Source organism: Halichoerus grypus, chromosome 10 (assembly GCF_964656455.1).
Source record: "Halichoerus grypus chromosome 10, mHalGry1.hap1.1, whole genome shotgun sequence".
In the NCBI taxonomy this organism is placed as follows: Eukaryota; Metazoa; Chordata; class Mammalia; order Carnivora; family Phocidae; genus Halichoerus; species Halichoerus grypus.
This window is the reverse complement of record NC_135721.1, coordinates 22,799,116-23,859,394: the sequence shown is the minus strand read 5'-3', so window position 1 is coordinate 23,859,394 and position 1,060,279 is coordinate 22,799,116. Positions and strand designations below refer to the sequence as shown.

The window sequence follows — 1,060,279 nt, the reverse complement described above, 5'->3', positions numbered from 1 at the left end:
CACAGCATCCACGTGAGTCAGCTTCTTAAAGGAGAAGGCTCAGCCTTTCTAACTGCGGCAGTTGTAAGACATGGCGCGTCATCAGCCTCACCAGGTGGTGGCTAAGGCCCAGCTTTTTGAGGCCCAGTGATGACAAATGAAAACAACAGGCTGTTTTTCTAGGCAAAGCAGGTGCCTAGATAGTTAAAACCTTACCGGGTCATTAGTTTGAGATTGCTTACTTTTGTCATGCCTTATAGAGGGCCACCTTTTATTTACAAACCCCAAACCCTTTGAATCTCGGCGTATAGGAAATCCTGAAGAATGTCTATGGAAAAAGGCATTTTTCAAGTGTGCCCGACTGAATTTACAACTCTCTTGAGTTTTCTCTTGGTAGTGGAAGTGATTATCAAGAAGATGAGAAAATTCTACATGGAGATATTCTACCTCTGAAAGTCTGAGATTTGTTGAAGAGGGTAGCTGTTCCCCCTAACCCTCATCAACGCCTAAGATAGAAGGTTTTGCATCTCATCTTATTTGAGTTTCCCAGGTAATTACATTAATGATCTTTGGATGAAAGATCAGGATGAAGCATAAGTATTTGATGATGCCTAGTTCTCCGGCAGAAAAAGTGAAGACTAACATTTGAGGTTCATCTGCAAGGTGTTTAAAGCCATCTTTAGTGGGATAGAGGTTTTGAAGCAAATCCTAACAAATCCTAGTTTGACTTCTCATCAACCTCAAAATCACCAGTATTTTCATGCAGTTCAGATAAAAACCTGATCATCAAAGGCAAAGGACTAGAGAAAAGGAAGTTTTAACCAGTTTTTAGTTTTCCTTTCGTTATTCTTTTGTTTTTACTTAGCTTTAATTATAAAAGTAAAACATGTTCATTGTAGGAAGGTCATACAGCCTCATTTCATAACAGAAACCTCTGTCCTCTGCTTACAGCTTCCTGTGCATCCTATTCTTCCAGAAACAAATGTGTATGAAAGCATATTATACCTCTTATTCTTCAACTTACTTTTTTCACTCAATGTATTACGGCCATCCCTCCATAGCAAATGCAACTTTTATTTACAAATATATCTTTGTCTCCACAGTTTTCCATAGTATGACTTCACCATCTTTTATTATACATTTTTTTTTCTACAGACATACTTCAATCTTTTTCTATTAAGTATACTACTGTAAGGAACACCTGTGTTCATTGATAACCTCTTTGTCAAGTGTTTCTGAAAATAATCATTTGAAAAGGGCATATAGTGGGGCCCCTGGGTGGCTCAGTCGTTAAGCGTCTGCCTTCGGCTCAGGTCATGGTCCCAGGGTCCTGGGATCGAGCCCCGCATCGGGCTCCCTGCTCCGCAGGAGGCCTGCTTCTCCCTCTCCCCCTCCCCCTGCTTGTGTTCTCTCTCTCGCTGTCTCTCTCTCTGTCAAATAATAAATAAAATCTTTAAAAAAAAATTAAAAAAAATAAAAAAAGAAAAAAAGAAAAGGGCATATAGTGTCTAAACCCACGGGAATGAGTTTTCCTCAAAGTGAGCATTTTTAAGTACCAGGTAAAACAATGGGGAAGATATTTATTAAATAAATACATAGATAGTGCTAACTGTTCTAAGTGCTCTACAAATTAACAATTTGTAACATTTAATTTTCATGAAAACTCTATAAGGTAAATACTATTATCTATTATCCCTATTTTACAGATGAGTGAACTGAAACACAGTGATTAACATGTCCAAGGTCGCCCAGTAGAGTTATTAAACCCATTATTTGTAAACTTGGAAGAGAATGATGAAAATCATATTTTAAAAAGATTAATCTAGATGATGGTGATGTGCAGAGTTAAAATCCAAATGTGAGGTAAGAAGGGCAGATGGGAATGGAATGGAAGGAACAGGTGTAACTTTAACAAAAATGGCTGCATAGGACTGATTGATTATTTATAGGTGGACTGAGAAGAATTTTCCCAGATAAGCCAGAGATTTTCTCCTGGGTGACTGATAGGTGATGACCTCCCATTACCAGGTATAGGGCAGTTGGGAAGGTCAGTTTGGGGTGGAAGATAATGGATCCAACTGATGGTGGCACACCCATTAGAAATAAAGCATATACAGTTGAAGGTAATGTAACAAATATGGAAGAGAAAAGAAAAAATATAAGAGATGTGAAGAAGGTCTTGTTGGGCTTTTGGTTACAGTTGTGTTATACCTTTTAGTTTAATTAAATTTGGGATAAATTAGCACTTTATAATACTGAGACATTCCCACTAAGAACATGGTATGTATCCATTTACCCATTCTTTATGTCTTTCTGTACAATTTCATGGTATGGCTGCCTTCCTTTAGGCTGTTCATAGATCTTCTTAGGGTTATATTTAAGTATTGTATCTTTTCTGGAGGTATTATGGGCTGAATTGTGCACCCCCACCCCCATTCTTATGTTGAAGTCCTAACTCCCAGTATCTCAGAATGTGGCTATATTTTGAGATTGGCCTTTAAAGAGGTGATTAAGTTAAAATGAGGTCACTAGAGTGGGCCCTAAAACAATCTGACTGGTGTCCTTATAAAAGGAGAAGGTTAGGGATGTGAGGGCAATCTGGCTGTGACATTGGTCACTCCATTGATCACCAGGGTTTATTTTGCTGATCTGGCTGGCTAGGGAGGGGTCCCCTGCCTCCCTTACTGCTCCATGTGCCTGTCCCTCCCTGAAGCTTCATGCTTGATGGAAGAAGATGACCTTCCCTGATAGAGGGAAGGACTGTTCTTTGGTCGAGGGTATGTAAGTAGCTGCACTCCTCTGCTAGAATCCCCAAACAAGCTCTCAAGGTCCATTTATAGGAGCATGTAGGGTTGTCAAGCTTCCAAGACTCCAGACATATCCAAATGAGGCACAGCACATGTAAGTTTGCCTTTCTTAAAAAAGAGAGATCATTACATAAAAAGGGACACCAGGGGTGTGTATACATATAGAAAAGACCTGTGAGGACACAGAGAGAAGGCCACCTGCAAGCCAAGGAGTGAGGCCTTGGTAGGAACCAAACCTGCTGACACCTTGAACTTGGACTTCCAGCCTCCAGAACTATGAGAAATTTCTGTTGTGTAAGCCACCTAGTCTATTGGATTTTGTTGGATCAGCCCTAGGAAACTAACAGAGGGGATAACTGTGAGTGGAACTTCTATTATATATTACAACTCTTCTTGGTTATTTATTTTGTAGGAAAAATAATGACTTCGTAGTTTATTTTCCTGAATGTTCTAGATAGATTATTCTGTCTTCAAATGATCATAATTTTGCTTACTTCTTTCCAGTCACTTGCCTTTTATTTATGTTTAAGTATCTTTGAGTACATGTGTGAATATATCTGTCAAAAATTTTCCTTTATTGCTAGTTTATAAGGTTCCTTTTTTTAAAATAAAAAATAGTTATGCAATTTTATCGAATACCTTCTTGGCATCTATTAAGGTAATCATGTTTTTCTCTTATTCTGTTTCATTATGTGATATATTACAGTAGCGCATCTCCAACATTAAATGAGCTTTGCATTTTGGGATAAAAGCTCCTTTATCACTTGATAGGTGCCAACTCCGACATTCTTCCAATACATAAAATCAGAAACACAAGTATATCTACAAACCCCAGTCCACCATGGTGCATTATTCCAGTTGTTGACTCTACTCTCTGACTGAAACGATCTGATACACCCCAAATAGGTAATTCAGTATGATAACTACAAACGCTGCATCAGACTTCCAGAATTCCCTTCTGTTGGTGCTTCCATGGACTTCCCCTTTGCTCTGATTTTCCTTCTTTTGCTTTGAAGGACTCTTCCACTGGAGCTGTGCCCTTAGAGGTAAGACCACCTTTCAAGTGAGTGCTTCATACACAGCTATAAGTCTCTCATTGGCTCCTCACACTTCCCAAGGCCTTGTAAATGTCTTTGCTCAATAAGCCCTGAAACACTTGGGCCTCTACCCACATGTGTTACTCTCTGCAAATAATCATGCCTCCTAATTTAGAGTCAGATTAAGACTTCTGGAGATGAGCTACCTCAGAGTTTCTCAATCTCCATATTTCTTCCTCTATCACCGATTTTCTTGGCGCTTTTTCCAGCGCTAGAAGAAAGACAATCTCTCTTCCTTTCCAAAGCCCTGGCAGAACACTGGAGAACACTCTGGATCTTGAGACTCAGTCAGTCCTTAACAGAATCCACATCTTGTCTTAACAAACAACACATATTTCCTTAGGCCTAGAGTTGTCACTCCCCTCTTGTGTCTGTTGGTAAACCACGATCCACCCCCACCCCCCCCCCCCCCCCCCCCCCCCCCCGGCTCCTTCAACTGCTCTAAGTACTTGCCATCTCTCCCTTGTTTGGACCTTCCATACCAGTGATTGCCCTCACACCCAACACCTTAGTTTAGACCCGAGTGACCTCTTATAATAACTGGTCTATCTTTCCCTTTGCTGTATATTGCCATTCTAGCCTGGGACTGCATGTTGGGGTTTTGGGGTTTGATTTTTTTTTTTTTTTGGTGGTGGGGGACTGCATGTTTTTACTTTAACCTGAACTTATGAGAACTCTGAGTAATTTAAATAGACTAGCTCCTTTAGGGAGAAACATATATATGTAAGTGCAATCACAAATTAGTAGTTTACATAAAAATATTAATAACGTCTCCTGAGTTGCAGCCCTGCTACTTTACCAAAAGCTGTCTCAAAAGTCACTGATCATAAAATGCAGCTAAATGTTTTTGCACTGCACAGATTCTGTGCAGTGTTTGAAATCATCAACCAAACATCATTTTTCAAACTTTTTGTTCTCTTGGCTTTGGCGGTATAGTAGTTACCTGTGGTAGGCAGAATAATGACCTTTCCCCTCTCACCCCTGTCATCCCTCAAGATGTTTATGTCTTAATCTCCTGTGAATGTGTTATGTTACATGACAAAAGGAAATTTGCAGGTGGGGTTAATCCTTAAAGGGGGAGATAATTCTGGACCATCAAAATGAACCAATGTAATCACAAGGGTCTTTATAAAAGAGAGGTAGGATGGCCACTAAGCATATAAAGATGTTCAACATCACTAACCATTAGAGAAATGTAAAACAAAGCCACAGTGAGATACCACTTCATGCCCATCAGGATGATTACTATCAAAACAAACAACAAAAAATGTTGGCAAGAGTGTGAGAAATTGGAGCCCAGTGCACTGCTCATGGAAACATAAAATGGTGCAGCTGCTATAAGAAACAGTATGGCAGCTCCCAAAAAATTAAAAATAGAATTACCATATGATACAACAATTCCACTTCTGGGTATATGCCCCCCAAAATTGAAAGGAGGGTCTCAAAGAGATATTTGGTACACCCATGCTCATAGCAGTATTATTCACAATAGTGCAATATAATAACAATTTATAAGAAATATATATTTGGTCATTCAGCCCACTGGTGTCCAAGAATTGCTTGGTGTTGTGGGGGGAGGGATTGGGTCTGGGAAACTAAAAAAATAGCCAAAAGCTAGAAGCAACCTGAGTAGCCTCCAATGGTTGAATGGATACACAAAACATGGTATATACACACAATAGAATATTATTCAGCCTTTAAAAAGAAATTCTGACACATGCTTTGACATGAACTTTCAAAACATTATGCTAAATGAAATAAACCAGATACAAAAGGACAAGTATCGTAGGATTCCAGTTACAGGCGGTGTCTAGAGTAGTCCAAATTTATAGAAACACAAAGTAGAATTCTGCTTGCTAGGGGTTAGGAGGAGAAGTTGTTGTTTAATGGGTAGAGAGTGTGAATATGCTTAATAATACCAAACTGTACCCTGCAAAATGGTTAAGATGATAAACTTTATGTTTTGTGTATTTTACAACAGTTAAAAAATAAACTAGGTTTTCTATCAAAAATAACAGCAATAGGGGTGCCTGGTGGCTCAGTTGGTTAGGCGTCTGCCTTCAGCTCAGGTCATGATCCCGGAGTCCCAGGATCCAGCCCCACATCCATCAGGCTCCCTGCTCAGCAGGGAGTCTGCTTCTCCCTCTGCCCCTCCCCCCACTCCTCCCTCTCTCTTTCTCTCTCTCTCTCTCAAATAAATAAATAAAATCTTAAAAAAAAAATAACAGTAATAACAACCACCTGAAAAAGGGAGGTAGGAACATCAGAGTGATGACAAATAGGTCAGATTTGATGACAGAAATAGAGGTCAGAGTGAGCAAGACCTCGAGCTAGGAATGCACGCACTTCTGGAGGCTAGAAAAGGCAAGGAAATGGATCCTCCCTAGAGCCTTCAAAAGGAACCCAACTCCACTGGCACCTGGATTTCAGCCTTGTGGGAGCCATTTTAGATTCGTGACGTCCAGAACCGTACGTTAATAAAGCTGTGTTGTTTTAAGCCACTAAGTTTGGGGTGATTTGTTACAGCAGCGATAGGAACTTAATACATCACCCAGTTTTCCTAAAGTCAAATTTTATGTTGAGTTTTCTTATTAATGGCTTGGTGTTGTTTATAATTAGTATGAATTTTGTTACTGCACATGACTATATTTTTCCTAATGTACGTTATTTTCAGAAGTCTGATTCAGCAAATGTTGGAGGTGTCAGGGAACAGAACCCCAGCCCACCAACTCCTAACCCTTTCTTGCATCAGATTGTACCACCCAAGAGGATCTTGTAATATCCTCCCCTAAATTTCTTGTAAACCAACAACAACGGTGTTAGTAAAATTTCCCCAAACTTTCCCAACACTAACAATTCTTATACCCCCAAACCTGAGTCCTGGGGTAAGGATAGATACATGTCCTAAGTCAGGTGGGGCAAACTGGAGAGCAGAATAAATGTTGGTGAGGAGCATGGGCTTTAGGGTTATTTAGCCTGAGGTCAAACCCCAGCACAGCCACTTGCTAGCTGTCTGACCATGGGTGAGAGCTTCAGTTTCATTACTAAAAGTAGTGATAGTCTTAGGGTTATTAGAAGCATTAAAGAATGTCAAGTCCTTAGCCAGGGTCCCTGGCACCTTTCAAGTGTTCAATGAAAGTTGCTGTTTTGTTAGTTGTTATTATTTTCATGACTCTTGATTATGAAGCTGAGTCAAGAAGTCCAGAGCGAGCAGGCTTTGCTGTTTCCCCCGTACTGTCCACATAACAGAATGCTAAGGTCACCTGGCAGACTGCCAGGCAAATGCCTGCTAGCTCTCTTGTGTGGTTCAACCCTGAATCGAGAGAGCACTTTGAAATACTGCCAATAGGCTGACATGATTTATATCATGGAGGTGAAAAATGAGCCATTCAAATTCTCTCAAAATCTACCTGCACACAAAAAGTCAATAGCAGAGGTCCCTCTGGGCTCTAAGCTAGAATTCCATCAATGAGATAACATGCACTCTTGGTGACCGCCATTACTAATGATAGACATTTAGGAGGACACACTTTGAACATAAAATAAACACTGAAAACACCAAGCAGATCTATAGGAACTGCTATATTATAGTGTCCAAAATACGTAATTAAGTGGAAAATGCAAGCTGTGGTATTACATGCATAGTCTTATCCAATTTTTGTAAAATAAGAAGATAATTATATGTATTTATATATGTACCGATAAAAATATGAGATATTCATTTATACTCTGTCCTAGTTTTCATAAACCTATTTAACAATGCCTGTGTTTAACTTCAGCAATCAGAAAACTGGTACAGATAAATTTTATTGCCACAAGCATTTTTTTTTAAAGATTTTATTTATTTATTTGACAGAGAGAGACACAGCGAGAGAGTGAACATGAGCAGAGGCAGAGGGAGAGGGAGAGGGAGAAGCAGACTCCCCGCTGAGCAGGGAGCCTGATGCGGGGCTTGATCCCAAGACCCTGAGATCATGACCTGAGTCGAAGGCAGACGCGTAACGACTGAGCCACCCAGGCGCCCCTGCCACAAGCATTTTTAAGTTTAGTTTGCACTGAACTTTTATTGAAGATTGATAACCAAAAATGGTCATGTTAAGAATTTGCATCTTCTGCAAATCCAGCGGTATCAGTCAACACTGGTAGGTTGTGAGTAGCAGAAATCCAACTTGAAGTAGCTGAAGCATAAGAAGGAAATGTACTGGCCCACATCACCAAAGAACAGGAAGGGTGGTTTGATTGGGCCTTAGGGAACTGGGATGCAGTTAAGACTGGCTGATTCTGTCTCTACTTCTGTTTCTCTTTGCAAATTGACTATTTGTACTGTCCTGCCTCGGCCTCAAGAGGCTCCATGCTTGCATCATTATGACTTCCTGACCAGGAAGGAAAGTAAGCTCCAGTTAGGAAAGTTCCCGAGAAGGTTTCGGATAGTCTGGGTAGATCAGGGACCTGTCACCATGGTCAGATGTGTGAGGTATTGTGAATGGCAGGCCCCATCCTTCCCTAGAACCCTAGATTTGTAGTTGGGGCGATGGCTATTGTAGTCAGTAGAGGCTATTGTAACGAAGTCCTATAGACAGGTGGCTTATAAACAACAGAGATTTGTTTCTCATAGTTTTGGAGGTTGGAACTCCAAGACCAAGGTACCAGCATAGTCAGGTTCTGGTGAGGGCCCTCTCCTGGGTTGCAGACTGCTCACATGTCATTGTATCCTCACATAGCACGAGGAGAGCAAGCTAGCTCTCTGGCCTCTTCTTACAAGGACACTACTCCTATTCATAAGGGTTCCAGCCTCCTGACCTAATTACTTCCCCAAAGCCTCACATCCAACTACCATTATGTTGGGGGTTAGGGCTTCAACAAAGGAATTTTGGAGGGGGTACACAAGCATTCAGTCCATAACAATGGTGTTCCTCAAAAGAAGAGTGGTTCTGTTCTGGGCAGACAGCTGTATATTTTTATTGCTGAAGACATTGCCAAGATGCATTCCAGCATCTGTTGTGAAAGTTTATTGGCAACTAATTTGTCCTTAAGCACAGGCTCCGAGACAGGAAGTGTCAGTGTGCTTGGGGAAAAAAGGAAGATGAAGAGACTCTGTTTAACAGAGTAGCATCCGTATAGGGCAGTGTCCAGAGACAAGATCAGAAACCCAGGTTGAGAAGAGATAGTAGATATAGCATCAGTGGTAGTCTAAGAAATTTGGCCAGAATAATACATTTACATTAAAGTTTTTTTATAGGTAAGTTTATTTTTAATCCCAAAGATTTTAAGATCTTAAGATCCCCAATTTCAAGTTTTTCAAAACCTACGTTTTTCAGGAACAGAAGCCTCACTATTGGAAAAGGAATACTAGACATAATTTTTTTTTAAAGATTTTATTTATTTATTTGACAGAGAGTGAGAGAACACAAACAGGGGGAGCAGCAGAGGGAGAGGGAGAAGCAGGCTCCCCGCCAAGCAGGGAGCCTGATGCAGGGCTTGATCCCAGGACCCTGGGATCATGACCTGAGCCAAAGGCAGACACTTAACCGACTGAGCCACCCAGACACCCCTAGACATAAATTTTTATTAAATGTCAATTAAACGAGTCTGTTAAAAATATAGGTGACAGGACTGATTTAGGAGTTCTATAAAAGATACCTGTATTAGGGTTCTCCACAGAAACTAAATCAATAGGAGATAGATGATAGATAGATGATAGATAGATAGATAGAGATTTATTATAAGGTGATGGCTTATGTGATTATGGAGGCTGAGAAGATCCACATTTGCTATCTGTGAGCTGGAGACCCAGGAGAGCTGGTGGTGTAGTTCCTGGGCCCGAGAGCCAGAGAGCTGATGGTGCAGATTCCAGTCTGCATCTGAAGGCCTGAGAACAAGGAGCAGCAAGGGCAGGGGAAGATCGATGTCTCAGCTCAGTCTGGCAGAGAGAGATTGAATCTAACCTTCCTCTGCCTTTTTATTCTATTCAACCCCTCAATGAATTGGATAATGCCCACTCACATTGGGGAGGGCAATCTGATTTACTCAGTCTTCTGATGATCAAATGCTAATTTCTTCCAGAAACACTCCCACAGACATACCCAGAAATAATGTTAACCAGATACCTGGGAATCCCATGATCCAGTCAAGTTGATGCATAAAATTAACTATCACAATACTTTTATATCCTTACTTTAATTTTGAATTTTAATTGATACCAGCTGAATAAGCTTTGATCTGAAAAGATGTCATCCTATGGAATTCATAGAAAGCCCTTTGTTTTGACAAAGCTTGTAATTGTATCAGTAATCTAGGAGGTGGCTCAAGGCTAGCACACCTTTACCTCTGTAGATATGTTCTCTGGCTCCAAAATGGACACACTGATCACTTCTTGGAAAAAACAGAGGGAGACAGAGATACAGAATTTCAAAAATACAAAGACAATGACCATATAATAGATAGATCAATGCTTGTGTATCAAATTGTAAACAGCCTTCTCTTTCCCCAGTGCCGGGCCCATTGTGTTCTACTGTGTCCTGGAAAGCCTCATGTCATTCAGCACACACCGGGCAAAGAGGGTTAACTGTTCCCACTGTACCAGCTCTGTTTCACTTGTGCATCTTAGCTCAGTGAGAATTCTGCAGAAAGACCTCAAGTGGGGCTGAGCTTTGTCTTTCATGGATGTGCTGTCTGAATTTCCAGACGAACACACGATGAATATTAACCAGCGTCTTTTGATGATGGTACACAGCAGTTCAATACACTGGCAGCGCCCCCCCTCCCCCCCAACCCAGAACAGCACTATGTCATTGTGTTTATCTCCTAAAAATCACTGAGAGATATTAGGGTTTTCTTTTTTTTTTTAATCCAGCTTTTGACAAAAATAGAATATAGAATAGACTACATGTATTATTCTGTGTGACACATGAACCAGTTGAAAAGGATGACAAATTTAATAAAGAGTAAGAGAGTGCAGGTAAAAGGGATAAAACGGTGAGAGAAATTTTTATAATTCATGAAGATGTGAGGATTTTTTTGGAAACCAGAAAAAGTATCAAGAAGTATTTAGGTAGCTCTATTGGTCATAAAGTAATGCTTTATGTGCTCTGAAATAAATCACAACAATAACAGTAATTACAGTCCTTACACAGTGCTGACTATGTGCTACTCAGTGTTCTAAGTATTTTATGCATATTTTAATTTACGTAATCCTCACAACTCTATGGGATGGTTACCATTATTATCCCCATTTTCTGCAAAGACGGTGATACTAGGCATGGAAGGATAAGCCATCTGCCCACAGGACTCTGCCCACAGGAAACAGTGGTGCCTACGTTAGCCTTTGTGAACGGGATTGGTGCCCTTACAAGAAGAGGTCCGGGAGCTGGCTCGACCTCTTTCTGCTGTGTGAGGATACAGTGATACGTCAGCAGTCTGCCTTAGCACTGGGGCAGTAGGGCTCCAGAGTCCGTGCTCTTAATGGCTATGCCACACTACCGGATTCATCTTTCCCCTTTGTGCAGAACTTTGCCTCCTAGAAGATGCTTATACACTTAAACAAAAAAACTGGAAATGATCTAAATGTCTATCAGAGAAATGCTTTGATAAATTAGGGTACAAACATAGTATATCTTGTGTTAGAAGCGGGGGGTTTCTTTCTTTCTTTCTTTCTTTCTTTTTTTTTAAATGTTTTATTTATTTGACAGAGAGAGAGGGAACACAAGCAGGGGGAGTGGGAGAGGGAGATGCAGGCTTCCCGCCGAGCAGGGAGCCCGATGCCGGGCTTGATCCTAGGACCCTGGGATCATGACCTGAGCCAAAGGCAAAGGCTTAACGACTGAGCCACCCAGGTGCCCCAGGAGGGGGGAGGCGGGTTTCTATGCATGGACTTAGAACGGTGTTTGTGTAATATTTTTTATGCAAAAAGAACAAATTGAAAAGAGTAGATATAGCATGAAACCATTATTTTAAAAATTGTAGATACATATGTATGTTTTTATTTTTTATTTGATGAAGGATAGTTGGAAGAAAGGCAGGCGGGGACAAGGGTCCCAAGAGGAAACCACCCTTAAAAGGATTTTTAATCCATCCCTGGAAGGAGCCTGCCACCCTTTCCCACGTGACAAAAATCTGATTGGATGACGGGGGCATGGCGGGTTAATCAGATTAAAACAGCCTGCCAACAAGCCCATAAAAACCCCTAGATCAAATGCCAAATCGGCAATACTCTTGGGTCCCTTCCCTCTTTCCCCTCCCTCTTTGGGAGCTTTGTACTATCGCTCAATAAACTTTGCTTTGCTGCCCACCACTGTCTGGTCTACCTCTTCATTCTTCAAAGCGGCGTGACCAAGAACCGCGGGCACCGAAAGAAAAGAAAATTTTGTAGCAGAGTCAATAAATATTTACTAAGCACTTACAATGTACGAAGGAAACTAGGGATGCGGTGCTAAGTCAGACCAAGTCTGCGCCCCTCACAAGCATTGAGCTCTCAGGAGAGAGAGGTGGAACAAGTAAATAATTACTTGCAGATCACTTTGACTGCCTTGAAGAAAACTAAGCACCATCTAGGGGAGGGGTGGGGAGGCATTCTGAGGCCGTGTAAGAAGGGATATTAGAGAAAGAACGCAGTGGAAAAATGCCAGAGAAGAAAGTCCCAGGCAGAGGAGACATAAAATTGAAGGTCCCTTTGTGGAAGGAGCTCTGCATCACCTAGAAAGTCTGGTGAGCCAGGGGCATAAGGAGTGAAAGGAAGGGGGGCAGCCCATGCGGGACCAAAGGGGTTGGATTTTATCCCAAGTGCAAAACTTCATTTTAAGTGTGCACCTGGCCACTGTTGGAAGCATGGAGATCAGTCAGAAAGCAAATGTAGTCATCCAGGTGAGAGTAGATGGTGGCTGGCCCTAGGGCCAAGGTCATAGACACCACGAGATGTGGCAGAATTCAGGATGTATTTTGAAAACAGTCAATAGGACTTCCTGGTGCACTGGTTATGGGGTGTGAGGGAAAGAGAGAAACCAAGGCCGACTCCCCAATTTTAGCCGGAATGAGATGAAATTTGGGGCCCTGTAATGAAAGGGAAACTCTGGGACGCGGAGTTGGGCCAGGAGTCAAGAGGCCCATCTTGGACTTACTAAATTCGAGCTGCCAATTTGGAATACAAGTCAAGATATCAAGTAGGTGGTTGTATATTCATATGCATGAGTTCCCTCCCAGGCGCATTGACTGGCCTTGGAGAAGCGGAGCTTAATACTTTGTAAGCCCTGCATCTTCTATAAAATTTTTTTTTTGCACTAAGCTTCTAGGTTTTTTGTGGGTTTTTTTTATAATTTTTAAAATACAGCAGAGAAAATGTGTATAAGTGCAAATATATGAATCTGTGTAAAAGAAAGGAAGGTCTGGAAAGAGAAACACATCATAAATAGTGAACAACAACCCTTGAGCAGTTTAACTTTTACACTTAAATGTATTGATTGGATATTTTTCATTAAATAAGGGCCTGGGGGTGCCTGGGTGGCTCAGTCATTAAGCGTCGGTCTTCGGCTCAGTCATGATCCCAGGGTCCTGGGATCGAGCCCCGCATCGGGCTCCCTGCTCGGCGGGAAGCCTGCTTCTCCCTCTCCCACTCCCCCTGCTTGTGTTCCTGCTCTCACTGTGTCTCTCTCTGTCAAATAAATAAATAAAATCTTTTTTTAAAAAAATAAATAAATAAAGGGCCTATATACCTTTGAAATTTTGTTCAAAAAGAAGTCCATGGAAGTCAGGGTGGGTTGTGGTCTCTCCACCACCTGTTTCCGGCAGGAGCAGGGGGCACCAAATCCATTCTGTTCCTGCTCCTGTCTGCCTAGGATCAATAACCATGCCACTCATGAGAAAGACTCACCCTGTGTTTAATTTTGTTGGTTAATAAAGAAAATCCATCTTTCTCTTTGATGATAAAGATCGCATCCACAAATCTGAAATCTTAACAAATTCTGTCTATGGCACTATCGAGCTGAAGGGACCTGGAGATTCTGTCCTCCCTCTCGCGTTTGTGGATGAGGGTGGAGGTCTAGGCTCCCCGCTTGGCCTCCTCTGCTGAGTGGGGGCATTTGGCCGGAGTTAAGGTGTTTATCGTCTGAAAGTTTCTCCGTTGCTAGACTGCACTTTTCTTGGTTCTGTGGCTGCAAAAGCAGGCTTCTGTGGCTGGTCTTCCACGTGTGCTTGTCGCCATTTCTCAGTTCCCGATGCTTCAGCTCCAAGTCTGGGATCCATGACGGAAAAAGAAAACCCAAGGAGCTCAGCACTGTTACTCCTTGTGTCCCAAGGTCCCTAGCCTGTCTTCCTTCTTCTGTCCACCTTCAGAGTCTTCTTTTGTTTGAGTATGAGCTATGTCCATCGTTTAGTTGTATTTAGCAGGACAAATAGGGAAAAGTAGACACCTATTCCATCCTCCTGGATGCAGAAGTCCTTTTAAAAGATAAAGGGTAAGAATGAAACCTCAGTGCTTTGTTTCTTCAAGAAGACCTCCAGGCTCTGCCACAGTACTGCACCGGAAGAAGGGAGGGGGTGCAGGCGAGGCTCTGGTCACAGGCTGGCTCCCCCCCCGGAGCAGACTCTGAGATGGATGAGCCAGCACGCAGGATGTTCAGGAGGGAACACTTTGGGATCAACAATCGTGGAAAGGGAGGGAAGGGAAAGATGTCAAGTCTCCATGGAAGCTTCCCTTGACCGGACAGGGCGTTCTGGAGGTGTCCCAAGTTGGGCAGAAAGGGTCGGGCCTTGAGACTCCCACATCATCGGTCACAGGATGTGGGTCGCCCAGAAAAGGGCTGTGACCTTTGGCAGGGCAGGCTCTGGGTGACACAGCACCGCTTTGTCACACCTGACTTTCTACAATGGGCTGGTGACCGAGAGCTCCAATCACTATCCTTAAGTTGTGGCCCGACCTGGGGGTTGTTGATTTCCATTGGTTTTCTAGGTTTCTGATAACTATTTTCAAGGAAGGGGTAAGCCTCAGATATGGGAAATTTTCTCCAGCTACGCAAGGCGAGATCCTAGCAATGGGAGCAGAATTCTTACCTTCTCCTACCCCATTGTGTCCGGCTCCAGCCAACTTTGCTTCAAGTGACTATTTTTTTTTTAAACTTTAAAAAATTTTTTAAAAAATTTATTTGACAGAGAGCACATAAACCAGGAGAACAGCAAGCAGAGGGAAAAACAGGCTCCCCTCTGAGCAAGCAGCCCGATGTAGGACTCAATCCCAGGACCCTGGGATCATGACATGAGCCAAAGGCACTTGCTTAACCACTGAGCCACCCAGGTATCCCAACTTTGCTTTAAGTTAAATTCTTTTTCTTCAAGACTGAGCCGCCACCTCTAAACACATTATTGTGAACAGTACTAGTAATATGACCATAATTTATTGTGCATCACCATGTTTCTGTCAATCACATATTTTATTTTGGGTGTTTCCAACCACTAGGTGGTAGAAATTATTATTCCTCATTTTCTTGTGCTTTACCCACCGTACCGTGCCATCTGCCTCTCGTGCACCAGGGTCTCAGGCAGCTTAGCAGAGCCCTTATTCTGTCGTCCAGGTACCCCATGTTCTGTACGATATGAAACCGTCCGTGCAACTCCAGTTTTAAAAAATCATTTGGAAGAAAGTATTGCAAAATATTTACTTTGGTTATCTCTAGACTGTGAAGCTTACAAGTGATTTTGTTTTCTTCTAGACTTTGCAATGTCTTCTAAAAGTTTTATAAGAATGTATATGACATCGTAAATGGGGAAAAAGCCTTTGAAAAAAAGAAAATAAACAGTCAGATAAAAAAGACTGTTCAAAAGTGAAACCAGCTGTCAGTGGGCAAAGTGTGAAAAAAACACAAGAGAGTCCGAGAATAGACGCAATTTATATACTCTGCCCTCATTTGTAGAAATGATTCTGTTTATGTCCTAGATGAGTTTCTGAAATGTTGACTCTAAATTGGTTTTTTCTAAGTTGAGGCCTACTTTAGATAGGATAGGGAAAGTGCTTATATAAGTAAATATTATAGTAATTCCCTTTGTATAGTTACAATAATATATTTATTTGCACTTGCCCATTTACAAAGCATGTTAATATATATTGTCTAGTTTGACCATCCCAACAGCGATGTGTGAGGCACTGTTTTTCTTTCTTTCTTTCTTTTTTCATTGACTCTTCATTTATTGTTTCAACAAGTATTTCTTGGGTACTCAAGGACACCAAGTTCAGTGGGTAAGGTCAGACAGACCTCTCTTTTGCAGGCACCAAACCTGTCTTGAGACTCAGAATTTTCAGTACATTGACAATCATAGCTAGAAAAACAATCCATCTAGGACTTAAATTCATGTCTTATGACCAGTCAACCTGGCCTCTTTCCACTACACTAGCCTTGAATTTAGTTACTTATAAGCAATGATTTCCGTGTCTACTTGATATGCATTTGTTTACACAATATTTCTTTTTTAAACTCATTCTAAAGCTACTGAGTACCTGCCACGTGCCAGGCCTCCCAGGCCTCCCCCTCGACTGGGGACACAGCCGTGTACAAGACAGACGCAATCTTAGTCTCATAGAATTTAGAGTCGGGGGCCAGGGCCCGGGGGTGCAGGAGAGAGAGCTAACTGAACAGGATCATTTCAGATGGTGGCTAAGTACGATGAAGATGACAAGCATGACAACAGGGCAGAGAGACTCAAAGTGTGTGAGTGTGCGTTCCCTTCAGGAAGGGTCTTCTGGGGGCCCTTTCAGAGGAGGAAGCCAGATGATTCCAGGGGTTAGAGTGTTCCAGTAAGAGGGAATCAGAAAAGCAAACATCCTGAGGTGGTGGGAATAGACTTGATTTGTTTGCAGGACCAGAGGAAGGTCTGCGAGACTGGGGTAGGGGCTGTTTAAGGCTGGTGGACTATAGCTAAGAATTTGGCGTGCAACTTATTTATGATCAGTCTCCTACAGAGCAGGGACAGGGCCTGGGCTCTTTCCTGAGGCTTTTGTGTGAGCAATGGCCAGTGTGGTCTGGTGGCTTCCACACCTGGCCCTGGCACTGCCTCCATCCCATTCTTGGGCAAATGGCTCCCTGCATTCCCAGCCTCAGTTTCCCTACCCATGAAGTGCAGAGGTCGTCACTGTCCTTGTCTCCTACTGAATTCATTCCCCTGCCCCATTCCTCACAAGACTGTAAGCTCAGGGCACCTGGTGGCTCAGTCGGTTAACTGTCTGCCTTTGGTTCGGGTCATGATCTCAGGGTCATGGGATTGAGGCCTGTATGGACTCTCTGCTCAGCGGGGAGTCTGCTTCTCCCTCTGCCCCCCCACCTGCCCCGCTCACGTTCTTTCTCTCTCTCTCTCAAATAAGTAAATAAAATTAAAAAAGAAAAAAACAAGATTATGAACTCTGTGAAGCCTGGAATGAGGTCTCTGTTTTATATCTATCTTCTCCACACCCCAACCCATCCATCCACCCACACCCAAAAGCATTGAGGCCATTTTTGTTAAATCATGACAGATCAACTGTTACAGAAGGTAGGGATTTGAGAAACATACAGGTGTTAGATAAGCTGGATTTGTTGACCAACTGTAAAAACTAGCAATAAAACTCGCTATAAAAAGAAAAAGGAGGCATGTGTAGGCACTGCAGCTGGCTCGCTGCTAGCTCCCAACAGCCCTCACCATCTGGGGCCCCGGGGCAAGAGCCCCACTCTCCAATCCTCTTCCTCACTCGGGTGGGTGCCTCGCTGGGAAGAAATGTGCCATCTTGCCTGATAGGCTCTTTGGAAGTCAGGCCTGCTCGTCTGGCAGTCTCCTGGGAATGAGATTTACCTACCTGAACAGCCCATGTTTCATCCCTGTGTCTCCATCCCAACTATACCTTCTTTGAAGAGTTGAGTAAAGAAAGAGATAGATGACATTTGCTCAGTTTCAACCTCGGGAATAAAAGAGTGAACTTTCCAAATTCAAAACTGATCATTTACTCCTAGCTTTCCCGGTGCTCCCCATCACCCCCAGAAGGAAGTCCAATGTCCTTATGAAGACTTTTGAGGTCCCACAAATTCTAGGTCTTACCTCCCCTCCCAGCCTCAACCCCACATCATTCTGCTTTGCTCTCTCTCTACCTTCCCACCTTCTCTTAGTCCCTATATTGGCCACCCTGACCTCTCTCCCACGGCTGGGAATTCTTTCCACCTTTCCCCCGGCCCCTTTCATTGGTGAGGGAACTCATTCCTATCCTCATCTCTTGTGCGTCTGGTCAAATATGACTGCCTTGCCGAGGTCCTGCCTAGGACACAGGCTCTTCTAGTCCATTCCTATAGCTCTCCAGGGCCCTGTCTCTTGGACCTCATTGTAATTCACCTTTAATGGCCAGCCTCCCTGAGGGCAGAGGTCTGGTTCACGGTGGCCTTCCTGCCTCACCCAATGTCTGGCCTAGGGGCTACAGATCCTTGTTAAATAGATGAACAAATAAACCAGGAAGACCTTTGAAACTTTTCAGCATTGCTTAGACTTTAGGGTGAAATTTGGGTGACCTCTTGAACTTTTGTTTCTTTGACTCTGGCAATTGTTCAGATGAACAGGGCCTGTGGCTAGGAAGGAGAAGGCAAGATAACAGTAACAATGACAGGAGCATTTTTATGCTCTTACCTTACGTCAGGCTCTTAGCTCATTTAATCCCCACAATACTTAATTATCTCTACTCTGCCTTTAGTCCTGGTAAGGGGGGTGTTGGGGGGATGGGGGTGGGGTGGGCAATAAGTACTGTGTGGGCAACTTTAAATAGAAAAAAAAGGTAGGCTCAATCTGGAGTCTGCTCCAAGAAAGGGAAGAAGCCCCAGGACTCTGGCTTCAGGGCTGGGAAGTGGTTCTGGATTGCCTGGTCAACAGTAAACAGGGTTTACCTGGTCCTAGCCAATTGCTAGGAGTGGGCTAGGAGTGCTTTCTATATATATATATATTTAAGATTTTATTTATTTACTAAGTCAATCAGAGAAAGATAATTATCATATGATCTCACTGATAGGTGGAACTTAAGAAACAAGGCAGAGGATCATAGGGGAAGAGTGGAAAAAATGAAACAAGAAAAACCAGAGAGGGAGACATTTGTGTAAGAGACTCTTAATCATAGGAAACAAACTGAGGGTTGCTGGAGGGGAGAGGGGTGGGGGGATAGGGTAACTGGGTGATGGACATTGGGGAGGGTATGTGTTGTAATGAGCACTGGGTATTATATAAGACTGATGAATCACAGACCTGTATCCCTGAAACAAATAATACACATTATATGTTAATTAATTGAATTTAAATAAAAATTTTTAAAAAAGATTTTATTTATTTGAGAGAATGAGCACGAGCGGTGGAGCGGGGGGGGGGCAGAGGGAGAGGGAGACGCAGACTCCCCACTGAGCAGGGAGCCCCACTCGGGGCTTGATCCCAGGACCCTGGGATCATGACCTGAGCCGAAGGCAGACGCTTAACGACTGAGCCACCCCGAGCTACAATTTTAGCCTGACTTGACCTCTCTCTTCATCAGCTAGGACTGCTATCACAAAATACCGTAGATTGGATGGCTTAAATAACAGATACTTATTTTTCAAGTTCTGGTGGCTGAGAAGATTGAGATCAGGATGCCAGCATGGTTGGGTTCTGTGGAGAGCCCTTTTCCTAGCTTGCAGACCCCTGCCTCTTTGCTGTGTCCTCACATGGCTGAGAGAGAGAGAAAGTGCCCAGGAGGGAGCACCGGTCTCTTCCTCTTCTTATAAGGGCACTAATCCCATTAAGGGGTTCCATCCTCTTGACCTCATCCAAACCTAATCACGTCCCAAAGGCCTCACCTCCAAATACCATCACACTGGGGATTCGGTCTTCCATGTTTGATTCTGGGGGGACACACACATTCAGTGCATAACAACCCTGAGGTCTGCTTGCTCACTGGGAGATTCCCAGGTGCTCAGTGAAGCACCGTGTTCCGGTTCACTTCTTGAGTATAGCTGAATGTGTTTACTCAAAGCATTGAGGCTATATTAGGGATTTAAACAAACAATATGCTGCCCAGGTCAGCAAGTCCAAGTTTGTAAGCGTAGATGCAGAACCCACTTTTGTCCCAGCAGGAGACAGATGATTTTAACTGAGATCCCTCAGTCTGGAGGCCCCCAGAGGATCCCCTGAGCTCATTCTGGTATCTTGATCCAAGATATTTTTGGCTGGTGCTCCAAGTACTTTCTCTGTTCCCTGGCTGATCCTCCTCCATCTGATACCCACAAAACCCAATCTCTTCTATAAAAGTAAAACTTCTCTTTCTCAAGCTGAGTCTTCTGCCCCCAGCCAGATGTCCGAGGTCTCTTCTGTCTTATAGTTTCTGCTTCCAGAGCCATTTTATCTCTCCAGATAGTTTGACTAACTCATCTCTGTTTCCCCGGCACTTTCCTGGCTAAAGTCCTCCGCCTTAGGTTCCCATTCAGTCCTAAGTAAACCGGGATGAGTGGTCACTTTACACCAGGAGAAGGTAGAGGGATGTGTTTTCTCACCCACACACCATTTCCTTAGCCCCTAATGTATACATCTTGTCTGACTGTGTGACAAACTTTCATCCCTGTTTCCAGAAATAGGCCAGTTAGAAACAATATACTTCTGCAGACACAGCTGACTTCTTTCACGACCGCATGTCCCCTTTTGGACACTAGATGGCAGCCTCACCCCCCCTTGTTTAAAGAAAGACTGCACGTCTCACCAGACCGCTTGGAAATGCTAGCCATCTGGGAAAACCATGGGCCAGAGGATTAAGAGAGAGAGAGAGAGAGAGAGAGAGAAGTGAAATATATATGTTTACGGGACAGACTGGAAGGAGCAGATTAGTGCAAAATGGCAAGTAGTAAAAAGCAAAAATAATCAGATTCAGCATAAAATCTTTCAAGCATTTAGAATTTAGGGTGGGAAGAAAGGCATGCTGTTTCACTGCGGAATGGGTCTGCTTTCACCATCTGATCCAAATCACATGTCCATGTGAACAAACTGCATAAAAGAGGAAAGGAAAGCTAACTGGAGTTACAGAAGCCAAATGCAGGGGACGGAACATCTGGGTGGATTTAATTACAGCTTTGGTTCTCTGGGTGAGCGCACAGCATGTTACAGAAGATGGACGTCCCTTCAGGTGTGTTTAACTGGACCCCGCTGACTGGCTGAAGACAGGCTGACAAGCTCGGGAAGAGAGGCCCCTCTGGAGGCTGAATGACTCAGACCGCCTGCAGAGAGCACAGTTGCCGTGAGCCTTGCTCATCCTCCTCGAGGAGCTAAATTTATATTCTGAGAAAAGAACATTGTGGTGCTGGGGCTGGCGAGAGGGAACAGGGAGGAGGTGGGAGAGGAGAGTGGCATCCTTTTGGGGTGGGTCTTTGTTGGCTTTAAATGGATTCACATCATAAGGGCTCTGGGAATGAGCCCGAGGGATTTTTCATGGAGAAGGTAGTGTATGAGCCAGTCTAATTTTTTCTGTAGGCAGGCATTTCCCCCTTAAATCTCAGTAAGTACTAAAGAACATTAACTGTAGGAGGCACACAAATTATGCTCCTGACCATACCCCCCGCCCCGCTCCACCTTTCAAAACCTTATCTGAATTGAAGATGAACACACTGCCCTCCATAAGCGTACTCGCTAACCCAGACAATGGTGGAGCTGGCCAGGCCTCAGTGGCCTAGTGGTCCAGGGGCTTTTCAAACTGTTGGCGAGTCCTAGCTATCCAGAGTTACTCCTGGGCTTCCTTCAACAGTGATGGAGTTGATTCTGCACATAGAATAATTTAAAAATGTCTGAAGAAACAGTTATCACTTGCATCTCTTTTATTATGAACTCTGTGGAAAAATTTGGTCTGAAAAAAAAATCCCTTATTAAAAATAGAAGTTTGGGGGCACCTGGGTGGCTCAGTGGGTTAAGCGTCTGCCTTCGGCTCAGGTCCTGATCCCAGGGTCCTGGGATTGAGCCCCGCGTCGGACTCCGTGCTCAGCGGGGAGTCTGTTGCTCCCCCTGCTTGTGCACTTTCGCTCACGCCCTCTCAAATCAATAAATCAATAAATCAATAAATCAATCAATAAATAAAATCTTAAAAAAAGTAGAAGTTTGAAGTCCACAGATCAATATTTTAGGCCCAGAGTGGTGGAGTCAAATGATGACCTTCTCTGGAGCTGATCATGCTGGATGATTAAACCCTCGTGGACACAGCTGGTCCTGGCAGAGCCCAGTCAGAAGACACACGTTTCCTGTCCTGGATCCCAAGGAACAAGTCAAACGAGAGCTCTGAGGTTGGGAGACTGGCATTGAGTCAGCAGTGGGAGATGAGTTCTGAGGAGAAAGCCTAGGGGAGGCATCATGGAAGATGCTTCAGCTCAGATGTGGGAGCTGCTCTCCGTCCTTCTGAGAGCAGGGATTTGATGGCCGAAGAGGTTGCATCTCCTTTTTCTTTTTGGGACCGGAGGAAGATTTTCAGTCTCATGCCCTCGGCCTGGGAGTGTGATGGGGCAAGAGCTTAGGACAGCCCTGAACTGCCGGGCTGGTGGGAATGTCCCCGACTGGAGGGAAATGTGACCGAGAGCGGAAGGAGCTGGGTAGATGGAAGGAGCCCTGAACAGGGGCTGTGTCAGCCTCTTACCACCTCTGAGTCTCGAGTTCTTCACTTGTAGCATAACTAGCATAACTTCACTTGTCATAACGGGTTCTATGTACCACTTAGGGTTGCTTTGAGAAACAAGCAAAATGATCATTGTGACCAGGTGTTTTAAACACAAAGTCGAATATTAAAAGCAGCTGATTGCTGTTAAGTGTCCGACTCTTGATTTCAGCTCAGGTCATGATCTCAGGGGTCAGGGGATGGAGCCCTGCATTGTCGGGCTCTGCGCTCAGTGGGAAGTCTGCTTGAAGATTCTCTCCCTCTGGCCCTCCCCCAACTCGCCTGCTCTCATGCTCTGTCTCTCTAAAATAAATAAATAAATAAATCTTAAAAAAAAAAGTAGCTGATCGCTTTTCAGCACTATGTTAAGCATGGTGCTTACACAGCCAGTTCTCATGGAAAGACCTGTAAGAAGCAATTATGTCTTAACACAAAGAACGTAGGAGTCCTACGTTGTTCTCGCCAAGAGCAGGGACTTCGATATCACACAGGCCTGGGTTTGGGCCTGCTTCCCACAGTTCCCAGCCATGTGTGATGCTGAATGGGTGACTTAACTCCTCTGACTTTCACTTTCCTCAAGGTAATTCCTGGCTTCCAGGATTGTGGTTGTATAGATTAAATGAGATAATGCATATAAAACATTTAAGAAAATGCTTAGCAAGTGCCTGCAAACATCAGCTTAAAAAGGATGCTTTTATGTGAGCTTCTGTAGAGCTCCCATCCTAGTCCCTAGGGGTACATTAGCATTACTAGGGCATTGTGTCTGCATCTGCATCTGTTTACGATCTAATTGGGAGGTAAGATGTAAACACGGGCAGATCACTAACATATAAGACAGTTGACAAAAGATAACAAATAAGTGATCCAAACTTTATATATTTTAAGGAATTTAGAGTAAGGAGAGCAGTAACATCAAGGTGGGGGCAGGAGGTAGGGCAGGAAGATTTTTTGCAAAGCCAATTGCATGTCCATGTAATTGATACAACCATGTAAAGTATACCATGGGTAAACCCAACATCTTGTCCTTTGGGGATTAGATTTCAACATATAAATTTGGTGGGGGGGCGGGCACAAACATTCAGTCCATAACACCTATGTATTTCTGAGAACAGTCCCCTCCAGATGTTTTCACATATAGATATCTGAACTCTATGAACTGTTCTTGATTATTATAGTTAAGACTGGTGTCCAGAAGGACCCAAACCTGGAAAGTTCCATTTTATAGTGAATGTATGTCATTTGGCTGTTCTCTCTAGCCAGCTACAGGATAAGATTGAGCCAGGCTAGGCTTGTCATTGTACTTCATCCTCTTGGCCTCAAGAATTGGTCAATGGAATGAGCACTGACCAAGGGCAGGTCAGTCAGAATTATTCCCTGGGATTTTTCATACATAATTAAAAAAATCCGGTATCTCAAGTTATGGATTGTGGTAGATTATATTTTCAAAGATGTTCACAACAATGTCTCCCACACTACAGCTCTTTTTACGATGTGACTTATTCACTTCTCCTATTGAGAAGTGGGGTTTATCATATTCCCTCTCCTTGGATCCGGGTAAGTTTGCGACTATGGTAGAAACAATGCTTTGTGATATCTGAGGCTATGTAATTAAAGATAATGCATTTTCCACCTGCTTCTCTTGGGGTACTTGCTCTTGGAACTTAGCCATCATGCTGTGAGGAAGCCCGAGCAGCCTTTTGGAGAGGTCATGCATATATGTTCTGGCTGATAGTCCCAGCTGAGGTCCCAATCAACTGCTTATACCAATCATCAGACAAATGGGTAATCTCAGATGATTCCAGATCCCAGCTGTCATCACCCCTAGCCTTTGACACCCAGCTGATGCCACAGAGACTAAAGATGAGAGCCTTGCCCAAGTTATAGCTTATAATGGTTATGATTATTATAGATTTGTCAGTAAAAGAAATGATTGTTTTTGTATTAAGCCACCACGTTTGGGATGGCTTATAATATAGCAATAAATAATTGAAACATAGAACTTGATAATAAGAATTTATAATTTCCAGGACCCATGTCCACTATAGGAAGAAAATTTATTGGCAGTAGGGGAGAACAATGCCAAGCAGAGATAAAAGTGAAAAAAGAGTCTAATGATGATCAAGTCCCCAGATTCAATCCCTGAGGTCCTCAGATCTTCATCTGCTTCCACTCCTTTACTGCTCACGCTGTGAGCTACCTACTTCCATTTCCTTCCAACAAATCCATTTTCTTGCTTAAGGTAGTTTGGTTTAGGTTTCCACCATCCCTTTCGTGAAGAGGTCTTCATAGTGCCTTTTTCCTTCAGAACGTGCTGTACATCATTTCTACTTAGGGTGGGGTGCGAAGACCTGCTAGCAGCATCGGTCTCAATTGGGAGATTGTGAGACATGCAAATTTCTAGGCATCATCCCAAACCTACTGAATCTGTGAGGGTGGGACCCTGGACTCATTTTAACAAGATCTCCAGGGAATTCTAATGCATGTTCAAGTTTCAGAGACTCGCTGTACATTCTAGCAGTGTCTCATTTTTTTTTTCTTATTCTCCCTAAAGTAGTGGTTAGAGGATGATGCAAACGACACTAGATCCTAAAGGTCAACTCCTGACTGTCTCTCCACTGTATCACTTCAGTGTGGGGTGTTGCTCCCCGGGGAATGGATCAGGAAGGGTGGCTGATGGTGACACTGCATGAGAATAATTTTCCCACGGAGACGATGCCTTTGAAATTGTTCATTCATAACCACTCATTTGCTCTATAGAATTTGCCGGGCTCTGACTAATTGTTGAGAGTACATCTAGGTATCGACCCAGCTCCTGTCCCCAGGGTAATTAAAACTTAACTTTGGAAAAATGATATGAATAAAACAATTTAATAATGCCCCGTAGGAAGCTCATGCCAAAAGCCAAATGACAGATACAGTCATGTATCCTGGACACCCTATATGCTCACCATTTCAAGTATTTTGTTCCCGGCCCCATGCACTAGCAAGACATCCTGCAAAGTCCAATTTTGGGGCATTCGAGTCATGTTTCCCATCTTTCACATCTGTCAACAGCACAGAACTCTACATCCACATGCCCCAATTTTGGGTTCAGAAATATAGCCTCTATAGATAGGTCTTTAATGAAAGGAATGATAAATTATCATCTAGTGGTGAAGCCAAGAAAGGTTTTGCAGAGGATGCGAAATTAAGCTGGGTCTAAAAGGATGAGAAGGGGGGCGCTTCTAGGAGAGAAATGGGAAGGGCAGCCTGGGGGGCAGAAAGGGAAACATGTAGCCTGAGGAGAGCTGAGGACGTGCTGGAAGAACAGCCAGTGGGACCTGGTAGGTCGAGCTGTAGAGGAGAAAGTCGGAGAGAAGAAGAGGTGGGGATTGCATTTGTCCACGTAAATCGCGGAGGACGAGGGCACATGGGAGAGAAAATTCTGGCATGAGGACGATCCCTGAGAATGCGGATCCTAGCAACAGCGCGCAGGACGGGCAGGCGGGGCGCGGAAGGGCTTCTCCCGAGACTTTGCTGTGTCCCACATCATTTCTGTTCCATTCGGTGGGAAGCCTTTGCTTTTCAGGGCCTTGAATCCCATATAAAATTGGTTCTGCAGTCTTGATCTGTCATTTTCCCTGGGACGTGTGTCCCTTTTAGCATGCATTGCAAAACGCTGACAATCTCTCTTTAACCTGTGCACATTTTATCCTGCATTTTGGCCAACATTCCACGCCGCCCCCCCGCCCCCCCCCCCCCCCCCCCCCCCCCCCGCCACCATACAGCGAACACTGTTCGGATCAGTGTTCAGCAAACGGCGACAATGATTAGAGAGTGTTTATTAAAAAACAAGCTAGCTTTATTGAAGTACAATTGACAATAGACTGTACAAATTTAAAGTGTACGATTTGGGAGCGCCTGGGTGGCTCAGTAGGTTAAGCTTCTGCCTTCCGCTCACGTCACGATCCCAGGGCCCTGGGATCCAGCCCCACATTGGGCTCCCTGCTCAGCAGGGAGTCTGCTTCTTCCTCTGCCCCTCCCCCCCATACACACACTCTCTCTGTCTCAAATAAATAATCTTTTAAAAATATAAATAAAGTGTGCAATTTGATGTTTTGATATATATGTATATACAATGGTTTGATATATATGGTATGTATGTGGTGTATGTATATACACATACACAACCATTACCACAATCAAGCTGATGAACATATATATTATCCCTGGAAGTTTTCTCATGCCATTTAGGGGGCATTTTTAGCAGCATTTTATAGATGAGGAGACAGAAACATAGAGATTTTCTCAGGGGCCAACCTGATTGGAAATGGAAATTGGTAAGCCAGAGTCTTCCAATCTGTAATGTAATTTTAGGCTTTGGTGCCCCTTAAATTGTCATATTTTCATTTATTTATTTTAAAGATTTTATTTATTCATTTGACAGAGAGAGACAGTGAGAGAGGGAACACAAGCAGGGGGAGTGGGAGAGGGAGAAGCAGGCTTCCCGCCGAGCAGGGAGCCTGATGCGGGGCTCGATCCCAGGACCCTGGGATCATGACCTGAGCCGAAGGCAGACGCGTAACGACTGAGCCACCCAGGCGCCCCCATATTTTTAATTGTATAAGATAAAAATCAGGCCATCATTGTGTTTTAAAAAATGTATATACTTGTATTTTTACTTGTCTTAAGCTACAAGTGTATACCTATAGGAAACATAACCACATAAAATAAAATAATATTAAATTTAGGCTTTTTGGATACTGTTTTCGCTTTGTTAGGGAAAAGAGACTACTCTTGGGGCAGTGAAGCAGATTAAGGAAACAATGTTTTAATCGTAGCCGTTTCACAGATAAATGATTTAGGAGAAAGTTTAGATTGGATTAGGCCAAGGATACTTTACATTTTTTTCCAGAAGGGAAACATTTCTACATAGGTTGCCTATTTTATTTTTTTAACTCCAAATCAATTCAGAGTCCTTCTGACGAAGGCATTTATTACTCTGGGTACCGATTTAGCTTGTACAGATATTTGTAAAATTAGCTTGTGGATGAAAAGCACTACTTCCTTCTTAACCTCCTTCTATTATCATAAAAACAAAGTAAGGGCATAGAGCAGTAGCCTTTTTGGTAAGTCAGCTTTTCCCCCCCGTATGAAAGCTCTTGGTTTTGTTCCCTTATTCATTGCAAGGCCACAGAGGCAGGTTCTAATTCAGCTCCAGCACTAACTGGGTTTTTACAATGGCAGCTTTAAAGTCCTTGTTAGACAGCTGTGTCATCTCAGTGTTGGTTTCTGTTGTCTTTTCTCAATCAAGTTGAGATCTTTGATGCTGAATAATTTTTTTTTTTAATTGAAAGCAGGACATCTTGAGTATGATGTTCTGAGACTCTGGATCTTATTTAGATCTTGTGTTTTAGCAGGTCTTCGCTGATGCTGGTTTGGTGGAGGAAGAGTGGACATGGCCTATTACTGCCAGGTGGGGACGGAAGTACAGGTTCTTTCTCCTCCTGGCCTCAGGAGGTACCTGGGGGGCAGGAGGAGAGACTCCTTGTTACCGCTGGACAGTGGTGGGAGTTAGGCTCCCCACATGGCTTCCACTGGCACCTTGGGATGGGGGTTTGGGTGGTGAGCCTCATTATTGCTGAGTGGTGGTGTGAGTCCCAACTCTCCACTGGTCCTCCTCTGATCCTCCAATAGCCCCCCAGCAGGGAAGAGAAGGGGTGCCCTTCTACCACCTGGTGGAGGTAGAAATCCAGGACCCCGTGTATTCTCCCCTGACCACTCCACATGGTTAGGGGTGCTCGATATTGATCAATGAGAATGAAAATCCCAGCTCCTCACTTGGCCTTCTCTGGCACCATACCGGTTGGGGGTGGGAGGGGGGAGGAAGGGAGTTGAGGGTGCCTTATTAAGGTCTGGCAAAAGTAAAAATCTAGGCTTTCCATTTGACCTTTACTGGTGAGGGTGGGGGCTAAGCTGCGATGTTTTTGGGATATTTGGCGGGAGCTGAGTGGTTTTTGTTCAGAAGTTTTCTCTTTGCTAGGCTGTCCCTTTCTTGGGGACAGGCTTTTCTTGGAGCTTTTGGAGTTCTGGTGGGGGTTGGGTCTCTGTTTATTGGCATTTCTAGGTTGCTGGCTTTTCCAGCGCTCAGACTGGAGGCAAAAAAGAAAACTCAGAGAACTCACCACTGTGTAGTTTCTTGGGTCCTGAGGTCCCCAGTCTGTCTGTTTTCTTCTAATTTTTAGACTCCTCCTAAGTTTATTTTAAGGTCGAGGGTTTTATCTGTACTTAGCAGGAAAAAGGGAAAAGAATGTCTACTCCATCGTTCTGTAAGTGGTAGTCTTAGGGTCAGTTTTTCTAGCAACCTGTGATCTTGGAGCCCTGGGAGATTACTTACGGATTTGGTGTGCCAGTGGTGCCCAGGGGCTGAAAGGTATCTCAGCCTAAATGAGTACTCTGCCCTGTTGTGTGACCCTAGCCAAGTGACTGCCTCTTTCTGATCCTGGTTTCCTACATGCCCTGATGTGGGTTGCTAGAAATATAGGGTCTTCCAATTCAGAGCATTCTATTCTCTTTCCTTTTTGCTTTCCTTCACCATTAACCCTGGCACTCTTCCTTTTTATTTGCCCTCCTCTTTTGTCTTTTCCTTCTCCTCTTGTCTTCTTACACCCTTTTCATTCTTTTTTCTTGTTTTTCCAACTTGACTTGTAATGTGGAAACAGAGTGTCAGCCAAGCCCCTGAGAGAGTGCACCTGTTTGTCTTCTGGGGGTGAGCAGCGTGGAAGGAGGTTTTTTCTGTTGTGATGCTCATGTACGTTCTGCTCAGTGTTTCAGGGTACTGAGCAGTGAGTGTTTTTCCTAGCAGGTGCTTACACGAGGTTGCCGTGTTGAGACCCTTGGATTCCAGCTAAACAGGGTTGCTGTACCCCTCACTTTGTGGAATATCGCCACCTTGTGGAGTGAGAGGGAAAGCCAGATGAGAGAAGGAGACTCGAGGATAGGATAGTCAAGTATATGATAAAGATGTCCCTTGAGAGAAGTGTCTTTTCGTATCTTCTGTCCACTTTTTGACTTGATTATTTGTTTTTTGGGTGTTGAGTTTGAGAAGTTCTTTATAGATCTTGGATACCAGCAATAGCATGGAGGACATTAGGAGAAGGAAGGGAAAAATGAGGGGGGTGGGGAATTGGAGGGAGAGATGAACCATGAGAGACTATGGACTCTGAGAAACAAACAGGGTTTTAGAGGGGAGGGGGAGGGGGGATTGGTTAGCCCGGTGATGGGTATTAAGGAGGGCACGTACTGCACGGAGCACTGGGTGTTATACGAAAACAATGGATCATGGATCACCACATCAAAAACTAATGATGTATTGTATGGTGACTAACATAACATAATAAAATAAAAAAAAAAAAAAGAAAGCACAGGGATCTGTATCCTGAAAAAAAAAAAAAGGATGTCCCTTGAGTAAACTGCCCTTCCTGCCTGATGACTTTCTTTCCTTGATGTTGTATAATCATTTCGACCAGTTTGTGCTTCTGATTCACATACATCCCTTTGGAGGGGAGTGCCATGGGAAGAATAAAAAGTAGACTTTGGAGTTTCAAAGAATTAGGTTTGAATCTCAGCTAAGCCTCATAGGAGCTATGTGACCTTGAGAAAGTTACCTGACATTGCTTAGCCTCTGTAAAAAGGTGTGTGTGTGTGGGTCATCCCAGAGTGATTCTAAGAAGGGTCAGGTGAGGGGAAAACGCCCGGGGAAATGTTAATTTTCTTCATGCGGTGATGAAAGAGCATTAAGAGAAAAGCTTCCATGTGGTTCTGGGGATTGTGGCTGCAACTGGATGCACTGGGTCAGAGGAGGAGGGGAGCTGACATTTGGTGAAGTGCAAAGTGCCAGTTACTAGGCTAGGTACTTCAATGCTTTCCTTGAGCCCCCCAACGAAACTGAGCAAAAGACCCTATTATCCTGACCTGATGGGTGCTGAAGCAAGCTTGTCAGGTTTTTAACTCAAAGTCTGCCTTCCCATCACCTGCACTTTGTTACATTTATCTAATGAATGGACAAGGGCAGTGTTCTGTTGGATTCATCCTGGTTTACTCTCAGGCTACCACATACATCAATTTTAGAGTCCACGAACAAGTAAAGGTGAAGGGGCTAATGATGTGGTTGCTGCCCACGAGGTTCTATTTCTTCCTCCAGCATCTGCTAGGAGGGTGAAGTGGGGTTGCCTAATGAGATGTGAGCCCCAGGCTGGAGTAGGAAGGGAGCCCTGCGCTGAGGAGCTGGGCTGAGCCAGAGACGCCAGAGAAGGTGAGATCAGGAGTGAGACCTGTCTGACTGGAGAGGCCTTCTGGAGTTTAGGGCTGTTAGATATTCCCGGAGACCTGCTTCCATGCTAGGAGTGGCCCTGGGGGATACTGGTAGATGAGAAATGTTGGGAGTATTGTGACTTCGGTGGTCTAGGAGATCTTAACTGTACTGGGGGGTGTTGGAACCACTGTTGTCCTTGACTGTGGGCTGGTTGACTCTACGCTTGGGACATCACACTGGCCGAGGAGGCCTGGGGGAAACTTTTAGGTTGAAGGGTGGGCTTGTTTCAGGGTCATTGCTGGAGTAATAACAGTGTGGGGAAGGGAGGGGACATTAGTTAGAAAAGGAACGAATTTTTAACATTTGGGTACCACTTGCTAGTTTAAAGACGTTCTTTCACGTTGATCGCTCGAGCTAGCATTTAACCATCAGTGGGTGTTGACACGTGAGAGAATTAGGTTTGAAACCCTGTGAACAGGGTTTCACATAAGGGATGAGATAGACACACCCTCTGCTCTCCCAAGAGCTTACAGCTATCATTAAAACTCTGTGATGTGGGCACATTATGTATGATCCCATTTTTTTTTTTTAAAGATTTTATTTATTTATTTGACAGAGAGAGACACAGTGAGAGCAGGAACACAAGCAGGGGGAGTGGGAGAGGGAGAAGCAGGCCTCCTGCCGAGCAGGGAGCCTGATGTGGGACTCGATCCCAGGACCCTGGGATCATGACCCGAGCCGAAGGCAGATGCTTAATGACTGAGCCACCCAGGCGCCCTATGATCCCATTTTCCAGGTGGGAAAACAATGTTGGTGACTTGCCTGCTAGGGCAGCTGAATTGGAATGTGAGTCCATATTTGAATGTCTTCACCATGTATATTCTATTTTTATTCCCTTCAACTATGTTCAAATAGCCTTTCCGGAGTGCCCCAGAGTCCTGCAAATAAACCACCTGTCCCCTCTTTCTCCTTTCTCTCTTTCCGTGTGAGCTGGGAGTTTCTTAAGCTGGCAGTGTGGTGCAGAAAAGGATTGAAACCATAAGAGGAAAATAACTAATGTATCAGTGATATTTACTGATATTATCATTACAAAATTACCTGTATATTTACATGTATACTCAAACACAAACATAAACAACATTAACTGGCTCTCGCACCTTCTCCAAAACTCATGGCCCACCAACATCCTCTCTTGCACGCACTCTCAAATATCTTGCCCCTCTTTTGCCTTGTATTCTCAGAGCAAAACTCTAACTTGGTTGAATGTAATTCTCTGTCTTCTCTAAGCCTGTACTCCTGCAGTTGAAGATAGCTGGAAAAATACGCAAAGCCATGCTGATTGATCTCACTCTAAATTCATTACTGTTGTTCCTGAGCTGCAATCCTATCATATTTTCAAAATGTTTCACTGTCCGGCTCCCACTTTTATAGGCAATATTTTGTTCATACTTTCTATTATTATTATTAAAGAATATTCATAACAGATTTATTTGTAATAGTCCAAACTGGAAACAGCCAATATATCTATAAATAGACAAATAAAATGTGATGCATTCATACAAATGAAATACTACTTACTTATTGATAAGAGGAATGAAATATTAATATACATGTAAGACCAGGAATGAACCTCAAGGTAATCATGCGGAGTGGCAGAAACCAGATAGTAAAGAGTAAACACTGTATGCTTCTATTTCTGTAACATTCTAGAAAATGCAAACTAATCTACAGTGTCAGCATGTAAATCAGTGGCTGCCTGAAGGGTAGGGTGAAGACAGGGCAGAAGGCAAGTATTATAAAGGGGCACAAGGAAACCCTTCCGAGGGCTGGATATATTCACTATCTTGATCGTAGGGATGGTTTTATGCGAGGCTCATATCTTAACTGTTGGTGGGAATGCAAACTGGTGCAGCCACACTGGAAAACAGTATGGAGGTTCCTCAAAAAGTTGAAAATAGGACTACCTTACAACCCAGCAGTTGCACTAGTAGGTGCAAAGGATACAAACATAGTGATTCGAAGGGGCACATGCACCCCAATGTTTATAGCAGCAATGTCCACAATAGCCAAAATATGGAACGAGCCCATCGACAGATGAATGGATAAAGAAAATGTAGCGTGTGTGTGTGTGTGTGTGTGTGTGTGTGTGTTGGAATATTAGCCATCAAAAAGAATATAATCTTGCCATTTACAATGACATGGATGGAGCTAGAGAGTATTATGCTAAGTGAAATAAGCCAATCAGAGAGAGACAAATACCATATTTTCACTCATATGTAGAATTTAAGAAACAAAACAGATGAACATAGGGGAAGGAAAGGAAAAATAAAGAAGATGAAATCAGAGAGGGAGATAAACCATAAGAGACACTGAACTCTAGGAAACAGACTGAGGGTAGCTGGAGGGGAGGTGGGTGGGGGGATGGGGTAACTGGGTGATGGGCATTAAGGAGGGCACTTGATGTAATGGGCACTGGGTGTTATATGCAACTGATGAATCACTAAATTCTACTCCTGAAACTAATGATAGACTATATGTTAACTAAATGGAATTTAAATAATTTTAAAAAAGAAAAAAAAAGGAAAAAAGTGACTCTTTTCCCAATTTTAACATCTTGAAATAGAAAAAATAAATGGTTTTAGTATATAAAAAACTTATAAAATTATACAATTTTTTAAAAAAGATTTTATTTATTTATTTGAGAGAGACAGAGATAGCAACAGAGATAGCGAGAGAGAGAGAGAGAGAGAAGAAACAGGAGGAGAGGGAGAAGCAGGCTCCCCACTGAGCAGGGAGCCCCACGTGGGGCTGGATCCCAAGACCCTGAGATCAGGTCGTGACCTGAGCCAAAGGCAGCCGCTTAACGGACTGAGCCACGCAGGCACCCCTGAAGTTGTACACTTTAAATATGTGCAGTTGTTTACATGTCAATCATACGTCCACTAAGCTCTTAAAATTTTTTTTAAAACATAAAGACTAATAAATCAGATTAAAAAATCCATGTAACCAGTGTAAAGCCTGCTTCATGTTGACCCAGTATTTCTTTTTTGCATCTGCACAAGAAGCTAAAAGACCTTGATAAAATTTGACCTACTGCTTAGAAGTACCCAAATATACATTAATGGCTAGTTCTGGGATCCTTGTTTTTTTCTTTTGTTTACAATTTCAGTCTGGCACATCCGAAAGAAAACGTCACATGATTTTGATAAAAGCCCCGGGAAACTGTTTCAAAACGAACTGGTATGAACAAGGCCCCTGTGTGAAGCGCACGGACACCTGGGGGCCTGCGATCGGAACCCACGGTCGCTACTGTACCCATTTCACAGCGCACTGAGGCCAGAGAGTGCGCGGGGCGGCGGCTGCCGAGTCCCAGGCGCGCAGGGCACACTCACCTGCTCCTTTGCCCCACTGAGTCCAAGCACAGGAACTTGCCCCGCTTCTCATTTTCCTGCTATGTCCTAGATGTAGATGCTTCCGTATCTCATTTAAATTTGGAGGTTTTGTCCTCCTTCGTCTCCCGGTTCCCCCATTTGGCCAGTCGCGTAGATGTCTGGGGTTATTTCCGCAGCCAGCTTCGCTGCCCACGCCGGCGTCCGTTCACTGCCGCGCGGCTCGGGCCTGCGCCGGCGGCCGCATCACGGCGCTTTGCGTGCGGGCAGGCAGGACGCGAGCCCGCGGCGCCCCGAGGCCGGAGAGCGCGCCCACCGCCCGGCGGGTCCCCCGCGCTTCCCGGGGCCGCGCCCCTCTCCCTGCGCCCGGGCCTGCGGGCGAGCGGCTCCCTGGCGGGGAGCGGGCCCGAAGACGCCGAGGCCGAGGGGGACGCGCCGCAGTGACCCCGCGACGTCGGAGTGGCCCGCAGCCGCGTGGAGGCGAGGTGAGTCCGGAGCCCTCGGGCTTCTGGGCAGACGACGTGTGTGTGTTGGGGTGGGGGGCGTTGGCGGCCTCGGGTTTCCCCACACCGAGGGGCGAGAGCAGGACGCCTTTGGAAGGCAATTGGTCCTCTGTCTCAGTTTGGCCAGAGCCGTGTGCGTCTGGGGTGAGCCGGTGGCCCGCGCGGCTTCGGCGGTGCGGGCGCTTCGGCGGCTGGGTGACCCCGGGCCCCCTCCCGCCCCCCCGCTTGTAAGGATGAGCTGCTCGGTGGGTAGGCGGCGTAGCACGTGCAGGCAGCAATAGCTGCCGCTTTGTAGGCTGGGCTGAGCTTGGGGCCTGCGGGCTGGGGCCTTAGAGTCTGGGACCTGGGGCCTGCAGGCTGGGTCCTGAAGGCTGGGGCTTGGCGCTGGGGCCTTAGAGTCTGGGACCTGGGGCCTGCAGGCTGGGTCCTGAAGGCTGGGGCTTGGGGCTGGAGCCTTAGAGTCTGGGACCTGGGGCCTGCAGGCTGGGTCCTGAAGGCTGGGGCTTGGCGCTGGGGCCTTAGAGTCTGGGACCTGGGGCCTGCAGGCTGGGTCTTGAGGGCTGGGTCCTGAGGGCTGGGGCCTGGGACTTGGGACCTGAGGCCTGCGGGCTGGGGCCTCAGGGTTGGGGCCTCCGGGCTGGGGCCTGGGACCTGGGGCCTGCAGGTTGGGTCCTGAGGGCTGCGGCCTAGGGGCTGGGACCTGGGGCCTGGGACCTGACGCCTGCAGGTTGGGTCCTGAGGGCTGCGGCCTAGGGGCTGGGACCTGGGGCCTGGGACTTGGGGGCTGGGACCTTGGAGCTGGGACCTGCGACCTGGGGCCGGGGCCTGGGCCTGGCCTGGGCAGCGTGCTGGTGACTACCTCGCTTCTCTCCGCGGGATGACCTTTTCTATTATTTTTCACTTCCTGCTATGACCTGCAACACCACTTTCTTACACCCAAAGATCTCGCCTCTTATTTCTGTGGACAGTTGAAGAAATCAGAAGGAAACTTCCATCAGCACCCACCACCACATTGACCCTCCCCTGTCTGCCCCCTTATGCTGGGTCGTCCTTCCTGTTACATTCAGTATAAATCTCAGGCTCCTAAATTTGACCAACTTTGGCATTCTGTCCTGTCTGCTCATGTCTACTCAGGGGCATTGCTTCTGCAGTTCTCCTTCATTTCTTTCTTTCTTTCATTTTTTTAAAGATTTTATTTATTTATTTGAGAGAGAGAGAGAGAGAACATAAGCAGAGAGAGGGAGAAGCAGACTCCCCGCTGAGCAGGGAGCTGGATGCCAGGCTCCATCCCAGGACCTGGGGATCATGACCCGAGCTTAAGGCAGATGCTTAACAGACTGAGCCACCCAGGTGTCCCTAATTTGGTCCTCTTCTGTCTCTATTAGAATATAAGCTCCAGGAGGGCAAGGTGTTTGTGTGTTTTGTTCACTGTTGTACCCGAGACTGTTGCTGTGGCACGTAGGCTGTGTAAAGTAAAGCTTTCGGGTAGCTGTTAGGATAGACTTCCAGGCCCGTGTGCGTGGTGCAATGTGGTATTCCTGGCTATACCACTGTTAGCACGCAGCGTGAACAGTTGCCATAGAACTTGTGCCATCTAGCATCTTGGTTGTGTTCCCGAGGCTAGAAAGATGCCAAGTCGTATGGTAGGTACTCAAAAATATTTGCTGAATGAAAGAAAGACTAAATGAATGGACTTATATTGAGCTTTCTTTTATAGCCTAATACAAGGTCTACTTTTGTAAATCTTACATATCTGCTAATAAAATTGTATTCTCTGCTGTTGAGCGTAAAGTTCTAAATGCATCCAATAGCCCAGCATGGCCATGTTAATTTGTTGTCCAAACTAAGGACACGCTTGAGAGTGAAAGGGGCCACTATGAATAATTAGCCAGGGCAACAGGCATTAACGAGTACTGTCTGGGGCAAACGAGGGCATAGAGTCATTCCAATGATAGCTCATACTTATTCAGTGTATTGTTCTAATCTTTAGTATCTTTGCTTATTTCTGTCTACTTGATTTATCAGCTTCTGAGAGGGGTATATTAAAATTTCCAATGGCAAATGTTAATTTATTCTCCCTATTTTGATATTCTTGTACTTCGCTATAGTGTTTGGTGCTCCTTGAACCCTTTCAAACTTGTTCATTTTCTATCATTATAGGACATTTATCTTCATTATTTTTTCAAATCTTTCCTTGTCTTCTGGGGACCCTATTTTTCAGATGTTGGCCTACAATTATTATTTAGTAGATAGTTTTTTTTTTTTAATTTAAATCTTTATCTCCTTAATTTTTCCTGCTTGATTTTGGGACAGTTTCTCAATCTAATTTTCAAACTAACCAATTTATATTTTCAGTTGAATCCATCCTCCTGTATATTCTATTGTGATTTTTATTTCAACTATTATAGTCATCAAATCTAATATTTCTTTTTTGTTTTTTAAAATAATTTCAAATTTTTGTTTTCATTACTAACATCTTATTACACTTCTATGCTTACTTAAAAAAAAAAAACCCTGGTTCCTCTGTTTTAATATTTCTTTTTCATATGGGTATATGTTTCTTCGGTTTGTTGACTTTTTTCTGAGGTTGTTCCAACTCTCAGGAGTCTAGTTATTTTTGCCTCTGAGCTCAAGCTCCACCGGGGATATCAGCTGCTCTGTTTGGTAATGTGCATTTTTAAAGTGTTTGTGTTTGTTTGCTTTTGGTGTTTTTGAATTAATTGCATTGTGATCAGAAAATGTGAGCCGTTTCAGATAGATTCTTTGGACTTTATAGAAACTTGCTTTATGGCCTCCCTAATATCTAGTCTATTTTTTGTGTTCAACATGGAATTGAGAAGAATGCATAGTCTCTAATTATTGGGAGAAGAGTCCTATCACCGTCCATGAGATCTAGCTTATGAATGCAGTGTTCACATCTATAGCTTCACTAATATTTGACTGTTTGATCTTTTCAGTAACTGAGAAAGGTGCATTAAAAGATTTTATTATGATGTTGAATTTATTAATCCTGTCAATTTTTGCTTGATATATTTTGAAGGTGGGTTATTAGCTACGGCAAGTGTAGAATTGTTCTATCTTCCTGAGAATCAACATTTTTTTTATTACTAGTGATCTTTATTTGTAATAATGTTTTCCGTTGAATTGTGTCTTGTCTGATGTTACTCTGGAGCCATCTGTCCAGTTAATGTATACATGGTATGCCTCAGTCATGGTGGTTTCTCAGTCTTTTACTCTCTAATATTCTGTGTCCTATTTTAGGTGTATCTTTTATAAGTAGCATAGAGCTGGATTTTGTTTGCAATCCAAAATGATGATCTCTTTAACTGCTAAGTGCCATCAAGTTTTCTTCTTTATGATCACTCCTATATATTTATGTATCATTTTTGGGCTATTTGCCCATGGTTTCAATGCTTTTCCCTCTCCTTTCTTAGCAATCTTAGGATTCATTTACATTTTGTTTAATTCCATTTGTCTATACTGTTTTGGAAGTTGTATGCTTTGTTTTTAAAACATTTTAATGGCTTAAATTTTTAACAGTTGCTCTTCATATTTTAATATACATGTTTAACTTAAAAGCTAAAATCATCAAGCACTTTTATAATTTTCCTGAAAAATACAGAGGTACTTTATCTAAACTCCAGTTGCCCTTCCTTATATTAGATAATTTATGTAGTATTTTTTTTTAAGATTTTATTTATTTATTTATTAGAGAGCTAGAGAGAGAGAAACAGCATGAGAGGGGAGAGGGTCAGAGGGAGAAACAGGCTCCCTGCTGAGTAGGGAGCCCAATGTGGGACTCGATCCCAGGACTCCGGGATCATGACCCGAGCCGAAGGCAGTCGCTCAACCAACTGAGCCACCCAGGCGCCCCGATTTATGTAGTATTTTTAAATCATTTTAAAGCCCTAAAAATGAGATATTATTACTATTTTAATACAGATAATAATTGTGTAAATTTACCCACGCTTATCAATTTCTCCCCTCATTTTTCCTTTTTGCAACACAGATAGTTTTTTTCTTTCTGAAGTTTCTTTAGTGAAGATAGTCAATGATAAAAACTGCTAGTATTTATCTGAAAATGTTTATGGTGTGTGAGATGGATCAGATTTTTTTTTTTGTATGTTTGTTTTGTATATGGATGTCTGGTTGTCCAGTACCACTTGTTGAAAAGCTATCTTTTCTCCATTGGTTTGCCTTGACATCTTTGTTGAAAATCAGCTGGTCACATAAGTGAGGCTCTATTATGTCTATTGTGTTCCACTCGTCTGTATGTCTGTACTTTCACTAGTATCAAGCTGTCTTGATTACTTCAGCTTTATATCAAGTTTTGAAATCGGGTAGGGTGTGTCCTCCAACTTTGTTCCTCCTTTTTAAAATTGTTTTGGTTGGGGCGCCTGGGTGGCTCAGTCGTTAAGCGTCTGCCTTCGGCTCAGGTCATGATCCCAGGGTCCTGGGATCGAGTCCTGCATCAGGCTCCCTGCTCGGCGGGAAGTCTGCTTCTCCCTCTCCCACTCCCCCTGGTTGTGTCCCCTCTCTCGCTGTGTCTCTCTCTGTCAAATAAATAAATAAAAAATCTTAAAAAAAAAAAAATTGTTTTGGTTAATTTGATTCCTTTTGCTTTTCTATATAAATTTTAGAATCAGCTTATTAATTTCTGGGGAAAAGGCTACTAGGATTTTGATTTGGATTGTACTGAATCTATAGATGAATCTGGGGACACTTGACATCTTAACTATAATGAGTCCTTCAATCCTTAAGTCACTTTTAAAGTGCCATTTAAGATAGCACTAAGAAAATGAAGTCGTGAGATCTATATCTATTAACTCTGTGTACAAGATTTGTCTGCTATAAACTGTAAAATAGTGAAGAGGAGGAATCAAGACCTGACTGATTGGGGAGATACACCCCTTATTTTAACAGAGAAAATTTAATATGAAGAATTGTTAACCAGGTATAAATTTGTTGACTCGGTTTCTGAAAACAAACCAAAAAAAGGAGTCTCAAGTGTTAAAGAGGTAGTGAGTACAGATACCATTCCTAAAGCTGGGGGAGCAAAGGTAAGGGGCTAGAGTTGCGAAAACTTGCAAGCGTGGAGGGGGGCCTCACGAAGCTGCAGTGTAGACCTCTGGGGAGCAGGTCCTTACAGCTCATCTGGTGCTGGTGTCTGAGCTCCAGGGGAAGGGCCTCCCGGGTCTGAGATCCAGACCCCTGAGGGGGGGCCCAGCTGGCTGATGCTGGTGTCCCTGAGGGTATGCAACGAGGCTTGTTCCGCTAGAGCTGAAGTCAGCTGCTGCCTGAGTAAAGAAATGTGGCCGTTTTGTTCCCTTTGCTTTCGTGCTGGGGCATCTCCCAGGCCGTTGTAACCTTCTTGAGCAGACCTGAGCCGAAGGCAGACGCTTAACGACTGAGCCACCCAGGTGCCCCGATTTAATTCATTTTTAAATTCTGCTGATTTGATGCTGGTTTTGGTCTTGGTGGGGGCTATCGCTCTTACTATTAGGATGGAACTCTGCTAGGCTCCCACCTGAAAGCCTGGGGATAAGGTACGGTGTTCTGAACTCCCCTGTTTATCTCCCCAGCCCACGAGACTACCAGGAGTTTGGCTTAGCTTCACAACTTCTTTGTTGCCATGTTCTTGACAACCTCCCACATTCTCATTTGGTCACTTTCAGCAAATACTGTTAAGAGGGAAAAGCACAGCTAAATATCTGACTCTCATGTCTACGTGTCTTTTCTCTTTGAGGTCTTAGGTTCAGGTTCTCACTGTTCTGGTAGCTCTCCAGTGTTTATTTATTTTTTTATTTTAAATATTTTATTTATTCATTTGAGAGAGAGTGTGAGTGAGCAAGCGAGAGAGCACAAGCGGCAGAGGGAGAGGGAGAAGCAGACTCCCCGCTGAACCTGTTGCGGGGCTCCATCCCAGGACCCTGAGATGATGACCTGAGCCGAAGGCAGATGCTTAACCAACCGAGCCACCCAGGCATCCCAGTAGCTCTCCAGTGTTTAAAAGTGTCTTTTAAAATAACAACTGCGTTCTCCTACTTTTTAAAACGTTCTTGAGAGACGACTTGGTCTGATAGAAGCTTAGCTTGAAGCAGAACCTGTTCAGTTTTTGAATTCAGTGATTATGTATTTTTATTTCTAGAATTCCTTTCTGAATTTTTTTTCAGATGTTCTTGATCACTTTTTATGGACTGGAACATGATTTCCATTTAAATATGTGTGTGTATATTTTATCAAGATTAACTAATATACAATAAAATGCACAAATTGTAACAGTGCAATTTGATAAATTTTGATAATTGTATGTCCTGTGAAACCATTATCCTAATCAGCATATGTATATTTCCATAAATCCAGAAAGCTCCCCCATGTATCTTTCCAGTCAGTTCTCCTCCCTCTCCCCCAGATGTTTTGATATTTATAAGAACCCATAGATTAGTTTTACCTATTTTTGAACTTTATATAAATAGAATCATACAGGTTGTATGTGTGGCTTCTGAATCTGCTTTCTTTTTCTCAGCCTAATGTTTTTGAGATTCATCCACGTTACGGTTCATTCTTTAATTCATTTCCTTTTTTATTGTTGAGTAAAAATTTCCTTGAGTGAGTTATACCACAGTTGGCTTATCCATTCTTATGGATGAACATTTGGGCTGTTTCCAGATAGATGCTGGCCATTATAAATAAAAAAAAAAAAGCTGCCATGAACATCCTTGGACAAATGTTTTTGTTGACTTGTGTCTTCTTCTATTCTTACTTATTTTATATTTTGTACCTGATCATATTATATGTGAGTCATTTGGGTTCTAAATCTTTGCGTTGTTGTTGTTGTTGTTGTTGATCCTTTCCAGGTAGTTTGTTTCTTAAGTTTTTGGTAATTTTTTGATTTGATCATATTTCGCTGACTGTGGGAATCCTGTGGGGTTTGAGCGATTTTGCCTTTGCATCTGCCAGGTACCGAGGGTGATTTTGACAGTGAAGCACTTGAAGTTAATTTTCCCTTTGGAGTCCCCTGCATATAGATAGTGTAGTTTCAAAGCCCTCCTATAGGAGGGAAGGCTTGTGCTTCTAAATTCCCAGTGAGACTCTTTTTTTTCAACCCAGAGCTGTGGCCTGAGACCGATTTCCCTCTCAGCCCCCAGGTGGACATTTCCCCCCAGCGCGCCCACCTCCAAGGGTGTAGCTCTTTGGAGTTCCTGGATTAACGCAGAGGTCCTACTTCTAGCCTCCACCTGGGGTCTCTCAGCATCTGGCCTTGTAAAACAGGGCTTCTAGGTTCTGGGCAGAAAATTCTAGAGTAGCCCAAGACTCTCTCCTCGGTCTCCTTTCTGTTCCCACTTCGTTTTGAGACCTTGTGGATTTCTCTTACTTTGCTCTGAGCTTAGCTGTGCATCGAAAAGATGTTTTTATCTCTTGCCCGTACTTTCAGATTATTTATAGCACAAGTTCCTCTCCCACACTGCCCACCCCAGCAATCTCTGGTCACCTTTTTGCCCAAAATACAAGTCCTTGAAATACTTTTTCACAGACTTTGCTCTGCCTTCTGCAGAGAGTTTATCTCTGCTTCATGTTTTCCATTCTCCATATTCCTATTTTCGGCGTGAGCAGCAAGTCTGCTTACTCACCAGAAAATCCTGCATTGTCACGGGGTTTTTGGATAGCGTTTAGCATTTCTTTCTTTTCAGCTGTCTTCATTTTGAAGTGGCAGGGCTGTTTGCTACCTGGCCTCACTGAGGGCTAGTTTTATAAAGATTTCTCACTCGGCTTCCTGTTTCCCCTGTCCCTTCGTGGTGCCAGTTGAGTTCCAAGAGGCCCCGACCTTGCTTAACTTAATGGTTGCTGGCTTGGCCTTCCGTGGTGTGTGCAGACTTCTCTAGAACTGTTCACTTCCCAAGGCCATTCTCTGCCTCCCCCTTTGACTTGGCCCGGACTGCTCTTACTCTCCATCCACTGGGCTTTGGGTTTTTGGCTGTTTCCTAGGTTCACTGAAGGTGGATTTTCTTCTTCACTTTCTCTCCTTTTTGGAGGTCGGGTGTGCAGGTGAGAGGGCTTGCTGCGCTGCCCGTGGCTGAGGGCTCGTGCTTTGTGTCTGGAGCAGAAGCGCGTCTGGGCAGGTCTTCATCCTCCTCTGGGAAGCTGGGCCCCTGCTGTACTTGGGCCAGCCCGTCACAGTCCTGTCCCGTCCCATCTCATCTTGCTCATCTGCTTCGCTGGATAGATTACAGACCTTTTCAGGAAAAGAAAGGACTGTCTTTTGTTCTCAGACGGGTATTGCCTGGCACATGTGAGTGCTCCAGAAGTCTGTGTTTACTGAGTGACCGTGGGATTGCTCAGAGGCTGTGTCCTATTTAGTGTTTGGGGCTCCAGATGTGAGCCTCCAGGTACCCCTGCCCTTGTATCTGCAGCATCTTCCTGGCCAAGTCCTGATGGCCTGGTGTTAAGGAAGGAGCACTTAGGACGGGAGACCTAGGCTTGTAGTTAAATCTGTTAACTTCTCTGCAGCTTAGTCTTCTTTCCAGAAAATGGGGCTGACCTCTTGCCCTGCCTGCCCACTAAGGTTGCAGTGAGGGTCCGAATAGGCAATGCATGCAGAAGTGCTTTAGAGATGGTCAGGCTCTCTCTTCACAGCTGTCATCACGAGATGGAATTGTGGGCCACTCTGCTTCTTAGGGTCCAGCTAACTCATCCCTGTCACCTAACTCCCACCACCCCTCAGCCCGGCTTCCCCTCCTGACCTGGGAAGCCAGAGGGCAGCTCCGTCTGGGTCATGCCCGGGACCAGCTGTCTTCTGTGCCCTGAACAGAAAGAGAAGCTGTTGGGAGCCTGGAGTGATCTCTGTGAACACTGGGTGTCACTCTTGGCCTTAAAATATGTATAATCCCCTGCCCTCTAAATTTTCCTCTTCCCCTCAGCCTTAGTTCTGGGTGTTGAGCGTGGCAGGTCTCGTATGTTCTGTGTCTTTCCAGTCTGTGACCCTCACAGGTTTTCAGTCCCTGGCCGCAACCCTTGGTGCTATTACCTGGCACCCATTTGCTTTCGGGTAGAGGGTGCTTGTGCAGTTCTAATTTATTTTAATTTTCACCTAACAGACACATGACCAGAAAGGTATACCCACAGCCAAAGTGTTTGTAAATTGGATTTCAGGACCCAAATCAGAAAAATTTTGCAAGTCAGCACATTTGGGATTGGTCACAGAAAGTACTTTGCCATCTTCCTCAACAACTTTGCTGTTAAAAAAAAAAATGTTTAAAAACTGCTGTTTCGGGGTGACCTAGTTATTCTAGTAGCAGGACAAGGGAGGGAAATCTCTGACTTTGCCTCCATCAAAGTCTTCCAGGTAGACAAAGCCAGTGATGCTCTCTAGTTTAGCTTCTGTCTTTCTGGAGCTCTCTGGGGGTGCTACTCTGTTGATTACTGTCCTCTTTTCAAAACTCTACCTCAACTTGTGTTCATGTTTCTCCTGCTGGACTTTCTAGGTCTCTAGTTGTTTCTTCTGAGCTGTCTTGCTGGGCTTCTCTGCACCCATGCTCTCGTGGTTTCCAAGATGCACTGTCCTTGGCCTTTGTCCTACTTTATACCAACCCCTCCCCCACTGTTTCAAAACCATGTTGTGTAGCTAGACCTCTGCTCTCTGCTGTCTCCACCTGGCTGTCCCCAAGGACATTGCTTTAAAAAGTAGCTTTATTAAAAAAATAAAAATAAAAAAATAAAAAACTGGCTCTATTGAAGTATTTACACACAATAAAATTCATTCATTTTGGGGGTATAGTTTCATGAATTTCAGTAACCACCACCTCAATGAAGATATGGGCCTTAGAACAATGTACTGCTCCCATTCTGTAACATTTCCTTTTCGTATCTTAGCCTTGGTTCTCAGTATTTGCTCACCCTGAAAACTTTTCTTGTGGTCCTTTGCAGTTGGTCCCCTGCCCTGACCCTTCAGCCCTGGCAACCACTGATCTGCTTTCTGTTGCTATGTTGTTTTGCCTTCTTGAGAAGTTCATGAAAATAGAATCAAATGGCGTATAGTCTTTTGTGTTTGACTTCTTTCCCTAACCTCGTCATTGCTTTGGACAGGCGCAAAAAACAAGCACATCTCTTTCTCTAAGCTTCTCTGGTAATGGTGCCTCTACTCATTCACCTAATACCAAAGTCAGAAACTGGTGTGTCATCTTCCTGAGGCCCCTTCCTCTCGCTTACCATTCCCTGCCGTACCCTGCCATGTGCAATTAGTCAGCGAGTCCTAGAGCTTCTTTCTCTTCTCTGTCCCTGGGCCTGCCTTTCTCTTCATTCTCAAGGGCACTGACTTTACTGAGGCTCCATTTACTGCTTGCTCCTCTAACTGGTCTTTGTGCCTTCCGCCAGGACCTCTCCTGTCTACCCTTCTCCCAGTCACCAGTGTGAACTTCTAAAACACAAATCTTACCCCACCACTCCCTGACTTCAGTGGTTCCCCATGGCTTCAGAGCTTAGCAAATGCCACCTTCAGGATTTGATTTATTTCTGCCTACATCTATATTTTATTTTCCAGAACTTCCTCAAATGCAGCCAATGCTTGGCCATTCCTTGGGATTTGCTTGCAAGGGCCCTGCTCAATTATGCCTCTGTTCCCTTGACCTGGGAGGCCCTTTTCCTTCTCCTTCATCTAGCTGACTCCAACTCACTCTTTAAGAGCCATCCCATAGGACTCCTCTGCAGTGCTCTCCCTTGTTACGGCCCCAGACTGGCTTAGGTGTTCCTCTGGCCTCATATCTATCATCGGTCCTATCAGACTGTGTCAGTTTATTGTTGAGTTAGTAATCCGTCTCTCCCACTAGACTCCTAAGTTCCTGAGGAGTTGGTGTTCTGTTTGACTTTGTATCCTCTGTTCCTAGCACAGGGCCAGGCACATGGGGTGGCATCCAGTGAATATTTCCTGAATGATTAAGGTAGAATGGAGAAAGATCTAGAACTTTATGTGGAGGCAGGGGCGAGGGTCAGGAAGACCTGTCCCATTTTAGGCCTCAGTCATAGGTGAGTCTACTTGTCATGGCAGGAGGGAAGCATAAGGTGGGAGTCATCGGGGAGAGTGCACAAAGGATGGATGGGAAGGCATATTCGAATGTCTGGATCTCTGGTTCTAGTAGTGAAAGCATCTGACTGGGGAGAGGGGCAGCTTCTTTGTTTTTTAGCAAAGAGTTTAAAAAGATTTTAAGTGAGGGAAAGTCAAGAGGGAAGGAGAGCCTGAACTGTGGCAAAAACAATAAAAATGAGAGAAGAAACTATTCTTAGATTTCTGTGTGAGAGAGCGAGACTACTGAGGCCCAGACATTGTGCTCTTTTGACAACATCACTCAACTGGGCTGGTCACAAATGATGTTTTAGACTATAACCAGTGTCCTGCACTTGGCACAGTACTTTTCCAAACCTTGTCTCATTGTATCTGCACACCAACCGTGGAAGCAGCTGGAGTTGATACGGTGAATCCCATGGAACCGGTGAGGAATGGGAGGCTTAGGGAGCCTGGCTGACTTGCTCATGCCACAGGGCTGGCGCTCTGCCTGTCACAGCATCTGTCTCTAGGGTGAGCCCTTGGGCCGAGTGGCCAATATCAGGTAGGCTCAGAGATGATGTGTTCGAGAAGGCTTGTGGCTATTTGCAGACCTTACAATGAGACGAGAGAGACCTGACAAAGAACATCCAGAGGAGGAAGCTACTGTAGGTTGGAGAGCAATCTTTGAGTCAATGAAATGTTAGAACAATTTAATATTAGATTAACAAGAGAATTGTGAGTTCCCCAAAGTCTTAATGTCTTCCAGTTGCACAGCTGGGGCAGTTGGAAGGAAACTTTTGATTAGCTGGAGCTTTATGAGATGAAACATTTCCTATGACAGTGCTGTTATTTTATTTTTTTTTCCAGTGAAAGAGAAATCATTCTCAAAAGGGAAAAGGGATGTTATAAAAGGAAGCACTTTTATTTTTCCTTTTTAATAGATGTTCTTGTGTTAAATGATGTTGAGTCTTAATACCCTATTATCAATCTTTTTTATTTTTTCTTATTTTTAAAATATTTATTTATTGAGCGAGAAAGTGAGCACACATGCACGTGTGTAAGCGGGGTGGAGGGAGAAGGGTAGAGAGAGAGAGAGAATCCCAAGCAGACTTCGCACTGAGCACAGAGCCTGACGTGGGGCTCGATCCCATGACCCTGAGATCATGACCCAAGCCAAAATCAAGAGTCGGACGCCCAACCGACTGAGCCACCCAGGTGCCCCTACCAAGTTTTCGATCTTATCACAACATGAAACATGGGAAGTTTTTGTTTTGGGTGGACGGCTGGCATTTTTCTTAGTTGATACGGTATAGAAGTTAAGAGCCCACAGGCTCAGGCCTGATACTGTCTTAATTCAAATCCTGGCTGCAGCACTTAGAGCTGTGGGACCTTGGGCAATTTGCTGATTTATTCTGTGCCATTCTATTCCTAACTCATAGGCTTACTTATGTATTAATTGATATAGTCAATAGAAAACACTCAGCATATTATTGGAAATAATAATATAGTAATAATGCCTCATATTTGCATGTAGCTGGGTTTAAAAAAATTTTTTTTAAAGATTTTATTTATCTATTTGACAGAGAGATCACAAGTAGGCAGAGTGTCAGGCAGAGGGAGAGGGAGAAGCAGGCTCCTCACTGAGCAGGGAGCCCCTGCAGGGCTTGATCCCAGGACTCTGGGATCATGCCCTGAGCTGAAGGCAGATGCCTAACTGACTGAGCCACCCAGGTGCCCCTGCATGTAGCTAGTTTTAACTTTTCACTTTATTTTTATTTTTATTTATTTGAGAGAGAGAGAGAGGGAGGGAGGGAGAGCACATGCATGTGCATGCAAGCAGGAGGAAGGGCAGAGGGAGAGGGAGAGAGAATCTCAAGCAGACTCTCTGCTGAGCATGGAGCCCAACTCAGGGCTCAGTCCTACGACCCCGAGATCATGACCTGAGCCAATATCAAGAATTGGATGCTTAACCATCTGAGCCACCCAGGTGCCCTGTTTTAACTTTTTAAAAGCCCTTCCATTTCATTCCTATAAAACCCTATTGAATAGACTAGGTGGGGGTTATTGTTTTTTTGACACATGAAGAAACTGTGGCCCAGAAAGAATAGGTGATTTGTAGAAGGTCATATCAAGCATGAAGGACAGTCTCCCGAGTGCCAGCTCAGATGGGTTCTTACCAGTCCACTTTTTACAGAGATGGTGGGGTTGGAAATTATTGCTGGGGAGTGAAAGAGTGGTTATGGTGGGGATCTTAGCCACTCTCTCCTATTTTTCTTTGTCTAGAATTTGCTTTCACTGGGCTTTAGATCTTAAGTGAGAGTCTGAACATCAGCTGAGGCTCTACAAATTAGATTGTTGTGTGTCAAATCCTGCTTACTGATTTTAGAATTAAAGCCGCTGTTATTTTCATTGATTTATTCTTGGGATTGTTTTGTATTCATTTTATTCTCAAGTTTAAACTGATTAGAGCCAGAGTCCATTCCAATCTTTTAGTAAGTATTGGTTGAATACATGCTATGTGCTAGGAAATGGGCTAAGTGATTTCACATATATTTTATCATTTAATCCTCCTAGAAACCCTATACATCCTGGTAAATTGTCTCCATTTTACAGAAAAGGAAATACAGGCTCAGATGTTGAGTAACATACCCAGACCTATTAAGGACCATTACGAGAAAGGAAAATTACAGGTGAATCTTTCCGTTGGATAATGATACAAAATTCCCAATGAAATATTAGCAAATTGATCCAGCAATATGCGGAAAAGAAGATATATCATGACCAAGTTGAATTTACATAGGAAGTCAATTTGCTTGATTAACACAACAATGAAAGTCAGTGATTAGTTTAACAGATGAAAGTCATACGATCACTTTCATGGATGAAGTACCACATTTGATAAAGTTTGGTACTCATTTTTTAAAAAGATTTTATTTGTTTGTTTGTTTATTTATTTATTTATTTATTTATGAGAAAGAGTGAGCAAGCAGGGGGAGGTGCAGAGGGAGAGGGAGAGAATCTCAGATTCTGCCCTGAGCACGGAGCCTGTTGTGAGGCTGATCTCACGACCCTGAAGTCATTACCTGAGCTGAAACCAAGAGTTGGACACTTAACTGGCTGAGCCACCCAGGTGCCTCAAGTTCAGTACTCATTTATGATAAAAAAAACTCATAGTTACCTAGAGTAAAAGGAATCTTCCTTATTCTGATAATAGGAATTTACAAAAAATAATAAAAACCTACAGTAAACATAATTAATGGTGAAATTTTGAAAGTTTTCATGAGACAGGGAGGAGACAGTGATGCCCCCAACACCACTTTGGTCCAGCATTATACTGGAAATCCTAGCTAGGGAAATAAATCGGGGAAAGAAAAAGGCAAAATGAATAGGGAAGAAATAAAATTTTCATTATTTGCAGATGCCATGATTGTGTCCACAGAAAGTTCTGAAGATCCCACAGGTGTAGGATTCAGATTATTAGGTGAGGTTGGTAAGGTCACTGGATACAAGGTCAATGGGCAATAGCAACAAACAGAAAATGAAAATTTTAGGGGCGCCTGGGTGGTCAGTTGGTTGAGTGTCTGACTCTTGATTTCAGCTCACATCGTGATCTTAGGGTTGTGAGATCAAGCCCCGTGTTGGGCTCCAGGATCAGCATGGAGTCTGCTTGAGATTCTCTCTCTCCCTCTCCCCCCGCCCCACCCCCTGCCCCTCCCTCCGCCCCTCCCTCCGCCCCTCCCTCCACTTGCGTGCTCTAAGTAAAAATATCTTAAAAAAATGAAAATGAACATTTTAAAACAACATTTGCAATAATGTCTAAACAAATATGAGGAATAAGTTTAAAGAAAGATGGGCAAAACTGCTACATTGGGTCTCCCTCTTCAAAATGTAAAATATCATTTTGTTCCACTGTTTTCACTGAGGTACTTTGCTCTTGCTTTCTGACGAGTCTGATGTGCTCAGGAGAGCCCTGCTAGTTCTGTTACAGCAGCGACAACCCTCTTGTCCCCTCCCAGAGTAGGGAGGCTCAGTCACCTGGCCACTTGATAGTGGCATTCTTAGCTGCTTCCTGTCCTCTTTTCCTCCCTTACCCCAGCCATTGGTTTTCTGGTTCCTCCAAATTCAGAGATTTTCTGTGGTTCTGAGGTGGAAATTGGTTTGCTTCTTGATGACTTCCCCCCTCTTCCTGCTTAGTTTTCAGCTTTTTCCGTGTTACTAAATCAGCTATCACTTTTGTTTTGCAGAGTCTTGTTGATGTCTTTGTCTGCTGTCACCCTCTCTCTCCATTTTGTCCTTATGGAATCACGCTTAAAAAAAAAAATTCTTGCATTGTCATTTTAGTGGGGTTGGAGGAGGAAGCAGAGATAAATGCATGGGTTTAATCTGCCTTGTTTAACCGGAAGTTCCGTACAAAGTTATAAAAAAGCAAAGTCACTAGGCAATGTTTGCTCTTACAAGCCACTTAACACCTAACACTCTGCCTGCTTCCCCAGTTCTCTTAGCCGCTCCCCCACACAGGCGTTGGTGTTTCCTGCTGCTAGACCAGCTGATCTCTGGGGCTCAATGCAGTCTTGATAGCCTGTCTTCACATTGCCTCCCAGATGGTGTTCCACGCCGTGAGGACCCTGGGCTGACTGACAGGAAGGAGACCGCAATCCCCGAGTCCCCAGCCCCCCACTTCATCCATGAGATTGTCTTCTGGGGATTGAAAGAACACAGACCGGCTTGAACAATGCCATTAATTAAAGCACATTCTAGTTGATTGGATAATCCCTAGGTCCTTTAGGGAGGGAAGGGATGAAGGAAATGGGAAGAGAGGCAGAAATCGAGATAGAAAACTCTCCTTCTCTCAAGCTCATCCTCACTGCAAGCACCTGATGAAAAAGGTCTCCTTATCCTGTAATTTGCTGAGTGAATGGCTCTCGTCCCTAGCCTCTTCTTGCCTTCCTCCTGTGCGCCCACATCTACAGGGTCTCCTAACTGTGAGGCCGACGAGTGCAGCGATCAGGTGTGGGAATGCCTGCATTCAATTTATGCTCCTGTCCCTTCCCGGCTCTATGACCTTGGGTGAGTCATTTTACTTCCCCGTGCCTCAGCTTCCTTGTCTTCAAACAGGGTCGATGGTAATGCCCACCTCATATGATTTTTGTGAGAATCAAAGTTATTATTGTGTAGAAGTACTTAGAACTGTGCCAGCCAGAGATTGAGCACTTACTGCACATTAGCTGTTATTTTTACTATGTGCTTGTCTTTACAAATGGAGTTGAAAGTCCTTTATCTCAAGAGCTGGCTGTCTGTATGAAGACAGACTAGTATTTGAGTACATAGGATGCTCTGAGGGCAAAGGACAGTCATTAACTCAGTGGGGATTGGGGACTGGTGGTGGTAGGAGGGGAATGTGGAGGGGACTTCTGGGAAATTATTCTAGAGCAGGTGGAGATCCTTGAGCTGAGTGCCATGGGGAGAGAATGAGACAGCCACCACAAGAATGTAAGTAGTATGAGGGCAGGAATGTATCCCCAGTGCCTAGCACAGCGCCTGCCACATAGTGGGTACTCAGTAAGCATTGGTTGAGTGAATGAATGAGTGAGAAGCTGGAAGGATGGGTCAAGGGAGGGATGAGTTCCAGACAGAAGAAACAGAGTGTGGGAAAGCACAGGGTTTGGAGAGCATATGACACACATTGGGGCAGGTGTCAGGTCACAGTGTAGCAGGAGCTCAGGGTCTGTGTCAGAGAGTGGAGATCAGAGGGGAGGCAGGCCGGGAACCAGCGAGAATGTGGAAGATGTACTTCACATGATACAAAAGCGATGAACTCACTTCAGTGGTAGATAGGCCCTAGACCCACATTTTCTTAGACATAATGTCTCAGTTGCAATACCAGTCCTAGATAATATCAATCAAGTTTACATTTTTACAGTGCTTTCCACTGTACAAAGCAATGAAACACTTTCACATGTATTCTCTCATTTAAGAATCACAATACCTTGTGAAGTTGGTGATATCCCCATTTTACAGAGAGGAAGACTGAAGCTCAGGTTATGGGATTTACCAAGGTCACTCACCTAATAAGTTACAAACCTGGGATTCATACTAGGACTTTGGAGAGCATAGAGTTTCACTGAGATTTGTTGTTGCAGAAACAAATTCATAGTAAGCTGAATATTTTAAAAATAAACACCAAGTCACTGTCAGCTAGGACAAGCAATGGAAACATTACCAGGCATTGTAGGAAGTCCCGATGTTTCCCACTCAGGTCACAACGCCTTCCTCCCTCCAGAGGTAACATTATCATGACTTGTAGGGTAATTAGCTCATTGGTTTTCTTTCTAATGGTAGCACCTAAGAATGCAGACTTGTTTTTTGATCAAGCAAATGATCGTTTATAATATGGGCATTTTTCTATTAGCCTAAAATTTCCTTGAGGAACCACCTTTGTGGCTTAATGCATAATTATTCTCTTGTTAAGTGTTTAGTGACCATCTCCCAGCAGCCCAGCAGCTGGATTCTGAAGAGCTAGAAATAAAAATAGGCCCTGGCTTCAAGTTGGAACAACCTTACGGTCACTGATTTAATAATTTGAATGATTTAAAAATTAGACATAAACAACACCACCAGCAACAGTGACCCTCAACAGCCCAGGTGTGCAAATACTCGATGTCATTCGACTTCGCAGGTGTGCCTTCACCCCTGCTGCCCAGGTTGTCCTTTGCTCTTTTGTGATGGATAGTGGAGCACCCAGAACACCAGCTCCTTACTTGGACTACTTGCTATCATGTTGGCAGTTGGACTTTGTAGGCACTGTTCACCTTCAGAAATAAATTTATTGTTCAGTGTTACTCAAACTTGAAAATTTATAGGCTCCTGAGAATACATCTGCTTGTTTCCAGCTTGAGAGACTTTTTATTGAAAGTTAAGCACTTAAAAAAAGTTAAGCACTTGTAGTTCTGGGTAATGACTTTGTGTCAGTATGACCAACACCCAATGATAACACTGCCATTGAAATCTAATGGCAGGATTCAGTGATCAGTGACCGTCCGTGAGCTACAGAATAAAGTTAGGTTAATTTTTTAAAGGTTATCATAAAAAATGAAAGTAGAAGAAAAATTCTTACAGAGCTTTGAATTCCTGAGGCTAGATCTCTGTAGATGCCAGTTTAAGAAACAGTGATGTACTTTATCAAAGGAAAGGCATGCATTTCCACATTGATTGGAATTCTAGATAAATGCATGACCAGTCTGCTGTTGGATGCAGCTTGATATGTTCAAAGTAGATCTAGCTTCTAGTTATGTTGACGTCACATTCTGGTAACACCTGTTGCCTCCAGAAGAAACTGCTGGGGGGAAGAAGGTGGATGACTCAGGGTTGCAAATTGTTCCTGGATAATCTATGAGTCAAGAGACCTGTCTTGGGATCCCCAGTGGAATTTTATTTTAAATTCCCCTTGATGGACTGGAAAATGATCTGTTTTTTCCATCTGGTTGCTTGGTAAATCAAACGCTTCAGTTTTTGCTCTGTTTGTTATTTCTCTGACCACTAACCCCAGTGGATACAACAACTCACTGGGCCAGTTTGACCTGTGTCTGTTCTAACATATGGAGCAGATTTAATGAGCTTGTTACGACTGCTAGCAGGAACCTACAGAGAGAGTCCTGGAATTTCAGAGTCGAACAGAAAAGAACCAGTGTGGCTTAGCTGGATTGCTGCATGAGCCTCCCACCTTGTTTTCCTGCTGTCAGTCTTCACCTGCTCCAATCCATTTTCCACGCGGAGCATAGTTGCCTTCTGTTGGATTCCCTAGAAGCAGAGACTGAGCTGGGATGCTGGTGCAAATGATTTATTGAGAGAGTGTTCTTGAGAGAAGAGGAATGAGGGAAGCAGGCCACAGCAGGGGGAAAACATGCAAGGACGAGGTCAGAGCTAGAGCCCAGCTTCAGCTTGATCCCACGAGATGGCTCTGGGGTGGGAATGGCACCACAAGGGTGTTCCCACCTTGGGGCAAAGGGACCAACCCTTTGTACTCCATGGTAACCAGTCATTGGTTGTGGGTGCCCAGGCTAGTGGAGAGTGGGATAAGGGAGATTCTTCAAGGAAGAGGACAGCTGTGAACATTAGCACCCAGTACTCACAACACTGGGGAATCGATGCTGTTAGCAAACATGATCTGGGCTGGACACCAGCATATCACACTAGATAAACCTGACATCACATTTGATGCAGACAGCTGGTAGACCGACTTGCTTAGGGGCACACATCTAGTGATTTGCTCATAGAGCCTGCGTCCTTGAAAGCTTAGCCCAGCTTATATGGTATTTGGTGATTTGCCAAAGACCCTACAGTTTATAGTGCAAATGCTTAATCTGAGATTAAGTTTTTTGTGGTGGAGTGAGAAAAAAACCCTCCAGATACTTCGTATAATTCAGGCAGGCTTGATGGCCAGACATTCTGGACTGGATTTGCCCTGCTGGAACGGACTAGTGCCGGCACAGACTCTGGAGGAGGGTAGCCTGTCTGTATCCCAAAGACTCTAATCCAGTGAGTTGGATGTCACAGTAGGGTCTCTGGAAAATGGCATTCTTACAGTCAGGTGGGTAATAGAGTAATTCTGGAATAGGGCACAAAGAGTCCAAACGCTGGACCTATGTCAAAACACCTTAACTAGACCCTATCCACTGAGCATGATGGGACTTCTGGTATGCTCTTGTCTTGGTCATGGTTGGCTCAGTGATGATGTGGGTCTGGGCCTCAGAGACTTTGTTGAACAGGCCTGGTAAAGCAGGGGCAAACAGCACTAACCTTTGTTTCAAATCTTAATAGTATTTCCAATTTGAGAAGCAGAGATGAAGAGCTGGGTCCCAAGGGGAACTGTATTATTTTGTTACAAGCTAGTTGTTGCTTCATTTTGGTGAGAATTAAGCTTTTCCCCAAAGTCGCTGAATGGTCTGATGATCTTCATAGTAATTACAGATGCGGTCTGGAAGCCGGTGCCAGATGAAAGGAGCTGTGCCCCTGCAGTCTATATGCCCGTGTGCTCTATCGACTGGCAAATACAGTACGGAGAATTTCAAGCATAATGATTGCTCAGCCAACTAGCTCAAATCTTATTTCTAAAAGCTGTTTTCTTTCAGAGCTAATACGTTTGTTCCTGACTCATTCTGATTAGTGGGGCATCGAGTTGTAAGGAACAGATTGGAAATTATTTTATTGATTTTTTCTCCCCTTTTTTATTTACCAAAGATACGAGTGAATTTCTCTTCCCTGAGTGTTTGTTTTTCAGCTACGAGTAAAGATAAGGACATTAGGAGGTTCGGGTAGAGTCAGTTTGGAACCATCACAGCCTGACTTTGGTGCACCAGCACATAAACCCTTGCGAAACTGCCTTGTGGAGCAAAAGGGCGACTTCATTCTGCTATCTAAAGGGCAAAGTCAGCTTTTCGTTATGGCCCTGGCTATGGTCGTCATTGGGAGGTCTCACCGGCCTCTGTAACCAACGTCCAGTGGAGGCCCTAGAGCCTCGAAGACATGCCTCAGAGATCATGATGTAGGACGGCAGAGGCCACCCTCTTGGCTCAGGTTCTTTGGGAGTTGTCTGATTTTGAATCTTCCTTTCCTCCCTGGCTCCCAACCTTTCATCAGGAGGGAGAGTGAGAAGAGTTAATTTCTGCTGAATCCAGGAGAAAGAGCTTTCCTCACCACTTGCAAGAAGAGGTATTAGATAAGGAAGAGGAAAACATTTTTTCCCTCTCAGTTTTTTCTTCCTCAGGGACTCTCCCAATTTCCTTTTCCAAATTGGTTAAAAATTAGTAGTGAAAATCATGCCTAGGAATGCAAATTGGTACAGCCACTTTGGAAAACAGTGTGGAGGTGCCTCAAAAAATTAAAAATAGAGCTACCCTATGACCCAGCAATTGCACTCCTGGGTATTTACCCCAAAGACACAGATGTAGTGAAAAGAAGGCCCATATGCACCCCAATGTTCATAGCAACAATGTCCACAATAGCCAAACTGTGGAAGGAGCCAATGCCCTTCAGCAAATGAATGGATAAAGAAGATGTGGTTCATATATATAATGGAATATTACTCAGCCATCAGAAAGGATGAACAGCCAACTTTTACATCAACATGTGTGGGACTTGAGGAGATTATTCTAAGTGAAATAGGTCAAGCAGAGAAAGTGAATTATCATATGGTTTCACTTATTTGTGGAACATAAGGAGTAGTATGGAGGACATTAGGAGAAGGAAGGGAAAAATGAAGTGGGGGGAAATCGGAGGGAGCGATGAACCATGAGAGACTATGGACTCTGAAAAACAAACTGAGGGTTCTAGAAGGGAGGGAGTGGGAGGATGGGTTAGCCTGGTGATGGGTATTAAAGAGGGCATGTTCTGCATGGAGCACTGGGTGTTATATTCAAATAATGAATCATGGAACACTACATCAAAAACTAATGATGTAATGTATGGTGATTAACCTAACATAAAAAAAAAAAACTATTGTATGGTGACTAACAACATAATAAAATAAAATTAAAAAAAAATCACGTTTAGGATGTATTCACATGGCCTTTTGTTTCCCCAAATGATTTTTAAGTTATGCAAAATGAAAACTTTTATGTGCACTCTTGGCAAACAGTAATGACCTAGCTTAGCACTGTGCTAAGTCGCTTTACATGCATTACTTCATTTAGTCCTCAAAAGTACTGTATAAATTAGGTTATCATAATTACCTTCCATTTACATAGCTGGAAGTGTTGAAACTTGAATTCAAACAGAGGCATATTGCCTAGGACCTTAGGGTCCGATGCTCTTTAGCATGAAGTTACATTACCTCCCAGCTCACTGAGAGTGAAGACATCACTAATCAGTGAGCCTTCTGTGGGGGCCTGGCTTCATGGTACAGTTGCACGCCCCCATCCCAGCCACGGTCTTATTGTGGGGCCACCATGGTGATCAGAATGGGCTGTCAGAACCAGGCACCCTCCCAGACGTGCAGCGAGTTCATTTCTAACTTTTTACTATCCCATATGACATGCTGCATTGACTGAGAACAGGTGGTAAAAGATGAATCTTAGATGTAAGAGAAGGATGCACACTAACCGGCAAGGAGCACTTCATTATCATAGTAGAAGATGATGCTCATTCATTACCTTGTTGGACTTGTGTATTACCTCCTGCCTCATGTTGACCAAAATTATTTGAGTAGATTTGTAGTTGTAGCTGCTTTGAACTCAGAGTCCTGGGAGTGGCAGAGAGTCTGGAACCGGTGTTGAAAGAAGTACCTTGCTTTGCATCCTCTGGGTGCTTAGACCCATCACAAGAGCAGCTCTTCAATGCTACAAAACGTTAAGATATTACAGATGTGCTCCATTAAGTTGAATCAGTATCTTATTAGCTGGTGTGTGTTTGATGTGGCCTGTTAAGTGGATAAGCACCACCCATGCCTCACATTTAGGTAGAGACAGAAAGATAATAAAGTAGTTCTCAACCCTGGATGCACATTAGAATCACTTGTAAAGCACAGCAATGCCTGGGCCCTACCCCAGACCAATTAAATAGGCATCTCTGGGCAAGAGGTCCAAGCATCAGTGTGTTTTCAAAGCTCTCTAGGTGATTCTAATGTATCCGGGGCTGAGAACCACCGGATAAAAGCTAAGTCAACTGTGAAACTGTGCTAATAAACCGTGTCCTAAGTAAACTATGATGCATGTGGGAGCTTAAGCATTAAATTCAATTGACCAGCCAGGAAGAGGTCTTGGTGGCGGCAGTGGGGGTGCCTGCAAAATGATCACTTTGTGGAAGCAAGGGAAGGGAACGGTAGAAAAGGAGGAATAAAAGGATGGTCTGGCACACAGCGCTGCAACAGTGTTGACCCCGTGGAAGAGCTCACTGAGACTGCAGGGGAGGCAGTCAGGAGGCTGTAGCCCCAGCCAGGCCGTGGCATTGGCGGTGTTACTGTGTGAAGGTATGGGGTGTAGGGGGCAGGCACATAAGGGTGCAGCAGCTCTGGGAACTGTGGCAGCCTCATGGAGCAAGATCAGAGGCCTTGGGGCCACCAAGGGCTGTGGCAGCAACCACAAACCAGGAGCAGTGGGCATGATGCTAGGAAGGAGCAGGAAGCCCAGGCCTCATGGGTTTCCGGGAAGGTCAGACACGTATACAGATGTCTGTCCTACCAGAATCCCTACTGAATGCTGCCTTTTGATGTTTGTGATATGAACTCCTTTATTTAGAAAAGCGTCTTTTAGGAACATTTAAAACTATACATGTGCAAGCAATGACAGCAAAGCGAGGACATTGTGAAGATGTGGTATTCAGAATGTTTGTGTGCTCTTTGTAGTTTATTTATGTACAGTCCCCGTCCTACGTTCTCACCCCCTAACAAGAGTAACAGTGCATTGTAACTAGCCCAGAATGTAAGCCCAAGAGGAGGCCAAAGTTCCACGGCTTGTAGAGGAAAAACAGGAAGGAAAAAAAAAAAGCCTTCATCCCTGAACCTAGATCTCTCATCTTGTGGAGTTGTGGCCCATCCAAGCCATCACAGACACAAGAGCTGGAATGGGGTGCAGAGATGTTGTTGGGCCTGTTGCGTGTATGAATGGAGACCGGCCATTCTAGCACTTGCCGTGCTTGGAAACGTCCAGGTCTGAGAGGCCCAGAGAGAGAGTAAAGCAAGTGCCATTATAATTTCTCGACACGATCCCATCTTTCATCACCACATCACCAAAGCTCACTGGGTGTCCCTTAACAGTCCCTCCCCTCAAGGAGCCCAGGACCAAGTGAAGTGGATAGATAATGCACACAGCCATCTAGAGGACAGTGCAGATCTGTCAGGCGAGGTGGTACTTCTGCCTGCATTCTCACCATGTTGTTATGAGAATGAGTTAGCTAACATAAGTATAATGTGCAATAACAGTTAAGGCGTTAGCATTACCAAAAATCAGGCTATTAAGCTATATTTCAGCTGTATTGCCATATTTTTCATGTCAGAACCTGATGTTTAATGCTAAATCACCTACACTTTAGCAATGAGGTGAAGCCTGAAGGAATGAAAGTTCTTGAGCGTTATGCCAAGAGGATGCCATTACAATATTTAATACATGCCCTGGTTTAAAGTATTTAGCTCCTCAACTATAGTCTTCTTTCCTGCCTCCCTCCTCCCAGCAAAATGATGAGACAAACTCTGACATATGGAAGAATTTCTGTGGTGCAAATTATTCTGGAGGAAAAAAACAAAACATGATTTGCAAATGCTGTCAAGGAAATGTTTCTTTCCAAAGGCTACAGGCAGAACTGAGCCTGTCTCGGTGTGTGAGGACTGGTGGCTGTGCATGGCTGTGAACGAGGGGCCGTGGCAGTGAGTGTGCCAGGTGCTCTCTCTGGGTTCTCCCCCCAGATGTTTCGCTGTGATGCCCTTATGACCCCAGCATGGTCCCCTTGAAATCCGCCAATATCCAGGAAACGAAATCAGATATTTGAGGAAACAAAATGCCTGCCCCTCTGTCTCCCATCATATGTAGACAGGATGACCCGGTATCAGTAAACTCCTTGGCAGAGCTCTCTCTCTCGAGCTGTCTATTCACGGATGGCCTACCGTATGGCTTTAAAAGATCCTTAGAGGGAATGTTTGGATTATGAAGAATGTCTCATTTTCCCTGCAGGCCCTCTCTGAGTGAATCTCTTCCCCGTCCTACTGAGTGGGAGATGGCTTTGGAGCAACTGCCCTTCCTTGAAGAACAATGGGGCTTTTATCTCCTAGCACTTCTAGATCGCTGGCCCGTGTGTGGGCTAGAGGAAACATTGCCCAGTTGACGAGGCCTCAGCCGGTGTTGGAGAAGGTGTTGGAGAACGGCACTGAACAGGGGCCACATACACCGTAGCGCAGTTTTGCTACAAAACATACGAGAAGCAAAACAGTGTAGCGGACAGCAGCATAGATTTTTGACAGAATTAGCTCTTGATTTGGGGTGAGGCACCTGAGTTGTGCCAGTTTTGCTGAGTTGTGAAATGGAGGGAAATAATGGTACCTGCCTCACACAGTTGTTATAGGACCAGGGTAATAATGCAGGGAAAGGGCTTTGGCACAGGGCATGGGTTAATGATAAGCACCTGACAAAGGTGCATCAGGTCCTGCTGAAGATCTGAAGATCGTGAGCCTCGAGCATTTGCTTTGCCAACTGATGTAATAAGTACCATCATACTTGTAGCCGGATGGGGAGTCATAATAGGTATATATTCATGTATGACTGCAGCAGGGTATTCATATCCTGGTTTAAATGTGTGTGTGTTTTTTTTTTTAACGACGTCATGAAGTGGGGAACTCTCCGAATGATATACAGATGAGCAGAGACTATCACAAACATGTAAAACTACTAGTGGACAACTTGCTAAAGTCAGAGCGAAGGCATGGCCAGAGGTGAAGTGGAAGTAAAAAGTTCTGGGAAACCAATGAATGGCTTAGTGGCTTCTTAGAAGCATAATTTTAATTTTTGTCAAGTTAATACATATGTATAATTTAAAAAGTCAACTAATACTACAAAGTTTATGTTGAGAAACTGTATGCCCCTGTTCACCACGTTCATCTTAGAGTTCCACCCACCATGGGGAAAGACTTTAAACTCTTTTCTTCTACTGTTATATTTATCTCCTATTTCTAGGAACATACAATATGCTGCTCTTAGTGAGTTTTCAGTTTCCTCACATGTCTGGTGACTCTTGACCAGTCATCTGTATTGAGTGAGGCCTTAGAGAGTGGACTGGATTTACATCCCAAGCAGGGAAAGTAGATCAATCTGAAGTCCAGATCAGCCCTGAAGGACTCTTCCTTGTTGACTTGCTTTTCATCTTCAGAAAACTTGGTTGAGACTCTTTTCTTTGTCTTTGTGGGCCTATGTTATTTTTATTCCTTTATTGTCATTTTCGTGTGGTTTAAGATGGAATCAGAAATAAATGACAGGATTCTGTCTACCTGGAAAATTCCATCCATAGCTTGTCAATAACCTCTGCGGGGCAACTAAGTAGCAATTTAAAAAATAGTAGCAATTAAACATTAATCAGTGGTTTCTTCTGGGGAATTCCAAGGGGAATTCAGGTAGGAGTGAGGAGAGAGGATTTTACTTCTCATGCTACATACTTCTTTTAAATATATACATGCATATTTAATGTATATATTTAAATCAAACCACTCATGATAAAAACAAGGACCCTTCAAGTAATTTAGTCATTTGTAGTAGTTGTTGCTCAAAAAGTTACACTTATACCAGGGGATAAGATTGTGGTTAGGATTGAAATTTTAATTATTTCATTCCCATTTTGAGTTCTTCAAAGTTCTGAGGAAGAATTTTTTTTTAGGTTATGTTAAAAAAGATTTTTACTCAATTTGAACAAAAATTGATTGAGCCCCTGAAATGAAAAGCAATATTTTATAGGATGATGTCTTCTGGATTCTAACTACATTCTGACTATGGAATGACTGAATAGATATTCCAAAAGTACGGAAGAAAGTAAGGTTGACATTTTCAGGAAGGCATGACAGATAAGCAGTTTGCCTTATCTGCTGCAGATGTCCTGAGTCCAAGAGTGGAAGGCATAAAGGCAGTAATATCAGCTCCAGTAACTCACCAAAAAACCTAGAGCAGGTGAGAGCCAAAGCCAGGAATGGGACCACTGTGGGTCCATCTTAGTTGTAGCCAGCTTGCTAAGCACAGGAACTGAGTGCCTTGGAACAAAACTGAGAGATCTGAGGGGGCCATCTGTCTGGGATGTCTGGGGGAAAGCTTTATCAAAAAGGGACATCTAGGCTGGGTAACGGTTCACTGCTTATGGGGCAGGGTTTACTTAGGGCTATTCTCAGGCTTCCCTGTGTTTTAGAAGGAATGTATATTTGTAGGAAGTGGAGGACTTGCTGGCACTGTTTCTCTTCTTCGTTATACATAAAGATATTCCTGATTTCCATGTGAGGAATGACTGTCTAGTTAGAAACTTAAAATCACTGTATGTAAAGTTACAGTGACCAAGTCAGCATGGTATTGGAATAAGGATAGACCCATGGGGTACTGACCCGGAATTGAGAGCCCTGTAACAGATCATCCTTAGATGGTCAGTTGATTTTTAGTAAAGATGTCAAGGTAGTTCAGTGGTGAAAGCATAGTCTTTTCAGGATGTGGTGCTTGAACAATTGGTTATTCTTGCTGGTGTTCTTTCTTTTTCTCATTGTTTGTAATAAAGCTATTTTTGATTTCCATAAAAGAAATGACTCACTACTTAGAAATTTAAAATTACGGGACCACAATGGAATTAAATTAGAAATCAACACTGAGGAAATTTGAAAAACTCCCAAATATGTGAAAATATAAATAACACACTTCTAAATAATGTGTGACTCAGAGAAGAAATCACATGGGAAATTAGAGAGTATTTTGAACTGAATTAAAATGAAAATGCAGTGTATCAAAATTCATAAAATGCAGCTAAAGCAATGATTAGAGAAAAAGTTAATATCTTTAAATGCTTCCATTAGAAAAGCAGAAGGGTCCAAAATCAGTGAGCTACTCTTCCACCTTAAGAAATAAAGGGCAGGGGTGCCTGGGTGGTGCAATTGGTTAAGCATCTGATTTTTGGTTTTGGCTCAGGTTGTGATCTCAGGGTCGTGGGATCGCACCGTGAGTCAGGCTCCATGCTCAGTGTGGAGTCTGCTTGGGATTCCCTCTCCCTCTCCCTCTGCCCCTCCTGCTTGTGCTCTCTCTCTCTCTCTCTCAAATAAATAAATAAATAAATCTTAAAAAAAAAAAAAAAGAAATAAAGAGCAAATTGAACCCAAAGAAAAGCAGAAGGAAGAAAAGAATAAAGATCAGATAAGAATTCACTGAAATATAAAACAGAGAAGTAATAGTGAAAATCACTGAAATCAAAAACTCATTCTGTGAAAAGATGAATAAAGTCAATAAAACTTCAGAGACAGGGAGAGCGAGATTGAAAGAGAGAGAGCTTATAAGAGAGAGAGCAAGAGAGTAAAATTAGCAGTACCAGAAATGTAACAGGGACATCACTATAGATTTCACAAACATTGAAAAGATAATGAAGTAACAGGTATGAAAAATTTTATGGCAACAAACTCAACAACTTAGATAAAATGGATAAATTTCCTGGAAGACACAAATTGCTAAAGTTCACTCATGAAGAAATAAAATGAATTGTCCCATATCTGTTGATTACATTGAATTCTTTAAAAAAATTTTTTTAGTTTTAATTTTCTTTTATTTTTAATTTTTTAATTAACATCTAATGTATTATTTGTTTTAGGGGTACAGGTCTGTGATTCATCAGTCTTACACAATTCACAGTGCTCACCATAGTACATACCCTCCCCAGTGTTCATCACCCAGCCACCCCATCCCTCCCATCCCCCTCCACTCCAGCAACCCTCAGTTTGTTTCCTGAGATTGAGTCTCTTATGGTTTGTCTCTCTCTCTGGTTTCATCTTGCTTCATTTTTCCCTCCCTTCTCCTATGATCCTCTGTCTTGTTTCTCAAATTCCTCATATCAGTGAGATCATATGATACTTGTCTTTCTCTGATTGACTTATTACATTGAATTCTTAATTAAAAACCACAAAACCTCCAAGCCCAGATAGTTTTATTGGCGAATTTCATCAAATATTTAATGAATAAATAATACCAATCCTATACAAACTTTTTCAGAAAATTGAGGAGGAAGGACCACTACCCAACTCATCTTATGAGGCCAGTATTATTACTTTGATACTGGACTTAGATGAGACAACACAAGAATAGAAAACCACAGACTAATATTCCTCATGAACACAGATTTAAAAATCTTGAAGTATTAATAAATAAATCCAGCAATATGTAAAAATTATACCATGAGAAGTGGAGTTTATCCTGAGAATTCAAAGTTGATTTAACATTATTAAATGCACCATGTTAATAAAAAGTAAAACCCACTTAATTATCTAAATAGTTGCAGGAAATGCCTTTGAGAAAATTCAACACATATTTATGACAAAAACCCTCAGCAAACTAGGAATGGAGGGGAACCTCCTCAATTTGAGGAAGAGCATCTATGAAAAACCTATAGCTTACGTCACACTTAATGGTGAATGTATTCCACCAAAGATCAGGAATAAGGGCCGTAATCTGCTCTCATGACTATTACTCAACACTGTAATAGAGGTCTTAGCCAGTGTAGTAAGGCAAGAAAAAGAAACAAAAGGCATAGTAAGGAATATCATGGAGGACATTAGGAGAAGGAAGGGAAAAATGAAGGGGGGGAATCGGAGGGAGAGATGAACCCTGAGAGACTATGGACTCTGAGAAACAAACAGGGTTTTAGAGGGGAGGGGGGTGGGGGGATGGGTTAGCCCGGTGATGGGTATTAAGGAGGGCACGTACTGCATGGAGCACTGGGTGTTATATGAAAACAATGGATCGTGGATCACCACATCAAAAACCAATGATGTATTGTATGGTGACTGACATAACATAAAAAAAAAAAATTCAAAAGGAAGAAATAAGACTTTATTTGTAAACAATATTAGCACATATATAGAATGTTCTAAGGAATCTCCAGAAAAAAAAAAGTCACTAAAACTAATAAGCTAATTTAGTAAGATTGGGTTATATGAGATCCATAAACCAAAACTAGCTGTATTTCTATATGGCAAATAACAAACCAGAAATAAAATTATAGAAATACCATTCACAGTAGTAGCACAAAATCCTTAGAAATAAGTTTAACAAAAGATTTGTAAGACTCTACATTGAAATATATAAAACATTGCAGAGAGAAATTAGACAATATCTAAATGAATGGAGAGCTATACCAGATTAATTTATTGGAATATCCAGTATTGTTAAGATGACTACTCTCCCAAAATTGACTTGTAACTTCAGTGTAATCCCATTCAAAATCCCAGTAAGCTTTTTTCTTTTTCTTAAGAAATTGACAAGCTCATTCGAAAATTTACATGGAAATACAAAGGAGGACCCAGAAGAATCAAACAATTAAAAATGAATTTAAGGACGTAACATTTCCTAATTTTGAGAATTACTCTAAGGGGTGCTTGGCTGGCTGAGATGGTAGAGCATGCAACTCTTTTTTAAAATTTTTTTTGTTATGTTAATCACCATTAGTTTTAGATGTACTGTTCCATGATTCATTGTTTGTGCCTAACACCCAGTGCTCCATGCAGAACGTGCCCTCTTTAATACCCATCACCAGGCTAACCCATCCTCCCACCCCCCTCCCCTCTAGAACCCTCAGTTTGTTTCTCAGAGTCCATCGTCTCTCATGGTTCGTCTCCCCCTCCGATTTCCCCCCCTTATTCTTCCCCTCCTGCTATCTTCTTCTTTTTTTTTTCTTAACATATATTGCATTATTTGTTTTAGAGGTACAGATCTGAGATTCAACAGTCTTGCACAATTCACAGCGCTTACCAGAGCACATACCCTCCCCAAGTGTCTATCACCCAGTCACCCCATCCCTCCCACCCCACTCCCCACTCCAGCAACCCTCAGTTTGTTTCCTGAGATTAAGAATTCCTCATATCAGTGAGGTCATATGATACATGTCTTTCTCTGTTTGACTTACTTCGCTCAGCATAAGACCCTCCGGTTCCATCCACGTCGTTGCAAATGGCAAGATCTCATTCCTTTTGATGGCTGCATAATATTCCATTGTATATATATATATACCACATCTTCTTTATTCATTCATCTGTCGATGGACATCTTGGCTCTTTCCACAGTTTGGCTATTGTGGACATTAGAGCATGCAACTCTTGACCTTGGGGTTGTTGAGTTCAAGTCCCACATTGGGCATAGAATTTACTTAAAAAAAAAAAAGAATTACTGTAAAATTGCAGTGATCAAGTCAGTATGGTTTTGGCATAAGGATAGAATTGTAGAAAAGAAGAGCAGAGGACTAAAAGAAAAATTTCCACACTTCACTGATCTCGTAGGCTTTTCTTCAGCAATTCATGAATCAGGCAGCGTCCAATCTAGCAGATAAAAAGGAGCTCTGAAGAGCTATACAAGGTGAGAGATTTTCAAAGTGAGCAGGAACAAGGAAGTTACACTGGGCATTTGCTAGTTGGTTGAAACATGGTTACTGTCCCTATATGGAGCAAGAGAAGTCTTGGAGCTGGGTCAGGTAACTGGTACCCGAGCAGGCAGGTGCAGATTGGTTGACCTGTCTTTTTTTTTTTTTTCTAGGAGAGCACAGCATAGAAACTTAGTTGAATTTTGGTTTGCTGACATAGGATTTAGTGTGAGTGACTCCATCTTGGGCCTAATTTGGTTACTTTAACAGGTCATAAAGCTTTGGTCCAGATTTGTTCTGTTTCAAGGAATAGAAACTCATTCAAATGAGTTCAAGTCCTAGGGAAGCTGCTGATAACGGAACTTGGCTTCTCCTCAGGCTCAGAAGAACCTAGTGCTGCCAGCCTACTCTGGTTCTCTGCCCCCAGGACTGCTTGGGCCCCTTCCCTGCCCTTCTGAGCATCTGTTCCTGTATCTGTCTGCCCAGTGCCCATCTTGACTTCCATAAGGTGGAACCTCTAAACCTAACCAACCCCTAGCTTTGCTCCTCATGGGCGACTGACTCAGTCTCTGACTGTCTTACTTGGTATTGCTGATCATTTGGGGGAACATTGAGGCACCTGGGATCAGGTGTCCACTCCTGGCCTGTGGGTGGGGACTTTAAGAACTATATTATGGAAATCACTATTACAAGTGCCAAATGAGAGTGGCTGTTGCCTGGCATGGTGCAGCTCTTTTAAGAAACTGCCTCTGCCTGGGCAAGATATACCATACTGTAAAGATCCCATTCTTTCTCTCCTATTCTTTATAAATCCTGTTATCCAGAAGGCATTTATGTCATTTCTTTTGTCAGTGAATCTTTAATTCAGCTCTTTCTCATTGATGCTTTTGTGTCTCCTCTTTGCATTAGAATATCTCGGGTTGGGGGGAGGCTTCAGAAACATATTTCATGATTCCACATGATCCCTGGAACCTTCCCTTTCTTCATTTGTTCAAAGAGCAGCCCCAAACTTGGTGTGTCCTAGCTTTGAGGGCAAGGACCAAAATAGCCATGGCTGGAATGACTGTGACCAGATGGGATGATGCTGGTGATACTTGTTCCAAGGGCCCAGCTGTTTGGCTGTTGTAAAAGCCAGGTGATGCCCATGAACATGACAACTGCCTGGGCCCGAGGGCCACCTTCAGCCCTCTAACTCTTCCTGTGATTCACCCTCACTGGGGGCTGTTGAATCACTACAATCAGGAGGAGACACTAATACTTGTCACTAAAATTTAGTAGCTCTCCTAGCCTAAGGATTTAATTAACTGGAGGGAGAATCAATGACAGGCTCTTTATGACCCAGAGCTTCCGACTTAGAGCTCCCCAGGCCATACCATCCAAGAGGAAGGGCGGCTGCCATCTTGGAATGGACATTTGAGAGATAAAACTTTCTTTTTATTGTTATACATCCCTAGATATTTATTTCACTTCTCTACAACCCATACTTGCATCTTTGGTAATGTCAAGGTAATTGTAATCTGGCCTTTGGAAGATGGGAGAACAATTGATTACAGATATTTAGGGAAGTCTGACTTTGGGAAGCTAATAGCTATGATGTTAGACTCCTTACTCTGTCCTTGGAGAAGTGTGTGTTTAGTAGCTTTGTCATTCTATGCTTGCTTGCTCAAGTGTATCACCAAGCAACCCAGTATATGGTGTCAAAACTGTTCCTTTGCTTTCTCTGTTTCACATTTGTTTTAACTTTTCTCAATTCTGATCAACTCCTCAAAATATTTCCTGCTAAGAATTTAGTTTGGTTACTGTAGATTAAATGTCTGAGTTTGGCTTCAGAAGATCTGGATTCTAAGACTTGCTTGGCTAGTAACTCAGTATGAGCTCGGGCAAGTCATCCTCAGGAAGATGAAGATACTTAGCCCTGGCTATCGCCTGACATCAAAAGAGAAAAGAGAAGACTTAATCGGAAGTTACTTTTTCTGAGGCAGTGCCCTCATTTTCAGGAGTTGCCATGATTATTATATAAACAAGGGCTTTGGAGCAGACATATATGGATTCAAATCCCAACAACAGCATTGGTTAGCTGTGTGTTCTTGGGCCAGGTTGTGCGTGTCATTATCCTTTTCATCTGAGAAGTAGGGAAAATATTGCCTCATTGCATTATGTTGGGGTTCAGTGAGGTGATTTAGATGAAGTATGATAATGCATCGTATCGCAAACTCTCCCCTACACCCTAGCATGTCCTGTTGCCCTTACTCACCTCTGTTTTTTTCACAGCATTCGTCAATTTTTGGATTCTGTATCATCTACTTATTTTGTTTCGTATCTAGCCCCTCCCACAAATGCCACGAGGACAGTTTTTTGTTTGTTTGGTTCACTGCCATATCCTTAATGCCTAAAACATAAGCATTCCGCAAATACTTGTAGAATGAATGTTAAATGAAATGTGATTTTTGTAGAGGAGAAAAAGAAAAGTCAGCAGACTTTTTCTGTAAAGGGCCAGATAGTAAATATTTTAAGCTTTGCAGGCCATACAGTTTCCGTCAGAGTGACTCAATTTGGTTGTGTAGCGTGAAAGCAGCCCCACAGACAATACACAAACAGATGACTGTGGCTGTGTTTCTATAAAATTTCATTTCCAAAAAAACAGGGCCGGAGCTGGATTTGGTGCACAGGTTTCAGTTGCCTATCCCTGGTGTAGATGCATTAGCGGCTCTGAATTGTGATGTGTCATTCCTGTAAGTCCTTAATTCAGGAACAGCCCCCGTTTGGCCTCCTGTGGGTGGGGGGCAAGGGGAAAGCTCATCCCGGAGAGCCTCTCTTTAGCCCAGATGCGCTCTTCTTGCTTCCGCATGCCGCCCCTGTCGTAGGAAGCTGAGCCTGGATGGCTTTATCCAGTTCCTTTGCCCTCTGCCTTCTGGTTGATTTCTGAGTCTTCAAGGCACTGGCAGGAATTCAGGACATGGGAGGAGAGGGGGGTGGGGGGCTTATTGCCCAGCTCCCTCCTGCTGGCAGGGGTCTGGGGGGGAGTGAATTCCTTTCCCATAGCTCAGCTCTTTGCAGCTTCCAGTCCCACTGTTTCTAGACCCAGGACACTTTATCTTTGGTGTATTCTCTTAGCTCTTTTCCCACTTTTGTAAACCGTGCCTTCATTAAACCTGTTTTCCTTACCCATTTTAGAAGGGGCCATCTGTTTTCCGCCCTGTCCTGACTCCTGTGCTGTCCGTAGGACGAAGTGTGTAGTGGGAGCCAAGGGGGTCCTCCCCCATGCCTCATTTACAGCTGCCAGTGATCCCAATCCTCCCGCAACCGCTTTTGGTTGAGACTTCGTGTTTTTTTCTTCTTCTCCTGCCAGGAAGCCAGGAAGGGCAGATAAAAGAGGAAATGATCTGCCTGAGGTGGTAGTGGACAATGAAGTGAGAGATTCTACTTATTTCTCAAATTCATAAAAAACTAGAACAAAGTGTCAGAATTTTTTGGTTCTAGACCCAGCCTTTTCACTCAATAGCCCGTGTCTTTGGACTAGTTATTTAACTCGTTTGAACCTCAGGTTACTTATCTTTAAAAGGGGTCTAAAAATCCCTGCTATGCAAATTTGATTATTTAGCATGATTACGACTTCATGAAGAGGAAAAAACTCAACAGAACTCTCTCATAGAACGTGATACACTATTTAAAAACGTTAAGCATGAAGGGCGTCTGGGTGGTGCAGTTGGTTAAGTATCCGACTCTTGGTTTCGGCTAAGGTTGTGATCTCAGGGTCCTGGGATCCAGCCCCACAGTGGCCTCCGGGCTCCGTGCTCAGCTGGCAGTCTGCTTGAGATTCTCTCCCTCTACCCTCCCCACGCCACCCCCCCACCCAAATAAATAAATTTTTTTTTTAAAAAGGTTAAGCATGAAAATCTACAGGTACTTTTTTTTCCTTCCTCTTTTTTCCAAATTTCATGAATAAGTGTTCATTGTTTTTATTATGAGAAAAAGGAAAAAAACATAGTCTCTGTCAGGTCTACAAAGTGACTCAGGAAATAAACAAAAGGTTATATTTGAGTGCACTTTAAGGACTGCAGAGGCCCACGAGGATTAGAATTACCGTGATTTGTGGATTTGTTTTTAATTTTTTAATTTTTTTAATTATTTTTTTTTAATATTGTATTTATTTATTTATTTGACAGAGAGAGAGAGAGAGCACAAGGGGGGGGGGGAGAGGGAGAAGCAGGTTCCCCGCTGAGCAGGGAGCCCGATGCGGGACTTGATCCCAGGACCCTGGGATCATGACCTGAGCTGAAGACAGATGCTTAACCATCTGAGCCACCCAGGTGCCTGTGATTTGTGGATTTGAAATGACCCGGTTCAGGGGGTCTCCTTTGCTCTGCCAGTCCCTTTACTCTCGAGTTCCCAAAGCTCAAGGTCATTACTGAAGGTTTTTGGATGAAACCTTTTCTTGGTGCCTGTACTGCATGATGTTTTAGAGTTTGCCAAAGAAAAGGTTTCATCCAAAGACATAGAAGAAAAGAGGGTCCATGACAAATGCCCATGGTGCCCTCTTCTTTCATCCTCTCTCAGAGTCTCAGGGACCAGGGCACCTGCAGAGGACAAGCTCAGGCAGAGAATGTGGTGAGGAGGGCCTGGCACTTGCTACTTCTGCCAGGCAGGGTCTGAGCTCCTGCAGAAGGCAAAAACATCCTGGGGGCTGGAGCTGTGGGAGGTGCCTCTAGATTCCTTAGGCCTTGGGTGGAAGAATCCATATTGCAATCAGGACAGCCCAAGCGAAAGGGTCCTGTGGGAGGTGGGGGTACTGCAGCAGAATTGAAATAGAGCATAAGTGTCTTGGCCAACCTTCAGTAATGTCTCCTTGACTCAACTCCTGAAATTTTAACCATTCTGGAAGAAATGTAGTGGTGTGTATGTGTGTATGTTTAAAAATAGATTTAATTTTTAGAACAGTTTTAGATTGACAGAAAAAAAATTGAGAAAATAACATGAAGAGTTTCAGTATATCCTGTTTTCAGTTTCCCTTATTGTTAGCTTCTAACATTGGTAGGGTACAATTGCCACACTTAATGAGCAAATATTGACGCATTCTTACCAACTAAATTTCATTCTTTATTCAGATTTCCTTAGTTTTTTCCTCTTATCCTTTTTTTTTTTTTTCCTTTTCTCTTCCAGGATCCCATCCAGAATGCCATATTACATTGAGGTATAACATTATGTCTCCTTAGGCTCCTCTTGGCTCGACTCTGATAGTTTTGATGAGTACTTCGTGGGATGCCCTGCTCTCAGAATCCTAATGATTTTCTCATGATAAGGAGGATGAAAGGCGTTGGGAGGAAGACTACAGAGGCAAGGGTCATTTCCATCACATCATGTCAAGGTTACATAATGTCAGGGTATTTATCACAGATATTAACCTTGGCCGTCCAGCCGAAGTAGTGTTTGTCAGGTTTCTGAACTGTGAGGTTAGTCTTGCCCCCACATCCCCTTCCATATTGTACTCTTTGAAAGGAAGTCCCTACACTCAGACTATACTTAAGGAATAGTGAGTTACTCTTCCCCTCTTTGAGGGCAGAGTATCTATACAAATTATCTGGAATTCTTATACAAGGGAGATTTGTTTCTTCTCTCCATTTATTAATTCAATCATTTATATCATATTGTGGTTTTAATGTGCATTTCCTTGGTCCCTAATGAATTTAAGAAACTCTTATATGTTTATTGGCCATTTGGATACCTTCTTTGTGAAATGCCTGTTTAAGGCTTTTGCTCCATTTTTAATTGAGTTGTCTCTATAATTGATTTGCCAAAGTTATTTATAAGGTCTGGATAAACCCTCCCCCCGCCCCCAGTTATATATAATGTTTTTTCCTCTATCAGTGTTGTGTTTTAAAGCACAGCAGTTTTGAATTTTATTTATATATTTTTTAAAGATTTTATTTATTCATTTGAGAGAGAAGGAGAGAGAGAGAGAGAGTGCAAGCAGGGGGAGAGGCATAGGGAGAGGAGGTAGCAGGCTCCCTGCTGAGCAGGGAACCAGATGTGGGGCTCCATCCCAGGACCTGGAGATCATGACCTAAGTTGAAGGCAGATGCCCAACCATCTGAGCCACCCAGGTGCCCCAGCAGTTTTGAATTTTAATGTAGATCAATTAATTAATGTTTTCGTTATGGTTAGTGCTATCTGTGTCTTGCGTAAGAAATCTTCACCTACCACTAAGGTTAAGTCTCCTGTGTTTATTGTCTAGAAGCTGTACTGTTTTGCTTTTTGTATTTAGCTCTGTAAGCCACCTAGAATTGATTTTTATGAATGGTGTGAGATAGGGGTTGATTTTTTTTTCCCTGTGTGAATATCCAGTTTACCCAGTAACTGTAAAGTGATGATGTAACCATTCTGGTTTTACTCCCATTCTCAGAGGAAAGACTTACAACAATTCAAAGTTAAATGCAGTGTTTGCATTAAGATATTTGGTGGCTATCCTAGATCAGATGAAGAAAGTCCCCTTCCACTCCTTGGGGGTAATAAGCTAGGTTTTTCTCTTTTAAATCACGAGTTGATGTTTATCAGATGATTTTTACTCATTTATTAAAGTTTTTAAAAAAATTATATTTCTATGAAATTGGAAAATTAGGGGCGCCTGGGTGGCTCAGTTGGTTAAGCGACTGCCTTCGGCTCAGGTCATGATCCTGGAGTCCCTGGATCGAGTCCCGCATCGGGCTCCCTGCTCGGCAGGGAGTCTGCTTCTCCCTCTGACCCTCCCCCCTCTCATGTGCTCTCTCTCATTCTCTCTCTCTCAAATAAATAAATAAAAAATCTAAAAAAAAAAAAAAAAAGAAATTGGAAAATTACACTGATAGATTTTCAAAATGTTAAATCAGTCTTCTTTTTCAAAATAAAACTGCCTTTATCTTGATGTTTTATACTCCTGTTTCATATTGTATTTTAGTTGTTTCATGCATGTGGGTCTTGGCCCCATCACCTTGAGGACAGGGTTTTCCTTTGCACGGATGTGGCACATGCTCAGTGAATGCTTGTGGAGGTACAGTGTTATTAATCTAGGTAGAGTCATTTTTCCTTCCTGCAGTCAGGTGGGTTTGACAGTTTGGATGGTGCGATTCTCCCAGTGGCTAATGAGCAGCTCAGGAATGCTAATGAAGGCCTTCCTTTGGTTGTCTCTTGTGAGTCAGCAAATGAGCTCTGTAACTTGGAGAGCCAGAAGTTAATTAGCGACCGAGTATAGACAGACCCTGATGGAAATAAGGGAATTTTGGTCTGTCAGAGCAGAGTGCTAAGAAGCTTTGAAGGTGAGGCCAGGATCGGGGACGTGAGACGAAAGGCAAAGGGAAGCGAGAGCCAGGATTTATAAATAAATGTCAGCGCGGAGGCTCTGTCGAGGAAGCCAGGAGAGGCCAGGACACGTGGCCTACGTGGGGAGAGGAGTGGGTCCCACATCTGGGTATTGCTGACATCACGGTTGCTGTGGAGTCACATCTCTCCCTCGTAGCCACCTAGAAGAGAGAAACGCAGGAGATGTGCACAGCACGGATAGCTAAAGCAGATCACCTGCCGGTGGGCCATGATGGATGAGAGGTTTTAGGTATTTTGCACTCCTTGTTCATTTTTCTTTGAGACAGGGTGAAAAATCTAAAACCCCATCTGCTTACAAGTTTGCTACAATAACCCAATGGATAAATAATTTGCCAGGCAATACCATGGATAATGTGCCCCAAATGAAGTCAAGTAGACTGTAGACATTAGGCAAAGAGGAAAGATCAGGACCTTCCTTGTCGAGCTGCATGAGTGATGTTCACCATAAGCACTGGACTTGTGTGTGCTGGGAGCACTCACAGTCCTGGAAAGGCAACTTCAGCCAGAAAGTGTCACTCCCTTGGCTTAGGCAGATACCTAATTAGGTTAGGAGAAATGCCAAGAAACAACCTATTGAAAGCTAAACTGTTGCAAGGCACTGTGGGTAAAATATGGAAAATGCCACTGAGACAGAAGTAAGAAGGCCTATAGAACAGGTGCAACATAAAACTAACTTGCCAGGGAGATTGTTTTCCTCTTGAAATGGGTTTAATCTTTTTCCCCCAATGTGGAAGCTCTGTCCCCTTTACCATTTAAGACCCAGAAACAGATACTCCCCACCCCACCCCACCCCACCTGGATTTTAATAGCAGGCTGAAAATGGAAAGGGGGCTTCTTGTTCTTCCATATTCAGGTTGGGTGGTCCAGCCATTCTGTGTTCACCAGAAAATGGCTCAGAATGGAATATGGTCTATCAAAATACTGCCCGGTGTAAAGCCCCTTCTTGGGAAGTTTGACTCTTTGAATGCAATGTCCCTAATTTGCCCATACTGATTTCTAACTGCAATGATAGCAAGACCACACTGATGTCAGCTAGAGCCTCTGGAGCCTGCAGAAAACCCAAGCTTGTCCTCGCAATTTCTGCAGAGAAACAGATTCTCGAGGGCTTACTCTCATGGTTCTAAGCCACACTAGAATGGCCACCTGTAAAATTCAGCTTTCTCACACATACACTCTGCTTATACCCACATGTTTTATTAGTCAGTAATTTTGCTACCGATATGAAGAGGGTGGGGTGGGGCGGGAAGAGGGGGCTGGGACCTTGTATCTGCCTGTCACACCTCTGGCTATCTTCCTGGCTCTCCCTCACCTCTTTCCCTCACGCTCTTGTCTGCCTTTTCATTTAGAAATGTCTTGTCTTATGCAGAGAAGTTTCACCCCTTTCCTTAGCCCTTGGTCCCAGCTCTATCCATGCCCTACTGGTCATACATTATCTCAGGTGAGCTTCTCAGGGAAGTTTTCCTACAAAGGAGTCTTTCCCGAAGACATTTGGTACCAGCCCCCTTTAAACCCTTTGAAGTGGGCGTCAGCCCCATTTTACACTTGAGGAGATTGAGGCCTGGAAAGAATTAGTAAGTTGCTTAAGTTCACACCACAGGGCCAGGATCCTAAATGAGGTTGCTTGACCCCAAGTCCCACGCTGTTTCTGCCACTGCATGCTGCATTTAAGGGCCCCGTATAAGGACTACAGAGCCCTTTACCCACGGTCAGGTAGGGAGATGGTGTGCTTTTTCAGCCTTTACACCACATCGTGCTTAGTGCTTTTGCCCACTTTATATTACTCAAGCCTGCAAGTAACCTCTCACGTGTGAATGACCTCTTTTTAAAGAGGAGGAAGCTAAGTTTAGAGAGGGAAGTGATTTGGCTAAAGTCCCACTACCAGGAAAGAGTAGACTCAAGTCTCAAGCCCAGGCTTTCCACCTCCAAATCCATTGCTCCTTGCACCACCACGTGGTAGAAATTCAATGTGAAGGGTGAGAGGTTGGTGACTTCCACTTGGCTTTTCAAGATCATGTTTAGCCCAGACCGGAGAGGATAGTGGGCTCAGCCACAATGTGGGCTTATCCCACACCTGCCTGCCCCGTGGCCCAGCCCAGTCTGAGACAGTGTCATTTCCAGGGGCAGTGGTGGGTGCCGAACCTCGCTGGGAAGGCCAGAAGAGCCCTGAGATGCCTGGGCTTTCACATTTGTTTTCTTACTCCCCTTGGCTTTTTGTGGCACTGAGCCACATTAGTCAGGCTGTGAAGCAAAGGGAATGAAAAACTGCCTCGGAAATAACTCTTATTTATTTAAAATTGAAAAAAAAAAAAAAGCAACAACCCTAACTCAGAAAAGACTGAAACATGTTTCCAGTATACTGCATATGCTCATCTGGTTGTGAACAAGGGGACCTGGTCACTTACAATTAAACTTTAGAGATTTGGCAGGTTTGTGTGATGAATCTGTTGTTGTGGGTGGGGCCCTGAGCGACAGCAACATGAGGCTTCCTTCATCATCCCTCTGTACATTCCAAGGTGCTTGTTAATTGCCCTCATGGTCCGATGTCACTGTTTTACAAGGGCTGGGGAGGGGAGGGAGTCAGGGAAGTCCACGTCCTCAGCATATAGTTCGAACAGGGCTTTCCTTCTGAGCAGGGGAGCCCTGGCTTTCTCCCCCTAGGGTTGACCCTGAGACCACCCTCCTCACAGTACCCAAATACTCTAGCACAGTTCCTTTTTTTTCTTTTTTAAATTAAGTTTGTATTTTCCTTCCAGTGTAGCTAACCTGCAGCATAATAATAGTTTCAGGTGTACAATACATAGTGAGTGATTCCACGTTTCCATACATCAGCCGGTCCGGCACAGTTACTTTTGACTTTGACGGTGAAGATCACTCAGACACATAACCTGTAACCAGTCCGGAGCCGAGGCAAACACATTGTTTAGCCAGTAGAACCGAATGGAGGAGAGTGGGAAGCAGAGGATATTATTATTCTCTGGGGCGGCTCATCGAGGAGCAAGCCTGGCGATGCACGCACAGGAAGCAGTCAGTGGCGGATATAATCCTGGCAATATGAACACTGGGACGTATCGTTCGATGCTTTCAGTCGAATTACAAAATAAAATCCCGGTGGTTGGGGGACCTCTCTTCCCCGGGACTCGCGCCATCTCCTTCCCCATACTGCAGTGTGCTCGAGGGTTCTCTTTGCCCCAGGCAAAGAGACGCTGCAAGGGCCCCCTCCGGTCTGCTGAGCAGACTCTGCACCGGAGTTTGTTCTGCCCTGGACTCCCCCTCTCCTGCCCTCTCCACCTGCCACCCGCGCCGCCCTGCCTGCACCGGGCATTTCAGCTGGGTGGAAGCACCATGTTTCCCACACCCACTCTCCCTCCTTTTGCCCTTCATGCTTTTCCTTTCTTTCCTTCTCCACATGCCCTAAATCCTGTCTGTGCGTATGCCCCTTCTTCCCATGGTTCCAGAGCCCTGGTGAAGTGACACCTCCTTCTTTGGTTCCTCTCCCCCAACGAGACACCCCTTCCTCCTCTGGGTGGCCACAGGATTGTGTCTTGTTGATCGTAACACCCCTCACCTTCTGCTTTGCTAGTTGCTTGGTACGGTCTCTTTTCTGTCTGCCTTCCCTCATCTTCTTTGAAAACAGGGTTAAGTGATTCTTTATTTCGTGGAGTCCGGAGTCAGGCAGGATGCCTTGGGCAGAGCAGGCACCCAAAAACGTTTGATGAGTGAATGAGGGAGAGGTTTCTTGAGGAGGGGTCAGCAGCCTCCAGCCCAGGTTGGTGCTCAGTGATCGTATCTGTCCAGCCTTTCCTTCCTTCTCTGTTTCCCCTTTTGCTTTTCCCTCTTTTTTCTTTACCTTCCCCCTTTTCCTCTTTTTCATTTCACTTGTCCCCAAGCCTTGGTCTATAAATAGCTCTGCCGGGCACACCCTCTCTCTCCAGGTGCTGATTCGTGCTACAGGTGGAGTTTGCCATGGTCCCAAACAACTCTGAAAGAACAACACAGGAGCTGCGAACTCCACATGGTCTGATAGCAGGGAAATAGGGCCCTTTTCCCATATGACGCTTATTTGCTTTGTAGATTATTCTTCTGCACAGTGGGGGGGAAGGGGCTGGATGATCTCTGAAGTCTTTTCTAGAACAGACACTCCAGAATTCCTGATTTGAGATTCCAGGTCCACCTGAAAAGACAGCTGTGGCTCAGCCTGAGCCAGGGGCCAGGAGGTGGCAGCACCTGTCCTGATTGGAGCCCGCGGCGGCCTCAGCGGCCACAGGGTCTGGGCTGGACATCATGCCCACTCCGTTTGCACTTTTTAGCTATGTACCACTGCAGGTGGTTTGTGATCTGCTGGATCATGACTGCCAGCAGCACCACTGAGCCCCGGGTACAGGAAGCACTTACTGCTCCCCCTCTGCCCGCAGCGGACTTCACCTGGCATGACACATGCGGACCAGGGCACACTCATCCCCAACGAGGCCCCAGTGAGCAGCTCATATCCGGGCAGCTTGCTGGAGCTCCGTGGATGGAGCTCCGTGACGCAGGCTTGGGTCTCCCCCGGGCAAGTGAGAGCTGCATCCGTGAGTAAGCGCCTGTGCTCGCCCACTCTGACTACGTGCTCCTGTCTCTCAGGGACCCCTGTTCTGTTTCTAACAGCTGCCTTTGCTCACGGCAAGAAATGGAAATGCCTGGCATAACAGATCCAAACACCAGAAGTTGACTAGGGGGCTGTCCCTCGTATGGAGAGCTTTTACTAAATGGGGATGGACATAGACACTTAAAATGCAATAGGCTGTTTGAATTGCAAGGAACCTGCAAGATGATGTAGTTCAGTGATTCAAAAACCCTGCAGGGCATCGCCAGGAAGCTTGTGAAAACACATATTCCCGGGCCCAGTTCCAGCTTTACTGAATAATAAGACCCTCCGGTGCTAGAACCTAGGAATCTGTATTTGTAACAAGCTCCGCCGGTATGTCTAAAGCAGTTGGTCTGCAGAAAGGCATTTAGGAGCCACCCACCATCTAGTCTGTAACAGTGCATTCGGGGAGCTTATTAGGAGTGCAGATCTCTGGGGTAGAGCCTGCGGGGTGGGGTTTTAACAAGCCCTCCAGGTGTAGGGGTGACCAACTCATCCTGGTTTGCCTGGGACTGTCCTGGTATTAGTCCTGAAAATCCAATGTCCCAGCGCCCCCCCGCAGTCCTGGAAACACCAGGATGAATTGGTCCCCTTTCGAGGCAGTTTTATGCATGCTAAAGTTTGAGAGGCACTGGAGACTGCCCAGTTGAGGAAATGGGGGCCAGAATGAAAGCAGTGTGCCCACCAACATGTACAGAGAGCATAAGGCTTCCCGCCCTGTATCCTCGCTATTCTTGGAAACATACGTTGTAAGTAACTGCCTTGCTCTTTCCTACTCCCTACTAGGAGCCAGCCCTGGCGGAGCTCATTGTGGAGTGGCCATATTTGGGGTGAATAATCTGTATTCTGTGGTCTTACTTGAGTGAGGTGTACAACAATGACAGGTGCAGGTGTCATCAGACTTCCATGAAATCTTTCAGGGCTTCTCTTGGCCCAGGTGGGGGAAGCGACTTGAAATTTTAATGCATTTCCATTTGGTCATAGTCCCTGGGATAGCAGCATTACTGAGACAGGGAACTCTTGAGAAGGGATTACAACCCAGGGGTTGTGGTTCAACGGAGTCAGGACCCTGGGCTGCTCTCCTACCTCCAGGGGCCCCCCACCCCCCGCCCCGAGGCCCTGGGACAAATCCTAGCATGGCTCCCTTTGTTCCGTTGCCAGTGGCTGCCAAGACTGGCCAGGTTGTGCCTGATTGTCAACACCAAGTTTGATTTATTTATTCCAGGCTGCCCATTGCATGACCAGTTATCTGGGAATGGAGTACCAGGCCAGAAGGTTCTTATAATACAGTGGTTTGCATACTGGAGCGTGCCCCAGCCTCACCCGGAGGGCTAGTCGGAGCTCAGATGGCTGGCCCATCCCCCAGAGCAGCCATAGATGGGTACATTATTAGCACTTGAGTGATTTTGTCATGTGACACTCATTATTGATGTCCCCAGGCTGGGCTAACTATATACAGCAGGGCACTAGATAATTTCTTTTTTTTTTTTTTTTAAAGATTTTATTTATTTATTCATGAGAGACAGAGGGAGAGAGAGGCAGAGGCAGAGGGAGAAGCAGGGTCCCCGCGGAGCAGGGAGCCCGATGCGGGACTCGATTCCAGGATGCTGGGATCATGACCTGAGCCGAAGGCAGACACTTAACCGACTGAGCCACCCAGGTGTCCCGCACTAGATAATTTCTAAGGGCTCTCCTAGCAACAAAAATTTTACTTATAAACAAATAGATATGGCCTTATAAAGGATGTACTTTCATCCTCACTGTTCCCCCTTCCCCTAAGTGTGCCTGTGTGTAGGCTAGTACTTAAAATCCCACAAATGGAGAATAATTGTTTTGATGTAAGAGTTTAGTTTCATTAATATATAAATATCAATGGGTAGGGTAGGAAAAAAAGCCTGACGTTTATTCAGAACCTCTTTTGTTCCAGTTATCATAAGAGCAGAAATATTAAGCCTTACCAGTCCATTTGTACTTGAAACCTCTTAATCTTAGTGTCTGTGGTACAAGAGTCTCCTGATTTCCTTCTTACCTCCCTGGCCATTCTTCTCAACCCCCTTCACCAGCTCCCCCTCTTCCTGACTTCTTAATATTGGTGTTCTTAGGGCTTGGTCCTGGGCTTTGTCTCCCTGGGGGATATCATCTGTCCCCTTAGCTTGAGACCCCATCAGTATGCTGGTGACTCCCGGATTATACCTTTAGCGTGAACTCTTCTAAGCTCCAGCTGCCTGCATGACAGTTTCACTTGGATGTCTGCAGACACCACACATGAAACATGTTTAAATCCATATTACATATGAAATCTGTCCATTTTTCTGTCTCCACGGCCCTTTCCCTAGTCTTGTCTACCACCACCATTTATCTTTTTGACAATGCTGTGGTCTCCTCCTACTTTATTCTACAGTGGCCAGATGAGGGTCTTGAAATGGAAAGCAGACAATCTCTACCATACTGAAAACCTTTTAGAGGTTCCCCATCCACATTCCTCACCATGGCCCATAAGGCTGTCCAGGACCCGCCTCTGCCTGTCCCCACAGCCTCATCTCGCACCATGTCTCCCTGCGGCCCACGTGCTCCAGCCACCTGCTTTCTTTTGGTTTCCAGAACACAACGAACTTTGTCAGACCTTTGTATGTACTGTCCCCTCAGCTTGGCATGTGTGTCCTTTCCCTGTGTTGGCCTGGCTGGTTTCTTTTCATACTTCAGGTTTCAGTTTAAACACAAAGGCCTTAAAACATCATTCTCTGACCATTCCATTGTGAGTAGGTGCCTTACGACTTATTGTTTTCCATCCAGCATCCCGTTTGATCTTTGTCTTTGACCTTACGGCGTCTACTTATTTTCTGCTTCCAGTCTGATGACTTGTGTCTCGTCTCACTCCCACGCTGGGCTGTGGGCTCCGTAAGGGCACGGTGTTGATGATAGGAAGGAGACTGACTTCACTGCCTGGTGTGCAGAGCAGGCCCTTAAGAAAGTGAGTGAATGTAATAGTTCCCATCTGGATAGTATAACAACTCTGCTTCAAGGCTACCAACCATGGGTAAGAGGGAAGGAGAGGAACAGAGGAAGAGAAAGAAGGTTTCAGACCCGGGGAGCCATGGGCATTGGCAAGAAAGATGCTGGGCTCACAGTTCTGTTTTAGACCAGATTGCCTGGAGCACAAGGTCCGGGCTAGTCGGGAGCCTGCCTGGAGCATTTCCCAGACCTGCTTTTGTTCTTACTCTCCCCTGAGCATCTCAGTGGCTTCTCAAGGAGTCCTGCATGGGGCTGGCAGTAATTAGGTCCATACTCAGATCTGTGCCTTTTGGCATGTGTCTGGGGAAGGAAGACCTTCCTTATGATGGAGATATGCTTATGTGAAGTAGGCAGCCACTGGGAAGTTCCCATCTGTCCTCCACCAGTCCGCCTCCCTTAGGCCTGGAATACTCACCCAAGAAAAAGCGCCCTGTCCCAACAACTGGAAAGGGCCTGAGATGTGGAAGGTACTGTTGTGGATTTGAGGACCAGCAGGAAACAATAGGTTCTGAGGGTGAGGAGGTAAGAGAAGACAGTGGATACAAGAGTTCCATCTTAGAGAATGATGTGTTAGCTTCTTAGCTAGGCCTGGACCTGGGTATAAGTATTCCAAGGTGGTCTTGGTGCCTTCTTATCATTTATTCATTCATATATTCATGTATTCATTCATCAAATATTTATTGAGCCCTTGAGATTGGGCTTCTCCAGGGATTCTGGAGATAAACGTGAATGGGATACAGTCCTGCTTTCAAGAATCACGAAGATCATTACAGTTCATTATGATGAGAACAAGAATAGCTCTATGCTCAAGTCCCTGTGGGAGCATATAAGAGTTCTAGCCCAGTCTGTGTGATCAGAGGAAGCTTCTGGAAGGAGTTAACATCTAAAACTGAAACTAAAAGTTTGAGGGGAAGTGAAGAGTAGGAGAAGGAGCTGCAGAAGCTGTGTCTTCACTGGGTGGACACTGGCTGAGCCCTACTGTAAGCCGGGCCCTGCACTAGTCATTTATCTTCTTTTAGAGGCTACCTAGGAAATTACAATTTTAGGGAAGGGGCGAAGCTTGACAGTGGGCAGGGAGCTATGGGGGAAGCATACATAGTGATTTCAAGCATGGATTCTGATCAGACAGCATTGGAATTGGTTTTAAATTTAGGCTTTCACTACTCACTGTGTGACCACGAGCAAGTTACCCAAACTCCCTTCCCCTCGTTTTTCTCATTTACACAATGGGGGCAGTGGTAATACCTACTGTTGTGGGGATACGGTGACAAATTTATATGAATGCATTTAGCATGCAGCCAGCACATAGTAAACACACAATAAGTGATCGCTATTACCACTGTCATCATTATTGTTGTGGTAGATTGTATCCTTTTCTCCTCACTTCCCTATTAAAGGATTCAGCGGCCCTCCCCATTTCCATGTGACTTACGGTGTCTCCCTGTGGGAGGAGTAAACATCCCCAGTCCAATGACGGCAGGCTTGGCCATGTCACATACTTTGATCAACAGAATGTGAGAGGAGCAGCGCCCGGGTGGCTCAGTCGGTGAAGCATCTGACTCCTGGTTTTGGCTCCGGTCCTGATCTCAGGGTCGTGAGATGGAGACCCGTGTTGGGCTCCTCGCTGGGTGTGGAGCCTGCTTAGGATTCCCTCTCTTCCTCCCTCTGCCCCTCCCTGCCTCTAAAAAAAAACCAGAATGTGAGAGGATGTGATGTCTACCAGGTCTGAGTAGAAGTTGTTGCTGGTTGTCATGAGCCGAGATTTTATGGCTGTTTGTTACTGGGGGAAAGCTGATCAGTAACACCCCCATCCTCTCATAGGACACATGAAGTAGGGAAGACTCTTCAGAGGAAAGTGTTTCTAGGTTGAGCCCTGAAGATGGCCTAAGTACTGTTTAGACACAGGGGGTGTGAGTGGGGAGTATTCCAGGTGAGGGGAAAAAAACCTGTAAAAATTCTTGATTTTATGAGAAGGAATGGAAAAGAAGTTCAGAATGGCTGTGAAACGAGGAGGAGGGAGTGTTGATAAGTGACACTGGAGAGAGTTAGGGGGACTTGTAAGCCACGGTAGGAAATTCGCTCTTTCTCCTAAAGACAGTGGAAGACCATTTCATGATCTGTTTTGCCTTTTAGAACGATCCCTCTGGCTGATTGCAGAGACTGGCTCAGAGGGGTCAGGAGACCATAGAGCAGCCTGGCAGCCATCCGGGTGAAGGGTCATGGGCCTGGTGACACAGGGAAGTGGACAAGTGTGAAATGTGATGGAAAGACAAGGTGACTTCCCGTGTGAGAGTTGAGGAGAAGGAGTCAGTGAAGAGGCCCACGCATGGGAATTAGATGGGTGGTGTGGGTGGGGAGCACAGGAGAGGAGCAGTGGGAGGAGGCGGATGAAGAGGCTGCTGGGGCCGCTCGGGGTCGCAGGTATTGGAGAAACACTGACATTCCTCCTAACAACAGCCCCGTGTCCAGATAAGCACTACCTTGTCCAGCTTCCCTTGCAGCTAAGGAATGGGGATGCGTCAAGAGGAAGTGATACCAATAATATAAAAATAAATACCATTCCTGAATTCCCCAGCCGATTGCAGTTTGTCTCTCATTGGCCAGAACAATGTCCAATGTTGTTTTAACTTTGGTTTGTATTCCCCACAAACATTTCCTGTGTGTGCATATTTTATGACTGTGTATTTAATACAAATGGTATATTATTTGTATTTTTCTGTAATCTGCTTTTTTAAAACTCAACCACATATCTTGGAATCTCTCCGTGTTGTTGCATACAGACCTAGAGCATCACTTTTAAGTGCTGCGTGGTATTCCAGTGTGAATGTATGACTGGTTGGTTATCTGATCATTCTCCCATTGATAGATGAATACACAGGTTTGTTTGTTCTCAGGTTTTTGCACCTACGACAATGCCATAAGGGACATCTTTGTGTTTGCTTCTTTTTTTGCAAATGTCTCATAAGTGTTTCTTATAAAAACAAATCTCATAGTAATGTCTAGGACACATAATGGAATAAGAAGGGTTAATAGATAAGCATGTTTTTAGGTTTTTTTTCTTTTTGCTATGTTTTTAGTTTAACAGATACTGTCAGTTGACCACTAATGTGGTTGTATTGATTTTTACTTCCACCAGCAGTGCAAATAGTACCTCTTTCCTACACTTGATATTTTAACACTTAACATTTGGATTATCTGATGAATGAAAAATAGCATCATTTAAATTTATGTTTTCCTGCCTATTAGCAAGATTGAGCATTTTCTGTTTATTACTCATTTGTAAATCTTTTTTTTAATTTTTTTTTTTAAAGATTTTATTTATTTATTTGAGAGAGAGGATGAGATAGAGAGAGAGAGCATGAGAGGGGGGAAGGTCAGAAGGAGCAGCAGACTCCCTGCTGAGCAGGGAGCCCGATGCAGGACTCGATCCATGGACTCCAGGATCATGACCTGAACTGAAGGCAGTCGCTTAACCAACTGAGCCACCCAGGCGCCCTCATTTGTAGATCTTCTATGAACTATTCATATTCCAGACTATTTTTCTATTAGTTTGTCCTTTTCTTATTGATTTCTAGAAGTTCTTTGTATATTTTGGATACTACTCGTTTGTTAATATTTGAAAATATTTTCTATTTCTTATAATTATTTAATACTGTATTTTAATATATAGCATTTGGAAAAGTCAGATTTACCTATATGAATAAATACTATACTTCTTTCTACTTCTTTTTATAGCTTTCTATTTTACTTTTAGGTATTTATTCCATTTAGAAGTTATTTGTATGACGTAGCTATCTAACTGTTCTCCTCCCTAAAGAGAGGGCCTGCTGCTCTAACACCATTTTTTGAGTAATCCATCTTTTCTCTTCTTATTTGAAATGCTACCTCTATTATTTATTAAATTCACATATAAATTCCTCTTCTCCCAACTCCTTCCTTCTGGATTTTGGGTTCTCTTCCTTTTTCTGTCTTCTGGATTCTGCTAATTGCTGTCTCTTTGCTTCTTCAGGTCTAGGGGTGGTAATGGCCCCATTGTCACTTGCTCTGGCATGTGAATGGCACTTTTCCTTGTGATTTCCCCAGGCCCTACCTATATCATGTGTAAAAATAGCTCTTTTTATTAAAACCTTCTGAAATCATCCTAATCTGAATGTGCTGTTTGTTTCCTGCTGGGTCCCTGAATGATACAGTCACATTGAAATTCTGGCTGGGATTGAATTTAATATTGTTTTGGGGAGAAATGAAATATAATCTTAAATCTCTCATCCATAAACATGATTAGTCTTTATTTATGTCTTTATTTTTTTTTTTTATTTTTTATTTTTTTAAAGATTTTATTTATTTATTTGACAGAGAGAGACCCAGCAAGAGAGGGAACACAAGCAGGGGGAGTGGGAGAGGGAGAAGCAGGCTTCCCGCCGAGCAGGGAGCCCGATGCGGGGCTCGATCCCAGGACCCTGGGATCATGACCTGAGCCGAAGGCAGACACTTAACGACTGAGCCACCCAGGTGCCCTATTTATGTCTTTAAAAAAATGTCTTTCAGTAACGTTCTATGATGTTTTTTGTAAAAGGTTTTGCATATTTTGTTGTTTGTTTTTTTTTAAAGATTTTATTTATTTATTTGTCAGAGAGAGAGGTAGAGAGAGCACAAGCAGGGGGAGTGGCAGGCAGAGGGAGAAGCAGGCTCCCCACTGAGCAAGGAGCCCGATATGGGACTCAATCCCAGTACTCTGGGATCATGACCTGGAGCCATAGGCAGACGCTTAACCGACTGAGCCACCCAGGTGTCCCAGTTTTGCATATTTTGTTAGTTTTATTAATAGGTAGCTTTTGTTTTTCTCATGACAAAAGATCTCTCTTCTAAAGTATTTTTAATTGATAAATGCTAGTTTACAGAAAAGCCATTGATTTTTATGTAGTGGTTTTGCATTTGGTTACTTTGCTGAACTCTCTAATGGGTTCCAGTCGCTTTTTACTTGATTTTCTTCAGTTTTCTAGGTATATAATCTTATCTGTGGGTAATGACAGTTTTATTTCCTTTCCATTTTTTCCATAACTTCTATTTATTTCTTGTGGTTTTTCTTTTCTGGCACTTTGTTAAATAATATCAGTGATGATGAACATTCTTGTCTTGCATGATATTGATAGGTGTTTCCACCAAGTTAAGGACTTAAATGTCTATTTCTTATTTGCTGAAAGTCTTAAGAATCATAAATAGGTATTGAATAGTATCAAGTGCCTTTTGAGCAGTTTTGGAAATAATCATATTCTTTAATTTTAATTTTTATTGAAGTTATACGTGTACATGTGTTAAAAAGGAAGATAGTCTGTAAGGCATCTAATTGGAAATGCCTTTTTTAAAGCTTATCCTTCCTATTATCTGCTGCCCTGCGTCATTTCAGTTCTCTCTTCTGGTTATTTTCCTCCAGTTTTTTTTTTTTTTAAAGATTTTATTTATTTATTTGACAGAGAGAGACACAGCGAGAGAGGGAACACAAGCAGGGGGAGTGGGAGAGGGAGAAGCAGGCTCCCCGCTGAGCAGGGAGCCCGCACGTGGGGCTCGATCCCAGGACTCTGGGATCATGACCTAAGCCGAAGGCAGACGCTTAACGACTGAGCCACCCAGGTGCCCCTTTCCTCCAGTTTTTAATCACATGGTTATGCTGCTACATTTTCTTCTTCTTCTTCTTCTTTTTTCTTTTTTTTAACATTTTATTCTTGAAAAATTTCCTCCACTGATTGGAAGCAAGTTATGCACTTTATTTCAAGTTTTCTAGGTCTTCCATTCTGACATGATACATAAATGCATATTTTTCTAGTGAATTGTAGAGTTAATTAGTATTTAGATTCTTTTTCTGAATATGACTAAAAAGCATTTCTTTATTTGCCACCACTTTATCTAAATCCCATGTTGCTATTGACTAGAATTTTGGGTTCATATTTTTATTAAAAACTTTTTTCTTTTATAGTCAGTACTTACTTAGACTTATAGATAAGCTTTTTTGATTTTTTTCCTCTCTGTATCTTATTTATAAACAGATTTAAAATGATTTTTATTAGATATTGAGTATGTACAAAATTATATCTATAAAATATGTATGAGATACAAAATAAAAATACGATGAGCACGTAAGTACTCCAAATCCAGTGTAAAGGAAAGAACACACAGCTGCTAGCATCCTGCTGTCTTTGTTCCAATCCTAGGTCTACAATTTATTAACTACATGACAGTGGGAAAATTGTTTAAACTCTTTGTACTTCAGTTTCCTTATTTATAATGTGAGCATAATAACACCTACCTCACAGGGGTATTATGAATGAGTTAAAAATCTGATAGTGTTTATAACAGTAGCTGGTATATAATAAACACTATATAAATATTATCTATTATTGTGTAAAAAATACCATACTTCACTTATTTATTTAATGGCTTATGGACATTTTTTACGGTCTCAAACAGTGCTTCTATGAATATCTGAGCACATGTACCCTGGACCACATGCATATACTAAATCATAGGATATGAACATCTTTATATAATGCCAAATTGTTTTCTGTGGTGGTTGTAATAATTTATACCCCAGCTAGCACTATGAAAGCATTCTGTTGCTCCACATCCATCCACGTGGAATTAAGAGATTTTTAAATGCTTTCCAACAGGGTGGCTCTGAAATGGTATCTTGTTATGATTTATTTTGTACCTTTCTGGTTACCAGTGTAGTTGACCATCTTTTTATTTGTTAGCCATTGCAATCTGCTTTCTTTTATGCAGTGCCTATTCAGTAGTTTCCCCATTTCTCTACTCTATTCTTATCTCTTATTGCTGTTTGAAGTTAAATATATATGTCCTCTAAATCTTTTGTTCAATTTATATGTGTTATAAATTTCAGGCTTATCTTTTCACTTCCTTTATAGTGTGTTTTGATGATCAAAAGTTATTCAATTTTATATGGTTGATTTATAGATTTCGTCTTTTATGATTTTGCTTTTCTGTTATTTTCAAGAATTCTTTCCTTACCCTGAGAACATACAAATAACCTCCTGTACTGTCTTTGAAAACTTTGCTTTTCACTATTATGTCTTTAACCCATCTAGAATTGAATTTCTATGTGGTGGGAGGTTTGAGTTTCAATTTCATTTTTTCCCATAGAGATGATAATTATTTCAGTAATATTTATTAAAAAACTCATCCCTTCTCTACTGATATACAGTGTTATAAATAAGTTATCTTATTGAGTTTGAGATTCTTTGTCTCTTACTGTAATATTTTAGTCCATTTGCATTTATTGTAAGCACCAATTTATTTGGATATATTTCTATAATTTCAGTTACTGCTATCATATTACTTGCCTTGCCCTTGTTATTTTTTTCTCTCTTTTCATTCCTTTTGAATGTAGTTTCTCATTCCACTTTTTCTTCTCTTTGTATTTTTAGTCATTTCCCTAGAAATGTTAACATGCACCTAACTTATCAAATCTAAAGCATATCAAGATCTTTAATCTCATTTAGAACAAAAATAAGAGGACCTTAGAACAGTTTAACTTTGCTCACCTCTCCCTTGACTTATTTGTTTTGTTATGAATTTGTTATTCTTTTTTATTTTTGATACCACAAGATGTTAATGTTATATCATACACACCATATTTGTTTTTAGATTTATCTATATACTTACCATATCTGTGCTCTTTGTTCCTTCTTATGTTCAGATCACTTTCCTTCACCTGAAGTATATTCTTTTGATTTTTTTTTTTTAAAGATTTTGTTTATTCATTCGAGACACAGAGATACAGAGAGAGAGAGCATGAGCAGGGGGAGAGGCAGAGGGAGAGGGAGAAGCAGGCTCCCCGCCGAGCCAGGAGCCAGACGTGGGGCCCGATCCCAGGACCCCGGGACCATGACCTGAGCCGAAGGCAGACGCTTAACCATCTGAGCCACCCAGGCACCCCTATTCTTTTGATTTTCACTTAATGATGGTGCCTAGTGTCAAACTCTCATCTTTTATTTGTCTTAAAATGTCTGTTTTTCCCTGTTTTTGAAAGATGTTTTCAAAGTTATTTTCTAAGTTAACAGATTTTTTTAGCCTGATGAAGATATTATTTCACTGTTTTCAGGTTTACATTATTGCTATTTGGAAGTCAGCTGTCAGACTAATTGTCATCCTTTTCCCATCAATCTGTTTTTCTCTGATGGCTTTAGGATCTTTTTTTCTTTGGGAGTTTCCATTTTATTATGATATATTTACTGGTCAAAGTAAGTAACAGGGACAGCCCACATACAAGGGGTTGGGAAAAACATCCACTCTTGATGGGAAAACTATAAAATATTATACCTATATATATATTTTAAGTTTTTTTTTTTAATTTCCAGTTAGTTAACATACAATGTAATAATAGTTTCTTGCGTACAGTATAGTGATTCAACGCTTCTCTACATCACAACAAGGGCCCTCCTTAATCCCCATTAGGTACTTAACCCATCCTCACCAACAACCTTTAGTTGCACAGGAACTACAGAGGCTTTGAGATAGTGCAGCAAGGTATTACATCCCCTCTGGTAATCATCAGTTTGTTCTCTATAGTTCAGAGTCATTTTTTTGGTTTGCCCCCCTCTCTCTCTTTTTTCCCCTTTGCTTATATGTTTTGTTTCTTAAATTCCACGTATGAGTGAAATCACATGGTATTTGTGTTTCTCTGACTGACTTATTTTGCTTAGCATAATACTTTCTAGCTCCATCCATGTTATTGCAAATGGCAAGATTTCTATCTTCTTATGGCTGGGTAATATTCTATTGTATATATATACCACATCTTCTTTATCCATTCATCAGTCATACAGATGGCCAACAGACACATGAAAAGATGCTCAACATCACTGGTCATCAGGAAAACACAAATGAAACTACTTCACACCTGTCAGAATGGCTAAAATCAACAACACAAGAAACAACAGGTGTTCGTGAGGATGTACAGAAAGGGGAACCCTCTTACACTGTTGGTGGGAATGCAAACTGGTGCAGCCACTTTGGAAAACAGTATGGAGGTTCCTCAAAAAGTTAAAAATAGAACTATTATGCAGTCCAGCAATTGTACTACTAGGTACAAAGAATACAAAAATACTAATTAAAGGGATGCATGCACCTTGATGTTATAGTAGCATTATCTACAATAGCCAAATTATGGAAACAGCCCAAGTGTCCATTGACTTATACCTATATATTTTTTTATACCTATATTTTTTAATGAGTGTACATTTTATTAGTCTTCAAATGCACTTATGTACTTCTGAAAAATATGTAAATGTAGAAGACATATTCTTTTTTTTTAAAAAGATTTTATTTATTTATTTGAGATAGAGCAGGAGCAGGGGAGCAGAGGGGAGGGAGAAGCAGGCTCCCCGCTGAGCAGGGAGTCTGATGTGGGGCTCGACCTGAGCCAAAGGCAGACGCTTAACCGTCTGAGCCATCCAGGTGCCCCTAGAAGACATATTCTATTTAAAGAGAATATTTGGTGTGCAGGTGGATTTTCAGAAATTACCCACAGGTTAGGAACCATGGATGCAGGGGATACTCTCAAATGTGACTTTCAAAAATAACTATAACAACAATAACCATCTATTGAGTGCTTATTCTGTATTAGGCACTATTCTAAGTGATTTTTAAAAATTTTTTATTTTGATAAAATTTTAGATGTACAGAAAAGTTGCAAAAAATTGTAACATACAATTTTAATATACCCTTTATCCCGCTTTCTCTAAATGTTAATATCTTATGCAATGATATTAGGATTCTCAAAATCAGGAAATTGACACTAATGCGACTATTAACTAATCTACAGCCCTTATTTGAATTTAATCAGTTTTCCCACCAATGCCCTTTTTCTGGTCCGGGATCTAATTATAGGATTTATAGGATTTCACATTTTACTGATTGGCACATCTCCCTGACTCCTTCAGTCTGACAGTTCCTTGGATTTTCTTTGCCTTTCATGACCTTGACACTTTGGAAGAATTCAGGCCAATTATTTTGTAAAGAATCTTTTAATTTAGATTTGTCTGGTATTTTCTCTTGAATAGATTGAAGTTAAACATCTTTGTCAAGAATACCACAGAAGTGGGGTGCCTGGGTGGCTCAGTTGGTTAAGCAGCTGACTTCAGCTCAGGTCATGATCTCAGAGTCCTGGGAGTTAGCCCCGTGCGTTGGGCTCGGTGCTCAGCAGGGAGCCTGCTTCTCCTTCTCCTTCTGTTCCTCCTGTTCATGCTCTTTTTCTCTCTCTCTCAAATAAGTAAATAAATAAATAAAAATCTTAAAAAAAATACTACAGAAGTCAGGTTTTGCCCTTCTTAGTGCATATCTAGGGGACATAGTGTTGATTTGTTTTGTTACTGGTAATATTAACTTCGACCACATGATTAAGGATGGTGCCTTCCATCACTATTTTACCATTATAATTGATAAGAATTAACTTATTAATTTGTGACTAATAACAGTCTTGTGGGGAGATATGCTCCTATCTCTCATCGTACCTTTTGAGCTACATATTCATTCCATATTTTCTGCTTTTTATCTCTCTGTTCTGAATCCTGGAAAATTGCTGCAGATTAACCTTCCAGTTCTCTAATTTTCTCTCTAGTTATGTCTACTCTGTTGCTAGATACATCAATTATATTTTTAATTTTAAAGTCTGTAATTGGTTCTTCGAAGAAATTACCCTTTTAAAAATTTCTTATTCTCAGTGATAAAATTTTGTACTCATTTTTCAGAAGATTTCAACTATACCTTTGAAAAGTCCTTAAAATTTTGTTTTATTACTATTTTCCCCACATGGAAGTTCTTTGCTTTGTTGGAGAGTTACCTCTTATGTTCATTTTCATCTGACATTTATGTAATTCTTGGTTCTGCATTCATTTTCAGTGACAGCATCCTCCCTGATGACCCTGGGAGATGCTGATTTTTTTCCAGGTGGCCGAATGTCCTCTCGTCATGTCATTAGTTGTTTCTTGGCATGGCAGGTGAGACAAACTCCTGTGCTTCCTGGCATGGTGACCCAGCAGTTTCCCATGTAGACCTTACATTTTCTTCCCATGGAGTGTCAGGAGATCCTGTGGAATCTTAGCTTATATAACAAGCCTTCCTATCTACCTTTTTTTTTTTTTTCCCACTATGCCTCACAACTACAGATACGCCAAAATTTTCTCTATTTATATGTGTTTATTAAAGTTTTAGAAGTTTGGGTAGTAGGATAGGATAGGAAAGTTAACATTGATATGACTCTTAACATATGCTACCCACTGTTGTACGTGCTTAATGTGTATTAACCTATTTACTCCTTACAACATTACTATGAGGTAGGTACCATTGCTTATTTTAGATCAGGAGAATAAGGTGCAGAGATATTAAGTGGCTTCCCTAAGATCACAGAACAAGAGTATTGCTGCATCATGGTCTTTTGAATCCGTTCTAAAACTTCCCCTGGCCCGCCCTTCCTTATCAGCCAGTGGGCCCAGCTTCGGCAGCTCTGACTCTCCAGGGCAACAGCCTACCATTCAAGTTAAAGCCTGCGACCAGAGAGGCTGGGAATATAAGAGTGGCAATTCATCTGCTAATACAACCCATGTGACCCTCCAGGCACAATGACAGATTGGACTTTGGACCTTGTTCTTCTCTATCCTGTCTCCTTGCGTCAACCACTCTGTGTTGTTTGAAGTAAGATTATTGTAGGAATCCTGGGTGGCTCAGATGGTTGAGCATCTGCCTTCGGCTCAGGTCATGATCCCAGGGTCCTGGGATCGAGTCCCATATCGGGCTCCCGGTTCAGCGAGGAGCCTGCTTCTCCCTCTCCCTCTGCCTCTCTACCTGCTCATGCTTTCTCTCTTTGTATCTCTGTGTCTCAAATGAATAAATAAAATCTTTCAAAAAAAAAAAAAAAGATTATTGTAGGAATCAATTCCTTGTGAGATTTTAGGCAAGTAATGTCTTCTCTGAGCCTGCTTTTCCCACCTGTAAATAAGTAGAGGGCTGAGGGGGAACCGGAAGAGGGAATCTAGATTTTTTTTTCTTTTCTAGCTCTGTGGATTCTCTGAATCTGTAATCCATATATGATCATATTTTCCTCATTTTCTTTCATTGAATTTTGACTTGTTTGTATCCCTCTTATTTACTTTTTTTTTCATTTGAGTCAGTCTGAAATACTTAATACATGTGGTTGAAAAATTGAATAATACGCAAGTGCTCAAAATGAAAACGCCCTCCTTTTCTCCTCTTCTCCTCCCAAGTGTTACTCCCTGAAGACAACTGCTCATGGTTCTCTCTGGTTTTAGTTCTATTGGAGGTTATTTCCATACCTCTAAATGTATGTATTGCCAGTACTTGATTTATGAGCTCCAGACACTGTCCGGTGGGCCCTGCTGTGAAGGATGAGGCGATAGCTCACTTATGGTGTAGGGGTGCGAACACTTGCCCCAGCTCTGTGATCTCAGCTCAATCCCAGAGGCCGTGCCCCTGCAAGTTGGGACGTTGCCCAGGAGGGCTGTTCTGCTACCGGAAGGGCCTTACTCGGGTTTGTCAAGCTGAAGAGGGTAGCACGGGGAGGCACTGGAGACAGCTCGTGACTGTACTCTGAGGAGGGGCTTTCTACTCTGGAGACAGTGGCTTCATTTTTAAAGAGGTTAATCAAGAGGGAGTACAGTGATTGTCTCAGATCAGCACACAGTTTATTGCTCCCAAGAGGGCCTTGTGGCATTGGGGAGCCAAGGAATAGGAGCTATTTCACTATAATTGATGTCTGCTGTTCCAGGCAGTGGGAAATAGCAAGGTCACCTGAGACAGAAATAGCTGAGCACCCAGAAGGCCTCTGGCCATGCCCAGGAACGGGCATAGGAAAATTTGGGAAGTGATCTATGTCATCACAGCATCACAGCAGGGCAAGTTGCCTCCATCCTGCTGGGGACCTGGAGAGCATCATTTGGCCCCTTTGGGGACAGGGACTACAGATGGGGGCTGGGAACAGGTGGCTGCTCTCTGATAGGTAGGTCGCAACACTGGAGGCCTGAGGAGGAGTGAGAGCCACAGAGAGGACAACCTGGAAAGTCTGATCATCTTTCTTACCCGGGTGGGCCTGGCGGTTCACGGAGAACTCTGTCACATGCCTGTTACTTGTGTCAACCTCTACCCTCCCTCAAGGTTCACTTTCCCAGTGTCTTTGGAGAAAGGGGGGTCTAATTAATAACTGCTACTAAATGCCTATTGGCATCCACTTCTCCATGATGTGAGTGTCCCCCTCTCTCAGCTTCATCATGGGTTCCCCTCACCTCAGGGCCTGCAACTCAGAGACTGCCATTCCACACAGAGTGATGATGGGGCAGCCCTGTAGGCCTCAGTAGAGGGGCGACTTGGTCAAGGCCATATGTCCCTACACTGCCCTGCACCTTCTGTCCCCCATCCCACCTCTGTAGCGGGCCTGATAGTGGAGGACAGTAACTGGACGTAATTACAGAGTTGGAGCAAAAAAGGGTGAATTCATGTGCGCTTCACTTTTTCTATAGTCCAAGGGGGGAAAAACCCAAACAAATAAGTAAATTCTCCTTGGGTACACCCTGATACCTAACCTCCCTGTGCAAGGTGTGAAGTCTCTTCTTCACCTCCTTTATGAGAGACTTTGTCAGTTATCCAGTGTGGAAAACCTCCACCTTTAAAAAAATGAAAACTCGCACTGCTATCACAGTGGCTGATCTCACCCCAGAATCTGCTCTTTTCACCACACCTCAAACTAGGACTATATCCCTAACAGCATCGAGGGGAGGGAGAGGGGTACTTAGATGGGATAGTCCATGGTGGGCTTTGGTACTCCAAGGCCTGATGCCCTTTGGGGATCTCTCTGTCAGTGTGAAGATAGGTCCCTTCTTTATTTTATTCCTGGTCCTCACCCCCACCCCCACCCCTACAGAGATACCTCACAAAGACTGTACAGTTGACCCTTGAACAATGTTGGGGTGAGGGGGGGCACCAACCCACTGTGCAGTCAAAAATTATGTATAACCTGATTCCCCCCAAAACTTAACTACTAATAGCCTATTGTTGACCAGAAGCTTTACTGGTAACCCAGATAGTCGATTAACACATATTTTGTATATTGTATGGATTATATACTGTATTCTTACAATAAGGTAAGCTAGAGAAAAGAAAATGTTAAGAAAATCATAAGGAAGAGAAAATACATTTATGGTACTTTACTGTATTTATTGAAAACAATCCACATATGAGTGCACCCACACAGTTCAAACCTGTCTTGGTCAAGGGTCAGCTGTATTTCTCTGATACAGTGGTATGTGGGAGAAAAACATGATTTTTCTGCAATATCATCTGCATAGAGTGTGCTGCCAGGAGCAGAGAGAAAGCAGTGTCATTTGTTCTTTATTCATTCTTCCATATGCCCCAGACTCACCACTCTAAAAAGAAAGATGGTCAAAGACCCTGGACATTTAAAGAAGAATAACCATTTTTCTTTACCTTTGGCCCAAACAAATTGCCAGGCACGGTGTCTTTCTTCCCCAGTGTAGAGCAGTCCTCCAGAAATGGTGGTGGTGGCGGCAGCAGTGGGGTCTTTCACCTACATACATGAGCTCATCTGGTAACACAACTATATTGGTATATTCCCTGTTTTAGAGATCAGGAAGTAGAGAGGGGCTTTCTGGTTTTCCCAAGGTCACGTGTGGCTGAGCCAGGACTAGAACCCAGATCTGATGAGTCTAGGCTTCGAGCTCTTTATATGACATGAAAATGGAAGAGAACATCACTAATGTGTATCTCATTAAAACAGATTACTGCACTGGTAAAGGAGAAATTAGTGTGAGAATGTACAAGACAGGGGGACCCAGAGCTCAAAATAGATCAAGATATCACCTAATTTTATTTTTGAAGAGACTTAGGGAAGAAGGATCCCGTCTACAATCTTATTACAGGAAACCTTGTTTTTATTCTTCAGCCACATTTTCTATCAGATACTTCAAGAGGATCTTAGTTTTTTTCATCTAAAGTTAGGAAATGTTGGATTATGATCAGCCCTTTCTAACCCCAACATTCTCTGATATAAAAAGCTAGTTATAATACACAATATGAAGTAAGGAGAATGTCTTCCTTTGTCACATGTTGACTCAGGAATAGTCACAGTAGAGTCATGTGGCAGTGTGGCTGATCTTATAAGGGTAGTGCACCCAAGGTCATTGAGTTACCTGGTCCTACAGCCACAGTGAAGAGAAGAGCTTGATTTCATGATTGTGAAAGATGATTGACCATTATCAAGAGCAAGGAGCTCATATCACATTCTCTGTGAGGTTAAACAAATCTTCAAATGAGATACTTGACATGTAAAAGGAAGCTTAAGTGGGTCAAGAAAAAGAGCTGTCAGCTGACACTGAAGGATTCATGGAGGTCAGATACACGCATGAAGTGGGGGTCCATCATCTGTAAGACTGATGAAAATTTGAAAAGGTCGGAAATTTGGTTTGTACAAATAGACAATTATCTTTGAGAATGCTGGTTGAGGACTTAAATTGAGATGAAAGAACAGATTCATTTTGAGAGAACACTTGAGGAGGAAAGTTTCTGTGATGATCGTGCCTTGCATTTGATTAATGATCAGAAACAGCCAGGACTTGGCATCCATCTGGCTCTCTCAAGGGAAGCTGGACACAGTGAAGATTTTTGAGGAAAAAAGTAACTGGTCAAGCAATACCATCTATCTCTGGCTCACCTCTCTAGGTCTCGTAGTCACAATTCTTGATCTGGAAGCACTCATCAAAAAAAAAAAAAAGGGATAATATCCATCTTACAGATTGTTGTTGAAATGAGATTATGTTATCACTCTGTTTTAGGGGGACTAACAAGGAAAGGGGGTGAGGACGCAGTGTGGTATGTTGGTGAGAGCTGTGGTTTTGGCATCAGGCAGCACGAGCAATAACCCCTGCTCTGTCACCCATGGATAAATCACTTAACACTAGAGTCTCATATTCCTCATCCATAAAATGGGGATAACAAATCCCACTTGCACAGGTGTGATTTAAAGCCAAAATGAATAACATGTGGGAAGACTTGGCAAATGCTAAAGCACTATATAAGTGTGAAGAATTACAAATATGATTATTATTGCTTGGGTCCCCAGATTGTGGGATTGAAATTCAGCTGCCCCAGTGACAGATGAGTGGGAATACATGAATGATTACCCCCAAAGTATACTTTTTCTCTTTACCATCTATCACCAATAAATATTTGGTTTACATTTGAAATCTGGCAACCTTGAAAGCCATTAATCCAAATAAATACTCAGCATTCTGCAAGGCAGAATGTTCCCCATCCAGAGCCTCCACCTGCTCTGTAATGCTTGCCTTGCACACATGCTGACAGACTCATTCACTGCTGATGTTGTCTGTCATGACTCACCCATCAGTCAGTCAACAACCTGGAGTAGGTGGCCAGTGTGCATGGAGCAGCTTACAGGATGTGTAGGCAACTGTAGAGGAAGAATAAACATTGATCCTGTTGTGGACGACTGTTGTTTCTGCCTGTCCAGTCATTATTTTCCTTCTTCTGGGAGGAAAACCTCAATTTTCCTTTTGTTAACCACCCTTACCCAACTCTTATCAGTATGGTATTTGGGTGAGGCTGACTTCAGCCTCCTGTTCATAGATGCGGACACACAGCCCAGGCCTTCTAACCAGAGAGAGCCTGGGCACTTGGTTCTGGGATGGGCCATTGAATGCCAGGTCCTGAGCTCTTGCTCAGATACTGGGACAGAAGTTTTTTCTAAGATTCAGGATAACCATATATTTATGGCAATATTCCTGAGCAATATTTCTGAGCACCTGGATCTAGCTAGGTGTGAAGTGTACATTGGACTTTGAAGCTTACTTTAGACCTTGAAGCTTGCCCCAACCATTGAATTTCTTTTGTTTGCTTATTCATTTGTTTGGTCTTGTCAAGGCTGTGCATAGCCTTATAACTAGTTATGGTTGTGTTCATTCCTCTAGTCCACATTCCTCTTATTGGTGCCTCCATGTGTCAGGACCTGTGAAGTGAGTTTTGATGACTAAAACATGGACTTTCCCCTCATGGAGCTTGCAGACTAGTAGGAGAGACACAGATTATTAAAACACAATACAGTAAATATAATGAGTGATATATGTTTGAGACATTAAACAACATGAAACCCTGAACTTACCTAAGAGTAGATCAAGTGTGAAGGATCTGGGCAGGTCTTCTACCTTGAGGAAGTAAACCTTCAGAGGCTACTTAAGGGCTGAGTAAGAATAATCCAAGAAGTGATGGAGTTGAAAGGAGATACATGCTTGTTCTTAGCTCTGAGACATAGAGAATGGTTGTGTGTGTGTGTGTGTGTGTGTGTGTTTATGTATTAAAGCCTGGAGACTACAGGGGAACTATAAGCAGGTCCTGGTTTCTGGAATGAAAATACAAAATCTCACTGACAGTTGAGTGAGGGTGAAAGACAGTGAAAGTGATGGGTGGGTTAATAATGGAAGGAATCAGGATGGCGGGAGGAGTCCTTTTAGCCATGGACGTCTCTTGAGTTTTGACTTCATCCTGTAAGTCAGCCTTGAAATGTATGAAGCAGGAGAATGTTTTGAAAGGTCATGCTAGCAGCTATATGAGGAATGGACTTGAGAAAGATATGCATGGAAGGAAGGGAACCAGTGAAGAGGTTTCTTAGGGTTCTTGCCCTAACCTTGGTGAAAAGCCTACTCAGATTTGGAGAGAAAAATACAGACTAAAGAAATCTTTTGTATATAATATTCATAGTATTGCTGCCTAAACGTGGTGGTTAGAAAGAGTCAAAGAGAAAAGAGTCAAGTTTTTTTTGGCTTGTGTGACTAGTGAAGATAGATAGATTGCCAACTGAAATGTTTGTTTTGGACCTGCTGAATTGAAGGTACATGAGAGATGACTAGACACATACCGTTGGATATTTGAGTCTATGGCTTGATAGAGAAGTCTAGGTTGGAAAGAGAAACGTAGGAATCATTAACATACAGTTAAAATCATGATATCATCTAAAGAGAAAAGTAGAATATAAAGAGCAGAGCATTCAGGAAGAGCCTTGGGTATACCAATACTGAAGCATTGTGCTGGGGTAGAAGGAGCCCTCAAAAGAGGCCCTGAAAGAATGGTTTGAAAAACAGGAGAAGAGCCAGGAGTGTGTGGAGTCCTGGAAGTCAAGGGAATAGAGATTCAAGATGGAGGGAGAAATCATCAGTAGTATAGAAAAAAAAAATGGTGGCCAAAACTACCTATAGTATTTGAGAGTTAGGAAGTCACCTAGTAATAATAGAGTGGGGTCAGTGGAGGAGGGATAGGAGGGGGAACCAAACCGGAGTGGGTTGAAGTTGACAGAATAACTGTGGCCCTCTTGGAAAAGTTTACCTGAAAAAAAAGAAAGATGGGATAGTAAATAGAAATGGACCCAGTACCAAGGAGAGTTTTCTCTTAAGGACAGGAGCCATGTAAGCATATTTTCAGGATAACAGTTAAGACAGATTTACCAGAAAGGGGGAAATTGAAGATATAAAATGAGAAGGTTTAGAGATGCATCAGGACCTTAGAGCCTGGAGGGAGTGTGGTCAGGGGCATCAGGGACAGACTGGCCTTGGAAAGGAGGAGGGTATCTCATGTTCCAGTAATGGTAGGAAGGTTTTTAGGATGGGTATGAGTTTTAATAATTGGGTTGGGGGAATCTTGAGGAAGAACACACATTTATAGCTCAGTTTCACAGAAGTGGGTGGTAAGGGTGATGGGAGGAGGGCAAGGTTGGGAAGATAAGGTAATACCAGATAACTTTTTGTTTGTGGACACCATCCAGTTGGCCAGGAGTGGAAAATGATAAGAAAGGGTAGGTAGCTGAAAAACACATGGCCCAAAGGCAGGTGGCCTTTTCTTTCATTGAGATATAATTTATATACTATAAAATTCACCTTTTAAAAGTGGTTTTCAGTATATTCACAAAGTTGTGCAATCATCACTACTACCTAATTTCAGAACATTTTGATCACCTCCCCCCCCAAATAAATCCCATACCCATTAGCGGTCACTACCCATTTCCCCTTTCTTCCAGTCCCTGGCAAGACCAGTCTACTTTCTGTCTCTATAGATTTGCCTCTTCTGGACATTCTGTGTAAATGGAATCATTCAATATGTGGTCTTTGTTACTAACTTCTTTCACTTTGTATGATGTTTTCAAGATACATCCATTTTGTAGGCTGCATTAGTACTTTATTCCTCATTTTTGCTGAGTAATACTCCATGGAATAGATATACCACATTTTGTTTATCCATTCATCACTGATGGGTATTTGATTTGTTTCACTTTTGGGCTATTACGACTAATGTTCTATGAACATTTATTTATGTACAAGTTTTGTGTGTACATGTTTTAAATTCTCTTGGGTATATACCTAGGAGTGGGATTAGGTGGTCATACAATATTTATGTTTAACTTGTTGAGGAACGGCTAAACTCTTACCCAAAGCAATTGCACCATTTTCTATTCCCATCATCAATAGAAGGTGTCAGTTTCTCTATATCTTCACCACACTTGCTGTTATTACTTTTTTTTTTTTATAACCATCTTAGTGGCTATGAAGTCGTATCTCATTATGGATTTTATTTGCATTTCTCTGATGGCTAATGATGTTGAACATCTTTTCATGGGCTTATTGGCATTTGTATATCTTCTTTGTAGAAATATCTTGCAAATATTTTGTTCATTTTTCAATTAAGTTATTTGTTTTTATATTGTTGGGTTGTTATATGTATATAAAATTAGACCTTCAGATATGATTTGCAAATATTTTCTCCAATTTTGTGGGTTGTCTTTTCACTTCTGGATTGTGTAGTTAGAAGCACAAGTCTTTAATTTTGGTGTAGTTCAGTTTCTCTGTTTTCTCTTTGATTGCTATGTGTCCGGTGTCCTAGCTAAGAAACTGTTACCTAATCCGAGGCCAGGAGGATTCAACCTGTGTTTTCTTCTAAGGGTTTTGTAGTTTTGGCTCTTACATTTAGGTTTTTTGTTCACTTTACGTTAACTTTCAGACATGATTTGGGACTGAGGTGCAACTTCATTCTTTTGCATGTTACCATCCAGTTGCTGTACACCGTTTGCTGAAAAGACCATTCTTTCCCCCATTGACTTGTCTTGGCCCCCCTTGGCAAAATCAATTGACTATAGATGTAAGGGTTTATTTGTGGATTTTCAATTCTATTCCGGTAAGGCACTTGGGCAAGCTCCGAGTCAAGTCAAATAATGATAGGCCTTGTGAATGGGATCTTCCAGGGAATTATAAGACAGGTCAGATATTTGCAGTTCTCTGGAAATTAAGCTCTGCCCTGCCCCCTCTAGTGGCTGCCAGGATGCTGGTTTCCATTGTGAGTGTAGGCTGTTGGGTCTGTGGATGGGGATATCGCGGCTATTGTTGGGCTGGGGCAGGATGGAGGCTGGGAATAGGGCAAGTTAAAATGCCTTAGTACTCATTGTTCTTATTGAGCTTTGCTCTTTTTCCTTGAATAAGTGCTTCCTGGAATGTTTTTTCACGCGTCCTGAAGAAGTTAATTCTGACAACTTTTGCCAGTGTTCTAGTTAATTTTATGAGGAGAGGATTTTTAGAGGTCCTTACTCGCCAAATTTACTGACATCACCAGATGGTTTTTTCATAAGGTAGAAGTAAGTAGAGTGATGATGAATTCCAAGGAATATACCACAAGGAAGAAATGGTTATAGTTCAGGAGGGGGTTAGTGTGGGATGCCTTAAACAAATTTTAAGAGGGAAGGCTTATATCTAGATGGAAAAGGGGAAGGAGTTTTCATGTGATTTGAGAGGCATTCAGGCTCCCAGGCTCCTGAAATGGAGAATGTCCATCTAGAGAATGATGGCAAAACTTGTCATATTGAAAATATATTCCTATCCTTAAAAGAAAAACTTCCTTGATGCTATATCTCCTTCCAGTTACTATTTCATGTTTCTCTTCTCTCCTGTATAGTTCTTGAAAGAGTAGTAGTATCTTTTGCATTATATGTCATCTTCAACCCACTCCACGTTGGCTTCCCCTTCTGTCCAGAGGGGCTAGAGAAGGAAGTCCCGAAAGAGAGTCATTCAAGCTCGGAGTGGTTCCAGTAGAAATTGGGGATCTGGGTTCTGGACGTGGAGTGAAAGGGATAGGACTGAGAAGGATTCTCAGAGGACCAGTTGGCCTGATTCAGAGATAAACCACCTGAGAAAAGAGAGAGGTCTGGCTGGTTCTTAGTGAAATGGAGCAAGAGAGACAAACAAATTAATTAACATGCATTAAGAAATGAAACCAAGGAAGTAGCATTCTCATCTGTACCCCTTGAGTACATTGCTGTTCATGTTTTCAACTGTGGGTCTTTTCTGAACCAAGGCACCGATTGGGAGAACATCTCTTTCTGCTTGCCGCTTTGGCCAGGCTAAGATCAGACTGAGGGTCAGAACAGCCTGGATATAAGGGACTGAATGGAAACTTGCATTCTTGCTGACAGGTAGTTGGATAAGGGCCAATGTTGAACTCAGCCCAGTTCCTATCATCTCTTGTTTCCCATTCTGCCCCAGCTCAGGCACAAGGTGAACTCGCTTTTCCTGCACCTCCACTGTATGTCAGGTATTGGGCTAAGGCGCTCTAAGTGTATTCCCCAGCAAATCTTCACATTAAACCTAAGAGATGGGAATCATTGTTCTCACTTTATGGATGAGGAAACTCAGGCTTAGAAAGATTTTTATTTGCCCAAGGTCATACAACGAATAAAAAAATATAGCAAGGTTGTAATTCTAGGGCTGACCCTTATTGCTTTTTTTTTTTTTTTTTTAAATCACTTTTCGTTTTCAAAGAGTGACTCTATGTCTGATGTCACGGATGCAAAAAGTGCAAAGATAAATAAGATGAATAAGGTCTCTGCACTCTAGTCTCAAGGAGCTAACACATTAGAGAGGGGAGGAGACACGGAAATAAATGAGCTAGGGTAGTTCAGGTTTAGGCCTACGTACCTGTCCTGGGACAGTTGGGGTGCAGAGCTGGGGGTGAGGAGTGTGGATAAAAGGGGAAATTCACTCTATGGTTAGGTGCTGTCAATAGGATCTGAGTTTTACTGGGAAAATAGGTATGCCAGGGTGGCCTAGTGATCATCGTGGCTACATGAGTTTGATGCATACGCTCCCTTCTGTCTGTGAGGGCCATAACCCCTTCCTTCTTTTTGGTTTGAATAAAGGGAAGAACAGTTTGGGCTCAGTTTCCTCTCTGTCTCTGTTCCAGGAGCTCAACACAGAGCACTGCAGAGTTTCGTTACTGGAAGGAAGGGCTGGTACATTTAGACAAGAATAAAGAGACTTTCAGACTTTCAGAAATATGGAGGAACTAAGGTAGAAAAAGGACCTGCTGGATCTGTCTTCTCCGTGGTGGACAGTGGGCACAGAGCCATCACAGGGTCACAAACTCAAGTGCCCCCTGGGTAGGTCACAGTGAGAAACGCAGGCAAGATACAGAAAGCACGTGGCCCACTTGATCCATCTTGGTTTTCTCACTTTTTGTTATACACATGGGGTCAAGAAATATTTTATTCTCTTTTCTCTAACTAAGTAACAGATCAGGTGCAATGATACGTGGCAATGGACTCCCGGCTGCTGTTGTAGGGAAGACAATAGGATGAGGTGGGGTCTGTAGTCGGGGGAGCAGGTGCCCCACTAGGTTGGCAGGTGTATTGGCTCAGTCAGTGTGTTGTCATGTAGAAATGTGTTCCCAGTTTTCCCAAATCTGATTTTTCAGGAGAAGCTGGGAAGCTAGATTTTCAGGTGAAATCACTCAATTTCTAAGTGTGTGCACTCAATTCAAGAAGGATTTTTTTAAAGACTAGGATTGATCTGCAGGCCAAACATAATAAATCTGCCTGCCACTAGTTGCGACTCTCATCAAATCATTTTGCAACCAAGATCCAGCCATTTCTGGCCTTGGGGAACCCACTTTCAAAGCATGTAGGAATCTAGGCTACTTCTAGGCCTTAGGGAGCAGAAGAGCACCTGTGCTAGAGTGGTAGTCATTCCTCCTATCAGGGGTCAGACTGACATCCTCCTACTTGCTATTCTGGACTCCTGTGGCATGCCATGCTTTAGGCTTCTGGCCTCCCCAGAGCCCTTTCTTTCTTACTCATGTGTACACCTGAACCTCAGGTGTCTCTAGAATGACTGGGGAACATAAAAGAATATGACTGCCTGGGAATCCCACCAGAACAATGCTAATTCAAATGGTAGTCACTGGGAGATTGTGACTATTGAACAATTGAAATGTGGCTGGTCCAAATTGGAGGGAGTTGTAAATGTGTAATGTATGCAAGACTTCAAAGCCCTTGATAAGAGAAGATATCTCTACTATTTTTTTTTATATCCCTTACATATTGAGATGACATTTTGGATGGATCAACTTAAATAAAATATATTATTAAAATTAATTTGCCTGTTTGTTTTTACATTTACTTAAATGTAGCTACTAGAAAATTAAACATGAAACACGTCAGTCACATTATATTTCCATTGGACAATGCTGTACTAGGCCCCTCCATTCTGAATTGGGAAAAGATGATTGCTGATTTTTTTCTCATCATTGTGAGCACAGCCACTCAGGTGCATGGGAGCTTGTGGGGCTGTTGTGAGGGATAACCAGGACTAGCCATGTTGGGCACCATTCTAAACACCTGTGCTTAAGTGACCACTGAACTCTTAAAGGAAATGGTAATCTGCAGGGACAACTGTAGGCTGAGTGCATCTCCATAGGTCTGCTACCCTTTATTTCCTTTTATTTTGACTCTGACCCTGGATTGTAGCTCTCACTACTCTCTCAGGATCTGGCATTAGTCACAACCCCGCATGTCTGGACTTGAGGGAGTGGCCAGGGCCATTTTGAGTAATAGCACTTCTGTTCTGCAGTCAACACTGAACTGAGTTGAAGGCTGTTTGAGTATGGGTAAGCAGGTTCAGGGATAAGACGTCCTTCTGTCACCTCGTGGCTGGACCACCAGCCAGAGTGCCCTTTCCTAGCTGGTGGCGTAGGCTGGATAGTGGCCCCCAACCACTCTGCCTTCCAATGAGAGATTTATATACCCTTAGACTCCTGACAGAAATTTAGGAATCTGTGAAGTAGAGACCCTACCCCTCCCCACCACATGGGTCAAGGGGTATCTGGAGGATGCCAGTAGAAGCAAAGAAAACCTAGAGCTAGAGTATGCTCTGTTCACTGGGAGCGCTTGCTGAACATGAGTGCTGAATCCTGGGTGTGCCAGTGGGAATTTTAACCAGAAGAGGAATCACAGCAGTAGGGACAAGGGTGCAAGTGTTGGATGAAAACATTAGAAGTCACTTTGAAAAATACTGTGCTGTATGCTACTACTAGCATTGTCATAGAAAGGTTCACCCTCCTTCCCTCCCTCCTTCTCTCTCTCTCTCTCTTTCTTTGTGCTGGGGCATGAACCTGCCAACATATCTTTGCAGTCTATCAGAGCCCTGATTTATGCCACTCACAGTTTTGCATGGCTGTCACCTCATTAAGGTATTTATGTCCTGGTAGAGCCTGAACTTGAATCTACCTTGAAGGTGTAATTGTGTGTTGCTAATGTAATGGCTAGAGTTGCCCATGCAAAGAGCAACATGAGAAAGGTCATGGGGGAGGAATGCAAGGTCACAGAGCCACCTGAAGCGTGCTCAGGGTTGATTTGCTCGTTTCCTCCAATCCCAGGGAAGAGAGGTCTCATGACAGCAGGTGGGGTTTGCAGAAGGGAATGACTGCAGCATGGGCTTGTGCAGATGGGAACGGAGAGGAGTTTATTGTGCTTTCCAAATGGCTAAAAGCTTCGCTGACAATCTGAGCACAAACACAGCAATAGCCCCAACCCAGATGCCCATAAATATGGATGAATCAACGGGAGAGGTGGTTGCCTCTTTCCTAAAGGTGGCTTGCAGTTTCCTCAGTATTAGCAAATTTGTCTGCAAACAATATAGGACAATATTTTTCTTTTCAGAAATAAATACAAAATCCAGGCTTGCTCTCTTGCATTTGTTCTACTTCCCAGCTAGAGTCCTTCGGTTATGTGGCCTAAGAGATGTGGTTAGATGAACCACGGTCATGCTTCTCCTCCTACCACACCAGAAGGGGTGGCTAACTGTGCCACAGGGGCCTCTAGCTCCCTAGGTTATATCACAGTTACAAATTCAGCAAATATTTATTAAGTACCTGCTGTGAGATGTGACCGATGCTGCGGATATAGCAGGGAGCAAGACAAACATGGAGGTTGCCCTGGTGCTCACCAATGAGCTGAGGATGCATGCACCTGTCGACAGTGTGCTAAATGTCGTCCTGAAGGAAAAAGCAGGGTGCCCGGGCTGCATGGAGAAGAGACATTGCGCCCAGAGTGGGTGGCACAGGGACACCTTCCCAAAGGCACAAGAACCTGTGAATCCTACTTCTTAGAATCATGGAAGGGACCTTAGAATGCATCTCATTTCTACTGTTCACAACAGTGAAGAAACTGAGTCCCATAGGAATGAAGTAAAACCCCGAGTTTATACAGCTGGTAAGTGAAAGACCAGCTGAACTCAGGCCTCTTTAGTTCAGTCTGTCATTCTGTCCCACTGAAGTTAGGAATTCTCTTTCCAGAATGTTGGGTGTTGAATGAATTGAACTTTAAGGCATAAATGAGAGAGTTGATGGGGACCAAAATATAGCTGTTATTAATCATAGAACTGACCCTGGAGAATATGGCTATGGTCTTAGGCAAAGGCTGAACCCCAGGATTAGGCAGACCCATCTGCCCTGTCTCAGTGGTGCTACAGCCAAGGGAACTCTTGCACTTGTGGACAGCTCCCTTTGAAGAGAAAGAGGAGAGGAAAAGTCTGGGCTGCCTTCTCCAGCTTTGTCTTCCACATACAGTGAGCAAGTAAGGCCATAGCGAGGGGGAGGAGGGGTGCTGTTCATGAGCTCCCTTCACAAGGAAGAAACGCCAGGAGAGAGGAGGAAGCACACCCCAAAACTCACCTTCCATGCTCATTCATTTGTCCATCACACATATTTTTGAGCACTTTCTCTTTCTCTCTGCTAAGGGACGAGGATTTAAAGATGTCCTGGCAATCACAGAAGGCAATACCTGAGTAATGAATAGTATTTTCCCTCAAGTTCGACATGGGAAGAGGAGGGGCTATGAAACATGAATTTTAGGTGACACAGTCAGTGGGCCACAAAGTGCCTTTTTCTGTCCTTTTGAGTCAGGAAGAAAATCCATGTGGTATCACTTGCTGTGGTAATGCTCTCATCTTCGCTTTGTATGACCCAGATCACCATGGCGTGGTGAAAAGGAACTGAGTTCTGTGTTTCCGTGGAGTGAATGAGACCGTTGTCCTCTTCCCTGTGGCTGCCCATGGTCCTGACCTGCGGTCACACCCTGTGTCCCTGCCTGCCCCATCCCACTCCCTTTCCAGCATCTCTTCTCCTAATAAAGTACTATCAGCCTTTGACTCACCTGTTTTCCAACAGTTCAGTGACTGGTCTTCTCAGAGTACATTTGACTGATGTCACAGACTCCTGAGTTTGGAGGGGTCTCAGTATAAGTGGGCATTGAGCTTAGCGTGAGTGAGTTTTCTATTGTCTTCCTTTTGGTTCCCCCAAAAGGAAACCCTGAGACAAGTTTGGGGGGGGCAGTTCCAGGAAGTGCCAGTAGGGGCGTGAGGAAGTGATGGAAGAAAGGGAACAAAGCTAGCCAAGCCTGGGTTACTGAGCAGGTTACTGCTGTGGGCATCTGGGGCGCTATTCCTCCAAGGAGCGCGCCTGTGTGCAGCATGGCTCAGGACTGCCCGGAAGGGTGAGGCAGTTAGGGTGTTTACCTACCAACTCCCATCTCTCACTAGACAGCGGTTGTTCCTGGGGCACCGACTCCTGGGTCTGCTGGCTTCCCCCAGAACAGACTGGAGGGCGGAGAGTACCCTGAAGCAGAGACGGTGCAGAAAGCCATGCACAGGCTGGAATGGTGTGTGGCTACCTCCAGGGCAAGCTGGGGGTGTGGGCGGGGCACTGACCAACTCAGTCATGTCTCTGCCAGTCTCTTAAGCCACTTTTTCTTTTTTTAACTTACTGTACCTATCACACTTTTCAATTTTACATTAATTCACAGTTTTATAGTTCTAGTATCTGTCTTACTTATTACTGTATAGCCAGTCTCGAGCTCCGTGCCTGAAATCTAGGAGATCCTCAATAATTATTTGTTAATTGAGTGTCCGACTGAATGACTCAGTGCCCCTGCATCACCTTTCTATTTTGGGGGCATGTCTGGGACTGCCTTTGGGGCTTTAGGTACTGGGAGGGGGGAGGGGAAGGTTAGAAACTATTCCTGATTCTGGGTAGTTCTTTGCCCAAGAATCTCTATAGGAACAGGGTATGGCAATCATTCAAAGGGTGTCCCCTCCCCACTCCTGGAGCTTAACTTGTGTGGACACGCTAAGATCCTTTCAATGGCTCACTCATTCAATATCAGGTACCTACTATGGGCAGTGCACTATGTTCAGAGCTATAAGAAATACAGGAAAGGTACAAGAAGAAAGTTTTGTCCTCACAGAGTTTATAGTTGAATTGGGGGTAATAAAATAACCCACGTGAATTACAGAACAGCTTTAATCAAGTGATGGAGTATCTCAGGCTAAGTACTTGTGGGGTTCAGAATCACAGAGGTGGGGGATTCAGTACAGCAAAGGGGAATGGAATAAGCTGTGGATTTAAGGTGAAGAGACCTGGGTTTGAGTCCCTTCTCTGTCACTAGACCCTAAGACTCTTGAGGGTACAGACTAGAGTTGATTCAATCTGATAGAAGAACTAGTCACAGTACTTAGAGCCCACAGAAGCCACCTTGTTCTCAGCCCCAAGGTTGAGCTGTATGAATTAGCTTAATGGTGCTGATTCTCTGGTTTCTGGTTGAGTTTTACCAGTGGAGAACCTAGTTAGAGGAGAGTAAGGCTGGGATATTGGCAATGAATGCCCCCTTCCCTGTGGTCACTTCAGCCTGGCTACTGACTCTACCCTACTCTTTCCTTTTGGGATCCATTTACCTGACCCTCTCTCATCTCTGGCTTTTTACTAGCTCTAGATTCCCACACTGTCCATTGATGTTCCCTGTATCTTTCCCACAGCTTTGTAAATTAGTCCCTTGGTAAATAAATCCTGTTGGCATTATCCAATTTCTGTATGCCTTCTGTTTACTATTGGGACCTGATCACTACAGAAGAACTCAGGCCCTGCCCTTAAGAAACTCACAATTTAACAGGAGAGATGGTTCCAGACAAAACCACTCCTATCCAAAACCACTGCAAAACCAATCAGAGGTCGATTGAAGGCAGTATGCTGGTGGAGAGGGGAAGGTGTGATGGTTGAAATTAGAGGAAGTAATCTGTTAGATTACACTGATAGATTTTTTGCCTTTTTTTTTTTTTTTTTTTTAAAGATTTTATTTACTTATTTGACAGAGAGAGACACAGCGAGAGAGGGAACACAAGCAGGGGGAGTGGGAGAGGGAGAAGCAGGCTTCCCGCAGAGCAGGGAGCCCGATGCGGGGCTCGATCCCAGGACCCTGGGATCATGATCTGAGCCGAAGGCAGACGCTTAACGACTGAGCCACCCAGGCGCCCCGATTTTTTGCCTTTTTAAAGTACTTTGGAATGTACAGGTGATAAGAACCCTTAGAGAAGAGGTTCTTTCCTATAATTGCACTAATTTAACTGTGGCAGCATGATTTACTGAAATAGCAATCGGGGCTTTGTTGTTAATGCAACGGAGCTGGCATTTTCCATACTCCACTAAGGCCTCTGTTCCATTAGAGGGAAGCTTCTGCAGGAAACAGAAGTTCTCAGCACTCCCAGAAGACAGTGCCTCTCCTGGCTTTTGTTTTGCCAAAGTCTGTGCTCTGGAGGAGATTGTGCTGAGCTGTAAGAGAAGACAAGGTGGAGGCAAGTGTTTAACATCCAAGAGGCTCAAGATGTTGAGCCTGCCATAGGAGAAGGAGGATTTTAGAACATTCCCTTAGACTTGGAGGGAAGGAAAAGTTCTCAGGTTCATCGGGTTGTGGGCACAAGTGACTGGCCCCTGAAGATAACTGCAGGGAAGTGGCAGGATCTCAGGGGAAAATGACTCCTCGGGTGCCCCAAGGAAGCTGGACTTGGCACCCTGTACACTCAGCCTTGACTGTGAACCCAGGACAGAGGAGATGCTCACCTTTGTGGGATTTCGTGGATTTGGACAATACCATATTAGTGATGGATCATGGATCAGAGAGCCATTCCTGAGTGGTGCCTGCTGTGCTAGGTGTCTGGGAACATTACCAACCCTGAGGGAGGAAAGTACACCCCAGCTGTGACTCAAGTTAAATTTGTTACCAACCCAATGGAATGGGGGCTCAGAAAAGATTAAATTTTATTTCAAGAGATGAAAATAATGTGAAATTTATTATGTTAAATCTTATAGAATAAAATTCATACCTGCTACATGTGGGGACCTCATCTAGGACTGCTAAGAATCCAGGGCAGAACATATTTGTCCACAGATTTATTACCATCCTAGTGGTGGGACCAATTGGTTTTGAGGAAATGATTGTTTCTCTATTGGGAAACTGGTGGGCAGAGATGAGTATGAACTCTCAGAAGTCACAGCTGATTTGGGGAATACCATGAGCTACGGATGAAGCTGAATTTGAAAGAGTAGTATAGAATGCTTTAAACTTCTGTTTGATACAGGTGGCTAATACGGTATTTGGAAGGAAGAAAATGCAAGTATAACTTTGTTAGATTACACTGACAATATTAATATTCCTGAAATCCCCAAGGGAAGACAGTGACATGTTAGATTCACGGAAGGAGAAATTTAAGGCCTTATTTCTGATTTTATTTAAAAAAGAACACACACAAAATTTAACCTTTTTGCAGGATAGAGAGACGTCAGAGACCGATATCACCAGAGTCCCTAGTAGGAGAACTCTCTATTTCCCAGGGGTCATGGCGGGTGGAGAATAGACATCCTTACGTGATTCTAGCAGCAGTCTTCCCAGCGGGGGGGTACATGGGATGTACCTGGCATGTGTGGGAAGATGCTCAACATCATATGTCGTTAGGGGATTATAAATTAAAACAACAATGAGATCTCACTATACACCTATTAGAATGGCTAACATTGAAAAACTGACAACACCAAATGCTGACGAGGATATGGAACAGCAGGAGCTCTCATTCATTGCTGGTGGAAATGCAAAATGGCACTCACTTTGGAAAACAGTTTGGCAGTTTCTTACAGAGCTAAACAAAGTCTTGCCATATGATCTAGTAATTATGCTCCTAGGCGTTTCCCCAAATAAATTGAAATTTTACGTCCACAATGAAAACCTGCATACAGATGTTTGCACTAGCTTTATTCATCATTGCCCAAAACTGGAAGTGACCAAGATGTCCTTCAAACGATGAATGGAAACAAATTGTGGTACAACCATACAATGAAGTGTTATCTGGCGATAAAAATAAATGAGCTATCAAGCCACAAAAAAAAGAGGGAAGAAACTTAAATGCATATTGCTTAGTGAAAGAAGCCAGTCTGAAAAGGCTACATACTGAATGATTCCAACTATATGACATTCTGGAAAAGTCACTGTATTCTAAGGAAATCCCAGCTACTTAGAGATGTCATATGATGGTGTTCCAGCCAACAGTACCAGCTAATGTCCTAGATGACAGCATCAACTCCTAGACATGTGAGTACACGAACCTTCAGAGAATTCTAGCCCTTAGCTGCCAAGATGCCCTCAGCCTTGTGGCCTTCCAGCTGAGGACCCAGATATCACGAGCAAAGGCAAACCATCCCCACTGTGCTCTGCCTGAACTCTTGACTCCCAGAGTTCATGAGCATAATAAATGCTTGTTTTGTACCTCATTTGTTAACAAAAAACCAAATGAACTGAATTCATGTATTAGTTTCCTATGGCTGCTGTAACAAATTATCAAAAACTCAGGGTCTTAGAACAGCACCAGTTTATTATCTTGAGTTCCGGATGTCTGAAGTCTGAAATGAGTCCTACTAGGCTAAAACCAAGGTAGCAAGAAGGCTGCATTCCTTCTGGAGGCTCTAGGGAAGATTCTGTTTTCTTGTCTTTTTCTGGCTTTTCAAGCCTGCCCACGTTCCTCTGCTCATGGCCTCATTCTTCTTCCATCTTCAAAGCCAGCACCATCAGGCCAAGTCTTTCCCATGCTACCTTCCCTCTGGTTCTCCCTTTTTTGCCTCTCGCACTTATAAAGGACCCTTGTGATTCCATTGCCCCCCCTCCCCCATGTCATTCAGGGTAGTCTTCCCATCTCAAGGTCTGCTGATTAGCAATCTTAATTCCATCTGCAACTTTAATTCTCCTTTGCTGTATTATATTCACGGGTTCTGGAGTTTTAGGACATATAGACATCTTTGGGGGCCGTTATTCTGTCTATCAAAGTTCCAAACTAGCTTTATTATCACTTATGGGATAGGAGTTTTGGTAGGTATTTCCACTCCCTAAACTGGTTGAGAGTATGTTTCACACACTTTTGTATCTTTCTGCAAACTTTGTATGTAATAGATTCTCAGTAAATGTTTGTTGACTATCTCCCCTTCAAAAAAAAAAAAAAAAGTGCAAGTAGAGAAAGTAAGTATATTCACATACCAATTGAATTGTTCTACGGAGGAAGAATAATAAAGATGACAGGCAGAGCAATCTGAAACCCATCTGGGATGCGTTAACCTGCTCTTGTTCTGGTTTAGCTCACTGAACTCTTAGCATAACTTTGTAAAGTAGGTGGGATGGGTCTGTTACCCATATTTTACAGATGGGAGAAGAAATCTCAGGAGGGTGAATAACCTCTCTGAAGTCACCCAGGAGTCACTCTAGAGCCAGCCTTGAGGTCTGTCTGTTGTTTACAGATCCAGTGCTTTTCTCTTATCCACTCCAGTGGCCCAGCATCCCCTTAGCCTCTTCCTGGGAGGGTGAATTTCCTGCTTGTATCAAAATCTTTTTTTTTTTTTTTTGTAGTTTTTAATTTTATTATATTATGTTAGTCACTATACAATACATCATTAGTTTTTGATGTAGTGATTCACGATCCATTGTTTTCGTATAACACCCAGTGCTCCATGCAGTACGTGCCCTCCTTAATACCCATCACCGGGCTAACCAATCCCCCCTCCCCCCTCCCCTCTAGAACCCTGTTTGTTTCTCAGGTCCATAGTCTCTCATGGTTCATCTCTCCCTCCAATTCCCCCCGCCCATTTTTCCCTTCCTTCTCCTAATGTCCTCCATGTTATTCCTTATGTTCCACAAATAAGTGAAACCATATGATAATTGACTTTCTCTGCTTGACTTATTTCGCTTAGCATAATCTCCTCCAGTCCCATCCATATTGGTGTAAAAGTTGGGTATTCATCTTTTCTGATGGCTGAGTAATATTCCATTGTATATATGGACCACATCTTCTTTATCCATTCATCTGTTGAAGGGCATCTCGGCTCTTTCCACAGTTTGGCTATTGCGGACATTGCTGCTATGAACATTGGGGTGCATATGGCCCTTCTTTTCACTACATCTGTGTCTTTGGGGTAACTACCCAGGAGTGCAATTGCTGGGTCATAGGGTAGCTCTATTTTTAAATTTTTGAGGAGCCTCCACACTGTTTTCCAAAGTGGCTGTACCAACTTGCATTCCCACCAACAGTGTAAGAGGGTTCCCCTTTCTCCACAACCTCTCCAACATTTGTTGTTTCTTTCCCTGTCCATTTTGGCCATTCTAACTGGTGTAAGGCGGTATCTCAGTGTGGTTTTGATTTGGATTTCCCTGATGGCTAATGATGATGAACATTTTTTCATGTGTCTGTTAGCCATTTGTATGTCTTCTTCAGAGAAGTGTCTATTCATCTCTTCTGCCCACTTTTTGACTTGATTATTTGATTTTTGGGTGTTGAGTTTGAGAAGTTCTTTATAGATCTTGGATACCAGCCCTTTATCTGTAGTGTCATTTGCAAGTATCTTCTCCCATTCTGTGGGTTGCCTCTTTGTTTTGTTGACTGTTTCCTTTGCTGTGCAGAAGCTTTTTATCTTGATGAAGTCCCAAAACTTCATTTTTGCTTTTGTTTCACTAGCTTTTGGAAATGTATCTTGAAAGAAGTTGCTGTGGCCGATGTCAAAGAGGTTACTGCCTATGTTCTCCTCTAGGATTTTGATGGATTCCTGTCTCACATTGAGGTCTTTCATCCACTTTGAGTTTATCTTTGTGAGTGTTGTTAGAGAATGGTCGAGTTTCATTCTTCTGCATGTGGCTGTCCAATTTTCCCAGCACCATTTATTGAAGAGACTGTCTTTTTTCCATTGCATGTTTTTTCCTGCTTTGTCAAAGATTATTTGACCATAGAGTTGAGGGTCCATATCTGGGTTCTCTATTCTGTTCCATTGGTCTGTATGTCTGTTTTTGTGCCAGTACCATGCTGTCTTGGTGATCACAGCTTTGTAATATAGCTTGAAATCGGGCAACGTGATGCCCCCAGCTTTGTTTTTCTTTTTCAACATCTCCTTGGCGATTCGGGGTCTTTTCTGATTCCATACAAATTTTAGGATAGTTTGTTCCAGCACTTTGAAAAATGTCATTGGAATTTTGATCGGGATAGCATTGAAGGTATAGATTGCTCTGGGTAGCATAGACATTTTAACAATGTTTATTCTTCCGATCCATGAGCATGGAATATTTTTCCATCTTTTTGTGTCTTCTTCAGTTTCTTTCATGAGTGTTGTGTAGTTCCTAGAATATAGATCCTTTACCTCTTTGGTTAGGTTTATTCCGAGGTATCTTACGGTTTTTGGTGCTATTGTAAATGGAATCGTTTCTTTAATTTCTCTTTCTACAGTTGCGTTGTTAGTGTATAAGAAAGCAACTGATTTCTGTGCATTGATTTTGTATCCTGCCACATTACTGAATTGCTGGATGAGTTCTAGTAATTTGGGGGTGGAGTCTTGGGTTTTCCACATAAAGTATCATGTCGTCTGTGAAAAGAGAGAGTTTGACTTCTTCTTTGCCAATTTGAATACCTTTTATTTCTTTTTGTTGTCTGATTGCTGTTGCTAGGACTTCTAGTACTATGTTGAACAACAGTGGTGAGAGTGGGCACCCTTGACGTGTTCCTGATCTTAAGGGAAAGGCTCTCAGCTTTTCCCCATTGAGGATGATATTCGCTGTGGGTTTTTCATAGATGGGTTTTATGAGCTTGAGGAATGTTCCCTCTATCCCTATACTCTGGAGAGTTTTGATCAGGAAAGGATGTTGTATTTTGTCAAATGCTTTTTCTGCATCAATTGAGAGGACCATATGGTTCTTCTCCCTCCTCTTATTAATGTGTTCTATCACACTGATTGATTTGCGAATGTTGAACCATCCTTGCATCCTGGGGATAAATCCCACTTGGTTGTGGTGGATGATCCTTTTAATGTATTGTTGGATCCTATTAGCTAGGATTTTGTGGAGGATTTTGGAATCCATATTCATCAGGGATATCGGTCTGAAATTCTCCTTTTTGATGGGGTCTTTGCCTGGTTTGGGGATTAAGGTAATGCTGGCCTCATAGAATGAGTTTGGAAGTTTTCCTTCTGTTTCTATTTTTTGAAACAGCTTCAGTAGAATAGGTATTATTTCTTCTTTGAATGTTTGGTAGAATTCCCCAGGAAATCCATCAGGCCCTGGCCTCTTGTTTTTTGGGAGGTTTTTGATCACTGCTTCAATCTCGTTACTGGTTATTGGTCTATTCAGGTTGTCAATTTCTTCCTGTTTCAGTCTTGGCAGCTTATCGGTTTCCAGGAAGGCCTCCATTTCATCCAGATTGCTCAGTTTATTGGCATATAGTTGTTGATAATAATTTCTAATAATTGTTTCTATTTCCTTGGTGTTAGTCGTGATCTCTCCCCTTTCATTCATAATTTTATTAATTTGGGTCCTTTCTTCTTTTGGATAAGTCTGGCCAGTGGTTTATCAATCTTATTAATTCTTTCAAAGAACCAACTTCTAGTTTCGTTGATCTGATCTACTGTGTTTCTGGTTTCTAATTCATTGATTTCTGCTCTAATTTTAATTATTTCTCTTCTAATGCGTGGCTTAGGCATCGTTTGTTGCTTTTTCTCTAGTTCTTTAAGGTTAAGAGTTGGTGAATTCGGGATTTTTCTATTTTTTTGAGTGAGGCTTGGATGGCTATGTATTTCCCCCTTAGGACCACCTTTGCAGTATCCCATAGGTTTTGGACCGATGTGTTTTCGTTCTCATTGATTTCCATGAATTGTTTAAGTTCTTCTTTGATTTCTTGATTGACCCAAACATTCTTGAGCAGAGTGGTCTTTAGCTTCCAAGTGTTTGAATTTCTGCCAAATTTTTTCTTGTGATTGAGTTCCAGTTTTAGAGCATTGTGGTCTGAGAATATGCAGGGAATAATCTCAATCTTTTGGTATCGGTTGAGACCTGATTTGTGACCCAGTATGTGGTCTATTCTGGAGAAAGTTCCATGTGTGCTCGAGAAGAATGAGTATTCTGTTGTTTTAGGGTGGCATGTTCTGTAAATATCTACGAGGTCCATCTGGTCCAATGTATCATTCAAAGCTCTTGTTTCCTTGTTGATTTTCTGCTTAGATGATCTGTCCATTGCTGAGAGTGGAGTATTGAGGTCTCCTACAATTAACGTATTGTTATCAATATGACTCTTTATTTTGGTTAACAGTTGGCTTATGTAGATGGCTGCTCCCATGTTGGGGGCATAGATATTTACAATTGTTAGATCTTCTTGTTGGATAGACCCTTTAAGAATGATATAGTGTCCTTCTGTGTCTCTTATTACAGACCTTAGTTTAAAATCTAATTTGTCTGATATAAGAATTGCTACCCCAGCTTTCTTTTGAGGTCCGCTGGCATGGAAGATAGATCTCCATCCCTTCACTTTCAGTCTGGATGTATCTTTAGGTTCAAAATGAGTCTCTTGTAGACAGCATATGGATGGGTCCTGTCTTTTTATCCAATCTGCAACCCTGTGCCGTTTTATGGGAGCGTTTAGGCCATTCACGTTGAGAGTGATTATTGAAAGATATGAATTAATTGTCATCATGTTGCCTGTGAAGACGTTGTTTTTATAGATTGTCCCTGTAAATTTCTGTTGTAGATCACTCTTGGGGTCTTTCTCCTTTTATAGAACCCCCCTTAATATTTCTTGCAGGGCCGGCTTAGTGGTCACATATTCTTTTCAACTTCTGCCGGTCGTGGAAGCTCTGCATCTCTCCATCCATTCTAAATGAAAGCCTTGCCGGATAAAGTATTCTTGGCTGCATGTTCTTCTCATTTAGTACTCTGAATATGTCTTGCCGGGCCTTTCTGGCTTGCCAGGTCTCTGTGGATAGGTCTGACGTTATTCTGATGTTCCTCCCTCTGTACGTAAGGAATCTCTTCCCCCTAACTGCCCTTAAGATGGTGTCCTTGGTTCTAAGATTTGCAAGTTTTACTATTACATGCCGGGGTGTTGGCCTGTTTTCCTTGATCTTAGGAGGGGTCCTCTCTGCCTCAAGGACTCGAATGTTTGTTTCATTCCCCAGATTAGGGAAGTTCTCAGCTACGATTTGCTCAAATACATCTTCTAGCCCTCTCTCTCTCTCCACTCCCTCTGGGATTCCAATTATTCTGACATTGGAACGCCTCATGGTGTCACTTATTTCTCTGATTCTATTTTCATGGATTCTGAGTTGTTTTTCCCTGGCCTCCTCTTTTCCCGTTTTATCTATTATACTGTCTTCCAGATCGCTTATTCTCTCTTCTGTCTCAGTTACCCTAGCTGTTAGATTATCTAGATTGGATTGGATCTCATTGATAGCATTTTTAAGTTCTGCCAATTCACCTTTTATTTCTGCCCTTAGAGACTCTCTGTTGCCATTAATTGATTTCTCCATTCTAGCCATTGTCTTCTCAGTTGCTAGCCTGAATTCCATCTCTGACATCTTGGTTATATCTGCATCCATTTGTAAATCTGCAGCATAAGTCATAATCTCTGACTCTTTTCTGTTTTGGGGACTCCTCCTCCTAGTCATTCTGTTGATGGGTGTTTGAGGGAATGTATAGAGTCCAAATTATTGACCAGAACCCAAGCAAGATGCACCTGTTTTCTTGGGACCTTAGGGTTGCTGGCCTCTTGTTTTCCCAGCCTGTCTTCTGTGGGAGGGGCCTGCCGCGCTGTTACTCAGGCAACCGTGTTTGGGCGGAGTTGCCCTGTGCCCCTGTGGTGGGGGATGGGCTCAGTGGGGATCAGTGTTTGGGGCTTTTGTTCTCTGGCGCCTTTCCCTGGCGGCTTTCCGCGTCTCTTCCGCGAGTCAGAGCAGAAGAGACCGTTTCCAACCCTCTGCCTCAGAGCAGAGAGACCGCAGTCTGTTCTTCCGTGAGCTCTCCAGGCCACACCGTCTCCGTTTCTGTCCGTGCTGCTATAAACTGCAGCATCCTGGGTTGTGCGCCCCTCCGCAGCGCCCCCAGTCCTGCCTCCAGGTCGGGGCACGTCTCTGCCCTTTGTGCTTCTAAAACCGCCAGCCGCTCCCAGTTCCCGGGGGCGGGCGACTCCGCCGCTTGGGGTTTCCACCCCCCGGGTTGCAGTTCAAGTGCGCCCGACTCCGCGGCTTGGGGTTTCCACCCCCGGGGGTTACAGTTCACCGGCGTGACCCCAGCGCACCGGGTTTCCGTCTCAGAGGCTGCAGTTCACGTCCGCGCGACTGTCGCTCCGGTTTCTGTCCTGGGGGGCTGCGGTTCCCGTGCGCGTGACCGTCGCTCCAGGTTTCTGTCCGGGGGGCTGCGGTTCACGTGTGCGTGACCCCGCAGCTCTGGTCCTCCACCCCGGGGGCTGCCCTAAAGTCCTTTCCCAACGCTACTGGTCTGCGAGTCTGTGCCTGTCCGCAGCGTGCGAGGCTGTCACTCACCGGCGGTGTAGGATCCCCACGGCCAGGCACCCTCCCGCCGCCGTTTATGCTCCGATACCTGCTGGCAGAATCACGGCTCTCCACTTCGTACCTCAAAACCAACTGCCTGCGATATTGTTTGTAGAGATCCAGATCTTCTTACATCTCAGGCTGGTTTCGTGGGTGCTCAGAGTGGTCTGGTAGATATCCAGCTCAATTCCGGGGCCCAGTTGAAATAGGGTCCCCTACTCCTCCACCATCTTTCCCCTCTCCCTTGTGTCAAAATCTTACGTTTGCTTCTGTCTTCCCCTTTTCTTTCTTTCCTAGCCTCAGAGATTTCTGTTTTCCCCACTCTGTCCTATGATTTCATTTCCAGTATGTTCTTTACATGAAGCTGCATGTTTTGGGCCGTTCTCAGAGACCAGCCAAGGAAAACCAGCAAGAGCAGCTACATGAGTTTGTTACCTCCCTGTCCTCTACTGCATGCAGATGCTATACTTTCCATGCTTCTGTACCGGCGTGTTTGGACTGGCAACAGATGATGAAGTCTGAACTCACTCTCGAGCCATGATCAAACTTCCAAGGGTCCTTTAGGGTTGTCAGGGGCAGAGAGAGCCAAAGTCACCAACAGCTTCCTCAGTTGAGCATTCGTTAATTTAACCATCCATCTAGCTATTTAAAAATATTTATGGCCATATTTGGAGAAATGGAATTGTTCAAGATTTCTCAGCCAGTCAGTAGCAGAGCTGAGAGTAGAACCCAGTGGACTTCCTCAGCTATACTCACTACCATTATCAACCCATTCACAGACAACAGCATGACAAGGTGGCATGGTTGGGCTATGAGGTTGCTTGTCTCCATCAGTCCTCAGCTGCCATTTCCTGAGCATTTTCAAGTTCAGAGGTTAGTTGGCTGGGAGACATCAGGGAACAGAGGGAAGGGGAGAGCTTGGAGTGACACTGGGGTTTGAATCCCAGCTCTAGAAATGATCAGCTTTGTGCAAATAAGTTAAATAATTTTGAACCTTACTGTCTTCTTTGTGTAATGAGAACAATGACGCTGTCTTTCTAAGACTTGTGAGGATAAATATTATGGTTCGTATGAAAACATGTGACCAAGTATGTGACCCACAGCAAGTGCTCAGTAAATACCCACTTCTATGCTTCTTCCTGTCTGCAGTGCATTCAGCTACTCCTCAGGGGTGTCCCTGAAGAAGACACTAAGAATAGGTAAGCCATACCTGGTAACTGAAATTATACTCTTGGTTCTGCTGTTGCCCTAGATAAGATGCAGCCTAATTCTGTATATTGCTTTTTTTTACATCCATAAAAATGTGTAACCTCATGAGGCTTGGTGAATGTACTAAGCTTCTAGGACTGAAAAATCTATTTAACAGTAGATCTATAAATTTATAGAAAAACAGATTTCGAATATAGAGAACAGTGAGAAAAAGGAGGCTCTCAGCCTCTAATATTATGGTACCAGTGAATAGAAAATAAGCAACCTGAGTAACTTGCCAACAATTGAAAACTGTAATTATTTCAGGATGAAATGGATTTAGAATTGGTCAAAAAGCATTTGATTAATAGCTCCAGGGATTGAAATTTTTTATCAACATAGTTACTATGGTTAATAGACATGTATTGAACATTTCCAGCTATGCTCTAGGCAAGCTGTAAATAAGAATAGGTGGTAAACATAGCCCCTCCTCAATGTCTACAATTAAAGGAGATAAAAAACAACCAAGCTAAGCATGAATAAATGAGAATTGTGCTAGAGGGAGAAGGGGGCGGAATTAGACTCATCATGAATCAGGAAAGCCCCTGAGCACTACATATGCGATGGGGCTCAAAGTCTGAGAAGAGAGATAGGTAACTGGTCCAAAAGAAAGCAGTGAAAATGACAAAAGGAGCTCTGAAGGATGGTTAAATACTTTGGGCTGATTCCTCTGCAAAAGTAAAGGTTCGGATTTATGAGGCTCTGACTGTCCGTTGCACACATGTCCATCTGTCCTCCTCTCAGCTGTTTGTTTCTCTTCCCTTCCCATCCTTTGTGGTCTGTCTCGTTTTATCAGACCACGAGTCCTCCGAGGACAAGAATCATACCTTATTTGTCTCTGAATGTCAGTCCACGGGTGTTCATCCAGAGTAAAGTACTCACTCACTGCGTGTTGAGTGTTGAGTGACTGGGAGGCAGGATGGATATAGAGTGAGCTGGCCAGAGCTGGCTCAGAGGAGTGAGGAAGTGCAGGCTGTTTGTCACTACTCAAAAAGTATCTTGACACATTTGTTGGGAGGATAGCTGTCTGAATGTCACGGTGGACATCTGTTGGTTGCTCACATGGCATCCATGGCTGCCTTCCCCTCTTTCTGACAGCACACAGTTTCCTTTCGGTGGCCAAAGTGGGGATTACCCCACCCTCAGCCAATCAGTGTATCTTCCTTGCCTGGGCGTTGGTCTAGGGCCAGGTGATGACCCAGGGCTACGCTAATCAGCACAGGGATATATCTGGGCCACTCTGATTTTTTTCAGGTTGATCTAAATCAGAGTGAAGCTTATTGGTCTGCTCCAAATTTTGGAGAAGAGAAGGTTCATGTCTCTCTCTTTCCTCTGGATGATGTAGAGCATGAATATTGTATTGGAATCACTGTAACTGCTTTGCTTCAGTCAGAGATGAAGCAAGCACATGGATAAGGGCTTGGAACACAAGCCTGACTCAAACTGCTCAGAAGACAGCTCTACATTGTGCATTTCTGTGGGAATTAGTGCATTCTCTCTGTGTGGAAACCAGTCTGGTTTAGATTTTATTACTATTCATAACACAGTGCACGTTGGGGGATGCAGCTGTACTTGGGCCGGAGATTGAGAGTCAGTGGCATGGTGGTTAGGAATTCAGGGGTCTGGCTCCACTGCTCCCTCACCAGCTCTGACCCTGGGGGATTTGTTTGCACTTTGTGAGACTCAGTGTTGCTCATATGTAGAGTAGAGTAAGGCAGGATAATAGGCTTTTGAGGATTAAATGAGATAATGCGTATACACTGCTAGGCACGTAATGAGAGCTCAGAAGAGTGTAGCTCAACAGTGCTGACATAAACAACCTTGATGGGTCCTACCTGAGATTTCAAGTATAAAACAACATATCCTGAGTCATAATTGAGCTTTCTTGTCACAATTCTTTCTTAGGCTTGCTCACCGTAAGTTCTTTGTGTCTGTTTCTTAGAAGGTCAAATTAACTTAAATGGCTTCTTAATACAGTCCATTGTATTGCGCTTTACTCATTGTATTTTAGTCAGGGGTTCTCTAGAGAAACAGAACCAATAGTTTATAGATAAAGATATCTAGATACCTATCCGTATCTCTATATTTATATAAATCTAACGAGATTTTTTTATGAGGAATTGTGGGGTTTTTTGTGTGTGTGTGTGAAAATTTCTTCTTAATTTAGCAAGTTCTTGCTCTTTGTTGTCTCATTTAATCCTCAGAATAATCCTGTGAGGTTGTTTTGACAAGTGTTCTATTTTTGCCATACGAAAGAGGAGTTGGAGACACAGAGAGATTAATTTGTTGACTTGGCCAAGGTCACAGAGCTCCTAAGCAGTAGAAACAAGATGAGAATTGAAATCCCCTGAATCCAATGTAATGCTGTTTTCACTCTACTGGATTTTTATATACCTATTTACCTGCAGAGAGCTGCAAAGTTGAGAAGAACCCATTTACAGAATTACCTATCTCCATTTTCTGCAGTGTGTTTAGGGACAGACAGTGCAATATGAATTGTCAGATCATGTGTAATTACTGTTATTACTCATTCGCCAGCAAAGTCCAACAACCTTGTATGCCTTTGTCCAATGAGCAACTGCATTTGAGAAACATACTTGGGTTGGCATCAGTTGACCACTTAATTCTCAACTTGAGATGAGCTCTTGCTTCGTTTAATGGCTTTCAAAACGTTGACATGCATGGGAGCACAAAACAGCACTCTTTCTTGTTTTTTCCTCCTTCTAAAACCACAAGAAATTATTTAAGGAAGTTTTACTGAAATGCATCTGTCACTTATTAAGATGGATGGCTGGAGTGCAGCTTTCCATTACTGGAAATGGCAGAATCAAATTAGGAAATAACAGTCCTCAGCATCTTCTCCAACTGGCTTTTGCATAATGTGTTGGGAAAAATGCCACCTTGGCAGAAAACAGCTATTGTGAGGGCCAGGGTTCCTTCCCCAAAGGGGTTGTGTTTACCAGTGAGATTCCTCTTCTCCTTCAGTGAGTGAAATGGCTGGGTTTGAAAGTGAAGCTTCCTTGCCCGGGATACTTTCTGGTGTTTGGAGGTTGAAGGCTCTGTCTCATAGTCCAAGAGGCTCAGAGAAACTCTTAACGCTGCATGCTTCTCCAAGTCAGAAGCCCTGACTTTGGTTTGGCTTTCTAAGCATTAAATTTCTCTTATCTTATTGGGCCCAGCAGCATCCATTCAACAAATAGTGGATGTCTATTGTGTGGTCAGCATTCTTGACACTGGGGTTACCAGCAAGAACAGAACAATGTGCCTGCTTTATGTAGTTCCTATGGTGGATGGGGACACAGCAAAAAAGTTCATAAAGTGTTTCATGCTATGAAGGTAATAAAGCCAAGCCACAAAGTAAAGAGTAGGTGGAGAAGGGGTTTATTAGAGAGAATAAAATCTCTTTCACAAGTCATGAAACCCAGGCTCTTATTTCAGGATAACCATTGTATTTTTGTGTCTCTGGGGGGAAACTGTACAGCTAGCATTTTTTTGTTGTTGTTGTTGTTGTTGAAAAGGATTTTTGAGATCATTTAATTCATGTCCCATCTAAACACAGGAGTCTTGTTTTTCGACAACTCAGAAATGATAGTGGACTATTCACCTTTTCCTGAATACATCTAGACTCAACTTTTGTTTCCCCAGGAAGAAGCCAAATTGACTTAAATGTTTGTTAATCCACATTATTTTTCGGTAACCATTTATGGAGCCTCTACCATGTGCCAGGCATGTGTGAGGTCCTGGGGAGAGAGCAGTGAACAAGGTACAGAATATCAGCAGCACCCCGTTCATTTCCATAGCACCTTATTTTTTTTTGTTTAAAGATTTTATTTATTTATTTGACAGAGACAGAGATAGAGCAGGAACACAAGCAGCGGGAGTGAGAGAGGTAGAAGCAGGCCTCCCCCTGAGAAGGGAGCCCGACGTGGGACTCAATCCCAGGACCCTGGGATCATGACCTGAGCTGAAGGCAGACGCTTAACGACTGAGCCACCCAGGCGCCCCTCCATAGCACCTTATTGTTAACGAAGGACTGTCATGCATGGGATTTTATCCTTTCAACCATCCTACAGGGTTGGCAGGACAAGTATAATCAAGGCATTGAAATGTATGATTGTCATTAGCGCTATTCTCTACATATTTCTGGCTTTCTGTTTTCTGAGCACAACCCTTTTAGGTAGTTGTACCATGTAACATGCTCTATCACGTGAAATATGAGGAAGGATCTTGTCACCAATGATCAGAGACTCTAAGAGGACCATTCCCTTTCCCACTTTTGTGGCTATGATGAATGCTCATGTCCCCATTACCAGCTCACTGAGGAACCAAGTGAGCAAAGACCCCTCCTATGTTCCATTGGGTATGTAGTGTAAGAAATTAAACTTTTGCCATATTAAGCTATTGAATTTTGTGGCATTATTACTGCTTCATCAACTGACCCCGACTAATACAAGGATCCTTCTAATCACCTTTCCTCAGTTGGGAGCTTACTATCATGTGGAGGCACTTTGCATCTTTGAGGGGGTCCATTCCATTGCTCATTTTTGGGAAGTTCTTCCTTCAAAATGGAAATAAAATCTGCTTTTCCATGATTCCCTCTGACTCCTCACTCTTCCCTCTGGAATATCAAGGGAGACAGCTACATCTCCTTCTACATGGCTGCTTTTCGTATAATATGACAGCTGTCGTGTCTCCCCTCAGAGTTCTCTTCTCCAGAAGGAATGTGACTGATACCCTCAAACTGATTCTTTGATGACATGGTTCCCAGATGCCTCATTATTCTTGTTTTCAGTCTCTAGATATGCTCTAACTTACCAATGTAGCTTTTATATGGGGAAATCATAGTTTCAGATGTTTTATGACCATATCTACTACAATGAAACCTCTATTTTTTTAAAGTCTAGATATTTAAGACTAAAAAATATATATATAAAGATTTAGTGATCTTTTAAGACAAATTTAGTCTTACACTTCCTGCTTAAAACCCTTAACTAACTCCCCAGTGTTTTTAGGAGAAAGTGCTTATGAGACCCTCAGTGATCCGACCATAGCCTAGTTTTCCAATTTTATCTTTCCCAGACATCCTTGTGTTAGTCATTTTTCTGTTTTCCCTCTGATCCATTCCTCTGCTCTACATCACAGTAGGACAGAAAGAATACATTCCAGGACTCCCCTATTGGCTGGATTTCAGCTAGGTTTGGCTCACTGAAGGCACTTGTGGGAGATGAAGGGTGGTAGGGTATTTTTACTCTCCCACCACTCTGCCTCAGATGATGTTCCAGAAATGGCTGTGTTTTCTCCGTCTTCTGTGGCTATAGCTCTTACCAGGCTGCTGTGTCCTCTGTAGCCCTATGCTTGCCAGGCAGTCACCCCCAAGCTGGTGCCCTGCCAGATGGCTCCTGCTCTGGGCTCTGGTAACCCCAATCCTCCCAGCTTTCCTGCTGTCACTGATGGCTGAGTTGCTGTCTCATCCTGCTTATCTTCTCAACGATTCCATAACAGTTGTAAAAAATTCCCTCTATTAAATTTTCCCTATTTGAGATACCTTGAGAAGTTTCTGTTGTCCTGACTTATATCCATCTAGCATTCTACTCTCAACCACAATGAACATCTTTTCTTGAAATAAGCCATGTTCTCTCTTGTAGGTCTGAAACAGTTCTCTCTCTTCCCTCCTAAACATGACTGACTTCTGTTCACTCTTCAGTCTACCCAGTGCTAAGACGACCACTAGATGTTTGGCCATTTGTGCTTACCTTGGGTCCCATCCTTGATTGGGGGTGTCCTGGTTAGGGAATGGAAAACATCAGCTCTCCAGTGGGCTCTATTATGTGTGGTGGTGCCACCACCATACATATTATATACAGACACCCTTTACTGGTCAACTCCGTTTATTCCAAGGGGCTCTCCAGGTGGCCTGTAGGTCTGGGAGAGGGGGTGTCCACCTCTGACACCATTGATTCTGGCAAGAGATTGAGGACAGGGGAGGCCATTTCCTCCTGTAGGCAGGGTATGCCAAGGGCCCCAGGTTTGGCTGTAACTATTCCATTTTAATAAGGAGGCCTCTTTGGCCATGCTGAGCCTGTGGATTCCTACCTCCATGACCCAAGGCATAATGGGCAGCTGGATAAAGACGACTTGGAAAGCTGGGCAAGGGCTGGCCTTAGGGACTGTGAGAGCTTCCATACATCTCCAGAGGAACTCAATATGTGGCCAGAAGTTGCTGCTTTAATATACACTGGAAACCCGTGAACAATTTATAGCCATCACAGGTGGGTCCAGAGACTTCAGGAGGCATGGGAGGAGGTTGCTAATGTTCTACAGTGAAGGAGTCTCTAGGGAGCACTAATGGGATTGCCTGTTGCATTGCAATTTGGACAGATTTTAGAGACTTTTATTGCTGGGGCAGGGGGCATTTTAAGGTGGACTGATTTATGCCTAACAACAAAATGGACTTAAGTAGAATTTATAAGTGAGAAATATGTTGCCTCCAAATCCAAATAGATCCAGTAAGTTGTTGGGCTTTTCTTAATGCAGTGATGCCACTAAGGTGAGGAGTTGATTCCTCGATCAAATAGTGCCCAGGAATGTCATCAAAGTGGTAGAGCCTTGAATCTTATGGGGAACAGTGGCTCAGCCCTAACTGGAAAAATGTTATGCTGAATGTTTATATATCCTGTGTGAGTGTTTGAATCTCCTCAGAGGAAGATATCATCAGTGTGATGTCATACTTGTTGTCATACTTGTGTTCCTGGAGAAAATTGAATGCACTTAAGATCCGCCTGCAAAGACTGAGCGTGATGGCAAGGCTGTTGAAATACCCTATGGGGAGGCAATTACTGTGTTCATTCAAAAGTGAAGGTAAATTTCAATTGAGATTCTGTCAAAATAGGTACCGAAGAGAACATATGAGCCAAATCTATGACAAAAAAAATACTTTTCAATTGCTGATTGGGTGGAGCCAGTAATGTCAATATTTGGTATGGGAACTTTAACCGAGGGTATCGTGGCATTAAGGTTACTGGTAAACCACTGTTAGGTTATCAGTTATTTTCGCCAGGTTTCAATGAGCACTGGCAAATTGGGTTATTAAAGAGGGAGACTGTAGGAACTATGATCCCTTCTTTCAGTAAGTCTTGTGTAATGGCTCTTAATTCCTGTAGGCCTTGTTTCAGAATATATTGGGTCATCTGAAGTATTTTAACCAGGTGGAAGGGAGGTGTGGAGAAGGTCTATGGGATCTCATTTTGTGAAACCAACCATAAGTGCTAATTGTTCATTTTATTCACATTTACTGCTCATTGTGTCAGGGTGTCCATGCCCACAGTGAGTACTATGACCATGAGGAATTTAGTTAGGTAGGGTAATAGTGCTTATGGTTAAGGGGAGGCATACCTGTTTGCCTGATATTAATGTTTAATAACTTCCCTAAGAATATAGGGGTACCTTGTTTAAATTTTGTGGAATCTCAGGTATAATTGTAACTTAGCCCAATATTAAGGCCATGAAGATTTGCTAATTGTGTGAAGACCAATGAACCACCAGAGAGGGATAGGGGCAATCGTCCCCAGATGGTGGCTGCTGCCTCTGGGAGATGTTAAGTTGCCAGCAGGCTTTTGATGGTTGCCTAAAGTCAGGGTTCTGGATGGGGGCCCCTTGAGGTGGCAGGGGCATGAGAGACATAGAGGTCTGGAGGCAACTTGCTATATACCCGATGTGGCCTGGCACTGGGGGCCTTGTAGCTTCCCCATAGTCTGCTATAATAAAACTTATAACTCTTCAGGGATTATGCTCCAAATTAAATGATTTGAGAAACCCAGATTTTAGCGTCTCCAATATCAGGCCTTTTGATGGGGATGTTGGTTTGGGGGAGGTTGGTTGCCTGGATGTCCTTTCTGAGGACCATCGCTTCCCTTGTAATTCTTATTCTCTTGATTATTTTCTTGATAGGCAAACATTTATTTGGGCTTCATCATCTTGTTCTTCAGTGGCAACTAATAACTGTAGGCCATGTAATGTTTTCTTAATAGTGGCAGCCTGGCTCATAAGGGGAAGTAAGGCTGTTTGATACTTTGGAGGTGCCCTTCTTAAGGTTAATTGCCTTGTATCAACATCAAAAGGTTCTGTATGGGACTACTTAGGGCCTATGGTCCATTGGGACATTCAATAACAATAAATCCATTGCACCATGCTAATTTCCTCAATAGCTGTTGTCCTTCCTCCAAGGTTTTCCCACAATTGGAGGCATGAGCATTTGCAGTGATGGCAGTGGGATGGGCTGTTTACCATGCCATGAACCATGCCATTCTAGATGAGCTCTAGAATGCTCCTGGGGGTGCATTATTATGGGTCCATTTTGAGAGATTAAATGGGTTTCTTAATAAGTTATTAATTTGCAGATCATGAGATAGAAGTGCCAATTGGCACATCTCAATAGATGTTAAAATTAATTCCAAACTACTGTTGCAGAGGTGCAAAAGCCGATTGGTTCCCTTCTCATCTTCCCATTAAGTTCTTTTAATAAATTTTGAATTTCCAATCAGGTCAAATCATGGACCTCTGTTTTAGTTTCTGTTTCCTCCTGAAAAAAATTTTTTTGAATAGTGATGAGGAGCACTTCAGGGGAGGTCTTGCCCTGTCCTATCTTTAAGCTTCTCTGTCTAGGGAATCCCAGTCAGTGTCATCAGGGTCAGGAATTCTACTCTTCCCCCCCACTCCCGCCACCATAATGTCACCCCACAGTACCATCTCTTTTGTAGCCACAGTGGAGTTGGAATGGCCTCTTAGCATTCTGATAGGTGGTAGCACCCACAGTCTTTGGTGATCACTTTTTCAGTTTTCCAGTAAATGTATAGTTTCCTCTGGCCCCTTTGGGGAAACTTGGGTGAAACATTCTGGTCCCCTTTCATTAGGATCTTTGTCTTGGGGCATCAGGCATATAATGCTGAAGACCAGGATCTTTTGTGTATTTGTGTGTGTGTCTGTGTGTCTGTATGTCTGTGTGTGTGTGTGCATGTGTCTGTGAATGTGTGTGTTTGTGTCTGTGTGTATTTGTGTGTGTGTGTGCGTATTTGTGTCTGTGTGTGTGTCTGTGTGTGTCTGTGTGTGTGTGTCTATGTGTGTGTGTGTCTAATAGAAGCTAAGTGGCAACAACAGCAGTGGCACTTTCAGCCTTACAGAGATCTGGGGAGCCAGGTGTCCTGTGGAGCTTGTATCTCACATAATAGTTGCTTTCCCCATATGAGTGGCCACCCGATGGCCCGTATATTGCACACGGTATCAGTTTGTCCCTGAGTGTTCTCTAGAACAGGGGTCAACACTGGGTGGTACCCACAAAGAACAGTCACCGGGCAAGAGTCCTTCCCTGAGCCTAGACTCAGTCCGTCCTGGCTTATGGTGAAATCAAGACATGTGATTCTGTCTGAGACACACAGATAGATGCAGGCCATGACACACTACCCAGGGTGACTGTAAGGAGCGCCCTAATCCTATATAGGGACTCTTGTTTCTAAATGACAATCGTCAAAGCTTCTGACTTAGATCAGGGAAATGTATGACAGTCTCAGTAGGACTCACAGCTCAGAGTGCAAGCTCACCAGCGGGAGGTAGCACAGCTCACAGAGCGTGCTGGCCGGCAGACAGCGGCTCAAGTGCATACGTGCCAATAGGCCACTGAGCTGGTTAGCAAGCCAGTACCAAGAGAAAGATTCCCGGCTGGTGGTGGTCATCGCCTAGACTGTCCTGCTTATAGTGCCTGTTGTCTGATGGTTGTCCATGGAGTGTGGGGCCAATTCTTCACTAAAAATTTGCTTGGATGTCAGGACTGATGATGTCACACCTGCACCAAGAGAGTGTGAAAATAATTCATTACTTATGTATTGAGGCTTTCTGGAGGGAGCGGGGCATGTGCCATGCTGGTCTGAAATGGCTTGAGTGAAACAAGGGGATAGTGGCTTTGGTTTTTATTGTGGTTGAGGGGGGCAGGAGCAGAGTGAGTATTTCTGTGCATAGCTGGGGCTTGTGAGGTTTGAAATGCTCTGCTGTCACCCAGGGAGAGAGCACCGGGGTTTTCTTAGCAGCTTGCCCAAATGTGGGGCAAGAGGAAAGGGAGAGGGCTGGGGCCTGTCAAGTATAAAAAAAAATGGAATCAGAGTCTTTTTTACACTGATACAAAATGTTTAACAAAATTCTAATTTTGACTTAAAAGCTCAAACTGTATTATTGGCAGCTGAGTATTTTCAGGTGTTTTCCAAGAAGTGACAGTCTCATTTTGTTTGCTTTTGACCAAGTGTCTGCTAAATCCACAAGTCTGAATGACCATAGTTGGGGCATTTACGCAGGCATCAAGATTTCATAAAATTAATCCTTCTTATTGCTTCATCAAGGAAATTTGTAGAGAAACTGGCCTTTTCTTTGACCAGGAGTGCATGGCTATGAAGAACACAATGACTGCTGGTACACTTTGGTGGCTTGGCTTTGATGCATGCTTAGGCACGAGCAGGTTGACCCAGTGTTGCCTTTGCACCATCAGTAAAAATATAACCTCAGTGTAAAAAGCAAGTCATGTCTCAGTACTATTAAGAAAATTGACCTCATAGCCCTACTGAAAATATGTCAGGGACCACACCTTTCAGATATTTGCATTCCATACTTTGAAAATTGCTGGCCAGGGTCAAAATCAAGGGGTGGGGAAGTAGCCTCTGCCCTCCTTGAGGCCATACTATAAGGGTGCTGCAGGGGGGTGAAGAATTAGGACCAATAATTCAACCTACAATGGTAGGTGTCTTATCAGTCAGTCTCAGCTTATCTAAGCAAACTCACTTGCTTAATTTACATTATGTTCGAGGCTCTGTTGGGGGAATTAGTAATAAACAATAAATAAGATTTGCCTCCTGACACGTTCCCAGATTAGCATAGGCTAGACACACTGGGATAAATGGTTATTAATCCCTTATCATCAATAGATCTTGTGATAGAAGTACATACTACATACATGCTAAGGGAGCACAGTAACTAAGTCTTTACATTGGGTTCAGAAAAGACTTAACTAAGGGCATTTAGGCTGATCTTCAAGGATAGGAGCAGTAGTTCAGGTGGGAAAAAGAATAGGAGCTTTCAGGAAATGACAGGTTAATGACACAAAGGCCACATAGTGAAACCTGCTGACATTTGTCAAAACCAGCTCCAATTTTGGCCTTCTAGGACAATCTCAGTGACCCCTTCATTCACTCCAGATCACAACCTGCGCCTTATTCTCATCTCTGCCTTCTCCTTTTTAGCCATTCGTTCATTCATCAACTTTGTATCAAGCACCTATTAGTCATTTTTGGAGAGTTGCCTCTTATTCATGGGTGGGGCTCCAAAGTCTGAAGTGGTGAAGGTAGTAAAGTACGTGGAGTCCCAGTTACCTCTGAAAACTCCTTAAATCATTCATAAAGCACATTATGTATGTTTTTGTGAAGACTTGATTTGGGGATACATGCTAATGTAAAAAAGGATCTTCGAGCATTAGCCATACACGGGGAGCTTGAGAGCAAGGGAAGGGATGAGCTTTACAGTGTCTGTCTGGTGCTCGCTCACTCCCCGAAGCATGACCACTGAGCGCAGTAGCCGGTAGATGAGTCTACACAGTTGAGATTGCTCTTCTGTCTATGCGCACACATGTTCCCGTAGCTGAATCTGTATGGATGAAAGGCACGTACGGCGGGACTCCCTTCTGTTTTGTCCCTGGTCATGTTGGCATTTGTCACTTTCTGCTGCCGCCGTCACCACCCTGCGTGGTGGGGCTCCTCGATAGCTGTTAGAGTTCTGGATAGCCGGCCTCTTACTCTGGTTTTTGCAAGTTCCCATCTGTTCTCAGCACTAGAGTCACGAAGCTCCTAAACCCTCCTTGACCGAAAGCCTTCTGTATGTTGCTCCGTTGCCAAGCGGACACAGCACAGACAAGCTTGGTAATATTTTTTTTTATCCCTCTGGCTTTCCCACCACCCAGAATGTGAGGTCTTGGAGGCTAAGAGTCACTTCTCTACCCTCTGTATCCTCATAGACTCTTCCCATAGTGGGACCCCCATGAATTGCGGTCTTTTCCATTGATAGAGAGGATGACACTGAAATGTACTATTTTGCCCACTGTATGCAAATTGATGTTCATTTGGCTTTGTTTTTTTCTCCCGTGTCCACACAGCTTCCCCTTACGTCTGTCTTAATATAATTAATTATCTGACAATGATTACTCACTTTCTGAGCTCTGCTTCTGGGAACCTAAAGCTGTCAATCATTTATCTTTTGCCAATCTTTTTTTTTTTTTTTTTTTAAAGATTTTATTTATTTATTTGACAGAGAGAGAGAGCACAAGCAGGGGGAGTGGCAGGCAGAGGCAGAGGGAGAAGCAGGCTCCCCGCAGAGCAGGGGGAGCCTGATGTGGGACTCGATTCCAGGACCCTGGGATCATGACCTGAGCTGTAGGCAGTCGCTTAACCAACTGAGCCACCCAGGCGCTCTTTGCCGATCTTTTTATTTCAAACCTGATTCTCGTCAAGTCCCTAGAGCAGGTCCAGCCAGTTTATAAGCATGTACAGGGTCGTTGTGCATGGGAGCAGTCACTCCCGGCCACACTCCTTCTGACTGGACCGACTGTGCGTGTGACGGAACAGCGCATGCGTCAGGGGGCTTTTCCGCGGGTCTTATCCAGCTGTGCTAGAGAAGGTGGGGGGGCTCCCATCCATGCAACACTGCACAGAGTGCGAGTTCCATAAATGTTCCTTATTATCTGTGCCCAGCTTCTTGCTAAGAAGAATTCTGTGTAGTTTGCCAAGAAAAATAAATTAACCATAAGAAAAAAAAAAAGAGACAAAGAGAAAAAGAAGTTTTCAACTTCATAAGATGCAAAAAGGTCAGTGAAAAAATGCATACCATGAAAACCTCTGCACTTGTAAAGGCGGGTCAGGTATTTGCTCCTGTCTTGCTTGCAATACCCTGCCGTTGGAACTACCCTAGAGTCACAGTGCCTTGAGCTGAAAACAGTGCCATCAATTGAGAGAAGCACAATTCCTATTATTGAGTCCAGAGAGAACTTCTCTCAAAGATTTCCATAAACAATTGTATGGTAAACAGTGTCCTCAACATGTTTTTACGATGGATGCGGTAGAGGGTTTCTTAAGGCTGTTTCTTTTTTTATGTATTTTTTTCAAGTTTTACTGAGAAATAATTGACATACATCACTGTATGAGTTTAAGGCATACAGCATGATGGTTTGATTTACAAATGTTGTGAGAAAATTACTGCAATAGGTTCAGCTAACATCCATTAACTCACATAGCTACAGTAAAAAAAAAGGAAACAGCAGAGAAAAGAAAAAGAAAAAAATTTCTTCCTGTGATCAGAACTCTTAGAGTTTACTTTCATAACAACTTTGCTATATATCACGCGGCAGTGTTGGCTATAATCATGCCGTGCATTACATCCCTAGTACCTATTTCTTATAACTGGAAGATTGTACCTTTTAACCACATTTTTCCAATTTCCGCTCCCCCAACACCCACTTCTGGTAACTGCAGTCTGGTCTCTTTTTCTATGAGTTTGGCCTTTTTTCTTTCTTTTTAAAATTTAGATTCCACATATAAGTGAAATTACACAGTATTTGTCTTACTTTGCCTGATATAGTTTACTTATTAAGGCTGTTTCTTATAAAGTCCCCAAATACATAGGGAGTAGGAGGTCTTGGAAAAAAGAGGTTTCTTTCCAGACTGGGTGGTGGAGGGGGTGGTCCTGAACTAGATCAAGGTAGGGCTGACAGGGCTGGGCGGGACACGGTGGGGCAGGGTAGGGCTAGGCCAGGCAGGGCGGGTGGGCAGGGTTGAGTGGAGCATGAACTGGATTGAGCAGGGCTTAGCTTGGCAAGGCAGAATTGGGCAGGAACAGACAGTGCTGGGCAGAACAAAGCATGGCTGTGCTGTGCTGAACCGGTCTGGGCAAGGTCTGGACAGGGCAGAAGTCATCAGAACTGGGCAGGGCTCAGCAGGACAGGGCAGCTCAGGGCAGAATTGGGCAGGGCTACTAGGGCTGGACAAGACTGGGCAGGTTTGGGCAGGGAAAGAATAGCATAGCCCGACAGGGTCTCAGACTCTGGAAAGAGTTGCTGAAGGAAAGAGAATGTTCTGTTCGCAGCGTGCCTAGAAACTGCAATCCCAGAACCCATCCTCCCCGTGTATCAGGAGCCTGCCTGCCCTGTTTTCATTGTGGATTGTGAACTCCCGCAAGGGTCGCACAGACTCAAGAGGCCGCCCCTGAAGATACTGGCTCAATTATCATGCAGTGAACAGCGTGCTGTCTTCCTGGTTGGAAAAGACCATTTGAATCTAATGTGTCCTCTGTCTGGAAGGCCCTTTACTCCTGGAAAACTCCTCCTTGTTCTTTAAGACCCAGTGCAAATGACACTTCTGTGCCATCTTTCTGATGTCTCAGTTCTGCAGATCTCGGACTTTTCACCTGCATCCACCTTGGAGCACCAATAATTTGTATCTGCGCCATTCCTAGTGCTGGTTGAAATTCAGTCCTTTCTCTTCTGCTCATTCATGATCATGAGTAAGAGTGATGTTACTTGATTCAGTCTCCAATTTGGCACACCTAATATGAATAACAAACCATTTGTAATATGCTTCACAATTAACATGTTAGGACACCTCTAATGGGAGCCGCTTTCATAGGCTAAGATAGATTTGACTGTGGGGTCAGTGAATAGAGTATTGAAAGATCATTAAGAGGTCTTACTAGCTTTTGTTTCCCTTGCTTTTGGAGATGTGTCTAGCAAGAGGTTGCTGTGGCCGAAGTTGGTTCCACAGAGGTTGCAGTCTGTGTTCTCCTCTAGGATTTTAATGGGTTCCTGTCCCACATTTAGGTCTTTTATCCATTTTGAGTTTAATTTTGTGTATGGTATAAGAAAGTGGTCCAGTTTCATTCTTCTGCATGTGACTATCCAATTTTCCCAACACCATTTGTTGAAGAGACTGTCTTTTTTCCATTGGATATTCTTTCCTTCTTTGTTGAAGATTAGTTGACCATATAGTTGTGGGTCCTTTTCTGGGTTCTCTATTCTGTTCCATTGATCTATGTGTCTGTTTTTGTGCCAGTACCATACTGTCTTGATGATTACAGCTTTGTAATACAGTTTGAAGTCCAGAATTGTGATGCTTCCAGCTTTGGTTTTCTTTTTCATATTCCTTTGGCTATTTGTGGTCTTTTTTGGTTCCATACAAATTTTAGGATTGTTTGTTCCAGCTCTGTGAAAAATGTTGATGGTATTTTGATAGGGATTGCACTGAATGTGTAGATTGCTTTGGGTAGCATAGACATTTTAACAATATTTGTTCTTCCAATCTGTGAGCATGCAATGTTTTTCCATTTCTTTGTGTCTTCCTCAGTTTCTTTCCTAAGTATTCTATAGTTCGTCAAGATAAAAAGCTTTTGCACAACAAAGGAAACAGTCAACAAAACTAAAAGGCAACCTGGGGAATGGGAGAAGATATTTGCAAATGTCTTTTTTTTTTTTTAAGATTTTATTTATTTGAGAGAGAGAATGAGAGAGAGAGCACGAGAGGGGGAAGGGTCAGAGGGAGAAGCAGACTCCCCGCTGAGCAGGGAGCCCGGCGCGGGACTTGATCCGGGGACTCCAGGATCATGACCCGAGCTGAAGGCAGTTGCTTAACCAACAGAGCCACCCAGGCACCCGCAAATGTCTTATCAGATAAAGGGCTAGTATCCAAAATCTATAAAGAACTTATCAAACTCACCCCAAAACCCAAAAAATCTGGTCTAGAAATGGGCAGAAGACATGAACAGACATTTCTGCAAAGAAGATATCCAAATGGCCAACAGACACATGAAAAAAACGCCAACATCACTCAGCATCAGGGAAATTCAAATCAAAACCTCAATGAGATACCACCTCACACTGGACAGAATGGCTAAAATTAACAACTCATGTTAATCTTGGTGAGGATGCAGAGAAAGGGGAACCCTATTATACTGTTGGTGGGAATGCAAGCTGGTGTGGCCATTCTGGAAGACAGTCTGGAGGTTCCTCAAAAAGTTAAAAATAAAGCTACCCTATGACCCAGCAATTGTACTACTAGGTATTTATCCACAGGATACAAACATAGTGATTCGAAGGGGGCACATGCACCCCAGTGTTTATAGCAGCAATATCCACAATAGCCAAATTATGGAAAGAGCCCAGATGTCCATCGACAGATGAATGGGTAAAGAAGATGTGGTATATGTATGCAGTGGAATATTTCTCAGCCATCAAAAAGAATGAAATCTTGCCATATGCAACAACGTGGATGGAACTAGGGGGTATTATGTTAAGTGAAATAAGTCAGTCAGAGAAAGATAAATACCATATGATTTCACTCATATGTGGAATTTAAGAAACAAAACAGATGAACATAGGGGAAGGGAAGGAAAAATAAAATAAGAGGAAAACAGAGAGGGAGGCAAACCATAAGACACTTTTAGCTATAGGGAATAAACTGAGGGTTGCTGGAGGGGAGGTAGGTGGGGGGATGGGGTAACTGGGTGATGGGCATTAAGGAGGGCACTTGATGGAATGAGCACTGGGTGTTGTATGCAACTGATGAATCACTAAATCGTACCTCTGAAACTAATAATACAGTATATGTTCATTAAATTGAATTTAAATAAAAAAATTAAAAAAATAAAAAGAGGTCTTATTAGGAAACTGAGGCCCAGAGTGGTTAGTTCACTTACAGAAGTTACCCAGAGAATTCAGGGGAGAACCGAAGCAAACTTTTTGACTCTTGGTCTGATGTTTTCCCCTTCAGGATTTTTCAAAGCATGTGGCTTTATATCTCAGGGTACTCTGGGCTCATGGTACTGAAAGCAAGATTCTCAAAATGTGGGTCAGTAACTGCCAGGGTTTGGGGATTTGTAGAAACTTCTCTGAAATGTCACTGTCCAACCTGAGCTTATGAGCCCTCTCTCCCTTAAACCATGGTATTCCCCAGGGGCTACTGTTCTTTTCTTTTTTTTTTTTTTTTTTATGGTTTTGCTGGGGTGGGGGTGCTATAGGAGTCCCTGAAGTTGAGTGCGAATCACAAAGAAACACAATCAGATCAGCCTGGTGGAAAGAGGACGGAGACAAGAGTCTTTACCTCACAGGACCGTCATAAGAAACACGAGAGCTAATGAATGCAAAGTGCCTAGTACAAAGTAGGTGCTCAGTAGACACGTTTTTTGCCTTTTTCCTTAAAAGAGCCCTCAGATGTCATTTAGCAGAGCCTGTTCCTGCCTGAGAGGCAGTTCAGAAGAGCAGGCTTAGCAGTACAAGCTCTGGAGTTGACACCAGTCCTGCTTCTGAGGTTTGCTGCCACGAACAGGCTGTGTGAACATGCATGGGTGAGCCTCAGTGTCCACCCTGCCCCCTCTTTATAGACCCATTGTGAAGATCAAATGAAATACTGCTTGCAAACAGTTTAGCAGCTCAGTGCTTAGCACCAGTCAGTGCCGGGCATCACTGGCGTATCACTACCCATAAAAACACTTCAGACAGATGTCACTGAGAATCGTCCAAAGGCTGGAGCTCCCTGTGGCTGACCAGCAACTCCCCCTTGGATCCAGCTCTCCCCAGGCCTGCTGCATCCTGCAGACATTCCTGTCTCTGGGCTCAGCGCCCCCAGCCATTATGAAAATGGAGAGGCCTGGTGGCCGCTGCTTCTTCCTGGATGGGGCCAGTCCTGGGCCTGCCGATGGCTCAGAAGCACGTCTGCAACTGTGTATGTGACAGCGCAGTGGGGAAACCAAACGCAGGGGTCTTGTCCCCTCCCCATCTCCCCCACAGCGGGCCTCCCCCACCAGGACTGCTGCTACAGCACCGGGTCCAGGACCACTCCCTGCCCTTCACCCCAACCCCTGATTAGTATTGCAGATTTTCCCAGCCACGACCTGCCTAATCCAGGGCTTGAAGCTTTACTCAGATCAACATATAATGAGCATGGCTTGCGGTGGACTCTGTCCTGAGGGCCTCATGAGGGAGAGGAGCAGCCCGCCCCTACCCCCGGACCTAGAGCTGTATGTTGCTCACTACACCCCACCCTCTCCTCCTCTCAGTCTTGGCCACTCCAGCAGGCTCCATGGGGGTGTGCGGTGGGCTGGCTCCCTGAACCTCAGAGGTCAGCTCCGCCCCCATTCCCTCTGAGGCAGGAGTGTGGGATTGGGCCCCAAAAGATGGTATGATGGAGAGCCACTGGCAGAGCTGAGCAAAAGGGCAGGAAGGGCCCCTGCTAGAGCAGCCTCCCTGGCCCATCCAGTCCCAGAGAGGAAGGTCTCATGGCTGGGCCCCTGGCTGCCTGGGACGACTTTAAAAGAGGACATCGCCGGGGGCCTAGGGGACACGGTGAGGTGAAACTGCTGCCTGGGAAACCATTTTTGTATGTGTTATTTGTGTATCATGTTGAGTAACACGGTATGCCTCTGAGGCCGGCAGGGCACATCTCCATCCCCGGTTTATGGATGGGGGAACTGAAGCCTAGACAAGATTAGTGGAGGGCCAGGGGCTGCTGAGTGAGGCAGACAGGCCTAGCACTAGAACCAGGGTTTTGAGGTCTTCTGACTCAGGTCAGTGCTCTTTGTAAGAGAGCTGGCTGCTCTAGGCAGGTCCACCAGAGGCGTCCTCTGCTCCTGGGGGTGGGGGGTGTCCTCAGAGAGGACCTAAAAGGCAGCTGGGCCCAGATGTCGACACCTGTGATGTGAGCGCTGGTCCGGCCACGCAGGGGAGCCTAAAGAGCTTTGATTCCCTGGGGCAGTCAGTTACTCCCTAGAGCCCGCTTCCTCCTCTGAAGAATGGGTACAAAGAAAGCTGACCCCCACATATCCTGGGACTATTGTGAGAATAAAATGAGATGAGTGAGAAAGTGTTTTGTAATTGTAAACAGTCATAAAATGAGTAGCATTAACCCAGAGGCAAGGAGCAAGGTTGGGAAAACTCACAGAGGAAAACAAAGTAAGAAGAAAGGCAGAGTGTCAGAACAGGGCTGGTGTTCTTTGCTTGTCTCCTCACATCTTCCACCTGCAGGCTGTCTACTCTATCTGTGTGGGAGGTGCTGACATATTTTTTTTGACCCAGAAACCCCAAGACCAGCTTGAAGGTGACAATGATTTTATGAGGTAAAACCCCAATGTATATTCCTAACTTTCCTTGAATTTTAGATTTTAAGCATGCTATTATATTGACATTTTTAATACCATTCTCTCTACTCCCAAGAATACAAATTAGGTATTCATCTGTTGACACGATGCATTAAAAGAAAAACAATTCAATTCAGATGTGCTAATGTAATTTGCACACAGATACCACTTAAAAATCACATCCTAAAAATGTCAGACTTACCTTGAACAAGTCTTAGTGGGGATATATTACAAAGCAGAGGGAATAAATGCATCATATAGAAAGTTGTAAAATACAGAAACCTTAATCAACTGCGAGTATGTTCAGACTCCAATAAAGGAGAATGATTATATGTGAGTGAATAATTATTTTAAATATAGAGATAATTGGGATTACCTTTTGGCTTACACAAAATACTGTAAAATAATGACTTTTATGCAGCAGACATTTTGTCATCAGTTCCCATTATTCGTCATAGAATATTTTTGGAGGAAGAAAGAGCTTTGCCAGTGACTGGAAGAACCTAATGGAATAGGTCAGCATCATTAACCCCTACCTGAATGAGGAACTGGAACCTGGAGAACCCAAGTAACCCTCCCAAGGTCATGCTGTCAGTCAACAGAGGGGATTGTGTAGCCCAAGTGCCCTGATTTCTGAGCTTGTGCATTGATTGGTCTCTAATGTTTAAATGCTGTTTTCACTATTAGTTTTTGTTAGGGATATCATCTGGTGCTACAATCTCCTTTTTGAAAAATCTTCTTAAATCTCACTTACAGAGCTAAATGGTCCCCCCCCCCCCCCCATTAGTTTCAGATTATGTTGCAGGGAGGGTTCTGTGAATGTGACTTCACTCGGAGCATGTGAGTGTATGGTGGTAGAAAGGACTGAGGGTGGGAAGTGGTGGTGAATCAGCAGGGTCCTTCATCCTCACTACCCCTTATTCAGACTGTTCTGCTACTATTTGTCATATAGAATGGATTTCAGAAAAAAGAAATGAATTTGAAAAGAGGATTCCACTGCCAAAAAAAGAATACGAAAACACCACCGAGAGGAAACCATCCCCCTTGGATTGTCATGTCAGGGTTTTGGAGGTCCAGGGTGGGTAGCGAAGGGTGGGGCTGTTGTTTTCACGTGAAGGCAGGGAGGGAGGCCTGCAAAGAGTAGGACTGCACGTGTTCTCATTCCAGGTGTGAATCTGGAGGAGCCAGGAAGCACCTGTCTTTCCCAGCTGCTTGGGGAGGTTCTGTTTGGCTCCAGGAATCTGGAGCAGCCGCCAAGGGCTGCCTCAGAAAGGAACAGGCTGTTTTCTGAAAATAGGACATTTGGTGTCTTTAAAGGCAGAATACTCCCAGCACCCCACGTGGTGCATTCACTTTGAAAGGGAGCAAGATGACAGAGATGTTCAGGGCTGAATGGAGGGTTCAGAGACATACAGCATCAAGCAGTCCCAAACTCCATGCTATGGGCCCAAATCCTTTCATCTTAGGATCTCAAAGCACCTTACCTGGCATTAAGGATGATTACTTCGGCTCTGTAGGGAGAAAACAGAGACAGGAGAAAGAACAGAGCCTGCAGGATGAGATAGGGAGGGGATGGTAAATCGCAAATAAATCCTTAAAGTGCTGTTGGAAATTTGATAGGATTTCTTCCCTTTTCTTCCCCTCTCTCTTGTGGAGCTTGGAACTAAAAGAAGGGTGATTATGTGCATTTGGATCTGAATTTCATTTTTCATTCCTCAAAATATCACCAATGAAATAATCCTAAAGTAGGGTTTAGATTATTATTAAGAAACCTGAAAAGCAAGCACATTCCATCCTTTGAATAGTTCCTGAAATAAAAGAATAAAAACCATAATACTGTGCTTCATTGTTCAGGCACCAATTCTAACCCCACAATTTATTGATAAGGCATCAGCAAGAGATCCAGCAGATATACCTGTGAGGATAAAGCAACAAATCTGAAATATATAAAAATGAAAGCTCAGAGTCCAAGAATCAATGATCACATCATAAAAAGGGGGGAGGTGGTAACAACCTTGCATTTTATTTTTTTTTAATTTTTATTTTTTAAAAGATTTTATTTATTTGAGAGAGAGAGAGTGAGAACATGAATGGAGTGGGGGAGAAGGGCAGAGGGAGAGGGAGAAGCAGATTCCCTGCTGAGCCGGGCTTGATCCCAGGATTCCGAGATCACAACCTGAGCCAAAGGCAGATACTTAACCGACTGAGCCACCCAGGTGCCCCTACCCCCTTGTGTGCATTTTAAATGCGCTACCTTATTTCATCCTTTCAGTAGCCTTTAGAGGTGGGTATCATCTTCATTGTACAGGTGAAGAAACTGAGACTCAGAGAGGTTATAACTTACTTAAGTTCACATGGTGAGGAAGGGTCAGGATTTGAATCCAGATGTAGTTGATTCTGAGGTCCACGTTCTTTTTTCTCATTCTGGATGGGTTCTGATTTGAGGCTGAAGGTCAGTGCTATTAGACTTTTAAATGTGGTTATGACAACAAAACAGATAAAAGATTTTGAAATAAATTTAACAAAAATGTGCAAATCCTGTATGAGGAAAACCCTTAAACACTTCTGACACAAAAGTAGACTTGAATAAGTAGAAACACATCCCTTGTTTTTGGATAGGTTATCTCAATATCATCAGTAGGTTGGTACAGTTTAAGTAAATTTATAAATTTGATGTAATCACTTAAAAATGCTAACATGCTCCCCACCCCCCCACTGTAGTTAGACAAGATGATACTAAAAGTTCATGTGGGGAAATAAACATGAAAGAACAGCTATGGGTGTGTATGGAGGGTGGTAAGTGGGTTGGGGTGGGTAGAAGGAGGGGCCAGGCCTACCAGATACTAAAACATTTTAAATCTCTATAATTAAAACAGCATAGTACTGGGACATAGCTTGATAGACCAGTGGAATAAAATAGAAAGTTCTAAATAGAAACAGACCAAATATATAGAGAAATTCAGCACATATAATAAAGGTAGCATCTAAAATCACAGGGCGGGGGGGGGGGGGGAGGTGTGCCTGGGTGGCTCAGTTGGTTAAGTGGCTGCCTTCAGCTCAGGTAATGATCCCAGGGTCCTGGGATCGAGGCCCACATCAGGCTCCCTGCTCAGTGGGGAGCCTGCTTCTCCCTCTCCTCTGCCTGCTGCTCTGCCTACTTGTGCTCTCTCTCTGTCTCCTGTCAAATAAATAAATAAAATCTTTAAAAAAAATCACTGGGGAAAAGATACTTTAATAAGTAGTGTGAGACAACAGGATAGCCATATAGCAAAGGATAATAGATCCGTAGAGTATGCAAGAATAAAGTTGAAATGATCAGAGGGAGAGTGGGACTTCTGGCTATGGTGGTGACATATTCTCCCCCACCCCCCCCATAAGTATAAAACTGGATGAAATTATAAGAAAAAAAATCATTTAAGGTATCTCAAAATTGACCAAAGACAGACAGAAAATTGAGAAGCATTTATTTGTACAAAAACTACTAGAACTTTGGGTGAGAACACCAGGGTCTGCAACCTACTTACTGGGGCTACTATCATTCTTCAGCCATCATCCCCATCTCTACACACAGATGTGTTGGCAAGAATTAGGGTTTCACTGTTGCAGAATTGGCCAAGAAAAACAGCAGCTTTGCTGCTAAGAGGTTTGGACCTCACACGGGGCAGAGTGCAAAAACTCAGAGTGTTGTCAGCAGAAGTACAAAACTCAGTGTAAAATGAATAGGGAAAACCTACAACTCCGCCTTCCTGAGGTTGTGGTTCCAGGGTAAGGCAGGGCAAGTGGTGGATCATTCAGATATTTAAGAGGGAGACCCTGGAACTGACAGTATAGAAGGGCTACATAAGCTCTCCACCCACCCTTGACTGATGATGAGACTAGAGGCATGCTTAGGAGAGACTCGAGAGCCCAGTGGAAAGTGAAAGTCAACACAGACTTGAGAACTGGCTGAACTTTGAACTCTTTAGGAAGTTCATAGCTACATAGATATGTACGTATCTATACATAGATAGGTCAGCAGAGAGGTGGGTGGAAGTCTTTAGGGATGAAGGTGTTCGAGAACAATCTCTATTCAACTTGTTTGTTGTCTACTAAACTATACAATCCCAGAAAGCCTGGTTTAAAAATGAAGGTAAGAATAAAAGAACTGATGAGAGACATTAGTGTTTGCTCATGATAAAAAAAACAAAAACAAAAACAACAAACCCAACAAAAACCCAAAAGACCCCCAAAACAAAAGAATCCAGAATTGTTTTAAAATATTATTTTAAATGTTTCCAACAAAAATGAGACATGTAGAGAAACAGGAAAGTGTGATTCATATTCAGGAAAAAAAAAACCTCAATAGAAATGGATTCTCAGTAGACCCAGAATGTTAGATTTAGCAAAGAAAACTTTAAAGAATGATTATAAATATGTTCAGATAATTAAAGGAAACTGTTTCCAAAGAAATAAGGAAAATATGGTGATGACTTAACAAATAGAAAATTTTAATAAAGGAGAAAAAAATATAAAAAGAACCAAATGTAATTTTTAGAATTGAAAAATACAATAATTAAAACACTAGATTTGCTCAATAGCAGATTTGAGATAACAGAAGAAAGAATCAATGAAGTAAAAAGATAGTTTAATAAAATTAAGCTAAAGAGCAGGAACAAAATTATTGAAGAGAACTTAACCAGAGCCTCAGAGACCCCTGGGACAATATCAAATATACAACATATCTGTAAAGGGAGTCCCAAAATGAGAAGAGAGAAAAGAGCAGAATAAACATTTAAAGAAAAAAACAATTGAAAACTTCCCAAATCAGATTTTAAAGATGAATATACAGATCCAAGAGGCTTAACAACCCCCAGGAGAATAAACACAAAGAGAACCATACCTAAACAGATCAGTCAATAATAAAATCCAAAGACAAATAACATCTTTTAAGGAGCAAGAGAAAAATAATTTGTAATATACAAGCGAACAGTAATCCAATTGGTTAACCTCTCTTCAGAGAAAATGAAGGTCAAAATGTAGTGTAATGACATATTGCAAAAATGCTGAGAGAAAAAAGAAATGTCAACCAGGAATTCTATATCCAGCAATAATACCCTTCAAATATGAAGACAAAAATAAAGTTTTCCCAGATAAACAAAACCTGAGAGAATTCATTGCTAGCAGACCTACCCTACATGAAATTCTGAAGAAAGACCTTTAGAATTAAAGAAAATGATACAAGATATTAGTTGAATACATGGGAGGAAATGATGAATGACAGAAATGGTGAATGTATGGGTAAAGTATAAAGAAGAGTGGAGGAGGGGCGCTTGGGTGGATTAGTCTTGATTTCAGTTCAGGTCGTGATCTCAGGGTCCTGGGATAGAGCGTTCAACGTGGAGTCTGCTTGATGATTCTCTCTCTCCCTCTCCCCCTGCTCTCTCTCTCTCTCAAATAAATAAATTTTTAAAGAAGAATGGAGGAAATTGAGCTATGTTGGAACCAACTTTTTACATTGTATCGGAATTAAGATGATATTGACTTGAATTAGATTATGATAAATTTAAGACATTTAATGCAGTCCTTAAAGTGATCAAAGAAAAAAACTAAAAAAGTATAGTGAAAAATAAATTGAGTGACTAAAATGTATTTTAAAAATTATTTGTTTACTATTAGAGCCACTAAAGGTGGAACAGAGAAACAAATGGAAACAGGAGATCCTATGGAAAATAAATAGCAAAATGGCAGACATAAATCCATTCATATCAATAATTACATTAAATATAAATGGATGCAACACTCCACTTAAAAGCCAGAAGTTAAAAGGCAGACTGGATTTAAAGCAAGATTCTAGGGGCACCTGGGTGGCTCAGATGGTTAAGCGTCTGCCTTCGGCTCAGGTCATGATCCCAGGGTCCTGGGATCGAGTCCCGCATCAGGCTCCCTGCTAGGTGGGGAGCCTACTTCTCCCTCTGCCTCTGCCTCTCTCTCTCTCTGACTCTCATGAATAAATAAATAAAAAACATTAAAAAAAAAATAAAGCAAGATTCTGTAACAGGGAAAAACTTAGCATATCTGACTCCATATTGCTTCTATTTCCCTTGCTGCTGTGACCTACAACTTAGAAACTTCTGCTTAGGCCTGCATACAGGAATGTTACAGCTCAGATTTGAAAAAAACTGCACTGCTTTTTTTTTTTTTTAATTTAATTTTATTATGTTAATCACCATACATTACATCATTAGTTTTTGATGTAGTGTTCCATGATTCATTGTTTGCGTATAACACCCAGTGCTCCATTCAATATGTGCCCTCTTTAATACCCATCACCAGGCTAGCCCCTCCCCCCACCCCCCTCCTCTCTAGAACCCTCAGTTTGTTTCTCAGAGTCCATAGTCTCTCATGGTTCGTCTCCCCCTCTGATTCCCCCCTCCTTCATTTGTCCCTTCCTACTATCTTCTTCTTTTTTTTTAACATATAATGTATTATTTGTTTCAGAGGTACAGGTCTGTGATTCAACAGTCTTACACAATTCACAGCACTCACCATAGCACAAACCCTCCCCAATGTCTATCACCCAGCCACCCCATCCCTCCCAACCCCCACCACTCCAGCAACCCTCAGTTTGTTTCCTGAGATTAAGAATTCCTCATATCAGTGATATCATGTGATACATGTCTTTCTCAGATTGACTTATTTCCCTTAGGATAATACCCTCTAGTTCCATCCACGTCGTTGCAAATGGCAAGATTTCATTTTTTTTGATGGCTGCATAGTATTCCATTGTATATATATACCATAACTTCTTTATACATTCATCTGTCAATGGACATCTTGGCTCTTTCCATAGTTTGACTATTGTGGACAATGCTGCTATAAACATTGGGGTGCACGTACCCCTTCGGATCCCTACATTTGTATCTTTGGGGTAAATACCCAGTAGTGCAATTACAGGGTCATATGGTAGCCCTATTTTCAACTTTTTGAGGAACCTCCATACTGTTTTCCAGAGTGGCTGCACCAGCTTGCATTCCCACCAACAGTTTAGGAGGTTTCCCCTTTCTCTGCATCCCCACCAACATCTGTCATTTCCTGACTTGTTAATTTTAGCCATTCTGACTGGTGTGAGGTGGTATCTCATTGAGGTTTTGATTTGGATTTCTCTGATGCTGAGTGACGTTGAGCACTTTTTCATCTGTCTTTTGGCCATTTGGATGTCTTTGGAAAAATGTCTGTTCATGTCTTCTGCCCATTTCTTGATTGGATCATTTGTTCTTTGGGTGTTGAGTTTGGTAAGTTCTTTATAGATTTTGGATACTAGCCCTTTATCTGATATGTCATTTGCAAATACCTTCTCCCATTCTGTTGGTTGTCTTTTGGTTTTGTTGACTGTTTCCTTTGCTGTGCAAAAGCTTTTTATCTTGATGAAGTCTCAATAGTTCATTTTTGCCCTTGCTTCCTTTGCCTTTGGTGATGTTTCTAGGAGGAAGTTGCTGCAGCTAAAGTCGAAGAGGTTGCTGCCTGTGTTCTCTTTTAGGATTTTGATGGACTCTTGTCTCACATTTAAGTCTTTCAACCATTTTGAGTCTGTTTTTGTCTGTGGTGTAAGGAAATGGTCCAGTTTCATTCTTCTGCATGTGGCTGTCCAAAATTCCCAACACCATCTTTTTTCCATTGGACATTCTTTCCTGCTTTGTCAAAGAGTAGTTGACCATAGAGTGGAGGGTCCATTTCTGGGCTTTCTATTCTGTTCCATTGATCTATGTGTCTGTTTTTGTGCCAGTACCATACTGTCTTGATGATTACAGCTTTGTAATAGAGCTAGAAGTCCAGAATTGTGACGCCACCAGCTTTTCTTTTCTTTTTCAACATTTCTCTGGCTATTCGAGGTCTTTTCTGGTTCTGTACAAATTTTAGGATTAATTGTTCCATTTCTTTGAAAAAAGTGGATGGTATTTTGATAGGGATTGCATTAAATGTGTAGATTGCTCTAGGTAGCATTGACATCTTCACTATATTTATTCTTCCAATCCATGAGCATGGAACGTTTTTCCATTTCTTTCTTCCTCAATTTCTTTCAAGAGTATTTTATAGTTTTCTGAGTACAGATTCTTTGCCTCTTTGGTTAGATTTATTCCTAGGTATCTTATGGTTTTGGGTGCAATTGTAAATGGGATCAAATCCTTCATTTCTCTTTCTTCTGTCTTGTTGTTGGTGTATTGGGATGCCACTGATTTCTGTGCATTGATTTATATCCTGCCACTTGACTGAATTCCTGTATGAGTTCTAGCAGTTTTGGGGTGGAGTCTTTTGGGTTTTCCATATAAAGTATCATATCATCTGCAAACAGTGAGAGTTTGACTTCGTCTTTGCCAATTCGGATGCCTTTTATTTCTTTTTGTTGTCTGATTGTTGTGGCTAGGACTTCTAGTACTATGTTGAATAGCAGTGGTGATAGTGGACATCCCTGCTGTGTTCCTGACCTTAGGGGGAAAGCTCTCAGTTTTTCCCCATTGAGAATGATATTCGCTGTGGGTTTTTCATAGATGGCTTTTATGATATTGAGGTATGTACCCTCTATCCCTATCCTCTGAAGGAGTTTTGATCAAGAAAGGATGCTTTACTTTGTCAAATGCTTTTTCTGCATCTATTGAGAGAATCATATGGTTCTTGTTCTTTCTTTTATTAATGTATTGTATCACATTGATTGATTTGTGGATGTTGAACCAACCTTGCAGCCCAGGAATAAATCCCACTTGGTCGTGGTGAATAATCCTTTTAATGTACTGTTGGATCCTATTGGCTAGTATTTTGGTGAGAATTTTTGCATCCATGTTCATCAGGGATATTGGTCTGTAATTCTCCTTTTTGATGGGGTCTTCATCTGATTTTGGGATCAAGGTAATGCTGGCCTCATAAAATGAGTTTGGAAGTTTTCCTTCCATTTCTATTTTTTGGAACACTTTCAGAAGAATAGGTATTAATTCTTTTTTAAATGCTTGGTAGAATTCCCCTGGGAATCCATCTGGCCCTGGGCTTTTGTGTTTTGGGAGATTTTTGATGACTGCTTCTATTTCCTTAGTGGTTATAGGTCTGTTCAGGTTTTCTATTTCTTCCTGGTTCAGTTTTGGTAGTTGATACATCTCTAGGAATGCATCCATTTCTTCCAGATGATCTAATTTGCTGCCATAGAGTTGCTCATAATATGTTCTTATAATTGTTTGTATTTCTTTGGTGTTGGTTGTGATCTCTCCTCTTTCATTCATGATTTTTTTTACTTGGGTCATTTCTCTTTTCTTTTTGGTAAGTCTGGCTAGGGGTTTATCAGTGTTATTAATTCTTTCAAAGAACCAGCTCCTAGTTTTGTTGATCTGTTCTACTGTTATTTTGGTTTCTATTTCATTGATTTCTGCTCTGATCTTTATTATTTCTCTTCTCCTGCTGGGTTCAGGCTTTATTTGCTGTTCTTTCTCCAGCTCCTTTGGGTGTAGGGTTAGATTGTGTATTTGAGACCTTTCTTGTTCCTTGAGAAAGGCTTGTATTGCTATATACTTTCCTCTTAGGACTGCCTTTGCTGCATCCCAAAGATTTTGAACAGTTGTGTTTTCATTTTCATTTGTTTCCATGAATTGTTTTAATTCTTTAATTTCCTGGTTGACCCATTCATTCTTTCATAGGATGCTCTTTAGCCTCCATGTATTTGAGTTCTTTATGACTTTCCTCTTGTGATTGAGTTCTAGTTTCAAAGCATTGTGGTCTGAAAATATGCATGGAATGATCCCAATCTTTTGGTACCGGTTGAGACCTGATTTGTGACCTAGGATGTGATCTATTCTGGAGAATGTTCCATGGGCACTAGAGAAGAATGTGTATTCTGTTGCTTTGGGATGGAATGTTCTGAATATATCTGTGAAGTCCATTTGGTCCAGTGTGTCATTTAAAGTCTTTATTTCCTTGTTGATCTTTTGCTTGGATGATCTGTCCATTTCAGTGAGGGGGGTGTTAAAGTCCCCCACTATTATTGTATTGTTGTTGATGTGTTTCTTTGCTTTTGTTATTAATTGCCTTATATAACTGGCTGCTCCCATGTTAGGGGCATAGATATTTACAATTGTTAGATCTTCTTGCTGGATAGACCCTTTAGGTAGGATATAGTGTCCTTCCTCATTTCTTATTATAGTCTTTGGTTTAAAATCTTATTTGTCTGATATAAGGATTGCCACCCCAGCTTTCTTTTCGTGTCCATTAGCATGGTAAGTGGTTTTCCACCCCCTCACTTTCAATCTGGGGGTGTCTTTGGGTCTAAAATGTGTCTCTTGCAGACAGCATATCGATGGGTCTTGTTTTTTAATCCAATCTGATACCTGTGTCTTTTGATTGGGGCATTTAGCCCATTTACATTCAGGGTAACTATTGAAAGACATGAATTTGGTGTCATTGTATTGCCTACAAGGTGACTGTTACTGTATATTGTCTGTGTTCCTTTCTGGTCTATGTTACTTTTTGACTCTCTCTTTGCTTAGAGGACGCCTTACAATATTTCTTGTAGGGCTGGTTACGTGTTTGCAAATTCCTTTAGTTTTTGTTTGTCCTGGAAGCTTTTTATCTCTCCTTCTATTTTTTCAATGACAGCCTAGCTGGATATAGTATTCTTGGCTGCATATTTTTCTTATTTAGTGCTCTGAATATATCATGCCAGTCCTTTCTGGCCTGCCAGGTCTCTGTGGATAGGTCTGTTGCCAATCTAATGTTTCTACCATTGTAGGTTACAGACCTCTTGTCCCAAGCTGCTTTCAAGATTTTCTCTTTGTGTCTGAGACTCGTAAGTTTTACTATTAGATGTCGGGGTGTTGACCTATTTTTATTGATTTTGAGGGGGCTTCTCTGTGCCTCCTGGATTTTTATGCCTCTTTCCTTCCCCAAATTAGGGAAGTTCTCTGCTATAATTTGCTCCAATATACCTTCTGCCCCTCTCTCTCTTTCTTCTTCTAATGGGATCCCAATTATTCTTTTTTTTTTTTTTAAGATTTATTTATTTATGTATTTGACAGAGAGAGACACAGCGAGAGAGGGAACACAAGCATGGGGAGTGGGAGAGGGAGAAGCAGGCTTCCTGCTGAGCGAGGAGCCTGATGCGGGGCTCGATCCCAGCACCCGGGATCATGACCTGAGCCGAAAGCGGACGCTTAATGACTGAGCCACCCAGGCGCCCCCCCAATTATTCTAATATTGTTTTGTCTTATGGTATCACTTATCTCTCGAATTCTGCCCTCATGATCCAGTAGTTGTTTATCTCTCTTTTTCTCAGCTTATTTATTTTCCATCATTTGGTCTTCTATATCACTGATTCTCTCTTCTGCCTCATTTATCCTAGCAGTTAGAGCCTCCATTTTTGATTGCACCTCATTAATAGCCTTTCTGATTTCGACTTGGTTAGATTTTAGTTCCTTTAGTTCTCCAGAAAAGGTTTCTCTCGTATCTTCCATGCTTTTTTCAAGCCCAGCTAGTACCTTTATAATCAGCATTCTGAACTCTAGTTCCGACATCTTACTAATGTCCGTATTGATTAGGTCCCTGGCAGTTGGTACTGTGTCTTGTTCTTTTTTTTGAGGTGATTTTTTCCGTCTTGTCAGTTTGTCCAGAGGAGAATAGATGAATGAGAGAACAAAATGCTAACAGGGTAACAATGACCCCAGAAAAATATACACTAAACAAATCAGAAGAGACCTTCAGAAAGTGGTCACTCTTCTGTTCAGAGTTCCTGCTATTCTTTTCTTTGATCTCTTGTTGAGTTCGTAGATGTTCAGAATGGTTTGATCGCTATCTAGCTGAATTCCTGGGACCAGACGAAATTTACGTCTCCTACTTCTCCGCCATCTTGCTCCTCCTCCCTGCACTGCCTTTTTACCCAAAACCTACCTTACTCAAGGAGATAAGGAAGTATGTACAGAAATGATAATGCTATGTTTAAGCTTTATAGGAGCAATATGACCAGATTCCTGTATGCAAAGATCAACTGGCTAAGGACAAAATGAGTTACACAACCTTCCTCAGATGTCTACAGATGTCAGTCACCTTTTGACTCCAACCCCCTTCAACATCCCCCTCTTCCTAACATAAAAGAAGCTGAAATATGCTGGGGGAGATTGTTCTTTGGGACAATAGTCTACCATCTCCTCAGTTTCCTGGCTTTCCAAATAAAGTTGCTTTCCTTGTCCCAACATCTTGCCTCTCAACTTAATGGTCCATTGTTTGTCATGCAGAAGGAGCTTGGGCTTGATTACAGTTCAACTCTATGGTATTTACAAGAGAGCTATGTTCAAATACACAAATAATATTTAAAAGATATACCAGGCAAAGAATAAGAGAAGTGGAATGGCTATAAATAATACTACACGAAGTACACTTGAAGACAAGACCTAGAACTAGAGAGAATGAGGGAAATTTCATAATGATACAAGAGTGAATACATCAAGAAGATAGTACAATTATAAACACCTAACAACAGAGCCCCAAAATACATAAAGCAAAAGTGGCAGAAAGGAATGGAAGAACAGATAATTCAATAATAATAATAGTTGCAGATTTCAATACCTCACCATCAATAATAAGTAGAACTAGACAGAATATTAATAATTATATAGAAGCTTAACCAGATATTTATACAGCATGCCACCTAGCAACAGCAGAATACACATTATTTTCAAGGGCACATGGAATATTCTCAAGGATAGAATTTATGCTAGGCTATAAAACAAGTCTTAATAGACTTACAAGGATCAAAATCATACAAAATATGTTCCCCAATCACAACAGAAATAAATTAGAAATCTATAACAGAAAAACTTAAATCCTCCAATTTTGAAACTTAAGCACACTTCTAAATAATTCCTGGGTGGAAGAAGAAATCACAGGGCAAATTAGAAAATAGTTTGAAGAGAATGGAAATAAAATACAACATATTAAAAGTTTTAAGCTGCAGCCAAAGCAATGCTTAGAGGAAAATTTATAGCTCTAAAATGCTTATATGAGAAAGGAAGAAAGATCCAAAATCAATAATCTAAATTTCCACTTCAAAAAACTAGAAACAGAACAAATCAATTCAAAGTAAGTAGAAGGAAAGAAATAATATATTTTTAATGGAATAGAAAACAGAAAAACATTAGAGAAACTCAGTGAAACTGGAAGTTGTCTTCTTGAAAATATTTTTTAAATAAAGATTAATCTTCAGTTAGACTGACCAAAAAAAAAAAAAAAAGGAAAGAGAAAAAAAGGAAAAAAAAGGCAAACTGCCAAAAATCAGAAATTCAAAGGAATTATAAAGAGATATTATAAATGTTTAGGTCAACGAATTTGATGATTTAGATGAAAAGAGCAAATTCCTAGAGAGATACAAATTACCCAGACTGACTAAAGAATAAATAGAAAATTTGAATAGGAATACAAAGAGTAAAAAATGTTGAATTAGTAATTAAAAATCATCCCACAAAGAAAAACCCAGGCCTCGATGAATTCAATCAAATATATGCCAATTGTACACAAACTCTTTCAGAAAACAAAGGAGAAGCGAGCACTTTCCAACTCATTCTTTGAGGCCACTATTACCCTGATACCAAAGGCAGACAATGACATCACAAGGCAAGCACATTATTCCTTATGAAAATAAAGGCAAAAATTCTTAAACTGAATCCAGCAACATGTAAAAAGGATTATGCACAGTGACCACATGGGATTTATCTATCGCAGGAATCTAAATTGATCAGAGACTTGAATGTGAACAATAAAACCTTCACAAGTGCTGGAATAAAATATGGTTGAATTTAGCTATGACCTGGGTATATCCTTATTAATTCTGCTTTGAACTTTGGCTGTAAAATCCAAATGGACTAAAAGAAAAGATTAATAAATTTGATGACCTCAAAATAAAGTTTTCAATCATAAAAAGAAAAAACCATGTGCAACTTTATAATTAAGAGAAATTAAAATTATACTGAAATACCATTTCTCATCTTCAGAAATAGAACTGAAAAATAGGAAGTGTCATTCATTGGTGGTAGGAATATGAAGTGGTGCAATTTGGTAATATCTAACAAAACTACATGTATATACATAACATGAGTCTAATCATGAAGAAACATCAGACAAACCCAAATTGAGACAAATTTTGTAAAACAACCGACCTGTAATCTTCAAAACTATCAATGTAACTAATGACAAAGAAAAACTGAGGAACTGTTTCAGGTTAAAGAATACTAAAGAAACATGACAACTGAATGCAATGTAATCCTGGACCTGGATCCTTTCCTGGGGGGAAAAAAAACACTACTGCAAAAGGTATTATTGGGATAATTGATGAAATTAGAGAATTTGTAGTTAGATAAAAACATATTAAGGTTAAATTTCCTGGACTTGGTAACTGTACTATGGTTTTATAAGAGGATATCTCTGTTCTTAGGAAAGGTACGTTGAAATATTAAGGGTAAAGGAACATGATATATATAACCCACTCTCAAATGGTTCAGAAAAAATTATTTAATATGTGAAATATATAATAATTATATACTTACAAGGCATTAATTATAATACTTTAATAATACATCTACTATAAAAATATATATAGAGAAAGAGAGTGGCACGATATTAAAAAGATGGGTAAAGCTTGTATGAAACGTTTTGTGCTATTCTTGCAACTTTTCTGTTAGCCTGAAATCATCTGAAAATACAAAATTAAGAACAAAATTAATGTGGCTAAGAATAATACCCAAAGCTCAGTAAGGCTTGCACTGTATTATGTGTGAATTAGAGAATTAGATTGCCCTTTAGTAAAAAAAATCAGGGATACACCACATTATTCATGGATTCTGGATTTTAAGATTTTTAATAACCCTTTTGGAAATAATCTTTTTTCTTTTAAATAAAGCAATAGTTAAACTAATATACACACATGATTTATAATGAAACCAATTCCCCCCAGCCCACACCCTGCCCTTCCTGTCCTCGCCCTTGGCTGTTTCTCAGAAGCAGTATCTTTGAATCCTTCCTGGATTTAGTCTGACTCCCAATATGTGTGTTATATGGCACACTGATACCACTCTCAACTTGAGAGAGTGTCAGCTGACTTCCTCCTATGGTGCAGGAAGATGTAGCTTATTTATCCTCTCATCCTCCCCTTTCTGTTCTTCTAGAAGAATGATGTCACTATTTACAGTTCCTTTGGCTTTTTTCCCCACCAGGCTTATTGGGATATAATTGACATAGAACATTATGTAAATTTAAGTTGTACAACATGATGATTTGGTACAAGTGTGTATTGTGAAATGATTACCACAATGAGGTTAGTTAGCACATCCATCACATCACATAATTACTTTTGTGTATGTGTGTGTGTTAGGAATATTTAAGATCTACTCCCTTAGCAACTTTTTAAGTATATAATACAGTATTGTTAACTATAGTCACCATGCTGTACCTTAGGTCTTATAACTGGAAGTTTGGATTTTTTGACCAACATCTCCCCCTTCCGCTCTCTCTACCCCTTTACCCCATACCTCTGGTAACCATTCTACTCTCAGTTCCTAGCTTTAAAATTTTAAATACTGTATTAAACCACTGTACCTTATGATAGCAAGTAAAGACCATACCTCTTGACTTCCACTTTGTAAAATGAAAACACTTCCCTTTACTTCTTCAACTCTCAATTTCTGTGAGCTAAACCTTTAGATTGCTAAAGTTGAGAGTATCTACATTATATTTTGGAATTATAATGAAGTTTTCTTTGCCTTTAATTGATTCTAAAAGTGGAAATGAATGCAAAACTTTCCAGTTACCATGAGGAGATGCTGTTTATTGCTTGGCCAAGTTCTGTGCTCTTACTACATTTCTTCCTCTATGGCTGCATGTCCTCGCTCTTGTGCCACTCAAAGGAAAAAAATCCTCAACTAGATAGTTTTTCTTACATTCCACCAATTGCTCAGAATCATGTCATACTTAAGCTTATTTCATATTTGGACTTTGCCTTTCTTGTACTGGTCCCTCCTCAACCTGCATCCTGAAATTTCAGAGGGCATCAAACTTCACTTGTTAAGGGGAGAAATGCACCACTTTTCAACCCGTTCCTTCACTACTCAGTCTCTCTATTGTTCAGCATCTATTTCATTTCTTCTCCAAGGATAATGATCTCCTGTCTGTCCTGTGTTGAGCCAGCCACTTTATATTTGGACGATAGCTTTCTTGAGAGCTTTTCGTTTTTCTTGGAGTATCTAAGTGCCTTCCTTTATTTACTGCCAAGGTTTTCTGGGCTTTTATCCTTCTAAATGGGATTTCACACTCCATTCTGCTGAGTCCCTTCTCCCTCTCTCCTCTGGCTCCTGTTTTCTCTTTGTTTGTTTTTGGGTGGTTTTTTTTTGTTTTTTGTTTTTTTCACTTTGAACTTCCTTTTGAGCAAAGGGCTAAGTCTCCCTGATTCATTCTTCACTGTGCTCTCCCACTAGGACATTTTTTTGTATTGTTATCCTTATTGCATCCATTATTTCCTGGATCCCTCAGCTGCCTCTTTGTTTTTTCCCATCCCTAATTTGTCGAAGTACACCCGAAAGCAACTTTTAAGAGAGGATACGTGGAATATTAACTTCCTGACGTTTTATTGGTCCAAAATACTTTTATTCTTCTTTCACACTTTTCTTGATTATAAAACTATAGATGAAAATATTTTTTCCTCAGCCTTTAAGATATTCTTATTATATTCTAGCATCCAGTATTCCTGATGAGAAATATGTTGTCAACCTGAAATGTTTTTCTTCTGTAAGGAAACATACCCTCTTCTCCCTGCTTCCCCCCCACCCCAGCCCCGATAGTTTTTCTGAGCTTGTATGAGGCTTGGTGCTCACGTGTCTGGATGTGGGAGAGTTTCTTTCATCCTCCTTGACACTATGTTTTCTCTTTTAGGAACCCTGTCCATTGAATCGAGACTTTCTGAATTGACCACTGTGTCTCCTTTCTATTGTATTTTGCATCAATCACTTTGGCTTTTTTTTGTTGTTGTTCTACCTTCGGAAAGTAGTCCTCGACGTTTATCTTCTAATGATTCTATTTCTTTATTTTTACTTTGGAGAAATTTTATTTTTGATTTCCAAGAGATCTTTATTATATCCTCTGATATTTAAAAAAAAATGGCACCCTGGTCTTGTTTTGTTAATGCAGCATTTTCTCAAATTCCACTGGGGACCTTTTCTTTTAATCTTGGTGTTTCTTCATTGTGCTGCAGGCTTTGTCCACCCCATCTTCGAGTGAGTCTGGGAGCAGGCTGATTGGAAACTCTCTGTGCTTGTCTCCTTTCTGACTCCGGGTTCCACTGTACTTGTCCCCGCTGGAGTTTGCCAGACAGCTTCACTCCTTCCTCATTTCTGGCCAACTCTGTGTGTATTCTAGGATGCAGTTTCATCTGTTATCAGTCAATACGTATCAAGTGATTTCCTTTTCCCTTTGTTGACCGCTCTGGTCTGCTGATGAACCCCTCCTGCCCCGTTGGATCTTTAATGAGGTCTTGGGAGGAGTAAGACGTGTGTTCCGTCCACCATCTTTGGGAATACATTTTAATTACCAATGATTTTCTTTTTTTTTTTTTTTTTTAAATTTTTTTGTTATGTTAATCCCCATACATTACATCATTAGTTTTAGATATAGTGTTCCATGATTCATTGTTTGTGCATAACACCCAGTGCTCCATGCAGAACGTGCCCTCCTCAATACCCATCACCAGGCTAGCCCATCCTCCCATCCCCCTCCCCTCTAGAACCCTCAGTTTGTTTTTCAGAGTCCATCGTCTCTCATGGTTCTTCTCCCCCTCCGATTTCCCCCCCTTCATTCTTCCCCTGCTGCTACATTCTTCTTCTTCTTTTTTTCTTTCTTAAGATATATTGCATTATTTGTTTCAGAGGTACAGATCTGAGATTCAACAGTCTTGCACAATTCACAGCGCTTACCAGAACACATACCCTCCCCAGTGTCCATCACCCAGTCACCCCATCCCTCCCACCCCACCCCCCACTCCAGCAACCCTCAGTTTGTTTCCTGAGATTAAGAATTCCTCATATCAGTGAGGTCATATGATACATGTCTTTCTCTGTTTGACTTATTTCGCTCAGCATAATACCCTCCAGTTCCATCCATGTCGTTGCAAATGGCAAGATCTTATTCCTTTTGATGGCTGCATAATATTCCATTGTATATATATACCACCTCTTCTTTATCCATTCATCTGTTGATGGACATCTTGGCTCTTTCCACAGTTTGGCTATTGTGGACATTGCTGCTATAAACATCGGGGTGCACGTAGCCTTTCGGGTCCCTACTTTTGTATCTTTGGGGTAAATACCCAGGAGTGCAATTGCTGGATCATATGGTAGCTCTATTTTCAACTTTTTGAGGAACCTCCATACTGTTTTCCAGAGTGGCTGCACCAGCTTGCATTCCCACCAACAATGTAGGAGGGTTCCCCTTTCTCCGCATCCCCGCCAACATCTGTCATTTCCTGACATGTTAATTTTAGCCATTCTGACTGGTGTGAGGTGGTATCTCATTGAGGTTTTGATTTGGATTTCCCTGATGCCGAGCGATATTGAACACTTTTTCATGTGTCTGTTGGCCGTTTGGATGTCTTCTTCGGAAAAATATCTGTTCATGTCTTCTGCCCATTTCTTGATTGGATTCTTTGTTCTTTTGGTGTTGAGTTTGATGAGTTCTTTATAGATTTTGGATACTAGCCCTTTATCTGATATGTCATTTGCAAATATCTTCTCCCATTCTGTCAGTTGTCTTTTGGTTTTGTTGACTGTTTCCTTTGCTTTGCAAAAGCTTTTTATCTTGATGAAGTCCCAATAGTTCATTTTTGCCCTTGCTTCCCTTGCCTTTGGCGATGTTTCTAGGAAGAAGTTGCTGTGGCTGAGGTCGAAGAGGTTGCTGCCTGTGTTCTCCTTTAGGATTTTGATGGACTCCTATCTCACATTGAGGTCTTTCAACCATTTGGAGTCTATTTTTGTGTGTGGTGTAAGGAAATGGTCCAGTTTCATTCTTCTGCATGTGGCTGTCCAATTTTCCCAACACCATTTGTTGAAGAGACTGTCTTTTTTCCATTGGACATTCTTTCCTGCTTTGTCGAAGATTAGTTGACCATAGAGTTGAGGGTCCATTTCTGGGCTCTCTATTCTGTTCCATTGATCTATGTGTCTGTTTTTGTGCCAGTACCATACTGTCTTGATGATGACAGCTTTGTAGTAGAGCTGGAAGTCTGGAATTGTGATGCCGCCAGTTTTGCTTTTCTTTTTCAACATTCCTCTGGCTATGCGGGGTCTTTTCTGGTTCCATACAAATTTTAGGATTATTTGTTCCATTTCTTTGAAGAAAGTGGATGGTATTTTGATGGGGATTGCATTGAATGTGTAGATTGCTCTAGGTAGGATTGACATCTTCACAATATTTGTTCTTCCAATCCATGAGCATGGAACGTTTTTCCATTTCTTTGTGTCTTCCTCAATTTCTTTCATGAGTATTTTATAGTTTTCTGAGTACAGATCCTTTGCCTCTTTGGTTAGATTTATTCCTAGGTATCTTATGGTTTTGGGTGCAATTGTAAATGGGATCGACTCCTTCATTTCTCTTTCTTCTGACTTGTTGTTGGTGTATAGGAATGCCACTGACTTCTGTGCATTGATTTTATATCCTGCCACTTTACTGAATTCCTGTATGAGTTCTAGCAGTTTTGGGGTGGAGTCTTTGGGATTTTCCACATAAAGTGTCATATCATCTGCAAAGAGTGAGAGTTTGACTTCTTCTTTGCCAATTCGGATGCCTTTGATTTCTTTTTGTTGTCTGATTGCTGTGGCTAGGACTTCCAATACTATGTTGAATAGCAGTGGTGATAGTGGACATCCCTGCCACATTCCTGACCTTAGGGGGAAAGCTCTCAGTTTTTCCCCATTGAGAATGATATTCGCTGTAGGTTTTTCATAGATGGCTTTTATGATATTGAGGTATGTACCCTCTATCCCTATACTCTGAAGGAGTTTTGATCAAGAAAGGATGCTGTACTTTGTCAAATGCTTTTTCTGCATCTATTGAGAGGATCATATGATTCTTGTTCTTTCTTTTGTTAATGTATTGTATCACGTTGATTGATTTGCGGATGTTGAACCAACCTTGCAGCCCAGGGATAAATCCGACTTGGTCGTGGTGAATAATCCTTTTAATGTACTGTTGGATCCTATTGGCTAGTATTTTGGTGAGAATTTTTGCATCCATGTTCATCAGAGATATTGGTCTGTAATTCTCCTTTTTGATGGGGTCTTTGTCTGGTTTTGGGATCAAGGTAATGCTGGCCTCATAAAATGAGTTTGGAAGTTTTCCTTCCATTTCTATTTTTTGGAACAGTTTCAGAAGGATAGGTATTAATTCTTCTTGAAATGTTTGGTAGAATTCCCCTGGGAAGCCATCTGGCCCTGGGCTTTTGTGTTTTGGGAGATTTTTGATGACTGCTTCTATTTCCTTAGTGGTTATAGGTCTGTTCAGGTTTTCTATTTCTTCCTGGTTCAGTTTTGGTAGTTGATACATCTCTAGGAATGCATCCATTACTTCCAGGTTATCTAATTTGCTGGCATAGAGTTGCTCATAATATGTTCTTATAATTGTTTGTATTTCTTTGGTGTTGGTTGTGATTTCTCCTCTTTCATTCATGATTTTGTTGATTTGGGTCATTTCTCTTTTCTTTTTGATAAGTCTGGCCAGGGGCTTATCAATCTTGTTAATTCTTTCAAAGAACCAGCTCCTAGTTTCGTTGATCTGTTCTACTGTTCTTTTGGTTTCTATTTCATTGATTTCTGCTCTGATCTTTATTATTTCTCTTCTCCTGCTGAATTTAGGCTTTATTTGCTGTTCTTTCTCCAGCTCCTTTAGGTGTAGGGTTAGGTTGTGTACTTGAGACCTTTCTTGTTTCTTGAGAAAGGCTTGTATTGCTATATACTTTCCTCTTAGGACTGCCTTTGCTGTATCCCAAAGATTTTGAATAGTTGTGTTTTCATTTTCATTGGTTTCCATGAATTTTTTTAATTCTTCTTTAATTTCCTGGTTGACCCATTCATTCTTCAGTAGGATGCTCTTTAGCCTCCATGTATTTGAGTTCTTTCCGACTTTCCTCTTGTGATTCAGTTCTAGTTTCAAAGCATTGTGGTCTGAAAATAGGCAGGGGATGATCCCAATCTTCTGGTACCGGTTGAGACCTGATTTATGACCTAGGATGTGATCTATTCTGGAGAATGTTCCATGGGCACTAGAGAAGAATGTGTATTCCGTTGCTTTGGTATGGAATGTTCTGAATATGTCTGTGAAGTCCATTTGGTCCAGTGTGTCATTTAAAGTCTTTATTTCCTTGTTGATCTTTTGCTTAGACGATCTGTCCATTTCAGTGAGGGGGGTGTTAAAGTCCCCCACTATTATTGTATTGTTGTCGATGTGTTTCTTTGCTTTTGTTATTAATTGCCTTATATAATTGCCTGCTCCCATGTTAGGGGCATAGATATTTACAATTGTTAGATCTTCTTGTTGGATAGACCCTTTAAGTAGGATATAGTGTCCTTCCTCATCTCTTATTACAGTCTTTGGTTTAAAATCTAATTTGTCTGATATAAGGATTGCCACCCCAGCTTTCTTTTGGTGTCCATTAGCATGGTAAATGGTTTTCCACCCCCTCACTTTCAATCTGGGGGTGTCTTTGGGTCTAAAATGAGTCTCTTGCAGACAGCATATCGATGGGTCTTGTTTTTTAATCCAATCTGATAGCCTGTGTCTTTTGATTGGGGCATTTAGCCCATTTACATTCAGGGTAACTATTGAAAGATAGGAATTCAGTGCCATTGTATTGCCTGTAAAGTGACTGTTACTGTATATTGTTTGTGTTCCTTTCTGGTCTATGTTGCTTTTAGGCTCTCTCTTTGCTTAGAGGACCCCTTTCAATATTTGTTGTAGGGCTGGTTTTGTGTTTGCAAATTCCTTTAGTTTTTGTTTGTCCTGGAAGCTTTTTATCTCTCCTTCAATTTTCAATGACAGCCTAGCTGGATATAGTATTCTTGGCTGCATATTTTTCTCATTTAGTGCTCTGAATATATCATGCCAGTCCTTTCTGGCCTGCCAGGTCTCTGTGGATAAGTCTGTTGCCAATCTAATGTTTCTACCATTGTAGGTTACATATCTCTTCTCCTGAGCTGCTTTCAGGATTTTCTCTTTGTCTCTGAGACTCGTAAGTTTTACTATTAGATGTCGGGGTGTTGACCTATTTTTATTGTTTTTGAGAGGGGTTCTCTGTGCTTCCTGGATTTTTATGCCTCTTTCCTTCCCCAAATTAGGGAAGTTCTCTGCTATAATTTGCTCCATTATACCTTCTGCCCCTCTCTTTCTTCTTCTTCTGGGATCCCAATTATTCTAATGTTGTTTCGTCTTATGGTATCGTTTATCTCTCGAATTCTGCCCTCGTGATCCAGTAGTTGTTTATCTCTCTTTTTCTCAGCTTCTTTATTTTCCATCATTTGGTCTTCTATCTCACTGATTCTTTCTTCTGCCTCATTTATCCTAGCAGTTAGCGCCCCCATATTTGATTGCACCTCATTGATAGCCTTTTTGATTTCTACTTGGTTAGATTTTAGTTCTTTTACTTCTCCAGAAAGGGTTTCTCTAATAACTTCCATGTTTTTTTCAAGCCCAGCTAGTATCTTTAAAGTGATGATTCTGAACTCTAGATCTGACATCGTACTAATGTCCGTATTGAGTAGGTCCCTGGCAGTCGGTACTACCTCTTGTTCTTTTTGTTGAGGTGATTTTTTCCATCTTGTCATTTTGTGCAGAGGAGAATAGATTAATGAGAGAACAAAATGCTAGCAGGGTAACAACGTCCCCAGAAAATATACTCTAAACAAATCAGAAAAGACCTGAAGCAATGGGAAAAGAAAGGGAAAGAGAGAAAAAAGAAAAGGAAAGAAAAAAAGGAAAAAGAAAAAGATAAAGATAAAAACAAACAAAAGCAGAACAAAACAAAACAAAACAAAAACAGAATGTGATCAAATATGATCAGGCTGGATTATAGATCAGTGCCACACACTAGATTTTGGGTGTATTTTGGTCTGTTAAAAGAAAGTCCCTCCCAAAATTTTAAAGAAAGAAAAACTTATATATGTACAAAAATAAGGGTTGATATGATGAAGGGATGGAATATGACTGTAAAGATGGAAATTATAAAAAATTTTAAAAAAGGATTTGATAAGTTGTTTGAAAAAAGAAATAAGAGGATTAAAAAAAAAGAAAGAAAGAAAAAAGGGAGAGAATGTGATCAGGCAGGGGAGTAGAAAAAAACCATACACTAGAGATTTAGAGTATATTTTGATCTGTTAGAAGAAACTATCTCAAGATTTTAAAGAGAGAACAACTTATATATATATATGCCAAAAATACGGGTAACTACTATGAAGGGATAGAATATGACTTTAAGAATGAAAAATAAAAATGTTTTTTTTAAAAAAGGGATTGATAAGATGTTGGTTGAAAAAGGGAAAAAGAAAAATTCAAAAAAAAAGAAAAAAGGAAAAAAGAAAAAAAGACAGTTAAAAAAAATAATTAACTTTGAAAGACTAAAGAATCATGGTAAAAAAGCCATGAATTCTATGTGCAGTATTCCCCTAGCGCTGGAGTTCTGCCGTTCTCATTGATCGGTAAACTTGGTCTTGGCTGGCTGTTCTCGCTGATCTTCTGGGGGAGGGGCCTGTTGCCGTGGTTCCCAAATGTCTTTGCCGGAGGCAGAATTGCCCCGCCCCTGCCCGGTCCGGGCTAAGTAATCTGCTCGGGTTTGCTCTCCGGAGCTTTTGTTCCCTGCAAGCTTTCCGTACAGGTTTGGAGGCGAAGAGTGAAAATGGCGGCCTCCCAGTCTCGGCCCCTGCGGAGCCGAGAACTCGGGGTCCCGCTCCTCAGCGAGTCCCCAGAGAAAAGCACTCAGTCACTCCCGTCTCCCCGGTCTCCGGCCACACTCCGCGCTCAGCCGGCCTGTGACCGCGCCTTTCTATCTGGCACCCGACCCCGGGTGGAGTCTCCAAACCCAGCAGATCCCCGCGGTGCGCTCCCGCACCTCTCCTCCCGGGGGAAGAAGGTGAGTCTCCCCGGATCTGCTGCTTGTTGGGTCCCTTCTGGAGGAGCAGTGGCCCGACTGTGCCGCGGATCACGGTTTATAGCATCCCCGAGCTGAGAGCCCGCGCCTGGGCTCCATCTCTGCAGCCGGCTTCCCTGCTCCGATACCTGGGAGCTCTGCCGCACTCAGGCACCCCCGGTCTTTCTGTGACCCTGAGGGTCCTGAGACCACACTGTCCCGCGAGGGTTCCACCCCCCACTTCACCACCAGAGTGATGTCCCTCAGCGGAGCAGACTTCTAAAAGTTCCGATTTTGTGCTCCGTGGCTCTATCACTTGCCAGAAGCGGCCGACGGAGGCCCCTCCCCCGCCGTCTATCCTTCCGAATAACGCCTCGTTTTCACTTCTCCGCACGTCCTACCTTCCAGAAAGTGGTCGCTTTTCTGTTCAGAGAGTTGTTGCTATTCTTTTCTTCGATCTCCTGTTGAGTTTGTAGGTGTTCAGAATGGTTTGATCCCTATCCAGCTGAATTCCTGAGAGGAGATGAAATCCAGGTCTCCTACTCCTCCGCCATCTTGCTCCGCCCCCCCAGATACAGCCTTTCTTCTTAAGGCATTCTCAATCAAATGGTAAAGAGAGAGTTTATAAAGTAATTATTACGATACAGTAAATGTTGTGTTCCGATAGTTCTCTGAAAGGAAAAGAGAATCCAGTATATGAACAAGGAAGTCTTCACCGAAAGGGAGGAGAGATTAAGCTCCTACTATGTGTCTGCCCTCTGCGTAGTTTAACTCAGTTGATTCTCGGAGTGAGGTTTCCGTGGTCTGTCTAATACATCCTTTGTTCATCTTATAAGTGAGGAAACAGACTCAGGGAGATTCGGGCTGAGCCCCGGGTCCCACGGCCAGCAAGTGACGGAGGCCATCCGGCTCTTCTGACTTGAAACCCTGCTGCTTTCTCCAGTGTTGGGTACCTGCCACAGGTAATTGCTCCCAGAGCTTAACACGGCTCAGACATAAGATTGGAGGCCAGAACACACAACGTTTGATTTAAGAAGAATGTTCTGACTATAACTAATACCCTTGGGGCCTTTAGGCGAAAACAAACCCACTGTTTATTGGCCTCGCAAGACTCTTTTAGCCTCTGCAGCTGGCTTCTGTTCCAAGGAGGCCTGGTTTTGTCATCTTGCACCTGGCCCTCAGACCATCGTGGCCGGGCCCCAGCTGCTGGGCCCAAAGGGAGGTTCATCCACAGGCTCCAACCTGCAGCTTCCCCAGCTGCTCGGGACCTGACCTTGGCCGCGGCTCTGCCTGCAGAGCTTTCTTTACTTGTCATAGACCTGCTGACTCTTGTTTTGTTTTGTGTTTGTGTTTGTTTTTGTTTTTAAGTCTTGGTAACTTAAGTTCAGCAAGGGGCCTGGAAGAAGGAGTACAACATGTATCCATCATTGGTGATGTCATTACCAAAAAGTAGTTGGCAGTTTCCAGGCCAAAGTTGTTCTGGGGCCAGTCTGGAGTGCAGCCTGGCTCCAGGACCGAGGAAGACAGAGACGCAGGCAGGAGGAGAGGGGGGCTGAGGGGCTGTGCCCTGACGGGCTGCCGAGCCCCCTGTGGCTACCGGTTTCAGGCACCCAGATACTCAGGAATAAGGCAGGGGCCTCGCAGTGGTGGGGAGGGAGACAGAGGCCCCAAGTACCATTCTCAGGGGACCTGAGAGAGAGGGTGCAAAAGCACCACTTGCCTTTCTTGCTGTGCCAGAGGAGGGGTGCTGCTGGGAGGGCACACGGCTGCCCAGGCCCTTCCCGAGGATTCGTGGAACCCTCTTGAGCATGTTCAGTCCCCACCTTCACCTCTTACGAACGGTCTGAGTGCATGTCTCGGTGGAAGAGAAAAGCTCACGCTGCTCCAGGGAAGACAGGAATGTATGTAGAGGTTAGGAGCTTGGGCCTAAAAATGAGAGCAAGCACTTTTCCACCCCCACCCTTGTCCCTTCTCATTTGCACAAGCCTGGGCAAGGAACTTAGTGTCTCTAAGTCCTAGTGATCTATATAATGGCGGGGGGGGGCGGGCGGAGGGGGTGGCTAATGCTGCCTGCCTAGTAATTTGTTTGAAGATTTCCCAGAGCTAACATCTAAAGGGCACAAGACAGGGTGTAAGTGCTTACTGAGTGGTGGCTATTACATGAGTAAAGGACCCTTCATCCTCCATCCTCAGTGGGCCCCAGACTGAGGGTGTTAAACCCTCTGCATGAACCCACACTTTCTTCCCCTTCCTGGGTTTGGGTGGCTTTTACTGATCCAAAAATACTCAGCTTAAGGGTTTCTCTCTGTTCTTGAACTTTCCCTGACCCCCACTAGGCTGAGTCAGATGCCCCTCCTCTGGGCTTCATAAATTGCCTCATATCCCACTTTGTTTTGGAATGATCTGTGCATGTGTTTTTCTGTCCCTTTAGGCAGTAAACTCCAGGAGGGCAGGGGCTATATTTTCCTCTTTGTATTCCTGCATCACTCACATATTGTGCTGGGGAGAGGTCTAATATGAGAAGAACTGAAATCAGGGTCCAAGGTTGTCCCTTTCTACAGGTCAAGGCCAGGTGCTTGCTGGAGGAGGTAGGCTTCATAGCATTGATCATGCCTCTAACCGAACAGGATCCAGAAGGAAGCAAATTCTTATTCCTGCATTCCTTGTCAGAGCTGGCAATGCCTCTGGGGACTCTAGGCAGATCTAAGCCATTAAAGGGAAGAGAAAAAAATGAGAGGAGAGAAAAACAAACGGGAAGAGGAAACAAAGATTTGTAGGGTCCTTGATAGATTGGTTGGGCAAAAAAAAAACAAAACATCATTGAGCATGAAAATAACAGAAGAGAAAGAGAAGAGTATTAGGGAGAGGACAAGCAAGTAATGCCTCATAGACTCACAGGTGTGTGGGAAGGCCTGGCTCTGGGCATGCAGTAGATGAGCTCCAGGGACATTTCAACAGCAGGAAGAGGCGAGTGTGGGGGCCCCGGGCTCCAGCTCTGGAGTTAGATTATCCCTTTGGTATCCCAGTTGCACCAAATAGCCTCTTTCTGGCTCTTTAAAGCCCTATTTCCTGAGTCATACAGTGTGGATAACAATAATATCTATTTTGTTGTGGTAAGGATTAAATGAGATGATCGGTATAGAAGCAGTTGTCAGAGTGCTTGGTACATAGTAAGTGTTCAGTAAATTATATCAGTTCTATAAATGTCAGTAATTTTTTTTTTCCCCTGAATGTCCTGGGTCTGATTCCAGAGTCTCAGAGAGCTGGGGGAGTGGGATGGATGAAGGGGAATCCTTGGATATAGGATATTATGGCCCAGGAAAGATCTCCTCCTCTCCTAGTTTATGTTCACTGAGATACTCAAAACATTTTTACTGCAGCTCTAAGGGAATTAGCAATATGGAGAGAGAAAAATAAAAACAACAGTGGGAAGAATAATCCTGGAGTCAGGACACTTGAGTTCTGGTCTAAATCCCGCCACTGCTCAGTTTTGTGACCTTGAGCAAGTTCCATAAGCTCTCTGGGCCTCTGCTCACTCGTCTGTCAAATAAAGGAATTGGTCTGTAAGCTCATTTTTTTTTTGCTACAACAATCACTGATTTTAATATCCAGCCAAACTGAGTTGAAATATTTTTTCCCTGCTTGTCTACAATTGCTTGCTACCCTACCCTGCCCCCCCAACTTGGCTGGGGGCCATAGATTGAATAATAGGCAAAGCAAACCTCACCAGACAGGGTCTTCGTGAAGGCTGAATAAATACAGGTTATATCTAGCACTCTATGTGTAAGTACCTACTCAGAGATTTCTGGGGTGGAGGTCGGGGTGGGGTGGGAGTGGGCATGAGAAATCCAGGGCTTCCTCTGAATGCAGGGCATGACCAGGCACGGCTGGGCGTGGGTCCTCCTCAGAAAGACGAGCAATGACTGGATAAGGCAGGGGTTTCCATCTCAGGGGAGGGAGAACCAAGAGCAGGCCACAATGATCGATTATATAAAACTGAAGGGTTGTCTGATGGAGAAGGGCAGAGCCTCCCTTGGCACCGCAGGGGAGAAGGATGACCCACAGGGCTGATTTCAGATTTCAGTGTACTGTAGGAAAACGCATCCATTTCATTAAAAGCAGGGATTGGGAAACTTTGTCGGTAGAGGGGACAGACAGTAGGTGTTCTAGGCTTTGTGGCCGTGCAGTCTTTGTCACTGAGGCTCAGCTGTGCCGTGTCGTGTGAAGGCAGCCACAGACGACATGCAGGAAGCATGGCTACGTGCCCATAAAGCGGCATTCACAACAGCAAGCGGCAGTCCACGTTTGCCGGCCCTCCCGTTAGAGGAGTGCGTGGTGGAGAGCTCCGTGGGGAGCTCCGCGGCTGCTGGAAGGAAGTAGTAAGGACTACCCCCCGCCGCCACTCACACCTCAGGAGAGGTGCTCCGGGAGAGGTAGAAAGACCCTCTTACTAGCTAGTGTCAGGGTGAATGTCTCTGTCCTAGGTAGGGGTTCTGGTTCACTGGCCTGTGGGGTCCCTTTTAGCCTAAATCCCACACTTCTTAGGAGGCGGACATAGGGCAAGCCCATGGGGCTCTGAGTGTCTGTGTCGGGGCAGAAGCCCTCGGAAGGCGAACTGGGCTCCTAAGACAAACTCTGCAAGTAACCTGAGGCTTCTGCAATCGAGTTTGGCATTTCTAAGCTTTGGTTCTGTTCCCCGTGGTGGAACCTTGTCTGGGAAGGACTTTCTGCTCTTACAGCTTTGGCAGATTTGAAGGGGGATCTCATGGAGATGGTCAGTTACGAATATATCAGATGGGAAAAAATTCCTTTCTTCTCTTTTCTGATATTTTGGTTCCCCCCTCACCCCATTTGCCACACACACACACACACACACACGCACGCGCGCGCATTTCACCACTCACTAGTGGTGTTTATATTGTCACGCAGACCAGCTGAATTCAGAATAGGCATCTAAGAACTCAAAAGAAACACAGCCCAAGTAGAAAACTGCAACTCTGTCTCACCCCCATGCCCTCCTCTTCATGGTTTTCCCCCCAGAGCACCATCTTCTCTTTGGATCGCCTTCCTAATCCGCTCAGTCTTCCTCAGAAACACAGCAGGACTTGGAGGCAGAAGGAGGGCTTTGGGCTTGCTGGAGGGAATATCAGGCATACAGACATGGGACTGCTGTGATGTGACTCAGACACTGAGCTCCCCCAGGGGCTGCCGGCAGCTTGTTGTGGATCCTGTAACAGGCCACTGATAGGTCGAGTCCTTCTGAGGTTCAAGTGGAGCCAGGCAGGAATCTACCTCTTTCCCTGGCCTTTCCGTCCAACCGAGAGCCAACGAGGCGTCCTTGCAGATGCACTGAATTATCCTTCAGCCTGATGGCCTGGCTGCCTGCAGCCTTCTGAGGCCTCGGGGACATTGGCATTGCTGCTATTTTAGGATCTGTAGCATTTCAGAGTAGAAATATGAAGGGAGCGGGAATCACACCATTTGGGTTCAAGTCCTGGCTCCGTCTCTTAGTAGGTTACGGGGCCTTGGGAAAGACTTAGCTTTGTGAGACTAGGTTCCTCATTTGTGAGAAGGAAATTTAAAAGTGAAATAAAACAAAGTCATGCCAAGTACAGTGGATTCTCTTTATTTGCAGTAGTCATGTTCTGTAAAGTTCCTGAGAACACTGCATCAGCAAACACTGAGCCAGTACTCTGAGGGGAAATACAGAATCAGGTGCCTGTGAGCCTCTGGTCACAACAGTTTAATTAATTTGTCAATACAGAACCCTGTTGTGTGTTTCTGTTTAAAGACCTCTTCTGTTATATGTATCGTTGATTTGCTGACATCGAACTCATGGCCAGCAGCACTGTAACTCGTGCCTGCATGAAGCTCTCTAACACACGCATTTCCTCTAGCCCCTTGCTCTGCAGCACTCCAGCACTATGCTTGGGGGCTCCGTTAAACAGTGAAATCACCAACACAAAGCACAAAAATGTGTAAAATGTGGCACTAAATAAATGGCAAAAGAGGCCCTCGTTTATAGTATGAGAGCTGAAACAGAAGGAGCATCACCTTGTCTGACCTCAGCTAGGACCATGCGCAAATTTTTTTGCCGCTCTGCCCGTGTGTGAATGATTGCAAAAGCACTGCAAGAATTGATCTTGGGGTTGCAAGTAAATTTTAGTGAGTAGGAGAATTTGCACATATCAAATGTGTGAACACTCGCCTGTAGATGAGAGTCGTCATGAGGATCTGTTGTGATAAAATTCAAGGGACCCTACCCCATGCACAAAGCCCTCCAAGATCCATCCCCTGCCTACTTTCCAAGCCTTTCTGTGGCTGCCCCTTTCATATACCCCATTTTCCAGCTGTCCTTGCTGTTCTCTGGTCAGCAAAAGAAATGCTGTTTCTTGCCTCTCTGCCATTGTACGCACTGTTTGCTGCCTAGAACGCCCTCTTTACTCTCACCAAGAGAAACTATTATTGAGCTCAAGGGATGCCAGTGGGTAGGAAACCTGGTCTTCCACACAATCTGTATATTTGGCTCGGAAGAAAAGGGCTTGACCTCTGAGATTTATTTTTTAAGGCACACGTGAAACACATGAAGGTGTCTTTTTAGTAAAGACTGGTTTCTTCTGATTCTCCTGACTATCAGCTCTTGCAGAAGCTCAGCCGGGTGGATGCTTTCAGAATCAGGGGTTGGGGTGAACTTCCTGCCTCATTTTTCCAGACTCTTATGCTCAAGATTTGGGGACCCCTCACTCCCAGCCTGTGGTTTCCATCCTTGACCTAAGCTTTCATCACAGGAGACCTTTCAGAATGGTAAGGTCAGAACAACCATCATGAGAATAATTTCTGAAACCAGAGGTGACCCTTATTGTTTCAGAATGCTAGTCCAGCCCCCATCCCTGGTCGCTCCAGGTCAGGGCTGGCATTGCTGGAGATGTGGAACCAGTCATGCGGTGAGTGCCATGAGTCTGGCTCCCAGGTAATTGCCTCTAAGCAGCTTGGCTAGATGTCAATCAGTTGGGTTTGGGCTCCCATCTGTTTGGCCTACCGCTCGTACATGCCCACTCTGTTCCTGCCTTTTTTCGTGGCTGCATCTCTGGTCCTGGGCTTGTTTCTGTGTTTGTTTCACTTGACTCTAGCCAGCTAATTTTTAGCTGCTCCTGGCTTCTCCCACCTGCATGAACTGCCTTTCTGCCACCCCTCCTGCCAAGGCTCTGAGAGTGCCCGCAGACTCCGAGAGGAAGGGCCAGCAGGTAGCAGAAGAACACTGGGTTGGGAGTTAAGCAGACATGGGTTCTGGTCCTGTGCCCACCTCTCGTTATCTGGGTTTTCTTGTACGAGGCCTTTATTATTCTGTGTCCCAGTTTCCCAGTCTGTACAATGCAAAGGACGTGGACTGGGAAGGGCTTTTTCAGCATTCACATTCCCTGCTGCTCTGAATCCTTGGAAGGGAGATGAGGGGCACGCATCTCATTTATCCACAGGTGGAGAGGCCACCTTTGAATAGCTTCAGGGTCAGTGAAAATCTGCTCCCTGACTGTTTGGTTGAAAATTTCAGCCTGCAGATCTGCAGGCTCGGTGGTGACAACACCTGTGTGAGTACTGCTGACAAAAATGAAGATGAGGCAAAAGCAAAAACAGGATGGAGGGTCCATTGGTTTTCAGAGCCATCTCACATCTAGTCACCACTCCTCTTTCGGAGGAGGAAAAACCTCTCAGGGTGTCAGAGGAAGCCTTACTGCTCACTTTTCTAATGCTGCTTGGTGGTTCAGACATTGGCTCAAAAAGGAAACACAAGCAGCTGAATGCCCATGAATCAAGGGAAGAGATTGTTCACCAATTAGGGGCATTTATAATTTAAAATGATCGACACATGATAATTATAAAGAGGACGGTGGTGGTGAGGAGGAGGGCGGTGGTAAGGAGGAGATGGTGGTGGTGAGGAGGACGGTGGTGAGGAGAAGGACGATGGTGAGGAGGACAGTGGTGAGGAGGAGGACGGTGGTGGTGAGGAGGAGGGTAATGAGGAAGAGGAGGACGGTGGTGGTGAGGAGGAGGAGGGTGGTGAGGAGGAGATGGTGGTGGTGAGGAGGACGGTGGTGAGGAGAAGGACGATGGTGAGGAGGAGGAGATGGTGGTGGTGAGGAGGACGGTGGTGAGGAGAAGGACGATGGTGAGGAGGAGGAGATGGTGGTGGTGAGGAGGACAGTGGTGAGGAGGAGGAGATGGTGGTGGTGAGGAGGAGGGTGATGAGGAAGAGGAGGACGGTGGTGGTGAGGAGGAGGAGGGTGGTGAGGAGGAGATGGTGGTGGTGAGGAGGAGGAGGGCAGTGGTGAGGAGGATGGTGGTGAGGAGGAGGACGGTGGTGATGAGGAGGAGGAGGGTGGTGAGGAGGATGGTGGTGGTGAGGAGGATGAGGGTGGTGAGGAAGAGGAGGGCAGTGGTGGTGAGGAGGAGGAGGGTGGTGAGGAGGATGGTGGTGGTGAGGAGGATGAGGGTGGTGAGGAAGAGGAGGGCGGTGGTGGTGAGGAGGAGGAGGGTGGTGAGGAGGAGATGGTGGTGGTGAGGAGGAGGAGGGCAGTGGTGAGGAAGACGGTGGTGAGGAGGAGGACGGTGGTGGTGAGGAGGAGGAGGGTGGTGAGGAGGATGGTGGTGGTGAGGAGGATGAGGGTGGTGAGAAAGAGGAGGGCGGTGGTGGTGAGAAGGAGGAGGGTGGTGAGGAGGAGGAGGGCGGTGGTGAGGAGGACGGTGGTGAGGAGGAGGACAGTGGTGGTGAGGAGGAGGAGGGTGGTGGTGGAGGAGGTAGAGGAGGAAGTGTGGTAAGGATGATGATGAGAACAGCCAGCACAGACAGAGATACATATTATGTGCCTGAGCTAAGTCTCTATAGATAGCATTTCATTTAATCCTCAGAGCCACATAGTGTAGCCTACGTCCCAGCCATGTGTAGACAATGATATCGTATGAACGTATGAACGACAGACCCAGAGCTCTTGAGGAGACAAGAGTAACGTTTGTAGTAGTAGCACTTTACATTTACTCCCATCCAGAAGCCAGTGCTCCTCTCTGATCCCTTTTCCGTTTTGACTCTGGCAGCAGTCCTACCACCGGAAAGGCCGGCTCTGTCTCGTGTCGTGGATCTGGAAGCTGAGACTCACGAAGGTGGAGTAGCAGGCTGGCAAACACCTGAGAAAGAGCTGATGCAGGTCCCTTCAGGGAGACGGCCCTGGGGATTCGGGAGGGAAGAACAGTTCTCTCACTGGGACTTGTGTACCACAAAGAAAGTGGAGTGTTTACTTGTCGAAAAAGCATTTACTTCATTGCACGCCCTTTGGCTGTGTTGAAACCTGATATGGAAAAGTTCCCAAAATTCTTCCCAAGGGACATGGTTCCCCTTCTCCTCTAGGACCCAGTGCTGCCTGTTTTTCCTCGCTGGTGGGCCAGCTCTTTCCAGGGGCCAGCGGTGGGGGGCGGGGGGGCGTGCACAGTACCTCTGCAGCTTCTGCTGCTCTCTGCTCCTTGGTGATGGCTGCTTTTTCTGCTGATTTTTTCTTTGAAATCATTGACCTTTGGAATTCCAGGCTTACTTAATCTCCAGTCTGTGTTGCCTTGGCTGCGGCCAGCTCTTCACCCAGGCACTGTGCAGAGCAGGGCCGTGGGCAGTGGAGTGGAGTCCAAGACGGGGGCTCTTCCTTTCCCCCAAGGTCAGCCAGAGGGCTCAGACAAGAATAAAGATGATCTCAGTACGCCAGCTTCCAGTTTCTACATCCAAGAACTTTATGAACTCATTCTTTTAATCTTTCTTCACATGTCGGTCTTGTCTCAGCTTGGTACCATGTGTCCTTCTGAGTAACTTTCTCCTTATTTCATCTTCTAGGTCATTCATAAGGATGTTAATCATTTAGAAGGATGGGAGCTTTCCCTACCTGGAGAATGCTTTTTCCTGAACTCATTGAAAGTCTCTTTGATTTGCCCAAGAACTAAGAAAATAAAATCTAGACTAAGTGGAAAAATATTCTGTGTGAATAACCTATTTATAAGCTCTGGGTGTTATATCAAAATCCCCGCATTGTGGTGAGGCCTGCTGGCTGGTCCCATTGGCAGAGTAGGTGGTTGCCTATATAGTGTGTTTTAAGGTTTGCTAGAAAAAGCTTCCTGCCTCTAAACATACTGCCTTGGATTCTGCCATTACAGATACATAGCTTAGCATTAAATATTGCCCTCTATGTTTGTGTGATAGGGGGAAGACTCTCCTTTAAAATCAGAATACTCCTCAGGTGGTTTTCTGCTAGAATTGTGCCTGACTCTGATAACAGAGTCTGGATTGAGTTTTACCAGTTGTATGCAGATGCTGCTGGCTGCCCTCGTCTGTCTACAGGGTTCTCACTGATTTTGCAAATACCCCCAGTCTTGGTCCTAGGGCTTTTTCAGGCTGTGGGAGCATGTTTGGCTTGTGTGCAGGGCAGGGCAGTGTGCTGGAGAATTAATGCCCTACAGAAGCCGGTCTTCCCCAGGGTTGGATGGGATTTCATGAATGCACGCCCCAGCCCCTCACCCCTTGGTGGCATAATTCTTATTTGTGTTTTTGCACAGTCTACCAGAAACTGGGACTAAGCTCCAGTTTCCTCCCACTGTGGTAACTGGCTGGGTGACACACAGTTCTTGGCTTCCCTCCCTTCCCTGTGTCACTTCCCATCCCCCTACTGGTGTTTCCTGGGATTACTTCCCAAATAAGCTACAGTTGAATTTTTGTCTGAAGACCGCTTCTGGGGAAACCCAAACCTAGACACCAGGTAACAGCAGGTAGGCACAATCAATGAGGCATGAAGGACCCAGGTTGTTCCTTCTTCCTCCACCATGTCCAGTGTGAGGTTTTCAGTGTCATGATGATAGCCCCATGTTTCAGGCAGGAAAAAGGAGAAAACATCAAACCCAAGACAGAGACCAAAACCTTTTCCATCAGAGGTTTTGTCATTTTAAACAGGAAGGGATGTCTTCACCCTAGTGTTCTACCTAAAATCTTTTGTCAGAATTATGTCACCCCTACTCCCACTCCAGTAGATACTGAGGAAGCGAACAGTTTTAGTTGAGCATATTACCCTGCCAAACAAACCAGGGCTCCCACAGTAAGATAAAAGGAGAATGGATATTGGGTTAGGCAAGTAGCAGTATTTCTCACAGAAGTTATTGCCTTATAACGTATTACTAACACCCAAACACCCAAGTGTGGCATGAGCTTATTAGATCCATGCTACTCAAAGTATCTGACTCGATACTTGGCATTGGCATCACCTGGGAACTTGTTAGAAATGCAGGTTCCCAGGGCCAAAGGCAGACCTGCTGAACCAGATTTTGCTTTTTTTAAAAAAAGATTTTATTTGTGGGAGAGAGAGCAAGAGAGAGCACAAGCGAGGGGGTGGGGAGAGGGAGCATCAGACTCCCCCACTGAGCAAGGAGCCTGATGTGGGGCTCGATCCCAAGACCCATCATGACCTGAGCTGAAGGCAGATGCTTAACTGACTGAGCCAGTCAGGCACCCCCAGAATTTGCTTTTTAGCAGCCCCCCACAATCAGGTAATTTGTATGCGCTATCAAGTTTGAAAGCCCTGAGTTCAATCACTTTCCTTGGTGTCAAGAGCAAAAAGGAAATCTCTGGCTCTTGATATCCTTTCCTTGGTTTTGCCCAGTGCCTTATCAGTGGTAAATTTTTGCTGGATGAGTGAATAAGTCATGCCAACCCAGGGCTGGGGGAGAGGTGTCCTCTCTGGTCCCTCACAGTCAAAGTGACCCCCTCTCCTCTGGATAACCCCCATCCCTCTCAGTGCCTTTTGCATCTCTCTTTTCTGTATCATTGCCAGTTTTGAACTTCTCTCATTGTTCTCTTGGACCAAAAAGTCTAGGATCTTACCTCTTTCATCTCGGCACTATTCCCACCCCATTGCCTGCCAATGCCCAGCTGGGTGTTTTGCTAGGTTAAATTGAGTGGAATGAAACCTTCTATACCTGTTCCACCTTTGTTTTTTTCATTGCTTTGACTCTTCATTTCCATGTTCCTTTTCTTAAAATAAAGCAACTCCCATAAATAACAAGGTAGTGTTTCCATTCTGGATTTTCCTAGCATTGTTTTAAATGACTGTGGTATTTGAGTAAATTGAAAAATGTAGTGCAGAGATTTGAAACATTTTTTTGGCAGCAGGGTTCTTTCTGCAAACACAGAAAGTCAGTGCGTGCTCAGATTTGAGGCAAACTGCTGTGCTTTAATGAAGCGGTGAGGGGCCCAAATCCCTGGTCATAGGCTCCCCGTGTAGAGCCCCTTCCAACTTCCTGAGTCCTTCCATGGTTTTCACCATAGTCCACTTGCATGAGGCCATAGTTCCCATGACCTACCCATTCCCTCTTTCAGTGATGAAGATGAGTGGTAAGGATAAAAAAGAAAATCAACAAACTGTGATAAACTCTCTGCTAGTAAGAAATGCATATTGCAAATTACATTGTAAAAGAGGAAAGTGAGCATAGGCAAGTCTATACGTGCCGAAACAGTGCCTTGTGATCTTAAAACAGCCCAGTGAGTTAGTCATACTTTCTCTGGTAGAAGGTTCAAGTTATTCCAATGGCACAAATTCACAGGCAGCACATTACAAATTAAAGTGTCCTTATAAAAGCACAGGGATATCGATGATTAATATTAAACTGTAATTACTGAAAACATTATAGGCCTGAAATACTGTAAATGCAATTACATATCATTGCATACCATGGGGTTAACCGAATAATTGATAACACTCTAAATTGATAATAATGAAGCTAAATGAACATCAATTTATATTTAAAAAAATCAAAAGTAGCTGTTCTTGAACCTCACCAACTCACAGTAGTTGTGGTAATCTTGTTGCTAGTAAGAAATCATGTGGAATATCATTCACCTTGTGAGTGCAAGTCACAATAGCAGTGAAGACCCAGTGATAAGAAAGCCAACTTCCTCAGAATTGTTGGAGTACAACTACCTATAAGACATTGAGTGAACAGGAAGGAGGAGTCGGGAAACATGGCCAGGCTTTGTGAGGCAGCCTCACATTTTAGTGGGTACTGAATTAGACTCCTCTATAGACTCCAATAATGAACTACTCTTAGTTTACAAATGTCAACATTTAATGACCTCGATAACTCAATGTAAGTTGTTACTAAGTAGCCCATAGTCCCATATCCTGATGAAAGTCTACAGAATAGCTCCTCATTCCCTGGAAGAAAGGGAGACCTCTTGTATTCATCAGGCTTTGAAAATCATTGCTGTAAAGGAGGAGAGACAGGATGGAAAAATGCTTTGCTTCCCTCAAAGGAGCTTCCTTCATTATGTCATGTTGCTGGAGATCGAAGCTAAAATCACCAGATGGGTTCCTTCGATGAAACAGGCGTACATTCATATCCCTGCAAACTCGCCTTGATGTGGTGGGACTTTCGGGGAAGTAACTGCCAGTAACTTCGGGGCTGGGGGTTCATTAGCAGAGTCCTCGAAGGCCCCGGGAGGCATGTCAGTGGGACAGCTTCTGAGGAAGGGTTCCTTAATGTGCTGAGCTGCTTTACTCTTTTGCTAAAAGACCAATTTATTTATTTTTTTGCTTAAAGACCAATTTAAAAGCAATAGTTCTGCTACTTCTTACCACCCTTGACTCTAACCACAGGAGCTGCCTGTGGGTCTCCTCCGTGTTCTAAGGCCACTTTCCAAAGTGGCCCTGACTACGTGCATGTGGGCAGTAGACAGTTTGTAAAGATGGCTGGTCATCTCCAGGAATTCTTGTACTTACCTGTGGCTATAACTCAAGTGGATGGGGGCTGAGACCTGTACAGTGTCAGCAGCTGTGGGGAAAAGGAGGAGTCAGGAAGTGGTCAGAGATGGGTACGGGGCAACCAGCCCTCTCTCACAAAAATGGAAGCCAGCAGATCAGTGATGTAGCAACCAGGGGGAGTAGCCCATGTCATCTTGGCTCTTGCTAACCTTAATACCTGGGGTGACCCAGGAGCAAGCATGTGTTAGAGGGAATTAGAGGCAAGCTTGCTGCATGGATACGGGGGTACAGAGCCAGTCTGGGGCACATGCTCTCTGTGACTGGCGGGATCTCGTTGTCATAGGCTCTCAAGGTTCATCCCAGTAAAGGCTGATTTCTCTAAAGAAGGTTGCAAATTGCCTCTTCTAGTTCTGGTTTAACTGACATACCTTACTTACATACTTCGTTCAGAATGGCTGTGAGAATCTACCCAGGAATGATTTGCATGGGTTTCCATCTTCCCATAAATGCATGAGAACCCTTGGAAACTCTGGGTCAAGATAGTTCAGAAATAGCGTTTGTTCCCTCCAGGGTGGTTGGAACATACTCAGATAATTCTAGGGATAGCCTGATGGTTTTACTTGGACCTGGAAGCGTTGAGGAAGAAGGGTGGGACCTCCTGGGCCATTGGAATTTCATTGGCTCTTGCAATAGTGATGGAACTGTAAGGCAGTGCTTCTTCTCAGATTTTGGTGTGCATAAACATCAGCAGGTCTTGCATGGAGCCCAGGCTTCTAAAGTTTTAAGCAAGCATCTGGGCTATTCTTATGCTCATTGGGAAACACTGCTGTGAAATCTGGTTGTATAGCCTGCACAAGGGTGGTGTTAGCTGGTTTGGGGTCAGGATAGAGAGTGTGTCTGAAATGACTCTGGAGCCAGGGCTGAGGTATGCTTTGTGAGTCAGACAGGCAAGGACTTAGGGGACTCAGGAGAAAGAGTGGTATGAAAGATCAGAAAGATCAGTGGTATGAATAAGTGTGGGTTTGAGGATTTTGCAGGCACAGTCTCCTTTCCTTAAATGTTCCTTGAGAACTAGTCAAGCCGCAATAGTAACTTCTCACTCAGCCCCCTAAAATGAAATTTCTGTAGTGCCTCTTTTTGGTAATCCCTTTTAGAAGAGAATGTTTAAAATATCGAATCCTGGTCCTCAAGGTAAATTTTGCCACCTGATTCTAGACGACAAACTCATTCCTCCAGTTTAGATGTACACACACATTGTCTGGCAGGTGCAGGATGGGGGTCACAGTGATTGGGGGATCTGAAATTTTCATGGGGCCATAGAGTTTGGAAATGTAAGTTGTAATTCAATAAAAAGATGTATTTTTCAAGGCAAATCCCAACATCAGTCTTAATGGTGAGGTATTAGAATCATTCTCATACAATCGGGAACAACAGACACATAGCTCTACACCAACTTCACTATGATTTAATTTTTTTTTTGGAGGAGCTCGCCAATAAAATTTGATAAAGGAATGAAAGATGGTATTAAATTGAAGAGAAGGGAGCAAAATTATCATTGTTTGCAGGTGATATAGTTGTGTATTTGGAAAATCCAAGAAGATCAACTGAAAAACTGTTAGAAGCATGACTCTATCTGCTAAGAAGGCTAGACACAAAATGAATATAGAAAAATCAATAGCATCCCAACATGTGTCACAATAACCAGTTAGAAATTATATCTGAAAGAAAAAAATCCCCATTTACAATAACAAAAAAAATGATAGGAATAAATATTACAAAGAATATGTGAGAAGTATGTGAAGACATTGTTAAATGTTACAAAGAACATGGTGGAAAAAAAAAAAAGAAGCTCCTGTGTTCTTGATAGAAAGACTCAACATTATAAAGATACAGATTCTCCCTATGTTAATCTGTAAATTTTAAATGATCTCAATAAATAAAATAACAGGAGTTTTTTTTTTTTTTTTAAAGATTTTATTTATTTATTTGAGACAGAGAGAATAAGAGAGAGAGAGCACATGAGAGGGGGGAGGGTCAGAGGGAGAAGCAGGCTCCCTGCCGAGCAGGGAGCCCGATGCAGGACTCGATCCAGGGACTCCAGGATCGTGACCTGAGCCGAAGGCAGTCACTTAACCAACTGAGCCACCCAGGCACCCAGTATAACAGGAGTTTTTAAAACTAGTTGAGTCAGTTCTAAAATTCATATGGCAAAATAAAGGAGCAAGGATAGGTAAATTTAATATAAAGAAAGAATAATTGCAAGGAGGATATAGCTTTCTCCCTATACTTTGGGGAGGAGTAGACAAATGGATCCATGAACAGAATGGGGACTCAGGAAGAGATCCAAATTCAGGCAAAAAATTATTTTATTTTATTTTATTTTTTTTATTTTTTATTTTTTTTTAAAGATTTTATTTATTTGAGAGAGAGAGAATGAGAGAGAGAGCACATGAGAGGGGGGAGGGTCAGAGGGAGAAGCAGACTCCCTGCCGAGCAGGGGGCCCGATGCGGGACTCGATCCAGGGACTCCAGGATCATGACCTGAGCCGAAAGCAGTCGCTTAACCAACTGAGCCACCCAGGCGCCCCGGCAAAAAATTATTTTATAATAAACTTGGCATTTCTTATCAGTGGGGGAAATTATTGCTCATGAAATAAATATTGAGTGAATTCAATGAGTCCCATGTAGGAAGAAAATTAAAAGATAAAGTTGGACTTCAGTTCTTTACCAAAAAAACCCAAATGTTATAAAAAGGTCAAACCATAAAAACTCATAAAAATACTAGGATAAAATATAGGATAAATTTTAGAATACATGTGTATTTTGGATGAGGGGAACTTACAACCAGAAGTTATACAAGAGATTATTAATTTGATAGTTGCAAAATTTAATTTTCATGGTAAGATAAAATAAAGGGCAAAAAGACACAAATGTGCTAATTTTCTTAATATATAAAGATATCCTACTAATCAATAAGAAAGAACTAATAAATCAAATGACAAATGGACAAACTACATAAGTAGAGACTTTCCAAAGAAGATGATAAGACTTTTCAAAATAGGAAAATATACTTCTTCTACTCAGAATGGGAGAAATGGAATTTAAAAGTACAGTGGGATACCATATTTTTAATTATCTGATTTTAGTGATCAAAAGTTTGATGATACACTGCAATTGATGGTGAGGTTGTGAGGAAACAATCACTCCCAACTATTTTGGGTATAAAAATTGACACATTCTTTGTAAGGCAGTTTCCCAGTACCTGTTTTAAATGTGCATACCCTTTGAGCCAGCAATTCCACCACTATGGATTACTATAGAGATGTACTTGCATTTGTACAAAATGAGGAGCATACAGGGTTATCCTGTGCAATATTTATTGTTTTATAATAGTAATAAATGAAAGCAAAGGTTTGAAAAAAAAAACCCTAAATTCCATCAATAGGAACTGGTTGAATACATATGGAACAACCATAAAATAGAATGAAATACAGTCACTTAAAAACACTAAGGCTGTTTTATAGGTGCTGAGATGAAATAATCTCGAAGATGTATTGTCATATTTAAAGAAAAAACCTACAGAATATATATATATATATGGTATGATACCAGTTGTGTATGTGTGTTTTGAAGTCTCTATCAATAAATCTCAAACATTTTTGGTCTCCAGAGCTTTACAATCTTAAAAATTTTTGAGGACTCTAATCAAGGTTCTCAGTTGTCTTAGAAAATTCTAGAAAGCCCAAGAATCCACAAGCACACATTTCATTAGCTGTCAAAGTGATGATGTAATCACATGTCATGCAGCCTCTGGAAAACTCCACTGTATACTTGAGAGAGAATAAAAGTGAAGCAGGTGACTAATGCCTTGATATTATTATGAGACTGGTTTTGATCTTATGGGCTCCCTGAGACGGTCTTGAGGACCCCCCAGGGGTCCATGGGCCACACTTTGAGAACCACTGACCTACACGTATGTGATTGTATATACGTAGAGGAATTCTGCATCAATACCCCAGAATGGGTAAAAACTGTCACCTCTGGAGAAGAGACAGTGGGAGGACCAGGGAACCCTGGTGGGAGAAAGATGTACTTTCACTGCATAACTTTTTTTTTTTTTTTTTAAGATTTATTCATCCATTTGAGAGAGAGAGAGAAAGAGCGAGCGGTGGGGAGGGGCAGGGGTAGATGGGGAGAGAGAATCCCAAGCAGACTCCCCTCCAAGTGTGGAGCCCGACATGGGGCTCAATCCCATGACCCCAAGATCATAATCCCAGCCAAAATCAAGAGTCAGATGCTCAACTGGCTGAGCCACCCAGGCACCCGGTCACTGCATACGTTTTTGTAACTTTTAAATTCTATATATGTGTTAATGGTTACTTTTTTTTTTTTTCAAAGAAACTTAAAGGATCTAAAGAAATGAAATGTAAACAGATTTATGAGCTATAGAATTAATCAGAGTCACGGGCTGAGATTGATGTCCATGAATATTTGTCACAGCATAATTTGTAACAGTAGAGACTTGGAAAAACCCCACAAGTTCAAAGATAGAGATTGGTTAAACAAATTATGGTACATCTACACATTGTAATTCTATGCAGTCATTAAAAATCATAAATCCCTAGAATGTTCTGTGATATGGGAAAATGCTCACAATATAATGTTAAGTTAAAAAAAGTAGTGCAGGATATAACTTTGCATGAGCCAAATTGTAATAATTTAAAACAATACTGGAAGGAAATATATCCAAATTTGGAGTCATTATTTTTGGGTGGCAACACTATGGGTTATTTAAACTTCTGAATTTTCCGAATTTCCTATAATTAATATGTATCGCTTTTATAAACAGAAAGAAAGTGCTATAAAAGAAAGAAGGAAATGGAAAGGATTCATTCCCAGGGCCGTGAGGGGATGTGTAGCTTCTCTTGCAGTGCCCACAGAACAGTGAGGTATATTTGAGGGGTATCTTGCCCCTGGCTGCTAGACGAACTCTGCCTTGGTGGGCGAACCCCATGTTGGTGGATGTTTGGGCACATGCAGCACCAGCTGTGGAGGACTGGTCTGCATGGCTTGGCTGGGGAAGCAGGTGAAAGCGGAGACAGAGGAACCTAATGAATAGGAAGGGGTGGTATATTTGCAGCTTGCACAACACATTAATGCAAAACTTAGCAATCTAAAATAATAATAAATATTGTCATCTCACAAGTTAATGTGAGTCAAGATTTGACTTAGCTAAGTGGTTCTGGCTCCGGGCCTCTTAGATGGCTACAGTCAGCAACTGAGGCTGCAGGATCCACTTCCAAAGTGACTTATTCACGTGCCTGGCAAGTGAGGACTGGCTGTTGGGAGGAATCTTTTGTCCCTTGCCACACGGACCTCTCCCTATGGCTTCTTAAATATCTTGGGGTGCCTGGGTGCCTCAGTTGGTTAAGTGTCTGACTCTTGATTTCGGTTCAGGTCCTGTTTTGAGGTTGAGCCCCGTGTGAGGCTCTTGCACTCAGCAGGAAGTCGTTTGAGATTCTCTCCCTCTCCCTCTGCCCCCGCCCCTCTCAAATCAATCAATCAATCAATCAATCTTTAAATATCTGTACAACATGGAAGCTGGCTTCCTCCAGAGCAAGTGATCCGAGAAAATCTCATGTCTCTTACGACCAAACCCAGAAGTCACACAATATCATTGTTATATATCCTATTGGTGACACTGGTCAGCCCTATTTAGTGTGGGAGGGCAATGCACAAGGGTGCAAATATAAGGAGACAGGGCTATCTTTGAAGCTGGTTACCACTGGTGGACACTTGCTGTTCAAAGTAATGGGCAAGCCTCTGGGGCTTGGCTAACTCTCCATGGCCAAGCATCCTGGATTGGTGGGAGGTTGGAGGGTCTGTTTTGCAGAATAAGAACTGATTAGCTGGGCCATACTGAGACTGCCAAGTCACCAGGAACCTTTAGATAGGGTTTGGAATTTGGAAAGGGAAAGAAGGTACAAACAAGGCTCTTCCTCAGGCAACTAGGTAGCTCTCCCTGTTTACAGGACTGCTGTCAAATTCTGGGGGCCTAGTTATTGGTTACTGGAATTATAACCTTACATCCTGGATGCTTTGGATCAGCATGATGTAACTTTATTTTCTATAGGGTCTTGAAATATCTGCAGAATATGAACATTGCAACATCCAAATTGCCTGCTGTATGTGGAAACCTGCTATAGATAGAGGTCATGTCAGACCACATGTTTAGATTTGTGGCTTTGAAAATATGGTCCTAGGTTTTCCAGTGCTGACCAGATCCACCTGGATACTCTGTTCCCAGTCAGCGCAGAACTGAAAGCAGGGGACTCTGGGGCCAATCCTGGTTGGCAGGGTGAGCAGTGCTGGGGGTCGGTGCCTCTGGGCTTAGAGAACAGTGTCTACACAGAACCTAGGCAGAGAGTCAGTACCAGGAAGGACCAGTGAGAGGGAAAGGGCATGTCACAGCTTGTCTTAGTTTGATTTGCCAGGAGCAAAGTCCATCCCAAATTTGCTCAAAAAGTGAGGGTTTATTGGAAACCATCAGTCCTGAAGAAAGGGGGCATTCCGGTGCCCCACTAATAACATGACTCAAATGTCAGTGTCACACTGTCCCTGCTACCTACTTCAGATTTTGGAGAGGGAAGCTGATTGGCTTCACCTAGCCTGGGGACCGGCCTCTCTAGAGTCAGATGTTTGACTCTCTTCTAATCAGCCATGGCCATGGCCTGCACCCCTTGATAATTAGTGATGCTCTGTTTGGGCTGTGGGCCCAATCAGAAGAAGGGGGAAAGGGATGAAAGGTGGGCATCCCTAGTTCATTATTTCTGGGAGAGAGGACTGGGACATAGCTGAGTCGGCACGGGACTGGCATTGGGGAAGGCAAACAATGGAAAGCAGACTTCAGAGAAAAGGGATTGCCTGGAAGATCAGGGCTAAGCCTGGCCCTTTAGGAAATGAGGGATAAGGTGAGGCTTGGTCACAGGAGCAAGACAAAAATAGCATTTATTTGAAATAGGATTCAAAGTGAGAGGGGGATTAGCATGAATGTCAGTTCTGATCTTAATTCTTCCTAAGTAGAGCCAAGGTTGGTCCCTAAACTGGGTAGGGCTGAGTCAAAGGGATTCAGTCAGCCCTGGGTCTGGATAAGAAAGGAAAGCAGGGACACAGGGCTGGGCAGGACAATGGAGATGTGAAATGATGGATCAGATAGGACTGGCCAGTGGGAACTGTTACTGTGATCATTCAATTAGCTGTAACCCATTGCTCAGAGATTATCTTGCTCATGGTCCATTTGATCTACCACATTGACGTGACTAGGCTCTAAAATACCAAAGCCTTCTTGATGCCACTAAAAGTCTCAGGCCAGGGCGCTAACCCGTGTTGGCTGGAAATCAGAAAGAACTAAAATGGAATGGATACTGTGCATCAGTGTGGAGCTCTTTAAAAGACTTTTCGAGAAGACCATATTGATCTTATTTTCATCTTCCTCAGCCAAAAAGGATATTAAAAAAAAAACCAAGAAAATATTAGGATAGCAGCAGGTGGTAAGACCAACACATGTTGGTCTTTCTCCCTAATGTACTGTGTGCTTCAGCAAACGGGGGATTGCCATGAAATACATAGGAGTGAACTGTTTGCTCTGATCTCTCTGGTTGTCACTCCTCTCTCCAGTAAATGTGAGATTGTTTATGGTTTCTGGGAGAGAGCTGTTACTCTCTGGTGGTTGAGAAGGGCTTTTTCTGTGGCCTCTCCTATCATGCCTAGGGACGGAGAAGAGCAGGCTGAGCTCTTCCGTTGTTTCCGCAGTGATGTAGGTACAGATTCAGAGGCTGGGCTCTCTGTTGGCAGCGGGGCTACCCATGTGGCTGTGGATCCCAAGCGAATTAGGTCATTTTCCTCTGGGTAACTCTGTCTTCTAGACCCTTCCTGGTCTAAGTCCGATAATGCAACACTTGCAGGTTTTCTCCTTCTTCGGGAGCCAGTAAGGCTGTTTGCTAGATGTTTCTGCCTCTACCTTGCGGGGCCTCCCATGGTAGGGTAGAACCATATGGATAGCTCCATCCAGAGTTGTGAGTGGAAATGACATGTGCCGTTTCCAGGCTGGAGGATTTAGTTGTTGGTTGCAGGACCCAGATATTGAAGGCTCCATTAGCCTGGATCCCTTACTGATTATGATGATCAGAGCCCTCTGCTCACCTGAAATGGACATAGAATATGAGAATGCATTTCTTTGTTTTTAAGTTACTGAGATTTGTTGTTGTTGTTACAACATAACCTGGGTATCCTGACGGATACGCTTTTATTTTTAAATAGGAATCAAATGTTGTTATTATTTGTTATACAAAACCATTAAAAGTCATTTGTAAAAAAAAAATCACCCACAATTCTGCCACCTCAATAAGTTTATTTTTCAATGTTTTCCTCCAGGGTTTTTTGTTTGTTTGTTTGTTTGTTTGTATTTGTAATTTTTGCTTAGTTGCAGCATAGGTATGAATTCAATTTTGTATTTTTTTTTTTTTAATTGAACTTTATCAGGGCACCTGGATGGCTCAGTCAGTTAAGTGTCCAACTCTTGATTTTGGCTCAAGTCATGATCTCAGGGTCGTGAGATCGAGCTCTGTGTCGGGCTCCACACTCAGTGTGGAGTCTGCTTGAGATCCTCTTTCCCTCACCCTCTGCCCTCCCCCCCCTTACACACACACACACTCTCTCTCTCTAAATAAATAAAATATATATTTTTAAAGATTTTATTTATTTATTTGACAGAGAGATAGCAAGAGCAGAAACACAAGCAGGGGGAGAGGGAGAAGCAGGCTTCCCCCCAAGCCGGGAGCCCAACGTGGGACTCGATCCCAGGACCCTGGGATCATGACCTGAGCCACAGGCAGATGTTTAACGACTGAGCCACCCAGGCACCCAATAAATAAAATATTTTTAAAAATTTAATTTTATCATGGCTTCATGATGATAAGAACCTTGACTGTTTTATTAATTACAATCTCTCTCCTTAGCACCTCATGCAAATCTAAGCACACAGTAGGTACCTAATACATAGTGGTTGAATTACTTTCCTCTTAGCATGATGATTATTAGAAGACACCTTATGTATGAGCTGTCAGCAATTGCTGGCTATCGATTCAAAGCTCAGGTTAGTCTAGTGGCAGAGACATTTTTTAAAATAAGTTTTTGTTTTAATTTTTCTCTGACTAGCATTAGGTCCAAGCTCTTTTCCTGGTTCCCCTGCAAGTTCATAGTCTCCTTCTAGTGCCTGTTAACTCTGGTCCCCAGTCTTGGATGAAACTCTTTGGCCACTTGGAGAATCTCACACAGAATTTCAGAGTGGATGTGTGTCTTAAAGACTATACATGGTCTTTCTAATTTGATACATGAGCCCAGAGAAATCAAGGGTTTTCCTAAGGTCCTAGAGCCTCTTAAGCAAGGCTTTGATTGAAAGCAAGTTTCCTGACTACAAATCCACAGTTCATTTGAATGTTTCTTCTGGGTTCCAATTCCTGATCTTGGCCCCAGGGTAAGCTATCCCAGTTGTGGGTTCCAAATATCTTAGCCCGACTATCTTATAATGCCTAACTTCAGCTTGACTTCCTGATTTTTCCTCCCACCTTTTTTCTCCTTCTCTTCCTTATTTCTCCTGCTCCTCTTCCCATTTTCCTTCTTTCCCTCTTTCCTTCTCCTCCTCCTCCTTCTCCTCCTCTTCCTCCCTGACCAACTGAATGCCTGACTTAATTAACCCTGTAGGTCGCCATCAGGTTTTCTGCAGTTGCGAGATGTGTTTTGCCTTAAGTCACATTGCCTGGATTTGAGATGAGTTTTTATTACTGTTTCCCTTGAGAGAGTTCAAACCCCGCCCTAACTGAGTTGTCCACTTCTCCATTTTCAGAAGGTGGGAGTTTCCCGAAGAGGGTCCTGGTGCTTTCATTGTGCAACTTGGCCCTTTTTCTCTCTTGGTTCGTGGTCTACTTAACTTTCCTGCCTCCCATCTTAACTGGTCAAGTCAATGGCAAGGTGACTCACAGCAGCCCATCTCATTAACTGTGTCCTCAGGGCTTCCAGTATCTCCTATCTGCCCCCTCCCCCAACCCTACCCCCTGCTGCTCCTTTTTTGAGTAGGCTCTCAGTTCTTCCTCTGTTGCCCTCTGCCCACCTCAGTCTATTGAGCCCTGCTCCATTTCTCTCTTGTGAGATTACTCAGGTTTTGAGACCATGGACTTCATCAGATATCCAGCTTCAAATCCTTTAACACATTTTATTCCCTGTGTAGTCTTATTGTTGGGAACTCACTCTCTCTGAGCTTCCATTTGTGATCTGTAAAAAAGAGATACTATTATTTCCGCTCATAGTGTTACTGGGAATCTTAAATGAGATAATGCATGGGAATTATTTTGAAATATGCTGGCCCTTAATAGGTGTGCAAGACATGTTAGCTGTCACTCTTGCTCACACTTTTTTATCCCTGCACTTTATAGCTGCACTTTCTTTCTTTCTTTCTTTTTTTTTTTAAAGATTTTATTTATTTATTTGAGAGAGATCATGAGGGTCAGAGGGAGAAGCAGACTCCCTGCTGAGCAGGGAGCCCGATGCGGGACTCGATCCCGGGACTCCAGGATCATGACCTGAGCCGAAGGCAGTCGCTTAACCAACTGAGCCACCCAGGCGCCCCTATAGCTGCACTTTCTCATCTCCCTTCCTCTCGATGGCAAAGATATAGGTTAGAGGTGTCAACATTATAGCTGTAGGCATGAGGAAAAGGCCTAATTTGTTCCAGAGGGATGTGTAAATTTCAGAGAAAAAGAATCATTGGTTTGAATTCCAGTGCTTTTATTTGCTTGCTATTTGACCTTGGGCAAATTATTTTGCCTCTCTGATCCTTAACTGTTTTTATCTCTGTGATGGAAATAAGAATATATACCTTCCCCCAAAAGGCCACTGTGTGATGTGACACACACACACACACACACTCACACACTCACTCCTACAAATGCATATACATAGTGACCAATAGACTATCAATACTCATTCCTGCCTCCCTTATAAACTTAACAAAAAGGGAACAATTTTGAGATTTGGTATGATTTAATGTACAGGGATAAGCACTTTTCCTCCTTCAGGGGAAATCTGAAAGAATTCATAAAAGCATGAGAATTAATTGAGACCCCTGTGTGCACTAGGTGCCAAGGCAGTGGTCCCTGACATTACCTGGGAGAAAGTTAAACCCTGGTGGCTCATCTGAAGTTTCAAGTCTCTGCAGCCCCCTAGTGGCCACTGATTGTAGCAGAAGATTCATCGTTCTTGACAGATTACTCCAATCAATTTGACTTTGGACAAGAATTATGTAGAGAATAATGCATGGAGTGAGGAGTGAAAGGGCCTACATTTGAGTCTTTTTAACATTTCAAATAGAAAATTATTCTTCCAGTGTGCATGCCAGTGAAATCTGATGAAAATCCAAACATATATGCCCCCATACTAGGAAAGCATTAACCAACATATCCTTTCCAAGTATTAACTTCCATACCCTTTCCTTCCTCTTCTCTTTCTCCCTCCCTGTCTTCCTCTACCAAGGTAGGAGCATCCTTTCTCTCCTTGGGTCAGATCATTCTTTTCCCTTAAATTTGTAAAGGCAGTGTACCCAGTTTGAGTTCCAGGGAGAAGCCAGTTACCTGTCAAATTAAGTGAGTTTCCAAACATACAGCAGGAAGCAAAATATTCCTGGAATTAAGTTTCTTTTGTTATTAGGTTTCCAGTTGCCAAAGGCAATACCACAATGCTCTAAGGAGCCTGGCCTGGGAGAGCAGAGGCCTGCTTGGCCACCACCTCCTGTGAGGCAAGGGACACATTACTGCAGCACTCTGCAGCTCAGTGAGAGAGATTCAACTCCACTCTGTGCTCTGATTCTATGAGGAAGCTTCTCTGCTGTCTTTCAGGCTGTGAGCTCCTCAAGGAAGGATCTTGCCTTATTTTTTGCTCTGACAGCACAAGACCTGACAATCAACCTTTGACAAGAAGGAGTGGAGGGGATTTGTGTGAACCTAACACTATAGTTTTGTCTTTGGTCCTAGTGAACCACTTGTTATAAATACAGCCATTATCTGAGTTCTGTGTTGGCAGCTCGGGAGAGATGAAGGGAAAGAGAGACCAGAGGTACAGTAATGAACTCTTACTCCCAAGGCTGTGAGCAAGTGTTCGATCATTATTCCTTCCAGCTAAGTCACCCCTAGATCTTCTTGGCCTGTTACTCATGGAGGGATAAGTAGAGCAGTATGAGTAAGAGCACACGAGGGAGGGCCTGAGATGCACATATGACTATGTGACCCAAAGAAAATCAATTACCCTCTCGGCGACTCAGTTTGTCTCATCTCTAAAGCTGGAATTTAAAATATTTACTTTGAAGAGACTAAGGGAGGTGACACATGTTCAAGCACCATTCTGAGAAAACGCAGGATGACTGACAGGTCTGAAATGTACTTGCTGTAGCTGAAGAACTCTTAGAGATCATGGTCACTCTACCCCCACGCTGCTAACTTTTCTCGTGTAGATGGCGGGTTCCCAGGAATGCGTTTAAATAATGGAAGGGTCAGAGAAGATTCTGTCTCAGGGCCCTAATCCAAGCTGTTCTCGGATTTGGCAATGTCGTGCTGCCTCTCCTCCCACTCCTCCCTTCCCCTCGCCTCCACTTTTATTCCAGAACCAGCTTTTCTGAAGTCGGACCCGTTTAATCTCTTAAATGCATAATTAGGGAGAGTGCTTGATTGCAGAGGCCTCTTCCAATCCTCCCATTTATCCAAAACACGCTCCTGTTCACATAGCAGAGAAATAGGGCAGGGAATCTGGAGGAAGGGGAGAGGGGAGAGGGATGGAGGGAGGGCGGGGCGGGCCCTGTGCTTTTCTCAATGAATGCCGAGGCCTCTGCAGATTTGCATAGGATCCTGTCTCGCCGCGCCATTGGTTGGCGGGTGCGAGCAGGGCGGGGCGGGCCTGCGTGAGCCTGGCCGCGGCTCAGAGTTGGCGGTCGAGCTCCGCCCCCGCCGCGGCCCCGCCCCCTCCCGGCGCGAGCTCGCGATTCCGCCAGCTGCAAGTGGCGGGCGCCCAGGCAGATGCGATCCAGCGGCTCCGGGGGCGGCAGCGGAGGTAGCAGCTGGCACATCCCGTCGCTGCTGTCCGGAGGGTCGCACAGCACAGAGGCGCCTTTCGGCCGCCCTCTGCTCAGCCACCCGAAGCCGGGGGGGTGGGGGGCGCGGCTGCCGGTGGGTGAGGAGGGGGCAGCAAGATTTCAGGCTCTCTTGCCCAGAATGCTTTCATTCGGCTGCTGCCGCCGGGGCCGCTTCGGTGCCTGAGAAGTCTGAGCAGACGAGGCGCGGGAGAGCAAGGACGCTGCAAACTTGGCACGGCGGCGGCCTGAGCCTCCGCTTCACAGCGCGGGGGCTCGATTCAAGCCCAGAAGTTCAGCGAGCAGTGCAATCCGCAGACTTCCCGCTGCGGAGGGTTGCAGGAGGGTGCGCGAGAAAGCAACCCCTGCCCCCGGTTTTCCCCTACACTAAAGGAGAGGAGCTCAGAAGCCGAAAGGAGCGCCATCTGTTCCCAGCTGGAAAGTTGCGGAGGATTGGAGGCTGCTGGAGAGCAGACAGACCACAGCTCAAGCCGCGGGGGGCAGGAGAGGACGGACCCCATTGCCGCCTCCCTTCAACCGTAGTAGTTTCTCTTGTTCCGGAGCGCAGCAAGCTACAGACGAAGGCGCGGCGCTCGTCGCGGCGCGCCAGAGGCACAGGGTCCCAGCTGCTGAGCCCGAGGCGCTCAGGGTCTCTTGACACGCCCCTGAGCTTCTAGCCCCATTTTATTGAGACTCCTGCTTGCCTCCTTGCAGTTAGAGGAAAGCGAGAGAATCGAGTGCACGCATAATCCCGCACAGATCAGGTGGAAGGAGCCTTTCAGGACTAAGGACTATTTGGAGACCCTTCTCATTTGAGGGGAAGTGAAGGGCGAGGCTGGATCCCAGAGAGTGGGAAGACTAGTATAAACAGCGCTTCTCTGACGGGATGGGATCCTTAGGGCTCCTAGGGCTGCTCCTGCCGCTGCTTTCAGTGGCAGCCTCGGGCTCAGGGACCGGGACAGAAACCGGGACCGGGACCGGCCAGCTCGTGGGCTCAGCCGCCGTGGGGCCGGCTCTGCAGCCTCGGGAACCGCTCAGCTACTCACGTCTGCAGAGGAAGAGCCTGGCGGTGGACTTTGTGGTGCCCTCGCTCTTCCGCGTCTATGCCCGGGACCTGCTGCTGCCGCCTTCGTCCTCGTCGGAGCCGAGGGCTGGCCAGACGGAGGCGCGCGGCTCGCTGGCTCTAGACTGTGCCCCACTACTTCGGCTGGTGGGGCCACCGCCCGGGGTCTCCTGGACAGAAGGCTTCAGCTCGCCAGCTCCTGCCCAGGCACGGACGCTGACCAGGGTGCTGAAGGGCGGCTCGGTTCGCAAGCTCCGGCGCGCCAAGCAGCTGGTGCTGGAGCTGGGAGAGGAGGCGATCCTTGAGGGCTGCGTCGGGCCCCCAGAGGAGGCGACTGCGGGACTGCTCCAGTTCAACCTCAGCGAGCTGTTCAGCTGGTGGATTCGCCACGGCGAAGGGCGGCTGAGGATCCGCCTGATGCCTGAGAAGAAGGCTTCCGAAGTGGGCAGAGAGGGAAGGCTGTCCGCAGCGATCCGTGCCTCCCAGCCCCGCCTTCTCTTCCAGATCTTGGGGACCGGTGAGCAGCTCCCGCCTGAACATGTCGGGATTTGTATTTTTAGACACATCAATTTGCAGCCACTATCAACTAATTCCTGTTTCCAAAACCCCAGCCTCTCGTTCTTAGCTCTTTTCCTCCTTCCGCAAACCTCCTCCCTCCCATTAGACCATATTTTCTTATTTTTTTCTTGAACACAGTCACTCCCTGAGGGTTTTCCTTTCTCTCCAGCAACCAAGTTGGGAGAAAAGTTTTCTGTTCTTGGCAGAATGCCTTTATCGACTTACATGGGGTTTCAGCCAAAATTGGATGCACTTCTAATGGGGGCCTCTGGGATGGTTGAAATGCCCTTATTACTTTTGTATTCCAAGCTTAGCTCTAGCTCTCAAGACTGTTGTCCATCTTCCCTTCCCCTTGTTCCTCTTCCTGGCCATCACAGATATGGGCAATGTGGTACACTTTCGCAGAGAATGTAGACCTCTTCTTCATCTTGTTGAATCCTACCTAGCTGTCCCTTTCAAATGTTGGCTTACCTAGGGATTGCCTCTTTATTGATTCATTCTGCCCTCTTTCTCCAACCCCAGTGTGCTATCCACTCTCAGCCTCTTGTTTTTCCTCTCAGATGTTGTTGGGAGAGCCCCAGAGGAACTAAGGAACATGGGACAGGAGGGAGATGTGAAGAGAGGGAACAAAGTTGCTAAGATTGTCTCCCTTTGAGGTAGTCACAGTGAAGCCAGGAGAGACAGTAGTTGAATTCCCTTTCTTCTCCTGCCACCCCCCCCCCCCCTTCTAATTCTTAGCTTGAATGTCCGCAGCAGCAGCTCTGGGTAACAGTCTCTGGCAGGCCTGTTTCACTGCAGATCTCTCTGCTGGAGACTCCTGAAATGAGGTTTCTGTTTCATTTACTCTCTCATTTTCTTCTCCTATTCACTGAGTTGGGGGTGTATGTGTAAGCACTTACTTCTAACTCTTCCCATAGTATTCTTTGACTGGAAAACCAGGTGGTTTTGAATGGATGTTTCTCTCCTAAGACCACTGGAGAAAGGCTCAGTGAATAAAATATACCATGTAAATGAATGAGAAAGCACAGAAAAGAAATCATGCCTTTTAAAAGCCTACACTAATTCCATTGAGCAAACCCAGCATCTTTTGTGTCATTCTCATCATCAGAAATAAATGAAATTTTTATGCTCCACTGGTTACTAATGTCTAGTATTAATTGGATGGAGAGCACTGAAAAGAGCCCACTGTAGAACTACAAGTATCTGCCATGCTTGTCCCAGCACACACATATACTCCCACACACACCCAGTACTCTCCTGCAGCGGGGATATTTAGAAGCTGAGGTTCTTCAGTCATTGCGCACGCACACACAAAACATACTGGTATGTGGTCCCCAAGGAAAAAAGAGTCTGGATGCATATTTCAGCATTAGCATTGGTGGCATTGGCACCTAAAATGACCCCTTTGTGTTCAGTGCTGGAATTTTGTTAAGAGGCAGAATTTATAGTAAGAGGCAGGGTCTGATGAGTTTGATGGTGCCTTCTGTGTACTGAGATAGGAGACCAATACTGTTGTCTCACCACAGATACTTTTGTGAAGAACAGCTGTGCTTTAATGTCAGCCTGGCTTCTGTGGTTTATACCTGCAACATTCTCTTCTAGTGCCTAATGTATTTGTAATGGATATAAAAATGACTTCTCTGGGAATGTGGATTTTCTTCTCCTTTCATGTCCATGAGCATCTCTGGAGCTTTCCTGTCACCTCTTGTGACTATAGGCCCAGCAGTCTATATCAGCTACTGTGAGATGTGGGTGACAGATAAAAGGGGTCCTTTCCGTAGCCCCGAACTTGCCTACTATAAACAGGCAGTTTGCGTGAAGTTGTCAGTGGGTGTCTCTGAAGAGTCACATGCTTAGTGCTTTTGAAGAATATACTCTAGTCAAGCTTTAGGTAGGAGTTGAAGCTGCTGAGCAGGGGAGTTTCATGTAGAGAGGAGTGTGCTTCAAGAGCTGTTCTGCTGCTGACAGTAGGGAAGCACTGTGAGCGTCCCAAGTCCTCCCTTAGCATCGTAGTCCATTTGGCAGTTGGACCAAGGCCTTATGCATCATTTGACACATCTAGCAATGCTGTTTTCAGAAAGAGCCAGGATTCTGTCATTAAAAGGCTAGAAATTTTGGCCAAGCGTTTTTCAGCAGCATTGGGATCAAATGATTATTGATGGGATCAAATAAGACACTAAGTGTAACTGGATGAGCTCTCCATGACCTCCAGAGAGACAGACAGTTTATTGAAAAGCACTTCGGGCCTTGTGGTGATCACACTTGGAACAGGCTGGGCTCTCTTGCTCTGAGGCATATGCTGTTTTCAGTTAGGTGGCTGGCCATGCAGGACAAGCCTCTTGCCTTACCACTGCCTCCCCAGCCTCATTCAGATACGGTTTCCACTGCAGACCTTCCCATGGAGGGAGTGGACACACCCTGCTATCTCATGTTTCATGTTTGGGGCAACATATATCATGTGGTTCCATTCACTTTCCTGTATGAAAATTCAAGGTTAGCTTCTCACACTTGGATTGATTTTACTATTTATTGCATTTGAGGAAATGGGTTTATTCTTCTTATATAGACTCGTGTTGTAGAAAAGACATTTAACTCCTCTGTGACCTAGGGTCTTCAAGTATACAAAAGAAAATAGGCAACAACTCAGCTTATTTCTCCCTGCTTCTGCCCAAATGACCAGTGGTCTGGCCTAGAGGGGCACAGGCATGCTAATGGGGCTAATTGTGAGGAGGGGACAGGAGAGGAAGTGTGTTCTGCCTATTCCCCTTGTGGTGAGTGGCCTACAGCCACCCATTTGTCTCAGACTGAAGATAGCTTCCTGAATTTGAACAGGACCGTGAGTAGGGATGTGATCGAAATGGAAACGCACCCAGTCAGGATAAAGCAGTAACTTTGTATTGCTTGTGGTTTGGGATATCTGAGAGGATGAAAGGATGTCTGAGAGGCCTCATAATGCATGACATGCAATGTTTTTTCTTCCTGGGTTGCTTTGAATTCATAAATGGGATCAGTATTTCAAAGTACTCATTCATGGAGAGTAGAAGGGGTAGAAGGGTAGAAAGGCCATTGCTGAGACTGTATGAATTTTGGTGCATCATTCTGGGATAGTCCAAACCTCAGAAAAGATGTCTGCCACATTGCTCACAGCCCCACTTTGTAACCTGTTTTGTGGATGTTTTGACATCTTGCTTCTGCCATCCCCCAGGCAAAGGCCTAGAGGATATTGACTTGTGGGATAGGAGGGCCTGTTTCTCTATAAGCAGCCCCCTCTCACTCCAGGAAAGGGGATATATGACTGGGGATTTTACATGTACTTTGGAGAGGCCTGAGAAACTTACAGTAGAGGTATGCAATACAATACACCTGACCCTTGACCTCACACATCTTTCAGTCTCTCCTGATTTTATTTCTGGAGAGGGCAAAGAGAGCCAAGGAAGATAGAAAGGAAATTAGAGTTCCCAGAAGGGATATCAGTTATTGGAGGTGAATTGGGAGAGTTGGAACTAGTCCAGAGAAGAGCAGAGAGCTGATTTAAGAGTTGAAGGGACTGATTTATGGTGAAAGATGAAAAGAATTAAATATATATGGCTGAGTGAAGTGGCAATGAAGGGAAAACCATGGTAACAATCTACAAATCTCTGAAGAGGGAGAGGCTGTGAAGGAGAGGAGTTATATAGTGTGGCCCATAGAAGTAACAAGATGAGACTTGCAGAAGGAAACTTCAGGGTGGATATCAGGGAAACCTTATTTTCTGAAATTGATATTCCTCTGACTATGGAATGGAATTCCAAAGGAGCAAAGAGTAAGGTGAGATGTGGGTCAGATAAGCCACAGCATTCATAATTAATCAGTTTTATATTTGGAAACGTTGAGAAGCCACAACAGGCAGGAGAGCTGGGATGGGGAACAGCAGCAGGGATCAGGATCTTTCAGGATTCAACTCTCAAGAGACTTTGGATGTTGATGTTTCCAGTAGGAAAAGACAAGAATTGCATATGTATCTTTGAAATTGGATGGGATGTACTTGCAGAGAAGATTGTTAGTGGAAAAAATATTTTGAAATTACTGGGTTTATTTATCTCTGCCCCCAGACTGACACAGAGTATTTCTTTGGGGTGCTGTCTGTCTATCCATTGGGGAGGAGGCCATACCCATAGAGATGCATCTGAGATGCATCTCTAGTATGTGTGTCATCAAGCCATTGGGCAGGGCAGGAGATACCTAGGTCTTGAGAAGATGAGATCAGTTCTAGATTTGGTAGACTGCTACTGGCTACTTGAAAACCCTTTGACATGCTGAGAATATATATATATATGGCTATTAGAGTGATGAAACTCATCTAAATCCATTTGATCTTTTCACAAATTTACAAAAGAAAAAGAAGGAAATCCCATGAGGGGTTTGTGTGCATGGTGTGGGAGGAAGGTGTTACCATTAATAACACTGAATGCTTTTATAAGGAAGTGTGTCTTCTGAAGGACAAGGGCGACTGACCCGCAGGTGGGAGAGGAAGAGAGGGAGAGTTGTGTCAGCAGAAGTGGTAGCCCCTGCCACTCTTAGGATTACTGCCTGATAACCTCACTTTGTGGGAATTTGCCCAGCCTGGTTCATAAAGGACATTTTGCCTTTCTCTATAACCATTACTAATGTCCTCTTACGGTTGTATGGGACTTTGTAATTAATAAAGAACTTTCAGATTTATTATTTTTTCCAATCTTACAGTAGGCAAGGCAAGTATTTTTCTTTTATAAATGGAATAACTGGAATCCAGCTATTTGATAAGACTTTTTTCAAGGTAAAAATTGGTAGGCCTAGAAACCTTCACTTATGTATTGAGAGGTTATGAGATGCTAGATGCTGTGCTAGGTCCTAAGACTACAGATCTTTTTGCCTTCAAATCAGGGCTCTTTTCACTAAAGGAATCATCTCAAGATGCAGATTATAAATAACAAAGACATGTAAATAGATGAAAAGCTTTACATCATCCTTGTCAGAAGGCCACGCAACGAATATTTGGTGTTTGATAGCCATGACTTGGAAAATTCTTTAAAATATTTTATTTTCTTGGGGCGCCTGGGTGGCTCAGTCGGTTGGGCGTCTGCCTTCGGCTCAGGTCATGATCCCAGGGGCCTGGGATCGAGCCCCGCGTCAGGCTCCCTGCTCAGTGGGGAGCCTGCTTCTCCTCCTTCTGCCTCTCTCCCTGCTTGTGCTCTTTCCCTCTCTCTCAAATAAATAAAATCTTAAAAAAAAAAAATATATATATATATTTTATTTTCTTAAAATCTTTGAGCCCCAGTTTCATCATTACCAAAATAGTGATAGTAATAATTCCTATCTCAAGATGTTGTCATGGAAATTAAATTAGAAGATATGTGTAAATCCGTAACCCAATGCCTGACATAATAAAGTGCACCATCAATATGAACCATATGGTTTTTCCTAGCAGCGGCAACACCCCAGTGTCTGGTTGAGCAAGTTGTGTACTCTATAACTCCAAGAATTGCATATACATTTTAGTTTATTTAAATGGTGCCATCTGGAGTTGTGCAGTCCCTATGTGTGGCCACATGTGGTGACCTTAGCAGCAGCAGTTGTAATACTGTGGGCTCCCATGCAACTAACTTCTAATTCCTGAGATAAGAAGTGGGGTCCAGTGGAAATGGGGAGAGTGACCAGGATGATAGTTTTTATTGTCTTACTCAGAAACGTGGATGAGAAGAATTGAGGTGTGGTATTTACTTCATTTCTATTAAGTAGTATCTTCCAAGGTCTTTTGACCTTGGATTTGGTTCAAAGATTCAAGCACTATATTCACAATCCGGTTATTTTTTCTTCTACACAAAGAAAGCAAGCCTTAACTTTATGAAAATAGGAAGTCTAATAACAAAGAAGAACAACATAGAAGCATTAGAGAACAGTAGTTCTCAGATGGTGGATCTTTCTTAACTGAGAGCAATGTGTGTAGTTCAAGCCCCTCAGTGCCTAGAGAGGTGCTGGGCCACTGACCTCTGGTAATTTGTTATTATTAGCTGGAGCTGTGCCCTTTCCTTACATTTCTGGCTTCCCCATTCATTGTCAAGTGGAAGGCAGGAGAAAGATGGAAGGTGCCAACTGGTTGATGGACATGAGCCCAGTAAGAGCAATTAGACCTTTGAGATTCTGTGGAGACACATAGCCCAGGGACTTGAGTCCTCAGGAATGTGGCTCAACCTAAAAGAGGCTGTTAAGCATCCACATAGCATTTTATAGGTAGTATTTTTTATGAGCCATGGCTGAGCCGTTGCTTTCAAAAGATGCACATGGACATTATTTCTGCTTGGGAGTAGAAGGAGAATAGGGTATTTTTGTGAGGATGGTTATAGGTCCAGAGGTTATGTGACAAGAGCTGCGAATAAACTTATCAAAGAGCCCTAGGGGTGTCTTCTTTCTTAGAGCCATTGTGTTGTCCTCCAGTCTAGGATGTGGCCAGTGTTTCTTAACCTAGTGATGACCTGGGATATTCATATGGGCCAAGGTGTGAGGAAGGAGCAGTTTAAAAGAGTGTTGGCCTGGTAGGGAGGTAGGGAGGGGGTGGGAGGTATCTTAGTACCCTTCTTGCTGAGCCAGATTTCTCAAAACAACTTTTTTTTTTTTTTTAATTCAGTAAATTTTGTGATGAACTTTCCAGCTGGGCTGTTATGAGCTTGGGTCCTTTCCCAGGAAAATTCTCTCAGATTCACTTGGTGAACATAGGCATTCCAGAATGTGGGAAGTCCCAGAACTGGGCAGGAGGAGAGCTCTGTTGGGGCAGATGCATCCAACCACTTGGTTAATTAAGAGTCTCTGTGTCTTGGACATTATTTTTGTAATTACATAACAATAGGTGCATGGAGAGGTAGGCAGTGAGAATTCCCTGGAGTAAGGAAAAGGCTAAAGGGAAGATCTGAAAATAAAAACAAAGAAAATCCAAGCAAGCTTGGAGGAAATCAGGCAACTAGCCAGAGGAAATCAAAAGGAAACTTTAAACCATTGACTCTGTTTTTCCTCTTATTTATCTTTTATTCGGTTTTCATCGGAATATGGTTCATGAGGGTGGGCATGGGCAGGTCTCCTTTATAGATCCTTTCCACATTTTCAGCCCAGGTAATTAAAGTAAGTGTTCTGTGGTGGAGGGAACACTAGATTAAGAGCTAGAAGACTTAGATTCTATTATGATACTGGCCTTTTATTAGCTTTGACATCTTGTGCAACTTCCTTAAACTTGTTGAGCCTCTGGGGCTTTTTCCTAAAGGAGAAAATACAGAACTTGTCTTGAGTACCTCATGGAGTCTTTGTGAGCATTATATAAAATAACCTACTTGGAAGATTCTAGTCTGGATTATTCAGAAATAAATATATAAGGCTATAGAAGGATGAATGTGTACAAGATCATAAAAAGTGCTGAGATTCTACTTTATCAATTCATAATTTCAACCAACCCTTGGCATTAGGGAGCAGCTCCCAGATTTTGAGGCAGGTGTTGGGCTTCATTTAAGAGCTCAGTAGCCCTGAAAAGGGCATTTATGTGGCCACTTTCCACGGTTTCTCAAAATGAGGTCCTTTCATTGAAGTAATTTTGCTCAATTCCAGACTTTTCTGGAAATGAATCTCTGGTTGTGGGACATAAGAACTTGCATTTTAACATCAGAATATTATTTTTTTAATTGAGTGATGACAAATACAATGAAGTACATTGAATGTATTTATCTCATGTATAGCTTGATTATAATTCACATATGCAGCTTCCATATAATCACCACCCAGATAAAGATTCAGAACATTTCTAGCATCCCAGGAAGTTCCTGTTTAAGCCATTGTGTGGACATATGTTGTCAGTTGTCTTAAATTGATTTTGGAATTGCTGAATTATATGGGAAGTGTATGTTTAACTTTATAAGGAATTGACAAACTGTTTTTACAAGCAGTTATACCACTTTATACTCCCACCAGTAATGTATGAGAATCCTTGAGAATACTTGATATTGTCAGCTTGTGGTGGTATGTTGTTGTGGTTTTAATGTATACTTCGTTTTGTGTTGGTTATCTAATATTGCATAGGAAATTAGCTAAAAAATTAGTGGTTCAAAATAGTAATAACAATTTATCTTTTATAGTTCCTATGAGTTAGGAATTTGGGAATAGCTTGACTAGGTGTTTTTTTGCTTGGAGTCTCCCGTGAAATAGCAGTCAGATGTCAGCCAAGGATGCAGCCATCTTAAATCCTGACTGGAGCTGCAGGATCTACTTGCATGGTACCTTGCTCACAAGGCTAGTAAACTGATGCCGGCTAGTGGTGAGAGGTCCCATTGCTTCTCCAGGTATTCCTGTCTATAGGGCTGCTGGAGCATCCTTGTAACCTGGTGTCTGGCTTCCCTGAGAGTGAGCATCCATTGAGATAATATGATCTTTTTTGGGGGTAAATATTATGAATCACAGTGTTTGATTTTCAAATGTTGAATTAGCTTCATATTCTCAGAATAAACCCCACATGGTCATGATGTATTATCTTTTTATGTATTGCTGGATCAGCTCACTAATACCTCGTTGACAATTTCTGCATCTGTGTTCAGGAAGATTATTGGTCTGTAGTTTTCTTGTCTCTGACAGGCTTTAGGGTGTGGGTAATGCTGGGTTCATAAAATGAGTTGTGAAATGCTTCCTCTTCTATTTTTCCTGGAAGAGAATTGTAATTTTTTCTTTCTTGAATTTTTGTTTAATAGAATTTGCCAGTGAGGACTTCTTGGCCTGGTATAGTCATTGTTGGAAAGTTTTAAATTACTAATTATATTTATTTAATAATAATGATTATAGGATTATTCAGATTATCTATTTCTTTTTGAATGAACTTTAGTAGTTTGTATCTGTCAGAAAATTGGTTCATTTCATCTATATTGCTGAATTAATGCAAGTTAAATTATTCATAATATCCCCCTCTAATTTTTTATGTCTGTAATGTCAGTAGTGATGTCCCCTCTTTCATACATGATATTGGTAATTTACATCATCTCTCTCTTTTCTTTGTGGTCATTCTGGCTAGAAGCTTTCCAATTTTATTGACTTTAAAAAAAAATTTTTTTTTGCGATACTGATTTCTTCTGTTATCATTATATATTTCATTTTCATTGATTTCTGCTCTTATTTTATTATCTTTTCTTCATTTGCCTTAGGTTTAAATTGTTCTTCCCGTTTCTAGTTTCTTAGGGTGAAAACTTAGATCATTGATTTGAGACCTTTATCCTTTTTCTATTATAAGTATGTAATGGAAAAATTCTCTCTAATAACTCGGTTTAGCAACATCATATAAATTTTAATATGTTGTAATGAAATTTACTTTCTATTCAATTAAAATACTTAAAAATTTTCCATTTGGTGTTCTTTTCACTCATGGTTTTATACGTGTTTTTTATTTCTGAATATTTGGGGATTTCCCAGATATCTTTCTCTTACTGATTTCTAGTTTAATTCTGATATAGTCTGAGAACATACTTGGTTTGATTTTAGTTATTTAAAATTTGTTCAGGTTTGTTTTATGCCTCAGAATATGGTGTATCTTGCTGAATGTTCCATGTTCCACACTTCAAAAGAACATTTTCTGTTATTATTTGGTGGGGTATTCAGTCGATGTCAGTTAGATCAATTTGGCTAATAGAGTTGTTCAGATCTTTTGTATCCTTACTTATTTTTTTCTGTTTGCTATTTGCATTACCAATAGAGGATTCCTAAAGTCTCCAAGTTTTGTTTTATCTACTTCTTTTAATTCTATCATTTTTTATTTCATGTATTTTTATTATGTTCAATTAGCCAACATATAATACATCAGTAGTTTTTGATGTAGTGTTCAGTGATTCATTAGTTGAGTATAACACCCAGTGCTCACCATCACATGTGCACTCCTTAATACCTATCACTCGGTTATCCCATCCCCCCACCGCCCTCCCTTCTGTGACCCTCGGTTTGTTTCCTGGAGTCCAGAGTCTTTCATGGTTTGTCTCCCTGTCTGATTTCTTCCCCTTCAGTTTTCCCTCCCCTTGTGGTCCTCCGTGCTATTCCTTATGTTTCACATGAGTGAAACCATATGATAATTGTCTTTCACTGCTTGACTTATTTCACTTAGTATAATCCCCTCCAGTTCCATCCATGTCAATGCAAATGGTGGGTATTCATCCTTTCTGATGGCTGAGTAATATTCCATTGTATATATGAACCACATCTTCTTTATCCATTCATCTGTTGAAGGGCATCTCAGCTCCTTCCACAGTTTGGCTACTGCAATGAACATTGGGGTTCATGTGCCCCTTCTTTTCACTACATCTGTATCTTTGGGGTAAATACCTAGGGGTGCAATTGCTGGGTCGTAGGGTAGCTCTGTTTTTAACACCTTGAGGAACCTCCATACTGTTTTCCGGAGTAGCTGTACCGGCTTGCATTCCTACCAACAGTGTAAGAGGGTTCCCCTTTCTCCACATCCTCGCCAACACTTGTTGTTTCCTGCCTTGTTAATTTTTGCCTTTCTAACTGGTGTAAGGTGGTATCTCATTGTGGTTTTGATTTGTATTTCCCTGATGGCTTTCATGTGTTAATTTTTGCCATTCTAACTGGTGTAAGGTGGTATCTCATTGTGGTTTTGATTTGTATTTCCCTGATGGCTTTCATGTGTCTGTTAGCCATTTGTATGTCTTCTTTGGAGAAGTGTCTGCTCATGTCTTCTCCCCATTTTTTGACTGGATTATTTGTTTTTTGAGTTTTGAGTTTGAGAAGTTCTTTATTAGGTGCCTACACATTTAGGATTGACTCATTTCTTGATGATTTGACTCCTTATATTATTGTGTAATATGTCTTTTTATCCCTGGTGGTATTCATATTTTGAAATTTATTTTGATTGATATTAATATAGCCTCTTAGGTTTCTTTTGATTATTGCTTATGTGGTATCTGTTCCATCCTCTTACTTTTAATTTATATCTTTATATTTACAGTGAGTTCCTTATAGAAAACATATTGTTGGATATTGTGTGATTTTTAAAAATTTAATCTTATAGTCTTTGTCTTTCATTTGGTCTTTTAGGCCACTTGTACTTAATGTTATATTTGATATGGTTGGATTTAGATGTATCATTTTGTTTTTGTTTGTTTGTTTCCCTGTTTTTGGTTCTTCTGTTTTTCCTTTCTTGATATCTTTTAGGTTATTTGAATATTTTTTAGTATTTCAGTTTTAATTTATCTATTGGTTTTTTGGCTTTATCTTTGTATTATTATTTTAGTGGTTGCTCTAGACATTACACATATATGTTATATTTGTATATATATGTATGTTATAGTTATATAAATGTATATATATATATATACACCTACATATCATATATATTTATATGTAAACTCTAGCAGTCTACTTCAAGTTAACATTTTAGTACTTCAAGTAAAATATAGACCCTTATAATCATATAGGTCCCTTTACCCTCCACCTTTGTTATAGTTGTTCTATGTGCTATATCTACATAATTAAAAACTCTGCGAGTGTGTATGTATATATATATATATACACACACACACACACACACACACATACATAGCTTTTGGCAGTTATACATATTTTACATAATTTAAGAGGAGAAAACTAGTCCTTTATATTTACCCAGATACATAACATTTTTCTTACTCTTCCTTGTTTTCTGAAGTTCCAGTTTCCCTATTTAATCATTTTCCTAAAGAACTCCCTTTTTCATTTCTTTTAGAGCATTTCTGCTGGTAACAAATTAGCTTAGTTTTCCTTTATCTGAGAATGTCCTTATTTCACCTTTATTTCTGAATTGTGGGTTGACAAGTCTTTTCTTTTTACACTTTAAGAACTCTGTTCCTCTGTCCTTCATAGTTTCTGATGAGCATTCTGCCATTAAATTGTTCTTCCCTATATGTAGCTGTTTTCAAGATTTTTCCTTTGTCTTTAGTTTTCAGAAGTTTGATAATTTGACTATTTGATTATGATGAATCTGTGCATGGTTTGCCGTCTGTTGAGATTCTTGAATCTATAAGTTTACATCTTTTATGAAATCTGGTTAGTTTTCAGCCATTATTTCCTCATTTTTTTTGCATTAATACCTTTCTCCCCTCCTCTGGGACTCCAGTTGCACAACTTTTAGATCTTTTGCTACTGTCTCACATTCTCTCAAAACTCTTCTAATTTCTTTTTTCAACTTTTTTCTCTCTGTTCTGCAGATTGGACAGGTTCTGAGATCTATCTTTGAGTTTACTGACTCTTCTTCTGTTTTCATTTTGCTATAATTTTTATTTTATTTTTAATTTATTTTTATTATGTTAATCACCATACATTACATCATTAGTTTTTTTTTTTTAAGATTTTATTTATTTATTTGAGAGAGAATGAGATAGAGAGAGAGCATGAGAGGGGGGAGGGTCAGAGAGAGAAGCAGACTCCCTGCTGAGCAAGGAGCCCGATGCGGGACTCGATCCCAGGACTCCAGGATCATGACCTGAGCTGAAGGCAGTCGCTTAACCAACTGAGCCACCCAGGCGCCCCACATCATTAGTTTTTGATGTAGTGTTCCATGATTCATTATTTGCGTATAACACCCAGTGCTCCGTGCAGAACGTGCCCTCTTTAATACCCATCACCAGGCTAACCCATCCTCCCATCCCCATCCCCTCTAGAACCCTCAGTTTGTTTGTCAGAGTCCATCGTCTCTCATGGTTCATCTCCCCTTCCGATTTCCCCCCCTTCATTCTTCCCCTCCAGCTATCTTCTTCTTCTTTTTTTTTTTAACATATAATGTATTATTTGTTTCAGAGGTACAGATCTGTGATTCAACAGTCGTGCACAATTCACAGCGCTCACCATAGCACATACCCTCCCCAGTGTCTATCACCCAGCCACCCCATCCTTCCCACCCTCCACCACTTTGCTATAATTTTTAATATTAGATGTTGTATTTTTCAGTTAAAATTTTCTATTTTTTTATTTTTATTTTTTAAAGATTTTATTTGAGAGAGAGAGAGCATGAGCAGGGGGGAGGGGCAGAGGGAGAAGCAGACTCCCTGCTGAGCAGTGAGCCCAATGTGGGGCTCGATCCCAGGACACTGGGACCATGACCTGAGCCGACGGCTAATGCTTAACTGACTGAGCCACCCAGGTGCCCCAAATTTTCCGTTTTTAAAAATAATTTCTATTTCCCTACTTAGAACTACCTTTTCATCAATTTTCCAGAATGTTTACTTTTCCCTCTGGGAACACAGTTATAACAGATAGCTTCTTTAAAGTCTTTGATCACTTCAACATCTGGATTGTCTTGTTATTGGCATTTGTTGATTATCTTTACCTTTACAAATTGGCCAAATAATAATTATGGCTGAATAATATTTCATTGCATGTCTGGACCACATTTTCTTTATGCATTCATCAGTCAGTGGACATTTGGGCTTTCTCCATAGTTATTCAGCCATCAAAAAGAATGAAGTCTTGCCATTTGCAATGATATGAATGGAGCTAGAGTGTATTATGCTAAGTGAGATAAGTCAGTCAGAGAAAGACAAATACCATATGATCTCACTCACATGTGGAATTTAAGAAACAGAACCGATGAACATATGGGAAGGGGGGAAAAGAAAAAAAGGCGAGAAGTAAACAAGCCATAAGTGGCTCTTAACTATAGAGAACAAACTGAGGGTTGTTGGAGAGAGGTGGGCATGGGATGGGCTAGATGGGTATTAAGGAGGGCACTTGTGATGAGCACTGGGTGTTGTATGTAAGTGATGAATCACTGAATTCTACTACTGAAACCAATATTGCACTGTATGGTAACTAACAAAATTTAAATAAAAAAACCCAATTGGTCATCTGTTTTATTTTGTTTTGCTATTGTATATTGAGTAATTTTACATCATATCCATGATGGAGCATCATGTTGTTTGGTCTGAGACCTGGGTGTATTTTTTTTTTTTTAAGATTTTATTTATTAATTTGACAGAGAGACAGTGAGAGAGGGAACACAAGCAGGGGGAGTGGGAGAGGGAGAAGCAGGCTCCCTGCTGAGCAGGGAGCCCGATGCGGGGCTCGATCCCAGGACTCTGGGATCATGACCTGAGCCGAAGGCAGACGCTTAACGACTGAGCCACCCAGGTGCCCACCTGGGTGTATTTTAGATCTCAGTTTTTTTCTTAAAGACTTTATTATGCTGCTTTGAGTCTGTCCATACATGTGTGCTCAGAGATGAGCTGGGCCCTAGGCCAGTTTCTTCACAGAATTAGCATATTTCTGTCTCTCCCGTCTGGAATTCTCCTTAAGCTCAGTTTTACCTATCTGTACTGCTTCTGCATAGTGTGTGCAATGGGGGCTGTCCTCGGGCAAAATAGAGAGATAAAAGAAACAAATCAGGGATTCTGTCCATACTCTGGCCTGAAGTGCCCCCTTTTCCCAAGTCCCTGTCCTGAAAGATGTGGTTTCTAGTAGGTTCTCTAGTAGAGTTGTGGCTACTGACATTGCTAGCCACACTGACTCTGCTGAGAGCTCACTATCATGAGATGAGCAGGAGTAAAAAGGAAGAAAAAACAAAGAAATAGAGATTTCCCTCCATACTCTCTGGATCACAAGGCTCCTTCTCCTGGCCAGAAAGAAGAGATTTCTGTGGCCATTTTACCTGTACCATCACCCCAGCTTAGCTGGGTGCCCACATTTGGTTCACAGATGCAAGAGAAAAGAGGTAAAAACAGAAAAGTTACCTCCATATGGATTGCTTTCCCAGATTTTGACTCTCTTCCTCAATATTCCTGGTTTTATTTATTTTTCAGAGTCCCTTAATAGTTGTTTTTTGTATTTTGTCCAGAGTTCTTCGTTGTAAGTAGGAGGATAAATAGAATTTAGTGGGCTTACTCCATCATGCTGCACTGGAAGTCCCTCATTCCTTTTTGGAATCAGAGTTTCCGTCAACAGTATTTTTCTTTCATTCCCTCTTTCCCATGTCAGGGTGTGCTAAATGCTTCCAGGCAGAAAATCAGGACAGTGCTAGGGCCTACCACTTTTATTTTCCTTCTCTCCTGTGCTACTGATGATCCCATGAAAACAGTTTTTTCATATATTTTGTCCAGTTTTACAGCTGTTTATTACTTTATCATGGCTGAGAGCCTATAAAATGAACTTTGAGATCACGGCCATGTTGGCTTATCTCCAGATACACCGTCTAGATTTGTGTGAGAGGTGCTCACCAAGCAGAAATTAAACAAGGGAATCCTCTGTAGGAGTATCTATAAATTTGGACTTTTGCCTGAAGAAATGCTTATTTATTGGTTCACCTATTTCTTGTTTGTTTGTTTTACATTGAGTGCTTACCAAGTTGAATTGAGTACAGTCTCTTTCTCCCAGGAGTTCACAAACTAGCTGGGAGAGAAAAGGCAAACAAGGCGTGCTAATAAGTAACTCCAGGGAATGGCAGCACTTGATGCTGAAGAAAGGATGCAGATGGTTATAGTGGTTCAGGGGAAGCTTGGAGATGTCAGCTCCAGCTGGGGCGATTAGAGATAGTTTTGTTCTGTTCCTCCAGATCTCAAAAACCATTCCCTGAAAGGCTGATGAATTCTCCTTGCTCAGTGCATGGTAGGAGGTGTGAAGTTCCTCTAAGACAGGAAATTATAGCTCTGGAATTTTAGAAAGAATAAGTTTATTGCCTTTTGGCAGGGGGTCAGGTCAAAGGATATCTGCTGAGAATGATGGTTTTTCTTTTGGCAGAAATGAGTTAGAAAAAACTTCCAGAAGGAGGTGATTTGAGAAACTGGGTCTTGGGGGGAGTATAGAATTAGAGAAAAGAAAAGGGCAAAAGACCTTATAAATTAGGGCGATAGCATAAAATAACAGCCAGAGGAGGAACAGAGAGAGACAGACAGACACTGTGTGTGTGTGTGTGTGTGTGTGTGTGTGTGTGTGTGTGTAACAAAGTAGGACTAGCCAGAGCAGAGAAGCCTAAGGAATCCTGGGGGTTGAGAGGCTGGGTGCTGAGTCAGGTAATCTGAGTTAGAGGGAGGTCTGGCTTATTGAATCAGGAATTTACATTTGATGCTGAAGAAATCAAAAAGTATTTAGTTTTTGAGTAGGGGAATGCATGTTGACTGCAGATTCTTCAAGAAATGTTGTTTGGTTGTGGGTCTCGGTCCTGGACTACACAGACAGTTGCATTGGAGCCTTGAGAGGCTGTTGTACTGGCTCAGGAGTGAGGGACTCGGAGATGGGCCAAAAGATGCCCAGATATAAGGGGAACAAGAAGAAAGGAGTCAAAGGTCCAAGGGTTTGACCTGGGGGCCTCGCAGACTGGTGGTGTTACTGAAAAGAAGATAGTTGGGAAGAACATCTGGTTTGGCGGGGGGGAGTACCTGACAGATGACTGTTTCGTGGGTCTCCATCTGAAGATCAGGTTATCTGGAATGCATGTGAAGGTAGGAAACAGAAGCAGGGACAGGTAAGAGGTCCAGGTGGAAGATATGGATGTGGGAACTGTTTATATGGACCTGGTGGTTTACTTCTTGTGAACAGATGCATTTTCCTGGGGAAGAAGAAAGAGGAAGAAAGTCACACCTTGGATTTAGGAAAGTTCATAATTTGACAATGGAATGGAGTCAATGACATTACTAGAAAGAACTTATAAGAAGGAAGAGAGGCCACTGGATTGCGGTGTCATGGAAGCTAAGGGAGATGGATGTTCCAAAGATGGAGTGGAAAGGCCTTGTGTTTGTCCCAGAGCCTTCTGGAGAGCAGGTAGAGGTAGAAGGAAGTTTATCAGGGGTGCTGAAGAAATCACAGCAAAATGTACTTATGTAGTTGTTCGGTTTGTGAAAGGAAGAAGAGAAGACCAAGAGAATGAAAAGTCAATGATGTTAGAAGGTTTAACAGAACGGGGAAAAGATGTGTGAAGGATGAACGTTCTTAATAAAATCAGGAGGGAAACCGCTGCAGAGAAAGGAGGTTTAAGGAACAGCAAGGGAAGGGGTAATTGCGTAGCAAGAGCACTCACTCTAGGCAGTGTGGACTCTTCTCCCAGATTTGGATGCATTCCATCCAGGCTGTGGCTGCTTCTTAAAATAGAGTTTTTGCTGCCTTATCCTTTTAAGTCGTTCTGGGAGGCAGGGAATCACTATTTTATGAGGCTGCCCAGTGCTTGCTGGACAGAACTGTTGGGAAAATATTGGATAGTGGCTACATTCTACTCTGTAACTTAATACTAGTAACAACTACGACTGAACAGTTTTACATAGATTACTCTATTTACTCTAACATGGCAAGGTTGATTTTAGTATTACTCCCATTTCCAGATACGTTGAGGCTCAGAGAGGTTAAGTAACCGGCTGTGGTCACATAGCTAGTAAGAGAAGGATCTAGTATTCGAGTCCCAGTCTGTTTAAGTGTGCACCTGTTATCTCTAGGTCTTCCTGCTCCTGCTTGTGGTTGTCATTCTGCCTCCATGTATTGTCTGTTCTCCAACATGAGGGCCCTTCAGGTATATGAGGTCAGCTATCCCACATACCCTGGATAATTTCCTTTGTCTCCTCTTCTTTCTCTTTTTCCTCCTCTTTCTTGCTTTCACTCTCTTTCTTTTTTTTTTTAATTGTTAATTCAACAGGTGGTTATTGAGGAGTTTCCGTGTGTCAATCACTGGGCTAGGTGCTGCGCAGACAGCATTGAACAAAACACACCAGCGCTTTGCCCTCACGGGGTTTACAGATTGGCGAGGCAGGCGTATTAAATGTGCAAATGAACACATAAATCTACAATAAGAAACAGTGAGGAGTGCTGTGAAGGAACGGGGCATCTCTACTCCCCCCCGCCGCCCCCTTGGCACCCTTTCTCATAAACTCTGATTTTCAGAGGCCTCGCCATCCTTCCTTCTTTCCTCCGGACTCCTCTCCTTTTAAGGGGTGGACTTCAAACGAGGCCAGGTTTCCACCACTGTGGTCTGATCTTGGAGCCCAGTGAGGATCTTCACAGAGAAACCTTGTGTTATTGCAGCTTCGAGGTAGGAATGGGCAGAACCACAGGCAGGAGGGACTAGAGAGAAAGAACACCTCTCCCTCTTCTGAGATAAGAAGACAGATGTGCAGAGGGCCAGGCAGAGGCAAAGGACAAGGATGGAGAGCCCAGAAGTAGGGCCAGATGGTCTCTAACCATTCCATGAAGTGTGACCTGAGGTCATGCTAAATAGATCACCACGCCATGCAATCCCTTCCATTCCACAAATCCTGCCTTTCCTTTCATGCTCCAGCCCCTCTTGTTACCCACACCTCCCCTCCCTCCCCTCTCCCCTTTCCTCTGCTCCCTGCTCCTTCACTCCTTCTCTTCTTTCTTCCTTTCTTTTCTCCTTTCTCTTCTTTTTTCCTCTCCTCTACTCTCCCCTTTTCTTTTTCTCTCCCTCCCCTTTCCTTCCTTCCTTCCTCCATCCCTCCCTCCCTCCCTCCCTCCCTTCCTTCCTTCCTTCCTTCCATGCTTCCTCTTAGTATCAGTCTCAATATAATTGGAAGAATCTAGTTGGAGAAAAATGTCAAAAAGTACAAATGCAGATTTAGTATATCTGACCTTTTTTCTTTTCAAAACAATAAATGCCAAATAGTTTAAAATGACAGCCAGGATGGTTAGAGATTATTTATGTGCTTAAATATTTAGGGAAGAAATGTAGTTCAAATTTAAGTGTAATTTATGTGAAGATTCTGACTGGTGAGAGTCCTAAGTGCTTTTAAGGAACCAGTATAAGCAGTGATGTTTACATTTCAGACAACAGAAAATGTGAAAAATCAGAATAGAATGAAGCGGCAAATGATCCCTAATAGGTAATGAGAACATTTGATAACATCAAGGAAGTATTTTGCAACACACAATTGTGTTTGGGTTTTTCATATGGTGTGGTGGCATCCCAGAGAAAGACCCACAATCCACATGTCCTCTCCTTTGATGAAATACAAGATATTTTATATATGCAGGTTTACCTGTATCACTTACCTATTTTACTGAAGACATTTTATTGTTAAAACAGAAGGAGGGAGAATTATCTTGCTCCAGCTGTGTAAATCCTGATAGAAGTATAATCCTCCAGCCTGGAGTGTAATTCTGTACTGAGTCTCATACTCAATTATCATCAGAAGCAGCAGTGTCCTTTACAGAGTGGAGGCTCCTGAAAGGTTTTTTGTTTTTTTTTTTTTTTTATAAAGAACTGTGAACATCAGTTAACCCATTTACTTCTGAAAAGAGAACAACATTGCATTGTGTTAAGAAAATAGACTGTGGATTTTGCTCTCGGTTTGGTGCCCAGCTCCAGAACTTTACTATAGTTACAAAATCTTAAGGTACTAAGACAATAACTTAATTTTCCTGCTCATCTATAAGGTAGAGGTTATTATAGCACTTGCTTTATAGGGTTCTTAGGAGGAGTAAATGGGATAATTAAAAAAAGTTTAGTATAGCACCTGGCATATGGTTAAAGCACTGAAAATATTATCCATTATCTTCAATTTTATTATTGTTGTTTTATTAATAAAGGGGCTTCCCCTGATTTTTTTTTTTTAAAGATTTTATTTATTTACTTGACAGAGAGAGACACAGCGAGAGAGGGAACACAAGCAGGGGGAGCGAGAGAGGGAGAAGCAGGCTTCCCGCAGAGCGGGGAGCCCGATGCGGGGCTCGATCCCAGGACCCTGGGATCATGACCTGAGCTGAAGGCAGACGCTTAACGACTGAGCCACCCAGGTGCCCCCCCCGATTTTTTTTTTTTTTTTGTGGCTTCCTTTCCATGTCATCTTTGCTGAAATCTATACTCAAAATTAGAGTTTATCTTGTAGAAAATACAATTAAACAAATGAAAGGCCCCCAAAAAACCTTTACGTATTATGGACAAAAGCAGCCTATTTGCTCAGAGCTAAAATCATCAGAAAGTCAGTGCCATCCCATTGTGCATTGCCTAAGAATTCCACATGGAAATAGCAAATCTTTTATTTATTTATTTTTTAATGTCAAAGAATTTTAATTAAGTCGTAAAGATTTCTAAACCCTTAAGATACTCATTATAAGATCTTTTACTGTCATAGCAGGAAAAGTCCTTATTTCAATAATTAACTATGAAGTTTGAAAAACTATAATGTCAGTTGAGGCATGGAAGGAGGGAAGAGACTTCTGGACTAGGAATTGTGGGATTAGGTTTTCATCTTAGGATGTGCTGAGTTCTCCTGTTTGAACCTGGGCCAGTCACCTAAGCTTTCTGAGTCTTAGTTTCTGTCATATGAAATAAGTGAGTTCTAATCTCTACTCTCCCTTTCATATTAAAATTGTGTGATTATAACCTATTTCCAGGCCTGGTGCTGAAGCTTTACTGGGAAGATGCTATTTCTATGAACAGATGCAGGGTCAGTTAGAATTTCACACAGCAGTAATAAGAAATGATAACCTTCTCTGATTCTTACACATTTGGTAACTAGCGGATGATGACAAGAGCTGTTTACTTCTAACCGATATGCCTTAGAGACTATGATAAGATTAAAGAAATTTATTTTCATTTCTACCCAAAAGGAAAAGCCAAGTTATATTGGTTCTTTTCTGGATATATAGTGAACTCACCTAAGATGCTCTGTTCTGGTTTTCTGTTCTAATTATTACAGCTAGTCAGGGACCAATTGTGTGGACAGAGGTGATAGATAGATAGATAGATAGATAGACCGATAAATTCTTATCTACCTACTTACCCACATACATGAAAACTATACTCCCTCTTCCTTATTTGGGTAGAGTTTAGGTTAGGGGTGGGATATTGTGATATGGGAGTACTTGACTCATCTATCTCAGTGTGAGGGACATAGGGGGTACTCAGTAAATACTTGTTGAATCAACGAAGAAAGGAATAAGGAACGAGGAATAAAAATATGATATATGAAAATGGCTGCAGGACAAGCTCTTTCAATCTTTAATAACCACCTGCCGCAGTGAACACAACGTGCCTTACAAGTTCACTTGCTCACTTCTTAATGGCTCATTGACTCTTTCCTTAACTTCAATTCTCCATCCAACAAATAATCATAGAGACCTGTTTTGTGTTCAGAACTTTGTAAAATTATAAACCACAATAATTACAAAATGTGATTCCTGACTTTAAAGAACTTATAAGACAAGAAATATGGATTTGGAGTCAAAAGTTGGGGATTCAGGACTTGACCCCAGCATCAGTTGGCTTCATGATCTTCATTTAAACGGTCTTGAGTCCTGCTGACATGCAGGGGATGATTCCAACCTCAAGAATTGTTGAGAGGATCAAATAAGATTATATAGGTAGAATAGTGCTCTGTAAAATTGAAAGCACTATAAGCATTACACCAGCTATTAGAAATAATACAAGAGGGTGTGGGCTTAAAGTCTAAGTGTACTGAGGCAAAGAACACTGAGTAGGGGTGATGAGTATGGACTTCCTGATGAAACTGAGCCTTCATGCGTCCTGGAGGATGAGTAGGGTTTGGATAATCAAGATGAGAGGAGAGCATTCCAGACAGGGAGCATGGAGCATGGAGTGAGGGGTGCCAAACTCAGTCTGATTAAATCAACTAGTCTTCCTGGAGTACCTGATGTGAACGTCATGCTCTGCTGGGACTTCTCTGGAGAAGAGATTTTGTGTTGGAAGGTACAGTTGGATGGGCAGGATGGGATCCGGACATGACAGGAGGGCCTTGGAGAATATGCAAGAGTATTTAATCTTCTCGTAGGAAGAACCAGGCAACTGTCAACAGGTCTCATCTGAATTTTAGGACGATGAAACTGGTAGAGGTGTGCAGTTCAGATTAGAATGTGGGGACTGGAGTTGGTCATCTGGGGTGCAGTGCGGGGGATGGTTTGGAAAGTAGGATGGCAGAGAGAAGGATGACTGCAGAGAAACTTCACAGATCCTGTTGTCAGAGGCAGAAGAGGGATGAATCCAAGTTATTCTGGAACTTTCTGCCAGCAAGATTAGAGTATCTTTGATAGAAACGAAGAATTGGGGAAGGAAAGCTTTGGGGAGGGAGAGTTGAGTTCCACTTGCACATGGGAAGCTGAGATAATAGCTGGCTCTAGGCAGCAACATCCTGTAGGCAATTGGAAATGTGGGACTAGAACTCCTATAAGAACTCAGGGCCAGGCATGGAGATTTGGGAATCATCAGCACAGAGACTTCTCATAAATTATGCACTTTGCTTAGAACTTAATTTCATGTTTTTCAGAAGATAAGAGAAATGAAAAGCTTGCTGAATTATGGATTATGCAACTGTATTAAAAGCAATTCTCTCTTTCCCCCTCCCATCCGCCTCCCTGGTGATTTTGGTGTTCTGTTCTTCCCTCCAATTCACCCCCCCCAAATACTTTATAAACTGAGGGGCACAATGATGTCTCTTTCTGTCAGATCAGAAGATTGTCAGTGAAGAGATTAAGGTGATCGGGAAGGTTCACCAGAAGATATAGTGATCCTCTTGGCACCCTCTCCAGTCCTTCGGAGATCAGAGGGGTAGAAGGTTTCTCTAGAGGAAAGCGACCATTTATATTTATAGGAGGAAATGTTTAAAGAGCTAAATTCTCAGTTCCCTGGACAGCTCCGTTGTTTGATTTACAGCTTTTCTTAAGTAAAGCACTGATTCTCACCAAGAGACGAGCTGCGTGGCAGATAATGTGATCAGTGAAGTAGGGCTTTCAGAGCTGGTGGATGGGCTTGAAGCTGGGACTCCTTTGCTGACACCGAGCTTTCATTAGTGGTTTGAACTTAGCACAAACGGCAGGTGCGGCTCTCAGAAGTCGAATTTTCTTTAGTCTAATCCTCTTCTTCCTCCCCTTCAAAGGGAAAATTTCCCCAGCAATTTACGTAGACGTTCTCAAGCATTATTACCTGGCACAGGGTATCAGACTTGACTTTAGATGAGGTAGTGATGGGGGGGGGGGACAGTTGGAGAAATAAGATGCAGGTGCTCACATTTATTGACCATTTATTATATGCTAGGCACTTTACAAACATTCTCTCATTAACCTTTACAGCCACAAAAGATGGGTATTTTAATCTCTTTCACAAATGAGACTCCTGGGGGTTATGTGACGTTGCCAGATCATAAGATGAGTAAGCGGCTGAACTGGGATTTCGTTCCCCGAACTGGGATTAGGTTTCTAAGCCTGAAGGTTCCCTCTTTGTTCCAAGCTGTGCTTCCTTCCAATCCCTCGTAGAAGGAGAAAAATTATTTTTAAGAAAGACACTTGACTATAATTTTCCAGAAGCCTGTGGAGGAGGAAGGGAATCCAGTAATGCTCATCTCCATGTCCTCCTGAGCTGTCATTCATGTCCCTTGTCCCTTTTTCCTTCCTGCCTGCTCTTCTGCTTTTTCGCCGCCTATCATTGTGGGAAGCCCCCTTCTCTTCTCATACCTTTCTCTTGGGGTGTGCAGGTTAAAGGGATGAGGCAGTGTGAGGAGGCAGTCCAGCACCCAGTCTTTCGTCTTTCAGGGCATCCTGTGCCCTTACTATTGACCTTCTGTGGAGCCTGGCTAAAGGCAGGTGGATATACAGCGTGGCTGCATTATAACTGCTGATTTTCATTTTGACTGTGGACAGACTTTGAGAGAAGTACCTACTCTGTACAAGGCACCACGCTGGTGCTAGAAAAAATTACTTTGAAGTGACTAAATTGGAATTTCCTTAGAATTAAGGAAAAAAATTGTGCTACTGTTTTACATATTTAAGAACAATGGGCCAAGGAGAAAGGAGTGGGGAAGAAGGGAGGGGCAGGCAGCAACTTCGCTTAGAGGCTAACAAGTTCCTGGGGATGAAAGACAAGGACAGCTTGATGTGTGGCCCTGGCCACCGGTCCTGCTACAGGACGCGGCCACTGCTCGGTCCATTGGCCCTCGTGGGTCCAGGCTTTCTATTTGGCAGCCTGTTCCCACTGACATCCTTCAAGTGGTCCTCCATGCAGACTCGCTAATCGCCTCGCCTTTTTCTCCTGCTCTGCAGTCTAATCCATGGATGAATGGATGTCAGCCTACCCTCAGGGTAGTTCTAGAGGTGCTTTCCGAGACATGCTAAGCTGGGCAAACTGGGACAATGGAGAGGGCCAGTGCCCCCAGAGCATTCTCCAGTCAGTCAGTATGTGTTAACCACAGCCTTCTGGAGAAGCGTTGCTACTAGTGAGGATGACAGGTCAGGAAGGGGCCGTGAGACAGTCCCCATAGCACATGGCTCATGGCCATCATAGTCCATACACCATGCTGCAAGGGCCTCAGAGACGCTCTTTGTACCGTGAGAATGTTTCTTTTCATTGAGATCAGTTCAAGTGCTTTTGGCTACAAGTAATAAAGACCCAACTGAAAGTAGCTCAACAGTCTTATATAACAATAAGAGGTGTGGAGTTGGTGTGGCTCCAGGGTTGGTCAGTTCATAATTCATGGCGCAGGACAAAGTTAAGGACCCAGGCCCTTCCTGTCTTTCCACTCTGCCTCCTTCACACACAGCTGCAAGGGGCAAATGTTTGTTTTTTGCTCCTGCATAAGAAGAAGGAAACCTTTTACAAAGGCCCCTGGTGGAATTCCCATGTTCCATTTGCTTGGGCTGCCGCACGTGACCATGCCTAAATCAAGAGGATATCCAGAGGGAAGCACACAGTTCATTTGTCTCAAACCCAAACGTACATCAGAACCCCTGGCACGGCTTATTAAAATAGACTCTACTGCCCACCCCCGAGATTCTGGTTCAGCCGGTGTAAGGTAGGGCCTGAGAATTTGCATTTCTAACATCTCCTCTGTTGGTGCGGAGACCACTTGAGAACCATTGGCTTAAACCATTCATCAGTCGTCTCCCAGGTCTGGGACAGTGCCCTTGACCTCCACAGATGCCCCAAACCTGACCACAGTTGAGCTTCTCTTAGCAAGAAGGGAGGGGGAATGCCTGCTGAGTGTCTCCAACATCATTGTTAATTTTGGGAGTTCTAGAAAGAGCAGACAGTTCCATATAAGGCTCTCAATTCCCTTTGGGTTGTATCCTGTAGGGGGCTTTCCCTTCACGTGGGACAACCCAGGAGAGTGTCTGGATTGCAGATCCAACTCAGCTGAAGATAGGAGAAGTCTCACTATTGTTCTGGTACATAAGCTTGTGGATACCAAACATTTAGATTAACAGGCCACTGGAGTTGGTGATGGCAGCATCTTCTTCCCCCTTTCCCTCCTCCTCCTCTTCCTGCTCTTCTTCCCTTTCCTCCCTACAAACTTCAGTGTCACATAAACTTCCGCTTTTCAGAAGACTGAATTCTTCCTGACCCCGCAATGAGTGCAGTCAGAGCTTCCCACTTTGGGGACACGCAGCTCCCGTGGCAGCAAAGGGCTTGAGGGCCTTCCAGCTGGAGGCTGAGCTGCACGGAATCAGCCATCAGGGAGCTCAGGGCTGTGGTTACCCTGAACACAACGCTCATTATTGATGCTAATTGAACTTGAAGTTAATGAAAAAGGATTATTTTACAGGGCTTAAGTTGAGGCCAAAATTGTTATTACAGGTTAATTATTCTCCTTAAAAGGCACCATTACAGCCATGATTGTTTTTTATCAGCTTTTTCTCTGGTGCCAAAAGAGATGTTTTCGAAGGCAGATTCCTGATATAATTAGTCACCTCATCTAATTCTTAATCACCAATCATTTCTCTCCAGATAGAGGTTAATCAAAGGTAGATGAGTTGGATATTCTGCCTTAATTGCATTTGATCAGTTTCAAAGAAACCCTTTTCTCTTCCATTTTTGGTTAGGAATGTGGCCTTTCCTTGGTGCTTTTATTTATTTATTTATTTATTTATTTATTTACTTATTTATTTATTTATTTTTTAAGATTTTATTTATTTATTTGAGAGAGAGAGAATGAGAGACAGAGAGCACAAGAGGGAAGAGGGTCAGAGGGAGAAGCAGACCCCCCCGCTGAGCAGGGAGCCCGATGTGGGACTCAATCCTAGGACTCCAGGATCATGACCTGAGCCGAACGAAGGCAGTCGCCTAACCAACTGAGCCACCCAGGTGCCTCCTTGGTGCTTTTAAACCTAGAATCTGGAAGAGGGAATCAAAATGGGCTCACTGGAAAAAAAACACACTTTCTCTGCTCCTGGGGACAGTGTGAAGTGGGCATGCCAGGGCTGGAGGCGGGGAGAGGTCCTCTGTAGCGGTGGTGCTGGGAGTCCGGGACCTGGGGACTGGGACTCTGCTGGCTTTCCCCTTCACTCTTCCCCCTTCTCCTTTTCTTTTCATATGGGGGGTCGGGTAAGGCTCCCACATATGGATTCGATCCATGGCAACACCTGATTTACCTGCACAGCTCTGTGCTTGTGTTAAGTGGCTCCCTCTTCTTAGGTATTCTTTTGTTCTTTTCCATCCTGGAAGATGCTTCTCATACCTCACGTCTCCACTCTCATGTCAACTCCTCCAAGGTACATAGTCTCCATAGCCCCCTCCCTGCCTCTACAAGAGAGGCCCACTCGCTCCTTTGTGTTCCCCACGAGTGTGTGACCCCATGCCTTTTCTTGCCATTTCTCTGGCCATTTCTGAGTCTTCTTGCACCCCCATGCCCTGTCCCCTCCCATTGCAGAGATCAGTTTGTGGACCCCATAGGGACATTCGGCATATGTTCTATACATCAGGTTGAAGAGACCCGTGAGTGAATCTTCTGGCACCAAGCACAGTGCCTGGGAAATATGTACAAGGCTAGGGAAAGAGACAGACCCATAACTTGAGCTGCCCCGCATTCTTTGCCCTGGGCCACTGAATAGGCTGAGCACCACGAACTCACTCCTGGGGTCCTCCCTTCAAATGCCCATTGGACAAAATAGAGTCCAGGGAGCCGACAATCTGGCCAGCAGTTGACTGGATTGAAGCCCACAATTAACTGCTGAATTTTGATGGTAGGGGAGCTCCTGAATGAAGCCACTGGAAGGACTGTTAAAATGCAAGTGGTGTCTGGAAAGAATAAAATAAGCAACTGTGGCTAATCCTGCAGCACTCGTTTGTGAAGACTGTGAACCCTTTTCCACGTTGTTGAACCAGTTCGCCCGTAGGTTTGTGAGGGAGCGGCAGAGGTTAGAGGTTAGCCCGGTGCTTTAGCCGGGCTCATGGCCACAGCCCAGGATTGTCAGAACTGCAGCTTCCTGATTCCATCCTCAGAAGATTTCTGTCTCTCTGCCAAGACTTTCGACTCACAGCCCATTCTCTTTTAGAGAAAATCTTTGTCTTTTAGCGCTTGTTCACTTCCAGTGTCTTTCAGCACGAAGAAAAGATTTTCTAGTGGAATCTCGACGCACGTCAGCGTGGCCCTGCCTTCGCGGGTGTCCCCTGCTCAAGAGCAAAATGGCGAGAAGTCAGGGTCGCAACTTCCCGGGCTAATGATGGTTTTCAATCATCCTAGAGGATTAGGAACGACCGGCGGCCCTCATGTGTGCCACTATAACTTGTCACCCCCAAACCCTGCCTTATCTCCAGGCATAAAAGCCACGTTAAGTTTTAAGACCCGATTCAAAAATGCATTATAGATAACCATGACACCTTGATATGGATTCTTCACAAAGGAGCCTGGACATTTGACTTGACGTATTGAGGTTCTACCACTGATAGAATTGTTCGGGGTTTAACGGCTTCCAGTGATTATTAAGCAAATGCTACATCTTTCTATAGGAAATGTTGACCCCAGAAGTGCATTTTAAGGAGAGTATGTGTAGGTGGTGTGTGTGTGTGTGTGTGTGTGTGTGTGTGTGTGTGTAAAGCATCAACATTCTCAGGCTTTTTCCCTTGTCTTCTTCCTAATGGAAAAGCGAGATACTTGAGAATTTGAGGAGAATCCAGAGTCAAAGGATATAGTACACTAAAGAAGAGTGCTTGGGAGCAAGAACGAAATACTAGATAACATGATAGCACCCTGATGTTTTAAAATTTCGTTTTTTTACTGTAGAGGAAAATATCCTGGCTAGAAATTATGTTTTTGGGTTCTCATTGCTCTCCCACTAGTTAGCTAGGTGATCTTAGATAAGTTATTGTGAGTTTTAAGAGCTAACACTTTATTGGGTTTTTGCAGCGGTTTTTTGAGTCGGGTTTTGCCTCCATTTCTGATATAACCATCCTAACAGCCCCACAAGGAAAGTATGATTGCTTTTCCCATTTGCACAAGGGCTTAGAGAGGTTAAGTCACCTGCCCAAGTGGAAGAGCTGGGCTCTTGCTCAGGGCTCCCAGACTCCTAACACCTGCCATTAGCCACCTTGCTTTGCTGCCTGTCGTGAGTCCAACAACATGGTCCACAATGGAGGCAAATATCCGCTAAGACCCTACTGTGAACCCAGGCCCGGGAACGGGATGGAGACAGGTGTGGCCCTAGCCCTCAGAGCTTGCAGAGCAGGACAACCAAGTTCTCCCTTTGTTTCTTGATCTTTTTCTAGTGTAAGTAAAGATTTCAGATCCTTGGCATCCCTTTCAACTTGAAAGTTTATGAGCATTTAAATTATTTGCAAAGACTTCTGGTCTTCCATTTCTTTATTAATATTAGTCACACACTTTTATTGGATGACTGTCATGTGCCAGGTACTCTGCTGAAGGTTTTTATAGGACTATTGAATTTAGCTTTCATGCCAGTCCAGGGACAGGCTGCAAGTGAGGAGATGGAGGCTCAGAGAGGTGACCTTGGCCAAGGTCATTTGGTTTATAAATGGCAGAGTGGGACTTGAACCCAGCTCTGTCAGCCCCACGCTTTCCCCACGCAGGCAACTTCTTGAGCCATTGCACTTGAAATTTAATAAGCTCTGTTCATTTAAACAATCTAATTCCTCTAACTACAGATCTCATGGAAATAGGAATCTAGGTAACTGAGCAGTCTTGAAGCTGGGCAGCCGTCTGTTTATTAGGTGGCATTGGATACCAGAGAATTCAGACCCGGACAGCCTCAACCTGGGTGTTAGGTTTGTTTGAAGCTGAGAATGAATCTGGGAATCTTCACTGCAGGGAGAGCTAACATTTCACCACGATGAATTGAACTTGGGAAGTTATTAGGTATAGAAACAACAACAATAACAAAGAACTAATATTTATATACCTCTTTTTAGTTTTGTAGGTCCGTCCACATCCATTATCTCTTTTGATAAGAGGAAAAGAAAAATGGAATGAGTTGGAAGCCTGCAAAAATATAAAATGATATTGAGTCTGCCAGGGAGAGACTCAGAGCAATGAGAAAAAGGAGCAGGGTCACTCATCAGAAGTAGACTGGCTTATCTTTAAATCCCTGGTCAGGAAGGCGGCTGAGCAGTAGATAAATGTAAAAAGGACCATGAAGCTGAGAATAAATGGAGCAATCTTTTTCTGAATGGAAAGTAGCTGAAATTCTATGGCTAGGGAAGGGGAGGGGTGGAAATATTCAGAAATTATGGCCTGAGAAGAATCTCTCAAGCTGTCAGGCCGCGGGGGATGACAGTGACCCATCAGGAGTGGCCCAGGATAGATGGGGCTGTAAATCACAGGGAGAAGCATTGTGGACATCACAAGGCACTGTTGTGCCAGAGTGGAGAATGGACTGGATGGCTGTATAAGGCTGGGTCTCCCAGGCTCTGGGCATGATGGAATTGATCGTGTCAACCTTGGGAAGGCTCAAAATTCAATCAATTTGCTTTTACAAATGGGCTTGTGGGGGTAGTTAAGTCATTCTGAAGATCCACAAGTCATTTTTCCCCCTCTCCCAAGAACCTATTTAACATAAACAAGATTATATTCTGTTGGGTAAGAATCTGTGTGCCGGAGCAGGGAGGGGTTCTGGGTGTCCTGGCCTCTGTGTTTCCTGGTTCCATCAGTGCCCACAGAAGCAGTCTGCGGTAGTGCAGACGAGGCCTGGGGCTCTGGCACGGTTGGTCTTGGCTTCAAGTCCCGAATCGACCACCCATCATGGGCCAGTCCCTTCAGCTCTCAGCCTTCTGGTTCTCTCAGCTTCGGTTTTATCATCTGTAGAATGGGGACAATCATATGTCATGATAGCTCATTGTGAGGATCAAATGAGCTCACGATTAAAGCATGTACACAGGGTCTAGTATAGGGTAAGTGGTCAGAAGCAGTTATTAAAGGCAGAAATCATTGTATCTCTTTACCCAGAAATCACAATCCAACAGATGAAGAGTGTAGGAGAAAATTTCTTCTGGGTTCTGCTGCATAAATAACCTCAAACTCTTTCTGCTTTACCCCGTTTATATCTCTCTCCTTCATGCTGCTTGTTTGTATCATGGGATGGCCACCGATGCTCTGCTCCCAGCTGTCAGCAGCTGAAGATCTGCTCTGTGCACCTTCTCATTCTGGGATTCAGGAGGAAGGGGTACCTCTTCTCTGAGCCTCAATATTCTCATGGCAGAGGAAACTAGTACGAGCGAGCCTCTGCTTGCAGCTCGTACCTTGCCATGTCTACATACATTCCAACTGCCCAAAGAAATCCCGAGGTCCAGGCTACCATCGGTGGGGCAGGGAAGCATATCCTCCCATGGAGGGTGGGAAGGAGAGACAATATTTTCAGGACAGTAATGGAGTCCCCCTCATGCTCAAGACCATGGTTGTAAACAAAGTCATTTGATGGGTCAGGGAGAGAGTGGTTGAACTCGGTCCAGCCACTGTTCACCTAAGCGGTGGTCACACGGTCAGAGAATGGGCTTTTGCCAAATCTTGCTCTTAGCTCTGGCACTATATGGAGAGAGGCTGAATGTTAGGGGGGCTGTGCCCGAGTTTCCCCCCCCACTGTGGCACTCAGGTCTTGCTGCGTCTATACCTCTACCTGTGACTGGCAGTGACCTCCCTGACCCTGAGCTCTCAGCACTTTGGTGGCGGTTCCAGGTCTGTGTGAGTTGACGGTGAGTCGGTGTCTCCCTAAGCAGGTGGATGATGTAAATGTTAGCTCTGATTCTCAGGCAGTATCAGAATTTAGCAGTTTCTTACAGTTCTCCCCAGAATCATAAAATGTTCTTTATGGGCCTCAGACTTGTCATTTTTAAATGAGATGTGGTAGAGTGATCTCTAAGGCCATTTCCAGTGTCTGTGGTCCATGACCATGATGATTTGACAAGTGCTTGGGAGGCATGAATGACACACTTGATCAGAAACTTCCTGATGTACATTAATTAGTGTTAATTGCAACATTACACTCGTTAAAGTTGCATTGCATTGCCCACATTACTATAAAAGGGTGATTGTCACCCAGCATCCTCTCCAGGTCTCCCATTACCCTGGGGTGCTTGGTTTCCTATATCCACCTCTTCCAAAAATCTGCTGCAAAGTGTCACTGACATGTGCATGACTGATCATTATTTCCATTTTTGGAGGAGATGAGTCTTTACCCCCCAAAGGAATGACTTTCAAATACCATAATGTTGGGGGCCTCCATCCAAGACTTGAGCCATGTGGCCTGAGGCAAGTCTCTGGCTGGCTATGTGAAATTGAGGCAAGGGAACGTTTAGCTGCTAGGAGTTCTTTGTTTTTAGATGCAGGTTCACAGTTTATTAATTCAATGACTTTAGGTTAATCACATATATAAAACAGGACTTATGATACCTAACCTGCCCACCTCCCAGAGATTCTGAGCACAAAGAAAGAATAATGTGAAAATACTTTGTAAACAGTTTAATATTACTCAAATATACAGCATTGTTGGTGGTTCTCTCTAGGAGGAAAAGAAGCTAACTGCCACTTCTCCTCTTAGAGACAGGCTCTGCCTAAAAAGGAAGTCCTACCCCCTCAAATATTTGTTTTGAGGGTTCCAGGAGACAGGAGAAGGACTATCAAGTCTGTAACTCCTTTGTAGCAGAGAGAACAAAAGACAGAATTTCAAACTCACCTTTAGAAATCCCAGGGCACAGAAATCCAGATTTCCATCAAAGGCATTCGGGGATTCAGACCCAGGCTACTTTGACCTTGGAAACTCCCACTTTTTCATCCTAAAACAGGATGAAAGTTGGCTAGGTACTAACAGACTTTACCAAATAGAAGACATGGTCTCTTTACTCTGGTGACGACATACAGTCTGATTGGCGTGGGGGAAAGGTAGATTCACAGAATGGCTAAATCTCAGTGCAAGTGGTATGGGGTATAGGGTCTATTGCCAAAATGAATGCCCGGTTAAGACAGTGGGCAGAGCTTGCTTCTCTCCTACATGTATGTTCTGTGTTCCATGGAAAGTGTACATGGCCTGGAAATACTCATTGAGGGGACTGAAACCCTTAGGAGGTACACATTTTTGGAAGCATTTCTGCACGATGCATATGTAAAGCACCCTGTTGTCTTGTTTTATCAGCTTACTCTCAGAAGCATCTAGCAATAGCTGGCTAGCTGGTGGTTTTCCTTTTCACTTAACAAGCTGCATCAATAAATGAAGTGACTGCTTGGTCAGGCATTTAGGGCTAGGAATACTTGAGACCATCTTCCTCAGGGTCTTCATCCACCTCATCTGACCATCTACCACCCCCACCTCATTTTCATTCATTCTCTCTCTCTAGAGATAGATCCATAGATCCAGATCTCCTTCCTTCTTTCTCCTCTCACCCTTCTGCAGAGGAACTGGACAGCTCTGGAAACATTTTGTTCTGTTCAAATGTACTTTTAAATGTTACCAAAGTAAAAAGACACAACTTTTAAAGAAGAAGCTGCAAGACTAGTAGTTTTCTATTCATAGTCACTTTTTGGTTTAAATTAACTTCTACCCAGTGGTTTTCAGACTGTGTCCAGGGATGGAGACGCCCCCACTTTTGATTACACCATAGCTTCATGAATTTTATACACTGGGATAATCTTAGGACTTCACTTGATGAAATGTTCTGATACAGATAAACAGCATGCAAATCCCTCTTTTATACCAACAGTGAGTTTCCTAAGAGTAAGAGGAAGTGGTGTACTGGATGTTGGAGTAAGATTTTTCAAATAGTAAAGAAACAGCCTTAGAAATTGGCATGTGACTCGATATTTTTTTTCCAAGTGGTTTTGAATGAAAGTGTAAAAAATATGAAGACTGTGCTTATAGTAAGAGGAAATCGTTTTTGAGAAATTGATAGGAAGTCACATACATATCTTGAACTTGACTTCTGTGAACTTAGAGTACTCCAGAGCTAATATGGCATACTCAAAAGAGGCATTAGTGAGGTGTTTTTGTTTTTTTTGTTGTTGTTGTTTACTTGTTTCTTTCTTTCTTTTTTTTTTTTTTTTTTTTTTTTGGTGATGGTGGGGAATTACATGGTAGGTTTCAAGACCACTGGTGCCCATGAGTCTCTGACTTGTGAAGGAGGCTCAGTCCCTAGAGCAGCACAGCCCCTGGAATCTGTACTTGTTGTGGTTGAACAAAGGGAAAATCCCTTTAAAGAAAATAGGTGCTATGGAGATAGTAATTTGGAACAGTTGAGAATTAATCCGGAAATTAACCCTGCTATATCCAGGGGTTTATATTTCTCTGAATCCTGCTTTGAATTATATCATTCCTTTTTTTTTTTTTTTTGAGAGAGAGGGGTGAGGGGAGGGACAGAGAGAGAGAAGGAGGGAGAGAATCTCAAGCAGACTCCATGCCCAGCACGGAGCCTGACACAGGGCTCAATCTCACAACTCTGAGATCATGACCTGAGCCGAAATCAAGAGTCAGATGTTTAATCGACTGAGACACACAGGTGCCCCTGAATTGTATCATTCCTTAAATAAGCAAGTAAATGTTAATAAATGAAGTTGTATTAACCTTGATCATTAGCTAATACGTAGTCCCTTTTTTATAAAAAAGATAACTGATTGAACTATATGCTCAGTGTCTCCAGGCCCAACCATCCACACCCAGAAACAACCGTGATAACTGGGTCTTGACTCGTATGACCAGAGTACATGGCGTCAGTATTTACTGGTCGGCAACTAGCTGAGTCCTGACCTTGCTGAGTCTCTAGGGGTGACACACAGCTAGTGAACCCTCTTCTCATAAGGGTCTCTCCTCAAATGGATGGTGGAGAGAAAGGTGCCCAAAAGTTTTTATGGTTACCTGACCTGACATGCTCATTTGCCAAAGATTTTCCCCTTTAGCCATTTGAAGCTCCCTTGTGACATCTGAACACAGGGATGTTTCTTTATTTTGAAATAAAGGTCTTTGAATGTAGCCATCCTTCCAGTGAGCCCAAGAAAAGATTGTCTGGCTGAGTTTTAAATTAAATGAAGCTACCAGGAAATGAGACAAGAGAAACAGGAACAGACAGGATTTGGGTTCAGTGGAAGATGCAGCGTAATGGGCTGTCGAAACCTTTCCTGCTCAGTGTGATCTCTGGAATAGCACTAGCAGTGCCCCTGGGGAGTTTTTAAAAAATGCAGAGTCCTAAGTCCTGCCCCAGACCTGCTGAACCCGAATCTTCATTTTAACAAGACTCCCAGGGTGACAGTTTAAAAAATGGGCCCCAGTTCCTTGATATTCCTGCCATTGAGAGGTGGGGAGCCCGTGTCCCCTCCCTTTGAACCTGGTTAGGCTTATGACTGTTTTGACCAATAGCATATGGCAGGAGTGACTCTGAGTGACCTTCCGAGAGTAGGTCAGAAATGGCCAAGTAGCTTTCTCCCGATTCTCTTGAGATGCTCACTGTGGGGGAAACCAGCTGCAGTGTGAGAAGTCTGAGCATCCTCACATAGCCAGGAAGGTGCTTGGATAATCTGTCCCTCCTAACCCTCGACTTCCAGCCATCCTTGCGAATGAAGCCACCGTGGGCCCTCGAGACCAGCCCATCCACCAGCTGAGTATGACCAGATGACCCCAGTTGATGCCACATGGAGCAGAAGGATGGCCTAGTCAAGCCCTGCTGGAGTTTATGAACCATAAAATTCATGGGATATAATAAAATGGTGTTGTTTTAAGCCACTACATTTTGATGGTGCTTTGTTAGGCAGCAAGATATCCGAAATGTACCTGTACCAGGTGAACTGTATGCCCAGTAAAACTTTAGAAGCACTAGAAAAAATAACAGCAATCAACCACTCAGGGAGGCATTGGGAGAAATGTGCCGAAGTGGTCGAAATGCTGGGGTGGATGGTGTTCCTGATTTCAAGTGGGACCCTTCCTCTTTCAGGCTTTCTCTTCTCATGTTTGCTGTGTAAACTGTGGCAAGTCTTACAACAAGAATGTGAAAACCGACATCTGTTACGTATCTACTCTGCCAAGCATTGAGCTAAGTGCTTCACAGTGTTATATCCGCTCCTCTTCATAACAACTTAATGAGTTAGGTATAATTCTTCCCATGTTATCAGTGATGGAACTGAAGCCAAAGAGGTTATAGGACTTGCCCAAGGTGAACCACCTAGAAGTTAAACATAGGTCTCTCTGATTTGAATGCCTCTTTTCCTCAGGTTGTACCATCTTTTGATGGCACAAGGTTGAGATTCACTTACCCTCAGGCCAGACAAGTTACTGTCAGCCAAAGGCACTCTTCCATCCTTTTCTTCCCTCCCGGGGAAAAACAGACATGGCTGGTATCACTGGCCTGAGTTTTGAGTTTAATCTTTTCTAATTTTTTTCTATCCCATCTCTGATGGAGGGCTAACAAAGACCAAGATGCAGGTGACCAAAGAGGTACAGGACCAGGTGTCCGTTTTCTGCACACCTGTGATCGATTTTTCTGAGGCAGCAGGCTCAAAGGTAATTAATTGGCCTAAGAGGAAATTCTGTCTCATTCTTCCAGGAGTGAATAGATTTGAGCCTAGTTTTTACCCCACTGAGTTTGAGTTCCTCCATTTTGTATTTATCTCATGAATGAGAAATGCATTTCATTTCAGCATTTTTTACTGAAGGTCATTTTTTGCCTGGTGCAGTACCAGCACTGTTGGGCAGTGGGGTACAGATGGAAAGATTTGACAGCCACCTCGAGACTTCATCATCATGTGCTGATGAATATCACTGGGCAGAGGCTGGAGGATCGACGGTCTGGAAGGGGCAGGGAATGTTTTCTAGATAAGGTAGGCAAAGGTGGGCCTTGAGGATTTCACAGAGTTGGGGTTAAGAGCATTTAGGCAGGGGGCACCAAAAGCAAGGGCCTAGAGTAAGGAAAATGGCAATTGCAAATCCTAATGGCAAACAGACCTCAGTGGCTGGAGTCAGTCCAGGCTTTGTGTTGTGTGTAGAAGGAGTGAGTTTGGGGTGGGGGCCCCCAATCCTGTTGACCTTCTTAAAAGGGAAGTCAAGAGATTCTTTAATGCCTTTTTTTTTTATTTTTAAGAAAAAATTCTCTGTCAGTATCAAGGGTAGGCTTACTTGTTTTTTCCATTTATGACCAAGTAAAAGATGTTTGGGTATTAGGTAGAGTTGCTAGATTTAGCAAATATTCAGGATACCCAGTTAAATTTGAATTTCAGATAAACGTGTTCCATACAATATTTGGGATAGTCATGCGCTCTCCCAAATTTATTCATTCTTTATTTGCAATTCAAATTTAATTTGGTGTCCTGTATTTTATCAGATAACTCTAATATTATGAAAACATAAACAGCTCCTCTGACTTCTCATGTCTATTCCACAGGGGTGGTGAGACCTACTTGGTATTGTCTAGTTTTTATAAATGAGTGAAGTTTCAATTTAGTCCAGTGTAATAGTTCATGTCAAGACATCATGTTACGCTTATACATTATTTTTTCTGACCTGTACGCAGTTTTCACTTGGTTTCTTCCTGCCTGCCTTTATTCTCCTGATTTTGACACTTTCAAGTCTGACAACCATAGTTCTGGAAAGTGTTCTGGACCAAGCCAAGGTTTGCCATGAGGAGACACCAAGGCTCTCATACTTCTAATCCTTCACCTCCTTTTGTGTTTCATAGCAGACTTGGAAGTTATGATGTTTATTTAGACAACCTCAAATGGTGTCCCTGTTTCCACATGGACACGTTGGGTTGGGGCTGTGGTGCTGGTGGGGGTCTTCAGCAGGCTGCTGAAGAGCTGGGACTCAGGAAATGAAGGTGTCACACAGTGGGGCGGGCCCCCTCCTAGGACTCACTGGATTAGGGAGCCTCCAGTGTGTCTCTCTCCAATTTGATGGCAGTCAACATCATTGAAGATTGGAGGTGTAAGACTAGGGAAAAGGGAGGTGTAGATAGAATGAGAAGAATGAATCACTAGGGAAAAGGGAGGTGTAGATAGAATGAGAAGAAGAATGATTCATTCTGACCTGGAGCGGGTGAAGGGGCTGTGGGAGGGTGAGGAGTTAGGAAAAGTTTCACGGAAGAGGTGACATTTCAGCGAAGCTTTCAGAAGCTGAGTGGAACTTCCACCCTGTTCTTGCCTGTGGAATCTCGTCTTCTCTCCCAGTCTCATCACGTGACTTTGTGCAGAGTACAAGGGCTCAGCTTGTGACAGCATGTGGAGGAGTCAGGGAGACAGGAAGCAGGCTGCCGTGTCTGGGGGAGCTGGTAGGGGAGGCCCCCTGCCCCCGGGAACAGAGGTTTGCTGTACACGCCATGCCGCCATGCCCCTTGCTCCAGAGTCAGAACGCTGTTCAGCCCCATCCCTCTCTCTTGCTTCCTGTAAGATACAGAAATGCTGCTCTTTGAAACTTGGTAAAAGCACCAACCTGCCAATCAGAAGAGGGAAGATCATAATTAATGATAATAGCCCTGTTTTAATTATAGATATTTAGCAAGTTAGCAGAACAATAGCAGTAACACGGCTCCACACTGAATGGATTGGGAGCAGCCTGCTCTTTCTCTCGCATTCACTCGGTGCCCCTGGAGCTCCATAAGGTTCAGCTCCCTATATCTGGAGGGCTTATCAGTGATTGCTTAGTGGTGTGCATCTTTCCTTTCCCCAGCAAAGTCTTTCTTCCTGGCTTTCTTCCATACCTTTTGCATCTCATGCCAGGTGCATCTGGCCTTGAGTCAGTGACCTCGGGGTGCAAGGTTGAAGATAGACCTCCATTCTGTTGGGGCAGAGAGGCAAGGTCTGGGGTATACAGATCCCACTGAGGCACCTTCTGAGCTGTTCTTCCTTGGTTCATCTCTCTGTTCTGGTCAGACTTAGAATTCTAGAAAGTCAGCCCTGGAAGGGACCTTAGAGATCCTCTAATCCAGAGTGCTCAAACTCTTCAAGACAAGAAGAGCTTCTCCAATTGAAGGGGAGGGTAAGAGAATGCCCTGCTCACTCAAACCCCTGCTCACTCAGCCTCCACCTTGCCCCTGGCTTGAACCAGCTGGTTGTTCCTTAAGGAACCCTTAAAACTCCTTGGACAAGTTGTTCATTACCCTCTTTTTTTTTTTTTACAATGGGGTGACTAAAGGAAGTACAGCTTTTTTACACCCTAGCAATTAGAGACTGGACGAATTAAAACCCAGACCTCCTCCTTTCCAGATATATGCCACTATAATAAACCCACTTAGGTTATTCTTTCAGTGCTGAAAATCCAAATCCATCTATCCATAGATCCCAAAGGACCTATAACAGAGGAAAAGAGGAGCATAGGTAGGTCTTGGGGTCAAGGACAACCCCTAAATCAGTGACTTTTCGTCTGTGGTCCATAAGTCGGGTGTGTGTGTGTGTGTGTGTGTGTGTGTGTGTGTGTGTGTTTGTTTGTGTGTGTGTAGGTTGCATGTATGGGCTCTTTTTTTCCTTTATTGAGAAAAGGATCCATAGTTTTCATCAGATTATGGCAGGATTCATGACCCCCAATATTTAAGAACCATTGTCAGAGGTTACTCAGCAAATCATGGAAGGGCTCTGACAAACCCCAAGCTACTGCTTCCTTTCCAAATCAGATTGGCATACCCTTCTGCCTTGCGGCACATCAGCCTTCCCAGCTGGTTCTTCCTACTTCACAGCTAATTCCAAGTGACCACAGAGCCGATCAAGATGGAACCTGACAGGTAGCAAAGGCGTGAAGCAGAAAGGAGAGGAGCAGATTCTTCCCCAAGGCAGCCAGGGGGAGATTTGCTCTGAGAGATGACAAAGTGGCCTTGTCATTAATGAGGCGGACATCTCTCCAAGGATGGGTCTGAAGAAAAGAGGCATTTTCCCAATCCTTTTTGTGACAAGACGCAGCCTTTAATGGATGCAGAAGACGTGTGTCAGATGGGGTTTCTTGGATCTGCTGTAAATCTGTCATGGGACACTGGCAGGCAGAGGGCATCATCTGAGGTGATAAAGAGTTGGATTAGCATCAGATGAGTATGAAGTAATAATTTGGCCCTTTGAAATAACTCAGGCAGCCTTTCTTCTCTCTGACAGATTCAGCCCCTGGAGTTTCGGCCTTGTTAGTTATCAGATTTACAGGAAACTTACTGGCTGCTTCCTACTGAAGGGAAGAAAAATTTTTCCCTAAAAGACTTGGGCCTGGCAATCTTTCTTCCTTTCCTAATTCATAAGTGGTCACACTGTCTTCATTTCCAAGGAACAATGACTCTGTTGCTTTTGAAAGCAAAGGGACAGAAGAAGCTGGTACATGACAGCCACCCCCTCTTTTGAGTCAAGATAAATAGATCATTGCCTAGGGGGCGAGTCCTCGAGGCCCAACTTCCCATGTTGTTGGTCTGCTGGGACGCATGTGACATTGCAGCATTGGTTTGGGAGAGAGAGGGCATTCGACCAAGGAGCTGGAGCAGAATGGTTTAAAATAGCACACACCCGTTCACACTGTTACCGGTCATTGATGAGACACAGATCTTGCTCCAGAGTCCCTGAGTTTACAGGTCAGTTCAGTTGACACTGTTTTCATTGAAAGACCTTCTCAAAGGAGGACGCAGTATGCTGCTGCATGCTTGTGTTCGCTCCTTATTTCTCTGTGGCCGGCACTTTGGGAGGCACTGATTAAAGATGAAAGTATTCCCTTAAGCTGCTTCATCTAAAACCTGCTCACTGCTCAGCCTCTATACCTGGGCTCTGCCCAGCGAGCCTGCTGGGCAGCCCCATGCTCTGCTCTGGCCTCTTTCCCTGCCCCATCTACCAGCCATGACTTCTGGATGCTGGATTCCTGGCCGATATCATCTCCTGATGCCACTGTCCTCATGACCCAGTGACCCTGTGCGACACACTTGCCAGCTCTATGTGCCCCAGTCCCTCAGCCCAGCTCTGTACTTCGCTTTGCTCCCTAAGCCCATGGCAGGGGAGTTCCTTCCTCATAGTGATTGGCAACTGGTCATCCTCCAGGGTGGACTGGGAATTCCAAGGTCCCTGTAGTGATCTGGGCCTGCTGGGAACGTCCGGATCTGAGTTGGGTGAAGTTGTGTTAGAAAATGTCCCAGCAGAACAGTGCAGCATATTTGCCTAGGGATGATGCTCAGAGAATAAAACTGAGGCTTGGGATTAAATCTGTGGTTGATGGTTTACCAGCTGGTAGAGTTCAGGCCAGTCATGTGACCATGAGCCTCAGTTTCTCAATCTGTAAAATATGGATAATTGCAGGAACGTGTGAGTTCAGTAGATGCATTGGACATGCACTTAACACAAGGCTCAGCTTATCATAGTTTCCATTATTATCACTCAACGTCCTGAAGACTGAATTTTTCTAATGACCCATAACTTTCTTCTTTGTCTTTTCTCTCCCATTTCTGCGCCTCCTGCACTCCTCAGTGGGTAGAATACTGCAGCTCCACACCAATATTTCTCAGAGGCAATCAAGTCCCTTTACAAATGGTAAACAGGTGGTTTCTTTGTAAACAAAAAGCTGTGTACTTAATTTATCCTGCAATCCAACAAAATGAAAAGACAGATTTTTATTCTGTACAAGAGCAGAAAACCCATTCTTACCAAACAGTACCCTCCTCAATTTGTCTCCCAAGTTGGGACAGATGGGATAATGGCCCCTACAGACTGTAGTAAGCAGGTGGGCCTGCCACCCTCTGATCTGGTGGTTATGTCTCCCCTCTGGGTCTTAGAGAGAGGCCAGAGTCCTGGTGCTGGACAAGAAGAAGAGGGGCTTCCTTGCTTCTGGTCATTGGGAGCCACATGGCAGCTGGTCATGCCTTGGGGACCAGCAGCCCCCCGGGGCAGTCTGCTGCATTCTCCCACCATGGAGCCAAGGGCAACCGCAAGAGGAGCCCTGAGGCTCTCCTGCCCTGAAGCCCTGGTTCCGAAACTTCAGATGGGCAGAGCCTCTGTGTGGGAGTGCTGAAGTGGGGGTCTTGCCTCTGCATTCTGTGAAATTTTGAACCAATTAAATCAATGGTAGATGGTGGCCTCTGGAGTTCATTCAGCAAGTGACTTATTAACTCGCTGAATGAATGAATGAACCAACGAACGACTGTTGAATTGCTCCTATGCAGCAGACACCATTCCAGGCACTAGGAATATAACAGTGAATGGAATGGGATAAAAGTTTCCCATCTTGGCAGAAGGTATATTGGAGCAAATTATAGCAGAGAACTTCCCTAATTTGGGGAAGGAAACAGGCATCAAAATCCAGGAGACACAGAGAAGCCCCCTCAAAATCAGTAAAATTAAGTCAACACCCTGACATCTAATAGTAAAACTTACGAGTCTCAGAGACAAAGAGAAAATCTTGAAAGCAGCTCGGGACAAGAGATCTGTAACCTACAATGGTAGAAACATCAGATTGGCAACAGACCTATCCACAGAGACCTGGCAGGCCAGAAAGGACTGGTATGATATATTCAGAGCACTAAAAGAGAAAAATGTGCAGCCAAGAATACTATATCCAGCTAGGCTGTCATTGAAAATAGAAGGAGAGATACAAAGCTTCCAGGACAAACAAAAACTAAAGGAATTTGCAAACATGAAACCAGCCCTACAAGAAATATTGAAAGGGGTCCTCTAAGCAAAGAGAGAGCCGAAAAGTAACATAGACCAGAAAGGAACACAGACAATATACAGTAACAGTCACCTTACAGGCAATATAATGGCACTAAATTCATATCTTTCGATAGTTACCCTGAATGTAAATGGGCTAAATGCCCCAATCAAAAGACACAGGATATCAGATTGGATTAAAAAACAAGACCCATCGATATGCTATCTGCAAGAGACTCATTTTAGACCCAAAGACACCCCCAGATTGAAAGTGAGGGGGTGGAAAACCATTTACCATGCTAATGGACACGAAAAGAAAGCTGGGGTGGCAATCCTTACATCAGACAAATTAGATTTTAAACCAAAGACTGTAATAAGAGATGAGGAAGGACACTATATCCTACTTAAAGGGTCTGTCCAGCAAGGGGATCTAACAATTGTAAATGTCTATGCCCCTAATCTGTGGGAGCAGCCAGTTATATAAGCCAATTAATAACAAAAGCAAAGAAACACATCAACAACAATACAATAATAGTGGGGGACTTTAACACCCCCCTCACTGAAATGGACAGATCATCCAAGCAAAAGATCAACAAGGAAATAAAGACTTTAAATGACACACTGGACCAAATGGCCTTCACAGATATATTCAGAACATTCCATCCCAAAGCAACAGAATACACATTCTTCTCTAGTGCCCATGGAACATTCTCCAGAATAGATCACATCCTAGGTCACAAATCAGGTCTCAACCGGTACCAAAAGATTGGGATCATTCCATGCATATTTTCAGACCACAATGCTTTGAAACTAGAACTCAATCAAAAGAGGAAAGTCATAAAGAACTCAAATACATGGAGGCTAAAGAGCATCCTACGAAAGAATGAATGGGTCAACCAGGAAATTAAAGAAGAATTAAAACAATTCATGGGAACAAATGAAAATGAAAACACAACTGTTCAAAATCTTTGGGATGCAGCAAAGGCAGTCCTAAGAGGAAAGTATATAGCAATACAAGCCTTTCTCAAGGAACAAGAAAGATCTCAAATACACAACCTAACCCTACACCCAAAGGAGCTGGAGAAAGAACAGCAAATAAAGCCTAAACCCAGCAGGAGAAGAGAAATAATAAAGATCAGAGCAGAAATCAATGAAATAGAAACCAAAATAACAGTAGAACAGATCAACAAAACTAGGAGCTGGTTCTTTGAAAGAATTAATAAGAGAGATAAACCCCTCGCCAGACTTACCAAAAAGAAAAAAGAAATGACCCAAGTAAATAAAATCATGAATGAAAGAAGAGAGATCACAACCAACACCAAAGGAATACAAACAATTATAAGAACATATTATGAGCAACTCTATGGCAGCAAATTAGATCATCTGGAAGAAATGGATGCATTCCTAGAGATGTATCAACTACCAAAACTGAACCAGGAAGAAATAGAAAACCTGAACAGACCTATACCCACTAAGGAAATTGAAGCAGTCATCAAAAATCTCCCAACAAACAAAAGCCCAGGGCCAGATGCCTTCCCAGGGGAATTCTACCAAACATTTAAAGAAGAATTAATACCTATTCTTCTGAAAGTGTTCCAAAAAATAGAAACAGAAGGAAAACTTCCAAACTCGTTTTATGAGGCCAGCATTACCTTGATCCCAAACCAGACAAAGACCCCATCAAAAAGGAGAATTACAGATCAATATCCTTGATGAACATGGATGCAAAAATTCTCACCAAAATACTAGCCAATAGGATCCAACAGTACATTAAAAGGATTATTCACCACGACCAAGTCGGATTTATCCCTGGGCTGCAAGGTTGGTTCAACATCCGCAAATCAATCAACGTGATACAATACATTAACAAAAGAAAGAACAAGAATCATATGATCCTCTCAATAGATGCAGAAAAAGCATTTGACAAAGTACAGCATCCTTTCTTGATCAAAACTCCTTCAGAGGATAGGGATAGAGGGTACATACCTCAATATCATAAAAGCCATCTATGAAAAACCTACAGCGAATATCATTCTCAATGGGGAAAAACTGAGAGCTTTCCCCCTAAGGTCAGGAATGTGGCAGGGATGTCCACTATCACCACTGCTATTCAACATAGTATTGGAAGTCCTAGCCACAGCAATCAGACAACAAAAAGAAATCAAAGGCATCCGAATCGGCAAAGAAGAAGTCAGACTCTCACTGTTTGCAGATGATATGATACTTTATGTGAAAAACTCAAAAGACTCCACCCCAAAACTGCTAGAACTCATACAGGAATTCAGTAAAGTGGCAGGATATAAAATCAATGCACAGAAATCAGTGGCGTTCCTATATACCAACAAGACAGAAGAAAGAGAAATTAAGGAGTCGATCCCATTTACAATTGCACCCAAAACCATAAGATACCTAGGAATAAATCTAACCAAAGAGGCAAAGAATCTGTACTCAGAAAACTATAAAATACTCATGAAAGAAATTGAGGAAGACACAAAGAAATGGAAAAACGTTTCATGCTCATGGATTGGAAGAACAAATATTGTGAAGATGTCAATGCTACCTAGAGCAATCTACACATTTAATGCAATCCCTATCAAAATACCATCCACTTTTTTCAAAGAAATGGAACAAATAATCCTAAAATTTGTATGGAACCAGAAAAGACCCCGAATAGCCAGAGGAATGTTGAAAAAGAAAAGCAAAGCTGGTAGCATCACAATTCCAGACTTCAAGCTCTATTACAAAGCTGTAATCATCAAGACAGTATGGTACTGGCACAAAAACAGACACATAGATCAATGGAACAGAATAGAGAGCCCAGAAGTGGACCCTCAACTCTATGGTCAACTACTCTTTGACAAAGCAGGAAAGAATGTCCAATGGAAAAAACAGTCTGTTCAACAAATGGTGTTGGGAAAATTGGACAGCCACATGCAGAAGAATGAAACTGGACCATTTCCTTACACCACACACAAAAATAGAGTCAAAATGGTTGAAAGACCTCAATGTGAGACAGGAGTCCATCAAAATCCTAAAGGAGAACACAGGCAGCAACCTCTTCGACTTTAGCCGCAGCAACTTCTTCCTAGAAACATCGCCAAAGGCAAAGGAAGCGAGGGCAAAAATGAACTATTGGGACTTCATCAAGATAAAAAGCTTTTGCACAACAGAGGAAACAGTCAACAAAACCAAAAGACAAACAACGGAGTGGGAGAAGGTATTTGCAAATGACATATCAGATAAAGGGCTAGTATCCAAAATCTATAAAGAACTTATCAAACTCTACACCCAAAGAACAAATGATCCAATCAAGAAATGGGCAGAAGACATGAACAGACATTTTTCCAAAGAAGACATCCAAATGGCCAACAGACACTTGAAAAAGTGCTCAACATCACTCGGCATCAGGGAAATCCAAATCAAAACCTCAGTGAGATACCACCTCACACTAGTCAGAATGGCTAAAATTAACAAGTCAGGAAACGACAGATGTTGGCAGGGATGCAGAGAAAGGGGAACCCTCCTACACTGTTGGTGGGAATGCAAGCTGGTGCAGCCACTCTGGAAGACAGTATGGAGGTTCCTCAAAAAGTTGAAAATAGAGCTACCATATGACCCTGCAATTGCGCTACTGGGTATTTACCTCAAAGATACAAATGTAGTGATCCAAAGGGGTACGTGTACCCCGATGTTTATAGCAGCAATGTCTACAATAGCCAAACTATGGAAAGAGCCAAGATTTCCATCGACAGATGAATGGATAAAGAAGATGTGGTATATATATACAATGGAATATTATGCAGCCATCAAAAGGAATGACATCTTGCCATTTGCAATGACGTGGGTGGAACTGGAGGGTATTATGCTGAGCGAATAAGTCAATCAGAGAGCGAAATAAGTCAATCAGAGAAAGACATGTATCATATGCTCTCACTGATATGAGGAATTCTTAATCTCAGGAAACAAACTGAGGGTTGCTGGAGTGGTGGGGGTGGGAGGGATGGGGTGGCTGGGTGATAGACATTGGGGAGTATTCCATTGTATATATATACCATAACTTCTTTATCCATTCATCTGTCGATGGACATCTTGGCTTTTTCCATAGTTTGGCTATTGTGGACAATGCTGCTATAAACATTGGGGTGCACGTACCCCTTCGGATCCCTACATTTGTATCTCACTCACACCGCCGTTGGCAGGAGGGCCTCTGTTCCTCGTTACGAGGGCCTCTCCGCAGGGCTCCCGGATGTCCTCACAGGGCCAGGACTCAGGGACTTGGACGAGGCAAGTTCTGGCTCTGCACCTCACAGTATGGCAGCCAGCCTCCCACCGTGAGAGTGACCTCAGTGACAGGGTGAGCTGGAAGCAGCAGGGCTTTATTCTGGGTGTTAGAGGCCAGTCCTTAGTCCAGCTCATTCTGTAGGGGAGGTGACTTAGCTCCACCTCTTGAAGGAAAGAGTATGAAAGACTTTGCAGACTTTTTTTTTTTTTTTTTTAAGATTTTATTCATTTATTTGAGAGAGAGAGAGAGAGTGAGAGAGTACAAGCAGGGGGAGGGTCAGAGGGAGAGGGAGAAGCAGACTCCCCACTGAGCAGGGCTCATTCCAGGACCCTGAGATCATGACCTGAGCCAAAGGCGGACGCTTAACCGAACGAGCCACCCAGGCGCCCCCAAGACTTTGTAGACTCTTTAAAAATCACTGTGTCCACTTTTTTAGCTGTGGAAACTTCATCAGGTCATTCATGTTGATCCTTGGGTGCTCCTTTCTGGCTCTTAGCATACTGCTTAAAACATGCAAAGCATTCCGTTATCATTTATTCATTTAGCTTATTAATTTAAGAGAAAAGGCAAGAATAGGTGGACAAAAGGCCGAGAGGGTGGTCAGATACTAAAAAACACATGGGCCACAGCCGAGAGATTCTGATTCAGTTGGTCTTAGGTAAGATGCAAGCACAGGTATTTTTTTTTTTAATTTTGTAATGTTATGTTAGTCACCATACAATACATCATTAGTTTTTGATGTGTTTTTTTTTTTTAAAGTTTTCTGTGTTTATTTAAGACAATGTTTGTATTTAGTTCTTATTCTGGTAAAATATATAAACATCAAATTTAACATTTTAAACAGTTTTTTTTTATTTGTCAGAGAGAGTGCACAAGCAGGGGGAGTGGCAGGCAGAGGGAGAGGGAGAAGCAGACTCCCTGCCGAGCAGGGAACCCGACACGGGGCTCGATCCCAGGACCCTGGGATCATGACCTGAGCCGAAGGCAGACACTTAACCAACTGAGCCACCCAGGTGCCCCATTTTAAACTGTTTTAAGTGTACATTGACATTAAGTACATTCACAGTGTTGTGCGTCTGTCACCACTGTGTATTTCTAGAACTTGTTCATTACCCCAAACAGAAACTCTATACCCATTAAACGATAACTCCCCATTCTCCCATTCCTGTAATCCCTGGTACCACCTATTCTGCTTTGTTTCTATGAATTTGCCTTATGAGGGTACTTCCTGTAAATGGAATCATATAGTAAGTGTCCTTATTTCACTTAGCATAATATTTTCGGGGTTCATCCGTGTTGTAGCATGTGCCAGAATTTCATTCCTTTTTCACGCTGAGTGATACTCAGTTGTGTGTTTGTACCACACTTTGTTTATCCGTTCATGTGCCGGCAAACACATCTGGGTGGTCTCCACCTTCCGGCCATTGTGAATAGTGGTGCCGTGAACGTAGGTGTACAAGGATCTGTGTGAGTCATGCTTTCAGTTTGGGGGATATAAACCCGGAAGTGGAATTGCTGGATCAAATAGTAATTCCATGTTTAACTTTTCGAGCAGACTGACTGTGGGTGAAGGCTTCTGAGGAGGGTCATGAGCTGCGTGAGAAAGGAGGGAGCTAGTTGTCGAGGCCCATGTGTTTAAGTCCCAGGGGCTTATATCTGTGTAAAAGTGTCTCCAATATTTTGTATGGAGGCCCCTCTGAAATGAGAAATAAGTGTGTGCAAGTCCAGAATGCATCCATTGGCCTCCCTGTTGGCTTCCTGTAGGATTTTCTGAAAATGATTTCCCCATATGTATCTCAGTTTCCCCATGTGAAAGCCACATTGTGCCTGCTCCCTTCAACCCTGCTGGCGTGTTGAGGAACGGCATAGGTCACGCGGAGACAGTGTATCTGAGGTATGCTTGGGCGACATGAAGAGCATTTTCTCTGGATGCATGTGGGCCGAGAGGTCCCATCCACAATACCGCAGCTGCTTTAGCCATGTCCGTCCTTTAAATGTATGAATTTTCTCATTGATTTCTGAGTTCCTCTCAAGAGGGAGGAAAATGTCTGATCTGATGTATCTGATATTTCATGTAGTCCCTTTGGATTCAGCTTGTCATTGCCAAGGTTTCTTTCAAGTATGTCAGCCTTTGTCACTCCAACAGGGCATTTTTTTGTACTGGGCTTCAGTAGACAGATGTCAAGTGTTGCTTGGTTCTGAGGGGTGGGGGTGCAGGGAGGACCAGGGAAGGAGGCCACAGAGAAGGAAATAATCTTGCCATCTTTTAAAGCCACAAAAGCAGTCATACCAGCAGAGGCTTTGGGAAGCACAGATCCTGGGGCAATGGGACAAGAGGTTTTGTACGTACATTTCTTTGCATCAGTAGATTTGGTCACTAGTTAGTGGATGATTTGATAGCAGAGCAATTTCTATGCACAGTTGGGGAGGTGCTTCTAAGAATGGCCCATTATGGAAACTGTATTTGTCCACTGCTAAATTTGGGCCACGCTGAAAGAGAGAGCTTTCAGAACAAACCAGTTTCCCATGCACATGGGGAAATACCTGCTTTATTGGCCAGAGGCCATTGCTTTGTCCAGGACATTAAAAGGGTCTGGCTTTTGAGGCCCAGCCTCAGCCTAGAAGTGTTCTCAGGCAACTGCGTCTGGGCAGTGAGGAAGTCACAGGGGTTCTGATGGTTCTGGTGGCATTTCCATATCACAGGGGGCTGGGAAGGGTGACTCGAGCTCCACTGGCCACTGCTTTGCCCAGGAAGAGGTCCCTGCTCTTCCTGTGAGGCACCTGCTTCTTCCTTTAAGATTCTGCTTTGAACTCCTGATGCTGAATTCTCTCCCTAGGACTTGGCTCTAGAGCCCTTCTGGAACCTGTCTGGGCAGGTTTGTTAGCATCTTGTTTTGCTCCACTGATTTTAGTTGCCCGCCTGCGTCCTGTCTGACCTGGAACTGATTTCTGAACAGGGTGGCTATTATTGACCCCCGCCCCCCCAGGGTCACCACTAGGTTTCTCATCCCAAATGCCAGTGTTCTGGCCCCGTGTCAGTTTCTGTTGCTCCCTTGGACTGTGCTGTCCTGGCTTTAGGGGCTCTCTGCATCCCAGTGCACACCTTTCCCTCAGCTGCTCCCTCCACCCCCGCACGTGTCATTCTGGCTCTGGATGGGATCTTTGGGAGTATTGAGGGAGCCCAGAGCCCTGAGCTGTCACTTGGATAAACCGCTGGAGTTAGTGGCCAGAGCCACAGCCTGGGGTGGACACCACCAGGGCCCCTGCTTCCTAGAGGGAGCATGGATGGGGACACAGTGCACTAAGGAGCCCACTCAATCTAAGCCACTTCCAAGGAAGCCTTTGGGAGTTCTCTGGGCCTCTTCTAAGGAGAGATGCTGCTTACTTTTTGACGCGTAAATGTGCCCGCCAACTTGAGAGCGAGGAGAGCTGCTTTTGAGCAAATCTATAGCAGAGTTGAAGAAGAAATGTAAAGAAACATATAGCTATAAGAGATCTTAGTGACTTTCTAGTTTGTCTGCCTGTTTTGTCTCCTCACCAGATGCGGCAACTGAGACCGGGGAAGATCACCAGGATGTCCTAAATGCCACACTATCCTCTGCCAGTCAGTTGCACCCGTGTCTGGCTTTGATCTTAAATTCCTTGGGCTTACAAGGCCTCAGTTCTCTGAATTAAGAATGTTCCAGACCTGTACCTCTGAAACAAATAATACATTATATGTTAAAAAAAAAAAGAAGAAGATAGTAGGAAAGGAAAAATGAAGGGGAATTGGAGGGGGAGACAAACCATGACAGACTATGGACTCTGAGAAACAAAATGAGGTTTTTAGAGGGGAGGGGGATGGGGGGTGGGTTAGCCCAGTGATGGGTATCAAGGAGGGCACGTATTGCATGGAGCACTGGGTGCTATACGCAAACAGTGAATCATGGAACACTACATCAAAAACGAATGATGTAATATATGGTGACTAACATAATAAAATAAAATTAAAAAAAAAAAAGAATGTTCCAGAGACCAGTTTAGCCAACTCCCTATCATTAAATATTCTGGAATATTCTCTGAAAGCCTGAAGCGCTTAATCAGAAGGTAAGGAAGGTAGAGGGTAAGGTAGAAGGTGTGAGGTCTCCTGCAGCTTGGGTCTGAGGGTCTGTGTATCCGACAGGCCTGTGAGATCATTATCAGCCTGAGACTTAATGCTACCCAATCTAGGGTTTGAAGGGCGACAGGCTGCATGGTTTCTTTGGCCAGCTGGGTAGGTTAGAAGGCCGCTTTACCAGATATGAGTGGTTTCTCTCCGACCCAGTGAGGCAGATACTATCATTGCTCTCAATTTGTGATTGCTTCTTCAAAGCTAATGCCAGGCTTCTGTCAGAATTGGTCTAGGATATGCTGTGAACCAGCTGTGTGACCTTGGGCCACTCATCTTCTCTTTCTGGGCTTCAGTTTTTCTCCTCTGTAAAATGAGAGGAGTTGCTGATATCTAAGACTTTTAGGGGTCTGTCATTCCGTGACCCATGCCATATTGGTAGCATCCATTGAAGAATGATCCCAAGCCTCTTTTCCTGCATTTCTCACAGGCTTCTTATGGTCAGGAATATTGTTGGAACCATTGGTTGAGAGCTGGTTCCAGAATCAGAGGTTTTGTTGCTCTTGGGTGCTGGGCCTGCCCTGATTTGTTTTTCCCCTTTTCGTACTGCTTGTGCCTAATAGGTCTGAGCCTCCCACTGCCACATGCTCAGCCAGTGACCAGCCTTGGACTCTTACCTATGGAGGACTAGGTGGACAAGGGTGGGAGGACCCCCATAAAGGAATGTAGTAGCTGATCCCATGAAGCCTGTCCAGAATATTCCATCTACTAGGATTTAAGGGGTCGGTGCAGGATAGTTGCATGGATATATTATGGCCTTAGTACTAGTTGGAAATAACTCAGGGGAGCCAGGATTAGCCTACATACAAACTTCCACTGGGCCAGAAGATGCCTATGCTGGTGGTTGTTTGTAGGCTTGGTCTTACATGGATCTCTCCTCTGCAGTCCGGCATCCTATCCCTTAACGCTTGGCTTCTACCGACTTTTTCCTAAAGCCAGTGGGGGTCTATACCAAGGTTCACATATGTTGACCAGCCAGACTTCTCTGTTTCTACAATGGACTGGTAAAGGAACATGAAATATATCCATCCACAGACTGAATGCCAGTGTGCAAGTCATCACATCTGGTCCCCTTTCCTGCGAAGGTAGTTATTTGAACTGTGCTATGATCCTGCATAGCCTTGTGGTTCCTGTGGGCAAGAGAATCGATCTTCAACAGAGACCTACAGCACTTAACTTCTCTTACAGGGAAATTGGGACTCAAACCTTGATCAGTCTTGCCTTTTTTTTTTCCTCTAAAAAATTCCACTGAAACAGAAATGGGTAAAGTAGGTAAGGAAATTGGCCAGTAATCCCTAGAGATAACCAGCACTAGTAGTTTGAGGTACATCTTAGACTTTTTTCGTTGCAGAAACATACATGTACTTGCATATTTTAAAATTTAAATTGTGATTACATCATTTTCCACATCTTTAAAAACTCTTTGTGAACATGATTTTAATAAATACCTAATATTTTCTAAAACAGATTTATAATAATTTGCTTAACTATTTTCCTAATGGTGGATATTTACCCTACATTGGTTTCAAGTTTTTTTCTTTTATTTTGTTTGCCCTTGTGCGTATTGCCAACTTACTTCAAAGGTTATATAAACGGATACTTCCACCAGCAGTGTGTGAGAATACTAAGCTCGTGATGCACCATTATCATCATCTGCTATCATTATAAATGAAGATCATTATTGCTTCATTATAATTTTAATTTGAAATTATTTGATAACTCATCACGTTGGATATTTACCATTTGGATTTTATCATTTAGAATTTTTATGTTTGTGTTGTTTGCCCATTAATCAATTGGGATCTTAGTGGTTTTGCTTTCTTTGTTTTTTTAATATTTGTTATTTGCTTCTTTGTTGCAGGTATTTTCCCTTGTTCATTGTCTTTTAATACTCCATATAATTTTTTGGCCTGCAACCCAATCCATTGGTATTTTCCTTTGTAATTCCTTTGCTTTTAAATTTAGAAAGTTTTTTCCTCCAAGAAATAAAATTACCTTTATCTGTATTTTTTTATTATTTGATTTTCTCATTAAGCCCTTTGATTTATACTGAATTTATGTAAGTGCAGGATCTAAATTGATTTTCTTTCAAGTAGTTAACCAAGTGTTCCAGTATCAATTTTTAAATAATCTTCCCTTCTTTACTGATTTGTGATACTTCCTTTAACATTTATTAAGGTTTGTTTCTGGTCTGTTCTTTTTTGCTGATCTCTGTTAGGGTAATGTTGAGACTACTAGGTAGCTATTAGGTCAAGGGGCAGAGAAAGATATTAATCTTAGCATAACCACTTCTCCTCCCTCTGTGAGATGCTTGAAGAAGGTATGTGCACAAGGGACAAGCAAATCAATATAATATTATTATCTGGGGTAGGGCTCTCTCCTTTATCATGGATGCTCCAGTTATCTCTTGCAGTATAGCAAACCATTCAAATTTAGAGGGTAAAACAACCATTTTATTATGCCCATGAATTATATGGGTCAGGAATTGAAAGGGGCACAGCAAGGGCGTCTTGTTTCCACTCCGTGATGTCTAGGACTTGAACTGGGAATGACTTGATGGCTGTCAGCTGGGACCTCGGCTGGGGCAGTCAGCCAGAATACTGCCTGTGGTCCCTCCATCTGGCTGCTAGGACTTCCTCACAGGGTGGTGGCTGGGTTCCAAGAGTGAGTCTCTCAAGAAAACCAGGCAGAGACTTTGTTATCTTTTATGGCTCAACCTCAGAAGTTATTTAGGATCATATGTAGGGGTGCCAAAGCCATATTATAAGGAGAGCATGGGGGTAGGAGATACTACTGTGGCCATCTTTGGATGAGGCACCATTGTCAGAGCAGGGAACTTTGACAAGCTGGGCTAGAGCATGAAGCTTAGACTGTTTCTCCTGCTTGATAGTCTCTTCCCCCAAATACCCACATGGTTCACTGCTTCACTAACTTCAGATCTTTGCTCAAAGCCACCTTCTTAGCGAGGTCTCCCCTGATCACCCTATTTAAATTTGACCTCACCTACCCCTCAAACTCTCTATTACTTGTTCTTGCTTTATTTTTTCTATAATAACACTTATCATCATTGAACATGCAATCTCACTGACTTATTTATTATGTTATTATTTATTGCCTATATTTCCTCTGTAGAATACAGTCTCCACAAAAGCAGAATCTTTGTCTCTTAAAGTTCATGGTTGTCTCCCAAGTGCCTAGAACAGTGACTAGTACATAGTAGGTGCTCAAAATTATTGAATGAGCAAATAGATGATTGAAGGGCAGGGGGCCCTCACTCCCTTCTTTCTCCTGGCTATCTTCCTTTTTGGGGCCCCTTTGGAAGCCAAAAGAGACAAGTAGCTCATCTGCTTTCCTTCCTTTTTCTCTTCGTGGCTCCTGGAATCCTGTTCCACTTTCTTGTTCCAACTCTATAGTCTTTTTTCCTCGCCACTCCCTCTTTAATGGCTAGACCTCACTTGGTCCCAGCTGAAACATGGAGAGTATTCCGGCTCTGAGCCTCCCAGGCCACTCACACCTGCTCCAGCCACTCTCGTTCTCCACCTGACTCTGCAAGGCCTGGGTCTTTTCTGTCCTTACCCACCAATGGGAAGCGAGGGTACTGCTCCCTCACCAACCCATGGCTATGTCATCTCCTTTCATCACACTCCTCACTCATGCAAGACAAGGACACTTGGGGCCTTAAGACCACTCCGGGAGGTAGGAAGGGAGGTATCTGTTTGCCGATGAGGAAATGGAAGAGCCGTGTAGTAAGAGAGCTTGCCTGAAGTCATGAAGAACAACAGCTTGAGCTAAGACGCCCCTGACTTGGAGTATATGAATCTCCATTTATATGCTTCAATCCTTTCTGAAGTGTTGACTGTCTTAATTTGTGGCTCTGGACCACTTCTCAGTCTCTTCTTTGTGTTTCAGTTTCCCCAAAAGGAAATTTAAAAACATCCCAAGTTGTAAGGAAATTGTAAGCCCTCAAGTTGTCAGGGACAAAACAGCCTTGTTGCAATTCATGAATCACTTGAATAGTGTGAACATAGCAAGAAAATGGTTGAATGTCTCTTTAGGATATCTCTTTAGTGAACCTTGTAATTTGATCAACCGCCTTCCAGAAATACCATTTTGACTATTTTTAATACAGAAGTTACATACTGAGCAAATGACTATTTTGGTTATTGTACTTCTACTCCCGCTACTGTCGGTCTGGAGAACATTTTGACAATCTCTCGCTCTCTTTTTTTAAGAACTAAATTTCCTCGAAGGGACATGAGGACACAAGAAAATAACTTTATTTCACCTTCTTTGACACACTCATTTGAGATCTGGGCTTCGATAAATGGGGACTATTTTCTAGAAGGTTTCCCTTCAAACTGTCATTCTGCTGTTATGTAGTGATGTCCTGCAGAATGTGGAGTGGGTTGGAGGCTTACTTTATGTAAATATATTAATCCTTCTACTGCCCTGGAAGCTGCTGTGCAGGGCAAGCCAGATAATGAATTTTGCCCTTCAAATATTGAGCCCGTGTATATATTTCAGCTACAAGGTAGAAGCTGGCTCATTTGGAAGTGGCAGGAAGGCCTAGGAGTGTACATTTCTTGACAGGTGCCCCAGGATTCACGAGCACACAGAATGGAGTGAGCAGGAGTGGGGAGCCCGAGGGGCCTCAGACTGGAGTGAGCAGGAGCAGGGAGCCCAAGGGGCCTCACTGGGGCGTACTGCCTGGGGCACTTGCCTCGCCCACGGGGCTGTTGCAAGTTTAGGGGTTTCAAACAGCTGACTTGTACTCCACGTGGCACACTTTCAATAGGCCTTGAAGGACTTTGTCCCTTCTCTGTTTCAATCTCTCTCAACCCCTGTAATCATGTAGTTCTTTCCATCTGCTAACTCGGATTCCTCCTCCTGTAGGTTCTCTTCAGTCATTGCTGTTCCCTGATAAATCTGCATATCATAGGGATCAGCCTGGGGCACAGGGATGTAGCTCCTAAATTTAACCTGTAAATAGAACTGGAGTTTAAACTCCTTATTACCGTAGAAATTAAACGTTCTTCCACTCACACGTAGGTTTGGTCCTTAGACAGGGGCTGCTAAACCCTCCAGCTCCTAGTGGGCTCTGAGAGCCTTGTACTGGCCACACACTGAGCTGGAGCTTACTGGGCGCTGCGTCAGACGCTGCCCGCTCCCAGCGCTCAAGGCCCCTGTGCATTGTGTGTCAGGCTGGCAAATTCTGCTCTGTAAACATGAATGGGTTTCCCGGGCCCTTCCTTTCATTCCATTTACCAGAGAGTCAGTGGGGGTGAGTTTAGTCCCTGGAGCTGAGCTGGATATGAGGGATGATGTGGAGGAGGGAGATCCATTTCCCAAGGAGCGAGGTGGCCTCAGTCCCTTCCTGTGGGGCTGGAGGAGCCCCTCTGCTGCGTCTGGGCTGGTCAGGGTCCGTCTGCAGGTTCCCCTTGCTTTCCCTCATGACATTTCTTTCTCTGCCCTATTGAGAAAGTCACTGATGTTGCTGTGGTTCTAGAAACAGTGGGAACAACTGTTAGTTTGGTTTAAAAAAGAAAATTAAAGCACCCAGTCTCTGCCAGGTACCAGGCTAGATGCTGAGGGTACGATGCTGAATAGACTGCCCCTGCTACCAGAGACCCTTGGGCCCCAAGAGAAAGACCGTGGGCATTCAGAGATCCGGTTGCAGGTTCTGAGTCCTCCATCTTGCTGGCAATATGACTTTGGGCAATAATCATGTTAATAACGTCTATTTTGGAGCACTAATGTGCCAGGCAGGAAGTTAGGTGATTTCACCCACATTATTGATTTAAGTAAGTCTGCCTCTTCTACTTCCAGTTTCTTTGTACCAGACAGACATTTTGTCAGCCCAGCTCTTCCTCCACTGTAGTCCTCCCAACTCCCCCCAGCCCCATGGCTGTGGTTGTGTGATCTAGGGATGGATGTCTGAGCCAAGAGGGCCAACAGTCTTTATCCTGGAATTTGGGACAGGAGTTGAGTTGTGTCAGTGGGGAGAGAGAGGAAGAAGGTGAATCTGTAGTCTCTGGGTGTGTGGATTGTGACACATCAAACTCAGAAGCAGCTGAAGAAGTCGGTCCACACATGAGAAACAAATAAAGCAGATTAGCAGAAAGGTGGAGAGGAAAGAAAGCGAGAGCGACCCCAGGGGCTCTCCAGGCCCAGGTACCAGCATGCTCTGGATGCCCAGCTCTTTGCCTGTTCTTGGGTTCTGTGAGGCAGCGTGAGTCCTAGCAAAATCTTCCCTTCGTGGCTGGAGCCATTGCAACGTGACTTTCTAGCCATTGTAACAAAAAGTCCTAAATAATATATTTCTTTTGTGCAAGGGGGAATTGACAGAATTAAATGAGACCACATGTCTGAAGGTGCTCTGTAAGCTGTAAGGATTTATTTAAAATGCAGGAGATTATTGGCTGCTGCTGGGCAATAATGTTGGCAATGATGAGGAGTATCACACAGCAATGGGCAAGTTAAGCTGTCTGTAAGATATGAGATGGAAATTTTTCAGTAGAGCGCCACTGATGGAGGTATTCCCTGGTAGGAACTGGAGTAGATCTGGCCGTGGTGCTGGACCAGCGGCTTCCCTGGTGACTTAGGAGCTGATCTAGAAGTTTGAGCTCAGTGAGGTTGGAGCTTGGGCCAGGGGAGCAGTTGGGTTCCCTCTTAAAAGACCCTCACTGTTGCCTTAGATTTGCTGGAAAGGGTCTTCCTCCCTCCAAGGAAAGGATCTGTCTCCTTCTCCTCCTCACAACCCCTGACCCTAACTCTAACCCCACTATCTTGAGCTAGCTCTGGCCCGCTGCTCAGTAAGGGGGGGCGGGGTGGGTAAATTGCAGTCCCACGGAGTGCACATGCCCTGAGCAGGTCACTTTAGGGTGGTGAGGAGGTCGTGGCTATGTTGGGAAGATGTCATTGAGACAGAGCACCCCAGCCACCAGCTCTAAGCATTTAATTGTTAGCAGCAGAATTCCGTCTTGCGCTGACAGGGGCAAAGCTCAGTAGCATCAGGCCAGAGTGTGGCTGAGAGGACTTGGCTGACATCTCTGACACCTTTGATGGATATCAGCCCTGCTTGATCTCCCGTGTCCTCCAGGGGAGAGGACGGGGGAGGTGTTTGTCATCATGATGTGACTTGCATGTCGAACTGTTAGCTCTGTATACATCTCTTTGGGGGAAAAACACTGCCTTTTCTCCAAAGATGGGTTGTGTCCTTGCAGGCTGCAGACTCTCCCATCATTAGAGACACCCTGGCATCTGAGGCCATTTTGGGGCTGTGAGGAGTGATCTTTTTCTCCCATCCAATGGATTTAACCTTTCTCTTTTCTTTCCTTTGTGTTTTCTTTCCCGTCATTAAACAAAATAACATATGTGGAAAATAATATGCAATACATTTATTTATTCACCCATTCATTTATTCTACAAATGTGTGTGTCAGGCACTGTATTAGGATTTGTCAATACAGTGGAAAGAGAAAGACATGATTCTTAGTGTTGTAGGACATGAGGGACAGAAACAGACAAAAACACTAAGCAGGAAAATAAATGAAATAATCTTAAACTGAAGTGAGTGCTGTGAAGGAAATAAACCAGGGCCAGAGGTAGGGAAAAGCAAAGGATCTACTTAGGGAGGCCAGAGAGTTGAATACTCCTCTGCCAAGACCCTCAAGAGTCTTTCTTCCTGCCCTTCAAAGGAAGAGCATTCTAAATAGAAGAAACTGTGTGGGGAAAAGGCCCAAGGCAGGAAGACCTGGGTGTGTTCAGGAATGGAGTATGGCCAGGGTGACCGCAGTGATCTTGGACAAACACTTAACTGCTCTGGGCCCCATCGGAAAATGGGGGTAATGGTATTTATATGTTGTGATAATTATGAAATGGGGTAAAGTGTTGTGTGCATTCAAGTCTTCTGAGAAGTAGATGCGAAGACAGGATCAGTGCAATAGATGGACTGGGAGAAGCATTTTGAGGGGTGAAGGGGAGGAAGCCGGAAACGGCGAGAGGGTCTTCAGACCTCGATGCAGAGGAAAAGGAAGGCATTCCGAGACAGATTTGGCCAGGCTAGAGAGGAGTCATTGAGCCAGAGCTGCTCGTTGGAGGAGTCTCACAACTCACGGGAGTGCACAGGTAGTGCCCAGGGACAGGCGTGGCCTTGCTGTGGACGCCACTAGCCCGAGGGATGGCTGCTGGAGCTGTCGGTCCATTGTGCTCCTGCCGCAGGGGATCTGAGCAGTGCATTTTCAGGACTGCCAACAGTATGTGCTTAGCTGACCCTCTGGGACATAACAGGTGTTAAAATTCAGGTGCAGCTTTGTCATTATTACCAAGACAATCTTAATAATTACTTTTGTGATCTTATCTTTGTTTTCCTAATTGCTTTTCTTTCTCCCCTGACTTGGCTGTTCCCTAGCCAGCTGCTAGAACCTCTGGACGTTACACATCCTCGTGGTTGAGTAAGGGAGTTAACTAGCAAGAGAGAGGAGGCAGTTGCCATATGGTGGGATTGGAGAGATACCACTAAAATCACTCTTTCTTAAAGAGAAACTTGTCATTCTACTAGAAGTTCTGTCATTAAGAATATCTTCCTTTGGGAGAAGCCTCAAACCACAGCTCCCAAAGGGAAGATTTCAGAGACTCTTTGTAGATTTTTATCTTTGTTCTCTTCAACTATTTGGAAGCACTCAACACTGCTTAACTTCTTAAAATTCTCTTCTCTTTCATGGGTCCCTGCCATACTGATTATTCCACCCCTGTCCCCTTCCTTTGGTCCATGTCTGTATTCTTTGCAGACTTTCTTCTTCTGCCCATCCTTTGGGAACCCTAAAGCTCTCTTAATGCTCTTTCCCTCAGAAATCTACTATGACTGCGATTAAAAGCATTCCTGCCAAGTCAGTCTAACTTGTACCTCTTCCAGCCTCCATACTGCATCCCTCAACTCTCCTGTGGTCATTTTTCCTGGAAGTCCTCCCAGTAATTCAGTGTCATCATGACCAACCCAACTTCTCCACCCCTGCCTTTTCCTACCTCTGGGTTTCCCAGTCACTCAAGGCTGGAAACCTGGGGTATGCGTGTGATGTTTCCTTTCCTTCCCCTCACTCCCGAGTCTTCTGTTTATTTTTTCACAAGTGATCACTTTCTTCTCTTCAGCTTCTCTGCCATGATCTTAATTCAGGTTCTCTCCTGGCTCCTGTGGTTTTGCCGTGGCCACTTCACTGGTCTTTCTCCTGCTAGCCCTCGTTCCCTCCATTTATTTGGATCCATCTGTTGCTTATTTAATACACATGGGTGAAGTTGAAGTGTTTTTAAAGTTCTTGAAAATGGTTTATTCTCAACTTCAGCCACTTGCAACCTTCTATGCACACATCACTTGTGCATAGGTTTGGCTCTTGAGAGAAAACAGAGGCCGACTTCAACTCCAAGGCCTTTCTTTCAGGCCCAGCTTGGCTTCCATCCCAGACCTGACCACTTGCTGCCCCACTGTGGTGTGTACCTGACCTTTCAGACACGGCATCTTCTTATCACTCCCCCTTTCACCTGCAAGGGGTCCTTCCCCAGTGCATGGTCCCTCTAGTGGGACAAATCCAGTTCCTAGCCTCAGCCCCTCCTCTGCATCCTGCCCCACCCAGTCAGGTTTTTAAATAGGACAGAGTGGCTATTTCCTGAGAATGTCAGAAAGTTCAGCTGCATCAGACCCATTGTCTGTGTAGCCCACTGTTAGCACAGAAGAGGTACTTTGTAAGAGGGGTAGTTCAACTTTTGGGTCTCAATTATTACCTCAAGGGATGTTCCTCATCCTTAATTACATGCTGTTATCCATAAGTGATAAAGCTCATATGATTCCACTTATATAGCATTATTGAAATGACAAAACTGGAGCTGGAGAACAGGTTAGTGGTTACTGGGTGTTGGGGGATGGGGGTAGGTGGGAGGTAGGCGTGGTTGTAAAAGGGCGACGTGGGAGATCCTTGTGATAGAAATGTTCTGTATCTCGACTGTGCTGCCTGAGATAGGAACTAACACCTGTGACAAAGTCGCACAGAATCAAGCCTGCACGTGCAGGTGCGCACACGTTCAGGTGCAGCTGGAGAAGTCTGAGTGAGATCATTGGATTGTACCATTGTGAGTATCCTGGTCGTGCTACCGTCCTACAGTTTTGCGAGATGTTACCTTTGGGGGACATGGGGTAAAAGGTGCACCACGGGATCTCACTCTATTATTTCTTATAACTGCATGTGAGTCTCTTACTTACCCCAGGATAAAAAGTTTAATTAAGAAAAATGTTAGCATTCCTAGATATAATACTCAGTGGTATTTGTTGAACTGAACCATTTATTCTTTCAGCCAGCTGTGCCTCTTGGGAGTAATAGATTTCATGGGATTTTTGTTCACTTAATGAGAGAATGTTTCCACTTACTTTCCAAAATGTACCTCTAGCTTTAACTTCCCTAGCATTCTGCTCATTCTTATATATATGATTTTGTAGACATCACCCACATCTCCCTGGCGCTCTTGCCTCTGGACTGGAGAGTCCCAATTGTTGTAGTGCAACCTCAGTGTCCCTTTGATTCTTTAAACTCTTCTCTGGCCCCCAGCCTGCGCGATTTTTGCTTTCTAAATGCCGGAACCATACTCAGCCACAGGCCAACCATGCTTGCACCGTGGTTTTGGCACAGTCACAGTGGGATCTTCTGTTTGTTTTTTTATTTTTCCTCTTCCTCCTTCCTCTCACCCCTCTTCCTGACATTTTTGACCTCAGGAACACCTTAAATGGAAGCCTACGGTCCAGTCTGGAAAAGACTCCTGAGTGAATTCCCCAGATCTTCACTGAGACCTCAGAGCTTTGAATCCTGTGAAGTTGGAGAAAACTCCTCTGTAGACTTTCCCTTCCTATTCTCATAGGAGCTGGTGGCTTCTTCCCATCAATTTGCCAATTCATTATCCAAACACACTGAGTGCCACCTGCAAAATCTGAAAGTGTACGGCACGTTCCCTACTCTGGGTAATTTATAAGTAAGGTAAATCAATTTGAGTCCAGTCTGATTCCCTAGAGATGAGCATCCACACCTTCTGGATCTTTTCTACCTCTAGGTCAGGTCCTTCTTGTTTTGTTTTGTTTTGTTTTGTCTTTTTGTCAAATCCCATCCCCACAGTCCCCTGCCCAGCCCACCTGGTTACACAAGGCCAACTAAGATGGCTTGGCTAAAAAGTAAGCCTAAGGATTGTGGCCGAATTTCCTGCAGAATCCTAGAGGCAGAAAAGACTGCGAGCACATCTTATTTCTAATTCAGCACTCTACCTAACCCAAGCACTTCGCTTGTTAGACATTCTTTCTTACGGTGGGTCCACAGCCATTTGCCTCCAGGAGGGACCCAGGTCCCTCCATTTATTGTGCTTTTCTGCAGATTGAAACCCCTGTCTCCCCGGTGTTGCCTGTACTCACGCTTTTAGCCATTTTATGCACATCCAGGGTAAACAGATGACACCACCAGACCTTCTTTACCCCGCTATGTGTGAGTGTCTCCATGGAGGGGGTATTTGGTGAAAGCAGTATGATGGGGGAGTTCACCATAGATCTGGGCTCAAAGAGCTGTTCCCGTACCTACTAAATGGGTGACTTCAAGCAGATTACTAAGTCACTCGCAGACTGTTTCTTCACATGTAAAACTGGTCTCAAAAGTTTGAGGTGAGAAATACGTGAGGTCCTGTATATAACGTCCGTGGTACGTAGCAGGTGTTTTTAGTGTGACGACTTACATCACTAGTAGTAGCTGTAATAATTTCCAGATGCTTTGTTGAGCACTTCATATGCAGGATTTGTTTTTACTCCTCACAACAACTCTATAATAAAGGCGCTATTCTCATTTCCCACTTTCCAGATGAGAGAGCTGGGGCCAGGGGACGTCACTCGCCCAAGGCCACATAGCGGGAAAACAGCAGAGCCAAAACTCAAGCTCAGGTCTTTCTGACACTGGAGGAAAGAGTCCTCACCCACAACACCACGTCATTCATGCTTTCCCCTTCCTCCCTCTAGGAACCTCAGTGCATTAATCAGGCAGTCACCTCACACCTTTCTTGGGAAGAGATGGTGTATCAGTAAAGAGAAGACGCATATTTTAATGGGAAGGAACCACAATACTTCTCACTCAGTGTTTATATAATTATCATGAATTTCAGATTAATGTCATCTGAATTAATAGGGTCACACATTAAAGAATCAAAACATGATCTTTAGGGTACTTTTTGGTTTTAAAATTTGATGATTCTATACACATAGCAAATCACAGGGAAATAAACAACTAAATAATTGAAGAACTGGGAAGACTAAACAGGACTGATCAGGATTTTGCTCAGGATTTTCTAGGAACCACATAGCCATGGCCGTCCGAAGACAAAATGGGTGGGGTCTCTGTCTGTCCAAGCCTCTCCGACCTGATAGTCCTAGTGAGAGAACCTGGACTCATAAATTCCTGTAACTGCTTATTTAAGGGAGGCATGGAGACTTTAGTCAGTGTGTTGATTTGTACTAATTAATTTTTAGGAGCTCTTCTGTTAATTTTTCCTAAAGTTTAAGGGTGTAATCCTTGAATATTGACCAATTAATTAAAGGTTATGTATGGGCCAATTAATCAAGGTTCTCATCTTTACACTTCCATGTCCCCAGGAACATGAGGCAGCACTCTCTTGGTAGAAGGAAGAAGGGGATAACTCTCCCAGTGTCATTCCCGAGAGGGGAGCGCGGGGATGCGTAAAGACATCGGTCACTTGTGCATCCAGGCAACAGCACTGTGCAGCCTGAGCCTGACATTTAAACCGACTCATGGGTCAGTCTCTTAACCTAGGAGCCTTGGTGCGTTCAAGTCTAGAAGTGAAATAACAACACCATTACAGAGCAGCTGTGAAGATTAAATGAGATATTGCATGTTGAGGGCTGCAGGGCCTGCTCCTTCATTGAGTCATCTGGGAAATATTGCTTGAGCTCCTCTGTGTGCCAGGCCTGTGCCATAAGGCAGGTCGTTCCTGTCCTCAAGGAGCTCACAGTCTAATGGAGAAGAGAGAACAACAACAAAGGGTCAGAGGAGAAAACGTGGAATTATAAAATGTGATAAAGGGCATGGAAGCGAACACGGATGTTAGAGAGAACACATCGGGGGCTGGGGGAGAAGGAAATGGGAAGTTGCTGTTCGATGCGTACAGAGTTTCAGTTGTGCAAGATGAATACGTTGCAGAGATCTGCTGCACAGCATCGTGCCTGTGGTTAGCAAGGCTGTGTTGTGCACTGAAACATTTGTTAAGAGGGTAGGTCTTGTGTTAAGCATTTTAGCACAATAGAATTAATGCACAGACCAGTGTATTTAACTGTAAACTGCAAAAGCACAAACAAAAGTTGTGCACTCACTTCACTGACTTGATATTAGTAAAGCCTTTGGAACATTGCCTGACACAGAGGAAGTGCTATAGAAGGATATACTAAAATATACTAAAATAAGTAAGCTCAAATATTAGGGCTTTATTCTAAGAACATAATTGTGGGCTGCACAAAGATTTAATTGTTAGGATATTTCCCCCCAGGATTGTCATTTTGAAGTTGGAAACAACCTAAATGTCCAACAGTGGATGATTTTGACTGAGCAAATGATAGTAACCCAGAGAGAATAAATAAACAAAAGAGAGCCCAGGGAGTTAATACCAATAATGTGGACAGTGAAGGCCTCCTTGAGGAGGTGACAGACTGACCAGTGAAGGATGAGAAAGACCCATCCTGCATAGGATGGGGGGTGTGGGGTTAGAGAAGAACATTCCTGGCTGATGGAACAGTAAATGCGAAGGCTGGTGGAGGGAGGCGCTTGCCAAGTCTGCAAGAGGAGGCCTAAGGAGGAGAGCATGAAGCAGGTAGGAGAGGGATGAGAGAAGAGAAGCTGGGGAGCCAGGCAGTGTCTGGTGCGGCCGGGTCTCCCAGGCCGTGGGGATGGGTTAGGATTTTATTCCATGTGTGATGGGAAGCCTTGGAGCAGGTTTAAGTGGAAAGATGGCATGATCCGGTTGACACATTAGGAAGGCTGCCCAGATGGCTGCCTGGAGAACGCATGGGGAGGGAGACAGAGGTGGAAGCTGGGAGGCTGGTCAAGAGGCTGCTGGACCCGGCGGGATGGGTGGGGGAGGTGATGGCAGTGGGACTGGCATGGTCGAAGCGCAGGGAGCAAGATGGGTGACTCTGGGCGGTGGGGTGAAATCAGAACCAACAGGATTGGCATCTAGGGGAGAGAAAGGTAAAGGATTAGGGATGAAGCCTGGATTTTTGGTGTAAGTAATAGGCAGAATCAAGGTGTCATTCACTATGATGGGGAGAAACAAAGAGTTCAGCTCTGGACATGTCAGATTTGAGGTGTCTGCGGAATATCCAAATGGGGGGATCAAACAGGCTGTGAACAAGTTGGGATCGGAGCTCTAAGTCTGGAATATATTCCTAAATGGTAATAATAGCAACTTGTAGTTTATGAGTTTTCTCTGTGCTGTTCTTCACTTGCAGGTGTCAAGCACCCCCGTTAGGTTGGGTATTATCAGGAATTGTGACCGAGGGACTTAGGGCAAGGGGAGGATTGTGGCGGGAGAGTTCAGAACCGTCGGACTTGTCTGCTGGGCAGGCTGCTTCTCCAATTCCAGTTCCTACAGCCAGGATTTGAGAGACCTGCCCCATGGCAGGACACCTTCATGACATTTTGGAATGCATCATCAGCAGCTTCATACCCCAAAGCCTCTCTGGGGTGGCCCTTTTTGGTGAGCCCGGGTGATGGTAGGTGAGGCAGCTAGGCCTGTTTTTTGAGTCTGGCGGGGGGGGGGGCAGGGATAGTCACACAGATGTCACTGTCGAGAAGGTTCAGTGTCTGTCCTGTCCACCCTTTCTGCCTGATTGTCCCCTGGGGGGAAGGCTCTGATGTTCGTCTGTGGGAAGCTAAGACGTTGTCAGGATTATGGATCCACTGCTGTCTTAGCTACCTTAGCACAGTCCCTCCCAGGGAATCAGACTTTGTGCCACAAGTCATGGGACAAATGCTGCATAACAGGCTGGAGTTCTTACTCCTGTGGAAGCACTTAAGGGAAAGGAAGAGAGAAAAGGGTCACAGTTTTGTTCTGTTCTCTATCTTCCCCTCCAGGCTGATGTGGCCAGAACAGAGTAATGCTATGAAAAAGTTCTCTTGGGCAGAGGCATAAGAAAATGCAGATTCTCGCTCCCATTCTGCTATTTCCTGCCTGTCAGACTTTTTTGCACGTCCCCTGAGCACCCCGAATCGCAGCTGGCCTGTTTGAGGAATAGGAGCCGTCTCCCCCTGCTCTGCCCTTCTCCCAGGGTTGTTTCAAAGATGAAATGAGACAATGGGTGTGAAGGTGCTTTGGCAACATTCAAGTGCCGTAAAAGTATGGGATACATGTTTTCGCGTATTCAGCCCCGCCGCTGTCCTCATGGAAGTTAGTCTGGTGAGGCGGATAAACATTGGGCAGTGACAGAAGTGTGGCCAGGAAGTGGGTAAGAAGATGCGTCTTCGGAGACTGTAACAAGGGTGGCGCTGCTTGGTTCTGACCAGAGGTTTTCAAAGTGTGGTCCCCAGACGAGCAGAAGCCTTAGCTGGGAGCTGGTTAAACCTGTCCCTTTCCAGGTCCCACCCCAAACCCACTGACTCAGAAAGGCCGAGAGCTTGCGTTTTAATAAGCCTCCAGGAGATTTGGATTCATGCCCCAAATGGAGAACCACTGGTCGAGGCATTCAGGAAGGCCTTCCTGAGACAATGACTTTAATGAAATCAGGAGAAATAATTAGAATGTAGTCAAAGTGGAGGGGAGTGTGGGGTTAAGTATACAATTCCAGAGGAAGGTCTTATACAAGAGAGAACTCAGTCCTTGTGAAAGAGTGAAGTAAGCCCAAGGTGCTGGGCAGAAGAACAGAGCAATGTAGGAGGGAATGGATTGAAGCAGCCCAGTGGAAGGGGCCTTATAAATCTTGGGAAAGATTTTGCAGTTTATGCTCAGGTCAATGGGAAGCCATTAAAGGGTTTGGAGCAGGGAAGGGCTTTTTCTGGTCAATATCATGCTATTGTAATTTTAAGACATTTCCTTACAATCCAATAAAGACGGTTAATTGTCTTAATTAGAGCTTATACTCTAATTGAGGAAAAGGCACAATATAACCAGTGGGCCAATCTATGACTATCTAATCACCACTGATTGACTGTTTGGCACTGTACAAGGCACAGTAAAGGATGCAGAAAAAGAAGCAGCTCCTTCTCTCCACGATGAGGATTGAGGATTGAATACCTGGGTGAGGAGACGAGATGCAAGTACACACACAACTCCCAGTGAAGGATTCCAGACACTTTCCCATTAAATTGCTGTCACTCTGAAGATTCCAGAGACCGGATAGTTAAAGTGCCCGGGTAGTTAGGCCAGGCTTCCTGGAGGAGGCGCGGCACAAGTTTGGCTTGCTGGAGGAAGGCATACGGGCAGAGATTAGCAAGGCAAAGGTCGCCAATGATCCTGACCCCAAATAAAGCCATCCTCGGGGTCCTGGGCCAGGGCGCTACTGGGAGGCCTCCAGCAAGGGTAATGGGGCCCATTTTGTGCAGTCGTCACTGAGAATTTCTTCTCTCTTTCCCAGGCTCTTCTGGGGGCATCCCTGATAGTCGACTGCTTTGCACTTGTTTTTATTTTTTTATTTTTTTATTTTTTTTTAAAGATTTTATTTATTTATTTGACAGAGAGAGGCAGCGAGAGAGGGAACACAAGCAGGGGGAGTGGGAGAGGGAGAAGCAGGCTTCCCGCCGAGCAGGGAGCCTGACACGGGGCTCGATCCCAGAACCCTGGGACCATGACCTGAGCCGAAGGCAGCCGCTTAACCAACTGAGCCACCCAGGCGCCCTGCGCTTGTTTTTAAATCATTTTATTGGAATATGCTAATCATAGAAAAAGGTTCACAGATCTTAAGTTAATAGCACACAGAACCTCCCCAAGTGAACCACCTCCGTTAACCCTACCACGATCAGGGATCTGTACGCTTCAGCACCCCAAAGCCCTCTGCCCTGAGCCATTCCTCTCCCAGTTGCAGTCCTCCCCTGGAGAGTCACTGTTCTGACTGCTCACTCACTTCTTTTTGTGCCTTACGGGCTCTCCGTTGCTGGCTGCCCCACATTACATTCCCAAGATCTGTCTGCATTGTTGCCTGTAGCTGTCTGTAGATTATTTCTTCGTGTTGCCGAAGGATTTTCCGTTGTGTGGCTACTTGGATTACTTACCCATTCCAGATGGGCATTTAGGTAATTTCCAGTTTGGGGCTATTTTGGGGGTGCGTTTCAACCTTTGATCTGGGTCTTCCTCTTCAGTTTGCTCAGGTTTCCCTTATTGTCACTAAATTCATCTCCTCTAAAACTGAATGCTCTGTTGTATATGCGTTTGGCAGGCAATAAATAGAAACTAATACTAAATAAAAAATGCTCAGTAAGAAATCGGTGGTTTGAGGAAACCGCCTCCCCACATCAGCCCCCTGCCTCCCCCTTCCTTCCCTCTTCCCCTTCGTCTTCAGGGAACCCAGCTGAAGGGAAGCTGCTGCTGCAGGGCTCAGAGGGGCTTCCAGCCCGGCACCCTCACCACTGGGCCGGCCGGATCGCTTTGCTCACAGGAGCCTGTGGGGGGCGGGAAATGTACCCTGTTCACTTTTATAAATGGCTTGGTGTAGGCACTTGGTGGATGTTTCTTGAATGAATGAGTTTCTAATAAAACAAAGGATACAAGTTGCTGTGAATCTATGATGTGTCACGTGGGCCCTGAGAAGACAGGTATGAAATCCTTCTTTTGAGGATCTTTTGAAAAATGTTTGTTAAGCACTCTGCCCCATGCCAGGCACCTTCTAGGGCCTTTACATCTGTCACCTCCTTAAATTCTTATCCAGCTCCATGGGGTAGTTACTTTTCTTCTCCCCATCTGCAGACAGGAAAGCTGAGGCACGGCCCGAACTCACAAAGTCAAGGGTAACATTCAGAGTCAACCAGGCAGCTCAGATCCATGCTCTTCACCCCCGAATGGCTGGTGTCAAGGGAGTACAGCCTGCAGGAGGCATATGGGAGGAAGGGCACTCGGGGAGCCAGCCCCTCCCATAGGAGGCCCAGATTCTCAGGGCAGGTGGGGTGTGAGTGGGACCCTGAAGAAGGGGTAAGGCTTACAGAGATGGAGAAGAGCAGACAGGTCTTCAGCTTGAGCACCCTGCTGCGGGAGGCTCCGGAGAGGCTGCAACGGGATGGGGAGCAGGGGGAGAGAAGGGGCGTATACTGGTTGGCTTCAGAATACAGGCGCCAGGAGGATGTCGTGGCAGGTCCATCCACAAATGCTGCCTGAGTCAGTATAGCCCAGGCCAGGGTCTCTGCGGTGTGTCTGCTGTTGGGCTCTCTGGTGCCGAATCTCCGTGACCCTGACCTCTGCCTTTCATGTGACCTCAGCCTGCTCCCTACCTCATCTCCTAAGTTGGCTGCTACCCACTGCCCCCGAGGCATGGCCTGGCTTGGGTCCTTCACCTAGACCCTCAGGATGAGGCTGCCCCCACCTTGTCCTGCACCTGATTGCAGGATCCTGCCGCAAGGAGCTCAGAACTGAGACCTGCCCGAGGGTAGGTTTTCCTACGTGCCTGCATTCCCCATCCTAGGGAACCCTCTGGACAACAAACAAATCCATTAACATTTATGAAGGTTTTAGAGGCTAGATATTAAAACACAATGCAGAAAGCTCTGTAGGCTAGCAGAAACACTTTAGAATTCTCTATTCATCCCCCTTTCACCACCAGCAATTTGATAATTATCTTGAAGACAGTAGAGGTGATCCTTTCCTTCCTCACCTTTAAAGGCTAGCTCAGTGGTTCTCAAACTTGCTTGTGAAAAAGGCTTTCTGAAGGCCTACCAGGTATTAGGCGAAGGTTCATGCTGCACTTTACAGGCGATTTAAGGGATTTTCAAGCATAGTTTTGACTCTGCAATTTTTACCTTTTGCACTGATTTCAGAATGGAAGTCCCACTGTACTGGTAAGTTGGCTGGGAAGAACAGCCTTCCTCCTGTCCCGTCCTGGGAAGACTAAGGCACATTCAAGGCCTGCTGCCCCTGAGCCCCAGGGACCCTGGCAGCTGCGTACCCAGGCTTGCCAGCAGCCAAGAGGACACTTCGTGGAGACTTGGAAATCCTTGCCACTTATGGAGAGATTTAAGTCCAGTTGGCTCCTGAACTGAGCGTATATTTTTGGAGCCAAGAGTCTGTCTCCCCTACTAGACAATGAGCTCATCAAAGGCAAGACTGTTTCCTCTTCTCCACTTCTCTTCACCCTCCCCCCCCCTCCTCCTCCTCCTCTCTCCTCCCTCACCCCTCCCTTTCTCCTCCTTCTCCCCCTTCCACCCTCCCTCCTCCATATTTCCACCACTGAGCACAGTGCCTGGCACAGAACAACTATTCTATAAAGTTTGATAAATGAGTGAATGAATGCCGTTATTTGGCTTCAGAGGAAAATTTATTTATTTTTTCCCAAGTCTCAGGTCCTTGGAACTGGATTGTCATGTTCACATTTCTGTCTTTTTCATTATTCCCTGAAAGCACAAACTCAATTCAGGCTTTAGTGAAAAATGAAGAGCATTAGACCAACCTTTTGAAATTGCTTGGTCAGTACTTCTGCTCTCCTGTACTTCATGGTGCTGTCATCACTGGGTAGTTGTAACATTAAGTATGGACCTGATCAGCAAGTTGCTTTTAATTAAAACCCGCTGTTGGTTTCCTCGCACCTCAGGGCTCCTGGAGTATTTGTTCAGCTCCTTGGGCTCCTGGGGGGGGAGATAAGAGCAGATCCATTGGTTCTAGGACACCATTTCCTCTCCCCCCCACTTCCTCCAGCTTCCCCAGCAGTATCTTTTCAGCTGTGTGGTGAGCAGCTCACTCTGTTCACCTCAGGAAGGGGACATGCTACCTATCTAGGGCCAGGGGAATGCTTATGCCCTGCAGAGGAGAGACGGAACCCCCAGAACCAGAGCTTTTCTGGGTGATTCCTAAACCACATCCAGCCCGCAGTGAGATTCTTCCTTGTGCTGGAGATGGTGGGGCCACCCAGCCTCTCCTCCCGTGTTTCCGCTCGGGGAGGTGGCAAGCGTGGCAGAACTGGTTCTCCTCTTCCTTTCACATCTGTTTACAGATTCTGTAGCTCAGCAAGAACCGAGTCTTCATGTTTATAAATCCTGAGGTAAATGATTTTTCTGAGCTTGGTTTTTTCATCTATGAAATGGAAATAATAATAGACCCTGTCTCTCGGAATTTTTGTGAAGATTAAATGATATATGTAAAGAGTTTCACAGAGTTTCTGGCCTGTAATACACTCTCGATAAGTGATGTCAACTACTGTGATCACTCCTCCCCCTCTTCCTCCTCTTCCTACTACCGCTCCTACCCTCAGTGGCAGCCGAAGTAGTAGTACTTCGTGACAACCACCCAGCAAGGAGGTTGCCTGACCGGAGGGGGCCTCCAGAGGAAGCTGGCCTCCCTCTCTTGCAGTGTTTAGTAACCTTCAATGCCAGGAAAAGGGGGTGGGTCTTGGACCACTCAGAAGACAATTTCCTGGAGAAAGGGAGGCCTCCACCAGGACAGACTAAACAGGCTACAGAGACTGAGAAAGTTTAAGGAGCACTATCCATCTTTGAACACCACCAGTCAAGTTCACTAATACTTAAAATAAATACCTATTTATTTTTGGCAGAGGATTATATCCGCCTTACCTATATAAATAAAAAAACCCAATGTATAACTGTCTTATTTCAGTAGGTACTTATTGGGCACTCACTGAATGGTTTTTATCACTCAGTGACCGTTCGTGCACCTGCTCTGAGTTGAAGGTAGGTGTCCAATGGTGAATGAGTTGAGCTCCGTACAGAAGGAGGAAATGAAGCACAGAGGGGTCAAAAGCCTTCCCTAAAGGGACGCAATGGCAGGATTATGATTGACCCAGGCTTCCTCCAGCTTACCCTAGGACACTTTCTGCTGAACTTCACTGACAGTAGTCTCTGCCTTCAAGGGGATTGTGGTACGTCTTATGGGACAAAAGTTATTAGAAACAACCCATTGGAAGTGTTCATTGATTCATTGAATGTCTACATCCCTACTATGTGCCACGTTCTGGGTAATGGAAGAATGCAAGAGACAAGTAACTGGTGAGTCTCATGGAGCTTATATTCTAGAGGGGAAGAGAAACAATAAATGGATGTATAAATAAATGAACAGGGCAATTTTACAGAACATTAAGAATTGTGAAGAACATAAAACAGGATAGTGGAACCATAGGCGATTTGGAGAGGAGGGTTGTTGCGTTCCAGGGACTGATGAGAAGAGCCACCAGCACACACTGGCCCTGGGACAGAGCAGCCTGCAAGTACAAGGAGGCAGGAATGAACCTGATAACAAACACACGGAGGCCACGGGGGGACTGGCCTAGGAGAAGACCGTTTAGGGTGAGGTCAGGGCCAGACTGTGGAGAGCCTGCAAAACATGACATTATGTTCCCAAGTCCTAAATTAAATTTCTTATAATCATGGGTCAACATGTAAGACCTAGCCTATAAGCACTAAATGTATACTTGACCCCTGGAGAAAGCTTCCTTCACAAGGAGGATTTAATATGAGCCTTGAATGGGAAATGAGGACTTTATATTGCACTGAAGAGAGCCCTGGCATGAACGAGGGCACTTTGGAGAGCCATATTTCCCCAAATACTCCTTGGAGCATGGATGTTGAGAGATGTTCCTCAACCAAAGCCTCTGGGGAAGTCTTTAAAAAGTGTGAGGAATTTGTAAACTGCATTTCCTTCTTCAAGTTTAAAAACTACCAGAAAGAACGGGGGAAGTCTTGCAGCAAAGTTACCTGTTCTACCTTTCGTAATACAAAGGATCTGAAATTCACTTGACTGTGGAAATCTTATTTATTTTCAGAACTCCTGTTAATATCACTTAGAATTAAGATACCAAAGAACAGCCTTTGGGAATCCCTGCTAAAGAAAAATCTAGGGTTTGTGTGGGCCCGAGGGATTAGTAACTTCAGCTCCAGGATCTGAGTGAGTGATTCACTACTCGTGCCCGGATTGTTCACGCTGATGATCCCCTCCAGTGACTCAAATCATTGAGTGTCAACCATGCCTTTGTTGGCTCAGATCCCCTTATTTTATTTTCACTTTGGTAGCAGGACAAGGGAGGGCCTGGAGAAAGGAAGTGAGTAGATGTGCGTTCATAAGTGCCCAGACTTGGCTGCTATGACTGAGCTGGTAACGAAAACACTCTTGGGCTTTAGATGGAAGCCCTGTGAACCCCAGTCTTCTGAAAGGGCCTATACCCACAACTTGTAAGGGGCCTTTCCTTAGGGTGGGCAGTGTGTGTGTGTGTGTGTGTGTGTGTGTGTATTGGAGGAAATTCTGTGTGTATGTGTGTACCTGGCAGGTGGGAGTGGGTACAAAGTAAGGCAAAGCTTCACTCCCAATAATTCCAAATTATAGTTGAGACCGAGTCTGCATGGTGGTAGGGCACTAAGACCCCTTTTAACTGATGAGCCTCCTTCCGCCCATTCCCATTCCCCTCCTCTCCATCAGCACAACCTCCCAATGTCAGGATTACTCAGATCTCAAGCCCTAATATCTTTTTCGCTCAACCACCCTTACCTCCTTACCCTGCTTTTGCCACTTGGTCAAGCTATGTCTTTGGGACTTCACAGTGGGGAGGAGAAATCAGGAACCTAGCCTCTTAAGAGATGAGAAGCCAGAGGCTTTCCCCCCTTTCTCATTTCCTCTGCCCTTAGTGCTGGACCATTTGCTAAAACTTCCCCTTTGCCTCAGCATCCTGCCACCCAAATATCTATCAACTGAGCCCATAGTTCCCCAGATGCAGTTACCTCCCACTTGCAAGAGAGGAGTTTGAATGGAAAGAGGTGTGAAAGGGATATTTCCACAGCTCCAGGTGCTCAAAGCATACTGTTTTTTGTTGTTGAGAAGACAGTCAAATATAGCACCTAGCAAAGCTGCTCTGTTGGAAATGAGTCCTGCCTGCTATTCGTGCTTACTGTCTTCCCTCCCGACACGGTCCAGGCCTGCTCCATGCCGTGGAGGCCTGGAGGATGGTGTTCCTCAGCTGCTGCCTGATTGCCATTGGATATGTCCAGAGTCCTTACGGCCCCTTAACCACACCTGCCCTTAACCCAGAGCATGAGGGTCTTTCTCAAAGAGTAGAGTAACTGTGCGGTGAGAAAGTCCATTATTCAGTGATTAAAAATCGAAACAAAACAAACAGCTCAAAAAACCAGACACACAATGTAGCTGTGTGCCGTGGTGGAGCATGCGGATAATGGTCAGTGAGTTCCTGAGACACTCCTAGGACCAGATTCACCCTCCAGTTCTTGCTTGTTCTGAGGTTTGATGATGAGCCTCCTCTTGAGTTCCTGAGCTCCTGAATCCTTCCAATCAATCTCTTGTTACTTGAGGTACCTCACTGTAACCACGAGAGTCTGTCTAGCTAGAACTTCTCCTAGGGTCCTTGATATTTTTTTTCTTTTTAAAATTGCCATAAATATATCTATCATGTCTTCCTTATCAGATTATAAATTCTTTGAGGTAGGTTCCAATTCAGAGTCACCTTTTTAGCTTCTGATAAAAATTGTTAGAGTAAAAAGAGAAAGGGAAGGAGGGAGGGAGAGGAGGAGGAAACGAGAGAAGGCAGGAGGAAGGAAGGTATGAAGGAGGGAAAGAAGGAGGAGAGTAAGAAGGACGGAGGGGAAAGGGAAGGCTGCAGGGAGGAAGGGAAGGGGGAAGTTTCCTTTTTAGGAGGTATGTGATGTGCGCGAGATGCGTGTCATCACTGTGTATACCGTGGCTGGGGTAAGAGTGGGGGGAAATGGGTAGAACTTGGGATGAGCTGAATATTTCTTGAGGAAAGGCCAGAGAAGCCCCTTATTTGGAGCAGAATTTTGTTTTTGGAGAAATTATTTTTGATGGATATATTTTGGGAGCTGAGAAAATGGAAGTGTATTTCACTGCCAATTCTGCCTGTTTCAATTTGGCAAACGCAGATTTCTTTACCCCATTTTGTGTTTCAGATGGCGCTGAAATGAGCAGCGCTGGCTGGGCTGTACGAACTCGGCTGGTTGGTTGTTCTCGTAGCTCCGAGGACTCACCAAGCTCAGCCCCCAGCAGAAGCTTCCTGCTATTACGCAGAAGGCCAATAGAGGGCTCCCAAGAACACTGAGCAAAATTGGGTGGCCTTGACCAGGGAGAGGTGCAACTATAATGGCAGTGATTATTGTGCTTACCTAACACGCAAAGGGATAGATCTTGATTCAGATGCTAAAGGCACAAACAGGGGGGCGAGTGCCATGAACACAATAGAAGTTGCTGCATTGGAGGAATCTCAGATTAGTTCGTATACAGTATGCTGGATATGTTAAAGCCTTAATTCTGTGCACCGTTATCTTGAAAAAAAAAATCACTTAATTTCTCTAGGCCTCAGTTGGCCCTACTTAAAAAAAATGTGAGGGGTGCCTGGGTGGCTCAGTCAGTGGAGTGTCAGACTCTTGGTTTCGGCTCAGGTCCTGAGATCGAGCCCTGCCTTGGGGCTCCATGGTCAGTGGGGAGTCTGCTTGAAGGTTCTCTCCCTCTGTCCCTCCCCCTAGTCACTCGTGTGTGTGCGCTCTGTCTCTCTCAAATACGTAAATAAATGTTTTTTTAAAAAATGTGATACTAAGATAGTGAGAGCCTGGCTTTCTAAGACCTTTTAAGGTTTACCCTTCTATTACTCCAACTTATAGGAATCACATTCAGGAGCAGTCTGGCAAAACATGGTTTACTCAACAGAAGGAGGGTTAATCCTGCCCCCCAATACAGGACTAACAGAATGGTTCTATTATACACTCAGAGTGATAGTTAGAATAGGGAGCGCAGTCTTTAATGACCTAGTGAGCTGGAGACACTATGATGTGGGTGAAAATGACACTAATTAGAGCCGAAAGACTTTGATTGAGACCTTGATTTTATTTACTAGCTAATCCCTTCACCTCTCTGAGTCTCAGTTTCTTCATCTGTAAAATCAGGATGATCCAAGTTTCCTTGCCTACTCCAATGTGAAGGTCAGACAAGATAATGCAGTGAAAGTACTTTGGTTACTGCATTGTGTCCCTCAAGTAAGTGTTCAGGTATTAATAGATGCACTAACTTACATGGTCCAGATGTAGTGACATAGAGTGTGGGAATGCCTTGAGTCCTTTCTTTCCTGAACTAACAGATCTCATATAAACTGCATGATAGTGTTTGTAATCTTTGTAATCTCCTTTCAACAGAAAATAAGGAAAGAAATATTTCTTAAGTGCAGAGGAATAGGAACTAGATTTGTAGAACTTAGAACTGGAAGGGAATTCAAGAGATGGAGCAAAACTGTCTCTTGTGATGGTTTGTGATTTGTGATTTGTAGCCAACATTGAGACTGTGTTTGAAGTAGGAACTAATATGTGTTTGTATTAATTTATTTATTCATTTCAGTTGCTTGAGGTTCTAAGAATACAATTTTGGAATTTGGGAAAGAACTTGGGTCTCGCAATGGGCTTATATATCTCTTCACCCCTTCAGGCGTATGTTGAGATATACCTATTTGCTACACACTATGGTGATGCAGGAGGCAATACAAAGACATACAAACTATGATCCTTCCCTTCAAGGAACCGTGAACACTCTGCCTGTCACATAGTAAGTGTATTGAGATGGAGATAGAGATCGATTTTGGTTTTTGTTTTAGAATAGATGAGACACAGATGTCAAGGAGATAGTATAGTGGTTAGTAACAAAAGCTTTGGAGTCAGACAGCCTTGGGTCTAATCCTGGATCTGCTAAGTAGACTAGCTTTGTCCTTTAGGAAGTTATTTGGCTTGTCTAAACCTTGGTCTCCTGTAATTGGGTTAGTGCTGCCTACCTTGAAGAGTGACTGTCGGGAGCAAATGAGCTGTTGTGCATAAAGCTAGCACCTAGTAAACCCACCATACATGGTTATTATTATTGGCATCATCATCATTATTCCAGAGAGACATGATACCAAGCCATGCTAGATTTCACAAGACATACTGAGTATCACGGAAATTCAGAGGAGGGAGCACTCAGCAAGGCTTTGTCAGGAATGACCTGTAGGCCACTTAAAGGAGGAAAGGACTTTCCACTGGCAGAGGTAAGAAAAAGGTCATGCCAGAGAGACAGAGAGGGAGGGATATGAGCAAAGGAGGGAAGCCGGAGAGAGCATGGCATGTGGTAAGAATGACGAGACATTTATTTTGCCATAACAAAAAGCTCTTGTTGTGATCTACTTAATGCATTCATTTCTGATGTTGAAATTTCCATAAAGATATCTTGCCATGTCTCTCTGTATAGGAAATTGCCTCCATTATCCTAACGCTCTGCTGGTCTGAATTGGAAGGCAGTTATGTGGAATCTTATAAGATGATGAAACTTGTCTTCTGGAATTCTCGGCTACTTTTCCCTTTACCAGTTTTCCATCTTACTAGGGTCTTTCACCCTGCCCAGTCATCCAGGATCTCTATGTACTTAAAAAAACTTTATTTTTCTTAATACATATGTAAGGTATGTTTATTGAGAAATTAGAACACAGAATAAAAACTACCTCCTGTGACTCTCATGGTATTGACCCAGTCATCCCCCAAAAATGCATTCTTAGAAAAGGAGCTGATACACTAATTTCTTTTTTTTATTTTATTTATTTATTTATTTATTTATTTATTTTTTGCTGATACACTAATTTCTAAAGGTACAAATGGTTTTCATTGTTGCCCCATTTAAGCACCTTTTGCTTTATGAACAGGCAGAGTGCTTCAAGGTAAATGAATTGGAATTTCAGGCATCTGTAGGCACACATGGAAGTCATTTTGGGTGGTAAAGGTGATACCAGTATGTACTTAAAAAATAAAAGTATATTATTGGTCACTTACACATAGAAGTTGATTTTATTTTTACTTTTTAAAAACTTGAGAAATACATATATATGTATCTAATGAGATGCACATATCTTTAGTGTACAGTTGGAGGTTATGACAATTGAAAGCACCTGCCTGCCCTCACCCCTATCAGGATGTACATTTTCACCATCACAGAAAGACCCTTTTTGCCCTTTGCCAGTAATCCACCCCTTAGAAAGCAACCACTGTTATTTCTTTCAACATAGATTCATTTTGCTAGAATTTCATGTGTTCTTTTGTGTTTGGCTTCTTTCATTTGGTGTACTTTGACAAAAGTATTCTTTTGTGTTTGGCTTCTTTTACTTAGCATAATATCTGTGATATACATGTGGTATTAGAGTTTTTTTATGAATAGGATTCTATTATATAATTAAATTACAAACTTTACATTCTCCTGTTGATGGACATTTGGGTTATTTCCAGTTTGGAGCTATTGTAGATAATCCCATAGATGACTGAGGCTCTGTTCATTTTTTTCTTGTCATTCTTTTCTCTTTGATTCTCTATTCCTTCTAGTTTGGATAGTTCCTATTGCCTGGTTTTCAAGTTCACTGATATTTCCTTCTGTAGTGTTATCTGTTGTTTAAGCCCATCCAGTGAAGTTTTCATTTCAGATATTGTATTTCTTTATTCTAGAATTACTATTTAATTCTTTTTTACTTACCATTACTCTACTGTGATTCCTTGTTTGTTCATTAAGTTCATATTTTCTTTTAAATCTTTGAACATATTTATAATACCTCTTTAAAAGTCACTGACTGCTAATTCGTTCTTCTCTATCATTTCTGGTCTATTTCTACTAAGTGATGCTTCTCCTGGTGGTGATGGATCATATTTTCTTGTTTCTTTGCCCATCTGGTGATTTTTTACTGTATGCTGGACATTATTGATGCTACAATGTTGACTGCTTAGGTTTGTCTTCCTTAATAGATAGTTGAATTTTGCTCTGGCAGGCAATTTATTTACTTGTGAGTCAGTTTAATCCTTTTGAGGCTTGTTTTTAAAATTTCTTAGGAATGACCTAGAGTAGCCTTTAGCCTAGGGCTAGCTTAGGCCTACTCTTAAGGCATGGACTTTCTGGTGTCTCTAATGAATAATTAGGATTTTTCACTGTGGTTGGATTGTCACTCTAATGTCTCCCGGTATCTTTAGTAGGTTGGGATATAGTCTCTAGTTGAAAAAGGAACAATTATTCTCTGGAAATTGTTCTTTCTTTTGTATATGTTATTCTCCTAGCCCTGTGGAGTCATGCCCTCCACATATGCAATATAGTGTTCAGCCAAAGACTCAAGGAAGATTTGTGGATCTCCTTCTATGCACCACTCCCTTCTTTCTGGTACCATATCCCAGGAATTTCAGCCACCTCAGTAGACCTGAGCCCCAATATTTGTCTCCTGGGCTCAGCAAGACGGTGTTTGTGATCCCTCTTATTGTGCTACAGTCTATCAAGTGCCTCCAGACAGAAAACTGAGTCAATTGCCTGGCTCGTCTCATCTGTTTCCCCTTTCTCAAGAATCAATCTTCTGCTGCTTGCTGTCCAATGTCAGAAAATAGTGATTTCATATGTATTTTTCTGGTTTTAAAAAGTATTTTCATTAGGACATATAGCTTTGTGCCAGTTATTCTATCTTGATTAAAGTGAAAGACCACATAAAGTAGTTCTGTTAGCTCATTTTGCATGTGGAGAAACCAAGGCATTGACCATAGATGATTTAGGATCATGATATTACCAACCCATAGTAAAGCTGGAATAATAACAAGTTTTAAGTTCTTGGTTTCTCTAACCAACAGCACTGTCTCTTGTAAAAAAAAAATGTCTATAAGCAGATTGTGGGGGATAAATTGATATTCACAGAAACCAAATCATATTTCATAGAGCAGCAACAGATCTCAAGTTTCTAAGCTCTGATGTGCTGTAGTAGTCATTAGTGAAGTTTGCCCCTGGCCTGCTGTTAGTTGGGTAGGGCTATAAAACTAGTTGAAGACAGTGAGTTGTTAGCAGAAGAGATATATGTTAATTCTGAGTGAACCCTTCTTGCTGGCTGAGACTTTCAGTCCCTTTTGTCATTTTGTCATGGTAACTGGCATTGTTTAAGACGATGGCTCTGTTAGCTAGGTTTTTGAGTGACTAAGGTAAGCAGAGACCAACTGCTTCTGAACTCTCAGTGGAGAAGTAGCATGAACAAGAAGTTGTCCTTAATTTTTTAAGCCAATGATTTGAGAGATTGTATGTTTTCATTGTGTAATATAGCCTATCCTAAATGATAGAATCTGGAGAAAATTTGATTGTCTTAGGTTGGTTTCTCAGAAGCAGAGCCTGAGATGAAAATTAGTATACAAGTTACTTTTTTTTTTTTTAAGTCCAGTGTACTTAACATACAGTGTTATGTTAGTTTCAGGTGTACAATATAGTGACTCAAGAGTTCCCTATACTACTCAGTGGTCATCAAGATAAGTGTAGTCTTAATCCCCTTCACCTGTTTCACCCGTCCCCACCCTGTCCTCCCCCACGCCATATTGGATGGTATGCTGCAGCCTGATTTTACAGAGGAATTCTGTACCTTAAGTTTTGCCTTGGTGTTCTTTCAACTCAAGGCAAGGGAGTTAGGCTTTCTTACGATCATATACTTCCATGGTTAGGGAGGGGAGGCTGGTGCATAGAGGATAAATAGGAGGCAGTACAAGGAGATCTAGGTGAAGCAACAGCATGGTCCACTACCGTGATCACAAGGGAGGGGGGAAAAAGCTTTGTACCTTCATTTTTGGTTCTGTACAACGGGAAGACTCATAATTTCTTATCTCATAAAAATGGCATGGAATAAATGCACTGTAATATTTTTTGAAGGTAGAAATGCTGGTGGTTGCAGAAGTCTCATATGGAAAGACCTTTTCTCCCTCATGCCAGTATGTCTTGACTGTCAATAAATACTCCATAGTATAGCCACTGAATTTTCATGCAAATCTCCTACTAACATTTTCTTCTACTTCCTCAGCCTCTGAGCGAGCTTAGAGTAAAAGAGAACTTCAGAATTTGCCTTCAACTCTTGTTATTGCTTATTTGTTGGCTGCCATCAGGGTCCTCAGACCATTTGCTCTACAAAAAGACAAGGGTCACAATTGCTTGTTTTCTTGTCACTACTTGATTTACCCCATCATCAGCCCAGCCTGAGTGACGGCTGCCTCCTTATTTGGCTTAGGTCACAAGGCTTTGGGGAACTTGTCTAATGGGGAGATTGTCTTTACTAAGATTGCTCAATGAGTTATGCTGTTTTTGTGCTCTTTAAAGATGCAGCAAGTGGAATTTTTCCTGCCATAATTTGAAGTGAAGGTGTATGTTTCTTTCACTGCAGTTAATGCTGCAGTTACTACTGAAGGCAGATCGGGGAACTCTGGTCTTTGTATGTTTTGGTGTGAGTGATGTGGAAAGACTTCTAAATTAGGTGCAGTAAAGTGGTTGGGGACCAAGCGACAATTTGGGACTACAGAATTATATCCCTCTTTGTCTTTCCCTCCTTTTCTTTTTTTCTCATCTCTTCTCCCCACACTCACCTGTTTTATTTGTTGACGTTTCTGGACAAAATATTTCTTGTTGCAATCTTAGTTCTTCATCATGATTTTTAACTGATAGAATGTCTGTTACATTGCCATTATAGCTGCTGTCTAAACCTACTTCACTACTGGCTTTGGGAAATTTTTACTGGGCCCTCCCACTCTATCTAGTTTCTACATGTTAGCATTGCCCTAGTTGTTTAGAGTTGATCCTTCCTCTAGAATTTTCTGCCTCCAGCTCTGTCAACCATTTACAAAAATAACCTGTCAAGTCCGTTGAGGTAATGGATGAGATGGGCTATTTAGCAGTGTGTCAGGGCCACAAAACCTGACTAACTCAGCTGAACTTTTCAATTTTTTACTAATTGGGTGGGTACTGTGTAGACAATAAGCATACGATGTGATTGGAGCTCCCAGTCAGAAGGAAGCATTTTTCTCAATGTCCCCAAACAGTATTGGCTGAGAAGTGGAGTGATTTTTGACCTCACCAGATGTGTGACCTCGCTAGACACATTCTCTGATTTCATCAGCAGTTGGAGTCTTACATTCCTGGTGTATATCTTAGGATAATTTTAATAATCTACCAGGCATTTGTATGGTCCTCTGCAGTTTACAGAGTGGTTTTGTATACCTGCCTCCATTTTATTTGCCCAACTGTGTTCTGTTGACTCTCTATGATTAAACTGTGTTCCCTGGCTTGAGAAACTGAGATCTGGGTTGGACTAGGAAGTATAGTTGGTATTGCTAATGACACAATCTATAAGGGGTCTCCAGAAACCATGCGACTAGGCTTCTAAGGACAATGCCAAAACTGTCTAGAGCTGGAGCTTGTGAGTTGTGTTTATAATTTTTCAGGAAAGGAGAGGCTGCATACCTCTTCCCCATAGACAAGGCCTTTAGAATCAAATAGACACGGGCCGCAATCCTGAATCCACTGCTTACTAGCTATGTTACCTTAGGTAAATTCTATATCTTTGAGTCTGTTCCCTCATTTGTAAAGTGAGGGTTAAAAATGCCTTCAATATGCAGCAGTGTTGTGAAGATTAAATCAAACAATGCATGTGAAGCACATGTACGGTGTCTGGCACATAGTAAGTGTGCGGAAAATGGCAACTCTTCTTCTGTGTACTAAATGGTCCTCGCTATGGGGAGTCCTTCATTATGTTTAACTTTAGTCTCTTTTAGAGAGTCAGATTATGGAAAATAAGTGACTCAACTCTTCAACCCAAATAGTGAAAATTCAGACCATAGAGCATTGGGAGGCCACTTTGTCCAAAGACTGACCTGATAATGTGAAGGCAGCTGGATTTCCTATTTTGCCCCGTGTCTTCCAGATTCAGGGCCAAGCCATTCTTGCAGGGATGGCAGGAATACAGGGCCGAACTGCCTTTTCACCACTCTGTTCATCAGATACCTACAGAGGTTCTGACAGAGGAGAGAACTGACCTTCTGGGCACGAGGACTTTTTTTTTTTTTTTTTTTAAAGATTTTATTTATTTATTTGAGAGAGAGAGAATGAGAGAGAGCACATGAGAGGGGGGAGGGTCAGAGGGAGAAGCAGACTCCCTGCCGAGCAGGGAGCCTGATGCGGGACTCGATCCAGGGACTCCAGGATCATGACCTGAGCCGAAGGCAGTCGCTTAACCAACTGAGCCACCCAGGCGCCCCTGGGCACGAGGACTTTTAAGTGGAAGCCTCTGGGGGCTGCCTGGGAGGTCCTGTCCTCTACCAGACCTCTCTGTCCTGTGCAGTATGATTCTACCTCCCCGCTTCAAGTGCTCCCTGGGCTCTCCACCCCACCCACATTGGTCTTCTCTTGTCCCTCTTCCTGCCTCCACTGAACACACTCTTCCTACCCTTCTTTGCCAAGTCAAATTGTACACAGTCTTCAGAGTTCAGCTTGACTGCCACTTCCTCAGGGAAGTAAACCTCTCCTGACCTCCTCACTTCCCTTACATGGTCTCATAGTGGAGTGACAATTTTGCATTCATTTCTATGCTTACTTTATCTGTGTCCACTAGTCTTTGAGATCTATGAGGGTGGGCACTGCTTTACTCAGAGCCTGGTGCAAAGTAGGTACTCCATAAATATGTGTAGTTTAGGTGGATAAACAGGTGGATGGGTGAGTATTAGGAAGCAGGCACAATGGTCGAAAGCTAGCCCACTGTGCTAAAGAAGCAAGGGTTCTAACTTTCTTACTGGCTGAAAGAAGCTGAGTTCAGAGACTTGAAGATCCCTGGGCAAAATGCCCGCATGTATAGTGCAATGAGGCATGACCAGGAAAGCTAGGGCATTTGTGTAGACCCTAGTGTGTACACGCCTTCACTCTCATGTGCATTCCACATATTCCATCCCTCCAAAGACAACCAATTTTGAGTTTCTTTGTTGTTGTTCCTTGGTTTACCCCTTTGAGAGATCCACCCCTTATTCTTCACCTTGATTTCCCAGTTCTGACACATTTGGGTGCTGTCTGCCCTTTGGACATTCTCCTGCTTGTGAGACCTCCTGCCAGGAACTTATGAGAGTGCCCACTCCCACCTTTCTAAAATGGCTACCTGAATTTGCCAGATATTCTGCTTTCTGGGTCCTCCGCCCTCTCCCTTCCTATCACTAGTTGGGAGTCCTATGGAACTGGCTCTTGAACATCCAGAATTCCAATCCAGTCTACCTGTGGTGTTAAGATACCCCACATTACCATCCTTTGCTTGTCCATTTCCATAGAGATGGCAGTGCAGACAAGGGACCTCACCTCGCAGGGTAGCAGTGAAAATTCACCCTTACTCAATATTCCTTTCCTGCTGCTAGAGGTTTTTCATAAATCTAGTTCCATCCACTGAGATCTTTCAACGATAAGGCCCTACTCAGTTAGAGAACACTGTGAAACCCCAACTTTTCTAAAAGTCTCAGAATTAAGCGTGCAATGAAAATGGTTAACATATTCAGGAGATAGCGGCCATTAACCAGACAGTTGCTCACAAATAATGCCTTGCACTTGCTGTATAATAATGAGCACTATTAACTCTGAATGACCTCATTTGTCCTTCTGGCATGTGTGTCCCCTAGAGAGTGACACATACATAAATGGCCATTTAGCATCTGGGGAAACTGTAGCCCAGACAGGTTGAATGATTTTTATCAACAACTAAGGCTAACCATTAGGTGTTGAACCTTGGGAAGGCATTGCATTTATAGGATTTGTTGCCATAAAAGCTATCAATTAGAGTGAGGGTGAGATGAGAAGCCAAAAATACAAACTGACTTGGTCAGTAGTGTTGAGACTAGGTCAACATGGGACACAGTACAGACAGTAAGAACCAGAGGAGCTGATTAGGAACTAGGAGTTCAGTCTGTAGTAGAGTCATCTTACCTAAGGGCACAGGGGAAGGAAGCTCTCAGGTGTGCTTCTCAAAGGTTAATATACATACAGATATCCTGGGGATCTTGTTAAAATGAAGATTCTGATTTAGGAGGTCAGGGTCAGGCCTGAGACACTGCATTTCTAATAAACTCCAAGCCAATGTTACAGTTATTGGTCACTGGATCACCTTGAATAACCAGGGTCTCAGGAGCCCTGGGCTGGGACACAAGACCTTGTACCAATAAGACTCTTCTTAGCTGACATCTCTTTTGAAAGCCCTAGATCTGTTTCTCCAGTAGGGCCTTCTTCCGTCGCAGGGTTGGCAAGGTAATGACTATCAATTGGACATACTGGGCTATGCCCACATCCTTGGAAGTGACATTAGCAACACCCCTACTTTTTAAAGACTGGGAATTGTTTTCCCTCTGCGGTGACTAATTCAGTTGAAAGGAGAGAGAACTCTTTGCTGCTGGTGTCTTTGTGAAGGACAAAGCACGTGTTTGTTCACAGAATTGTAAGAAACGATTGAGAATACGTTTTCCTGAAGGTATTTAAAGCCAAGAAGCTCACTAAAACATCCACTCCACATTGAATAGAGGGGTGATAGGCTACACAAACACTCTGTCTTCAGCAAGTTGGAGCCAAGTCAGTATTCAGCTTCTCAGCATCCAGCAGCTCCATGCCACTTCGGTTTGCCAAGGGAGTGATGAAGGATGCCCGGATAGGAAAGCAAATCTCGGGAGAGAGAGCAAATTATGGCATCACTGTACCAGAAATCTCAACTCTTGATCCAGAGGCTGACAGCTCCTGGGTTCCCATCAGCCCAGTGTGTTTGCTGAGACTTGTAGCTGCTGAGAAGAGATCAAATTTCAGTAGGAGGAGAGAGCCTCACAGATTGGGGTCAGAGCAGGCTGAGAGGTAGATGCATACACCCAAAGCTTGAGGCGACAGGCTTCAGAGAATCTGGGACAGTCTCACGCTGGTACCCTGAGATTTTTTTTAACACTGGAACTTGGTAATATTAGGATAGGTTCACTCTTGGGGCGCCTGGGTGGCTCAGTCGGTTAAGCGTCTGCCTTTGAAACCAGTCATGGTCCTAGAAGACCCCGGATAGAGCCCGGTGGGCTTCCTGCTCAGTGGGTAGTCTGTTTCTCCCTCTCTCTCTCACTCTCTAATAAATAAATAAAATCTTTAAAAAAAAAGATAAGTTCACTCTTCACTGAGAATTAATTTAGTGAATAATATACTTCCCTTGTAGGTGAAAATGATCTTAGTGTGGACCCATATCACTCATACAAGTACAGACCTATAATCTGATTGTATCTAAATCAACTGTCCTCAGAACAGCTGTGACAAGCCTAAAGCATGTACAGCCTTGCTTGGTAATAATCTTAAGCTCCATGCAGTAGAACTGAGACTAAGGGATGTCCTTGTTCTCTTCCCTTATAAACAACGACCTGGACTGCTTCCCACCTCGCTCCCTGACTTTGGGAGGGATGCCAGAATCTACAAGCTCAGCTCCAGCCAGCTCCAAGAGTAGAGCTGGGTTAGTTTAGTCATATCCATCCTTCATCCCAGGGCCCTTTGCAAAACCGGTGGTAGAAAGTCTTCTCAGGCTTTGGGACTGGTTTCTTAGTGGGGACATTAAATCACCTGAGATGGGGTTTGAGCCTACCAGTTAAGTCCCTGACCCTGCCCTCAGCCAACAGAACTCACTAGACAGATTGGACTAAGTACTAAGGAAAAAAAAACCAAACAAACCCAGAAAGCATCTCTAATATGTAAATTCTGCAAAGAACTCATTGGATAGCAGCTCATAAGTAGAAAAGACCTGTGCATTAGAGATCATCATATCATCACAGCAAACCACAGGGAGCAAGTGTGTTTCTTTTTAGAAATGTTTGGCTTGCCTCTTCTTTTTAGAAGGTCACTGGGGTTTTGCTTTAGACAGTGAACCACAAATGAGGGATTTTGAACAATTCCGTAGCCTCTTTGGACCTTGACTCCTCACATATAAAATGACTTTGGAGGCCTTTCCTTCTAGCTCTGATATTCTGCTTTTCCTGGGCTTGGCAAAAACGATGCATCCAGAGCTGCTTCTGAACTGTGCGTTGTTAATGAGACCATTACTTGATATCTCTAAGCCTTTCTTTTCCCTCTAGCAATATTTGTGCCATCAAATATCTTACAATCATTGTTTGAAAGATACTGGATTGAGACTGATTTTTCTGTTAGTCTCTAAAACTTGGATTTCAATTCATATATTTGGAAATCAATCTCCTATAAGAGTACAGCCGCTGAAAGCAAACCTTTTGAAATGTTGCACTATTAACAAGCCCCCTTAATGGGTTTAAAATATGACACCTGACTAATACCAGCATCACATGCTCCTGTAGGATTGCAGCCATGAGCTTAGATAAAAGCATTGTGAGTGCCAGTCCAGTTCTCTGCTCCTTACGGCGAAAAAACCAGGTGATGTCCTCCCTTCAGCGCTCAGTCAATGCTTGGTGGTCCCCAATGCCGGTAGCTGGGGAGAACAAGATCTGATTTATTGCTTCGATTAATCATGGAGGGCAAGACAGGCTGGTGTCGGACTTTCTCTAGAGAGAGTGTGAGAACATTATTCTCCTCATTCTTGCACACCAGGAACATTCGCTGCTGCTTCAAGCACAGAAAGGGTTGCGTAAACATTTTAATATTGCATGAGGCTTGTATAAGACTGACTGAGTATGTGAATGGTAAACTCTGACACATAAAGAGACAGAAAAAGAGGGGGAAAGAAAAGAGAGATCCTGGTAAAGACCTAAGGTATTTTTTTTATTTTGTTTTGTTTTTCTCAACTAGAAAGGCTGTCTGTAGTAACTCAGAATGTTTTGATAATTCTCATTATAGACTTTTGTCATGGTGATATAGCATGGCCCATGGAAAGTACTGGGATATTTCCTTTTTTTTTTCCTGATTTTTCACACACAAAAATTCTTACAAAATCACAGCCACTCTGTCTTCCTTTTTCCTCCAAGAATGTGGGATTTTGCAGTTGGGTTTCTACTACCCTAGATCGAGAGGTAGGCTTTCTGTAGATTTCAGAGCTATGGTCTGTTTGTCCCTCCGATGGAACTCTAGGGCCATGACAGAGCCCTGGGGAGAGGGTGGTAGGGCAGCACAGGCCAAGCCAGTCCCATGTGGGTGCCTCTCACCTGAAAGGGCCCCAGGGAGGGCATTTGTGTAGGGAAAACTTACTTTGTTTGATTTTTGTATTCATTGAGTCATAAGACAAAGCCCGGCGTCCTAGTCTTGATGCCCCAGGCTCCAGAACATCTTCCTTAATGATCACTGTCTTCCAAGCCCCACCATTTCCACATCTGATTTCTTTTTTTGATGTTTTGATTCTAGCTTCTGAACTTTTCTCAGATGCTTCTATGTTTCTTCATCTCCATCCTGGTCCAAGTTCAAGTCTGTCTGTCTGTCAAGTTCTCCTGTCTGCACTGGCCTCCGAGATCATTTCCTGTTTCTTTCTTTATCTAGTCCCTGCCACGTGCTAGTGGTGTTTTTTGTTGTTGTTGTTGTTTTTTGACACAAAATTATCTTCTCCAGACAAAAACCTAGTTGTATCACAACCATGCTTAACATCAGTCAATGATTTCTTCTAGGATTCTTTAAGATAGAAAAACATCTTTCTTAAGCTGGAGTAGCAGGCTCTTCGGATTTCCCTCCTGGCTGTTCTCCAGCTTCCATGGCCATCACTCAATGCCTTGCACTTCATGGTCCAACCCTGTTGACTTTCTTTATATTCCTTGAAGTACCAAGGTCTCTCGTTCATCTAGCTCTTCACACACACACTTTGTGGTATTGATTTAGCTCCCTGCCTCTCTTTCTTGACTATAATTAAGTCATGGACTGGACCATGCCCATCTTTCTCTTTGTTATGCCCCAGGGTACCTAGCAGAGCATCTGGCCACATAAGAGGCACTCAGTAAATACATGACAAATGAATGGATGGATAGATGAAAAGATGAAGCAAAAAAAGGAGTCAATGTCTAGAAAAGACTCTTTCTACTATAGCTCCTTCCACATACAATCCTTGAATTTAGAGAAAGAGGCCAAAACTGAGTAGGATCTTAGGGAGAGCATAACCAGCTGCTTCATATTGTAAGCAAGGAAACCAAGGCTCTGGCAAGTCAAATGATTCGCCCAATATCACACAGCACACAGCCAGCTAGTATCCTGAGACTAGAATCTAGGTCTTCCAGTGCCTATGCTAATAATCCTGTATCCATTGCTATATTGCCAAAGATTTCATATTTGTCAACTTCTAGAACCTTAAGAGATGGGAGAAATCTTTTTCATTTTATGAGTGAGGCACCTCCCTGAGGCTTAGAGAGGTAGAGGGACTTGCTCCAGGTCAATTTTTGCAAACTGCCCAAGTCCTAGAGAACAAGATGGGCATCAGCCACTCAATCATAGCCCCGACCACGCTGAAGTGAGGCAACCTATGAGCTAACAGACAATGACTTTTGACTACTCATGAGGCCAGGATGGTGGCCCCCAGCCAATGGTCAGAATTTAGATTCTGCCATGCCAGTTTCACATTTCCCCTGCCCTCCGCTGGCTGAGAGATGGTTCTCCCTTTGTCTTCCCTCTCCCTAATTGCCCTGGTTCTTTAGTTCCCTAGGTTGGTCCTGTAAGCCACCAGCAGATTCTCGGTAGTGGTCCAAGACTAACCAGGTGGAATTCCAGATCTCCTCCTTGGGCAGTGGGGAGACATGGAACCACCCGCCTTTCTGTGCATTGGTTCCTCTCTTTGCTGAATCAGAAGGCATTTCAGGCCTAGAAGTTGACTGTATTAGATTACTGGGAAAATGTGCATAAAATCCTGTGGACCCCTTGAGGAAAAAGACAGTATAAATGCCAGACATTATCGTTATTTCTTCTGCAGAGGAAGGCCTGATTTGAGGCTTAGATGTTAAGTACACAGGGACTGAGAAAACTTCCTGTTCACTAGAAGTGAGTCACTAATTCCTGCTCACTTTCAAGGAGAGAGGAGTCAAGTTCCATCTCTTAAAGAGAGGAGTGTCAAAGAACTTGTGGATGGATTAAAAACCACCACAGCCTGTCACCCAAGGCACCCACTCATAGGGACGGGTGTTTCCCGTCCTCATGCCAGGTGAGTGTGGGTGCTGGAACTGCCTGTTCCTCATCTGCAACATGGCCCAACCCCAAGGAAGACGCGGTGACTTCTGGTCCACGGAGGGAAGCATCACAGGGAGTGGGGATGGTACAGGGCAAGCTGTGGCCTCTGGTAGCATCTTTCTGTGTCCTGCTCACTGTGGGGAGTCTAGTCACTGGAACAAAAGGGAACAAAGGTACCTCCGTCCTCATGTTGCGGCAACATGTTTTAACCCTTCGCTAGTGCCCTGACGTAAATGCTGCCATCCAGTGGGTCACATCAGTTTCTGTAGGGTGCATAATTTTCCCGCATGATCGGGGAATGTGAAAACTCCTGGGTGAGTGGGAGTCTCGGTCTTCAGCCAGTCATCCCCCTCAGGGTGAGAGGTCATAACACGCGGAGAATCCTCACAGTGAGCCGGGCACTGTTTCAAGCAGTAGTAACTAATTCCTTTCACACAACAATTCTGTGAATTAAGTGCTGGAATTCATCCTATAGGTGAGGAAATGGAAACACAAAGAGGTTATAGAGCACACGCAAAGCCAAGTAGGCAACACCGTGGTCTTGATCCCCGCAGTGTCTGACTCCTGAATCCGGGCTCTTAGGTGAAAGTCCTCGTGGCTTTACACACAGCCTTGGGTGAAAATACAGGGGAATGAGGCAATGTCTCTCAGGTCATAATGTGAATGTGAATTTCCTGGAGTCCATGGGAACCTGTTCAAATGCACATTTCTGATTCTGTGCATTCTGGTTGGGGGCTGAGAGTCTGCCTTTTTAACAAGCTCCCAGCTGATGGGGTAGGCGACTACATTCTGAGTGACAAGACGTCCCTCCCCTTTCCCCGTTCTTGTCCTGGAACAGAGGTTCCCCACTTAGTTGGACTTTAGTATCCTGTGGTGGGGGTGGAGCAGAGAGTGGAGATGTTAAAGAAAACAAAAATGGAAGCAGAACCTTCCACCCTCAGATATTCGGATTCCCTTGATCTGCGGTGTCTTCTTGGGGGAAGCAGAGGCTTTCCGAACCCTCCAGGTGATTCTCATGTGCAGCTAGGGTGTAGAACCAAGTCCCCAGGGGTAAATCTGCAGTTTCCTAGACATCCTGAGGCCCTCCCCAGCCCAGGACCAGACCTGCCTCATTTCCCTGCCACCCCACACTGGGCTAGGCACTGCCAAGCCCTTTATCTGCTGCAGGGCTGCTGGGGAGACTGGGGACAGAGCAGCTCAGAGCTGCATTACTCATGCAGCAGAATATTCTTGGAGCGCGAATGGGCTGTCTTGCTCTGGGGGAGAGCAGCAGGCGAGCGTCAGGCTCCTGAGCTCGGCCAGCCCGGGCAACCTGCTCGCTGTTCGGGGCCAGCGCGTGTTGCAGATGCAGGGCACGCGGCTCGCCGGGCTTCCTCTGCAGTCTCATTTTGCATAACACTTTCTGTTTTCATTATGCCTAAATTTGGCCTGCCCAGAGAGCGTGATTAAAATGAAAACCTTATTCTAATAGAGCTCGGGAAATGGGAGAAGAAATCTAAAAATAGGCCATGGAAAAGAGAAAAACTCAAATGGCATAATGACCAAGTTGGTTCACACACACACACTTGCAGTAATTTCTCTTGGAGAGAGAAAACAGCAGTGACATCCACGCAGGTGTTTGTATAATCCAGGTCACATCAAAACTCCAGTCTGTTTTACAAATTCAGAACCCTAGGAAAAATGGAAGCAAACAGTAATAGGAGATAATAAGAGGGGAATAATAAGTCTTACTCCCTGCCTTCGCACGTGGAGGTTGATGAGCCAAGAGAGTATCTGTAATGCACTTTGTTCTCTGCAGCAAAATGCCAGATAGTGAGAGGAAACAGTTTGTTCTGACACAAAGCCTGAGGAGGACAGGCCAGGGGTACTTGGTTTTTGGTTTCATTCCTTGCTTTCTTTATAATTAAATAACCCACCCCTAAGAGCTCAGCTTAAACTTAACTCTCTGTAGAAAGCAAAGCATCCTCTATAGTCCCCTGGCCTTAAGTGAAAGTCACCAGCTCCCAGTTCCCAGCGTCCTATTTCCCCATCAGAAGACTTATTTCTCTTTATTACTTTTGTTTAATCTGTGTTTAGCTCAGCCCTCGACTTCATGGCCTTCCACAGTACAAGCCACTTAGGAGATACTTTGAATGAATGAATGAATGAATGAATCCATCCATCCATCCATCCATCCATCCCTGGGAAAGTCACTTATGTTCCGAGGCTTCCGTGACCAAATCAGTAAAATATTCATGGAGAAGAGTTCGGGGCAGATGATCTCAAACCACCCTTTCCCTTCTGACTCTCCATTATTAAGGGCTTAGTTTTTCCAGCCTAGCTGTCCACTCTGTGGAGACAGAGTCTTTGGCTAGGTAGACCAGTGGCAGAAGACATGGCCCCAGCCTTGTTGCTCAGGGGAGCAGAAAGGACCACTAGAGAAGATACCATCTTACAGTCACACTGCATATTCATTTTACGCTTTGTCCCCCATCACACTGCTCGCTTTGTAATCTGTTCTAGTGGTTGGGTGTTGTATACGCAGGCTAGGGAGTCTTTTGCCTGGCTCAAATCCCAGGCCTTGCCCTTCCCCAAGCTCTGTGACCTTGGGCAGGTTTATACCCTCCCTATGCCTCTGTCTTGTCCCCTGCAGAAGAGGGATGATCATTTTTTTCTACCTTGTAGGGTTGTTGTGAGGATTTAATGAGGTAATACACATAGCACTTAAAACAGGGCCCAAAGTAGGCACTCAATAAATGTCAGCCCTTTTTATCACTCCCTCTCTCTTGTATATTCCTGCCTCTGCCCTTGTACCTTTATTTATGAGCTCCCACTCCTCTACTGAAATCTGATTCAGCTTTCAAGGCCCAGCCCCTCATAGACCATACATCACAGCCTGTCAAGCTGGGAGGAACCCTACAGATAATTGAATCCAACCCCCTCATTTTACAGATGAGAAGTCAGAGGCACAGAGAGGCCCAGCCAGTGGCTCAAGGTCGCAGAGCCAGCTGGTGCAGCACAGGCCACAAACCCAGGGGGACAGACCTCGCAGCCAGGGCCTGCTTCCGACATCGGGCAGCCTCCCTCTCGAACTTGAGCTCTTCTTCTCAGCATCTTTCCTGTGGTGATGACTCTCTTATAAAGCCTTTTTACTAGAGTATAGTTAGTATTCCCTTTTAGAATAGTCTTTCTGATTAATCTTACGTTCTCCACACGCTGAGCATGTTCTTTTGTCCACAGTAGGTATTCACTAATAATAATAATAATAATAATAATAATAATAATAATAACGAGCTATATTGGATTAGGAGGTTGCTGTTTACAAAGTGCTTTCAGATATATCACTATCTCATTAATGCAACAATGCCAAGAGGCAGGGATTATTTTTATCTCTGCTAGAGAGGGGGAGACAGGTTTAGAGAAAAGAAGAGAATTGCTCGGGGCCACCCAGCCACATGGAAGGGGGCCCATCTGTGTGCAAATAGCCCTGCTCTTCCTGCTTGCCTGAATGGATGAATACGTTACTTAATGTTTCATGTGGATGTCTTGTTTTCGTCACTAGGCCTGGGCCATGTGTTAAGAATTCTGCATGTTCTCAAAGAATCTACAGTCATCACAGCAGGCTCGCAATATGTGTTTGTTGACGAAATTAGTAACAGTTTTCCACTGTTGCCTCCAACCCTGAAGAGATAGGGTCTGTCCAGACACAAATATTACCGGCTGCGTGGCCTTCATCCACCTACTCCCCAGACTGTGTTTCTCTTTCTTCCTCTGTACAGTGTGGTTAAAGCTATTGACTTCCTTTCAAATTCTTGGTGATGCTTTGATAGCAGGCTGGCAACTAAACATTTGTGGACTGCTCAGGCTTTTGCAACACAAAGCCAGGAGAAAGGTATTCAGAGGCTCAGTCTGGGGACGGAGTGTTTCAGGATTACATCAGGATGAAAAAGTTTGGGGGGACATGGACAGGAGGTGGGAGGGAGCCATCTGGCCAACGTTGCTCTTGTACTCTGTTTCCTCAATCTTTAATTATATCCTTATTTCATGAATTAATGGTGGCACTACCGACTTAATATTATTCATTAAAGCAGTTGATTCCATGCAACTCTGCATGGACTCCTCTCTGAGTCACATAAGGGAGACCTTTCCAAGGTCTAGTGGCAAAAGGCTTCCAAGAGCAAACCTGTCTTGGAGAAGGACCAGCGCAAGAGGGTCCTCCGGCTCAGGGTCCAGGTGCCTCCCTCGCCTTCTGGGTCCCAACAAAGAGAACTGTTTGAATTAAACAGATGGTGGACCAGGAGTAGTGGGGTCCCTCAAAGACTTTGATGCATAGCTCTTGCTGCCTCCATTTTGTTTTTAAATACATTAGAAAAATCTGTAGAAACATAGAAAATGTTAATATACTCCAAAGAAGTCACAAATTTAGATGCCTATAGGTGCAGGCAGTTTATGCAATGAAATAGAAAGAATGAAAAAAACCCAGTTCAATAAATGGGACAACTGGCTTCAACAAAAGAAGGCAAGCAGAGGCTGACTCTCGCCCTATGGGGATCTGGAGCCATACACGAAAGCTCTCTGTTTTTAAGTGTTGGAAGCTGATTTAAATGAGAACAAAATAAAACAACAACAACAACAACACACACACAAAACGCTGTGAGATAAACAAGATTGTCTGTGAAGTGGTGTGCAACCAGGGCTACCAGTCCAGGGGATCCAGTGGGGTGACTGCATTCACCTGACGGGTACCCACAGCCCTGGCCTTTGGAGGGAGAGCTTTTGAAGGTGTTCAGGGGGCCAGAAAGTTTTTGCTACTCATTGATTTATTTTAAAGTGTGTACCAAGAGGAGTTAGGAGTGTTTTTATACAGAAATGCCAGGTACTGTGTTAAACACAAACTTTGACTCTTACCCTCCCAACCCTGCAAGTGGGCTATCGTCATCCCCATTTGGCAGAGAAGGAGACGCAGGCTAAGAAGCCTAAGTAATTTATCCAAAGTCACACAGTTTTTAAGTGACTTAAATTGAGACTGCGGCATTAGGAATATCTGAGGTTCTAGACACAACTCAGATAGCACTCTAGATTTTTCTTGTTCTCCACTAATAACCTGTGACACAGCAGAAACAATGAGTGGGTTGGACCTACTCATCTATTATTTAATCCTTTCACTTTTTCCAGTTTGGATTAGAGAGTCTCTATGGCTTGACATTCTGTGAGTCTGAGGCACAACTATAGCCCCTACAGCCACTAACTGTTCCCTGTACTGATAGTTTACTAGTTGCCAGGTGCTATTATGTGCATTTAATTGCATGTGGTTCTCATACCAATCCTATGGCGTAGTATTGGTCCCATTTCACAGAGGAGGCTCAGAGAATAACTAACTCAAGTTCCTGCAGCTAGTAAAGCAGACCCAGGATTGAAGCTCAGGCATGTCTGACTCTTAACCCCTAAGCAGAGGTGCCTTGGTTGGAATCATAGCTCCTCTGCTTACAGCAAGTACAGTATAACATTAGCCTTGCTGGGCTTCAGTGCCTCATCTGTAAAATAGGATAATAGTAGTACACCTCCCTCCTAGGGTTATTGTGGAGTTAACATATGTAGTGAGCTTGGAGCCATGCCTGGCACTCATTCCAGTGGGGGCTGTTGTCTTGCTTTTCCTCACTCATGACCCCCGAGCCTGTGCTCTAGCTCTGAGGAGGGCATCAGCTGCACATTTATTGCTCCCTTTCACCACAGTGGCAGAAGTGTGGCCTCAGACTTCTAGAGAGATGCTTAGAGAGGCAACTCTCTGATGTTCTGGAAACATTAACTTTTCCTTTCTTTCTCTCCTTAAGTTTCTTTCAACCATGAAAGCCTTGGACTTAATAGAATTCAATTCACTTCTATTAGTTCTGTATATGAGTTATAGAAGGAACTTTCCCAGGCAGCTGCTTGTAGGACTGGCAATATAACAGCTATTTGCCACACAGTTATGGATTAAAGTTTCCACGAGGAGAACATGCTCAGCTAGTTTAGATGGGAGACATGGGGTGGGCAGGTGTGGGTGCCGTGAGAGCATGCTGCAGGGTTCAGGGTCCAGTCTACATGTCACAAGTTGGTCTTATTACAGTGAAGCATTATCTATGCAGGGCCAGGGGTTCTCCTGTTTCATGAGGAAACGTATGCCCATATCCCTGCAAGTTCTAGGAGGTGTATGTGTGGATGTATGTATTTTTAAGGAAGGGATTTTATTTTATTTTATTGTTGTTGTTGTTGTTTAAGTAAGCTCCATGCCCAGTGTGGGACTTGAACTCATGACCCTGAGATCAAGAGTTGTGTGCTCTTCCAACTGAGCCAGCCAGGCACCCCTAGGAGGTTTATTTTTACGCTTGTTTTTCATCTAAGTTATGAATTCAGTAGACTGTTGAGAGAGACATTGTCGCCCTGCCTCTGGCGTAACAAGAATATGTATTCAACCCTGAGCCCTCGACAGGGTTACTCCTTTGGCCTGCTGCCCTTCCTCCTCTCTTCACTCCCTAATTCTTCTTACACCCCCATCCTTAGTGCCCGGAGATTCTAGCTTGTGACATCTCTGCTGTGCCCCTCTTTGGAGCTTGCTGGCCAGACTGAAAGGGATGATTGGCACCTTCACCTCAATATAAGAAAGAACATGCTGACCAAAGGCTGGGGGAGCCTAGAAGAGACATCTTTGTATCTCCTTCAACTTCTGGTGCGGTGGGGAACTCTTAGAAGGTGCCCAGCAAATGCTGGCTGGAGGAAGGCGTGAATGTGCTGTGCCCAGAATCACCATGTTTGCTGGGATGCTCCTCAGTCCTCCATCACCTCCTCTATGAAGTTTTCCCTGATAATGTCTTCATCCAAAAATAATGTCTTCCAATCTAAAGTCCCATGAATTTGTCTCTGCCTCTTAAGCTTCACATTATGGCATATGTGATTTTTGGTTCCCTGGCAGGATTCAAATCAAGACCAAGTTGACCCAATATTTATTCTCTGTACAGTACCTAGCATGAGCCCATTAGTGAGGGGTGTGTGTGTGCGTGTGTGCATGTGTGCGTGTGCTCGTGTGCGCATGGGCATGTGTGCCTGTGTGAACTTGAACACATTTTCTCTGTGAGGGGGCTCTGCCATTATAACTGGAAATTGGTCTCTCCCGAAAGACTGTGAGCTCCTTCAGGGCACAGTCTTTGCTTCCTTAGCCCATGGCAGAATCACATGCCCCTCCCACAGCCAGGTTTGTAACCCCTGTATGCAAGTGCGCTTGTCATCTCTTCGCCAGCGATGCTCATTCTACTCATCTTTCAAGACCCTGCTCAGCTCCCACCCAAGAAGATCCACCCAAGAAAATCCACCGAAGAAGAGTTGATTCCTCCTTTATGTGTGCCGTCACTCTACCTAATAGAGAACCTGGCTTATCATGACTGGGCAAAGAGATTGTTGGATAAATAGCAGGACTGACACTTTATAAATATCTGCTGAGTAGATGATGGGACCCGAGAAGGAGACCAGACTCTACTGTGCACCTATTCCATTGTCATATTTATGCCTGTCTCCCCTCCTAGCTTGTGTATGTGTGTGTTTAGATGTGTGTGTGAGCACAGCCCCACGCCAGCTCAGTGCCTAACGCATAGTAAGTGACCCATACATATGTGCTGAATACATGAAGCCCAGGCAGGAGATGTTATGGGAGGAAAAATAGCCAGGGATAGTGGGAGGGGTGGTAGGCTCTGAAAGACCTGGGGGGTGGAGGTCTCCCAGCGGATGGCCTCCTTCCCCTTCATTTGGCCCCATCAGCCGGAATTGGCCGAGCCACATCCGCTAATCAGTTCTTTGTGCCTCATTGGGCCTCTGCTTCCTGGAGCCAAGCATCATTCTGGTGATACCATTACACTTACATTTGGTAGAAAGCAAATGCAATTTAATCTGAAACCCCATATAAACAGGAATGGGATATTTATGTATAGATCTATATATGGAATAATACTGTAAAATTCTTAGGGTGAGTGAGGCATAGAAGATACTCAGCAGGTGTTAGTGGTCTTTCATTTCCCTCCCCTAGCGCTGTGTTGGAGTGCAGCTCACACATACCCCCGAAAGTCCAAACTCTGTCCAGTGATTTCTTGTTGGTAGCTAGAAATTGACAATGGTGGGAGTAGTTATGCCACCGAAATTGGCAAATGCTACAAATCAGAGCTTATCTCCTCTCTTTGCGCAAAAGCCAGTTGCCACACATTTACCAGCACACCCCGGACTGTCACGCTCCCCCTGCAGGCTTTGCCTACGCGTGCTTGGCTTTGTCACATGTAGCTGTGATGGGCCCAGCGGCATGAGATATGCAGAGGGGAGCTGGGTGGGTGGGGACTGCGTGGCAGCCTTCTGGGTCTTCTCCTTCCTTCATGCACCTGCACCCATCCTGGCAAACACCTGGCAGGCACAAGAAGGCGTGGAGGACCTGAATTATGGCCATTTAAAAACAGAGAATTGCCCTGTCATCTTTCATATTTGTCTGCATCTCCCCCTACCACCTTCAGTTTTCTTCTTCTTGCATCTTCTACATTTTCCCCAAGCCTTTACTTTGTTTGTGCCATAGCTTTACCACATTCGCATCACAGAATCTGGAAACGTTTGAACTGGAAGGGACTTAGACATCATCTAGCACCCAGGAAGTTAAATAGATTTTATTTCTTGTGCCAACTGAACCCACCGATTGAGGCTTCCCTGTGCTGTCCTTATCTGAGCTCCATGGAAACGAGAGCCAGGACTGATTATGTCTGCCCCGGGTGTGGGCATGGGAAGCCAGGCTGGCTTTGCATATACCCCAGACGGGCACATCCTGGCTCATCCTGCCTCATGAGATAGGTAAGAAAACTGAGGACCGAAAGGGTTAAATGACTTGCCAGGGTCCCACACCTCGTAAGTGACTAAGCTGGGATTCAAACCCAGTCTTTCCCCCAGTGCCTTACCCTGGACTTCATTTATGCAATGAGACATGTAGCCTTGAGGGAGGAGAAGAGAATCACCAACACCATGCATGTTCAATCCAGATCGGAACCGGGAATTAGAGAAACAGAGAGGTTACAGATCTTACAACTCAGTCTACCATCCATCTTCTGCTTGGTCTTACTGCTTTTGTGCTTCAGATTTACCTCCTGGTGTGAAATCAGTTTGTGTTAAGAGAAGAATAAGATATTTCTTGTGTGAAACAAATAATTAATCCAATCTCATGCCCTGTCAGGGAGTCACAAACGGCATAGCCTTTGGATTCGGGGAACACCCAATTTAGAAGGACTATTAAATTTGGTCTAATCCCCTTCTCTTGAGAAATGACTCAAGCTCACAGTGCCCCAATGTGGATACTATTTATAAATGCCTCACGGGTTTGTCCTTTTCACATCTCTTACAGGTACTCATGGGAAGTACCTTGACCCCATCCTACCAAATATCTCTCCACTTTGCTGAATCCTCAAGCTACTCCCCTGTCTTGTGCTCTTCACTTCCAATGGAGGAGTCAAAATGTGCCCTCTCTGCCCCTTCACCTCCCCATTTCTCCCTTACAACCTGACCTCAGACACCAGGCACACAATACTACATATACACACAAATACTACATCTGTAGGTAACTTTACGTTTCTTTTCATACCTCATCTCTTTGGACCCTGTATTAGTCTACTTGAGCTTTCATAGCATATACTACCCACCGGGTGGTTTAAACAAAAGAAATATATTTTCTCACAGTTCTGGAGATTTGAAGTCCAAGATCAAGGTGCTGTCAGTGTTGTTTCTGGTAAGGCCTTTCTTCCTGGTTTGCAGATGGCCACCTTCTCATTGTGTCCTCACGTGGCCTTCCCTGTGTGTGTGTGCATGGAGAGGGAGCTCTCTGGTGTCTTTTCCTCTTCTAAGAAGGACACCAGTCCTATCAGGTTAAGGTCTCACCCTTATGATCTCACTTAACCTTAATTACCTCCCTAAAGGCCCTATGTCCAGACATAGTCACACTGGGACTTAGTGCTCTAACCTATGAGTTCTGGGGAAGCACAATTTAATCCTTAACAGAGCCTTGTTAGAAGACCAGGAGAGAGTCAGGACAAGCATTGTGATTGCCATTTTATTATAAGCATCGGATCTGAGGCTCAGAAAGTTGACAGTAGGGTCAGGCGACTTGCACAAGTGTGCCAGGCTGGTCACTGAGGGAGCAGGGGAGGGAACCTGAATTTTCAGACTGTACCCCTGACCTCTTACCCCGTTCTCCCAGGTCCCCAGCACGAGTCATCCCCAACTGAAAAATAGCAGCCATCTCTTCTCAGTTCTTATCTCCTTGACAACATTTAACAATATGACTATATAACCATTGATTTTTTTAATGATGATATCTCAATTAAATTGTAAGGGAGAAAATTCTACCAAAACCACCATCATCTTAACACCATTGTTGTTCTTTTTTGTTTGTGTCACCTTTCAAATTTTATCAATATGTATTCATTAGTTGTACTGAGTAAGTTGGCTCAGTAAATTCATGGGCTTTTGATGCTTTTCAGATTAATGGCTTGGGAGATGCCAAAGCCATGGGCAGATACACACGCATCAGGTAGAAACTGGTCTCAGACTAGTCTCAGATAGACTGAACTGTCCAGTGCTACCTTGTTGCTCTCTTTGCAAAGCAGTTAGCCAGTACTGTTTGCTTTCTGGAATTTCCTGGCCTTATGTATGTTTCTGGGAAGTAATCATCTGAATTCAAGACACAGCACTGGAAGATGTATTGAGACTCTCATAAAGCCTACACTCTGACCATACCCCAAGAAGGGAAGTGGGTGTCATTGGGATTTCACATACTCTTTCAAATGTCCTGCACCCCCAACATCAGGAAAAGGGGTTCTCAGGAAACAAGATGCAGCAAATATATCAAGAAGCAGCCCCCTCTCCCTTAACCAGGTTTCTTCACTGAGAGAGTAGTAGTGAGGTCCAGTTAGAAGGAGTATGGATGGAGTGACCCTAATTACAGTTCATACCCCAACTCTGCCATGTGGTCATTCTTTCTTTCTCTCCCTTGTTCCAGCAAAATTTTTGAATGGCTTACTGCCTTGCTACTTGCTATTGAGGTGACATTCAGCAAGCTACTCAGCTGATTTCTGACTCCCAGTACAATGGAGATACTGACAGCCATCTTGCAAGGCTGTGTGGAGGGTTAAACAAAATAATGTGCATACGTTCCGAGTACACGTGGCACATAGTAGGTGGCCAGTGAACAATACCCATTATTTAAAAAATGGAAATGTGTGACAGGCTTGTGTGTGCAGAGCCTGGTGTAAGAAAGTGTCCCTTATTCATATTCTTCTTTAAAACTCATATGCTCTTGGATGCCATTTAGCTTCTGCATAAAGTTTATGCTGCCCTGGCATCATCAGTAAGGGACTCATTATTTCATTGGTTTGGGGAAGCAATCCCTGGAAAGGCGTTAGGATTTGGGAATGGCAGGTGATTATGGATGGAGCTAAATTATTTACTTCATCAGAGTATCTCTGGCTTTATCATGCAGACCTGTCATCGGAAGCTGTACATAAAGATGACTAATGGTCCCTTTAACTCAGGGATCTGGAAGGTCACTGGGGCCGTGGCAGATATAGAAGGTTGTGTTTGCTGCATCCATCAAGATGCAGTTGTATATGAATGTGATGCATGGCAGTTCCGCATGAGGGTGGACTTTTACTTTCCACTTTGTATTCTGGTCATGTACAGCTGCCATGTGGAAAGGTGGTGATTAGCCCTCTGGAGGCCCCAAATCCTGTACTTACACCATTCTTTGGAACATTCAGAACACCAGGGGTTTGGAGAATGGACCAGAGAGTGTAGGGTAATGGTGTCTGTTTTTCCATCTGAGAGCTATCTTGGCTTGAGCTCACTTGTTATTTCCCAGGGATCTAGGAAATGGATGGAGAAGGAAAAGAAAATGAGGCAATGTGACTCATTCTGTGACTGCCATGTGACGCACCCCAGTGGGGGTCAGTTGAGTCTTGGTGGTAAGTTTCTTGGCCTGAGAAGGAGGGATTGACTCCTACTGAGAATCTTGGGACCTAGAGCTTTAGAGAAGTCCTGTGGTTTCTCTGAGCTCTGCGTGCTTTTTGCATGAGACTGACTTCTCCTCCTCTCCTTCTTCATGGGGGCCCAGCGGCAGGAGTGGAAGACACCAACCGAATGTGCCACTTTGGGCAAGTCATTTACTGCTCTGGGCCCAGTGTCTCTGCTCTCCAAACTCCAGTCACATTCATGCCACCTTCATCAGCCACGTCCTTTTTGTGTAACGTGTTTGCACCATTGTTTCCAATGGGCTAAGTTTTTATTTTGATAAATTTATTTTTAAAGAAGCCTTAGATCATTAAAACAAATGGATATAGAAAATAGGTGAAAGAATAGATAAAATGAAAACCAAACAATGAGATGAAATTCTTGCTAGATGCTTTGGCCAGATCATTGTTGCTCCACCTGAAGCTTGGTCTCTTTTCGTTAAAAAAAGGGAGCTTGGCAAGAGTTAGGAAAGTGTTAAAGACATAGTAGCACCCAACTAAGACTTTCTTTGAGGTGCTCAGAAGAGTTAAAAAGAAGAGATTGAAGCAGGACTAACTTTCTCACAGTGTAATTTAATATTATTTAATAACCCATCCTTGTGTCATTTACAGCATTTTCTGGACCGTCTAATGGCATCTGTCATCCTAACAGTGGAATGAATCCTATACTTTGGGGAAAACTGTACTAGGAATCTTTAGTTCCTTTCAACTCCAAATTTTTATTACTTCCATCTATTATCCCTAATGATTACCTAATTAACTATTTCTTTTTCCACTTTCACTTCTTACTGCTTGCTTACTGGGCTGTATTACACTGGCATTTATTTGAACTGCCCACCCGGCACTTTGCACTTTCCAAAAACTTTCAGGTGCTAATTAAAAACCATTGACACTTAAACTCAGCAAATTACTGGAGCCTGGAAGCAGGCCAAGGAACCGGTCCCCGAGAGTCCCTCTGCCCACCACCGCTGGCACGCATGGGGCCCGTAAGCACAGAGCCCTCCCTAGCGGAAGGAAGCGTCCTGCTCCCTTCCTCGGGGCTGTCGCCATTCCGATGAGTAATGTTGGAGACAGATGCACAGTCGATAGCACTAGACACACACCACTCTGCTTATCTTCCATTCTTTTTCATTCAGCCTCTCTTAGCTTCCCTGGATGAGAGTCTGGGGAGAGATTCATCTCCTCCCTTGTTTCTTGTTCTATCAGGGTTGTAGCCACAGGGACAAGAGTGACAGACATTTCTGGATTGTCAAGGGAGGGATAGGAAAGATGAGCTCTTTGTAGCACCTGACAACTTGCCATAAAGACCCAAAGTGCCATTCGTGGGTTTTAAAAAAATTAATGTTTTAATTGTCATTTCAGTCTGCACAGATTGTAATCCTTGCTGAGGATCGCTCCCAAGTGGAGTTTGAAAGTACTTTAGGTGGTTGAGTTGTCTGTGGTCTCTTTAAATAATGTGTGTGTGAGTGTATGTGTGTATCTGTGTTTTCCCTGACAATTGTCGAACACAGAATGATGGTCTTTTCGTTCAGCAGTCCTGTTTGTTCTTCTTACCACCATCTAACTTGGGACCTTCCTTTCTGACTTTTCTCTTTTAGCGTCCTTGTCCCTCAGCCATGTAGAAATAGGTCCCTGTCCAGGCCTGGTTACTCCGTGTGCGCTCAGGAGAGCTGTCAGGAATTGGTCATTTCCCCGTTGGACCTCCTTGTGGTGTCACCAATTCCTCAACATCCCCCTGGGAAGGGGCGCCTGGGTGGCTCAGTCGTTAAGCATCTGTCTTTGGCTCAGGTCATGATCCCAGGGTCCTGGGATTGAGCCCTGCATCGGGCTCCCTGCTCTGCAGGAGGCCTCCTTCTCCCTCTCCCACTCCCCCTGCTTGTGTTCCCTCTCTCGCTGTGTCTCTCTCTGTCAAATAAATAAATAAAATCTTAAAAAAAAAAAAAATCCCCCTGGGAAGCTTTAAGTGCTCACCTCTTTCTTTCTCCCAGTCCTGCCATTTTGGAAACATCCACATTGCCCAGCTAGAAAATCTTGCCAGGTGAGTGGCTGGGGAGGACAGCCTCCGCTGGGGTCCTGGCCAGGTTAGCCAGCCAGCATGCAGTCTTCGGGGGGGTGTGTCTCTGCCCACATGGACTTGCAGCTCTTCCCCCCTTGGTCCCCGTTGTGTAACAGTAGGCTCTGCAGCTCTCCTGTCATTTTGCTGGGGTGTCCCTCCCTTTTCCTGACCTATTCCTCTCCTCTTCTATGTGGGTCCCTTCCCCTCCAGTATATAACACTGTTAGTCTTTCTCTCATGCTGTTAAGAAGCTAGTCTCAGGCTTGGTCACCCCGCACCCCTTCCCCCGACAACCGCCACAAAGCACACATGAACACCGTGTGCTTTAGGGCTTTTCACTCAACTCTCCCTGACCCTTGTCCTTGGCCTTCAAGCCTCCCTGAAGCACTCAGGTCTTTGCATCAGATACCACAGCTAGGAGACCATGGAAAAATATAGCAGGGCACTGGAATTTTTAAGTCAACATCTGCATATTTGAAAGCTCCTGGAAGTTATTCACCTACTAAGGCCTGTACAGATTCATCATTAGTTTGCTCATGCTGTCATAGTGGGCACACACGTGTGTGTGTGTGTGTGTGTGTGTGTGAGTGTGCACACATGTGCTCATAGGCATGTGCACGCGGGGACACACGCAAGACTCCTCCTCCTCCTCCTTTCACCTCCTCAGTCACATGTACGGGCCTTGCCCAATCTACTCTGCTCCTCGTAGACTGGGCTCTGTCCTCCTCAGCTGGTGTCTTTGTCTACCTAGCCTAGTAATGGGAAGAGGGTGTTCAGATGAGGAGTGGAACAGGAGGTGGAGACCGAGACAGGCAGGGGGAGACATTTGCAGCCTGGTGCACGTGAACAGTGGCAGGGAGGGGTGGTGATGATGAGAAAAAGTGTTCCCTGGGGCTTCTGCCTCTGTGTGTAGGGTTCCTGTCTGACAGCCCTCCCTGTATGCGAGGCCTCCTGGTGTTTTCTCTCAGCTGCTCTCTTCAATCACTCCATCAGGTTGGGAGGTTGTTCTCATTTTATAAGTGACAGATCTAAGAAACAGAGAGAGTGGGCATATTCTGGAAGGTCAGAGGCAGGACCGATGGGCCGACACCCCCACCCCTGGTCAGCACCTTATACCTAATGCTGTTATGCCTCCAGAAAGGGGAAACCAGCAGAGGTCTGGTGGGAGCCATGGGCCTTACCTCCGGGTAAGAAAGTTATTATTGGTTCAGTAACCTCTCTGAACTTCTGTTGCCTTCTCTGCTGAATGCAGACCATCTTCCTGGCCTTGTTTACCTTGTGGTCATGGTCATAAGCTGCACAGGAGGTGAGGGTATGAAGGTTCTTTGTGACCTGAAGAATGCTGTGCAAACATAAGGCTTCTGGGACTGATTCATACCCGGCATCCAGGCCTGCCCAGTTCTCAGAGAACTCCTTAGTTCCAAATGGAAAGAAATGACATCAGAGGGGACAGAGCACTGCCTTGAACCCCACCTGTGACCCACACTCACCTGTCTGTAGGGCTAGGGGCAGCTGGCAGGTGCATCTTTAACATTCATTTGGAAATTTGTCTATAAATACGGTAGTTAGCTCTTGGAGGGTGAGATTACTGTTCTGTAAATGTTCTAACTGCTGGCTTCGCGGATAGGCAGTCTTTTACATTTTGCAGTGCAGTAATGAGAAAAAAAGAGATTTCGTTTTCCTGGTTTGCCTCTGAGTATTGCCTAATTGTCTTGAAAAACAATTGACTTGGTATTTCTTCCTTGGCTTCTAATGCTAAGCATACATATATTATGTCTGCCAGCTTACTTATCTATTTACCACTGTTGCTTGGGGAAGGTTAATTTCCTCTCAGTGTAAGTTGTTTGTTCCCTAAAAATGCCGCCTCGAAGGACCACCGAGGCTTAGCCGTGTGCATGTATGGGGGGGGATGGAGAGCTGCGCAGATCCACAGGACCGATGGGCCCCCCTCCCCCAACCCTCGACCTCTAGGCTTGGGATGCCGCTGTCTCTCTGTGTAAGTGTCTTAAATCTACATTTCACTCTGTAGACAACCTGAGACAGTGTTTATTCTACATGAATAAATCAACCCTGATGCAGTCAATTTATTTCTCTTGGTAGGATAAAAAGACAATTTCTACATGATAGATCTAATCAAACCTACAGCAATCTGAATTAATGGCTAAGAAGGGGAAGGCCAGCACCCTGAAAGCCCACTGTTATTTTTCTCTCTAAACGGAGCAGAGACAGTTAAATCTCTTTATTCAATTTTCTGCATCTTGACCATGAAGAATACCCCAAACACGCTAGTGGGGTAGCGGACCCATGCGAACAACCAATTACTGTTTTAAGAAGTTAATAACCAGTTGCTCGTCGTTTGATTATTATTAAACAACCAGTGGAATTCAAGGAAACAAGGGTTTTCTTGACTAGATTCAGCTTTTCAGTAATAGCTTGTGGGAGCTCCATCTCCTCTGGCCCATTCCCTGCCCAGGTCTGCTGCCTGATGGGCTACATTGTTCAGAACCTCATGTTAGTGGAGTTGGGGCAATGGCAGATTTCTTTGGTCTGAATTATGTGGACAGTTGCCCAAACTGCCACTTTGTTTTGCTGGCATGGATGCAGCTCATTGAGAGTATCTCCCTGAGGTTGCTTTAAAAAAAGATTTGGCATTTAATAAAAGCAATTCCTCACTTGCTTTACAGTTCAAGCCATTTAGATAATTAAGAAAGAATTCCTTTGAATACATCTGAAGTGTTTTTAAAATTCTCTTATTTTTAAAAAACCCTATTTAGGTTATTTGTGCACTCAAGGGGAAACAGAGGGACTGGACTTAAGCCAGCATGTGTGATTTGGGGGTCAGTGCAGAGGGGACGGCCACAGTTGGTCTAAAATGCGTCTCAGACTTTCTTTTTGGTTTCCACCTTCTCCTTTGTTATTGTTATAAAGCACAACTGCGAACCAGATAAATTGGTTTCACGTTTTCTTTCCCCTTTTCCAGTATAGGTACAGGGACTAGAGCAATGACCTAAAAATCATGTCAGCAGAGGAGGTGGGGGAAAAGAAAGCAAAGATCCTGAATAATCTACCAACTTGATAATCAGCGGGTGGATACAGAGTCGGCTATGGAGGGTCTCCCTGCCCCCGGTGATAAGCAAGACCGAGGAGTCCCTCTACTACAATCAACTGCTAAGCTTTCTTCTCTCATTTAATCTCCATACTTGACTGAGCTCAAGTCGCTGACTATTTTGGGAGACATGCGTGGGTTTCTTATGTGACTGAGCAAAACATATTTGATCTTAATTAGGTTTGGGAGATTTTATTTTGTTTTGTTTTGACATTTAAACCAAGTCAACATTTGAAGCAAGAACTATTCTGTTTTATAGCAGAGTTTATCTTGCAGAACTAGCAGCAGGTTTTCTTTTGGAACCTATTATTATTATTATTATTATTATTATTATTATCAATGCCATTCTAGACCTAGGGCTTTAGAAGTTGTTAACTCTGTCAGGTCCTGAACTCATCTGCCCTGCAGATGCATTGCCGTGCTTGGGGTTGAAAGAACACTAACATGGCAGTCAAGTGCCCTGGCATGCCAGAGCCGACTCAGTAAACAGCCATGATTCTGGGCTGTGATTTACTCGTCTTTATTTTCTCCATATGAGATGATGAATTACTGAAAGATTTCTGGAGACTCTTTGAACTTCAGTGGAGTTCAAACGGAGAGATGTATCTATTTCCTCCTGGAAAAAAAAGGAAAAAGTCAGGCAGCAAGAAAGAAAACACAAAATGAAAAAGTTAAGGGAAGCCAAGAAGGCAAAAACAAGGAATAGAGGTCAATTTCCGCTGGAGTGGCCGGGGGCTCCCCGATCCTTGAAGGCTGCAGGTCACCTAGCAGCAGTAAAGCAAGATGCACGTTGCAGGCCAAACCTATACATCTTGGAGCCGAATTCACAGTCATTAAAAGTAAATGAGAAAACCGAAGCATTGCTGAGTATAGGTAGTGACATTCCAGTTTTTCTAGCTCTTTCTTTTTTTTTTTTTTTAAATAAAACAGTCTCTGAGACCAAGCAATAGATGACTAGTCATTGAGCTTAAAAAATTCAATGTGTTTTTCAAATTAGGTGCAATGAAGCGGAACTACAAATTGGGAAAACAAATGGGTTGTTGTTTCCCATGTTTCTTGTTTTTTTTTCCTCATATTCTTGGAGGGAGACATTTCTGACACGATCCGCTGGTTGTTATATATGGTGTTCTTTTTCCACCATCAGCTAGGTGGGGGGAGGGTCTCCCTCGGCTCTGGGGTCTTCTCTGGGTTAAAGGGTGCTCCTGTCTTGCCATCTGTGTGTCTATGGGAGCTTGGGGGTAGCTGCTTTAGTGCCTGTCCCTTCCTGGGCCAGGAGAGGCTATGCCTGCTTTTAAGGGCTGGTTCGCTCCTCTCTGAGAGTAGGACCCTTTCGAATCTAGATGAAGAGGGCCACTGTGTGTGGGGGCCAACAGCATGGACATTCCCAGCTGCAAGGCTGTGCTCTGTTACCATATATCAGAGTTACAAAATGACTCAGCTGTGACTTAGCTCCCCAAATTGCCTTGCTCAGGACCTGGAGGCCCCTTGGGGAAGTTGTGGTTCTTTCCTTCTGCCTGTATTCCTTGGTGGGTGGGGGTTGACGGGGGTAGATTTGAGCCAAAAGGACTCTTCTTGGGTCTCAAAGAGAAAATCCTGTTGCTAAGTCCAATGTGGAGGAAATCTGAATGCCCTCAGGGCCCTGATCCTTCTGAAAGATCTCCAGTTGCTAGGACTTCCCATTGGAAGCTCTGGGGGGCTCTCATTTCAAGGTTTTTTGGGGGTGTGTGTGGTTGTTGAGGGTTGTGAGCTGTCTGTCCTCGTTGACTAGCTGCTCCTAAGAGGAATCCTATTCCATAGCAACTTATGCTCTGTGTAGTCCTAAACCTTTTCCTTCTCCCTTTTATGAAACCACCTTAGATCGCTTTTAAGAGAAGGCAGGTATAAATAACAAATAAATGAATGAATGGTTCTGCTTCCCTTCCTGAGGCTCAGGAAATGCTGGGAAATGGCGAAGATACATGCAAGGGTTTATTGGTCTGCCCAAATGAAGGCTAGGGGCTGGCCAAATTGAGGCCTTTCCTTTGGTGAGCATGGTGGCAGCTGAGCCCGAGTCTTTCTTCTCTGAGAAGTTGATTCTGCTGTCTCTTAGCCATGATTGCCCTGCCCCACCTCTCGCCCTGTGAGACTCAGTTCAGGCATCACCTCCTCTGAGGGATCCGCCTGTCACTTCTGAGCAGGGTGGGTGTCCCCATTCGGGGTTGCCAGCATTCTTAGAGAATTGAACCCACCACAGTATATACAGTCGTTACTTTGCGTATTCACTTCCCTTGTTGGGAGGCAAGGCCTTTATCCTCTTGTGCACCCTCGTGCTGCACAGTGCCTGGTGCAGAGAACATTGTGAACAGAGGTGCACTGAGTGACTAGATGAATATATGACATACTGGTGGCCCTCACCACAGCCGTCAGCATTATGCCTTTCTGGGGTCCACTTCTGCATTTCTTGTGCAGTAAAATGCAATTTGTTAATGATAGTACAATAGTATGTCTCTTTCTCATTTTGAGATCTTCTTTTAGAATGATTTTTTTCCCATTTCTCTCCCCCCGCTCTTTTTGCTTTTTGGCCAACCATTTTTTATCTTTAAAGAAAAATACTAAGATTCTTAAAGTCATACATGGTCATTCTTCCCCACCCATCTCTTCCCTTTGTGCCTTATCCATTCAGAACCACTCAAATATCCTCCTTACTGCCCTGGCTGGATCTCAGTGGATCTTTCAGGAGATTTAAAAATGCTTTTAATTAGAAGTTTCTGAAAATGTTTCTTCTTTAGTTGAAAGAGAAATGAAGTGAAAAAATCATATGGAGAAGATGCTATGAAAACTTTGTTGGTTTTGTTGTAATCTGGCTGATGAGAAAAGTCACATCAAAGGTAGCCAGCTGGTTGCGGCCATGGGTTCAGATTTCAGACATTTTAACGTCCCCTCGTCTTACCGATTCCTCCCTGTAGCTCTGTGAGGTAGGTGAAGCAAAGCTTTCTGTTCCCATTTTGAAGGTGGCAAAACTGAAACTCGGGAAGACTCAGTGTCTTATTCAGGTTTTCATGGACACGGAGCTCAAAGGCAGGACCAGAGCCGGGGCTGCTGACTGAGCGCAGTGTTCTATTTACTACACTACGAGGCCTCCCCATGTTCTCCCTCTTTTTGTTCTTTCCAGAAAAACTCTTCAGAAAGGTCAGCATCCTTCCTCTCTAGAACCAAGCTTTCTGTGCACATTCTCCTCGGGTGTGAGGATAAGCTCCTCTACTTAAGTGGGGTTTGAGGTTTGAGTTCATCCTACCTGTGGATGTTCGTGGAGGCGTGGTGGCATTGAGATGTGGTGTCAGGTTATACCACATGGTCAGGGATCACTTCCTACTTCTCAGGAGCTTCACCATTCCTTAAATGTACACGAAAGTAACTGTGACACCAGGAGCAGGGAATTGTGTTTTTTGTGATGGGAACACCAAACTCTAGATATTCTCTATCCAACATAGAATCTCTCTGTGTCCTGTATGATTTCTAAATCCTGACCGGTGATTCTCATTCCAGCAATGTTTGAAACCACATTTCCCATCTGCAAGAAAAAAGAATTCTAATTCCTTAGATTTTCTTTTAATGGGACTTATGTGGATAATTTTGTTCCTGTGAGTGAACCTATGGCTGAGAGCACTTGGCTGTCCCAAAATGGAGGGGAGCTGGTGAAGGTACTGATTGAACAATAAAGCACCCAAAATACTTTTACACATGTGCACAGAAAGGGAAGACTTGGCCATGTTGTAATTCTAAAGTGGTGGCAATTTATTCCCCTTTTGGGCTTAGACTTCTGAGCTTGTTTCCTGATTAGCTAATATAGTAAAGGATCCTGGCAGGTGCGGGAACGCTGTGTGCTCACCCTCACCTTTCCTGATCAGTGTTTGATGGAGATACCCATGCAGTGCTCACCCTTACGATCCATGGCTGTCAACCCTCAGGCAGCTTTACCCAGCTCTAAGACTTGCTTACTGACCAGGGAGATCTGAAGCTCACCACTCCACTGCCTTCTGCAGATGGTCCTACCCACTCATTTTGGCCTTCCCCTCCAACCCACTGATGGCCAGGGCTAAAGCCTCACTTGACCCAAACTGTTGGGCCAGAGACTGCATGAGTGAGTCAGTCTGGGCCTTGCGTGAAAGTGAAATACTCCTCCATTTCTCTGTTAATATTTAATTCAACAAGCTGAACACCTACTTTATGCATGGATGTGGACATGAGTAAGAAAAAGTCCCTGATCTTAAGGAGATTTAAAATATAAGTGTAGGCAAATACCTAGTAACTAATAACTAGTATCGTAGATACAGAGAATAGATTGGTGGTTGGCAGAGGTGGGAGGTGCGGGGCTGGGAGAAATGGGTGAACTATTTTTTGTTGTTGTTGGGTTTTTTGTTTTTGTTTTTGTTTAAATAGATTAAATAATTTATTAAAAAAAAAAAAAGACTCTCTCCACCTTCCTCAGCTAGCATTCACTGCCTCAGGGATCTCTGTGCGGTCAGTCAGACCACAGTACTGGAGAGGCTTCTTGTAGGTCCTCGGATCGACAGTTCCAGCTGAGCCCAGCCTTCTGGCTCTCCCTGCCGAGGCACAGAACATGTGAGGCCGACCACCTTGGGTCCTCCAGACCAGCCCCTCTCCCAGCTGAAAACCACGTAGTGACATCTGATAAAAACTTGTGGAATGGAAGAGTCAGCCTACCTGAATTCGTGACCACAAACTGATGAGACAGAATAAAATGGTCCTTGCTTTAATCCAGTAAGTTTTGGGATAGTTTGTTATGCAGCAATAGATAGTGGGGCAGATACACATAAGGTCAGGGATATGCAGGATTTCTCTGAGGGTTCTTTTGAGGCAACATATGTTATGTGGCATGTTAGTTTTCCTGTTTATTCCAGATAGCCTTTTCCACATTGTCATTGAAAGGAGAGTAAGATACTAAAATGAGAGGAAATCATGGAAAGCAAGCAGTGTATTATAAATAACCCCCCCCCCTAAGAATCTAAGAGTAGACAAATAACTTGTCAGTTCATAGGTTGTTCATTCATTCAACAAACACTTGGTGAGTACTTCTCTGCCAAACACTGTCCCAGACATTTGGGCTGTCCTGGTGAATGAGGCAGACATGACCCCTGCCTGCAGGTGGAGGGCAGTCCAGAGGGAGAGACAGTCCAGGAAGGGAGGAGACAGTGAAACAAGCAATGATAGTAAGGAGTATTTAGTGATTTGATGGGGGAACGAGAGGGTGCTCTGGGATCTCATAGCCAGGGTGACTACCCTGATCAACTGAGTCTCAACAGAGATTCAAAGGCAGGACATCATATATTATTGGGGATGGGAGGGGCAGAGATCAGAGGATGCTTCAAAGATAAGCATTTGAAAACAAATCTTTGAGAGATCAGCGAATAGTGGCAGGAGGAGCGCACTTTCGGTGGAGGGGATAGCATGAGCACAGGCAGGGGGGTGGGAAAGCAGAAAACGTGCTCAAGAAATACAGAGTTACCTGGACTGGTTAGAACGTGGGGCGTATGCCCAGTTGTGGAGACAGGACTGTTAAAAGAAGTTACAGAACAAATCATACTTAAATTCAATTTATTTTTAGAAATCTTTTAAAAATGATTCAACTCTAAAGAAAAGTTGCTAGGATGGTATTCTGAATCTTCATTTACACCTCTGTCACATTTTCCAGTTGTGTACATACATACATCGATGTATACATACTTACGTATTGCATATATATATCCACTGCTATATGGTTTTGTCATGGTTGTCATGGAACCTTGTGGTACTAAGTTGTAAACATCATGACCCTGTGCATATCTCCTGATATCAAACAAATAGGATTTTATTTGCATTCATTCTTTTACATTAAAAAAAAAATGTATTAAAAACCCCTCCATCAGCCTTCCCTCCCCTCTGACATTCATCATGGACAGTTGCCAGGCCGCCCCTCCCCCGCGCCGAGTTTCCTTTAAGGTCGTTCTAGCTCTACCTGCATCCTTCCGAGCCTTGCAGTGAACAGCTGCTGAATAGCCAGGTTGCTTGGAGAAAAGGAACAAGTTTAAACAACTCCAAAGTCGTTCGCTGTCTCTGCTGGGTCTAAGAAGACAGGGCCATCTGTGCTTCCTGCTCATCTCTCAGGGCCTGAAAGAAAATATTCTATGAGGCATAGGAGAAAATGACATAAAATGAATCCATTCTGCTGTCAGAGATCATAATGAAACTGGAGAAGAGATACAAAATCAATTCATTCTTATTATAATTTTCAGATTGCCATCTTCCCGTTTGTTCAGATGCAGGGACGATGGCTCAAATTGGTCTTTGGAATATTTAAGGAGCTTTTTTGGTCCCTTAATATTGGCTTATCAGTTCCAGTAATTTTACCTCCCAGAGTGAAATCGGCTGCTAACATTTGGAGGAAATTCGTGCTGTATTTTTTCGTAAGTTTTGCTGATCATCACCCGCCAGGCTACGGTAGATGCACTTGTGGCTTATTAGGAAGACAGTTGTGGAGCCTGTACGCTTTATCACAAAATTGCTGGTCATTCCAGGATCTCTTCCCCATGGGAAGGAACTTGTGTCAAGCATTTATCTATTTTTCTTCCTGCACAATACCTTAGGGTCTCCTGTTTAGAGGAAGTCTTCCCATTTTGGCTGCTGGGATAGAAGAGAAGAATCAGACCTGCAACAAATGATTCTCTTATTGCTCATTTAAGGCCACATGTGTGGGTCTCATGGAGATGAGGAAGGAAGAGAAGGGTAGAAAAAAGGCCGTCTGAGTTTGAAGACCCAATTTAATTTATCTTGTGTTGCAAAGTAACAATTGGAATGTACCTCTATTCTGTTTATACAATTATTATCCTAATTGTATCTTAACATATAAAATAATTATTTCAAAATCTTAATTCTAAAAACAATATATTTTAATTTTTAATAATGAAAATAATACAGAATGAAATAAATGTCCATAATTCTCCCAACCAAAAATAACTTCAGTTGACCCTTGAACAACCTGGGGGTTAGAGCCACCGCCTGCCCCTTGCCTTGTTGAAAACCCATGTATAACTTTGTCTCCTCCAGAACTTAACTACTAATAACCTACTGTTGACCAGAAGCTTTACTGATAACATAAACAGTCAACTAACACATATTTCATATGTTATATGTATTATGTACTTTATTCTTACAATAATCCCCAGCTTCCCCTGAAATTTTTTGAGTATTTCTAGGCTATGCACTTCATTTCTGAGTTTCTTCAAATTGTTGCAAATCTCCAAAAAATGTTCTAATATGTTTATTGAAAAAAATCTGCATATAAGTGGACCCACACAGTTCAAATCCATGTTGTTCAAGGGTCAATTGTACTTTTAACAATTTAATATTTCCTGTCAGTCTTTACTTTGTGAGTTTTAAACATAGATTTGAAAATATATTACATGTAATATCTAATATCTTGAAGATATTTTCATTACATAAACATTGCATAAACTCTTTTTTTATAAACTCTTAATAAACATCTTTTTTGGAGGTCACATAGTAACATATCTTGTGGCTATCCATAATTTACTTTATCATTTCTTCTTTCAGGCAGTTGGATTGCCTCCTAGTTGTTCTGGTTTGTTTTGTTTTTCCTATAGAGATTGGGGCAGTGAATATCCTTATGCAAAAAGCCTTTATGTGTATATCTGATCATTTTCTTGGAATAGATTTCAGTAAGTTAAATTAATGGGTCAAAAGGTAGGCACATTGGAAAGACTATATTTGCCTTCAGAAAGTTTTACAAAATGCTCTGCTAAAACAATTTATACTCGTAATAGCAGCGCATAAGAATGCTTATCTTACTGAACACTTGTCAGAACTGAATATTACTTTAAAAATATATTTTAATCTAATAGGTAAAGAAAAAGTGCTATCTCCTTTTAAATTGCAATTTTTTGCTTACTAGTGAGTTTGAACAATTTTTCATGTTTGTTCGCAGAGTGTGTGTTTTTGTGTGTGTGTGTGTGTTTGTGTGTGTGTATGTGAATTTTCAGTTAGCATCCACAGCCTCTTTACCTACTAATAATGTTTTTCTAAATTATTTGGATGATATCAGGAGGAACCCATGTGTGTTGTAAATTTTTCCCAGTTTGAAAGATTTTTGTATAATTTTTATGCAGTCTGAAAATTTCATGTGGTCAAATTTTCTTCCTTTTTCTTTTAACTTTTTCATTACTTTTAATCTTAGAAAGTCCTTTCTTAGATATCCATGAAATAATACTTTGTATTTCTATTGAGTTTTATTATGGACTAAGGTTTTTGTTTTTGTTTTTGTTTTTTAGTTATTTTGCTTTATTCTACCTGCCTTTTATTGATGCTAAATGAACTTTTCCCCAAATAGTTAATCAGTGGCTCTAAGCAGTATTTACTGGCTAATCCTACCCTTCCAACTAAACTGAGATACTCCATTTATCATGCAGATACTCCATTTATCATGCGTAAAATTCTTTTCTTTTTTTTTAATTTAAATTCAATTAATTAACTTGTATTATTTGTTTCAGGGGTACAGGTCTGTGATTCGTCAGTCTTATACAATTCACAGCGCTCACCATAGCACATACCCTCCCCAATGTCTATCACCCAGCCACCCCATCCCTCCCACCCGCCTCCACTCCAGCAACCCTCAGTGTTTTTCCTGAGATTAAGAGTCTCTTACGGGTTTGTCTCCCTCTCCGGTTTCGTCTTGTTTCATTTTTTCCTCTCTTCCTCTATGATCCTCTGTCTCGTTTCCCAAATTCCACGTATCAGTGAGATCATATGATAATTGTCTTTCTCTGATTGACTTATTTCACTTAGCATAATATCCTCTAGTTCCATCCATGTCATTGTAAATAACAAGATTTCATTTTTTGATGGCTGCGTAATATTCCATTGTGTATATCCACCACATTTTCTTCATCCATTCATCTGTCGATGGACATCTGGGCTCTTTCCATAGTTTGGCTATTGTGGACATTGCTGCTATAAACATTGGGGTGCAAGTGCCCCTTCGGATCACTACATTTGTATCTTTGGGGTAAATACCCAGTAGTGCAATAGCTGGGTCGTAGAGTGGCTCTATTTTCAACATTTTGAGGAACCTCCATACTGTTTTCCAGAGTGGTCGCACAAGCTGGTGTATGTGTCAAACTCTTACATAGAACTGGGTCTTTTCCTGGAGTCTCCATTTAGTTCCACTGATCTATTTTTGTGTCAGCACCACACTTTTTAAGAATTAAAACTTGATAAAATACCTTTATATATGGTAAGAGAATCCCCCATCCCTCCATTAATTTGCTTTTATAAAAAAGCTTTAAAACCATTTTAAACTACTTAACATAGGAATTTTATTTTATTTTATTTTTTTCATTTTTTTATTATGTTCATTGTTTATTATGTTCAACCGGAGAGGGAGACAAACCACTACATCATTAGTTTTTGATGTAGTGTTCAATGATTCATTAGTTGTGTATAACACCCAGTGCTCATCACAAGACATAGGAGTTTTAGAATCATTTTTCCAAGTTCCAGTGAAAACCTGTTGGTGTTTCAGGTGGAATCTTTAAACCTATATATGAACCCAACCTTTCTCAAGATCCCAAGTTAATTTTTATTTCATCAGCTCATGTTATGATCAGAATTAGTGATTCCTAAACATAAAACACTAAATACTGATTTTCTCATCATTTGGTGCCTCTGAATCACCCTGATGATTTGGAGAGAATTCTAAAACGGAACGTTTCAAATTCCCTAGAATTTCAATTGTTGATTGATCGCTAATGACAGAGTTTGTCTCTGGGTCCATATTGGACAAAACATAAAAACTAGTTGAATGTAAGTCAATGAATGAATGAATGAGATTACAGATGGGCCATGAAAAACAAAAGATCTGGCTTACTCCAGGCCTTCAGTGTCATCTGGGCAGAGTGACTGTTACTTGGAAATTACTGACATCAAGTCTGATGGTATCAACCAATGGTTCCCCATGAGTAGTACAGAGATTGGAAACTAAATTTTTATTGATCTACGCTAGGCATTTTGCTAGGTGCTTTTCATGTGTTATCTAACAGAAGAAAATAAGGTAGAAGAAAGGAAAAGACTTGCCCGGAGGTTATGGAGGTTGTAAGCTGTGGAACCAGGTACACATTCACATCTCTTGGTCTCTAGTGTCTCATAGCCTGTGTACGGGCAGGTCTAATGTATAGGTTCTTAAAGAAGATTATTTCATAGGTTCTAATTTCAGTGGATCAGAAATAGCACAGATAGTAACATTTTAGAAGCTAAGTCCCACTGATGATTATTTACTCTTGGAAAAGACCCACAAAACTCATCTTTTGTCCCTCTTCTATGGAAGTAGGTCTACAAAGACTTGGGCCACAAAGGAGTCTACTGTTGTGTGCTTGAGCACCAGAGGATTCTGCATAGATTAAAGTCCAGTCCATTTCAATTGTGATTGCATAGACATATCTCATGGAGACTTGACCTGGCATCTAGTCTTAACAAGAGCAGACCTGCTCTAATCTACTTTCCACTTTGCCGTTCTCTATCCAGGCAAGATAGTCTAATTATGGCAGATGCAGGGTTGTGAACTGTGGTTTACTCTTCCTTAAAAAAATGACGTTAATGTTGCTGTAATCATTCTTTAGCTGCATATATTAGAGATTCCTTTCTCAGAGCCCCAAACACTTTGCAAATATGATCTCATTAACCCACGTGCCAACCCTTTGTGGTAGGTCAGCCGTCTTGGCGGCATTCGAGAATTGAATTATGCAAAGAAAAAGTGGTCTTTTCAGAGCTGCCTGCCAGCTGGGGATAGGAACCAAGATTAACAGGGCATCTTAAAACTACAGAGGGCCCTAGATATCACCTGGTCCCATGTCCTCATTAAATAAATAGGAAACTGAGGCCCAGAGGGGCCATATCACTAAAATCCAGGGTTTTCATAAGGGCTATCTGTTATTATCACCTGGAAAGCTTTAAAAATGTATACTATTGTCCAGGTTCCACCCCAGACGCATTTAATCAGCATCCCTGGAACCTCCCTCCATTGATTTTAAAGGCTTTGTAGATGATGGGGATTAAGGGGTGTACTTGTTGTGAGGAGCACCGGGTATTGTATGGAAGTGTTGAGTCACTATATGGCAAGTCAAAACTAATATTATACTGTATGTTAACTAACTGGAATTTGAATAAAAACTATAAAAAAAAAGGCTTCGTAGATGATTCTAACGAGGAGCCGGAGTTGAAGTTTAGCTGGACGAAGGCAAACCCAGGGGGGAGAAACTCTGCCTAATACACTGTCGTCCTGGGATCGGCCCATGGCTTCCCTTTGCCACTCCAGGTCTCACAGCTTGGTTTATGGCAGTTGTTGAGGTTTTAACAATCCAGGCTGGCATCTTTGAAACAGGAAATATTTATAGTAATTTCTGAGCTTTTCACTTCATTTCACCAGGAGAGACACAGTGCAACGCAGTGGCCACATAATGCCGAAGTCCCTGTGTTATTCTGCCACCCCAGTCAATCAACCAGTCAGTTCACTGGACACAATCAGTCAGATCTGTTGGTTGGCTGACTTAGCCATTTCAGATAAAGTGGTCTGCCTAGTTGTTTACGTGTGGACATTACTTTTCTAGACCTTGCTTTTTACAAGGAGGTGTGATGATATATTTTTCATATATTACATTATTTTCTGTTCTAAGTTCAGTTCTTGGGAGCACAGGGGAGTCTCAGCATTAGCCCTGTAAAAGAAGAAATGAAATCCTATCCTCTGCAACTCTAAGGATTAGAGATTCAAGAGTTCATCCCAGTGCCCATAGTAGGTGCTCAATAAATGGTAGTAATTGTTATGCTCACATTGCCTTGGGGTATTGCAATGACCTGGATCCAGATCCAGATCCAGCCCGTGCGTGCGTGTGTGCACACATTCACACACACCCTGTGTGCCAGAATGGAGCATGTTTTTAGACTTGGCTATTTGTGAAACTTGCAAAAGTTGAGATCAGGAGGAAGAAACAACCAGTCCATTAACTCCTTCACTTCCAGAAAAAACCCGGTGTGCGGAAGTGGCGTTGGTGGGTCACCGGAAGCACAGACATTACAAAACCATGTCTGAAGAAGAAAATGTGGTTCCTCTTCTTAGCTTTACAGAAGGTGCAGCTATACTGCACTTCTTGGCTTTTGCTGCTTCTCCCTGTGGCTCCTGAAGCTAAAGCTCCTTGACCCTGGAATCTGGGATCATTCCTGTCCCCCAGCTCGGTTGCTCTGCATGTCCCTTTCAGTTTAATTATTTTTGACAGTAAGTCTCGTTGAGGTCCTGCCTGGACCTGTGCTCTGTTCCCAGTGACTCAAGTCTCACTTGGCTGCCTGTTAACCATTGCCTGTCTCTTATTGAGGAGCTGGGCCCTTGCCTATTTTCCTTTCTCATGAGTTCCCGAGTCCCTGAACAACCTCTCCGTTCTCCCAGGCCCGGGAATCCTGCCTTTTGCATCACACAAACAATAAAAATGGAAAAGTGATCAGTGCTCCCAATCCCCAAGGCAGGCTCTTGGGGATCTGTCTGGTTTCAGCAGCTAGACCTTTCCTTCCCTGACGCACATTGGTACACTAATTTGTCCACCGGTACATGCCCTCACTGCCTGCCTCCCTTGACACTCGAGCCCTTCTTGTGTCAGAACCTGTCATGACAGGTGCTGTGGCTATGTGGCCAGGTCATGAACCACGTCACTGAGGCACTCGGCAAGTTATCAGCAGGCCCCTTAATCTAAACAGCTGTTCCATCATCAGACAGCTGGATGAGCTCAGACAACTCTATTTGTTGTCCCAAAAGACAGGTCACAGCCTGAAGACCAGGCAGAGTCTACAAAGCAGGTCTCTCATCAACAGTAATCACTGCTTGCTTTCAAGAAACCTCTTGCCTTCCTGGAAATCCTCAATGTCGGCAGCAAACGATGATGTGTTTCTATTTCCACAACTATGCTTACATGTCACACCTAACCAGGGTTTTCATATAATAACACTTTGAATAAAGGCATAGGTTCTGATCTTACTTTCATGGGATTCATGTTTACAGATGAATACTAAAGAGGGTCACTGATCACTTTGATCCTGGCGTGCGGTGTGGTTGGTCATCTAGTCCCACCCGCCTTTTCAGTGCCATCTCCCTGCCTGTCCTTCAGAGAACCACTTCAGTGTTCAACCTTGTGGAATCCACCCTACGGTCTACAGCTCCACTTTCTCACTTGCAGCTCCCTCTCCCTGGAGTTCTTGTCCCATTCTCTTCCCGACTCATTCTAACTCATCCCTCACAACTCGACCCACGTGTCAACTCCCCTGGAGCCTTCCCTGGGCTCTCCTCCACATCCAGGTACCTTTGGTGTGCATACATCCCGTGGACCGCTTATCCTATTCCTTTGAGCTCTTTGAGGAGAAGCCCGGGCATGATTTAGTTTCACATACATGATGTGCACAGTATGAGCACAATAAGTGTTTTGGTGAATAAAGTGAATAAATTTAAATGCAAAATAACAAACAGGGGGCTTTGGATTGCCATCTGTTTTTTTTTCTGGCTCAAAAATGGAAGAATGTTAAGTGGCTTAAGGAAGGAAGCCCCCAATTCATTCACCTCTGTATCCTTCACCTGGCACGTAGTGCTGTGTCTGGCACCCAGTAGGTGCTAGTACATGTTTTTTAGATGAATGAACCACTGCCAGATGGATGACTGAGGTCCCCGGGTGCCCCACCTTAAGTGGCATTTGCTTGGCTTGGATGGAACCTGACATGGAAGGTGAAATTGGACTTTAGGAGATGTTTCTTTCTATTGAGTGGGTTTCCATTCCCTCTGGAAAACTCCTGGGGCAATCCCTGGGGCATTTGTCAGTGCAAACTCAGGAAGCAGAGGGAAGAAAGAGAAACTTCATTTGCATTTAGTTTTCGCCTAGACTTTGGGCTCCCCCTATTACGACTCTGACCTCCTCCAGTTTGGGGACCTCTAATTTCCTAGCCCAGTGCCTGGCACACAGTCAGTGCTTTAAAGTGAGTGACGACGTGGCGACCTCGGCATTACCCAGGAAGCCCTCTAGCACCATCTGCCTAGCACACGTGTTGGTTTGACCTCAGTCATTATGGATGCCATTTCCTCTCCAGGCAAAGTTATTTGTTCAAGGGCAACTTGCTTGCCTTTGCGTTGTTCTTGAAAGAGAATCCCTGATGTCTTGCTGATGCTTTACTTAAATGGAATAAGGTGGTTTTCATTTTCATATTGTTGGAAACTGCACTTGTGTTGGTTCATGGGTAGTGGTTAGGACTGAGACAGTGGCCCTTGTCCTTCTAGGGTTCTTTTTTTTTTTAAGATTTATTTGAGAGAGAGAGCGTGCATGAGTGGGGGGAGGGGCAGAAGGAGAGAATCACAAACTGACTCCCCACTGAGCACGGAGCTGGACGCGGGCTCCATCCCAGGACCCATGAGATCAGGACTTGAGCCAGAACCAAGAGTTGGATGCTTAACCGACTGAGCCACCCAGGCGCCCCTGTCCTTCTAGGGTTCTACAGAAGTTTCAGATAATGAGAGGGAAAGAAATAAAAGACTGGATAGAAGAAGTGGGGGAAAACTCAGCAAGGCAAAGAAAATGAATTTGAAAAAACTTCTCCAAAGGACGTAAAAATCGGTGGAATTCATCATTAAAAAGAAGAGCATCAGTCATTCCCAGTATTACTTTATTTTCATTGTGTGTATGAATAAAAGCGCAGGTGGAAATGACAATGGTGAATAACTTTTAAAAGCCACTTTATCCAGGAACAGTGAATAAGAAAGATATTTAGTTCCAACCTTGCAGATAGGGTAAAAAAAAAAAAAAAACTATCAACTGTAAAACATCATCCCCCGCGTGGATGAAAACCCTCTGAACCTTTCTTGTGCTTCCTAATATCAAGGGAATGGGAGATGAGGAGTAGTCCAAACCTGCAGGGATGTGTCCCTGGGGAACCAGGGCGGGGCTCGTGCTGGTTCACGGATGCACTTCATACTAAAGTCTTTTTCCTGCTGCAAGATTCCTTTTCAGTCCCATCTGCTTTCTTTCTGGGTCTTAGCCTCGTGACCTGCACAAATTTACATCCTTGCTTTCGCTTTACCCATTTTCCCATATCACATGGACTCCTACCAGTGTAACTCTCCTTTGTTAGTGCAAGGCTGTGTGAAAGGTTGTGCACAAATGGAACTTTTATATATTTAATCATCTCTTGAATGTACTCAGGAGCTTTCTGTTTAATGGAAGTCAGGCTTGAGTCTTGCACAAAATGAAAAAGACTTGAGCAATCCCACTCACATACCAGTTTGTCTATCACCAATTTTCTTAAAGCTGATTTTCTTAAACTTTCCTGAAGCTGTGAGTAGGTGACTGCAGTTTGCAGGACGGTGTGCTCTGATGAAACAGCTCTGATCTCCCCATTCTCCCTCACTTACCATCAGGAAGTGCCTGGGACAGAACTGTCCCTTGCTTCTATCTAACTAGCCCCTTATACCTGCTGGCACAGGTGCATCCGGGTTTTCTGTGGTAGTTGGACCTAGGTAGCACGGGTGGGGCCTATGCAGAGCACAGAGTCTAGAGTCTAGACCCTGTTCTCCAGATATCTAAGTGAGGGCCTGTCCCTCTCTTTGCCATACCATCTCCCCATAGTGGGATTCATCCTGAAACATGGTACTTCTTGTCAGTGATTAAGGACATGTTCCCCTTGATCCTCTCCTTCTACATTAGGGGCACATTCACACCTGCTGATGGATGAAGATGCTCCCTTCATGGATCTTTCACAGACCCTCTTACTCAAACTACACTTTAGAAACTAAAGCAGAAGAAAGCACTTGACTCTCTTGCTAAACAACTGGGCTAATGATTTAGGAGACAGTATAACATAGAGGAAGGGCTGGCTTGGGTTCTTGGGTTCAATCATGGTGTAATTAACTATTAGCAGTATGAACTTGGACCAGTTTCTTCCCCTCTCTGAGCCTCAGTTTCTTCATCTGTAAGATGGATATATTAATATCAACCTCGGAAAGCTGTGGATATTAGAGAAGGATGTACGTACAGCAAGGTCGGGGCTGCATAAATAGGAAATGTCAGTATCAGTAATGTTCATTAGCACGAAAGTTGTTTGGAACTTACTTTCCTTTTGTCCTCACCTCCCCCTTTGTCCACCCTTCCATTTTCCGTAACACTCCTCTTATGGTTGCCTAAAGACATTTTCTGTTTTCTGTCTCCTTGCTCCCTAATTTCTTCCCCATCCTCTCTCTTGCTTTCTCTCACATCTAATGTTATGGTATGCCCACTCTCTCTTCCATCTAAGACTTATAACATTTCAAAGCTAAAATGTCCCTTGGAAATTCTTAGATCCAGCTCCTGTGTATCAGATGAGACAACCAACACCCGAGGAAATGGGCATCTGCACAAGGGCCTGCTGCAGTGGGATCCTGGAAAACTCAGGTGAATGCTTGGCCTGCCTGCTCCTTTATGACTCTCTGTCCCTGGGAGTGACCATCTGAGAGACGTTTATCCCCATGGAACCTGGTGAGGACAGGGATGAATTACAGTTCTCAGGCTCTCTAATAGTGTTTTTTGTATTTCTTTTCTAATCCCTCAAGAGCATTTTATATTTCAAAGCTCTTTGATAAAACAGCTAAACTAGCTTGTCTCCTGGGGCAGTGGAACTCAGCTGAGATGTCTCCTGAAACTCTCTTGCTGTTGGACTGGGGGTATATAAGGGTTTTTGGTTTTTTTTTTTCAGTTGTAAAAAAAATCTACAGTTGCTCAGCATGGATAGTACATCATGAATGAACAGTAGTGGGCCTTTGATCTAATTTTCATGTGTGTGTCTTCTTTCTCAATAATAAATGGGCTTTTGTTATGAGACAGGTTGACACTTACTGAGTTTGCTTTTCATTGGTCCGTGGCGAGTTGGAAGCAGCTGAGAATGTGTTCTCTTTCTTAGTCCTATAGCAAAACTGTGACTTGGCACATAATTGGGCATTGTTGCTTAGGCTCTTTCAATATTCCAGGCATTGAAGAGAGAGAAAATTGTGTGTTTTCCATTTGGGAGAATAGCATCCAAACTAAATGTCAGATGACAGTTTAGCATAGTGGTGCCTGATATGATCCATCACAAAGGAGAGAAGAACTATTGATTATGAGGCTGAAAAGAGAAAAACACATCCCGGAGAAAAGGGCAGGAGAAAATGAGCTTATAATACAGCAGCTGTCTTTAAGTCACTGCCCTTGAGTCATGACAAATGTCTTGCACCAGCTCAGATTTCTTTGAATCCGCCTGGAAATGGAGCCCAACACCTCGACCATCAGAGGCAGCAGGAGTGGGGTTAGAGAAAACCCGTTCTGAGGAATATTAATGTTGCGCAGAACCGCACCCCCGACAGGACATCTGTCTGGAATGTGGCCGGAGGGCACTTCCCAAAAGTCCTGAGAAGAAGGACTGGGGGAGCAGAACTGACGTAAACACTCCAGGAGGCTCCTTTGTGCTCTCAGAAAGGGGAGGTGAGAGGCAACGAACGGCACATGGAAGGCAGGCCCTGGGGAGCCATAATGGTGTTTGGAGCCTTTCACTTCGGTGCAGGTCACCAGTTCAGTTCAAACTCTGACTGCTGGAAACTGTTACGGCTTGATGGCTGATGGGAAATTAGGTCCCAGCTTTCAGTTGGCTTCCTAAACACATTCACTGTAATTGGTCTCCCTTCCTGGAAGGCTGCTGAAGGCTGGGGAGGGCCGACAGGTACAGAACTGCTCCGAGTCCAGGAGGGGATTCTGTGGGGAGGGGGAGGGGAATACACGCTAGGCAGGCACCCAGAGGAAAGGCAGTTCAGAGGAGGGAGGAAAATGCTTGATTCCTCGAGCCCCTGAAAGTGTGAGGGTTGCAGCGATCCTGACGCCAGCCTTTAGGCAGGCCAGCATGGGGACTTTGGGCAGAGAGTTGGACTGAGTCCCATGAAGAAACTCACCTCTGACCCACCAGCCTCTTTGCCTCTAGCCCCCTCCCCCCACCTCGAGTCCTAATCCAGTTTCTGGGCAGGGGAGCATGATTTGCAAGCTGGCTTCCTTATCCCTTGTTTAATCCCTTCAGCTCTTAGGTTATTGCAAAACTCAGGCTCTTGCAAAGCAAAAGCTTTGGCTCTTAGAGTTCAACCACTTTTCTTGGTTTTTCTACTATTGTCAACCCCTCTCCTGACACAGTGAATGGGGAGGGGGGCATGTCTCTTGGCATGAGGAAGCATACAGGATAGAAAGCCCATCTCTCCAGTTGTCACCCTGCTCCATTTAATTTCATGTGTTTCTTTTGACACTTACCCTATTCCTGGGCTTTTGAAGCTTCCGCTCAGTTCAGCCAGTGGACCTGCCTGTGGGTCCATCAGCTTCTTGTCAAGAAGAGATTCTCCCTATGGGCAATTCACAAATCCAAAAACCCTGTGAAGGTCTATTTTGTAGAATGAAATAGGGGACAGAGGACCAGAGACAGAGGAAAGGGACTGTGAGAAAACTGGCAGGGTCTAATAATTTATGGCTTACCACCTTTTGGTCACAGGCTGGGAGATGTGAGAGAAAAATTCAATATAGCTCATCACCCATCATAATAGCCAATGTCATTTCTATGTAGGCGAGATAATTTATTTGTTTGCATATCGTAGTGATTTTCTGTCACTTTGCAAATGATGTTTCCAGAACGTTTGCCTAGAGTGTCAACTCTGTGGTTGCAGGCATATTCTCTCTCCGCCTGGGGGTAGAGAACCTGGCTTCGGACCTGGACAGCCCGCAGGAGGGTGGGGAAGCTGGTGGGCTAGAGCGTTCATTAAGCTGAGGAGAAGCCCAGAGAGTGGCTTCCATTTGTCTCTGGAACACAGGATTTGTGCAAAAGCTTCAATGCTGAGATACAGTTCTGTGAGCAAGTGGCCCTGCCAAGACGGAGGGTGGTCTGGGAAACAAGGGTGCTGTTCTTGGGAACCAGCTGCTGCGTTCGTGCTGTCTTGGCAGGAGGTGGGTGTGTTTTTTGGTATTTGTGGGTAAGGTTCCCCCTCACTACGCCTGCAACTCCCCAGATGCAGTGTCTGAATCATCCCTGTTACCGGCACTCCTACCAGCTGCCAGACACGTAGTAGGTGCGCAGAAAATACTTGTTATAAGCAGGAGTGAACAGGGAGAACAGAGCTCCGGTAGTCCCACCTTTTCCGAAGATGATCCTGGGCTGCTGTGGCATATTTTCAGTCAGTTCCTACCTAATCTGCTCTTCAAACTACACTGAAGCCTCCGGAAAGTCGTCAAAGAACATTTTGCTGAGTAGCTGGGAAACAGATCTTAAAAATGGGAACTTAGATCTGAGGGTCTAGGGTTCATGTCCCTGTTCAGGCACCAGCAATCAAAACAAAGCAAACCGAAAATTGGAACTTGGCTGTCGTATGATGATCAGGCCAAAGCTTAGTCAGATGAAAGGATGCTAGGTCTATCTGGAGAACTTCCTGCCCACATCTCCTTTCTCAAGCAGCAGGGGCTGTTCCTTGTAGCATCCATCACCGGCTACATGGCTGATGGGCTGGGCTCATGAGGCCCATCGGCTTCAGTGGCTCTGCTGCTCAGACCCTCGGCTGTCCCCGGATTAGCTTTCCCCACCTGGCTTCCTCCTGCATGTCTGGACCCCCACGTGACCCTGTCATGTTGCATTTAGGCCCGATCAATAGAGTTTTTAAATAAGACTTGCCCTTTGAAAACCAGTCCTAAGCACTTTGCATTCCTTTACTGTCTGAAAAGTTCAGTTTTGTTCTATGCTCAGTTCTAAAAATACCCATGTGAGCGGGAGGCCCAGGCTAGGCAGTTCAAAGCTGTTCCGGGAGGTGAGGGTCTCTAGGGCTTGCAGTGAGCTCACTAGGGGGAATTTAGCACCCTCGCACCTTCAGGGAGGGGGCTTCCCCCAGCACAGAGTAGGAATGTGAGCATTCTGTCCCCTGGCAGTCTCAACTCCGTGGAAGGCAGGAGGGCACCACGACCCTGGAAGTTACTGGGATCCCTGGGTCCAGATGGCTGTGACATGTCTCAAAAAATTTTTTTTCCTTTCCAAGATGGATGTAGTGTGTAGACAGTATCAGTCGCAAGTCAATTGGTGATCTTTGGTCTGTGTTTTTGAGTGTGCGTGTGGAGATCAGGAGTCGATACCCATTGTCTTCAGGGCTGGGATGCTTGATGCACAATTGAAGCTGATTATTTGGTTCTTAGCATTCCTGAAATCAAAATGCATAAATGAAAGACTATTTCTTGAATGTGAGTGAAGTAATACTTGTCTCCTTTGCTGTAATTGTCCTAAAGTGGATGGCAGAGGCCTATTCTCTGTTTTTATTCTGTGTCCTTGGAGAATAAAGGCACAGGGCGATACATGCTGTTCAGACACTAAGCTTTACACTCTGTTTATCTGATTCTTCTGTCTAATTAAAGTTACCTTTTACACTTGATTGGTTTTTAAAGCCCAATATTTGGCAATTAAACCTTCTTTATTCTAACAACTGGGTGACAGTTCTTTGAGTGATTTAGCACATGATGTATTATCTGCAGAACCAAGAACTGGCTTCCTTGGAGAGCTGCTCTTGAAGAATTTCATGTCTGGGTGGCTGCCCTGAACACCCACCAAGGAATCTGTAGATAGAATTATATGGATTCAACTCAGGAGTCCATAGAGCCAGTATGGGGAGAACCTTGGCTTGAATTGGGAATCAGGAGATGTGATTTAATCCCCAAAGGGCCCGTTCTTCTGAAGCTGCCTCAAGGTCTTTGAAGGTGCTCTTTATCCATGTTTATTGGTCAATCAATGAAGGGTGGCAGATGCTGGTGGAGAAGCTGGCCTGTCCCCACCATCGCAGTGGGCACTTGGTCCCGTCGGCCTAGGCCTGTGCTGGTTTACAGAGTGGTGGGCAGGATGCTGGAGGATCTTGGGACACACAGAGCTTCCCAGTTGGACTTGTTAAGACATCAGGTGCCACTTATCTCCCGTTGGTCCTTCTTGAGAGCCTCGTCCAAGCACCAGAGGTTTTCCTTTATTCTGTGTCCTCTCAGACAGGAAGGCCTATGGCAGAACATGCAGGTACTAGAGGGGGTGCCAAGGTCGTAAGCATGACCCCTCCCCTTACCTCATAAGAGTAGACTCTGTTTCCTATTCAGGCTTGCTAGGTTTTTGAAGGACAGGGTAGTGTTGCCTTTTCAGGGGAAATAAAGAATAGGTGGTTGAGTTACGTTATACTGTCAGAGAGAGGAAGATGTGAAGGAGATGGCAGCCATTTTACAGAGAAAGAATCAGTGTGTTTACCTCTTCCTCCCTGCCTTGCTCCTGCTGACCTGCCAACACACAAACACAAACACGTGTGTACACACACACACACACACACAATGCACACATATGCACACGCAGATGCAGCCTTGCATCTGCCAAGCTGGTGAGTCTGAGCCAGCTAGGAGTGCATACGGTGCTCTCATCTGGTCTGTTCTCACCTGGGTGCGGAGACATTCTCTTCCCCGAGTCTGGCATGTGAGCTGGAGTTTACTCAGTGATGGAGGCCCTTCCTGGGAACCCGGTTCAACCACATCAGACGTTCTTCATTTGTTTGAGAGTATTTTAATTTTCAGTCTTCTATCCTCACATATGGGCCCAGAGTGATGCTTAAGGGAGGCTAAATTACTGCCACCAACCTGATCTGATTCACCGTGAGGTGATTAGCTTTGCCATGACACAGAGGACTGCGGGACGCATCCTAATGTGTTTGTACTTCCTGTACTGTGAATGCAAATGATTGAGGGGGTTTCATCCAGACTTTGTCTCCTTCCCTGAGGACTCCCCTGGGGAGGATAACTGGAGCTGTTGAAGACAAGCCGTAGTCTTTCTGGCAAGTCTGGAAGCTTCCTCAGCATCACTGCCCTGCCTGGAGGTGTCCTCCTGTTATCGGAGTCCTGGTCCAGCTTGACTGTCTTCAGCAGGTAGAAGACGAGGCTGGCATATGGGGACAGCATGGAAAGCAAGGGGCCTTTGGGAATGACCCCTGAGACTCCACTGTCCTGGGAACTTCTGGCTTCAGTGGTTCTGGGGCGAGCTCACAGGTTTGTGAGTCAGAATGGCAGGGTCTCTAGTCCCACTCTACTCTGAGACCAGAGACATCCCCATCATCCGGGAGCTCGGCAGTATGCAGAATCTCTGACAACAGCCTAGGCATGCTGAGTCAGAATCTGCATTTTAACAAGAGCCCCAGGTGACCAGTCAGCTCCCTTACCTTAAAGGCTATTCTTCTCACAGCAACAGTCCTTCTTTCTGAGGTATATCGTACTGAGAAAATGTCCACCTGGGGAGTGGAAAGGAAGCAAGACAGCAGAACTTTGCAGCATGGATTTCTGACTCTGGGGTCTCCAGGTGGCAGAAGGACCAAGGAACCCAGCAGGAGGCAAGGGGATAGACAGTGGCATGAGAGGACACAGAGGGAAGGTCTCAGTGGACACGCACTTCCTTGACACCTCTTCCTTCCCTTCCCCTTCCCCACAAACCAGCTGCCACTGACCTCACGGTGCCCACTTCTAGGCCGGGTGATGCTTTTAAAAGACCCTGGGTCCCTAGGAAGTTTATGGTGTGCCCATTTCCCTATTCCTGCCATGGAATTAAAAATAAAGTAACAGTGAACTATAAAACAGATATAAAAAGTATAATAAAATTCTGATTCTCCCCTTGATGAATACTTTAATTCTTGCTTTAAAATAGAAAACGTGATTTTCACGTGTGAGCCCCAGCTTTGCCGGTGCCCCAAGCACATCACTGGGGCATCAGATCCTGCCCAGTGCACCCTCGTCCTGCCCTCACTGCAGTTGGAGGAGACACTGGATCCCCGAGGAGACTAAGGTCCCAACTCTGTGACCCCCTCTTGGTGTCAGATTACTGGTAGATTGGGGTCCAGAAGCTGGTTTGGGGGTTCCACCTGTTGAGGTGCTTCTCCTCGGGTCTCAAGTAATCCTAGGTCTGTCTCAGCACAGCTGGTGCCCCAAGGGAATCATGAAAATAATGTTGGCTTCTAGGGCTTGATACAAGCTAGGACCTGTTTTGAGTTTACCCACGTCTTAGTGTCTAGATGCTACTCAGACTTGAAAAAAGCCAGCAGTCATTCAACCATTGGCATCTCCCTTGTGCTTTCCAGAGGTCAGAGGACACATTGGCTCCCTGACAGACCCACAGGAGGCCTACCCCAAGGAAGGGGTCCCTGACAGACCCATTCAGAAGGTTGGCACAGCCAGGAGGGAGAGGGAGAAGCCGCCTTCCCAAAGGCCGTCCTCAGCCTTTCCTCTACCCGCTACTTGTTGCTCAGCACTGAGTGGAGGGACTGGAAGGACTGACGAGGCGGTTGAGAATCATGGCTGTTTTTGACTTGTCAATCAGTTTGGGATGAACATCCTTCTTGCCCATGCTTGAAGGGCCAGCTTAATTATCACAAAGTCTTGCTGGCAGTATGCTTGCTTTCTTTTCCCAAATCCATTGCTTTTGTTTGTTTGTTTTTAGTTTAGTTACAGCTAAGGTGTGTGCGTGTGCGTGTGTGTGTGTGTGTGTGTGTGTGCGTGTGTAAGAGTGTATCCATGCTTTATGCTATGTCTCACCCCGTCCCTGCTAAGGAAAAGCTGGTCAGATCAACATATCTCTACTCAGTGAAGGATTTGTAATGTCATCAGGTCACGTGATTCACTGCTTCAGAAGTGGAAATTTGAAAATCTCTCTCTCCACTGCCTTACACGGTTACTCTGGTAGACCTAGGAGTTCCCCAAGCTTTTAAAAGTCATGTGGCTTTTTCAAAGTGACCAAGAATTTGTGCAACACTCTACAATTACAAGACCCTTTGGCCATAACCTTCATGGTTCTCCTTCGAGGCAACACTTTCTCACTAAAGCTTTGCACAGAAGCAATTTCTCATTCTTATATTCATTGGGTGGTTAGCACATTCCAGCCAGGAAGCAGTAACTACATTCCTGCTTAGCTGTTCTACTTCCATTAGTTAATTTAATGTCACGGTAGCCTATGAGTTGGTACTACTGTTATCCCCATTTTATAGGTTAAATAACTGTGATAAGGTCATCCAGCAAGTAAGTGGGGAAACAGAGATTTGGACCCAAAGAAGTCTGTCTGGAAGAGCCAAGCTATTAGCAGTTGTGCTATCTGCTAAAGGTATATGGAGCCCTTCTCTCTCTCTTTTGTTTTACCTCTGCTTTGGCTTTTTTGCAGGGGAAGGAGACTCCTCATGTCTTGCATGGTGGAACAGGTTTCTGAGTGTGAAGAGGTTTGGGGTGAAACATCTCAGTCTTCCTCCTCTTCCTTCCAAGTGGTATTTAGTTGTCTAGGAGGGGTTTCCTTCTCTCTGAGTGGCATGACAATGTCCAGCTCCTTTGGTTAGCAAAATAATAAGTCTGTCACTTCCCTTTAGGCCAAAGTGTTTTGGTAACAGAAATAGCCTCAGTGAAACGTTACCCTGACTTCCAAGTTAGAGAATAGTTTTGCTCAAAGTTAATCAAAATCCCAGGGTTAGAAGGGATTTTAAAGGCCCTTTTGTCCAAATCCCCATCTAATTTTCGGCTCCCTTTTATAACCTCCTGCCAAGCATCATGTTGTATTTTGGTTTATCTTTTAATCAGTCAAAGGTGGCCCTGTGCTTCCAATGATTAAAATAAGAAATCTTTTTTTTTTTTTTCCTTGTTCTGAATCTTCCAACTGGCTTTCTTTTCTTGTCTCCATCTTTTCTCCTCTCAGAACCTATTCATCTGCTCGACATGAACATCCAGGTTAATTACATCCAGAAAGAAATCCCTTCTTTCAATTATAGAATGATTAACTATGTAAATTTGAATTAACCCATCCCCAAGTCAGAATTTTGAAATCATCTTTTTCAGCAACCCTTTGGTGCATACCGTTCCATCTACTGCCTTTCCTTGGTAGCACCGTTACGCCATCCATTTTCAAAGAGAGGCCATTTATACACAACCAGAGCTGTTTAATTTCTGCCTCTGCTCTTTTTGCTTTTATGGCCCACAGGATAGTGTCTTTTGCCCCCTATTGGAAGAAATTTCTCAGACGTGTGGCATTCTATTTTTACCTCTTAGACCCACCTCAGAGTCCAAATGTCAGCATTTTATGGAAGGAGGGCTGGGCTAGAAGCCAAACAACTGAGTGAGTCCTAGGTTGGATTCTGCCCTGGGACCTTGGGAATCCTGGTTTCATCCTCAGGAAAATGGGCATTCTGCCAGCCCTGCCCTTGTTATAGGGTTGTTGAGAAGCTCACACAGGGAATGCACGTAAAAGCACTTAGTAGACTGTAATACAAGATGGCAAATATAAGGCCAATGCTCTGAGTGCCCAAAATGGTTATGAAGTCGGTGCATATGGAGATGATGGGGAGCCAGAGAGCAAGAGAACCCCAAACTCTCAACGTGACAGTTGGTTCTTGACTATCCTGGTATGTGTCTGCAGATGTCTGGGAGGGGTTGAGATTAAGTTGCCTCAGAGCTGAGCATTCCTGTCAGTCAGAAATGTGTCACTCAGGGAGTTTCAAAGCAACAGGGGGGAGAAAATGAGCTGACAGTCATTCGTACAAATTTATGAACACTAATTAATCTTCCAGCTTGTAAATAGCACCAAAGATAGTAGAACATAAATCTTACCTGGGCCATTTCAGAAGGTGGCATTAACCAGGGGTCTGTCGCTCCAGCCACCACTGTGCATTGCTTCCAGTAGCTCTGAGCACTGCCAGGCACCTTACTTGTATCTTTTAGACATTGTCCTCAATAGGACTAGCTCTGTTGGGTAATAGCCTACCAAGTTGTGTTTTTCCTAAGATTTTTATAAATCTGGTACCATCCTAGTCTAAGAGCTTCTCTTTAAAGTAGTCTTTGTAGATTCTCTCTTTGTTCCCTTCAAGACTCTAAATTAGTTTATTCTTCCTTTGAAATCCTAATTTTTAGGATGCTTTTTGGAAAGAAGAGAATTTCTTTATAGGAAATTCACGAAACAAAATTCAGCCAAAATCGCACATAGTGCTTATATAATGTAATAAATAGTCCAATGGATGAATGTCTTATTTGTATTTGTTTGAAGAATACAGTCTTTCAGCTACCAGTTGGAAAGAAATCTACCAATTTTGGAAAGAAATCTTTTATCATGGAGTGAGCTTTTCCCTCTATGGTCATCAATGCCAGTGCCCTTTGGGGAAACCCACCAAGTGGCTAATTGGTGAAATCGGAGCTGAGACCCTCCTGACGGATAGAGGCATCCTCTCCCCAAGTAGTAGAGAGTAAAGAGGAGAGGGTAGAAGCTGCTTCCAAGAACATAGGCCCCTGAGGGATTGTTTTGGCCAATTCTCTGCTTCTAGTCAGGATTCCTCATTCCTCACTCCTTCCTGAGCAAGAGCTGTAGGTCCAGTGGCGTGCCGGTGAATGTTTCACAACTGGCTCTCTGAAAAGAAAAATGTGTGTGTGTGTGTGTGTGTGTGTGTATACACTTACTGTATATTTTACTGATATAAAAGATGTGCAGTGCACAATTGACCACATAATAATAAATCTAAATTGATTCTCACAGTATGCTTTTGTTGATTTTTGCCAAAATTTGTATTTGTAGCTAACGTAGGGTTGTAATTCACAAATAAGCATAGTTCTGATATCAGTGTTGGCTGGTATTTTTATTTACATTAACAAGTCAGGGAAACCTGAAACAAGAAAGCTATGCGTTGGAACCCCAGCACAGGTCATGAGTCCCAAAGGCCTCAGGTTGCATGATCAGCCAGTCCTCTGCTTTGACCATGAGAACAGATAAGAAAACACAATTATGACCTGAGAGAGGAAAGAGCACTCGAAAAATTGAGATTTGTCGAATTTCATACATGCCCATAGTTTAAAACAAACAAACAAACAAATGGTGTATAAGACTCGTCCTGCACCACGGCAGTCCTCTGGCTCTTACTGTCTATTTCCTCTCACTAGAGAGACCACCTTCAACCCATTTAGTTGATTTAGGAGGCACACAGCTCCATACCTCTAAATAAAAGGCTTAAATGGTTATCTCTTGATTTGGGGTCTTAAACACTATTGACTTCCCACTATGGTAGGTGAGGAATGGGCTCTTGCATGCTCCGTCATCCTGGCTGCCTCCCACCCTACTCCCTTCTAGACATGCCAAGATAGGCCTTTCTTTCCCTCCATTCTTCCAATAGTGTTACATTTTAATTTTGTTCAAGTCAATATTCAGTGTTTATGTTATATGGTAATGCACATGATATTCATGGCTAAGTCTTTACTTTTCCTTTCATGCACAATTTTTTTTCCTAGAGGTTTTGTTTTGTTTGGGTTTTCTATTTACATTTAGATTCCATTATATCCTTTACGTTGGCTTACTTTCCTCTGAATTTATCACTGTTTCAACCTCGAACTCTCTGTCAGTTGTCTAAATGTTGTCTCTACATATGAGATGCTTCCACTGTCCGACTGATCTCACCTTCCTTGAAAAGTCTTTCCTAGAGCGCTCTGTCCTGCTCTGACCTGGATGGGTTACTCTCTGACATCCTGGGGCCCTTCCTTTGCCTCTTCTGTGTGAGACCCCTCTCTTCCAGTGTCCTGCTGACGCTGGAGGAGCTCACAGGCTGGCAGCTTCCTAAGAATAACAGGGAGATAAAACATTTGAGACCTTGTATATCTGACAAAACCATGATTTTACCTTCATATTTGATTGGTAGTTTCTCTGAATATAGAATTCTAGTTTGGAAGTCATTTTTCTTCAGAATTTTGAAGGCATCACTCCATTTCTTTCTAGCTTCTGGCATTGCAATTGAGAATTTCAAAGCCATTCAGATTCATAATCTTTCGAATGGGATCTGTTTTATTTTTTTTTTCTCTCTGGAATTTTATTTGATTGTGTCTTTTTCCTCTATATTCTAAAATTTCATGACACTGGGCCTTCTGAGTTTATTTTAATATGATTCTATGGACCCCTTTAATCTGGAAATTCAAGTCTTTCTGTTGAGGGACATTTCCTTGAATTATTCTGTGTTTAATTTCTTTCCCTTCTGTGTGTGTGTGTGTGTGTGTGTGTGTGTGTGTGTGTGTGTATTTTGTTTCTTGTTTCTGGATCTCTTATTATTTGCATGTTGAGCATCCTGGCCTTGTCATTTACTTTGCTTATCATTCCTGTCCTGTTTTCTGTCTCTTTAGCTTATAACCCTTCTGTTGACTTTTTCCATTTCTATTATAATATTTTTAATTTCACCAGTTCTGTTTTGCTCTTTTAGTGTTCTTTTTTTGTATTATCCAGTTCTTGTTTTCATAAATGCGATCTATCTTCTTTTACATCTCTCAGGATATTAAATATATTCTGAATATAAATGTTTTCCTTCCATAATTCCTGTTAAGTTGCTTTTATCCCGTTTGTTTGATTTGATTTCCATCTTTCGCGTTACAGATTTTCTTCAGATATCTGTGAACTCTAGTTTCTGCCCTTATTAAGAGCAGAGTGCTCAAATGTAGACTGCAGGCTCTGAGCTTGTCACTGGGGCTTGTTACCTGTGGGCTTCAATGTAGGCTGTGGCTGGGCTGTTTTGTTGGAGAACCTTGATGTCAGTGTCTTTAGATCTTTCCTCTTGCACTGTTCAAATCCCCCACTGGGAAGGCTCTACCGGTCTGCTTTTAGGAATAGGCCTAGTGGCCACGTTGATAAAAACCAAATAGAAAGAAGGTTGGAGGTATCAGCCTTTAGGATGCAAATGGTCTCTCCTTTCCTCCTTGCCCTCATCCTCAAGTTCTGCCTGGTGTCCCCTGCACCGGGGAGTCTCCATTTTTCCCAGTCCAGAGAACAAATACACTCTCCTTCCTGCTGGGGATGGGGAGGGGGTTTGTGGATTTTGATCAAGCTTCTTTGCATAAGCTCCTCTTCCCTCCCACACTCCTAGAGGTAGTAGAGTCAATTCCTCACACTTTGGAGGGGTTCACACTTTTGAGGGTTCCATGCCCTGTCAGCTGAGAATACAGGTTTCTCAGATCTGTTAAATTAGTCGGCCATCAGTCTGGTTCTCCCCTTGCTGCCCAGATCCGGAAATGCTGCCGCTGATGTCGGCTTTCCCATTCTCTCTGTCCTTGTGTGTTTATACCCTCCTTCTCTCCCATGGCATTTCCGTGCACGTTTATTTCATGGCACCTCTCTTTGTGTGTTATAGTGTGTTGTAAATCTGTCTACCAGATCCTCTGAAGAAGGAGCTCCTCTGAAGGAAGAGACACATCCTGCACATTTAATAGCCCTTGGTACTTAGCAGTGAGAGAGCCGTGGGCTGAAGTGTGCCCACCCTGAGGTCCCCAGCTGGTGCGGGGCGCTGAGGCTCAGACACGGGGGAGGGGGGCAGGGAGCTTGTGCTTGGGGGCCATTTTCCTCCCTCCGGCTGTACAGAGTCTGGTTCTGACTGTTGGCATCTCAGTGGCTAAAGAAGTGATGGCTCTAATCATGAGCTTTCTTTGCCCTCTTTATCAGAACGGAGACGTGGAGAGAGGTGAAAGATGGGCCGGAAACAAAAGGACACAGTGTTCTACAGATGGAAAGAAGAGGAAGGGTGGGGTGAGGCTGAGAGTCAAAGAGTCTCCAACCCCTTTGCATATTCTTCTTTGCCCTCTTTTATATGAAAGATTGCTTCCTGATTATAAAGTAATTCAAGCCCAATGTGGAAATTTGAGAACGAGAAGCTAAAGAAAAAACTAAACTGATAATCCCATCACCTTCAAATATTCTATTCTAGTTGTGTGTATATATGTACATATAAATATATATATATACATATAATTTAGTGACATTGGAATCATAATGAATACAATCAGTATTACATTGTGAGCTTTTCTTATTAAATTTCCTTTGAACACATGATTCTTAATGACTGTAAAATTCTATGTAAATATAATTTGTATTTTAAACTCTTTTGGCACTTCTTAATTTTCATTATTATAAATAATGCTTTAATTAATAATCTCTTATATGCAATACCATTTTAACCCATTTCTTATTATTTCTTTAGAATTTGTAGAAATGGATTTACTGATTTATAGAAAATAGACATTGCTAAAAATCTTTTTTTTTTTTTTAAATTTTATTTATTTGAGAGAGAGACAGAGACAGAGCACATGAGCATGTGAGTAGGGGGAAGGGCAGAGGGAGAGAGAGAGAATCTTAAGCAGGCTCTATGCCCAGTGCAGAGCCCACCCAGGGCTCGATCTCCTGACCCGAGATCATGACCTGAGCCGAAACCAAGAGTCGGACACTTAACCAACTGAGCCACCCAGGCACCCCAACATTGCTAAGGATCTTAATGCATATTATCAAATTGCCAAACAAAAAAGTTGTACTCATATATAGGGAGATAAGAGAGATAGATAAGAGACTATTTCTCTAGTCCCTTACATAAAGCGTGTGTGTGTGTGTGTGTGTGTGTGTGTGTGTGTGTGTATTTCACAAGCAAATTTCATTTTTTAAATTTGCATTTCTGTATTTGGTTAAACTATCCCCCTTCTTATTTATTTTAGATATTAAATAACTTTAAACATTTTCTGTTTTGTTAAATTTGGCCCCATTTAATATTTTGAGGCTTATTATTTTTATTTGATTATTAAGAACTCTATATATCAATGTAATCAACCTTTAGTTGTGTCTTTTCCTTCTGTTTATTGTTTCTCTTTTTCTTTTGTTTTGACATCTTCTGACAGAGAAATTAGTAGTTATTTATGTAATCAAAGCTATCTTTCTTTCTTTGCAATTTCTTCTTGCTTATACTAAGAAAGTATATTAAGTAGATTTCCAGAACGGGATACAAGTAAGTTTATTTCTCAAAAAGCCATGAGCCTTTTCAACAGTTGCTCAGTTACCACTTATTAGGCCCACATTTACCTGGAATTTGAAGGCTGGCTCAGATACTGGGTGGGAAAATGAGGCCTTTTAGAGCGCTGATCCCCTTGGCTAAGCGTGTCCATCCTCCCCTCTGCCACTTTCACACAGAGCACACGCTGACAGAACCACAGACACTGCCAAAGCTGTCATCAGATCTCTAGACCGTGAAAATTCCCAGGCAGCTCCTTGAGTTACTTCAGCCTATATCCACGTTCATTTGAAAGTCCTAGGATCCTCCGCAGAAGACTCGCTGAAACAAGAAATTGCAAAGACTGCTCCAGGCACCAACCGACAGCCGGACCGCAACGAGTCATTTTTCTCTCCTTGTAGCTACCTAATGAGTAATTGTCATGCCTTCCCCCAGACTGGGGCTAGGAGACGAGCGGTGTTCCTTGGAGTTATGTCCTTTCATGTTGCCTGTTTGACATCCCTGTTGACAGGACACGAGATGCTGGGCCAGATGGCGCTAGGCACATTACACAGCTGAGTGGCAGGAGTCCAGGTGTGCCGTGTGGGGGGAGGAGGCCGGGGAGACACTGGGCATTTCATCACTGGAGTACACTAGAAGAAACAGTTCCAGCTGGGGTCTGTCTCTTCTTGAGAGCCTGAGTGATTAATGTTCTAAACAGATCCTGAAATGTTTTACGAAGGGCCAGGAAAAATGAACATGTGCATCCTAATGACTTTATCTTCCATTAGGAAGAGTGAAATTATACTTTGTGGTAAAAAGAGCACTGTGCTAGGAGACCCTGGGTTCTGTTCCCTCGTAGGGTGACCAGTGGTCCTGGTTTGCCTGGGACCAATGGGCTGCCCAGGATATCGGACGTTTCATTTCAAAATCGCAGAAGTCCTGAGCCAAGATGGTTGGTCTCCTTATCTAGCTATGTGGTTTTGGCCATGTCGTTTATCTTGCTGAGCCCCTGTCTCCTGACATCTACTCCTGCTCTGCCTTTAAAGAGTTGAGTAAGGATCACCAAGGTATTGGGAAGGAGAACGGTTTATGAGTTGTGTGACCTTGATCAAGTTTCTTAGCCTCTTTAAGTTTGATCTTACTTTCTGGTCTTTACAGTAGGGTAGTACTAGTGAACCCCTTATCAGATTACTGAGAATCAACTGAAAAGTTAAAAATTAAGTGTAAATTCCTGATCACAGTGCCTGACACATAGTAGCCCCTATGAAATGTTAGCTACGGCTCTCATTACCAGAGTAGTAGAACATTGTCAAGAAGTAGGCTACACCGATGTCATTATTACTGGAAGAATCCTTGGGTTTAGGAAAGTCAGTTCTGCCCACTTAGTGTTGGATTGCCCTCATCCAGGAGCCAGGAGTCTCAGAAGGCCAGTGTGCACAGTGGCTTCTAGTAGAATCTTCTGGAGGCTGGGCCACAGACAAATCAGGAGCCATACCCTGAAGTAAAGACGCCCTCCTTTTCCCCTGGATATGTGTTCAAGAAGAGGTAACAAAAAAGAATGTAATGTTTCTACATTTCATTGAAAATTATATGTGTATTTTACCATGGTATGCTAGAGCCAACTCAGATGAGCTCAAAAGAACTAATTGTTAGTATCTCTTCCCAAGTTCATGTTCAGTGACATCATGCTGGTAGCTTGAAATCAGCCAAGTGGAAGTATTTATCATGGAAATTGGCAAATACTACAAGTCAGGGCTTTTTGTTTTGATTAACAGAGAGCCACTTGTTAAACATTTACGGGCACCCCACTGTGTGTCTGTAAAGATACAGAGGAAGGCCTGGTCACCGCTGGGTGGGGAGATTAGTGTCTTTGCTTATCTGTATTTTCTAAGTTTTTAAAATTAACATGCATTACTTGTTGAATGGAGCACTGAGTGTTATACGCAAACAATGAATCATGGAACACAACATCAAAAACTAATGATGTAATGTATGGTGATTAACATAACATAATAAAATTAGAAAAATAAAATTAACATGCATTACTTAGGTAATTTTTATTTTAATTAAAAAAAAGGAGGGCTCACTCTAGCAGCATTGTCATGATAAGGGACGGGAATAGGCAGACCCAATTTCAAGGTTATTCGGACCAGCCTGTGAGCACACAGGTGCCCCCCGCAATTGGGCAGTGCAGGAAATGGAGGGCATTGTCCTAAGATTTCTGGAAGAGGCCACTTTTGAACTTCAAAAACCGTCAGTCCTTTTCAGGTGATAAACCCCCGGAGAATGGACATTTGGGCAATACTTTTATACAACCAACCCAAGGAAAACTAGAAACAGATATCATGAGAATGGAGTATCCATGGGTTTGAACGTGATTGCCAACCTTCATTCTGGGCCAGAATTTCAAATCCTTTCCCGGCCTCATTATTAGTGAAGCTGATGACAAAAAGCAAAATGGTCGGACTTGAATGTCTTTGCTCTTGTGAGTCCCGGTGGTCCCTAAAGGGATGGATCAAGCCAGTGACAGAGCAAAAGACCTAAGCAGACAAGATCCATTATTTATTTTTATGGAGCCGTGGCGCCTTGCGTGGTGCCTGGCCGGGAGTGAGGGCGTGAGTAAAAGATGGCGCTCCCCCTGTGATGTCCTGCTACATGTTGAACATGTTGAACTTCCTAATTGGTGGCGTTTGCTGAAATTTGTCGTTTAAGTCGTCTCCTCATGGCCAATTTCAGGCTGTGAGTGTGAAGTCGCTGAACTTGGGGTTGGGAAGATGTAAGCACAATTAGGTTCTTCAGAGCAGGCTCCAGTGCATCACTGGCCCATTTGGTATTCAGGCTTCTAGTGACTACGGCCAGGTGCCTCTCTGGCTGGACCTGCCCTCCCCCTTCTGCTTTGCCCAGCTCTGCAGTCATCCCGAGACCTCTCGCTGACTTTGAGGACCCTCATGATGAATGCTGTGTCCAGAAGTCAAGGGACTGACCCCGAATAGGGAAGTATTGGAGACGCTGGTTTAAGGTTGAGGGAAATCTGGGTTGTATTTGTGGCCGACCACAGGCAGTCCCAGGATATCCCTGGTCCCTGACCCTTTGCCTGTCGTCTGTAGATTAGTGTACTCTACCCCGCAAGGTGGCTGAGAGGGCAAGATAAATAAGCTGTTACTGGAGGGAGTTTTTAGGATCCTTGAAAGTAGGCATGGGACCCTGAAGGAAGCGCCTTCTCTGTCTCCTCCTCTCTTTCTCCTCTCTCACTGCACTTTCCTCCCCACACTGGCCCGAGCCCTATTACATAGGAATAGGAGCCAAGACTACCTTTTTAGTGCCCTAGGGTTGGGGTTAAGGTTTCAGGGATGTTGGGGGCGCTGAGACAAGTTGTAAATAAGTTGTAGAGCACAGCCCTCCAAACTGACATGAAAGGGACAGCAGGACAATGCCCTTAACCCTGCTGCCGCAGCCTCTGACCTGTCAGGCGGGGCCAACTGTGGTTTCCCTGCCGCAGCAGTGCTATGAGCTCCTCCTGCAGGGGCAGCTGGGTCTCCAACGGCTGGCAAATATGGGGGCTGAGCCTGGTTTGACGGGAAAACACCTAATTTCCTGATTTATGAAGCACTCAGTCCTATTTTATTAGGCCTCATTCATGGAAAATCCCTATGCTTGTGGCTCTCAATGCTAAGACCTCATCCAAGCAGAGGGATCACATCAGTTAGGGGTCTATCTCTGGGCAAAAAGCTGACCCTCAAAGTGTCTAGAAGGATGATGGCATTTATAATAATTGTAATAACACTGTTTTGGTGGCTGCTACGGACCTGGTCCTGAATTGGTTCCTTGCATGTCATCTGATTCTCAGAGCAACCATATGTAGTAGATACTGTTACCCCATTATACAGATGAAGAAATCAAGATTTGGCAAAGCTTTGCAACTTGTCCCATGTCATGCAGCTAGAAAGTAGTGGTGCAAGATCCATATTCAGACTGAATGACTCCAGAGCCCATTACTGAGGCCCTGCCATAGATTCTTGAAGCTAGGAAGAGGCTGACAGCACTCTGCTCAGCTTCCCTGTGTGGCTGGGCACCTTCGGCTAATTGCCTAGTCCCCCCTGTATCACCATTTCCTCTTCCGTTTCATAGTTTCGAGACACAGTAGGGTACGTCTCCAAGAGCTGTTATATATTTTTTTTAATTTTTTATTGTTATGTTAATCACCATAAGTTACATCATTAGTTTTTGATGTAGTGTTCCATGATTCATTGTTTGCGTATAACACCCAGTGCTCCCTGCAGAATGTGCCCTCTTTAATACCCATCACCAGGTTAACCCATCCTCCCACCCAGCCCCCTTCCCTCTAGAACCCTCAGTTTGTTATATTTTAAGGACTAACATCATTTCAGCCATACCTGAGTCCTCACCAATACCAATCCTTCCCTTGTCTCTCTCTCCCCTGAAACATGGATCTAGCAGGATGCTTTCCCCTTGTTACATGGATTGAGGACTATGAGTTGCTCCCCAACATATATTCACCAGGCGACTGAAAAAAGCAACCCTCTGCTCAGCTATTAAAATAACCTTCCCTCCATAATGGATTAGTTATTTCAGCAATGAGGCCCATTTGAAGGGAGATCATGAGATAATTGACTGTCAGACAGTTGAGCAATGTTAAGGTCAATTGTAGTGGAGGTCAATTCATTTGAACAATGGGCTTATTTCTGACAGGCCTCATAATGTTGATAATAGTAACTGTGGTTTAATGGAAATGTTCAATGAGGTTAGGGAAGAGTGAACCATTAGACGTTCAGATTAAAGTATTGTCTAAACCCAGAAGGTTTTGGAGATGGCTTGGTCATAGCAAACACAAAATCCTCGGCTAGGGAAAACCGACTTTAAAGAACAGCTGGATTTAATGTCAAAGGCAAATGATTTTCTTTCCCCCTTTACCGATTGACTTGAATTTACACTGTGCAGACCGTGATTATTCCCCGACTCTGTATTTATAGCTTCTCATTTGCATTTTCCAGAATAATTAAGAATTTAACCTAGAATGGGCCATTTTTGAGTAGAGGTGAATGCTTTCTGATTTTTAAATGAACCGTCTAAATTAGATACTAACTATACATTGTATTCTCCTTGCCTCCTGCTTAAAGTCCTTCTAAACTTCTGGACTCATTACTGGAACCCAATGGGAGAGATTGCTCACTCCATCCCGAAGTCTGTCTTGGTCTGGGAGGGGGGCTGTCATCCAGAGAAGACAATCTGTTTCATAAATATGACCTTCTGCCTGTGGGTGTGGGGAACCAGGGGACAAGCCAGCGGTCTCTTTAATGAGGGCACCAGGAGGCTCTCCAGCAGCCAGCAGAAGGGGAAGCTGCTCTGTATTCTTAGCTTAAATTCCACCAGAAATCATTTCCAATCACTTTGCTTTGCTTGCCAGGGCTGCCTCTTGCTTTTAAAGGATTTACTTCTCCAGAAAGGGTGTAACTGCACACCCCCAAGTAACACTGGCCTCCAGGTTCAGCGGAGAAGCAGAGAGCTCATTCTCAGCAGTGCCTGCTTCTCTGGGCAAAGCGTCTTCATCCTTATTACTGCCCCCATTTGGCACAGGAGGGCTGAGGCTTCAAGGGCTAAGAAACATGCCCCACTTAAAGTCTGTTCAGTCTTACTCTCTACTGTGCTACCTCCCACATTTATAAATGGGGCCTAATATCTTATTTTTTCAGCAATGGAAGCCTATGTCTGCTCCTTAAGTTCATTCTCTGTTAGTGGGTAAGGGGTCCTAAAGGCTCCTGCAGCTGCCAGATTCTGCAGCGTAACAACAAAGTTCTTAAGAGAGGGGATGTGTTCTCTCTGGGCAGGTGGGCCCTGTGTCCCCTGGCAGGCGTGAGCAGAGCTGCAGAGATAATTCAGCAGAGCTGTCTAGAAAACCTACAGTCACAGGCAGTTTTTTTTGTTTTTGTTTTTGTTTTTTTTTCCCCTTAGAGCGGAATAGAAAGAGAGGGCACCATGAGGCTCTGGAGGGGAGTAAGTATGAAAACGGCCAGAAGCTCCTTCAGAGTCCAGGGAAGGAGGCAGGGCGTGTTGAAGTGTGTTGAGGACAGCTCACCTGATCTTACTGTAGGTTAGTGAGTTGTCTGCCGTGTTCTCTGCGTGGTTGGATTACAGGCTTCCAAACACTCCTTCTACCCTCAACAAAAACGAGCAGGGATCCTAACATCCATGTCTGTAATGTTTATTGTGGAGAGGCAAGTGCCAGCCAAATAGGGTAACCCAGGAATCCACTGGCACTAACCTGAACCAGGTTACAGGTCAGACTAGTTAGCAAAAAGGGAGAGGGTTCTATGGAATCTGATGGGTCCATTTTGCTGCTGAAGTCCAGCACTTGGACATCCCCGAGAAGGCTGGGCCTGGGGTGAGGTTCTGCACTGGGGGAACTAATGTTTGCTGACATTTAGCAATCCCTTACCCTGTGTCAGGTATGACAGCTAGGACTTCGATGTGCATTTTCCCGCTTCATCCTTACCCATTAAGGGATGCAAGTGCTCTTATTATTCCCATATCCAAATGAAGAACCGCAGCTTTAAGGGGTAAATAGCTTGCCGGAGGTCACCCAGATAGTAAGTGCTGGAACCAAGACTCTCACCCAGGTTAGTCACTCAGACTCCAGAGACAGGCTGAGCAAATGGAAAAGCGTGTGGCAGGGTTGGGGGGTGGGGTGATGAAAGGAGAGGAGATTTTGCCTATTACACATTTGCCTTGAGTTGTGCTGGCATTCTCGTGACTATATGGAAAAAGATTATATGTATATATATATATATATATATATATATATATTCCCAAAATGGACTGACTATATTTACCATAACTTTCATCCCATGGTTAAGGCTATCAGACAAGATTCTCAGTGTAAATGGTGATTGGCCATTGCTGTCTGGGCTTCTGTTTCTCTAGAAGGCTGATATAAAATTCACAGCCAGAATAAAGCAACTATCAAAACTAGTTTTCCGATATCAAGGAGGAAAAAAAAATAAAATCCATACATGTTCAATGAATAGACCTGTTCTGAAGACCTAAGTAACCCTCCTTTAGGATTCATCTTCCCATTTTCTGGCTAGACAAAATGAGGCCAAACATCTAGCCTGGTCCGAAAGCAGGAGTAGAATGGTGACCGAGTAAAATACTTCTATCTCAGTCACCCTTCCTGTGACAGGAAAAAAAAAAAATGACTTTACCTCCATGAGAATGACAGGCAGGGGTTTAAAAAAATCCTGTAATACTTCCTTTGTTTTGGCTTCGAACATGCTGTTGATAACAGCTGTTCCCAGTGTACAGTGTGTTTATTGTTGCGTAATTATGTTTTGCTTTCATATTGGCAAAGCTATTATTTGCACTCTTAGGAGCAGTGGACATCTTATGTGCACAAATGAATTAATGTGACAATGGCTTTTGACTTTGGAAGCAGTTACTTAATAATACTTTCATCTGCAGTGTTGTTAAATAAATACTCAGATCTGTTCATCATGTACCTATCACTAATAGGTTCCTCCAGATACGCGTTCCGAGGATAGTGCAATCCAAAGGACCAGATTATAGAAAAGAGAGAGAGAAATTATGGACATCTTTCTTACTATGATTTGGAATCCTGTCCAAAAGCCAGAGCATTTCTGATTTCAAATAGACTGCTCAAACCCAGACATTGGAAACTCCCTAGAGAGGATGTCAATGGGAACACTCCTGCATTCTCTCCATCCCTGGAAGACTAAATCAGAATGACATTCCTCTCCTTCGACCTCCACACGCTCACACACACGCGCACATGCCTACATACCCATGCACGTGCATACACATGCACACACATGCATGTCCAGGGATCTTTTATTTCTCTAGAACTTTCTAAGTTCTAGAGGGCTCAGTCAATAGTATTGCTTGGCTGTTTTATTATTACCTACCATCTCTTGGACTCCAGGCACCGTATAGTTAGCTAAGTCACCCACTAAATTTTCTAAATAGAAAGGCGGACAGAAAACCTAAGTTAGGTGAAGGATGATGGATATTTTCAAGGAACAGGAAGACACAATAATGCAGAAAGAAATGTTGTGTGAGGATCCTGTAGACTTGCATGCAAATTGGCTGAGTTCAGGAAAGAGATGATGCTGGTGAGCAGCGAGGAGACAACTCAGATTCACAGAGGTGGAGACAGGACACGAAAGGGTTCCACCTGGAAAATATTCTAGCGCCTTCATTATGTGCAGAGCGGAGTGTGCTTTGCAAAGTCAAATCATAGGATGAGGCACACCAAGTGTGTATAAAAAGGCAGTGGTTTCCATGCCTATGAAGGGGCCTTGTAGGGCATAGTAAGAACAAAAGGAAAACAAGCTTTGCCTCTGAGACTCTTCCAGGCAAATCTGAAATGTCCAGAAAATGGGAATCTTGAAGGTCTGTTGGAGGAAGGAATGCATTTTGGCTGAAGTCTCTTTAATTAGGAGAAGAAAGAGCAAGAAGGTGTGGAGGCCAGGAGGAGGTCACCCATGGGAATGGGTGATGGATAAGGTGGGAGTAGAGCCCGAGGGGAGAGGGAGAAGCCCAGGAGAGTGCCAGGGGCCCCGATGCAAACACACAAAAGGACAGGGAGCAGAAAGGAGCCCAAGGAGGCATGGTACACACGATGCAAATCCTGCTCATCTCTGATACATCCTGTGGGCATGGGATCCCTGGGGCCAAATCACCCTCCCAGACACAAATGGGACAAGCCTCATCCTCAGAAAAGGCTTATCCAGTGCCTTGTTTAATTGGGAACCATGGTTGAACCGTAATGCCAGAGTGAGTGCCAACCCAGAGGCCAGCAGGGAGCTATTCCTCTAGCCAATGTTAAACCCCAAGTCAACCAACTCCTTCTTGCTCCCTAAATAAGAGTATTGTGGGTAAGGAGTGAATATTGAATGTTTTCTCAAATGCAAAGCATCAAGACCTAAGTCAGACCATGTCTGTCCAGTACTCAGAACCTTCTAGATCAAGGATCAAAAACTGTGACTGGCATGCCCTGAAAGCTAGGATTGGTTTTTACATGTCAAAGCATTGTTGAAAACAACAGCAGCCAAAAACAAACGAAAATATGCGACAAAGACCGAATATGGCTTTCAAAGCCCCAAACATTTACTATCTGATTCTTTGTAGAAGAAGTATGCTGACTTCTGCTCTAAAGGATTCCAACACATTTAGGAAAAATCCAAAGTTTATTATGGCTTATAGGTAGTGCGGACAGATCTGACCCCCAAAACGACAAAGCAATAACAACAAAAACATGATGCCCACCCAATATTTGGGATGTACTTCAACCAAAAAATGACTTCCTGTTTATCTGAAATTAAAGTGTAACTAGGCATCCTGTGTTTTATCTGGCAACCTGACGTGCAGGGCTTAAAGGGATGGTGTATAGCAAGAGCGTGGGCTGGAATCAGAGCGCCTCGGTTTACGTCCCTCCTCTGCCACTCATGTAACCAAGCAGACAGCTGACTTTTCTTTGCTGCAGGCTACTCTCCCATCCCAGACTCCATTCCGGCCCCCGTGGCTGCCTGGCCTCTCCCGGACCCCCGTCACATGGGCACCTGCCTTAAAGTCTTTGCACTAGACGTGTCCTCTGCCCAGAACTCTCTTCTTCCCAGTGTCCCCTGGTGTCCCCTCCCTCTGCACTTGCAGGATTCTCCTCTACTGCTGTCTCCTCCGGAAGCCATCCCTGGCCACGCTCTTGCTCTCTAGCCCCTGTACTGCTTTCCTTTCCTCCCTGATGTTGTGCATCTGTGTCCTTTGCTATTGGTCTGCTTCACTGTTAGGCTCCTCATCCCCAGCACGGTGTCTGGCACTTATTTGAAGAATAAATGAATGAATAAGTGATGGACTGTACTTCTGCAAAGGGCTTAGTTCAGAGCCGGGAGGCAGCTGTGAAGCAGGCAGCGTGTGTTAATGAGGGTCGACTACCAGCCGGCGATAGCACGGGAAGTAAACGGATGGGGTCCTGGGCCCCTTTTGAGGTTACGGCCTGGCAGCCTCGCTGGGAAGGCAGGATGGCACAGGCACTTAGGAATGAGGGAGTAGAAAAGGGCCGTCAACGAAAAGTCCTCGGGGCCTTGAGAGCATTTGACAGAGGTCAGGGAAGGCTTCTCCCTGCAGGGACCCTTGCAGTTGGCCATGAAGCAAGACCAGAAGTTAGCTACATAAAGAGGGGAAGACGAGCTCTGGAGGCTGGGGGAACCGCAGGTGCAGGGGCCTGGAGGTGGGGCAGCCCCAGCATGCCCACGGAGCACAGAGGAGTCTAGGACGCTGAAGGATGGGGGTGCACTGCCGCCGTATTTGGCAGCCTATCTGTCCTGCATGTGGTGTTCAGATATTTTTGTGTTCTGGCTTGGTGCTTGTGTCAGCACTACCGAGATGGATCTGAGCTCACTGCAGCCTCCTGGCATCTACTTCTTAATACTTGTGCTTATTATTATTATCGAGTCATTTTAGCACTAGTGGGAAGGCACGGACTGACGGGTCTGAAGACAGATGTGTGGATCCACCACGCGGCATAGCTACCATGAGGGGCTACCCTCCCTCTCCCCTCCCCCCATCATCATTACTGTTCCCTTTTCAGTGGGGACAGCCAGTAAGAAGAGCTCAGGCTTCCAGCCAGCCCAGTGTGTTCTTCTGCTGACAAGTTCTGACCTCGGGCAAGTTAACCACCCCTACAGAGCCTCAATCTCCCCATGTGCAAAATGGGGAGGTGGCTATTTATATTGCCTTATAAAGCCAATAAATTGAGAATCACATGGGAAAGGATATGATGTGCCCGACTAATTGCCTGGCCCAGGCAGAGCACCCAAGGAATGGGGAGCTCCTATCTTCCACGTCCCCCTTCTCAAACCCAGCACTCTTCTACTTGGCGGGATGCATTCTGAGGCGAAGGACGCAGTTTCCATTGTGTGCCCTATGAATTCTGGTCCCCTGAGATAGTCTGCAGAAACAGATGCTGGGGTGAAATAGGTTCCCAGAGGAATCCTGCACCCAAGCCTCAGGGTTCCTTCTCCAAGCACCTGCCGATGGATTTGTCTGGCCACGGAGCTGAGGATGTCTGGTGGTTTGACACACTGGAGCTTCCTGGAGAAATCATTTGGGTGATGCAGCCTAGGTCCTCATACAGGGGCCACTCACCTATGGAGAGTCAAGGTCTGAGTGCAGGGTTGAGGTGTTTTGGAGTGAGCAGCTGATCCCGAGAGAAGAAGGGGCCGAGAAACCCAATAGCCCACAGACAGTGGTGTTGGCCACCAGCTTGGTGCCTTCCTTAGAAAGATACTACGAAGTAACAGGACATGAAACACTTTGAAAACATCTAAAGCAATTCGGCCAGATTCAGACTACTGACTGTGTTTAGGTGTTAATACCAAAAGCAGACATCTCTGTTTCTTCTAACATTTTTAACATCAGATTCATGCCCTGGAATAGCCAAAAACTGACCAGAAAAAGTTTCTTGGAGCCCATCAAGAGCACCCTGTTATAGTTTAGTCAAGTTTAAATCTTGGGAAGCTGCAGGATGAAATTGGAAATCGCCCTGGGTAATGGAGAGCCAAATTGGGCCTTAGAGCAGGTAGCCTGGTGACTTATTTTTTAATGTTTCCAACATGAAAGAACACAATTGATTTTTTCCTCCTTAATCCCTCCAACTCCCTAGCCTTTATTGTTTCTAAAATAAGATAAACCAAGCAGGTATTATTTCAGCTCTGTAAACAATCTTTATTTTTCTGGCTGATAGGAATAGAAATTGAGATGGAGACCAGGCTTGCAAGAGGGGGAAACAAGGTAATCAAGGAAATCATTGATCTTAACTTAGTTGACACCTACCACTTCTGCAAATGCTCTCAGTGGTCACCCCCCCCCCAAATCACTCACCCTCCAGATTTTGTCAATACCTCATGAAAGTGCAGAGCCTCAGGCAGTGAGATCTTCAAGTGCTCCGGTTCCTTCCATGGATCAAATCACACTCGTTATTTTTGAAGATTAGTGGCCACTTCGGAAATGACTTCACTTTCTCAATCCAGACAAATAATTGTCAGATGATTTTATTTAAATGCTTTGGTGCTGGGAACATTGAAGGGGTTTCCATTTTATTGCACATTTTGAAATTCTGAGTCTGTTTCTCCTGCTTTGTGTGTCTCTGCCACGAGCAGAGCTGTGTTAGCTTCAAAAGCCTTTTCTGAGTTGGCAGACCCTCAGCAGGGTGTCCACGAGAGGAGAAATAAGCTTTAATGGGCCTAGCAGAGGAGGCAGGCATTTCTCCTGGGCTTGGTATGAGCATGAGGGTTGGCATGCACACGGCCCCACTCCCTCTAGCCAGGACCCCGAGGCAGCTGGACATGTGTGGCGCAGGGGACATCCCCCTTGACTCCACTTGCAGGCCCTGGCAGGTCCTGATGCCGCTGTTGCTGGAGTGTGGGCATCCATCCAGCCGTGCCCTGTCCCTGTCCCAGCTCCGAGTCCCCTTGCTCAGCCTTGCGTCTCAACTGCTTGGGGAGTGAGGTTTGCATAACTGGCTCTGATGACAAGACTGTTTTTCCTTCTTCCTACCTTCCAGAGTCATTTTCCAGTGTTGGGGTAGTAAGTGAGGGGAGAAGCAACGGGGTGTAGAGGACAGGTAAGGTCTTTGGTGACAGATGGATCCGAGGTAGACAGTGGCGGCTATGTGGAATTACCTCAGCTTTCTGAGTCTCTGTGTTCCTGTCTCTAAAATGGGGACAACATCACCTATACCACCCAAGTCTCAGAAGTGTCAGTTATAATCATCACCATTGTTACTTTACTGCTATTATTAATGGTATTTCTAGGGTTTATGTATATTTTGATCACCAAAGGTTAGGACTTGCGGTCCAACAAGAAAACAGACCATTTGAACCAGAAACTGTCCCAAAGAATCTAGAACATGAGAACACGAGGAGCACTCTCTCTGCCTCAGCCTTACTTGGCTACATGTCACCTCACAGAAGGTCGTGCCTGCCTCAGAACCATCCCTGAGCTTTGGCAAATAGGAGCCTGCTACAGGTAGCATCCTGACACTTGGGATCCCATGCTGCTACCTCAGAAACCAGTTGTCTGGTGTAATTCACTTACTCAGAGTGGCGGGGGGCAAAGGGAGTGGAATCATCACCTAGAAATAAAAAAAGAAGCTGCAATGCTCATACCCAACAAGCATGAGACTTCACCCAACACTTGTACCTGTGCTGAGACCACAGGGCAAGCCAAACCCAAATGACACTACTTTTTGTGTCCCAGCTCGATGTACATACACTCAGCTGAGGTGCTGTTTGTCTAGGACGGCTGTTTTCTGGCTCTCCCCTCCTCCCTGAAATGCTCCTCAAGGCCGTTCCTTCCTGGCGAGGAACCCTCATTTCTTCAGGCTAAGGCTGCCCTTGAGATGTCCTCATGAACCTGCTTCCCAGAGTCTGAGGTTGTTTTAGGGGAGGGGGCTGCAGCTCTAGTTACTACAGGTCCTGGGGAGAATGTGTTCCTCGTGACACACGAGGACTTATCTCTTCTGTCGTGTTGGGAGTCTGAGGAAAGACTCAGTGAACTAAAAAGTGTCACCCTCATTTCCATATGGATACGCTTTGAGCTAAACCAATGCTCTCCTCATATGAGTTAGTAAATGATTGAACTTACCAGGTTTGGAGGTTGTTTGGGCCATGGAGCAAGCCATGACCTCCTTGTCTTTGGGGACTGAGAAAGAGAATGGGGTCCCACCACCCCATGTAGGAACTTCCCTCCTGCTTAACCTGGCTGGGTCTTTCCTTGGGCTTGGGCCTAAGGACTTCCTTCAGGGGTAGAAGGCACAGCCCCATCTAGACCCCAAACCAATGAGCAAGCAGCCCCACCGGTCCTCCTGGGGCCCCGAGGATATGTATTTAACTCTGTTATCTATTCAGGATTAAAGGCCTTCCCTTTGGCAGCTTGTCCCCCCACCCAAAGGGTACTTAGCATCTGAGGAGCTGTTTGAAAAGACACACCACCAGCCCCACCCCCTCCACCCCCCAAGGTATGTTATAATGAGGGTGGGAAGGTAGGGGTGGGTTGAAAAGCTGCTCTGGTGATTTTAATAAGATTACCTTTCCCCTAGACAGATTTTCAAAGTGTGGCCGCCAGACCACATCAGCCTCACCTGGAAACGTATTAGCAATGTTAAATTCTCAGGCCTGACTCCAAACCTATGGAATCAGAAACTCGAGGGTGGTTCCTGCGATCAGTGCTTTAGCAAGTCCCCTGGGTAATTTTGGTGCCCTCTCAAGTTTGAGAGCCACTGTTCTCCGTGGTCAGGAGGAGTAGACTCCAGTGTGTTGTTTCTGCTCTGGACAGACCGGGGGACACACCCGCCACGACATCTTCTATGTCAGTATCTTTCGAAGTACTGTCCACTGACTGCTTCTGTGAATCACTTGGGTATGCTTATTAAATATTGCAGATTCCTGGGCCCTACTTCAGATTTGTTGAATCAAAATCTTTGAAGTTGGGGGCCTGGGAAGAGTGCATATTTAACATGCTCCCAAGAGGCTTCTTACACTCAACAAATTTTAGGACTTACCTCATTGAATAGACCTTCCTTGCTCAAAGTATGGTCTGTCGATCAGCAGCATGAATATTGCCTGAGACCTTGTTAAAGGTGCAGTATGGCAGGCCCAGCCAGACCTACCAAATCAGAATCTGCATTTCCAACAGGATCCCCAGGTGATTTGTATACATTTTAACATTTGAGAAGCATTGCCTTAGACCATGTGCTTGAAGCACCTGCTATATGTGGGCAAAAATACAAAGTATCATTCCAGAGTAGACTAAGGACTCTTAAAAAGTGCCAGTGTTCTGTGGGTCCTCACTCAGACCTCTTAGAGCTTGCCCCAGTGTGTAAGTAATATGAAACTATATACCCTTGCAAAGCACTGGAGAGCTGGCCAGCACCTAATGAGTATAGGGTCAAAAAGCACCGCCTGGATCCCTTGTTGTGGGTCTTGCATCTTTCAAGAAGGGAAGTCCACTCAAATGTCCTTCCAAACTACCTTTTCTCCCGCCAGAGTAGACAGGCAATCTCAGTTTATTCTTAACACTTAGTCCAGAGAAACAGAGATTTAGGAGTTACTTGACTCAATCTTTTTTTGTAGTTGGTTTCCAGAAAGGACCTACCAGCAATCCTTTACATTTTAGTGTAAGCTGAGGTTAATTTATCTTTTCTTTGGGTCTTGACGCTTTGGAAGGGGAAGGTTAACAGTATGTGCTGTGACAGACTCTAGTCTTTCCTTAGAGGCAGCGGTAGCAGAGGCAAAGGTGTTTAGGGCTGATGATATTCAAATCCTGAGCCTTCCAGGAGCTCCTGAGGTCATGTCTAGGATATCTGGGCCTAAACTCTGACTGTTACTGGTTTGTTTCTGTTTTGTATTTCTGAGAGGAAAGTGGTTGGGTTGTATGGTATCTGGGGCTCTTTCTATTTCTGGAAATCCTCTGAGTATTTGCTGAGCATTCAGTCTTGTGTTAGTCCCTGTGCTAGACACTGAGGGTACAGGAAATTTAAGAAAATGCTTCTTCTGTTTTCCCAGGCTGGGGTCAGGGAGAGGGATAGAAACATCTGCTCTGTCTCTGAGATCTAGGAGATATTTTCCTCCTCTCCCTTCAAAACTGATGTACCTACATGGTGACCCAATAGTGTTCATCAAGAATATTATGGAAACCTCCACTTTTATTGGTGTGAAGAAACTTGTTCGTTCATTAGTTAAACAATTTTTTTAAATGTCTACTACCTATAGATAATTGTTCCTGAGATTTGTTTTTAGGTTTGATTGTGGAAGCAATCTTTCTTAAGAGCACCCGCTTCCAAAAATAAGTTTTTAAAATTTCGTACTAGTTGGAACATATTATCATGGATAGTGTACTGATTAGAGGAGAAGAAATGGCTCTTCCCCCCCCCCCCCCAATTTCCCAAAGGCAGTTTGAGGGAGGTCAATTTGAAGTTCTAAGGAAGGAAGGCCTTTGCATCAGTTAGTATAGGCCACTTCTGGATTAGAGTGACACCCCTCCCCCCTCCAACACATACACACACACACACATACAAACACACACGGCACTGGTGGGAGGACAGGCAGAAGAATCAGCTGTCATGGCCACAGGCTTTGAGATGGGACATGGACTTGGCAGCCTTCCAACCCTGAGATTCTGTGAGAAGTATAGGAATGCATGATACTCATCTCAGGGACTGTGGTTCTTTTAGCACAACAACATCTACGTGGCTTATTCCATTTTGTTTCTGCAGGATGAATAGGAGGGCTGGCAAATGCAAGCTAGATTCTATTTCTCTCTCTCAGGTGAGAAGACACTGGGAATTTGGCTCAAATGCAGTAGGTTGAGTAGCAAACATAAAGAGCTTAGAGTGCAATAGATATCTCAAAGCGAGTAACTAGGAACAGTTATAGGAACTTCTCCTAAACCAGCCTAAAGTCCTAGAGATCTGGAGGATCCCAGAAAACATCAGGTTTCTCTCACCAACAGGTGTCTGAGTTACCTAAGTGCATCACAGGACACAGCTAGGGAAGATGCTGGAGGCGTCATGGGGGCCCAGTTCTGCATCAAACACTAGGCCTGGGTAGAAAACTGAGAGTTTAGTATAATTTACAGCAAGTCATCCTCTTATTTAAAGGGTTCAAGCAAAGCTGACCCTTATCATAGCTCACTGTGTGTCCTCTGAAGATCCAGGCTTCAAGGGGCTCATGAATACTGCTCCTACAATTTGGGTACCTGTCTCCAGGTAATGGGGACCTGGTCCAAATGCTAGCTTTACATTAGGAATGCATTGTTAGAGATTCTTCTATCCAATTCTCATTTTTCACAAAAATTGATCGTTCAAAGCTGATCTCCAGTTGCTTTTTTTATTAGACCTTTAAAGAAACCCATAGTTGGCAGTATTGCCTAATAGCAGAGAGATAAGGCTGTGGAATCAAACAGATGGGAATTTTAGCCTTGATTCTTTCTAGCAGTGTTAACTTGGGGCAAGTTACATATCTTCTCTAAAAACCTCTTTCTTCATCTATAAAATGGGAATAGTTCTCACACATAGGTCATGGGTTGTTGTAAGTATTAAATGAGATTAATATTCATAAAGTCCTAGCAGAGTATCTGACTCAAGGTAAGTGCTTCATTAAGATCACCGTTGCTACACCTAAATCTTCCGTAGTGGGGCTTGAGGGTATGGACGTATGGTCCTAGCATCCTGGAGGTCTGTAATTGATCTCAGCATTTTCATAGTCTAGGATCATTCTTTCATTCATTTGTTCATCCAACAAATATTTATTTAGCACCTACTCCCTGCTAGGCACTATTTTAAGCACTTGGTATAGATGAATAAAATAGGGGTTGTCTCTGCCCTTATGGACCTTACAATCTAGGACAGGAGTCAGACAATGAGCAGGTGACTAAGCAATGTGAAGGAAGCAGTGATGGAACATATCAGTGTGTGGGGACCTCCTCTGATAGTGATCAGGGGAGGACATTTGAAGAGGTGACATTTAGGCTGGGCCTGAAGGATGAAAAAGATCCAGCCGGGCAAAGAACCCCTTATTCCTCCATTAACACACCGGGTAGATGCAGTCTCACAAGAATACCCCATGCAGGGTGAGAGCCCCAGCCTTTTCCCCATCTGTATCGGCAGACTTTGCCAGCAACTAGGAGGGAGAATATTGCTCATTTGATTGTGTATGAGGGAGGGTTCCATCATAACACAATTCTCTAGGACTCGGCATTTCTTAGGATGGTGCACCATGTAGGGTTCTCCAGAGAAACAAAACCAGTAGTGTGTGTGTATATGTGTGTGTGTGTGTGTGTGTGTGTGTGATTCATGATAAGGAATTGGCTCATGCATTTGTGGAAGCTGAGAATTTCCATGGTCTGCAATCTGCAAGCTGGAGATCCAAGAAAGCCAGTGGTGTCAGTTCCAGTTTGAGTCTGCAGGCCTGAGAGCTAGGGGCACCACCAGTGGTCTGAGTTTCAGTCCAAGGGCAGGAGAAGACTGATGTCTCAGTACAGGCAGTCAGGAGGAGAGAGAAAATTCAAACTTCTTCCCTCTTTGTGTTCCATTCAGGCCCTCAGTGGATTAGATGGTGCCCACCCACACTGGGGGAGGCCATTTGCTTTATTCTAGTCCACCAACTCAAGTGCTAATCTCTTCTGGAAACATGGGTACAGACAACCCAAAAACAATGTTTTAACCAGATATCTGGGCATCTCTCGGCCCAGTCAAGTTGACACAAAAAGTCAACCATCGCACATCACCAGGATCCCGTTCCTATCCACTGCTGAAGGAGTGTAACTCGTGAGAAGAAAATGGACTTTCGATCCAGACCTGTGATACAACCTTTCTCAGCCGTTTCCTAGTTGAGTGAGTGTAGGCAAGTTACCTATCTCCGAGTCTCAGTTTCTTCATATGTAAAATGTGAGTGTAGCTTATTTTGCTAGGACTGAAATTGAAATGAGAAAAGCAAAGAAAGTGTTCATTATAGTGCCTTTTATAGAGTAGGTACAGAGTAAAGCAACTTTTCCTGGGGGGTTGTTTAAAATAGTGGAAGACTACCCCTATTTTCCATGTGGTAGAAAAAGAAGTCTTTCGCTGTATGGTAGTTTGAAAACATCTGCAAATTCTTTGACATGCCTACCTTCTCCTCAAAAGTGGGCTTGTCTGACTGACTCACACCTGATAGATAGAATGCAGCAGAAGTGACACTGAGTGACTTTTGAGGCTACAGTGGAAAAGGAAATAGCTTCCATCTAGCTCTCTTCTCTCTTGAGATGCCCTCCACCTTCAGCCTTGGAACCCAGCCACCATGCTGTGAAGAAGCCAAGCAGCCACATGGAAAGGACACTTCTAAGTGCTCCAGCCACTGCCCTGGATGAGGTCCCAGCCAAGAGCCAGCATCAACCACCAGACATGTGAGGGAATGAGCTTTTGGATGATTCCAGGCCCCAGCTTTCAAATGCCCCAGCTGACCCTGAATGGAAAAAGGATGAGCTACTGTCAAGCCCTGTCCTCACTATAAATTTGTGAGCAAAATAACTGTTATCCTTGTTTTAAGCCCTAAGGATTGGAGAGATTTGTTACACAGCAACAAATAACTAGAATAGTACACTTCCCTGTCTTGGTCTGTCCTGCCCTCTACCCTGTGTCTCTCCCATCACACTGGGCCCAGAGTAGCAGAGAGATCAGCAAAGACAACTTCTCCTCTGTGGGCTTCAGTTTCCTCCTCTGTGTGGCATTTTGGGATTAGGAACTCTGTTTGGCATTTGCTAGTCCAAGGTCATGTAGGAAACCAATATGGAAATAAGAAATGTTACAAGATTTAGGTATTTTTTATTGTAAGCCTAAGTTTTGTGGGCTGTTGTATAGAAGTTTAATGTTCTCTGAGAGCTTTCTTTGTGAAATTTCTGCTAAAGAAGACATAGCCTAAGCACCTGTGATTGGAGAAGGCATTTTTGCATGTCTAAAGACCTCCACGTGAACCATGAAATGAAATGGGCTTGGCTGTAGCCTTGCAGGCCTGTTCTAATCCACTCGTCTAGTAATTCTCATGGAGTCCTCATTAGAACCTGGGTCCTGAAGAGGTCTGCAATCCTGGGGGCCCATTTAACACCTGCAAATTCTCTTAAAGTTGAAACAAAGTTGGTAGGCTGTAGGCTCACCGAGTTTTAAGGCCCCATCTGTTGAGTGGTTTTTGGCAGATGGTTTCTAAAGGGTGCTGTGTGTTTTATCATTTCACTTTCTTCTGAAGAAGGATTTAAAATCAATTTAGGGGTCATGTTTGGGAACTTTGTCGAAACTACAGGCTCCAAGTCAAACAGGAATTGGTCCTCAGGGGCTCTCTAATGACAAAGGAAAAGTGATCTGGGCTGTTCTGAGTATCCTTGTTCTCATCCCCTTCCTTTGCCAAGGGGCAGACTTTTCTTTTGAAGTCAGTTGTCTCCTTCATTTATTCTTTAATTTCATACCATTGAGGTAAGTCTGCTCAGTCTTGGGTCTGTAACTCCTGTCCTGGGCTAGGCTTGTCTGATGAACAAAAGCAAGCCTGAAAGGGGTTGCTTTGAAACCCAGGTCCCGTGTTGAACATGACATCTCTAAATGAAACAGAAGAAACACTTCTAATTAAAGGAAGTTTCTGGATGAGCTTTGGAGAGAGAGAGAGAGAGAGAGAGAGAGAGAATAAAAGATCGTAGAGGCTTTAGAGATCTCGTCTAGCTTACGGAATATCAATATGGAAGAACTGATTTGTTTGTTTTTCTAGTCCCTATCCCCACCCATAAATAGGCAGATCATGAATCTCAATGTCAGAAAAAGTTAATACTAAATGCCCAGCAAGAATAAAACTTGTTTTCCTTGGTCTGCTTAAGGCTGCTAAGATTGGATTATATTCCTGGGATATTGGGTTTTCTCTCCTTCTACCGCCTGGAGCTTGGCCATTATTGTGATATTGGAGATATGTTGTCAAAGTGCAAGAGATGCTTGGCGTTTTAAGTCCTTCACTGAAGGATGGCCAGCACCCGAAGGGTCCTATTCATCAGCTGGGCTTTGCGGTTGTCACCCTGGTGGTGGCTGAAGCTGTGAGGAGGGTTGGCTCTTGCTCTGGGATGCTCTTAGAGCAAAGGAAAAGGGGGCATAGTTTTGGGTTGGAATTTTAGTTGAGAGATTTATGCTTACCTGGCTAGGATGAGAGAGTAGTTCGTGTTGGACATGCCAGAGGTATTCTGCCTGGGGGTCCCTGGCCCTGAGCTGTGGTTGTTGGCTTCTGTTCGTTAGAGCCCTAAAGGGTTGACATCTGGTATTGGATCCCTAGCTGGGTGGAGGATTGGAGATACAGATATAAAGGCTGTAGGTGAAATCAAGAGAACAGAGGGACCTTGACAATCAATTAGTCTAGCCCCTTTGTATTGCAAATGCAGAGATGGAGACCTAGAGGCAGGGAGTGATTTGCCCACAGTCTATAACAGAGGCAAGGCCTTCTTTTTCTTCTGTCAGCCCCAGCCCAGGTCTCAGTCCGGGGCAGGCAGCCTGCAAATGCCGGCCCTTGATCACAGGGGTGACCCAAGGAGAGGTTACCACCATGAGCCCGTGCTTGCTGTGAGAGAAACAATTTAGAGCGTTTACCTTACGGGTATTTGTCAGCAGAACCACCTTAGGGTTAGAGATGGCAGCTTACAAAATGAACCTGGCTCTGTAGGCTCCTTCAGCAGGAGGGCCCTGGGCAAAATAGCCTCCCTTCCCAGTTCATCCATAGTCATGCACGCCCTGCCTGAGCTGAGGCTGAGGGGAAGCACAGGTCCTGTCATGTGGTAGAGACTGTCTCCAAGTCCCAGGGGAACCATGTGACAATGACGTTATGGGTGTGAAGGAAGCCGATATGCTCACTGGCATGGGAGGCAGAGTTCAAGTTTTGTTGCAGAAATATTTAGATTTTTTTCCATGGGTGACTGAAACCTTGTGAGTCCCAGCACTTTGGGTGAGTGGTTCTCCTCACCACCCCAGCTTTTCTCCAAACCTCCTTTGGATGCAGTCCTGTAACTGCCAGCCCTTGCTGACTAGAGTCCCTCCGTAGCTATGCAGGAGCCATGTAGCGTGATTCTGACTCAGTCTATCTGGACAGTGCCTTCAACTAGTCTCAGAGACTCTTCTAAGAAAATGGAGGCCAAAGAGGCTTTTGTCTTGGAAGAATCAGCAATTCCGTAGTACTAAGGGAGGAGTTGAGTTTGGCTCCTGTGAACTTCTCAATGACTGGATGGATGCCATTGGGGAAGATAGGGCTGGATTGACTTTAATAACCAAGCAGCCCAACGTAAGAGCTCACAATGGATCTAACCTGTTTTTCATTTTTTTTGTGTGTGTGAAGATTGATTAATCAGCTTCACTATGCAGATTATAGGAATTTTTAAAAATCAAATATACTTATGTTAGTATGATTTATCTGTTTTATTTGACGCTGTTGACGTTCTCCATTACTGTTTAGAACCTGATGTTTTCTCTTATTTTTAAAAAAGATTTATCTATTTTAGAGAGACAGAGAGTGGGGGGGAGGGGCAGAGGGGAGAGAGAGAAACAGAATCTCGTGTAGACACCCTGTTGAGCACAGACCCTCCCCCCGCCCCCATGCAGGGCTTGATCTCAGGACCCTGAGATCATGACCCAAGCCGAAATCAAGAGTCAGACATTTAACCGACTAAGCCACCCAGGCGCCCCTCTCTTATTTTTAAAATGTCTGTTTCAATAGTCCATGAAGTAGGTGAGAAGACAATCTTCCTGTCAGTCTGACTGCCCCTTTGTCTATATTCTGGACCATCCTCTGTCTGTCTCTGTGACTAACTATCCCTCTTTCTCTCCTCCTCTTTCTGTTTTCCCTTTGTCCATCCCTTCCTTTATTTCTTCCTTTTTTAATTGAATAAATATTTGCTCTCCTACTATGTGGAAAGCATTATTTTTTTTTTTTTTATTAATTCACAAAGCTGATAAAACTCCTCTGTACCAGTGTAGAGCTTGACAGTAAAGTAAACTGGCCCTGCAGAGTTGAGGACAGAAGACTTCTCAATGTCAGAACAACAGACTTGACCAGTGTCTGACCTCACATCAAAATGCAATAGCTCTCTGAAGTTCTACTAAACTAGACAATGAATATGGATGGTGTAGGCATTCATAAATGTTTACTGAATTGAATGCAATAAAAATGATAAAAGAGACATTACAAATGCATTTTTTAAAACTTCATTACGTGTACTGAAAGATGTTTTTGACATTTTATCTACATTCCTAGTTACATTCCTAGTGCCTGGCACATACAGAATTCCTTATATACAGAGCATATAGAGTTCCTTACATCACCATATTGTGAATCACTGGTTGCAGAGTCAAAACCCAAGCTGGCCTCCAATACTTTGATTCTGATGGGTGGGGGGGCAGGGAACTCACACTATAGGCATTGATATGTGCTTGGTATTCACTATATACATCTCATAAAATCTTTCAATAATCACATAAGGCAGAATTTTCATCCCCATTGAATTTTTTAACAGGTGAGAAAGTTTAGACTCAAATCTGTTCATGAATCTGCCCTTAATCACATACCTAATAAGTGGTAAGATGGAAATGTAAATCCAGATTTATCAAACTTTACAAAATATGTAACCATGTTTTTTCCACCTATTCCTGCGCACCCTTGAAATCATGTCACAGAAATTATTTTTTGCTATTTTTGGACATAGGTTATCAATAGAAGTGTCCTGTGTTTTAACTTATCACCATTTCATTTTGAGTCTCAAGAAATTTAAAGCATAAAGCTTCAAATTGTCAGAGAGGGCAAATGGCTCATGGTGTTCTTACCATGCTTTAATCTAAATCCAGGCCACTCTTTAATGAATTCAATCCCATTGGATAAATGAGTTTCCTTTCAGTAGTTCCTATCATTTCAGTTTTTCATTTGATACCCTTCTCCATGTTGAAAAGTCCTAAGATCTATAAACTCAAAACATGCCTCAAAATTTTGTTGCTCTTAAAAACCTGGGCAAACTCCTCTAAATATGAGCAGAGCTTGATACATGAGCTGCATCGTCACCACCCTGTAATTCTGGAGTGACAACAAAATAGTAGATGACTGCAGAAGTTAATTCACCCAATGGGCTTATAAAACAGACTATACTGTCAGGACAGAAGCATGGACCCATATTTTATGATAAAAAATAATGATACATGGAATTTGAGCATGATTCCTCTGCAGAAAAAACATGAAAATTTATAATGTATCACTTCCTTTTCAACAAACACCTCTTGGTTGTTCTTTTTCTTTTTTTAAAAAAAATTTAATTCTAGTGTAGTTAATATACAGTGTTATATTAGTTTCAGATGTACAATATAGTGATTCAACAATTCTATGCATTACTTGATGATCATCATGATGAGTGTACCCTTAATCCCCTTCACCTATTTCACCCATCCCCCCACCCACCTCCCCTTTGGCAACCGTCAATTTGTTCTCTATAGTTAAGAATCTATTTCTTGGTTTCTCTCTCTCTCTCTTTTTTTTTCTGTGTTCGTTTGTTTTGTTTCTCTACATATGAGTGAAATCATATGGTATTTGTCTTTCTCTGACTTGTTTCACTTAGCATTATACTCTCTAGACCCATCCATGTTGTTGCAAATGGCAAGATTGCATTCTTTTTTATGGCTGAATATTATTCCATTATATCTATCTATCTATCTCACATCTTCTTTATCCATTCATCTATCAATGGATACTTTGGCTGCTTCCATAATTTGGTTATTATAAATAATGAAGCAGTAAACATAAGGGTGCATATATCCTTTTGAATTAGTTTTTTCATATTTTTTGTGTAAATACCCAGTAGTGGAATTACTGGATCATGTGGTAGTTCTATTTTTAATTTTTTTAAGGAACCTCCATACTGTTTTCCACAGTGGCTGCACCAGTTTGCATTCCCACCAACAGTGCAAGAGGGTTCCTTTTTATCCACCTCCTCACCAATGCATGTTGTTTCTTGTGTTTTTGATTTTAGTCACTCTGACAGGTGTGAGGAGATATCTCATTGTGGTTTTGATTTGCATTTCTCATATGATTAGTGATGTTGAGCATCTCCTTATGTGTCTCTTGGTCATCTATATGTCTTCTTTGGAGAAATGTCTGTTCATGTCTTCTGCCTATTTTTAATTGGATTATTTGGGTTTTTGGTGTTGAGTTGTATAAGTTCTTTATATATTTTGGATTCTAACCCTTTATTGGATATGTCATTGGCAAATATCTTCTACCATTCAGTAGGCGGTCTTTTAGTTTTGTTGATTGTTTCCTTATCTGTGCAGAAGATTTTTATTTTGTTGTAGTCCCAATAGTTCATTTTTGCTTTTGTTTCCCTTGCCTCAGGAGACATATCTAGAAAAATATTGCTACATCCAATGTCAGAGAAATTCCTGCCTGTGCTCTCTTCTAGGATTTTTATGGTTTCAGGTCTCATACTTAAGTCCTTAATCCATTTTAAGTTTATTTTTCTCTATTGTATAAGAAAGTGGTCCAGTTTCAATCTTTTGCATGTAGCTAACACCATTTGTTGAAGGGACTGTTTTTTTTCTATTGTGTCTTTATTCCTCTTTGTGAAAGATTAATTGACTATATAATTGTGAGTTTATTTCTGGGTTTTCCATTCTATTCCATTGATCTATATGTTTATTTTTATGTCAGTACTGTACTAATTACTACCACTTTGTAATATAGCTAGAAGTCTGGAATTATGATACCTCCAGTTTCATTTTTCTTTTTCAAGATTGCTTTGGCTATTTAGGGTCTTTCGTGGTTCCATACAAATTTTAGAATTGTTTGTTCTAGTGCTGTGAAAAATGCTGTTGGTATTTTGATAGAAATTTCATTAAATGTGTAGATTGCTTTGGGTAGTATAGATATTTTAACAATATTCTTTCAACTTATGAGCATGGAATATCTTTCCATTTCTTTGTGTCATCCTGAATTTCTTTCATCAGTGTTTTATAGTTTTCAGAGTACAGGTCTTTCACCTCTTTGGTTAAGTTTATTCCTTGATATTTTATTGTTTTTGATGCAATTGTAAATGGGATGGCTTTGTTAATTTTACTTTCTATTGCTTTATTATTAGTGTATAGGAATATAACAGATTTCTGTACATTGATTTTGTATCCTGCAATTTTACTGAATTCATTTATTCGTTCTAGTAGTTTTTTGGTGGAGTCTTTGGGGTTTTTTCTATATACTATCATGTCATCTGCAAATAGTGAGAGTTCTACTTCTTCCTTGCCAATTTGGATGCCTTTCATTTCTTTTCTTTTCTGATTGCTGTGGCTAGGACTTCCGGTACTATTTTGAATAAAAGTGGTGAGAGTGGACATCCTTGTCTTTTTTCCTGATTTTAGGGGGAATACTCTCAGCTTTTCACTAGTGAGTATGATGGTAACCACAGGTTTTTCATATATGGCCCTTATTACTTTGAGGTATGTTCCCCCTAAGCATACTTTGTTGAAGGTTTTTATCATGAGTGGATGTTGTGCTTTGTCAGATGCTTTTTCTGCATCTATTGAAATGATCATATGGTTTTTATCCTTTTTCTTGTTGATGTGATGTATCGCATTGACTGATTTGCAAATATTGAACCACCCATGCATCCCAGGAATAAATTCTACTTGATCATAGTGAATGATGTGTTTAATGTACTGTTGGATTTGGTTTGCTAATATTTTGTTGAAGATTTTTGAATCAGGGCGCCTGGGTGGCTCAGTTGGTTAAGCGACTGCCTTTGGCTCAGGTCATGATCCCGGGGTCCCAGGATCGAGTCCCGCATCGGGCTACCTGCTCAGCAGGGAGTCTGCTTCTCCCTCTCCCGCTCCCCCCTCTTGTGCTCTCTCTCTCACTCTCTCTCTCAAATAAATAAATAAAATCTTAAAAAAAAAAAAAAAAAAAGAAGATTTTTGAATCTGTGTTCATCAGAGATATTGGCTTGTTGTTCTCTCTCTCTCTCTTTTTTTTTTGTAGTGTCTTTATCTGGTTTTTGTATCAGGGTAATGCTGGCTTCATAGAATGAATTTGGAAGCTTTCCTCCTTTTTTTTTGGAATAGTTTGAGAAGAATAGGTATTAACTCTTCTTTAAATATTTGGTAAGAAATCACCTGAGAAGTTGTATATCCTGGATTTTTGTTTGTCAGTAGTTTTTTGATTACTGATTCAATTTCATTGCCAGTAATAAATCCGTTCAAGTTTTTTATTTCTTCCTGAATCAGTTTTGGGAGGTTATATGTTTCTAGTAATTTATCCATTTCTTCTAGGTTGTCCAATTTGTTGGCATATAATTTTTCATAATCTCTTATAATCTTTTGTATTTCTGTGGTGTTGGTTGTTATTTATCCTCTTTCATTTCTGATTTTGTTTATTTGAGTCCTTTCTCTCTCTTGCTTTTTTTTTTGGATGGGTCTGGCTGAAGGTTTATCAATTTTGGTGATCTTTTCAAAGAACCAGCTTCTGGTTTCATTAATTAGTTCTATTGTTTTTTAGTTTCTATTTTATTTATTTCTGCCCTAATCTTTATTATTTCCTTCCTTGTATTGTTTTGGGGTCTGTTGATTCTTCTTTTACTAGATCCTTTCGGTGTAAGGTTAGGTTATTTATTTGAGATTTTTCTTGCTTCTTGAGGTGGGCCTGTATTGCTATAAACTTTCCTTTTAGAACGGTTTTTGCTGCATCCCAAAGACTTTGGACTGTTGTGTTTTTGTTTTCATTTGTCTCCATGTGTTTTTTTATTTCCTTTTTGATTTATTGGTTAACCCATTCACTGCTCAGTAGCATGTTATTTAACCTCCATGTATTTGTGTTCTTTCCAGATTTTTTTCTTATGGTTGATTTCTACTTTAATAGTGTTGTGGTTGGAAAAGATGCATGGTATAACTTTATTTTTTTGAATTTGTTGAGACCTGTTTTGTGATCTAATATGTGATCTATTCTGTTCCATGTGCTTTTGAATGTGTATTCTGCTGTTTTAGGATGGAATGTTCTGAATATATCTGATAGATCCACCTGGTCCAATGTGTCATTCAAAGCTACTGTTTTCTTGTTTATTTTCTGTTCAATGATCTATCCATTGATATAAGTAGGACATTAAAGTCCCATATTATTGTGTTACTATTATTTCCTTTCTGTTTGTTATTAGCTACTTTATGTATTTGGGTGCTCCCACATTGGGTGCATAAAAATTTACAGTTGTTATATCTTCTTGATAGATTGTTCCCTTTATGATTATATAGTGTCCTTCTTTGTCTCTTGTTACAGTCTCTGTTTTAAAGTCAATTTTGTCTGATATAAGTATTGCTATTCTGGCTCTCTTTTCACCTCCATTTGCATGACAAATAATTTTCCATCCCTTCACTTTCAATCTGCATATCTGATGTCTTTAGGTTTGAAATGAGTCTCTTGTAGGCAGTGTATAGATTGTATAGATCCATTCCATCACCCTATGTCTTTTGACTGGAGTGTTTAATCCATTTACATTTAAAGTAATTATTGGCAGGTATGTATTTATTGCCATCTTGTTACTTGTTTTGTGATTGTTTTTGTAGTTACTTTCTTCTCTTACTCTTTTCTGTCATGGTTTGTTGGCTTTCTTTAGTGGTATATTTGGATTCTTTTCTCTTTATTTTTTGCATTTCTATTACCATTTTTTGATTTGTGGACACCATTAGATTTGTATACTATTTCTATTTCCTTCTCCAGGTTTGGGAAGTTTTCCACCATTATTTCTTCAAATAAGTTTTCTGCTGCCTTTCTCTCTTCTTTTTCTGGGATCCCTATAGTGCACATGTCCCCTAAGTCTATTTTTATTTATTATTATTTTTTTCTCTCTCTGGTTTAGCTTGATTGCTTTCCATTATTCTGTCCTCCAGGTCACTGATCAGTTCTTCTGTTTCCTCTAGTCTACTATTTATTTCATCTAGTGCATTTTTAATTTCACTTATTGAGTTCTTCATTTCTGATTGGTTCTTTTTTATGTTTTCTGTCTCTTTGTTAAGGGTCTTACTGAGGTCCTCCACTCTTTTCTCAGGTCCATTGAGTATATTTATGACCATTACTTTAAATTCTCTATCAGACAAATGATTTATCTCCATTTTGTTTAGGTCTCTTCCTGTGATTTTGTCCTTTTCTTTCATTTGGTACATAGTGCTCTGTCTGCTCATTTTGTCTAAGTCTCTGTGTCTGTTTCTACGTATTAGGAAAGTCAGCGATGTCTCCTGCTCTTGAAAGTAGTGGTCTTATGAAGAAGAGGTCCTGTAGTGCCCTGAAGTTCAATGCTCCCTGTTCACCAGAACTTGGCACTTCAGGGGTTTCTCCTGTATGTCTTTTGTGCATCCTACTGTTGTGGATGAGCTGCTTTTGCCTTCAGTCCAGTCATCTGCAATGGCTGTCTTTGCCTTTTGTGGGCAGAGTTTGGTCCCTGTGTTGTTATTGGGCCAGTCTGGGCCCACCTTGGACTTAAGTTGAGTCAGACAAGTGTTTGACAGAGATGCTGTAGCACCAAACTGCAGGGAGCTTCCCCTGTGTTGTCCCCTGAGAAGCTTCCATTGGTGGGTGGGGCCTGCAGTCAGATCAGATGTCTGCCCCCAGCCCACTACTGGGGGTTACAGTCTGACTGGGTGTGTGGTTATTTTCTCCTCTCCCCCAGGGCAGGAGTCTCTTTGGAGTGGTGCCGGCCCCTTTTGGGGGCTGCTTGCACATTGCCAAGCTGTGGCACTGCTTTGCATGGGCTACAGCCAAGGGTTTATTGGAGGGGACAGGTAAATAGGTGAATGCAGGGGTGGCACAGCAATGTTATCAAAGCTCATGTAGGTCTGCTGTAGGAGGAGATCTGGAGCAGAGGGTTGGCTGGAGGGTGTGGGGTGTGCTGTTATCAAGTTAGGTAGTAAGTGTTGGCACCACGCTGGTTCCTGCAGGTGTCTGTGTGTCTGAGCTGTGACACGGGGGGAGGAAATGGTCCCTGACAGCTCTTTTATTCCTGGGGAAGTCTCCCAATGATCCCTGCCCCTCTAGCACATGCTCTGAGATTAGTTAATAAAGCTTCCTCCCATATACCCCAGGCATTTTTCAAACTGCTACTTCCATGCTGTATCTCAGTGGGGTTCTTTATTGTGCTATCTCTTTAAGGGTGGGGACTCAGTTTCCTCTTGCCCTCCCAGCTCTCCCAGAGTGGAGCCAGCTGATTTTGAAAGTTCCAGGTATTAAGCACTGCTGATTGTAAGAACTCATGAAATTTGGCCCTGCTGGTCCCCAAATGTTATAGGGATTTGTATTTCCCATGTGGGATCCCCTTGCCTGGGGTGCCTGGGGTGAAGGTCTGTTTTTTTCCCCTCTCTATGCCCACAGCATCCCTCCATTCTATGGACAGTCCCGTGGGTCCATCTGGCTCCTGACCTTCTCTCTGCCCTTCCGACACTCTTAGATGTGGCCTCTTCTCTACATGTAGCTGTGGAGAGTCTGTTCTGCCAGTCTTCATTTTCTGGGTTATTTACACTGATATGGGTGTTATGTAGGTATATCTGTGGGACAAGGTGAGCTTAGGGCCCTCCTACTTTGCCATCTTCACTGGACCAGATGTTCTTCTTTTGACACAGGCTCCAATCTCCGTGACGGCCAAGGTCATTTGGGTGTGAAACTCAGTTGTATGTCTGCAGTGCCCAAGTGCTCTGCTAGTATATGATGAGTAAATGGATGAGTATAATATAACATGAGCTCCTCCCTGACCTGAGCCACTTTAAAAGATACTGTGAAAGCTTCCTTGCCATTGCCAGCCATCTCTCTGCTTCTCGACTCCTCCCATGCCAGAGCAGGGTTTTGAGGCTCTCAGTAGGCCCACCAGGCTTGCATTCTTGTGCTTGTCTTTCTCCTTCATACTTTAGCTCAGTTACTCTTGCCATGACCCTCCTGTTCCTCCAGCCTCACTCCAACTCCAGCTCTACCATTTCCCACCCTCCAATAACATAGTGTTATTCTGGGGAACTAGCCCAGGATGTCTCCTGGTGGTAGAGACACAGGGAGGATTATGTAAAAGAAAACAGACACCAAGTTGGGAAGGATGGTAGATGGAACGTCTCCCAGTAGACTCTTCTTTTCCAGGCAAACCTCACTCATGGCAGATATCCCTGCCACTGCTTGTTTTGCTCTGGACTCCCTGGTTTGTCAGTTCTTTTACTAAAATAATGCAAGAAGTGAATGCAGTATTATCAATGTGCTGGTCCACTGCAGAGCCCAAGGGAGTCACTGCAGCTTATAGTCTGGAGGTTTTGCCACTAGTGGTGTCACTTAAGACTGGAATTAGCGTCTTTTTAGCTGCCATACAGTATTGCTAGCTATGTAAGAGCTTAGGGCAATCATACATGCAGAGCCCCCCCACCTTTTTTTTATGTGAAATGTTGTAAAATCAGCACCAGTACCCCAAAACACATTCTATAGTTGTATAGAAGATATTTTTACATTTAAAAAAATTTGATGGAGCATAATAAATACAAAGCTGCCCATAATTACACCATGCAAAGATAATCTGCTGCTAACATTTGACTGTATAGCCTTCCAGTCTGTGTTCTATGCATTTATCTCTGGCTATTTACCAGTTATGTATTTTAAACAAAGTAGGATCATACTGTTTTATCTTCACGAAAATATCTACATCAATAAATAAATTCCTACAACATCCTTTTACTAGATGATATTCTATTTTAAGGATGCCCACAGTATATTCAACCTATCATGTACCGTTACAGATCTAATTGTTTTTAATCTTTAGGTGTTACCTGGAGCATCACTGGGGCTAAGTCTTTGTGCACATTCTTAGGTATTTCATTGGGTGGTTTTTAGAATCACGTCAGCAAATTAGTGAGTAACTTATTTTAAGACTTTTGATACATAAACAGTTGATACTTTTGAAAGTTTAATGAATATTACATTTCATCTGAATTTGGCTTAGATAATTTCAAATTTTGACTCTTTCCTGTTGCACCAATTATCACTACAAATTCAGTAAGGAATTCTTCCATGTCTTACTGATTTTTTAAAAAGTGTTAAACAAGATAAGGTCACTCATTTTGCAAATATTTGCCAAAAGTTAACACTGCATAAGACACTGTGTTAGATAATGGGGTAAAGGGAGCAGAAATTCAAGAGTGGATAAACCTTAATCTTGGTCCTCTTTTATTGACTTAATACAGGAAGAACTGTTCCATTAATAAACAATTGTAGACATTTTATGTTAAATGTGTTCCCTTAATGTACTAAATATAAGTTACTTAGTCAAATTTTATTTTATTTTTATTTTTTTGCTTTTTATTTTTTATTTATTTTATTTTATTATGTTACGTTAGTCACCATACAGTACATCACTAGTTTTTTTTCCTCAGTAGTTTATTTATTTATTTATTATTTTGATGATATCATTTCTTTCTTTTTTTTAAAATTTAATTTAATTTTTTTTAAAGATTTTATTTATTTATTTGTCAGAGAGAGAGAGAGCGAGTACAGGCAGTGGGGGAGGAAGAGGGAGAAGCAGGCTCCCCACTGAGCAGGGAGCCCGATGCGGAACTCGATCCCAGGACCCTGGAATCATGACCTGAGCCGAAGGCAGCCGTTTAACTGACTGAGCCACCCAGGGGTCCCTAAATTTTATTATGTTAGTCACCATACATTACATCATTAGTTTTTGATGTAGTGTTCCATGATTCATTGTTTGCATATAATACCCAGTGCTCCATGCAATACGTGCCCTCCTTAATACCCATCACCCGGCTAACCCATCCCCCACCCCTCTAAAACTCTCAGTTTGTTTCTTGGAGTCCATAGTCTCTCATGGTTCATCTCCCCCTCCGATTTTCCCCCCTTCCTTTTTCCCTTCCTTAGTCAAATTTTAAAATACATTGTCAAAAAGGAAATAATTTTAATAAAATAATTTGGCCTGAGTATGATTTCCTTTTTTTTTTCCACCCTGGATTTAAAAAAAAAAAAAAAAAGACTCATACTTATTTCAGTAAATTAGAAATACTTGGAAAAGTGTAAAGAAGAAAATAAATGACTCATGACCAGACCATTCAAAGACAATTACTGTTAATTGGTGTTTTCCTTTCAGGCGTTTTCTTTGTATATTTTTTACATAGCTGAGATCATACTATATATGCAATTTTCCAAGCATATATAAATATTTCCCTACGTTATGAACAACTCTTTGAAAACATTACCTCTAATGGCTCCATAATAGTCTATCATGGAAATCAATTAAATATATAGAGTTTGATGATTAATAGTGAATACTCTGGAGTAAGATTGTGTGGGTTCTAGTCCTGATGCTGCTGTGGGTTAGTCTGTGATCCCGGGCAAATTACTTTTCTGTGGCTCAGTTTCCTTACTTGCAAAACAGGGTAATTATAATCACTATCTTTTCAAGTTTCTATAAGGAATATATGGGAATTCAAGTAAAGCTTAAACTAATACCTGGCACGTAATCAACAAGCAATAAAAGTTATTATTATTACTATTACCACTAATATTATTTTCTTAATAATTCCACCTAATGCTAGATAATCTGTTTCCAATTGAGATAACATTTACTGTTATAAAATCACTGTGGAATGTAGTTGTTCACAAACATTTTTTATAACATATTTTCTTAGAATAGAATCAAAGTCAGTGGTGTGCACACTCATAAGGTTCTAAATATTACCAAAATTGCTTATCTACACTTACTTCCAGCGTGGTGCAGTTTTGTTATTCTCAGCAGAGAGATAGTCATGCCCAGACTGGAGTCACCTGTAGGACATTTTCCCTTCTCTCATCCTCTCCCCACGCATTCTCCAACAGTTGACGTGTGAGCATCGGAATTTGAAAATATCCTCTTAATTTCTTCATATGCAAAACAAGGATGTCAATATCTATTTCATAGGGTTGCTGTGATAAATAAAATGATGCATATTTATACAGCTTTACACACGGTAAGCACTCATTGTTAGCTATCATAACATTATCGTTACAAATAACAATCACATTTATAATTTATACTCCTACCAAGGGTGTATAAAATTATCTGTCTCATTGCCCCTCATCCTTGCTGAGCATGATCATTTTGACATCTATTTTAAATTAATTTAAATGAATTTAAACCAGCTACATTATTAAAAATTATTTAAAAATATCTTCTAATTCAGATAATTAAAAATATCTTCTAATTTAAAAATATCTTCTAATTCAGTGAAAAGTAGTATTTTGGTGGGTTTTTTTATGAAAGATTTTACTTATTTATTTGAGAGAGAGAGGGGAGAGGAGAGAGAGAGCACGAGCAGGGTGGGAAGGGGCATAGGGAGAAGCAGGCTCCCCGCTGAGCAAGGAGCCAGATGTGGGACTCAATCCCGGGACCCTGGGATCATGACTGGAGCTGAAGGCAGAGGCTTAACCAACTGAGCCACCCAGGTGCCCCACATCTTGGTATTTTAATTTGCTTCCTTTTGATTACTATTGGAGTTGAATTTTTGTCCAATATTTATTAGCCATTTGAATTTCTGCATGTGAGTATGTGTGGGAGGGTGTAGTGGGGAAAGAGTGAGATCAGGATCTATTTATTTTACAGGGGTCTTTGTTTTGTACTTATTTTGCTTTTTGGTGGGGGTGAGGGGGACTGTGTTACTCTTTTGCTAGTAATTATATTATCCTTAGTGTGATCCTGTCTTATTCCTACTGAACTAGTTTTATCTCCCTATGATCAGTGTATGTTTCTAAAGGTTTCCAAGCCATCTGGTTAATTGTCCATTTTAGAATTATGCCAGAGACCATTATTAAGCTTACAAGTCTAATAAGGTCCCCGAACTCCATTCCTTTTTCCCATTAAAAAAAATCTGGACACATTAGCCATCCTCCTATCTCTGGCACAATGTGAAATCTCCATGATTGCTCAGCGTTTCCAGGTGGTGATAGAGATTGTCTGCAGCACCTTTCGTCTGGGCTTGAATGTGGACGAGGGGAGTGAATATAAAGAGCACAGATGACTCGGTGAGTCACTGAGTCTGGGACAGGGTGAGAGGGAGGCTGACACCTGGGCCCAGTGTTAGGTCTGGGTCCTGTTCCTCTGCGTGTTCTCCACATCTCCCTCCTAACTGGGTATTTAACTTGTTTTTCCGTGCCCGAGTTCTTGCCTTGGTAACCTAATTTGTGCTTTACTGGCTCCCAGACTGAAATGTATCTAGCACTCTCCACCTTTGTAAGCATCAGAACTCCGAGCTCAGGCCTCTATGGCCGGCTTCTCTGATATTGGCCAATCTGCACGCTCAGGCTCCCATGGCCACTTTTTCCTGGGGCAGCCCCTTCAGCCCCTCTTGTCATTGTCTACACAGCCCTGAAAACAACCACCCCCGTGGCTGTGTCTGGATTCCAGGTCTATCTCTGCTGCCCACAAAACTCTTGTTCTCCCTCAGAGGGATGGTATGGACTCTTCCCTGAAATTTCAGAACTCAAATCTCTTAATTCCTGGGCACAAAATTTGTCCAGCATTCCCTTTATTTATAATAATAATAATAATACATTATTATTTATGGTGCTATAAATAACATTTACTGAACACATACTGTATGCTAGATATTGTGCCAAGCGGCTCAGAAGCACTCTGTCGTGGCATCTTCAAGGCAGGTGCATAATGTTGGTTCTATTACTGTCCCCACATCACAGACAAGGACATTGGAGCTTAGAGAAGTCCAATAGCGAGGCTGAGGTCACCCCGGTAGTAGTAGGTGTTGGAGCTGTGAGTTGATTTCAGGTCAGCCTCGTGTCTAAGCCCAGGATCTAAACTCCAAGATAATATGGCACCATCCGGATTCCCCATTTGGCCTCCTCTTCCTAATTTCATTTTGAGCCCCTTTTATAAACCCTCCTCCCCTACCACATATCTCTCTAAACAAGGATAATTCAAATGGGAGGAAGCTCTGACTGTCATTTCATTCCGTAGGGTGACCTCAGGTTTTCTCTTCCCTGATGCTGCTCGTATTCCCTGAATGACTTCCCGGGAGCCCAGGGAGGTCACTCTTCTTCAGTGCCCCCCGGCCCCCCGCAGAACAGGGGCCCCACCAGCCAAATGTGTGTGTTTCTCTTTGGAGTCACACTCTCTCCTATTTGCTCTGGGGGTGGATGTCCTTCTGCTCACTTGTAGCTTCCTTCTTGCTCTTGCCAGCACACTGCATCACATTCCAGAGCCTTTCTCTGTTGGTCTTACATCTGCTCCGCTTATACCCACTCCAGAGAGTAAGGATCTCAATGTCTTTATCTTTGGGGCCCCCCTAACAATTAGCAACCTACAAACATGACTTCCTCAAGCCTTTTCACCTCAAGGGTGAGTTAAACCGATTGTGGCTATAATTGCTATGTACCTTGGACGGGAAAACTGCACACATCTACAGACGTGGGAAGTGGGGAAGCCACGGATAAATCTTCTGGCTTGTGTGATAAACAGTTTTTTTCCTCCCCGCTGCCCATTGCAGAGTCTGGAACCTGAGTATTCCCCCCCCAGAGAACCCCAGTGGACCTGGAAAGGTGACTTTTGTATCTGGTTGTATTCCTTCACTTTCATATTCTGACTGCGGCAACTTCTCAGTAGTGGCAGACGAAATAGTCACAGTTTCCACGATTTGCAAGTGATTCCAAACTCTAGGATATGTAATAAATTGTCATTTTGCTGAGATAAGAAATTGAAAGTCTCACACTATTAGGCTGGGTGTGGTCCCCAGTCGCTTAGCGAATGATTTGTTGTTTTCTGCATATTGTGGCAAATGCATTTTATAGGAGTAATAATACACTGCAGCAGTATTCATGGATGTGAGTATTCCAGAAGTCTCTGGGTGTCCTGTACAAAAAAAATAAAAATAAAAAGGGAGGGGGAGAGGTTTATCCTGTGTGCAAGGCCCAGGGAAAAGTGATGTCTCTCCTCCCCACCCACTGCTGATCGTTGCTGAGCGTGAGCTATTAGCAGGGGATTGACTTCACCTTCCTACAACACCCTTTCCAGTCACTGACAGAACCTCCCTAGAAGTCAGGCTTACTCTTTATACACAGTTATAAGTGATCTAAGTAGTAGTATCCAGTTAGCTCATGTTCCATTCACCTGCTCCAAATATTTCTAATGCTCAGTCCTGACTGCTTCTCGTGGGCTGGATTGATACAGGGCACGCACATTACCTTGACAAAAATGGAAATCTTTGGTTAGCATCTGGATATATTCAGAGAACTGAGGAAATATTTTCATTTTCCATCCAGGGGTTTGATGTTGTGTAGACACTGAATGAGTGTAAACTAGCTGTATTGAGTATGACATTCACTTAGGCTAGAAGGTTAGTTTCTCACACACCTGGTACTGGCCACCATCATGTCCTGGTGCTGCCCGAACTCCCCAGTGACAGCAAGACCTGGGAGGTTTGGTGGAGATAGACTATCACTTGCAGAAAAAGACTCCATTATCTTGGAAGCCACTCCCGGAGTCATTGCCGAAAGCAATTTCTCAGGGTTTATGCTCAAACCTTAGAAGGTTCCTCCTGCCCCTATGATTGAAGGGGCAAGGGATGGAGCCAAGCTGTCTTGGTCGGCAAATAGCATCGGTCATGATGAGCCCCTAATCCTGATGAGGCTCCTCATAAGGCTCTGGAATGATGACAGATGAGGCCACATACAGCAGTTAACTCCGTCATTTGTAATCATTACTTTTTGGCCATTCAGTAACCATCCTGTGAAATTATTTTCTGAATTTCCCAGAGTAGAGAAAGGAACTGAGTTTACCTTCTAGTTTTTTTTTTTTTTTTTTTGAAGCATCTCACCAGTTATAAATGCTTGAACGGAACTTTCTATGGTCCCATCAGATCCAACTTCAAGATCCTTATTCACTTGAATCACCTGCTTTGTGTGGTGATGACAGAGTGTTGGACGCACCTGTTCTTTTCCTGACTGCAGAGTAAGCCCCAGGATTCCTCTGTGGCTAACAGCTCTGTTGCTGCTCTGAAATGTCCCGGGGACAAGGTGCAGAGTGATGGCATTCTCTGTTCTTCTCACAACATGACTTCTGGCCGCATCTCTCGGCCCGGAGCTTCCTTCCCCAGCAGTGCCATGGTCATGCATGTGCTGCCAATAGCCAGCAGCTGTGCAGAGATACCAAACTGTTGAGCCCCCAGCATTCAGGGATGCTGAGTCAGAGGAGGAGACGCTGAAGCCCTTGGACCACTTGCCTCTAACTGCTGGTGCCTCTTCTGTGTGCCCCAGTGAGCCATATAAATATCATTTTCTCTGTGTGTCATGATGTGTAAAAAGGTTAGGAAGCAGGGGCGCCTGGGTGGCTCAGTCGTTAAGTGTCTGCCTTCAGCTTGGGTCATGGTCCCAGGGTCCTGGGATGGAGCCCCACATCGGGCTCCTTGCTCCGCGGGAAGCCTATTTCTCCCTCTTCCGCTCCCCCTGCTTGTGTTCCCTCTCTCTCTGTGTCAAATAAATAATTAAAAAAAAAAAAAAAAAGGTTAGGAAGCATTTGATTTTCATTTTCCTCCTCTGTAAGTTGGCATTATTTTTTATTATCTTACAAGACCATTGTGAGGATCACAGGCTTGAATGCCAACGAAGGGGCTTTTAAGAGCTGCCATACATTTGTTGAGTGCCACTGGCCACAGAGAGATAGGACCCCATCTCCAGTTTGCCGTCATTGGCTGTCCCTTTGAGATTGGGATAGAAGTCCACTTTTTTTTTTTTTTTAAATTCCACGTAGTTTTAAATCTTTCCCAAGCCATGAAATCAATGTACCACGTCTATTACTTAGGTTCGAGCACGGACATCACACGTTTTCTATAGTCTGTGGTTCTTGTGACTTCTTTAAGGCATCTGCCAGAGCAGAAGTGCCTCGCCCCTCTGCCCAGTGACGCTGAGGGTGCGCAGCAGGGCACCTGCCTCCCCTGGTCTCTCTGCATTCACCTCGCAGCTGCTCCCAACTCTGCCCAGGGCAAGCCCTCGCCTTCCTGCTGACTCCGTCCAAGCCAGTGTTGCCTTTGGCTGTAGGCCCATGCTCTGGGCTGAGAGCCTCTTGAGTTTCCATGGTTTTAGCATTTGTGCTTCAAGGTGTTAGCCCCCTGGGGTTGGCCCCCCCAGGTGGTTCCAGAGAATGACTTCTCTCAGCCCTGCAAACAGAGATCTCATGGGTGGAGAGAAAAATCTCTCCTGCCCTTCTCAACAGACCTTAAGCCAAAGGCTCGAAGTGTGAAAACCCAGTGCGTGAAAACCGAGTCCCAGAATAACATACCATAAAGTGTCAACACAGGTTTCTGGGTGCTGAGGGTAAGAGCCAGGCTTCTTTTCTTCCTTAGAACTTCCTGACTTTTTCGGATTTTCTGTAGTGAAACTGAAAGTGTATTTTAAAATATATTTCTAATAGATGCACTCAAGATGTGCTTCATGAAGGCAAATAGCAGCTCCGACATTCCTTCACACTTGCTGGCTCCAAATTCCTGCCTGTGCTTTCCGAGCCAGGAAGTTCGGAGGGGGTGGGAGCCGGGAGGGAGAGAGGGTGGAGGCAGCCGCGTGGGCCATTGAATTTCCTCTTTCACGACATTTCTCTGGCAGCTAATTCCAGGGTGCTCATCTGTATGGCAGCGGCATGACTTTCATGTTTTCTCCAAGGTGTTTTATGGCCTTTTTACAGTGGTACTTTGAATAACTTTCTCTCGGTAACTTCCAAATGGTGAAAAATATCAGATGATTTCCCTTCTCCCTCTGCACCCTTTCTTCTCTTTGTTTCTGCTCACTCCTCATTGTTAGTCTCTTCACCGGCTCTTCCCTCTCCTTCCTCCCTCCCCTTTTCCCTTTCTTCCTGCTGCCCCCGCTTCTCTCTTCACCTAATATTTCAAGCAAAATAAAATGTGGTGGTGAGAAAGAAAGACTCTGGTTATGTTGGCCTGGGCCCTGGTGGGGGGAGGGAGGGGGGGAAGCAAACACAGGTTTATCACCAGGAGCTAGAGGGCTGCGACAGTGTTCCAGGGGCAGGGTCATCCCTTTGCTTTTCCAGAGAAAGGTCAACCAGGAAGGTCACCTGGAACTGCCACAGAATGACTCTTCCCCACTGGCAGGACTACTCTGTCCTCTTGGTGATCCTTCTGCTTTTGCTCTGAAGCTCAGCCTATTGGCCAAGCTTCCTGTAGGGATAAGGCCTGGAATCCAGACACCAGGGCCCAGCCCTTCCCTTTGGTATATGGCACTGTGCTTAGATTCTGTGGGTCTAATTCCCTAGGGTTTCCTCCTCAGCATGTCCTCCATCAGACTGCCACGCCTCTGATAAAGTTCACCCTATGCGTCCTTCCCCTGGTCCAGCCAAAGCCCCATCTATGGGAAAGGCATCAGGCCTGATGGTGGTCTCCATGGAGAGCTGGCTGAGCTTCAGGTCATGGAGAACCAGCTGCCTGGACTGAAAGCATATGTTTCTAAGTGACCTTCCTGGTTGACCTGAAGGAAGCCTTGCCCTCAGTTAGGAAAATGCTGCAGATATCTGTGATCTCATCAATCCCTCTTCTGTGTGTAACTCAATGTCCCTGTTCTCCAGGACAATCAACATCATCTCCAAGAGGTTCCGAATTAGACTGTGGCATTGCTGGTTGGTCCTTATGGCAGGGGTCCTCAGTAACACCTAACCTCTTATGGCAAATAAGGACCAGATACTCTGGACTGAGACAGACTTGGGCTCGAACAGATCCCTTCCCATTCTGGCCTCCCTCCCCGTCCCACTCCCTTTAACTGGCTAACTCTGCTCGTCCACTTTAGGTCCCCAGCTCAAGCATCGATTTCTTAGGCAATCCTTCCCTTCCTTAAGGCTGAAATCTAGCCTCTCTTTTACACATTCTCATAGGGCCATGTATCTCTCCTTCACAACACATGTCAATGTTGAGACATTACAAGGATTTGTGAGGTGGTTGGACTGCTGTCTGCTGCCCCACCACACTCTAAGCTCCTCAGCCTATAAGCTCTAAGAGGGTAACATCTAATTCTGCTCACTAATGCATCCTATCTGCCAAGGGCAGAGTTTGGCACATAGGAGATGCTCAATAAATATTCATTGAATGAATTAATCTTAGTTCCGTTCTTTTTCACTCCAGGACCTTGGGCAAGTTACTTAATTTCTGTGAGCATCAGGTCCCTCATTGTAAATGAGGATAATAATCCCCCATTCAGAAAATTGTAGGATTTATATGGGACAACGGTTGTAGAGCACCCAGTATGGGGCTGGCATGCATAATCGGTATATACACGAAGTATTGGTTTTTTCCTTAGTTTCTTTTTCATCCCAGAGTACTGTACAGAACAGTAGTTTAAAGGTTTAAAGAGCAAAAGTATCTGTCCCCCTATTTCTTTCCCCTCCTTCTTTCTTTATTACCTTCTCCTATGGTTGGGTGAGACACAGAATGAAGGGTCAAAAGATCAGATTCTTGATTTTTCACTAGTGAGATGACCCTGGGTAAACCGTTGGCCTTTCCTGTGTTTCAGCTTCCTCGTGTATGTGATGGGAAGACATAGACAAATGGTCTTTAGAGCCCTTCCCGACTCTCACCCTGGGTGTCTGCACAGGGGTCAAGGGTAACACTGACCATGGTTGTTCTCAGTGTGAGATGAATGGAAGCCAAAAAGAAGTGCAGCATCAGAACAGGGAGAAGCAAATTAGGCTATTGGCCTATCTGTTTTAATATAAGCTGAGTTTATTTTAGTAGTACAGGTGAAATATGTTTTAAAATGTGTCATCATGACAATGTCCCTTGGTAACAGCCCAAGGATTTCTAGTGTGTCTTTCTTCAAAAGAGCCTGAGGGCTTTGTATATACTGTCTCATTAATTCTCAGAGCATCCCTAAAGTTGGATGGAAAAGCATGATGACTTCTGTTTTATATGCAGAGAAACAAAGCTTCAAAAAGGTTAAGTAGCTTACCCAAGGTCACACAGTAACATCACTGCTCCCAGAAACCTGGGTCTCTATTTAGCACACCAGCTTGTTCAGGCATTCTGCTTCCATTCTCTGGAAATGGGTCCAGCCATGGGTGAGAGGTCTTTGTTCTGAGAAAAGGTATTTGAAGTGCAGTTTCCTGGAGGATAGACTCTTTCCTGAAATGAGAGGGTAACAAGTAGATAAAGAGATTGAAAAGACTGGAAATTAGTAGAAAGTGTTCTGCCCCTCTCCTTCCCCCATCCCAAGCATCCTCTCCCTGGACCAACCAAGGCCCATCTCAAGGGCCAAGCATCAGACCTGGTCGTGGTTGCCATGGAAACAGTGCAGGTGCAGCTTGAGGCCCTGGACTGAAGGTGTGTGTTTCTAGGTCACATTCCTGGTTGACCTGAAGGGAATCTGTCATCCTCAGGAGAATGCCGCAGGCATCTGCGATCTGATCAATCTTTCCGCTGTGTTTAACTTGATGTCGCTGTTCTCCAGGGCAGTCAACATCATCTGCAGGAGTCTGTGTTGGAGAATGGCATTTCTGGTTAGTCCATATATCAGGGGTCCTCAGTCCTATGTTCTAACCTGATACTAGCTATGTGACCTTGCATAGGGAAGTTGTTTTCTGAGCCTGAATCTTCTCATCTGTAAAAAGGGGTAACTAACAGGACTGTTTTCAGGATGATGAGATGATTGACTCCAAAAGGCATCAGTGAGTCAAAAATCATGGTGATTGTGTAAGTAGTTAATATCCACTCTCCTGGGGGTGCCTACTTGGCTCAGTCGGTTAAGCGTCTGACTCTCGATTTCAGCTCAGGTCATGATCTCAGGGTTGTGAGATCGAGCCCTGCGTTGGGCTCCACGCTCAGTGGAGTCTGTTTTTCTCCCTCTCCCTCTGCTCCTCCCTTCACACTTTCTCTCTCTCAAATAAATAAATATAATTTTTTTAAATTAAAAAAAAATCCTCTCTCTTGTGCTGGATCTCACTTCTTCTTGTGAAAGGGGGCCATGCCCTCTCCAGAGGTTACCCGGGAAACTGTCCCTTCCCAGCTTGAAACATCAGGTCAAGAGAAGAGCCAATTTGTCCTGGATAGTTTGTAGCTTCTTGTTCAACCCACCCAGGGACTACTGGGCCCACTGGTTGGTCTTTGTCCCTATGGGCACCCCCTCATTCCACAAGGTCTCTCATTGATGGACTTGGTTTTCCAGGCTGCCTGGTCTTTGTGTCACTTGCAGTACATTAATTATTCAGTGCCTGGTAAAGCTCTCTGAGATCACAAGATGAAAGGCCTGGTGGCAGTTCAAAGTCTTCCTTTTGATTATTATTCTACTCAATGTATTTTGGGGGGAAGAAAATAGGCTTGAGATCATAGTGCAGCAAATTTCATAAAGAGTAGAATACGAGCAAGCCACAGAAATGGACCTGGAACAGATAATCATGTTGCCCTGTCAGGCTGGTGTGTGTGTGTGTGTGTGCACGCGCACGTGCTCATGAACATGCGTGAGTGAAGAATCAGGCTACCTGGAGAATGATACCCTCTCTGCTGCCCTTGTGGAATAGTATAAATGCCAGTTGGTCTTCTTCTGTTACCGAAAGCCAGTGAGTCCACCCTGGATAGACAGGTGGGACAAGTGACCAACTATCCTTGGAACAGAGATTGTAGGACAAGAGAAGGCACTGCAGGGCTCACAGGCCAGTCATGAACACTTGCTTGGGACACTGAGGTCATCTCTAGATAGGTCAAAATGTAGCAGCTTAGAACACAAATTCTGAAGGGGCAGCATCAGATGTCACAGTGCCTTCATTATTTGGCTTTGGCCGTGAATTAGGGTGGCACATAAACATGGTATCCCAACTGATTGGGAGCTACCTGGGGACTATGCCCCTGATTTGACCCTGATCTTGACCCTAGGAAGAATGTCCTACATGAGACCGAACAATAGCCCCTATGAGAAGGTTTCCCTAATTTCTTCTAAATCTGTGAGCTTGAGATCTGTGAGTGAAATTAACATATTATCCTCTGTTGTCATGAACAACCAAGGTAATTTGAGCAACATTTGATAAAGGATCTAAACGCCACTATCCTGAATGGCAGTAAGTCTTGGTGGTCAATGAGGCAGGAGGGACCAGTTGAGTTTTTTTTTTTTTAAAGATTTTATTTATTTATTTGAGAGAGAGAGCATGCATGAGCCGGGGGGAGGGGCAGAGGAGAGGGAGAAGCAGACTCCCCACTGAGCAGGGAGCCCGACGTGGGGCTCGATCCCAGGACCTCGAGATCATGACCTGAGCTGAAGGCAGATGCCTAACCAACTGAGCCACCCAGGTGCCCTCAGGTGAGTTTTGTGTTGGTCCATTCTGAATCCCAGCTCAACTGCTTTGATGGGGCTCAAGCTCAGGGAAGATGGGGAACCTCAGAGAGGGAGGGATTTGGTTTCAACCTTTAAGGAAGGGCAGGGTTTAGGAAAGAAGTGGTTAAGGAAGGATGTTCTAGACAGAGATCAATTTAGGCAAAAGCTTGAAGACATGTGTCTTAGAGACCATAGAATGCGAAAGGATTGAGTGGGAAATACAGCCGAGAAAGTACATAGTAGCAGAAGCATGAAGGCTTCAACTTTACACATTTTAGCCATTTTTGCAGAAACCCCTTTGTGATGCCTTTTTGGTGTGGGTCTTGTGTACCCTGCAGGTAATCCATCTCCTCAAGGGCAGGGACCAGCCTCATAATTTCCTTTATATTCCCTCAATATTCCTTAATGCCTGCTTTTCCCAACTGATAAAAGTGGTTCACCGCTGAATGAACTCAGCAGTTATACCCGAATCCTTTTGGGTTTGGGGAGAGACAAAACACATGTGTTGAAACTATGGCTTTCAATAGTACAAGAGACTATTATGGGAGATAATTTTTGCTTCAGGATCTGAGCTGCGAAGAAAGAGCGCAAAGCTTCCTGGTGGAGTGGGGGTGGAGCTTGGAGAAAGACAAGGTGGAATGGGGGCCGTTGAGTTCCATTCGCATTCCACCCCTGACACTAAGAGCCCCTCTCTGAATGAGCCAGCTGGAAGGAAATGTGAAAGCAAACCGTGGCGAATCAGCTATGTGTGAACTGGAGAGGACCTTCGTGAACAGCTGATTCAACCCCCTCATTCTCCAGCCTAGCGAAGGTGTGGGGGGTCTGTGTGTTTAGGACAAAGGACACATCTGCACATCTCTCTCTGTCTTTTCTCTGAAAATCACGTCTCTGTTGTTCAGACTAGATGAACTGCCTGTTACAACTCCACCATCACCGCTGACTCCAGTAGACATGCAAATTCACTGGGAGGGTTTCTTTGGCTGAGCAGGTGCGGGCTCAGCCCGGTGAATACGGAATCCGCTCCCTTGGGCGGCCTGCCGTGTGTGCCCAGCCTTGCTGTGTCTGCTCACTACCACCATTCAACGTTAGGACCACTATTTATTTGACCACATTAAGCTTTGCTTTGTGTGACACAAAATCATTGCAAAAGAATGCATTATTAAGTGTGTTTTCAAATAAGGGAAGAACACTGGCAGCGTGTCACTGATTGCTTTAGTGTCGGAAGGGAAATAAATAAGTAAAACGTGTATGGGGCAAGGCAGGAACGGTTCCAAGGAGTATTTAGAATAGAAGCATTTTTACATTTTATTGATGTAGGTTTGTAAAACATGCTTGCTAGTGAACCCAGGGCATTTATATAAATAACCATCACACACAAATAGCTCTTTATTATTTATACTGAGGTGAGTATGATGTATTTACTATATTATATACATTGGCTTAGGAATAAATAGACACACAGCGAGACATGTAAAATAAAGACTGGAAATAAAGATATTGGCAGTTGACTGGATCTGGGGTAGTAGAGTTTGTGGACAGTTGGTAGAGTTAATAATTAACTGGTGAATAATACAGAAACAGCTCTTTGGGAGCACTTTTAATTTCTGGACATTGTATCTGAGATCCCCGGACATAGAAAAGGAACCAAGACGCCCATTCATTTTGGATTCTGAAGCAGAGAGAGGCACAAAACTTCAAGAGTGGCATAAATTATATTTAAAGAGTAGATCATGCCCACGTTAGCTCATCTGGCCCTTACAAAACCCTGAGGGTTGGTAGAACATGCATTATTCTTGGTCTTATCATTTTGGGGACATGGAGGTGCCACAGAGTATGTGATTAGCATGAAGTCCAGCAGCTAGTGAGCGCCAGAGTTAATACTTTTCTCGAGGGCTCTGGTTTCATGCATTTGACAAATATTTACTAAGCGCTTACTATGTGCCAGGCATGGGGATGTATCCGTGACTGGTGCAGGAGACACACAATAAACAAGTGGACGTAACTATAAGAAATCCTAACTGCAGATCAAGGGGATAGTGAGTGGTTTACAGGGACTGCTGTTTCTGGCAGGTTGATCAGGAAGATCTTTCTGAGGAGGTGACCTTTGGGCAGAGACCTGGGTGGAGAGAGGGAATGGCGATGTGCCTCTGGGAAGGAGGAGCTTTCCAGGCTGAGAGAACCACCCATGTAAAGGCCCTGAGGTGGGGGTTTGCTGGGTGAGTTTGAGGTTGGCAAGGAGGCCTGTAAGACTGGAGCTTCCCAGGCAAGGGGAAACATGGCTGGAAATGAGGTCAGAGAGGGAACCAGGGGCCAGATCATGTGGGGCCATCAAGGGCTAGGCCACGGCATAGGCCATGTGAAAGCCATTTCAGGTGTGAAGGGACCATCTGAGTGCTCTGTGGAAAACACCCTGAGAGTGGATAATCGTAGAAGCAGGAGGCTGGTTGGGAGTTTGTACAGCAGTCATCAGGATGAAAGGAGGTGGGAGAGAAATGGAAGGGGTAAAATTCAGGGAGAGCCAGCAAGATCTGTTGATGAATTGATGTGAGGGTGGGAAAAGAAAGAAGTCAAGGATTCCTCCTGGGTTTGCCCTAAGCAACTGGAAGAGGATTGTCATCACTTTCTGAAATGGGAACACCTGAGTTTAAGTGGAGGACAAGTGTTTAGTTTTGCACATGTTAAGTTTGAGATACTTATCAGGCAATAAAATGGAGATTTCAGCCTGGCAGTTGGATATATACGTTGCTGTTTAGGGAAGTTGGGCCAGGAGCTATAAATTTAGTAGTGTTAGTATATAGGTTGTATTTAAAGGTATGAAACTGGATGAGATCACTTTGGGAGTGAGTTTAGATGGAGAAGAGAAAAGGCCCAAGCTCCCCAACTTTCAACAACTGTCAAATAATAAAACAATGATACCCCCATCCCCTGACCACCAGTGTTAAAAAAAAAAAAAAAAATGCTGAGCATATTTACTTGTCATGCAAGGAGAAATTCACTGAGGAATTCTATAAGGAAGAAAAGTCACAGTTTTTAAAGCTTTAGGAACAGGGTTTTGTGGTGGTCATGCAAGTCAGAATTAGAAATCAGCACTTTGGATAGGAGAGAATGAGTTTATAAGTATGCAAGTGCTTGGCTAAAACAAATTCCTTGTTCATTGGCCAAGAGCCTCCAGTGAGGTCCAAGAACAGTCTAGTGTCCTGGGGTCACTTGAAATTCATGGTCATTGATCACTGTCAGCTGGGTAAAACCACTGTGATGAAATTCTATATTCAGCATGAAATCTCCTGGACAGTGCTGCTGGAAAGTTGAGAGTGGTTGTGGGGCTTTTTTGGGGTTTTTTTTGGGGGGGGGTTGGTTTTGTTTCTTTGGTTTTGGTGGGGGTTTTGTTTTGGTTTGGTTTGGTTTTGGTTTTTTGTTTGTTTATTTTTTTGTTTTCAGCCTAGAAAATGGGGAGGATCTGGCAAAAGACAGTAGAGAGGACCTGCCAGTGGAGTAGGAGGTGAGGACTGTGGCAGCCAAGAACCATGAGGTCACCAGGATGTGAGAAATCCAAGAAACAGGGAGAGGTCAGCGGGCTCATGTGCTGCTGAGAGGCATAGTAGGAGAAGGACCAAGACTGTCCATTGTCTCAGCAGCTTGGCCTGGGGTAGTGAAGACAGTCTTGATTTTATTAAGTTAAAGAGAAAAGGGGAAGGAGAAAGTGGAGACCAGAGCATGGACACATCTTTTAAGAGACTGAGCTGTAGAGGAGAACAGAACAGCGGGACAGTGGCTGAAGAAGAGTGTGGAGGTCAGGAAAGTTTTTTCTTTAAAGATGCCATATGTTGGCTACAGATGAAATTGACTTGGTATAGGGGGAGATTGTGGAAGACAGGAGAAGGGGGACTCTGCAGCAGCAGGTTCCCGGAGGAGAGCAGATGAGCGCCTGCGTGGGGGAAGGCTGTCACCGCCTCCGAGTGTAGACACTATGTCCATTGTCACAGGAGGAAGTGGTGTATACAGGAACTGATACCAGAGTTGGTAGGTGTGCTTCTCTTTTCTCAGTGGAATGAGAAACAAGGCAACTGGCTGAGAATGTGGCCAGAACGTGGGAATTAGAGGCTTGAGGGCTAAGTGGTGCTGGAGAGGGGGAGGGCGCACTGATCTAGTCCGTGAATGCAGGAGGACTCCTGGGGAGAACTGAGGGTCCTCTTGAGGTGTGTTGTCAGGGATTCGAAGCCAGACTTGTCGGCATCATGGTGTGTGCCTCCTCTCCTGGGGCTCCCTTCCTCACCCACCACCACACTCAGCTGCTCACGACACTCGGGAAGGAGGAAGGAGGCAGAGGGGTTGTGTTTGTCTGCAAGGGAGTTACTACAGTGATGGACCCGGCATCTGGGGTGGACAGAGGAGCCTCGAGAGGTTGGGGGTTCCACTCTGCCTGGACAGCCTGTGGTGCCTAGAAAGGGCTCAGGATACCACCAGAAAAAGACAATCTTACCTGTAGCCAACCAATAATGCCCTCAGTCCAGAGTGCATTTCTGTGCTTTTTCCTCCTCCGGTGGTCTTGGCCATCACGGGCCAGCCTCATTTGGGCACCTGGAAGGTTCCTTCTCCTGCTTTCCCCCTCTCCTTTCCTTCCCACCCCTCTTCCCAGGGTCCAGGATGCACTCTTCTAGAGCTAGCAGGTCTTATTTCACCCCTTCACCCCATACATATGTGCTGATGAGGCCCATTTCACTCTGGATTGTCACGTGTTCAGAAGGAAGCCCCCCCAAAACCAAGCCATTCTCTTGCTTCAATGGATTGCATCTCATGGCACCTCTACTTCTCTGTGCTGGAAGCCCCCTTCACCACCGAGGGTGAGGACGGGGCCAAGAGAGGGCATAAAGGAAATAGCCTCTTCCCTGCACTTGTTAGATGGAGAAGTACTTTCTTCTTTATATTTTAAATTTATGCATATTCTGTGAACTTTGGCTAGAACTCATATCTATCTCATCCTTCAGATTTTGGCAAAAACAACTTCATCTATGTGGGCTGTAGTTTTCTTGGTCTTTACTTTTTCGAGTGAGGAGGCCCATCCTTTTGGTTGCCCCCACATGCAGCAAATTACTACCTGTCTCCCTCTGGGAACCATGTAAGCCCAGCCTCCTGGCAAGAATTCTAGGAGTTCCTGTAAGGGCAGAATCCATATTTCTGCATTTTCTCCATTATTCCTCTTTGAAGATGCCCAACAATTTATTGGCATTTTGGGACAGAAAATGCTTTAAGCTTATTTTAGGGATGACCCACAGTGACGCCCGTGGCTCCTTGCTGGGCCATGACTCAGCCCTCAGAGCCCTTTCTTTTAATGATTTCAGATATTTTTTATCCCTCAATATATAACCTGGCCCTTATCCATATTAGAAGTCATCTGCCATTCTGTGCCCACGCACAGATTCATAAATGCTTCCTGAAGTCAAGCGCCATCCATTTGGTGCTTCTCATTTAGGAAGAAGTTAGTACCATGCCCAAACCGTGTGGTGAAGAAACATGAGCTCACTTGGAAGCAGGGAAATATTGCCTAGGCTTGATCTTCCTCCTGCTTCAAAACTACTTAAAATTTGAGCTATGTTGATGACTCAGACCTAGAAAGGCAGATTGTTATCCGCACGGAGGTCATTGCAGGGGTTTGGCTGTCCGAGAGCCCTCACACTGTTGCTCTGTTCTGGAGCATGCTCAGTGGTGACCCCTGGCCTTAGCCATGCTCCCGTGAGGGCCCGAAGCCCAGTAGAGAGCTGCAGGACCCCTGCACTGGTTTGTGGGGGTCCAGAAGGGTGGAGGGAGGAGCGTGGGCTGTAGCATCAGGCTAACCTGGCCTCTTGACTCTGGTCTCCCACCTACTGGCCATGTGGCCACAGTCCAGGAGTCTAACTTCCCTCAGCCTCGATTTCCCTGGCTGCAAAATGAGGACCAATAATGGTACCATTCACAAGGTTGTTATGGGAAGTGAATATAGTCACTTGTTTAAAGTGTTTAGCATAGTGTCTGGTCCATATGTGTTCAATTCATATTATTACTTTTTTTAAAGTCTAATAAACCCAAGTCCTGCCCCCCAAGTAGACCTGTGTGGTTTGGGGCCTGATGTCTCTCAGCCCCATTGCCCATCTGTAATACAGAGCTGGCATGAGGGTGACATGAGACAGCTTCTCTCTGAAACTTATTAGCAGAGCTCTTGACCCCTTTCAGCCCATGTCCCCTGAGCCATATGTAGAAAATGTTACCAGAAAGATGGATGTGGGCACCAACCAATTCAATTTTGATTTCTTTGGATCAGATGGAGGAGAAAAGTCAAAAACCCCTTCTAGGTACTCAGGAGCCAGCACTTCCAACTCAAATCTTTGGAAGGCAGAGATAAGGATGTCTCCTTCAGGAAGGTGACCGTAGAATACCTATCCTGTTCTAGCAGCAGGGGTTGCGTGATCCCAAGTAAGGCACCAGCAGACAAAACAGCGGAGGGTCCTAGAGACACAAGGCTGCCGTGGTCACCCAGCACAGTTATTTCCCCAAAGCATGTGAAGAGGGATTGAGACTAATGAGGGGTCAGAGGCAGGAGAATAGGGCTGCTGGGGGAGGGGATCTGGAAGAAACTACAAAGCAGACAGGCAGGAAAAAGGCTTCTACTGCTGCTTCCTGTTTTTTCTCTTCTTCCTACTCATTCTCTTCACCGAGTCTCTCCAGGTGGCTTAAGAGTTATGTTTGAGTAGTAAACCAGCCCGCCCATGGTGGAGCGTGGCCTTTTTTTTTTTTTTTTTTTTAAAGATTTTTTTAATTTATTTATTTGAGAGAGAGAGAATGAGAGACAGAGAGCATGAGAGGGAGGAGGGTCAGAGGGAGAAGCAGACTCCCCGCCGAGCAGGGAGCCCGATGCGGGACTCGATCCTGGGACTCCAGGATCATGACCTGAGCCGAAGGCAGTCGCTCAACCAACTGAGCCACCCAGGCGCCCAAGCGTGGCCTTTTGATACTAGGCAGACCGGGGTTCAGCTCCTGATTCCATCATTTGCTCTTCTGAGCCTCAGTTGTTGCATCTGTAAAATGGAGTAGTAATGCTTATCTCAGAGAGTCACTGTGAATATCATGTGGGATTATGTGGGTTAAGAGCCCAGCATAAGTGCCTGGCCCATGGAAGCTGCAGAAGAAATGCTAGTCCCCTTCCTTCCCTTTTCCCCACACTCAGTCTTGCTACACATCTGTCTACGAAACAGGGCTGATTCTCAACTTTAACAGAAAAGCTGTTCCTTCTTTAACAGGAGAAGCTTTCCCTGCCCCATAAAACATTAGCAAACAGTGATTGAGTTGGGGATTTTCTGGGAAGAACTGCATAAGAGCATGTAACCTGTGTTCATTTGATTTGTAGATATATTGTAATTACTTTTCAACACACCAAACCCACTTGAGGTACTGTTAAGGAAAGGAATAATGCTACTTTTGCTCCTTTTCTCTCAACCCTTCTTTCTGTCATGCAAATCAGAGCGTTAATCCTTTGTGGCTCCCTGGACTGCTGGCTGTGGGAAATCCCATCACCTAGCTGTTTTTGTCCCTGAAAAGTACGTAATTGTCAAAATCTCATAACTTCTGAGTGCAATTTCAGCCCTCTCATTGATAAGGCAATAATAACCCAAGCAAACAACCTTAGAGGAAGCAACAAGTCTGAACATAAAGTGGAGTGGAGGCATTAACTGGATGAGATGAATTGGAGTTCTCTATAAAGTTGTACAAATTCGTATAGGCAGAATAGACTTTGAATAGAGCTATTAGACCAAGCCATTAAGTAGCCTGGCTTCTAGTTCGTCACCCAGAGATGTTTGGCAGGGGCGTTGGTCACAAGATTCAGACTTCTTAGATTTGGCGGCCTTGGTAGAAAGTGTGCACTGAGGTGCTGAGATCAATTCAATCTACTAGTAGCTCAGTCCTCCCCCCCCGACCCCCGATTGTCCAGTGGATGATGTGAAAACCCCTTACACACTTTCCTCTATAAGCCATATGAGTGACAGCTAGAAGACACTCCTCGAGCACATGGGTCAGTGTTCTCTCTGTTTTTATGTCCAGGTCACAGCTCCTTGGAGTCACCAACAAGCCTGCCTTCTCCTCCTCCTGATCCTTTTGCATGGAATCTGACGTGGATAATGAAAGATTCCTTCCCTTTCCTGTCTCATCGAAGTCGATATGGTAAGTATATCTTTCATAGTTATTGGTGATGTACAATCACCGTCTCATAATTAAGGGGGTTGTGAGTTTTGGTGTCCTCTGTCTTCCATTGGTGCACATTCCAGCCAGGCCTGGCCTCTCCAGACCCACAGTTGCTTTCTTTATCATAGAGGAAGCTGACAGCTTTGTTGCTGCTATATCCCAACCCCCAGCCTTTATGGTGTATAGTGTTCCTGACACCCCTGACCAATCATTACATGCCATACTTATTTGTGTTTTGACTGTGGTTTCTAGATATAGGGTTCTAACTCATGCGTGTTTCTAATGATGGTGATCTCTTGAGAAAGGATTGTTGTTCTGAAGGTCACAGGTCTTCCAGTGACTCCCTTACATTTGAGTAGCTCTTTAAGGGTACTTGGACATGTTCTTAGAGATTAGTTCAGCTCATGTGCTTCTGCAATCACCTCAGAAGTAAGGAGGCCAGGTCTCATTCCATTTTCACAGATGTAGAAACTGAGCTTAACAAGATGGCACAGAGTGGATTCTCTAACTACAAAACCAGAATTCTTCCCTTACATTCACTTGCTCCCATGGGGCCACCTACTCAGCCTGCTACGTCCTGGTCTAGGAGCCATTAGGAGGCCATATTTATATGGTGTAGGATTCCTCATTCTCTGTGCTAGTGGCTAACATTCTAACAGCTCATAGAAGCTGGGTGTCTGCAGAGGAAAGAGTAGGTTTGGAAAAGAGCTGATGTATTTTCAGGTGGACATTTCTTTTTTTGTCTTGAACTTCTCTAGAGTGAACCCCATGAGGGCAGGCACTCAGCTGTTTGCTCCCCACTTTATCGTATCACTCAGAAGACACTCATAAAGGCTTGTGCATGATGAGTGAATACAAAAAGGTTCCAGGGATGGGACTTACTCATGAAGTCTGATTCAATTAAGTATTTATGAACCTGGTAGACCACTAAGTTCTAGATTCCCTTCTGGGCATATTTACCTATTCCTGATACTCAGTCTCTGCCATTGGACCTGAGCTTTTAAAAATGAACCTAACAGAGATCTTCCAGTCACTGCTCTCCCTCATGCATAAATGCAGCTAGTCTTGGTTCATATTAACTGTACCTTTCATTTCAAACTTAAAAAAATAAATACATCCAAAGCCTTAGGGCAGTATAGGATTACACTCTGCTGGGATGTTTCCTGCTGCTTCTAAGCCTCCCTAGTGGGAGAGGAAGATCAGTAGTTGTCAGAAGATTCCAGATAAGAATTACTTCTTGATTTTATTTAAGCCAGACATTGGGTGTCATTTTGTGATAAGGGCAAGTGTCTATAAATAATTGAAATCCAGTCCTTTGTATCATTATTACTTTGTAACCAGATTTGTGATACAACCAGTCTTTGGGTAACATTTTGAATTCGCTCTCAAAGTCATTCAGTATCTCCACAGGATGACAACTTTTATACAATGCGGAATGTCCAAAAAAAGGCAGGTCTACCTCCTGCATGACACAGAGAGCATTGCATTTGTCCTCTGTAGAACATCCAGAAAGAGGTTGAAGGTTGAAAGGAGAAAGCCACGGGAGATTGTTAGGCGAGTTTGTTACGCGGCTGCCTTCTGCGGCTGCCTTCCGTGGCTTGGCCCTGATACTCCTACTTCATCTTGCGGGGCCTCACCCTCCTTATGTATAAAATGAGGCAGAGCGGCATGCGGCCTTGGGGCAAAAGTATAGATCAGGAGTATTCCCAAGATCCTTTTCAGACTCTCCTTGTGGCCTAGAATCCTCACGAATTGCCTTCTAGGCAGAGGAGAGGACCCAAACCATTGGCCAGAATTTGCCCAAATGCTGGATGAAGATGCCAAAGGCAGTACTATTATTGCTGTTGATTCACAGGTTGGGAAGAACTGATTCTGGGTTGGCGGCTCATTGACTGAGTGCAGGGGTCATTTCAGAGCCTTTTATCTGACTGTATTTAATTCGGCTGAGACCCACCTGCCTCCACCATCACCTCCGTGTGCCTGGTCCAGTGCCGGGTAGCAGAGGGGATAGAAATACATACGTAGGTAAGACTTACTCCTGCTCTCTCAGGGCTCAGAGGCCAGGGAAATAGTTCCGTAGGCAGCGGGCTAGGCCCACCGCCACCGGGAGTGCCTCTGGGGGCTCACCCTGGAGCACAGAGCGCACTGAAGGCCAAGACTCCTGTCCCCTTAAGGGTGTTTGTGGGGGCTCAGCCCACATGTCTCTATGAACCAGAGAGGCCAGCAGACTCCCTGGTGATAAATCCACACCTTTCAACTGCCGTGAAAGACATTTTAAGAAATGTTAACAACTTCATTAATCTTAAGGCCTCAAACTTGGGCAGAGAAATTTGACTGGAAAATTGCCACCTGAAGGGCTAGTTCTTCAGACAGTGAGAAGTAACCAAGTCTCAGCAAGTTGACGTGGGTGTTTGAGTGGTGGAGCCTGGCGCCTGCGTTCTGGGGAGGAGGTGGGAGGGGGTGTTCTGGAGGGGGGACACAGGAGGGGGCAACGGGAGAGGGGCGGCAACACCCTGCCCACAGGCATCGTGAGGAGCAGCGGCCCGCGGGCCCTCTCAGGCAGGCTGTCCAGTCCTGAATTGAGTGTGGCTTTCTTTTCACTGGTGTTTTATGAGAAGGGACGAGGTGGAGAGAGGCTAACAAGATTTACTCACCCCCAGCCTGTAATTATCTGCTTGAGGAAAAAGTTTGACCTACCTTTTTGAAGTCTTCCCATATTTCTTCTAATTTACGTTGGAGCCTTTTATGTTGTGTAAAATATATTCTCTTCAGTGGCATTTGGTATCAGATTTCAGCTCTTTCTCGCTCGTCTTGAAGGACGGGCAGCCCGCTAATTTCATCGTTGACAAGCGGAGAGCTACACATTCCTGCCCCAAGGCTTTGAAGGAGGTGGGGGCATCTACAGAAATACTTTCCCTCCTCCTTTTATCATCAGGTCTGATGCCTTAAGACTTATTTATAGGCTTGGCCAGAGTACTGAGCTCTCACTACCCACCCAGATAAAAATCTGTTCCATCCGCTCCCTCCAGGGGCTAAGAGATTGAAGCCACTGGGGGCTGTGATCACCTTCAGTTCTAGAGCTACAGAAGCAGATGGCGTCCCACCCACTTTAACTCTCGCTTGCCCACTCTGGGTGTGGGAAGAATCAGATCAACATGTGAAATGTAATATAACCAAAGGTTCTGCCCCAGATGAGGAGGAGAAAGAGAGTTCTTATTTATGAAAAACAAAAACATTGATACTTGGCAAAACTCTTTTACATCTCTTTCTCACTTAAGCCTGTTAGGAAATTATTTTATATCCCATGTCTATAGGAATGTAAATTGAGGGCCAAAGAAGTTTATTAACCTGCTCCCATTATGGAGCAGAACGACAGTTAGACAAGATTGAACCCAGACTGTCTGACTCCAAGTTAGAGTGCTCTTCCTACTACAACACAAAGTTAATTCAAAGATGAAGTCTTCCCTCCATGGAGAGGACTCTCATTTCCTGGACAACCTGGTGTTTGGACTGAATGACCAGGCTGATACCCAGGTTCTAGGCAGCTGTAGAACTGAGACTTGATGTCCCCAAATTGAGGCTCTCTCAGGCAGGCCAGCTAATTCATCTCTTCCCAAATGTGGGCACTGTAGGCAGTCTAGACTATGGCCCCCGTTATGGGATGAATTGTGTCCCCCCCCCCAAAAGATATATTGAAGTCCTAACCCCTAACACCTGTGAATGTGACCTTATTTGGAAATAGGGTTTTTGTAGATACAATCAACTTGGGTCCATACTGCATTAGAGGAGGCCTTAATCTAATATAACTGGGGCCTTACAAGAAGAGAAAACAGAGACATAGACACAGACACACAGGATGGACACCACGTAATGATGGAGGCAGAGATTAGAGTCACGTGTCTACAAGCCAAGGAATGCCAAGGATTGCCAGCAACCGCCAAAACCTGGGAGAAAAGCATGGGACAGATCCCCCTTAACGCTGTCAGAGAGCGTAGCCCAGACAATGCCTTGATTTTGGGCTCCTGGCCTCCAGAACTGTGAGGGAATAAATGACTGTTACTTCAAGCCACGCTGTTTTCAGTACTTCGTTATGACAGCCCTAATAAAGTCATACAGTCCTTCGTCCCTCCAGCCCCCCTATGTCTACAACATGGACTCCTGGCAAAGAAAGATTCCTCCTAACACCCAACATCAGGGCACAAAAAGCCATTGTTGGACTTTAAATAAAAGTTCTGTTAAAACTTTGTTGGCTTTCAAGCCCATAGAGACCCATCCAATTTAAGGACTGGTGCTCTTGGAAAGAAAGAAAAATTAGACTTTTTAATTACTTTCCCTGCTGCCACTACCACCATCACCGGTGCTGTTAATGTATCAATTTCTTTGACTGAAAACACTGGGTAAATTAAACATTATCTCTCTCTCAAGAAAAAAAAAAAAATCAACCTACCGCAGAATCAAAAGTGGAAAACAAAGAGGCCCCCAAGCCCCTTATGGGATTTGCTTCATAGCTCTGACAGGAAGTCAGTTTGATCACATTTCTGAAATTCCATATTTAATGTAGCTGGACGTGATCAGCTGTTCCGCCCTCAAGGGCCTGTTGTCAGTGAAAAGCAGTTCCCAGTTCCCTCGTGGACCACTGTCATGGTTGAAAGCTTTCTTAACAATTCCTCTGCCCTGACAGGCCAGGCCTCTTTGTGTTCTCTTTCCACCCTGCTCCACTGAACTGGGAAGTCAAGTTCTTTCCTAGCCCATACTCTTGTATTTTAATCTACAACACGGTGAGCACAAGGCCTGTGGTTGCATTCACCAGGAAGACTGAGTCCCAATGCTGGCCATCATACACCACCAAGAACAGGGTACGCCTGTCACCCTGAGGACTGCTGACCTGCTAGGGGCCAGGGAACCCAGTCCATGAAACTTACATAAAAAGCAGATGGCTTAGGTGTTCCCAGAAAAGATTTGTTTAAAATGTTTCCACTGGGTTATATCCCTTATCTTTAAAATGAAGACACATAGGTCCACTCAATAAATACCAACAACTTCTCTCTGCATTAGTGGCCGATTGAATAAAGCAGAAAGGAAATAGGCAGATTAAAAGATAAAAGAGTGATTGACCAACTGACACAAAGGCAAGAAAAGCAAGTCAAAAGAGAACCTTTAAAACAATTGTCACAGGGACGCCTGGGTGGCTCAGTCCATTCAGCGTCCAACTCTTGATTTGGGCTCAGGTCATAATGTCAGGGCCATGAGATCTAGCCCCATGCAGAGCTTGACGTGGAGCTCAGCACAGAGCCTGCTTAAGATTCTCTCTCTCTCTCTCTCTCCTTCTGTCCCTTACCCCCTCCGCCTCTCTCTCAAAAAAAACCCCAAATAAATAAATAAAACAATTGTCACAGACATGGGGAAAGGCATTGACAGAAGGAAAAGAAAGAGACAGATGAGGGAATGGAGACAGAGACACACAGAGATAGAGACAGACAGACAAATGTGGAAAGGATCACTCAGGCCTGTCTGGTCTCCTGTCCCCATATTTTTTCTCCTGCTATCATGGTCTCAGCAATTCTACCTGGGCAGGTGGTTCCCTGATGCCCGGTCTAATCTTGACCTCCCCACTGAGGGTTGTTTCTGTATCCCTACCTGCCTGCATCATTTACCCCTTAGTGTGTCTCTGACACCACAGAGAATGGGAGAATGGGTATAAATATTCTTTGAATACCAACTGTATGTCTGGTTCTTCTCTAGGCATAGCAGTGATAAAGACAAATAGGGCACACCCCCTTCCCTTAAGGACTCTCAAGGAAGAGACAGGCATGCCTGCTGTATGACAGGTGTGGAAACAGAAGCACGTTCAAAGCTCCCTGAAACATAGGGAAGGATGGCCTGTTCTGTGGAGGACTTAGGAAGTTAGGTGTTCTGAAGATGGGGACAGCTCAGTTGGGCCTTGGACCCCGAGACCAATGAGAAGGGCATTCCAGGCAGAGGGAAGGAATGTGTAAAGGCATATTCAGGACCAGGTCAAACTCAGTGACACAGGATGTGGAGGATCTGGGAGGAAACGGCAGGGATGAGCCCGGAGAAACACTTACTTCCGGAGGTACTCAGGATTTAGACATGATCCTGCATGTGAAGCATAGGTCGGAAAAGGCATGGCAGGACAGGAATCTGGGAGAGATTCAGGCTATAGGGTGAGCATGACTTGGTTGTCCATCCAGGAGAGTCCAGCTTGAGTAATTGAGTAGATGAATGTTGTGTTAACTGAAATAAGGAGGAGGAGAAACTGTTGGCAAGGAGAGATGGTGACCAAGACATCTAGAGGGGAGAAGATGGAGAGAGCTATGCCGAGCAAGTTATATATGTATGTTGTCAGGACATCGGGGTGAAGGTGACAGGTAGAGAGTCGGAAATCTAGGTCTTGGATTTGAAGACAGAGGTGAGATGGAGATTCATAAGCATAGAGGCTGTGGTTGAGGCTGGTGATTGGAGGATGAAGATCCCTGATATTTCATGTAAGAGGAAGAGAAGCATGACACACAGAAATGGAGAAATAAGAAATATAGGAGGAGAACCAGAAGGTGGGATTGTCAAAGAAGCCAAGGTGGTGAAGAATTTTAGATACAGAAATAATCAACAGTGTTGAAGCCACTGAGAGATAAAGTGGAACAAGGACTTTAAGAGGCTTTTCTCACCCTTACGTAAATACTCCTTATGTTTTACGTTCTTCCTCTCCCCTGTTCCCTGCTTTCTCATTCCATTCTGTCCCCGACTGCTTTGTTTTTCCTTCCCTTGGACCTGTCTCCCTAGAGCCTACCTGCTCCAGCTTGTAAGGCCCGGCTCAGTCCCTGCCTCCACACTGGAGCTTCACTGATACCCAGACTGTACTGATGTCTCCTTCTCCTTGGAATTTTTTTTAAGGAAGAATTGATGGAATGTTTTTTATAACACTGGGTTGGTATAATCCCCCACTTGATATCTGAGAAGATTCTGACTTGTACAGGAAATGTTATTTCTTGAACATCCCAAATTCTCTAAGAAACTCCATTGGACGATGTCCATCATCACAAAAACTGGAACTTCCCTGATCTTCTTTTCAACCAAGTAAATTTCCTAGGTTGTATTTCATCCCTTTTTATAGCCCAGGTGTAAACTAGGTCAGCTGATAAAGCAATCATGGATGAGTCTAATTTACCCAACTGGAGATGAGTAAGAAGGAAACAAACCATAAGAGACTCATAATCATAGGAAACAAACTGAGGGTTGCTAGAGGGGAGTTGGGTGGGGGAATGGGGTAACTGGGTAATGGGCATTAAGGAGGGCATGTGAGGTAATGAGCACTAGGTGTTATATACAACTGATGAATCCCTGAACTGTACCTCTGAAACTAATTATACACTGTATGTTAACTAAATTTAAATAAAATACAATTTTTAGAAAAATGTACAAAAAGGTGATAAGTTACTTTTATCTATTATCCATGTATCTATTGATCTATCAGTTGATCAATCTATCATATGTTTACTCATCCAGTGAGTATCTACAATTTGCCAAGCTCTTTGCCCCTGCTCCTCATAGAGATTCTACCCTAGTTCACTTTTATCATAGTTCTAAGATAGTCCCAAACATCCATCTGAAAGGTGCTTCTTAAATGCTTGTTGCATGATTGTTTTGTATATGCGTACAGTATCCCTGGGTCTGATGATCTGTCAAACCTAATAGGAAGATTTGCTTGGGAAATAAGACTTCCCAGTTTTAGCAAAGACATAGTATGTCTATTAGATTAGTAGAGCTTCTTTTTGGAAACCATATAGTAAGCATTCCCTCCCAGCAGCTGGTGACTACATTAACCCCAAATTAGAAAAACCTGCAAGTTGTAGACCTCACTCTGTCCTCATTTTCCCCCCAAGGAAAGTTGTATAATGTCTTTCTGCAGTACTTTATATTTCTGATGTCACACTTTTTAGTGCGGCTTATCTTAGTTATTTGCAGCCCTGAACCATCATGATTCTGAGACTATAAGCTCTTAGAGGTCAAGGAATCCACATTTTGTTCCCTTTTGCATTTCCAGTGATTAAGCCAGTGTTTTGTACTCAGTTGAATTCTTGATAAATATACACTAGATGAAATAGCAGCATTTGTCTAACAGTCCAGGGGCAAACTAGGAGTTGACTCAGGTCTCTCAGTTCCCAACCCAGAGCCCCTGAGGATCTCTGTTTTAGTAAAGGGTAGGGAGGTTCTCACCAGCCCTCTTATTCCTGAAGTCATAGTAATTGGTTTCAGGAAAGACAGAGGGCTAAGGGGAAAGCAGTTTCTGGTTTGGACGTACTTTGGTTTAGAATTAAAAGCTGTGACATTAACTACTTTGGGCAGGCTTATTTTTTCTCTACTCAATCTAAAAAAGCATATTCAGCAGATGTGAGTGAGCTGAGGAAATTTTTGTTTTGACAGCTTTGGGACATCTGAGATACTGTATACAGAGCATTCTAACCAGCCCAGAAAGACGTGTGTCCAAAACGTATGCAGGAAAATGACTGATCAAGGGTGAGAAAAATGAGAGGAAATCCTTTTAAAATGAAATGTTTTGTTAAGAGCAACCTCAGATGCAAAAATTTATGCCAGAAGAGACCCCAGATTAATGGAACTTTACCCAGTCCATTTGAGTAGATGCCTAGAATAATTTGGTTTGTTAGAAATTGTGAGCTGTTGGTGCCCACAGTGGTCTGGTCAAATAGCCTCATCTTAAGATGAGGAAACTTGGCCCAGAGAGGTCAGTGATCTGCCCAGAGCTAGTGGCAAAGCTGAAATTCAAACCCAGGTCATCTGCTTGGAGGAGCCCACATCTAACCCTCCATAGCAGATGCATGGGTGATGGTTCATATATTCTCAGTACGTGGGCTGCAAAACATTTCCTCACATGTCACTCCTATCTATCACTTTATCCATGTCATCACTTTAAGTCCTTGGGTCTCCATCAATCCAGCGGGTTCATGATGTCCTAAGTGTTGCATCAGTGTAGGGTCAATGCCATCCTGGTGTGGAAGGACCCACAGCTGGGCCCAGTCTAGTTACTTCACCATCACATGAAGAGCATCTTAAAAACAAGATCTGGGGTCCAGGGACAGTAGGACTAGGTTTAGGAACCACAGGTCTTCCGAATATTCACCTCCTTGTTGCCTATTTAAATGTCCCCTGTAACATCCAGGCAAGCCATCTGCCAGCCTCTGACTGAAAGCCAAGCACAGAACGGTGGGGAAGAAGCTCAAGGGATCTGAGAGGCAGAATTCACTTCCAGCTCTGGTTCCTGTGTGTTTCACTACCTTCAGCCCATAAACCACTCCCTGGTTCTGTCTGTCATCTGAAAAATGGGAATGGTCATGTTTCCTATTGACAGCATCGCTATAAGGAGACCAACTGTGAGGACAGATTTCCATGTGCCAGAACGCAGGTGCTTCACTAACACCTTCTGAAGTGGAGTGAGGCCCGTTCCAGTGAGAGGCAGGTAGCCCGCATTTTGGTGGCCTGGCTCTACTTTGCTAGAAAGTTTTTCCTGAAAACTTTTTAAATCCCTAGTTTTGCCCTCTGGAACCTGAAAGCACTTTACATTTCACCATGATGCTATCCATGCTAGGACTTAATTCTATGAAGCCCAGCTTCAAAATTCACGCAACTACACGAGAATAAGCACTACCAGTTCCCCACCTGCCTGGGATAACCTTACTCCTTCATCTGTTCTTCACACATTCTCTAGCTTAAACCTGTACCATGTCAGAATCTTCTCATTCTCCTAAAATCTCCTCCTCTGTGAGCCTCTGGTCCTCCCAGGCAGAAAGTCTCTCTTGTTTTGTTTCCCCATGGCCCCGCCATGTCTCCAACATGTCTGCCAGCTGTGAGAGTTAGGTGCGAGAAGTCCGTCTCCCTGCCCAGACTGGGAGTCCCTGAAGGGCACAGGGTCCATGCTAGGGCAGCCTGGTTTCAGTCTGTGTTTTGAGATTGGTATCAGGGAGGAACCCCATGGTCGGTAACCTCCAACACCCAGCAGATGCTCACCATTAGAGATAAGAAGAGTAAGTGGGGAGGATCACTTTGCATGTTCTGAGGTTGAGAGCCCCCATGACCATCAGCCTCCTCTGGTTATCATGGATACCACATTGCTCAGAGCTCTCCTCCAACCTTCAGGTTTTAGGGATGATCCCATTTGTATGGATGTCATACTGAGCAGTGGACTAACTACTAAGGTTTTCACCATGTTCTGTGGGGTCTGAGACTCCATGTTCTACATGAACGCTTCCTGGAGATCACAGGCAAAGAACTGGGCTGGAAGTCCAATCTGGGTTCTGGTCTCAGCTCTCTTACTTCTCGACCCTCGGTTTTGCTACTTTGGCCAAGTCACATCACCCTCCTGAGCCTTGGTTTTCCCATCTGTAAAATGAGGAGGCTGGGCTGGTTAACTTCAGAATGCCTGGGATTTTAATTATTTTCACTTTTCTGTTCTGGGATGAAGAACCGAGTCCCGCTTCTTCCGTCCACAACATTGCTTTGGCCACAGATAAGAGAAATGAGAATTAAGCTTTCTGTGCCTATCTCCCACCATCCTGGGCATGTTTGCACACACACCCTCTTTGAGCCTCTTTTGTGTCTGTGTTTATATAATTGATTGATTGAAGGAGACTTGGCCCTTCTTTGCTGCAGCTTGATTATAAGTGAACTAAACAGATGTCTTGAATTGGGTGATTGGTTCCCAGATGCATTCTAGGGAGTGAACTGGTGGGAAGGAAGTGAATGATTTCAGTTCGGGGGCCCCATGACAAATGAGTAGTGGTTGTGGGCGGGGGGCAGGCCGGGGTTAGGTTTGGTACTTAGTCTTATGATGAAGTAAGTGACCAGATGTTGGTGGCAGCTGGAAGATTAATATCAAAGGTAACTGGTGGGCTAAGTGCCCCTTTAGGAGATAACCCAGCAAGGGGGAGAAGCCCCTAATCATCCAAGCCTGAGCTGAAAGTCAGGACTCTTGGGGTTCTGCTGACCAGCTGCTAGAGCCAAGTTAGAGAGCTTGTTTTGGCCATCTGCCCAAAAAGGGAAATTGGTCTTAAAATGGTAGAGATTGAAGAGTCCTGAGAATCATTTCATTCCACCATTTCATTTTTCAGATGAGGACACCGTGGCCTTGGGAGGTTAAATGATTTGCCTGAAGTCACAGCACAGAGCCAGGGTCTAGATCGCAGCTCTTCTTACTCAAGGTCTAGTGTGACTTCACTTCCAAAGGAATGTTAGATCAGCGGGTCGAAAAGCAAAGACTGAATAAGGAGTTCACAAGGCTAGGTAGAGTCCAAGCTTCCTGCCTTCAGTGCTGGGCACGCACCTGTTCAGTTTCCCTCTGCCATGGCTGACCCCTGGGGCCACATGAAGGGCAGCAGCAACAATGACTGCCAAGTTTAACAATAAACTGTGTGTAGCCTTGCTGGGAGCTTGATATGCATACTGCATTTAATCCTCCTCACATTCCCCTAGGTGGCCCCTGCTCTAATCCCCATTTGACAGATGAAAGAATTGAGGCACAGAGGGAGTAAATAATTTGCCCCCAGGCACGCAGCGAGTAAAGTGACAGAGCCAAGCTTTCACCTTGAGCAGCCTGATCCCGTGCAGCATCTAGGCGCTGAAGTATTCCCCAGACAGCCTGGTGCCCCCTGAGGTTTTGATGTCAAAGAGAGCAAGGTAGAAAGATGCCTGTTCCAGTCAGTGTCTCTCTGGGTCCTCCAAGATCCGGAGGTCCAATTCATTCTGAGGCTCCTGGTGGTAAATCCAAGGCACAGCGCGACCAAGGTGGAAAGACATGCATGTATAGTCCTTCCTAGTTAAGAAAGCATGCCCACATTCATTCCCTTATTTGATCACCGCTGCAGGTATTATTATGTTTATCAGCATCATTATTGTGATAAATCTCTCATGTTCATACACAAGGAAACCAAGTCTCAGGTGGTTAAATGAATTGTCCGAAAGTATAAGGCTGATGAGACCAGAACTTGGAAATTTCCAAGAATTCTCTAGTGGTCTTCCCCTTTGACTCCTAGGCCCCTGCCTGTCCTCCCTTTGCTCTTATCATAGCTTCTGGCCTATGCACAGACCTACTCTCTGGCAGGGAGCTTCCAGCAACCATCAAAAAGCAGCTTGTTGGGGGTGCCTGGGTAGCTCAGTTGGTTAAGCGTCTGCCTTCGGCTCAGGTCGTGATCCCAGGGTCCTGGGATCGAGCCCCGCATCGGGCTCCCTGCTCAGCAGAGAACCTGCTTCTCCCTCTCCCTCTGCCTGCCTCTCTGCCTACTTGTACTCTCTCTCTATCTCTCTGTCAAATAAATAAATAAAATCTTTAAAAAAAAAAAAAACCAGCTTGTTGGCAGGAGAGTACGTCTAGGGTGAGAGAAGCCAGAAAGCCTGACTGGAAGAGATTTGAGCCTTCGAATCATTGGAAGATATTTGAAACCTAGCCATGTATGTTTTTGCTAGCAAGATATTTGAAACCTAGCCATGTATGTTTTTGCTAGCTTATTCCAGAAAAACACAGTCTAAAATTTTGAAAATTTTCCTAATTGTTGAAGGTATTATTTTGTTTTTTTTGTCGCTGTTGTTATAGCTGAGAATAGTAATAATAAATATCATACAGTTAGGAACCAGATTTTACTACCAATTTTGCAACCCATCCACTTTCATCTGTACTAGCTCTGGACCTCAGTTTCTTCGTGTCAGATGGTCCCAGAGGTCCCTCATCACCCAGAAGGTCAATGATTGAGAAGTTTGGAGAATGCCTTGAGAAAAGGAGAGGACTCCACCATGTGCCTCAGGATTGGTGGCAGCCAAGGGAGTTCCCTTGAGCTGTGTACAATCCTTAAGGACTGCCAGTATTTTGAGAATGTTGGTTTCTGGAGCTCTACATAATGAGCTGCAGCTTCAAACATGAAGCTCTATTATATGACGTCTAAAGGCCACTTGTAAGAGAATTGTCACATGTACATGATACTTCATGTGGTTCTTTGTTGAATACACAAACCAGGCTCATCAGGACTCCTCCGTCATCTGTCTATGCCATCCTTGAAGCACTCTAGACTCGGCTTAACCGTGCCAGTAAGCCAAGCCTGAGGAAGTGAGGGCTGGTGATTCAGTAAGTCTGACATTGAGCCTGGCCCGAGCCTGGTGCTATCCAGAGAGGATGATACTCGAAAAGGCTTCCACAGCCAGGAGAAGTGCCCTCCACACTGTGCAGGAAGGACCCTTGGACCAGCCACATGACCCTCGGGTAGTCTTTTCCCTTGCCTCGGTGTTGGTCTTTTCACCTGTCCAGTGGGAGAAGCAGTTGACCTCAAATGTCGTTTCAAGTCCTGATAGCTTTTAACTCTGTGAATATCACCTAGCGGTGGACATGCCAACCTTAACATGGGACAACATAAACCAAGGAAATGGTCATCTGCCATCAGGTAAAATGGCTCACATAAATACGATTTCTCATAGTAAACAAGAAACTGTGTTCAGAAAGGGCATGGCGGTGCAAATTCTGAATCAGCTAATGTGTGTTGGGAATTTCTCCATTGCAGGCACCTGCATCACTTCATTGAGTCCTTCTAGCAGTTCTGGGAAGTTAGTCTGATCACTGAGATGGCTGATGCTCAGAGAGAGGGAGAGAGTGCCCTGTACTGCACATCTGGCAGGTGGTGTAACTGGAGTCAAATCTCAGGTCTTGTGCTCTGTCCCTGAGAAACAATCCTGATGATACTAAGGTCACTTAATGAATAAGACCTATGGGCATAGATACATAGGAGAAGATTGTAGGGCTGGGTGGGACCGCAGAGATCACCATTCAACAAGTGAGGAATGTTAGGTCCAACATCAAGGCCATCATGCATCCTGGCAGTCAAACAGGAAAATAACCCCCCAAGACAAAATCACAGTCATGTTGCCATATTTTAAACTAGCAGCCAACCTGATGATTTGTTTTTAGATGCAGATTCCATGGCTGAGTATCCAGTTGGGTAAACTCTCTCATGGGCCCCTGATGGCCATAGAAACCTTGCCCATCCCACCCTCAGCTCCCTCAACTGTGACCCCTAGCCCTATCCAAGAAACACAGCCAATATTCCAGAAGATGTTAGGAAACCTAGATGGGAAGTTTGAACCCCAGTCCTTATTGCATGTGTAGCCTTGGCTTCCTGAGTCAACACACCCATGGGGGTTAAGGCTTGGATCTTAGAGATACGAACTCTGACTCAGTCCTCACTCAGGGCATCCCAGTTCCAACTCCTTCAAGGGCAGCTCAGATGCTCTTGGCCCTGCTTGTCTCACCACGGGTCCAGTTCCTGACCTGCCTCACTGCAGGTCTTGACCCTTGCTGGTGTCCGTGGCTCTGAATGAGGGCAGCTATTTCTGCTGCCTTTTTAGTCCACAGTTCCCTGTTTGTGAGATACTGACATCAAAGTCTCAGGGTCTCAGGAAGGAAGCAGGTCAATGAAAGCCCACTCAGTCACTTCATATCTAACTTAGCCGTAACTTCACTGCTCTAAGCCCAGGGTCTTCGTCTGTTAAGTGAGGGTAAGAATCCTGCCTACTTCATAGGGATCAAATAAGATAATGATGTAAGGGGCCTGACAAACTGTGTCTGAGCACAGCAAGCCCTCAGTAAATATTGTAAATTATGAAAATACTTCCCGTGGGCCTTCACGGAGGTCCTCCCCTCAGGGATCCTCTATAAACGCATACCTGGTGCTACCACAGCCAAGAACAGAAGTCGTCTGACCCCAGGCTTATTTCTGCAACACTCATGATAAGAGAAAAAAGGAAAGAAGGGTGAAGTATCATAGGATTGATAAACATGGCGTTCTTCTCTTTTTTATGACTCTGCTCTTCACTCTGCAATGTTTGTTTCTAAACCTCATGGTGGGCTGACACTGAGAGACATCAGCCAGTGGGTTCCTGTGGATCTGCCCCAGGACAGCGGCTCGTAAGGATCCTGGACACCAGCTAGCCTTGGAAAGAAAGTCTAAAGAACTAGAGGCTGCTAGTCCCCTCACTTGAAACTGACTCGAGGTGACCGAGGAAACTAGTGGGAGATCTCTGGGTTTCCAGGGTCAGGGTCAAGGAGGCACAAAAGGCCTTGATCCAAAGGAGTTTTTTGGAGCCTGAGGTGAGTCTGGATCAGTCTACAAAGGAGGACTGTTGGATTTTCTAAGCCTACCCCAGGAAAGACCTGAGTGTCCAAAGGACGTCATGTCTCCCTATCACCTTTATGTGGCGTTGTAGACGGTGCCTGGAACTTTCATGGCATCTCCTTCATGCAGCTCAGCCTGGGAAGACCCCCATCTCTGCTGATTAGCCGAGGTGGCTTCCTTGGCGCCGGCCTTAGCATGACTGCTTGGGTGGTCTCACACATTCCTAGAGGCTAGACGTCCCCCCTCAGACTCAGTGTGGTCATGGCCAACTCCTCTGCAGCCAAGGACATTTGATAAGGGAACTGGGCATCCCTCCGGGCAGGGCCACCACAGGATTTTCTGATCTGTTTCTGTAACCTTCTTCTGAATGGCTGCCTTTTAGAATAGAACAGTGCCTTAAAGCTAACTGTTAATGAATTCAGTTTTTGAAATGTGACTCATACCCTGGAAGGTTTCAGAATATAGGTACAAACTGATAAAAATTCATGAACACACACATACACTTACTCATCCAGGAAGAGTCTTACCTGAGCTTTTCTTCTTAATTCTTTGAGGATCTTGAGGTAAACTGAATCCTCATTGAGTGTGATGCACTTTCGTCTCACTTCATGGGGAATCTGCTTCTGGGGGTGACAACAAACCCCCATTCAGAGGTAGGCAGAGTGAAAATGACTGATGGTCTGTAGGTTTGATTGTATTTGCCCTGTAGAATCACCGACCTTCAGAGCCGGAGGGCAGAATAGAAGATATATTTCTTTCATTTTCTTCAAATGCATAAAACTAGGCATGGAGAGGCGAGTAGACTTGCTGGGGTCTCTCAGCTGCTACGTGCAGGACCAAGCCTGGAACCATCCTCACTGCTGGTATCCACCGGAGGTATCCACAGCTCTTGATATCCCTTCTCAGCAGGAAAACTGTTGACAGAAGATTCCATTACCTTAACCTTCTTTCATGATTCAAGTAACTAGAAAGTGAGTAGCAATGATCAGGTTCTGGAAAGTATGTCTTTTTCTCATTGCTGTTTTTCCTCATTGTTTTTCATTGCTCATTCCACTATGTGATCAGCAGGTTCTGGAAAGTACGTCTTTCTCATTGCTGTTTTTCCTCATTGTTTTTCATTGCTCATTCCACTATGTGATCAGCAGGTTCTGGAAAGTATGTCTTTTTCTCATTGCTGTTTTTCAATGGTTAGATTCTCCTGGGTCCTGATAGGTAAAATAAGGTTGAGATCTCTGGATTTTTTTGAAGGTCATGGTCACCTTTGCCAAATAGGCCTGACAGAGAGGAAATCTAGATCTGTTGCCTTAGGGTAGAGGACAAGCTGTTGCAGATATGAAGAGGCTGCAGACTTTGGGTCTAATAATAACTAAAATATAACACTTCACAGGTGTCTCATATATTATTTAATTTACTCGGTTGGCCCCGGATTGAGATTTTGAAACTGTGGAGGTGTGATGAAAAATGCCTGGATCTTCATCATTATCCAGCTTTGGGTCACATTCTGGTTCTGCCTTAGGCTGATCCTTTGATCTTTGGGCAAGTAGAGTAAACTTTCTGAGCCTCTATTTTCTCATCTGTAGAGAGAATCCGTCATCTACTTTTCAGTGTGTTTCTATAGATTAAATGTAGTGACACAAGAAGAACACCTCGCAGTCTCTGGAGACAGCTGGGACTTAGTGAATGTAATTCCCCACGCCTTCCCTTGGGTGTGGACCTGGCTCTGCTGTTGGATTGCTTAAGGCTGACCCCTTCACTGACACCCTGGATCCCTCTGAGTCCTGTCTGTAAAACAGATTCGGTAGTCCTTATCCTACAAGGCCTGGGTAGAGGACGGTTAAGGAGAAAGATGCAAGAAGCATCCTAGGTCTCCAACTTCAGAACACGCCCTGAGGAACATGATCCTTAACCTGGTGGTTTTACAGATGACGAGTCCCAGGTGTTATTTCTTGAAAGGACTGGGGCTAGTGCAGGAAATTAATTATGGGAAATTAAATTGGAATATAGGAAAGCCCAATTCAGTTTCACCCACAATGAACAGTAATGTTAACTTCCTTTCTATTTAAAACCAAAGAGTGTGGCTTTGACAGCTAAAGGGAGGCTGCCTCAGAGCCAGAGTTTCAAAATGAACCTGTTTGATAATTGCAGCACGTGTCTAGCTTGTGTCACTAGGCAGGGTTTGGTCCAAACACGGCCAGTTCTCCAACTGTTCAGAGTCAAAGATCCCAGGATGGATGATGCTTGATGCTGGGTTTCTGTGGTCTGTTCATCTAATATGCGCCAGACAGTGTCTGACCTTGCATGCCACACCTCTGTCCCAGATAGAGATAGGACGACTTTAATTGGAGGAGAAAAATCAAGATAGAGGATGGGCCATAGACGTGGAAGCTTTGGGAAAGTCACCTTTGTCGGTGTGGAATGGGGACGGCCAATACCTTTCTCTCCAATCTTTTGACTTGATCATTAGCTAATATGGATGGATCCTTTTGACCCTCTTCAGAAGAGCCAAGGTTAGTGGCTACACTTTTCATTATAATTGTTGTGCTACAAAGTACAAAATGCTGGATCAGTTTTCTCCTTGCATTCTGCAATCAAAACCAGGTGGCTGGCAAGTACTTAGTCTTGAAGAGTAAGGCAGCTTACAATTCATGGACACGGCAGCAGCTCAGCCCCCAGGGGAAGGTAGAAAGTCTTCAAAGCTGATAAAATATGTAGGCAGCAAGTGGCACGTCAACTCAAACAGGGCTAGCTCTGCTCATTTCAGCTTGCCATTAGAAAGGCGAATTGTCTGCATTGTGAAAGGGCGAGTGGTATTAACCTTAGGACCAGAAAGATGGCGGCTCGTGGAAAGCAGCGGGTACATAAGCTTCTACAGGCTGAGAAGCAGAAAGATACTTAATAGAAGTGTAATTGAAGGATTCACTCCCCACCACCACCACCTAAACTGAGTTTGGCTAGTGTCAATGGGAATTATTTTACTCCCACTCTGGGGCAGGGCTTAGCTGACTACGTGTGTGACTAAGGGACCACCCAGTGACGACCGGCTGCCTGCACTAGAATTGACCCCACTTCTCCTCTGTCTTCAGAAATTCTAAACAGCAGGCTCATCTTGGAGGTCAAGGTAGCAATAGCCCCAGAAGCAGCTGTTAAAATGCAAAATGATAATTGGGAGTTAACACCGAGTAGCACCACTCCGCAGACTGATTTATCAAATTCGCTATAACCCTTCTGAGAACAAGGACTTAGGAATCTTTAAGAAGTCAAATCAGGAAGGAGCTTTAGAAAATATCTAGTCTAGGTCTCATTTTGTAATTAAGGAACTTGAGGCCCAGAGAGGTTAAGTGTCTTGTTCAAGGGAACCAGCACATCGATGGCAGAGCTGGAGTTGGAACCCAGGCCTCACTGGGCATTTATTTTCCTGGTCACCTGGTCTAAACCCCTGTTTCGCAGATGAGGGCACCAAGTGCCACATGTGAGAAGACTGTCTGAGCCTGGACACCAACCAAAGTCCCCATCTGCTAGTCCAGTGGTCTGTCCTTCATATCACATTCTCCTTTTCTTCACATCCCCATGGCTGAGGGGAAAAAATGAAGTAAAATGTAGATGAATAACTTGCACTTTGGCACACATTTCACTTACCCATCAGTGAGCTTTGGGCCCCTACAGGATACAAAGCACTTCAGCCACTTTGGGTAATGCACACTGAGGAAGGGGAAGGAGAAGGTGAGGGTATCTTAAAATTAGGGCAAACATGGAATGGTTTGGACACAAGTAGCCCGAGTCAAAGGTCATAAAAAGTCCCAGGGCACAGCCTCCTCCTGCCCCCCCCCCTTTACCCAGTGACCTTGCCCGCCCTTGCCCAAGAGACAATAAGCCCGGACTAGCTGTCCTAGCCTTGGCCGTCTTGTGTGGAGGGGGCCGAAGTATAGATGGTTGGCTGGCAGCCAGGGCTGGGAGTAAGGCCTGAGTTCCCTTTGGCCTTCTCTTCTCAGGTAGGGCAGAACCTCGCCAGGATTTTTCCCGAGCATCTACTGTAGACAGGCTCATGTACCCAGATAGCACATTATCCTACTAGCTCGTACAGCGATCTCTAGAGGTAGGTGTTATCATCCCCAATGTACAGGTGAGGAAATTTGAGGCCACACAGGCTGATTTTCTCAACCCAGACTTAGAGGCAGACCTATCTGGTTGCAAAGCCAGCATCCAGCCATGTGGCCTCAGACCCTCTCATGTCACCAGGCAACATTCCACGATGCAGAGCTTCTCCAAGACCCACCTGTTAGCTCTTTTTTCACCTGCCTTCTCTGAAGATACCTCCCTTAACCTGAATTATACAAGGAACTCCTTTTTTTTTTTTCTCCCTCTCTCTCTCGGTACCCTTTTAAGCCATACGGAGCCGAGCCAGCTGTGAACCTGACCGCCAGACGCCCCAGATAGAATGAGGGCTGTGGATGAGATAAAGGCCTCCTTCCTGGAGCGGAGGGGTGGTGGGGCTGGAAGGTCTCCTTGGGGAGACAGTTTGCCCTGCTGACCACTGGCTGTCCTTGCAGGTCTGGAGTGCAGCTTTGACTTCCCCTGCGAGCTGGAGTACTCCCCGCCCCTTCACGACCTTGGCAACCAGAGCTGGTCCTGGCGCCGCGTCCCTTCTGAGGAGGCCTCCCAGATGGACCTGTTGGATGGGCCCGAGACAGAGCACTCCAAGGAGATGCCCCGAGGTAAGTGTAGGGGCCGCCGCAGAGTGTCCCGGCCGGGCCAGGATGGGGCTTGGATGCCCATTTCTGTTAGCAGGTTTGAGGCTTCCCTGGCTGTGCTCTCACCTGTTTCCTTTGAAACCTGCTTCTAATACCTGTGCCATCCATAGGATTCAAGGATCAAGCCGGCCTTTTACTCTCTCACCAAGAGAAGGAAATAGGATTTTATAACTCTTTTTCACACAGATGTAGGAGAAAGTGCTGATCTGTTTGTCTGTGAGGAATAGAGTTGCCAGGACACCCAGTTAAATTTGAGTTTCCGGTGAACAATGAATGGTTTCTTAGTATATCTCATGCAATCGTTGGGGCATACTTACACTTTAAAAATGGTTCCAATTTCTAATTATATTAAAAAATTCAAATGTAATTGAGGGTCCTCCCTTTTTACTTGCTACATCTGGCATTTCTAATTCGGAAGGTATGGTGTAACTGGGTTAAATGTTAATTTCAAAGCCATTAATGAATATTCGGGTTGTGTTGTAGCTTTGCAAGTTGCTTCCAGTAGTTCTGAGCTATTAATGAACATCCCTTTCTGAATTACTAGGGATGGGAGAAGGTAGGACGGGGTAAGTTGTGGGTACTTGTTAAGTATTTGCTGAGTTTTTAGAGATAGAGGTGGAGACACTAAGCCCTAGTCCTGCCTTCAGGTCTCACTTTGGCAAATCTTAGAGCTCCACATTCCTTGGACCCAGGAAACTCTACTTATCCAGAATCGACAGCCTATGTTTCTGATTCATAGTAAGAAATAACCACTGGTGCGGTGATGGACTTACAGAACATTCAGAGTCATACTTTCATTTTGCAAAGCCCTTCCACCTACACTGTCTCATTTGATTCCAATGTTGTGAGAGAGGCAGGCCAGATGAGAAGGCGGGGGCTCAGAAAGGGGAAGCGACTTGCTAAAGATCACACAGCTGGTCCATGCTGGTCCAGGTCTGGATGTCCGGTGATGAGTCCTAGACGAGGACACTTTCTACCACATCGTGTTTCTGTCTTTGCAGCTAAAGCTACTGCGAGAGCCTACCCTGGGCCCGGGTCTAAGGGGCAATGATCTCAGGCTCATGCTACTGTGAACCTAATGGGGACAGAGCTCAATTAAGTTCTGGGGGAGTTTGGAAGTGGCACGGAAATAGCTGATGCCCTCAGGCTGCTATAGCAGCCTCAAACCCTGAACTGGGAGACGCTTTTCCTTTCTACACACTCTCCCAGGCTGACCTTTTTTTCTGTTTTTATGACTCTTTTCAAATTGCTTGACCTTGATTTATATTTTAAGCTGCTTTCACCTGGTTACTGATGCATATTGCCCAGGGTAGGGGTCATGGTGCTGTGTAGGTGAGTGGCTCTTAACCCTGTAGTGCATCTGAATCTTCGGAGAACTTATACAAAGTACTGCCTAGACCCCACAGTCTGTGATTCTGATTTGAAGGATCTGAGATGAACCCTGGAAATCTGTATATTTTAAAATTTTATTGTAAAATCTAGCATGTGCAACAAAGTAGAACATGTGTGCATGGATTGATGATCACAATGAAATCAACACTGTGCTCTCAGCACCAAGCGTAAGAATTTGAATGTTGTCAGTCCATTTACAGCCTCTTCTGTCACCCTTCTAGAGCCAGAATCTCTCCCTTCCCTCAGAGGTAACCACTATCCTATTTTGCGTTCATTGTTCATTTGCTTTTCCTTATGGCCTACCACTTATGCATGTAGCCCCAAACAATGTATCGATTAGGTTTGTAACCTATTACATAAATGAGATAATGTTGCTGTTTTGTGATTTGTCCATTTTGATGCTCCTAGCCGTGGTTCTTTTGGTTTTCAATCACTGCATGGAAGTACCACAATTTATCTCTTCTACTGTCCTTAGACATTTGGGTTGTTTCTATGGTTTTGCTATTACCAGCAGCACTCCTGTAAGCATTTTTGCACACGCCTCTTGGCACATGTGCGTGCCCAGGAGTTTCCCTAAAGCAGAGAGGAGGAGTGGAATCGCTGGGACATGGGGTGCAGCTTCCATTTCGATAGATAGTGCCGACCTATTTTCCCAAGTGGTGGTACCAAGTTATACCCCCACTAGTGAGGTGTCAGTATTCCTCCCCAGGACTTTACATCCTCACCTGTCCCTGATATTGTCAGACTTGGTCATTTTTGTCCAGCTGGTGGATGCAATCCAGTATTTCTTCAGAGCTTTAATTTCCATGAGACTCTCTCTCTCCCTCCTTTTTTTTTTTTTTTACTGTTTGTAGAAGCTTCTCAGGTGATTCTGAGGCAGAGCTAGGTTCGTTATCCTCTTGATGCAGAACCCCTTTCAGACTTACTCCCATCCACCCATCCCTGGGGATGGCTCTAGAGCCTCCTCCCCAGCCTCTAGAAGTGGTCCTGGCAAGACCTGCACCTTTGGTCCTTGTAGGTTTTTTATTTGATGACTATTGAATTGTGAGCACGTTTCAGTGAGATCAGGAGAGAGGGACAAGTAGCAGTTGTTCTCAGACTTTGTAGGAGTCAGACTCAGTACATTTGAAAGTTGGTGCTTCTAAGTTTTTAAGCAATTTATAGAAGAGCACCAAAAGCGCCTGTTTCTCCTCCTTGATCTGCTATCTTGTGATCTCTGGCATCTGCATGATACCCCAAGTACTAGGAGAAAAACAAAAAGAAGAAGAACAGGAAAGAATTAAAAAATAAACACTCATTTCTCAATGTTCCCAAATGTGGAAATGTATCAGTGCCTTTAGTTTTTATAGCTGCATCCCAAGGGCCAGTACCCACACTGAATACAGACCTTTTCCCATTAGTTAAATCAGTTAGGATTGGAATAGTCATATTTTAGTGAGTACTGCCAGCTTCCATCTGTCTGAAAAACACTCTTCCTAGCATGGTAGCATGCATCACTAAGAATGATGATGTGAACAGCCATGACCAAACCACTGCCGATACACCAGTCCACTTCATCAGGTTCTTCAGTGAACAAACACATCCAAACACAACTTGAGAGAATCTCACCACTGTCAGAAACTGGTGTTGATTTTTCCTGGGGTCTAATGGAGGGACCTATACTCATATCAGTCTCAGAAACAAGGGAGTAGCCTCCCAGCCTTCATAGGGACACTTCTAGAATGTCACTGATAGGTGCTCAGAACCTCTAGTAATGGGCCGCTCATTGCTTTTTGCTTCAACTAATTATATCACTATCTGAAGTAGAATTATATCACTATCTCTGAAGTAGAGTTTCTCCTCATGAAGCAAGCTGATGTATTTTAGTGTTTCTTGACTGTCAGGGAAAGCGGTGAAGGTGAAGGGGAGAGAAAATGACATGCCCAATTTGCACTGCGCCAGAGCAAGGGCCTACATCTCAGTCCTAATGGCCAACTCTTTGGAATCTCACTTTCTCTGTCATTTTGGCAGAAAGGATGCTGGTGGTGGAGATAAGGAGTGATGGGGTGCCCTTTAGGGTAGTGTAGTCAATAGGGATTTCTTAAAGCTCAACATTTATTGGTTGGATGGTATTTAGACTCCACTGCAGTATTTCTTGTCAGGGGATATAGAAAGACCAGAAAAAGGCAGTGAGATAATACCAATCATAGATAATGAACTGTAAGAGTATAAATTCTGAATGATTTTAATTTATAGCCCCTGTAACTGAGAATAATAAGGAAGATACAATTCAGAGCAGCAAGATAATAAAAAGTGATGATCTTGATGGAACACAATATTATAAATTAATAAAATCTTGAGGAATCATCAGGTTGAGGCATTCTATGACTTTTTAAGAAGTGCCAGGGGCATGTTTGACATCTACTACTTCCGGTCGGTCTTTTGGTATGTAGTCACGTTTTTCTTTTCCAGCAAGACAAGATCTTAGTCTCCAGCATGAACCCTAGCTTTCAAATGGAAAACAGATTAGCAGCTTCACCCCCAAGCCCCTCCACAACCCCCCAGTCATATGCATACCCAGGAAGAATGGGAGGAGAGTCAGCTGGGAGAGGCTGACCCCCTTCCTGTATCAGCTCAGCTCTCTTCCAGAGAACTGATTCTCAAATCTTCGTTTGGTTCAGTTTTTGTCTTTCTCTAACCGACTTATTTGGCTTAGCATTATACTCTCTAGCCATATGATTTTACTCATATGTGGAATTTAAGAAAAAAAGAGAGAGAGAGAGAGAAACCAAGAAACAGACTCTTAACTATAGAGAACAAACTGATGGTTACTAGAGGGGAGGTGGGTGGGGCGACGGGTGAAACAGGTGATGCGGGTGAAGGAGGACACTTGCTGTGATGAGCATGGGGTCTGATGTGGCAGTGCTGAATCACTATATAGTACACCTGAAACTAATGGAACGCTGTATGTTAACTATACTGGCACAAAAAAAAAAAAAAGAAGAAGAAGAAGAAGAAGGCTTGGTTTTCAAAAGGCTGAGAAGCACTGTCCTAGAGTTCTGGAATGGCTAATGATGCGGCTACAGATGACAAGGGTACTGTAATGCCAAAGTGGGGTCCATTCAGCCTTTCGGTCCACTTCTGTTGTACCCTTGTGCATTAGTTTTTTGTAGCTGCTATAACAAATAAACACACACTGGGTGGCTTAAAATAACATAAATTGATCTTATCCCAGGTCCAGAAGCTAGCATTCGGAAATCAAGGTGTGATCAGGGTTGGTACATTCTGGAGACTCTGTAGGACTATACATCCCATGCCTGGTGGCCTCGCTTCTGCTGGCTGCTGGTATCTCAGTGCTCCTTTGCTTGTAGATGCATCAGTCCAATCCCTGGCTTCAACTCCACATGGCATTCTCCTTGAGTCTCAGATCTGTCTCCTATAGGGACACATGTCACTGGATTTGGGGCCCACCTTAAATGCAGCATGATCTCAAGATCCTTAATTACATTTGCAAAGACCTTGTTTCCAAATAAGATCACTTTCACAAGCACCAGGGATTAGGACTTGGACGTATCTTTTGGGGACCGGATTCAACCTACTACACATTGATTTTTCTTCCCGTGTGTGTGGATTGGCCTGTGGATCCTGTGTGTCTCTCCCTGTGTACTTGTGGGTTCTTAGATCCTTCTGGAAATCAGGTTAGGTGATTTTAGAGGAGCCCAGATTAATGCCAGCATTTCTCCTCTTCCTTTAATTCCTTCCCCTGCCTCAAGGGTTTGCAACATCCTTAAAAGAGTCTCTGAACAGTTCGCAGATTGACTGCATCCCTGGAGTAGCGGGAACCTGGAAACTGGGCCACATTTTGAGCTGCAGGTGTAAACTTGATGGGCACTCCGTCTCGGGATACATCGCCCTTTGTACCTGCAGTCACTGGGGGCTGCAGCTGGTGGACTGAGCTGGCTGTAAGTCTCCTGCTCTGCCCTTAACCCTTTGTCGTTTTGACAGGCAACTGGAGTGATGAAAGTCTGCCTAGCACTTCCTCCTTCACCCAGTGAAACTCATCGTTAGCCACCCATTTCTGCTCGGGCTTTATTGGCTGACCAAGCGGGACCTCATAGATTAGCCTTTTTGGTGGTGGATACCTACACATGAGTGGGTTTACGGCTCTTTCCGAGAGCAAGGTCCATAGGTGAGGACAGGGCAGAGATGACAGGATAGGCTGTCAGTGAGATCGAGTTGGGAGGAGCTGTGGGGCTGGGACATCATTGACAGCACACCCTGGAAGCACCCTCTGGTCCCCGGCCCGCGGCCCGCGCTGTTGCAGAGGTGAGATGTGCTAATGCATGCTTAAGGTCAGCTGCTTCCTGCCCACAGGGTTTAGTGGTCACCTTTAAGGTGATGTGGTTCATGGCAGAGTCAGTAATTGCTCACCTCCCTTTGTATAAGCAGCCTTTAGCGAAGACCTCTGGTTTTCGGGTGTTGATGCTGAGAGGGTGGTTAGGAGAGAAAGGCAAACTGGGACAGAAGAAAAATACAGTGGGAATGACAGATGCACATGCACACACACGCACACACATCCTCTGGGACAGAACGATCTTTTTTTCTTTTCATTTGGTTCAAACGGGATGATCAAATGGGGACTGTTGATGCCAAGTGTTCTTGGGCTCCAGCCCCTGAGAGCTCCCTTCCTATGCTGCTTGCTCCACTATGAAGTTACTGTTTTAAGGCAATGATCTCTAAACTTTATTTTATGCCTCATCAGTAAAATATTCCTGAGCATGAACCCCTACTATGTATATAGTCAATATATGCAACATACTCAAGCTAGATAGGTCTAGCTCTTGTGGTCTCTCTGCCTCTTAAGTTTCAAAGACCATTTAGTCTCTTTTCTCAGACTCTACATGGTTTAGAGAAGAAGGAAATCACTTTCTGGGTTGAGTCCTACTAACAGTACACACTCAACCCTCAAGAATCAGAAGATACCTTTCTCTATGGACCAACTGACAGACTTAAGGAACAGGGTCACAACCAAATTTTTCCTACTGGTTTATCTGAAAAGCTGTCTTGGTGGTGTTTATGATGGTGAAAAACTAGAAATCACTTAAATACTCAAACAATAAGGAATTGGTTAAATAAAATATAGTACACCTAAATATTATGCTGCCATTCCATTGATGCTATGTAAAAATGTTTAATAAGATGGGAAAGTATTCAAGGCCCATTAAAACCAGGTTAAACAACTTGTTTGATATATCTTATTCCGTAAAAGAGAAACAAAGTTATGTATATAAGGAGAAAAGCCTATATATACCAACATAGTGTAGAAGTTATTTCTAGATGACTGAATTATCAGTGATTTATATTTTTTTCTGTGTGCTTTGGTATTTTTCCAAACTTGAGTCCATGAACATACTTTGCTTTTATAATAAGATAAAACATACTATTATGTTTTTAATACAAAAATTCTCATTTGAGGCTATGTTCTATTGAATTATTTTAGATTTTTTTGGGGGGGTGGGTAAGAAAAAAAAGGATGTTAACTATTTTCTGCCACAACAACCACCAAAAAAGCCAGCCCTGCTGACTATGGTGGGATAGACAAGTAGATGGACAAGCAGGTTGCTTTTCTGCCTGCTTGGGGGGCGTACATTCTCATTGGCCCCAAAATCCAGAGCACCCCCTCATTACCACCCTCGCTTGACTTGTCCTTGAAGGGTGGGCAAGGGTAACTGTGGGAACCAAATGCGCATCAGGTTCAAGAATGTACCCAGCGACCAAGTGCAGTATTATAAGCAGGAGTGGCATGCTCTATTTCAATTGAATTTTTGCAGAAGGTTTCTGGATGGTCCTGCCTTTCATTTGAGCCAACTTCTCATCATAGTAAGGTTGCTGGGGGGATTGGTAGCCTCTTATCCCTGCCCCTTTTCTGGAACTCATCATGAGAGGCCACGTGAGCTCTCTGGTGCTGCTTGCAGAAATGTGTCCCTCATCTCCTGGGCAATGAAGTCACTGGGCCTTGAATCCTGACCCTTGAGCAAACCCTTCAACAAGCTGTGACTTGTGAGTCTTTCATTCTAATGAGATCCTGGTGCCAAGCTGGCAGCACTTGAATTCCAGAGGGACTTGCCTTAATGAGCCAGAATACTTGCAGGGGGTCTGTGAAGTCCTCTCTGTCAAGACAGGCCTCTCCCATGGTATTACCTCTGCCTTCTAAGAGAAGCCTTCACTGGGAAGGAATGGATTATGGTTGTCTGGTGAAGATTCTGCCCCTCCTTACCTAAGCTTCATAACCCTGCCCACAGGGCATGTGGAGTAAGAAAGAAGGACAGGCGTTGGAGGGAGAAGGGCTCTCCATCCCAAATCTGCTATAAAGGATGTCCCTTTATCTCTAGGCCCTAATCTGTAAGGTAAAGGTCTTGGACTGAACTGTCACTAAGGTTCTTCTTGCTCTGATATGAGACTGAGGGTAAGCATACCCACTGCAGATGATGGCCATACACCTGGTACAAATCTGTGAGCCACAGATACCCCACCAGCCACAGGAGATATACCCATCCCCCCAAATTTAGCCATGGCTTCTGGAAGCTCTACAGGTCCGTGGCTCAAGTCATTCTTTGGACCAGGGCATCAAGATGGGAGCATTGATTCTAGAAACTTGTGTGGCACCATGGAGGGAAGAAAGAGAGGCTCCTGTATCCATTAGCATAGATGAATTTGTCAGGTTAGCTCCTTGAGGCTGGTGATCCTGAGGCATATTCACAGCATTGGAGAACTTAGGGCTAGTATGACAGATAAAATTATGACCACCAAAAGAAGTCCTAATTCCGGAACCTGTGAATATGTTACCTTAGAGGGCAAAAGGGACTTTGCAGATGAGATTATTCTGGATTATATGTGTGGGCCTAATGGAATCACAGGGGTCTTTATATTTGAAAAAGGGAGGCAAGAGGGCCAGAATCAGAGCAGATGTGATGATGGAAGCAGAGGCCAGAGAGAGACAGAGATTTGAAGATCACTATGTGCTAATGTGTATCAATTTTTCAATTTTATTAATTTTTTGAATCATGTATTTCTTCATTTCTTAAGCCAACAATTGGTAAGCCCCTACTGAATGCAGGGTCCTGCAGATTAAAATCTAAATCGGGGGGACGTCTCAAATCAAGGGGGGCAGAAGTCTATGTAAGAAGGCAGCGCAGCCGTGACTGGCACTGAAGGTGGAGGAAGAGGCTAAGAGAGACGGAACGCAAGCAGCTTCTAGAAGCCGGAAAAAGCAAGAAACTGCATCATCCTCCCTTGAATCTCACCTAGAAGGAAGGCAGCTCACCAAACCCATGTTAGACTTCTGACCTCCAGAACTGTAGGATAATAAATGTGTATTATCTCAAGCCACTAAGTTTCTGGTAATTTGTTACAGCCCCAATAAGAAACTAACCTAGCTGGTCTTAACCAAGTTCGGAGGAAAAGTGATGGTCTTGGGGTACGATTCTAGGAAGGGCAGGGCTCAGAGGACTGACTGGGCCTTAGAGACACACTTCCTTCTGGTTACTGTAGAAGTTGTGTGATGAGTTATTGCCGGGAGGGCAGGCTGTAAGCTGCCCCGCTCCACTGGGAACAGAGCAGACATTTCTGTGCACCGAAAACAGAACAGAAATAGCAGTAGCAGGAGCTGAGGCTGGAAGTGGCAGCTAAAAGTGGCAGAAGTTCTACAAGCCCGGCTCCTGTGAGTAAGAAGGACTGAAGCCCCCCGAGGCAGGAGCCTGGAGAGGCTCGGTTTTTCGAAACGGAGGGAGCGGGGGTGAGGCTAGCTCGCCCATGGCAGGAAGCTGTGATGTTTCCCAGGACACTGTTTGCAACGATCCTGTATGCGGTGGCTGGAGGAGGCAGTGAAGCCCCCGCTGCAGGGCCCGTGGTGAGCTGCCGACAGCTCAGGGACTGGCCCTTGGCTCTGTCCCAGATGCAGTTGGCAAGAGCTACAGTCTGCAAAGTGCTTTTGCATCCATGATCCCACTGATGCTCACAACATGGCGAGATGGATATTGTTAGTGTGACTAAACATAGAGGTTGGTAAACTGAGGCTAAATAGTGAGCTTCAAAGAGAGGAGACTAGGTCTTTCTCATTCACTATGAGGTCCCAAGAGCCTGGCCCAGGGCCCAGGATAAAATAGACATTCATTAAGTATTTCCTGACCCACAAATGGAAGCTTAGAGAAATGAAGTAAATTGCTCAAGTCTACAAAGCTGGCATGTGGCAGGGCCAGATCTTGAATTCCGGTTTTTGAATGTTAAATCTCATGTCCTTTCCATTGTACCAAACTGCTCCTAAAACACAGTGTTTCCCAGGGCCTACTCCTATGTGGGACTCACTCTCATTAAAAGTCTGGTGGTACGTTCAGCTGGTGGCATTGACCACATGCCAGTGATGCCGGGGAGGTGCGTTCAGTTCGATAACGCAACCAGGTCACGTCTGCTGTGGGGTCTGATAAAAGGCAGCGTCTTCAGAAGGGTCTTGGGAAGCCCTGCCTCTCCTCTGTCTTCTTTGCAGACGGCCAGAGAGCTGCCTGAGACAGGCACAGCGCGAAGCTTGCTGTCCAGGCTACATGGTGATGCAATTAGTGTGAGAAGGTGGAATCAGGTTACTGCAACCAGTGCTGCCCTTTAGAAATGGAAGGAGCACTGTGCTGGGAGTCAGGAGTGACAGGTCTGCCCTTGACTAACATGTGAGCTCAGGCCTCCATTTTTCAACTGGTAAATTGAGTGGGTAGGACTAGATAATCTCTAAGAGTATGGGAACCTGTCTTTCTGACTTCCTTATTTCCTCTTATTAAGAACCTTTTATTAGTGGAGTTTTTAGCCTCACTGATTTCTATATATCAAATGGTTCAGATAAGACACATCTTAAAGAAATATGGGCTCTGCTTCAGAAAAGTCGAGCCGCTCTGAATTTATGCTTGAAAAGAATTGAAGGAAAGCCAGGACCTTGCAAAGAGGAATAAAATAAAATTCTCTTGAATGGGGATAACTACAGTGTAATTCTACTTAGAGTGGAAAGATAATCTTTACTCATTCAAGAGGGAGAAAGACTGGTTCAATGTAAGTTGAAGAGAGATCTGGAGGTCATTATACCTCTGTGGCCGCGTTTCCTGACTTGTTATAAAAATCAATGGATATAATGCATGAGAGACCACTCTGTAAACAGGAAAATGGCATGGTAAAGTAACATATAGCCCAGTCTGATAGTAGTTATCCCAGCCACGCAGCCTGAAATAAAGGTTTCTGCTCTGTCTTGACTTAAGAATCTTGATCCTAAAAGACAGGAGGCTTATTCATCCCAGGTATCCAACTACAGCATCTCTAGGGGTATTTTTAAACTCAGGGCTTTTGGGCCATGAAAACAAATTTGCTGTGAATGACTGAGCCCTCTCCAGTGATGGTAACCATGCACATTTGCAAATGGAATTGCAGAATGCATGGGGGTTCAGATTTCAATGTCCAATTCTCCCCACTAAAGGATTATTAAGATGGATTATTAAGATGGATTATTAAGAATCTTTAAGGCTCCAGATTTAAAGCATTATGATCTATTTTGATTCTCTCCACTTCTTGCTTTAGGATTCTTAGTGCTAATTGCTAGTCATGCTTGATCAAAACACTCTTGTTGGGTACCAGGTCTTTCTTAGTTGATTTTCATGGAAGCTGTTATTATTTAGAAATATGCTTGATGCCAGGTTTATTTTGTTAATGAAACTGGTTGCAGACATGCACAGTGTGGCAGCTCCCTATGTCTCTGTTAGGGAGTGCCCTGACCTGCAGTTGTATTCTCTTTGGCAACTGTCTTCTCTCTGACGTGATCAGCGTTCTCTATACTAGAAGCAATGGAAAAGGCATTTGAGATATTATGCTGGCAGTAAGGAATGATTTATTCCTTATAAATGAAATGAGTGGTCAAAAATGAGAGTGCCTCAAATGGGACTGGTCTTCTTATAAAGTAGATAGACATTAAATTCACTTCTGCAACAATGGCATAAGATGCTCCTAAAAAGGAATGAGTATTAAAAAATACTCTCATCTTCAATATTGCCTAGGTTACACAAATACAAAGTATCATTAAGATATCAGTCATTGCTCTTACCTATAGGAAACAAACTGAGGGTTGCTGGAGGGGTGATGGGTGGGGGGTGGGGGGGGAGGGGGTAACTGGGTGATGGTCATTAAGGAGGGCACTTGATGTAATGAGCACTGGATGTTATATGCAACTGAGGAGTCACTAAATTCTACCCCTGAAAATAATAATAATAATAATAATAAAAATAACAGCAAAAACAACAAAAAGATATCATTCATTGGATTATATACTCCCCCTCTCCTAAGAATTCTTTTTTCTTCATTTATTAACATGATGTGTTTATACCCAAAAGATATCCATTCCATAGCCATGTGTACTCGGGGAGCTGAGTGTGAGAGAGCTCAGTGCAATTGCTGCTATCCCTCCCATGTCCAAGCTCTTAACACAGATTATACCCTATTTAGAGTCTAACTATAAGTTAGATCAAGAACATTGAGAATTTTTTTTTTTAAAAGGGCAATCCAAATAATTAATACTTTCAAAATGAGGATTTTGGAGAAGGTCAGAGTCTCAATTCTTTTGACTTGGCAACTCTCCAGAGGTCACTTACAATTGTCCAGCTCTCACACGAATGCTTCATTTCTTTCTCTTATTTTTTGTCTCTTGCTTTCCCCTTTCTCTCCTATCCCTGTGTCTTCTATTCCTCTTCTGTTCTCACCCTCTCTTTCTTCTCAAAAGCTAAATGCACCCTTCCTATCATCTACAACTCTGGAAGCAGAATAGGCAGGATCAGCAGGCTTGGCTGGCACATGGACCAGAAGCAGTCTTCACCTACCAATAAAGACAGATCCAGACATGTTGGCCTTTTGCATGACACACATGTAAGGACAAATTTGAGAAGCATTGCTTGCTAGAGAAACAAGAAAGTTAGACAAATTCTTGAGGTCCTCTGCTCCATGAGGAAATAAATAAAATAAAAGCCCCATATACTAGAAAAATAAGCTGAGTCCATTGGCTTCTTTATCCCTGGGGTGAAAGGCAAGACAAGAAATCAGTGTCCTTCATAAGGAAACTAGATGACTAGATGGAGTGAAAGAAGGATCCTGAAGGAGTCCTGGGTCTTTCAGAGGGATTCAGAAATTGAGTTTCTGCAAGAAATCTAATTAGCAGTACTCTTCCCAACATCCCCACTAGCAGCAGCAGCAGTCCACAACTTATTTTTAATTCATGCTTCCATAAATGCATGAGTAAAGTCACTGAGCCCATTTAATCTGAAAAGGGGAATGAAAAAAATAATGTGAAAATAAAGGAGAAACAACCAAAGGACATGAGATTGATAAGGAGCTTTTGTGTGAGAATTATTTATTGGGCCAGCTCAAGATAAAGGACTTGGCCTTCACTTAGAAGGTCTAGAATTGAGGGAAGGAAAGGCAACAGGAATCAATTTTCAGGGACCAGCTAGACTATATGGCATTTCTGGGTGAATTAGAAAAAAACTTGCCTTCTCTGGGTGAAGGAATTAGGAAAAGATGCCTCCTCTGGATAGATGCAGTGAGTGGTAGAACTCATAGCTTGAGAAGAGAACATGAGCTGAATTTCAGCCCCACTTGTCCACTCACTCAACACATTTGTGCAGGGTACAAATCACCCAACTGTGTATAATGACCCTGTTAATGCTTATCAAGGGCTTACTTTATACCAAGCACTTATCATGCATTGCCTTGTAATGATTCTCACAATAACCCCATAAAATAGTTTCAGAAACATGAATGACCATGTTTCAGACTAATAAAATTAGACTCAAAGAAGCAAGGTAAAGCAGGACTTCCAGTCATGGCCAAGTGAAGAGACTGGCAAATTCTTTCCCCAAAAAGCAACTATAAAGATGGACAAAATTGACAAAAACAACCATTTGGATGCTCTGAAAAATTGACCAAATGAATATAACAATCTGAGAAGCATTTGTGCTTAAGAAACTGATGAACTTCTGTCTTCTCAGCGGAGTGTGGTTGCAGATAAGACCCAGGTAACAGGGGCGCCTGGGTGGCTCAGTCGTTAAGCGTCTGCCTTCGGCTCAGGCCATGGTCCCAGGATCCTGGGATCGAGCCCCGCATCTGGCTCTCCCTGCTCGGCGGGAAGCCTGCTTCTCCCTCTCCTACTCCCCCTGCTTGTGTTTCCTCTCTCACTGTGTCTCTCTCTGTCAAATAAATAAATAAAATCTTTAAAAAAAAAAAAAAAGACCCAGGTAACAACAGTGGGCATCTGTGGCATTCTGACCTGGTGCTTCTACTGTCTACCCAACTCTGTCTACATAGAAGTCCTCAAAAGCAGGGCACACCATGAAGATCAACAACTTCTATGCTGCAGTGGAAGGTGGCTCACTCGATTTGGAGCAGTATTGTAGGTGAAAGTGATAATCTGTGATGCAGCTAGCCTGAAGCTCAATCATGGTCAGGGCAGGTGTGTTCATGATTGAGACTATGTGTATTCCCAACAGGGATGGGAAAAGGTCCAAGCTAGCCACAGCCTTCTAGCTAACCCTGAGACTGTACATACATGCAGAAGACACATCAGCGTCCTGAGCATTGAATGCATTCCCTTACCCACACACAGACCTATTGGCAAAAAGACAGAAGTACTGGTTCAAGGTGTTTGAGCACATCCTCTGTCCGAATATTTGCAGACCACTAAGCTATACACGGATGAAGCTTAGGAAGCCAGGCTTAAAATTAAAAGCAAGAACACACAGCTAATGAATCATTGAACACTAATAAAAAAATAATGATGTACTATATGTTGGCTAATTGAATTTAAATAAATAAAAAAAAGAAAAAGGAGAAAAGCAATAACTTTAAAACAGTGACAACAACAACAGCAACAACAACAAAACTGAACAGAGACATCAGCAGTCACACATTGTGGGGAAGACAGATTTCCCAGACATAGCTCAGCCAAGATATTAAACAAAAAAACTGACTTAAGAAAAACAAAACAGCAACAATAGAAGAACCAACAAAAATCTTCAGGGGAGAAAATTAAAATCCAAAGTTGCCAGCTAACCTGCCTTACTATAAATATTAAAGTAAGTCCTTCAGGCCGAAATGAAATCAAAACAGGAGATAACTTGTATCCATAGGAAGAAATGATGAACAGTAGAAATAGTTAAGTATGTGGGTTAATATAAAATAGTCAGTAAATACGTTTTCTCTTATTTCTTTTGTTAGCATTTCTGAAAGACATAATATTATATAAATGTACAATTATAAAGCCATATTTTTGAGTTGACACAAATAGAGGTGCAATATATATGATAATAGCACAAAGGGTAGAAAATGGGATGGAGCTGTATTGGAGCAAAGTTTCTATATTTTATTGGAATTAGGTTAATATTAATCTGAAGATTGTGATAAATTCAGATGCATATAACATAGAGCAACCACTAAGAAAATGACTCCAAAAATGTAAAAAAAATTAACAGAAATTTTTAAATGATACACTGAAACATGCAGTCAGGAAGGAATAAAGGAACCAAAAAACAGGAGACATATAAAAAACAAATATCAAAAGACAAATATAAATCCAACCAAATCACTAGTTATATTAAATGTACATAGTCCAAGCATTCAATCAAAAGACAGAGATCATCAGACAAATAAAAAACAAGATCTAGGCGCCTGGGTGGCTCAGTCGTTAAGTGTCTGCCTTCAGCTCAGGTCATGATCCCAGGGTCCTGGGATCGAGCCCCGCATCGGGCTCCCTGCTCCGCAGGAAGCCTGCTTCTCCCTCTCCCACTCACCCTGCTTGTGTTCCCTCTCTCACTGTGGCTCTCTCTGTCAAATAAATAAATAAAATCTTAAAAAAAAAAAAAAAACAAGATCTAACGGTATGCTCTTTCTAAGATATACATCTTAGATTCAAACACACAAATAGGTTAAAAGCAAAAGGATAGAAAAAGAGATACCATGCAAACAGTAACCGTAAGAGAATAGCTATATTAATATCAGACAAATGGACATTAAGACAAGAACTATTACTAAGGAAAAGAGGGACATTTTATAATAATAAAAGAGTCAATTTATCAGAAATATATAACAATTATAAATATATATGCATCTAACAGTAGAGCTTCAAAACACATGAAAGCAAAACTGTCACAACTGAAAGAAAAACAGGTAATTTAATAATTATAGTTGGAGATTTCAATAACCACTCCCAATAATGAGTAGAACAATTAAACAGAAAAGGATATGGAAGACTTGAACAGTACTATGAACCAACCTAATTCACAGATATATGACATTCTACCCAAAGACTATAGAATACACATTCCTTTCAAGTGCATAGAGAACTTTCTTTAAGAAGACTATCTGCTAGGCCATAGAACAAGTCTCTGTCAACTTACAAGGATTGAAATCCGTACAAAATATGTTCTCTGACCACAATGGAATACCTTAGAAGCTGACAACAGAAAGAAATCTGGGGAATCCACAAATATTTTGAAATAAAATAATACAGGTGTAAAAAAATCACAAGGAAAATTAGAAAATGGTTTAACCATGGGGCGCCTGGGTGGCTCACTCAGTTAAGCATCTGACTCTTGATTTTAGCTCAGGTCTTGAGCTCAGGGTTGTGAGTTCAAGCCCCATGTGGGCATGGAGCCTACTTAAAAAAAAGAAGAAAAGGGAGGAAGGAAGGAAGGAAGGAAGGAAGGAAGGAAGGAAGGAAAGAAAAAGAAAGGGAGGAAAAGGAGAGGAGAGAAGGAAGGATATAGCTTAATCAAACAAAAATTAAAATGAAACATGTTAAGGGTGCCTGGGTGGCTTAGTTGTTAAGCGTCTGCCTTCAGCTCAGGTCATGATCCCAGGGTCCTGGGATAGAGCCCCGCATCCGGCTCCCTGCTTGGCGGGAAGCCTGCTTCTCCCTCTCCCACTCTCCCTGCTTGTGTTCCCTCTCTTGCTGTGTCTCTCTCTGTCAAATAAATAAATAAAATCTTTAAAAATAAATGAAACATGTTAAAATTAATGGGATAAAACAAAACAAAACAAAATGCTTAGAGAGAAATGTATAGCTTTAAATGCCCGTAGTAGAAAAGAAGGAAAGTCTCAAATTCATAACCTAAGCTTCCATTTTAAGAAACTTAAAAAAAAAAAAAAAAAAAGGAAAGAAAACCCAAAGCCTGCAAAAGAAAAGAAATAAAGATTAGAGCAGAAATCAATGAAACAGAAAACAATAGTGAGAATCAATGAAACCAAAAGTTGGTTCTTGGAAAAGATCCACAAAATTGACAAACCTTTAACTAGATGAACAAAGGGGGAAAAAGAGAGTAGACACAACCAAAATCAGGAGTGAAAAAGGGAATGTCACTACTGACCCCAAAGAAATTAAATGATTATGAGGAAATATTATAGATATGTTTTTGCCAATAAATTAGACAACTTAGATGAAATGGACAAATTCTTAGAAAGATACAAATTACCAGAACTAATTCTAGAAGAATTAGAAGAATTTGAACAGACCTATAACAAGCAAATAAGTTGAATTTGTAATTAAAAATCTTCCCACAAAGAAAAGCTCAAACCCAGATGTCTTCACTGGTGAATTCTATCAAATATTTAAAGAACAAATAATACTAATTCCTCATATACTCTTTAAGACAATAGAGGAATGTACACCCTAACTCATTCTGTGAGGCCACTCACTTTTCCCTGAAACTAAAGCCAGAATAAGACATCACAAGGAAAGAAAGCCATTTACCAATATCCCTCATGAACATAGATACAGAAGTCCATAACAAAACATTAACAAACAAAATTCAGCAACAAATGAAAAGGATGACGCTGTGATCAACTGGAATTTATCCAGGAATGCAAAGTTAGCTTAACATCCACAAAGCAATCAGTAAGAATAATACTACTACACCATATTAATAGGATAAAGGACATAAATCATATGATGACCTCAGTAGACACAGAAAAGGCATTTGACAAAATCCAACATCCATTCATGATAAAATCTCTCTACAAACAAGGAAAAAAGGGTATTTCCTAAACCTGATAAACAGTATCTGTGGAAAAATCCATACCTAACAACATATGTGATAAAAGACTGAAAGCTTTCCCCCCAATATTGGGAACAAGGTAAGGATGCCTGCTTTCATTACTTCTGTTCAACATTGCACCTAGCCAGTACAATAAAGAAGAGAAAAAAAGAAAGATGAAGGAATGAAGGGAGGAAAAGGGGGAGGGAAGGAGGGAGAAGTGAAAGGTATACAGCTTGAAAAGGAAAACGTGTAATTTTCTTTATCAGCAGATAACATAATCTTTTATTTAGAAAATCTAAAAGAATTCACAAAAAAACAAGAAGTAATAGAACAAATAAATGAATTTAGCAAGATTACAGGATACAAAATCAATATAAAAATCAATTATATTTATTGTATAACAACAGACAAAAATAAAATTCTCAGAAGGGAATTAAGAAAACAATTCAAACGACAAGAGCATAAAAAAGAAGAAATACTCAGGACTAAATTTAACAAAGGAAGGGCCAGCCTTGCACACTAAAAATTACAGGATATTGCTGAAAGAAATCAAGGATAGTATAAACAAAAAGAGAGTCACTAGATTTTCATGGTTTGAAAAACTCAATAGTGTTGAGATGGCATTTCTCACCAAAATGATCTGTAAAGTCAATGCAATCCCTGTCAAAGTCCCAACTGCCTCTTTTTTTTTCTTTTTTGGAAGCCTAAAATTGATATAAAAATGCAAAGGACCTAGAATAGATAAGACAATTTTTAAAGGAGGGGGGAAAAAAGGAAAAATTTAGAGGACTTCCTCAATCTGATTTCAGAACTTAGTATAAAGCCAAATTAAGAAACATGGTGTAATATTGGGGCAAGGAAAGGCATATACATCAGTGGAACAGAATGGAGAGTACAGAAATAAATCCTTACATTTATGAGCAGTTGATTTTTAACAAAGGTGCCTAGAAAATTCAATGGGGGAAAAGATAGTCTTTCAGCAAATAGTGCTGAGATAATTGGATATCCATATACACAAAAACTAAACTTAGACCCTTACTTCACACTCTATACAAAAAATTAACTCAAAATGAGTCATAACCTAAATGTAAGAGCTAAAACTATACAGTTTCTAGAAAAAAATAGAGGAGAAAATCTTTGTGGCTTTGGTTGGAAAAATAGTTCTTAGATATGATACTAAAATCACAATAAATAAAAGAAGAATTGATAAATTGGATCTCATTAAAACTCTAAACTCTTCTGCTAAAAGACATCAGTGAGAAAAATGAAAGAACAAGCCACAGACTGGGAGAAAATATTTGCAATGATATATCATATAAAGGACTTATATCCTGAATATATAAATAATTCTTATAATTCAGTAATGATTTAAAAACGCAATTAAGATTGAGAGTCATATCATTTCCTATCAAGGAATTTAGTGAGAATTAAGGTAATGCACTACAGCTCTCTTGGGCACAGTGCTTGGCATGTAGTAAGTACTCAGTAAATGGCAATGATAGCTATGATCAAAAATACTGATTCGAAAGGGCACATGCACCCTGATGTTTATAACAGCATTATCTACAATAGCCAAATTATGGAAACAGCCCAAGTGTCCATCGACAAATGAATGGATAAAGGAGATGTCATATATACATATGTATATGTATATGTGACAATGGAATATTACTCATCCATCAAAAAGAATGTAATCTTGCCATTTGCAACGACGTGAATGGAGCTAGAGAGTATTATGCTAAGCAAAATAAGTCAGAGAAAGACAAATACCATATGATTTTACTCATATGTGGAATTTAAGAAACAAAACAAATGAGCTAAGGGGAAAAGAGGGAGAGAGAGGCAAACCAAGAAACAGACTCTTTAACTATAGAGAACATAACTGATGGTCATCAGAGGGGCGGTGGGTGGGGAGATGGGTGAAACAGGTGATGGGGATTAAGGAGGGCACTTGTGATGAGCACCAGGTGATGTATGGAAGTGTTGAGTCACTATATTGTATACCTGAAACTAATATTACCACTGTATGTTAACTAATGGGAGTTTAAATAAAAACTAAAAAAAAAGTTATTACTATTTCATAAATAAACAAGCTGAGCTCTGGAGAAGGTGAAGAACTTGCCCCAGGACACTCAGGCTACAGCTTGCACTGTCCAAGTAGGTTTTAGAAAATCACACTGGGTGAGTGAAAGGTACTCCTCTGGGCCATCTCTTCATTCAGAGGGATGGGTCCTCCACTGTGTTCCTCTTCCATCAAGTTCTGCTGGTAGGGGAGGCTTGGGGAAAGAAAGAGGGAGAAACAGTCTGCCTTTAAGGGACAACTTTCATAGTCTTACAGTTCTCACTCCTTCTCTCTCTTGATTTTCATTAATGTTTAAACATGGTTATTATTGGCATTGTTTGGATTAGAAAAAAAATGCAAACTACTTTAAATGTCCATTAACAGGGACTGGTGAAATTAACTAGAATTTAATTACAAAAGTAATACATACATATTATGAAAAAAATGTAGGTAGATTCATAGACTTATATACTAACACGGAACGCTATTGATATATAGTCAAATGAAAAATGTAGGTTAGACAATTTGCATGTTATGGCCTCATTTTCGTTTGTATGTGTGTATTTAGATATGGAAAATGTTCTGGAAGCAAATAGATCAAAACATTATCACCAGTTACTTCTGGAGAGTGAAATTTTGGTTGGAGAACCAAGGGGAGAATACACTTTTTTATCAGTAGAATTTTTTCACATATTTCTTTTGTAATTAAAAACTAAAGAAAATAGTGATAGACATTGGGGAGAGTATGTGCTATGGTGAGCACTGTGAATTGTGTAAGACTCATGAATCACAGACCTGTACCTCTGAAACAAATAATACATTATATGTTAAAAAAAAAAAAAAGATAGTAGGAAGGGAAAAATGAAGGGGGAGAAATCGGAGGGGGAGACGAACCATGAGAGACTATGGACTCTGAGACACAAACTGAGGGTTCTAGAGGAGAGGGGGGTGGGGGGATGGGTTAGCCTGGTGATAGGTATTAAAGAGGGCACGTATTGAATGGAGCACTGGGTGTTATACACAAACAGTGAATCATGGAACACTACATCAAAAATGAATAAATAAATAAATAGGGGGGAAAAAAACTAAAGAAAATAAATATAACATTTTAAAATGTTTTTATTTAAAAACCTCTATTTGCTTTCCCTTAAAAAGAAAAGAAATAGGGTGACTTACTTAAAGTCATACAGCTAGTAAATGGCATGTTTAGGATTTGAACTCAGATCTGTGCCTTCTCCATCATACCATCGCCCTTCAGATGAGAAAATAGGAAGTGCTTCCTAAGCATAATGTTGTGAATCACTGAGTCAGTTATCAAAAGAAGTCTCAGGCTTTCCTGTTAGGGGAGACATTGAAGAGTGGATAATGGTCTGAAATGGTTCAGGAAGGTGATGGAGCCTTTAGAAGAAGCAGGGACACTGACCAAGTGACTCCCGGCAGCCCCTTTCCTATTCTTCTATGATTCGACAGAATAAGGAAATACCGTTCTGTTGATAGTATCAAATTAGGTAGCAAACTTTCAAAGCAGTCGTGGAAAAAGGAATCCTAGAAATGACCATCTAGTAATTCAATTCCTGTTAAAATAGTGGAACAAATATTAAGAGGAAAAAAATACTATCTAGGATAATGGAATTATGAGCAATAAGCATTATGGGTTTGAAAAGAACAAATCATGCCAGACAAAGTTGATTGCTTTTTTGATTAGTAGACTAAGGGAATAGAGTAGATGTAATATATCTTTATTTTAGCAAAAGGTTTGATAGTGTCTCATGAAATTTTACTCAGGAAATTAATTGAAAATGGCCTAGAGATGAGCACTGTTGCGTGAACTTCAGCATGGTGGCAAGACAGCAGAAGGGAATGAGAAACGGCGATGCATCATAGTGGGGAGATGTGGGGCAGGGAGGTTCAGGTCAGGGGTCAGTTCTATTTAATTATTTCATTACTTCTCAGGAAGAAGAGGAGGCCGCTCTTACGTGAGTGAAATTCATAGTATAGCTTATCTGTGTGCTTTAATGAAAAAATCCTGTACGAGCCAGCAAGTCTACCTGGTTTCCAGTCCCAGGTATAGCTTCCTAGCTTCCTTCTGGGTCCCAAAAGAAGCCGTATGGGTGCAAACAATATCATGTGGTCCCAAATGAACTGGGGCTCTAATTCGGAACGATGAGATGGGTGTAATCACCTTAGTCAGCAGTCCCACCTGTTCTCATCATCACGCCCTTAGCCTGCAGAGGCCCCCTTGGAGCCTCCAATGCCTGGGAGCTCTCCAACACTTGGGAGCCCAACACTCAACCCTGTAATTAACTACTTAACCAGGCCCATGGTAGACATAAAAGATAAGAGATGTCCTAAATACATAAGACATACAGTTCCCGATTTAGTGTAGGTAATAGGCACATTGAACTGGTAGGGATCATTGCTGTGGTCCAGCTTAAACAACATTCTATGGAAAAACAGAAGAGACTGAGAGTAACATTAGATGGGAGAGAAGAGGAGTTTGGGAGAGCCAGGGATGCCGAGGCCCATTTCAAAGAGGGGGTGATATTTGGCCAGGGGCTTAAAGGAAGAGTAGAGTTTTTGTATAGGATGGGGAAGGAAAGAACAATCCAGCCAGAGGATGGAGACTAGTGGGCAAACTTGAACAAGTTACTGAACCTCTGTAAATGACCTGTAAAACTATAATAGTCATCATATCAGCCCTAAGTGGTGTCGTGAGGATGCGGTGTTGTCTCTATAGAACGTAGCCCTGTGGAGAGCACAGAGTAGAAGTTCAACAGCCGAAGCTACGATGCTGCAGCTGCCAATGGTGGGGGACAAGGGGTGAAGTGGTAGGGGTTGTGGTGGGACATGAGGCTGGAAAGACAGGTTTAAACCAACTTGTGAAGAGAGACCTTAAAAGTCACATTAAGGAATCCAGACTTTGTAAGGCAGACCATAGGAGGACATCAGTGGGCTCATAAACAGAGGGGTAACTTAGCCAGATCTTGTTTTACCAAGACCATTCTGATAGTGGTGGAGGAAGAATATGAGGCAAGAGTGGCCAAAACAAGGCCAGGGAAGAGGCTGCTCAAGTGCCGAAGACCCAAACTGGGGCCGTCACACTGGGAGTAGAAATTAGGCTGTGAATATGAAATCAGTCTTGGGGGCTGAAGAAAAGAAAATCAGCATTTGTTTAATTGTATAGTTTCGTCAACTGGATATTTAGTAATGCCAGTATCTGAGAAATGGAGCTTAGACACAGAAATCGCAGATTGTAAGTTTGGTTTTTTATCATCCTACAGAAAGTTTCTCTGGACTTACGCAAATCAAATGTCTCCACTATGGCAGGAAGGCCATTCTCATCATTGCTATCTTTGCCTGTAAAAGCAAAGTCTTACTAGGCTGACCGTGAGCTCTCTCTCCCAGCATTCAGAAACACTGGCAGTAGGAGCACTGTTTGTCCGAGAAACATTTCTGGAAGTTTCACCTGGGGGAGAATAGGAAAACCTATACTAATCAGGAAGAGGTAAACGAGGAACCAAGAAAACAAGGCAGTTCCTGGAGATACTACCCTCCTCTCTTTCCCCTTCATTTTATTGGTTCAGTGTAACAAAGAACCATTTTCAAAAGTCCTTCTCAAGTGTGTTCAGTGGGGAGCCAGACATTTCATTGTTTTTCTAATTGGCGTATAGACAAACGTGAGAGAGAAGCATATATGCCATAACATGGAACCACATCTAAACTTTCACAACCCCTCATGTCCAAAGTTAGATTTTGTCCTACGCTTTCCTTTAAACATATTAAACAAAAGAGAATGAAAAATAATTGAAGATATTATCTGATTCATTGAAACCTCTTATGAGAAGATACTCAATATGTCCTAGGTACCTGACACAGCTGTGAGTCCCCCCAAATACAACCCAGCCCTCTTGAAATGGTCCTCATGAAGTTAAACTCAACAGAGGAAAGTGGCTCCAGGATCGCACGGATGTCATCACTGCTCATGTTCTGTCCTGGGTTAAAAGTTGCTGAGAGAATGGGGGAGGGAGTGAAGGAGGACAATGGGAAGGAGAAAGGGAGGGAAAACAATCATTTTGGACCAAGAATTTTCTTTCAACCTCTTCCTTTAAAGCTTTGACTGATTATGTTTACTTTGACTCACCTCAAGTGATTAATAAGAGCATGGCTTCATGAAAGAATTTTGTGCCAGCGTAATCAAGACATTTTTACTTAAACTTGTTTCAGTGTCCCCAAGACATAATCACTAGGTCACTTTGGAATCATGTTTTACAGTTCCTCAGGAAGATGAATATTATGAGTTTCAATGGGGAAATTAGGTACACGGTTTAGTCTGCTCTGATTTATGAATTGCCCTTTAAGGAAATACAGTGGTAGTTGTGCATGGGTTTACAGAAAGTCAGTGTTGTTCAGAGAATGTGTTCTGTGGAGAGAGTATTATTCTAACAGTCAAACTTCCTAAGAGTTGATGAATGAACGTACAAAGCTGTGGTTTCTTATTAATCATCAAACAGCCCTTAAGCACCTAGTATCTACTGGGCACTTGATTAGGGCTGGTGGGAAATACATAGCTGTATATGTATATGTAAGATATGGTACTTGTCCTAAGGAGCTTACACTTCTGTCAAAGTGATAAGTCACAAACATGTCGTAAGGGTTAAAAACTATATTATAAAAACTGGCACATAAATTCCTCTTGGGAAAAAACTGTCTTTATTTAGAAAAATATCTTCATATGAACTGCTTCAGGGGTAGATAGCAGATCTGAAGTTATAAATGCCCATATGTTCTGCATGAAAATAATGAGAGGCCCAGTGAATCCATCTTCGACAGTTCCTCACTGGAGGGATGGTTGAAGAACTGTAGGTGCTTGCGAGCCTAATGTTCACTTTGAGGCTGTGTGCATTCCTTCGATGTAAATTCTTTCTCTGTGTTTACTGCTGTTCCCCTCCCACAAAGCTTGTAGTAAACACATAAGTTGCCTTGTGTAAGAAATCTTTTCGATGGAACTCCAGGCAGGGGTCAAGCTTCTCTTCAGGGCCCACTTGTTATGAAACAGACATGACATTGACACAAATGAATCTGTGAGTCTGGAGCCAGAAATGGCCACCAGTACCTGGGAATTTTGGAAATCTTAATGAGAATTTTAGACTTACACAATGTTTAGAATTAGAAGTTCAAGCTCATCTTCTCTAGACTTCAAAGGGCGGGGAGGCAAGCCCTAGTAGACTTTTGAGTTACATATGCATAAACAAGATATCAATGAAAGACACAGTGTGGGGCGCCTGGCTGGCTCAGTCAGTGTAGCATGTGACTCCTGATCTCAGGCTCATGAGTTTGAGCCCCACGTTGGGTGTAGAGATTACTTAAAAAACAAAAAAGACAGTGTGAAATTTGCTCAATATGTGGAGCTCAGCAGATGAGGCATTTATTACATTGACCTCTGTCGAATTGCAGTTTTCTGCTATTTAGGTTCTGAGTGATGCAGACCAGCCATTTCAGTCATCTGCAAGTGAAATATATAGGTTACCAGGACCACAGAGTCAGGATGCTTGAGTTCAGATCTTGGCTCCATATTTATTAGCTGTATAACCTTGGGAAAGTTACTTTATTCTCATCTATACAATGCAAATAAAGAGTCGTACCTTGTAGGATTTTTGTGAGGACTAAATGATTAATACATGGCAAGGCCTTAGAACAGCACCTGTAAAGCCTAAACAATCATTGTTCTTTCTCTTCTTCACATTCAGAGGTATTTCACCCTCGTGTGTCCTCATGACATTGCCTGCCATAAGCTATTCTTATCTCAACTGCCAAAGTGGAAACATTTATTTATTCATTTAACAAAAATGTAATGAGACCCATGTGGTGGGTCTGGGGCATATGCCCCAAATCACAGCATCAGTGCAAAATTACTTTATCATCTATAAATTAGGAACAATAATACTTTTTTATAGAGCTATGATGAGATTTAAATGAGCCAATGTATATATAAAATCCCTAGAACAGTGCTTAATACTCAATAAATGTTGGTGTCTTCCCTTGCTTTTCATAACTATGTTGCACAGAGCTGAGAGGAGCAGAGCCACAGTAAATGCTTTGACTGCACGGGAAGATATCCAACATGAGCACTTCCTGGGAGAAGTCAACCAGATGAGAAGGAGGGCGAGCACCACAGTTTCCATTAGGGCAACCTGTGGTCTCATGCCTCTAGGTCTTTCTAGCTAAACACAGTACTTTGGGGTGGGGGGATGCAGGGGAGGGCTGTGTAATCACATTCAGAAAGAGACCCGAAATACAGAACATTCGTGAAATAAGGCAGTCAGAGAAAGACAAGTATCGTATGTGGAATTTAAGAAACAAGACAGAGGAACATAGGGGAAGGGAGGGAAAAATAAAATAAGACAAAATCAGAGAGCGAGACAAACCATAAGAGACTCTTAACTCTAGGAAACAAACAGGGTTGCTGGAGGGGGCGGGGAGAGGGGGTCACTGAGTGATGGTCATGAAGGAGGGCACGTGATGTAATGAGCACTGGGTGTTGTATGCAACTGATGTATCACTAAATTCTACCCCTGAAACTAATAATACACTATATGTTAATTAACTGATTTTAAATTAAAAAAAAAAGAAGAAGAAATACCAGAAGAACATAATGGAAATGGAGAAGATCCCAAAGAGAAGAAATCAGTGGACTCTGGTATAGCTGTGCACACTCTTGACTGAAAGGAGAGTTCCAGCCTTCCCTGGCTTCCTGCCTGCTGCTCTGCCCACCCTTCCTACCACCCCATTTCGCCCTCCCTCTGCCCTCCTTTTGGCCCTATGTATTTCCCCTCCTTTTCTTCTCCCCAGTCTTCTCCTGAGGGCCTTCATTCCCCATTCACCCTCACTTCCTCCTGTGTTTCCTTCCTTCCTTCCTCATCACACTCCATCCCTTGGAAAGGACAGAGGGGACAGCATGAAGCATTGCTCTGAGGGTTGGCAGAGCCTAATGGCTGGCATCCAGGGCGAGGCCCCGCCCCCACGGGTGACTTTCAGATGAGAGTGGCCTCTGGAGGGAGCAGCTGAGACCTGCCTTGGCCACTCTTCCTGGGCTGTTTGTTTCCAATTCCTCTGAACAAATTGGGCACAGATGATTTAAGCTTGAAAATGCTCTTTGGTCTGTGTTTCTAGTCAGTCCACGTACTTTCCTTATTCAGCTGCTATAATGTCTCCGGACCAGAGTTTAATCACACAACCAGTCAGCAAACATGTCTGGGTGTCTAGGGGTGTGGAGCTCTGGCTGGGCCCTGGGCCCCAGAGGGACCATTCTGGGCTGACTCTCGATACCTCCATTCTCCATAGCACATCAGGGACTTGCTTGCTAAGGTCAAGGCTTCCTTCCAAAATTGTATATATTAAAGGGCTGTGTATTTACGATGCCTCTGAATAGGAGTGTTGATCTTTTCAAAAGATATATTCTAGTATTCTAGTTAATAATACAGAAAATGAGGATCTGTAAAAAGGGGCTATATTAGGGCAAGGAAAAGGGAGAGTAGAGGAGAGAAGAGACGAGACAAAATGAGAAGATGGGAAAGAATGTAAAGAGCACAGGTAGCAAGAGGAAGGAGGGAGGAAGAATATTCCAAGAGACTGATTAAATTGCTTATGTTAAATATTTTATGAACATCAAGACTCCCCCCAAAATAGATACATACACATGTTCATACATACATACCTACATAAATTACATTTTTAAAAACTAACATTCTCATCTACTTCCAAATGGATCCTGAGTCAGAGTGGATGGTCAGAAATGCCTAGTCCCTGAGGACAGATATTATAAATGTAAAGATGGGTTGGGGTTTGCTGGTAGGCTAGTAGAGGTTGTTTGCTTGCTTCTGTAACATCTTGAGTCTAGTCTCAGCCCTGAGAGCTGAGGTCACTCCCCTCATCTGTCTGAACTTTCAGTCTCCTGATGTATAACCCAACAGCTAGGCTATCTCACCCTCCTCAAGGGGCTGCTCACATAAAGTGTGTGGCAAGCTTTTGTGAGCAGTCCAGGTCCTGGGCGCTGCTTAAATCGCAGCAGCCAACAGCTCACAGTGGGGACCCCAATCCATCTCCTCAGCTCACTTTCCCCGGGTGGAGGAGCCCACTCCAGGATTAGTAATGTTAGTCACACATACTTGCCTACCTGGGACTGACAGTTTGTCACGGGACATGAAGTGCTATCTATAAATGCAATGCTTATTTCATTAAGTAGCATTGTGCCTGGTGAGACAGCAAATCTCCCTATCAGACCCTAATTCTTTTGTTTGAATGGGTTTAGAGGATCCCAATCATTCCTGTTAACTACCTGCGGCAGGCTTGCTGGTGAATGTGCATGGGGGGAAGGAGGGGTGGGGGGAGGAGAGGAAGCCGAAGTTCATGAGCGTCTGGCTAGACATTAAAACTAGGGCTTTAACTTCATAGTCTCTTCTTCAGGAGGAGGTGGAGGGAAGACAATTCTGAAAGCCCAGTAAGATGTATGTGGTGGCTAGAGATAATGAGCCCCTCCCCAGTTTTCTTTTCTTTTTTGCTGAAAACTTTATAATTTTGAATAAAATATGGTTTAAAAACCACAGCAGCTGAACAGTAGCTTAAATTCGCTCAAAGAGGGGATTAAACTTACTGTCCCTGCTTCAGTGTGGTTTATGAGCCTCTTTATCTTGGTCTTTTCTGGGGATGAGTATGTAATAAATATTATATATGTGTATTATATGTTATGCAACACACATAATTAAGAAAATTTGTATCACTTAATCCACCCTAGAAAGTAAATATATTAGCGTGAATGTGCATGCAAAACAAAATGGCATTCATTGTGCTTGCATATTACACATCTTTAGAAGAAATGCTAGTACATTTTGAGGCCAAGGCAACCTCTATGTACAAATACATAGGTGTTTTATTTGAGCCCTTTCTTAGCTCTGAAGAGGGGCTCTACCAGGCCTTATGCTGATGGTTTTCTGAAAGGGTGGTCAGTAGTGTCTGGCCAGTGCTTGACATTTCTCTGGGAAAGGATAAATATTTATTGACTCAAACTTCCTAACAATAGGAGAGATGCCAAATGAGTGTCTTTCCATGCAGGTAGGCAGTTCAAGTGAGCTGCAGGAAGCCTGGAGAAGTTTAACAACCTTTTCATGTCTCCAGAGCTCTTCAGTGGGAGAGGTGGGCCTGTGGGCTGGACCAGGACTGCTGCAGGCTGCTACAGGGTTCACTGCGCAAGAGCACTCTGATGCTTCTGCGAATGATGCACAGAGGCAGAAATAACCTCATCCTAATTATTTGGGTTTCCTTTATATCTCATGGCATTGCAGTTCTTTGGCCTGGCTTGAGTGGATCATGGGGGGAAAGGAGCAGGAAGAGCACCGGAAGCTCATATTTTTTCAGCCTGGTATTTGGCCCCAACCCCTGCTCCCAGAACCATGGACAAAGGCGTGGCCTGGAGACACGCCCACCATCCCTCCAGCTGTTCAGTTGAGTGAGACAGATGCTCTGGCCTGCAAGTGACCTGAAGTGACTGGCAAAAATTAATTAACTTGCTGCGGAACTAATAATAAGCTGCTGGTTTGTTTTTTCTTTCCCTAACACCAGTCACCAAAGAGTTTTTCATTAGGGGGCTGAATGCTTCCTTTGTAACCAGAATAACCTCATTAGTTATAGGCCCATCATGGCTGGAGAGTTAGACAACAAATCATTGTCTCCTCTTCAGCCACCGTGACCTGACTTGTCATCTTTCATTGTCTTGCTGGGAGGAGTTTCTCTCCACCCCCAACAATCTCCATCCGTTCTTCAAGGTCTCTTTCAGAAGTGACTTTCAAACATACCTACTTGAGGGTTTGTTTTCTTTTTTCTTGACAGCAGAGCTAGTTTGTTGACCTGGGTATTTGTTGGGAAGAGAGTAATTCTGATTGTTCATGTTTGTGTCCCCCTGGCCTCTTTGCCCAGCCTCCTTTGGCTGGTGCTCTGCCATTTTCATCCCTATTTTCAGTGTACTTCAGAATGTGCATATCAGTTTTAAAGACACCTTTAGTCTCCACAACAACCCTACTGGGATTTATTGAAGAGTTTAATGTACAAATTTACATTTGTAAAATTCACTGTTTATAGTATGCAGTCCCATGAGTTTTGATAAACACACACAGGCATGAAACCACCACCATTCATGAAATCATGAAAAAAAATTCTATCACCTCAAAAATTTCTGTCATACCTCCTCTGTGCATTTGAATTTGTATATACACATATGCTTTTGACCCTCAGGCAGAATTATATATTCTTGGAAGAAGAAGCCTATAGATAGATAGATGTCAATGTAGATATAGTTATAGGTATTTGACAGAATGGAGAGTCAACTCTTTTAACCCAGTATCCACCTATCTTATGCCAATCAGTGGAGAAATGCAAGAAGTATTGAGAAACTTGAGATTTAATCCAGCATTTTTCCTAGTTATTTAAGCTCAGTCCCTCAGAAAAGAGAAACGAGTCTTTATATTTTCAATTTGTTTTACAAAGAGTATCTAGACTAGTTTATAATTGTTCAAAAGCAATGCATGTTTGTGAGCTTGTTTTGTAATGACCTTGATCTCTGAAAGAAGTTGAGACTTTACAACACAAGGTCAGGATGATAGAGTCCAGAGATCATGGGCCTAGAACCCAGAGAACTGTCTTCTTGTCCTATGTGGTCATTACTGAGCCCTTCCAGGCCTCCAGGAACACAGCTCAGAATAACCAGAGGAAGGACTCAATGAGTTCCTCCTGGAATCTGTTGTTGGTAAGATTTTAGTATTAATGTGGATCCCCTAAGATACTATGTTCAGTATCTTTTCAAGAACCCAGGAGATCAGCTTGTAGAAACACTATGGGGAGCTGGCATATATCACTCACTATTCCATTGGACATCTTGATATCTTTCCAAAACCATGAAGATCAAAACCACTCAATTAGGCTCACAAAATGTGCAGTTCCCAGTTTCTCCTACAGTATTCCAAAGTTGCCACTTTTTCACCTGAAAGAGAATCCTGAGATGGCTTTTCTATAATCTAGACACAGAGAACCCCCTTAGAGTTTGAAGGCTGATAAATCAGAGACAAACATGGCTGTTCTCTTTAGTTTTTGCACATTCCTTTTAGTATTTTTGAACATTTCTATGAATACTATTTCTGGAAACCAATATATGGTCTTCAGCAGCCCAGATCCATTAAGCTTCCTGAAGATGTCTCTAGTTGGTGGAACCAAAGGACTTGTTTTATTGGCCTACAGTAAGCTAGCAATGACAGAATCAGCCAGTTTATCATCTATTCTTTATTAACAGATGTCAGAGTAATTGATGAGGGCTTTTTTTTTCAACCTTTGGTATATTTTTTAAATGGATTGATTCTGGGGCATTTCAGTTCATTTACTGACAGTGTCTTAAGGAGTAGAATGTGACTGTAATCAATTTTCATTATCATTGTGTAGCTAATAGGGCTAAAAATAAGAACTCTTAATTTGCTATGGCATGATTGATTATCCAAGAAGAATATGGAAATAATGTCTTTTAATATGCCTGGAGAGTTACATTAGACCTTTAAATTTTTTGTCCTCAAAACATATCACTTCCTGTAATTTTCTACCCACTAATAAAACAACTCAGGACTCATAACACCGCTTATCTCTGGCTCTTAATTTCAGTGGGTGATCTCCAGTTGCAATTTCCATATTCAGTGTTCCTCTGTACAAAACATCATGACCCAACCTTTTGTTTTCCATAGATTCTCTCCATCCTTATTTCTCTTGAAATAATTGTTGGAAGGCATGCTAGATTTGGAAGACCCAAAGCAGCTTCCTAGAGCACTGACTTTGCTTGTAGAAATTCTCTGTAGACCAAATCCCATCTGGGGGATGGGATTCATCACAGAGTCCCCAGGGTAGTGTGGTAATGACAGAAATTTGAAGCTCACATGGCCTCATGTAAAAGTACAGGGATGGGAATAAGGAGACCTTGGGTCTAATCTCAACTCTGTTCCATCATCTTGACCTACTCTTAATCTTCAGGGCTTCAGCTTCCTCCTCTATAAGAGGAATACTAATGCCCATCCTGTCTCACAGGGTTCTTAGGATATGCCAATGATACAAAGTGTGTAAGTTTCATTTGTAACTATAAAATTCCCTGTGTTATTTTAACTACTCCTTCTTATATTCTTTCTCTATCTATTTTGCATCTTCTGTCCCTCCCTCCTTACATTTTTTTTCCAATTTTTTTGCCTTCCAATAAAACTTGGTTACTCTTTGCTCCTGCCTAATATTTATTGAACACCTACACATGCCTGGTCTTTTGGGATATCTTGAAGCATTTATTTCTCATAATAACTCTGTGGAATACTTACTGCCATGACCTTTTACAGACAAGAGACTGATATTTGAATTAAGTGAACTTAGTTAAGCAAGTGGCAGAGTCATGACTGGAACCAAAGACCATCTGCTTCAGGGGCACTTGCTTCAATAGGGTGCTTCTCAAGTCTAAAGAGGTTGCTATTTCCTGGCCTGGTATAATTAAAAGACAAGATGTGAGGCGTTCAAAGCAGAGCCAAAGGAATAGGAATTGGAGAAAGTGCCAGATGGGTGAATTGGTGGCTTTCTTCCTCTTTAGCTTCTATGTTTCTTGTGGCCTTCAAACTGTTCAGGAAGCGTTCATTATGGAAGAGTGGCTCTCAATAGAACACCTTCATTATTCTCCCCATTGATTTTAAATCACTGTTATACAAAGAGAATTTTTTAACCATTTTATTAACTAACCTCAATATTTTTTACTCTACTATGGGTAGGAAACCCTAAGCCAGGGATTCCCAACCTGAGAACTAATATGTCTGGGATCTCTGATAAGGAATCCCAAAATCTGCCTTTGGACTAAAAAGATAAAATGCCTCACCCCTCTGGATGATAGTTTCAAAAATATATAGAAGCAACAGTGAAGAACAAAATACAAATTCATTTAAGCACATCACTAAATTCTAGGACAGTAGAAGCTATCTTAATTAACCTCCACTTTACCAACTCGCTGTGGTAACTGCTCCAACTGTAAAGCTTCCTGATTGATGCCCACAGCAGCCTGAACACTCGAGGTCAACAGGCTATTCTCTAGTATACCTGCACACTTCTGTTGCCATCAGTTAAGATGTTAGCTTCCCAAGAGTCCATTGTTGTATTCGTTCTCAAAGATATTTATGGTAATTACAAAATTCAATTACAGTGCAAGAAGAGAGCTATTGTTTCTATGAAAATTCAGTTGAATGCTTTGGAAAGATTCAATAAAGACAAGCCACTAAAAAAGAAGTTATTGCTGAATAAGGCAGGGCCCCTGAGGAAGGCTCTGCTGGTTGTAGGCACAGAGCTCTGAGGAGCATGCTGTGCATGATGTCCCCTCGAGTTGTATAGGGCACAACTGCAGGCAGTGCATAGAGCCTCTGCATTTGGGAGTAAGATGACTATAAAAGTTTAGAAAGAAAAGCATTAATATCTCTAAGATGTTTCTATTCAGAATGCTACACAAATCTTTTTAGGTTCTTATTCTCCTTTACATAAACCCAAATGGGAAATTATAGACAATGCACTAAGGGTATGGTGAGTGTAATAAAGATAATTAACGAACAGAAGACCCAAGACCTTGGCTTGGGCCCTACACACAAAAAAAATTGGGTATGAGTTTGTGTGTGTGTGTGTGTGTGTGTGTGTGTGTGTGTGTTTTCTAGTTAAAATAGAATGTTCAAGGTATCCTATCTTATGATTCTCCTACCTAACTGGTTTTTTTGATGAACACAAACTGCTAGTCCCTGGGGACTCTAGTCTTTGCTTGTTTCACATGTTCTCAACCAGCAGATACTCAAAGTACAGCTACCATCATATCATGAAGGGTGGTCTGTAAAATATTTTGAAGTTACAAAGGAGATTTGTTTTGGTGGCACTCAGCTAGCTCTTAACTAAGTTTGGGCTAGGTAATACTGTCATTGTCAGAGAAGGGGCTGAGATTCCTGCAGACACCCATATCAGTTTCTGTATATGCCACACACTTTCTGAACAACCCACACCACTGTTGTTTCAAGAGCTCCAAGTCACTGTGAGGCGACTAGCAGACTCTGCATTATCCATAATTACACCCAATTTTCCAATTGAATTATCGCATGATTTAATTCGTTGGCTGCATCTGGAGAGCATCAGCATTGTGCAGCTGTTGCAGCTTCAAGAGCTAATTGTTGCTAAGCACATTAAAAGTAGCCCTATTGCAATGCACTGGAGTAAGAAGGGGAGGGGGTACAAACTTTCACTTCCCATTTTCTCTTTGGTTGAATCATCACCCAAAGAGCCTGAGGGGGTAGAAAACATTTAAACCCTGTTAACATGGAGACCTCATCGGGTATGGTTATTGTCACTGGATGAAAGCCCCTAAGTGAGTCAGACATATCCAGATACCAAAATACACAGAGACCTGAAAGCTCTATTTGGCATGTCTCAGAGAACGATGACAAATAAGATTAGGTTAGAAACTAAAAGCCCAGTTAAAGGAGAGGCAGCCCATCATCAAAAAAGTACTGGGAAGGCAGTTGTTGATAAGGCACACAGACATTTAAAGATCTCCAAATCTTAGTTCCATTTAGAAGCAACCTTTTCTTGCCACCCTACTTGTATGTTAAATTTACATTAACATGTTTCCATAGAGCATCTACTATGTGCATACTCATGTGAAGGCTTGTCATAGTTTAAAATATTTCCTGATTTTCATCTTTAATCTATTGTTACTTGATGTGTTAAAATTAAGAATCTGAAACCTGAAAGGCATGGATTGGGCACTTCCCTTTCTTCATTCTCTTCCTTATGGTTCCAAGGATGTGGAATTTGATTCCCAAAGGGCTTTAGTCCTCTGCCTAGAATTAGGGATCTACACGGACTCTATTTCTTATGTGAAAGACAAAAATTATGAGTTAATTAAAAAATATCAGGGATATTATATCTGAACTTAAGGCTGGCAGGGGAGGAAAGCAGGCGAGGGGAGCAATATATAAAGGTTGAATGGTGCAAGTGGGCCAGCTGAAGGAAGGAATAGAGGAACCCCAAATAGAATCTAAGGATAGAGTCCAGGAGACAGGCAAAGGTGAGAGAAAGGGTTTGCACCATACTACCTACTGGGGGGTTAAGGGAGAGTCTATCCTGAACAGTGAGATTCCCTAGCCTGTTCCTCCCCACTTCAGGCTTCAAAAGAGTGGCAGCCAGGCTTATGGCCTCCCAGCCAGGAAGGAAAGCAGAAAGTTCCTCCTTGAGGAAACTGGCAAATCCAAGAAAAAGATCTACTGATACTGATATGGGAGACCCTTTGCACAATGGTTAGGTCCTGTCCCAGTCACCCTCCTATGAAGTTTACAAGGCAACAGCCCTAATCCATACACATAGAGATTCCAATTGGTTTTTAGTTCCTCCCTGTCTTAAATAAGAAAGGACAAAGACCACTGGACATTTGATGATAGTTCTAACAGAACTGTATAGTTCTAACAGAAAAAAACAGACGGAAACCAAAACCAAGAAACAAATCGAAACAAAGAAGGGGAAAGTGTGCTCAAATTTAATGCAAAGAACAGGAATAAATTTTAAACACACACACACACACACACACACACACACACACACATACACAAATGACAGAAAGTACCCAGTACAATTAATTCTAAAATATAAAAGGTGTACACAATAGTGCATAATTATGAAATTTTAGAAGACTAAAAAATAAGAGAAGATTGTGCATCTTTTACATGAAAAATGTAAATCACATACAAATAATAGGGACTCAATAATATCTACAATTTAAGGATCTAGAAGTCAATTGATAAATGCCTTCGAAATGCCAAAGGAAAATAATTTCCAACCTAGAATTTCATACCCAGCCAAACTATCCTTAAATGTGAAGTTAAAATAAAGATATTTTCATAAGTGTAAAGTCTAAAAAAATTTACCTTGTATATACACCTTCTTCTTAATAAGATACTAGAGGACATGCTACATCAAAATATGGCATTATAAACAAGAACTAGGAAAACATGGGAACCAAGAAACAGGAGATCCATCCAGAAGAGAGGCAAAGATAATTCTCAGCATAATGGTGAAAGGAAGTCTTGGGGTGAATTGAAAGTGTTATATGCTATAACATGTACAAGACTTGGAGTCATTGTGCTGAATGAAATAATCTAGTCACAAAAGAATAAATACTTCATGATTCCATTTATATGAGAGAGAGAGAGTAGTCAGATTCGTAGAGATGGAAATTGAATGGTGCCTGCCATGGGCTGGGAGAAGGGGGAAATGTGAATTATTGTTAATGGATATGAAGTTTCAGTTTGGAAAGAAGAAAAAAGATCTGGAGATGGATGGTAATGATGGTTGTATAACAGTGTGAATGTATTCAATGCCACAGATCTCTATAGTTAAAAATGGTTAAAATGATACATTTTATGTTGTATGTATTTTACCACAATCCAAAAAAGATTGAAAGTGTTTGCTCTTGGGGGTGGGAATTAGGATGGTGGGGCAACTGCTTTCTATTATAAGCCTAGAGCACTAACCAACTTTTTAAACTGTGTCTGTTTAATACTTTAATAATAATTTAAAAAAACCCTACAGCTGAATTTTAGTTGGGATAGGCAACTAAAAGAACTAGGTGAAGGGAACTGCGTGAACAAAATCGGGGAGGCATGAAACAGCATGGGGAGAACATTACAAAGTTCTGTGTTACTGGAGGGCACTGAATAGTCCATGGGAAGGAGCTGGGGATCTATTCTCTCAGATGGTGTCTCTCACATTGTGGTATGCATTTACGGATGTACCTGATGATCTTCGTCATTTGAAGAGCTTTATATTTAATTTTAAGGTTAGCTTCTATTCATAACAAGTGACCCCAGGTTTTAGTTTATGGAAGTGATAATAGTGATATAGATTCTTCAAACTAAATTTAAGTTTATAAATGTGAGTTGATTTTAAGAAGAACATTAAGTGCATAATCATTTGAGAGGCACACAGTTGTGGCAAAAAATTATGAAGTTGGTACGTGGATGACCAAGGTAGAGAAAAACACTTTTCCAGATAAAAGGGAACCTTTGATGGTTTATGTAAGGCAGAGTGTCCAGGCCAAGTCTGAGTCCCATATTGGCTGGGGGAATATGAACTGCCTTCTACAGCTCCCTGAGACCTGGAGACATCTTCAGAGGCTGCCTTGAGGTGAGAGATGGAACTTCAAGTGGAGATTCTGTGTTCCATGAATCTGTCTATGAGTAAAAAAGAAGTGACCACTAAAAACTAAAAGATTGCAGACCACTGATATAGATCATTCTGGTTTGCAGGTGGGAGGGGAGATTAGAGGGGAAAGGCTGAGAACGGGGAGAAAAATAGAGAAGCTTCTGCCAGTGACCCAGCAGGACACTGGCCTGGGACAGTGTATAGGGAGAGGAGGAGAGAGATGAGAGGCATAGAGCTCCTGACTACAAGCTTAGTGTTCTACCTGGTGGCAGCACATCTGAACTGCAAGTAGAGCACCTAATGAAGAAATAAACAGCTTTTAGAGGATAAGCCTTGTATGCCCAAACAAAAAAGTGACAGCAGAAGTTCATTGCCATATTGAATTCTCCAACATTACAGTTACATTACTCAGAGCAGTGTTATGAGAAACTGATTTTTTCAAGGCTCAGAAGAGTGTGAAACTAGAAAAGGAGCCATATATTATAGTAGAAGGAGACTGGACTTGGAGCCAATCATTCATTCATTCATACCACAACTATTCACTCAACACACATTTGTGTGAGGAACTGTTCTAAATGCTGGAGATCTATCAGTGAACAGAACTAACAAAAATTCCTGCTTTCCTGGTGCTTATGTTCTCATAGAAAGAGACAGAAAAGGAATAAATAAGTGAAACATACAGTATGTTGGAAGAGAATAGGTGCTGTAAAGAAGAATAAGGCTGGACAGGCAAGAATGGTGAGGTATAATTTTTTTTAAGGGTTGTCAGTCAAAGCCTTATGTGAAGGTTAACATTTGAGCAAAGACTTGAAGGAGGTAAGATAATGAGCTGTGCAGACTTCTTGGGGAGGAGCATCCAGGCAGAGGGAGGAGCAAGCACAAAGGCTCTGAAGTAGGAGAATGCCTGGAATATTCAGGAATAGTTAGGAGGCCATGTGGCTGGAGCAGAGTAAGCCAGGGGAAATGTAAGAGGAGGTGAGGTCAGGGAGGGTTTGGGGACAGGCTGCACAGGGTCTTGTAAGGACTTGGGCTTTTATTCTTAGAGAAATGGAAGGCCTTTAGAGGGTTTGGATCAGAGGGGTGACATGCTGTAACTTACGTTTTAAAAGGATCCCTTTAGCTGATGTGTTGAGAAATGTGTGGAAGGCATTTGCAAGAAATGAATCAAGGTAAGAGAAAAAGGTAACTTAAGTCAGATACTAGCAGACAGAAGGAAAGAAGTGGTCAGATTTGAGGTGTATTATAGCCAAGGATTTAAATGTGAAGTGTGAGAGAAAGAAAGGAAACATGAATAAGTCCAGTGGTTTTGGCTTGGTAGGATGGAATTGCAAAGGGTTCAGGGTTATGAATGGGTATGAGTAGATCATGAATTCAATTTTTGACATGGAAAATTTAAACATCTTTTAGAAATTCAAAGTGGAAATCTTTTTTTTTTTTTTTTTTAAGATTTTATTTGACAGAGAGAGACACAGCGAGAGAGGGAACACAAGCAGAGGGAGGGGGAGAGGGAGAAGCAGGCTTCCCGCCGAGCAGAGAGCCCGATGCAGGGCTCGATCCCAGGACCCTGGGATCATGACCTGAGCCAAAGGCAGACACTTAACGACTGAGCCACCCAGGCGCCCCTCAAAGTGGAAATCTTAAGAAGGCAGAGAGATAAATAGGCCTGGAATTCAGGAGAGTGCGCTGGGCTGAAGATGCCCCTTGGGGGTCTTCACTAGGGAGATGTCATTTAAATCCATGAGACTAAGTGAGATTTCTCAAGAGAATGAGTGTAGTTGAAAAAGAGCAGAGGTCCAAAGGCTGAACCCCAGGGAACACCAGCACTAGCAGGTTGGGGCCATGAGGAGCAACCAACAAAAGAGAATGAAGAGAGGACAATGAGGTGGGCAGAGAACCACAGGGTCCTGTATCCTGGAAGTTAGGTAAAGAAAATGTATGAACGAGAGTCATTGTTGTAGGTAAGTGCCGCAGATGGTCCAGGACGAGCATCTGAGGGCTGAGGATTGACCACTGGATTTGACAACATGGAGATGACTGGTAACCTTAACAGGAGCATCTTAGTGGAAGAGGGGACAAAAGCCTGATTGAAGTTATACTTGCTGAGCTCCCATCCATACTACTAAAACGCAGAGTGACGAGATAAATCCCACAACTTCTCTGAGCCAGTATCCCCATTTGTAAAGTGAGGGGCTTTGAATTAGAAGATCTCTACACCTCCTCTAGCCTTAAAATTATAAATTTATGATCATTTAAATGGATCAGTTTGTTCGTTTTTCATGAAACCGAAACACAAAAATATTTGGAATCTGAAACTTGAATGTGAGACTTCTCTTTTCCCAGAGTAAGGAAAATGTGTGTGGAAATATAGGACGTTCAGCAGGCTGACTTTTGGGTCTTATGTGAAAGAAGCCAAGTTAGTTCATTGTTTGTTCTAAGACAGTTTAACACACACATGCGCTCAAAATGCACACACACATTTTCTGACTTTTCCCACAAGGAAAGACACTTCAATTATATTTGTATTTTTGTTTTTGTTCTGTGTGTAATATTGATCCTATTTAATTAAGATTTCCAGACTCATTAAATAGAGTTTGTTTTGGTAATTTCCTGAAAGTGAACCTTTACACTTGGATAACGCCACCTTTCCCATCGATGCGCCTACCTACTACCACCTGGTGGTAGCAAAAATATTACAAAATTGAGCAAAAGAGGAAAAGCAAAGGAGGAGCCTTTCTTAGTTTGTTGCTCCCAAGGATTGGTCCTGGATCTTTCCAGGCAATATTGACTTTGTGATGTCTCCAGGGCCACGGAGGCTATAAGATACGCACAACTCCATGGAGATCTGACATCTGGGGCTTGGCCTGGGGTCCTTATATCCAGAGCCAATGAAATCCAGACACACCAACTATTTACCAAATATTTCTAGGGGAGTGGACCAAGTAAGTGAGGTCCATTAACATTAAACCTAATTTTCTGAAACCACTTAAACTCTCTAATAAATTATCTATGCAAGTATTGTTTTTAAAATTACCGTTTTGAAGACATACTTTCAGAAAACTGTTTTTAGTAGAAGTTGGGTTTTTGTATTTGTAAGGTCTTTCATCTGTGTCAGAGACAAACTGTGAGCATATCTGGTTGCTAAGGGATATAAACTTCTTTAAATTATCAGCAAACACAATAGCTAACAACTGGATTCCTACATGAATAGAGAAGATTCTGCTGTCCCTGGAGAGTAAAAAACAAAGCAAAACAAAACAAAAAAAAAAAAAAAGAAAAAACCCTTTAATTTCAAAAAAAGATAGTTACTGGGATTTAGTCTGCTGATGCAAAGACATACCGATATGACTATACTTCCTTTGTGTTTCTGAAACTGCAGGGAAATCTGGAAGCAGCTCTAAGCAAGGAATAATAAAAGATAACAGGAAACTGCCAGATTTCTATCATTATAGCACCCCATCCCATTTCCTCCCCTGATTTTCCTGAGCCAGCTCAGAGCAGAGGGTCTGAGTTATAAGACAGAGAGAGCCAGAGTAATGGATGACACCAAGGAGAAGAGAGATTTTCCCCAAAGTTGTCTATATCATTGCCCTGAACAACCAAAGGATTCAACACCAGGTGCAATGAGCATGATAGGTATTGGCATTTCTCTTAATAAAGGAAGTGATTAAATATCACATGAATTAAGATCATTTTAAGGAATAACTCTACCTGGATGTTTATTTCTTGAAATAGTTCTGTATAAATGTATAAAGGTTTAAAATTGTACTATTTGATGTTGGGGTGGCAGTTTTATTAATCATGGCAGAAAATGAGAAGAAATGGGTAGGACTCAACTAATGATGGAGACCTGTACATATTATGATTCAATTTTTGACATAAGAAGACATTAGGAGCCATTAGGAGCCTGAAATGATCTTAGTCGAAACATCCAGCAGGCCAAGTAAATTTAGCAGTAGAGGTGTCAAATAATCAGTGATTTGGCTTGAGAAAGAAGGAAATGTGACATATTTGAGTGATATCACAGAGAGGAAATAGCTGGTCTTCATAATCTCCTTCACATCAGAGTGGGAAGACTCAGAGTTAGACTGTGGGTCCTTTGGTTTACTCCTCACCACTTTAGATGCAAACTCTAGGCTAGAGAGAGAGGATTAACTATCCCAAGTCTCAAGAGAATTAGTGCAGAACCGGGACTAGAATCTATGTCTCCTAGGCTAGCATTCTTCCCAATGTCTCAATGGCATCTTTCAGCGCTCTGTGAAGTGAAGACTTAAGGAGCATGTCTGAATATGGAGCTTTGATAGGGGCAGAGAAAGCTACTGTGAAGGATGTGCAGGTCAGGGGCGGGTAGGTAGATAAGAAAGAATCTTCAGCTCTGCCATATTGATTTTACAACATCCAACTGAACACCTTTGGTTTACTCTTGGAAAATGCCTTCCTTTTCCTTCTCTTTCTTCTGTCATATTCAGTCTCATGGCCTCACCTCTCTAGATAGATAATCCCCAAATCACTGCCTTCAGTTTCTTCCAGTCTCCCATTATATATCTCTAGTTGCCTCCTCCATTCCCACTGGCATGACGGACTGAGGATACTCACACTTTTACTGCCTTTACTTCAAAATGACTGTATTGGTTCCCTCATCCTCCCAGACATCCAGATCCAAACTTTTAGCATTACTTCTACTTCTTATTCTTCCTTGCAAATCCCTAATGAATTGCAATCTATTTGCACACCAATGGTGGTCTCCTTTATCACCATCTCTTGCGCTTTTCCCCTCTTCTCCACCTGCTCTTAGCTTAGGCCCTCATTGCCCTGTACCGAACTTTTTATGATGCCCTTCCTCCAGGCTTTCAGTGTCCAATACTCTTTTATCAGTATTTTCCTCCAAAATCTTAGACTTGGCTATATCACTCTTCTATTGAGAAAGTCTTCAGTGGCTTCTCTTGCTTATAGAATAAAGTTCAAATTTCTTAGCCTAAAATTGAACCCTCCTCCTCACCTCCCAACCTGTTTTTCCATTACTTCACACACAGGTCATTCAAGTCAATTTTGCCAGATTCGGTTGTCGGCTCACCCTGTATGTGGTAACCACCTGGCCTTTGCATGTGCATATGCTTTCTCTTTCCTGGTTTTCTTTCTTTCCAGTGCCAGCCCTGGAAAATTTTAAACCTACCTCTATTTTCACTTTTCAGTGCATATTTCAAACCCACCATGGTTCCCCCAAGGAACCTTGATTTTCCCCCAGCTTAAAGGGATTCTCTTTTTTGGCTTTCTCCCAAATTATTCTGTCTCTTTCTAAATCTTCACTTTTCACTTTCTATTAGGTATTATTATTCTTGAAGTTTAAATCTCTAATAAACTATGAGTTCCCAAAGGGTAGAGGCAGGTTTAATTTACTCTCACCTAGTGTGATACCTGGGCATCACATTAATCAGGTGCTCAATGCATATTAGTCAAATGAATGATTGAATGAACATTAATGAGCAAATTCCTGAAGACAGTGGGAAGATGGGGTTTGAATGCCAGTGGAGAGGTGAGGATTTGGAATTTATCCATCTACTACTGATAAAAGAATTACAGCAGGGTTTTGTTGTTATTGTTTCTTATTTTGTTTGCCTTTTTTTTTTTTTAAGAGTAGCTGAAAAGGTAAGATCCAGGTCTAAGATGAGGGAAACTGCATGCAGAACATAGCCCAGGTTCAGAAGGACCCAGTGGATAAGGAAATTGAAAGGAAGAAGGATATCCAATATCCTTCAGGAGAAATTTATGCAGACCCAGATTTGAAGTCAACCTCTGATTATCTACTATTTATATATTTTAAAGAAATATGCACAAGATTTTAGTGCTTCGTTTTTTGCTTGTCTCCCAATATACGCATGAGCCAGCACAATGCAGGACTTGATTTACCTTTGCTGATTCGGCTTCTTTTCTCTGAGCTTATTTATGGCTGGGAGAGAAGCACTGTGTCCTTGCTGATAAAGGACACCAAACTGTATTTTAGGCTCAGCCACTGAGTTGCTATGCAGCTCCTAGAAAGTTGGTTTCTTCTCCAGCTGCCAAGTTTTCCTGAACTCTAGGAAACGAGGACCATGTGTGAAAGGTAGAGTCCTAGACTAGAGCTTCTCAAGTTTTAATGTACGTTCAGTCTCCTGGGACTCTTGTTAAAAAAAGTAGATTCTGTTTCAGCAAGTCTGGGGTGGGGCCTGAGTCTCTGTGTGTCTAACAAGCTCCCAGGTCAACTGCACTGAAGAGCAGAGTCCTGGACTTTTGGAGACAGAAGGAACCTTAGAATTCAGCCAAGCCAGTGGTTCACGGCCCCAGGTGATCATTAGAATCACCCAGGGAGCGTCTTAGAATACAGAGACCCAGGCTCCACACCCAGAGTCTTGGAAGGGGCCCCAATGAGTGAGTTTTCAGGAAGCTCCCTACCTCATTCTGATGTGAGGCTGGATTTGAGAACCACAAATATCATCTGATTGTCCACTAGGAGCGGCAAAACTGAGACCCAGAGACTATTTGAATTCCATGAAGAAGATTCTGTTAATATGGAAGGGATTTTCCTGAAAAAAAATAAATAAATAAATAAAATAATCCCTATGCATTTTGCTACCTTAGGTGAAAGTTCCCCTTTAAAGCTGCAGAAATAACTGGATCCTGTATATAATTTAATTCTTAAAAGCTGCTAACACGGAAAACCAATTTTTTCGGCCTCTTTTAGAATGATAAATACTCTAGATTATTTTAGTTTCATCCTAATGGTAGGGGGTAGTGGTGGTGGTGGTGGGAAGGAATGGCTATTAGGCAATTATGTTATTCAAACACATCATTATTATTATTACCATGATGAGTGGACTCATTATAATTGAACAATAAAAGCATGAATGACTTTGCATTGTTATTAGTGTCTGTCTCAGGGCCCCTGCCTTTCCCAGGGGCTGTTGTGTCAGCAGACATGATTCATGATGTACCGTACTTACAATGCTAAACTTGCAAGCCATTGCATTGGCTTTCAGAGTCTAATGCAGTCATCTTTTCTTTCCTGGTGCTGACCTATTGTTCTCTCAAGATTTTCACCCTTCCCCCCACCAGCCCCCCCTCCCCCGGCCCCAGATAACCTAAACTTAGGAAGACTATGATCTCCTTGCCTCCACTCTTGTTCCTTCATCCCTTGTTTCACGCGGCCGCTAATGACGAACAGGATTGTGAACTGGCATTATAATTCCCTTGCTTAAAACCTGCTAATGGTGGCCTGTTTCTTTTAGGATAAAATACAGATTTTTGACAAGTCTTCTCAGGACCTTAGTACACTGTACCACATCCTTTCATCAGCCTTGCTACCAGCCATTCTTTCTCTCCCTCTCACCATACTGTTTTGGGCTTCTGGAATGTTCTCCTGTCTCCAATTTCTGGAATGTTCTGACTTAGGGACTTTGTACATGTTCTTCTCCTTGTTTATAAGATTCTTTTCCCACCTATATCCTCCTCATCCTGCAGCTCTCAGCTTATATTTGTGTTTCTCAAGCAGCCTTCCCTGACCACGAGACTAACATGGAAAAGATTGACTCCCAGTCAGTCCCTTCCGTACCACCTGGTGCTTGTCCACTGGTAACAGTTGACTATACCAGTAATTACTTGCTCAATATCTTTCTTCCCTCACTTATGATGAGTCCCAAAAGGATGTGGCTGTCATTTTGAAGCTAATTCCTCATTGTCCAACATACACCTGGCTTGATAGTTATATGTTGGAGAAATGAGTGTAAGAATCCACCAGGCACCTGAACTGACCATACAGAATCATATGGATCTAAGAAGGAACAAGGCACTGGGCCTCCCACTGTCTAATTCCCTGAGTTAGCTGCTGCCTTCCTCTTCCCAGTACCCACAACTCCCCATCCTCCTTCCCCAAAATATGTTTTAAAAAACTCTAAGTGACTGAAATATTTTATCCCTAAATTGGACATCGAAAGCCAGCAAACTGGATCTATGTTTCCCCGCCCTGCTGCTGCAGTGTTAGCCTGGGAGGGTACACGGTGAAGCGGCCCAGAGGCCAGAACGTGCTTTTGTAGACATGCTGAGGATGCTGTTTGCCGCTCCGTGTCCCCTAGGGAAAGGCCCAGCCAAGAAATGGCTCTTGTAGATTCCAATGCCAGAAAGAGCATCACTTCCTTTGGCAGCTGTTGAGTGTTTTCCTTATACCACTGAATGTGTGAATCCCATTTTTCTGTCTTAGCTATTGCTGCCAGGAAGCTCAGAGCCACATGCTCAGCTCCACTTTGGTCATTGTGGAGGCCTATGGCCCGCATAGCTGCAATATCACTTTGCCCTGGTCTTGATTTTGTATTCTAACTGTCTTTCTCTGCTCTTGGTTTATTAAATTATTTATAGCTTTCTATTTTAGAGTAGGAAATCTTGTAAGCTTCCTCAGATCCATCGTGGAATGAGGCAGGGAGATACATGAAAGGAAGAAATTCATGAGGCTCTGAGATACATTCCCTTTAAAGTGCAGAGGGTTCCTTTCTGGGACTGATCATGGTAGGAGGGATGAGCAGAGGAGAGCCCTGCCAGCCAGGTGTTCCTTAGCCATGCAAAGACATGGCAGAGAAGACCCTCTTGGAACAGCTTATTGAGGTGGTTTTGTTTCTGATCTCCTGCCAAAGCTACCTTCAAGTGACCCAGAGTGTGAGTGACTCTGTCCTCTCTTTGGGGTCTGAATCCTTTTCTGGGGAGCGGCGAAATAGAGTGAGCCTTGTAATCTGTCCTCAAATTCTATGTGAAAGCTAGATTTCCACTGGCATAAGGTCTTCTCTGATAGGTCAGAATTAGAGTGATTTTGTAAGCAAGACTAATTGTAGCTACTTTCCAATTCTTTTTAAGTGTCCGACATTACTGTGGAAACCCTATTTATTTTAAGAAGCTGGCATTTACTTCTGTTTCTGAGGGAGCAAGGATGAGCGCACATTCCTCATGGCCTGTGTGCTGGGTGCTGTGTACCTACCTCACATGGGCTAATCTAACTCCTGTACCCGTTCTGCAAAGCACGCTCATTCTCTGCCTTCTATGTGTGGGTAAAGCAAGGCTCAGGAAGATAGACTTGCCCAAGGTCACCTGGCTAATGAGAGGTAGTGCCAGGGTTATATCCTGATCTTCTGGCCCCAGTGAGGCTCATCTTCTGCTGTTCACTGAGATCGTGTGAGAGCAGGGGCAACTGATAGGGCAAAAATCAGGCAGTTCAACGAGTGGGTGAGGGGAAGAGCAGTGACATCGAGTGGGTGAGGGGAAGAGCAGCTGGGAGAAGATGCAGAGTCAGACAGAAGGGAAAGGAGGAGACCCTCATAAGAACCCAGCCTCTCACCTGGGGGGCTCCATCGGTTAAACATCTGCCTTTGGCTCAGGTCATGATCCCAGGGTCCTGGGATTGAAACCCCGTGTCGGGCTCCCTGCTCAGTGGAGAGTCTGCTTCTCCTTCTCCCTCTGCCTGCCACTCTGCCTGCTTGGGTGTTTTCTCTCTCTCTCTCTGTCAAATAAATAAATAAAATCTTAAAAAAAAAAAAAAAAAAATAGAACCTAGCCTCTGTCCCCAGTGAAGATGCCCCGGCCCCAACCCACTGCCTCTCTTTCCCCAATCCTGTCATCTTTGGTATTCTGTTGTTGCCACAAACAAGTTCCCTGACACTGTAGACGGTCCTGGAGTCACTTTTCTTGCATCTCAGGACTTAAATGTAGAGAGAAACAGATATATAGTTATCTCCACAGCATCCTTCTGGGTGGTAGGTACTTCTTGAGAGTGAATACTAATTACTGAATATCTATATTTGCAACAGTTGCTATGTATTAAGATACTGTCATGTTCTGGATCCTTTAGAGGTATTATCTCATTTAAGCTTCACAAAAGACTAGCATGGTAGACATGATTATCTCTGCAGTGCAGGTAAGAAAGCCGAGGCTTATAGAGGTTGCCCAGGGTCCTGCTGATACCCCGGTTTCCTGCCTCCATTTGCCATCATTGCTGAAATACCAGCCACGGTTGAGAGAGTTCTTTAAGGATTAAGTTTGATGTGCCTCTTTACGGAGAATGGAGTCAATAAAGAGGAATGTAGTTCACAGACTTCCATAAAGTTCTGATTTTTTAAAAAAGATTTTATTCATTCATTTGACAGAAAGAGAGAGAGCACAAGCAGGGGGGACGGGAGAGGGAGAAGCAGGTTCCCTGCTGAGCAGGGAGCCCAACTCGGGGCTCAATCCCAGGCAGGACCTTGAGATCAGGACCTGAGCCAAAGGCAGACGCTTAATGGCTGAGCCACCCAGGCGCCCCTAAAGTTCTGATTTGAACACTGGCGCTCTTCACTCACTTCATTAACATGCACATTAATTTGTTTTCATGTTTACTTCAAAATTCTGTGTTGGGTTTAATTCCCAGCTTAAGTTTTAATAGCAACTATGTATTTTTTAATTAAACTTTTTATTTTGAGATTATAGATTCATACACCGTTGTAAAAAAATAATATAGAGGATTCCATTTACCCTTTACCCAGTTTCTGCTAGGGGTAACATCATGTAAAACTTAAGTATAATATCACAAGCAGCATACTGACATTGATAGAGTTAAGATACAGAAGAGTCCCAGTGCCACAAGAATGCCTCCTACTGCCCTTTTATCGCCATACACTTCCACTGCCATCCCTTCCTTAATGCTGGTAACCACTGATCTGTTCTCCATTTCTATGATTTTGTAATTTCAAGAATGCTATATAAATGGAGTCATATATTATGTAGCTTTTTGGGGATTGGTTTTTTTCACACATTTTGAATTCTCTGGAGAGTTACCCAAATTGTTGCATGTATCAATAGCTTGTTTTTTTGTTTGTTTGTTTTGTTTTGCTTTTTATCATCACTAAGCAGTATTCCATGGTATAGATGTACCACAGTTCATTTAACTATTCACTCACTGAAAAACATCTGGGTTTCCAGTTTGGGGCTATTATGTATAAAGCCACTCCAAAAATTCAAGTATAAGTTTTTGTGTATGAAATGTCTTCATTTCTCTGGGATAAATTTCCATGAGTTCAGTTGCTAGATCCTGTGATTACTGCATGTTTAGTTTTATGTGAAATTGCCAAACTGTTTTCCAGAGTGGCCGTACCATTTTATATTCCCACCAGTAATGTGGAAGTGATGTAGTTTCTCTGCATCCTTTCTAGGATTTGGTGTTGTCACTTTAAAAGTTTTAGCCATTCTGATGAGTGATATCTCATTGTGGTTTTAATTTGTATTTCCCTAATAACTAATGATGTGTAACATCTCTTATGTGCTTATTTGCTATCTATATATCCTCTTTGGTGAAATGTATCTTCATGTCTTCTGCCCATTTGAGTTTTGAGGTTCTTTATATATTCCAGATACTAGTCTTTTCTCAGATTTGCAAATATTTTCTCCCAGTCTGTGGCTTATCTTTTTATCCTCGTATAGCAGGGTCTATTGCAAGCAAAACTTCTTAATTGTGATGAAATACTATTTCTCAATTTTTCTTTTTCTAGATAGTGCTTTTGGTATCAAGTCTAAGAACTCTTTGACTTGTCCTGTATCCCCCAAATTGCCTCCTTAATTTTTTCTAAAAATGTTATGGTTCTACATCTTCTACTTAATTAAGTCCATGATCTGTTTCAGTTAATAGATATCTAGTTGCTCCAGGACCATTTGCAAACTATCCTTGCTCCATTGAATTGTTTTTGCATTTTTTTCAAGAATATGGGCATACTTGTGTGGGTCTATTTCTGTGTTCTCATTCTGACCCTTTGATCTGCGTGTCTGTCCTTCCACTAATACCACACAGTCTTCATTACTGTAGTTGTATAATACCTTGAAATCAGGTAGAGCAGTTCTTTTCATTTTATTCTTATTTTTCAAAAGTGTTTTAGCTGTTCTAGTTTCTTTTTCTTTCTATATGATTTTTATAATTATCTTGTTTATATTGACAAAAATCTTCCTGGGATTTTGATATGAATTCTATGTATTAAACCTTGTATTCGTTTCCTGTGCGTGCTATAACAAATTACCACAAACTTGGTGGCTTAAAATAACAGAAATGTGTTCTCTCAGAGTTCTGGGGGCCAGAAATCCAAATCAAGGTGCCAGTATCTCTCAGAAGGCTCTAAGGGGAGAATCCTTTCCTTGCCTCTTCTAGCTTCTGGTGACTTCCAGCATTTTTTGGCCGTGTCACTCCAAACTCTGCCGCTGTTGTTAGATCACCTTCTCCTCTGTGTGTGTGCAGGTACCATCTGCTATTCTCTCATAAGGACACTTGTGATTGGATTTGTCCAATCACCTGGCTAATCCAAAATAATCTCTCCGTGCCAAGATTCTTAACTTAATCACACCTGCAAAGATCTTTCCCTTTTCCGTATAAGGTAATATTTAATTTACAGGTTCCAAACAAGGAGTAGGACCTGATATCTTTGGGTGGTCATTATTCATTCCTACTATAAACCTATGTGTCAATTTGGGAAAACTGACATCTTTACTACGTTGGATCTTCTAATCCATGAACTTCGTATGTCTCTCCATTTATTTAGATCTTTGATTTCTTTCATCAGCATTTTAGTTTTCCATACATAAGTTCTGAGAGAGTTTTGTTAGATTTACACCTGAGTATTTAATGGTATTATGTTTTTTATTTTGATGCCCATGTGTTCATTGCTGGTATATAGAAATACAATTGATTTTTATATGTTGATCTTATATCCCGCAACCTTGCTGAATTCATTTATTAGCTATACATATTTTTTATGTATTTCCTTGGGATTTCCTATGTAGATAATCATGTCATATGAAAATAAGGACAAGTTGGGGCGCCTGGGTGGCTCAGTCGTTAAGCGTCTGCCTTCGGCTCAGGTCATGATCTCAGGGTCCTGGGATCGAGCCCCGCATCGGGCTCCCTGCTCAGTGGGAAGCCTGCTTCTCCCTCTCCCACTCTCCCTGCTTGTGTTCCTGCTCTCGCTGTGTCTCTCTCTGTCAAATAAATAAATAAAATCTTTAAAAAAAAAAAAGAAAATAAGGACAAGTTTACTACTTCCTTTCTGAATAGCATTGGTTAGAGTAAACATCTTGCCTTACTCTCAATCTTTGGAGGAAAGCACTGATTATTTTTCCATTAAGTATGATGTTAGTTATAGGGTTTTGGGTTTTTTTTAATCAACGTGGAGTTTCCCTCCCTTCTTAGTTTTCTGAGAGTTTTTATCATGAATGGGTATTGAGTTTGTCTGTTGCTTTTTCTGCATCAATTGGTATGTGATTTTTTTTTCTCTTTCTCCTGTCAGTATGATGGGTTATATTGATTGATTTTTGAGTATTGAATTAACGTTGCATCACTGGAATAAATCCCATTTGGTCATGCTGCATAATTATTTCCATATTTTGTTGAATTTTATTTGCCAGTATTTTGTTAAGGATTTTTACATCTAAATGCAGGAGGGCTATTGGTCTGTGATTTTCCCTGTTTTTGTATTTTCTCTGTTTTGTTTTGGTATCAGGTAATTCTAGGTTTATAAAATGAATTGGAAAGTGTACCTCCTCTTTAGTTTTCGTGAAAGGATTGTGTAGAATTGGCATTAATTCTTCTTTAAATATGTAGTACACTTCTCCAATTAAACAAACTGGGCCTGGAGATTCCTTTTTTGGGAGTTTTTAAATGGCAAATTCAATTTCCTTATTAGTTATTGGGTGTTCAAATTATCTGTTTCATATTGGGTACATTGTGATAGTTTGTGTTTTTGAGAATTGGCTCGTTTTATCTACATTGTTAAATTGATACGTGTAGATTTGTTCATAGTATTCTCTTGTTACCCTCCTGATGACTGCAGGATCTGTGGGATCCCTTACTGTAGTCCTCATATTGGTAATCTGTGTCTTACCTTTTTTCCTTTGTTGTTCTTGCTAGATTTTTTGTCAATTTTATTTGTCAATTTTATTGATCTTTGCAAGGAATCAGCTTTGTTTTATTGATTATTCTCTTGTTTTTCTGTTTTCAATTTTATTGATTTCTGCTCTTATATTTCTTAGGCCATTCCTCCTGCTTTTTTGGGTTTATTTGGGTTTATTTTTCCTTTCTTTTCCTAGTTTCTTGAGTTGGGAACATAGACTATTGATTTGAGAATTTCATTCTTTTCTAATGTAAGCATTTAGTGCTATAAAATCCCCTTTCAGCACTGCTTTCACTGTGTTCCACACATTTGGTATGTTTTTTTCATTTGCATTCAGTTCAATGTATTTTTAAATTTCCTCTGAGAATACCTCTTTGACACACATGTAGTATTTGACATGAGGAAAGCTGTCCCACACCTCTTGAGCCCATACGCAGAGTGGAGCCTCTTCGTGCCCTAAAGATCATTCTTGACATGCTCATTGTTTATAGCTATGGTGAAACATGTTCTGCTGGAGAAGCGAAGCCCATTCACCCTGTGGGGCGGGTCTTTATGGACTTCACCTTCAGCCCTAGGTACGTCTGTGCCCCTGCTATCATAGTCTTCTAGGGCTGCCTTAGCAAAAGGCCGTAGACTGGGGACGTAAACAACAGACATTCATTTTCTCGTAGTTCTGGAGGCCAGAAGTCCAAGAGCAGGGTGCCAGCATATTTAGTTTCTGGTGAGAGTCCTCTTCCTGGCTTGCCAATGGCCCCCTTTCTGCTGTGTTCTCACATCAGGGAGAGAGAGAGGGGGATCTCTTCCTCTCTGATCCTATTGAGCTAGGGCCTCACCCTTAATTACTTTTTTAAACCTTATTTAACCTTAATTTATCACTATTTATCTTAACCTTATTTAACCTTAACCTTAATTTTTAAACATTAATTACCTCCTCAATCGCCTAAATTTAACCTTGATTACTTCTTAAGTGTAACCTTATTTATCTCCTAAATTACCTAATTTTACCTTTATTACCTCCTTAAAGCTGTATCTCCAAATACAGTCGCAATGAAGGTTGGGACTTCAACATTTGCATTTGGGGGGGGTGATACAATTAATTCAGTCCATAGCCCCTTCACTCCCACCAGCCCCATACCCTCAGAGGAGAACCTGGCCCCATCTCGGCTCCCACAGGTTCAGTTTAGCATCACTAGCCTTAATTAGCTTCATATTCTGTGCAAAACTCTGCATGGGACAGCATAGAGGTGGAGAGGAAGCAGTGTCAGCCCCCTCTACAAGTCGACTACCTAGTCCAGGGAGAGACATACAGAAACATATGGAAACTCTGCAGAAGGCAGCACTAAGAGACAGACCTGGACTCACCACCTGGCTCCACCACTTATTAGCTGTATGGGACCTACGCAGGTCACTTATTTGCATCCTTATCTGCTAATTATAGACTGTACCTATTCTGTCTGCCTTCAAGGGTTAACATGATCAAATGAGATATGCATGAAGTATGCATGTGAAACACAATAAAGTGTATGCAAAGTATGGGGGAAAAATGGTGGTTTATTTGATTCATGTTGCTCGAGCAGAGGGTATATGGATCAATGGAGAGGACACAGAGGCAGGGTACATGGAAGGGACTAGATGGTGTAGAATGTTGAAGGCTATGTTGCAAGATCTAATCTTTGTTCTTAAAACAGGTTAACTGTGAAGTTCAATGCATATCTGTTTTACAGCTTTCAGAAAACCTTGGCATCCATTTTCATTTGATGCACAAACAGTCCTTTGAATTGCACAGGGTAGGTTCTATTTTTTCAGTTTTAGAGATTTAAAAAAAAAAAAAAATGAAGCTCAGGTTAATTAATTTGCCAAAGTCAGGTAGGTTGTCACTGGTAGACCTGGGATTTCTTTTGTGTGTGTGTGTGTGTGTGTGTGTGTGTGTGTGTGTTCCAATAAAACTTTACTTACACAAACAAATGGCAGACAGATTTGCCCTGTGGGCTATAGTTTGTTGACCTTTTTATTGTTATGTTAATCACCATACATTACATCATTAGTTTTTGATGTAGTGTTCCATGATTCATTGTTTGTGCATAACACCCAGTGCTCCATGCTGAACGTGCCCTCTTTAATACCCATCACCAGGCTAACCCATTCCCCATCCCCCTCCCCTCTAGAACCCTCAGTTTGTTTTTCAGAGTCCATCGTCTCTCATGGTTCGTCTCCCCCTCCAGTTCCCCCCTTCATTCTTCCCCTCCTGCTATCTTCTTCTTCTTTTTTTTTTTTTTTAACATATGATGAATTATTTGTTTCAGAGGTACAGGTCTGAGATTCAACAGTCTTGCACAATTCACAGCGCTCACCATAGCACATACCCTCCCCAGTGTCTATCACCCAGCCACCCCATCCCTCCCACCCCCCCCTCCACTCCAGCAACCCTCAGTTTCTTTCCTGAGATTAAGAATTCCTCATATCAGTGAGGTCATATGATACATGTCTTTCTCTGATTGACTTATTTCAGAGCTGGGATTTCTAACTCCTAGTCCTTTGTCCACTGCCCCACCCAGTTGTAGGGATGTACAACCAATCCCTGAATGGGATCTAGAATGAAAGCCTATCTTCATGCTCACATGTTCATACATATTAGCAGAGCCTGAAGCAGGGGCTCCTTTGCATCAGCAAGATTTCCCTGATTGATCTAAACTCACCTAAAACTAGGAATAGCTATAGCCCCTGCCTGGAATGATGATAAAGGCTAGTTTCCTTTGTCCGTCAAAGTTTGAAATTTAACCTGAATCACCCTCATCATGAGTCTATAGCCCAGGGGCCAAAGTCATCACTTGTTCAATGACATCTATTAATGAGAAATTTCCTTCAGTGAATCTTAACAACATTTATGATGTAGAGAATGCATAAATGCTTTCTAAATCTTAAAGCTCTGTATATAATAGTAAGAGCTTGTTATTCACTTACATTTTTATTTAGTTTGTATATATTTAGTGCAGTTTCACTCTGGTCATTTAATCTATAGAACTGTGAATTGGCTTTCTTATTTGAATATATTGAAAATATACATTTCAATATCCTCATTTTTCACAAAGAACCTGAAGTGCCATGTAGTACACAAATCACACTTAAATACATCCATCTGTAGAGATAAGACCAGTAGTGGATCCTTGATTAATGATGGCCAGTTTGACTCTGGGGCTTGTAAAGTTAGTTCAAAAGAAAAAAATAGGTACCAGTAGGTAATTAGACTATGAGTCATACAGTGTGAAATTCAAAGACATAGGCAACCAAATTTCAAAATATAACCTGTGATAACTATATCAATGTGTATATTTCATGTGAAAATATGTCTTTTGAAGATAGCAAAGCATTTATCTAGGAAGATCGCTAATACTTGATGGTTTGCATAACATTTTTTGTGATACCTTTAAGAACAACATTTAAAATAGTGTATTAAAATTATAAATACCTAAAACACTCAGGTACTTAATATTTGCCAACCTTGATTCTATCTCTCTTTTCCTTCTCTGCTTTCCATAAAACCTTAACATTTTCTTCTCACTTACAGTAGCTTGGGTGTCAAAGTCCCTAAGCCACCGTATAACTCTCTGGTGCTTGGAATTAGAGACCCTGTCGTTAGGCTTAAAATCGCTTGCAAAAAATGAAATAAAATTCTTCATTTATGATGGTTCTATTAATACCAGAAAATCCCTAAGGTCGCCTCTTAGCTATTGTTTTATTCTCCTACTTTTTTGTGAGGAGGGAAGGCTTTTATTTTCTCCTTAGTGGCTCTGGAGGAGGCCAGAAGAGGGGAAATATGCACAGTCCACGTTGGGGACCCTCCAGAGCCTCCACAACTGCTGCTCCCCAACCAACTGGCCTTCCACCTCACCCTCTTCCGGGTCGCTTGCCAGGATTTGAAGGTACACGTGGCCATGAACGTTCAGTCAAGTTTCTGTCTAGACTGTGAATTGTATTCTGGTGCGTTGGGAAGACAACCAACATGAACTACCCAAAACATGTCTTACTCTTTATTATTAAAGGGCTTTTATGGGCAGTGGGGGGGAGGGAGTAGAACGGGAACTGTGTTTGTTTGGTCCTCAACTGGCCCTCAGGTCCTCCCATCATTTTATAGGTCTGGGAACATGAGGGGACCTCTTCAGTGTCAGCTTGTTTCCAATTAGCTTAATGGTGAAAACTGTGAGCGTGGAGTCAGGCTGACCTGCATTCCTGTCCTGACCCATGACCCGCCACAGCGTGGTGCACTGCTCCAGGCGTTGATCTGTAAATGGGAATGATAATAGTACTCACCTCAGACAGTTGTTACCAGGATAAATTGAGATCACATATGTAAAGGACTTACCATGGTGCCCGGCAACTCAATAATGTTAGATGTTGCTGTTGCCGGAAGATAGATAGTGGCCACTAAGTGGACAGTAATGCGTGGATTGTGGTTCCTTGGAATCTGTGCTTGCTGTAACAGAAAGAATTATGAGAGCAATTAAAGATTATTCAATTTAAGATTCTCCTATAAAGCTTAGTTCAAAAAATCCTAAAAGAAAACTCTGACTACTCTGTGAGGAAATTCAATATTCCATTTCAAGAAAGATTAAAACAAATGAAACTCCTCTCAGAGGCCATTGTGTATCTGTTCATGATCACAGATGTCTGCTTGGAAAAACACCTGCAGTTTCGGGCACCTGGATGTATCAGGCAGTTGAACGTCAGACTCTTGATTTCAGCTCAGGTCATGATCTCAGGGTCATGAGGTCGAGCCCCGTGTTGGGCTCCATGCTCAGTGAGGGAGTCTGCTTGAGATTCTCTCTCTCCCTCTCCCTCTGCTCCTCCCCCTGCTCACGCTTTCTCTCTCTCTCAAAAAACCCCAAAAAACAAAAAAACAAAATAAAACAAAAACCTGTGATTAGAAAACGAGTTTCCCCTTGCTCCGTTCTTTCCTTAGGCTCTTGAACTTTCTAGCACTTGTCTACAGAGTTACTCTGTAAAACACAATAGAGGTTTAAATATTTGATCTGACAGATTATTTTAATCATAGTTAATAGGCAGTAGTCCTGTAGATTAGCTACGAGTGTGGGGCTTCTTAAGCACCCAGAAGCATGTGTGAAGGGGAAATTCTCCCACGGTGTCCACGTCAGGTCTGACACCATTGCTTTAGTGCACACGTAACGCAACAGAACCCCACGTGCCCTCTAAATGACAACTTGCAACTTACTATGAGAAGTGTCTAACTTTGCCTTCTAAACACTTCCATGGCAGTCTTAGGCTCAACTTTTATTTTGGTTCCTTGCATCCTGTCCACATTAGAAAGAATGACTCGTCCCGGTGCATGAGCTCATTCTCTGTTTGTGGGGGCGGTTCCCCAGTTTCTGAGGAGAGACAAATCACAGAGTCTTGAACATTCTAAATCTGAATCATGTAACTCTTTTCTTATGGTATTCTTTTTTTTTTTTTTTTACAGATTTTTCTGTATTTGAATAGCTTCTCCTTTAAAGCTTCATTCACTTAAAAGTTATTTGCATTGAGTTGCTTGGGATTATACATGAACTATTTTAGAAAACAGCTTTTACAGTCCGGTCTTTGCCAAAGATTTGGTTTTAGTTATTAAGGTGGCCAGACATTTTTCTTTTTTTTTTGACTCAAGCATCTTAAACAGAATTCCACTAAGTTTTAAAACAGAACCGTATACTAGTTTCTTTATAATACAACATAGTAAGTGTTTGCTGTGCAATAACAAATGAATACGGTATAATACTTGTAAAGCGGTATGACTAAATTCTGTCCAAGAAAACTCCACCATATGGTTCCTCCAGCTCATAAGTTTGGCTGAAATCCTTAAGAATTCTCCTGGTGACTATGGCTGCTGATGCATTTAAGCTCCATGGAGTCACGAAAAATTGCAGTAAAATGAAAATTAGCTATATAACATGTTTTAATGGAGAATACATGGGATTTATCCTGAATGTGCTAAGATTATATAGAAAAGTGTAAATTTTTCTTATGGATTTGTGGAACAATTTAATGCTCATAGATTGCATGTTGACAAAGGTAGAATGCTTGCAGTGAATCATAAGAGGCCTAAATGGGGCTTTTATTGTATTTGGGGGTCTCAAGGAAACATATCTCTGAAATCATAATGGAAGTCAAAGGGAAAAGAATGTAACTTAATACATACCTTTTAACTTTACACATAGCTATTTAGGGACTGCCTGAGATGCATAAAGTAAGATCAAGCTTTCCTGAATTTACCAGTTCATCATCTGAAGAATTCTTAAACTAAGCCCTGTTGATTTCTCCACTGGATGCTGAAAGAGAATTAATGATATTTCCCCAGCCAAGTCAAGGTTGGATGCTCTACAGATTATTTCACTGCTTTTCCCTTTCCAGCACTTTCTTTCAACTTGGGCCCTTTGCAGTGCCCTGTAAAAGAGAGCACACTAAACTTTTCTGTCTTTAAATACACAAGATCTCTTCTTGCTTAAATGGTAATGAATAAATTACTTTCTGCCGCCTGACAGAAAGATGAATTGTTTAGCACTTATTATGCAGCCATCTACTTTAAACCCTGATTACAGTTCAATTCATATTTGATTCATAGAACTTGAAATATTCATCATTCCACCCCCTGCCCCCCTTCAAAAGGTCCTGGGACATCTTCCTGTTTCAACAAACAAGACGTGACTCATGCTTTCCAGCTCCCTCTCCTGTGGGGGTCTTGGTGGTAGACCAGCCAGAGACACGTGTGCGCGGCATGAGCCCTAAGTTGGGCGGATTGAACGCTTCGCCGTTCCCTGGCCCACGGCTGTTCGCACAACAGAGATACGATAATCATCTTCATCTGCTAAGTTAGGGAGTGGAAAGCGGCTACCTGCCTTCCACTGCAGAAAGTCGCAGCATCAACAGTGAGTTGTGTTTGGGGGGAGAGGGATCGAAGAGCCCGCAATGTCCTTCCTTGCAAACCGCCCTGCTTCGGAATCAAGGGAATGATGTGTTGTCCTCTTGGTACTGGGCAGAGGGCAGCTGGGGCTGGAGGACACCAGAGAACGGAGGAGAATTTTCCATTCTAATTGGGCTAGAGAGAAATCTTTTTATAAAACAGAGCTGCGGTGGTCTGGAAAAGGCTGCTGTTGGCCTTCCAACAGAGCCTCCCTGCGTCAGCCAGGTCTCAAAGCCACGGTGGCGCCTGGCATTAAGCATCATTAGGGATGATGGGTGTGATTACCTGACACTGAGATCTTTCTCTTTTGGAAACTGCAGCCAGGCTCCTAGCAGCAGGTCTCCTAACTGCAGCGGGTAGACCGCAAGTGCTTTGGAGTAGCTCCTGGGTGTGGGGATGTTGGATAGCTGGGGCAGGGATAAGAGGGGCTTCCTTTTCATGGCGAGTCTCTCCCACTCCATTTGGGCTTCCGCCATGATCTCTGCAGAGACCTGTTTTGCTGGAAGGCAGCCATATACAAAGCAGAGAAGTAGAGAGGAAAATGCATACAGCCTTAGTCTCCTTGGGCTGCTATAACAGTTCTGGAGGCTGGGAAGTCCAAGGTCGGGGTGCCAGTGTGGTCAGGGGTTTGGTAAGAGTCCTATTCCTGCCTTGCACATGGTTGCCTTCTTGCTGTGTCTCCAGGTGGTAGAGAGAGAGAGAGCAGGAGAGCGGTGCTGGTCTCTTCTTCTTCTTAAAAGGATACTAAGCTCATCATGGGACCTCCACCCTCATGACCGCATCTAAACCTAATCTCCTCCCAAAGGCCTTTCCTCCTAAGACCATTACACTGGGGCTCAGGGCTTCAACATAGGAATTTGATGGGGACACAAACATTTAGTCCATAACACATACCATGGGCAGTTCTCCCGAGCCCTGCGCTACTCCTCACTTCTTTGCTTTTGCAGGTGTTACTTACTCTGATGGAGATGCCTTCATCTGTCTTGGTCTTGTGACAAACCCATGTTTTAAGGTGCCAGTTGAGGGATCCTCGAAGCCCTCCCCAGCCTTATCTTCGCTTGCCATGTGGAGCCTAAAGGCCCCAAAAGTGTCCTGTCTCACCTCCTTCCTCCCCTGCCCCTGGGGCATGCAGAGCATGGGGGACCTTCTCCGCACCAGGCAGAGGCAGAACTGGATTCCTCTCTGTGTCTCCAGGGCCTGTCCCCAGCCTGGCCTGCCAGTAACAGTCAGAGAAGGTTTGCAGGATGAATGAGTGAGTGTAGTGAGCATGGGATTGACAGAAAAAGTGGGTTCACACATGTACTTTGCCCCTCACCAATTCACTTATCTCTCATACTCCCTGGCTATCAGTTTTCTAATCTGTTCAATAGTGGTAATTATAATTGCTACTTTGCTGGGCTATTGAGAGAATCAAATTAAATACCTGGAGGGGGAGAGCTTTGTAAATGGGAAATGATTCAAACAGTTTGGAACATTTTCTGGGACTATGTACACGCATATATACATACATACATACACATGTACACACATGCAAGTGTGGGCATTCTTCCTTCCCTCTACCCATGGATTCTGAAGTCAAACAGTTAATATTGAAGTCGAGCTCCAGCCCCCTTCTAGCTATGTAATCTTTAATGATTAATTTTCTCATTTGTAAAATCAAGAAAGCAAATAGAGGATGTTGGTGAAGATGACATAATATAAAGTAGTGAAATCGCTTCCTACAAAGCCTCTATGGGGTCTACAGACACTCGTCCTTACATCCTTACACACACCCCAAGCTTTGCTGACCTAGAGCTCCTTGGGCCCACACCACTCAGGTTGGCCACTGTGGGTCCCACACAGTAGGGACTCTGAGGTAGCTTATTACCCGGGTGTTCATCTCATCGCCCCAGTGAGTATATATCTTCTGGGGATGAGGCACCCCCACCTCGTCCAGCACCAGGTTCTGCCCACAGTGAACACCCACCCCATAAAGCCCAGGTGAATGAATGTCTCTATTTACAGTGCCTTGGAGCAGGGCCTGGGCAGAGCACAGGAACAAGGAATCTTAGATACTGAGTCAAGGTGATGGTATCCTGGATGTTTCTCCTCACCCTGCTCTGCAGGAATAGTTCCCTCAAACCAAGGTTGGCCCTTCTGTTCTGCAGGCACGAACACCAAAGAGGAAGGGGCGCCCTCCCCCTGGCATCTCCTTTCTCTCCCCTGCCCTCCTTCCCCTTAGAATTTCTTGCACTCATCTTATAGACATTAAACCTTCCTTTGTAACACAGAAACATTTCTGTGTGAGAACTCAAGGAATTCCAGAGGTTTGGTTCTGCTTTGTTAGAGACCCCGAATGAGATGAACTTGGAAGAAATTTAAGGGTCCAGACATAACCCTGGCCTCCCCTTACACAGCCCCACCTGAACAGTCCCCCCAGGACTTGGTTTGGGGTTCCTGTTCTCACCTAGAGCAAGTCTAGGGTTTGAGCAGAAGGAGAGCCCTTTTTCCTTCACGTGCCCCGAACACTGCAGTGAGCATATTTTGCAATCTGAAAGCAGGACACATGGTTTGACGAAGGATTTTTTTCCTATTTGATTTCTTTCTATGAAGTCTTGCTGGGGTATAAACATCTAATCCCATATGTTACACATTACAGTGAATACACTTTATTGAAAAGGAAAAAAAATACATGAGCAGAAATACAATTTTAGCTTTATGTGTATCTGTGTATACATCAAGTAATTTAGTATTTAAACATCTTAATTCAAGACAGCTCCAGAATATTTAACCCAACAACTGAACAACTGTTGTAAACATGCTTTGCAAGTAGACATTTGAAGAAGATTTATATATTATGATTAATTTTTATTTAAATCTTTATTTAAAAATTTGTTCTTTTGTAAAGATAGTATAAGCATATTATAGAAAATTTTAAATACAGGGAAATAAAAGAAATTCATTTATATTTTCATAGCTTTAAAGCAATAGCATTTTGTTTATTTCTTTCCAAACTCTGGATGAATTTTATATCAAGGCTGTGCTCTTGACCCAGACCTGAGTTCAAATTCACACTCTATTGCTTACTATCTGTATGATTTAGGGCAAGTTACTTAACCTCTCTGTGCCTCTGCCCTCATCATTATAAAATGGAGATATTAATGGCATTGTTAAAAAATTATTCATGACTTTTTTTAAGATTTTATTTATTTATTTGAGAGAGAGAGCGTGCATGAGCATGAGTGGGGGGAGGGGCAGAGGGAGAGGGAGAAGCAGCTGGGAGCCCGATGCAGGGCTCGATCCCAGGACCCTGAGATCATGACCTGAGCCCAAGACAGATGCTTAACCAACTGAGCTACCCAGGTGCTCCTCTTGACATTTGTGAAAGAACAGTAAGGCAGATTTTATTTAAGAAGGGACCTACCATAATGAGTTTGTAGTAGAGGAGAGGGATTGGGCTCAACTTTTAACGCAACAAGGAAAAGTGAGAATTTATAGCCAAGGAGCAGGATGGGGTCAGTGGATGGAGGAAACACCCTAGGTGAGGGAAGATTCTAGCTAAACTGACTTAACAGGATTCTTGCTGAGGGCAGATCAGACATTAACTAGGGGATGGTGGAGGCTGAGGACCCAGAACAGATATTGAGGGGTTTGGGCTGAACGGGCTTAACAGAATTCCTGCTAGAACTGGACTTTACAAAGAAGGACATGGGAACCCCAGATTGGGTGTGGTCAAAAGGAGAGCTCAGAAGAGCCTGCCTAGAGTTTGATCAAGGGGAGAATCTTCATCAGCACCTACCACATACAGTCATTGTGAGAATTTAGAGTGCTTAACAAGTGTTAAAGTGAGCCACCATATTTATTTTACATTATCTTAATCATCCTACATGCATTTTATATCTTTTTCATTTAATGTTTTACCATAATTTTCTTCCACATTGTACATACTTTTTTGTAACTATGATTTTCAATGGCTGCGAAACATTGCATCAGATTGCACTTAACCATTCTTCTATTAGTGGACATTTAAGTTCACCCCAGGTATTTTTTTGCTTTAAATAGCACTGTCCTGAAAATCATCATGGATATCACTTTTTCATAGTTTATTTTATTGTGAGAATAGATTCCCAGAAGAGGAGTATCAGGGTCAAAGGCTATGAAGTTGCGATTGCTCGTGGTATGCCAAATGGCTTTCCAAGGGCTTGAATCAATTTATATTTCCAAAGTAGAAGATAAGCGCTTTAAATCACCCTCACCAAATTGAGTCCTGTCATTTTTTAATCAGCAAATTTAATAGGTAAAAAAATTTTTCATTCACGATAAATATGGTTGAGTGTTTCCTAAGTGCAGGGACGGGGTCTCACACTAGGGATGCCGAGATGGAGAACATTGGTTCTGCCTGTGCTCCAGAGGAGGAAACTGGAAACCAAGCTAACAATTAAAACCAGAGGGATAAGTCCCTCCCAGAGTGCAGGGGAGGGACCCTCACCTAGCTTGGAAGTCAGAGAAGGCTTTCTGGAAGTGGAGGGCTTGAGTTAGTCTTGAATAAAGAATAGTGGTTAGCCATGGAAGGTGGTGGAGGGTGGTTCCATGTGCATAGGAGGTGTGAGGAGCTGGCACACTTGGAAAACTACAAGAAATTGGGCGTAGGTATGGTTGAAAGAATGTTGAGAGATGAGGGTAGGCCAGGTCAGCAGAGAAGCTGGGTTCCTTTAATGTTACAGTCTTAAAGGTTGTTTGTTTGTTTCTTAATTTGTTTTTGATAATATAAGCAGCCTCGGTAGAACCCTGCAAGAGAGTTGCTCACTGCATATAATCAGATTTACCAATTGGGTCACAGTATTAAAATGTGAAAGGAATTTAGCCATGATGATTCTTCACTAAATAAAGTTAACCTGTATACTATTAGTGTTGCTGCTTCACTAAGTGAGGTTAACCCCTATTGTAGTCCAGGTGGCAGAGCAGTGAGGCTGGCAGAGATGATCTTCAGAGTCTTCCCACTACCCCCACTGCACCCCTTTTTTGTTCTTCTCTTTCCTGGTTTTCTCCACAGGTTTGGGGATCTGCCCCACCCACTTCTCCTTTAAGTAATCTCACAATACCATAGAGAAGGTTGATTGGCCAAGCCCTCTCATACTAAGATGGTAGTGATTAGTTAAGAGGTCCAGCCCTTACCTCTCCAGGAGCATTTGGATTTTAAAGGAGGTCATTTGGAAATAGAAAATCTTGCAAACTCAAAAATCTCCAATGGTTGAATCTCAGGCCAGAAGACTGGCCAGTGAGAGAGCTCTTTAAGGCTGGGGGTGGGCAAGAAGTATCTTCTGGGCCTCTTCCATCATCCACCATATTGGAGAGGGTTTGTGCAAGTCCAGGCATAGACATAACCTTGTGTCCCACTGCCCAGGGTTGGCTGTTGCCTTGGAATGTCTCCTTCATCTTGTTTTCTAGGTAGAGTGGGATCAGTGTCCTGGGATAGAATGCACCTTGTGATCAGCTGTCTCTGAAAGCTGGTGAGAATCAGGAAAGTGCCCAGTTGCCTGGCTGGGAGGGAGGGCTTCTATGAAATGGCCACATTTCCATAATCTCAATGTCACCTACATTTTTGCCCTAGCCACCTTGTACGTAGGAAAAAAAAAAATCTAGGGCAGTGCTTTTTCTCTCACCTCAGGAAAACATTATAATTCCCTCCCAGAAGATTTCCTAGATCTTAAATATCAGCTCAAACATTTATGCATGAAAAATTAGAGGCCATGAATGATGCATGCGTTCTGGAAAGTCTGCTCGTAAATCTCCCCTCCCTCCTTTGCAAAGTCCCAGGATGGCAGCCAAAGCCTCATTTCCAACCCCTATTTCGAAGCCACCTGAGATGAAATTTCCTATTTGTTTCCAACTTCCATGGCTTTTGCATATTCAGCCCTCCCCTGTGGCAGATAAGTCTGCTATTATCTTGTCTGAGATATTGTTCTTTTACTTGACCAGATTATAGCACAATTGTCAGTTTGCTCTTTAATAATACTACTTCACAGGGGATTTGTAAGGATTAATGAAATAATGTTTGAAAACCACTTCCAATTTGTATGCACTCTTTCTATGGAAGCTTGGGGGTTATTATTTCTTAGTGTTTATACTGTATCTCCCGTGTAAGAAGTTTTAAATGCTTTGCAAACATTTGGATCCATTTCAGTGAGATGATGAAGCAATTGGCTGTTCGAGCTGGAGGGGCCTTTGAGACCATCTAGCCTTACCTTCAGACTGAGGAGGCGAGAAGCCTGAGGCCGAGAGAAATACCCAGCACAGCAGAGCTGCTTAGTGGCGGAGCCAGGTCTAGAATCTGCTGCCCTGTCTCCTTGCTCAGTTCTTCAAGTCTGATGGATTGAATTGTGCCCCTCCCCAAATTCAAATGTAGCACCTTGGAATGTGACCAGATTTGAAAATAGGGTTGTTGCAGATGTAGTTAATTAAGATGAGGTCCTACTGGAGGAGGGTGGGCTCCTGGTGTCCTTGTAAAAGGGGGAGATCTGGGAACAGGCACACATAGAGGGAGATCATCGTGTGAGCATGAAGACAGCCATCTACAAGCCAAGAAGAGAAGCCTGGAAGGGATCCTTCCCTCAGAGCTCTCAGAAGGAGCAAACCCTGCCAAAACACCTTGATTTGGGACTGCTAGCCTCCAGAACTCCAAGACCATACATTTCTAATGTTTGAGTCACCTGGTTTGGGGTACTTCTGTACCGTGGCCCTAGCAAACTAACAAAGTCTTTCTTACCCTTAATTCTAATTATTGCCATTTAGCGCATAAGAGATTGAGACAGGCAGAAAGGGAGACATTTGATCCAAGGCTGGAAAGACAAATAATGAGCTCAGAAACTCAGCTGCTTGTCCCTGCTCACCCCAGAACTCCTCTTGGGACTGCCGCCCGTGATGGCCCCAATTTGATGATACACCCGTGCCCTACAGGCTGCTTCCTGGCATTCCTCCAGCATCCTTCCTGTCCCCAGAAGGCAAGCAGCAGTGCTGAGTGAGGGCAGTAGCCCGGGGACCCCCACTGCATGTTGTTTGACCATCCAGGAGGGGTCTTCAACTATGACGGTTCTAAAAGTTTTCTTGTAAATGAGATGCTAGGAGCTCAGAATCCAGTTTTCTGGGGTAACGCCCACCATACATCAGGGTAGGTTCCCAGGCCCCTTTCTCAAAGCCCATGTGAGTGGTATTGTTCTAGAAGTTGCACACTAGCAATGCTGCTTGCTGTTTGGGAAGTCATGGCGACATTGATGAGGGCTCTTTCAATGGGTTCAAAAAGCTGGCAGGCATACTGGGGGGCTTTCAAGGGAGGAGGTGTGAAAAATGCAGAACCCTCAGGATTCACACCCTCAAAACAGAGGGAGAGCACTAGGAGCATTAGAACTTGAGGGGTCGGCACTCCAAGGAACGGTTTTAGGAATTTTTTTTTCCCATACTGGGAAAAACCAAGTATATTTGTGAATGAGGAAAGGAGCAAGCCCCATGAGATCACAGATGATCCCAGAGGAGGCCTAGAGAGTTCACGGCATTGGCCTGAGGCCACATGGTGAGTGAGTGGCAGAAGAGGGACTCCTGTCTGCCAGTCCAGGGCTCTCTACTGGGCAAAGACTGTCCAAACTTCAGTCCATTGTTTCCAAAGCTCCATATTACTCCTGCTCTCATTTACTTGGTATTGTTAGAAGTCAATTAGCTTTTTTTAAAGAACTAAATATATTTAACCTCATCTAAAGTGATAATATCTGCAAAATTATGGCTTTGACATGCTAGTTATGTAATTTTTTTCTTAATACGTATTCAAATAAGTGTATAACTATTTTTAAAGTGTTTTATTTTTTCATCATCTTGTACATAACTGGTAGTAACCACCTGTTTCATAGTTTGAACAACTCTGCCCTGGGGGTAGCATGTGATAGGGAGAGGAGAAGTAGGGCCTGAGGAGCATCCTGCAGGGAGAGGGGGTGGAAAGGGTGGGAGCACAGAGGGAAGGTTTAACTCTGGAGAGAAGGAGGGACTTTCTTCCCCTAATATGAGGACAAATGGGCTCAGGGACAGAGCAACCTTGAAATGGAGGGGAAGGAAGATGACAGAGCTCATGCCCACTGACCTTGATTTTTTTTTAAACAAAGCAGTATGACAAACTGATGACAACTTGAAGGGAGCATTGAGCTTTAGATTTTAAATCAAAATTGTATTATAGTTCCCCTGAGATTTAACCTTGTTTGTCAAAGGGCAGAAGCAAGTTGTTTCAGAAGAAAAAAGTTGGACTTTGAACCTCAACTGTGGTTCTTAAAACACTATTGTAATTGCTTCTGGATTGGATTTGGAGGTTGACCTTTGATCTGAAACATTAGTTTCCTAAGATGAAGCCACTCCCTAAATAAAGGCTGGTGTGATTGCCCTGATCTGGGCTGAATGTGGGTCAGAAATGAAGAGCAGCTTCTAAAGCACTGGCCCAGCCCCTCCCCAGCAGTTTACCATGTTGACCCTGAGGAAGGGGACTGAGGAATGTGTTGGAGCAGACTCTGCACCCCTCCCCATTTGACCTCAAAGCGCCTACCTGTAGACACCATATAAGGGTAGGTCTTCCCAGCCTAACTGTGATGCCAGGACGGAAGAGTTCTCACATGACTGTGGATGTGCTGCATTTTCACCCAGGAACTAGGTGGACAAATCCCACCATCTCCTGATCCCTGAAAGAGAGCAAAGATGATGGCAACAATCATTGGCATGTACTGTTAAAGAAAAATGAATCATGGAATGCTACATCGAAAACTAATGATGTACTGTATGGTGACTAACATAACATAATAAAAAAATTATAAAAAAAAAGAAAAATGATTCTGATGCTTGTTAAAATGGTAACGAAGGCTTTATTCAAGGCTATCGCAATAAGGGAGATGGAGCTCACTTCCAAATACAACAAGGACATGTGAGAATTTATAGCCAGGGAGCAGGTTGAGGGGGTCGGATGGAAAAGCACCCAGAGGAGACATCAAGGGTAGGGGGATTCTTGCTAAACTGACTTAGCAGGATTCTGGCTAAGATGGGGTGAGGCAGGCCAAAGACAGCACAGGGGGCCAAGGTTAAGGTCTAGTGGGCTCAGAAGAGCCTGACTGAAGCTTGGGCAAGGAGAGAATATTTGTCAGTCTCCGAATCATTTAGAGTGAATGAGATATGCTGTCAACTTACAGAGGGGGGATCCTTGCAGAAAAGAGACAAACTAGATAAGTCTGTAAAGGGGCAGGGACCAGAGAATAGAGAAAGAGGGAATTTACCATAACAGCATTTACTGGTGGCCTACCATCATGCCAGGCACATGAAATAGGCTAAAAAAATTTAAAAAATTTTTTCCTATTTAATTCTCTTTTTTTTTTAAAGATTTTGTTTATTTATTTGACAGAGAGAGATACACAGCGAGAGAGAGAACACAAGCAGGGGGAGTGGGAGAGGGAGAAGCAGGCTTCCCGCAGAGCAGGGAGCCCGATGCGGGGCTCGATCCCAGGACTCCGGGATCATGACCTGAGCCGAAGGCAGACGCTTAACGACTGAGCCACCCAGGCGCCACCTTTAATTATTTTTCTTATTTAATTATTTCCTAGGGTACTTGTTGATTATAAATTGCAAAATGATTACCACCATAGTATTAGTTACCACCATAGTGTTGGTTACCACCTCCATCCTGTCACGTAGTTACCATTTCTCTTTTGCAGTGAGAACTTGTGAGATCTCTCTTAGCAACATTCAAATATATGATACAGTATTGTTAAGTAAAATCACCCTGCTGTACAGTAAATCCCCAGAACTTATTCATCTTACAACTGGAAGTTTGTACCCTTTGAGCAACATCTCCCCATTTCTCTCATCCCCCAACCATTGGCAACCATCCCTCTAGTCCTTGTTTTTCTGAGTTTGTCTTTTTTAGATTCCGTATGTAAGTGAGATCATACAGTATTTGTCTTTCTCTGTCTAACTTATTTCACTTACAATAATGCCCTCAAGATCCATCTGTATTGTTGCAAATGGCAGGATGTCCTTTTTTCCCCGTGGCTGAATAATATTCCATTGTGTATTTATATGTGTGCGCATGCGTATATATATGTATGTATGTATGTATGTATATATCTCACATCTTCTTTATCCACTCATCCATCTACGGACTCTTAGGTTGCTTTCGTATCTTGGCTATTATGAATAATGCTGCAGTAAACACAAGAGTGCAGATATCTTTTTGATATCCTGTTTTCATTTTGAGATAGGATAACATTTAATTGTGAGGCAGGGATTATTCTCCCCTTTGAACAAACTGAACTTCCAAGAGGTCAAGGAATGCAGAGCTGGCATGTGATGGAGTTGGGATTGGACACCAGGTCTCACTGGTGCCAACCAGGGGTGGCTGTCAAGGAAAGGGAGCCAGGTTACCCTGGTCAGCAGGCACCTAAGGACTCAGGGGTCCAAGAAAAGCAGGACATTGGTTTAGGGAGGAACCATAGGTAGGACAGAGGAAAGGTAACTCTGCTCCTGGTTCTTACCCATTTTTCCTGAGCCCTGACATACCTGGTGAGTCTCCTACAGCCTGGGCTGGATCAACACCGGTTGGATGCAAGATGATGGTTAGGCAGCCAGCACTGGCTTCTGCCTTATTGCCCAGTCATCCCTGTTCTGCAGAGCTCACCTTTCCCCTGACTTGCCAAAAGTGGGTCTGTCTCTACTTAGCCACGGGGAAAATCCAGTCCAGCTGAACCCGCACAAAGCTAAGTAACCAGGTTATCACAGGACAGGAGTAAATCAATCTTGGTAATCACGTTTGGCAGTATTTGAAACCATTCCGTTTGGACAGTGCAAATTCATTTTATGGTATAAAATGGTGTGTGTTTGTTGTGGAAAAACACTGAACTCAGTCCCACTACCTGGTGTTCAAAATCTCCTATCCATGAAGAACAGGGTTTTATTTTCTTAGTGGAGGAGATACAGACATTGTAAGGTGCTCGTGTACCAATGTGATCCATGCCCCCGCTAAAGATCAAGTCAGCCGATGTCCACAGCAGGGAAGAACAGTGGCCAAGCCAGGGGGCTCTGTTTCCATTTACATTCTTTCTCCGAAGCTGATTTTTTTTTTTTTTTAACAGGAAAGGCCTATTCTTTGAAAGGAAGTGTCAACATCTGAAAATATTAGCTAATTTGACTTCCTAAGGAGAAATACAAAAGGGATAGAAGCAGTTTATTATGTTAAATCTCAAATAAACCTTGACAATTAAAAGTAGAAGGAGAGCCAAAAGTAATTAAAAGAAGCAGAGAATGAGAAATGCCGGGCATCTGGGATAAATTTAAGATTTCAGCTGAGCACTAAATTTAGCTCTAGGCTTCCTTTTGGCACAGACATTTAAAAAATAATTTGGGTTAATAAAGTTTTTTAAGTTCATTTACAGAAAGCTACCAGTGACCACAATCATGGCAGAATACTTATGACTCAACAATTAGCTTGGGGACCAAAATTGAAAGAGGACCAGAATTCATGACCTTGCTCTCAATGTTTTTCCTTTCTGATAAAGCTCATGTTTGATAGCGTGCCTTACCATAGAGACTCCGAGCCCCCTTTGTGTTTGCACACCCAGGGTGGGAGGAGGCCATGCTCCCTAAGTGTTGTATTCGTTTTGATTCCTTCCTTCCCACACTGGCTGGGAGTTGTTCTGAGGGCTACATGTAGTCTGGAACTCTAAAATTCCAAAGGTATCTGTGGAAGTGACAGAGAAAATCAGAGCTGGACAGTAGCTGCTGCAGTAACAAGAGATTTTACTCAGGAACAATTGCAACAGGAGAAAAGAGACCCCAGCATAGAGCTAGGCTCATTTCCAAATATGACAAAAAAAGTAGGGATTTATTGCCAAAGAGCAGTTGGTGGATGGAGAATTGGGAACAGAGTAGGATTAGTCTGGTTACACTGACCTAACGAGAGTCTTGCCGAAGGCAGGCTGGGGTAATCAGACACTCCCTGGAGGAGAGTAGGGGATGAGGAATTTGGCCAGATGTCCGGGGTGGGGATTCTCTGGCTCACCCGACTTGCTAGGATTTTTACTAAAATTGGGCTGTACAGGCCTGACAAGGAGGTACACGGAAGGTCGAGGCTCACAGGGCTTAACGGACCTTGACCAGATTTAGGTCAAGGAGAGAGTCTTTGTCAGAAGACAGCAAAACCACCCGTTCCCAGATTCATCCCCTCAGTAAGCATTGCCGGGCTCTCCCATTCCCATCGCCACCCCTGCTGTGAGCTAAAGCACCTGGAGAGCTGCCATCCAGGAGTCCTTCCCAGCCAGGCGAGCCTTCAGGGCTGGGGGCCAGAAGGAAAGAGAGACAAGGTCAGAAGAGCAGTGGCTGGAAAGAGAATGGTCACCAGGGAGAACTCTCCCCTGGACAAGGGTGATTCCTCCTCAGCTGGCTCAGTGCGGCTCCATCTCATGATAACTCTGGGAACCAGAGAGAAATTAACCATGTTAGAAATAGAATTCCTACATTTGTCATAAAGCATGGAGCCCTAAAATGTGGACATGACTGGCAGCCATGAGCGAGACCAAGAAAGCAGGATAAAATGAAAATTATCAGGGGCTTTATTGATCATCCAGGTAGAGATGGGGAAAAAAAAAACCAAACTTGCAGTTAAAATGAAGGGGATGGATGCAAATTACATTTAGAAAGCCTTCATTTTTCTTATTTTTTTTTTACATTAAAGTCAAAGATGGCTTTTCGAACACTACTGAGATGGTGACCACAAAGTTATCTTATAAGCAGCAAGGCATTCAACAGTTGTTCACCTGGAAGGCAGTGGGGGGTCGGGGGGGAGGGAGACTGGTGTCCAGTCTCAACTCTGCCACTACCAGCTGTGTGATTTGGGGCAAGTCGTCCTGCCCGGATCTGGCATTGACACCATAGAGGAAGAACCTATTTGTCTCTCTGCTATCTGTTTGTTTATTTATCCAAAATCCACCTTCCTCCCCATAAGATTCAAGATGGCTGACATAAGCATTTAATGGAACTGCTAACAGCTGACAAACGAACAGCAACAGGACGCTCAAAATCTACCTCTCTATAGTTATGGTGAGGAAGTACTATTCCTCAAAAGATGTTTACTCTTTGTATGGGCATGTAGTAGATACTCAGGAAATGTTTGTTGAATCTGCAAATATGCTAGTGCCAGCCCGAGGAGGTAAAGCACTGTGGCTTCTCCCCACAACCCCCCAAGGGGAGGTAGAGAAAGTTTCTTCTGCAGCAGCTTCCTTTCCCTGTGCACGACGCCTTCCATCCCCTCAAGGCCTCTGACTCTGATGGTGGTGCTCTTTGCTGCCGGCCCTTGCAGTCCATCCACCCCAAAGGCTGTCAGGTGCAGTGTGTTTGGACTGATAGGTAACACCGCCCCACCTGCCCCTCTCCCAGGCTCTGCCATTATTAGTGACCCAGGTCACAGGAGGGAAACTTTGGCTCTTCCTTAGGAGCTGAAGCCCAAGAAATGGGCTCCAACATAGATCTGGGAGAATCAATTAATGGTCCCAGACACTTCGAATAAATTTTTTAGTGGGTTCTGGGAGAAAGTACAGTGTCAGCAACTCCAAACTGATTTCGGTATAAGTGAAATGTATTCAAGGAACAAAATTCACAAGCAGACCTGGAGCGTGATTTTATCTAGTCATTTTTAAAATTATTGTTGAGAGGCAGAATCTAGTTACAGAGAAATGACTTGGTGCTGATGCCTAGACTCTAGCTGTAGAATGAGATACAGGGTAACATTTGCCCAATGACCTTTTCCTTCCACAGGACAGTTAATAGATCTTATTTTTGTAGAGCTATGATCTTGTCAGTTCAGATTCGGCTTGCCGACCAAACTGGAGAGAAACCTTTGTCTCCCAACAAATCAAGTGCTCCCGTCTGCTACTACCTGGAGTTGAGCTTGCTGGCTGGTGTGAGTGGAATTTTAGCTTTATCAGGCCAGCAGTGGAGCGGAAATAATAAACATGGGATTCGAATGAAGGGAAAGCAGAAAGTAGAACTCATCTGAGAAGAATGAAACCCTTTAAATGAAAGTGCATCTTTCTCAATAATAGGAATTCTAATGTTCTTGGAGTCGTTACTGTAATAGCTTTCTCCAGAGTGCGCAATACATTAGGGATCCAAGTCAGAGCAGAGGACGAGCAGCCCTGAATCATTTGTCCACCGTGAGCCTTCTGCCATTCATATGCCTCAGATCCCCCATCTACACCCTGGCAATGGCAGCCCCTCATACTCCTCCTGTTGCAGCCTGTGGGCAAACAGAAAGATGTACTGATCTGTATTTGCCAACAGAGTGACACTGGTATCTAGGTCCAACATGAATGGAATGAATGCCTTTTTTCCCTGCTCCCAGGCCTGTTTGAAGACCTGGCAAATAAGTGGAAGGTAAGATATACGTGGAACTAGGTCTCAAAGACGAAACCAAGACTGATGTGTGAAGGCTTTAGGGAGTTGGCTTTGACTCAGCCTAGGCAAGTTGTATGACAGTGAATATATTTTGTTGATAAACGGGCTTAAAGGAAGGTTACCCACGTGTCACAGATGTTTCAAGGAGGGGTCTCCTCATTCGTGCAAAATGGTGGGACGATATGACATTCAAGAGCCCGTCCAAATCGAAGATTCTGGCTTCTAAGATGTTACTCACTTTGAATGTGTAGATGAGTGAGGGAAGACCTCTGAGACAATAGCTCTTATCATTTTTCTTCTGTGGGCCACAAGGATGGGATAAAGACCTCACAGAGCCTCTGTCCCTCCCTGCTTGCCACTGTGTAATTCTCAGAATGGAAGGGCAGACTGCAATGCTTTGGGCTAGACACCAGTAAGGGTGAATGAAATTAAAACCATTCACCCAGAGAAGGTATGGGCATTAGAAATAGAAAATGCAAATATGAGAGACCAGTAGATACTGGGACACTTCAGAGACCACACAAGATGCCCACCACTGGTTCATAGGCATAGTTTAAGAGCCAAGGAAGTTGTCTTGAATGGGAGGTGTAACTTCATTTCTGCTGCAGAATCCTCAAAAATTTATGCCACAAGAAGGAGTAATTGCTATTTCTCTAAGGTCAAACATCTTGGTCTTGGTGGTGGTAACAAGGAGCCATGGAAAGAACTTAGCCTGGACAGCAAGGGGCAAGTTACTATTGTCTGTTCAAAGTCTGTCTTCACTGAAAAAGTCCGTTAGAGCAGAAATGGAACCCGTGTCCCCATTGTCCACCACAGTGCTTGGTACTTAGTAGAGACTTAATAAATGACCAGGTTTCTAATATCAGCTCTGTCACTAACAAGCATGTGATTTGAGGCAAAAAGACCTAAACTCAGCTCCCTCAGCTATGAAATCATGTTGAACTCTATAACCCCAGTGCAGACAATTCACACCGCTATTCATACATCCTACAGTATTTACTAAGTGCCTACTATGTGCCTTTCAGGGTTCTAGGCCCTGGGATTATAGCAGAGAACAAAACAGCACCTGCTTTCATGAAGCTTATGTTCTAGTGACAGGAGACAAACAACTAACAAATAACTAACAAACAAGCAGATATAGATGATAACAGATGGTAATAAGTGCTAAGAAGGGGGGGAAAGCATGGTAGGGAGCACTGGCAGGCAGGGGCGAGGGGTGAAGGGGTGTTATTTATACATATATTTATAGGGGGTGGTCAGAGTGGACCGTACTGATAATGTGATATTTTAGCAGAAACATGAAAGAAGTGAGCCAAGCAAATTTCTGGGGAAAGAACATTCCAGCCTGAGGATGGAGATAGAAATGTAGGAGTCATTGGTATTTAAAGCCATGAGACAGAATGAGATCACCCAGAGAAAATGTAGATAGAGAAAAGCATTCCAGCAAGAGGTCAGCAAACACTCCAGCAGTTAGAGGTCAGGGAGAAGCAGGTGACCGTGGAGTAGCTGAGAAGGAGGGGGCCAAGGAGGTAGGAGGAGAGCCAAAGGAGAGAGGGATCTCAGAAGCCAGGAGAAGGATGTGTTTTGGGGAGGAGGGTCATTCTCTGTGTGGAATGCTGCAGATATTTTGAGTACAACTGAGCCTTGACCATTGGGTGTAGCCACATGGAAGTCACGGTGACCTTGACAAGAGCCATTTCAGGGGAATGATTGGAGGAGAAAGCCCAAGTAGAGGGGGTTTAAGAGAGAATATGAAGAGGCAATTGAAGGAGATATGTATAGACAATGCTTCAGAGGAGTTGTAAATGTCAGCAGAGAAATGGGTCCTAACTGCATGGGAATGGGGCTCCAGAGAGGGCTTGGTTTTGTTTGTTTGACTATGAAAGATATCATGTCCTTTGCTCATAGGATCCAGTAAAGAAGGAAAATATGATGACATTAGGGGGGAATCCTCTGGCCCACTGGAGATTTCCCTCAGTTCCTGATATAGCCACCTCCGGGGTGGAAAGGCCCTGTATACCTGTACCGCTCTGGCCTAAGGGGAGCACCGCAGGCCTTCCCTCAGATCTCGTTGGCGTAACTGACACTAGACTGGAAAATCTAAGCATGGCTCGTCTACAGGCTCAGGAAAAAAACTGAAGGAAAATCAATTCAAAGAGCAGCAATAAGCAACAAGATTGGTGTTTCGCCGAGTATGCTCCTTATGCTCCATGGAATGTTGATAGGGTCAGGTGAGCCTGAGGAATGCTGAGTTAAACAAAGATAAATAGATGTGTTTGATGGGACCTCTTGGAGCCTTTAAAAGGCTGATGATCGCCATGAAATTTCCAAGAGGGGCATCTCAGGTGAAGAATTTCCCCCAACATATTTGGGGGAAGTATGACACAGGACTAGTGTTACAAGGCATACAACATAGGAAATAGCACACTAGATTAGGGGTTGGCAGACTTTTTTTTGGAAAGGGCTAAATAGTAAATATTTTAGGCTTCCTGGGTCCCAGTCTGTATCACAAGTACTCAACTCTGCTGTTGTAGCAAAAAAGTAACCATAGACAATAGGTAAATGGATGAGTGTAGCTTTGTTTGTTTGTTTTTTAAGATTTTTATTTATTTATTTGACCGAGAGAGAGACAGCAAGGGAGGGAACACAAGCAGGGGGAGTGGGAGAGGGAGAAGCAGGCTTCCCATGGAGCAGGGAGCCCGATGCGGGGCTCGATCCCAGGACCCTGGGATCATGTACTGAGCTGAAGGCAGACGCTTAACAACTGAGCCACCCAGGCACCCGAGTGTAGCTTTGTTTTAATAAAACTTTATTTATGAAAATAGGCAACAGCCAGATGTGCCAACCATTGAATCAGATAATCTGCCTCAAGAGGTGAACTCATTCTCCTTCAGTCTAACTGCCCACAGGGATACCCACTTTCCAGCTACCTTGATGTGGCAGTTGCTACTCTTTCTTTATCTTCCACTTAGAAGCACTCTCGAATACATTTAAATTCTTTGAAGTTGAGCACAAAGGCCCAAGACCTGAAATGGCTCATCTAGATTCCATTTCATTCCTGGAGTTCTTCCCCTGTTCCCTATGATTGATCAGTAACATCCACTCTTTCTGCCATTTCCAGAAGAAACATTTGGGTCCACATTGAGAGCAACTCTGAATGGTCCAGATTGTGGCTTATCCAGTAGGACTTTTACTTACTTGCATCTCTCATTTCCTCAGTCCTATGAGGAAGAGAGTGAAGGGAAATGAAGTGAGCATCCAGCCCATTGGCTGCTTATTGTCTCTGTTGAAAGCTTTAAGTGAGAAAAAAAGAGACTTGGAACCATATGAGGAATGGTTAGAAAATATAGCTGGTTGGGTCTGGAAAGAGAAGAGTGGTAAGGTTATGGGGAGTTGGCAGTGGGGGTGGGAGCTGGGGACAGGTTGAGTGATTGTGGAGCTGCTTCATGGAAGGGAGATTAAGCTTTTCCTGTGAAATCCAAAGGATGGAACCAAGACCATCAGGTTGGACTTACAGGGAGTACATTTCAGCCAATGACCGGAAGCCATTCTGATCTTGTGCGAGGGGTGGGGACGTGGCATCACATGAGCATTCAAGCAGAGGCGGTGGAGAGGACCTTCAAAATTAAGGTGTGCCGATGGGCTGGTGTGTTAGCTTGGGCAGCTGTGACAACATATTGTAGCCTTGGGGGCTTTAACAGTAAACATTTCTTTCTCAAGTGTGGAGGCTGAAAAGATCAAAGTCCTGGCAGATTCAGCTCCAGGTGACAGCCTTCTTTCTGACCCGTAGACGGCCTCCTCCTCTGCAGGGTCATTCTGACATAGAGACATAGAGGGAGCGAAAGGGCTCTGGTCTCTCTTCCTTTTCTCATAAGGACACCGATCCCATCATGGGGGCTCTACCCTCGTGACCCCATCTAAACCTAATCACTTCCCAAAGGCCCCAGCTCCTGACACCATCACGCTGGGGGCTAGGGCTTCAACATGGGAATTTTAGGAGGACACAAACATTCAGTCCATAATGGCTGGACAACCTTTTAAGGCCCTTTCTAATCCTGAGAGTTTATGCGATCAAAGGCATCAGCTCAGACATTGTTCCCTCTGGGCTATAGACTATTGTCTCTAAGCTCCCCATAGCTTCTTCTAACTACTGCCCTGGTCCCCACTGTCATTAAACATCATCTGCATTTATTAGTTGGAGTGAAATATGCCAGAATATCCCAACAGCAATGATCGATGGGAGGATTCGCCAACTTTCAAGAATCTTGAATTAACACCAGTGTCGCCACCTTAACATAGCTCTGGTTTGAGCGGGATGAGCTGAAGCAAGGCACTGTAATCCAAGGACATTTGTCTGCACAGGACCATGGCTTTGTTCCAATGTCGGAGATGTGAGTAGGAACAAAAGCAAGAACTGAAAGCAGAACAATGTGGCGTCGGAACATGAAACTCCTAGGGCTGTTGCATTTTGTAATAGAATGGAAACCAACCTCAGCTTCAGCACAAACAGAACGCATCAGGCATCTTTTCACTGAAAACACTTTTATCCCTTTAAGTGTCTTTTCTCAGGGAGGTGTTCAAAGTGGCTTTTAACAAAGCACCTTTTATCCCAGGTCCTGGGGGATATTTACTTATCACGGATATCTAGGAAACCTGCTGGGGGGTGGGAGTCAGGTTAGATTCTGGGCCATGGTTTTTGCAGTCCTTGTTGCCAGTTTGGATAAATTCAATAAGTGGAAACTCTGCAGGAGTTTGAAAGGTCTGAGTTTAATCCCTGACACATGTCTGAACTTCAGCATCGCCCTTCTCTGCTTTTTTTGCTTTGTCATAACAACTCAACTCTGCCATTATAATGTGACAACAGTCAATACGTAAGCGAATGAACGTGGCTGTGTTCCAATAAAACTTTATTTATGGACACAGAAACTTGAATTTTATACCATTTTCACATGTCACAAAATATTATTTTTCTTTTGATTTTTTTTTTCCGGTCCTTAGAAAATGCAAAAACTATTCTCAGCTCTTGGGTCCTGCAGAAACAGGCAATGGGGCAGATCTGGCAGGCAGGCTGGAGTTTGCCAGCCCCTGTGATTGACAGAAGGGGTACTGCTGGGTGTGGTCCTAGCCTTACTGTTGATGGGAGAGATGGATACAAAACAAATAATTCAAATTGCTTTTATGAAATTACTAATTGCATAGGAAGGAAAACAAAGGGTGTAATTTGGAATTATAACAGGGAGATATTTAAATTGGGGAATCAGAAGGTGAAATGAGAACAGAGACCTAAGGATGAGTGATATTTAGCCAGAATATAGTGGATAAAAAAGGAAGTGTTCCAGGCAGAGAGGAATCATAGCTCAGATTGATAAACTAAGCAGTGGTTTTTATCCTTCTTTGCAGTCCTATCAGGTAAGCGGATGCTCCAGGAAGTTGAGAGAGAATGTGAGCCCCAGCGTGAGGGAATGATCTTGCCTCTAAACGTGACACTGGAAAGGAAGGTCCCTGTACCTTCCTTAATGTCGTTGTGTATTTTCCGTAGTTCAGCCTCTATCCTGATCTTTATCACCGTTCTTCCTACCCTGGGAGGCAGGTGAGAGGCAGTGACATAATGAAGCAGAACAGGAATTTTGTACAACTGGGAGTGGGGTGATTGGGTTCTGGATTCATTTCTGCTACCCTCTTGTCCTGTGGTCCTAGATACATCGCCTAACCTTTCCTAAACTGAAAAACAAAAGCTTTGATATACCAACAGTCTCCAGGCCTAAGAATGACTAAATGAGTGGGGGGACCCCAGCTTCAGCAGAGAGCCCCATTTATATGTTTCACATACATTCAGACATAGAGGTCTATACAGAGTTCACTGGACCCCGCAGCTGCCAGACCCTCCCCAGGCCTGACCCTCCATGAGTCTGTGATCAGGGTCTCTACTCCAAGCTTATCCATGTTAGATCCCGAGCTAGGAGGGGACCCAGGTCTGGGGACTCCCTGGGCAAATGGACTGTGACAGTGTCCGCCCAAGCCCTCTGCAAGGAGAATCAGGGAAAATCAAGCAATTTTCTTCAGAAAATGACGAACCCCATTCTGCTGGCAAAATATCAGGGGCAAAAAAAACAAAACAAAAAAACCCCAAATGCAATTTATATCAAGGTTGTCCAGCTTTCTGTTACCTCAGTCGACAGGTAATGAGTGACATACACTAGGTGGCAGGCCTTTAACTTCCCAGTACATCAGCATCCAGCTGTGAGAAGTTTCCATCCCAGAGAACTCTGAGCCAGGCTGAACTCCTATCCTCTCACACGTCGGGTGTCCTGGGAGGCAGCGTTGGGCCTCTGCCTGGCTCTGTCCAACTTCCTTGCGTGCCCCCTTGGACACGCTTCCATCAGAGCTCCTGTCTCCTGCTCAGTCCTGATGGGCCACTTAAGCTTCCGCTCTGAGTCTGATAAGGGGCATCCAGACAGCAAAGACCAGGACAAGGTTCTGGACCCTATTTGTTGAAATCTGCCCAAACCATGTTCTGAGTCTCCCACACCCAGCATCGCTCTTCTGGACTTGCTCTGCAGCCCATTCATCTGACTTTTCTGCCTGCCTCCTTTTCCTTCAGGGGATAACTCCCCACAGCTGTCCTCACCCTATGGAACACTCAGACAAGCTGAGTGAGCACCATAACTCTGTCCTGTCCTCTCCACGCTGAGAAGAGACTCACTAGTATTCTGGACACTGCCAATTAGATGAATTGAAAGAGTAAGAATCCAAGCCTTGGGATATACCTCCTGCCTCTGGGGATCCCCCCTGCCTCCGCCCCTGCCCGGCTTCCACATCCCAGTTCACAAAGTCTTCTCGTTCATATCCTGACAGTGGGCAGAGGAGGTGGGATTATCCCTGGTGACACATGGGGAAACTGAGGCACCAGCATCAAGTTCTTAAGTAGGGATGGAGCCAGAACTGGTGTCCAAGGTCTTGATGGAGTTTTCAGTTAGAATTTGTAAAGTGCTTAGAACCAGTCTGGGGCTTGTTGCAACACCAGGCTCCCACCCTCTGGTTCCCCCACCTGATATTCTGTATTGCTCACAGAAGCCATTTGCCAAACTCTGAATTGGCTAGTTTGAAACTACTTTTCGCAGGGGCATGGGACAGAGCTAATTCCTCTGCATATAGGCACAGCTGGGTGCAAATGCAGTTCTGGTTATTTTGAACTATTTTACAGTGAATTTGAACTCCAGAAATGAGTGATTGCCAATGAATTAGAAAAATAGGTTACAAACCCAATTCTGAAGCTTTTAACCAAAGATAGCCAGTGACCCAAGCAACCCTCTCCCCTTCCACCCAGACAGGTGTCTCTCTGGGCTCGCCTGTTAAGGAATTTGCCATTAAGCTTCAGTAGAGACACTTAGCCCTTTCTTAATTCTCCAAGTGAAGCTGCCTATTTCCAAATATATGACCTGGGTTCCGTTCTACCCCCCCGCCACCATGCCTCTCTGTTCTATTAATTTCTGTGTTATAGTTTCTTTACTATCCGAGCTCTTAAAGTGCCCCCAGCCCTCCTTTTGAATTATCTCCTCCAGCCAACTCCACCAAGTTCAGCCCTGCCCGAACCTCTGAGCTCTCAGGGCCACCCCACTGTGGCACCAACACCACTCACAAGCAGCACCCTGCACGTGGGCAGCTCCACTGGCTCAGTCTACACGGCCCACCTCTCCGTCCCCCAGCACGCTTCAGAGCCCACTTCTTGCCCTTGTCCCTGTCTTCCGTTGGTTTCTCCTCTAATGCCAGGAGCTATGTCTTCAGCCTTAGCATTTTGTTTCCCACAGAGTGATGATTTAATTCTTCTACGTTTATAGCCTTCATTTCCAAAATTTCTACGGATCTTTTTGTTTTGTTTTGTTTTTGGAACCACCTCTTCTCATTCCGTATCTTCCAGTTTTTCCATGGATGCTATTGCCTCTTTTATCTCTTTGAGTTTCTTAAAGATACCTAGTTAGAAAGCCTACTTAAGGTTATTCTCCTCTCTCTAAATCTTCACGTAAGTTCTCCTATTTGTTGTCTGCCTCATGGTGTTCCTGTCCCACACAGGCCTGAGGAATTTGCTTTGTGAGCTCATCTTCTACCAGAGGTTTTGCTTCTGAATATCCTGGGTGATATCCCAGGGAGACAGGCTTGCAGAGCCTCAGCCCCAGGCTTGAGGAGAAGTGGCTCCTGGCCAGGCCTGTGCTGGCCACTGGTCTGAACCTCTCCCAGATGGGTGGTGTGGTTCTGAGCCCTATCCTCACTGGTATGACGCAACTTTGGGTCCTGGCTCATATGACTGGAACATTCCTCACCTAGACCCCAGTAAGCAGTTCGACATCACCCCCACCCAACCCTGAGAAGATGGGAGGGGTGAAGAACCACACAGCTTAGTCCTGCAACCCCGATGAGCATCAGAACCTAGCCGCCAGCCTCATGATCATAGTCTTGGCCTCACCGCAGGCAAAAAACATGGGCCCTATTGCCCATGATGGGTTTCCTTTTTTCTTTTCTTTTAGGGGTTTAAAGAATCCCTGCTTTGGTCTAGTGAGAAGTGTCTTTCTTACTTTTGATTATGGATATATATTTGTTAATTCATATCACTAAAATATTTTTCTATCGTTTCCTGTGTTTGGTGTAGAAAATGAGGAGTCAGCTTATGCTCAGTTTGCCCTCTTGAACAGAAAGTTCAAGTTCAAATTCTACCCTTTAGTCCAGGCCGGTCCCTGAGAACCTGCATTTTCCAGCCGGGCCTGCAGACAAAGTCCTGGTCACATTCTTGTACCCCAAGAGCAGATTCATTCAACAGCTTAATCTAAAAGTCCCCTTGGTACTCCACAATTCCGATAATGACAATTCCTCATCTCCTGCAAAGGGATTTTTCAGCTTAAAAACGTGTTACTCAGTGAGAGAGCCACTGTCCTACTCCTGGCAGTCAGTCCCTCATTGACTTTGAAACATTAAAAAGTACTTAAGAGCTCACATTTTTATTTCATCACATCTGGGATTGCCCCTTATACTAAGGATGTTCTCGTTACACCATAGGTGTAGGCTTTGCAATTACATAGCACTCCTCTAGGATGGAGCATAATATTTTTTTTTTTTGCAGAGTCAGATATTTAAGTGAATTTTATTGTCGGGTTTTCTTTGTAGTCGTTTTAAAGCCAGCCACTGTTTCTTAAGCTACCTCTGAGGGTAACTTATCTATTGATGACACAGCTGTATCTTTTTACAGTGTTCCACACCATACAGCTTAAGTGCCTGGACATCATTATTTTAAAGTAGAGAATTTTTTTTTTTTTTGGTCTTTGATTTTCTGTGTGTCCTTTTACATGTAGTTTGAGGTGTCCATATACTTTCTAACAGGGATTAGAAGACACGACTTGTGGTGCCTTATAATTGAAGATGGTATTATTTTGCATAACATAAAGTATATGTTTCTAATATTTTTGTTATAAAAGCAATTCATACCCATTATAGAATGTTCATCAAAGACACAAATATATAAAATAAGGAAATAAAGATCATTCATAATCTCTTCAGGCAGAGGCTATTAATCACTATTAATATCTTAGAGCACTTCCTCCCAGTCTTCTTTCAATATATATAAGTGCTCATATATATTATATATTCCACAGGAATCAGTGTGTGTATGTATGTGTGTGTGTGTATGTGTATTGTTTTTATAGCCCACTATTTTCACTTAACATCATGTAATTTTAAATCCAGAGCCCAATGCCCTTTGCTCTTTAGATCCGTGGCAGCTCCCTTCCGTCTTTATAAGGTGAAGCTATGAGCGCTCATGGTATCCCTAATAAAAGATATCGGGCTGAGAACAATTTGCTTTGGGGTCATGCAACGTCTTAGTGTTACCCCTGGTATCCTAGACAGGGTCATGTGATAGTTCATGCACAAAAAAACAAGTGTTCTTTTTAAAGTGCTCCCTGAACCTCCGTTTTCTCCTCTCTAAAGTGAGGAGGTAGAGCAGGTGGTCAGACTTTGGCCCAGCTCCCTCCGCGGACATGGCCCTGGCAGAACCCTCTTCTCACGTAGCAGGTGCTCAGCTGCCCTGCCTCCAGACCTCCTCAGCCCTGCGCCCCCACCTGCCTTGCTGTCCCCTTACTCCCCCGGAGGTGGCAGCGGTCTGCATCGCCTCATCTGCGGAATAGAAGAGAGGGCTCTCCTGGAGCTTTCAAGGTTTTAATTAAATATGACTCCAGTCGAGCAGCAGTATATATTAAAACTTTTATTAAAAACACTGCTAAGGTTCCACATTAATCAGGAAGCCCCATCTTCCCTTAATGGACAGAATTACTCATTAGATCATTAGAACCAGTAGAGACCCCTTGGCTGTCAGACTTTTTTCCCCTAATGCGAAATCTGTATGAGTCACTCTCATGTTAGGAATGAATAAATTTATTATTATTTGATTGGGTATGTAATTTTTAGAGAAGGGCACCTGGCTTTGTTGAGGAATTTCCGAGGACTCCATGGCAAATGGAATGACTCGGCACCAAATTAGAGGTGTCAATTCATATTCTTATTTGATTTATCATCTTTCACATGCTCGGAAGCACAACAGATGATGGCTCTAGGAGTGAGCACTAAATCTCCTTTCCCTCATCACCCTGTTGACAGTCGCTACTAAGTAGAGTCTGATTTGTGAGACCAGCCAGGCTTGCCGTCCACTACCTCAGTCACGGTCAGTCAGGGGGTTGCATTTCCAAAAGACCATCCCTTTCCCTCAGATTTCCTTCACCGAGCTCTTAATAACTGTCTTGTGTTTCTGAGGAACTTTGCTGTGGCCTTAAAGAGTTTCGCTGATTGAGTCTCATTTCTAGTCTTGGAGTGAGTGGTCTTTTCAGGTCAGTCTTGAAGTGGGGTAATGCTAGGAGATAGAGGTACTGACTGGGCCAGAGTTGTACAAATTCAAGATCCAATAGCCTACACTGGAATGTTCCCTCTGGGGAGGAATTCAGTGCCAGGCAAGGAGCCTTTGGATCCCACCACAGAGGGTAATGATGAAAGACTTCATGGGCCACTTTATGAGGTCTGACCTCATTCCCATAGGGGTCAGTATCCACTCCAGAAGGATTCCCGGGAGGTTTGCCACCGGCTCTCAGTGCTTCTCATTCGAAGTCAAGACTTGCCCCAATGTGCCTGGGGAATTCCCACGTGGCCAGGTTCTTGCCTTCTATTTTCTTAGGCTCTTTCATCTATAGCCAGTCCCTTAGTGTTAGAGTGACCTGCTGGGTTTCATGATCAAGCCATAAATCCTTACTGTGGCTCAAGGCTCTAAGAATCTGGCCCTGATCACCATTTCTGGCTCCCCTTTCCCCTCACTGCCCCCCTTCCCAGCCATTCTGAATTTCTGTCATTTCTTTTAGATGGCCATGCTCTCTCCCTTTGCCTTCAGTCTTCAAACATATTGCTTCCTCTGCCTGGAGCACTTTTAGGTAAAGAAAAATGGTTTGGGGAAAGAGACAGTGAGTTATTTTGGACATACTGAGTGAAGGTGACAGCAAAACATTCAAGATGTCTATAGGCTACTAAAAATACAGTACATGGGGAATGCAAGATCAAGACTTAGGCTGTGCACCTGAGTCATTTTCAGAGAGAGGGCAACTGAAGGCACCAACTGGAATACAGGGAGAAGTGCTTAGAGCCCTGAACAAAGCCTCTAGTGGGGTTTTGGAAACGACAAATCTAGCAAAAAGGTAGGGTAGAAACAGGTCCAGCTGGGGGAGGTCAGAAGTGAGAGGAAAATCAACATAGTGTATGACTGGAAGTAAGAGAGAGGAGCTAAGATTCGTTGAGGGTCTAGTAAGTGCCAACACTGTATTAGGCTGTTTGTATACATGTAGCTGAAATTTAAACCTAAAGCTATATTCTCTCCAAAATATGACCCCAGAGACGATTCCAGTGCCAAATATTACCGAGAGATCAATAAGATGAAGATTGAGAACAGTTACTGAATCTAGCGAAGGAAATCACTGATAATTATCAACAGATGAGACATGTTGAAATGAGGTCTAGTTTTTTTAATATTTATCATCTTTGGGATATAGTAGAAGAAGGACTGGACTAGAAATACATAGGTTCTATTCTTTTTTTTTTTTTAAGATTTTATTTATTTATTTGACAGAGACACAGCGAGAGAGGGAACACAAGCAGGGGGAGTGGGAGAGGGAGAAGCAGGCTTCCCGCTGAGCAGGGAGCCCGATGCGGAGGTCGATCCCAGGACCCTGGGATCATGACCTGAGCTGAAGGCAGACGCTTAACAACTGAGCCACCCAGGTGCCCCCATAGGTTCTATTCTTGATGCTTCCATTGATTACAAGTCATGAATGCATTTGATCTCAGTTTCTATAACTATGGAAGGGGGTATGTTATTAAAGGATTTGATAGTAAAGGATCTGGTCCTCCAGCTCTTCCTGGAATCCATAATCCTAACTTAGTTGAATTTTGCCAGAAATGTATGTACCTGAACATACCGCTATGTGAGACAGACACATTACCTGTTTTGTTCAGTCTTGTGTCCACAGAACCCAGAATAGTGCCTGGAACATGGTAGACATGAAATTTATATCTGTTAAACAAATTCAGATCATTTTGTATTAATCTAAAGCAAAAATATTGTCATATTGGGAAGTCAGAGAGTTTAACACAGTATATTCGAATCAAACTTCAAGAATAACAGGTAAGGGGCACCTGGGTGGCTCAGTAGGTTATGTGTCTGCCTTTGGCTCAGGTCATGATCTCGGGTCCTGGGATTAAGTCCTGCGTTGAGCTCCCTGCTCAGCAGGGAGTCTGCTTCTTCCTCTCCCTCTGTCCTTCCGTCTTCTCATGTGCTGATCTCTCTCTCAAATAAATGGATAAATCTGTTTAAAAAAAAGAATAATAGGTAAAAAACACTGAAATTCTTAATGTGAATATTCAGATATAATTTCACTCTAGTTACAAAATAGTAGAAAACTAGGGTTGAAATTGAGGAGTGGGGCAAAAAAGGCTGGGGATCACTGCTTTAAACTGTTCTGCCTTTGAGATGTCAAAATCAGAAAGATGTAAGTCAGTCTGAGTCTTTGCTAAATATCTGAAATATCAATAGTAAGATAGGGTGTTGATGCAGTTGGAAAAACAAACCCAAACTGTGACGAGGACATTCAGTGCTGTGTTTTGGGCCAACCACTTTGGATTAGCCTGTCACCTGGAAAGATACAGACCACGCATGTGTAATTACTTCTGGTCATTTTCTCTTTTTAGAAAGAACCCCCTTTTTTTTTTCCTGGTTATAGATTAGCCCTTGTTCGTGTTAGAGAATTTTGAAAATACAGAACTGTAGAAAGAATAAAATAGAAACCCCCCTAACCCTAGCTAGTAGCAATGCCCTGCTTTACTCTTTTGGAATCCTCCTTCCTCTTTCTTCTAGGATACTAATGTTCCATGTGGACCCTCAAGCTGGGACTGACTTGGACAATAGCCATTGACCCACAACCAGGAGGCCTGGCGATAACTGGTGATCTCTCCACACCCACCTGTACTTCCTAGAGAACGAGGACCGGGCTCAGTTATCTGGGTCCCAGGATCTAAGTGGACACTCTTTGACTCACAGCTCCCCAAACACAGTTAGCCTGTTTTCTCATTGGCCATCCAGCTGTTAGCTCCCAGAGCGCAAGATGCTTCAACTCAGACCCCAGGTCACTCCTGTCAGGGCCCGGGACTCTCCTGTATTCTCCCTTCAGTTCCAGAATTCTCTCAGCTTCAGAGAACCTTTCCGTTCTGCCTCAGTCTCGAAGCTGCCACTTTATTTCATCAGACTTCATTCATGTATTCAGTTTTAAAATTCATAAAATTCCAGAAGATGTTTTGTTTTCCCTCACTTCCTTTCCCGCCCTTTCCCTCCTGTTTTCTTCTTGAGAGAGACTCTTGGAGGCTGTTACAACATCATAGAGTAATCTCTAATTCAACACAAGACAAGTAAGGAGCTCTGAATGTGGTAGCCACCATCTGGCATCCTGGCTTCCAACTTGGCTCCCTCTGAAACCAAATTCTACTCTAGCGAAAGTGAAATTGCTTTCAAATACCTGAACGGCAAGGCAAAAAAGGGGAAAATCATCGTAATATTTGCTAATATTGAGATATTATGCTTCACATAATCTAAATATTCTACTATTCATCTACTTGGCATCACAAAGAAAAGACATCTGGGTAAAGGATTGATTTTTCATTTTTCATCCAGATGTTTCGATAGTATAAAAAGATAGATTTAGATGCATGACTTTCTTTCCATTTAATATTATTTCTTGTAAACACCCTATTTCTTCAGTTCCTTCCTTTTGCATTTTTATCAAGGACTTCATTTTTCCAATCTTCTTTGGCCCCGTCCCTGTTTTTGTTTAGAAAAAAAAGGTCTCCAATTCCCTGTGTTCTTTGGAGAAAAGTAAAAAAGAAAGAGAAAATCCCACCCCAGTTCGCACATGCTCTATCTAAACCTGCGGTGGTGTGCTAGTGGGTGGTTAATAACTGTGAGCGGAGGGGAGACCTCATGGGTAGTGTTTGCCTCTTTCCATGGTGGAAATCCACCCACTGTGGCCAGTTTTAAGCTACTGACGTGATTTTACCGAATGGGGAGTTGGGAAGCGATATGTAGTTCACACCATTATATAGTATTTCCACCATGCAGATACAATATGTATTTAAATAGATAACCTCGAAAACATAAACACTAGTAAATAATTAGGGAGTGGTGAGTTTTGTTGGATTGGTTGCCCTTATTTTTATTTTCATTTATTTAGTTCACGATTTGTCAACCTTGGCACTGTTGACATTTTGGGCCAGAGAATTCTTTGTTCTGGGAATCTGCCTTGTGATTGTAGGAGGTTTAGGAGCATCCCTGACCTCTACCCACAAGAGTTATGACAACCATAAAACCTCTCCAAACGCTGCTACGTGTCTCCTGGGGTGCAAAATCACCCCTAGTGGGAAGCACTGACTTCATTGTAAGTTTGCATACTTCAATTTTAATGATGGCTGTACTGAACAATCTTCTCTCAAAATCTGGAAAATTCAACAGGCAGGTCTTGCTTACTCACTACTACATCTCCCATAGAGAAGCTTGTCCTGAGACTATAATGGTTTGTCATGGTCGCATCATGAATAAGAGGAAATAGAAGAGAGCTCAGCCACACTTTGGGATTTTTTTGGTTTGTACATTTAACCACTAGTTTCATCCCATCCCTGAACCCAAAGCAACATCTTTCTTTCATCATGTTTTTGGTTTTCTTTGAAATAAAAGTGTCTTGGCTGACTGCCTGATTTTCTTCCAAAGTGGACTTTATTTAGTACATGGCTCTAGAGTTGCCTCGAAGGTGTGTGTGACTTTCTATTCAGCCAAACTTAGGGACCTCCCCTCGGTCCTCTTGTGCTGTCCATGGAAGCCAGCTTCAGAGTGGGAGGTGAGGGGCAGAGAATGAAGGGGAAGGGGCCTCTAAGGCAGCATTAGGCAGTGATCTGGGCAGACCCTCCCATTCCCCAGTGAGACTCTGTCCTTAGAACAAGAAATTGTTTTGTTCCCATCCCTCTACCCCAGGAGAAGGGGAGCTGGAATGTGACAGGTGTGCATCGAAAGCTCTGCCAAGCCGTGGGGGTGGGTGGGGGGCTCTTCCTGTCTCATCTCTCTGTAGGCAATGAGGTGAGCCTTTGCAGATTCAAGAGCGTCCAGGCATTTCCCTTTCTGGGCCTCTCCTGACCTCCTGATGCCTTCATCCTTTGCTCCCACCAAGTGCCCAATGCCCCTTCACTGACTGAGGTTACCTTTGGCTTCATTCAGAGCTCTCACGGCACATGCCAGCCAGGCACAGGGGTGATATAACCCCTGGACTAATTCTTCCCAACTTATGAGGGCCAATTTATAACTCCACAACTCTATTGTGTCAACAGAATTTATTCCATTATTGGTAGAAGTTGCCTCGGGATATATTAGCTTCCTAGGGCGGCCACAACAAATTACCAACAAACTGGGTGGCTTAAAACAACAGAAATTTATTCTCTCGTAGGTCTGTAGGCCAGAAGTCTGAAATCAAGGTGTCAACAGGACCATGTTCCCTTCAGAGGCTCTAGGGGAGAATCCTTCGGTGTCTCTTACAGCTCTGGTGGTTCCTGGTACTCCTTGGCTTATGTCTGTGCAACTCCGCAAGCTCTGCCTCTGTCTTCACGTGTCTTTCTTCCCTGTGTTTCAAATTCCCCTCTCCCGTCTCCTGTGAAGACACCAGTCATTGGACTCAGAGTTTATCTAAACTTAATGACACCTAGTCACAGGGATTGGAGCTTAGGATGGAGACGTATCTTTTTTTTTTTTTTTTTTTTTTAGTTTTAGCTGATGAGTCTTTTTTTAAATTTTATTTTATTATGTTATGTTAATCACCATACATTACATCATTAGTTTTTGATGTAGTGTCCCATGATTCATTGTTTGCATATAACACCCAGTGCTCCATGCAGTATGTGCCCTCTTTAATACCCATCACCAGGCTAACCCATCCCCCCACCCCCTCCCCTCTAGAACCCTCAGTTTGTTTCTCAGAGTCCATCGTCTCTCATAGTTCAGGATGTATCTTTCTGAGAGACACTATTCAGTCCACCGCAGGGGGAGTAGGAGTGAGGGTTATTTCTCCTGCTCCATGGATTACTCACGTTGTCAGGCCGTCCAGCACTGAAGCTAGCCAGGAGGCGAGGAGAAGGAGCCTTGGGGCCTTGGGCTTTCCCTCTCTCCAGGTATAGAGAGGGATTAAACCCACTTTCACTTCCTCCTACTGGCTTCATGTTGGGGAGATAGCCCTGACACCTCAGTCCGAGGGACCCTTTCCAGCTCCAAGCGGGGCAGGTTAAGGAGAAGAGAGGGCTCACAGGGTGGGCTCCCAGACTGACCAGGGAGAGGCAGGGAGCTGGATCCCAAGGTGCACAGTGCTTCACAACCAAGTGCCCAGAACAGCAGGGGACAGGGTGCTGTGGCTGAGGCCAGGCTGGGCAGGCCTGTGGTACCAAGGAGCGAAGGATGGGGATTAGGTGATCTGGGACGAGCAGCTCTTGGTGACTCCTGGGCTTCAGCTCCTTCCCACCCGCCTCTCATTCTACTCCCTCAGGCCCATCCCCGGGACTTGTCATCCAAGTTTTCTTGGGACTGGATCTCCGTGACAATTTCCCTAGCTTTAAGTGTTGGTAGCCTTGACTTTGTACGTGAGATAGAGAAGGATCTTAAAAAGATTGGCAAAAAGGGATCTTAAGCCAAAAGGGATAAAAATGGATACATGAGGAAAACGAGAAAGAATAAAACCCAGAAAGAATTCAGGTCCTGAAAAATGCTAACCATAGCCCAAAAGGTTTGTTTTAGCTCTGATGACAGTGAAAATGAGAAGGCACAGGCCACCCGGGCCACCGCTGGGGGAAGACATGGCGATATACATAACGGAGGTTCTGGGGATTGATTATTTCTGAAAAAAAAATTATTTTTTTTTCTTCCTTCTCCTACCAGGCCCCCTCCTTCCTCTAATTTCATTTCTCTCTCTCCCCCTGCCCCCACCCCTCTCTCTTCCTGCTCCTCCTCCTCCCCTCCTACTCCCTCCCCTCTCCACCACCCCTCCCCCAGCTTCCTCCCCCTCCCCCCACGTCTCCCTCCTCCTCTCTTTTCTCTCTCTCTCTTTCTCCCTCTTTGCTCCTCTCCTTCTCTGCCTCCCTCTTCTCTCTGACCTTTAGTAAGAAAAATCCAAAACACAGTCTCCAAGGAGTTGCTTTGGAGCTCTCTGTTTATTTCCATCTCTTTAAATTCTGGCTGAGTCCAGCCTTCGCCTGTGCCCCTCTCGCATTTTAGATTCTCCTGTCTTCCTAGCCACGGCCATGAATGTTTCACGGCTCTGCGGTATAATTGAGGAGGCGGCCGTTCCCACTTGCCTGTGTCCAGCCCTCCTGCATGCTTCTCTGTCTCGCTTTCCCTGCTTCCCTCTGTTTACCATACTGGCTGGGGCTGGTAAGCCAAATATTCTTTGAGATCCCATATTTAAGAGGAGCTTTAAATCTTTGAACTTCTTTCTAGTGACTAAAAAGAACAAGGGAGGACTTTAGGTTATCATGATGAGGAACTCCAAAGGACCTGATAAATGAACTTGGCTTAGAGGGCATTGGTGTTCTGTTTTAATAAAGGAGTTACTGAACATGAACATGAGTTTGGATGCAAAAAATTCAACCTTTAAAAATGACCAACTGGAAACAAACTCTGGAATCATGCAGGATTTGGGTACACCGCTGTGGACTCATGAATGCAATACAAGTTAGTGACTGATTTTCAAGGAGTTAAAATATAAGAAACGACCAATAACGTTATGTTTAGGATAATTAAATGGTTTCGTGATTAAGAAGGCATGCATTCTTCTTAGAGTCGCTGGTCGTAATTACGCGCGAGTCCTCATTGCACTGTAGATTCAGGCACGTGTGGGCAATGACAAGCCTGGACAGCTAGCTTTGACTGTGGCCGGATGGCACTCCGGGGGTGACTCTTCCCTAACATGTTCGATAATGTCTCGTTCCCTGTCGCATAGAGAGTTTGACTCCATGCCACCCCCCCCCCCCCCGCCCCAGCCCCAGTCCCTACAGGCTGGCAATTTGACAAGCACGCTACAGGGTACTCTGCTGTTTACTTTCTATTCTGCCAAAGAACTTCCACGGCAACAGAGATAACCACTCCCTGGCCACCAATTTTATCTTTACGGAAGCTCTTTATGCCAGGTCTCTGGATATCAATTGGACTCTTTTGATCTGGGTCATGTCTTGAAAATAGTTTACTCTTCCATTAAATGGGGATAGTGCCACTTCCTGTGCTTGTATTCTGGATGAGAAGGCCCCCACTCTGTAGAACAATGGTGGCGTTTCCCAATGCTCTGGGATATTGTAGCCGAATGCACAGCCTGAAGATGGTGGGCGATCAGTTTTTGAGGTTTCTCTGACACTAAAAGCTGTGTAGTGTAGCAACACCCACATATTCCAGGATTCCCGAGACCCGGGTGAGCGTTCCAGCCCCACGGCTTATAGGCTGTGCGACCTTGAGCAGGTTGCTCGGTCCCACCCCTTGGTCTGCTCAGTGTTCACGCTCAGGACTGCTGCATCCTTCCTGAACTCACCATCCTTGGAGAAGGTCCCCTGGGGAGCTAAGCCAGCTCTCAGGCTAGGGGAAGCAGGAGCAGGAAGAGGCAGAGGCAAAACAGGGATCCCAGCCCTACCCTCACCTGCTGGTGAGGCCCCGCCACCTCAGCCCCAGGGATGCCTTCACCCACTGCTCCTCCCTCCTGGATTTTGTCCCACTGAGTCTGGAACTCTTTGTTAAAAGTCTTGGGACATAATCACGCCTAATTCTGGGAACCAAGGATTTTACTTTCCCAGCTTTTGCTTTTTGTTTGTTGTAATCTAGTACAAAGAAAAGGGATTCATATTTAATGGTGAAATTTGGGACCCATCCCTACATGCTAAAGGTACTATATATTTTTTGGTATGTAGCAGTGGGGGGATATATCTTCCTGATTCAATTCTAATCATACCACATAGGTTGTTAGCTGTATTACTTTCTTCCAAGAGGCCAGCCTAAGTGAATGCTAGGTTCCTATTTCCCACGTTAGAGAGCAGAACCACTAGCCCGGAGGATATTGGAGAGGTTGATACATCCTATGGGCACAGAAGCCCCAAAATATACCAAAATAAATTCTGGATTTTAGCTAAATGTAGCTAAATTTAAAAGATCAAAACATTTTTGGAAACTTTAAAGAAAATATATGTGGATAGTTATTTCTTCCTCAAATGTAGATAAGAATTAAAATAAATTGAACAGATCTGTTGAGATGATTAGATAATTAAAATCCTACAATCAAAAATTATAAACACAATGAGAACACAAACATATGCTCCAAAAATTCATAGGAAAACAGTTGATCTATTTTATACACATAAAAACCTCATATAAATAAAAAAGAAAAGCATTAATACCCCCAGAAGAAAAATGGGCAACTGATACAAAGCAATAATTCAAAGAAAAATACATGAAAAAGATCAATAAAGAGAAGAAAAATGATTTAGATTCTAATCATCTAAAATGCAAGTTAAATTTGCAACAGTGTATGGCGGTGGATGTTAAAAAAATGCAAATTAAAAAATAAATTGATTTCAACTACAAAATTAGCAAAGTTTCTAAATGATAATATAAGGCAATCATGCCAGTGAAGTCACTGTGCTGCTGACAGGGATGGAGACTGATCTAGTGGTTTTGGACAATAGTTGCACAGTGTCTATCAAGAGCATTAAAAGTGTTTGTATCCTTCAAACTACTGATTCTCTTAGGAATCTATCCTAAAATAACAACTAAAAACTGGAACAAAAAGGATTTTAATGCAGCATTATTTATAACATAAAAAAAAAACCTTGAAAATACACTGAAAGCCCTCAAAGAAGAAAGTGTTCAATACAGAGAATATTTAAGGTAACAGAAAAATGCTTAGGATGTAATTAAGTGGAAAAAGCAAGATACAAACTTGTATAGGTTGTATGATTCTAATTTTCTATGAGCAATCTATAACTTTCTCTAGGTGTTGTCATTACACGTAAATTTCACTTTCTTCTGTGCATCAGCACTTAAAATGAGCATTTAAAAATTTTTAATTATGCATTCATACTTTGCCTAATTCCAAAAAGAACTTCAGGTTTAAAAATAGGAATAAGTAAACCAAATAAAAAACACTAAAAATAATTAAGAAATTACGGTGAAGGAGAAGATGCGGTAAGAAAGTTACTATGGATCTCAGAATGTCCCTAGTACAAAACACCACACAATGTATTATACTGATAGAGAAAACCACAGATTTGGCTGTAGGCTTCCTAGAGGTCCTCAGGAAGCATGAAATGCTTTTCAGTTACAAGATTCACAGTGTGTCTAAAGTGAAATGAAATCTTTAATTGCTTAGTAAAAATATTTGTGGTCTGAAACTGACCAGAGAGAAATGTTTTGTACGGGTTCTTTTTTTCTTTAAAGATTTTGATTTATTTACTTTAGAGAGTGAGAGCACAAGTGGGAGGGGTAGAGGGAGAAGGAGAGAGAATCTCCAGTGGACTCTGCGCTGAGCCCAACAGGGGGCTCGACTTGGGGCTTGATCCCAAAACCCTGAGATCACGACCCAAGGCAAAACCAAGAGTTGGATGCTTAACCAACTGGGCCACCCAGGTACCCCATCATATGGATTCTTAAAGAGAGACCAATATTCAACATCATCTGAATAATAATCACAGCAATGCATTTTATGCAGCATTGCTTACAATGACCTTTAAATATGAGCTGATTCACCATACCAAGATGTAAATCAAAAAAGCAGTTCTGATCCTTTGGCCGTATCCAGTAGACTCTAGGACTGAGTTCTGCACATCTATGATCGCTGAGTTTCTCCATGAGAAAAGGACACATTTCTCTGGTCCTAGGGGTGTGAGGACGCCTGTGTACTCCATGGGCCACGTGGTGGTACATGATCACCAAATTAAATGTATTTAATTATTCCGGGTTGCCCAAATTTATTTGACTTATTTTATTTTATTTTATTTTTGCATAATTCCTGTTAAGATCCAGATGAACCAGCCATGGGTCTTTCTCAGATTTGACTTTGGGAAAAATTCCCAAGGAACATGTATTGCTTTTAAAGGAAGAGGAACATCAACTTAACAAATAATAAAAAAGGAAGCTCCCTGTATCATGAAGTGACTGCATGTGGTTTCTTATGGATTCACTACATCCTTGCCCTTGCATGAAATCCTACTAGGTTTGACTCCACGGTGGTTCCTGGGACTCTTGCTCATAGGAACCCCACTCAGATTTGGTGATTCTTTGAAGTTTTTTGTTTTGTTTGGCAAGTGGGGGAGGGGTGCTCAGTCCCTTGAATGCCAACCCCTCACACCCTACCTCATCTTGGTTTTGCCCTTAGAACTCTGCTCCCTGCTACTGTAGGGCCAAGATCCAAACACGAGGGTTAACTTTTATTGCCATACACCCTGGCTGGAGCGGCGGGGATGCAGAGCTGGAGAAGGTGGTGAGACCTTGATAGACATGGAGTAAATAAATCAGGACTCTAATTAGATTTACATGATAAATAAATAGGTTGTCTCATTTATTTAGTAAACAAATTTAGGCAGATAATGAGATTGCTACTGGAGGCCATACAATGCCCCAGAGGCATATGGCAGCTCTCAGCCTGTTAACATTCCACGTTTTCTGTCAAAGGGTTTATCCGGTGCATCAGGTGGTTGTGTCTGCAAGAGAAGGGGGCAGGACAAATGCCAAACAGCAAGGAAGAGACGTCCCTGGCACACACAGGGGCTCAGCCACAGAAGAAATCAGAGAAGAGCGCCCAAGAAAGGGCTTTTAGGGAAGAAGGAAGCAGATTTCTCATGGTAATTGGAACAGGAAAAGGAAGAGGACAGATGGAGTATTTTCATCTTGACGTTAGAAATCAGGAAACGGAGGTCATGAGGGCTCGGAATTAGAATGAAGTGTCTGACTCATGCTCTCCGCTCAGGGCTCTGCTGTGACTGGAGGTCTAGCAGAGAGCAGGACGTTTGGTTGCAGGGGGGAAGCTTTCTTGAATTAACAGAGAGGCAGGCTGTGGGGATCCCCACTGGCCAGTGGCATAGCCTTAAGCAAATCGTCCCGTGTCCGGTCACTTAATTTCTTCATCTCTAAAGAGAGACTAAGAATGGAGAGAGAATCACCAAGCACTCTTAAGACTCAGAACGCTTTGCAAATTTGGAAGCATGATGCAAATGTTTAGTTTTATTATAATATTATGTAAATAACAGCAGGAAGCAACGTGTCGTGGAAAAGAACAATTTCTCTGAATTAAGAAGGGAGCTGGGCTTGAATTCTGACTTTTCATTCTTTTCCCTGTGTGAAGATGACGTTGGAAAAAATCCTGTCTCTCTCTGATTCAGTCTGTGCCCCTGTCTTGTACTCTGTCTCCCTCTGTTTCTGTCTGTGAAATCAACTTGACCACTCCTTGGAAGGGAATATGGATGCCAGACTTTGGAGAATCCCGTTCCCCCAAATTACAGTGAGATTCTTTAGATCATCGGCACAGAAGCGAACAAGATGAGATCCCATCACGGTGTCCCTTTAATTTGCCAGCCATGTAGCCCCGCCGCAGCCTGGCAGATACAGGACAGGTGAGAATATGCAGGACAGGGTTTCTGAACAATCTGACACCCACCCAAACTCAAGGCCCCAGTTTTAGGTCATAGTTATCAGACTGGTCCCATGAGCTCCTGCCTCAAACTCCCTCTCCAGGTCTTGTTATTAAAATACAGGACAAAACCCAGGGTGCATGGGTGGCTCAGCCGGTTAAACGTCGGGCTCTTGGTTTCAGCTCAGGTGGTGATCTCATGGGTGGTGAGATCGAGCCCCATGTTGGGCTCTGCGCTCAGCAGGGAGTCTGCCTGAGATTCTTTCCCTCTGGCCCTGCCCCCATTCACTCTCTCTCTCTCCCAAATAAATAAATAAATAAATCTTAAAAAAAAAAATACAGGGCAAAATCCATTTTGCATTTAGGGAAGAAAAAAAAATCCCACATAGAAGGAAAGCAAGATTCCCATTCTTCCAGGATTTGGGATGGAGTTTCTAGGGTCTACTCCAACCTCTCCTTCCCCCAGGAGTCTTCAGGATTGCCTCAGCAAGAAGGCCACACTTGTCTGCTGTCCCTGTGGGCTGCTTTGTTTCCGACACTCTTAGGCACTCATCCCACCCTCTCCTCCAGATACGGTTCTGTCTGTGCGGATCTTCTGGTCTCTGAAAAGTGCAAACAACATGAGGTCAGGGACTGCCTGTGTGCAGACAACACAAGGTCAGAGCTGTGCCTTTGCCACACTGGCCCAGTGCCTTCCAAAGAGACAGGGCCTGATCGATGCTTGTTGAGTGAATGTTCGACCTGAGACTGCACTCTGGATGGGGGAGGCGTAGAACGGCACAATGCCCGTCACCCTGCAGCCCGCTCTGCAGAGGCACCCCTGCTCACCCGCGCCCACACTCCCTATCTCCTGGCCTTCCACACCCTTCTGTCTGCCTGAGAGACAGGAAACGAAGCAGAAGAGGCACTTCAGCTCTCGGGGGCAAAAGCTTGGCAGACCCTAATGCTAGTCTTCTCAGAAATTACTCTAATTTGGAAAGAAAGAAGTATAAAGAGAGGAGAAAGAGACTCTTGATATGGAAGTCCAGGGACGGGGGTCCCTGCCTGTCCTTCACTGCTCTGGTCATCTATGATGGTCATCATTTCCTGCAGCTCTGGCTCTTGGTCCAAATGACTCCCACCTCCAGCCTTGGCCAGGAACCTTTAGTCCTCGAGGGGCCCCCAGGCTGCAGTTCCCCTTGCCTGTCTCTCTGTCTTCCTCTAGGGCTTTGACAGCAGAAAATGGTGAGCAGAGCCTGCTGGGAGGCCGGCACAGGAATGCAGTCTTCGCCGGTGTTCCCTTGGCTCTGGAGCTACGGATGAATCCCACCAAGTAAGACCCTTCCCCTGAGCTGTTGCTGAGCACAGGCTCTGCTCCGTGTGGTTCCTCCAGGAACCGCACGGTAAGGCCTTAGAGCTGCATGGAAGAACTTGACCTTGGGGAAAGAGGCACCATATGTTCAGCAAGACTGACTCCTCTCTTAGTCCTGGCCTTGACACTTCCTTCTCAGCATTTATGCTGTCTCTGAGCAGAACGCGACGAATCCACCACTGCTGAGCCCAGTGGCGCGAGCCTGCTGCTCATCCTCTTGGACCTGCCGCCACCGGGCCGCAGGGTGGCAGAAATAGCCCCAAACCACGTCAGGGCCTGTCTTTATTCAAGCTGAACCCAACTGTCATGCGGATGGCAACGTTCCCCTCCACATCTGTTTAGCCTAATTTGAAAATCACAGCCCTTGCACCTCCGCAACCGGCTCCACATGTTGTTCATCTTCCTTATTATCCCAAATTAAAGTGTTGCCTGGTGTCTGGATTTTCTGCAGAGACCGTAATAATGGAGCTCTAATCGGACTCCCAATCAAACTTTGGGAGAAAGCGTGCTGAATCAGAGGGGGATTATGTAAACCTGATCTCCACGTGGCCCCAGCAAAGGCGGCCTCTGCTGTGGCTGGGCCTGAAGTCCCAGGCTCCGGTGATCATGACGACGTTCAGATGCTAGCGCTGGCCTTGGTTTGGCTCCTGTGCGTGACAGAGAGAGGCAGAGCGAGGGAGGACACTGAAGCGAGTGCATCTGGGCTTCATTAGTTGCAATGTAATTTACAAAAGGCAGCTTTACAGATGTTGGGATAATCAGCAGGCTGTTATCGAGGTAGCGCACGGTAATCACGGGTTGACATGAGCAATCCATGCTCAGTGAGATAAATGGGTTTGACTGGCAGGGCAGCGGTTGGACTTTAATAAAAAACAAATTGAATTTTTTTTTTCCGGTGGCTTAATATGAGAATCATCTGGACATATGCATAAAACCCACACAGTAGCAAAAAACCCCTGGCAGAAAGAAAATGCCACAGCGCTGGGTCTCCGAGCCAATTTCTGTGTGATAAGTTCTGTGGCTATTTGGGCAGTGGTTGGAATGGAGGGGTGGGTGGGGTGAGGAGGAGAAAGCAATGCAGGGACCTCCAGCCCAATCCCGGCATAAATCACATGGTAATGGACAAGTAATTTAATACCGTTCTGAAGCCTCACATTGTTTTTTCCTACAATGAGTCTGGGTGGGTGGGTGAAGAACTTGAAACTGTTGACTCCTAGAATTATGCCCTCTTTGGGGGCAATATATCCACGTGCTTAGCTTAGCCAAGACTGAAGACTCTGCTGAGGGGTCTGTTAACCTTTCCTCTCCATAGCCAGTATCCAAAGCACAAGGAACTGCCTTCGGCCTGCCATACGTCCTGTCTCCACACCCCTGAAGAGCTCCGTGGGGGCTTACCCATCCCTCAGAGCAGCTGTTTCTTAGTCTGACTAGTTGGCTATATGCATAGTTTTTCAAGTCGGGCACATAGCAGGTGCTCTTGGACAAACCTCGGGATAGCTCATGTATGCAGAGTTAGTTTGCCGGGCATAGAGGAAAAGAGCAAAATACCAGCTAAGAGCACAGAGGACATTGCCGAGGCTGCGGGGCCTGGGGGGGGGGGGGGGTAGGCTTCTCTTGCACATCATCAAAGCTGGGCTGAACATTTTCTATCATGTCGCCCCCACATGGACCAGAAGGTCACCTTTTTGAAGGTCAGATTCAATAAGGGAATATTTAAGGCAACCACCTGAAGCTTGTGAGGATAGAAAGGAGGAGCAGAGACCTATTTTTTATAGCAAGTTGATTGCAAACACAAACACTGGTGCCAGGTTGAGGTCGTCGTTAAAGATGAGAGCCTAGAATTCTCAAGCTGGAAGGGTCTTGGAAATAATCTTTCCGTAGAGGAGGAGACGCAAAGACATAATTACTCCCCCGGAGTCACATGGCAAATTGGCTGCAGAGGCAGGGCAGGACCCCTGGGCTCCGGGCTCTCTGGTGCTGCCTCATGTCCTGTGGAGCCCCAGACCCATTCGGCGGGGCCACCTACAGATGTGAGGAACTCCTCCAACATCTCACTGCCCCTGACCGCTGCTTGCCCGAGACTGCGGGGAACATTGCCTCCAGCTGCCGAGTTCAGCTGGCCGGGACTGCTCTTCCTGGCATGGCAGCCCGGAGAGCACAGAGGGCGCCCGAAGACCACCTGAGGGGCAGGCCAGGGTCGGGGAGGGAAGAAGAGCTCAACTAACCAGCGGGGGTGACCTTGGGCAAGTCTCCTCAATTCTCTGGACATGAATGTGGACATGGAATAAACCACCTCTGGGGCTTTTGTGGCTGGTTTCGTTTGGCTGCGATGAAACCCTGGTTTTCCAGGTGAAGCCTTCATTGGCCACACGCCCCAGCGTTAGGAAAGAAATGGAGAGAGGAGTGGTTCTGGCCAAAGGCAGGGGAGAACAGGGGCCTTCTCGGTCTCCTCCGCACCCCCTAGCAGGCCCCGAGGCCCTTCACAAGCTGAGGGCTCTGTACAGCGTGCTCGGAGGAGCCCTGGCCTGAGCTGTCTCAGAGGCCCGTCCAGCTTCGGCGGCTTATGATTCTATTAATAAACTGGACTCAGGTGTCTGAACGGAGAGCATATTAATCCAGGGCACTATTCCCTGTGACCCCTCCCTGAGCTGTTGCAGATCAAGATCTTCTCTTGCTCTTCTTTGCCCAGGGGAAAGAGCCCCAGCAGCCCGGGGGTGTCGTCCTGGCCTCACGTCCGTGCTACCCAGCACCTCCTCTCAGTTTTTCCCTGATCCAGGAAGGCAGCATGGCTTCAAGAACAGAAGACCCTGTCCTGCAAAGAGAGAGGTCTTGGCTGTCTTGAGAATTAGGTTAGACTGTTTGTTTACATTGCCGGAAAATATTCATCACCTGCCAATTCACGTGAGAATTGGGGCAGAGAATCACCAAGCACATGATTTGCTCTCAGATGAGTGTTTTAGGCCATCTGGGAAACAAGGAGGTTGGGAAGAGCTCCTGTATTTGCAGAGCTGGGGTGGGGGGTGGCTAGAAAGACAGGCCTGTGATGGGCAGCAATGCACGAAGCTGCAGCATCCCCCCCAGACTGGACCCTTGACGCCTTTCTCTGCCTTTGCTAATCCTTCACCATCTCAGCCCCAGATCTGCTCTGTGTGAACTTACCAACCCTCCCTTGCACCCGTGTATTCTTATCTATGTTACGTAAGGCAATTTGACACACTCCCGACCCTGGACTGCTCACCGGATCCCTTCTTGCCTTTTTTCACACCTTGGGAAAGGAAGCGTGATTTATTCAGTGAGCACTGGGTGCCAGCCCAGGGCATGTGGGGACTGCTACAAATGTCATCTGCTTTAAGCTCCCCTAAAAGGGATATCTTTATTTCTTTCCACATGAGGAACCTGAGGCTCAGAGGGGTAAAAGGGCTCAAAGAGAATAAAGGGCGGGCCCGAGATTGAACCCAAACACCCCACAGTTTATTTTACGAACTTCCAATGCCATTTGGTACAAGAACACAGATACGGTCTTGGACTCCTGAGGGGTGCGAGGGGGCTGACAGGCAGCCGAGAAGTCCTCCTAAGGACTCCAAGTAGGGGCTGTAGGGGCACCCACAATCAGCAGGTAGCTGCCTCAAGGACACCGGGCAGGCAAAGGAGGGATCTGAACCAGGATGGAACATGGGCTGGGTCCATTTCCCAGGCAAATGTTGACAGAGCACCTGCCGAGGACACGTGTCCCTCCCTCACCACGTTAGTATACAGTTGAGAGGGGGACTGCCAACTAGCCTGTAGTCAAAGGGTACTTCAGGGTGTTAAGAAGGAAGCTGAGGGAGGAAAATAAAGAACATTACCCAGACTGGAGCCTGCAGCCCTGGCCCTAGAGGAGGTGGCAAAGGGGGACTTGGAGTTTTTGCTCCTGTTCTGAGACTTTAAAGGGCAGGTGAGTTTGAGGCAAAGCATACTTGTAAACTGGGCCATTTCCAAATGTACTATGACTATTTGGGGATATATAAGCTGCCTCTTCTTTTTTTCAGCACATCATATTTCTCTGTTTCAGTTGTTTCAGAGTCTCTAAAGTGTAATTCTGTTTTGAGCAGCAAATTGGTCGCTCAGGTCCTGACCCTACACCCCTAGCCATCTACCATCAAATAGAAAAGGGCATTATGTCATAATTAAGGGGCCTGTCCATCAAGAAGATCTAACAATTGTAAATATTTATGCCCCCAACTTGGGAGCACCCAGATATATAAATCAATTAATAATAAATGTAAGGGAAACTCATTGATAATAATACAATAAGAGTAGGGGACCTAAACACCCCACTTACGGTGATGGACAGATCATCGAAGCAGATCAACAAGGAAACAATGGCTTTGAATGACACACTGGACCAGATGGACCTCACAGATATATTCAGAACATTCCATCCTAAAGCAGCAGAATACACATTCCTTTTGAGTGCACATGGAACGTTCTCCAGAATAGATCACATCCTGGGTCACAAATCGGCCCTCAACAAGTACAAAAAGATCGAGATCATATCATGCAGCTTTTCAGACCACAATGCTATGAAACTTTGGAAAGACCACAAATCCATGGGAGTTAAAGAACATCCTCCTAAAGAGTGAATGGGTTAACCAGGAAATTAAAGAAGAAATTAAAAAAAAAAAAAAATACATGGATGCCAATGAAAATGAGAACACGACAGTCATTGCAGATGGTCCAAAGAGGGAAGGATACTGTGCTACCGAACAGGGGGTCACAGGAGAGCCCTCTGCTACCGGCTCTCGCCTGGAGAGCCTGTCTGTCTGTTCTTCCATCTCCAGCAGTGAGACAGGGAGCCTAGGGGCAGACTTGAATGCGGAGGCTGGAAAGGTGCACAGCGTGTTCTCAGGTGTGACACTGGAGCTGTCAGGGTGTGCCTTTCAGAAGAACATCAGCCGCGTCCCTGACGCGAGGCCCCCTGGACCCCGCCAGCTGTGTGTTTGGGGAGCCTGGCGCTAGGCAGACGTGGCCAACAGAAACACCACTCTGGGGCCACAGTGCTGCAGAAGAGCAATCTCCTGCCCAGAAACTTTCCAGAAGGCTGGGAACTCACTTATCTGCCGGCAAAATTGCCAACTTGGGGATTCAGCGCTGCTTCTCTGCAAAAACAGGCGTCGAATTACCCTGCACTTAACAAATGGTTGCCCTGTTCTCCTGAAGCTGCCAACACAAATTGAATTGCAGTTCTTCATTGGTGTATATGGTGGGTGTGCTCTCGAGCCAGCACTAATTTCCCCCAAGCAAGATAAATGCCCAGACCTGAGCCTTCCTGCTTACATTCTGTCTCATTCTAGCAAATTAAAATGTCACAGAGCTACAGCCATCCTTGAGGAGACCCGGTCACGTGGGGGTGGTGCGGCGGGGGTGGGGAGGCCATCATTTGATTTCACACCTCAGCTGCCACTTAGGTAACTAAGGAGAATGAAAACTGATGACAACCTGGTTGAGACACTCACCACTTGCCATAAAATAAGAGTGCAGAAGGCGATGTTGGTGGAATCCTGCAAAGGAGCAAAAAGCTATTATTTGGCAGTTTCCTTAAGAGTGATTTTTACATTACGGGGATCCTCTCATGGATTTTCACTCTTATAAACCAACTACAGTCAATTTGATTTCATTGAGTTCTATGAAAATTTTCGCCTCGAGTGGCCATCCTGCGAATCAGAGTTCATCAGCGAACAAAGGTCGTGTGACCAGAAACGGCATTGGATTTCCAGAGGCTCTCGGAGGAGCCTTGCGTCAGGAAACCGCATTGTTTGTGGCTGGACTGCCTCCGGTCACGGTCACGCCCACCCGGATTCACTAAAGTGGCCGAAGAGCAGATGTTAATAATGTGAACAGGGCATTGCAACAAGCTCACTTTCGTCCCAAAGGTGTCGTTTTCAGAAAGGGGGTGGTGGAGGTCCGTGCCCGTCCCACTTTCCAGAGCAGAAAACCCAGGTGCCTGGGAAGCTCCTGAGGACCTCGGTGGTGGCTGAGAGAGGAATCTAGGGCCAGCCCCTCTCCTCACCAGTGAAACAGTAGAAGCCTTGACCCTCGGGAAGCCTTGGCCTCAAAGCCGTTCTGGAGAACTTGTACCTTTTCCTGCCCACGTGCCCTGAGGTCAGGCTTTTCTCACCACATCTTTATTCACAAGGGTCTGCAAGGAGGCACTTCATGTGAGAAGCAGTCAGGAGATGTAGTTTGGAGGCTGAAATACGAGACTTTCTGGGACATTTCGGTGGTTTATAGGGCCAGCAGGAACCCCCTATGAAATCAGAGCTGTCCCGGAGAATTCAAGATGAATGGTAGCCAGTCCATGGGGGCCTACAGTCAACAGGAGAAAACACCCACAAAGGCAGGCAGGGAGGAGCCCATCGTAGTGATGCTTACCCCCCTCATGCACATTGCAGTTCAGAAAGAGCCTGTGTGTTCACGATCTCACTGAACAAGCCAAGGTGGGCTGGGAAGAGATGTCCCGCCCTGCTTCAGCGGTAAGGAGTGGCCAGCACAAGGCTCAGTGCAGCTGGGTCCCATCGAGCTCTCCCAACGCTGTAGCCGTGCCCCAGCCCCGACACCACACTCCCTCTCCAGATGCGGCCAGAGACAGTGCAGCTTGCGAGTCTGTCTCTTCCAGCAGCAATCAGTGCTGCCAGGAACATTTTCAAATGGAAGGTTCTGGCTGAGGACCTTCCTCCCTTGAGGTCTCTGCACTTGGTACTCCCAAGTGCCTGCACATCTCTCCCCCATACATCCAGGTCTCGTCCTGCTCTCTGCTCGAATGCCCATCCATCGGTGAGGTCTCTTCTTGCCACCTGCTCATGCCCCTCACATTGATCCTCCGTCTTCTTTTAAATTTTTCTCTGTAGCATTTCTCACTTTTTGTCAGTGGCCTATCTCCTTCCTCTGAGTCCAGCTGTGAGACTTTGCTGGGCCTGTTGCTCCATTCCAGCATCTAGATTAGGAGTTGACTGCTCCTGGAAAGGGCAGATCACGAATAGTTTAGGCTTTGGGGGCCATACATTCTCTGTTGCAGCCGCTCAGGTCTCCACTGTAGTGTGAAAGCAGCCATAGACAACACGTGTGTGAGTGGGCTTGGCTGTGTTCCAATACAGTTTTATTTATGGACCTGGAAGTTTGAATTTTATATGATTTTTATGTCTTGAAAAATCCCCATTTAAGAAGGTAAGAAACATTCTTACTTGTGGGCCATACAGATCAGGTGTTAGGCTGTTTTTGGCCTTCAGGCCATAGTTTGCTGACCTCTGGTCTAGATCAGTGGCTGGTCCAGAGGAAGTATGCAGGAAGTCATTGTTGGAGGGACGAACGAACCAATATGTAACTTGGCTATGTCCCGCGGTGGCATCAAGTAGCAGTCATCGGCCATCAGGTGTTTATGAAGCAGTTGAGGTGCGTTGGAAGTCAGGCATGGGCCTATACGCAGACAGCCCCCAGTCCTGTTTTACATGGAAGGGGAGGGAGGGCATGGAGGCAGCTGTAGGAACTCTTCATCAGGACAAGAGGAAGGCAGGGAGTCCATCCATCTCCCCCAAAGCCCACCCGGAGATTGGGTTCCCTTAATAAAAACCTCTTTGGATCTACAGAGAGATAGGCCGATGAGCCTCAAAGGCAGGGCCTGAGGGGAGCAGTGTCATCTTGGGGGCCTAGTTTTTCAGAGAGAAGAACTGCAGAAGACTTGTCCCCAAAGACACACAGACAGCCACTCTTCTGCTTGTCTAGGGCTGGGTGAAGGAATGCGCTGGGCACTGTGGGAAAGAAGGGGAAGAGGCCCCTCCCACAGCCTGGGGAAGCGGGTAGATCAGGGCTACTTTCTTAGCAGGAAATATTTGAGAGAAGCCTTCATTTGTGTGTTCAACTGCCATGTGTTGAGAGATACTGGGCCAGGAGATGAAGATAAAGACTTGTGTGGGCTTTGCCTTTGGAGTATTCACAGTTGCAGGGGGTAAATAGACCTTAACCATTATCTCATTAAATTGGTAGCAGGTGTTATGGAGAAGAAGCAGAAGATGCCTTGAGACTATAATAGGCACCCAGGCTAGGTGCCAAGGAGGGTATGTGCTTGTCTGGCAGACAAGGTGGGGAGGAGCATGCCAGACATGTAGGCATGTGCAAAGGCCCAGGGGCAGGAAGGAGTCATCAGTATGGCTGAACTATGAGCTGTATGTTGGAGAGTGGAGTAAGGACCTTTCCATGAGGGAGCGCCCAGCAACCCCGGGCCTAGAGTGCTGTGCTGAGGCGTTTGGATTCCATTCTGAAGTCTGAAATTTTTCATTTGAATGGTAGCCAGCCACCTCTCTGGATGGTCTAAAATCTTGAACTCTCCATCAAGAGCTCAAGACCTCTCTCATCAAGTCTGCCTCACAAAGTATTTTCCAAGAAAAATCCACATCTATACTCAGGGCTTAACTAACCCCAAATGGCTGTAAGTGACACCAGCTAAGATATTCTAAATAAAGTACCACAATTTGGAAATGATCCTTTGAACAAGGGCCTGTTTTTCTTTAAAATGGGATGGGACTTTAACCATTTTGCAGGATAAAAATTTCAGAGTTGTCTCCAGTAAAAGTGAGGATGAGGTCTCTCTCACGCTAGTTCTTAACCATTTTTCACTCATTCTGGTAAGGTCCAGCACATTCTTCAGCTGGAGTTTCTCTGCATTTGCTGGTGTTCTGGTTTATAAACCAGCTTGGTGTGTGGCTGAGCCCTGTGGGGCTCTGGGTACCCCTGAGTGTGGGGCTCTGTGTGGCACCGTGTAGGAGCCCCTCAGCCCCTCTGCAGAGTATGCCTTGTCATCTTTCACCCTGAGGCGGGAAGAAGAAGCGTGTGATGCTGCCTCCCCCATCCCACTGGGCCTGTCAATGATCTATGTTCTGCTTTTCTATTTTTCTCTTCTCCAACTATTTCTTCCATCTCTGTTTTTCCCCTTCTCCTCTTCCTGAGTCTCTGCTCCATAGTTATCCATAATACAAACAGAGGATTCTATTATTCTGTTCTAATCATTTGAAAAGATGTTATGTTTCCTGCTTCGAGTTTAAAAAGTTGATGAGAGAAAGTAGTATATAGTCCTCTTTCAGAAACAGGTAAGTACAAGTCTTTCTTTGTTGAGGAACCCTCATTGGATAAAATGTTTGCCATTTGTTCTCTGCACAAGGATGCCTGGTGTCAGGGAACTCGGTTCTCATCAAAGTCACTCCCAAGGAGCCAGCTTTCCTGTTGAGAGAGTCGGAGGCTCTGAGGATCCTTGCTCTGGAGCTGGAGTTGACCAGCTTCTGATGAAGTGCTTTCTGCAAGGACCCGGCCTCAGAGCCTGCTCCGCTAAGACCATTTCCGTCTCCTGGGAGACCCTGTGGTCTGGACTGGGTGACCCTCTGGGCCCTTTCAGCCCAGAGCCCTTGCCCAAACACAGACACTTTCTGTTCACATGTGTCCTGCTTGACACACAACACTCCCAGAATTTTCACATCCTTGGGGACCGGCCGTCTGACGTGAACAAACTCAGCAGGCCCCCTCGGCAAAGAGGTCCTAAAGGCCAAGCCGCTGTGAACTGCATAGACAATGACATGTGCACACATCAACTCGTTTCTTTATTTTTTATTTTTTTAATTATTTTTTTATTATGTTAATCACCATACATTATCAACTCGTTTCTTTAAACATCACCTTCCAGGCCTAGGCTTTCTGCAATAGCTTGAGAATCGACCTTCATCGTTTATCTTCTCTTTCTTTTCAGAAATCTGTTAGAATCCCAGGTTTTACTAGTTGTTTCCTTGATATAAGGAGTTTAATTGTGCAGCTCTTAGCATGCCCTAGGGAGTCTAATGAGAAATAAATAATCCTGAATAGACTCCCTTAGGGATGAAGGATAAACTCTTTACCCAGAGACTCTTATTCAGGAGATTTGCTAATTGTTTCAACAGTGGTAGGCTACTCCCCAATTAAGTAGGAGGTTCCTTCAGAGCCAAGACCATCTTTTATCCTACTAGGGTACTCCTTAAGTCCTTAGCACAGGCCCTGGGGCAGAGAAAGGATTCTGTGCTGCCCCCAGGAGCCCTTTTGTGTCTCCTTGATTAAACAAGCAGTGGCTAAGGAACTCTATTAGCTCCTTCTTGCTTCCATGTCCTCATCTATAAAGGAGACCTCATTTGGGGAAAGAAAAGGAAAAGGGAAGGAAGTTATATTTATTGAGCATGAGTGACATCCTGTGTTAAGTACTTTCCCATCTGTTATTATCCCTAATCTCTACAAAGCACATCTTAGTATCTGTCCCATTTTAGAGACAGGGAAACTGAGACTCGGTAGTAAGGCTAAGTGATTTCCCCAAGTAATGCAATTATTTAGTAATAGACACGAGATTAAGTGACTTCGTCAGGGTAAGGACCCAGAATGGCAGGGGCAAGGGCTCAGCAGGTGGCGATGAGTTGTAGGGCCACTCCTACAGTTACAAAGCCAGGCTACTTGATTTCCAGGCTCAGGCTCTGAGGATGAATGAGAGGAAACATGAGGAATTCATTGAGCCAGGATGAGGAGCCTCACACACTGGACCAAATTCAAGTAGTTTAAGCCACATACAGGTGCAAATTAACACCCAGTGTTCAAAGGGCTTAGCAGGGGTCGCTGTGGTCAGAAGTCTCCTGAGCACTCAGCCTCTGGCCTCCTCCCTTGGGTGGAAAGAGGGGGGTACTGCCGAGGGCCCAGGCTACAGTCTCTCTAGAAAGACTCAACCTCCCCACCCCCCAACATGGCAAGAAGTGGAGAGACCCCGCATAGCTGGAATGTGCTCCGTCCGTCCCTCCTGTGGACTGCACACAAGAGCCAGGTAGACGAGATGTCCCTGCCCATGGCCCCAGCAGTGCCTTTTCCCACCCAGGCCCACCGGAAAACATTGGCAACACACACCAATTTTAAGTCCCAGGGGGAAGAAGGACCTCCCTCTAGTTCGAGTTAGTTCTCTGCCCTCTCTTTACCGTCTCTGCCAACCAGGGGCCCAGCCCGCAGTTTCTCTTTCTGCAGTGAGCAAGTAGAGCAGGGTGGGGGGTGGGTAGGGAGACCATTTAGCACCCAGGTTCTTGTGACTGTACTGTGCCCAGGAACCACTGGGAGCCTTCACTTGAAAGGCCTGCCCTAAGCTCTGAGCCACCACCAGCCTGAAAAGCACATTGCACACTCAGAATTACTGACCGAAACCAGTTCTCAATTTGATTTTCTCTGCCCCTTCTTATTTCCCCAGCTAGACTTGGGCAGTAACACTTGTTGTCACCGCTACAAAATGTGGCAGCAGGGGGAAAAAAAAATGTCTCTATGCTGTTGACAAAAGAGGAAAGTCACTCTGTTCAGTCAACTGTGGGAAAGACTGAATTATTTATACTGCCTTTGTCAGTCACTGGGAAAGGTAATTTCATTGCTGAATTTTAAGTTTTTCATTAATTAACCACTTTTTCAGTTCAGTGCTCCGCAGCTAGGCACAAACCCACGGCAGAGCCATTTGGGGGGGGAGGGGGAGGGGCGGGGGACTTGGCTCTAGCTCTCCTGCTCCCGGTGACATATGGATGTTTTCGTGTTTTTGTTTTTCTGCAGTTTCTTTGGCTGTGTGCTGGTGCAGATATTGGATGTTTCATTTAAGACTCCGAATCTCACCCAAACTGTCTGCAATTTAATATGTCACAATATATACGTGGGTAAATCATCTCTGTGTCATCTTTCTCAACATTCTGTTATTAAAGCCCATTTTTCATGGTAAAATATTCCTCCAAGAGATGGCATGAGGTGCACACATCTCTGAGCCTAGTATTTAACACTAATAGGCTAAGCCTTCTCTCGGAAACTAAACTAGGAACTGAGAAAATGTAGCAGAATGAATCAGGAAAACGCTTTCCTGGAAATGGAACGAGATTTAGACTAGAAAGGAGATTCAGAAGAAAGCTGACATTTTACCTGAACTCCCCAGATAATTGCTTCATCTTTTCCACTTTGCTGGGAAAGTAGAAGCCCGGCGAGACTTGCCTAGGGGACAGTGAGTGTCTTGTTTCAGGGAGTCTGTGCAGTGGTACTTCACAAGGAAGAGGCGTGCAAAGTTTTCAGAACTTGGTTTCCAGCGTAGCAGCAAGTTGATGATGTTGTGTGATCGTAAAACTTCTGTCTGAAGACATCTTTTTGGCTAAGAGTCTTTGAAAAGTCACTCCTGCTGGAAACAGAGAGCAGATCCAAGCTTGGTCGAGTCAGAGGGTACTGGAGGGCCTCCGAGGTACAAGGCACAGGACAGGTGCTGGGCAGGTGGAGAAGAGCATGGGCTTGGCCCCTGTCCATTTATGAGCCGCTGTACAGAGATGGAAAACATCAGCGGGTCCCGGTTGTTGGCTCTCAGCAAGGCCAGCGTCTCTACGCCCTGATCTCGTGATCCTGTATCCATACAGTGTCAGTAAGCCATAGGTAATCCACCCGTCAGCAAGGCTGTAGGCGTATCTAGTGAGTCCTTACTGTCTGGGGAACACAAGGCAGTCAGACAACCAAGTGGTGCTGTGTGGTTTCTGGTTGTGGAGCTGCTAGATTTTCTCCAAGGTCCCTCTTGCACTGTGACTTCTTCATTTACATAAAGCACCACCAAGAGTTCCTCGCATCTTAAAAAAATATCACTTTTATAACTTATTTTGATTAACATGTTCATTGTGAAAATTTGAGAAGATAAAGATCTGCATAAGAATGCAGAAAAGTTACTCATAACTTGATGACCTCAAGGACATCACATTTAGCTTTTGGTGCATGTCCTCCTAGTCTCTTTTCTCTCTATGCATATATTTACATACAAAGTTCATATATCATAGGGTAATTCTGTTTTGTGACTTTTTTATTATATAGATATATATCATGGTCATCTTCCAGGTTATTACTGATTGTTCTCCTCCAGTCTTATCTCCTACTCCCATCATATGCATGAATTCTTTCACTTAACCATTCTCCTTTCTAGGCTATTTCTTTTTTGTTTGTTATGCTATTATAATCAATATTTCTTAAAATATTCTGGAAACTAAATTTTTACTTGCCTCCATATCATTTCTGTTAAACAGATTTTGAGCTTTGAGTTGATGAGGGTAAGGTTTTTAAGGTTCTTACCAAATGTTCCACAAGAAATCTTCAACTAATTTACATTCCTTTCAGCAGTGTATGTGACAACCAGTTTTCCACATTCTTGCCTTGGTTTCTTGCTAGAGTTAACTTCCTAACAACACGTGAGTGTTTTGGGGAAACCCTGCCCCTAAATATCACCAAAGTTCCATGCAGACCCAAGTCAGGACACCCAGAGCATCGTATTTCTTATATTAAGATCTAGCAAGGTGATTTTGCTACCACTACTGGTTTCTTAAATATAATGAGGCAAGTTAGCAGTGCTTCCCTGAGGCTCTAGTGAGTTCTGTATAAACCCAAGATGTCTGGAAGCATGATGTGGCCACAAATCACTTGGACTCTGATGACTGATTAGGATGCAGCCGTGGGGAGTGGCCACCATCAAAAGGCTGGGATACGTTGATCATAAAGCAATCCAGGCTGAGTGGCTCTGGTTCCAGCCTCCACCTGTTTTCCTGGCCTATCTCTCCTCCCTGCAAGCTTCCAGCTCAAGCAAGAGATACCGGGTTCAGCTTGCCAGAAAGGCAACCCCAGCACACCGTCCACACTAGCCACACCGGAGGAGGCTCTCGAGGCAGTCAAAGTTGATGGGGTGCTGATGCCTGAAATTTTGAACTTTGTGTAATAGCGGTCCCCATAGCTGCCCATAGATTTTTCTCTTTCTTTCTTTTCTCTTCTTTTTCCTTCCTTCCTTCCTTCCTTCCTTCCTTCCTTCCTTCCTTCCTTCCTTCCCTCCCTCCCTCCCTCCCTCCCTCCCTCCTTCCTTCCTTCCTTCCCTCCCTCCTTCCTTCCTTCCTTCCTTTCCTTCTCCTTCTCCTTCTCCTTCAACTGCTCCAATTCAGTCTCACCCAGTATTGAACTCATATGCAAAAGGCAATAAAAACCATTTAGGAGGAAAATAGAGGTTATGTTCAGAATAACAATCTGCCAGTTTTGCAGGGTGCTGGGGGGTCGCCGCCGTGGGACAGCAGCTGGGCCAGGTTAGGCTGGCTGCCGTTGTCTTGCCGCCCTGCTTTTCCACGTGAGACGCCGAGCCCCGGGAAAGGTGGCTGCTGGTGATGACAGGAGCTGGGCCACTGCCTTTGGGGATTCTCCACTGAAGAAACTCACCAAGAATTAGATTCCTCAGGCTCCTCTCAATTTGTTTCGGCTCCCTTGTTGTTTATTCCATAGCTATCAGATATTATTTTTCCATAATGCACTTGCTTAAATGCCTGGTTTCTAACACTCCATTATTTTCCTTTGCTTCCTTTTGCTCTTGCTACCCTCCCCTCACTAACTGTAAGCTTCCCTTAGGCTTGCTAAACAGCTAAACAGCTATATCTCCGTATCTGTAGCCACCTCCATCTGCCTACCTAGCTACCTATCTTCCTGCACCTTGGTGTCCTTCCTGCTCACCATTAGGAAGCTATGTGCTAGTAAGACCTAGCTTTAAATCTTGGTTCCACCATTTAGGTTCTTCTTGTCCTTAGACCTGAAACTTCTTTGCCTCCGTTTTGCCATCTGCAAAAATAGGTGTAATAATCTCTCCCAGGGATTTATGTAAGGATTAGATGAGAATGTATTGGATCACCCTGCCGTGCAGGGCCACAGGAGTGCCTGCCCCCAGAGGGCACAGTTCACATCATCAGCTCGAGCTGTGCCTTATAGCAGCCCCTCCCCCAGCTCCAGGCTGCGCACCTTGTAGCTGATCAATAAATGGACCTGTGGTTATTGTCATTTTCTGAAAACCGCCTCAAGTCATGAGGGTGGACTGTTAACCCCAGAAGGTATTCTGGTAAATGTCCCTGGGTATATGTGGCCTACAAGCCTGGGGTTCCAGTGAGAGGTTAGCTATCCTGCTCCTGGAAAGATGTATGAATGGTAGACCCCAAGGCAGACAAAGCCTTTTCTCCTTCCTGAGGAAAGCAAAGTGCCTTTGAGGGCTGGCTCATCACATGTCCATTGTTCAGGCAGAGCAGTCTTATAGAAATGCTGCTTATACCTATGAGAGTAAAACTGGTTGCCTAGCCTGAGCTGCCCTAAATTCCTGTAAGCGTGTAGCTCAGGTGCACCTGGACCACTTCGGTCAGATGTCTCGGTCAGAGTTTGGAACTGACCCATCAAACTGCAGTTCCTGGATCTCTTCTGGAAACAGTGCTTTCCAACAATTCATTCCAGTGGTTCCCAAATATATCTGTACATTTGAATCGCCTGGAAAATTTTAAAAATTCTCAAAGCCCAGGTTCCACCCAGACCAGTCAGTCACGATTTGGGGGTAGGACACAGATACGTGTGTTTTTTGTTTGTTTGTTTTGTTTGTTTTTAAGCCACCAGGTGATTCCCATGGCAGACCAGCTTGGAAAGCACTGGTTTAGCTTACAGTGGAAAGAAGGTCAAGGCTGTGCTGAGCCCAGCATGGTCCCTCCCTGCTATTAGCTGGCCCACCATAGCACTCCCTCTCCTGAGTACGGTTGCTGGGAAACTTGCTGTGGGGTTTGTTTCATTGCATTGATCGTGATGCCATTATGTCTTTTTCTAAAGCCACCTTGTCACATGCATCATGGGCACAGCATCTAATCTGTATTTTCCTGGGAAGAACTCAGAGGATGCTTTGCAAATACTGTAGTCAGAAAGTAAACCAGAGTAGAAGTTTTCAATCGCGGCCCTCAGCAGACAGAACTCCCTCCCCTGGTCTCTCTGTAATAAAGCAAGAAGACACAGGGGTCCTCTCAGATCAAACCCTGAAAAAAACATGGAAAAAATCAAGTTACAGCAGCACAAACTCACCAAAAAATATGGAGCAGCAACCCACCCAAGAACAGCTCCACCTGTCTGTGACTCAGAGTGGAGCTTAGATGCCACCTTCCTTCTGGGGCCTCTGATTCCTCGCTCATGATGATCTCGATGGATCCCCTGAGCTCTGCCATTTCCAGGATTCTGGAAATATGGGTTCTTTTTATTATTTTCATTTACTTGTTAGGAGGGAAATGGAGAAAGTGGATGGGAAGATAGGCTGTCCAACCCCGTGTCAGGCGCCCCCCTCAGGATGGCTATAGTAGTGACAAGAAATCTTAAGAGGAGATGGGCACTTTGCCACATGGTCTCCATAGAGCTAGGAAGCAGCAGTCTGTCCCCCATGACTAGGGATGGGAGGTGGTGATGGAAATCCTTTGTTCCAGGCCGGGTGTTCTGTGCTCACTCATTTTTGTTGAAACACCCATTTGCCAGTGCCTATTCCTCTGTTGATTTGACTTTGTTTTGATTTTGATAGTTAAATAGATAAGATAGATAAGAGGAAGTGCCTGCCCCCACGCCACCCCCCATTCCCCTGCCCCTTGAGATTGGCCTTTCAGCATTCAGGTTGGAATGGTCCACTCCCAGGGTTCAGAAGGAATTTCCCCTGGGAGGGTGTATTACGCCAGTGGGTGGGGAAGGCAGCCCCTCACATTGGAAAGAGGCTGTTGACTCGTGTGTGACAAAATCATCAGTAGCCCTCCCTCCCCCCGGTATCCCCTGCAGCCTCTGCCAAGTCTGTCTGTAGAATTTTGCTAATTTTATGCCGTTAGGGGACACCTGAAGTGTGATAAGTGGTCCTACTCTATGAATAGTCTCAAGATCAGGCAGGAAGACTAGATATTCCTGAGTTTTTCTGGTACTTCCCTGGGTCTTCTCTCAACTCCAACATCAACCCTCCTTCTCCCTGGAGTCCAGTGATCTTTTCTGAGCAGCATTCAGTGTCTCTTCCACTTTGCAGTCCAAGTTACACCGCTGCAAAAAATTGAAAATGTTTATGTAATAAACCATATGTGAAGGCACCTACTTGTGTATCTAGCACAGAGTGAGCGTTTGGTATACATAAATTGAATTTCAAATGAATTGTCTTTGGCGACAGGTGTGGGTAATTAAGCTAGCTAAGAAGCAGATAACTTCTACCATGTTCTGGGCCCTGTGACAGCACCAAGGGGTCAAATGTGGACACTGCTTTTAGGGAGGCCATATTTTTGTGAGCAAAGCCACGTAAGGTCTGGCTTCAGTTCACTTCATGGGATTTCAGTGGCCTCTCCAGGCAGGAGATGTGATTTGCTTTTGATCTATCTAGGCTTACCTTTGGGAACCAAGTCATTTTCCCAAACAGGATACACCCCACCCAGGATGGACCCAGCCCTTACAGATCTTCTAAGCCCTTTGCTGAATATAGTCACTTTGCCCATGTCGCCAAACTTTAGTTGCTGGAGTGCTCAAAGGAAGATTAATAGTTAAGAAATAGGTTGAAACAATGGGAATCCCTTTCTCTGCCTATAATCCTTCTGTTCTCATAAACTGGGTTGATGCTCACTCAGATTTATGTTTTGTGACATGCCACACTCAAATGTTAAAATTTTACAGATGGAAATTTTTAGGAATCTCACTTTCCCTTCCCCTCCCCCCCTTCCCTTTCCTCTTTCCAATTGTTCTGCTGTTTAGCCAGTGTGGTGTGGTGGTTGCATTACCAGGAGTGTAATGGCCTTATCAAGGAATATAATTGTCCTGCTGTACTCAGCCCTGGGCAGACACCATCTGGAGGATGAGCATCCAGGGTGTCCATATTTTAAAGGGGAAATTGAGAAACTCGTGCTGAGAGATGGTTACAGGCCTGGAGGGAACAGATCAAGGAATGAGGGCTGTATAGTAGAGAAAAGAAAGAGCCCAGAGGTCCTGATGTTTTCAAATAGTGGAAAGACCATTGTGTAGGGAGAGGGTAGCCTTCATCAGTCTTGTCCAGGTGGCAGGATAAGACTACAAGTGGGTTGGACTAGGAAAGACACAGCTCACAATTAAATCTTGGCCAGCACAGAAGGAGCAGTCTCATAAGCTGTAGGCAGATGCTGGATAGCCGCCAGAAAGAGCCGAGGGCAATTCCTACCTGCTGAACGGGGGATTGGGAAGTTCGGGGGGTCTGTGGAAGTCTGTGGTTCCTCCTTGTCCATCCCTTCTTCCTCCTCTTTCTATCAACCCAAAACTCTATTATCAAATGCTTGCTGAGCAAGGCCCTGAGTTGGTGACTTTCAGGCTGACCTATATTAGAGTCACTTTGAGAACTTTTCAAAATATCATGACCAAGACCCCACCCCAGACTAGATAAATCAAAATATCTAGGGATGGAGCTCAGGCATCCACATATTTTTTTTAAATCCCCCAGTTAATTTTAATGGGAAATCTGAACTGCGAACCACTGGCCCAGACAAGGAGAGAATGTGATAACCCTGCTTTCTCCCACTCCCACCCCTACCCTGGGCCATTAACATCTACCCTTTCAACATGCTGTGTGATACTATTTTTAAAAATTAAAATTCAGTTTTGTCTTAATAAATTAGTAGCACTTAAGCTTAGATCCTCCTAGATGGTTTTAGTAGCTTGTATTCTTAAATTATTTTAGCAGGTAACACTGACATTGAGAGATATATAGGGTATGTGAGCATGTGGATGTACAATGAACATAATCCCTGTCAGACATGATGGATGCTTTACTGACAATGAAGCAGTTTTCCCCTCATGCTGGTGCCTCAGCTGGCGAGGGTCACACCTTTCTCCGCACCCAACCCCGAGCCCTCTTCCAATCAGCGGGGTATGCTCGTATAGTCAATCATTCACCAAAACAGCTGCAATCCAGGCTATTTCCCCCTATTTTAGAGTCTTTGGAGGGATGCAAGCACTCGGCTCTCATATGGGGCTGGTTGTGAGCCAGGAAGAAGGATAGCATGTTCTCTGGAATTGAATGGAAGTGTGGGGATTGCTTAGTTGGCACCATGGGGCCGTTGTAAGTTGTGTTGTCCAATAGAAATATAATGCAAGCAACAAACGTAATTTGAAATTTTCTAGTAGCCGCATTACAAAGTAATAATAAACAGATGAAATTAATCTTAATGCATTTTATTTAACCCAATATATCTAAAACATTATAATTTTAACATGTAAACAATGTAAACATTTTTACATTAAAAATTACATTGGAAATATTACATATTAATGACATCTTGAGTGTAATTTACATATTATAAAATTTTCTCATTGCAGGTGTAAGATTCAATGATTTTCAGTAACACTACTGAGTTGTGCAACCGTCCTCACAATCTAATTTTAAACAGTGCCATCACAGGGCTCCTGGCTGGCCCGGTCGGTAGAGCGTGAGACTCTTGATCTTGGGGTTGTGAGTTCAAGCCCCACATTGGGAGTAGAGTTTACTTTAAAAAAAATAGAGCATTTCCATCACCCCAAAAAGAAGTACTCAGCCCATTTGCAGTCATTCTTACTTCTTATCCCCAGGCCCAGGCAACCACTAATCTATTTCCTGTCTCTATAGCTTTAAAGGTAATTGTATCTTGACCTCCATGTTTGGCTTCTTTCATTGAACGTAACGTTTCCTTCATGTTGTGGCGTGCATCAGCACTTAGTTCCTTTCTATTGCTGAGTAATATTCCATTGTAAGGATATGCCACATTTTGTTTATCCATTCACCAGTTCATAGACATTTGACATGTTTCTAGTCATTGGCTATTATGTATGGATAAAACTGCGATGAACACTCACGTCCAAATCTCCGTGTAGACATGTTTCCATTTCTCTTAGGTAGTATCTAAGAATGGAATTGCAAGGTGTATGTTAACTCTATATTTCACATCTTAAGAACCTTTGAAACTGCTGTCCAAATACTGAGATATTTTACATTTTTTAAAAAAAACACAGTCTTCAAAATCTGGTGTGTGTTTTACACTTATAACACGTTTCAATTTGGACTCACCACATTTCAAAAGCTCAATAGCTACATGGGGTGTGGGGCTCCTGTATTGGACAGTACAGATCAGAAATATGTCTGCCCAGACATCCTATTCGAGTCCCAAGCTAGGTCAGGAGAATGTGTTTTGCAGGCTAATACATACACACACACACATTTATACACTCACCAGAAACACATGCATAGCAGCTCCACCCTCATTACTCTTCCTTTATGATTTATTCATTTGCCTTTACCGAATGTTGTAATAATTAGATTGTGCTAAATAAATATGCTTTACAATAATTTATCCATGCCTTGCTGAAATACATATCTCGTGGGACCGAAGGTGATAAATTAGCAGAAGTATATCCCCCAAAATGAAGATATAGAACCTCATTAAGGGTTGATGGCAAATATTAAGAATGTGGAGAGACAGTGAAGATTAGAAAGCTGAACATATTAAAAATTGTGTCATAATTCTGGAGATCTCTATTACTTGTCAGTGATGACAAGTGTTCAGCCAGTGAGCTTCTATTGGCAAGAGTTTAGGGCTACTTCTCTTATGTAGTCCATCATTTGTACCTAGTTATTCAAGATTTCAAGATGTTTCGTCTCTTGGCTCTCTGAATCTCTAACAAACAGACTTGGATGTAACTCTGAGTCTCCAAAACCGACAGAGTGAGGGTCCCAAGGCCATCAGATGGGTCTCCCTTCAATACAGATTCTTAGAAGGGCTGTTGAAGTTCAGTTTGGGGTTATCGCTACCACTTCATGCAGCTAAGCTAAAGTCCATCCAACTGTTCAGGAACTTTTTGCTTTCAGATCTGGGTAGACCTGTCTAAGTCCTTCAGAGTATATCAGGTACAGGATGCATGTTGACTAGAAAACTTTTCCACTTGTGCATGTATATGGTAGTTTTATGGACAGAAAAGTATAGGGTATCCTCTTGAAATCTTCAAATTTGGTCTGTTATAGCAATTAGTAGATGAGTTCATGTTTCTAAACCTAAATTCCCCATCACTTTAATTCAGGAGTCACTTATGGGTATCTACTATGTGTCAGGATTGGGATAAGTGCTGGGGAGAGTGAGTGAATGAATGAATGAATATAGGAATAAATGCTGAATGAATGATTGTGATTTGTACCCTTGGGGAGAACACAGACTAGCCGAAAACATGAGTACGCACTCATAATAAGGCACTAAGTTTTGGAAAATATAATACACAAAGTTTTGGGTGTAGGAAAGAAGAATATGACTAATTTTGCTTGAGGAAATTGACATGGATTGCCAGAGGGGGCAACCTTTGAAGGGGCCTTGAGGGGTGATTAGGAAATTTCTAGGTGGAGAAAGGGAGGAAAGGCATAGAGGGGATGGTCCGTGCAAAGACTTGGTGATATGGAGGTATTGAATAGCAGTGACTAGCTCTGTGGATTGGGGGCTGGGTCCTGGTGTGACCTGAAGGGTCTGAGGGCAAGGAGGTGTAAAGAGTATGTGGGCCAGGTTAAAGAGGTTGGGCTTCATTCTGTAGGCAAAGCTAAGAGTACAAAGGACTCCTGGGAGAGGCAAAGCCTGAGCATTTAGCCAAGGACTAACCCTGAGATGGTCAGGAATATGTGAGCGCAGAATCAGAAATCTCCATTCTAAGAGTCCTTGCAAGTCAAAATTTCTCTGATTTGGTGAATGAACTGAAATATTCTAACACGTGTCATAAACAGATAAACCTGTTTGTAAATGAAGAAGAGATGATCAGGGATAATCATGTAGTGTTTACAGATGCCATAAAGAAGGAAGAACTTTTCAGATCAGATTTGGTTGGCATCCTCTTTTCCAGCAACCAGAGGACCAAAGACATCATTGACCAGACATGGAAGGAGGGAAGAAACAAACAGCCTTTTATCTCTTTTTTTTTTTCTTAAAGATTTTATTTATTTATTCGAGAGAGAGGGAGCATGAGCAGGGGGAGTGGGAAAGGGAGAAGTAGGCTCCCCACTTTAGCAGGGAGCCCGATGTGGGACTCCATCCCAGGACCCTGAGATCATGACCTGAGCCGAAGGCAGACACTTAACTGACCGAGCCCCCCAGGCGCCCCCAGCTTTTTATCTCTTTAAAGGCACTGTGGACTGTTGGCTCAGAGGATGCCTCTGCCTGGGCTTTGAAAGAGCACATACACGCAAGCTCAGATTCCCTGAGTCACGTTGGAGAAGACGGGCAGGAGACGACATATGCAAATGTCCAACTTTCACCCACAACCTAAAATCCCAGCATGGATTATTTTGCAACTCTTTGGCACCTGTGACTTATCTGTGCCTATGGTTTTTGTTCTTGCTTTTCTTTCCCCTATACTCTATGTTCCCTGATGACCAGGAAGGTGTATATAATCCTTTAGAGACATCTCCACCCCATTCACTGTAGTGCTATGTATAGTAAATGCTTAAAATCTATCTTGTAACCTACCAGTGGGTATTTCAGATGAAGGAGAATGCTTTCATTTGGAAGCCCTTCATCACTTTTGTCTCATGCCCAGCTGTGAGTTAAAAGGTCAAAGTGAAGGATGTTGCTGGCCTGCCTCTACTGCCTATTCCCAGCCTATCAACCTGCCAAATGCTCCAGGATCGGAGACCAGTGAGCTCTGAGCCCTGACATTCTGATTGGAACTATTTCAAAAATCGTTCCCTAAGACAGTGTCAGCATCCTCGGCTATATAGGAAATACCTACATTACTCATGACCATTTGGTTCCTGAAAACCAAGCACTTTCAATATGTCTTAGTGTTTCCAAATAGGCTATTTGATGATCTGCTCTACGCTACTTACAAGCAGAATTTAGAGAATATGTCTCAATTTCAGGGTTATGCTTAGTTCCTTCATTCTTTTCTTTTTTCCATTAAAAAATGGTTGCATTTGCTTTTTTCAGCCATCAATCACTCAGTGAACATCTACCTGTCTAGGACCTACCCAGCACTTAGAGAACAAAGTATATGTGCTATTATTATACATTTGAATGATACATGTTCCTATACTTGGAATAGACCACATGCTGTATGAAATATTGCAGAAGGGAGCCAGATAATAAGACTGAAGCATTTGTAAAGGTATTTCTGATTTAACCAGTTAGTATTCAAAGAAGGGAGAAATCAAAATTGGAAGTGTAATTTACTACAAGTTATTTGGATGAGAGATATTTACAACTTATAACATAGGCTAAATTGTGTAAGATTATAAATTCCAAATGAAGGCTAGCTCAGGCCCCTTGAGGCTTAGTAACAAGCCTTGGGAAACTTGGGAAATGTCATCAGTATAAACCTGCGCAGGTAGAATATTGATCAGAAAACCTGAAGCTGAATGTCACTTCCAGGTTTAAGTGAAACTTGGATAGCTCTCGTGGGCTCCACTAAAATCACCCGCAAAACCTACGACTTCTTGATAATAACTTTTGTATTTAAAGAAGAGTGAACCTATGAAAATACAGTACTACCTTTCCAATCCCCAGGCCTGGCCCACCCCCATTCAGGCCCCTATATTGGGACTGCGACCTTGAGATTTTGTCCCTGTGGCATTTCTTGTCTCCCTCATCATTGAAAGTTATCTTGACAGATGCAGAAGTGCTTAGGACAGTCTTGTTTGCAATAGTAATGATCGTGATGACAGTAATAATGACAGTGAACAGTTATTGAGCCCTTGCTGAATACCAGAGCGTCTGCTAAGTGCTTTTACATAGTTTTCCTCTATGAATCTTCACCATAAGTGTGTAAGAGGGCCCTATCACTGTCCTATTTTACAAATGCCTTAGAGAGGCTATTTACCTCATTCTATAGTTAGATTGCACAGCACATAATGCAGAGCCAGGATCTGGCCCAGGTGATTAGAGCTCCAAGTGCTGGGGCCATGTCTGGGCTGCAACACATCTCAGGTAGGCTCCCAGGTACCAGCTGGGCTGTCATAGGTACAGAGCTTTGACGCCAAGTTCCCTTTGGGGCCAGTTTTGACCATCTTGTCATTCCGTGAGGATTCCAATCCCCTTCTCCTATGTCAGGTTAGCCTGGCCCTTAAGGCAGTATCCCGCCCCCCTCCACCCCACCAAACTTACACCTTTTAACAGCCTGAAAAAGCCATTTCTGTCTTCCACAAATAGTTTTTTTTTCTAAATTGTATTTATAAAAATATAACAGTTATCCTTTTCTTTTTCTTTAGTCCTAGGCAACTGACTGACCTTTAGTCTTTTTTTTCCCCCCCTCCTGATTTTTGAAACACAAAGCATTCTTGTTTTCCAAAGAAATTGAGAGTCTGCGCCTAATATTTATCATCATTACCTGTGGCCATTAGGACATAAGATACAAGATGCCAGTTGCATCCTCAGACAGTCACAGTGGGGGTCATTTCACTATTCTTCAGGTGGGCTTTAGTTACAGAATTTCTGAATTGAAGTCAATATAAATCATATTCGTTAGGTCTAAACCAAGGGAAGGAGGAGGAGAGGGAAGTGGCGGGTAGGGGTGAGAAGCGGGTAGCAATTTCCACTGATAGCAATAGGTCAGTACTTACAAATTGGCAGTTCTCAGTTCAGAAGCCCTGGCTTTACACTGAAACCTCATAGATATATGGTTGGTGAGATTACCAAGCAGATTCTGGGAGCCTGATTTGATATCCCAAACCAAAACACAAAGGCCCACAGCAGCCTAGCAGACAAAGTAAATGAGTGAAGTGGGCCAAGAGCAAGACGATAAATGGCTACTGACCCTCATCCTCAGTGGTGGGACTCTAGGGCATGGTGGGGACTGTAGAGAAGGAGAGCACATGGCCATCTGGGGGTTAGCAGATACACCACACCAGTCGATTATTGTCACCAAAAACCAGGTCCCTTGCCAGATCTTCCTTTTTTTTTCCCCAGAGCAGCTAGAAATGCAGATTTTCATGTGATTGATGTTTCCTGACTTTTAAACGTTGACTACTAATCTCAATTTAAAAGACATTGCTGACCAAGACATGGGCCAAAGGAAAGCCCACCTATGGACAGTGGTCCCTGAGGGTTGATGATTAGCATGCTTGTTCATACTCCCTTCTTCTCCAGATCTGACTATTGTTTTGCAATTTAGATCTCACTTGAAATTTAGGGCTTTTTTTCTCTGTCTAATTGTAATAGCTAAAGAAGCCTAAAGAAAGCTCAATTTACACTATAAATTCAGTGATTTCACTAGGTTTCTTTTTTTTTAACTTAATGATTTCTATGAATATAATTATGCTTAAAAGTTCTATCCAAAGTCTCAGAGTGCAATTGGTATATCTTTAAATAAAGTGATTATTCTTATCAAATACTATTGAAAATGATACTATGGAAAGCCATTAGAGAACATTCAAGTTCACCAATATAAATAGTCAAATTGGTAAACTTCATATATAAGATTTTGATAGCATAAAATTGTTCAAATATTTTCACATTAAAAACAAAATAAAAAGACAAAAGAACAAATGAAAGCTATTTCTTTTAGCAAATAGAATAGACAAAGGGTTAATAGCCTTGTTTTTTTTTTAATTTTTTAATTTTTATTTTTTTAGTATTTTATTTTATTTTATTTTATTATGTTATATTAATCACCATACATTATATCATTAGTTTTTGATGTAGTGTTCCATGATTCATTGTTTGCGTATAACACCCAGTGCTCCATGCAATACGTGCCCTCCTTGATACCCATCACCGGGCTAGCCCATCCCCCCATCCCCCTCCCCTCTAAAAACCTCAGTTTGTTTCTCAGAGTCCATAGTCTCTCATGGTTCATCTCCCCCACCGATTTCCCCCCTTTCATTTCTCCCTTCCTACTATCTTCTTCTTCTTCTTTTTTTTTTAACATATAATGTATTATTTGTTTCAGAGGTACAGGTCTGTGATTCAACAGTCTTACACAATTCACAGAGCTCACCATAGCGCATACCCTCCCCAATGTCTATCACCCAGCCACCCCATCCCTCCCACCCCCACCACTCCAGCAAGCCTCAGTTTGTTTCCTGAGATTAAGAATTCCTCATATCAGTGAGATCATATGATACGTGTCTTTCTCTGATTGACTTATTTCGCTCAGCATAATACCCTCCAGTTCCATCCACGTCGTTGCAAATGGCAAGATCTCATTCCTTTTGATGGCTGTATAATATTCCATTGTATATATATACCACATCTTCTTTATCCATTCATCTGTCGATGGACATCTTGGCTCTTTCCATAGTTTGACTATTGTGGACATTGCTGCTATAAACATCGGGGTACACGTACCCCTTCGGATCCCTACATTTGTATCTTTGGGGTAAATACCCAGTAGTGTAATTGCTGGATCGTATGGTAGCTCTATTTTCAACTTTTTGAGGAACCTCCATACTGTTTTCCAGAGTAATAGCCTTGTTTTTTTAAAGAGTTCTTACAAATCAGTGAGGAAAAGTAACCCTGCTATAGATGGCTGAACAAAAGCAATGAACAGGCAGTTCACAAAAGAGAAGGAATAACTAATTGAAGAACATATGGGGAGATGACTCAACCTCACTAGTAATTAAAGAAATGCAAATTGAAACAACAAATATTATCATTCCCAACGCAGCCAAGAGTGCAATGAAACAGGTACTTCTATGCATTACTGATAGACAAAGTAGAAAGCCTTGGTTGGTAAGCAGTTAGTTAATAGAAATCAAGAGTTCAGTTCTCGGGGCGCCTGGGTGGCTCAGTCCTTAAGCGTCTGCCTTCGGCTCAGGTCATGAACCCAGGGTCCTGGGATCGAGCCCCGCATCGGGCTCCCCGCTCAGCAGGAAGCCTGCTTCTCCCTCTCCCACTCCCCCTGCTTGTGTTCCCTCTCTCGCTGTCTTTCTCTCTGTCAAATAAATAAAATCTTTAAAAAAAAAAAAAAAAGAGTTCAGTTCTCTTAAGCAAATATTGAGCTCCTTCTCTGTACTAGGAATTGGTGTATGCAGATGACAAGGGCCCACACTTACTCTCAATGAGTGAGCATGACCTGTGCAAGAGACATGCACAGATAACTCCATCATTAGGAGGCAAATGGCAAAGGCATCCAGAGCATGTAGCAAAGGCAGGAGTAAGACCATAGCCCAGCCTGGAGGGTTTGGAAGGATTATTTGAAGAAATAATACTAAGATGATTCTTTTTTTTTTTTTAAGTGTTCAATAAACACGTGTTTAATGAGGGATTGAATGATGAATAATTATAACTAACACTTATAAGTGCATACTATGCTCCAGGCGCCGTGTTGGCGCTTTCTCATTGACATCTCACTAGAGTCCCGGTAGAGGTAGCTTGTATTACCTCATTTAACATAAAAGCGAACTAAAACTTAGGAAGGTCAAGTTATTTGCTCAGGTTCACAGAGTTGGGAAACGGTCAAGCTTGTGTTTGAACCCATGTCTGTCTGATTCCGAAACCCATGCCCTCCACCATGATCCATCATCAGGAAACAAGGTTAAATGGTCATAATCTGGGCGCCTGGGTGGCTCAGTCGTTAAGCGTCTGCCTTCGGCTCAGGTCATGATCTCAGGGTCCTGGGATCGAGCCCCACATCGGGCTCCCTGCTCAGCAGGAAGCCTGCTTCTCCCTCTCCCTCACTTGTATTCCCTCTCTCGCTGTGTCTCTCTCTGTCAAATAAATAAATAAAATCTTTAAAAAAAAAAAAAAATGGTCATAATCTGCTCCCTGATCAGCCTCGCCCATCACCTCTGCCTGGAAGCCTCGGTGGCATTACAAGATACCTTAGATTAGGTCATCTCAAATAACAGTGCTGACTCAGATCAAGATGAGCTTTCTCCACCACTTTGGCCACTATTCTTTGGACTCTTGGAAAGCTCATTTTTAGGCTGATCATAGAGCCAATGTTTGGCCCCAATCCCTTCAGATTCTTCAGTCTTTATCAATCTAGCGAGATGCCCCAGCATAGATCATAGCTGATCCCATTGATTGTGGTTTTAGAGCATGGCTGCAAAAATCTTTAAAACTCCATCCATTGAGAGGTGGATCTATGTGCCCTCCCCCTTGAATTGGAGTAGGTTTATGACTACATTGACCAGATTGCAGGAAGACGTGCTGCCAAGTGATTTCTAAGACTAGATCATAAAAGGCCGCCTAGCTTCTACTGTTTCACTAGAACATTCATTCTTGGAGCCCCTGTGCCAATATGTAAGCAGTCCAAACACCTGCAAGCCACCCTGCTGTGAGGGCTCCTGGTCTACACAGAGAGTTAAATGTGGACGTTCTGGTGAGCAGTTTCAGAATGAGACCCATCTGTGAGTCACCCCAGCCCAGGGCCTAGACAAGCCTCTAGACTTGTTGAATCTTCCCATCTGAGGCTCCAGACACTATGAGGCAGAGATAAGGCAGCCACACTATGCCCTGCACAACTTCCTTCCCCACAGAATGCAGAAGCATGGTATAATGGTGGTTGTTTTATCTTACCAAGTTTTGTGGCAACAGGTCACAGGAACACTGTCTATGTAGGCTAGCCCAGCTGTGTGGCAGAAGGCTAAGGACTCAGGAGTCACAGAGAACTGGGTTTGAATTCTAGGTGAGGCCATCTTCCAGACTAGGCAAGTTATTTCTCTTCTTTGAGCTTTATTGGTCCCATTAGAAAAGTAGTAATAACGATAGTATTTCAGTCCAGGGGCTATTACAAGGTTAAGTGAGATGATGCGTGGAGATCTTCATAGATGGTGCCTAGGACATAGCAGGCATTCATGATCCTGAGATGATTCTTAAAGGGTGATGAGAATTTGGCTGGATAAAGAAGGGCAATGCGAAGGGAGAAGAGAAGGGAAGGAGATCTCTGCAAAGGTCGAGCATGGGCAAGAGTATAGTGTCTGCAAGAAGGTTGGAACTCCTGCAGCATTGAGTGTGATAGGAGGCTGCAGAGAGAGCCTCACCCACCCATGCTTTGGTAGCATGAATTTCATCCCAGAAGCAGCCCAAGGCAGAGAGGCAAGAAAAAACACAATCAGATGTGTATTTTTTAAAATCCTACATAAAAGTCACTGTGGTTTATTTTTCTAATTTAAAAAGTAACAGATGAAAGCAAACAACCCAATTAAGAATTGGACAAAGGACTTGAATAGACATTTCTCCAAAGAAGATTTACAAATGGCCAATAAGTACAAGAAAAGATGCTGAACATCACTAGTCATTAGGGAAATGCAAATCAAAACCACAATGAGATACCACTTTATACCGATTAGGATGGCTATTATTTAAAGAAGAAAAGAAAATAACAAATATTGGTGAGCATGTAGAGAAATTGGAGTCCTCGTACAATGCTGGTGGGAATGTGGCCACTGCGGTAAACAATTAGGCGGTTCTACCAAAGGTTAAACCTAGAATTCCCATATGACCCAGCAATTCCCCCAAAGAACTAAAAGCAGGGATTCCAACAGATACTTGTACACCCATGTTCATGGTGACATTATTCACAATAGCCAAAAGGTAGAAAAACCCAAATGTCCATCAGCCAATGAATGGATAAAGAAAATGTGGTCTATCCATACAATAGAATACTATTCAACCTTAACAAGGAATGAAATTCTGACACATACTACAACATATATGAACCTTGAAGAAATTATATTCAATGAAATAAGCCAATCACAAAAGGACACATGTATGATTCCACTTCCGTGAGGTACCTAGAGTAGTCAAGTTCATAGAGACAGAAAGAAGTTACCAAGGGCTGGGGGAAAGTGGTAACTCGGAGCTTCTGTTTGAAACGCTGAGAAAGTTCTTGGTTGGATGGTAATAATAGTGGCACAACATTGTGAGTATACTTAATGCCACCAAACTGTACATTTAAAAATGGTTAAAATGGGGGGGGACGCCCAGGAATGCCTGGGTGGCTCAGTTCGTTAAGCATCTGTCTTTGGCTCAGGTGGTAATCCCGGTGCCCTGGGATGGGGAGCCTGATTCTCCCTCTCCTTCTGCCCCTCACCCTGTTCATGCTCTCTCTCTCTCTGATAAATTTTTTAAAAAATTTTTAAATGGAGGGTTCCTGGGTTCAGTCAGTTGAACGTCCAACTCTTGGTTTCCACTCAGGTCACGATCTCAAGGTCGTGGGATCAAGCTCCACGTCAGGCTTTGCACTCGGTGGGGAGTCTACTGGGATTCTCTCTCTCCTTCTCCCTTTGCCTCTCCCCCTGCTCGTGCTCTCTCACTTTCTCAAATAAATAAATCTTTTAAAAAATGGTTAAAATGGTAAATTCTATGTTATGTATATTTTACAATAAAAAATACCAAAAAAATAATAGGTGTTTTGGAAAATTCAAAAAAGTACAAAGAAAAATATTCTACCACCTGGGCTTACCCACTTAACCTTTTGGTGAATACCCTCAAGTATTTTCTTTTTTCATATACATACTCATATACTTACTATTTTACTGTATTGGGGTCACACTATCCTTGCTGTTTTGGCCTTGCATTTTCCATCTAGTGATAGACCGTGAACATCCTCAGTATTTCTACAGCACGGAGGTTAAGGAGGTAAGCCCTGGAGACAGACCCCCAGGTTTGTGTCCTGGTCCCGTTGCTTACTCAGCTGCCAGCTTGTTTCCTTCTCTGTGCAAAGGACATGGATAACAAAAGTACCGAGCACGTAGGTTGTTAAGGGTTACTTTGGTTCCTAAATATGTATTTAGTGCCCGGCACTAAATAAAGAAAGCTATGGTTTATTATTGCTAATGGTAGTTAATAATCCTCACCTGTTCTACAAGACAGGATTTTTTTTTTAGTAGCTTCCTGAAGTACTTTATCACGTAGCTACACCATACATTACTTAACGAATCTCCTATGTCCAACATTTACCATTTCTAAATATTGGCTCACATAAACAATGCTAAGCGATTTTGCCAAGAAGTCTGGATATATAACTCTGTTTTTTAAAGCAGACCTGTAGAAAGGCAATTGTGAACGTGCACAATTTAAGATTTTTATTCCTGTTGGTCGACTACCCCTCCAGAAAGACTGTGATATGCTGAGGAGCAAGAGAACAACTTTATCTTTAATGGCAAAAAAATGGAAACAACCTAACTGTCTAAACTAAAGAAATAGTTTAAATGTGATGTCCACTTATTGGACTATCATACAAGTATTATAATAAATATATTTGCAAAGCCTACTTAAAAGCATAGAAAATGCCTATGATACAGTGTTAAGTGAAAGAGCAAGGAAAAATTATATTTAATAGGATTATCAATTTTAAAAATCATATGCATATGGAGGAACAAAAAAACAAGTAAAATAGAAAGTTTGTATAGTAAGACTCTAGATAAATTGTTTTCTCTTATTTTTTTTCTAAATTGCATTTAATGAACATACACAATGTTTATAATGAAAGAAAGTAATTTCACTGGGAAAGTATGATTTGTCCCTATATTTGAAGCTATTATTGAAATTTAGCTTCACATTGCAAGTAGATCTTTAAATAAGCCTCCATAGTAATGAAGCCCATATTTCAATTTTCTGGCTGAAAATTTTTCAGATACAAAGTCACCTTCTTGACCTTATCTATATATTCAAAGACTGTGGTGCTTGGAGATTTTTACTGTATGGTACTGGAATCAGCAGCAAGATCGGCAGATGTTATTTCCCAAAGGAAATTAATCTAACAGGACTCTGGAAGATACAGCTGCTTCTCTGTCACCCAAACAGAGCCCAGCTGCTTTCGTGAGGGCTGTAATCCAGGGAAAGGCCCTAAATGTTCAGTCATCTGCATGGATCTCCCAGCCTCTGGGCCACTTAGTCTGCACCACGTTGAGCTGATAGGCAAGTTAATTGATCTCTCTGAGCCTCCGTTTCCTCATCTAAGAAGTGGATATAATGCTCATATACCTACTTACTAGGTTGTTGTGAGATCAAGTGCAATAAATCTTACAAGATGTTAACTCAGTGCCTGGGACATGTTAGGCACGCATTAAATGTTAGCCATCATTATCCTTACCATCCTACATCTATATTCGCTCACTGTTTTTAAAGATAACAGTGAAGCCTAGGGAGATGTGATTTGTTGTAGTTTAATGGGAAGAGCCATGGATTTGGAGTCAGATGACCCAGATCGTAATAGTGGTTGAAGCACTTACTCATTTAGTGGCCTAGGGCACAACACTTAATCCTTAGAGTAGTAGTGCTGTCCAAGAGAAATATAATAGGAGCCAAAAATGTAATTTTGGATTTTCTAGAAAACACATTACAAAAAGCATGATTTTACTAAAAATAGATATTTTCTTTAACCCAATATACCCAATATTATCCAACATGTAATCAATATAAAATTATTGATGAAATATTGTATATTCTTTTCCTGTATTAAATCCAGGATGCATTTTATGCTGACGGTACATTTCAACTTGGAAGCTACATATTCATCTGAAATATTTTATCTGTATCTCCTAAACTTCATAGTTGAAAAATCAGATTGACATACCCAAGTTGTTCAAACATATTTTTCCAATAACCAAATCAACTGTCAGTTTTCAAATGTGGATTAATCAAAATTAAATAAAATGAAGAATTCAGTTCCTCAGCTGCATGAGCCACATTTTGAGGACCGGCGGTCAGGCTTAGCTAGCGGCTGGCATATGAGACATAGCTCCAATTGGAGATGACAGATTACTTCTCCTCCCAAAGTCACTCAGCTAATGGGAGGTGGCTCAGGGACCAGAATTCGGCCAATAGAATTTCCATATATGGACATTTGAAATTGGAACACTACTCATCTCGAGCCTTTCCATTTTATTAACTGTGACTCGCAGTAAGAAATATACTTTATACAAAAACGTGTGTTTGTATGTGTGTTTATGTATATATGTGTGTGCATGTGTGTATGTGTGTGTGTCTGTATGTGTGTGTATGTGTGTCTGTGTGCGTATGTGTGTATCTGTGTGTGTACATATATCAACAGCCATTATTTCCCAAAGGAAAATTATAATGTGGATCTTTTAAAATTCCACTCTACTTTTTCCTCCTCCTGATTTCCTCCTCTTTCTCCTTCTCCTCCTCTTTATTTAATGCTGGTCATGACCCACTAAAGTGATTTCATGGCCCACTAATGGGTTATAAACCACAATTTGAGAAACACTGATCTTAAGAGTCTAAATTTCCAGGCATCTTAAAAATTGATTTGTTTTTTTTTTTACTTTTTTAATTGTTATGTTAATCACCATACAGTACATCATTAGTTTTTGATGTAGTGTTCCATGATTCATTGTTTGTGCATAACACCCAGTGCTCTGTGCAGAACGTGCCCTCTTTAATACCCATCACCAGGGTAACCCATCCTCCCACCGCCCCCCTCGATTTGTTTTGTGTTGTAAATGATTATCCTTCTATAGCCACCAATCAGTTCAAAGGGAACAATGTTCTCCCCAATATAAATAAGAAGAATGACACCCGTCTAGATAAGATACAAGGAAACAGATGACTTATCTGCTTTCTCGTTCCTTGATCCATTCAGCAAATACTCATTGCAGAAGCACTGTCGCTGTCGCTGGGTTAGGCACTAACAGCTGGCCCGACACAGCCAAGATCCCTGCTCACAGAGTCAGCTGCATGGCTCCCGAAGCCCTTGCTACAGGGGCTTAGCCAAAGAAAGATCTTGGATGCTTTGTTTTATTTTTCCCGTAAGAAGACCAGAGACAAGCCATGGTGCAGATGTCCAGCAACCCCATTAGTGACTCAACTCCCTTTCCATTCGACATGCTCTTGCTTGTCATTTTATGGTCACGAGACTGCTGCCACCCGTCCAGGTCTTCTGTCTGTGTTCCAGGCAAGAAAAAGAAAGAAGCGTTGGGGGAGGGGGGATGTCTCAAAATTCTCCAGCACATAGGGTTGCCAGATAAAACACAGGATGTCCAGTTAAATGTTTCAGAGAAACAACAAATAATGTTTTCAGTCTCAGCATGACCCATGCGGTATTTGAGACATATTTGTACTGAAAACATTATTCACTATTTATTAATACTATTCACATTTAACAGGGTGTCTTGTATCTTTATTTGCTAAGTCTGGCAACCCTCTGAGCACACTTCTGCTTACAGTTCACTGGCCAGACTGTGTCACAAGGCCACTCCTATCTGTCAAGAAGGCTGGTGAAATCTAGTCATTTTTGAACTTCCAGTCTCAATAAAAGAGAAAGGCAAGTGAGAAGGAAGTTGGTCAGAGAGTTGAGTTGAGTGAGCCCACCTACGGCATCTGCTACAGGTCAGGTCCCCTCTGGACTTCCTTGTAGACCGTAGTAGGAAATTTGGATTTTAATTCATGGTCGGTGGGAAGCTATTGGCGAGTTTTGAACAAGAGAGACTAAGTCTATTTAAGAAGATGGCTTTGGCTATGTGTGCAGAATGGAAGGGGGGAAGGTAAGCAAGAAGTGGGAAGACCAGTTGGAAGAAACCCAGCTTGTTCTAGAACCTTTGAGAACTCCGCCTAGCCATCCTGCCATGCCCCTCCTGCCTCAGACAGGTCCCTCGCTTTCCTACATGTGCGTTCCCTCTTCTGAAAAACGAAGATTTGGACGGGGTGTTCTCTTGGTGCTTAATGCAGCATGCCCAGAGTGGCATGCAGGTGACATGCTGGCCTTCTCTTGCTTTTCGGCCGCGTAGCTTGGTTGTCAACGTTGGCCCACGTTTTGTACTCCTTCAACAGAGGAGTGTCTGAGAGCCATGGTACATGGAACATCAGAACTTAAGATCATGAAGCTAAGATCCTGTGAGACTCCCACAAGGAAATGGGTAAAAAATTGCTTTTTAAATTTTTAATTTAAAAAATAATCAATGAAATGCATAGAAAAGGTAATCCACTACCTCTTAGCAAAAATTTTAAAAAGTAACATGGACAATTTTTATACCCTGACATCTGAGACTTAAAGCAAAAGTTGAATAATCTGATTCCAGAGCTAAGAACCAATGTGGATAGGGGAAAACCTGATTTCATGCTTCTCTCCCTCCAAAGTGGATTTTGTTATGACAATGGCACTTTGGTCCCCTAACTGCCTCCCTTTCCTACCCCGCCTGCAGCAGATAATTTTCTCTCTCCTTCCTCCTGCTTCTCATTGAATTAAATCAATTGTTTAGTTTTCATTTGGCTTCTCCTTTCTCCCTCTCATCAGATCAAGTGCTTTTCTATTTTCCTTGAGGATTACCAAAATGAGCTCTTAGGGAAAAAAAGGTTTCTCAGCACTTTAGCTTCTGTTCCTTCTATTTATTTGCTTTGCATTTTATTATCTTTTTTTGCTGACACCCCAGGACACACACGCAGTATGTAGAGATTATTGGCTTTTTCCCTTTCTCCTAAATGAAACCTGTTGGTTAAAAAAAAAATGTGTGTCCCCCAGAAAGATTTATTCTTTTTAAGAGGGCCAGAGATCTAATAAGGGATCTGTATAAGCATGCACACATACACACAGATATACGCCCTTATATAGCTATTTATATACACGCACACACAAATCTACGCATACTTACTATACACACACACAAGCATGAATTCTTTTTGCCTTAATAAACTTGGACCTGAGAGGGAGTTTGCAGAACTCCACCAAACACGCAAGCGTACTGCGACTTTAGGCTACAACTGAACTCATAGTGTTAAGATTAATAATACTGTCAGGGAAAATCAACTCCCCCTACCTCCCTTCCCTCCCTTAATGAGCACACTTGGTTTTTCTCATCATTTGATCTCAAAAACTGATACCATTTCTCTTCAGAGTGCTTTGCAATGAAGGGGCAGTAAAGCAATACATTTAAGTGCTGGTGGTGGATCATCACAGCAAAGATGGTCAAAGTGCCCAGGGCTAGGTCCTACCACAGCCCAGCAGCCCTCTCTGGAGCCCAGGCATACCCCTTCCCCCTACTGGATTGAGTGTCCTCCCCTGCAAGGTGAAAGGTGGTGCTTGATGACCCTCAAGAGCTCTAGGTCTTTGAAGTTCTGAATTCCTAAGTTAACCCACCATTAGGCCAAGCACCCCAGTGGGGATAATCCCACCTATTCCTTCCTCTAAATTTCAAAATTCTGCGCTAAAACCTGAAACCTGAGTTGAGGGTAGGGTAGCAGAATTTGAATTTGAAAAATAAACAATAAGGGAACTCTTAATGTAGTACCAGTGTGCTTTGGCTACTTTGTAAGATTACATGAGCAGAGGAGACCTTCACATACTGCCCGGCCACTGGGAACCACCATAGGCCACCATAGGCCCCCACGAGTGATTTCCAAAGGAGAACTCATCTGTCTGGGTCCCAACAGCCCACGCCTTGGTCTTTGACCTCTGCGCATAGTTAGATGATAGGCTTGAGACCATCTGCTTGGCCTAGTCCTCAGAGTTGTCATAGTACAAAGAAAGGAAAGTGAGGTCTGGGGCAACAGGGTGTCTCGCCAAAAACATCATGGACAGGTGGGGACTGGAGCTTCCATTGGAAAGGGAGTCTGAGAACCTTGCTTCCAATTCCAGACCCACCACTGATTTGCAGTGTGACCTTGGGCAAGTCCTTCACTTCTTTGCTTCTTGGTTTTCTCCCCAGTACAGCCAGGGGGTAACCTTTGTGACCACCACATTTGTCTCTAGCTCTGACATTCTAAAGCTGGATGTGGAATGTAGCGCTTTTAAATCTGATCAGGTAGAGAGACCTACACGGTAACTCAGGAACCTCTCCAGAAGCAGGATTCTGCCACGAGGAGCTCTGTTCTTGATGAGATGACAGTTTAAAGTCAGACAAACCCAAGAAGACTTAAGATTTAAGAGATGCTTGAGATACAGATAGATCATTCGCCTTCTACACTACCTTCTTTTCTTTTTTCATTTTTTCCCCCTTTCTTTCTACAAACGGTCTCTAAAGCAAAAATACATTGGAGGCGGGTTTCTGAGCACATTCCATGGTACGTTATACACAACAGCAAAAGAGCTCTGTACCCAAAGGAATTTGGGTAATCTTAATTTTATGTTCTACTCTTAAAGAGTCATGACTCTTTGGCATAGTAAGGTTCTAAGAAGCCCTGCAATGAAAGAGCCTGTTTCCTTTTGTTTGACCAGTAACCTTCCAACCTACTTGATCCCAGAGCTTTCCCATGATACCTGTCAGCCCCCTGTGGGGCTGGTATTCTGTGGCATGTACTCTGGGGACAGCACAGCATTATCCCCTGATACCGCATCTAGTGGCCTGTGTCTGTATGAGGCCTGCGTGGGTCATATTGTACACCTTCTATCCGTATTCCAGCCCATTTAACTTCTGTTGCTCCTTAGGTCCCATCTAATATGAACGGCATCATGATCAATCAAATGAGTGATAGCTTGTAATAATGATTTAACAGTTTAATTGCAACATGGACAATTAGCCAATGGTGGCAGAATGCTGTGTGATTTATTGAGACAGAAGTCTGTCCATCTACACATCTGTTTACTGATGTTCTTATTCAAAGAATATGATTAAGAGGCTTCTGGTTCAGGATGGTGGGTTACACACACGCTTGTCTCCTTCTGTCCTGAAATACCACTCAAGCGATGATCAAGGAAGGGATAAATTCTGACTAGCAAACAGAACCGGAGGAAAACCATGAACGATTTTAAGAGCACAAGGCTGGTGATGTAGGAACTGAAGCAGTCATAGCTGAAAAGATGCAGGGAGAGTTTAGCACAGAGGAGGGAGCCCATCTGCTGGGAGGCACCACAGCCGAGTAGTGATAAGGGATGCTCCGGAAGGATGGAACAGAGTAAAATTCCTCTGGAGTATGGTTCCCCATGTGTCTCCACCCCCTTTCAACCCCAGTTTTCCAGACTAAAGGTAGCAGGATATTTAACTGCAGGGGAAAGGAAAAGGGAGTTCATCTCTAAAAGTTCAGGTGCTAAGACTGCTAGCAGCAGTGTTCATGCCCAGAGTGGTGTGTCCATCCTGCTGTCATTGGGGAGTGGGCACCAGCAAAGTGGCATGGCCCTGACACCTGCCATCAGGCAGTTCTGACAGAGAGAGCAAGCACCATCTATGTGCGCTGAAGTCCCTATCAGCATTCCTTGTCTCTCCTGTTTAAATATAAGGTGCTGATCCAGGATCACCCAGCCTATGAATGGCCCAGCAGCATGAAAAAGAAATATTGGGGCACCTGGGTGGCTCAGTCGGTTAAGCATCCGGCTCTTGGTTTTGGCTTAGGTTGTAATCTCAGAATCCTGGGATCAAGCCCCGTGTCAGGCTCTGCGCTCAGTGTGGAGTCTGCTTGGGATTCTCTCTCCCTCTCCCTCTGCCCCTCCCCACACAAACACACTCTCTCTTTCAAAAATAGGTAAGTAAATCTTTTTAAAAAGAAGAAAAAAAAAGAAATATCAACATAAAAAAATGGATCCCAGAGAAAACAAGGATAAATTAGGTAACAGAGGTTAATTTGAAAGATAAAGGTCTTCAGAAAAATTTTAGGCTGAGCAGAGGGGAGAATGAAGGCATCAGAGAAATAATAAAACAAATTTACTAGAGATGAAAGAGGAGTATGTTTTCTGAGTGAAAGAACCCACCAAATGCCAGGAAGAACTTTTATAAAGATCTGTACCTAGATACATTGTATTGAAATTTTAGCAACTCAGTGTTAAAAAAAAAAAGATCTTGAGGGGCACCTGGGTGGCTCAGTTGATTAAGCATCTGGCTCTTGATATCATCTCAGGTCTTTATCTCACGGTGGTGAGTTCAAGCCTCACACTGGGCTCCACACTGGGCGTGGAGCCTATGGTAAAAAAAAAATCCTGAAAGCCTCCAAGAATAGCAATAAAGCTAGCCTCAGACTCCTCCTCAGTCACACAGATGCTAGACAACACTGAAGCAAGACCTTCAAACTTCTGAAGCAAAATTTCTAATCTAGAGACTATAGCCAGAAAAGCTGTCAACCAAGTGTGAAGACAAAATAAAAATATTTCAGATATTCAAAGATTCACGATGAGTTTCCCCTGAGGAAGTTTCCTAAGGATGGTGGGACTGATGGAAGAATCCCAGTGAAAATAAATTCCAGAATAATGCTCTGCAGGAAGCCCAGAAAGCAGCTGGTCCAAATTAAAACAGGAAATCAGTGTCTTTGAGAAGAAGGGAGAGATTTTTCAAGGAATATATAAAGGTGTTGGTGATATGGTGTAAAAGACAGATGGAAAATAAATAGAAAAAAGAAAGAAAGAAGGCAGATATAAAATAAAAGAGAACAGCAACTAGAAATTTTCAGAAAGACAAACTGCACAAGAAAGTCTGGGCTCAAACATGAGGCAAATTAAGACAGAGAAAGAGAGAATATTCATTTGATCCTGATGCTAGAAACATTCTTCATGAAGTAGAAATGTGTTGTTTGGTCCTATGGAGAAGATCACAAATATAACCCTTCTTCACTGCACTAGAAAAATACACAGTCATCAGTATATAAGCTCTACTTACTGATTGTCAAAGTTTAGCATCAACTTGTAAACTAAACACAAGACTTAATCACTCTTAGGCAATGTTGACAATGTGAGGAAAAGCCCAGCTGACCTGGGAGGTGCACGCGGGCAAGGAAGGTGCGGAGAAGGACAGAAGGACTAACAGCCATCTTCTAGTGAGGAGAGCCAGGAAATAGTGTATAAAGCTGACGGAACAAATAATACATTTGCCATGGAAATTTAAAAAGGCAAATAGTAAAAAGAAAAACAGGATTTAAAAAATCAAGAATTAGAAGAAGGGGTAGAGTACCATTTTTTTAACTGTCCCATGGATGTAAGGAGGCTAAAGTTGTTGCCTCAACAAGTAACAAGATGATCGCCATATTTAGAATCCTGAAGGCGGCCACCAAAAGAACTTAGAAATCTTAAAAATGTTTCTGGGACTTGGAGAGAGGAGCAGGATTGGGGGATAGCTTTAAAAAATTATCACGTGCCCTCCTTAATACTGCATGGAGCACTGGGTGTTACAGGAAAACAATGGATCGTGGATCACCACATCAAAAACCAATGATGTATTGTATGGTGACTAACATAACATAATAAAATTTAAAAAAATTATTATTACGTACAGTTCTGGACTGTCTGACTTCTGGCCATGTGCATATATTACTTTGACTTTTTGAAGTCATTGAGTACCTGCCCTGTGGCAGGCATTGTGTTAAATACCAGATACTCAGAGGTGGTACCAGCCTTGTAGCAGAAGCGCCTACAGAAACAGATGATGTGAGTTTAGGAGCCCTTCCTTGGGATGTGTTTGTGGAAATTGGAAGAGAGGAAGCAGGGCAGGGAATCACAGTTCACAGTGTATTTGGCCAACCGATTGAGACTGTTGGTATAGAGCCGCCACAGAGGTGACTTAGGACAAGCCTTTAGGACTTGGGGCTTGGAGACTTGACATGGTTCCTTTAGAATGATAATATTCTAGGCAGGCAGATAGAATTACCGACAGTTTGGAGCTGGGAGGGTCCTTGGAGAGATCTATCCAACCCTTTCATTTTACAGACAAAGGAGGCTTGGTCATGGCAGACCTAGTCTTCCTGACTCAGTCCTTCTGATTGCAAGTTTAGTAAGAGCTAAAAGGAGCTTCCCATTGAGACACCCCTGGAAGCACAAAATCAACATCTATCACGGACCTACGGAAGCTAGGCACTGTACTGGCCACGTCACGCATGTTATCTAACTTAATCTTTACAACAGCCATGTGAGATAGGCTAGACACATATTACAGTCGAGCAAACTAAGGTTTAAAGAGTTTAAATCATTTGTCTGAAGCTTAGAACTAGACAGACAGAGAGCCTGGATATGAATGAGCCTGACTCCAAGGTTCACGCCCCTTGGTTTCTGGCCCATAATTTGCCCCCTGCTGACTGAGATAAGAGTTACACATCCCTATAGTGGTGACCAACATAAAAAATAATGGCCATTCCATATTTAATCATTGAACATATCAACATGATCCACTAATAAGGGAAACATGATCCTGGAACTGTCTAAGCAAGGCTCTTTGATCTGCTTCTGCACTCCCCCATGGCCCAGCCTGGGGGAGGGTCTGTGAGCTGCCAGGCCATCCTTCTTGATTAGAAGGGACCCCAGGAGCCTCTGAGTAGCCCCAAGCTATTCTGAGCAAAATAAACAGGAAACGGAAAAGAGGGAGGGGAGACAGAAATGCTCACTGACTTTAAAAGATTTATACTGACAGTATCCCAAGGAGCTTATGAAATGTATTTTTTCCTTTTTTTTTTTTTTTTTTGGAGAGAGGAAAGCTCCTGATGAAGAGATAGCTCTCAACTAGAGTTTCATTGACAGTGAAAATACTTTAAGCTCAGGTTTTTATTGCTAGTCCGGTTGCACAAAACAAAATTCATATAAACATCATCTCACATATTAGAACTGGAAAAATAATCCATCTTCCAGTCAACTTTGAAAGAGTCCCATTATTGAGCTACTGAATTACAAGGACAGAGTTTACATGTGTTCCTACCCCCAGGAGGGAGGAAGAGTGGTGCAGGGAGAGCCCTAAGCCTAGCACCTGATTCAGCTTGATTTTCTCCCGCTGGGAACTTGAGTTTCCCCTGGGGGATGTGTGTGCACACATGCACATAATCCTGAGAAGAAGGAGAACATTTCCTTTCTCTTGCCCACATTCCTTCCCTCATAGCTCAAAAACTGGGTTTCAGTATGACATTCCACCAACTTGAAAACATCAGAGTAGGGTCTCAGACCAGGGTCCAGTTGCTGCTCCCTTACATGTGACAGGCTGGCTCCATCCTAACCCCAGACCATGCCCCAAAGCTTCTGGAGCAAGACTATGCTGCCCAGAGATGCTTCCAGGACTCTCACCTGCTCTGGACAGACACACACTCATCTGGTATTGGAAACCCCAGGTGATCCCAGAGTCCGTCCCCAACATGGCACTTTTGCTTACAACAGTAACAATCTAAACACATCCCATTGGCATTTAGCCACAGCCTTTCCTCGTGTGACTGGTGCTATAGGACGAGGTCGGGTCAGTATTGACCCCCACCTTTCCCCCACCATGCCAGATTCATCTTCCTGAAGCATCACTCTGATGACCTCACTCTCCTCCTCAAAAACCTTTTCCAAAAATAAAGTTGAATACCTTCAGCCAGGAATTAAAAGTCCTGTATGGTTTGCTCCCACCCCCACTGCCCTAGCCTTCCTTATGCCCCAGCCTTGTCTTCAGCTGCCTCTCTGCAACCCAGTGCCACTACGCACTTCCTACCTTTATGCCTTTTCTCCTCTTCCCTCATCTCCCACACGGCCGGTTCTGCCAATATCTTTGTCTTTCTCTCCCTGTAAGACCTAGCTCAGAGGTCATCTTCTTTATGGCTCTTCCCAACTGAACCCAATGTCTGCTTCCCAGAGCCTCTGAAAGTGCTTCACCTGTGTCTTATGACTTGATAACCTCTACTTTTGATGGCAGTTATTACAATGACCTCATCCCCCTTGTGGACCTCGAGTTCCAGAACTGTGTTCTGGTTTCTGTCTCTGTCCCCAGAGCAGAGTCAGTGCTTGGATGTTTGCTCAACACTGGCATCCAGGAAATGAAATCTGAGGGCAAGAAAGAGTGAGGAAGGGAGCTAGTGAACAAATGGATTTGGTCCAGCACCCAACTGCCTGTATTTTTCTCTTCTTCACCCTCTGAGTGCCTGAGCCCTACAGCTTGACCACAATGCACACTGATCGTATTTTAGGATAAGGGATACAGTGGGATAATGAGAAATATGCAAGGGAAGGAGCCCTGGTTAGAAGTCCAGACACCTGGACTCTGGTCTGGAATTTCAAATCAAGATGTTGGACAAGTCATTTCCCCATTCTGACCTGCAGTCTGCTTCTCTAGAAAAGCCAGCACATCATATTAGATGATCTTTAAGTCCTTTCTAATTCTGAGTTTTTGATTCTAGTCCCTTTCTTCTACCTCTGTGCCCATGACGAGAATATCTCCCCCATTGTAAAACAGGGTCATAATATAGATTATTTACTGAGGTTTGTCGAGCCCTTTTCACTGGTCTATCTGCCATGCTGAAACATTCCAGCAATCACAGAGCATTCAGCTTCTAGTGCTGACCCCAGGTCCCCAGTCCTGCTCAGAAACAGTCTTGTGCTGACCTCATCCTGATTGTAACTGGAAGTCACATTTCTCTACTTCCAGAATTTTGCAAATCTCTAGTTCCTGACATAATACCTTCTCCTTGAAGAATGCTTCTGTTAGGGATCCCTTCTTTTCATCTGCATCATTCTCTACCCCTGACTGCTAGTTCATTTACCTACATGGTCAATTGGGTTGTCTGTAGAAGGAGACCAGTTTGAAGCGCTCAGGAGTGATTTCAGAAGGCTGAGCACTCATTAGCTGGTTCACACCGGAGGGACTGGGGATCTTGCAATAGGCTTCCAATGCATCAAATGGTCCAAAACTTCAGGGCAGAAGTGTGGCAAGTAAAATTAATGCATCAGAAGGCATGCCCACAACAATAAAATGGCGCTGTGCTCTTATGCTAACAGTAAGCCCATGAATACAGGTTTCTTATAGATCACTTGGCCCGTGCTACTGGAATTAGGCTTGGCTTGCCCCCGAGGGAAACTCTGCCGCACGCCGGCACCAGGGGGATTTGTAGGGCTTTCCTTATGGAGACCAGTTACAAATTCACATGACTCATAGACTCAAGAGCTGAAATGGATCTTAAGAGATTATTGAGTTCAGCCAACCCTTCTCACCCTGTTTTATAAACAAGGAAACCAAAATCTGAGAAAGTTAATGCTTTGCGCAAGATCACTCAGCTAGTAACCAAAGGATCAGCGATCAGGAGCCGTGAACGTGTGCCCCAAATGCTGCCTCTCCAAGCCACCCACCTCTCAAGGGAAATCTTGAACTGGTCCGAACTATTTGAGATTGTAGAGCCAACCCATACATTCCAGGGAAACTCTGAGTCAGCCATAAATTGAGTGCCAAGTTGGCTTGAATGTGCTATGGGGAACTTGGGTCAGCTTTTATTGGAACTGTGACCTGTCGGGAGGCCTGAGAAGCCCCAGAGTGTGGCCTGGCTCATGGGGCATGGAAACACCGTACATGGATGTTGCCAAGATGCCACTGCTGTCCTTGCTCCACTCTTGGCACATTTACGGAGGCGGTGACTGCCAAGGCCGTCCCTGCAGACCAGGATGTAAATCCAGCAGAATGTCTTAGCACCTAGGTTACTCTTTGGGGATTAGGTTAATACCCCCTCTTTTTCTCCAGTTTCCTGTGAGACTCCATTAGTTGTGCCTATTATAGGCTCGCAAAGAATCTGTAGCTATCTTCTCTGCTTTAACTTAGAAGACAGTTGAAGTCAAATAACTGATTATTTAATAGGGTCCTTCCTCCCTGCACAAAACTGGGTAAAGAACTCTCCATGCTTATCTCAAGTGATCCTTATAACCACCCTGTGAAGTAGGCATTTTCATTCCCATTTTACAGATGAAGAACCTGAGACTCGAGGACATAGATCTAGTTAATAGGGGAGCTAAGGTGAGAACCTTAGTCTGCCTGACTCTAAAGTCCAAGTCCTGAATTACCTCTTGCTTCAGGCTTTGCTTTTCACAGAGATAATCTAAGAAAGGGGGAGGAGGGCTGGGTGTATGTGAAGAAGGTGAGAAAGGCCTCCAGCATTTGCTGACTTTGGTGCCATTGGTCTCTATATCCTGCTGTGGAGATGCTGCTGGTCCTCCTGTCTGGCCACACCTGCAGAGTCACCCTCTCTGTCTCTTGCCAGGCTCCTTCCTCCTCCTCAACACCTCCGCGAACTCCAAGCACACCATCCTGAGCCCATGGATGAGGAGCAGCAGTGAACACTGTAGGCTGGCTGTGTCCGTGCACAGGCATCTGCAGCCTTCTGGGAGGTATGTCGCCCAGCTGCTGCCCCACAACGAGCCTGGAAGAGAGATCCTCCTGGTACCCACTCCGGGAAAGCATGGGTAAGTCCTTCCCCATGTTCAAAACTGATTCTATGAAAGGCCATTTGGCTTTTGGCTGCAAATTTCCAGAGTCTGTGACATCTACTTAAAACTCACAATCGTCCTTTAATGGGTAGGGTCCAGATTGAGCCATTACTGCTAATATTCCCAAGGTAGTGTCTCGGGCACTGATCTGTGGGGCCCTCTGGCCGCCCAGGCTGGTGGTCCTTCCAGAGGCCAGAAGACCAGCTGGCAGAGTGGGCCTTTAATGAGTGGGTGTTAAAGATGTTTATTTCCCAAAGTACAGACGGAGCCAAGAAGAAAACAGCCAAGGGGAGTGTTAAAAGGCCAAAATGAAAGTAATTTAATATGCTGGAAACTGGGTTTTACCTTCCATGGCAGGAAGGGAAAGAACTGTTGTAACCACCCAAGCAGTCCTGCAGGAGTGCGGGACCTCAGAGCAGAGAATTGGTCAGGGATGCCACAGTGGTATCAATTCAGTGGAGATTGGGACAAGCTTTGTTCCAGAAGCTCTAAGGCTTACAGAGTCCTGAAGTCACACCAGATGCCCATGTCAGTGAGCTCAAGCTTCTAGGAGATACCCACTTGCTTACTCAGTGATCCACTGAGCCTCTAGAAGTAGTGACATTGGGAAGCAAACCTGAACCAGGGTATCTCTGTGCATACCTATTTTCCTTATTCCATAAGAATAAATACCATCATAAGACCCCAGTTTTGGGTTGCCTGGGTGGCTCGGTCGTTAAGCGTCTGCCTTCAGCTCAGGTCATGATCCCAGGATCAAGTCCTGCACAGGCTTCCTGCTCAGCGGGAGCCTGCTTCTCCCTCTCCCACTTCCCCTGCTTGTGTTCTGTCTCTCACTGTCTCTCTCTCTGTCAAATAAATAAATAAAGTCTTTAAAAAAACAGTTTTGAGGAGCCCCCGATCTGAATATTTATTGTAATCAACAAGAGTGAGAGATATTTCTTTGTGATATGTTTACAGAAGAAAGACCTCAAATTTCTATCTAAGCTTAGACTTAGCTTCCCTCTAAGAAGATACCTTTCCAAAGAGTCCCATCTGAACAGTGATGTTACCCATCCTTCACCTCCATGGTGTGCTGGGTGAGGAGGGGAGAGCACCTGTCTACTGCTCTTCCAACAAAGCTCTGTGGCCTCCTTAGTAAGTTCTTGAAGGTCTCTACCCTACTCTCCTACCACTGACCCACCTGTATGTAGTTATGCTTCAAAGAATACAAGCTGCTACCGTCCCAGCAGGAATGAAGCCTTGGCTTCAAGAAGGATGCTGTCCCAGTACCTAAACTCCTCTTCATCTTCTTGCCTCTGAAATGCCTCCTTGGGCTCTGTGGGAGGGTCCCAGCACCAAGTGCCTCTTGCTCAGTCCACCAGAAGTTAGGAATGTTGGGCGTCTGTTTTGGATGAGCTGTCCTCTGGGCCAAACTTCCCTCCAGCATGGCCTTCCTTTCTCGTGAGAAGGCCAGATGGTAAGGCCTCCCACCCGCGTGCAGGGCGGGTGTTGGCCTCGGCCACAGCATCATCCAGCAGGCGTCTGCCCAGCCTCATGAGCTGTTTATTCTGACTTCTGCCATCAGCACCGAGCCCGGCAGAGACCAGACGGTGCTGCTCGGGGTTCCCGAGACTTCACACCGTCAGTCTGTTCAAGTGTGTGGTTGGGGGCTGGACCTATTGATGTCATAGGCAGAAGTGGAGTTCAGAGTCTCCCTGAAATACAGGCTGAGAAGGTACATGCGTGTGAAGGAAGGGCGCCAGAGGGATTTCAGCACCTCCTGAGCAGCAGAGCCTGGTCCCCTGGATAGCATGGGCGGGAGACCAGAGCCCATCTGTACGACGAGCCATGGGGGCTTGCAGAGATGTTTCACCTCTTATCTTCCCATGCTTGCAACTACTCTGTGAGTTCCCATTTAACAGACGAGAAAACTGAGGCAGGGAGTGGAAATAGGACATGATAGGGCCCAAAGTAGACTCCAAGTATCCCCTTTCCTCATTCCTGCACTTTCCAGGAAACACGTAGCCTCTCAGCAGGAACTCAGGGCGAAAGGGGGTGGGTTCAGGAAAGAGGACGTGGACGGTGACAGAATCCTGCAACAAGAGATGACCTAGATTCTTTGGTGCGTCCAGACAGATGAGCACAGGGGGCGTGTGCCCTTCACAGAGAGTGAGAATAAGGAGAGGAAGGCCGCACGGTGCAGGCAGGCCGTGATCCCCCCCTGAGGCCGCCATTGCTATCAGTCTGCAGGTCCACCCTCCTGGCCATTGCATCACACTCCCGAGGTGACTCTTCCATCACCAGAGTTGGCCTGCCCCCTCGAGAGTGGGAGTTGAGGCAGGAGACGGGAAGCAGGTGTGCTGGGGCAAGGCCCCTGACTTAGCTCTGCCTGGGGCCGCGTCTACAGGGGCTCAGCCTCAGTCTGGGCTCCATGCATCTGCGGGCAGGCATGCTCTCACCCAGCCCTGGCAGAGCCCTCTTGGAGCTTGAGGATGAGCAGGAGTGAGTCCAAACCGAAACTAAAGCTGCTGGAGCCAACCTCTCCACCTCTAACCAAATCGATGGAGTGAGGGTGGAAGGTGGCAGCTGAAGGGGCAGGCCAGAGACTGCCCTGCCACCCGGAGGCACTCCGCGGCCCGAGCCATCTTGGCAGGCCGCAGGGCACGGGCACTTGTCCAGTACCTCGCAGGGCTCCCGGCATTTGTGTCGAGCTGGATCGGGGTTGCTCAGCCTCAGCACTGTTGACATCTGAGACCAGAGAATTCTTTTTGTGGGCACCGTCCTGGGCCTGGCTCCCCAGCTTCCCAGGCCTCTACCCACTCGACGCCAGGAGCACCTTCCCTGGTTACGGCAACCAAAATATCTCCAGACATTGCCAGATGTCCCCTGCGGGTCAAAATTGCCCCCACTGAGAACCACTGAAATAGCTAGAGCATTTTGGAGCTGGGAGGAACCCTGAGATTTACCTGGTTCAACCTTGTCAATTCACGGGGGTGGGGACTGGGGCCCCAAATGGGGAGGGGACTTGCCCCATGTCACATGATGAATGTCAGTGTTGGTCGACAAGTGTCTTGAGCCCTATATTCATGTTTATGCGCCAACCGGTGTACTAGGTCCTGGGTTACAAAGATGTATAAGGCCCAGTGATAGTGACTACTGCTAACAGTTATTAACACTTCCCAGATGCGATAACCAGTCAACACTGTGCCCTTTATGTGCATTTTCTTATGTCATACTCGACAACACAGTGAAGCAGGTACTGTTACTATCTTCCATTTCACAGATGAGGAAATGCGGTGAGGTCAAATAACCTTCTCCGAGGCCACCGGCTAGACGGGTCACGGGGGGTCTGAACCCAGCCAGCCTGACTTCAGACTATTTTTGCCCGTTGCTAGAAGAGCTCAGTTAGGCCATGGTGGTGCGGCAGAAAAATTAGCATGCTGGGAGTCAAAGCCCGGAATTTAGGAGCCGGTGTACCATTCAGTAGTCAGTTCGGGGAACGACGATTCACTGGGTACTTCCTATATGTTGGGGACCGTCCAGGTGCCAGAGATACAAAAGGCCAGCCTTTGATGGTCCTTAGGAGGATGTTCCATGAATGAGCTCTAGGACTTCAGGGGAATCCCACCCCCTAGCAAGCCTCAGTTTCCCCATCTGTGAAATGGGGATGAAGAGGCCAGCTTTGCTCTTGTTGTGCTGTGGAGTCAAGGTGATACAAGACATAAAGGGCTTTGCACACGAAGCAGGATGCAAACGTGATAGGCCACTATTTAATAGCCTACCCTGCTCTGTTCTGCTCAGAATTGGGCATCAAAAAGGACTGAGACTCATCTGCTCTCCGATTATGGGGGCAGTGCCAGTCTCCTTTGGTTTTGAGATCCGGGGCAGTTTGACTCCCTGAAACTCACTCCCTTTAAGATCAGAGATGACCCAGGAACACAGTGCTCCGAGTGGCGAGGGGGACAGAGTTAAATCCTGGTGGTGATGACAGTGAGGATAAAAACACAGAACATGGTGCTTTGGGGACTGCCGTTTGCAAACCAACATTCAGCGTTTGAGGTAACACGGGAGGAAGCTGTCATAACACAGTTGGCTGGGGAGAGCTTGACTCATACGCGTGGGCTGAGGAAGGACAAGCCTGAGGCCACTGAGTTCCCCGGAAACCGAGTCGTGAGCACAAGGGGCCACACTGGGGGAGCAGCAGCCTTCCTGGAGATAAGGGAGGCAGGGGAAGGCAGTCGGGGAGCCCCAGCAGCTGCTCCCTTCCTTGTCGCCTGGAAAACAACCACGTACGTGAGGTCTCGTGAATCACGGGGCATGAGCGCCCGCGTCTGCCAAAGGCGGCCTGGCTTTGGCCGGGGTCCCCCAGGGGACACACAGTGATGAGTGCCCGGTCTGCTCATCTGCTCCTCTGTCCTGCCAGCATGGCCACAGGAGCAAGGAAGCAGAGAAATGCTCTGTCCAACAGCCCAGCCCTGCTGGCCCCAGAATCCAGCAGGCCTAGGACATCTTAACTAGAAGTCAGAGGTTACAAAGTCCCCATGCATTGAATGAATATGATAATCCCTCTCTAAAGTGGTGAGCTGTGAAATGGCATAGGGAAAATGGTTTGCACCGTGCTGGCTATGGTAGGCGCTTAACACATGCTAGATGCTTCGATAGATGCTTTTTAGCGCATCCGATCCATGGACCGGGCGCCTCCCATGTGATAGGTGTTGGGAATACGCAGCTGAAGATGGCACAGGCACGGCTTTCAAGGAGCATCCGGTCCAGTAAGGAAGACTCAGCACGTGCTTGTGCAGATGGCTTTAAATGGGGGCCCAGAGAGATTGGGAAGCTGAGCTGAGCTCCCGCGCTGCCCTGCCTTTCTGCGGAGAGCTGATTTCAAAGAAAGAGCAAGCCGCAGCCATTGGCGGTGTGAAATCGGCGCCCTCCTGGACTCAGGACCACAAGCTTAGGGGCTGGGGGGGGGGGGGGGAGTTGGGGGCTGCAGGAGCGCCTCCATGCCTCCTTCCCGGACACCCACAAGTCTCCCTTCCTCTCCAAGTACACAGCTTTCTCCGGCAGCCCCCGGTGACTGGGGACTTGATTATGTGTGACCAGAACTACACAGTGTGTGGAGAGAAGAATTGGGCCCTGAGGGGATAGAAGTTGCCAATCATTTGAATTACTAATACTTGAAAAGATGTTTTAAACCTAAAGGATTCAGTGAGACTTGGGCTTGAGCCAGGAGAAGCTTGTCGGGGCCGTTGCACGGCACAAACAAGGTTCATTCCAGGAGGTGGCAGAGAAATAAGGTTCCCCCCAGCACAGAGCTTCCCCTTTTTGCAGGATCTTAACCCCTACTCCCAGAGGAGGCGTGAGTTCCTTCTCCTCTGTCAATGTCCTGATGGGGGAAGAAGCCAAGGCCCAGAGGCATGGCGTGATATGATGGACAAAGGGCATGCTGCTGGCCAAGCCAGGACTCAGGCCCGTGTCCGCCCTCCAGAGCGCACCCTCCTGCCTCTCTCCTGGCTGAACAGCTGCATCAAGAAACCCTCAAACTCACTGCCCTTGGCTTAAAATCTGCAGCCACTCTCCCCAGGTGAAGAAAAACCCATGTCTGTGCTGGGTACCCACACGGCTGCCACATTAACTTAAACCCATCCGTTCTGACCAAAGATCCCAGCTTTCAAAACTCAGAACCATCCTAATGGGAGACCTGCCAAAGTGATTTAATCCAAAGCAGTATTGACTCGGGGACTCGGAGGCGCCGTGTCAGTCCCTGCTCCCCTGCTCATTTGTAGCTCCTCCCGGCCTCAGTTTCTCACGTTCCAAAGCGGAGATTCCAGCTGTAATCTGTCCCCTTCCTCATCCTGCAAGGGCAGCCACCTCACCTCAGGGGACTACTCAGGACTGGGGTAGCAGGAAACGATTTTCGGCAGAGTCCCCAGTCTGGCTCACAGGCCGGTTACCCCCTCCTGACACAGAGAACTTCTGCTGCCAACGTACAGAACCCCGAATTGTCCTGTAAATAGACTGGCTGGTCTCAGCAGGCTGAGCGAGGTTTAGGCTCCGGGCAGGGCAACATGGAAAGATGCCCCTAGACATTCGCTTCTGAAAAGGTGCCCGACTGCCAAGCTGTTGGCCCAGGGCAGTGGGCAGGTCTGGCCAGTGCGGGGCAAGCAGGGGCCCGTGGTATTCAGCGGGCTCCAGCCAGAGTTCTCCTCGCATCCTGCCTGCATGATAAACGGGATCAGGAATAAAAAAGGTGATCATTTATTGAAATTTGATGCCCTCGAGTGGCAGTGTCACAATGATTTAATTTCAGGCCCAGCATTTTCTCACTTTCAGAGTCATTCAGAGTGTCGGCTTTTCTCTTTTTCCCCTTGGTCTGAATAACACACTAATAAATATACAATAAGGGCTTTAATGTCTGGGTGATTTACACTAAAAAGAGAGAGCCATTCAGAGGTTTTAAAGATAATTTTTAAAAGCCTTAAAATTCACACCCGGGCTTGTCAGGGGCCTATTTCCAGGGCACCTGGTCCCGGGAACAGTCATGCAGGTTGGAGTGCTCTGAGCCCAGGGCAGTCAGGAGACTTGGGTGTTAAGTGTGCTTGGAGGTAGCTCCCACCCACGGTGTGAGTTTAGGCAAGTCTCTGAATCTCTACAAGCCTCCACTTTCCTATCTGTAAAATGGTAATAATGGGCACGCCTCACGAGGTTGTCCTGAGAATTAAATTAGATCACAGGCAGAGCAGGTGCTAATAATGCTTCGTCCCTGCTCCTGGCTGCCCCTCGCAGGGGCCCAGCACCGGCCTTCATCCAGGCTGCTCTGGGCTATGTGGGGGTGGGCACGAGAACAGCCAAGGTTAGCAATTTCATTCCCCCTGTTCTCAGAGTGACTGCTTATGTTCCCCTAAGGCGGGCCCCAAAGTACCAGTCCCACTGGCTGGGCCTGAATTCACCATAATTCTCATCCCTGTGAGTAGTATTATTGAAGCAACTACTAAAATGCTAGTCCTCTCTAGAACACCTGTATTTAAAGCCATTAATATGATAAGTCTCAAGCTTTCGGGGTACAAATCAGAATCGTGCCTTCTACAAAATCTGTAGGGCTTAGTCCCATGCAGAGTGATTCTGATTTTATTTGTCTTGAGGAGGGGCATGAGCATCAGTATTTCTAGAAAGGGGCACAAGGGATTCTGGCATACATCAACAATTAGGAATCATGACTAACACCTCAGCTTGAATTGGTTGGTCACATATGCTGGTAACTTTCTACAATCATTTACTAAACACTAAAGACAGAAATTAAAAAGAAAGCTCAGAGAAGTGAGATGCACTTGTGTGCAGGGTGGAGAGTCCTATTTCCCTCTCACAGGTAGACATGCTAGTGACAAGGTTGTCCACCCCTGGCCTGGTCCTGCTTGTGTGTCCCCCATCTGGAGCAACTGGGTGAATCCAAGGCCATGTAAGGGACTGGTCTCCACCAGTGGGTCTATTCAAGAAACATCTATGATTCTCTCTCCAGAATTACTATGGCTTTCAAGGCCACAGGAGACTGAGAAGAATACAGAGTGGACTAGAGAGAACTGGATTTTTCAGAGTCGGAGAGGGTCTCCATCCATCCATCCATCCATCAACCCACCATCCATCCATCTATCCACCGTCCACATCCATCCATCCATCCATCCATCCATCCATCCACCCACCGCCCATCTCATCTAGGTCCCAGGTTAACAGCAGAGCTGTGGCACTCCTTTTTGTTCTCAGGAGGTAGACACTACACTGTTAATATTCACAGCAAATCTCTGTACAGTGCATGTTCAGGTTACCAGGTGCATCAACTACCATCAATCCATCAATTCATTTCATCTTCACTCTGATCTATGTCATATATATTACTATCCTCCTTTTATAGATGAGTAAACGGAACCTCAGAGAGGTTCAATGATTTTTCCCTTAGTCCTAAGTAACACACAGGGAAGCTCATATCTTTGGGGCCTTTTCTTTTTTTGTGGGGTGGGGGTTCCTGTTGTTTCCACAAGGAAGCCTTGTAGTTGAACCCTGGTATCATGTCTGGCTCTGAGGAAACTGACACCTGTTCTCATCCAGTCAGGAAAAGCTCTTCTAGAGAAGACTCACCTGATATTTGGTCATCTGATTCTGAACCACAAGCCCTCAGGCTTGCGTATCTTCTTATTCCTCGCAGTGCCTGGCACAGCACCTAGTGCATAGTAAGTGTTCTTTGTTAGGTGCATGGACACCAAATCAATTTATGATAGTCTATGATGCAACTCTTCTTAAACCTGACCTCTGAGTCTAAAACTTAAAGCCCAGTCCGGGATCACATGAAAAGATGAAAAGTATTTTTCTTCCCACCCTTAGCCCACGCCCAGGGAGACATGTATAATCCTCCCTGGGGCTCAGGAAGCAGCTGTCATAGTGCACCTCAACTGTGAAGGTTGCCACTAAGTACAAAGGATAATCCCTTCCCTGGCAGGTACAACTTTTACTCACGATTGCTTTCATTGATGGGCATCAAAAAAAATAAATGAAAGACCATCGGCTTCTGCCAGTTTTGACCTTCGAGATTTGACAGCCCAAGGCTTGTAGTGGGGCTCTTTTGAGCTGGTTGCTTTCCTTTTCCCACTCTGCCCTGGATATTTGATGGATTGAGCACTAGGAAGATTAGAGAATTGTGAATACCTGTAACCCCTTGGCTTGTCAGAATGGCATCTTGGAAAATCCCATAATGTTAAATGTCTGTTGTATACAAAAAGAAGTAAAAATGCATAAAAACAATCACTTCTCACCTAAGAGGTGTTTATTGAGCTTTGCCTTTTCCCAGTGGGGAGGGAGATATCAAAAATAGGTGGAGGAATTTAGGCGGTGGGCCACTGGTGTCAAGGAATTCACTCATCCATTCCATCATGCATTCTGTCAACAAATGTTTGAGTCTTACTCTGTCCCAAGCACTGGGTGGACTCTGATGGCTCATCCTGCCTTCAAGGGGCTCACAGTGAGGTTTGGTGATGGGTAACAAGGGATAGCTGTGATACTGGGGGGGAAGGGCTATAATGGGTTTGTGTACGGGGTGTGTGCAAAGGGGTGTGGAGGAGCATGTGCATGCCGAGTGGCTGGTAGGCAAGCTTGCCCGGAGATGACAACTTGAACTGGCTCTCAAGGGAGGAGAGGCGTGGTCAGGCAGATAATGAGATGGAGGCCTGCCACGCACAGAGGGACCTTGTGCTAGGGCCTGGCAGCTTGAGAAGTAGGTGGTGCTGGGGCTGCATCATCCAGAACCACCCTGCCCCCACCCTGCCCCCATCCGGTCTCTCAGAGCGCTCACACTTTATACGTATGTGCCACCGGCTTGCTTAGCAACAGTACCCATCCGCTCCCCACCACGGCAGTCTCCAAACAGACATCTTATCCCTGGACTCCCTCCCCCACCTCCAGCAAAGATCCTGCCACAAGTGCTGGAAGGGTTTCACCCTGGCTCCAGGCTCTTCTCTGACTTTCCCTCCCTCTGTGGTAGCATCTTTCTCCCCAGTGAGGACTCTACTTTCCTGTAGACAATCCATGTATGCAGCTGATTTCTACCCCAGCACATTTGTGTATTTATACTAATGAAGAAGAAGAGGAGTGTCTTAGTCCATTCGGGCTGCTCTAACAAAGTACCCCTGACTGGCTGACTTAGAAACAACAGAAATCTATTTCTCACAGTTCTTCAGGCTGGAAGTCCAAGACAGGTGCCGACTCGGTCATGTTCCGGGAGGACCCTCTTCCTGATTTGTAGTTGGTACTTTCTCACTGTGACATGGTGAGAGGTGCCAGGGAGCTCTCTGGAGCCCTTTTTATAAGACCGCTAATCCCATTCATGAGGGCTTCACCCTCATGACTAATCACCTCCAATGGCCTCACCTTCTAATGCCATCACTTTGGGGGTTACGTTTCAACCTATGAATTGGGGGGTGGGGAGGCACATTCAGACCACAGCAAGGAGACAGGAATAGTTACTTGGTGCTTACTCTGTGGTGCCCAGCATGGGTCTGAGTGCCTTCCACGTGTCATCTCATGTGATAGTATGTTCACCACCATTCAACGAGGGAGGCAGTTTTATTACCTGCATTTTACAGTGAAGAAGCTGAAGCTCAGTGAGGTTAAGTAACTTGCCCAGAGTCATACAGCTAGTAAGGAGCAAACAAGATTTGAAGCCAGACAGACTAGCTCCACAGTCCACATGCCTACCTACTAGGCTCCAGGCCTCCCTATCCCCAACCAATAATTAAGAAGACATTATTATTTACATAGGATGATTAACCACTGTTTACTCTTCATAAATACCTAGCTGCATATCTTCTGTGGTATATATGTCATCCAAAATAAAAGGCAAAGTTCTAAGTCCTTGGCCCACAGAAGAAGTACATTTTGAGGAGCAGGCAGCCTTAAGAATGGGAACTAGAAAGCCTGGCCCAGCAGAAGGTTATAGAAGGTTAAAGAAGGTTATAGAAAGCCCAGGTAACATGGTCCCGGCTTCCGTTTCCTGAAGCTCTAGGTCAATCAGGGCCTCCTTGCCTGGGGACACCAGGTCTCTGTCGGTGGTGAAGGAGGCAGAACCAGGTGATGGAATGACCTGCTCTTTTAGTTGTAATGCAAAGAGTCTTAGCCACCAGTGCTGATGGCGTGTGAGTAAAGAAACACCAGCAGCTGCAGAACAGCCCAGCTCAGCTTTGTAGTCACTCCAGGCCCAAAGCAAACCTCCCTGTTTTTCATTACCTGGCCTGCTTCTGAGTTTTCTTTTTTCCCCTTTGTTTTGCTTATAGCACCACACTCACATGCCTACCTCAACTCCTTGTTTTTATAACAGAAATGCATTTTCTTATGGTTCAGAGCCTTAGTTAAGAGCCGAATCAACCATGGGAACTTGCATTTAAAAGGCTTTACAAAATCTACACACGGATTTGGTGCGATGTCTATTCTTGAGATGATCTTACGTCACTAAGCTCCAAGAAGGTGTTTTCCCACTGCTTTCAAATTACTGATTGCTTTCCCTCTGCCAATGGGTAAGTCTTGTGGTGGCGAGAAAAGGGAGGGCGCGCAGCGAAGACCACAGCTTTTCAACTGGGAGCAGGCTGAGCCCAGGGCATGAGAACCACTGGTGAGGCCAGTCACCCAAGGACATCAGGTTCCCTGAGGGTCTGGGGCCTCCCCGCACCCCTCAGGGCAACTTCGAGCAAACGATGCCACACAGTGGGAATCAGGAAAGAGCTGTATGCTGTGTTGCTTCCCTCCTGGCCCCACTTCTAGACTTGGATTTTGTTCTCTGTTGTATTGTTAACTCTGTGGAATGTTCCTTGAGGTCTTTGAGAACAATAACTTCAGTGCCGACTCCTGGGCATTAGGAGGTCCCCAAATGGAGACAGTTGAGAACTTGACGAGGGAACTAGCAGGGGAACATTGCAGGCTGCGAATCTTCTGCTTCAGACCCTTCAGTAAACCCCTGAGGATCAATTCCAAGATCCTTCTTAGCATGACACATGACCCCGATCCGGCCCTCCCCCTCTTGAAGGCTGGAAGTCCAAGACAGGTGCCGACTCGGTCATGTTCCGGGAGGACCCTCTTCCTGATTTGTAGTTGGTACTTTCTCACTGTGACATGGTGAGAGGTGCCAGGGAGCTCTCTGGAGCCCTTTTTATAAGACCGCTAATCCCATTCATGAGGGCTTCACCCTCATGACTAATCACCTCCAATGGCCTCACCTTCTAATGCCATCACTTTGGGGGTTACGTTTCAACCTATGAATTAGGGGGTGGGGTGATGATCCCAGAGTAGGCAATCAGGAAGCATTTTTTATCTTAAAACTATATCTCAAGCTCTTGACCAAAATTCGATCTCTATCCTCCATCCTTCCCGCATTCCTTTGGACCCAAACTTGATTTATCATAAGCTATTCACAGTTGCCTTAACTGAGGCAAGCAATTTCAAGCCCTCATGCCTTCTCCCACCTCTCTGACCACCAAGTACAACCCTTCTCCTCCTTCAGAAAAAGAATCCCTTAGCTCCCAAGCCTTCCTTGGGACTCCAGACCCACTCCCAGCAGTGTTGATTATACCATCTTTTGCACCCACTTCTCTGGCTTGTTTCACTGCTCCATTAGTATTCTCAGCCCTACACCACTTTTGTTCTTTTACATGTCTTTCTCACCAATGAGGCACCCTAAGAATAGAGATGGGCATTATTGATCACTGGGTCTCCACTGCCTCATACAGAGCCTGACTTGCAGTTTATGCTCAAGAAATGTTTATTAAATGAACAAACCTCAAATTAATTGGACCAGGAACTCTTTGAGAACTTGAGATATAGTTTTAAGATAAAAAATGCATCTGGAAAGCTCTTGACCAAAATTCGATCTCTATCCTCCATAACATCTCACTTCCTTCTACCCAACCCCAGGTAGAACAACTGTCCTCAGCCTGCATCCTCTCCATTTGTCTCCCTAACCATCCCACACCACTAGGAAAATGCTGGCATACATCAAGCTTGGAAAACAAGATGGTTCCCATGCTTCCTGATTGCCTACTCTGGGATCATCATAAGCCCCTCCGATTTTCCAGGCAATTTCCTGTATATTTCCTGTATGTTATCTAATCTTCCACAAGAATCTTCTACTTGGTATTTTCCCCCCAAGTTCTCCCTCTCCTTAGTTTACTTGTCTTTACCTAAGCACACCAACTCCTGTTGAGTTTTTTTTATCTTTTCAGACAAGCTAGGATGAATTCCAATTGTAGTCTCCAACTGTTCCTTAAATACTCCCTCCATTATTTTGTTTTTCCCTCCTGGGACTAAAATTCCTCCCTGACTGCATGAAATTCTAATCATGAGTCTACTGGATGTTTACCTATAGGCCTCACAGAGTGATTCCTCTGTCTGGACTTTCTTCTCCTGGTCTCTTTGCCTCAAGAGCCTCTTGGTGCCCATTGGGTCCTCCTCTCAATAGACCCAGATGATTTCCATTTCTAAAAATCCTCACTTATCTGTTAACTTTCTTGATTAACTCTCTGCCATGCTGTAACTTAGGGCTGGCCTCTGGGGTTCGGGTGCTAGTGGCATCAGGTCTGTTGTGTATGGAGTTGAGCCAAGAAATGTGATGATTGGCAAAGCCAGGATCCAGATGGAAATAAAAACTTCTGTCCATGGTCCTTGAGTCATTGGTCATCTTCTGTGGCTGTGTCTCCAATTTCACATTCCCACATGACTATTTATGCTAATTTGGGTTAAAGGCAGAGTCGAGCCAACAGAACTAGAAAAATATTTTAGTCATAGACTCATCAAGCAGAAAAGAACCTTAAGAGTCATTGAATTCAACCCCTTTACCCCCACCCTAAACCAATGCAAGAGCTTCTTCCAAAACTCATTTGACATCAGCTTACCTGGTTCCAACCAGTAGGATGCTCACCTTCTTGCAAAGCAGACCACCCCGCTGTGGGGCGGCTGTAGCTGCTAGGAAGAACTTGCTAGTAACCCACTGCCTTTGTAATCTTGGAACGCTGTTGAATGGCTCTTAAGAGTTGTTTAATTTCTTCAAGACCCCCTATATCTCATCCGTAAAATGGGAATAGTAATTACCTATCTTGCAGGAGCTTTTAACAATGATCGCTAATATGCACGGAGTGTTTACCATGTTCTTAGCGCTGAGGTATATGATTACATTTAATATCGCAATTTTCCTGGGAAGTAGTGCTATGATCGTGCATACAAGGCGCCTAGAGTCATTTGAGCAGATACTATATGTGAGTTCCCTCTCCTGTTTCACCAGATTTTCACCGTTATCTGGTTGATCTTCCATGTCTCCTCTGGAATCGCATAGAACAAGCCTACTTTATCCTCACAAATGAAAAAACTCCAGTTTTTCATTCCTTTGAGGATAGTTTTCACGTCTTTTCTTAACTTCCTTCCTCCTCCCCAGGCTAAACAACTTTAGTTTCTTCTACAGTGTATTTTCCTGAGCCACATTCTTCCCGGGTGATCTTAACCAGCTAAGGGGTCAGCAGCCCGCTCTTCAGTGATCTGGAAACCTCTACCCACCAATGTAGCATAAGCTTGGCTCACTCTCCCACCAACTGCTTCCTGCTGCTTGAACCCCAGGCACCCTAAAGTGTGCAACCACGGAGACCACTGGAGCACTTCATCAAAACCATTTTCAAGACAATTTGCATCTTTTCTTCCCGATGGAGAATCCTCCAGTGTCTCTTGCGAGCAAAGGAGGCCTTTCTTGTTTGCTATTGACATTCCCCAAAATATCTGATTCAAAAAGAAATTTAATTTTGTCCCCAGCTTTCATATCATCTTGCTTTGTTTGTCATCTTTGTGGTCCGCCAGCCTTGCCCCTTTGTTCCCCTAATTGCCAGAGACATTTTTATACTGAGTAAATTGCATCAGGCTCACTGCAAAATGAATCAGTTTGGGAAGAGTATGAGCTGCACTGTTGTCTTAAGTGTGCATTAACATTTAGATGCGTTATTTAAAACAGGTCTGGGGTTAGTGCCAGGGAGATAGCTTCATGACTATTCTGACTCATTCTCTGCAGCCAGACTCCTCAGAAGGGAACTGAGGAAACCTGAAACCCATTCCAGCCCTGTTTTGTTCTCTATCCCTCTAGGGAGGGCTTGAACTAGGTGAGATCTTTAAAGAGCTCAGATTTGGAAATTTGATTGACACACTGGGCTTGAGTTGGTGATCTCAGAGTGAAGCACAGCCGAGGGTAGGAGACAATGGAGAGGAGAGAGCCTCTTTCTCTCTCATCATACATCATGTACACACATGACATCTAGGTTTAAGTAGAAATCAGATGGCCAGAAGTCTTTGGCAGTAAAACAAAGCACGCACAAAAAAGAAAGAAAAAAAAAAAAAGACACCAGCCAACCCTCTCTAGTGTAAAAATTAAACAATGTTTTGAAAGCCAGTGAAAAGGAAAAGCTGCAATCCAGATGATCATGTGGTGATTCAATGAGCTAATTCTTTTATCATCAAGAGAGCCAGGTAATATCTCCATTAGTAGCAGAAGGTTTAAAAATTGGAGAGAGTGGCAACACCAGGACAATTGCCTGATTTATGCTTTTTCAATCACCTGGGCTCATAGACTAAACTGGTAATGGACTCCATCCATCAAAAAATTATTCCATCTGGCATGGTTTCTGAAGAAATCTGGATGTCCTCACAGAGAATTGGCTAAATGATATAATGCATGTGAAAGCCCTTAACACAGTGGCTCAGTAAAAGGTGGTCGGATCTGTTCAGTCTGTTTTATGTTCAGAGGGATGACGGTGCGTTAGATACACAAGAGGAATAAAGCATCAATTGTAGAATGCCCTAATTGAGATTCTGGAGCCCTGAGATGTACAGCTCTGAAGATTGTGAGTGTGGTGCTTTCTCCAGGGTCTCTCCCAGACACCTCTGTCCCTGGGCATCCCTTCCCTCTCAGCCCCGAAGGCCCTTTGTAGGGAACAGCTCCGATCACATGGAAACTGACTGGCTTTGTGCGTTTCTGCCCAGTTTTCCCACTAGAGTCTGAACTTCAGGCAGGCGCACACTGTGCTTTCATTTCAGTGTCCTCAGAGTCCCAAACAGTGCCTGACACAGAACTGGCATTGAATACCTGTGTGTTGACTGAACAAATAGAGCGCAGAAATACTGCCATGCTGCTTTTGGAATTGAAGTAGATCATGAATAGGAGTATCTTCCCCCTCTGTGCTGGGCAGGCCTGAAGCAGTAGGATCCCTGGCCAGAGATAGAAAACAACACATAAAGACCCCTGCCAACCAGCATATTGCCTTAAAATAACAATAGCTCCCATGTGTATAGCACTTATTATACAGTGGGCATTGTTCTAAGCGCCCTAACCTATATTTACGCATTTATGGCCACAATAGTTCTATGAGGTGACATACCCTTTTTATCCCCATTTATGGATGAAGACACTGAACCTGTCGACAGTCCTATAGCTGGAAAGCTGGAATTTGATCAGAGCTGGAATTTGAACCCACAGGGTCTCTCTCCAGAGCCCATGACCACCACACTATATGATGTAACCTCTCCAAAAGAGATGTGAAAGGAGCTCTCCCCAGGCCTCCCCCAGGCAGTTCACATGCCCCGTCAGGTGACATGTCAAGTAGACAGGGGCAGACACCAGTGAGAAGAGACTGTCTTCTCTGTGTTTCACCTGAAATGACATCTCCACTGCCTACCCAGGGACAATAATGTGCAAGAGAGGGAAGGGGGCCCCTTGATTCAGCTACCCTTAGCCTTGGGAGGAGGATGCTAGGCAAAGCCTCAGGTATGGTGCTGGTTTGGGGAAAGTGAGATCAGAACCATTGCAGGCTTTCGGTGCGAGCAGGAGAGAAGTTCCCTGCACAGCCCAGTGTCCTGAGGACATGAGTAGAGAGAAGGAGGAGGCATGCCAGACCTGCCCTCCAACCCAACCTCCACTACGCACTTAGTCCTTCTATTCATGGGTGAAATTGAATAACAAACCACGAAGCTGAGGGACACATACATAATGTATTACTGGATAAACTGAGGCAAGATGGAAATTACATAGTCTGTGTGCATTCTGCTCCAGAGCTGAGCCCCAGACTCCTGCTCTCTTACTGCCAGAGCCCCTACTCAAATCACTGGACCCTGCTCTCTCCTCAAACCTGCTCAGCCAGGCTTGAACTGGCCTTGCACATCATTGTGAATAGGATTTCCAAAAGCTCTAGAGGAAAAGTGAAAAACATCACTCTCTTTTCCAACTGGTTTATGAAAATATCTTCCTCTAATTGAACTTTCCCCTCTTGCTTATGCCTTTTGATGCCTGCATTTAATTGCCTTTAAACAGAAAGCTGCTTGATCAGAGATTTCAGAGTTACATCTGTATCTTTTGTGCTGAAACTGTTTTACCATCTGCCTCTAAAGCTGAGTATAGGTTGATTTTGATAAGAGCAATGTAGGTCCCACCAGTCTTGCTGTAATTGGTTGTCTGCTTACATGACTGGGGAAAGAAAATTATTTATTGATTTCCGATTCAAAAAGCAAATCAACAAACATGTTTCCCACAACCACATGATTCTATTCTGACCCCTCTGTCTTGGGGAGATTCTTCCCCGTGGTCACCCCTTCCCCTCTTTCCACCCAAGGTTGCCCTTCTCTTTGTCTTTGTTCATTCATTCATTCATGCATGCATGCATTTAGTAAATACTAAATGTATTTATTATTCCTCTACTACATGCAGGGAAGTGTGCGAGGCAGTGGGAATTGAGCTGGGAACAACCAGAAATCACTGCTGTTCTCATGAGGCTTACATTCTATAGGGAGAAATGAGCACTACATTACTAATGACATGTATCATCATACAGTTACCATAGTGATACATGACAGAGGAGTACAGGCTCCTGTGAGCTCTTACAAGAGGAGGGGTTGACCCAGGCTAGGGGATCAGAGAAGCCTTCCCAGGAAAGTGGCATTTGAATTAAAGTCTGTAGGAAGAGCGGGAGTATGACAGTGGCAAGACTCTCTGGGAGTGGGAACGGCCTATGAATGCCCATAAGGGAAAGAGATGTGAGGCGTTTCTGAGAAAATCAAGACAGACTCGTGCTTGTGGGCCTGTAGGTGAAGAGAGGTGTGCCTGGAGAAAAGGATGGGGAGAAAGACATGCAGAGTGGGGATCAGGCACTTTCAGGAAACAACCTTTATCTTAAAAGCCAAGGAAAGCTGCTGCCGAGTTTTAAGGATAGGACTGTGAGTAAATTGGAGGTAGGGCAGGGGTGGATATAGAGACCCCAGCCCAAGGGACAGGAAGGTAGTTCTAACTTAAGAGTGCAGATAGAAAGGAATGGCCTTGTACATATCTATGTACAAGGTGCAATAGGCAGGTTTAGTGATGGATTGGATACAGTTGGGAGAAAGAGGAAGGTATTTTTGCCTTGACCAATTGGGTGGATGGAATTATTCACTAAAACAGGCAAAAATGAAGGAGGCACATGTATGGAAGGAAAGTAGAAAGTGCAGTTTGGAGATCTTGAGTCTTTAGTAACCTATAAACATCCAAGTGAATATGGAGGTAGACACAGGGGTCTGGAGATCAGAGAAAAGTTCTGGGCTGGAGAAAACAAAATTAGGAGTTGTTGGTATATTGGCAGGACCTTGGAGCCAATGGCAGAATATTAAATGCCTAGGGAATTAACTGGTAATGCATCATAGCCCTAAGTGTAAAATCTAAAACTATTGAATTTCTAGAAGAAAACATGAGAGAAAATCTCTGCAAACTTGGATAAGCAAAGATTTTTTTTTAGATGGCACACAGAAAGCATAAACTATAAAACAAAACATTGATCAGTTGGATTGGAATTTATCAAAATTAAAACTTGCTCTTCAAAGGACTGCATTTAAAAAATATAAAACCAGGGTGCCTGGGTGGCTCAGTCAGTTAAGCATCTGCCTTCCGCTCAGGTCATGATCCCAGGGTCCTGGGATCGAGCCCCGCATAGGACTCCCTGCTCAGCGGAGAGCCTGCTTCTCCCTCTCCTTCTACCTGCTGCTCTGCCTACTTGTGCTATCTCTCTGTCAAATAAATAAATAAAATCCTAAAAAATATATGTAAAACCAATTCTCACAGAATTGGAGAAACTATTTGAGATTATACATATGTATCTCAAAGGGCTTATACCCAATCATTTAAGAAATGGGCAAAATATTTTAATAGACACTGCATAGAGATATAAAATGATCATGAATCATGTAAAAAGATGCTCAACATCACTAGTCATCAGGAAAATTAGAATGGCTAAAACTAGAAAGACTGGCCATACCTATTGTTAGTAAGGATGAGAAGGAACTAGAACTCTCATATACTGCTAATGAAAATGTAAGATGGTCTAACCACTTTGGAAAGTAGTTTGGAAGTTTCTCTACAAATTAGACATACACCTACCATACAACCCAGTTATTTCCCTCCTAGGTATTTATCCAAGAGAATGAAACCATAGATTTACACGAAGACTTGCACATTAAAGTCTATAGCAGCTTTATTCACAGTAGTCCCCAAATGGAAATGACCCAGTTGTCTACCAACAGGTGAGTGGGTAAACACACTGTGGTTTGTGTATACAATTGGACACTATCCAGCAACAAAAAGAAATGCACTACTGATACTTATAACAACATGGATGGATCTCAAAATCATTATGCCAAGAGAAAGAAGCCAGCCACAAAGACCACATCGTGTGTGCTTCCATTCATACATAATTTTAGAAAATTTAATCTACGAACCTACAGTGACAGAGGCAGGACAGTGGTTTTGAGGGAAATGGAGCAGGACTGACTGCAAAGGGGCAGAGAACCTTTAGGTTGTGCTGGGGGGATAATGGAAACGTTCTGTATTTTGAATGTGGTTCTGGTTTCCTGGTGTAACAACTGTTAAAACTTTTTAAATTGTGCACTTTAAATGGATGCCATTTATGGCACATAAATTATACCGTAATAAAATTGACTTAAAAAATACCTAGAGAGAGAATCAAGTGGGAAGGCTAAAGAGCAGAGAATAAAGGTAGCTAAAGGGAGATGGGGAGGTGGGTGGACGTGCGCACACAGGTTGAGGAACTTAAGTGTGAAGAGTTGGTGAGAGGTGGCAGCTGGAGGGGCAGAGGAAGCAAGACCACTTATTCATGTCCCACTTGTCCTTTTGTCTGACTTTTGTCAGATACCACTAGTCAGGATGGAGCCCCACTCTGACTCATGAGTCACCTCCCTCGTGAAGGCTTCCCGGGAGACTTCAGCCACTCTGTTCTCATCTGTTCTCAGCTCTGTGCAACTGTCTAGACTACAAAATAACACTCCAGTGTCCCATCTGATCAGATAATGCCTGTAGGTTGCTATGCTCCATTCTTTGTTTCCTTAGTCTATCAATATCCACTGCTATTTTTGTTTACAAATTGTTTTGTGTAGGTGTTTACAGTTTCCCCAGAAACTGTTCTTTTGCTACTAAATATTGAATTTTTGCCAAAGCTAGACACTTTACAAATATTGTACATATTGAATACTTGTAACAGCTTATGAAGTAAATATTATTAACTTTTGTTTACAGGGAAGAAAATAACTAAGGCTCAGAGAAATTAAGCAACGTCCCAAGTGGCAGAAGTGGGATTTGAAATTAGGTCTTCCTGAGTTCTGAGTTCTCAGTTCTTTCTGAGTGCTAAAGCCTGTTCATAAGCAATGGAGATATGGCCTCCTTCCAAACGAGGTCATTTTTTATACCTACTTCGTATACCTTTGTGATGGGTATGGCGCTAAGCATATTGCAGATGATAAACAAATACTGATTTATTCATTGATTGATTCCCTCAATTAATATTTTAATGCTTCTTTAAAATAGCAACCACCTGCCACCCTGGTCTCTTAAAGGGCTTTAAGAATGTCAGTTACTAGGTACATTCTGTCCTTGCTGGAGTGGATTAAGAAATTCATTAAAAGGTCCCCAGACTTTTTGCCACCGCCTGGGTGGGAAAAGAGAAAAGCAGGTCAACTTCCTTCTCTCCACTCATTCCAACTACCTTTTCACACCTTCCCTTCAAAAGAAGCCACAGGAATGTTGGGGAATTGTGGCCACTTCCACTGGTCACCTTGGCCCAGACCCAATGTGTGAATTTCCATGACAGCTATGACCCCATAAGGAATCCCTGAGCAGGGAGTGGTGATTAAAGCCACTGCTTGGTTAGTCTTTCTTCTTCTTCTTTTTTTAAAATGCAATTCTTTTTTAAAAGATTTTATTTATCTGAGAGAGACAGTGTGTGTGCACAAGAGCACGAGGCAGGGAGCAGAGGGAGAGGAAGAAGTAGAAGCAGACTCACTGCTGAGCAGGGAGCTTGACACCAGCTGGATCCCAGGACCCCGGGATCATGACCTGAGCCCAAACCAAGAGTCGGACGCTTAACCAACTGAGCCACCCAGGCGCCCCAGTTGGCCTTTCTTCTGATTGCAAAGTGACAACTCCCAAACTTTAAATACAAACAGATCACAATTGCTAAACATAAAAACTACCTTTCAATTGCTTTGCACATAAAGTCCCCTCTCTAGTTCTCCCTCTTCCTCTCTCTCCTTTTCAAAATGTTTCTCTCCAACCCTACCTTCTTTCTTTCTGCCTCTCTAATGTCCCGAAAAGGCTGCATTATAGTTGCTTACCTAAAAGGTTCTTTTAGCTGTAAAAAGCCTTCTATGAAAAGACATGGAACTAGACTCCAATTATGTGTCCTTGAGTTTTGCATAATTTAGTGTGAGTTACTGTTCTTTGAACCAGTGGGGGATAGGAATTCATTCATGAATAATGGTTTTCAAAATTCATGAGGATCCAGAAGAGGTACTTGCCTAGAAGGTAGAAAGGCTCTTTTCTTCCAGATTTCAGAATTCATATTCAATGAAAAGCAAAAGAGTAGGAGGTACTGAAAGGATTGTACAAACAAGTGCAGAAAGCTTTTGCTAATCTAATTCACTCTTAAATCAGCCTTCTCCATAGTTGAAGGAATTCCTGTTCTCCTTAAGCTTTTCTATCTTGGATACATTTTTTAAAAAAATAAGCTTCTTTTAATGTATCAGAGGAAACCAGGGATGTGCTGAAGATGCTTCAGTGAGAGATGAAGCTGAAATCAGTAAGGCTGGAAAAGGTCAAAGCCAGAATTGTTAGTTAAATGTTGAATACCCAAAATTTGCTACAAGTTGCTTATCAACATTCACAAAAGTCAGTGTCCTTTTCCTGTAGAAGCTTTTATTACACGGAAGCCTCCTGCCCATGAACATTGGCACTGTGATGTGTGTGTGTGTGTGTGTGTGTGTGCACGCGCTTGTGAAACGTGTCTTTTTATAGCATGACTTGAGTATCCTTCTTCCCTGACTGTTCAAACATGGGGGTACCTGCACATGCTACTCACATCCCACTTCTAACCTTTTTTCCTTCCCATTAAAGTAAAAATACCTACTGAATTAGAATCACCAAGGGAAGAGCCTAGGAATCTCTTTAATAACACATCTCAGATGGCTCCCATGACTGGGAAGCCTTGGGAAACAGAAATTAGAGGGTCTGAAGGAGAGCTTCTCAAGGTTTGTTGTGCATATGCATCACCTGGGGACCTAGTTAAAATGCAGATTGTTTTTCAGTAGGTCAGGATTGGGCTTAAAATCTGCATTTGTAGCAAGGTCCCAGATGATGCTGGTACTGCTCCAACCCTCTATGTAGCAAAGGTCTAAAGGAAATGCATCCAAATGTCCACACACAGATAGTAATTGGGGCTAGAGGCGGGAACAATTAGAGAAGGACCTAGAGCACTTTCTGCTCTCCTGGCTCATCTGATGTGTGATGGTAGAAACAATTGTTGGGAAAGCCAGTCAGGCCCCGTGGGGCAACACTTTCTCAGTACACTCACCAAGTTCTAGATCAGACCTTTGGTTTTGCAGGGCCAGACATGCTCAGGACTCAGCCTAAACACACTTCCAGAAGACATATGTAAGTCATATATGCTAATTTTTAAATGTCCCATAAAACATATAATGATTGGTGAGAATCCCGTCTGTGGCCAGCCAGGCAGTTCTCTGCCTACAAGCAGATCCACACGGGCAGCCAAAATATCAGATTCCAATCAGCAGGTGCCTTGGCGAGCAGTTTGGCCTGTCTTTCCTGGTCCTATTCTAAGAAGTTCTTTCTTCTCTTGAAGTATTTGGGTTCAGATCATCATCTTTCAAACATGAAACCCTCCTAAGCCCCAAGTGCGGTGCAGGGCACGGAGGTCACAGAAATGTTAGTGAAAATTGAGCCCTGATTTGTGTCTGGAAGCCATCCTGTCTCTTACTTTTTAATAGCAGTGAAATAAATTTTATTTTAATAGCAGTGAAATAAACATAAAATTTACCATCTTAACCATTTTTTTATAAAGAATTTATTTAGAGAGAGTGGGGGGAGGGGCAGAGGAAGAGAGAGAATCTCAAACAGACTCTGCAAGAGTGAGTGTGGGGCAGGGGGGGTGGGGGGTGAAGGGAGGTGCAAGGGGGAGAGGGACAGAGAGAATCTTGAACAGACTCCCTGCTGAGCACAGAGCCCGACACAGGGCTCAAACTCACAACCCTGAGATCGTAACCTGAGCCGAAATCAAGGGTCGGAGACTTAACCGACGGAGCCCCCCAGGTGCCCCCATCCTCACCATTTTTAAGCGTACTGTTGAGTTGCGTGAAGTGCATTCACATTGTTGTACAACCATCACTACTATCCATCTCCGGAAGTTTTTCATCATCCAAAACTGAAACTCCATATCCATTAGGCAACTCCTCAAGGACGTCCGTGTTGTAGCATGTATCAGAATTTCATTCCTTTTTAGGCCTGAGTAATATTCCATTATCTGTACCTACCACATTTTGTTTATCCATTCTTCTGTTGATGGCCGTTTAAGTTCCTGCTGCACTTCGGCTACTGTGAACAATGCTACTATGAACATGGGTGTACAAATATCTCTTTGAGACTTGCTTTCAATCCTTGTGGATACAGCACACCTTGTTTTATTTGCCTCACAGATGTATTGCATTTGTGTGAAAATGGCAGCTCTGCATCAGGCAAGTCTGTTGGCAGCATTTTTCTCACGGCATTTGCTCACGCTGTGTCTCTGTGTCACACTTCGGTAATTTTCACAATATTTACACTTTTTCATAATTGTTATATTTGTTATGGTGATCTGTGATTATGACTTGCTGAAAGCTCAGGTGATGTTTAGTATCTTTTAGCAATAAAGTATTTTTTAATTAAGGTACATACATTTTTTAGACATAATGCCATTGCACACTTAAGAGACCACAGTAGAGTGTAAACATCACTTTTATATACAGTAAGAAACCAGAAATTCCATTTGACTTTATTGTGATATTTGCTTTAATTGCAGTGGTCTGGAATTGCTAAGTCGAATGGTAATTCAATTTTTAATTTTTGAGGAATCACCATACTATTTCCATAGTTGCGGCACCTACATTCCCATCAACAGGATACAAGAGTTCCAATTCCTCTATCCTTGCCACTGCATCTGACTCCTGCTTTAAGCAACTTACTCGGCTATAAGTTGGGCCATTGTCCCTGTGTCCCACCTGAGATGCTCTCATTCTTCTCTGCCCTCTCCAAATCCTGCTCAACCTCTAAAGCCAAGTCAAGTCACACGTTTTCTAAAAAGTCTGATGACATTAGCCCCTGATGAGCCCTCTTTGTCTACCCCTGAGACCATTCTTATTTTCCCTTGATAATGAGTGTCTTGTTCTTGAATTGTCTCCCCATTACACCAGGTAGAGGTCATGTACTATGCTTTTTGGTTTTACCTAGCAATAAAAGCAATTTCTCTATGTTGCAACTTGTTTGATAGAAAAATATAAAGAAAAGCAAGTATGCAATCTGAAAAAGGGGTCAAATGCCCAAAGCTTGGTTTCAGTTCTGAGAACTCTGTACATGAAGAAAAGAAACTGAGTCCTGTTACCCCAGAACATTGTCTCTGGTGGAGACTTACTAAGAGCCTCTGTACCCACCTAGCCAAACATCCTTCCTCTAGGATGTTATCCTCCAAGGCCACCGTCACCTTGGAGACACTAACCCTAAAGATTATCAGGTGAGGAGAGATGCTTCTAGGGGAAGGACTGGCTCTGGGAGGGCTAACCACAAAATTATAGCAAACAAGAATTCATTAGTTCAGGGGATTGCTTTGGGAGTTCATGTGGGTTTTATTACAATGTCTGCAACCACTTACATTACACAAGGGCTGAGTTTTCTTCCATATCTATTCACTTCATGGTGGATGTCAGTAAACAGTCCCAGTGGGGTTGCTGCTGGCTGCTGAACCAAATAAATGTTACTTTTTTTTTTTTTTTCCAATTAATCTGCCCTCGTATGAGTTTGAAATCTTCTCGACCTTTCGTTGTGTTCTCTTTAGGGATGTTATCGTACCCCTTGGCGGTCTTATGTTATAGGAAGAGCTGAGCAGTGCTGGAGTTGTCCTCTTAGAATGATGATTTCTCTGCCACCACATGAGTGCTCTTATGTGGGACATGGCTGCTGTCAGCCCTGGCTTGCCCTGCACCCATTTGTCCTTATGAAGTAACTCCCTGAAGCCCTCAGTCACCACAGACAGGGAGTAGGCAGCAGAGGGCCCCGTTCCAATGTCCTTTCCAGTTCTTTCACTCAGAATGGAATTCCAGTCATGTCAGGAGTGCCTGATCTAACACAGAGCTCCTCCCCAGCCCATCAGAACCAAAGAGGAACTGGAAGCTCTGGCAAGAAGGAGACCTTTAGCACATTTAGTACACCTTCCAGCTGGTATTCGAAGCCCCTGCCAAGTGGTTGTCAGTCTATTTAAATTTTTATGACAGGGAACTCACTGCCCCCAAGTTCAATCATCTCTAGACAGCACATTTGTTCTAGAGCTGTTGATGCCCCCAAGATTCTACTGAGAAAAACCTGGCATATATGTGTAAACAGAGAGGAGAAGCCACCTGCCTGGCTCTGTGGTAACGGAAACTCCCTGGACAGCTTTCCCCTTCCTGATAGTCCTGGGAAGCTATGCTGAGGACTGCGTGAGGCCTGGGCACCCCAAGAAGATTGGAAAACTGCCATCAGGATGTCCCACCCAGTAGGGAATTCATCAGCCTTCCCACCCTGAGAACCACCAAGCAGCCTGGCAGCTCCCAAGTCATGCCCCATCAAGAGGCCCCAAAGGTTTCAGAGCTACTCTCAGCCCAGCTGGCTTTCCTTACCCTGGTCCAATTACTGAGCCCTCCCAGATGGGAACCACATTTTGCTTCATAATCCTAACAGAGCTGGATACGTGGGGTGTCAGCAGATCATGAGCAGCCTGGGGTCTCTGCCCTGTTTCAGGTCCTCATTACCTCTTCTCTTGACCATTACAATCAGTCACCTTGACTCACCTCTATGCTTCCAGGCTCCTTGCTTCTGCTCTCCAGCCAGCTGTCAAAACAACCTCCTAAAGTACCAGTCCAACCACATTGCTCTGCTCAGCATCATTCTGTGGCTTCCCATTTCCTATGGGATCAAGCCCAATCTTGCTGCCAAGCCTCAAAGTCCCTCCTGTTTCTCCATGTTAGGTCACCTCTGGCTGCTTCCCCCACCCCATCTCGGGAAGTAGGCCATTATCCAAGCCTTACACGAGGCTGTGATTCTTCTTCATCTTCTCCTTCATCCCTCACCCCCACCCACTCAGAGAGTAAGCGCCATCACTTCTACCTCCAAAATATATATTTACCCACATACCTCTCTCTCCTACCACGCTGGTCCAAGCCATCATCATCTCTCACCTGAATCGCAGCAGGATTCGTGCTTCCACTTTTGCTCCCTTCTATTTCATTCCCTACATAGCAGCTGGAGTAAGCTTTACAAATACAAATCCAACTACGTCATTTCACTATAAAACGTTAGAATGACTTCCCATTGGTCTTAGAATGAAATCTTGACCAAAAGCCCTGTATCATCTGGCTTTGCCCACATATCTGACCCTCTCTCATACCACTCTCCCCACAATCCCTGTTCATTTGTCTCCCAACCACAGGCCCCTTCCACTTACTGCTCCCCTAGAAGGGAACACCCTTTCCTTGGCTCTACACCATCATCTCTTGCTCATCTTTTAGGTCTCAGCAGAGACATGACCACCTCAGGAATGGTTACTGTGGCCCGTTTTCTGTATCACAGCACTTTGTTTAGTTCCTTTTAGCACTACTCACCATAATTAATGTATTTGTTCCTTGTTCATTGTCTAACTCTCTCACTAGAAGGAAAGCTCCTTGAGGGTAGGGACCTTGTTTCTCTCATTATATCCCCTGGGTCAGTGGTACTGAATGCCTTTCATAGCACTTGGAAGGTGCTGCATAAATTTTGTCAGTTGAATGCTAAATGAATCTAGCCCCTGCTACTTATCCAGTCTTCGTCCTCTGATACCCCTGGCCCCTGCACCTGCATTCCAGCCACACTGACTGGAATTCCATGAATATGCAAGCTGCTTCACATCTCTGTGCCTTTGAACCTGCCCCTGGGCTGGGATTCTTAAACCACTGCGTCTATCTAGAAAACTCCTCTGATTGAAATCCCCTCTCTTCTCTAAAGCCTTTCCAGCCTCACCAAGCAGTTAGTCCCCCGGACCTCCATGTGCCACAGTCTGGTGCCCATGCTTCTATTCTTGCTGTTAGCAACTTGGTTGTCGTGATTTATTTTCATAATGGTATCCTCTGTAAATTGTGATATCCCTAAGGAAAGAGATTATGTCTTCTCCATCTCTCCAACCTTCCCCCACAGTCAGGTACAGAACCCTGGAACATATTAGTTGCTCAACAAACGTTTGTTGAAAAGATGAATGAATTAAGTGGAAGAGCAGTCCCTGGATATAAATTCAATAGGCCAGATTACTAATCCCAGCAGCTCCCTGGTAGGTCATCTGAGTGACTCATGCCACTTTGTGTCTCAGGTTCTTCACCTATAAATTGGGAATAATAACTAACTACCTACCCATCTCAAGTGGTCAAAGAATAAAATAGTAAATATGAAAATAGTCTGAAAAAATATAAATTCATTAATTTCAAAAATATTTATTGAGTCCTTACTCAGTGCTAAGGCCCCTGGGTTACAAATATGAAGATCTGACCCCTTAAAGGTTCTACTTCTTCACGATGACATTATTGTTAGTTAGCCACCCACCATTAAGACATGTCTACTTCTTACTGTTGTGGTTCTTGGTCTGCATCCTTTGTTTTTGAATTCACCGCATAGCTGCATATTCTGGTTTTACTAGAGGTCTCTGCCTGCTTTCCAGCTGTAATCACAGCTGAATGATTCCCTCCCAATCATGGTTCCACTTCAGGAGAACCGGCAGCCGTACACACAGCACCAAGCCCATCCATCTGTGTAAGAGATAATGTAATTCTAAGACAATATTTAACAATGTGGGACGAGGCATAAACTCAATATGTTTTCAGGCAGAATAGAAAAAAAATTGTGTGCCCCATCTCATTAATCACAATAAGAATGAGGGATGGGGCAGATACCCAGGCTGGTGCTGTTCCCTCCAAGTTAATCTGTCTTAATACTAGGCCCTTGATAAAAAGAATGCCCATGTCGTTGTTCTGCTGGTTCAATGGCAATTTACATTGGGGAGCGCAAGATTTATGGAGTAACAAGAATCTCTCAGTAATAAAAACTTGAGTGATCCATGCTGTGTTTGGAGGTAGCTTCTACTGCAAACACTCTCTGGGGACAAAACTTCAAGAGAAGGATTTCAATGTATGTATTGATAAAATTGATCTTATTCACAAGTGCTTATTGGGTTCATTCATTCCCTCATTCAACAAATTTTTACTGGGCACCAATTCTGTGCAGAAGGCTCTGTTAGAGGTTTCGGACTTCACAGGAGCCAGATATGGTCTATACTCTCCAGAGACCCCCATTAGGGGAGATGCAACTCACACCCAGTAATGAGGGTGCCACGTGGACTGTAAGCTCACAAGGACAGAGACGATGTCTGTTTACTCTCCAGCGCATACCAGTGCCTATCTCAGGGCCTGGCACAGAGAAGCTCATTAAAAATTTATTAACTGACAAGCGCCCATCAGTGGATGAGTGGATAAACAAAATGTGGCATATACATGCCAATGGAATATTATTCAGCCTTAAAAAGCAAGGAAACTCTAACACATGCTACAACCTACATAGACCTTAAAGATGTTTTGCTAAATGAAATAAGCCAGTCACAGAAGTACAAATACTGTATGAGCTCGCTTATAGGAGAGGTCAAATTCATAGAGACAGAAAGTGGAATGGTGGGTTGCCAGGCGCTGGGGTGGGAGGACACGGGGTGTTGTTTAATGGGTATAGAGCTTCAGTTTTGCAAGAGGAAAAATGTTCTGGAGATGGATGGTGGTGATGGTTGTAGACCAAGATGAATAAACTTAATGCCAGTGAACTATACTCTAAAAAATAGTTAGGATGCTAAACTTTATGCTATACATATTTTACCATAACAACAAGAATAAAAATCTTTAAAGGGCTAGCAAGAAGTCCAGAGACAGCTTGAGATAGGAGATGTAATGGAGTGTCCTGGAGAGAAGCGATCATTGGGAGTGGATGTGCTTTCTGAGGGAGGGAGGAAGAAGAGGGCATAGAATTGTACTGAGGACGCACTCTGGGGGGTCATGGAAAAGAAGCCAAAGGAAGTGTGGTCAGAACCTGCAGGAGCAGAGGGCCAGTTAGGGACACGGAAAGGAAGGGTCAGAGAGTTCCAAGAAGGGCCTTTTAGAGGATGACAGCGGTTGACCAAAGCCTTTGGATTTGACAGTTGGGAGATAAGGGGCGACCCCTGGTAGAGCAAGCATCTTCCGAGCATTGTGAGCATGGCAGTGAGGCTACAATACCAAGTGAATGAAGAATAAGACATTGAAGTTTGATGGTAAAGGAAGGAGAATGATGGCAGAAACTGGAAGGAATCAGTGGGGGAGAGAGAAGAAAGACTTAGCAGGGGACAGAGGGATTGAAAGAGAAGGAAAGAATGTTCTGGAAGGATCTAGAATGGCTGGGAAGGATGAGTTGGGGACTCCTTCTCCTTTTGAAACAAGAGGGCAGGATAAGAAGATGGAGGAGATTTCAGGAAGAAATGGGTGGAGAAGAAGGAGCTGCGGGGCTGCTGTCTCCTGAGGGAGGGGGGACGCCAGAGCAAGTGCTAACAGTGAGAAGCTTCGAATACACCACAGAAAAGTCGAAGAGTTTGGGGATGGTGTCCTAGGGAATGCAGGCAGGCACACAATGGAGAATGGTGGAGCCCTGGATCCAGCTGGGATTCAGAGCCCCTGTGTGAGTAAGGAGACCAGTGGGCTGGCCCGAGGTTCGTGGTGACCTGAAGGAAGAGAGCAAATGGCATATTCGCCCAACAGGGATGGGGTGAGACAGGGTCAGCAGCAGGCCAGAGAGACCTGCTTCCTCAGGAGGGCAAGCGCATGGAGAGAACCGATGTCCGTGTGGTCCAGGCTGCATGGGAGGGAAATAGGGATCCAAGGAGGATGTGAAGTCAGGGACTCGAGGTCATGATGAGAGCGAGGAGATGGTTCTGGAAGAAAGAGAAGTTAGGCCACAGAGGAATTTTGAATCTGAAATTATGATCAAGGGGCTGCTGTGTGGAAAGGCAGGGTCCAGGAGAGCGGTGCTGACCAGGAGTGGACACCAGCCAAGAGTAAGTCCGGGCACTGTGAGGTCCAGGGATTTGTAGAATATTGAAATGTCCTCAGGGATGGTGACAGGGTGACGAGGTGGAGACAGGTATTAGATGAATAAGAAAATCAATCACTGGAGTGGGAAGATGGTGTGAAGGGAGAGGTTTGCTCGGCTAGCAAGGATAAAAAGAGAAGGAGCGTCTTGAAAGAGAGCGATGCTGCCATGGAACCTAAGGAGCCCAGCGGACCCTGTCAGTCAGTCAGTCAGTCAGTCAGTCAGGAAGAAATGGGCCAGGGTGGGGGAATCAACTTCCACTGACGAGGGTTCCCTGTGGGAATGGCTGAGACCACCCATGAAGGAAGGACGGTTGGAAGGAGAGAGCCGGATTTGGAATTTATAGCTTGAGCAAGAATTGTGAATAGGGTGGACGAGGAGTCAGGCCGGAGGGAGGAGCAGAGTCAGGGAGATGCATGCTGAGGAAAGCATCCAAACTCCAAGGGTCTGTAAAGCTGGTGTCGGCACCCCTGGGAAGGAGGTCCAGAGCAGTCACTGGGTATGGCGTTCTCAAGGGCCACAAAACCAGGGTGCCCAGCCTATGTCTTGGGAAGGGGGGATGCCCGCTTCAGTGCTCCCAAGCCAGCCGCCACCAGCCAGCTTTGTGAACAGAGCAATAAGCCTGTTTTTGAAGGCGAGGGGATTTACTCTGAGTCTTAGACTCGTTTTCTGCAAAATGGGAGTATTTGGGGTAGGCGATCTTCCGGCTTCAGAGTGTCATGCTCTCGGTGTCCTTGGCCTCTTCGTGCCACTGCTTCGGACTGTTTCAATTACAGTGATGACCCCCTCCACGTTCTCTCCACGGGTGGGAGGGGTAGACATCGTTAGGAAAAAGTGGAAACCCTTGGCTGAATAATAATGTCATTACGTACTCAATCACAGCAGTTGCTAGCACAAACAACTCCTTCTTGCAAATTAGGAAAAAAACCCAGCTCTTGGCAGACAAATGAGCTAAAGGCCGTGGCGTGGCAAGGGGGACCAAGCTGGACCAGGGGCCCCTCGTCCCTGTCGCAGGGTGCTCCCTGCTACAGCTGTAACAGCATGCATAGCTGTAACCCTGATTTCAGTCCTTGTGACAACACAAGTGTCATAGACCGCGAGTCAGCATTCCCACTGCACGGATGAAGACATCAGGCAGAAAGCCTCAAGAATCCCCCTTCAGTGTCATGGCCCTCCACACCCATACCCCGCCCCTTCAGCCTTCAAATTCCTGAAAGGGTCTCATTTCAGAATTATTCTGTTTTTTGCATATTTTATATCAATGAACATTTCCTTGCCTAAACAACTTTTCACTTGATGGAGAGTATCTCCTTCTCCCCCCACAACCTGGTCACTATGCTTTGAAACCGTATTTGGACATTAATCATATTACCCACAGTCAAAATGCCATCTCATCTGGAAGGAATATAGCTGCAATATTAGGAGAGCATAGAATAAATACTGAAACCCATAATTCTTTATCATCCTCTCAGCTCCCATATGCACTTACTGAAATACATTTGGCCAAATGAGAAGGGGGGAAAGAGAAATGAATCCTAAAGAAGTTAATAGTAACAGTGTAAGAAATTGTATTTTGACTGATATTATTATTACTTATTATAAGCGATCGTATTGTAAAGATATCAGGAGCCCTCAATTAGTTTTGTGTTTTTCGGACTTGAGAAGAGAGAAAAAAAATTTTAATTTACTTTCTGGACCAGGAGAGTAATAATCCTTTTATGATTATATTCATTTTCTTAGCCTCAGATGAAAAAGGTGACGAGGGACTAGTTATAACAAATGACAGTACTTTATTTTTCAAGGCCCCTTACGTGACCAAAACAATGTGGTTTGTGGAGTTCCCATGGGAGCTGGGTATTGAACCTGAAGGGAAGACAAGATTCTTTCTTTGGGAGATTTGCCTTCATGATGCAAATCCAGGGCCTCGACACACGAAAGAGTTATAATTAGTTTTACAAAAACTTACAAATCACCAGCAAGTGCTGATTAGTAGAAAACAACAGAGCACGGGGCTGGGCTTACCGAGGAGAGAGGGGAGCCGAGTGACCTGGAGTTAGTGAGGATGTGAGTAAAGGTGGGAGCCGTGGTCCGCTCCGGGTTGTAAATGTCTGACACAGACCAAGGCTCTGTTCACATTCCATCAATGTTTGAGGCAAAGCACAGGCTGGTGGAGAGGCGGGAGCCAGGCATTGCCGAGAGAGGGAATGGTACCCCAAGTATGTGGAGAACATTCCCAGAGCTCTGGTGGCAGTCTTGTGTCCTTACGTAGCGGCAATCATCACCACGTTCCGGGCACTGTCGATTTGCCATCTTGAGATCCTTACAACCCTGTGTGAGGGGTCGTAATGCAGTGATGGTAAATGGGTGTCAGCCAAGATGGCAGACCTCTTTGGTCGGTTGTGGTTTGCCTAGGACATGTTGTGGGTTGCATCCAGGTTTGGCGAAAAAGGGAGTCAGGGTGGCTTACGGGCATCTGCCATGGGCACAGAGTGTTGTGAGATCCATGGCAAATATTTGTCATCTCTGTTCTAAGGGGTGCCAGTTGATTAGATTAGGAAATCAGGGTTCAGGACAGAGCTTTCATAAATTCATAGCTGCTTTTTGTGAAGCTAGGAGAGGGTCATATAAGGAAAAGGCATCCCTTCCTCAAGATATTTTACTTTCATCTGCTATAAAATTGTTGTAATATACCAGTTTTAACAGAGCAAGCCACTCTACTACCATCTTCTGGAATATTATTGTAAAAAAAAAAATGAAGATCTACAGCATCTGTGATATGAATGCCTTAGACATGGCCTCCTTGTGCAGGGCACAGCTGTCCACAGTGACCCTGAACCAGGATTGATCGAGATGGGCTGTATTCGTTCTGCCCCACACTGCCTTAATGAAAAAGTGAGGGAGTTGGAGAGTAAAGGCAGTAAGTTTTTAGAGAGCCTTAAAATTTTACCTAAAGAGCTTGGATCTGATGTAATAGGTAATAAGCAAAAGGGCTTTTTATATGCATATGTTCTCCTTAAATCAGATATTTGGAGGTTTAGTACCTATAATGTTTTGCATTTTGTGAAGCATGTTATGCTCTTTAAAATACTTCAGCCAAGTTACTTCATTTGATCTACACGTGGAGCCACAGTAGATTCCTGAGCAAGGAACTGGCATCACTTGGTGGAGAAGGCATGTTGGCAAGAGTGTTGGCAGGCCAGGGGATCTCAGAGCAGGAATACATAAAGCTTCCCTCTTTTAAAAGGCGTATGTGAGGTTGTGCTCTTTTCCTCAACTGGGTTTGGATTCTCTTAACCGAAAATGGAATGTGCGCTTTATATTTAATTTATCAGCATCTCTAGAAGACTTGCTAAATCATAGCTCCACTCATTGGCTGTGCCAGCATAATTAATTACACTGTGTTACCCCGGGCAGCATTTTCCAGGGGCTCAGGGGGAAAAAAAAAGACTAAACATCAGAAAACAGGAAAATCTGGGTTCATTCTCTATATAACCCATCATGGCCTTCTTCAGTTTGTTACCTGGCTTTCTGCAGTTGAGTGACCTTGGGCAAGTCACTTCCTAAGTTTTGCCCTCTGTCAAAATGAGGAGATTGGAATAGATGATTTTTGTCATTCGGGGTCACAGGAGGAAAGAGATGGCAGATTCAAACTGGATACTTTGAGGTGCGTTTAAGAAAGGAGATTCTTTACTAAAGGTGTGGGCAGGGTAAGGAAACCACCAGGGATAGAGAAGTAGCCGGGGGCAGTAACCACAGGCCATGGCTACCCCAGTTCTGAAGGGGAAAGGGGGCATGGTTACTAGCATCCAGAGAGAGTTGTAGAGAGAAGTCAGCCTTGAGGGGGCATGAGCTCTGCGGAGGGACAGACTGATGATGCCAGAGCAGGGGAAGTAAAGAAATAAATTCTCCAAATCCATGCCCCACCCCCCAGTCTCCTGTGAGGCTCTCTGTTGGCCAAACCCAACCAGAAGCCGAAAAACAAGGAAGCTGGGGACACACTCATGCAGCTCCCATCTGCGGCACGACACAGGGAGGAGAAGGGCAGAGAGCAGATCTGGGCGTGGGCATGAGACATCGAGCCCACTCCCTAAGTCCAGCTCCGCAATATGAACTTATTTGATGTGCATTAAATTAAGCATGCAAAGTAGAAACGTGAGAAGAATTTTCTTTTTCTTTCTTGTTTTTTTCAGTAGAGAATGTGCTAGCAACTTAGGGAATATGATGTAAAGCATGGAGTCTGCCATAGTAGGTGAGCAAAATGTATTTACAGAATGAATAAATAGATGAAAGAAAAAATAGCTCCAACTGAGGTCTAACAGCACAGAATGAGACTCTACACACACATACACACACACACACAAACTCTCTCTCTAAAGAGCTTTGAGCTTCTAAAAATAGCATGGAATTTACTAGGTAGTGAGTCGATCCTGAGATTTCAGCCTTGAGACAAAATTATTAAGATCCCCGAAGGGCCCATTGTAATGCCATGTCGCAAGACCAGGCATACCCAGAATCCCGAGATTTTAGGTCTGGGAAGGACTTGAGGGAACAGCTAGCCCAACCCACCCCTTTGTGTTCTGGGGTGGGCCAGTAACCACAGAAGGACCTGTGCAGAACAGCCTATGCTGCACCCACGCTCAGCCCCCACTTCCCCACCACCCCCTTTGGGACTCACCACCTCATTCCAAAGTCACAGCCCATGGTGAATGCAGGAAGCGTTGCTGGTTTTTCAGATCTCAGAGCTCCAAATTCGTGAGCCCTCTAAACACCCTCTGTTTTGCAAGCTCTCTGCAGTATTAGCCTTCACCCCTCATCACATATTTCTCCTGTAAGGGCTGACCAAGGTTTTCTAGCTGTACTCTCCCTCACATTAACAGAGAGCCTGAATGGACTAATACCAGGTGTGAAGACCTAAAGGCTTCAACTGTTCTTTACATTATCATTGCTATAAGTAATTTTAAAACCTGCCATTAATACAGCATCTCCAAGGTACCAGGGGCTCTGATCCAGACCATCTCACATACCTTATCTCAGCTAACCCTCCCCAAACACATCAGGTTGGGATTCGGCTTCTTATTCCTCATATGAAGACCCTGGGACAGTGTGCCAGACACTGAAAAACCTGCCTAACATTCCACAAGTTAGTGGGAGGCCCCGTGTATCTCTCTGCATTCACCCCAGTGCCTCCCCTCTGCTCTGCCAGAGTCAGAAGCCCTCACAGGTAGAAGGAACCTGCTACTTCACCATCGGGCCGTTTTATCCTGGCAGTCATAGCCTCGCCAAGAGGGACTCTGAGGGCTGCATCACTAAGTCCCGAGGCTCTGCAGGGCACCTCTCAGGGAGCCTCAATCGGCCCCCTTAATATCCACCTAGATGCTAGAAGACAGAAGGGAAATACATTTATTAAGGGCCCACTCTGTGCTTTGTGCAGTAAAGAGTGAAGTCAGTTCTGTTTTTTGAAAGTTAATATTCTTTGCTCTATACACTGCTCCTTCAGATAATGAGACAAGAAGGGGCAAGTAGGAAAGCTTCAGAGAGCATCTTAGTCAATGTCTCACTGATACAGGGACCTCCTAGAAAATGTCCTAACTGGGACCCTCACTGCCCTTCCAAGGCAGCTCATTGGATTATGGGACAACTGGAGAAAATACTCACTCTCTGATAGAATATGCATTTGGCCTTGGCTGGGACAGTTTTGGAATGAGGGGACACCAGGGCCTGGACCAAAGGAGTCCTCGTGGCCACTGGAGCTGCCAGAATCTCAGGAGTGAGCCACCGAGGGAAAGCCATCTGAAATCTCATTGGCAAGCCTTCCAGTGTTCATCCCAGTATTGGATGAAAACCTTCAGCAGGACATAGCCGTGGACAGAGAGATATTAATCCATACTCCTTTGCTGTTGATGCTCAAGTAACTATAAATCCCCTTAATACTGTTATCAACTAAACCACATCTATCTTACTACTCAAATGGATAGCAGGAGAGACTACACCAAAGGCTGAAATGAGATGCGTGTTCTCTACTGCATTATTCCCCAACCTGCCATGTGCCAGGCCTATCAGAAGAGGAAACAAGATTGGCTTACATGCCTCGTTCTGAGTTTACCCACTGTGTCTTTTCAGTGATCCCTGCGTTCTTTTCTAAATGCTTCCAAACCATCTGGTTAGAAATCTGTTTTAAAATTTGGCCAAGGATCTATGCCAGTATTACCACTACAAAGTTGATTTTTAAAATCAGAACACTTACCTACATCTCATCCACACAGCCTTGGGCCACCTCCATAGCTCAGCCAAGCACACTGTTGATGTTACATCTGGCCTCAAAAATCATCTCGAAGAACCTCTATGAACAGAAGAACAGAAGATCTGTACTCTCGGTTTCATGTTTATTAGGCAGAGCCACTGGCCCAAGATGAAGTCATGAAACTTGTGCTAAGCACCTACTATGTGCCACACCCTGAGCCAGGAACTAAAGAAACCCAGAGCTGAACAGTCCAGGCCAAAGTGGAGTCTCGCCTTATGGCGCTGAGTCTCTCTTCCCGTTCCTAATGCCTCTCTCCCACTCCTTTAAAGCAACTCTATCTCGCACTGTTGTCTCTTCTGTCCTCGAGGGCAGGGACTGTGTTTTATTTCTCGAAGCATCTCCAGTGGTGAGCCTCATGTCTTCCATGGAAAGCACAGTTGTAATAATGATTAACAGTGTTGACGATGAGTTGGGGCAAGAAGACATAGCCCAAAGAAAAATTAATTTCTGAATCAGAAGGAAGGGGTTATGGAAACACATTAAGCATAGTGTTGCCAATTAATATGATTGAGAATTAAAACAGACCCTGCAATACTGTAATTTGGAATGGTAACTGTCGCATATTCTTCCAGTCAGGCCAAGGGTGATATTTTTCATGATTAGTTTTTGATTAATCCTATTAGGTAGATATTTCATTTACAGCCTATACATTTGTTCTTAAGGGTTTAATTGCTTGTGCAATTTATAAGCATTAGAATTGCTGTTATGTAAATGAATTTCCAGCATCCAGTTCACCTTTAAGATAATTAAATTAAGTGTGGTTAGTTAAGAACATTAGACATCTATGAAAAGCCCCTGAGAAAAATTTGGTTTGTTCAGATGAGAAGGCGGCCTTCCGTGTTTCTTTTTTTCTTTTCTTTTGCACATTGTATCTCTCCCAGTGCGTGGGTCCTCCACATCCCCACCCCTGGTAGTCCCTGCCTCTCTCCTCTCCTGCTGGCACCAACTAATTTGTCAGTTAAAGGACACATGTTGAGTGAAAGTAACAACCTGTTTCATAAACAAGCTCCTCTGCTTCCAAGAGAAACCAGAGGGACTCGTGTTCCTTGCTGAGATGCTCCTCTCCTCAATTTGTCGAATTGTTTTCCAATTTTGATAGAATAATGTTGCTCATGGTATGCATATTCAGCATGAATGTTAGAATCAAAGCTCAACTGTTGGGTCTAGCAGACCAGGGAACTGAACTTGTTTGTTCCTGCCTCCTGGGTAAATAAGAAGAAATGTCCCATTTTAATAATAGCACAGAGTGGATGAGGGGAGTAGAAAGAGCATGGACTTTTGAGGTAGGCAGATTTGGCTTTCATTCAGTCCAGTGAAGTTCATTCGTTCATTCATTCATTCATTCAGCAAATACTTAATGAGCACATACTATGGGCCTGGCCCTATTCTGGGCACTGGGGAGAAACTAGCTCATTATTCAGGAAAACCTGATTCCAGTGGAGCTTTGAATCAGCACTACATATCTTACTAGCTGTGTAAGACATTGGTTATATTTCTTCAATTCTCTGAGCATTAATTTCCCCATCCATAAAATGGGAATATTAAAAATAAGATTGTTAAAAGAATAAAATAAGATGATGTTTCTCAAACACTTATACCAGAGGTCTTAATCCTGTGTCTATGGATCCTTAGAGGATATGGATGGAATTGAAAGGTCTATGAACTGGGATGGAAAAAGATGCATCTTTATTTTTACTACTTGTAATGGAAATTGAGCACTTCCTTAATTGTGAATGTAGGTGATAAATCTACTGCTGTGGCAGTAATAGAGGCAGTTGTGATTTTGTCACAAACACAAATCTCATTACAGTTGCTGCAGACATCCTGAAATACTATTTAAGCTCATCACTCCTTCAAATTTACAGATGTTATTAGATCTGCCATGAGATACAGTTATTAAGTGCATTAATAAAGAAGCACACATATTACCATATCATAACTTTTTTATTATTTTTGATAACTGTATTTCAGTATAATTCATCTTCTTTCGGACATGTTTCTCTCTTCCGTGGAGCCATATCCTTTTCAGAACACCTGCATAACCAGCTGTCTATCTGCATGTCCTCCACATACCAGATCCTGGGCCTTTCCCAGTCTCAGCACCTGAGATAGCTCCCTTGGAATGAGCTTCTGGGCTCCAGTTCCACCTGCTTCAGTTAACCCATCCTTCTCGAGTCCATTGTGACACACCCCATCATGCCCCAAATAACATATTTGTCATGCTCTGTTATTTTGGGCAGGATCAAGCATTGTATTAATATAACATCTTTGGAGGTGGTTATACATGTGGAATATTTAGCTCAATTAGTCATTTATTGAATATCTATTAAGTACTAGGCATCATGCCAAGACTTAGGGATAGAAAAAGAAAAATCAAAGTAAGATACAGACCTTGTTTTAAGAAATGCACAGACTAATACAAGATATAAACATAAATAAATAATTATGGTCTTTTTTCATCTCCTTTGCATATTCATCTGCATAGTTCACCTCTAGTTAATACTTCATCTCTAAATCTTCTCTAAGTGGACTTTTCCTTAAATCGTGAAGATGGCCATTTGTGAGTTCTCCTCTGGCAAGTCTTTAGTCTTTTGGCTTTCTTCTTGGAGCTTGGAGCTCCATTCACTACCCCAGTGATCCCAGTGATCCTTTGGGTTGAGTTGGCTAATAAAGTGATACTCCTCTCCTTTGTTCCCTGAAACCAAAGTGATGAGCTTGGACAAAGACAAGCGCCTTCCCAGATGGAAGAGAACCAGGTTGTGATCAAAAGCAGCCAACTAAATTCACTTTCCCTAAGCCCACCTGGTACTCCCACTTCTGCTGTCTTCATCCCCCTGTGAACATACTCCATGGTCATGGGGCTCCATGAGTCTGAACAATTTGAAGTTCTCCCCGTAGACCATCATTACTAAATGGGAGATGTAGATCATGAGTAAATCATGAAGAAAAGAATGTGAAACATGATTTTTTTCCATTCTTTGCTTTTTCATCCAACCTCAGCATAATTTATGAAATACGACCATGAAGTCTATCTGGATTCTCACTAGTATTATTTGGCCCAAGCCAACCTACAGCTCTGATGTGATCAGTCATGTTGGGGGAACTGCTTGACATCCCCTCAAGTAGTGCCATTCTGCCCCAGTGCTGCTGTGATTAATTAGATGTTTAGGAGAGCTGGTGAGTCACCGTGTCTGAGTATCAATTTGGCGGGTTAGGGAGTGACCCCAGCATTCTGCTGAATACAACAGCGGGATGAAACACAGTTTATGTAATAGGAATTAGGAACCTGATGCAGCATGGTGACAGATTATCAAGAAATAAATAAAAGGAAGTTGTCAGTTGCCTAAAAAGCAGCCTGCAAAACTAAGAGGCTAGTTTAATTATTTACATAGGCATATATTAATAGCACCTGCTTCATCCAAAGAACTATCCTGGGATTACCTAGAACTGCCTATGAGATGACCCTTGCTGCTATAAAGTTGAGTCTAAGTAGGGCAGACAGAATGTGGAGGGCTGTTGGTATGTGTCTGTGTGTGTGTGCATGTGGGTATAACTGTTGTGGAAGCATCCGGCAGAAAAAAAATAACAATGCAAGAAAATGAGCTGAGCAGAGGAGACCAAAATAACTCCAGTCACACTGGGCCCCTCTTGCCTTTGAACATGGGCTGAGCTCCAGAAGCAAGCACAGATAGCATGCAGCCTGCGGGGATGGGGGCAGATGCACATTATGGCCCCAATTCTATCTGAGTAAAATGACAATTAGATCAGTAAGTGGGCAGGAAATGAAAGGAGATAATCTTTAATACCTAGTACAGTGACTGGTACATAGCAGGCATTGAATAAATGTCTCCTTATCCCCTGACTCGTCTACCACTAACCCCATTTTACAGATTAGGAAACGGCCTCAAAGAGATTAAGTGCGTTGCCCCAAGGTCACAGAATGTTAAGCCACAGAGATAGGAGTTTCGACCTTGAATCCAGGGCTCCAAACACTAAGCCACATTGCTTCCCATTTCACATTTTCACGGTTTAACCATCTCAAGTAGAGTGCTTTCTTTAGCTGAAGCTGGAGTTCATTAATAGCAGTCTTAACAGGGTGCAGCCGCCTTTCCTCATTGTCCAAGCCAGGACTTGGGAAAACAGCCCCACCTCATTATCTAACCTGAGTCCTGTTCCGGCAGCTGCAGATGCAATCACAGCCACAGAGGCTGTCGGGGTTTGGGGTTCCGTCCCCGCCTCCCACCCTCACTTGCCGCCCTGAGCTTGCCACGGAGATCCGGTGGGAGGCCGCCATTCACGCTCCCCCACGTGGCAGTCTGTTTATTTCAGTCCCTTTCAGGCCAAAATTTCCAAACTGACAATCCTTAGAAATCCAATTTTTGTCTACTTTTTTGATGACTCCAAAGTTCAGAAAGTTAGAGCATTGCTTTTTAATTAATTCTGCTTTTCAGAAGTTCAAAAATGCATCGTCCTGCTATTAACTATCCCCTCTAACTCTACTGGAAAACGGATATGGACCTGTTAGCTGGCATTGTTTTTAGTCATTGTTATTCTCTTAGGACTCTGCTTCAGAAAAACTTGCATTTTTAAAGTTGCTGTCATTTAATTCCATAGGCAGTTGATTTAAGCTTCATTTTTTTTCCACTAAATGAAAATTAAATTAAGCTCATTATTGTATTAGACAGGCATTGATTGTACCCACTTTGGTTTTAATTAAATGCTACTATTCATTTTTTCCTCCTGTGTAGTGCTTTTAATTTTCTTTGGTATATAATTTGGGGTAACAACAATATCAGTAAATTATCCTTCATAAATAATATTCAAAGAGAAGGACATACAAAACATACTGTGAAAGCAATTTGAAGGTATTTGCTTATTGTTTTTAATTTACTGGTAGGATACTTATCAGGGAATATTTTCCATGTTGCTCCTTTGTGATAAAACAGGGCATGTCCATATCTCTCTTATGCAGCTCTGACTCTTGCAGTTAATGGCTGATTCAAGATGTCATTGATCTTAAAAATGTGCTGACTTTATGTACAACACTGAAGTTATGGACCAGGGGGTAGATGTTTGAATGTAAGTCTAAGAACATTATCAGAAAGGTTCAGAAAAGTGTCCAGAGGAGCTTATTTTGTTTTTTCTATAACATTGTGAAGCACTCATTTCATGCCATACAATCTCCTGGGTCCTGGAAATGCATGGCATGATAGAGAACAACAGACCTTGTCCTTCTGGTACTTGTATTCTAAAGGGTAGGTGATAACATAATATATACTAACTCCAACTGTCTGAGAACACAGGATTCCCCATTAACCTGCTGACAGTGCCAGGGCCATTCTCTGCAAATCAAGACTTTGAGCGAGATTGTGTATTTTGCATTCCCCTCTTCTAAATATATCATAAGCCATAGGTATGGAATGACATAACTGAGCTCAAAAATGCAGACACCATTTCTCAAACCCAGAACAGAAATGGAAACTAGTAGACAAGGCTGCAGGCCTAAAGAGCTCTGGGGAAGAAAACAGTCCATACAGCTAGGAATTGGGCCCTGCAGAGGTAAATAGTTCTAAAGGTGACCATCCAAGATGAGAACTCAGTGTTCAGTGCTTAGAGCCAGGGTTGACATGGAATAAGCTCTCCTGATCATAAAAGGAGACTGAAAAGTGCCACTGAGGCCACTGTTTTTAGCAAGCTGCAGTCCTATGGACAATGTCTTGTGACCTAGAACTGAACCAAGTGTCCAGGGACTGGATCTGATTCTGGCCTTGACGGAAGAGCCAGCAGGGGCAACACAAACATGATAAGGGAGGGTGAGCCTGGCCGGCAAGGGGGGACCTGCTAACAAACACCATCACTCAGATGGAGCCTGGCCTTCAAGTACAAAATCCTAAAATGTAAAGATACTCTAAGAAGAAAGCCTACAATCAATGATCAGGACATGAATGCTCCTCACATTAAAAGAAGTTTTTGTACCAGTCTGAATGGGCTTTAGAATGAGTACATTTACGGTCTACTCAAATAGATACATGAAGAAAAGCTTCTGTTTAAAAAGTCAGGAAGCACAAGTCAGGAAAAAAAAGCTGGCTGGTATTAAATGAGGCAGGAATATGGAAAGGAACTGACTTATAAATACTGGAAATAAAAAAGACAGTCATTAAACATCAAGTAAAAATCAATCTTTCAGTCAAATTTAACAGCTTGATAGATGGGATGAACTCTGGAATGGTCTTGTTCACGTGGAGAATTAAGGGATCAGATGGTTACACTCAAGGATCCACCCAGCACGCAGCAGACAGAGACTAAGAGATTTTCTATACTTCTGAAAAAAGCAGTTTAGAGACAAGGAAGATAGAGAGGGCCCTACCTAGTCTAGCAGGATGTCAGAAGAAAGTAGAGGGGATCAAGGACAATAAAGAGAAAAATGAAAAAGCTGGAAGAATATTTTTAAACAGATTACATGTAATCAGCACAACATCAAACTTCTCATTAGCAACAAAAGATACCAGGAAACAGGAGACATGGTATCTTTGAAGTGCTGAGGAAAAGGAGTTGTCAACCTAGAATTTGAAAGCCATCTGAAGTATCATTAAGAAATAAGGTCAGGCCTTATTTGCTGTTCTTTCTCCAAGTCCTTTAGGTGTAAGGTTAGCTTGTGCATTTGGGATTTTTCTAATTTTTTGAGAGAGGCTTGGATGGCTATGTATTTCCCTCTTAGGCCCGCCTTTGCAGTATCCCATAGGTTTTGGACCATGATGTGTTTTCATTCTCATTAGTTTCCATGAATTGTTTAAGTTCTTCTTCTTTCCTTTCCTGGTTGACCCAGTCATTCTTTAGAAAGATGCTCTTTAACTTCCAAGTGTTTGTGTTCCTTCCAAATTTCTTCTTGTGGTTGAGTTCCAGTTTCACGGCATTGTGGTCTGAAAATACACAGGGGATAATTTCAATCTTTTGGTATCAGTTAAGACCTGATTTGTTGAGATGTAATGAGTAATGACCTGTATGTTGAGAGTAATGAGTATTCTGTTGTTTTAGGATGGAATGTTCTGTATATATCTATGAAGTCCATCTGGTCCAGTGTGTCATTCAAAGCTCTTGTTTCTTTGTTGATCTGCTTAGATGATCTGTCCATTGCTGTGAGTGACAACAAGGGAAGGGAGGGAAAATGGAATGGGAAGAAATCAGAGAGGGAGACAAACTCTGGACTCTGGGAAACAAACTGAGGGTTACAGAAGGGAGGGGGGGTGGGGAGATGGAGTAACTGGTGGATGGGTATTAAGGAGGGCATGTGTTGTGATCAGCACTGGGTTTTATATGCAACTAATGAATCATTAAACACTACATAAAAAACTTATGATGTACTATATGCTGGCTAACTGAACCTAATAAACAAAAACCAAAAAAACGAAAAAAGGTCAGGTGGGGGGTGGGGCGCCTGGTTGGCTCAGTTGGTGAGACTCTTGATCTCAGGGTTATGAGTTTGAGCTCCACATTGGGCATGGACCCTATTAAAAAAAAGAGAAAGAAAGAAAGAAATCAGGCAGGATGAACACAATTTCAGAATTATAAGAAGAGAGTTTACAATCCATAGACTCTCATGAAAAGAACATTAAAGGATGCACTTCATCAAAAAGGAAAATAAATCTAGAGGGAAAGTACAGGACACAAGAAACAATAGGGATAGCATGGAATGATTAAACTATGTTGGTAGATTTTATAATGTTATAATTAATCATTGATTACAGGAAATAATTTAGGATATTTGATGAGGTAAAACTAAAACTCTTGAGAACAAAACAAAATGGGAAGTGATGTTCAACAGGTACTTAGAAGGCGTGCTAAGTTCTGTGTTGTTTTGGGAGAGGGATGGAAACACTGAAAAAAATTCAATTTAGTTTTTCCTCAAAACAAATTATAGTTAAGTATGTATGTAAAAGTTTAAGGCTGTTTCAAAGAAGAGAAAGCTAATCTATAACTTCAGGTATAAATCAGCCAAGGAAAAACTAACCTAGTATATGGTCAATATAGTATAAATCATAAAGTTAATGTAGTAGATAGTAATGTGGGATAGTATGGTATTGAGCTAACAGAAAGCCAGGGGAAAAATAAAAGAAAGAAAATGTAAAAAAATCAAAAAGATGATGGCAGTTGGTAGAAATAAGTCAGATATATCAGTAATCACACAAAAAAAGGTAAATTGAATAAATTCCCCTATTTAAGAGACAGATTTTCATATTGAATTAAAAAGAGAACCAGCAGCTACCTACTCCTTTTAAGAAGCATACCTAAAACAAAACCAAACATACCTAAAACAAAAACAAAACAAGACAGAAAGGTTGAAAATCAGGAGATGGAAAAAGATTTACTACGTTACCAAAAGAAATTAACATCGGAAAAATGGAACTTACAACAAAAACTCATAATATTGGTAAGGGACACAACAAAGTAGTAAAAAGGGAATCTGGCAAGAAGACCTAGCAGCAGTAAGCTTTCATGTAGTTAATGGCATGGCCTCGTTAGGTAGAAAGTAAAAGAAAGATGACCAAAAACAAAGAGGAACTGACAAAGCCCCTGTATCAGAAATTTGAAAATGAAACAGAAAAATAATCAGCAAGGATAGATTTGAACAACAAAATCAACTTACAACATCTTATTATGAACCCAATTACAAAAAGATACCATGTTCTATATCCAGAGGAATATATATTAACACTGATGCCATAGAAATCATGTCCTCTGACCACAGTGCAATTAAATTAGAGGTAATATATTTTTTAAATTTTTATTTTTTTATTTAAATTCAATTAGCCAACATATAGTACATCATTAGTTTCAGATGTAGTGTTCAATAATTTATCAGTTGCATATAACACTCAGTGCTCATCACATCACATGCCCTCCTTAATGCCCATCACCCAGTTACCCCATCCCCCCACCCACCTCCCCTCCAGCAACCCTCAGTTTGTTTCCCAGCATTAAGAGCCTCTCATGGTTTGTCTCCCTCTCTGATTTCTTCCCATTCAGTTTTCCCTCCCTTCCTCTAAGATCCTCTGTGCTGTTTCTTATATTCCCCAAAAAATAAATATTCCAAAAAACAATAAATAAAAATTAGGGGTAATAATAATAATAAAATACAGTTAAAAACAATACCAATATAAAAATGTCCTCCTAAATAACTCATAGATGAAAGAGACAATCACAGTGGAAATTGCTAAATATTTAGAATCAAGAGACATTCAAAGTACTAATCAAAACTTGAAAGCAGCTACAGTGAACTTTGAGGTCTGTATGCTTTCCAAAAAAAGTTACAAGATGCAATTCAACAGGCTACTAATATAAAATTTAACTAAATTTAAGGAACATATAAGGGCGCCTGGGTGGGTCAGTTGTTGGGCGTCTGCCTTCAGCTCAGGTCATGATCTCAGGGTCCTGGGATCAAGCCCCACGTCGGGCTTCCTGCTCTGTGGGAAGCCTGCTTCTCCCTCTCCCACTCCCCCTACTTGTGTTCCCTCTCTCGCTGTATCTCTCTCTGTCAAATAAATAAATAAAATCTTAAAAAGCATATAAGAAAAAAAGTAACAAAAAGTAGTTAACAAAAGCTGGTTCTTTAAAAATAAAAAACTTAAATAAGACAAAAAAGAAAAAGGAAAACCAGGCAATAACTACAGCTACAGTAAAATTTTAAAAATAAATGAATTCAATAAACAATTTTATGTCAATAAATTTGAAAACTTAGATGAAATGCATAATTTTCTAGAAACAGATAAATTAGCAACATTGACTCAAGAAGAAATAGAAACTCCTAATAAACTGATATGCATTAATGAAAAAGAATCAATAATCAACCCCTCTGAAACACCAGATTCAGACGGTTTTATAGGCAAGCTTTTTTATTCCTCCAAGAAACAGATAAATAATCCTATCTTTTACCAACTATTTCTCATTTAATATGGCCAGCATATTCTTGATAACAAAACTGACAATAAAGGAACACTTTAGGCCAATCTCATTTAATACCATAAATCCTAAATAAAATACACAAGCAACTAAATGCAGTGTATTAAAAAAGCATATAGCTATAGATAAAACATGACCCATTATGATTTGTCCCAGGAATACAAAGATGGATCAACAGAAAACTTACTAAGTAGGCAAAGCCTTTTTATGTATCTACCTACCTATCTGCCTTCCTATCTGTCTGAGTATTTACCCCCATAATAATAATATAAAAACATTCATGAAATAGAAAAACACCGAAGTCAAGATAGTGACTGCATCTATGAAGAGAGGGGGGAAAAAAAAGATAGGATTCAGAAGAAATACATAGAGGGACTTCAACTTAAAATATATGTTATTACGTTAAACAAAATCTAAAGCAAAAAGGGTAACAACTAATGATTTGATAAAACTGACTTGGGTACATGGGTATGACATCCTTCTCTAAGTGTTTCTATATGTTGAAAATATTTCACAATTGGGGCGCCTGGGTGGCTCAGCCGTTAAGCGTCTGCCTTCGGCTCAGGTCATGTTCCCAGGGTCCTGGGATCGAGCCCCACATTGGGCTCCCTGCTCGGTGGGAAGCCTGCTTCTCCCTCTCCCACTCTCCCTGCTTGTGTTCCCTCTCTCGCTGTGTCTCTCTCTGTCAAATAAATAAATAAAATCTTAAAAAAAAAAAAAAAAAAAAGAAAAGAAAATATTTCACAATTAAAAACAAAATGTTATTTGGAGGTCAGGGGCTTCTCAAACCTGGATGTGCCTGTGAATCACCTGAGAATCTTGTTAAAATGCAAAGTCCTATTTTTGAACTGTATACTTCTAGGGTTAAGAAACTAAAACATTTTGCAGACCAACACCTCCCTTTTATGAAACCGAGGCCCTGAGCATAGGGCAATTTTCTGCCCTCACGGCGTGCCGTCCAGTGGTATATCTTCTACCCAGTGGTATATCTTCTACCACTAGTGATACCTTTCCAAGCCCAGAGAGAGCATTTATGTTCTAACGCTGCTGGGGTTTTCATTTCCAATACTGGTCTCAAACCAGGACTGTCTCAGGGGAAAGAGGCAGTGATGGGTCAGAATTTACCCAGCAGTTATTCTAAAGATTGAGGCTTTGTCCACTTGAGTCTGTGGTCACGGACAGGAAGGGAAAGCCACAATTGGCTTGATTAGGTTTTCTAACAGGCACACTGCCCTGACCATATTCTTTCTTCTAAGGCAGGTAGGAGGTGGGGCAATTAATTTATTTCTTTGTGGGGAGAACTGAGGCTTAAGAGCCTTTGAAAATCAATCTACACAAGTCATTCTGTCACTGGGTTTTAAATAGTACCTTGACCCTCTTTCCTGAATATAAAGTAACTATTGTATCAATAGTCCTTCCTTTTACTTATCACGCTTCTGGGCAGGAAAGCTGTGAACCATGTAAAGAGAAAAATGACAGCTGGAGAAGAGTCCCAGAAAACCATATTTAAGGTATACAAAGAAGAAAACTTTAGATTCAAAAACTATTAAAACTGAAAAGACCTTAGAGGCAGTGCGTCCAAGACCATTTTTAGGTGAAGAAATTGAAGCCAAAAGAAATCTCTTTGCCAAAGTCAGAGATTCTTGAAAGCTAAAGAAAGACATGGACCCCAGCAGGGACAGAATAATCAGTTAAGGTGGGCCTTTATTTGTGCAATGTGTGCTGATAAAATAGTACGTATAAATTGATTTTTGGTAAAATCAAATTATATGTGAAGTCTATTATGGGAGCTTGCAGTTTGTAGGAATGTTATGTTAAAGACTGAAACAATTTTTTTCCCTTCCCCATTGCTCTTCTATTTTAAATCGGGGTTAATCTACAGGGGAGTTGCTTTAAACCAACTATATTGGCAATTCAGTGAATTCTTACTGCTGGAGTTTTTTTCTTACTAAGATGGAAATGATGAGATAGTAAAAGTTGAAGCACTGAACTACAGATCAGGAATCCAAGTTCCGGCCCAGATCTACCACTACCCAGCTGTGTGTCGTGGATGAATCACTGTTTCCTCACCAGCCGTTCTAGAATTATCTCTAAAACCTCCCCTTCACTAAATGGGTAGCTAATCCTCCGACATAGGAGTGCAGGCTCCTGTTGGATGAATATACCCATGTGCTATGTGGGGTGACCCAAAGGACCGTGTCGAATCTCTTTTTCCCACTTTAAGACCTCGATGTTCAAAGTGTGGCTCTTGCCCAGCAGCGGCGGCAACAGCAGCACCTGGGAGCTCATTAGAAAAGCAGAATCTCAGGCCTGGCTCAGACCTGCCAAATCAGAATCTGTGTTTTAAAAAGGTCTTTAGGAGATTCATACGCACATTTAAGTTTGAGAAGCGATTAGCTGAGGACACCTCCAATTTCCCAGATGATGGATGGCTCTTCATTGAGCTTCCGTACTGCCCACTTTTGCATCCACCTGTGTGCAGACAGAGTGCCTGTAGGGCTCCTGCCCGTCCCAGGCAGCCCCACTCCTGCTTTCCTTCCAGTTCTGACTGGTCTCCCTTCTGGGCTGGTATGTAAAGGAAGTGGATAGGTTGACTGACAACAGCAAGAAACGTCAACATGTCCCTCGGGCAAGGGAACAGTAAAAAGCAGAGACAAGAAATATAAACAGACAACTTGGGACCTGTTAGTTTAGAGATAAACAGTTCTATACAACTCCGCAAACTTTGAAAATACTTACAAGAGAGGGGTTAAGTTATGTCTATTTAAGGAGTTGTTACATGAGTTTTTCTAGCTCAAGAAGAAAAAGCACAAAAGACCAACAAAAGAAAAATAAGAATATGAACAGGCAATTCACAAAAAAGAAGGTAGAATGGTCAATAAATTTGTGAAAAGATGCCCAACCTCAGGAAATTCAAATTGAAGGAAAAAATACCATTTCACACCTCTTCATATAAGTTTTATTCTTTTTAAAGTAACATTTTACTTTTATTTGTGAAATATTGCAGACATACAGAAAATAATATACCAAGTATAACAAACACCCATGTACCCACCACTTGAAATTAATGTTAACGTTTTGCCCTATTTGCTTTGGTTTCCCCCCCTCTTTTTAATAAAGGTAAAGCCATGGTCCATTTCCCCTTTGCCCTCCCCCACTCCTCCATTATTCTCCTAAAGTTGCTGAGTGTTATCCCACATGAGACTTTATATTTTGCCTATGTATGAATGTGTGCATAGCCAGTCCATATTCTTGTTTTGATCACACTGTATGTATCTTTTGGAACTTGTGTTTCTTTACTTGGCATTATTTTGGGGATTTTTCTTTTTGAAGAAATGTATAGAGTTCATTCATTCTTTTTAAACTGCTGTTTAGTATTTAACTGAATGAGTAAAACACTGAGGAACCATCAGGTTGAAGAGAATGAGAAGGCTGTTTAGAAAAAAAAACAAATTTTAGTTATGTGTCTAGGTGTTTTAGGTCAAAAATTTTCTGTACTGCATCGCAAGAATCCCATGTCCCTTCTCCTGATCTAAACCTATGCCTTCTGCCCCTGAGAAGACTCTGTCCACACCTTCTTAACTTCTCCCAAGGTCACTGCCAACAGAAACACCCCTGCCTTTAGGTGGTGGTCGAAGGGCAGAGACCCGGTGACCCACAGGGCCCACAACCACCCCACCTCACATTCCCCTGTCTTACCCCACGGTCTGCAGTCAAAGTGCCAGGGATTAGAGAAGGCCCAGTTCCCCTGCACCAAACAGTACATGGAGAAAATGCAAACACTTTATTGCTACAATTTATCCTAAAGGAGATTTGCAAAGCTGCGTGCCTGATTTATGGTGTGACATCCAGAGATTTCATACACTGTATTTCTCATTTATGGGCCTCAATTTAGTTGAGAAAAGAAGCTTTCTAGAGCAAAAACACCTAAAGCTTTGGTAAAATGGGATATTTAATTAATCCCAAAATCACCAAGCAGGTAAAGAGGGAGTTTCAGACCAGTGTGTTCAAGCGTCCCCTGGACCTCCTGATTAGCTCTCTCCTAGGTCTTTCTTGGTCTCGGCAACAGAGTTGTGCACTGAGGAAGACCGAGGCTGTGCTTAAGGGCTCACATCTGACAATCTCTGCAGCTCTTGAGCCTAGGGAGCTCAGGGTGGAACCTTGCCCCTAAAAAACCTGGTGGTGTAAATGGATTTGCATGTGCAAATGACTCACTCCTAATTGTTCTGTGGAGACTTAGAGCACAAAATAAATCCTCTAAAGGTCAGCGGAGAGTAAGAGGGTAGTGGAAAGAACGCAGTGGCCTCCCACCGGGGAGGCAAGTCCTCCACCTGTCCGTGGCTCTTTCCACATGCACACCCAGGTGACAGCACCTGCCCTAGCTTTTCTGGAAGGAGCTTGTTTGACACATGGCAGACAAGGGATGTGAGAGCTGTCTTCAGGCTACAACACACTTTACACGAAATAAGGATCATTATAGTCATGTGTACAGTATAAGGCTGACTCTGAATAAGGACTATGGAGTGAGAACTGTCTTTCCCCCAAGATCAGAGGAAGAAGACAGGTACCATATTCATATATGTGTTTATGTTTTATATGTATGACCATGTTTATGTTCATGTGTGTTTTATTCATATTTGTGATTTTAATATTCATATTTCTATCTATTCGGTCTGGAGCCAGAAGCAGGGAGCCTGGGGATCTCTGCAAAGCTAAAAGTGACACAGTGTCTTCATTTCTTATGGATGGAGAAACATACCTCAAGCAGGGCAGCACTTTCCACAGCTTATCAATATTGAACTCAGACTGGAGAAAATAGTCTTTTTCTCTTTTTTGTTTAAAATCAATGTTTTATCTCCTGGCAAAAGACCTTCACTGGCCTTGCCTATGTGCTCCCGCACAGCGCCTCCCACTAAAACCCAAGCTACTAAATCACATTCAAATTCAGCTCCATGCGCAGACCGCCGACCTCATGCTAGCTAGCCGGGTAAGCAATTTGCCCTAAGTCATCCAGCCACATCTGAAGTGCCCACATTTCTTGTGGCCCCTTACCACATAGAGCCCTCCACACCCCCTTGTCTACCGTCACTGCTCCTCTAACGCTTGGAGCTAGTTAGGATCTATCGCCCTCAGAACAGCTGTGTCCCAGAGCAGGAAAAGCTGGGACCTTTGAAAGATCACCCTTTTAGTGGTTGACCTTCAAAATCGGGGACGCACTCCGGGTTATTAAGAATCCTACGATGTATCTAGTGTAACCACCCGATCCCGAGGGTGGGAACTCACAGACTCACTTGGCTGGCAAGGAAAGAAAATCGACATCAATGGAACACGCGTTGTGTGACAGGCACTCTCCGAGGCGATTTCATGGTTTCCATCTTCCTAAACCCTTGCCACAATTAGAGAGTTAAGTAAGGCGATTCATCTTAGGAGATGGAATCTCAGAACTGCTCAGCGTGTGCCCCAAACCACACGGCTGGCCCGTAGCCGAGCAGCTTTGTCTGCAGCATGCTACTGCCTCCGGCGAGTGGGATAAGGTGGCCCCAGCATGATAATGACAACTCTAATGTCCTGGTCCCCTGGCTCGTTCCGGCCTCTGTGACCCACTCAGGTCTTCCACACCAGGAACCATCCCCCTGCTCCTCTTCGCTTACCCAAACCTTACCTCGTCTGCACCACTAAGCTCAACCCTCCTTCCCTCACTGCCTTCTCCTGTGGCACCCACAGCCTTTCTCTAGTCCAGTCTGTCCCCATCCTGGACCCTCCTGCATCCTCCGCCCCCCGAGTGGTTAATGGAAAGCAATGGTGGAGCCCCGAGTGAGCAGGCAGAGTGAGCAGGGCCCAGGAGGCACTGTACGCATGGGCTTGATGGCAGCTGTTTGTGGTCCTGGATTTGGCTGGGATTCTGCTATTCACATTCATTTATTTGGCTCACGAGTCTATCATTGGTAACAGGAAGGAATGAGGCATAATGAGCCTTAGCAGGCGTTTGCATCATTCTTTGATTTCACTTTGGGAGAGCAGTTTTGATAAGGAGGAGAGGAAGAATCAGTGTGAGGTCTACGGGGTTGCCCAAGGACAATGAGAAGATAGCAGTTGAAGGGAGAAAGAGTTTGAGTGGGAGAGAGGTCAAGGTTGCCCTCACCCTCTTGCCAAGTTTGCCCGAGAGCCTGGTGGTTGTTGACTGATAGGTCAAGGATTCCAGAACAGGAGAAGTAGAAGAATTCCTAGGAAGCCTCTAGGTCTGTTCCCAGAAATGACAGAAAAAGAATTAAGGTCCAAAAGAGGAGCCATCATCTTTTTAAAACACAGATCTGACCACGCCGCGCCCATACCACGAGCTCTTCCTCGCCCTCGGCCACGGCAGCCATGCTTTGATCTCTACAGGCATCGCTCCCACGCATGACACGCGTCCATCGGCGTATGCAGATTGTGACGATTCTTCCATTCAGTACATAATTTTTTAGTGCCTGTTCTGTTCCAGCCCCTTTAGGAACCAACTGAAATGTAATTTCCTCGGCAATTTCTTCATGGCTCCCGGTCTCATTAGCCCTCCCCGTGCAGAACCCCCGTACTATTCTTCCGTAGTATTCTTAGGGTTTATAATGAAACATTTATCAGCGTGCTTACTCGTTTAAAGTCCCACAGCCACCAGACTGTGTACTTCACGAGGTGGGGAAGTTTGTCTGCCATAGTGAAGTGTGTCAATTGTCCAGCACACAGTGGGCATTCGATAAATACTTAATAAATGGCTAAATGGATGAATAAATGAGATGTGCAAGGAGCTGGGGACATAGCAAACATCAAGACAGCTATGGAAGGGACGACGCAGCAGGTAATTATCACAGGGCGGAAGGGACATGTTGATGCTCGCTCCTGGAGGGTCACCATCCTGGCTCTGCCCCACCCCTTCCCCATCCACTCTGGAAGCCATTCAGTGTGGGAATGAGATGAGGTGCTTAGTGACCACTTTGAATCTGCTCTATTGTAAATTAACTATAAAAAGGCATGTCAATCAATATCTGGAGTCATTAGTAACAAAGTACTAGCAACCCATCTCACAATTAATTTCTGCAGAGGGACACCACAGTGAGAGAGGTTACAGGGCCCAGGGTTCCTTTGCAATCTGCCTGACCTATCTTTTTGGTGTCTTCTCCCACGCCATCCCCCAGCTCTCACACACACCACGCTCTCCTGCCCCTTCCTCCCTCTCTCCCAGGGAAGCACCGCCCTCCTTCTCCATCTGGAAAGAACCCCCCCACACACTGCTTGGACCAGTCACTCACTCTTTCTTCCGAGTCCCTACCCACTTTCTGCCTCTTCCACCACACTGGTCGCTGGGTCTGTGAGCTCCATCTATATGTATACTGTGCTTGTCTCTGGATAGCAGGACTGGGTGTGGTTTTTATTTCCTTCTTGGTATTTTCAGATATTTTCTTTTTTTTCCCCTACAATGTATCTTTCCTACAATTATCTTTATAAATGAAAAAAACAATTGCCAGTGTTAAAAACAACAACAACAACACGGGGGTTATTTTCTGTCTGTCCCTCCCTCCCACTATGCCATGGGATTGTCAAAGCCAGAAACCAGGTATTCTTTGGTTTATCTTCGAAGCTCCGAACCTACTGTGCTAGTTGTATGTCGGTGAATGAATGAATGAATAAGAGGATAGCAGTTGAGTTGGCAATTAAAGACATGATCCAAACCTCAGTTCATCATCCGGAAAGTGAGTAATAAATCCTATTGGTCTCAGCATCGTAGACTAGTAAATTGTTCCTAGGGCTTCTCATGACCACTGTCTCCCGTAGCAAGCTCTGGCGGGTCCCAGAACTCCCTGGCTGGGGTCTGTGCCCTGCTGTCCCCACCCAATCTGAGACCATCTACCGGGCCCACCTGACACTTTCTTTTTGTTGCAGTGTGGGCCTCGATATCACCAGGGGCATTTGCCGCCTGTCTGGGGTATTATAGACATGATTTCTCTGTTTATTGTGATGTCAGTTTGCACAATTTCTCTTCAGGCGCTCAGAGCCTTTCAAGCATGAAGCTCCTAGAGATGAATGAGCTTTTATCAGGGGCTCCCTGCTCTTTACTCAGTGGGAGCCAGCTGTGCTCTCTGCTGTCTTAAATTTCCGGCCAGATTTTCCAAACCTTTGACTGAGAGGCCAGGGCCAAATAGAGACTGGCCCAGGGGGTTCGGGGATATGTCCATAGTGTCCGCAGGGAGTCAGCCACTCACTAAGGGGGAAAAAGAAGCTGCCTCCCTGCCCTGCTGGCTCCAAGGCCCTAGAGATGGGGTCTCCTGCAGCTAACCCGGGGAGGCCCAGAGTGTTCAGCGGGTGTGGGAACCTGGAGAATGCGGGACCCTGGCAGAGTGGGGAGGGGCCCTGGGATAAGACCAGAGAGGCGGATTCTGCCACCTACACACCGTGGCCTTGGACAGGGGACTTCACCTTTCTGAGCCTATTTCCCCACCAATCAAGTAGAAATAATACTACCTGAGATCACGTGGGGTTCAGTAATAGATATACAATAAAGGGAAGTTCTGTCCCTTCAGTGCTGCCCTGGAGCTCCTTGAGGCCCACGTTGTCCCTGGGACATGCCTGTGGCTCAGCCAGGAGGGGATTTCTCCAGGACTGGCTGCTGGGCCTCTGACCTCACCCCTGCCTTCCTCGTTTCTTCTCCAGCCCCCTCCCTCTCGGTTGAGGTTGGGCCCTGCTACTCCAGGAGGCGAGCTGAAGGAATCAAAGGTAGAGTTGATGGCTGCGTAGGGGGGACAGGAGGGGACTTCAGATTAGACAGAGGAGGCGCAGTGTCTGCTTCTGCGGGAACTTCAAGGGTCCCCTAAGGTCTCCCTTCAAAGTGATGCCAAAGCCTGGGCCCTGACAAGTGGCAGGAGTGGTGGACGGGCCCCGACTGGGAAAGCAGTTTGAGCAGATAATTAGTCCAGGCTTTTGTGCTGTTCTGTCTCTGCCTTTCACTTGATCTGATGAATCACCCCTCCCCACACTCATCTTTCTCCCTGCCCCTACTTTTATTCCTCCAGAAAACCAACCTGAACTAACCCTCCCCAAATCCAACAGAGTAAGAAGTGAATTCAGGAGTAGGTTTTGACGCTACGGCGCCCCTTCGCAGGGTCCTGAATTCACAGTTTGTTCCCAGAGACAACAGAGACGTTGTTGCTGCCGAGTTAGTTACACGGTGGTAACTGGAACTCCAACTGTGATATCTGCACGGAGTCCACCCGTTGGGGTTTGGGCAAAGACACCTGTCCGCTTAGGATCAGGAAGTCCTCGCTGTTGCCATCACCACTCCTCAGTTGTCTCTCATGTTTTCTTCTTTTAATCTTTTTTAAGTCTTTTGATGAAATATAACATACATACATACACTGGGGGATGATATTTTATAAAATGAAACCACTCATACAACTACCAGGCAGACCAAGATATGTAACATGACCAACATATGAGAAGGCTCCCCACTAACATGTGCCCCCTCCCTTAAAGATCATCATTATTTGGACTTCCTTCCCTATAGATTAGGTTTCCTGCTTTTACAATGTATATAGTTTTATGTGAATATTATTAACTATTTTGTCTCTGTGAGATAGTTGCCTTTAATTTTCATTATTATATAATATTCCATTGTATAAATATACTACAATTTATCCAGTGAGTTGGGTTGTTTCTGTGCATATCTTTTGGTGCACATATGTCTGCATTTCTTTCATATATTTACTTGGGGGGGGGGTGTCAAAAGTGTATGCCTGGGCGCCTGGGTGGCTCAGTTGGTTAAGCGACTGCCTTCGGCTCAGGTCATGATCCTGGAGTCCCGGGATCGAGTCCCGCATCGGGCTCCCTGCTCAGCGGGGAGTCTGCTTCTCCTTCTGACCCTCCCCCCTCTCATGCTCTCTCTATCTCATTCTCTCTCTCAAATAAATAAATAAAATCTTTAAAAAAAAAAAAAAGTGTATGCCCATTCAGCTTTAGAAGATATTGCTGAACAGTTTGCCCAAGTGGTTGTACCAATTAACAGCAATATATGAGACTCCCAGCTGTTCCATATTTTCAACAAGTTGAAAGGGTCAGTTTTTTGGGGTTTTTTGGCTTTTTGTTGTTGTTCTGTTCTTTTTTTTGTCTTCAGCCATTCTGGTGGTTGTGAAGTAGTATTTCATTGTGGTTTTAATTTGCATTACTCTGATGGATAGTGATGTTGAACGTCTTTTCATATGCTTATTGTACCCGTGTAAGTCTTTTGCTCTTTTTGTTGTTGTTATTGTATTATCTATATATTTCTTACTTGATTTTAGGAGTTCTTTATATATTCTGAACAAAAGTGCTTTATCAGATTAAGAATTGTGAATATTGCAGGCATTTTCCCCCTGTCTGTGGCTTGCCTTTCTATTTACTTAGTAGAATCTTGCAATAAGAAGTTTTGAATTTTTATGAGGTCCTGCTTACCAGTTCTTTGATTAATGTGATTTGTGTCCTGTTTAAGAAATCTTTACCTATCCCAACATCATGAATATATTCTCCTGCATTATCTTCTAGAAACTATATTGTTTCACTTTTAATATTTAGGACTATAATTCACTTAATGTGGATTTTTGTGTATGTAATGAAGTACAGATGCATACTCACTTTTTTCATACAGATATCCCCTTGTGATCCAACACTATTTGTTGAAAAGATTATCCTTTCCTCACTGTATTACAATGGCAACTCTGTTATAAGTCAGGCAATTATAAGTGTGGGTTTTTTTCTGGACTCTATTCAGTTGCTCTCTGTGTGTCTTTGTTTGCATCTTCTTCAAAATTATCTTTGCCATGCTTAACCCTTTCTTTCCCATTTTAGAATCATCTCACATAAAAAGAAAAAGAAAACCTGCTGAGATTTTGATTGGGAGTGCATTGAATCTATCGATTAACTTGAGGAGAACTGGCATTCTTACAATATTGAGTCTTCCAATCCATTAGCATGATAGAGCTTTCCATTTATTTAGGTTTTCCTTAATTTCTTTCAGTAATATTTTGCATTCTTGCCAATCTTTGTTTAGATTTAGTCCTATGTGAATTTTAAGTGCTTTTGTAAAAGTTGTTTTTTAAAAATTCATTTTTCTTTTGTGGCTGGTATTTTAAAATATACTTTTTTTTGTATATTTACTCTGTATCCAAAGACCGTGCTAAATTTACTTATTGATTCTAAAAGTTTATAGATTATTTTGGATTTTCTATCCTGGTATCTGCCAAAGTTGAGGTTTACTTTTCCTTTTCTAAATAGTATGCCTTTTATTTCTTTTTCTTGCTTTATTGTATTGGCTAGGAAAGCCAGTAAAATGTATTTTAGAGGTAGTGATAATGAATGTCATTGTTTCATTCCTTAACTTAGAAGCGAGCTTTCAATATGTCATCATTGGGTATGGTGTCAGCTGTAGGATTTTCAAAGGATGTCATTTATCAAATTGAGGACATTTTCTTCTGTTCCAGTTCCTATGGTTTCATCGTAAAACTTAGTGGCAAAAAATAACCATTTATTATCCCCCAAAGATTCTGTGGGTCAGGAATTTAGACAGAGAATAGTGGGAAGGTTTGTCTCTGTTTCACAATGTCTGTGGCCTCACGTAATAGACTTGAATTTGAGGGGATGGAATCATTTGCAAGCTTGTTCATTCATACATCTGGTGGTTGAGGCTACCTGCAGCCTCCTCTAGTTGGTCTTTTCATCCAGGCTAATTTGAGCTTTCTCATAGCAGAATGAATAGGTTCCAGTAGTGAGTATCCTGCAAGAAGGCAGAGTGGAAGCTGCATTTCCTTTTATGATCCAGCCTCAAAATTCTCACAGCATCGTTTCTACTGCATTCTACTGAACAGATTTCTGCAAGTTCTAGAAGAGCATGTGGAAACAGAAATATTGTGGCCATTTTTTGGGAAAGAGTTTAACACAATTCCTATACCTAGTGTATGGAGACTTTTAATCATGAATGGATGATGAATTGTATCAAGTGCTCTTTCCATATCTATCAAGTTGTTTATATAATGTTTATTCCTTTTTCTATTAATGTGCTGAATTATACTGATGGAATTTTGAGAATTAAACCAACCTTATATCCTGGAATAAGTCCAGCTTCTTGTGATGGATTATCCAATTTATATGTAATTCATATTGATATACTAATATTTTCTTTACAACTTTTAGAAATTTGCATCTATGTTCATGAGAGAGATTGGCCTATGATTTTTCCTTTTATAAGCCTTCTTAGCTTTTGCTATCAAAGTTATTCTAACCTTATAAAACAAGATGGGAAGTATTCCTTATTTTTCAATATTCTGCTAAGAGTTTGTGTGAAATTGGTTTTACTCCATCTTTAAATATTTGGAAGAATTCCCTGGTAAAGCCATCTTGGCCTGGAATGATCTTTGTGAAAAATTATGTATTCATTTAACTTGTTACTTACATATTCTTGTAATATGCTGTTAGTTGTTACCCGAGAGATCATTAGAGTATATCTTAAATTAATATGCTTATCATTCCTGAACAAGGCAAGTACCTTAGATTACCTAAATTCCATTTACTCCCTCCCTATCTTTTGTCCTTTTCTTGTCATGTATATTATTGTCTCACATATTTTAAATCTCTCAGGACATCCGCTTGAAATACTCAAAATTCATTTAAATATTTCTCCATATTTTCCCTTTCCAATGCTTTTTAGTCCCTTGCATTACTCTGTGTCTATGTGGGACCATTTTCCTCTTGCCTCAAGTGCTCTCATCAGTATTTCTTTTAGTGGAGATCTGCTGGAAAAACAAACAAACAAACAACTTCCCAGCAGATTTGTCTGAAAAAATCTTTATTTCACCTTCATTTTTGAAGATTATTTTCACCGGGTATATAATTCTTGGCTGGCAGTCACTTTCCTTCTGCACTTTATGTATATCACTCTGTTCTCTGGCCTCCATTGCTTCTGTTGAAAAGTCGGGTTTTAGCTTTATTGATGCTCCTTCGGAGGTAATATTTTTTTCCCTTCTGGCTGTTTTAAAGATTTTATTTTTGTCTTCGACTTCCAGCCGCTTTATTATGACGTAACTAAATGTGTTTCTCTTTTTATTTATTCTGAGCCAGTATTTCTTCAAATAGTATCCTGCCCTGCTCTTTTCTTCCCTCTCCTCTCTTTCTGCGACTTCAACTTACATCTGTTTAGACCTTTTCATTGTGTCTCGTATGTCTCTCTTTTAAGAATTTTTCATCTCCTTTTTTCTCCCGATGATTCAATCTGGATATTTTTACTGATCTCTCTTCTAGGTTACTAATTCTATCTTCTGCTATGTCCAATATGCTATTAAATCCATCTACTAAATTATTGATTTCAGTTACTATATTTTTCACTTCTGGAATTTCTATTTGATTCTTATTTCATAGATTCATGTTCTGTGAATGTTTAAATTCATGTTCATGAAAATTCTTCGTTTCATTCATTTTCTTGAACTTATTCTTCAGATAATCATTTTAAGGTATATATTTGATAACTCTAGTACCAGACTTCAAGTTCTGTTTTTCTCTGGTTTTTGTTTTTTTTTTTTTTTTTTTTTAATCTTAGCTTTGGGCCATTTGACCCTATTTTCTGTATTCCTGGTAATACTTTATTGAATTGCAGAAGCTCTGGATGATTTTGTTGTTTTTCTGAGAAGTTTCATTTTATTTTGGCAGGCAGATCCCGTTGATCCAATCAAGGAGTAGATGATTCAAGGCTGTGGAGTCTCAATGAAAGACTGGTTAGAATTGGCAGGGATCACCAACTTACTGAAAATTCAGGGATGGAGGAAAGGGAGTGGTTAAGATCATCAAGAGAGAAGTCAAACACTCTAAGCTGGGAACTTCAATGACCAGGAGGATGATGCCATTAAGAGAGCTGCAAGGAAGACAAAATTGGGAAAGAAAAGGGAGAGATTTGACTGCCACAGAGTTGAAGATGCTTGTGAAAGGATGTTGGGATTGGATAGACACACTGGTTTTAGCTTTTTGGGAAAGAACACCTTGAAATACAAGTCAAAAATTCATGTGAAAGGGACCTTATCAAGATACTTAAGCTAATAGAAGTTGTAATAGCTAAAGACCACCTGCTGCTTCCTTATTTGATGTTCCTATTGATGTCAGTACCAGTCAAACTAAAAGCTCTGGGTGCTGAGAAGTCGATTGCACAAGCTAATGGCTAATGATCACTGATTTGTGTAATTTTTATGTTTCTCCAACATATCCACAACTGTGAATAGATCGAACATTCATCTCTTCATCATCTTGTTGACAGGATACCTGTTCCTTCGTTCAGATTGGCAGTAAGAGTAGCTTCCTTAGGAAAGATTCTTCGCACCATCTCTGCCCTCTCAAGCCTCATTCGGGCTGGCCCCTTCCAAGATACATCAGTCTGTGCCATTAGTGGTAAGACCATTACTGCACTTTGTTTTGTGCCAAATCAGTTTGAGTCAGGAGCTTTTCATCTAGAAGAATAGAAGAGAGAAATGTATGTTCATGAACTTACATTGCATTCACACCCCTAGTAAGCTGGCACTCTTCTAATCTGTATATCCATGACTCCCCAGTTTCATCACAAAATGTATGTATTGATCCATTAACTGCTCAGCACTGGTCTAGATCAGCAGGCCTTGAACTTTTTGTCTCAAGAACACTTCGCATTCTTGAAAATTATTAAGGATCCCAGGGAGTTTTGTTCATGTGGGTTAAATCTATTGATTTTATATATATATATATATATATTAAACTGAGAAATGTTTAAATGTTTATTAATTTATTTGCAAGTAATAATAAACCTATTAAATCTTAACATAAATAACACGTTTAGTGAAAAACAAGTATTTTTACCAAAACTAAACCTAATTTAGTGAGAAGAGTGGCATTGTACATTTTTGCCAATCTCATTCATGTCTGGTGTAATAGAAGTCATATAGCTTCTGGAAAATTCTACTATATACTTATGAGAAAATGAGAGTAGAAAAGGCAAACGTATCTAAATACTATTATGAAAATAGTTTTGCCCTTGAGGACCCCCTGAAATAGACTCAGGAACCCCCAGGGGTCTCTAAGCCACACTTTGAGAAGCAGTGATAAGCTGATAAGCTGTTAGACCAGAAAGAGTGAGGAAATTCCAAGTTCTGGTCTTCAACATGGCTCTTCTTTTTAAATGATCCCCTTGGCTTTTTAAATCAAAATTAATAATGTATTTTAATTCTTTCAAATGACAGAAATTGAAAGTAAACTAAGTGAAAAAGGAAGATTAATTGGCTCACATAATTAGAAAGTATAAAATAATGGGACTGAGCCACCCAATAAGGGGCTGAAGAATTCTTTAAAATGTAAGCATTTAAGAGGCTTGTTCACTGCCATATCCTTAAGGCCAAGAACAGTGATAAACACAGTACGTACTCAATATATATTTTCTAATTAATTATACAATATATGAATTACTGTTAGCAGGACTCTGTTTCCATTCCTCAACTCGCTTGCCTCTTATTTTTTTCTATTAGCAGTAAGACTCCCTGGCCAGATGGCCCCTGGAAGCTCTGGTAAAACATGGTTCTTAGTGCTCATAATCCCAGAGAAAAAGTGATCCCTTTCTTGACATAGCATCCATATTATTCCACAGAAGGGAAAATCACTGGCCCTTCTTGGGCCATGTGCCCATTCTGAATTAATTACTGTCTATGAGGGGAATTGGGTATTGCCAGCTCAGAAGGGGAAGAGCAGTAAAATTATTAACAACCCCGCCAGAATCAAATTGAGAATGTAGCAGTTCCCAAAAATAAGGAACACTGAGCACATATCACCCAAAATTACAAACGTCCACTGAATATATCATAATAACCTATCAATAAATGACTGATTATCTAATCAAGTGTAAACTCAAATTATCAGATGTATAATATCTGGTCTGATCACCTCATTGATCCAAACAGAGAAATGTAGGCCACCCAAATTAACAATTGAGTGATTGATTTACGATTGTTCAATTTAGTTTTAGTCACTGAGCTTCAGAACAAACTATTCAACTTTTGTCTACATCACTTCCATCAAATGTAGAATGTGTGAGAGCTTTGCTGTCATATGTCCCACCAATCAGCAACCATCAGTGATTGCTTGTTATCTATAAGGAAGACTCCCAAACTCTCAAGGCCAAGCCCTTCAGTCCAACACAGTGGTTCCATGGTTCCCAGTCTTTATGAAAGCCCTTTTAATGACTCCCATGTAGTAGAAGTTAATTCTTTAGTCATAAATATTAATGGAAAAAAAAACACATAATGGCAAGTCCTATCAATTTGATAACACTTTAAAATAAATTTGTACCATGAGAGCATCCACATGTATTTGAACATTGTTTTATATATATATATAAACAGAGAAATATATCTATATCTATATATATATATATATATATATATATATATATATATATATATATATAAAATGAGGCATATTTGACAGACTCCAAATAAAGTTTGGGGCATGTGTGTGTGTATATGTGTGTGTGTGTGTGTGTGTGTGTGTGTGTATGTGGTTTCCATGACTCATTGGCATAGAGTGACAACAGATACTGAGAACTAAGATATCAACACTATTAAAGAGGTTTAGAAATTCTTTTCTAAGGTCTGTACTAATGTTTTCATGACTTTCCAAAAAATAAGGGAGAGAAGCCCTGGGACCATAAAGAGCTTCAAATTACTTGAATATTGTTTTAATTCAATTTAACTTCACTTATGGTTTATTAGCTAAACCTCCTTGTTTTATATCTTAGTGAATGTTCTAAAGTTTTTATTATTCATCTTAAAGTTATAAAAATCTATCTTCAAATAATATCACTTCATGTGCAGTGTAAGATTGTTATATTAGTATAAATCCAATCCTCATCCTCTTATTGTTATACTTTTCCTTCTACATATGTTAAAAACCCCACAATACATTATTATTTTTGCTTTAAACAGTGAAATCTTCTAAAGTGATTGAAAAATCAGAGAATTGTCTCCTCTATTTACCTACATATATATCGTTTCTGGCATTCCTCATTCCTTTGTGCAGATCCAAATTTCCATCTGGTATTATTTTCCTTCTGCCTGAAGAACTTCCTTTAACATGTCTTATAGTGAAAGTCTCTTGCCTTCATTTTTAAAAGATGTTTTTGCTGAATATAGAATTCTAAGTTGACATTTTTTCCTTCAGCACTTTAAAGACGTTGCTCTATTTTCTCCTGGCCTACATGACTTCTAACAATGCGGTGGCTGCCATTATTATGTTTGCTCCCCTGTACATAATGTATCCTTCTTCTCTGGATGCTTTAAAGATTTTTTTTAATCACTGGTTTTAAGCACCAATTTGATTATAATAGATCTTAGTGTGATTTCTGTCTGTTCAGGTTGGGGTTCATTGAGCATCTTGGATCTGTGAATTTATAGTTTTCAACAAATTTGTAAATATTTCTGCTATTATTTCTTCAAATAGTTTTCCCCTTTTCTGGGACTCCAAGTACACTTATGTTAGATTAGACTGTTGGATAACTATCTCATAGTTCACTGACACTCTGTTCATTTTTTTTTTTTCCAGTCTTTTTCTCTCAGAGCTTCATTTTGGGTAGTTTCACCCTGCTTTACATACTTGAACATATTTGTAAGATTTGTGATAGCTGTTTTAAGGTCATTGTCAACTAATTCTATTATTTCTATTACTTCTGGATCTGTTTCCATTGACTGCTTTTCCTCTTGATTATGGGTTATATTTTCTTCTTCTTTGATTGCCTGGTTGTTTTTGGCTGGATGCTGGACATTGTGATCTCCATTGTTGGGGGCTGGACATTTGCTATATTCCTTTAAAGAGTATTGAATTTTGTTCTGGTGTGCAGTTAGGTAACAGTTTGATCCTTTCAAGGATTGGTGTTTTTTTTTGTTTTTTTTTTTTTAATGTTATGTTAATCACCATACATTACATCATTAGTTTTTGATGTAGTGTTCCATGATTCATTGTTTGCAGTGCTCCATGCAGAACGTGCCCTCTTTAATACCCATCACCAGGCTAACCCATCCCCCCACCCCCTCCCCTCTAGAACCCTCAGTTTGTTTCTCAGAGTCCATAGTCTCTCATGGTTCATCTCCCCCTCTGATTTCCACCTCCCCTTCATTCTTCCCCTCCTGCTATCTTCTTCTTTTTTAAGTTTTGCTCTGTCAGGGTCAGAGTAGTTCTTATTCTGAGGTAAATTTAACCCTATTACTACTAAAATGTGATTCCTCTGAGGACTCTACTGAATGGTCTTACTAGATTTCTCCACTCTGGCTGGTTGGGACACAGACTATTATAGCTTTGGCTCCAGGGATTGTTTAGTCTATTGCTTCCTGGTGCTTCTTTCCTTGTCCTGTGGTGGTTTTCTCTCATGCATGCCTGAGTTAGTACTCAGCCAAAGATTCAAGGGGACCCTTGCAGATTTCCAGGGTGCTCATGCTCTCCTCACCACACACCTCCTCCCTCCAATTTCTCCAGCATTTTCTCTGGTATTGTACCTGAAAATTGTAGCAATTTATTCTCCCCAAACTCCCATCTCTGCCTCTTCAACTTGGCAAAGTCACCATGCTCTGTTTGGGTCTACTGTCTCTGATTAGCAGCCTGGAAGCTGCTTCTGGGCAATAATCTAGGAAAGTTACAAGGCTCTTCTCACTCATTTTCCTTCCTTCGTGGATCACAGTCTTGTTCTATCTGTTATTAAGTGTCTGAAACCCACCACTTTATATAGATTTATGTAGATTTTTAGCTGTCTAGTTGTTTATGACAGGGGGCCAATCCTTGTAGCAGTTAATCCTCATGGGCAGACGTGGAAGTCTCCATGAAGAGCTTTGAGTAAAACAACAACAAAAAAACCAGCAGACTTTTCCATTTAAAACATTTTGCATTATGAAAAATACCACACCTGTCATTGTGGATCTCTGAACAAAAGTCATCATTTTCCATGGAATTTCAAGTGAATGGAATATTTGGAATACTTCTGCTTGCTTCAGGAGTCAATCTAAAACAAGGAAGTGCATAAATACTAATTTCCTTGGATATCTCACACTTACCAGAGAAGTGAGCATCTAAATTATCCTGTAAAACTCCATCTGAAGTGTCAAAAAAGCAAGTAAAATTATCACTCATTACATATTTTTGGTTTACTGCTGTTAGTGTGTTAGTTTTAGGTCAGATTTATGGTGTAGATTTTTATGTTTATATGTTATATGACTACTTTGATTATACATAAGCCCAGATGTGCTATAATATGTTCAATATATTTATTCCCACTCTATAGGACTTGGATCATCATTTTATTTTTTCAAATGATGTTACATTTTGCTCTTGTGCCTTGTTATTGGTTATATTTATAATTAATTGGATCCTATGTCTTTGGTTAGGAATATAACCCTTTTTATGACATAATTCCTGTGGGAGAAATAGGATTCATTTTATAATGATTTGCTTTATAACACTGTTCTCAGCGACATATTGTAGCAAAAAGTAGCCTTTGCTTTAAACAGCTTTAGTTTAACTCTTGCATTGCTCCTCAACATGGTATGTGTATGTGTCTGGGCACATTAATCTTCTCCACTAGGTAACAAATGTGCTGAAAGGAAAAATCAAGTATTGCGGTTGTTTGTATCTGCAATGTCTTACATATAAGAGGAAAGCAGTATGGCATAATGCCATTTTATTTTAAACTACTTTTTTAAATGAGCAGAACCCTTTCTTTAAATTATGTCTTAAAAGAAAGCCCAGGGGCGCCCAGGTGGCTCAGTTGGTTAAGTGTTTGCCTTTGGCTCGGGTCATGATCCCAGGGTCCTGGGATCAAGCCCCGCATCAGGCCCCCTGCTCAGCGGGGAGCCTGCTTCTCCCTCCCCTGCTCTCCCTGCTTGTGATCTCTCTCTCTCTGTCAAATAAATAAATAAATAAATAAATAAATAAATAAATAAATAAAATCTTTAAAAAAAAAGTTCAATTTATAAAATAAATCCATCTGAGTTCAAATCCAGGACCCACTATTTACTTGCTGAGAGATTTTGAGCAAGTTTCTTAACCCCTCTGAGGCTGTTTTCTAAAAAATAAGGATTTTGATAATTATAATACCTCTGTATCAGTTAGGGATGCTTTTAGCTGAAGTTACAGAAAAAAATCTTATAGTAACCTAAAAATACAGGTTTATTTTTCTTACATATAAATGAGTTCAGATGTATGCAGTTTCCAAGTCTTTTCACAAGTTCAATTATATTATTGGAGACCCCAGTGCCATTTATCTTTCTTCTGCTTCACCATATTTAGCATTTTGGCTTTCATCCTTATGCTCATTGCCTCAAAGTCACAAGATGGCCATTCATTTATAAGTTCCAGAAAGTAAGAAGGGACAGACATCCACCTCAGGAAGGTATTTAGTTTCTTTTCTTTTCTTTTTTTTCTTTTTTCTTTTTTGTTGTTGATTTGCTTATATTTTTATTTTTAGCAAATTAATAGATGTACTTAATTTTTTAATTTATTTTTATTATGTTCATTTAGCCAACATATAGTACATCATTAGTTTTTGATGTTGTTTGTTTTTTAATTTAGGAAGGGAAATTCTCCCCAGAATACTCCTTTTTATATCTCATTAGCCAGAACATGCTCATCCTTTGCCGATCAACTGCGGAAAGTAATGAGTTAGGGCCAATCAAAAGTTTTCCCCTGGGGATGGGATAAGGGACCCACGTTCCCAGGTTTCATGGGCTCTCCACCCAACACATGAATGCATCAGGGTCCTGATGGCAGAGGAGAACCAGCAGCAGAAGAGTGCTCACTGGTGTCTGCTCTGTCTGCCCCCATCCCTGCCTGATGGAGTTTAGATGCCTGGTATGAGTGTCAATTAGGATGTATATGGAAGTGATTTTCCAACTGTCAAAGCACCCTCAAATGAGATTCTTCACTATGTTAACTCTTTGGTGGATGTTTGAGAAGTGAATGGAGGGGAAAATTTCAGTAGAAATTAAGAATGGCATCGGAAGTCCTAAGTCAGTGATTATCAAAGTAGACTTGTGTGATGCTACATTAGAGCATACCAGGAGGATTGATAGTTAAAACTATAAATTCAGACCTACTAGAGATGAGCCTTTAGGTGGGTTCTAGGAACCTATATTTTAAAGCATTTCCCAAATAATTCTTATGCCTCTTAAAATGGAGAACCATGGCCATGCATGACTGGGGATGACCCAATAAAGTAAAAGCAGGTATTCTTGGGTAGATGTGCACATGAGAGAGGGGGCACCGAAGGGGCAGACTGCTGGACAGCAACCATACTTTCTCTGCAGCACAGCCCCAGACACAATGTAAGCACTCAATAATGCTGGCACCTTTTTTTTTTTTTAATTGACAATTCTCTCCAGCACCAGGAGACCCAGGTCTTAATGGATGCCTCAGCTATGGTTCAGTTGTTCAGTCACTGTCTGTGAAATGAATTCACACTCACCCAAGTCTGCATGTGGTAGGCGCCATTGAGGTCTCCTAATTCAATCCACAGGAACAACAGGAAATGTCCAATGCATTCTCTAGGGTATTAAAATTTTCAAGCTTCAAGATTGTTTTGAAGATATTTGTAAGACTGATGTACTCTTTAAAGGGTATGGAGTCCCTCAAAAGAAAGACAGCCTAAAACAAATTCAAGCTGTAATGATTACTGGCATCTCCTTAGCCCAGAGTGTTGGAAAGGGCAGATGATACATTACTATAAAACCCTTGGCAGAATGCTGGAAAGTTATACATAACAGTATAGCATGTCTGAGGCTAAGTATCTGGGCGTGATTGAGCAGATGCTTTCCTAGTTGATTTTGAAACAAATTAATCAAGTTGTAGATGATCATTCTAGGCTGTGTGTCCCAAGTTACATAACTGGACCTGCACATATATATACACACACACTCATTTAATTGTACATACGTGTGTATGTGTATGTATATATACACACACATGCACACACACATTATAAACATACTATGGGAGCCAATCGTCAAGAGGGTTATTGGTTTAAAAAGTAGATTGCATAGCTCCATTTGTCATTCTTTGAACTTTTTTCCTATAGGCTAAGCACACTTCTAGGGTTTGCACAAAGGCTATTTGTAAGCATAGCATCTGAGACCTTCCTAGATTTCCTAACAATAGTACCTTCAGGATGCTGAAGAGTTAGCAAGGGGCAGAAGGAGAAGTATATGGAAATAAGGATTTTTTACTTTGGTACCTAACCTCTCTCAACTTTAGTTGCCTCATTCATGAAGTGGGAATGATAATACCGACATCACAAGATTGTTACTGAGATCAAGTGGAATAATGTATATAAAGCACCTAGTACAGTCCCTAAACATAGTAGGGCCTTGGTAAATCACTGTTATTTTTACTTTTACTACCTTCTATATTTAGATGTGACAGGTTTGAAGAAGCAATTTGAGCCCAAGCTCCCTGAGTCATAGTGCTCAAAGGCACCATCTGGGAAGGAGGGACAGAGTCCCAGCCCAACCTGGCCAGGTGTGCTAGAGGGCTCAGGGCCTGGCATGGGTTCCCGGTGGAAGAGTTCTCCCTGACCTGCAGGCTGCAGCCTGTTCTCCAACATGGAGACCACAAAGGCACCAAAAGTTGTATTTGGAAGAGGCGCTCTTTGGCATCACCCCTTAGAAGTCCATTTCCCGCCAGCTGCAGAAACCCTCCTCACTCCTGCCTCAGACAGGACCTGACCTCCAACTTACCTCCTCCTCCTGTTTCTGAAGGCCCCTTGAGCATAACTGGGCAGGTGTGGTGCCTTCCCAATCAGAAATTCCATTCAGCATGGCGGATGAGATTCTGGTTCCCACACCTGAATCAAGCTGGTGCCGAAATGTCAGTTGGCAGTTAACTAGGCAGGTAAGGATGCTTTCCTTCAGTTTTGAAGCCTAGAAAGGTTTTTCTCCATTCCTATTTTAAACGCAAGAGGAATTTACAGTTGTCCCTCAGGGGCTTTTTTCTGCATTCAGTTTGCTTCAAGGAGTAGATTATTCTTTGAGCATAAAATGGAAGGAAGAGGGGTTTCCAGACTGACCTATAATTAACGTCTTCTTTCTTTGAGTGTGATCATCTTTATGTAGAAATGTTATTCTATCCATCTCCATCTGTGTGGCCACTTTTCAGTGAAGGCAAGGAGAGGCCATGTAAAATTATATATGCTGTATGAAGAGGGAGACTAATATATCTTATACAGCCACTATGTAACACGCCTTGTTCTAGCTGTTTCACATGTATCTACTTTAATCTCCAAAATAACCTCGCAAGTTAGGTAGTAATATTCCCATCTTTTAATTGTGGTAAGATATACATAACATCACACTCACCATCTTAACCATTTTCAGTGTAAAGTTCACTGGCATTCACATTTTTGGACAACCATCACCGTCATTCACCTCCAGAACGTTTTATCTTCCCGAACTGATCAATTCCCATTCCCCTCTCCTCCCAGGCAACCACCATTCCACTTTCTGTCTCTGTGAATTTGACTACTCTCGGTACCCCCCATCTAAGTGAAATCATGCAGTGTCTGTCCCCTTGTGCCTGCTTCGTTTCACTTAGCATAACATCTTCAGAGTGCATTTCCTTGCTTTTTAAGGTTGAATAATATTCCATTATATGTGGCGGCCACATTTTGTTTACCCATTCATCTGTTGAAGAGCACTTGGGCTGTTTCCACTTTTTGCTTATTGGGAAAATGTGGCTATGAACATTGGCATCCAGTATCTGTTAGAGTCCTTCCTTTCTGTGCTCTTGGCTGTATACCTAGGAGTGGAATTGCTGGCTCCTAGGGTAGTTCTGTGTTTAACTTTCTGAGGCACTCCCGCCCGGGTTTCCCCCACAGCAGCTGTGCCATTTTGCCCTCCCACCAGCTGTGAGGCTTCCAGTTCCCCCCCATCCTCACCAACACCCGTTATTTTCTGGTTGTGGTTGTGGTGTGATAATGGCCATCCAAGTGCGTGTGAGCTGGCATTCCCAGTTAATTGGTGAGGAAGCTCAGGTTCAAACACGAGAGGTAACTTATTCAACATCAGGCTGTTGGCAAGCAAATGACGCTCGATTCTAATCCAGAACTCTCAGACCTCAAACTCTTTGCTAGGCGTGCCGAGCCCTCGGGAGAACCACAGAGGAGGGCCTGGTTGAGTCTGTTTTCATTCTCAAGAGCCACCCGAGGATGGACAGGCTGTTTCTGTGATGTGATTGCCTGCTCAAGAGCAGAACTCAAAATTTCAGTTTCCACAGTTATACACCGAGGCTTTTGAGTTTCCATTTCTTTTACTTCTCTTGGTCAGTCAAGTGGTCTCGAACCTTTTCTTTCTTGCATCCAGACTAAGGTTCCCCCTGGAGACATCGTGCATGTATCTTTCTGTAGCCAATTAGATCATTTTGTTTTTTGATTGTGCAGTTAACACACAGTTTTTATTTGAAAACTCAGAGTGTGAGAGAGAGACACACACACAGAGAAAGACGGCAAAATAGAGACAATGAATGAGAGAAAAAGAGAGAATTATGAGATTGATGTGTGTAGCATGGCACAGTATTTCTGCCAGTTAAACCACCTCTGTATGTATCCCTGGCATTCAGGGCAGCAGGATCTCCAGCAGAGATCAGACACAAGACCCCACATTGCTGTTCTCCTGGCAAAGGAGCGGGCTTCCATATCTTCGTCATCTGACAGATGGCACAGACAAAGCTCAGACAGAGAAAATGCCTTGACCGAGATCCCACAGGGAAAACAACATGAGAGGCCAGAAGGGACTCCATTCTGCAGGTCCCCCGGCTTTGTGCACATGGTTCCCACTGGCCTCCTGCCCTAGTGCTTTGTGAAAGAGATAGCGGCCAAGGGCCTCTTTTTCTGAAAGTCTAGTCTGTCTCACCTGCTAATGCCTATTATTATCAGCATGAAAGATGGGGCAAGGCCATGTTGAGTTTAGATGATGTCTAAGTCCCTTTTCAAGAGTGTTGGATGAGATAAAACGGGACCTGAATTTCGGGCTCCATGGCTCTATGCTGTCTAAATTAAGATCAGTGATTCACCTCTGTGGGCTTCATTTTCCTCATCCATGAGACAGAAATAGTAACTTAATCTCAAGGTGTTTTTATTGGGAACAACTAAGGAAATCTCTAACTAGATGCTAGGCACACAATCAGTTGTTGATATGTAGAATTGAAATAATACTCGTTGATTAATTTCACTCCTTCTACTAGAAAGACAACCCAGATTGTGAGCCCTTCTTATGTTCTTCAATTTGGAGGACAGTGAAGCATGTAATTTTATATATCCTGAAGTTGAAAATGGATTCAGTTCTGTAGGTCATCCCAGTATGGGCTGTGTTTCACTGAATTAATGTAGCTCCAATTTCCTGTAGTCTACAGAGACTCGCTTACCCAAGCTCTCAGAACCCAGGCCTTACCCTGTGCCGGTTCCGTTGAGCAGCCGGCATTATTAACCTGCCCACCAGAAGCTGGAGAATTCTCTTGGGAGGGCATTGCCTGTGTTAATCCAACCATTGCATTTAATCCAAGTCATTAACTACTTTAATTAAATAAAATTCAATAAATGTGTGTTGAACCCCTAGAATGTGACGTGGGTGCTAGGTTCCGGGGACACAAAGATGAATAACCATAGCCCCTGCCTGGAGGATATCCCCAAGCCTTTGTGTGCCCATGCCTGTGGCAGATGCTGCATGTGAGGTTTTTCCTTGAGGACCTTAATGGTCTGTTACGTGTTTCACACCTTCTTCAGGGGACACCTCAAGTCTTCCCAAAGCCACACACTCCTTTCTTCCCACACTTCCTCCATCTCTTCTCCCTCCACCCCCGCCTTGTCCTTCACCAGTTCCTGCTTCCCTCTAGCCCATCTTTCATTCTTCCTTCTCATCCTTCCTCCAATTCACAAATGATTAGTGACTATATAATAGCTACTGTTCTAGAACAAAACAGATAAGCATCTTCTCTCAAGAAGCTTATATTTTTTTAGAAAAACCTTTTATTTTGAGATAATTTTAGAATTACATAAAAGTTGTAAAAAAAGTTACAGAGAGTTCCTGTATACCCTTCACCTAATTCCCCGTCCGCCAATCTTATGTGACCATAGTATGAATACTGAAACCAGGGAATTAACATTGATACATTTATCATAGTAATCCTACAGATACTACCAGGATGTTTTTCCAGTTTTCCTACTCCTTTTTTTTTTCTGATCCAGGAGCCAATCCAGATCCTTGTATCGTGTTTAGTTATCACATCTCCTTAATTTTCTCTAGTCAATGGCAATCCTTCAGTCTTCGTCACCTTGACAATTTTTCGTAGAACTAGTCAGGTATCCTGTAGAACGTCACTCAATTTGGGATTGTCTAACACTGTCTCATGATTAGACTGAGGTCCTACAGTATTGGAAGGATACCACAGTCATGATGTATCCTCCGTGCATCATAGCAAGGAGGTACATGATGTCAAAATGTCTTGTCACTCGTGACGTTAATCCTGGGTGACACTTGGAGAAGTTAACGCCTGATGAGGGTGGCATCTGAGAGTTTTCTTCTCCATAACAAAGGTACCATTTCTCCTTTATAATTAATTAGTGACTTGCTGGGAGATGGCGTGAGACTATAGAAATACCCTGTTTCTCATCATCCTTTCACCCACTGATTTTATTACGCATTGTTTTTTGAGTGTTTTCTTACTCAAGAAGCTCACCTTTTATTTGGAGTAAAAAGAAGTAATGCAATAAATTAGATGGTTTTCGATAGTGAAAGTGTTGTCAGGAAAATATAAGAAGGTGGAGTGACAGAAAGAGAGATCTACTTTGGATGGCAGGTCAAGGAAGACCTCTCGGAGAAAGTGACATTTGAGCTGGGACTTGAATGACAAAAACCCAGTGGAGTGAGATCTGAGAGAAGAGCACTCCAGGCAAAGAACACAGCCAGAGCAAGAGCCCGGTAGCTAGCATGAGCAAGGCCTGTTTGAGAAAAGGAAATGAGCCAGGCGTGGCTAGAGTGAGTGAATAAGGGGTCAAGCCAGGGCGCTTGGGTGGCTCAGTTGGTTAAACATCTGCCTTTGCCTCAGATTATGGTCTCAGGGTCCACGTGGGCTCCCTGCTCAGCAGGGAGTCTGCTTCTCCCTCTCCTTCTGCCCCTCCTCCCATGTGTGCATGCATGCTCTCTCTTTCTCTCTCTCTCTCTCAAATAAATAAACTCAAATAAATAAACAAAATTAAAAAAAAAAAATAAGAGGCAAAGTGGTGGGACCTAAGGATGCCCAAGGAGGGAGAACCAGCTCAGGTGGACCTTGAAGGCAGGGTAGAGAGTTCAAAAGTTTTCTAAGTGCAGTGCAACTTCCTTCGTGAAATATGGTCTCTATCTGTGCTGTACCATAGGGTATTTACTAGCCACATCTACTACTTATACTTAAATTTTAATTGATCAAAATAAAGTGAAAAAAGAATTCAGTCCTTCAGTCAGCCCAGCCACATTTTTAAAGTGTTGCATAGTCAGTGTTGTGACTAGTGGCTACCCTATTGGATGACATAGATACAGAACATTTCCGTCACAGCAGGAAATTCTGCTGGACAGTGTGCTCTTGTGTATGCCTTCTGGAGGTCATTCGTTGTGTTCATTTCTACGGGCAATACACAGTTGACCGAGTTAAGAGCCCTTCAAGGATGGTAGGCAAATGTGCAAAGAATAAACACCATGCCAGTAACATGGGCATCGCACAGGGAAAAAAAAATGCTGTAGGATTTGGATAAAGCACTGACAACTGGAAGATCAGAAAAGGTTTCGTGGAGAAGCAGTGCTTTGATGTCTATGCTAAGATCCTGATGGGTTGAAATGAGGAAGTCATTCCTGATGAAAGGCTTGGTATGAGCTGAGGTTGGGGAGGCATAATGTACAAGGCAAGGCTGACAAGTAGTCTATGTTGGCTGGAGCTTAGGTGTGTGTAGGAGAATGGGAGGGGAAGATGAGCAGGCAGGTGGGCAATACAGTGTAAAATGTATTGGAACAGGCTACGGAGTTTTATCTTCATCCCTCAGACAGTGGGTAGCCGTTGATGGTTTTTACCAAAGGAGTAACCTTATCACACACAAAGGTGTGCTTCAGAAAGATCGATGGGTCTGTGCTGTATGAGGTGGACTGTAGTTGGGAGAGACAGACCATAGGAGGAGGGAGGGTTGGAAATCCATTTGCAGTCGAGCAAACGTGAACTCGATCCTATCCCAGCATGTATTTTCTTTTTTTTTTTCTTTTTTAAATTTTATTATGTTATGTTAGTCACCATACAATACATCATTAGTTTTTGATGTGGTGATCCACGATCCATTGTTTTCGTATAACACCCAGTGCTCCATGCAGTACATGCCCTCCTTAATACCTGTCACCGGGCTAACCAATCCCCCCTCTCCCCTCTCCTCTAAAATCCTGTTTGTTTCTCAGAGTCCATAGTCTCTCATGGTTCATCTCTCCCTCTGATTTCCAGCCCCCCTTCATTTTTCCCTTCCTTCTCCTAATGTCCTCCATGCTATTCCTTATGTTCCACAAATAGGTGAAACCATATGATAATTGACTTTCTCTGCTTGACTTATTTCACTTAGCATAATCTCCTCCAGTCACATCCATGTTGATGTAAAAGTTGGGTATTCATCCTTTCTGATGGCTGAGTAATATTCCATTGTATATATGGACCCAGCATATATTTTTCTAAAGCCTAAAGCATTATCAAGCATGGAAAGATAGGCTGCTTGAAATATAACATTCAGAAACAAACTTTGAGATTTTAAAAGATACCACTTACTCTTTATAGCAAGCAAACATGTTCTAGAACTGCAGTACACATACTGAAACTGTGAAATTCATATTAACATATAAATCCCATAAGATTTGGTATGGATATTTGATAAACAGGTGCCCTTTGTGCAAGTGTATTTACCTAAATTAGAGTTTTTAAAACTTTAGTGTTCCTAAAAATCACCTGGGTGGCTTGCTACAATGCAGAGTTCTGGGCCCCACTCCAGAGGTTCTGATTTATTAGGCATGGGATGGGGCCTAGGAACCTGTATTTTAACATAAAAGGAGCAATAATCTGAGGAAAGGCACCTGAGAAAACCTGACCAATCCCAAGAGCTTTCTTTCTTCAAGTTAACAGATTCCCCTTCTCATTATTTATAGCCTGTAGTCCTGCAGTTATAAAAATACGTTCCTCTCCCATCATGCCCTTTTCTCCTAACTCCATGGAGTACGTGGTTTAAGAGAACTGTAACATATTTTTCCACTTTTAATTTCTTTTTATTTTATCCACTTAAAATAGGCTTAAAGGGGTGCCTGGCTGGCTCAGTCAGTAGACATGCAACTCGGTCTCGAGGTCATGAATTCGAGCCTCACGTTGTGGATCGAGTTTACTTTTAAAAGGGGGGGCAGGGCTTAAAGAAGTACCCCTTCTAAAAAAATTAAAAATTAAAAAATTTAATTAAAAAATTTTTTTACTGACAAAGAAAAGAATTACCCCTTCATTGTCCTCTTTTTCCTCCAAGTGCTCATTTCCAGAGATTGATCTGTCTATCCTTCTCCCACATATCCCTTATATTGACATTTGTTTTGATTTGCCCGGTCTGCCCTACACAACCAAAAGTCCTGTGAGGACACGGACCTTGTTGGAGTCACTTCCACGAACCCAGCAGGGCTCGGCCGGTGCCCTGGGATCACCACGGCTAGCTGGTACTTGTAGGACCCTCCTCAGAGTGGTAGCCCACCTGGTACCTCAAGGGTTCTAGTAACCCTGCCAAACTAGGGTCATTACCAAAGCCATTTCACAGATAAGGTCATTGAATCTCAAAGGGTTTCAGGGGCATCTTCAAGGGAATGCAGTAAATATCTGAGTGATTTTGAATTTAGACCTCTGAGCCCAGTACCCCATAGGTTTTGCTCTTCACCACATGGCCCCAGGCAAGGTTGGTGATGCTGATGGCCTGGGGTCATGGGAGCCCTGTTGTCAAGGAGGGAGCAGGAGAGTGAGCAGGATGCAGAAGGAACAGCTTCTCCTTTACCCTCTGGGGTTTGCTTGCTGTTATTCACTTCCAGTTCTGGCATTTTCAGTTCCTGTCTCTCCAATGCCAAATGCCCAGATGCGGTCTGCACCAACAGGCAGCTGTTCCATTAGCCCATCTTCAAGAGGAGCATTCCCGATTCACAGGTACCTGGGGAAGTCCAGAGGGTGATAATTAAGGACCTTTCTCCAATTCCACACAAAGAAGGAGCTTTCACAATTTAACGTGGCCCCTTTCTCCTAAATAGGTCACATTGCAGACAAAATGTTGCAAAAGGAGCCTCGAGATTTCCTTTGGCAATCTATGTCTCTGCAAAACATAGGAGGGTTTTGACACAGAGCCTCATCTGCATAGACAATTCCTACAGGGAAGTGACTAGCATGGAGGGGCGGGGACTGACATCCATGAGCCCTCAGGTCCTACAGCCAGACCCTTGGGGGCCGTGTCCTCTCTCAAGGGCTTCCCAGCTCCAGATGAAGTAGATGAAGTGCCTCCAGGCTGCACACCCAGGCGAAGAGAGTTGGGTGTGGACTGTGAGCTGAAAAGTACCCAAGAGCAGTAACTGTCAGGGCCTGCATTAATGGAGACCCAACACAGTGGCTGGGCAGACACCAACATGCAAATCTCCTAATGAGGAATTTACCAAGCCGCTTAGAGAGCAGGTAGGAAGTATGCAGGGTCCATGACCAGAGCTACCCCCCTGGGAGGTCATCTATGCTTCTACTCACCTACCCACCCACTGGACAAATAAATGTTTTCCTGCAGGCCCCGCAGAGGACATTGTTTAGACCTTTACTCAGCACTGTGAATTCAAATTAGTTGAGTAGGTGTCTACTTCCCTATTATATTGTGAGGGGGGGTTCTATGTCTTATCCACCTCATATCCCCAGACCCTGGTTTCTGGCACATGGTAGGTGCTCAAAACATGTGCAGTTCATGAATGAACAAAGAAACAAATTCTAGAGCCCGACAGCATGACAGCTGTCTGCAAGTATTGGAAGAGTGTCACGCAAAGAGGCATCACGTTTACCCTTTGTGCAGTAGCAGGCAGAACTAGAATAGAGCAGTAGGTGCTATGATTTTAACAACGTACAGATTTTGTTTTGGTTTGGTTTTTAATTGTCTGGACACTGAGAAGTTGACTGAGTTAATTGCTTGGAGGCAGTGAGATCCCCATCGTGGAAGGGGTTCAAACCGGAAACTAGTCGAGAATATGCAAAGATATTAAGAGGATTCAAGCACAGGTGCTTGGACGGGTGGCTGGTCTAGACACCTTTATGGTTTCTTCCAACCTTGAGACTCTGATTTCAGGATTTGTTTTTATTCACCTGCATAGCTGCTTTATTGGCCTGAATATATATGGGGATATTTTTCATCTTCCAAAGTAATCTGAAGGCAGCCTCCCCACTTACCTAAGGAGCTTTTGGTGGGCAGCGTGGATTGACTTATAGTGGGGCTGCATTGCATGTTGCATGATTCACCGTGCTCTCTAGCTGCCCCCAAACACGTATATCATTGTCTGCTGTTCCAAGATGACACTGTTATTTCCCACCTGTGCAAATACAGCTGTAAAAAATGACACATGCCCAGCCGTCCCTTCCCCAGAGTATAGACAAGGAGCATACACCCTCTGGCTTAACACGCCCATGAGGCACACACACCCTCTTCTGAATTTCAACACTCATTTCCAAGCCTGCTAAGAAGAGAAGAGAATTGCAAATGAACTCACATTACCAGCAAAACCAAGCCAGCCTCCCTCCTAAATTACTTCATATATTAAGCCTGTGGACTACAGAAGCCCCTGCATCTTCTCTGGCTTCCTAGAAAATCAAAAAAGGTTTCCAGCAGTTTCAGCAAACAAGCAGGCTCTGAGCCTTATCTCTTTGTTAGAGATTTGATTCAAACTGTGTCCGCTAGCAAAGAAATACAAAGGAAAAGAAAGTCAGTATGGTATAACTTTGAAATTTTTAGCAAGCGCCACAGGAAAGAATAATAAACCATAAATTGCTGCATCTGGCCTTAAATTTATAAAGAAAACAATAATGCAAGAAACCAAAAAAATGTTACTCTCTGTCATTCAAAAAAAAAATCGTTTCGATTCTTCATCACTTTTTGTTCACCCTTTTACTTCAGCAATTGTGAAAGGGCATCAAAAGCAACATCAGTTTCTCCCCAGCCTCCAGAAGGCAGAACACTTGCGCTGAGAAATTCACACAAATTCAAGGAGCAAGGAGACTAGGAAGAGTTGAGAGTGGTAAGACCGCCCACCCCAAAGAGACACGATGCGCGGGTGGGTTTCCAGTTAGGGAGCAGAGCCAGGAGCTTACCTGGAGGACCTGTGCCATTGAAACTGAGATACAGAGTGTCCACCTGTGCTCAAGGTGACATCCCTGCACTTGTCCCCCAGCCACCGTCTTTTTACCAGAGGTGCCATTGAATTGTGTCATTGACTAAAAGAAGCAGACTGCGGAGGGAAGGACGGGGTCTGACTCCATTTGCTTTTCCTTTATGCGTGCTCATCAAACCAGGACCAGTTCTATTATATTTTGTTCATTCGGGTCAGTCATCTCGGACCACATTATCATGAACATAGAGGACTTTTGCCCCCTCCTGAAGCCACGGCTTGCCGTGCTGCTCACAATAATTTCCCAGTCTGACAAAAGCACCCCATGTCAGTGGACCCATACTGTGTCCCCGTCCAACACAGATGCTGTGGTGGCTTCATCTGAATGCTCCCCGCCCAGGTGCTGGCGTACCTACCAGAGGGGTCTCTGCAAGAACTCAGCACGAGCCGTGCTGATGAACAACAGCAGATAACCTCAGGATAAGTAAGAGGGCTCGCCCCTGGAGTGATGTCCGTGCCCCGCTCGTTCCTTCAGCCCAGGGGGAGAGGCAGGAGGTAGCCAGGTCACCGTTGCAGCTGTGCTATGGCCGTGGGGAATGAACCAAATCGGGGGCATCTTGGGGGCAGTCAGAGAACACAGAGAGGGTCTCTGGACAGAGTGAGGGAGCCACCTCACCTCACCTCCCTGCGGTCTGCCTCCTCCAGGTGTATTGAAAGTATCCATGCCTGGGCCTCACCCCCAAGATCCCATTTAATTGGTGGGGGCAGAGCCTGAGCACTGATAGGCTTCGCTTGTCCCCCGAGTGATGGTAGTGTGTAGCCAGGCTTGAGAACCTCTTGTCCAGACTCTGGAGAGGTGGCAGAGGGTTACACAGTGCCCAACCCAGAGTTCGGAGACAGTGCATGTGAGCTGCCCTCATTACTGTTATTATCATTCATACAAAGGCTGGGTGCACATCTGTGTAGCACCCCTGGGAGGGGGGGTCTTGTCCAAGAATCTTAGTGTCCCCTCACTACTTTCCACACAGGGTAGGTATTCAATAAACATAGTCTGATTCGTTTAGATGACCCCTAGCACCCCCAGTACTTCTGGCTGGGAGCCATGACCATCTATTTGTTACCAAGAGTCCTGGAGTTAGGTCAGGACACTTGGGTTCTGGTTCTAGCTCTATCACCTCGATCAAGTTCCTTCCCATCTCTTGGCCTCGGTTTACCCATTTGTAGAACGAGGGTGCTGGATTATGTGATTGATCACTAAAGATTCACCTGCTTTAACTTTCTCTGGCTTTAGAAGCCCACGTTAACAAAACACTCCTGTTTGTCTACCAAAAGGAAACCTGGGCTAGGAGCAATGATATAATGCTCTTCGGTATTGGGGAAATAAACAACATCAGAGGTAGAGAGCAGGGGGAGGGGTATCCATGTTTATTACATGCTGAACACCTGGGAAAAGTAGAGGTCTCCCGAAAAGAGGAAGGGGGAAAGATTCTGGTGGAAAAGTCGATTGGGGCTAGGTTGTAAAGAGTGTTGAGAGCCTTGACCAGGTATTTGGACTTTGTTCAGGATGGCATTGGGCACCCCCCACGAATGTGCACCAGGAAACTGAGGCCCTGGCTGAGTTTTAACAGGCACCTCTGGCCTCCACACTGCCAGGGAGGTCCTTAAAGGGGAGCTGGCATCTAACTCCTCTTCTAGTGAGTTCATGCCTCGTACCATCATTGTTGAATAATTAATCGACAAAAGACTTAGCTTAACTGCTCTCAGATCTCCTGATGAAGACTAAAAAAGCATAACCACCAGACAGCCGAGAAGCCACCCACTAAACTCTAGGTTCCCTAACGTCTATATATTTTTTTAAACATCTGGAAGGGGAACTGAAGTTTAAAATATTCTTCCTGATTCTTGTGACGATATGAACAGCCTTTGGCCACGAGATTTTTCTAAGCCAACACAGGGACACTATTTGCATGTTATTTTGCATGAAATGTAGTCATTTACATACATTTGCATGGTGCTTTCAAAAAGCCTTAATTCTAAGTATGTCAAATAAAATAAAACAAATTAGTGTAATCTACTGCCATTGTGCGGCAGCCCAGCCAGGCGATGGTGGTGGCTTGGGGGCCAGCGGCTGGGAGAGCAAAGAGGCAGCTTTGAGAAAGCCATGAACGCCCCTGGTTCAGTGTATCCCAGAGCAAATGGCTGCAATAAAGTCTGAGAACAGGAAACTCTTGGGGGGGTGGGCAGGGTAAAGTCTCAAGCAACTGGACAGCACCTGGTCGTTCCCGAACCCCATTTAAGCCTCACGGGAGCCTTTGTGCACAGTAGCGGAGGGATTGGTGTGGACTTCATTCGTAAGAGCATGAGAGAGAGGCAGTGACTTGCTCGTGACACACCAGTAAATGGTCACACCTACACAGAAACCTCAGACTCTCCCAGTCCAGGCCTCTTGGTCTTCCACAGGCTTGATGCTCGGAGAACTGATCTCGTTCCCTCCAGAAGAGGCGAAGTGTCCCCACTTACTGCCCATCCAGAGGCTCCTCCTCAGCCACCACACTGCCTTTGGGACACTGTGTGGGGGGACCCCCTTATGGCTCAGGGACAGCGTCGCACAACCTGTGATGCTTCTGGCCCTAAGTAATTGCCTTTTTATTGTTTGAGACAGATACTTGAAAGTTACGGTAATGAGGTGAAAATATAAGCAACTTACAGTTTACTAGAACATTAATCCTCTGGGGATAATTTCTTTTTTTCCTGTGAGCTTCTCTGTGGGACCTTGTTCACTGCATCTTGTAGAACTTATTTTTAGACTTTTCTCCCTATGATCCATCATCACCTCTCTACCCTTGCCTAATTACTAATTTCCATATTTGCCTAATTACTAATTTCCATATAATATATATGTTATATATATAACTGCTGCAAGTCCTGGAAGGCCTCTGGTCTGGGGGAGTGGTGTTCAGCAGCAGGAAGTAGGAGTCAAATCATGGGGTTTAGAACCAGGCTGAGCTAAGGTCGAATCATGACTCCTCCACCTTTGATAACTTGACTTTGGTCTCTTTGAGCTTCAGCTTCTGTAAAGGTAGTGGTGCATCTGCAGCTCCTAGAAGCTCACGCCGATGCTTTGAGGCGGATCCTGTAAGTTTGGGTAAGCTGAGCCTGGGCACGCTTGGGCAGACCTGAGGGGTCGGTCAGCTAGTGCAGTCGGCTGCCCTTAGAAGCAGCAGATGCTCCTGGGGCCGACCTGTCTCCAACTCACAGCAAGCACGTGCCTTGGGTACTTTTAGGGCCCCATGAAAACATTTTAATTTCTTTTAAAATCAGAAGGGGAACAAATGAGCTTTTAGGTCGAATAGAGTGGTTTAATATATAATATTAATATATTTATCTGTATACCAATGCAACTGTAAAATAAATTTTTATTTGTATTTTTTTTTTTTCTGGAGGAAGGGTCCCATGAAGGCAAAAGTACCTGAGCCCTTGAAAGTCATAATGCAGGCTTGGATGCTCCTGCCTAACCCTCTATTGTCCCCTGGGCACCCATTCTGTTCAATTTTCATCTGTTCATTTACAAAAGAGCATCCAAATTGGGGGTCTTGGGCCCAACATCTCAAGATGATGTGAGAACCCCACCTTTCTGCGAAGGTCATTTGTTTCGGAATGTGGTTGACTTGCCCAGACTCATCTACTTGCTCTCCCTGTATCTTGCTCCGGTCAGTGTCATTCCACATTCCCCATTGCTCTCGTGTTCCTGCCCACAACCACTGGACTGCCAAGAACAAGCAACAGGATAAAGAAGGGAGAAGGTGCTTGGGAAACGGGGAGCTCCTATCTCCCTATCCCATGGCACACCATTTCCTCCCTGCCCTTTCATTCAGGAATCGTTTGAGCAGCACAGATAAATATTTCAATAGCAGTCACATGGTTCTTTATTGTAGTTTATCTGACACAACCATTGAGAAAATAGGAAAACCAATGCCAATTCATGATGTGACTTTCTCCTTTCTGTGCCTCAGTTTCTGCAAATTGAGGCTAATAAGAGCAGCCGTGGAGGGGCAATGGGAAGGGGAATGAAATTATAGCTGAGAAGGTGCAGATGCTTCAGAAGAAATATTCAAGCTGAACTAGGAGTTATTATTAGCTTGATTATCAGTGAGCTCAAGCCTCTCAGAGTGCCCAGGGCATAAGGACTTCCTGTGTTTCCAAAGCTAACTGTCCTCCTCCACTTCCTTCCTGAATTACCATCCATTAATTTTGTCACTACTGAAAGGGCCCTGATTTTCGGTTCACACCCACTCTCAGTTCACACTCACAACCTGTGAAAGGCTGAGTGAGCCAGCAGTCGGTTTAGCTTGCAGACTTAGCCATGCTCCTTCCCAATCACTTTGGAAAGCCTTGGTCAACCTCCTGGCGGGCCTCAAATCCAAGGGATGAGGACACGGGAGCAAGAAGGGAAGAGCAAAAGGAGAAAAGGAAGCTAGAGGTGTCATAGGGAAGGGAAAGAACACCCCTACCTGCCTGGGTGTCATTCCAGGCCTGCGCCGTTATTCTGCACCACATGCTCATCCTTTGGGCAGGACACTCAGGAAGCGCTCCCCAGCCCCCTGCACCCTTGTCACATTGCAGCCACCATGTGTCCCTAACCTTAGCCAGTGGCAGGACATTGGAAATCATTTGTCCAACACTGCCTTTTTACAGATGAGGAACTTGAAGCCCAGAAACTTAAGGGACTTGTCCAAGTTCACATAGCAAATAGGTCAGGACCAAAACCCAGGTGTTCTGCTATCCAGTCCAGTGTCATTTCACTGCAGTACATAAAGTTTTTAGGTGTGTGTGTGGGTGTGCATGTATACACACACACTTACATAAACACACACACAAACACATTTCCACACACTGGGGAATCTAGGTGTGCTTTCATTATTTTATGCATCCTTATAGCAACGAGGCCTGGAAAACAAGTAATATATCCCCATTTTTACCAATGAAGAAGCTGAAGCTCAAAATGGGGAAGGGAGAATACTCAAGTTCAACCAGGTCATTGTAGCAAAGCTGGTATACAACCGAGTGTCCTGACTCCCAGACCGTGAACTTCCCAGACACCACGCTGCCTTGGAGCCAACTGTCCAGGGCTCTTGGCTATGGCTCTTATGAAAGAGCCAGGATTCCCATCCATATTTATAGGGAAAACTTCTGGCTCAACTGCATTTCATGCTTCGAAGTCTCAACATTTTCTTTTTAATTTATGAGAGGAAAGAGAGTAACAATGGAGTTGATGGGCAATTTGTGTAATTAACACCCCAAAGTTACTAGTACTATAAGGTTTTTTTGATTCAGTGCATTCTCCCGACAGATGCTCTTTTACTGGTCAAGTGGCATTATCATGAGGATTACAACGGAGGGGTAAAGACACCTGCCAGAGGAGAGTGGAGGGAAGGCATGATTTGGGTTTGTCATTAATGATCGTAGGTATACTTTGGTGTACCTATGAGCCTGCTTCCTGCGAAGATGTGAATGATGGAACTAGCGAGTTCCACACAAGGAGCTGGACATCTGCTTCTCAATTGGTGCTAATTTAGCTTGTTTAGAAATGAGTTGTGCCTCTACAAGACAGATAACAGAAAGTTGTTTGCTTTCCTATGACCGTAACTTTTTACTCCTCTCACAATCGGCCAGATGGACACATCCGAGGGGTCTTGCTGGGCTGTCGCAGAATGGTGGATGTTCCTGTTTCTGCCCGTGTTCGAGAAGTCATTGTTACTGCATAATCTCAGTACATTCACGTAACACCCAAATCAAGGTCTTGAGAAATGTCTGATCCCTTCCAAAGCACTTTGGAATGCACATGATTGGCTCTTCTATAGTTGCTAAGCTGGGACAGATATTCAGGGAGCCTATACCACTCCAACTGTGTTGATTCTTAAAACATTGATGTTTTCCCAGTCAACTGGAAAATATCTACTTCTCTGGGCTGTGCAAATGCCCACTTACGTCCCCAGCTGCCCCAGACTCAGGAAGCCCAAATGCACCTCAACAAGGAGCTGCCCTGGCACCCAGCCCCTCACCAACCTGCCAGTCAGGCCCCATGGCTTGTGTGTGCCTGCCTCGTTCCTGCCTGTCCCCCAGCCACACAGGCGTTGCCCTGCAGAGGGAGATGGCACTCCCAGAGGAGACTGGTTGCTGAATGGTTTTAATATCACACTGTATGTCCAGATTTCTTAGTGATGGGCACAAGGAGGGCAGTGTTTTTCACAGAGAACTCTGCAGGTCTGGGGCCCACTAGTTGGCAGTGAGGTTGACATCGCTGGCCCTGGAGCCAGGCTTTCCAAGCCTTACCTCTTACAGGGGTCAGGTGGGTGATGCTGGAGGCTGCTTGCCCAGACTCTGACTGCAAAGCCGAGCTAAGGTCACGTGTGGTGAGGAGTGGAAATCTAAAGTATCTTTTAAAGCCAGAGGCTCTTTATCCAAGAGTTACCGGCCAGGGCCCAGAGGCAAACAAGAATCAGAGAACCAGGGGAGGCAAGAGGGAAAGAGAAATAACAAAATCTAGGTGTTTCTCCCCCTCAATCACAGCCCATCGACACACAAGGGTCTGTGAGTTCCCTCTGATAATTTAAATGATCTGTTTTCATTTTGATGAGAATCTAAAAGAAAGACATTTCTGCCTCTACCTTTGGGCTTATGTTTTCAATCACTTTGGCACCAAAGAGTGGTGCTTTCATTGTCATGACACCCGAAAGAAGAAACAAGGCAGCCTTGGTAAGTGTTCATGCCCTTGATGGCCAATCTACCAAGGGAGACTCGGAGAAGAGAAGGATTTGCTGTAGTTGGCATAGCACAGCCTCTTGGGAGAATTGATTCATCACACGGCCCATGTAGTATGGGCATGTCAAGCTGGAAAGCCCTGTATTTGTTCTCTAACGTTGCTGTAAGGAAGTATCACAAACTGGATGGCTTCTTCTCCCACAGTATTGGTGGCCAAAATCAAGGTGTCAGCTGGCCGTGCTCCCTCTGAGACTCTGGGTAGAATCCTTCCTTGCCTCTTCCTAGCTTTTGGTGGCGGCTCTTGATCATTGGCTTTCCTTGGCTTGCGGCTGCCACTACCCGATCTCCAGTCCCATGAACTTCTCTCTGTGGCTTTCCTTCTTTGTCTTATAAGGACACCAGTCATATTGGATTAGGGCCCACCCTCATGACCTCATCTTGGCTGAATCTGCGGAGACCCTATATAAGGTCACATTCACAGGTACAGGGGTTAGGACTTCAACGTATCTTCTTAGGAGACACAACTCATATGTAACAGGGGCTCAGCAGGAGCAGTGTGTTCCCTAGTTGTTGTGTGAGCAATGCTGTTGTTTCGGCAAAAGCACCTGCCGTCACATTGAATTGATCTGCACATTTGAATTGCATGGTTTTGTACCTTTGTTTGTATTTGCTTTGTAAATAATTATTAGATTATTTTGTTTGGTTTTAATAGTCATACAAGAGCTGTAAGCATAAGGAGATTATACCCACTTTTACGTTGTATGTTTTTAAGTGACATTGTAATACAAATAATTTGTCAGCTCAGGTAGTCCTTGACAATTTTCTTTTGTTCTATTTAAAGTAGCTGCATGTTGTTTCAGTACTAGAGCCCCTGGGGTCTCGATGAATTCCAGATGTGACAAGAGATGGCGCCTCTCCAAAGCTCGTAGGTGTGAGTAGATCTGTTAAAAGGAGCTTTCTTAGGTATATGGTCAGATTTCAAATTCCCTGAAGGTCTGTGTACTTCTTATGACCAGCGTATGCCCCTAAGGTCATTCATTGCTGGGGTTTGACTTGGGGGGGAGTCAAGGTCAGTTGTGTCAGGGACCTTTCCTTCCCCCCCTGCCTCTCAGCAGTAATATCTGGGCCAGAGAAGGGCCAGATTCTGGCTTGCATCCCACAGGAAGGGTGGGTCTGGAGATAGCCAAGCTCCAAGAAGTTGGGTGGTCCCTGGAACCCTAGAAAATACCTGGCATCTCAGATAAGTCCACAGCTCCCCTTCCCCAGAATCAGTAGGAGCCCCAGGGAACACTTTACCCTACTCCATTGACCCTCTGAGGAGAGTGTTGCCCTCAGCACTCCAACAAGAGAGCCTGAACATCAGTCCAAGGTGTTTGCTATGCTCTGTGATCCAGAAACAGATGGATGAACATCAGATGGAATTCTCAGCTCCACCTAAGTATCCCTAAATACAGACCCCAGGAGGATGGGGGTGGGAATCTCAGAGAGTAGCCTTAAGCCCCTTGCAGCAAATAATGAATGTCTTTGCTTTCTTCTTATCTTTTAGTTTTTCTTGAGTTTTGTTTAGCTACAAAATATTTAAACCTCATTCTTTTTTTTAAGATTTTATTTATTTATTTGAGAAAGAGAGAGAGCATGAGCAGGGGGAGGGGCAGAGGGAGAGGGAGAAGCAAGCTCCCCACTGAGCAGGAAGCCCAACGTGGGGCTCCATCCTAGGACTCAGTATCACAACCTGAGCTGAAGGCAGACGCTTAACCTACTGAGCCACCCAGGCACCCCTAAACCTCATTCTTTTTAAAAATATTAAACTAGTTTCCTTAAAACTCCTTGATTAAAATAGATGCTTCTGAAAAGTATTCCAGCCTTGTCCCCTTCTCACCTGCAATCTTCAGTTGCACTAAGTAGCAATAGTTGAGGGACATTTTTCTTCTACGACCGGCCAAGAGGAAAAAACACTGAATATGGAGCAAGAGCACTTGGCTCAAATCCAGATTCCATATCACTTCGCCACAAAAAGGTGTGAGATTGCGCCATTCGTGACAACATGGATGGACCTCGCGGGGGTGCTGTGCCGAGTGAAATAAGTCACACAGGGAAAGACAAACACTGTATGATTTCCCTTATATGTAGGACCTACAAAACAAAACAAATAAAACAAAAGAGAAACAGTCTCACAGATTTAGAGAACAGCCTGGTGGTTGCCAGAGGGGAGGGAGGGGGTGAGGATGGGTGAAAGAAGGGAGGAGATGAAAATGTACAAACTTGCAGTTATAAAATAAATAAGACATGGGGATAAAATGTATGGCATAGGAAATACAGTTAATAATGGGGAACAACTTTGTATGGTGACAGATGGTAGCTAGATTCATCATGGTGATCACTTCATACCCTGTAAATGTTGAGGCATTATGCTGTGCACCTGAAACTAATATAATATTCTGTGTCAACTACACCTCAATTAAAAAAAAAAAAAACTGGTTACAATACTTAATAGATGTTGGAGCTTACATAGCTCTTTTAACCATACCGAGCCTCAATTTCCTAATCTGGAAAAGGGACATAATAATAATAATAATAATAATAATAATAATAATAATACCTGCCTGCCTTCCTCATTGTCACGCAGATTGAATACAATAATGGGTGTGAAAGCTTTTTACAATGTAAATTGCAATTTCAGGCTGAGTGATTTTTGCCATGTGTCAATGCCCTTCAGCCAGAGACCACCAAATACCTGTAGTTAAAACAAGTTGAGTCGATCATTAGTTGTAGTCCGAAGAACAAACACCATGGAGAGCCAGGGGGTGTCTCAGTAAGAGTCTTAGAGGAACTTCTAGGATTTGGGCTTTGGTTGGATGGTTTGAGAGGAGGTCTAGGGAAGCAGGGGTTTGCTCTAAATTGGATGCCGTCAGAAAGTGGGTGCAATTCTATGATTGGCAATCTTGTTAAATCTTCTCTGTTGGAAGGGAAGACCAGAATGAGGATAAAGCTGTAATGGTGGAAGCAGGAGTAACTCACGGTCGAGAGAGGGGGTATTCAGTATTTGGTATGCAGCACAGTGATCGTGTTTTTGTCTGTGCTTAGAAGTGGCCTTGCTTTGTCTCTTTTTATCATGATCTCAGAGTAACCTTGTCTGAGCTCAGTTTTCTGTGTTCATGTCTGATAGGAGAATAACATGGCCGAGCTGCAAGTGCCAGGCCAGCTTCTGAATGTCAGGGGCTGCTCTTTGCTTCTCTCTCACATTACACAGGTTCAAACCAACAGGTTCTCTGTAGAACCATGGGCCTACATGGAGTTTTAAAAATAGATGCACTCAGGGTAGGTAACAGAGAAGGAAGAAAGGAGAGAGAGAAAGGAAGGAGGATTTAACAGGGAAAGAATGTGAGAGGCTGGGGTGTGCACATTTACCGGGACTCTGGGAGCAGAGGAAGAGCTCCAACGGATTGAGTTAATCGCACTTCATAATAGGCCACCACCAGAGGCAGCATTGAAAGGTCAGCCTAGAAAGCACCAAGCCACTCAAGTCCCTTAAAGGGATACGTTTCATCAGATCCTGGGATTGGCTATGGATTCGGTCCTAACGTCCTCTCCCACTTCTCCTGGATTCTGTCACATGGATCTTGGGGGCTATGTGTGCTTCCTGAATGGTTTGAGGGGGATTCCAGAGCCATTTTCTCCTGTGGCTGGTCCATGATCCAAGGATCCACAGATGTTTCATAAAACCTAAAAATGACTAAGCCATTTACCTCAGGTGGCTAATCAAGCAGGTTTCAAAAATTCCAAGGTATCAAGGTACCACAAGTGCAGAGTGGAAATTGAACTGCGGTCACAGATACGGCTTGGCCATTAATAGCTGAACTCGATGAGCTAATAGAGAGTTATCAGCTGATGAGCGAACATCACTATGATAGCAACAAAATTGGCCTCTGTTGGAAGGGGCTCTTCTAAAAGACCTCATGATCCCGGTAGAAGATGAACTCTTGATACCTGCTACATTTCAGTTAATAGCTTCAGTTGAATCAGATTAATTTAAAGGGGCTAATGAAAATGATGTAGGAGAAGAGTTTGGAGTGATCATTTGATGCGAAGACATCAGCTAAAAGATGATGAGATTATGAAACCAGTCCCCCAGGGAATAGGCAGCGGGTGCTGGGAAGTGAGTTCACCATGCCTCACTCAGGCAGGAAGATGTGGCCAAACTCGTTGGCATTTCTCAGTAAAAGAATTTTAACTGGCTGTCACATTTCTAAGGAGTTCAAGTCTTACTGATGGTTTTATAATAAATAGATTCTGATTTTTTTTTTTTTTTTAGCATTACTAGTAAAGTTCTCTGGCTATACTTGCTGTGCCTTCTTGGTCTCTTCCTGTCGTTTTGGGGGGACCAAAGTTATACTCAGAGCCAAATCTTAGCATTATTCAGGCCAGAACACATTATATACCATACAGAAAAAAAATGCCTGGATAAAGGTGGAAAATTAAGTGGTTAACAAGTAGGAGGAAAGAATCATAATGGCCACATGGATCCCACCTTTGCTACTTGTCTCAGTATGTTCGAGCTGCTCTAACAAGAATACCACAGACTAGGTGGCTTAAGCAGCAGACATCTCACAGTTCTAGAGACTCAGAAATCTAAGATCAAGACACCAGCAGATGTGGTGTCTGGGGAGGACCCACTTCCTGGTATGTAGACAGCTACTTTCTTGCTCTCTCCTATCACACCTGCTAGAGAGGAAGCTCTGGTCTCTTCATCTCCTTATAAAGTGACAGAGCCCATTATGATGGCTCCACCCTCATGACCTAATCAGGTCCCATGGGCCCTGCCTCCAAATACCACCATGTTGGGAATTTAGGCTTCAACCTATGAATCTGGGAGGGACATAAACATTTAGCCTTTAGCACTATAAGGCTTAAAGTGAAGGTCTGTCTAGCTGACTGCTCTTGACACAGTTCCTCAACAGAATTAACAAATAGAGGGCCTTTGGGGTATTCAAGTCTTAGCTCCAGCTTTTCTTACCTCTGTGACCTTGGATCGGCTTCATAAAACCTTTCCAAACTTCTGTATTCGTATGTTGTTGTTGTTTGTTGTTACTGTGGGGGAGGAAGGCAATCCTCTGTGTTACTGCCAGAACTAGGTGAGAACATGGGTTTGAAAGCACCTGACACGGCACTTGGAGGCTCAGAAACTTTTTGATGTTATGCTGTTCTCAGTTATCCTCTTATTTATAGCACCTGATAGGGCCACCTCTGACAGGTGCATAAAGGTATTACTCTCGAAGTAGATTCAGCAGAATGGTTTTTTGGTGGGACTCCACACTCCTATGAGTCTTTCTGTTGAAAAATGAGCTTCAAAGTTCCAGGTAAGAGAGTTCGGTGACTCCTCAGAATTTTATCATTTGAATGCCGGGCACATAGTAGGCTCAATGCATATTTTGTATAATGAATGGATATCAGGTAGTAGGGACTCTGTTTCCTTTAATCTGTTTCCCAGTTTCCACTCTGTTTTGGGTCAAAGCCACAAAAATCTATTGGTAGAAAGAACAATAGCCCACTAAATTGGGGGCTTCCAAGGACATTGCTTAATACAAGGCAGGTGCTTTCTTGAACTCTACTGGCCTAACAACCAAGGAGATCTGGGTGCTTAAAATAGTTGTATAACCTTGGGCAAATAGTTCTCTAGATCTTAGTGTTCTTATCTGTGAAATGACAGCTTTGGGCTGGAAGATTTCTATTTTTCCTTCCCAGTTCTAATGATCTGTGATCCAAAATTGACTGCTCCCTTGCAAATGGATTTCCCACTGATCTAATGGGAAAAGATACAATTGCCTCGTCACTCAGCTATACGTCCAGTGACATCCGTTAGAAATGGAAGGCGAGTCTCCATTGTAAGTGGATGTTATACATGTTAGGGACTGATCAATGCCTTTCCTTTGTGGGTGAAGTGTTAGTTTGATAAATGCCTATCTTATGAATTTTAATCATGTGGATTGTCAGCGGTCCTCAAACTCTAAAGACCAAACTATTGTTATTACTTATTGACTGACTGATTTAGAGCCAGGTCAAAGAAACAAGTCCTAAACATTGACAACTGAAATATTTATGATGCAACTAACATTGCTTCCAAGTAATGCACACTATATTCAGGAAGAAACACATTATGGCAAGTAAGGGCTTAAATTGATGAACATGTTTCCATTTTAGCCATGCAAGTCATTCATCAGAGAGCAATCAATATGAATTGGATATTCCTAGGAGACAAAGCAGGAATGGAAGTGGGCCTTGGGTCTGATTCTGCTTTCTTGGCTTTCAGAAAAGGAATAAGCTATCCTGGGTACCTCACTGTATCCCTAATCCCATTTTCATCAATCCATTATGTTCCTCCATCCTCTTTTTACTTGGATTATGTCTTAGAGATATATAAGATTGAGATTAGGAGTTTTTGAAAATGTTCAGTTAAAAGCTTTACACATTGACTTTCTAACCAAGGATAACACATGAGGGATTCTTGTACATGTTCAAGTGTTGAAGTGATATGGAAAACATCCTTCATAAAACTGCAGACAAAAGCATGCATCCCCATGTTCACTGCTTCTCTACACTTAATGAAAATACATTGACTGGCTCCAGCTATCGAGAGGTTAGGGTTAGGAATCTCTGAGTTTTAAAATATCTTGTTGCAGATATTCCATTAAACTTGGTCTATCGGATTTAGAAAGCCTTCATAGGGATTGCCAGCAGGATGGCATGTGATCCTCCAGGTAAGGGAAACCATTGGGCAATCATTGCCTTAGGTAGGAAGGTACGTTTCCTTCTAACTTTTAACAAGAGTAAAATCCATCAATCAGTGAGCAAGTACTTACTAGGCACTTACTTTGAGCAAGGCCTTGGTGTAAGCACTTGGGGAGAACATAAGTTAGTTGAAATTTGGTATTCTTTCAGATATAGTAGCAAACCTCCTGATACCTCCATGATCTCATGTCTCCTCCTCAAAACCCTCTAGAAACTTGCTGCTCAAAATGTGGTCAACATCAGCACTACCTGGGAGCTTGTTAGAAATACAGAATCTCCAACCCCACTGTAGACCTACTAAATCAAGATCTGCATTTCAACAAAATCCTGCTGTCACTCACATGTACATTAAAAATTTAAGAAGCATTGCTGCAGACCGGAGGAGTCTGAGAAACAATCACTTAGCCAATCAAAGGGTACTCACGGGGGGCATCCTGAAGTCCCTACCATGCATCCAATATTGTCATAACAGCCTCTTATAGTCATTAAATATTGCCTGGTCACTTGGGAAATAATCAGAGATTTTCTCTACAGGTCTGATAAGGAGGAAATTTTTGTTGATTATGTGAAATCATAGATGGTGTGGCTGGGAAGGATCTTACTGACTACCTATTTCCTCCTGATAGAAATAAGGAAACCCAGAGCTGGGAAACAATCAACAGCTAATGGCTAGTGAGTAGGAGAGCCAGGGCTAGAACTGAGGTCTCTGAACTTCATTAGCTAGCGCTTATTCACCTCCACTTCACTCCATTCCCCCTCCACTGCAGGGCATGTCTGGATTAATCACAAATCAATTGCTAAACAATGGATCAGATCAGTCAGTAAAAAAAAAAATAACTACATCTAATTTACCATTAGGTGATCCATGGCTTAGAGTCATATTCTCAAGGGGAGAAAATAGAATCATAGGAACATGGCCATTTTGTACCATAGCTAGTGCCATGGCATTAGTCAGGGACAACGGGCAGACTGGCCAAGTTTAATCATCAAATGAATGACCTAGTTATCATACAATCATACAATACAAGGTTATTTGTCCCCTGATAATCCCAGAGAGTAAGTAATTCAGGGAGAGACCTACTTCTAACCTAGGCCTCAGGGATTGAGGGGGTCATCTTAAGTTCCTTTTGTGCTAAAATGCCCTCTCCTCAGCCCCGTCCTTCAAGGGCCAGCTAAAATGCTGCCTCCTCCACTTAACGAATGGGAATGAGAATGGGAGTGGAATGGAATGGGACAGAGCACTCTCTTTTCTACTGGCCTGGGAGCTCCTGAAGACATAATGCACATCTGATTTGTATCTGGGTCGCCAAAGCACCTCGTACCTAGTAGGCCCTGAATCCCTATTTGCCTGGTGGAACTCTTAAGGGGGCTCTTTCATAATCCACTGATTGACTCAGCCTCCATCACAAGAATGACTGACTGCAGGACCTTCAGCTTCTACTGGTGGCCATCACCAGGGGCGCACACTCCGTGAATATCTCTGAAGTCCCTGCTGCTGATCCTGCTTGCCATTGCCGTGGTACACACACCTGTCAGTCAGCTGAGTCAAGGAACAAGCAGGCAGTTTGCATGGAATCCTGAGCAAGAGGAAAGGTTTCACCAAATTGATTTGTCAGTCCTTAGGTACCTAGAATAGATAGATCATAACGAATGGAAAAAATAAATCACTTTAGTGATTTCTATTCGTGATTTAGTTTTGGCTAAAATTCAGAGTCAGTTGGTTACAGGAGTCAAGAGGATTGACTCCCATCTCCTACTTAATTCATTAGCCTGAATGCTCTGCTTTTCACATTGCTGTTTGCTCTTATAGACATGGTCTTAAATGGGTATTAATGACTCTTGGGGGATACCACGCGAGAGCATGTTATCTTCCCATATTTATCATTTGGTTTGATTTTCCAATCTTCTAGGTCCCTTTGTGTCTTATATCAGAAATCATTTGATTGAATCACCTAAATCAATTTCCCTTTGCTTTCAGCTAGCTTACTGTTGTCCTTTCTGGCTCACAGCTTATAATGATCCTCTTGTGTCTGGCATCTCCAAATCTGTCTTTGGTGGAAGTGATTATATTTCCAAGAACTGTTATTTTTACCCCCCAATCACAGAAAAACACTTTCCCTTTGCAGTAGAGCCTCCTTGTCCTCAGCGTGCCTCTCAGCCCAGCCGCCTTCCCCAGCTGGAGCTCTTATGGAGCACACCCGCACTGCCCTGATGGACTCTTTTCCTCCTGAAGCTCCGAACAGAGCTGCTCCGAAACACAGGGCCTAGGGAGATCCATGAGGAATCTAACATCAGAATGCACGCAATGATGTGCATGCTACTCTCTGGTTACTATTTCCAGTCCCCTCCATAGCAAGTTGGTTATTATCACCACTCCACATGTGAGGAAACTGAGGTCTAAGGCGTTCAGTGACTTGCCTGAGATCTCACCTTTAGCAAGTGTTGGAGCCAAGAGACCAAACCAAGTCTCCCTCTCTGAGACTCTCTCCCTACACAGCCCTTGCATCTCTAGCACTCAGCGTGGTGCTTAGGATACAGGTGCTAGCAGAATGAATGGGAAAAAAAATTCTAAGTGAATGAATCAATCATTGAACTCTTAGACACAGAAGCCTAAGAATGTATATCAATACATGGCTACCTCTACTCTTCCTGCACTTTGCCTTCCAGCTCATTGTTGCACCTTCACAGAAACCTCTCTGGTTTCTTGCTAATTAGTGCCACTGCCTTAATGGCAATCATAATACATAACAACCTTGGTCCTAAATCCATTACATTAGATCAATGAATAGTATATAGCCACAGTGTTCAGAAGTAGAACGCTAAGCTCTCTGGAATTTGCAAAAGATCTTCCCTTCAGGTTTATTTCAGTGACAGATTGTAGGTGGTAGTATTCTGTGCTATTAGATTTGTGCACAATTCATCACTTTGGCTATTATTAGGTCGGTCATCTTCCATGCTGCATTGTTCAGAAATTCAGTCAGAATACCATTCACGGTGTGATTGTATCTCAGTCTAGTTCTGACAACTCCCTCTAATGCACTGAAAGTTGAATCAGTAACTTCATTCCAAAAGGAGCTTTACTTTTTAAGTTCCACTTTTTCTTTCTTTCTAACTTTTTTCTTTTTTAGAATTAAATTTTCATTACCCAAGTAACACATGAATTTATTCTCCTTGTGAACATTTCTATGGATATATATTTGTGTATGTGTGTGTGTGTGAGTGAGAGAGAGAGACATAAAAAGAGGCCTGCAAAGATCTGTTCCAAGCAATACAGTAGTTATCTCTGGGGATGGCAATGGGAAACAGAGGAAGGGGGCCTGCTGGTCAAAGAGAACACTAGGCTTATCTGTAATGTTTTACTATTTTACAAGGAGAATGTGCCTTCCTCCTTTTCGTTCCCTTTGCTCACTGTCATCTTACTGCAAACACATGAAAATGTGCACACCCCCACATGTATATGAAATAAATTCAGCCAAAACCTCCTAGTGTGTCCCCCAATGGACAGAGAAATCACTTGCCTCTTCCTAATTGGTGTTTCTCGAGTAGGAGAAACAGGGTACCATTCTTCTTGTCTGTGCCTTTTTCATCTACAATGTCCATTTTCTATTAGCTTGGTCTGCTGCAGTTTATGGCAGTTTTATTGCTTAGATTATTTGCCAGTAAACACCAGCTTGACCATGAAGGAGCAGAGGGAATTGAAGAGATACTTCTAAAAAAAAAAAAAAAAAAAAGCATATTCTGTTCCCAGTCACTAGTCACATCGTTGCTTGGAGAGGAAGACAGCTGGGTGTGGCAGAGCCCAGACCTGCCTTTCCACCATCTCCTCAGTGGACACTAACTGCTACCATGTAGTTAGTCACAGAAGGATGCAGATTGTTGGTTAGGTCAATGCTATGTGGTGAGAGGGCAAGGACTCCGGGGCTTTGATCCTGATACAAATCCTGGTTTGATCTCTGGCTGACGGGCTTGCAAGCAAGTCTCAGTCCCTTCCAAGTCAGTTTAAGTTTCTGCCTCCTCCCCCACCCCTCCTTCTCCTTCCAGAATTAAATTAAATGACACATGAAAGAGCCGAGTTCCATGAATGCTGGGGTACATGAAGGTGTTCTGTGACTGACTGCCAATTTCCTTTCCCTCTGCTAAGACAGAAAAAAAAAATTTCTCATTTTTATGGCATTAATGTATCCTCTATTTCTCCTTCTAAAAATATGGGGGGCAGTCCTCACCCATGCCCATCCCTCCCCCCAGTACCGTTGGTGACACTTACAGGTAAGATCCCTTAGACTGAACAGAAAAAAAGCAAACTACCAAATGTTGTTCTGATGGAGGCTTGGAGTTGTCACAGGCCCAGGCACCACTTTTGAAGCAGTTCCTGAAAAAGCTTCTAAGATAAAAGATTTCCAGTATCTGTAGGAGCAGTAAGACTTGGGCGCTTGAGGAACGATAACCCCGGGCCATGCCAAATGCTCCCAGCCTCTAGCTAGGGGCTCTCGAGGAGAAACAGCAGGTGGCAGGAGATGTCACTGGTACTCTTATTTCTGTGTGATAAACTTGGTGTGAGGATACCTAACAAGTCCCCCAAAGAGGGAAAAAGCCATAAAAACTTCTTGAGCATCATGTTGCTTTCATTAAGCATTTCCTCAGAAAGCAAGTATGAGGGAAGCTGGGAGAGGGAGAATAAGTGTCACATTGGACTGGCACCTGGGGAATCACCCAAACTTACGAATGCCCGGTGATACTCATCATCTGTGGTAAGAAACCTGGGACTCGAGAGACCTCCCATAGGATCAGGGATGAGGTTTTCTCTGAGTGAGTATATCCCACCAATTTGCAGCCTACAGCCAGTCACAAGGATGTCCCCATGCCAAGGGGGACTGGGCTTTCCATTAGTGAGAAAGTTGAGAGACCCCACTAACTCTCCTGAATTTCACCTGATTTTTGCTGGGGTTCATTAGCTTCTTCTGAAAGGACTTGCTTATCATTAGTCAGCCATTTACTTCTAAGATCCTGGCCCAGAGGCACTGAGTCTCACCCGCCTGACCTCCATCCTCCTAGTAGACCACCCTGGTTTTAATCTCCAGACTCATTCCTTGACCTCTCCTCCTGGACAAAGCCCTGGGAGCCTTAATATATAGGCCTTACCATGATGAAGTTTTCTGGGAAAATTCCAGAATGGAGTTTACCTACAAACAAATCCTAAGCATTCTTAAAAGTTAAAAAAGAAGAAGTTGGCAATAAAAGGAGTTGCTTTTCTAGAATTTCTAGGAAAGGCTCTTCTGCAAGACGTTACAGGGGTGTATTCTGCAGTTTGATTTGCAGAATGGGGCTTTGCAGGGAGGTTTGAATATAAGAGCTCTTCTCTACCCCCACTGTGGCTGCAATCTGGACAGAGGTTACTTGAGATGCCTGATCACTGCCTGGCACCTAGGATTCTCCTGCCTGACTCAGTGCTCTGGCTTTCTGCGACATAGGAGGGAGCCAGGCTGAGCACTGGGAGTCAGGACCCACATCTCTCAAGCTTTGCTCATCTTTGGTGGGGTGGGAGAGCCCAGTCACTCCCTCACAGACTGTTAGGGTAGGAAGGGACCTTAGAAGTCATGCTCAGCACCTTGGCTTTTAAAGGAAATGGGCCCAGAGAGATCAAATGGCCTTCCAAGTGCCTCCTCCCCCAGCACTTGTGAGGGTCTCATTCATCTTAATGTTCTCAGCTACCAGCATGCGTCCTGATGCAGGCTAGGTGCTCAGCAAAGGAGGAATGAGTGAGTATACATTGTGCTGGTGACTCAGTGGTGGAGCCAAATTAGCACACAAGACTGTCTTTTCCACCCCCATGAGTCATGGGGAGGCAGCACTCAGCAATACTTTGTCAGCATGTTCAAGCACAGTTGCTTGGAGCTAAACACAGAGTTGCCAAAGGTGGCCTCCTGCCCGCACTCAGTCTGGAAAACCCCTCCTCTGGTTGCTCGGCGGCCTCTGGATGGGCGGGGCTGTCGCGCAGTAGCAGCAGAGGATGCCCATGGACTTAAGGAATTGATCGGAGCCAATTTCCTCTTTGGAGACCAGGGAGGATGGAAGAACAGTGCTGTTCAACCAGGTCCACCCTGGCTGAACAGGGACTAACAGTGTGGAAACAGGAGGGGCCGTGAGCCACCAGAAGCACCCTCGGCCATTGCTTTCCCTGGCAAGTTCTGCGATGCAGGCAGGCGGGCGGCCTCCGTCCATTCTCCTGCTTCTGCTGCGGTTCCTGGCCGGTAATTGCAAATCAGAGGGGACAGGTTTGTCAGCGTGGAAGGAAGGTCCGGCCAGCATTCCATTTCTCCAGACTTTTAAAATAATAGGCTGCGGGACTAGGAGTTCTCTCTGTGGTTATTATCTGTTTCTTTTTGAAAAGCAAGACATTCCCGTGAAGGGCGCTGGGACTGTAAGGCGGGTCATAAAGGGTGACAAAGCAGAAAGAAAGTCGCCTGCAGTCTCCTCCACTGGCGATTCACTCCGCCTGGTTATTCATCCACACAGAGGAGTCACGGGCCTCACTCTTAAATGGCTTCATTCATGATGATTGACTTCGGAGATTTGCCCGTGTCTTTTGCAGAATGTTAAACAGGGAAGGATTTTTCCCTCCTTTGAACCAGCTATGTTAGTATGCTGTGGTTTCACAGGCCTAGAGTGGAGGCTAGAAGGAAAAATCAGCCCTCTGCGGGAATGCATCCCTCAAATGAGAATAACCACTGAATAAATATGGTAATGAACCTGGGAGCAGCTCCATCGGGGTGAAATTGATGCCTCTGGGCACTCAGGTGTTTTTCTGACCAATTCTAAGCAGCATCTAAAACCTTCAAACACCAGTAAAAGTTTGTTTTATTCACATACATTCACTCCCATCTACTGACTACCTTTGGTCTGCATCTTACAGAAGTTGGGGAGATGTGAACTTAATCACTGTTCTTTAGAAATGCAATGTCAGGTATGTTAGTATGCTGCCTTGGAGACCTTCCTGGTGTAGCCCCCACCTCTCTCGTCCTACTGTCACCACCCAAATTCAAGTCTTACCCCCCAAACCTTAGCACTAACATAAGGTGCCCATCTGGGATATGTCTCCGCTCCTCCCAGCCCTGACCCCGACCCCTAAATATCTTCATTATTGCTAATGCCAAAGCATTTTTCCTATGGACCACTTTACTTACATAACTTCCCTGGTGATGATAAACTTTCATAAGCTCCCCACTGACTCTCAAACAAAAACTGAACTCCTTCATAGATCAGATAAGGTCTTTTGTTTTGTATCATATTAATAATGCTCTACATTCTCCACTCCAGCCAAGCAGGTTCACTCTTTATTTATAATTGACCTTCACACCTTCTCACTCTGCAACCTTTACTTATGATTGTTCCTCCACCCGGAAGGCCCTCGCCTCCCATCTCTCCCTGTCACATTCCAACGCATGCCCCAGGGTCAGGAAATCTTTATTGAACTTCTTGTATTATAAACATATGAGTAGGTATCTCATCTTCCCCACTGGAATATAGGGTTGAGGGTAGGGACCATGTATTTTTTTTTTATTTCTATCCTGCCCCCTCACTTTTAGTAGCCCACTGCTTTGCATGTCCCATATACTTAATAAATAATTTTTTAATGATGAATGAATATATAAATGAATGAGCGATCAACAAATTTATTAACTTGTTAATTAATAGTGGATATACCTTCCCTTAACCTCTAATCTCTATTTTCCTATGCTACCCAAAGCAAAGAAACTCACCTCTTAGTAATGTGATTTGAAAAGCAAGATTATAAAATATCTGTTACTAATTATGTTTTTTTTTTCTCTCTGAAACACTTGGTTGCAAAAATACTTTAAGAGAGTGGAGCATAAAAACTTGGAACTAAGGGCTGGGTTTTCTAATCCTAGGAATCCCCAAGGAGTGCTGAGGTGTAGGGATTGGAAACCATTAGGAATTAGACCAGCCGGAGCACACAAAAGATTGACTGCTTTTTGGTCTGGGTGAATATTTTTCAATTGTAGAGTTGATTCAGCTTTCAAAGGTCAAGAACTAGGAAATCTAACTCTCTGTGTTTTTACTCAAATTAAAGGACTAATTGAATCCAGCCATTAAAAGCAAGCCACTTCTTGTGGGTTATAAGTATAGGGTAAGAAAAAGAAGCCAGGAAGCATTAACTTAGAGGTGTGCCATGCCCCTGGGTTGTGAAGCACTGAGGTCTCTTCTGTTGATTTTCACAAATAGAATTCCAACCATACTTATGAGGAACAAATAGATAAAATAAACATGTCCTAAAGCATACAGTTTATAAGCATGGCCACTAGGGTAAGTGTGCTCTCGGTCTTAAGCATAGTGTTCAGATATATTCCAGGACATGAGACCATCATACTTAGCAGCTGCAAGAATAGAGCACAGTAGTTCTGATCCTTATGCACTTAAAGCACAGAGAAGGGACAGCCTTGGGGAAGAGTCTCCTTTCCTGGTGTCATATCTGGGTTTTTTATTTGGGTTGGAAATTGTCTAGTTGGTGAGCACAAGATGTATGCTAGAGAATGCTTAATCAGCAGTAACGGCCTTGACTTGGGATGAACATATTCTGTCTAGCTGTGTGATCTTGAACAAGTCACTTCCCTCTCCATCAGTCTCTAGCTGGTGAACTGAGGGATTAGAAAGGAGGGTTTCTGGGTCTCCTTTCAAACCTAGAGCTCCCTCTTGTGAATGAAATTCTAGGAGCCTATGAATGTTCGTTTTTCATAGCATCTTCAGGACGATCACTTTGCAGTACAAATTTGCCTCTTGAGATATTCCAAAAATGGGTTTAGGAATTTTAGGAAAGGAAGGAGAAAGTGTTTCAAAAGTTGATCAGCAAAGCAAAGAAAAGATGCTAATATTGATTGATTTGCTAGAACGCATAAAATGCACCAAACAGGAGTAATAAGACAGGAGTAATTCTTGTCTTTTTTTTTTTTTTTTAAAGATTTTATTTATTTATTTGAGAGAGAGAATGAGATAGAGATAGCATGAGAGGGGGGAGGGTCAGAGGGAGAAGCAGACTCCCCGCTGAGCAGGGAGCCCGATGCGGGACTCGATCCCAGGACTCCAGGATCATGACCTGAGCTGAAGGCAGTTGCTTAACCAACTGAGCCACCCAGGCGCCCAGGAGTAATTCTTGTCTTATGAGCAAATATTTATTGACTGCATACTGCACAGATATTGAACCAGGTACTAGAGGTGCAACATTTTACAGATGGAAAAACTGACCTTTAGAGAGGTTAAGTAATCGGCATAAGGTCACGTAGCTACTGGTGGGTGGACCGTTCTGACTGTGGCAGTTTGTCATGTCGCATCCTGGGAGTTGAGGCAAAAGGATCAAAAGGAGTAGTGTCTGGAGCCTGAGACTGGATCTGACATCCTCCGTCTTCTTTCTAATGGAGCCACCACAGTCAGTTTTTATGCTTCCTGACACCATCCCCAAGGTCTAGTGGTCTCTGAAAATCCCTCACTTTCTTTCTTAATAATTTTTGCGAAACATCTCCTGTAAATCACGCTAATCCCTTGGAAAATCTCTTCTGGAAAACTCAATACTAGACCTCTGAAGCCTGGCCTTGGGCACCATGTTTGATACTTCTAGAGGCCCTATTTAGATCACAATCAGGTACTTGGAGAAATAACTAGAAGGTGGGAGTTTCATTCCTTAATCCCCTTCCCCAGAGCCCCTGGCTTCCTGTTGGATTTGCATGTCAGTCTTCGGACAGACCTACCCACCCTCCCACTCCTGACCTGCAGCTTTCAGGCCGGTGTCCTTGACACAGTGGCTCTGACCGGGAAGCTTGCTCTTTCCAAACCCTGAAGCAGTGCTGCGCCATCCTAAGGTAGCTCCTTGCTCACTGTCTCCTGTAGGGCTGCAGAGCAGGGATCTGGAGGTTCAAAAGGATAGAGGTGGAGGCTGGAAGAAGGCTAACAACCTAAGTTTAGACTCCATTTTATGCTAAAAAGGAAAAAGAATTCTTTAGGGGAGCAAATAGAGCTTTGGCAGAAGACGAGAGGAGGGATAAACACCATGCTTTGGGGGCAGAGTGGAAAGATGGTGGGTTTCCGCGCCAGCTCAGCATACTAACCATGTACCTTGGGTCACAGGCATCCTGTATTCCCCCACTGGATGAGGATAATAACAGTTCTCTTGGAAGGTCATGAAGAGAATTGCTAACATAGAGCAAAAGTCTAGTTGGCAATTAAAGGCACCTGCTACTATTTTTGCTTTATTTGTATTATCCCTCATGAACCAGGCAAGATGTCAGACCCAGCATGGCAGCACTTGAAGCATTCTGGAGGGTCACTTGTTAGGAAGAGAAGGGGAAGCTTAACTGTGAACAGAAACATGTGACTTTGTTTTCTGTGTATGTCTGTGTATATGTGCATGTATAAGTGTGCACATACCCTGTGTATGCACTCATGAGCGTGCATGCCCCTGGACACTGAGCCATACCTCCAGGCGGCATCTCCTGAAGCCACCAGGGATTTTGACAGCCTCCCTTCTCATGCAGCCCTGCCTTCAGTGTGGCAGTTGAAGAATCCCAATTACAGACTCTTGTCTCAAAACAGCCTGGAAAACATAAAGACAAGCCTCACAAACATTGTCTCATTAGTTCGGTAAAACCTTACTAATTTACCCTAATTGTGGGGAAAGATCATTTGCATGCGGGAAGTGTCTGGAAGGGGCCTGCTTTAATAAATAGACGGGACGTATTTATAATCAGTGGTGCCCCTCACACACAAACAATCAATGTGCTCAAGTCCTTAAAAACAGTTTGTTCTCGTAAGTGGGTTGCGCATTCCTACTGTCGTCTTGAAGCTACTAATGCAAGAAGTGACCTGGGAGCCAGGGTCCTTTATTTTCCTTCTTATTTCCAAGTAAACAACAATCTAGCAGATGGCTAGGGGGTTGAACTAGGGCCCGCTTGCAGGGAGCAAGGGAGGCAACGAATGGCCAAGCAGAGAGTTTTAGCAAGAGTCAGGGTTGGGAGACCTAGATTCTAATCCCAGCTCAGTCCCCAGACTGTCACATTACTTTATCTCTCTGAGTCTTAGTTTCTCGTCTCTCAAGTGAAGAGTTTAGAGGAATGGTCTCTCAGTGCTTTTAAATCCTATCGTTTCAGAGCTGTAAGAAATCCTGGAGATTATCTGATTCGACTCTTGATTCACATGTGAAGATAGGAAAGGGTTCTTACTGTATTGTACTCCTGTGAGGGTTCCTGAGCTACAAATTATGAAGGTTGAACATATGTTTAACAATATATACTACTGAGATAAAGACTCAGGCTTGAGGGTGGGACTTGAAGAACTTGACCCAGGTCAAGGTCCAAGCAGAGAACAGATGAGCTGCCAACAGGCCACACAGAGAAGCCAGAAATGAGCAATGGAGTAGAGAAGTGGGCAGGAGAATCCAGAGTTCAAGGAGCAGAATAGGTCTGGGATCACCAACAGAGCAGGCAGGTGGGAAGCCTGCTAGAAATCAAGGACCTGGATAAGAGTCTTGGCAAAGAAAAGCAAAGTCAAGCAAAAGTCTTGATGGGGAGCTATGGCCCCAGCCAATAGTGGTAATTTCAAGACTAGAGGTCCAAAGGCTTCTCTTCTCTGAAGCCCTGGGCTTGTGGATTGTTTCCTACCCTCTGGAATATTAACGGATGGAAGGACTGGCTGGTTGACTGAAGGGAGCTCCATGCGGTGGAGAGCATCCAGGTAGAAATGGTTCAAAGCAGCAGGAGATGCAGTGCTCATGGCCCAGGTGAGCCCTCAGATCAGAGCTGGAGCTGAAGGTCTTGCAAGTCATTCTCACAGAAAGTGGCACTGAACCTGTGAGAATGCTCCAGAGAGCAAAGGGAGAAAGAGAAAGGTCAAAGACAATCTTAGAGAACATCCCCCATTTTGGCTGGACAAGTAAATTAAAAAGTGCCCTATTCTCTTCCCTTACTCAAGGCTAATAGTGAAGTATATATTGAGGACAGGTGGGAGAAAGGACAAGTGGCATTTTAGAGGACATAGGAATAAATATGGGCTTTCCTCCTTGAGTTGCATATTATCAGATCCACCTGTCTGTGCCTCTCCTTCACTCACATTATTGTTCACTGATGAGATGGTGTCTCCATTGTCTCCAGAAAGCAAACAACAACAAAATAAGTCCCTGGTTTTCTTTTCCTTCAGAGAGTGTGGGTTGAGATGTGGAAGCCATAGAAATAAATCAGCCCCTCGATGTGGATGTTTGCATGTTTCCTTCTCCCTGGACAATTCCATTCCAGAGAAAATATCAGCAAGTCTTGCTTTTTTCTTGATCCGGTTTTCTAACTGAGCACTGTCATGCTCAAAACTGGTGACCTTGATGTGGTTGACTGTGGCAGCAATCTCAGAAAAGTCTCCCTGCCTCTCTTCTCAGCCTAAAATTCATAGAACTGAAAATTGTCTCATCTCCCATCCCCCACTTTGTGGTTTTGGTTTTTTTTTTTAACATGAAGAACCATTCCAGAAGAGATGAAATGGCTTGCCCAAGGTCATTAGTGCATATGATGGATTAAGCAGTATTTCTCAAATCAGAGTATTGTATGCGCCCCTTTTAAATAAAAAAAAAGGATATTTTACGAGTCCTGGAGGGATACACTACTTATCCCTCCAGGGAACCCGAGACTCCAGGTTAAGAGTCCAAAGTCTAGTTCAAGCTGACTGGTGATGGAGACTTGTCTCCTGAAGAGCCTGGCTGAGATGTGTTGCATGTACCTCTCCCACTGGCATGCACCCTGAGCTGCAGTTGGCTTGCTGCCCTTCACGAACCACTCCCATCCTGAACTCCTGGCAGGTTCTATCAAAAGGTATTTCCTGAATACTTCTGCCTTCAGGAATCTTCTCAGACCCCACCCCGTAGCCTGCTCACTCTTTCTCCTTTGACCCTGGTGGTGTACCTTTCTCTGCCTCCAGTTATAAGTGTCTCTGTGGCTTTTTGGCTTTCCAGGCCACTCCACTAGGATTTGGCCTTTATTTGGTTCCTTTCCTCTCTCAGCTCCACACTCATGCGGAACATGATGGCTGGGCCACCACAATATGGCTCATGGGGAGAGAAAGTAGCCCAGTGGGAAGAGGGCACAACCTTGGGCAGCTCTGAATGGCTTGTGGGTAGAAAAGGCTACAGGGTCAAAGTGGGGACTTGATCCATAACATTTAGGAACCAGAGGGACATAGGAAGTCCTAGACCTACCCCCTTATTTTGCACATAAAGAAGAAACCAAGGCCCAGAGACCCAAAGGAGCTTGCCTCGTTCCACATGGTTTGGAAGGCAGTGCAGGTAGTGGTTAAGAACAGTGGCTTTGAACTCAGGCAGACCTGCATCCTCAGTCCCAACTCCACATCTGGGACTAGCTGTGGGATCTAGAACAACTCACCTAAATTTTCTCAATTCCTGTTGCCACATCAAGATAGTCCTACCTCATAAGGATGTGGTGAAGGTTGAGTGAAGTAGCGGATAGGAGGTGCTTACCACACTGTAGAGCACCTAAAAAGAACTCAATAAATGTCAGCTGCAAATAGCCACAAAGGTAAACTTAGAGACCCATGTCTCCCAAAGCCCTCATCTGGGGTGTTGCAACATCTCACCCAGAGGAGACAAAGCCAGTTCACAGGCTCCTATGTGGTTGAGCCTGGTGAAAAATATGCTCTGCCAAGAAGATAAAGAACTTGCTCAGAAAGTTATGACTCCTAGGCACTTAGAAGTGTTGGCCGCAGAGCTGAGGAAGGGTCCTGCTGCCCCAGATGGAGCATGGAGCGTGGGTGATGCTTGCAACTCGGTGCACAGAATAAGATGTGCTGCTAATAGGGATGGCTGACACATGGACAAAATCAATGTGCCACAGGATGAAGGAGCAGCAAGTCCTGCCTCCCGATCTTTACTCAGTCCAGTTCTGTCCTGAATATTCTGTTTTAACTTGATCACAAAGAGGGTCCGTGAATTGGGCAGTCCTCTCAGTTCCACCCAGGCTCTGCAAATGAATAGAGGTACAATCAGTGATCAGCGGGCTTGACTTCAGAGGTACTGGTCATCCCCCAAGTGGAGGCCTGAGTCTAAGAGGGACCTCACGTTTACTCAAGGCAAATCTGAGGACAGGCTAGAAATAATTCAGCTCATAGCCTCAGAGATTCTCATTCCACCTCAAATCCTAAGGAGTCTCAGTACAGAGGGGTTCTGGGTAGGAGGAATAGAGAATGGAGTGTTGTGGGAAAGGGGGTTAGGGTGTCAGAGTTCCTAGGGAAGACTGGAGAAAACACGGGATGGCAGATTTGGTGGCGTGATGCCTTAATTCCTTCGGTCTTTTCTGTAGAAGATGCCCCACCCTTCCCTGAATTGCATCCTGGGGAACAGTAGGGGTTGACTTGTCCCAAGGTCATGCTCATCAGTGATGGGGTGGAGAAATGTCACTCCAGGCCTGTTGGCTCTGCAATTATTCAAATGCTTTGCTTAGAATACAATCACAGCTCCCAGCTCTGATTATTGGCATCATCAACATCATCTATTAATGGGTTTCGAAGTCCTCTGGGTACAGGGCATTGTACAAGATGCTAAATAGTGCCAAATACAGATTCAGAAAATGAAAGATGGAAAAGAGCAGAAAGTGGACCCGACCAGGACTCATTCTGAGAAGCAAGATCTAAATCAGCCTGAAGCCACTGATGTGAGCTAATCTTAAAGGGCCAGGGCTCCTAAATTCAAGAAGGGCATTCATTATTCCAGGGTCTTCCTTATCATTCCTGTCTTCATTATTTTCAGCTGCCTACTTTTAGCCAGAAGTATTTAAACTTCTATTAGATTTCCTTTTATCCTTTCTGTTAAGTAAACTTTCCCTTTATCACCTATCAGCCTCTTCCAACATCGCTGTCTGCAGGCGGAGAAGTAGCAGAAATCTAGCAGAACAAAATAAATAAGTAAAAGAGGAGTTGCCTCCAAATTGGCCAGACCTTGCTGTGTTTGCCCAGTGGGCACCTTGCCACCTGGCGTTTCTACTTGATGGTACCTTAGGAACTCAGCACCAAGTGAGGAGACACACTTCGCCGAGAATGCCCATCACCCCGGCATGAAACGTGCTCCCCCCGCTGCAGAACTGCAAACATCTGTTCTGCCTCTTTCTGTACATGTGCTTTTAAGCTGATGGTGGGAGACAGGCTGCCAGAAACGTCTGAGTCTCCACCAAAGACATATTGTAGGTTAGAAGGCAGACGGCTGCTGTTGTATCAAAAACCTGTTCATCAGAGTTTCCAAAAGGAACCGATATGAAAGGTTCAAATGAACCCTTCAGGTTTCTCCATCTAACCAGGCCTGAAGCTCTGCCTCTCATTAATCTTTAATGAACAACAAAGAAAATGTGTCGCTGGCTAATTATTGTGTAGGGTGGCAGATGCTGTACAAGGAAGAGTCCCCAGAGTCACATCATTTAAAGGGACACTGTCAAAAAGGAAGCCTTACTTCAGAACGGGTTCCCTGACCTATAACATGATCTATTTCTTCTTAAATTGGAATTTGGCTTCTCTCACTCTCTCTCCACATTTTTACCATTGTCTCTTTCGGGGGGATTTGAACTCTAGGAGCCTAGAGCAATCAAGTGACGGAAACCCAAGTTTGTCGCCCCCACAGGGAATTCTCATCCCTGCTCACCAGAGCTAGATTCAGGGACTTTCATGCTGCTTCGCTTCCTGTTCTGATGTCTACCTGGAATGTCTTTCCCTGGCCTCCACTTCCTTCAAATTCCTCTTTCCCCAATTACTTTGAATTTTCTCAGCACTTAAGCAGTCTCAACCCATGAATTATTAAACATAACTTCCCTTCATGCAGGAACTATATCCCATCCTCCATGTCCAGGACCTACCGCATGCCTAGTATAGGCTGTGCTCAATAAGTCTTGGTCGAATTCGGTGAACTTGCCTCTATGTGCCTTGGGCTTATTTGTTTCTTATTCCGTATGATCTCTTTAGTCTTCACAACTGCAGATTCCTTGAGGGTAGGATTCTTGTCTCATTCTTCCTTTGCCCTACCGCTAGAACACTTGCTACACATTTATGTAATAAGTTCTTCACATGCTCGATGGCCATGTTGATTGTTGTTTAAAGTCCGTTTTTTATACCAACCCAGCATGAGCTATAAAATGTCCTGTTGGAGTAGATTGTTATATGCTCTCTCTATAAGATGAAAATAGGCTCGTCTGAGTCGATTTCCTTTTATAGCCAATTTTATTTTTAGATTTAAATGCAAAGATCTCAATGCTGTATTTTTAGGATTCTGTTTACTTGAGGAGTCAATCATTTTTTTTTAATTTTAAAATATTAATCCTAGTCAAATTCTAAACATGTTGCTGAAGAAGTGGTTTGCAGTGTTTCCAAGAACCAACACAGGCTCACCCAAAACAGGTCCCGGAAGACACCTTCTTCAAAAGAGTCGTGTGATTAATAGGATGAGGGGATGTGACAGACACAGATTCTCTTAATTCAAGCCATGCTTTTGACAGTGTTTCCACTGATATTCTGGTATGCGGGTCTGCAGCAATCCAACACTTGTATCCAAAGAGGCTAGTGAGTGAGACTTGTCCATCTGGAAGGGATCTCCAACAAAAACAGTAAAGGCTTCTGCCTTGACCTTTGGCTCTTGTGTGTTTTTGCTGCATGCCTGAGATGGTTGGCGGAAAGAAAATCTGACATTTGCTCAGACCTCCTGCACGCCTGCCACAGCGCTAGAAGCTATGTGTTCATTATCTCATTTCATAGGAGGCCTGGTCTGCTGATGATTCCAAGCTTGGTAGGAGAGCTAATACCACAGATAACAGATTCTAAATTCTGGAAACGAAGCCAGTTAAAATTGGCTGCAGGAAACATCATGGCCCTGCACTCCAGTTCAAAACAACCCACTTCTTTGAGCCACAACTTATAGGATCTGGCAAATCTGGTTTGGAAAGTTTCTGGGGAAAGGATTGGGGGTAACCTGGGGTGGGAGGGGATTCCAGTTGATCACAAGTTAGCCTGAAGCCATGGGGTGTTGCAGCCCCCCCTCCCCCGAGAAGACAGTGCTCCAAGAGACTGCAGGTACCAAGTCCAAATCCCAGGGAGGTTTGACCCCAGTGTTCCCTGCATTGTCCAAACTAGTGGGAGGTACTGCCGTCGTCCTAGTTTCCAGGAGCTGAAAAGAGCTTCACGACTCATCTAGCTGTATTTTTGTTGACAAATTTTAAGGGAATAAACTTAAAGTAAGTCCTGAGAGGAGAATGACCACATAGAGATGAACATCAGAAGCCAAAACAATAGAAACCTGTTATAATATATATTTCAAAGCACCTTCCTATTCATTCTGCCTTTTAACCCTCCAGCAATCCTGTGAAGGAGGCATTAAAATAGAGGAACCATGAACAGAGAGGTGGAGTGACTTGCCAAAGCCGCCCAGCCAGTGAAGAAGTTAGGTCTTGAGCCGGGATCTTGGGGATTCTCAATCCAGGGCTCCTCCTCAGTGTCATGCCTCCTCTTCAGGTCAGCTTCCTGGCCCTGACCCCTCCCCGGGCAAGTGCTGCCTGCCCAGTCTGGCCCAGAGCAGCGACAAGGCAGCCAAGGGCCATCAGCACCTCTGGCTTTCAGCAGAGCTTGAGCTGAGGTTCACTGGGGAATGGCTCCACCAGGTTTTCACTCAATACCCCTCTGCCAAGCCCACCTTCCCTTCCATCACAGATCTTTTGTGAAGTGAGGGGTGTAAAACACAAGCAAACGCAAGCCTGCAGTTTCCTGCAGCCCGTCCCTGGGAGCTGCCCCTGCTCCCAGAAACGATACCCTAGTTATCATTCGTTATTTCTACTTCTTAGTAGTAAAACCCTTTTAATATGGCATTGGAGACCATTGGGGAGTTTTAAATTTCATGTCAGACCAGGATTTATGGACCAATTCTGAAATTTTACCTCTGGGCTCAATAATTGAAATTCTCTTTTAATCGCTCTCTTAGACACCTCTGTTAAAAGACTTCAATTATTTCTACAAGTGGCCCCCGGAATTTGGCCGATCTGAATACTCAACTTGTGTCACCTCCTTTTTGGAGGCCTGCACGTGAGACGTTAGCCATGGGTCATGGGTGAAGCCACCAGGTCTAACAAGCAGTTCCACCAAAGAGCTTGGGGTAGGAAAGACATCTCCCCACACAGGGAGTTGAGGCTGGGAACCAAATGGCACATCCACCCCTGCCCTCCCAGTCCCCAGGAGGAAGCCAGAGATTGCTGCATTAGGATGTGAATGTTCACCATGCTTGTTGAGAAAGCAGTACAGTCCTGAGAACATGCAAATGCAGAGTGGGAACCCTTCCATGGAAAATAACTTTAAGCAACGTGATTCAAGGCGTCACTGCAAGGATCAAGGAGGGGAGAGATCCTCCAGCTGAGCCCCAGAGAGCCCTGTGATACTTTGGGGAAAGTAAAAGCAGACGCTATCTGAGGGGTTGTGCTGTATTGGAAAGCGACCCTCCCCCCCGCCCCCACCACCACCAAGGACAGAATGAGGACACTGGAGCAGCAACATCCTCAGGGCAGCTAAGTCATACAGAGAGAAGAGCTGGAATCTCAGCAATCTCTTACCCTGTCCAAAGACCCAGCAGGACAGGGTGTAGTGAGGGAGACTAAGCCAGGATGCTGGGGTGAGAGTAGCTCAAAGGAGCCACCTCCAAGATGTCATTCAGTGTTTTATTATCTGGTGATGGCAGTTGGTATGGGAGAAATGCATAACTCTATTTCCAGAGTCATCAGTTGCTGAAAGAAGATTTACTTATGGACTAAAAACATCTGCTTCGGTGGGCTGGGTGGGGGCCAGAGCTCAGGCTGAGAAAGGGGGAATTCACCAAAGAGACTTGGCCTCACACTGATATTCTGAGTTCTGCCCTCTGGTAGAGGCAGCCAAGAGGGAATGAGACTCCCAACCTTGGTGAGGAGGTGCCCCCAGCCCCTCTGTTGGCAACCCTTCCCAGGCCACCTAGAGGTCGTCTGTACTGGGAGTCGTGTTCTGTTAGATGATCAGCAGATGGGACCAAAATAAGAAGAACGTTCCTTACTCAAGAGGGTTGATCTTCTCACATGGCAACGGACTAAGCCAATGCATCTCCAAGCAGAGTGCATTCACCCCATGGGCATGCAAAATGGCTCCTTGGAGGTACTGTAAACATACCTACTTATATGTTTTACTCATTTAAAAATAAGATATTAAATGTTACTGATATTTAATATCAGATAGGAGTACATGTACCTGTTCAAAAGAATTTCATAATAGAGGAAAATAAGCAATAAAATCTTTTAAGTTTGATGATACTTTTAAGTGACTTGATATTAAAAGATTCGGTGATATCTGATTTAATTCAACATGGGCTCCAGCCCCGGTTCCACCCCCAGGCATATGCCCATAAACATACACAGGGCCAAGTCATAGATGAGGACAAAAGGGCCCCAGTTACCTTCACTCAGTTCAGTAGGACACTACAAGGATTAGGCACTAGATGCTGACGCCAAGGATCCTCGTGTCTATGCTCTTTTCCTAGCTAAAAAACTGGGTTCCATTTCCTTCTGCTTCCCATGCCTCTGTTTTCTCATCTATAAAATGGGAAGAGTCATGTATTATTCCTGTCCTACAAGAACTGATGTTTATTTTCACCCTGCGAAAATGCCAGGGAAGGAGGAAACTCCCAACTCAGATTTGTCCCAGCCTCCACCCCCACGACACACACACGCCTCTCATCCCCTGCCAGGGGATGGCTCTAGAAATAGGAGAACATCATCAGTCAGGCTCTGCATGTACCAGCACCAAGCAGACAACATGGTGGCCAGTCTCCACACTCTGAGGCTCTTCCTGCTTCCAGTAGTCTTCAGGGGGTGGATAGGAAGCACCAGCGTTGGAATCACAAGACCATACCCTAGCACTTCTTAACTAGTCCTCTGAGCAAGCCTGTAACTCTTCATTCTACTCCACGTGGCTGTGTGACCAAGAAGATAAGAGCATCTGTGTGCTTGTCGCCCCAGGTGGTGATGAGAGAGTGTGTGCAGGAACACGAAGCCCCTCAGATGGGAGTCAGTGGGCTCAAGCAGATGTCCCATGGCTGTCCCAAGGAGCACTAGCGTTATGAACCTAAATATTCTGGAAGGAGAATCCGTCTTCATGCTGAGTCCATCTCAGATTTAAAATCTGATACACATGATAAACACACTGTGTTCTGCCACCGTAGGCCCTCAAGAAACTACTGCATCTCAGCCTTCTTGGGATACTTCTCGGCTCTGAAGCTATAGGATCTCTGAGTGCCTGAGGCCATCCTCCCCTAGTTCCTAAAGCAGCCCAGATTGCATCCTGCTTCTATGGGAAGCTGAGGCATACGGAGACAGCCATAGGCTTAGAGTCTGACAGGCCTGGGTTGGACTCTCAGCTCTGTTACTTACTAAGTCAAGAGCAAAATAATTCACCTGCTGGGATCTCAGTTTCTTCATATGTTCAATGGGTCAACAGCACCTTCCCCTTGCAGCTTTTAAAAGGATCACCTGAAATATTCATGACAAATTCCTTCACAGTATCTGGTGCAGCATTAGTGTCCAAGGAGTGGTAGGCATTATGATACTTATAATCATCTAATAGCAATATAACAATTATTACCATCATTGCTTGGATGACACCACTGGCAGGTTTCCAAAGCCAGAGATGTTAGCAGACCACCGATTCCTTCCGCATCTTTCAGGATCTACCCATAGCAGCACTGGCCACACAATCCCTGCTCTGTGAGCATGAAGGGCCAGAGATGAGTGTCCACCACCTGCTTGGTGCAGAGGCCATCAGTCCCTTGAACCAGAGGATCAGAGCTGTTTCAAATGATGACTCTGAACCTGTTTAGAGCTGTTGGCAGAGCCAAATCCCAGAGCTCACATGAGCCAGTAGCTCATGACTAGACTTTGTTTCCCAGCCTTTGTCACAGTCCATTCCTGCAATCCTCTGTCCTTTGAGGATGCCATACACTGGAGAGGAAAAGAGAGCTTCTGCTGTCCCTCTTGGTTCCATGAGAAACATGTCAAACAACTGGATAGACTCCAGCTTCCATGATCTATGAGTATAAGGCCTGAGCAAAGAGATGGGTTTTACAACCTCATCTCTAGGAGTCAGTTTTTATTGACTCTTCGGAGGTTTCTGCTTGGTTTCGTTTTAACAAAACTGCATTGCAGGCTTACCAGTGGCTACGATGACATTTAAAATACAGTGGGTATGCAGGCAGCTCTTCTAAGACACTTTGCATATATCTCTTGGGAGGCAGGTAAAAGAAGATGGGCTATTCCTGTCTTTAGGTGACTGTTCCCCAAGCCCTTATTGATTAAATATATCACTGAAGGGCTGAACCAGCCAGAAAACAGGAGCCTGCTCTTTTCAGAAAATTGCAGCTTCCAGTGTATAAGGTCAGGGACAGTGTCAAAAGATTCTGAGTGTCCTGAGCTTTCTGACTATGAATATTCAAAGTCTGAGATGAATCAGGAGAGGGGAGAAAAGGTTGGTCTCAACCCCAGCCCAAATCTTTCTGGCTCCCCATGTGCCTCTGTTTCTAGTGCAGGCTCAGTATGCCTTAAAAGTTCTAGGTCACAATTTTGAGCTGACCCTCTGATGTCATGTGAAAATTGGTGTTGGCAGTTTCAGCCCAGAAATTGACTCCCAGGTGAACACATCATTGGCACAATCTCATGGCCTCTCAAGCGGTTCTGGCTGCTACGTTCCAGAAGGCTCCCACATGGCTGACATGGTAGAATCCCGAAGTTGAAATTCCATTAGTTTCCTTGAGCATGGCTTAAAGGTAGGAGTATTACCCAGGTGAATCTAATGGGCCCATGATTCCTGGGTTATTAGCAAGTACTTCCTAGTATCATTCATACAGTGGGCCTCCCTGAAGGCAAAGCTGATACTATTCACCTGGAAGGCAGAGGTAAGTGTGTAGGAAAACATCCTACATTCTTTCTGGCCCCAAGGAAAATGGGGTTTCTTTGTGAGAAATCAGTTGTATTTTCAGTAGGCTGTGGGCTGCCTGTCCATGGGCTGCTCATCACATAGAAAGATAATCATTCACACGTAGTTGGTAAACATATTTTAAAGTTTGTTTCTCCACTTAGTTGGGATGGTTTTGAACTATCCACCAATATTCGCTTTCTACGGTGACCATAACAAAGTACCACAAACTGGAGGGCTTAAACAACAGAAATTGATTGTTTCACAGTGTAGAGGCTAGACACTTGAGTTTAGGGTGTCAGCAGGTCGGTTCCTTCTGAGGGCCGTGAGGAAGAATCTGTTCCATGCCTCTCCTAGCTTCTGGTGGCTTGTGGCAATCTTTGAAACTCCTTGGCTTGTGGATGCATCACCCGATCGCTGCCTTCCTCATCTCATGGCGTTCTCCCTGTATGTTTCTGTCTCTGTGTCCAACTTTCCCCTTATTATAAGGACACAGTCATATTGGATTAAGGCCCACCCTAATAATCTCATTTTAATTTGATCACCTTTATAAAGACCCTGTTTCCAAATAAGGTCACATTCTGAGGCATTGGGTGTTAGGACTTTAACAGATCTTTTTGGGGGGAAAAATTCAATACATAACACCACCCTTTCTGTCATCCCTTCTTGGACCAGAGGGGACCAGCCAATAATAACAGATGTCACGTCCTTTAAGAAGCTCTTCTAAAAACCTCTTGGGCAGAGGTAGGCACATGTTGCCCTTGTTCCCCTATACCAGTCGCCCAGTTCAACCTGGGAGTCAGATGAGTAAGGGATACCAAGTTCAGTCTTGATCAGTGAAGAACAGCCCAGCAAAGAAAAAGAAGAAAGGGGATTCTGGATATAAGGGACACCCTGAGCACATGTATGGGGCAGGGAAGAACCCTGGCCTGCTCTGAGAACCACAGGCAGGTCCTGAGGGCATTGGGGAACATGGTCATGTTTCAGTTTTAAAGAGATGATTCAGGACACAAGGTATAGAATGGAACTCTCCTCTGTCCACGGAGGGGAGGTGCATAGTTCAGACCTCAGTCTTTCTCTGCCCCACGGAAGGAAGACACATGGTGATTTCCAAGATTCATGCCAGTCTTACATCTTTTGACCTCACAACAACATCATCATCCACGATACTTGCCACGGCACAGTATAGCCCCTGTAGCAGGGCCAGTGAGCCCCTCTGCACCAAGGAGCTCAGAACATAGTCCATCAGTGCCTCCGGCAATTACTTCTGCATCCCTGGATGGCCACCCAGCAAAGGGGTGGGGCAGGTGCAGCATGTGGAATGGGGGAATCATCTCCCATGGGGACAAGTCTGTGGGCTGTCCTGACCCCACCTATCCGGGCCCCTCCAGCCTTTTCCAGCTGACCACTATCCCAGCCCCAGAATGTGCTTACAGGGCTGCAGTTTATGGCCAGGTCTACCCTACCATATGGAGTTTCAGCACAGCTGGCTTGACTTGCCAGAGATTCGTGACTGAAATGGAGCCTCTGAGCTTGGGCATCAGCATTTCGCTTGGCGTAGAGGCTTGCATTTGTATTGAACCAATCAACACATTAACGCATTAAATGGCATTTAGGCTGGCTCTCTAGGGAGCGAGATGGGCAACTGGCTGTCATTTGAGCGTGAGCAAACAGGATTGCTTTCAGGCCTGGAAAATCATGGCTGTTGAGGTGGGGGCACAAGATGAAAGCCCTAACCCTAGCCCCACTCAGGACTCAGAACTCGAGTGAGAGGCAGAGTGCTGAAGGAAGGATCCTACAGAAACGGCCACATTCCAGGTTTCAATGTTGTCTTTATTCTTTCTCCTTGGGAGGATGTATTTGAAAAACAAAACAAAACAACAACAACAACAAAAAACAAAAGGACTAACTGCATTGAGTTGGCTTGGGAAAAAAAGAGGTTGTATTTGGAAAGAACAGATGGTGGTAAAAAATTATTGGAAGGAACAGAGTTAGGAAACCAAATTCCAGACTCCTACTGTCTGCAGGTGGGTGACTGCCCAAATCTCCTTACAGAAGGAGTTTGAAAGGCAAAATGATCACCTGGGTCTCTAACCTGAGAAAATGACCGCCCACGCTGCCGGAGATATTGTCTGACAGGACTGTGGAATGGGGAACCTCGCTGGGATCCCCTCTGGTGCTCACTTCCGTAATTTTAAATGATTCCTGGAATGTGGCAACAACCGAACCCTCTCACCTTTCCCACCCCTTGCCCAGAATCCAGCTGAGTCCCTCCCTGATGAGGGATGTTCAGCAGATGCTGGAGGAGGTGGGGGCTTGTGCGGGACCTAATCCAAAATGCAGAAGAACTGAAAGAGGAAATTCAGGACTCCAGGCTCCCTTCTCTTGATTTAAGGTTTTCTCTCACTTGATTTTTTGCCTGGTAATCAGTGGAACCTCCTTTAAAAAGAAGAAAAAATACCAGTGAATCCTCCAGGTGGTTTTTTATACAACCGAGAGCAAAGAAGAAGCCCTCTGGACAACAAGCTTGGGACCAATAGTTGCTTGGGAATCAACGGACATCCTTAAACATTTGTCTTTACTTACAACTTCTAGATGCATGTTCATTCACTAATCTCTTGATGTAGGGCCAAGGCCTTTGCTTCCAATATGGGCCTGTTGATTGGAGTTCTGCTTTGTCTTTCTCCATAAACCACGTTCATGACGCCACAACACACATCCTCGATTTTCAGTTTCAGTTCCTCCAAAATGGAAATAATCTTAAAACACTTGGGAAATAACCTGAAAACTTCTAGATTTTTAAGATTTTCCCCCTGATCTTTTTTGTTGCCCCATATAGACCAAATTAAACAGCAATTATTTTTAGTGATTTATCAGTACTAGTCTTTACAAAGTAATTTAAATTTTTCTTGCTCGTGTTGCATCAACTGAAGGAGCACACCTGGCATAAACAGGCTTGGGAACAAGCCTAACTGACTCTCAGTAGGCATCTAACTCAGGTGATGGGAATAGAGAGTGTAGGAGTCCCGGAGGGTAAGCTGGAACATCCAGGAGGCACAGGGGGGTTCCACTGAATGTGCAATGCAGAGATTGGGCTAACCCCAGCAAGCCGATTGGTCACATGGAGGCCAGTCAAGAACACTTCTTCGACCATTTATTTTCCTGACAGCTGTGGCTATGATCAGTCTACTTCTGCCCACTGCGCTCCTGATGATTCAGGAGCTAGATCACTAGAGGTAGATTCTGTCTCCCCTTCCTGGCCTGCTATAGAGAATAAAGAAAAGCATCTCAACCAGGGGCCGGGTGGATGCCTGCCTCCCACAAGCCTGCGTATTCCAACTTGGATTAGGATGATGTGGAATCTGAGGAGGGAAGGAATAGGGTAGTCTGGGACAACTTTGAGAAGAAGCCAAAGTATTTATTAGATGCATCCTTTTCTGCACGCTGTTGGTCTTCAAGTACTACCCACCCTCAACCCAGCAAAAAGCTCTTCTAAGAAACTAATCATTTACATTTAGCATAAATATAAACCTGTACAGTGTAGTAGAAAGTGCGAGAGTTTTGAGATAAAGAGTCACGGGTTCATATCACTTCTTACCGTTTACTACATGGGCAAGTTGTGTAAGCCTCTCTGAGCCTCAATTTTCTTATAAAATGGGAGTGATAATATCTGTTTCATGCACTTATTGTGAATATTAAATGAGATAAAGTAAAATAGCTTTATTTATATTCTGCCTTAAATCCCTTCTGGAAAGATGCAGAACATAAATAAACATGCACACAGACCAATAAAGTGCTTGGCACAATGTTCCCTGGGATATCTGCATTTGTACATTTTGCCTCTTCATCTCCACAGGAGGGAATGAAAGAGGCTTCGAAAATCCTGGTATTCTGGGGTGGGAGGCTCTCCCCAAATTTCCCAAACCCTACCACATGGTCAGTTTCCTCTACCACCTTCTTCTAAGGTCGCTCTTTGAAGGGTCATCTACCACCCTGGGTTTAGGAGAGAAGAGAAACACGAACACAATAAGAGCAGTATTACCTGAGAGGCTTACTGAGTGTCAGCTGAGTCATGTCTTAACTGAGTGTTAGCCCCACATGTGTTAACTCACTCAGTCTTCACAGCACCTCTGGAAGGTTCTATTATTATCCCCACTTCTTAATGACAGAACACTGGCACAGACACGTAGCTGGCCAAAGGTCACAGCCAAAAAGAGACAGAATTGAGCTTATAAAACAGGAAATCTGGCTCCAGAGTTTGTGGTCTTAATATGTTTCCTTGAAAGAAGGAAAAAGGGAAGGAGGGAGAGTGGGAGGAAAATTAGAAGAAGCTCAAGAGAGGCCAGGAAAAGGAGCCTATTCATTTCTTCTTTGCTTAAAAGCATGAGAGAAGAATTAGGAGAAACACAGTTTGGGAACATTTTCTTAGCCCCTGCTCCAGGAAAGCTGGGCAGCCTTCCAGATCCCTGTCACCGATACAGCATGTCTGATGTAAACCAAAACCGCTTTCCAGCTGCCAATGCTAAGTTCTCAACCAAGTCCACCTGTGGCCACAGCGAGCATCCCCTTTTCTCCAGCAGAGCCAGAAACCACTCTCCGCCTCCAGGCAGCTCTTTGCCACCACAGGCCAGTGGGAGCCACAGTCAACCTGAAACCTCATTTCTACCCAGATCTGATCCTCCCCAGGGCACATCTATCTAAGTTTTGGGCAATTGTAGACGGCAAGGGAGTAAGAAAGCCAAGAGTACCTGGATAAAAGACCCCATGCCCCAATTATAGAAAATTAACAAGCAACAAAGGACTTCACACTAAAATTTACATTGATCTGGCATTTTTTCCCCGCTATCTCCCATAAAAAATGCTTTAAATGCAGGCTGATTTAATGGAAACAATAAAAAATAGTGCTGAATGGTTTATATTTGCTGCAGAATTACTATAAGGTATATTTTAAGAAATTTTTGAAAGTTATGTGTGGTTTTTTTTCCTTTAGGATAAGATGAGAGAGAAAAGTGCAATTGGCTTTTTTTTTTTTTCCTGTATTGATCTAGACGAACTCCCACAGGCTCAGTTTCTTGTTTCTCCCAAATCTTCACACGTTCGCACGCACGTCTGGACGCTTGTCAAGAGAGTCTTAGCAGAGAGACATGTGAAGGAATGTCAACAGCAGGGCCTGAGCCTCGACAGTGTTACGTTCACTAAAAATGATAGTCGTGGGACTGAGCTCTACCAGATAGGGACAAGCTGGTTGTCTAATTTATGTGGCTTCCATCATCCTCTGCTTAACCCAGGAGTTTGGCTGTCTTGGCAAGGGGTCTAGTCACCACCTAAATGAGTTTGCTCTCATGACCACTGCAGAACATGCAGATGACCACATCTTCTAGCTTCCAGCCCCCAGCCGTGTTCACCAGGGCCAGCAGTTAGAACAAAGCCTCAGGAAGACACAGTTTCTAACCTCAGGAAGCTAAAAAGGGCAGTTTAAGATAGTGTACCTAAAGACTAATGGAGTCACACTAACCTGAGTTTAAAACTCAGCTGAGAAGACACCTGGGTGGCTCAGTTAGTTGGGCATCTGACTCTTGGTTTCGGCTTAGGTTTTGATCTCCTGGTTGGGAGATGGAGCCCTGCGTGGGGCTCCCTGCTCAGTGGGGAGTCTGCTTCCCCTCTTCCTCTCCCTCTGCCCCTCCCCGCACTCATGCACACTCTCTCTCTCTCAAATAAATAAATCTTTAAAACTCAGCTGGAAGCAGAGTATACTGTAGGCCTTCAATAATATTAACTGTTGTTGTTGCTCTTGTTAATATTCATAGTGACTTGGTTTAAGCTTGACCTGCCTTGTAGAGGACATTCACACATCAGATGGGACCTCTCCTAGTTGAGCACTCAGATCCCTCCATGTCTCAATTACTTCAATTCTCTGAGTCTTTTCTTGGGTTCTTGGGTACTCAGATAAGAGCTAATTTGATGGCTGCTTCCCATGGCCCTGCCCCTTTAAAGAACAGACCTGTGGGCAAATGGGGAGCCAAGAGCTATGTGATGAACAAACCTGCAAACAGCCCTCGACCCCCAAACTTTTCCTAGTCCTTAGGTTCCTCCTAACAGGGAAGGCATCCTTATTACCTGAATGGCTGATAGCTAATGAGTAATGAATTGACAGGAACTTTCAGATGAACTCAGCTCCATTACAATATAACTTTTATCCAAGAATGTCAGAATCTTGTCTGATTTAACAGAAATGTGTCATGTATTTGTTCTCTCGTTCAACAAATACGGTATCTGGAGACACAACAATGAATGACCTACTACCCTAGCTTTAAGGAGGAGCATGAAAGACCTAAGGGACCTCTTTCCTATAGAGACCAATGGAAACCATTGACTCCAGTCAGCCTGGACCTGCTGTTCTCAGAACACACAGTCTATATGGCCTCTGCTCATGTGCTCACACCAACCTCTCTTTCTGTGTTGCCCTCTTCCCATTTCCTGCCCCCCCTTCATAACCCAGCCTCAAGTTACACCCAACCTGAGACATCACTTTGCCCTCTAAGCTTTCAATGTACATAATGCTCATGCCACTCACTTAGCTTTTCTATACTGCCATTCACTATAAATGTTGGTATTTACTTTCACTCTCACTAGTCTGTAAGCTCCAGGAGTGCCAAGCTAAATCCTAAACTCTTAGGATCCCCAGAGCATTTAATACTTTATTTAGTGTGCAAAAACACACCAATAAATACCTGAAAAATGGAATTCAATTCAAAAAATTATAACCAACATCTCGACACAAGGCATCTTTCCACATGCCACAAGAAGATACAAAGGTAAATAAGAGGCTTTTACTCTAAAGCAAGATAAGTACATTTGGAGGGCTCTGCGCAGAATGTTGACCTCCTGTTATAGTCACTAATATATTTTGTTGTCTGGGTATTTCAACATGATTTCTTTGGGCTGTGCTTAACACATGAAGATCCATTTAAAAATGAAGACTTTTTTCTGGCTTAAGTAAATAAGGTGTCTGCTATTGATAAATTACAAATGCTTTTCTCCCTTTCTTTTACCTACATTCCTTTCCCCCTTGAATTTCATAAATGAGTTGAGATACTGATAGTTTCATGGACCAGTGCCATTCCATGAAGAAAGCCGTGGTCTTCTGTAAAAATAGCTTCTACTATTGAGACCCCCAAAAGGATGTCCCTTTGCATACATCCTTCTGACAAATCCTCACAACAATCCAGTGAGCTAGGCATTATGATTTCCATCTTAAAAATAAGGAAACTGAAGATCAGAGAAGTTAAATTATTTGCTTAAGATCATTTAGCTAACTAGATGGTGGAGCTGAGAACTGACTCTAGGCCTTGCAATATTGCAACAACTAAAACCATCTCAGAAAGGCATCCCATTGAATAGCGTGTAGGGTTCAAAGGCTTGCTTTGTGAGCCAGCCCCATGTCAGCATCATGCCTATTAGAAGAGCACACAATAGCAAAGTAACACATATTTCTCTGTCTTATCAGCTGCCATCCATAGTCCTCATGGGCCATCAAAAAGTTCCCTTCTCTCTGGGCTTTTTTTTTTTTAAAGATTTTATTTATTTGACAGAGAGAAAGACAGCGAGAGAGGGAACACAAGCAGTAGGAGTGGGAGAGGGAGAAGCAGACTCCCCATGGAGCAGGGAGCCCAATGCGGGGCTTGATCCCAGGACCCTGGCATTATGACCTGAGCCGAAGGCAGACGCTTAGCGACTGAGCCACCCAGGTGCCCCTCTCTGGGCTTTAAATAACTTCATGCCTTCATCCTCCTTGAGTCATGGATACTAAACTTTCAGTCTCATCAGCAGCTGGCTTCACATCAGATGTGCTGACGGTTTCCTTTAAAAATGTACAGACTAACCTGGTATGGAGTGGGGGAACCTTGGAGATGCTTGTGACCATGTCAGAGCTTCTTAGGATTTTTTGGTTTGTGTGTGCATTTTCTGAAGATGTATTTTACTATCTGGCTGGCCTGTGTATCCTTATAACCCAGACTGGTGATTCTTCTAATAATGCAAAGTAGATACCTCCTTTTCTGTTTCCGGGATTCCAGTGATATGGAGTGGTGACTGAGTATGGTGACTGAGTATACAGACTGAACCGGAAGTCGCCTTGTCTCTTGTCCTTGCAGTCTGGGAGCAATAATATACTTGACTTTAATCTTAGGTCTGCAGGTAACCAAAAATGTGACCTTGGGCAAGTCGCTCCATTTCTCTGAAGGGATGGAACTTAGTCTCTTTACAGATATAAATCTCTAATTCTTTGACTAATCACTTCTTCCACCTTCTGTAGAATATTGTTTGTGCATTGCAGCTTTCAGAGGTTTCATAAAGTGTTTTGTCACTAGGACTCCTACAAATTGCTAGAGAAGTGTAAGCACCAGATCAATAAGGGACCTTGGAGAACTTTTGATTCAATCCTTGCATTTTGCTAACAAAGGAACTAAACCCCAAGAAGGTACAGGAACATACCCTAGCCCATGCAGATCCAAAACCAGAACCTAGGATTCAGCTCCCAACTCCCAACTGAGTGGCCTTTATATGTACTATTTTCAGTCTCCAACTCAGAAATGGACCTTGATATTCACAAACCAACTCTCCTGGCTTTTTTTTTTTTTTTTTTAACATGGGTTCTAATTTATTCAGTATGATGTAACCACTCAGCAAAAATGTGTGGTCAGGTTCTTTTTCCTCAGCAAATTCACACAAATTTGGAGACATTTTCTCTGGTTGAGAATACATTGATCAGAAAAGATCCAAAATTTCAGGCATTCACAGTAAAGTGCCTTATCCAAAGTCATCAGACACTTGAGGGGCAGAGCCAAAACTGGAAGTGGAGAACTCTAGAGAGACAACTGGAAGATAATGGATGGTGACAGGCTGACCATACAGTCTTTCTGGCTTCCCAGAATCCAGATGGACTCCCCACACTGTCACATTGATTGATTGAAGCACCAGTGCTAAGATACCCACAAATCCCCAGCCCATGGACACAGCTGCACGTTGGTCTCTAGGAGGATCTAGGTCAGAACATAACCTTCCCTCCCTCAAACCCAAGTACAGTTGCCACAGCCAAAGAGGGAAATAGAACCCTAATAAGGGAATTTCATGACTGCAGGGATATGAGCAAAGAAAATGGAGTCAGACAGAAAAGAGAGCTTGCATTTGCTGTTCCTGTTTCTGCTGTCTCTTAAACAAAGCTGACCCTAGATATAAACTTGCCCTTTTCTTGTCCCAACTTCCCTGGTCATAAAATACATGTTTGGCAACTGCTTTGAAAGTTATTAAAGCTGCAGCAGTAAACTATGGGAGGCCAGAGAATTTCAGACAAAAGTTATTGCATCAGTAATTCAGAAACTAATTCCTAAAACTCTTGACACATTTAGCCAGAGGGCTAATGCCAATATAGAAATGGAAATCATTGTCAAGGGCCACAGTGTACCTGGAATTAAAATCCATCATTCCTTGCAGCAGAGAGCTACGATTTTGGCAGAATATGAATAGTCAGGCGTTTCTCCACCATCTTTCCTCAAAAATAAGGTTCTTTATTTTTTCAGAAGGACAAGAAAAATTCTGCTCTCTTTGTTTGTGTGTTTTTTTTCTTAACGCCACATTTACATTTGCTTTTCAAATATTTATTTCTTTGACAGCTCCACATTTAAACCGAAAGGCCTCCTTTTCCTTATTCAATTGCACCGATTTTATTTTGGATAGAAATCCTGCTGGGTACCGTAACAGGGAACAAACTTTACAACAGCAATAATCCCTTCTACAGCGTCTATTGTGGGGAAACTTAATACACTTGTATTAAATGGCTGAGGCATTGGCTCCGGTGATCTGAATTAACTACAGAAGAGCATAGAGAACAAAACTACCTTCTTCACTCAGCTGATTCCCACTGCATACCCCGCAACGTGGCAGGCCTGGAGACTCAAAACTGCCACGCAAGGGCACCCCACTGAAAGACCACCGATTGCCTTAGGCGATGCCTTCATCATCAAAAGGCAGCAAAGACGGGACAGATGTGATGAGATCCAATGTTAGCAAGCAGATGGAGAAATGGGCTCTCTGATGCACTGTTGGAGGACTGACAGTATGCTCAGAGTTCTCAATGTGCATGCACTTTAACTGGGGATCTAAGAATTTGTCTTAAGGCAGTATTTACAGAGATACACAGAGCTAGCCTCAGCATGATCGTGAAGGGAAAACTCAGAAGCAACGCCCAAATCATTAAAAATGCAATCATTGAACTCATCACATAGTCTGTATTTATTGTCTCCCTACATACAATTGAGTGGCAAAGTCCAGTCACAGAGAGCACGTGGAAGATGATGGCCTTGTTTATATAAAAGTATAACTAAAAGGCTCCACTGGGGTGTTCACCATGGTTATCTCTAGATAATGAGCTTCTGGGTGACTTTTAATTTCCTTTGCCAACTTTTCTGAATGGTTGGATCTTTAATATTTTTTTACGGTGAGCATCACTTTCTACCTTGCGGGGGTGGGGGTGCTTTAAACACTTTTTTTTTTAAACAGAAAGCTAATCTTTCCCTAAATTCCTTTGCACTTGTACTGCCCAGCCTACCGAAGGCCTTACATCATGGTAGGACACTATGAAACACTGTGAGGAGTTCATGGGTGTATTCGTATGTCAAACCTCCTCAATTCATACACTTTAAGTCACCAAGCTATGCATTTTTAGGACATGCAATTTATTGTATGTCAATTATACCTCAATAAAACTGTTTTTTAAAGGACAATAAATATGAAGTAGTCCAAGTAATTGCCATTCACCACGCAAAATGTCAACATAATTGTATATGTTTAAGAAACCTGAATCAATGGCGGAAAAGAAATTTGATGTTCCAATCAGTGACAGGAGGCTATTCCAAGAGGTTAATAGCATGAGTGAGGTGTAAAAAATGTTCATTCAGCTTATTCTCTGTTCTCCAGCGGTGTCCGTGTCCTTGATCATAGATGGCTGCAGAGCTCACCATTTGACCTACTTCTATCTTCTTCTGTTTGCACCATTTTGCAGAGTTCACACCAATCTTAGGTACCTTTTACCCCAAACTACATGCTTCGGTGCACTTTAATTTTCCTGAAGTAAATAAATAGCCCTTGCTTGCTTCAACCCTTAAGTGACCACATAGCAAACTCAAGGGTTATGAGACTCTGGGATCAGAAAAAATTCTGAAAGCCAAAATTCTTTCCAAAGATAATTACGGATCCACCGATACATGTTTTTGAAGACTATCCCTTCACTCTGCCAGCAGATATTCTTAAGTACATATATTCTTTTCCCGTAAGATTAACTACTAAAGCAGTCCAAAGGTCTGTAGTTGCCTGAAAGAATATAACGAAAGAAACACCAGTGGCTACAGTGGGTTTGAGAAGTGGGTCTCTGGGTTAGTTGGACAAGAAGAAAACAAACGTTTGCATGTTGCTGTCAGAGTTGTTCTCAGAGCCTCTTAGGGTTGCATCGGTTGGGGCCCATGAAGAGTGTGGGCCTAGAAATCACTACAGAATCTCTGTGCAAGTTAGGCCTGCTTCTCATCACTGTTTCTCTCTGCTCTTCCCCTCTGCGTTCCAATGTGACCAGATGGACGGTGCTTCAGGGGAGAATTGGGCGCCCAGAGAATCCCTTCCGAGTGGCCCTGGAATATATCTCGAGTGGAAACCGAAGTTTGTCTGCAGTGGACTTCTTTGCCCTGAAGAACTGCAGTGAAGGTATCTGAATCTGGCTTTCTCCTCCCTTCCTTGGTAGCTTGCTGTCTTAAGTGTGTCCATAACCTGCCGCCACAATTAGCTGGGCATGTGCTTGCTTATCTAGTAAAGTCTATGGTGCCTTGGGGCTGGTTCTGAATATTAGCAAGTGCTCCACAGCCCAGCTGATCAATTTTCAAAGACTGAGTATAACTTTATATCTGCTTACCGTAAAACTTCATCAAACAGAATATAGTCTTTGTTAGAGAACATATCAGCTCAATTTCCTGGGCTGCCAAATGCTTTCAGCTATGTTGGTTTGGTTTGGTTTGGTTTGGTTTGGTTTGGTTTTTTATTGTGGAAAATTTCAAATGTATGCAAATAAATAGAATAGTGCAGTGACCCCTATATACCTTCAACTCAGTTTCAATAATTATCAACATTCTACCATTTTTCTTTCACCTGTATCTCTACCCACTCCTTACCCCTCCAACTTGATAGTGATTATTTTACTTTTTTTCTCTGAGGCAAAATTTATGACTAAGTATTCTTAATGACTTGATTCCTACTGTTATTAAGGGGCGACTTAGGAAATGGTTATATATGAAATCTTTTGATTATTTTGTAAATACCATTAGGGCACTGTCCACTCTGTCATTGAATTCCTTTGCATAAGTCCCACATTCAAGATTTATTACCAAGAAAAAGCATCTCTCTCCTGAAGAATAATTTGTTGTTTTTTTTTTCTTTTTGCCTTTGTTGCCAGGAAACTGAACTAAATGCAATACTCAATCACAGTAATTATATCTGTATAGGTTTCTGATAAGCTTATTTCCCCTCCCTCTACAGAGTTTTTGACCTTCTACTCTTGTTTTCAAGATCACCTATTTATCTTTCATTAGACACTGCTTCAAGTCTGATTGGTAAACAGGAAGAAATGAATCATCAATAGATATAGGAGGTTGATCTTTCCTTGATTGTTCAGAAGACCTAGGGTCATACAATAAACACCCTCTATTGTTTCCCACATGTGGAAGGTATAGGAGATGGGCTTGAATTATACAGATCTTCGGGAAGAAGTTGTTTTCATTATTGCTCTTTTTCTGTGCCTGCGTCTGCCCAGAGGTTCAGTGGGAAGGGAGTTCTCCCATGTGAGAGGGAGGTCTGAGAGGACCAAGAATGAAGTTTGGAGAAGAAGGAAGCCTGTGGTACTCCCAGACCTAAGTTCTCAATTTAGACTGTTCATGAGCAACCACGAAGGCTCATAACACACAGCGATCTGTTGCATGCAGAGGCCCAGCTTTGAATCTTGGGCCTCTTAGAGGTGCTATACAAAGGGGACTCCCTTAGGAGACCCCTGACCACCCAGTTTCTTATGCTGCTATGGCTCTTCATTCATTGCTGGTCTTGCAAGAACTTTCACAAAGTGGTTTGTTGTTTTTTTTTTCCTTTAATGAAAACTGGTTTATGTGTGAGAAAAAAGAAAAACCATCATAATGTGGTAGATTGAACTTCAGTTCTAGTTGAAAAGGTGGTTAACCTGTGATGGGAGGCAATGTATAAGAAACATGTGGTTTGGGAGAAAGCCAGGAGCTTGTACAAATGTTTCCATGTTCACAAACTTGCAGATTTGTGGATGGCTCTGGACATCATCAATCCTTGCTGATGTCAAGGGTCTGTGTGCCGTCCAAAAGAGGCTATCTGTTGAAATGGAGCCAGTTAACAGGAATGTGACAGGGAGAAGGTATAAGTTCCCAGAATTGGCCTAATCTCATTTGAACAATGGTCAGGAGAAGGGAATAAGAGACTACAAAACCCTAGATATCAGGCCCAGCCCATCCTCCTGCAAAAATTCTTCATACCTCTGAGTCAAGGCTCTCAAACAGTTATGCAGATTTTTCCTCCCTTACCCCTACAACTCCCTTTCACCTACGAATTCTTCCTCTGTATCTTATGTTGCATTTGCAGTGAGTTTGTTGCAGAGTTTCAAAGACCTGTTTCTTGTCGGCCTCTCTACCCTTATGAAACCAAGAGAGTTGACCTCTCTAACTTTCTCTAATGATCCAAAAAGTATGTCTTCTGGCAGAACAGTCTCTAAGAGGACGGAGAAAAGAAGTCTGCTTCTAATTCCCTTGAGAAGGTAAATTGGCCAAGAGACCTAGGAAGGTTCTCATGTCCCAGCTACCTTCCTTCAGAGGCTCCTGTCTAAAAACAGAGGGTCTCCATGGAGAAGCAGATGTTCTCTGCACTCCTTCTTTGTCTTGGACTCCTGTGGCCACCAGTGGGTATGAAGAAATAAGTGTGAATGAGTAAAGCACAGAGCAGAGGAAAAACAAAGTGACTCCTGTGTTTCCTGAGAACTTCTAATTCTCCTCCCCATCGTGGAACAATTTCAGGTGCACATCAGTTGGTGTGGACAATTGCAAACATAAGAAGCATCCTAAAACTACACTCACATTTTTAAATGGAAAGAGTTATTTCAGAGGTATGCTTATTTGATGTAGACAAATGTTTGTGTTTTCTGATGTATTGCTTTGATCAGGTCATGAAAGGAAAGAGATAAGGAGAGAGAAGTATTATCTTTGAGGGGGTGAACAGGGCTGGTGGCATGTTAGCCTGGGTTATAGATAGGTCTGCAGAATGCCGGGTCTATTTTCTGATAGTAACTTGGTCCCCTCCTGATGAGACACAGACGGAGTATGAAAGGAGACACATCTGTAGAACTCTATAGCTCTTCCTTTGCCTACATAAAGAGGCGCCATTTTAGTTAGTCCGGAGAAGGCTTACAGGGGATGTGGGGACAATTCTCCCTGCACAGGAGATGATACTTATCTGTGGGTGTCATCAGGGCAGAGGCCATGCCTCTTTCCTCTCTGAATCCTGACAGCTATCACACTGTGTAACACTTAATAAGTGCTCAGTTAAGAAGCAATAAAAGCTAACATCAACAGAGCACTTACCATGTGCAAAGGGAAATGCTGATCCTTTTAAGTGTGTTATCTCATGTGAACTTTACCATAATGCTATAAAGCAGGTTCTGTTATCCTTATCTACAGATGGGGAATCTGAAGCTCACAGAAGTTTCAAAACTTGCCCAAGTCATTCAGTTAGGGAAAGATGGAGCCAAACTCAATCCCAAGTCAGTCTGACCACCAAGCCAATGTTTCTGTCCACAAAGTTCTGTCACCTTTATGGAATGTGTAGAGGCTGGGGTTTTAAATTCATTGCCAAAAGCTTTAGAATTATCTTTAGCTCATCCTCTTATTCCTACATCCAAATGGCCAAGCTCTGGGCTCTAGACTTGTGGCTGCTTTTCATCCTATCCGTTGCTATCTAGATGCTACTGTTGCTGTCTCTTGAATTTACCCTTCTGACTTCATTTCCTCAGCAACGTACTTTATCCAGGCCTTTGTTATGCACTCTTGGGCTTTGGCAGTAGCCAGCTGGTCTCCCTGATAGCATTACCCATCCCTCACACATTACCACACATTTCCTTTCCATGTGGCACTTTCAGGAGACCTCAGTAACTTCTTATTGCCTCCCATATCAGAAATATGGGAGCTATAGTGGGCCGTCTCACTCATTCCTGGGTCCAGGCAAGTGATGGGCTGAAGATCACCCAGCTGGTTGGTGGTAGAGCTGAGAGTGACATCAGGGCCATCTCAACTCTGACTTTGGTACTTTCACCACTGCTCAGTCCTGCCTGGAAAGCCCCCAGTGTCTCTGCCTGATTTCTAAGCTTCTTTAAAATCTGGTCTCAGTACCTGTCCAACGTTATGCCCTCTGTTCTCTCACACCCCCGGCCCTCTAGTCAGACTGAGGCAGTGTACAGAAAACCAGCTTGGTCCCAGGCCTTCCGTTTTGAATGCAGATTCATCATTGAGGATCCAGTTTAGGGCCCAAACCCTCCAGAACATCATTCACAGCCATAGAAATTCTTCTCCGAATACTTTGCTCTCTACATCTAGATTTAGTAGCTGCTTTACAGTTATTTCCCAGTTAGTCATTTTGGGGCCCTAACTTGAGGTTTGGGATCTTGTCTTGTATTTCTTTTATTTCCCCAGGGGACAGTTAACACAGCGCTAAACACATAGAAAACACTGCTTAAATACTTGTTGACTGATTGTTAGTTGATCAATCAATTGATAAATACTGCTCCTGCTTTTTTAGCTTTGGGCTATTACCCTACTACTGCCAAAAGAAGGTAGCAGTAGGTGGAAATTGCTTAGAAGAGGTTTTTCCCTGATCTTAAAAAAGCCAGTGTATATATTTGGCAGTGATGGGAAGGATATCAGCCCCCAGAGACACCCATGCCTGGGCTCCCAGGGAACCCTTCACCCATTCACAAAGACCCGCCTTCAGCAGACAGTCCAAAGCAATAGAATGGTGCAGGACACTCATCAGGACCCCTCATGTTCAGAGGAGCCTGCGGAAAAACACGTGTCAGAAAGGGCAGGGCTAGCTTCTCAAAAAAGATTTGAAAAACCCTGTGCCTCTGAGCAGCTCATAAGAATATACATTATTGGGGCGCCTGAGTGGCTCAGTTGTTAAGCGTCTGCCTTTGGCTCAGGTCATGATCCCAGGGTCCTGGGATCGAGCCCCACATCGGGCTCCCTGCTCCGCGGGAAGCCTGCTTCTCCCTCTCCCACTCCCTCTGCTTGTGTTCCCTCTTTCGCTGTGTCTCTCTCTGTGAAATAAATAAATAAAATCTTAAAAAAAAAAAAAAAAAAAGAATATACATTATTGGGGGCTCCTGGGTGGCTCAGTCGGTTGAGCATCTGACTCTTGATTTCAGCTCAGGTCATGATCTCAGGGTCATGAGATCAAGCCCCCCCCTCAGGCTCCACACTCTGCAGGGAGTCTGCTTCTCTTCTTCTCCCCCTCCCTCTCCCTCTGCTCCACGCCCTGCTTGTGTGCACTCTCTCTCTCTCAAATAAATAAATAAAAATAAATCTTTAAAGAAAAGAATATACAATATTGCAAACACCCGTCTCACACCTTCTATGTGCCAGGCCCTGTTCTAAACTTGTTGCATATATTAACTCATTTAATCCTTACAACAGTGCTATGAGGTATGTATTATCATTATCAACATTTCCATGATATGGATAGGGAAATCAAGGCACAGAGACTTATGTAATTTATCCCACGTCTCACAGCTGATATTAGAGGTCATCTGCTCCAGCATCCATGCTCTTGCTGCTACGTGTTACTGCTACCTGCCGGAAAACACCCCAGAAAGCATCTATTCTGCCTCCCTCACCAGTGGAAATTGAATGAACAAACCACCCAATGATTTACCTTGAACTTCGACACACTAAATAACTGACCAGCCCAGTATGATTTCTACCTTCACCTCATGATTGTCAAGTTCTCGATTTTTCTAAGATGCTAATTCGGAACTTCCCTCTGCCTGCCTTGGTTGGTCAGAGGTAGTTTAGGTGTACCGCTGTCCACTTACCAACAGTGGACACCCCCATCCGTGAACATCAAGGAGCTGCAGATGGCACCTGGGTGAGCCTAAGTACATTTTACTGCCGGTTCCCTTTCATGAACCTATGAGAATCACATCTGAGATTTCCTAGGTCAGAACAACATTCAGCTCACTAACAGATTTCTCCACAAGAAGCACTCTTGGTTTCTTATCCCACTGAGACATTTTCATGCACATTACCTCCTCTGATCTGTTCAGCAGAGAGGATGTCATAATCCTCATGTTACCCCTGAGGGGTTATTTCATTAACTTTGGTCGTATAGGAAGGGGGAGTAATACAAAGCATCAAAAGCAGTCTCACCACCACGGATACCTTAAAACACATGTCCCAGAAGCGTTGGGGATGTGCAGATATCTTAACCTCTCTGGGCCTAAAATGATCGCATTTAAACTGGATCTATGGACTTCAAACATTTTTTAGAGGCTGAATGCTTAATTCAAATAAAGTCCTATATAGAAGTCCAGTATATAAAATTACACAAACAACTTACCATGTATGTTTGTGCTACAATAAAAAAATTTTAAGAATGCAAAAAAAAAATTAAATAAATAAAATTACACAAGCAGAGATGCCCGGGGAAGTGATAGTAGGGGGCCCAGAACCCACTTGCTCCACAGGCCTGACACCCACGCCCCACCACCACCATGGGGTTTCATAAAATACAGTTTGAGAACCACTGGACATTCTGATTTTCAACTCTCCTATTAATTCCAGCTTTTTGATCATAAGATTCTGTGCTTACGTAAAATGTGATAGCCAAAAATTGTTACATTAACTATACCTTCCTTGAACAATTAAGACTAAGTACAAGGCTGTTATACTTTGGGCAATGGCCCGTCTACACAAAGCAAGTTCTTGTCTCACTGGATCCTAGGTTTGAGATGCTAGATGTAGAGCTAGTATGAATGTTTCCAGTAACAACAACAACAAAATTGTGTGGCGTGTCCCAGCCTTGTCCCCTCTATCTCCTCCTCTTCCACCAAAGACAAGGCTGGCCAGGCAAGGATGCCCTCCTTAGGCCAAGAGGGGGACAAGAGGAAATGAAAGAAGCTGAATGAATGCATTCTCATCTTGGCCAGCCATGTGGAACTAATCAGCCTCTGGAGTAGGCTCCAAAATCCAGCTGGGTAAAATGAGGGATAGCCTCCTGGGCTCCTGACAGCATGGCCAAAACTGGGCATTTTCTGTTCCAACAGAAAGCAACACCCCAGCAGGATCCTCAGTCTGTGTTTGTAAAATGGAGATTACTGGGATGCTCTCTTGGGGCTGCCAGCAGAAAACGCTCTATGTAGCAGAATCATCCATCTACCCGTCCATGCATTTGCTCATTCATTTGACAAACATTTATTGAGCACATACTAAACTGAACGCACAGTGACAGTGATATAAACTTGCTTCTGTCTTAGGACTGAGTTTTGGTGTGGCAGCCTTAAAATCCCCATCCTACTTCACACAAAACTGCTCCCCTAAGGGCATCCCTGACTTACATTTAATCCACACCAGAGGTATTGAATAAATGCTCCATTTGTAGAGATTGTCTTCCTCTGAACTGGTTCCCATGTCTTTCTCAAAAATACCACGGAATGAGCACTGAACCAGCCTTCGGGGGACCGACGTTCCCTTTCCACCTTTTATTTACCATAGCCTCGTCAATTCTTTGGATCAGAGGGGACATTAAAGGTCTCTATCAGAATTGGCACACGGATTGTTTTTTATTTAGAACAGGAATAACCATATGTCAGTGGTGGTCCCAACATTGACCTTCACTGTGAGGGTCTGATGAGAAGAGGACTGTGGAGATGCATTGTACATGATGCCCGGAGCTCCCGGACCTCTCTGGAACTCACCTGGCCTAAAGTCTCTAAAAACATAGCTGCTCCCTCCCTGCTGCTCAGTTTCTTACGGAGAAAGTGCTATTCACAGAAACAAATCGTGGGATGCTAACAATAACCAAATGCCACGCGGGTGTTGAGCGCCACAGCCCCGCCAACATGACACCTGCCCGGGTCGGTCACTTCGGGGGACTGGGTCATCTCTGCAGAGGTGGGATCTATTGTTTGGAAGTGAAAGCCAAGGAGAAATAGCAGCCATAGCCTTGTCCGTTCGTTTTCATGGTGCCCTCCCTCGAAGGTCGAGGCCCATTACATTCCATTGTTCTTCTTAACTACCTATTTCTAAAATTTCCCACCTATAATTTGTCTGTGGATTGTACTGCTAAAAAGATAAGCATTAAAATTGTGATTTCCTCTCACATTTCCCAAAGACCTCCCGCCCCATGCTCTGGTTCCAGCTATGCCCCCTGTCAAGTGCCCTCCCTCTCCCATCCCCAATGTCCGTCTCCCCAAGCCTCACACTTCTTTCAAATCTCAGCTCAAATACTGTCTTCTCCAAGAAGTCTCAGCTCAGAATTATGTCTCCATAGATTTCCGTTTTAGAACCGTCTACTTTCCAGAGTTATTTATGTGTCTTGCTCAATAGATGCTAAATTCCTAGAATCAAAGACTGTGTCTTTTTCTTTTTAATCTCTGTACCCCAATTAGCAACTAACAGTGCTTTTCTCATGGTAAGGACTGAATAAAGGTTTTCTGGTTACAATGTAGGAGGGAGATTACAGGCTTTGGAATCAGACAGAATGAGTGTGGAATCCCAGGTCTATCGCTTACCACCCTTCTGAGCTCAGAAGATTTTTTTTTTTTAATCTTTGAGTTTTGGGATTTCTCAACAGTAAATGGAGCTAATGATACATAATTATAGGTTTGTTGGGAAATGAAAAACTGATATTATGTGTAGAGCCCCTGGCACAGAGCTCGGCACAATAAATACTATTGCCTTCTCCCTTCCTCACCCCTGACTGAGCTGAATGTCCTCATCCTGGAACAAGGGTGGAATAATTCATCCCAGCTAGCCCAGGGTATGTTTGCAGGTTTGCACCCACCTTTTTCTTTCCATTTGTGCCTCATCTGAGCCATTGGGTCAAGGTCAAGTTTATCCCCCTTCCAACAGAAACTCTGAAAGCCCAGATCTATTTTCTGGTTTCGAAGGCAGCTGCTTCTCTTTCCTCACTCCCACCCCCAACAATCTATGCTTTTATCTCTGATAAAGTCATTTTTCCATTTGTGACTGGGTGCCCAGAATCCAATGTGCCATGCAAAGGAGTAAGACTGCTTAATCTTGTGGGGATGGGTAGTGGCCAAGGAAGAGCCTAAACCTCCTGGGATATGCTTATCGTACTGCATCCTTCTGGCAGACTAAGGATGGGGTCTAAATCAGCCAGGCCGGGCGCCTGGGTGGCTCAGTTGGTTGGGCGACTGCCTTCGGCTCAGGTCATGATCCTGGAGTCCCTGGATCGAGTCCCGCATCGGGCTCCCTGCTCGTCAGGGAGTCTGCTTCTCCCTCTGACCCTCCCCCCTCTCATGTGCTCTCTCTCATTCTCTCTCTCTCAAATAAATAAATAAAATCTTTAAAAAAAAAAAAATAAATAAATAAATAAATCAGCCAGGCCCCCAGCTGGTGGAACCAGGAAAGAGTTTTTCTGCCCCTCCTTTCCCTACCCATGTACAGCTGCTGTTGGCAGAGACTTCCTTACACTGGAATGGCTTATTCATAATCACTAATAAAGCCAATTAAAAAATGCCCCGCAAAGTACATGGGAACAATGATTGCTTGGGCGACAATTTTAAATATTTGACCATTGGAAATCACCCGGAAATGGGGGCAGAGCCAAAAGATTTTTAAATACAAATAAATAAGAAACCAGTGTGCTGAGGTCATTGTACTCCTGGAAGAAAATTACTTTCAAATTACAACTACATAAAAGAAATAATTGAAAAGATTAATCACACTAAAATAATTGGTCCATTTTACAAGTAATTTGGAGCAATATTCAGTCATTGACATAAATGTCTAGTAGTAAAATAGTAATGAATTTCATTCTCTGACTAATGTATTTATTTTATTAATGGTACTAGATGGCGTTGTTACTGCTTATAAATATTTCATAACTTTTAATTCATTAAAATGTTCAAGGAATTTCTAAAAGTATTTATTAGTTTTAAATCATCCTTGGTATTCAATATGCAATTGCTATTCTGCCTGGGTAATTTAAAAAATTATTGTTTGGGGTAATGGGAGTCTCTTCGAATGTGGAGGATTAAGCCCCAGTTATTAAGGAGACCAAAGCTCTGGCTGGTGATGAATGAGAGGCTGGGTGAAGCTATGTTCCCTCCCCAGGTCTCTAAGGCCCCTCTGTAACCATTCCTTAAAATCTGTCCCTGTGAGGCAGACCCAAATAAATAAATTCCAGAGATAAGAGAAATGTCAGTTTAGACACTGGTTTCAACCCACCACCTCTCCCACATCCTCTCCATCTTCCCGAAACAGCTGATAGCAGAATTCGTACATTCTGACCTCACCTCCTCTCTGTTTCTTTCATTCCTTGATAGAGGCCATCAGGAGGGAAAAGGGCGAAAGATGCAACAGAAAAAAAAGCAAGGAACACTGCATCATGAACAGTGGAAAGGCGACAGGATTTGAATGAGAAAAACGTGGGTTTGGATCCTAACTGAGTTGTTTGGGTGCTACATGTCCATCACACCCTGCAGCGCTAGATCATTAATGCGGGAAATGGAGATGGTGGTACCTGCTCCCCGTAAGGATTTAATCCATGTGAGGATTAAATATGAGTGTGTGCACCTTATGTGACACAGTGCCTGCAGCCTAGTGGGAAATCAAACAGGGTTAGTCCCACCCCTCCCGAAGTCCAAAGAGTGTATCGTGATGATGTTGATCCAATGGCCTTGGCAACTCTTAGTTAACCGTGCTACAAATAATTGGTATGAGTCATCAAGATAAACTGGACCAACAGTGAACTGTACAATTTCAGGGGCTTGGTGAAGTCTAAGGACATCCCCTGGAGCAAGGACGGGATGGCTCCACTCTCAGTGCCCTGCCCCACAGGTCTGAGATCAGGCTCACTGCCCTGCCTCCCAAGCCCCGTCCACAAAGGAAATGCCTAAAGGCATTTGGCTGTGAGCAAATTGGGAGGGGCCTGGATCCAACAAGTGGGTTGGGGTAAAGGGGCAAGTGTTTCTCACACTTCGATGCTTGGACCTTGAGGATAGGTAGTAGTGTTCTGGGCATGCACAGTCCCACAGAATCAACATGGTACATTTTTCCAGAGCTTCAATTTTACGAAAATATTGGAATAGAGGGCTATTTTAATATTTAAATTAACATGGCTATATATTGGGCTTTGTGCAAACTACACACAAATTTTAAGATAAAACATGAGCTTTAAGACCTTTTCTGCTAGAAACGATCCCTCAGACTCTGGGAGGTGACTTCACCCTTCTCTGCCGTTTGGGGCATATCAGAGGGGAGGTTGGTGAAGCACAACTTTAAGGGGACAAAGGGACTAAGGCTAAGAAAAGGAGGTACAGCTAGACCTGGAGAGCTGGAGCCAAATGGAAGGTATCCTTTCAGTTGCAAGCCATAGGTGGGCAGGGTGACAGGCCGAATCCCAAGGTGATACCAGAGACCAGCAGGGGGGCCCTAACCTACCAAATCAGTCAGAGAAGGATTCCGTTCCTAAAATTTACATACCAGGTCAGAGCCAGACTAACCAAATATTAGGTTTTCAAGTCCCCTGTGCATTGGTCTAAAGCTTATTTAATCTCCTGCAAGACAGAATGGATCTCAGAATTGGCTTTGTTTTGTTTTGAAAGGGAATAGAAGGGGATGCTAATTCTCTATCTGAAGAGCTGGGAGACATTTTACTTCCTCTCTGCCCAGACCCCTGGACAAAGCTCCTCAACACCAGGGACTATGGGAACCAAATGGCCAGGTCCTCCAGAGTGGAGTGTGAGAGCTCCCACTGCTAGGATGTGGTGCTTTTTCTTTTTACTTGTGGTTATTTTGAAGTTTTTGGCATTCTCTGTCTTTAGGTTTTGCTGTGAGCATGGAACTTTAGTTTGCCTTTTTGGTTGTGATTTGTTTTGGGAGGAAACATGGGGAAATAGTTGCTTGGTGGGTGCCTAGAAGGCCCCACAATTCAGTTTGCAAATCACAGGGCAAATGGTCTCTGAATTCCTCCTTCCCTCCACTCCAACATTCTGGGATTCTATGAGCAGCATTTGGGTGGAGGTAAAGTTTTTTGGCTTTTGCTGCTTTTGCTTCTTCATTTAGCTCTTAGCCAGCATTTTTGTGTCTATAAAATGCTTAACAACATTGACTAATTACCCCTCATTAATCATTCATGCAACTGGTAGACCAGGGGTCTTATTTCCTTCAAGAACACAGGTGCAATATCCTGTCTGGTTCCCAAGTCACACACAGGGGGGTGATGGGGCCATCATGGCAGCTCTGGGATCCTCCCAAGCTCACTGGAGGAGCGGGCTGGAAGGTGGGCACAGACTCTGTGAAGCTACAGCCCCTATTCTGCTCTAATGAACAGGAAGGATGAGCCACATTGCCGGCCAATGGCAGCTGAGAACCAATAAGCCTTAATTAGAAGTTTCTTCCTGGAAATTCACATGGACATAATAACTTTGTTGTCTTAAAAGGCCCAGAGAGGTTGAATGCCTCAACTTTCTTGTGCTTTTATAAGCCGATCCTTTCAATCATTTGTGAAATGTAAATATAATTAAAACATTGGCACTGATTAGCTTTCCCATGCTACAGGGATAGGCAACTCAAGTCTAGGTTCCGAGGCAGCCTGTCTACAGGTTTATGGTTCAGGAACATGGCTGAGGGAGCTGTCACAGCCGGGAAGAGCAGTGGAACGGACCCTAGGAGAAGGTCACACTGCTCCCAGAGGTCAAGGAGAGCCTGGGAGTAGCCCAAAGCCTTTGTCCTGTGGACTTGAGCTTATGAGTATGTAAAGCTGAGGTGACAGAATCACATTATGAGGTGACAGAAAGGAGAAGATGACAAGGAGAGATGTTCTCTGTTTTCCTTACCTTACCCTCTCAGGACTGGTAACTTTCTTGTCAGTGTGCAAATACAAACCCTAGTTTGCTGCATTTCCCACTCTCTCTCACATATCCCATGCGCGTGCTTGCATACCAATGCTAGAGAGCTTCCCATTCTCGGCCATTCTTCCCCTGGCACGGGCCTTCCCCCTTCCTTTCTCCCCCTTCCTCTCCTGTGGCTATTTGTAATGCCAAAGCATCTACTTGATTCAGAATCAAAGCATTTGCTTGCGCTGTATGATAATCAATATGTGAAGGCAGACAGATCATCACCCGTCTTGTTGTTTGCTTTGGCATCTTGTGGACAGGCCCTTCCTACATCTCCTCGCCCTCAGCCTCCCTTCCCTCTGTCTCTCCCAGACTCTGAATGCCTTTGTCTTTTCACTTGTCTATTAATTCATTTTCACTTCTCAACTTTCTTCCTCTCTTTTTGTGCGGGGAGACTGGGCCATGGAGTCGACCATTTGATTGCTGGGGCACCTCAGTAATCAGTGAAGCCTAGTCTGCTTTTACTCCAGGCATATGGACAGCAACTGAAATGGCCAGATTGGCTGCTCAGGGGTCAGATCTGGGGTGTGCACACAGGGAGTCTTCCTTACTTTTCTTCCTTATTCTAAGCATAGATTTTTTCCTCTCCTCCTTTTTCTCTTCCCCTGCTTTGCTTCCTTTCCCTTCATGTACCTGGCACCCTCTCATGAGGAGCCCTCACTCTGCATCCATACACATGTGCACATAGGCACATACATGTATATGAACAGTGAGGGGGTTTGTGGGGCATTTGGACATGGTGATCCTAAAGAAGGCCTCAGGAGCAAGACCACAGTCTTTAGTTGAGAGTGAGGTCTTCCTGGAGTCAATCACATGGCAAAGGCAAGGATCTAGATAGATACGAGGGTCCAGCATTTTCCTTTAGGGGTCAAGAAATTAAATTGGACTGAGCTCTTGGGTAATGGGAGCTGAGGTTGCAATCACAACAAGAGAAGACACTAGAAGCTAGGAAGGAGAATCTTGGGAAAGCTCTTTCTCTTCTCTTCAGGGGTCAGCAAAGCATAGAGTCGAAGCTCATGGTATGCACTGGAGATTTTTTTCCCCTTGTTTTTCCCAGTCTTTAGTAAAGTCATGTTGAACATTCCAGCTTACTTTAGTTGTACTGCAAGAGTTTTGTCTGGGCTTCGGCCAGGGTTTTAAAGGGTTTAAACATCACAGTTGTGATCCATAAGATTCTCCAGGGAAATAAGAGGGAGGAAGGAAGGGAAAAAAAGAGAGAGAGGTAGAAAGGGCTATGAGGTCTAGACATTCCACCCACCATAAAGTTCTCTTCTTGTACCAAACTAGGAAGTGCTGAGCTTGCATTGATTAAGGAAGGTGGAATCTTCCTACCTACTGACCTGGTGTCTGTCCCAATGCATAAACTGTGCTTTCCATTTCCCCATCACCTAGTAACTGGACTCCATACTTCCAGGCAAGGCTGGAGAGTTTATTAAATAACCCAAATTCCTTGGGATTTTTAAAAAATCATATTTGCATTTCCATGTTATATTATCTGGTGCAGCTTCATCAGAAGCCCCACTAACATATGAGGCACTACCTTCTTTCATCATTGGTTGTTGCTTTTCAGAGATGAAAAATAGAAAAGAGTCACAGGTGCCCATTTGATGGGTTCTTTTGTCAGATATAGGACTCCTTCCACCACACCCCTACCCCAGCCCTTGGTTCCAGCCACAGACAGCCTCATTAAGTGTGGTATGAGGGGTAGCCCAGTGCTCTGTCCACAGAGCTCCAGCAAGGCTTCAGATGGCTAGAGTGGATCATCCAAGTACCGCAGCTTGTTTGACTTCTGCTGTTATTTTTCCCTCCTGCTAAGTTGTGTGCTTTCCACCTCATCTCTGCATCCCTAGCGCTTGGCTTAAAGCCTGGCACACGATAGGGGCTCCATGAGCTTTTGTAGAGTGTTGAATGAATGAATGTATAAATGAGTCAAGAGGGAGCAGTGTGAGAAAGTGTCTATGAATGCAAAGCAGAGTGGAAAATTGAGATCAGCAACAAGAAACTGTAAACAAGGCAAATATGTCAATATTTCAAATGGTTTCAGTTATCCACTTAACCATTGTAGGTGGGCATTCTACTTTGTAAGTATAGGCAAAGACAAATAGCCAGTAGCATACTTACATTCCAGATTCTCCCCTGCCAAAATAATAATACTGATATTAATAAAAATGATTACAAGAGTGGGACCTCCAATATACACCGACTAGCAACTCCTTCCCTAGGTCCTGAACACTGCTAGGGTGACCCAGATTGGTGATGAGTGACATCTTCACCCCCATGTGATTTGCTTGAGGTAAGACTTTGCCACTGCTCCAAAGACATTACAACAGAATCAAACAGCAAAGGTACTTGTATTGGCTGTATTCTATTAACTCTTGCCTTTGGGGGTTTCAGTTAACTATACAATTCTTCACTTTTAAAAATCACAAGTGTCATATAATTTAGCATCTGGGAAAGGCCTAAAGGAATTTTTTGTCCTCTCCTCCGTAATTTTACAGATTAGCAGACTGAGGCCCAAAGATGTCAAGATTCTATAATTACCAAATGGCCAAGTTGTGACTTTTTACCTCTTATTCTGTTTTTCCTTCAACATCTCCCTGCTATTTCTCAGCCTTGAAATGATTAGAAAGTGTCTTTAATATCTATGCATTTCTGTTCCCCACTCCATGGGAGCCTTGTCCCAGATCCTCACCATCAGCGTAGAGCCTGGCACAGACCAGATGCTCAGTCAGTGTTCTTAATTGAAATAAATGGCATACATGACATCCCGATAAAGTTTCAAATGAATGATAATTGTACTGGAACCTTGTTATCTCAGCTTGTATTTTCAGAGAGACGACCAGCCCATGCTCAACCAGGAAAAGGGTATGCTTAAGAAGAGAGCTATAGTAGGGCAGGAAGACCCAGACCAGTTGTCATATAAGAGAATCGGCCATTGGAAAGGATTTTAAACATCATACAGAGGATGTAAACTGTACAGTCTATATGCAAAAATTAAAAAAGAAAATTAACTTGGCTCTTAGGAGAACCCCTCATTTCCATTGATGGCAAACAGCTTAATTTAAAGTCAAGAGTTGAAGTCAACTCTGAATGGGAATTTTTTTTAAATCCCTTTTGGATAGATAATCAGACTGTTCTGAATTCTCCCCTTTTCCATTCTCCTTCCCATTCCTCTGGGAAGCAAGTAAAAATGGGGAGGTTTCTGTGTCATCTGGTAATGAAAGAACCATCCCCTCTGGACTGCCCTGAGAGATTCACTCCCTGTTGGTCTCCGGTCATTGGGCCAGCCCCATGAGTGTGACTGAAGGAGTCCTTGTTTGTAGGTCATCTGGTCCACCTAGATCACCCCAGCTCCATTCACAAGGCCTCTACAGGTCGACCCACACTCTCTCAGCCACCTCTGGGCCCTTCTCGGGAAGACACTGAGACCCTCGACACTCTCCCATGCTGCTCTGGGTTCAGGCCCTTTCTACCCACAACCTCCCAGCTGCTCCCCTCCACTCTTCTGATTCCACTGAAACAGCCTAGAGCTAACCCAACGTTCATGTGCCTTTTTAAAAAAAATTTTTTATTTAAATTCAATTTAGTTAACATATAGTGTATTATTAGTTCCAGGGGTAGAATTTAGTGATTCATCAGTTGCATATAACACCCAGTGCTCAGTACATCAAGTGCCCTCCTTAATGCCCATCACCCAGGTACCCCATTTCCCCACGCATCACCCCTCCAGCAACCCTCAGTTTGTTTCCTAGGGTTAAGAGTCTCTTATGGTTTGCCTCCCTCTCTGTTTTTATCTTATTTTATTTTTCATTCCTTTCCCCTATGTTCATTTGTTTTGTTCCTTAAATTCTGCATATAAGTGAAATCATATGGTATTTGTCTTTCTCTGACTGACTTATTTCGCTTAGCATAATACCCTCTAGTTCTATCCACATCAATGCAAATGGCAAGATTTCATTCTTTTTGATGACTAATATTTCATTGTATATCCATACCACATCTTCTTTATCCATTCATCTGTCGATGGACATCTGTGCTCTTCCATAATTTGACTATTGTGGACATTGCTGCTATAAACATTGGGGTGCATATGTCCCTTCAAATCACTATTTTTGTATCCTTTGGATAAATACCTAGTAGTGCAATTGCTGGGTCATAGGGTAGTTCTATTTTTAACTTTCTGAGGAACCTCCATACTATTTTCCAGAGTGGCTGAACCAGTTTGCATTCCTATCAACAGTGTAAGAGGGTTCCCCTTTCTCCACATCCTTGCCAACATCTGTTGTTTCCTGAGTTGTTCATTTTAGCCATTCTGACCAGTTTGAGGAGGTATCTCACTGTGTTTTGCTTTGTATTTCCCTGATGCCGAGTGATGTTGAGCATTTTTTCATGTGTCTCTTAGCCATCTGTATGTCTTCTTTGGAGAAATGTTCATGTTTTCTGCCCATTTCTTGACTGGATTTTTTGTTTAGGGGGTATTGAGTTTGGTAAGTTCTTTATAGATTTTAGATACTAGCCCTTTATAAGATATGTCATTTGGGAATATCTTCTCCCATTCTGTCAATTGCCTTTTAGTTTTGTTGATTGTTTCCTTTGCTGTGCAAAAGCTTTTTATCCTGATGAAGTCCCAATAGTTCATTTTTGCTTTTGTTTGCCTTGCCTCTGGAGACGTGTCTACCAAGAAGTTGCTGTGGCCAAGGTCAAAGAAGTTGCTGCTTGTATTCTCCTCCAGGATTTTGATGGATTCCTGTCTCACATTTAGGTCTTTCATCCATTTTTGTGTAGCTCATGTGCCTTCTTGCTTACAAGTCTTCTCAAACCTTCTGGCCTTTATGTCCTTCCTACACCCCCACCAGACAAGTCCCACCAAGTATAGGCAATGCACAGACTTTGTTGTCCTAGCTCTCCTTTTCTAATTTTCTCTTTGTTCCCAATCTATGGGGTCTATTCCACACCTTTTTATGTTGTGCCTCACTCTGTGTTTTTTACTTATAGGCCTGTTTGGGGGCCTCTCGATTCTTGGTTCCACATACTCAAGACTCAATTTTTTTTTTACTCCAAGATCTATTTCACTCTCAAAAAGTCTAGATCTTACTGTTGAAAATCTATATTTTCAAGTATATCTGCCCCTCCCCCCATCCAAGGCAGTGCAAGGAGAGAGTGATAGCAACTCTGAATGGAGGAAATTAGGAGTGGGTCACAAAGTTCAGAAAAAAGAAACTTCAGATGACTATCGTATTTTGAATCATAATTATCATAATCATGATAATATTATTCTATTATCACACCCCCCAACTCCAGTTGTCTAACTGTGCCTCCAGCTAAACAATCACCAGAGGAAACTACCGGGTACCCCTTTTCAGTGACTTCATGGAAGGAGTTTCCATAACAATTTTGGTAGGAGACAAATAACTCAAAATATTTTAAATTCTAAGATGTTCCAGCAAACACTCACCCCTTCTAGGTATAAACTGCAGTCCTGAGTCAGGCTCAGAGCTCCACAGAACTATATATGAATCTCTTTGGTTTATACCGTATTTTCCCCTGGCAAAAAAGATCATGACCTAAGGCAAAATCCCACTTGTGTTCTGTTATAGCCAGATTCATTTTTTGAAAGTACCTCTTACATCTTTCTTTCCTGCTCAAGATCACTATCACCTGTAAAGTTCAAAAACCTTGAAGCCTTCTTTCTCTGGCCCCAATCTTCCTGCCTAGCCCTCTCTGTCTTGGCCTCTGACTAAATCCCACACTCCAGCTCACCAGATCAATAACCTGTCTTCTGAACAGGCCACGGATGGCTATTCCAGCTGTTCCAATCCCATCCATTCATCAAAGACCATCACAATGCTCATTTCATCCATGAACACTTCCCATGGCATCATCATTTAAACATCCCTTTTTGTCACTAACTAGCCTTAAGTCATTCGCTAGTCATGGCTTCTCATAAAAAGTTATTTCATTTTTAGCATTGGTCTATGTCTTATTTAGAGTCTACCAACTCTTCGTTCATGCAGCACACAAGAATGTGTGCCTGCCTACCTAGATGGTGAGCTCTCAGGACAGTGCACTACAGTGAAAAGATTTTGGAGCTACGTGCAAACCTAACTCAACCCCTCTAAGCCCTGGTTATTTCCCACTATAAAATGAGAGTCATTGTAATGCCAACTTCATAGGGATGAGATTAGACTCAGTGAGACAACTTCACTGAGGCTGGCACAAGAATCTTCAGAGGTGCCTGGGTAGCTCAGTTGGTTATGTGTCCGACTCTTGGTTTCAGCTCAGGTCATGATCTCAGTGTCGTGGGATCGAGCTCCCACATTGGGCTCTGCACTCAGCATGGAGTCTGCTTGTCCTTCTCCTTCTGCTCCTCCCCCTGCTTGCTCACTCTCTCTCTGTCTCTAGCTAATAAATAAATGAAAAAGTCCTAAAAAAAAAAAAGAAATCTTCAAAAAAAGTTGGTTTTCTTCTTTCTTTCTCCTTAGAGTTCTACCTTTCCTCCCCCATCCCACCCCCACTTACCAAAATGTGTCCTATCAACTCACATGATGACCTGATACCTGAAGCTTAAGAAGTCCTCAGTAAGGATGTGCTAGATGGATGAAAGATAAATGGATGAATGAATTAATGAGAAGGAACGACATGTTAGGATTGCTCCATTACCCAAACTTGCTCTCCATTCCACTTCCATCTTCACCAGAGCAACTTCGCCCAGCTTCTGGGAGGTCTCTGACCTCTGCTCCAAGCCCCAGGTCTCCTTTGTCTATTTTGCTAAGGGAGAGGTTAGCAAGGATCCATAGTGGGCCTTCAGTTTACTTAATAGTGAAAACCAGGGCACATGTAAGGAATGATAGCTGGCTCTTTCCTCAAGGACAGTGTGTCCTTCAGAAAGAACTGGCAGGATTTCTGTCAGAACCAGATTTTCTCTTAGTGCAAGTGTGCTAGGGGCTCCCAGCTTTTTTAAGCAGCGGCATGAAGCCCATGTCAGGCCAACCTCATTATCTGGCCCTTCCCCAGTTCAACAACTGCCCTGCATTTCAGAGAAGTCATCACAGCTCCTTGTACTGCTCCATTTCCCTTTCCAGAGTGAACAAGGAGATGTACCCAAAACCAGAGCCTGGCAGCCAAGCCAGCTATTATCATTACCCAAGCTGGGCATTTCTTTTCCTGGTCTGAAAATGCCAGGTATCTGCCACAGAGGTAGGGTAGCTATATTTGGATAGAAAAACCTCCCTTTAATTAATCTCTAATCATTAAAGACTGCAATTCAAAGTAGAACATTAACTCAGTAGTATTTAGATTTTCCCCATTTTGAATTTGTGTTTATAGCTCATAATAATGAGGGACTATGAGGTTGAGGGCTTAGATTTATTTCAGTGACACCATTAGAGAGTTTCATAATCTCACTCCCAAAATGGGAGGAAGAAAGAGGTCTCTTGGAGGGTAGGTGCCGATTCACACCAGTGTTACTCAATGTTTCCAGCTAAGGTATTATATTCTGAATTCTCCTGATGCTTTTCACAAACAGATTGCAATCTGGTTTCCTCCAGACGTTTCTTAATAACTTTTCTGAAGAGATGACTGAGTCTGAATTGTTGACTTAAATTATACCAGCTTTCCAAGAATCCTGCTCTCAGAGGTGGGAATGATGAATTGAGGAGTTATTTATTGTGATTTTTTGAATATGTCCATCACTGAGGTCCCTGGGCTTGTGTGCAAAGATCAAAAGACACAATTCCCTCAGAAAAATAGACTGAGTAACGTATGTGTAGGCCAAGCCAACTACAGTACAGACAACCATGCAATCCAGGGGTGGTGGTCCAGTGAGATATGTCCTGGTAGAAGTGAAGGTTTCATGGGAGTGTGAGAGATAAGGCCAGGTGACTTCCACCTATGCTTAAAAGCCATTATCCAACATTTTGGGGGCTGAGTGGTGTGAGCTCTGAGAAGCGCCACCTCTCTGTGTGAAAGGCCATGCCTCCAGTTCCCTGGATATGCTGCTCTCCAAGAAATGCCCCAGCAGCTATGGATGCCGGCCCCCCAGGAAGAAGGAAGCCAAAGTGGGGTCCATGTTCCCAGGAAAGAGATAATCCCAGGAGCCACCAATCTACATTAGTGCACACCCCAGGCTCTGACTGAGGGGAGATCCCTGAAACCCCACACCCTTAAAAAAAAGTTCTAGATGGCCAGTATGAAAGGAAAACTGAGGCTAACCCACTTCTACTCAGGACCCCTGAGGGGAGGAAGAGGCAGGTGCAAAAGGAAGAAGAAGGAAGGAAGAGGAAACAGGGAAGGGAAGGTGTGGATATTGATAAAAGCATTCAGAGAAACATCTTTCTCCAAAATGGTGGTGATGTGATGGAAATACTGGCCTGGGAGTTAGTCGCCATGGTAACCCACGGAGATGGGAACCAGTAGAAGGGTTGCTACGTGTGCCTAACCTTTCAGTGGGCTTTTGGTTCGGGTTTAGGTTTTTTTTGAATCTGCTATTTGCTGGCAATGTGTTAAGTCCTGGGCAATATAAATATAAAGGCAATTCAACCAAGTTTCCTAGCCTTAAAGAGCTCAGTCTAGTGAGTGAGAAAGACATGTAAGGAAGTGATTACAACACAGTGAGGTGAATGCAGATTTGCACAGTGCCATGGAAATATGGAGGACGGAGTAACTAACTCAGGACCCGTGTGAAGGAAGATAATTCAACAAAGCTATAGAGAGGGAGCTGTGTATTAGAACAGCACAGAAATCCTTCTCCTCTCATGAGACCCGTCCAGTTCCATGAAGCCTGCCTGACCCTCCTTCCCTTCCCACAGTAGAATCGATCCACACTCCTTGCTGCCTACACACCCCTCCTATGCTCGTGTTTCCACACCTTGTCACACATTAAACACTCTACCTCCTTCTAATGTGCTGTAAACTCCTCACATGCACGACCATGTTTTATTCATGTTTGCATCTTTAGCACCTAGAATATTGATGTAGAATATTGTGTGTCAGATCGTGGCTTGCTAATTAGTGTTTGTGGGAAGGAAGGAAGGCGGAAGGGAGGGTGGGTAGGGAGCAAGGAAACAAGGAGGAAGTAGGGAGGGAGGGAAAGAAGGAAGGAGGGAAATGAATTTCTCAAACATCCAGGGCTTATTTCCATAACCTCCTGTCATTTCCTATATTTGGCCTCCTTCCAATAACTCCTGCTCAGAGTCTGTCCCTCTTTCCACCTATTCTCTTCTAATCCTTCCCTCCTCACCCACCCATGCGTGGGCCCTCCCTCTCCCCTTCCTCAGCCCTGCTTCCTGTTTCTTGTCTATCTTCTGCCCCTTTCTCACTTCCTATCCTACCCCTGAACCTTTCTGTCCTTTCTCCATCCTTCTCCCTAACTTCTCATTACTTTAGTGAGGTCAGAAGTCTGATAGGGATCGTGAAAAACGATGAAGTGAGGGAAAGGATGCGCAAAATATAATTTGTTTCAAAGGCAGCCAGTCTCCTTAGACCTCGGGTCAATGAGGAACAAAGAAGAACCCAGCCTAGTGTCTCCACAGCCCTTGCTCTCTGCAGTTGGTGGCAGTGAATAGGCCACAGTCTCCAAGGATCATGTGGCCAATCTGTTTTGAGTTTTCAGCCCAACACCAGAGTCAAAGAGAGTCCATGCTCTGCTGATAAAGAGCCCACATAGTGACCCCAAACGGCAGACGGCACCTATCCCAGCCTCCTCACGCTACAGCTTAGGAACCCCAGCCACCGGAGAAATTCAGTGACTTAGACAAGGTCACACAACAAGTCATCGCAGAGCCAAACCCAGAACCCCATCTCCCAACAAGGAGTGCAGAATTTTTCCCACCGCAGTGCATCGCCTTTCGCTCCGGCGCTAGGTTTCCTCCACGCTGGGATGGATGAGGCTGCCACGTGCACGCGCGCACACACACACACACACGCACACACGCGCACATGCACACACACACGGGGACTCATTCTTCCTGCCGAGAAATGCATGCAGTGATGGGGAGGAAGGTGACAGCTGTGTAATAGCAGCTCTGTGGGATGGTTCTGGACTTAGAGTGTGGAATATTATCTCCTGCTAATGCGTTAGAGGAGACGCAGGGAAACAGAATGTAATTACCCAAACGGCTGTTTTTCCCGGATACCAAAACTAATTCTCCCGCCTGGTGAATAATGCTGAGGGGTCTTTAACAATTGGTTTATTTCCCGTCTGAAAGCTGTCACCACTCCTAATAGCACAGGGACCCGTTTTGCCAGTCAGAGGTATCAGTTTGAGACGATCTCAGAGATCAGCATGCGCGCTCAGCAGTTTCCAGAGGGGCCCTGAGAGTCTCTCCAGCCAGGAGGACCCGGGGAGGCTACAGCTCGGCTTCTGACAGTGTGGCCTCCGGGGGCCCTCCCTCAGATATGCCTGTTCTTCTTCACTTCGTCTCCCACCAGCCCCTGGCAGCCTGTTTGGCTCTAGGCCCCAGTACCAGGGAGTGCACACGGCGTGGGGATTTAGAGAAATACTCTATTCTTAGAAGAACCCAGAACGAGTGGGCTTCCTGCCACCCCTCTTTTTAAACAAACCTCATAGACAAGCATCTTGACTCTAAAGCACATAAATTAAGCATAATTAATTCACCTTGTCAAACCTAGAAATAACTCCTCCTCCTCTAAATGTCTGCAGGCTTTTATTTTTACCACCATGACGGTACTTATGTTTTACCACAATTCCTAGCTGTTTGTGCTTCTGTCACATCTGCCCTAAGATGGCTGCTCTTTGAGGCTAAGAGTCAATGAATCATCTCTGTATTTCCTCAGCACCTGACACCTGCCACAGGAAAGATGTCCCATGAATAAAACCTTGGCGTGGAGCAACTGACGAAAACAGGTTTAATACGCGGCTTTAGAGAAAAGCCATGCAGGGGGGAGCCTTGTGTGGGGAGCTCTGGATAATGTGCGCCCTTTGTCCTTCCCGCTCTGCAGAGGCCAGAAGGCCTCACAGAAACTGGATCTGGGATAGGGCTGGGGTTGGCTGGCCATGTTCAGAACAGTGTGCCAACCCCGAAACTCCATAGCAGCTCATTCATCAGAAAGGACGGAAACACAGCCATCTCTGGCGAAAAGGAGCCCCCAGAACTGGAAGCTCCCTTGTCGCTATGTAGACTCCGCCCAGCGAGGGAGGGTCAGGGCTGTGGAAGCCAGAGCTCTTTGAGACGGCAGGAGTAGCCCCAACTCATGACTCCAGAGTCCGGTCAGGCTTTCAAACTGTGGACACTTACTGCCTTGGATGTAAGAAGGGAGTTGAAATGCACATCTTTCCCCCCCAAAAGTGATGAGGAAGCATTTGGACAAAGCCTTCGAAGATGCTGGCACCACTCACGGGCCAAGCTCCATAAGCTCTGTGTCAGATAGAGTGGTCTCCAAGGGGAGCAAGGAGGTGAGCAGGCGGTTAGACTACCTGACCAGACCGCTGGCTCAGAGTTTCAGTCTAGGGATGAGCTGGGTTGTGCTGGCTGCCTTCTTGGAGGTGAGCTGGCTGATGCAGTCCACTAAATGATACACTGAATTGAGTCTCTGCAAGTCCAGCTGGAGAGTGTATTGATCCCAAAGTCACCCTCAGGTGGAACAGCCATAAATTACCAGTCAGCCTTTATTATGTGAGAGACTTTCACATTCTAAGAGTTTGACTTTCTCCCTTTTATTATCCTAATGAAATACCATGACTTGGCCCAACCACAAGAAAGCATCCAGTGAAAAGGGAACAGGATTTCTGGGCTAATTGACTAAGCTCCTCACTGAGAATATCCGGACACCAACCCTGCCAGGAACCCTGCTGCGTATGGGGGACAATCTGAAAGCCCGAGGGCACAGATTCAGTAGCACTTGAAGAAGATGGAGGTCTGGAATCAGGGTGCAGAGGAGTGCTAGGCCAGCCTCAGTAATCCCCTCTTCAGGGCTTGGGGAGCTGGCTGCAGTACAAACTCTGATTTGATGATCTAAGGACAACAGATCCACTTGGTATGTGTGTGGAGACTCCAGTGCAAGCTTTGAAAGGCTCCTTCTAAATTCTACTGTGGCTCATCCTTCTAGATACACCTCAATCATCTTAATTGCTCATCCCTCAGTTGAAAAAGTCCTGTGCTGGAACCACTCATTTATTAATTTCCAACATTTATGAGTCATCTACATAGTAGGGAATCACTGATCCTCCCAGAGCTGGTAGGGTAGTCAAGGAGAAGGATATATGACAGCTAATTATGATGGAGTGAAGTACCACCAGGGGGGAAGCTGTGGAAACAGGGAAATGAGCAGATGATTCCAAATGGGAGAGATGACATTGGTGCCTGCCTCTCACTGAGACCACACACAGTTTATTTTATGGAGATGCAGATGAGGAGCTGTACCGAAAAGTGGGCACCCACGGGCAGAGGAAATCCATATGCAAGTGGGATTGGTGAACAATTGACTTCTCCCAACACTTGAGCAAACTGAAGATCAAAACGGTTCCTCGGGAGCCCTTGGAAGAATTCGCTGTCAACCAGACAGCTTCCTGGGGGCCATATGCCAGAGACTTTTGTTCTTATTTGGAGACAAACAAGACTAAGAGCCTGAAACAGAAGCGGGCTGAATCCCTAACATTCTGTGTGAGACCACATATGCATCTGAGGAAGGTGTGTTCTCCAACTTTATCCTTCATCTAAGGCCAGGACGAAATATGGGTCAGCAGTGACAAATGGTGACAAATCTTAAAATTACAGAATTTGGTCAGTCTATCAGTCCTCATTCAGAGATTCAAATTTCCAAATAATAAGATAAAATATCTTCTGAGGACAGCATTGCTTATTTCAAAGAACAGCACCTGTCTCAGTCAACCATTGTTCTCTTTTGTCACATTTGCAAGTTTCCTTGCATAACTTGCTTATCACACACACACACACGCACATGCACACACACACACAACTTCAGGGGGATCCTGACAAACTCAATATGATATTGATTAAGAACTCTGGCTCTGGAGTCTGATGTTCTGGGTTCAAGTCTCCCACCTGCTGTTTCCCAGCAGTGTGAAACGAGGTCAGTTCCTCTTAACCTCAACTTATTCATCTGTAAAATAGTTACAATACTGCCTTTCTCATAGAGGTGCTGAGGGAAGTAAATAAGATAGGTCATATTCTGTGTTTGCCACAGTGATTAGTATATAGGGAGATTTGATAACTAGAGTAGAGGTGCTGAGGGGAGTAAATAAGATAGGTCATATTCTGTATTTGCCACAGTGATTAGTATATAGGGAGATTTGATAACTAGAAATTATTGTCATTTAAGGGCCCAGGAAAGAGCCAAGCCAATGAGATATCATTAAACATCTCAGATATTGAAGGTGTAGTTTCTGAGATATACCCTCGAGCACCATATGCAAGAAGAGAATTCTCCCTACCTACCCCACCCTGCAGGAAGAGCCTGCTAAGTCAGCCTTGCAGATTCTGCAAGAGGGATGCTGACATGAAAGAATACATCGGATTGAATCCCAACTGGAGCTTGGTACTTGACATGGGGACCTTGAACACCCCAAAGGACAGGGCAACCAGGGGGTGTGCCATGGAACTCACCTATCATGAGGAGGGCAGAATGGGTAGCAAAGATGTCTGCCATGAAAACTTGCCAAGACCGCTCAGATTTCAGGACTAATGCAACTGGTCTTTCTAGAATCTGGAAGCAGTGCTGTAACATACTATGTGAAGGCAGAGAGGCTGTCTCTCCCTGAAAGAGCCACAGAAGTCTTCAAAGAACAGTATGAGCCAGGCGTCGCCATGGATGGGAGCTTGGACTGAGAGATGGGAAGGTGATCCAGGTGCAGGGGACAGTGAGAATGGTGGCAAGGAGGGGACGAGGGCAGAGCACTAACATCAACATCATCACCATTTGTCACTGCTGACCCATATTTCGTCCTGGCCAGGTGCCGCACTCTGTGGTGAGCACTTTAGATGGGTTATCCCCACCATAACCCACATGGTAGCTCATTATCCCAATTTTAGACACACAGGTTGCCACTGGAACTCATGTGTCAGAACAAAGGTGACAGCCGTGGCCTGACTGGATCTTTTCATTCAATTCCATGGGGAAAAAGCCCAGGAGGGCTTGCTTAGGAAACCCTGAGAAGCATGGGGTGGCTGAAGGTCCAGAGGGGGGGATTGGGAGTTTTGAGGAAAGGTAGACTTGGGGCAGTCTAGGGCAGGTTACAAATGGCAGGGAAAACTCTGGGCACTAATAGGTTTCAGCTCATACCCAGGAACCTGGAAAATTCTTTACCCTCAGCTCAACTCAGGTTTCTCCTTCTCTGCCCAAGACAGCCCGGAATAAATAGCACCCGCAGCTGTGTGGAGGGCCCAGATGGTGTGCTTGATTTTCTTTATTTATTTAGATGTCATTTTCAGTGTGATTGAGCGATTCCACCACCCTCGTGGGTCTGCTCAGTCTCCCGTCCCAAACTCAGACAGGAGGAGTAGAACGGTTTGGGGATTTCCGAAGTGTACTTATTGATTGGGCCGACTCCGAGCAAGCAGCTTTTGCTAAATTTTAGAACCAGAAGCAACAAAGTGCAGGAGGATAGAAGGGAATACCTATTCCTTCGATTCATACTTTAGTGAAAATATTACTTGATTTTTCTAACTTTTTTTTTTAACCTGGGAATTTTTTTTCCCAAGTTAAATCGGATGTGGAGAAGAAATAGAGCACAGAGATTGACAGTGTGGGGCTAAGAGTCAGCCTGCCTGAATTGAAATCCTGGCGCCACCCTCACTAGCTGAGTGATCTGGGGTGAGTTACTTAACCTCTCTGAGCCTCAATGTTCTCATGTGCAAAAGGGCACTTAGTAAGACTGCCTACTCTTAGGGTCTTAAGGAGATAAAGTGAGTTAAGACTTGTAAAGCCTCAGCACAGAAGTTGGCACACGTTCAGTGCTAAGTCAAGGTCAGCTACTGTTGTTCTGTGGGACAGACAAAAACAGAGCTGTTGTATCAGGACAGAGAGGCCTGCAGTCCGGTGCCACCCACACTCCCCATGGAGGCTCTCATGCTACCTCTGGGGGCCCTGGGCAGTGGCGAGCTAACAGATATTTAACAACTGGCTCCCCAGAGGGTTAGGAGAGAAGGCTCTCTGATCTTGACATTTGCCAATTTCCGTTGTGTACGTACTCCCAATAATGGCTGATTTTTAGGCACCCCCATGAGGTCACTGAACACAAACCTGGGAAGAGATGCACTCACACAGCTGACTCCCGCACATCACTGGCCCCAGCACTCTGGAAACCTAGTGTGGAAGCCAGAGAATCTGGGAGGTCCCTCCTAGCTCTGGTTTTGTATTCTTGTGGATTCTACCTCAGAGTAACCCAAACTTTGGAATTAAGCTTCCCCCAGAGGTGGGCAAATGGAAAGCAGTGGGCAGAGAGTAGGGAGCCAGAACAGTCTGGAGAGTTCAGGGTCTTGGTTTTATGCCTAATCCAAAAGGCAATGTGTCTGACAGTTCAGTGACTCTTAATTAGATGAGATCGAATCAGCACAACTGCTTCCTGTGGCTAAAAGGCTTTCCCTTTGAGTGCAGCCATTCAATTACTTCTAGGGCCCATTGGGCAACAAGCCTCAGCTGAGGGATGGGAGTGTGGCATAATGATGTGTATCGCAGAGCCCTTCAAGGACGATGGGTGTGTGTGTGTGTGTGTGTGTGTGTGTGTGTGTGTGCTGGGGAAGCATAGGCCAGCATGGGCTGAGAGTCTTGGACTTACAAATTCAGGAGTTATCTACTAGAAGATGACCCAAGAACTAGAGAGATCCCATAGAAAAGCCCTGGACTGGGATCTAGGAGCCTGGGTTTTAGGACCAGCACCATTTAACTTTGTGTTCCCTTCGGAAAATATGAGAATTATGATGCCTGCCGTGCCTTTTCCACAGGAGTATTATAGGATCAAGGGAAATAATATCTGTGAAAGCTCTCTACAGAAGGACCAGATTAAACCCTGCTCATCAGAGAAGTGGCAAAACACCCAGGGGTTGGCCAAAGGCCTCTGAAATCGGTTACTTGCTAGGCAGGTGTCAGATAGTCACTCGTGTTGCCACCAAGAAGGGTGGGATTGTTAGGGTACTCGTGGCCTAGGACTGGAACCAGAAAGCTATAGGCACCTGGAAAGTGACTCCTCATTTTATTCCTCAAGGGAGAGGTGTGAGCATTTCATCTCTGTTCCTGTGTGTTAGGGATCATGAAAGCCTGAGTTTTAGCCTTTCTGTGTCTACCATTGGGTGAGGAGAGAGAATGCAGAGTAAGATGAAGAGTTAGTTAGCATGGTGTCCTTTGCATAGTGTTTCTGCTTCTACTGGGGTACTGTTCTGCTTTCCTTATCTGCTAACCAGCTTCTTCTTAACCTTAGCTGGAGAATGACCCAGAATGGCTGCCTTGGCCCCCAAATCCACTCTAGGACCTTTCAGCTGAACCATTATAGACAATAAGCACCACCTCCGTTTCCAGTTCTGAACAAAGGCCCAGACTGACCTTTCAAGCAAAGCCATATAAATCATGGGTGGCTGGCCAGCCTGGGGAAAGACTGCCCTTAATTTGCAGCCAGGAAGGGGTCACACAGCACAGAGAGAACTTGGCCACTCAAGACAGGGCAGATTCCTTTAGGAGCCAGTGCAGAGAGCAGACCACACTTGGCCTCTCTGGAACATCCTATCTTTTTTGGATATGTTTCCAGTCTTTTTATGGCCCCTTACACCGTCAGAAATAAAATTCTGAAGGACCTTGTGTCTGACACATGAAACCACCTGGAAGGTCATACCAAGGGTGCACGTGTTGGGAAGAGGGCTTGGGACATTTTAGCTGTAGTGAACGAAGTGCCTCTGTCTCAGAGTTAAGTCTCTCCTGTAAATAGGGACCAAAATGGCAGCCCATTGTTGAAAGGTTCAGTATTCATCCATTTCTCTATCTTTGAGTTGCATTACCCTAACCAGGCAAAGAGAAGGAAAGATGTTTTCCTGGTGGCGTGTTTATAAAGAATCTAGCAGCCTATGTATGTATTCGGTTGAATTGTATGAAATTGCCATGTTCATGGGTCCAGAATGGTCCAGTGTCTGCAATTTCAATCTAAAAAGTTTCAATAAATACTTTCCCTTCAGCCCCTCACTTCAACAGGACCCCCTCCCACCAGAAAATATCGGAAGGCCACACACTGCCTTCAGGTCATTTACAGCTCAATACAAGTGTGTAATGGACAGAGTACCTCTCCTGGGTGTGCAGACAGAGCGAACTTTAGCTCAGACAGCACCTTGTAAACCTCTGCCCTCTGCCCTCTAGAGATGGGGGCTTGCTGCGCATAGTGCCCAACCCAGACTTGGCAAGGAAACCAAAGCTCTGTGTTCTCAGGTTGGAAAACTTCAGAGATGAGTCTTCTGTTCAATTATGTTGGGATTTTTTTTCCTCTTTCCTCTGGGAATTGGGACAATTGCAAATGTAGATACACAGAAAGTGAAAAATTGATGGTTGATAAGGAAGAACAATGCGATCCAGCTCATTATTTTCCCCTGGAGCAGCACTCAGCCAGCCCTGCAGTTCTTGCACAGTCAGGGGGTAATGGAGGAGGTGGGCCACGGGGCCGTGGGGGGTAGCTGGGGCAGAAGCTGGAGGATGTAGGCCTGGGAGCCAAGTCAGCTGGTAACAGCTGGGGCTCAGGACTAGCCCCTTTCCCTTGCTGGGGCTCAGGTTTCTCATCTGCAAACTGAACTCTCAGTTAGGTGTACCTCACTCCCGTTCGGCAGCAACAATCTCTGAGACAAGAGTGCACATGGTCAGGTAATCTGGAATGAGAGGGGGCGGCCACAGTGAGTCCTGTGCCAACTGTGAGTGAATGAATGGTCCCTGCCCATCCACCGCCCCACACTTGATCCCTTCTCATTCTGTGCCCTTCCCAGACACCCCTCCCAATGGGGCACTGTTGGGCTCTGCCCCCTTCCCACATCCTTCCTATTCCTCACTACCCGCCCCCCCAGCCACCACCCTCTGGCCTCCCTTCCTCTTGCCCATCACAATCTAGGAACCTTGAGGTCACTACTCTATAGATGGATCTGGAAGTGCCTGACTTGCTAATTGCCAGTGAATTAGTCAACATCACAATGTCTCATAACCTCTCCAGGCCTCAGTTGTCCAATCTGACATTCTGTCCTCCATGCCTTCACTTTAGCGTATTCAATACCACCAGACATGTGACATTTGGGGGACATGTGGGAGACTGAGGCTTGGGTGGGCATGGAGCAGTGGCCTTCCTTCAGAACCATGTGGTCCATCTCAGCTGGAGACTGTCTCACATGGCTCCTGTGAGCAGCGGCAGCCCCCACATGGCCTTTAAAGGCACCTCTACCTTTCTTTTTTACCTACATTTCCACCGCTAATAACAGTAGTAAATCTATGCTACCTGTGATTGTTTACCGAGGGTTTTCATACACAGCATCTCCTTTGCCCTTCCCTACAATCCTTATTGTCTCCAGGTTAGCAGTGGGGGAGGTGAGGGCCCAGCAGAGACATAAAGTGGGTGGCCAACAGCACAACTGGAACCAGATTACTAGCTACTAGCCTGGGCCTGTCTCCATAATACTGCACCTCCCTGTTCTGAGACAGTTACCATTTCCAACTCCTTATGCCGAGGGAAGCTGAAAGAAGAGATGATGACTGCCAGTGTCAGGGTGATGATAGAGTTGGCTTCTCTGTGGCCAGGGTTGAGGAGGTTCTGGAATACCTGGGGCTGCAGGGACCCCAACAGGAACGTTCTTGGCTCTTAAAGCCAACATCTTGCCCTTCACGTGGATCAGCCCCAACTGAGCGTCAATCCTCTCTCTGGCTCTTTTTCTTCCAATTAGAGCCCTCTACTTAAGGAATAAGTATTTGCATCCCCTGCCCCACCCCGCCTTCCCACGGAGGTAACTGAATTGCTCCCAACCTACTCTGGCCGCTCCAGCCTCATTCCCCTCCAAGACTTTTCAGCTGCAACTGTCACCATAAATCATCAGATCTTTCCATGTGTGTGGTCAGATTTCCCCAGCTGAGAATCTGATTCTCTAGCTTATTTCTTTAAGTCAAACCACATAAGTCACAGGTTATAGCCAACCTGGAAATCAGTTGCCCCCGGCTCCATCAGATGTGGATCGAGCCAGTGTCATGTGATACAGAGGTGGCCTTCCAGGAGACCGGAACTTGGGACAATGAAGGCAGCAGGATGGACACATCCAGTGCAGATATATTACTCATGCCCTGATCTTTGCCTGGGACACCTTCTCTTTTGTCCTTATCAGGTGGTCCCTGATGATTCGTCATGGCCCAACCCAAGTGTTACCTCCTTTATGAAGCCTTCAGTGAGAATGTCAGCACTCCTTCTAGACTTCCATACATCCCTCCTCAGTTTCACATATATCTTAACCCCTACAAGAATAGAAGATTCCGGAGGTGCCTGGGTGGTTCAGTTGGTTAAGTGTCTGCCTTTGCTTCAGGTCATGATCTCAGGGTCCTTGGATTGAGCCCCGCATCGGGCTCCCTGCTCAGCAGGGAGCCTGCTTCTCCCTCTCCTTCTGCTCCTCACCCTGCTCATGCTCTCTCATTCATGCTCTCTCAAATAAATAAATAAAATCTCTCAAATAAATAAAATTTCTCAAATAAATAAATAAAATCTCTCAAATAAAGATTCCAAGAGAATTAAAGTATTTTTCATCTATCTTTAATAATTCTATTTATTAATTTTTCTTAAAAAGTCCTAATGTAACTCAGTTTTTCACAGCATTCTTTGGGTGAAAAAGTGCAGCATCTTCAAATACATGTAATGAATGTTGAGTTTTATTTTATTTTTTTGTAGTTTTTAATTTTATTATGTTATGTTAGTCACCATACAATACAACATTAGTTTTTGATGTAGTGATCCACGATCCATTGTTTTCATATAACACCCAGTGCTCCATGCAGTACCTGCCCTCCTTAATACCCATCACTGGGCTAACCAATCCCCCCTTCCCCCTCCCCTCTAAAACCCTGTTTGTTTCTCAGGTCCATAGTCTCTCATGGTTCATCTCTCCCTCCAATTCCCCCCGCCCATTTTTCCCTTCCTTCTCCTAATGTCCTCCATGTTATTCCTTATGTTCCACAAATACGTGAAACCATATGATAATTGACTTTCTCTGCTTGACTTATTTCACTTAGCATAATCTCGTCCAGTCCCATCCATGTTGATGTAAAAGTTGGGTATTCATCCTTTCTGATGACTGAGTAATATTCCATTGTATATATGGACCACATCTTCTTTATCCATTCATCTGTTGAAGGGCATCTCGGCTCTTTCCACAGTTTGGCTATTGCGGACATTGCTGCTATGAACATTGGGGTGCATATGGCCCTTCTTTTCACTACATCTGTGTCTTTGGGGTAAATACCCAGGAGTGCAATTGCTGGGTAATAGGGTAGCTCTATTTTTAAATTTTTGAGGAACCTCCACACTGTTTTCCAAAGTGGCTGTACCAACTTACATTCCCACCAACAGTGTAAGAGGGTTCCCCTTTCTCCACAACCTCTCCAACATTTGTTGTTTCTTTCCCTGTCCATTTTTGCCATTCTAGCTGGTGTAAGGTGGTATCTCAGTGTGGTTTTGATTTGGATTTCCCTGATGGCTATTGATGATGAACATTTTTTCATGTGTGTGTTAGCCATTTATATGTCTTCTTCAGAGAAGTGTCTTTTCATATCTTCTGCCCACTTTTTGACTTGATTATTTGTTTTTTGGGTGTTGAGTTTGAGAAGTTCTTTATAGATCTTGGATACCAGCCCTTTATCTGTAGTGTCATTTGCAAATATCTTCTCCCATTCTGTGGGTTGCCTCTTTGTTTTGTTGACTGTTTCCTTTGCTGTGCAGAAGCTTTTTATCTTGATGAAGTCCCAAAACTTCATTTTTGCTTTTGTTTCACTAGCTTTTGGAAATGTATCTTGAAAGAAGTTGCTGTGGCCGATGTCAAAGAGGTTACTGCCTATGTTCTCCTCTAGGATTTTGATGGATTCCTGTCTCACATTGAGGTCTTTCATCCACTTTGAGTTTATCTTGGTGAATGGTGTTAGAGAATGGTCGAGTTTCATTCTTCTGCATGTGGCTGTCCAATTTTCCCAGCACCATTTATTGAAGAGACTGTCTTTTTTCCATTGCATGTTTTTTCCTGCTTTGTCAAAGATTATTTGACCATAGAGTTGAGGGTCCATATCTGGGTTCTCTATTCTGTTCCATTGGTCTGTATGTCTGTTTTTGTGCCAGTACCATGCTGTCTTGGTGATCACAGCTTTGTAATATAGCTTGAAATTAGGCAACATGATGCCCCCAGCTTTGTTTTTCTTTTTCAACATCTCCTTGGCGATTCGGGGTCTTTTCTGATTCCATACAAATTTTAGGATTGTTTGTTCCAGCACTTTGAAAAATGTCATTGGAATTTTGATCGGGATGGCATTGAAGGTATAGATTGCTCTGGGTAGCATAGACATTTTAACAATGTTTATTCTTCCGATCCATGAGCATGGAATATTTTTCCATCTTTTTGTGTCTTCTTCAATTTCTTTCATGAGTGTTTTGTAGTTCCTAGAGTATAGACCCTTTACCTCTTTGGTTAGGTTTATTCCGAGGTATCTTATGGCTTTTGGTGCTATTGTAAATGGAATCGTTTCTTTAATTTCTCTTTCTACAGTTGCGTTGTTAGTGTATAAGAAAGCAACTGATTTCTGTGCATTGATTTTGTATCCTGCCACATTACTGAATTGCTGGATGAGTTCTAGTAATTTGGGGGTGGAGTCTTTTGGGTTTTCCACATAAAGTATCATGTCGTCTGCAAAAAGAGAGTTTGACTTCTTCTTTGCCAATTTGAATACCTTTTATTTCTTTTTGTTGTCTGATTGCTGTTGCTAGGACTTCTAGTACTATGTTGAACAACAGTGGTGAGAGTGGGCACCCTTGACGTGTTCCTGATCTTAAGGGAAAGGCTCTCAGCTTTTCCCCATTGAGGATGATATTCGCTGTGGGTTTTTCATAGATGGATTTTATGAGCTTGAGGAATGTTCCCTCTATCCCTATACTCTGAAGAGTTTTAATCAGGAAAGGATGTTGTATTTTGTCAAATGCTTTTTCTGCATCAATTGAGAGGACCATATGGTTCTGCTCCCTCCTCTTATTAATGTGTTCTATCACATTGATTGATTTGCAAATGTTGAACCACCCTTGCATCCCGGGGATAAATCCCACTTGGTCGTGGTGGATGATCCTTTTAATGTATTGTTGGATCCTATTAGCTAGGATTTTGTGGAGGATTTTGGAATCCATATTCATCAGGGATATCGGTCTGAAATTCTCCTTTTTGATGGGGTCTTTCCCTGGTTTGGGGATAAAGGTAATGCTGGCCTCATAGAATGAGTTTGGAAGTTTTCCTTCTGTTTCTACTTTTTGAAACAGCTTCAGTAGAATAGGTATTATTTCTTCTTTGAATGTTTGGTAGAATTCCCCAGGGAATCCATCAGGCCCTGGACTCTTGTTTTTTGGGAGGTTTTTGATCCCTGCTTCAATCTCGTTACTGGTTATTGGCCTATTCAGGTTGTCAATTTCTTCCTGTTTCAGTCTTGGCAGCTTATAGGTTTCCAGGAAGGCCTCCATTTCATCCAGATTGCTCAGTTTATTGGCATATAGTTGTTGATAATAATTTCTAATAATTGTTTCTATTTCCTTGGTGTTAGTCGTGATCTCTCCCCTTTCATTCATAATTTTATTAATTTGGGTCCTTTCTCTTTTCTTTTGGATAAGTCTGGCCAGTGGTTTATCAATCTTATTAATTCTTTCAAAGAACCAACTTCTAGTTTCATTGATCTGATCTACTGTGTTTCTGGTTTCTAATTCATTGATTTCTGCTCTAATTTTAATTATTTCTCTTCTAATGCGTGACTTAGGCGTCGTTTGTTGCTTTTTCTCTAGTTCTTTAAGGTGTAGAGTTAGTTGGTGAATTCGGGATTTTTCTATTTTTTTGAGTGAGGCTTGGATGGCTATGTATTTCCCCCTTAGGACTGCCTTTGCAGTATCCCATAGGTTTTGGACCGATGTGTTTTCGTTCTCATTGATTTCAATGAATTGTTTAAGTTCTTCTTTGATTTCTTGGTTGACCCAAACATTCTTGAGCAGAGTGGTCTTTAGCTTCCAAGTGTTTGAATTTCTGCCAGATTTTTTCTTGTGATTGAGTTCCAGTTTTGGAGCATTGTGGTCTGAGAATATGCAGGGAATAATCTCAATCTTTTGGTATCAGTTGAGACCTGATTTGTGACCCAGTATATGGTCTATTCTGGAGAAAGTTCCATGTGCACTCGAGAAGAATGAGTATTCTGTTGTTTTAGGGTAGAATGTTCTGTAAATATCTATGAGGTCCATCTGGTCCAATGTATCATTCGAAGCTCTTGTTTCCTTGTTGATTTTCTGCTTAGATGATCTGTCCATTGCTGAGAGTGGAGTATTGAGGTCTCCTACAATTAACGTATTGTTATCAATATGACTCTTTATTTTGGTTAACAGTTGGCTTATGTAGATGGCTGCTCCCATGTTGGGGGCATAGATATTTACAATTGTTCGATCTTCTTGTTGGATAGACCCTTTAAGAATGATATAGTGTCCTTCTGTGTCTCTTATTACAGACTTTAGTTTAAAATCTAATTTGTCTGATATAAGAATTGCTACCCCGGCTTTCTTTTGAGGTCCGCTGGCATGGAAGATAGATCTCCATCCCTTCACTTTCAGTCTGGATGTATCTTTAGGTTCAAAATGAGTCTCTTGTAGACAGCATATGGATGGATCCTGTCTTTTTATCCAATCTGCAACCCTGTGCCGTTTTATGGGAGCGTTTAGGCCATTCCCATTGAGAGTGATTATTGAAAGATACGAATTAATTGTCATCATGTTGCCTGTGAAGACGTTGTTTTTATAGATTGTCCCTGTAAATTTCTGTTGTAGATCACTCTTGGGGTCTTTCTCCTTTTATAGAACCCCCCTTAATATTTCTTGCAGGGTCGGCTTAGTGGTCACATATTCTTTTCAACTTCTGCCGGTCGTGGAAGCTCTGCATCTCTCCATCCATTCTAAATGAAAGCCTTGCCGGATAAAGTATTCTTGGCTGCATGTTCTTCTCATTTAGTACCCTGAATATGTCTTGCCAGGCCTTTCTGGCTTGCCAGGTCTCTGTGGATAGGTCTGACGTTATTCTGATGTTCCTCCCTCTGTACGTAAGGAATCTCTTCCCCCTAACTGCCCTTAAGATGGTTTCCTTGGTTCTAAGATTTGCAAGTTTTACTATTACATGCCGGGGTGTTGGCCTGTTTTCCTTGATCTTAGGAGGGGTCCTCTCTGCCTCTAGGACTCGAATGTTTGTTTCATTCCCCAGATTAGGGAAGTTCTCAGCTACGATTTGCTCAAATACATCTTCTAGCCCTCTCTCTCTCTCCACTCCCTCCGGGATTCCAATTATTCTGACATTGGAACACCTCATGGTGTCACTTATTTCTCTGATTCTATTTTCATGGATTCTGAGTTGTTTTTCCCTGGCCTCCTCTTTTCCCTTTTTATCTATTATATTGTCTTCCAGGTCGCTTATTCTCTCTTCTGTCTCAGTTACCCTAGCTGTTAGATTATCTAGATTGGATTGGATCTCATTGATAGCATTTTTAAGTTCTGCCAATTCACCTTTTATTTCTGCCCTTAGAGACTCTATGTTGCCATTAATTGATTTCTCCATTCTAGCCATTGTCTTCACAATTGCTAGCCTGAATTCCATCTCTGACATCTTGGTTATATCTGTATCCATTTGTAAATCTGCAGCATAAGTCATAATCTCTGAGTCTTTTCTGTATTGGGGGCTCCTCCTCCTAGTCATTCTGTTGATGGGTGTTTGAGGGAATGTATAGAGTCGAAATTATTGACCAGAACCCAAGCAAGATGCACCTGTTTTCTTGGGACCTTAGAGTTGCTGGCCTCTTGTTTTCCCAGCCTGTCTTCTGCGGGAGGGGCCTGCCGCGCTGTTACTCAGGCAACCCTGTTTGGGCGGAGTTGCCCTGCGCCCCTGTGGCGGGGGATGGGCTCAGTGGGAATCAGTCTTTGGGGCTTTTGTTCTCTGGCGCCTTTCCCTGGCGGCTTTCCGCGTCTCTTCTGCGAGTCAGAGCAGAAGAGACCGTTTCCAACCCTCTGCCTCAGAGCAGAGAGACCGCAGTCTGTTCTTCAGTGAGCTCTCCAGGCCACACCGTCTCCGTTTCTGTCCGTGCTGCTATAAACTGCAGCGTCCTGGGTTGTGCGCCCCTCCGCAGCGCCCCCAGTCCTGCCTCCAGGTCGGGGCACGTCTCTGCCCTTTGTGCTTCTAAAACCGCCAGCCGCTCCCAGTTCGTGCGCGCGCGCCTCCGCCGTTTGGGGTTCCGTCCTGGGGGCTGCAGTTCGCGTGAGCGCGACTCCGCCACTCGGGGTTTCCACCCCAGGGGTTGCAGTTCACCCGCACGACCCCGGCGCTCCGGTTTTCTGTCTTGGAGGCTGCAGTTCGCGTGCGCGCGACCATCGCTCCGGTTTCTGTCCGGGGGGCTGCGGTTCGCGTGCGCGCGACCCCGCCGGTCTGGTCCTCCACCCCGGGGGCTGCCCTAAAGTCCTTTCCCGGACGCTACCGGTCTGCGAGTCTATGCCCGTCCGCAGCGCACGAGGCTGTCACTCACCGGCGGTGTAGGATCCCCACGGCCAGGCTCCCTCCCACCTCACGGGAGCGGCTCTCCGCTTCCTACCTCAAAACCAACTGCCTGCGATATTGTTTGTAGAGATCCAGATCTTCTTACATCTCAGGCTGGTTTCGTGGGTGCTCAGAGTGGTCTGGTAGATATCCAGCTCAGTTCCAGGGACCAGTTGAAACAGGGTCCCCTACTCCTCTGCCATCTTTCCCCTCCGTCGAATGTTGAGTTTTAAATGTTGCCCAAATTTTTCTAGCACAGGACTTTAATTTGCTAATGTGCATTGTAAACTCCAGTGGGAAAATAAAATATGTAACTTTCTTTTTCTTACTGCCATGACATTGCCTTTTCGGGAAGCACCAAAAACAACTCCCAGAACCAGTGTTTTCTACAGAAAACAGTTTGGGAGACATCAATGTAACAGAAGTTGCTTAGACTCAGGTGTGGACGAGTCATAGTTCAAATTTGGCTCTGTGACCTTGGACAAGTCACTTAACTTTTCTGGGCCTGGGTTTCTTCATCTGCTCAAAGATAATAACACCTACTCATAGGGTCAACAGGAGGATGAAGTGGCATATGGTGTATGCAGAGTGACTTGCACATTGACTGTTGCTGAACAGGTGCTCAATACATGGGCACTGTTAGTTTCTTTGTATTCCTCCACCGCTGAGTTTACTCTGGGGCATGGGCTCAGGAGGTGCCCATTCAGAAGCATAGCGTCACAGAGAAATCTAGAAGACTCCTGATAGCTAACAGACACCCAGCAAGATGAGAGCCAGCTGCAGCCATCCCTGTGGGAGACTCAGACACTCAGCTCAGGTCAGGGATCTTCCTGGGATTTCCACCTCTGCCCATCCCCTCACCAGAGCTAGAGATCTCTGATGGACTTCTAACTTCTTTCTGACCAAAAAATACCCCCTGGCTCTGGGCCACTCTCATCCAGCATACTGAATAAAATAATAAAGTTACTTACATTTGCATGGTGCCTTCAAGTTCACAAAGAGCTTTCCTTTAAGGCTTCTGTCTTATCACCTCAACCAGGTCCAATAGACCTCACATAGAATGCCTTGGAGTTGTGCAACAGAACAGTTCTGATCCCAGGATAGACAGGACAAGGATTATTTATGCCTATCAAAAAGCAAGACTTGGAAAAAATAAGCTAGTTGCCCAAGCCTTTGCCCTAAGATCAACAATTCATCAGCTTTGCCTACTGGACATGCTCTTACCGATTCTCAGTCACCCTCCAGAGTTCTGGGGCCTGCCTACTTCCATTCTGAGTATGTGATGTTCCCATCTCAGTGATTCCTCCCTTGCCTAGGCCAAACTGCCCTCCTGACCAGCCCTGTCTGGTAGCCATGGCGACAGGGATCCTGTAGGCACTGGGCCTGTTTGTCCAGCCTGGAGCCTTCCCCGCAGGCCTCACCATATGCCCCAGGCTGCTCTCCGCTGGGCATGGCATATCCCCAGGGGCTGACTGTGTAAAACGTGTCTCCATCCCTCTCCTTGCTCATGTGGTTCCTTGCCACGAGCTGTCACCTAGCCAACTTCTACATATCCTTCATGGCACCTGCAAGATGTTCCTCGAGAGCTGGAAATAAGGAAAAGAGAGGCCACAAGCCAGGGCGTAGGCTGCAACCTATTTTTGCATTCAAAGGTTGAAAACAGCCTCAGTGTGGTAGAACCCTGCCTCCTGGATATGGAGTTGTTTTGTGTCTAAACCTCTCTCTTCGGCCACTGCCCCTGCCCTGGTGGGCTCCGCCATGCCAATTGTCTCCACATAATGTACTCTAATTTCCCCACTGTGCCTCATAATGGACTGTTAGGCCAGTGTTACCCCATGAATCTTAGACTATGTGGCAGCAATCACAAGCAAGCAGTTTGAAATGACTTTCCCTAGATTGGACCACAAGCAGAAGCCAAAACCCAGGCTCAGGCCTATTGTCAAGACACCTCAGAGCGGGGTCAAGAACGAAGGGGTAGGCTGTGCCACAGGCCAGGGAAACCACTACTTCCTGGTAATCAGGACCCAGCAAAACTCATAGAAGAAGGCACACTGCACTGTCTTTTCCAAGCTGGCAGAGAGGGCGGCCCTGCAACCATTTCATCGGGGGGATGGTGGGGGGTGGCGATAGTAATACAGCCAGCGTGCAAGCTTTGCTCCAGGTCAGGCACCCTTGAGAGCTTTATGGACTCTGACTCTTCACAAAGACCCGATGAAGAAGGTACTCTCATTTATCCCCATTATACACTTGAGAAACTAACTCTTAGCAAGGATAAGCCACATGCCCAAGCTTACAGAGCAAATATGTAATAGAGCCAGAGTCAAGCTCAGGCAGCCTATCTTCAGCACCCAGTTCAGGACCCACTGAGCTGTCCTGATTGAATTGGGGACCCTCTTATGGAGCATCTCAGTAGCCACTGTCTATCCTGACAGGAGGAGCTGTAAATAGGAGAAATGGGGCTGTCTTCAGCTCTGCCTTGTTCCTTCTACACAATCCAGGCAAGAAGCAAACCTCTTCGTGCTTTATCACTACCTCATACAATTGTAGATTGAATCTCATAATGTGTGTCAAAGTGCTTCGGAAACCATGATGTTGAGTGTGTGAACCATTAGGACTTGCTGTTGTAAGAAGAACCAGTAGATGAAGAAGTCTGCTACTAACTGGCTAACTGCAGTGGCTCAACGGGCTGTGCAAATGGTACATCTGAGCTTCAGCTCTCCAACCACAGAATGACATGACTGACACATGACCACCTTCTCCCCTGGCTTCCTAATGACCTAATTGTCCAAGTTGTAAAAATCCCAGTGAGCTGTGGCTCTTGAGTGCCCTGAGGACACATAGCCACCATATGAAAGGAAAGCATTTATTATGATGGTGATTGCACCAAGATGCCCTCTCCAGAGAGCTGCCAGTACTTAACCAACACGGTTCATTCATTCTTCTAAGCAGACCCAGATGGACCACCCTGAGGGACCATCTGGCTGGGTAGATGTGCCAAGTCAGCCTCGGAGAGATGGACAGACTCTGGCTGAGTAGGGTGGGGGTGGAATCCTGGAACTCATGCTTTCAACCCCTGTTCCACCTGGCCCAGACTGTGGGGTTGCCCTTTAGAGAAAGGAGTAGACTCCTTCACTCCCAAATTTCCCCTTGTCCTTGAAGGGGCCCAGTTTGCCAGCCCACATCAAGTTAATGGGAAAGTCTTCAAGGTGACACAGCAGACCCCGACAGCAGTCCCTTGGTCCCTTGCAGACCAAACCCTTATAGCAGAGGTTCTCAAGGTGTGTCCCAGGACCAGCACCATTAGAATTTCTATAATTAGAAGTATAAGTTATCGGGCTCTACCTTAGACCTACTGAATGAGAAATTTGGAGGGTTTTAAGAAGCATGATTTTGATGCATGCTAAAGTCTGAGAGCCCACTTTCTTGGAGTAAATCCCAGTGCCAGGTGGTTTAGTTCTGGCTCATGGAAGGCACTGTCTGCAGATGTGCAGGGTTAGCTTTATGACGGCTCAGCTCCTGAGCAGTCATTCTTCCCAGGGCTGGAGCCTGAAAGGCCATGGAGGTTAAAGCCCTGCCCCCACCAAGACCACCATTACCACCCCATTTGTCCCTCTTACTACTCAAGCATTCCCTGCATTTTAGGAGTGGATGGGACCACACTCCAGTTCTTTGATAATTAATAAGATGTGAGAAGAGAGAGGCTTCCCAAGTCCTTTTGCTTGGGGGTTGAGAATTTAGACGTAAATCTCTCTGTCCTCTGAAAAATGCACCAAGGTCTCAGCTGTGCAGACCTTAGCAGCTCAGAGCATCCGCCCTGTCACTTCCTCCCCATCCCATCCAAACCAAACGATTACCTCTAGTGGTTTTGTTCAGTATTTCTCCTAAGTGCTAATGGAACTGCTCCCATCTCTCATTGCTAAGTAGGGAACTCTGCTCTGACAGGTAGCTCCAGGTTAATTAATGATCAGGGTATGATCAGAAGCAAGCAGGCACACTTTCTCTTTTGTCTGGTATCCCCCAGCATATTGGCATATCTGACTTGGGTACCTCAGGAGCAAGGACCATGCAGTGTCTCATTTATCTCTGCAGCCCCATATGAACATGTGAGGGGTGCTCTGTAGTTGTTTTGATTGGGGGAAATCTGCCCTGGGTTCCCCAGAGGGTTCCCTGCAAAGCCTGCATTGAAGGAACACAGAGTGTAGTACCCAGCTGTGACCCCATGGGTGGTAGACAGCAAACGTGGGGAGGGTTAGAGTTAGGTGGCATCAATGCCTGCAAAGATGTGGATCTGACTCATGGTTCATGTCAGGGAAAGCTTGAGACTGGCCTGGGGTAAGAAGGAATTGCTGCCAAGGGAATGTTGGCGTCGGCTATGGTAGAGAACTCAACGCCATCCCACTGTCTTCATCATCAAGGACCCCTGTGCCTATTAGGAGACAGGGGGCAAGGGAAGGAGCCCGGGTTCTGTAGCCGGAAAGACAACTCTAGAAATAAACAATTGGGTGATCTTTGACATGTTACTAGACCTTTGACAAGTGTTTCCCATCTAGAATACGGAGAGAGCAAACCCTGCGTTCCAGGGTTGTTGTGAGGATCAAGTGAGGTGTATCTGAAGCACCTTATCACACAGGGAATGTCTCTTCTCTCCAGTCCTTCTTAGGACTCAATATTTTGAGGCAAGGACATAGGAATCTTGGAGCCCTAAAATTTGAGGGAAAAATGGAATGGTCTGGCCACAGCAATCTGGAGTTAGGTTTGAGCCCAAAAGCTGGTGGTGGCCACTGGCTAAGTGGGGTGGCCTGTCAGAAGTTTGACACGAGTTCCTCCACATGTAGACACTAACCTCAAACAGACACCTCCCCGTTGCTGTTCCCACCCAAGCCTCCAGGGTCTGGGCTCTGAGCAAATGGGTAGCAAGATCAAGAATGGAGAAGGAAACAGAGAAGAGTCCATAAGTATATGGTTCCATGCATCTAAAATGCTAACTAATCTAGAGTGACAAAATGCAGACCAGTAGCCTCCTAGGGCTGGGATAGAGGGAAAGGATAGACAGCAAAGGGACATGAGGAGTTTCTGGGGGTGATGGAGATGTTCTGAGTTTTTCATTATGGTGATGGTTGCACAGGTATATATCAGTGTCATCGATTGGTACCCTCTAAATGGATGTGGTTTACTCTACGTAAAATATTCCTTGATAATGTTGATAAAAAAGAAAAGGTGAGAGGCCTCAGGCCCCCCAAATTATCATGAGGCTGGTTCAGCAAATGAAGACTAGAAGCTTGTTCTGCCATTTTTATAAAGGAGAGGCAGGCCTCAAACAGATATCTGTGCCTGTTCAGAGCAGCATTATTCATAAGATCCAGAAGGCAGAAGAAGCCCATGTGTCCACCAGTGGATAAACAAAATGTGGTATATGCATACAGTGGGTCATTTGGATAATAAGGATGAATGCCTTAAAAGAAAAGGAAATTCTGCAATATGGTGCAACTCGGATGAACCCCAAAGACATTATGCTAAGTGAAGAAAGCCACTCACAAAAGGACACGTTTTGTGGTTCCGCTTACCTGAGGGACCTAGAATAGTCAAAGTCATAGACACAGTAATCAAGTCCATAGAGACAGAAGGCAGGAGTGTAGTTTTCAGGGGTTTCAGGGAGGAGGGAGTGGGAACTTAGCATCTAATGGGCACAGCCTTTCAGCTTTGCACGATAGCCAGAGTTCTGTGGCTGGATAGTGGTGATCGTTGCACAGCAGTGGGGATGTACTTAATGCCACTCAACTGTGCACTTAAAAACAGTTAAGATGGTAGGGGTGCCTGGGTGGCTCAGTCAGTTAAGTCTGCCTTCGGCTCAGGTCATGATCTCAGGTTCCTGGGATCGAGTCCTGCATCTGGCTCTTTGCTCAGTGGGGAGCGTTCTTCTCCCTCTGCCTGCAGCTCCCCCTGCTTGTGCTCTCTCTCTCTCTCTTTCTCTGACAAATAAATAAATAAAATATTTTTTAAAAAAACAGTTAAGTTGGTAAGTTTTTAGTTATGTGTATTTTACCACAATTAAAAAAATTTTTTTTAATATAAAAAAGGGAGGGGCCACCTGCCAGCTAGCTGGGAGTCACGCTGCCTGGTCGGTGTGTCCTTCACCAGAACAGAAGTCTGCTTGGAAAACCAGGTTCTAGCAGAGGGAGGGTACTTGGGCTCCAGAGGAGTGGTCAGAGTCCTTCCTCTTCCTTCCAAGTCAGGGACCCCACCCTTAGAATGTTCTAAAAGGTGTCCAGACTGGCAACCAGGAGACCACAAGTCTAGTCCCTCTCTACCCTTACCACCTGTCTGACCTTGAACCAACTTCCTCATCTATAAGATGGAGGTGACAGTAACATGTCACAGGGTTGTTGTCAGGATCAAATGAAATCATTTATGTTGTTGAGCTTCAAAAAGTGGAGGGTGTGTGCATATGAAGGTCTTTATTGTTCTGAGCCACTGATCCTCAAGGGAGCCAAGTGAGGTCTGGGGAGCAGATGTAGAACAAGTGTGATGAGGTCAAGAAACTGTGAGTGAAATTAGCCCACTGATTGTAATGGAGCCCCAGGAAGTGTGCTGCAAAGTGAATAACCAGCTCTTGGGGGCTGTCTGGCCAGGTCAGCTGCCTCTGATTCATTCCTCCCATCCCTGTTCAGAGATCCTGACGGATGGAATTGCCTCCTCGTTCAGTGAGTGAAACGGACGTGGTGAATAGTTTACAGTTGACCCCTGAGCCAGTAAATCCAAACTCCTCTGCACTGTATTGTGCCTGGAACACATTAAATCTGGCATAAGATGAGACATAAAATATATTGGAGTTTAGCTGATGTGTTAATTTAGCTGTCAATGGAAATCCAATGTTGAGATTCACTGCCGTGCGAAGTAGCAATTTGTGCCTCTGTCAGAAGTGTGGGTCTAAACCGCGATTTAGAAGCCTTGCCAGAGCACCGTGGGCGTCTCAGGGATGAGGTAGCCCCGAGAAGTGTCAACAGCTTGGTGGTCCAGCCGCGGGTAGGGTCCATCATCCTGTCTCTACCACTGTCCTCACCATACCGCAGGAGGTTCTCAGGTGTGGGTCGGGGGTGTGTATTCCTAAAAATAAAGCAAAGATGCCATTCAAATGGGACCTTCCTAGGGATCATTTTTTCCCTTCTACAAAAACTGCCCTGCCTGCCTTCTGGAGTGATGGTGAGAAACTAATGAGGTAATGGACATGAAAGTGCTTTGAAGACTCTCATCAATAGAAACTTGGGTGAATTGGTATCCTTAGAATGTAAGCATCGGACTAGGAAGAGAGAGAGAGGATTGACAAGCTCATGCTTCTTTTAGAGTAACTTTACTTCCTTTATTCTAATTATCATATTATGTTATTATTATGTATGTCCTTTATAAATCACATAAATTCAGAAAGACATGAAAGAAAACTCAAAGCATCATAATCCTTCAGCTCAGAGGGAACTTGGGTTAACAATTTGATATTTCTTCCACTTTGTCTTTCTGTGCATATAAATGGGCCTTGCCATGCTGTTCTGACAGTCTTACCTACAGGTGGTAGGCATGGCAGGGTGGTGAATGGTCAGCACATTCAAATTCTACCCAGGCTTCAGTGCTTTTATTTTATTTTTTAGTTAATTTATCATGAAAATTTTCTCGGTTTAGTAAAAGTTCTTCAAAAACATCTTCGTGTGAGACAGGCGTGCCAGTTTCTATTAGCATTCCCCCATCATTAGGCTTCTTTCTTTCTTTTTACTTTTATGGTGTTCTAATCTGCCGCGAATACTTTTGGGTCTAACTATCTGTATAATGCTCTCTTTCCCCAAGGACATTTCCTACAAGTGGAACTTTGGGGTCTAAGAGTCCGGACAAAATTTTTTTAAGTTTCTTGGAACATATTGCCAAATATTTCTGGGAAAATTCTATCAGCTCACATTCTCACCAGGGGTCTGTGAAAGTCCCTAACTCACTACATCCTTGCTAGTACTGAATACTTTTTTTATTTTTTTAATTTAAATTCAATTAATTAATGTATAGTGTATTATTAGTTTCAGAGGTAGAGTTCAGTGATTCATCAGTTGCATATAACACCCAGTGCTCATTACATCACATGCCCTCCTTAATGCCTGTCACACAGTTACCCCATCCCCCACCCACCTCCCCTCCAGCAACCCTCAGTTTGTTTCCTATTGTTAAGAGTCTGGATCCCCAAACTTTTAAATCTAGCCCTCAGGTCAGTTAAGTGCTTCATCCCACTCTACAAAATGACTAAATGAACATGCTATTGTATTGACTAATGCACACGCGGGTGAGGATGTTGTCATTTGTAACGCTCATGAGGACCCCCAAAACAATTTCTCTTGGAGCTCAGTGTCAGGAACAACATTCTTTTTCCTATGAACATTTTGAATCTTATCATTGATCCTGTTTCCCTTTTGGCTTTGGCTGCTACGAAGCACAGAAGTCTACTTTAGCTAACTTCTGGTTATCATGTAGAAATCTGAGGGCACCTTTGCACTAAGATAGATCAGCCTGATTCATTTATTCATATGCTTTTATTATATGTCATCACATGTCACCTCAGATCCTTTTTTGAACAATGTAGAAATAGTTTAAGTTTTTCATCTGTTACCTGCAAAGACTTGAGTTTCTTTATTCTCATTGAAGAGGGTAAATTTGCCATCAGTAAAATGGACTTTATGAGAAGTTCTGATGAGTGGTCCTCTTTTCCTTTCTGACACTTGAACCCAGAGAGATGCACGCTGAGGCCTCCAGCACCAATGCCTGGGTAGAATTGGAATGTGCTGAACTAGTCCACTACTCTGCCACGCCTACCCTTTCCCTTTCTCTCCCTCCTCCTCCCTTCCATCAGCAGGAGGCCTCAGAGGTTTGACATGAACATTGCAGCAAGTAGGCTGCTTAGCTCAAAGATGCTCAGTGGCCAAGCATCTTCCTGAGGGTCTTTTTTGCTGAGCCAACTTTTGGCATAAGACATCCCAGAGCAGCAGATCTGGCCCTGTTAATGACTTGGTTTAGTTCCCATCATCAACATTGTTGGTGCTGGTCCTTGGCCCAGAGTCTGCAATCGGCAAGAAGGCTGTGCTCTGCCAGCATGTTGGCAGTGTTCCAGGGGGGTCCAGAAATGGCTTCACATTCCACGATCCGACTGCAGAGCTGCCCAAACCCCTGCATCTGAGCCAGCATCCTCCCTACACCCCTGGCACCCGCCTTCCCCCCTTTGCAGTGCCAAGCACTTCAACAGAAAACCACAAGGGGAAGCAAACCCAGAGCAGCCCCCTCCGAAGCCAGGGCCTGCAGTCGTCCACCAAGAAGCAGGTGTGTGCCGAGCAGAGGAGGCCGCTCTCATCTGCCCAGAGAGTTCAGCTGACAAGGTGGGCCAACGGCTGCCAATCTGAGCTCAGAACAGAGCTTTCTGCCCAGTCTCCTCAATGGTGAGATGGAGTCCCAGGTGGAAGGACTGGAGAGGGAAATGTTACAGGCCAGCCTCTCTCTGACTGCTTTCCTGTTTAGGAAACACAGCTTAATCCTTACAATGACCCTGCAAAGGATAGAAGATGTTGTCTCCATTTTACAGAAGAAGAAACTCCATGGCCCAGCCACGCTTAGGGATGGCTGGCTTCACCAACTGTTGACATGCAGTGCAGGTGGTGTAGAGGAAGAGATGGACCCTTGGAGCAGAGGAGGGGAGGGAAGAAGGCATCCCTCCATCTTCAGGCCAGTCCCAGCTTCATGAAGAATCTACAACACATAACCCTTTGTGGTGACTGCAGGGTAGGGAGGGCCTGAAGAGCCATCTGTTCTCAGAGCCTCAAAGACTGGAAGGCAACAGGGAGGAGCTTATAGTGGGGGAGCCAAGGGAACAGGGACCAGAGCTGGCTGGGTCGGCCACGCCTCACCCTTCTGCAGCAGTGCGCCTTCCCAGAATGCATCTCACCTCAGGACCATCTGGGACATGCTACCCCACACCCCAGTTAGAGTCCTCCCCACGCTCCCCAATTCCCAGTGTAGCCCTGCCTCCTGGGCATCCTTGACACCACGACAGCTGCCCTCCGAGGCCCTGGAGGCCCTGCAAGAGGACAGAGTAGGGGTGGTCCATGTCACTGCCCCTTGGCGCTGTCCCAGCTGGCAGCCACCTGCCCCTCTCATCTGCCTCTGCAGATAAAGGTCCACCATCACCCAGATACCAAAGCCGCAATGCCATCCGCCACTTCCTCCACCATCCTGTAGTCCTGATTCTACCTTCGAAATAGTTCTCACCAGCCCCCTCCTTTCCACCCATGGCCCTGTTCTGACCCAGGCCTCCCTGGACTCCTGCGATGGCCCTCTGACCACCAGCATCTCCAGCCCCCTCCCCTCTCCACCCCACACCTTTCTCCAAACCCCTCTAGGACATGGAGTCCTGTCATCTGCTCTGGTCCTATCCCTTTCACAAGTGTTTTAGATATTCTTTTGTCATCTATGGGCTTGCAGTCCACAATCCTCCCTCTTGATTTATTCCTGAGCCTTCAAAAATAACCTCTTCCTCCCTGGTGGGTCTAGCACATTGATTAAGGACATGGGCTTCAGAGTTGGGCAGACCTGTCCAAATCCTGGCTCTGCCAATACTCTATGACCTCAGGAATGACTTTATAAATCCTTGGATCCCAGTTTCCTTCTCAGTAAAATGGAGACAACAGCTGCTTCAGGGAGTTGCTGAATGGTCTAAATAAGATAAAGCCTAAAGCCTGAACTCTTTGGTCTGCCATTCGAGGCTTTCATGAATTGCTTCCTGCATGTTTTTCCAGATTGCCCTGTGGCCAGTTCATACTGGGGGTCACCCAGACATGCTGCTGTTTTCTGAGCACACCATCCTCTTCCTGGTGTCTCCTTGTCCTTTCTCCGTGTTTGATAAACTCCTGTCCATTCTTTGAGCACAACTCAGTTGTCAGCTCTTTTGTTCTTGAGCCTTCCTTTGGCCCAGAGATAGACACCTCTCCTCTGTGTGCCTATCACTCATACATTTCAGTAATCTATTTCTGAGCAACAAATTCTCCTGAGTGTAGCTGCTTAAAACAACAACTATTATATTTTGTGGGGCAGTAATTCGGGCAGAGCTCGGCTAGGTAACTTTCTGTACCACGTGGCATGGCTGGAGGTGATGCAAGAGTCCTCAGCTGGCGGACCGACTGGTGTGCAGGGTTCAGGATGGTTTGCTTACATATCTGCTGCATTTGCAAAAGTGGTTGGGAGGCTGGGCTCAGCTGGGACTGTCCCTCATGTGCCTACCTTTGACCTCTTTGGCATGGTAGCCTTGGGGGAGTCAAACTTCTTGCATGGAAGCTCCAGGCTCCAAGGTCACATGTCCAGGAGCTAAGTGGGAGGTCCATAGCTTTCTATGACTTCACCTCAACAGTCACATGGTGGTTTCTATTCTGTGCTATGAGTCCAAGCTGTCATAAGCCTGCATAGATTCAAGGGGAGGAGATAGAGATTTCCCATCCCTCAGTAATCCTCTCAAGAAGATTATTAAAGAAATTGCAGATACGTTGTAAAACTATCACAACATATACCTATTTTAGCACTTTATTATTATTATTATTATTATTATTATTATTATTTGCGCATATAGCTGCCCCAACATACAAGATGGCCTCAAGACTGGAGACTGTGTCTTCTCCATCATTCACTATTTATTGAGTACCTACTATGTACTTCTCACTGAGGCTTATCTGCAGTTTTTTTAAGCCTGGAAACAACCCCGTGAGATAAATGCTGAAGCTCAAGACAATGGAGTACTTGGCCCAAGACCACATGGTGGAGTCAGAATTCAATTTTGGTCCATCTGTCTCCAAAATCAGTCCTATTTCCTTAGCTTCTGTGCATTCTCAGCAAACTACAAAGACCAATGGGGATTCAGGACAGCCACACAACTAAAAAAATTTTCCATTGGACACCAAATTCTATGTAATTGGTCCTGTTTCCTTCTTTGCTTTGGTCACTAGGAAGCACAGAGACAATTGTTGCCAACCTCTAGCAACTATGCATATGCATTTCTGTATACCAGTCTTACCATAAATTTATTATTTTCCTGCCTGTACTTTCCCTTTGCCCTAATTTCTCTCATTTACTTATTTTAGTTACTTTTTATTGTATGTATTTTTTTATTTAAATTCAATTAATTCACATAGTCTATTATTATTGTATGTATTTTTTTTATTTTTTTTTTAAGATTTTAGATTTATTTATTTGACAGAGAGAGAGAGAGACAGCGAGAGAGGGAACACAAGCAGGGGAGTGGGGGAGGGAGAAGCAGACTCCCCGCTGAGCAGGGAGCCCCATGTAGGACTCGATCCCAGGACACTGGGATCATGACCTGAGCTGAAGGCAGACGCTTAACTAACTGAGCCACCCAGGCATCCCTGCATGTATTTTTTTAAACCTACTCAAATCCTTGATACAAATAGGCAGAGTATATTAAATGCAATATATCCATTGTGATTCTAATTTATTTGGCAAGAATTTTTTAAGTGCATTTTGTATTACCAGAACTATTGTAGGTACTGCATATTTGCTGAAACCCCCAAAATGAAAACATTAACATAATTATAGAAAAAAATTTTCCATGGGGCACCTGGGTGGCTCAGTCAGTTAAGTGTCTGCCTTCGGCTCAGGTCATGATCCTGGGGTCCTGGGATCGAGTCCCGCGTCAGGCTCCCTGCTCAGCAGGGAGTCTACTTCTCCCTCTGCTCGTGCTTGCAATCTCTCTCTCTCTCTCTCAAATAAATAAATAAAATCTTAAAAAAAAAAAAAACTTTCCATTGGGTCCATTTAAAATAGGCTATCCTGGTATTCCCAGGAGTTCCATGGAAGAACTGTTTTCCTCTGGGGACCCTTCCTGAACTGAGAGGACGTGTGTGTGTGTGTCTGTGCCCTGTGATTTGGCAGGTCTGCTCAAGACCTGTGGGCACGAAGAACAACCCTGTAGGTGTCCTCACAGACATGTCCCATCAAGTCCTCTCTCTTTCTCACCTATTTTCTCAAAATAAAATTGTAAACTCTATTCAGCAGCGGTTCACTCTCGAGCATACAGTACCTGGCAGAAGCCCCCCTGGGTGTTCGGGAAATACTCATAAAAGTGGAAATGGAGCCCTGTGTGAGGGGGGACCCTGCTGGGCCTGAAGCAGCCCTCTATGTGACATGCCCCACATTTAATAGCAAGAGCGGGGACTGAGAGTATTCTAGGTGAGTTGGGAGTGTCCCCATAAGCTTTCCAAATTGTCATTCACATTTATCACTATTACCAGACTGCCCTCCCCCACCCTGAACCCACCCTACTGCTTCCTCCTATGTATGGAACTCTTCTCCCCTGTTCCCTGTTGTTAGCTGAGACCTCAACCCTCAGGAAAAGCAAAATCGAGGCCCCTTAGAGCTCAGCCATCATTTCCCAGCTAACCGGACTGAGGCCGAGAGAGCGAGCGCATGTTCCTGGTCCAGCATCACGCGCCGGGCACCTAGCAGTGTCCACGCAGATCTGAGGCCTCCTCACCACCAGCCCAGCACACTCCGGCTGCGTCCACGGCCTCACATACCAGTTTATCCCCCTGGAAGCCAAACAGAAGGGGTATTTAAAGGAAAAAGAAAGAGAAGAAGAACCTGATCTCCTTGCAAGGCCCCAACAACAGGCTTTACCCACTAGGCCACACTGGTGTCCCCTTGCCCTGCCATTTTAGCTAGGGCCTAGTTTTAAGGCCAGCATAACCAGTCATCTTCTTGTTGTTTTAATCGTTATAAAACATGTATAACATAAAATTCACCATCTTAACCATCTGTAAGTATACGGTTCAGTAGTGTTAAAAATATTCATGATGGGGCACCTGGATGCCTCAGTTGGTTGATGGTCCAACTCTTGATTTCGGCTCAGGTCATGATCTCAGGGTCATGGGATCCAGCCTGGCGTTGGCTCTGCGCTTGATGGGGAGTCTGCTTGAGATTCTCTCTTTCCCGCACCCTCTGCCCTTCCCCAGCTTGCAGTCACATTGTCTATCTAAAATAAATAAATCTTAAAAAAAAAAATTCACAGTGTTCAACCAGTTTCCAGAACTTTGTGACCTTGCAAAATTGAAACTGTACTCATGAAACAATTCCCCATTTTCCCCTCCCCCAGTTCCTGCCGACCAGCATTCCATGCTCTATGAATTTGACTACACTAGTTAGCTCATGTAAGTGGGATCATACAGTATTTGTCTTTTTTTTCAAAGATTTGATTTATTTACTTGAGACAAAGAGAGAGCACAAGCAGGGGGCAAGGAAGGGCAGAGGGAGAGGGAGAAGCAGGCTCACCACTGAGCAGGGAGCCCAACACAGGGGCCAATCCCAGGACCCCAATATCATGACCTGAGCTGAAGGCAGAAGGCATGCAGGCACCTCCAGTATTTGTCTTTTTGTGACTGGTTGATTTCACTTAGCATGATATTCTCAGGGTTCACCCATGTTGTAGCAGGTGTCAGGAGCTCCTCCCTCCGGAAGGCTGAATATCGTATTGTGTGTATATACAATACTTTGCTTATCCATTCATCTGCTGATGAACATTTGGGTTAGTTCCACCTTCTGGCTATTGTGACTAATGCTACTAGGAACATGGGTGTACAAACATCTTTTTGAAACCCCACTCTCAACTTTTTAGATATGTTTACCCAGAAGTGAATTGCTGAATCATACGATGATTTTATTTTTAATTTTTTTGAGGAACCACCATACAGTTTTCCACAGCAGCTGCTCCATTTTCCATTCCTGCCAACAGAGTACAAGAGTTTCGATTTCTTCTCCACATCTTGCCACCATTTGATATTTTCCTTTTATTTTTTATAGTTACCATTCTAAATCTCTCACTTCTTGTGTATTTCAGTTATGTCCATGTAAAGAATGAGGTGAGAGATCATACAAACAAAAAAGGCTGATACACAGTAGATACTCACTGCATAGTATTTCATCTTATAACTACTTCCCACCCTTCCTCCCTGCCAAGCTTTCCTCCTTCACTAGGTTTCTCTGTCACCAAGCTTTCCTCCTTCACTAGGTTTCTCTCAATTTTCTGGCTCTGAGGTCAGACTTTAAGATGAGAGTCTTACAAAAGAACTAAAAACTAAAAAATGCAGAGAGTCTTGACTCCTAGCCAGAGCAAGTGACCTTGATCTTGTCATAGGAGATTTTATCCCCCTTCTAGATTCCTACCTATCAAACTGAATAACACAGAAGCTCCTCACATTTCCTCCAAGGACACCGAGCTTCCTCGTGACTCTGCCTGGAAGTGGCCCATCCCCAGAACCCTGAGAGCTGGGGGCCTGGTCCCAGCCTCCCTCCTGGTTTGGAGTCTGGAACGGGAAGTGTACTTTCTGACAGTCTCACTCCTCACTAAGAATTGGCCAGCACTTCTCACCTTCGCGTGTGGTGCTCCCAGCAGCCTGTGCCTACCCCAGCTTCCTTACCTCCCCAGTTAGTGCTCCTTCATGCTTACGCGTGTGCAGCCATCGTCCTGAATGGGATGGCAGCATGTGAGCGAGGTCTTTAGAAACAGAGAGGGCCACAGCCACTGCCATGACCCTCTACATGATTTACTTTTTATATGGACAAATCCCAACTGTGTATGCATGGAGCCGTGGGAGGTGGGGCTACATGGAGGTCCTCTTCAGTGAAAGGTCTTTTCTCTGAAATACCGGTTGTAAACTGTGAATAAAACAGAAATCCCGCTTTGGAATCCATTGTCAAAAATTACTTATTAAAAACATCTATTTACCTGTTCTTTCAACAGACATTTATTGAGCACCCACTCTATGCTAGGCAGTGTTCTAGGAACTGGGGATTCCATCCCCTTAATGCCAGTGGGGGAGAGACAAGCAATAAGGGAGCTAATAAGGAAAGTGTATGTTGCCCAACTGTAAGTAGAAGGAGAAACAACACAGCAGAAAAGGGACATAGGAAGTGTCTAGGGTAGGGGGCAGGGGAGAGATTTTAAATAAGGTTACCAGGGAATGCCTCACTGAGAAGTTAACATTTCAGTAAAGACAGGGAGGTGAAGGAGTGAGCTCTTACGGTTTTGGTGAGATCCTGTATAAATGTCAGGTGGTTTAATAATAAAATAAAACCTTAATGATTTGCTAGTGGTTTACAAAGTACTTTTCCTTAGGTATCTGATCCCAACCACCCCCAACAGAGATTTTTGCCTGGCCCAGGGGACAAGCTATGAATCCTGATATTCAGGTCCCATCTTCTTCCCCCATGCCTAGACCCTGGCTTATCACCTACCTGAGTATATCATCTCCCTAAAAGCATATTACCAGCCCTTTGAGGGACTAGAATCCAGCCCAGAATCCCAGCTAGCCTCTCTCTCTACCCCTCCATGGTTCTCTGAGACTGCGAGCTTGCTTGCCAAGCCTTGGTCTCCAGCCTGTTGCATGCATTCTCTCTCTGGTGCCCCACTTGCTTGCAGTCCATGATCCTCCCTCTTGTGTATCAATGGGGCTTCTAACGTGGCCTCTCCACCTGGTGGGTCTAGCATACTGATTAAAAGCATGGGCTCTGGAGTCAAGTGGACGTAAAATCCTGCCTCTGTGACCTTGGGAATGTTTTTACAAATCCTTGGGTCCTGGTATATAAAGCCGTTAAGACAGTACCTAGGAGATGACAGGCATTCACTAAAGGGTGAGGGTGGTAGTTACTATTACCACGATTGCTCTCCATTCCAAGCAGCCTTCTCTGCCGCGCAATCTGCTTTGTGGTCTCGGTTGTCGCTGTAATTTGTTTGTGATTAGTACTAATTCTCCAAGGTACGACTGGAATTGTTCATTGTTTACTGAACAAACAAGAGGAGAAAACGACATATTATATGGGGAGCTGTGGTGCAGAATGGTTAAATATCACTGCTTTTCAGGGAGATTAATGGTAAATGTGCACAGAGGTCATTTATATTAAAAATAAAATTATTGCTGGGTCTTTTCAGCAAAGCAATGAAGATAAATGTCGCATAGAGAAACCTTGGGGAAAGGGCCATGCAAAAACATCAAGGGCCTGTTGAGACTACAGAGGGATGAGAAAATTTTTAATTTCTTAAGAGAGCTCAGCCATGAAAACAAAACACAGTCGGCTTTCCTACAGCTGGCCTACAGGAATCTTTGTGCCTCTTCCTGAGTTTATATGGAGACTGACTTTGTCTGAGGAATTGGGATTTTGAAGCCAACCCTCAGTGGCTCTGTCACGTCAGCTGGCTCTGTCACGTCACCATGGCTTCCTGTTGCCTCTCCAAGCCATTCTCTCTAAATTGCTCGGAATGATCTTTTAAGAAAATGAATCAAATTGTTTTCAAATAATTTGAGACTTGTCTAAACTCCCTAAGCAAAATCCACACCCTTCACAGCCTTCAAGGTCCTGCCTAATTGGGCCTCTGCCTTCCTCCCCATGGCCCTCTTGACCCTCTGTGACCCTTCCAGCCACACTGGCCTTTGCTCTGTTTCTAGATCACGCGTATCCTCTCTCACTCTGGGTGTTGCGGTTCCTGCTCCTCCAGAGCCTTTTTACATGGCTGACTCTCTCATACCCTTCTAGGTCGGCTCAAATATCACCTCCCCAGAGAGAACTCATACAGCCCACCTGTCAAACTAGGTCACCCACGTTGCCCCCTAGTCACTACTCTTAACCCCAGTGCCAAGCTTTCAAAAGAAGCTCTGAACATAGTTGTTCAATAAACCAAAGACAGAGTTGGGGGGCAGGGAGATGTCTACAGTGTAACCTAAAGAATTAGCAGTTTCCAGAATGCAAGGAAATTCCACCTCACCCCATTCTTCTGCTCAAACTTGGTGATCTATTCTGCGTTCCTTCCCCATATATTCATTAATGCTTGCTATGTGCGAGGCACTCTCCAGGAGATCAAACAAGGAAGACAGACCCCCTGCCTCCAAGAATTTAGAATTTAGTGAGAGAAACTAACAACGTAGACATAATCGCCCAAGAGGGGAGGTGAGTGCACAGTTAAAGGTATGGAGCGATTGCCAGCGCACCTCAGAGGGAGGCACACGTCTTTCTTCAAGGGAGAAGAACAAGCAATTGGGGAAAGTGATATCTGAGTTAGGAGGAATTGCTCAGATGGAGAAGATGATTCTAGACAACAGAATAGAGTTACACAGAGGCTGTAACCATGGCTGCCTGTTCCAGAAGCTGCTAGTCGTGGTGTTGAGCTAAAGATGTAAAGGAACAGGGTGAAGCTGGGAACGTGGGCTGTCACGGCTGTGCAAAGCCTCAATTTGGTTCGAATGCCATGGAAACCAGCAAAGATGGAGGATTAAGACCTAAAGGAAGCCGGGCTCAGAAAGTTCACTCCAGTGGTGGGGTGATGCCAGAGACAAATCATCTTGAAAATTCATCACTGCCATTCTTTTTCATAGCTATATTTGTGTTGCAGGTTACTGTTGGGTTTGTTTCTATCATTGTGTTGTAGATATTTGCCCCTACTGTGGGATGGGGGATTCCCAAAAGTGCTGTTTGACCCCAAGACTGGGACTGTTCAACCTCTTCATTGACCCCTTCCCACCCACCTTCCGTAGCCAGTTCTCCCCAACTTCCTGGGATACTATCTGAACTTAGCTCATAATAAGCCCACATATTGTGTTATGGACACAATTTCATTCAGTCCCCAAAAAAACCCTGTGAATTAGATAGTATCCACAACTTACAGAAGGGAAAAGCCCTCTAAGCTATGTCAGAGTTTGTACCACTAGCTAGTGATGTGTTGGGCCTGCTAAAATGAGAACAGAGGCGGAATCTGGGTGTGAAGGGAACTCTGAGAACCCTGGACCAAGGAGGAAGTCATCATGGTGAGATAGTGGGTGGTGCCATGAGGCTCAGGATTCTTCCAAAGGGAGAAGGAACTGAAGATCCATTTATTTCTCCAACACAAGAGGTTCTCAGACTTTGGTGTACCAGTTGTCACCCAGGGAGCTTGTGGAAAATGCTGGTTCCAGAGTCTCACCCCCAGATATGCTGAATCTGTAGGTCTGCAGTAAGGCCTAGGAAATAAGATAGTTACCAAGCTCATATGACTTTGATGCAGCGGGGACATGCCATCAAGGCAGTAGCCTAAGCCCATGGTAAACACAAATGGCTGGCTGTAGAGGGTCTACAAACAAGGAAACTGAGGCCCAGAGAAGTGACATGCCCATGAAGTCCGAGGCCTAATGGCAGATCCAGGCCTCCAACCAGCTCTCCTGACTCCCAGCACGGTGCTTTCTTACCCAGCCCACTGGGGTCCTCCATACCCAGGCCCTCTCCTTGCCAGTTTGCATTTTGAGTGGAAACCCCAGATGCCAGTTCTTTAATGAGGCTGTCGAACTACAATTTACAAGGCCCAAAGTCCTCAACAGGACTGGTCTCTGCCAGGCTTAATTTACACAGTTCACAGGCCTTCCAACACCCCCATTAATGCCAGTGTGGTGGTGGCAGCTATTAGTCTATGCACAGTCTGACTACACCCTCACCATGCCACCATCCATTTGCACATCTCTGGGCTTCTTTTCCCTTGAGCACTTGATTCTCCTTGTCCTGGAAAACGTGAAGTTTCCACCAGGAGGTGGGAGCTGGGTACCACCTCTGGGCTCCAGCTGCAGCCTGGCTCCTGACCTCCCCACCCTCTGGAAGCCAGCCTCCTCCCACAAGCCATCTCCCCTTCTCTTTAATTTAAAAGCAAGACCCCCTTCTTGCTGACACAGCACTCAATTTTTCCCTTTAAAGAGTGGCATCTGTTAGGCAAGAGCAAGCAGGTGGGAAAGGCCTGAAAGCTGATACAAATGTGCCTTTTTTAATGCCACATAAATCACCTTAATTAAAAATTAATTAAGCGCCCTAAAATTTGACATTCATTTAAAAAAGAAATTTGAGTTAAGAGAGTTGTGTCCATTTCAAAGCATCAAATCTCCAAGACACGACTGAAGGAGGAGAGCAGATGTGGGTTTCTGTTTTGAATGCACAATTAGGGAAAAGGAGTCATTCCCGGGGGGCGAACCCCCCAAGTCCCCCGTGGGGCGGAAGAGCACCTCATGTAACCTGACCCGGGGCACACGTGTCTCCATTGCAGATCCAAACTCATTTCTACTGCATCCACAGAGGAGATAAATGGTCAAACAAATGTGGCATGCTGTTTGTTGTTTCAGGAGAGATGTTCCAGGGTACCGATGACAGATGACTGAGACAGGAAAAGCCAACATGAGGCAACTAAGGGAAGCTTGCTGGGCAAGTGAGTGGCTCAGTTAAGATGCATAGCAGGGTAGCAGGCTTCAGGGGAAAGTCATTAAGTGGTCAACATTAATAAAAATGGCACCAACTCTATCAAATCAACTTAGGAACATAGAGCTGCCGACAACCATTGCCAGAAGCCCAGAATCAGGACGTCAAGGATGGAAGGAGTCTTGGAGGTTGAAGTTATACTCTCACTTTACCAGGGGACCCTGGAGAACCATGGAGGTACAGGACCCACCTAGGACACACAGATCCTCCAGCCCTCCAAGGAAGTGGTTCTCAACCCTATGTCCATAAGAATCACCCAGGAAGCTTCTAAAAATCACCAGGGCCAAGGGCCCCTCCTCCAGAGGGACTGATTTCACTGATCCAGCCAGATCATCAACAGTATTTCTAACTTCCCAAGCGACTCCCATGGGCAGTCAGGGAGCTGCTCCAGAAGGTGATGTAATCTGCATCCTGGGAGAGGGATTCCACCTGGGACCATGTGACCCAGATCTGGGCCCTTCCCCTGTGATTTGCTAGCTGTTGAGACCTCCGGCAAGGCACCTCGCAAGGAGCTGGTTGCATTTTGTTGTGCCTTACTCTTTAAAAATCATTTCTCTCTACATTATTTAATCTCTCAAATCCTCGGTCTTTTGTTTAATCAGATGGGGATAAGAATAAATGTCCTACCAGTTGTTTCTGAGGTTCAAGCAAAGAAGGCTTAGGAAGGCACATGGTAAGGTGTTAAAATGCTCTCCAAGGATAAGGAATGATGACAGTTTACTATCCCCAGTGCCTGAGATGTTATTCTGGGAAGAACTGCCTTTTTGAAGGTAATAAATAAATTTCCAGAGGAGAAGACCCTTATTAACGAAAGATCCTCGAGCACCAGCTCTCCCCAGAGTTGATCTCAGCTCTCCATAATCTTTCTGTGACTCGGGCATTTGGCATTTCAGTGGTTACCAGGAGTCACTGGCGCCATGGCCGGAAGTGATCAGGAAGTGCCAACAGGAAGTGTCTTCCTCATGCTCTGGAGCAGGCTCTGACCATCCGGGACCTCGGGTTACCCTACCGCACAAGCTGGAACAACCACTTGACAGCCACCGAGGGGATGCTGTTAGGAAACTCAGGCCCTTGATTAAAACCATTCCCCAAGGGTACTTTACTCCTTGGAATTTATGGGCCCCATAAAGAGAAGAACTTGGGAAGACAGAGCAGTTGTTTTCTGTTGCACCTCATTAGTTTTGAGTTTGGGCTGGCAGTAGAGATCAGAGTGCCGGGCGTCCATCTAATTGAATCTCTCACAGGCATAAAGTTCCCCGTGGTACAGGGGAGGAGGCAATGTCAGGGAGCCTGGAAGTCTCCAGTCAGGGGAGAGGGATGGGGAGGAGTTGGTAGGAGCAGGGGCTGAAGGAGAGAGCTTCTCTGGGCTGCAGCTGTGCAGCAGGGAGCTCCTGGGGATAAACTCTGCGGCCTCCAGAGAGTGAAAGCAGCCCTCCCTTCCAGCTACCAGACCCCTCCTTTGGTGAGGTTTATGGTCGCAGGGGAGGGATACTGACTTCCTGCCCTTCTGTACCCACTGTCACCGCTCCTGAGGACCCCCATCACCCAGGGGGATCCCACAGACAGACACAGTACAAAAGACAGAGAACAAGGTGTCAAAGCCCTGGGCGAGCCATGTAAGCACTCCGAACCTTTGTATTCTCCACTATAAAATGAACGCAAGATACCTCCCACCCATAATACATCGTTTCAGTTCAAATCCCCGATACTGGAGTGGGGAGATCTCTGTGGAAGGCGCTGTTGGAGACTCATGCAGATAAGACTTGATACCTCCCTTCAAGTCACTTACAGTTTGCTGAGGAAGACAGGCATACAAACAGCTAGTTACAACATCAAGCAGAATGTCCGCCACGTTCAAGCAAGAAGCCCAAGTGAAAGGACAGTTCATGGAAGGGAGAGAATGGGGCACTCCATGAAAATGTCGCAGATGAGCTGGGGAGATCTAGATCCCCATTGCTGCAAAATGGGGAGTTGGGGGAAGATGTTCCCAAATGCCAAGGCAGCCTTAGCAATTGGCGGGACAACCCTATGACTACCAAGGTTGACCCACGCACTTCCTACCAACCCCACATGGAAGAGACTCTGGAAGCATAAAAGACAAGCGATCACCAAGGAAGCTATGGATAGTTTTGGATGACATACAAGTTTAGAACTCCTGCGTATCAAGATGCATTATAGACAGAATGAAAATACACACTGGGGGAAATTGTCAAACATATAACCAAATATTTCACATCCTTATCAGTAATCTCATACACTTCAACAGGAAAACATGAAGAACCCAACAGATAAATTGGCAAAAGGAATTGGACAAGTCCCTAAAAGAGTACAATAAAGCTAGTAACATGCGGGAAAATATCCAGCCTCACTATCAAAGAAATACAAATAAAACAGCAGGGAAATACTTTGAGTTAAAAATAAAAACCGTGATAATATTCAGGGTTGGCCAGGATGGCCAGGATGTAGCAAGAGGGGCGTGCGTGTATGAACGCAGCTGGTGAGAGTGTAAATTGGATTAACTTCTAGAAAGCAATTTGGCAATATGTATCAAGGGCCTTTAAAATGTTTATGCTCTTTGATTCAGTAATTCCACTTCTGGGAATCTATCCTTTGAAAATAATCTGAAATGTGGGCAAAGGTTTATGCTCAAAGATATTCTTCAAAGTGTTATTATAAACAGCCTAACAATCCAGTCATTGAATAATGTTTAAATAAATGATGGTACATATTACGAAGGATCATAGCCATTAAAAAGTGTCCTTACGGGGAATTTTTTTTTCTTATGGGGAATTTTTAAAGCCTGGGAAAAGCTTGTGATACAACCCTAATTATTTTAAGGCCTATATACATATGACACAGCTATACACACTTGGAAAGCATCGGCCAAAAACATTAACGAGAAACCTACCAGGATGTTAAAAATGCTGGCCTCTGGGCAGTGGAATTCTGGGCATTGTTTTTGTTTCTTTTTACCCTGGTTTCAAGCTTTCAACAATAGGCCTATATTTTTCAAATGAAGGAAGGTAAAAGAAACTAGGAGACATATTCAGGGAATGACAAGTAACTGGTGCATGAACCACGTACACGCTCACGGTGAAACTTAAGGCCTAATCACAAGGTGTGAATCAAACATGACACGATTTTCATTTGTCCCACAGGTGGAGGAAGACTTCACAGATGTTTTTATTTCCCTAATGTCTTTGGTAGTGCTGGGAGTGAGGGGAATAAGGTCCTCATTATGTAATGGTCCCATAGAGGGCATAAGAAGAAAATGTTTGGGAAACTGGGAAATCACCAAACAAGATGAAGGAGAATTTTTCTTATTATCCTAAATGTCCTTGCGCTGAAGGAGGGGCAGAGAGGACAGGCAGCGTCGCCCGCAGGCAGGGCCCACCGGCTACGGTGGACACACCAGTCTGCCTTCAGGAGCAGAGCCCATCTGGAGGCCACTTGCCTGCCACTGCCCCTCACCCTCCCTTAGGTGGGACTCCCCCTCTTAAGGGGGAAAGACAGAGCTGCCCTGTTCTGGTGGCTAAAAGGTTTAGCACACAAGCAGGTGAAATGCCTGGCGCTGTACTTGGCAGGGAGCTGGTGTGCCATACTGGATACCTGGTGTCCTTGCTGGGCCCCTGCTTCCAGGGACAAAGACCACAGCCGCCCCCAGCCAGGTGGCCTCCATCAGGGCTTCAGGGAGGACACCCCTCCTCCAGCTCTGCCAGGGGGGAGACTGCACTTTCTGGGGACCAGCACCTGTTCCTTAGAAGCACCGTGTTGCCCAGCTTCCGAGACGCCATGACGGACAAGTGGGAAATTCCTGTGCAGAGTTAAAGTGATAAAATGAATTTGGCATTTTACCTTTGAAAATGAGCATCGTGTCTCCTGTTGTTCCTTCTGTATTTTGATCCTGAGAGCTGAATATTTGGAACTGAGAGGGGCGGGCTGGCTTTCCATTGTGCAGTCCCCTGCACTTGGATCGGGAAGGGATTTGGAGGGAATATTGTCTCTGTGCTCAAGGCACAGAGATGGAGAGGGTAGTGTTTCTCCTTCTGTGTGAGGAGGAAAGGCAGAGATGTCTAGTCCAGGGAAGCAGGAAACACAAAGCAAGCTAAGGAACAGAGTAGTTGATCTAAAGCCATGCAGGGCCTCAGCTGACTGAGCCCATGACTGCGTCTGGTGTCAGGGTTAGCCGCTGTATTCGCCCCCTGGGGCCACTGTAACAGACCACCACAAACCTAGTGGCTTAAAACAACACCCATTTATTCTCTTCTGGTTCTGAAGGGCGGAAGCCCGGAATCAGTTTCACTGGGCTCAAGTCAAGTTAGAGGCAGGGCCGGCTCCTTCTGGAGGCTCCAAGGGAGAAACGGTTTTCTCACCTTTTCTGGCTTCTAGAAGCTGCCGGCATTCCCTGGCTCGTGACGCCTTCCTCACATTTCTCCAGACTTGCTTCCATGATCACATCTCCTGCTTCTTTCTGTGACTTTCTTGCCACCTTCTTCTAAGAACCCTTGTGATCACACCTGGGTAATCCAGGTACTTTCCCCATCTACAGACCCTTAACTTAGTCACATCACCAAATCCCTTTTGCCACATAAAGTAATATTCACAGGTTTTGGGGATTCGGATATGGCTATCTGGGGAGCCATTATTCTGGGGGTTACTACGGGCAGGTAACCTAATGTGCAGGCTTTTCACGAACACTCCTGGGGCCAGGCACTGGTGAGGGCTGGAGGGACAACACGGAGACACTCCAACGACGTGGGGAAGAAGATGGGGCCGTGCACACATGTCCTAGAGCTAGGGGGCATGGAACCATGGAACCAACATCCAATGAGGCTCGAGCAAAGGTCTGTTGGAGAGACAGAGCAAGGTGAGACAGGAAAGGGAATTGGGGTGCAGAGCACAGAGGACCTTGAAGAGCAGGTTGAAGAGTTTGGATGTGATCCCCTGAAGGAAGCAGGGCCTGTGTTTCCCATGCCCGGCGGTTACAGAGAAGCCCCAGCCAGGCCGGGGGCCCATCTGACAACGGTGGTGGCCTGTGCTAGCCACTAACAAATTGAGCCTTATCTAGACTAGTCTGCAAAAGAGGCCCCAAGGCCACTTCCAGCACTCCTCTTCTGTGACATGGAGAGAGCAGCTTTGCAGTCTGACAGGCTGGGCCTGCAACCCACTTATCAGCCTTAGAGAAGTCACTCCACCTCACTCACTCAGTTTCCCCACTCAGGAAATGGGCACTGATAAGACTTGCTTAGCCTCTTGACAGATGTGCTGAGGTATGCAGAGGATTCTAGAAGCAAACAACCTGGACTTGATGTTAGTTTCAGTGGGAACTGAAATGAACCAGAAAATCATGGCATTTCAGATAGTAAAGATGATCTAACCTGCAGAGTCCCACATCATAATCAGCTGGGAAGCTTTACTGAAATAAAATCTAATAAAGGGGAGTCTACTCTCACAGCCAGGGTTGGAGAAGTCCCCCCCTTATGTGAAGCTCAGAGAGGCTGTGGGACTCGGCCAAGTGGGGGTCTTGGTTCACCCTCTCACCCACCCAGCTGATCATTGAGAGGGTGGGATGGGGATGGGGAGACTGCGGAAGCACCAGCCATCATGGGGAGGAAGCTAGAAAAGAGGACAGAATGCAAAGCCACCAGACTTGGGGGGTCGACCCAGGTGGGCCCTGCCTGCTCATCTCCACAGGAGCCAAAGTTTCCCCCATCCAATACAAACCAAGAGCTAGGGGGCAGGAGTCACACTCAGAAACACAAACCAGGCCCTTGCTAGGTGAGCCCCAGGCAAAGGCCCCCATTTAGAAGGGCAGGCTGGTGCCAGCCAACTTAAGCCTGGCTCTCCGGGATCACAGGTTAATTCATTACCATAACCCATTGTTCTTGATACAGAAATAACTGCTAATATGTTCATTATAAACTGCTCCTTCTCCCTTCTGCCGCTGGATAATATGATTTACGTGAGATTTATGATTTATATAAAAATTCCAGAATGGACCTTAGAAATATCATCAGAATCCCTCCTTTCATAGATGGGGAGACAGGGGGCCAGAGAGAAAAGGGGTAGGGTCAGCTTCACACAGCTGGTCCAACACTAGAAAGTGTCGCATGTTTCTAGCATCATTCCAATGGTGAAGCTGGAGTCAAGAACATGTGGGAGATACATTGGACCAGATAGGCTTCAAATCTGACCTTGCAGGTCGAGCTGTCTCTACCCATAGGCTCTCTACCTGGCACATTGAAGCCAGGGGTTGAGGACCCCAGAGTGTTGAGGGAACATGGACCAAACCTGGGGCCACTCTACTAGTCACCATCACTAGAAAGTGAGGATTCCCCCAGGGGGCTAGGGGATGGGGTGTTAAGGCTGACATCCTCTCAGCCTCCTGGTGTTGGCCCTGCGTGTAACCAGATTGAGATGTGGGCATCCCAGTGGGATGCGACAGGGCAGAGTGATGCTGTTGCTGAGGCTTCCCACAGGGCCACCCAAACTGACCAAGGGCATGTGTCTCTGTGTGTTCTCCAGGAACATCCCCGGGCTCCAAGATGGCCTTGCAGAGTTCCTTCACCTGCTGGAACGGGACCGTCCTCCAGCTCGGGCAGGCCTGCGACTTCCACCAGGACTGTGCCCAGGGAGAAGATGAGGACCAGCTGTGCAGTAAGTAGATGGGGGAGTAGATGGGGTTGCACCGCCCGCCCCAGCCCAGCCCATGCCTTCAGCCCCCTGCCCCCATCACCGCAGGCACGTGAGCTTGGACACCCTTCCTCACGTCCAGTGCCACTCGTGTCCTCTCAGTGGTGACTTCCAAAAGCTACACAGTCTTCAAGAGAAAGAGCTAAGTTAAGAACCAAACAAGGTCTTGTAAGTTATGCTGTCAGCATCCTCATGGCACAGAGAAGATGTGCAGGGTAAAGCCTCACTCAGGAACATGACATTAGAAGCCCTCTGTGCCCACACTCCCCGCCCTCTTCAGGCCGTCTCTTCCACCGCCCACCTGGCCCTGCCATCCGCCCCAGCTTCCATGTACCCCAGCCAGCTAGATCAGACCGCTTCTCTGTGGCTTTGCTCAGGCAGTACCCCTGGCCCAGAAGGCCCTTTCCTTCTCCGGTCATGTCTGCTCCTCCAAGACTCACATCCAGGGCACCTGGGTGGCTCAGTCATTTAAGCATCTGCCTCAGGTCAGGTCATGATCCCAGGGTCCTGGGATCGCGCCCCACATCAGGCTCCTGATCAGCAGGGAGTGAGCTTCTCCCTCTCCCTCTGCCCCTCCCCCTGCTCATGCTCTTTCTCTCTCACTCTCTCTCTCTGAAAGAAATAGAAAATAAAATCTTAAAAAAAGAAAAAGACTCACCTCCAGAGTCAATCCTTCTGGAAAGACTCCTCTAATCATTCCCACAAGTATCACCCCAACAAGTACAGTCGGCTCTTCTTCCTCTGGACGCCGCCCCCCATTTGGTGCATCCATCCATTATTTTTTATTAACAGCTTTTTAGAAATATAACTCATATTCCATACAATTCACCCATTTAAAGTACACACTTCAGTGTTTTTGAGTGTGGTCACAGGACTGTGCCACCGTCACCACAATCTGATTTTAGAACATTCTTATCACTCCAAAGGTAACCGCTAGCAACCTTTCTTCATTTCCCTCCAATCTCGCCTCCCCTACTCCCCCCATGGTCCACCAGCTCTAAGCACACCCTAATCTACTTTCTGTTTCTATAGATTTGCCTATTTGGGGCATTTCATATAAATGGAATCATATGATACGTATTCTTTTGTGGTTAACCTCTTACACTTGGCATAATATTTTCAAGGCCCATCCCTGTTTGTCATGTGTAAGTACTTCATTCCTTTTTACTGCCAAATACTATTTCATTGTATGGCTAATAGCACATTTGTCCATCTATTCATCAGTTGATGCACATTTGAGTTGTTTCTACTTTCTGGTTTTTACGAATTATGCCACTTTGAACATTCGTGTACCTGTTTTTGGATGGACGGATGTTTTCATTTCTCCTGGGCATCTACCTAGGAGTAAATTGCTGGGTCAGCTCTGTATTTGACACTTTAAAAAACTTCTAGGCTGTTTTCCAAAGTAGTTATACCACCTGACGTCCCACCGGTAATGTAAAAGCTTCTAGTTTCTGTACAACCTTGTCAACACTTATTGTGATGTCTATTGATTTTTGCCAGTCTAGTGGGTGTGCATCCACTCCATTTCATGAGGTGGTTTCCATGTCTGTCCCCCTGTCTGTGGGCTGACTGAATCTGGTACTCTCCCCCAGACCAGTATCTCCTGGCACAGCCTAGGGAGTCACTATTTGTTGACTTAAAATGACTAAATGTTGGGAAACTTGTCCCCATAGACAAAAACAAATTGCTGAGGTCTCAGTGGTAGTTGGGGACAGAGTTAGACTCCCAGGCTAGTGCTCACTCCACCTGAATCCGGTGTTCTTAGCAGCTGTCTGGCTCAGAGTATACACATGTATGCCAGGGGAACCACAAACACTTATAAAACCCATATATTATGAGCTAGAAAATGTACTAGAGCCTACAGCAGAGATGAATAACACAGCCTCTGTCTTCAGAGTGCTGAAAATCCAGCATAGGGGCAGGGAGTGAGACCACAGAGTCCCAGCAGGGACCAGATCTGACAGATGTGCGCCTGGGGTGCTGTGGGGCCCAGGCACAGAAGCAAATGCCTCAACCTCTCAGATACACTGGCCCTAAGACCTTGTGGCCTGCAAAATGGCTTTAAAAAGTTAACGGTAACCCCCACATCATCTGGAAGACAGATTTTTCCCTTGGGGGGTGAAAAGGTTTTATTTATTCTCTTTTAAATGAAGCAATAAAGAAAATCCATTTTTCAATTTGAAAAACTTCCTTTTTATATAAAACTTTCCAGTGAACTTTTCCAATCATGATGGAATTGTGGTTGTTTTGATAAAACTCAGCAAAGACTTGCAGGTAAGCCCTTTGTTTATCCCACACTGTTCCCGGTCTTTCTCACAAAGCTCTCACTATACACGTGGACGAAAATGAAGCCAGCCCACCCATGTTGCCCCAGGCAGGGTTTTGGTGTGTCTCTCTAGTTATTGGTCCCTGCAGTATTTCCAGCAGTGCATCTCAGCTGTGTGATTTTGTTTTTGCCTTTTTAAAGTTTTTTGATACCCACTTCCCAGCTTGGACACGGGTCAGGCTGGCCGTGCCCTGATTTACAATTGGGGAAATGAAAGCACAGAGAAGGTAATTGATTTGTTTGGGGTCACACAACATGTCAGGAACTGGCCATGATTAGAACACTGAGTCTGTGGGATCCAGCCCATTACTGTGGGCTCAGGGCATTTTCTTACCATTCTGGGGCTGGCATTAATGGATTTCCAGGGCCAACTCCAAGCTTGAGGACAGCCTGTCTCCCATATGGAGGGCAGGTTCCAGGGGCCCAGAGGCCTTTCCAGCCACACTTGAAAAGCTGCTCTGACCAGCTCTCAGAATGACAGCTCCACCCTGGAGAATGCCCCCACCCCCCATCCCCCGCCGAGTTCTTTGCTATAGAAATCAGTTGCTAGGAGGAGAAATTCAATTCAGGAGGAAGGTTAGAACAATCTTACTACTCTGATCTTGGCAGTACTCTTAGCAAATATCCTTTTCCTTTTTAGCATGCCCCATTCTGTCTAGTATCATTGCAGTTTTCCCTATCACACTGATGTTGATTCTAGAAAACATCCCCATAAAGAAGAAGATAATAATGATGATGATGATGATGATGATGATGGTTAACATTTATTGAGCATTTACTGTGTCCCAGGAACTGTCCAGATACTTTTCATGTATGAACTTATTTTGTCCTCAAAATAATCCTATGTGATGCTATTATACCCATATTAGAGATGAGGAACCTAAAGTCCATGAAACTGTTAACCAGTGGTTGAGCAGCAGTTCAGACCCAATCTGAACCACTGCGAGCCAGACTCACTTGTTATATCAGTTTCTAGTGGTTGGTTGTGCCAAGCACAACACTAGCTACGTATCTACCCAGGAAGAAGGGGAGGAAGGGAAAAGTCAAGGAAGGTCCAGAGCTCTGCCACAACATTCCTCTGGGGGGAGAAGGGGCTCAGATCATTTGTCTTCACCCTCTGGGCCTATTTCCTCACCTGTAATATAACCTATAACATGATGCCCACTGATATGTTGATGTTTGTGATGCATTTATGACCTGGTCCTTCCCAGCTGGTCTGGAACCTGTTAGAATGTCTTCTCTGAGCAGGTGGTCACCCAAGCCTTGTTGGGAACGTCCAGTTCTAAGGAACCCCCATGAGTGAGGGTCACTAATCTCTGGCCAGGGTAGTCCACTAAGCCCTGCCATGGTTGGAATTTGGAGAGGAAAGTAGGTTGTATCCCATCAACTCCCAGCCTTAACTCCTCATACTTGCTCCAGAAGGAAGTCCACACACAACTTTATACAGATTATCAGACTCAATCCTGAGCACCATTCCAAGCCAGGACAAGTAGGGTACCTGAAATGGAGGTGGCATTGCCCTTGCCCTTCTGCATACAAGCATGAATGTGTCCATTCACATTGCGTCCTCCGAACCACACACCACACACCATCTTCCTTCCCTCTTTCCACTTAAACATTGCTGATCCCAGTGAGATATCCCAGAATGCTGGAGCCCATCAAAGGGTATTTTCAGGGTTCCCTGTGTGTCAAGCCATGGCCTCAATGGCATGTGACTGCCCAGAAAATGGCCAGGTGTCTCCACTTCCTCCCCTGATGGGTCATTGACTTACTGGGTAATCCAGGCAGCTCGCTTCCCCTCCCTGTACTCACTAATCTCATCTGTTTGGTGGAGACACTCTTCCTGCCAGGCAAAAACAAAAACAAAAACAAAAACAAGTTTTTTAAAGTTTATTTTTTTATTGTAAAATAAAACATATTGGCTGTAAAATATTTGAAAAATCTAGAAAAGTACACAGGAGAAAATAACTATCACCCGTCATCCTCCCTCTCAGACATTCAGAGATAACCATAATATGGTGATGTATTTCTTCTAGCAATTTTTCCCATGACTCTATATTTTCAAGGAAATGTATAACACCTATTTATCAAAAACGTTAACAGAGCTGTCACACAGGAAGGAAAAGAAGTAGTGTCATTTGGCCTGGAGTTTATACTTGGCAGCTTCCTGCAGCCCCTGCTGAGGCCCATCTTTGTGACTCTCCCAATTTGTCTCTCTTACAGTGGAATCAGGTGTCATAATTGCCAAATGTTGCAGAATTGATTGACCCCCACGCAGGCTGATTTGGCCATCCAGCCAACGAAGTAAGAGGATCAGTTAGGACAGTGTTTCTCGGTGGCCACTACCATGCATCGGAACCACCTGGAAAATGTTAGAAATGCAGATTCTCACTCAGCAGGTGGTTATGGGGGGGTGGCCTGAGAGTCTGCACTTCTAGCAGTTTCACCGGTGGTGGTGAGGTGGGTGTGGCTAGTCCCTGCACCACATTTGGAGTAGCAAGGGATTAGATGACTGAACCCACGCCTGTTTCATTCAGCAAATAAGTATTTCGGTCCTACAGCGCGCTGAGCCCTGAGTAGGCTCTTGGGGTGAATGAGAGGAGAAAGGCATGATCAAAGAAGGAGTTGAAACCACTGGACTCAACTCTGCGCGCCAACGTTGTGCTCAGCCGCTGGCCCTGGCAGCAATGTCCCAAGCCTGGCCCTAATCCATCAAGGGTCTTTGTTAGGACACCCCCCACCCCACCAGCTTCCTTAGGAGTAGCTTCTCGTTGAGCACACACAGGCTGTGTTGGCAAGAGTAGCAATCCTCTCCTCCTGTGCCCCCTCCCATCCTGCAAGGCTTTCAGGATCACAGAAATTGTCCGTTGACCAAACTAGTTCGCCTCTCTCCTCTCCCTTTATTCAAGCAGCCAAAAAGAAAGGGGCTCCCAATCCCAGCTCACCCTGGATCTTAGGCAAAGCCAGCACAACGATGGGCTTCCAGAAGGTGGAGAACACCAATGGCTTTCCTCGTTCCTGTCCCAGGGGGAAGGCATGGGCAGAGCTACCACAGGCATTTCCAGAGAGGCAGCCGAGGGCTCTGTCTCTGCCCCCAGGGCAGTGTGACTGTTTCAGTTCATCCTCTGATGAGTCCCCTGCACCGGGAATGATCGATGATTCATAATGCCACCACCACCCTTTATTTCCCTCAACTCTGTCTGCTTACAAAACTCCACACTCTCTGCTGTATTTGTCCCTCAAAACAGCCCTGTGAAATAGACACTAATACTGCCCCATTTTACAGATGACGGAGCTACGGCTCTGAGGAAAAGAAGTGACTTGCCTAGAGTCACACAGCAGAAAGCAGCAGGTTAGGGCTACCTCCAGGTGTCCAAATCCCAGGACTGTTGAGGCTAACTTCTCAGTCTTTGCCTCCTAAAAGGGGAAGGAGGGAGTGATAAGCTGTGAAGGCTTCAACCCAGCCCTGCCTCCTCCTTCTACCAGGAGCCATTGCCTGCTAGAATCTTCCATCATGGTCCCTGGTTTAAAGCACACCTGTAAAGGACGCTTTGCGGAAGGTCACTTCCAGCTACCAGTTAGTTTTTGCAAAAGAAGTGGATGTGGGGTCCCTTGAGGGGGCATAAAAAATAAAACAGAAAGATCTCCTTAGCTTTTGGATTTTTAATCAGAGGAACATGCGGGGCTTGGGGGGGAAATGATTTCTTCAGGGGGGTATAAATGGGAAGAGATGTTCAAAGTCAGTGACAGCCGGTTTTAATTTATAATTCCGCCTCTGTGTGAAATGCACAGAGAATCAGGGGGAAATGAGTAATAATTCACTAAGGTGCTGTCACAGCCAGGAAGCGTTAGGACCCTCTTTGTCAGCCTGCCATTGCCGGGAAGGCTGAGACAGAGGAAGGACACAGAGAGTGGTGGGTCCAGCTAGAGCGCCTTTCCTCCTGCTCAGAGACATAGTCCTGCTGCTTCTCTCCAGCCTGGCCTGGGGCTGTTGGTGCTGTCGGAATAGCCTGGAATAGCCCACTAGCTCCTCAGGGCCGGGTGCCTTCCCTGCAGCCATTCTCTGAGCAAACCACAGAGAGTGAGCTCTCTTGGACCCTCTTCTCCTTTCCTCCTCCTTCTGCAGGCACTTGGGAAATATATGGTCATAAAGCTGACTGTGGCCTTTTCAATGGGACCCAAGGTCAGCCTGATGTAGAGAAAAGGGTAACGGGGCTCTTTATGCTGAGTCTACAGGTGATATAAAGGGGCCCCGTGGCTAGCATTACTCAGCCAGGATAAGGTAGGTTAGAACAGTAATAAGCCATCCCCAAATTTCAGGGGCTTAACATAACATTTAGAGTACCTATGCACCGAAGCGGGGGGTGGGGCCCACTGTCAGACAGCAGTGGTCTCAGGAACAGGAGCTCCCCTTGGCCGCTTCAGCAGGGAGAGAGAGACCGAAGAATTGCACAGGGGCTCTCTGCAGCCTCAATCCAGAAGCGACCCACATCGCTTCCACTCACATTTCGTGGGCCAGAGCTACTCACATGGCTTCCCTTCACTGGAAGGGAGGTGGGACATAAAGGGGGGCAAGTAGAAAGCTTGAGCAGTATGTGTCTCTGCAGACAGGAGCGACTGAGGGATCCAACCGAGTCCCACCAACACTACCACTGCCACCGTCACGTTCTTGTCATTGTGTCGACCATCAGAAATGTATTCCAGGGCCTTCTCCTGGGCTCACATTCACAGTGGATCAGAATAAGGAGCACAGACTTAGAAGCAGAAGATCTGGGTTCAAGCCCGGCTGTGTTACCTACTGGCTGTGTAACCTTGGTCAGATTGCTTAACCTTCCTGAGCTCTCCTCTGTCACATATAAAACTGGGTTATTCCCCTGCTACCGCACTATTATTATTATTATTATGACTATTTTATTTTCTGAAGATCACGTGTACACATTAGGGACCCGGGCTTCTTTTCATTATCATCAGTAACATTAGACATCAAGAGTCCAGCTGGGGAGCTGTAGTTGATGAGGATACTTGGGTCATGCCTGGGTAATGTTACTTGACATTAGCATATTTTGCTTTTAGCGGTCCCAGAAATGACCGTGCCCCTGTGCTTTCCCTGCAGGTAAACTCCCTGCTGGTTTTTACTGCAACTTCGAGGATGGCTTCTGTGGCTGGACCCAGGGCACACTCGCACCCCACAACCCCGGGTGGCAGGTCAGGACCCTGAAGGATGCCTGGGGCCAGGACCACCGAGGTACTGTTGCTCTCTTCCCTTCCCCCTGCTGCCCATCTGGCCAGACAAGAGACTTAGGCCCCTAGCCCAGAATAGCTAGGCCTCCCCATCCCTGCAGGGCAAGACCAGGGGACTGCACAGAGCTTGCCCTGGGGTGCTCGCTCACAATTCCCTCTTCAGACTTCCTGGGCTTCAGAATGATTAAATCAGGCCAAGGTAGATGTCACCTCTGATTCCCTAAAATGAGAACCTGGATGAAGGATTAGCTAAAAAATAAGAAGAGTGGCAACAATAGTAATCATTCATTCATTCACTGAGTGTCTGTTGAGAGCCAACTTTGTGTCTGGCACGTAACTCACTGAGAGGTAAGGAGAACCCTAGCTCTCTATGGGGAGGCTGATGCTCAGGGAGGCCTTGTGTCATTGGGCCCAAGGTCGTGCCCTGGGAACCTAGCCCCACATCTGGTCCATTCCCTGGAGCCCAGCCTCCTCAGCGATATCTCCCATCCCTGCCCAGCTCAAGCTGGCAACTTCCACCTTCCCAGGGCCAGAGCCCATTGTCCCTCTGCTCCTGCTGGCCTGCCAGAGGAACAAGGGCCTCATGCACTCAAGAGATGGCCACCCACACCTGGGTGAGCTGACGCCACTGGAGACATGGCTGGGGCATGGAATGAAGGAGGAAGGAGGCAGGGCCTGTGAGGCCAGCACAACTTCCAAATTTGGGCTGCTGGTGAGGCCGGACCACCCAGCCATGGGCCCAGCCTTGGGCTCTACCCAGTGGCTAGGCCTGGGCAGGCCCTGTGGCACACCTCTCTGTAGGATAGAGCTGGTTTCAGCAGCGGGGGCTCTCTCCCCTTCTCTCCCCTGCATCTGTCTACTCTTTGTGGAGCTAGAGCCCCTTGTACCAAATCCCTCTCTTTCCAAGCAAAGATCATACACCTATGGATCCCTCTAAGAATTAATAATAATAATAGTGATGATGATCAAAGTGTGGGAGAGGACAATGTCCAGATCCACCACTGGAGATCCCAGAGCCCGTGCAGGCCTGTCCTTGGCCCTCAGAGCTAACTGCACCTGAGCGAGCTGGCTTTGGCCCGTGAGGAAGCAGGCTGAGTTACTGCAGCCACAGGAGACTCTCAGCAGAGAGGAGGCCCCAGAGCTCCTGCTTCTCCTCCCGGCTTCCTCACCGTACTGCATCATCCTCAGCACCTTGTGGAGGAGAAGAGAACAGAAATGGGGCTCAAAGCAAGACATGATCTTCATGTCTCTGCTCTCAGTTCGGTAGCTTCCCATGGCACCCATAGCAAGTAAGCATCTGACCCTGGCCGAATACCTCTAGTGACAGGGCCCTCACGGCCTCCTAAAGTAGTCCCTTCCATTGATTGCTGCAACCAAAGACCAGTTTTCCTTTCCCAGAGATAAGCTCCACCTCTCCGTAAATTCTACTCATGGATCATACTTTCTGTCTCCCAGAGCCCCTTGGAACTCAACTATTCCCTCTCTCACCAAAGCAGCCCCTCAGATATTTGAAGACACCGTGTGAAGGACTTTCTCTCCCTAGTCACAGATTCTTCCTCAAGGACAGGCCACATGCTTTCTAGGCTTTCTGGCCTGTCTTGGTTACTCTGCTCTGGACCCACTTGAATTTGTTACTTGGTAGTAACCCCAAAACAGACTTTGCTAAGAGAGAAGAGCAGAAATGAATGAGTGACGTCCTCTGTGGGGTTCTGTGGCATACCTAAAGGGTTGCGGGAGCACCCTGGCACCTATCTCCATAGCACTGACCACCTACAAAACACTCTGTAGTTCCTGGAGGTTTCCAGATTCTTCTTCCCCACCATGTGGGGTTGGGGGCTCGTGTTCTCCCAGGTTTGCAGACAGATCGATGAGAAAACACAAGAAATAAGACTTCCTGGTCAGGTCATGGGGCACAGGATGACCTGGTAGAAGAGAGTGAAGGTCGTGGAGACCACTGGAGGGCAAAGGGCTGGCAGGACTGGAAATGGGGAGGGGTGGGGGAGTCCAGCGTGCTTCAGGCTGCTCCTGGGCTATAGGCTAAAGCTGGTGACCTGGGAAGATCAGGGGTGCAGTAGCTCAGGATGTATGATGCTGGGATATTGCGGGGCATTTGGAAGGAAGATCTGTGCATGAGCCAAGTTTTGTTGACAGTGACAAGTAGGCTGCCTTATCCATTGGACAGCAGAAAGCTGTGTCCTCAAAGATGTTCCAAGTCTAGAGAAGAATGATGCAGAGCCCATTAACCCTGCACCCCTAGGCACTTCAGTGCATGAAAATGGTGCATTTCTGACCCTTTTCCTTTCTGCCCCAGGCCACGCCCTGTTGCTCAGCACCACTGACGTCCCTACTTCTGAAAGTGCTACAGTGACCAGCGCTACGTTTCCCGCCCCGATGAAGAACTCTCCATGTGAGGCAAGTCTCAATGTTCCCTTAATTCTTGGACTGCTCATCCCACTCCTCACCTTGGGCACTTCCAGCCAAACCCAAACATAAGCAAAGTAGCCTGGGTAGTAGGGCTGCTTGTTCTCCTGGGGGGTGGGGGGAGGACAAGATGGCATTTTGGTCATCTTTTAGGCAGAGGGCATGCATCAACATGGTGAAGTCCCGTCTGCAGAGAATCTTACCTTAAACACCCATACTCAGCTACACTGGACTCTTTGCAGTGGGGCCTCGATTGAAGCAAACCCAGAAAATATTTCCAAGGCATAACAGGGGAGGGTAACAGTGATCTACAAAAGACTTTTTATAAACATCCAGCTCTTGCGATACATTTCAAATTTTATAGAGCATCAAAAATTTGATCTACATAAATTTCACTAAGATATTGGTGGCATTCAGTAAGGTACCCCCAAAGCCACTTGCCTGGATGGTTTCTGTGGCTGTAACATCTTTAGTGTGTGGACTGAGGGGCTTGCCATGTTTCTTAGCTTAAGGTCATAATCTCTAGAGAACAAGAAATGTGCTTAGACCCAAACGTGGCCCAGTGATTAAGCTCATGGACTCTGGAATCAATTGCCTGAGTCCAAGCTAGGTTCCACCACTGATTGGCTGTACAGTTTGTTTGGGAAGTTAATAACCTCTCAGGGCCTCAGTTTTCCCACCTGGAAAGTGGACACAATAGGAGTGCCTACCCCAAAGAGGAAAGGATTAAATAGGTTAATATGTACTCAGGCCTTATCACAGTTCCTGGCACAAAATAAGCGTGACAGTACTTAGCCAACAGTGCCTGGCACCCTGAGGAAACATAGGTAAGGAGAATGGGGAAGGAGGGAAAGGACATGAGCCAAAACCAGATTCCGAGTTCTCCAAGAGCCCCACATGCCTCTGCTTCTTTGTGCCACCATCAACATCTTGCACTGAGTAGAAAGCCAACACAGGCTTTAGATTTGGCCAGTCCTCTCTTTCTGGAAACGCACAGGAGAAATCCCTTCCTGGCTTTGTTTCAGCAATGGCTACGTGCCCCCTGAGCAATTTGTTTCCTTCCAAGCTGTGGACTCGGTGAAACTGACCAGGCTCGCCTCCCCTGCGCTGGCTCCGCGGGGCCCCCACGCCCTGGGGAGACAGGCTTCGGTGGCTCAGGGACACAGCTAAACTCAAGCCCTCCGGGCTTTTTGTGAGATACAAACTCACAGGCAAACACAAATAAGCATGGAAAAGATGTATCAATGAATTTTTTTTTAATCGGAAGAATGGTCAAATTAAATCTGAGGCTCCACTCTTAGTAAGCAAAGAGGGGTTCATGATGTGTAGTCCGTAGCAGCCTCACTCCCGGCTTGATTTTCTAAGCCAACGTTTGGCCAATTTCTCACCCTCTTCTAGTTCGTTTATGTTACCTTACTAGATACTACATATCTCTGTGAGCCACCTTAAGTCCTTTTTGGAAGAAGTCAGGGCACAAATGAATAGGTTCATTATGTGAAACTGTATCTGCGAAATCCTGCTATGTGATGCAGGTGGTGGGTTCCACAGTCATCGTTGACATTTCTGAGGTGCCTCCCAGCGGACTCCTGGGAGGGAAGGCTTCTTAAGAGGGAAATCTAAATGCGGAGAGGCGGTTGGCCTTCTTGAGAGGTCGGGGGATCCTTAAAAGCATTTGATTTTTAAATGTATTCTTCACTTGATTTAACAGGAGCCTAATTTTAGAGTAAGAAATGTCAAGGTTAAAAATGATATTTTTCTAATACTTCATCATTTCCCTGATAACCTTTGGTTGATCAATAGCTTAAACAGGTGTTTTGTTTTACTGGCCTGTTTTATTTTCCTTCCAGTCAAATTTGCTCTGGGCTATTTCTGCTATTTCCTGCCCTTTTCTAGAACTTGGCTCAGCAGGAGTAATGAAGGGAAGGCAGTGAGTCCATTCCTTTCTCAGCACACAGCTCGTTCACGTTCAGGTTTGCAGACCATTCATCTAGTGCTGATGGGTCTTGAATTCCCAGCGTTGGGGGAAATGTTTTCATCAGAAAAATAAATAACCAAAATAGAAATATGCACTTCCAGGTTTGTAAGCCTTGCCATTTATTTTATTCAGATCCTAAATGCAGAAGCTGCAAGTTGATTTCCTCCTCCCAGGTTGGCGAACGTCGGCGACAGGGGATGGTGAATTGCTGTGTGAACTGTGTGGGGTTACCTCGGGGCCTTCAAACCCCACCAACCTGAAAGGGGCCTTCATTGGCCTTGGGGACGGGTACAGGAAGGGGACACGAGGCAGAGATGGGTGAAAGTCTCTGATGAGGGTCAAGCCCACAGGGACCAAGAGGCTGGCCAAGCTCCAGGGCTGACACCCAGCACTGAGCATCTCCTCTTAACGCAGACCAGTCCTGGGAGCCCTAGGGTCCCTCCAACTCTTGGGAGTTGAAGTAGTTGCAGAATATCTCAAAACGCTCCCTCAAGAAACCCCACAATCATCATCGGATTCCCAAAAGGGAGCTGGCGTCACCTTCTGCGCGTTTCCTTGAAAATCTAGATGCAGCCTGACCAGTAGGACTCTGTTTCTCCAGTTGCCGGCACTTAGAAAATGCAGTCAGTGGGGATTCCTAAGTCCCACCCCAGGCCTCCTGGATGACGGCCCAGAGCGGCAGGGCCTGGGAATCTGTATTTTTCAAACCCCACTCTCAGCGATATGGATGCACATTGACACTTGAAAATACTTGGCCAGAGGTGCACCTGCCAGTTGTAATGGAAATTCTTTCTGAGTCGGTGCAGAGAGTCTTCCTCCACTACCTGTGATGTAACTTGCCTTTTAGAGAGATGAGTCAGAAGTGGTGAGAAATGACCCGGGCGGTGGGGGGGGGGGGGGGGGGGGCATAGGCGGTGGAGACAGAAGGGGCCAGGAAAGCAGCACAGTCGAAGGCAGGTCAGATGCCCACAGATCGATCATGGAGACATAGCCAGGATGTGCCTTTGTGCCAGGCAGCTTCCCGGGTATTCCAGAAGCCCGCCGGCTCCATCCCCCTGCCCGCCCCATGCCTGCAGTCCCCACCGCTGGCCTGGCCCCGTGCCTCTCCCTGGCCAGCCTCGTGCAGGCACGGCCTGCTCCTCCCTCGGGCCGCACACTTGCATACGGGGCATGAATATTTAAAGACCGATGCCTAGCCCAGCCACAAACAACAGAGAGAGTTGTATTTTTTTTTTTTTTTTTTTGCCTCCCCCAAGCTTTTCTCTGCGGGAAACTGGAGAGCCAGTTACAATATTCAGATTTGATTTTATTTTTATTTTTATTTTGCGGAGCTCCAGTTCAAATAATTAAAGTTGCCACCAGGGAGGGGAGCCTTGCTGTGGCTTTCATGTGCTCGCTCGCTGTCAGCCCTGCTCTGTCCGCCTTGGCTGGGAGACACACTCGGATGTGTCTAGCATCGCAGCTGCTGGTAATAAAGAGGACGGGGAGAGTCGGGAGGGGGTCCGTCTCCGCCCCTCCCCCTGCCTTTCACACAGCCCAGAAGCCTGAATGTCTCAACAAGCCCCGTGCGGTTTGAAATTCTATTTTATTTGAATAGCCTGCCTGTGACTAGAATATTTTAAACCGTGTTCTCAGGACAGAACAAGGCCTGGGAAGAGAAAAAGTGGGCTTCCCTCGTTCACTTTCCCTCTCTCCAAAGCATAAGCAGCTTTTCTTCTCCGAGCTGCAGGAACAAAAGGGGCCCAGGAAGTGGGATGTGACCCACTTGATGGGTGGCGACACCCAAGGGCAGGTGAGTTCCCAGCTGCTGGTTTTCTGACCTTGCCGCAGCCGAAGTCCCCTCTGCCCTGCCCCCACACACATGTGCATGCACACGGACGTAACCCCTGGCACCCTGGAACACACCTGGGGCCTTTCTGCCCCTGATGTCAGCCCTGTGGTGATAAGGGGGTCAGCTTTGATTAGCCTGGGTCTCCTGAGATGAGGACAGAAGGCCACCAGCAGGCCTCCTCAGGTCGGCAGGGGAACTGGCCTGCAGGGAAGGAGCTCTCCATTCGGTGTCATTAAAACCAGTAAATGTGGCCCAGAGGGACATGGGAGAGCAGCCTGGCATCTGAACTTGCCTTCTGCCATCTGTTAAGCCCTGTGCAAAGCCCCACTGAGAAGGGCCCCCTAGGGCAGGCAGGGCCCTGAAGGCTGGAGGCCAGGGAATTTTTCAGCGAATTGCTCTCTGGTTGACTTGGTGAGACTTTTCAGGATGGCGGAGATCATTCCTGGACACGGGGCCCATCCTTCCAGGGATCTGGCTGACAGGGTGTTCTCCAGCATCTCAGGGTAACTCAAAAGCAAAGTAAGGTGAGCCATAGCTGGTGTTCTTTGGGTTTATGTAAGCTGACCCCACTCTCTCCCCGGGGGGCAGACAAATAGCACTTTCAGACAAGATGAAGAGAAATTCTTTTCTGACTGTTTTGTTTTGAGAGTTTATTAAACTCAGTGGCAGAATCCTCCGTGGAAAGGCAAAAGACAAGGATGAGCAATCATAATTATTATAGGATGGCTCGAGGTAGAGGAGAAAACAGAAGGAGAAGGCTCTTCCTTTAGCAGCCCCCACTGATCCCTTGGCAAGGGCATTCTGCTCTGCTGGCTTTACGGAGCCGATCTGGGTGCGGGCGCACGCAGGGCTGCCCAGGGGGTGGGAGCAGCCCTTCTCAGCAAGGCAGGAGAGGAGTGTACCCAGAGACGCATAGCCAGTAAATGCAAAATCAAAAGCCAACCCAGACCTTTTAGTCCGAGCCTCATGCTCTTTCTGTCACACTGCCCTGCCCCCCGGGGCGGGGGGCAGGGGGGACAGTGGTACGTTCTCCACTTGTGGAGCACTGCCGTGGGCCTGCAGAGCCTCCCTGAGGACTGGCATTGCTCTTGCCTAACAGAGCCCCTGCCCACCCACCACAAACTCCTCATCTCTGGAGGCAGGAAGGAGACGCCGCCCCATTTTGTAGCAATCAAGTTACCCACTTAGCCTCTCCCCAGGCTGAGACCAGTCATTGGGCCTAATTCCTGAGTGGCCAACGGGACATTGTTACTCACTGAGAGGACCCGAATGTGATGTGTGCATTGTGAGTGCCTTATTCTTTGCCCCACGTGGTCTCATTTGTTTTAGCAAATCAGGAAGGAAAAACTATTCCAAGAAGCCTCATGGTCTTGATTCTGAATAAGGTTGTCATTTCCTGGATCCATTCCACCTTCTATAGAACACGTGCCCATCTGGGGAGAAGGAGACCTTCTCCTCTCTCTCTTCATTCATCCTGCCCTGCATCCAGGCTGACTGCTGACCAGTGAAAGGACAAGCTGGTCCTTACCAGGCTCCACCTGGGACCAGCCTCTGCCCTTGTGTGGCCAGGCAATGCTGCGCAGACACCTTAGGGTGGCTATAGAAATCCTCTTTGTAAATAGGGACCAGAGCCACGTTAGGGGCATTCCAGGGTGACATCAACCCTAGCTCCTCTCCCACAAGCCCGAGCTCCTTGGGTCAGGTATGTGGGAGCTGGAATCCAACCCCCGTCTCACCAAATGCCGTGACACCCACCGCAGTGACAGAATGCTCACAGGGAAGGCCAGCTCACCTTTGGACAGCTCCAGGCCTCAGTGCTTGCCAAATGGATTTGGTTGTTTTCTACTCTCTGTTCTCTCCCCAGTCCCCTTCACGCTTGGGAATCTTTGGGGAGCCGGGGCAGGACTTGGAACGTGCTAGCTATGTAATATCCAGCTGGATCGCCCACTCTCTGCCCAGGGAGACATAATGATGGGCCCCCCGCAGGAAGCACAGCGCCCCTTGGGCTCCCTCCTGCCCCGTGGCCCAACACACGTGACATCACCCATGTGCAAAGGAACCCAGCTGGTCACGCAGGGCCAGGACGAAGTGTAGTGTGGTGGGGAGAGCAGCTCCTTGAGGCCGCTTAGACCCTGGTAGGGTCCTGCCACTTTGTAGTGGGGGGATCTGGTGCAGATCACCTCACTCTTCTCAGCTTCAGGAGCCTCTACAGGCCTGTCGGGAGAAACTAGTAGGTGGGCATAAAAAGTGCCCAGCCTGGAGCTGGACACAGTGGATGCTTAATAAATGGGACGTGTGGTTTCTGCTTCTGTACCGCTACTGTTCCTATCATCACCGGCTCTGTGGCGATTCCACGATCAGAGGCTGGCGGCTGCCCTCTCTGAGGTCCTGCGTCCGGAGAATTTGCCATCTGCTCTGCCCTGGATAACCTGGCAATAGAGGGGGTGGGGGATGTTGCCCAGCTCAGTGACTGGAGTCCAGGGAAGCTAATGCTCTCCCAGAGATAGACGGGCCCCTTACCCCTTCCACCATCCCACCAGCTCGTCTCCCCACCACCTCTTCCAATCTAGAGGGGAACAGCCTCTTCCAATCTAGCAAAAGTTCCTTTTCTCCACTTCCACCCTGGCAGCAGACACCTAGAGCTGATAATGTCACACTTTCACAAATGAGGAGGGAGCCTGCAATCATGCACGGCTGGCCGGCAGTGTGGCCACGTGGCCTTAAGACACAGAAGCATCTCCACTTTCCCCTGGGGGGACTCCTGGGAAAGGGACAGCTGCAGCGTGTAGGGGGAACGACCTGAGAGAAAGAGAGGAAGACATGAAGGCACAGAGGGAGTCTGACGAAATGACCCAAAGCAGAACATCACATACCTGACTTTTAATATCTCTTTTTATAACTTGAGAACGAATGCCAGTTCTCTATCTTATTCTCTAACATTGCGTGTTTGTTTGGATTCAAGAACATGACTCACTACTTAATATGGAATGGCTAAGATTTTAGGAAGATACACCCTGTTTATCCTGTGGTTTTGGGGCCCCCCAGGAAGACCTGGGAGGCATATGTCCCCTGGTTTAAGAAGCCCCAAGGAAGAGCTCCCACCCCCACTGCCTTTCTCTGAAATTCAAAGACCTCCTCCTCTTGTGTGACCTCACTCCTTCCCCCAGGGTCAGCATTAGGCCCGTAGATGGTGCGTTCTGAAGAGTATCTGCCCTGCCTCAGTCACCCCCAAAGTCCACCTCAACGATGCCTGTCCCCCACCCACTGCCCCATGAGTCACCCTGACTCTGACCTTGTGTCTGAAACTCTAGGAGGACCTTAGCTCTGGTAACCACTCACACCCCCTGTGATGAAGACACTATCGTAGGGCCTTAACCCGGGGCCTAAGCCTGTACCACTTTGCGTCAGAGAGAGAGGGGGTAGAGGTTAGAAGTGGTTCTGGAGGCATTTTCCAAACGGCTTTTGCACAGACCCACTGGATGACTAAGAGATTTGAACCCCATTGTCAGTCTCTAAGGACCATCCTATATGCCTGTAATAACATTACACCCATACCCCGTATTAAGAATCTTCTATAATGTCAAAGACCACCGAGCCTGCCCACCTCCACAGTCACCCTGTGAGGTGAATGAAACCTTCCCCATTCTACAGAGGAAGAGCCTCAGAGGGCTAAGAGACACCCCCAAGGTCACAGGCTAAGGCATGCAGAAACCAGGACTCAAATACTAGTCTCCTAACTTCAAAGGTAGCTGCTCAACCGCTCCCCCACAAGGTAGTCAGGGGGTGGCCCCCTGAGCATGCAAAGGGTGGGCAGCTGCAGGGACAAGATCAGAGCCATAGCTTGGAACTTGGCTGGGATGGATGGGCACGCAGATGCCTGGCAGGAGTGAGGGAGGGAAGGTCACAGAGGTCTCTCAGTCAGGCAGTAAACCAGCAAGTACTCATTTCAAACCCACCATGTGGCCAGCCATGCTGGAGATAGATCTATCAGCAAGAATCTGGGATCTCTTTGGAGTGTTTATTCGGCAGAAAAGTTAAAAATACTTTCAGTATGACCAGTCCTGGTCTCCAGGTAACTTAGGGATCACTCAGCTGCATTACATTAAAAAGCAAGCCAAAGTTCTTAACTAGAGCCTTCAAACACCCTAACTCTTTGTACTCTTGGGAAAAAGAAACCTTCCTTCGTCTGGGTCTGAGGTAGGGACCCTTCATAGCTGGTAAGCCAACTGAGGGAGCATTTTTTAAATATCAATCCCTTAGTGTGTGGCTAGGACTATGCTAAGAATGTCACTTGTTTTATCTCACCACCAAAACAGACTTGTGAGGCCTCATTACCCCCATTCACTGACGGAGACCCTGGGGCCTAGAGAAGTTAAGTGACTTGCCCCGGGTCGCCCTGCTGGTAAGAGGTGGAGCCAGGTTTTACACGAACATCCATCTCCCTGGAAGGTCACTGGACTTAATTTAGGTCACCTGAGTTTGAATCTCAGCTCTGCCCCTTATAATTCACGTGACATCAACCAAGTCACTCTCCCCCTAACTGGGGATAAAAATAGCTGTTTCACTTGCTGCAAAGATCAAATGAAAAGTGAAAACTCCTTGTAATCCCGGCAGTGTTTTATGGATGGAAACAATGATTATTATCTCCTCTTCGCGCAGGCAGGCAGAAGTCAGTCCACCATGAATTCAGACATCACGTGTGCTCTTGTTTCTCTTCTCGGTCAATAGCAACATGTGGGAAGATTGGGAGCATTATGTTGCACAGTGCCTAGGATTAGCACCAGAAGGACATGCCCCATGAATCCACTTAATCAATCATTAATTACACAGCATAACCCTGGTCCAGGATAGGCGCTAACAAGGAGACTCCTCCTTGATTCTCAAGGATCCGACAAACATGGCCCTACTGAGTTCTCTGAGCCAAAATAATTCTCCCCTCAGGACCTAGAGCTGGGAAGCTGCTGGTGCCTAGCATTTTACCACCCCTTCCTATGATGCGGTTGATGCTGCCAGGACACATGCTAATGGCCCAAAGTAATCAACAGCAATTGTAATTGCAGTCGGACATAATTAATTTAATACCTTTGAGCCATTCAAAATTAATACTTCTCTATTACATGATGAAACTGAGGCATAGGGAGAATTACTGTCAAGGCTCATGGGTGTGAATAAAATCTTCCTGGGCACTTGGCAGAGATCTGGATCCAATTCAGAATCCACTTGCTAATCGTGGACCCTTGTGGCTCCTACTGGAGACCCTGATGACACATTCAAAAGGCCATATACAGGGGGGCACCCTGTTGAAAGCAGAGGCTCTCCCCAACTGTCAGAATAAATACTCCCCAAGTGGCCCTGGGCCCCTGCAGACACTCATGTGCCTGGGGTCCATTCTCTTTCCTCTGTCCACTTTCATTGCACAGAGTCGATCCCGTTCCCCAGCTAGAGGATTACAGAGCTGTCTCGCAGCATTGTCCCCATCATACACACAGACGGAGGTATAGAGGAGGCTGTTAGCTTCAGATCATACCTTCGCAATGTAACTCAAAAGAAAATATCACCTTTTCTTCCTATAAGACGGGAAGGATAACTCTCTGGGGAAACTGGAAGAAAGAACACTGAACTGAAATTTTTAAATACAGCTTCCTTCACGCCGTCCCTTTCTATTTTTTTTGTGAGCTGTTTATCTCTAACATGGTGTTCCCTGCCCGCCCTTTCCGATGCAGGAGGAGGGAAGTAACATTGATTGAATGTATTTGGTAACTGGGCACTGGGCTCCTTAATGATCTTATGACAGTCCCCCAGCGACTCTCTGAGCAGAGTATGTTTGGCCCCATTTTACAGATGAAGACTGAGGCACCAAATTATGCCACAAATAAAGACAGAACCTCTCTTTGATTTCAAAACTCATGCTCTGTCCGCAGCCCTCATTCCCCAGAAGCTCCCACTTTCCCTGGTCTTCCCCAAAAAGCCCGCACGAGGCAGGCAAGAGAAACTCATTCTCCCCTAAGGGGGTGGAAAGAAAGTACTCTTTTTTCCCCACTTTCAAATGACGTCAGAACCCTCCCTTGCTGCCATTTTTTAATATAGTGTTTATTTTTTTTCTGATTACAAAAGTGCTCTCTGTTCATTGCAGAACACTAGGAAAATACATGAAAGCATGAAGAAAACTGAAATCGCCCACAGTCTTACCCCCCATCAGTAACCCCGCTTACCACGTTGGTACATTTCCTTCCAGACACATGGACGTCTATTTGAGCAGAGTGAAAAGGCTTTATACAAATTTGGCATCATACCATATAAGTATTTTATGTCTCCTTTTCTTTACTTACTATTATATTTTCCTGTATCAGTGTTATTCTTCATAAACATCCTTTTAATAGCTGTGTACACTACATTTATTTTATTGTTTTTGTTCAGGTTATCAAAAAGTAGATGTTCATTGTAAAAAATTTAGGAGACCAAAGAAGGAAAAAAAAAATACCAGTAACTCCATAACCTCACCAGCCAGGGATCCCACAGTTATTATTTTTGTATATAACCTTCATGTTTTCTTGCTGTGTTTTCAACAAAGGGGGCATGTAGGTTTCCCTGGCTGGCTGTTTCTGGCTTCGAAGCGATGCCTCAGAAAGGAGGAGACATGGAGTGCTGTTTTCAGAAAGGATCTCAATCTTTTAAGTCCCCTACATGGCCAGGAATCCAGCATTTCTTAAGCCTCCATAATTGCAAGTATTTGCCAGCATATTTTATTTGCTTGTTATCAAAAAATCTGCATCTGGTCTGCTTCTTGCTGTGTTGGGTTGATTTTTCATTAGGCTATTTATAGCTAGAGAGTTGGTATTTAGTTTTCTTTCCAGGTGAATTAGGAGATGGAATACAAAAACACTGGGTTTTGCAGTGAGTCAATACTCTCAATTAAAGTTAATAAGAGACCATGTTGAATCCAAGGAACTCTTAAAATTACCAGTTCACACCAGAATCACAGCCCCATGGCAGCTTAGGTTGGGAAGCAGCCTTAACCTCCATTCAAAGCTTGGATGTGTCTGACAACAACTCCAATCCCAGTTTCCCAGTCACTGCTGGATGACGGGGTCCAGGCTGGGGAATATGGGGGGAGCACACACCACCCCCAAGCAAGCTCATATTTGAGCCTCTCTCTCTGTTAAAAAGCATTTGCTTCTGTTGAAGTGAAATACACACCAGAGCATCCACCCCGGCTTTGTCTGTCCTGCAGGAATTCACACAGCCCTTCAGAAAGAGGAAGAAAGGTCGCACCTTCCCCCTCACAGCATGACCTACATTTGGGTGTGCTGCATGCAGAATGGACATTTTTTGATACCACGGAGTCTCTTTTGTTCAACCTCAGCCTAAATTCCGCGCTGATATTTTTTTAATATGTTCAAGAGATTGTTGTAAAGTTGCCCCGAGGTATGCATAGCAAACATGGGGTATATTCTCAACATAAAATTGCAATAATTACCTCTGGAGGAGGAAAGGGCCATGAGAGAAATAATAGCAATAGGCCTAGCCATAATGCTACTCTTGCCTTATGTACAGAACTTTAATTAATAAAATGACAAACACTGGTAGCACATAATTGGAAAGTCTATCAGGCCCCACTGAGGTGGGGGGGCGGGGATCGGGGAAGACCCTTGTGAAAGGGTCGGATGGAGCCAGGAAATATAATTACTGGTGGCATGTTCCTGGCGTTGTCTCTTCTCACTTGTCTCATTTGCTGTCTGCGTATCAGAGTTTATTAGTCAAAAGCTATCGTTCATAATCTGTATCTACCAGGACATGTCTAGAAGGATCAACATTTTTATTGTTACAGCCTCCAACAAGTGGTATTTCTCACAAACATTACTTAGGATTTGTAGATGTCTCATATTTGTGTGAATACATTTGTCATATATATGGACATACACACACATATATGACGACTCATTGTCTGGCAGAGACAAAGGATGCAAATGGTTTAAAGCCCTCTATCTCCCTAATTCCTCTGTTATGAAGGTATTTCTGGGCCAAGATCTTGTTAAAATATAAACTCTGACTTGGCAGCCCTGGGGTGGGATTTGAGACCCTACATTTCTGATGAGCTCCTGGGTCATGCCAATATTGCTGGTTTATAGACCACACTTGGAGCAACAAGGATCTAGACAACCTTCACAATACACCCCCCAAAGATTTAAGTGTTACCATAACATGTTACGTGTATGTAGCGCTATTGATATTGTAGAAACAGCATAGACCATAGCATGGAATCCAAGTCTGCAGCACATGGGCTCAGCGACCACAGGTGACTTTCCCTACCTAAGCTTCAGATCCCACATCTGAAAAATGGGCCTGATCATACCCACAGGAAGGAATGTTGTGAACAGAAAATGAGACAGCATATATACAAGTGCCTAGCGCAACTCTCTGGTATTCAATAAATAGTCAACTAACAAATTATCCTCTAGGCCCCCAGATAGAAGCTGGTCTTAGTAAGATCTAATTCCAAGAGTGTTTTTTGCCCACTCTGAGCACCTGATCCTTAACTGTCAGTATCAAGTGAGGTATCAGAGGGGTTCTTTTATCTGAGACTGGATTTATAAGGAAAATGGAAGTCTTGGAGAAGGCCTTGAGCCTGCAGTCTGCCCTAGAAACCACAAAGAGTCACTCTGTACACTTACATACAAATAATGAATGAGGGATATTCAGAAAGAATTGACATCAGTCCTTGAAGTCTTCTAATTAAGAAATTGGTAAGAACCTGACCCTGTAGGTCCAAGAGGATGGTTCTGGTCCCATTTGCATCTTTAGGTTATCCCTGTTCACCCTCAGGGCTATCCTCAGTCTTGGCCAGGGATGACATGGCAGCCGCGCAAAGGCCCTCTGCTGGGGTCTGTGTCCTCCCCCTTGCAGGAAAGACACTCCTTGTACACCTTGGTGATGGTGGGCACGTGTTAAGCCATTTTTTAGTTATTAAGAATTACCTCTTACTCGAAGTCCAAGTGAGAATGGACCCCTCACCGAGAAGGCCAGGCTACTTCTAGCCCTAAGTAGCCCCTCTTCCCAGTGGTCTCCGCCTAGGATGTGCTTTAGAATCACCTGGAGAGATCTGAAAACTGCTGATGCCCAGGACCTTCCCAAGACCAATTAAATCAGAATCTCTGAGGTGAGAACTCAGATACGAGTAGTTGTGAAAACTCCCCAGGTGATTCTAATTTGCAGCCCCGGTTGAAAGCTACTGGTATCACCATTTCCTTCACAACATGTGGGCTCTACTTCCACATTCTTTATCTCAGTCTTACAACCACCTTTTAAGATGGGCAGGGAAAGTATGGCTATTATCACAGGTTCGTCTATAAGGAAATAGAGGCTCAGAGGAGCTAAGTGGTTGGCTTAAAGTCACACAATTGATTCACTTGGATATTGGAGCCCAAACCCCTGTTTATCCCATCGTCAATAGGCAAGAAACAAGGATAGTCTGATAAGCCACCCGAGAGTGAATATTGATGCAAAGGGCAATTGCTTCCAGGGCATTCCAGAAAGGAAGCGGGATGAGTCATAGGAGCACAGGGGCAAGGCTGCTTCTCTGCAGATCCTGATGCAGTGAGTCCAGGATCAGGCCAGAGATGCTGCATCCAGGTAACAGCCATGACACCATCCTGAACATCACACTCTGAGTAGCAAAGCACTGACTGACTTCTAGAGGTAAATCTGGAATGACTAGGGATAACTACAGGTGAGAAGTAGGCCAAGTGAAAGACCAGAGGTTCTAGACTGCTTATATCTGAGGAAGAACAGTATCACCTGAATATATCACCTTACTAAACACTCAGTAGATGGAAAAAAAAAAAAAAAGGAATGGCCGGAAGACATACTTTGCTAGCCATTCACTGGCTGCCAGTTTGCAATCTCATACCAAACCTTTTGCGTCTGTTTCTAGAAATAGACTTTGCCGAAACTTAGTGCATGCCTTGGCTTGAGTTGTAGCTGAGATACATGTTTTCTGCTATAAATATATGTGGTGGTATTGTAAGATGAAAGGAAAGTCACATTTTTAACTCTCCTATGTTCTATGTCTTCACCGTCAAGTGGCTCTGTTTACTCCCCCTTTTGCTACACTCAGCACAATTGCAGTTACTCATTTAAATTCAGACTTCCTGGCTAGATGATAAGCTTCGTGAGAACAGGGAAGATACGTATAATATGCAGTACAGAATAGGTATGCGTAAATATTTATTGAATGAATGGGTGATCATCTCAAAGACTGATACCAAGAGGGATTCTGGTAGACCTCCTCAAGAACTAGGGAAGCCATCTCTTGGCAGCCAGTACCGTTCTCACTTTCCAGGCCCTATTGGCCTAAAATACAGTGCAGGCAGGTGGACAAAGCTCAATAGTCAGCAAGCCAATGGCCCACTGTCAGTATGACAGAGCTCTATCTCACTGACATGCTCAGGCCACTAGCAGACTCTACTTCAGACTGAAAGTTTCCTAAGAACAGCTGAGAACTGGGCCATTTCAACTACAGCCAAGTTAGCTGCAAGATGCCTGGATCCCCTTCCCTTCCCTGGAACCCACCCCCTAGAACTCAACCCCTAGAATGCAGGAAAGTGCTAAGGAGCTTCACAGGTGCAAAGTTGGTTTCTGTCCCTGAGAGGGGACTGGGTAAAGACAGGAAGCTCTTCCTGGAAGTGTATAAATCTTTATATATTCTGACACTGATCAGCTCCTACCGTGTGCCCTCACTTGACAACGACTGTGAATACAAGATAAGACAGTCCCTGCCTTGAAGGAACTTGTGGTCCATGGAGGATGGAGGGAAGACAAGGCAGCAGAGCTGTGTCCTATGATGATCCCAATAGCCTCAACTGTTAGATTTCAGAGGAGGGGAAAGTCATTCTGAGACAGATGATAAGAAAAGTTTCCCTGAAAATTAAATAGATTGAATTTTTTTTAAGTGATGAGAAGGAAAGAAGAGGTAGAGGAAATGGAAGGATCAAAAGCACAGAAGCAGAAAAATGCATGTCAGGTGCAGAGCTGGTATGTAGACTGATGTGAGAGAGCCTAAGGACTAACATCTATTGGGCCCCCACATTTGGACTACTGGGTGAAAACTACTTGTCTGGGTGCTCTAAGGTAATACAGTTTTTTAGTCACTGCAAAACACAAAGCAGGCTTATTTAGAAATCAAAATGCCCATCTGGTCAGAACTTCAACCTCACTTTAAAGTTAGGGCTTCTTGGGGCACCACTGCAAAACACAAAACAGGCTTATTTAGAAATCAAAATGCCCATCTGGTCAGAACTTCAACCTCGCTTTAAAGTTAGGGCTTCTTGGGGCACCTGGGTGGCTCAGTCAGTTAAAGGTCTGCCTTCAGCTCAGGTCATGATCCCAGGGGCCTGGGATCGAGCACTGCATCGGGCTCCCTGCTCAGCAGGGATTCTGCTTCTCCTTCTCCCTCTGTCCCTCACCCCTGCTCTGCTCTCTCTCTCAAATAAATAAATAAATAAATAAGATCTTTTAAAAATTATTTAAAAAATAAAAATAAAGTTAGGGCTTCTTTCCTCCCCTGCCCTGCCATGCTTGGCCCTACTGCAGAGGAGAAGCCTGAGATCAGGGAAAGGATCATTGATCTCTCTTCTTCTTCACTCAGCTCTCCTCCTTTTCAGTCTTCTGGCTTAATTGTGACCCTTCAAGGTCTTAAGTGCCGGGAAAAGAAAAGAGGTTAAGGGGAAAAAGAAAATCTTACTCGACCAGACCTGTTGTGGTGATCTGGCACTGGTATTCTCTGGATGTGACAAGGCTTACTGGTTTTCACAGGGGGGCACTTTGGTGGTTTCTTGGGAGATTTACCTTTCTCCTCACCCCCTCTACTATGGCTAGGAATCTTTCACCTTGACTAGGGTATATGTATCATTCCAGGTAATCACTTACTCTTTCCTCTGTCCTTGGGCATCTTGAGATGCCTGTAGCTTCTTTCTTCTGAGTTCTATTTACCCCTTCAAGAAGCCCTCTTGGACAAGATCTAAAATGACCCACATGGGCTCCCGTGTACATGGCTCACTCTAGTCTATGTGTAATGCTCATGCATGTTGTATACTGCCAGACTCTGGGAGTACAGGCCATTCAATGCTTCCACCTTGCCTTTGTTCTGCCATTAGAGCAGCCAATCAGCCCCTTGTTCATACTTTGGATTTTCCAGGTAGGCGCTAGACAGTATTCTATTGAGCTCCCCAAATTGCAGGGGATTAATATCAAGTGCTCAAGGGGGTATCATTAAAACTGCTCTCTCTCTCGACTTGGGATGAAGAGGGAACCTTCTTTGCAGGAGAGTAAAGTGAGGTGGAACTCATGATATACAAAAAGCACATTCCAAAAACTCTCTCCTAGTAGTCAACCACCAACTTTTTTAAAAATCCGAAGTATGGATGAGAGATTAAGAATTGTATAACCTGTTTTTATCCACCCCCTCATGAAAGTCCTGTATCACTGTGCTCTCAGACATCCTTTTGAAGTGTAGTATCTATTGTGTCAGTGCTTCAGCCGAAATGCCTTTTTACCATTTTGTTACACTATTTGTTATCTCTCATTAAATTGTCACTATAATCCTATAAGGTAGATAAACCTATTCTCATATTAGAGAATACAGAACTGAGCTTCAAAAGGACCAAAGTGACAAGAACAGTTTTTGAATCCAGATCTCTCTAACGCAAACTCTTAGACCATTCTAGGGTGGAGGATACATGTGGCTCAGCATAAGTACTCAATAAATATTCATTGAATGCCTAAAAAGCTTATTTTCTTAGATTACAGAGGAACACGAATGCTTTGATATTAATTGATAGGGAGTGAGAAACCACTGAAGAGTCACAGATGGCAGTGGTAAACAGGAAGATGTGATCGAGATACACAAAAGAATTTAGAAGGGAGAAAGTAGACAGGGAGAGGCACTTTAAGAGGCCATGGAGAGAGTTGAAAGAATAGGTTATAAAGGACATTGTGACTGCTACTTTGTTAGAGTAATGAGAAGAGAAGCCAGGTTAAAAGAATTTAAAGAAAGAATGGGCAACAAGGAAATAAAAGCAGTTACATGCCAGTTATCCACGATGTTAACATCTGAATGGAGGTACAGAAATAGGTTGCAAGATCAAATAAAGGATATTTTTCTGGCACAGGTGAAAGCTGATCTTATTTGTAGACAGGAGACCCAGAAGGCAGAAAGAGTCTGAAGGTGCTGGAAGTTTCTGAGAGAGCAAGGACTAGGGGGTGGTAAAACATGAGGGATTAACATAGAAGAAAATGAAGGATACATCTTCCTCTAAGACAGGAAAAGAAGAAAGAAGGTGGATAAATAAACACCTATGTAAAGAAGAAGGATGAGGTGGAGGGGGAGAGGAGGAGGAAGAAGAAGAAGAAAGAGGGAGAGGAGAAGGGGGAGGAAGAAAAAGAAAGGAAGGAAGGGAGGAAAGCAGAGAGGCTGAAGGAGATTTCACCTAATATAGTAAATCTTTATCAGTAAAGTAAGAATCAAAATAATGATCAAGAGAGTTAGGTACCAAGAGGTAACAGCATTAGTGTTTGAGGAAGAGTTTGGAACACCCATTGTGCTGTGGGTGTTCCGAAATCAACTATGGAAATCAACAGTGGATGAATAAGTACCACCAACCATCCAGGGCATTGAGGTTCAACATTCTGATTTCACAGAAGTCCAAATCAGCAATATTCTGTGGCCAAGGAGCAAAAGGAGAGAAAGGATGTGGCAAGCAATATCCCAAGCTAGGCACTGCAGGGCATGGGCTAAGGGCTGAGAGAGGTTAGTTGGCAAGGGTAGGATTAAAATTTCTAGTCATGGCATCCAGACTGCACAAGGAAGCAAGTGAGGTCAGGAAAAACAATTAACAGATTTGTTAAGTTATCCAGGGAGTGCTCATTGGTGACAAGTACTTTTGCTACACTGGATTTGGGAAAGGGGTAAGGTATAAGGGAAGAAGTATGGTTATAGACCAGGCTTACCTGACTCAGGCTCTCAGAAGTAGAACAGCACTTGGGCACCCCAGTGCCAGGTGTGACCTTGTTAGTGAAGAGGTCATGTGCAACAAAGTGGAAAGTTCATGGTATGTGACCTCTTTGATCAAATTGTGAGGCAACCTTGAGCTCAGGGACTGGGAGAAAAAGGAATGGTCATTTACAGAAAAGCATGTCTTCAAACAATGAGAAACAAAGAAAAGGGGGCACCATAGTGGATGAAAACTCTTGTTTTCAAGAGGATATATTTTACCTTCTATTCTACAATAGCCATTTTTTTAATTACAGGATCTGAACGGGAATATTTGGGACAATTATATGCTCTGGTTGTCCTAAGTTTTAAATGTTGTTTATAGATTGTTTCTATAAAACACGAAGATCAGAGACCTCGTTATAGTATATACTGACTCAGGGCATGATTGCCCTTAAACTTTTTAGAAATATTAGCTACAAGAGGGCACGTTCTGCATGGAGCACTGGGTGTTATGTACAAACAATGAATCATGGAACACTACATCAAAAACTAATGATGTAATGTATGGTGATTAACATAACAATAAAAAATTAAAAAAAAAAAAAGAAATATTAGCTACAGTCCCTTTCATATGTCTAGAGAACAATGCCATAGGAACCTTTAATCAAGACACAATGAAAACATATGATTGTAGCTTCCTTTTGTCAAAATGGATGACAAGTATACTTGTCTGAAAGACAAGTATACTTGTCTGAAAGACAAGTATACTTGTCTGAAAGACAAGTATATGGAAGTATCTCAATACGAGATTTTTGTCTCAACTTTGCCTACAAGTGCCCACAGGTATCAAATCATAGAGTCTCCAGTTAGCTAACACAAGGTATAGTATCATTCAGATAAGATTATTAGAGTCTGGGGAGGGGAGAATAAAAATCTATGATACCTAAGGCATTAAAGAAATTGAGTCATAAAATCACTTGTCCAAGATCACAAAGTGAATTGAGGCCACAGACAAGAATCTTTGGATCCCCTTTAAGAAGTTCATTTACTATCCCATGGATCTTAATATCACCTCAGACACAGAATCTGGTGAAACTTAGGATCAACCTGAAAAAAATTCCAAAATTGTCCATCGTTGCCCCTGCCCAGCTCCTTAAACCTTCATGAAAGCCATTTTGGGAGACTGAGCAAGATCAGGCAGCCACCAGCTTTCCTTCCTGGGCACTCTTGGCTGAGTCTCCGACAATATCTTTGAGAATTCCAGGAAGGGCACCTGAGGCTTCCTTTTAACATTAACACCTGTCCTCTGGCTCTTCTCTCCCTTGCAGCTCCGAATGTCCTGGCTCATCCATGGAGTCTTGCGGGGAAATGTCTCCTTGGTGCTGGTGGAGAACAAAACTGGGAAGGAACAAAGCAGAATGGTCTGGCATGTTGCCACCAATGAAGGCTTGAGCCTGTGGCAGTGGACGGTGCTGCCTCTTCTCGATGTGGCTGACAGGTGGGCCTCCATCCATTCCTGTCACTCTTTTCCTCGATCAGCCAAAATGCAGAAAGGGGTCATGTCTTCCCCCCACCAACACGTCTACCCAAGATACAGATCCAGATGAGCACATACATGTGCATACACACAAATATGTACATATACACACACACACACATATACATGCACACACACTTTCTGCAGACTTCTAGGGAGCACTGAGTTTCTCTGTGGGATTTCCATGCTAAATTAGAGCCCTCATCTCTTGCATCTCTGGCCTGGCCTGATTGGCTGCCTCCAGTATCTGTAGCAGGAAGAAATAAAACTCATATTATTGCCAAATAATAATCAGGCTTTATACGTATATCACATTTTCTCTTAATTAATGCATTTTGCCTTACTTTCCCATTTGACATTTTATTTATTCCTTATTAACAACAAAATTTGTGACATGGGTAATACAGACCTTATTATGTTCCCCATGCCTGCCCTTTCACAAGATTCTCATCGAGAACCAAAGAGTTACAGCACCAGCAAGTTGGCCTCAGAGTGAGGACTGGTGCTCAGGTCAGTCCAAGTCCAGGGCTTTGTGGAGTCAGGTCCCTGAAGCAGGTAGATGAGGGAGATGACAAATTCTTCGGTAAACAGAGGAGGACTTCTACCAGAGGCCCTGGGTCCTATTTGAATTCTATACCCAGTGGCTTTGTGACCTTGAACCTCTCTGGGTCTCAGTTTCCTCATCTTTATTTTATTTTATTTTTTTTTAATTTTATTATGTTATGTTAGTCACCATACAATACATCATTACTTTTTGATGTAGTGATCCACAATCCATTGCTTTCGTATAACACCCAGTGCTCCGTGCAGTACGTGCCCTCCTTAATACCCATCACCGGGCTAACCCATCCCCCCTTCCCCCTCCCCTCTAAAACCCTGTTTGTTTCTCAGAGTCCATAGTCTCTCATGGTTCATCTCTCCCTCCAATTCCGCCCCCCTCATTTTTCCCTTCCTTCTCCTAGTGTCCTCCATGCTATTCCTTATGTTCCACAAATAAGTGAAACCATATGATAATTGACTTTCTCTGCTTGACTTATTTCACTTAGCATAATCTCCTTCACCTCCATCCATGTTGATGCAAATGGTGGGTATTCATCCTTTCTTGATGGCTGAGTAATATTCCATTGTATATATGGACCACATCTTCTTTATCCATTCATCTGTTGAAGGGCATCTCGGCTCTTTCCACAGTTTGGCTATTGCGGACATTGCTGCTATGAACATTGGGGTGCATATGGCCCTTCTTTTCACTACGTCTGTGTCTTTGGGGTAAATACCCAGGAGTGCAATTGCTGGGTCATAGGGTAGCTCTATTTTTAAATTTTTGAGGAACCTCCACACTGTTTTCCAAAGTGGCTGTACCAACTTGCATTCCCACCAACAGTGTAAGAGGGTTCCCCTTTCTCCACAACCTCTCCAACATTTGTTGTTTCTTTCCCTGTCCATTTTTGCCATTCTAGCTGGTGTAAGGTGGTATCTCAGTGTGGTTTTGATTTGGATTTCCCTGATGCCTAATGATGATGAACATTTTTTCATGTGTCTGTTAGACATTTGTATGTCTTCTTCAGAGAAGTGTCTTTTCATATCTTCTGCCCACTTTTTTTTTTTTTTTTACTTGACAGAGAGAGACACAGCGAGAGAGGGAACACAAGCTTCTGCCCACTTTTTGACTTGATTATTTGTTTTTTGGGTGTTGAGTTTGACAAGTTCTTTATAGATCTTGGATACCAGCCCTTTATCTGTAGTGTCATTTGCAAATATCTTCTCCCATTCTGTGGGTTGCCTCTTTGTTTTGTTGACTGTTTCCTTTGCTGTGCAAAAGCTTTTTATCTTGATGAAGTCCCAAAAGTTCATTTTTGCTTTTGTTTCACTAGCTTTTGGAGATGTATCTTGAAGGAAGTTGCTGTGGCCGAGTCAAAGAGGTTACTGCCTATGTTCTCCTCTAGGATTTTGATGGAGTCCTGTCTCACATTGAGGTCTTTCATCCACTTTGAGTTTATCTTGGTGAATGGTGTTAGAGAATGGTCGAGTTTCATTCTTCTGCATGTGGCTGTCCAATTTTCCCAGCACCATTTATTGAAGAGACTGTCTTTTTTCCATTGCATGTTTTTTCCTGCTTTGTCAAAGATTATTTGACCATAGAGTTGAGGGTCCATATCTAGGTTCTCTATTCTGTTCCATTGGTCTGTATGTCTGTTTTTGTGCCAGTACCATGCTGTCTTGGTGATCACAGCTTTGTAATATAGCTTGAAATCGGGCAACGTGATGCCCCCAGCTTTGTTTTTCTTTTTCAACATCTCCTTGGCGATTCGGGGTCTTTTCTGATTCCATACAAATTTTAGGATTGTTTGTTCCAGCACTTTGAAAAATGTCATTGGAATTTTGATCGGGATGGCATTGAAGGTATAGATTGCTCTGGGTAGCATAGACATTTTAACAATGTTTATTCTTCCGATCCATGAGCATGGAATATTTTTCCATCTTTTTGTGTCTTCTTCAATTTCTTTCATGAGTGTTTTGTAGTTCCTAGAGTATAGATCCTTTACCTCTTTGGTTAGGTTTATTCCGAGGTATCTTATGGTTTTTGGTGCTATTGTAAATGCAATCGTTTCTTTAATTTCTCTTTCTACAGTTGCGTTGTTAGTGTATAAGAAAGCAACTGATTTCTGTGCATTGATTTTGTATCCTGCCACATTACTGAATTGCTGGATGAGTTCTAGTAATTTGGGGGTGGAGCCTTTTGGGTTTTCCACATAAAGTATCATGTCATCTGCGAAAAGAGAGAGTTTGACTTCTTCTTTGCCAATTTGAATACCTTTTATTTCTTTTTGTTGTCTCATTGCTGTTGCTAGGACTTCTAGTACTATGTTGAACAACAGTGGTGAGAGTGGGCACCCTTGACGTGTTCCTGACCTTAAGGGAAAGGCTCTCAGCTTTTCCCCATTGAGGATGATATTCGCTGTGGGTTTTTCATAGATGGATTTTATGAACTTGAGGAATGTTCCCTCTATCCCTATACTCTGGAGAGTTTTAATCAGGAAAGGATGTTGTATTTTGTCAAATGCTTTTTCTGCATCAATTGAGAGGACCATATGGTTCTTCTCCCTCCTCTTATTAATGTGTTCTATCACATTGATTGATTTGCAAATGTTGAACCACCCTTGCATCCCGGGGATAAATCCCACTTGGTCGTGGTGGATGATCCTTTTAATGTATTGTTGGATCCTATTAGCTAGGATTTTGTGGAGGATTTTGGAATCCATATTCATCAGGGATATCGGTCTGAGATTCTCCTTTTTGATGGGGTCTTTGCCTGGTTTGGGGATAAAGGTAATGCTGGCCTCATAGAATGAGTTTGGAAGTTTTCCTTCTGTTTCTACTTTTTGAAACAGCTTCAGTAGAATAGGTATTATTTCTTCTTTGAATGTTTGGTAGAATTCCCCAGGGAATCCATCAGGCCCTGGACTCTTGTTTTTTGGGAGGTTTTTGATCCCTGCTTCAATCTCGTTACTGGTTATTGGCCTATTCAGGTTGTCAATTTCTTCCTGTTTCAGTCTTGGCAGCTTATAGGTTTCCAGGAAGGCCTCCATTTCATCCAGATTGCTCAGTTTATTGGCATATAGTTGTTGATAATAATTTCTAATAATTGTTTCTATTTCCTTGGTGTTAGTCGTGATCTCTCCCCTTTCATTCATAATTTTATTAATTTGGGTCCTTTCTCTTTTCTTTTGGATAAGTCTGGCCAGTGGTTTATCAATCTTATTAATTCTTTCAAAGAACCAACTTCTAGTTTCATTGATCTGATCTACTGTGTTTCTGGTTTCTAATTCATTGATTTCTGCTCTAATTTTAATTATTTCTCTTCTAATGCATGGCTTAGGCATCATTTGTTGCTTTCTCTAGTTCTTTAAGGTGTAGAGTTAGTTGGTGAATTCGGGATTTTTCTATTTTTTTGAGTGAGGCTTGGATGGCTATGTATTTCCCCCTTAGGACCACCTTTGCAGTATCCCATAGGTTTTGGACCGATGTGTTTTCGGTTGATTTCCATGAATTGTTTAAGTTCTTCTTTGATTTCTTGGTTGACCCAAACATTCTTGAGCAGAGTGGTCTTTAGCTTCCAAGTGTTTGAATTTCTGCCAAATTTTTTCTTGTGATTGAGTTCCAGTTTTGGAGCATTGTGGTCTGAGAATATGCAGGGAATAATCTCAATCTTTTGGTATCAGTTGAGACCTGATTTGTGACCCAGTATATGGTCTATTCTGGAGAAAGTTCCATGTGCGCTCGAGAAGAATGAGTATTCTGTTGTTTTAGGGTGGAATGTTCTGTAAATATCTATGAGGTCCATCTGGTCCAATGTATCATTCAAAGCTCTTGTTTCCTTGTTGATTTTCTGCTTAGATGATCTGTCCATTGCTGAGAGTGGAGTATTGAGGTCTCCTACAATTAACGTATTGTTATCAATATGACTCTTTATTTTGGTTAACAGTTGGCTTATGTAGATGGCTGCTCCCATGTTGGGGGCATAGATATTTACAATTGTTCGATCTTCTTGTTGGATAGACCCTTTAAGAATGATATAGTGTCCTTCTGTGTCTCTTATTACAGACTTTAGTTTAAAATCTAATTTGTCTGATATAAGAATTGCTACCCGGGCTTTCTTTTGAGGTCCGCTGGCATGGAAGATGGATCTCCATCCCTTCACTTTCAGTCTGGATGTATCTTTAGGTTCAAAATGAGTCTCTTGTAGACAGCATATGGATGGATCCTGTCTTTTTATCCAATCTGCAACCCTGTGCCGTTTTATGGGAGCATTTAGGCCATTCACATTGAGAGTGATTATTGAAAGATATGAATTAATTGTCATCATGTTGCCTGTGAAGACGTTGTTTTTATAGATTATCCGTGTAAATTTCTGTTGTAGATCACTCTTGGGGTCTTTCTCCTTTTATAGAACCCCCCTTAATATTTCTTGCAGGGCCGGCTTAGTGGTCACATATTCTTTTCAACTTCTGCCGGTCGTGGAAGCTCTGCATCTCTCTATCCATTCTAAATGAAAGCCTTGCTGGATAAAGTATTCTTGGCTGCATGTTCTTCTCATTTAGTACCCTGAATATGTCTTGCCAGGCCTTTCTGGCTTGCCAGGTCTCTGTGGATAGGTCTGACATTATTCTGATGTTCCTCCTTCTGTACGTAAGGAATCTCTTCCCCCTAACTGCCCTTAAGATGGTTTCCTTGGTTCTAAGATTTGCAAGTTTTACTATTACATGCTGGGGTGTTGGCCTGTTTTCCTTGATCTTAGGAGGGGTCCTCTCTGCCTCTAGGACTCGAATGTTTGTTTCATTCCCCAGATTAGGGAAGTTCTCAGCTACGATTTGCTCAAATACATCTTCTAGCCCTCTCTCTCTCTCCACTCCCTCCGGGATTCCAATTATTCTGACATTGGAACGCCTCATGGTGTCACTTATTTCTCTGATTCTATTTTCATGGATTCTGAGTTGTTTTTCCCTGGCCTCCTCTTTTCCCTTTTTATCTATTATATTGTCTTCCAGGTCGCTTATTCTCTCTTCTGTCTCAGTTACCCTAGCTGTTAGATTATCTAGATTGGATTGGATCTCATTGATAGCATTTTTAAGTTCTGCCAATTCACCTTTCATTTCTGCCCTTAGAGACTCTATGTTGCCATTAATTGATTTCTCCATTCTAGCCATTGTCTTCACAATTGCTAGCCTGAATTCCATCTCCGACATTTTGGTTATATCTGCATCCATTTGTAAATCTGCAGCATAAGTCATAATCTCTGAGTCTTTTCTGTTTTGGGGGCTCCTCCTCCTAGTCATTCTGTTGATGGGTGTTTGAGGGAATGTATAGAGTCCAAATTATTGACGAGAACCCAAGCAAGATGCACCTGTTTTCTTAGGACCTTAGGGTTGCTGGCCTCTTGTTTTCCCAGCCTGTTCTGGGGGAGGGTCCTGCCGCGCTGTTACTCAGGCAACCCTGTTTGGGCGGTTGCCCTGCGCCCCTGTGGTGGGGGATGGGCTCAGTGGGAATCAGTCTTTGGGGCTTTTGTTCTGTGGCGCCTTTCCCTGGTGGCTTTCCGCATCTCTTCTGCAAGTCAGAGCAGAAGAGACTGTTTCCAACCCTCTGCCTCAGAGCAGAGAGACCGCAGTCTGTTCTTCAGTGAGCTCTCCAGGCCACGCGATCTCCGTTTCTGTCCGTGCTGCTATAAACTGCAGCAGCCTGGGTTGTGCACCCCTCCGCAGCGCTCCCAGTCCTGCCTCCAGATCAGGGCACGTCTCTGCCCTTTGTGCTTCTAAAACCGCCAGCCGCTCCCAGTGCCAGCGCGCGCGACTCCGCCGCTCCGGGTTTCAGTCCGGGGGGCTGCAGTTTGCAGGTGCGACCCCGCCACTCTGGGTTTCCATCCCGGGGGCTGCAGTTCGCGTGCGCACGACCCTGCCGCTCTGGGTATCCACCCTAGGGGCTGCCCTAAAGTCCTTTCCCAATGCTACTGGTCTGCGAGTCTGTGCCCGTCTGCAGGGCGCGAGGCTGTCACTCACCAGCGGTGTAGGATCCCCACGGCCAGGCTCCCTCCCGCCACCGTTTATCCTCCGATATCTGCCCGCAGGCTCTCCACTTCGTACCTCAAAATCAACTGCCTGCGATATTCTGTTTGTAGAGATCCAGATCTTCTTACATCTCAGGCTGGTTTCGTGGGTGCTCAGAGTGGTCTGGTAGATATCCAGCTCAATTCCGGGGACCAGCTGAAATAGGGTCCCCTACTCCTCCCCCATCTTTCCCCCCCTCTCAGTTTCCTCATCTTTAAACTGAGAGGGTTGGACTAGAAGATCATTGACTCCATGTGGCTCTGAAATGGAGCCATACCACTGAGAACAGCTACCACTTGTATCCCCGGGATGGCACCTTCTGCCACCTGCAGTCGGCCGGGAGCAAGCAGTGCCTGGCCCAGCACAGCAGCTCACGTGACTCCCTGATGCATCGTACTGAGTCCTCCATGGTTGGTGCACTGATCTGTTCCAGACCAAAAAAAGGCAGAAGGCAGAGGGTGGGGGTTATTTCTATCAAGGGGGCAGATAAATGGGTCTGGAAGGGGAACCTTTAATAGGCTAAATGTCAAACGCAGCAATCCAGAGCAGCCTCTGCATTTAGACTTTTTAAAAACCCATTCAAATTACCATCCTGGTGGATCCACCTTTGAAAAATGAGGACAAAGAACTTAAGGCAAGGCAAGGGTGTTGCCAGTTGCCTTGAAACTTTGTAAGTATAAAGTTGGGTCTCAAATTCGTCACCCAACTTCACAGAGTCTGCTATTTCCAAGAGCTCATAACTTGAGCTGTGCTGTCATGGGAAGAAGCGATTGTCCTCACTCTGAGCACCAGCTTCCCACTCCCTCAGATGTGTGTGGGTTAAAGATCAAAGCCCTTGGATATCCTGAGGCACAGTGCTGCCCCCAGGACAAATGGATTTAATTAAAGTGGAAGAAGGGGCAGTGTGGGCACTCCCTACCATAGACTGGTCTTTTGTCCTTCGGGATTGTGGGCGTTGCATGCAGGGGATGGAGAACAGGGGGATGATGCCAGAGCCCTCCCTCCTGGGAGATGCTAAATTAATTCAGATGAATCAAAGCATTTTTTTTTTCTCCTCAATCCAGCAAGTCCTCTCTCTTTCATAACCACTCCAGGGGATTTAGAGCAAGTAAGATGTTGACTCTGTTCACTCCCATCCGCTAGAGTTTCGTTTGAAGGAGACTTTGTTCTCAGCCTCCATCCTCCCTGTTAAAGGCTGTTTACCAGACTGACATTTCCAATATTGATACTGAGACCAAACTGTCCAGTGGGAATTCAGACAAAGGCCAGCGTGGTTTGATGATGCTTTGTGACCTAATAAATGTGCAGTTACAGAACACATGAGTGCCTCCATTCACCAGGAGCCTGCACGCCACTGACATGTTCTGATGTGGGAAGCTACTCCCCCCACCCAGAGCTAGAGAAGATATAGAAGGCATCAAGATCCAGAGGAAAATGGAACTGCAGGAGAATGAGGCACGGCAGTTTTCAGTTGCTAAAATCACTTACCAGTAGATGTGACTAGCCCATAAAACTAAAAAAAGCACTGTGGATGAAAGAGCATAGGCTTTAGTATCAGATAGTCCCAAGTTTAAAACTGTCTCAGCCACTCAGTAGTGGTGTGACCCCAACCAGTCACTGAACCCCCCTGGGCCTTGGTGTCCACATTTGTAAAGTAAGTATAGTACCAGTGCAACTTCACAGTATTGTTATGAGACTAAATAAAACAACTGTTAAAAGCATCTATATATAGTAAGTATCAGTGATTTTTATTTCCCACATCCTCCATCCTCATCACTCAGTTAGGTAGTCTCAGATAACTCATTGCAAAAAGAGCACAAGTCACAACCACTGATCTTCCAAGTTAAGCCATGTTCTATAAAACAGACATAATAAAATTTACCTCTGAGGCTTAGGGAAGTAAAGTGCTTGGTAAACTGCCTGGCCCACAGTAGGTGCTCAGTCAGTGATAACACTAACTATAATATGATAATAATAATATCTCCCCACCTAATTCCTCAGAAGAGGCTGGATGGCCAATTTAGCAATAATAACCAGTCATGCAACCCTAAGATAGAGGTGAGCATTCTTCTGAATTTGCTATCATCAATGCTGTGTAGACTCCTTATAAGGGGAAGTCACTGATGGAGGAGGAGCAAGAAACACATTCTTCCTTTTCCTCCCAGGGAGAGTGAGCTATAGCTGCTAGATTGCCAGAAAATGAAAATGGGAGGATGGAGAGGTAGAGTAAGGAAATATATAAGGGAAAGAGAAGGAAAATGGATGAAAGATAAAGACCAACTCTCTTTCTCCCCACCCTGAGGTAGGCATTAGCACCTTGTACCACCTGCTTCCTTAGGCAGGTCCGGGCTTCAGCTATTCAGCACCCAAGTCCTGGACAGTTCCTCAACCATGGACCTTGAAGGAGCAGGAAATTTATTCCCAGTGCTGTCCCAAATCTCCTCTGTTCCTAGGTTCCCCAACATTACATTACATTGCATACATTACAAAGTTTTTTGAAGCAACTTTATTAGGGTTTACAAGTTAGCTCTAAACTGCTCCCAGGTTCTAGACACTTAACTTCAATTCAGTTGTGCCTTGCTAGATTCTTACTTACACACTTTGGCACCTTCCATTCTCTCCACCTGAAATGTTCTTCCTCTACCTTCCTTCTCCCTAACTACCACTCTTCCTTCACTTTTTAAAGACTTCTAGACTAAATAGTATACCTACAGTATTTTCTCGTAGCTCCTGAAATACCCCTATAATAACTTGTCACTCTTTTCTATCTGGGTTTTTTTTAAAAAAAAAAAACTGAATATACACACTAATAAGACAGGGATCAAATCTATCTTATGTATCACCGTTCCTTGAGCATCTAGAACATGCCTAACACATCATATGCCCAATAAATATGTGTTTACAGAATGATGTGTTGAGAGAAATTGCATACATTTCCAAATCCCAGCTGAATTAACTGAGAATTTCACTTGGTGGAATCCATCTAACATTCTTCCTGTGTTCAATCTAACAAAACAGATAAAATCACATTACAATAAATACTGCTACAAAGTGTTCTATATATCAGAGCAACACCTATATCCCATCAGATGAACCCAAGCAGCATTTGTTACTCTTAAGACAAGGAATTTTCTTTAGGGACTTGCCTGGTACCTGTGCTTTCTTTATCTCTGGTCACTGTTCTGTCGGAATCACTTTATAAGAAAGACCTTGATCTTAATTGTGTGCCCTAATCCTTGTGAGTAGAGAGAGCTAGAGCTGAGCACTTGAGAGCAAAGAGCTATATTCATATTGCTGCCACCACATAGTAGTCTTTCTGTGAAGGCTCAGAGAATATGCCATTGGTATATAAAGGTTGATGATAGGGAGACATTGATCCATGGCATGGCATTTCTTCTGTCCATTTACAAACAGGCAAAGGGATAGAAATAATGTCACAGTCTGTCATCATTATGAAGTGATATTAACCAACTAGAATATCAAACCATACTTTAAAGAGTAACAAGAAAAATCTCCACGAGTAGTGCCCATGATGTTTTGAGCAGTAGCAGCATCCTTCGAATACAGATATGTGCTTTCAAGGTAATTTTGAAAGACAGCACCAAGTCAAATACTGGCTTGATGTGTGCTTAAAAGTTATCTCATTACTTTAAATCCACCTCATATAACTAGTTTTCTTCATTCCCTCCCCATTCAACTGCCATTCTTTCTGTTGGAATTAATTCTACATTTTCTCAAAATGGAAGTAAGGCATGTTCTCTCCCCTTAATCTGTCAGTCTCTTATAGGGACATAGTTTTCCTTTTTATAATCATATATCCCAGTAAATTAAACACAATGTTCTGACACCATCTTAAGCTTTGACATGCTTACAGAGCAGAAGCAGGTGCTAAGTTTGACTCATTACAAGATGGATTTGGAAACACCATGGATCAAACCTTGTCCCACAAATCACTGCAGTCGTACAGCCAGATAGAAAGTACATAACTTAATGTGCGTGTGGAGGCTCTCTTCCCTAACATTATCATTATAAAGGCTTTTAGCTGTACCCTATATACATAGTCTAACAAGAAAAAATGTTCCCTCTGAAGATATTTAGATTTCTGTTCTTTTTGTATCCTTTGTCCTAAATGACAAGTAGTGTGTTTGACAAATGCATCTTTCAAATGGGATCTGTTAAACTGAGAGTTATGTCTTCATGTACTGAGGCCAACCTCCACAGAGCCAAGATTTTTCTCATATCCCATTCTTGTTTCTCATCCACAGAACCTCCACTTTAGATGGGGTGCTATCAGTAACAATACTCTCCCTTTGTGTAGCATCCTTCTGTGATGAAAAAGGCATTTTCATTACTTATTCTTACCTTAGTAGAGAAGTAGTAACTTCCAGGGAGAAGAAATCCAGAAATTTACAATGAACCTCAGTTTGCAGGTCTCGACACACTCCTAAGAAGCTGTGTTTAATTCAGACTTTTGTAAATTGAATCACAGCTTCCTGATAGAGCTATGAGCAGAGTTATAAATGATAATGACTGGACTAGCTTTCATTGAGTACTATTTCATGCCCGTCACTGTCACAAATACTTAACATGCATTATCTCATTCGATCCTTATAACAGCCCTTGGGATAGACACTATAATTAATTCCCCCTTTTTATAAGAGGAATAGAAGTTCTAAAGAGATTAAATAACTTTCCCTTAACCCTTAGGCTAGTCTACTTCGTATGTACATGCCTGAGGAAATGAAAGCACAGTGTTTGGCATGTAGTAGAAAACTTGATAAGTGATTGCCATCGTTATGAACAAAATATTTTGGTTTTGGATTTTTTAGGCCACACCTCTTATTCATTTTGAGTTAGTTTATTGTCTTTCCTTTGCATCTTCTACCACAGAAACCCATCGTCTGCTTCCCCAGCCCAGCTTCTGCTGAAGACCACTCCCCACCCAGCCCTTGCCTGTTCTCCTTCTCTCACACCTCCAGCCTGGGCAGTACCACCAGCACAGGGAGAGTCTCTCCTTGCTCTCCTGGGACACAATGGCCCCTTCCCCATGTGCCTTTTCAAGTCACCACTCCGGCATGTCTTTGACTATCTCCACTTCAGAACTAGAGCATAAGTCCAAATAGCCATTTTTCATTTGCCAATGTATTCATGTACCATGTCTAACAAAAGCATAAAAACAAAATATGTTTAGTTATACATTTAACGAATCACCCTCAAGTAGAGAATAAAGTTCACTTCCTTAAGGACTGACACAGAAAATCTAGGTCATACAATGGCTACACAGTCCCCAGGAGAAACCAGCAGAGGGTCAGGCCCTGCCTGGGCTCTTCACCTTCTGCCTGCCTTCTCTTCTGCACAAGTTCCCATTTGCCTCCACCAGTCCCAGGAAGGAGAGATGCCTATGGAAGGAGTGGATGTCACCCCTGCAAGCCCCACAAACCAGTGTCTGCTGCCCCTCTATGGGACAGGCTACATCAACTGTCACAGCAGCTCCTGGAATTCTGTAGACTCTGCCCCATATTCCTTGCACCCACAGCAGCCATGCACCTGCCTCCCCAAGTGCTTTACCCCCTCACAGCTCTCGGTGCCCACTCTGTCCCACACTTCGGGGTAGCTGGGGCAGATGTCATCCCCCGTTTTCAGGTGAGAAGATGGAGGCACAGAAGGGTTAAATCAAGGTACGGATAGTTAAACATAGAGGCTCTTCCTCAGAGCTTCTTCCATCTCCTTTCAGTCCACCAGAGAATACCTGTGAATGCTCTAGTGTAAAATGGTATTAACCTCCAAAGTCATCCAGATATTATGTATGTATCCAGCAAACACTTACTGCCTACTTGGTGCCAGGTGACAGGCTTACCTGGACAAGCAATGTATTTCAGCCCTCTAGGAGTATCATCTAAGGGGGAGCCTGATAGGAAACCAAGACCTTTGCATCACAGGGCAGTCAAGGCCAGGGAAGAGGGAAGCACAGACAGAGAGAACAGCATGAGGCTCAATAAAGCCACAGCTGTTGGGGTTCCTTGCTTGCCAAACGGGCTCCTTTCTGGTAACCAGTTTGGGGTTCTCCCTCTGCCAGATATGCCCATGCTAACAGAAGCGGAGAGCAATGACTGTCTCCCTGGGTAGCCTGCATTTGTTCATTCATTCACTATCAACAGATGCACATCAGGGACTCACTCGGGAGTGCCCCCACAGGCTTCAAAGTCAGAGGTGGGGGCAATGGGAAGGGGAAAATCTCAAGACTCTTGTTCTCAGGGGGCATCTACCCCTCTGGAGTGAGTCTGACTGCCCTGAGTCCATGTACGCAGGCAAAACCCAGCACTTCCAGGGCCCTCTTCCCAGTGGGTAAAGAAAAAAAGATGCTCTCTGCCTCTAGCCAGCTGTGGTAGTGCAAGTGTCCCTTTCTGAAGCTACAGGGGCCAGGGATCACCACATGCTTATTAACATCAGTCTGAGTTAGTCCTCTGAGCCAGGAGAAAATGGTAGGCTCCAGGGCAATTTTAAGCCAAACAGGGTGAATAGCACTGACTAAACCCAGCAAGCTCAAAGCCCTTCATGGATAACTTGACTTTGCTCTCCTTACCTTCCCCAGAGAGATGAGGGACCTAACATCCCAGAGCACTAGACCACACTCCTTAAATCCATGTTGCCATACTCAGGTGTGTCCCTAGTCCTGGAGAGGTGTAGAGTGTGCACTGGGGGATGGCTGGAGATGTGAGGGAAGGGTACTTCAGAGTCCTGCAGCCAGCCAAGGGCTAACTTTACCCATCATCCTACCCCCAGGAGGGAGTTAGTCATCAACCCAACCATGTCACGTACATGGAGAACACCTAAGTAACTAGGTTTGTGCTACATGATATGTTAGTTGGGTAATACTACCCAGAGCAACATTAAACCTCCAATCCTCAGGGATGTACAAAAAGAAATGTGTTTCTTACCCATGTGAAATCCAAAATGAGTGTGCTAGTTGGAGAGTGGCCTTCCACCTGGTCATCCAGGGGCCCAGCCTCCTCCCTGTGGCTCAATCCTTTTCTCCAGTTTTGGAATCCTTTGCATTAAGACAGCCAGTGGAGAAAGCATGGGGGAAAGGGGGAAGAAATCTCACATAGGAAGATTTTTGTGATTCATTGCTTCAGCTCACTTTCCGTTGGCTAGAACTCAGTCACATGGTATGCTTACCTGCAAGGGATGATGAGGAATGTAGTCTAGCTGTGTGTCCAGAAGAAGGGAAAATGGGTTTGATGGGGAAAAAAATAAAAGATATGTTTGTCATGGAATTAGCCAAGAAATATAGCCCCTATCTCTGGGCATCTATCAAAGTGTCACTTGAGAATACCAATTCCTTATTTAGCTACTCTGAGCATTGATCAGTCTTTTCCTAGAACCTTCATAATTCAAGGCTGAAATCAATTCCAGGATCTATTCTAAAACATGAATGTTTCATTCCCAAAATTTTATGATGTAGCAAAACCTTACTTTCTCACAGAAATCACCCAGAATTTCCCTCACTGAATTTTTCCTTTCTAAAATCAAAACATAATTAAACAAATAAAAGGTGTTTTTGAGAAGGCTTAAAACTAGTAAGATACCATAGGACAATCATTGAAAAACTTGGCTAAACATTATTCAAATTCATTTTTTTAATTTTATTTTTAAAAATTTTTTATTATGTTCAACGATTCATTAGTTGCATATAACACCCAGAGCTCATCACAACACACACCCTCCATAATACCCATCACCCGGCTACCCCATCCCCCCCCCTTTTGTAATCCTAAGTTTTTTCCCGGATCCAGAGTCTCTCATGGTTTGTCTCCCTCTCTGATTTCTTCCCCTTTTATTTTTCCTCGCTTCCCCTGTGGTCCTCCATGCTATTCCTTATGTTCCACATATGAGTGATACCATATGATAACTGTCTTTCTCTGCTTGGCTTATTTCACTTAGCATAATCCCTCCAGTTCCATCCATGTTGATGCAAATAGTAGGTATTCATCTTTTCTGATGGCTGAGTAATATTCCATTGTATATATGAACCATATCTTCTTTATCCATTCACCTGTCGAAGGACATCTTGGCTCCTTCCACAGTCTGGCTATTGTGAACATTGCTGCTATGAACATTGGGGTGCATGTGTCCCTTCTTTTCACTACATCTGTATCTTTGGCGTAAATACTTCGTGGTGCAATTGCTGGGTTGTAGGGTTGCTCTATTTTTAACATCTTGAGGAACCTCCATACTGTTTTCCAGAGTGGCTGTACCAGCTTGCATTCCCACCAATAGTGTAAGAGGGTTCCCCTTTCTCCACATCCTCGTCAACATTTGTTATTTCCTGCCTTGTTAATATTTGCCATTCTAACTGGTGTAAGGTGGTATCCCATTGTGGTTTTGATTTGTATTTCGCTGATAGTTAGTGATGTTGAACATTTTTTCATGTGTCTGTTAGCCATTTGTATGTCTTCTTTGGAGAAGTGTCTGTTCATGTCTTCTGCCCATTTTTTGACCGGATTATTTGTTTTTTGGGTGTTGAGTTTGAGAAGTTCTTTATAGATCTTGGATACCAGTCCTTTTTCTTATCACTTGCAAATATCTTCTCCCATTCTGTGGGTTGCCTCTTAGTTTTATTGACTGTTTCCTTTGCAGTACAGAAGCTTTTTATCTTGATGAAGTCCCAGAAGTTCATTTTTGCTTTTGTTTCCCTTGCCTTTGGAGATGTGTCTTAAAAGAAGTTGCTGTCAGCGATGTCGAAGAGTTTACTGCCTATGTTCTCCTCTAGGATTTTGATGGATTCCTGTCTCACATTGAGGTCTTTCATCCATTTTGAGTTTATCTTTGTGTATGATGTAAGAGAATGGTCCAGTTTCATTCTTCCGCATGTGGCTGTCCAATTTTCCCAGCACCATTTACTGAAGAGACTGTCTTTTTTCCATTGGGTATTTTTTCCTGATTTATTGAAGATTAGTTAACCATAGAGTTGAGGGCCCATTTCTGGAGTCTCTGTTCTGTTCCATTGATCTATGTGTCTGTTTTTGTGCCAGCACCATGCTGTCTTGATGATCACAGCTTTGTAATAGAGCTTGAAGTCAGGTATCGTGATGCCCCAGCTTTAGTTTTCTTTTTCAACATTCTCTTGGAGATTCAGGGTCTTTTCTGGTCCCATACAAAATTTAAGATTGTTTGTTCCAGCTCTGTGAAAAATGTCAATGGTATTTTGATAGGGATTGCATTGAAAGTGTAGATCAAATTCATTTTTTTAATAATTGCAGAGCCCCAGGCTCCAGACACAGAGATTCGAACTCAGGAGGTCACATATTAGGCCAAGGATACATTTTTTTTTAAGTTTCATAAGTGATTTTGATGTTTGACCACATTTGGAAGTCACCGGCATCAAATGTCAGATTCAGATTTCTTGTGGGCAAGACAGGGAAATGACTGACTAGGGAAGGATCATTGTCACATTGTCATCAAACATATATTAAGCCCCCATCAAGCACAGAGGATGGAAAGGGGTGTGTGACCCAGCCTCTTGCCAGTCACAGGGCCTGCATGCTGGGGATGGAGAGAGACACGGAGCATACACACTGAGAGGCAAACAGCAACACATGTGGTATTGTGCAGAGTCCAACAGCATGGCCAATGTTCAGATGGCGTGGTGACCTCCCTGTCAGGGGGGATGTCATGAAGAACATGGATTATTATAAGATGGACCTTGAGGAAAATTTAGATCTTCCAGAAATGGGACAGAGACAAGAGCATTCCAAAGAAGGCCATCAGGATGAATGGAGGCTTATAGGCAGGAATGTTTTATGTGGGTTCAAGAATATTCAACTAGGTTGTGTCAGAGAATCCTGAGCAATCTCCTTGGCAGAAGGTGAGCGTGGATATTGGGCCACATATTTTGGACTCCGCACTGTAGAGGATGGGAAACCAGAGCAAGGAGACTGTTGAAAGCTCTGTGAGGGACCAAATGTGAAATGCTCTGCGCCTGGAAATAGAGCTCAGAAGGGGGGAAGAAGGGCTGGAGGAGAAGAGTCCTCTTCTGCTGCCACCTTCTAAATGGCACCATTGGCCCAGGACAGCCATGGATCAGCCCTCCAAGAGGAAGGGGATAGATGTGGCTGGTGGCTCAGCAATGCAATGTGCAGCCAGGCATAGATATATACAAATCAAACATTCATAACTCTGAAAGTATCTGGCCCTGTTTCTTTCTCAGAAAATATCCCAGATCACTGGAGCAAGGAGTAGATTAGCAATTCTGAGCTTTAAATACTATTTCTAACACTGATTTACTGTGACGTTTGGGACAAGTTGTTGTTTTTGATTGCTGAGTTTCCACAATCAAGAGTGCAAAGCAGTGAGACAGATCCTGCCTGTGAGCCTGGTTTTAAGAAGTAGTCACGCAAAATGGCAATAAGTGAACCCCTTTAGAATAACAGGATGTTCAGATCTTCTCAAGATTTCCTTGGTAATATCCACAGCTCAATTTACAAGTCAACGGATGCGCATGTTTTTCATAATTCTTAGTGCCCCTCAAAATGTAGACCTAAGTTCTCCGCCCTTCTCTCCCCAAGCACAGAGTTTGGAACTTAGGGGGAAACTGGACTGCTGATATTTGAAACAAAGCAGAATCCAATTCTGTACATGCTGTTCTCTAGGATCTCCTCAGTGTACACCACTTCTACCCTCACCTCTGTGAGGTGACGCATAGTCTTCATCTCATCTGAGTCCCATACCTGGGTTAACAGCTGCCTGATTTGCATCCTGCCCACACCTTCAGTATGCCCCCTAACACCCGCCCCTATGTGATTCTTCTGTCCATAGCCCTACCATTGTCTGAGACCTTCAGTTCTTCAGAGTCTTTCTTGACTTCTCTCTCACTGCCCAGATTCAATGTTTTTCCAGGTTGTACATTCTAGCTCTATGGGGGCAGAACTAAAAAGGTGTATAGAAATCTCCTAGTCACTGAATAATATGAATCACAAGTCCTCTGAATTCCTCAAGGTCAGGGTCGATATCTTGTGCATCTCTATACTCCCAGCTGCAGACATGGTGCCTGACTCAGAGTAAGAGCTCAAATAATCTTTGCTCAAAGGCAGAGGGGGAGATATGGAACTTATAACACTCCTGAGGAAGCACAGATTTCTAATAAAAATATAAAACAGGAACAACGAACTAGAATCTCCCATGCTAAAGAAAAGCTTCCACTATATAAAAAAACAATACCCATATTACATAGATGAATTTTTTTTTAAACTAAGATGGTGCTTAACAAATTTCAGTGACTTGCCCAGGGTCCTACCAAGTACGTAGCCCAGTCCTCACGCCACTCTACCTTTTGAAACTCGGCCCTCACCAAGCAGAGAAAGCTGCTAATTCACCCTCATAAAGGTATTTCTGTCAGGAGAGAAGGGAACCAGCAACCACCCTTTTCCTGGGTCTTCTCACCGTGGAGAGTGCCTCCGCCTCTGGCGCCATCTCAGCTCTCAAAGCCATAAGCCCACACAACAGCCAAGAGTGGAGGAAGAAGCTAGTGTCGGAAATGTCTGTGTGTCCTGAGAAAGGTGCAGTGGACATCCCCGTCTCTTGAGCAGAATGGATGCAGGTGCCGTCTCGCTCTGGACAGCCTTCCACAGACCCCCAGTTGTTCCAAGGGATCCCTGGGGCAAGTGCATGACCTCTCCTCCCTCAGGGCACTTGACACTTTTGAGCCTATTGAGCAGGTGTATTCGTGCACCGGTACCTCCCCTGCCGGGCCAGGGCTCCTGGAAGCAAGATCTGCCCTTCACCATTCCCTGCAAACCTAGGGCCCAGGGAGAGCTCAATATACATGGTGCAGAATGAGAAAATGAAAGAGCAAAGTGGGAACTTGCCAGAGAAGGGCTTCTTCCCGCCCTGCAGTCTGGTGGAACACCCTGGTGGCAGGCCTTGCCGATTGGTGGCACGCCATGGCAAATGTGGGAACCAGAACCATTAGTCACACACAGCCAGTGCCTGGAAGCCTGGGACTGAGACTGTTGAAGAGTGTGAGTGATTCTCTGTGCTTGCTCAGCTTGGCTGAAAACTCATTTTCTCCCCTATTCCACCCCAAAGGGCTCCCTCACAGAAGCCAATTCATTGTGAAAGATCTCTATGGCCCTTGGAAACCTGGGAATCACTCTGTAGTGACTCCCCTCTCACTGCTGTGGGGGTCATGATGGCCAGAGGGGAAACCAAGTCAGAGCATGGTAAATTCCTTCTGAGATTTGGGACTGAGCAGGAAGAGAGGGTGCTTCCAACTAGTGAGTCTGGCCTTTAATGTCCAGACCTACTTTACTGTCACAGAGCCAGACTTCTAGAGTCAGGCAGGGCACACATGTCCAGCCCTGGCCATAGTGATCTGAGCCAGGCTGGTCCCGGGAACCCAAAGCTGGCCATCAGCCACTCCTCTTCAACTGGTAACTGAAGTCAGTTATGCAGATAATAGGATGAATGTAGTGGGGCTTTTTCATCACATACATTATTCTAATAGAAATGCATACCATGACCCGAGCTTTGTGACAGTCCATTTTAGAAGACTTTTGCGGAGCAAATCAAGTATGCAGTGAGAAATTGGAAAAAGCATTTTTCCTTAGCAGTATCTGCCAGCTCTATCCTAAGCAGCCAGAACCCAGACAAGCCTCAGCTGCGAAAAGGGATGCAGAACACTCCCCCCACCTTCTGAGCCCACTAAATGGTCCAGAGGAATCTGAGATGCAGTTGGTGCGCATCCATTAAATAAATGCCTTTTACCCAGGCTGGCCATTCTTTCTTGCTCTCTGTCTAAAGCATTGCTATTCCCTCAGTCCACATTCAGACACACACCTTTTTGTCAGCTACTTAAAATCATTAAGTGAACTTAATTAGGTTTGTCAATCCCTAAGGCTGCCAGGGTGGCAAATAAGGCATTATATTCACTGTCCATTAACAGTCTGTTGCCTGAACGAGACTGTGCGTTTTCGGAGCTGTGCATGAGTAGCATCAGCATTTCCTGCACAGAGATCTGCTCAGTGAGTCTGGGAGACACCCAATTTCAAGGCTGTCCCCTCTAAACCTGGCCCACTGCCCCAGTGGCCACCTCCCCGAATCCCCCAGGCCAATTTTCAGCAGGCCTCTCTGAGCAAGAACAGAGTCAAGGGGTATGTTCTTTGTGTGAAGACAGGCTCCAACCAAGATCTCAAGCCAAGTCTGTTTTATCAACAAGTTTCAAACCCCACCAGCTGGAAAAAAGAGAAAAAGCAACAATAATCCATGCAATCAAAAGTGTCTTATTTGGAAAAACTGAAAGAGCTGAACAGGTGTGAACTATTGAGGGGCAGGGAGTGAAATCAATTGCTAAAGGCTAGAAAGAGCTCAGCTGCCATGTTCTTAAATAGCACAGAAGAGTGAGGGAGCTGGAGGAACCCCGAAGAGTTCGCTCTTCCCTTCTCCTTGACCAGGCTGCCCACAGAGAGGGAGGGCTAGGTTCTTCTAGCCATGGGGGCTCGGATTTCTTTATCTTTATCTTTGGGATAAAGAACAGTGAAGTAACCAAATGTTTGTTAGAACCTGACCTCCGTAATCCTGGCAGTAATGTGGCATGGACCTTGCCTTTCCTTAGACCCAGAGAAGTCCACCTGGTACATGCTAGAACTTTCCAGTCTCAGAGCACTCCACCTGGTACATGCTAGAACGTTCCCTCAATCCTAGAGCAGTCTAACTGGTGCATGCTAGAACTTTCTCTCAGTCTCAGAGCACTCTTATCTGGTACATGCTAGACCTTTCCCTCAATCCTAGAGCAGTCCAACTGGTGCATGCTAGAACTTTCAGTCTCAGAGCACTCCCCTGGTACATGCTAGAACTTTTCCTCAATCCTAGAGCAGTCTAACTGGTACAAGAGCTAGAGCTTTTAGTCTCAGTGCACTCCATCTGGTACATGCTAGAACGTTCCCTCAATCCTAGAGCAGTCTAACTGGTACAAGCTAGAACTTCTAGTCTCAGCGCACTCCATCTGGTACATGCTAGAACTTTCCCTCAATCCTAGAGCAGGCTAACTCATACATGCTAGAACTTTCAGTCTCAGAGCACTCCATCTGGTTCATGCTAGAACTTTCCCTCATTCCTACAGCAGTCTAACTTGTGCATGCTGGAACTTCCTGTCAACCTCAGAGCACTCCACCTGGTACATGCTAGAACTTTCCCTCAATCCCAAAGCACTCCACCTGATATATGCTAGAACCCAAGACCTGAGGCCACGGCTGACCCTGGAGAGTGACCTGGTATCTGTACTTTTGCGGGGGGGGGGCGCAACAGGAAAGACAGGTTGCACCAGAAAAACTGAGAGCCTTGAGGAAGTCTCACCCATCTTCAGCAAGGAGGGGGAAGCAGAGCCGGGAGCAATCTCTTCTTCCCCTGGGGTTCAGCTGAAGACACACAACCAGGTACCATCCAAAGCAGAGAATCCTGAATCTCCTGAATCTGGGTGGCCCCAATGGCCACCCGGCCTCTCGGCTAGTGCCCCCACAGAACAGAAACGCCCAGATGGGTCCTGCTGTCTCCTCCCTGCCCCAGCACCTACCATCCCCAGACCCCATTCCCAGAATGCCTTTGCTCCACCCCTGCCATCCCCACACCCCAGCATGACCCACCTTAGTCCCCCCACGCCACCCGCCCCGTCCCCTCCCTGCAGCCTCTGGAGTCTGGAGCATTTGGGGCAGGGTCGGCAGGGTGGCCTTGTGGGTGGACGGAGGCCGCATTGCATGTTTACATCTGATTCGACATCTGATTGAGTCTTCCCTGATTGTTAGGAGTGTTCCTGACTCCCAACTATGTGCAATTCCCCGTGTCAATCAAACTCTTTTAAACAGCAGCTGCCACTGTTGTTGCCTTGCAGAGCACTTTAGAAACTCTTCTATTTAGAGACCATGCCAGCCCCAGCCTGCATCACGCCATCCATGCTAAGAGGCCCAGTGGCGGCTTGAGAACCTTGCAGCCCTAATCTCTCAGTAATGAAGAAGGAGGGCAGAGAGAAGGGAGGGAGAGCAGAGAGGGGAGGGGAGCCATGCAGTCTCCCAGGAAGGGCCCAGTTAGGGCAAAACAGGGGTTTTGTCCCTCTCCCCCATGCTCAGCAGGCGCACACAGGTAATTCACTCGCTCCGGGCCCAGGCCGCCTGCAAGGTACGCCCGTGACACTCAGCACCTGGCCTGGCCCCTCAGCCTGTGGATAACAGATGAGGAGGTGGTAACCTAGAGTGGAGAAATGGGAAAGGTGCGCCGTGGGGCCTTACCCACTGCTCTTCCACCCAGGGATGTGATTCTTTCTAGTCTCCATCCCCAAGTGGCTCCATGCACCTGTTCTCTTGCTGCCTGCGAGTAGCATCTCTCTCACCCTGGCAACTGCTGTAAACAGAACAAGACGACAGTGTTAGGGCCCCTGTTTGCCCCCTGAGGATCCCAGGCCTGGCTGTGTCCCAGGTGACACGGGCTGGAGCTGGGAGCTCATCCGCCGACAGAGTCCCCCGGGAAATCTAAGGAAACCGTGACCTTGCCGTGGCTCATGGAGAAGCCTGATGCTGTGCGTGATACACACATGCCGCTCACCATCTTTGCGTCTTTCCACACCCCTCACCCACGAGCCACGGGGGCCAGGCCATGCGCTGAGCCATCCCTCACTCCAATTCCTCCGCTGCAGATGTCCTCCCCTCACGGTTCCCCGGCCCCACATCCACACCTCTGAGTCCTCGCCTTCCTTCGAAACCAACTTAAAGTCTGCCTTCTCTGTGAAGAAACCTCAGTAGGTTTACTGTTAATACTTACAGTCTGCTCTGTGTTGGTTACAAACACTCCCAGGGATCAGAGTCAAATTATTTAATATTTAACAACGGGTCAGGCACCACACAGAGCAGCCCCAGTGGAGACTGACACTGGATAAGACACCAGATCCTTGAGATCCTTCCCCCACCCCGCTGTGCAGGGGGTTAACTTTTCAGTTGCTGAATAATGGGGAAAACTAGGGGTACCAGGAAAGGAGCCAGGGGACACTTGGGGGACAGTGGCTCTTTATCAGATGGTACAGAAATATTTTAATAATGACTTCGGCTCCACCAGGGAGTACCCACTGAATATCAAGCCTACCCATTTCTACCCACCCTCCACACCCAAAAAGTGAAAGAGGTCTCCTCGGAGCTTCAGGGAGTACTGGAATCAAGCCCCAAACTCCGGGATGGATTAACCTATGGAACAATCCCTCAGCAAGGAAGTAGGGGGAGCCGTGGACTGCTCCCCTCTCACAACTGCTCTGTGATTAGGGGAGGCTCACACGAAGGACCGCTATGAGCCAGGCATCGCACACATCGGCCAGATGCTGAGTCCTGCCAGGTGACTGACCCACGCCGTTTCTCACACACGCTCCTCTTAACACCTACAGGTTCTGGCTGCAGATTGTTGCGTGGTGGGGGCAAGGATCCAGAGCCACCGTGGCTTTTGACAATATCTCCATCAGCCTGGACTGCTACCTCACCAGTGAGTTCACCCTGTCCCTGGCACTTGTCCCCAACCCAGACAACCCCGGGCCTCACTTTCCCTCCTTAACCTGAACCCACCTGCCTCTCCCACCTTCCCCAGGGGCATACTCTGCTCTCTCCCTTAAATCAAGCCTCACTTAACTCAGCCCACGGGGTCTTCTCTATTCTAGTCAGTGGGGAGGACAAGATACCACAGGATACGGCACCCAAATCAAGAAATCTATTTGAGAGAAACCCAAACAAGGAGCCAAAAGCCTGGGAAAGTACAGGAGAGATCCCCGTCTTTGACCCCACAGGTAAGGGTTCAACTTACAAATTTGAGCAAAGTCATTTTCTGTTGTTGTTGCAAAAGGCAGAAGAAAGATATGGGTTGTGATGGCAGTGGGGAGCTGTGTTTAAAGAATAAAATAGTCAACCTTTAAAAGGACCATCACCTATTCCCTGGCTATGGGGCTCTAAGAGGAGGTTGTTTGGGTCTCTTATTGCCTGGCTGAATGGAGCGTCTGGAAGTTGAGCAAAGGAGCAACTCTCCTCTGTGCCTGGGGAATACCCAGGCACCAACACGAGAGAACCAAGCTGATCTTTCCTCAAACTCAGTCCCTTGAAACCACTCCCCATTTACTGAACAAAGGAAACCTTACATTAGACTTCTTGTAAAGGGGGTTGGGCCCCAAGCCAACGTTATTTGTTGCACAAAGCCAGGCTAGCCCGTCACGGGTAAAGGCCCCAAAGCTTCAGGTTCAACACATTTCCCCAAACCTTGGTTCCCTTCCAGAGCTGTCTGTTTCAGCATCTTCCAGGCTGAAGGACTTCTCATGGGGACTCTTACTGCTTCAAACACAGGCTTCTTCAGCCTCTGGCTCTAAACCATGGTGTGACTTCTCAGCTATTCTTTGTACAAGGAGGAAATCTCCTAGAATCAGTCTCCAGAGCCAGTATGATGTTTCTGGGCAGTTATTAGGCCTGTGACCCTCGCCCCAGAGAAGCTGGGGCCCAACACCAGCAGGTCAGGGGGTTCCCCCAGGTGGGCTGGGTGCCTGGGTATGGGAGTGAATTGAGTAACCTGAAGAAGCACGTGTACAGCACTGTCCACCCATACTCTTTTTCCAATAAAAGATCACTTTATTAAAATAACAATAGATAAATGATAAATTTCTACTTACAATGTAAAATCCTTGTTTAGTGCAAAGTACAAAGAAAAAAACAAGTGGAGACTTACACCTTCACACTAAATTCATTGACTCTCAACTTATTATGTAAATATCAGCTTTGCTTTGTCTTCTAAAAAGAAACCCCTCCTTTCTCTGGCTGAAAAGCCACCCTGGGTGTAGCTCTCTCTGTCTCCGATTCCTACCTGATCTAACCCAGCGGCCAGACCAGGGGGAAAGAGTTCCTTGCTTTTCCCCCTCACCTCTCCCCTCTCCTCCCTTCACCTTTAACTAAATCCTCAAAACACTTTTTCATTTGTCTACATGAAGGGGAACCTGCCACCTCTATTTCCCTACTCTGCCTCATCATTCATGAAAACGGCTAAGGTGAGGGCTGCAGCCTTCTGTCCATTGTTTGCCGCCCCTCCCCTCCCTGCCACCCCACCCCAGGGACGGACCTCCAGGACTCCCCGGGCCCTGGTCAGTGACTGCCTCCCTGCGATGCATTCAGGACACATTCGGCAAACCTTGTGGCAGGCTCCAGCCCTGCCTCACCACCAACACTGATTACATAGCAGGAGCTCCGGAAAAACTTACGGACTGACAGACTGACGGGGTGATGGGGTGGGTTGGGGTGGGTGGCCCTTGAGGCTTGAGATCAGTTCTCGGATGTTGGCAGCCAGCACTTAGGAGCAGCCATCCACCCCGCCTGACTCCCCAGTTTATTGCCATATAACTCCCACTGTCCCTAAAAGGCTCATCAATGAGGGTCCACACAGTGGCCACTCAGACTAATGAAATCATGTGGCGGCTGGAAAGCGGCGATGCTCCCCCACCACCTCCAAATAAAATCGGAAGCGAGTGGCTGCCTGAGAGGCTGGAGCTTCCTCTGCTGCCCAACCCAGCCTCAGAGCAGGAGGCAGGTGGCTATGGGACAGTGTTCTGTCTCCATGCCCCCTTCTGGAATGACCCCACCTCTAAGGGAAGAGGACACTGAGGCAGATACATCCCCAAGCAGCCTTAGTGGGTTCCTTGGAAAGGCTTTAGAAAACTGAATACAGAGACAATGATTTGCCAGGAACCTGCTCTTGCATGGGGAGCTCCAGGGCAGGGAGAAACTGAGGCAGGCTCCCAGCCCCTGCCCCTGCTGACAGATGTCCCAGCCCCACCATGCTGCCCGCCCCCCAGCACCCTCTGATTCATCAGGAGAAGGAGGAGCAGGGTTGCCTTTCCCCACCCCCCACAGGCAAAGCCCATTACGCCCCCTGAGGTGCCACTTGGCCAGGACCCAGCCTCAGGGTCAAGGAGAACAGGCCACCCTGGGTCTATGCCGTGGCCCTCCCTCACCTGGCTTTCATCTAGACCTACACACAGTTCCTACACACTTTCTCTGGGGCCAATTACATGCTCAGAGATGCTGAGCCGAGCAAGACCCAGGTCAGGCGGTCAAGAACTGCCAGTGTACAAGAGGAGAGCACAGGTAGAGGGGGAGGGGCGGCCTGTGAGCCAGCAGGTCATGGCCAGCAAGGGGAAGCTGAGCCCAGCTCAGAGCTTCTGCCTTCGAGGGCTTCTAGAGAAGAAGGAAGGGCTGCAGTGGGAGGGGAAGAGGAGGGGAGGAACGATTGAGGGGTCTGCCTGCCTGACCCTGGGCTGGGGTGTTTCATGCACCAACCTATCCAGACCTCACTCTGGCTGGGGAGAGTCGGTGTCATTACCACTGTGGGATGAGAAGATGGTCTAGAGGGATGAGTCCCCCCGCTGGTAGGGAATGGAGCCAAGATGTGACCCTGAAGTCTACATTCTTTCAGCCAACTAAGCCACTCCAGGTAGCCAAGTCCAGAGATAAACACTGAACATGGGAAAGAGCAGGAGAGCATCCCTACAAAAGGCCTCATGTCCAGTAAACACGTCAGCTCCCGGCCTTCAACAAAGGATGGGGGACACCAAATAACAAGATTTCCTTCCCAAAGTTCAGCGCTGTCAGTTTCTGCTGGGCTGGAACAAGGTCGGCTGGTGGCATTTCAGCTCTCCTCCTGGCGGGGGTTAGAGCAGCTCCTGGAAACACAAAGGGTACACAGGGGCTTTTGAAAACAGTCACTCACAACACATCCAGGTCTCCCTAAACACTCTGCACGTCCCCAAAGTCAGCCCCATGACGAGGCCCTTACCTCCAGGTCTGGGGGTTCCCTCACCCCGAAGCCCACAGGGCAGAGCTGAGGCACTGGAGCATCGAGGCAGGGAAAAGCCTGTCCAGGTGCTTCATGAAGCATTCTCGGAAGCCTGAGTCACTTTAGCTAATCAGATGAAGAAACTGAGAGAGAAAATGGGGCAAGTATTAAGTCTGGGAAAATTACATTTGTCAGCTTTGCACATACAATTACGCTAACCAACTGCTTGGGATAATGCAATCACGGGGCTGCAGAGTTCTCTCTCTCTCTCTCTCTCTCTCTCTCTCTCTCGGCAGTAATGAGAGTACAAGCCGGCTCTACCACCCCCCCAAAGCCCAGATAAGGACAGGCAGGACCCCCAAGGCCCATGACCCTGCCTCAGCTTCCTCCTTACCCCTCTCTCCTGTGAGCTCACATGTTGTATAGGGAGAGCAGGAGGGAATCAGCTCAGAAAACTTACATAAGAACCAGCCCAAACCTTGGGCCCAACCCACAAGTATCAGTAACTCATGGAGCCCTGGCATCAAACCACACTCTCGCCTCCGAGGTGCTTAGTGATGGTTGCTTTACTGTTTTCTGAGTACACCTCTCTTGCTGAAGGGCAGGGGGGCAATTAAAACTGTATAGGATCACGAAAAGAGCACTAGACCGGGAGTCAGCAGCTCTGTGCACAGCCTTGGCAGGCCTGCACTAGCAGGCTGTGGTCCTGGGGCGGCTCCTGCCTCTGCTCAGCCTTCTCTGTGCTCATCTAACAGCTGGGGCATGTCAGCAAACCCCCACGGAGCAGAGCTCGGAGGAGAGGCGCTAAAGGCCACACAGGCAAAGGCAAGCAGACTGCTTCTTGTAATAGTCCAGGCTTAAAGTAGACAGTCTCCAGGTCCCTCCCCATCACCGACCCCGAGGTTTTAAGGGCTGAAGGGATAAGGGTGTAAGGGACCCAGAGCTTTCTTGGCCCATCTCTCTAATTAACCCATGGCACTGCTAATGTGCCCAGAAGAAAGGGTGACAGACTGTCCATTTCCCCGCACGCTCCTATGATTCAAGAACAGATGCCAATTTCAATGAGAAAGTTTTATGTGTTTCATATAAATTGATTGAGTCTATTCCTGCTAAATGCATTATCCATTCACCACAGAACAACTCTTAGAGTTAATAGAATTTGTAGCTAGAGCCATTATGGTCCAAGCGTGCTCTTCTGGGGATGACAGCATTGTTGCAAGGCAGGCTTGCCAGGGCCCGGCCCCCTCGCTCAGAACCTGTCTTCTCGTTTCCACCAGAGCCTCCTGCGCTCGGGCGTTGCAGGCCCGGCCAAGCTCATTTCGGCGGCGTACCCAAATAGCGAGGAGTCACTGAGTTCCTGAACAAATAAATGTATTCTAATCCAATCCCAAACAAATCGTAGCATCCTATCATCTGTTGGCACCGCAGACAGCTACCTACAAGCTGGAGGGAGCTGGGGTCCCTGCTTTCGCCGTAGCTCTTTACTGTGTGCCTGTCTGGGAGGCAGGAGGCCCCCAGACACGGGGAGGACAGGAAACAAGTAAGGATAGAAGTGCAGGGGAGCCCCACTCATCCTGGCGGTGGGGGGGTGGGAGGACTCTGATTGGACTCTCGGCTCCATTGCATCATTGACAGCCTTCCCCAGAGGTGCCCAGTGACAGAATCTGGGACTTCCTGAGTGCAGCAGGGACCCAGATCCACCCCAGGCTTTCTCCAAGTGTCTCCTCACGCCATCTGCTTCGGGTCACCTTGTGAGGGGAGGGAGGACCCAGAAGTGCTGCTCATTCAAAATGAAGCTTCCTGGTCCCCACGGACCTGTGGAATCTGAATGTCTAGGAAGAGGTGGTCACACTCTGCATTTTTAACAAACTCTCAAGGAAAGCCTGGTTTGAAATAAAGTTCTGCAACCCCAAAGGGCAGCCTGAGCTCTTGAAAACAGATGAGGAGGAGCCTAGGCCTGGGGAAGGTGAGGGGCTGGCTCAGAGTCACACGGCATACTTTTAAGTTTTTATCTCTCAGACAGCAAAGCATTTTGTCATCTCCTCTTACACACCTAAAAACCACCAGTCACTGGGTAGTGCTGGATGTAAGCAACTGTCCTGGGCTCTTCTGTATGCGTTATCTCACTAGTTGGTACTCTAATGTAATCCCCCTTTTACAGATGAGGAAACAGGGTAAGTAACTTGCCTTAACTTATACAACTTGTATAAGAAGCTAAAAAACATGGTCCTTTTAAAAAGTGTATAGAAAAATTAAGTTTTCTAAGCCAGGTAACATTTGGAAGGGCAAGTTGTCATAAATCTTAAAGGAATTCTACCGTTGACTAGTCTTCTAGAGGAATCTCTTCTCTGAAAAAAAAACAAGAAAAAAACTCTGTCTAAAGTTTTTGCTTAGAGCACATCTGCATCTTCACTGATACTCCAAACAGCACCCTCAGCACACGATGTACCCACACACATGTAAGAAAGCTGATAATTGCAACTAATTGGCACCCCTGTGTGCACCCGAGTCCTCACTGGTGCACATGGAACGTACTTTTGTCAGCAGCCATTCCACTGGGGGGAGCAGTTCCTTACGACTTGGGCAGGCATGGGCCGTAGATAGAATCGTGGGGACTTGTTTGGGTGGCTGGCCATGTTCCTGTTCAGCTGGTCTGCTTCTTTACCGAGTATTGTGGATTATCACCTATTTATAGCAAGGGAACTCGTGAGGACGCATGAAGCACCAGCCTTAACAAGGCTTGTGGGCCCCCAGTCCCCACGACAGGTTCAGTGCCCACCCAATTGCCATGTCACTCTTCATTTGAGAGCGGCTCCCTTCCCTGGGAGCTAAAAGGGCCAGGCTCCGGGAAGACAGGCGGCATGAACTAATTTGTGAATGCATGATGCCCGTGACTGACGTGCAAGAGTCTCTTCCAGTGCAAGAGGTTTTGTGTGTTAGGAGACCCCGTCAGCATCCCCAAGAGGTGGCCTGCGTGGTTGCTGAGGGAGAGAAAGCCCTGCCACAGGGATCTGGTGACAGTGCAGGGCGGACGGGAGGGCTGAGCAGGAGGCTTGCTCCCCGCCTCCCTCCGACAGAGCCCCCCTACCAGCAACAGCTTCCGGGGCCAATAGTCCACCATTGCAGGCTGCCGCCTTGGATCTGTACCCGGTTACTAAGCATGTTCAGCTTCTTTCCTTTGGTCCTTACTGCCCCCCAGGCTCCCCGAGGATAGACATCACTATCAGAAAGCAGGATGGCATCGCTGTTGGTTTTTTGTTTGTTTGTTAGTTATTGAAGTATAGTTGACACACAACTTCACATTCGTTTCAGGCGTACAACACAGTGATTCGGCAAATCTATACATTATGCTGTGTGCTCCCCACCAGTGTAGCTTCCGTCTGGCACCACACAGCACCATTGTAATACCATTGACTAGACTCCCTACGCTGTACCTCTCATTCCTGTGACTTACACATTCCATGACCGGAAGCCTGAACCTCCCACGCCGCTTCACCCATTCTGAATTGGGCATACTTTCCAAGAGCTCAGACCACCTGTGTTCAAGTCCCAGCTATGCCACTTACTTTAAGCTACTTCCTTCTCCTTTTTGCGCCTTTGTTTCCCCACATCAAAAAAAAATGGTGCTTTTCTCACTAGTGCTTCCATTTCATAGGCTCTATAAAAGGATTAGGTGAGTGCATGCCTGTCCCAGGCTGAAAGAGGAGCAGGACACGGAGCTGATTGAGTCATTGCTGTGTTCTTCATTTCAGAAGTGAGGAGACAGCATCAGAAAGGTTGTGTAGCTTGTCCCCCCCAGTCAAAGTGCAGAGCCAGAATCCAGACTCAAGCTGGCTCACTCCAAAGTCTTCCCGCTCTAACACTATGCCCACTGGGAGCAATCCGAAATACCACCCAGCTGCTGAAAAGGGAAAAGCTCTTGCTGCATCCAGATCGACTGGTTTTCTCTTTCCAACTCAGGAAATTCAGCTCAGCATTCAACACAGAAAGCATCATTGCTTTCCAGTCAGTGTGTTCTTAGAATTCCCTGAATCCCAGTCCTTTAAAAAAAAAAAAAATTCATGCAGGGCTGAGTTCAATTCAACAAGCTTAACAAGCATGTGCTGTATGCCTGGTCTGTGCCAAGCCCTGTGCTGGGTGCCCCAGGGCCTGCAGCTGGGAAGGAGACAAAGCGCCAATCTTGAAAAATGCACCACCCAGAGCTGGGTCCACATAAGCCTGAGATGAAACCACTGATACCTCAGCACAAGGGAGATCCTGGCTCCCTTTCCATTTTCTAATTCTGGAATCGCATCTGGAATTTGGGCGGGTCCCCCCCCAACCCCCACTCCATGGCTCTGACTTCACCCTGTGCTGGATGATGAGGAGGTCTTCATCCAAGATGGGTGCATTGCAAATTCTACTGAACTGATCATCATTTTTGAAAAGATATCGAGTGTCCTTTGAGAAAGGAAAGAATCTATGCTGTTACTTCAAAACTTCCCAACCCTGGGCCCCAGTGGAGAAACAGCACAGCATCATCCAGCTCTGACAGACTCGAAAACACCTCACGAACCCCCAGTCTAAGGCTACGTGGTGGTTGGAATCATGGCCAAGCTACAGACAAAATGCCTTAACACCAGGCCACAGCTCCTGTTAGCAGAGGAGATGATTCACTGCCCTCTCTCCTTTGGATGGCCTCAGAAAACATGTTGCTTTTACCCATTTGTTTCAGTGAAAGGCTGCATAAGTGGGAGACAACAAATGATCCAGGAACTCTGGTCTCAGCACAGCTTGATTAAGATCATTTAGCTCCAAGACCAGCAGAACACAAAAGGTCCCTCCATCAGTGCAAATGCATTAAGCACTTGTTGTGGGGAAGACCACTTTTAATTATCGCCCTACTCCCAGACTTGCTGGTTCAGCCTGCAGAACAAACCTGCACCCCCTTGGAGCCTATTCAGTTTTCTGCTTGTTGCAGCAAAGCTTCAGTGGTCTTGGACAGAGAGATGTTTTGTTTTGTTTTGTTTTGTTTTAATTCATCTGGGCCCAGAGCTGAACAGAGGAACTAAGAGGAGAAAGACTGAAATACTAACTCTAGATCACATAAGGGGATCCTCCCCACTTGCTCCTCCACTGGCAAGAGGAAAAGGGACAAGAGATGGAGTCACCCTGGCCATCACTGAGTCGAGGAGGAGAGAGAAGACACCCGGGAGAATGCAGCCTAGCCAGGGCCCTCCACACTGGGTGCTTACACAGAAGACGTGGAAGCCAGTGAATGTGCTCGTGTGGAGTTTGGGGATGGCTAGATAGTGATCTATTGCTTTATAACAAGTTACCATAAATGCAGTAGCTTAAAACAACACACATTTGTTATATTCGTTTCTGCAGGTCAGAAAACTAAGCACAGTTCAGCTGCGTTTTCTCCTTCATCGTTTCTCATACAGTTGCAATCAAGGTGTTAGCTAAGGCTGGGTCTCATCTGAAAGCTCAACCAGGGAAGGTATCACTCCCAAGTTCACATGATTGTTGGCAGTTCTTGAGAAGCCTAGGAAGAGAGGAGGAGGAGAGAAAGGGAGAAACACAAAGAGAGAGTCTGCAAGCAAGATGGAAGTTAGTTACAATCTTATGTAATGTAATCATGAAAAAGACATTCCATCCCCTTTACCATATTCTATTGCTTAAAAGCAAAGCAGAGGTCTCACCCGTACTCAAAGGGAGGAAACTAAGCAAGGTGTGACTACCAGGATGCAGAGATCGCTGACCACCTTAGAACCTACCTGCAGTGGGCTTTTGTGTGCCAGAGATCACCCGATTAACAGGAAGCTTTGAGAACTCACTGTGGAGGCTGATGGGCAGAATTCCTGTTAGTGATCTCAAGCCTATCAGACACCTAAATATTCACAAAACACCCCCTGAGTGCCAATCCACAGCAAGACGATAAATGGGTTGGTCAAGAATCCTGGAGACTAGGTTCTAGCTTTGCGATTTGAGGAGAATCAAACATTCTGGGGCCCAGTTTTTTCCTTCGTTGTGTAAAGCAGAGATAACAGTTACCTGCCACTTCTTTCTCGAGCAGGCTATTGTACTGAGCAAATGAGCTCACTCCTAGCAGGCTTTGAAGGGTACAAAAGAATATACTAACATAAAATGTTGTTGAGATATTGTTATTAACATTATTATTAAAATATATAATGGAAAAGATTGGGCCAGTTCACTCATCCCCCCCATATGTTGCCCTATATAAATTTTCAGTGTATTTATAATCTTCCTCCTCCCCAAACTGTGAGCTATGCACCTTTGTTTATACGTAAGTGTGTGTTCTGAGTATATTTTTCCTTGAATTTTTTTGCAAAAGTTACAAGCAAATCCCAGCGAGGCACTCTTAGAGCTAAAAAAGGAGGAGGGATAGTATTCTGCATTTTGGGTCCTCTTGTACAATCAGTTCCCTCCCAACACAGTTCATCTTCAATTTGCAAATGAAACCCTCAAACTCCATTTGGGGGAAATATATGACTTATGTGGGGCCATAGAGGATTGCCCCAAAAAGACCCACTCACTGATATAAATTGAAAGAGCGATTTTAGTCTTTTAAAGCTTGTCAAAATCTCAGTCATATGAGGACTCCAGAACTTTCTCCAGGAACAGCTTTTTAATCAAATCCCAGGAGATTGGATCTGAGAGGCCTGATTTGGTTTTTACAGTGAATATTGACAGTATCTTCATAATAATGTGAGCACATTTTACACATTTAATTATTATTTTTTAAGTGACTGACAGATTGATCTTATTCCAGGATTAATGTTAACAAGTGAGGAAAATAAGGCATGGTTTGGGCTTGTCCAACAACCTAACAGAATCAGGAAAACTCCCCAGGGCCTCAAAATAACTACCTGGAAACAAGGACTATTTATTTTACTCAACTGGCTTTATGACTTTGATCCTACTAACTAGTCCATACAGTCTATGAATTGATAGTTTCTGTCAATGGTCAGGTCAGTGGAGGGCCCACACTACTAAGGAGTAGGACTCAAGCATTCTCTTAAGGACTGCAGGGCTCCCTACATGTCAATAATGTGGGTGTGGCTGTATGTCTATGAGTGTGTGCTGGTGTGTACGTGAGTGACAATGTGGAGATGTGTGCTGTCTCCTCGGGCCCTACCCCTTTCTGTTGTGCAGTCATGGCTAAGAGACAAAATACCTTTCAACAAACACCCATTTATACTACCAGGACTGCCTGGCCCTTCCCATCCTATATTGCTCTAATGCTCTAATGTTAATACAGGAACACCAAGGGCCAAAGGTGCTCCCCCCAAACCACATGCAGTACCCTCAGCATGCATGATCTCCTCCTCCTGACCCCTCGAGGGGGTTTGAGGGCTGGTATTTGGCCTACTCTCTTCTTTCTATGTTGTTTTGTTCTTCACTCAACAAAGGTTTATTAACTTCCTCCTACATGACTGGCACTGTTTTAGGTCCTGGAGACAAAGCAGTGAACAGAATCGACTAAGCCTTACTTGGCTTGTAGAGCTTATATGCCAATGAGGGTGACAGACAAGTGTGCGGTGATATATTTCAGATAGTGATGTTTTGTGAAGAAAATAAAGCAAGTTAAGGGGACAGAAATGACAGTGGCAAAGCATATGTGGTGTGTGCGTGTGTGCTACAATGATGGGGGTATTAACAGAGAAAACTCCAGGTTCCTTCAAGTGTGTATCAGAGCAGAACCAGATGATGCTATTCGTTACTAACATTAAAGTCCTACTTTTTACTCCTAGGCAGACTTGGCCTGGGAAAACCTCCAAGGCCCTCACGGCATAGCTACAACTCTCATAAATGTAAAGGCCTTGACTATGAAGTGTGCAGAGACACAGCCGAGAGTGGGTGAAAAAAGGGGAGCACATGCCTGGGCTGAGCAGGCCAGGCGGGGAGAGCGACCCAAATGTCTGGCTCCCCACCAGCGCAAAGGCAAGCTGAAGGCCATGTATGGTGTCTAAAGAAGCTTTGGAACCCTACTCCCTCTCTCCATCACTGTTTGAGGGATAGCAGCAGGAGTCTGTGGTCATTGCTGGAGATCTTGATTCTAGAAGGGTCCATTCAGATTGAAGTAGGACCCAGACAATGGCTGGGAGCCCAAGGAAGGGTCCAGTGCCATAACAAAAAGTACTTTATAGATGATTGCTGACATTAGTTCAGTGGCCCTATACATGACTAGTGTCATTAATTCAGTGCCTGATGATGGGGAGACACATATCTCCGTGATCTTCTTGGCCTTCTCCCCATGTTTGTTTCTTATGATGCTGCATTTCTGGCCACCATGGTGGCACCATAAGCAGGAATAAGAAAGAAGTGTCTCTCCTCCCCTTTTCTCTAGGCCTCTCACTCAGACACATTGCCTTCTCTTTTTGGTCCATCATTTGGTCCTATTTCTTCCCCCACTCCTTTCCCTTCTGCCTTGACATTTGGATTTCCCACCCTCTCAGGTGTCCTTGTTCTCCAATTCATCCTAGAAGGTCCAAGACCTAGACGCAGAAGTCAGGACATTTGTTCTTTCTAGTTCCAAATCACTTGGCCAGTTGGGCCACCGGCCCTTCATCTGTCCATCTGTCAGAAGTGTCCCAGTCACAAGGGCCTTGTAAGGATTTCACCCTTCATGACTTAGAACCAGACCATAAGCAAGAACTACTAAGAATAAAGCAACGAAGGGTTCTGGCCTCCTGTACTGTTGCCCCTCTCTCCAGACGCAGTGAATCCTGTTACATAACCCCCATGGCCAAGCACCAGACTTAGGTCTTCTCCCCCCACGCCCCCCAACCGGTCCATGGAGAAGAGCAGATATGGGCAGAAATCAATGACTCTTTAGGCCTGCATGTGGCAAGGCTGGTGTTCGAACCACCACCACTTCCCGCTGGAAACTCAAAACCAAATCCATTATGTGTAAGCCCCAGATGGGTGAGTCTGCAACACCCCTCTCCCCATCAAATACTTTATTAACACAACTCTGGCCTTGAAGCCAACTTGGGAATAACACAATTAGCCCCGAGGACTCCCTTAACTTAATTTTTACAGTCTGCTTTCAGGAGAGTGTTGTTCCTGTGACCTTTCTCTTCTCTCATGTGTTACTGACATTCCCTCAGGGAGCAGGGGGTGGCTGAGAACACAACACAGCAACCATCACAGGAGCCATTAAAAACGCCCTCAGATTGCCGGGTGTCAGAGCTGTTTAGGGTAATTCCATCCTGAAAGCAGCTTTTATCTCAACAGCCCTGACTTGTTGCCCTGCTGGTGGGGAGCTGGCTAGCTCAGAGGTTCCCTTCCATGAAGAGATATCTGCCTCCCAGCAGAGAGGGACATGGGCCTCTGGTCTTTGTTCTCTGGGAGACCTCAGCATTTTTAGGCATCCTACCTGTCTAGTGGAACTGTGTGAGGGGCCAAGGAGACAATGATGTAACAGTAAAACACAGATCATGTGCAGGAGCCTATCTAGCACAGAAGACAGGGCTGGTGTTTGAATTATTATTACCACCTCCTAACTTCTCATCATCAAAAAAGAACAAGAGAGAAATGACCAGAAAGCTTTGCACAAATGAACACTGTGTGTGTGTGTGTGTGTGTGTGTGTGTGTGTGTGTGGTGTGTATATGTGGTGTGTGAGTGTGTGGAGTGTGTGAGTGGGTCATATGTGTGGTGTGAGAGTTTGTGTGATGTGTGTGTGTGAGTGTGAGTGTGAGCATATGAGAGTTTTGTGGTGGGTGTGAGTATATGGAGTATATGTGTGGTGTGAGTGTTGTGGGTGTGAGTGTGTGAGAGTATGTGTGTGAGAGTTTGCATGGTGGGTATGAGAGTGTGTGTAAGAGTGTGCATGTGTGTGCATATGTCATGCAAAGAAACTCAGTCTAAGAAGCAAACTAGAACATGGAAAATTCACCGAGAACTGTGTTGTAGGAAGAGTAAATGTGACCTGCCTCTCCTCACTTAGCCCCAGATTTAACTTTTCTACATGGTCGCCTATCTGGTAAGATAAAAGTGATTCTTCCCCCTTCCCTCTCTACTGACCTAACATGGTTTTCAGGAGCTAAACTTGCTGGAGGATGGAGGTGTTACATAAATGTGCTATAATGAAATACGTTGAAATTGGAGGCCCTGTTCACTCAAAATCATAATAACGTCTTTCTACCTAAGGTTAGACTTCCAGGAACTTCCACCATCTACTAAATAGGAGTACCAAGATATCAATACATCCCCAAATTGTGAGATAAAGGCCTCTTGCAGCTAGCTGGCCCTTAGCCTGAGGCAGAGATATGGGGTCACTCTCACGCCCTCACCCAACACTGAGTATAAAATAAGATTATACATAGAAGGACATGCTGAAGCACTAGGAAAACATATGTGACAGTGAGAGAGAAGAAAGTGGATTAGTATAAAGTATTTATAGTTGAGGGCCATTTCATGAAGGGACAAATAGCCCTAAACAACTGGCTAAGTCTGGGTGGCACTATCAAGAAAAAGTTAAATTATACTTAGTGGGCTGTATCCCATAAAAGGCAGACATGATGTAACAGCAAGTTCTAGGCCATGGTCATTGGAGATGTCCCTGATATGTAGTCTGAAAAACCCTGAAGCCCCAGTAGTAGAAATGCGGGTGAGAGACCTGACCAGACAGATGATATACAAGGGCTAATCATAGCAAGTGACCTTAAGTGATTCCTACATTACAACTTTTCTCAAAGATTCTGGGAAGATGGCAGTGATGGTGGTACCAGCATAGTTGTCCGTCTCTCTGAATCTAAAAGCAAACAACCATATATCAAAACTGAAAACCCATGGACATTTACAACAAAAACTTTTTTATTAAAAAATACCCCAAATACAAATGGATGCAGACAAAGTGCAGCCACCATAAGATCTGCCTAATATCAGCATCTGAGCAAGAGAAAGATGAAGGCAACAGGCTGTCTTATAAACCTGAGAGCAGGAGAAAATCGCTGACAGATACTTGCTGAAAATGACTGACAACCAATTTGAGAACCATTGCTGAATCTAGGAGAGGCTTTGTCCAGTCAAGGTATATGTGAGTCCAAGGGGCCATGGTAATGTTTGAAAGAGCTAGAGGGACCTGGCCACCAAACCTCCTTTCTAGATTTTACTCAATTCCAACATTGAGTAGGATAGGAATAACAGAGACATTAGATAGATAGATAGATAGATAGATAGATAGATAGATAGATAGATAGATGATAGATAGATAGATAGATATCCAGATAAATATGAAGGAAAGAAAGAGAGCCAGAAATGTTTGAAGGAAAACCACTATATTTTTCAACACTGTATGAAGAAAAGGAGCTCTGTGAAGTTAGAAAAGCTCCTGAACTCTAAAAGTCCTAGAAAATTAATTTCATGTAAAAATGCATAGGTATGACTGTATGGTGACTAATATAATAAAGATGATTAATTTTTAAAAATAAAAAAATAAAAATGCATAGGTATCAAGACCAAATCCTATCCACATTACAATAAGAACTTTAAAAGAGAGTAGAAGACAAAACAACAGCCCCACACACAAGTGAAAGCATACCAGAAAGACACATCTACAAAAGAGATCAAAATTGTAACCTATTTCCAAATGAGCTGACACTAAAACAGTGAAAAAATAACAAAAGCCAGTGTTACAAAAGATCAAAAACGAAATGGTAAAACTCAGAAAAGAATTTGAGATAAAAGGAAAAAATAATTTCAAAAATAAAAACTAAATTAGAAGGCATACAAGAGCAAATACACACAACAGTTAATGCCTTACAAGAAATAGAAGGTGAAAAGAGAAAAATTTTTTTAAATAAAAAAGATGGCATCCATCAAGATAGGCAGAGAAGATCCAACATGCAGATAACAAGAGTGCCTGAAGAAGAAAAATCGGAGAAAGGGAACAAAACAAGTGCTTAAAGCTGTAAGTCAAGGAAATTTTTCTTATTGAATCTAATTATTAAAAGAGCACACTGTGTTGCTGAGAATACTAACCCAGGTGAGCAATACCAAAGGGTATTCTAGTAAAATTGCTGGAAATTAAAGAAAAAGAAGAAAAAGACTTTGGGCACCTAACCAAAGACAGCAAGTGATTTATTAGAGAATGAAATTTAGATTATCATCAGAGTTTTTGATAGTACTACTTTATACCAGAAAAAAAAATGGAGTAATATATTTAATATACGCAAGGGAAAAAAATATTATCAATATCCAAGAACTCAAAGAATATTATCCCCATGAGCCCTTCCTAAGGAATCTACTTGAAAATAAGCTCAGACAACCAAAATGACTAGAGATATTTCGGCATGACTGATAGGAGCATTAAACATATAGCACTTACAGAAGTGAGACTAACTAAAGGTTCAAGAGGAAAGAGTATTGTATGTAATGGTGATATGCCCAAACACTATAGCTACAGTACAGCTTTGGGAAATTATAGGAGAAAGGAGAGCACATACACCAAAAAAATTTTTAACTCATCTCAGTTTTTATTTTTTTATTTTATTTTATTTTATTTTTTAGAGAGAGAAAGAGAATGCAAGCAGGATCAGGGGAGGGGGGCAGAGGCAGAGGGAGAGAGAGAATCTTAAGCAGGGTCCATGCCCAGAGCGGAGCCCAGCGAGGGGCTTGATCTCACAACCCCGAGATCCTGACCTGAGCCGACATCAAGAGTCGGACGCTTAGCCAATTGAGCCACCCAGGGTCCCCTGATCTCAGTTTTTATATCAATAATGGTAAAGTAGCCGTGTTGTAGTTCTGATACTATTTTGTGTATTATGAAGGATAAATAAAGTAACTGGGTAATTATAGAATATTCTAAGCCTATTATCACCTGTGTTCTTGAGAACCAAGATTCTCAGTGTGGAAAAAAGAAATGCAGATGTAATACAAAAGAGATTAAATTTAAAACCTTGTAGTCCTGAATTTGACCTGAAAGTATCATTGTGAGCTCATGAGGTATTTTGTCATATACATATGTATCTACTTCATATGTACGTATGTTTATACTGATACACATACATGTATCTTAGCTCTGTCCTCTAAAGAAGCCTAGAAACAATCACCAGCCCAGTAACAGTAAGTGTCTATGGCACCTAGATTGTGTACTTACGGGATGTTTTTTTCACTAAAAGAAATCAAAGCTTTTGAGAAGATGGCTGAGCCCAGGTCTAGGGAAGGAACATTTCATCATACCAGATAGCAAGGAAGCAAAATAACTTAGGAAGCTACCACTGAGCAAAAATGTGACAATGTGAACTTCTAAAGAATAATAGTTATGATTAATTAAAACTCAAAAATATAGTTAAATTCATAGATTAATAATGATATATAAACAACTAATTGGTCAACTTCAGAGGATGATAGAAAATGAATCCATCATCTTGAAGCTATAAATAAGATGAAAGAATTGAGCATTTATCCTGCCTTTCCTGTATGAACTCTACCAATTGGTAACCAAATAGTAGATGAAAGGAAGCATCTCCTTATATATTCCAACTAATAAATAAGCGAAAAAGATATCATTTGAATATCATTATTTTGCAACTCCCAATAAATAAATGGAGCTAAGCATTAAGTTTCAACAACTGCTAACATTCCAAAAAAAAAAAAAAAAACCAATAATCACTGATCACAAGAAGGGGACACTGCTCCATTATTTAAAGATTTGAGACAGATGACAGAAATGTTTTAACTTCACGATGGCTACAATATGTGTATTATTTTTATTTTTCCCTAATAAGGAGAACAATTTATTAATTTTCATCATGTACCCAAAAAAAGGGTTACTTTTTTCAATTTATAATAAAGAATGGTGTCATATACATTTATGGATGGTGAGTGATTGTATTTACTTGGATTTGGGTCATGACTTTATTTAATGGTATCTACAATGGCCGCTGAAATGACTCAATATGCCACAGCTCCCGTGAAGTTCAGCTCAGTCAACAGATACAGATAGAATTCAATTCCATGGATCAGAATCAAAATGGTACCAAAAAATCCACCAGCTCCATTGAGTGCTTTTCTGTGGTACAGCCACATAGGCCTTCAACAGGAGGCAGATCCTTATTATTGTGATTAATAGCAATAGTTGAAAACTTATTTTCCTTGGTATCACGCTTTATTTCTTTGCATTCAATTGAGCAGATGAGATGGCTTAGCAACAGTAATAAAACTAGCACAATCACCGTCTAGCCTATTTTTCTGGCATTGTGCGTTTTTTACTAATTGATTTGTTTCTTCTTGGAGGGTACTGCAATATACTTAAAATGAAACCCAGTGTTTAATGGGTATTTCCTTACTCAGCTGTCTATAACCAATCAGTATTTGTGTGGTATAAGTAGAACAAGATAAAGCAGTTCTTTTTTTTTTTTCTTTCCTAAATGAGTTTTAATACAATAGTTTTGGTCTTATTTTTGTTGGTTTTTATTTTTTTCCTAGAGAAAAGAACCAGGCTTCCTCCTTCCCCTACCCCCAATCCAGGCTCCTCCTTGGGGGGCATTTGATCCTCCCATAGCTCCACAGAGCCTCAGGGACCAATGTAGACTCTCATCTAGGGGAATACGAGACCAATGTAGACTCTCATCTAGGGGAATACGAGGACCCTTGTACTCTCAGATTGGCAGCTCAGCCTCAAGCCCACCGCACTACTAGTCTGTGACCTTGATCTTCTCGCCAAAAACCAAGCTTTTGCCTTATTGTTTCATGACCCAATCCCTCTCTCTTACATCTCTGCTTCCTGGCCTTGTAAACATTCCAGTTACTGGATTTTCCTTTTGATACCTCTGGCTCCCCATGGCCTCTCTGGGGACCAGAGTCCTGATGCTGAGCACCTGCTTTCCCTGGCTTATGCCCATGACCCCCTAAAGCTTGTACTCTGCTATGCTACAATACTATAGGGCCACAGTTCTGGGGCTGAGAGTCCACCCACCATGCTATCCTGACCAGACTCTCACCTGTCCCCTCATTGTGGCCTGCCTACTCTCTGGGCCTGAGCAATCTTGGTATGGTCTGTCCTGGCTTTACATGAGCCCAAGGCTTATGGATTTAAAAGGAAAAAAAAAAAAAAAACCCAGACTCTCAGACAAGTTCCATGAGGATTTCCTGGTGAGTCTAGCACCTCTTCAAGTCTTGAACTGGAACTCAGAAGATCTATGCTTAATTCTTGGCTTGACTGATTATTCACTCTACATACAACAGGCCAGTCACTTGGCTTCTCTGAACTTGAATTTCCTGATTTTTAAATTTAATACATACATAACATCACAGTGCCTGACTCATATTATATGCACATTCTATATTGAGAGGCTTTTGCCCCCTTCATGGGAGGAGTTTACTTCTCGGGTGTCTGAGGTTCAACCCTTCCCGCCCAACACACACACACAGAAGGAAGCATAAAACAAGTCAGGAAACAAATGGCTTCTACCCTGGGATCACCTTGACTTCTCCTGCCCCCTGGGGCTACTGTCACTAATCCTCCTGCTTCTCAGGTTCTGGACCTGCCTGCTTTGATCTATAAGGTTGTATCCAATACTTTCCACCCCCAGAGACACTTCCGAAAATCAACCTAGTGTTTGCCTACCCCCTCATGGTTCTCACTCTATCAGCCTTAGCTTAGAACGGATCTCATGCCTGGATATCTTGCCTGATGTTCTGCCAGACCCTTCCTGCTCCCATGGTCCCATTCCAGATGCCTCCTCTGGGGCTTTCCTGGGCCCGTGGCAGTTAATACCACCAGGCTCAGAGCAGCAGTAGTTTCCAATTACATCCATGAACCCACTTCTCAAGCAAGGATCTGGAAATTATTATGGCCTGCTCCCAATAAGCCTTAACCCAGTGCTCAGCTGAAGGGGGCCAACACTGTGTTAGGCACTCTAGAGGGACACCAGAAATAAAGCAGAATAGCAATTGTCCCTGTCCCCTTATACAAACCCACAGTTCTGGTAACCTTATCTTGAAAAACAGATTCTAGCATTAAAGTCCTAGGAAGGACACAGGATCAGGGATTCATGTAGGAACGATCTGAAAAGGCTAGAAATCTTCAGGACGGGAAGCTGGGAGGGGCTTGATCACCACCAAAGGATCTTTGGACATAGATGGAAGAACCCCCAATTTCTAGTTCCTTCTCTAAAGCTAATTTACTTAGAAAAGTCTCCTCCCTTCTCTAGAATGTTCTTTCTCCATTTCGACAATGAAGTAGATGGACTTAGTTCACAAATCTGGTTGATTCTCCTGAGAAAGTTTTTACAAAATGCAAGTATTGTCCTCCCCCAATCATCGTCCAACCTAGTATCTACTAATCAGAATCTCCAGGGCTCTGAAATTCATACTTTTAAAGGTCCTCAGGTGTTTTGGGGACCACTGAATTCAGTGATCTCCAAGGTCCCATCTTGCTGTGACATTCTATGATGTCAGATTCCAGACAGAATAAGCAAAGAGAACCAACAGGATGAAGCTCAAGCAAGACAGGCCCACATACATAAGAAGCAGGACAGCCCTTGGACAATGGGCAATGAACTCAGAAACCCCATTCCCCAAAGAGGTAAAGCTGGTGGGAAACATAAATTGATTCCAAGCAACTCCAAACAGATTTATGAGGGTCAGGGCCATCTGAGGGAGCAGAGAGGACCACCATGCCTGGAAAGCTGCTGAAAGCAAGAGAATTCTAGCTGTATAAATCATGATCTGACCTGGGATGGCAATCTCGTTCCCATGGAATCCACTCTAGAAAGAATTTTCTCTCTGGACCTTTCCATCAGAAATCACTGAAAATAAAAACAAAATTTTGTGTATAGAAATCACCTGAGACTAATATATGTCCACTGAGTTGGGAAAATACTGATCCCTTTATTGAGAAACAGCCCTAATATCCCCCCTCTTATGGAATGGGGAACATAAGTCTTGAGATTGGGTGTCTCTGCTTCCCACAGTTAGAAATTGAACAGGAAGTTACGCAATTTTAAACTGTATTCATCATGCATCTCTAATGTCATACGTTCTTCTACGCACTTTGCTTAAGTCGTTATTCAGTAGTCTCACTAAGTCCAATCTTGGTTTGTTCAGATTAGGAAACTGAGGCTCAGAGAGGTATATGATTTACCCCAGGTATCATAGCTGGTCAGGAGCAAAATCCAGGGTAGGAAAAGTTAGTCCATCTGGATCCAAAGGGCTTCTCTTCCTACCTCACCAAATACCCTACCTGGTCAAGAAGTAGAATCCCAGCATCTCTGGGAATGTCTCAGAACATTTAGAGCAATGTTAACCGAGACTGAAGTTAGAAGTGGGTCCCGCGGAAGGGGAGATGCTTAGGTAGGGTGCCACACCCATACCTTTAGCTCTCTTCCACAGCACAGTCTTGAGGAAAAAAGAAAGAAAAAAAAATACATATATATTCTTTCATTTCCAGGATTGAATTAACTGCATGGATTGTCATGGCTCTGCCCCAGATTGAAAAGGCTGCCCCCAAACCCAGGCTGCTTGCTTTAGGCACACACTGGATCTGAGAATAGGCTTCAAAGAGCTGGAGCTCATATGGAGCAAGTGGATTTTTCAGCTCCCTTTCCAGGATTATCTTTTTTTCTCTGTCCCCATTCTCATCTCCAGCTCACTGAGTTTAAATCCCTAGGTGCTGCTAGTGGAGGATCTATATTCACAGAAACTCCCCTGGTCACATTTCCCATTGTCAAGAACAGCACCTGCCCTGGGGGTAAGCAGGAATCATGGACACAACTCATATTTTTAGAGTTTTGGATTTTACGAAGACATTTCATATCCCATACTTCCTTTAATCCTCATGCCAATCCAGCCCCTTTTACAGACCAAGGAGCTCTATCAAGGTCCCACAACCAATAATTGATAAGGCTGCCCCTAAATCCATGTGCTTTTCTATTCACCACTTGGGCACAGCCCACACTTAGGATTTGGGTGCTGGAGAGGATAAAAAGGCAACTGGCCAAGAGAGCTCTGCTAAAATGCCCTCAGTATTAGAAGAGTTAGCTCTTTGAAATAACAGGTTACCTCCTTTAGAATACAGAAAGATCATAAAATTAACAATCAACCATTCACACCAAACATGAATGGATTCATCACCTTCTTGCCCTTGAAACGACCTTCAGAAACCAAGTAGAAATCAACATCTTCATTTCAAAAAAGTGAAGCCAGCGGAGAAAAGCGTTGAACACACAGTGTTGAGTAGCTGTATACATTGGAATCTCAGCTAGAACTTTGGTCTCTGACCTTGGGGTCAGGGCAGTATCACAAAAGCCCACCACACTGGCCAAGTTTTCAGATTATCAAAACTACCCAGTGCAATCTCAATCTGATTGCTTGTAATTAGCAACCCAAATTAAGCTTTCATTTCCACATCATTAAATTAGTTGAAAGTCTTCAGAAATTTTTCACTTTAACGTTTTAGTCAGCAAAACTATGTATACCAAATTAATTTTTCCACAATTTTCTATAGGTAGAATTTGACTTAATCACATTAGAGGGAAATAATTTCTTCAATCTTATCATGAGATTTTTATATTTTAAGTAAAAGTAACTTATCAAGAACACATTTTATGGAACAATACATCTAAAACTAATGATGTAATGTATGGGGATTAACAACAATAAAAAAATTAATAAAAAAAAAGAACACATTTTTAAGAAGTTGTTATAGGTTGTAAAAATGTTAGAATTCTGGCCAACATGAAATCTGACAATTCCTCAAGATCCAGCCTAGCTCAAAGATAGAAAGTTTCAAAGGAAATGGCCCAGTGGCAGTGGAGGGATGGGGTGTGCTAAATGATCCTGAGCCACCCCCAGAAGGCCACGTAAGGACATTGGGTACTCTGGGTGAGGGACTTAGAAAAGGAGAGCCTGCACCAGAGACAAATGTGACGTGTTTCCCCATTTTTTTATACTTTCTCTTGCATAGAGAGCCTGAAAGCCACCTTCACTGTGTTGATGAACCTGAGTTGGTTGTAAATAAGGAGGCTGAGCCTTGTTGAGGTCCTGACAGATAGACAAAGCCACTAGCCAGGTGTGCAAGGTTTCCTGCTCCCACCACTATCCTGGGTCCCTGGGTCAACGGGGGCAGAGGGTCATGGAGCTGACTCTATGTCCGGTTTACTCTTTTGAGCTTCTCCAAGCTAAGAGGATCTTATACGCATATGTCCAACCTTTGGGAGCAGGTTCAATGCAGTCACAGTAGCATAGATTGAGCACCTGTTGTTTGCCCAGCACTGTGCCAGACTCGGTGAGAAACGAGGAGAGGGTCCAGCCACTGCCCATGCCTGTCTTACCTGACAGGGGTCTTCTCTCCTTCCTGGTAACTCTCATAGTGCCGTGTTCACCAGAGCCTCGGAGGGCTTTTTTTTCCTTATCGTCCTGTGTTGTAGAGTCACATCCCTTTTGGACTCCTTTAGGAGCCTGTAAGCTTCTTAAGGCCAGATCAGTCAGCTCCATCTGTGTCTCTCCCCTCATATCTGACCAGGACCTGGCACAGAGTAGATCCTCAACAGACGTTTCCAGTTTGAATGGCTGATCGGTGTTTCTTGCCCTGGCCCTGGTGCCATCTTGGAACATGGGTTTGGGGCCGTGGAGTTGACAGCTCGGAGGCAGCCCGGGGAAGCCTATGGAGGAGGGAGGGCCAGGCCAAGTGAGTGATTGTCTTTCCTCTTGTGCCACAGTTCATTGGCTGTTCACCACGTGCGGGGCCAGTGGGCCCCATGGCCCCACACAGGCGCAGTGTAACAATGCCTACCGGAATACCAACCTGAGCGTGGTGGTGGGGAGCGAGGGCCCCCTGAAAGGCATCCAGACCTGGAAGGTGCCAGCCACCGACACCTACAGGTGCGTATGGGGGAGGGGGAGGCCAAGGGGCAGATCTCCCCTTCTGAAAATGATGGGGTGCTGCCTGCGGGTGCATGCCCTCCGGGTGCCTGGGCATACCCTAGGCTCAGAGGCCACAGACTCTGGTATAGGGGCTGGAGATGGGGAGATTTGGGATAATGGGATACGGCAACAAAGATGTGTCCCTTGTCCTCAAGGAGCCCAGATTATTTGTGGAGATGATATACATGCATGAGCTAGCTTCAGAATATTCTTTATTACTAATAATTATAATTATAGTGGATTCTTTGAATATTACTTCATGCTGTTCACACAAATCAGCGCATGTAAAATGTTGGGGAAACAAACGTTCGATGTACATGAAAGATGATGCCCTTACCCTTGAGCCCTCTTCCCTGGGCCTTTGCTGTTCACAAGTAAAGCAGCTATTCTCAAACTCTTGTCCCACACCCAACCCCAGTTGCACAGTATTCCACCAAAACAAGGCCAGGCTGGAGGGAGGCCTGACCCCAACGGGCCACTTAGCTAATAAGTGAAGCTGACAGCAAGGCTCAGACCAGTGGTTCTCAACCATGGAAAGACTGGACGGCTGGGTTAATGCAGGTTACTGGCCCCCCTCACAGAGCGTCTGATTTTGTAGGTCTGGAGAGGGGTCCAAGAATATGAATATTAAGAAAAATTTTAGGCTAAACATTTTTATATGAATGAAGCAAATATGACAAAATACTGACATTTATTGGATCCAGGTTGGGAAGGGAGACATAAGTGGTATTCATCGTGCTGGTTGTATTCATTCATTCATTCAATGAGAATATGAATTTCCAACAGGTTCCCAGGTGATGTAATACAACCCCCGAGAATGACTAAATTAGGTTGAACCCTTGCATGTAGTCCTCCCACAGCTCTGTGGACAAGGCCAGTGCTGCAGTCTTCATTTGACACATGAGGAAACTGAGGCCCAGAGAGTCAGGAGCCTCACCACAGACAGGCCAGATATCACCTCCAACCCCAGACTTCTGAGTCTGAGGCTCCTTCCACAGCAAACGGCAGGCTTAAACAGGAAGCAGCATAATCATGATATTATTGGTGCAAATGCCCCCAGATGCTGAACGCAGTGGGACGTGAGCTCTCTTTCCCCTTCCTCAGCCCCCAACCCCCAGCACATCCTCAGCACCCCCTGGGAAGGAAAGGAGTGTCTCAAGTTGCCCGGTTTTCTGTGCAGCCCCACCCCTGGGACCTCAGTGTAAATGCATTTCGGGGAGAGCCCTAAGTGCTTTTTAAATGACATTCTGGGCAGGAATGCAGTAACAAGGTTTGGCTGCAATCAGATTAGCTGCTCTAGGCCCCACACATCCCCAGTAAATGGTCAAAGACACCCAGCCACCCCTGGACCTGCCACACTGCGCAGGCCAGGTCTCCGCTCCCTGCCTGGCTGAGGTTCCCTGGGTCAGCCCCCATCCCAGAGAGATGGAGATGAATGTTTGCTGAGGTCTCATCAAGTAGTTCTCCCCCTTTTAGCAGTGAGGCAGATGTCATTACTATGATTATTGAAATTCCCTTGTTTCCATAGGGGGAAACTGGAGTCAGCAGCTTAGCAACAGATCAAAGGCCACATAACCAGTAAACCCAGGGCCCTCTGGCTCAAAGTCTGTGTGTTCTTTCCACTAATGCCCACATCTGGACTCTGAGAGGCGTGCAGGGGGCAAGAGGAACAAGAAAGGGAAGGGGGCCTAGTAGTCACGCACCACCCACCTCCAGGAAGCCTCTGGAAATGAAAGCCTGGGAGGGGAGGCCCCACCACCTGCAGGGATGCTGGCCGGCCCAGCCCTGCGTGCAGATCCCCATGTATAAGAAGCAATGTGAAGAAGAGAGCAGAGGAGCTGGGGGGCAGAGAGACCTCAACAGTGAACGCCCAACAAGACCGACTGTCCCATCCCCATCCAGGGCAACTCCCAAGCCAGACTGAAAGTCCCTTACTGCCCTTCCCACAAAGATCCACAAATAGGAGGCACCACGTATGGGATTACTCTTGGGCTGCATTCCCCCTGAGACAGTGTGAATCGGACCCACTTCCAAACTCAGGCAGGTCATTTAATCCCTTGAGGCTCTGTTTCCCCATCTGTAAAAGGCAGGGGTTGGGGGATGCTAACATCTGCCCAGTGGCTTGCGAATGTGACGTACAAATGCCTCACACATGGCCTGTGCGCACAGGCTGTTCCCTGGCCCGTGGGCAGAGAAATCAGCGGGAGCCGTGAGAGCGTCAGGCAGCAAGCAGTGGCCAGAAGCATTTCCAGGAACAGACTGATCCCACAAAGGGTACTTCCTGACTTCGCCGTTTCCAAGGACTTTTTACCAACTTCTTCCGACATGGGCCCCATGTTTCAAAAGATTTCGCCTGGCAGACAAACTGTACTTAAAAAATAATAATTAATCACAGCCACATCTAAGTTTAGCCAGGTTTCTGATCTGCGTGAATCACCACATATTGCCACATTTCCCTGATAGAACCCCAACCCAAATCGGGGAACCTTTTCTCTTTCTCTCTGGAACATTGCGACGAGCCCCCAGAATTGCCTGGCGAACACTCATTGGAAACATGGACAAGGAGCCGTCTTGCTGTTGAAGCAGGACACTTCGACATTCCAGATTGGCAAAGGCGACACTTTGATCCGTAGGACTTTTTAAAACTGGCCTGAGATAGCACTGTATCAAAAAGGGAAGAGTTAAAACTGAAAAACATTGGGTTTTTGTTGTTGTTTCTGAAACCTTGGGGTTTTTTAACCCTTTAAGGGCTGTAACGGATATTTCTGACCTTGACCTTGGAGGAGGCTCAGGGCTTGGACAGTAATGCATATTGATCATATAATTTAGTATCAAAGAAACAGACCATTTAATGATTTGCTTTTTAGATCACATCAAAACGTCCCCAAGTCAAAATATCCATGTTGACAAGTTAGGTGCCCTCTTTCTGGAAGGCATTTTCTCCATATTAACTAATTCTTGTTTAGTAAGTGCAGCTCATCTAGTGAGGAAGACATGGGACACATCACGTTTTCTCAAGAGGTGAGAAAAAGGAGAGAAAGGGTGGGAGCATTTCTTATGCTCTCCCCCTGTTCCTGGAAGAGTGTCAGTGCTCACTAGTGCTGTCTGGCTGCGACCTGAGGCCTGGCACCATTATTGTTCCCGCTGACTTCTTTACTACTGAGAGGTGAAGGAAAGAGAGCCTACTGTATGCCAAGGTGGGGCCATCCTTGCCTGGGCCTTCCTCGGGGATGCACACGGATAAAAGTGTGCCCTTATCTTGTGAGTTATCCTGGGCCCCATCTCCCACTCTCTACTCCTTTGCCCACCACCACGAAGGAAGAAACCCAGAAAGAGGGAGAGGAAGAAGAGGCTGGGGGGCAGGAAACAGCAGGCTTGAGAGGGAGGGAGATTCAGAGACAACATCTAAATCCCCATCACCCCCCGAACCCCCTTCTTTCCTGCCTTGGGCTTCCCCCTCCCCTAGATTTGCCACTTCCTCTGTCAAAACCGATGCTCTCACTCCCTCCAAGTACATATGTCCCGGTGTCCAGACCTGCTCCCCTCCTGCTTCCCAAATCTCTGTGGAGCGCATGCAGCACGTATTAGGACACTGTGACTGACACTAGGTATGTAAAGGTGCACAAGGTCCACTCCCTGCCTAGGAGGAGCCCCAGCCAATGGGGTGTTGGACATAGAAAGAAAGCATTTATGAGTGATGTAGAAAGAACTTCGGGGGAGGTTTGCATCAAGCACTGCTGTCAGAGGCCAGGGAGGGGCCTGGGTTCATGAATGGCTTCCACAGGGAGACAGAGCTTGAGTTCAGTCTTGAAGGTGATAGAGTTGTCCACAAAGAAGAGGGGAGGAAGGAGCCCCTGAGGCTGGAGCCTCACATCCCGAATGCTGTTAGCTCCCCCTGGCGCCGGCTTGGGGAGAAGCGAGCCTGGAGGCGGGGACAGCGATGGAAAGGCGGCTGGAGTGGAGCCCTAAAGGGCTAAGCCAGGGGCAGGGAGATGCACACGGAGGGGCCCGGTGGGGCCAAGATGTGTTTGGGAAGTGGGATCCGCATGATTGCAGGACTGGGGGTGGAGGCAGAACCCAGGTGACAGCCGGTCCTTGGGGCTGAGGAGGCAGGACGGTGAGTGACAGCTACCGTCTCAAGGAGCTTGACTGAAGGACAGGCAAGGATTAGGGCAACAGCCAGAGTGACGCCTGATGAACGGAGATTTCTGGAGCACGGATCGGAGTGACAATGTCTAGAGTGTGCCCATGGGGGTGGTGGCCGACGTGGGGCACCAAAAGGGCATGGATGCTGGGGCGGGTGGGGGGCTCCGCCTCACCGTGTAGCAGAGGCAGACTGCTGGGGACACCGTGCGACTCAGTGCCCACTCAGTAGATGGTCAGCGGCCCCTCTCACTCTTCCTCCCTTCCTCCCCGCTGCCTGCCTTCCTGCTTCTCTAGGGCTCAGCATCCCTCCTCACCCTCCGTCCTCCCCCACCCCCCCACCACACACAGAGATCATTTATAAAAACATTTGTCAAGCATGGCCCACAGCTCCTGATGGCAGTTCTCTCATGGTTCACTTGTTCCTGAGACGTAATGTACACGAGGTCCCGGATCCCAGCTGGAGCCAGCAAATCCTGCCGGCTGACCTGGGCCACAGCGGTTCCTGATGGTCTCCATCACTGACACTCATTTCCTCACCTGGCTCCAGGGACCGGTGTGTGCGGCTGGATGACACCGTCATTCAACCCAATCCACCCACAGCTGTGCAGCTCCTACTGTGGGCTGATCACTGACTAGGCATTGCAGGACTTGCAGAGAGGACTGAGACTCTGGAGCCTCTCATCATCTTTGCAAAGCCTCTCACCATCTTTGCAAAGCCTCTCACCTTCTTTTGTCTGCAGAGCAGAAAAGTTAAATTAACAGTCCACGATGCCAATAAAGTTCTAGACAATTGCAGAAGGGAGTCACGGGCATGATCAATTGCCAGAGTAATTGTGCAGATAGCCATCGCCACGAGGAGCATAGAGCAGGGAAAGTCAGAGGCAGGGAGATTGCGCAAAGATAGACGGGCTGCAGGCAGAATGGTGTTTGGGTCCAAATTCTGCCAGTGACATCATGTGACCTTGAAAGTGTGCTTTCCCTTCTCCCCGGTGGCCCTAGAGGGAGGGGTTGTAGAAAGAAGTTGCTGAGATCCCTTCCGGAGCTGAGATTTCCAGGCGCAAAGGGCTGCGCTGGTCAGGAAGGTTGGAGGACAAAGAGAACCATGAGCCTTGCTCGCCAGAGCAATCCAGAACAGAACTGGGGCTGTGAGAAGCATGTGCCTCCTCCACCCGCCCTTAACAGCCGACCTCCAGCGGGGTCTCCTGATGGCTCAAATGACCCAGCTAGATAATGCAACTATACATCTAAACACAAATTTCCCACGGACCGAGTCCTTACACCCTCCCACGTCTCCTGTGCCCTCACAATAACCCTGAGTGCTAGGATGGGCAGGGCAGATCTTACACCCTGATTTTGCAGAGGAGAAAACCAACACACAAAGGAGAGAAGGGGCTCACCCAAGGTCCCACTGGGAAGTAGAGGCAGAGCCCAGAGTCGGGTACAGGAGAGGAATGAGGTGCTTCGCGTATCTCCGAATGGGGTTGGCTCATTCCTGTCGCCCCCCCTCCGGTGTCCCCATGGAGGAATGACACTGACGGGCCACCGTGCCCCACACTAGCACACTCGCATCTTAGGATCCGGCAGGCAGCCACTTTGATTTGCTGCTAATTCATTTTATTTATTTATTTATTTATTTATTTATTTATTTATTTGATAGAGAGAGAGAGAGAGAGAACAAGTAGGCAGAGAGGCAGGCAGAGGGAGAGGGAGAAGCAGGCTCCCCGCCGAGCAGGGAGCCCGATGCGGGGCTCAATCCCAGGACCCTGGGATCATGACCTGAGCCGAAGGCAGCTGCTTAACTGACTGAGCCACCCAGGCGCCCCTAATTCTTTATTTTAAAAAGATTCACAACTCAATTACATCAGGTAACAATGGCTCACAGTCAATAATATAAAACGCAAACCCAATAAACATCCATTCTGACCGGGGGGCATGGATTGAGATGAGGAAAAACAAACAAACAACAACAACAAAAAAATTACAGCATCAGCTCGTCAAGAACAGTATCTTGTAATTTCCAGTAAATTGGAAGCACTGCAAGTCATTTTCCCCACTTGAGTGGCAGGTATATTAATTTGTTGTCGTTTGTCAACCATCAAAAATAAATTGTTTACAAGGGATGGGGGAGACGCTTCGGAGAGTCAGGCTGAGGTTATTATTCTGGCACGAGTTTGTGTGACATGATTCATAGGACTGGGGGGGGTCTTCAGACATGCCAAGGTTGCCTGTGCCCCCACTGGCTCCCTACAGAGGTGGGTCCTGGGTGAAACCCAACAGGCCACGCCCCGCTCCACCTACTGCCCTGTTCTCTAGAAATCAGGGCCTCGTTCCCTCACCCGCCCCCCCCTCCCAGAAGTCACCCTGGAAGAGGAACGGACAGGCTCACCCACCGGGATGCATCCAAACAGTAGCTACGCTATTGCTCACTGACTACCCTCCAGGGGCTGAATTAGGTCCCTTACAGGTATTATCTCATTTAATTATCACAACAATTTTTCAAGGTAGATAGTATCATCTCCTTTTTTGTGGCTAGGGAAACGAACTGGAGCTCAAGCCCAAAGGTCACACAGCTAATGAGTAACCCTGGCGGGGCCAGGACCAGGAGAGGTAAGCAAGGTGCCTCAGGCACAAAATTTAGGAAGGCACCTGCTCTCAGGGTCAGCGGGGTACGGGGTCAGCACCTGGGAAGGAGGGGCCTCATCCACCCCGGGGCTTGAGTAACGGCTTGGATTTGGATCCAGTTCTGTCTGCATTCAAGCCCATCCATGTTTTTCTCACTGTGGCACAGCCCACTCCACAGAGATCAGCATTGTAAGTAGTGACCTGGATGGGAGACTAGAAGCTTCCAAAGGAATGCCAGGCCTCAGAAGGCTGATGAGGAAGGCGCTGCTTCTCCTACAATTAGTCCAGGCAAGCAGTTGCCTGCTCCCCTGGCTTTAAGCCAGCCCCTAGTCCAGGTCGGAAACGTGGGGCAGAGACCCACACAGGAAAGTAAAATGCGGCTGTTGAGAGCTGGTGGCCAAGCTCTACTATCTACTCTGTAGAGCTGACCCAGCCTAGAGTCCTACCTTGCACTTGGCATCTGTGTGCAGTCTTTTCAAATCCATTACTTCTCCTCATGAGGGCAGGGGTCCTTGTCCTCATTTTTTCCCTCGGTGGGGAAGCTGAGGCTCCTGGAGGTTAACCAGCTTGCCCCAAGTCACACAGCCAGCAGAGCACCAGGTGTATGACTCAGAACTCAGTCCTCTTTGCGTCCCACCTCATTGCCGAGAGCTAGGTCTAGACCTAGATGGGGTTGGGGGCTGGGGTTCCTATTTGGGGGTGGGGGTGGCAGGAGAAATAGGAAAGAAGGGCTAGGGAGGAAAAAGGAGTCAGGAACAAACAACTTCTAAAATATAATAATTTGGCTAAATTTAATCATGTGAAAGAGTTCAGAATGATTCATAATGCATGCAGATTGATGCAAATGACTATGCAAATGATGCAGAAAGGGCTGAGCAGGGTATAGCTTACCTCTCAGCCATAGCGCATGTGGGCAGGACAAGGTCTCTGTCTCAGGCAGCAGTTCTCCAAGCAAACCATACCTTCAGGTTGAAAGGAGTTTCTCCTGACAAAGCCCTGGAAATACGGAGGAATGAGCAGAACCAAGGTTGGGGGCGGGGACCACACCCTCTCTCTAGATTCTACACAGGTCATCCTTGGAACCCCACCACCACCCGCCCCTGCCCTGCCCCAGACTTCCCTTCTCTGAGCTAAATAATCCAGCTGCTTTCCTGTCACCAATATGCCTTCCTTTTCCCTCTGTCTTTTAATAGTCCTGGCCACCTTCTCCATTTCTAATGAGTCAGGAGCGAGGATGGGCCAGTAGCGTGTCTGACCACCCTCGCCGTGTATCCAGATAAGCCTTGCAACAGCATATTGGAGAGAAAATGGCCTTTTTGAGGGGATGGGGGCTTGGACCAGGGTCTGCCAGTGACCGGCTGTGTAGCCTCAGATGAGTTACTTAGTCCCTCTGAGCCTCAGTGTCCTCATCTGTCAAGTGAATTACTGACAGCTACTATTTACGGTTATTGGGGAGATGTCCTATGCATTCATGCCTGCCCCCTTGTAGGACGCTCAGGAACTAGCGCCTGCCCTGCTCGGCAGAGCTACATCACTTGCCTGCTCCAGCCACCTTCTGCAGCCACTTTGTGCAGAGATCTGTCACTTTCTCAGGGCTTTCGCCCATGATCTCTTTTTGATGCTGAACCTCTCCGCTACCCTGTGAGTTCAGAGAAGAAGATACGGTTCTTCTTTGACTGCAGAAGAGGCTGGAACTCCAAGAGGTCACACAGCTAGGAAACGGTCCGCTCTGGTCATAGAACCCCGGAGTCTCTTTGCCTCCCTAATATAGCCACCCTTAAGGTGAGACTTCTCTTTTCATAACATAACTGTCTCTCCAGTTTCTTTGGAAGCCCCATGAGGGGCTGACACCCACCTCCAGTCTCCCGTTATGCACACAGCCTTGAGCCGTGTCAGCCTTCGGTGAGCACCACTCAGTGTCTGGCCACCGATAGGGTGACAGACATCAGACTCTCTGTGGCATTGCACAGAGACCTCTGTACTTCACCTGCCACGTTAGCAATCTGCCACCCCTCCAGGCTTCTCCCTGCACAGACGGGCTTAGCTCTGCCTTAGGAGAGCCCCCAGGAGGCCCGTCGCATGCTTGGAACACCGGACATTTCCTAGAAGCCACCACGTGTGCACATGTACAAAACCGCCTCACGTATCTCCCTGAATGCTTTTCGTAAAGGACCTTGGATCTGAATGCACGGAGACATGAAAACCTCCCAAGACCTTTCCCTGGCAGATGGTCTCAAGGGAGGCATTTGTAGCCGGCGTGTAGCTGTCTTCAAGACATACTGCTTTCCTGATAAGGTTCACCAACTGAGTTCTCCTCCCATCCTTGGGCGACTCCATCTCAACAACCTAAGAGGCACAGAAATAATCCTGCGCTCCCCCCCGCTCTGTTTTTATTCATCATGACTAGTTGTTTTCTGTACACACATGGCTCTAGAAAGAGTTACTAGTGGGATGGGAATAAACAGTCCGCGCTCAGAAACACTGCTCACCTTGGTCATTCCATGTGGGACTTCCTTGTGTCTAGACCCGGGGAGGAAACTTGAAAAGTGTATACCCAGTCAATTACTGCGACTTCCACCAGTATAAAATTGTAATAATATATATTGTATAATACTATGGAATAACTTATTATGTGTCAGCTACAATTCTATGGCTACATGTCTTAATTCCTTTAATCTCACACACACACATGCTAGAATGTATGTTCACTTGTTATCCCCATTTTACAGATGTGGAACAGGAAAGTTAGGTCATTTGTCTAAGGTCACATGAGTCCTTTGATCTCAGACGGGGAGAGAAACTGTAATGGGACATCAGAGGTATTCAGGAAATCATCACCCCAACACCCCCCCGTTAAAACAGACTCTCCCCGTCTTCCCTCTCTCCTTCTCCCTCTCTTTCTCTCTTGCACCCCGTACTAGTTCTTTACTTCCTGGCTCTGGGAATGAGGCATTTCCCTATCCCTCTGTAAACCAGACTCCTGACCGTGGGGAGAAGAAGCCTCCTTGCTGACCTCATGGGCTGATGGGAGGCTGGGGGGGAGAACCATCAGGACCACAGCGGTGCACTGAGCCCACTAGGAGCTGCTGGGTTGGCAGGAAGGGAATCAGTCTTCATGTGCTCTGTTCCATTGCAGCATCTCAGGCTACGGAGCTGCTGGTGGGAAAGGCGGGAAGAATACCATGATGCGGTCCCATGGCGTGTCTGTGCTGGGCATCTTCAACCTGGAGAAGGGCGACACACTGTATATCCTGGTTGGACAACAGGGGGAAGACGCCTGCCCCAGCGTAAGTGCCCAGAGCAGGGACCTCTGCTTCACACTTACCAGGACCCGGTGGCCCTTCGGAGGGCATCAACGCTGGATACCCTCCTTCTGGGAGCTCATATTCAAAGATGGCAGGACTCATCCCTCGTCCTGCCTACAAATGCCCCTCCCTTTCCGGGCCCATTAGGGTGTATGAGAAAGGGGGTGGTATGGCTGTTGGGGGTTCACATCCCCACAGAGACCAAGGCTGAGGGATGGGTTTCAAGAGTAACCCTTAAAACTAAAGAACTGGATCCTACTTGAATGAGTAAGGACTCTGGCCCCTGCTTGTGCTGTGCCCCGCACTTGCTTGGGCCTCGGTTTCTATGCCCTTTTCCCACCGAGAACCCATCATCGGACAAGCCAGACTGCCATCCTCCGCAGCCGCAGAGACAGCCTGTCATTCTGGTTTCTGACCCCACTGGGGTATCCATCTGTCAAACAGGGAGTGCTCCAACAGCAGGACTTGAGAAAGCCGGTGGGGGTCTAAAATTACCAGGAGAATCAGACTTTGAAGACTAACAAAGCAGCAGCTGTGGAGACTCCAGGCATCCCAGTTGTTTGCCTCTTGTCTGTGTTGGGGGAGACAGGTCCCTGGCGGTGTGGGCTGTCCTGGCAGAACTCAGCACCTGGAGGCCAGGCCACACCCTCCCCTGAAGGCCAACTTCCACCCAGGGGGGGGCCAAGGCAGGGAGCTGGGTTCTAGTGCCCAGGACCCAGCACCCCTTCTGCAAGAGCTCATTCAAGAGTAGCCTTGGGGAACAGATGTGGGAACCAGGACCACCCAGAAAGCAGTACAATTCCACAAAATAAATTCAGGACTCCTAAAAGCTGGGCCCCAGGCTGGGAGCAAGGAGGAAAGCACAGCACCCACCCCCACCCCCCACCCCCGACAGGGTTAAAACAAAGCAACAGGAGTAAGCTCAGCAGGTGCAACCTTGCACGTGAGAAATGTCTGGACTCCAACTTTTATTTAGCAACTATAATCAGGACTTTCGAGGCTGGTATAATATATTAAGTCATTAAATTACAGACTGCTGTAATTTCCACAGGAATGTATTGAGTGCTAATGTAATTCTTTCATCTAAGCAGAAAGATTGCATTGACTTCTGCAAGGGACTTTTACTTGATTGGATTGTAATCAGTTATGTCTTTTCACAGGACCAAGTCCTTTTTTTTTAATTCAATTGTAATCTACTTGTTCCTCGGGGCTGCTGCCCTTTATCATTTCATTAATCAACCTACTTGCTCTTGAACTTTGTGAATGCACAGGGAGAGTTCTAAAGAAGCCCATTCTCTTCCAGCCCCCTGCTGGTGGGGCCGGGCATAGCAGGGATGGGGGGGCGGGGCGTTAGTCATGGATCTTCCCTGTGGCTTCACGCCTCCTCCTGCAGGAGTCACTGGGAGAGAGAGAAAGAAAGATCTTTTATGGTACTCCCTCAATCTCCAGTGCTCTCTAGGCAGAAAAATGGTGCCTAAAGAGGATCCTCTAAAGAAGGGAGTGCACTCTAAGAATTAAACTGCAGGATTTGGCAGCTCTCCTGGTTCAACAGCACATTGGAGCTGCTCTTCCTTTGTGCCTGGCCTCACCTGAGCCTGGGATGGGCTCCAGCCGCTGGAAACCCCCTCAGCTACTGCTTCTCCAATTTCTCCCAAGCCTCATGTGGTGGCATGACCACCAGACGTGGTGGCATGACCACCAGACGTGGTGGCATGGGTTTCTTGGCATCAGCACTATTGACATTTTGGAGCAGATGAGTCTTTGTTGTGGGTGACTGTTGTGGGCACTGTAGGCTCTCTAGCAGCGTCCCTGGCTTCTGTCCCCCCAGTGCCAGTAGCATCCCCCAGTATTAACGATCAAAAACGTGTCCAGATCTTGCCAGATGTCCCCAGGGGAGCAAAACCACTGGTCTAAGTGTTACATTTCACAACTACCGTCACTCGCAAGGCAAATATTGTGAGGGTCAGCGCACACCCAGACAGCCCCCAATTCATTCAAATGTATTCAGCAAATATCTATCAAGTATCCTTCTATGTGCCAGTCACTGTTCTAGCAACTTGAGATAGATCCATGAACAAAAGAAAGATCTTTGCTCTGAAGGAGGTAACATTCCCACTGGGGGAGGAGGGATGAACAAGGACTAGTAATATCAGTCAATCAAAACACCCAGAAGTAAAAGTGTTCCAGTGAACGGAAGTAGGGTAACAAGAGTCAGGTGTGTAGGGCAGGTTGCAATTATAGATGGGGTGGTCGACGGAAGCCTATCGAACGAATGACAGCCGAGCAGAGTCCTGAAAGGGATTGAACCAGGAACGTTATCTGGGGGTGCTAGCCAAGCAGAAGCCAAGGCATTGAGGTGGGAGAGTGCCTGGTGTACTCTCAATCGGCTGGGGTGAGTGAGGGGAGCAAGAGGGAGAGTTGGTGAGAGATGAGGTGATCAGGCCACCATCAGGACATTTTTAAGCCATAGGAGGGTTTTGAGCCTAAAGGTGGGAATAAGGTGGGATAAGGAGCCTGCTGTGATTTGCATATTGTAAGACTCACTCTGGCCGTCATAGCCTGCTTGGGACCAAGGGAAGAGTCAGCATAATGAATTCAGTGGTTACTGCATTAGTCTGGGCAAGAGATGATGGTGGCTTGGATGAAGATGGCAACAGTGGCTGAATTCTGGGCATATTTGGAATGCAAAATCAAGAAGGATTTCCTGCCCAACTAGATGAAGAACTGAGACAAAGAAAGGATCAAGGATGACTCCAAGAATTGCACTTGAACCATGGGAACGAGGGAGCTGCCGTCACCTGAGCTAGGAATGGTGTGGAAGGAGCAGGTTTGGGGGCACGGTTAGGAGAGGTCTGGCAGACAGCCAGGTGGAGACTTCTGGTAGCCAGTGGAGATGGGCAGTGGGGGGATGGGCGTGAGTCTGGGCTCTGTTTAGAGGAAAGGCCATTCCCCAGCCCGACTGCTCCCTCCTTCCCACTCCTGCAATCCCAGCCGTCGGCAGATTCTGTTCACAGGAAGAAGGTGTCCCCAAAGGGTGGAGACCCCACTGGAGCTAGACAGAGAGGAGGAGGAGAGCAGGGTCTAAGGGGATGGACCTTCTTCGTACCACTGGTTCAGACTGGACAGCCCCTCGATTTACACAGGAGGAGGCAGGTCCAGGGAAGTGAGGTGCCTCACCCAACATGGCTCAGCAAATCTGCAGCACAGCCAGTCAAGAAGCCAAATGGGACCCTGTATTTTGTGTTCCACTCTGCCCGGTGGACAGCTCACATCTGGGTCCCCTGCCCCCGGGCTCAGCCCTCCGGGCATGACCCTGGCTTCTCATGCCCACCCAGCAGCAGTTAGCAGGATTTCCTCCCAGCACTTCCGCCCCCCACCCCCCACCCGGACAGCACTGCACACACACAGGAGAAATGTCAGCTCTCTACAATAGCAATTCAGAACCTTCCCACCCACACTAAATCCACTCTAAGAAATATCAAATTATTTCCATCATTAAATCCAAAATGCCATAAAACAAATTGCATCTTGGCTATTTACCTGGAAATTTCTCTAGTACTCATTGCCGGCACCCCTGAGTGCTTTAGCATAAGGAGTGGCTCAAGATGAATTGGCATGTCCACTGGCTGGTTCCACAGCAGCAGTCAATGGAAATGTGATGTTTTATTGGCCTTTTTTCTAATAAGTGAAAGAAAAGCCATTTTCCTCCGAATTCGGGTGGATGTTTGGAACGTTCTTCTTAGCTGCTGTGCCCGACAAGCGGGCTGGTTCTTCCTGAAGCCCTGCCCTCTTTATTCAGGGATTCTGGATTCTGGGCCACAGGGATTTCCTGCACATCCCCAGGGACTCCCAGATGCCTGGGCACACACTGGGACCATGTGAAAGAACAGCAGCTGTTTATTCAGTCCCTAACACAGGAGACACCATCCCAGACACCTCTCCTAAGCACATACGGCCTGCCCATTCCACACCTGGAGGTCAGAGAGGTCGAGCACCTTCTCCTCAGGCACGCAGGGGTGTCTGCAGATTCCTGGGGTCGCACCCTGTTCTCCATGATGGACACAGAGCTCCATTTCAGGCCGTGTTGGGGGATTTCTGGAGGCAAGAAGTGAGACCTTAGACGGGAGGGAAGAGATGTCCAAAATGGAGAAATGATTTTCACATAGATGGGCTGGGGATAAATCTGAGCCTGGCCTCGCACTGCTGTGTTCTCTTCCCATGATACTTCAAAACTGCAACTTCTCCAAAAACCTTCAGTGGCTCACCACTGCCTAGAGAATGAAGTCTGATTGTAGTCAGGTCTTCTGGCCATTATCTGACTGTCCAGTTGAATTCCCTCACCCACTCACATTTACACTCCCTCCAGCCCTACCGCGCCACCTAGGACTTTTGTCATCCCCTCTTCAGAGTCCAGAGGATCCTAACAGGTCCTCCTGGACTGTCTCTCTGTCCTAAAGTGGACTTTTCTGAACCAAAGAGACTCCTTGTACTTTTCCCCAAATCCCCAAATTCCCCCCTCACCTGCTTCTCTCTGGGCTCATGCTACTCTCTTCCCCTGGGTTGCTCTAACTTTCCCCCATTTTCTGTTTTAAAATCTCCCTGTGCTTCAAGGTCCAACTAAACACCACCTCCTACAGGCAGTCCTCCTTGACCACCAGTCAGCAACGAAGTTGCTTGTTGTGCCCCAACTTCCCTGCATTTTCTATCTAAGCTATCCTGTGATCCTTCTCTAATACGCTCTAGTGACAGTTGTGTGTGTGTGTGTGTGACCCCAACGGATACGAGAGCTGGCGGGTGGGGGGGGGCAGTGAGAGCAGATGGGTTGCTGGAACATGAGGTCAGAGCCCCCAGACCACCGGGATGTCGCCCCCACGGCCCAGCAAACACTCCGACACTTTAGACACTGCAATGGCTTGGGGGTCCCCAGAGTGGGAGCCCCGCTCGCTTTCTCAGATACAGATAATCGATTTATGTATAGACATATGTCATATATCTATATCTATATCTATCTCTTCAACTCAACTGTCAGCTATTTGAAAGGTCGTCAGAGCCTATCATGAAGCACAGAAGGTCTGTCTGCTGGGAAGTAGAGAACCTTGGGCACCAATCGGAGGTGCTTTTTGTTTCTCCAGACGAACCGATTAATCCAGAAAGTCTGCATTGGAGAGAACAACGTGATAGAAGAAGAAATCCGCGTGAACAGAAGTGTGCATGAGTGGGCAGGAGGGGGTGGAGGAGGAGGTGGAGCCACCTACGTGTTCAAGGTAAGGCCAGCTGCCAGAGCTCGCCATGGGCGGTGACTTGCGCGCGTCATGGATCCGTCATGCCGGATCCTCACGACCGCCCTGGGAATGGAGCACCTCAGGCGTCCTTAGCCCCATCTAAAGAGGAGCAAAGCGAGGCGCAGACGGATGTAAGGGTCCCTGTCTGTCCGAGAAAAGGCAGGTTCTTCTCTTGCCGACGTACCAGCCCGATGGCCCCATGCAGGCCTTGCCGTCCCTGCCTCAGAGTTCCAGAGGGTCCCGCGGTGCCCTCCTCTGCCCCACGGTGGGCTTTTCTGACATGATCAAAAGCAGGCAAAGGCTTCTGCTAGGTCCTCCCACCGGGACAGTGGTGCTGAGGGCTTAATCTTGAAGTTGTGGAGGTTAGAGCCAGAGACCCCGGAGAGTGGGGAGGAAAGGGGGAGGAGAGAGACATGCTTCTAAGCACCAGCACCCAGTCCTCTGAGGCTAGTGTGAGCAGCTTCAGGAAAAGATCCATCCCCCCCTCCTGGTATGCATTTATTTAGATCTCCTGGTGCTTTTGCTTCTCTGACTGAACCCCGACAGATACGGCAGCTGGCGGGGGGTGGGGGGGGTGAGAGCGGATGGGTTGCTGGAACATGAGGTCAGAGCCCCCAGACCACCGGGATGTCACCCACGGCCCAGCAAACACTCCGACACTTTAAACTCTGCACTGGCTCGGGGGTCCCGAGAGTGGGAGCCCCGCTCGCTTTCTCAGTCTCTGATGGTTTCCCGGGCAGATGAAGGACGGCGTGCCCGTGCCCCTGGTCATTGCAGCCGGCGGTGGTGGCAGGGCCTATGGGGCCAAGACAGACACGTTCCACCCAGAGAGACTGGAGAATAACTCCTCGGTTCTGGGGCTGAATGGCAACTCCGGAGCCGCAGGTAAGGTGCCACAAGCCCGCGCTTCCCCGGGACTGACCCCCAGGACAGGCCCCCAGGACTGCGTGAGCTTGGGCTCGGCCGGGCGCCATCACACACCTGTGTCTCGGTTGCTGGTGCTTGAGAAGCTGGGAGCTCTGGATACTGGTACCCACGTCGAGGGAGGGAGGAAGGGCGGGCCACAGCTTGGGGACCTGGAGGCGTCTCTGCGGACGTGGGGTTTGAATTGCAGAGGTCACCGGGCACAGGAGACAGGCAGCCACTTTGGGACGGGCAGCCCAACCTCCCTGGGTTTCCTCAAATGCAGCTGGACGTGGGCAGATGGAAGAAGTGCGGGCAGAGTCAGGCCTCCCAGTCCCTGTGGTCGGTGCCTCCAGGCCCGGGGCTACCAGCTCGCACGTCTCACTGGAAAAGCTCTTTCAGGAACCTCCGTGGTTTGGCAATCCATGCTCGAGAGTGAGAGCCAGCCACACAGAAATCGGAGACAGACACCAAGGGGGTGTGAATTCGGATTCCTCTGAAGCCAGCCATGTCCGAAGAGGAAACGCAGTTCAGTTTTGTATTTTCTTTTCTCCACAATCAGACCAAGGATCTTTGGAGGCATTTAAGATTCGAGGTTAATTAAACAAATACTCAAACTTTCCCTTCGAGTGAGAAATGGCTAGAAGAGAAGGAAGCATAGAAATAGGGGTTGTGGTCTCCGTGAGGACAACCCAGCGCTCTTCTTGGCGCCCCTGCAGGTTGTTTTCTTTGCTTAAAAGCTGTAAGACGGAGTGGGGGATCAGAAACCCCCTCAGCCGGGGACTGCGCTGGGCACAGGGTGGAGTGGCAGACACGGTATCAGGGCCAGGTCATCCTAATTTATTTACCACCCTCATGGCCCACTTCAGGTCCCTAAGTTTGCCGAGGGGGCTTCCCTTCGCCACGAGACATCAACGGCCCTGAAAGGCCCACACGCCACCCTCTGGCTGGCAGAAGGGAGGCCAGATGCTTGAAAACCAAGCCAGATGCCACAGGCCTGCAGCTTCCAAAGCTGATTTGCCTGGGGGCCTCGATTCAATTCTGATCGTCCCTGTTCTAGACCAAGCTTGTTCCTGACCTTGGCCTCGGGTCCTAAAACCCGGCTCCTTCTCTTTAGCACGGTACTGATCTCCATCCGCAGCTCCCCCACCTACACGTCCCTCTGCTGCCCCCTCAGGGCCCAGAAGAGCCTCTGCCACACATTCTTCCAGAAGGCCCTTCCAGGCCAGTTAACCCTCGTGGTTCCGCAGACCCACGCACTACTGTTTCTCCGGGTCCTCACCACCCATCACCTGCTGGAACGGAAGTACTGTGGGGTCTTTTGGAGTAGACCCCCTGTTGAAATGTCATAGGAAACAATATAGGTGGAGACAAAGAGGGTCCTGGAATCTCAAGGGCCTGCAGGAGTGATTGATTATGGTTAGTCTGTGGCCTTAAGAGAAAGTTGCATTCAGCCTCAGCCCCAGGCGTTGGGAAGCACAGCTCCAGTGGCTGTCATCACAGGGGACTGCCCACCCCCTTCCTCAGCCCCCTCCCCACCCCCATCGTCCCTGTACCTGACCTTGGAGCAGCTCTTTAGAAGCAGTCAAGCAAGACAAAGCTTCAGAGTGTGAAAACCTCTGCACACTTGGGTTCTACCTCTTATGCCCAACCATCCCTACCTGTCGTGGTTTAGGAAGCATCTGCCATGCCCACTGTCCCCTTCGGTCTGAACATCAACCCAATGAGGCAAGTCTTACTATACCCAAGATATAGGTGAGGAAACTGAGGCTCAGAACGGGGATGTGCTGGCCCAGGGTTTCAAAGACAGTAAACAATAAAGCCCATCGGGTTGTCTGGCCTAGTCCAGGGTCCCTGCAGAGGAACCCCACTGCAGTGACCCCAGCAGGATTTTGACAGTTGGATGCCCAAGGACTGGCAGGTCCCAGTCCTTGTTGGGATGCGAAGCATTAATGAAACAAATTCCCTGCACTTCAGGAGTTGGGGCATGGAGAGGAGGCAGAGGAATGAGTTTAGTTGTCATGCTGCCCGTCCCCCCATTTCCCCACCCTTAACCAAACACCCTCCCCAGCTTTTGATCCAAAGGCCTGATGGGAAGCAGGGGTCTGAAGCATGGCCCCAACTGGATGTGCACGGCTGAGGCTGAAGCCGGTCTCACTAGGGCCAAGGGCACGCTGCTGTTTTTCCAGCTGTGGATTCCGAAGCCCCCAGACCCCCTGGGCGCTGGAGCCGGAGTGAGCACCCTCAGAGCACGACACGCGGCGTCCTGCCTCCTGTGCCGGGCCCAGCTGCGGACCGGACCGACCCTAGCCAGGATCCTCTCACTTGAGGTTTTCTCTGTCTCTTCCTGCAGGTGGCGGAGGTGGCTGGAATGATAACACTTCCTTGCTCTGGTCTGGAAAATCTTTGCTGGAGGGTGCCACCGGAGGACATTCCTGCCCCCAGGCCATGAAGAAGTGGGGGTGGGAGACAAGAGGGGGTTTCGGAGGGGGTGGAGGGGGGTGCTCCTCAGGTGGAGGAGGCGGAGGATATATAGGTAAAGATGATTCGTGTTCAAGGTGTCACTCCCTCCCCTCTTAGTCCTAGGCACTCCCTGTCCTCTCCCTGGCCCTCGCCTGCCCTCCCCCCGCCCACCCCAAGTGTGGACTGTGATGTCACCATGCACGCTTTCCTCTCAGCCCCATAGGACCGGCCAGAGGCAGGGTATTGGCTCTCGAGCCAGCATCCTGCCTCAAGGCTTCAAGAGCAACAGCTTCAAGAGCTCATGTGTTCTTGATGCCCCCCTTCCCCAAAGCCGATGATAAAGGGCTTCGATTTCCTAGACTGTTCTCTGAGCCGCCCCTAACGTCACGCTGGCACGAGAACCTTGGAGGCCACGCTCCCCAGGCCCGTGCCTCCCTTTGGACGGCCTGGCCTGAGTCTTTGCCAAGCCAGCTCCCTAAGGGCCTGGTTTGTGGCCTCTGGCCTCACAGACTCCCTCTCCCTTCCCAGCCCCAGCCCACCAGCTTCCAGAACTTTTGCCCCCTCCATGCCGAGGGGCAGCCCCAGCCCAGCCCATCAACCAGCAGCCAGCCACTGGGCCCAGCTCTCCTCCGAGCTTCAGAGCAGAGCCCAAGAGGCTTCTGAAGCTGAGAGGCTGGGAGGCTGGGAGGCTGGGAGGCTGGGAGACGGCGGCTCCACCATCCCCACAGATTAGGACACGATGCATGCACGCACTGTGATGTTCTGTCTGTGTTTTGCTTTCCGCTGTGTGTAAGATGCTCGTGTTAACCGGATGCTCTTCTTTTCCAAACTCTGGGGGTGGGGGGGAGGAACCTGAGGGGGGAGCCCAAAGATAACCCAGCCCAGCTGAAAGGAGGGACAGGAGCCTAAAGGCACAGGGGCCCATCCCCCCATGTGTCACCCTGACCCAATGGGACTGGAGAGCAACTCCTCAGTGCTACTGGCCTGGCCAGTTCTGGAAGAGGCACCAAGGGGCTAGTCCAGCCTGAGGACACGAGGCCGCTTCTGATCCTTATTCACACAAACTGCTTCCGAGCAGCCCCCGTGCAGTGGTGGGGACTCCCCGGCCAGAGCTGGCCCAGCCGGGAGGGAAGGTGGCCCCCACCCCCAGCATCTCCCGAGCCACACCCCAAGGGCCGCCCCTGTGCCCCAGGCCTCCCTTCCCTCCCCACCGCCCCGCCCTGAGGCCCTTCACCGCCCTGAGGCCCCGCATGCCCCGCTGATGCGCAGATGTGTTGAGACGTGGGCCCCCCGCCTCTCTGCGTTAAACTCTTCTCCGGTTTGGCACAGGCGGCAACGCGGCCTCAGACAATGACCCCGAGATGGACGGGGAGGACGGGGTTTCCTTCATCAGTCCGCTGGGCATCCTGTATACCCCCGCTCTAAAAGGTATCCCCTCTGCCAGGCCAGTTCTCCCACCCAGACAAAACCTCAGGGCCCCTGCCCTGGGGCCAAGATACGAAGGCACGATTACGGGTCCCTCACAGGCAAGTCTTCCCACTGCTTGTCTCGGCATGTTTTCTGGAAGTCAGGAGGTGTGGTCTGATACGGACATGCAGGCAGAAGACTTTCAGGCAGGCCCGTCCTAGAAAATGCCTAAGCAATAGCCCCGTGACCTGGGCCAGCCCGCCCGAGGGGCACGCACTCGGAGCCGCCCATCCGCCCGCAGCAATGCAGCCACGTGTCCCCTGTCTGAGCCCCTTCAGCTGCGTGGGGGACTTCCCTCCCCACTGCAGTCTCTCAGGGGCCGGGGGACGTGGGGGCAGGAGCCAGAGAACCCACACTGACCAGCTAGAGACAAAGCACACACAGAGGCCGGGAACGGGGTGCAGGGTGGTCCTCGCTGCCTCAACCCCAGGCTGATCCTCCCTTCTTGTCGCCAGTGATGGAGGGCCACGGGGAAGTGAATATTAAGCATTATCTAAACTGCAGCCACTGTGAGGGAGACGAGTGCCACATGGACCCCGAGAGCCACAAGGTCATCTGCTTCTGTGACCACGGGACAGTGCTGGCTGAGGATGGCGTCTCCTGCATCGGTAAGAGGGCGGTGAGGGCGGTGACAGGGAAGGGGCCCAGAGTGTGAACCCACGGAGGCCTTAGCTGGTGTCCACAATTCTGAGACTCCTCAGATGCAGTTCGGTAAGCGTTCTGACCCCCATCTGTCCGCCCCAACACAGGAGCTCTAAGGACTGGGCAGAGGGACCTGTGTGTGAAAGGAGCCCTAAGGTGTCCAGTCCCACCCCGAAGCCAGGGCGTGAAGCTCCACATCCCCACCAAGGGGCCACCCTGTCTGCACTGGAACACCCCCAGTGCCAGGGACCTCCACACTCCCAAGGCGCGCTGTCCCATCAAGAGTTTGCAAGCTGGACTTGCAGATCCTCTCAGGAGCTGCAGGGGTTTGAAGCCCGAGCTCCGTCGCCCTCCTACAAGTCTCCAGACGAAATAACGCATTTGTTTCCATCAGTTCACACGGGACGCTTTCATGTCTCCTCCCCACCCTGTGTCCCGCATCTGCGGGCGGCCCAGTGACAATGTCCTTGTGAGATGTAGTGTCCAGGACCAGGCAGGATGCCCCAGGCGCCCCGGGCAGTCACTCAGCCTCCCAGGGTCACTGACGGGCACCCTCTGTTCCTGGGTCGTACTGAGCCTGTGGTCACCCACGGCCGCTGAAGCTCTTCCTTAGCCTCTACTGGCTCACCTTCCCACCCTCCTGGTGTCATTGTGCACTTGATGTTGGGGATCAATGTCCAGGATTTGCTATTTATCCCTGCCACGTATTCCCTCACCCAAAAGCTACTGCTGAAGGCTGTAAGCCAGAATGAGCCCCCTCCCTGCCCCTGGCCCTCTGCAAAGAAGGCCTCTGGGGTGGGGGAGGGGCCGGTGGGGTCTGTCCGGGCGGGGGAGGGTGTTTCTCTCTTGGAGCTAGCTCAGAGGGTGATCAGTGTTGTCACCAGTGCCCCGCGGGCACCTGTCTTGCAGTGTCCCCCACCCCAGAGCCCCACCTGCCGCTCTCGCTGGTCCTGTCGGTCGTGACCTCTGCCCTCGTGGCCGCCCTGGTCCTGGCTTTCTCCGGCATCATGATTGGTGAGTGTGCCAGAGCCCCGGGGCTTCCAGGGGGGTGGGGGGTGCAAGGAAGGCTGAGCTGGTGGAAGAGAACAGCATCTCCTGCTTTGCCATGGATGCAGAGGTGTCACTCTGGGTGGGTGGTGATTACAGCAGCCCAGGCCAGCCTCAAACTGAAGCCCCCTCCCCCAGCCCCCAGCACCGCCTTGGTTCCCTAGAGGAATTGCTGATTCCACACCTCGACCCCCCGTAGAGCCTTCTGAGGCACTCTGCAGAGGAGGACACAGTAGCCAAAGCTCGCCCCACCCCCAGAGTTCACTTCCAGCTGCCATCAGACCCAGGCTCCAGGGGACACCTGGCTGGGCTCACTCCCCAGGGAACACCTCCAGCCCCGCCTTCCCCACATTGGGCAGGCAATGCAAACGAAGTTGGTTTCTAAGTGTTTCTATTAGGCCTGTGAGCCCAGGTGAGCTGATAGGCAGGTCTCAGAGGGCTCAGCGCTGTCCAGCCAGGCTCTTCCTGCTGGAAATGCGCAGGGCAGGTGGGCAGGGACATGAAGGAAGGCAGAGGGGAAGGCTCAGCGTGGACGGCACTTTTAGAACAGCCCCCTTGGGGAGCTGGGGGCAGGTGGTAAGGGAACCTGCGGGTGGCCAGGGGGAGGGCAACAGGCATTATTCCCATATGATGCCATCCTTCTGAGGGACAGGATGATGAGAGCTAACACTTGCTGCACGCTTACCACATGCCAGGCGATTTACACATTTTAGTTCACTGAATCCTCACTTGACCCTATGAGCATGGTTGGTCCATTTCAGAGAGGAGGGCCCTGAGAACACAGCCATTGACTCACTTGCCCTGGCCCATAACTAGGGGGACGGGGCTTTCAAAACAGAATCCATCCTGTGCATCACAGTTTCGTCCTGCCTCCCATGGACTTGGCCCTACAGAATGTTCTCACAGTTAGAGAGTAAGAGCGGTGATGATGGTCCCTTGCACCGGTAGGGCTCTTGAGAATTTTTCAAAACCATTTTACGTTGGTGAATTCATTTCATTATGACATCCCCAAGGGTAGGGAGTGGGGGTGCTTAGGGGACAGGCAGGAGTTACTGTCCCTGCTTACAGAGAAGGAGGCTGAGGGCCAAAGAGGTCACATGACCTGGTCAGTGTTGCTCAGTTGTAAGTAATGAAGGCGGGATTAGAATGCACGCAGGTCCTCAGGCACCAGTTGAGAGAACTTTTCAGTCCGTGGCAGTTTCTAGCTGTAGGAAGCCCAAGTGACCAGGACACGCAGCTGCACCAGCGACAGGGCTGAGCAGAGACTCTGAGGCGGGTCTGTCCCTGGGACACAGGGGACCCCTCTGAGGGCTGACTTTGGCTTTAGAACTTTCGGCAGTCTTGCTGAAACTTGTTTAGATTGCATGGCCCTCTCAGGTCCTCACTCAACCTTCCCTCATGCTCCCACACTGGGATTCAGCTTTTCAGCACCACCTGACGGCCCTCCCAGCCTGCCCGGGCCCCTCCGCACTGCCACTCAGCCATTTCCCCTAATGAAATCGTTGCACGTCGAATCTTGGGTCTGCTTCTCAGAGGACCCCAGCTAATGGGCTTCTGCCCCTGTATGAGACAATAAAATCTTTTCCATTGACATGATTTTAAGCTGTACATCTCCTTTAAATGATCTTTCATTTTGTTAGTATTACTAAGTGCGATGGAAATGTTTAGATCCCCGAAGAAGGAGATGGAGATCCAGGAAGGCTTCCTGGTGGAGGCGGCCCGTGCTGGGCTCCAGGGGCCAGGCCGCATTGCAGCTAACCTTCATCTGTCTGTAGTGTACCGGCGGAAGCACCAGGAGCTGCAAGCCATGCAGATGGAGCTTCAGAGCCCTGAGTACAAGCTGAGCAAGCTCCGCACTTCCACCATCATGACTGACTACAACCCCAACTACTGCTTTGCTGGCAAGACCTCCTCCATCAGTGACCTGAAGGAGGTGCCTCGGAAAAACATCACCCTCATCCGGTGAGTGCCCCAGGGCTGTACTGGGGGAGGGGGGATGGCAAGTGGGGAGGAGTTCTAGGGGGCTGGATGTCTTCCCTGCACCATGGATTTTTCTAGCCACAAGAGGCCAGCAAAGCCACCTCTCAGGGCATTTCCAACCCTCCCGGGAGGAGAAGATTTAATGTTTGGGGCCATTTGGGGAGGTAGTTAATTGTTTATTTTAACACCCATCTATTCATGGGGTTTGCACAGCGAGAGGAGAACAACATGGGAGGGAGCCAGGGCATTCCTCAAAAGCCACTCAAGTGCTCCCTCCCCAAGTCTTCTGGGCCCCTCCTTCTCCAGGTGGAGCAAAGTGCCCCTCCTCTGAGCTTCCAGATCACCCCATGCCTTCCTCCATCATTTACTGAGCACACCCCGCAGGAGGGTCTGCCAGTGATCTGTCCCTCCCCAGGGCATGGGAGCCTTTCCCCGGGGAAGGGCCGTGTCTTCTTCACCTCAGTGACCCTGGCGGATATCAAAGACTTAGTCTTCATCGAATGAATGAACATTCAACCGGTGTCCCGAATCCCTGGTTGGAACCTTTCTTGCCAGTTTTCAGATAACGCAGTGGCGGCCTGGGATGGTCTAGCCAAGCCAAGTGGGGGGTGTTATTCTTGAGTGCGTACATGACCCCCGCCTCTTGTATGTCTCTTTCTCGTGGCCCGCCCCCTCTGCCTCACCTTGCCTTTTCCTGTGCACAGGGGACTGGGCCACGGTGCATTTGGGGAGGTGTATGAAGGTCAGGTGTCCGGAGTGCCCAGCGACCCGAGTCCCCTGCAAGTGGCCGTAAAGGTAAGAGGTGGTTCCATCGCGGACCTGACCTTGGCCGGCAGTCTGTGTGGGCCTCAGCTCTTGGCTGCCGCTCACAGCCTTCTCCTCCTTCCCACCCTCCCCTTCTGTGCCCAGACGCTGCCTGAAGTGTGTTCTGAACAGGACGAACTGGATTTCCTCATGGAAGCCCTGATTATCAGGTAAATAAAGCCACAGAGAGACACCCCCACCCCTGTTAGACGTTCCTAACTGTCAGTCTCCAAGGGACATGGTGTCCTCCTCCAGCGTCCCCTGCCTCTCCACCGGGAGGCTCCCTAAAATTCTTAACACATCTTACCAGAGTGAAATAACCCCAGGTGGTTATCCAAGAAAAAAAATTTCTGTGGCCTAATAATCTGACGGATATCACTCTGCCTTCAACGAGCACCCCTGTGGGTCATCCAGTCGGGCTCCCCCCCCTTCTCTTAATAGAGCATGCTAGTTGTTCACAGTGGACGATATATACTTTCAGCCCCGGTAACTCTTCCACAAGGTCCCTCACCAATCCCAGCTCTCAGATCTTGTGTAAGGAAGTATGCCCCTAACATGATGGAGGCCACCGCACCCTGTCCCACACCAGCTGGCTTGCACCCTTCAACGTGTGCTTCTGGGGCCCCTAACTAGAAATCTCAGTGCCCAGGGCCCCTGAGGGCATGTGCTCTGACAGCAGATCGCCTTCAAGAGGACACAAGTGTTTGACCTTGAGATCTCACCACACTTGTGGCCTCCCGTGATGCTGGAGAGCCTCAAACATCCAGACACAGTGGGGTGGCCTGGGGTCCCCCCTGCGTGGAAGTGGCAGGGGAATAAGGCCAGGACAGGATGTGAGGTGCCCATGGGGTCTGGGGCCCCAGGAGGATGCCCAGCAGGCTCAGCCCCTGGCTCTAAGGGTAATGTATTTTCCGATTAGACACGTGATACATGATTATTGACTAAAATTTGGGAAGTATAAGATGATGTGGAAGGAGACCCAAATCATCCCTTCTCACTGTTGCTGATCTCCCATCACTACTGTATTTCCGTGAAGAGCAGTGTAGTCCTTCAGCTCTGCACAAGTGTGCCCACTCGGAGTGCACTGGCCCCATGCCCCGGGTGTCCTAACAGGATCCCATTAGCAAGAAAACCCAAATCTTAGGGCCTCGTGGCCAGACTCGGTCTCTCCCCATGAGCACTCATGGGGGTGCACCCAGGACCCACTCTCGTTCACACACGGTCACCTGGCAGGGCTCACACGGTCCCTGGAGGAAGCAGTTCCTTCAGCTTCTCTGCCTGACGGCTTCCTCAAAAAACTCACACATGAGTCCTAGCCAGCAGTCCGTGCACCAATGGACAAGACCCTGGCCGCTCTCTTGCTGCCCCCCCCCACCCCGCCGCGACCGCACTTCCTCACCAAGTACCTGTGTAGCGTCCTTCTGTCTCCAGCCAAATACTCTCCTGCAGACTGAGCTCCTGCCCAGCCTGCCCTCCACTTCTTCCGCCTGCTCAGCAGTGAGATTCTCCCCACCCTAGGCTCTGCGTGGGACCCCGGCTACCCACATTTACTGAACGCATTTACATAATGCAGCTGCTGAAAACATAACTTTGTCTCCTGCTTTTCCCACTTAAGATTTTCCCAGACTCAGCTCAGTTAAATTTGGTTACTCCCCCTCTGCTCTGCAGCAAATTCAACCACCAGAACATCGTGCGCTGTATTGGGGTGAGTCTGCAAGCCCTGCCCCGATTTATCCTGCTGGAGCTCATGGCAGGAGGAGACCTCAAGTCCTTCCTCCGGGAGACCCGCCCTCGCCCGGTGAGTGAGACCCAGTCTTGCCCTAGTGGTTGTGCCAGGGAATGGAGCAGAGGGTGGGAGGGGCAAGAGTGGGCAGCCTGAGGAGCAACATCCTCAGTGGGAGGGGAGTCAGCCCCGGCTTGGATCTGGGGGAATGACCGGGAGAGATTGTGCAGAAGGTGGATGCCGCCTGAACCCACCCTGGGGAGCTTGAGCCAGGCTTGTGCAATGGGTCCTCCAGCCTGAATCCATTTTTGTGGCCTGCTGATTCCAAGAATTAGGGACAAGCACAGATGGGGACTCTCATGTCGGCCATGTCATTCACTCAACCGACTTGGGGACAGGACATTCTATATCTACTCATTCTGAACCCCACTACCCTCATCTCTTAAGTGGGGACATCCTGACCTTGTAGATTTACTGTCAAAATAAAATACTGAAATATTTATGAAGGTTCTGCATGTGTGTCATGATTAAGGGGCTGGAGTTTTGGGGGAGCGAAGAAACCTAGGTAGACCCAGGAATGCCACCCCCCCATCCTCGTGGGCCATTAGACAACCCATGTGGCTTAGAACTATGAACTCCCTAACCTCAGAATCGGCAGTGTGAAATCCAAGGGCTGGACTAGAACATCTTGGAGGTGGTTCTGAATTCTAAGACGTAGCCCACGGGGCGTACCCCAAGTCCAGCTGCCCACTCCTGTCCCTGCCGGGGTCTTCAGGAGGCCTTGAGCATCAGGAACTGGAGCAGAGCAGACCCCTGAGCTAGGACCCAGCTTCCTCAAGTTGTTGCTGGACCATGAAGACCACAGGGAAGATTTGCACCCTCCCCACCCCCAGGAAAGCAGAACAAGAGGACAGCCACCTTGAGCCAGAAAGCCCAGAACTGAACGCGGTATTCTCATGGACTCAGACTGGAGGCAGAAACGTTGAAAGGCCACACCTGCTCTAATCCCCACCGTCAGTCAGACTGAAGTTAGGATACCTTAGCCCAGGGAGCCTCCATACTATTCCTACAGGCCTCTGGGTGATCTATCTCAGCATCTGAGAAGAATCCGGTCTAACTCCCTGCAAAGATGAGTGTGTGCACACCTGAGCACAGCTGACAGGAGGATGGGGGGGCGGTGAAAGACCAACCCCATCTCATAATAACCCTCATCAGCATTATCTTCATCTTCCTTGTGGTTGCCACATTTCTGAAAACCACCCTGTAAAGTAAACAGCGTAGATCTCACCTTAATTTTACAGATAAGAACATTGTGACTCAAGAAAGGTTAGGTGACTTGCTGAGGCCACGCAGGAAGTGGAAGAACTGAGACTAGAACTCAGAACTTGGGACTCCTGATTCAGGGCTCACTCCAACGTACCATGCTGTTTATCCAAATGATCCTCTTTGGGAAGCCATGGAATACCAAGATGAGGTTGGGTCCTTGAGAGCCCATATGGCCAGACGTCCCTGCAGGGTATAGACACCAGCCTCAAAGGCTTTCCCACCACCACTCAGCAAGGCAGAGCCTTCAGCTCTTGTGCCCTGAGATTCTCAGCAGTGCTTCTGGCAGGGGTTAAATAAGGACACATAGCATCACATTTTGGAAGGAGTCCTGGCCCTGGTTTTCCTCCTGGATGCTCCTGAGGCTTGAGAAGGAAGTATTGTGCACGTAACGGACAGACTTGCTTGTACAGGGGACCTGGGACCCCATCACTTGGCAAACCCAAGAACATGGGGGCAGGGATCTTCCCTCTCTCTTGCAAACAAAAGCATCTCTGTCTTGTGATGATAAAAATGATTTGTGTATTGTTCCAAAGAGCAAAGTACCAGCAAGGAAAGGCAGATCGTTCACACCTCACACCACCTCCTACCCCCTGCACCACCCTAAGGAGCCTGATGCCAAGTTGTGACCTCTAACTGCAAGCACCGCCCAGGGGATGCCCACAGCCAGAAGCTGGTCAACTCTCCTTGGGAGGGCCGCTTCTGAGGGTCAGGATCCCACTCACCAAATCCACTCTTCTAACCCTTGACCCCACTCTTCCCCTGCGTGGCTCTCCTTGCCAGCCACGCCCCCAAGTCCTGGTAGCACCCCAATCACCCTGCTCCTCACCTTCATACACACCCACGCATCCCAGGTGAGCTGGTCCTTCCTGAGACGCCCGCCCACAAGAGGTGATTTTAAGTGTTGGATGGATTATAGCTCTCCAGAGTGAGCCCTCGAACATGAGTTTGTGGCTGCAGCTTCCTTGGGGGTTGGGAGATTTACTGGGCGTTGGGCACGGATTCTCAGAGCCACAAAATCCAGCTTAGCCGGGTGAGGATCAGGTTGACTGTGAGAAAGGAACAGGCATCGTCGTGGGCAGAGGGGGCTATACCAGTAACCCTGCACGGGATGAAGGACAGAGGGACTGGCCAATGAGCATCGCAGCTGGAGAAACACACACACCGAAAGGCGGCGGGTAGAGGTGTGACACTCTCTGGATTCAAAGGCCTGAGTTCCACCTGGTTCATTTGTTTGAACCCCCTGAGACTCTCAGGGCTCACCTGACACCTGCTGTGTGCAGGCCCTTGGCTGGGCATTCGGAATCAGCCAAGGTCTTGGTCCTCTCTTCCTGCCGTCCCTGGGGTCCAGCAGTTCCATAGACTATCAGGATTGAAGGACCTCAGAGACGGTCTAAGAGGCTCTGGCTTCAGATAACAGGTGTGCTGACGTGAAGTGACAGAGCAGATATGTGCAGACGCGATGGGACAGAATGGATGCCCTGGCCAACCCAGGCTGTCATGGAAACAAAATTCATGAAAACCTCATTTTGTCCCAGGACCCCACCTTCTCAAGAAGGAGAGATTAATGTCAAAATAATTTTACAGATCCAATCTTTATTCAACAAATATTTATTGAGGGTTTAAGATAAGCCTGATACAGGCTAATAGCTGTCTTTGGTATCCGTTGATTCAATCAATAATGACAGAAGCCATTAAGGGGTCAGTAACCTGTCAATTAAAGGTGGCGGTCATTCACCACGACAGTGTCTGTACCTATGTGGAACATGGCGATGCCTGTGGTGGCAGCTCTGAGAAGGTGCTCAGGACACGGGAGGTTCCTGTATCCCAGAGATCACAGTGTCCAGACGAGAACCTCTGCTTTGGGCTAATGCCCAAGTGTAAATCTTTGGCTCTGAGGTTGCCAGACCAATGCTGGCTCCAAAATGCATGAAGGGGCATTTGGTGCTGGTGAAAAGTCAGCCACAGCAGCAGCCAGGAAATACGAGACCCCAGCAGCAGTGACTTCTCATTGTTTTTGACAATGGCTTTCTGCTGCTCTTTGTACCTCACGTTCCCTGTCTGCACCTGCTTCTTCCTTTCACCTTCTTGCCCTTATATGCATCGATTTAAAATATATCCCTACCCTGGGGGCGCCTGGGTGGCTCAATCAGTTAACCATCCGACTCTTGGTTTCGGCTCAGGTCATGATCTCGGGGTCCTGAGATCAACCCCCGTGTCAGGCTCCACGCTCAGCGGGGAGTCTGCTTGAGATTCTCTCTCTCCCTCTCCCTCTGCCCCTCCCCCTGCTCGCTTGCTCTCTCTCTCTAAAATAAGTAAATCTTTAAAATATATCCCTATATGTTTTTCACTGGTAAAACAGTTCCTACCCCATCTCCTGTGATTCTTCACCTCTAAATGGCCTGTTTACTGTTCTACTTCCTGTTCTACTTCCCCAACATCTAAATGGCCTGTTTACTGTTCTACTTCCTGTTCTACTTCCCCAACATCTAAATGGCCTGTTTACTGTTCTACTTCCTGTTCTACTTCCCCAACATCTAAATGGCCTGTTTACTGTTCTACTTCCTGTTCTACTTCCCCAACATCTCCTGTGATTCTTCACCTCTAAATGGCCCAGGAGAAGCTACTTCAGGAAGGAATAGATACCAATATTACTCTGCATTTTATTAGTATATACTTACCTTTGGGAAAAGCCCTTCAGAAGCTGTAACCAAAGAGATCATTCTCCTTCACTGGGCCTGTTTTCTGACTTGTGAAAGTAAGATATCGGTCTAAACAGTGTCCCTGAGGGGAACACCAGTGCCCTGAGGAGCTACACACTCACACGCATGCGCAAAAGAATTGCATGGTCAAACACATTTCAGAGCCATGCAGCCTGCTCTCTTATTGATTAGCTATGGACATCAGTGTATAGCAAAGACTGATAATTCCTGTGCTCAAGAAACCATTTTGACCCAGGAATTCCCATGCCTATTTGATCAAATTCCATCCCACAAGCCCGCTTTGGGAAATACTGAACAAAATCCTCTCTGAGTACCAGACAAGATATATGTCCATGACCATGGCTGCCCAAAGAATGTATGGTCGCCAAACAAAGTGCCACAGTCAGTGGTGAATCGGTGAAAAAAAAAAAACCCTGATTCCAACTCCTTCTTTGCCCAGATCAGTACAAATGCCATTGGACACACTAGTTATGCTCTGCATTGCTAGTTTAATTATCAGTTTGACACAACATCTAAACCTTTCCCAATTCTCCCCCCAGACACACACACTCACACTCACTCACACACACACACACACACACACACACAGCTTGCCAACTGTCCGCTTCTGTGCAGATTAGTGGAGCAGTTAATTTGCTCTGAGTAGCCGAAGACAGGGAGTTCAGATAAACCTGGCCCATGGGTTAATGGCTGGGAAGATTTAGTCCCTGCAGGATGCCAGGCATTTAAGACATCAGTGGTCCTTGCATCCTGAGTGATGGGGGCTAAGACACAAAGAGACTCAGGGGAAGCTATGACCACTCCTCTTTTATAGGAATAGAGCATTTTCCTGGAGAGAGAGAAGATATTTCTAATACTATAGCAAAAAGGATTAATATTTCCCTTGGAAATATATTACTTCCTCCCCCACCCCCCCACCAGGAGATGGGTACTCTCTCACAGTGCCCAGCGGTTCTGACCCTAATCAGGCCCTCAGAGAAGCCAAACACAGGGACCATTTCCTGAGACCACCATGGTCCTCCATGCAGTAGCCCCTCCATAACCGCAGATCCTTTCATGAAGGATTCACTCTGTGCCTCTTGCTGTGGTCCTTGTAACAATCTAGCGAGGGTGATAGTAACATGCCTCTTTCTCAGACGAGGACACTGGCTTGGAGAGAGGCAAAGTAATTAGTCCCAGGTCACACAGTGAGTAAAGGCCAAGCAGGGATAAAGCCCAGGTCAGTTCAACTGGCCACTGAACTATGTTGCTCACTGCATTTGTGTGCTGTATTCTGATTCAGTTGGGTACTATGCACTGTGTCCATGAAGTCTCCATCCCTTCTTGGACGTGTTATCCTGAGCAGCCCAGTTTTAACTCCTAGAATCCTGCCTCCCCCAACCCAGATCCTTAAAGCCCAGCTCAGGGCGGTTTGGGCTCCCGGCTATTGGCTGTGTGACCTGTAGTGAGTCACTTAGCCTCTCTGAGCCCTCAGCCTTCTCCTCTTTAAGATGGAGATACCGTCTCTTGCCTACAACCACATAGGATGTTGCATCAAAGGAGGTCATGTGCCTGGACTTGTTCTACTGCATGTAAGGCACCGCCTGATGTTCCGTGGGCAGAGGGTGTATCCTTCCCCAAGTTGTCTCCCCAGAATTGAAGCATGCCCTAGAGCAGCTCGACTCCCCTCTGCCTCCCCTAGATCCATACTATTGCTCCAGGGAGTCCTGAGGAGGCCTTGATCTGGGGCAGAGAAAACTCCCAGCCAGCATCTGGGAAAATTAGAGTTTAGCTGTCATCAACCAACCCCCACCCCCCCCACCCCCCCAGTATTCACTGAACCGCTGCCGTGTGCTGAGCGTCATGCTTTGTACTGCGGAATTGGACGCTGAAATCCCCGCTCAGGGACCTCGCAGTTTACTTAGGGATATGGTCACAGAAACACAACAGCAAAGTGAATGTGACACTGAGTGATAACAGGCTGCTGCAGACTTCGAGGATTTAAGAATTAAGAGAGACACCAAGGTGGGATGTAGCCTTCAGAAAAGCCTGCCAGGTGCCCAGCAAGGCTTTCGGGGAAGCTGAGACGAGCTGCACCCCCCGGGGGTGGGGTGACTTCTCCTTTTGCACAAGAGACTTCACAGAAGAATGCTTGACATAGCTCTTCACCAGCCCAGCATTTCCTGAAAACTTTTCTTTTTCAGTCCACTTTAGGTCTAGATCTTCTTGAAGAAGATTATTTCTTTAAATATTTTTTAACATTTAAACAGAACATTTTAAAAACCTATCTCCCTTGATTTCTTTGCAGGTTTGTTTATAAGTTTGGGAGGTTTGAGTGTTTGTGAAGTTTGAGGTGGAAGAACGTGCAGAATAGACCTGCCCCATCCTGGCTTGCTGTAGTTTGGGGCTCTCGGCTATGGCTGCACGTTGCACGGACCCGGGGGGCAGGGAACCTGAAAACACTACGCTCCCCCAGAGAGGCGGGCTCGTTGGTCTGGGTTGAGGCCCGGACGTGTGTGTTGAAAGCCGCCTCGTGATTTCTGATGTGGGCCAGGGCTGAGACCCAGCTGGATGACAGCGCGTCCGTGTCCGCTCCTTGCCGGCTCTTAAAGGCCGTGTTTCAGATCTTCTCTGCCCATGAGCTTCTCGTCAGCGGATCACTTCTGTCTCCCCACAGAACCAGCCCTCTTCCCTGGCCATGCTGGACCTTCTGCACGTGGCTCGGGACATCGCCTGTGGCTGTCAGTATTTGGAGGAAAATCACTTCATCCACCGGTGAGTCAAACCGACCTTGCTCTTCCCTCTGCCTTCTGTGTGCTTCCCTACATGTCTCAAGCGCCCAGGTCCCCCCCTTCAGAGTACAATGGTAGGTCTCTCTCCAGACTTGTTTGGATGACTCGGCTTCACTTGTCTTTAAGATAATTACTTATTCTATCAGGGCTTCATTTACCCCATATGTAAAATGGGTATCATAAAATATCCTTCCCAGTGCCAGAGATCTAGACGAGCTGTTCTTGACCTTCCGCACGGACTCCTGCCTGTACCTTGCAGTCTGCTGTCACTTTAACATTTTTCCCATCTAGAAAACCGAGCTCCTTAAGGGAAGTTAAAGCAGTTCATATTTTCACATATTTGACTATGGGTAACTCTAAGGCAAGGACCCTGTTTTATGCATCTTCGTATCCCAACGATTAATGTCTGTTGGATACATTAATTTTTTCTAAAATACTCTGAAATGAAGCATAATAGATCATTTTCTTTGCTTCCATACTTCATTTCCTCTACTCTATAGGACCCTTATGTTTAAATGGTGTTTGATTGGGACATCAAATCCACATGTAATGCTATAGACATGATAGATTATACATATTTCTTTCCATGTGGATGTTGACGACTTTCTCAGCTGACACCTTGATTCTGAAATCTGAGAAGTCAAATAGATTGTTAGGCTGTTTACAAAGCTCTTCCTAATGATATGCTTCTCAGTTAGTAAATACCAGCCTGGTGAATGAACAATCACTTTTTAACGAATGTCTTCAAAGAGTATTAAGACATGTTCGTAATAATTAGAATATGTAAGTACAAAGCAGGAAATGAGAGAAGCTGTGTGAGTTCAGAGATGGAAAAGCATGTAAGCAGATAGCAAGCTATGCTTCCTGCCCTAATAAAAATGGAGAAATTAAAGATCAAGAAAGGCACTCACCTGGGCTCCTAAAGTCATTCCTAAAACAAGGCAATAGGGCGCCTGGGTGGCTCAGTCGGTTAAGTGACTGCCTTCGGCTCAGGTCATGATCCTGGAGTCCCTGGATCGAGTCCTGCATTGGGCTCCCTGCTCGACAGGGAGTCTGCTTCTCCCTCTGACCCTTCCCCCCTCTCATGTGCTCTCTCTCTCTCATTCTTTCTCTCTCTCAAATAAATAAAATCTTAAAAAAAAAAAAAAACGCAGTAAACGTTCACACCGGCATATCCTTTCACTGTCACTCCATCTCTTTGGTCTTCAGATCTTCCTCTTGATTCTAACTCTGTCCAACTTGTAGGTTTTGTGCTTAATAGAAATAACAGGAGTGAAAAAGGAGCTGGGACCAGTCCTTCATGTTCTCCTCCAAAGCCACGCCCTCTGCTTCAAAGCGCGGGGCAGCCCTGCCATTGTTCTTGCCCTTTCTGTTGTGGCCAGAATGTTCCATAAGTCTCAGCTCTGGGCTTTATGGCTGCTCAAACAGAACAAGGTTGTGCTCTTCTTGGAATTCATTCTTGGCAAGAGCCACCTTTCCACCTGTTGTCTGTGTCCTCTAAATCTGGACTCACTGGAGAGCGAGCTGGGCAGTCACCTTGGTGACTCCGGCCACCTGCCTTCCCTTCTCAACGAGATCATTTCTGCTTTCTCATCTGAGACCCATGTTCGTCATCAACTGTCCAGATTCTCCGGCTGAGGGGTCACATTCTTCTTTCCTCTGTCGTTTTAAAATCTGCTTTCCTGGAGCCATGAGACCTTTCGACTATATCCAGTGCTCTGTTATTGTCGATAACGAGATAACAGGATCACATTCTCTCGAGATTCTTATCACTTCCACATCTGTAAATAGTTACTGAAGGTCAGAATTAGGTCCCAGAGTAATTGTTTGTTGCTACTTTTATCTTTTTTGAGAAATGAAATTGCCGAAGATCAAATCAAGAATGTATCAGAGGGTCTGCTTTATAAGCAAAAGACAGCATCTCACAGAAATTGTCCATCCCAATCGAAGCTTTTCTTCTGAGGTAACTGGCATTAGGAAAGCATCCTTCCCACCTCCTCGCTGTCCACGAGCTCTGTGGCACGCACTCCCACGGCAGCGTGACCTCTAATACCCTCTCCTGCACTGACAGCCGCCTCAAGGTTCCCAGTCTCCCAGGCACACACACCTCCTGAATTCAGAGCGGAACTCCTTTCCCAGATTCACAGGCTCCCATTTTTCTATTAGATCTGTTTCCTTTGGACATGGTTTATTGCCATTTTAAGAATTATGGGTCATTCTACCAATTCTTGGTGTGTTCTCTGATATCACATTGACTTCCTTGCCATTAAATTCAAGATCACTATGTTAAGCAACAATTTCATGCGCATCAGCGTAAAGACCTTCCTGGAGATATAAATATTGTTTCTGGTCTACTTCAGTATATTTCTCTTGAGAAGCAATGGCTATATATCCTACTATTTTTCTTCTTTTTGACGTCATATATGTTATGCTTGCATAGTTTTATTAGGGCATTTTATGCACCACTGCTCCTCAAAATCCAACTGAAACCCTCTGTATCAGGTCAGTGGCATTAACAACACCCATCTCCCACTCTGCCCCCCTGTTCTGGTATCTTAGTGACCCTCACTAGTATCCTAGTGACCCTCAGTCCAGATCCTGTTTATTTTCCCCGTGTCCTTACTTCTCCACCAAAGATCAGGACCTTTGGGAAACTGGTTGAAAATAGGAAAATGCCACTTGTACTCCCTAAGAAAGACTTTTTTTTCTGCCCAGGACTTCAATATTATTAGAGACCCGTTCCAGACTTTCTCTGGATGCATCCTTCATTCCCACATGCATGTCAAGCATGGGTAAGCAGCTGATGAGTGGATGAGTCTTAGAGAGCTTTGATCATGCCTTCCAGGTGTGGTACAGGAAAATAGGCCATCTGGAGTACAAGGGCAAAGAAAACATGATAACTTTACGTCTTGAAATGATTCCTCAGCCCCAGAGCTGTGATGCATACAGCTTAGCAAAAGCACATTAGTGAAAATCATGGATGTAAGAACAATAGGAGCTTATTTAAAAAGAAAACTAGAATTATTGGGGAATACTTTGACCTGCTTGAACTTGGTATCATGGAAGTCATGCTCTCCCAGAACAAGCCCCAGGCAACTGGCAGAAACAAACAGCAATCTGTACAAAACAATAACCTAGGCCAAATGGCATTTCTTATGTCCCTATACAATCTTCTTTTAGCGTAAGTTTTTTAATAGAATGAGAATAGCGCCCTGTATCTTCTAGGATTGTTGTGATAATTACCCATGAAACACTTAGAACAATGCTTAGTGCAGAGTAAAAGGCCAATAGATTCTAGTTCCTATTATCATTACTTTCATTATTGCTATCCCATTAAACATTTTCAATCATCTGCCCTAATCTGTTTCCACTCGCCTGTTAGTCCTGAGGGCTGGAATGGGTTGAGCTATCGCTCCCATACTGGAGTATAATGTAGTAAAGGAAATCGAGGGCAAAGGAGGGAACTATTTGAACTTCAGATTGGAGGTGAAAATCCTTGTGATGAATATTACCTGTGTATCTTCCCAGAAATAAAATTAGGAAATGCATTTTCTCTTTCCTTTTTTTCTTCCCAGGGACATTGCTGCCAGAAACTGCCTCTTGACCTGTCCGGGCCCTGGCAGGGTGGCCAAGATTGGAGACTTTGGAATGGCCCGAGACATCTACAGGTGAGCAAAGACAGCCGTCACCCAGCAAAGCCCCGTCCCCTCGAGAGACCGGGACGTAGCTGCCTGTGCCGTAAGTGGACACCTGGCACCCTGTCCACTGACCGCCTAACATTTCCTTTAGGCCCTTTCCAGGACATACGACAGCTTAGTGAGTGCGCATGCCTTGTGGTCTAATTCCAGGATCACACCGACTGCTGACACTATGTTCTTAAGGAGATCGTCTTTCTGGTTCCAACTCTCTAATCCCAGAATGTTCTCAGACACAAAGTAACCTGGATACTTGATATGGAAAAAAATGCTCGGTAAACTTTTACTCCTCAATACTCAGGAATTCTAAACAGACTTGGCTTCCATCACCCCAGACAGGAGCACCCCAGAACTGACAACATAATGGGCCAGCTCCCTGGTCTTTTCTACCTACACCAGCAGCCACGGGAGGGTGGTTCAGAGCCCATAGCTCAGCTTCATCTCTTTACCCCTGTCATAGTCTCAAGGGTATATTAAAAAATAAAATAATTTTTCTAATTAAAAAGAAAACCCTCCTATTGTACTACTCTTCTCTTCCCAACCCCTCATTTCATTTTCAGCTGACTATTTACAACCGTGACTTGCTGCGTGAGCTGAGCAAGTCACTCCTTTGCATGGTCACTAATTACGCACCCCCCACTCCCAATCCAGGGAAGGAGTGAGGAGTGATGGTCACAGAGAGCTTTCTCCCTTTGAGAGTATGGGGGAGCCCTGAAGGCCCCCATAAAACTGGTAGGGATCGACACGGGAGGGAACGCTGAGGGCACCCCGTTCCTGCAGGGTAGGAGCACGGGGAGGATCGGGTGCTCCGCTCTCCCTTCTCTTAACCTCTCAGGGTCTCAGCGCCCCTCCCCCTCCCTTCTCAGAATACCCAGGATTGCCCTTAGTTCAAGATCTGAATGTTGCAGCATGACTCAGCGAGCCAGCCCTTTCTCTCCATCCTCAGCTCTGACGCCTCCCCGGCCCTAGCTTCACCACCCCAACTGGCCCCACTGGCCCCACACGCCCATGCCATCTCACGTGTCAGGAATGGTCTTCCAGGAGAGCTCCTCAGCACTCAGCTCCATCGGCCCCCGTCGGTGAAGCTCTTCCTGTCCCTCACCCCCGCCTCTGTGTCCCTGAGCTTCGTACACACTCTCACTATATGTGTTCTCCACTGCAGGAGTCTGTGCGTCTGTTTCTTCCACTAAACTCTCTGCTGGGGTGAGAGAGACCACGACTTATTCATGTCCTCAGCACTCGGCAGAGTAAATACTCGGTCCGGGGGCCCCCCTTTATCTGCCGTTTCTCTTTCCCCGGTTTCAGTTGTTTGGGGTCAACTGTGTGGTCTGGAGGCAGATGACCCTCCTCTGACTTACCATGAGAAGGTCAACAGTAGCCTAAATTTACGTCACGGTGCCTGCGTCACTGGGCTCACTTCACCTCCTCACGTAGGCATTTTATCATCCCACATCACAAGAAGTAGGGTAACCACAGGACAGGAAGATATTTCGAGAGAGAAAGACCACATTCACATTTATTACACTATATTGTTATAATTGTTCTATTGTATTGTAGTTTCGTTGTTAATCTCTCACTGTGCCTAATTTATAAATTAAACTTTATCATGGGTCTGTATGTATAAGAAAACACCTAGTTTATGTAAGATTGGATACTATCTGTGGCTTCAGGCATCCACTGGGGGTCTTGGGAGGATATCCCCCATGGAGGAGGGGGGCGCACTGCACGTGTTTAGTGAAGCAGTTAATCTAGGCGCCTGGTGGGGAGCTGCCTCCCCGAGCGCACCCCAACGGGAGAACACAGGGCTGGGGGTGGAGCTGCCTTCGAGGGTGTGAGCTAATTTATTAGCTATGTCAATGATGTCATTAATGCAGCTCATGATAACTAATAAGTCAACTCGCACCTTTGGAACCAACTCTGCCACCGGCCGCACGTTCTCAGGCTGGGGTGTGCTCGGGGAGGCAACGTCCCTCCAGCTCCCCGGATTATTTGCTGAGCACTTATATTGAACGAAACACTGTGTGAGTGCCACAGAGAATCCAAAGCAAACAAGACACAGGCCCTGCTCTCAGTCCCCCCAGGTCGGGTCTTCCATGACTGTGGACCCTCAGGCACCAGGCTGGAGCACTGTTAGTCATTGCGAGTTTTAATACACAAAACCCATCTGGGGAAATCTACCCGTCTGCTACTGGGTACTCTAGTCATGACATAGATCTTTCCTTTCCTCCAGCAGGCCACCTCCTATTAAATGACCCCAAAGTTCTTACCCCTCCTATGTCCCCCTGCCCTCCTCCTGAGCCACGGGAACCCCTCGTGCATTTCAGTCCTGGAATGGCTGCAGCCTATGGTGGCCCAGCAGAGCTCCCACTTGGGGCCCCCTCCAGGACCAAGTGTGGGTCTCCTCTTCTCCCCACAGAGCCAGCTACTACCGAAAGGGAGGCTGCGCCATGCTGCCCGTCAAATGGATGCCTCCAGAGGCCTTCATGGAAGGAATATTTACTTCTAAAACGGACACATGGTGAGTCTTTCCGCTGCCCTCATGCGGGTCTCGCTGAGGGCCTTACACTCCTGCTCTTGAGCCAAGTGCTCCCACACTCTCCCGCGGGGAAGGGTAAGAGGAGACGCATCAACGCACCTCTGCCACAGGGGCTGTGAAATGCTGGCATGGATCCGAATCAGCAGAAAGGCCCGGTAGAGCACAGACTACTCTCCCCACCCTGAGAGCTTAGGCATCACTGAGAATTTGCATTGCCGGCAAGGGTCCGGGGGATGCTGATGCCCCTGGCCGGGGACTACACATTGAGAGACACGGGATTTATTTTTTCTTTCTCACCTAACTACAAAGTTGGGGTTTATTCCAGGAATGCAACATTGAGTTAAGATTAGAAAAATTGATCAGTGACATTCTCTCCATCAACAGAAGAAAGGAGAAAATAATTATCAGCACAAAAGTGCTACATGCTTAGGGGCGTTGAGACCCATTCTACAGTTAAAACTGAGAGTGGAAAACACGTGAAATCTCCAGAGCTTACTCGTCCTGCAGCAAACTGACCTTTGTGCTCCCAGACCAACATCTCCCCAGGCCTTCCCTCCCCCGCCCCTGGCTTATTTCACTTAACGTCAGGTCCTCCGGGTTCATCCATGTTGTCACAGGATTTTCTGGCAGGATTTTCTTCTTTTTTAAGGCCGAGTAATATTCCATGGTACATATCCATGCCACGTTTTCTTTATCCATTCATTTGTCGGTGGATATTTATTTATTTATTTATTTTTAAAAGATTTTATTTATTTGACAGAGAGAGACACAGCGAGAGCAGGAACACAAGCAGGGGGAGTGGGAGAGGGAGAAGCAGGCTCCCCGCTGAGCAGAGAGCCCGACGCAGGGCTCGATCCCAGGACTCTGGGATCATGACCTGAGCCGAAGGCAGCCGCTTAACGACTGAGGCACCCAGGCGCCCTATCGGTGGATATTTAGGTGGCTTCTGTAAGTTGGCTATTATGAACAATGCTGCAGTGACCCTGGGACTGCAGATATCTCTTCGAGATACGGACTCTTATTTCCACTGGCTGTATACCCAGAAGCGGGATAGCTGGAGCTTAAGGTAGTTCTGTTTTTAATGTTTTGAGGAAATCTCCATACTTTTTTTTCATATAATGTGTATAAGAGCAACACAGCATTTTAAAAGGCAGATTAAACCTGTGCTGTCTGCCAAAATACACACACACGTGCGCACGCACACGCACAACACTAAAGGGAGTCTTTTTAGTTGTATAAAAACCCACAAGGACAAAAATGACAACAATGACAAAAGTTTGGAAACTGGGAAGTTTATGGACAAGTGGTACCTTTCTTAGGAGACTGGAAAGTTGATATCTAGGTCCAGAAACAGCCTGGTTTACTCTGTGCAAAAGCCCCAGAAAGGCCCAGAAACTGAGGGTGCCAGTCACCCCTGGCCATAGAGTGCTGCAGACAGGAAAGTCAATTACAGGTGTGTTTAAAAAGTAACCAGATCCTTGGCCCATTCCCTCACCCCCTATCTGTCCCCTACCAGGGGTTCCCTCTGTGAAGAGACTGAATTAAAGCCTTTCTGGTCTTGGCACATTAGACATCACTGAGGATGAATCCTCTACTATAAACAGGGATACATATTTTTTAAGTCTACCGACTTCAAAATGTGTGCCCTCCTTCTTCCCCTCAGTGCCAAGAACGTGGCCGCAGGTAGGAGTCAATCAGAGAACTCCTCACTGGAGGAACTGACCAATGAAGAGAAAAACTCCAGATACTGCAAGTCGCAGTAGGCTAAGTAATGGCCATCCAAAGTATCAGGCTCTGATCCCAGGAACCTGTCATTGTTACCTTATAAGGAAAGAAGAGTCTTTGCAGATGTGGTTAAGTTGAAGATCTTGACGTGGGACGGTCATCCTGAATTATCTGGGGGATCCTAAATGCCATTACAAGGGTCCTCATAAGAGGCAGGCAGAGGGAGATTCCACACAGAGAGGAGGAGGAGGCAATGTGAACAGAAATAGAGGCTGAAGACATGTGACCACAAGTCAAGGAATTCTGGAAGCCTCCAGAAGCCAGAAGAGGCAAGGAATAGATTTTTCCCTTGGAGCCTCTGGAGTGAGTGTGGCTCTGCAATCACCTTGATTTTATCCACCTTGATTTTATCCTGGGATACTGTGCTGATTTCGGATGTCTGGCCTTCAGAGCTGTGAGAAAACAAACTTCTGTTGTGTCAAGCCCCAGGTCTGTGGCAGTTTGTTACAGCTGCAGGAGACTGATACACCCAGGGAAAGGTGCAAGCCAGTTGCCCCCCAGTGGATGAGATCTACAAGAGCTTCCCATCGGCTTTGCAATGTCCCAGTCATAAAATATGAACAGCCAGCCAAGAACCAAAAAAGGCTTGAGAAAAGAGTCTAATCTGAAGGAAACAAACATAAAAGGGGAACTTGGAGGAAGAAAAACACAGAAAGCTTAGGAAAACTTGTAAAAACCATAATATCCTCAGAAAGATAAATTATTGCAACCATAATCTAAGGATGAAAGATTTTTTTAAAACAAGGTTTTTAGAGAAAAAAGTTCTTAGAAATAAAAATAGGAGAGAGCCCTCAAGGAGATGGAGCATTAATCTCCTGAAGCTTGTGTGAGCCGCACACAGTGTCAGGTCAGGTGATCAAGGTCAATATCAACAGTGTTAGATCATGTTGATAGCGTGTGCCCTTGATGTGATGTGATGAAAATGACATTTAACCTCTGTGGTCTTTCTCCCCACACCACAACTCCGGTCTAATCATAAGAGAAGCAGACAGATCCCAATTGGACATTCTACTAAAGCCCTGACCAATACTCCTCAAAACTCTCAAGGTCATCAAAAACAAGGAAAGCCTGAGAAGTTGTCACAGTCAAGAGTAGCCCAAGGAAACATGACAACTACATATAATGTGATATTCTAACGGGGTCCTAGAACAGAAAAAGGAAATTCAGCGGAAGCTAAGAAAATCTGAATAAACTATAGGTTTTAGTTAATAATGATGCCTTAATATTGGCTCATTAATTGTACCAAATGTACCATATGAATATAAGATGCTAAAAATAGGGGAAACTGAATGTGGAGTATGTGGGAACTCTGTGTATTTTCGGCATCATTTATTTACAATCTAAAACTGTTCTCAAGAAATTTATATTTTTAATATGATGATAGATATGTAAAAGTACCAGAAAGTTTGGAAGACAGAGTTGAATAAATCTTCTAGAAAATAAAACAACTAGGGGTGCCTGGGTGGCTCCGTCAGTTAAGCTTCCTGCTCAGTGGGGAGCCTGCTTCTCCCTCTGCTTGCCACTCCCCCTCTTGTGCTCTTCTCTTTGTCAAATAAATAAATAAAATCTTAAAAGAAGAAGAAGAAAACAACTATAAGCAGATGGGATGCATAGGAAAGAAAGGAAAAGAAAATTAAGAGGATTAGACCATTAGGTCCAATTAGCTGACAAATAGGAGTCCCAAAAAGAATGTGCAGAAAAAATGAAGGGAATAAAAATATCAAAGAAATAATTCAAGAAGATTTTCCAGAACAGAAAGGCATACATGTCCAGAATGAAAGCATCCACCAAGTGCCAACTGCAGTGGATCGTAAGAGCCACACCAAAGCACGTCATCATGAAATTTCAGACCAATGGTGATCATGATTGTGTAAGCTTCTAAGGAGAAAAATAAAATAATCATAGTAAAAAATGGTCAGAGATAGAACAAAAACAGACACATAGATCAATGGAACAGAATAGAGAGCCCAGAAATGGACCCTCAACTCTATGGTCAACTAATCTTTGACAAAGCAGGAAAGAATGTCCAATGGAAAAAAGACAGTCTCTTCAACAAATGGTGTTGGGAAAATTGGACAGCCACATGCAGAAGAATGAAACTGGACCATTTCCTTACACCACACACAAAAATAGACTCCAAATGGTTGAAAGACCTCAATGTGAGACAGGAGTCCATCAAAATCCTAAAGGAGAACACAGGCAGCAACCTCTTCGACCTCAGCCGCAGCAACTTCTTCCTAGAAACATCGCCAAAGGCAAGGGAAGCAAGGGCAAAAATGAACTATTGGGACTTCATCAAGATAAAAAGCTTTTGCAAAGCCAAGGAAACACTCAACAAAACCAAAAGACAACTGACAGAATGGGAGAAGATATTTGCAAATGACATATCAGATAAAGGGCTAGTATCCAAAATCTATAAAGAACTCATCAAACTCAACACCCAAAGAACAAAGAATCCAATCAAGAAATGGGCAGAAGACATGAACAGACATTTTTCCAAAGAAGACATCCAAATGGCCAACAGACACATGAAAAAGTGTTCAATATCGCTCGGCATCAGGGAAATCCAAATCAAAACCTCAATGAGATACCACCTCACACCAGTCAGAATGGCTAAAATTAACAAGTCAGGAAATGACAGATGTTGGCGGGGATGCGGAGAAAGGGGAACCCTCCTCCACTGTTGGTGGGAATGCAAGCTGGTGCAGCCACTCTGGAAAACAGTATGGAGGTTCCTCAAAAAGTTGAAAATAGAGCTACCATATGATCCAGCAATTGCACTACTGGGTATTTACCCCAAAGATACAAAAGTAGGGACCCGAAAGGCTACGTGCACCCCGATGTTTATAGCAGCAATGTCCACAATAGCCAAACTGTGGAAAGAGCCAAGATGTCCATCAACAGATGAATGGATAAAGAAGATGTGGTATATATATACAATGGAATATTATGCAGCCATCAAAAGGAATAAGATCTTGCCATTTGCAACGACGTGGATGGAACTGGAGGGTATTATGCTGAGCGAAATAAGTCAAACAGAGAAAGACATGTATCATATGACCTCACTGATATGAGGAATTCTTAATCTCAGGAAACAAACTGAGGGTTGCTGGAGTGGGGGGTGGGGTGGGAGGGATGGGGTGACTGGGTGATGGACACTGGGGAGGGTATGTGTTCTGGTAAGCGCTGTGAACTGTGCAAGACTGTTGAATCTCAGATCTGTACCTCTGAAACAAATAATGCAATATATGTTAAGAAAGAAAAAAAGAAGAAGAAGAATGTAGCAGGAGGGGAAGAATGAAGGGGGGGAAATCGGAGGGGGAGAAGAACCATGAGAGACGATGGACTCTGAAAAACAAACTGAGGGTTCTAGAGGGGAGGGGGTTGGGAGGATGGGTTAGCCTGGTGATGGGTATTGAGGAGGGCACGTTCTGCATGGAGCACTGGGTGTTATGCACAAACAATGAATCATGGAACACTATATCTAAAACTAATGATGTAATGTAGGGGGATTAACATAACAATAAAAAAATTAAAAAAAAAAATGGTCAGAGATAGAAACAGAGCATCCAAATGGCATCAAATTTCTCAACAGCAACACAGGAAACCAAGAAGACAATGGACTAAAGTCCTCCAAATTGTGAAACCTGTGTGGAAATAACATCACGAGATGGAGGAGCCACAGTGATCAGAGTCCCCTCTCTGACCCATGTTTGACGATGTGAGCAGGAGCTTTGTTGTTTTAAGTTGCCGAGATCGGACTTACCCAAACCCGGTGGATCTCAGTGTGGTCCTCGGATCAGCAGCACCAGCATCACCTGGGATGTGTTAGAAAAGCAGGTTCTTAGCCGCCCCCCTCAGGCCTAATGGTATAGGAAGTCTAGAGGTGGGGCCAGCAATCTGCGTTTTAAGGAGTCCTCCAGGTGATTCCATATGCACCAAAGTTAGAGCACCACCAGCTACCCTATCCAGATGCAGAGAGTAAGTTAGGTAATAAGTAATTGTTCTGAACACATGTCTCTCCTATGTCCCAGCAATCCTACTTCCAAGTGTCTACATTAGACAGAGGTTGACAGAAATGGACTTGGGCGAGGATGTTCATTTGCAACATTGTTTATAATAGAGAAAAAGCACAGAACAACCTAAGTATCCCTCAAATGGGTGATGGAAAATAAACTGTGGTTTACTGATATCATGGATAACTCTTTAGCAATATAAAAGAACACCCCAAGGGGGCGCCTGGGTGGCTCAGTCGTTAAGCGTCTGCCTTCGGCTCAGGTCATGATCCCAGGGCCCTGGGATCGAGCCCCGCATCGGGCTCCCTGCTTGGCGGGAAGCCTGCTTCTCCCTCTCCCACTCCCCCTGCTTGTGTTCCCTCTCTCGCTGTGTCTCTCTCTGTCAAATAAATAAATAAAATCTTTTAAAAAATAAAAAAATAAAAAATAAAAAAAAGAACACCCCAAACTTACATGTATCAACATGGATAAATCTCTGTGCAACCTTGAGTGAAAGAAAGAAAGACAAGTTCCAGAAAGGGGTGGAATATCATTAAGTATAATTTTACAATACAAAAATCAAGTCTATAATACAGATTCTTTACGGTTTATGCTTTTACACATTGTAAAAACTGTAAAAACACAGATAGTAAGGCTAGATTCTAACTTCAGTAGGGGAAGGGGAGGGAGGAAGTAGGAGAGGAGGGACAGTGGGACTTAACTATCTATTTTATTTCTTCCAAAAGAAAAGGAGACTAGGCACAAATAAGACAAAATTTTAACATCTCAGTACCTAAATAACTATTAAATTACATTTCCTTCTTAAAGTTTAGATTATTTCCTAATTAAAACCTTTAAAGACACAGGTAAATTGCATAACCTCAGATACTGGTGAGTGCCAGGGAGACAAAAAAGCAGAGGATCAAGAGTGGAGGGGTGGAGGGGTGGAGGGGTCCTAGGAGGGAAGCTGTTTAATACAGATGGTGGGGAAGGCTCCATGGAGGAGGTGACAGTCCAGTGCCTGAATGGCAGAAAAATCTGAAAGACTTTCCAGGCTGAAGAGGAAGCCAAGTATAAAAGGCCAGTGGCAGGAACAAGATGAGCTTGTTTGAGGAAAGAAAACAAGTCTTCATGGCTGGAGCTAGTGAGCACGGGGGCCAGTGGTAGTTGAGTTAGAAGGGCAGGCAGGGGCCAGACATGGAGGGCCCTAGGAACCAGGTTAGGGGATGTGGGTTTTATTTAGCACCCAACAGGATGCCCCTGAAAGGTTGGAAGCCAGAGTTTGCAAGATCATTAAATATATATATATATATTATCAGGTGCCTGGGTGGCTCAGTCAGTTAAGTGTCTGCCTTCGGCTTGGGTCGTGATCCCAGGGTCCTGGGATCAAGCCCCGCGTCGGGCTCCCTGTTCTGCGGGAAGCCTGCTTCTCCCTCTCCCACTCCCCCGTTTGTGTTCCCTCTCTTGCTGTGTCTCTCTGTCAAATAAATAAATTAAATATTTAGAAAAATACATATATATATATATAATATCACTCTGGCTGCTAATGAAAAGAGACTGGAGTGGGACAGGGGAAGATGGGGAAATCCTACCCACTTCGAGATAAGAGAACAGAGGGGCTAGGCTTAGTGGTGGCAGGGGAAGCCATTAGCAGTGGTGGGATTCAGGCTCTGTCTTGAAGGTGGCAGACAGGACTAATGAAAGTAGGCCGTGGAGTGGGAGGTGTGGAAAGAGTGAGATCAAGGACAACTCCTAGGTTGGCCATTACTGGAGAGAACAGAGGAGATGGGTTGGGTGCGGAAAGAGCTTTTGCACAAGTCCAGTGTGAGATGCCTGTAAGACGGACCAGTGGAGACGTTGAGTGGACTTCTGATCTGTGAGTCTGAGGCTCGAGGAGAACTGCAAGAGACGGTGGAATCAGATGGCTGCGTATTTAAATACAATGCAGTAACCTTTTTTTTTTCTAAGTATAGCTGACACATAATGTGCAGCATGTGAGTGGACAAGTCTACACGTTACGCTGTGCTCCCCCCAAGCATGGCTACCATCTGTCACTGTAGAGCGTTATTACAATACCGTTGACTATATTCCCTCTGCTCTACCATCCCCGAAACTTACTCATCCCATAACTGGAAGCCCAATACACTTTGGGCTCCCAGTTTTCCAAAAACTGTGCTCCACACCTCAAGACAATCTTCCAGGTATGAATAAGGGAAAATAAAATGTAACTTTAAAAGACTGATAAGCACAGCACAACTCATAATTTTAAAACCTTTTCATCAGATTATCTTCATTGATTTAAATTTTTAAAGTAATTTAATCAGCAATCACTTAACCTGTTTCTATAATTTCAGGCAAAGCAAGTTTAATACCAAAAGAAGGAGAGTGGGATTTTTTAAAATACTTGTTTTTATTTGACTTGGAATGTTTAGTGCAAAGCTGTGGGCCCTATTGCTCCTAGTTGGGACAGGCTTATAGGTAATTAAAAACATCTGGCATATAAAATATAGATTTACTTGACCTGTAGGGTTGCTAGACAAAATAAAAGATGACCAGTTAAGATTGAATTTCAGATGAACAGTGCATAATTTTTTAGTATAAGTACATCCCATACAATATTTGGGATATACTTATAATCTAAAAGCATTTCTTGTTTGTCTGGAACAAATTTAACTGGATGTCCTGTATGGTTATTTGCTAAATCTGACAACTCTCCCTACCTGAAATTATCAAAGTTCTATGACCAACTACTTCTTGCTCCTTTGAACTCCAAACCAAGAAAATAAACATCTATTTGCCATCTACATGCTGGTTCTCTCAAGGATACTACGATCTATTTCTCTAGCTATCTAGACAGGCAGAAAACAGATACATGGAATTCTTGAGGCCTTGCTGCCAGGCTTTTGCATGATTTTGCTTATTTTATTTTGCTTTGGAGGAAGACAAACCACCAAACAGAGAAAAATAATATATGTACCAGGCAATTTGTAGGTACCAGAGTCAAGGGATCTAATAACGTATTCCAGTCTGTCTCAGATTAATTGCATAATAACCTCTGCTTCAGCCTTCTCACCTGAAAAATATGGAAAATATCTTTGCCCAATGCTCCTCACTAGAGTCTTTGAAATTGCACCGAGCTGATGTACTTTTTGTTCCTTTGGAGATGGAGGGAGCTGTAGTTCTCTACAATTTTTTTTTTTTTTAAAGATTTTATTTATTTATTTGACAGAGAGAGATACAGCGAGAGAAGAACACAGGCAGGGGGAGTGGAAGAGGGAGAAGCAGGCTTCCCGCTGAGCAGGGAGCCCGATGCAGGGCTCGATCCCAGGACCCTGGGATCATGACCTGAGCCGAAGGCAGACGCTTAACGACTGAGCCACCCAGGCACCCCTCTCTACAATTTTTGATAGAATATTTATTAACATCCAAAACTACAACCAGATACAAAAACAAAGATAGGCGTGCTTTTTTTGGGGGGGGGGCAAAAAGCTAATAATGAAATTAAAGGTTTAAAATAGAAATTTTAGTCAAAATATGAAAAGAGATGATTCTGAAACATGATAGTATCATTTTAAAGTTCATTTAAAATAACAAATGAGAATTCAACTATATTTCTTTATTTTTTTAAAGATTTTATTTATTTGTTTGAGAGAGAGAGAGAGAGCATGAGCGGGGGCAGGGGAAGTGGGAGAGGGAGAAGCAGACTCCCTGCTGAGCAGGGAGCCCCGATGTGGGGCTCGATTCTGGGACCCTGGGATCAAGACCTGAACCGAAGGCAGATGCTTAACCAACTGAGCCACCCAGGCGCCCCTTAACTATATGTCTTTAAAAAGAGAAATAACCAAAAAAGTGCCTACCAGATATTAAAACATAAATATACAAAGAGTTAACATAGAATGGTATCAATGCAAGAAGCAGACATAGAGATGAAGTGAATAGAGAGCCCAGAAACCTGTTTTTACTCACAAGTCAATAGTAAGGGGAAAAGTATTCTATGCATAGTGTTAGAAGAGTGGTTGTTTGCAAAACAATTCAATTTAGAACCTTTACCTCACACCATACACCAAACTAAGTTCTCAGATCCAGCTGGAGAAGAAGAACAAATACAAGAAAACAGCAAATACTCACCTAATCTTTAGTGAAGGGAGGATTGCCTAATCTATAAAACAGATGGAGGAAATCACAAAATTTTTAAAAAATAGATTTGACTATCTAAAAATAAAATCTTTGGTAGTTTTAGAAAGGAATTGATAGAAGTATTTCAATTTTGGATAAAGGTTAGCATCTCATAAAGTATGTCTACAAACCAAAAATAAACTTGATAAATACCAGAACAATATGTAGATACAAATGGGCAAAAGATACAAACAATTCATAGAGGAAAAAAAGGAAGTGAATTAGTAAATACTTGAGAAAACACTCAACCATGTTAATTATCAAGTCAATATAATTTAAAAGATTCTACCATTTTTTCCCCTAAAATCAGTAAAAGTTGTCATTTTTTAATGATACTCAATGTTGGTGAGAGTGTCTGATGCATTCCTGCACAATGCTGGCTGCTTGTGATTGGAATGACACGTTTGGAAGTGTGGAAGTGGACAATAGGTGCCAAGAATTTTTCAATGTTCATATTCTTTTGATCTAGTAATTTGATTAGAATTATCCTAGATTTTACTAGATTATCCTAATCCTAAATTTAAGGGATTTGTCCTAACGAAATTGTCCTTTTAAAAAATGCATCACAGATTTAAAAGATGTTCATCAGTCTTTTAAATATTTTAAAAATTAAAGACAACATGGAAATGATAAGGCAAATTGTGGCACAACTACTCAATGGAATGTTTTATGGCCATTTCAGATATTTCTATGGCACAGAAAATGTTTATGCTATAATAGAGATTGCAAAAACAGTCAAGGTTCAAAATTGCATTTGAAATATAACTGCAATTATGTAAAAGAAATCTAAGTACAGAAACGACTGGAACAAAAAATAACATGCTAACCATGGTTATCTTTTTATGGAGCATCACCTGTGGCTACTTTCTCATTCTTTTTTTATTTTTGTTCTCCATATTAAGAATTCTCAATTGTGGAAAAATGTGTAATAAAAAATTTAACATCTGTGCATATATGTGTGTGTGTCCCCCTGTATGTGCATATATCTGTGTGTGTGTACGTGTGTATATGCAAACCCGCATGATCTCTTCTGTGCGCAGGTCCTTTGGAGTGCTGCTGTGGGAAATATTTTCTCTTGGGTACATGCCATACCCCAGCAAAAGCAACCAGGAAGTTCTGGAGTTCGTCACCAGCGGAGGACGGATGGACCCACCTAAGAACTGCCCTGGGCCTGTGTATGACTCTTTTAGGCACATTTCTACAAGTTGCTAAGGACAGTTTTTCTTTTCAAAAAATATTGCAGCCACACATGCTTTTTTTTGTTTTAAGATGGAGGGGCAGATAGATGGCTGACCTCCTTCAATATGCCCCAGGATAGGAGTGTGTCTGTGACTTCAGTGAGGTGGGTTAGTCTTCTGGAGCCCCTCAAAAGTAGTAATGTCATGCCTGAAAAGTTATCCTCTGTCTGGCTGGAGACTGTGGACTCACCAGGCTCACACTCCTCAACACGTCCTAGGAGTCTGTGTCCCGGACTCCCCCCTCCACCGTGCTGCCCTGCACCATCTGTCTTAAGTCTCCTTTGACTATTTCCATTCCCCGCATTTTCTGCTGTCCTGTCTGGCATCCCTCACCTCCTTCCCACAAACATGGCAGATGGGAAATAAGAGTAGAATATTCTTCCCCAGAGGTGCCTTTAATTCAGAAATGGAATGAGAGGAGCCATATTTCACGTAAACACCAGGATGTCTGTTAAGGAGCTTTGGGGTTCTAATACCTTCGCACCTGGGCACCATTCCTTGGCCCATCAGCAGAGGGCAGCAGATGCCAACCACATGGGACCTAGCTGAGTTGTCACTCTCCAGGACGGTGCCACCTTCTGGCCCCCCTTAGAGAAGTGCTGGGGAAAAGGTATTCACCCCTCTTTCTCTTGGTTTTAATTAGCGTTTTTACTCTTCTTTTAGATACCGGATAATGACCCAGTGCTGGCAACATCAGCCTGAAGATAGGCCCAACTTTGCCATAATTTTGGAGAGGATTGAATACTGCACCCAGGTATAAGCATTTTCCCCCTTGACCAGCATTTATATGAAAAAGATGGCAAATACCAAACTATGAAATGGAAGTTAAGCCAGCCAGAAAATAGGAGTTATTAACGATCACGAGAATGACTGTTGATCTATGAAGTAAGCTGACTGGTACCTCAGTTTGCCCGTTTTGTAAATAAATGCGGGTCACTGCCTCTTCCTTCACCGGCACATGATGCAGCTGCAGACACCCAATACTATTAGGGGATCAATTCAACTCACAAGTGTGAACTAAATCCGTGTCCGTCCTGGGTAACGGTTTTTTAGACAAAACTGGAGCTCCAGAGAAGTGTGGGAAACACGTGTTCTCAAATAGCTTATAGCGTGGCTAGAGAAATAATAATGTGAAATGATTAACAGTATGTAATTGTAAAATTGGGTGCCCAATGATAACCACTAGAGGGATTCAAGGAAGGAACAAAGTAAGCTGGAGAAATGTGAACATCATCAATAACATTAGTACAGCATCTGTAATACACAAATCACTTTTCTTGTTTTTCATTTTATCCTCAGTGAGGTACATAAAATATCCCCATTTTCCAGATGAATTGAGGCATGGAGAGGTTTTCCAAGCCGCGCAGTTTCCTGGCCGTACCGCTGGCCCCTATGCGGATCCTTCTCCCATTTCCTTCAGAAAGGACTCTTAAATTTTCCCTTTCTAAAACGCTATTTTAGCAGACCCTGCCTCCTACCTCAAGAGAGGAGAGGCTGAGAATTCATTCCCTCCCCCGCCCCATCTGTGCATGGACACCAGTTCTCAGCTCCCTCCCCACATGTCAGTGGAGGGGGCGGCCCCCCTCCCTCAGAGGAGCCCCCCAGGGGCGCTCCCTCCCTCCCGCAGTGTCTCCTCTCCACACATCTGCGTCCTTCCCTTTCTCGGCTCTCATTCTGCCAGGATATGTAACTCTGGAGAATATTTCAGAAGTCGGACAATGAACCACTAACTCCCTAAATCGCCTCATCTTGGTTGTGACAGAAGCCATATACATGTTCAAGCCACCTCGTTCGTTCCTAACACCACCGTCCCACCCTTCCACTCCTTCAGCTCAGAAGGGAGGGGACTGGCCTTTATCTGGATGGACTTCACTCATCAAGTTCTGTGGGGTTCTTTCAGAAAACTTGCTGTCCAATGAATGGCATTTTAGGTTATTATGTTGTAATACTAATGGAATATACCCACTCAACTATATATACTTTGGAGTAATTCTTCTCCCAAGCATATAACATCCCTCTTAAAAGACGGTAATTCTGTACAAGCCTATTTTGAATGACTCCCCATAGAGAATGAATAAATAACCAGGAAGGATCTAAAGAATAAGAGAATCAGAAGGTAGTTGTTTGTATTCTTATACTCTTTTTATTGATGAATCCTGGACCAACATGTTCTTCTGCTACACTGAAGCAATGGTTTTCCCAATTTGCACAAAATATTAAAGAATTAAATTCCCCCAAGTTTAAGTTTCCTTCCACAGATTTTCTTCAAATCTCTGGCAACTGCTTCTGCTTTTCTGTATTACCATTCATCGCTGTAAAAATGATCTAGCACAGAGCTGGTTTTGTGAGTGGTGTTCCTCATGGCACTGCAGTTCTTTCTGGGCTTGACAAAGGGTCCGGTCAGATCCAGACCAGATCAAGAACCACTGTGCTACGTGCACACACAATGGCACGATGATGTAACACAGGAAACGTCATCATCAAGTGCAGCCCATCCAAATATGATGAAAGTAGAAGGTGGCTAGGAAGAGAAGAGGTAGACCTTGTGAGCCAACGGAGCATGTGTCTCTCCTCCCCTCCCCTTGTCCTGCGTGCGCACGCGCGCGCGCACACACACCTGAAGTCACAGACTTTTCTTTTCAGCAGAAGGGATTTTTTTGGGAATGGACTGGAATAATTTTTCTAAATCCATGAATCTGTAAGATTTGCCCAAAGGTGGTGTCTGGAAAGCCACTCCCCTGCACCAGACACCTCTAAACAAGTGTTTACCCTCCAAGCTCTTCAAGGATGACGATGACCTCCCATTTTCATCTCCTGTTCCCCGGGGCCTATGAATTAACATATTCCCAATAAACACTGGGTGGTCTCCTCATCTGGAAAATAAGTCTGGATGAGGCCATCGCTAAGGTATCTTCCAGACCCAACAATTTTGGTCTATGATTCAACATCTTAATCGTTCATTTCTCCCGCCTGTAGGACCCAGATGTGATCAACACGGCTTTGCCCATAGAGTATGGCCCACTCGTGGAAGAGGAGGAGAAGGTGCCCATGAGGCCCCAAGACCCGGAAGGTATTCCTCCTCTCCTCGTCTCTCCTCCACAAGCCAAACGGGAGGAAGGACAGGATCCCGCTGCCCCGCCCCCCCTGCCTTCCACTTCCTCGGGCAAAGCCGTGAAGAAGCCCACAGCGGCGGCGCTCTCTGTTCGAGTCCCAAGAGGGCCAGCCGTGGAAGGAGGACATGTTAATATGGCATTCTCCCAGTCCAACCCACCATCAGAGCTGCACAAAGTCCAAGGATCCAGAAACAAACCGACCAGCCTCTGGAACCCAACGTATGGGTCATGGTTTACAGAGAAACCCACCAAAAAGAACAATCCTCCAGCAAAGAAGGAGCACCAGGAGAGGGGAAATCTGGGGCGTGAGGGGAGCTGTACTGTCCCACCTAACGTGGCACCTGGCCGACTCCCGGGTGCCTCTCTGCTTCTAGAGCCATCCTCGCTGACTGCCAACATGAAGGAAGTGCCTCTGTTTAGGCTGCGCCACTTCCCGTGTGGAAACGTCAACTATGGCTACCAGCAGCAGGGCTTACCATTGGAGGCCACCTCTGGCCCCGGGACCGGTCATTATGAGGACACCCTTCTGAAACACCAGCCTGGGCCCTGAGCCCCCCTGGCCCTCGTTTCTCTTCCTTGGGAAGCCTGAGCCCACGGAGGAGGGCCAGGTCATGGCTCCAGAGACCAAACGTCACTTTTCATTCTGTGCCAACTTGTTTTGAAGTGCCCCATACACAGCTCTATTTTCAAAATGCTTTAGAAAAAGGTTTTGAGCATGGGTTCATCTTATTCTTTCAAAAGAAGAAAACATCGTAGAGACAAGTGATAACTGCAAGGCCCCGACTGAGTTGCAGAAGGTTTTTTTGTGCATGGTTGACGTCCACGTCCTCCTGCTCACTCGCATTGTGTGTGCTCTGCTCAACGCGGTCAGCATTAGCTGCTCATGTGGCTCCGAGTTGGAGTCACAGGTGTTTCCTGACCTTGCGGGTGTGGACCCGGACCACTTGAAGGGGGGAGGGAACAGAAATAAAGGAGTTACTTTCAGGAGCCGGCATGGGGAAAGACGCTCTTTACTGGGAAAGGAAACATCACAGACAACTAGCTGAAATGTCCCTTTAGGTGATGTCTGGATGCTTCCGATTGTGCCGATTCGCTGATGATTGTAAACATGTGATGAATAGTTACGGTGCGATAGAGAAAACGCGCATATACTCATCTGAACGAAAAGCAGATATTCAGCGTACTCTGAGTATGATAAAGACACAGTCCGTCCAGATCCAGAGATTCAAACATCCTGTCAATATACCTCATGCCTTAAGAAAACCCTCCTACTAAAGGGGGCCTGAGTGCGAGGTTTCCTACCGGACTGAAAGCTCGAGATTTGAATTCTTACTTAATTTAAAACTTCCCACTAATTAAAATCAACTCTGATCATTTAAAAGCAAAATTTGTAAGCAGCAGTGATACATCGAAGCCTAGACACATGCCCCTTCATGGGCCTAGGTGTCGATACGTCCCAGGCCCAAACCTTCCAGCAGTTTCCATCACGAAGGTTAAGCACAGGGACGTTTCCACCTGCAGTGGCAGGCGGGTCACTGGACGCCCAGGCCCTCGGTGGTCCTGAGAAGTGCAGCGTCCACCCTTCCAGTGTCCATCTACCTTCATCCTCCTGCAGCATGTGATCCCAGCGTACATGGGAACACTGATTTGCTCACATAGGCACAACATCCTTGGTATAGCTCCCAAATACAGATGGAAACAGGACTCCCCCTCTGGGTGGCAAAGGAACAGCGGGGCACTGGCGTGTGGAGATGGACATTGGCACGTGATAGTGGGGGCTCCGAACTTGGGTTTTCACAGATGACATTGATTTCCATGAAAACGAACTGCGAACGGGTTAAGTTTTCCACACATGTACTTAGGCAATAATGCTTTATCAGTGACCTTTCATTTCATTCTTTCTTTCTGCTTCTCCTCCATTCCTTTGCTCAGCTGCTTTCCTGGCGGGGGCTGTGCTGAAACATTGCTTTGGGAGGACAGCATTTTTCCATGACTTGATAGGCTCTAAGCATCCCCAAGTGAAAGGACTGTATATATATATATATATATATCCACCTTCTCCCCCGCCTCCTCACTCTCCCCTAGGTCACAAGTATCGCTGTAGATGTGGAAAAGCCATTCTGATCCAGGCCAACACTAGACAAGTGTCCATTCTGTTGGAGGCAGATGCCTCGCCCTGGTTGGGGGTCCTGTACATCTGTAGAAGCACTCATACCCTGGACACCACTTTTCCTTCATCCTAACTGCCAAAAATATTCTCACCAGACCACAGAGGATGCTGAAACATCAACAAACTCATCTCTAAATAACCGTATCAGTAAAGTTTTGGCTCATGCCAGGTGCAAAAGTAAATAGTCTAATTATATAATCTAATTCATAAACGACTAGCGGGGCCCAAGAATGATACATTGAGAAGCTCTCTCCTAAAGGATAATGACAGAGGAGCTGACAAGAACTGAGAAGAACAATTTCATTTTGTATCTGTAACACCAGTAACCAGTTAAACAGGGAGCATGCTACATGGTGAAATAGCCAACTCTTTATTGTCATTAATGGGGAAAAAAATCGTATCCCTTCCTCTTCTTAAAAACTACAAATCCATTACATTTTCAGGTTGTGCCTTACTACCACTGAGTTTGATTTGCTGATTCTAATTGTCTTCATTGGTATCAATTTTCATGTAAATGATAGTCAAGTCTTAAAAGCCTGTATACGTGGATAAGTAAATAAACAACTCCACACTGAGATATTACGACCTCAAGATGTTTCATTTAATTCGCTGTAAGCCCTGGGTATCAGCAGGACATTAACCTGGACTATTGTCCACTCGGTCATGCTCTAGCCATATGGCTGTGGCAATTTGTGTAGGTGCTGTGGATGCTCTTATATACTAACTCTGACAGAAGAGTCCTACCTAGAGCATGAACAGGCACAATTAGAGTTCATAGAAGCCATGTTAATGGAACCATAAGCTAGAATGATTTATATTCCATGTCTATAAAGAAGCTCATCAAAAGTGCACAACTGTACCGCTGGGAAATTGGCCATTTGTAAGGGAATGACCAGTTTAATATGCGGCAACTCAAAATTATAGCAAATTTCAAAAGGGTGGGAATAAGCTTAATATTTCTTAAAGATTATGATCTACTCAGGGGTCAAAAGACTGGATTCTCTCCTACCAGTTAGGTTGTGAGTCCTGGCTCTCCTTGGGGTATCGGACCTGGCCTGGCTGTCCCTGTCTCCATGTACAATGAGGAGAATGGCTTCCTTTCCTCACGGCCCCTCAGGGAGATTACAATCTGTGTCTAAGCACAAGCCCTCCTTCGTACACCCCTTCAATTCCCAAGTGATTTGGGCTGGGTGTGGGGGAGAATTTCAAAAGTCAGAATGTGCCTAAACACCCCTGCCTCTCTACCACCAAAGCACCATGTTTGATTTCATCTGTCACTTGTGTAATCACAGGAACAAGAACCCTACGAGCACCCAGTCCTTTTTAGCTCAAAAGAATGTAAAGACTCTACCACACTTAGAACTGTTTAAATGTTAAAAATAAACAGCACAGAAAGGAAGGTAATCAGCTTGAGTAATTAAAAAAAAAAAAATTCTGGCATCTTCATCTAATACGTGGCAAACTCTCTAGCTATAAGTTACTATGTAACTGTAGGTTACCTTTACTCCACTGAGAAATTCTAAGTGCTCAGGCTAGTTTAATAGATTCTCTCCAACAATAGCGAGATTCACATTCACATGAGCTTTGGAGACCTAAAAACAAGATGCACATGAATTCAGACTATCCTTGATAACAGACTCCTTATGACAAGATTCATAAAACCATATGAAGTGTGTTGTCAATCTGTCTTTAGCTAATGACTTTTTAAATGGGTCCCCAAAGAACATACAATTTGACTTTCCTAAGTTCATTGCAGCAGATGGTTCCCCATGTTGTGCGAACATGCAAAACAAAACCCAGCATTCCCGTAATCCTCCACAGGATGCCCTAAAATAAAAGAGAATTATTGAGAACAAACAGTAAGGCTTCTATTAAGATTCTGTTTTCCTTTCATACTCTGAGTAGATGTATTTAATTTTTAATGAACGACTCAAGTACGAAGCTATTTTTAGTTCTAACTTAACTTTAAAACACTGGAAAAGCTCAGTGTAAGAACAGACTATTACATGCAACGGTGGGGGGAAGGAACATGAACTACAACCACAGAACTAAAGCAACGACTTCCCCGTCTTTGGTATTCAGTTAACGTTGAACGAGTGTGCTACCCTTCCCCGTGAAGACGGCACTACCAGGCCGACCTCGGGAAGCCTGCAAGCACCAAAGTCCGTATGCATTGCTGGCCCCACGTCCACTTCTCAGAGGCCTCTGTTCCACACTTGCCAGCTATCTCCCTACTCCATCCATCTACCAAGGCTCCTGCCTTCTTGAAAGCAATTACCATTATTGATCCTGCCCTCACTCAAATGCTCGTTCATAGGCACGTGGCAGCTGGTATATATTAGATTGAAAGGCAGTCTTATTAAATGAACTCCCTCGAAGCCTCAGCAACTAGTGTATGTTAATACCCTCTAGAATAGTTACATTCTACGAGATGTTATTTGCCAGGATAGGTGAGTAGTAGATGGACGACACTTCGGCTGATTATACTACGTTGGATGGGTTGGCACTATTTGGTATTTGAGAGACAGAGGCAGATGGGTCAGCCCCAGGTGCTCGACTGCAAGTACCCACCCCAGTGACTCCAGCAAGTTCCGTGAAGCCTCGCGTTCTCATTTCACAGCATTAACTGTTTGGTCTCAAAGCCCCTTGCAAGGTCGATGATTCTGTGAGACTTCACCTCTGTGTAAGGCAAATCCCAACAGGACTGGTGTGTGGGTGCTTGTGTGTCCTTTTCCTTAATCTTAGCACTTGACTCTTGACTCTTCATGCATTTAGAGCCAAAGCCAATTAACTCAGTGCACCATCCCAGTGAGCTAAATTATAGTCTTTATACAGAAGGAACCCAGAAAGAGGTTTAGTATCAGTTCTCTGTTTATTCTCTTCGAAGATCTCTTTAACAAATCATAAAATTATGAACATAGCAAAAAAGTTAAGTGGGTGGTTTCCTGCGAGCAGCAAAGCTGCAGGACTAGGAGAACTGGGTTCGTTGAACGAGCTGTCTGCCTTCAGCGCTGTAACACTCATTTCTCTCTTGTCAGGTGAAGAATAATTAGTTCGGTCCTCAAGAAGGGAAGTCTAGTTTGAGTAAAGCCAGCCTGAACTCTGGTGGACTGGATATGAAAGAACGTAAGCTCTAGGAGATTGGCTTAGGCTAAGGAGGATGCAGCCTCTGTATTTACACTTCCTACACGTTAGAAATGCTTAAAATTCAAGTGCAGTGCAATACAAGTAAATTTCTGAGACTCCCTATTTAATTTCATCTATCCAGTTCAAACAACTCTGATAGAATACCCAATCCTGAGTGCTGGAAGCTTTGTGTATGATTTGAACATGACTCATTTCTTTGTCAGTCTCTTTTATGTCTGTTACAGCTGCAGACTTATTGGCAAAGTAGAATGATAAAACTTATCTTTGGAGGGCTTGCCCTACCTGACATTTCACAATAGGTCGGATGCACTTCCTGTCCATCGCCAATGAGCACCTCCCAGTCTCCATTCCCAGAGCCGGATACAAAGCCCGGAATAAGCCACGAGTTTGGGACAGGAGGTGTCTGCAGGGTCAGGCATCCCTAAGCAAGTGTCACGGTGCCACTACGATAAGGAATTCATTTATAACAGGACTCCTCTCTCCCAGCTACGTAGGATTGGAGAGAATCCCTCTTTTCACGTTTATAGACACACCCACAGCAGCTGGATGGCCATTTTTTGAACATGTGGTAAATAATATAGCTTTATAGTGGATCTAGAACTAGGGAATCCCCAAAGAGAGCCCACTCAAGTATCTCACCGAAAGATAAGATGGTGAAGACTTGCAGGCAAATTTTCTACATTTTAGTACTTCTAATACTTCAGAAAATTTTTAAAAATCTAAGCCCTTCTGCATTATTCCAAAGAATATTTATGGAATATTTCACAGTTCTCAGAAGAAAGAGAGTGATATTAAAGACAGATTCTTTTGGCACACATGTGCCCCAGTAAGCAGCTAGTGAAGTTTTGTGCAAGGCAGGAAACGTGCAGAGCATCACCCGGATTCTCCTTGGTCACGCACCAGGCAGCGTGAAGTGAGGCCTCCTGAAACTTCATGCACCTTCTTTATTCCCTAAACTCTATTCCCTTCAAGAAAAGGAAAAGAGCACTTGAGAAAATTATAATCTTTTAAACTCATATGTATAATCTATTGGAATTCTTATTAGAAATTCGCTTTTATTAGCAGGTTCAATTAAAGGGACTGAAGTTTGACACTTTACTCTTCTCTGTTGTCTCTAATGCAAAATTCACTTGCCCTGCCATCAACATGGAACTTTTTTTAAGATTTTATTTTTATTTATTTGACAGAGAGACAGCGAGAGAGAGAACACAAGCAGGGGGAGTGGGTGAGGGAGAAGCAGGCTTCCCGTGGAGCAGGGAGCCCGATGTGGGGCTCGATCCCAGGACCCTGGGATCATGACCAGAGCCAAAGGCAGATGCTTAACTGACTGAGCCACCCAGGCACCCAATATGGGACTTTTTGTGACTATTAAAATTCATTTTAAAATCCATCTTAGGATATTTTTTTCCAAAGATGCTGGAGAGTAACACCTATCCTTCATGACGAGAACTGTGAGGGACAGCCATTATCTGGAACACTGTGGACCGAGATTTAAGCTGAATCTCAGAAGTCATATTAGAAAAAGAAGAAAGGGGGCGCCTGGGTGGCTCAGTCGTTAAGCGTCTGCCTTCGGCTCAGGTCATGATCCCAGGGTCCTGGGATCGAGCCCCGCATCGGGCTCCCTGCTCCACGGGAAGCCTGCTTCTCCCTCTCCCACTCCCCCTGCTTGTGTTCCCTCTCTCGCTGTCTCTCTGTCAAATAAATAAAATCTTTAAAAAAAAAAAAAAAAGAGAAGAGAGTGCTGGAAGCTTTGTGTATGATTTGAACATGACATTTCCTTGTCAGTCTGATTTGTCAGGTGAAGAATAATTAGTTCGGTCCTCAAGAAGGGAAGTCTAGTTTGAGTAAAGCCAGCCTGAACTCTGGTGGACTGGATATGAAAGAACGTAAGCTCTAGGAGATTGGCTCAGGCTAAGGAGGATGCAGCCTCTGGGTATTTACACTTCCTACACGTTAGAAATGCTTAAAATTCAAGTGCAGTGCAATACAAGTAAATTTCTGAGACTCCCTATTTAATTTCATCTATCCAGTTCAAACAACTCTGACAGAATACCCAATCCTGAGACCATATTCCTCCAGACAAAGGAGCCCACAGGGCTGTGCATGTGGGTAAATACCTAATACCTACAGGGGCGGCAGGTTTTTCTGTCTGGGTTCATTCAGGATTTTAGAGCTGAACTTATGCCAGATTTGTGAGCATTTTTTAAATGACACTCGTGATCTTTAGGAACAGATTCGATTTTAAGCTAAGAGCCTCAATTTAAACACCTAAAATACCTTTGCTAACATAACTCAAGAACTCCACTGCCCCCTCAGCACCACCATGACCCCCACACTTCCCTGGGTAGTAAATGATGAAAATGTTGAAACTTGCTGCTGCTGGATCATGAAAACTCTATTCATTGTAAGATATTCTAAAGGAACAAGAGGGGGAAAAAAGGTTCCCACACCTCTTGGTGCCCTTCTCTGCAAGGGAGGGGCCATAAGCAGAAACTCAGCTTCATTCCTACCAAGCATAATGAAGATAAAGCATCGTAACAGGTGCCCACCAACCATAATTCCTCCGCATATGCTTTTTTTTTTCCCCTCCTATGAAAAGGAGCATTAGCAAAAATTTTGGTAGAGGAAATCCTTTTTGCCTATGCAAAGGCATCATATTCTGCTTATAATAAAATCTTAACGTGTCCTATTTAACTTGTTCGGCCTACAAGCGTCATTAGGAATGTCCGTTGTATATTCAAGCAGCTTACATGTGACAATGTTTGTAAATAAGGGCCTATGTATCAAGGGATATTATTAATTACTAAAAATATGTGATAATGTGAGTTTTGTATCAACTACTGCAGTTATATAATAAATATAGTGAAGCACAGGGTATGAAAATAAAAAATAAATTCTCCTATTGGCTTGCAATGTGGCGATACATAGAATAATCATTTAGAAATTGTCCAGTGAGTAGTTACAATTACTAGATCCATTTCTTAATTAAGAATGATTCTTAACACACTGGGTCTCTAGCCACTGGTCAATGTGGCTTAAATAATATTATCACATATTCTAAGTGGATAGGTCCAAAATGAAACTCTGAAATAAAAAGGTTTGGCCCCAGAGACCAATGCTGTGCACCACTCAGTATTCGACCATATATATGAACATTCTCTGGATTACGGTCCTACCAAAATAGAAATTCAAAGCCGTCCCCAGGGAAAACACACACACACACACACACACACACACACACACACACACACACACACACGTAGGTGCCTCCTCCCCTTCTCTTACCCAGCCCTTGGCACCTTTCTCTGCAGGTCACTGTTCTGGGGGAAAGTTAGACTCCCATGATTTGAACCTTCCTTGTCCTCTTCCCTCCCGTACCAAGCACAATTACCTGTTCCATGGCCTGGTCTCTTGAGGCCACCTGTCTGAAGCTAGCTAGATAATATCCCTACTTTGAACCATCAATGGCCTTCATTGCCTTTGTTCATTCAACAAACATTCACTGAGCATCTACTAGGTGCAGGTATTACTCCAGGTGTCAGGGATAAAGCAATGGCAGTCAAATCCATCCCTCCATCTAGTGAGGGAAGAGAGAAATAAGAAGCAAAAAGTCTAGCATGATCAAGGATGGTAAATACGAAGGAGAAAAATCAAACACGGGGCGGGGGGGTGGTATACGGTTCTGGAGAGAAGGGTGCAAGTGTCTCAGACCAAGACTGCAATGTCTCAGAGTTCAGAGTCGGCAAACATCTGCATCTGAACACTTTTAAGCCTTAATATTCCCACCAAATTACCCTAAAATAAAAAATAAAGCTTTGTAGTAGAATGTAGGTAAATATTTATATGTTCTTTTTAATTTAAATTCAAAATAGTCTATCCTACCCTAAAAAAAAAAAAATGAAATCCCACTGGTATAAAAGAAAGTGAAGCAATTTTAGAAAACTCTAGAAACCCATTCTTCTCTTAAATGGCTCTCTGTCCATCAAAATGAGATAGTAGGAGGGTGGCTAAAAATATAACTTTACTTGTTGAGTAGAAAGCATGATACTTTTTAAGACTCTAGGGTGATAAGACAAATCCAGGTCATTGTGGTAAGACAAAAAAGGTAAGCACAGAGCCCATGTACTCTGAGTTACTGAGAGAAGGGGCGATGCGGAAGGGTGATGACAAGATAACATTCCAAGACCAAAACAGCTTCCCTTTTTTATTAATGCTCAAGAATTGAACTGTGAATGACATTTAGTAAGCAAAACACAAATGAAAACACCTCATTTGTATGTATAGTATATGTAAACATATACATTATATGGATTTAATGATCCTAATCTAAATATGAGAACAATTGTTTCCCTGACCTTAGAGTTGGCATTACTGTTTCTTACAATGTTTCATATTTAACAGGAAGAATTATGGACACCCAAGTTCAAAGTAATCATGAATTCCATATTAAGGTATAAATAGAGTTTTAAAGAAATAAGCTGTATAATAAAATAAGTTTACTTTTGAATTGCAATACAGGCATTTTCTTCAATCAATAAAAATATTCCTTGATTATAAAGCAGCCATATTTTGCAAATGTGTATCAGGAAAATAGCTCTGGCAATATTTGAAATACCACACTTCTTTTTAAATTTAAAAAGGCAGCAAAGCAACAGAATTTAGATTTTAAATAGTATATTGCAAAATAGTTCAACATATTATTTCTAAGCACAAAGCGAGCTCCATTCTAAAGGATACTTTTAATCTTATAAAGTAAACTGTTTCAATATTTCTGTGTAGTTTAAAGGCTACATATCTACAATAAAAGATAAATCTTTACACATATAGGACATAAATGTCAATACATATCCACAACACAAACGTTTTACATTATATCACTCTATTTTGAAGCCCAGTTTGTTAACATGTGCTCAAAAAGAAATACAAAAACATGATACAATTCTGTAGCTTTGTAACAGGCTGAATTTTGCAACAACTGAAAACATAAAAACAGCAAAGGTAGCAAACACAACACCAGTTTTATGAATAGAACCAAAAACATCGAGAAATCATAAACATTTAAGTAACTATTATATTCTTCCTAACACATCTTAATTTACTCTCTTCTCTTAAATATAATTTTTCTAAATGTTTTTCATATCCCAGGAAGAAATAATGGCAAATTCTCCACAAAGATGAAAGTGCATTGTTTTAAAAGTGCTTCGTGTGTGTGTTTTATAGGTATGTCCAATAAGGAATTAGACAAGTCTGTGCAAAAAATTCCAATTATGACTTGAATTCATAAACCTAATGATGGGGTTTTGTAGTTCATTCAGATGAGGCAATTGCCAACACAGAAGAAAAATCTGTGATTACATACTTTGTATAGAGGAAAGAGCACAAGCCACAGGTCAGGAGACCCCCATTCTATTCTGAGCTCTGTTAATCAGCTAGTTAGAGACTCCAGGTAAAAGAACTGCTCTAGAACTTCCATTTCTCTATCTGGCAATAGCTGAGAGGCTCAGCAGAAGAGCCTCGAAGGCCCATTTGACTCTAGAGTTTTAATGTATCTCTAGATGAGGCATTCCTGAAAGGGCAAATCATTTCCAAAAAAAATATGAAAAATACACTAATCATAAGCTGCTCTTCTTATTAGTACAGAAAGAAAAACTCCAAAAATACTTGACAGAAAAAAGTATGTGAAGGTCATATGTTAACCAAAGCCGGTGAAAACTCTCACGGATGACAGCCTATGAAAAATCCAGTATTATGTGCAAAAATGAAACCGAGTAAGCAACGTCAGTTGGTTACCTAATGGCACATTTTTTTTCCCTAAGTCTCAGAATTTCCTTGGCTCTAAAGCTTTAAAAGCTCTTAAAAATGCTTATTTTGAACTTGTTTTAAGAGAACCATGGTTGCCATGGTTCAGATTTCTAGCTTTCTAAAGGAGTCTCTCTGAATTGTTATAATGGTTTTTTTTAAGGAAGATAGCTCTATTTTCAAATCTAAAATAATGGCTAAATAAACCATTGGCCATGGACTCTTTATGCATGTATATGAGCTCACTGAATATGTTAGAAGTTTAACTCAACAATTCTCATCCACCAGCTTTGACCCATTTATTCCCCGATAGGTTACTCTGCTTGGCCTAACTAAGACTCCGTGGTTTGGCTTACAGGTGAAATAGCGCGTGTCACCCACGGCTCCATCATTCTTCCCCTTGGCACTTCGAAGCTCAAGTCCAAGCCAGATTCCAGAAGCAAAGTCAGTGGGGCCCACATACCTAACGGTCCCCATCTCATTAGAGCTGGTGAGGAGGACCTGGGACCCCTCGTGCAGCTTCACGCTCCCTTCCCCGCTCCCAGCGGAGGTGGTGCTGCCCCGGCCGCGGCGCAGGGCAGGTCTCGGTCTGGCGGAGGGAGAGCAAGGGGACCGCTTCAGCAGGAAAGCAACACAAGCCATCTGTCAGCTCCCTTCCCACCGCCACGGTCACGATTCATTCGCAAAACAAAATACTCTCTGTTCACACCCTGATTGTTTTTATTCGAAATAGCCACATTAGGATATATTTTGTTCAACATTTGAAACATTTTTCTCTCTTGGCTATTTTAATAGTACCCTAATCTGGATTTAAGATTTCACTAGCAATTTCTAAATACACACACACACACACACACACACACACATTTTTACTTTCTGTAAAAATAGCCACTAGAAAAAAATACACTTATAACTTGTTTAACTGCACTCAATTATCAAAGCAAAAAAAGAAAAAGAAAAAAAGAAAAAAGAGAACGTAGCACTAGGGCTATGGTAAATTAAAATGACCTTTTGTTCACTCTTTAAACATTTATTTACCTGAAAAACAATGTTTAGAAACTGCTCGTCTATAACTTTATAAAATAAATTTATATATATCTTCTATGAATGAACTCCAGCCACACTTCAGGGTTTACCACCCTCCCTGTCACTAACAGTAAGGAGGATCTTAGTTTCCAGGCGCAGGACTCCTCTCCTTTTCTCTACAAAACGTTATTTATAATGAACCGCGTCCTGGCACCCGCCACCAACCTGACCTGATAGCAAAACTACTGAGCACTCACGCAGGGATTTCATCCAAGGCCTCAAGCCAATACTGTCCCTAGCACCCTCCACTGTCACTGCGAAGTCACTGAGCCTGGAACTCACACTAGAAACATCACCAGGTTCTTGCTGCCCTACATGACCTGAGACTTCCCCAAACCACCACCACTGGAGCCTCGCACGCTCCATCTGCGTACCACCTCTCCTCCAAAACAAAACCTTCTCCCCGTCCCCACTGTGGAGACAAGGCAGAACCCGTTACCAAAACTGCATGGTGCCTGGAAGAAGCTGGGTCCTCCTGATTCTCTATTTCATTTCACGGTTTATATTTCCTAAAACACTATCACACACAACATTGCATTTCCTTCCATTAACAACTCTGTAAGAAAGGAAGACCACTCTAATTTCATGGGTAAGAAAAGTGACGTCCAAAGATTGGTCCCAAGCCACATTTGCCAACACGTGATAGAATTCTAGTTAGAAAATATAATGGAAAAAAGTATTATTTATTACAAACGTACACATACAATGATAAGGTTAACAAAGAATACATAACACCTGTTGGGAAAAGTACAAACCTTTACTGAAGAACATACAAAAGAAAAATATACAAGCTTTGCTCCTGGATAGAAACATATATGTGTCAATTCTCCCTAAATTCACCCCTCAGAGGGATATTTGCAACCTCACAAAATCAGTCTAAATGTCACATAAAAATGATGCCATGTATCATTTCCTGAGCACCTACTACGTGCCAGGCACTTTCCATCCACTATCTTATCCAACCTCACCCAAGCCACTGCCGTAGATATTATCTCCCTTCAAATAGAAGAGGAATTTGAGGACCAAAAAAAATTAAGCTATTTGCCTACGGTCGGAGATAATGTGAAGAGGACAGATGGGGCTCCCGTGCAAGGTGGTCCAAGCACAAAGGCCAGGCGCTTACAGCCACAGATGGGTATTAGTAATTAACACAAAACTGAAAAATAACACAGCAAAGATTTACATTGCCAGCACATTAAATTCTAAAGTTACTATAACTAAAACAATGGGGCTCTGGCACAAGAATGTACTTCTACATGACACAGAAAAGATACCTTAGAGAAATACACATAATTTCTTATGTGATTAAAAAGGAAAACTTCAAATCAGTAGGGACAGGAGTGAACATTCAACTAGGAGTGCTGTAAAAATCATTTGGGGGGAAAGAATATGATTCTTACCACTCACTGTATGTTAAAATAATTTCCAAATAAATTAAACAGCTAAATACATACATTAGAAAACAGGAAAGAACCAGAAGGAAATAGAGCTGGATATCTGCCTGAATACACACACACACACACACACACACACACACACACACGGGAAGGGAGGGAAACAGATAATGAATGGAAAGTCTAGCATCTACTATTAGTTAAATTATGATTTTTTTCACCTATTATTATGCCATAAAAACATTTCCATATCACAGGACAGTCTTTTAAAATACTGCAAAAGCCACACTGAGGAACACTGTTAAAGAATACAGGATTTATTAAGGGAAAAACTTTCAAAGGGTATGGAGAATCTGATTTGTCCATCTTGGTTTAAAATTCAGATACATGCATTAGGAAAAAAATTAGGAAAGTATATACCAAAACGGAAGTGATAATTTCATCTAGGTGATAAAAATTACAGATGATCTTTATCTGCACTTAGTTTTTTATAATTTTTCAAATTTCATACAATCGACTTTCATAATCAAAAAAGTTTTAAGAGAAATAAACTAGTAATAAATGAATTCAAGATCTAAACCAAAAACTCATGGTTTGGGTGAAGAGTTAACATTCTAGTAAGAATGATCTGATTCAAGTTACGTCTAAAAGCTCAGGGAAGTGAGAAATTTGGAATTACAAGTACATTTCAGAGCTACTCATTCAAAAACATTAACTAACCACCTATGAAATGGCAGGCCCAGGGCTAGGTTCTAGATTTGTGCATAATAATCAGTAAAATGTCATCAATACCAAAATACAGACTGCGCGGTGCAGAAGGAGCACAGAAAGAGGAAGAAGTCTATCCTCCCTTAAGGGCCAGGGAAGATCCTTCAGTGAGGAAGTGACCTGTAAGCCTCACTGCTGAGGCTATCCCCACGAGACCGAAGTCAGGGGCACAGACAGGAGCCGTGCGTGCAGGTGGGCCTTTAGATGCCGTGCCAATGAGTCTGGACTTCATCGTGTGTTTGAGAATCGAGAAGCTTCAAGGCACAGGCAGTGAATGCAAATGGATGACGTGACATAATGGAACATGCAGCAAACAGGATTCTGCGAGTTCTGCCTAAAGACATTCAAATTTGAGCTGACCACACAAACCGTGTCAACGGGCTGGATCCCACAGACGGGATGCGCCGTGACAGCACGGAGAGGAGCTGAGAGGGGCTGGCAGGACCAGGCTGCGTGTGGTGACAGGACACAGATGCAGGCGGGATGTCAGGCGGGCGAGGATGGACTCCTCGTGACTACCGGATCACTGTGGTGCCGGGTTCAGACCCCAAGCCCCCTTCCTCTCTAGCCCTGTTCTTGGCATTTGATACACACAGAATTCTGAAAACATGAGAACTGCGTCAAGCCCCTTGCCATCATGCTGTCCTCTGAATGAAATGCGTTCATCACTGTCATTTCGACAAATGATGCAGAAAACCAGATCCTGCCCCCCCGTCCTCACGTCCTCTCTCATGTGGGGCAGGCACGTCCTTTGCACAAACGCTTCAAGTTTCCTCCCCAGGAATTTTCATACCACTACGTTTTCCATGTTTCTTCTGGAAGTATCATTTATTTCCATATGAATAAACAAGAAAATGATAGTGTGTGGGGAATCTCAATGAACTCATTTTTCAACCCAGTCCTCAGAATCCATCATGCTTCCGGCCTGGTCACAGCACAGTACCCGACCCCCGCTGTGCCATCAGCAGAAGGCCAGCCGTCACTCCCACGTCTGCCCTAGCCCAAGGTCACAGGCAGCTCTCCTACTACCTGCCAACACCCAAAGTCTTCCTCTTGTTCCTTAGAACAGTGTCCACCAAACATTTCAGTCCCGTACTCTATAAGCAAACATCAATTATTTTTAAAATTGATTTTATACCCTCAATAAGAGAGGTTTTTTTTAAACAGGTACTAGTCTCAATCTGTACAAGTAAAGCTTCATTTCTTTTGACTTTTATAGAAAATAAAGAGAAGGTCCTCACATTTTCCCTCATGTCAGCAGATGATCTTGTGTCTACCCCTACCTGTGGTGTAATTCCCATGGTTCAGATTTCTTGTCCTTCCCTTGGTTCCCTGGACATCGTGTTCCCTACCCCAGCATCGCACATGGCCTTTGACACTGCCCCTAACCCCGGGGCCTTTATATCCCAATGGTCTCTTCCTGGTATTTCTCCTATTCTGCCTAAGAACTCTTGGATATCTTCAAGAAACTGGAGCAGAGAGTCACTGCTCTTAACACACTCAGCCACTCAAGTGAGGAGACCAATTTCAACACTCTCAAAACTGGTGAAAGTTTGAAGGAAAGAAAAAAACCAAAACAAAACCCCCAGCCAACCCTGCTAAACAGTACCTAGCAATGTCTTAGGACAATCAGGGTTGGCAAGTGAAATTTCAGATCCTTGTGACGCCTGGAGTAACTTCTCAGCAGATTATATAAACCGCCTACTTGTTGCTCAGCTGACTGCCCAGTCCGGTGCCTGGGCTCTGCTTTCTAGTGGCTTCCAGAGTACCACACTTAAGCAAGGACGTGTGCTTTCCTGCTCAGCCAGTCCTTTTTTCCTTCCCCACCCACCCCTCCACAGCCGCAGACATTAGCCTTTAGATTAAGTGGAAAAATTTTAAATAAAAAAAAAAAAAGAACTCCTTAATCCAATCAATCTAGAAGAGCCTCATATTCCTCTAAAAATAAAAAAGTTGGGGCACCTGGGTGGCTCAGTCGTTAAGTGTCTGCCTTCGGCTCAGGTCGTGATCCCAGGGTCCTGGGATCGAGCCCTGCATCGGGCTCCCTGCTCCGCGGGAAGCCTGCTTCTCCCTCTCCCACTCCCCCTGCTTGTGTTCCCTCTCTCGCTGTGTCTCTCTCTGACAAATAAATAAATAAAATCTTTAAAAATAAATAAATAAAAATAAAAATAAAAATAAAAAAATTTCCCAGAGTGTCAGAAAAACATCAGGGGGAGTAAAGTGGGTCTGAAGGAAATCAATATAAATGAAAAAGAAAAAAAAAATTCTATAAAGAAACAACAACAAAAAAAGCATTTTGAGCAGTATATTCTAAAAGAGAGAGTGGGAGTATTTTTTAAAATAATACTAAGATCACTTTATGCAAACAGACCTGACATTTCTTTCATGTGTTGCTGAAAATATTAAATCAAATCTCTAATTAAATAAACAGTTTAAAATCAATCCACCCTATTCAATGGTAACATAAAATGTAAATTCCTCCAACTCTTATTAATGGTACCAAACTCTGAAAATATATGCAGCATAACTACTCTTAGTCATTGGTGACATTTTTAATTGAGCTTGCGGGGGAAGGAGGGAAGACTCTTCTCAATACACTCATCACACCTTTTCTCGTAAGTGCTAAAATTCTACCAAGCAATGCAAAAGGTACAAAATCTACTTTCTTCCTTCACAGAATCCTGTCATGTTCATCTTGAAAAGTGTTTTTCTAAATCTTCTTAATACTCACTTGGCAAATGCATTTCTTCTGTTAATCTCTTTTTGGGAAGAAGCAGAAGTCGTACTGAAACTTCTCCTAAAACCTAAATGTCAAAGTTAAGGTCAAAAGAGGAAAAATAAATCACAAATTTGCAGTCCTCATTAAAAAGTATCTTTTATCATTTCTTCTATAGGTGTTCTATTCTATCAAATGTTTCTTTGGAAACAAAAAGCAAAGAAAGTTAAGTACATACAGAATATAATAGTGGTTTAGATTTTTTTGACAAATTTTTATCTTACCTTTCTCATCAAACTATGCATATGCAAAAATAAGATCATGACATTCCATTTGGAGGTTTTTATTATAAAATTTCTTGAAAACCAAATAAAACTAAATTAGACACTGATAAAGTTGAATCTTTTTATTCTCAAATATTATAATCTTGATAAATCATATGAAAGAAAGGATAAAAATGGCTTTAAAAACACTATCACTAAATATGCCATTTGCAAAATATTGAACAATAAATTTCAGAGTTTATGATTCTTGGCATCCCCAAATGACAGAGTTATTAAAAAAAAAAAAAAAAAGATTTCATGAAAGGTACATTTTAAAAAGATGTCTTTAAAAAAGAGTAAGATTTCCAGTTCTGGAAAGTAATGGCAGACCAGATGTGCTGAATCCATCTCTTGATCAAAGCAAGTATAATTTTATACAACTATAATTAAAAATATATATATACTGTTGAGCTGATACAAAGGCACAATTTCAAAGAGATGCACCACAGGATTGCCACTAAATTCTAGAGAACTCTGGCTTCTGCCTTACCGGCTGCATAGGAGACAGGAAAGGACATAAACCTGGGGCCTAACAAAAGGGGGACTCTAACACAAGACTCCTGGTTAAAATGCAGATCCCAACCAGCTCACCCTCAATGTAAGTTTAAATAAGAAACAGAATGAGGGGCGCCAGGGTGGCTCAGTCGTTAAGCGTCTGCCTTCGGCTCAGGTCATGATCCCAGGGTCCTAGGATCAAGCCCCGCATCGGGCTCTCTGCTCAGCAGGGAGCCTGCTTCTCCCTCTCCCTCTGCCTGCTTGTGTTCCCTCTCTCACTGTGTCTCTCTGTCAAATAAATAAATAAAATCTTTAAAAAAAAAAAAAAAGAAACAGAATGAAACACCATTCTGACAAAAACAAAACAAAGTGGCTTGTGTCAACCTTAATGCTCAGAAGGTGGAAAAATTTTCTCCCTTCAAAATTTGTGATTATAAGAAAAATTCATTTTATCTATGTAATAAAAAAAAATTGCAGGGAATGTAAATTAAAGCAGTCCCAGGTTGGCGGTACCTCCAGGAGTAACTGGCAGAAGTAAATATCATCTTCTCCGGAGGCATCAACCCAGGCCTCAAAGAATTCCTATACATTAAATTCTGAGTAGAATAAGCACCTCACAATAATCAATTACAAAATTCACAAGGAAAGAAGGTACCATAAGTTAGGCTCACAGAAACAGATTGGCAGAACCATAAGTTAGGCTCACAAAGACTTCAGATATGGAATTATTTAACATAAAAATAACAATATTTAAAATGTTTAAAGACATAAAAACTTAAAAATATGGGGAAATAACAAGTGATAATAAATAACTACAAAACAGATTTGTGGAAAGGAAAAAAGAAATGAAAATTTTATAACTAAAAACTTTGTAGTGGGATCAAACAGCACAATAAACATAGCTGAAGAAAGAATCAGGAAACATGAAGATAGAGCTAAAGATGTCTAGAATACAGTCCAGAAAGACCAAGGTGAAAAATATAAAAGAGGCATGGGAAAGTGAGAAAGTCTACTACACTACTCATCAGAGCTTCTGAAGGAGATAATAAAGAGATTGAAGGAGAAATACTTTAAGTATACAGACAAGAGTTTTACAGAATTGATCAAAGATACTAATTTCCAGATCCAGGAAGACCCATGATACCAAACAGGATAATCAAAAAGAAATCTCCATCTAGACAACAGCATAGTAAAACTATACAACACTAAGGAAATAGAGAAGACCTTTAATGGCAGTCAAAAAGAAAGATAAATCACCTACAAAAGTATGGGTTAGGCAGACTCATAGCAGACTTCTCAAAAAAGTGACAGAAGACGAAAATAATAAAATTATATTGTCAATGTACAGGGAGACAACATCTTTCAAACTCAAATTTTCACAAATTGTTAGGTTTACCCAGTAAAACTATCATTAGAAAAGACAAAAACTGAGAGACCCTTTCTAAAAGAAATTTCAAAAAATATACATGTGGTAGGGGCACCTGGGTGGCTCAGTCAGTTAAGCGTCTGCCTTTGGCTCAGATCATGATCCTGGGGTCCTGGGATCAAGCCCCGCACAGGACTCCCTGCTCAGCAGGGAGTCTGCTTCTCCTTCTCACTCTCCCTCTGTGCTCACTTGTTCGCTCTCTCTCTCTTAAATAAAATCTTTAAAATATATATACAGACACACACACACATACACACGTGGTAGGAAAAGAATGATCCCAAGTTAAAGTTCTGAAGATTAAGGACTAAAGACAATTGTAAATATGTGAGCAAATTAAATACTGGTTATTAATTATATTTTAAAAAAACTATAATAATAATGCGAAATCTGTGGGGGAAATAAAATAGAAACTGAATAACTCAGTTTCTAAGGATTTTCTATCACTTGGGAAAGAGTACACCTGATGATCAACGTTAGACTTTGCTAAGTATGTATGTTAAAGTACCTACAGTAATTACTAAGAAGTATGTTCATAGAGTATAACTTTCATTCAAGTAGAGAATGGAATGAGAACAAGAGGGGGTAGGAATATAACTAGAATAAAGTCAAGAAAGAGAACCACAAGTATAAAAAACTGAAAAGTAGCAAACAAATAGCATAAATAAATCCAAATATATGAGTACTTACAATAAATGTAAATAGGTGAAACTCTCAGATTAAAAGGCAAACATTGTCAAACCATATTTTTTACAGAAGTGAAATCCAACCATATTCTATTTATAAAATATTCCAAAAACATAAGGATATAGAAAAGTTACAAGACAACTGATAGAAAAAGATGTATTAAGCAAATACTTGACCAAAAGAAAGCTGATATAAGGTAAAAGGAATTATTTAAAAAGCAATACCATTTACATTAACACCAAAAAATGAAATAGATTGGTATAAATCTAATAAGACATGTACAAAATCTATATGAGGAGAACTATAAAACTCTAATGAAAGAAATCAAATAAGATAGAGAGGTATTCCATGTTCATGGATAGGAAGACCCAATATTGTTAAGATGTTAGTTCTTCCCCATTTGATCTACACAATAAATGCAATCTCAATCAAAATCCCAACAAATTGTTTTGTAGATACTGACTATTTGGAAAGTTTGTATGGAGAGGCAAAAAGCCCAGAATGACTAGCATAATATTGAGGGAGAAGATCAAGAAGACTGAAGAAACTTGATGAATCACTATAAAGCTATAGTAGTTAAGAAAATGTGGTATTAGTGAAAGATAAATAGATCAATGGAACAGAACAGAGAGTCCAGAAATAGACCCACACAGATATAGTCAACTGATCTTTGACAAAAGAGCAGAGGCAATTCAATGGAGAAAGGATAGATTTTTTTAACAAATAGTCCTAAAATATGCAAAAAAAAAAAAAAAAATGAATCCAGACATAGACATTACACCTTTCATAAAAATTAACTCCTTGGATCATTGATCTACAGGGAAAACACAAAACTATAAAACTCCTACGAAGATAACACAGGAGAAAATCAGGATGACCTTGAGTTCAATGATGACATTTCCAATACAACACCAAAAGCACAATTCATGAAAAAAAAATTGATACCCTGGACTTCACTAAAATTAAAGACTTCTGCTCTGTGACAGACCGTTAAGACAATGAAAAGACAAGCCACAGACTACAGAAAATGTCTGCAAAACACATTCTGATAAAGGTCTAGCATTCAAAGTATACAAAAAAACTCTTAAAATTCAACAGTAAGAAAACAATGAACACAACTTTAAAAATGAGCAAAAGATCAGAATGAACAATTCACCAAAAATGGACAGATGGCAAATATGTGCAAAGATCTTCAACTTCTGTTATGAACTGAATTGTGCCCCTCATTCATATGCTAAAATCCTAACCCCTAGTGCCTCAGAATGTGACTGTATTTGGAGACAAGGCCTTTAAAGTGGCAATTAAGTTAAAATCAGATGAAATAGGTCAGCCCTAATCCAAGATGACTGGTGTCCTTAAAAGAAGAGATTAAGACACAGACACATACAGAGGGAAAGACTTTGTTAAGACACGGGAAGAAAACCCCCATCTACAAGGCAAAGCAAGTGCCTTAGAAGAAACCAACCCTGCCAACACCTTGATCTTGGACTTTTAGCTTCCAGAATTTTGAGAAAGTAATTCCTTTGTTTAAGCCACACCATCTCTGGTACTTTGTTATGCTAGCCCTAGGAAACTAATACGACATCATAAATCATCAGGGAATTTCAAATGGAAACAACGAGATACTATTACACACCTATTACAATGGCAAAAATCCACAGGCCATAAAATTAATCTCAACAAATATTTAAGGACTAGTTATACAAATCATTCGTACACAGATGGTTATCCTATGGAAAAAAATGTAATTAGACCCTCACTGTATACAAAATCACTTCCAGGTGAATTGATAAATATGAAAAGCAAAACTACAAAACAAAACTTTTAGAAAGCAATATAGGAAAATATCTGTGTGAAGTTTGTTTTAGGAAAAGATTTCCTAAGATAAAACATGGAAAACATAATGGTTTGCTATTTTTTTTTTAAGATTTTATTTATTTATTTCTCAGAGAGAGTGAGAGTGCGCGCATGGCAGGCAGAAGGAGAAGCAGGCTCCCCGCTGAGCAAGGAACCTGATGCAGGACTTGATCCCAGGATCCTGGGATCATGACCTGAGTCGAAGGCAGACGTTTAACCAACTGAGCCACCCAGGTGTCCCAGTGGTTTGCTATTCTGATTACTTAAAATTTTTAAATATCTGCTTATCAAAAGACATCAAACGGGTGGTGGGGGTGGGGGAGGCAAAAGACAAGTTGAAAACCAGGCAGGCGAGACATTCACAACACACAAGACTGGCAAAGTATTAGTGTCCAAAATATATTCAGAAACCTACAAATTAATAAGACAAACCAAAAGAAAAATGGGCAAGAGACTTGAACAGGTACGTCATAAAAGAGAAAATGCATATGGCCCATCAAGAAGAAAAAAATGAGGCTCAACCTCATTTATAATCTGAAAAATGCAAATTAAAACCACGAGATACCATTTAAATCCATCAGATGGGCAAAGACTTCTCAATCAAAGAGGACTAGTGTGAGATAAGGGGCTGCAGAGGCTCTCATTCACTGCTCATGGGCACGTGCACTGCAAACAGTCTGCCATTACCTAGGAAGGCTGAAGGTCTAGATGGCCCATGCCTTGCAACCCTAGAGAAACTTTGGTAAATGTGTGCAATAGTCTAGTTTGTAGTAGTAAAAAAACAAATATAACACAAATATCCATCAAGTATAGGATGAATGATATATTTTAATGGAACACTAACAAAATAGCCAACAACAATTAAATATATATACATTTTATAATATATATTATTTATTAATATATCTATACAGGGGTGATAAAGATTTTTTTTTTAAAATCAAGGGAATAATTAACATAAAATTCAAGACTCATAATCTGAGGACAAGGTACATGAGAATATAAAAAAAATTTTGATGAATAAAAGCAAAGGACCAATTATTAGGAACATAAAACAGTGTAAACCTACCAGGATAAGAATGATTCTGTTTATTCGAAGAAATTTCTGAAAGAGTATCCAGGGAATCTGTTACCCTGTGAATAAAACAAACCTCATTAGCAAACCTCATTAGAAGAAGTAGCAGGTCTTCAGATTTAAGATTGGCTCTTAACTGAGGTTTTCACACCAGTGGTTATTTCTTATTTCACCTATTCAACAAACATTTATTGAGCATCTATTAGGAGCCAGGAATGAACTTCAAGCTAGCACCGAAGACGGGCACTAACAAAAACAGAAGAGATCCTTGTTATCTAAGGATGAGTAATGCAGAAAAAATCAACTTAAAGTAAATTCACTTAAAATAGAGACCTGACTTTATTTCTTTGGAACTTTATCTTCCAAGATGAAACTAAAAAATCTGAAAATAAATTTGTTTTATGTTAAATTTAACAAATGTTCGATCAGAATTATAAAAACATCACATTCTTAAATTAAAAAAAAAGATACTGACTCAGTCTGTGTGTGCATGTAATTTTCTGATAAAATTGCATGGCTAAATACAATCCAACATCTTTTACTTTATATTTGACTCTCAGCACAACCATAAAGGTAACTTTCCTGACAGGTCTGTCTGTATTTTTTAATATTCAGATCATTCTTCATTGTTAAAAAGCCAATCCTCACAGTCTCATTTTCTTTCAGTTGTTTACTGACCTGACCCACAAAGCCTTCATTCTGTCACCCACTTCCTGCAGGACACTTGGTCACCACCCAGAAATCCTGCAACTCTCGCAATATCTGCAATTCCATCTTGCACTTCATGTGCATCGTTTTTACATGATACACACACTACGGCAATCAGTGAGAGACTGATGAACGCAAAGAATAGGACTTGATGAAGAGGACAGATAATTAGGTGGTGATGGGTAGTTGAGAACTTAATTCTAAAAGTGATCAGTTCATTAATAATAAGTACCTAATCGTGAGAACTAAGAATAAGAAAATTAATACTGTGCTGATGAAGACCACCTAGGCAAAAAATAGGTAAGTAGGTAGAGAGATAAGATTAGATCTAGTCAGTAAGTCTTCTTGGAATTTCTGCAAAGAAATATTGGATGATTTATATATTCATAGAAAAAAAGGTATGAACTCAGTGAAAGCTGGTGATAGTAGAAAGCTATCCAAGCAAAGGAAATAACATTTGCGCAGATTCTCATAAAGGAGGCACATTTTTTTTTCCTTAATGGAAAGGAGGGAAAAAAAGACAACTACAATCTGGGAGGAATGGGGTTGTGATTGGTCACTACTTTATTAAGACTGTCCTCAAGCAGTCCTTAGTTTAAAATTCTTTCTTCTCGAAGATCAGTGGTGTCTTTCAAGAGCTCTAAAGCTGGTTTAAATTAGAAATTCCTCAAAATCAGGGACCATGTCTGTTTTATTTGCTTATAGAATGCCTAGCACAGCACAAAGTGCTAAAAGACACTTAATAGTATTTGATGATGATGAATGAGACAATCAGAAGATGACAGGAAGACAGCTGGATTGAGACAGCAGTTCATTTAGAGAGAGCCCTGTATCTTCTAAGAAGAGGGGGTGCTTTTAAATAAATCACCTTAAAGAAGACCAAATAGAAGGCGAGGGGGGAAAAAAAGGTAAAAACCATGTGTTCCATAAACAAAGCAAGAAAAAGAACATGAAACCATGAGAAAGAAAATGGCTTCATAATATAAAAGGGGGAAAAGCTGTTACAGCATAAAAAAATACTGCACTAGATTTGGTCAGTATTTACCGTGTCTAAAATATGCCAAACTATGTCCTCTGGGTAATCAAACATAAAACGAAGAACTCCAGTCCTCACGACTAAGAGACAAATAAAACTCGTAAGAGACTATAGCAATGTGTTAATGAAGATTTGTCCAAAGCAATAAGAGAACCCAGAAGACTGGGGACTCCAGCATGCATTTTACCCTCAATCAATCATCGATAACACATCGGTCCTAAAGAAAGTCAGCAACCCTCTTTTAATCATTACAGGGTACCGGTTAAGAACATAACTTCAACTACCTGGCTTCAAATCCCCACCTGGGAGCTGTGCACACTCGCATAACTCACTTAACTTCCCTGTGCCTTACTTTCCCCCCGCTGTGAAATAGGGATAATTACAGGACCTGACCCAGAGGGAGCTTCCAAGGTGTGAACAGTGCATGCAGCGCTATTAACTGCTCACACACAGAAGTGCTGTGCGTTGGCTACGGCTTTTTCTTTATTTATAAAATGCCTACCACAAAACAGCAAACTGTCTAAAAGCAAGGGCTTAGGAGAAACAACAAAATAACAAATCTGGGTTGAGTCCAGCTCCATCATTAACTAGTGTAAGACAGATCAAAATATGCCACTCCAAAACATGCCACTCTGGCAGAAGGATTATTTTGAGCTAAAGACATTTGAGAATCAACAAATGCAGGAAGAGGCTTTCTCTGAACTCTCCTTATCTGCCTAAAACAGGTGCTCCCAAAAAAGAACTCTTCTGTCCTATATCCCCTCCCCAGCAGTTTCATCAAGCAGGGAACTCCGACTCTTCTCATAGGTGAGGAGCTGGGAGGTTAACACCACATCACAAAGTATCTTATCTCCCACCCAGTTAGCTTTCCTAAAAACCATGTGCCCTCCCACAAGTGGCCTTTTTCTCCCTCCCTTTCTCCTACTAAGATGGTCTACAAAAACTCCAATCTCACCACTTATATGGGTATTCACTTCTTTCTGTGATGCCCAGGTGCATGCAAATTTAAATATAATAAATTTGTATGCCTTTTCTCCTGTTAATCTATCTGTTGTCAATTTAATTCACAGACAACAACCCCCCCAACCCCCTCATCAGCTACTGACCCTAAGCGGGCAGAGGAAAATTTTTTGCTCCCCTATGATAACTATATGACTTTAGCTAAGTCACTTTATCTCTTGAAACTTTTCTTCACTGGCAAAATGGAACAACTATAATAACTGACAACTCACTGGGTTTGAGGGGGATTAATGAAATATGCATCTAAAGTACACTGTACAGAGCCCACCATTTACTAAATGCTCAATAAATGTTTGTCATAATTATTGTTATTTTCCAGCTTACCTGACCCAATACTCATTAGGATCAAATGAAACAACATTCAATTGAAGATACTTCATAAACTGCAAAGCATTACATATGTTCAATACTGTCACAAATGATGAGAAAAAAGTGTATCAATTACATCAAAGAAGGAAATTAATACAAAAATTATGTGAAATTATTAAGAAAAACAAAGTGAGGTGGAAGACAGATCTAAAAAAAACTCTAAAATCTGCCAGGAGGCAGTCACACAGCCTAGGTAGAAGGGAACTAGATGGGGCTCTGGGATGTGATGGCAGATCCGTTCTCATGAACGTGATTACACCATACATGTTCTTTCCTAAAGATTAGCATCCCGTTTCCCCTGCACAGAAGAGCACACCAAGCCAACTTCTCTCAGCACGTAAGTCATTTCACATAATGGTACCTGGGATTTCATGAGAACTTGTTTCTGCTCAACTTGTTTTTTTAAAGCCAGAGTGAGCTGGTCCAGAAGTGTACCATCTTCAGAAACACCGAGGAGGTACATTATATATAAATCCTTAAAGCTTCACTTCCCCTGAAGATCTACTGCCTATCTATTTTTGAAAACTAAAGAAATCAGAGGAAAAAGCCATTTTGGTTCCATTAGGTTTGGAGGAGAATGAATGGGGTGCCTGCTGGCAGGAAATTTAATGTAGTTAGGATGTGACTGAAGCAATCAGAGAGCATTTTTACTTTTGTTTGCATGACAGATTAAGCTTGCTGCTCTCACTGTTCTTAGCAGCAAACGCCACTTCTAATAGCCTACACATACTCATAGGGTTTGCAAATGAGGAATAAAGGAGGGTTTTAAAATTGCAAATCCTCAGCAAAGCAAATTTAGCTTTCCATGAGCCTTCTCTCTGAAGAAGGTGGTGGGTTAACCCCTTGAAAGAAGACATGAGCTGTAGTCAGTGCATGTCTTTAATATAAAATGAGGAACTCTAACTATAAACCACTGCAAATTACAAAAAGGCCTTGTGAAAAAACATAAATTTCCTTTTTCTCACCTTTGTACCCTGGATGGGGGAGCAAATATTCCATATCTTGGAGAACAACTAAAATACTGCACACCTCCAACTGAACCATCATTCTTGCCATGGGGTTTCTCAAGCTCTATACCGTACCAATATCCTAGAACAAGAATATTGGATTTTGAAAGCATCTGCATTTTACCCAAAATGGTTATGCTATTATACAACCCAGAACCCGAATGGCTTAACATTTTCACAAAATGACCAAAATGATGGAAGAGCATCATGATCGTTGAGCTTTCAAATGATAAAATTTGAAAATTTGAAAAAATGAACAGGAAAAACATTTTACAAGCACAATTACAGAGTTGTACATTAAAGGAGAGAGATAAAATACACAAATTTGGCACAAATTAGCTATTATGCAAGTAGTATTATGACCACAGTATATCTACAAGCTATAATGAAAAAGAAACTGCCCTTGACTCAGTGATACAGCGCATTTCAGTGGGAGAAGCACAACACAACACTGAGCCATATGGATCATAAAGTGCATGTGCAATCTTTTCCTTTCACTCTCCCAACATTCCAACATCACAAACTGTCCTTAAATAATTAAGGAAGGACAAAAGTAATATGGAAAATATGATTAGACTTCATGGTGACTCTTCTTTTTCTGTTTCCCCACTCAGGATAAAAAGAAAAATCCTAATACTTAACCTTAGTGAAAAGATTTAGATTAGCTAGTAGGAAGACTTTTCTAAAAGGTTTTTTTAAGTATGTAAAAGGGCCCACTCTGAGGAAAATAACAGGACTTCTTTTCTAGAGGGCCAAAACTAAAGCAGTGAGGTTGCTTTTAGTGTGGTGAGAATTAGGTAGATGGACATATACTCCTAGTCTAAGTGTATACATACATACTCCTGGAATAAGGATTCTCAAATGGAGGGTACCTCAAGACCAGTTAAAAGTGTCTAATGAGCCACTCATTTTTATTTAAAAGGAGAATACAGTAGTAATTGCATCTGGTCACTTACAATCAGTATCAAATAAAAAATAAGAATACAGACGTTGAGAAACTTACTGCAAATTCCAAATTCCAAAATACAAAAATACTGTTTCTTTCAGATGACTAATTCAAAGAGTCTATATAACCTCAAAAATGGCAACCTAGAAGTTCTTCAGTCTTTTCCTCTTATGCTCAAAAAGATGACCCTTGAGCCCATTTCTCAGTACTTTTGCACCGAAAAGACTAATGCATGACCGCAGTCCTCTATACTTAAACAGCATACAAGTACAGAGTAACGTAAACAAACTTACTTCTCAGCCATACTAATGCTCTGGAAACAGGTCATCACATTTCCGAATGTGATTAACCAAGGTCGTCTGGTTGCCATTTTTATTTCTGAGTGCCACAGTTAACAATGTTCAATGTTACAATGTACCATATAATGGCAACACGTTTACCATATGACTCTTGAAAAAGTGTAACATCCCACAGAAAGACAGGACAAGTGTTAACAATTGTGACTACACCTTGTCTGGTAGTGGTGAGGTACATATGGCTTCCCACTTAAATGGTAATTTTTTTTCCGATAAAAAGGCTAAAGAGGCTAAAAATGACGTCCTTCAGGTCTAGATCTTATAATCTAAAAGCTTCAATGAATCAGCGCTGTTCTCGAGAACTGACTGATCTCAATTTTGGTGCCACACGACATGCATGCTAGTAGTTTCTAAAAGGACAGAATGACTTTAACAGAAGGGTTTCCAACTTTACGTTTGCTTATGACTACCCCAATTTCTGGACGCTTAACCTTAGGAATTTAAAAATTAAAAGTCGGGCACCTGGGTGGCTCAGTTGGTTAAGCGACTGCCTTTGGCTCAGGTCATGATCCTGGAGTTCCGGGATCGAGTCCCGCATTGGGCTCCCTGCTCGGCAGGGAGTCTGCTTCTCCCTCTGACCCTCCCCCTCTCATGCTCTCTCTCTCTCATTCTCTCTCTCAAATAAATAAATAAAATCTTTAAAAAAAATTAAAATTAAAATTAAAAGTCAACCTAAAACAATGAATTGCATCCAGTGAACCAAAACCACTCTAACCTTGTTTAATATAGAAAAAGGGAACTCAAAAGACATGGAGATTGTGAAAAATAACCCACATTTGGGGTCTTAAAAGTTTTTATTTGAGAACTATATTAAGACCATCCTAACTCATCTCAATTACCACCTGGAGACCTGTGAGGGACATGAATTATACAACACACAGCCCATCTTAAATCAATTAGCTGGATTGCAACTATAAGTGGTATAATGAAACGAGACTGTGCTGGGAGACAATTCTCCGCGGCTTGCTCACGTTTCTGCGTGTCTTATGACCAGAGGCACTGCGTTTCCATGGATGTCCGCACAGAGAACAGCCTTGGAGGACAGAGACAGGGTGTGGGCCGCATGCCCCACCCAACATACAGGCATGCGTCTTGTCTAGCGTACAGGTTCAGATTCCTTAAGCTCAGGGCTCTTCTCCTGTAGCATAAGCCACTGGGTGTGCAGGTGTCACCTCCCCCCACCCCGGGAACTGGGGCTCAGGAAGCAAGTGCAAGACAATGCCGACCCTCTGCTTCTGCCGCTGCTGGGACTCCGGAAGTCCTGTCCTTGCATCAGGAGCCTAACGTCTTCCATTAGCATCTATGAAACTGTGTGGCAATCTAACTTGTCAGCTTACACACGTAGGGTAAAATCTCAGGTCCTTCACAGTTCTTGACAGAAGGCTACAAATTTAAAATCAATGTTCTGGGTAACTTTTTCCTAAAATGCTGCAACGCCGCCATGTGTCAAAACAGCGTACTGCCACTTAAAATACACAAACATGGTTTCATTCAACTGGCTTCTATATTTGAAATTAAAATCACTGAAAATGCAAAAGAAAGCTAATCTTTACTTTTGGAAACACAATATTATGTCTAGATTGGAATAAATATGTAAATACACAAACATGTATTTTTAAGGTCCCAGGGTGCACAGAAACTTTTTCATTTTCCTTCGAACCTGTCTGTTGGCTTTTCTTTCCAAGCCACTCAGATAAAAGCGATATGCCGTGAACTCATTTTTAGAATATCCTTAGCAATTTACCCAAAGGATACAAAAATACTGATTCGAAGGGGTACGTGCACCCTGATGTTTATAGCAGCATTATCAACAATAGCCAAATTATGGAAAGAGCCCAAATGTCTATCAACTGATGAATGGATATATAAGATGTGGTATAAATCCCCTGGAATATTACTCAGCTATCAAAAAGAATGAAATCTTGCCATTTGCAACGACATGGATGCAGCTAGAGTGTATTATGCTAAGCAAAATAAGTCAGACAGAGAAAGACAAATATAATACGATTTCACTCATATGTGGAATTTAAAAAACAAAACAGATGAATATAGGGGAAGGGAAGAGAAAAAAGGACGCAAACCATAAGAGACTCTTAACTATAGAGAACAAACTGAGGGTTGCTGGAGGGAGGTGGGTAGAGGATAGGGTGGATGGGGGAGGAGGATTAAAGGAGGACACTTGTGACGAGCACTGGGTGTTACATGTAAGGGATGAATCACTGAAGTCTACACCTAACACCAATTTTACCGATTATATGTCAACTAGAATTTAAATAAAAACTTGAAATTAAAAAAAAAAAAAGAATAACCTTAGCAAAAATCTAATCCTGATATTTTCTCTCTGTTATTGAGCACGCTTGGCAATCAGTGAGCATGAAGCTGGAGAAGGGCCACGAATTTTAACATTAGACAATTTACAATACAAGTGAGATTTCGCAGACGACAGTCACCCCGAGTGCAGTCAGCGTTTCCATCACTGTTTGGCTTCGCCGGTGCCGCACAGATAACTAACATCCACAGGAACTGTTCATCAGGAATTCCCTACATGTAAGATTTTAAACCTTGTGTATTCCGAAGCGCTCAAGCGGAGCCAGGAATATCCAGACGAGTTACCTGGAGCAAAGTGTGTCGTCCCGAAGAACTTAACGGTGCCGGTTCTCCGGCCCACCACCAGCACTCTGTCCCCAAGGTGGGGCCCTCCCGCGCAGCGGCTGTTATTTGCTGCAGATGCTCCTGAGGAATTCAAACCTGTTTGGTTGGTTGGTGGGGAAACGGGAAGGGGCAGGAAAAGAGAAGGGAAAATAGCAAAGGGGAAGAAAAAAAAAAAAAAAACCAACCTCAAAAAGTATATTAGCCAAAAAATCACCACGTGTTCTAACCAGTCTAGCTAGTCGGGAGATCTCAATGTGTGACACCCTTCATGATACGCGTCACCTACAGCTGTGGTTCTCACGTGTGAGGCCAGGACATTCAAGGAACTTGTGAAGGGTCTCCTGAAAAAATTATTGCCACGAGAACCTGACGCACACGGTTCCTGGTAAAGCGTCAGTTCTACCCAGACTGCCCGGGGTGCACTTACTCCCACAGAGGCCAGCACCCTTTTTCCGCAAAGGGCCAGTGAGTGAGTACGTGACGCACTGCAGGCCGCGCCGTCTGTCGTGACTACTCGGCTCCACTAACCCCAGCACAACAGCAAACCGGCCTGGCGTGCTCCAGAAAACTTCACAGAAATAGGTGGCATGTCGGGTTCAGCCCATGGGCTGTATTGTACCAATCCCTGTTCCGCTAAAATGCTAGAATCAGAGCCGTTCATTGGGACTCAGTGTGAATTATATATACAGGAATGTGATCTGAACGTGAAAATTGCTCTGTTTCCAATTAGCTCAAACTGATTTCCTTATTAGGAACCAAACCAGTCCCCCTCACCTTGATTCAAACCTAATCCTTGAAATGCCCACTATCAAACATCCTGGAGAAATGCTGTCTGGAAAGCTGTTCAATTATAACAGAAAGTGGGCCCTTGAGGCTTCTCCCATCAGTCCATAAACAGACTTGAACAGCTATCATCTGGGAAGGCCTACAGAAGCCTCTGTGAGGACAGGGGACAGAGGATAAGTCACACGGCCAACGGGAGAGAAACTAAAGCCATGGCAACAAATGAGGAACATAAACCCAGAGAGAAGGCAGGGGTGGATAAAGCGCTATGCTAAAAAGTCCTAGGTCCTCATAATAACTAGTATTTCCAATGCACTTCAGAGTTTACGAAGTGCTTTCCATAGAATTACAACTATAGATAAGACACAAACTCAGGAATTAACTAAGACATGGTGTTCACAGGTAGTTGATGGCACACCCGGATGAGAGCCGGGGGCTCTATGACCACAAGTCCTCAGGCGGGTCCCCAGGCTGTGTAATGGACCAAGGACAGCATGTTCGATCATGGGATACAACGATGCCAAGAACACACACCTCCTCCCCTACCTCTGCCATTCCCCTAATCTGTTCTTTCTGCTCCTCTTTATCCTCACTTCCCAATATGTCCACATCCCTCAAATGCAAATCTATGGAGAAAGTGAAATACCTACTTACTCTAGAAAAGTGTCCTAGGGAAATGTCTCTGGGGTCCCAAACATGGACTTCCTCTCACGGATCTCCCATTCTCCCTCCCTCCCCTCCTAAAAGGTCTTCTTGCTCATTCTAATTGACAGGTCTCTTCATCTACTGCTATCTAAGCCTACATCAGGCTTAAATTTATAAAAAGAGAAAAAAGGTTAAATACATAGGTACACTAGAACTACTTCTTATAAAAGTAAAACAGGTACTTCCATATGCACATATAAATTTTAAAATCAAGTAAATGTCAAAAGCCCAAATTCCAAGTGAAGGAGGCCTTGTAATGTGAATAAAATGAGGACAAGCAGGAATGCTATATCCCCATCTTGGTAGCTCTGTTCTTCAGGGGGCTAGACAGAAACTGCTCACAGGGGAAGGAGCACCTACACTGAAAATACAAGTTCCAAGTAAACAATTTCAGGCAAAACTAGGTTCTCTGCTTTTAGAGTCCCACCCTATAGGTTTATTACGTCAATGTTATCGCTGAGGGCTCCTCCCCATCACAGTACAGTAAGTATTTTAAAGAGAAAAAAAAAAAACCCGTCACGAACATTTTCTATAATAAAATATTGCTTCAGTACAACTGTTAAAAGTACGTGAATGAGAATCTTATTATGAGGTGCACTGAAAACAATTTATGCCAAAACGGTTTCATTTCCTTTCCGGACAAGTTTGCTACGTAGCCAAATGAGTGAATGGCAATATGTTTCATACATGTTGATTTCGGCAAGATGTCTGCTATGAAGTGCTTTCTATATCCTTACATGTAACTGGAGAAATGTGGACTGAACAAGGTTACTCAGGACTCGCCACATCCCAACGGGTTACCATCATCAACCTGTCAGGAGAGCCACTGACCCTCTCCTACCTAGTGTTAAACAAGGACTTGAACTTCAAATATGAAGACGACACAGAAGTATGTGGGAAAGCTAGTATTCAAGGTGTAAGCAACAGAATGCAGAGGGATGAAACCTCTAACATTCAACTAAAGGAGAATGCAGGTAAAGTCCTACATGAAGCGGCAACAAGAAGGGCCCTGGCCAGAGGCTCCCTCGGAGCCAGGATGACGGTGTGGCCGCCACACTGCAGGAGGGGCCTTACACTGTGCTTGTGCCCATGGGCAACAGTTCAGCTCTCCACGGGCTGGCCGTGAAGGGTCTGGAGACCCAGGAGCAGGAGGAAGAGCGGAAGGTACCTGGGATGGAGGCAAACCCTAACAGCAGCAGAGGAAGCAGCTGACCGACCGCAGGCTAAAGCCCAGGTGTGCCACTTAGAAATGACTTACCTCCCCTAAGGGGTAAGTGGCATCAGGCACCAATGACTTACCTCCCCTAAGCCTCGGGTCCCTCATTCATAAAATGAGGGTGAGAATAATAGTACCTATCCAAAGGTTTGTTTTGAGAATTAAGTGAAATAAGGTATGTAAAGTGCTTAGAATAGAACCTGAAATAATAAGTATACAATACATGTTAGTTATTATTAGGTCTAGATTAGAAAAGAGATAAGAAAGATCATAACTGCATGGTTTCCACATATCTGAGGATCTATCATAAATTTCTAAAACGATCCTTACAGGGTCAGAGGCGTTACATGAATGTGGTAGGGAAGAAATCAGTCCAGACAAGGAACACGGCAGGAGCACGGGGAGGGAGGCAGGGAGACCGAGGACGCTCACGAGAGGGGAGGGGCACGGGGAAGACAGAACAGTACAAGTAGTTCTATCTGACTGAAGTAAAAGGTTCCTTCTACACATTTAAAAAGAGCAAATCTACTTACAAACAAACCAAGATAAAAAACACCAAGAAAGCCTGGTTGAAAAAGCCATAGATACCAGCACTGGTTCTAGAGGAGACAGACGGGCTTTTGCTCATTGTCTTCCTGTTATTGCTATGTGCATTCAGTTTCTTGGGGTAGTTCGGTTTGTGTTCCAAAGATGATGTGGAGGAGGAGCTGCTGATGGATCCAAGCAGGGTACCTAAGACAGGTAAAGGAAAAGAACACAGCGAAGGGTGGACAATAAGAAGTGAACCAATAAGATGCTTTCCCAGGTAAATCCCTCTGAAACCCTCCATTTAGCTTCCTCAGCTGTGGAATATCTAGTGTTGAATTAAATGCCTGGTTTCATCCCGCTGTCCTGCAGTTCATACAGACAACACTTTATCAGCCAAGCTACTGGACTGTAAGGTTCCTGCTGCATGAGGATGCTCTCACACAGAAGAGCACATCCAGCTTTACTGAAGCTGACTACCTCCCTATTCCCTCCACACTCTCTCTCACCTCCCACCTTAGATGGCTTAGTACAATCCAATCTTATTTACACTTAAAAATTCTATTAATTTGGGGCGCCTGGGTGGCTCAGTCGTTAAGTGTCTGCCTTTGGCTCAGGTCATGGTCCCAGGGTCCTGGGATCAAGCCCCGCATCGGGCTCCCTGCTCTGCCAGAAGCCTGCTTCTCCATCTCCCACTCCCCCTGCTTGTGTTCCCTCTCTCGCTGTGTCTCTCTCTGTCAAATAAATAAATAAAATCTTTAAAAAAAAAAAATTCTATTAATTTAAGATAAAAAAAGGTAGTATTAAGATGTTTTGAGTTGGGGCACCTGGGTGGCTCAGTCAGTTAAGTGTCTGCCTTCGGCTCAGGTCATGATCCCAGGGTCCTGGGATCGAGCCCCGCATCGGGTTCCCTGCTCAGCGGGAAGCCTGCTTCTCCCTCTCTCTCTGCCTCTCCCCCCTTGCTTGTGCTCTCTCTCTCTCTCTCTCTCAAATAAATAAATAAATAAATAAAATCTTCTAAAAAAAATGTTTTGAGCTAACCTGAAGGCAAGCAGGAATACTCTTGAATGTGTTGTTCATGCTCTATTCACCCAATGATTTGATAGCTGAAGGCAATTTTAAACATTTTTATCAAGCCATCTATACTTGGAATTTCCTTTTAGTCTCCCGTTTGACTTAACCTGGTAGTCTCTAATTTAAGTGTACAGAGGCACCACACAGCATTTTATACCAAAACCACGTATACACTTTACGATGAGCCGCTTAAGGTATTTCCGAGGATGATTTTTCTCTCAAAAACGTTAAAACTTAGCCCCCATATAAGCTTTATCACTATATTATATTAAAGTTCCATCTGTAAATTAGATTTTTAGAATGGAAGTTATAAAATTATTTTACCATCTTTCTCTGTTACGAGTTTCGGTTCTTCACCAGGAGGCAATGAAAGTGTTGATTCAGAAGCGCTATCTTTTTTTGAAGTCATTAATCCTAGCATGTAGAAACAAAATATGTTCAGCAAGAAAGAACTTCAACATTAAACATACAAATGTACTTGCTGTTTAAAGTACAGACATCCCTCATTATCTAAATCTTCTCCACTTCTGAAAACATGCCGGATAGTAAATTCACAGACAGCAGGGGCCGATCCAATATTTCATTATGTGAAGAGGCAGGGAAAAAGAATGCATCCTCAGCCCCTCTGAAAACCTCAATCAATTTCCTCAAATACCACCAAGGTCTCTTTTAGACCTATTTAACAATCCACTAAGGAATTCTAAATTCTATAAAACAGTTAAAGCCCAGCTACCTAGCTGTTTGACTTCACACACTCATGAGTGTGTCCGCACAATGCCAGCAGGTAGAGAGCAAAACTCACGCAGCTCTAGGACAACCACCGTACACGGACCAGGACTTGCACACAACTCACAGATTTCACTCATGTGTCTGCAAATCAGTTACAGCAGAGTTTCTACTTAGATAGTGAATTCTGGGTAAAAATTTTGCAAACCATCATAGCCACTCATCATGCAAACGAACATGAGACAGGAAGAAGCCCCACACTCTCTGCCCCCAGTGCTCTGACGACGACAGCCCCGCTAGCGCCACACCCAAGTGTCACAAACAGACTCACTTTAAAAAAGAAGAAGCCCACAAATAATACTTCGCCTTATGAAGATTTCTGTTTCCATTCTACAGAACCAAATTATTTAAATAGGAAACCTAACGGACTCCACCCAGTTTTAAATTCCATCAAGCACCCATTTCAATTCTTCTTGCTTAGGAAGCATCCGAGTGAAGGACTATCCTTGACACTCTGAGCATCACCAGCGTGAACGAGACATGGTCCCAGCCCGAAAGGAGCACCTTCTCAATTCAGAATGGTAGAATGATGTGAGCATGAATAACTAAAATATGAGGACATTTATTGATAAGCACTAACACAAAGGAAAAAGACAATAATTGTGGTTACAAAGATAAATTAATGCCTCATCAAGGAGATCACATTCTGAGATATGTCTTGAAGGACAGGTAAGACTTCCAGGGGTGCCTGGGTGGCTCAGTCGTTAAGCGTCTGCCTTCGGCTCCGTTCGTGATCCCAGGGTCCTGGGATCGAGCCTCGCGTTAGGCTCCCAGCTCAGCAGAGAGTCTGCTTCTCCCTCTCCTTCTGCCCCTGCCCCCATGGTCTCTCTCTCTCAAGTAAATAAAATCTTAAAAAAAAAAGAAAGAAAGAAAGAAAGAAAAGAAAAGACTTCTTCCAGAGCATACTGGAGGTATGGCCAGAAAGAACTGAAGATAGGCATTCTAGATGGGCAAAAAGAAAAGAAAAATCCCAAGGACAGGGTCAGAGATGGAGGAGTAGCATGGCTGGAATAAAGAGTATTTTTTGGGACGTGGGAGAAGTAAGACTGGATAGACAGGTCAGAGTGAAATCTCAAAGGAGGACAGTGCCAGATAAGGACCTGGTCCTCTTGTGGAAGGAATGGGCCTCTGATGGACTTGAACAGGGCTGGCATGAACGGGGCGGGGGGGGAATAACATTACCCTGACAGCAAAGTTTAGAAGGAAATGAGAGGGGCAGAGATAGGAAGCATGGACCAGGGAGAAGTTCTTACCATAGGTGGAATGAGGACCAGAGTGACAACAGCAGGAACTGAACAGAGGGGTGGGTAAGAGAGACTCTGTGAAGGCACCCCACAGAGTGCATTTCTTATTTTTCAATTATATTTTTCAGTTTTAACATGTCCATTTGGTTCTTTCTTACTTGAATTTTTTAATTGAGTCACAGGAGATTCACATGCAGTTGTATAAGGTAATACAGGGAGATCTCTTGCATACTTTGCCCAATTTCCCCAAAGGTAATTTTTTACATAACTATAGCATAATCCCACAAGCAGGATGCCAACATTGATACAATCTGCCAATCTTAGGTCGCCCCAGTTTTAACCAAACTCCTTTGTGCATCCGTGCGCATGTGCATGTGTGCTCACACATCATTTGATTCTTTTTTATATTCTCATTTCTCTGAACTTTCTTTCCACTTATTTCAAGAGTATTAACCTTAATTCTTAAAGAATGGTTAATGTATTATTTAAAGTCTTTATCTGTGTCATGTCTGTGTCCTGTTAGGGTTGGCAACCTTTAATTGTCTTTTTTCTTGAGAGATGTTGAGATTTTCCTGGTTTTTCTATTTTGAGCAATTTTGGATTGTATCCTGTACATTTCAAATATTACATTGTGGGACTCTGGGTCTTACTTAAGTTCTACAGAGAATATTTATTGTTTTGTTTTGTTTTGTTTTGTTTTATGAAGGAGTCAACCCAAACCAGTTCAGGCTGGACATCCCTACCCACCTTCTGTGCCCTGTGGTTCCAATGTCAGTTCAGTTTCCAAAGACTTTTTGGGATCTTTCTCCTATGATGCGCCATCCAGCAGTGCCTGGGACCTGGGCAGCGGTCTACCCCAGAGACCAAAGCCTGTGGTCAGATCCACACATGCACCACTGGAGAGCAAGCCCAGAAGTTCACACCCAACATTTTGAGATCACTTTCTTGAGCTCCCTGCTCTCCATGGTCTCCCTGTTACTTTCTTGCTCCCGGAGGCATCCCTTCCTGATATCTGGGCAGGATGCCTAGGCTTTGGTTTCCCTGCTCTGTCATACAGTCTCCCAGGACTGACTCTGCCCCTGGGAACAAGGAGAAGACAAACTATTGGGGATTCCATCCCTGTTCCTGGGACCACAGTTTCTCTGGTCAGAGAGAAGGGTTCCCCTCCCATGGGGTTTCAGGTGCCTCACCACCTACCGCTGCTGTTACACCATGCAGGACTGCCCAGGGACCGGCATGGGAATGGACCAAAGGGGGGAAAAGAAAGCTATCATAAAAAAAGGGATTTCCTACATTTTCTGTCTAGTAGGGGACCCCTTCCCTAATCCCTAGACCAGAAATGGGGGGCTTCTCTTTGGGCTTTCTTTCCATGATGGCTGTGAACTTCTGGGTTTCAGGTTAAAAGGATACCATTTACAATTGCACCAAAAAGTATGAAGTATCTAGGAACAGACCTAACAAAACTGGTACGAAAAGAGCTGTGGAGAAAATCAGAAAATCTTACTGACATATTTTTAAAGGACCCAATTAAATAAAGCAATATTCCAAGCTTACAATTAAAAGACTGAATATTATAAAGATGTCAGTTCTTCCCAAATTGACTTATGGTTTAAATGCAAAACCAATAAAACTTAGCAGATATTTTTTTAAAGAAACTTAACAGCTTATTCTAAAATTTATAGGGAAGTGTGATTTATAATGATCCAAACAGGCAAGATACTGTTTAAGAATAAGCTAAGAAGCTTTCCTTTCCTAGATATCAAGATTTATTTGTTAAAAACTATAGTAGTTATGAAGTACAGACTGACACAGAGATATTCAAATAGCTCACAGAAGAGAGCAGAAAGGACAACCAATTCTTGGACAAAATCCTTGAATCATGGTAGAAAGCCTTTCTGCTTCAGCCACTGGTAAGTTAGCAAGTACTTACTGAGCACGTATTTTGTGCTATGTACTACTACGGTGAATACAAAAGTACAAAATACTCTCACAGTCCATTTAAAATTTAAAATTTTGCTGAGAGGATAAAGATCTGCACAAATGAAGCAAACAGAGGACAAGACCCAAACTAACAAATAATTGTGTGGTATGGATACAAGTGTACACAAGGGTGGACATAATGGAGACATCAAAGTGATCTGGGTCCCCAGGGAAGTTTTCTTGGAGAAACAGCATCAAAATAAGGAGGTAAAGCACAGCTAGGGCCTCAAAATGCAGAAGTCAAATTACTGCACTCAGAGAAATAGCACGAGACAAAGTACGGAGGGAAGAGTGAGGACAAGAAATCACAGTTCAACTATGGAGGTAGCCAGAGACCCCATTACATACAGGAAGGACTCAGACCACCAGTTTAAAGAGTCAGGACTTCTTCTGATTAAAAAGAAGTCACTAAAATTCTTGAATAGGGAAGAAACATAAAGCTAGTTATGTTTATAAGGATTTACCGGAGGTATAAAATTGAGCTTGGAGGTTAGATTAGGGGGTGATGAAGGTATGCAGGTAGTAGGAAAGAAAGAAAAGAAAGGAACAAATGTAAAATACTCTTGTCAGGAATCAAAATCATAAACCATGACTGACATTTAAAAACATGTAAGATGGAGATTTTATTAAATTCCGGTTCTAGTTATCTAACAAAAAAAGTGTGAAGCACACTAAATATAAAGCAGTCTGCAAAGGAAATAAAAAACGCTGAAGAAGAGATTTAACTTTCTGGTTTGACCTACCAGTGTTTACTTTTGATGTTACATGAGTTACATCAATTTTCTGGGACCTGATGAGAGGCACAGCTTTTCCAGAAGAAGTGTGTGCTATATTCTTCCTTCGATCTTTTGCTTTACTTATCTTTGAAAGTGGTGCAAAAATACCTAAGGGAGGAATGGAGAGCTTAAGTTAGTGTGAAGCAATTAAAACCATTTCAAATAAAGGGGCAAGTACAACCATTTGGAAATACAAATCTTTAAGTTCTTTTAGTGCCTACCAGGTGTCCTGTAGGGAAAGACAGGAAAAAAGTGACACGCAGTATGTGCCCTCAGAGAGCTTACAATTTAGTTGTCAAGACGAACAACATACACAGTAATTTAAAAATCACATAAAAGAGGCATAATCATGTATTACGTGAAATTCAGGGAAAAGAGAAATGAGTGAAGGTAATAGTTTTCCATCATAGTAGTTTCTGACTAAACTATCGGCTATTGTAAATGTGTACAATCTTACTGGAAGACAAAAATTCTAACCTAAGCCACTTCGTGGCATTAAATTATAAGGAAATAGATTTGTGCACAAAAAGTTACAAAGTTACACTTGCATGGTATAAAGAAAAGATAGATTTCCAGAGCCAAAACAATTTCTAGTTTACTACTACTATGACCCAATTACACTTTTGGAAATTAATTATGAAAAAATAATCCAAATGGGAGGAAAAGACTGTATAACTGATATGTCATCATCGCAATATTATTCATGAGTAAGAGAAAACAAGTATGTGTCAACAGGATGAATGAATGAACTGTACCCCTGAACTGTTACATCACCATCAATAAGTAAAACAAAAATTGTAAAGAAATACAGAAAGTATGAAAATTAAATCAAGAAAATAAAAATGAAACTATTACATTTGATTACATTATGATTGTATCTGAGAAACATTTTATGTGTGGATATAAGAAATATTGTAAAAACCTGAAAACCAAAACACATTTATGAGAGCAGTCAGATTACTCTCAAATTCTCTTTCAAATTTGTCATTAATGCATTATAATGTTGTTTAATGAATGGCTTTTTTTTTTTAAACAGATCTTTTTTGTAAAAGATTTTATTTATTTATTTAATTGACAGAGAGAGAGACAGCGAGAAATGGAACACAAGCAGGGGGAGTGGGAGGGAGAAGCAGGCTCCCCTCCGAGCAGGGAGCCCAATGCGGGGCTCGATCCCAGGACCCTGGGATCATGACCTGAGCCGAAGGCAGTCGCTTAACCAACTGAGCCACCCAGGCGCCCCTGAATGGCTTTTTCTTAATCTGAGGAAAGTTGCATGGTTTCTCTTTCAAGGTCTTAATAGAAAATTTCCACACAATATTATTCCACATAATATCTTTTCTTTTTTTTTTTAAAGATTTTATTTATCTATTTGACAGAGAGAAACACAGCGAGAGAGGGAACACAAGCAGGGTCCACATAGTATCTTAAACAGTAAATATTTAATTCTATGGCTTTAAAAGATTTCCATAGCATATAAAACCCCACCTAATATAAGTTCTTATTCTTCCTGTTTTTTTTAATGAAATAAATCATTTGGGAGAACCGAAACTAAATTTAGAGCGAAGACTGGCTACAACCAGAGCTCAAAGTGCACACAGAATATGGGCTAAAGTTCCTAGTAAGTAACTCGTGCTCATCAAAGTACCAATGGGACTTTCCTCAGATCTTGACATATAATTAATCATAAAGCTTAACTAAAATAAACTCACAGGGAAGAATGATTTTTAAATAGAAGAATAACAAATTTCTAGATAAACATGGCCCATTTTACCACAACTCCTCCCATAATGGCACCAAAATATTAGAAAGGAATAAAAACGATATAAACTCGGGCGCCTGGGTGGCTCAGTCGTTAAGCGTCTGCCTTCGGCTCAGGTCATGATCCCAGGGTCCTGGGATCGAGTCCCACATCGGGCTCCCTGCTCGGCGGGAAGCCCGCTTCTCCCTCTCCCACTCCCCCTGCTTGTGTTCCTGCTCTCGCTGTCTCTCTCTGTCAAATAAATAAATAAATAAAATCTTTAAAAAAAAAAAAAAAAAAAAAACGATATAAACTCTAAAGAAAAAAGAAAATGATAAAACGGAGGAAAAAAATACTAAAAGCTGCCAGAGAGGGGAAAAAGGTCAAACACGGAAGAAAGATTTTGCAATTTGTACACAGCAGCACTGGAAGCTCAAGACAGTAGCTGACAAACCAAGAGCCCAGGAGGCCACATCCTGCCCACCACCTCTTCCGTCAAGTTCCACTAGCACCCATGTGTTTACACACTGTCTGCAGCTGCTTCTTCACTACAACAGGACAGCTGAATAGCTGAACAAGAGACTGTGTGGCCCTTGACGCCTAAAATATCTCCTCTGGCCTTTTACAGGAAAAGTTAGCCAAACTCCATCAGATAATAGAATATCACCTTCTAGATAGCAGGAAGGGAAAAATGAAGGGGGGGAAATCGGAGGGAGAGACGAACCATGGAGACTATGGACTCCAAGAAACAAACTGAGGGTTCTAGAGGGGAGGGGGGTGGGGGGATGGGTTAGCCTGGTGATGGGTATTAAGTAGGGCACATATTGATTGAATGGAGCACTGGGTGTTATACGCAAACAATGAATCATGGAACACTACATCAAAAACTAATGACGTAATGTATGGTGATTAACATAACATAATAAAAAAATATATATCACCTTCTCTAAATATACAGAGAAAATATGAGCTCCGGGCTAACATTTCTTATCCCATCAAACTACCATATGAAGTATGAGGGTAGAAATAAACATATTTTTAGAATGGAAGTTTTCAAAAAATTTATCTCCCATGAGTCCTTTGTCAAAAAGCTACTAGAGGATGTGCTCCACCAAAACAAAGAAGTAAACCAAGAAAAGAACTGACTTAGAATGAAGGCGCCCAATCTTTCTCCTTATAGTATGAACTGAACTCAACAGAAGTCTAAAACTGGAAAAATCAGGGACGCCTGGCTGGCTCAGTCAGTGGAGCGTATGACTCTTGATCTCCGGGTCGTGAGTTCAAGCCCCAAGTCGGTTGTGGAGATTACTTAAAAATAAAATCTTTTAGGGGCACCTGGGTGGCTCAGTCTGTTAAGTGTCTGCCTTTGGCTCGGGTCATGATCTCAGGGTCCTGGGATTGAGCCCCACATCGGGCTCCCTGCTCTGCTTCTCCCTCTGTCCCCCTGCTCCTCCCCCCAACTTGTGCATCTCTCTCAAGTAAATAAATATTTTTAAAAAACCCTTTATTTAAAAAAAATAAAATCTTTAAAACAATAAAAATAAAATTGGAAAAATCTAGAGAGACTCATATACATGTATTATTTACAAATACAAATATTAATATCAGAAGATACAACTAAAGAAGTTAAAATAGTTCTTGCCTCTAAAGGACAGGACTCAGGGTCAGGGAAGGGCAAGCCAGGGAAGGAGTTAACTGATGTTTTTAATAAACCTTATAATACAATTTGACTTATGTATTCACTTTGGTAATTATTAAAAGACATAAAAATGGTATTACCAAGTATTAAAATTTATTATAAAAATTTTCATAATCGCTAAAACTTAGAAGCAACCAAGATATCCTTTAGTAGATGAATGGGTAAATAAATTGTAGTACATCCAGACAATGGAATATTATTCAGGGCTAAAAAGACATGAGCTATCAAGCCATGAAAAGACATGGAGGAAACTTAAATGCAAATTACACAGTGAAAGAAGCCAGTCTGAAGAGGCCGGGTTCATACTGTAGAATTCCAACGATATGACATTCTGGAAAAGATAAAACTAAGAAGACAGTAAAAAGATCAGTGGCTGCTAGGAGTTGAGCAGGGAAGGGAGGAATAGGCAGAGCACAGAGGGTTCTCAGGGCAGTGACAATCCTCTATATAGACACTGTAATGATAGAGACATGTCATTAAACACTTGTCCAAACTCACAGAACATCCACCACCAAGAGTGAACCCCAGTGTAAACTATGGACTCAGTGCTGATGACGAGTCAGTGTAGGTTCCTCTATGTTAAGAAATGTACCCTCTGGTGAAGGGACACTGATAATGGGAGTGGCCCTGCACACATGGGAACAGGGGATACACAGGAAATCTCTGTACCTTCCTCTCAATTTTGTTTTGAACCCAAGCTGCTCTAAAAAAAGTCTTAAAAATTATTATAAAATTTCTACAATTGAAAAAATCTAATCTGTGTGAGAATTAACAGATCAGTTGAACAAAATAATCCTGAAACAGACGATAGCATTTATAAGAATTTATAATAAAGGAAGCACAACAAGCCAAAGGAAAAATGATAGAGGCAGAAAAAAAAAATCTGTTGCTGAGAAGAGACAAATTCTTTGGCTTCTGCTTAGTCAGGGCAACTCCCATTTTTCCATAATCCAACACATGATCCTTGCCCCCCAAAACTCGCCTTTAAGCATGTGAAAGGGACAGAAGCAGGGTCCTTGGTGTATCTGGCTTTGTCCTCATCAAGCATGCCTCTCCTTGGGATGATGAGATTTGGGGGGCAACATGCATTCTGTTACAAGCTAAGCCTTTCCCGAGACTCCGAGTGACATCAACCCTGTGCGTTGCTAGGAGTTTTGATCCTTTTGCCCTCAGTCGGCTTCACAGCTGCCACAATTAGCTAACAGAGGAAAACTAAAATCAAATTCTTAATTCCGCAGAACTACCCAAATATATTCCAAATGGGTTAAATAATATAGGGCAAAAAATTAAAACATTCAAGAGAATAAAATATATAGTTTTAAATTAATCCTTGGATTAGAAAGAACTATCTAAACATAAAAGCAATGTTAAGAAATTATAAAGAAAAAGTCTCTTAACTACATAAAACTCTATGCCAAAACACTGCAAATGAAGTTCAAAGGCAAATGACAAACTGGGCAAAATATCTATGATAACTATAAAAGTTTAATATCTTAAATACGTATTTGTATTTCTAAAGTTTTTTAAAACCCACTAATACCTCAATCATTTAATGAGCATGTAATATGAAAAATTATTTCTTGGCAATTGCTAATATATATATTACAACAAAATATTTTAAGTGTTTTATTTCACCACAATCAGAGACAATGAATTCAAACATAGAAATTTTTACCCATTAAATTGGAAAAATTAAAGGAAATGGAGCCATTAAAAATCACATTTTCAAACGATATTTAATGATTTGGAGAAATTATAATAGCATATCAAGCAAAAATGCAAAATATGTAACTATATATCATCCAAATTTTGCAAAAAGAATTAAACAGAAGAAATATACCAGTGATTTTATTTTCTTCTTTTAACCTTCTTTATGTTTTTCAAATTTTATACAATACTTTTATAAACAAAAAAATTAATAAACAAAAAAATGATGCTCCATTTTAAGTGTATGACAAAAGGAAACTGATAATTTTGATAAATTTATAACAGCTAGCAAATAGCTACCATTAGTTGAGTACTTATAGGGAATCAAGCACTATTCAAGGTGCTTTATACATTTATCAACACATTTAATCCTCATACGAACTCTTGAGGTATTGTTAGCCCCATTTTATAGAAGACAAACTGAGGCACAAGAAGAGAATTAAGGTCACATAACTGGTAGGTAGAGAAGCTGATCTACACCCAAGCTGTCAGACTCCAAGCAAGGACTTCAGCATTAGACCAGAGTATCTCCCTGTGCAGCTATAATTGAAACACTGTGCAACCAGGGAAGTTAATGTTCTAGAAGAATATTTCATGGCAAGGAAAAATATTCACAACATAGCAAGTGACAAATTTAGTTCAATATGTCAAGGAGTCTGTATGTGTGTATGTGTATGAGAGAGAAAGAGTATGAATTTAAACAAACATCTGTCAGAAAGAGAAAGAATCATCCCACCTCAGGAATACAGTTTTAAAGTTTGCTTCACTTGCTTTCCCAAGTTTTCAAGTTTTTCAACCCCCGGAGTTCTGTATTTCCTTGATAATAAAGTCCCTCCCTCAGTCACGACAGCACCCTAAGCAGGACTTACAGGAGGTCCACGGAGCCGGAAGTACTCCCGGTGGGACACCATCTTCCCATCACTACACTGCTCACAGCAGGAAAAGGGCAGTCCCTTCATTAACTACATAGATAACCAGGAGGAAAGGTTTCTTTTCTTTTTCCCCCGCCTAACCAGGTTTATTTAAAAACAATAGAAGAGTAGGGATGCCTGGGTGGCCCAGTTGGTTAAGCTTGGTTAAGCATCCAACTCTTGATTTCAGCTCAGGTCATGATCTCAGGGTCATGAGATCAAGCTCCACACTGGGCTCCGTACTCGCGAGGAGTCTGCTCGGGATTCTCTCTCTCCTCTCCTTCCCCCCCCCACCCCGATCATGCTCCCTTTCTCTAAATAAATAAAATCTTTTTTTTAAATGATAAAAATAAAAATAAATAAATAAAAGTAAATTTGGTTATCTTAAACTATTTCTCATTAAGTTAGATAGTATCTACCTTACCGTATTTGGGGGCACATTTAAAGTACTGGATTTTCCCAACACTTCCATTGTTTTTTCCTTCTGGTTCATCCAGCTCAATGCCAGCCCACTGCCCACTTGCAAATTCTGTTGTTCCGCAAAATCTTAATGTTCCAACCTAAAGAAAACATAAATCAGAATAAATTTTGAGGATTACTAGTAATTCTAAATGTGCTACTCTTGCCAACTTTACCATGGAAGTTTTTAAAAACCATTCTCTCAAAGTAGACTTTAGAACAGGAATACTACCAGGGATAAAAAGAGGTATTATATAACTATAAGAGTCAACCCCAAAAAGATGTAAGAATCCTAAATCTGTATACCTAACAACTGATTTTGGAAAATCTCCAAACATTTGGAAATTAATAAATATACTCCCAAATAACTCATAGTGAAAGAGAAAATCACAAAGAAATTTAAAAACATTTTGAATTGAGTGAAAATGGTAACACGATATATAAAAATTTGTAGGATGCAGCAAAAGCAGTGTTTAGAAGGAAATTTATAGCATTAAACACTTGTATTAGGAAAGGTCTCAAATCAATGACCTAAACTTCCATTTTAAGAAACTAGAAAGTGAAGGCCCAAAGCAAGCAGGAGAGAAACAATAAAGATAAGAAATTATGGGGCACCTGAGTGGCTCCGTCGGTTAAGCATCTGCCTTCGGCTCAGGTCATGATCCCGGGGTCCTGGGACTGAGCCCCACATCAGGCTCTCTGCTCAGCAGGGAGCCTGCTTCTCCTTCTCCCTCTATCCCCCCCCCCCACCCAGCTCATGCTCACTCTCTTGCACACTCTCTCTCACTCTCTCAATCTCAAATAAATAAATAAAATCTTTTTTAAAAAAAGAAATTAAGAACAGAAAAAGAATAGAGAAAATCAATGAAACCAAAAGCTGGTTCTTTGTAAGGATAAGTAAGATTAATAAACTTATAGCTAGGGACCAAGTAAACAAAAGAGAGAAGACACAAACTGCAAACATCATGAATGAAAGCAAGACATCTTTTCATACCCTCAGTCATTTAAAAAATAATAAGAAAATACTCTGAACAACCCTGTGCCTGTAAATTTAACAAATGAGATAAAACGTTCCAATTCCTTGAAAGATGCAAACTGTCAAAGCTCACACCTGAATTGTAGTTAAGAAACTTCCAAAAAACAAAAACAACACAACAACAACAAACCCTTCAGAACCTTATGGACTCACTGGTGAATTCTAAAATTCTTTAAGAATTTAAAGGAAAAATAATCATCTCTACACAAACCTAGTATATAAAAGTGGAAGGATTAATTCTCAACTCATTCCCAGCATTACCTTGATACCAAAACCAGACACAAGGATCCTCAACAAAATAAGAGCAAATCAAATCCAGCAATATACAGGGGCGCCTGGGTGGCTCAGTCGTTAAGCGTCTGCCTTCGGCTCAGGTCATGATCCCAGGATCCTGGGACTGAGCCCCACATCAGGCTCCCTGTTCAGCAGGGAGCCTGCTTCTCCCTCTCCCACTCCCCCTGCTTGTGTTCCTGCTCTCGCTGTCTCTCTCTCTGTCAAATAAATAAAATCTTTAAAAAAAAAAAAATCCAGCAATATACAGACTCCAACAATATATAGCAAATCAAATCCAGCATTATGACCAGGTAAGGTTTATCATGAGAAAGCAAGGCTAGTTCAACATTTGAGAATTAATCAATATAATTTATCATATCATCCACATACTAAAGGGGGTGGAAAAAACTTACTCTCTCAACATATGCAGAAAAAGCCTTTAGCAAATCAAATTTCAACATCCTCTCATGATAATAATTTAAAAAAAAAAAAAAAAACCTCTCAGCAAACCAGGATTAGACAGGAAATTCCAGAACTTAATAAATTAAGATACCCATAAAATCTACAGCTAACAATTATCATACTTAATGATGAAAGGCTAAGTGCTTTCTCCTTAATATTGGGAGCAGGACAAGTTTATCAACTCTTACTACTTCTACTCATCATTATACTGGAGGTCCTAGGCAATGAAATTAGGCAAGAAAAACAAATGAAAGGCATACAGATTGGAAAGAAATAAAACTGTCTCTATTCACAGACAACATGATCGTTTACATATGATATCCCCCACACAAAAAAAAGCCAATAGAATTAATAAATTTAGCAAGGTTACAGGATATATGGTCAACATAAAAAAATCAACTGTATTTCTCCATGAAATTTCCAAAACACAACCATTTACAATAGCACCAAAGATCATGAAAAACTTAGGTATAAATCTAGCAAAGTACAGCAATATCTAAGATATGCTTAAAACTACGATTGGCAAGGAAGAAATCAAACTTTCATTATTTGCAGACAACACGATACTCTATGTAGAAAACCCAAAAGACTCCACCAAAAAAATTGCTAAAACTCATACATGAATTCAGCAAAGTTGCAGTATACAAAATCAATGTGCAGAAATCTGTTGCATCTCTATACACAAGTAACGAAGCAGCAGAAAAAGAAATCAAGGAATTGATCCCGTTTGTAACTGCACCAAAAACAGTAAGATATCTAGCAATAAATCTAACTAAAGAAGTAAAAGATCTGTACTCTGAAAACTATAGAATAGTTATGAAAGAAATTGAAGAGGACACAAAGAAATGGAAAAGCATTCCACGCTCATGGATTATAAGAATATTGTTAAAATGTCTATACTACCCAAAGCAATCTACACATTTAATGCAATCCCTACCAAAATACCACCAGCATTTTTCACAGAGCTAGAACAAACGATCCTAAAATTTGTACAGAACCACAAAAGACCCCAAATAGCCAAAGCAATTCTGAAAAAGAAAAACAAAACTGGAGGAATCACAATTCCAGATTTCAAGTGACATTACAAAGCTGTCATCATCAAGACGGTATGGTACTGGCATAAAAACAGACACACAGGTCAATGGAACAGAATAGAGAACCCAGAAAAGGACCCACAACTCTATGGTCAACTAATCTTCGGCAAAGCAGGAAAGAATATCCCATGGAAAAAAGACAGTCTCTTCAACAAATGGTGCTGGGGAAAATGGACAGCAACATGCAAAAGAATGAAACTAGACCACGTTCTTATACCATACACAAAAATAAATTCAAAATGGATAAAAGACCTTAACATGAGACAGGAAACCATCAAAATTCTAGAGAACACAAGCAGCAACATCTCTGACCTCGGCCATAGCAACTTCTTACTAGACATGTCACCACAGGCAAGGGAAACAAAAGCAAAAATGAACAAATAGGACTTCAAGATAAAAAGTTTCTGCACAGCAAAGGAAACAATCAACAAAACTAAAAGGCAACCTTCAGAATGGAAGAAGATATTTGCAAATGACATATCTGATAAAGGGCTAGTATCCAAAATCTATAAAGAACTGACCAAACTCAACACCCAAAAAATAAATAACCCAGTTAAGAAATGGGCAGAAGACATAAATAGATATTTTCCAAAGAAGACATCAAGATGGCCAACAGACACATGAAAAGATGCTCAACATCACTCACCATCAGGGAAAGACAAATCAAAACCACGATGAGATACCACCTCACACCTGTCAGAATGGCTAGAAAAACAACACAAGAAACAACAGGTATTGTTGATGAGGATGGGGAGAAAGGGGATCTCTCTTGCACAGTTGGTGGGAATGCAAACTGGTGCAGCCACTCTGGAGAACAGTATGGAGGTTCCTCAAAAAGTTAAAAATAGACCTACCCTATGATCCAGCAATTGTACTACTGAGTATTTACCTAAAGGATACAAAAAATACTGATTCGAAGGGATACATGCACCCCGATGTTTATAGCAGCATTATCAACAACAGCCGAACTATGGAGAGAGCCCAAATGTCCATTGACTGATGAATGGATGAAGAAAATGCAAGGTATATATATGGAATATTACCCAGCCCTCAAAAAAATGAAATCTTGCCATTTGCAATGATGTGGATGGAGCTAGAGTGTATTATGTTAAGTGAAATACATCAGAGAAAGACAAATACCATACGATCTCATTCATGTGGAATTTAAGAAAGAAAACAGAAGAACATATGGGAAGGGGGAAAAGAAAAAGAAACAAGTCATGAGAGACTCTTAATGATAGAGAATAAACTGAGGGTTGATGGAGGGAGGTGGGTGGGGGATGGGCTAGATGGGGGATGGGTATTAAGGAGGGCACTTGTTATGATGAGCTCTGGGTGTTGTACCTAAGTGAGAATCACTGAATTCTACTTCAGAAAACAATATTGCACTGTATGTTAACTACCTAAAATTTAAATAAACAAATGCTTAAAACTACAAAACTGATGAAACAAATAAAAAACCTATTAAATAGAGATATATTGCACTTCTGTTTTTTTTTATTTTATTTATTTATTTTAGAGAAAGAGAGTGAGCACAAGCAGGGAGAGGGGAAGAGGGAGAGGAAGAGAGAGAATCTCAAGCAGACTCCATGCTGATCACAGAGCCCAACACAGGGCTCAATCCCATGACCTGAGATCATGACCCAAGCCGAAATCAAGAGTCAGCTACTTAACTGATTGAGCCACGCAGGCACCCGTACCATGCTTGGGTTTTAAAGACTCCATATCTTTAAGATATCTGTTCTCCTCAACTGATCTATGTCAACACGACTTCATTCAAAATCCCAGCAGGATTTTTTGTATGACTTGAAATCCATAAGCTGATTCTACAATGTACATGGAAAGACACAGAAACTAAAAAAAAAAAAAAAAAAATTGAAGGCCTAACAACATCTGATTGCAAGACTTACTATAAAGGTAGAGCAATCATTACAGAGTAGTACTGAAGAAAGGGTAATCATTGAATCAATGGAGTAGAATAAAATCCAAAAATACACCCATACACCTAAGGTCAGATGACAAAGGGGCAAGGGCGATTTAAGAAAGAAAGAACAGTCTTTTCAAAATATGGTGCTGGAACAAATAGGTAATCAGATGCAAAAAAAAGAGAGAGAGAAAGAAACTCTATCTATACCTAGTATTCTGTACAAAAGTTAACTCAAAATTAAATATAAAACTAAATGTAAAACCTAAAACTATAAACTTCTGAGAGAAAGTCCATGTACTGTATCTTCCACTCTCCTATGACACTGTAGAAAATTTCTTAGCTATGCTAAACACACAATCCATACAAGAAAAAGTTGAAAAATGAACTTCATCAAAATTTCAAACTTCTACTCTCTGAAAGACATTCCTAAGAGGATGAAAAGGCAAGCAACAGAGTGAAAGAAAGTATAACGGAAGCAAGATTGGCCCTGAGACAATCAGGTTAAACCCAGCTGACGCACATTATATGCTTCTACTTTTGTATAGCTTCAAATTTTCCAAAATAAGAACAACAGAATAACTCTTCTAAACATCCATTCTCAGACATAGGAATACTGAAGAGGTTGAACATTAATCCCAAGTTAAAAAAAAAAAGCTAACAAATGTCCTATGAATATATTCTTTTGGAAGCTGGTAAAATGTCATTCTCAACATAATCATCTGTTTGGAGTTTACCTTCCTTTCTGGAGCAATTTTCTCAGTAAATCAAACTTCCAGATTTTGGCATTTTCTGCAAAACCCGTGTCACCATCCCCACAAGCCCACCCATATATTTACACATAACTGTGTTAGGAAATAACGGAACTCCCTGTTCCATTCTCCATACCCAGCTCCCTATTAAACCCAAAGTTAAAACAAAACAGACCTTCCCTATGAGGTATTAAAAAAGAGAGAATGGATGGCAACAAGACAGCGCCATAAGGACTCTGAGGCTTTGGAGAAAAATAGGCATCTGGAGCATCTTCAATAGGCTGGGTTGAGGGCGGGGCAGGAGGGTCCTCTTTTCCACATACATTTTTATTATGAGGTTGAAATAATATCTAAGATTTCTCTATTTCTAGGATCTCAAGGCCAAACATCCATGAATGGCAAGAGTCTCCTTTGCTCCATTACTGCGAGGTAGTTGTAGTGGGAAAAACCCAGTGAGGGCGGCAGGGGGGCTGCAAGGAAACCCCTCCAGGCTCAGCGATGTCTCAGCTCGGGCCTCCTAATGCACTCAGCAGCCCTATTGTACCCCACTCTCCCCACCCCAACGGAGAGGCCTTCATTATTCTGTCCAAGGGTAAGCGTGCCTCTCAGTTTCACCATTTCCATTAAGTCTGTCTCTATGTACACACCGCACTTTTTAAAAAAACTCAAAACCCTGTCCACAGCGTATGGCTGCAGCTGTGGCACACGGGCCACGCACACTGCAGACCTTGGACCCAGCTTCAGAGACGGCCATTACTTCCTTACCTTCTGTCCTGCAATAACGACGCGATCCCCCAACTTCAGACCGAGAGACGTGAGCATCGCCTTGCTAGTGACGCGGTCACAGTTTGGAAGCAGGGGCTTTGACATGTCACGCGACAGGGGCGCCGCATCCAACAACATCTGCTTGATTTCTTTAGCAGTTGCGGCAGCATCGGCCATCTCCAGAGGCATTTCCACTGGGTCCGGAACGACATCAGCAGGGATCTGCCCTTTGTCATTCTGCAAATACAGAGAAGAGAACATTTTCAATCCATATCACTCACAGCTCTACAAGGTCATACACAATTATTTTTAAAAATAAAGGTGAAAAAAAATTAAGTTCAATTCATTCATCGTGTATTTGTCAAACTGTTTACCTGAACACCTACTACATGCCATTCTAAATGCTACTGACACCACAGTGAAGAGAAAAACCTTGCCCTCCGAAAGCACACCTTCTGGTGCGAGAGACAGACCACACACAAACAAGTAAAAGAGATGGTATGTTAAATGGTAAAAAGTGGCAGAAAGAAAAACAGTTCCAGACAAGGAAGGGGAGAAGATCTGACGGGTGGCGTCTATGCAGGCAGGGAGGCCGGGGAAGGACTCACAGGCCAGAGGAGATGTGGGAGCACCATGCAGGTGAGCTGGTCGGGGAAGCGCGAGCGCTGAGCTCATGAGTGGACAGAAAGCCTGGCCACGCAGGTTTAGAGACAGAAGTCACAGCACTGACTGGCCTCCCAACCCCAGATCCGAGATTCTGCCGCCTCGGCCGTGTGACCTAATCCATCCTGCCCACTCATGGAGTGATTTAGTTATTTGAAGGGGGAGGGGCAAAGGGAGAGGGAAAGGGAGAGAATCTCAAGCAGACTCCATGCCCAGCACAGAGCCCAACATGAGACTCCATCCCAAGACCCCAAGATCATGACCTGAGCCGAAACCAAGAGTTGGACACTTAACGGACTGAGCCACCCAGGCGCCCCATTATTGAGTGACTTTTGTCTTGTATCTACATTCATGCTGCCACTGGGTAGAGCAGACTCTTGTCATTTCTTAATGACTTAAGTAAGCCCGGCTGCCTGCCTCAGATCCCTGTCCTCAAATGCATCCTCCTCCACTGCATGGCCGTAGTGACCTTTCTACGCCCTTTAGGCCAGTGCCCTGCTCCCACCATTGGTGGCTTCATGCTGACTGTAGGTTACCATCTAAACAACTTATCAGGTCAGGCAAAACCTTAATTTGTTTCCAGTGTAGGTTGATTTTTTCATATTATCTGCCAGGCACTGGGCCAGGTCCTGTGATAGCAATGTTCTGCTCTGATGGGGCTTACATTCCAGTGTGGATGACCCAAATGGAGCACAGACTTGAGAATCTGGTGAGTGTTTGAAAGAGTGCGGATTTCAGGAATAGAAACTACAGTTTCAATACTTCAACACTTCTCAAATGTGCACTATAATCAAGAAAACAGCTCTGGTCTCACTACAAAGGAGAGACTGCATCCTTGGATTTAATCCTGCAACAAGATAAAATGGTCAGTTGCAAACCCACTAACGTTTGTATGGTGTTTATATAACCAAATCCGATCACATAAATTATCTCATTTGATTCGCACATCAAGAAAAAGCTTATGAATAAAACAGATAAAAATCCATGCCGAGAGTATATAGTGTAGTATAAGAGACAATAACCAACTAAACAAGTAAAATATGACTATTGCTTCTGGTTTACCAATTAGGGAAATTCAGTAAGGAAAGGTTAATGACTCCTTCAAAGTCATTTACAGGATTCCTGGCAGAAGGGACATCTGAAGCCATGTCTAGGACCCGCTACATTCAGCCTTTCTCCTACTTAGGGCTATCCTTCCTTCAAACACGGTATCTCTCTTCTATGTTCCCTAACCAAAAAAACTTAGATGTTATGAGAGAGTTTCCAGACTGTAATCTTCTTTGAATATAATGAATCGAGATTCTTTTGCTGAGAAAATTCTTTTCCTTGTCTTCTCTGCTGATAATGATCTTCAAACGCTCCATTTGGATGAAAGAATGAGGTTTTTAAAACACACTTAGTTTGTGAGTACGTCACAGTTTTTATTTTAAAATTCAAGTCAGTTTGGTCCTAAGTAAAAACATGGCAGGGAGACATGTTATCAAATTTCTGGGACAGTGATGGGACTGTTTTAAAGAATTTCAGATTTCAAAGAAAATATACAAAATATAATAAAGGTATGTATAGCACTAATATGTACTCTTGATAAAAAGAGGGGGGATTTTTTTTTTAAACCTTGTACTGATAAGTTGTAAGCTATATTGAGAAGGACTCTTTTTCTTTTTTTATTTTATTATGTTATGTTAATTACCATCATTAGTTTTTGATGTAGCGGGCCATGATTCATTGTTTGCATATAACACTCAGCGCTCCATTCAATACATGCCCTCCTTAATACCCATCACCCGGCTAACCCGACCCCCACTCCCTCCCCTCTAGCCCTCAGTTTGTTTCTCAGAGTCCATAGTCAAGGACTCTTTTACTTTAAATTTTTAAGTCCTCACCTTTCTAGAGTAAGTCACACACTTATGTTAATTCCTATAGAATGTGGCAACTAAAACTTCTGTTAAAATAATAATAATAACAGGGGCCCCTGGGTGGCTCAGTCCTTAAGAGTCTGCCTTCCACTCAGGTCATGATCCCAGGGTCCTGGGATCGAGCCCCGCATCGGGCTCCCTGCTTAGCAGGGAGTCTGCTCCTCCCACTGCCCGCTGCTCTCCCTGCTTGTACTCACACTCTCGCTCTCCCTCTCTCTCCCTCTCTGACAAATAGTAAATAAAATCTTAAAAAAAAATAGTCTCTCCACTGAGGAGGTTTTGTCAACAGTCGTACTAGGAAAAGCAAAAACATATCACCTTCACATTCCAGCCAAATTGGGGGATCATCTCCTAGCCCTGGTGAATGCTACTCTCCTCTCTGCCTAAAAGGCTTTTCACACCTCCTTCATCTAACTGGTTAGTTCTTAACTATGTTTAAGTGCTCAATGTCACCTTTGCCCTTGTCTGTGACCCATGGCACTCTGTGCCCACCCCCACATTGTAACCCACTGAATGCCAACACACTACAGCAAAATTACTTGTCCATCCTCCCCTCTAGACTATATTCTCTTTGGCGACAATGACTTTTATTTATTGTTTTCTCCCCGTGCCCAAGAAACAATAGGAAAGGAGGGAGGGGGAGACTGGGGAAAGGAAGAGGGGAGAAGGGTTAATTAACTAATGATGGGGTAAAACAGAAAGAAGAGTGGCAGAAAGAAGCAGGGAGGAGAGGGGAAACTAGAAAGCGGGGAGGGGGAGAGGAAAAGGGGAAGGGAAGAGGCTTTTTCAAACACTGCCCTCCCCTGTCCCTTCAAAGGAAGGCCCAGACCCAATTAAGAATCCCTGCCAGAGCAAGTCACTGTTATTCATATTAAGGAAAAGAACAGTGAGAGCCACTCAGTAAAAACAGTAAAATACCAAGAGACTTGAAGATTATGAAATTCAATCCTATGTGTTAACTTTGTAAATTTACTAATTTACATAATTACCATGAAAAAATTCATTTTTCCTTTAATTTAATTTTTAAAGGTTTACTGCACTCCTAAACGTACATTTTTAAAAATGGACAGGGAAAGAAACAACAAATGTTGGAGAGGTTGTGGAGAAAGGGGAACCCTCTTACACTGTTGGTGGGAATGCAAGTTGGTACAGCTACTTTGGAAAACAGTGTGGAGGTTCCTCAAAAATTTAAAAATAGAGCTACCCTATTACCCAGCAATTGCACTACTGGGTATTTACCCCAAAGACACAGATGTAGTGAAAAGAAGGGCCACATGCACCCCAATGTTCATAGCAGCAATGTCCGCAATAGCCAAACTGTGGAAAGAGCCGAGATGCCCTTCAACAGATGAATGGATAAAGAAGATGTGGTCCATATATACAATGGAATATTACTCAGCCATCAGAAAAGATGAATACCCAACTTTTACATCAACATGGATGGGACTGGAGGAGATTATGCTAAGCGAAATAAGTCAAGCAGAGAAAGTCAATTATCATATGGTTTCACTTATTTGTGGAACATAAGGAATAACATGGAGGACTTTAGGAGAAGGAAGGGAAAAATGGGGGGGGAATTGGAGGGAGAGATGAACCATGAGAGACTATGGACCTGAGAAACAAACAGGATTCTAGAGGGGAGGGGGGAGGGGGGATTGGTTAGCCCGGTGATGGGTATTAAGGAGGGCACGTACTGCATGGAGCACTGGGTGTTATACGAAAACAATGGATTGTGGATCACTACACCAAAAACTAATGATGTACTGTATGGTGACTAACATAATATAATCAAATTAAAAACTACCAAAAAAAAAAAAAAGAAGGTAGTAGGAAGGGAAAAATGAAGGGGGGGAAATCGGAGGGGGAGATGAACCATGAGAGACTATGGACTCTGAGAAACAAACTGAGGGTTCTAGAGGGGAGGGGGGTGGGGGGATGGGTTAGCCTGGTGATGGGTATTAAAGAGGGCACGTTCTGCATGGAGCACTGGGTGTTATACGCAAACAATGAATCATGGAACACTACATCAAAAACTAATGATGTTAATGTATGGTGATTAACATAACATAATTAAAAAAAATGAATGAAAAAAAATTTTTCTGAAAAAAAAAAAGATCCTGTCACCTGCAAAAAAAAAAAAATTTTTCTGGAATAAAATTTCTTTCCAAAAGAATTTAAAATATGATTTAATATAGAAATATCACTTTAACATACACATTTTAATTTGATAGTTAACTTTTTATAAATATATCAAAAAACTAAATGAAAGATACTTAAACTCAAAGATGATGACACACTACAGAACATTTTACTTCACTGAATGAAACGAAATTTTATAGAGATTATCAATATAAAGGGACTGAAATTCACTGCTATGCATTATATTTATTTGTGATAAAGTTGATCACCATTATTCTTTATATGCAGCACAAAAACATAAATTCCTTCCTCATGAGTTCCATAACAACATCCAGATTCAACTCTTTACTAGAAGATAATGTTAGACATTTTAACTCTTTTATAATACTTTTCACTTTTAGTAACCTCTTACCCTAAATGCAGGATTTGCTCCATGCTCCAATAAGCATCTCACAGTACTTGCACACAAGTTATAAGCAGCAATATGCAGAGCTGTTCCAAAATTAAAGTCACTGCAAGTGGCATCTACATCTGCAATTAAACACCGCAAGTATATTAGCTAAGAATTTAAATTTAGCTATTATAATATAAAAGGAAACAGGTACACTTTTTTTTTTTCTGGTTGGAGGTGGGGAGGGAGAACTTTATTAAGCCATTTTTGAGACTTAAACCCAGCCACGAGAAGCACCATTTCACGATGGAACCAAATCTTCATACTACAATCTGGTTAACCAATTATTTTCTCAGTACCATAAAATTTCATTATAACATGGACTGGTATTATCATAGATTTTCCAACTATCACAAACTAAACTATATAAACTATATTTAAAAGAAATTAATGGCAATAATTATCATTTGTAAAAGTAATGATCTTAACACAATCTCTCATTAACCTCTTGCATGTATGTCATGACAGCTACGATGAGGTATTAGGTTTAGGTCAGGAACCAGCCCATGGGCAAACACAACTCACCATCCATTTTTATAAATGAAGTTTTACCGGAACAAGCCACAAATACTTATTTACATATTCTCTATGGCTAGCTTCCTGCCATAAGTGCAATATCAAGTAGCTGCAGTGGTCCACAAAGCCTACAGTATTTCCTATCTGGTCCTTCACATAAAAAGTAGTAGGTAAAACAATGCAGGGAATAAGTTAAAGACTAATTAAACATATAAATGCTTACAAATCATATTCATTCATAATATTTTATTCAACAAATGAATTTGGACTTCATGGTAGGAAAAAAGAATCTTGCAATTCTAAGGACATTGTAATAACTTTCAATAAATCACCATGATGCTATACTTAGACACAAGAAATCTTCCAGATTTGGGAATCCCATTTTGCATGTCTTCTGTAACAAGGGTTTAATACATTTGGTTCTACTAATTCTACCTTAATCTAAACCACACCGCCCCACATCCTACCTACAATTGCAAACAACTAAGACATGCTCAGGACAAACTTTCCTGAGTTATTAAAGACACTGTACTATCAAAAGAGGCTTTCTTCTTAACATCAATCAAAAATTAAAAGGTAAAAGTTAAAGATAAAATGGACGACTATACAAAGCAGAGTGAGAAACAGTCGGAAATTTAGCTACTGAATCTCTAAAACAAGTCTTCTATGAATGGGGAAAACACCATACACCGCTCACCTTTAATTTAGGGTAATACTATTGCATTTACTCTCATATTTTTCTCAATAGAAAACTGACCCACTGAGAGGACCAGAGAGAAAGTCAAAATACCAGCACTGTAATATAGACAGTCTGATATTCAATTTTAGGATATCACTATCAAAATAGGAAGGGGAAAAAAAAACACCTGAATTTGTATCCTTCTTTAATCAGAGAATTTCAGAACCAAATGCCATCTAAAATACTCTTTATGATTTCAATGCTTAGCACAGAAAGCTTTATTGTTCTATTTCTGGCTACTCAAGACAAAAGAATTATATAGCACATAGATTCAATTACACTTTATAAAATCCATGTTATACTGGGGAATTTGCAGAGATATAAAAACCCAGAGAACACTATTTTACTTTGTCTCTCTTTGTACTAAGCCTTTTGTTTAATGACAGCAGTTAATCTTCAATCAAGAAATATTAAACTATTCCTGAAGAAAAAAATGGGATAAGAGGTCATATGGAACAAGATGGATTACAAGCAGAAATCTCTTTGAATTTTAATTTTTATGCCACTAATAAAGTGTTCAACTAATAACATCTCATGGTGATCTTATAGTACTTGCCTTTTGGTTTAGATGTCTTCAAAATCACTTTTATAAGCTCAGGGACATCAAAATAAGCAGCATAATGCAAAGCATTCATATTTGTCCAGCGACTCCGTAAACTAACATCTGCTCCCAGATCAATAAGCTGAGTTGCAAATTTTACAGCTGTATCAACATCACCTAAAGAAAGTTTTCTAAATTATTTTCCTTCAGTACAACCTGAAGTTCCAATGGATGTCTATCTACTAATTTATTTAAAAAGCCAAAGCAAATAGCATACTGAATCTACATATACACCTCAAAAATTTCACTTACAAGGAATTTGTTCTAAAAAAAACAATCATACTCAGAGATATGGATAAACACTTAGTTGTAAAGATGTTCATCACAGCACTTTTTATTATGAATAAAATTTTGAAACTAAACTACTTTATAAATAAATAAACATAAACTATTTTATTCTAAAAGTACAATAATATGATATTAGTTAAATAAATCATAAGTCATCCACATACTAGGATACTATAAAGCCATTAAAAGCAATGCCCTAGACCAGTACTACTCAGTGTGTTCTGTGGACCACTACCAGTCCCAAACTCATTTCTCTGTCCTTTTGATAACCCTTTTCTTTTTCCCAAAGCAATAATTTCTTCAGAATATATTAATTGAAATGTAATTTTATGCCTTTTGAAAAACTGGGCTTGTATTTTATGTCTTTATTTTATTTTTCTATTATAATTTCATTTTTTTTTTTTTTTACAATCAGTCCATGATGGATTATAAGGAAAAAAAGTCCTTCACCATCAACAGCTTAAGAGGCATATATCAGACTACTGAAACAGGGAGAGATATTCACAGTATACAGTTAAGTAACAGAGGCAGGTTTATACAATGGTAAAGCACAGAATGCCAATCTGGGAAAATATGCGTGTATGTTATGTATACAGGAATACTCCTTAGGCCTAAAGACTGGGGTCTGTGAGGACTGGGATGCTTGGAAAACAGCTTAGATTGTCTAACCTTGCTGCAAACTCTCAGGAATGTTCTAGGGTGCTATCAGTCACTCTCACCTCGTGAGAATGCAGCTATGAAGTCTGCTCTAGAAAAAGTGGGAGGTGTCAGGAGACTATAAAGACCCCCACCCCTGAGAAAAGGCGGGGGAAGGGAACAAGGTTTTTGGGAGGACCCAATGAATGCTTGCCTGTTCAGGGGACATTATTATCATCAGCTAGGTGCCCTCCCAGGGACTCTGGTTGCATAACATAGCTTATACAAACACAAATACAGATGTCTTAAGCCACCAGCAGATTTGCCACACACTTACCAATACCATGAGCTCCAGATTTGCAAGTGTAATGTAAAAGAGTCATATCTGTCAATCCATCTCTGTCATTCACATTGCAGCCTCTCTTAAGAATCTGAGGAAACCAAGGAAGATATGACAACATGATGACTGAAAACTCATGATGATTTCAAACCCACGCTGAGAACCAAGTTAGTCCATCCTATCAGAATTAGTTCTCAATAAAATGAGTAGCTAGAACTGGCTTCTCTTAAGGATAAATTTTAAATTCTGCATCCAATAGCAATAATGAAAATAATTTGTCACCAGACTGAAGGAAATTCTTAAAGACTATTCCAAGGTAATCTGGCACTCCAAATATGTCTCTTAGCCTCTCAAAGGATAAGCAGAATTTTCTTTCTAATGGTTATAATGGTACTTGAAAAAATATATAAGCTCTCTCTTCTTAACCACATGACGATATGCAGGTCAAAAAACCCAGTTATTCTTTCTTCCCTCCTTCAAAAAATCAAATATTTTTGAAAACTATATTTAAGCCTACATCTTTACCAGACCACCCCAAAGTATGGATAAAACATGTTGGTAATCAAATTTCCTCATGAAATGTATTTTTTAAAGTCTACAAAATTAATGTGTACAAAGAAAGGAAGTATGGAAAATGCCACTGTCACCGAGTCTCTAACATCAGAACTCCAGGCATAAGCAAGTGAGGAGCATGAGGGAACAATGGAAAGAATGTACAATACTAACTCAACTGCCCCATGCAAAGCCTGGAGATACAAAGAACAAACACCAGAATCTTTAAAAGGTTTTTCATTTATCACCACCTTTCCATTCAGATAGTGGGGTTTGCTGGGTGGGGGTGGGGGGGCATCTATACAATTAACAATCCTAACAATGCAAAATGTAAAATGGAAGAATTCCTTACCTCATTTCCAATAATGTCAATGTTTTGCTGGACCTGAGGAACCCACTGCCTTAAAATGGCAAATAATTCTGATACAGAAGTTTTAGGATCAAAGAGAATTTCCTGGCATGATGTATCATTAGGATCAAAGAAAGAAAACTCTGTTTGAAATTTAAAAAAAAAAAAAAGTGTAAATTAAACTTATTAAAAGTGCCAAATAAATATATTGAAAATAATAAACAATAAGACCTGGGCTCAAATGATACAGATATTTTTAGATGCTAGGAGAAGTAGGTTTACGTTAAACAATTTTCATAACCCAAGTCAAGAGAGCCAAAAAGTATGCAGCATTCCTGAATTGTTGTGGGAACAAGGTTTCTGTGCATCATACCACATTTTATTACAGACAGAACAAAAAATGTGAGCGCACCCATCTCAAACCTTGAACTTTCCAACAACTACTTCTAAGGCACAGAAAATCTATCAAATTTTATCAATATTTTCAGCTCTCACAACATAAATATATCATGAACAGGAGATTCACATCTATAATGAAAACACACATAAAAGGGGGAAAATGCCAAAATATCAACTGCTGTGCAATTTTATATATTCTTTTTACTTCTCTGTATTTACCTAATTTTCTGTAAGAGACAGACATTACTCTCTACCCGCTGCAGAGGCATGAAAACTGCCACGCCAATGATAAGGGACCAATATCTGGTGATGCAGAAGTGAAACCTTGGACCAGAGTGACTAGGTGATTTGGGAATATGTATTAGTAAAAACATGGAATACTAGCAAAATTGAACATGATCTAAATATCTCTTAAAATTTCTCTAAGATTCATGGAAAACTTTGGTCAGCCTATGGCTAGAGAAGAGAATGGAAGAAAATCAGATTCTACTATCTCAAACAATCCCACAAAAGTGGGGGGACAAGGAATCGAAAAAACCAGAAACGTCTAAAGAAGGAAAGCATTAGAGAACCAACATTTGCGGAGTACTTACAACTAACCAAACACCTTACAAGTCCTCACAAACACCCTACTTGGGGGTACTATTATTCTCATTTTGCAGGTAAAGAAACCAAAGCTCAGACTAAATAATACTTGCTCCAAGTCACACAGCTAGTAAGTAAGGCACATCTGGGGTAGAAAACCAGATCTGTATCCAAAGTCTATCTTCCTTCCTCTATTGTGCTGCCTCTGTAAAAGAATTCACTATTGAAGTCAGCTTTTAACAGCATACACGAGTAGCAGGATTCATGGTTTTTTTAATGCCCTTTGCATTTTTATATATTTTCCAAAATTATACTATGTACACATAATTCATATTTTTAGAATCAGGATAACTAAAAGGTGAGTGGGAAAGCACAAAACCAAGGATGTGTATAAAAGGAGAGCAGCAGTCCATTAGGAGAGAATCAGAAAAACTAAAACTAGAATGAGATACTATCTAAAATCTTAGACAACAGAATGGCCCTCTAGGTTCAGAAAGGAAGACTCAGAAAAGAACTGGTATCCAACGGAGAGAAGCACCTTGCATGGTTTCTTGAACATAGATTTGGGTAAGTTTCCTATAGGTAGCAGTTGACTAGATAGGGTGGGGGTGTCTAACTGATTATCTATTCAATAAATATTTATGGATCAGTTCTTTTTAAGCATTGGGCATTGATAGTGGAGGAATTTCTAAATATATACCTAGAGACTCTTCTGCATGTGTCCACAGGAGACACGTTCAAGAATTCTTATTCTAACATTAATTATAATGGCAAAACAGCTGGGCTGAAACATCTCTCCATAAAGAAGTGGACAGAATTGGCATATTCTATTTTTTGCTTTTTAACAACTAAAGAAATGAATTAGATATCTAAATCGTGAGTTGATAAGGCTAGGTCTCAAAAAACAATACTGATTGATAAATTATGCTGCAGAATAATATGCAATTTCTATCATTTACATAAAACTACAAATACACAAAACACTACTACATATCATTTAAGTATGCTCATTTATATAGTAAATATATGATAATATGGTCTGGAATATTCATACTAAATATCAGATAATGGTTGCCTCTGGAGAGCAAGGGGAATAGGACCAAAAGAAAACAGAAGGAATTTCAACTTTAAGGTTTTCTTGTAACCAAAAAACAAGAGCTAAAGGGAAAATGACAAAATGCTAATATTTATTCTTTCTGATAGTAGATATGTGTGATCATATATGTTTGCTACTACTATATTTTGTGCATTTTTATATGATTTCCTATTTTAAAAAAATGAAAAACTATGGGAAAAGCATCCCACACACAGTATCAATAAAGTAACAAACATGCCAATGAATGTGTAAGGCTTATTTATAGAAAACTGGGGGGCACCTGGGTGGCTCAGATGGTTAAGCATCTGCCTTCGGCTCAGGTCATGATCCCAGGGTCCTGGGATTGAGCCCCGCATCAGGCTCCCTGCTTGGCGGGGAGCCTGCTTCTCCCTCTCCCTCTACTGTTTCCCTGCTTGTGCTCTCTCACTCTCTCTATCAAATAAATAAATAAAATCTTTAAAAAAAAAAAAAAAAGAAAGAAAGAAAACTGGAAGAGGAGAGTGACTTAAATGGAGTGAGATACATCATGTCGCGGAACTAAAAAATATCTAAAGCTGTCAATTTTACCGAAAATAATTATTTAAAATAATTTCAATTCTAATCAAAATCTCACCAGGATTTATTTGTGAGAGGAGATACAGAATTACTCTATGGTTCATCAGTAGCAGAGCTTCTCAAACCTTAACGTAGATAGAAATCACCTAGGGATCTTGGTACAATGTTAATTCTGAGCCAGTAAATCTCAGGAGGGGTCTGGAACTGAGCTTATTCTTCTTCTTCTTTCTTTTTTTTTTTTTAAGATTTTATTTATTTGAGAGAGAGTGAGAGTGAAAGAGATCACAGAGGCAAAGGGAGAAGGAGAAGCAGGCTCCATGCTGAGCAAGGAGTCCAATGTGGGGCTTGATCCCAGGACCCTGAGATCATGACCTGAGCAAAAGTCAGACACTTAACTGACTGAGCCACCCAGGAGCCCTGGAATTGAGTTTCTAACAGGCTCCCAGTGATGCCAATGCTACCAGACTAAGGATCACACTTTGAGTAGCAAAGATCTAGAAAGTAAATATAAGATAAATAAGCAAGAACACTTGAACTAAAAAAAAACAACAATGACCTGTGTAGGGAGAGGGGTCAGTAGCCCAATAAATAATAAAGCATATAACAAGGCTTCAGTAATTATATACTGAGGTGATGGCAAACAGCAGACAGCTCATTTAAATAATAATGACAATATGTTACACTTACTAAGTACTTAATAGATGCCAGGGACTGTTCTATGCACTTTATTGCCTAGTTTAATCCTCATAATGACCATATGAGGTAGGTACTATTATTGTTCTCATTTTATCATAGAGGAAATAAAGGGAACAGAGAAGGGACAGAGAAAATAAATAATTTTCTTAAAATCATGCAACTGGTAAGTGGTTGAGTCAGGATTAAAAACCAGACTGATCTGTAATCTTAATCTCGACGCTATACTACATATTAACAAATCTAACTAAATCCAAAGTTTAAGCTTCTATACGGGGGGGGAAAAAAAAGCTTTAATCAAAAGAAAGCGGGGGGGTTGGGGAGGAACTGTCCCACTTCATGTCAGGATGGAGTAATGAGGACCAGATTTACCCTTCCACCTGAAACAAAAAAAACAAAGGAAATGGATGAAATGCAGTTTTCAAGGACACTGAACATCAAGGCAATGAAAGACAGTGATCACAACAGGATACAAATAAGGTGGGTCTTACAATTGCCTCAGATATCTGCCTTGACAGTTTCCAGGTCTCAGTGCAGAGAGAGGGAAACCAAGAGAAGCACAGAAGACTCCCTGAGTTGAGGAGACAACACTGAGAGCCAAGGAAATCCAGGGAGCTAGAGTTCACAGGAAAGAGTATCAGAGAGGAGAGAGATACACAGCAAGAGAATCCCAAAGATCTATGAAGGGTCTTCTTATTTTACATATGCTTGTGAGGAAAACCTGAGGTAAGAGAAAGAACCATCGTAAAGGATTAAAAAGATTAGAGCCCAGTGCTCGTAAAGGGCCTAAAATAGTACCTGTTCAGATGAATGGATAAAGAAGATGTGGCATGCATACACACACACACACACACACACACACACACAAAATATGGACTATTACTCAGCCATGAAAAAGAATGAAATCTTGCCATTTGCAATGACATGGATGGAACTAGATGGTATTATGCTAAGTGAATTAAGTCATATCATATGATTTCACTCATATGTACAATTTAATAAACAAAATAGATGAACATAGGGGAAGGGAAGGAAAAACAAGACAAAAACAGAGAGGGAGGGGCGCCTGGGTGGCTCAGTCATTAAGCATCTGCCTTCAGCTCAGGTCACGATCCCAGTGTCCTGGGATCGAGCCCCACATCAGGCTCCCTGCGGAGACTGTTTCTCCTTCTCCCACTCCCCCTGCCTGTGTTCCCTTTCTCGCTGTGTCTCTCTCTGTCAAATAAGTAAATAAAATCTTTAAAAAAAAAAAAAAAACAGAGAGGGAGACAAACCGTAAGAGAGACTCTTTACTATAGGAAACAAACTGAGGGTTGCTGGAGGGGAGATGAGTGGGAGGATGGGGTTACTGGGTGATGGGCTTTAAGGAGGGCACCTAATGGAATGAACAATGGGTGTTATATGCAAGTGATGAATCACTAAATTCTACCTCTGAAACTAATAATACACTATATGTTAATTAAATTGAATTTAAATTAAAAATAAATAAATAAAATAAAAAAGAAATAAAATAGTGCCTGTTCCCATCAAAAAGACTAGGAAAAAAATTCACAGAGCACTGGGTAGAATACTGAATAGTGAGGAATAATTAGCCCCAGATTAGCACTGCTCCAGAACCACCTAATAAATCATAAAACAAGACCTGAAAGGGCCAAACTATTTCCAAGGAACTTAACTGCATCCCATAACAAAATTCAAGAATACTTACAGGAATAGAAAAATATCCAGCACCCAACAGGTAAATTCATGATGTCTGGCATCCAATCACAGATTGCCAGGAATGCAAAGAAAGGGGAAAACATGACCCATAATCAGGGATAATCAACTGAAATAGACCTAGAGTTGACATAAAATTATAATTAACAGAAAAGAATATTAAAACAGCCATTATAACTGTATTTCAAATGTTCAAAAGGTTAAGTAAAGACATGGATGATATGAAAAAGACCCAAACTGAACTTGAGAGATGAAAACAATAGCTGCAATGAAAACTACACTGGATGAGATCATCAGCTGATCAGACATCACAGACGAAAAGATTAATGATCTTGAAGACACAGCAACAGAAACTATCCAAGATAAAACACAAAAAGAATTTTTTAAATATGAAGAAAGCATCAGCGAGCTGTGGGACAACTTCTAGGAACTGGAGTGTCTGAAAGGGCCAAGGGGCAGAAAAAAATATTTGAAGATATAATGATCTCCCAAATTCGATGAAAACTGAAACCAACAGGTCCAAGAAGCTTCACAGACCCCACGCAGAAGAATATAAAGAAAATTACACCAAGACACATCATAGGAAAATTGCTCAAAACCAATGATAAAGAGAAAATCTTAAAAGCAGCCGAGGTGGGAGGCGGGGGGAGAGGCATTACATTCAGGGAAACAATCACAGCACATTTCCTATCAGAAACAATGCAAGTAAAAAGACAATGGAGCAATATCTTTAAGCACTGAAAGAAAAAAACTGTTAACCTAGAATTCTATACTCAGCAAACCTATTTCTCAAAAGAGAAGGCAACATAAAGATGTTCCTAGACATCTAAAAGCTGCAGGCATTCCTCACCAGCAGATCTGCACCACATGAAATGTTCAAGGAAGCCCTTCGGGCAGAAGGAAAATGGTATTGACTGGACATCCAGACCTGCACAACAGAATAAAGAACACTGGAAATGGTAACTACTTGGGCAAATAAGATATGTTACTATTACTTAAATCCCTTTAAGAGGTAACTCACTCTTTAAGGAAAAATAATAATGCATCATGGGGTTTATAACATATGTGATATGCATTCTGTGTACACTGGATTCCAAAAATCTTTATATTGCCTTGCAGGGTAACCACCTGGAGAATCAACACTGACCTGCATGTCTAAGCTCTGGTTTGTGCAGTTGGTTTTTCTTTGTTTCTTTTTTTAATCTCATTCTCAGTCTCACATTCAATGGCTCTCATTACACTCCACATAAAATACAAATTCCTTACCAAGGCCTAAATGATCCCGCGTGATCTGCCCCCTGCCTTTCTCTCCAACATCCTCTCCTGTCGTTCTGCCCCTCAACCACTTTGCTTCTCATCCACAATGGCCTTCCTTTAATTCTTAGGATGTACCAAAGTTTTTTCCCCAACTCTGTGTCTTTAACTTCCTATTCTTCTGCCTGGAATACTTCTCTCCAGGCTCTTCTTGTGACCAGCTTCTTCTGACTCCAGATGACCACCCCACCTACAATAAACACTCTGCCCCGTTATCCTGTCACAGCACCCTGTTTCTTTTCTCCACAAAATTCATTATAATCTATAATATTTATGTTTTGTTTATTAATTTGTTTATTGTCTTTCCCCATTAGAATGTCTATCTCAGTCACTGTGCTATCCCCAGCAATTAGGACAGTATCTGGCACATAACAGGCCCTCAATAAATAATAAATACAATTCAGGATGCCACTGTTCAAGGGGACACTGACTACACTGTACAAAGAAAGAAACAACTAGGATGAAAAGGGTCTAGAAATCCTGACACTGAGGGACTGACGAAGGAACCAGAAACATGTAGCCTAAGGAACTACGGGCTAAATAAAAATATTCAAATTATCTCCAAATATTTGAAGCCTATCGTATAAAGACGTATGTTCCACACATCAAAAACTAGTATCGGTTGGCCAAAGTTTCAAGGAGACATAATTTGAGTCTATATACAAAAACAACTTTATCACAACTAAAACTTTTTAACCATGAAATGGACTGTTCCACTAGTTTCCCACTACTGAAGTTATCCAAATGGCTGAGTGGTTATTCATCAAAGATCCTGAAAATAGAATTTCTATACTAAGAAGGGAGTAGGGAAAGTTGACCTACAGGTCCATTCAGATTCTAAGAATGTATAATTCTAAGCATATAGGCAATGTTTAATTTCAGTTATACAAAGGGGTCAATGGCCATTATCACCTTACATTCAATGTATTTATTCAACAAACACTGACTGAGCAACTAATCAACAAATCACTAGCCCTACATTAGCCCTGAGAAGATAAACAAAAACAAAGCATGGTTTGTTACTCCCTCCCAAAGAGCTATAGCCTAGGAAAGGAAATAAGACAATTATGACTCAGGATAGAATGAAGGAAGTGCCATAAGCAAGGCACAAAGTGCTTTAGTTAAGGTTTTTCCCCCATAATTGATTCTGTTATATCTGAAAATAAACCCAGCCCACGTTTTATAAAAGCTGCAAATAACTCCCAGGATCCAAGCACAGGTTTTATGGAATATTTCTGATCACTGCAAGGCAAGCTGCTCTAGAATCTGAACTTGGAGCTGAGTAATTATTAGAATGGATATGACTAAAGAGATAAATTCCCCACCTAACAATTTCATATCTACTAATATTTAAAAATTGCATTTCTGAAGAAAAAATAACATAAAAAATAACAGAAATTGCATGATCTCTGCCTCCGAAGACAATTTGAAATGATGACCCAATACTTTACTTGAAAAATTCTAACTAAACTAGAAATGTAATAAATCTATTAAATTTATCTCCTGGTTTTCTTTTATTCCTTTAGCAATGATCTGATAAAATATAGTTCTAGAGAAATAAGCCTAAATAGGTAAAAACTAGAATATATATAAATTTACATTTTACAAAGGAGATTTAAGTGAACCGATTTAAATATGAACCAATCCCACTTCACATTCCAGGGAAAGGTCTCACACTCTCTACCTAAGTACATGGCTTTTTTTTTTTTTTTTAAGTTTTACTATATTTGTGTATACCTTATAATTACAATGGAAGACAACTGAGAGAGGATCCAAATTAGGCTTGCTTACGTACTGAAACACATAACTTGTTACACTGTCCCCCAAATTTGGATCATTTCAGTAGTGATTATTTGGTGAATTAGATCCTAGCACTTCAGAGACAGCAGGGCCCTTAGAGATGGCTAGCTCATAATATTTTGTTTTGTCTTAATACATGGCTTTTTAAGCAAGTCAGTATATTTAACCAAAATAAATACATCAATAGCAAGAGAATGCTAGATGTCTAAGCACCACTGCATTCTAAAAATAAGATCCTCTAAATCCATCATGGTGCTTAAAATGAACATTTTTACATAATAAAAATGCTGACAGCAAAATAAAGCATTTAGCTTAAGAGGCAGGAAAAAAGCAATAAGCAATTGTATTTTTGAAAAAGGAAAACTAGCAATTTTATGAAAATCATGCCAAAGGGTTTTAGGAAAAATTATGAATGCAAAAAGGGCATAAGACAGAAGTCAAGTCTCCAGGCCTTTATCAGCTACTCGACGTACCGCAGTCCGAAGGCATTGGTGCCGCAGAAATGGAAAAAACAACTGGTGTCTCAGAACCTGGAAATAAAAACGGGTATCTTCCAATCAAACAATTTCCTTCTACTGGAAAATCTGGAAGGTCCTCTATGGTCATCTTCTAGAAAGCCACCTTTAATGAGAGGGAGAAAAAAGCATATCTATTATATTTGTATGCAGCTTAGAATGATTGCCTTCAATCACAATAAAAAAGCCTATTTTCTTTTAATATATAACCTACTGACATTTTTTTTAAGATTTTATGTTTTAAAGTAATTTCTATACCCAACATGGGACTCAAACTTACAACCCCGAGATCAACTGTTTCATGTTCCTCCGACTGAGCCAGCCAGGCACCCCAACCCACTGACATTGTAAACTTCAACCTTCAAGAATCTCTTTTAGAGAGGAAGAGGAAAATAAAACTTCCTTTTAGCAAACTGTTGTTGAAGAATATATGTTGCTTCATAAGTCTCTTACAGACATGTAATCTTTTTAGACAAAGCCCGGGAGTAATAAAAAGCTATGTATTTCCCAATAGGTGAAAATTTTTTAAAATGCTGAGTTAATCTAAATGGGAGATCTTCTCTTTACTCACAGTAACAAAGGGACATAATATCCCTTACGGATATATCTCTATCTATCATAGGATCTGACACAGGTTATATTATCTATCATCCAGTAATAGCTCATGTCATATGCTCATCACATGAAAATCATATACTTTAGAATGTTCTTATTATTTTCTGAAATCCCAGAACACTTCACTGAAAATCAATCACAACATTTATACAAATATGGATCTAAGAGCTTATTGGCGTTATTCACTTCTTATCAACGTACAAGACCTATTCAGTCTATCCTAGCAGAAGTTGGAAGGCCATGCCTTGTAAACCACGTCACTTATATTACCTCTTTTTCCCAGAAAACATGAGAGCTTAGAATAAATGTGCTATAAACTGGACTGCTACTGCAGCCTAGCTCGTTTGGAAATGGCATAGAAGGCAGAGAAAATGTTAGTAAAACTGAACTATAAAGGTAAAAAAGCATCCAGTTTCTTTTGTATCAAATCTTTAAAGTCTGAAATATTATGAATCTCCCTATCTGTTTTAAATATAAGCAAAAAACTATATTAAAAAACTAAATAAAAATGATTTTTGACCATTTTAATAGAAAGAATAAATCAAGATAGTTAACTCATAGCTTACTCTACCAGGTCATGGTAGAGTAAGGATATTACTCAATGTGTGTTCTATTATACTTCGTTAACCAGTCCTATATCTAACTTACCCATCTTTACTCCACCATCACCATCCTGCTCCAAAGAAACAGTCACCCCTCTGAGCTAACTGGTTCCTTTCCAACTTGATTCATATGTTTTCTGAAGACTAGCAGGAACTGGTAAAGAGTAAGGTGATTTCTTTTTTTTTTTTCATAAAGTGCATGCTTATATGGATGTGTGGATATTCTATATTAAAGAACCTAATCCAGTGTTAACTATGTTAAAGGTATTCAAGTTCTCTTGGATGCTCAAGTTACTTGCCACCCAATACTTTGAATCATTTTGACAGTAACTCTGCCACATAAACAGGAAAATAACAAGGAACTGGTATCACACAGCAAGGTGATCTTCCTCAAATACTTCAATTCCAAAAAGTAACACACACCCTAGAGTTTCTCATCCAAAAATGTTTTTTGAAAGTGATCCTGAGAGGGCGCCTGGGTGGCTCAGTTGGTTGGGCGACTGCCTTCGGCTCAGGTCATGATCCTGGAGTCCCTGGATCGAGTCCCACATCGGGCTCCCTGCTCAGCAGGGAGTCTGCTTCTCCCTCTGACCCTCCCCCCTCTCATGTACTTGCTCTCTCTCATTCTCTCTCTCTCAAATAAATAAATAAAATCTTTAAAAAAAAAAAAAAAAAAAGAAAGTGATCCTGAGACCACCTGTCATTTCCTTGCAGGCTGTGGAGATCCTTAAAGAACTGTACCTTATACAACTATCACTTACCACAGGAGCTAGATTAGCATCTTACACATATTTTTTATTCAAATCCTAGATTCAGGGTGGAAAGATGATTCACTTAACAAGATGTAATAAACGTTGTCATTTCACATGCTAGATACTTCAAGCCCAGAGAAGCTACAATATTACTTGATCAATGTACTGAACATTCTTTGTATTTTGTGTCTTCATTGCATTGTTCCCTAGTCCCATTTCCTTTCTTTTATGAAAAACTCAACATTCTACCTTTTGCCCCATTTAAGAAAACTGCACACCTCTAAAAACTGGTCAAGTTTTAGAATCCTTCCTGAAAGCAATCTCTGGATCTGAGGATCTATGACACCTGGGATCTTGATCAAACTTGGTCAAAGTAGAATCAAATTCTCCAAATTTTGATTTATGCAGGAATCCCATCCTACACCATTACCCCAAATCAGCTCTGAGAAAATGCAACTTGTTTTTAAAAGTAGTTGGTTTTTTAAGATTTTATTTATTTATTTGACAGAGAGAAACACAGCAAGAGAAGGAACACAAGCAGGGGGAGTGGGAGAGGGAGAAGCAGGCTTCCTGCGGAGCAGGGAGCCCAATGCGTGGCTCGATCCCAGGACCCTGGGATCATGACCCGAGCTGAAGGCAGACGCTTAACGACTGAGCCACCCAGGCACCCCAGAAAATGCAACTTGTAACATGGCTCTAGTATCTAATGATTTTTCAAGGATTCCTGGCCATGCCCTAACACAGAATGGTGGTGAGTGGAGATGCCCACTAACTTCTTCAAAGTGGTTCAGGGCTGGTAGGCCTCACTAAGGAACCTCACTGAGGTCAAGAGACTCTCTTGGTTTTATTTGGAATATGGTTCAAGGGCAGCATCTTTGAGCTACTCAACTAACAGGACATCTAAGTTGTACCCACACAAGTTGGAATCATGAGGCCCTTCCATTCAATTTCATACTGTATCATGCCATGAGTCTTTATATTCATTAGACTCCCAGGAAAGTATTATAACCAAAATAAGCATTTAAACCATATCTCTAAGTATCCTTTAAAAATTAAAAATAGGGGCGCCTGGGTGGCTCAGTCGGTTAAGGGTCTGCCTTCGGCTCAGGTCATGATCCCAGGGTCCTGGGATCAAGCCCCACATCTAGCTCGCTGCTCGGCGGGAAGCCTGCTTCTCCCACTCCCACTCCCCTTGCTTGTGTTCCTGCTCTCACTATCTCTCTCTCTGTCAAATAAATAAAATCTTTAAAAAAAAATTAAAAATAGAATTACTATATGATCTGGTGATTCCACTACTAGGTATTTAATCAAAGAAAATGAAAACACTAAACCAAAAAAATATATGCACCCTATGTTTATTGCAGCATTATGTACAATAGCCAAGATATGGAAACAACCCAAGGGTCCATCCATAGATGAACGGATGAAGACAATGTGGGGTGTCGGGTGTGTGTGAGTGTGTGTGTGTGTGTGTGTGTGTGTGTGTGTGTGTGGAATATTACTCAGTCATAAAAAAGACTATCTTGCCATTTGCAACAATATGGATGCACCTAGAGGGTATAATGCTAAGTGAAATAAGTCAGACAGAGAAAGACAAATACCATATGATTTCAATCATATGTGGAATTTAAGAAACAAAACAAAGGAACAAAAAAGGAAGGAAGGAAGGAAAGCAGGGAGGGAGGGAGGGCAGACTCTTAAATACAGGGAACAAACCAGTGGTTGCTAGAGGGGAGGTAGGTGGGGGGTGAGTGAAAAGGATAAAGAATATTAAGAATACACTTATCATGATGAGCACTGAGTAATATAGCAATTGTTGAGTCATTTTACTGTATACCTAAAACTAATATAACACTATGTGTTAATTATACTTTCATAAAAGATGGTAACAAAAAATTTCCTAATGTAACATCTCCAGTTACCCACTTATTTGTTACATACATGCATCTGTTCAATCACTAAACAAGTATTTACAGTATTTAATACTTAGTAGGCTCTGGGCCCTACAGAGATTATAAAAGACACCTGCCCTCAAGAATTTCACTTAGTCACTCAACAAACATTTGCTGAGTGTTTCTAAGTCCTAGGCTAGGTAGCAAAGGGAAAGAAAATAGGCATGCCCTTGTCCTCACATAGATGAGAGTCTTGTACAGGATTCCTATAAGAAAGCTGTAGGTACTATATAGTTGTAACAAGTGCTGGATTCAAGAGAGCCAGTGGAAGCTTCCTGAAGGACTAAATTTATAGCTGCAGTGTCCAAACAGGTGGCTACTAGCCACATGTGGCTATTTACATTAAATTAAAAAATCAGTTCCTCCACTGCTCTAGCCCCATACAAGTACTCAAAAGCCACACGTGGCCAGTGGTAACCTGTTGAAACAGTGCAGAAACACTTCCCGCCTTGCAGAAAGTTCTACTGAATATCACTGAAGCAAAACAGTGCTGCTCAAACTCCAGATGAGAAAATAATAAACAGCAAGAAACAAATAAAGGTTAACAAACACAGCAAGCCAACAGCATCACAGTTAATTATACATAATTAACAAGGGAACGTAAGCCTAAGTAACCAGATATTTGTAGGGTTTTTTTTTAAGATTTTATTTATTCATTTGAGACACAGATATATATATATATATAGAGAGAGAGAGAGAGAGAAAGCATGAGCAGGGGGAGAGGGAGAGGGAGAGGGAGAAGCAAGCTCCCCGCTGAGCCATGAGCCCAGTGCAAGGCTCGATCCCAGGACCCCGGGACCATGACCTGAGCCGAAGGCAGACACTCAACCATCTGAGCCACCCAGGCGCCCCTATTTGTAGGTTTAAACAGAGAGAGTTGAGGGGCATCTGGGTGGCTCAGTCATTGAGCGTCTGCCTTCAGCGCAGGTCATGATCTCAGGGTCCTGGAATCAAACCCCGCATCAGGCTCCCTGCTCCACAGGAAGCCTGCTTCTCCCTCTCCCACTCTCCCTGCTTGTGTTCCCTCTCTCACTGTGTCTGTCTCTGTCAAATAAATAAATAAAATCTTTAAAAAAAATTAAAAAATAAGCAGAGTTGATTCTATAACATAAAAATCACTAGTACATGTTTCAAAATGAGGGGTGTTATAAACAATAAAAGACACCATATAAATATCACTTTTTTAAAAGGCCCTGCTGGTGGAAACTGTATCTGGTAAATCTGAAATATCTGTAATAAATACTACAAATAATATACCACTTGCTAAATCGTCTATAAAATCGAAATAAAAATATTCATTCCATTTCAAGATCTAATCTTACAGCCCCGGTAGTCCATTATCAAACGAAAGCATTAAAAATGCATATTAATGTTAGCAAAATAAGATAGAACCGGGATGGTTCTGCATAATAAAAACAGAGAAAGCTAGACTTCTGCCATTTTCAATTCCCTGCTTTTCGTCCATCGTTGCTACATGTCCCGCACCGCCTGATCTTCTGCCATTTAGACGACTTACTTTAAATTTTGCAGAAGATTCATAAATGTCAATGTGAAAATGAAGTACAAGTATTTGGGGGATGCTTCCGAAGAGAGCGTTTCCTGGTTGAAATATTTCAAAGGCGCCGATTTTTACTATGATATTGCTACAATATGAACCACAGTCTAGCTGGGAGCATAGAGTAAGTTACTATCCCAGGAGAACATCATCCTCTGATACGTATCAAAACATTGTCTCAGAGTTTAAATCCAAACTGCCTCTTTAGTCTCTGGGTGAATGAACAACCTGACATCTAAAAGAAAGCTGACATTACAAGCCCATCAATCTAATCTACAAGGATGAGGTCTACACCACGTCTCTGTTTAGGGCAGGTCTCGATGCAAGTGCTCCCCCCAACTTCCCTTCCCAATTCCCACGATTTAGAATTAAGGGATCCAGGACAGCCAAAGACCGGAAGCAAAGTCATTTGGTTTCGCGTCGCATTCCCACTGGCAAAAGGTTTCTTAAACAATTTAAGAAGCCAAGGGAGGCACGAGAGATGTGAGGAGGCCCGCCGCAGGAAAAAGACGGACGGCGGCGCAGCGCACGCAGCACCTCGGCGCGCGGGTGGCACTCCCAGGGCGCCCGGGCGGCCGCGCTGGCAGAGCGGGGGGGCCGCAACCAGACACCGCGCCGCACCTCCTCCGAAAGTTAAAGCGCCCGCCAGGAGCGGAGAGGAGAAACCCACCTCCCCGAAGGTGGGCCGCGCCGCCCCCGCCCCCGGCGCCGCCCCAGGGAGGCCTGCGGGAGCCCGCGACACCAGCGCCACTGGACGCGGCCGCAGGTCTCCCAGCGCCTCGGCGCCGCCCTCTCCGAGCCGCCAACCGCCCCTCGGGCCCCGGCGCCCCCGCCCTGCCGGCCCGGAGCCCCCCACCCCGCCGCGCGCTCCCGCCCCACCTGCTCCTCGGGTCCTGTCGGGGCGGCCGGCTGCGAACGCGGAGGCGCGGAGGCAAGGCCGAGAGGCGCGCTCCTCCGTCCGGCGCCCGTCTCCAGTGGCCCGCCGCGCAGCCTCCCGCCGCGCCGCTGCCCGACCTCGGCCGGCCCCTCCCGCCTGCCGCCTCCGCGCGCGCCGAGCCGGGCCCCACGCGGGGTCGGCGCGCGCGCAGTGCAGGCGTCCGGGCCGCGCGCAGGCCTCGGCCCCAGCCCCGCGCACGCGCCGGGACCCGGGGGAGGGGGCGGGGAGCGCGCCCCTGTGCTCGCGCGCCTCCTGCCTGCGCCCCGGCGGCCCCCCAGCCGATGCAAGGTTGGGCCTCCAGGTTAGCACTGTCTGGGGTTAAGCTTGCGTGGAGGTGGTGCTGCTGTGACATTTCCACCGCAGCCCGAGGGCGGCTCTCGGAGGAACCCCGCGGGTCCCAGGGCAGTGAGCGGGGGAAGCAGCCCTGCGCGCGCTGTATTCCTCCATTAAAGCCTTTAGCTAGCCCCTGGGGCTAGGAGCGCCCCCACTGACTTCACAAGGGTAGCGAGGGCATCTTACCTGTTTGGGGGCTCCCCTGTGTCTAACCCTGTGCATGGTCCAGAGTAGGTCCATCAGCCGATTACCTGTTTGCAGGTCTTTCCGTAAAAAGCCTAGTCAATAGTATGCCCAGGTTGAATAATTACACGCAAAGGTGTCCGTGTAGACAGTGTAAACAGTAGTCATCCCACAACTTTATTTCCCCTACTGCTTTGCTCATGTCTTACCTTCTTCTCTCTTGGTCCCAGTCCCCATCCCCCAAGAGCCAGAAGGTGGTGAAACTGTGACAACTAACAGACAGAAATACTGACATCCTGGTTCTCCATCATCCAGTGAAGGAAAGGTGTTACTTGACACTTAATGAGTCCCCTTAATGAAGGCACTTAATGAGTCCATTGTTTCCCCATGACTGAGGTTTATAACACTGAATCACTAGTGTTACACCATAACAACTCTCTCTGAGGCCTTTTTGTTCTGGTTTTGCTATACAAGATTACTGCAATGTGCTTCTGTGTTCACCACGCGTAGCGCCCAGGAATAGCAGATGGTGAAGGAACGAGTGTCTATGTCTCTGCACGAGCAGAGGTAAGTGCTGGGGCATACCAGAGCACCTTTTCCTGTTAGAATCATCCATTCCAGGGATTAGAAAAGGCCCCCTTCCAGTTGCTCGAGTCTCCCTTATGACATCCTTTCACCAAATGGCCATAGTTGAATGCCTTCAGTAACCAGGAACTCATGGAACACTACATCAAAAACTAATGATGTAATGTACGGTGATTAACATAACATAATAAAAAAAATGTAAAAAAAAAAAAAAGTAACCAGGAACTCACTTCTTTTGAAAACAGCCATTTTATCATAGGTCAACCTTGTTGACAAGGCCTTCCTACCTTGAGCCAAATCCAGCTCCCTGCATCTCCTCCTTACTGGGTTTCTACCCTGGGGATTTCCAGATCATGTCTCACTCCAATTCAAGGTATCCAGGACAAGCATTCCCTATCCCTTAGGCTGCTCCTTATAAGACATGGTGAAGATCCCACTCACCAGCATGTTAAAGGACTCTTTACGATGCACCCCAGCTTGTCTAGAGCTCATGAACGAACGGTAGTGTCCTGTTGCATGCAGAGAGGATAGAAACTCTCACCTGTTTCTAGGTCCTCTGCTTCTATTAGCATAGCTCAAGATATCAAAAGAGTTGTTTGCAGCAGTCACATTACATTGTTAAATCGGGTGGAACATACTGTCAACTGGAATCCGTAGAACTTATGTAATATTTAAACACCATGACCATCCCGAAGTCCCTGGTCAGCTGCCAGTTTCTTTGTCCCTGCAAGTTCAGCATCTTCATGCACTTTTAGGGATGATAATGTGACACAGAGGCTTCCTCCCTTTGGCGCTTCCACCTCCCTCGCCCTGATCTCATCTTACCCTGTTTTTGTCTGACCCCGCCCACCTCTTTAACTGGTTAAAAGAAGAAAGGCAATCTGCCTTCGGTTGGCTTTCAGCAACTGTCAATGAGTCCTATGGTCAGTAAGCCACAAAAACTCAGAAAGATTTGTGTGTAACAGAAGTTCCCAGAGGTATACAATTCACTTTTATTGCTGATTTAAATTATCCCTCTGAGATACCACTATTAGTAGGTGACAGGGTGTGGCTAGCTGAGTGTTTTTAACTGTAATGAAACTTTCTGTTCAAACCAGCCAGGTTACTGACTTTTTCTGCTACACCCAAATACAAAACGGTTGAGAGGCAATTTCCCAGGATACCAAGCCATTAGGGAGAGACTCTCCTACTCACTTGGTTGCCTTTGTCCAAAAAATTGAGTTTATACCATAAACCATCATCAAGGTAGTTTATGGGGTAATACTTCCTAGAACACCCCATGGGTCATACAAGTATGACCAGGTATTGCCTGTTTAACAAGAGTTGGACTGGGCAGTGATATGGGACCAGAACTTGGAACTTGAACCATCTACTGGGATGAGAAGGTACATGGGGATATGGTCCACCTGGACCTGCTAAGATGCAATTATGTCTAAGGCACAGCAAGGTTCCTGGACAACGAAGCATAAACCACAGTCCCAGGAGGTGATCAGCACCAGGGTGGAGAAGGGGCATTACTGACTGACTACTATATGGCCCTTACCAATGGGATTTCACTTGCCTTCACTTTACAAATGAAGAAACAGACTCCAGGAGGTTGTGGGAATTGCTCAGTATACCTTGGGGCAGAAAAAGATTCAAACCTAAGTCTATCTGATATAAAGTCCTGTGTTGATCCACTATTTTGTATTACCTACACAGGGTGTCCTTTTGTGCATTCAGGACTCAGAAATGCTGTGTCAAACAGCATGGGTCATTCAGAAATTCAGGCAGACAGTCAGAAAATCAGCATCAACTACTAGAGATTTACCCCAAAGATACAAATGTAGTGATCTGAAGGGGCACCTGCACCCCAATGTTTATAGCAGGAATGTCCATAATAGCCAAACTATGGAAAGAGCCCAGATGTCCATCAGCAGATGAATGGATAAAGACGTGGTATATGTATATATACCATTGATGTCCATCAGCAGATGAATGGATAAAGACGTGGTATATGTATATATACCATTGTGTGTGTGTGTATATATATATATATATATATATATATATACATAACTGCATCTTAGCAGGTGCACACAATGGAATATTAGCCATCAAAAAAATGAAATCTTGGGCGCCTGGGTGGCTCAGTTGGTTGGGCGACTGCCTTCAGCTCAGGTCATGATCCTGGAGTCCCAGGATCGAGTCCCGCATCAGGCTCCCTGCTCAGCAGGGAGTCTGCTTCTCCCTCTGACTCTCCCCCCTCTCATGTGCTCTCTCTCTCTCATTCTCTCTCTCAAATAAATAAATAAAATCTTTAAAAAAAAATGAAATCTTGCCATTTGCAACGACATGGATGAAACTAGAGGATATTATGCTAAGTGAAATAAGTCAGTCAGACAAAGAATTATATGATATCACTCATATGTGGAATTTAAGAAACAAAACAGAGGAGCATAGAGGAAGGGAGGGAAAAATAAAAGAAGACGAAATCCGAGAGGGAGACAAACCAAAAGAGACTCTATTTTTTTAAATTTTTATTTATTTGAGAGAGAGAGAGAGCATGAGCAGGGAGAGGGGCAGAGGGAGAGGGAGGAAGAGAAGCAGACTCCCTGCTGAGCAGGGAGCCCCACGCGGAGCTCAATCCCAGAACCCTGGGATCATGATCTGAGCCGAAGGCAGACACTTAACTGACTGAGCCTCCCAGGTGCCCCCCCAAAAGAGACTCTTAACCATAGGAAACAAACTGAGGGTTGCTGGAGGGGAGCGGGGTAGGGGGATGGGCATTAAGGAGGGCACATGATGTAATGAACACTGGGTGTTATATACAACTGATCAATCACTGAACTCTACCTCTGAAAGTAATAGTACACTATATGTTAATTAACTGAATGTAAATTAAGTTTCATTTAACTTAAAAAAATAAAATAAAGTCAGCATGAAAAAGGTCTCTCAGCAGCTAACAGGACCCAAACCATGAGAAAAGGATTAAAGACATAGGCAGAAGAAGACCAAGTCACTGCTCTTATGGGGACTGAGATATTGGGCAGGATATCATATCATTCACAGGGGAAGAACACAAGGACTCAGTTTCCAGAATCTGGTTGTACAGAGCATTAGGACCACAAGAGACATTCAGCTCTCAGAACTGGGATGTCAGATTGGCACTAGCACCAACTATGAGAAGTAGTTAAATGCAAAATATCAGAACACTGGATAGAGCCCCTAAAATCTTTATATTTGCAGATGATATGATCATCAGCGTAGAAAAGCTAACAAAATCAACAATTAGAAGTAATAAGTAAGTCCAATAAGTTTGCCAAGTACAAGATCAAATGCTAAAAGTAGTTTCTTCTACATCGGCAGTAAGCAACCAGGAAATATAATAGACAATAAGATTCACAATAGCAATAAAACTCTAAAGCATAATATCCAGGAATTAACCTAACAACTTGCAAGAGCATTATGGAGAAAATGTTAAAATTCTATTTAAGGACATAAAGGAAGATTGAATAAGTGAAGATATGCCACGGATAGGATGTCTGGACATTGTAAAAATCCATTTAATTTCTAAATTCAATGTCATACCAACCAAAATTCCAGCAGGAACTCAAATTTTAAGAAACTTCAATGTTTAATGGTTAAGTCAGTTTTGAAAAGCAAGAACAAAGAGATGAAAACTGCCTTGCCAAATATTGTTATTACCACAGTGATAAAAAATAGTGTGGTCCTAGTATGGGAACAGATAGAACAGTAAAACAGAATAGAAGACTCAGAAGCAGACTGATGAGGCCTCAATATATATAAAGGTGATACCACAAATCAATGAGAAAAATATACATTATTTAGAAGATGTTGTTGGGGAAACTGGCTTAGTTATATGTCTACCATATATACAAAGGTGAACTCCAGGTGAATTAAGGACCTACAATTTGAAAGGTAGAAAAGAAAATGTAGGAGAATATCTTTATGAATGTGGGGTAGGGATTTACTTCAAAAAACAAGACTGCAAAAACACAAACCTTAAAACAAAAGGCTGGGAGATTTGACTACATCACAATTAAGGCTTTTCTCCAATGGAGAATACCATAGAAAAAGTTGACAGCAGGACGCCTGGCTGGCTCAGTTGGTTAAGTGTCTGCCTTCGGCTTGGGTCATGAACCAAGGGTCCTGGGATCAAGTCCCGCGTTGGGCTCCCTGGTCCCCCTCTACCTGCCGCTCCCCCTGCTTCTACTCTCTCCCTCTCTCTCTCTCTGACAAATAAATAAATAAAATCTTTTTAAAAAAAAGAAAGAAAGAAAAAGTTAACAGCAGCTGACAAATTGGGAGAAGATATATGATATGTTCAAAAGCAGCTAGGGATTAATATCTAAAATATGTAAGGAACTTCTGCAAGTCAACAAAAAGAAGTTAGGAAATCCAATATAAAAATGAGAAAAGGATAGAAATAGGCAGTTCCCTGAAGGAAGAGCCAGAATGGCAAGCATAGGAGAGATGCTCAAACCCATTAGTGAAAGAATAGAAATGCAAACAGTAAGGTACTACATACGTATAGTCACCGGTATGCTGGCGTATTGAAAAAACAGCTCTCAGGACTGGGGGGGGGGGGCGGTCCTACTTTTTCAGGTTTGCCAACTTCCATGGTGCAAATACTCTCACCCCTGCTGATTTCATGCTACCAGCATGAGATCACTGAACAAGGAGTTCAGAAGAAATGTGTTCAATCTGCTCTCATGAGCCAGTTCCAACACACCATTGCTTCATCCGTCCGCTTGGCAAAAATTAGTCAAATGGTCCGAAATATTGGCAAAGATATGGGGAACTGGAATCCTCATGCACTGTTGATGGCAATTTAAACTGGTAAATACATTCCATAGAGCAATCTGGTGGTATTTAGTGAAAAAAGAATCAGCATGCTTTATGACTCAGCAGTCACCCTCCTAGACATGCCTCTTAGAAACTGTAACCCTTTTTTTCCCCCCAAGATTCATTTATTTATTTTAGAGAGAGAAAGAAAGCTCAAGCAGGGGGAGGGGCAGAGGGAGAGGGAGAAGCAGACTTTCCACTGAGCAATGAGCCCGACACAATGCAGGGCTCAGTCTCAGAACCCTGAGATCATGACCTGAGCTGAAACCAAGAGTGAGACACTTAACCAGCTGAGCCACCCAAGCTCCCCTGTTTGTAACCTTCTTCATGTGACTTCCAGGAAGCCATTCTCTCATTTACTAGATGATCTCATCCAATCTGTGGCTTTAAATGCCATCTCTATTTTCATGATTCTGAAGTTTCTATCTCTAGCCCTGAACTTCAGACATACATCCAACTGCCTACTCCACATCTAATCTGTAGTGTATTGTAAGCATCTCAAATATAGCATGTTCAGAATAGAACCCTTCTCCGCGACCTTCCCATGTTGGTAAATGACAGCTGGATTCTTCTGTTTGCTAACTGGAATCATCCTTCCTTTCCTTCATAGTTCTAGATTTCCCAAACCAAAGTCCCATTCCCCATTTTTTAAAAAAGCTCATGACATCAATTTTTAAAGATATTTGTTTATTACTTATTTGAGAGAGCATGAGAGAGCACAAGCAGGGGGAGCTGCAGAGGGAGAGGGAGAGGCAGGCTCCCCACAGTCATGACCTGAGCTGAAGGCAGTCGCTTAACTGACTGAGCCACCCAGACGCCCCTACCCATGACATCATTTTTTGATGAAGAAATTTATCAATACCACTGAAGTCCTTACAAATCAATAGTCACCAGAGACCCAGGAACTTCCTAGTGCTGTCACCCCAGGTTGCTTTCCTCTAACCCATCTCCTTTTCTTTCTCAAGGCTTCAGGTGGGGACCTGTCGACTGAAGTGGACCACAAACTGAAGACCCCCACAAGCCTCATTATCTGAATCCATGATTCTCATTCCTGGTTGCCTGCTGGAATCTCCTAAATATCATTCACAAAATATATGCTAGAGACTCCCTCAAATATTCTAACTCAACTGGCCTAATTTAAAGTCATGCTATTCTAAAAGTTTATCATCTCTTTTGTTAGTCTAAGTCCCAAAAAGACACTAACAAATGAAGTTTTCAAACCCAACTCGTTCCTGTGTGGGGAGCTGCTTCCCAGGTCCTCCGGTAGGTGCCACTCCCAAACACCATATGACACAACCATTTTTAAAAGTCTTCTTTATGGGCCAACATAAAGGAAGAAGGAATAAAGGGAATGTTTCACAGCATCAGGATTAAAACTGACAGTCCAAGAACTAAATTTTTCACGCTGGCTGCTCAAAGTTTTGGCCACCCAGATACTTCCAGAAACATCTCTGGCACACAGTAATGGCATCAAGACAGTTTCCACTAGGATGTTCGTTCCAATGTCCCCACCCCCCTTTGAAACATACCTTAACCAAGCCTCTAGATATATCATTTATAGAAAATGTGAAACATAAAGGAATACCATAAACACCATCGTGAGGATGCAATAAGCCAAATCCAAAATGTGGGAACTTCTAGCGGGCAGATAACCTAATTCCTACAATCAGAAAGTAACTAAAGGAAACTGGTATAGATCAAAAGAGACGTAAGAGCTCTATCCACAACCTATAATTGGCAGAGCATTTGAATCTGGATGCAAAGAAATGTAAAAAAATTATTGAGAGTTGAGGGAAATTTAACCTGAATTGGACATTAAATTACACCAAGAAATTTTTGTTGAGATGCCTGGGTGGCTCAGTCGTTGAGTGTCTGCCTTCAGCGCAGGTCATGATCCCAGGGTTCTGGGATCAACCCCCGCATCAGGCTCCCTGCTCGGCAGGAAGCCTGCTTCTCCCTCTCCCACCCCCCCCCCCCGCTTGTGTTCCCTCTCTCGCTGTATCTCTCTCTGTCAAATAAATAAGTAAATACCCTTTTTAAAAAAGGAATTTTTATTAATTTCTTTTTTTAATTTTTTAAGACTTTATTTATTTATTTATTTATTTATTTATTTGACAGAGAGAGACAGACAGACAGACAGAGAGCACAAGCCTGGGGAGCAACAGAGGGAGAAGGAGAAGCTGGCTCTCTGGTGGGCAGGGAGCCTGACGCGGGGCTCAGTCCCAGGACCCTGGGATCATGACCTGAGCTGAAGGCAGATGTTTAACTGACTGAGTCACCCAGGTGTCCCTTTTTGTTAATTTCTTTAGGTATGAGAATAACATTGTGATTATGTTTTTATTAAAAAGTCCTTATCTGTTAGAGATTCATTCTGAAGTATTTATAATAAAATGTTTAATGTCCAGGATTTGCTTTAAAGTGGTCCATTAAAAATAAGTGTGTGATGGGAATGTAAATTAGTCCAACCACTATGGAAAACAATATGGAGTTTCCTCAAAAAATTTAAAATAGGTTTACTATACAATCCAGCAATTCCACTTCTGGGTTTATACCCAAACATAATGAAAACAGGAGTTCATCAAGATATCTGCACTTCCATGTTTATTGTAGCATTATTCACAATAGCCATGATATGGAGACAACCCAAATGCCCATCAATGGATGAATGGATAAAAAAGATGTGATACATATATACAATGGAATATTATACAGCCATGAGGAAGGATATCCTCCCATTTACAACAACATGGATGGACTTTGAGCAATCACACAAAGTCAGTCAAGCAGAGAAAGAGAAGTACTGTATGATATCACTTTTATGTAGAAGCTAAAAAAATTAAAACTGTAAAAATTAGAGATTACCAGGGGATGGAGTTGGGGGGGTGTTAAGAGTGATGGTGTTTAAAGACACAAACTTATAATGAATAATAAATAAGTCTTAGAGATGTAATGAATCTAGACAATAATGTACTGTAATTAGGCAATGTAATAAATATCACTACATTGGTAATCATATTACAACATATAAATGTATCAAAATAACACACTATACACCTTAAACCAATACAATGTTACATGTCAAATTTATTCAATTAAAAAAATGTGTATATGATGGGAGGGATAGATGAAACAAGAATGACAAAATATGGATCATTATTAAAACTGAATGATGGGCATATTATTCTTTCTTTTTTGCATAAATTTGAAATTTTTTCCATAATAAAATCTTCAAAGAGATAGCTCCAGAGGTCAGGGATTTTAGTCTATTTCTGTCAGTGCTGTATCCTCTGTACCTAGGACAGTACTTGGCACATAATACGAATTCAATAAATAGTTGTTGATAGAAGGGCCCAGTTCTTTAAGATTTCAGTCTCAGTAAAGATATAACTATTATGTCCAAGGAGTTTAGAAATCACAGAAGTTGCCTTGTATCACATGCATGCACACACTCTAAAATGGGAAGCATTCATACCTCACTAAAGCTCTATCAAGTTGTCTTTCCAGCAGCTGCTTGCAAAACCAATACAGTTTCATCCCTGTTCACTGTAAGCCATCAGCTGCTTAATAGCATCTTGATTAGGGGTTGAAAGAATTCCAGACCCACTGGAGCTTCCCCCGTGGGTAGAGAGCAGTTTGCATCTTGTCAACAATGTATCAAATGACTCACCTAACAAAGAAAGCCATTGACAGACCAATTAGCTGGTACTGAGTCATGAGAAAGTCTCCATTGTGACAAAACCTGCATTGATAATGCGATGGGTTCTGACATTTCTCATCTAACCATATTTGCAACAGCAGGGAATAGTTAAGGCAAAAATAAATGTGAATTGCGTTTTTAGATTCACATGGGGTTCAACCCAAGAAGAATAAGTTACAGGTTATCTTTTTAAGGCCCATCAAAAAATCCCATGCAATCTCTTTATCACCATCAAAATAATCACAAGCATAAGCACTGAATGACACTTAGAAAAGCAACCAAATTGCATACTGGTCCATCAAATCACCAGAAATAAACTGAATGCCTCCCAGCTGAAGGGAAGTATGGACTCTAACGCAGTATAAGATTCACCCCGAGTTTTTTAGGATAAGGGGAAGAGTGTTGGGGCTACAATTATGTGCGACCTGAGCTGGAACCCCAGAACCATCTTTCCCTAGCTCTGTAAACCTAGCAAATCACTTAACTTCACTGAGCTTTAGTTTGCTCTGTTGTAAAATGAGATCCTGAATACCTGACTCTGGGGCACCTGGGTGGCTCAGTCGGTTAAGCATCCCACTCTTGATTTCAGCTCAGGTCATAGTCTCAGGGTCATCTGCTTGAGATGCTCTCCCCCTCCCTCTCTCTCTGCCCCTCCCCCGACTCACACACACTCTCGCGCACGTGCTCTCTCTCTCTCTAAAATAAATAAGGGGCGCCTGGGTGGCTCAGTCATTAAGCATCTGCCTTCAGCTCAGGTCATGATTTCAGGGTCCTGGGATCGAGCCCTGCATCAGGCTCCCTGCTCCACAGGAGGTCTGCTTCTCCCTCTCCCACTCCCCCTGCTTGTGTTCCCTCTCTCACTGTGTGTCTCTCTCTGTCAAATTAAATAAATAAATAAATAAATAAATAAAATAAAATAAAATCTTTTAAAAAAAATACCTGACTCCAAGTGGGTGCTCAGTAAATACCTGGATGACAACTATAGCATGTGGTCATGAAACATGAGCATGAGAAAAGAATACCAACAACCTGCCGAAGAAACAGTGTTAGTCCTAGGGATTTCCCAAGACGGAGAGCACATTGCAGGATGGGGTGATCAGGAAGGCCTTCAAGGAAGAGATATACTTAGAGTTAAGTGGGGAGGATACTGAGTTACATAAATGAGGAGCTAGCATTTACTGAGGGTTTAGTATGTGCTATGCATTGTTCTAAGCACTTTCATGAACTATTTTACTCCTGAAGGAGAAATATCATTTAGTTTCATCTTCAGTTGGAGAAATAAAGGCATAGAGTAGTTAGGCAACTTGCTCAAGATCACACAGCGGGGGCACCTGGGTGGCGCAGTGGGTTAAGCGTCCTACTCTTGGTTTCCATTCAGGTCATGATCTCAGGGACCTGATCTCAGGGTTTTGAGATTGAGCCCCACATGGGACTCTGCGCTGAGCATGGAGTCTGCTTAAGTTTCTCTCTCCTCCCCCTCTGCCCCTCCCCCTCAAATAAATAAATGAATCTTAAAAAAAAAAAATCACACAGTAAATAGCAGAATCAGGATTTGAACCCAGGCAGTCTAGTTCAAGAGATTAAACTCTTAACCACGATGCTTTGCAAGAGGGAGGATTGGAAGCAGAAAAGCTGACCATATGTTTGAAGGATGTAAAGAGTCTAGCTAGCACAGAGCCTGTGGTATAGACTGGTAGAAGATGAGCTGGAAAGGGAGTTTGAGGCTAGATCAAGAATGGCCTCGAATGTCACACAAGGAGGCTAAGAGACTCTTGCGGGGATGAAGAAAAACCACCATAGAATCTGTCAGCAATGTTCAAAATAGAAACTCCTACCTAATCTTTATGCCCCATATCTGTTCTGCTCTCTTAATAAAAAACCTGAAACAAAAGCATACTTAAAAATTCAGGCATTTTGAAGTGAAATTTAGCAACTAAAAATAAAGTTGCCTTAAGAGTGTTAGCCTTTATCAATTCAATTTAACTAGTTCTTTTAAATAGCAAATTATTTTCACAAATGATTCCTCCACAGACAGCTTAATTTAACTTAGTGTAACATGCACAGTAATGACCTGCATTCAAAATGAAGCTGAGACAAGTTATACAGATGTCCTTGGGGGATGGAAATCTATTGTTTCTGCCTTTCCCATTGCCCCCTATTAACCACTTTGAAGCATAACAATGACACCTACATATCACCATTTTCACCACTCAGTTATTATATAATAACGTAATAACATAATAATCTTTCGGATATGTGTGCATTGCACAAAAGCACAAGCCCAGGGAAAAAACACCAGCCACTTTGCTTCCTTGGGTGCTGTCCATCCAGCAAGGTGCAACGGACTTGCTTCCCACCTTATTGCACTCCACTTTTCTTGGCACCGTGATTTCTGTTTCTCCAGCCTCACCCAAGCCCTAACTCAGACTTCAAAGCAGGGAGTCTCTCAAGGTTCAACTTGTCAAGTGAGGCACCACACACCTACCAAGGAGCTGCATTTTCACTAATTTAGAGGCATTGTTGCTAGTAACAATAGCCAGGCATCTTTGTAAGCAACGGCCAGTGACATCAGGGTCCCTTTTGTGACTCTATTGCAAAGGCCACTGGCCATGCTCAGGTCTCAGCTGCGTCTAAGATTAGCCACCCTCAAGCACGGTCCACACATTGCTCAGCTCCTACAATCTAAAGAGGCTCAAGAAAAGAGGTGCGGCCTTGGAGGGGAGCTTCTGGTCTTCATTTGTCAAGCACTTACTAAATAATTCTTAGTATCAGTAAATACCATTAGATATCATCCTGTCTTTGGGGACTTTCTAACCTGAGAGGAAAAAAAATAAAATTAAAAAAAAAAAAAAATGGGAAGCAGGATAGAATCCCAGACTTTGAAGTCAGACATATGGGTTTACCTGGAACGGAAAGGATTTCTGGGATGTGGCACTTTCAGTTTTAAAAACCAGGACATTGCCAGAGATACCAGAACAAGCTGACCACCCTACAGACAGATCAAAGTTCAAATTTAATTAGCTTTGGGACCTTGAACAAATAAAATAACGTCTCAAAGACTCAGCTTCCTCATTTATAAAATTGGTATCATAGTGATGTGGGAAACAAAGGCAGAAGAAAAATTATTAAATTTCCTTACTCCCTACAGCATATGGACAAGTCCTTGAAACTGGCAGAGAGACATTCCTCTAGGGACTCAACTGCCTGGATGTTGACATTTTGCTAAGGGCAAAAGGCAATCCTAGCCTGATGCTCACCTCCCTCCCATCCCCCCCACTCCCGCAGGATCCTGTAAACCAACTTTAACATAAAAAATTCTTTTGGAAATTTCCTTTATCTCTAACCGCCCCCCACCAAGATACATGTTGGCAATCATCCCCCAAGCATATGACCCACCAATATACATCTGAAGGGTCTCATGATTAAGGTCTTATTAGACAGTGATAAATGACCTTTTCCCAACAATAGCTAGTCCCCTCAAGGTCCTGGAAACCTTGCTTCCAAATTCCTTACAGACTTATGCTATCCCTAACCCCCTCCCAAGTTGAAAGTCTATAACGGGCCACTCCTCATGACCCCGGTACAGCTCCTTCTGCCCACAGGCCCTGTCCCAGTGCTTTAATAAAACCAACTTTTTCCTGGGATCGAGCTCTGCATCGGGCTCCCTGTTCAGCGGTGAGTCTGCTTCTCCTTCTTCCTCTGTGATCTCTCTCACTCTCACTCTCTCAAATAAATAAATAAAAATAATTAAAATTAAATTTTAAATTTTAATTTAAAAAATTAATTTTTTTAAAAAATTAAAATTTTAAATTTTAAATAAAAATTAACCTTTTTGCACCAAAGACATCTCAAGAATTCTTTCTTGGCCATCGGCTTCAAACCCTAATGTCTTTCCTACATCGATAGTAGGAGCTACTTTATCACATATTTCTTGTAAGAATTCAATAAGCTATTGTATAAAAAGAACGAAGCACAGTGACTGATGCTGAATAGTTGCTCCGTAAATGTTAATACTGCATATGTAATCAATAATTATAAGATAACATACAATGAAAGTCTCAATTAGGTATTTTAGCAACTAAAAAAAATCAGATCTGGAAGAATTGGATCATAAGAAAAGTTTCCGGAGTGGTAGGGTTGACACATAAAATATAGACTGCCTGATTAAATTTGAATTTCAGATAACAAGTAATTTTTTAGTATAAGTATGTACCAAATTATGTTTTTAAATTATTGTCTTTCTGAAATTCAAATTTAGCTGGACATGTCTGGATATTTTATTTGCTTAAAATGGCGAGAGAGAAGAGAAAAATGCCAGGCAGAGGGATGAACATGAGTGGCAGTGGACCCAAGACAGGAGCAACTCATGGGATAGTCTTGTAAGTTTTTAGAGGAAACACCTTATGATCCAGGCCAAAGAGCCTGGATTTGATGCAGAATACCTGGGAGAGTGGGAGGTAAAGTGCTGGGGTCCTGGGATAAGGTGGGGATCAAAAGGAAGGGATGCTTCAGAGAAAGAATGAATGAGCCTTTGTGAAGGAAAAGAACGGATCTGAGATTTTGACCCCAAGGCACTATGAGAGGGACTCTATCGTCAAAGAGATCTGGTATGTGGCTGTCCTTATAGTCAGGTGGGTGGCCTGAACTCAGGATGGGGGTGGAAAAAGAATTGGATGCCGAGAGGTGTTGTGAAGGAAGGTAAGGTCTGTGAAGAAGGCATGACTGGAGTCCTGAATATGAATGTGTCCTTTCACTATGAAAACTTCCTTGAATCCCTACAGTCTCATTACTGGTAAACTGAATAAGCAATTACATGTAACTCTAGAGAGGCCTCATGAGGTAAGTTAACTCAGACCAAGAAAAAAAAAATTAGGGCATTTAATGCCCTCTTTGCCCTTCCCTTAGTTGTAAGAAGAGATTAAAGCTTTGGAATTCATACAATCCCCTCATTGCTTTCCTCCCTCCTGAGAGACCCCACAGGGTTCTCCTGCCCCCCAGTAATGACTGAGTTCTTCAAAGAGAATGAGTTCAATGCAGCCAGCCAGCGAGGGGCCTGGGGAACTCGGGGAAACTCCCTTGGCACCTGCATCACTATTTTTGACCTCCCAAGTAGGTTGCTTTTTTCCTGATGTGCGTATGCGAAATTCTACTCTTGGGGCAAATGAAAAATCCACAGCCCCATTTGGTTGTTTTTCCCCAGAAGGGCAATGTTTCTCTTTAGAAACACTTCCTGGTGTGAACCTGTGATTCTGATTCAAAGAAGCAAAGGGTTCAGAATATCTGCCTTGAGGTATATGTGAAACCAAAAACCAATGGTCCTAAAAGAACCAGACCCAAAGGATCTGCTTAGAAACTCAACCTGAAACACTTTTTCGAGTTCTGATGACTCACCCTGACATTCTTCAAGGTCATACCCCACCTCTGCCCAATGTGATAAAGCTGCCCCTTCAACATTCCCACCTCTGCGTCCTTGTATGGACCATTCCTTCTGCTTAGACTTTGCCTGCAATCTACCTCCACCTATCCAAATCCTACTACCCTTCCAGACCCTTCCTACATCTCACCTCATCTATGGAGAGCTAGGTCTCTAATTTCTCCCTTTCACTAAAGAAGGACACATTTTAAAACCCAATTATACGCTATTTTGGATACTAGTCACTCATACGGAAGCATTTTTTCCAGCCTTTCCAGTGAGGCTGTAAACTCCATGAGGGCAGGGAACATTTCTTTGTATGCCTAAAAGCACTCCATACCTACTTGCTGTACTAAATTTAAAATTGAAAGTTGTAACAAATGTACCACACTAATGCAAAATGTTAATAATAGAGGAAACTGTCAAGGGGCAGAAGGGGCTTACAGGAACCCCCTGTACTGTCTACCCAGTTTTCTATAAACCTAAAACTACTCTTTAAAAATAAAGGCTATTGATTTTAAAATGTTTCATATCTTTCTCCAAATCCTGAGTTCCTTCCTCTCTTTCAAGGGACAGAAGGAAGCAAAGAAGGAAAAAGGCAAAAAAGACATTTAAAACGTGGACCAATATAAAGTCAATTGTTTTCCTGGATACTAGCAATGAACAACTGGAATTTGAAATTAGAAGCACACCATAAACAGTATCAAAAAAGAGAGAGAGAGAGATTTAGTTATAAATCGAACAAAATATGTACAAGATCTATATGAGGAAAACTAGAAAACTTTTACCAAAGAAATAAAAAAAAGATCTAAATAAATGGAGAGCTATTCCATGTCCAGGGATAGGAAGACTCAAGATTATTAAGTCAGTTCTTCCCAACTTGATCTATGCATTCAATGTAATTCCAATCAAAATCCTAGTATATTATTTTGTGGATATTGACAAACTGATTCTAAAGTTTATATAGAGGGGCACCTGCATGGCTCAGTCAGTTAAGTGTCTGCCTTCGGCTCAGGTCATGATCCCAGGGTCCTGAGATAGAGTCCCATGTCAGGCTCCCTACCCAGGGGGAAGCCTGCTTCTCCCTCTCCCTGCTGCTTGTGCTCTCTCTCACTATCTTTCTCTCTCTCTCTCAAATAAGTAAATAAAATCTTTAAAGAAATAATAAATAAAGTTTATATGGAAAGGCAAAAGGTCCAGAATGACCAACACAATGTTGAAGGAGAAGAAAGTCAAACGACTGATGAGACTTAAAGACATGATAAAGCTACAGTATTCAAGAGAATATAGTATTGGCAAAAGAAAAGACAAATAGATCAGCGGAATAGAATATAGAGCAAAATATACCCATATAAAAACATACCTATACAAATGCAGTCAAGCACTCTTTCACAAAGGAGCAAAGAGAATTCAATGGAAAAAGAATTGTATTTCCATAAATGGTGCTGGAACCACTAGACGTTTATATACAGAAAAATGAATTTAGACACAGATCTTATATCTCTCCCAAAAACTTACTCAGAATGGATTATGGGTGTATATGTAAAATGCAAAGTTATGAAACTTCTAGAAAATAACATAAGAAACAAACTAATGACCTTGCATTTGGTAATGACTTTTTAGATACAACACCAAATACAAGCTGGACTTCATGGGAACTGAAAACTTCTGCTCTACAGAAGACCCTGTTAAACAAACGAAAAGCAGCCATAGACTGGGAGAAAATCTTTGCAAAACACATATCTAATGAAGGACTTGTACTCAAAATACATAAAGAACTCCTAAAACTCAACAGTAAGAAAACAACTCAACTTAGGAAAATGATCTGAACAGACCTCACCAAAGAAGATGGCAGGTAAACCATGTGAAAAGATGCTCAACATCATATGCTATCAGGGAACTGCAAATTAAAACAATGAGCTACTACTACACATCTATTAGAATGGCTAAAATCCTAAACACTGACAACACCAAATTTGGGCAAGAATGTGGAGCAAAAGGAACTCTCATTCATTGCTGGTGGGAATGAAAAATGGTACAGCCACTTTGAAAGACGGTTTGGTAGTGTCTTATAAAGCTCTAAGTACTGTATAGTCTTATCTTATGATGCAGCCGTCTCACTCCTAGATATTTACCTAAGTGATTTGAAAATTTGTCTCCAAAAGCCTGCACATGAATGTTTATAGCAGAGTTCTTCATAATTAACCCAAAATTGCAAATAACCAACACATCCTTCAGTAAGGGAATGGATAAACAAATTGTGGTACATCTATACAATGGAATATTGAAAGTGATAAAAAGAAATGAGTTATCAAGCAATGAAAAGATTTGGAGGATACCTAAACACATGTTGGCAAATGAAAGAAGGCAGTCTGAAAAGGCTACATACTATGTGATTCTAACTGTATGACATTCTAGAAAAGGCAAAAGAAGAGAGACAGTAAAAAGATCAGTGGTTGCCAGGGGCTGGGGAGGGAGGAAGAAGAGGATGAACAGGTAGAGCACAAGGGATTTTTAAGGGCAGTGAAACCATTGTGTATGGTGCAGTAATGGTGGGTACATGATGTTATGCATTTGTCAAAAGCCATAGAATATATGCCACAAAGAGTGAACTGTCATGTAAATTATGAACTCCAGTTAACGGTAACATATCAATATTGGCTCATTGATTGTAAAAAATTAAAAAAAAAAAAAAAGGAGTGGATTGTGAAGCATTTTTAATACTTCATTCAGGTTCTCAGCACTGAAATGCCTTTTTGACTTTTTGGTGTTATTACGTAGGAAAGGATACACGTCTGTAAAATGTGTCTAAATGGCCTCGCAGCATATGTCCAACTACTGAAACCCATATTAATTTATCTAAAACAATAGCATGCTTTGTTCAGGCTGCTCACCTGGCCTGAGCACAAATGAGGTTTCATCAGAGGCCTGGGTGGGCATGAGATTCATTTTATAATGAAACTTACCCAATCATGACACTGTCCTCTCAATGTCACCCAGAAAAAAAAAAAGTCAATTTCTCATGGGTCTTCCTCAGCAAAGCACCAATTGTTTAGAGTGTTGGTTGGGAGTCTATGAAAATAGGTGTTTTCCTAATGGGCCCCCTCAGGCCCATATGCAGATTTCAATTACAGAAAGCCAGGGTGGTGGTGGCTTTGACTTGACTCCCTGTGGTGGAGGCCTCCCCTGAGTGCACCAGCCCGCTTTTCTACTGGCAGCAGATACATAATAATGACATTGCTTGTGATGCTATGGATACCAGATTTAAAGGGCCGGAGAGCAGAGTTATGACCTTGAACCTACCTCTGAGGTTGCTGGAAGCAGTGGTGAAGGAAGAAGCATGGCTAACAGGGTCCGGCCCGGAAGAAGCCTGGGTGCTGAGGAGACTCTCCCGAAGGGGAGACTGGGGAATCAATACCCAGACTCACTTGTCCCTCCTCCAAGTCCTGGGCGGCGCCTCTCTAGGGCTGGAGCGCCAGGGACCCGCCTCCCAGGGTGCTGGCAAGGGCGCAGGGGCGTGGAGCGTGCATCTGGAAGGGGCAGACAGAAAATCCCAGCACTACCTGCGTCAGCGGGCTACAACCTGGACTTGGGCCTCCTCTGAACTCCAAAAACTGTTCTTTTTTCCACCAAGTGTTAGCTCAGCTCTCTGCTATAAAGAGAACAATTTGAACAGGACTTTGAATGGATTTTGTCAGGGTTTCTAATGAGAAGACATCATGTTGACCTTTTGAGCTATGGCAACAGATGAGGTAATAACTTGGACAAGCAGCCTATAGATTCCGTGGTCTATTCTTGAGATTTTGCTGACACCTGGCTGCCTGTAATTATCGGAGCCAGCACAGATTTCACAGTCACTGACTCGAGCGTGCAAAAAGGTCATTTTCTCTGTTCTTCTATAATTGAGGGTAATTTCTGCCTTGAGCCTCCATTCTGCCTCAAAGCAGAGAAAATTCAACCTAGTCACTCTCAGATAAACTCATTCAAATTCAGTCATTTCTTAGACAATTCAAGTTTATAATTCAGTCACAATTAGGTTTAAAACTCTCTCTCTCTCTCTCTTTCTCCCTCTGCTTCTCTTCCCTGGAACTAATCTCAAATCTCAAGGGCTTATCCGAGGAGCCCCCCCTACATGGTCTTCATCTGTCCTGTCCAGCAGATAAATGTGTTCCCTTGAGAGGTGACCTGGCTGGTCTATGGGACATAAGGGGGTTCCTGTTAGTTTTCTCCATTGAGAGGGCAGGTCCATCCTCACCCGGTTCCCAGCCTCATCCTGGGCTGGCTGACCCCCTGGCTTTCTCTCTTTCTCTGATAGATTTGTTCCACATGGAAGCCTTCAGGACATTGTAGGTTTCCTCTTATGCCAGTCTGACCCGTGGGAGCCTGGGGTGGGCAAATCTCCCATTCTTTCGTACCTGGACATGCCACACCAACCTTCCTATTCTGCCACTTCAGGGTGATATGAGGCACTTCTCCTCAAGGCTTGCTGGCTTGCTATCTCCCAGCGTCAGGCTATGGCCCAGGAAGGGGGCATGAGAACCGGTTCTCTCAGAACCCTCCAGATGAGGCCTTGCGATCAGAAGCGGGCACAGAAGTCCCACACTCACACATAACCCTGCGGCTTCTCTCCCAACTCTTTCCCATTCCTAGCTCAGGAGGTATTCTTTAACTATTGGAAAGGGGGGGGGGGGGCATTTTCTGTCTCCTCCAATCCCTTTGCAGATCTTTTCTGTCCTATCCCTGAGTGGAGCCTTTGAACTTCGATGTCAGTGATTCATTGACTTGCTCTCTGGTGCTTCACTGAAGGGCTCCCCCCACCCCACATTGCCCTGAGGAAAGGGGTCTGAGATGCACTGAAAAGATCTGATGAGTATAAGGAGAGACAAAAGCACATCAATTGACATTCCGCATCTCAGTTTGCCACAGCATGGTCTGCTTTGTTTCCATGTTCTGTTTTACCTTGTGAGGCACAACTAACCTTAATTAGACTAATTTTATTTCATGACTGATGTTGGCTCAGAAGAAAATTCTAAACGAGACTATTCTAAAAATTTGGAGGCTTTGGAAATAGCTACTTGTGGAAATACATGTTTCTGGCCACCCCTACCACCCCACCACTCCCAAGACCCCAAATCCCCATTTCTGACTACCCTTTTGGATATGCAAATTACTGAAGGATGGTGATCGAATTCGCCTCTTAAGAATCACATTTCTTATCATCGTATTCTTTAAAGCTCCTCTCTCACCTAAGTGCTCACTTAACACATTTTCAAGTCACCCCATTAGTTTGCCATTTTGTGGCCCCAAAGAACTTAGTATCACGTCAGCCAGTTCACTACCATTTTAAGAATTCTTTAATACATTAAAACCAGTCCCAGAAATTCTCAAGAGGCCATGATTTACAGTTATCCATCTTGACATATGTCCATTTCAAATGTGTCCTTGAAATGTTTTAACTGTTCCAAAGTTCAATCTAGCTAGGCCATGCCCCCCCCATTTCATGGGAACCCAACATTTAAAAATTATAACTTCTTAAAATAATAATACTAATAACTTCCCAAATGTAAATTTGTTCAGATATCTTACAAAGTATAAATTTAACCTTTCTAAACATGACAACAAAGTTAAAAATTATAAAGAAAAAGACCGAAGAGTTGATCATGTGAAATGAAAATGTCCATGCTCCAAAAAATATCATAAATAAAATTAAAAAGAAAAAGGAAAACTTAAAAAAAAAATACTGGCGGGGCGCCTGGGTGGCTCAGATGGTTGGGCGTCTGCCTTCGGCTCAGGTCACGATCCCAGGGTCCTGGGATCAAGCCCCGCAATGAGCTCCCTGCTCAGCGGGGGGGCCTGCTTCTCCTCCTCCCTCTACTTCTCCCCCTGCTCATATTCTCTCTCTCTCTCTGTATCTCTGTGTCTCGAATGAATAAACAAAAAAACCTTTAAAAAAAAAAAATACTGGCAACATGGCAACATATATGACCAAATGAAATACCAATATACTAAAGATTAACAAAACAAAGTTAAATACCCCAATATCTAAAAATGAGCAAAGGATGTACAAGTAATCCCTGAAAGAACATATGCAAGCGGCCAACAGAGCATATAGTTTTTAAAATACACAAACTCTCCAATAAATTTATGAATGCAAATAGAAATGAGATACCATTTTCCCTCTTTAAAATCCACAGATTGGGGCGCCTGGGTGGCTCAGCTGTTAAGTGTCTGCCTTCGGCTCAGGTCATGATCCCAGGGTCCTGGGATCGAGCCCCACATCGGGCTCCGTGCTCGGCGGGAAGCCTGCTTCTCCCTCTCCCACTCCCCCTGCTTGTGTTCCTGCTCTCACTAACTCTCTCTCTGTCAAATAAATAAATAAAATCTTAAAAAAAAAAAATAAATAAAAATAAAAAAAATAAAATCCACAGATTTTTTTTAAGGACAATATCCAATGCCGGCAAGTTTGCAATAAAGTAGATACGTATGCACATTTCTGCTGGGAATGTAGACTGGTATAATCTTTCTTCCTGGAGAGTAATTCCACAACTTGTACCAAAAGCCTTAGAAATATTTATATTCAGGGGGAGCATAACTCCCCACTCCCTAAGTGTGGCTTCCCATCATACTTCCAAAGAGTATAGTAGAGAAAGAGGATGGGGAAATAACTTCACAGCTGAGCAGTCTCACACACACCACATCAGCCTGGTGATCAAGGTCAACATCAGCAGTTGTAAATCATGTTGATAGTATGTACTCTTGATATGATGTAATAAAAATGGCACATTACCTCTATGATCTTCCTCTCAAAAACCCATAACTCCTATCTAATCATGAGAAAAACATCAGACAAATCCCCACTGAGAGACAGCCAACAATTTGACTGGTACTTCCCAAAACTGTCAAGGTCATCAAAAACAAGGCAAGTTTGAGACTGTCATAGTCAAGAGGAGCCTAAGAAGACATGAGGACTAAATGTAATGTGTTCTGGATGGGATTCTGAAACAGAAAGAAGACATTGGGTAAAAACTAAGGAATTCTGAATAGAGTATGGGCTTTAGCTAATAATTATGAATTGGTTTAATAATTGTAATAAATACACCACACTAATGTAAGATGTTATTATGGGGGAAACTGTGTTGAGAGGGAGTATATGGGAACTCTCTGCTCAATTTTTCTGTAAGCTTAAAACTGTTCTAGAAAAATTAAGTCAATTAAATTATTTTAATATTATATTCTTTGGCTAAGCAATTCACATCCAGAAACTATTCTTAGGAAATAATCACAAATGTGGTCAAAGATTTACCTACAAGGATATTTCAGTATTATTTAAAATAGAGATAACCTAAATACAGAAAGAACAGGAGCCTGAGAGTCAGCCAGACGTGAGATTTAAGTCCCCACCTCACTACTATCAAGATGTTCATCTTTGCTAGGCATGGGCTTCTCAGACACATCCAGTACATCTGGTCACCCTCTCTCTTCTCCAATCCACCTACGCCACAGAAGAGGTATGCACGGTTATGTCTATATGCATTTCTGTGAAGGTCTTCTCCCTGAGAAACATCTGCATGGGGGAAGAAGAGTTAACAAATTCATAAATTGTACTTTGATTTATACCTACAGACTCTGCTATTTATCTTTTTGTTAAAGTGAAAGATTGTTGACTGGATTATATACAACAGGGGTTTTCCCTTAAGTATTTTGAAACTGTATCATGGAAAATGTTTATAATGTGTTTTTAGTGAACAAGGATAATATAATGGCATGTACAATATGATTAACAGCTATGCAGAATATATACACAAGTAGAAGAAAAGAGTGGAAGGTAATAAGCAAAAATAAAATTACAATGCTTGTGAAATGCAAGCATGTTTATGAAATGCAAACATTTTTGCTGAAATCAACATCTCTTACTTTAAAATACCTCTGGGAATAAAAGTCCAATCTTCGTCTTCCTCTGTTAATGACTTTATTCAGTAGTTAATATGAAGCTATTTTACATATTTAATTCCCTGGCCCCAACCACCACTCTGGCTAGCTAGCATCCTAGGAGGTGAACCAGTTGAGGGTCAGAGACCTGGAATCTGGGCTGAGAAGTCAGAGGTACCAGAGCATGGGACTACCTATGGGATCTAGAATTTAGAGCTAGAGGTTATCTGGAAGTCCCCATCCAGGGACAAAATAAAAATCAATGACCATCCAGCCAAGTCATCATTAGTCAGAGACAGAGAAGGTTTAAAGGGGCAACCTGGAGGTCTTCTTTGGGTTGCAGAGCAAATCTGAAGTTACTTCTCATGGACTCCCGCAAGCTTCCTCCTGGTGGGGCCAGAATCCGAGTTCATGACTGAAAAGTCCAACAGGAGATGAACCATCCATCCTAAGTGAAGCTTGAAACGCAGATATCTTATCAAAAAAATGTCATAGGAATAACACCAGCTTTGGAATCCGAGAGTCCGGGCTCCAAATCCCACATCAGCTATATGCTAGTTATATGACCTGAGCAAATTATCTGAAACTGTTCAGACTCTGTCCTCATCTGGAAATATGGGTGTGACAGAGGAGACTACTTGACCACCAAAATTTGGGGCTCCCCTTCCATGGTATAGAGATGTTGCTGAAAAGTGGTTGTCCTGCCAGGGACTGATGACATTTCCCAGTCCATCTGCATCTAAGTGAGGCCATGGAATAAGTCCTAGACATTAAAATGTGAGCAGCAATGATGGGTGTCAACTCTGAGCAAAGATAGTTGAGTATATGGCATGCCTTCCCCACACTCTTCCCCTTCTGCCTTGGAGGTCATGTATTGAAACTGTTGACATGGGGCACCTGGGTGGCTCAGTTGGTTAAGTATCCACCTGTGGCTCAGGTCATGATCCCAGGGTCCTGGGATGGAGTCCTGTGTAGGGCTCCCTGCTCAGCAGGGAGTCTGCCTCTCCTTCTCCATCTGCCGCTCCCCTCTGCTCGTGCTCTCTCTCTCTCTTTCTCTCTCAAATAAATAAATAAATTCTTTTAAAAAAAGAAAGAAAGAAACTGCTGATGTTTCCCCGTGGAAGGGCCTGGATCTCCACTTGAAGGAGAGCTATTTAAGACAGCAACTCAACTAAGAACTTCTACGTTAGCATTCTGTGGGCAGCAATAACTCTCCATGTGCTGTCACTGAGATTTGGGCATTGTTTGTTATAGATAAGAATTAAGTCTTTGCAATAAAACAGCTTCTCTTATCATGTAAAAAAAAAAATTGGATGAATTTTTGCCAAATTTGGAAGGTACATTTAGGATACTTTGATTTCAAATATAGGCTACATAGTATAGATGAAATTTATTTTGGTGGATCCTCAGAGACATCTCAGGTTAAGCAATCCACCTCCAGAGATACCATAAAATGTCCGTGTGGCTACTAAGACAATAAGCCATACATATGAAGATGGGGTAAAAATAGGGTTTCTAATGTGATCACTAAAAGAGAAGCCGCTTAGGACAGACACTTGAAGGTCACATGGTGATTTCTGATAGAATTGCTTATCACATGGGGGGCACCTGGGTGGCACAGTCCATTAAGTGTCTGACTCTTGGTTTCAGCTCAGGTCGTGATCTCAGAGTCGTGAGATTGAGCCCCATGTTGGACTTTCTCTCCCTCTGCCCCTGCCCCTCTAAATAAATAAATAAATCTTAAAAAAAATTGCTTATCACATAAGCAACTCTGGGTGGGTTGCACTGACATATATAACAATAACCAAGTTAATTTTTTTAATGATGGGTAATGATTCTCCTCAGCAAAGCAGGAGAGGTGAGCTAGTGAAATGATATATGTAAAGTTCCTAACACCACACCTGGAACACAAACATTAGCTCCTTTTTCCTGATAGCTCACTACAACAGTTACATGTTGTCTGTTTATCCCACATTTGGATCAGGGAATTGTGTGCAAAGATCATCCCTTCAGATCTGAAGGACCAGATACACCCAAGGCCTTGGGCAGTAGGAGATGTTTCTTAGCTTTTAAGGTTCAGGAATGCTCACTAGTGACACTGACAGAACTTGCGAAATAAGACATCTTATCAGATTGTTTAAATGACCTACAGTAGTGGCTCAAAATTGATGCCACAATAGAACCTTCTTTTACTGATCAATTAGTTTAAAGCCACATGATTTTAAAAATGGGGTAGAATTTATTTAACATGCTGAAGGGCAAAGATGAGCCTTTAGTAAGTTAATATTTACCGTATATAATTATCTTTTGGATGTCACAGTTTGACATATGAATGATATGTCCAGATTTTTAAATTTTTGGTGACCTTTTGAATGTGAAGCCTAATTTCTCTGTTGAGCCTGAAATGTACTTAGAGATTGTCTTCCAAAGAATAAAATGTGGAGAAAGTGAAAGCATATGGCTTCTGAGATGAGAATAGAGTGACCTCCTTCTTGCTCTCTCTTGGACAGCTCACTCTAGGGTAAGCCAGCTGCCATGTTGTGAGGACATTTAAGCAGGACTGTGGAGAGGTCCACACGATGAGGAACTGATGACTCCTAAAGACATCAAGCAAAGAATTGAGACTTTCTGTCAATAGTCATGTGAATGATCTATTACCTTGGCAGCAAGTCAACCAGCCCCAGTCAAGCCCTCAGATGACTGCAACCCTGGTTAATGTCTTGACTGCAACCTCATAAAAGACCCTTAGCCAGAACGACCCTGTGAGTTGCTCCCAAATTCCCAACCCACAGAAACATAGTGTTTCATAATGAGACAATGTTTGCTGTATTAAGCTGCTAAATTTTGAGGTAATTTGTTATGCAACAATAGGCAACTAATACAGGGACCCTTTTCCAAGATCAAGAGCATTATAGCTGGGACTCTTTTAGGTACAAAGTAGAGCATACAGTACTGCATTTTAGTTGTGTGTGTGTGTGTGTGTGTGTGTGTGTGTGTGTGTGTGTGTGTTAACATACATAAAGTACACAACTTAAGTGTACAACTCAAGGAATTTGTACATATATATGTAACCACTACCCAGGTCAAGATATAGAACATTTCCATCACTCTAAGAAATTCCCTCATGCCCATATCCAGTTAATAATTCTTCCCAGCAGTAGCCACTTTTCTGAGTTCTATAACTATAGATTGTTGTGCATGTTACTGAAATTTATATAAATGGAATTATTCCATATGTTCCCCTTTATGCCTGGCTTCTTTCACTCAGCATAATAACTTTAAAATTTATATTGTTACATGTTTCGGTAGGTTCTTCTTTTTATTTGTGGGAAGTATTCCATTGTACAATTATGCCAAATTTATTTATTTCCCTATTGTCAGACATTTGGATTATTTCCAATTTGAGGGTATTATGAATAAAGCTAGTAGGAATTTTCTTGTACTAGTCCCTTTGAGGACCTATGTATTCAATACTCTTGGGTAAATTCTTAGGAGTGGAACTGATGGGTCATAAGATGGGTGTTTGCTTAACTGTCAACAAGTTTCTAAAGTAGTTGGGTCATCTTACATTTCCACTCAAAGTAATTCTTTTTTTCATTTGAGGCAAACTCAGTTTGAAAAGAAAGAAAAACAAAAGTTAGTCTTGATGAAAAATGAGTGGCAATGAATAAAGAGCTTCTTAAATTATTTGGAGTAGTCAAGAAAACCATTCTACAAGGCACAGAGCTACCTGACAGCTGATCCTCCAGGCAAATACTTTTATTTTGATCATTGGTTTGTACATAATTTTAGCCACTTAAATCAAAGTTTTTCATAAAGATGATTTGACCAGGGCCCCAAATCCCGAGAGGAGAAGAATTTACATAAAGAACCCTTCAGATGAGCTTTCCCCTCTGTTAAATGGAAGAAAGAAGCATCTTCCCACATGGCACACTTGTTTACTGAGCCAGCCTAGCACCATGACAAATGAAACAACTTCTTGATGCCTAACACAGCTCGCCCCCAGGCACTGAGTCAGCTTTGTGTTTCCCATGAGTTCGGCCTCAAATAAACAGATCGGATAACTTTATTAATTATGCACTCTGGGGCAGAGGGCTGTGATAGGTTCAGGCTCAGCACACAGCCCCAGTAGCCCGTCTCCAGCTTGCTCACGGCGCAGGAGGTGTCCCTCCGTCCTTTCTGGTTCTGAAACCATCCGGACACCCACAGGATTATTTTCCTCACTTGTACAGGGCTCTGGAAGAGAAAATGAAAACTGTAAAGCCCGAATATCAAGTCCAATCTCAGCACCTTCAGGAGATGCTCAATACGATCTTTTTTTTCTATTAGGAAAATTAGAAATTAGCAACCAGCAAAAATGAGAAATGGTTCAGTAAAAGCCCCTCTTCCTGGTGCAGATGACAGGGATTGTGTGTTTAAGAGCAGAGGAATGACACGGTGAGGAAATCCTGAGGCAACAGTGTGCTGAGCAAAGGTCATTCTGCACGCACAAAAGGGCCAAAACCCAGATCCAGGGCTGCATTATTTCCAGATAATTCAGGAAAGGATTGGGGCTTGGTCCTGGGCTAATTCATGAATTTTCTTATGACTTGTATTATTATAAGTGGCTTAGATGCCAGGGGGAAAGGAATAAGGAATTCCTTTTCTTCCCTTTCTTTTTCTTTCTTTCTTTCCTTTCTCCCTTTCTCTCTTTCTTTTTTAATTTATCACTGGCCAGGCACTGCACCAAGCACTTACCAAGCATGAATCAACTTAATTCCCACAACGGCTCCATGAAGTAGGTACCATTATCCCCATTCCAAAGATGGGCTTACCTCAAGGCAGGTAGATGACTTTGGAAGCTCCCCCAACTAAAAGGAGAAGGAGCAGGATTTGAACCCAAGTCTCTCTACTCCTTGCTCTAGACTTGTGGCACTTTTTACAAGTTTAAAAGGAGTTTTAAAATGGGCAGCCTCTACCCTTCACTATGGACAAGAGCTCCACGCTCAGATTGTGTAGAAGCTGTGCTTAAAAAGGAAAATACATTTTTCCCCAATGTTCTACTCCTAATGACCAAACGGCTCCCTACTGCCTAAGGTTGGCTTATTTTCCTATGAGAAAGATTTAATTAAAAGCCTCTTTCTTTAAGAGCATTGCCTCCCTGAGCCCCTCTGCTCCGCAGGGACCAGCCTTGAGCTTTATATGGCAGTGAGTTTACTCTGCTTTCCCCTCCAAACCAGGGAAGACGTCCTCCCTGCTGTCAACTCACTTTTCTAGTGTAAAGGAAAGCCACCTTGCCTTCTTTATTCCCTGTCTTATTTAGAGAAGTTCTCTAGCACTAGAGCCGTAGAGTTTGTATAAGCCACACAAACAACAATGTATTGCTTCAATTACTGTTTACTGTGTGTTTTGGGGTCTCCTTGATAATAGCAGGTTGGAGCACACTTGGCTGGGTTGCCCTTATTAAACTGTGAAGGTCGCTTCTCTGCCAGGATCTGTAGCCTGCGAGCCCTCCCTTCTCTTCCACAAATGTGTCTCTTCCAGAGCTTTTTGCAATTATGGCTCATTTCTCTAGGTTTCATACGGCAGGCGTCTGAACAGAATTAAAAGCATAAGCACGTGCAAAAATAATCCGTTTCCCAAGATAGTAAATGCTGAGAAGTTCTATATTAGAACACACTGTGAGTGCTGACTGGCTAGGGCATGATTAACCTAATAGGCTTAAAGTTCCACTTGCCATCCACATCTGTCAGGACTCGAGCAGAACGCAGGCGCGTAGTGCACGAGACTGAGGTCCTTTAGAACTGCCCCGTTGCTCCCTCACAGCGGAGGGTTCGAGACATAGAGCAACAAGACCACAAGCACCACCGCCTCTACACGCTGGGGCCAAGGAAGTAAAGAAAGTTGGTTCCGAGGACCTGGCGCCATGGACTTCAGGGCATTCTGGCCTGGAAATTGCCTGGACCGACTGGTAAGGCTGCCTTTGGTTCCTATTTCAAGGATGATTCTCTGAAAATTGTGAAGACTGTGGGTGGGAGGTAACTAGAAGCTGGAATCATGGGGTGTACACCTTCCCACAATGACGTTGTTAATAGCGTTGCTAAGAGTGGCATCCAGTTTTTTAAAAAGCCCAAAGCAATTTTGCCGGGACGTCAAGGGGGCGGTGCAAGATGCTCTATCCCTTTGCTACTTCCAAGCTCCACCTGCTATGACTCTGGGGGAGACCCGACCCAGGGACAGAGGCTGACAGAGGAGCAGCTGAGGGCCAGGTGGACCCAAAGCCCAGCTGAAGGTCTCTATCGGCTCACAAGAGATCCCACTGCAGGCCAAGGGAAAGATAGGGAAGGACTGCCCCCAGAAACCAGAATCTCCGCATCCCAGCTGGACAAATCACAAAGCCACATGGCTCAGGACCTTCCATCCAAGACACAGAGCTCCCACGGGTTACAGGGGACAGTCTCTTCTGGGGAAGAGAGTGGAGAAAGGAGCACCCAGCAAAGGAAGCTGAAATGCCACACGTGTGGCCAACAGGGCCATTGCTGCCAGACCGTCCTTCCTGCTCATGAGCCTGAAGGCAAAGTGGATTTCCCTGAGCCCCTGGTGAAGGCCCACCAGCACGCCTACACCTACCTCCACACCTGCATCTCCAAATATGAAGCAATCCTGTCCATCACCCATCAGGCCACCCAGACCCAAGAGCTGCTGCAGCCCATGGTCAGCTTCCTGCTGCTATGCTTTGATGAGGTCAACCGGCTCTTGGGGGAGATCTCCAAGGAGGGAGAAATGCTCCTCCAGGAAGTTCGGGACGATCTGGCTTGGCCGTTGAGGAAAGGAGAGCCTCAGGACCAGCCAGATCTCCTGCAACAGCTTCTGCAGTACACAGTCAGCAAGCTGCTGGTGCTCAGTGGCACGGTGGCCTCGATCACTGGCCGCTTCCTGGAGGGCTCCAGCAGTTACCACCATGACACCGCGAGCCACTTGGGAAAGAAGCTGAGCACAAAGAGGGGTGTGGATGAATGCCTCCTGCGGGCTCTGGGGCAACTGGAGAACTTGGCGAGCGGCCACGGGGACCCTGGGATGCAGGGTGTGCCCTTGTGCTCCGAGGACAGTGGCATCGGTGGGGACAACGACTCTGTGCAGCTGGTGGACAAGCTGGGCAAGCAAGCCAGCTGGGACTCGGGGTCGGAGCCCGCAGAACGGAAGCTGGTGCTTTCATCCCCGGTGGAAGCCAGGCTGTCAGGACAGGCCTGGCAGCAAAGTCCTTTCCAGATGGGTTCCGACACACCCCAGGACTGCCCCCTCTGGAGGCCTCCGTCGGCAAAGGTTCAGCCCGCGGCACAGGGTGGAGCAGGGGGCCCACGCCCCTCGAGCACAGGCCCAGAAACTACGACCGCCAGGCCTTTGGGGATGGGCAAAAGCACTCGGTGTGATTCCCTTGGGATTGGGATCTCCACAGAAGCACATTTTTCTAAAGGCTCCCGGTTGGTGGACACTCCTTCCGTCACTGAAGGGGAGGACAGTAGCCCAGAGGAGGAGGAGGAGGACCAGGTGAGTGGCATGAGTCTGGGTCCACAGCAGGAAAACTCTTTCCCTCCCAGGCCGCGCTCTTCACCTGGTGGCCCGGAAGGCCCATTTCAGCCACACCCCAGGAGGCTCAGGAACCCCCAAGCCCAGGAAATGATTCTGAAGATGAAGGAAGCAATCAGTGAAAGGATCAAGTTTGTCCCTGTGCCTTCTGGGCCCCAGGACTGGGCCGACGAGGACGAGAGGAGGACAGCGGTGCCCCCGAGACCCAGGACAGCCAGCGGCAGCAGGGCCCCTCTGAGGCAGAGGAGGTCCCAGTCAGAGGGCTGTCTGAAGAGCCAAGTGGAGGACTCCACCCTCCAGGAGCTGCAGAGGGTCCAGAGAGACCTGAGCCGGAGGCTGGAGGCATTTTACGCCCTGGGAGCGCGACAGCAGGGGCAGAGCCCGGAGCAGGTCGCGCAGCCCCACGCCGTGGCTCGGAGGTCCGACACCTGCGGGAGCGCGCCGAGCGTCACAAGCAGCAAGCTGAAGGCGTCCCTCACCAAGAACTTTGTCATTTTACCGAGTCAGGACAAGAGCATCATGCAGAAATGCAGTCCCCGCCCTGAGGGCGAACAGCCCCGGCAGCGGGAGCCTGAGGGGCTGCCAGTCGTCATCCCATCGGGTGAGAAGACCAGTGAGGCTCGGGGGGCCGAGGACTGGAATGTCAGGGGCTGTCCCACCAGAACATCGGTCAAGAAACTCATTGAAACTTTTAGTCCCACTGAGAGTCTGAGGACCCTGGGAGATTCCAAGGATGCCGGGCCAAGCCCCTGCCTCAGGAAGTGGGGGGTCCCCCTCATGCCCCCCAGATTTCCCATTTACAGGGGGCTTGCCCCTTTGTATCCAAAGCCCCGAATTTCTCCAGCAGCGAGTGGAGAATCTCTCAAGCTGGGCCCAGCGTGGAGGCCCTTAGCTCCTATTTTCCCCCCTCTGCTGACAGCAGGAGCGTCCAAGAGGGAGGACCTCAATTTCAACTATGAAACAGAAGAGGACCCAGAGCATCTGCCTCCACCGCCTCTGGAAATCCTGATGGACAAATCGTTCACCTCTCTGGAGCCCCCAGAGAGCAGCAAGCCAGCAGGAGGCTCCTCCAACGGGACCCATGCACCAGGGCCGGGAGGGGCTGACCCTGCCCTGAGAACGTGGGCTTCCCCAAAGCTAAGAGCCTCCATGAGCCCCACTGACCTGCTACCCAGCAAGAGCACGACTGCCCCCACCAGGCCCCACAGCACAGGGCCAGGGGGCAGCAAGAGTGGCTGCAGTACCAGAAAGCTCACCTTGGACCTGAGCCACCCACCAGCAACCAGCGGAAACCCAGAGGTGGAGGGCAGAGGGGCTCAGAGTCAGGCACCCGCAGACAGGGCCACCAGCCTGTCCAAGCATCCCCAGAAGGCCATCCCCTGGCACCCCTCCAGCCACACATCTGGGCCGAACAGGACCTTGGAACCCAGCCTGGCCAGGCCAACACGAGGGCCACATTCTCCCGAGGCCCCCAGGCAGAGCCAGGAGAGAAGCCCCTCGCTGGTCAGGAAGGCCTCTGCCGCAAGGGGACACTGGACAGCCCGAGCGGACAGGAGGCAGCTCCCCTCTCACAGATCCGCCCAGCCAAGCGTCCCCTCCGTGCACGGCTCCCCCAGCCCGCCCGTCAGCCCTCCGGTAAGCCCCACGGTGCTCAGCCCCCCAGCGACGAAGGAAGGAGCCTCCCCCCCACCCTGGCACAAGCCGCCCAGCACTCCCCCCGCGAGCCCACCCGCACGGCACAAGGCCTCCAGCCCCCCTACCCGGCACACAGAAGCGAGTTCCCCTTCCTCTGGCCCCTCCCCGTCCCCCCCAGTGTCCCCTGCTCAGGCGCCCCAGCAAACAAGAGACCCTGAGGACAGTCGGGCAGCCACAGCTAAAGCATGTGGGAACACGTGTTCCATATTCTGCCCGGCCACCTCCTCTCTGTTTGAAGCTGCCCCGCCCCCTTCAGCAGCCCACCCACGCACCCCAGCCTCGCTGCCCCCTGAAGCCGGCGGCCCTCGGGGGACCCCCGCAGGAGGCTGGAGGAGCTCGGGGCCACGGCTGAGGGCGGGCTCCCAGCGGGGCCCGGCTCTGTGTGCCCTCAACCCTCAGCCTTTCATCAGAAGGACGGCTTCTGACCGCCGGCCGAGTATCCGCCTCGGGCTGCCTGCCCCCGGTGCCACCTGCGACGCTTGGGAATCCGCACTCAGCAGGAGCAGGTAAGGGGGGTCCTCGGGCCACCGCCCTGCGCTAATCCAATAGAGCCCAGAGGCCCTTGGGGTCCAAGGGAAGAGGCAGAGGAAAAGGGGGCTGAGGGATATCCAGCCTCCCGCCATCGGACCCATCCTTGAGCAGCTGTGCTTTTGTCTGTCACTCATTCCAGGTTCCCGAGAAAGATTTTAACTGAAAGAAGCTCTGCTGTGTTAAAAAATAGAGTTTAAAACAATCACATTAATCCAAGCACACCCTCCCCTTTATTTTACACCTGAGGAAAAAGAGATGCCATGACTACCCACCCCCTCCACCCCATGCTGAGCCACTGTCACACGGTCTGGAACCAGCAGCGGATTTCTGTTCTCTCTGGTTTACTGAGGTTCTCAAACTTTCTGGCCCCAGGACCCCTTTAAAACTCTTCAGAATTATGGAGAACCCAAAAGAACCTTTGTGCAGGCAGGTTCTATCTATCACTTTTTACTGTATTATACATTAAAATTGAGAAATATTTAAAATACTTATTAATTTTTCTCAATGACCCCATTATACATTACCATTAAAAGTAGGTATATTTTCCACAACAAAAACATTTAGTGGAAGGAGTGGCATTGTCTTATATTTTTGCAAATTCCTTTCATGTCTGGCTACCAGGAAAGATGGTGGCCTTCTCAGACCTGCTTCAGTAATGCATCTGGTGGGACATCACACAGGACGTAGACTGGGAAAGTCCACTCTACATTCATGAAAGAATGAGTGGAAAAGGCAAATAACATCTTGACAGTATTTTGAAAATAGTTTTGACTTCATAGATCCCCCTCAAAAGTGTCTCGGGGACACCCAGGGGACATACCTTGAGACGACTGGTCCTAGGGGTATGGACTATAAATGTTTAGCTTTCCCACACCCCCAAAGACCTGCCTCCACTTCTCTTCCATTCTAGCCTTACCTCCACCTACCCGTTTGGAGGTGTGTAGAGCAAGAACAAGATCCTTCATGGGCACCGAGTACCAGAATCAGGTGGAAGGATGGCCATCAATACCCTTGGCAGACCGAGTTCCAAGTGTGCCTTTCTCGAGAGGGCAGCTGACTTACAGGTCATTGGCCCAGCCACGTAGGCAGGCCTGGGCATGAGATGGCAACAGGTCAGGAGGCATGGTAGAGTCATTGCCTGAACATGGAAAGAAAGACACATATGCCCAAGTGGGTAGAACACGTGGGGAAATGCATCTTCTCCAGGATGCAGCATGGGCAGAAAACTGTCTATCTGAGACCCTGTTGGAGAAGAGCTCTTATCAATGTGTCTTGATACCAAATGGGACAAAGCTCAACCAGCACAGTCCTTGCTGTCTTCGAAATGCCCACTGTTGGGTCAATCAGCAGTTTATTTCGGCCAGAGTGATACATGTTACAGACTTCACAATCTGTTGAGGCATAAATGGTAATTTTTTACAAAGTACTCAGCAGTTGATTTTTAATAAAATTATGTAGGGAAAGTTGTGCATTATTATAGTTATATGAACTTCCCCAGCCACTTGAAAGAAATGAAATATTGATTATTTTTGCAAGAATCTTAATGTAATGCTGCTCTTTTCTTAAATCTAAAATGAGTTTCCTACAGCACAGTGCTTTTCATCTAAGAACCTCGATAAATGTTAATGCATTACCCCTCACACTAGCCACTTATTCTCATTACATTTCTAAAACTGTGCCCTTCAGGAGAAGAGCTTGGGAGAACAGGGACAATAAAATGGCATTAATTAAAAACACTAACATTTTAAAACAGCAGGAGCAATAATAAAGTAACATAAAATTGTTCAAGAGGAAAATAATGCCCTTCTCTCAGGCTTCTCCACGGAATAGGGCAGCCTAAAAGGTTGTTTTATGTCCTGAATCTCAACACTTAGGGAGATGGGGTGGGGGGGTGGGGAGAAGTGCTTGTAGCTTGAAAGAAAGGAGGATTCATAAACGGGAGACTTCCCAAGGTTGCGTGGAAGGTCGCAATAATGGCTCACACTCCTTCCCCTGCCTCCTGGTAAGACCACACCTCCGAGCCACTCGGAACTGAAACTGTGAGCATGTGTTGGATGTGATGGGAAAATGCTCATCCCCCAGTCCCTCCACCCCTCCACCCCTGTAAAGCTGACATCTGAGAGCAGAAGCATGCCAGCTAGAAAAGCCCTGTTTCCCCACCCTGTTCCCTGCCCTCCTGCGTACGGGAAACCAGACCAAGGAAGTAGGCAGGATTTGCCTGAGATCATGCAACTAGCCAACAAGCCAGTGCCAGAGAGCCGGAAAGACTCAGAATGGGCTGTTTCCCCAAGCAGGGACTTGCAGGGATGCAACCCACCGCATGGTATGTAGCGGCAGAGACAGGATGACCTGGCCTAACCTGGCATTGACCTACTTCTCGTCATCCCATGCCAGGCATAAGCCCCTTTTATAGAAAAAATGATGATGTTTATATCCTCCCGATCTTGGGGCCCAGGGGATTGGGAACGGTCCTTGGAGGCTCACCTAGGAAGCTCAGTTACAACAATCTCAATTACAGCTTCAACTGTTATTTATGTTTTGAATCCCCTGGCGGAGGTGCCATCTCTAGGTCTTAGCACGCTGGGGCGCTGTGAACATTCAAGAAGGGTCCAGATTTTCTCCCCTAAATACAGTGCTTTTAGTCTTTGCTTAGACTGGACCACCCAGGCAGGGGCTCTCTGCCGCCCAATCCCCCAACCCTATTTCCCAGATCAGGGTCCCAACCGACCAGCGGGGCAGCGCCTGGCCAGCCTGCCTCCCCAGCCATTCTGGGATCAGGCGGAACCGCGGCCACATCGTGGCAACCAGGAAAATCTCCCTCCTAGCCTGAGCCGCACACAGGTGTGGAACCTGGTTGGGGTCGGGGAAGACACGGTTCTAGGACAAAATCGTTTTCACCTCCCCTGACACCGCACGCCAGGCATGCCCCTCCCTTTCCTGCTAGCTACTCTAGTCGGGGAGCAGCAAAGGGTCCCAGGGGAGGTGCATCCTGCACATGCCTTTCCCGGCTCTAAAAGGGACACAGGGAGAAGAAGCAAGGAAGGTGGGAGCTGGTCCTGCGCACAAAATCACACTTGATCACGCAGGGCCTGGGAACTGGGCCCGAGGCCTGAGGCCAGCGTGGGTGAGGCTGGCTCAAAGGAACACAGTACGATTCTCACAGCCTAAATATCACGTGTATGCCCATCTTAGTTCCTCACTTAGTTCCCCACCTCACCCCACATTCCGGCCACCTTCATCTGAGTGGGATCCAGACTCAAACTTGCCCTCCACCGGTTCAACATCTCATGGAAGCCTAACCACTGAGCCGAGCACACTGCGGAATAAAACTCAGGGCACGGTTAAGAACCTGCTGTCAGAGGCAGAGAGAAGGACCTTCTGGGTCTCTGCACATGGGAGCTGGGTCCAGTCCTGGACCTGAGGTGACTGATGGCGAGGCTTGACCCTCAGGTGCCTACCTGTCATGTGACAGGGTGGTCCCTAGTTTCCTTTCCAGGCGTGACTTCCTGTTCATGCTACGAAGCAGGACCAGCGTGACAGCTGGTCGTTTACTGAGCGCTTATCATGTGCTTGTTCGTATGCGAAGAGTTTACTTTGCACGCCTCACCCAGTATGATACCTTCGAGCGCCCTGCGAGATGCGTGCTATCATCATCTCCATTCTACAAAGAAGGGAACTGGGAATCAGAGAGATTAATGAATGTGCCACAGGACACACAGCTAGTTAGCGCAGGACTCGAACCCAGACAGCCGGAGTCCCACGTCCAGGCAGTCAGGATGAGGCCAGCCCGCCAGCGCACAGCCCGTGTGGCTTCCGGAGCTGGTCCCCTTTCTGGCCTGAGCTTCCTCCACGCTTGTGATCCTCCTCCGTTCTGCACCCCCAATGCACACTGGGTGTCCCTCTCCCCTCAAAGGCCCTCTCGCTATGTCACTCAGCAGCTGGGAGGCTCTGTTCTAGCCAAATGCCAGGCTTGGGCCAAGCACTTGGCATTTTACTCTGTTCAGGAAAAGGGTGGCTGCTGAGCAAAGCAGGGTGTGGTGGGGTTTTGTTTTTTGCTTTTTTTTTTAGGCTAGCTAAGCCTAGCCCTTTATTAAACAAGAAGTGCTTTAAAAACAAAAATAAAATAAAGGCCCAGCTCCCAGAGTTCCTGAGGGAGCTGCTTTGTTCAGAGCAGCGGGATCCTGGGCATGAGGAGGAGAACAGGACTCAACCCGTCCGCACAAACACCGGGGGCTCGGCTCCCACGGTGCCTGACCAGAGCAGGCACGCACGAGCACGGCCCCAGCACGGCACCAGCCCGGCAATCCTGGTGAGGAAGGGCGGAGGCCTGGCACGGGGGTCCACGGGCCTGTGGGTGAGACAGACCGTGAGGGACTGAGAGAGGCAGGATGGATGGGGGCGGAGGGGAGCGGGGACGGGGGGCCAGAAGGAGCAACCGAGGAGTGTTTGATCTGCATCTGTCCTTTTTCTCTGCAGCAGCAGTGAGGAGAGCCCCAAGAAGGACACAGAGCCATGGAACAGCCCCTGTGCCCCAGAACTGAGGGGCGGTGGCAGGGCTGCCTCTCCCCCAGAACTCTGCGTGTTGGGCCACGGGCTGCAACGGGAGGCCAGAACCAGCCGCGCCCAGGACAAGCCTCAACAGAAGGAAGTAGCCTGACAGGCTAACCAACAGGGTCACACGGATGCCAGTCACCCCAGAAGGCGATGGGTGACAGCCAAGCACCAGACTGTCCCATAGAGGGTGGGTCAACCAAACTCCAACTCCTAGAAAGATCCGGAAGGTGCACTGCCCCGAGAGTCTGCTAAATTCTAAACCTTTGCCATTTTCAGCCCCAGAGTCTGGTTTGCCTTGGGGTACAAAGGCTAACTATAACTTTGGACCCCACAGTGACACTCTTTAATCCTTCGAGTACTGGCCTTAATTTAGGGGAAAAATGCATTTGTCAAATGCTTGATGAGCTGGGGGGTTTTACCTGGGTTAGTTTCCTGGACTCAATTAATCCACACAACAAAGAATGAAGCAGATAGCATTCTCTCGGTTTTGCAGATAAGAAAACCAAAGTGCCCCTTCCCCCAAGCCCGGAAGAGTCTTGCCTGAGGTCACACAGCTAGGAAGAGAACAGAGCAAAAATTCCAACAGGTGTGGCTGGCCCCAGAATCCCTTGTTTCTCGTTCCAGTCTCGCTCCATCTGCCTAAAGCAAACCTAGTCTACAAATGGTTGGAAAGCCTTGTGGGTTTTTTTAAGGTTAAATAGTGTCACCGCATTCAAGTCACCATTGAGAGCTTTGTTTAGAAGCTGACTGCTCCAGAGATGGGAAGACTGAGGTGGAATTAAGACACACACCCCCCTTCCTCTCCTCCCTCCCAAGCACAGACCCAAAGCCCTCAACACCAAGCTTCCAGCCCACTCCTGCGGCTGGGCGGCCTCGGATTGTGTGTCAGAGGCAGGCGTGTCTCGGATGCTCTGCCCCACGCATCCACATGCCTCTCAAACTGGGTGGGTGCAGCCAAGCCTTGCAAACAAGCAGCCTATTCTCCACGCCCCGCGGGGGCTGGAGCTCAGGAGGATGTGCACACACGCACGTACACGCAGGCACACAAACACTCGTGCGCATGCCAGTCTCCCCCAGGGGCTTCTCGGCCAACTTTATTCCCAAGTCATCCGCACAACTTCTGCCGAGGTTAAAATGGAAGTGAAGAACTACCGTGCATGCCAATGCGCTAGATATTAGCTGCAGATCTTGGAATGTTTCCATGGGTGGCTGCGGAGTGCTTTCTATTTAGAAATGAATTTGCAATAATTGGGTGATTCAGTGCCAGCTCAGTGGGTTGTCAAAAGACAAGAATTCTCACCCACGGGGTACAGCTAAGGGGTCATTCTCCAGATCTGCTGCAAAGCTGATCTTTTTTTAAGTTTGGGAAAATTATGACTTCAAGTCCTTTCTTGTTGAAATAGACCATGGCTCAAGGACGTGTTATGCTGGGTCCTGGGGATTACAGCTACCTGTAAATGAATTCACCTTGACTTGTCCAGTTATTAAAATAAGGGTGACCAGGCTGATCTCTTCAAAGGCACCCAAGGAATAGTTGGTTAAACTACCAGGAGGGGCCACACGGCACCCCTCGGTTGGGAAATGTCTGTCCACACCCACACGTTTGCTGAGGGGTTGCGCTGTCAGAGCAGAGCTCAGGCGCAGCAGGGCGGGTTCTGGGCCGAGCCCCACGCAGGGGTGAGTGGGTGGACCTGGGGAACCGCCTGGGCCCCAGGAAGTGGGAGGAAGTCCAGCTCCCGGGGCAGGGCAGGGCTGAGGTAAGTGCGTGAGAACAGCCAGGTTTAGGAAACTTGCTCGCTACAGAACTGGCCAGTCTGCCTACCTGGGCAGGCCAGCTGCCGAAGGGTGACGAGGGTGTGGGCCCCGGGCAGGCTGGGCACCGAGCCGAGGGGAAGCAAGCAGGCTAGGAGAGGCGGCTCATGGCTGAGCAGCTTCAGGGAGGGCTGTCGGAAAGCAGACAGGGTTTAGGGGCAGACTTCCTGAGGTCTGAAGCTGAGACCCGGGCTAGGGTGTAGGGGCCCTGGGCTAGGGTTTAGGGGCAGACTTCCAGAGGTTGGGAGAAACACAGCAGAAACAGAGAAACAATGGGAGGCTGGACAGGGCCACCATTCATGAAATGGTGAGACAACATGGGGGTGTAACCACAGAGACAATAAAAGGTCTAGTTCTGGGAACCAGGATAGGAAGTGGGAGCCAGAGCTGTAGGAGGCAGAAGTGAGGCCAAGCTCCCCGTTAAAGGGCCCCCTCTTAGAGGTTTGGGGCTAGTGTGAGTCTGTAGGTGGGGGCCAAGTGCACCCAGTTGCAGCAACGAAAGCTCGGTGTGGGTAGCTGGGAGCCAGGCAGCCTATTACCTCCCAGAAGGGTCAGCATCAGAGAGAATGCCCTGGAAGAGTCTGGAACGAGCCTCCCTGAGGGTGCCTGGCAGGAGGCTCTCTTGAGAGCAGAAGTCACCCCCTCCCCCAAGCTAGGCCTCTAAGCAGCAGTGGGCACCCACCGTCCCCACGCTGCAGACAGCAGTGGATGAACACAGGGCTTCCAGGGTCCCTGCGTCAGCCCCGGGGCAGGTCAGGGCTCCTCCTCATCCTTCTGCATCTACCGAGCACCTCCTTGTGCCAGGAGAGTGCTGGGCTCCTGCCACAGAGCCCCGTACGTGATGCAGTAAGAGACCTCTAGGCCCAAGCAGCCAGGACAATGAGCTGATAGAGACTATCATGTTGGCCAAGGACCCCACTGCTTCAAGAGCCCTAAGTCAGCTTCCCCTGGGGTAAAGCAGAGGGGTCGCCAAAGCCAAGGGGCTGGGAGGCAATAAAGGTCACAGGTGAAGCAGGGCCCAGCCAGCACTGGAGCAGATGGTTCACAGATGTGGTTTCCTGGCTACCATCCCAACCACCAGACTTAGCCCAAATCACGGGTGAGTTGGACATTGGACAAAAGAAATTAAATGTACTACACAGGCAACTTGTGTGGCTTCAACTCGGTTTCACCCCTCCTTGAGACCAGGCCTTTACTGGAACCCACGTCTCTGGTTCTGCCTCGGAAAGCACACTGCTGGTGGTCACGAGGGACAAGCCCAATCCCACAACTTCTCAGATGGGTCACTCTCACCCACCCACCTTCCCTCCACCCAAGAACTTGTCCTTGTTGAGCCCAATCCACTTCCTGGGCTCCAAGGAGAAGGGAGAGCAGGGCTTCAGTTTTGTGTTGTCTTTTTAAAATAATGACACCAATAGATGCAACCCACTAAGGACTCAGGAGTCTGCACTTTTTCTTCCCAAAGTTAGAAACCAAGAAGGAATGTTGGGTATAAAGGCACGAGAGCTCACCCCAGAAAAGGAGATCAATTTCAGAGGTGCATATTCGACCCATATTCCTGTTTGGGCCAACTCTTTTCCAGGGGTGTCCAGCCATTGTCAACACCCATGGAGACCCCCAGAGCTGAGGAGAGGGAGGTGCTCCAGCTCTTTATCTGACACATTAGTAACGTAGCATATAGCTCTGCCCCAAGGGAAAAACACAATGTTCCAGTTCCATCAAAAGGATTCATGGAGGAAAAAAGCAGATATAATATTCTGGTGGAACAGTGATAGCTTTTTGCAAGGATAAATACAATCTTCAAGACGAAATATAACTTCTGTCCACAGCCTGGATCTGTGCGGCTGTTCACTCTGAGCAGCATCTATCTAGTTCTTTCCTTACATCATGTACCCAGTTCAGAACCTGAAATAATCCATGTTGATAGAAAATGCAGGGCAGACGAAGAGACTTTTCTTTCACTGTGAAAAGCTTTTGTTTGATAAGACTTGTCTCATCAACACTGCAACGTGAATGAAAGGGGTTTTGAGAAATACATTCTTTTTTCTGAAATAAACCAGTGTTTTGCATGTATCAGGGGAGTTGATGCAGTAAATTTTAAGTGTCAGCATGTTTGTCAATTGATCATTTGGTTGACTGCTTACAGGCTGCCCACACCCACTGCATCTTCCCAAGGAAAGCTTTGCAAAGGTAATATATTTTTAAGTAGCCTCATGTCAGAGATTCTGTTGAACTGCCATAAAGTAAATGTGTTCTGGGCCTATGTTAACAGAACATGTTATACTGCACTGTGGTTTACTCCCTGTGCCTACATGAAGTTTAAATAAACTTCCATCAATCCATCCCGACATTTTTATGAAATGTAATTAAAGATGAGTTGCACACACAGAGGAGCAAACGGTTAATTCACTCCACACTCTAATTCACTCTTATGGAGGACCCTGGACACTGCTGGCTTGATTACTCTCATGGACTTCAGAAAGTAACTTGACCGATAGCCTGTGGGCCCTGTGACTACAGAATTCCACCCATGTCATAGCCCGGGTCCTGAATGCTGTAATTCCAGACACCCTTGACGTCTTGCACACGAGTCAACAACCTGTTTTGGCTGGAATGGCAGCCCCAGCAGGAATCAGGTAATGCCCCGAGACAAGCCTGGTGGGCCTGAGTCCGAGGAAGAAGATGAATGGAGAAACAAGGAGAAGGAAGAGAAAGAAGGAGGGCGTGGTGAATGTGTCGGTCACCCTGGGGAGCTGGAGTCTATCCCACTCCCGATGGTTGGGACCCAGAAGCCTAAGCCCCACACCTCCATCCCCCCCGCCCTGCGACCCGGCTTCTAGGGGCCTGTTCCTTCATCTGGAAAGCTGCAATGGCAATGCCAACCTCCATACCCTGCCATCTACAAGACACAGGCAAACTCGCTTCTTCCAAACCATCTTTTTTGAGCCCTCTGGAAAAACTGAACTGATGATCCCTCTCCCACTTTTGTTTGTAACGTTCATCTCTGCCATCTCTGCACTTCAAGATTCTGATTAAGAAAAGAAAGTAGGGTATCCCCCTCCTTCCAGATCTGTGCTTTGATTCTTGGAGAAAATTAAGAATAGCTGTCAAACTCAGCTAGAATTGACTTCCTTCTCCATAGGATTCCATATCTTTCAAAGTGAAAAGACTTTAAAACATTTTGCTTGCCATCACGACTACAAATGTCAACTATTCCAAACGGGGGGGAAAAAAAATTAAGCTTCAGAATCTCCCACTTATTCCCATGCTGAGTCGTGGGTGATCTGTCAGTCAGATGCCAGGAATGACTTCAGTGCCTCCCGAACAGCAGGTCTTACTGGGCTGAGGCTGGAGCTTATAATAATTATACCTTTTCTTTGTGTGTAACACTCTACATTTTCAAAATATGATTATCTACAGTGTTTTATTAGTTTGTTTTTTTTTTAATTGCATGAGATGAAAAGCAAGTCTTTTTTTCAACACCTTTGACAAATGAAAAAAAGGAGGCTGGGGGATGTCAAAGACACTTGGCCAGCAGGTGGGGCTCCCCAGCTCCTGCCCAGCCTTGGTTCTAACACTGACTGCCAGCAGGAGTGAGGTTATTCCAAAGGACACCACAACCTTCCATGGAAGAAATGCTCAGTTTTCTCCAACATTGACAAATAGAAAATTGTTTTTCAGATCCAGCCAAAGGCCAGCTGTAATTTTAGCCATTCTTCTGCAACTAGCTTGGATGGAAATTCAAAACAAAATTTCCAAGAGAATTATTTTCTATAATCACCTCTACGCACCTCTGCCACTCCCCGTCCCTCCCCTGCACACACATATAAAACTGCCCCCGGCATTAAGAAAAAAAAGAAAACTTTTCCAAAAAAAAGTCTTTGTTCCTTGTTGCCATGAACCCCAAAGTGGGCTTCCAGGTGAACCCTCCCCCCACCCCCCGCAGGCTGGAACAGATAGCACTCCAGGAGACAGCTCTCTCACTTTATTGCCAGTGTCCCAAAGTAGTAAAAACCAGCAGATGCGACAGAAAGGAAATATAGACCCTGGGAAACAAATTGCCTTCATGAAAATTATTTATCTTTTTTTTTTTTTTTCTCCTTTGGAAGGGGACAGGATTGGCTGTGTTTACAAAACCCCACCCCAGGGCCTTGGGAGGGTGGGGGCCTGACTGGCTGCACCGGGAGACATAGGCAAGATGAAAAAGTGGCTTTCTCAGCCAGGGGTACCCATGAACTTGGAAATATGTGAGTTGATTTGGGGCTCCCCAGCCTGCTCTGGGCCATCCTCCTCAGGAGAGGCTCACAACAGTGATGTGGAACTGATATTATACCTAGGGGTGGCGACAGTGGAGGGGGTCCACTGGTGGGTCTGCCAGAAAACTTGCTGGCAGGGTGCTGGGGTCTGAGGGCCTGAGCCATGTGGATCTGCCCCAGAGCGTTGCTATGGGTCTGGCTGTGTTCCTTGGCTGGGACCAGGCCGCTGCCCCTCAGCCTTCACCTTCCCCGTGTGTTTGAGCTCATGACCCGAGCTCTAATTCTTCCTGGTCACACCATTGTCAACTTAACTGGCCCCAGACAAGGCAAAGCCACTCCTACTGTGCCCAGAGCCCCAGCCCCAGACCTCCCTCTCTTCCCACAGGACCCCATTTCTCCTGCTGCTGCATCCGTGGGCAACACCTTCTCTCAGCTTGCTTGTGACCTGGCACATCCTGCCTCCAGCACACCCCTCCAGCTCCATGACCCAGCCTGGGGGGGGGGGGGCACCTGTGCAATTTCAGAGCTCCCACATGACCCCTGCACGTCCACCACGTGTTCATGGATGGTATTTCGAGTGTGAAGCATCATCTAGTCCTCTGTAGAACTAGCCAGAATGTCGGCTTCCAGGGAAGGCTTTCAGGAATGCAAATGTCAAACTCTCCCTCGGAAGATTTTGTTAAGGCAGAAGCAGGATAACCCCAGAGAGGGTTGTTCTACTCACCTCGAATCAGCCTTATAACAACTGAACTGGATTCGAATGGCCAACTCAGGGTCTCTGGGTTGCGGAGGGCTGCCCAGCCTCTCACAGATGCGGGGCCATGCCCAGACACGGTCTACACCATGTGGGTCTGTGCTACACTCTTCCTCCCTGACTCTTCATCCCCGTGCCATCTGCAGCTGGTTTTGCTGTTGTCTTGTGTCCTTTGTGACAACCCTAGTTATTAAAAAATTCTCAGGTTAAAAAAGTACAAGACAATGAAACCTTAGAAAAATAAGTACTTCTTTTATTTCTACTTCAAAATATACTATGTACATCTGGAACTCTAAGAGAAAGTAGACCTGGAGATGACTCCATCATAAAAATAAAATAAGGTAAGAAATAACGACTGCCCGCTTCAGGTCCGTCTCTTAGCCGGTTGAAAGGGGCGTGAGCTGCCCGTTGTCTTGCTGTCCGATGCCATCCCTCTGTCGGTGACGTTGGTTGGGGCTGCCTCATGGGGACGCTGCGTCTAGGAGGTCCTGGAGCGTTCTGAGGACCTGCCGTGGCTGGCCAGCAGCCAGGTCCTGCAGCCGGGAGCCCATGTGCTCCTGGAGGCTTCTGGACAGCCGACGCGCCACCGTGCGGACGTTCCCGCCGTGCCCGGGCAGGACACTGTTCCCGGTCATGTTGCCCAGGAAACACCAGAGGACTGGAAGGACATGGCGCTCCACAGCCTGGGGCTTCTGGGGGTACACGGAGGCCACCAGCGCTGTTGGACAGAAAACGGGGAGACTGACTTGAGGCAGGCACTCTCTCCCTCTCTTGGGACAACAACTCTATCCCCCGCAAAGGGCAGGCCGCCCAGAAGGGCCAACTAGTCCATTAGATGCACCAGCTAAGGCTCGGGACACATTTAGGGGCCCATGAAAATGGCTTGATTTCTTTTAAAATCAAAAGATAAAAATAGGAAGATATCCAACCTCGTTTATATTCATGTTTACACCAGCCAGTTATAAAATACAATTTTTAACTTTTTTTTTTTAATGGAGGAATGAGTATGCAAAGGCAAAAGTACTCAGAGCCTATGATGGTCGTAATTGGTCCCTGCAGCCCTGGGGAGAGGAAAGACGCAGATACACCTGGACTGCAATCTAGTATTATTTTAATCCACATTCCCACCTCTCTGAGTTCATACAACAGAGAAAAACCATACCAGGGAGAAAAGTCAACACTCTCTCAAATGAAGCATTCTGAAAAATAAAGCAGCCGGCAGGAGATAAGGCCAGTGTGGCCTCCCCAGTGTCTGGATGCCAAACCCCACAACAAGACCAGCAGTAATCCAGGAGGCGTCAATGTGCTTTATCAACCATCAAGCTCTGCACAGACCGTTGATTCAGTGATGAACCCCCCGCATCTGGTTCTCCAAGGCCCTCTACTTTCTTTAGTCCCCAAAAAACACACAAGCAGGCTACCCCTGCCAGCAAACCTTCCATTCCAGAGTAAATGCCGGGGTCAAAGCCACCTCAAGAGCACCCTAAGTCACTTCACAGGGGTCCCTCCAGCCTTCAGCCGAGGCCACATTACCCTGAGGGCATCCATGTTAACAACGCTTTTTCTATACAATCAGTGCAGTCTGCCTGTCCTCTTGCCAAAGGAAAAGTGCTGGTGAGAGCAAAGGACCTTCACTTATTGATGGAGCAAAGAAACTGGAACGTTCCCCGGGCTGAGACACACCTGGGAAACTAACACTGCCCGAGTCCAGAGTCTGGGGCTCAGAGTTCTGCAGCGTGACTCCATTGTCCTCATAGTGCTTCGAGAAGCAGGACACCGGTCCATCTCGCAGAGGGGGAAGCCAGCACTCAGGGGTCAAGGAGCTTGCCCCAGACCACACAGCTAACGAGGGCAAGAGCCTGCCTCGACTCCAAAGCTCACGCTGTGCACCCCTCGATGACCCCAAGTCTCTAGGAGTTCCACATGTCAGGGGCTGGTGTGGAGTTTTATTTTTAATCTCCAATTTGTCCTTCCTTCACCAGCGTAACATCATCCAACCCCCCAGGATGTTTCCCACAGGGCCCCTCGGACTCCAGGGCCAGACTGGGACAATAGGGGGTCAGAGATGAGCTGGACCCCCCTCAGCAAAGCCTGCCACTGGAGCAGTGTCATTTCCCATGGAGCGTGTACGCTGGCTTTCAAGCCACACCCTCAGGGTTCCTGCACCCCACCCTGTGGGGCCTCCCCGGGGGCTCCCCAGTGTCACCGAAGCCTCAGAAGTAAAGGTGGCCCTCGTTCCCGGGGAAGGCAGGACTGCACCTAGTGAGTCAGCCCAGCCATGTTGGCTGGTAAGCAGCTTCATAAAGTGGGACAGAGGTGGGACCTGCTAGAAACGCTGAAGTTGGAGACAGGCTCAGAGGAGGGCATAGGTACCAGGAAAGCCACCAGGGCAGCCCCAAGGTGGGAAGCTAGGAGGAGCAAGGGAGAGGTCAGGGGGTGGGGGGTGGCCAGAGGGAACAAAAGAAAACCAGTGATCCCGATTAGCCACCTATGCTGAACAACTATAACTCAAAGGCTTCCTAAGGCTCCATGGGATCCACCTGCAAACCAAGGTGAGAACTATCCCAAGAACCAGGCCCAGGCAGGGCTCCCCCGTGCCCACCAAAGGTGAGGGGTTCACCTGCCCCCCACCCTCCCCACCTCACCGGCCCCCATCCCCGGCACGCTGCACTCCCACCTGAACTCTCCCTCCCAGCAGTCGGGCGATCACACGCGGGCCCGGGAAGCTCACTTCTACAGTGAGGCCCACATTCCCCGGGTCCGGGAGGCGGAGGTCACCTGGCTGACGGCGGTGGGCCTCTCAAGTTAGCAAAGGCAGGCGGTGGCCCTTCTGGGAGTCATCATGAGGAAGAAAACCCCATTAAATTGGAGCTTACAAGGCAGCTGAAGTAATTAGCAAAAGATTTACTCCTGTTAAGCTGTGCTATTATTAGTCCACACCTTGTGTCAACTGAAATGTTCTTCTCTGCTCCTGGCTGACACTGACCTACCAGGACAGCTATGTAGAAACTCTTGGCTTTGAGGTCTCTTGGAAACAGGTAGAAAATATTTACATTTAAATGGATAATCTAAAGTGAGGTACCCATCCACCTCTGGGGCCCATATATCACCTGTACAAGGACAGGTAAGGGTATCAACCAGAGAACGCAGATTTTGAGCAACAGAAAAGGGTTCCTTGTCTGGTGGCCAGGTGGTCTCCGTTACATGGCCCCTGGGCACCAAGAGCGTGACACTGTGGCCCCCAACCCTACTTTGCTTGCCCCAAAGTTTGGAGAAGGCCTGGCACCTGGATGGGAGGTGAGGGTCCACTCCAGGGACACTGGGAGGACTGAACCAGGGCACAGAGGCAAGGCCAAGGGCAGGAGATAGGGTGGTGTAGGCACAGAATGACACCCTCAGTCAGGCAACATGTGCTGAGCACCCCAATGCGGACCGGGGCTGGCACAGGGTGGGACCTGCTCTTGGGAGGCTCGGGAAACTCAGGCAGGAGGGCTAGGGAGAAAGTAGACCCAGAGGCTGGCACCAGAACCGGGCGGGCACCACCCAGGTGGAGGAAGAAGGGCAGAAAGGGGCTCCACAGGCCACCAGCTGCATGTGGGCAGGCACAGGGGATGAGAGATCTGTCTCTGCAGGGTGGCTGGCATGCTGGTGCCCAGGGGACAGAGGCATGGGCCGCTCAGGGAAGCTCTGTGGCCAGGCTCCCAGGGACAAATCCTGGATTTCTCGGCAAAGGACCTTGGGCACCTAACCTTTCTAAGCTCCAGTTTCCTTATTTCTATAAAAGGGATAATCACTGGGGCGCCTGGGTGGTTCTGTCAGCTAAGCATCTGCCTTCGGCTCAGGTCATGATCTCAGGGCCCTGGGATCGAGCCCTGCATCGGGCTCCCTGCTCAGCGGGGAGTCTGCTTCTCCCTCTGCCCCTCCCCCGGCTCATGCTCTCACTGTTTCGCTCTCTCACAAATAAATATATAAAATCTTTTTTTTTTTTTTAAAGGGGATAATCATGGAACCCACGCCGTCCTTATGATGTTATGAGGATTAAATGATCCAGTGCATACAATTGAGGCAGGGGAAGGGGCAGAGCCTGGCAGGCCAGGCAGCGACAGGCCTCGTGGGCCACTCCAGGGAGCCAGACACTAGCCTGAGGACAACCCATGCGAGGATTTACGCATGGGGGTAGCACCTGCGCGCCGTCTGCATGTTAGGGGGAAGGGTGCTCAGCGGTCTAGAGAACAGAGTCCTTCTGCCTCCTTCCTGCATGGGACGTTCCTAAGAAGGGAGAGGAGGCTTCTGGCAAGCACAGAAGATGAGAAAACCAAGTAACCTGCCCAAGACCAGAATTGGCGTGTGGCCAATGGGTCTGTCTGCCACAAAGCCTGTGTCCTTTCCATGCTGCCAGCTCAAGGGCCACAGGAGGTTTCAGCCCTGGAATGAAATCACTCGAGACTGCAGACTCAGAGCAGACATCGGCTTGGAGCAAGCTCTCCTCAGCCAAAGCCTGAACAAAGCAGAGCAGACTCAGGCCAAACTCTGCGTAACATGGGCCCGGATGCCCGGCGAAGGGGTTGAGTAGGGTTGGCATCCAGGCTGTGCTCTGCTTTGCAGGCTGTGCATGCCCAAGAAGGGACAGTTCTCGTGCTCACCACAGGGCTGCTGCTGACCGGGCCCCACGCCCGTGAGCCAGGGTCTACCCAGAAGAGCTGGGGGGTTTTCTGATTCACACAAAGGTACCCTATGGGCTAGGGGAAGTCCTGCTTGCAAAGAAGAAACGCATCATCGTTTCTTAAAAACTATTTTGTGTATGTACCAACCTGCCTCATTTTGGTCAAAACCAAAGATTATCTTTTGGTAATGTGGGAATTATTTTTAAAAAGCAGATTATCAAAAATTTTCTAAAAGCCCTGTGAGGATTATTGGATTATTTGGGGGTTCTAAGATAGTGGGTGGTGCAGCTTCATGCCAGGAAGCTGACTGGAAGGCTGGAGCGAGGGGCTCCGAGGATGCTCACCGGACAGACGTTCCGTGACCTCAAGCACCGCGCGGCCCCTCAGGAAACGCACCCGCCCAGCAAACGCTTGTAGGAGGCAGAGGTTGTCTGGAAGAGAAGGAGGGTGTCAGCAGCCAGGATGTCGCGGCCCAAGCGATGGCACCCGCTGTTCAGTGCCAAGTACCTGCAACACCCACACAGGGAAGGAGGCCCGTCGGGGAGCTGAATTAAATTCTCTGAGTCACAACGGGGTGTTCGGGGAAGAGTGAGTGGCCTGATACGGTTACACTGGCTCCCAAACAGCTTTCACTTACTCCCACAGGTCTGGTTCCTATTGTCTGTCCTTCTTCAAAATTGCTGAGTTTGGGGGCAAAAGAGGGTTTGCTCACAGTCCTGGGCAAACCAGGAGGGCTGGTCACCCTACCAGCAGCAGAAGCTTCTGGCTGGCTCTATTTGGGTCAGGGGAGGGAATTCGCAGGGGGCGTGTATTAGCTCTCAATAGTTTATATATAACCTCCCTGTGTGAGACTTGGGCCCAGACGGCATACTTGTGAAGACCAGAGAGTTTGTCCTCCACATGCCCCAACCCACTCTTCAGGAGGGTTAGGGGAAAGAGGGATTTTTCATCTTTTTTTTCCGATTGTCCCAGCACCCTGACACCCACTGGGCTCTCAGCCACACCCGGCCTCAGGAGACAGTTCTCCCCGCTGTCCAGCCAGGCTGGTGGTGGGGCCCGAGGCCTGGGAGCTCCCCCATTTGGATGCTGATGGAGTGTTTGTTAGAATGAGCCACGGATGGTGAAATCACAGGCAACTGGGGTGGGGAATGTTTGGGGACAAAGAAGCCCTCTGGCATTCTTCGGCTGTATTTCTAAAGCCAACCCCAGCAGGATCCCATAGGTGCTGAATCTAGAAACGGCTCATTCTTCCCCATTCTGGCTGACGTCTCCTGGTTTCTCAAACTATTACACTTGAAGTCCTGCATTCCTCACAGAGACACACAAGGTGAGCAAAGTAGCCCTTTACCTGAGAAAGGCGTGCTCACGTAGACGATACACACCCTGCCCCCAATGCTGCCCCAGCTGTCCCCGCAAAACTCCATGGGACGGAACGCAAATAACAAAACCACTTTTCGGGGGATGTGGTCACGGGGCCGGCCTGCACCTGTCATGGAGGTCTGTCATGGGTGTTACCACAGGCGCCCCCAGAAACTGTGTCCTGGGGTCCCAGGGGCTGACCCGCTCAAGGCCAGATGTCTCTCAGCAGGGACAGAGATTAGAGAACCACCTACGGAAGTCTTTCCAGGCAAGTTCCACCTTCTCCGGATCCCTCAAATACCTCAGCATCCCCCTGGATATGCAATCAAAACTTCGCTTTTCCCACCAGGCAACTATTCTAGCTAAGAGCTCATCCCTGCTTCCCTTGCTCTCCTCCTGGGAGCTGTAAGGGATACAGAGGAGAAAATGTACACATGTGCATCACATACATCCCTGCTGCTTGCAAAAGCGCCATCCATAAGTTAGGCAAGAGTCTTTAAAATAATTTGTTCTGGGAAATAAAAGAGAGGCCTGCCTCTAGAATATTGCAGTTAGCAAGAAGTGGTCTCAGGGTGTCTTGGTAAATCTGTAATTGTGTAAGACTAGGTCTTTATATCAATGTCACCTGCATTGTTGTTTCCAGGTGCTTCTATTTGTCCCACCCCCATCATTAGCCATGAGCTCACCTCCAAAGACAAGGACTTCTGCCTCCTTGCTCTCCCCAACAACACTCAGTCCAGGACATTTTCTGGACACAGCTGGATCTCCCCGCTCCTGGTGGCTGACGTGGCCTCCCAGAGCCAGAGAGAGGTGAAGAACTTGGGGGATACTTGAAAATGCACATCCAGCAGACATCTGTGCCAGATCATGCTCCCATGTCCCTGGCACACGACAGGTGCTCAATAAATGCTCCAGGACTACAGGGAGTGTTAAAGCAGAGACATTAAGCATTCCCAAGCTGGTTTATAAACCCCAGAGCTCCGAGCCCCAAGTAACTGGCCCCTCTCCCGCTGTCCGCTTTCGTAGCAATGGCTCGCCTTCCAGGTCACACCCAGGCTGACTGAGCGGCGGGAAGGTACATGGTGAGGGGTGTGGGCTCTGAGTCCAGGTCACCTGGGCTGAAACCTTGGCTCTTCCACATTTCTCTGTGTTGACATTGGACAGAACCTCCTACACCTCAGTTTACCCATCTATAAAAAGCCGATAATACTCATATCTTCCTCTTAGAGCTGCTCTCATGTTATGATGCTTAGGATAGTGCCCTGAGTGTGTAATTACTATGTAAGTATCAGTTATCATTGCTACTGTTTACTATCATTACCCAAAAATGCTCCAAAAGCCCAGCAACCTGAATGGTGGAAAGACCATTAAGAGGCTAGAATCTAACTTCTGAAACCTTAAAGATCCATGCTCCGTTAGCCCGAGTTTTTCATGGGCCCCTCTGCTATGTTACAAGGAAACCACAGCAGGCCTCGGTGCTGCCCACACAGGGCAAGCAAACAGCCATGGCTGGCAGGCCACACACCTGTCCTCCCTGGGCCTTGCCTTCCCTCTCTGCTAGGGGGCCGAGGTCTATGGGGCCTCGCACCTGCCCCATGCAGCCAAGCCCTACAGCCACCAGGCCACGTCATCCTCAGGCTCCTGGAAAGCCAGAGAAGAACTGTTTTAAAAGCATAAAAATTATGGTAGCATGGATAGTGACAGCAAAGAAACTGGGGTCCAAGTGGACCCCCGACAATAAGCACAGGACTCTGTGAATCATGATATGTCACAGCCCCCAAAACTAGGTCCACTCATCGCAGGAAAAGTGGGAACGATCCATTTAAACAGAAAAATGCAAGCTATGGTCTAGGCATGGGACAGAGCTGTTAAAAGTGACTCAAGTGTGTAATCATATGTAAATGCTTGCGCTCTGCTTTTTTTTAAAAGCAGGAGGCAAATTTAAATGCGTAATATCATCATGACTCGACACAAATAGGCACAGAAAAAAATATCTGAAATGAAAAGCGCCAAATGTTAATAATGGTCTCTTCCAGAAGTTGAGACTGAAAATGAGGGGCTTTCAAATTTTTCCTTCCCAATGCTTTGTATTTTCCATTTTCTCAATAATGAACAAGTATGACTTCTACGTGGTGGAAAGTAAACTTTATATTTTTAAGCTAAGTAAGAAGGCTGCATGGTACCATGAAAAACTGGTTAGTTGAACGAAAGAAGCAAAGTCTAAGTTGTATTTACATTACAATCTTTAACCAGGGAAATGTGTACACACATAGACAAGAAAGAGAAGAGAGATTTTTAAGCAGCTGGGACACTAGAGGGGCACCATGCAGGAATTTCTAAATTCCCTGAACAATACCATGTTGGTCATATGATTTGTATAAGGTAATGAATTTAGAGTCAACAGAGCAAAATAGCAAAAGTAGATCTGAAGCTGCCCATTTCGGAGCTTATCTGCTCTCTCCAGCACTGGCTGGGGGCTGTGCTAAATTAAGAGAACTCCTTTTGACGCTCAGTCTGACCAGGAGGGAGTGGGCTGTCAGCAGCCTGATGTTTTAATTAGTGAAGTTTCTTCTATAGCTAACCTGGTAACAGGGCCCAAAGACAGAACCAGCCAGTCTGCTCAGGAACTGCCTTGATCCCCAGAATAACTCCCCTGAAATCAGAAGGTCCTGGTGCTAAGTAGAAAGGATGCCTCTCCAGGCTCCTTTCTGGAGAGGTCCCCAGGCAGGCAGTGACGAAGGGTAGAGGTCAGGGAGCAAGGTGCCCACGTGCCTCCTTCCTTACCACCTCCAAAAAAGGGGACATGGGCACAAATCCCTACCTGCTCTGTCGACCACCATACCACCCACCCCATACACCCTCAGGAAGACCAAGGAACTGGAAGAGATTGGGTGGCTGATGAGTCAACTTATCACTGAAATTTCAAGAGGGACCCTAAGAGGTTGCCTAAGAAAGCCAACCTCCCAATTTGGCTGTGCCATCTGGACTTTGTGCCAGAAGATGGACTCCCCGGCTGTGTTCTCGGTCCCCACAGCCCCCGTTGAGTGGGGAACAAACCATAATATGCTGAGCCATTCCTTTGTGACTCTCCACATTTAAGTATTTCACAGCATTTCATGGTTCCTCTCCAGCCTGCAGGCTGGATCCCTTGAGGGGGATGACACTAGGCTTGGGAGAAAGCTCCCTCTGCTCGAAGGGCTCCAAGCCACTTCCAGGAGGGGCCTCGGGATGCTGAGGGTGGATTGGAGCCACCAGGATGAAATGGGAAGGAAGATTTACACCCCTTCCCTTCTGCCACTCGTGCTCCAGTCTCTGCTTCTACCACCCAATCCCCTGGGACAGTGGGAAATTTAGTGACTTGCATCCATTTTTCCTTCCGCAGGTCAGACTCAGACCATTCTAGGCAGATGAGAACCATTCCCAGAGAGAGCTTGATTCTACCCTAGGTACTCCCTGGCAGTGATGAATTCTTACTGGCGATCTACACCCCTCCACTTCTGCCCTTCGTAGATATAGAAATCAGCTAGTCACTTCATCATTAAAAACACTTCCAGGGGCACCTGGGTGGCTCAGTCGGCTAAGTGTCTGCCTTCGGCTTAGGTCATGATCCCAGGGTCCTCAGAGCTCCCTGGTGCTCAGTGGGGAGTCTGCTTCTCCCTCTCCCTCTGTCATCCCCCACCCCCCAACATACACACTCATGCTCTCTCTCTCTCTCTCAAATAAATAAAGAAAATCTTTTAAAAAAAAACAAAAACAAAAAAACCCACTTCCAAAACCAAGGTCGCTCATTGGGCAGAATGGGTATGGCTCACAGCACAGCCACGTGGCCTCGAGAGCCAACTGCTGCACCTGCTCAAAATGACCCAGAGCCAAGACCCTGGGCTTCACCCTCTGGGCCCCACAGGAGCTTTTTGCCAGGGGTTTGCTGGGCTTCATCCAACTCTTCAAGGCCAACAACATTCCATTCCAGCCTAACACTGACCTAAGGATTAGAGACCCCTTACGCCTGCCTCCATTCTCCCCACATCAGATCCTCTGGCTGATGGGCCAGAGGGGGCATCGTCAGCCATTTCCAAGGAGACCCTGTCCCAGGAGGAAAGGACAACTCTAGGCATCTTCCTGGAAGTTGCAACCTGACTCAATGTGTGGTCAGATCACAAAAGCAGGCCAGCCCCAAGCCCCCTTTCCAGGATGGCCAGCCCAGGTGGGTACAGGAGGGCCCCAGGTAGAGAAGGCCTGAGTCCTGGGACAATGCGAGACACCAGATTCTGCAGCCCAAAGCTCCAGAGCTCCCGCGTGCTCTAGGAGGATGGTCCAGTGGCAGAAAGTGGAAACTCTAACACCCGGAGAGAAGGGTTAAAAGCGCCTCTCCCCTGACAAGGGTGCTTAGCCTCTTCAAATAGCTAAAGCCTATTTTGCTTGGTGCAGGTTTTCCCAATAAATCCAGGGCCCGCAGTGATTTACCAAGAGCCTTGGTTATTGGCAACAGCAATCTCACTTACCCAGAGCAGCACTGAGAACAAGCCGTAATTTAATGCTGGATTTATATTGTTTGTTCTACAGCAACAAACTCAGCAAATCATAAATTCCCTTTGAGATGAAGAGAGGAAATTGACAGTATTTATGAACTCGAAAGGCAGAGAAGGGCCTGACCAGGCCTTTGATTTGTAACTGAAACTGCTTCTGGAAGCTTCAGCCAAGGACACAGCTGCCGTCCAGCCCCAGGGAGCTGGGCTCCCGCAGGGTGTGGGCACTGGGAGGGGAGGGGTGCCTGGCGGTGTTTGCAGCCTCACCACAGGGATGCTCTGTGGGTCTTAAAGGCAGGACGTGGCTCTGTGCTCATCGGGACATACAGCAACAAGACCAACACAGGTGGTTCTCAGGTCACGAGCTTCCTTACATCGTGGCAAGAGTGGTTTGTGAAAACTCAGTGTTCCTCTGGTCTGGACATGACTACTCATGTGCTATGTCCCACACGCACCTGCACTTCGGTCTGTGTCCTAGACATGCCAAATATCACCTTCTAAGCATCTAAGAAAGGAATGAAGAGCAGAAGTGGATGCACCCAAAATCCCACCTAGGAATGTTGGAGAACTAAGATGTGTTAGTGCAAAGCACACAGGAACTGAGAAGCTCTCGCTGTTCCTGATGTGTCTCCCATAGCTCACTCCTTTTTCCCTTTTCATTCCACCGCCAACCCTCACTCCCTACTCCTCATCCAGATTCCTCCCACCCTGAGCCCTGGCCCCAAACAGTCTTCCTCAAAGGCAACTCTCACCCGTTCCATGCTCAAAAGCCAATGGGATCCCAGCCCCACTCCTATACCAGACAATCAAGGTGGCCCACCTGCCCGTCCACTTTGTCCTCTCCAGCAGGCTTGCTCTGCTCTCTCACTGCCATCCCCATACAAGCCACCCCCACTGCGATCATCACTACATCTAAAAACATTGCTGGCGACACTTCCAGCTTCTTCCTGGTAATCCAGACCTATTTTTCCTTCAGTGCCCTGTTGGCTCAATCACTGCGGTACTGTGTGACCCTGGATGAGTCATTTCTGTCACATGTACTCTGAGGAGGCAAGACTAGATCATCTACACATCTATCCTCCACACCTCCCATTTAGGACACTCGGGTGGATGTGACATGGGAAAGCCTGCCAACCAGGTCCTGGGCTGCCCACCCCTGTCCTACGCAGCCTTCGGGGAAACATCTGGCCTGAGAGCCCCCCAGTGCCCATCAGCACTCTGCTGATTCCCAGCAGGAAGGGTGAGCCCACCCTGGGGCGGGCTCAGGGATCGAGTCGGCTCCCTATCAGAGCCAAGCAGGGCTGAGGCAGGAGGCTCACCCAGATTCTCAATCATGGCATCCAGTGCAGTCACCGCAGCGGTGTAAATCCCCGAGTTCTTGGAGTTGAGGTTGTCTGCAACAGCAATGATGATGGAGAGCAGCATGGGGTGTAAGCTTTCTTTGAGGAGGGGGATCATCTTGGCAAGGGACTCCAGTGCCCACTGGTTCACTTTCTTGTTGGAATCCTGAAGCCTTGGGGTGAAAGCATCAAAGACCTATTGAGGGAACAGAAACCAAGAGCCCATGGGAACCCAGGCTGGGCAGGAAGCCCACAACCCAACCAACCACCCTTGGCAGGGATTCCTCCTGCCTCCCCGACAGGGTCATCCAACCTATGCCAGAACATTCTCAATGGTGAGGCGCTTACCTCCTCAAAAGGGGAGGAGGGCAAGAGGGGAAGAGCAACCACCTGTTGAGCACTCATTGCATGAAAGCATCTAGAGCATCTCATTAGGGGTACCCTGCCCTCTCATGGAATGATCTTAATCCATGAGGCACGCATTCCCATCCTTAGTTTACCATTCAAAACAAAGCCAAAACTGAGGCAGAAAGAGTTGAAGTGATTTGCCCAGATCACACAGCTAGTAAGGAACTTGGATGGATACCCAGGTCTGCTGACTCCGAGCCTGTGTCTTAACTACTGTGCAACACGGCTTGACCATCGGCAGCCTGGATCCTGGAAGAAGCAAGCATCTGCCCTGGTTTCCAGTCTGTGAAGGGCCTGTGCTGCTGGCTCCTAACCCACCCATCTACCCATCCTGGCCCAGTCGCCTGGCCAACCACATACTCTGCCCCCAACACATCATGTGCCTGGCTAGACCAGGAGTAGCCCTCAGCCGTGGGACCCTCTACCTCTACCCTCCTCGTCATAAATCCGCTAAAGGGATGAGAGATGCCCAGGACATCTCTGGGTGGTCCCAAGGTGCCTGGCAGGAGGCGGGGCCTTTGTCCCCCTCGGCTACTTCCGGGCAGCCTCACAGTGTTACCAAGGCAACCGGGTAGCAGGTGCTTTTCCGGCTCCCTTTACCCTGAGGCATCTGGCACCCTGTCCAACTTTGTCCTGAGGTTTCCAAATTGAAGTCGCACCCACAGGAGAGAGACGGGTGGGGGGGCAGGGCTGGGGCAGTGCTCACCTGGACCAGGTTGGCGGTGATAAGCTCTGGCTTGGCCTTGCAGTGCTCCAGGAGCCGCCCCACGCCTTCCATCCGGGACTGGTAGTCTTTGGCCTCCAGCAGCCGCGTCAGCTCCCGAAGATGCTCCGCCACCCCGAGGCCGCCGCGCACAGAGGAGCGAAGCCCCGCCAGCCAAGGGCCATTGGAGCTGAGCCTGTGTGGAAGGGACTTCTGACCTGGGCAGCCGCAGAGGACGGCTGCACCTCTTGTCCCATGCCCCGCCCGCAGACAGGTGAGACTGAGACAAGAGTGCTACCTGCAGCTTAGTCCACCCCCAGCGGCTTGAGGACACCGGCCCTGGAACTCTGGAAATCCTGTTTCCTCAGGGGAGAGCAATCAGGTGGCCTAGAGCCCCATCCTTTTGTCAGGGGACAGGTCTCTCTCTTCCTGCCTTTTTTTCTCTTTTCAGAAAACACGTGAAGGGGGGGGTTGCGGTATGGGAGTGAGAGGCGGGAGTCCACTGAAGGATGACTGCACATTTAAGCTAAGAGTGAGGCACGATCTCGCCAGGTGCCTTTATCCTGATCCCCGGTTGCCTCGGCCCTGCTCCTACTTCTCCAGTGACCAGGGAACTGTTAAGCCCTGTTCTCTTCCGCTGAGAGCACATGTCTATCGTAGCCTCTGGCCCAGTCCGGCCAGCGTGAGAGCAGTTCCATACAGGACTCCTACCCCCCACGCCCAGCTCAGAACCTGGCTCTTTGAGCTCATGCCCTACACGCAAGTCCCCTCTGACAGAGCCCAACATCACCCATGCTGTCATTCATTCCTACAGTCCGCGCAGTTTGCCCACTGAGTGCCTAGAGCTGTCGTCGGCACCGAGGACAGTGAGATGAGAGGCACGTTCTCTGCCTGAAGGAGCTCTCAGACCAATGGAGGCAGGTAAGCCAAGGGGCTGACAGAAGACCGAAGAACAGAGAGCAGAGTGTCAGAGAGAGCCTCGGGGGGGAGGTGACAGTAATGTGGGTCTTGAGGGACCCTGCAGAAGAGACAGGCAAGTTCTAGGAGCAGGTGTGTGGTGTGCAGCATAAGCAAAGGCACAGCAGGAGACAGGGCACGGCGGAGGGTGTCGGGCAGGGAGGACGAGCTGCTCTGGGTTGGCTGGGAGACCACGTGTGGGGGAGAGCAGGAAGCTAATCTCGAGCAGGTGATGGGGGCTTCCCTGGGCGCCTGCTAAGGAGTTCAGATGGGGTCCTCCCCGAGCACCAGAGAAGAATTTTGAGTTTCAGGCGCATCAGTGACCATAGAGTTTCTGCTTGGTTTCTGCTCCTCCCAGCACCCACCCTCCAGCCTCCCCACCCATTCCCTCGCATCTGCCTTTGCCCCAGCTCTGCCTCTAAACTCACCCCAGGCCGCCCTGATGGCGACAGGGTGAGCGGCTCGAAGTGGGTGGAGAAGCGCTGAGCTCGGGCAGACAGCCTGGCCAGCAACACGCCCCGCGCGGATAGTGGCATTGTACCCACCCCGCGGGACTGCAGAAACCAACCTCTCCTGGCCAGTGCTTCCGATCCCAGGATTTGGTCTCCCTGAGATTTGGGTGGGGGGACACCTGTTCTAAATTCACCCATGAGTGCTGCAGACCCAACTAGGTCTCCACCGTAGCCCAGATCCACACAGCCTCCCAGAGCCACCCCCGCCCAGGGCCAGTGGGCCATCTCCGTCGGCAGCCTTGGACGTGGAGCCCCAGAGAGACAAGAGCAGCCATACCCATCCTCGCTGGGCAGCCCGTTCTCACCCAGCACCAGACTCCTCGACACCTTGTGGCCCTTGGCAGATGGAAGTCCGTCGCTTTCTTCTATTCCCTTGAAAAAGGCACACAGAACATGAGCTGAAGGAGTGGCCCTCTGGGGAACTGCCAACCACTCCAGCCTAGACCATAGTGACAGGAATAACCCTTTCCACCTGGCAGAGCTTCTGAGGGCACAACTGAGCATTCCAGGCCACTGGTAGTTGGGGCAGGGGTCAAGATCCCCATTTAACAGGAGACAGTGTGGACGTGCCCAGGGTGGCTCAAGGCACGCTGGCAGAGAGGGGCAGAGCCAGGTCCGAGCACAGGGGAAGGAAATCACACTTATCCCACCTGGCAGGGGTTGTGGGTGAAATGGAATCTCTGGAATGCACACCTCACCCCCCTGCCCGGCTCAGCTCTGACCTCCCCTGCACCCCCCCACCCCCACCTGCTCAGGCCACCAACTCACCCTCTGCTTAATAGCTGCCATGACCTTCCGTAGGTCATGAGATGGGAGGCTCTGCTTCAGAAATGCATCAAACTTCGTATTCGACATCAAGATATTCACCATCTTGCGGCCATAAAACCTGCCACAGGAGAAAGAGAGGGATGAAGAAACAGCCATAGAAATGCATCATAAATCTGCTTTACAGATTTACAGAAGTTTTGTAATTGTAGTAAAAGAGTTTTTGATACTTTTTCTAATTAAGACAGTAATTGCTAATTAAGACAGTTAAAAACTAGATTCATAAAGGAATAAACATCATCCGTAGCCCCATTACCAAGAGAAAGCCACTATTAAATTTTGTCATATTTTCTTGTAGCCTTTTTGACACATATACATTTTTGTTGATACCAGAATGTATATACAACTTGCCTCTGGCTTTTTTCACTTCATCATTAATCATCTTCCCATGTCATCCTTTTTAGTGGATTCATAATATTCCATTGGATGACTATACCAAAATGTACTTAACTTCTTCTAGTATGAGGCATGTAGAAGTCTGAGGAAGGGTGCGGGGGGGGGGGCAGTCTGGAAGGAAGTGGTCAGCTCTACCTAGCGAACAGCAGTGGGTGGGGGAGGAAATCAAAGAGGGCTGCAGAGAAGAGGTGACGCTTAGATCGGGACTCAAAAGAGGAGTAGGAGTTCATAAGTGGGATGGGATCAGGGGGAAAGGGGGTGGAGGTGGGGGTCATTCCAGGGTCTGTAATACAATTTGACACGTTAACAGGTGTGTGGTTGGTAAACAGCAGGTAGGGCCTGGAGCGGGTATGGCCCAATTTCTGGAAACGTGAAGGAGCTGGGCTTTAAAGTGCAGACAACGGGAAGCTGTGGAATGACCAGATTTGCACTTTAGTGGAAAAGTCTCTGGCAGCAGTGTAGAGGACGCATCTCTGGTGGCAAGGCGGGGGGCCGGGAGACCTGTTAAGAGGCCACCATGGTAGTCCAGGCAAGAGACGATAAAGTCCTGAAATAAGGCTATAGAGTGGGAGGAGGAAGGGGCGGTCAGCCTTGGGACCTGTTAAGAAAGTGGAGACTGCAGGGCTTGGGAGCTGATCGGAGGTGGAGCAGGGAGCATCTGCAGTCATTATTTCCCTCAACCCAAGACTCCATTGATTATAAAATGCACCATTGATTTATTTTCCACCGAGGAAAAACAAAAATAGAAAGCACTGGCAATTTCCACTACCTTCAATGACACTGCCCCATGTGGGAAGGCAACACCTTCGTGTATTATCTCAGAAACAGAGGTAACGTTACTCGCGGGCAGTGCCCTTCCTTCCTTAGGCTGGGTAAACTACTTGGTGGTTGCCTGGTAAGGAAATGTGGAATTTGGGTTGTTCGTTCTATGACTGTTTGCATTCATATCTAATTTATGTCCCATCGCTCTAGTTCCATGCCTCTTCTCATACACTATAACTTTTCATTTCAGTGCCGAATAATAGTGTAATATTTCTGAGACATTTTAGGGAGCAGTTAAACTCAACAAGTCCCCACAGAGCATCCATGGTGACTTCTTAAAATAAATATAAAAGGCAACGAGCAAGGCTCCTAGTTTAATTCCTACAATGCACATTGTAATTCAAAGGTTTACACTATGAGCGATAATGCCCAAGTTTGAGAATGTGCAGAGAGTAAAACCCAAATCAAAATTGCTGCCTGGCCAGCAGCAACTGTGAGATGCCTCTGAGTGTAAGATATTAAAAGGTGGGGGAAATTGTGTGTCTTAGAATCAATGAAGTATGAAGGTGCCTATTCTGCATCTTAGATGACTCAGTAAATAATAGTGACTTTTTAGAGTAGAAGGAACACAGCCAGAGAAACAGGCTTGGGGAGAAGGCGATGGGTTCATTCAGGGAAACTCTGCACCGAAGATGACAGTGGGACATCTGGCAGTGGTGATGGGTCCTCTGGAGGCTTTAGAGGTAAAGCACTGATGCTCAGAGAAGGGGTAGCCTGGAGGGAGACCCTACGAAGCATCAGAGTTGCTGTGGCTGGAGCCACGGAAATGGTAACAGTACTCAGGGAAAGTCGTAAGAGGACAAGAATGAAGACACTCCTGCGGCCATCTACATCTGGAGGGCAGGCAGGTGGAGAGGCGGCCATAGAGGAAGAGGGGAACTAGGGAGTGTAGGGCCATGGACACCGGAAGCATAGGTGCCAAGAAGGAAAGTGGAGAGTCGTCAACGCCAGCAATGTGAGAGAGGTCAGAATGGAGGGCAACATTCCAGCTGGAGAGACATTAGATCTGGATGTCCATCCCCCTCCCAACAACTAAGAACAAATCAAGCAGAACCTTCTAGTTCCCCACCAATGTTCCTCATTTCAGTAAATGACACTATCATTTACCCAATTGTTCAGCTTAAAAACCCAAGCATCATCTTTGATTTCTCTTTGAAAGCCTCACCACCCACATCCTGTTGGCTCTGCCTTCAAAAGCCACCCCACTCCAGCTCTCCCCTCCCCTCTGCTAGCCTCCAGCGCCTCTGGCTGGGACCGGGGAGTAGCCATCTGTCTGGTGTCCCTCCTCCATCCCGGCCCCCTCCCCTACTATCAATCCTCTAATGAGCCGCCAGAAAGATTAAAAAAAAAAAAATCAAGAAGACAGCGAGCATTTAAAGACACACAAACTCTAGTAACCAGGGGCGAAAAGCACTCAGAAATAATAATGAGCTGGCACTTTTACCCAGTAGATCAATAAAAATTAGAACTCCAGATACTGCAAGGTCGTGAGGATGTAGGCACTGGCCCCGCAGGAGGGAAGCGGAGGGGCGCGGCGTGCTCAAGATCTCCCCACGATGCTCGGGCGGCTTAGGTGGACACATGCCCCTGACCACCGTCCCGCCCCCGGGGAATACTCCCAGACATTCGCCCTGGGCTCCACCAGGGAGCACATGTGAGGCTGTTCCCTGGAGCACCGCTGCAGTGGGGAGGGCGCGCCCTCGTCCGCACGAAAGCACAGAAGGCAAGGGGACATGCCCTGTGGAGGCGCACCGGATGTGGTGTGGTCTCCAGATCTGGCCACAATGTCCCGGGGACTGAGGAGTGTGACTAACTGGACCCTAACCGTAGCTTTCCAAGACCGCTAATCAGGTTCTATCACTCTCCTGCTTTACACCGTCGAATATCTCCTCACACTCCTACTAAAGCTCCTCCGGTGGCTTCCGGTCACACCCCAGCCGGAATCCTGCCTCCTGACCGCTGCCCGAGGGGCCCTCATCCGCCTCATCGCCCGTCCGCCCTGCCCCACGCCCCGGGGTGCCATGCAGCCCAGCCTTCCTCTTCCCAGAGTACTGAGCATACTCCCATCCGGGGGGGCCTTTGTAATTTCCGTTGCTGGCACACTCACACCCCGGACCCCCAATGAGTTGGCTCCTGCTGGCCCATCAGTTCTCAACTCCAATGTCACTCTTCCAAAAGATCTCCCCCGACTCTCCATCAAAGGAGCCGCCACCCCATTCTCTACCATGGTGCTTTTCTCTCTGTACCCCTTATCTCTATCTGAAGTGACCATAATAATTTATTTGTTTATTATAACAAATAAACAAACAAATAACCAACTAGGGGTGAGCTCCAGGATAGCAGAGGCCTAATTCTTCTTATTCACTGCCCTGTCCATAATAACGAAGAGTGATCTGCTCACTATCCTTGAAAAGAATGAATGGCCTTTCAGAGGGTGGAGCTGGGGTGGGTCAGGAACAGGGGGAGAGCAGTGGCGAGAGAGGGAGAACTAGAGGCGGGCAGTGCTGGCCATTCCTCCAGGCCTGGCTATGCCGGCGGAGAGAGATGGACGGAGGCCACAAGGCAAGGACACAGCTGGTGTGTCTGTCTGACCATCCCTCCCATGGCCCCAGGGAAGCTGAGCTGTGCGGGCCAGGGCCCTTAGGGCTGGCTGGTTGCCTTATCTGCCCTGGGCTGGCCGGCTAGGCAGACCCCAGCCCCTGGCCCTGCATCACCTGGTGTCCTGGTTGGAGTCCTGGGCCAGTCTCACCAGGTTGTGCACCAGCATCTCTGTGCTGTCCCTGGTGCCCGAGAGAAGTTTCTCGGCGCCTATCTGCTCCAGGACGGCTGAGAGGTGCTCGGCAGTGCATTTCCGGACTGAGGGGTTTCGGTGGCTGAAAAAAAATACAATCCCAGTCAAGGGGCAGACAAGGAATGGGGTGTGGGGTCCCCAGACTGCCGCACATGGACCTACAGTTGTGCCTCCATGTTTCATGCCGTGATGGGCTCTGCAATCTCTCATATGGGCTACAGGGAATCTTCAAGAAAAGAGGAGTCACATCATGATCATAGAACCCAGGATGACAATGGTAACGACGGGAGAAGGAAGAAGGAGCGCCTACAGCCACGCGGTGCTCCGCACACACACACAGGTGCTCACCACCTCTGTGCCTTCCTGAGCCCGTGTTTGCCTTCCCCACCTTTTCTCCACCTAGAAAGACCCTACCCAATCCCTGTCTCCTTCTCTGCCCTCCCCACCCCCCTTGGCAGAATGTTCCCTGGGGCTAGCGCTGTCCTGGTCCCCTGTGGCTCCCCAGCCAGGCGAGGAGCTCCCGGGGAGCTGGCACCCAGCTTCCTTCCCCCCAGTGGAATCCTGTGCCCCGCTGGTGCCTGGCACATGCCCACACTTAGTGGGAGCTAACTGCACGTTTGTCCAAGTGAGCTGAGACAGGAGGGAGGGACAGGGGATCCATGGGTAATTTGGTAACCCTAACAGGGGAAACCCATCAGAATGTCACTTGTTTCTTTTTCACTTTTTCAAACAGGGCCTGTGTGCCCACAGTTCATTAGACACCTGACCCTGCTTCTTGCAACAATGATCAATTGCCTCAGCTTGTACTTAGCACAGCCTCAGAGCCAGGCACCCTGCTAAACACCCCTCATCTATTATCTGTTCGACTCCATAAGCCACTATTAGCATCATTTTGCAGATGAGGAAGCTGAGAAAAGGGAGGAATCCAGAAAAAAGGACAAATAACATCTCCCAAGTTAGTGGCAGCCACAGTGAGCTCTCAGTGAATGTTACAGTAAAGGCAGGCATGGTTCTGAGCGCTCTTTCATGAATCCATTCATTTACTCCTCACACTTTGAAGAGGTATGCACCATTATTATTCCCATTTTACAGATGAGGAAACTGAGCACAGAGAAGTGAAGTTACAATCCAGGATGTGAACCCAGGCAACGTGACTCCGGAGCCCCTCACTCTTCCTACCCGGCTGTGGTGCGGCTAGCAAAGGCCTGCCCGCGGCTACCACACACCCTGGGGGCTTCCCAGAAGCCCCTGCATCTGTGTTACAAGTGGCTCTGGGGCTGAGAGTCGTTTGGCCCTGTGGGAGAGAGGGTTTGGGAAATGGTTTTGGTTTTGCTTTAGTTTGGGTTTTTGAATAAGGTGAAAGCAAATCTGGCTGCAGAAAGGCTCCCTTGGGAGGCAAGCACCTTCCTCCTCCCCAGGAAAAGGCCAAGAGGTATGAGCTAGAATGAGATTGTGTGCCTTGCTCTGCTCACAGCCTTGATTTCATCAGAAAGAACGCCCATCCCCTGGGAGAGGCACACGGGCCGCAGGCTGGCTCTCAGTCCGGTCTCCGGATGTTACCACGGACACTCTGAACTCCCCAGCCTTGAACAGAACACAGTAGCTCTCCCCTTGCAGCTGAGGCTCGGGGCTACCCTGAGCTCGTCTCGTTATCCCCAGCCTGACCCAAGTAAGGTGGGAGAGAAGCGCACCAGGAAGCAGGGGTCTTCCTCCTCCCCCGGCTACATGTGTGGGGCACCTGCTGCATTTGGCTGCTCCTCTCCCATCTCCAGACCTCTCCCCTAGCCTTACCTTCCCAACCCACCCCTCCGACAACGAGCCACCACGTACTAGATGCCCGCCGAGGTGAGGGCCACCAGGGAGCGGGCGGGGGTCACATTCTCCACCATGGCCCCCAGGGAGCGGTGGGCGGCTCTCTGAATGAACTCGCTGGTGTTCCCCATCTTCTGGAGCAGGCTGCGGGTAATCCCCTCAGCCTCCTGGTCCATGTTCTTCTTCAAGGCCCGGAAAAGGGCTCCCAGGGTGCTGATGGCCAGGCGGGACACTTTGGAGCGGAGGTTGGTGACCTAGGAGAGAGATGGGACAGGGAGCCTCCAGGACTGCTGGACCCTGCCAAGGGTTCCAGAACATACGAAGTATGGGGCACAGCCCCACCCTCTCCTGCCACCACCACCCTTCCTGCAGGCCTAGGCCTGGCCAGGCTGGAAACGAAAACCACGCAATAGCTCTGGACAAAACAGCCCCATTTAAAAAAAATGCTATTATTGTTATCATCATAGTTACTAATTCCACCTGAAATTTAAAATTTGAACATCTGAAATTTGTGCAACACTTAGTCTTCTAAGTACTTTTACAAAGAATGTTCAATTTAGTCTTCACAAGCCCGCCCCCCCCCAACATCACCCCCACCACTGGAATAGTCTATTCCCAAGAAGGGACCTGGCCTCCACATGTGATAAGATGCATCTCTTTGCCTCTCTGGGCCCGGCCTAGGCCCCCACCCCAGCCCCAGCCCCAGGGGAGAAAATCCTTGGGAAATGTTACAACTTCCCTGAAGCTGGAGATCTAGCCCAGAACACTCCAGCCCCTCGCTGGGCATCTGAGTACAGAGGACAGCACAGGGCTGGGACAAACAGGCATACAGGACTCTGGTTGTTTCAGTGCCCAGAGATTAGAAACAAAGAAAACCCAGGCCCCAGTTTTCCAATCTGAAACATGGGCGGCTACCTCCCACCTCTGTGGCTGAGGGCTAAGAAATAAGCAGGGGATGCCACGTTCCAGGGAGCCATGGCCTCTCCGTGGCTGCCATGTGACCCACACTGAGCAGTGGCACCAGGGAAGGGGGACTGCCTGCTCTGCAGGGTGGGGACAATGCACAGGACACAGGCTGTCTAGGTGGCCTCACCTCCCCCGTCACAGCCAAGGACACGTCGTGTAGCCTCCCAGCAAGGACATCTGAATGACAGACCGCCAGGCGCTGGACACTCAGCAGGCCCTTCTCCTTCATCTGCCTGAGAAGTGAGTTCCAGGCCCGTCACAGGCAGGTGGGGAGGGAGGAGCCCTGCTCCCCATGCAGATCAGGGGCACCCCCCACCCACCCCCACCACCACCCCTCTCCTGCCGCAGGGGAGGCGGGCAGCTGGGGTCAGGAGAAGGGGTCCCCTCACCAGTTGCTGCTCTCCAGGCACTGGAGGGCATCCATCAGCCCCAGCTCAGGGTTCGAGAAAGGCCTCAACTCCTTAAAGGTTTTAGGATCGAATTCTTCCTCCTCTTCTTCCCATTCGGGAGACCCCAAGGTAAGCACCGCAGGTAATGAATTGGCTGCCCTCACAGAAAAGGAAAGGAACATGGCACATTTCAGCAGGAAGACCCAGACCTGGCCTAACATGAGGTGTGCTCAGAGATGGAACTGGCCGGGGCTGGGAGGGCAGGATTTGTGAGTCCTCCTCCCCGCCCCGGGAGACGCAGACACCTCCAAAAGTGGTGTCTAGCTTTCGTTGGCCTTTTCCACCCCAGCCCTGCCATCCTGATGGTTCTAAACAAGCCAGCCTGTGATACTCTGCTTGATGTCATGTGACAAAGCCCACCATGCCGGTGACTCACCCCCAACCCTGCCCTATCTGTGGTTGGGTGAGGCTCATAAGTCTGCAAGGAGGGAGCCCCTACTCACACTGGTGGTGTTCTAACCTCATCCCCATCCAGGAGACTGTGTTATCAGCTTCTCCTCTTCCCCCCACTCTCCACCCTTTGTGAAGTTGCCCAGGGGCAAGGCAGGGAAGTGGCCCAAAGGACAAAACAGGGGACAGTGAAAGCTCAAAGGAGACAATGCAGCTAACGGGGGCCCATGTGGTCAAGATGTGGCAGGGACTGCCAATAAGCAGGGATGTTGTTTAAAACTCAGGTCATGTTTTCTAGGATCCCCTTCCTTAGGGACGGATGCTAGAATCATAAAATCCTAGCAGAACAAGAAGGCAGCTTAGCCATCTACCTGCTCCAATCCCCGAAACACATCACCGGGGCCTCAGAGGCACGGAAGGGCGGGGGTCCCCACCCACAGTCCCTTAGCGTCTCCATCAGCGGAGCCATGACAAGAGGGTCTCCTCTGAACCCAGAGCTCACACTGCCACACCTCGCTTCCTGGCTACTTCTCTTCAGAGGCTCATCTCCACCAGCATGATTGTCAAGATGGCGCACCCAGGAGGTCCTAGGCAAATCTGAGTTGGCAGGGCAATCCTTTACTTAAAGCCAAGACCAAAAGACCTCATTCCCAGATTCTCTTCTCACCTTTGCCATTGGATAAGAGTCATTAGCCAAAATCTTAGTCCCCACGGACCACCATCACCTTAAGTAAACTCAGATGACTTTGGGTCTCTGGGTCTCAGTTCTGTTGACTATATAATGAGTGGGATGGATTATATAGATCAATATCTCCGAAGTATCAACCATTCAATCACCACTTTCATGACTTCTTGCCATGTCTCTTAATTACCTGTAATTTTATTTATATGGCATTTTTCTTCAAGCCAACCCACTTTTCAAAGTTTATCTTAAAGGGAAATTTATGTCACTACCATAATATGTAAACAAATATTATTTGCCATAGGATAGGATATTTGCAATAAAAGTAAAAGGACGTTAAAAACTCCAGCTATCAAATTGTAGGCAGCTTCTGATGACTCAAGCTGGAAGGAAGATCTCTTTGTTTAAAAAGGAGATTTCCAAGCCTGAGAGGGGTGCTCAAGACCAGCACTGAATTAAGACTTTCTACTTGACAGAATCAAAGGGATAGAAAGAGAATGGAAAAGGATGAGTCAATATTATTTCTGGCACCAAAAATGGTGTTCTATTCTATCACCATGGTTGCACTACAGCCCACACTTACAGAAACTCTGAGCCAGGCTGGTTGTTTTCAAACGTTCTTTCGTAGCAAAATCTTTCAAAATTGAAATGTCAGGTGGATGCCCAATATATAAAAAAGTGAGGCAAAATAGATGTTGCTCTGGTGGAATGGGGTCAGAGCCTCCTTGTGCCTTGGCACCTTCCTGAGCATCCTAAAGAACCTTTGGATCCTGGGATCCCAGGCTGTAATCAGCCCTAGCCAACCCTGACATTTTATGAGGCAAACTGTAGGAACCCAAGGTCTTCACGGATCCCTCTCTTCCCCTTCCCGATGTTTCCAGCTACTTTCGCGGATGTTTTTCCCCAGCATCTGTGGTCCCCGTGCACTGGTGAGTCCTCTAGGACATGTCGTGCAGGCTGGGCACACCTGCCTTTCTATCAGTAATTCTAGTTGCAATTCCCTGGATCCCCAGTCTGGCCCATAGATGCTTTTGACTCCCACACTATCCCTCGTTCTCTGGCAAGGCGATCACACCTCAGACCGCCCCCTACTCTAATACAGGTAATGGGAAGAAGCACAACGGCCCAGGTCACCTTTGCTGTACCCCAAAGCATCCCGAGGCAACGCAGCGAGAGGGACATGAGTCCCCAAGGCAGTCAGTCTGGGCCCTACCTGAAGCATGGCGGGCAAAGCTGGGCTCCTGCTTGCTGACAGGGATGCTGGGCAGTGAGGCCCGGTTGGCCCGCTTCCTCAGGATGCCACCGATGTTTCTGCGTGGGCTGCTCAGCCCCGTGGGCACAGACATGGTCCTACTACCCCGGAGGGGAAGGAGGCCTGTGGAGGCAGAGAAAGTCCTAGGATGGCGCTGGTCCTGCCTGTCCTCAGCCCCAGTGTCCTCCTTTGGACATGGGCCCATCAGTAGCTCCTTGTCCAGTGTCCGGATGGGGAGCATGGGGAGCTGTGGGTAAACCTTCTCTTGCCCAGTGGTTGGCCAAGAAGTCTCCCCAGCCTGAGGGAATCGGGCCCCAGGCACCCAGTACCTTCCTTCATCAGGGCTCTCCGGGAGGCCAGGCTCTGGGAAGCAAGCTCCCTCTCCCTCTCCAGCTCCTTTGCCCTCTGGAGCAACTCCATCTCCTTCATCTGCCTCAGCCGCATCTTCTCCTGGGCAGACTTGGAGATGGTGACCTGGATCTGGCAGAAGGTCAAGGCAAACTCTGTTACCATGAGGACCCAACAGTGCTTTCTGTACCTGCATTTATTCAATCAGGAATGTGAGTGGCTCCTACCTGCCATCACTCTTCTGGGAGTGAACAAAACGACCAAGACCTTGCTCCTGGAGGGCTGCCAAACAGACCAATCTCTAACATCAGGCAGTATGTACCAGAAGGAGAGTGAGGGACAGAGGGTGACAGGGCTTCCATTTTAGGTAGGAAGGCCCAGAGCAACTCCGAGAGGAGGGGAAATTTAAGCAGAGACATGAATGAACTAAGAGAGCAGAGGCCATACAAATTTCTAGGGGAGAAGGGTGCTAAGCAGAGGAAAGCAGATGCAAAGGCCCTGAGCCTGGAGTGTGCTGGGCATGGTTGGGGGGCAGTGAGGACACTGGCTGGAGCACCCCAAGGTAGAGGATGGTGGGACACAGGGTCAGAGGTGGCAGGGGTGGGCAGAGCCATAGTGCACCGGGCCCCGTGGCCCATGGTGAGGGGTCAGACGTGTCCTCTAAAGGACACAGCAAACCACCGAGGTTCTGAGCACAGGAGTGACATTATCGGACTTCCACTGGGGGATGAGGGGTTCCTCTAAGTGTTGTTGTTTTTTATAACTTTATATTTGGGAAGAATTTAAGACTCACGAAAAGTTGCAAAACAGAACCAAGAGTTTCCGTGTGGTAGGGCTTGCACTAGCGTAGTGAGAATGAAGATGACAGAATGGCCTAATTCTGGACAGGTCCCCAAAGTAGAGCCCCCCACTTTTGCTGATATACGAGATGTGGGGCGACAGAGAAAGAGAGGAGGCAAAGGTGGACCCAAGATTTTTGGTCAGAGGATCTGGAAGGTTGGAGTTGCCTTCTCCTGCCATTGACTGGGGAAAGAGATTTTGGGGGGTAAAGATTCAACAGTTGAGTTTTGGATGAGGTAAGTTTGAAATATAATTAGATACCTAAATGGAAATGCAGAATATCAGTTAATACATACTTAGCTATATAATTTAACGGCTCCTGGAGGTCAGGGGAAGGTCTGGGCCAGAGAGGGAGATTTGGGGGTCCTCAGCATATAGATGGCACTTAATGTCATGGACCAAAACAGGTCACACTAGAAATAGACTAGAATAGGGGGGTCAGTAGAAATAGACCAGAGGCCGGAGATCCGGGCTCTGGGGCCTCCTGCGTGTAAAGGGCAGGACGATGAGGAGGAGCCAGCCAAGAAGGACTGGGAAGCAACAAAATCTGATGGAGGCAGAGAACCAAGAAGGAAGCCACGCCCTCGCCTCCCTCTCTCCCAGGTGGGGACTGCAAGAAGAATGAGCCACCAAAGCTGCTGATGGGTCGAGTTAGAAGAGACCTGAGCTGTGCTGCATGTGGGAAGGTGGAGGTCATCAGTGGCCTTGACGTGGGCCATTTCCTTGGGGGCAGTGGGACCCAAACCCGACTGTAGCGGACTCAGGACAGAACGGGTGGAGACAAGACAGTAGTTTTGTTTTCTTAAGACAAAAGAAATAACAGAGAGCTAGGATGCTGATAGGAATGGTCTGATTCTGGGGAGGATATTGCTGATGCAAGAACAGGAAGAAATGCTGGGGGTGGGGTGTGGCTGGACGAAGCTAGAAGAACAGGACACGGTGATGAGCGAAGGGGATGCTTGAAAGCGAGATGCCAGTGGGGGTGAAGTTATCACAAGGTCCACGGTCTGACCATGGGGTGAGTGGCCAAGGTGGGGTGGGCAGTGGGGTCACCTCACAGCCCTGAATTACTCTTCCTTCGGTTGTCGTGCTCTGGCGCCCTGGCTGGAGCGGGAGGGCTGCGATGCCCGACCTCATCATCGTCATCACTGGACTCTAACATAGCACATGCGTGCAGTGGACCTTCCAGGCATGTTTCTTGTACTCTCATATCTCTGCTTCAAAGACTGAGCACAGAGCTCCCTAATAGTGACTCTTCAAGTTTTAGTAAATTCATCCAGACCAGGGAAGAGAATCATCTGGACCAAGGTCACCTGAGAAGCGCAAGCTATTTGTCAGCCTGTCAAGCACAGTCTTTGGCTGATCTGCCCGAGTCAGCTGCCTCTCAGTTGCTATCTTGGGTGTTGGTTCAAATTACTCGGTTTGGTTCACCTAAGCCCCTCTGTACTCTCCACATCCTGCTTCCTTCCGAACCCCGTGTGACCTCCTTCTGCCCTCCCTTCCTCCCTCATCCCGCCCCTCAGCTCCCCGCTGTACTCTTCCCTTCACCTAACCCCCAACTCGCATCCTTCTCTTCCTCTCTCTTGTTTCTCTTCCTTTCTTTGGTCCTCACCCCCAAACCATCGACAGGTTCCAGCCTTAAGCACCAGGGAAGCTGACTCAGGGCTCTTTCTTGCCTTCCTCAAGCTGGCCCCACATTTATGTATTTCAGAAAATATGCTTGTGTTCAGCCAGCGGTCCACTCTGACCCCCACTTTCTCCTCCCTTCGCTTTCCAGATACCTTGGTACTGCTCTCCTGGTCCACTTCTTTGAGCGAGGGGCGGGCTCCTTTGGCCTGGCCGAAGGAGAAAGCTGTCAGTGTAGGAGCAGACTGAGATGAAAGCAGGGCGGGCTTCTCAGGGGTGGCAGACCTGTCTCTGACAGGCAGGGCCGAAGGTCTTGGCTCTGACGGGTCAAGAACAAGAATGGAGCTGAGGACACCCAGCACTCTGAAGCAGCACTCACTCTTCTGGGCTGCCCCTGGGGCTCTATGACCCTGTGGCTGGTGTAGCATTTTACTGTCTAAGCCTGCCATTCTCCACTGTTCTGCCCAATGCTTCCTTGGTGGCGAAACTCTACCAAACAGCGCCAGCGGGCATAGAGCAGGCTGCTCAAGGACCAACACTCTCCTGCTCTCATCTGTGCATCCATCCATCCATTCATTCAATAATTACTGCACACCTTATCATAAGACAGGGAAGGGAGGAGGCAGGGCAGGAAACGGGGTGGGTCTTTTATCTAGGAAGTTTAAGATAGTTCCTGAGCATGTCAGTCTATCTCTCCCCAGGAGGCGTGCACCTCAGGAAGAGAGAAAATAAACTGAGTCCCATCATCACACAGCGTGAAGGGACCAGAGAACTAACCAATGCTAGTCCCATCCCCTCGTTGTACGGACAAGGAAGCTGAGACCCAGCAACCTTCACATGCTCTTGTGATTGATACAATACAAATTCACTTCCAAATGATAGCAAATCAATAGTATTTCTTGGTCATTCTAGATTTTCCTAGTCAATAGATTTCAAAAGTAACATGCCTTATTATGGAGGCAGGACAGGGGTAGATCAGTTTTCTTTCAATGAAAGAGATGTTAACTGGGTTCTCCTGTCATCAATGTTTGGAGCACACTGCCCTTGGGTGAACCTGCAAGTAAGGGGTCCACTGGAATGGGGGCCACCATCTGGGGCTGCCTGAGGCTGGAAGGGGTGCCTTGAATCTGGGGCCTCCAGGAGGGCTCCCAGGTTACCCTGGACCTCTGCCCAGCCCATGCCTTCTGCCAAGGATCCCTCTGCTTGGATCCCAGGAGAAGGATTGAGGGCCAAGATAGAGGAAGGGCAAAGGCTTCATTTGCCCAAAAGTAAGGGGGTAGGGCAGAGGACACAGATGTTCAGGTGCCAGCTAATGAGGGCAAGGACTGCAGGAATGCCACAAGATTTGGGGAAGCCCTCAGCTTCAGACAATACCACATGGGCTCCTTCTATGTGGTAGGCACGTTACACGTATTGGGCAATGTTATCCCCAGCTAACGGCTAGAGGGTCAGAGAGCCCTTTAAGGACTTTACTATTTTGTATCTCCTTCCTCACCTCCACCTCCAAGAGACATCCTAGAAAGTCTTGTCTGAGCAGCCTGGCCCCCAAGCCCCCGGGGACCTGGTTCTCAAGCAGCAAGCTGGGGATGCAAACGGGAATAGTTGCAAACTGGGGTTTCCTGGCCCAAACCCTCATGCCGGCGCACTCAGGGGTAGCTGTTAAGGGACACCGTGGGTGCCAGCGTGGGTCACAGCCGACCACCCGAGGTCACCCGACTGCACCAGGAGAAGCAGCCCCCACCGAGGTTTCTATGCCAGGCCTGCCTCTTGGGCTCAGCTCGAGTCCTGAGCCTGGGGCTTCCTGGGCAACAGCTCCCCGCTTGCCAACTGACCCACTTGCTAAGCTGTCCAGAGTGACCTGCCGGAAAGCTGGACTAGGAGTCCGCCCCCTCCTGCCGGTCAGCACAGCAGCTACTTCCAAACTTCCTCCCCAGGCTCGGGGTGCTCCGTCCAGATCCCTCACCCAGCCTGCCTGGGGCTCAGCCTCCCTCCTCCCCACAGACTTAGGTCATCAGGCTGGAGAGCTTCCAGCTCCCTCTTCTGAAGCCTCTCTGTGCCCCGGCCTCCTGCAGGCCACCTGCCTCCCTAACAACCCGGATGGCCCTATTCCCCTGACACTAAGCCTTCCGGGACCCGCTGACTGAGGGGTTCATGGGATGTGGTTCAATTTCTCACTAGGCCTGGTGTGGAATATTCACCTCTACTTGCTTAAAACAGTGCAGGGGCAGCCGCCCAAGGTGTCAGAAGCAAGGTCTCTGGAGCCCCGCGGACCCACACGCACATATTGCGGGCTGCCTTCCAGGCTCTGGGACCAGGGACAAGACCCTGGCCTGCAGTCCCAGTGCAGCCAGTCACGGGTCACACAGGCTTCCCTCGCAGCTGGGCTACTGGGAAGCTCCATGTGCTGGTACCACCTTCCGAGGTGGCACGGCCCGAGGCCTCAGTTCCCCTGTCCGTAAAATGAGGGGCTCGGGTCCGAGGGTGCTCATGCCTACTCCAACCCTACTTCTGATCCCCTACCCAGCCCAGGAAGCAGGGAGTTGAATTAACAGCAAGTGGGGGTGCATGTGGGGAGTACATACCCAGAGATTTAGGGGTCTTCTCCCGAGGCCCACTCTCCCGAACCAATCTTGAAAGAATCGGGGAGAAAAAAGCACCATGAGAGATGGCAAGTAGGAGCCACTTCAGTGAGGAGCCTGGGGGGCTCCGGGATGGGGCAACGGGCGAGACGGGGGGACCCACGAAGGGGGTGGGGGCGGCTCTGTAAAGAGGCTCTTGGCTAGGAGCTCAAAGCTGCAGGAGATGCAGCTCTATCCGCAAAGTCAAGGGCAGGCCGACCGGAGACCAGACCAGGCCAGGCTGGGTCCAGACACGACGCCGCAGACCACCGCCGCTGCCCCGCTCAGGGGCCCATGGCTTCTCCCCGCCGATCCTGCCGGAGTCTCGGCCTCAGCGTGCTCAGCCCTCTCTGCTCACCAAAGTGGCCTTTCTAACGCAGATCTGATGGCACTTCCACACCTAACGGCCTTCAGTGGCACCTTGCTGCTTCAGAGTAAAGCTCACGGCCCTCGGTTTAGCACACGGCGCTGTGCAGTCCTGCTAACCTCACACCAACACCAGTGCTGCTGTGCACACCCCTTGCGGCTCCGGGAATGCCTCACGTCTCTCCCTCCTCGTCTCCCAAATTCTCCCTCAGGCTTCAAAACTCAGCTCCGGCCTCACCTCCTCCAAGAAGGCTTCCCAGCCTGATTGAGATCATTTCCCGGAGGGTTCCCCAGAAGGATGCGCAGAGATTTCAAGTTATGGCCTCTGCCTGGCAGAGCTCCCCACTGAAGAATAGATAGGCGGTTTAAATAAAAGTGTGGTCAGGGGGTCTGTGGGCTAGATGCTGCATGGACAGTGCAGAGGAGGCTCTTCCCCTGATCGCCTCCCCAGGGAGGGCAGGGAAGACCTGAGCGCAAGGACTGGTGTGCGACTGGAGCTTGAAGAACAGTAGGAGCTAAACGGGGGCCCCCGGGTGAAGGCTGGTGTTGGGGCTGCAGGGATGGGGCGGGGAGACTCTGGAGGTGGGCCGGCTCCTGAGGGCAGCACAGGAGGCCTGGGAGTGGTGGGCTGGGACAGGTCCTGAATGTCAGACCAAGGAGACTCTCTTTAAGCTGCTGACACAGGATGTCAAAAAATGTGAATCACATGGAGGAAAGGTACACAGGGTGGTACACAAGAAGGGAAGATTAGAATGCAGAGCCTAGGCGGCAAGGTGCTGGGCTGGGAGCTGTCGGGGCGCTCAAGAGGGAGCCCGTGAGTGAAAATGGAGAAGAGAGGCAGGGGCAAGAGAGGGTGGCAGCCTTCGTATTTTCTCTTGTTTACGGAAGACCTGATGGGATGTGGCAATCTGCTAGGACAGGGGGCCACGGGAGCAAGAGCCAAAGATGATGCTGAAATTGGAAGATGGAAGAGAATGCCCGCACCCCGGTGGGAGTCGGGAAGTCATGGGAGGGAGGTGGTTTGGGGGGACGTGAGGTGGCCCATCAGCGTGGCCCTGATGGTGGCACAGCCTCCCTCTCTCCCTCGGACGCCGGATCGGCATCGGCCATGAGGACACCGGGGATGCCCACCAGGAGGATGGAAACGCGGAGCCCAACTCTAGGGAGACCTGGGGCAGATGAGGGGGATGAGGGAATGAGGAAGCCACCCATCCCTGGAAGCTGCCAGTGCAGACAGGACTCCCCCAGGGGAGAACAAGGAGCTGGGCACAAAGGGCCGGGACCAAATTGCAGGAACGGCCACATCTAAGAGATGGACAAAGGAGGGCACAGGGGACACTGCCTAGAAGGTCCTGCCACAGGAGGTCAAGAAGCAGGTTTCAAGTCAGGAGGGCAAGGAAGGAGAAGGACGTGGACATCAATACCTCACAGGATGTGAAGTCGAGAGCAATGAGGGCGGAGTGAAGGCTACTGGTCTGGGGCCAGAGAGTCCCTCCAGCCACCAGCACCGCCGCTGAGGGGAGGAGGGGCCCGGCGTGAGGAAACAGAGGTCGACGGAGCGGGCACTCAGATCCAGGAGCAGGCCCACACTCCGCCGGGGCTGGGGAGGAGGTGGGCGTGTGTACAGACGGAGAGGTGAGGAACATGAGAGAAATGGCAGAAGTCAGTACAGCAGGCCCCAAAGGGATGCGAGAAGTGAGGCCTCTCTCATTCTCCCTCTGTCTGTCTGTCTCTGTCTCTCTGTCTCTCTCACACACACACACACCTGCTCCGACATCAGTTTGGACTGACCATGGGAATGTTCTGGGACATCTGAAGAGTTCCGTCTGTCCCACTTGCGAGCCATAAATCCAGATTCATTACAACACAGCAACCCTCTACCCCCCTGATTCCCAAACATTTTTGTGTATAAAGACCCCTTTTTATGTCTAAAACTTTTGTGGACCACTCCCTCCCACTTCCATACAGATACCAGATAATGCTTCTATTTTTAGTATCCATTAATTAAAATACATAATAACAAAGAGCTACCGTGAATTGAGCTCCTATTTTATTCATCACTGCGACAACCACAGACATCAGCAAGCTGGTGGACTATGGAGGCTGAGACACTGTCTACTAAGCCCAGACGCCCATCCCGCTGGGCTCAAGGATCAGTGCTGTGCGGTCCCCAGGTCTGTGGCTCATGGGTGAGCCAGGCCCTTCACGTGCCCAGGCCCCCAGAGCTCCACCCTGGCACTGGAGGCTCAGCAGATCTCGGATCTTGGAGGGCTAGATGGAGAGAGGGCTGCTTACCGTGTGCGGGGGACCCTCAGGCCCATGAGGACACCCTGGCCTGGAGGCAAGAGGCTGGGAAGAGAGCCAGGCGTGAAGGAGGAGGCCCCAGCAGACACCGCAGCCTTTGGGATGGGCGGGATCACAACGCCCCCCAGCGACTTGTGCATCTTCTCGTCATTGCAGTGCAGGTATTGTCTGGAGATCTGCACCTGGGAGCGGAGGTTGAGGGAAGGTTCTGGAGGCTCACCTCCCAGGCCCCTCACACAGGGTGGTCCCTTTTATCAGGAGCCACCTGGGGTGGTAGGCAGTGCTGGGAAGTGTCCTCTGGTTTTTCTTCCCAGCCACACCACCCTGGGACCCCCCCAGAAAGCTCATTGTTTCCTTACCACTCCAAGACAGAAGACATGCCGCTGGGTCCCCCCTCATCCCTACTCTCTTTTTGTTATTATTATTTGTTTTTCTATTCTCATTTCAGAAACTCCTACAACATCAGAGCTGAAAGGGATCTTCAAAACATCTGGTCTAATACCTTCTTTTTATAGATGTGCAAACTAGGCCCAGAGAGGAGGGTGACTGGCCCAAGGTCACACAGCCAGTGAGGGGCAGAGTGGAAACCAGAGCCCAAATCTCCTGAGTTTCAGCCCAGCCACCTTTCCCCTCTGCCACACGCCCTTGCCTGTAATGGGGACGGTCAGAAGCATGAGGAACTCTGGGACGTTTAGACCAGAGAAGGCCTAGGGATCCCCAAGTGTAGGGCTGGTGGTCACACAGCCTGTGCTCAGCACCTCTGGGGCAGCCAGCTGGATTCTAGGCCAGCTGCAAAGGTTTTGGATGCTGCGGGGAAGATGCCCCTCCCAGTGCCACCCCTATCCTTGAGGGCGGCCCTTCACACACCTCCGGAGAAGCTCAGGGCTCAGGAACGGGGCGGAGCGGGGGAGGTGGTAAAGAATGGAAACAAGGAGGGACACCTGGGTGGCTCAGTTGGTTAAGCGTCTGCCTTCGGCTCAGGTCATGATCCCAGGGTCCTGGGATCCAGTCCCGCATCGGGCTCCTTGCTCAGTGGGGAGTCTGCTTCTCCCTCTCCCTCTGCCTCTCCCCCAGCTCATGCACTCTCTCTCTCAAATAAATAAAATCTTAAAAAAAAAAAAAAAGTGGAAACAAAGACGGAAGGAGAGGCAAAACTCAGAGCAGTCAAGCCACCTTACCTCCTGGGCTCCAGGTCTCAATTCCTGGGGACCCTGACTGCTCCCAGGTGGGTCTAGGCCCTTCTCCTTGGCTCCGCCAGCCTCAGGGGTAGTGGGGATGCTCTGGATGGGAGGCATTGGCCTGGGCGCCCTCAGCAGCCTCTGAGAAGTGGCCCGGGGGATGGTGCTCCTCAGAGGAACTCCTTTGGGGCCTCCCACAGGATCCAGGGAGACTGTGCAGGAGGTGGGGGTGAGGAATAAGTTAGTCCCTGGAGCATGGGGAGGGGGGCAATTCAGATACTGGCAACAGGGCCATCGTTTCCAGGGGAGGCTGGGACTGTGAGAGCAGAAGGAGATCCACCCCGGCCCACCCCCACCACAAGGCTGAGCAAGCAGACCATGCCCATTCCTATAAACTTTGGTAAAAAGGGCCAAAGTCACCCATTTAAAATTCGGAGGCAGGCTGGGCAGGAAGGGAAACACACCAGTACTAGACTAGGAGTCAGGACAGCGGGCTCCAATCCTGGCTAGAAGCTGTGGGACCTTGGGCAAGTCTCTGAACCCCCATTCGCTCATGTGTAACTGAACGTAGGTACATCATGGGGTTATCCAAAGATTCAGTGACTTATGTAAAATGCCGAGAAAGTCCCGGGCACGTGGCAGGTGCCCATAAATTATTTCTGTTCCCCCTTCCTCTTCAGCTAAAGATGTGGGGGTACTGCTGTTTCGACACAGGGGACACTCTGACCTCGTCTGAAAGCAGACCACTCCCACTTTCAGCTCTTCTGAGTAAATTCTGTGCCCAACGGGCATCCTCCCTGCCCCCCGCCCCACCCCACTGAGAACAGCAACATGCCCCCTGCCATCCCCACAGTAAAGAGCTCAGGATTCTCTTTGTAACTACTGGCGGTGGTGAAAAAAACTTAGCATTTAACTCTCAAAGGCCATTTTGTTCCAGCGACGTCAAAGTGGTCGCATCAAAACAGCCAAGTCAAAACAGCTTCTCTGCTCCTCTGCCCAGCCTGGCTCTGCTTTGCCCTGTCGTGAATCCTGTCGGTGTGCCGAGGGGAGGGAGGCAAGAAGGGGTCACAAGCCAGGTGGAGACGGTACCCACCTTGGGCTCCATTTGGGAGGTGGCACAGAGAGGCCGACACAGCCTCCATCCAGTGCAGAGGGCCCAGCCCTGCTCAGGGGACCAGAGATCCCCATCCCGCCACACTTGCTGAGGGACCTGATAAGTTAAGATCACGTCCCATTCATACCTTGTGTAGAACAACTCCCTGTTCTTTTTCTCCTGTACTAGAACTTTGTACAAAGAGATGACATGTCTAGAAAAAGAGTTCAGACCTCTCAGGGAGGGAGTCACTGGTCTGGCAACTCCAGAGGTTGCACCACTTGGAAATTCTAAGCAAGCTTCTCCAGCACTCCAACCCCCCACCTGCTGTGTCCATACTGTCCAGCCACAGGGGGACTCCTTACAGGGGCTCCCCTGCATCCTCCTGGGCACCATCAGCCCCAGGGAGACCTCAGCAGGGGGAGCATCTTGCTCAGTGAAGAGGATGTCCCCTGCCTTCCTAAGACTTCAAGGCTTCTTATTCCTTGTGTCACTCAAGCATTCACTGAGCTAAAAAAGGACCCAGTGATTGGTCCAGGAGAAGAGGAGAGAGAAAAGGAAATGAAAATTTATTAAGTTCTACCCACAATGCCGGGTGCTGAGAATTCTGTGTACGATGTTTTCATCAAACTCTCAGGCACACAGAAGTATTAGTATCCCCATTACACTGAGGGGAAACTGAGGTTGAAGGGGTGACTGACTTGCCCAAAGTCCCAGAGCCAGCCAGTATCAGGGCTAAGATTGGAACCTGGCCTGTTTTTCTGGTTTGCCCACCGCGCAGATGAGAGAGAAATATGAAGTGCTCGCTGTTCAATTCTTTGCTCATCTATTCAACAAACATTTCTGGAGAATCTCCCTTGCCAGGCAACTCTGCCTCGCACTGAGGACTCCTCACCTGCCCTCGTCGAGAATACCGCCAAGTGCAAAATTCACATGTGAAACAAATAATCACACAAGTAAGTACACAGATGTGTAAGTACACAGCTCTATGAAGAGAGGTAAGAGAGAAAACCGGAGGGCATTATTAGAGTGTCACTGGGATGGATGCCGACTGGGGAGTGGAGGAGGCCTCTCTGAGGAAGGCTTCTGAGCCAAGCAGGAAGGATGAGTGGTAGCCCCGTGAGGAAAGGAGGGAGGTGGGGGGAGCACCTGTCAGAGTCTGAAGCCAGAGAGAGCCCACCTGCTCCAGGACTGGAGGGTCAGTGTATCTGACAGCAGAGAGCAGGGGAGAGTGAGCAGAGAGCAGGGGAGAGTGAGCAGAGAGCAGGGGAGAGTGAGCAGAGAGCAGGGGAGAGTGTGGTGCAGGCACAGGGTGAGGGCAGTCGGCCTCATGCACAGGGACTGTTCGGGAGCTTACTCTAAGCACATCCAAAAACTACGGGGTGGTTCTAAGCATCGTTGGTGGGAGCGGGAGGGAGAATATGATCAGATTGGCAATTTGGAAGGATCTCCCTGGAGAGAAGACTAGAAGGAGGAGAAGGAGGCAGGGGTGGGAATGGGGAGGTTAGCTGGGAGGCCACTACAGAGCCCAGGCAGGAATGCATTCCCAGGGAGGGCAGTTGACAGTGCCCTGGGTGGATGCGTCCGGACCAGCTTGCAGAGAACCCGGCTGCCAGCCGGACACCTACTGATCCTCACAGCCAGGTAGCCTGAGTCCCTGGCCTCAGGGTGGGTGGGAGGCAGGTGGGCAGGGCCCAGAGCTCACCTCGGGAGGATGCTGCCAAGCCCTCCGAGAGCCTCCTTTTCTTGAGCTTGTCCTTGATCTGGGTGGTGTCCCGGGCCACACTGTTGGCCTCAGACTCCAGAGAGGAGAAGGGTGCCAGGGGTTTGGACCCCAGAGACAGGGCCGCAAGGCTCCCGGGGTGGCCATTCCTGGCCTGCCAGCCCTTCAGGGGGGCATCCAACTTGAGGCCGCTGGGGTCCCCATGTCCACTCAAGAGCTGCAGCGGCTTCTCCAGCAGGACACTCGGAGTTGGCTGGAGGGAGGCTGAGGGAGACAGAGGCAAGAGTGGCTAGGCACACAGAACCCATGGTGGCACCGGGCACCAGTGAACTCTTCGGGCCTGCTTCCTTAGAACAGTCCGGCTTTGCCCCATGAAACCCGATCATTCGATGTTACCATCGCTCCTTGGGTCAATTCATTCATTCAACAGTATCTGGGAAGCCTAACCTTAACAAGATGTGTCATGAGCTACTCAAGGGAAGAAAAGGGGAGTCGATATGCAGCCCAATGACAGCACAGACATGAGGCCATAAATACTTAGAGAAGGCCTTCTGTCCAGGGACCACCATCCAGCAATCTCCAGGATCCCAACCAATCCATTCAATACACCTGACAATACCAAATGCAGATTGAAAAGAGTTCAGGTGACTCAGAACCAGTCATGCTTCCATGCAGACACCAGCTTATCCAACCACTCATTCAGTAAACATTCAGAGAGCATCTCCTATGTGCCAAGCAGTCCAGGCAGTGGAGAGATAACAACAGAATGCTTTGTGCACATAGAGGAGGAAGAGAAGGATCTGGAAAGCCTTCATAAAGTGGTGATGTTTGAACTGGGCCTTGAAGGAGCCTAGACCATGGAAGGGCCAGGGAAAACAAATACAGAGACCAGCTTTTAGAATCTCTGCCACACACATAGCTTTTTTGGAGGGCCTTGACCTAAGCCACAAGACCCACAAAAGAGGCCACAGATCCTGGGCAGCACCAGGCCCAGCGAAAGCTGACCTGGGTGCTGGCCACAGGCCTGTAAGGGGAGTAGCCTGAAAGAGGCCAAGTCCCACCAACCTCACCTTCTCTGTAAGTCTGGAGCCTGGAGTCACTTCTTCCGCCGGGGAGCGCGTGGGGCCCAGCACTGGTCCGAGGGACACTCCCACAGTACACGGCCATGGGAGCCAGAACCTTGGCTGGGGACAGAAGCACGGGAAGTCCACTGAGACCAGGACTGGGGAACAGGCTGTCCCAGCACTCTCACCCTTGGGGTCTCTGTAGCCCACCCCCAAACCAGAGCCTGGCCCACAGATGGGGGGCCCGCCACCCCCCACACCCAGCAGGCCAGGGTACCATGATCCCCACCAAATCCCACCACCCCCCTCTTCCCAGTCCTCTCGGCCTGGCTCCCCCACTTCTCCTCACACTCGCATGCCTTCTCCATCCGGCTTTGCTCCAGCCCCTCCACCCACACCCAGCTACTCCACACCTTCTTAGCCTCCTTCATGGGCTCCCCTCCTCCACACACACCCCCACCCCGCTTCGGTCCTCTGCACATCTCATGGGCTACTCCTCACTGCCATGCCTGTAATTATCACCCTCATGCAGTAACCCCTTGACCTGTGGCTTTGGCCCTGACCTCTCCCCATGGTGGCAGAGCAGAGCATCCAATTACCTGCCCAACAACCCTCTCCTGGGAGTCCTCCAGCCCCTCATCAGCATGTCCCACACTGACCCTTCATCTTCTCCTAAACCTCCCCAGCTCAGCAAATTGATTTGATTGATCCCTACCGTGGATATTTAACAAATGCTGCCTGTCAGGGACTCTGTCCCCCAGTCCCTGGTGAGACCTGAAGGCTGCTGGGAGAGACCATGAGTAACCAGCAGTGACAGTGTGGGGCCCAGGAGCCCAGCGGGCGGGGAGCCCAGGGGGAGGGGCCCTGAGCTGAGAGTCAGGACTCCCTGGGAGCAGAGAGAGGGAGCCTCGGCTAAGCACCCACTACTTTGAGAAGCCTTGCCTCTCCCCACCCGCCCCTGCAGCAGCCCAGGCATACCCCATCTTACCCTCCCCTCTCCTTGCCTCTCCCCACCCGCCCCTGCAGCAGCCCAGGCATACCCCATCTTACCCTCCCCTCTCCTTGCCTCTCCCCACCCGCCCCTGCAGCAGCCCAGGCATACCCCATCCTACCCTCCCCTCTCCTTGCCTCTCCCCACCCGCCCTGTCACATCCTGGCACAGGGACCTTATCCTATTTGTCTTTGCAGGACCCAGCTCAGGAGGCACTTGAATGTTAGCAAGCTGAATCGTTGGTCTGACACCCCCGTGGCTCCCCATCCGAGGCCACCTCAGGACTATCCATGGGGTCCTAACCCACCACCTGGAGAAGGCTCCACCAAGGGGCAACCCAGCATACCCACTCCCAGGGTGGAAGGCCTCCAGACCAGGAGTCAGGAGTCTATTCTCCTCCTGTTTCTGTCAGCTGTGTGACCTTGGGGAAATAAGTTAGCCTCTCTGAGTCTCGGTCCCCAGATCAGTAAAACAAAGGAGTTGGACAGGATTAGGGGTTCATATGGTCACACCTTCATTCTATTTCTAGATTTCTAGGTTTTTCTTAAGCTTTCAGTACTTCCCACTTCCCTATTAGAATCTAATGTCCACCAGGATCTGATGTGGCATTAAATTATGCAGTTGTCCTCACATTAATATATCAAAGCCCCAGGGTGCTCTGCCCCTAGGTAATGACCTGTGTCCTGAGCTACTCTGTCATCCCAGGGCCTCGGCTCCAACCCCACCAGGGAAAAGCAGCTCTCCACCATTCAGCACCCCTTCCATCTGTGGCAGGACCTGTGGATCCCCTCACTCTCCAGAGGAAACGGAGGTTCACACAGCTGTCTCCCAGAGGAAGAGCATCAGGCCTGGAAGCCCATCTCCTGACCCTGAGCTGGCCACACTGTTCCCCCTTCTCCTGCTCTGTCCACTGAAGAGACGGAGACACCCAGCTGTCCCTGAGGGCCAAGCCCCATGTCCTCTGACCACAAAACAGGCCAGCTCCTCAGCCGGCCTAGAGATAAAGCTCAGCTGACTTTCTAGAACACTCTGAGCCTTTCCCTGGGCCCGGGAGCCACCAGACAGCAAGCTGAGCATGGAGGGCCAGCGTCAGCCAGCAGGGAACTGGGCCAGGGCAGAAAGGCATGGCCACCTGCCTGTCTCCATCTCCCAGGCCGAGTGCAGCCCCTTACCTGGGGGGATAGCATCACGGGTGCTCATGCCCTGGGTGGAGAAGGTGCCTGGGAGGTTGTCCAGAGGCAGCAGCTACTTCCGGGCCGTGAGCACAGTCCTTGGGGATCCAGAAGGCGGCAGCCTGTAACATCCAGGGTCCTACGGTAGGGAGCAGCAGAGCGATGTCAGTACAACTAACAAACACTTTTTATTTATTTTTTTTATTTTTTATTTTTTTTAAAGATTTTATTTATTTGACAGAGAGAGAGAGAGAGACAGCGAGAGGGAACACAAGCAGGGGGAGTGGGAGAGGGAGAAGCAGGCTTCCCGCCGAGCAGGGAGCCTGATGCGGGGCTCGATCCCAGGACCCTGGGATCATGACCTGAGCCAAAGGCAGACGCTTAACGACTGAGCCACCTAGGCGCCCTAACAAACACTTTTTAAATGACTTTGCAGGAAGCCCTTCAGGAGCCCAAGTATTCTTGGAGTGAGGAAATCTGCTGCTGGATCAAAGGACACCTCTTTTTTGACACCCTGCCTCTCCGAGACGCTCCAAGTTTTGCAGGTGCCAAGGCTGTACCACGTGAGCAGACCTATAGATGAAGAGTGTCACCAAGCCCACTAAGCTGGCTTCACCTGTGGCTTTGACAAGGACACCTTAGGGTCTCCAGGGAAGGTGGAACTGATCAAGGCGGAGTCTGACACCTTCTTTCTCCTTTAGTTTCTATTTTCTTCAAAATCCCATTTCCTCTGCCTGCTGCCCCGGAAGCTCCTGACGAATGTCGAGCTTTGTGACTCTGCTTATCACTCGGGTATGTGGCAGGGTCTCTCCCCAGAAACCAGCTCTCTAGTTTTCTCTCGGATGTGCCAAGCTCTATCTGCATGAAGTTCTTGGCCCACATGCCAACCAAGCCATACACTTCTGACCCTGTCAGAGAGTCATTTCATTGTCCTGTGGCCAACTGCTTGATCACGTCAAGCCTCTTCTTGATCCCCCTTAAACCTCTGGGGTCAGTCATCTGCTCTTGCTCGGGACCTAACTTCATTCTCTTTCCATGTGACAAGGGTCTCACCACAGACTCTACAACTTCACACCGTTTTATAGTCTTTGTTGAGACAAAGGTGACCCATTTTCACCCTGACAGATGGGAGGTGGATGGCCAGAGCCAATCAGTGACAAAATCAGGGGTAAAGGCCACATCTCCCAATCTCTACTCTGGAGTAGCTCCCTTGAGATATCATCTGGGGACAGGGCAAGATGCAGTGCCAACTTCCTTTTGCTGAGCAGCAAATCCCAACTCAGAAACTGAGAAAACCTGCCTTCTGTCTGGAAGCCAGCCTGCCACCATCCCCACCCCAGCCCCAGAAGGCAGAGCAGCTCCTAGCAACACTTCTAGCCCCAACAGAGGTTCCAGCCCAGCCTTTGCCCGGTCTCTCTGCTTATGTCCTCAAGCACTCAGATTCTCTGTCCGAGGAGAATTTTCCTCACAACTCCCTATGTGCTGACTACTAGGATAAGTATTTGGCCACAAGGGAATGTCGGTGAGACACAGTACTTCTACCGAGCAAGGTGGTGGAAGACTACTCCCCAGGTCTCAACACCCCGCCCCTCACCCCAGTGAGCTGGCAAAGAGACTCAAGAGATTGGCAAGGCAGCTGCCAGCAAAGCCCAGCAGGAATGTTCCAGGCAGGGACACACCATCCACAGCTGAATTAAAGCAAACAAGCTAGAGTCCAGGCTTTGTGGATAGTGAGAGCTGCAGGCCCCATAGACTCCTGCTACCATATCTAACCAGAGCATCGGCTTTCTATGCGAATTATATGCAGAGAAGTGATACTTAGCTACAGCCCTTGTTCTCAACTGTGGCTGCTGATCAGAATCACCTGGGAACTGATAAAAATGACAGATTCCAAGGCCCCACCTCCGGCCCCTACTGAATCAGAGTCTTCTAGGGAGCAAGCCACGGGGATCTGTTTTGTTTCTTTTTCTTAGCTTGCCAGGGCAACCCAGCAGGCAGACCCCCTCTTGGGCCTGCTCCTGACTGTGTCAACACGTTTGACCCCTCAGGCAGGCCCTCAGGGTCTGTGTGCAGGACCTCCCAGGCACTTGCCCAAGGGGAGGTGGCCACAGCTGCAAATGGACGAACAACCACGTCTTATGTCCTATGTGAGAACAACGGGCGGCACCTCCCCAGGGAAATCATGGAGGCCCACGACCTGGTAGGAACTTTAAAATCCATGTACAAACTCTAAAAACCAAGATCAGAAATTCCAGCCCCAGTGTGGATAGAACTTTGGGGTTTAGAATCAGCCGGACTTAGCACCTGACCCCCAAGACACAATCCACTGAGCCCCCATTTGCACCTGGCACTGTTCTGTTCTGGGCACCGAGGAGTGACTGTTCCCTATTGGAACAGCCGACCCCTGACCTAAAGGGCTAATAGCCAGTGGGTTCTGGAGACCAGGATTCTGTCCTCAGTCCCTGAGGCTCTGCCCAAGGTAGCTGGCTCCTCCACCCTTGGCCTCGGTTTTCCAGCTTCGGGAGTGGAGTGGCCCAAGGTAACTGACCGCCGTCCAGTCCTTCCACTAAAGCTGACATGGCGACTGGCACCACGGGAATGAAAAAGGTGACGGAAGGGACTCAGGTTTCAAGTGGAAAGGAAATAAAGCTAGAACTGGCCCAGTAAAGAACGTCAGCCCCAGGGACAAAATCCCAGTCACCCCTGTGGCCACAGAGAGGTCCTGGAGGGGATGGGCCCCCGATCCCGAGATGCAGCCCCACCTGCCCCCCCTCCCAGGGGCTGCCACACATGTAGCATCCCTCGTGGGGCCATGACACTACCCACTCCTCCTTTTAGAGGCCTCCGAGGACATGGGTTCCAAAAAGTCAGAGTTTGCGCCTCCTCAGACGAGCTGGGTGGGAACAGTGGTGCCATGTCAAGATGGGTAGAGAAGGGGAATGGGGCAAAGATGGCAGAGTGAACAAACCTAGGTTTTGAGCCCAAAAATGTCCCCCACCAAAACATTCTCTCTCTGAAGAGAGGCCTCAGATGGGCACCCTTCCCACTTGCCCCACTCATATTAACTCTAATTCCTCTGAGCTTTGGTTTCTTCATCTGAAAAAAATGTCCTATCCAAGGGTTTGGTCGGGATTAAGTGAAGTGTGAAAAGAATTCAGCACCTTTGCTGGTAGATAGTAAGATCAGGTGCAGACTCTTCCTCTCCCTGCGCCCGCCCACACGCCATCTTTAAAGTTATGATGGGCCAGCCCTCCATCCCTATAAGACAGACAGGGTGACATGGGTGCCCCTTATGTAGAGGAGACAGACATGTCCATAGAGTCAGAGGCTCAAACCGGCCGGGCCGGGCCCTCCTGCAGTTCTCACCTGGGATGCTGTGCTGTGAAGTGAATGCCCACCGTGACACCAGGCAGAGCACAGGGGGTCCTGGGCAGAGACGGGCACAGGGGAGACCCGCAGAGCTGTCTGACTAGGCGGCTGGAGACCCGCCACAGGAGAGCATCATCCTCGCTGGGCCTGTAAGGAAGCAGAGTCTAGATGGCGAGGGAAACAGGAAAGGCCTCACAGGCTGAGAAAACAGTCTGAGTAGAGGCATGGAGGAACAAACAGGCTGTGAGGTTGGGGTTTGGCAGAAGGACCCGAGGCTGAGAAGGCGGAGAGCCGGTGTGGGGAGGGAAGGGAACTCTAAAGAGCTTTTGAAGAGAGGAAATGACATTATCTGACTCCTGAGGCTGGTAGTCCCAGGAGCCATCTCCACCAAAACCAGGAGACTGATCCCCACACCCACCAGGCCCCCCAGGAGAGGCACCCAAGGCCCCCTACTCAGGCTCCTGGCTCCAGCAGTGACTGGCACGCGGGCCAGCAGGAAGACAGTTCACAGATGACATGCCCCCCCCAACCATAAGTGCCCCCTTCCGGAGCCCCTTCACCAGCTCTGGAGCTACACCCACTGACTGCAGATGCCACCTCCCTGCCACAATAGGATCAGGTGGGGTCAATGCTCCTGGAACCTTCTGTGCTCCAGACAGCAGGATGTGCTTCAGCTAGCAGGGCTATGGGACTGTAAAGAAATACGAAGTGCCAAACACAGTACCTGGCACATAGTAAGAGCTCCATGACTGCTTGCAGCACGCATGAATGAAGAAATGAAAATTATAACCCCAAATGTCGAAATTATAGACAGTCTTGTTGAGAAGAAACAAGGGATGGGAACTAACATTTCTTAATTCCATGCTGCTTTGCACCAGGCACGGTGCTAGGTGCGGCCACACATCATGCCATTTAGCTTTTGAAATAGAGCAACAAGGCAGATGTTATTGTCCTCATCTTATGCCTAAGAAGACTGGGGCTCAGGGAGGTTAAGTAGCTGGATGGAGGCCACCGAGCTGGCCAGTGGAGGCATCGGGGCTGACGTTCTCTGCTGCTAGAAGCAGAAGAACACAGTACTGCACAGTGGACAACAGCCCTGCATTAAATTCCACCGCCTACCGGCTGCGAGACTTCACACACAACACGTTACTAGACCTGAGCTTCCGTTTAACTGCAAAAGGGAAATAATAATGCCTTTCTCACAAGGTTACTGAGCATTCAATAAAATACGAAAAGCATCTCAAATCATCTGGCCCCTAAGCAGAACTCAACAAATGGGGGCTATTAATATTATTAATAACGATCTTAGTGTATGTGTTAAGATGTGCGAGAAGAGGGAAAATATCCTTTTTGAAAGCTTTTGGGGCAAGAAGCTCCAGAGGCCTGGTTGAGGCTGGGTGGCAGAATGAGGTGCCACCTGGCAGATGACCTTCATTGCGGAAGTTTTCCGGGGCGAGCAGGAGGCAGCGGACAGGCTGGGGCAGGACCCTTAGAAGAGCAGCTCAAGGGGCGCCTGGGTGGCTCAGTCGTTAAGCGTCTGGCTTCGGCTCAGGTCATGATCCCAGGGTCCTGGGATCGAGCCCCACATCGGGCTCTCCGCTCAGCAGGGAGCCTGCTTCTCCCTCTCCCACTCCCCCTGCTTGTGTTCCCTCTCTTGCTGTGTTTCTCTCTGTCAAATAAAAATAAATAAAATCTTTAAAAAAAAAAAAAGAAGAGCAGCTCAAGTATCACCTTGCTGGGAAATGCTCCAAGAGAGCCCTTCTTACCAGAACAGAGTCTGTTAAGGAGGCAGTTAGCACCTGCATCTTAATGACTTTCCGGGACAGGGTGGATCTCATGGTCGAGAGCCCAAAGCAAAACTTCTCGACCATTTTTATTCCCATCACAGCTGAGGAAGGTGGTCTTCCATTTGCAATAGTTCAGTGTGTGTGTGTTGAGGGAGGAAGGAGAGAGCTGCCTCTATGTCTAGGGCTGTGACATTCAAAATAGTCCCCCACCTCCCAGGAATTCTGATATGAGAATCATTGGTCTAGAAGACATGGGAAGGCCTCTGGTTGAGAAAAAGTTTTATTTAAGCTCTGTTTGGAAAACAATGACAGTAAGTGACCAGCACAGCTGCCTTGTGTGATTGTTCAGGTTGGGCACTGCACAAGGCATCATAATTAAAGAGACATCATTCACACTGCAGACACTACAGATTTTCACATTTACTGCCCTTCTCTGATGAATAGAAGTAAAGTGCCTTGATAAAGAGGTGTCTTTTTCTAACTCACACCAAGGCACTGGATGAGCAGTGGTGGCCCTACTGAAAAGGGTATGTGACATATCCATAAATTTCCAAAATTCAAAATCTTCTGAGCCTGCCCCGCTTTTGTGTATCATCTTGATGCAAATATAAATTAGAAATCAGAACATGTGCTAGTAATTCAACAAAGCTTCACATGGTGGGGATAAGAGGAGCCTTCAACTGCTCCCTCTGTCTCTGACTTTTCAGCTGTAAGAGACCCTGAAGGTTAGCTAGTCTTCTGGCTGGTAACTGAGGGGTTAATGTGGGGCCTGGAGAGGCTACAGGACATACCCAGGGCCTTCAAGAGCCAAAGCGTACCATGGGGGCCATACCCCTGGCCACCGGCTGGCAGGGTCCTCAGCTCCCTCCTCCTCCCCTCCCACCCGGGCCTCCCCCAAATGGGCACCTCAGCAGTGGGCCTGGCAGTGCCTCAGACTGCAGGGCCTGGTCAAAGCCATGACAGTGCGTTCCCGGGGACCACGTTTCCTGGTGGGGCTAGGTGCCATTGTGTCAATCCTGCCTGAAATCACACAGCCACTGGCCGGCCCTTGGAAGTCTTCTGCTGCATCCACCCTGACATTTACACCATCAAGGGCTCAGTTGTCCAAGAGCTTGATCCTAGTCCTGGAGTCTGACACACAGAGAGGCCCGGTCCACTGCCCCAGGAAGGCTTTCTGCATGGTTTCCCTGCTTGGGGACCCCTGCCCAGGAGCTGGAGCTCTGGTCGTCAAACTGCACTCTGTGAGCACTTTACAGGTGCGAGAGGACCAGAGGGGCTGAGAAGAAAGAAACACCTCTTCCAATCAGCATCTCAGCAAACTTGTGCTGGCCGTGCCTAGCATCTACATGCCTGTCCCGTTCCAGGAAATGGCTCTTGACAAAGGTCTCCCTGTAAGAAGCTCAGCAGGCTTCAGACCACCAGCTCTGTCCTTTCCCAATGGCCCCAGGAGAAAGCTGACTTTGCCTGACCAAAAGCTAGAATCTTCCATGTGCCTCTCCAGGACATATGCCAGGTTTTGCCTGGAAAACAGAAGGGCTTCTGTGGAGGGCCATTTCTTCTGTCCTTATTTTATTGAAGGGAAAGCCAAGGCCCAGGAAGGGATGCAAGGAGGGCCAAAATCCAGAGGTTCTGAAGCATAGACCCAGTGGAAATCTCAGACCTCCAGACGGGATACCGGGACTGCTGCTCCAAGATCAATGGAAAAGGAATAACATAGATGAGTGACTGTCCCCTAAGAAAGAAAATGGGGCCTAGGGACAGAGAGGCCTGGAGGGCAGAGAGGAAAATGGAGGTCGGAAAACAGCATGATGAGGGGGCTGAGCAGGGAGACCAGGGGGAAAAGGGGCCTCCCCAAGAAGGAGGAAAGCCAGGAGGAAGAAAGGCAAGACAGACCCTGACCCCCTGCTGATCAGGGAAATGCAAATTAGTCAGACCGCTGTCGCTGTCGCCAGTCTGCAAAGATTGCCAAAAATGAGGACTCTGGACGACACCAAGTGTTGGTGAGACGCAGAGCAGCCGGGCCTCCAACACAGGGCCGGCGAGGGGAACGTGGGCACGGCCACAGGGGAAAGTGGTCTGGCTCATCTACTAAAGTTAAAGACATGCAAGCCCTATGCCCAGCAAGACCGCTCCTAGGCGTCTACCCTCGAGAAAACCTTGCATGCTGTGAACCAAGACAGAAGTACAAGAATGTTCACAGCAGCTCTGTTGGCAATGGCCCAAATCCGGAAATAATCCCAATGCCCAGCAGGAAACTGGAGAAAAAGTTATGGGTATTCATGCCATGGAATATTCCACAGCAATGAAAATGAACAAAACCACTCAACACCACTGCACTCAGCACCATGGGTGACTTGGCAGTGCAATATTTACTGAGAGAAGCCAGGCACAGAAGACTCCAAAGGCCGCCATTCTGTTTGTATGAATTTCAAAGACAAAATTCAACAGCTTAGACATGCACACAAAGATGGTAAGACTTTACGGAAAAGCCAGGGGAAATGAGGAGTGTGGTCAGCCCTGGGGGGCAGGGAGGCGGCTGTGACAAGAAGGGTCCGGGGAGGGAGGCACCTGGGGCCTGCCCTAGAGGGCATCTCTTTCCTGCCCTGGGCAGTGGGGGCTACACATTGACTTTAAAATTCTACTTTGAACAGTTGGTAAGTTTTATACATCTTTCTGTCGGCAAGAGGTTGAGTATAAAACAAGTAATAAACTTCTAATCATGCCGGTGAGCTGAGTCAGGTTCCTTTGAGGTGGCGCTGGGGGCAATGGGTGACCTTGAAGTAGGTCCCTCCTGAGCTCAGCCTGACACCTCCCCATCACTTGCTCCCACAACATTCCCTTTCCTTCAAGTCCGCTAGGCCAAGGCTGCAGGGGCTGAGCTGGCCAGCCTGGGGTTAGAAAGGACCTGCCCGGCTACACCCCTGCACGGCCCGCCTGGGTGGGGCTGGGCACCACTGTGCTCCAGGACTCTCCACAGCGATGCCTCCACCCAGCACAGGCCCTAGAGTCCCTTCCAGGGCTCTGGAGGAAACATCAGCCCTTCGAGGTCCCCAACCAATGTGAGCCCTTGTCCTGGAGAGGTGGTTCACAAAACCCTTGTCTCAGGAGGTCAAAGTCTGCTCTGGAAAGGAACACGATCATCTCCGCTATAATAATAATGGCACCACCAAAAGTAACTTCCGTTGAGCTCAGGGACCAACACACTCCTCTCTCTCCTTACCATCTCCACCCTTCACGAGCAGCCCCAAGGGAAACGTCACTTAACCCCCACTTCACAGGCAAGGAAACCGAGGCTCAGAATGAAAAGAGACTAAGTCCACACAGCCAGGAAGAGGTGGAGGCTGAATTCAAACCCAGACGCAGGAGTGCAGGGGGTGGGAGCACCCAGGCCTCGCAGCAGGCGGAGCGGCCTTTGAATCCTGCTTCTTCCAGCCTGTCCGAGGCCTGCGCCCCAGCGCCCCTAACACAGAGCCTTCCTCATCCCTCGGCACCCCCAGGGAGTGGAGCTTAGCCCCAAACAGGGAGCTCCGCCGGAGGCCATGGCCAGGAGGAGAGGGCAGCCCCCCTCCTCAGAGAGCAGCCTCAGAGAGCAGCAGGCTCCAGAGAGAGGAAGGGGACCGCCCCACAGTCCCACAGCCTCCATCCCTCGGAGCCCTTTGTCCTTGCTTCAGATCAGCTCCTCCATACCCCTCCGAGGACTCCAGGCAGGCTGGCCCTCCTCCCATTCCCTTCCCCCCTGCTCATCCCCCTCACCTCTCTGTCCAGAGGCCAACCCCTGTCACTGGAGGAATCCAGGCTCTGGCGTCTCTCTGCGGACCATGAGGCCCATGGGCCCGGATGGGCAAGGACGAGGCGGCCCCGGGCCTGACCAGCCCCAGGCTGTTGAACAGGCCCCTGGCCCTGCTGCGAGTGTGCTGCTGGCCTCTGCCAGGCTCTCCTTGCATAAACAAGGCTGCATAGCAACCACTGCTCGGAAGGAGCCCATAGCTCCTGCAGGAGGGACAGAGGGAGCCAGGAGACATTTCCCCTTGGCCTCACTTCCTCTGGGGCCCCGCCAGGCGCGGGGCACTCCCAAGTGGCCAACCGGTCCTGTGCGGCTGCCGGTGAGAGCCAGCTGGGCCCCACTGCGTGGTGCCCACAGCAAGGGAGTGCGTGGCGAGCTTGGGGCAGGCATGCCGTTGGCCCTGAACCCCTGGCTTTGCTGCAGGGGCCTGTGAGCCCAATTCTGCTTCAGCTCTCCAGCTGTTTCTAGATGCAGAGGGGCAGGGAGTGTGAGCACCCAGGCCTTGGCACTAGGCAGAGCTGGCTTTGAATCCTGATCGAGCTTCTTCCAGCTGTGACCTCTGGCCAGTCCTTAACCTTTCCCAACTTCTGTTTCCTCATCTATAAAATGGGGATAACAACACTGACTTGATAGGGTAGCTGTAAGGATTAAATAGGGCAGGTAACGGGCTTGTGATTACATCCAGCCTGTCATTAGGCCCCGCATCTCTGGTAGTACACATCCCCAGCAGAAACACATGCATAGCGAGAAGCCTGGGGCCTTCTCCCCAGCCCGATTTCACCATCCCAGCTTTTGGAAAATGTGAACACTAATAGCCCACATGTGCTTCCTCGCTGAGCCCAGGCCCTTGGCAGAAACACCAGGCTGACATTGTGATAACTGCTCCCAATCCTCACACCACCCCCTTCTAACCCTCGCCATCCAAGGGGCACAAGGTGGGGGCAGTGGGAGCCAGGGGCCTCACTGATTTTACACAGCCTTGCAAAGAGCCATTCACCCAAAGACACTACGAAGTTTTCTAGGCAGATGCCCCAAGCTGGTTACAGGGGAACAGGCAGGCATACATAATACAGAGCAGGGAAAGCCAGTGGGAGGCTGGCCACACATCCAGGAGGCCTGGCCGACTGAATCACACGTGCCCAGGACTTACTGATTGAACCCTCTCTGGGCCTTTCTAGCACCTTCCTGGGTTCTCTCCTCTTCTCTGAGACATCACTGAGAGCAGGCCCGTGGAGCCTCTCCTGTGGAAGGAGCAGCAACCACGCTCCACGAGGGGACCAGGAGAGCCAGCCCATAAGCACTGAGAAGATCCCCCCCATGGCAGGCACCAGCCCCGGGGCCAGAACCCCACAAGCCCACTGGGCTCCACAGGGAGGCTGCCACCCTCCATCGCTCCTCAGGTCGCAAGCCGGCAAGGTGAACTGAGCTCCTGCGCTCCCTTTAACAGAGGCCCCAGGAAGGAGGCACTTCCTCCAAGCCAGGACCAGTGGCAGTAGGAGCAGGAAGAGGCTTCCATGCGTTTTGCACTGGCCTCCCCCAGCGAGGTCGGCACGAAGAAACCTGAGGTTACAAATGGGGAAACTGAGGCCCAGCAAGGTGAGCCCTTGCCCAAGTCTCATAGCTTATCAGTGAGAGTGAATCATCAGTGGCAACGCCAGACAGTGCAGGGACAGGATGAGGCCAGCCTTCGTGTCCCTGAGCTCTGCTGGGAGAGGGCATGCGTGCACCGCCCACCAACCCCATCCTTCCATCACAGCCCGAGTCAGAGCTTCGAAAATACAGATCCGATGATCGCTCCCCAGCCGGACACCCCTCGTGGCTCCCAGTGTCTTCGGGTAAAGGCCACACTTGGCACCACATCCGACAAGTCCCTCCAGCCCGGACCCCCCCCCCGTCCTCCTTCAGCCCCATCTCTCCCTGTGCCTCCCTGCTCATGCCCTGACCCTGCTGGACGGTGGAGCGTAACGCATCTCCAGAGGGCCTCCTGCGCCACAGTCTCTGCCAGATGCTAGAAACACAGGAAAGACGACCGTTTGCCCTTAGGAGCCGAGTAATGGAGAGAGACCCCCCCAAACTCCCTGTGCATTCCTGCATTACCTACAATAAGGCAGGGACATTTCGTGCAGCCCTTGAGAGGCGGGGCTCTGGGGGCAGACTGGATCTGATCCCAGCCACTGCACGACCTCGGGCGAGACACAAGCTGTTGGAGGCCTGGTTCCCCCACGTGCCAAGCAGGGAGAAGCTCAGCTCTCCCCACCTCCCCGGGTGTTTGACCCTCGGAAAGCACCCGGAGCTCTGCTGGGCGGGGTAGGGCAGGCATTCGGTGAGTCACATGCTCCCTGCTTGGGGACCACATGACCAGAGTGAGCTTGGGGCCATGAGGTGTGGTATCAGCCTGAAGCCTGAAGGCTAAAGAGCTGGCCAGGTGCCAGCATGGGTGGAAGCCCCGGAAGCTGAAGCTGCTGAACTCCAGCCCGGGGCCCCAGGAGCCGGGAGAGTTGCCCAGATAGGAGAGCGGGGAGCCTAGGGGCAGGCTGCCATCTGGAAGCTTTCTGGTCACTCATCTGAAGAGATCCCAGAAGGGAGGGACTTGAATCTCCTGCCTCACCAATTTGTTGATTTCTTTTGTCATCCTAAATATTTTCAGATCGAATTTTGTCTTCTTTCTTAAAGAAGCCCCCACGTTGTTTAAGTTTCAAGCCCTACAAAGCCTGGATCAGCCCCTGACAGAAGGGTGCCCAGGGCACAGGCAGAGGAATTCCTGGGGATGGCAGCCTGCGGGGCACAGGCGAAGGCAGTGAGGGAGAAGAGACCAGGTTCAACGTCATCCAAGCCACCTGAAAGACCCCAAACATGTGGCTCTCAGGCCCCTGGGTGTCTGCCTAATAGCTCCCCCTGCATAGCACCACACACATGCATGAGCCCACATGCCCACACATGCATGCACCCACACATACACACTTGCATATACACACACGCACTCATACACACGTGCATATACACATGCATAGACCCACACATGCAGACACACATGCATATACACATGCACTCATACATACGTGCATATACACATGCATAGACCCACACATGCAGACACACGTGCATACACACACGCACTCATACACACGTGCATATACACATGCAGACCCACACATGCAGACACACGTGCATATACACATGCACTCATACACACATGCATATACACATGCATAGACCCACACATGCAGACACACGTGCATATACACACGCACTCATACACACGTGCATATACACATGCATAGACCCACACATGCAGACACGCGTGCATATACACACGCACTCATACACACATGCATATACACATGTGCACGCACACGCCCCCACACACGTACATGTACACACACATGCATATACACACTCATACACACATTCACATGCACATATACACACATGCACATGCACGCACACACACACATTCACACACCCATGCTTGTGTGCCTGGTGAATCCCTACACATCTTTCAAGACACAGTTTGTTAGGGGCTGAACTGTGTTTCCTAAAAATTCATATGTTGAAGTTTCAGGTCCCGATAACCCAGAATGGGACCTTATTTGGAAATAAGTTCTTGCAGATGTAACTGGCTCCGTTAAGAGGAGGTCCTGCTGGAGTCGGGTGGGCCCCTAATCCAATATGACTGGTGCCCTTATCAAAAGGGGAAATTTTTTTTATTTAAATTTAATTAACATAAAGTGTATTATTAGTTTCAGAGGTAGGGTTCAGTGATTCATCAATCTTATATAACACCCAGTGCTCATTACATCACATACCCTCCTCAATGCCCATCATCCAGTTAGCCCATCCCCCTACCCCTCTCCCCTCCAGCAACCCTCAGTTTGTTTCCTATGATTAAGAGTCTCTTATGGTTTGTTTCCCTCTCTGGTTTCATCTAAACAGGGGAAATTTGAACATGTGAGCGCACACGCACACACATGGAGAATGCTGTGGGAAGACTGGAGTTAGGCTGCCACAGCCAAGCTACCAAAGCTGGGAGCAAGGCCTGGATCATCCTTCCCTAGCACCTTCAGAGGGAGCGTGGCCCTGCCAACAGGGTTGACTTTGGACTTGTGGCCTTCAGCACTATAAGCCAATAAATTTCTGTGGTCCTAAGCCACCCAGTGTGTGGTACATTTTACAGCAGGCCTAGGAAACTGATACAGAACTCAAGCATCCTCTCCTGGAGAAGCTCCCTGCTCCTTCCAGTAGGAGTCTGAGTGCAGGCTATTTCCCACTCCCCCCACAACCCAGCCTCTCTCCCTCCCCTTCACTCTGCTCTGTGCCCACCTCTCCAGGCTACATTAACAGGCCCCCTGCCTTCTGGCTCCCTTGGGTTTGGCCAGTGGAAGACAGAGGAGAGAGGCCAGGATTCTATTCCCCTGTGCAGTCCTGCTGGGCTGGCTGCACCCCTCACCTGAAGGTCATGGCTTGTCACACAAAGGTCAAGGTCACGGCTCCTGACAGGCAGCCCTCTGTGTTTCCGAGGTCCTATAACTACTCCCCTTCAAGCCTAGGAGGGATGGTGGGGGTGCCCAGCATGACCAGCCAGCCTCAGTGCTTCCCCCATGATTTCTCCACATCCTGCCCACACCTGGATAAACCCCTCCCATGAAATTTGCCTCCAATCACCCAATGTGAGTATGAGGCTGTCTCCGCCAGTCCCTAAGTTCCCTGTCATCTCACTAATTCTCAGGTGAGCTTGATGACTCCGTGTCTGTGTCCCCCACCGTTCTGTGAATCCCTGAACACAAGGACCATGAGTGATTATTTCTATACACCTGACACAGGGCACGAGGCTCAGCCTGCCCTAGAAGGCACTGAGTAAATACTTGAAATGATGAATTAAATGGACTGACCGTGCAGAATCACAAGCTTGTAGAAGGACTCTTGTACACACCAGGTAAGTAGTCCCCATCACATCCACAGAGGACAGCCCTTGAGCAAGCAGCTCAAGATCTCAAAAACTGATATCCTGAAACTTGAAACGCGTGATCCAGTGAATGGATGATGATTACATTTTGACCCTATTCCCTCAATGAAAATGTCCCTGAGGGTCCTCTTGGCCCTTATTGATTTGTAAAATGAATTAAACTGCTCTATTTCTAGCAATGGAAAAGACTGGATATCCTGAACACACTTCCCATTGCAAAATATCCAGATGTCTAGTTAAAATATGCAAATAAACCTCTAAATACATAACTGAGAAAAAGCCTTTCTCGAACCTCTTCCTCCCCCTATACATATACATATTGCCCCTGGCCAAGTCCCGCTCTCCTCTGGGGAGTCCTTCTTGATTCCACAGGATCTCCTTGGCTTCCCTAGCCCCACATGTCCCCGTCATAACTCCATTCAGCACAGCTGTGAGCTGTGATCGTCCACCTGGGCCACCCCTGCCCTAGCCAGCTGCATACACACACTAGGCCATGAGCTCCCTAGATCCTAGCACCAGCCAGAGTGCACAGTAGACACTCAGTTCATGTGATGGGAGTACCACAAACTCTGATGACATAGAGGACAGGGGACCATTCCCTGCAACATTCACTGCTTTTCCCAGGAGCGGATATTGGAAATGTTATCTCCAGGCCACAGACCAGAGTCTGAGCACCACGCATTGTATGGAAGATGGGAAGGGACATCTGGGGTGACCTCTTGGCTGGCATTGCCCCATTAAAAACCAGCACTGTCTTAGCCACAAAGAGAGGTTAGCTCACATGTAGCAGGTGTGGCAAGGCCCTCCTGGGGGAGGCCCCAGGGAGGCGAATGCCCAGGCTGGGCCTTGGGTTCCCCCCTCTCAGGATAAAGCAAGTCCAGTCTACTGATGATTAGCATATGAACAAACCAAGGGTTTAAGACAAGGAGACAAGGGGGTTGGTCCCAGACCTGACACTGTCATCAACTTTACTGTGTGGCTTCTGGCAAGTCCCCATCCTCCCTGGGCTTCCAAACTGTCATTTGTGAAACAAGGGGATCAGGCACTGGATGACCTCCAGGTCCCTTCACACTGGATTCTATGTATCCTGGGTCCTCCCCCAGGTAGAGGAGAAGAGCTGGAAGTCTCCCCACCTCGCACATGACACACACACCCACACAAGGAAGTAGAACAATGGAGGCAAGCTGGTACTGTTTCTGGACTGACACTTGGACTGACTCATCCTCCCAAAATATCACCCATGTTCCTTCTTACCCCAGCCCACCCCTCAGAGCCCAGATCGTGAGAGCCTGGGAGAGGCTGACTGCAGTGCAGGCTGGGTGCAGGTGCTCAGACACTGCCAAGGGCATTGAGAATGCGCCCCACTCAATCCGTATCTCCCTGTGGGCTGGCTCATCCCCTGGGAAGTTCCAGGGAAACTCCAAAATCATATAGGCAACCTGAGTCACAGGGTCAAAGAGAGGACCAAGCCAAACCCTTCATATTACAGATGAGGGAAACTGAGGCCCAGAGGGTCTCAAAGGAAATCAGTGGTAGTGACAGGGCATGGACTGAAGCTTTCTGATTATGCTGCTTCTGGCCTAGCTGCCCCTCAGGGACTTCTCCAAGAAAAGCCAGCCCCTTACCCCACATGGGGTGTGCCTCTCCTTCCTTACCCCACAGAAGAGTGTTAGAGAAGTTCGCTGCCCCACAGCCATGGAAGGAACATGAAGGAGGACACATGTTCCTTCAATAATGGATGGATGGGTGGGTGGATGGATGGTTGGATGGATGGATGGGAAGGAGGAGGGAAGGGAGGGAGAAAAACTAGTATGTGAATAAATAAATGAAATGGAAGAATGAATATAAAGAAAGCGAGATGAGGGGTAGAAGGAAAGAAGGAATCAGTAAGTGAATGAATAATTCTGGAGCTAATAGAGAAAATGATTTGATACATTTTTATAAGAACATACAAACAAATCAGAAAATTTTTAAAATGGCCCCATGTTTCCAGTTTGTGAAAATTCATCACACGATATGTGTACATTTCTGTATGTTTGTTTTTCTTTTTAAGGCTCCACCCAGCAGGGTCCAGTGGGGAATGGAATTCCACGCCCCCCCCCCCCCCCGCCGCATTGCCAATGATGCAAGGCATGGCAGTGTGAGGCAGGGCTCTGCTTTTGCTAGGATGGTGCCATGGGGCTCAGTAGGAAAAATTCATCCCCACCTAGATCTGTGGGCTACACCTAGATAGCCGAAAAGAAGGAGACTAAGTAGGATCTAGAGTCTCACCACCTAACACCCAAATGTCCAAGATACAACTGAAAATTACTCATCATACCAAGAACAAGGAAAATATCAACTTAAATGAGAAAAGCCAATCAGGGATGCAACACCAAAATGATACAGATGTTAGGACTATCTAACAAGGATTTGAGAGCAGCCATCATAAAATGCTTTGATGAACATGCTTGAAACACATGAAAAAGTAGAATGTCTCAGCAAGGAAATAGAAGATATAAAGAAGAACCAACTGGAAATTTTAGAATTGAAAAATACAACTGAAATAAACAACTCAATGTGACTATGACTGTGACAGAAGACAGAATCAGTAAACTTGAAGAGAGAACAATAGAAACTACCCAATACATATAGCAGAGAGAAAACAGACTGACAAGAAAGGAACAGAACCTCAGGGACTTGCGAGACTATAACCAAATCTCTAACACTTGTACTATTGGAGTGGAGAGGAGAAAGAGTGTGGGGCTAAAAAAGTATTCAAAGAAATAATGCCTGAAAGCTTTCCAAATATAGTGAAAGACTTTAATCTACAGATTCAAGAATTGAGCAAATTCCAAATGGAATAAACCTAAAGAAATCCACTCCAGGACATATCACTATCAAAGTTCAAAAAACTAAAAACAAAGAAAAAAAAAAAAAAATCTTGAAAGAAAAAAGCTGTCAGCCCAAAATTCTATACCCAGCAAAAGTATCCTTCAGGAATGACACTGAAATCAAGACATCCTCAGACAAAAGAAACTAAGAGAATTTGTCACCATCAAGCCTACTCTAAAAGAATGGCTAAGGGAAGTTCTTCAAAAAGAATGGAAATAACAAAAGAAAGAAACTGGAGACATCAGGAACTAGGAAAGAACAAGGAAAAATATGGGTAAATGGCTATTCTCCCTGGAGCAGGGCAAACACATAGGGTTCAACAGAGTGTCCCAAAGCCTTAAAAATCCTCACACACAGCTCACACAATTGGACACCATCAAGGGACAAAGTGAAAGGGTATGTTTGAGGCACCTTAAGCCACTGGGTCAAGAAAACCACAAGCCTTACTACCAAATGCCAACTAATGTGTGTGTAAAGTTCTTTCGTTAAGACATTTTGAGGAGGGTTTTCTATTACTTGAAGCTGACAGATTCCTAAATAACAAGGCAACTTGCTTGCTGAGACTTTATATCCAAAGACTCTTGTGCTGAGAACAGAATGACTAAAATGGAAAGTCTTGACAAATCCTCCTCACCTAGGGTGACACCTAATTCAACCCATGTGAATACAAATCACATCTCTGGTGTGGACCTGTGTGGCATGGACAGTCTAATCAAAGAACCTACACCTAAAAGTTGCTGCCCTAGGAGAAAGGCAAGCAGGTGAGAGCTTGATCCCTTCTAGGGGCAGGCGCTGCTCCAGATTTTGAAGGGAAATGTTCAGTCTGCTTTCAGATCTGCTTCTCCTTATACACTGTGGGAAGAATATCAGCAAAACACACTCCATCCACAGGAATGAGAACATGACAGTGAGGCCATGACATCATATAAGGAACTGTGAAGACATAGAAAAAATGAACTCAGGGGGGGAATGTGAGGGCTCCATTGAGCCACTGAGGGGATAACAAGCTACAATAAATTGGGCTCGGCTGCACAGCTCCAGAGGTCAGGGTGCTACTTAACCGGATGTGCAGGAGGTTGCTCTTCCTGATACTCTAACAAATGGCTTCCCAGGAAGCAGTGAACTCTCTATCCTTAGGTATGTGTGAGGAGAAGTGAGACAGCATCCTTCCAGGATGCGTAATAGGGATCCAGCTTCCCCCTATCTGGCCTCCCATTCCCCAACCCCACTAAGAACATTTATAGCTCCGTGACTCCGAATGCAGGGGAAATGGGAGATGCAGCCCCCTGGATTTTGGATGAATTCTGTGTTTCGTTCCAGCTACATTCTGGAATGTAGAATGAATTTGAAATGTATAAGGAATTCCAGCCCAGCCATCCCCTAGTTGTGTTTTGTGGAACAAAGGTGAATACAAAAAAAAGAAAAAAAATTCCAGTAAAGGAAGTTTGGGAAACATGAACTCAAATAATGTTGAACTAGTTTCTTAACTAGACCATGTCTCAGGACCTTTCATATGTTCTATGTATTGTAATGCTCCAATAAGGGTTAGAGTATGAAGTGATTTCCAAATATATATGACCATAGACCCGTATGAAGCAATTTCTATATCTATGTGAACTTACACCTATTTGTTCATGAAATATTTCTTAGGACCAGAGTTTTGAAGAACACATGTTACAAAACAATGTTCTGATCTGTCTCAAAGTTTCCAGGGCAACTGGCCCAGAACTTGAGCCCAACTGAATAATAAATTTATAATTCAATACAAATCATATTTTACCTCTTGGGACCATCAAGACAAACAAGACCTCAAGAAAGTTGTTCAGATCAGTCAAGGTGTGTATCTCCCTTGCCAGCTGGTACCAGAACACCAATACATCCCTCCAGAAAACTCATCAGAAGCAGAAGAGGAGGAAAAACCCTTCAGAGAAAAAATACCTCAGAGCAGATATAAAAGAGAGACAGGACGTGTCTTCCTACCATCATAAAGTCGATCGAGGACCTCCCCCACAAACATCACCACCAATCTTTTCCCTAAAAACTCTAAACTACCACAAATGCAAGCTTTTTTGAGTAATCTCAGCCCCCTCCAGACCACGACTGACAAACACTTCCCCAAGCCTCCCACCCATTACCTGAGGTGCCAGGCTTCGGGGGCATTTTCAAAGGCGAGAAGCCCCAGGCCCTGTTCTGCAGTGTCCAGGCCTTGAGCAGTCAGCCAGGGCGCCCTGGGAGGGACAGAGGAGGAGGAGACACCCACATCCTCTCCGAAGAGACGAGCTCAGCGCCGGCCGGAGGGGGAGTCAGGCCTGCTGGTCTCTGGGCACCGGCTCTGTTTGATGAGGTTGGAAAGAAAAGACTCTTGTTTCTCACTGTTCCCCTGGGTGACAGTTACCATGGATATGAATCAATTTGGGGTGTCTGTCAGTTGCCAGTTGAATATAAAGAGCAAGCTCGCCCTGAACCACAGTCATGCAGGGACATATCCGGTGGACAGCCTGACGCAAGCTCAGGTCCGCTGATGGAGTGGAGGTCAGTGGGCAACTGCTCGGGGACAGCACCCCAGGTCCTGACAGGGCACCCACACGTGCACACGGGCCCTCACGGAGAAGCACTGTGACATAGATGGGTACTGACTCCTTTTACCCCTCCTTAATAGGCAGGACACCCAGAATTCTAAAGGACACCCTCCCAGAATGCCGAAAGAAAATATCTAAAAACAAGCCCCTGGGAGTAGGCCCTGTAATGAGGCATTTAATAATCAGAGCCACCCTTTAGTTGCCAGTCCAAGCACTTTATAGACACTAGCTCATTTATCCCCACAATAAACCTTGGGGGTAAATACTCTAACCACCTCCACTTTACAGACAAGGAAACTGAGGCACAGAGGCATCACCCAGTGAGCAGCAGTAGGGCCAGGATCAAAAACCAGCTTACCCAGTTCCCTCGCAGTTCCCCTGTACTGTCCAGGACTTCGGTGACTCAGACCCAGCTTGTCCCTGTGGCCTCGTGCAGATCAGTACATGAGTCTCTGTATCCCATTTTCTCATCCCTAAAATGGGAATAAAGATATTTTCCCTACTTATGTCAAAGCTAATCCAAATTTAGGGAAGAGAAAAAGGAAGGAAATTAGCATTCACTAATCACCTACTATGTGTCAGAGCAGTTACATTGGTTTTCACATAATGGCTTCTCTCTAATTCTGCAAGAAAGATAAGGAACCTAAGCGGAAAGCCATGTGTCGAAGACCTGGTTGCCAGGAAGCCCAAGAGTCTGGATTCAAAAGAGGTCTACCTGGTTCCAAAACTTTTGGTTTTTGTTTTCTGTTCATTTGTTTTTATATACCAAAATGTTATGGATACAAAAAGAACCCACTAGCATTAATAATCCAAGTCCCCTTGGGACTCTAGTCTTCTAGGATCCTCATCTGCCCCACCAGTGTGAGTATGTCCTGCCTCACTGGCCACAGAAAGGCTGCAGCTTCCAAATTCTGCAGTTGGGAAAGGTGCCCACCCTTGCCCAAGACCCTCCGCCTCTGAGTCATCCGTAGCACCCACTGCTCTGTCCTACATCCTGCCAGGCAATCAGACCCAATCTACTCACCTTTCAATGGGGCTAAGACCAGAATTGAAGGGTACATGGCAAATCTCAACCCCCGGAGGTAGCATGCCATGCATTGCAAACCTCCTCAAGCCCGGCTAGAATCCTCCTGAGGCCTCTCTGCGCAAAGAGTATCCCGATGCTTCATAAAACCCAGATGGACACTTGTCATTCTTGCTGCATACAGGAACGGCACATTCCTCTGCTGAGATCAAAGAGCAAGGAGCCTGTGTTTCTCTCGTGCTGGTCTTCTCGGAGCTCACACGACCACTGGGAGATGGCCCCATCCACCCCAGGGGGAGGGTGAGCCTCTGAAATGCTGCCTATGATCACTGCTGAAGCAATAACTCTCCGAGGACCCTGCGGGTCACGGAGCGGGGCGGCTCCCTGGAAACACATCCAGCGTGCACGCTTTCCTTGGGACGTGTGCCAGTTAGAGGAGGGGGCAAAGGTATAAAGGACAAAAATGGCCTCGTCTTCACCAAATAGACACACTAAGAAAAAGGGAAGACTCCCAGAGGGTGGGAGTGGGGGACACAGAGTCAGAGAGCGACAGAGAGAGCCAGAGAGAACGTATGGCAGCACAGTGCACCTCGGAGTATAGACGCCAAGGTGACCGCATAGAGCATTTGCAGCGTTATGGGCAAAAATAACAATTGAACTGTTTAAAAAGAGAGGCCCTAACTGGAAAATAGAGGAAGATGGGGGAACGAATGTACTCCGGGTCGGAAGAAGGGATTTGGTACTTGATGCCCTGCCAGCACTATGGTCTGAAGCTGGTTTTTTCAGCTCTCTGAGGTTTTTACTGAACACGTGGCCACGGGACACATTAGAAACTTAATTTTACTGCATCTTCACTACCACCTTCAGAGCTTCCCTTCCCTTTGTGGATGAGGACACTCATACTCGGGGAAGGTAAGGGCTTGCCAGAGGCCTGGGTCCTCCACACTACTGCAAAGCTTTTGCCGTACTCGATTTCTTTATAGGAAAAGGCACGTCAGGCCAGCCAATGGCCACCTGGGAGAGGGCCAGCACTGGCCGTGTCACGAGAAGAGCTGCAGAGGTTTAATGTGTACAGTTCTTAAGCAGCGTGGCCTTTTTGCTTTTTTCTTTTTAACTTTAAAAGATTCACATTGAGAAAGGAGCGGAGATGCCCCTCAACAGGCGAATGGATAAAGAAGATGTGGTCCATATATAAAATGGAACATTACTCAGCCATCAGAAAGGATAAATACCCACCATTTGCATCGACATGGATGGAACTGGAGGGGATTATGCTAAGTGAAATAAGTCAAGCAGTGAAAGACAATTATCATATGGTTTCACCCATGTGAAACATAAGGAATAGCACGGAGGACCACAGGGGAAGGGAGGGAAAACCAAATGGGAAGAAATCAGAGAGGGAGACAAACCATGAGAGACTCTAGACTCCGGGAAACAAACTGAGGGTTACAGAAGAGGGGGGGATGGGGTAACCAGGTGATGGGTATTAAGAAGGGCACATGTGGTAATGAGCACTGGGTATTATACACAACTAAGAATCGTTGAACACTACATCAAAAACTAATGATGTACTATAATAAATAAATAAGTAAAATAATAGATCCACATTGATAAACAGTCCAGACTTGGACAAATTTCTTGAAATCTGACAATCCCTAAAAAAATGTTCTCTGTCTTTGCCCACTCAAATAATACATTTGAGGACAAGCCCCTTGGGGGCCTAACAATGTAACGTCAAACCTACTGCTTCTCCCCCCACCCATTAAATACAATCTTCCTCTTGTAAAATTTTACATTTGCAAACTTGCAGACTTTAAAAAACAAAAAACAAAGATGGTTTTCTTTTACACATGAAATTTCTCAAGTCCAGAGTCTTGCAAATGCCTCTGAAATGCATTAGGGCTCTCCTGTGAAACTCATGAGCTGACATAACACGGACGAAAAATGGACACCATTTCTCTCGCATTCTTGGGGAGTAGGCAGCTGTTATAAACCATCATTGTGGTGGGGAGAGTATGGTCTTATTTTTATATTTATAAATACATATGCACATAGAAAAGTCTGGAAGGATATATGCTAAAACATTATTTCTGCTTACTCCATGATGGAGGGGATTATGGATGATTTTTACTTCAATTGGTATTTCAAGGTTTTCTACTACGAACATAGATTATTTATATGCATTTTTAAATTACTATAATAAAGACTATGTAGCCACATAAAAAAGATCAATAATCAAAAGTTAAATGAGACTTCTCCTTCTGACATGATGGAATTACATAGACCAGGTTTACCCTTCCACAATAAACAATTAGAAAAACAGACAAATATATGAAATAATTATTTTCAGACACTGGACAACAGGCAGCACTGTGATTTCTTAGGGAAAGGAAACGGAAGTAGTGAGGCCTGAAGGAATCCTAGCTTTCTGCTTGGAAGCACCTTCCAGACCACAGAGCAGGAAGGGGAACCCCAATCCGGCTATGTCGCAGTTATGGAGATGAGGGTTCAGAGAAGCTGAGGCAGCTGGAAGTTGCAAGACAGAGTTCTGGTGGAGAGAGAGGTAGGTAGAAAAGCAGCTCCAAAACTCTCTGCCCAGGCATGCCCTTGAGTCTTTCCTGAATACCAAGAGGCTCATGTGTAGAGTGCAATCCCAGGAGGTCAGACAAAGAGCTACCAACAAACAATGAGCAGAGCTGGTCCCAGAACTTACATAGCATTTAAGCTCCACCTCGCCAGAAAGGAGAGTCCTTGCTGATAACTCGGGGCATTCACTTATAAAGTAATGCATATTGTGATGCATATGGAAACCTAGAGCCATCAGTAAAGAAAACAAAGAAGTAGAGCAGAGAAAGTGGAATTTTTAAAACTATTCAACCAAAAGTCACAAAAAGGGGGGGAAAGAGGGAACAAAGAGCAAAGGAAACAAATAGAAAACTAATAGAAATGGTACACTTAATCCCAGTCATACTGGTTACTATAGTAAATGGGCATAGTCTAAACTATTCAAATCAAAAGGAAGAGAGAGACTGGGCAAAAACAAGACCCAACTACATGCTACTTACAAGATGTACACTTTCAAATTTAAAACACAGATAGGCGCGGGGCACCTGGTTGACTCAGTCAGTTAAGTGGCCAGCTCTCGGTTTCAGCTCAGGTCATGATCTTAGTGTCCTGACATGGAGCACCACGTTGGGCTCCGCACTCAGCAGGGAGTCTGCTTCAGGTGTCTCTCTCTCCCTCTCCCTTTGCCCCTCCCCCTCCTTGCTCTGTCTAAAATAAATAAATAAATCTTTTAGAAAAATACTTTAAAACATAGGTGAAAAGTAAAAGGATGAAAATAGATTTATATCATGCAAATAACAAGCATAAGGAAACTGGAGTGGCTATGTTAATATCAGACGAAGTAGACATTAGGACAAGAAATGTCACCAGGTGTAAAGAGAGACATTTCACAATGACAAAGCGGTCCATTCATCCAGAAGATACAACAATCTTAAATGTGTATGTACCCAATAACAAAGCTTAATATACATGAAGCAAAAACTGGGAGAACAAACTCACATTTATAGTTAAATACTTAGTTGAAAAGACTTCTTTCAATAATTGATAGGGTAAGTAGACACAAAAAGTAGAAACCCTGAATACCATCAAACAACTTGACCTAATTGATATATTTTTTAAAGATTTATTTATTTATTTGACAGAGAGAGAGCATGAGTGGGAGGGGCAGAGGGAGAGGGAGAGAGAGAATCTCAAGCACACTCTGTGCTGAGTGGGGAGCTTGATGCAGGGTTCAATCTCATGACCTTGAGATCATGACCTGAGCTGAAACCAAGAGTTGGGCGCTTAACCAACTGCACCACTGAGGTGCCCCAGCCTAATTGATATTTATAGAACACTCTACCCAACAATAGCAAACACCCATTCTTTTCGAATGCATAAGAAACATTCACTGAGATAGATAGATTATGTACAGGCCATAAAACAAGCCTCAATAAGTGTTCTCTTACCACAACAAGTTAGAAAGTAAGAGTAGAAAGATCCTCAGGAAATCCCCATATATATGGAAATTAAAAATCACACTTCTAAATAATCCATGAGTCAAAGGAGAATTTACAAGAGAAAAGAAAAATTAGAGAATGTTTTGTGCTGAATAAAAATGAAAACACAGCCTTTCAAAATTTGTGGGTTGCGGCAAAGGGAAAGTTTGGCTTTTAATGCTAAACCAGAAACAACCCAAATCTCTATTAACAGAAGGGATAAACAAATTGTGGCATATCCATGCAATGGAACACCACTCAGCAATAAAGGAAACAAACTATAGATTCATGCAACATCAATGAATCTCAAAAACACTATGTTGAGTATCCTTCATTGGAAACTCAGAACCAAAAGAGTACATTTACATGATTTTATTCACATGAAGCTCTTGGAAAGGTATCTATTCCATAGTGACAGAGAGCCTATCAGTGGTGGCCTCAGACTTACGGGGAGGGAGACATTTGGGATTAACTAGGAAGATGCACCAGGGAAACTTTTGGGTTGATGGAAATTTCCTGTATCTGGATCGTGCCACGGTTACAGAGTTGTAAACATTTGTTGAAACCCATTGACCTATACACTTAAAATGTATGCTTTTATTGATTGTAAATTATACCTCAATAAAAGTTTGGTTTTTCTCTTTTTAGCTAGCATAACTACAAGTGAGACAATGTGTCCTTCATTCTCTCACCTCCTGATGTGTTACAATATGAAGTATAGTGTCATCTTTGATGTCTTATCAAAACTATTAAACCCAAATCTGATTAAGTCTTAAGATCTGTGCTATTCCATACCATAGCCACTAGCCACATGTAGCTATTTTAATGTAAATTAATTAATGAAAATTAAATAAAATTTAAAATTCAGTTACTCAGCCATGCTGGCTACATTCTAAGTGTTCGATGACCATCTGCCTAGTGACTACCATATTGGACATCGCAGAGAACATTTCCATCATCACAGAAAATTCTATTGGATAGTACTGAGATGTAATGTCCAGATTATAGAAAACACAGGGGTTAGAAGAATGAGTTATACCCACAACAGAGAAACGATCAAATCCAGCATGTGGCTCATTCTACAAGACAACTGGCCTGGTCTCTTCAATGTGTTGATGTCATAGAAAAAACTAAAGAGGGAAAGGGGAAGAGACTGTTTTAGAGCAAGAGTAACCAAAGAAGACTTAACCAGATCCAATGAGCTAAACTTGACTAGATCCTGGCTTGAGAAAAGACAGCTATAAAAAAATAAAAGAAAAATAAATAAATAAAAGACACTGGTGGGACAGCTGGAACAAATTGAATATGAACCAGACATCAGACAACATTAGGGAATTACTGTTTGATTTTTTGGGTATAATATTGGTATTGTGATTATGTTGGAGGTCACAATTTTTAGGAACTTCACAATGAAGTATTTAGAAGTGTCGTGACATCTCCAATTTACTTTCTAAAAGATCAGCAAAAATAAACATGCCCAAAATATAGATGACACAAAATATAATAAAATATTAACAATGGTTTAACATAACCGGTGTGCATATAGATAATTACACTATCCTTTTAGCTTTTCTGTATATTTGAAATTTTTATAAGTTGGGAGAAGAAGTGGAAAAAAATTCTACCCCCCTCCCATTACTGCCATAGTGTAAAATCATGGCTTACATCAGCAAGGTTCTACAGGAGAGACTAATGCCGTTGGTGTATGGTATGTGTGATTTTTCTGATTGTGGCTTTATCATTATTACTTCACTTTTGAGGGAAATGCAGAAAGGGAAACATCCGTTCAAACTTCCTATGCTGAGCAACTCCTACAGACTGCTCCTTCTCCTGTCAGCTGGGCATTTTGTCAGGCAGGTGCTTGTGGTCCAGTGGGGGATGGGGGGGCAGGCAGGTCTGAGAAGAATTGTAGACAGACCAGCTGCGTACTCCATGGCCACTGTCCGAACGGACCAACCACCTGGAGACTCAACCTCCTCTAAATAGGGGTTCACTTCTGGGTCCCTCTCGCAATGCGTGTTGCTGGGCTTGAGACACCTAGGCTCTGTTTCAGGACCTGGACCCCAGAAGAGAGTTGGGAAATTTGCACAAAGCAAGGATGGCACCTAGTGGTTGTTTTTATATTGATGTTGTCCTTCTAAGCTAGAAAGTAACCAGGGCAACTGGACTAGGCCTGGTGAGGATGGGAGAAAATGCAATGCCCTGGTTGTAAGATGTACCCACTAGATTCAGCAAACTCGAGCAAGGGCAATAAACAACACACATGTGCACTCTAAACTGGACCCTGAATGTTGGGTGAGGGAGAAAGGACCATGTGGGACTACCGAGAAAATTTTGCCATAGGCTCTCTGTTCATCAAAACTCATTTTGGTTTCTTAAAAGTAGATAGTCTCCCACACTTCACTGATTAAGGATCTCAGTTCTAAGGTGTTCATGTTGGAAGTTTCTAGAACGCACCTATTAAGCATCTATTTGCTGCTCACTTTCGTTGTTGTTGCTTCCTAAAAGATGCTCCCTCAGGCCTGGGTCAGTGTAGTAAAGTCATTCTGATCCCTGGTTGGGAGAAGTTTGTCTCCCCTTTCTCATGACTTCCACAGTACCTCTCTTGTAAAAGTAAATGACATTTACTTCATTCCACTTGTTTTCTAATTAGTTGTTCCACTGTATCTCCCCACTCATCCCCACCCCTAAATTATAAGTGTGGGAAGTAGCAATCGCAGGGGCCTTCAATGCTGCGTGTCAAATGTAATCAACTGTGTGCAAAGCACTAAGCACCCAGCTGTGGAAGAAGAAAGGCAAAAAAACCCTTCTGTTAAAGATTCTCACCTATGCAGAACCCCAGTCCTCCCCTAGCCTACTGGAGTCCTAAACAAACACACAAAGTCATTCAATCCTGAGGTAACGGCCTGGTAAATATTTTGTGCAAGACTCTATTTACTTTGCCCAAATTGGGATGTTCAGCCACACATACTCCTTAAGGAGCAATTAGATCATTTCTTCCAATGCAATGACCCCAGCCTGAGGAGGGAGAAACAAGAGTGACCACTTCCCAATTTTTAAAAAAGAACAATCATGGGCGCCTGGGTGGCTCAGTCGTTAAGCGTCTGCCTTCGGCTCAGGTCATGATCCCAGGGTCCTGGGATCGAGTCCCACATCGGGCTCCCTGCTCGGCAGGAAGCCTGCTTCTCCCTCTCCCACTCCCCCTGCTTGTGTTCCTGCTCTCGCTATCTCTCTCTCTGTCAAATAAATAAATAAAATCTTTAAAAAAAAAAAAAAGAACAATCATCATATGATGTTCCTATCAAACGGGAAAAATAAATTTTAATGTTAGAATATTTCATGATGAAATCAATTCTCTTAACCTATTGGTCCATCCCAAGCCCCACCAGCTGGTCCTGAGGCAGTTTGAAGGAATGAGGTAGTCCTATCTTACTAACTTGGAAAGTCCTCCAAGATATGCTGGGTAATAAAAGTGAGTTCAAGTTGCAGAATACAGTATGATACCATTTATGTGAGAAAAGAAGAAACTACTTATTTTCTAAGAGCACATCTGTATGTACCCAAACGCATAGGAAAAGACTTGAGGTGGCTCAGTGGGTTAAACGATGGACTCTTGGTTTCGGCTCAGGTCATGATCACAGGGTCATGTGATCAAGCCCCGTGTGGGGCTCTGTGCTCATTGGGGAGCCTGTTTGAGATTCTCTCCCTCTGCCCCTCCTCCCACTTGTGTGCCCCTCCCCCCCACTTGTGCAAGCTCAGGCTCTCACTTTCTCACTCTAAAATAAATTGTTAAAAAGAAAAAAAAGACTTGGAGGAACCCAGACTCTAAAATAACCATGCTCACCTCTGCACGTAACCATTGCAAGTGGCGAGAAAGGGGATCCAAGGTGGTGGGCAAATTTAGTTTAGCCTTAAACATAATGTTTTCCTCTTTCTTACAAGAATGTATTTGTGTTGTCTAATTAAGATTTCTTTTTTAATGAGGTACCTAGAGTAATCAAATTCAAAGGCAGAAGGGAGAACAGTGGTTGCCAGGGGCTATGGGGAAGGAGAGATGAGGAGTTCATGTTTAATGAGTAAAGAGTGTCAATTTGAGAAGATGAAAAGTTCTGGAGGCGGATGGTGGTGATGGTTGCACAGGTGAATGTACTTAACGCCACTGTACTGTGTACTTAAATGGTTAAAGGGGTAAATTTTATACTATGTATATTTTACCACAACTTTTTTAAAACTTGTTAAATGTATTTTTTAAATGTTTAAACTCTCGTGAGCTAGCCAACGGCTCAGTTCACAACGAGCCTGGCTTTGGGCAGAAGACGGCCCCCTTGACCGAGGTGGGCTCCTGGGAGTCACCACTGCGGTGCTGGGTGGTTGGACGTGGTGGACACCTGAACAAAACGAAGCCAGTCTCTCCCAGGAATTGGCAGTTTGGACCGGCTCAGGCTCCCAGCGGAAAACAGGGGATACACTCTGAGGGTGCCAGACGAGTTTCATCAAGGGGCTACTTACAAAGGCGTGGCCCGAGTTAGGGGAAATTGGCCGGGGAGGGTGAGGCATTCTAAGACAAAGGCAAAGAAGGCAAAGCCAACCAACACTGCAGCCACGGGAGGAGCAAAGAGGGGACTGTGACCAGCCTCCAGCTAGAGCTAAGCCCCTGCCTCCGCAGCCCCAGGCAAATCATCACCGCCCTCCCGGCCTCCCAGCCTCCAGGCCCCGCCAGGGCCGCCCACTGGCTGATCCCCAACCCGCGGCCAGCCCAGGAGCCGGTCTGAGGCAGTACAGGAAACTCAGCCTCCTAGCACACGCAGAGCAGATGGAGAAAGCCGGAGAGTGGATGTGGGGAGGCAGAGAACACGCAGCTCTCCTGAGAGGCAGCACTGGCTGGATTATAAGCTCATAAACGTGGGCACTGCGGAGCAGCCAAGTGACGGGGAGACTTTGGGGCAGCAGAGAGCAGCAGATAAGGGACCTCTTCCTCCTGCCGCCTGCAATCCCTTCCCGAGGCCCAGCTGGCCTGTGTGTGGAGATGCTTGGGAATTAAAATACGTCTGTTTTGCTTAAGCTGCCTCCGGTTAAGTTTTTGTTTCTTACAACCAAAGAATCTTTCCTTAATAATATGGAAGAATGAAAAGGCAAACAGAGATTTAGGAAAATATAGGTATAAAGATACAAAAAATAAAATGGAATTAATTACAAAGCTACAACAGTTCAAACCAATGTAGTACCGGCCCAAGAGAGAGGAGTGGGACAGAATGGACCGCACTGAGACAGACGGACCGTGGGAGCACGGGTCTGCAGGACAGAGAAAGAGTGTTAGTGCGTTCGGGCTGCTGTAGCAAACTACCAGACAAACAGTACTCACAGTTCTGAAGGCTGAGAAGTCCATGATGAAGGTGCTGGCAGACCTGGTGCCTGCTGAGGACCTGTTTCCTGGCCTGCAGATGGCCGTCCTCAGTGTACCCTCACATGGCGAGAGCAGAGAAAGCAAGCAAGCTCTCTCAGGTCTTCTCTATAAACGCACTAATCCCACCACAAAGGCTCCACTCTCCTGACTTGATTACCTCCCAAAAGCCCCATCTCCAAATACCATCACATCGGGGATTAGGGTTTCGACATAGGAATTTCGGGAGGACACAAATTCGGTCCATAGGCGACAGTATTAAACAGTGTACAGAAAACTGATGTGTGCAGGGAGAAAACTAAGAGTCTCATCTCACAGATACCCAGAAAAGAATTCCAAATGGATTACCCACAGAAACACATTTTACATTACAACCTAACATATAGATGCTCCTCAACAATTACTCTCAACTACATGCAACATACTGATAGGTTTTACAGTAATTATTTTTTCTACTTTGAAAAATGGTGGTTACAACCAACTTTATTTCCATATGCATTGATAAATCACAACCAGTGACTAGAGAGGTAAATGTGAAAAAAAAAAAAGATAAAGATATAAAAGGACTAAAACAAAATACGAGGAATATCTTCCTAGGGGAAAGGTTTTTTTAAACTTAAAAATAAGAAAACTATAGGGGCGCCTGGGTGGCTCAGTTGGTTAAGCGGCTGCCTTCGGCTCAGGTCATGATCCCAGGGTCCTGGGATCGAGCCCCACGTCAGGCTCCCTGCTCGGTGGAGAGCCTGCTTCTTCCTCTCCCTCTCCCTGCTGTTCTGCCTACTTGTGCTCTCTCTCTCTGTCAAATAAATAAAATCTTTAAAAAAAAAAAAAAATAAGAAAACTATAAAGGAAAATAGTATTGCACAAAAAATGAAAAAGCAAACTGGGGAAAATATTTGTGGCATATGTTTGGCAAGGGTTGAGTATCTTTGATATATAAAAAGGCTTTACGGGTAAATAAGACAAATCTTTTGAGGCAAAGACAAGGACCTGAACTCACAATACTCTAGAAATACAAGCAGCAATGAACAAAGCAAGTGAACATAGGTTCATAATGAAACAGAAACATGAGCATTGCGTGTAGGGCTAAAAAAAATCAATACAACCTTTCTGGAAAATGATTTAGCAAATTTCTTAAGTCTGAAGAGAATATTCATGTAGTAAGTAACACTACTCCTAAGAATCTCATAAGGATACATTTAAAAAGAAATATAAAATGTGAATAAAAATGTTCACTATAGCATTACTTAAAACAGATTTAGTTCAAGTATAACGGAATATGAAGAACCACAGACAGCATTATTTCAAAGGATAAGTAATGATATTATGTAACAAAGGGTAAAATGAACAGATATTAGGATTCCAATTTCATAAGGAAACTGCGTGTGCACTCAGGCAAAGAGAAAAAGATTAAAAGGAGATAACCAAAACAGTATAAAATGGTTATCTGTTAATATAACTTTATTTTCCGGGGCACCTGGGTGGCTCAGTCAGTTAAGCGGCTGCCTTCAGCTCAGGTCATGGTCCCAGGGTCCTGGGATCGAGCCCCGCATCAGGCTCCCTGCTCGGCAGGAACCCTGCTTCTCCCTCTCCCACCCCCCTGCTTGTGTTCCCTCTCTTGCTGTGTCTCTCTCTGTCAGATAAATAAATAAAATATTAAAAAAAAATATATATATAACTTTATTTTCCTTCTTCATGCTTTTTGGTATTTTCCAAATCTTACTGAATGGATGTCATTAGTTTTAAAACAATAGATTTTAAAAATATATTAAAGAAAGGAAAACGATTTGATTCATTTCACTTTTCACCTGTGGAAGTGGGGGAGGAGTGTCTGTGCTTACCGGTAAGGCTGTGTGGATTTCTTAAAAATGCCAGAGACAAAAAGGAGTTTGCCTGAGAACTTGCACCCCATCCTCCCTTCTCATGCTGGAAAAATGTCTGACCAGTGTTCTGAAAACAGGCTCCTCACCAAGTACTGTGCCTTGGTGTTTGGTGTTCAGTGTCCCAGACACTGTTCCATTTGGTTCTCACGGCATTCTTGTAACAGACAGCACTGTTGTTACTCTCCTGCACAGACCAAAAAAAGAAGAAATTAAGTAGATTTATCATTGCCATGCTGCAGTGTGAGCCCAGAACTGAAGCTTCTGGCCCTAAATTGGGTCCCTCCACAGCACACCAACTGTATTTGTGTTTGCCCTCTTTCATTTCCTGGACCTGATCCTATGATGAATTTCACCAATTGACTTTGCCAGTTGCACAACAATGTAATGTAATGAATGCCACAGAACCGTACGCTTAAAAATCGGTTAAAATGGTGCGTTTTATGTATATTTTACCACAATCAAAGAAAAGGGGAGAAGCCAGATTTTGCTAGCTTAAATATAATAAACAAGGTCAAAGTTGGGCTGAAAATAGCAAGTTTATTTCTTAGGTGTAACCGTATGGTGACTACCCATGGTCAGGAGAAAGCTGTCCCCTCAAATGATTAGAATACGCTAACCAGCTGCCCTAAGTGGGTGTCTGAGGAGACCCCAAACACCAGCATTCCAACCACAGTGACTGTGCTGTTAAAAGGAGAAGGATCAGTATGAAGCGAGAGGACCCAGAGCAACATACAGGGAAGCCAAGATCCCAACCCCTTCGATGCTAGACTACTCACGGCCCATAACACAAGCTAGTAAGACCATCCAATTCATCTCTCTTATTCCAATTCCACACTCTGGTTCAAAGACAGTCTTGCAGCTATAAAGCCAGTTTACTCTGTCGCCTCCCTGTGCAGAAAGAAGACATGTCACCACCCAACATGAACACTCTGCTCCACTTGAGAGGTAGACTTCTCACTGTAAATACCATCCAAATACCAATTTTTCTTAGAAGCCTGGTTAATGATTTCACTCTGTGAAAATGCAGCGACTCTAAGGACAAAGATAGAACTAGGTTTCTGAACCTGCGAAGCTTTGGCCCAGTTTCGGAGCATTGTGACCACACCAGGCCAGCTAAGGCAGTAGCCAAATGGCCTCAGACTTCAGGGATTGCACTGCCAGGCCATCATGCCCCTTCCCCTCTTTCTAACTAGAAAACACACTGTGGTGGGGCCGAGGGTAGAACCGAATGCTTTCATACCTACTTACTTCTTCAGGAAATCCTTTATTTAACTTCAGCAGCCAGTAGGTAGAGTTCTTTCCTCCCCCTTTGAGCCATTATTACCTGCAAACAATATGCCAGGCAATTTTTAAAGTGGTGATTTTCAACTTTTGGGTTTCTTTTTTTTTTTTTTTAAGATTTTGTCAGAGAGAGAGCACAAGCAGGGAGAGGTACGGGCCGAGGGAGGAGCAGACTCCCTGCTGAGCAAGGAGCCCGATGTGGGACTCGATCCCAGGACCCTGGGATCATGACCTGTGCCGAAGGCAGACGCTTAACCGACTGAGCCACCCGGGTACCTCAACTTTTGGGTTTTTCATTTGACGTTCCTCACCACCTCAAGTGCATTTATAATTGCCCTGTTCCTCTCAGAATGACCTTCCTATTAAAAATCATCCACATATTTATGACAATCCATCAGAGTACTGCCAAGTACAGCCCATCTGGTTTTCTCACGGCAAGTCAGCCAGCACTGTGCATGAGTGAACCCTACCTATCCGGTGCCTCTGCCAGACTGCATTTCCTGTCTGAATGATGCCTGCTCATCTGTCCACATTCCTGTGACCTCTCGTTCTGCATCTTCCGATCCAGTATACAATTTGGACACATAATGGGTCAGCACAAGGGACAGTGCTGAGGGGCCATAAAGGTGAAGACCACAACATTGGATTAAAAAAACAAATTGTATGCCCGAGTTGCCTTCAAAGAAGGGATCCACAAACGGTCATACAAAGGGCGGACATCATAACCACTGCGGCCTGGGAGGACTCACCAAGAACATCACTTAAGAGTTGAAAGAAATCAGGGCTAAAGGTTGTCATGAATTCAGATTTGAAGAGAATGAAGAGTTAAATAAACGTTAACCCTTCCTACGTTACGGACGCTCTCTTGGATGGGTCCCTTGGGGTTTCTCTTCTCTTACTCTGATGTTGGAGCACCAGGCCTGGGTGCTCTTCCTACGTACCTTCACTCCATGGGAAGCTCATCCAGTCTGTGGCTTTACTGTCACATACATGTCAATACCAAATCTCCGCCTCCCTTTTGACCTTTCCCCAAGTCAGCTGGGTATGTATTCACATTCCTAATTAGGTATCTGTAACTCAACATGTCTAAAACTCAATTCCTGATCTACTTTTCTAAAACCTGCTCCACCCACAGCATCATCCAGGTGCTCTACGGAAAAAACACCTGGGAGTCTTCCCTGACTCCTCTGCCTCCCTCATAAGAAATCCCATTAGCTCTAACTTTAAAACAATCCAGAAACCAACCAAACTCCATGACCACCACCCTAGCCTAAGTCACCATCATCTCTCATTTGGATTACTGCAAAAGTTTCCTACTGGCTTCTGTTAGGATGCAGTCCTTCAATTTCTCAACATAGCACCAGGGTGATACAAAATCCTCAACACAGAAGCCAGAGCAGAGCACCCCTCTGCTCAAACACTGCAAGTGTTTCACTGAGAGCATGACCAGTCCCTACAGTGGCCTGAAAGGCCTTATGCAACCTGACTGCTCATTATCTCTCCACTAACCTCTTGATGCACTCTCCCTTTCTCCCTCCATTCCAGTCTCACTGAAATCTCTCTGTAACACAATCACAGGCATGTGCTAGCCACAGGGCCTTTGCTGTTTCCTCACTCAGAACACTCTTCCCCAGATACCCACTTGCTAACTCCCTCACCCCTCCTAGTCTGCTAAGTCTCACCTTCTCAATAAACCCTAACCTGGTCGTGTATTTAATTCTGCAACCTACACCCCCCCTGCACCCAGACTCCCCATTTCCTTACTCCACTTTTTCTCCCCAGAAGTTACCACCCTCTAACATAC

The 1,060,279-nt window shown here is 44.6% G+C and overlaps 4 protein-coding genes and 3 long non-coding RNA genes across 21 annotated transcripts; 3 read left to right on the top strand and 4 right to left on the bottom strand.

The window, feature by feature from the left end:
- Window positions 1–190,343: 190,343 nt before the first annotated feature.
- On the top strand, window positions 190,344–866,682 carry ALK (ALK receptor tyrosine kinase). The gene is made up of 29 exons (XM_078056142.1): window positions 190,344–191,985; window positions 381,378–381,497; window positions 401,248–401,412; window positions 542,784–542,985; window positions 669,159–669,286; window positions 734,393–734,524; window positions 742,003–742,134; window positions 744,442–744,542; window positions 763,676–763,845; window positions 786,904–786,998; window positions 787,171–787,296; window positions 809,992–810,154; window positions 820,101–820,251; window positions 825,402–825,533; window positions 826,292–826,436; window positions 828,808–828,990; window positions 830,247–830,345; window positions 830,840–830,992; window positions 831,936–832,040; window positions 833,849–834,035; window positions 834,758–834,848; window positions 834,963–835,027; window positions 836,526–836,655; window positions 843,283–843,380; window positions 846,973–847,065; window positions 849,509–849,610; window positions 860,625–860,759; window positions 861,486–861,576; window positions 863,799–866,682. The coding sequence occupies exons 1-29, from the start codon at window positions 191,292–191,294 to the stop codon at window positions 864,483–864,485; spliced, it is 4,875 nt and encodes a 1,624-aa protein (XP_077912268.1). The 5' UTR covers window positions 190,344–191,291; the 3' UTR covers window positions 864,486–866,682.
- On the bottom strand, window positions 809,686–836,345 carry LOC118549059 (uncharacterized). 3 transcript variants are annotated; one of them, XR_013441638.1, is made up of 3 exons: window positions 836,264–836,345; window positions 817,856–817,960; window positions 809,686–809,934 (listed from the first exon to the last, which is right to left on the bottom strand). It is a non-coding gene; the product is annotated as an uncharacterized LOC118549059 (long non-coding RNA). The 3 variants fall into 3 exon arrangements; XR_013441637.1 differs by lacking the exon at window positions 809,686–809,934 and adding an exon at window positions 817,421–817,653; XR_013441639.1 differs by lacking the exons at window positions 809,686–809,934; window positions 817,856–817,960 and adding exons at window positions 819,274–819,310; window positions 819,978–820,188 and having other exon boundaries at window positions 836,264–836,308.
- On the bottom strand, window positions 862,943–959,619 carry CLIP4 (CAP-Gly domain containing linker protein family member 4). 5 transcript variants are annotated; one of them, XM_078056139.1, is made up of 16 exons: window positions 941,097–941,241; window positions 934,700–934,847; window positions 926,072–926,211; window positions 925,165–925,258; window positions 923,859–924,020; window positions 922,009–922,127; window positions 916,879–917,115; window positions 910,538–910,673; window positions 904,026–904,166; window positions 899,597–899,686; window positions 898,262–898,405; window positions 894,931–895,065; window positions 890,974–891,097; window positions 886,870–886,934; window positions 881,031–881,103; window positions 862,943–863,343 (listed from the first exon to the last, which is right to left on the bottom strand). In XM_078056139.1, exons 2-16 carry the CDS (start codon window positions 934,830–934,832, stop codon window positions 863,223–863,225), a joined length of 1,914 nt encoding a protein of 637 aa, XP_077912265.1. In that variant the 5' UTR covers window positions 934,833–934,847; window positions 941,097–941,241; the 3' UTR covers window positions 862,943–863,222. The 5 variants fall into 5 exon arrangements, with proteins under 5 accessions (XP_077912265.1, XP_077912264.1, XP_035969156.1 ...); XM_078056138.1 differs by lacking the exons at window positions 862,943–863,343; window positions 941,097–941,241 and adding exons at window positions 873,443–875,640; window positions 959,517–959,619; XM_036113263.2 differs by lacking the exon at window positions 862,943–863,343 and adding an exon at window positions 873,443–875,640.
- LOC118549058 (uncharacterized) lies at window positions 941,318–950,340 on the top strand. The gene is made up of 4 exons (XR_004923877.2): window positions 941,318–941,455; window positions 942,145–942,237; window positions 948,069–948,366; window positions 949,222–950,340. It is a non-coding gene; the product is annotated as an uncharacterized LOC118549058 (long non-coding RNA).
- Window positions 959,620–967,886: 8,267 nt separating the features above from the next.
- Window positions 967,887–974,973, bottom strand: LOC144379200 (uncharacterized). The gene is made up of 2 exons (XR_013441636.1): window positions 974,861–974,973; window positions 967,887–968,378 (listed from the first exon to the last, which is right to left on the bottom strand). It is a non-coding gene; the product is annotated as an uncharacterized LOC144379200 (long non-coding RNA).
- On the top strand, window positions 970,059–980,410 carry PCARE (photoreceptor cilium actin regulator). The gene is made up of 2 exons (XM_036113249.2): window positions 970,059–973,909; window positions 978,411–980,410. Exons 1-2 carry the CDS (start codon window positions 970,179–970,181, stop codon window positions 978,589–978,591), a joined length of 3,912 nt encoding a protein of 1,303 aa, XP_035969142.1. The 5' UTR covers window positions 970,059–970,178; the 3' UTR covers window positions 978,592–980,410.
- A 5,132-nt stretch (window positions 980,411–985,542) lies between these two features.
- TOGARAM2 (TOG array regulator of axonemal microtubules 2) lies at window positions 985,543–1,046,144 on the bottom strand. 9 transcript variants are annotated; one of them, XM_078056132.1, is made up of 25 exons: window positions 1,045,868–1,046,143; window positions 1,045,202–1,045,316; window positions 1,044,400–1,044,596; window positions 1,030,274–1,030,525; window positions 1,028,854–1,029,003; window positions 1,025,488–1,025,626; window positions 1,023,331–1,023,444; window positions 1,022,243–1,022,524; window positions 1,019,445–1,019,656; window positions 1,018,258–1,018,448; window positions 1,015,561–1,015,607; window positions 1,013,134–1,013,297; window positions 1,010,494–1,010,644; window positions 1,010,126–1,010,287; window positions 1,007,781–1,007,934; window positions 1,007,519–1,007,624; window positions 1,006,444–1,006,679; window positions 1,004,537–1,004,695; window positions 1,000,548–1,000,665; window positions 1,000,057–1,000,151; window positions 998,314–998,506; window positions 997,179–997,395; window positions 992,020–992,250; window positions 990,319–990,405; window positions 985,543–986,028 (listed from the first exon to the last, which is right to left on the bottom strand). In XM_078056132.1, the coding sequence occupies exons 6-25, from the start codon at window positions 1,025,513–1,025,515 to the stop codon at window positions 985,772–985,774; spliced, it is 3,204 nt and encodes a 1,067-aa protein (XP_077912258.1). In that variant the 5' UTR covers window positions 1,025,516–1,025,626; window positions 1,028,854–1,029,003; window positions 1,030,274–1,030,525; window positions 1,044,400–1,044,596; window positions 1,045,202–1,045,316; window positions 1,045,868–1,046,143; the 3' UTR covers window positions 985,543–985,771. The 9 variants fall into 9 exon arrangements, 8 of the variants coding, with proteins under 8 accessions (XP_077912258.1, XP_077912256.1, XP_077912260.1 ...); XM_078056130.1 differs by lacking the exon at window positions 1,030,274–1,030,525; XM_078056134.1 differs by lacking the exon at window positions 992,020–992,250 and having other exon boundaries at window positions 1,029,581–1,030,525; window positions 1,045,868–1,046,141.
- Between the last annotated feature and the right edge of the window lie 14,135 nt (window positions 1,046,145–1,060,279).

Bases quoted from the DNA above. Each gene is read 5' to 3' on its own strand.
- ALK (XM_078056142.1), top strand. From the start codon at position 191,292: ATGGGATCCTTAGGGCTCCTAGGGCTGCTCCTGCCGCTGCTTTCAGTG. The intron at 860,760-861,485 runs GTATGACTCTTT...CTCTTCTTTTAG, and splicing joins AAGAACTGCCCTGGGCCTGT to ATACCGGATAATGACCCAGT. The intron at 861,577-863,798 runs GTATAAGCATTT...TCCCGCCTGTAG, and splicing joins GGATTGAATACTGCACCCAG to GACCCAGATGTGATCAACAC.
- CLIP4 (XM_078056138.1), bottom strand. From the start codon at position 934,832: ATGACCATAGAGGACCTTCCAGATTTTCCAGTAGAAGGAAATTGTTTG. The intron at 926,212-934,699 runs GTACGTCGAGTA...AATTTCAAACAG, and splicing joins ACCAATGCCTTCGGACTGCG to AGTTTTCTTTCTTTGATCCT. The intron at 917,116-922,008 runs GTAAGAGGTTAC...CTGTATTTGCAG, and splicing joins GAGCAAATCCTGCATTTAGG to AATGACAAAGGGCAGATCCC.
- PCARE (XM_036113249.2), top strand. From the start codon at position 970,179: ATGGGGTGTACACCTTCCCACAATGACGTTGTTAATAGCGTTGCTAAG. The intron at 973,910-978,410 runs GTAAGGGGGGTC...TTTTCTCTGCAG, and splicing joins TCCGCACTCAGCAGGAGCAG to CAGCAGTGAGGAGAGCCCCA.
- TOGARAM2 (XM_078056132.1), bottom strand. From the start codon at position 1,025,515: ATGAGCACCCGTGATGCTATCCCCCCAG. The intron at 1,019,657-1,022,242 runs GTGAGCTCTGGG...CCTCCTGCACAG, and splicing joins CTTGGCAGCATCCTCCCGAG to TCTCCCTGGATCCTGTGGGA. The intron at 1,010,288-1,010,493 runs GTACTGGGTGCC...CTGCCTCCACAG, and splicing joins GAGAGCCCTGATGAAGGAAG to GCCTCCTTCCCCTCCGGGGT.